Source organism: Lemur catta, chromosome 1 (genome assembly GCF_020740605.2).
Source record: "Lemur catta isolate mLemCat1 chromosome 1, mLemCat1.pri, whole genome shotgun sequence".
NCBI classification, from domain to species: Eukaryota; Metazoa; Chordata; class Mammalia; order Primates; family Lemuridae; genus Lemur; species Lemur catta.
In genome coordinates this window covers 54138402-55291834 of record NC_059128.1, presented here as the reverse complement: position 1 = coordinate 55291834, position 1153433 = coordinate 54138402, and the positions used below count along the sequence as shown (strand labels likewise).

Sequence of the window (1153433 nt, the reverse complement as noted above, 5' to 3'; positions counted from 1 at the left end):
ATGACGTGATCTTACTCATCTTTGTCATCTTAGTGTCTATCATGGTGCCTAGCATATAGTAAGTGCTCATTAAATAGTATGGAATGAATGAATAAATATAAAGTGAGCCCAAAAATTCCATTTACTTGTTTGGTGCTTTAAAACTTATATATTTGTGCATTTCAAAAGGACTAGAAAAACATATGCCAGCATGTAATGTGGAACAGTGGCTATCTCTGGGTGCTGGGATTTGGAGGTGGTATTTTTTTCTTCATGCTTTTAGAGTTTTATGGATTAATAACATAACAGCAATTGACATTGTGAAGAAAACATCTTTGACTTCACTTGTGGTGTAGAAGACATGGGCATTTCGGGACGGAGGTGTGACACGGTGTCTGCTGGAGCCTTGGAAATTCAATGTGACTGGTGTGTAGCATCGTTGTCCTTATTCTGCTCTCTCAGGCACTAAACAGATGAGGGTTAATATGCCTTTATAGTTCAAATTATATTACTTTTTCATGGAGCTCTCAGTACTTTGGAGCCATTACTGTATTCAGGCTTCCAATTAGAAAGCCTGGCATGACCAATCTCACTGGACAGGGGATCAGAGAGATTATACCTTTCACCCAAGTTTAGGGTCTCACACCCTGCTCTCCTATAATCTAACCTTCTATCCCTCATTTCAGAGGGACCTATTTCCCACCTTCCAGCCCTGTGCTAAATGTTTACTGATATGAGCAATTAGTATGAGCCAGGATGCATAATTATGCTTAGCTTACAAGCAATGGCATTCTTAATGGCTTGAGAAAGTTTCTGCAACTGACTCTGGTAACTGGCTGTTTTCAGCAATGATCTATATAACCCCATCTCTTGCCCACAATTAGATGGGAGATGAAGGTGTGTTTTGTGGTCTTTGAACTGTGTTGCTTCCAAACTGGTCTGTGATGTTGCTATAAAGGTTATGAGTCATTAAAGAACAAGTTCAGGCTGATCCTTCCCCATGAGACCCCACAGCTTATGTTTTAAAAATGCATACTAAATCATCATGCTGTCATTGGGTCTACAGAGAAAGAACACCATGCCAACTGGTATAAGTTCAATGGTAGGCTGGTTGGTTATTTGGCTTCTTGAACTTCACAGACACAGATGCACCTCTACCCCCTCCACAAGGCTCTTTCTCTGGCCAGAACTAATTCTTGGCAAGACAGAGCCCTGTATTAGGAAGAAATGAACAGGTCTCATAGTGTGAAAAATTTATAAACTAAGTTTGACTACATTTTATATCTCTTAAAAAAATTATTAGTAATGGCATGAATTAGATTTGTTTCAACATACAGTTTATTATTTGGTAGTAAATTAGGTGATTTAGGAAGATAAATTAATCAAATAAATTAATCTCCACTGATGTGCTAGCCAACCAATGAGTCATCTTTCCCAGGCACATGCTTTTGCTTAGTTAGCTTGTGCCTGTTTCAAAGAGAACTTCGAGGAGTGACATTTGCAACCAAGTCCCTGAAGGTACTTTGGGGGCTGTCAATCCTATCCTGGAAGGGGTTCCCTAATGCAGCCCCTTACCTGATATCAGGAAATCATCTTTTCAGGCAAACTTTTCAGAAAGTCCAGAGTTAAGCTCCCTGCCACTTTAGATAAATTTTTAATATATTCTGGAAAGTCTGGTTTTTTTTTCTTTTAATGTGGGAATATTGAGCTTGCTTACCTCATGAGCTGTTAGAAAGTTTTAGTGAGTCGAATGGTGATCCCTCGAAAGATATGTCCACCCAGAGCCTCAGAATATGCACTAACTTGGACTAAGGGTCTCTGCAGATTTGGTTAAGGTGGGGTTCTCAAGATGAGCTCATCCTGGATTATCCAGGCAGGCCCTAAATCCAGTGACAAGTGTCCTTCTAAGAGACATAAAAGGAGAAGACATAGAGACATTGAAGAGAGCACTACATGACAACGGAGACAGACCTTGGAGTTACGCTGCCACAAGCCAAGGAACACCCGGAGCCACTGGAAGCTGGACAAGGGGGAAGGTTCTCCCCTAGAACCTTCGGAGGGAGCTTCTGTTCTTCAGAGCTGAGATAATAAATACATTTCTGTTGGTTTAAGCTATGCAGTTTTTGGTAATTTGTTATGGAAGCCCTAGGAAACTAATGCAAGTACCTTCTGCATAGCCAAAAGTGTTCTGAAGCACGGCAGAGTGGTTTTTTTTTTTTGGGGGGGGTCTCTAGTATCATTTTCTGAGGGGTCTGTATTTTGTTGCTCTGTTGGGATTATATCATCTTCTTCCGGTCCCTGATGAGGCATCAGGGATGTTTTGACTCACCCTAAAAAGGCTCAAAGTCTTGTATACAGCCAGTGAGTTTTGGTCAAAGGCTGATTATGAATGTAATAAGTTCTTTATGCAATTTTTAAATACGTAAACAAATCACTTCTAACACCCTTTTTCACTGGGAGTTCACCTTCTTGAATAACCTGAGACAAGGAACACCAAAGGCATGAACAATAATTAACTCCTGGTTGCAATGTAGGGCCAAAATGTTCTGTTTTGTTATCAGTTCTCTGAATCTCTGCGAGATTAAACATTTGATTAAACATATTTCAGCAACAGAAACTACTGAAATGACTTTTGAACTATTTTAGTCACATAGTGAAACAATATCCTGTACTCTGCTCATTTGTTTATGTACTTGAAGGAATTTGGGTCTCCATATCTCTTCATTCCACCCTTTCTTGAATATCAAGGAAATGATTCAATTCAAGAAATATTTGGCCAGGCCTACTATGTGCTCTGCACATTGTTCGAGTTGGATGGTAACAGAAGTGAAAGGCAAAGATTCCAAGTGCATCCAGGTTAATCAAGGAAGGAGAGTCTACAAGTAATCCTCGTGTCAAAGACACCTGCACCACCCAAGAGACACACCTGGAAGGACAACCAGGCAAGTGTCACCATGCACTTCGGATGACTCCCTTTTTCTCTGGCAGCTCCTTCTTGTTTTATTTTCTAGGCCTCTACTTCCTCTACCAGACCTTAAATAGAGGAGTTCTGCAAGGGTTGAGGAGAGGCCTTTTTTCCTCTCTCTTTATGTCTCTCCCTGGACAAGAAAGTCCATTTCCACTAACGTTTTGGTTACTAACTAGATCCCCAGGTATTCACACTCTACCCAGAGCATTTCTCTGAGCTCAGGACTGCTATGTACAACTACCTGGCATCTCTTGGGTGTTTCATAGGCGCTTCAAACTCAACAGGCATAAACAAAACTCATGATTTTTTTCCCTTTGCCTCAGATCTGACTGTCTTTCAATGTTCTATTCCTACGAATGACAAAGACAGAAACCAAGGAGTTATCTTTGATATTTCCCTCTCCCACACCTTCAACTCTGAACCGTCACACAATCCTGTCAATTTTACCTTTTGTTTTATTTTATTTTATTTTTTTTAGAGATGGGATCTCACTCTTGCTCCGGCTGGTCTCAAACTCCTGACCTCAAGCAGTCCTCCTGCCTTGGCCTCCCAGAGTGCTAGGATTACAGGCATGAGCCATCACGCCCGGCCAATTTTACCTTTTAAACTTTTCTCAGATTCATCTGCTTCTCTCCATTTCCACTGCCAATTCCTTGGTCGAATGTATGTTAATATTATAATACGATCATGGGAGTGAATTCCCTTCACCTTTGCCATATTCTGTTGCTTAGAAGTAAGTCATGGGTCCTGCTCATGCTGAAGGAGATTATATAGGCACAAAACCAGGGAGCCAAGATCATGGGGCCATCTTAGAGTTCTGCCTACCACAGATCTCAAATCCAACTCACTTCCTCAGGGAAACCTTCTCCAACTCAAGAACTGAGTCTAATCTCACTCTTCAGGCTCACATAACCCTATAGACCTCTTTAAAGCATTTATGGCAATCATAATTTTTAAATTAGTGATATGACTACTTGATTAGTATATATCTCCCTCATTTGTCAGTCCCATGAGGGGGTATTGTGTTCACCATAACACCAGGCCTGAAACGTTGTGAAAGTTCAAAACTATTTGTTGAAGAAATGGACAGAAGAGCCATGGGAGTTATATTTTTCACTTTGTCTATACTTTTTGTTGTCTTGATCCCTCCGCCTTAAATCAGGGAAAAGTCTCACTCCCGCACCACTTAATGTGCTGCCACCCACCCCTACTTCAGGAATGCTGGCCATGATGGACCAATGGAAGCTTTATTGAAAATAAAAAGAGAGAGAGGCTAAGCTTTTATCCATCACCATGCAAACAAGCAGACAAATCATGAACTTCTCAAAGTCCTAACCACAATAAGCCTTCCAAATTCACAATAAATGTTAGAGGAGGTCAAGGATAGAGTAGTAACCTAGAACCACCAATAAAAATTACAGTAACTGATTTATTTTTATCTTGTTTTCTGGCATTGCATTTTAGCCTGTGTTCAAGGGATCTATGTTCAAGCACTAACAGAGATAAATTGATGTGACTGTTTCTCATATGGGAATTATGGCCAGATTTCTGTTTGAGCAATTTTAGAAAAAAATCAAACACTTGCTTGGTTATTTGTGAGGTGCCTGCATAGGTTTTCACTTTTCTGAAAATAGGGTGTTCCATTCGATGGCCTCATGTCATAGAATTTTCCTAACCTGCTTGTCAAGGTGGTCACCACTGCCACCTCTTCCACCATCCAACTCAATTATGGAGCACTTAGTGCCAGGCCTGCACCAAACACTTCATGTGTGTGATACCCTTTACTTATCACAAGCCCTGAAAGCACAGCGTGCTTACCCTGTAACAGTGGTTCTCAAACTTTAACAAGCGTCAGAATCTCTTACAGGGCTGTTCAAACACAGACTGCTGGAGTCACCCAGAGTTTCTGATTCTGTAAATCCAGTGTGGGGCCTGAGAATGTACATTTATAACAAGTTCCCAGATGATACTTATGATGCTGCTTGTCTGGGGACCACGTGTTAAGGACTATTGCTCTATGACATGTGCATTGTTATCATTCTCCATTTTACTGTTAAAGAAACTGAGGGTTGGAGAGGTTAAGTAAGATCACATGGCCAGTAAATAATGCAGCCAGGATTCAAATCCAAACTAGCTGACCCAAAAATCACTAGGTAAAACTGCCAGAACTAAAAACTCTTGCAAGCCCATAAATAAAGGCCCAGAAATGTGCCCATTGGAATAAATTAATCTTCAGGTAACTCCAGACCTATTTGGTCACCTTGATTTAAGTAACCATTCATATAGTCACATTTTAAATGTCATTTCATTAAATTTCAGTATATTAAAGTCTACAATTATTTAAGAAAATAGTTCATTAAGATGACAGTTGGAAAATCTTAATCAAGAAGCATAGAGAAATCCAAAAGGACTTTTAAACAGGTTGACTCTAGGAGACAATCTCCTATTCACTTCTCATAGTAGATAAAAGTAGACTGGTTAAGATCAGATACAAATCTGGGCAAGTCCTTTTCTTGATACGTATTAGAACAGTCTGGCCAGCAGAGAGGAAAACTCAGACTTGTACCTGGAAACGTGAAGTTTTAAATGATAGAATCTGGAGTTCAGAGGCAATTGTCAAGTTTGGCGTACATATGACTTGGCCTGTGCTATTCAATGCCTAGAAGTGGAACTATTTTTCCATGTTATCTCCACTGCTCTCCTCTGAACTTCAACCCTGATGCTAACATTATCCCAAAGGCTTCTGGCTGGTTTTCCTGCCCCAGGCTTGCTTCACGCATGAAAACCACAACGTAGCAATTTTATCTTTCTTCAAACAATGTTTTCACATTATTTTTCCCAATTTGTGAACAAGCAAATTGGATTTTCCTAAGACTTAAATGTTTTACTCCTACTTCTTATTCTTTCTTTCTTTTTTTTTTTCTTTTCTGCTCACCAATCACTGTAATTCTCTACCTTCAAACCCCTTCCCCTAGGCAATCTTTCTTGTTTGACTTCATCTAACACTGGTATTGCTACTTGGCCTTTCTGGGCCAAGTTGGTACTAAATTAGTTATAAGTGTTGAAAAGTTGTTCATGTAAGTATTCTTCAGCTGTTCAGTTAGCGTTTTCTAACTCTCCCAATGGACTAGAAGCCCTTTGAGGGCAGAGATTGTCTTTGTACCTTTTTTTTTTTTAATTTTTTTTATTTCAGCTCATCGTGGGGGTACATAAGTTCAGGTTATATACATTGTCCATGTCCATGTCCTGTCTTTGTACCTTTTGTTAAGTGCCCATCAGTCCTCTTTTATCCATTTACTTCTTCATATTTGCATCAAGCTCTTTCTATGTGCTAGGCAGCGGCGCCCCTGTGGCTGTCAGTAGAAGTTCGGTTGCTTTCATAAACCCTGCACTGCATGGGGCCTTCCAATCCAGAGCTTTCACCTTGGATTTGTGTAGTTGTGAGTGTCTCCATTTGCTTGTTGGGGAAGTCTGAAGTACAAGACAGGTAAAAAGATAGGAAGAGCTTGCCGGGAAGTCAGAGTGTTTTTGTGGTGAGGGTGCTGGGTTGGAGAAGGGTGAGGTTAAGGGGGGTTTGTTGAGGAAGTAGAATTAAAGTCTGTGTAACATTTCCTATCAGGGATCCTTTTGCCAAATATTAAATAAAAGCAAGAGTTCATTTCCACAGTTTTGTCTGAGGTAGGGCAGAGACTACATGAGTAATCAAAATCAGAGAGTGGCTTTCTGAATTCATCCAACTTGGAAGTTTGATGATTTCGAATGGCACCTTGTGTCTGAGTCTCTGTCATCTGTAAAAAGCAGATATTAGAATTGGCACATTAGTGAACTTGCTAACCAATTCATAAATTAAAATAAGTTCCTTGAACAATTATAACATTGTATATACAGACATTGACATTATCTGTGCATGTCAATATATAGGACATCGTCTATACAGAATAGTTGCAAGGGCAAACAATTGAAAGCTCAGTTAGAAATTGGTTATATGCATTAGAAATGGTATTTGTGTTAAAGCTAAGATATAGAAAATAGGAGTATAACAGAATTCTACATTGTTGCTCATTCTAAGTAATTTTTCCTGCATCCACCGGCAAAGGCAAATCATCCCAGTATTATAGTGCTAAGCACTGCTAGACAGTTTTAGCTCCTTTGTTTATCTGTCCTGCTCTCTGGCTAGAATGGTCAGGTCGCCCTATCCCTCTGAGAGCAGCAAAGGGGCCAGAGTTCCTGGGCTTTGGTGATTTTGTCCTGCAGGAGGGGGTGAACACAAAGTTCATTGGGGAAGGTCTAAGGGGTCAGAACCAAGCAGTCATCACACTCAGGGCTGGAAATCAGCTATTGGAGGATAGCATTATAAAGAGAGACCTATGGAATCTCTCTCAACTGTTTTCTCAATATTTATTATCTTCTTTTCTGCCCTTTCCTCCACTGCCTACTTTACTTTCTTCACCTTCGTTTCACTAGTCCAAAACCATGCCCAGACACACGCTTGCATTCATTCATGTCTCTTTCCCTCATTCCATTTCAGCTGGAGGAGCTTTCTCAACAAGAATGCTTCCCTGTTCTAGGGATATGACCCAACTGCAAGGCAGTTCTCCTTGGGTTGTGTCTTCCCCTCAGCTTCCAAGACAGAGGGAAGAAGACAAAAAGCCTGGTGGTAACAGAGACAGGATGAACACACTGATGAGTGTGGACAGCCTCACTCTCCCTCAGTGTCCCCAAGCAGTGGGGAAGGTAGCTATATAATGCCTCCCAAATGACCTCTACCACAAAGTCAAATACACAGAGATACAGAATAAAATAGTGTTTACAAGGGGTGAGGTGGGGAGAGAGGAAAGTCAAAGCATACAAAGTAGCAGATATGTAGGATGAACAAGTCTAGAAATCTAATATATGATATGATGCCTATAACTAATAATATTATATTGTATTCAAGATTTTTGCTAAATGAATACATTGTAGTTGCTCTTGCCACACACACACACACACACACACACACACGCACAAATAGGTAACTGTGTGAGGTGATGGTTACGTTAATTCGCTTCACTATAATAACTATTTTAGTATCTATTTATATCTAGATATGTAGATATGTGTGTCATAACATCATGTTGTATACCTTAAATAATACACATGATAAAATTTTAAAAAAAACCCATTGGGAATCACTTTTACAATTAAAATCTATAGGCAAAGTGCCTATGGGGACAGCATATTTTACTTGGTAATTTTGCAAAGAATACATTATCAACCACTTAGCCAATCTTATTCCTCCTTGACACACACAAGCAACAAATATAAAGCAAAATTTAATCTCTTACTTAATAGATTCTGAGTGTGCCACATCATATTTCTTGCCAAATAGTTTAGGTACCTCCTCCTGCAGGACAAAATCACCAAAGCCCAGTAAGAGGAGATGAATATAATAAGTTACATTGAATTTTTTAAAAAAATTAATTTTGAAAATTAATCTATGGGCTTGGGAACAGAGATGAACTAGGAAGGAACATAATGGAACTTTCTGGGGTAAGGATAATGTTCTACATCTTGATAGGCGTTTGGGTTATACAAGTGTAAGCATTTGTCAAAACTCAGTGTGTGTATACTTATTTGTGCATTTCATTGTGTATAAATTTTATTTCAGAAAAACAAATAAATATTGAATTCCAATTAGTGATATGCACAATGAACTCTTTAGAGGAAAGTATACCAATGCCTATGGTTTTCTTTGAAATACTTCAAAAAGATAAAATGGATAGAAGAATGGGTAATAAACTGATATGTGGTAAGAAAAGTATAGTGATTATGTTAATGGTAAAATCTAAATTGTGAGTAAATAGGTGTCCATTGTAAAATTCTTTAAACATTGATGTTTGATAATTTTAATAATGGTAAAAAAATCATTGTTAACATAATTTTACATCATTTATCAGCTAACTGCTGACATTTTGGAATATCCCAGTCATTCTGGGAACAAAACCAACGTTATTATACAGCTTATGGTAGTTTTTAATGTTGTATTCAAGAGGCATCGCCTGGCCTGTATAACCTCTGTATAAAATGATTCTTTGTGGAAATGATGCCTTTCTTCCATTGTACATACATTGGTAGAGAAGACTAGTTTTCTCATTTAACTTCTTGTACAATAGTGCCATAAATATTCCTATAATCACTGCCACATTAATCCTATGTTAGTTTTACCTGTTTAAGATATTTCTGTAATTTTCTCCTATATAATGTGAAAAATTCCAAAGGAGGTGACATTTGAGCTAGATCTTCAAGGATGAGTAGTAGTTCACCAAGCCTCAAAAAGAGGGAAACAGAATGTCCAGTTTCATTTATATATCTTTCAAAGTACCTAGCAGAGTAAATGGCAGATGAATGGTAAGTCCAGGTTGCAAAATTTCAAAGGGCAAGTTTCTAAAATTGGAAATGAACCAATCTAATTAGAAATAAACTATCAATTTACCTGGTGATCAAATTTCAGTATAAGGAATTCTGAGACAATGAGAAGACAGAGATTTTGCCAAGATTTGTGATCCTCTTGGGAAAAATGAGACCCTGGACCAAGAAGCCAAATGTTGAGGTTTGCTTGATTTTCTTAAAATAAATATTGTAGACATAATCCATCTAAATAAATCAAAGTGGTATCTTGAGAGACCTGAGTGCTACAATTCTTGGCAAACTTTTGGAAGCCCCTTCTTGGCATGGTGTTCAAAGTACTTTCTTTTGACTGTCTTTAGAGAAGATAGATTTGATTTCTGAAACAAGAGACCAACCTTGTTGAGTTGGACTAGTTTTGGATAGGGGTGCAGCTGTAAACTGACCCTAATTTCCTTGATAGTATAAATTTGTTCTTGAAATTGTAAAAGGGGAATTTCAAAAATATCTTTAGCATTGTCGTAATACATGTATAACCTCTTGAGGTGATCACTCTGAAGGAAAAGCTTAGACAAAAATGTACAGACACACCGAGCAGCATAAGCATACCTCTGCACTGGCCAAGGTGGGCTCAGCGAGAAGCAGCAGTAACTATACCTACAAGTCCTCTGTCTTCTGAAAAGCACCGCCCTCTGAGGCAGTTTGCAATAGGTTCCGAGTCTTCCTCAGTACCTGTTTCTACAAAAGCAGTTCCTGAAATGGGGCCATTTCACATTTGACCCTGTGGAGAAGCACAGAGGGGAGGCAAGCTGTGCCCTGTGGGAACATTAGAAATACCCCAGAATCTAGCAAGAAAGAGAAGACAGCCTTTCACCCAGTGGCCCTGGTATTCACCTGGATCCAGCAGCTGCAGAAGAAAAAGCAGGCAATGGTCCTCAGGTGGTGAAAGATAAACATGGAAAATGGAAACAGCCTTAATCATGCGTGTTACACAGGGCTCTGAAGTAGTGGCAAGAATGTATTGTATAGGGACACGTGAAAGCAAAATGAGGTTAAGTCCTGGCCAGCACATTGAAGATACAAGAGGGCATGAGGTGACAGTGTGGGTGGGGAGAGGCAGAACACGGGTTCTGTGGGTAATAAGCTGGGTAAAGAGAGAATAAGAGGAAACCAGGGGCCTTGAGCCTTTGTGAATTCTGTCCTGCTATCTAAGACACTTCAAAATTGTGAAATAACATTTTCAGGGTCTAATTGCCTTGTATTTTGGCACTTATATTTATTTTGACCTTTCGTTTATCCAGGTTTATTCTTTTCCTTTAGTGACTGCTTCCAATCTGACTCCTCAGACATAGGGGATTTACTTAGCACCTTGTATTTAAGTGACATCATCTTCTATTTCCCAGACAAATATCATGGCATTCTAGATGCCTTGAAACACCACCACTACCACCTCCTGTTCGCCACCACCCCTTCTGGTAACTAAATATTTGTGAAAAGGATTCTCATGATCAATGTTTTGTTGTTGTTGCAAGGTCAGCATTAAAATTCATCAGATTTAAACACTAGAATCTTAGGGGATGAACTCCAAAATAACTTGTTCTGTTCCTGTCTCTCTGCCCTAGGAAATTCTTTTCTTCATTCATTCCCTCCTTCTTTGAGGCTATTGTTCTTTGCCCAGAGGCTGGCATTCAGTAAGTGCTCAATAACTATGTCGTGAATGAATAAATGAAGGAATCATCACTTGACAACACAAATTTTTCCACGATAGTTTAACGTCCATGCTTTCTAGAGGTTTGGGGATAGATGACTTTCTGAAGTCACCTGGTTCTGATATTATAGTTGCTGTCCTTGAACATTTAAAGACCTGCATTCGGAGGACTTTCCAGAAAGTGATGCTGTCGTCTACTGTCAGCATCGTGGGAAATGAGGTGAGAAGGATAGTGTGTGTGTGTGCACGCGTGCAAGTGCGTGTATCCCACTGCTTACATACACACACACACACATACACTCTCTCTACCATTTCTCATATTACTAAGATATTTGACATAATTCCTTTGTAATCAAGACTAGACACATGGCTCTAAAGCATTCATGTTTTATGGGGAATTGAATGTTCTGTCATTTGTAAGTGTAATTGCAACTCATGGACAAGTTACAGTCGTAGATTATTTAGTGCTGGAAGTAGGGTGATTTCAAATAGAGCCTCAAGTTACAAATAAGAAAACTCAGACCCAGAAAAGTGGAATGGGTTCCCAAATCCACACAGGAAGCCAATGGCAAGGGAATAACCAGACTCCCGGGTTCTTCCCTCCCAGTTTAGCGATCTTTGAGCAGCTCATTGATTTAGGGGGTTGCCACAGTGCTGAGAGCAGTCAGTCTTGGGAAGATCTCAAAGAAGCAAAACCATTATGGGCTTTTTTCTTTTTATGTAAGAGGGTTTAGTGACTTAAAGGACTGAGGAAAAAAGAAACTAAGAAGAAGATAAAAAGACAATTCCCAGAAATAGTCTTTCTTTTAAATTGTAAGCTAGAGACATTGGTACTGACCAATATCTGTGGAGACTACACATATATTAATAGAGTTTGGTGGCATTGTGTTTTGCTTTTTAGAGTAATTAATTAATTTGGTATGCTTTGGGGTTAATTAAAGATTCCCTTGTAATATTAAATACCCTTGGGAAAGGTCCTACTTTAAATTCATGTAAGTCACTAGCTCACATAGAAGAACATGGATTTAATAAGCATATGGGAATAACTTGGAAAGGAAAGTAAGTTTTTTAAAAAATCCATCAACATGAAGCAAAAAGAAATTGATTTCACAATTAAGGCTTCCAAAAATAACTTGTTTTTAAAAACCTCCTATTTTTATATGTAATTACTTTTTAATAAATTCTTTCATAGATAAATAATATTGTTTTCATTTCTGTTGCTATAATAAAATATTATAGCTGACCAGTTGGTGGAGCAATTACATTTCCATAGCTCTTAATGGCTATTTTGCTTAGGTACTAGTAACCTAATTAGAGTCAAGAAAGAGACTATTAAATATTCTAAGGAATAACCAAACTGATCACAAACTTTCAGAAGAAATGACACTTTAACAACATCCAGCTCACTGAAGACCACCCATAATTAAATTAAAGCAGTAATTCCACTAATGGCAGCAGGAGAGCCCCCTCTTAACTCGCCTTGAAGAGGTAAACTTCATCCCAGCAAAGCCACACTTAGAGGCAGGTATGAGTAAGGAATGGGAAAAGGTCAGCCCTAGGGCTCTTACTCCTGGATGCACGGGGTTAATGTAATTATAATTTTTAATGGCAAACCACATACCCTTTTACAAGACCACACAGTACAGATTTCACTGTAATTATTAACCTCTTTGGCTTAAGCAGCTGTCCTAGAGAGATGGCCTCTGGGAAAACAATTTACTCAATCTAGATTTCCTGAAAAAGAATGGTTGGCTGAGTGTTTGCCAAATCATCTTAAAGTGCCCCCAAATTATTATGACTGCTTATAGGTACTTAGAAAATGTAACTTTCAACCATGATATTTTAAATGAAAAATATAGGAATTGGCATAGTTAGATTATGTGAAAATAAAAATCCTTTGAGTAGACAAAAGACCATAAAGAATTATAAAATACTAACAGTTGTCTCACTTGAATAGTGGGAATGAGTGATTATTATTTTTTCTTTCTTAACATTTTCACTGATTTTCAAAATTTTCTAAAATAAATGTTCATTACTTTAAAGACATGATTTTAAGATGTTATTTAAAAAGTAGGAAATTAGTGCCAATGAACTTAAAGAAAATGAATATGTACACAAAATAGTACTATCTTTTTTAGATGAATTATAAGGCTGGAAAGAATTCAGCAATGCTTTTACATGAATTTGTATTTTGTTAATTGTACCAATGGGTGAATAGGATCATAGAGATGGGCAAGGCAGGTGCTTGTTCCACCCATAGCCAATGCATAAGAGATGTGGGAGAGATTCCTTGCAGTAATGCAGACCCTGCACAGCTCAGCCAAGCTTCCCAAGTTCTAGCTGCAGCTCCTTTCTCACTATCTGTGGGTACTAAATAGCACTATCTTAAAGCTATCTAAGTATACACTTATCACAGAGCCAGATCAAAACAGGGGCTAAGCACCTTCTCTTAGCTGAAATCCAGGACTAACCTGTGCATGTTGATAAAGTTATGTTGCCTGGCAAGCTGAAGAGAAGGGAGGCTGACTGCTGCATGTTAGGGCAGGGTGGGAGGTTTTATTTGCTACCATCTAAGTTTCATGCAGCCAGCTTTAAAACAAATATTAAGTACCCACTATGCGCTAAGACCTTTTCTAGACAATGAAGTTAAGGCAGTAAGCAAAATAGAGATCCTTGCTCTCTGGGGGCTTACATTTTAGATTGGGGACATGGATAAATAAACATCCAAACAAAACTATAGTACTTTGGATGGTGACAAGAATAATAAAGAAAAATAAAGTAGAGAAGAAGGACAAAGAATGACTGGAAAAAGGGGCGGGTCACTTCTAAAAGGGTGGCCAGGGAAAGCCTCCATGATAAGATGATGTTAAACTAAGACCTGAAATAGCCATAAAAATATCTTGGGCAAGAGTTCTGGGCAAAGGAAACATCAAGATCAAAAGTCAAAACTGGAGCATGCCTGGTATGTGCCAGGACCAGCAGCGAGGCAGGTGTGCCTCGAGCAGAGTTGGGGGAGGGGTGGGGGAGAGTTGAGAAATGAGGTTAGCATCATAATGGATACTAGAAGTAGACTTTGCAGACCATTTAAAGAACTTTGGCATTTACTCTGAAAGGGATTCAAAAGTTTGGGACAGAGGGGTGACTTGATATGATTTTTAAAGCATTGCTCTGGCTGTTTTATTGAGAATAGATTTTGAGGGAGAAAACTAGGGCAGAGGCAGAGAGATTAGTTAGGTGGCTATTGCAATAGTCAAGGTGAAAGATAATGGGCTTGGACCAGAAAAGTGGCAATGAAGATGGTGAGAAATGACAGGATTCTGAATAAATCTTGAAATTGTAAAGCCAACATAATTTGCAAACAGATTGAATATGATACAAAAGAAAGAGAGGCGTCAAGGACAACTTCAGATGTTTTTATCTGAGTAACTGGAGAACAGAGTTGACATTCATTGAAATGGGGAAGGCTGTGGGAAGAACAAGTATGGTGAGAGTGAGGGGAGAGATCAAGAGTTAGGTTTTGGACATATATGTTAAGTGTGAGTTGCTTATTAGATATCTTTTGTGGACATGTCAAGAAGGCAATTGGATATACAAGTGTCAAGTTGAGGGGAGAAGTCTAGGCTGGAGATCAAACTCGGAAGTTGAGGCATATAGATGGTATTTAAAGCCAGTGCATATCACTAAGAAAGTGGGTGTGAATAAAGAAGTCCAAGGACTCAGCCCTGGGTATTTAGAGGTCGGAGATTTAAAAAATAATCACCAAAAGACATGGAGGAGTAGATAGTTGAAGTAGAAGAAAAATAAAACACAATAATAAACAAAACAAAAACAGAAGAATGTGAATAAAGTGTTTCTAGAAGGAAAAACTTTGAAATGTAACCAGTAGGTCAAGACAGATGAGAACTGGATTTATCAATGTGGAAGTCAGTGGTAATCTTGGCAAATGCAGTTTTGGCAGAGTGCTGAGAACAAAAGCCTGATTGGAGTGGGTTCAAGAGTAAATGAGAGTGACATCAATGGGAAAAGTAAGGACCTTTGAAAAACTACTCCTCCATAGAGACAATGAAAAAGTTGGCAAAATTGTCAAAATCTACTTTTTCAGAGCTCTGGAAATTAACTAAAGGCTTGCAACAATTTGAAGAGCATTTTTATTTAAGAAAAATGGCTGAATCTAAGAACAGTGAGCTTTGTGGTGTTTTAATTTGCCCTATATCCATCTGTCTCTTCCCAACTCGAGAGGAGCCTTGAAAATCCACAGCCATGCAATCGCAGTGAGACCCAGCAGTCTAGAAGCCACTGAAAGGGAGAGACTGTGTTTGAAGCTTCATTCCCAGAGAACAGAAGACTGTCATTATCTGACCTGTCTGGCAGTTCCCTGGAAATCCACACTCACAGGGCTTGTCTTTATTTGACTTGACTCAAATCTTGCTCATTGCAAAACAGTCATTTCCCCAGGAGCATTTGTGGAAACAACTGGTGGAAAAAACATTGCAACTATTTAAGGTGGTGAAAAAAGTTGGGACAAATGAAAAGTTGACCAAAAAATTCAAACGGGAATATTGGGCAATGAGATGCTCACAGGAGATGGGAGAGCTCTGACAGACAGTCAGCCCTCCATATCCGTGCTTTCTGCATCTATGGATTCGACCAAGCAAAGATCAAAAATATTTGAAAATAAATAAACAAAAAATAACAACAATAAAAAATAATACAAACAAAAAACCCACACAGCATAACAAATATTTACAAGCACTTTCATTGTATCAGGTATGGTAAGTAATCTAGGGGTGATTTAAAGTATGTGGGAGAATGTGCATAAATTATATGCAAATACAATGCCATTTTATATAAGGGACTTGAGCATCCATGGATTTTGGTATCTGCAGGGGTCCGGAACCAATCCCCTGTGAATACCAAGGGCCAACTGTATTCCTGGAAATCTAGAAGCCCATACACATGTTCAGGGTTGTACACGTACCCAGGAAAGACCTGAAAAAGCCCTAAGCTCTTGCCTCTGACTGCCCTTGGGGCTGTATACAGGCAGGAAATGAAGGCTGAGGCAGAGTTGTAAACTGCCTGCCTGAGCATGGGAGGCATGCCCCAGCGTGCACAGAGTCTCTCAGGAAAGGCTGAGAGACTTGCTGGCTCCAGACATTTAGAGAAATCTCTGTTCAGTCATTAGCTGACGTCACACTAAGCTAATTGAACAGAGATTTCAGTGGCCACACAAGATAAAGAATACAGAGTTTAAAAACTTTGTTCATAGAAATCACTAAAAAATGCATTATAAATGAGCCAAAGATAGACTTTGTGTATTGGTCCATGGGTTGTTTATCTCTTTACTGCAGCTCAAAAGCCCATTGGCACCAGGCTCAGATTTTTTGTATCTAATTATTTTAAAAATAGTCAAACAAGCAAATTTTTAACAATTTAGAGCCTGCCTGCCTTGCATACTCTGAAAAACCTCCCCTGATAGCCATTACCCATTGATAAGATAGAGCCTTGTGGTTATAAGACCCAATCTGCTACAGTCCTTTGGAGCTTTCTGACTCAGAGACTGCTGTTGCACTGCTGAGTGACATCACCTAAACATGTACCATCGTTTTTGAAAAGTTTAGATGAAAGTGTATTCCAACTAACAAAATGTGAATCAAAAATAGGAGAAATTGTGGCATAAAAGGACTAACAATAAATATCTGAACCATTTAAACAGAGTTAAGTCTAAATGATCAATGGAAATGTGATCTCTGAAATTAATAAATCTATAACTTTTTTGAAAAAAATATTTCAAAAACAAATTTTAACATAAATGAGTCTAAAGCCACTGAAAATATTCATAGCTGAGGCATATATTATGCTGAATATGTGTCAGATATCAAGTTCTGTTATAATTATATGTTGATTAAAAGACATGTATGTAAAGCAAAATAGGTGACCCATAAGAGGATAGATTCACACATAAATTTTTTTTTTTTTTTTTTTTTTGAGACAAAGTCTCGCTTTGTTGCCCGGGCTAGAGTGAGTGCCGTGGCGTCAGCCTAGCTCACAGCAACCTCAAACTCCTGGGCTTAAGCAATCCTCCTGCCTCAGCCTCCCGAGTAGCTGGGACTACAGGCATGCGCCACCATGCCCGGCTAATTTTTGCTATATATATATATTTTAGTTGGCCAGATAATTTCTTTCTATTTTTTTAGTAGAGACAGGGTCTCGCTCTTGCTCAGGCTGGTCTAGAACTCCTGACCTTGAGCGATCCACCCACCTCGGCCTCCCAGAGTGCTAGGATTACAGGTGTGAGCCACCGCACCCAGCCTCACACGTAAATATTAAAACAAAAGTCCTGACTAAAATATCAGCAAATCAAAGCCAGAAGTATATTTAAGAACTGTTTAACCAGCAACTGTTTATTTTGAGAATACAGTAATGGTTGAATGTTAAAAAATTGATCAATGCTATCTGTCACATGAGCACGTTAAAGGAGGAAAATAATATGATTATGTCAAAAGGAACCTGAAAAAATTAACATCCATTCAAAAAAGAAAATTATTAGAAATCTAGGAATTAAAGATTTTGTACTTAACATGATAAAGAATGTCTCAAACTAAATCATGGCAAAAATTCTAAAGGTATTTTTATTAAAGATATTGGTCAAAAAGGATGGCTACTATTAGCACTATTCACTATTTTTGGTGAATATTCAGTTTTAAATATGCCCACAAATTGTTTGAGACTGAAAACAGATTCTCCAGCCCAGTCAAGACTTCAGATAACTTATAGCCCCAGCCGATCTCTTCAGAGAGACCTGGATTAGAACTACTGACCCTGATGGTCTAAAACTACAGAATTCTGATGGTCGAGAATTCATCTCTCCTGAATTCCAGAGCATTGGAAATTGTGTGAGATGATAAATTTGTGGTTCTATATTACTTCATTTTGGTGTAATTTATTATACAGCAATATTTAACTAATATGCCTTTGTTCAGAAAGTTTTAATCAATTAATATCAAATCAATTACATGATTCATAAAATGAATTATGACTATGGAAATGGAAGAGACAACAATAATATTTTTTGAAGTTTATATGAGTGGACTAATGAATTAAATTTTTTTAAGAAGCCCAAATCTACAAGAAGATGTAAGTGAATAATATTTCATTGATCTTGGAATTGATAAAAACAAATAAAACAATATTAAAATATAAAAGCAATGGAAAAAACCATAAAGATGTCTAACATTTATTAAGCAATACTATATACAAAATATTATGTGGAAAAATATTATACACTCACCAGAATGTCTATAATTAAAAAGACTATAACACCAAATGTGGGCAGGGATGTAGGACAGTTGTAACTCTCATACATTGTAGCTGGAAGTGTAAAATGATACAACCACATTGGACAAAGTTTGATAGTTTCTTAAAAACTATGTTGTCTTTACATTTTCTAAACTTTCTATAATAAGTGTGAAAGACTATTATTATCATAAAAAATATTTTTTTATCCCATAAAACTTTAAGAATAGTTTCAAGGAGGCATTTTAACCTGGAGGACAGAGGAACACTTTCTGATGGTTGGAACAACGTGCAGATGGAATGGACCTCTGAGATGGTAGGAAGGTTTCCCATCCCCCAAGACCACAGGTAGGAATATTTGAGAGCAGGTTTAAATGAGGCATGGGGGATTTCAGAGTATACTCAAATTATGAGACTCAATATATGAAACAGAGAGCGCCGTAGAAATGGAAAAGCCTCTTGAGTTTTTCTAAACTTTTACAAATCAAGTACTGCACCATATATATAAAAACACTAATCTGAGACTTCCCATACCAACATATGCACAACCTGGTTCAGTGTGTAACAGGAAAGTCCTCCTCAACACCAAATCAGAATTGTTCTAACATCTTAGCTGTGCTATAGGTATGGTGGAGTAATAATAATGCCTCATATTTGCAAAGTGTTTTAGAGAAAGCAGAGTGCTTCAACATACATTATCTCATCTAATTCTATGACAACCCTAAGACATGCACAATGGTGGGGGATGGGGTTTCCCAGACACTGCAAAGCTGAAGGCAGCAAGATTGTTCAAGGGCAGCTGGGCACTGACTCTGTTTTCTTCCCCTACTTGTGGAGGGTCCTTGTTGGTGCTGTGCTTAGCTCAAGAACTAAGAGAGCCTGGTATCTGTAAACATTTCCTTAAAGAGATGCACAAAGTCAGTTCAATTACATTTTTCTGGGTTTAGTTTGTTTCTCAACCCCTTTGGTACCCCATCTGGAAGGAAATCCAGTGTCAGTAGAATGCCTCGTGATGAACCCAGGAGTAAAGAAAAGGCCAAGCAAAGGTGGCTGCATTCACCTCTGGGTCCGTGGCTACATTACAGTGGGTGTGTGAGTTTGTGTGCAGAAGCTTTTCCTGTGGGTTAGGAATTTATCTTCAGTGATGCACATGGATACTACCATCTCTATTTATTTTATTTATTTGTTGTAGGTGAGAAAACTGAAGTTTAGAGAGATTAGGTAGAAGGCCCAGGCCTAGAATGTGTGACACCAGCACTTTTGGTGGAGGAGCTATGAGGGCAAAATTTTTCAGAGTATTACTCAAATGAGTTCCCAGTGAAAACTATCAAATTCTATAAATTTGCTAATTGATATAAAAAACAAACCAAAAAACAGTAATTCACACTTTGAATTTATTTAAAGTTTTAAACAATTTTAAATGCTGTAAATGCTGTCCTGAGCATTCTGAAAGCATTTCCCATGGGGCAAGACCACATGCATCCGAGATGATTGGTACATTAGGTGTTCTCTTTCCCCCAAATGACAATGGAGAACTTGAAGAAAGAACCCTGGCTTTGGCACCTGTGACTGATGCTCCATTTAGATGGGGACTTTCTTTGTCTGAGACATTCTGGTTACCTGTTCTGTTCATATGGGGCAGCGGGGAGCAATTACATCTAAGATAGGGCAACCAAAAGAGTTTAGAGTGATTGTACAAATTCATGACCACAAATCAAATAACAATACAATAAATCACATCACATATTTGGAAAGCTCCTAATGAAAAACCAGAATGGGATGGAGGCAACAACATATTTCCATAGTCCAAAATCTTTACTTTGAAAAGAAAATCTACATCAAAACTTAAAGAACCTTGAAGAAAATCTTTTAAGGCTAGGATCAGCATAGATGACTTTTTCCATTTAGTGCCTTCAAGTTACCAAAACACAGTTCCATATAGATACTTCTGTCAAGGGCCCTCATGTTCCAGCTCTAGAAGTAAGAGGCCAAGTCCACTGCCCATTTCTCAGTCAACAGCAATCTGAACGTTAGCTGCTTCTCCAACTTTTCAGGTTGCTGCAGCCTTAACGAAGGCCTGCCAAGAAAGAACTCCAAAGGAGCAATGCCATCTCCATTTTTCCAAATACTGAAGCCCATCCATCACCTAAAAATCTGCATTTCTAGACTGTCTCCAAACTCTACATGCAACCCTTGGCTGACTTCAGATCAAGCCTGGCTTCTGTGTGTAGAGATGACTTGGAAGAAGCCTCCCTACTCCAGAATTTTAGGACCTTCAGAAGCCTTCCTGTTCCTTTGCATTCACTTCCCTTAAATACTTCAACTCCGGGGTTGCCTGAAATCGTTCAATTAGAGGTGTATTTCTTGAGCTTGGCTTCTGTTAAAATGCAATACCACTGGGGGAGTTAATAGCAACTTTCAACTCAGTGTGAAGATGTTTATCAGATTGCTTTATGAAGGAGGTTGTGATTGAGCAGAACACTTGTTGCCCCTCCAGGAAAGCAAGAAAGTGATGAGGAGGAGAAAAGATTTCCCGAAGGGGAGAAGGCTAGGAATATGAACACCTTTGAATTACACCATTGTTTCTAGCTGGCCATGGTCTTAAGGGTTAAAATGCTCTCTATTCCTATCATGAAATCTTACCTACTTATCTGATAAACTATTCTAATCAAAAGCTACATCAAGTTTGTGTGTGCCCAATTTTTCTCTATCTTGACCAAATACAGGAAATGAATCACTTTGCAAAGCACATGGAGACCAGCCAAAGCAATCTGCAAGTTGTGTAATTCTGTCCCTGCTCTTGGCTCTATGTATCCATCAAGGACTTCAAGAGAAACCTCATTCTTATTCTCCCTTTCAAATGCACACGCCCAGATTTTTTTGGTAGACTTGTGAGCTTTGATTTTGCAACCTCTTGTTTTGGGAACAAGCAGAAAATAGTAACACTCCATTTGTTTTGTGCTTTTTCCTAGTGTTTTGTCCTCATATTGAGATACATTTAAATAGACTTTTAACTAGGAAAATACAGAGGATCCTCCATTCCTTGTGTACACACATACACATGCAGCGGCTTATAAAAACCATGTGAACATGAATTGATAGTCCATAAAACTCTATTTTTAGCATTGCATGAAAAAACCTGAAAGACAGGAGAACTAATTTTCCTGCATCACTCAGCCAAGCTATTGATCGGCAAAGCTTAGAACCAGACTCGTGTTTCAGATATTTCTGTTTTATTCTTGTTTACCGGAGTTGTACTAACTGTGGAAACTCACTATATTTTCTATTTCTGAAGCGGTTTTAAAAGCAACCAAAGTAGGCAGGTATATTATCTTTGTTAAGAGATGGTGTGATGTTCTCTCTAACTATACTTATCACTGAATTCAAGTGCAGGATCTTTATAAAGTCTCTGTGCCATTTTAAAAACTTAACTTCAAAAGCATACGAGGTAGACATGATAGTAAACTAAATGGAATTTAAAGGCAAATTCAATTTTCTTCTTAGAGCTGTCGTGAACTTCAATTCTGCTGGCCATATTTCATTTGTCACAGGATCTGAAATGAGTACATATTGTGTGCAATTGTGTAATGTAGTTGTCCTAAACTTTAATACATTTACTTTCGAGTGCCGTTTACAGATTGTTTCTCTAACACGCACAACCTGAGTTATTAAAGTGCACAAGGCCCTTATGAAGACCCTGTTTATAGCTCAAGTACAGAGCACAGGAATTCTAGCTAAATTACCTCCTTCTGCTGTTAGCCTGGTCTCCTTCATTTCAGACAGGCTACAAATCAAGAGAACTATATGTTCCTTTTCAATGAAAAGGAGAAATTCTTAAACTAGTACTTAGTGAATAACTGGTGCCAAAAGGCGTGGCTACATTTTAAAATGGATTTCTGCTTAGAATACATAGATAACGTCAAGATCTAATTGGAGTGACAAAAGGCACTGAAGAAGAGAAAGCAATAAATCAGATAATTAGAATGACTATCTCAGATATATCTGTCATTCAGCAGCCACCAATTTAGAGTCTATTATTTCTTCAAGGTCCGTGCAAGAGCATGTCATGTTTCTTGAACACTCTTAGTTCTCAGGGATACAGCCCTTCTCTGAATGCCCAGAGAATCTTTAAAGTGAGTCTGAACTCAGAGAGACCTCAGAGATCAGCAGGCTGGTTTGTGGCAGAGTTGGATCTAGAACCCAGGACTGTTCCTTGTCTCCATCCTGGGATAGGGCTGGTCAAATATATAGCTGGAGGGGAAAGCCTGAGGTTTTTGAGTGGCTTAGAAAATATGGGGCGCCCACGTTAAAGAAACTGTATGGAATTCTCATTGATAAAGACGATTTTAAGCGAGTATTACGATGTGTGTTGCTGCTTATCTATTTTGAATGCATCGCTACTACGGCAGCACCATCATATACTTTCAATCTGAGAGTCTCTTTCTAATAGCTTCACACATGAAAGACAACTTGGTTCTGTACTGAGTATAATCCACTTGGAGCATAACCTTGTCCCTTCTCCCTCGGTGTATAAACTTTTGGTATTTACTTCGAAGAGCAGAAATCTGAGACCACTCTTATTTTTTATTTTCTGTAAAAAATGCTGTCCCTTTTTTGGGGATGGGAGGTGAATACTTTGGATATAATTATTCATTCCAAGTAGTGGCCCCATTTTGGCTATAATATGCTTAGATGGGATCTTCTACCACCTGGCAGCCTGACTTGCTGATATTTCAAAGCCATGAAGCACACAAACATCTACACTCTGTGGCAAGTTTTGTTTGCCCCGCAAGGCCCCAGCCTAGACTGTCTATTGGTAGGGGGTGCACTTGCCAAGCCTCGTGTATCCCTGCTAATCTTCTCCAACACCTCCACTTTGTTTCTTATTGGTTTCTTGGAAAGGCAATTTCAAAATGTGAATAGTTAAGGAAATACAAGGTCAATGTGGCACAATATTTTGGCTTCCTCCAAATGTATACCAGCTTCAGAGAAATGGATACCCTATTACACTGTCAGGAGGAGGACAAATATTACAATGGTTTTCAGAGACTATTTAGAAATGTACACTAAAAGCCTTAAAAATGTAAATGTTCCTTTTGACCCCAGTAATTCTACTTTTAAGAATGCACTTTAAGGCCTGGTGTTGTGGCTCATGCCTGTAATCCCAGCACTTGGGAAGCCAAGGCCAGAGGATCACTGGATCCCAGGAGTTCAAGACCAGCCTGGGCAACATAGCGAGATCCTCATCCCTACAAAATTTTTTTTTAAGAATTAGCAGGGCATGGTGGTACATTCTTATAATCTCAGCTGCTGAAAAGGCAGAGGTGGGAGGATTGCTTGAGCCCAGGAGTTTGAGATTGCGGTGTGCTATGATGGAGTCCTTGTACTCTGGCCTGGGTGACAGAGTGAGAACCCATCTCAAAAAAACCCAAAAGAATTGCTTTAAGAAAATAATATTGGACATATGCAAATAATTTTGTTTGGGGTTAATGACTTTTTAATAGTGAAAACTTAGAAATATTCTATATGACTAATAGTAGGATATTGATTAAATAAATGCTAATATTCCCACATGATGAAATAACATATAGCCATTAAAATAATGTGGTAGACATATATCTAAAGACATAGGAAATATTAAATGTATGTTGAAAAGTAGAAAAAGATATCCAACCAGAATATACAGCATTATCTCAAATTTGTTTAAAAATTTAAAAAGAATATATGTGTTTATACATAGAAGTGTATATAGTAAAATATTAATGTTTACTATTTATGGCTAGTGAAATTATGGGTGATTTCATCTTTCCTTTGTGTATGTCTAGACTTTCTGCATTTTCTACAATGCACATTACTTTTATTATATATAATCCAAGAAATAAAAATGATTTACTTTAAAATGCAGCATCTGCACAGTAGGGAAAGCTGCCAGCTAGGCATTTGTCCTGGGCCAGAGAGGAGGTAGTCCTGGTGAGACCATGTACCATTCTCTGTGGTATTTCAGTTAGGAAGGCTTTCAGCTGCAAGTAACAGAAAGTCTAACAGTAGAATAGGCCGTGGCAATATTTATTATTTACCTATCATGTCTAGAGGTAGACAACTTCAGGATTGGCCTAGAGCTTCAATTGTTATCAATTTCTATCTTTCTGCTCTGCCGTCCTTACACTGTTGGCTTCTCAGCCTTATGCCTGTCCCCACCCAGTCTCAAGATGGCTGCTTCTTGCTTTCACAATCAAGACAGGGGAAAGGAGGAGGGGGCTGCACTGGCATGTCCAGAAAGCAAGTCTTCCTGGGGCAAGGGAGAAGGGGCTGGGGACTAGCTGTTTGAGCCAATCAGAAATGTTGGCCACTGGTGAGAAGGAGATGTTTTCTTTGTTGAGACATATCATAGGCTGATTATTATTTTTTTTTTTCTCATTACAGCTTCCTTAGGCTTATAGTTAGGAAAAAATTTTTCCACAATTCTGGCAATGAGTTGTTAGTTTTATTCAGTGTGAGTTTTTCTTTCTCTGTTTTTAGGGGAGTTGGGAGTAGATACATGAGGGTGTGCTATGCAGAAGACATTTGAAATGGAGGCACTTGAGTTTTCAAACACTCACATCCATTATCTCATAGGAGCACATGGGGTAAGTAGATATGGTTAAGAGGTAAGTATGAAATTATTCTGCCGATTTTACACATGCTGAAATTGAGAGCTAGAGAGACTAAATGATAAAGAAGACAGATGGTCATAAGTCAGGCTATATTTATAATGTCCAAGGATAACTAACAATAAGCTAGACTCAGCACAACAGGTCTTAGTACTTGTTCCAGGTCAGACACAATTTAGTACTATTGAGTTTGATTCCACTATCTAGTCTAATGGTAAAAAAGCATTTCAGAAATAAAAAAGACACACTATCTACAATATATTCTGGGAATCCAAGAGTTTCTTTTATTTCACTGTGGATATAACCACCTCAAGCACCACCTTTCTCTTGTGTGAATATTACCTTGAGTTAAGTAATTTTGCCTTATTCCCCTATCTGTAAAATGGGAATTATTTTATATAGTACTTGCCTTGCTGAGAGTTATTTGAATCAATTTGTTAATGTGCATAAAAGGCTTTTCAAGATCAAAAGTCCTAGGCATTACTGTTATAGTTCTTCTAATGGTGTATTTAGTGTACAATAGTTAAACCTCTTAAACAAAATACTGATGAAATGTTGAAATTCTCTGTAATACGTGTCACTTAGCTAATAATGTTGCTAGATGGCCAAGTGTCTATTTTAGTATTCTTCCAAATGAAATGAATCCAGAAAATAAAAATTAAATGAGTTTCACTTAGAAGTGAACTGAATTTTGTGATAGAGTTTATTTGACCTGCAGGCTTTGAATGTTCACACAGCAAGATTTTTGTGTCAAGTCACTATCACCTTTACTGTATTATCAATTCAGTCTAGCTTTATACTCCTTCTTACTGCTTTCCTATTATTTCCTACAGATAACTTTCGTTGAATGAATAAATTATTCTTCATCATGTGTTGCTAGATTTTTCGACTAAAATGCTTCCTCAACATTTATGAGCTGCCTTTCTGCACAATATAAACCCCTTTATCATGCCCATCCTTAACATTCTGCCGTGAAAATTTTCCTAGTGGTTTCATGTGTGTATACACTTCCTCCCTAACAGTAAGAACAGAAACTAGCTCCTTCACTTTCTTTGGCAAACCTAATGAAAATGTTATTAGTATAACAAACATAATATAGTCCTTTATGTTTACATAAATAAACATAAACAAAAAATACACATTACATAAACATATTCTTTTCAAAGCATTTTTTATATCTGTAAGTTCATTTGATCGTCAGTGGGGTGTGTGTTGTTATTCCTATAAAAAGTCTGCATCATATATATTTATACAATTTTTTTCTTGCCAAATGGAAAAACAATTCTATGATCAATTTGTGATTTATAAGGTCAGTAGAGAAACATGAAATTAATATTTTCATAATATTGCTTTCATTTTTGTCCATGCTCAAAACTTCCAGATAGGAATATTAGGAGAATGCAGGCCAGAGAGGTTAAAAGATATGCCTGAAGTTACATGCTACTTGGTGAACAGTATGGGACCAGAAATTTGAGAAAGACATTCTACACTGGTAGAAATGATAGGAGGTGGACATACTTCTTCAGTGGCAAAGAGGTCTGGAGGAGCCGAATGATCTTTAAAAAATACTTTTTCAAGCTCATGAAATTATCCTACCAGCAACCATCGAGCATTTCCCAAGCCAAGCACAATCTCTTTATAAAAATAACCAAGGCCTACTGCCTACCCTCAAGTGGTTTTGTGACTTGTAGGTGAGACATACACTTAAGTAAGTCCCTGCAAATCAGTGGAAACTGTCCTTTGGGAAATCAGATAAAATCACATTCACTGTGCCTGTTCAACCTGGGGGAGTGGGAGTAGAAGCAAGGGATGGGAAGGAGTAAGAAAACCTTTACAAAAGGGTAAACCATATCAATAAATGGAAATAACAAGAAGATACCAATAACTTTATGTAAAACTAATTAGCACTCATGTCACTATATTATAATTATTTGTGTGTTTATCATTGCTGCTGATCTCTGAGCTCCTCGTTGCCATAAACAAACCATTTTGTGGCAGAGACTGCTAGTTGGACACCAAAATTCATTCTCCCCTCCTTCCTTAGCACCAGAATTCTGACTTTTTGGCTGGATGAGTGACACTAGAATAAGTTTGTATCTCCCAGCCTTCCCTGAGTATGTGACTAAGTTCTGGACAATAAAATGTGAACAAAATTGTTAATTAAGTGAGAGTTCTGGGAAAGACTCCTTAAGGGGAAGAGGTATATACCTTCTCTGTCTTTACTTCAATCTTTCATCCTACTGCTTGGGATACAGATGTAGCAGCTGATGTTTCAGCAACTATCTTGGACCAAGAGGTGACCCTGAGAGTAAAAACCAAAACAGGGGAGAAAGAAAAACCCTGGGTCCCTGATGATTCTTTGGAACTCCCATCCCCTCAGCTACCTGACTTCAGTCTTATTTTACACAAAATGATAAACCTGAGTGTGTTTATGCCACATAATTATGTTTCTGTTAATAGTGGCTGAAACAAATCTTAAACAATACATGTCATATCTCTGATAGCATGGTTCCTAAATTGGCAGTTGCTCAGAATTCATGCACTTTAAATTTTGTTTAATTACTTAAAACTGCCTTATTCCAAAAAGAGTTAAAGACAGGGTGCTAAACAAATGGCTGAAAAATTTGAAATTATACCATCTTACCAAGGAAGAGCATAAAGACTAAATCAGGAAAACAAATGCAAGATCAGAGAGTCGGTCCTCAAGACACAAAATCATAGAAATTATACAGAAAAATATAAAGACAAATGCTGCTCTGCTAAGGAGGAAAATCTGGCAACATATGGATAATATGGAAAATAAAATAAAAAATTGGGAGTAAATAATTGGCTCTACGTATAAGTTGCTAATACATTAAAGGACAAAAATCAAATTAAAAATGATAGTTGAGGACCGACCCTTATCAAAGCAGGGCAAGATTGAGCTGCACAACTGGTGGGTAGTACTTGAGGCAATACAATGAACAAGTAAAATGATGACAAAAATGAGCTAGGTCAGGGAACCATGTGCTAAATAGGTGCTGGTAATTTTGATTTATTTAACAATGGCTGACGGCAATTTTTCTGTCCTAAACATTTTATAAATATTAACTCATTGAGTTCAAATTACTCCCTTATGATAGAGTTATTGTTATTATGCCCATTTTTCAGATTATACCCATTTTTTAGATGGGAAATTGCAGCCCAGAGAGTTCATATTACTTGCCCAAGATCACATAGGAAGTGGGGGAACAGGATTTTACCCAATGACCAACATTTTAAAGATGAAAAGTATTACACATTATTATTAGTTCTTCTAAGGTATACTGTAGTGTACAGCATACTGATGGGCAGACCAGTTTCTTGGCTCCTTTAAAGCTACTTCACATTTTGAAATTGTGGAAAAGGAAGGGAATCTGGAAAGGGCCTAGGAAAAACAAGTTAAAAGAAGAGTCACAGGATAAAAAATTAGACTCCTGAGAAAAAGATAAAGTTGCTGAATGTATTTAATTTAGAAAAGATACCAAAGAATTTCAACCTCCAGTGAGAGTGTAGTCAGATAAAAGAAAGAATTATTTGATCGTGATAGCTATAAAGGAAGGTGTTGGAATCTCTGACCTTGATAGTTCTTAAAATGAGGATAGATGATGCAAAATATATTTGCAGCCACATGGATGGAACAGGAAGTCACTATATTAAGTGAAATAAACCAAAGCACAGAAAGACAAATATTGCATGTTTTCACTCATAGGTAGGACCTAAATAAGTGGATCTCATGAAGATAGAGAGTAGATTGGTAGTTCCCAGAGGCTGGGAAGGGGAGGAAGGAAGGGGGGAATGAATAGAGGTTGATTAATGGGTACAAATATACAGTTAGATAGCAGAGATAAGACCTAGTGCTCAATAGATCAGTAGGGTGACTATAGTTAACAATAATATAGTTAACAATAATCTATTGTGGCCCGACATGCTGGCTCATGCCTGTAATCCTAGCACGCTGGGAGGCCAAGGTGGGAGGATTGCTTGAGCTCAGGAGTTAGAGACCAGCCTGAGCAAGATCAAGACCCAGTCTCTACTAAAAATAGAAAAATTAGCCAGGTGTTGTGGCACATGCCTGTCGTCCCAGCTATTCAGGAGACTGAGGCAAGTAGATCACTTGAGCCCAGGAGTTTGAGGTTGCAGTGAGCTGTGATGACCCAGGGTGACAGAGTAAGACTCTGTCTCAAAAAAAAAAGAAAAAAGAAAAGAAGAAAGAAACAATAATCTATTGTATATTTCAAAATAGCTTGAAGAGAATAATTCTAATGTTCCTAACATTAAAAAAAATAAATGTTTAAGGTGATGGATATCCCAGTTACTCAGATTTGATCTTTACACATATGTATCAAATATCACATGTACCCCAAAAATATGCATATTATGTATCAAAAAGATTAATTCTGAAGATATAAAACATTTGTATCACTTCCTCCATATACATTCTTCTGAATTAATTCTTACAATTCACATAAGTATATGTAAATTCTGAATGCTTTCTCTGCCTTTCTCTCCCTTTTCTTCCTGGAAACTCTTCCTCATCCTCCAAGATTTGGCTCCAAGATCATCCCCGTTGAAGCTCCCTAATCCTCACTCTTCCCCTTCCCAAGTGCAGTTGACTGGAGGGAGCTTCAAAATTTGTAGCCAGTCTAGACTTCGAGCTATTTTCCCATTGTGTTTGCAATTATTTGTTCACAAGCAACAGCTCTCAGACAAGTTAGGAGCTTCCTAGGGTAGGAAACCCCCCGCACAGTGATAGGCACATGCTTACCACTGAAGAATAACTTGTTGAAAGAAAAAATAAATGACCAATTGATTAACCATATACCATGTTCTTATGAGGACTAGTGTCGTCCAGAGAGAGCAATATAGTTTTACAACTGTATCTTGAAATTTGACAATGATGATGTGAATACACAGATTCCACTGTCCCGGAACAATATTAGAAATAGAAGCCAAAGCAAAGTGCCAAGAAAATAGTCAGATGGGGGTTACCAATTATTTTTCTTTAGAGAAGTCACCTGCTGACCTTGCTATCTATGGCCAGGACACATCATTGTTGATTCTCACACCTTTGTCCTTTAAAGGGTAAAGACAACATGCCCTGCATAGTACTCAGAACAATAGGAAGACAAAAAGAAGTGGGAAATTTGACCTTGCTCTTCACAGTTTCCTTGAGAATTTTTAGTAGTTTTATTGTGAAGCCTTAGTACTTCTGCTATGACCTCTGTATACCCCAAGGTCAGGTCAGCTTCGCACATAGCTTATGGATTAAACCCTTGGTACCATCCTAGCGCCAGCCCGAGCTTTAACTGGTCTCAAAAACATGCACCCGAACCTACATATTCTCTTCTTTTGATTTACAAGGGATGGAGGCTCCTTTTTAAACCTAAGGTTCAACAGACAGTAGCTAGAATTTATGCTGAAGTGGAGTAACAGGCTTTGGAGCCGAGCAGTGTCCTAATGCAGGTGAAAAGCATGTATTGATTACTTAAAGAAAGTTAAAATAAAAGCAATTTTTCTCCCCATTTCGGCACATTGCAGCTTTTGGCCTATCCACTCATAGCTAAAAAAGCATTCTTTCCTGATAATCAAGCTTCAGCTGTCTGAATTTCAGGCCGAGCCTCTCCTCCTGAGCTCTGCTGAAGAGCTGCTTTAATTAACCATTATACCACAGATGTTATTGATTTTTTTTTCAAATCTGGTTGAAACATCATTGTGCTGGATCATGGCCAAAACTAAGGCCTGAATTTGTGTGTGTGTGCGCTGCTTTTACTCCTTCTGCATACCTTATTAGTCTCCATGTCTGTTAAGTGCAATCCTTCGTATTAACTCAGAAAATACAGAATTGATTTTTAGCCCAGCAGCCGTGGTCTAAGGGCTCCTAATTTGAAATCTGAAAACCCCAGTTGCTGAGGAAGTCTTTCTGCTGTTACTCCACACTTCCTTGAAGTAAGCTTTTTATTCTTTAATTTAAAAAAGAAATCTCCTTCTGCCTGTTACTTCTTATTCTTTCTCACACACACACACACACACACACACACACACACACACACACACACACACACACTTGGAGGTTTCATAGGAACATGAGCCATTCTTTGCATTTTGAACATGTTTGTGGTGAAAGGCCCCCCAGAGCCTATCCTCACCTGTCCTAAATGACCAGCAATGTAGATTGTATAAGATTTTGAAATTGAAGTGTCTCAACACTTTCCATATTTTGGAGGAAAATTTGGAAGAACTTGAGTAGCATTCACTTTGAGCAAATTGCAGGATATCAGAAACAACAGGGCATCTGCATTCCTTTTGCAATCCATCTTCCAGGGATGATAAACTCAAGGAGCAAACGATCACAGTAGGCTCCTAAATTCTGATAAGGTTTCTGTGAGTTTAGTGATACGTTCTTTAAACGTAATTTGAAGCTTTTAAAATACTGTAATGGCAGCTCTTGACCTTTAAAAATCACATGGAGCAAGAGGTGGTGAAAAATGTTTATTTACTCTGCATTAGTGGCTAACCTCCTTTCCTTCCGAGAACCACTAGTTCTTTTATACTCGGGAACTCACGCATGTCACCCCCATTCTTCCAATGCGAACCAGACAGGCCACTTGAGCTAGAGAAACAATGGCCTGTAGTCGGTCCTATGCCTCAGTGCGAAACAACAATGCAGGCCTCTTGACGAATTCTGGCGTCGCGAGTGGAATCTTGCAGTTCAACATGTCTGCTGAACAGAAGTTGGAAAAAGAAAAGATCATCTTGTAAACAATTAATTAATGTTTGTCATGAATTATCATTTTTACTTCCTTCTCAAGAGGCTCAAAGGGAATAAAAAGGCATTTTTGCAGGTGGTGGCATTCAAACTAAGGGCAATCAAAGGTTTGAGAGCTGAGGCACAGCACTCTGAGTCTCTAAGGGTGAATGGTGCTAGGATTAGAGCACAGCAGGGGGTTGAGGGCTTCAGGTGTGAAGCTTAATGTTTGTGATCAGCAAAAAAAGTCTTGAATTTATCTAAACTGCTCTTCTGCTAACAGTACTTCTAGCACATAAATGTTCTGAAACTGACAAGTGTTCTCATTGCTCTTCTAATGCAAACATGATCTGCATTTGAAAGATGCATCCCTTTTGCCTAATTTAGAATGTGCATCACAAAGAGCGTTAGATGATGACCCCACAAAGAGATAACACACACACACACACAGACACACACATACACTTCACACACTCCAACGTGCATGCTGCATTCATACACACACATGCAAACCATCTCTTTCTTGCCTGATCTTCTCTGAAGCTCCCAGCAAGGATCCTGCAAGATTGTTTTTCTTTAGATTATTAAACCAGCAGTTGAGAACTAGGACCCTCAAGAGTCATCTGACCAGTGAGTTCCTCTGATACTCTACTGAATAATTCCTTTTCATTTAGGTTTGAATAATTGCCTAGAATTTATCATGCTGCATTTTCATTTGTAGTCTTTCTTCTGCCTCCCTGCAGCACCGCCAACTTTTATCAGTAGCAAGATATTAAAGAGTATACAATATATGTAAAAATGTAAAACACACACAACACCAAAGATATTAAAATTTCCTAAAGAATTATGACACATTTGCAACTCCTAGAACCAAAAACCTAGGCATACTTTTTACTTTTTAATTTGTGTATATTCATGGGGTACAAGTACAATTTTGCTACAATGATACACTGCACTGTGGAGAAGTCAAGGCCTTCAGTGCATCCATCATGGAGCAGTAGACTCGGAAGGCAGGCATTCTTAACAGAAGGTTACTCAAGTCCATTTCAATGCATTCCTTAATGAATCCTCTCCATAATCGACTGCTGAACTCTAATTAAATACCCATTTTCTCTCTGTATCATCAGTAGATGTCACCTACTGGGAGAGCTCTAAAAAGAAACTAGGTTAAAGGTTGATGAGACATCACTTAGTGAAAGAGTCATAGGCAAACTTGAAAGGACCAAGATGAATCTGAGACTCTTGAGTTTTTAATCTAACCTTCCAAAATTCTCCCCTATCCCATGGTATCCACCCATTTTTTTTTCTGCATTCATATTTCCTATTCCCTTTAGTATTCACTTACCATCATGCAATAAACACAAGTTCTTGGGGCATAAAGCCTGGAGGCCCTCAGGGGTCCAAGATGACAAAGTTAAATTTTGGCACAAGTTTGACTCCTCTTTCCTTGACTCCCTTGAAGCTAATAAAGCTGAGTGCTGCTCTGAGGTTTATGTTCACCATCCTAGACCCTGTCGTGGGGTTTTCCCTTGAATCTAAGCACGTAATACAAACGTGTGGGCTTAAACTTAGCAAAGACCCCTGGAAATAATAGAAGAGTTTGGGTAGAAAGGGCCAAAGTGGAATATCATCAGGTTAGGGATAGGAAACAAGATTTAGAAAGTTTAGAAGACAAGGGACATGGGAGGAGAGAAAACCACACAACTCATTCGACAAGAATGGAAAGAAGTTGTAGAGGTCAAGAAGCCTCTTTTCTGAAATTTCTGGAACCTCTGGTTTGTTAATGTCTAACATTAACAAATGGGCAAATGACTTACCAGAAAAAGTAAATTAATGTCTCAAAATTATCAAAGTACTTCAAACCCAGAGGTCTACTTTTTAGTTTGGTTTCCCACTTTTTGTAAAGATATTAAAATCCCATTAAAAGCCATTAGTTAACATTAGCCAACTGCTAATCGAATTACATATAAAAACGGTGAAAAGGTAACAATGGGTGTGATTAACCTGAAAAAGAATAGAATTCATTCCACCTTATACCCAAAGGATCACTTTAGACCTGTGCCAGGTACACTGGGGTTGTTTCTAAGTTCCAGGATCTTGGGTCATGGTCTGTGGCTCTGCTGGTGGCCTACCCCAATCCCACACTGTCTCTCTGAACCTGCCTGATCTTCCCCCACCCCCTTGCTGAACAACATTCTGCATGTGGCACTGTCTCCAGGCCAGATCATGTGTTTGAGGGGAGGAACTCCACCGTTACTCCCTGCCTGCTTGGCGCCAGGCCCCACGCCCACATGCTTACTACTCTGGACGGCTAAGATAGCTAGCAGTCACTAGGGGCTTGAGGGGAGGCCTCGAAAAGGGCTCCAAGAAAGTGAAAAATTCAAAGACTGTGTGGCTTTTGTTGGTATGGGTTCAACTAGGTCTAGATCTAACTAGAAAATGTTTTACTGTGGGATGAATTTTTACAAAATTAAGAACATTTAGCTTTAAAATAAATGGCATTAAGCCAACCATAAAATACACATGCAAAAAAGTATCGCCTGATGCCTTCCCCCCTACCAGGAAAGACAGAAATTGAAAAATCGATAGCAAGGGCTTTCCTATTCTTTTAATGTAAACAATTAGATTCCCCCAACAAGTGTTTAGCTGCAAGGTGCATTAACCCAAAGCAACAAACAATACTTTCGAGGAGTAAAAACAAGGGTTAGTTTTAAGGAGTATTACTAGGAATGTATCTTCCTCCTATGGCAGAAAAACAGGGTTTTGCGGGGAAAAGTCCTCCTATAAATAATGAATGCCCCCCCCCACCACCACCCAAGAACGAGCTGATGATGAAGGAATTAAAAATTGGTACCACTTGAACAGCTCTACTGGTTGGATCTGTCTTTTCCAAAGGGATTGACCTTTCCAGGACTTCTGTCTGCGTGAGAGGACCCACCCACCCTGTTACTATTTTAAGGGGATCTGTGAAAGTCTCCTTATTTTACCCCTCCCCCCACCCCCATTATGCCACCACTGTGTGCTAGTGCTTGAAATTAATCAAGGGCCCCTTCTGGGAAAGGGATTCCTCTTTGAGAGAAGCGGAACCGGACACTTCTCCGCCGTCCCCGTCCCCTCGCCCTGCCGGCGCCCGCGCCCCGAGCTCCCCAGACAAAGCCCGCGACTCCCGCGGACGCTGCGAGGAGCCGCAGACCTGCCCTTGCCAGACAGCTGCTGTTTGAACCCAGTTCTGACCGTAAAATCAAAAGTGGGTCCGAGGGATGCGGTAAACACTGTGCAATGAGCCTTTTGAAGGCAGCTGATGCCTCATTTGGGGTGACATGTTGTGGCTGATGAGTGTGGATGATGTGGGGTTTCCGATAAGTGCCTCATCAGTATCCTCATCATGCTCGTGTTGCTCCGCCGCGGCGTGTGCCCTGACTTGATTGTAATTGCCCGAATCTGCTCCCGCTGCTCAGGCGCGCACAGTAATATGCAATAAAACAGCAAGAAGTGAATGTTAACCATCTGAGTTCTGACACGGCGGCTCTGCAGTTCAAGATCTCCATTAAGGACAGGGGGGAAAAAAAAAGCCTGTAAGAAAAGAAGGAATCGGAAAATTCCCAGGGTCTGCTTCCAAGGGAAAGTCCAGAAATTAAGGAGCTGTTTAGTGTTCTTGGGCCCTCACAGGTAGAGACTAACAGGTAGTTTGCTGGTATTTATTTATAATTAAATTTTTTTTTACATCCCAGGTGTCCCTGCTCTTGCTCGTTAGCCCTAATAGCGCGCGCGCCGCCGCTGCCTGTCCCCAGGTGTGGGTGGTGGTCAGCAGTCTTCGGGGTAGGCGGAGCCCCCAGTCAGGGTCCTGGGGATGCGGCGGGTTGTTTCAGGTACTGCATTCATAAAACCCAATTTTTCACCCAAAGAGGTGGACACCTGAAGCATTGCTTCATCAAATCACCCACTGCCGACTGGCTTGGTTTGCAACTTCACTAACATGCAGAGTGACGTAAGTTGTCTCTTCTGTTCTTTCCACCATTTCCACAGGCCGAGGGAGGCCTCCTGTAATACTTGGAGACGAAACCTGATAGCGTCCGAGCCCCCTGGCCCACTCCTGGGGAGTGAGCTGGTCCTCAGGACTGTGCACTTAGTCTTCAGCTGTAAGAAAAGAAAGCCTGTTTGGGGAAAGAGACCTTAGGTGCGTGTGGAGTGATCACTTTTCCTTCTTCAGATGAAATATTTTAAATGAGGGGGCAGGGGAGTAATTGTAGTTTATTTTTAAAGAAATAAGGTAATTTTCCTAAGTAAAGTTAGACTTTGTACAGTCCGGATTTCAGTATAGATCTGATGGTAAATATGTACACTTGAAAATCTAATTTCCCTATTATAAACCTACTTTTCTTAGCTTCACCCCCTTTCATTTTTTTACCCTGGAATATACCATAATTGCTTGTCCTTTTGTAGGTAAAAGCTACTATCCAACCTATTGTCTACTTAGGAACATTTCTTAAAGCATCTCGAAGAAAATATGATATGCTTTGTGGTTTCCTGTTAGCTGAATCCTTTGGGAAGCCAGTGGCAATGGTAACTTCAGAATGAGATTTTCATTACATATGGATATCTTTACCATTGTTTTTTATCTTAAAGAAAGTAGGATTTGCTCAAAAGCATGTGTTCTTTTTTCTCCCTCATTTCCAGTAGCAACGTCTTTTCAGAACTTTACTAACAATGTTTGGCCTCTGGGTTTTCTCTTTGCTTAAAAAAAAAAAAAAAAAAAAAAAAAGCCTCATGTCTGAAACTAATGAATTCAGCCTGCACTCCCACTTGGAAGCCCCTCTACAGATGGAGTTTCATTAACTGTTTGAATATCTGTATCAGTAACTGCTCAAGAGAAACAATTCCTGCCCACATGGATAATTAATGGAACACTTCACAGGAAAAGACCATCTCTTACAGTAACTACCTGGCCCTTGCTTAGCAAACCTGTGAGGTTTAACTTCCTCCTGCCTGTGCCAGTGTTTCCTAAAAGCAGCCAGAAGCTCCTTTTCACATGGCATGAGTGACTGTAACTGCCTTCTTAGCCCTGTTGTAGCGTACCTGGTCTTGCCTAAGTTCCTGGTAAGTTCAGCTTGGGTCTTAGGTCAACACAAGAAGAGAATGAAATTACCCGGTAGCTGTTACCCTCAATAGTGCCCTAGGAGGCAGCCTTTCTCTCCACCCCACGGACATCCTTCTCTGATAATAACGGCCTTCTCCATTCCTTATTATAAGGCAAATTTTTGGATCAAATTCCCATATGGGGTCATCTCATTCCAGCTTTTAGAATTCTCCCCTGCAAATTCAAGTAGAGAAAATCTATTTACTTCCTGCCTTAACCAGGTGTACAGTGTTAACAGGTCTGTGCTTTTACACAGCTGTTGCTTTTTATCCAAGAAGTGGCTACGTTTCAGAGGTGATTCCAGGATAGAGTTCTGGCTCTTCTAATTAACTTAGTATTCTATTGCAGTTTATAAAAGATATTCCCTTAACAGGTGACATACAAATGAAGGATTTTAAGTCTCTTAAAAACAGACACCTTAAATGAATACAATTTTAAAATGCTAAAAGATAATAATTGTATGAGAGAAGCACAAATGTATAAACAATTTCAGCGAAAGTGTAAATACCCTAAATCGGTGTGCTGTAGGGGTGTACCCTTGGAGGAAATAAGTTAAACCAGAAAATGTTATCAAATGCTACTAGGACAGTAGCAAACTTCTTCTCAGAAACTGATGTGTGTGTCATTTTTTTAATCAAAAAGTGATTATAAAGAATGTGCAAATGAGCAAATAATTTAAAAAATATATTTTGCACTGGTTTTAAATATTCTGTCATTAACTAGCATCAATTTGTTTTATATGCTAGCTCATAGAAGTAGTAAATTGAAAAGGAAGCTACATAGAACTTTTTAGATGTAGAATATATGTGTGCTTTTAAATTAATATTTAAGTATTTGCATGTATATAGTGTGTGTTCACATAAATCTGAGGTAAATGTTTGCAAGAGTTTGCTCCCCAAAATAGTTTTCTACTACAGCAATTAAGAAAAAGTAGTAAAAGGAGGAAAATGCAAAAAGCTTTTGTTAAATGGCAAGTTTAATCAGTAAGAACGCATAAGTCAGCTTTTGCTTTCATTTTTATTTTTTTCGTAAGTCAGCTTTGAGACAGTGTGTCTTAGCAAACCTGATTGGATTCAGGCTCATAAGTTCTGGCTCTGAATTCTGTACAAGTTGAACGATGTATAAAAATTGCAGCATCAACATTTCGTTTGAAAAAGATTCCAGGAAAAAAAATACCCAAAAAATAACCTTGTGGTAACATTTCAGCATTAATAGCTGGGGTTGCCATGGACATCAGAAAGCAGCTTAGTATAAGATCTGCTGCCTGAGGTTACTTGTGGGGGATGGACACAACTAGGATGCCCAGTATGTAGGGCAGCAGCATCTGAGGAATGTAGGGTCTTCACTCCATGGGGCCTCCACAGATGCTGTGTGCTATTGGTAGTGGAAGAGAATGGATCTATATGCTTGTTATATCCCTGGGAAGGGAGAAATAACTGATACCCTAGAATTTATAGAAAGATTCAAGTTACTTGGCCAGGCAATATGAGCAGTGTTGGAGGATCAGTTGGTGACCCCATGCAGTTGCCCAGGTCCTAGTCCTTTTCCTATGTGCTGTATTTTATGGGAATGTTTAACCAGGTATCCTTCTAGATTGTAGGTTAGCTCAGATCAGAATTGACCCCAAGGTGCAAATATGGATCAAAATTTGGTAAGCTTTGGGCCAAAACCAGCAAGAGTCATGGAAGGACTCCTTCCAGAGCCAAGTCTCAAATTTGAGTTTATTCAAGCAAAGCCTTAGGGCAGCCTTGATATCCCCAAATAAATCGCCTCTCCTGATGGAGCTCCCAAACTCCCTGGCCACCTGGACAGACTTTGGGGCTAGAAATAAAATGTGTCCTCAGTTTAGAAACACAACACTGGGGTTACAAAGGACAATTTAACTTATTATAACTTAATATATTCTATTCCATGACCACATAGAAGGAGCTTTAATGATTAATGGTAAATTCATAGTATGGTGTCTGTTAGTATATTAGTGTCACAAGGAGACTGTCTTAAAGATAATGAAAATGGTGGCTGTTATGGGTATAGCAGAGAAAATCAGCAAATACCCAAGTGTTGATGAATAAGACATTCCCATCTTTCCTAAATTTGGGACAAAAGAGACTAAGGAAAGACCTGATTTTTATTCCTTTCTTTTAGCCAATAAGAACTTACAAAGAAAAAGAAATCCATGGAATAAACTAGTAGTGTGCCTCAAAACAGACAAAGGGAATGCAAAATTAAATTCGTGATGTGAAAGGAAAAGCACAATGAAGCCTTCTAGATGAGATATCTTTGGAGAAAATTTCAATTTCACTGTTTCTTTTCTTTCTTGCTTGCTTTATATTTTTTCACAGATACGCTCTGTGGAAAGCATGAAAGCCTTTTTATTATTTCTTATTTTCTTTTTCTTTTTACTATGTGGTATACATTCTTTTTTTTAATTTTACTTCCAATGTTGAAGCAGTTCCCATTTTTCTGGTTTTGTTTTTGACACCTAGCTGTGACCAACAATACCTTCCATTCAATCCTTTCTTTCATCTGCTAGGTTTCTCTTATTTCCTTCATCTCTCCTTTTCCTTCAACTCCTCCCTTACCTCTGATTAACCCTTGCAGTTCCAGGTATAATGTGATTCTTATAAAGATGCATTTCTTTCTTTTTTTTCCCCCAAGCCCAACCTACTTTTTTCGTAAACTCAAGTCTCCATCCATGATTCTGTCTAACTAAATTCATTCTTTTTAGCATTCACTCTTTAGGATTTACAGTGAATTTAGGATTCACTCTTTTTAGCAAACAAGGAACTCATATGAATTTATTGTATAATACATAATTTTGCCTTTGTTTTCAGCATGTTTGTAAGATCCTATCTTCCTAAGGAGAATAAAGTATATTTTAGTCTGAGCATAGAACAGTACCACCAACACCTTTATATTGTATTGACTTGTTAAGTCGCTGACTTCTGAGGGTCACTAACACAAAAATAGGACATGATTTAAACATGACATAATGTCCTTTGTCAAGTTTTTCATATGTTTTTTCCTTATGAAAGACTGCATATTCCATTGAGTGGCATTTATGTCAGGAAAACCTCTTTAGGGAGCTAAATATATGAGAGATAAACTAAAATTTAAAGTTGCCAGATAATTTCAGTATCTTGAGTTTCCAGGCACATGGCAATGACATTTGAGTATATTCATAATTTTTCACCGTGAAAATCCCAAATTTATAAATGAGACTTATTTTAATACCCTCGCTATTCCTAAATATTTGCTTTTTTGCTGTATTCTTCCACATGTTTATATTTTGATGTTATATTTCTCTATATTAGGCTCTGAAACACAAGGAAAAAATAATGTTCTTGAAAACTAGAGATTATGTTTGCTTGTGGATATGAAAGATGTAAGCCTTTCTTAAAGTCAGAGAAATAAAATTCAAGTATGAGTATTTATCAGAAAAAAAAGTCTTTCGTTCTACCCAGAAGGAGATTTTTTTAAACTCATACTTTGACTAAATATTCAGAGTTCATACTATACAAGAGTCTCTAAGTTAAGGAACTTATGGGAAAATTGATGAATGTGCAAAATATTTTGCATAAACCAACAATGAAATTTTTTACAAACTTAACTTGGAAGCTTCTTTTTTGGTAGTATTTTTCCACTTTGCAAATAAGACTTAAGGAAAGTACTTTTAATTTTTTTCTCTTCCAAGAAATAGTTTATTTTTAATACAGCATAGAAATAAATCTTTACTATGTAAAAAATGTATTGAAGTGAAGCCTTGAGTGAATGTAAACTTTGAAAAACTTAGGAAAAGCTTTGGATGTTTGTGACAATAAAGTCATTTATTCCATCCAATTTAGGTCATTAAGTAGAGCAAATTTAAAATACATGAAATAAATTATCTTGAGAAAAAGACTGTATTTTAATTAGGAATAAATTGAAATGTGAAATATTAAAGAAACATTAGAAACTATTTAATGTAATATTTTAAAAAATATTTTGAAAATTGTTTTCCAAATTCAGAAAATACATTAACTCTACAGGCTCGTGTAGTACTAAAAATCACAGAATACAGAACTGATCTTCTACATGCTACTCTAAATTAGCCACATTACTAAAAATAGTTAATCATCCAAAACATTTGTCTGTGCATTGCAAATGATTTTTTGATACAAGTGTCATATTTAATGTCAAAATTCATATTCTTAAAAGTTTATTAGGTAGATAGGTATAGTAAATGATCTTTTTTATCTTAGGAACAGTTTCTCTTTTGAGTATTGTCTTTATTTTCTTAGTTGTCACTTGCAGCATAAACTTTCATTTTCATTGATTAGACTTAAACAATAATGTTTTTATTTATACTATGTTGCAGGGAGAGATTTTTGAGCATAAATGAATTGCAAAGCCTATGAATTTTGAATATGCTTTTTCTTTTTTTCATGCAAGTGGAGGTATTGTACCAGTAAAATATGCTTTCAGGATTGCTAAGATATCACATTCTTTTAATAGACAACAGTAATTTTCTCCAGCTACATTATGTCTCTATGTGTCAGTCTAATAATTATATGCTATCAGTTTTGTGTCATTTCCTCTGGCATTCCCGGTCTACTGTGCACCACTTTTAACTGTTTTACTTTATTCAACATACTCTCTAATTGCCATATCAAATTGAACACATTTTTAAGTATAATGCGTTTGACTATAAACCATGGATTTGCAGTTGAGTATGCATTTACATCAAACTTATAGCTTTAAATTTCACTTAGGAGAAAAGCCTTATATTTTAATGCAGGTTTTGAATGCAGATTTACTATAAAATAAGTGAATAATAATGCCAGGTTATTTTGCAAAGTGTTCTTTTATGCAATCACTGCATTCAATACAATCACAAAATGGCTGCCCAACAGGTGGTCTTTTCAGAGTGTTAAGCCACAACAATCAGAACAAAAAGGACACCAGAATCTAATGTTCTCAGAATTTAAAAAGCTGTTCACTTTCTTTTGTTAATTTTCAGATTTAGCCATGTTCATTATTGTTGAGCCCCAAATGCAAGACATTCTTTTTTGACATTTTGCCCTAAATAGACACTGACTGAGGCTGACTCTCCAGCTAGCTGTTTTGTCACATGTGAGCGGAAACTAGTCATGAACAATGAGTGTGCATTCTTGGTTCTTAAATGGCTAAGGAAAGGCCCAGTTTTGACATGCTGCAAATCTGGCAAAGTCTGGGTTAACAAAAGTGTGTTTGACAAAAGATGACGTTTCTTTTCCTATATTTCCCCCAAAAGTGTTTAATTATGTCCTACACATTTTCTTCTTCTTTTGCCTGGAGGATTATATGTCCTAGTGACAAGCTCATTCACTCTTTGAGGTTATCACATGGCATTATGGACCATACCATTCAAAACTTCCTTTGGAAGAAACTGTTCTTTAACCAATAATTGTTCAGTTAAGGGAAAAGGATTAAGAAAATATATATATTATGTATATATTTTATGTGTGTGTGTAGATATATATATTTGTAGTGCTACCATTACATCGTGCTGGCATTTTATAAGGTAAAGTTGTTTAAGGGGCTTATCAGAAAATTGATAAATGTGGCAATGTAATTTTCTAAGCAAAATATCAGGCTACATTAAATATAAGAGGAAAAACATTTCAAAGAACTTGAATTTATAAATAGACAAATGAATAAAAGAAGAAAATAAAGAAAATAACTTTTATACAGTACTTAAATGTAGGACTTAAAGTGTACCTTCAAGTAAGTTGTTAAATGTCATCCATCATTGTAAAATGTCACCTTTTAAATTGAGCTTTTAAAAATATCAATATGTACAAAGCATGGCATCATTTATATTTCTGCAAAGCTAAATAATCCGTCACTTAGGGAAAGAGTCTAGTAATAGGTGTTTGTGAGAAGGGCATATACAGATTTTATAATATGAATAAATTGAAGTAATGTGTATATAATAAGTTCCCATTCATCTGCAATAAACAGGAAAGTTTAAAATAACTGAAGTGTTTTTGTCTACATGGTATTATAGAAAGACAGAAACAATAAAAAAATTTTTGCATTTAAGAGTCTTACTTAAACTGCAATGTAGAGCTGCTCCAGATACAGCTGAGTCACCCATACCTGCTGCATCAACAGTATTGTTCAAAGAACACTGATGTGCAGAATGGTGAACCTGAGGCATTTGGAATTCTGACATCTTTGTAATCATCAAAAACAAGGTTCCATTATATGTGGTAGAGTTTTTAAAAACCTCTTCATATTATCTTAATCCTTGATACTCAGTAATGTGTTTATTATAAGTGGAACTTTCAGTTTCGAAGACATACAATCTTTAAAAAACAGTTTATTGTGATGTTCATATCCTTTTTTAGACTGGCTTAAACAACTTTCATTGTTCAAGGATTCTAAAGCTTTCTAGTTTAGAGAGTTTCAGCCTAATCACCTAAAATTCTACCTGATTTTTAAGGTAGACCTAATTTTCCCCATGTAAATTTGAATTGGCCTTAAAGAAAATCCAATAAGAAGAGACCAGAGGGGTTATGGCCAGGCCAGGCAATAGTGTATATCATGCCTTCCACCCACATTCTGTCGGCCAGAATTCAGTTTCATGGTTGCCATCTAACTGCAAAGAAGTCTCCTCGGGAAGTGTAATCTTCCTTTCTGCCCAGAGAAAGAAAATAGTATTGATGAGAATAGATCTCAGCCACAATGATCTTTAGCAAAAGATCAGAGGTCATTTGATTTTCCTCTCAATCACTTGGGTATACCCACTTTCAAGCTTGGCCTACCTGTGCACACATCTTAAGTGTCTCTGACATCTCTGGTCTGTGTCATGAACTGAGTTGACCATTAGCACTTGGGGAAAAAATTATAATATCCTTCTAATCTTTCCAAAGCATTTTAACTGATCTGGATTTTACAGAAACAGTTTTAATTAGTTCCTGTTGACATAAAGAAAACAATGTACTGCTATTTACCTGATAAGCAGTGGCTCCTAAACTTGTTCAGATCTATCCAAGTGTCAAACCTAACAAACCTAAACGTACCTAAACATAGAACAAAATATAAATTTGTATAGTAAACTTCCAGAAAAGAAAAGGTCTTGTATAAACACTGTGGTTTTTCAATGGTACTAATTATAAATCAAAGCAAAACTATAAGGCGTGAGGTTCAACATAGTATATTAAGTAAAAAATCCCAATCTATTCATTGGAAAAAAAAATCAGAATCAATGCTATCAGTGAACTATTTGAGTAGACTGTGGCCCTCTGGATTATCAAATGTATATCTATTTAGTTTTAGCAGATGATTGTATTGTTTTATCTGCTGGTTCAAAAATGTGAGGAGAGATATGTCTTCAACATGAATGTTAACATCAAGTAGCATTGGAGATGACTGTCCTTTTATTATGCTCTTGGAGAGTTTGCATTACATTGTGGAACTGGAAAATGGTGCCATAATTAATTTGGGTAGGCGTCTAGCCACATGGACAGAAGCAATTCACCTGCACTTATGAAACTGATTGGTAGAGAGAATCTGTTTTGCTGCTGAGACCAAATAGATTTTTTATAATATTGTTATGCTAAGTTGAACATCACACCTTTTATGTTCTCCCCATTTGGCCTTGAATAAACATCAGTACAATAATAATCTAAATGGTTTGCAAGTGGTCATGAGCAGTTTCCCATCTGCTTTGGACAGAATTATACAAATCAATTACATAGACATAAAAGGCAAACAAATGTGGGCAAATCAACAAGAGAAATGGAATGGATGAACTCAAGTTTTGTTCATCCTATGTAACCCCTTCAGTAACCAAAGATGGGTAAATTACACTCATTAACCTTGAAAAATTAGATGATTTGTATATAATAGGTTTGAAACAATGCCTTTCCATTCCAGGTTATGATGAGTATTTTGTCCATGACATAGCATAGTTTAATTGAAGGTCTACAAAAAAGGGATTGTTTTGATATGGGTTGTTCCTTCCTACAGAGCTTATTCCATGAAATTAGCTTATATTTGTTTTCTACTCTATAACCCCAAATAAAACTACAATTGCTCAGTTGTGCTTAGGTAAAAGTAAACATTGACTATCATAGAAATGAAGTGTGTATGTATTTAGTTTTAAGAAATTAGTATTGAACCTGTGGGTAGGGGCTTTACCTTGAGAGAGACCAAAAAAATGCTGTTTAAATTTTCCATTCTGTGTCAAGAAAGTCTTATCAAATTGTTTATTACTTCCATGAAAAACTCATCAGTGAAGAAAATTTGTGTGTTGGGATAAAGGTAAACAAAATCTGAAATATTTAGTGTTTCGGAGGCTGTTCCTATTCTGTGAAAGTAAGATGTAATAAGATTTCTCGCTGTGAGACTGTTAGGGAAATTATTGCTGGGAAGTTCTGAGGGAATGGTTTCTGGTCCTGATTCTGTGCCTGTTAAGTGGAGACACTTTACTATCACTATTTGTTGGTTGTCCTTTCCCCTGTCAAAGAAGCTTCTGGTTTATGGGATCTGGGCTAAAAATCCCAGTGGCCATCCTCAGAATTGCTTTAGAGGAAGCCATTTGTGACCAGTTCTCCAAACTGAGAAGAGACTATGTGTGAAGAAACAGGCTTGTATTAATATTACAGAGAGTATTATGTTGGCATAGGAAGAAAGATTTCATTGATTGATTACACTGAAACCATATATTGATAGCCATATCTAGGATACCTCATCAGATGTCACCAGCCTGACAAAAGGTTCTTTGAGTTCCCTTGCTGTGCTGTAAATCTGCTGTATAATTATATAATCTATTATATGACCACAGGTATGTTCTTTCCATTTCTATCTTTTGCCACTGTGTTTTCTTTGTTTCATGCTTTTATTGAGTACTTCCTCTGTGTTAGGCCCTCTGCTAAGAGCTTTGGATTTTCATATTCTCCCTCTCACACTTTCTTCTAGAGTGAGATGTGATATAAATCGAGTATATTCCAAGCCTTACATTTTTAGCTTGTTCTGGCGGTATGTCTGGGCAATCTTTCCAGTCTCCATTTGCCATCTTTCTCTGTGTGTGTGTCTTTTACCAGCACCTGCACACATCTTGATTTCTTAATCACCCAGGGCTGTTGCTTACCATTGTTATGTTTTCAAAGCTCTTCATGCATCAGGACTAATCCAGAGGATTTAAGCTTGGCACTGGGGGAGTTAAAACACTTGAGGAGTAGTGTAAGTTCTTAATTAATACAGGAAGAAGAATCACTTATAATTTATTAAAAAATATCCAGTGCTGATCCAAATAATATTTTGGAGTAAATGGGTATGTAGTGAATAGTCATCCATGGTTCCTCATTCACTGATTCTTCCTGCTGGTGTGAGGGCTGTTCAAAATAGCACTTCACTTTTTGGTTTATTTATTAAGATCCTGCACTCAACTATAAGAAATTAGCCTCCTAGAGGTGAATCACTTCCTACACTGCAAAGAAGAAATCTATTCCTATAGCAAAGAAGAAAATCCTGCATACATTCCTGAAGCAGATAATAAAGAAAAGATGGGATAGGTTTATTGCAAAGCCCATTCCAAGTGTGAAATAGGGCAGCTGGATGTTCAAGTAATGTGAACTGAAATAATGAGGTTATTACTACCTATTAGACAATGGAAATGTCTGAGATGGGACATGATGGGTTTTTTGGTAAACTTTTAAACTCAAAGCTCTTTAGTGACTGCAAAATGGAATAGCTTGAAGAAAAGTGTTTTCCCCCACATAGGATATTATGAAAGCTAATAGTGTGACTGCACTGGAAAAGACATTGAGAGAGCGCTAGCTTAAGTCCTGTGTCAGATATGCTAACATCGCCCTGCTGTGAGGCAAGTCTCTGCTTTAATTTTCTGCGAAATGCTCTAGTGGAGGGAATGTTTCCCTTCCTTCCTTCTATTCTCCTCTAGTGTACTGGTGGCTGGTTTATTGAATGGAATTTTCAAAGATTTGCCCCTTCCATCTCCAGGTAGCTAATGCCAGTTAGACTTGAAGTCTCTAAGCAAAAATGCATTCCTCAATAAAAGCCACTCTGGGGACAAAGGTATACTGATTTACAGTTGAACTGCCTGCCTGACTGAGGCTGTGTACAAGCCTCAGAGAGGCGAGGCAGGGCCAAGAGAATTACTAAGTTTTGGTCTTGCCTCTTTCCCACTCCTTCTGTTCCATCTTTTTCTTTACTACTTTGTTAATAATAAGTAGAGGGACACAAAAATATTCATACTTGGAAGAAATAGCTCACACATGGCTCGCACCATGTCCCATGGAAAGGGTATATATAACCTTCACTTCACTACCACTGTGCTCAACTAAACAAGCTTTTGCCTGTCCTGATACAACTAGTGAAAAACTTGTTAAATAAGCATTAGTTTGGGGGCTGACTCTTAATCCCTACTTCTCATAACCCCTCATAAGTCCTTCATAACACCTCAACAATTATATAAGAAACATTGTGCACTGACTGTGTACACAATGCTCTGGTATGTTTGATATCCATCCGGCCCTTCTCCTAAATACTCTCCTGCTTCCTGCCTAGCAGGTCTTCTCACTGAGGCAGGTTAGCCTGGGCCAGCGTTCTCCCTACACTCTCCCCCTCAAAGCTCAGCAGTCCTGTGCTCCGTTCCCTGGGGTGTTTGGTAGCTGATTGGCCAGCTAAGGAGGTGAGTGGGGTAATGACTCAATCACACATATTAATCCAAGATCTCCACCAGGCAGTAGCGAGGCTCAGTTTAGGAAGGACACATTTCCTGTGCTCTTCAGAACTCACTGTGTGGGTAACCAGTGGATGTCCCAACTAACTCTGAATCTGTATCTTAGGGGATGAAGTCAGAGTGACTGGATCTCCCTCCAAAGAGAGTCTCTATTCCAGAGTTTGAAGCACAAACTGATATAGGAAAGTGGACCCTAAAACTGAGGTCCAGCCTGAAGGCTAAGTGGGTTCCTGGCTTCACACAGGAAAGAATTCAAGAGCTAGTGGGCAGAATAAAGGGAAAGCAAGTTTATTGAAGTAACAAAGAAAGAGAAGGAAGGCTTGTTCCATAGGCATAGCATTGGTTATCTCTCAGAGCAACAGAGAGTAGCACCTTGTGAGTTTCTGGGGACTTATTTTATAACTTCTATTTAATTTTTTGTTAAGCAGAGGGAGGATTATTCATAAGATTTCTGGGAAAGGGGTGGGAAGTTCCCAGAAGAACTCCTCTTCTTTTTAAACCATATAGGGTAACTTCCAGGAGTTGCCATGGCATTTGTAAAGTGTCATGGCACCAGTAGGAGTTAGTTTCTTTTAGTGTGCTAATACATTATAAGCCAGGGTATAATGAGCAGTGAGGGTAATCTGAGGTTGTTTTTTTTTTTTTGCCATCTGGGTTCTAGCTTGTTTTGGCTTTTTTTTTTCCTGCAGTCTCTTGTTTTATCAGAGACCTTGGTTTGGGTCTTATGACTCTTTATCAAGTGGGGCCTGAGGTTTCCCTATCTCAAAACCTAAGTGAAAGTTTCTTTGGGGGAGGGGGGATTTACTGTTGCCTGTGGCAAGGAATACACCCCTGCTCTGGCCTTCAGAGGATTTAGATACTGACCAAGCCTCACCAGCCAATGTCAAAGACCAGGGCACGTGAGAGTGGCTGTGTGAAGTAAGTTAGTAAGTGGGCTTCCTTTCTGTAGCATTTCATCTTTAATCTTAGTGCCTCAGCAAGAAGGCCATCTCTTAAATTCTGTAGTGCAATAGAAACTATGTTGTTGTACTTGCAATATACAAAAAAGTTCAAAATTGATAATTTCTATAGCTCTTCATTTGAGAAGGTTTTTGCTCTTACCAAGAGGGTAAGTCCTCATAATTTTATTTTGTCAATCAATTTTCCCCTTTGTCTAGCTGATCATTTTTTCCCCTTTATTCTGTTTTTGTTCAAGGTTATCTCAGCCTTTCCCTACCTGACTTCTGCCTAACTTACTCGTACTGTAAATGTATTTACCATTTGTTGTAGGGGCAAGAATGTGGGCTTCAGAAAGAGTGAAGGCAGGCTAATCAACCCTGTCTCTTACAAAGGGGGACCCCTCACCTTTCTGGGTCTGAAATCCGTTATCTGCAAATAGGAATAATAATACGATAACCTCTTTGCTTATTGTAGGGATTGAATGAGATAACACACAAGAAGTCCTTCATGCTTTGTCTGGTTTGAGTAAGTACAGCACTCAAAATTGTTAGTTCCTGCTGGCATTTTCTTCCTTTTTCTCCATTTTTGTCTCTTATCCATTAGTAAAAATTCACAGAATTGAGTAAAATTGCAGATGTTTGCTATACAGATAATTACTTTAAAAACTACATTTAAACAGAATATAATAAGGTGTTTAAAAACAGATCTGTGATTTGTTCAAAGGGACCAATTTCTGAAATTTTTGCTCTGAGGCCCAGAGACTAAGGTTAAGACCCTGTTTATACTAACTTCTTAAACATAACGCACCTGAACATAGCAATCTATTCTCCACACTGTAGCCAGAAGCCAGAGTGATTTTTCTAACGTGTGAGTCTGATTGGGCCACCCCTGCCCCTTCCCACTGGCTCCTTAAGTCCAGGCCCTTTGGACCTGGACCCTTCTGCCCTCTCGAGGGGGAGGGAAGGTCTCCCCAGCACCTAACATGGTGCTCCCCACATGGCAGCTGAACAATGCCAATAGTTGAATGAATAAACAAAGAACAAGGTGGTTACCTTTTCTATAGCTTTTATTGAACCACAGAATTCAACAGATGGCTTTGCTGCTGCAGGAAAAAAAGTTCATTTATTTTAAATATATACCTGTATTTGGCTGCTATCAAAGAACATAATTGGGAATTTCAATCAAAATGTTTGGGTTTGTTTTAAGTAATTCTTTTTCTGCCGTTGGAATTCTCTATTTGTCAGCTGTGTGTATGGTGTATATTTTTGAAGACAAACTTCTTTTCTGCAGTTCATAGCAAATGATTAGCTTTGAATGAAATCAATATTAACTTATGTGCCTGTGTGTTAGATGTGTAACAACAGTAAGAGTGCAGAGATACAAGCACCTATGTTTCCTCAGGTATTTTCATCAAAAAACATCCAACCCTTTAAAACAGGAAAATGATATGATGAAGAATAAAAATCTTTAACTGCAAATTAAATCTTGCTTTTATGCTCAAACTGGTTACATGGAGATGATTTTCCAGAGGAGGGAGACAGACAATAAACATGATATTTAAATAAATTATGTAGTTTGTTGGTAGAAGCCGAGTGTTACAGAAGTACCTAAATAAATAAAGCAGGTGAGAGGAGTCGCTTGTCGGAATGAAGAGGAGGCAGGATGTTCCTGGGTCAGGGTAGAATCCATCATAGGGGTGCCAGATTTAGGGAAAAAAAGCCAAAATAAAATAACAGGACACCTAGTTAAATGTGAATTTCAGATAAGCAACGAATACTTTTTAGTGTACATCCGTGTCCCATGCTGTATTTGGGACAGAGGTTGGCTAGAATGTTACTGGCTGCTTATCTGAAATTTCCATTTAATTAGTGTCCAGTATTTTATCTGGCAACCCTGTCCCATTGGAAGTGAGATTTGAGCCAAGATAAGGGGGGATATGGGACAGTAATAGAGGAGTGTCCAGGCGGTGAGGAGGCCAGTGTGATGGGGACTGGGGAGAAGGGAGGACCTGTCAGAGGAGGAAGGGGGCCTGTGGGTGCAGGCCAATCATGCAGGGCCCTGCAGGCTTTGGGAACGACTGTGTTTTTTCTCTTGAGTGAACTGAGAATCCACTGTAGGGTTCTCAGCAAAGAAGTGACGTGAACTGACTTCCGATTGTGAAGGATCACTCTGAGCGCTGTGTTGAAAATAGAGAGCACAATGGCAGGGCAGAGTAGGGGGGCCCTAGGGGGCTTCGCAGGGATCCAAAGGGATTAGAATGATGGTGGCTCAAACTGGGGTGGTAGCAGTGAAGCAATGAGAGATGGTTAGATTTTTTAATGTATCTTGAAGGTAGAATCAATAGCATTTTCTGACAAGTGGAATGTGGGCTGTGAAAGATAGGAGTTAAAGATGGCCCAAAGATTTTTTAACCTTGATGGCCTGAAAGAAGGAATTTGCCATTCGCTCAGATGGGAAAGACATGACTGGAGCAGGTCAGAGAAAAAGATCAGGAGTTTAGTTTTGGAAGTGTGGAGTTTGATGTGACTCAAGACATGCAAGGGGAGATTTCAAGTGGGTCACTGGTTATGAGTCTGGTCTGAGCAGGAAATGTAAATTTTGTGTTCTCTGTAATCACCAGTGTTCCCAACGGGAAATGGCAGGTCACAATGCTCTTAAGGAAATCTTTGTCCTCCCTTCTGGTTTTAGTTAGAAAATATCTCTTTTTAAAAACCTATTGCTTTGCTTAGTTTCCTATCACCTGTCCATCACTTTTGAAAGATAGGGGAAAAGTTTGACTTTCCAACATTTCTTTGCTTTTCTGCCCCCTGAAATCCAGGAAAGTGGGAGAAGTCATTTTTCCTACACAAGGCCTCTTCCAAAGGGCAGCTGTGCAAAAATAACAGGAAAATACCTAATCCCTCAATTGCCCCAGTAACAGTTAAAGATCAGCCCTATGAGTTCTCTCACTAACAGGTACTCTGCAGGAGTTCTGTTTTGCACAACTTCTGAAGAGAGCTGAGTGGACTGAGAAGAGATGTAAATCTCTCTTTCAAAATTGTTTTTGAGAATCTGCTTTTACGGAGTTCCCTGAGTAAACAGCTACAGCATCAACCATTTCTCCTGTGCTAATCCCTTCTCCAGGGAAAGGCAGGAGCGCCAACGCTTGGACTTTGACATTCTTGCAGTTTTTGTAATCTACCTGCTGCCTCTTTTGTTACCAACTGACAGCCGTCACTATTTCTTTTTCCTCCTTCTTTTTGTCCCCATAAAAGCAGCAAGTCACTTGGTCTTGCGGCTGGCATCTCCCTTCTCTTTCTTTGGGATGCCACACCGTCTCTCTGCTCTCTTCCACCCGGCCCCCTTCTCTCTCTCTCTCTCATTCGCTCTGTCCTTCTAAAGGATAAAATAAACTTTTTTACTTTTATATATTTTAATCTCTGAGTGAGAAATCTTTCTCCGCACGTGCTATGAGCATCTACTAGGCTTTCCACCTTAACACTCGTTTAGTGAGATTTATCCCAAATTGGTCTTTGGGGGTCCAATTTTAGGTAATCTTACTGACTTTGACTTTTGGCTCTTTCAGAATCTTTTCAGAGCCCCTAACATAGGATTTAAAGTCTCACAAATGTCCAGGCCAAGGCTTGCTGGATTCTGTGTTCATGTGGAATATGTAGCAATTTCTAACGGGGAAGGGGACAGGAACATTTGAAAATGGAACATTCAAACCTAAAAATCTAAGATCCCTAAATTTCAGGGACCTAAAAGCTGGAGCTAGATTGGAGAAGGTAAAATCTAAAAGATATCGTCTTTGAATTTATTCAGAAGTAACATTCTGATTATTTTTAGCTTTTTACATAGGCGTGTACAATGTCAAATAATTTTAAATTATAAGAAACTTTGTTAAATTGCTTCAAAAGCATTGGCTTAGGAATAAAGTAAATCAGTTTTTAAATCCTGATTCGTTAACCGCGTAGCTACAAAGCCTGGACAAATCTTTTCACTTTTGGTATGTCCCAGTTCTCACATCTAAAAAATGAGGAATCGGTGCAGCTGTATATACCTTCCCAGAGTACGAAAGACACGTAAGTCAGAGTACTGTGTGAGAAAGCACTTTGAAAACAAAAAGTATACTACAAATTCAAGAGATACTTCCCTATTGTCAGCTGTATCATTTAATCCAACAAGAATTCCTTCCACTCTAATAATTGATATGAAACACAAAATTTGACTCATTGGCAAAATACAGAGTCAGGAACATAATTTTATTTCATGAGGGAGAAGAATGTTCTCTCAGTAATGGTATTTCCATGATGAAATGAACAAGAGTTTAACTATTAATATCTACTTTCTATTGTGTTTCCCACTTGAAGTTTCAAATTTGTAATTATTTTGTTGAAATTAAGAATGTATCGGGAAGATTTGTGGTTTATGGGGGAATAGGTATGTCCCAATGTTGGTCTTGCCTCCCTATTGCAGATAAGTAGTGTATTCTGATGGAAACATTAAAAACAAATTAGTCACTGTATTTAACATAGTAATTTAAATTTCCCATTAATATCAGTGTCTGTATTCTCCTGAGTTTTACACAATGCTTGTCCTCCATTTGGTTGGTGTGTATAGTATTGTTTTACCAGTTATAAATAGAGAACATTCAGCATGTGGGTACTCATTTTAATTGAGATAAATTCATCTAAACCAATCATGGAAATTTAATTCCCCTTGCTAGTGATGTGTTTACTAAGGAGTAGGTGATAAAATTCTGGCCAAGGAGATGTAAGAGGATGTCTGATAAAGAAAGAGACACCTGAAAAGAAATTCTGCTTCTGCTGTCCTACATTGTTTTGTCTGGACACGATACCTGGAAGTGTGGCAGCTGTCTTGCCACCATGAAGTAGCCTAGAGGTGACAGAGAGAAACACGAGAAAAACCTAGGTCCTCAGTGACAATGTCATAGAACTCATGACTTAACCGAGTCTCTTTACATATAATCCTAAACCTTCTCATAGTTTAAGCCAGTTGGGTAGGAGTTTTCTGTAGCTTGCATACAAAAGCTGCATAATGGACACAGTTTGAACATCACTAATCTGAAAATCCAAAATCTGAAATTTTTTGAGCCCTGACATGACACCACAAGTAGAAAATTCCACACCTGACCTCATGTGGTGGGTCACAGTGAAAATAGTCAAAACTTGTTTCATGCACAAAATTATAAAAAATATTGTATAAAATTAACATTCAGGCTATGTGTATAAGGTGTATACTAAACATAAATGAATTTTGTGTTTAGACTTAGGTCCCATCCCTAAGATATTGTATTATATATATGCAAATATTCCAAAATTCTAAAAAATCCAAAATCCAAAACACGGTCTCAAGCATTTCAGATAAGGGATACTCAACCTATACACAAACCCTAGTAATGTTTATCTTTTCTAATTATTTTCATCCATGCATCCTCTTGATCATGTTAGTTATTGTTTTGAGGCATTTCCAGATCCACCTAACTGTCTTGAAAAGAAGCAACTGGAGCCACTGTCAGTGCTACAGGGGGAGAACATATACTAGGTAAAGTTTATGAGGGCAGAGATTCCATCAGTACCCAGCCCCAGCACAGTGCTTGTTATTCAATATAAGTTGAATGAATAAATGAATTTTCCATAATTCCTTTTTGTCACAGTAGTACATAGGGCTGATAGCTTCAGGCCAGAGACTAACGTGAACAGAATGCTCTTTTGAATCTTTTTCTGGATTTTGCCTTATAAAAGTAAATAAAGGTCAGAGGCCATGACTTTTCAAGCATCACTCATATTTTTTTCCCCCAGATTCTTTAATTGGCATGAGAGTTCATCTACCCCTTGTCTTTCTATTGAAGACAGAAAAATGAGATCAGGACTCTGAGAGCAAGAAAAAAAAAAGGCAGTGAATAGCTGCTATTTAATAGGCTGCCACATGAAGGCTGGAGTTCTTTAGCAACGCAGTGAATTTCAGAGCATAATTCCCAGGCTATTAAAGCCTAAATGTTTAAATCAACTGAGATGATAAAGAAACAGAATTATCACAGTTAAAAAAATGAACGTACATTTTATGCTTGGTTATACTTTTCTGCCTACCACTTGATATATCTGGTTTTATCTGTAATACATAAATAACTTAATTTACATCCCTCTTTTAAAATTACATTCTAGCAAATCTCTGGGGTAGCTTGTTTTTTGAAGGTTGGAAGCTATGTGCTTGGAAAGCTACCCACTTCAGGGGCTACCACACACAGGTCAGGATACCACACCAGAAATACAGAGAGTGGAAACAACTTCAGTGTCTCTTATTTGGGAAATGAACAAATAAACTCTTCTTATTCATACATTTGAAATATTAAATAGCAATTAAAATAGGTAAAGTAGATCTACATAAATCAATATGGTTAAAACCCAAAAACAATGTTCAATGACAAGTAGCAAGTTTTAAATATGATTAACATGTTAAAAACCAAACAATACTAAGAAATGTATGAGAATGATGCACATGAACTTCAGGATTGTGATTCCCTCTGAAGAAAGAAAGAAAAGGTGTAGATTTTTTCTGTACTTGGCCTAGTTCTTTAAAAATAAAAGCTTGAAGCAAATAAGGCAAATATTAACATCTGTTAAATCTGGGTGGTGAGACAGTTAGTTGTCTGTTATTTTCTGTACTTTTCTGTATGTTTGAAATCATAGTCTTTTTTTAATGGGCTCCTAATTTCACAATTTTAGAATGGCAAAAATGTATTATTAATTTAGCCCCCTCTGTTTGATAGTCTAAAATTATATAAATCTTCAAACATCATTTTTAAGATAACTTGGAAAAAAATTCTATTTCTTAGTGATGCATAGTGGCGTAGAATAAAGACCATCCTAGAAAGGCCATTTAAAGACAAAAAAGTAGTCTTATAATAAACTGGATTTCTAAGACAGTGCTGTGCTTACCAAAAGCTATAAGTTATAACAATTAAGTAAGAATATTGGAAGCATTTTGTCCTATAAGAATGGGACTCTTGGGCTCAAACAATCCTCTTGCTTCAGTCTCCAAAATGCTAGGATTACCAGTATGAGCCACTGCACCCATCTTCTTGGAAACATTAGAAAAAAATAAATCTTTGAAAGTGATTTCATGTTGCCTAAATATACGATAGATTTGTAAAACATTGATACTATTTAAAAAAATTAATGTTAGGCATATGAATTTTACAAAGATCTTCAGATTTTAACAAATATCTTAACTCTCAATATACCAGGAAAAATAGTCATCACCATTTACTATCTAGTTCCAATGAGTCTTAAACTTTTAAAAAAATATATTTTAAGTCATTTTTCTGAATAATTTACAGAAATGTAAAGGGATAGTTTAAAAAACAACTTTATTAGAAATTTTTAGTAAGAATTTAAACATAGTAAAAACAATTTTTATTTCATCTTTTCTTGGTTTTGAAGGTATACATACTTGAATTGGGCAATGTCAGTTAAATTAACTAACTGCTCACCACCTGCCATGAATGAACCTGGAACATATCCGTCTTGTAAATAGTGATTTCAGATTTCAAATACATTTCTATTAGGTTCTAATTTATCATTATTTCTGGTTCTTCCCATACTTGCATTGCCAAAATGCAACACTTTTTAAAACTTCGATGACATAATTTTGTGGGAGGATGGCAAGTATTGAAGAACATTTCATTTTTAGATTTATAAGCACCAATTAGAATGATCAGTCCAATAATTTTTTCATTTTTCCATCATTTAATTCCCTTCAATCACCTTTGTGCACATAGCTAGCTGTCTTTTAACATTTTTCAACTTAGAAACCATATCAAGTAAATTTTGGTGGATAAACATCATAAAAGGTGAAAGAATACTGTCATATCCATTCAGCAAAATTAGATGGTCCAGGCCCTTGTCACAAAATATTGATGAAGCTTTTGAAAAGCATGATTAAGCTTTTCCTGTTGAGTACTTGCATGGGAATACTATATTTCCTTGTTGCCCTTAGAAATATTTGGTTTACTCACCCATTCTTGAATATTAGACTCAAGGCCTGAGATTTTGCTTACATAATCAATTTCGCCAGCATCATTAGGGTCTAGGGTACTGCCCTCTCTTTGCATTTACCGTGATTCCTTTAATAATTGTGAAGATTCCTGTTTTCTTCTACTTGCCATTATGGGCAAAAAATGAAAAATTCTGAATTCTCAACTGTATTTATTGAAAGCTTAAAAAAAAAAAAAGACTCTAAAGATGATGTCTCTCCAGACTTTCATATATATATTCTTTATAGATGATGTAATACTTTGGGAAGTGCTATATAAAAACGGAAGGATGCTATCATAGTGTCCATTTATTTTCCCATTACATTATCCTTTTAGGTGATTCATTCATCATTATTCCATTTTCTTATTGTTTTAATCTTTCTTTTTTTAGCATAGTTGAGAATAATTGACTAGTAATGATTAAATAATTCTTGGGATAATGAAATAACTAAGTGTTTCAAAAGATATAGGAAAAATGAAATCACTGAAAGTCCCTAATATATCTCAGATTTATATTATAAGGGTCCAAAGAACCCATACAGGAATTGCAAGATATGAGTTATATTCTATTTTTAAAAAGAAAATTTTCTCTTTGTCATTTGAAGGATTTCTAAGAAAGAATAAAAGTCATGAAATATCAATTCTTATAGTTAGAACTGCTCAAAAAAGAAACACCAAGCTAAAATTTTGTCCAATGGACCTGGAGGCTATCTCTGGGAACATAAAACATTTTCAGTTAAAGACACTGAAAAAAAAAAAAAAAGTACTTCTTAGGGAACTAAACACTTTATAAAGGCCAGCAGTGTGTCCGCCAGTCTAGGGTCAGGATTCCCAGCCCACACTTTGTTGGAAGTGCCCTTCGTTTCCTAAAGGGCTGGGTTACATGTGGCTGTTTTTGTTCTTGGGGATCCTACCGCTCAAGCCACAGGTAATTGTGGACAGTTGACCCAAGTTAAGAATATGAATTCCTCTTTTTCCGGATTTTGAACCGTAAGAAACAAACAGGGATACTGGTGCCAAAGAGGTAGGTCTGAACTAGCAGCACCACAGAGCCTGCCTGAAGCCTTGAGCAAGCCTAAATTATAGGGAAGCAGGAAGGAAGACATCTTCGGAGAAGCCAAGGGGAATGAAACATGTAGAATCCACACAGTGTGCCCCAGTGAGGGATAAAGTATGTTAAAACCTAGCTAAACTTCCTGCAGTTTGGATCCTCTTTATTTTAGAACTGGGTTCCTGTTTCTTCAAAACAACAAATCTCTAAAACAGAAATTAGTGCCAGGAATGGGATTGCCCAAATAACAGATCCTGAGTGAAAATGTAAAACTAGTTGTGGATGGAGCAAAGAGGGATAGAAATAAACATGGGGCAGGGGGCGGGCAGACAGAGAGGAGTCCCTGTTCTATGAAAAACTGTTATTTTGGAGGTAATGACAAAATAGCTAAACAATTTACCAAAAATCTCTTGGGACCCAAACCACATATTCAGGTTTTTTGGCTAAAAACAAATAGGGAAAAGCAGGGAACTTCTATGTTTCACAAACAGAAATCTTTTCTTCTGAGATTACTGGAGACCAGGTCCAGATATTACTCACGAGTTTGAAAAAGCTCAGGAGCCAAGCAATTGAAGTGTGAGAATATCCAACAGTAGACAGACTAGTTTGGGAAGCCCAGCCTTTGCCATAGGATAGACATGCTGATGCCCAACCCCGCCCACACCAACCCCTCGTAAAACACTTTGACGGAGAGGAATGTAACCTGTAGAGGGGAGAGGTTTTGTGGGGGCAGACTAGGGAAAAGGTGCTTTCCAGTCCCTGCCAGCAAGCCTCTTTCTAAACACTTGTCCTCCTTTACTCTCTTGAAGACAAGGCCGTTAGGAAGAAACAATGGAGATAAGAAGAGCTGAATAAAAATCTTGAAGGAATGGTCATTAGGCAGCCTGGTGATCAAGGGAGCAAATTTTTACCCTGCAGAAATTCCTGCAATCACCCTTCAGTCAAAGACACACTCAAGAAAGACAATGATTGAAAGCCCACTCAAGTTCCAGGGTAGTTAGCACCAGAAGAACCTTAGTCTTGAACAGGTACCTATACCAACTCATATCAACATGGGGCAAGTCCTGCCTCTTCTATAGGCTCCAGACTCGGGTAGAAAAGGATGCTGGCACCAGACAGTAATTACTGAAGTGGAGAGAGGACTCCTCGCCTATGTCCCTCAGAAGAGCAGGCCTGAAGGACAAGGAAAAAGGAAATCCTTCTAATGGGCAGATCCTAGGGCTGTCAGACATAACTTAGGATCGTGTTCTATTACCAAGGCAGGCATCAAACTGATTCATGGTATTTATCGGTCTGGACCAGCAACCAGTAGATGATCTTGTTTTCTAAGTTTCTTCCTCACCTCTAAGGCAAACCTCCTTTTCTAATTGATAATTTTTATTGCTGTTCCTACTGTATTGCTAGTGTGCTCATAGTAAAATGTGTTATTAAACCTGGAGGATGTCATTCTGGCAGGGTGGTGATCACATGGACCAGATGGAGACTAGGGAGCAGGCATTTTATCTTGAAGGCTAAGTTTGCTCTGCAGAGATGAAATGTAGTGTAAGACACTAGTAGAAATCAACCTAGTCTACATCTTCTTGGGAATGGTTCCGAAGCCTCCACTTTTTACCAGGTGACCACAATTTTAAGGCTGCCACAAAGGGTTGTACAAGGTTGTGTGTATACTGCATATTCCTGTGAAGAGTTTCTGCCCCATCATCCTCACCACAGCTGACTGAGCTGCCTGATAACATGGAGTCAGATTTAATCTCTGAAGAATCTGAACTAAGAGACTGAGGTAAGCAGCAGTCACTGGAGTTGTGAAGTTCCAGAGTTGGGTTCAGAGTTTGCACCATAGCAGCTCAAAGGCATGAAGAAGCTGAGGCTACAGAGACAGGACTAACCTAACGCCCCATGTGGGGAAGCAGAAATGAGTCCTTCTGAGAAACCAGTCCACAGAAAGAATAAAGTAGATGCCTAGATGATTATGTATAGGAGAAAAACAACAAGGAAGAGAGAGACAGAGGGAGAGCAGAAAACAAGGAATAGGGGACAGAGACAGAACTAGATAGATAGAAATAGAGGGGCAGTCAGAGACATCTAGAGTGTAATTGCTGGTGACTTTCTAGATCCTACAATGTTTTGCTATGCTTCCTGCAAGTAAGTTACTGATTTCTGATTCGTTTTAACAGCTCTTTTCTTACAAGCTATTTTAGGTAGATTTCTGACTCTTGCAACCAAACAATTCTTGACCTAAGCGGCTCTTCCATGAAAGACTTTTGACCCAACCATAGCTGCATCTTTTAAATGTTTAATTTGCAATTATGGCAATATATGTACTGCCTGACGTAACTGGGGTATTGTAAAAGTGAGGCTCTAAAGGGAAAGCACTATGCTTTCTTTGTAACAACATCTTAAGTGCTGTCCAAAGATAGACCTGGTTTTATAATAATAGGTTAACATTTACTGAGCAATTCCCTTGGGACAGGCAGTTTCAAACATGCAGGATCTCACCTATTATTCATAACAATTAATGAAGCAGGTTCTATTATCACTCCCATTTCACAGACTAGAAAATTAAGGTACAAAGAGTTAAGCAACAGAGCCAATAAAGAGATAAAGTAGGATCTATTGTTTATTTACATTAACACTGACATCTGAAAAATAAAAAATTTACGCATGCACTTAAAATTCATTTCAGTCAATAAATTTTTGTTTAATACCTATTATATGCAAAGTACTGCTTTAAACTAATAAACTGGTTAACACCAATATTATATATAAAGTCCTTTTAAATATCACTATCAAAATAAATCTTCCTTTCTGTGGTCCACAAAAGGAAAAAGATGAATCTGTATTTAATTTCCAAATACCTCCTTTAAAACAGAAGGGAATAAATTCCAACAATACTACTTTCACTGCATTCATTATTCCAAAACTCACCAGAACATCTGAAGATTACTTTCTGCAAGGCAGAGTCATGTGAAAATAAACCTTGACTTCACAGAGAAGTCTACATTGATAAATAGATATCCGTTAAATTAATTACAGTGTAAGTTACACACACTTATATAAAAAAGTAAAATGACAAGGATGAGAGTTTTTCATGGAAGGTGGTGAGTTGCCATGGAGTCTGTTTCTCTTGATTTTCTGAGGAGGGCTTGTTTGAGGGCACTAATTTTCTCATCAAGTTCAGCCAGTGAATAGTTCTGCTGTAAACAATACGAACATAAATTGCTGAATAAGATTCTTAAGTATCTTAATGCAGATAAAGTGCTAAATGAACTATAAATATTTAAAATATTCAAAAGCATGATAAATTTTTTCCTCATGAGAATAATTTTAAAAGTAAACTATACCAAATTTAAAGGCATAAAATAACCAGGCTTAAATATTTCTTTCTTTCTCTTTCCTAATGACTAAGCTCTCCTGAACCTTTTTTCTTTGAAAGAATAGTGAAAACTTTTTTAAAAACCTAATTACTCTCAATAGTAAAAAAATTAAATAAACTTTAGGATTAGCATAGATGCTTAAAATACCTAAAAAGTCTCTTTTGAGTGATCAACTGCAATCAACTACTTCTCTTGGAAAAAATGGCTGCTCTCAAAAATTTACTCAAAATTTTATAATAATTAATATGTTACTCTTAAAAAATAAGCCAAAACATTTTTTAAAGTTTCCCCCAAATTTAAATTTACATTACCACCTTTAAGGCAAGCAAAACCTTACTATTTAAGATTCAACTAATTAATAAAATAGTACTTTGGACACGGATGGGCTAAAGTCAACCTCTGCCAAACACCCTTTTTTTTCTTTAGATGCTGCTATTAGTAGTGTCCACAAAAGGGGAGAAGAGGGAGGAGACTGAAGTCACTTGAGTACTTACTATTTTTAAGCATTTTGTAACTAGTACATTTTTCTACTGTTCTATTAAAAAGCAGGATAAAGATCTTTATATTTGTTTATCCCATCTCAGTAATTCCATGCCTTTAAAATTATTTCTCCAATTCAAGTATATTAGTTTACACTGTCCTTTTTTTCCATCTTAAATCTTACCAGGGAATGATCTAAAAGCAACCATAGTAGAAACTTATTTATTAGTAAGAAAGGTATAAAACTAATCAAACTATTTCAGAAGCCAAAGTGAAAATGAAGTAACTTAACTTACTTGAGGTGGTTGAACTTTTCTTCTTTTTCCAGAAAAGTTCTAGATTAAAAGTAAAAAAAAAAAAGTAATCAATGTTTAAAAAAATTAAGCATCAATTTTCTTTTATAGAATACTGTACAAAATACGTAGAGCCTTTGGGAACCCTGACAAAAATAAAGCCCACCAACTGATCAAGCATTATCTGCAACTGACATCTACCTTCTTTATATCTGGAAGTTACCCTCCAAAGATGATGATGTTAAAAAATCAGTAGTACTATTGCGGCAACACGTTCATCCCTGGCAATACAAACTTTCCCACTAATTGCTAGCTTCTAAGGAGCCTAAGTGATTGCGTAAAGGGGTGTTCTGGGGATTTTCTTCTTAGTTTCCTTTTTTACAACCTTTCCATCCCAGGACGTTGAACAAGTCAAACAAAAGCAGAGGAAAGTGGAATTTGGTATACCAGGTCAGGCAAGGGTGAAAGCGCCCCTCCCCGCCCCCCCCCCCCCGACTGATTATAACAGACACTGTGTTGTCTACACAAGCAGCTATCTATCCGCTGCTTTTCTATGTGACTCAAGGGAATGGTGATCCCACCCAATCATCTTGTTAGTGACTGAAATGGGCATGTGTCCAATTCTGGCCAATAAATAAGGAAAAGTCTGCTAGAGAATAAGAGGAGAGCTTCTGGAAGAAGCTTCCTTACTTCTTTTGAGAGAAAGCCCTCAAAAAAGAGTTTCCCTGGATACTTGTATCTGGATAAGACACCTGAAAGCTGCAGCCGTCTTGCCATCTGCCTGGGGAAGAAGTCAACACTGAGCAGAGCTGAGATGGGAAAGAACCCAATTCTCTGACATTCCCGATTTAGCCACTGATTCAATTAACTCTGAAGATTATGTCATCGGTGGACTTCCTATTTTATAAGATAATTTCCGTACTGTGTAAGCCAGTTTCAGTTCAAATTTCTTATAGGTGAATCTGACAACATTCTCACTGACACATTACTGAACCTTTAACCTTGATCTATTAAATTCTTTCTAGACTTTGTTCTTAGTTTACCATCACCACAAGCTTTTAAATGGCAAATTAGTAAATCAGTATATCTGACAAAGAAACTGTAAACGTAGGGGCAAAATTTTTTCACAAACATTTCTGACCACTGAGATTTAGAAGAGAAGGTTAAAACTCACATTTTCCTTTGTGGCAGAAGTTGATTCAGAGAACATCTAGATATACCTCTCAGCAGTAGTTATAATAAATTAGAAATCATTAAGTTTTAGAATTATTAAATATGGAATAATAATGCTCAGCTACATAGCCTCTCCTTTCTTTGACAAACTGAGCTGGATACCTGTGGTGGGGCCTATGAGCAGGTAAGGACTTAATGTTTAATTTGGCCACTGCTCAGTCTTCTAACTTCCCAAGAGGTAGCTTTTTATACACGTATGAAAATACACTTCCCCTTGTTCTCGTAACAGTTTAACCTGTAGGATATTGATAGTTTCTATGTCATTAAGCAATCAGATTATTACTAAATTATGAAACCAAAGTGAAAACTATCAGAATGAGAAGAATAAGGACATCATTGGCTCAATAACTTAAAAATACACTAAAATGTTGTCTTTGGAGCTTATTTTCGGTCTTAGCAAAATATTTTGACAAGGGTAACACTTAGGAACACCACATCTACTACAGATAAACTAGACTAGCTTTAAAATTTGTTTTAGGTATAAGGAAATCTCAGTACAGACAGTTCCTAACTTACGATGATTTGACTTTTTGAATTTAGGATGGTAGCAAAGTGATATATAGTCAATAGAAATTGTACTTTGAATTTTGATCTTTTTCCTGGGCTCGTGATACGCACTATAATACTCTCGTGCAATGCTAGCAAGTGGCAGCAGCTACAGCTCCCAGTCAGCTACACAGTCATGAAGATAAACAACTGATACTCTACAGTACTGTGCTGTCAGATGATTTGGCCCAACTCTAGGCTAATGTAAGTGTTCTGAACACTTTGAAGGTAGCCTAGGCTAAGTTATGATGTTTGGTAGGTTAGCTGTATTAAATGCATTTTTGATTTACAATATTTTCAACTTATAATAGGTTTATCAGATGTAACCCTAATGCAAGTCAAGGGGCAGCTGTATAAAAGGTAGGAATTTTAACAAATTTTGGTGGCTCAGAGAAAATATTTGAGAGCACAGCACACTAAATAAAGTTAGACAGAAATAATTCAAAATTATCTCTTCTCTCCTAGCACTTTACCTTAGCAGGTACAGCCACACATCACTTAATGATGGAAATATACTCTGAGAAATGCATCATTAGGTGATTTCATCATCATGCAAACAATAGAGTGTACTTACACAAACCTAGATGGCACAGCCTACCACACACCTAGGCTCTATGGTATAGCCTATTATAGGCTACAAACCTGTACAGCACGTTATTGTACTAAATATTGTAGACAACTAGAACATAAGGGTTAAGTATTTGTGTATCTAAACATATCTAACCAAGAAAAGATACAGTAAAAATACCATATTATAATCTTATGGGACCACTGTAGCATATGTGGTCCACTGTTGACCAAAACATCACTATATGGAGCAAGACTAATTTATAGCTATGTTTATAATGCCTGTGTCCTAATGCAAAGATATTACACATATACATCTAGGCAACCAGTGCTATAAGGAAACTCAAGGCTAAGCAGGCCTCTTCCATGACCAACTTCCTTCCTTCTTTCTCATCAGTTGTAAAAGGCAATTGATTCTACATGTGCTATGTCTTAAATGTTTGTTCCCTTCTAGACCCAGTGCCCTGATTCAGACCTTCATTTCTCTCTGGCTTGGATAATGATATGTTTTCTAACCTATTAATAGTTTCCTTGACTCCAATTTCTCTTCAACTCAGACTTTATAATGCCAACAGACAGGAACCTAAATTACAGGTTTTTCTCTTTCTCAAAAACTTAATTGTGCTCCATTGACTCTGGCAGTGTAAACTGGGTAGTGTGACCTTCAAGGTTTACCAAAATGTGTTTACAATCTAATTTTCCAGCTGTTCACTCATGCTTCAGGCTCACCATGCACTTTCACACACACACGGCCTCTGCACATGATGATGACTTGGCCTTTAGCATTCTGCTCCCGATACTTCCCTTTACAACCAGGAGTTACCATTATAGACTAAAAATTATGCCTAGTCAGTACTTTGGAACAGACAATATACCTTCAAAGTCCAGCAATTAACTACAAGCCAAATCCTATCCATTCACTTGCACATCTACTTGATGTCTCCTACATTCCATGTACTCAAAGATGAACAAGACACATTTCCTACCCTTACTTAAGAGGTTCAAAATATAGTGTGAAGAAGAGATGTGAAAATATATGTGATAAGTACTATAAAATGAACAAAGTGCCACAGAAATATCCTTGTAAAGCATGTTATATTTACTGTTTTCAAGTGTCATAATTTTAAATCAGCAAGCAATTCTTTAGAAATATTCATAAAGATCATATCTTTTAAATAGTCTGTTAAGCCATACCCTTAAACTTTTGAAAACATTAACTACATTACAATCTTTCCATGTTTAATGTTAAGGGTAAAGATCTTTAGAACTATTACATTAAAAGGTACAACAATATTAACTCTTGTCATAATTCCTGTTTTATATACATTACACCTTATTTTGGAGTTTTATGTCTATTTTATAAAATGAAAAGAACTTTACATAATCTGATTTTGTTTTACTAAGTGATATAATGTACATCTTTTTCCATTAATGTTCCCCTTTTCATATGTTCATATGCTTCAATGTTACCCATGATTATCTCCATGCAACTGTAAGAAGCTGCCCCATGTTTCGAATTCTTCTACATGTGAATCTGGATCAACAAATTTCAATTTAAAATCTTTTAAGAGTTCAGAAGTTACACCAAAAATTCAATCCTTAATAAACTGAATGGGCTCAACTTTCTCTTACTTTCTAACTTTAGAAGCTAGAGGACTGTGCTACATATGTAGTCTCTTCTGTATACTGAGGGATAAATATGTAAAATTATGCAATAACCATGCACATACTCCCAGCATGAGGATTGTGAGAGAGATGAATAATATGCTGTGCCCTCTGCAGGGTATATGCTCAACTCCTCCCATGTGCAAGGACAATCCTAGAGCTAGCTCTATTCCAAGTGAGGAATGTAGCTCCTAGAGATGGCTCATTCATTCTGTTATAGAAGGGTTGAGTATAAAACCGTCTTTCCTAACTTAGGGTTTGTGCCATATATGTTCATAGGCCTGGAAGACAGAATCAGTCTGAATGTTTGAACCTTCCCAGTGTTTTGTGCTCCTGTGTGGCTCACTATTAATTTGGATATGTCACTTCCCACACTTATTCAGAAGTGGTTCTTCTAATCAAAGATATATTGTTTTCAACAGACTTGCAAATATTTTTAAAAAGTGCAGTTTTATCATAGGTTGCCATTATTCACCCTTTTCTGAATGCCTAACACAGCCAGGCCATTCCTGTTTACATTTATAATGCTTCCCACTCCTGAAGTCAGGCAGTCACCAAGCTTCCGACTTCAGCCTCTGAGAGTCTCAGTATTAGCCATTGACGTTTTAACTATCATCTCTAAACAGACTCTCCCAATTGTCTCAAGTGTAGGTACTGTATCTCAAAAAGCTTACCTGATATTTATATCTTCATATCCTCCTATGACTTCAAATTTACATTTCCCATAAAAATATTTCCCCCTTTAGATTTTCTTATTTCTATCAATGATGGTATCATTTTTCCAACCAGAAACTGGACAGATCCTTGCTCTATGCCTCTTTCGACATCCAGTGATCAGTATTTGTCAACTTTTCTTTCCTGTTTGCATTAATCTCTTCTATTCTCATTCATGTCCCTATTTTAGGATCTTACTTCACATCTAGGTAGTATAATACTATCTCCCGATCCTTAGTTTCTCCCTTTTCATTTATCCCACACTGGATTAGATCAATCTTTCTAAGTATTTCCCTCACAAGTCACTTTTCTGCTCAAATCCCTTCTACAGATTTCCCCTGCCTCTGTTTGGAAAAGAGATTTTAAACTCATGGGCACAGCATTTTAGGTCCTCTACAATTTCGCTGCCTCTCTCTTTAACCAAACACTGTATCCTAAGAACAACAGATCAAAACAAAACAAAAAAGATTATGATGTGAAAGGCTTGTTCCTTTGTTAACAAAGTCTGTATGTTAAGTTTTTATACATTGGAATTCGAAGAGATAAATGACAGAGCAAGGTCTCACTGGAGGCACTGATACTACCCACAGTCTCTTGCAAGATCAGTTCTATTGTTAGTAAGAATTGTATTAATGAGGTATGAAACTGAACTGGAAAAATAACCTTTCTATGGATTACTTAATGAAGGCAGCTTGATGGGAAAAACTTATGGCAAATTGCTTTAGAAAAAGTCATAAAGTATTTATGAAGTTTTCTAAGGAGATACATTCAAACAATAATCTTAAAGTGAAAAGATCTTTGTAATTATATAGTATAACCAAATTTCCTAAAATTAGACATCTGAAGACCAGAGGAATAGAGTGACTTATCCATGTTTATATAGCCATTTCATAGATGGTTTCTAAAACTAAATAAATTCTAATATTTACTGAGGTTTTTACCACATGCTAGGCAGTGTGCTAAGTGTCTGATCAGCATTGACTAATTTAATCCTTGCTTCAGCCCTTATTATTTTTATAAATCTCATTTTTACATTTGAGAGCAGTAAATCACCAAAACTTTCTCCAAATTTTTGTCATTTAGGACTTGTTGCCCCCTTTTGTTATGTGACCTGACTTCTGCCTCTAGAAATACTTCTTTTCTGTACCTCACTTTAATATCTAATCTATAACTTCAGAAAGATTGCTCCTACACCTAAAATGAATTTTAAATATATTTTCACCAGGGACTTATATGATCCATACTAAAGTGCGCTATTTTACATAATTTTTCAGAAACAAGAGTTTGAGTATAATCTTTTATATTATTTTAGTTTAATATGGCACTCCTTAAAAAAAAAAAAACCCAGAAAAGGCAGGTTATAGATAATCACCTTAGAAGACTAAGGAAAATAACACAAGAGCTCAGGATTATTTTCTCAAAAATGCTGACGTGCCAAAGAAGATACTTACTGGCACAACACTGTTTCTTAATTTTCTTAGAAAAAGGGGTAGGAATAAATGAATGAATGCTAGAATTAAGGAATTAGATAAATATAGACTAGTCTTTCAAAAAGTATGGTGGTTATGATAAAGAAAAAGACAGGGTGGCAGCTTGAGATGTGTGTGTGTTTAGTACGGAGAAATATAACCGTGTATATTTGAGCGAAGGGTCTGTGGGGAAAGAGGGATTAAAGAGACAGAAGGGATAACTGTCAGAGCAAGATCCCAGAGGAAGCCTTTGTTTTACAAGATAGCAAGTACAGAATGACAGGCTCAACCACTGTCCAGGCTGATTCATTACACCATGAAAATGGCCTATGTTTGAGAATTTGGGTATTGTATAAAAAATATTCAGAATCAGAATTTTTAAAGGAATAGAAATGCCCCTACACAGGACTGTGTTCATTCACCTTTGAATTATTAAAAGTGTTTTTTGCATATAGATCAATGAGTAAACTGTTAAATCACAAAGAATCCTAAAATAAAACATTTTTATTTCTTTTTAAGAGATACTTATACTCACCACAGATTGAAAATATTCAGGAGAGATACCTTCCAATTCAAGGATTTTATCCTCAAGTTTTTTAATTCTTTGATAAATGTCTCTTGGCACAGGACCACCTAAATACATTAAAAAATTTCTGAGATACTACTGAATAATTCTTTTTTCTTACAATTTTTATTTTTAAAATACCATGCAAAGACACTTATGCAAGTGAATGTGAAATATTTAAACTTAAGAAAGTAAAAAGTAAAATAGAATGAATTCCTTAGCTCATACTTTCATATTATACATTATGGGACATATTATACTACATCCCCTCTCTCCAGACCCCATTTATGCTTCCTATATTGCTAGAAACTTTATGTTAAATTCATTTTATAAGATATTGAATAGTTTCCGTACAGAACAATTTGTATTTTTGATAGGCTTTGATAGTTACAAGAGAGGAGTAAAATACACAGTGACAAATGACAATTCAATTCCATTACTGCAATGTCATATCATTATTTTTCTCAATTTATATTTCTCCCCATATATCATATTTTCTCCTTTGACCTAGAAGAATGTTAAAAGGGGGCTTTACTGTAATTCTAAATTAATAAATTTTCTGGAGAGGGGGACAGCAGATTAAGGTCACTCAAATTTCAAGTTTATGGTTATATTCAGAATCCTTCCACTTCTCACACCCTCCACAGTGTGACCATTCTGGTCCAGGCTACCACCATCTCTCCCTGTTTCTGCCTTGCTTCCATAGGGTATATTCTCAACACAGCAGCCAGTGATTCTTTTAAAATGTAAGTCAGAATCACGCCACTTCTCTGCTCAAACCTTTCCAATACCTTACCATTTCCTCAGATTAAAAACCAAAGCCCTTACAATGTCCTACAAGGCCCCATACAATTTGGACATTCTCCCCATATCCATATAGTTCTAGCCACTTGATTACTTTTTAGGCTGGGCACCCCATCAGCTTTAGCAACTACGGTTCCCTCTACCTCTATACTGCTAAGACTTATTTACTCCTGCCAACTCCAGGTCTTGGCTCAAAAGTTACCTTTATCAGTAAGGCTTTCTCTGACCATCCTTTTAAAAATACCGGTAGTCCTGCTACCTCACCCTACCCCGCACTCCCTGTCTTCCTTACCTTAATTTTTTCCATATCCTTACTGGCACCCAACATTTTGTAGATTTTGTTTATTCACTGTCTGCCTCCCCACTCTATAAGTTCCAAGTGAACAGAGAGTTTTGTTTTTTATTTTTATTTCAGGATATTATGGGGGCACAAACATTTTGGTTACATGTTATCACTTTGCCCAGACTGTTTTATTTGTTTTATTCATTGGGTATTGCTGTGTAGCTTGTGCATCGCACAAAGCCAGGAAGCATCAGTTTATAGACTACAATGCCTGGCACAGAGCAGGCGCTCAATATTTACTGATTGAATATATGATTAGACAATCATGCAATTAAAGAATATGTGTAAATTTTTGTATCGAGTATCAACTTGTTAAATATGAAACTCTAGAAATATCTTTTTTTTTTTGAGAATGTGTTTATCTTAGGACCTTGATAGTTCTTCTGTTGAATAAGGTAAAATGAGTAACTTGTTCATTTGACTTGGTTCTTGCTGCTCCCTTTATTACCTACAATGTCCTCTGCTTTACCCCTGTACCTTTCTGAGCTGGTTCAGGTCCAAGTCTGAACGTCTTCACACGGAGGCTCCACGTGCCCACCATTCCCTTCTTCACTGCCCCTTTACAATTCTACTTTACCATTAATCTTTCTCCCACCTAGTTTATAAAGCCATCGGAGCCAGAGAACATAACTATATCTCAATATTCCTTGTGCCTAAAATAGTGCTTGGCACATAGTAAGCATTCAACAGATATTTTTCCAAAAATTAACTAATTGATGCTTTTAGAGACTTAACCAGTCAATCTTTTATATACTTGCATTTTAAATCCATCTACTTCTGGAGAGGATTAATTCTTAATGCTAATGTCCTATTGCCCTCAAAGGCTTACTCATTTTCTTATCTTCTTCTACCTCCATCCAGCAAATACTCTAGGCTGGACTAGATTCTGAAATTCTCTGAATTGTATTTTGTGTCCCTGTCCTTTTTGCAAATGCTGGTCCTTCTTTATGAAATGCTTTGCTCCTGCTGTTCTCTCTTTTGCTTTGCTCCAGGAAAATTCCTACTAATCTTTCAAGGGTTCAAAAGTTACCTCATCAGGGATGCCATTCCCTTGACCTCCCCTGAGAGAATGTTAACACTAACTTTGCATCCCACTGTTCTGTACACATATCTAAAAAGGTGAAATGAGCAATTGTTCAATCAATAAACATTTGAGCACTTTCTTTGAGCCAGGTGCTATACTAGGTACAAAGTAATGAATATGACATAGTTCCACTCTCACAGACCTTACTACCTCACAGGGGAGACAGAAATTAAGCAGAACCATAACTGTTTTAAAGGAGGGCAGGGAGTACCAAGTACTGAGACTATATAAAAGGGGAATCTACACTGGTCTGGGATCAGGAAGGAAAAGCATATATGGAAGGAAGAGCATGAGTACAAAGACCTCAGGGGACCAAAACGAGCGGGAGATGGGAAGCCCAGAGATGTGGCTGAACTATTGGTGTGGATCACACTATTTAAAATTACAACCTCCTCTGATCCCAATCTCCAAATTTTTATCTGGGGACAAACAAGATCAGATTTCAGCTTTAGAAAAAGCAATTTGGCCACAGGTAGACACTGATCTAAAGGAGGAAGTCTAATGGCGAGCAGACCAGTTCCTATCCTTCCATCAGTCCGAGGCAGAGATCATAGTGGCTTCAACTATAGTAGCAGCCATGGAGATAGACAGAAGTGGGCAGATTTGAGAGATACTGAGAAGGTAGAATCAAAAGGACATGGTGACTAAATGGAGAGACAGACTCAGGCTCTGTGGCCAGTTAACATCTGGATTTGATTTCCAGTTGTCACTTACTATCTTGGGCATTTTGCTTGAGTTCTTTGAACTTCAGTTTCTTTATCTGTACAATGATATAATAATAGCACCAGTACCTCAAAAGGGTACTGTTCAGTATTAAGTGATCTGACACATATGTAACACTTTCTAGGTGACTGGCACTTACTATAGTTCAATAAATGTTAGTTCACTTTCCCTATGGCATTTATTTATTTATATGCTTATCCTCACTGAGAGATCCTTGAAGACTAGGACATTTATCAACACTTTGTACCTAGCACAGTGAGTGATAAGAATGAGAAGTGGTCATGGTAAGTTATGAAATTAGTGATAGGCAAAGACTATATTAGTTTTCAGCTGTGACTTCAATAAACTTAGGCTATCAGGATCTATTTCGAACCTGTACACATTCTACTAAGACTCTCTCAATTTTAGAAAGTGGCAAGAAGTGTGAGAGAAGGAAGAGCATAGACAAGAACCGTACATTCCTTGAGAGGAATACTTTATTTATTTTTGTATTAACCCAAACAATGCTTTATACATGATAGGAGATCAATGAAAATTTGGTGACTAAATGAATTGGAATTTTTTAACCACTTGCAAATTGTGGAATACCACCTGGCCCTTTGCTTACCTGTCTGTAATCGCAAGTGAGCCTCAATATTTTGCAGTCGTTCTTCTACAGCCTGATTACCACAATCTCGAAGCATGCTATTAGGTTTATGACCTGACCCTTGAATTCCTTCAGGTCTAGTCTGTGGTCCATATGTATTCACAACTCTAGAAACTAAATTAAGAAGCTTTGAGCCTATGTAAATTTATATTTCAAAAATCAGAAATTCTCTCTCCCTAATAGTAGTTTATAATCTTTTCATAAAGATCATCTAACCACAAACCCAAATATGAAGAATACAAGATTTTTTGTTTTAAAATAAACAAAATTTAGATGGGAAAGCTATTTCTATTCCATTTTGCTAATAATTTAGAATAAGCTGTCAATGATTCAGGTATTACGTGATGGTTACTTACCCTTTACGTGACTTTTAAATCCAGGGTAAGGGGTAAAAACAGCATCAGTTCTTGCACAACTATTTTCTAAGGAGAATTTAGATGAAAATAAGTTTAAATGTATTCTTCACTTCAAATGTATGAGATTTTTGATAAACTTCCAATAATCCATATTACATATTATTCATAAGAAAATTTTAAATAATAATCATTAAATCACCATCACACAGGACAGAATCTAGTGACCTTTACCATCTAAAATGTATCACAATATCTAATATTCTTATCTAATGTTCATATTTACAAACAGAAAAGCCATTAACATTAAGTGGCATAATTTAACATAATTTTTAATGAAAACCAATATCTCTAAAACCATTTGGGCCTTTGGAGAAAATAATTTATATATTATAGAGTATCTTAATTCTACTTCATTGTAGAAATAGAATTCATCATTTTTACTAAAATATATTTTTTAAAAACCCAGCATTTTTGATATTACTGACCAAATTAGTGAACACCCAATAAAAAGGATCAATTGCACATTAAACACCCTTTTTATTTCAGAGCTCCACACAAAGAAGACCTTGAAATCTGAAGTACATGTACCTTTCCACTCTGCCTAGATTTTTTAAAACCCCTAATTTTAAAAACCCCTAATCACAAAAGTCATCTACTTCTTCCCATCCTATCACTTTCAAAAAATGCAATTTTAGGAAAGATATGTTGTAAAAATTTGTTCCTATTTTTTTCCAAGCTGAAAAGTATAATTTCTTTCAAATTAGATATAAAGAAATAAATTACAATGGAAGAAAACTGGAAAGATGTTAACATACACTACTAATTTTATACATATAATTATGTTATATAGAAACATAACATGATACACTATAGTAATAATAATATACTAATGTTTAAAATAACATTAGTAAAACCATGCATTGGCAATAAATTTCCTGCAAAATTCCCTTGATTATTTTATAAAAATTGGAAGGAAAGTGAGATACTGAAAGAAAATTATTTTTTTCCCTATGGAATTTGATTTTTAAAAAATCCACTGTTTTAAATTTAGGTCACATTGATAGGTATTAAAAGAAAAACACTAACACATTAAAATATATTTATATGTTTTTCAGTCTAACTTTCCTGAATAGCTCTGCTGAAAAGTTAATTTGTGTGAATAAAATTCCATATCCACTTATCTTTGACTAACATAGAGTCATCTTTTCCTTTTTCTTGTTTTTCTAGAGATACCTTAAAATATGCTTAAAGAGTCATCACTTCTCCATTCTCTTTCTACCATTTCTTGGGGCTAAGGGTTAAAAAAAGAAGCTATCATCCATTCTGGAGCTATATTCCAAACATACAGATTAACTGACCCATCAGTGAGAAATTCAGCATGGTGTGAAGATAGTGAATGTATGAGTGCTAGTCACTCTCCACAGCAATTCTTGCTAGCACTGTTTTGAGCCAGCAAGGGATTGAATGGGCCAAGGAATCCTGCTGAGCATTTCAATTCTTGTCAATTTCTATCCCCTGGTGGTTTATAATAATAGAGTTAGCAAGGAGAACAGAGGAATAACATTAGTGACACATGTGCTTGCTCCCTCAACAAACCTTTTCTCATGGGTTGCTTACAGTTGGATTATAGTACCTGAGATTTTGCCTCTGTTGCACTTGTTCTGAAAAGCTTAACAGGAAAATATACCAAATTCAAAGATACACATGTATAATGTTAATAGTAGCACCCACCTGAACTTAGGACTCAACCTGAGCCTTTGTTATTTCATTATTAAGAGAATCAGTGTGCCAGTGTGATACAAGTCACTTCTAGGTTCATCTGACAATTCTGTGTTCATGATAATTAGCCATGAGATATTAGAGGCAACAAGAAAAATGTTCACTCCAATTATGAACTCTTCTCCATAATTTTTTTTAAGAACTACTTGTTCTGATTATTACTATGATGCCTGAGTATGATCTATCACAGTGCTTTACAACATTTTGTATTCTGCAGCATACCTGCAGATCTGTAAACGTACTATAGCATCAAGTGGAGAGGGAAAGGAGAATGTGATGAAAAACAGTGAATGTATGCACTATGAGAGAAAGGAAAAAAGCTTAAGACACCATGGTCTTCATGACAAATTGGTTGTATCGTGACATAAAACGTTTCAAATAGCTCAAGAGTAGTGAGAAAACTGCTCCCTCTGGAGGAATATTAACTCTACTAAGTTTACTTTATATATTAACCTTAATTTCACAAGTACATTTACAGGCTTGAAATTTATACAGCTCAGTTCCTTTAACCAGTGAGACTGAACAACCCTGTCACCCACACTTCACCTTCATTTCCTAAAGGAACTTTAAAGTAATCTTTCACTTGTGGTAAACATTAGCCTTTTTGTAAAAGCATTTATTTGATTTCTGTGTAACCAAAATGAAAACTAGCTTTACAATACAGTCTATTATTAAGCAGAAGGAAATTCCACTGCCTTACTCATTAAAACTATGAAATAAATTGTTTTAATGTTACTCATTTTAAAAAATAAATAAAAAATTAGAGCAACTGTAAAAATTGCACTTAAACTGCTATGAAAATTAACCTCTAGGTAGTTACCTTGATTACAATCAATAACATTGCAAAATTCCCTGACGTTGTTTTCATTGATTTCAGCTTGCTTTCTTTCAATAAACGCAGATATTCGTCTGTCAATCTACAAACAATAAGTATGTTTTAACAATGTAGACATAATGAGATTTTTTAAAAAGTAATACCCTCCCACTCCCCAATCCTCTCCAAAACTTCTTACTTCTGCTTTTCCGGCCTTTATTTGAACCACTTCTGGATCAAAATGGATCTGTGTCTTTTTCACATCTCCTAAATCACAATCTTTGTGCTTTTCTTCCTGGTCACCAATGGAAAATTTGGTGTTTATTTCATTTTTGTTCCCCATGTCTGTTTTTCCTATGTCTTCACAAGCAGTTGTATTCTCCTCTTTAATCAGAGGCTGAAGTTTTGCTAAAAAAGGCTGAGAAGAACACAATTCCATCTGCTGGGGTTCACATTAACCAAAATTAATTACACATTTAATATATTTACATAAATTTCTGCTAAGTAAATGAAATATTTAATATCAACTATTAAATATAAAAGTTGTTATATCACAATACATAAATCTGAGCACATATAAGTGTTTACTGTTCTCTGTTATTGTGACCATTATCATTTGCTACAAATTTATTTTTAAAAAAAGAAAGAAAGAAAGAAAATCTGAGGAAATTTAAAATTTTCTTTGAGGGAATCATTCTGTCACTCATCTTTTATTTTGTGCCAAATCAAAGCCTTCAGCCTCTGGCACCAATGCCACTTAATTAACATGTCATTCAAATGTCTCCTCAGAACACTAAGGCTTAGTATTTTTCCTCCTTAACACGAGAGCCAGTGCTCTCACTCAGCAAAGCCCTGCATTATCACTATATCACTGGAGATTCTCCACTTGAAACTGCAGTTGGCCAATGTGAATGAGAAAGCATAGACATGAAATATATAGGTGTTATGCTGAGTGAACACTCAGACTTTTCCTGACATGACAAAGTATCTTCTTGGGTCATGAAATTAAATTTTAAAAAACAGAAAACGGACAAGGAAAAAACCCTACCAAGATCCATAGCTGAAAAGAGATAAATGTCACCTATCACTATACTAGAGGGGGGAAAATACCCTTTTGTATAAGTTATATTACCCATTTATGCCCCCCCCAATAATTAGGCCTCATTTGAGTTCAATGCTCTGCCCTTTAAAAACCGGGTTAACCATTACTTTTAACATGAAACACAGAGTTAAATTTTCCCACAATGTCATTGAATGGAGGGCTGAACATTAATGCCTATTCCATTAGTCAAAACATACTAACACTTATCAATGTTCCAATTATTTTTTCATACCTACAATTTTGCTTCCATTGTTTCCTATACCAAATACTCTTCTGAAACCTTATGTTAATCACAGTAAACTGACCAATCCAAACAGTTCTTCCGTTTATCTTCTTGACACTTCACATTTTACACTTTGATTCTAGATAAACTGCAAACTTACAACAATTATAATTGCAGAGATGTTCAATTAGAAACCAGCAAGGTCATAATACTGTTCAGTTATTGAACTGAAATATTAAAAGATATAATAATACTTTATACATAACAATGCAATATTGACTTATATATATGAAGAATGAATTATTTTCAACTACTAAGAAAAAGAAAAAATAGTGACTGGCTACTAACTAAGATGAGACATTAATGTCACAGAAATTACTTTCTTTTTAAAAACTATGCTGAAACTGTTTAATTGCAATAGACACTCCAGGATGTGTCATGCTGGGATAATGCCACTTCTTGAACCACTGAAAGCACTCCATGAGCCTCCAAACTCACCCAAGGCATGGAATCATTATCATAGCATGACACACACCTGCCGTGTCTTATTGCTTAATTATAACCCACCATAGATGGAACTGTATTGAATTTTCAGTGCAAGTTTAGAATTGAATAGAGTTGCATTTGTTCAATCTCATACCCACATTGGCCTATTGGGCTATATTGCCATAACTGTCCTGATCACTACTGAAACTAACAGATTTAGATCCAATTTGGATGTAAGTAACCTTTTATTAGTATCACTATTAATACACTGTTAAGATAGAAATGACAAATACTCCAGCAAATTTAACCACAATTAATTTCTATTTTCAATATTGAGTTAACATTTCTAACAAGATATTTACCTGTAAATATAAAATGTGTTGCTCAAGTGCACTAAAGAGCAATGCAGGCTGGAATGCTGAGAGGCTCTGGAGCTTGTTCCAATCGATTGTAATTTTCACCACATCGTCTCTGAGGCTAAGCTTCAAAGGGACAAACCAGTAACATCACAAAAATTACAAGATTAAGCTGTACATATGGGATTGTCACAAAAATAAGATTTCTATAGAGTAACACGTCTATTTTGCTCAAAGTTATCAAGTTTTTAATGATACATTAAAATGCTTTACCCATTTTAAAAGGCCAAGGAAGGTACATATTTTCATTAAAAACAAAGCAAAATGACATCTCTGATTCTATTCGTGGGTCTGTGTAATGGGGCCATTTTAGAAGAGATGCCATTCATGAAGATGAAAATATGAAGGCTCTCTTGATACTTCAATATCTAAAAACCTTTGGATGGGTTCCAAAATAGGCTTGCCTTATTCAGATTCCTACTATTTCTAGCTCAGAGCATTAACCAACAGAAGCACAACTGTTTTACAAAAGTTCTAATATGCACACGTCTCTTTGTTAAATATGTGCACAAATACATATCAGAAATATATAATTATTCTGATGTCCTCCGAATCACATTTTTATTGTTTTCAACTTTAATCAATTTTTAAAATAATTTAAAAATCAAGACTATCCATACATATAAAGTCTAGTGATAAATGGCAACATGTTTACCTACTTCAAATAAAAAAAGACTTCTCCACAATAGTGAAAAAAATTGCCAGAAACTGAATGGAATGTCCAGATCTTTTGCTAAATACTATTTCCTAATAAGATGTTAAGGGCTCATTATATCAAAATTTTTTATCAGTTGGTGATATGATAGAATAAAATCATACCCAGAAAACTACCAAGAATCTGAATATAAAATTAATATCAAATCAGTGAAAATTTTAGAGTGAGAGCTTCCATCTGCAGTTTTTCGAGTGAATAAAATTGAACTACCATAAACTTTTCTAGGGACATGTGTTTATAGCATAGCATAAGGATATACTCCATAGAATCAACTTAACTACATTTTTTCAGAAATAATTAAAAATTAGTCATGTTTTCTACAAAATAAAGTGTTACATGAGTTCAAATACAGATTTATGAGTTGTAATTATAATAAAAGAAGAATCACTATACAAGGATTAAAGGATCCAAAGTTACCAATAAAAAAGCAATATATTGAATTAATACTATGTGGCAAAAATTTACCACCCTTTGAACATGAGACCAGAAGTATTTAAAGTCTATATTGGATAAGTGTAAAGAAAAATATGAAATCCTATGCTGGCTGTACTGGCAAAGATAACGTTATATTAATTAAGATTTTATATTAAGATTAATGCATTAACCTTAATTTATATTACTTTAATGTCTATAAAGATTTTGTTAGTCAACATATATTACATATGGAAGTAATCCATTATTATAATTTTATAATTCTCAATGAGATCTATAGTCAATTATAGCAAATTTATGAATATGGATGGTTTGGAGATAAAGCAGACAAATCCTCAACCAAAGCAAAGTATCACATTTTCTAGAGAAAATAATAGAAAATAAGTTTTAATGTTTGAATCACATTCTCATTTCAACAGAACTACTAATTACAAGTGCAATTAAGAATACCTGGTCTTTTAAGAAAACCGTATAATAATGTCACAAATTAATTTTAAAACTTTCCCAATACATTTGACTATTCATTCCACAGATTCCCTATTAGTAATGTTAATTCTATGCATTTTCCTCCTATAGAACTTGGAATGGTAAATAATCCACTCAAAGATCTCTATTAGTCTGTTTTTAATATAGATTATTTAAATATGCATTTCCAGTAAAAACCTTATTTAAATTAATACAAAAACCAAAGCTAAAAATAAATAATTCCTTAGCTTGGTAAAATGGACCATCCAGAGGCAAGTAAAAAAGGTTAAAATTAATAAATCTTGTGAGCTGAAGTAGAAAATGCTTTTAAGCACTCAATTTTATGTGTCCTCCTGAGGAGAGCTAATAATACAATGATACTGAGGTTGAGGCAAGATGAACTTAAGCATATTACAACATACATTTTAAAAATCCTTTAAACTTCGTGCAAAAGGAAATACTCATTCTTCTGGGGACCATATTGTAAGCATGGTACTCTGGCTTTCATTCTTAGTATTTCTCAAAAAAAGTATTATCAAAATGATAAGCATTTAATTGATGAGACAATCTTATTTTTGACATTTGTGTAATATGGAAGGTCCCTTCACTGTGTCTCAGTAAACTCACCCAACATTTACCCTAAACATTTTTTACAGGTGACTTAAGTAAATTTTAATCACTCCTCTACTTGTACCTTTAGAATAACTGAATGTTTAAAATTTTTAAATGAGCTTGAAAAACTCAGTATACAAAATATTTCAAAAGAAATGTTTAAATCATTGCTCAATATTAATTTTTAAAAACATTCCATCACTGAAAAATAAACTGTAATAGCTGAGTATAAACTTTTTTTGTCTTGACATCAGAATATGAATAACATTTAATGCTCCAATGTTGTCATAAAAAGTTCTCTAACTTTTAAACCATTTAAAGGCCTTGAATCTTAAGATTGAAATGTTAATAACAGAAGTCCCCAAGTCTTAAAAAAAATTTTTTTGGGTAAGTCCTTGGCAAAAAATTGAGTTGAAAAGTTGGATCTTTTAGGAGATTCTATTAATAATTGCTTCATTACACAAAACTGAATGTTTAACTTGCAGTACTGTTCTTTGTAAGTCACAAGAAACATGCTAAGAGTTTTTAGAATACCGAAATAACTCTTTACAAGATTGATTCTTAATCCACTCAAGGCTTTTAAAAATGATTTTCACAAACGCTCTATTTTCATAGGAATTTACCATTATCTTTGACATAAATGCCTGCTGTGTCTCCTACATGCACAAGTACTAGCACCAAAACAAACTTTTATAGCTAGAAAATGGTCCATAAGATATAAAAGAAAATAGCTCCTTTTAAAAAGCAGTTTAACAAACATACTTTTAAGTTGTTTCTCATTTAAAATTTGCTTTTAATTTTACATCATGAAACGAAATACTAACTTGATCGAATAGAGTGTAAGGAGACAGTTTTTTTAAACCCAGTTTTACTATGACATTTCTGCAAAAACGATTTATCAGCCAGTTAAATAGTTAACAGTTAAACAATTAAACGACAGTTCTGATGCAAACAGCATCAAACATGGATAACTCATCCAACTTTATGCTATTTTAAATGAATTCCTTTTACTTTCCTTCCCGTTTGTAAAGGTTAATAGATGCACACAACTGCCAGAAGGAGAAAAGAAATAAACAAAACTAAGTGACTCATAAGAGCAAGTCACCCTAAAAAAAAAGGCCGAGAGCGCGCTTTTCCAAAAATCTCAGGCTGCACTGACCGACCAATTTCTATAATAAGCTGGAGGAAAAAGGACGCTGAGCTCCAGGCGCCTCCTAAAGCCTCAGTGAAGCTTTTTCGTATTGTCTCCAAGCCCGCTCCTCGGGAAGCCGGGCTTTCACTTTAGATCCTCCTCACTTACTCCTGGGGAGAACACTTGCAAGGTAATCTAGTCTGCAACCCGTACTGAACTACGCCCTCACGGCTGCCCTCCTCTCTCCGGCCGGAGGCGGCAGGGCCTGGGTTTGTCCCCGGGCAGCATCCCACACTCCGGCAGCCTCGGCTGACCCCCGCCTTTGCTAAAGGCAAAAAAGGGGGGAGGGGCCCGATGGTTACCCTGCTTTCAGTCCCTCAGGCCACCTCTCACCTTTCCAGGCAGGGCGTGCAGGGAGCGAAAGACTTCGCAGAGCACCTCTCGGGAGACGCTGGGGCTGCAGCTTCGCTCCAGGCTCCTGTCACCGCTGCTTGGGAGACTAAGCTCCGTGGCAGCAGCCATGATACCTTCACAGGCCGCTCCACAACCACCACCACCACCACCAAGGTTCGCTCACAACCCCACCCCCTCCCTCTCCTGCTTTCGTCGCTCAGCGATGACGTGAATAGCGTCTCATTTAGACTGGGCATTAAGGCCCCACCCCCTCTATGTGACTGACAAGCACGTACGCCAATCAGGTGCAACTACATATTGCGCCGTGATTCTGGAGCGGGTAATTGCTGAGGAGCGCTGTGCTGGATGCCGTTGGGCGATTTGATTGAAGTCGTGTTGTGTTAAGGGTTAGCGTCATGAAGTTGGCTCATAGATGTTGCTTATGAGTGTTGGTAAGAAGAAACTTATAATTAAATGTTAGAGTTTGAGCCCTAAAAATTGAAATTTTAACCTGGTAGTGTGTAGTGGGTCTGGAGAAAGATTGCTGGTCAGGGATGGAGCGTGTTTCTAAACACTGGAAAACTCACACAGAATTGTCATAATCAGAACGTTTTAATCCCTGCAAGGTTGTTTAAAATGCATATAAATCAATGCTACGAATTTTTCATGCGGGGGAGGGCAGGATGTAAAAGAACAATAAAAGTGCACCATTATACCTCATTTTACTATAAAGGAAATGACGTTAACGATCTTAAATCTGTAAAATAATTATGTCAAGTTTTAAAACGTGCATCAATTGCTATTATCTGCGTGATAACTGTAGAGATGCTCAACACGAAAATTGTTTCAAAGAAGTGAAACACTGTCAATATGATTCCAACAGGAATTTAACCCAAATAAGTAATATCATGCAACCACAATCTTTGAAATTAGGAGGACATAAAATTGAACTGGAATTTGGCAAAGTATTATTTACCCTGTAGCTTTATTATAAAGATGTTTGAAGGACTTTGTAATCTTTTAATCAGACTCTAACATTTAAAAAAAAGTTATCCAATGAAAACATAGTTTAAGAAGAATTTTTAGTGTTAAGCTCTATTCCAAAATACTTTATCTGTATCTATTCCAATATACATTATCTGTTTAGAGTTAAGGATGAGGGATTTAAAACTCTTAATTCTAATGGTCTAATGCATTTACATTAGAGGAAGTAGAGGTGGAAACTCACGCAATGCGTATTCTTTAGTTTTAGAGTAGACTGAATGAAAGGGAAGGAATAAGGCATCAAGGAACTGGGAGAAGGACAGTAGGGATGAAAGGACAGTAGGGATGTCACTTCTGAGGACAAGGACTGAGCCTTCATGGAGCTAGCCTCAGCCTGCTACTGTGTCTGGCACCCATGAAGCACCTGATGCATGCTTTTTTTTTTTTATGGCTAAATGGAGAAAAATAAAGTTAACCTTTAAAAATAGAAAGCAACCCACCCATCTACCATGCTTCCATCTTATTTGACCTGTCCCTAGGGAGTCTCTTAATTAGGTTTTCATTTCCAAAAACGTGTGGGATCAGGAGGCTTGACAAGATCTTGAGAAATCTTGCCTGTTCCCTTGTTAGCAGCAGGACATATAACTGATAGTCCAGCCTATGTCTAGAGACAGAAAAAAGACTTCCCAACATCCAATCCCATTCAAGCCACTCATCCCCCTATCTAACCTAAATTTGTGATTCTTTGCAATGTTAGCATATTTTCTTTGCCCCTTGTTCTCTTGTTATTGGGGAATCATTGTAATGGGGTAACTAGAAGTTTTTGTTCTGTGCCAAATTAGCAATCAATTTCAGATCATTTGTTTTCATCAGGCATATGAAGTATTTTTTTCAAATATGCAGGATACTGGTATGCAACACATTTGGGAATATGCTTTGTACATTAAAAGAATACTGTCTTTAGAAAGGTACTGCTCATTCTTTCTTTGCCATCACTGATTTTGAAATTTCAAGTTTTACTTGTTGCCTTGATCCCCTAATATAGAATTAACTGATGGCCATTTAATTTGTATATCAGTTCTCTATGTTATTCTGTGTTTCAATATCCAGACTTTCAACTTAGTGTTCCTTACTTAGGTGTAGATTGAATATCCCTAATCTGAAAATGTGAAATCTAAAATGCTCCAAATTCCAAAGCATTTTGAGCACCAAATTTTCTAGGGGAAAATTACACACCTGACCTCACATGATGTGTCACAGTCAAAAGACAGTCAAAACTTTGTTCCATGTACAAATTATTGAAAATATTATATAAAATTATCTTTAATCTGTTTGTATAAGATTTATATGAAATATAAGTAAATTTCTTGTTTAGCATTGGGTACCATCCCCAAGATATCTCATTGAGTATAAGCAAATATTCCAAAACCAAAAAAAAAAAAAAAAAAAATCTGAAACACTTCTGCTCCTAAGCATTTTGGATAAGGGATACTAAATTTTTAATACTTAGAATTTGTTAACTCTTTTGTGCATTATTTCTTCTAAAAACCATTCTTACTCCTTCCTGATGCGTATTACCTTCATTTTGGAAATTTTTCTCATTTTCTTCTTTTATAGTAGAAAATTCCATTCTAAATAGAAGAGTTTGTAGGCTGAAAAGATGTGGATTCCTTTGGGCTAACTCCAAATAGAAATTTATAGATATTGTACATACGTATGTATGTATAACAAAAATATAACAAAAGCTATGAAATTTAGAAAAAGAATAAAGAAAATAATTTGCCCTTTATAGAAAACTAATTACAGTTTATGAAGTGGGTTGCTGAAAAATCTGCTGCCTGGCAGAAATGATTCAAAGTGTTTGTGTTGGCATTAGCAACAGAGTTAGAAATACTGTCCTACAAGCTTATGCGAAGAATCAACTGGGAGGATAGAAGCTATAAATAAAATCTAGGCTATCTACCTTATCAACAAAAAATGTTTTTTATGATGAACTTTAATGGCACAACTCTATTAAATAATCCAGTGCTCAGCAAAATGCTTGAGGTATTATATGTGCTCAAATGATGTTTGTTGCATGTATGATAATACAGATTTTTCCTAATGGAGAAAAGGAAAAAATAATGGTATTTGTCATATCTGGCTTCCTATCACCTGATGCATAAATCTAAGTTCCTTGGAATGACATTTAAGGCTCTTCTCATGATCTGGCCTTTACCTAAATTTCCAACCTTATTTTCTGCCACAAACTGTCTGGTGCTTAATGCTTCTGAAACTGCTTTTATTTCTTCAAAACTTTACCATGTCTTGCCTCCATGCTTTTGTTTATGCCTTCTGCCTCTTGTCTGCTTGGGAAACTCCTTATCCATCTTCAAACTCCCGTTAAAAAATCTTTTCTGGGAAGTCTTTCCTCATATCTTTCCTCATAAAAGAAATTTTTTTTTAAAGAGCTTATTTTCTCCTTTGCTAAACTACTCCTACAACTTGTATATGCTTTTCTTGCAATGGATCACAACATTCTACTTCCTGTTAGCAAGGAGCTTAGCAGTGTAATCAAGCCCAAGGACATGACTAAACCAATTTCAAACTCCCATTCTTTGAGGATTTACTTACTGATACTCCTTGTACCAATTTCTGTATCATTCAAGGTTTAGTCAGGAAACAGAAACCTTACCTGTTATTTGAATAGAGAAAAGTTAATATAAACATTGTTAATTAGGATAAGATATTAATTAATTGAAAAGGCAATAAGAAAATAATAAAATATAGAAGAGGGTAACAGGAAACAATAACATATCAGGAAGAAGCTAACCCCTCTAAGGCTGGGGGAACAAAAGGAAGAGTTTAGAATTATTAAAATTTAAGCAATTAGCGGAATCAGCCCTATGAATTCCCTCAGAGAAGGGAGTGCTATTCTGATGGGATTGGTGTCTTAAAGTGAGCATGAGGCTGATTTGGCAAGTATTGAAAACTGCAGATAGAGCATCTAAGCATTATAGGACAAGGTTATACAGTCTGAGATACATATAATTGGAATTCTAAAAGGAGAATTGAGAGAGAACGGGGCAAAGAGATATTTCAAGAGATGATGACAGGAATTTCAAAAAATAATGCAGGACATAAAACTACAGATCCAAGAAGCTTGGAGAACCTCAATAGTTACATACTGCTGTGTAACAACTTACCTCAGTAGCTTGAAACAATGAACATTTGTTATCGCATAGTTTCTGTGGGTCAGAAATTCAGGAATGGTTTTGCTTGGTGTTCTGTCACCCACTCTGGAGAAACCCAGAAAGACATAAGCCACAATACCTTTTAGGACCTAGTCTCTCAAGATACACATTGTAACTTCCATCTGATTTTATTTGTTAGAACCAAGTAATTATGTCTGGCCAACACTCAAGGGATGAGAAATTATACTCCACATCTCCATTTCAAAAGTGAAGGAGAAATAAAGATTTTTAAAAGAGAACAAAACTAATGTAATTCATTATTACCAGCAGAACTGCACTGTAAGAAATGTTAAAGAAAGTTCTTCAGGCAAAAAAACTATGATACCAGAAAGAAACTTTTATCTACAAAATGAAATGAAGATCTTAAGAAATGGTTGAAGTGACATATGAAAGATGTTTTTTCTTATTTTAATTTGCCCTAGAGGTAATTGACTGTCTAAAGTAAATGTAGTGACAAATTATTGTGGTTTTTATAGCATATGTAAAAGGAATGTGTGATAACATAGCACAAAAATTGGGAGATAGGAATTGTAAGTACATAGCTGTCAGGTCTCTACACATGAAGCAATATAATATTTGAAGGTAGACTATGATAAAGTAAGGATATATATTATAAACTATAGGGTAAATAAAAATATTTTAAAGGAGGTATAAATTATAAATTAATAATAGAGATAAGAAAGAATCATAAAAATACTTAGTTAATTCAAAGGAATCACAAAAAGAAGTAGAAACAAAAAAAAGATGGAGCAAATAGAAAAGGTAATATATTTTAATTCAACCATATCAATAAATGATCTAAACACAGAGATTGGCAAATTGCATTAAAATTAAGCTCTAATTATATGCTGACTAAAGGAAACCCACTTTAAATATAAAGATAAGTTAAAAGTAAAAAGATGGAAAAAAATATACTATGCAGGAACCAGACAAGGTTGCCCACTATCTCCACTCCTATTCAACATAGTGCTGGAAGTCCTTGTCAGAGCAATCAGACAAGAGAAAGGAATTAAGAGTGTCCGAATGGGGGCAGAAGAGGTGAAAGTCTCACTCTTTGCCAATGATATGCTATTATATCTAACAAATTCCAAGGATTCAACCAAGAGACTCCTGGAATTGATAAACGAATTCAGTAAAGTTTCAGGATACAAAATTAATGCACCCAAATCAGTGGCATTCATATACGCCAATAACAGTCAAGCTGAAAATCAAATCAAAGACACAACACCTTTCATTATAGCATCAAAGAAAATTAAATATTTAGGAATATATTTAATGAAGGAGGTGAGAGATATTTATAGGGAGAACTACAAAACACTGAGAAAAGAAATTGTAGAAGATGTACACAGATGGAAATCCCTACCATGCTCATGAATTGGTAGATTCAATATTGTTAAAATGTCCATTCTACCTAAAGTGATCTACAGAATTAATGCAATCCTATCAAAATTCCACTATCATTCTTTACAGATTTAGAAAAAATAATTCTATTCTTCATCTGGAACCAGAGAAGACCTCATATAGCCAAAGCAATCTTAAGCAAAAAGAACAAATTGGGAGACATTAGTCTACCATACTTCAAACTTTACTAGAAGTCTATAGTAACTAAAACAGCATGGTACTGGCACAAGAACAGAGATATAGAGCTTTGGAATAGGACGGAGATCCCAGATAAAAACCATCCTCATATTGTCATCTAATCTTCGACAAAGCAGACAAAAGTATACATTGGGATAAAGAATCTATTCAATAACTGGTGCTGGGAAAACTGGATATCCACATGCAGAAGATTGAAACTGGATCCCCACCTCTCACCTCTCACAAAAATCAACTCACGATGGATAACAGACTTAAACCTAAGGCACAAAACCTTAAGAATTCTGGAAGAAAATGTGGGGGAGACTCTTTTAGACATCAGCCTATGTAAAGAATTTATGAAGAAGACCCCCAAAGCAATCACAGCAGCAACAAAAATAAACAAATGGAACCTGGTCAAATTAAAAAGCTTCTGCACAGCCCAGGAAACTATCATTAGAGTGAATAGACAACCTACAGAATGGGAGAAAATACTTCCTTTCTATACAGCCAATAAAGGGCTGATAACAAGAATCTCTATAGAACTTAAGAAAATCAACAAGAAAAAAATCAAACAACCTCATCAATAAATGGGCAAAGAACACGAACAGAAACTTTTCAAAAGAAGACAGACTAATGGCCAGCAAACAACAACAAAAAAAGTGCTCAACATCTCTAATCATTAGGGAAATGCAAATCAAAACTACAATGAGATATCACCTAACTCCAGTAAGAATGGCCTCTATCAAAAAGTCCCAAAATAACAAATGCTGGCATGGATATGGAGAGATTGGAACACTCTTAAATTGCTGGTGGGACTGCAAATTAGTACAACCCCTGTGGAAAGTAATTTGGAGATACCTCATAGAGTTAAAAATAGAAATACCATTTGATCGAGCAATCCCACTACTAGGCATCTATCCAAAGGAAAAAAAGGCATTCTGTAATAAAGAAATCTCTACTTGAATGTTTATAGCAGCACAATTCACAATTGTAAAGATGTGGAAACAACCCAAATGCCCATCAATACATGAGTTGATTAAGAAAATGTGGTGTATGTATACCATGTAGTACTACTGGCCATAAAAAAAATGATGAACTGCCTCTTGTATTATCTTAGATGGAGCTGGAGCCCATTCTTCTAAGTGAAATATCACAAGAATGGAAAAACAAACACCGAATGTACTCACCACCAAATTGATACTAATTGAACAACACTAATGTGCACATATGGGAAGTAACGTTCATAGGGTGTCAGGCAGGTGGGAGGGGAGAGGAAGGGAAGGGTAAATCCACACATAACGGATGAAGTGTGTACTGTCTGGGGGATGGGCACACTTGTTGGGTGGTGCAAAGCCAATTTATGTAACCAAAGTGTTTGTACCCCTGTAATACCCTGAAATAATAATAAAAAACAGAGTGGTTCTGAAACAAAATTTGCTTTGAGAACCGCAATCACAAAAATGTACCCCAAACATCTTGAGGCAAAGATCTATGGGTGTTGAATTTTTGTATTCTTATGTGTCTGAAAATTTATTCCTTTTTTTTTTTTTTTTTTTATTGAGACAGAGTCTTGCTCTGTTACCTGGGCTAGAGTGCCATGGCATCACGCTAGCTCATAGCAATTTCAAACTCCTGGGCTCAGGTGATCTTCTTGCCTCAGCCTCCTGAGTGGTGCACACTACCATGCTTGGCTAATTTTTTCTATTTTTAGTTGCCGACCTAATTTTTTTTTCTACTTTTAGTAGAGACGGGGTCTCACTTTTTCTAAGGCTGGTCTCCAGCTCCTGAGCTCAAGTGATCCTCTTGCCTGGGCCTCCCAGAGTACTAGGAGGTGTGAGCAAATGTGCCTGGCTTGAAGATTTACTCTGTCATCACTCTTGAGTGATAGTTTGATTTGGCAGAGATGTCTATGTTCAAAGGGTTTTTGTTGTTGTTGTTGTTATTCTTTGTTAGTACTTTAAAGATATTTTTCTATTGTTTTCTAGAACTCAGTGTTACTGATGAGAAATCTGATGACAATATTTTCTCATTCCTTAAAGTAGTCTGTGTTTTCCCTATGGACATTTGATAATTTATTTTTCACAAGTTTCATCATGGGTTTAGATATGGAGTTTGGGTTTTTTAAAAAGATAATAACAGCTTCATAAATGCAGTTGCCTATTGCTAGAAAGCAATGAATATATTTCATCTCCTCCAAAAGACTTTGGAGTTGTGTGGTTTTTATTTTTAATTAAAGATTTTATTTTGTTAGAGCAGTTTCAGGTTCATAGTAAAATTGAGACAAAGGTACAGAGATTTTTTCATATACCTCCTGCCTCTACACATGTATAGCTTTCCCATTATCAACAACCCCCACCAAAAAGTGGTACATTTGTTGTAATTGGCCATTCTATATTGACACAGCATAGTCACCCAAAGTCCATAGTTTATATTAGGCTTCATTCTTGGCATTGTACATCCTATGGGTTTGGACAAATGTATAGTGATATGTATCCACCATTATAGTATCATACAGAGAATTGTCACTGCCCTAAAACTCCCCTATGCTCTGCCCATTTATTCCTCTCTCCTCCCCATGTGGAGTTTTTAAAAGTTAATTTTGTTCAGCATTTGATAAACTTTTAAAATATGAAGGCATGGGTCTTTTTTTTTAATTCTGGGAAATTGTTAGTCCTTCTCCCTTAAGATAAGCCCACTCACCATTCCCTCTATTCTTTCCCCCTGAAAAGATGTATCCTAAATATCTTGTAACATTTCTTTTATATTTTATATCTTGGTGCTAGGAGCTTTCCTTTGTTCCATCTTCCAGCTCACTAATTTGCTTCTCATCTGTACTTAGTTTTCTATTTAGCCCATCTTCTGAGTTTTTAAAGTTTCAAATATAGTTTTTATTTCTCAGGTGTCTAATTGATTATTTTCCTTAACTACCTTTCCTATTTCATTACCTTCTATTTTTGCTTGCTTGTTGATTTTCTTCTTTATCTCTTTTTGAAGATATTAAAAGTATTCATTTAAAAGTCCTTTTCACCCTCTTACCTTTATTTAGCCTGGAGTAAATTTTATTTACTGAATGTATTTGTCTTTTGTATTATTGATCTTCTTCTATTTTTGAGTGTGAAATCATCTGATTATGAAGACTTCTTGTTTAAGAGCTTTTTTCCCAAAAGCATTGTGAGAACCCATAGTTGTCACTCAGTGACTTTAGCCCCATCTTGCATGGGGAATAGTGGGGGCATTTTATCAGATCTTAGACATGTGGGCTTCTGTTAGTATTGGTGATTTAGTTTCAGCTTCTGTTACAGTTAGTTGGGGGCATATGACTGAATTTTGACCAAAGAAATGTGGGCAGAAGTGATGTGCACCATTTCTAGGCTTAGCCCCTAAAGCCTCCAGCTTGGTTCTCTGTTCCCTCTCCCCTGTCTGCTGATAAGATGCAGAGAATACAGGACAGGACTTTGAGACATAAGGAATCCCAGAGCCACCAGATTAGGTGTTCCTATTCTGGGATCCATAGAGCCCCTAAAGAATTTACAGATGGAAATCAGGGAGTCCATAAATGAACATGGAACAAAAATCACATATTTATTTCCCCTTTTATCCAAAAGTTAGCATTATCTTCAGTTATGATTGAAGGCAAAATCCCAACAAATGACTTTGATATCAACAATTCACAGATATTTTCTTATTACGAGTAATTGTTATAAATAGTTTGCCTTAAGTTGTTATAGATAGTTTACCTTTTGCCTTAAAGGCAAACTGTCTTAACAGCTATAGGTAGTTGAAATTATCATAATTGCCTGATAACGTTTCTAGATTTTGTTTCAATGCCTTAATTAAAGAAGCATGTATTGCTATTTTATTTTTTAATATTTTGGCAACTAAATTTCATAATTGTTTTCATTTGTAATCTTGTGTATTTTATTTATTGTAATCTTTTGTATCATATTTGTAATCTTGTGTATTGTCTGTATTTTATTTATGCCTTTAAAAAATTATTTAGAGAACAGGTCCAAAGGATTCACCAGACTGCCAAAGGGCCCATTGCATCCATATTGACCTATGATGTGAACAAAAGATAAATCTTTGTCAGTTAAGCATCTAAGATATTAGTGTTGTTTATTACAGCAGTTAAACAATGGTGAATAATACAGTCTGACTGTAATGTATTGAATTACAGCCTCCAAAAGATAGGTTTACTCAGAACCTCAGAATGTGACCTTATTTGGAATAAGGGTCTCTGTAGATGTAATTGAGGTAAAGGTCTTGAGATCATCTTGGATTAGGGTGGGCTTTAAGTTCAATAACAAATATCTTTGTAAGAAAGAGAAGAAGGTTGTGGGAAGATGAAGGTAGAGATTGGAATTATGCAGCTACAAACCAAAGAATGCCAAGGATTGATGACAGCTGGGAGTAACGCAGGAATGGTTTCTCTCTGATAGGCTCCAGAAGGAACCAGCCTTGCTGACACCTTGACTTTGCACTTTTGGCCTCCAGAACTATCAAAGAGTAAATCTGTGTTGTTTTAAGCCACCAGTTTGTGATAATTTGTTACAGGAGACCTCGGAAACCAATACACTAACCATATTTTTAAAGCCATTGTCTCAGCATCATTGTGTTAAGATATATAAGTATTTACTTTGGTCTATCTATTCTTTCTATTGATTTTTCCTGTCTCTTCTTTTGCTAATTCTAACACTTGATAGCAGTGTGATTTTGTGTAAGCTAGTTAACCTCTTTGTGCCTATTTTCTTATCTGTATAGGGGGAATAATAATCTTATTTTATATGGTTACTATAAGGAATAGATGTTTTAATACCTGTAAAATGCTTAGAGAAGATCATGGTACCATAGTAAGCACTCCATAAAGTTGATTATTATTACTGTTTAATTATTGTGTCTTTCAGCATATAGTATTTAGTTGCATAAAAATCACCAGTAAAAGCTATGACTTTTCCTTCTTGGAGAGCTTAATATATGTGTGACTAATTATAATTAAGGTTGGGAAAAGAATTTTCTGTTAAAAGTAAAATACATTGGCAATTAGACTAGCAATAACAAGTCCATGTGGCAAGGAGTATCAATTGAAGTCATGTCTGATGAGGGTTGTCTTATGGGATTATTAATCTTTCTAAATCAGATAAAGAAAAGAGTTGTACAGGTTAAGCATGGATATGTATTTCCAGAACAAAAGGTATTTAGAACTGAGCAAAATAGCAGCAGAAATTGTTAGACCATGAATTAATCACAGGGTTCTTTGGGCAGAATGATGTTCAGCCTTCAAGGCAGTGCCTATCCTGGGAAAATCTTGCAAAGGATATTAAGGGTTATTGAATATATGTAAAGGGAGTGTGCTCATTAAGGGATGTGGTTAGTGTAACAGTTATAAGGCTGGGGCTAGGGCAGGCTTGCTATGTCATCAAAAGAACACAGGGCAAAAGCACCCTCCTAAATCTTGGAGTCTCAACATCTTTCTGTAGGCATGCTAGTCCTAGTGGTGAACAAAAGCCACATGATATGTCCTTCAAATGTCTTGTTCCAAATCACTGTGATAATCTTGGGGAATAGTAGCACTAAAGTAACATTTGTTAAGCACTAACTATATGTTTAGTCTATTCAGCCCTAACCCACTCTCTGCATTTTCTCTTTTAATACATGTAAATGACCATGTGGAGGAGAGGTCCTGCTATCAGGTAGTAAAAGTGATATTTTTCTGTTTGGCTATCCCCATTTCTGAAGTCGTTGGTTGAGCTTTAGATCTCACAGAGAATATACAGAGGACATGAGTGGTATGAACAGGTTTATATGAGAACCTGCATTGCCAACGTGGTACTTTACTCTTGTCCAGATGTGACCATAGGAGTTACTCACTGTACCTACATTCAGGAGACAGGCTCAGTTTCAGGTCTGGTGCTTCTCTTCCTGTTGATTTTTTCCTCAATTCCCTAGCCAGCTCCTTTCTGGTACAGGCAAATGTTATCTTAAGATACTGCCCATTTGCCACATATCTTACCATAACACAACATAGTACATAGTGGGTATCTTTACTCCTACTGGGTACATTTTCTTACCCTTCTTTTCTTAAATATAACCTAGAAATTTAGCATACTTTATCTTTCACCCACTAGACCCCTGACTGGCTCCCTCATTCCTGCAATTGCTAATGGTGCATCAGCAAGGGCAGAGAACTGGTGATGAGGAATTGACCAGCAATTCAATTAAGAGAGTGTAGGTTGATTTTTCTCTAAATGTATAGGTTATCTTTGATTTACCTTTGCATATATGAATCTGCAGATTATTTAAATACATATATTCTATCTTCACATTTTTATGCACATCCTTTTTGTGGCATGAAAATAAATCCATGTTTTAAAAGAGGAATTTGAGAAAATCTAATTCAGCTAAAAATACTTATTTTCAAGTTTACTGTATTAACCTTTCTGATTTTTTTGGTCTCAGGCCATCTTTTGTGAGTAAAATATGTTAGCCTCTTTAGACTGGCAATGCTATTAACAAACCATGGATGCCATACATTTAGTTTTCAGGTTAGTCCAGACAAGTGTAGCCTGTGGCATTTTTGACATCCTACTATTGTCATTCCAGCATGACCTTCCAGCACCCTCCTATACATACATTATCTGAAAACATATTTTCAAGTCCAGCTTGAGTGAATTCCTTGTGGTCCCTTCATTTTTTACTGCCTTTGGGGCTTTCTTTTTGCTGTGCCCAGAAGTCTCAAATGTTCTCCTACTTTTCTCCAATCCCCCAAGACTAGCAGTCCTTTTAAAGGTTATCTCAAGGTCTACATATGACAAGAAAGTTATTCTTAGGCCTTTCCAATGTACCAAATGCCTTGTTATTTGTATTACTTTGTCATGCCATATTGTGTAAGGAACAAGACAGAATATAAATAAATATAAAGCATTTCGTGTCCCACTTTTGTTTGATCTGTTTCATTTCTAAATGTTTCATGATTGAAAGTCTTTTAAAAAGCAGTTAGTAGTGTTTAAGGACTTTAGAATTAAAATCTTGCTCTTGCACTAACTTCCCATATGACTTTGGGAAGTTTACCTAGCTTCTTTAAATGATGGTGTCCCCATTAGTTGGGTTGAAGCAAGGAGATCTCCCTCACAGTGATGTTTTAAAGATTCAATGAGATGTGGGTATAGCACTCAGCACAATGGTAGGCAAATACATACATACATACATACATACATACATATATACATACTATTATTATTTCTCTAAAAGATTGTAGGCTTATGAGATCAAGGATCATGTCTTTTTTTGTTGTTGTTGTTACTGTTTTCTCATGTGACTAGCTCAATGTTAGATAAGAAAATACTTGTACAATAAATAGGTATAAATAGGTATTGAGTAAGTCTAGCAATTTTATGACTTTGTATCTTTTATTTAGTTTTTAAAGAGAGGTTTATTTCTGATTGCTTAATTTGTCTTGTTAGTGCTCCCCTTGTCTTCCCAATTGTTTATTTTTAATCTAAATATTATATATCTTTTGATCTCACTTTTTCCCAGCAATCTTTTCCCCTTCCCAACCCAGATTTCTATATCCTGTGATGCATTTGTTGGTCAACTTCTCCCCTGGATTGTGCAGGGATAATTCTACTTACTTCATAGAGTTTTGTAAATATGAGATTAGATAATGTAAAAAATTTCTCATCACAGTGATTATCATATATAATAAGCCTACCTTTTTATCATTTTTCTCAAGACATTTGACTATTTTCCTTTCTTGGATCCTGATTCATATTCCCATCCTTACCACTTCTATTTTCAGCCATCTATTACTTTAAGAAGAAAGAAAGAACAAGTACACTTGATACTCTTGTTCCTTCTCCCAATTGTTTTCTTCTCCCATTTTCAATGGTCTCTAAGTATGGATTCTACACTACACTCAAGATCAGAACGTGTCTCTTTTTATATCTTTTGGTTGACCAGCAGAAGTTTTTCATAATATTCTACATTTATTTAAGGGAAGGCTAAATCTGTTTTCTGAGTTGATAAGTTGGCTCACCACTTCTAGTTGTTGTGGCGATTAGTCTCCATCTCTTTTCTCTACCATGTGCTTATCTTTATTGAGTTAGTACATATAAAATGCTGGCACACTATTCCAGGCACGTATGAGTTCTCAGTAAATTTGGCTGCTATCATTATCACCTTTATCTATAGTTCTAATGTTCAAATTTTACTGTTTTTAAATTTTTTCAGTGTTTAAATTTACTATTTGTAATTTTTATTTTAAAATAATAAAATTATAGTATTTATCACAGCTTGAGTAGTATGTTTTATTATGTCATAAATGATGCAGAAGAATAAGTGCAAAGGTAAGCCTCAAAAACAGTGGGGGAAAAACATATGGAGAGATGGGGGTGCAGAGCAAGATGGCCAAATGGAAACCTCCAGCAATCATCCCTCCCTGTGAACACCTAATTCAACAACTATCCGTGGAAGCAAGCACCTTCAGGAGAAACAAAAATCAGGTGAGCGATCATACTACCTGGTTTTAACGTCATCTCAAGGAAGGAGGCACTGAAGAGGGCAGAAAAGACAATCTTGCATTCCCCACAGTGCCGCACCAGCATACCCAGTGCAGAGAGAATCTGTGTACTTAAGGGAAGGAGAGTGAAGCGATTGTGCAACTTTGAATTTAAACTCAGGACTGCCCTGGCACAGGGAACACAGCACAGGGCAGAATGCCAGTGCCCATAGAGGGAGCATTTTGACCACCCTGGCCAGAGGAAAATCCTCTACCCTGAAGCCCAAGTTCCCCCCGAGCCCTACCATTGGCAGAAAAAGAGCAGCCTGGGGCCTGGACTAAATTTGTAAGGCAGTTGGGCCACAAGGGCTGCAGTTCTTGGGCAATTTCTGTGGCTGTGCTGGCTCAGAACCAGTGGATTTGGGGTGCACATGACCCAGTGAGACACCAGCAGCAGTGGCCAATCCAGTGCCTGTGTCACCCCTCCCCCAATTACAGGCAGTACAGCACAGGGAGAGTCTACTTCCACTTGGGGAAAGGAAAAGGAAGAGCTCAGAGGACTTTGTTTTGCAACTTGGTACCAGCTTAGCCACAAGAAAATAAAGTACTAAACAGACTCCTGAGAGCCTTGAGTCCAGGGCTTAGATCCTGGATGGCATTTCTGGACCCACCCTGGGCCAGCAGGAAATATACTTCCTTGAAGAGAGGCACCCAGTCTTGGCAGAATTCACCATCTGCTGACTAAAGAGTCCTTGGGCTTTGAATAAACATCAGAGGTAACCAGGCAACAGTCACCACAGGTTTTGGGTGAGACTGGGCTGGCTTCAGGTGTGACCTGGTGCTGGTAGCCACAAGGGAGTGCCCACGTCACTCCTCCCCCACCTCCAGCAGCCTAGCACAGAGAGTGAGGGAAGAGAATAAGAGACTTTGCCTGACAATCTAGGGAATGCTCTTGTATCTTACCCATGCTCAGTAAGACAGTACCACTAGGAGTCTGCAATAGACACAGCATTACTGGGCTTGGAGCACCCTGAATGCTCATATGGCTGCAATGACCACAAAGAGTACAACACTCAATTCCCATTGAATATCTGGAAAGTCTTCCCAAGAAGGACAGGTTCAAACCAGCCCAGACTGTGAATAATACCTAACTCTTCAATGTCTAGATATCAGCGAACATCCACAAGCATCAAGAAGATCCAAGAAGTCATGACCTTACCAAATAAACTAAATAAGGTACCAGTGACCACTCCTGTAGTGATGGAGAAAAGTGACCTTTCAGACAAAGAACTCAAAAAGCTTTCCCCAAGAAGCTCAAAGAACTTCAAGACAACACAGAAGGAATTCAGAAGTCTATCAGAAATTTAACAAAGAGACTGAAATAATAAAAAAATCAAGCAGAAATTCTAGAGCCTAAGAATTCAATTAGCAAACTGAGAAATGCATCAGAGTCTCTGAACAGAAGAATTGACCAAGCAGAAGAAAGAATTAGTGAGCCTGAAGACAGGTGATTTGAAAATACAGTCAGAAGAGAGAAAAGAAAAAAAGACTAATCTGCACAAGAATGAAGCACACCTACAAAATCTAGAAAATAGCCTCAAAAGAGCAAATCAAGAGTTATTGGCCTTAAAGAGGAGGTAGAGTGATTGGGGTAGAAAGTTTATTCAAAGAAATAATAACAGAACTTTGCAAATCTAGAGAAAGATATCAATATTCAGGTACAAGAAGGTCATAGAAATTGAAACAAAAGATCAATTAAACAAAAAGTTGTTTTTTTCTGAAAAGATAAACAAAATAGACACACTTTTAGCCAGACTAAGAAAAAAAAGAGAGAGAAGACCCAAATAAATAAAATCAGATATTAAAAAGGAGACATTACAATTGATCCTACAGAAATTCAAAGGATCATTAGAGACTACTATGAGCAGCTATATCCTAATAAATTGGAAAACCTAGAAGAAATGGATAAATTCCTAGACACATACAACCTACCAATATTGAACCAGGAAGAAATCCAAAACCTGAATAAACCAATAACAAGTAACAAGATAGAAGTAGTAATAAAAAGCCTCCCATTAAAGAAAAGCCCAAGACCTAAATGCTTCACTGCTGAAGTCTACCAAACATTTAAAGAATACCAAATTATTACCAAATTATTAAATTATTACAAAAAATCAAGGAGGAGGGGAGACTCCTAAACTCATTCTACAAGGCCTTTATCACCTTTATACAAAAACCAGGCAAAGAAACAACAAAAAAAGGAATCTAGGCCAATATCTCTGATGAGCACACATTTAAAAATCCTCAACAAAATACTAGCAAACTGAATTCAACAACACATTAAAAACATTATTCGTCATGATCAAGTGGGATTCATCCCAGGGATGCAAGGACGGCTCAACATACACAAATCTATTTGTGTGATACAACATATCAATAGAATGAAGGACAAAAACCATATGATCATTTCAGTTGATATTGAAAAAGCATTCAACAAAATGCAACATCCCTTCATGATGAAAACTCTCAGAAAACTAGGTATAAAAGGAACTTATCTCAACTTGATAAAAGCCATATATGAGAGACCCACAGCTAGTATCATACTGAATGGGGAAAAATTAAACACCTTTCCTCTAAGATCTGGAACAAGACAAGGATGGCCACTTTTTACCACTGTTGTCAACATAGTACTGAAAGTTCTAGCTAGCCCAATCAGAAAAGAGAAAGAAATAAATGCATCCAAATTGGAAAAGAAAAAGTCAAATTATCCTTGTTTGCAGATGATATGATCTTATATCTAGAGAAACTTTAAGACTCCACAAAAAAAAAAAAAAAACTATTAGAACTGATAAATTGAGTAAAGTTGTAGGATATAAAATGAACATACAAAAATCAGTAGCATTCCTATATGGCAACAGCAAATATCTGACAAAGAAACCAAGAAATTAATACCATTTATAATAGCAACAAATAAATAAAATACCTAAGAATAAACTTAACCAAAGAAGTTAAAGATCTCTACAATGAAAACTACAAAACATTATGAAAGAAGTTGAAGAAGACACAAAAAAATGGAAAGATATTCCATGCTAATTGATTGGAAGAATCAATATTGTTAAAATGTCCATACTACCCAGAACAATCTATAGATTCAATGCAATTCCCATCAAAATACCAATAACATTCTTTACCAAAATAGAAAAAATTATCCTAAATTTTATATGGAACCACAAAAGACCCAGAATAGCAAAAGCCATCCTAAGCAAAAAGAATAAAACGAGGAATCACATTACCTGACTTCAAATTATACTATAGAGCTGTAGTAACCAAAACAGCATGGTACTGTCATAAAACCAGACACATAGACCAATGGAACAGAATATAGAACCCAGAAATAAATCCACACATCTATAGCAAACTTATCTTTGACAAAGCTCCCAAGAACATACATTGGGGGAAGGACAGTCTCTTCAATAAATGATGCTGGGAAACCTGGGTATTCACATGCAGAAGAATGAAACTAGACCCTTATCTCTCATCATATAGAAAACTCAAATAAAAATGGATTAAAGTCTTAAATCTAAGGCTTGAAACTATGAAACTACTAAAAGAAAATATGGGGAAATGCTTTAGGAGATTGGTCTGGGCAAAGACTTGAGTTATACCCCAAAGCACAGGCAACCAAAGCAAAATTGGACAAATGGGATCACATCAAGCTAAAAAGCTTCTGCAAAACAAAGGAAACAATCAACAAAGTGAAGAGACAACCCACAGAATGGGAGAAAATATTTTCAAACTACATGTCTGACAAAGGATTAATAAGTAGAATACATAAGGAGCTCCAACAAGTTGATAGGAAGAAATCAAATAATCTGATTAAAAAATGGGCAAAGGATCTGAATAGACATTTCTCAAAAGAAGACATACAAATGGCCAACAGGTATATGAAAAAATGCTCAACATCATTAGTCATCAAAGAAATGCAAATCAAAACTATAATGAGATATCATCTCACCCCAGTTAAAATGGCTTTTATCAAAAAGGCAATAACAAATGCTGGTGAGGTTGTGGAGAAAAGGGACCATTCATACACTCCTGGTGGGAATGTAAATTAGTGCAAACTTTGCAGAAAACAGCATGGAGGTTCCTCAATAAACTGAAAACAGAACTACTATATGACCCAGCAATTCCACTGCTGGGTATATATCCAAAGGATGGAAATTCAGTATATCAAAAAGATATCTGCACTCCTATGTTTATTGCAGCACTATTCACAATAGCTAAGATATGAGATCAACCTAAGTGTCCATCAACAGATGACTGTATAAGGAAAATGTAGATAGACATGATGGAATATTATATAGCCACAAAAAGAATGAAATCCTGCCATTTACAACAACATGGATGGAATTGGAGAGCATTAAGTGAAATAAGCCAAGCACAGAAAGACAAATTTCAAATGTTCTCACTCATATGTTGAAGCTAATTTTTTTTTTTTTTTTGAGACAGAGTGTCACTCTGTTGCCCTGAGTAGAGTGCCATGGCATCAGCCTAGCTCGCAGCAACCTTAAACTCCTGGGCTCAAGCAATCGTCCTGCCTCAGCCTCCTGAGTAGCTGGGACTACAGGTGCATGCAACCAGGCCTGGCTAATGTTTCTATTTTTAGCAGAGATGGGGTCTCACTCTTGCTTAGGCTAGTCTCAAACTCCTGAGCTCAAGCAATCCTCCCGCCTTGGCCTCCCAGAGTGCTAGGATTACAGGTGTGAGCCACCACACCTGGCCTGGAGCTAAATATTAAAAACAATTGATCTCACGGAGACATAGAGTAGAATGATGGTTATCAGAAGCTGGGAAGGGTAGTGGGGGGGTCAGGATAAAGTGAGGATGGTTAATGGGTGCAAAAATATAATTAGAATGAACAATATTCGATAGCACAGCAAAGTGATTATAATCAACAATAAGTTAGGGTATACTTTAAAATAACTAAAAGAGTGGAATTGGTATGTTCCTAACACAAAGAAATGTTAAATGCCTGAGGTGATGGATACCCCAAATACCTTGATTTGATTCATTCACATTGTATGCCTATATCAAAACTTCACATGTACCCTATAAAGGTATATAATTATTATGTACCTATAATAATTGAAAATAAAAATTTTTTTAAAAATGAAGAAAGATTTAAGAAAATAACATTATTTTGAAAAGAGAGTGACAATAAAAATTGATGGTATTCTTTAAATTTTTTTTATACCAAGACAACAACTACATGTTTTCTTTCTTTACTGGAGAATGTAATGAGAAGAGAAAATACAAACTGTGATTTGAGGGTTTCTGTCTTTAACGCTTAAGGAAGATGGAAGAAAATTTTTCTATAGATTTCTAAGGGAGGCCAAAATAGAATTATTCTCAAAGGCAATAAGATTGACTACATAGGAAGTCAACATGGTTGATTCTTGTATTTGGCAAATGTAATCTTATAATTTATTCTAAGAAAGTATTCTGAAACATACAAAAATGTTTTGAGCATAAAGATATACAAAATATCTTTCTAATTATTCGTGTTTAAAAACTAGAAATATCTTACACAGTTACTTAAATGATATTTGAAGATGCAAACAAAATGGGAAAATGCTTGTTATAATGTCAAAAGAAAAAGGTGAATAATAAACTGTACATAGACCATTAACTCAAATATAATAACAGTGCATAGAAAAAAGACTGAAAGGAAATGTTAACTATCGTTAGTTTAGAATGATTTTTTCTGTATATTTCCCTGTATTTAAATTTTCTGTGATGACTGTGAATTGCTTGAATAATCAAGGAAATAGAAAAAAAGTCAATGGGCTGTTATTAGCTGCATGACTCAACTTACAAATTGTTCAAACCAATTGAGATAGAGTATGTGAAAGCACGTTGTAAACTATAAACTGGAATACTAAGGTAAATTATTGTTATAATGAATAACTGAAGAATAATACAATTCATCTTTTGAACTCATATGGAGAGCTCTCTTTTTGGTCAATTTTATCTAATTTACTTTTGTCAATACAAATGGGTTTCCAAAATACTTGGAAAATCTCCCTGAAGATAATAAACTGTATTATCTGCTTTGTTATTATTTTGAACTATTGCAGTGATGATAATAAACAAACCCTTTAAGCTGGTTTTACCTCCTTTCCTTAACAGCCAGGCAGCAGCAGCATCACCACCACCCAACCACCAAAAAAAGAAAAAAACTATTGAGATTTAAAATATGGTTTTACAGCAACTTTCTCAAAAAGGTGAATTAGTTGAATCATGGGCAAAGAAAATACCTAAATTTACACAAACAAATGTATGCCTATTAAGCAACATGTTAACTACAAGTGATTTCATATGTAAATTACCTATAATTTGAATGCAATTTTCTAAATTTTTTTAATGTGAGTAGTTTCAAAAGTTCTTTGGTGTTTAATAACATGTGCTATTATTAAGACAGTTGTTAAAATGCAGATGTTTTGTTTAGTGCCTGACCCTTTCAAAATATATAGCCCAGGAGAATGTTTGTCACTCAGAACTGAAGCTAACTATCTTTGGTCTTTTGGCTTCCTTCCTCCTCAACGTTAATTATGTGTCTGATGCTTTGGTAAACAGTGGAGGTTCCCCCGTGAACAAGTCAGATACAGATTCACCCTTGGGTTGTATGGAGTCTAGTCACCCAAGTATTTGAGTGTTTGGTGTGAGTACAGTCCTGTCCTGGGAATTTTAGGGTTCGCAAAGGAAAAGATACTCCTTATGCTTGAAGAGCTTGAATTCTTACCCTCTTGAATGTTATTGTCCAGATGACAGTTTATATTGACCACCTTCCTGGCTTCCTAAGAGAGAGAAATTGAAAACAGAGTCAATCAGCTTCTTTCCACCTAAAACTAGGAATCCGTCTAATCTGAGGAAAATCCAGGTGTCAGAAAATTGGTTAAAATAAAAGATATTAATTCTACTATAAAGAGTTTTAGAATCATGATGTATTCAATCACATCATTTTTGAATAAGCTAATACCATTTTGCCATATTTTCTTATGGTAATTTCAAATATGCAGACACAATATGCAGATACATGGAATATGTAAATTCTAAATTCTGACGAGATGACAAACAGAATAAGTGAAAATGATAGTAGCTAAATCAGTGGAGGCTACTTTTTAATTTGTATAGATTTAATGTCCTCTAAAAGTGTCTCATTTATTCAAAAAGAATTTATAGTGTTTATAGCATGGAATTTCCAAAATCTCACAACAGAAAAAGTAGATATTATTTAGTACTTTAATATTTATTTTAAAACATCTTGTATTTAATTTTTGTATAGTTCTATGAAAGTTTAGGATAAAGCTTTTATCACAAGAAGACACTTCTGTGGACATCCTCATAAAAATAAAAGAGTTCTAAAACAGGTTTACTAATGGTACAACTATTTCAGAAGTCATGTTGAAAATGCTGTTGTAGAATAGAACAGTTTAGAAGGCAATAATTTATTTCTATGGGTTAACAATATAAAGGAAATATCATGTAACGCCAAATTATTTGGGGGAGAGAGGGCTTGCATTTAGCAAAATATAAAACTCTACTTTGCATTTATTAAATCCCTAGCTTTTCTTCAAGCCAATTCTTACCTTCAATCACCATCCTACCTATGTGTTTCCCTTGATCCTTATCCTATACCACAGAGAATTTTGTTAAAATAGTATTCTTGGAGAAAATCATACCACTATGTGTACCCCTGGCCTACTATAAAATCAATCTATCCTACTCTGACTGGGTTCTCATTGCTGCTTGATAATCTTAATATTGATCTCCTATATATTCTACAGCATACTTCCCTTAGCAGGTGCTTCAGATCTCTCTCTGCTCACACATATAATTCACTACTTACCCTTTCCATTCTCACTAGATAATAACCATCCTACTTTACTGACAAATTTACAGATAACTGGTTCGCGATTTCTAATTTTCCCTTTACCTTAAAGTAGCAAACTTTTATGGATTATCAACCATATGCTAGGCATTATACTAGGCAACAGTATGCCAATCATGATGTAGCTGATTGATCTTTTTACCCACCACACCCACAACCATTCCTGGCATATAGTAGGTGTTCAATAAATGTTAAAATGAAAATACGTATTAATGAAAAAATATATCTAGAGGGCTGCCATGCTTTAGGTGGAGGAGAGGTAAAGTAAGAAAGCACACAATAGGTATTATGACCTGCTCAGATGTTCTTTCTTGGTAAAGTAGGATAGTTTCTCTCTCAAAGGAAGAAATGTTTTTTAATTTCCAAGGCTCAACTCCTCATACCATACCTTTCTGCTTCCTCTGTGAAGTTGATTCTTGTCTCTCAAAGGAGGACATCTTCACTATACCTAAACACACACACACACACACAAACACACACACACACATACACCATCACCACCATCAGTAACTAAACCTCTACCATACCCTGCTAACTATAAACATATTATTTCCATATTTCTTTTTTTTATTTTTTAATCCATCAGACTCTGCTTGATATTTCCATACTTCTGTTTTTCCTAAGTGGTCTTTAATTACTACAGTATACTAATTTCCTTGCTACATATATTTATTTCCCTCCTGCATTTTTACCTCTGTTTCATTACTCTCATTTATACTAACTGAAATCTCACCTATTTCTTTAAGGCTCAGCTTGAAGCTTACCTTTTCCACTAAGCTTTCTCTGGCCCCCATAACTGAAAACTTCCTTGAGAGAGCCATCATTCTTTGTGCCACTCCTATGATATATACCCTCACCTACTATCTTAGTCTGTTTTGTATTGTTGTAACAATATCACTGACCGGTTAATTTATAAAGAAAAGGAATTTATTTGGCTCATGGTTCTGGAGGCTGGGAAGTCCAAGGGCATGGTGCTAGAATCTACTTTGCATCTATCTGGTGAATGTCTTCTTGCTGCTTCATCTCATGGTGGAAAGAAGAAGGGCAATAAGTGTGAGAGCAAGAGCAAGCAGGAAGGGGGCAGAAGTCATCCTTTTTATCAGGAATCCACTCCTGAAATAACTAACCCACTCCTATGATAACTAATCCACTCTTGAAATAATGCCTAATAACTTCTTAAAGGTCCTACCTGTTAATACTGTCACAATGGTAATTAAATTTTAACTTGAATTTTGGAGAGGACATTCAAACCATAGCACCTGCCTTCTATTTCCATGCAATGCCATGGTTTCATTTCCCTAACATAGTCAGGGTTCAATAAATATTGGTTGAATAATCATTGATCAATTTAATACTTTATATGGGGATAGCAAGAGAAAAAATAAAGTTTTACAATATAAATATTTTTTGTCTGATAAACAGTTAATTTTCAATGCCATTTCTTTTCATGCCTTATCATTCAAATGAGTGAAGACACCAGAAATTGGACTAGTCTCAGTCTTTAGCTAGCAAGATATTGTTAGAAATGGTGATGGTGATAGCATCTTAGTTCCCTTCTTCTGTTGTGGGAGGAAAATAATGCTTTAATATAATATATGTTACTAAAAATTCAACAATTTCTGCAATGAAACCTCAAGAGAATTGCAAGGGACCTCTGAAAGACTGGTTTCTGAACCAGTTCTAAGATGAACTACTTAAGACTACAAATGAGGATTTCTGGATTGCTTTCAAATGGTTCTGATATTTCTCATTTTGTTATGTTTTTCAGCTGGTACTGGTATCACTGTACTCTCTCAAATAGCTTCCCCATTTCAACTAAGAATGAAGAAGTTCTTGGATAAAGAAGTTTCAAAAATCAGGTACAATAATAAAGTCATGAATGGTTCTTGGAATTTGCTAAAATGAAATGCTGCATCTAAGTGCAAGATAAGTGCAACATCTTAGCCATGTAAGATCATTATCATAAAGTAATCATCAGGATTAAAAAAATTCTAATTGAATCATTATTCTTTCCAAAAGATTGGAATTCTAAGAATACTTCTCAGAAGCTCTCAAACTTAATATGGAGCAGGAAATATTGCAATGAGTCCTTAAGAATGAGAAATTAAAAAAATAGTTGTGTCATTCTTTCATTATGCTTTTTAATCATATCATTATTCATAACTATATAGTACTTGTATGTGGTGAAGAATGTAGTCATAGGGGAATGTATCTGTTGGCATATTGATATATAAAAAAGAATGAAAGTAAAAAAATAAGCATACTCAGGTTCTCATTTCATATTTGAAACTTTAGATATATATTCCTTTTTTGAAACAAACACAAATATATACAACATATATTTATGTCATAACTAGATAAAAGCCACTCCATTCTACCAAGTGAAGTATCACAAGAATGAAAAAACAAGCACCACATGTACTCACCATCAAATTGGTATTAATTGATCAACACTTATGTGCACATATAGTAATAACATTCATCGAGTGTCAGGCAGGTGGGAGGGGAGAGGAGGGGATGAGTATATTCACATCTAATAGGTGTGGTGTACACTGTCTGGGGGATGGACACACTTGTAGCTCTGACTTGGGTGGGGCAAAGGCAATATATAACCTAAACATTTGTACCCCTGTAATATTTTAAAATAAAAAATAGATTATTAAATAGAAAGCCAGATCTGTGATATCTTTATTCCCTCAACACACCAGCATCAAGATAAAGCCAAAAATAGGTATATGATTTTGCAGCTGCACCTATGAGAACACAAATGATATTTTAATAGTCTATTAGAAATATTATACATAAAAGTTATAGAAATCCACCACTAAGATTTTTGGTGGTTAAGATTTTAGTGGAATCTGTGATCGGTATAAAATTTCAAAATTTCACAATAATGTTCTGAGTATAAAGGGATGATGGATACCAAAAAGGAGAAAGAAATGTAATTGTGAACAACTCGGTGAGATGTTTGAAGGATCTATTGAGCTTGGTTCTTCATCTACCACTTTAAGGAACAAAATTCCTCATCTTAATATACTTCTGTATCATATTTGAAGATGCTTTAATTTAGCCATTCTGTTTTTCAGTCTTCTCACATATTGGCATACTGAATCCAATCTTGACATTAATAATTATATTAGTCAGGCTAGGCTAGGCTATGCTGCAGTAATAAACCTTGGTGATTTAAAATAAGATAAGTTTGTTTCTTACTCCTCTTACATGTCCATCATAAGTTAGCTGGGTACTCTGCTCTGTTATCCTCATTTAAGTACCCTGGCTGAGAAGGGGCTTCTACCTTCGTTCTTCCACAATTACTGCAGCAAGGAAAAAGTAAAATGGCAAATAGTACACAGACTATAAAGCTTCACCCTAGAAGGGATATTTGTCACTCCTGATCACATTAATTGATTAAAGCAAATCACATGGCCATGTTAATCTCGAATGGGGTCAAGAAGGGTAATCCCCTTATGTGCCTAGAAGGAGAAAAGCCAGAAATATTTAGTGCACTAATGATTTCCACAGCCACCTAGGAAAGATTAGAAACAACAACTCTTCCAACTCATTCTTAATTGGCCAGATTTGAGTGTGAATTCCTTCCTTTTCTAGTTGTAGAACTCTGGAAGGATATCAATGGATGATAACTTTCTTCAAGGATTAAATGTGAGAGAATATTACACAAAACATTAGGATCACCTGTTTTATTATTTATTTGTTTATAGATTCATGGTCTTTCTTTTACCCCCAAGGAGGCTATAATTTGGTGGAGAAAATGTTATACTAGGCTCCATGAATAAATTGGAGGATGAGACCAGCCCATATCAATCAAGTGAATGGTAGTAGGCCATATAAAGCTATACCATTAGATGAACATGAAATATTAGGTTTAGATTCACAGAAAGAAGAAAAGAAGGCATTTGTAGTAAGAAATACAGTAACTACAAGTCCAGAAATGGGAATGAACACAGAAGCACAGATGAGATTTGCTCAGCTGGAGCAAAGGGTGAGATTAGAGCTGAAGAGGCACATCAGTTCAGATAAAGTTTTCTATGAACTTGAACACGAAGCTAAAAAGTTTAGATTTGTAGAAAAGATTAGATTTGGTGGGCAACAGTGACAAACTCTGAATTCAACCAAAGCCAGATTAAAAAACTATTTTAAGTTGTAGGAGTTTTATAGTATATATGTAAGGAAGAAACTCCTAAGAGGTTATGTTTTATTACAAAGAAATGTTGAGAAAGCTTAAAATAGGATTCCTTTTAGATTTTAAGAAACTTTAATCTGGTTGTGGAGATAGTGGTTAAAGTAGTCTTTGAGTGAAAATTTTCAAGTGTAACTTTGGGCACTGACAGAAACTCTTTCCTTTGAAATAATTAAGAAAAACAAAACCCTAATTTAACTATCCAAAGATAGTTATACTACCTGGAGACAAGAGGTTGGTTTAATATATGTTATAATGATAAAAATACACATATATATCATTAAGTATAAAATGTACATATACTACCTAATAAAAGAGCATATTGTGTTTTCAAGTCATGAATAAATAAAAATGCATTTATTCTATCAATTAGAACATGAATCATGGTTTCATAGGACAAGCATGGTCTTTAGCAGGAGACAGATCCGAGTTCAAATTCAAGCTCTGCACCTTAGCAGAGAGGTAGAGAAAGTTAAATCATTCTTCATTCCAGAGCCTCAGTTTCCTACCTATAAAATAAAGATAATAATTGTACCTGTCTCTGATGGTCATTATGAGAATGAGACACATATAAGTATCTAGCACATAATAGGCATACTAGCAGAAAAGGCAATGATTGTATATAGGCAATTTCTAAATATTATTAGATTGAATTAAATTTAAGAAAAGGCCATTAATGTCTATATTTGTAAGGATTATAAAATTAATCAATCCTAACTTATTACCTATTTATTAACGAAAGTCAACCTCATAATTTTGTTCTTATTAAAGAGATAAATAAAAAGAAGAAATAAAGAAGAAAATAAAGTTCAAGTCAGAGAAAGCAGCACTATATTTCTAAAGGGTTTATGATCCTTGATTAGTTTTGTTCCACTTAGATGTTCTCTCTTCCTACCCCAAGGGCAGAAATTTTTAACAGGGACTACTTCCAAAAACTGCTTGTGTTGAGCACTGCACTCCTATTTTACAGATGAAGAAGCTATACAGGATAATTATTGCTTAGGTACAAAGTTAGTTGAAAAATCAGTACTTTAACTTTTGGCACTGGTTTAGATTACCATGTTGATTTTGTTGTTCCCCATTAATTCTATAGTACCTTGTCTTTTAGGTTAAAAGTCATTGTTTTGAGTGTGTTGATCTTCAAATTGTATCCCAAGGGCTACATTTTAGCTAATCTGAGGTCCCTGAGGATTTCATCACTTTCCAAAATGGCATTCCTGGTTCTTTCCTCATCTCTGCTCCACACTTTGAATATAGGAGAGCTGACAGTTTGGTAATAAGTTAAATGAAAATGAAGAAATAAAATAGAAATTCTTATTTCACAACTTTAAGGTAGTAATCATTAAAATTTAATTTAAAAATGTCCTAATAACAGATATAAACCAGTATGCATTTTCTTATATCACATATGGTAATGGAGTTATTAACTGAATGGAGTATTGAGGTCTGACTGGGTAGATGTCCACAGTATGGAAATAATGTTCTTAGTCTGAGCACTTATGAAGAAATCAAAAATGGTAATCGTTTTTCTCAAGTATTTATTTTGGTGGTTCCTCAAGAGATGGTCCAGAATGTCTGCTTTACTAGAGCATCATCCATGCCATTGCCACTTTGGCATTACTGATCACAGATCTTGAAATGAGAGAGACTGTGTGTGTATGCAGAAAAAATGGCTGAAGGTGACAAAGTAAACTCCTTGTGACTCAGTTGGAGCAGGTAAGTGTTTATTTCAGCCTTAGTGTACAAAGAGGCCTTTGGGTAAATGCATTTGGTAAGCCACCGAGGAAATCATGCCTTTGTCATTAGACATGAGTGCTGCGATGCCATACAAGCAGATGAAAAATTCATATCCCTCACCCCCAACAAAAATAAAGATAGAGAAAAGGAAAGGGGAAAAACCCACAGCTTAATTTAAAGGTTTTGTAAGTGTTTTGCTGTTTTATGATTTATTAGTTGAAACTACAGTTTTCTTTTTCCTCTTTCTAGTTTTGCACACATAGCCCAGAAGATGGACATTTGGCAAGCCATAATAGACTGCTCCTTTCCCAGGTATCTCCTGCTTGTTTCCTTTATCTGTGAATAGGAAATGGCTTAAAGGCACCTGTGTGATGAAGGTCCCAGGGGCAGCTGCCTGACTAGTGAATGCCTGATTATGTGTTAACATGCTTTGTCAGATATTGGCAGAATCTGTTCTCTTCTTTTGCCTTTTCAGCAAGGGTACCATTGACAGCCTGGCTACCCATTTATAGAAATGTTGTCCATCAAACTGTGAGGAAGGACAATAGTGTTTTTCTGTGGTCAGTGACTGTGGGAAACTTTTCTTTGGCTATTCAGGCAATTTTTGTAGCTTGCTCTGAAGAGGAGAGACTGATGAGTGCAAAAAGTACAATTAAGCAAAGCCAGACTTCAATTGAAGGCTGTAGTGTAGTCTGCTGTTCTCAATTTTTTTTTTTTTAGAAGGGAAAAAAAACCCTATGGGTTTTAATGTTGCTGTGTGGCATTCAGCAGGGGGCTATTACAATCCTAAATTTTTTTTCTAGACCACCTAATTCTAAGTTAAAATTAAATGTAATGAGAGCCACTTGGAGTTCTGAATATTTTAAAGCATAATTCCCACAGAAGGGATTCGACCTAAACTGCAGTGAGCATCAGTTGGCTAATTATAGCTGCATTTTATATTACAGCAGGTGTCAGATGCAGTCATCTCAATAAAGTCCACATAATACTCTGGGAAATAACAAAGACTTTTCTTTGAATGTGGGTACTAATTTCTGCTAGGTGTCATATGAGCCTTGATACTTCTTATTGGCATTAACAAGAGCACTGCAGCACTCAGAAATGCTTTTTGCTTGGGATGAATTGATACTGTAAAGCACTTACCAGTCAGAGTTGGCAGATGTCAGTAGTTAATACTAGTGTTGCAGAGGTTGGAATATAATGCAAAGAGTCTTATGTAAATACTCTTAGATGATGGGCTGGTTTTGAGAAGGCGCCTGAGCACTGCACCAACTCACTTAATGAAAGTTAAATAGATAGCAGTGGGGTATCTGCATTTACTTTGGCTCCTGCTTTATTGAAAGTCCTCCAGAAGTGAAGGGCAGATGGTTAGGCAGTAAACTAGGTGAACAAAATACCCTGGACTTGGATAAGGACTTGTTATGTTCATAATGCTTTCCTTGAACTTGTGTCGGTGATTCAAATTACTGAAGTGATAGCGAGTGCAAAAGCATGCCTGAAGATAAGGACTCCTACCATATTAAAAATACATTTAATTTAGAAAATATGTCTGCTGTTGAAATACAACTGGACAATGGGCTAGGCAAAAAGAATGTCACTTTAAATTCACGATGATTGTTTGGCACTCTCCATTCTTCCAGGAGAGTGACAGCTTATCCAACCTATTGTAGTCACATTGATTCACAGCAGATGAGATCAAAATGGAGGACCTGTTAAAAATCATATTACAAAATACTAAGATACAACAAACGTGTACTCTTTGCACACATTCCACTTTTGGATCAACTCTGGGTTTTTCTTGTTTGTTTTTTGTTTTTCCTTTTAAGTCAAATTCACAGTTTGCTTAGCAAGGGCAGTTTGTCCTTAATTTTGATCCCCAGAAGCAGCTTCGTATTCCCATTTTGGCAGATTACAATTTATATACATCTCATAGCAAACCCTGTAGGGTGTGATCAGCAATTAGCTCTGACATCAAGGAGTTTAACCTTCATTCAACACTGATTCAATGATTGAGCAATGGTAGGCACGAAGCACTGCTAAGCCTAGCAGTGAGATCTAAGATGAGAAAGATGACACAGTGCCTGTCCCCAGAGTGCTATCTAGTCATAAAAGTAATATCCCTGGTTGCTCCTTTGAAGATTTCTGTTAATTTTTGTTTAGATAGGATATGTCCATGGATTTTGATAAAGCCCAGGACAAAATTGTGAAATTGTGTGAAAAGTCACAGAGAAAGCAGTACAAAGCAGCACAGGTGATCTGCAAATGGTAATTGTTTCCTCATAGTACTCGCTTTTAGTGATGTTCAAGTATTTTTAATAACTAATGCCTTAATTATGAATAATAATGTTTATTTCTTTTTCTCGGATAAATGTTGTATTTGTTTTCTATAGAAAATTTAGGAAACATAAAATACAAAAAAGAAAATCCATATTCTTTCTTTCTTTCTTTCTTTTTTATTTTTATTTTTATTTTTTTTGAGGCAGAGTCTCGCTCTGTTGCCCAGGCTAGAGTGAGTGCCGTGGCGTCAGCCTAGCTCACAGCAACCTCAAACTCCTGGGCTTAAGCAATCCTACTGCCTCAGCCTCCTGAGTAGCTGGGACTACAGGCATGAGCCACCATGGCCAGCTAATTTTTTCTATATATATATTTTTTGCTGTCCGTATAATTTCTTTCTATTTTTAGTAGAGATGGGGTCTCGCTCTTGCTCAGGCTGGTCTCGAACCCTGACCTCGAGTGATCCACCCGCCTCGGCCTCCCAGAGTGCTAGGATTACAGGCGTGAGCCACTGCGCCCGGCCTGAAAATCCATATTCTTACTACCAAGGCTCAGATAACATTATTAATATTTTGGTGTGTATCATGTTTATTCTTTCTCCATTTTGTGTACATTTTAAATAATTGGATTTTACTATTTTGTAATATTCTTTTAAAACAAACTTTATGATATATTTAGAATATCTGTTTCTTACATATTCTTCCTCAACATCATTTTGAGTAATTACATAATATTCTATACTTTATGCAATATTTTAGAATTTCCTATTATTGTACATTTAACTTCTAATTTTTGCTATTATAGATCACACTGTAATGAACATGCAGGCAGCTAGATTTTTGTTCTAAGACCATGACTGTTTTCTTATTCCTCGTAGTGGAAATGCTGAATCAAAGGACCCGTGCAATTTTAATTAAAGCCATACATTTTAAGATACTTTTCATAAATAAGGAAAATACCCTTAGTGTGAAACTTTTTTATTCTTTTCATCTCGATGTGAGATTTTAATTGTTGATAGACTTTAAAGTAAAATCAAGAGTTTCATTTAAAATACTAAATTGTGACTAAAACAAGATCTTTAAGTCTAACTAGAAAATCAGTTGTTATCTGATTAGTAAACAAGTGGCTTCTGTAGCCATGAGCTTTTCAGTATAAACAGGATCTAATACACTGCACTGTAAATATGCAGTGCCTGGTAGCACAGTGTGAATATCTGAGGTATGGGGACCATTATTTAGACCTTACGTGGAAACAGGTCTGGTATATATTTAAATATTATATATTTGAAGAGCTCTGGTGTATATTTAAGTATTATGTACATATTTTTTAACTAGTACTATACCTTTAATATGGTGAATTTATGTAGAGTGGAAATGCCATTAGTCTTGGACTATTTCCAATTTAAGCCATCCAATTTCAATTGGCCTTCACTGTGGCTTAGGAATCCTTTGGTACATCAATTCTTACTGTTTCACACAATAATTAATCCAAGTTTTTATTTTCTCCAAGCTAATCCAAGAAGACTCTTTAAACTCAGAGAGGGACTAAAGGCCTTAATTTCTATTTTGGGTTGATAGCAAAACATGAAATATTTTTGCTTTAATAGAAAATTAGGGAGCATAGGTGATGTCAGAAATATTGTTGGGCTTTAACTCCTTTACAAGTAGAGTCCTAGAACCATAATCATTAATCTTGAAGAAGTGGGAGAGGTTAGGTAATCATATTAATCCTGCATCTAACCCTTATAGAGAACTGAGACATTTCTACTTTGGAATATTTTCAGTTAAACATCTATGTCCTATCCTAGTAATGCATTCCATAACTTAATATAGTTTCTGTCCCAAAATCTCTTAAGCTATTTCATGTAATAGAGAAATTGAGATGGTTGCCTGACACTTTGCATTTCAACAGCAGCCTGTCTGGACTGCCTATTGACTTTTTCTGGGGAGAACAACTTTCCTCTAGACGTTAGTAGAGTTTAATAGCTGAGTGTGGTCATGGGTGACTATGGCCATACCCTGAGGTATGTTGCCCGAATAGTAACATCAGAGCTTGAACCTGGGGGGCAGTGGGAGGGAAGGAATTCACTGAAATAATCCAGTCAGCCCAAATGAAGAAGCAAATAACATAACAAACCCCAGAATTGGGAGACCAGTACATATCTATTTTTTTTTAATTTCAGCTTATTATGGGGGTATAAAAGTTCAGGTTATATATATTATGTGATACTCCTTCCTAGACATGATTGATCCAGTGATGGGCAAAATCCCTAAGTAGCACCCAAGAAAGTCTTCCCTGGCATGTTTTATGGGGTATGTTAGGTTAAGATTTCTCCCCTCTTTTTTTGAGAAGATCTGAGGATGGAAGCTTAGGAATGCTAGCAGCCATGCCCCCCACCCTACACAGAAACGGCCTGTAGTGTGAAAGAATAAAGCCAACATGCACAAGAGAAATAGAACAAGAGGCAAAGAGTGATGCACAAGACCAGGAGAGAGAATGCATGCAAAAACATCTGGGCAGGTAGAGGGACCCACCTGACTCTAGTTATCCCAAAGGCCAACTTCAGCACCTCTTTTCTTGTGTCGTGGCTATATAAGCCAATCAGATCCCCCCCTTTTTTTCTTCTACATGAACTAATTAGAATTAGGTTCTGTTCCTTTCACATAATGTCCTGACTAATACATATTCTAAGTCTGTTTCTTATTTGTATACACTCAGAAAAATCCCTAGAGTTTATAGTAAAAAATTAGAAGTGGTTTCCTCTTCCCAGAGCTCTTAGTTGTGAATTAAAGAGAAATATTGACAGAGGCCTACATATGACAGTCTACAAACCATCCTAATTTTTGTTTTACTATGTAATTCTCATTTTTATTTTAGTTGTCAGATCACTTAATCCTATCATTCATCCAATAATCATTTATTGATGGTCTTCTATGTGCAAGAAACTGGAGTCAATAAAATAGCTCCCCTTACCTTTCAGAGGCTTACAACTTAGTAATAATCATAACAGCACATACATATCAAGGCATTGTTCTAAGTGCTTGATGCATCAGTTCCTTTAAACCTCACCACAATCCTATGAATTGCCTCCTTTTTATGGATGATGAGACCAATCCACAGAGACTACAAGTAGCTCGTCCAGTGCCCCACAGCTAGTGAATGACGGAGCTGGAGTTTAGCACCTGAGCTGTGTGGCCCCAGAGCCCAAGCCCCTAACCTCTATTCTGCTGCCTCTTCTAGTACTGAAGACTCAAACTTTATAACAAAAAGTCTTTATATGAGAAAGTATTTGAGGTGATAGATACCCTAAATACCCCGATTTGATCATTACACATTGTATGCATGTACCAAAATATTGCATGTACTCTATATATGTACAATTATTATATCAATAAAAAAATTTTAAAAAGAAAGTATAATTATCATTCATATTAAGTTCTTTATATAGTAAGTTTCAGAAGCACCATATCTTAATTTTACCTGTATAAAATGAATCTACAAGTTGTTAAAGTATTTACATATGCAGAAGCATCCATAACATAGAGATAAATAGATTTATTTGCATGTTTAGCAATTAAAGCTTCTCATGAACACTAAGCTTCCTTAGTGTTTTCTAACACTTAACCATTACTTTTTTCCAATTCTAGAAAGATACATTTATTTTAAATATGGAAAAAATATAGAAAAATTAAAAATCAGGCATAATTCCACCATCTATCTATCTATATAGATAGATAAAATTTATTATTCGGTTCATGGTATAATCTTATAATTTTTACTTATGTTAGGTAGAACGTAATATTTTGATACATGTATACAATGTGTAATGATCAAATTAGGGTATTTAGGGTATCTATCACCTCAAATACTTTCTCATATAAAGTAGTCCCAGCAAGTTCTCTTTCTCTATTTATTTCACCAAGTATGAGAATGTCAGTTTTAATACGTTATAAAGTTTCTGTTTCAATTTAGATCCAAAGGGATGCTTTTCAGTATATTATTGGGTTTTTTGATAACTTATATTGGATTGTTTAATGCAACACTGAACTACATTAACATAATTTCTAGAAACTAAGAGTGTGCACTAATTGTACATTTCACAGCTATTCTACCTCATTTAGTTCAGTGCATATTGCTGGGTACACATGAGCAGGGTAAATAGGCCACTGCTTATTTAAGAAGCATCAGTTGAATTCCTTTTCTTCAAAAAATAATTATTTCTAACCCCTGTCTGAATTATTACTTTAAAAAAAAGACTCACCTTATATTTAAAGGGGTTTGATTTTTAAGGCTGCATTATTCAAATGTGAATACTCTAGAATCTTAATAACCATGACTAGTATCAACCAATGTCTTTTAACATGCAAACTGGAAATAGTTGAGTTAGTGCTCTGGAAAAGAAACTAGTTTCTGGGAGTAAGAAGAATGAATGGAATTTTAATAGCCAAGTGGCATAGGTTCAAATCCTGCCTCTACCATAGTGCGGTTGTACTTTTCTTCTCTGTACCTCAGTATCCATATCTGAAGAGAAGAAAACATTATTAATTATTCTGATAAATTATTACTACTATTAATAATCATAGGTCAGCAATAGATGAGTTAATACATTTAAGATGCCAAGAATATTGTCTTATCAAATATATTTTTAGTGCCTGCTATGTGCAGGACACTGAAAGGTGCTAAGGATTCAGCAGTGAACAAAAGAAATTTTTATTTAAAAAGCCCCTGACTAAATAGAGTTTATATTCTACTGGAGTGAGAAAGAGAAAAACCAAATAAATAAATATGTAGTATCATAGATGGTGTGAATGTTGTGGAGGGGGAAATAAAACAAAAGGGGGATAAAGAGTGCCAGTTTGGAGGTGGAGAGTTCAATGTTAAATAGGGTGGTGAGGGAAAGCCTTGCTAAAAAGATGATTCTTGAACAATCATGTGAAGGAGAAGGAATAAGCCATGTAAATATATGAGAAAAGGGAATTCTAGGCAGAGAGAACAGAGATAGGAAAGGCCCCCTTAAAAGCTGCAATTATGGATGATATAAAAGAACAATTATGGGTAATGTAGAAACTCTGAAATGTACATGGGCTGTGGGCCATTTCTATGCAAAAATAAAGCAGCTAGTTTAGAAGGTAAAATTTTAGTTAGATCAACTTTTGGCATGATAGCATGAGAAGTTTTGCTGACCCACTCTCCAGTGAAACTGGCCAAAATTTTAAAAACAAAACAAAAACAAACCAAAAAACTATTTAAAACTGTGGAAATGGTCGTAAGGGCAAATGGCAAATGAACAAACATCTATTCAACAAAATCTATGAAAAGTAGGTAAGAAAGATGAGAGTGGTATTTGAACCAAGACCACTCCCTCCCTCTCCTCTCCTAAATCAGTGAGGCAGAGATTCCACTCCAGCCAAGAACACAGGGCTCCCTCTCCCTCTAGCCTCTGTCAGTGCATGCCTGGGCCTTAGCTCCAGCAATAGGTACTGAGGAAAGGATGAGAAATGCTGAAGCCCTGCTCCTCTCAGGAAGAAAGCCCTCTAGCTGGCAGTATACTAATGTTATTTTCCTGATTTTGATGGCTGTGTTGCAGTTATATAGGGGAAAATGTGATAGGAAGTAAGCATTAAGATATTCAAGGATGAAAAAAATTTAGTTAGTAAAAGTGTTTTTTCTTCACTTTGCCTAATATGATTATTTTTCTAAATAATTAAAGAAATAATTTGGTGTTCTGTAGACAGAGCTAATTAAGCATTACTTCCTTCTGCCTTTCTCGTAATGGGTAGGGAAAGGGATAAGATAGAGAAAATTAATTTTGGTGATCAGTTACTATGTGCCACAACTGTAATGCATTTTACATGCATTTTCTAATTTAATCCTCACAACACATGCTAAAATAAATATCACTGTACCCACTTTATAGATCGAATAGATTGGATTATCATTCCCAATCCTTCACTGCTTCCTTTTGCTACGTGGTTTTTCAAGAGGGGCAGAGTATATTTCCTCATCTCATTGATGTTGAGATTGGTCATGCAACTTAATTTGACCAAGGCTATGTGAGCAGAAATGATGTAAACCATGGATTAAATGTTTTTGTGTGAATTGGTTTCTTTCATGTGCTTCTGCTCTTCACCATTTAAAGAATTGTATTGCTACGATTTTGAAGAGAATAAGAAGAAACGTTGAGTAGATCTGAACTTAATTCAAAGCCTGAAGTAGATCTGAACTTAATTGAACCCCAGCAAAACCAAAGTGAACCCAGAAGAACTACAATCCACCCCAAAACTTGGTGAATGAGAAATATATCCTTTTCATAAGCCTTTGAAATTTTGGAGTTATTTGTTACACAACATTATTGCAGCAATAGCTAACTGATACACTGGCTCAGAATCATACTCTCAGTTTATGGGTCTGTTTGATTCTGAGACTATCCTCTTTATTACTTACTATACAACTATAACTCAACTCAGTCTATAGTTAGCAAAAAAACTCTTAGTGTAATTGAAATTTTCAGTGCCATATTATTTTTACTTCTTACCTATACAGGAACTAGTTTATATATAGTTCCTGTATAGGTAAGAAGTAAAAATATAGTTTATATATAAATAAATGTAATATATATAAAATATATATATATAAATAAATATAGTTTATATATAAATATATACATTTATATATATGTATAAGTATGTGTGTGTATATATGTTAGCCATCATCTTTTAATGGTATCCTCAGGCATTTATCATAAAATTTAATAAACTTGACATACCCAAACTGGCAACTTTAGGACTGGGCTATCTTGGTGTAGGATATATGGGTTATACTTTTTAAATGGGAAGGAGTCAGTATTAGCATTCCAAGAGAATTATTTAGGATATTGCCAAAGACTTATGATCCAAAGAGTTGTGATTATTTAGGATATATTATGATCAGTATCTATATAATTGAGGATATATTATTATGACAAAGATTATGATTATTTAATACTTTTTTAGAATATTATCAAAGAGTTATAATCCAAAGAATTCAATCCCCAGGCAGCCATAGAGATTTTAAAATTTTTCAGTTAAATTCAGTTAGTCTAAAAGAAGCCTCTGGTGCCTTGTGTTGTGTCCTGTCAGCCTCCCCCTGAGTACAGCTGTGACTGTGGAGGACAGTTGATCAAAGCCCAGACTCAGGCTGACAGGGTCCTACTAAAGCATGCCCTATGTGGTTTTCAGCCTTTCTGTCCCAGAGTCTTCTCCAAAGATACAGGAGCTTGATGGAGTCACTTTCATGGGCAGCCCAGACTTGGCACCAGAAAAGTTGAGACAGAGGTGAGAGGTGTTTTGTTGAACAAGTCAAGAGGATAATGCGTTCTTTACCCTGTGCTCAGAGAAAAGAGCTTACCTATTTGGTTCACCTCAACATGGAGTATAGCCAATATCCAAATAACCAGAGATGCATATGTAGGTACACAGCACATTGATACTTATGGCACACTTTTGTGGGCTTTGCAAAAAGGTAACGTTTCCATCTAGAGGCTTATGCTTTACCACTCTGAAGTCCTTTGAAAGGTGACAACTGGAAACATTAAAAATGAGTTAATAATGGGTATTGGCAAGCATATACATTTCTTGAGAAGTAACTATTACTGCTGGTAAACTATTCATTAAGTTAGATTGACCCTGTAAACATTACTGCAGAGTAGACAGTGAGAATTATTTTTATCCCTGTTTTACAGATGAGAACATATAGGCCCCAAATGAGAATTTTATAAGCTGTCTTTACCAAAACCTGCTTGTCCTGTCAATCTTATCACAGATATCATCTCTTCCCTGGGAAATTTTCAGAGCCTAGAAGCAATCTGAACTTCCTGAATACTTATTTATACTCTCGTGATATTTAGAGCTTGTACTAGAATCAATTGTGTACGTGTTTTATCTCATGTATTAGGTTTTAAGTTTCTTTAAGATAGAGGCTATTGTATTCATTTTCATATTCCCCATAAAACATAGTCCTAGTGCCTGACACATAGTAGGGGGCTCAGTAAGTATTTGTCAACTTGATTGAAGTGTGAACACTAATAAGCTCTAATCTGCCATGGGTATGTTTATTTGGATGTATAATTGGTAGTTTCCCCGTGGATGCCTTTGAAGAGTGTGTTGATGCCTTAGCAGCTCTTTGAAGATCTGGTACGTTTAATTAAATGTGTTATCTTTTTAGAGTTCTTGTACCAAGAAGGTAGATTGCTTATTATAATATATTCATTGTTCATTCAAAAAAAAAAAAAACCTATGCACCTATTCAAGTGTTCAGTTAACAAAGACACCAAAGATGAGAAATAACAGGGGTTCCAAGTATTAACCAATTCTAGTTATCCTAAAGTTAGATATTATAAGATCTTCTCTATTTCATATTACTTTTTTTTTCTTTTGGGTCAGAAGGGATTCCTTCCTAGATAATTACACATGGTTCTATTTTTCTTGTTGTTTTTACTCTGTGTAAGAATTTTAAGGAGAATGCGAAAGTTTGGTTCTCTGAGCTGTGGTTTATCAAGAGGACCCATTTTAAGCCAAAGAGAGCTTCCTCACATGAGATCATGTGAGGAGGGTGAGGGTGGCTGGTAGGCGAACAGATGGCTGTAGCCTCATGAAGTTATGCTGCTATAGGGGCTCTAGGGCTCCCAGCCCTGGTGGAGGGTGGATACTCTGTCCTTCCAGCTGCCAGCATCTGCTAGGCTTTTGGATACATGACCCCGGTTTCCTGGGAGGCCTCATGGTATTAGGGTACTATTTCTCTCTAAAACGGGGCTGATCAGAAGACTTACTTTGGGTGCTTGCAAAAATTTTTATTCTCAGGCCCTACTCTAGAATCTGTTTCCTAGAAGCTGCAGGGGAGGGATTTGGAATATCTGTTTTTATCAAGCCCCTTAGATAGGTCTTATGATCAGGAGAAGTGGGACACTTTCATATGCTGGCTTAAAATAACTGGCTCCAGTAGCTTTCACTTACTGGCTGTGTGACTCTTAAGCAAGTTACATCTCTCTAGTTCAGTTTCTTTAGCTACAAAATGGGGATAATTATAGTAACTACCTATTATTAGGATTTTAGAAAGGATTAGAGTAAATGATCATGCATGTTAAATACTTAGCAAAATGCCCGGGACATAGTAAGCACTCAATAAATATCAGCTGTAGAGTGAACTCTTCTCCCCTGTTATTATGTCAGCAATCTTGCCTTCTAGAGGGTGGTGTACATCCGTAGGTCACATTCCAGGAACTCTTTCCTGTCTAATTAGAAAAGACTTTCTGAGGATTCCCTAAGAGATTATAGTATTTTACAATTGGAATTGACTTTGAGGCCTTATAATCTAGCACACTAATGTTTGCTTATTTTTGGTCTATTCCCTATTCATTTTCCGTTAACTTCCTATTCATGTGTAGTTGCAGATTACCCTTCTAGGCCCATCTCCCTCCTATCTGCCACCTAGACTGAGAGCCTGGATGTCCTCCCAGACAGAGGCCTGGCATGCCTAGAAAATACCTGGCCTGCTGTTCTGTTGATGGTTATAGGGGTTGCCCCTCCACCAAACATATTATAGCAGCTTTGCCTCTCTGGCCCAAAGAGAAGCTCTATGAATGCCTGTCCTGAATTAAAAAACAAAAAACAAAAAACGTATTTTTCCCAACATGAGCAGTCTGAGAGTCAATTTTATTAAATTTTTGTTATATGTTTGTCTAGTTCTCTGTCTACTTAGGTATATCTGAATCAGTGCTATCTTTATTAGACTATGTATTCTCGAAAGTTGAGGATTTCCATTTTTTTCCATTGCCGTATTGAAAAATTCTGTCCAATTACATAATAAAAGCACAAAAATATGATGCTGATGCTGCTGGTGAGTACTCAGACTATTTATTATACTGTCTTTGTCTCAATAAAATTCTTTGGGCCCTATGATATATTTCTCTGATTCCTTCTCATTTTTAAAAACAATTTAATGTACAATAAATCTTTGTCCTCTGCATTTCTCCAATTTTAAGCACCACTTCTTTGTGGGTGCTAATTTGTCAAGCAAAACTTTAACAAACACCTCCTGGAAATTCAGAATAGGGAATTTTGAGGCATTCATTTGATTTTCTTGGCATTTACTTCCTTAAAGAAGTCAAAAAATTATCGAAGCATGACTTTTTTATACCACAGACTACATTGGCTATCTTTAATCAAGCTGTGCTTTTCTCAGTGTTCCCCATTTAATCTCCTAAAATACTTCCTAAGACTTTGCCCCCCACAATGGAATCAAAACTAAATGGTCTGTAATTTCCTCAAGTGTTCCCAGATCCTGTTGTAAATAATGACATTGTGCTGGCCACTTTCCAGTCTGAATGAACTGACCTTGTAAAAATGTCTGCTTACTCTTCTATAATGTCTTTTTCTACTTTCTGTAGGGCTCTTGGATACAGCTTGGCAAACAATACCTATTCCAAGAAACACCATTCTTCACCTCAGTCATGTTATTTCCTTCTTACAGGCAGTACTGTATCCAGGGCTAAAAGACTTATGTTTAAAAGTTAATTAATATTTTAAAATAAGGAATTATAGGTGCACTGCGGCAGGAGGCCAGATGGTGGGATGACCTATGAATATTTGAATTGACAGGAAGAAAATCTACTGTGGTTTTTTAAATTCTTTAAGAAAATGTTGAACTTTCATTCAATCATTAGATAGCTTTTATTGTAATCATGTTCAATACCTTTTTAAAGAAAAGAAACCATTTCCTACTTTATAACACAAAACATTTTAAATGAGTTATTCCAAGCTGGCAGTTAGAAAAGGAATATTTCACCCTCTTGGTAGAAACAGATGTTCTTTCTAAGCAATTATGTTATATTGAAATGAAAAATATGTGATGTTCTGGTTATCCCAATGCTTCCCTCCGACAGCCCCCTCCTGCCCCCCAGAAAAAGGATCAGGACATCTGGAAAGGCCTAGGAAAAAGCAGCTAAATTCACTGAAGGGACAGGGTATTTCTCACATGAAGACAGAATAAAAATACAAAAACCTATTAGTGTGAAATAACAAAAGCTGAAAGGGGAGAAATAACTAGGATCTCTGAATCCCCAGCTATGTGGGACCACCAGCTAGACAAGCTAATTAAAATTAGCAACCCTCATTTTTGTTTATGGCCTACATGTGCATACAAGTTTTATAAATTAGATACAATTACTGCAACTAAGAGAAAAGTTAAATAGATGGAGATATTGGCAGTTTTCAACCAGATGGCAGTGATTTTATTATTTTCTTTAAGAAAAACCAAAGGGTAAAAAATTTGTGAGAGCATTTTGAACTTCAGAAATTAAATCAAGATTTAAAGATACTTTTGGGAGGTATAAAGCTAGCAAAGGCTAAAATATATTTGCTTCATAAAATAGGAGCAAAAAACAATTATTTAAAATTTAGCTATTCTGATTTTGAGTAAAATGATTGCTTTTGCTTGTGCCTTTATAACTATAGACATCACATGCATTTGTGGGGATCCATGTGTATTCATTTACCTTCCCTCAGCACTGTTCATCGTATCAAACACCTACAACACAGTGTGCTCCGTTGTAGGAGACTGGCAGTAAGGTCCTATTTAATTAACTAATTAGATGACTCATCCTACACCTAAATTAGCATTATTAGGTCTTTTATAATGATTGTTGGTGCATTGTAAATTAATTTTCTTACTGGCTATAACCATCATTTGCTGCTATCACAATATTAAGAGATAATGCCATGCACAGTAGGAAATCTCTATGGGCAGAAAATGAACATGGTCATCCTTGGATCACCAATTAGGAAACCTATTGTGTGGCAAAAACATAATTTCTATGCTGTAATATGATCAAATAACCATTAATTACCTTCACTCGTGAGAATTACCTTCTTTGTTGGAGAAGTATTGCATTCCATATTATAGTTCAAAAATGTCAGGAGAAACCAGCAACAAAAACATCAATTTCTAAAAATGATACATGTAATCCAAATCATATTAACCTAACATGCTACATGTCAGGTTAGATTAGCATAAGCTTTGTTATAGAACCTGAATAATATAGCTTACCTCTTAGCCTTTAGATGTATTGATTAAGTAGGTCATCCTCACCTGCCTACAAATACAAATATAATCAAATTGCACTGTTCTCTAGTGAACTGAATGGCAAAAAAACTGGTAAGTATCCAATCTAGGTTTATGGTAACTGAAGGCCTGTTTCCTTGCATAATACAGAGATGATAGAATGAAGATAAGCAAGCCCCTGAAGGCTTGTGTGTGATTGTGTGTGTGGGGGGGGTACATGTGTACGTTTGTGTCTATGTGTGTAAATGTGCATACTTCCCATGGACAGAGTCTAGGAGCTTTCATGAGATTCTAAAGGGAATCTGTGCCTGACTCCCTCCCCCTCCAAAGTGAACTGCCTTAAAAGGCAGCCACCATGCAACAGACTGCTTCTGCTGATTTCACTGTTCAGCAGCCATGAATGAACTTGAGTGCCAACTTAGGTCTCAGTCTTGTTTAGTCTGGCTGTTAAAGGCTCACGGGGCAGAGGCATGGTGTGACAGTCAGGAGAGGGAGCCCTGCATTAGGCTAGTCTTTATTAAACCAGTCTTTCTATTTTGGTACGCATTGAAAGTTTCTGAGTAAAGCATTAAAAATAAAAATTAAAGCACCATAGACAATATCAGAAGAGTAATAACAACTTAAGGAAAAAAATTTGTAATATATATATAATAGCACTTAAGGGGCTAATATATAAAGTCATACAAATCAATAAGACCAACAAAGCAACATTTTACAAACAGAAAATGAACACAGTTTACAGATAGTGCATTATAGGTAAGAGTATAGAGTAATCTAACCTCCTTAGAGAGCAATTTTATAATATCTGTGAAAAGTTTAAAAGCACATTCCTTTTAACTCATTAATTCCACTTCTAGGAATTAGCCTTCCTATATATTCACACATGAATTCAAAGCAAAACATATAAAGCTAGTTAATACTGTTGATTGTAACAGCAAAAGATTTGCCACATCCTAAATTTCTATTAGGAGGGACCTGGTTAAATAGATTATAGCAATTTATATAATGGGATACTGACTCCCTGCTTACTCTTAAGCTAACTGCTTAAGAGGCAGTTAAAAAAATGAATCAGATACATAATATCAATATGAGCCAATTTCTAACACATTGAAAATGAAAAAAGCAAGGATTATAACAGTTTATTAGTACATGGCCATCTTTGTAAAAAGATATATACATATATGCTTGCATATGCACAGAATATATATCTCTAGAAGGATCTACAAAAAACATAGCAATGGTTGCCTCTGGAAACATGAGATAAAGGAAGATATAGACATTAGAGGGAATCTTACTTTTGCCCATGGCAAAAAGAAAAATTTTTATGGAGCAAAAGCTTATATATGCCATGGGCATATATTAGCCATTTGTAAATGTATTTTTTTTTTATGTTTGAGTGCTTAGAATAGCATTGGCATGTATTAAATGCTCAATAAATGTTATCTACTTTTATTATTGTTACTCCACTGTTACTCTAACCTCCATTTTAGGCCTTCACTTCCACTACACTTACTGCACAAACCTTACCAAAGTGAACAATAGCTAGTCCCTAAATATACGGTATGCTTTGCTATTTCCATGCTTATATTCTTGTGCTTACTTCTATTATACTCAGAAGGCTTTTTTATTTTCATCTTTACATGTTGAAATTCTACTTATCCTTCAAGGGCCCATTCAAATACCACTTCCTCCTGAATTATATACTAACACTGGAATCTTGAAAACCTTATGTCACTGTGTAAGTCTTGGCTTTCTTATCTGTTAAATGGGAGGTAACAATAGAAATTGTAAGAATTAAATGTGATAAGGCAAGTATTTCTTGTTCAACTATTTTATACAGGTGTTATAGTATGCACTAGGGCTAGAACCATGGAAAAATTGACAATATCTCTGCCCTTGTGAAGTTTACAGTCTAAAAAGGAAATTTCAATACTGTTGATAAATACTATGGCACAGAGTGTGGAAGTACAGAGGAGGGTCACCTAACCGAAAAAAAAAAAAAAAAATCAAATCCTTAGGTCAGAAATTGTTGGGTTGGAAGGAAATTCAGAAACAAAAGCACATGTTTTTTGCTTCAGAACTTTCAATGATCCCAAAGAAGTTATAAACAGTGAGTGGCAGAGAATTTAGAAAGATTAGTCTTGGCACCTCTCTGGGTCATTGGTCTCTGTGCTTCTGATAATCTAAGGAAATCCACAGAAAAAAGCCAGTCTCAATCTGCCTTTTACCTGAAAGTCCTCAAGAAATTAGTCCTCCTGCCACCCCAAGTCTATCAGCCTCCATGAAACCAAGAGCTCTAGACTGTAGTACAGAAAAATAAAGTTTTTTACTGAATAGTTAGGCAGATCTCTAAGTGATATGGCAGGGAGAAAAGAAAGTTGAACTTAGATGTTCCATTGTACCAAGCAAGGACAGGGGCTTCCAGAATTAGGAATACCAAAGAATATGCCTCCTCAGACTTCTAACCTGCCCATTTTTGCCAGACGTGCCCTCCTCACCTGAGTTCTGTCTCCTCCCTCTGGTCTCCCCACCCCATCCTCCATCTCAGATCTCTCTTCAAGTCTCCCATTTAGGTGACCCCACTGCTCTCTCTGGGAGCAACCCTACCTCACCCTTCAGGAAGAAGATTCTTCCTCTGGCTCCTTTCTATACTTGCAAACTCAAGCAAAGCTTAAGGTTTGAGTTGAAGTTACCCACTCAGTCTTTGTAGCATCCAGAGAACTTTCATTCCCTGAAGAAAATTTAAAGACAGTTACAGGCTCCCCACTGATGAGAGATGTGTCACCAGTGAAGTAAGTGACACTTGTAACAACAATCATTTATCTTATTAGACTAATTCTCCGTAAAGGAAAGAACATTTCTATTAGCTTGGTTTTGGCCTTGAGCTTTAGAGACCACCACTACCATCAACCCCTGCCATCATTAGGCTGGGAAATATTTTCCTCCCAGAACTGTGGCCTGTCGGCTTCACAAAAGCAGCCAGTTGAGCTACTTGGAAGAATGGATGCCAGTTCACATGGAGTAGCTCTGATGAGATCCGCTGGACTCTAGATGTCCTTCTGATGGAGGTGACGAGAAAGGTTTCCCAGTTCATTCAACCATAGTTGAATAATTTCTCTTTCAAGTATTTAGGTTTGGTTTGCCTTTTTTTTTTTGGAGGGGGGGGAGTGCTTTAAAAATAACACAACACGAACAAACCAAATAAAAAACAAACATGAAAATTCAAAACAAATACGTCTGAGCCAAAAACAAACCTCTGTGATTCTCCAGAGAATTCTAGAGTAGTAAGCTCAGGTATCTCCCCATGGCCTCTGTGACCATGCTTAGCTGCAACAATAGTCAAAGGGAAGTTTTCATTAATTTTGATCAAGTAGCCATGAGCTGGAGATATGATCTGGTTCAATAGCATGCACAATCACATGGTGTTTGTGACAGCGGCACCTGCCAGACACGTCCCCAGTTTCCAGTCTGCCTTTAAATAGGGGTGACGCCCCAAGCTTCTCTGAGCATGTGCAAGGCAACAGATTTATGCTGCCCTCTACTGGTGAGCAGCTCTACTGCAAATTTTTTACAAGGGAGTCTGAGCCGGGGTAGGTTGACTTCTCTCCCAACCCCGCTTCCTAGAAGCCTCAAAGAGAAATAACCCCGCTCGACTTAGAAGTTGAGTTCCTGGTGGGGCTGAGGTGAGAGTGGAGTAGGGGATATTATAGAACAGGCAAGGAGAAATACCACAAACTGGGGAATATGTCACTATTACAATCCAATATAGCCCACAGGGTTCCTTTGTGTGTTTTCTGTGTGGGGGGAAATTTTCATTTGAACTCCTGTGACATTTGAGTTACTTAGTACTGAATGCATTCTGTGATGTATTCAGAAAATGCATTTCACTAATGCTTCCCTAATTCATGGGGGCTGCTGTTTTACCAGTCACCATGATCCTTAATCAGTGCAGTTGTATAGCATGTAGATAGTCTGTAAAAGTGCTTAATAAAAATCATTTAATCCTAAATTACATGAGTGCACTTAACCCTAAAGATATTAAAACTGATTGTTTGATGTATTGCTGTGAGTAGGTAGAAATTCAAAAATAAAAGCTTCCTGCACTTAAATCAAAGAGCGCCAAGCTCATAGCCACTCAGTACAAGCGCATGCATCAGTATCATGAAGCTGGGCTATGATAAACTAACCCATTTTGGGCTTTTAAACTATAAATATGAAGTACTTGAACTTGATCACTGATGAGATACGTGAGTTTTTCTGAGTAAAGTACTGTGTCTGACCTGATAGCCTGTTAAAAGCCTGTGGAGATCACCTGTTACCATCTACAGACTTGGTGAGGCTGGCAGTGGGGCCAGCTGCTGATGTGTGGCAGGGCTAATGTTCAGTGCTAGTCTAGATGCTAAGCTTGAGGTAGGTCTAGTGTGAGCAAATGGGAAAGAACAGGCATTTTCGTTACTGCATTATTAACCTTCGGTGCTCATTGTAGCTACAGTCACACTTGCTTAACTTGCTCAGCACAACCCCTAGCACAATACCATGCCCGTGAGTAAAACTTGAATCAGTCTTCATTATTGATCAAAATAAATTTTGGAGGGATATGTCTGTTAAGTTTGAAGGAACCTCAATAATTCCCATGGTTTACTGTGTGGCAAGAAAGATTAGAAAACGCATACAATCTCTTTCTTTTTCTTTCTCTTTTTCTGTTTCAGATAATGCATATGCTTACCTTTTAATCCAAGATTTCTTTCTCAGTTATGAGACTCATTTTCTGTTTTTTTAAAGCCATCTTCTGAGTGGTTAATCTCACAGAAAAGAGGAAAAGCGTCTTCTCCTTCTCTCTCTGTTGGCAGTGCTTTAGTTTGACTTTTAAGGTTTCTGTGAAGCTGAAACTTCTAGAGTCATGTGAAGAAAAATGGAGATTTCCAGAAATGTCAAGGACAATGCATGGATCCCATACATACCACTAAGAACCAAGCACAGAGTTGGCTAATAAAGTAGCCAGATCATTGTGAAGTGGGACAACAAGGCCTGACAATTTTACCTAAATATCTCTGGCAATCATCATTTGAGATTTCATTGCCCTACTTCAGACCCTGCTATGGACTAAATGTTTGTGTCCCCCACCCCCACCCCCAATTCATATGTTGAAGCCCCAACTACTGATGTGATGGTATTTGAAGGTGAGACCTTTGGAGGGTAATTAGGTCATGAGGATAGAGCCCTCAAGAATGGGACTACTGCCTTTATACGTAGAGATATAAGAGAAATTCTCTCTCTCTCTCTCTCTCTCTCTCTCTCTCTCTCTCTCTCTCTCTTTCGCTTACATACACACACACACACACACACACACACACACACACTGCAAGCTACAAAGAGAGCTCTCACCAGACACTGAATCAGCCAGCACATTGGTCTTGGACTTTCCAGTCTTCAGAACTGTGAGGAATAAATTTCTGCTGTTTAAGCCACCCAGTCTATGGTATTGTGTCATAGCAGAGCAAAGTGACTAAGACAGACCATCATTTTTCCCCTTGATAACTGAAATAGCTGATACTCTCTGTAGCCTCAGGAGACCACTCCCCATCCATCCTCCTTATGTTCTCAGAGTATCTTTTGTAAATGTAGGCATGAGCATGTCACTGCTTAACTAAACACCCCTTACCTGCAGTATCATTTTCCAAAGTGGGACTGCATCTGGGAAGCTGATCAAAAAATGCATATTCAAAGGCCTAATGCATCAGGATCAAAGTCTTTGGATGTATGGCATTTTAAAAATCTTCGCAAGTGATTCTTTGGTACATTGCAGTTAGAAAACTCTAACTTCTTTTAATTCTAAGTACAAACTCCCTTTCATGGCACAAGAGGCCCTTCAGAACCTGGAACCTTGGCCTGTCTTCTTGACTTCATCTCCACTACTCAGTCCCCCATTTGTGCTAAAAGCTGCACCCAGCTGAACTACTTGTGCTTTGTTGAAATGCACCAGGCATGTCTCCATATCTGCGCCTCTTCACACATTGCTGCCTTCCTTTCCTCTGGCTGCTAAAGCCCCTGTGTGTCCTAAAACTCGTGTCTTTTTTGAAGCTTTCCCTGATCATATTCGTTACCAGCCTTTCTTTCCTTGGGGCTCCCACAGCACTCACTCTGCTATTTTGTGTGTTGTTATGCTGTGCCCCAACCCCAGGCTATTGCTCTGTAAATGTCTGTCTCTCCCCTAGACGGGGAGCTCTCTGAGAACACAGCCTGGGTCTTACTTATTCCAGCACATTAGGCACTCAATAAACATTGGCTGAGGGAGCGAACAAGCGTTATAATACTTGCTCTAGATCAGCTCTGTCCAATCAAAGTCTAATGTGAGTCATGTATATGATTTTAAAATTTTTGGTAGCTATATTAAAAAGAGTAAAAAGAAACAAGTGAGATTAATCCCAAGTATATATTTTTATTTAACCCAATCTATCCAAAATATCATCATTTCAACATGTAACTCATAGAAAAAAGTATCAACATATTTAACATTCTTTTTTCATACTAAGTCTTCAGAATTCCAGCATGTATTTCATACTGAACAGCACATCTCAAACCAGTCTGGCCACATTTCAAGTGCTCAGGGACCACATGTGGCTAGTGGTTAACATATTGGACATCACAGTTCTAGACTAGAGAGGACACTGTTGAGGTATATGTGAGAATCTTTGCCTATAAAGAAAGCGGTAGTCTCATCGAGGGTTACGAGGCACTTGAATGGTTTTTGTCAAGACTGTGTTAACCTTGATTTCCTTTGTGTGCTGCACAGAGATGTGAGGGTAGGTCTGACCATGAAGAGTCCTGTGTGTGAGCTGTGCACAGCCAACAGAAAGTCAACACAACTGTTAGTAGCTAGCAAAACCTACTTCTCAACCAAGCAGTTGGAGCTGAAATGCACAAATAAACTACCTCTCCAGGGGACATTAAAGGCATTAAGCTACATTCTTTGGCATGCAAAGCCACACTCTCCAATGCCATCATCACTGAAGTTCCACCCACCAAAAGGAAAAGCCACAGAAATGTAAATACAGTTCATTTGTAGATGCCTTGGTAAGGGTGTATCCACACCCTCTAGGGACATCATTCCATCTAAGGGAGGAGATAAAGAAAATTTCTTAAGCAGGAAACTTAGAACCATTCCAAGACATGAACTGTTTGTCTTGCTCGGGCCTGTCTGCTGGCTCCATCTAACTCAGACTGCAGTTGAGTGTTTGCTGGGCCCAACCTCTACTCTCTTGGGGTCAGACTAAAAAAAGAAAATGATTCTCAGTCTCTTGGCCCCACACTCTGTTGACCTCAACTGAGAAGCCTGGTGCCAACTGGCACCAAGCATAGGGTGGAATCGAGAGTAGACTTGGCAGTCCCCGCCTGGCACCCTCTGGGTGGGCAGTAACCCAAAGCAGTCTTTCCTTCTGCTTTTGCTACCCTGGAGTGACAGGCCCCATTTTCAATGAAAACAGTCAGGTACACAAATTAGCATCAGAACCAAAATGGTTTCCTGGGAAACTAATGACAAAAATTCCAGTTTTAAAACAATTTCTTTGCAACCTAGAGAGAGAAGCCATGCCTTTCACAAGGACAAAAGCCCTGTGCCAAAGAACTCCATCTCATATAAAGAAGTGTCATTGACCAAAGACTGGAATAGATGAAAAGTACTATTTGAGGCTTTCAGGACATGCTTTATGTATTTTCCTATACGTTGCTCCCATATAATCCTGGCCCATTCACTCATGCCTGTTTTTACAGAAGTAAAACATTTCCTCGTTAATTTCGTTTCCCAGCAGTCCTTCTTCCTGGAAGAAGTTGGATTCTTTAGAATGCAAGCAGCTGGAGAAGAGATCAAAGATTTTTATCATTATCAGTTATAGAAGACTCAGAATATCATCCCACCATCAAAATCTATTCCTTGGAAATCATCTGAGAAAATAATTTGCATTTCAATGATAATAATATGTTTGTACAGTCCGTAGTTAATACTTACAAAATGCCTTCACATGTATTTCCTCAATTCAACTTCTCAATAGTTGGAATAGAAACACCAGGTACAGCCTTCATGTGATGTCCTTCCCAGGAGCATACATTCAATTGACAAATACGTACTGAGAGCCTTCTGTGTACCTGGCCTTGAGCGATGCACTGGGGAACAGAGCCATCAAGACATATTTCCTTCTGGGAACTGAAGTCTTATGGGTAAAATAGAAAACAAATTAAAATTCATATAAGCCCTCTGACAGAGGTAAACAACATGTTGTAGAACACATAAGATGGGCCCTCAATGTAGCATTTTTATATCAAATAATCTCTTCACCTGAAGAAATTAAACTCCTTAATGATGGAATTTCTGATACTCTAATAAGCCAGGAAGGGAGCTAATGGCAGGGAGGCCTTCCCAAGGACCTTTAAATTACACAACACTGGCAGTGCCTTACCTGGAAGGTATGGCTATGGTATGTGTATAGTATGCATGTACAGGCATACCTCATTCTACTGGACTTCGCAGATATTTTATTTTTTCAAAAATTAAAGGTTGTGGCAAGCCTGTGTGGAGCAAATCTATTGGTGCCATATATCCAACAGCATGTGCTTACTTGTGTAACATTTGGGTAATTCTCACAATATTTCAAAGCTTTCATTATTATTATATCTGTTATGCTGATCTGCGATCAGTGATCTTTGGTGTTACTATTGTAATTATTTTGGAGCACCATGAACCATGCCTATGTAAGACATTTAATTGATAAATGTTGTATGTGTTCTGACCACTTTACCAACTGGCTATTCCCCAGTTTCTCTCCTTCTCTTTAGGTCTCCCTATTCTTTGAGACACAACAGTGTTAAAATTAGGCTGATTAATAACCCTGTAATGACCTCTAAGTGTTCAAGTAAAAGGAAGAATCCCACGTCTCTCACTTTAAATCAAAAGCTAGAAATGATTAAACTTAGTGAGGAAGACCTATCAAAAGCTAAGACAGACCAAAAGCTAGGCCTCTTGAACCAGTTAGCCAAGTTGTGAATGCCAAGGAAAAGTTCTCAAATGAAATCAAACGTGCTACTCCAGTGAACGTATGAATGATAAGATAGCAAAACGGCCATATTGCTGATATGGAGAAAGTTTTAGTGGTCTGGATAGAAGATCAAACCAGCTACAACATTCTCTTAAGCCAAACCCTATTCCAGAACAAGTTTGGAACAACTCTCTTCAATTCTATGAAGCCTGAGAAAGGTAAGAAAGCTGCAGAAGAAAAATTGGAAGCTAGCAGAGGTTGGTTCATGAGGTTTAAGGGAAGAAGCTATCTCTACAACATGAAAGTGCAAGGTGAAGCAGCACGTGCTAATGTTGAAGCTCTAGCAAGGTATCCGGAAGATCTAGCCAAAAAGGTGGCTACACTAGAGAACAGATTTTCTGTGTAGTTGAAATAGCCTTCTGTTGAAAGAAGATGCCATCTAGGACTTTCATAACTAGAGAGGAAAAGTCAATGCCTGGCTTCAAGCTTCAAAGGAAAGGCTGACTCTCTTGTTAGGGGCTAAGGCAGCTGGTGACTTTAAGTTGAATCCAATGCTCATTGACTATTCCAAAAATCCTAGGACCCTTAAGAATTATTTGAAATCTACTCTGCCTGTGCTCTATCAATGAAACAACAAAGCCTGGGTGACAGCACATCTGTTTACAGCATGGTTTACTGAATATTTTAAGCCCACTGCTGAGACCTACTGCTCAGAAAAAAAGTTTCCTCTCAAAATATTACTACTCATTGACAATGAACCTGGTCACCCTAGAGCTCTGATGGAGATGTACAAGGAGGTGAATGTTGTTTTAATGCCTGCTAACACAACATCCATTCTGCAGCCCATAGATCAAAGAGTAATTTCAACTTTTAAGTCTTATTATTTAAGAAGTACATTTTGTATGGCTATCGCTGCCATAGATAGTGATTCCTGTCTGGGTAAAGTAAATTGAAAACCTTCTGGAAAGAATTCCCCATTCTAGATACTATTAAGAACATTCATGATTCATGGGAGGAGCTCAAAATATCAACATTAACAGGAGTCTGGAGGAGGTTGATTCCAATTCTCATGAAAGACTTCAGTGGAGGAAGTAACTGCAGATGTGGCAGAAATAGCAAGAGAACTGGAATTGGAAGTAGAGCCTGAAGATGTGCAATCTCATGATAAAACTTTAGTGGATGAGGAGTTGCTTCTTACGCATGAGCAAAGAAAGTGGTTTCTTTAGATGGGATCTACTGCTAGTGAAGATGCTATGAAAATTGTTGAAATAATAACAAAGGTTTTAGAATATTTCATGAACTTAGTTGATACAGCACCAGCAGGATTTGAGAGGATTGATTTAAATTTTGAAAGAAGTTCTACTGTGAGTGAAATGCTATCAAAAGGTATCACATGTGACAGAGAAATCTTTGTGAAAGGAAGAGCAAATCAATAAGCCAAACTTCAATGTTGTCTTATTTTAAGAAATTGCCACACATACCCCCACCTTTAGCAACCATCAGCCTGATCAGTCAGCAGCCATTAACATCAAGGCAAGACCTTCCATCAGCAAAAAAAATTACAATTTGCTAAAGGCTCAGATGATCATTAACATTTTTAAACAATAAATTATTTTTAAATTAAAGTATGTATACTTTTTTAATAGACATAATGCTATTATACCCTTAATAGACTACAGTATGGTGTGAACATAACTTTTATATGCAATGGGAAACCAAAAAGTTCATGTGACTTGCTCTATTGCCGTATTTTCTTTATTGTAGTGGTTTGGAACCAAACCAGCAATATCTCCAAGATATGCCCGTATTGTATAATAGAGTTAAAATGTGAAACTGGATTATGTGTAGTGGTCATAACTTTAGGTATGACTCTAAACTAACATGCCTTATTTTTTCATAATGTGCTAAGATCCATATACTCTCCAAGTGTTAGACTCCAGTGTAGGGAAACTAGTTCTGAATGTAGCCATTGCTTAAAACATTTTATAATTCCCTTTTATTGACATTTCCTTCAGAGTCCAGAGATAGTCTTCCCCTCCTCATTTTCTCTCGCTTTCTAATTGCAAAAGTAATACAAGTACATACTCATGGTAGACAACTCATTATTTCAATTTTAAAAATGAAAGTCTTTCAGAGTCATCCCCCTAAAACACAGTTAACAGTGTGGAGCAGATCTTTCCAGGGTTTTACATATGTATGTGTTTATGTGTATTTTTTAGACAGGAATGGGATCACTCTGTACATAGTATTCTACAACTCCCTAGAGGAATAGCTCAATAGATATCTTACATGTAGGAATCTTTCTATGTTGATAGCATTCCTTTAAATGACTGCATAGTCATTCACTATATTCATACACTATACGTTATTTATGCAATAGTCTACTGATGAACCTTGGGTTGTTGTTTTTATAATTTTTCAGTCTTATGAACAATGCTGTGATTAACATCCCTATACATATTCATTTGTATTGAGTATTTCTAAGAAATAAATTTCTAGAAGTTAAATTGCTAGCATATTCTTTAAAGATTCTCAATGCAGGCAAAGCTTTAACACTTAAGAATAATAAGTAAGTTGTTTGAAAGTATTTTTGGTCAAAATACAACTTGACCAAAGTTTAAGTAGGGAGACAAAGATTTATTGAGCAGCTACTATGTGTCAATCACAGTGATAGACACTTGAATTATCTCACTACTGGTAATTCTGACAATTTCAACATTATTATTACCATCTTAGAGAGGAAAGAATTGAGACATAGAGAAGCTAAGCTTTTCTAAGGTTACACAATTAGCAAATGGCAGGGCCAAGATTGAAACCTAGGTCTTTCTGATTATTTCAACTATATTACCTGCCTCTCGGTAATATAAAATCAAGTTACTGGCTTCTTTATTTAAACTCCAAGTGTCTCTCAAGAAAATCTCACAAATGTTCTGATAAATTTCAGAAATGCTGAAATAAATGTATATCTTTCCAAACGTATATGTCAAAGACACTAATCATCTGAAATACATAAATTTTCCCGTATTGATTATAAAATATCTCATTAATATGGTCACCTCATCCCCCTTTTCTTACTGAATAACAGTGTCGTATATAAAAACAGTGCACCCAAATATATACTTTTTTTTAATTTTGAAATCCTTTTGGCCTGAGTTTATACAAATTATATTGTTCAGAATGCATTATGCAAAGGCAAGCTCGTTATGAAGTCAGTTTGGCTAAATACTTCATTGTACTTAGCTAGAACTAACCTATCATCTCAGAGTCTATTCCTTGCTTTTTAATTAACCACCTCTTTCCTTTTGACCCCTTTTTGAAAATTTGCTAGTTCTATAGTATTTTTCAGGGTTTCTCTCTGGGTGCAGGTTCCTTTAGAAACAAAATACAGATAACATAAGGGGAAGAGATGGGGAAAAAAAAAAAATAGGGAAGCCAAGAGGTTGAAAGAACAATATTCAAATACTACTTCCCAGAATGGTTGTATCTCAATTGCTTCATCCTGGATTGTCAACTCACTAGGCAACACTAATATTTTTCAATGAAATGTTTCACCCGTATATGATGCGCTCATCAGCACCAGGCTTCCCCTTTGTCCTAATGTCTTTCCTGGCACCTTCTCAAGTGCTCCCATAGCACCCTCTGTGTTCCGCATCATGTTATTTATCATATCATTTCTCATCCTCCTTCCTAATTAGACTGAGAGTTTCTGGGTAACATAGACCACGTCTCCATTATTGTTACCTCCTTAGTTCATAGCACAGCAGCCAGCACATGACAGGTGCTCGTTTCATTGGTTGCTTGAATGAATAGCCTCAGGAGCATCACTTCCCTTAACCCTTCTACCCAACACACCTTCACACAAAAAAGCAAACTCTCAAGGTGGCCTGTTCTGAGGGCTGGACATACAGTCACAATATAAAAAATGTCAGGGAATTTGACGGCAGCTTTCCCCAGATGTAGTTTTCGCCTTTCAGCAATATTAATGCAGAGCTCAGCACTATTTACGTTCCGCTAGAAAGGATTTGTTCGCACCAGAAGCCTTAGTGAGCAATGTGGGTTTCACCACAGATTTTTAGGAATATTAGGGAAGGGCGATTCAATTAAAATCCTGATTAGATGCATTTTTCCCTGCGGTCCTTTCTTCCCTGTTGTGCTTCAACCTCACATGCTTCTTCCCTCTACTAAGAGAGCAACTCAGCCCTTGCCCAGCCTCTTTCTCCAAACTTACTAAACTTGCAACCCCCCACACCTATTGGAGCCCACAGTAGACGCATGCCTTTAGAAGTGGTGGGTAGGTGTGTTAAAATAACATTTTTTCTCTATTACATCAGCATTTCCAGTTATTACTACTTATATTAGATTTTCCAGTTTTATGCAACCTAATGTAAGCAAAATTATGCCTCTTCCAGGCATACCATTTTTAGTCACCCTGTACCTCTCCAGTCCAAGGAGGAACTGGTCATTTCTTGCTAGTGACCTCTGTCTCATGGGTCAAATGAGGTGTTTCCTGCTTGGCCCTCAGGCTGTGCTCACCTTTATCACCTCTTGGTGCTTCACGGCTCCTAGTTTCTAGGGAAGGTCTCCTCCTACAAGGCCCTGAGGTCACCACTTCAGCCCAGACAGAAACTTTTCTCACCTTATGGCTGGTGTCTCCCTCGCTCTGACCTCTTAGGGAATCTTCTTCTCTCATTAATTATAATAGATATAATTAATTAGATTTTTAATTATACATTAATTATACATCAAGTTTGTTTTTTAATATATAATTGTTAGATTATATTACATTGGTATATAATGACTATCTTAAATGTAATGAATTAGATTTAATTAAAATCTAATTAATTACAATGCAACTGCAAATTTACTGATCTGCTACTGTGTGCCAGGCACTGTATATAGCACTTTTTATATGTTACCTCATTTAATCTCTAGAACAGCCCTGTAGATGGCTATTATTATTATTCCTATTTCACAGATAAGAAAGCTCAGTTTAAGGAAAATGAAGTAATTTGCCTTAAGGTGTTTAATTCACATGGATTTGAACACAGCTCTGCCTCCAAAGCCTGTGGGTTCTTTGACCCCTCTCTACCTGAACATAGACCCAGCATTACATCCTTGCTATGGGTGCAATTTGCAGATTCCCTTCCCCTTTTCCATCGTTTGTTGATCTAAGGCCACTCAAAGGAAATAACCTTGCCCTTGCCCTACAGTCCACCTATGCCCTGGTCAACTGTCTTGCTCTTAATAGGCTGTGTCTCCCCACTGCCCCCCAGGGTGTGGCATCCACCCTAGCCCTTGCCATAGCCATCGCCATTGCCAGCTCTGAATTCTTCTTTTTCCTGTTATAAAAATGCTATGACCTTGGCCTATTTGCTCTCATCTTTTTTCTTCCTATTCAATATCTCTAACAGTTATTTAATTCCTCCTGGGAAATATTTCTGGCTCCATCCACATCCAGCCCAGCCCCCAAAAACTTCCCAATTTTCCCTTATTGTACCATCTTGGAAAGTTCCCAGGAGTTCTTAACAGCTACTTATGATTCTTAAAGAAGAATAATTTTTACTGGAAGTTAAATGATTAAGAAAAGATCTCTTTATCATACTACTAAGTGAAAAAGGCAAATGGTAATCCAAACTATCCAGCATTATGGGTAATTTGGGCAATGGTCTGAAAGCAATCAGTTGGTCACGGAAAGTACTGATGCAGCTGTATGTGTTCTATTTCTTGCACTGCACATGCCTTAGGGTCAGGGGCCTTCCCTCTCACACAGCTAGGACTCAATAAATGTTTAGTAGTAATAGGAAAAGATTGCCACAGAGTCCCTTTGATACTAAGAGGAACAAGAAGCCATTTCAGTGTGATTTGTTGGTGCACAAACGAGTTGACATCAACTCAATCTCTACTTAATAGCATAAAATAGGGCAGTTGAGTAGGCAACTGTGCCCTCACTCACATTCCTAAACCTACTCTTGGAGAATAGTTAACTCTGCTCTAGCCTAGTCCTGTGTAGTTCCCACTACAATTGACTTGGGGAAGCTAGGATCAGTTCTAACCTGAGAACTTTGCTAGCTTGTTTCTTACCTCCAAATACTCTCGACCACGTCTGAGAATAGAATAAATCCCCAAAGCCATCTCCAAAAGTGACTGAACTTCTCACTCTTCTTTGGCTTGGAGATGACGTAGGGTTGATGCCACCCTGAGATTAGAACAGACTGGATGTGACTGCAGGCCTTCTCTAGGTTAAGATCCATCTTCCTGGCATCCTGCAAACAGTAAAAATGGCAGCCTCTTTCTGTCATCACTCTTGTAGCAGATAGGATTTCATCCAGGTAGTATTTTTTTTTTCTCTGAGCTTAAGGCAAAAGGATAAAACTCCTACTTCTCTTGTTTGTACATCATCGGTACAATTTGGAAGAGCACATAGACACCTCAGCCTCTTCTTTTTAAAAAAATTTTAACTGACAAACAAAAAGTATATATATTTATCATGTACAGCATATTTTTTTGAAATATATTACATTGTGGAATGGCTAAATTGAGCTAAATTAACATATGCATTACCTCACATACCATCTTTTTGGTGGTAAAAGCACTTAAAATCTACTCTCTTAGCAATTTTCAAGAAAACACTACATTGTTATTAACTATAGTCACCATAATGTACAATAGATCCCTTGACCTTATTAGTAAATTATATTAATTTCCTAACTAAAATTTGTATCCTTTGACCAACATCAAAGGGAGATGTTGGGCAGATATTATTTTAAGCCTTATTTTAGAAATCTTGAAATGACTAAAAACAATGGGAGCAATGTAAGTAGAAAGCTGACTTTCAGGTTTTCCTAATCCTAAGATTTATAGACAAAGTCTAATGAATTCATTGAGTCCCAGCCATTCTAGATGAGGATCACATGGGAAATTGACAATGGCTAGTTGGAACCTTTCATTCCAGAAACCTAAATCCGAGACAGTCATTGAAATGTCTAATCACCAATTATAATTTTTATGTTTTTTTAAGAAAGTATGACTTTAAACATAAAATAATTCTTTTAAATCTATATTAGGTTGTATGCAGACAGTTTATTTGGGGAATGCCATCAGTAAAATACCTGTGAAGGGAGTAAGGGAGGCAGGATTGGGCAGAAGGAGAAGTTGAATTCAGTCACAGGGGAGACTTCAGCTGATCCCCTGGGGACCTCTGAACCTGGGATGACCCTTCAGAGCTTTCAGAATTGAGATAAGGGAGTGGGCCTTGTACTCCTGCATAGATCAATCATTGCATATGGGCTATCACAGAAAGGGGGTATAACCTTTTGTGAGGCAGGTCCCTTAGGCTGAAAGCAATTCCTAGAGATAGACTCAGCTGCTGATCTTTAGCAAGCAATATTCCTGGTAGCTGTGATAATAAGCTGGTAGCTTGGGCCTCAAAGGGGACCTGGGCAGCACACTACAGCATCCACTACATAATCAAACACCAGTATGAATACCAAACAAATGTATCATGGTTCCGAAAGCAGTGTGCACTTACCCCAGAGAATACAGTAGTATGAAATTGGGTTGAGTGGTGTCCTGGCTAAATAAGTTAGAAAAGTTCTTGAAGCCATAATTGTCTGTGTATGATTACCTTCTGAATTTGAAATTGCCAGTTCAGTAAACAAAAGGAGGCTGATTAAAAGTCATACCTATTCTAAAGCCTCAGAGGCAGGGCCTCTCAGGGCCAATTCAAAAGGAGCATTCTTACTGCAGATTCTTCCACATATTTTCCATTTCTTTGTATTCCATTAGCAGGTGGCCACTACCTGTGGCTGATAATTGCAGGCTTTATGTGTGCTGCACTATGAAAGGAGCTCTTCTGTGGTGCCAGGGCTAACAGGGAAGTATGCAGCATATGTTTGACCAGTAAAAAGGGGAAAATTCTTATTTTGTTATGGGCCATAGGGTTTTCAAGGCTGCTATCCATGGCAAATATTCGCCATGTTCAAGGGCTAAGGGCCAAGCACACAACCTTTTAAGAGCTTGTCAGCAGAAAGTCCTTTCACTTGGCTATCCCACATAATCGGCGGGTAATCAGAACCGTATTGTGTGCCCACCCCTCCTTTGTAAAAAGGCAAAAGTTCTATAGCTTCCACCAGGAAAGTATTTAATACTGCACCTTTAATTTTCAATAATAATCACAATAATAGAGAAAATGCTGCCATGAACTTTGTAGATAAAAATGGAGATTTTGTTCTTTGTTGAAACATTTTCTTCTGGAATGGAGCAAGGTAGCCATTTTGTCAATACCAAAGAAAATTACACACAAGTTCATGGCAAGAATGTTGCAAAAATCCCATCAAAGCTACAAGAACAGCTGAAACAAAGAATTGGCCCCAAGCTGGGTAATTATGCCCCCTTCTCTCACCCCACTCTGAATTCACATACATTGATAGCCACCAAACGGACATCTATTTGATTATTATGGGTATTGAAAAATATTGCATTATTATATTACTATTATTAGTTTTTTTCAGTATTAGTAGTCAGAATAATTTAAAATAGTGTGCTAAATTAGGTCACAAATTGATAATAGGAAAAAGTGGAGTGTTTTCCACTGTGACAGCAATAATTTTGTTCTTTCTGATTTCTAAAATTATTACTTGAGAATATGAGAATATGCTGAAAAATCATGTTATTTGTTCAATCATATGAATATTTGGGGATTAAAGACTAAAATGTGAAATTTTAGGATTACAAATTACCTTTGAGGTTATTGACACAAGTTCATCTTTTATAAATGAGGAAAGAGGTTGAATTACTCAGGATCCTACATTCAGGACAATAATGCAGCCTCCTGGTTTCCTGGCTGTCTTCTTTCCACAGGAAGAAATATTTCCACTGGTGATTAATATTACATGTATGTGTTAGTGGAAAATTCTTATTGGTTGATAAAAGGAAGGCCTAGATACCTTTTGACTAGACCAGATTTGGGATTGTTTTTTATGTCTCAGAGAAAACTCAATTTGAGACAGTGTGAACCAAACTTGATTTGACTCTCAGGCACATCTGATTACTTAACCTTAACTGTGATGAAGCTCATTGACATATGACCACACAGGTTAGGAATTTCAGCATTTCTGGCTTTCATTCCCTGTGCCCAGAATACTTGCAAGCTTTAGAGTATGGTTATTGCAGTAGCACCTGGTGAGACTTCTAAAACTCTGATAGATATAAATCTTTTGAAGATTCCTATGACCTGTTATCTTCAGATTCCCACTTAATGACAGGCATTCACAAATTAATGGCTTGAATGCATTCTTCTATCAAGAATCTATCATTCTTTTTTATGAGTGTATTCTGCTAAGGCTAACCCTACAGACCTGGCTCTATATACTCCCATATTCTAGAACAGTGAAAAAGACAACTTGAAAGGTCAGAATACACTTATATGAAAAAGCTCCCATCTCTAAATTGTAGCCTTGCAAGTGGTATAGAGACCTTCAAAATAAAGCACCAACCTTGAGAGCAAATTTAGTTTTATTTCACAGGACTTTTCCATAACCGCTAAGTTCCCGGTTCTCCATGTATCTCAAAAAGCCTAGTTAGCCTCAGCAAGGTGCAGGTGGGCATGAGGATCAGGTATCTCCTCTAGAATGACATGCAGCCTATCCCAAGTAGTCTACCTGCTCTGCAGTACGGGACAGTAATACATGCTGTTTTGTAAGTAATATGTTTATTTCTTTGAGAGTGTTGCAGATTTGTGTTGCTGGAGACAGATGACAAGATCTACCAGCTCACAGCTGGCGCAGTACTAGTTGAGTTTGTGTTAAGCCTGTAAATACTGCCTTAATATGTATCTACCTTCTGACAGGCTGCAGTTCCTCACAGATATCCCTTCCTTTCTCTCCCCTTCTTGCTTGTTCTAGGATTTTTACCATGAAAAAGAGGGGTCACTGAGAGAGCCTTATGACTTGTGAGTGTGAACCACAGACCAAAGCCTTTTAGCCATACCTGAGCTGGGCATAGAGTTGGGATTTTGACATTAGGATTTAGTTTCCTAGGGCTATTGTAACTAAGTGCCACAAATGGAGTAGCGTAAACAACAGGAATCTATTGTTTCACAATTCTGGAGGCTAGAAGTCTAAATTCAAAGTGTTTAGCAGTGTTGGTTCCTTCTGAGAGCTGTGAGGGAGAAACTGTTCCATAACTCTCTCCCAGCTTCTCGTGGTTTGCTGGGAATCTTTGGCATTCCTTGGCTTGTAGATGCAGCACTCCAATCTCTGCCTTCATCTTCACGTGGTGTTTTCCCTGTGTGTGTGTTTGTTTCTGTGCCCTAATTCCCCCTTAATAATGACACAGTTGCATTGGATTAGGCCCCACACTACTCACTTCATTTGGACTTGATCATATGCAAAGACCCTGTTTCCAAATAAGGTCACTTTCACGGTTCTGGGGGCTAGGACTTTAACACCTTTTGGGAGGGACATAAGTCAAACCATAACAGGGCTTCTAATGTGAGTCCAAGGAAAACAATGAGAGCAATTGGATTGGGTAGATAGATCCTTAATCTTCCCCCTCTCATACCCTTGCAGGTGTTTCTTCATTCTCTAGCCCTCTCCAGTCATCCCAAGGATGGGCTCTCCCAAAGGAAGCCCCCTGTTGGCCCAGAATGGAGGGGAGCTTCCCTTTGTATACTGAGGTCTTGGGCCTGTTGCCCAGGTTCTAGGCTTTGATTCTGACTCTTCTAATACCCTGCATCTGCCTGGGCTTCTGACACCTAGTAATGTAGATGAATTACCTGTGCTCCTTGTCTTTTTCATCGAAACCTATACAGGAGGTACTATAGGAACTGAGAACATGGCTTCAGAAAGCCAGACTCTCAGCTCTAAACTTCCTAAATGTGTGACCTTGGACTAGTTACCTAAGCTGTTTGTCCTTTTTTCTCATCTGTGAACCCATTACCTCAAAGAGCTGTTAAGATGATAAACTGAAATCATTCCTGTAAAGCAGTTAGAACAGCACCTGGCACATAGTGAGAACTCTTTGAAGTTAGCTGACATTATTATCAGCTTTTCCCTGACTCAGTGAGTCAGCCCTGGTCCTTGGAGAGACAGGCACGGTAAGGGTGACAGGGGAGGTGGCAGAATGGGGAGAGGACCCCAAGGATGAGCAGCAAAGGAAGTGAGCCCCTGTAGGGCAGGCATCTACAGTGGGGATTAGAGGCAGCAGATGGGAGGGCAGCAGGGCTCAGGCCCACAGGTAGCCAAGAAAAGAGTCTGGGGAAACTTCAGGACTTCTTGTCTGCTTTCTACTGGAAACAGAATGACTTCAGAGTGTCAGCAAGCTCCAGCCTCAGCAAGTTCACAAGGAGGTAGACCAGTAGTATGTATAGGTCTGTGTGTGTGTGTGTGTGTGTGTGTGTGTGTGTGTGTGTGTGTGTGTGTGTGTGTGTGTGTTGGAAGTCACCAGGGAGTTCTTTGCCCCATTGCCCTATTACCTAAAGTACTGTCCTATAGTCTGTACTTACAGTTTAAGAAGACTTTGGGGCCTATCCTCACCCCTTGAGCTTTCGCTCCACTCTCTTCAGTGTCAAGCCCATGCCTTTCACCCAGAACAGCTGCCACACTGGGCTACTGCTGCCAGCAGAGGTGCTCTGCTTGCAAAATTCTCTGTTTGGTTGTCACTGTTTGGCTATTACTCCACTGCAAAGGAACAACTCAACAAATGAGTTTAAACTATTCACTTTTCAAATATTAGGTTAAGGCTATCTGAAGTTTGATCAAGATATGGTGGATAAGAAATCACTGCCCCTCCTAAAAATTTAGGTTATGATTCAAGTGCTCTTTTAAGAAGCATTTCAGAATGTTGACTGTATGCATTATCCCAGTGCCCAGCAACCGCGGCATAGCTGCATTTCATCAGTCTTTTGTGATGAGAGATGTACATGGGTGAAACATTTGGTCATTCAAAAAAGCACCAACCTTTCTCTGACTCTGCTGTTGCCTTAGGGTACCACCCTACCTCTTGCTTTCCCTCTGCTCCCCGAATTGTCAAGAGGCTAGTCCATACTTGCTGTTCCTACTGCCTCACCACCCACAATCACATTGGATTATGTATAATCCTTAACTCTTTCCATCCTCATCACTCAGCTAAAATTGCTCTTTGGAAGTTATCATCACCTGTTGCATCACCAAATCCAAAGGGCACATAACAATCTTTAACTTTGCTGAATTCTCTGTAGCATTGGATATCTTTAAAACTCCTCTCCTCCCAAGGCTTCAATAACCCCAAGCCACCCTAGGCTTCCTGTCTTTCTGAAGTTCCTTCTCTGGATCCTTCTTTGGGTATGCTTCCTTCTTCCCCCTAAATGCAAGTGTGTCCACAGTGTGTGTCCTCATGTACTTCTTCTTCCTTATACCCTCTTCCTGGCTATGTCTAGTTTACTGGATATGGAAGGGCCCCCAGACAATGGACTGTCGGAAACACAGACTATCCAAGGCCAAGTATGTTTAGCTGTGAGACTTTGTAGAATTTCCCATCAGGAAATGACAGCAGGCATTGGCCCAAGTACCAAAGCAGAGAAAACCAACACAGCAATGCAGCACTGGGGTGCCATGCTGGATGCAGCTTAGGATGGGGGGTGGGCACCAAGGTGCTTGACCATAGGATAAAGGAGGGGTCCAAAGTAGACAGGAGGCCAGTGTGTTTGAAGAAGCTTACTTCTAATTGTTGCACATAGCAGTTTTAACATAAGTGTTCCCCAATCTCTGTACAGGGGAGAGATATCCCTCTCGTACTTCTCTGTCAAGTCCTTTATCACACTGGATACAGTGTATTGTATATTTACTAGTCTCTATCCACCTATAGATTGTAAAATCTGGAGGGCAAAAAACATGTGTAACTTTTTCACCATTGTCTTTCCAACATTTAGACCAGTGCTTGTCCCATAGAAGTTGCTAAGTAAATATTATTGAAAATGAACAGGATTTTAAAATTTGGAAAACAGGTAAATGGAAAATATGGGAAATAAATCATATGTAAACCAAGATAAAATTTGTACAAAGTGCATACCATACAGTCATGTAATATTGTTAGAGGTGGGCTGCAAATTTCACTCTGAATTTCCTACCAAAGCAAAGAAAAAAAAATCAGTGTAAAATTTATAATGTTTGTAAGATTTAAAAAGAAAAGTGGCTTGAGGAAGTACCACTATTACTGTGTTAATGTAAGAGAAATATCTCATGGATCCTCACAAAGTTACTGGCTGGACCATAGACAATGGCTATTAGGGCATCTCTATAATAGACATAACATTGGATGCTATAGGGCTATTTTTTTAATGTCCTTTAATATAGGTTAATTACATACTATAAATTTAAAGTAATTCTATGAACAGGAGACCAATGTAAAGTAATCAAGTACCCAGAATGCTGATGACCTGGCTTAATCCAAGCATAAAATTTAGAATACCTAGAACAAGGTGTGCCCTGAGGCACATGAGTATCCCTTGTAATAGAATCTAAAACAAAGAGTTCTGTGGTCAAATACATTTGAGAAATCCTGTGTACTCAGATCCTTCTTTTGGGGGGTATTTACATGTACATTAACATATACTTAATGCTCTAAGAAGTCCTTCAGTAAAGAAACTTTGTCTAATCTAGAGTTTTACCAAAACAATTTGATCCTTTTATCATATAATACCTATTAATATTTACATTTCAAGGAAATTCAAGGATGATACCTTGGGAAACAATCATCTAGGAAAATTATGGATTGCATATCTTCAGGAAACCCAATGTGAATATCATTTCTTACAGTTAAGTTCTTGATAAGAATCTGTGCACAGGGTATTTCAAGTTATTCTCTCTGGTAAGACTTAGAGTGCAAATATGCTGTGCTGTCAATTACAAATGGACCCTTTGCTTTGACGCTCAAAGCAAATGGCAGGTCATCTGTGCAAAGTAAAGGCTCCTAATCAATCTTTGTGCTCATATGCTTCCCAGGGAGAACCCAAATGTAGGCCAAGTGTTAGGAAACAGTCATGACTCCAGTCTATTTAAACTCAGTGACACAATCTGAATCAACTCAGTAGAAAAAAAATCTGAAAATCTAAGCTGGTCTGAACTACAGTATTGGAATTTTTCCTAAGAACTTCTAAGTGCTTCTAGAAGTGCGAGGAACACACTGTTATTGTTATTGAAAATAACTATCTTAACCAGTGACTACTGTCTATAGGTTAATGTGCTAGTAATTCAGACTTCTCAGTTTTCTCCACTGAAACTCCAGATTTAAATCACTAGATCATAAAAAACCATACAATACATTTCCCCTTCTATCTGGGCAGGCATGCTTCAGATTAATTATAATGGGAAAATATAATTCCCATGACAAGAGGGAGGAGAAATAAAGTTTGTGTCCTGGTATATTCCATACTTTTAACCAGCTGAAAACTTCCCTCTGTAGTGTGCCAGAAAACCATCAGGGAAACACATAGCCCAAATCATAAAAGCAAAATGGGAAGAACACTTAAGAAAGAGGAGGAAGACCTAACTTTTATTTCCTTTTCTGTTACTAATCTCTTCGAAATCTCTAAAATATTTTCTGTTCTAACTCACTAGGCTTTGTAGAGTCAAGAAAGATAAATCATGATATAAAAGTATCAGACAAATGAGTTAAAAACATTTTACATTTCATTCTGGAGTTCATTATATTTTTGGCAGCAAATTTATCTTCTAATTATGTTTTACTTATGTTGAAATTAATTTTAATTGGTATTTCCTGTGAACCCATTGAGTAGGAAACAGACAAGCCTGCCTGAGATTAAAAATTGACCTTGGATAATCCACAATTCTCACTCAATCTGGTGATTTCATCCACGTCCATAATTTTACGAATCCCTGATGCTCTGAGGACTTCTGAATCAACATCTCTCCTTCAACTTCTCTCCTGAAAAATGCAGTGTATCCGAGCAGACTCTTGGGCAGCTTCACTTACCTGTTGACTTATGCAATGTGAGTTCTTTCTGGCCATTTTTCTAATTCTGTTCCCCTCTCCCTATGACCCCAACCTCAATGATTGGATCCACCTTCCACCCAACTATCCAGGTCAAAATCTGGAGGCCACTCCAGACTCCTTATTCTCGCTTACCACTTTTCTTGGGACTAAAATCCAAATTCCTTGACATTGAAGGGTCTTTAGAGGTTAGCCTAGTGTTTCCAGGGAAGACCCTGTTGACAACTGAGGAACAAAAATTCTTCTCTGTGCAGGATTATACTTCTTCTTTCTAGTCTTACCCACTAAATGCTAGTAACAATCCCTACTCATCAAACCAAACTGGGAAACAAACCAAAAATATCCTTCACATTTCCTAATGCTCTTTGTGAGGTGATACTGCCTCTAGCTGAAAATCACAAGTCTAGCTGTGCCTACCTTTTAGCCTCATCTGCCACTACATTCCTCCGCCAACTTGACATTCCAGCGATACTGAATTATTTGCTCTTCTTGCGCATGCTGTACTCTCTCAAGCCAGGCCTCTGTGCCTTTGCACATGCTGTTTCCTATGTCTGGAATACCCTTCTCTCAGCCCTCTCCTTACTGAGAGTGATGGCTAATTTTATGTGCCAACTGGACTGTGCTAAGGGATGCCCAGATAGCTGGTAAAACATTATTTCTGGGTATGCCTGTGAGGGTGTCTCTGGAAGAGATTAGCATTTGAATCAGTAGACTGAGTAAAGAAGATCACCCTCACCTGTGTGGGTGAGCCTCATCCAATCTATTGAAAGCCCAAATAGAACAAAAAGCAGAGAAAGGGTATATTCTGTCTCTTCTTGAGCTGGGACATCCATCTTCTCCTGCCCTCAGACATCAGAGCTCCTAGTTCTCAGGTTTTCAGGCTCTGGGATTTACGCCAGCAGCACCACCAACCCCCCATTCTCAGACCTTTGGACTTGAACTGAGAATTACACCATTAGCTGCCCCAGTTCTCAGGCCTTCGGACTTGAACTGAATAACACCACCAGCTTTTCTGGTTCTAATCACATGAGCCGAATCTTATAATAAATTGATTCTCTGGAGAGCCCTAACTAATACACTGGGCCCACCAAAAGTCTATACCTCAAGATCCAATTCAAACTCCTTTGTCTCTGTAAAGTCCCCTGCCCACCCTCCACAAAGCAACCCCTTATGCCTGTAAACTCAGGGGATAATTCCTATAAGTGTCTCCCGTTTGGACAGATCTAGATAGATCAAGCCTCCGAATACCTCAGATCCCGCACCTCCCACTTTGGGGGAAGCTTCTCTCTCCATAGCCCTGCCCAGGGAGATCAGCCCTTCATGGATCCTGTGATAGCCTCACAACCGATGGATCCGGAGTGGCACCTAGAGCAAGGGAGGCCCACCGTAGGCCAGTGATCTGATGTGTGCCAGCTTAAAAAGGTGAACTGGGCCCAATAGTTTCTCTCTTTCTCTCTCTCTCAAGAATTTATATTAAGAAACACAAATCGAATGAGCCATTTGTCAGAAGTTGCCATTGCTGAGGAAAATGTCCTAACTCAGAATCTGAGTGAGTGGGCCATGAGAGAGATGGGGAGACCAGCAGAGTCACGCAGGTAGCATGTGGTCTGGACTCCTCTCTATCGTTGTCCCACAGTCTGTGGAGACACCGGCAGTGGTTCTGGGAGGGCCCAAGGAGAAGCACAGAGAGAAAGCAGAGCAACTCCTGTGGAGGCAATGCTCATCTCTGATGTGCTTCCAAGGAGCCTCCCAAACCCAAACGTGACAGGTCTTCCTTTATTGTACTGTACTGACCCATAGAGGAAAGAATAGGCTGAAGGGGAAAGCCTTTCCTTGTTTTGTCTTCACCAATTACAATCGCTGTGGCCTCAGGCAAATGTTTCTGGAGCACTTTTTCTCATCTGTAAAATGGAGCTTTTAGTGTCTTCCCTGCCTGAAGTCCTGCTCCATGATTAACTAACTGTATGACCTTGGGCTAGTCGTTTGGCCTCAAGGAGGCCAGTTTCCATAATTTTAAAATAAGGTCAATAAAACCCACTTCACAAAGAGGATGCAATAATGAAAATAGATAACATATGTAGAAAGTGCCTCGTAAAAGGATCATTGTCATATATATCTATAAGGTTATTGTTATTATTTCCTTTTTCCAAACATCACAAGGCTCACAGAAGATATTTTTATTGATATCTGTAACTATACATATACATATATATATATAGCATGTTCATTAGAAGTATTCTAAATTCTCACTCAAGTCTACTGATTTGGTGTTACTTATATCTTAAACCAATTACAACTCTTTTAGAATTTGTCTAACCAAAAAAAAAAAATCTTCAACCTACTTTTACACTATTTTGTAACTGAAGAATTATCCTGTAAGTTGTACAATCTCAGTCAAATAAGGAATTGCTATACTGCTAAAAACCATTTATCACTTGCCTTTTATTGCAGCACTTTTAAATCCTTCTGCAGGCTATAAATCAGTGCTTTTTCTGCTTACTGCCTACTGTTTCAGTTTTACTATTAATAATAGCTTTAAAACCCTTATATAACTGTGGAGCAATTTTTCTGAGACCATTTATTATATGATTTCCATTAATAACAATTGATTTTTTTTCAAATCCTTTTGGACACCTAGAACTCTGAGAGTCCCTGAAACCTAGAGATTCTTGACCTTCCTCTCTCTCTCTCCCACCATCCAATTATTAAGATCTGTTTTGTCTATTTCACAAATATCTCTAGAATTAGCCCACTGCTGTTATCACAATCCAGACCACCAGTATCTCTCACTTGAATGATTGTGACAGTTCCCTGACTGGTCTCCTTACACTCAGTCTCTTGTGCAGGTGCTGTGGGTGGGTCAGTGAGTAACGCAGGCAAGGCATGGAGCTTTTTTATACTTGTGGGAGACAGACAAAAATGGTCCTCAAGAAAACCCCAATTTGCAAATTGGGTTGAGTGCTATATGGGAAAAAAGCAAAGAGCTAAAGTAGAGAATATGAGGGGGTTACATTTATGAGGTGGTGGGCCTCTCTGAGGAGGTGAATTTCAGGTTAAGACTGCAAGAGTGAGAATGAGCCAACCAAGAGAAGAGAAAGCACGTTCTGGGCAGATGCAAAGGACTCAGAAGGCAAAGAGTACTTGTGAATCTGTAAAGGACAGTGTAGCAAAGTCATTCTCCAGGGTCAGTGGCCCCCTTACCCCCACACATGCAGCAAATGTGTGGAAATGAGAATAAGTTTTCCCATCTAGGTAGACGAGTGTCCTTTCTACAACATATTTATAAATGTAATTAAGTCCCTTAAAGAGCTTCATGGTTTCTCTTTGTTCTTAAGTGTTCAGACATCTTCATTTAATTTACAAGAACCTTCCTACTCAGGCCCCTCTCCACTTCCCCAGCCTTATCTCTTCCCACACTCCTCACCCTGCAATGACATCCTTTCGGTTCCTTGAGTGCACCATGCTTTTCTGTGTTCAATACTTACCTCTGTCCTGCTGACTGAACATGCTTCCCCCCTCCTTCACTTGATCTGTCCTTCCACACCTTTGAAGTCTCAGCTTAAACATCACTTCCTCTGACAAGGCCTCTCAAAGCTACTGTGTGTCTAATTCCAGTCATGCACTCACTTCAGATCTCTGGGAAGGAAGTCCATGGTGCCTTATTATGACTACTCCTGGTGTGGTCAGCACTATATTCATCAACTATTCTTTGGCCGAGGATCTCAAACTGCTCTATGATGGACTCATTATCTCTAAAACCCTTTTCAAATGCATGGATGAAGTACACTGTACCTTGCCATTACAATATTCAGAACTACGGCTCTATCTAGGTTGTTATCCAAGGTGATTACAGATGTACCAGAAGAACACCCTCCTTAAGTAGACCCTGGATAGAATAATAGTATGGCTAGAGTACCCTAACATTGGCAAAGTCTATTGGGAGGCTGCAAGCAATGGAAGCATGAGAATTGAATCTAGGCTCCTAAGATCACATTCCCAAGCTAAGTACAGAAAAAAAGAATTCTGACATTCACGTGTGACAGCAACCTCCTATGGATAGAATCCAAAGGCTAGGAAGATGGATTTTAGCTGCTTAAAATCCTGCTACAGTGAGGTAAAATAATGCTATATATTAATTTCCTTTTACTAAAGTTTGTATGCAACCAGTTCTTTCCTAAGGCAATTGGTTTTCAGAAATATGACCTCATGTTTGCATGCCTACATCTTTTTTTTTAAATCCACCTGGATTTAGATTGCTTGAGGCAAAACCTTAAAATAATAAAAAAAAAGTTTATTGTTCTAAGCAGAAGTGCCATGAAGTAATGCAAATGCAAATTAACCATTTACTATTCAAAAAGTACCTCATGCCTGGCACTTTGCTATTAACATATGGCATATATAGAAAAGACAAAATCAGAGTATGATGTAATAGCTGCCTTAGGTTACTCACATGATCTGAAACGCCTACTTCCCTTCACTCTAGTAGGAAATCGCTTCAGTGTTAAATTCCAGAGGTGCCTTATTAGAGATTTTCCTACTGAAATGTTAATCTTCTTACACTGGTTCTAGAATCATCAATAGTATGAACCCTGTTTATTTAGTGTATACCTTACTTGTAATAAGAAAGAATTTGAGATGATATATGTGTATGTATGCAATGAGATTAAAAGTAAAATAAATAAATAGAGGCAAAGAGATAACAAAAGGTAGAAAAGTAAGATCAAGCTGCGAATGAGGCATCACATTGTTTCCAGTGTCTTCAGCTTCACTGTTGTTTGGCAGATTACAGTTTTTATATGTGTATTATAGAGATTTGTTATTATTTTCACCCTATGCACACCCTTTAAAAAATCATTTTTCTAAAATTTATCCACATCTTTTCCCTAATTTTGTTTGTAAGCATCTAAAAGTAGACCCTAGCTCATTCTACTATCAGCATTTGGCTCATCCAGAGTAAATATCTTTTAAATTCTTCTGTATCTAATAAATGTGGTCAATGAATTTAATGCTTATAAAATTTTGATGATACTGTCAATCACTTGAATGACATTCCCTATTAAGGGTAAAAGAAATGAGATGATGTTAGTCAAGGAGTTTGATTCTCCAGACAAAACCCCAAAACTCACAATTCCTGACAGGTGGGCATTGACCCTCTGCAGAGCAAATGCCTTTGGTGCTGTCTACATTGTGGCATCATGGGCTATATTTCCCAACAAGTAAAAGCTAGGTTGTGGCCAGGTTTAAAGGCACCATGATGGCAATTTCCTAGGAAGCCACTGGGTGGAAGGGATTTTTTTCTCCTTTCACAAAAACCTTCGTTTCCTCTACTAAAGCCATCCCCTCCAGTGTACAAGATTTTTAAATTAAGTATTTGTTCTGATTTTTTGTCACTGCATTTTCCAGATACTTCTTTTCTTTTTTCTATTAATATTACACAGACTTGTTCTTTGTAAGGGTACCTCAGTACCTTCTCACCAGTTACCCTGAAAGTAGACACATATGTACTTGAAAAGAGAAGCAGTAACTACTGAGATCGGTCCGTTTCTCCCATGCTGGGGGCTGTGTTCAGGACTGCATGTTGGGTTAAAGAAACCTGTAGTCAGGTGGCCCAAGAGGTTAGAGTCCTCATGGCCGTGGAAACAGGTGCTGCTAGAAGCAATGGAAGATTGCTTGAGAGTATTAAAAATGTGTTTAAGAACACTGACTGATGTGAATAGTATTAAATAGCAATATTGAATACAAGCAAAACAAGGGGAAGTGACGAAAGCTGTTAGTCTTAAGTGTAGGAAAGGAGAAAAGAAAGGTGTCCCTCCTCTTTCATATCCCCTTCCCTGCCAATGTCAAGAATGATGAAGCAAGCATCTAGGTCTTAGAGTAATTGTCTTGGATTTCATGATTTGGTTCAATGAGCTAAAGGGGCTTTAAGGGATTCCATGGACTTCGTTTAGGGAAATTTAATCCCCAGCCTTGGGAAGCCTACTCTAACTGACTGAGAATACAGGCATTTCCCCCAAGCCCTGCTCTATGTCCTTACTTTTTACATTAATAGTGTCAGCCTACACATCTGAAAAAGGGAGTTAGGAGGGGAAGTTAGTGGAGAGTTAGTGGAGGAAGTATGCCAAGGTTGAGAAATGTTCAGATCAAAGTTTTTTGCAATCTGTTGAACGCTATTGATACTTTCCTTAAAAATCCACAGCCTCTGAGTTTCCCTAGTTGACTGAGAATTAAGAATTGACTGGTGTGAACAGGGTACTCAAGCCAGCCCAGATGGGTTTTGGACTGGGGCCTACTGGGAAAAAAGCTATTGAGAAGCCTTTGCTGAATCAGAGCAGCTTGAATCTTTCAGCTTCAAATTCGGGAGTATGACAAGTGAAATGAGCTTGGACACAAAGTCTGAGACTCACTTTATTATATGCCCCTAAGTATAACAGAAAACAATCCCCTTTTCTTTCTTTCTCTAAGCATGGTCAGTAAATTTGGCCAAGTAACAGGAAGAGACCATAAGGAAGTAGAGGAGGGGAGTAAGCGGATGGGAGCCTCCCCTAAAGTGAGGCCCTTGTAGGGGGACAGGTAGAGCTGTGCTGTTGGAGGCTCTTCTACCACCACCTCCATTTGGCTGCTATGCCTCGTCTGACTCTGTTTCCTTCAGTTCAGGGAACTGTACTGGGCTCCTACATTCTCACAGCTCCCAGGAGCCTCCAAAAGCTGATGGGGCCTCAAAAGAGCATCTGCTATTTCAGCTTTCTTTCACCAAACTGTAGAGGAGCCAGGCACGGTGGCTCAGGCCTGTAATCCTAGCACTCTGGTAGGCCAAGGCGGGAGGATCGCTTGAGCTCAGGAGTTCGAGACCAACCTGAGCAAGAGTGAGACTCCTTCTCTCTCAAAAAAAAAAAAAAAAAAAAAAAAAAAAAATTGTATAATCAAACTGTAGAGGGATATAGAAGTAGCTTATGCTTGCCCTATAGAAGTTACAGTGTAGCTAGTGATGTGGAATAGAGCACAGATAACAACCAGGGCCATGTAAAGTTATTGAAAACAGTACAGGCAGGCTAACCCATGCCTGCAATGTGAAATGGAGTTAATTGTAGGAAGGTTTCCTTGAGAGCATGTATTTCAAATCATCATGCTTTGGAGGGGGATTCAGATGGGAGCCATGGTACAGGGCAGATGTTTCTGGAATGGAGTCAAAATGGGCTCTGGAAAAACAGCTCCAGCTCTGCTGGCCACAGCCATCCAAATTCAAGACAGAAATGGGAAGGGAGTCAAGGTCTAAGCAGGGTGGTTTGGGTGTGGGAGAGGTCTACATTGAGGAACAATAAAAACAGCAGTCACTGTGGGATCTAGAAGGCCAGGCTGGCTACATGAGCTTAGAATTGGTATGACTGATGCTAGGAAGCCTCTGGAAGTTCTTAAGAGAGAAGTGACATTATGCAAGGGGGTTTAAAGAAGCCTATTCTAATAACTGTGTCCAGTGGGGTTGAAGAGGACAGAGACTATGTGTCTTGGGGGTGGGGGGTGGGGTAGGAAGAGCACCAGCTCAGGGGGTGTCTCAGTAAGCCTAGGAGCACTGTTGTCCATCTGACCCTAAAGCAAGTTTGCTGATTTGGGACTAAACCACAGGATTAAGCTTTCTGGTTTATTTTAGTAGGCATCAATTTTTCAAGTTAAAAAAAAATGATGCAGTCTCTTTATCTCTTGCTTCAAGAAATAGTTCATGGTACAAAAAAACCCAGCAGTGCTGAAATTGTGGCTGCTCAGTGTCACACATTATGTCAAATACAAAAATGTTTTTACAGGACCTGAAGTTTGCTAAAGATGAATGCTAGCACTCTGTAACCCTGCCAAAACAGGACGTTTATCCAGACGGGATAAATGACCTCACCAAAAAACTCAACTGCATTAGTTGAGAGAGTTCTACTTTTGCTGGAGTTGGCAGTATTTTGGTCAAAAATAGCATTATTTTAGAAATAAGCCCCGAGCAGTGAATTTACAGATCCAGGAAAGCAGTGACTATATTCCACATATGCAATCAACCTGTGTGTAGTCTTGTCACTACACTGTGGCATGCAGCTGATTGACACTCAGCAGGGCACAAAACCACAAGTGGAGCCACAAATGTTATGATGAGGGCCTCCAGTCCCTGTTTTTGCTTAGACTAGTGCTTCTCAGCCCGGGTTGGGCATTCTAATCTCCTGCGGAGCTTTTCAGAGAAAGGGGATGAAAGGCCCTTGCCTAAACCTGAATCTCCAAGGATGGAGCTTAAATTTGTCTATGTCTATGTCATCTTTTTAGGTCCCCCAGATGACTCTGGCACACAGCTGGAATTGGGAGCCACTGGCTTAGAGTGTGAAGCTGAAATAGTCTCCCACAAAAATACCTGTGTGTTTGCACACACACACACACACACACACACACGCACGTGCACACACACACACAAATTTCTGAGACAGCCAGCCAAACTTGCCCATTTTTTTCTTACAAACAGAAGTGTTTGTTCACAGATATTCTGGAAATATCAGGCTCTCAGAATCTTTAAATTCTTCAATCCATAGTAAGATCAGCCTCCAGGGTTTCCTTAAACCTGAGTACTATTGCAATATAGTTTGATTCCAAAATACCATGACATTCTTACAAAGCAGTTCTCCTAAGAGTAGATGAGCCTCACTCACTGTCCTGTGGGATAACTAGAAACTCTTTTTCTTGCACTCCTCATTTTAAAGCCAACTCTTCTTTGCATTTCGTCTTCTACCCTGCAGTATTCTCTGAAATCCACATTCCTTGTTGGTCCCTCTTCCAAGAAATAAGAAGTTGGAAGGGGAATCTGGAGCCTGTGAGAGAAGAAGAATCAGCCTCCCCGGAATAAAGTCGCAGAGGAGCCACTGACTTCCCTGAGGTAATCTCCACTGGAGCGAACACGGTGAGGGAGGCTGATTCCATTAGCCAGTGGTGCCTTCTCCTAGAAAGAACTCTTTGGACTACTTAGGGAGCGCGGGACCCCCAAAGACTGGTGCCCACACTGAAAACGAGCAAATATTAAAAACACTTACAGTCTGCCATCCAATAGGTAGTGGCTGTTCACTTCAATATTATTTATTGAAAAATTACCGATGTGTGAACACAGAGCTGTGTTCACAAGATAAAGCACACAGATAACACATGGAGATAGAGAAGGGATAAAAATATTCTTCAGGGAACTGGGGGCCTGCAGTACAAAGTTTAAGAGCTTTAGAGGAAAATTTCACGTTCTGGCTTTTAAGTAAATTGAAAACACAATTCCTGAAAGAAATGTATCTTGAGAGTGCACTCAGCAAAGAGCAGCGAGTTTTTATAGCATAATTTTGGGGGGAGTTGTTTGTTCAACACTCAGCATGGTGTCTTGCGTGTAATAGAACCAAAGAACTGTTTGTTAAATTGAAAATTATTTCATATAGTTTGGGGTCATATCTTCATTCTACAATTTGAAAAAGATACTCAGAATATTAGAGGTGAACAGGATCTTGATATTGTCAAACATCTTATCCAGAGTCCCAGTGCTTACTCTATTTAGATGGGATGCGCATCTCATTGAGGGTCTGGGTTCTGCCTGTGGGGGCTTCCCTCTGCAGTGGACCCTGCACAATCTTGAAGAAACCCAAAGGCTTGGAGAACATGGTTTGGAAGCTTCTAGTCTAGCACCTCAGTTTTTGTAGGTGAGGAAGCAAAATTCAAAGAATGTGGGAGTCGAAGCCAAGTGCTCTTTCCACCGTATCAGGGTGAAGTCCTATTAGAGGGATTCCTGTCCACATTTTTTCCATGCCTGTGGATGTTCTGTCCTGGATGTGTGAGGCGGCATGGTGCAGTGGACAGAGTGTGGGATTCGGGATCAGTCAAACCTGGGTCTGAATGCTGGTTCTGCATGTACTTGCCTTGTATTCTCAGGCAAATTATTCCTTTATATTTCATGGTAATTTTTTTTAAACTTTATTGAGCTATAAATTGATATAAAAATTGCATACATTTGATATACACGTCTTGACAAGTTCAGACAAATGCTTATACCTGTGATATCATCACCACAACCAAGGTACTAAACATATTCATCACCTACAAAAATTTTGTTGTTTCAAGTGCAGGGACACAGACCAGTGGAACAGAACAGAAAATCCAAATATAAAACCATCCTCATATAGCCATCTAATCTTTGACAAAATAGACAAAAACATACTCTGGGGACAAGAATCCGTATTCAATAAATGGTGCTGGGAAAACTGGATAGCCACATGTAGAAGACTGAAACAGGACCCACAGATTTCACCTCTCACAAAAATCAAATCACGGTGGATAACAGATTTAAACCTTAAATGGGAAACGATTAGAATTCTAGAAGAAAATGTAGGAAAGACTCTTACAGACATTGGTCTAGGCAAAGAATTTATGAAGAAGACCCCTAAGGCAATCACAGCAACAACAAAAATAAACGAATGGGACCTGATTAAATTAAGAGGCTTCTGCACAGCCAAAGAAACAGTCACGAAAATAAACAGACAGCCTACAGAATAGGAAAAAATTTTCACATACTACACATCAGATAAAGGACTGATAACAAGAATCTATTTAGAACTCAGGAAAATCAGCAAGAAAAAATCAAACAACCCTATCAAAAAGTGGGCAAAGGACATGAATAGAAATTTTTCAAAAGAAGATATAAGAATGGCTAAGAAACATATGAAAAAATGCTCAACATCCGTAATCATCAGGGAAATGCAAATCAAAACCACAATGAGATATCACTTAACTCCAGTGAAAATGGCCTTTATCAAAAAGTCCCAAAACAACACGTGTTGGCGTGGATGCGGAGAGACAGGAACACTCATACACTGCTGGTGGGAATGCAAACTAGTGCAACCCCTGTGGAAAGCATTATGGAGATACCTTAAACAGATTCAAGTAGACCTACCATTCGATCCAGCAATTCCATTATTGGGCATCTACCCAAAGGAACAAAAGTCATTCTATAACAAAGACACCTGTACCCGAATGTTTATAGCAGCACAATTCACAATCGCAAAGATGTGGAAACAACCCAAATGCCCATCAATCCACGAATGGATTAGTAAACTGTGGTATATGTATACCATGGAGTATTACTCAGCTGTAAGAAATAATGGTGATACGACATCTCTTTGGTTCTCCTGGAGAGAGCTGGAACCCATTATATTAAGTGAAGTATCCAAAGAATGGAAAACCAAGCATCACATGTACTCACCAGAAAATTGGTTTCCCTGATCATCACCTAAATGCACATCGGGGAAGGGTACCAATTGGATATCAGACTGAGACGGGGGGTAGGGGGGAGGGGATGGGTGTATGCCTACATGATGAGTGCTCTGCGCACCGTCTGGGGAATGGTCATGCTTGAAGGTGCTGACTCAGGGAGGTGGGGGGTGGGGGGAGGGGATGGAGCTATGACTACATGGTGAGTGCCAGGCGCACTGTCTGGAGAATGGACGCGCTTGGGGCTCTGACTCAGGGGGATGGGCGGGACATGGACAATGTATATAACCTGAGCTTTTGTACCCCCATGATGAGCTGAAATAAAAAAAAAAAAAATTTGTTATTTCATGTGTGTGTATGTGTGTGTTAGTGTGTAGTTTTGTTTGATAAAAACACAACATGAGATCTTTCCTCTTAGCATATTTTAAAGTGCACAATATTGTATTGTTAACTATAGGTATTATGCTGTACATCAAATCTCTAGAACTTGTCTTGTATAACACAAACCTTACAATTTAGGCAAATTATTTAGTCTCACTGAACCTCTACTTCATTTCCTGAGGGAGGATAAAATTCATGTTTTAGGTATCAGCAATGTGTGAAAAGTGCCTAATCTATGTTAGTGCCCTTTTCCAGGCAGGCAATTGAATATTTGAACATAGAGACAAGAGAGGTAAGGGGCACTGTCATAATAATAGTAACATTAATAATAATGATGATAGGTAATACTATGTGCCAGGTTCTTTTCTTGGCACTTCATATCTTCAGAACAACCCCATGCAGTAGGTGCTATTTTTTAATCCCCATTTTACAGGGGATAACTCTGAGGCACAGATTAGATTGGTGAAATTACTTGCCCAAGGTCACAAAGCAAGCAAGTAGGGAAGTTGGAATGTCAATCCCACCAGTATGGCTCAGAATCATGCTGTTAATCACCGTGCCAATTCTGCAAAGGTGCAGATGCGAGGTAAGGGAGGGCCAAAGTGCGGGGGAGATGGGGATGACGCTTGGCTGGCTTGGGTGAAGTCGAACATGTAGACCTGGCATGAAAGGGCATCTTTACATGGCCAGAGACATCTAGAGAGCAGAGAACTCAGGATTCTAAGCAGGGCAAACTGAGATCTCTCTTTCTTTCTCTCTCTCTCTCTTTCTCTCCCCCTCCCCAATATACATAAAGTCATGCATTGCAAAAGGATGGACCATATATACAACGGTGGTCCCATAAGATTATATTGGAGCCAAAAAATTCCTATTGCCTGGCAACATCTTAGCTGTCATAATGTTGTAGTGCAATGTGTCACCTTTTCTATGTTTAGATACACAAACGTAGGTTTACAGCCTATGAGCAATAGGCTATACCATACAGCTTAGGTGTATAGTAAGCTATACCATCTAGGTTTATGTAAGTACACTCTATGATATTCACACAAGGACAAAATCGCTTAACAGTACATTTCTCAGAATGTACAAGGGCTGTCCGGAAAGTATCCAGCGGTGTATACTGTTTTCATTATATTAACAATGGCTGGATACTTTCCGGACAGCCCTTATATTCCTATTGTTAAGGATCACATGATTGTACAGTATATATAAAACATATATATGTATTTTTTCAATACCTTAAACTATCGTATACTGAGTACTTACTATATGTTGGTAATTTTATGCATTACCTTACTTAATCTTCACAACAGAGTCCTAGGAGATAGGGATGTTATCCAGACCTTACAAGGTAAAATAACTTGCCCACAGCCACATGCATAATAAATAGTGGTGCTTGTATGTGAAGCAGCCAGTGGGCTCTTACTGCATCATGGACCCCCACTTGTTTTCTCCTATACTCTTTCTAAAACTACTTTTCACAACCCTTCTTTACCTACAACTTATTTTTACCCACCACTATTAAAATAATGCATACAAGGGCTGTCCGGAAAATATCCAGCCATGTAATAAGAAAAATTATTGCTAGATTCTTTCCAGACAGCCCTTGTAGATGTCAATGGTTATATAAATCTTCACTTGTGGCCCCTTGGGCCCCCCTTTTAAGTTCACACATCACATTTTAATACTTTCCTTTCCTAGGGAGAGCCTCTTCTAGTGGGCCACAGTCACAAACCTCTTTAAACATATGACCTTTGCCCTATCGTAACTCTTTCGTATAGCACCACAGTGGGTCAAATCATCTCCGCTGTCCATAAACAACTGCAGTTGTGAAGTAGAAATGACTATTAAAAAGAGTGGTAGCGACCCCCTGTTGGGAGTTCTAATAGGCTCGGCCAGGGACCAGGGAACATTACTATCACATCCATATGTGTCCTCTTACTGGGGTCAGCCTCATGGAAACAGGCACAATAATAGCTTCAGACAAAAGCCGGGGATGATATTGAACTGACTTTCCCAGGAGAAACCTTTCTCAGAAAGCCACCACATTCTTGATCAGGGGCAGCGAGCTCAAGGGAAGGAATGGATTTTTTTTTCTTTCATTTTAAAGCTGGTGAAATTAATTCATATATGCTCCCCTAGAGCTCTTTTTATTTTTTTAACCGAGCCTTTAGTTTGGACACTCAAAGTCAGGGGCTCCTCGTCACACACAAAGCCTGTTCCTTTTGCCATGAAGAGTGTAGCAGAAAGTACGCCATTTGTCCTCTATTGTCTAAGTGAGGCAGGCAAGCTAAAAACGCTCTGCAACATTAGCCACCTCACCCACCTTCACTCTCATAATATATTTGCAATCGCATGGTTTTTACTTGACTGATCAGAGGCCAATAGGATTTAAGAAAAGGTTTAAGAAAACTTTTTAAAGATAAAGCAAGTTATTTGCACCTGGGTTAAAAAGACCATTTGTTTTAAGCTTAGGGTGTCAATGATGATGAAAAATAGAAACCCCAGTGACATCTCCATTTCTGTGAATACACGAAGCAATTCTGCAAGGGCATTTTCTATGTGGAACCAGTTTTCTTTTCTGTTGCAATGAATGTAATTTTAGTTGTCATGTGTCAAAGTTTATACTCCTGCTTTAAAGCATCTCTTCAACTTTAACAGCATAAGTAAAATCACCCAAGTGTATGGCCTCACTGGTAATACGGCTTTTAAAATATTTAAGCCCTTCTCCTTTATACCCCTTGTCATTAACTGGTAAATTACTAATTTATTTCCTATTAGAATTTATATAGTTTGCAGCAATTAAGAAGAAAGGCATAATTGCTGACAAACCCAGGGCACTATTTAAATCACTTCCTTGTTGACAACATATTTCTCTTTCCTCAAACTGAATGTCACTGAAATCTGATTTGTGCAGAACCCTTGTGGACGAGCGCGCTGCACCTGTCACCTGGGCGCTAGCATTCTGCTAAGGATCAATTTACATAACCTCATTTAATGGTTCATAAATCATACCCATTAAGCCCAGCTAACAGGAACCAAGGGTTCTAATTTATGCTGCCTTTCATAGCAGAAAATTGGGAGGCTGGAGCCTGTGGATAAAGAACCCAGGTCTTGCCTTTGATTGTTGATTGTGATGGTAAATGTATGGATGATGAGAACACATTTTCACTTTATTGATTTCCTGCCAAAGCACAGCATGCTTTATTGTGAAAGGGTGCCTTTTGGCAGCAATGCTAAAAGTGGCAGTTGTTTAGGAGCCCTTTGCCAAGATTAGGTCTAAGACAATACAGAGTGGTAAATACTAAAATAATATCAAGCTGAAATGTTATTCTTTAAAAGAAAAAAAAGAACCTCTAACCTTTTGGAAATCAGTGACCTTTTCTCCTCAGCAGCACCCCTCCCCCCCAAAGCATGGGAAGCCAAGAATCAAGACAAGATGGTTTTAAGAAATGGAAAAAAAAAAAAAAAACCAATGTTTCCATACACTGCCCTAAGTCACTTGCTGATGGCAGTGCATGCAAAATAATGCAGATGTCTAGAATCCTTCAGATAATGACATTTCAGCCAGCATGCTTGACTGGGCCAAGTCTGCAGACTCCACACTATCTCTTCTGCTGCGAACTGCTTTTTGGTTGAAAATCGGAAGCACCATTTTTCTTTCTATTTCATTTTCCCCTCTAGGTCAAGATATTGTATCCAACTATATATAGTTCTCTGCAAAATGCAATATATAAAAGGTCATCTTCTCACAAGTGCTTGGGCTGGATTTCAAAATAGCAAAAGTGGTCCCAAGATCATTTTCCAGATGAAAAACATCTCTTAAGTATTGCTGAGGCATATTGATTCCCTTCTCGCATCTCAGTTCTGCCCCATAATGGACAATGTATATTCCCATTTTAGCTTGTTCTCAAAATCTTTGTTAAACATGGTGATTTTTTTCCTGATAAAATGTAGTGCATTTCCCCGTATCTCTCTCCTCAAGGCAGGCTTTTCCAAAACACTGCGACTTTTATTCCAGGTTGGATGTTGCTGTGCTACTTATTAACACTGTGGACTCCTCCCTAACCCCATCTTTAAATTCTAAACCTGCCATGTAGGCTACTAGTTGGCACCAAGCAAGAACCAGAAGCAAACTTGGCAATCACTTCTGCCTGGCCTGCTTTTTCACCCAACGTGAAATGTCCCCTGCTTTGTTACTAGTCTTTCTTCATAGCAATGATATCCATATCTTCCCTGTTATCTGAGAGGGTTTATCCACAGTTAAACAAACTGTATGGTATGGATAGTGCTACGAACAGATTGTAAGTAGATATCTAGAGTTTGAGTGTATCCGGAACACCTTACCTTCATTCTCCTGGTAACAAATCCCTCTTTTCCCAGGGGAACCAATTCTATACGATAAAGATGGGGTTGACCCTGCTCTCTAATTCCATCCAAAGGTATAGGCCCCCAAACCAGGCCTGGACAGTAGGATAGCCACGCCCCCTGGCCACACTGAGTAGATCAGGAAGGGGCATTGGGCAGGACCCTAGGAGTTGTCTGGAATTGCCATCAGGGAAGATCAGCTCTGTTCTCTGAAGTTATTAATCTGGTAGTGGATACGGTCTGTCCAAGAAATGGAGGGAGAACGACAGAGCTTCAGTAATGTCATTTGAGCCCCTGGATCCAGCCACAGCTAAAGTTGGGTGCACCTTTGAACTTGCTAGTTTAGTGAATCCATAGATTCTACCCCTCCCCTTTTTTTTATTAAGCTAGATTGAGCTTGGTTTCTGTCATTAGAAATCCTAAAAGTTGGACTTAATACACAAAGGACCTCAATACAGAAAAATGGTATAAATGTGGAAAACTGAACTTTTTTTGTACTGGGGTGAGAAGATCCAGGTTCCATTCCTGATATTGCCACTTAATCTCACTCAGTTTCAGTTTTCTCATTTGAAAAAAGGTGTGTGTGGGGGGCTATAAAAAAGGATGTGTAAGACCCTTTCCAAATCTACATTTACTCTTTCATTTATCTATTCCTTTATTCATTCATTCATGTAACAAATATTTATTGAGAGTGTATTGACTAGCACTATACTAGGCATGTATAGTGCCAGTCAATAGGATAGATACAGACAGAGGTGAACAAAACAGAAAAAAAATCTTGCCCTCACAGACCTTACATTCTAGTTAGTAGAGGCAGACACACAAATAATTAGGGAAGTATCATGGAAGGGTTGACATTTTAAATAGTGCTCCAATTATCTATAACTATATAATAAACCTCCCCAAACATAGTGGCTTAAAAACAACAAGCATTTGCTATTCTTCTAATTCTGTGGGTCAGTGATTAGGACTGAGCTCAGCTAGGGGGCTCTTTTGCTGACCTTGTGACAGTAAGTCATCTGGCAGATTGACTGGGGCTGGAGAGTCTAAGATGGTCTCCCTCGAGTATCTAGGGCTTTGATGCAGGCTGTCTGCCCAGCCTCTCCCTTGATGTGGGCTCTCATCCTTCAGTGTTTAGCCTAGGCTTCTTTGCTTAGCTGCAGGAGCATCCCAAGAGAGTAAAGGCAGATACTGCAAAGTCTCTTGAGGTCTAAGCCCTGAAATGCGCAAGCATCATTTCCATCACCTTCTGTTGGTCCAAATTAGTCATAAGGCCAACTCGGATTCAAGAGGTGGAGAAGCAGATTCCACCTCTTGATGAGAATAGCTGCGAAATATTATGGCTATGTTTTTCAATCCACCATAGGTTGGATGGCCAGAGAAGACCTCACTGGAAAGAAGATATTTGTGTAAAGGCCTGAGCTATGCATTTATTTGGGGGAAGAACATTCCAACCAGAGGGAATAAGTGTAAAGACCCTGAAGTGGAAGCAGGAGGAAATGCAGGAAGCAAAGAAAGGAAGCCAGTGTGGTGGAATGAGCAAGGTGGGGAGTAGGAGCGTATGAGCTCAAGGTGACAATGGGGAGCTGGGCCTTGTAGAGGCCTCTGCCTTTGAGTTCAAGGAGGGGCCACTGGGGAGTTTTGAGCAAAGGAGTGACACAGTGGAAAAAGATCACTGTAACTGTTGTGTTTGAATAGACTAAATGGGTAAAGAGTGAAGGGAGATCGGTTAGGAGACTATTGCAATGATGCAGGAAAAATAAAGAGAAGGTGGTGACTTGGCCTAGGTAGCAGTGGCAGAAGTGATGAGGAGTGATCTGATTCTGGATATATTAATATATTAAAGGTAGAAATAATAGAATTTGCTGATATGGTACGTGAAAGAAAGAAAAAGAAAAAAGAGAAAACAGTTGAAAGAATGGAATTGCCAATCGCAGTGGTGAAGACTGTAGGAGGAACAGGTTTGGGAAGGAGATTGGGAGCTTTGTTTTGGACATGTTGCATTTGAGATGTCTGATAGCGATACAAGCAGTGATGTTGAGTAGGCAGTGGCCATTTCATTAGGTTATTATGAGTGTCCACTACAACAATATGACATGCTGTGCAAATATATTTTTTAGTAGATTCCTATAAACACAGTAGAGTTTGTATTTATGTTGGCATTTTCCTGAGGGGCGTATCCACCTGTTATAGATTTCCAGGTACATTTGCCTGTAACTTTCATAAGCTTTCAAAAACTTGCCAACTATTCTAAAAAATTATCAAATTGCTGTTTTTTCATTGTCATTCTTTAAAATCAAATCTACTGATTTTTTTTAAATCCTCCTTGTTCAACTATTTTAAACCTAACCTTAATTTGGAAAGAAAGAACAAGGTGGGCCAATGAAGCACTGTATTACAGAAACCAAACCCAGTGTTAGAGATTTAGTAATACGAATTATAGTTTCTGAGTGCTTATCCTGTGCCAGACTGTTGACAAGCACTGGGGATATGGAAGTCAATAAAAAAGTACCTAATCTAAAGGGTTCACATTTTAGTGGAAAAAGCAGATGGTTATAGATTATTATAATATATGAAATTATTACATCTATGGTAGAAATATGCATAAGGAGCACAGGAGAGGGACACCTTGCCAAGCTTGTGAAATGATCAGATTGAGGAAGCTTTCCAAGAAATATAATGCCTGAATTGAGAAAGGATAAATGGAAATTAGCCAAGGGAAGGAATGGTGCATTTCAGGCAAGGAGGACAGTTCAATCAAAGGCCAATGACAAGAAATAATTTGGTGCATTTAGGAAACTATAGTTCAATGCAGTTGAACCACAAAATTTGAGACAGGAGCACAAGGAGCAACTTGAGAGGTAGGCAGGAAGCTCACCCTGGAAGGCCTTCTATGCCTTGGGAAGACCTTGGCTTGCATCCTGGAGGTGATGGGGAGACACTGAAGGTTGAAAGAAAATGAATTAGATTGCAAGATTTATGTCTGGGAAAGATCACTGTGGTGGTTGGATCAGGGTAGGGAGTGTGGGTGTCAAACAGGAAAGTGAAAGGGGCTTCTGCAGTGGCCCTAATGAGAGGATGGGGTGGAGGAAGGGGGTGAAGTTGGGAATGGAAAAAAGGGAAGGAGTTGAGAAATCTTTAAGATTATTAGGACCAAATGACTAATGGGGATGGAGGGCTGAAGGAGAGAGTTTCAGCGGGCAGTAGTACCACTAACCGATACAGAGAATTCAGGAACAGGAACTCATTCTGGAAAAGGAGATGAACTCAGGTAGAGGCTGAGGTGAGTTGGGACATCCACATATTACCTTCATTTAGTCTGTACAACAGCTCTGTGTTTGAGGCTAAAAATGGCGACTAGATTTGCTCATGGTTACCCAGGACCAGGATTACAAACTCGGCCTTCTTGACTCCAGTCATCACCATCCCATTTCTTCAGCCTACAAGCCCATGTGGCCCCTTGAGATTATGCGGAGATAGAATGGTTAAAAATACGATGATTCATCAAGTACTTACTCAGCCCCTAAAAATCTTAAGTTGCCCTGGTAACCTAAAGATGAACTGGAGACAGACCCTACCCACCATATTCCAATGGATATACAAACATACAACAATTGTGGTACCTATACTCAATGGTATACGAACTGTGGTGGGTCTTAAAACGTGTGGAATTTGGGTACAGATACAGGATGCAGATGGCAGTGGGAAAGGTATTCCAGATGAATGGAGCCCAGGAATAAAAACATGGGGATGGGAATATTTACCAATGGCTTTGGGCAGGTGTAGATGTAGGAACTCCGAGCAGTCTGATTGAGTTGGCACAGAAGGTGCACTAAGTGGGAAGAGTGAAAAATGAGTTCAGAAGGTAGTTTGGAGCCAGTTTGTGAAAGACCTGGAATACTAAGGAGTGAGTTGGCTTGGTCAGCGAGTTCCTCCAGGCTGAGACCCTGGATTTCTTATCGTACACAAAGGAAGTCAAGGAATATGGGAAGTAGGCACTAGTTTCAGTCTGTGAGCAATATTCACTATTTCAGAAAGTGTAAAACATTAGGCTTTTTTGCTTTTGGTTAGAATTATGCATCCCATTTTCCTTAGAGAAACTCTGGTTAGATCATGTTGACAAGAATCTGGGCTTGAATGTTGCTGTGTTCATAAGCATTTCTGGGATGGGATTGGGACACCTGGCTCTGATCTCAGATCTACAGGCCGGCAGTCACTGCAGAGCATTTCCCAAGCCTTAACTTCATTTCTTTTCACATTGTAGATTAGTGATTTTATGATATTATTGTGCAACCCTGATAACCATTGGTTATTGATGAAAACTTGACTCCATATTGAAGTGAAAATTGCACCAACACTTACTAAATAGTGTTTGTTTGGTACACATGGGTTTTCAAAATATGGCATCCATAGGCAGTGTGTATGTTGTTGAGGGAAGTGAATGAAAGAAATGCTTTGTGGAAAGATTAGGTAATACTGGTATATGTCCTGCCATGAGGACATTTCATAAAGCAATCTTTTAACTTAAATTGATTGCTGTTAGATAAAATTAATAATAGAAGATATAGATCTTTTATTGTATTTCTTTTTGGACCTAGATGGGGCATAAATTATAAGTAACAATGTACAATATATCTGATTTTTTTCAGTTGTTACATAGTTTTATTATGTCGGGGGGGGGGGGAAGAGGGAGAAAACAGTTTTCTTGCTTTTGCTTTTGAACTTTTCTATAAATGGTTTTTAGAGTCATTAACCTGATGAAATTATTTTTCAAGCTACTAAAACTTCCAAAGGTCATAAACATACAACAATAGGGGATTAATTGATATATTATGGAACATCTGTAACTGGAATACTATATAGCCATTAAAGATGATAATGTAAAACATTTATTGAGTGAACAAATTTAAACTGCAAGACATGATATGATTATGTTTTTAAAAATGTGTGTGTGTGTGTGAATATACATATGTGCACTTAGGAAGAAATGGAAGAACATAGACAAAATTTTTAATAATAATTATTTCCAAGTGGTGCAATATAAGGCTTTTATTCTAAATGTATTTCTATTTTATATTTGTATATAATGAGCATGTGTTGCTTGTATGGTTTTTACTACTTGACACAAGAGTTAAAGAAAAAGACATAAATATGGTAAAGTTACTTTTTATACCGGACATGCTAACTTTGGCTCATTGGATAAGATGGGTGCTAGTAAAAGGCAGCTGAGACCCTCCCAAGTGTTTCCTTCAACTACCACGTCTGACAGGGGCCTGATGGCTGTCTTTTGGCCATCCTGGGTCCCACATTGGATCCTTTTTCCTGAAACCCCTATTAACATCACCTAGGGACTGGGGTTCTAAGAAATCCAATTTGTGAAACCTGATCTAGACATTTTCAAAATTACAAATCACAGTCATCAAAACCCTTCTAGAAAGCACCTTCCCGCAACAAGACTGATTAAATACATTGTGGTGGGAAGGGAGGGGCTGACAGAGGTGAAGGAGGTGAAGAATTGTTAATGGCAATTATAATTGAGCAAGCTGGGAAATAGAAACCCTTTTCTTTTTTGTTCTCATCTTGTATCTTACAAACCAGTGCTATAACAGGTTAATAAAAGAGATTTGGTTGCATCTGCCAGATTGAACTGTTAAAAACTTTCGTTTAGGAGGTTTTGTAATAATAATTTTTATTCAGGAGAGTTTGTAATAATAAGAATTAACTTTCCTCTCTCTTTGCAATGGAAGCACATTTTTAGATTTAGATTTACTGATGGCCTTCTTTATTTATGATCCTATTCTCTTGCTCTCTGCCAAATCTAGAGAGTATAGTTATGGGTTTCTCTGAATCAAGAAGCTAAGGAAGCACCTTGAGGTCTCAGGAGTTGAGTGACATTTCAGAAACAATGCAGAAATAAGTTTCAAAGCTTTATCCACTTAGGGCATTAGCATTATGTTTGATATCATCAAATAAATAATATTCTTTATCAGTACGGATATTATTTTATTAATGTTGATTTTCCTTGATCACAGAAAATGCATTCTTTCTCTTTAGGGAATGATTTTTGGTCACCTGATCTTGTGAGAATAGAGAGGTTTGAGAACAGTGATGTCTGTGTTTCTTCTTTTAAATCAAAATAGCCCTGACATCATTTAGCAATTGGATTATATGAAAAATCCCAACACAGCATAGCTCTTCTATTGAAATTGGATTGATTTCTTTAGAGACCATCTGATCTCAACAGCAGTCTGTAAAAAATTCTCTAGACCTTGAAAGAAACTAAAATTAATGGATTTTTAAAAAATCTAAGCTCTCAGTTTTTCAAGCATGAAAATATCCCTCCCAGTAATTTGCATCTAAAAACAAAAGTGAAATTGTATGTGTCTGTACATATGAAAAACTTAATACTTCATTCTTATGCTGAACTTTTTTATTTCTCTATTAACTAAAGAGAATTACCATATTTTCAAACATACTAAAATTTTCATTGAAATACCCCACCAGCCAAAAAAACCAAAATTCCTTGCATTGTATATACTTTTCTTTAAAAAAAATGAAGTGCATACTTTTAAAAACAGGAATTATAATGCGCCTTCCACACTTATAATGTGCAGAAACTCATTAGATATCCCTCTAACCCTGTGTTAGGACTCTAAACTGGGAAGCATATGTCCTTCACTTAAAGCAATTTGAAGTCAAAAGATAAAATTCAGAGACATTTACTATAAATAGTGATTATATTATAGTGATGATTCAAGTTACAAAGAGATTTATTATAAAGTTTTTTAAATTAGTGAACTTCTTTAAAAGTTTTAAATAAATTTAATTTTGAAAACAGTTTTTACTTTTTATAAGTATGTATTATATGGAGCAACATTTCTCAAACATCAGTCTTTTGCATGCCACATTTTTTTTTGCCACATCTGCACATCAGTTGTTCATTATTTATGTTATGGTTTTCTTTAAAAAGAATTTAAACCAATTCACTTTTGCTGTTTTTTAATTTAGACTCATCCTAAGAAATAGCATCCATAAAATTTTATGTTTAATTATGTTGATCATTAATTTTTCTGATATAAAATAAAGTTATAACCATTAAAGTAAATATTTTGATGCATATACTCTCAGGAACCAGTGGTACATATATCCTAGTTTGGAAAATGTTGGCATTAAGAAGGTATTTCTGTATCTCCTTGCCCTTTGTTTTTGTTTTGAGACAGGGTCTTGCTCTGTTGCCTGGGCTAGAGTGCAGTGGTGTGATCATAGCTCATTGCAACCTCTAACTCCTGGACTCAGTGATCTTCCTGCCTCAGCCTTCCAAGTAGCTGGGACTACAGATGTGCGCCACCACACCCAGCTAATTTTCATTTTGATTTTTTTTTTTAGAGATAGGCTCACTGTTGCCCAGACTGATCTCCAACTCCTGCCCTCAAGCAATCCTCCCACCTTGGCCTCCCAAAGTGCTAGGACTACAGGCGTGAGCCAACATGGGCGGCCTCTCTTTGCCTTTTTAAAAGGGTCACATGAGTCTTCTTGTTTGTAGGTGGCATATGTGGAGTAAGCTTTGTCCTACACCTTCCACTGTTAACTGGGGGTTGTGCTTCAGTCTGCAGTCTCCTAGGCTAAAGGCCCATGCTGAGACCTTGGAATGAAGAACCACATGTCCCAGCATTCCCAGAGCAGGCTCTGCACACCAGCAGCAGCTCTCTGCCCCCCAGCTTCTCTCTGCTCAGGATAGGGATTCCCACTTACTGCGTCTTCTGTTCTTATGGTGATTTGGGGTCTATGTAGAAAACAGGAGTTGCCTACTTTTCCAAGTCTCTGTAATTACCTTTTATTTTTTAAAAAATAGATCCAAACCAACTTGGCAATATGTATCAAAAGCCTTAAAACTGCATGTTTTTGACCTACCAATTCCACTTTTAAGACTCTATTCTAGGAAATAATCAGAGATTTGGACAAATATTAATTTACAAGTATGTTGATTGCGGTATTGTTTATAATAATGACCATAAGGAATGTGAGAAACAATCTGAACTATAGGAGACTGATTAAAGTGTTATACATACATGTGATGGCATATTATGAAGATATTTAAAAAATCAAGTTACATGACTTACAAAAATGTTTGTGACATAGCAAGTAATATATAAAGGCCATGGGGAATATGGGAACTCTCTGTACTTTCCATTCATTTTTCTATAAACCTAAAACTGCTCTAAAAATAAACTCCATTAATTTTATAAAACTATGCAAACTATAAATAAATAAATTAATAAAGTTGCAAAGCAGTATGTTTTGTACTGTCTCTATTTATAAAGCCAAAAGCCTATATTCCAAAATATTAGTAGTGATTTTCTCTTCCAGGATTATGAATGATACTAATTTTCTTCTTTATGCATTTCTACATTCTCCTAATTTCTAAATGATAAACATAGTAATCCTAAAATCAGAAGAAAACTAAACAAGCAATAAGTATTATTTTTTTAAAAAAATTTGAGTGGGAGTAGGTTTGGAGAGACTAAAGTCCTGCCTGGCTGAAAGCTAGTCCAGATTTCAGGAACTAGCGGGAGAAAACTCAGGACTAAGTGAGCCCTGTCCCTGAACTTAGTCAAATTTATCGAGGGAAAAAATGTCTTCAGAAGAACAGTTTATAATTCCTAGAAGAATTCTTTAGAATATCAGACTGCTTTAAAGACCTGGACCCCAATGCAGCTTACCTCGTGCTGTCTGTGGTACCTTAACATATACCATCCCCTCCTGCAGTGACCTCTCAGAAGTCCCGTGGCCTCTTAAAGGACGTGGTCTTGGGCAGCAAGGACAGTCTGGAGAGCTGGGAGCTGGGTTTTTAAAGGTTTGCTCTGGGCTTAATGGAGAGACTCTAGTTTTTCTTGAGTATGCTTCCACCAGTTCCTCTGAGAAGGGGAAAAGGCCAGGATTCCTGACAGAAACTCTGTTCAGGAGTGAAATTTTTATCTTTGATCCAGATCTCTACCTACTGATTTGAAAATATCTCCAGTGTATGTTGTTAAGGAAGAAAAACTAGGCTCAGAACAACACATGGTGTGCTAATGTTAGTTAAGAAAAGGAGGGGGTAAAAAACAACAAATATTAATATATATATATATATGTGTATACATGTAGGTGTGTATGTATTTACTTACATTTTTGTAAAGAAACTAAATGTTCTTTAAGAATATACAAGAAACTAATAAAAGGATTTACCAAAAGTGGGGATGGGAAATGAAGTGGACAGAGACATAGCTATGAGCTATGAGCAAATTTTCTCAATGAATGTGTTTTATATCATTTTGAGTTTTGAACTATGTGACTATATGTCTACTAAAAATAAATAAAATTCTGCCAAAGATTAGGGGAAAAATAAGAAAATTGTCTCTGTTATGGGGATTGCCATATGCATCGCCCTCCGAAATCCAGCGTGGGAGGGCGGGAGACAGGAAGACTTCCAGGTGGCACAGCACTTCCATCACAAGTCATTTTCATCACAAGGTGGGGGAATGATCAGAGATCTCTTTTGATGGACAGAATGTGGCCACACTGGAGGTCAGCCTCACAGTACGCTGAGAATCTATTTAGTATCTTATCAGATTCTGACCCTTGTACCCACCCAGGTGTTTGGGCCCAGAGCTACTCCTCCACTAGAGGGTCCAAAAAGGCATTTAGCACCTGGGGTGTAAGCTACTGACCTGCAGCTCCAGGATGCGCAGAACCTGGGGTGTGTCTAAAACAAAGCACCTGTATCTAGGCCCAAGGTACAGGCCAGTTCCAGATTAAGTGGATGTGACCTGTGCTTCTTCCTCTAATTCAACAGCCCTGAGGGATCTGCTACTTCTAATGTGCTTCACTTGTTTATAGGCATGAAGAGATTGAAAGATGTGACTCATATACCTATAGGGATATGTGTTATGTTTACATGGACACAGTCAATTCTTGGTTACTCATAAGTGGAATTGTCCAGCTGGCAAAGATAGGGTCAGTCAGAAGAGGGTTGGGGCTGGATACAGAAAATCTGAATATATGCATATAAAGGATAACATAGCAAGTGTATAGAGGAGGAAGAAGAGTGGCATTAACTGCATGCCAAAAACAATAGAAAGGGTTCCGCTGCTTCCTTTTCATTAACCTGCATATGGAGAGGAGAGATCAGAGAACATAGAAGTTTAGGTATCGGAAGGACATTAGAAATAATCTAGTGGAGCTCCTTCATTTTATAAACAAGGAAACTGAATCTACAACATCTATGTGGTTGGAGGAGGGAAAGTGCATCTATGCACACAGACATAACATGTATGTGTTATCCATTCACATGAATCCTTTCCCATTTCTCAGGCAACTTAATTTACCCTCAGTTTCCTTTAAAATATTGTTATTTGCTCATTCCCATTGCCAAAATGAGTCATGAACACCAGGCTTCTATGTCCATTTATTGTTTTGAAGCAACTGCCAAACACTGTAGAAATGGTTTAATTTACCTCCAGAATTTGCCAAAAAAAAAAAAAAAAAAAACCAATGATGACTGAAACCAGTAATGACTATTTTCTATTTTCTTTTCCCTAGGTAATTGACCATTAATTATAATATCAATAGGCAGTGGGTAAGGAAAGCAGACCCATGCAAGGGCTACATTTCATTTGTAACTGTTTTGTATATATCATAAATCTCTAATATTGGGCTATTGTCACCCATGATGAATTATTGTAAGCATGTCAGCACATGGTGGAAGTCAAGTACATTCAAATACTACTCAGTCAGAATTGAATTTGGCATGATAGTCTCATAAAAGGGGGCTCAATTGAGAGTTTCCACTTGCCTGCTCTAAACTTGTCACTTGTAGGTGCTAAAGAGCTTGTTGTGTTGGTTTAATTAGTCAACAAATCGGTCCTTACTTGATTGCGTGGTCGTATCACATATGTTAACACTTCAGTGTTTGATGGAGATATTAACAAGTGACAAGAGTCTCTTGGTCTGTGGACTTTAAAGAAGAGAAGCTCTTCTATATTATTTCATTTGGCCCTGCCAATATTTATTAGATCATGCAGCCCTCAGGCTGCCAGTTAAAGAAAGACAACACAAACATTTTTCAGGGTTATGCTCATCTGTATCCCAAAGAAGGGTCACAGAACAATCGATGGGAGAAGAGCAGAAGAAAGATAAGTGCTTTCTTCCACTGCTTACAAATTCATTATTTGATACAGTTTGCTGCAGACCTCCTTTGAGTTTTTTTTCACTTAAAGATAATTTATGACAAGAACAGAGAGGTTCTTGAAAATGCTATAGCAACTGAAGCTGAATGATACCACTCTGGTGCAAGACTCGAGTCACTGGAGGTTGGTAAATAGGAGGTTTGCATTTGTATGAAGGACTGTATTAAGCATTCACCCATGGTGGGTAAAATACTCATATTAATAGCCAATAAGAGACGAAAGGAAAAAAATTCAGTAATCAAAATGATTACTCCCAGAAATGGGGGTAGGGGTAAAAAGTTGGCACCCTGAAAGTTTGCAAAAGACCAGTCTATTCACTTTTTCTATAGCAGGACAAACAAAAGGGCAGTGCATACTTTAAAGGACAGGCTTCGTTTGTTCTGTCACGATTCTGTTATGGCTTTTATCTGTGCATTAGTAAGAATCAGGTCTCCACACCATGTGCAGTCATGATGTGAAGTCCTATAGTAGGACATTGCTTTGCAAAAAAAACATTTAAATGACTGCTAACAATTCAAATGTTGCTGGCAGTGACTTAACTAATGAATATAGCAGGACGTAAAATTATGAGTGAAGAGTTTTCTGTTAAGACTCCCCAGTGGGAACTTTTAAAATCCAATGTATTTATCTTTGTTAGGAAACTGCCTGAAAACTAAAAGATCCTTGTCTCCTTGCCTCATGAAATACAGAATTTGCCATTCCTGTCCTTAGAAGAACTCACATCGATTTACCCAGTGTTTAATTACATGGTGGTCACTGTGTTTGGTGGGTGGGACACCGACCCTTATCTCTTCCTTAACTGCCATGTGGCACCCTGGGCCTGGCCTAAGTGTTCACCTACTGACAACTGGGAGTCCACGAGTAGCTGAGACAACAGTGTCTTTACACAAACTTCCTCTACACACACACAGGAAGAACATAAATAGCAATAGGTTAAGGAAGATTTTTTACCTAACTTAAAAGAAATACTCTTCAACTGTTACAGCATCTTCCCAAGGTCATTCCATTTTAGCCAAGCCCTGGGCTTGGAGCAGCTGCAGGGTCCACAATAATGCTGTTTTCTGCTCTCAGGCCAGCACAGAGAGACTTCATCGCTTACCTTCTCCTCAGCTTTTGCTCAACCTAAGCAGCAAAACTAAATCACCTTTAGAAAGTGATTAAACTTCATAACTTCCTCACCCAACCCCCATCATCACAAATACATTTCATTAAAGTTACAAATCCACTCCCCAAACCAGCCAATCAGGTTTTACAGGGAAGCAGGCCTTCTTCAATGAATGCTCGTTGATTAATTGATTGATTGACTAGGGCAAATTATGGGTGTTAGCCTAACCGATAGAAACAAAAAATGATTTGACTGAGTGACAGTGTTAATAGTGAAAGGTTAAAGAGGGCAAGATGGGGTGCCGTGTGGGGTAGAACAAATTGATGTGAAGAATGTGAAAGCTTTGGGAGAATATTTTCTTTGGAGGGGTAAGAGATGGGAAATGGGTTGGTTGGCCTGCAAAAGATACGGGTACCCTCAATGAAAGAATTTTTCTGCACTGAGCTCTAAAGAAAAAAAGAAGAAAGGCAAAGGATACAGAGAATAAAAAGCCATTTGATGTTAGGTGAAGAGGGAGGATTAGGGGGAGGGGAAGGGGAGTAAAGGCTGTTTAAGGGAAGCAAAGGGAGGAAGAAGGGAATCAGGCCCTGTGTGACTTAATTTAAGGCTCAAACTCCTAGCATTTCTCATTTTTTGCTATTACCACCATGCCGTAAATAACATTCTTGTATATTTTATAGCTTGGTGTACTTTAGAAAATTACTGGGGGAATGGAAAGAGAAGAACCTTCCTTACTACTTTTTGTGATTCTGTAATGTTGGAATTTTATATAATCGAAATGCATTACTTTCACAGTCAGAAAAAAAATAATGCAGAAAAATTAAATTAAAAAAAAAAACAACTCTTGGAGCTGTGACTATCTGCAAAGAGAAGAAAGTAGACATATCAAATAAGAGGTTTAGTGAAATAAAACAAGTCATGGCTATTAAAATGTTTTTATTTCATTTAGGAAAATTTACTTTGGCTTACACAAATGGTTTACTCTTTAAGCATCTCTACTTTCAGAAAAGTTTGTAATCTTCGGTTCTTTGTTTGCTGACTAAACATTTTCCCCAAAGTGGTGGAAAAACCTTATTTCAATTATTTCTCCAGTGCCATACCTCCGCAGGATGGGAAACTGTTCTTATAAGTGCAATGTCCTGACAGAAAGCAGATCCGTGGTTTCCTGAAGCCAGGGATGGGGGAGGAGACCAAATGCAAAGGGACCAGGGGAACTTATTGGGGTGACAGAAATGTTCTATATCGCGATTGAGGTGATTACATGATAGTATACCTTTGCAAAAATTTATCAAATATATGCTTAAAATCAGTGAATTTTATTGTATATAAATGATACCTCAACAAAACTACTTTTAAATTGCTTTAATAATAAGTGAACTAATAACTTTTTTGGTGCTCATTTGCAAGAATACTCCAAATTCTACTAAAAAACAGGATTCTCTTCAAAAGTCCAAAAGCTAATATCAAGTGGTGTGTTAGATTTGAAGAGCCGAAAGAACTTTATGTACTTAAATGCCATTTTAATATATTTGAATGTAGCACAGAAAGAACAAAAATACATTTTCTAAAATTACACATTTTTATTCAATAATTCTTTAGTTCTTTTCTCTTTTAATTTCCCTGGGGGTGGGGAGCAGGGAACTCTCATTCTGGTACTGATATTTTGATTAAAAACAAATATCTACCCATTCATTAAAAGTTTCTCTCATATAAAGGAATTCAATTTTTTTTTGATTGGTGCTAGACTCACAGACAGACAGAAATAAGCTGCCATTCTCCTATTTGATAGCCAGACGCTGCCAGTTGTAGCCAGGGCAGTCATGCTGTTAAATTAGGTCTAATGAAGGAGTAATTGCTTTAGATATAGTGAACCGTTTCAAAGAAAACAAGGATTCTAATTGATTTGCAATTTGTTTGGCACATTGCATTGTCTGTGGCTATTGATTAGTCTTCTGAATTTCACACTGCATGTGTTTCCCTTTATTAAGGGAATAACAGGTTACTGATTACTTTCTTTCTGGGTTTAATGTAGCGGTTAATGTCTACTTTGTTCTTGTGTCATGTCACAGGCAAGGAAGGAATAATAGGCAAGTGGGTGGCCCTTTGCTAAGCAACTTCCCTGCTGCTCTGGGCTGTGTGCTCTGAGACAGGCTGAAAAGCAGATCAAGAGAAAGGGTTAGAATAGCAGGACTCACAAGTTAAGGCCTGAGTCAGGCTAGACCCAGCTCGAAACTTGGCTTTCCCCTCCCAGTCAAAGCATAGCATGGGATGAAGCAGCTGGTGGTAGATTTGTTCTTGTATCATTTGATTATCTGTAGACAGGATATGAATCTATGCCCATTGTTTTGCTTAATAGGTATGCATACTAAATGGGCACAGAAAAAGAATATTTGAGGTTGAGGCCTTTTGGTTCATTTAACCCTTTGGAAAGTGACATTTTGTTGGCACCTGGGAAGCACTTGTTGCTGAGGTGTCGATATGATCATCAAAATGGCTCTTATGTTTATACCAACTGCAGGGGAGGGAGAAAAAGTTCTCAGGGTTGCAGTCATTTCATTGCCCTCAAAGCACAGCAGGAAATATTAGCTTACCCTGTCGTGCCCTTTTGTTTTCCTAGAGCTTTGCTCCTCCAGCAGATACTCATTTAAGGCGAATCCACCGCTTTCTGAAATGTGTTTTGCAATGGTGCACAGAACGGGCACTCACTTAGGGGATCTAATCCTTTCATGGCTCAGCTTGTTAATGTAGCAAACTGCTGAAAATGGGAAATGGATTCTTTAATGAGACTTGTCCCTTCATGGCTTTATTCTCCTGGCCCAACCCCCAGGCATTCATTCAAGTCCCCCCCACCCAGGATCAGGCACCCCCACTTCCTACCCAGCAAGGACCCATTTTCCAGTGCACAGTCCCCCATCTCTAGGCCCTGCCCTGCCCCACGACTTTCCCAAAGCCCTTGGAAGCTCACAAGTAACAAAGGAGTGTGGGCAGTAAAAGATTCCTTTTTCTGTAGCAGTTACCTCCTTCCTAGGCCTGAGCCCATCTTTTCCTGAGCTCCCAATCTCACCAACAAGGTTGTAAAGAAGAGCTTTTTCCTGCTAAGTTACAAAGTAGCGAACACCCAGGGATTGCTTCTAAACTTATCCATAAACAAGTTTGATATACCACCCAACATATTTATATATTTAATACCTTTCTTTAATACAGTTTTTGTACTATACCAGTTGAGTATTCTTGGGATCTGTGTTTCAGATTTTTTTGGATTTTGGAATATTTGCATATAGATAATGAGATATATTGGGGGTTGGGACTCAAGTCTAAACACAAACTTCATTTATGTTTCACATACACCTTATACACATAGCCTGAATGTAATTCCATCCAATACTTTTTATAATTTTGTGCACAAAACAAAGTTTGTGTTAAGTACTTATGTGTGGACTTTTCCACTTGTGGCATACTGTAGGTGCTCAAAAAGTTTTGAAAAAAAAATTTTGAATTCTGGAGCATTTCAGATTACCAATTAGGGATGCTCAATCTGTGCTAGATTTTATAATGAGGCTGATTCCCAAGCATTTGAAAATGGAGCCAATCAGTGAAGATAAACTTGGGCTCTTGTCTTAATTCTTTTTCTTTTCCCACTTTTACTCCTGTGGGTCTTCCGAAAGCCTTTGTACTTCTCTAGAAATCCATGCCCCCTCAAAAAAAAATTCTAACCAGGTAAAATTTAGGTTAAAAGAAGTACTAAAGGTAACTTGGAAGTCATGACAGGGCAGCCTGCAGTTTGAAGTATGCATTTAGTAGAGAAAATGAGGACAGTTATGCCCATTTTGCTTTGAAGATAGTTGGTTTGGGAAAATAAATTATTTATACATGAGCTCAGCTCTTCGTTTAGTCCAAGTTCTTAAAATTTTTTTTGTGTGTGCCATGGAACCTTTTGGCAATCTAGTAAAGCCTGTGTACCCCTTCTCAGAATATTTTAAATGCATAAAATAAAATTCTCAGGATTATAAAGAAAACCATTGCATTGAAATAGTTATTAAAATATTAAAAAACAAATTTATATTTAGGAAGTTCTTTATCATTATTTGTTATTAATGAATTTATTCCTTTAAATAACAAGATCAATGGATGGGTCTAGCAACTCTTATAATTTTGAAGTAATAATGAGTAATTAAATTTTGAATACCTGTAATAACTTTAATTTGTTATGAAAAAAAACCCTGTGATTTCTCTTGGTGACACAGTCACAGGTACTGATAATGATGGTTTTTGTTGCCTGCACAGGTAATTGAAAAAGGTTAGGAAAATAATTTTTTTCCCCATCCAAATTCATGGACCTCCTAAGTTCTGTCACACACACAGGATTTTGCCTCCTGATGTACCAGCCTCTGCCAGTGCTCTCTACCAGGTGACCAGCAGCCTGTCATGCTGTAGGGAGGGCAAAATGAGGAGACGTGAGCATTGTGGATGCCTGATTGGGGTTCCCTGAACCTGAACCCATCACACATTGTGAATATCCTGAGTTTCATGGAGTAGAGATTTCCATCAAATCTTCCCAGGCTTTTGCTGCTCCCAGTGCCCTCCCATCTATATAACTTACGTGTATGTAAGTCAAGGCCATGTTCCATGACACAGGGAGAGAGGAAAGTGCAGCAAAAACTAAACAAAACAAGCAACAAATTGTGCTTCTTTGCCTTATAGGAGTCTACAAGACTCATACAAGTTTACAAGAAGACATACAATTCAATAAATAAAATCATTCTGGGGATTAATAAACTGTGAAAGTGACAAAGTAAAGATGTTATCAAGGAGAACTTGGTTCACATTTGGTTAACTTGAGCTGCCAGATTTAGTAAATAAAAATACAAAGATTGCATGGGACATACTTATACTAAAAATCATTTCTTGTTTATTTGAAATTCAAATTTAACTGGTTGTTCTGTATTTTATCTGGAAATCCTAAATTAACATACTATGTAAGGCAAGTAAATCTAAGTGTAGATTATAATTGACATGAGAGAACTTTTGTCTTATTAGTCAAATAATTTGAACTAAACTCAGAAGTAGCAAGTAAAAACTGCAAGTAAAAAGAAAGGTTATTTATTTTGAAATCAGAGAAGATTTTTGGAAATTGAAAGGGAAGTAAAGAGACAAGAGGGAGTTGAGAGATGAAGAGGAGGGATGAGATGAGTCAAAAGGCAGGAGGTGGGATAGCTGGAGACAAGCACCGAAAGGGGTCCTGACCGGTAGCACTCCTGGGCGTGGCAGCTGCTGGTTGACTTCATTCTCTCTCTTGACCACCACTCTGCTCTGACTTTTTTGAAATGTTGCTTGGGTTCTTGCTTAATCCTCATAAGAGATAAAGAAACCTAAGCACAGGGAGATTAAATAACTTGTCTGAAGTTGCCCAGCTGGGGAGGTGCAGAGCTGGGGTTCAAATCTAGGGCTGACACACTCGCCACCATACCTTGTTGTCTCTGTAGCAATGAATGCCCCAGGATTTATTATCCCTACACCTTCCACTGCCACCTCTCCTGTTTACTATGGAGGATGGAAACTGTCAGGGCCAGTAGGTGTGGACTCTATGTCAAAAACTATGAAAGCCCCACCATCTGGGGGCCTTTCCATTGTCCAAAGGAGAGAAATTAAGTTAATCAGCTGGAAAGCTCACTTCCTGGGAACGAAAAGACAAACTCAATCTAGTTCTTTATTAACAACAGCAACAGCAACCCAGCAAAGCCACCACATGCCAGCATGTCCCAGCCTTTCATTTACCCTTGGGTCATGTGCATTTAGACTTGGAGTTTCAAAACTGAAGAGGGTAGGTTCAGATCCCAGTAGCTGATGGTGGATCTGTGTGCTCAAAAATTGCTCGTCTCTCCCAATCTAGTGCTATACCATAGAGATGTCTGGAACAGCAAGTTTTAGAGCCCCCAAGATAAAGATCCCTTCCTAGCAAGGGAAAGTGTTATTTTTATCATTTCTTTTTATGCTCCAGAGCACAGCCATGAAAGTGACCACAGCAAATTTTAGAGACTCTCTCTGGAAGTCTGCACTTTCTATAAAACATCTAAGATGGTGATGCTGGGGCAGCCCAGCCAGAGCCCCGCCATCTCCCTGAGGGGGCATGCCTGTGTTTCAGGCTGCTCCAAGGAAAAGCTTCCCTGAGTGAAGTCTCAACCACCAGACCTCATCTAAACCCCAGATCCCATCATCCCATGTTGATATTCTGCTAGTTCTCCCCTTTGTAGAGGCATTTTCTCTTGCTTTATCACAAGTGGTATCAATAGGTTATTTATATTTTGAACTCTATTGAAAAGAGGATTATACTAGGGCATTTAATTTTAGTTAAGAAAATATAGAAATTACTCCCATGTATGAAAAGCAGTGCTTTAAAATAAAAGAAAATAGTTCACTTCTCACTGTCACAGCAGTCGCACTGGTAAGTACTTCTAAATTGCTCCACTCTGCTATTGTCTGAGGTCCTTGATAAGCATTCTGCATTTTAAAGCTTTATCTATTTCTCATCATTAAAAAGCTCATTAGTTAGTCAGCATACTGGCACTTTCTTTATGGTTCATAAATTCAGATTATAACCTCATGTCCTATAAATGGTGCCACTCATTAAATCATCCAAAACACTAATATGGAGACACTTAATGGTAAGATATAAAATTAGATTTCTACATTTAGAAGTCTCAATAAAATACCCTGACAGCCTAAAGTTTTAAAAGGGAGTTGTAAAATCAATAGGATTTTATTGTGTGACTGGATTCTGAGCTTCACACTGAGCTATTGCAAAGATTAACTTAGATCAACACTACATATATAGTATTTGAATGAGGGCACTTGGAGTTAGTGCATCCAGGACTAAATTTCTAATGCCAAGATCTTTTTTTCCTGATCTAATTATCTGTTTCCACAGTGGTCAAATTTTGCAATGATGTCCCTTCCAATAAGGCTTTATTGTGAAGTGAATGTGTCCTCATTTGAACCCAGGGTTCTTGAACACTATTTGAACGGTCTGTATGCTAGAAGAAGCCCGTCAGTCACAGAGCAACAAACCATGGCACAGGTAGGAAGCCAACGACCTCATTGACCCTCATTCACATTCAGGTAACGTCTAGATGCAGAGAACCTTCCTAAGGAGATGGCATGGCGCTGGATATCTTGTTTTGGCAGCAGTAATTGGGAGGAAGCTGGGAAGGTGGCAAAGTGCCTTGGAAAACTGGGATACATAGATAAAACATTTATCTGTCATTCTGTCTTAAATGAAAGAGCAAATGCAGCCTTACCAATCTGTCTTCTAAATGGAAGCGGAGGAAACTAACCTCCAGTAAAAACTGCAGTTGACACCAAACGAAAAAAATCAAGAGAGTAAGCATTCCTGAGGGTCCTTAAAATACACACATGCAAGCATGCACACACATACACACACTTCCTCCAAATTCTTTCTATTTGATATTTTCCTCAGTGCGGGATACTGTTGGCCCGAATATACCCTTAAATGCATTTACACTGCCATCTTTCCCTCCAGGGGCCTACCCAATTCCACTTGGTGTGTTCTAGGAGTGCAGAGGGCTGAGATCATGAGGCTGAGGGATGATGGTGGAGCAGCTTGGAGACAAAGGTGGGAGTGGTTCAGGTGCATACCTGTGAGGCATGGTGTTCCCCAACAAACTGTTCTAGACTGGGTACAAAGTTTCTTATCATGGGTAACTTTAGGAATTATACTTCTGTCCTGAGCTGCACTTGACAGGTAGACAAGTTATTTGAGCATGAATAAACTTGACTCTTTATTGCACCCACTTAGAAAAACCTTCTAGAGTGAGGAGGGTAGTCCCTTCACTGGCTAGCCCTTTGTCCTTCCATTTCCTTTATAGTGACTTTCCCTCTTCTTGATGAAACCTTTTATTTTTTTAATTGACAAGTAAAAATTATCTATATTTATGGTGTATAACTTTATAGTGACTTGATAATTTCTCTCTCCTCAGCCAGCTGTTACCACAAGGTAGCATTTAGTAGTCTGATCATTTTTATCCATTGAAGCCTGTCTTTGAGAGTCTTCTATGATGCCCAAGACCTGGGGTTGCATGGCCCCTTGCCTCAGAAGCAGCATGTTCTCTGTTTCCCCTCCCCCTTCCCTCTCCCCTGCCACTCCCCCACCTTCCATGCTATACTTCTATATTGTGAACATGCAGCCCAAAGAGAATACCAGAGTATAATTCAGGAATTCTAGGCTCTATTCCCAGCTCCACCAGGCCTCTGGGAACCTAAACTATTTTCTAACCCACTGTGTCTTGGTGTCTCCACCTGTAAATCAGAAAACAGCCTGGTATACTGGTGAGGTATCACCAGTGAAGAAATATTGCTGGATCTCAGAGAATTAGAAAGGCCATCTGCATGCTCTAAGCCAATGTAGTCTCTCTCTGTAAGCCAGAGCTGTTCTTATGTGAAATGAGAAAAGTCCTCTAGCAGGATATCTTTATATTGGAATGCATTCTTCCTTAGACATGTTGCCCAGCTACAGTGCCATCATTCTAGTGACCTTGCCTCACCACTGGAGAGGTTTAGCCTCTCCCAAACTTTATTCTCACATCTTGGCCAGCCTTTTGAGTTGAGGCACATACGCTGAGGTTTTAGGAAAGCATTTTTAAGTTTTGGCTCTGTTCTTCCCCAAAATTGTCTTGGTCCCCTGTTTTTTTAAGAAACTTAGCCTCTATGGATGGCCCACTTTACATAACAGATGTGTTATTGGGGGTAGACAATTTTTGTGGACAAAATTCTATTTTAAGTACATCACAGGAGCTCACTATATCAACAACCTGTTTGATAAATTATTTTCTAGAGCAAACAATCCAACACATTTCTGTTTTGAAGAGTGGATTTTCTTAAAACAAGGCACACCTCAATACTCCTCTCTTTTTGCCATTTGGCAAGGAACATCTGAGACTGTGTGGTCTCACCCTGTTTAAACTTGGGAGTGATTAGCTCTCAGGATGTTTGACTCCTACCTGCCTAACTCTTCTGGGTAGACTCTGCCCATTCCAGTTCCCTCCCACTTAAACAAACAGAATGTGTTGCTATGTTTTCCCACTGCAGCCTCTGCCATAGCCCATTTTCCTGACCTCTCCTACTGAGCCAGACCCTCCTCAGCCTCTGCAGCAGGTCCCAAGGCCCAGATTCTCTAGGCCTTGCTGAGAAGCATCTGCCAAATCCTTGCTGAGCCCTGATATTTAGCTCACACCTAAACAAGCTTGCAGCACTTCTCAGGAATTCTGCTCTGCCTCTCTGTCACTACATTTTAAGAAGTCAGGGCTGCAGTGGGTGGTGTTTCTTTGTGTGGTTTGGGGTTTCTGTGGACAGCAGCCTACGTTGCTCATTCTCACACTAAGCTGGAGGGCTGCAGCCCAACACTATAATAAAGCGCAGAACACATGATAGCTCTTAGCGAGGCCAAGCCTGCACTCTAAAAGGCGGCACTTCCATCAAGAGGGTGGAAAGGCCCTCCAAACTCAGAAGCCTGGGAGCAGCAGGACAAAGCATGGCCTGCACTGGCTCCATGCGTCAGTTAGGGACCTGGCATGGGAGGGCCGTAAAGAGTTATTGTCTACGGAAACCATGGAAATCCACTACTCCAACCCCGCCATATCTAAATAATCCAATTCCCTGTCATTAAATGTGCAATGATGTAGCAGTATAGGGAAGCACAGACTTACCACGTGTATATTCTTCATTGGTTTGTGTGATAGGCGGAATAGTGGCCCTCTAAAGATGTCTATATTCTAATTCCTGGAACCTGTGAATATGTAACCTTACATGACAAAAGAAACATAATTAAATGAAGGACCTTGAGATGGGGAGATGACCCTGGACTATCCAAGTGGGCACAAAGTAAACACATAGGTCCTTAAAATTAGAGAATCTTTCCCAACTGTGGCCAGAGGGAGATGTGACCACAGAACAGTGAGAGAGATACAATGTTGCTGGCCTTGGGGATACAGTGTTGCTGGCTTTGGGGGATACAATGTTGCTGTCTTTGGGGATACAATGTTGCTGGCCTTGGAGATACAATGTTGCTGGCTTTGGGGATACAATGTTGCTGGCCTTGGAGGTACAATGGTGCTGGCTTTGGGGATACAATGGTGCTGGCTTTGGGGATACAATGTTGCTTGGCTCCTTAGAGCCAAGGAATGCAGGCAGCTCCCAGAATCTGGCAAAGGCAAGAAAACAGAATTCTCCCCTAGAGCCCCCAAAAGGGATTGCAGCCCTGGTGATACTTTGATTTTAGCCCAATGAGACTCATTTTGGACTTCTGACCTTCAGAACTGTAACATAATAAATGCGTATTGTTTATGCCACTAAATTTGAGGTAATTTTGTTGGCCACCATAGGAAAATAATACAGTTTGGAACTGCGGTTTGCTAAATTTGTTGCCACGATTTATCTTACTTGAATTCTTTGAGAGCTTTCATTACATTTCTCTCTCCCAGAGGTTTTCTGGAAACAAATTACTCCTTTGCCTTTTAATTTTTTTTCCTTCATGTGTAGGCTGACATCTTATTCCATGCACTAAAAAGCTCTAGCAGTATTATCTCAGCATATAGCCCCTGACAAGAACAATCCAGGCAGGATGCTACATTTTCTCTCTCCGTAAGGCGGGGTGCGGGGTGGAGGTGCATTGTGCAGGGGCAGTGAATGCATTAACCAAAGATACACTCCAGGGAAGAAGAATGAAAGGAAGATGTTTTGACCAGCTTGACTGTGGCACTTCATCCCTGGAGTTGTTCCCTAGAGTCTAAATTGCTGCTGACTGGGCAGTTTTCCTTCTAAAAGCTTCAGGATGCCTGAGTGTGCTGCCCTGGAGGAAGACCCTAGGGGAGAAGACAATAGCTATGAAAAAGAATCATAGATCTTACCCATACCACTCTCCTCCCTAACAATGAAAAGTCAGAAAACAACCAAATGTGTGCCTCACAAAAATGCCTAGTCAAGCAGTTGTTTCCTTTCTGCCTGTTGAACATTTGGGTCGCTCGATGCAAATGTTAAAGCTGTGTTCAAACCAGAAAAAATAAAAATAATAAGCTGTCAGAATAATTACTAAGAACATGCAAGGATTCTACAAAGTAAACTGCAGCCTGCAAAAAAGAGAATTGCATGTTAGCTAATTGTTAATTTTAGCAATCGCCGTGGCTAATTACCGCAGCACACATTGACTATTAGCTTGATGCCCCGGCACCTGCTTTCTCCAATGAACAGATTTCTTCATCGCTAGCACAGGAGCAAAATGTGTAATTATTGGCCATCATTGGGGCGATTTTTCAGTGATTCTTTTGTGCGATGTGAATAAAGCATAATGACATATTTTATTAGAGGGCAAATAGCTGTTTGTTAATGGAAGTGATTTGAAATCCAAAAAACTAGAAGCTAGGAGCATGTTTTCGGTATCAGCATGAATTCAAATGTATTTTCTTTTAACTCTTTATAAAAGGAGCATAGAAATCAAATCTAAACTGAGTATAATATATTTAATGATATGTACAAACACAGCATTGATTAATTACCTCAAATGCTTTCAATGGTACACCATTTATTTTGTTTCAGTCATGTATTAAATTTTAGTATTTCATATTTAAATTCTTATTTCTTGGTCCAAGAGTCTTGGTGAAGCTGGCCTGCGTCACACCTCATTTCCTGAAGAACTCTCTTTTTATTGGTATATGTGGCATTTACAGGGAGTGCTCTAAAAATCCAGCTTTCGCTGCTTCCAGAGCTAGGCACGCCAGCATCACCCTGAAGTGAAAAGCATGAATTATGTTATCAACACCCTACTCACTGTCAGCCAAAGGGTGGATTGTACTTTGTAAATAAGGTGCCCTGGGGACAAGACCAGAACTCTTGCAGGCCTGGAAATGATATTCTATTCCTTTTGATGGCAAAATTAATAGATCACTGCTACAGGACCCTATTTAAGCATAAAGCAACATCTATCTTCATTGGAGACATATAAATGATCATATTTGAATGTATGTGTGTGCATGTGTGTGATAGGGGAGGCGGGGAGAGGGAATTTATCTAACTGGAAAACAGAACTTCCACTGGCAATGAAGCAACATAGGAATTAGGGTTTTTCCTTTCAACTCTGTTCCTGACCTTATGCTCAAACCTCTATATACCTGCATTTCTCCTTCTGCCCAATCTTTATATATTTTCATGAATATGGTACTATGGAGCTTAAGTCTAAAGACTTCTAGAATTCTCAAAGGAAAAAAAACATTTGAGAATGGATTAATCCAGAAACAGTACTAACGTTACCAACATATTCGTATTGTTTTGATCAAGCTCAGGTAAAAAATTGGTTTGAAGAGAGTGTTTAATTCCACCACAGATTTATACCTTATTTGTATTTCTAACTCTGAACGCTCTGTGCTGAATTCCTCCTAAACCTTGACATAAGAAAACGCACCTCTTGTTCTCAGCAAAGAAAGATTAAAGGGCTGCGCTTGAGATGTGTGTTTGCTAAGCTTTCGTCACTTCGTTCCACTCTTGGGTTCGGTTATGAAAGTTGTGTATTTTCAAAGGTCATTGAAAGGCAACCATCTCTGTTTTCTGAGAGTGGAGAACTTGCTCATAATGACCAGGCTTATTGTTTTATTGCCACTGTTTACAAACAGGGAGAAACTCCCTTGAATGGGCACTTCCCCTTTTTACCACTTGCTTCTCCACTATTTTAAGATGTAGATAAGTTCAGTATTCAGGTTCACTGTTTGACCCATTAAACTGGTATTGAGGTATAATTTGTGTGTTTTCCCAGTACCATTGCACATAGAATGGGGTTCATTTCCACACGTTTGAATAAATTTATCCAGTTCAGTGAACCTGTTGTGAGGCTCAGCAGAACTCAGTAGGTGGCTTTAAAGTCCTGTAATTAGCCCATTACAGAAAATCTGTACTTTAGATTTTTGTACATTGGTTAATAAGCATAACATGCTTCATATATAAATAACATTACATTAAATGATGCAATATAAAGGAATTAAAGGCCAATGGAGTTAAACAAAATGCTTGAAAGAGACCTCAAATTAGCATGTTTAATTCCAACTCACTGCACAGGAAAAGCCTCCTGCTCTTACTGTACCAATTCCACACCAGCTCACAATAACATAGGCCATGCCCAAGGTGCCTGGCTCTGCTTTACACATGCTACCTGTCTTCTGTCAGCTCTGTGAGCTTGAGATGGACTTACCTTTACCACATTTCCTTTCACTTCTGATCATGGATAGAGGTGAGTTGAAGGGATAGAGGGAAAAAAAGTAAAGAAAAGAAAAGAAAACTTCAGCCCCACTGTGACTTTCTGGGTTGGTGCATGAGCATTTCCTCCATGATCCATAGAAGCAGAGTGGGCCAGGCTGGCTCTCCCTTCCTCTCTGCTTGCTTCTCTCACTCAAGTCTGTTTGTCCATCACTTGGGGATGAAGTGTTGTGCATGCCACATGGGTTTTAAACATTTTATTAGAAATTTTACTGTCAAGCAATGCTGTGTAATATTGCCCACTATGGCGTATTTGAAAAGGTATTTTCATCTCTCTATGAAATAAAGTTATATTTCCACTTAAATTGTCCCTAAATATGACAAAACAGTAAAGTTAAACTGTTCCTCTGAATCCAGGAGTAAGTACAACATGTAAAAGTTACACTATACTTATATAATCAGTAACAGAAAATAGACTCTATTATAACTCACTCTATGCTAGAATGTAAGCTCCGTGAAGCCAGGAATACTAGTAGTATTGCTTCCATTTGTATTTCTTTTGTATTTCCCTCACTTAGAACAATTCATTCATTCATTTGTCAACTATTTATTGAGTTTCTACTGTACCAGGCATACAGTTGACTTTGGAGATACAATAGTAAAGTTGACCCCCTCCTAAATAAAAGAAATAGACCAGTTAGCAAAAAATCCACTCCACAAAATCAATTCATCAAATGATCAAATTACTGAATCACTTGTATGTCAGATTTATCAGATGCAATGATTTGCCAAAAACATGTTTCTTTTAACTATTTATAAAATTTGCAACAATTTGTATAGGATTGTTTTAGTTGACCAGTTTTCATTTGCTCTTCATAGCGGCATTGTTAAAAGCTAAGGGTAGTTTACTCTTATGAATACATTTTGTTTTGATTTTTTTATTTTTAATTGACAAATAATAATTATATATGTCTATGTGGTATAATGTGATGTTTTAATATATGTTGTTTACGGTGTGAAATGATTAAATCAAGATAGTTAACATATCCATCACCTCATTTACTTATTTCTTTGTGGTGAGAATTTTCAAATCTAATTTTTACAAAATTTTGAAATATACAATTCATTATTATTAATTATAGTCACCGTTCTGTGTAATAGATCACAAAAGCTTATTCCTCCTGGCTAGCTGAAACTTTGTGCCCTTTTATCAAAAATCTCCCCTCTCCCCATGTATCCCCCTTTCCCAGACTCTGGTAACCAATATTTTTCTCTCTACTTCTACGAGGGGAATAAATTTTATATTCATGAAATACTTCATATTTTTACCCCAAATTATAGTTAGTGTCCTTATAAATATTCTGCCTTGTACAGATTTTTTAAAATAATTTAAGTTTTGTCAACTACTTAGCATTTATAGGATGATTTTTGCCAATTTTAATTAAAATTTTAATTTCTAAGAGTAATATTGGATTTAGTAGAATACTATGTTTTTTATTTGTTTGTTTGTTTTTGAGACAGTCTCCTTCTGTTGCCCAGGCTAGAGTGCCGTGGCATCAGCCTTGCTCACAGCAACCTCAAACTCCTGGGCTCAAGCAATCCTACTGCCTCAGCCTCCCAGGTAACTGGGACTACAGGCACACACCATTGTGACCAGCTAGTTTTTCTATTCTTTTAGTAGAGATGGGCTTTCACTTTTGCTCTGGCTGGTCTCAGCCTCCTGAGCTCAAGCAATCCTCCTTCTCAGCCTCCCAGAGTGCTGAGATTACAGCAGCTACTTCTCATTTCTGTCATTTTCTAATTTTTTCAAATTTTAATCATGATTAATATTCTTTTTATAATTGATCAGTAACATAGTGGACTTAATTTTTGCCTCTAGCAATTAAAATTTTAAATTTCAGCACGACACATGGGATGAGATGGTTTCCCCTAAGAGTTTTTCCCCATTTTTCTGAATATCATTCATAATTTCTCTTTAAGCTTTTTTATATTTTCTCCAATATCTCAAATGGCATATCAACTTTGGTTTTATATTACCAATAATTAGTATCCCAAATCTCTGCATCTCATGTTGATTTAGTTGCTCTAAATCTTTCTTTAGCAATTTCATACTTGAGGGCATGGATGTCAGAATTGGGATACTAATCTTAAGTAAAGTTTGATTACTGATTTCTAAATATCATTTCCTAAATTTAAATGTATACTCTAAAAGGCTAAACCATCCTATGACCCTTACCTGTTAATAATTGAACACCCTTAAAATGACATTATGAAGATAAAATTAAAACCAATTAACTAACCCTTCACAGAGATCATTAAAAGTTGTTAAAACATTCTATCCAATACAATTTGTTGTATAATTTATAAACAGAAAAATAACCCACTCTATTAAACTAGCACCTTGCTAATTGTGGCAAAGTGTTATTTAGAAAACTGGATTTCAGTACATTATTTTTAAGTGACTTAGTGCTAAAAAACAGGATCTCTGCCCTCATGGATCTTACAAGCAGGGTACATGGACCTTAAGTCAGGAATCATATTTGACAGGTTCATGATGCCAGGAGGGCATATCCTGGGGGAATTGACCTCACTAGGAAGGCCAGGTCTGGAAGAGTAAAGTTAACTTGGCAAAGTTGAAGGATAGTCATCTTCCAGTAACAGAAAGAAGCTTGAGCAAGGCTCAGGGCCTAAAACATAGTGCATACTAAAGAAGTCCCCTACAGCTGCAGAATGAATGAATGAGTGATGGGTTGTTAGAGGCTTAAGATACTCTGAGCACTCCTTCACAAGACAACCCTCCTTGAAGCTAAGGGGCAACCTCCCTCCATCCACCTGCTTCACTTCTAGAGTGTGCCTAGAAGGCCTGCCCCGCTAAGGCCAGCAGGGAACACATCAGAGCGCCACCTCACCCACCCTCAGTCCTGCCTCAGAGTTCTAGCAGTAGATGTTGAGGAGTACAGGAGACTTTTGGAGTGTAACCATAGATACTGTCAACCATTGTCAGCTCTTCAAAAATGAGCATTCCTGGAGAATAATATTAATAGGCTTTACCCTAAACAACCCCACAGAATGTCAGCTTTCTAAGCACTTGCCTAACTCCAACGTTTTTTTCTCAGAATTAACTTCTCTGATGAGGGACATGAGAATCTCTTTGGAAGAGTATCCAAAACACCGAGTCCAGGAAGGAACTCATTCCAAACCCACAGAATCAGAATTTTAGAGGATCTGAGTATATATATTTTAACAACTTCCCCAGGTTATTTTGCTCCCTAAATTTTGAGAACCACTGGTATAAATGCTAAATAAACAAAACTTGAAGGGAATACTGTGACAGGGTTTATCAGCTGGGGCTTGACTTGATCGTTTGAGTGAATTGTTTAGTTTTACTCTTTCCCTCATATTGGAAAATGGACTCTTGAGCCACCCCGCTCCAGCTGGCCAGCCCCCCTTTGTTCCCTAACTGTGCCCCCCACAACACACACACACACAAAATTCACACTATGTAGAATTAGATAGATGTAAGATTTTCTGGCAATTATCTTTGGTTGAAAATGCTGTGTTTTACTGGTCAACCCATGCATCATTGCCCGTAGCCTCTGGAGTCTGGTTTGCTCTCAATAAACAGTTCTCATATAGGTGCACAAACACCCCCTCAGGTAGATCATTCTATGGGAAGTTCACTGAGGATAGAAGGTGAAGAAAACTGTGAAGCTGGAGAGAAAGTGCAGCAAGGATCAAGATCTCAGAATCTGGATTTAAACAGACCTGGGTCCCGATTCTGCCCTTTCTCAGGACTGAGAAACTTGGCAGCCATCCAGCTTCTGAGCTCAGCTTCCTCACTGTCATGTGCAAGTAATAATCATCTCTCCCTTGTGTGGTTGTTGTGAAGATCAAATGAGACAATGTTTGTGAAGTTCTCAGTGCATCTCCTGCCACACAATCTTCAAAAAATGTTAGTTAGCTTCTACTATTTTTTAAAAATAAACTGTCTTTTTCTGCCAGATGACCAGAATGGTAGATAAATATCCATGAAAGAGGTTAGAGTTTGTTAGGGTTTAGCTACCTTCAACAAGGCACGGGGACACCATGAGTGACCTCATAATGTCATCCCATGTTGTACACCAACTTTTTGCCATAGGAAAAGGGACACTGTTAGAACCTAGCCATTTCTCAGGGAAAGAAGCACAATGAACTTCCTGTGCACCTTGAAGCTTTCAGACTCTAAACATGAAAATTGAGGCTTTATAAAGCAGAAACACCAGTAATGAATTGAAAAAATGTTCAAATTTATATTGTGGTTATTCAAGATAAAAATTGCTTTTTAAAATGTTTAAAATTTGGGGAGAAGAGGAAAAGAAATCAAGTATAGGAAACTGTTCTGAAACAAGTTCAAAGCCTAGCATGCTGGTCCGAATGGGGAGACCATTTGATAAGTCTTCTATGTGTAACTCCAGAGCCCTCATTTGTAAATATGTACCAAAAGCTAGCTCTGATATCTTTCCAGGAATCCCATCTCAGGGAAGTGGCCAGAAAGCCAAAAGTATTAATAAAACAATTTTCATTGTCCCTTTAGGACAAGAAGGTTACAAATCCCAACCATTTAGAACACTATGCAGAATTTCTTTTGCATCTCAGAAACTTAGCCCTTTGTAGCAGCCTGTGGTTGTTTGATAAATGTTTTTAAAAATACTTTAATCATGCTAATGCATACCCCATTCAAGAGAAGATCAATTTCCATCAACAGTCCTATCGTTCAATAATCCAAGACTAAAATAGAGTAAGCTCTATTTCCTGATTGTATGTGAATGAGCTCTCACTTTGGTGTACACATGTGTGGATGTGACTTTTTTCTGATAACTACAACTCAACCTGCCACCTCTTGTGTGTGTTGAGAAGAAACAAGTAGCCAAAATGTGATGGGGACACATATACAACTCTTCATTCATTTAACCAGATTTTATTGGCACTTACTATGTGCCAGGCCACAGACAGGCACAAGGGATATCAAGATGAATAGAATCTTGGCCCCTGTCCTCATGTTGTGCACAGTCTAGTACTGGAGGCAGAAGTGTTGTCAGATAATTATAATGAGATATGTGTTAACAAGAGTAGGCTGATTCCTCAGAACTTACTCAGGTTACAGGAAGAGTGCCAGACAGCTGAAGTGCCAGACTTTCTCAGACAGCTAAAGATAAGAAAGCTCCACCATCCTCACTGCCATTTTTGTCATTAACATACTGGACCATCATGTGCAGTTCTGGAGTGCAAAAGGGTGCCATTCTAAGGTGGCACCACTTACTTTATAAACATCATAGATTTGTACATTTATTAGGACATAATTTTCTGATAGATGGGAAATGAATGCCTTTTTCTAATAAACACAAGAGCATCACTTTGCCTCAATGGTCCATTTTTCTATCCATTAGGCACTTTTGTCTTATTTAATCTCATTTAACCATGGAGGCAGGCATTATTGTCCCCAACTTATAAATAGGGAAACTGAGCATTAGCAAGATTATATAGCTTGTTCAAGGTCAAAAAGTTTCATCCATATGATATTCATGATTGAGGGCTGGTTGAAAAGAGTTACCAATTAATTTATATTTTAAATTGCTTTGCACAGTGGCCCTGGTGATAGCATAAGATCCCAGGTGAGTTGCCAACTAGTTTGTCTTTGATCCAGATAAGTCCAAAGCACCAGAAATTGTCTGCTGTATGGAAACATATGAGAATGTTAGCAAAGCTCAATGTTGTGTTCTAGAGAGCAAATAAAGTAATTCCTGGAATGTTTATGTTTCCTTGGTTGTTTGGAATTCTTCATCATGTATAATAATGAATCATTGGCCAGAAAAAAATTTTACCAATTGAGTCACTCAAGAAGTATTTATTGTATGCTCACCATGAGTAAGGCCCTGAAATTTGGTCAGACATGGATTCTACTCCCAGGAAGCCTATGGTCAAGCAGGGGTGAAGAAATGTGCATAAATATAAGAGGCAGAAAGGTAAATTGCTCTGCTGATTTAGAAGAGGGAGGAATTCCTTCCAACTAGGACAGCAGAGAAAGCTTCACGGAGGAGAGAACATTTACCTAGGCCTTGAAAGAGGAGAATGAATTGGACAACCAGAAGTAGAAATGAGAAGCAGAGTCCCAGAGAGGAGACCCCTCTCGAGTAGTGAAGGCAGGGTGAGGAGAGTAGGAGCAGGTACGGAAATGGGGAGTCATCCAGTTTGAATGGATGATAATGAAGCCATCACCTAGAGTTTCCTTCTGGCAGGAAAAGTAAGGTTCTTTCTTAAAGTAGACACTTAAAACAGGAAGCATCCCCTACATAAGTATTCTACTCAAGTTTTGAAAGAGAAAGGTTATACCCCAGTAAATCTTCCATGTGAGAATGTCATCAGCTTTTATGGCAATGATATAAAACCTTCAATAATACTGAGAATACTGACTCAATGCACAACAGATTTTCACTATTTTTGTCATCTTTTTTTTAATGAACTATCCTTAAAGCCACCTGCTTACATTTCATGATGTGGTGAAGATTTGTTAGATGATCACAATGGCCTGAAATATCTTATGAAAAGAATTATCCCAGAGATCACCAAGACCAGGGCATCATTCCTTAATAACGGCAAGATGAAAACACAGTTAACATTTCTCTCTGTGTTTTAACATGCCAACATCTTTACCCATATAGTTATTTGAATGGCACATATATACACCCCACAAAGATGTGGATGAAATTTTGCCCTTATTCCGCCATTTTGTTCTCCTTTGGAAGGTGTCAAGAGGAACACTTCAGAAAGGAATAATTATAAAGAAAAATGTTGTAATTCACATTCTTGCATTTCATATATAATTTAAAAAATGAAATTTACTCTTGCAGCCAACTACCTGGGTATACTATAAATCGTTTCGAATGTTAAAATTGTGATGTGTTATTTGGCCCATTGGAAAAAATCATTAGGAATTAAAATGGGTCAGAAATGGTATACAATTCTTTTTGGCCAATGGTTATGCAATTTGCTAGAGATCTTGAGCATGACCATCAGGCAAAGACAGTAATGCAATGCTCAGCACCCTCCCTGGGGCTTGATGTGAGGGAGTATAGCTGACAAGCCTTGTCTGTAGAGCAATGAAGGATTGGTACTGCTTGCTATGTGAGAACATCACTTTACCCAGATTAGATTAACAGTAACTAATTGGGGTTCTTTCCAATTTTGTAGAAACTCAGGTTGGATTTAACAGATGAGCTTCTTCATTTGAAGTTGGGATGCATTCCTTATAGCATTTGGCAGAGACATTTTTGGCATCATTCAATGGTAGAAAGAAAATTAATTTGAGTAAAAAGTTGTGTGTGCTTAGCTCTTAGGTAAAATGAAAATTAGGGAGGACTGGAATTAATTTTGTGAAAAAACAATCCAAAAAGATAGGCTTAAGGACCAAAAAAAAAAAAAAATGTTCTTGAACTAGAAACTTTACCAGGGCAAATTTTTTTCTATTCTTGAAACTTCAGATATTATGTAGAATATATGTAATTAGAATATGCAAGTAAAACATATGAAGGGCTGGAATAAGAAGAAAGAACTTCAAAATGTGGAAAGAAAACACACAAAAAACTGGCTAAGGTGGTTACATCTGGCAGGAGAAATGGGAACTGGTAGTCAGTGGGTAAAAGGAACTTTTTTTAAAAAACTATTTGAATAGTTAACTTTTAAATGACTATATGTTATCTTTAAATTTTTTTAATTAAAAAATAACTTTCAAGGCATTCATCAAATGTTCTTAGTATTGGTAGTGTTTGCTTTTAAAATTATTATTCACTATGTGCTTGCCTAAAATCAATTTTTGGAAGTTGTTGGATTACAAATGTTAAGTGAAGAAATAAATGCACAAAACCCTGTGAGAAAGTAGCTGGGGTTGGGTGGGGTGGGCTGAGGGAGGTTAAAACAAACTATTTCTTTGCTCTAAATTTTTTATTCATCCTTTTATTTTTGTATCCTACATTCTAAACCTCATAGAATCTCTCTTCAGATTTCATAATTTCAGTTTTACCCAGCTCATCTACCTTATAATTATGAATATATGGACATAATTAACTGAATCACTTTGAGAGAGAAAAAAATACACTACTTAAGGCTAATTAGATGAATCATGAATGCCTGGAAGAATACATTTCAATAAGGTGAAAAACTTTGGATAAAAATTTAATGAAGTTTCCAATTGACCACAGAGAATATTGATAATCATTCACTCCATGCAGATTATTAAATTGTATTGATTTAGGATCCTAAACTCTAAACATAACCGCTGCCTCCAGAGGAGACCTGATTGCACTTACATGTCACATTCATAAAAAACATGGTGCACTAATTGGGAGTCTCCCGCCATCTGCACACTTGCTTCCAGGCGCACATGAAATGATCAATGGGAAAGCAGGTCAATCCAGGCAGACTGTGAGTGAAATTAAAATAATAAAATGTCTAAACATTTAACTGCAAATAGGAAATCTTTATACCCACCCACACCCTATTCTGTAGCATAAAGCTAAGGCACAATTATTCATATACCTCAAGTAATTTGCAGGCTCCATACAAAATCTCATTTAAAATAAGAAATTGCTATTTCTGCACATTTATTCTACCAAATGCCAGCTAATTGCTGCAATGGCCATTATAAAGAATAATTTCGCTTAGTGGAAAAAAAAGGAATGAAGAGAACATTTTCTGGTTTTGTTCCACTGCGAAGGCTCTATTCAGTGAATACTGAATGCACAGCGTTTCACTGCTACATTTATTATGCTGAGAGGTCAAGTATTACACAGCATCTTGTATTACGCTTTGCATGCTAAGTATTTCACTTCACAAATTGACCCTCCGGTGTACTTACTACATAATGCTTTAAAAACCCAGCTAAAACGCAGGACAATTAGCAATACTTTCACTCCCAGTTAACAATGGGAACACCAATGTAGGTGATTGCATTTACAGTGTAGCTTTCCTCACAAAACATTTTTGACACATTAAGGTACTTTGGAATTGTGCAGTACCAGTCCTCTCTTATGAATGGCTTTCCAGCATTTGCAGAGAGAAACAGTTACTGTATGTTAGAGCTTAATTGAAAAGAATTCAGCCACGGCCTATGAAGCACCAATTAGAGTGATATTATATCATAAAAAGCTGTAATATCCATTTTCAGACTTGTGCATCAGCCAATACAAAGTAGGACACAATTAAAAAGGTATACAGTTTAAACTCTTGAAACTGTTAAATTTAATTAGGAGTTCAGTATGAGGGAAAAAAAAGTGGGGGAGGGTGGCGGTGGCAGAGAGAAGGAAGTTCTCCACAGGGCTGGAAGACCAGCAGACACTAGCCGCTCAGGAGGACCACAGAAGTTGGTCCTTCCTTAAACCACCTTTAGTTAATGGAAGTGTGGGGTGTTTGCTTTGCCCAGAGACTAGTTTCTCAGGTCAGATGAATATTCACACAAGTCAGTAATTTCCAGTGATACTGGTGTGCTGCTAACGTCTTGGAGGGAGAGAGGGCAGAACCTGCTTAGGTGCAGGGAAGAGGGAGCATGGTATTGCAGTTTTCTTGCCCAGACAGTTCAAACACAATTAAAAGGGAGTTGACTGCGTTGCTTTTCTTTTTCTTTCTTTTTTTTTTTTTTTTGAGACAGAGTCTCGCTCTGTTCCCCGGGCTAGAGTGAGTGCCGTGGCGTCAGCCTAGCTCACAACAACCTCAAATTCCTGGGCTCAAGCGATCCTACTGCCTCAGCCTCCTGAGTAGCTGGGACTACAGGCATGCACCACCATGCCCGGCTAATTTTTTTTTTTTCTGTATATATTTTAGTTGGCCAGATAATTTCTATTTTTTAGTAGAGACGGGGGTCTCACTATTGCTCAGGCTGGTCTCGAACTCTTGACCTCGAGCGATCCACCCGCCTCGGCCTCCCAGAGTGCTAGGATTACAGGCGTGAGCCACCGCGCCCGGCCTGCGTTGCTTTTCATGAAGAGAGACACAGATAATTGTGAAATAGAATAGACATGGCCAGATTGGTGTAAGTGTCTTTGCAGGCTTGGCTCCGAATATAATATTTAAATACTGGAACCTGCATGAAATCCCACTTTGAGGTGACAGCCGGCAGGTAATTATCAGTAAAACAACATTATCAAAGTTCTCGTGCATAGCATGTTTGACTGACTGGAGTGCTTCTCCTTACAAATCCCGTTAATATCCATTTCAATCTGCTTTAATATGTTCACAAGTTGCGGCTTATTTTGAATTCCACTGGGTAAATGAGGACAGCACACTTTGAATTTGCATACTATACACATTCCTTTCATTTATAAAGGGTTTCCAGAGTGTTTTTCTTCTTAAAGGAAACTACTAACCTAGAATTTTTTTAAAAACCCCCAAAACTTCACCATAACTAGAATGAAAATAAAAAGAAGCTTACTTATCTATTGTATTTATTCCATTTGAAGTTATAAAACAGATCTATAAAAATAATCTTTATTAATGTTTGAGAAAGAAAAAGTTATTTTAATAATTTATCAGGGATAATACAATTTTCTAAGGAGATTTTAAAAGTCTGTATTTGAAAAATGAATTTGGAAAAGTCTTCATTTCTGATTTGAGAAATGAAGTCATAAGTTTATTCCAGAACTTTTTAAATTTCCTTCTCTTTTCTGTCCATCAAAGAAACAGAACTGAAGTGATACTTTATTGATAAGATAAATTTGAGTTTTGGATGATGTAACACCAGATATTCCAATGTCCTCTTTTTTGGCAACCAATTCTTCAAGACCTTTAAAATATGAGCAAGCAGAAAGGTATCTCATTGAAGATCTTAGGATGCCCAACTCTCAAACCCATTGTCAGTGCCAGATAATTCAGAAGACACAGTGGTTACTTTGGCACAATACGTGGTATTCACTCTTGGTTTCCAATACCTTGAATTGATTTAAGACATTAATGAAATATTGATAAGTATAATACCATGGGAATCTTCAGTAAGGTTACATTAAATTGTAAAGGCTCTTTTTATTTCATTGGTTGAATATGAAACAAGAGGCATATATGTCCTGGGAGAGTCTGTCTTTGAAATCTGGGTCGATTAGCAGACCCTAAGGTGGTAGTGACAGGAAGATGTTTTTTTCTTTTAATGAAAATGAAGCCAACATGATGAATGTGATTAACATAAGAGGGATTTCAAGGGATATGAAAGTGAAGAGTTTTAGATAATGCTCAGGCAATTGCATAGGAATTATACACTGAACAATCTAGATTCTAGACCTTTCTATCCAATTCCTTTCTGTTATGATCCCCTTCCTAAATGAACAAGATGGAGAAGGTTCAGTTTGCAGGTTTTAATAACAATCCAGTAGCTTATTGTATTAAGATCCTTCCTAGGTGATAAGAGATTTTGCAAATGTTTTCCTAAGTTCATTTTCTGACTAATGGTGTTTCTGGACTTCACACCCTATGAAGGGGCTGAGAGACTTAAATAGCCCATGTAGTCTGTAATTGATTTGATGATGAAAATTGCTTCTGAGGTATCAAAGATCCTCAGAATGTCTCTTTCTCCACTAACCAGTTCTATCACAAAGATACAGCATGCTTTAGATATCACTACCCCACTTTTCCCTCCATTGTAGTGTTTTATCTTATTTGTACCTATACCCTATAGGTACTATAGGTACTCACTATACCCTACTGCTGAATAACTACAGTAATCCCCCCTTATCCTCAGGTTAGCTTTTGGCAGTTTCAGTTTCCCATGGTAAACTGTTATCTGAAAATATTAAATGGAAAATTCCAGAAATAAACATTTCATAAGTTTCAAGTTGTGCACCATTCTAGGTAGCATGATGAAATATTATGCTATCCTGCTCCATCCTGCCCAGAGTGTGGATCATCCCTTTGTCCAGCATATTCATGCTGTATAAGCTACCTTACTGTTAGTCACTTACTAGCCAACTCAGTTATTAAATCCAAAAACCATAGTATATACAGGGTTCAGTATGATCCACAATTTGATGCATCCACTGAGGGTCTTAGAACATATCTTCCAAGGGTAAGGGAGGACTACTGTACTCAAATTTTTATTCACTATAAATACCTAGAGGTCACCTATTCCCATAGAACTCTGGACCAGAAGGAAATGTAAATGGGAGAAGTGGACCAGGTATAAGACAACAAAGGGTGGAGGCTGGTGAAACTAAACGATGCAGTTATTTAGCTCCAGAGATTTTGGTCATGCAGAAATGTGATTTTATTTTATTATTATTATTTTTTAAGTGTTTCACAAAAAAGTATTTATTCTTTGTGCGATAAGTGATGATATTTTCAAATCTATTCTATTTCACAAAAAAGAAAAGATTAATTTAACCTACAACATTTATGGCAAAACCCACTAATATATTTTGGGTTTTTTTGTTGTTTGTTTTGTTTTGTTTTATTTCAGCTTATTATGGGGGTACAAAAGTTCAGGTTATCTATATTGCCCATGTCCCGCCCATCCCCCTGAGTCAGAGCTTCAAGCATGTCCATTCCCCAGACAGTGCGCCTGGCACTCACCATGTAGTTATACCTCCATCCCCTCCCCCCACACCCCACCTCCCCGAGTCAGCACCTTCAAGTATGACCATTCCCCAGACGCTGCGCAATGCACTCATCATGTAGGCATACACCCATGCCCTCCCCCCTCCCCCCGCCTCAGTCTGATATCCAATCGGTATCATTCCCAAATGTGTATTTAGGTGATGATCAGGGAAACCAATTTTCTGGTGAGTACATGTGATGCTTCTTTTTCCATTCTTGGGATACTTCACTTAACATAATGGGTTCCAACTCTCTCCAGGAGAACCAAAGAGATGTTGTATCACCGTTATTTCTTATAGCTGAGTAATACTCCATGGTATACATATACCACTGGTTACTATATACTGGTGAAAGGCACAATTCAACAAGAAGACATAGCTATACTTAATATATATGCACTCAACTTAGGCGCACCCAGATTCATAAAGCAAACCCTACTTGATATGAACCAAATGATAGATAACAATACTGTAATAGCTGGAGACTTTAACACCCCACTGACAGTACAGGACAGATCCTCCAAACAGAAAATAACAAAGAAATAATGGACTTAAATAGAATGCTAGAACAAATGGGCCTGACTGACATCTACAGAATATTCTACCCAAAGTCCACTGAATATACATTCTTCTCATCAGCTGATGGGACATTCTCTAAGATTGACCATATCCTAAGACATAAAGTATGTCTTAAAAAATTTAAAAAAATAGAAATTATGCCATGCATCTTCTCAGATCACAATGGAATAAAAGTAATAATGAACCCTAACAGAAACTCTTATTCCTACTCAAAGTCATGGAAGCTAAACAACCTTCTCCTGAACAATTATTTTATAAAGGAAGAAATCAAGACAGAAATCAAAAGATTCCTTGAATTAAATGACAAAGGAGACACAACTTATCAAAATCTATGGGACACAGCTAAAGCAGTCCTGAGAGGAAAATTTATTTCCATAAATGCCTATGTCAAAAAGACAGAAAACCTACAAATAGAAAACCTAATGAATAGACTCAAAGAGCTGGAGAAAGAAAAACAGACTGACCCCAAACCCAGCAGAAGGCGAGAAATTATTAAGATCAAATCAGAATTAAATGAAAAAGACAACAAAAATACCATAAGGGAAATTAATAAAACAAAAAGTTGGTTCTTTGAAAAGATAAACAAAATAGACACACCTCTGGCTAGACTAACCAAGAGCAGAAAAGAAAAATCTCTAATAAGCTCCATCAGGAACATGAAAGGAGAAATCACAACTGATGCCACAGAGATACACGATATCATCTATGAATTCTACAAGAATCTTTATGCACACAAACTGGAAAATGTGGAGGAAATGGACAATTTTTAAGAAACACATAGCCTTCCCAAGCTCAATCAGGAAGAAATAGAATTCCTGAATAGACCAATATCAAGAACTGAAATCGAAACAGCAATAAAAAACCTTCCCAAAAAGAAAAGCCCTGGTCCAGATGGGTTTACACCTGAATTTTACCACACATACAAAGAAGAATTGGTGCTCATCCTACATAAACTATTCTCCAATATCGGGAAGGATGGAATTCTCCCCTACACATTTTACCAAGCCAATATAATATTGATACCAAAACCAGGAAAGGATGCAACAAAAAAAGAAAACTACAGACCAATTTCTCTTATGAATATAGATGCAAAAATTCTCAATAAAATCCTAGCAAATCGTATCCAAGTGCTTATCAAAGAAATAATCCATCATGACCAAGTGGGCTTCATCCCAGAGATGCAGGGGTGGTTCAACATACGTAAAGCTATAAATGTAATTCACCACATAAATAGAAGCAAAAATAAAGACCATATGACCCTCTCAATAGATGCAGAAAAAGCATTTGACAAAATTCAACACCCTTTTATGATAAGAACACTTAACAAAATAGGCATAGACGGGACCTACCTAAAAATGATACAAGCCATATATGACAAACCCACAGCCAACATCAAACTAAGTGGGGAAAAATTGAAAGCATTCCCACTCAGAACTGGAACCAGACAAGGCTGCCCGCTGTCCCTATTACTTTTCAACATAGTATTGGAAGTCCTTGTGAGAGCTATCAGGCAAGAGAGCAGAATCAAGGGAGTCCAAATAGGGAAAGAAGAGATCAAACTCTCACTCTTCACTGATGATATGATGTTATATCTGGAAAACCCCAAGGATTCAACCAAGAGACTCCTGGAATTGATTAATGAATTCAGTAAAGTCTCAGGTTACAAAATCAATACACACAAATCAGAGGCATTCATATATGCCAATAACAGTCAATCGGAAAACCACATTAAGGACTCAATACCCTTCAAAATAGCAACAAAGAAAATAAAATATCTAGGAATATATTTAACTAAAGAGGTAAAGGACCTCTATAGGGAGAACTATGAAACACTGACGAAGGAAATTGCAGAACATGTAAATAGGTGGAAACCATACCATGCTCGTGGATCAGAAGAATCAACATTGTTAAAATGTCTATACTACCCAAAGTGATCTACAGATTCAATTCAATCCCTATTAAATTACCAACATCATTTTTCACAGATTTAGAAAAAATAATTATATACTTTGTATGGAATCAGAGAAGACCCCATATAGCAAAAGCAATTTTAAGCAATAAAAACAAAATGGGAGGTATTAATTTGCCAGACTTCAAACTATACTACAAGGCTGTGGTTCTTAAAACTGCCTGGTATTGGCACAAGTGCAGGGACACAGACCAGTGTAACAGAACAGAAAATCCAAATATAAAACCATCCTCATATAGCCATCTAATCTTTGACAAAGAAGAAATGTGATTTTAGAGTTGCAAAATCTTACAGTTTTTTCAAGAGAAGCCAGAAGTGTGTATGTGTGTGCCCGTGTGTGTGTGTGTGATTTCCTGATTTTTTAAAACACTGTGATCAAAATAAAACATATCTATAGCCCAGGTTTAGCCCAAAGGCTACTAGTTTGCAATTCTTGACATAAATCATGATCTTCAAATATGTTTTAAGTTTCTTTTCTTGTATTAATGGACTGTCATCTTGCCAATGTGAAATGGTTAGCATTTTAACAGACACTAAACTTTTAACTATAGTATGGAGCAATGTTCAGTAGGCAGAACAGATATTTCTTCTAGTACACATATCTTCTTAACCACCTGAAATTAAACCATATGGCCAGAATGTCCTGCCTCAAGACACAAGAGTAGCTTTACTATTGTTGTTATTCTCTAATAATTTTAATGATATTGGCTAACATTTATTAATCTGTAACTTGATTCCTGACTTTGGATACATGTCTTTATATGTATTTAACATAGGCCTCACAGCAACCTCCTCAATCAGCATGAGCTAGGTGATACTGCAGTAACAAAGCATCTCATAGTCTCTTTGACTTAACATGACCAACTTTATTTCTCTCTCATTCCCTCTGTCCAACATGGATCACCATGGTGGCTCTGCTCATCCATGTCACTTGAAAATCCAAGCTGAAAGTTTTATCTCAACAAGTCCTTCTGCCACTGTCAAGATAGGAAAAGGGGGTGAGGCACATCACATTTTGGCTTCTAAAGCTTCTGCCCATTAGAAACACATATAACTTCTATTTACATTCATTGACCTTAACATTTACTTTAAAAAATCAATGCCTGAAAACACCATTTTTAAGTAGAAGGAAAAGAAGAATAGTTAGGAGGGACATGCTTTATGAACTATCAGAAGATATCATAAAGGTTCTAAAAAAAATCAAGTATTCTCAGAGGAATAAATAAATAAGTGGAATGGGACCTAGAATGCAGAAATAGATCCCAATATATATAAGAATTTAATACACGATAAAAACAATAGTCCAATTTCATGGGAAAGGTGGATTATTTTTAAGCCATATAGAAAAATCAAGTTGAACGCATAAAAAAATAATTTCAGATGGATTAAATGCTTAGATGTAAAAATAAAAGAATAGAAATTTTTCAAGAATGTACATGTATAGGGAAATCTCCATAAGACAATAAACCTAGAAGCTGTAAAATAAAAGAAGTATAGGTTTAGGTATATTAAAATATATGTATTCCAAATAATAACAAAAAATAGGCAAATGAGAAATTTAAAAAATATTTTAACATAGATGACAAATACAAGATTAATATATGAGCTCTTTGAATACACAATCTAAAATAAAAAGAAAATAGTCAACTCTCAGAAGAGCAAAACCAGATGGCCTACAAATTTATGAAAAGACATTTAAACTCACTGGTAATTAGGAAAACAGAAAATAAAGTAACAATGAGGTTTAAATCTACCAAGCTGTCAAAAACAAAAGAGTAATAATATCCATTCTGGTATGGATGCAGGGAGTGAATGGTGCTCTCATTATTGCTGGTGGAAATGAGAATTGTTACAATCCTTTTAGGAAAACAATCAGCAACATTTATTAAAATTAAATATCCATATCATTTTGACTCAGGATTCACACTTCTGGAAATCTATCTGAAAAAATAAAAGCCTCAGCACACAAGGACACATATGCAAGGGAGTTAGTCACAGCATTGCTCAATGTAGCAGAAAACTGCAAATAATGTGAATCATGGTATGTCCACACCATAGAAGTAGAAAGTGAAGTAGAACTGCAGGAGCTGACTTGGAGGGATTCTGAGATATATCCTAATGAAAAAGAAAAATATGGGAAAGGGATATATAACATGATCTGGTTTTCTAAAAAATGGCCTAAAAAACCTTATGCATGGAAATTTGTATAGATTTTAATGTACACATATATATGCTTATATAGCATTATATGAACATGGATTAAAAATATGCAAAGACACATGCTAGTTTTATAGCATAGCATGGGTTATGGTGGGGATGTGGGCAGCAAGAAAGCAGATAGGGAGGGAGGAGGCTTGCCAAAAGGAAAAAGAAAAAAATACCTGTGCAACAAACCCCAACATGTGTGTAATAATCCTATTTATTCATTAATGAAAAGATCTATATGTAGTGTATATGTATAAATAATTTCTAGACGGGAGGAGGCGAGCTGGGGATGGGTATATACATACCTAATGGGTGCAGTGCACACCGTCTGGGGGATGGACATGCTTGAAGCTCTGACTCGGGTGGGGCAAGGGCAACATATGTAACCTAAACATTTGTACCCCTGCAATATGCTGAAGTAAAAAATAATAATTTCTAAATACACTGTGTAATAAAAATGCAAACATGGTCATATATAAACAAAAGAAAGTTTTCAAACTAATGTCACTTGACTAAATTATAATTTAGGCTTTAGATTGAGGGAGGTCAATCACTTGTCCTATCAAACAGTAAGAAGGACTTAAATGATCTCCTTTTAACAAAAGAAAACTAACACTTACAACTGAGTCATATTCTTTAGTATTCCAAGTCCTTCCTGCAAAAAGTAAACCCTCTTTTCTTTTTTTCTTGTAAGTAGATTACTCTGTACAGCCTTCCACAAAGTAATCTTACATAAATCAGATTATCAGTATTCATTATTCTCTTCTTATAGTTAAACCACCATAATTTAATTTTATTCGTATAATTTTATTTCAACAACTTTTAAAAATATGAAAATTTCATAAGCCTTGCTTTCCTATTACAAGAAATAGAAAACTTATTTTAAAAATAAAAAATAATATCGACCTTTATAATCACGTCTAAATTTTACTCATGTTTATTATGAAAACACAGAGGTGAATTGAAAGAAGATATCATTGCACATTGTCAAATGAAACAAAGATTTCCTTACCCAAAATAGAAACGGTGTAGATGTGATTACTTAATATAAAGCAAAAGTTATGTCTACCAAAAAGCAGACATGTAGTTATTGATCTGGAATTGGCATGATGACAAACTACTCTGAAATTCTTCCTCTTCCCAATTAAGGTGTCTCTCTTGAACTGATTGAAAGCCGTTTGATAAGTATACTTTTTTCAAGATAGTTTGCTCAGTTGGGGGTCTTTTTATTACACTGAAATTCCATCATTAGCTTTGACTAACACCAGCTGCTGTATAAATTCTGTGTTGATGTAGACCTCCACTGGTATTCCAAATGTTGCAGGTGAATCTCTGACTCTGAAATCCTCAATCGTGCAGCTTGAATAATTAACATCTGATAAATGCAGAACAGAAAGGACTCTTATTAGAAGATGTGGTACTGGGACCACAATCCCACCCTGGCTCCTCAGAACAATGAACCAAATAGGTCTTCAGATCTAGAAAAAAAAAGGAAAGAAAAGAAAAAGTGTTTCTGAATCTCTCCACTTCCTAATTTTTTTCTGTACTAATGAGAAATGAGAAAGGACACAAATGAAATGTTTTAGCCTTACAGCAGTTAAAGACAGAATCCAAGCTCTAGCATATTCTAACTAGTATTTACCTGAATGTTCTAATTCCAGATAATTTCAAAGCATTTGGGGCTCTTACCTGCCAGCATTGTTCTCCCTTCTAATTAGCTCACAGTCCATCACTTAAACACAAAAGAAGAACTTTCCCATACATGTAGCTAATATTATTTCTATGAGATATATGGTAAAAATATAGCACAAAACAGTGATAGGAAATGTCCATAGAATGTTGAATTTATAAAAAATCTGTCTTTTGTAGGAGGTGTGCCAAGTAGAATTTTTCCTAAGTGTATTTGATATATTTCAGGAGCTATATTTTAAACCATGATAAACTTGAGTCTATGAAATAATGAAATAAATACATTAAAATAAAATATACCATGATAGTATAGTGGTTAAGAATAAAATGTTCTAGAGATCAATTTCTGAGTCTGTTTCTTCATCTGTAAAAGAAAATATTAGTATCAGGCTGATGGAGTTACTTCAAGCACTAAGTGAAATAATGCATATATGATATTTAGCACAGCACAGTGTATTTGTTTTCCACTTCTGCATAACAAATTACCATATACTTAGTGGCTTAAAACAATGACCATTTTTATTATCTGAGTTTCTGTAGGCGAGGGCATGGTTTATATGAGCCCTCTGTTTAGAGTTTCACAAATCTGCAATCAAGTTGTCACCTGGGCTGTGTTCTCATCTGGAGGCTTGACTGGAAGAAGAAGCCTCTTTCAAGCTTGCTCCATTCTTCGCAGAATTCATTTCCTTACAGCTCCGAGACAAAGGATCCAGGCTTCTTTCTGGCTGCTGGCTGGAGTCTGCCCAGTGTTCCTCATTTTGTGGGCTTCCCCAGCATGACCACTTACTTCATCAAGCCAACACAAAGAATCCCTAGAATGAGTCTGCTAGCAAGACAGAGTCTTATGTAACACAAGTACAGGAAGGATATCTTATTACTTTTACCATATTCTATTGGTTAGAAGCAAGTTGCAGGTCCTGCCCACACTCAAGGGTGAACATCAGGAAGCAGGGGTTACTGGAGACCACCCTAAAGTTTGTGTAACACACATAGTAAATGAATAAATGAATGAATGAATGAACTTAGGTTTGAATGTAAGCCACAAACCCCCTTGGACAACAAAAAACATGGGAAATAGTTCTAAATACAGGATAAACAGGTGGATGGTAGACTCTCAAAGTAGCTACACAGTTTAAATCATAACACAAATGTTCAACTTTTGTGAAAATAATGCATTGAAGAGTAATTGGTAATCAGACTTTGAGGCCCAGTGAATGTCAGAGTAATATGTCAGGAATGGTGGTGAATAAAACCCGAAGAAAAGACTAGGGCTTTTAATCTCACTTTAAAGTGATAATTTTCTTAAAATTGGAGCAAATAAAGAAATTAAAAATGAAGTAAATTAGTCAAATATAGGAACATAAATTTTTAAGCAATAGAAATAACTAACAATAAAATTTTTTTTACCACAAATGGAAAATAGAGTTATCTTCTCCAAGTATATAAAAATGTATTCAAACATGCATGTGAATTCTAACAATATTCCCAATAGTTACATGGGCAAAGGACGTGATTATATGATTCATGCACAGGAAGTATGAGTAGTGAAATAAATTTGAAAAAAAGCTTAAATCTAATATGGATAGGGCAGAAGCCTTACAAACAAAAAGATTTTAAACTTCTTTTCTGACCATGGGTTCATACTGACATGAATCTAACAGGATAAAAAAGCTATTTAGAATTCTTTTAATTTTACTTCTACTACTCTGGTAGGTGGAAAACAGCAAAACAAAGATCAGACTGTGGAAGAACAAGAACTAGGAAAAGGGGATGGATATTCCACAGGAAGAGCATTTGCCCCAGGATAGTCACTCCTGCTACTTTTAATGCATATTCTCATGACAGTGCCTCAGCTTCTACCGACCTCCTTCTCTGTGACTGCGTTGCCAGATGCAGCAGGATAGGCACTGTTCCTGGACTTGGCACCAAAGCAGTGGCACAGGTAGGCGTTCATTTTCCCCTTTCCGTTGGGCCTATTCTGCGTAGATGGAGGATACTAATTTTGATGCCAGGGATAATATGCCCGATATGGTTGTCCACATGTGCCATTGAGTCTCTTCAGGAGTTAAGTTATAGCGTACCTCTTGTCATGGCCAGGAATGGAAGGGCCAATAATTAAATGAATAATAGCAAGCACTCACTAAGGATCCATTGTGGTTATTAATGCTGTTTTTACCTTCAGTGTGAATGAATCAAACAAGGATGGGTTTGTTCCTGGAATCTAGATGAGCTCCTTTGTTGTGGGACACCTGAAGCGGAGGTAGAGGAGGAGGCCCAGGCTGAGGGGGACAGCACCCGAAGATGATGATGATGACAGCAGCAGATGGTGTTTGGGAGGTCTGACAGCCACGGTCAGGGCCTGAGGTTTCCAAACACAACTCCAGGCTGACTAGCTACTAGGAGATCTAGTACACTCTTCAAACTAGTGCCACCCACCACCTCCACTGACTAAGGGCAGGGTTAGTCTGGGATCTGAGGCAGGGCTGGGGGCCAGGAAGGTGATGCAGCAAAGGGGAATCAAGAAGGAAATGGGGGAGGAAGTTAGAGAACCGAGCAGGTGATGGTTACAGTACCTTTCTGAGAGCAGCCATTGGTTATTACGCTCTGCAAGAGAGGAGGAAATAAGTTACAGCAGAGGCCTTCAGAGGGAAGGAGCAGACTGCACATCTGTCCTTTACATTTGCCCAGGTGAAGGCTGGGTGTCCCCTGGGCTCCAGTGGTCTCCTCCCTTCCTCAGTCTATGTAGTGAATGTACTTTGGTCCTGATCCTTTAAATTTGATTACCTTGGACTCATTTGGAGGGCCATCCATGGGGTAGTTGTAATAGCTCTTGTCTGCATTTGATGAATCTTCACATCAGTATGTCTTCCTTGGATCGTAAACTTTTGGAGGTTGGGCATCAGATCTATGTAGTTCTCTGAACAGTGTATAACACTATAAACAATTAGATGATCAATTTTTTAGGATGAAGAAGATGATGCTACTTGTAAAACATAAAAATTAATTAGATTCATAAAGCCATTCTTTTTAGTCATAATATCAACAGGATGTGAAAAGTTAGTACTCTGCTGGTGAGAAAACAGCAGTATCATTTCCAATTTTTAATGTGAGACTAGCGTTCTATTTCTCTTAAAATGCTTAACATTGCAATGCCACTTCTAGAAGACTAGTGTAGGGAAATAATCAGCAATATGAACAAAGATTTATGTGTAAACACATGAGCACTTAAATACTTAATTATGGGAAAATGTCCAAGGGAAACTTGGTACATCTGTAAAATGGAATTTCCAGTAGTTATCAAAAATCATAGTTAATAATTTTAATAGGAAAATACTTTAAAATAGCAAGTGAAAAAAGAACATGCAGTATGTTTCCATACATTTTTTCTAAAGTGTAGATAAATTGGAAAGAAATACACCTGAATGCTAAAAAAAAGAAATGGAGAGGAGTCATAAATGATGGCAGAGAAATGGCTTAGAGGTGAGCAATAAGGAAATGGGATGTGTCAAATAGCACTAAGAAAAGTGAAACTCATTTTTTGAATACTGTGTGCAAGCAATGGACTAAGCATTTAACCCTATTAATAATTGTTTTTACTGATTCAAAAGAGAACAAAATAAATAAATGGGACTTAAACTAAAAAGCTTCTGCACAGCAAAAAAGTAATCAACAGAGTAAACAGACAACCTACAGAGTGGGAGAAAATTATTTGCAAACTATATATCCAACAGAGGACTAATATCCAGAATCTACAAGGAATTCATACAATACAGCAAGAAACAAATAATCTCATTAAAAGGTGTGCAAAAGACATGAACAGACATTTTTCAAAAGCATATACACAAATGGCCAATAAACATAGAAGAAAATGCTCAACATCACTAATCGTCAGGGAAATGCAAATTAAAACCACAAGGAGATATCACATTACCCCTGTCAGAATGGTCATTATTAAAAAGTCAAAAAACAATATATGTTGACACAAATGAGATGAAAAGGGAAAGCTTATACACTGTGGGAATGTAAGTTAGTACAAACTCTATGGAAAACAGTATAGAGCTTCCTCAAAAAAACAAAAATAGACGTACCATTCGATCCGGCAATCCCACTAGGTGTCTACCCAAAGGAAAAGAAATCATTACATCAAAAAGACACCTGTACCCATATGTTATTGCAGCACAATTTACAAATGCAAAAATATGGAATCAATCTAAGTGTCCATTAAATGATGAGTAGGTAAAGAAAACGTGGTACATATGTATACCAGGGAGTACTACACAGCCATGAGAAAGAATGAAATAATGTCTTTTGCAGCAACTTGGATGGAACTGGAGGCCATTATCCTAAGTGAAGTATCTCAGGAATGGAAAAACAAATACTGTTCTCCCTTACAAGTGGAAGCTAAAAGATGGGTATGCATGGTCATACAGAGTGACATAATGGACACTGCTGACTCAGAAGGGGGGACCAAGGGGAGATGAGGGAAGAAAAATTACCCATCAGGTACAATGTGCAAATGTATACTATTCAGGTGACAGGTACACTAAAAGCCCTGACTTTACCACTATACAATTCATCCATGTATCAAAAAGCCATTGTATCCCCCTAAATCTACCAAAATAAAATTTTTAATTAAACAAATAAAATAATAATTGTTGTTAACAATTAAATATAAACATTGAAACAAGGCTATGAGGAGAAGAGAGCATCTTTCCACAATGAACAGAAGCCTCCCATATTGACTTAGTGAAAGAAACAGGAAACTAAGGTTCTTTGAGCAAAGTCTGTGTGAATACATGATATGACTCAGGTGTAGTTAGGAGCCCAGCACCTCTGCTGAGCAGCTGAATGTGACAGTGAAAATGAGAGTGAGAAGTTGCAAAACAAAATTCCTGGTAGGCATTGTGGACATATATGGGAAGAAGGGACAGGCAAGATAGGCCAGTCTCTACTAGTTTCTAAACCTAGATGCCCATCCAGAATTAGAAGGATAAGTTCCTAAAACCACAGGTGTGCAGCCAGGAAGGCACAGGCCAAAGTAACCATATCAGGTCGTGGATAAGAACAAAATGAGACAAGGTAGGTGCCAGGCAGTGCACAGAGAATGGAAGGAACGAATAAGCCACATGCATGCGTTGTGCTTGGTGCTTATATGGGCTTACTCATTTATCCCCTCATAGCAGTGTTCCATAGCTAGCATGAGTTTCTCCATTTAACCCCCACCTTATTACCTCCCTTGCTTGCACTTGCAGCCTTAACCTTCCTACAGACTGATTTCAGCAACATTCAAATATGTTCCTCTTCATCCCCTACTCCATTTTCAGCTACTTCACTCTCCTACTCTGTCCTGCCTTTCAAAACCCCAATTCTCTGATTAACCACACAGTCACTTCCTCATGCCCATGCATTTCTCAACCCACTACTATGGGGCTCCTGTGTCCACCTCGCTTCTAAAATGGCTTTGACCATGTTACCAGGGAGCTCCTCATTAATAGACTTCATTGCACACTTTCCATTCCTTACCTAATGACTTTCTGGCCACTTTAATCTCTGAGATCCAGTTTTAAAGTTACATGTCTAGCAACTTAATGGATGTCCCACAGCTTCTTTTAACCACAAATTCAGTATGTTCTAAGCTGCACTTATCTTCCCCCAAACCTACTTTTGTTCCATGTTCTCTATTTCAGCAAATGGCACCACTGCCAAAGCTGAGCCTCCCTCTCTCTTTGACCCACAAAGTGCACTTGGTCACTGGCCCCTGTGCAGTCTACCCTTTCCCTTCCTCTCAGAGCTGCTGTGTGCTCATCCGGATCCCTCTAGCACTGCCCCCAGGTCACCCTCACTTACCTGACGAAGGAAGTCTCTGGACTTCCCTAGCCCTCATCCCTCCACTGCCACACCACCTTCTCTCATCTAGCCCCTGGAACGCAGCTGGAAGGATCTTTCTAAAATGAAAATCTGATTCTGGTTATGTCAGTCCCCCAAATTCAAATTTTTCCATGGCTTTCCACTGTCCCTAAAACAAAGTCTAAACTTCTTAATGTGGTTTACAAGATCCTCTCCAAGCTTCATCTTCAATACATCACTTCTGCCGCTGTTCCTCTATTGTAGGTGTTCTCTCTCCAGCTGCTTCCAGTGCCTGAACGATGATTTCCTGGATTTTCTTCTGGTTAGGTCCTTCTACACCTTTAGGTCTCAGTTTTTGTCATGTCCCCTGGAAAGGCTTTCCTGAACCCCAGTCCAGGTTAAGTATCCTTTTTATGGGCATTCATCATATTCTAAATGCTCTCAAAATGACCTGTACTTAACCAACTCACTTGATATGCATTATTTCCTTTGCAAAACACACTGACTGTAGTCCTGGCCTCACCAGTGCTCAAAGCTGATAAGCTCTTCCCTAGTATACCCATCTTTCTTCTACTCCCACTTGGTGAATTGAATTGTATGCCTAACAAAAGCCAGATGTGTTTGTTTTAGGCTTTTTTTTTCTGCCAGTTTTACTTGTTATTATAGCTATGCTACTCAATGAAAATTATGTAAATGCATAAAAATATGAGTACAGAAAGTTGTTTCTATGGGAAGTAATGTACAAAGACATAAATGTGGGCTGCTAAAATAATTGTTCTCATGTATGGATGTAAAGCTATAAATGGAAAAATATAAAAAAACTAAACAGATTCTACTCTTAGACTTATAGGTTTCTAAGTTCTTGCTCCATTATAAAAAACTAAAACTGGAAATCAAAAAATATCTGCTATAGGTGTGTCCCAGAAAGATGACCTGAGACTTCAATCACTAGACACATACCTAAAGAAAAGTCCTCAGCCCTACATCAAAAGATTGGTAAAATAATGTACATTTACATTTTCTTTATTGATGTGAAATTCACACAACATACAATTATCCATTTTTATATATTTTTTTTATTTATGGCAGCTTTATTTATAATAACCCAAAACAGGAAACAATCCAGATGTCTTTCAATGGGTGAATGACTAAACAAACTGTGATATATCCATAACATGGAATACTACTCAGCAACCAAAAAGAACAAACTATTGATACACACAACAACCTGGATAAATCTCCAGAGAATTATACCAAATTGGGGGGAAAATTCCCAAAAAGTGACATATTGTATGATTCCACTTATTCCAATTAACCATCTTAAAACATACAATTCAATGGCATGCAATGCATTCATTATGTTGTGCACCCACCACTTCTCTCTAGTTTCAAAACTTTTTCATCACCTCAGAAGAACACCCTGCACTCTTTAAGTAACCACTTCTCATTCCCTTATCCCCTGTCTCCTAGCAACCCTAATTTGCTTTAAATTGAAATAGAATATTTAAGGCATGCAAATAACATTTTTTATGACTCTCCACTTTACGGACTTTTTAGCTTAATCTATCAACCATTGGTCCAACTCAAGTTGGAGAGATGTACATCTAAATCTCCTTACAGTTCTGTATCTATCATGGTTGCTTCTTTAGTTTCCTCCCTGACCTCCCAGACACTGAGTGCTTTGCAGGACATTAATACTAAGGAGGGCTTACTATGTGTCCAGCACTGTTCTAAGCTCATAGAACATATTACACTGTTTAATCCCCCTAAGAATGCTACAAGATAGATATTATTAGGCAGAGATGCCTGAATCCAATCCAAGTATTACACAACACCAGAGGAAGGCTTTGAGTCCAGAAGGTTAGTCAAATAACTGGAAAGGACCATCATTTTATCATTTCAGTAACAACTTTTAGGGCTAGTTTAGGAAAGAGGAAGTGAGGTGAGACGTCTGAAATGGAGACTTCCCTACAGTTTTTGCCTTCCTGCCTACACACGCACAGACGCACACACCTCTTGGACTGTGTCCCACAGGTGCCTAGGTGTAATTCTTGTGAAAGATACCATTTTTATGCTTCTTTGCTCTGTTGAGTACCACTGTGTCCTACAGGTACAACCACATCTACTGTAAACTGGAATCCTACTATGTCCCACTGCGCTTCAGGGATCTACTATGCATGTGCCTCTCTGGAAACTCTGCCCCCTGCACAGGCACCAGGCCATCTGCCCTCTGCTCGGCACCACCACTGCATGTTCTACTGGGCACTGCCACCGCAACTCTGGGGCAGATGGGCCAATGCGGCTCAGTGGAGGAGAATGCCTCTTTCCACTTACTCTCTGCATCAGATGTTCCCAAAGCAATATTAGCTGGCTCTCCAAAGTCTTAGGAGGCTTGAGTAAACATGAGTCTTCTGGTTTTTATGCACAGTCCTTTCTCTCTCCCAAGATCCAGAACTGCATCCATGGGAATCCAGGCCCTGGGCAAATGAAAGTGACCCTGAGATACTTCGAGTAACTACTCTGCTCCAACAAGTAAAATTTGATAACTGGGCATGGCTTATCCCACTTGATCCTCCTCCACTCAGTCCCTCAGGCAAGGGCAAATGATTCTAAGCTCTAAAGGTGGACACTTTTAGCCTAGAGCTAGAACACTATCTCACTTACTTTTAAGACCAAAGAAGTGAAAGAAGAGTGATTTGAGACCCTGTAAAGAAAGAAGCTCAGGATTTAGTGACAAAGACTTTTAGCACTAACCTAGATGCCTTGGTTAAAATGCATTTGTTTAGACCACCTCCATGAAGACCACCATAATAGGCCCCTTTGGGGGCTTCTGACAGAGTGGGATGAACTCTGCTCTCATAGAGCTCACAGCACATGTGGGGACACAGTGCAACACAAATTGACATCTTGTGAGCATTCCAAATCTCTGGAGGGTAGAGTTAGGAGTGATCATTATGCTCTTTTTTTGTGTTTATCTATATTCTCTAGTTTTCTATAACACATATGTGCTGGTTATATAATAAAACATGAAGTAAAATTAAACAAGGACAAATACTCTTCAGTTGGAGTTGACATCCAATGCCCCAATGGCTCAGCCCTCAGCAGCTGGCCTGGGAGTCACCTCCACCCTCCTTGAGCTAAAGATGCAAGTGCCAAACAGGAACCAGAGGGCATATGGTCCATCTTCTTCTCTTGCTCCATTTTATCACTGAGCAAATGGATACACTCAACACCTTATCAAAGCCTTATCTATACATTGAAAACTCCAATTTGTTATGTTAATAATAATGATAAGAAGTGTGTCTGAAGGGGCCGGGCACAGCTGGCTCATATCTGTAATCCTAACACTTTGGAGACCAAAGCAAGAGGATCACTTGAGTTCAAGACCAACATGGGCAACATAGCAAGACCCCGTCTCTACAAAAAATTTAAAAATTAGCTGAGTATTGTGGCAGATTCCTGTAGTCCTAATTACTCGAGAGTCTGAGCTAGGAGGATCACCTGACCCTGGGAGTTTGAGGCTACAGTGAGCTGTGATCATGCCACTGCACTCCAGCCTAGGTGACAGAGCGAGACCCTGTCTCAAAAAAAAAAAAAAAGTAAAAGGCATAAAACAAAATGTTCTCAGTGTTACTCTCTTTAACCATTTTCCAGTGTGATCCTAAATAAATAAAATATTCTACTCTGTCAATTTTTAGACACAAAATCTTTTAGTAAGCTGTTTTCTAAAAGTATATGGAATTGGGTTCATTTTTGGTGACTTTTTTTTCTTTTCTGCATCCATATAAGAACAATACTCTTATGTATATAGTTTTTATGAACTGAGAAGGTAATAAAATTTTTAGAGTCTAAATTAAAATCTCTCCTTAATAACTGTCTTCTATAATGTTTATGACCATGATCTTTATCATCATTACCACCACTACGAACATCTGGATTGAAGTTGATAAGTCATTTCTACACACGGTATCTCTCGTTATAGTTGTCCTAGTATCCCCATTTTATTGAGGAGGAAACTGATGGTCATGGGGGCTAAATGACCTCCATGGATCATGGATCATAGCCTCGGATCTCACAGCCAGTTCAGGTACAAAGGCAGGACTTGATCTCAAATCTGCCAACTCTACATTTCGTTTTTTATTATTTATTCTGCCATATTGCTATTCCATATCTTTAGTTGCTAGATTTTAATAGTGGTGGCATTTAGTTTGACTTGGAAAATCTTAAATTAAACCCTTGAATAGCTACCTTGACCACAGCTCCAAGAGACCAATCCAGGGGTACAAACCTAGTCTGAAAAGAGCCCCCCTGTCTCATTCACATCCATCTGTCCCTTAAAATCTAGGCACCAAACCTTAAGAAGATACTTTTGAAAAATCAAAATTGGCATTCAAGTTCAGTCAGAGAGAGAGAGAGAGAGAGAAACATAAGTCTTAGAATTTTCTCTGTATTACAATTAGTGACAAGGCAGTTGAAGTTTCTCTCCAATCACTAATGTTAACAAAATTTTTGAAAGTATGCCTTATAAACAAAATGTTCTATTAGGAGGAAGCAAGCCTAAGTAACAGGGAGTGTGGCAGTATTCAATAAGAGATTCAAACCATGGAGCTAGATTGAAATTCTGGATGTGGGGGTTTCAAATTTGCAAGGCATCTTTTCTCAGAGAGCATGTGAGAGATGGGGCACATGGCTGCATGATTGCGAGGCCCAAGTTCAGCCATGGGGGGCAGCAAAAGGAAGTATGTGGGTGTCTTTCAGCACCTGTGGGGTAGAATTACTTGATTTAGAAAAAAATAAAAATACAAGATACCCAATTACATTTGAATTTCTAATAAACAAATAATTTTCAGTATAATATGTTGCATGCAATATTTGTGACATATTTATACTAAAAAATTATTCATTCTTTATCTGAAATTAAATTTAACTGGGTATCCTGTATTTTTTCTGGCCACCTACCCTAGGGGCTAATCCATAAGGCAGACCTGAGCCAGGTTCAGAGAACACTTTCTTGGGGACATGCCTGATAAGCCAAGAACTAGAACTGAGCTCATTTGAGCAAGTCTGAATTAAGTACTTAGTTGTATACACACATAATTTTTTTATGTGATTCATCATCCACTTGGGCCTTTTGTCTTTGATTGAAAGTCTCTATAAACTGTGCCTGGATACCACAGCGTTAATCACAAGCCTCCTGAAGTATTTTCATATTGTGTGTAATAAATGCCCATATACTTAGGATTTAAAGTAAGAACTACTCACCACAATATTTAGTTAAAATTACAAAAGGAGTACAAATTAAGCCATCATTTTGTTAAGGTGTATATTATAAGTCATTTAATTTCCTCATGTTCTTACACGTATGTTTGTATAACTGTTGTGTCAAGACTTTCACTGATAAAGTATTTCAATTCTGCTAAAAGAATACATTTAAGGAGTTATAACTGATGTACATTTGGGCTAAATACCTATAATCAGAGTTGTTTCTCACCTGAGTTTCTCTTACTGATGTTATGTAACAAGTGGTCCTGATTGCTAGCAATAACTCGCTTAACATGTTCACACCTCTGTGGTAATCGCATAAAAATAGAATAATGACTCTATGGTACCTCAAAAAGAAACTGATACTAGGTGTGGGCTAGATAAGTTATATGGCCACTCTATCATGTCTGAAAGTCTCATTCCCAAATCACCAGGATTTTTCAGACTCTTGTCCACAGGACTGATTTGATACGAGCTGAGGGACTAAATGACATTTACGGGGGATGGAGGAAGCAATGAAAGAAACTGGTGGATGAAAGGCAGAGAGTCACCCACCTTCATGCTCACCTACTTCTATGCTTCTAGCCACCTGCCACCAACTTCCAGGGCTTATCACCTGGTCATGGTCTTGTGGACAAAAATGACTAAAACAAGCTGAAAACGCAGGGCAGTAGTAGTGAGGAGACAGTGCAGAGGTGTACAGGGAAGTAAAGTCTCCCTTTGAAAAGTGGCCTTTTGTGTCCTCGTGTGACTTATGTGATAATTATATCACTCCTCAACAATCTTCTAACACTGTCACCTATAATCATGAAATCATCAACATTTTTTCTCACAAGTTATTTATTCTCTATCACCTTCTTTGAAAACCTCCTACTTTCAGGTCATGGAAGTAACCAGATAATTCTCAAAATCTAATTCTATTCCACTACCTGTCCCACTAATCTACTTAACGTCATGTTCTGGAAAATTTATGGAGCACATCCTTGTTAAAGAAAAGGAGCTTTTCTGTAGCAAGGCAGCTAATTTCTCTTATTTGTAAATCAGCATGACATCCTCATTTAAAGCTTTAAGAAGAAAATATTCACATTGTTCAACATCATGACTTAAGCAGGTTGACTTCAGGGTACAGGCAAATTATGCCCTTCCTAACAAGTCATCATGGGAAATGTGAGGTGGCCACTCTGAATAGCCTTGCTTATAGGATATTTAAAGAATGAAATCTCCGGCCACGTGCGGTGGCTCACGCCTGTAATCCTAGCGCTCTGGGAGGCCGAGGCGGGTGGATCGTCTGAGCTCAGGAGTTCGAGACCAGCCTGAGCAAGAGTGAGACCCTGTCTCTACTAAAACATAGAAAGAAATTATGTGGACAGCTAAAAATATATAGAGAAAAATTAGCCAGGCATGGTGGCACATGCCTGTAGTCCCAGCTACTCGGGAGGCTGAGGCAGGAGGATTGCTTGAGCCCAGGAGTTTGAGGTTGCTGTGAACAAGGCTGATGCCACGGCACTCTAGCCTGGGCAACAGAGTGAGACTCTATCTCAAAAAAAAAAAAAAAAAAAAAAAAGAATGAAATCTCCTAAAATTGTTTCTGTGTCTTACGTGTGTCCTGTTTTTAAGAAATCCCATCTGTGAGAACTGTGGAGAGAAAAATATTCTCCTTCCTACCTCTGCTCAAAATCATTTCCATGAGACTGGGTCTATGAAAAACCCGGTGATCTCTAAGGTGGCTTCTTTCTCCTGTTCAGAGCCACCTTGTCCGGACCCATGTAATGTTCTTTATCCCAAGTAAATGTAGCCAAGCACGTCCAACTACCTCAGGAAATGCAGAGTTTGGGGGGGGGGGGAGGGAGGAAGAATTTCGTTTTATAATTTAAATTTATTTAATATAATTTTACATAGATAATACATTCACACAGTTCAAAAATTAAAATGACATAAAGGGGTATATGTTAAGAAGCTGCATTTCACCTTCTTTTCCAACCCACCCCACTAATGCATGATGTCCCCTATCAGTTAGTACTTGCATTGGCTTCTTTAAGGGTCTTCCAATGTTTTTATGTATATAAAATATTAATACATATTCTTATTTCCTAGATTTCTTATATAATACAGAAAGCAACATACACTATACATACTCTGCAGCTTGCTTTTTTCATATAAAAACATATCCTGGGGATTACTCCATCTCAGTACACAGAAAGCATTTATTAAACATAGTGTCCTTGTCAGCAGACAAGCAGGATATTTCTTAACACTTACCATTACATACATGCTGCAGTGAACAACTTCTCCATAAGTCATTTTGTACATACACAGGTATAGCTGTAGGATACATTTAAAGAGTGGGGACTTCATAGAATTTGGATTAAATACCTCTGTTTTTGTGCTTATCAAAGAGCGGCCTGTATTTTAATACTATATGACTGTCTCCTCACTATTTTTTAAGCTTCTGGAAGGCACTAACTGTGTTTCATTCATTTTTCATCTACAGGGCTGATCATAGTACCTAGCATGTTGATGCTGAATACAAACTAAACTTTCTAGTGTAACTATAACCTGCAGAACATTAAAGTAACCCCTTAACTTAAAGGCTGAGATCTAGGTATAGGTTAAGAGGCACTTCCAAGTTGCTATTTCAAGGTGAAAATAGGACTCATAAAGACAAAAGTATTGAATAAGGGGTTGAAGTTTCAAAGATGAAGCTGTCTCTGCAAATCCAGGGACTGGGTCAATGCTGGGTAAATCTTCTGGGTTAATGACACACGGAGAAGCTGCATGGTAAAATGGAGGAGAAGCCTAGAGAACTCCTGCGTGAAGATCAGCCACCGGTGACTGAGAATAGCACTTCCCTAGAAGTCAGGCCAAGATAGGAGGGAAAGGTAAATGCATGCTTGGATTATAATCTGAGCAGAGATGGAGATTAAGAGAGAGAAAGAAAGAAAGAACATGGTTCTAATTCAGTTACTCCACTCTCATGACAGCCTATGTGAATGGTTCCTGGTTTTGCTCTGCAGCCCCCACATTTGCCAGGAAAGCTGATAGCCAAGGGCCTTGGCGAAAACTCAGACACATTCCTAAACTGATGGCAGCCATGCCTTCCCAGCTATTTCCCTCCCCATCTCAGTGCTGTCTCTCCCCTGTGTGCTACCCAGCACTAGGTCATCACTAACCCTCCCAGGTGCCACTAAACCTGAGCCAAGTTTGAAGGGGTGGAATGGCAGGCAGACATGCCACACACAGAACTCAACTCAGCTCTTGTCAAAATCCCTAATTCTCAAAAACTGTCAGTGAAAGGCAAATTGGTACAACTTCTTATATCAATAATGTAGCAATGTAATTCAAAGATTGTAAATCTGTTTTTATCTAGTAATTCCACTTTAAGGAATTAATTCTGCATATACACTTATAAAAGTACAAAAAAGTATATGTATGTTTGCTGAAATATTATTTAGAAAAGCAAAGAGATTAAATAAAATAACCTAAATATCTATTAATATGATAATAATATATATTATGTAATATCCTTTGCAGCTGCTAGAAGAATGAGATAAATCCATGTGTAAGACATGGAGCAATAGCCAAAATACATTGCTAAGTGAATAAAAATAAGTTAAAATAGTAAATATAGGCCAGGTACAGTGGCTCATGCCTATAACCCTAGCATTTTGAGAGGTTGAGGCAGGAGATCGCTTGAGCTCAGGAGTTCAAGACCAGCCTGAGCAAGAGCCAGATCCCATCTCTACAAAAAAATAGAAAAATTAGCCAGGTGTGGTGGCGCACACTTGTAGTCCCACCTACTTAGGAGGCTGAGACAAGAAGATCGCTTGAGCCTAGGAATTTGAGCTTGCAGGGAGCTATGATGACACCACTGCACTCGAGCCTGGATGACAGAGTGAGACTCCATCTCCAAAAACAAACAAACAAAAACCAACCAACCAAACAAAAACCAATAATAAACATATTTTATGATTTTATTTATGATTTAAAAGAAGATACACTTGCATATGAATAAAAATATCCATAAAAATACTTGAAAGACCATCATGGCTACCACTGGGGAATGGGATTGAGGAGACAAGGAAAAAAGAAAGGAACCTTTTTTTCTTTATGTCTTTTTGTATTGCTTTTATAATTAAAATGTTCACTTGCAGCCAATATATTATTTCTTAGGTTCTTGTGGTATATAGCTTGTATAGGCTTTAGTAATCATTTTTTACTTAGAACGACCATCACTTTAAGTACCCTTAAAAAGAGTTTTTTATGGACAAGTAAACAGCTATGATTGACCTTAATTGAGATATGCAAAACCAACTTTAGCTTTGTGGGCATATATTCAAATCCCAACTCACACAGAAAGCTTAGTTAAATTTCCTGTGATTACAAAAATCAATGTATTGGGCCTTCAGACTGTTGATGAGCTTGTCAATAATTTTAGTGGACCACCCACAAACTTCCACATGTCACTTACCTGGGTGCATCTTTTAAGGAATGCTTTTTAGTTCTTATATTGTGTTTCCTGAAAAATCTCTCATGTAATAGGCAATAATCATGACATTTTTTTATCATATTTTACAAGGTCAGAGAGAAGTGAAGAAGAAAAGATGATCATATATTATGCAAGTGTCTTGTTGCTAAAGAAGAGACTGCTCAGGGCAGACTTACAAAAAGTGTTAGATTCTGATACGGTTTTCAAATCCTGACAATGGGAGCTATTCAGTCACTCTTTGTGCCTGATCCTGAAGAAAGAAAACTTGAGACAAGATGAGAAAATGTCAAGGCAAGAAAAAAACACTTGGTACGTACAATTGACAATAGACTCAACATACATTCTCTCGAGGCTAGGCTTTAATCAAGAATCTCAACTGTAACAGAATATTGTTTGAAACATCAACTTCCAGGTCACCTACCTTTTCCAAGACTTGCTGTTGCTAAGATGATGATGTCCTTGGTTACTAATTTAACAAAGTCTTGCAGTGTCAAAGTTTTCACAATTTGCCTTTCTGCAATGCAGGGGAAAAAAAGTTGTAGAGTATATGATGTTTATTTAATTGCCTTGTTGTATTACTGCTATTTTTTCTGGAATAGTAGTTTGTGTTTGGAAATGTAGAGAAATCTATATTTTCTTAGTAGTGAGATGACATGTGTACAGTACTATAGTATTAAGGGTCTTCAAAAAGCTCACAGAAAATGCACATTATGAAAATAACTATGCATGTATTTCAATTTTTTTTGTACCAATATAAACTTTTACTAACTTGTTATAACTTTTCTGAACAGGATCTAGTTTGAGGCTCTAAGAAAGATAAGACGTAAGTTTGAAAAGAGCCCCTATCAGAGGAATATGAATTCTGCTAAAATTGAAGTAAGAAGAAATATGAAATTTATGGTGAAGCTTGGGTGGAAGAATGGTGAAATCATTGATGGTTTATGATAAATTTATAGGCACAATGTGCCCAAAGAAATCAGCGGTTTACAAATGCAGGACTTGTTTTAATAAGGGATGAAATAATGTTGAAGATGAAGGCTGCAACAGTAGACCATCCACATCAATTTGTGAGGAAAAAATTCATCTTGTTTGTGCCCTAATTGAATAGGACCAATGATTAACAGCATGAACAATAGTCAACACTGTAGACTTCTCAACTGGTTCAGCTCACACAATTTTAACTGAAAAATTAATGTTGACCAAACTTTCCACTGGAAAGTGCCAAAACCGTTGCACCCAGATCAGCTGCAGACAAGAGCAGAGATTTTCATAGAAATTTTAAACACCGGTGATCAAGATCCCAAAGTATTTATTTGAAGAATTGTATCAGGAGATGAAACATGGCTCAACCAGTACAATCCTAAAGATAAAACACAATTAAAGCAATGGCTAGCAAGAGGTGGACGTGGTCCAGTCAAAGCAAAAGTGAACCAGTCAAGAACAAAGGTCATGGCAACAGTTTTTGTGGGATGCTCAAGGCATTTTGCTCGTTGACTTTCTGGAGGGCCAAAAAGCTATAACATCTGCTTATTATGAGAGTGTTTTGAGAAAGTTAGCCAAAGCTTTAGCAGAAAAATGCCTGGGAAAGCTTCACCAGAGAGTTCTTCTCCACTACAACAATGCTCCTGCTCAATCTTCTCATCAAACAAAGGCAATTTTGCAAGAATTTTGATAGAAAATTATTAGGCATGTATGCTACAGTACTGATTTTGCTCCTTCTGGTTTCTTTTTGTTTCCTAATCTTAAAAAATATATATCTTTAAAGGGCACCCATTTTTCTTCAGTTAATAATATTAAAAAAAAAAGACTGTTGACATGATTCAATTCCCAGGACTCTCAGTTCTTTAGGGATGGCTGGTATCATGTCTTACAAAAGTGTTTTGAACTTGATGGAGTTTATGTTGAGAAATAAAGTTTATATTTTTTAGTTTTATCTTTTAATTTTATCTTTCCATGAACTTTTTGAAGTCCCCTAGTATAAGCTAACAGACATACATATCAAATAAGTTGATATTTCATCTTGCTGTAATTATAACCATGTCTAGTTTATGGAAATAATCCAAGCCTGAAATTTATTAACAATCTTAAGAAATTTTCAGAACCAAAGTGTACTTTTGAAGTTAGTTCCAAACTTTTGAGAGTTTCCACTTTACAGCTAAATGATAAAGCACAACAACCACTGGACTATGATACAGGGGATTAAAAGATCAGCAAATGAGAAAAAAACAACAGAAATTAAGAGAAAAATAAAGAAAGCAGTGATATAGCAATAATGACAGTCTTGCTTGCCTAGTTCACTTATTACCAAATCATTCATCTTCTATAATTACAAAAACTAAATGTAACCTTCTAAGAAAAGTTGCTTCTTCAAAATAAATAGGTTCTAAGCACGTTTTATAATTTAATTTCAAATACATAATTTCACCAACATATGTTGGTGTAATATTGGCTTTTAAGGCACTAGCCCCCACCATTTAAATCTTGATTTCCAGAAATAAATTATCTTGACAACTAACGTAAAGTCCACATTGGCCCCAGTTATTGGAATGCTATGGATGAAAGTATTTCTTTTTACTTAGTTGTCCAGATAACTTGCACATAAATATACTAAACCAAAGTCCACAAGGTTGGGATACCTCTCCAAATAAATTTTAGTACAAACTATCTACTCCTTTAAACCACTCATCAACTTTACTATGTGCAGTTTCTATAATGCAAGTCTATTTGCCCCAATGTCTTTGCATCATAGTATCCTTTCATCAGAATATTGGTTAGGTTCCCTATTGTGAATCACTTATCCAGTTGTTCGCCTGATTATTCACATGTTTTTGAGGTTTGTGAATGTAGCAGATAAACAGGTTTATGCTGTGTGCAACTTGGAGGGCAGCCAATGTCTGTCTGCCTATACAGTATATTAACTCTCCTTCCTCAAATCTCTCTCCCATACAGAGAAGCTGTATTTTAAGACTAAAATCAGTGTAGAATGCAATCCAGTAATGTCACTGCAGAAAACAGCAGGTGCTCATCCACTCATTTGCAGTGATTCTTGCAGTGAAGAAAGTAAATCAATGATTCATCCAATGGACAAAGAAACATCACAGCGAACATTTAGAAAAGCCAAATGTGGGAAAGGAACATTCTCATAGAAAGGTGTGCTCTGATTTTAGAAAGCAAAGTCTCTCACAAGAAAATCAGGAATTTTGTTGTGCTCTGTTTTTAACTGTATTAAGCAATGGCATGCTCTCTCTCCCTGCTTCCTCTGTTTTATTGCTTTTGTGTTGTACTTCTAAGATAAATATCAATAAATCATTGCAGTTAGATACTCTAATATAGACAGAAATGTACTTGACTCCCTACAGTCATTACAATTGGAGGGGACTCTGATTAGGATGCTTTACTTAATTAAGTGATATCGTCTAAAGAGAGTTCTTCCCTCCATTTTCTGTTTAACAGTCTTATAAAACACCAACAGAGGAAATTCATTCTGTTGTTTGCTTTTCTTATTGTAAATGGTTTCTTCTCATTCATATTTCACAGAAGAAGATGTGGTGTTAATGAAATGGCTAATAAGCCAAAGACTGTGGTTCAGCTACGCAGTCTTGTTCAAACCAGCCCAAACTGTTTAGACTGACAACATTTTCTCCCCAAGTCCCAGAAATGGATTTTTTTATTTTATTTTTACAGTATCTATAACCTAAAATTAAGGTGATTCAAAATAGAATGATTTTCTGAAAAATTGCACTTCATCTAGTTTATGTAAGATTCAGCAGACCTTAAAATCCGTTTCTTTGAGAAAATAAGGGGAAAAAATGGGCAAAGAATAAGCAATCCTTATGCATTAAATGTTATTTGTGAGACACTTTGGTTTTACTGAAAGAAGTCATTAAATTTGGATTGCCAATACAAATATGATTATATATGTTTTCTAAATAAAATGTTATTATGTTGTAACTGAACTCATCCATTTATTGTTTGTTTACCTAATGCTCAAACGCATGTTTTATTCATAGATGTCTGGGAGAAAAAAATTTTGCTTGATAATCACACCAAGCATATTTAACAAAAGCGATTCTCCTTTTATTAGTGAACAAGTTTAAGCAGAATAATTTGATTTTTTTTCCATTTAGTTAATTCAGACTTGCAGGATCCTTAGCTTACAGCTTTTGTTTCTCCTCCTGCTGCCTTTTATTCCTTTAATGTATGCATGCCTATCCACTGATGGGAAAATATCATTTCCTGAAACTCTTCCTTTTTCTTTCTTGACTATTCTCTCAGTTGATTTCTAGTTTTGGTTAGTTTTCACTAGTTAGTTTTGGCAAATCACTTACGTACTAGACAGATGAATTGAAGCCAAGTAAATAGATCATTATCCTGTTGAAGATTTTAAACTCTCTTTCCTTAGAGTGAAGTTGAATTCTAAATGTATTTACTCTTTCGTTTAAAAATAAATAATATTTATATTTTTAAAGCAATTAAAACTTGAATAGGATAGAAAATCATCAAGAAAATAAACATTTATTAATATTTATGAAATTGTTTCCATTATCAAAAAAACATTTTAACAAAATGTTTGCAACTTTAGCAATTGATAATGGCCTTGTATTGAATTTAGCAACTTTATTTCTGTCTATTAGAAAGCAACATTAAATGTAAACACTCTCTTAAATGAACTCAACCAGTTTACAGTAGATTATTTTTACCTTAATACAATATGGAGCTAAAAGCATTTAATGATCTGTAAAATTTAAATTCATGTAAGTCTCAAGCTATAAAAATAAATATCAATGAATCATGTGTGAGGGATTTGTAATTAATTTCTAAAGTATTAAAAGAATATTTTATAATATAGCTAAGAACTTGAATTATTTTAATTCTCAACCTGTATAGCTTGTTCATATGCCAAACAAAATAATAATTGTAATAATATATGATTTCTAAATGAATTAATTAATGTTATTTGGCTCTCAGGTTTTGTTTTGTTTTGTTTTGTTTTAACTGCATAACATTCTGCCAAAGAGCACTACCTGGAAACATTCTGAAGTTACATAATTTTTCTTAACTCCCAAATTAAGAAAACTGTAGAAAAACAAAAAAACTGTGCCCCTAGACGTATTACCCAAAGTGAGCTTCAGAAGTCGCTCATAACTGCTTTTATAATATTATTTTTAAAAGATGCTATTTATTAAAGACTAACCTTATATTAGTTATAAAGTTCATTACATTTTAGGGTTTGTTTCTGATTTTGTAACCTAGGTAACTTTTACAGCCAAGAGCTTACTTAGCCAACTTTCTATTAAGCAAATTTCTTTATAGATTTTCTTTAAGCTCTTCATTTTAAAAGGTGCTTTTGTCCTAAAACATATGACATTCCTGTCCCCTAAGAAAACTTTTGAGAAATTGAATAACAGTGAGTAAATCTGATGGAGGGCTAATTCCATTCACTCATATTTGTTTACTTCTTTAAAAATAAAATGATTTAAAAAATAAAGAACTTGGATTTTTTTCTTAAGACTTTAAGTGAATGAGAATTGAGTCTAATAAAGTACCACTAAAGTTAGAGTAGCCACTGAATTATTATCTGGCAGAAGAATGTGAGTTCTATTTTGCCTGAACCAATTATTTTTATCAAATGACTTTTCTACCTAAATTGTTTGCTTTAACAAATGCTGATTTTAGAGATAAGCAGAGTTATTGTAATGTGCATTGTAGACCATTATTATTTAAATTCCTATAAATCAAAGTAGATGTAACAGAGCCAATTTCTGGTTATTTATTGAAACTGTTTTTCATTGGAGCAGTTAACATTTGTAGCTAATGCTCCAATCCTAACAGGCAAATTTATCAAATGTTTAATATTTAAACACAAATATTACTGTCTTTAATAGGCTCATTAGTAAGAAAAAGATTTACATCCTAACATTGTCTTTTTTTCTGTATTTGTAAGATACAGATTAGCATTCTAAATAAAGTGTTTGTCATTAAAGCTGTCTCTGTAAAGCAGTAGAAACAGTAAATTTTCTAAAGAGAAACCTGGCTAAGAAACACTCCTGCAATGAAGCAGATAAAATCTGTTCAAGGAAGAGGACAAAGAAAAAACTTAGTGCTAGAGAGAAGATAGTTCCTTGAAACTATTATTTTTTCTTTCTACAGAAACATAATGAATATTCAAGAAAAAAATATTTAGCAATAAGTTTTTTTGGTGGGGAGAGAAAAACATCTTACATGATGTGGGAGGAGAAAATATATAGACTGAAACAAAATAAACAAAAAGCAAAACAGTCAAAACTTGACTGTATTTGTTTTCTTCTAAAGTATATTTCCTTTTGTCAAGAGATGACTGCAGAATTTGGAGAGTAAATTACTTCCATCAGTGAGCTGTACTTTATAAACTTAGGAGAACGCATCGCCTACTTATTTGGAAGACAATTTTCTTATTAATAGCACTGGTTTCACAGCCAGTTTTGCCTCTAAAAAGGGTGCCTGCTAGACATTCACAAAATAGCATTTAGAAGGAAGTAAACAACAACAAACTATCGTCAAGATGTACATATTTCTGATTCAAGTTAAACATATTTTTAACAAATTCTTACAAATCTGTTTTGAAGCACTTCAGTGGCCCAGAGGGAGCTCTACTTTTAATATGAGAAGACAAGGTAACAAAGAATCTGTCAAAAAAAAAAAAAAAAAGTAGGAAGCAGGGAAGGAAAAAGATGTTGTTTATAATGAACAGACTATGAACTTAAAAATATGACAAAAGCAATATTTTTCCTAGTAGAACAATTTCTGAGTATAATAAATGGAACTAAAGCAAAACTTTTCTGGGTAGATTAGGCATTGAATGAATTGTAGAAATAGAATAATATTAAGTATTGCATATTCTTTTAAGACATTTATGATGTAAATGTTAATGTAGTTAACCTAGTTCAGTATTATATTAATATGAAAAAACTATAATGTAGTACTTCATTATTTATAATGTACAGATTAATCATTCATAGTATAATTGTTCAACAGCCCAGGAAAAGCCCAGTTATCTCTCACAAGTATGATAGCCATACACAAAGCATATAATAACTCAAGTTCATGATCTAAGTTTTATTTTTAAAAACAGTATTTTTTCTGATGTTCAAGTATGTGTAAAATTAAAAGAGAAAAACAAGATTATCCCCCTAAAATGCAGATAAAATAACATTTGGGGATTTTTTAAGATCTTATTCTCATAAAAGTGACTTAAAAATAATTACTGGAAAGAACAGTTAAAATACATCGTATATTTTAATGAGTCAAATATTTATTTTCAGTCCTTTTTGCAACAAGACTGTGGGAAATTTGTATTATGAAGATCAGATGGTGCACTGATGTGAGAAATGTTGCAAAGCATCCTGTTGATTGGTTCTAATTAACTGCAATGCTCTTGTGTTCTCAGTTTTAGCTGGCACACACTACACAATACCTTTTCTTTTGCTTTGAATGGATTTTTACTCAAAAACAGCTGATCTCAATATCCACAGTATTTGGGTTTTTTTTAATTTTTAAAAATTTCCCTGCAATATTTTCTTTTCAATTGTAAAAGATAAATTTGAAAATATTCCTAAATCATAAAGTATATCAGTTAAATTAATAGCACTTTTGTGGCCTTTCACATGTATTTTGCATGTTCTATAGTGCGTGACTATATTCTCAAACCACATTTCAATACTTAATTAAAAGTTATACATCTGAGCAATGGTTTAAGCAGAAAATTCTGAAAAGCAATTTAGAGCATGCTGCTGATTTTTTATTTAAAAAATTTTTTAATCAGACTGCTAAATAGAACAGAACTAAAACATGGAACCATGAACCAGCATTAGGAAGGATTCCAGAATTTAAAGTATTAAATAAAATTCTTTGCACTCACCTTTCTCTGATGATTTCAGCTCAAGCAGCCCTGACAGAGAGAAGTCATGAATTTTCATCAACTTCACACATATCATACATTTAAAAACATTTTGATTTGCCCTGGGACCCCTGCATGTCTCTGAAGCACAGTAACAGTGCTGTGATGTTTTGTAGGTACAAACCCTATGAATTCCCAGAGCTCTAGAAGATATATTACTAATGTAAACAAGCCCTTAAGTGGGGGGGGGGGGGAAGCATTAAATAACAGGAAGTTTCCAGAGAAATGCAGAATTCAAAATAAGGAGGCTATTATTAGAAATGCTTTCAATAATTTTAAGGGCCACAATTTTATCCACACACTAGTTTTTTGAGAACATGCAATTATTTGACCTGAGAAATAGAATCATTTTAGACAGGAAAATTCATAACCTAAAATTAGAGCTAAACCATTCATTTAGCCTAGTAGACCTTAAAAGTGATTAAATGGTCCTCTTTTTGTTCATATGAAGATAAAATGTGACTCATGTGAGTAGACCACTATTTCAAAACAGCTACAGACATCCTTATTCTTTCCAGGAGGAAGGCTAACTGTATTATGTGTGGTGCAATCAAAATAGAATTTTACCCTAAATTTGGGCCATCTTCCAAATATTTCTGTCCCTCTGAAAATTGTGAAAAATCATCAAGATTAGGTGAGAAATAAACATTAGGAGAGATTAATAGGGCAAACAAAGTTATAAATCATAGAATGATAAAAGTGGCATTACAAATAATTTACATTGTGTCCCTCATTTTACCACTGAGGGAAACTGTGGCCCAAAGAGGTAAAGTGACTTTCCCAAGGCCTTGTAAAGAAGAAGATGTAAAGCTAAACTACAAGCACATCTCTTGACTCCTGGTAGCACTCTTTCTACCACACTACACAGTCTTTCAATATAGTGACAGAAATGTCCACTCAGGTGGATGTCAACCATACAACTGAGTAAAACAATGCATGTGTGTAAAAGGTACGTGCAGGTCACTCCAAATTAATCAGCCATCTTCAACCAGTGTGAACAGCCCTTTTCTTTAAAAAGCTCTTCTTTTAAAAATATTTTTATACCTTCATTCTTGCCAGGCTTTGAGGATTTATATCTATTTAAGGAAAGTACTCATCTTATACCAAGCAGGCAGGTGAAAACAATCACCATATAGCCTCACTGTTACTAGTTTGCCCTCACTTTCAATCCATTCTTCACTCTGCTGACTTCATGGCCTTTCTAAAGTGCACATCTGATCATGTTTGAATTTTTTCAATGGCTTTCCATCTGCTACATAAGATAAAATCTACACTTCTTAGGCTGGCATTCAAAGGTCTTCAAAGTGTTTAGCCTGTACCACCCCTTCAGTTTCACTTCTAACGCTCCCCTCACACTTTACACTCTGGCAATGTAAACTAGCTATGATTCCCAGAACATGTTATGCTTTCTCGTTGCCTCTGAACCTTTGTGCATGCTGTTTCCTCTACCTAGAACGCTTGATAAAACCCTACTCCTCCTTCAAGAGTGAGCTGAAGCATCACCTTTTCTCCTCCTCCCAAGCATAGATACTTCTTCCCCTGGGATCCCACCACATCTTGCACAGAACTTACATTACTCCACTCATTGCAATGAACTATAATTGTCTATTTACATGCCTAGTTACCCACATACATTGTCTTTGAGGTCAGACACATATTTTATTTTTCCATGCCTAGTACTTTGCCTGGTGTAAGCACTCAGTGGATGTTTATTGACTGAATCAATAAATAGACCACCATATTTTTTTCTTAATCACAAAATCTTTAAGTCTTGGGGTGATATCCCCTAGTTCTTCCTTATAATGTCTAAACACATTAACAAGATAATATTTGTACAACCCTCTGTTTGAGGTTTTTATCAACCATTTTCTCTAAGTGTAATTTTTAAATCACTCTCTCTATATACTGAATTGACCTGACTTTGGCTTCCAGTTGGTGGTGAAATACCAACTGCTATCTTCATGTGAAATGGAGGAGAGAGTTCTCAGGTAAACAGTGGGCCACTCTTGTTCCAGATGTTGCTAAAAAACATTGCCTTTTTATGGCTCCATTTCTTATTAGGAACACAGTTGAAGGATTACCTGCAACCCACCAAGACTGTAAATGCATATTTGGATAAAAGCAAGAAGTGGTACCAGTATCTTCATGCCAAATGAGTGCTTTAAACAGAGTTTTTTAAAAAACAGAGACAGGTTCTTGCTATGTTTGCCCAGGTTAGAGTGCAGTGGCCATTCAATATCATGATCATAGCACACTGCAGCTTCTAACTCCTGGCCTCAAGCGATCCTCCCACCTCAGCCTCCCAAGTAGCTGGGACTGCAGGTACACACCACCATACTTGGCTGAAAATTTTTAGTTTTAAACTAACGGAATTTAGATTTAAGTCTTAGCTTATTTAGAGTTCTATTTCTGTTTGACTCTATCCAGTCTTCCCCATCTTGCTGAGCAAACACTGCCTAGATACAAATGTCTTCTTAAGGAGCCTGCTCAGCTGAAGCCAGGAATGCCTTTGATACATACACACAAATTTTCCACCTGAAATAATACTCTCATGTTTACTGCCAAAAGAATTCACATTTAAAATTAAAAAGAACTTGCCAGTATATTCTTCCTTTAATGTGTAAATAATCTTGAGCCAGACCCCCAAATCAATGAAGAGAGTCTCCAGTAGCTATTTGGGCTAATATAAGGCACAGGGCACCCCAACCCTGAAGGCTTCCAATCTTCTGATTCCCCCCTGACTCCACTCCATTGGCTCTGTTGTGACTCAAGCCTATAGCCCCTACTCTAATGTGAGGCATGTCCACTAAGGGACAGGAGGGGCACAGTAAGAGTAGACATTGCTCCAGTGTAGTGAATTCTTGGTCATTGGATCACCTTCCACAAAGCAGCCCTTTATGGCACTGGTTTTTAAATTATTTTCTGGCACATGAGGCCACACTAGCCAGTTCCCAACTCTACTCCCTTAAAAATGGTAGGATTTGTGACTTTATATTTTCCCCGTCACTTCAGAAGATGGTCATCCTTTAGAAACTTAAAGATCTTGGATGTGTGTGCTATAGAAAGTTTAAGTCTGGAAGGTAGAAAGAGAATAACTCTAAAGATTTTCCAAGTTATTAATTCTTAGAATTCATTTTGCATTGCATCTGGGATTTTTCGTTTGTTTTAAACATGACAGTGTCATTTTACAGTTTTAATCTGCATAGGTGGGGAAATGTAGGAGACTCCTTTTTTGCTAACTAGCAAGGGATGAAGACTTTTTTTCTGTCATTTGGATCAAACCCATGTAGAATTTTAACAATTTTTTGTTTACATGGAAAGAAGAAAAATGCTAATAATACTGCCTTATCTTTATATTTTGCATCTCAGAAAAGATTACAACCAGGGAAATAGTGAAAGTGGTTCACAAATTCATTCATTAAGAAAATATTTACTGAGCAAGTATTATGTGCCAGGCACTATACAAGGTACTAACAGCAAATATACAGAGGGAAAAAAAGAAAGAAAGAATATGGTTGGTTATAGCTCTAAATTTAAAAATGTGAAATGTGACCATCTATTAAATTACATAGCCTCGGAATTTCCTTTTGTCCACTTGCTCTCTGTTCTCTTGAAAGAAAAACTTCTCTGACAAGAAGTGTTAGTCAAGATGGAAAATATTCACCAGCGTAAATTTCAACTTTATTACTTAATAAGCAAGAAAAAATATACCTATGTCTCTAACTTGGGTGGGGCCATTTGAAAGTTCTTCATAAACTTATAAACAGACATGAGGTTTGGTTTTCTTAAGGATCTGAAATGAATGCATTACATTAAAATGACTTAGTAATAAGAGCAAGTAATGATTTGCTAATAAAATGGGGGGTTAGGTATACTTTTACAATAAGATCTTTTAAAATTCACTTTTATAGACAATCTCTCTCATTCCTGCTTAAATGAACTTGGAATATTGTTCACCATTCAGTACTGTTTAAATTACAAGGCACAAATCAGTCATCTGGTTTTAAAATATGTTTCCCCTTTGGTAACGTAGATGACTAATGTCTATCTCCATTCTTTAAGAATACACTAATGTGATAATATAATTTTAGAAAAAAAAATAGTTTTTTTATATCTCACATCTAGAGACCTCTTGGCATATTAGAAAATACAGTATTCTTCTAAAAATACAATTTGCGAGCCTTCCTGATCACTCATAATTCAGTGAATTGTACCTTTTCTGTTCAAAAAGTGCCAAAAGGCTTGTCACACAGGAAGTCCTCTGGAGAGGACTTCATTGATAAAGACAGTCTACTTTTCATGGTACCTACTTGTAAAAGTTATGCCTTCACCTTCAGTGATGATAGTTCATTTTAGATCCCAAAACTACTTCCAATGTAAGAGTATGACTAAAGGGCCTGTCTTACCAACAAAGGGAACCCAGGAAGTCTTGTCTCATCCTTATGATTCTTTTATGTTACATTCCTAGATTTTACATCCTCAAAAACAGAATGCTAATATTTGTGAGAGATATGTTTTGCTTTTACAATGTCCCTGTATTTGAAATACCTACTTGTTTCATTTGCAGGTATGGAAAAAAATTATTTTCATATAATTTCAATTTCACATTTCTCTGAAAGTTGAGCGCCTAAATATTACCCATTTAGCAACAATTTCTCTATTAAAGTGAATGTTAAAAGCCAGAAGTTTGCTCTAATGACAAGAAGTGATACTACTCCAAATTTCATTAAAAGCTCTTGGTTTTTCTCCTTACTACTATCTGATAAGCACACTCTTCCTGATTTTTGTTCCCTGTTAGTAATGAAAATCCTACTTCTATTTGAGATGGTTTTCAAAACCGGGACCGTCAAGTAATGCACTTACAACCTGCTTTCCAAGGAAACTGCTTGAGAGGCCCTATGCCTAAGTCACTTCTTATTATTCCGCTCCTTACCCTTCCCAGGATTGAATTCTTCCAGTGATTTATTCCATATGTGAGGGGGAACATTTAAAAATCGGCTGACTGGTGGTCCTGCCCGCTGCTACTAAAGTTTTCCTGGTACCTTCTAGAGGCTCCTACGGGGTTTCATGAGTGATTCACTCCTCTCCATGTCTCCTGGCAGCTAAATGAGAATATTGGAGAGCTGCCAGAAGGGTAGGTAGCCAACCTGCTTGCCCTTGGTTGTGCCTGCCAGCTTTTTAATGACAGAAGTAGGGTCAAGTAAGTGAACTCACGAACTGAGGAAAGCATTCTGAGAATGCAAAGGCAGTTAATGTCCTTCCAAGTCTCAGATGGCTGGCAACCCTTGGCAGAGTAATCTATGATTTGTGGCACCTGACCCTTCCACTGTGACTGTTATCTGTGTATTCACTAGACACATATTTACAGAATCTCTCCATTAGCAAAGATGCCTTGTGTGTGATTACCCAATTGTCATGGTCACACTAGGGTTTTGATACAGTTCCTATTCACAAATGAAAAACTGCACTAAAATGCACACAGGATTGGTTTGAAGCAGGAATCCTCAATCAATAGATCAGGACTTATCTGGGTAGATCTCAAAGAGATTATTACAGCACAGCATTGCTCCCCCTCCTTTCTCACCCCAACCACATTCCCACCTCCCCCATTCATTCTCAAGATAGAAACTCTCATTTATTCCCATGAATTCTTAAAAAATTCTTAATAAAGTTGAAAATAACTAGCTATAAGAATTATCTAAAAAGGTGGGCCTGTTTTATACTCCACCTCAGAAAATATTGGGGAAAAAGCACTGCTAGCTTAAACCAGTTAGTGTTGCTCTACATTTACCCAGAGCTTAGTATCAACAAAGTACGTTTTCCTGGCTTAAAATTATTTAGTTACAAATACAGAGCAAGGTTGTAGGCTGGCTTTCTCTTTATTTTTATGGAATCAAATACAAAGAAAATTTTTTTAAAAAAAAAACCTCTCTGAGGCAAGTGACCACTAGAGCATTTCTTATTTAAAAGTTTACTGGGTAGTTTAAAAAGTGGTGTCCCCTTCCCTCTCCCCAAATATATAGCATTTAACTCCTTTCTGTTGGAAAATTTCTCTTGTTTACATACTATGTTGGATCGTTTATTAGTATTAACTGAGAAAGGTGAAGCAATAATAGGGAACTGAATCAAACTTACTAGGAGCAAAAAGGTGGTCATGAACCAAAATGGAAGAAACAATAACCCAAAGTTATTGTCATGTCTTCTCAATGAAGAGATGTTCTGAGTAAATAAAAGTGGCAAAAGTCGCACCAGATAAATGTTAGGCGATAAACGCCACAGATGAAGAAATACTGCTAAGGTGACCCGACTTCAAGTAACCGCAGGCGACCTCTGGGAACGGCACGGGGTTAAACTGCTGAGATGCTGTCGACCTGGGCGACTGGCCCTCCACAGCCGGGCGGGAGGCGGCGCCCATTAGCCTGGGCTTTGGGCCGCCGGGGCCTGGCGAGGAGAGACCGGAGGCCGTGGGCTTTCCGGGCCTGGAGAATCGCCGGTCCGGCCGCCCGAGGCGCGACGCCCGCCGGGCCCGTGCGGTCGCAGAGGGCGAGCCGGCGAAGAGGAGCCCGCTCTGCTCAGCAGGGCCGCGGTGCCGAAGCTCAGCCCAAGTCGAGGCCGCAGTGGGTCCCGGGGGACAGCTCCGCTAGCGCTAGCTGGAGCATCCCCCACACACGCGGAGGTCACGCTGACCACGCGGCCTCCTCAGTCGCCGTGTCCCCGGGCTGGGGTCAGGCGCCTTAGAAGCGCCAACTCCGCCGTAGCAAGAAAGACGCCCGCCCGGCGCCCACTGCCCCGAGCCCACACGGGGACCAGTGAGTGCCCGAGCCCGGCCGGGGAGGCTCCGTGCGGGAGAGGGACGCGCGCGTCCCTGGGGGACGTGGAGCGGGGCATGGGGGTAGGCGGTCCCGGAGCTCTGGCGCCTGGCGCAGTTGGGCGTCATCTCCACGCAGTTCTACCCAGGCGACCCGAATTCAACCACTGCGGAGATGCTCCGGGCATTAGCAAGCAACAGAGGAAAAAAGAAGAGTCCTTTAAATGGAGGAGGGGGGCGGGCGTGAGGACTAGGAGGAAACCACATAGAAAAGAAATTCCCATCTCTACCAAACCCGTTTCTAAGAAGTCCTAAGGTTTTATGCCTGGAGATTTCACTTTAAAAGCTGGAAAAAAATTATTCCACTGCTTTTAATTGAAGTAAACAAAGTGCAACAAATCCTAACTCAAATATGATTGCAGTGAGATTAGGGTCTAATTGCTTAGGGTTCAGGTGGAATCTGCGGGCTAAATCCTACAGGGCCAATCTGAATTTCACAATCATTCTGTCAAAAGGAGAGCGATGAGAGCCCACACGCTTCCTAACAAGTCATTTTTAACAGTTACAAGCTTCGCACAAAGACCACACAGGGCGTCTAAGAGATGCAAATCTAATCCCTGGTCATTCTACAGGCCTTCAACAAAGATGTGCTAAACCCTAATAGAAAAGAAATCAGTTCTCTGTCACCAGCCCCTGGCAAAATCTATTAGAGAATGGACAGAGCCGCATCTACAGCAGTTGCTGCAAAGGTTAAGGACAAGTACAAATAAGAGGGACCCAGTTTTGTTTTCCGTGTGAAATATCGGGAGAAGCTAACCCCAAATGAGTGACGGGATTCGATCCGTGGCTTCGCATTCATTTGAATGCTAGAAAAAAATAAACACACACATTAAGACTTCTGAAGACTCCGTTTCTGAATTTAGGAGAGATGAAACAAATTCACCCAAAAGATGGAAATCTTTGCCTCCAAAGTTATCGGAGAATATTAACGGGGGAGGGAGGGCGAGCACGCGGGTCGCTGGGGAAGGACGCGGGTTCAGCCTCCAGCTTTCGGGTGGCAGACCCCGTGGCAGGAACCGGCCAGACTGACTTCGCGAGTTGGCGCCTGGTCTTTCCCGGGAAAAGCCCAGACCGCGGAGGAGCCACAGTCTGGCGGGGACTCGCCGCTCGGGCCAAGCGGAGGGCGCCGACGGCGGGAGGTCTGAGCGGCCGCACTCCCTCCCGGACGAGCCCGCGCTGGGCCGCGGCCCCTCTCCGCGACCTCACCCGCCCGGCCGGGAAGCGTCTCAAATGTTCACTCCGGCGGCCACCAACCAAATGAGGTCCTCACTAACGCAGTCAGTGTCATGCTGGGGTATTTATTAAAAGGGTTGTGTTGCAGCTAAACTATATCACAGTGTGCGTGTGACTTTTATAAAAGGAAAGGCTCTGGGGCTCCAGGCCGCTCACAGAAGTCCCCAAGCAGCCTCGGGGTTGGGGATGGGTGCCCCCTCTTCCTCTCGACTTGCGGGGCGCCCGGCGGCCCCGCCAGCGCCGGCCTCCCTCGCCACAGTCGCAGGGCTCCGAAGCGGCAAGCGCCCGGCAGAGCCTGGCTGGCCCGGGATTGGGCTCGCGGAGCCCTGCCAGAACATGCAGCCCAACCTGATCGTGGGGAAGCGATCGCCCTCTCGGGATCCACCTTCCAACCTGAGAAGCAGCTCAGGACTCTAAGGTTAGGGCCATGGGTGGGCTCGGCTCCCAGCAGAATCGCCCCTGCGGTGTTCCCAGGCAGCCGGGGCGCGCTCCACGTGACGCCTCCTTCGAGGCCGCGCGCGCAGGAACTAGAGGGGGCGCTGTCCAACCGCCAGGGTCGGAGAAAAACTAAGGGGCTTTTTTCTAAAGTGCTTTCTCCCAACTCCAGGGAGGCAGGATGGGGCGAGTGCAAAATAGTTTTATCTGTTTCAGTGGAAGGCTCCAGAAGCTGCTATTTTCCTCTCTCCGTGGCTGCGTCCTCTTCCCCGAGGTTCCCCCAAAATTTGTTCCTCCCCAGGGTGCAGAACCTGGAGCTGTCCAGGCTGGAGGAGCAGGCTGGAGTTTGGCAGGCAAACTCCAGCCCCTGGCCCCTCAGCTCCATACCCCTTTAATTTGCTCTGGCAGGATGGTCCTCCTTCTTAAGGCCTGGCAGAAGGGAAGGCAGGGTTTTCTAGATTTGTCCCTTAGCTGCGTGACAGACTACCAAACACACATCTGCTTCCTCCTTATCCTGCTTTATGCCTGTCCAGGAGAGGCATATGCCTTAGGTCAGGGCTGTACTCCCTCCTCCCCATCTACTGACATTAATTGAATTTCTCCTGGCTGCAGCTTCTCTTTGCTTCCATCATTTTCCTCGCTAGTCCTCTGATAGGCTGACCTTGGTCATTTTCTGGTCTTCTTACTCCCCAACTGGCCTCCCAGATGGACCTTGCTGGCTTTCATTCTTTACAACTTAGCCCATCCACTTTATCTGCTTTTCCTTTTAGTACTGACATTAGGAAAATGATACTGAATTGCCTATAAAGTAAAACTGTAGCCATGAAGCTGGAATTGGACATGAAAGCCAGAAAGTGAGTAGAACATAGGGCACTGAAATGAAGAAATGGAAAGGAGGGAAGGATGAGAAAACAAATGAAATGTACATAACAGTCACATCAGCCTACAAATACAAGAATAAGATACTCCTGTAGGTGATCTTTGGCTCCTAATGAAGATCTCCCATGTCTGCATTGGGAGGTAGAGAGGAGGTGGGCTGAGGTTTCTCCCTGCCGGGGATTGTACCAGAAGATTTGAGCTAGCAATCCTGGACCTGTGCATCCCAGGTCGGGCAGGATGTGAGGGGATCAGCACAAATCAACCATCACCTCTAGAAATAGTGATGTGGTTACTATGTCTCTATGGGGCGGTCAGGTGGCTGAAACTTCTTGCCCTGGAAACCTGCTCTGGCTCTCTGCTACTCTTAGGTACCACATTTCTGTGCACCACCCTCTGTCCACCCTAGTCTGGGACTCTGTCCTCTGGCAGCAGAGGTTGTTTCCTCTTACCCTAGCAGATTGGATCCTGCTGTTCCAGCCTCATCCTCACCTCCTGTCAGTGGCAGAACTAGGGAGCCTGGAGGCTCCCTGCCTGGAGGCTCCCCTACCCCTCTTGCCAGGTAGATTAGTGCCCCTGGACCACACTGGGTTAGCCACAGAAGGAGTTCTAGAGACAAAAAAGATCTAGAGAGTTTATCGCTAGGGGTGGGGGCAGAGGGAGGTGTAAGGAGGAAAAAATGTCTTTAAATCTTTGTAGTTATATCATTTGCTATCTGTTAAAGAGAATACTGGGGCTTTTAGTATGAATTTTTCAGAAAATTGAGCAAGCAGAGCCAGGAGCTACACAGAATCCTACCCCAATCCCCCCGGCATACACTACACACATTCCATCTATTGGTTCTCTTTAGATCTTCCCAGAGGCAAAAATATATTGCAAGGACGTCTAAAAACTTAACGGCCTGCTTAAGGGGCACCAACTTGAGGAGGTTAACATATCCCCTTTTGAAATAAAAATGGAATCGGCATTAAGCACGTACTATTTATTGTTAGATTGACTTTCACCCTGTTAGAAAGTTTGTTAGATGATGTCGGGGAAGAGACAGAATCTCTTTTATCCTTAAGAAAACTCATCAGGGAAACAGCAGTAGTTCACTGGCTTTGTTTGGTTTTGCTTATTTGTACAAAGATTGTGCTTTAAGATCTTCTTTTAAAAGTCCCTTCAGGTTAGGGTTTGCATCATCGTCGTGACCCAGTGAACTAATATTTGTATATTCTAGGGTCAGAATTCACGGGAAGCTTCTACTCTTTCGCACACTAGACTTCCAGGAGGGGTTGGGGGCCATGTCGGCCAGCGGCGAACAGCGGAGGTCGTTCTCAGCGCGGGAACCGAAGACAGAGTCACCCGCTGGGGCGGGGCGGGCGGAGCGCGAGGCCGCGGGTGGGCGGGGTGAGGCCTGGGGCAGGACTTGGAGGGGAGAGGGGCGGCCGGGCGGGGCGGGGAGGGTGAGGCCGCGGGCAGGAAGGGGAAGGCCGCAGACAGCTGCTAAGAAAGGTCCTTGGAAAACAAAACTTTCACGATGGGAGACCATAAAATAGCTCGAGATTTCAAGTGCCCACACATCTAGTTGAGACCCCTGACAGCCAATTTGGATCCGCTGGGCTGCGAGGAGCCCCCCGGCCTTTGGCGGTGTCCCTGGGAAGCCGCAGAGTTTTCCTCTGGGCTCTCTTGGAGGTTCCGCATCCCCGCCCCGCAGACTCCCCGCTAGACCCGCCACTCCCAGGCAGGGCTTCGCGTCGCTAGCCCGCGAATTTTAGTTCTGGACAACACCTGCCAGCGGCCATTCCTTTATAAAACAAATCGAATTTCCCATCAAATCCGTTAACCAGCACCCAGGAGAAGCACAATCAACATGGTTTCTCTGTCACCTTTCTTGCCGGTTTTTTCCCCTCAGCCACAGTCTCGATTTTCTAAGCAATTAAATTATATATTCAATAGGAATATTCTATTTAAAATACATCAGGACTAACGACTGATGCACAAGGTCTGAAGCTAGAAGAAAATATTTAGTGCTTGCCTACAGATTCTGTCACCCATCATCTGCTCGGAATGCGCTCTGTATCTTTCAGCGTGTCCGGCTCTTATGATTGCAAATGGCCCTGTTTTCAAATGGAAATAAGACTTGCAAACTGATTATGTGTATTGAATCAGAATCACTCGCTAGATCCTCTTGTTTAAAATGTATTGAAAAAAGGATGATGGCTGCAGACCTCTGTAACCAGCTCCTTCTCTTCTCCAGGAGGTCGATCTATTTTGCAACTTTTTGCCATTTGAGCATGTTTCAGCTAGATAATTACATTGCCATTGTTACCAGCCCAAAGCTCAGATGTGGTACACACACCACCTCCCAGCATCTTTAGGCCCTCCCAACTAATATCACCCCCTAAACACCACACACCACACACTTACCCATCCCACCTCAACACGTTGACCCAGCTGTAACCAGTGAGTAGTACCTCTCAGCTGTCACAACCACCAACAGAATCCCACATGTTTTCACCAGGCACAGTTGTTTCTCTCTTCTCCCCTTCCCTCCTTTCCAGCTCCCTCTCCTCTCTTCTGTCTTTCCTATGAGCAGAACTATATACACAAAATCCCCCAGCTTTTACAGACACACAACGAACACAATCTAAGTATTTAGAGGCATGTCAAAAATTTTCAACAACTAATTTTGTGTCGATGTGGCATTGTAATGGTCAGGAAATGGTTCATACAAGAAGACTATTGTCACAGTGTTTGTATGTTACCAAACACCTCAAAGGTTTTTCTCTCTATCCCATCCAGTGCTAAATTATGGCTCTGGGTGAGTTGGCTTTTTATTAAAAATTTCCAAAAGGTTCTCCCATTTGATTACAGTATGAAGCCAATGGACTATATAAATGTGTAGAGAGATACCTGTTGTGTGAATTGTGGGAATGATACAATGCAGCACTTCCAAGCTTTGCTGCACCCAGGCATCAACCTCAGCATTCCTGCCAGGGAGCAGTAACCCACATTTCAGTTAATACTGCAGGTTGGTGAGTAGTAACGAACTAGCTACAACTTCTGTCTGCCCTGGCTGGAGGTGGGGAAGTGTGCTGTGTGCACTCCTGTAGTTTGAGAGATGTAATTCTTTCTGAAGCAGAGTCAGAAAGGAAGGAAGAAGCCATCAATGCCCAGCCCCCCAGCCTCTTAGTCCCCATCTAGGTCTTGCAGACCTCCAGGCACCATCAAGTGGCCAGGAGGAGAGAGCAGTTTAATCCTCTGTGGCTTCAGAATCTCCTGGGGAAAGCCTGTCGCTGCAAGTCTGTTTAGAGACCTGGTGTTCTGGAAGTGTCTGCAGGGAACCTAACTCTTCAGGGTTAGCTTTACACACAGGCATAGGCAGTACATTAAACATTGATGGAGTTTCCTGGTTTATGGCAGAAAGAGCGAGCAGTCAGCTCGGAGGAACCAGCTCTCGGTCCTTTTCGTGTCATTACGGTAATTCTCAGGTTTACATCTGCGCGCGCGCAGCCTTCTGTGTACCGCAGAGTTCAGGTAAATCAGTAGCACGCGGGCCAAATAAACCCTTGTTTTCCTAGAACTTTGGACACTTTCTAGCAGCAGCACTGGGAAGGAGAATGCCAGGCAAGGTGGAGACCGACTGTTCTAGGGGGTTTTCCATAGAATGGGCGCAACTACAAGGGAAGGGTATCCAAGGCCACTTCTTGCCCTGACATCTCTGATTTTGTAGAAATGAAATTCTCAACAATCACGCAAAAAAAAAAAAAAACCCTAGAAATGCAATGTTTAACGCCACCAACAGCCTGCTTTTACTAACAACATGATTTTAAAGATGGAATTCCCAGAAATGTGTGAAATGAAGGGGAAGGAAGAGAGATACAAAGTTTGTCTTTTTTCTTCCTGTCAGGCGACACTCAGACTCACTCTCTTATTTCCACTATTGTGTGAAGGCCGAGATCTAGAGGGCATTCGCTACAAATGAGGAGCAAAAACTTGTTGTTGTTGTTGTTGCTGTTGTTGTTGTTCCTGTGTGGTAGTATTCATATTAATGATTTCCTTAAATGGATAATGTAAGTTTGGCAAGGGACAACATTTTTGTTACAGATTACCTCAAAAACTCTCATCCACAGCTGTGTCTCAGTCTCTAAGTTCAATTTCTTCAATAACAAATTTTAATATTTTCCAAAACATAATTAGTTCTGCAGAGTTTCATAGGACAATAAATAAATATTTCAATTAAAATGGGCAAAACTAAAGAAAGTTTTTGTTTACTTGATTTTTTAAGGGAAACTGTTTTATGTGACATCTTAATTGAAATAATGAATGTATTCTATGTTTTTGCACCTAACAGGGTTTGTACAATCTCTAAGAAAATTCTACATTAAACATTTTCCTTTTGAATATCTTATTAAATAGATATATAAGAGCAATATACATGTGTATAAGATGCAAATGTGTGCATATTTTTATACATACATACACAGACAGACATCTGTATGCAATCACTTATACCTACATATACAGTGGGCAGAATGATACATGAATTTTATGTCAAAGGCAGAGTTCTCTTTAGCAAGTCCTATTGCCCGCAATATTTATGTCTATGTCTTATTTATATTTCAGGCAGAACACTAACAGTGATTGATTTATATTACAGTGTTTTGCAAATAACAAGATGAAATAAAACAGGAAAATGGATTTAAGTCTCACCTTTTCCAAAACTTTGGTATAACTCACAATAACAAAGGTAATAAATATCTAGGAATCAGAGATCAAATGGGAAACATTATCAAATAAGAGGGACAGAAGCCCAGCATCATGGCCAGATGCCCACCAAGTTGGGCATTAGGTCATTATCAGAGAAAAATGCAGCCAGCCACTTCAGCTATAGCTTCAGATGAGGCCAAAGCTGTGCCGCCAAGTTGCTGAGCCTGCTCTTCCTCCATTTCTTTGAGACCCATTAAAGAAAGTTTAGGAACAGGTTGGTCCAAAGGTAGTGAGTTATCTCACTTGATTGTTCACGGTCAGTTACAGATTGAACTCCTTGTTCTACTACTTTTCCCCCTCCTCACTACTGCACTTGACTAGTCTTAAAAAAAAAAAAAGAGTTTAGAAACACAACTACATGGTGGGGGTGAGGGCACATGCAGACCCCAGCCCTCCCCTTCAATAAAATATATATTTTTCTCTACCCCCATCCATACCCAATTCCTCCAGCTAGTTGGGTGGACAAGCTTGCCCTTACTGGAAAAGGTGACTGGAGATAGGACACTCCTTCCAGAAGCAATTGGTCAAGGAGGCACCAGAAAACTTTGTGCTGCAAGTTGAGCTGGGATCCCAAATTGGGCCCCATAGAAGGTGGCCTGAAGACTCAGGAACACAACTGCACATGAAGGAACACACCACCCAGGAAGGCAGGGAGGGCCAGAGGAACACGATGTCCAGTATCTCCTAACTGGGATTTCAAGGAAAACACTCAGCCTCATCCCTCCCAATACCTATGTCTGTCACTTTCCTTCCATTCTGAAAGAAAGCTGTGTTTGAAACAAACGAGACAGGAAACCATGCCTAAGAATCACATCACCTTAAATTCACATTTCCCAACCGGCTTCCTAGTTCTCCACAAATAAAATCACCTGTTCACTCCGCTTCTTCACTCTCATGCTTGGGGGTGGGGAGTAGCGAAGAGGGAGCAATGTCTATAGAGACTGGAGACATCCGATCAGAATCCAAGGCAGCTTCTCACAACTCTCTTGTTTATAGAAAATGAACGTCTGCCTGGCTTGCTTTTAGTTCAGAAAAGGGGTCAGTCTATCAGCACGGCTCACACAGATCCTGGATTTTTTTTCCCTTATCTTAAATTGACCCACTTTTAAGATAAAGACATAATAGAGAAAGCATTGACCTTACCTGGTCCCTAATGAGTTCGAAGTCAGAAAACCCCGCTCTCATTTCCTCTTATCTCGGATCGCCTGAGAAGAGACTCGAGCTACCTTTTGTGCACACGCGCCTCAAGATAGCCCCTCACCGACGCCCCTACGCGGGTGAGCGCTCTCCAGGGTGTGTGGCCTCTAAAGTCTGAGAATCCTTCCCTGAGGCCTCAAAATCGGAGACTAGGATGCCAGACCCAAGCACTGTCACTGGTGCTCCCTGGCCCTGTCCTAGGAGGATTTAAAATACCTTAGAAGGCTCGCGAGCAAGTCTTTTCCCAGGAAAGGCCAAGACCTAAGCAGTGGGAAGAGCTGCCTCCCCAGCCTCCAGGAGTAAGTGTCCAGAGCTTTCCTCTGGGAGTCGGCCGGGGCCTGGCTCGGATTTCACTCTCGGGCCCCAGGCTACTTCCCGCCAGGCCAGCTCCTACCCCTATCCCGAGGCGGCGCTGCTGAAGCCTTCCCTGCCCCCACCCCCCTCCTGGCCTTGAGGACCCCAGCTTGTGCCCTTGTTGGTGGCAGCCGCAGTCTAGCATCCCTTTCTCTCCTGATGAGAGCACCTCTGTCCCGCTCTTCTCGCCTCCCTGAGCCGGGCCCAGTACCCGGCCCGCCGACTGAGAGAGCTGCTTTCCTTCTTCTCTTGCCCACAGCTCCAGGTTCCCAGGCTGGGGCCAGGGTGGGGAGCCGCTTTGGGATGCTAAACATCAAACAAGCCAAGCCAGGGGTTTCAGGCCCCGAAGCCACTAGAGCGGCTCTCCAGGGCTCTCGAGAAAGTCCTCCTGTTTACATGGCGAAGTGGGGGTGGGGGAGAGGAGGGGGGGTGCTGTGTGTAAAATCTCCCCCACTCCTCGGAGCCGTCGGGGCCTGCAGATGGGTAGGGTACTTTGGAGGAGGCAAAGCTTCGCGGTGATCTCGGGGTGAATTGTTCTGTCCCCACATGTCGGAAGCTTCTGGCTCTTCCAGGCACCTGGGCGCCAGGGACATCCTCAGAATGCTGATTTTTCCCCGGAGGGAAGTCAGAAATTGGGCCTGAGTTGCTGGGCCAGAGTGGCTGGAGAGCTATGGGAGGAGATTCCGGGAGAGGACAACGTCGGCTTCGCAGTGCTGTAGAGGTGGAGGGTGTCTCCCGGCTGCAGAACCCTCTTGCGCTGCGCCCAGCAGGCGCCTGCTTTCCTAATGAAACACTTCAGACTGAGTTCTAGGGCCGCTTCCTGCAGCTGCGGCAAATCCCCCAGCCAAGAGCGGGTGGACCGCGTGTGATTGATGGCGAGAAGCCGCCGAGGCCCTGTTTGTCTCGGTCGCATCCGCAGACCCGGCTGAATTCACCTTTCCCCGGGATGAGTAAATAGACTTCAAACTAAGCCGACTCTAGACGGCGGGGAGAAGAATGTATCTGATAGAAACTCCATGCAGTGCAACGGTGATAAGGCCGACGGTACCACAGTTTACTAAAACTGTGACTCTCAGCAGCCAGCTCATGGCTGGAGTGGGGGTACCGGGCTGTCTAGGGTCACCCACCTCGTCCCCACCCAGGCTTGTGCCGGGCAAGGGGGCAGGTTGAGCGTAGCTCCAACCCATGGAATGTGGACCTTAGAGTCTAACAGCAGCTTCAGTACTTAGCTCCCTTGCCAGCCCCAGCCTGAGCTGGGTACCTTAGCCATCTGCTCTTCCTGTCCCGGAACAACAACGGCTGCCCATTACGATTGCCCATTACGACCACCCATTACGACGCAAGTGTTCAAACTTTCTGGTTTGGGGTTTTTTGAAATGTGAGACTTGCTAAGATTCCCCTCAACCAGCACACTCACTACACTCAACCAGCCATCCTCTCCGAGTCCTCTCCGGATATTGGAAAGCGTACCTCAGTAGCCGGGCGGGGTTTCTGAGGGAGAAAGCCCGTCCTGGCCCCCAGTCCTAAGGCACCATACGAGAGGAGACCCCAGGAAGTCAACAAAGAGAACTATGGAACAAGGACTCAGGCCAGTCTACCTTCCTAACAAGCTCCTGGGGTGAGGTGGGGTGGAGGTCGGGAAGAGAGAGATAGAGACAGAATGGGATGAAAGGAGAGGAATGAAAGTTGGGGAGAGAGGGGTGAGAAAGGAAAAGAAAGTTGAAAATTTAGGCAAGAAGTGAGTACATGCCAAATATGAATCAATCACCCATAATCAAACACTTTCAGACCTGGAGGGAAGTGCCGGGAGGGACATCTGCCCACAGCTCCTTCAGCTGCCTTTCCTGGGTAGGTTTATCAGAGGTGACAGAGAAGGGGCAACAGCCCATCCAGGGACTATAATTTTTCTCTCTGTCCACAACCGTTCTTTCCACACACACCCGACCCCGGCATTGCATCCCTAATAGATCCCCCAAGACAGACGTCTGAGCGCTGAGAAGACCAGGAAATTAGAAGTGGGAAGAAAGGAGTCACGAGTGAATATGGCAATGTGGAGAGTTGGGAACCAGAGAAAGATTCATTGTTACGAAGGTTTAGGAGCCTAAAGTAGGAAACGGAGTGAAACCCCAGCTCCCAAAGTCCTTCCTGGGGCATCCTTAGGCTGGCCACCGCATCTGACGCTGGCAGAGACTAGAGGAGCCCCAAGAAGCAGGGACTGGGGTCCTCCGCTGCTGGTGTCTGAGCAGGGATTGCTGTTTTAGAGCAGAAACAAATCCAGGAATGATTTCCACACTTTCAAAAACAGCTCAGCCACGGGATTAGAAATAAAGATTTGACGTTCAAAGCTACAGGGGCAATCCATTCACTAAAAATGATAGATCATTTAAAACGGGTATCCTGGCCCACTGTTTTAAATGTTGGCTCAGCTGTGTAAGACCACAGCAGATAGTTCTGAGGTTTCTTAAAAAAAAAAAAAATGCCTGGCATAAAAAAAGAGAGAGAGAGAGAGAGAGCCCTTTGGTCTCTTTCACTTCCTCTCTCCCTCTCCCTGCTGGTGTAAGTAGTTTGGCTTTTCTCTTCTCTATTGCTGAATCTCAAGAATGCTCAAGATTTGGTTCCACTCAATTCCCAGCAGAACAAAACTCCCTCTCTCCGTGGGGCAAGGACTCTGGGCTGGCCTCCTTAGCTGGTTCAGAATCCTTGAGCTCAAACCCAAACAATTCGGATCTCATCAGGCCAAAGATGAGACTTCCACCAGCCAAAAAGAAGAAAATCCATTTAAAAAGTCAAATCAAAACCAAACAAAAAGGAGGGTTTTTAATCAGAAAAAGAATCTTTTTAATTTGTATAATTTATTAGAAGCTTCTTAGGAACTATATTTAAGCCAAATATCTACATAAGTTACAACAGAAAAAGACTGACGCCGCAAATACCAAACTGCCAAATAATATACACAGATTTGTCAATGCCCATAAAAAATGTGAGGGGCTGGGGACAGGGAGTGGTTTTCTTTTTACAACAAAATGTACAGATTACTAAAAACTAGGCATTTAGTCCAACTTTTGACAGCATTTTACAGCTACAAGTTCACATCAAACATAAAACAATTTTCGTGGAGGACCTGTCCTGGCTGAGCCTAGGTGGCTAGAGGGCACCGGGGAAGGGGCACTTCCTTTGTGTCAGTGACAAGTGGGTTATGGCGAAGAGTCTGTCCTCTCCCCGGCTCCCGTCCTCCCTTCTAAAAAAAATCCTGGTATTTACAAGCAAGTCCACTTTGCTAGCAGAATGTACCCAGAATGAAGTTTTCCATCTTTAGAGTCTGGAGCTAGGTCAGCGTAGAGTCCTCTCCAAATTGGGCCCCGCCCCAGCGTGGGAAACCCATTTGAATCACCAAAAAGACACCTCCAAAGCTGTTCTACGTCCTTCTCTGTTTAAAAATTCTTTAAGAAGCGTTGGATTCGCTTGGTTGTCTTTATTTTCTTTAAAAAAAAACCCCACAAATTTTAGAAAAGGAAAGAAAGAAAGACGTCCAGCAGTTTGGCCTTTGTGTTTTTTTCCTTGGTCTAAATGCGGACAGGTTTTCAAGAAAAAGTCGAAGCGCGTGGAGCAGCGAGGGGGGGACGGTGGTCTGTGTGGCGGGCAGGAGGGGAAGCGGTGAGGCAGCGCGCAGGGCTAGGGCCGGCTGGGCGTACTCTCACCAGGTCCGACCATAGAGCAAGGTGGAACAGGACATGGTGCCGTAGTCCGAGCCCGAGGAGTTCAGGTGGGACAGGCTGGAGACCTGGCCCTGCAGCGCCGCGGGGCTGGCGGCGTGGTGCGCCAGGTCCGGAGACTGGCCTGCGCTGCCTGGCTGGTGGCCCGGGTGTGCGCCCAGGCCGGCTCCACCGCTGCCCACCGAGATAGCCGCTGCTGCCGCCTGAGCGGCCTGCGCCTGCTGCTGCGCCTGCTGCTGCGCGTGGCCCTGCAGGCCGGCGGCGCCCGGTGCGGGGGCACCCGCCTGGCACGGTTTGCCGTCTTTCACCAGGACGGGCACTGCCACCCGGCGCGGTGACTGCTGCTGAGCCTGTTGCTGCTGCGGACACCCGGCGCCCCCGCCGCCCCCGCCGCCGCCGCTGTCCTGCTGCAGTTGCTGCTGTGCCGCCTTGTCCTTGGCCTGGCGCTTCATCTTATAGCGGTGGTTCTGGAACCAGATCTTGACCTGCGTGGGTGTCAGGTGAATCATGCTGGCCAGGTGCTCGCGCTCCGGCGCCGACAGGTACTTCTGTTGCTTGAAGCGTCGCTCCAGCTCGTACACCTGCGCCTGGGAGAAGAGCACCCGGCGCTTCCGGCGCGGCGCGCTTGGCAGCGGGGCCATGTTCTTGCTCACGTCCCCCAGCGAGCCCAGGCCGCCCATGCCGCTCATGTTCATGCCGCTCGCCGGGCCCATGAAGCGGGAGACTGTAAGCGACAAACGCACAGCGTCGGCCAGGGCCGGGCCGGGCCAGGCCAAGCCACCCCTGCTTTCCGCGCGCTTGGCCGGCCCGGCCTGCCTCTCCCCGACGGCGCCCTCCTCGCCCAGGCCGCCTAGCGCTCGGCCTCAGAGGCCTAGCCTCAGGGAATCGCCAGCACATGCCCCAGGCCGTGCCGTCGAGGGCTGTATTGGAGAACTCCCAACCTCAACCCCGGCTGCCCTCCCTCAGTCTCAGTTCCCTCTTTCGCAGTGGGAAAAGGCCGTTCCTGCTGCTTTCGTGCCCAACCCAGGTTAGAGGCCACAACCGGCGAGCGAACTGGGTACAGGCCAGGATGTGGGGTCTGACGGGAGACCCCAACTTTGGGAGGTCAGGAGAGGGAGTGTTGACTTACAAAAGCTCAAGCCCCTAGACAATTTGCCTCTTGCTTTCTCTCTCCGGTCGGGCCCTAGTGAGGGCACCTGCTCGGCCCATTAGAGCCCCCTCCGGAGCTTCGTGCCCTCCCACATGCCCTGACTTTGCTGGAGAGCCGGCCAGTCGGGCGCCTGAGTGCATCCCAACAGGGTAGCCTCCCTCCTCGCCAGGCCTAGCCTCTCTGCGCTCTGCTCGCCCCTGCTCCTTCAGCTTGGGGGTCGCCTCCCTCGAGTTTCCGAGGTCTTCCGCGCAGAGCAGAGCTGCGGATCGGCCGCGCTCGGGAGATGCCGAGTAACAGCACCTGTCCGCAGGTCCCCAGCGCTACCACGTGCTTCTTCTTTGACCCCCAGCCCAGCAGGGGGAAGAATCCCCAGCTCCCGCACCCAAGTTCCTGGTGCCGCTGCCGGGCCGCCCACCCTGATGCCCAGAGCGCAGCCTGTCGGCGCCGCGCCTTCTGGGCGGCCCTTGCCGCGCCTCCTGTGCTCAGCCCGCGGCCCCGCAGCGGGGCGGCCTCACTTACTGGCGGGGAAGCGCGGGTCTGGGTTGGCGCTGTACCATCCGGGGCCCGAAGCGCTGTTCCGCATGGTGTCCTGGTACGGCGGCAGCTCGCTCATGTTGCCCAGGTTGCCGTTGCAGTAGCCCCCCACGGCGGAGTGCGAGAGCTGGGGCACCCCCGCCGCCGTCATGTGGTAGGCGGCGGTGACTGCGCCGTGGTGTCCCACGGCGTGCTGCTGCATGGCCGCTGCTGGCGGTGCCGCCTGTCCCTGCCTGTACGCCGCCAGCGGAGCCCCGAGGCCGCCGCCCTCCATGCCCACTTTCTTGTAGCTTTCCTCCAGGGGACTCAAGATGTCAGACACTGAGAACGGAGTCGTGTGCTTTGGACTCATCGACATGATTCGGCGGCGGCTGGAGGAGGAAGGAAGAGGAGGAAAAAAAAGGGAGAGGGGGAAGGCGAAGCCTCGCTGCTTTTTTTTTTTTTTCTCCCTTTGCCAAATATTCTGGTGTTACCTTAACGCTGATCTTGTTGGATGTACACGTAACGGAGTGGACCGAGTCCTCCTTAATTGGCTTGAGTGGAGGCTCGGGGGCTGCCTCGCGTTTGTTTTAGCCCGGCGCCAGGTTTTAGGCAGCCACCAGAGGCGGGGCGTAAGCGCTAAAGCAACAAGACAATAGAAGCCTACATCTTGCCCGAGATAATTAGCTTACATGCTGATGACAAGGTAAACACCTTTAAGTTTCACTTGTCAGGATTTTTGGGTCTCAAAGACAGAGAGAGAAAAAGAGAGAGAGAGAGGCGCAGAGAGGAGACCCAAAGCATTTTCCCCCTCCCTTGTACACCCCCACCCCCATTTTTGTGGGGTGCCACGGGCGAGCGGGGAGGAGGCAAGGGAGGGGAAGAAGGAGGGAACCGAGAGCGGGGAGGGCAGGAGGTGGGGTGGGGAGTAGCCGAGGAGAAGGGATGGTTGGGAGAAAGGTGAATGCTGCTTTGCAACCAACTTGCAGAGTTACAAAGTGGAACCACTTTCCTATTCGGTCGGGGTTCCCCGGGCAGGGACAGGTCTTTAGGAGGAGGGGGCCAAGGGACGGGGTGGGGGTTTCACCTGAGCCTGCCGGGGCTGCTCCTCCCTCCCGCCGCGGCCTCCCAGCCCCGCGCCTTCCCACCGCCTCCGGACCACATCGGGCTTCGCTGCGCTGAGCCCCAGTCGCCACCAAATGAGCGAGCGAGTCTGGGGACGAACCCTGGGGCTGCACTGTTGGTCTACGTGTCTGTCAGTCTGTCTGCTTCTTCTGCCGCCGTCAGAGGGACACCTCTGCTCCCCGCCCCCTTTCCCCCTACCCAAGAGAATCCGAGCGGGCGGAGGGGGCGCTAAGTAGGGGATCGACTGCCGCCGCGAGGCTGTCCCAGATCCCCGCGCCACCCTCCACCCAAGCTCAGGGGCTTTTCAGTTGGCCAGCCCCCCCATACATTACGCCCCCCCCGTCACCCGAGGCTCCCCTTCCCCACCCCCAACCCTGGCCCAGGCAAACACACCACTGGCCTCTTGAGCTGGGAGGATGGGAAAGGAGGACTAATGGGAGGGCCCATCACTGAAGTGATGCCCCACCTCAAACAAACCTGGTGTCCCTGACCCTCGCCCATCGCCGGGACACACAGGGGTCTGGGGCTGGAGCTGACTTTCCGAGGACATCACAGCCCCAGCACCCCAGCCCAGAGTCACGCCATTTTTCCCTCTGGTGCTTCAGGGAGGCGCAGGCAGGGAGCAGAGTGAGTGAGTGCCCGCCCGTCTGTTGCCGGGCAGAACTGAGCCTGAACCCTGGCGGAACCCGCTGGCCGGGAGGGGGCAATACCCAGGCGCCGGCAGCCGGCCGGGCGGGAGGCTGGGCTGAGGTTCGCCTCCGCCCGGAGCTCAGCCATGCAAAAGTGCACTTGCTTCCTGGGAATAACCAAATATCTTTGTTTAAAGTGGTGGCGTAAATGGCCAGTCGCTTTGTGGTCACGCTGGATATTAGTAGATGAGGATCATTCTGCTTCAATTGGGCGCCTCTCATCCGATGAGCAAGAAACTGCTTAGGAGGAAGTGGGTTTCCTGTCTGCGCGCTCCCAGGTTTCAAGTGTGGGCCCCGCGCCTTGAGGGTCCTTGGGCGCCTGGCAAGGGGGAGCTGTGGGCTGCGCTACCCAGCAGAGCCGGGGCGTCGGCCCCGTTGCTCTGGCCAGACCAGGGCCTGCAGGCGAGTGGACTACCGAGCGGAGCCCTGCACAACGCAGATTTTGAGACCGACTCCAATTTTTGCCCTTGGATTTTAAACATTTTTATTATTGTTTGTTTTTGTTTTGCTTTCTCTTTGGCTGTTTCAGCCTCCTCTCAGTACTAGGGGCTTGGAGGGCGGAGCGCGCTCCCTGGCCCCGCAGGTGCCTCCAATACACTTCGCCGGCCGGTCAAGGAGCTTCTCGAATTTGGTTTTTGTTTTCATATTTTATTTCCCCTCCTCGTAGAGAAGGAACTCCCAGTGATGAGCACGCAGTTCTGAGCTATTTAATTAAGGAGGATGGGCTCCTTTTTCATTAATAGCAATTATAGTAAAGTTTTGCTTTTCAAGATTTCAATTCTCTTCTTGCTCTGTACTCGCTCAATACAAAGCCAACTTCTAGGCTAGCATTCGCTTTCCACACACCTACCTCCCTTATGAACGGAAAGAAAGTTCAGCACACCCATGGGCCTCCCACATGGGCCGGTATTTCCGCGCAGCCCACACAGCAGCTTTGGGGCAGGCGACCCTGCGTTTGCGCGCAAAGACGCGATGGCGGCTTGTGCTGCGAAAGAAAGGCGCAAAGCCGGGCTTGTCCTTCTTTCCCAGGGGCTTCTCTGGGGGGCGCTCTCAGGAAGGACTCAGACCCCATCAACTGCACTTTGGTCAACGTGGTGCCTAAGCCCAAGGAGCAAGGAGGGGAGGTGACGCTGGGCTCAAGTGAACGACAGAGGAGAGCTGTCAACGCTGAATACAGACCTTGTCTGCAGGCGCGACACAGGCGGGCCTGCGCCTGGAATGGGGTCTTACTGGGAAGGCCGGGTGGGTTTCCCAGATCTTACTTCTTCATTATTTCATACTTGTTAAGTAAGAAACACCAAGTGTGAGAACATCGTATATCTCTCCCAGTCTCAATGCCATTTAGAAATGGAGATAATTCTTCATAAGGTTTTTAAGAGATTCAAATAAGATCAGACACATTAAAGTGCTTTGAAATTTTAAGCGCAGTGCCAGCACTGGAGATTTCTGTGGTTATCATGAATATCCCTACCTCCTCTTTAGGGCCTTAGACCTGAGTAAAGGGAACAGCTGGGTGAATCTTCCATAGTTCCTGGGTCTTGTCGCTCGGCCTTTGTCCCTGGGCAGCTTTCCAGCCCCTCAGCAGGTCCTGGGCGCACGTGGCTAGCAGCTCCCCGGCCTCCGGCTTGGAGAGTCCGCGAGCAACCAGGCGAGGAATAGGGGCTGCAACTCTCTAGGAGACTCGCCACCCCCAACCCGCTCTGGGCCAGGACCCGGAACCACGCTGAACTGGAGCGGGAGCTCGAAAGGGTTGGGGCGGGCAACGGTTTTCGGTTCACTCTCCCCCCGCAAGTAGGACGGTGCTTCAACCTTCCCCTGCAGGCGCGCTTCTGACGCGCACACCGATACAGCTGATCTAGACCTCGTCTGCACCTAGCCCTCCCGCAGCCCAGGCTCCAGGAGCCTGTGCTACTCTTGCCTCTGCACACACACTCGCCGCTCCGCATTCTTTCCCAGGCCCGCTGCACTACCAAGAATAAGCCGGAAGATTAATGCGCCTCGTGGGGAAGAGGCGCATATCTATTTCCGAGCTTGCCCAAGCAAAGGCCTCGAGAGAGTCCTTGCTCCAAACACCTTTCTGACCGAAGAGCGTCCTTTCTTTCCGCCGCCTCCTGGACTCATCCTAAATAGGGCAGACCCCAGTTAAACCAGTGATTTTTTCCGTGGCTGCAGGGTATACTCGGGACCCCGACTCCACCTCTCGGAGCCTGCCATCTTTCTTTATCCTGAAACTAACTCACTCACTGGTGGGGTGGGTGCGCCGGGGAGCCAGCATGGCAGGGCAGGGCCCAACGCAGGCCCCTCCTGGAGCTTTTCCTGGAGCAGCCTCACTGGGCTGTCTCAATTCCGACCACACTCTGCTTTACTGGTTGCGGCTCTGCCAGGCATCGAGGAGCCGCGAAGGCGCAGGCCTAGGCCCAGTCCGAGATGAGGGAAATTGCCATCAGCCTTTGCTCACACGAGCCTAGTGGAAGGGAAACGTCCTTCTGCCCCTGTACGGTCATTTTGTGAAACAAGAACAGAGGGCTCATTCAGAAAGGTTAATTCGGGATCTGTAGCTCAGATCGGGTGGGACGGTGAGGAGGTATCACCTTTCTCCCCGCCCCTTCTCCGGGCCAGTTTTTCTCACCCCTCTCGTGGTCCTTCATTCACACCTACCTAGCGCACTGAGCGACAGTGTTTCCTGGTAGCGTTATTTTGCTCCAAGTTTTATCTCAATTCGTGATTCACTCAACAAATATTTATTGAGCTCCAACTCTATGCCAGGGACTGTACTAGGCCTGAAAATTCAACCTTTATCTAGATGCAGCCCCTGGCTACAAGGAGCTTACACGTTAACAGTACATCACCCAAATAATAGGTAGTTACCTTGTGATAAATGTTGCTGCGGGATCCAAGCAAGATCCACTCTCTAGAGCGTTGTAAAGAAGGTTTGTGCGTGGATTTTTGCACTATTTTCTTATCTTTGAAGATCCTCAAAGATTGTGAGAAGTCAGAAGTCCTGGGCTTTAGCTCTTATGGGTTCCCGCCACACCCTGGAGCCACTCCCATCACAGCGAAAGTAAACTAGGGTGTTTTCTGGCTTCCTCCTCCAGAGTGAGACCCTGTTTTATCTATCCTTGAATCTCCCAGTGCCTCAGGAAATACTGAGTTTAAGGAAACAGACTCTTTAGCACCTGTTTCCTGAGCTGTAAAAATGGTCACAATCTGCCCTGTGTACCTTCCTAGATTGTTGTGTTAGGGATTCAAATAATTCAGGGTGAGATCATTTGCCGGAGTTTGTAAATGATAAAAAGTCACTAGCTAGCAGAAGTTGTTACTTCTGATTCTGCATTTTGGATTCATAGAAACTGAATCCAGGCCTCTGACCCTCTGCAGAAAGCAAATGGGCTCCTCGGCTGCTTCCGTGGGTCTCCCTCGGCCAGGTGCAGGCTCCTAGGCCAGTGTGAGCCGCCTTCCCGGGTGCCGTCGAGGCGACAGGGGCCCAGAGAGCTGAAGGCAACTGGGCGCAGTGGGTCGCTGCTCCCCCACTCCGTGGTCCAAGGAACGCCTCTGGAGGCTGCCTTCCTGGCTTCCTCTCCCTGAAAGGGCCTCACAGGGCCCCTCCGCGCTCCTTTCCCAAGCACCAGAACTGAAAGCTTCGGGATGGTCAGCCTGAGGCCCGGGGCGGCTTTTGCAGACGCGATGCAAGAAGGGATCCCTCTGCTACTCCCTCTCTGGTCTCGACAGTCTAGGGTCTTTGAGAGGACTTTCCTTTGGGGACGCTTTTTCAAGTCTTGATCTCTGGGTAGGCCCGAGATAGGGTGAGGGTGAGGCTGGGCGTGCGGGTGGGGGCGCGGAGACATCGGAGCGCGATCTGCGTCTCCCTCTCCCCACTGGGTGCCCTGGGTGGGAATGGGTGGGAATGGGAGGCGTGGGCGCGCTGAGGCCAGACTCCACTGAAGAGGAGAGCCCCGCCCTCAGGCCTCTGGTGCGGAAGAACCTGCTCCTCTGCTGGGTCAAGTCCTCCCAGAGGTTGACACCTGTGGTTTGGAAACTTGCCTATTTTCATCTCACAGTTCAAGCCAAGATCCAATTTGTTTCAAGTTATTGTACTCAGAGTCCCTTCCCTCTCCACCAACTCCAGGGGCGCCCGCAGACGGAAAGGAGTCTGGGGTTAGGAGCGAATGTGGGGAGCGGGTTACAAAGCAGAGAGAAGAGGCAACTCAGCCATAGCAGCCCCCTTTGAAATGAGGATTTCGAGGCAGAGGTGCTAGGTAGGGGAAGCGGGCTAGAAGCTGCGAGCAGACCCAGGGGGCCAGACCCTGCAGGAGACTGACGCGCGGGCCGAGCCCGAGCTCCACAGTGAATACTCTGGGTAGACGAGAAGCTCCCATCCTAAGGGGTGGGGATAGCCGTGGAGGTGCTCTCTGGCGCCTGCAGCTCTAGGGCAAGTTTCGCGGCTGCTGCTGAGACTTAAATGTCAGATTCCCGAAGGGTCCTCGGGGCGGCGCGGCTGTTTTGCCCCAGGACCTGTGCAGCCTCATTAAGCTTCAGATGGTCCAAACCTGAAGCTCTTTCTGCCTCCCATTCCCCATCAAACTGCAGCCCCAACAGTGTGAGCCCATGGTCCTTGAGCGTTCTCGTTTCCCACAGACTTGCCAGGAGCTCTGGGGGTCCCTCCTCCTCTCCTTTCCTTCCTCTCCAACTTTCCACTCTTGCCCTTCTCCCTCAGCTCCTCACACTTGGCCCAGGCAGTCTCCAATGGCTGCAGTTCCGACCCGGGGCCAGCTCCCGGGGATCTCTGAAGCTCTGGGTTTTCTGGGACATGTCCGACGCTAGATTTCCTCTTGCTGCCCGGGACTTAGTCTGACAGTTGCAGACCAAGGCGATCGGCAGCGCTCTCTTCCGGCAATCTGGAGAACTGCAGCCTCAGAGCGGTCCCGGGGAAGTTTTGCTACTATAGGTACCGGCCGGGCAGCACGGGTAGCTGTCAGAGACTGGTAGTGTGGGTCATCCGCTACGCGTTGGCTCACCCTTACGATCCACCATATTATCAACCCGATCAGGCTGTCCATCGGCCCACCCAAAGTCACTGCAATATAGGTTAAGATTGACTCTTTGGATCACCCAGCCTCTTGCACCTGCTGTGTGAAAGAGCCCATGGGGGACGGGAAGCTGATGTGATACCTAAAGTTCTCTTCTAATTATGCTTTGCCTTGGAATCTCATTGAGAATTTCCTCTCCAAGTATGAGGGCAATCGGACACGTATTGGTGGCCAGTGGAGTACCTTGCACTTTCTGCTTGTCTGAAGCCTGGAGAAAGCAGAGACCCTACTTGCTTGACAGCCTGAATCAAAGGGGATCTACCATGTGTCCTAGCAGTAGGGGCATAGCCCTTAGAAAATACTGGGATTCGCTACACTTGGTGGGTGCTTTCTGGCCCTCCGATCTCTAGCACCAACTCACCCAGGCAGGCTCCCTGTCAACCCCGTTTATTTCCCCTTCCTTGGACTCTTGTCAATACCAAATACTCCACACCCTTCCCATCCCACCCCACCCAATATGCCTAAATTGCTCTGCTTCTGCTCTTTCCCACTTAGCCAGAATATCATTCTTCCCACCCCCATAACTAAGTCGTATCTTTCTTTTTTAAAGCCCAATGGCTTCTTTCAACAATGAAGTGTCTGCAACATAAGCAGGAGCTCAATATATGTTTGCAGAATAAATGGATGAATCTCTATCGTACTTCTCTTTTACATTAATAAGAAAATTCATCCTAATTTAATGATTTCCTAATTGTCATATGTGTTTATGTTCTTTTCAGGTAGACTGCAAGCTCCTTGATTTTAAGGGCTATTTCAAAAACAGACATGTGCCCAGAAATGTGCCCAGTGCTCTGAAGCATTCGATGCTGTTAATCACCCCTTCTCTATATTCTCCCACTGGCATCAGAGTCACTACTCTATTATGATTCTCTTCCTCTGTCTCCAGACATTTCTTTTAGAATCCATTTTTGGGCTCTCATCCTATGCTGTTTACCCATCCCCATGACTTAACTGCTACCTATTGTTGACATTTCCCAAATCCATGCCTCCAGTCAACTTCTCTCCAGAGCTTCCCACTTATATTTCCAGTTTTCTACCTCCTCATGTGAAAGTCCACCAAACTTAACATATCCCAATCTGAAACTCTGTCCCAACTTGCTTCTTGTTTTGTGTTCTTGATCTAGATGAATGACATGAACATCTCCCCATTACCACCACTGCACTCCCCCAATAAGCTCCTGGGTTAGTCAGCTTAGGCTGCCGCAACAGTCTTACACAATGGAAATTTATTTTCTCACAGTTCTAGAGGCTGGAAACTCCAAAATTAAATTCTAACAGGATTCATTTTATGGTGAGGGCTCTCTTCCTGGCCTGCAGAGTGCTACCTTCTCAATATATCTTCACACAGGAGAGGGAGATGGGAGGCTGGGAGGGAGGGAGGGAGTTTTTTTTTTTTTATAAGACCATAGTCCTATCAGATTAGGGCTCCATGCTTATTATTTCATTTAATCTTAATTACCTCCTGCTATCGTTTGAATGCGTATAACACATAATTCAGGTGTTAGGTCAGCCTGAGCAAGAGTGAGACCCTGTCTCTACTAAAAATAGAAAAATCAGCTGGGTATTATGGTGTGCCTGTAGTCCCAGTTTCTTGGGAGGCTGAGACAGGAGAATCACTTAAGTCCAGGAATTTGAGGTTGCCGTGAGCTACAATGATGCCACTGCACTGCTACTCAGGGCGACAGAGTAAGACTCTGTCTCAAGAAACAAACAAACAGATTCAAGTGTTGCCAATGTGATAGTATTAAGGGATGGGGCCTTGAGGAGAATATTAGGCCGTGAGAGCCCCTCCGTCATTAATCAGATTAAAGCTTTTATAAAAGAGACTCCACAAAGCATTTGGCTAGCTTGCTTTTTCACTCTTCTATCATGTGAGGACACAGTGTTCCTGCCCTTCTTAAAATATTTGCCAGAATTTACCAGTGAAGTCATCTGGCCTTGAGTTTCCTTTGTGGAACATATAATCCAGGTTATCTATGAGTGCATTTTGGTAGTCTGTGTTTTTCAAGAAATTTGTCCATTTCATCTAAGTTTTTGAAATTATTGGCATGAAATTATTCATAAGCTATTTCATTATCTTTTTAATATTTTATGAAGTGTGTAGTTATGTTCTCATCTCTTTTACTGCTGATGTTGCTACCTTGTGTCTTCTTTCAGTCTCCCTACTTTTGATAAGTCTAGCTAGAGGTTTATTAGTTTTATTGGTCATCTCAAAGAATCTGCTTTGTGTTTCACTGATTTTCTATATTGGTTTTCTATTTACCATTTAAGTGATTTTTGCTTTCCTCTTAATTATTTCTTTTATTCTGATAACATTGAGTTTAATTTGCTCTTCTTTTTCTAGTTTCTTAACATAGAAGCTGAGGTCATTGACTTGAAACAACACTGGTTTCCTGAGGTTGCTGTAGCAAATTACCACAAACTCAGGAACCTAAAAGAACGGACATTTATTCTCTCACAATTATGGAGGCCAGAAGAATAAAATCAAGATGTCAGCAGGGTTGCACTCTCTCCAGAGGCTCTCGGGAGATTCTATTCCTTTCTTCTCCCAGAAGGTGGCTTTTGGCATTCATTGGCTTGTGGCTATATTACTCTAATCTCTGTCTCTGTTTTCACATGCTTTCCTCCTCTGTGTGTTTTTCTTTGCCTCTCTCTTATAAACATGCTTGTGATGGTATTTAGGACCCACCCTGATAATCCAGAATGATCTCATCTCAAGGTACATCTGCAAAGACTCTTTTTCAAATACGGTAACATTCACAGGTTCTGAGAACTAAGATGTGGACATATCTTTTTTGGAGGCCACAATTCAGTCCACTATGGAGACTTTTCTTCTTTTCTAAATAGGCATTTAATACTCCAAATTTCTCTCTAAATCCTGCTGTAGCTGCATCCCCTACATTTTTGTAGATAGTGTTTTCATTTTCACTTTTAAATCAGTTAAAGTATTTTCTAATTTCCCTTTTGATGTCTTCTTTGACTCTGGGGTTATATAGACTTATGTTCTTTAGTTTCAAAATGTGTGGGGATTTTCTGTTCTTGATTATTAATTTGATGTTATTGTGATCTTGGTATTATACTTACTTGGTATGACTGCAATCCTTTTAAATTTATTGAGACTTATTTAATGGTCCAGAATATGGTCTATTTTGGTGAATGTATATCCATATTTGAAAAAATGTTTGCTCTGATATTGTTGCATGGAGTGTCCTATAAATGTCAATTTGGTCAACTTGTTTCATAGTGTTATTCAAGTCTTCCATGCCCTTCTGGTTAATCTGTACACTTGTTCTATCAATTATTGAAAGAGAGGTATTGAAATCTTCAAACTATAATTGTGGATTCCTCTATTCCCCTTACAGTTATATCACCTTTTTCTTCATGTATTCCGAAGCTCTGTTATTAAGTTTCTAAACATTTAGGATTATTATGTCCTCTTGAATTCAGTACTTTATCATTACGAAATAATCCTTTTTATCTCTGCTATTATTCCACATTCTGAAGTTTTCTTTTTCTGATATTAATATAGCTTTCCTTTGATTAGTATTAGCATGGTTTATCTGTTTTCCTCCTTTTACTTTTAGGCTATTTGTTTCTACATAGTAAGCAGCATATAGTTGGGGTCTAGCTCTTTTTTTTTTTTTAGTCTAATTTGAAAATGGTTGCCTTTGATTGGAATATTTAGACCAGTTTTATTTAATGTGACTATTGATATTGTTAGGTTTAAACATGCTATTTTGCTGTTTGTATTCTATTTGAAACTTTGCCTTTTTCTCTTTTTATGACCTCTTTATGGATTGATTGAACATGTTCTACAATTCCATTTTATCTCTTTTTTGCATATTAGCTATAGTTTTCATGTGTTATTTTAGTAGTTGCTTTGAGATTTAATTTACTTTATTACAGTCTACCTGATTTGAAGTTTTCCCATATCTCTCGATTCTCCATTGACTTATTTTTTGTTTTTATTTAATTTTTAATTTTTTTATTCTCTATATTTCATTTTCGATAGCTTCCATTACTATGCCTTACCTTCATTATTTTTTCTAATATCTAATCTCCTGTTAATTCAATCCAGAGGGTTTTGAATCTCAGTGTAAATTTTACCTCTAGAATTTTAGTTTTGGTTTTTCTACATCTTCCATGCCTTACCTTTTAAACATGTGACATAAAGTTGTAATAACTGCGTCATGTTCTTTTCTGCTAATCCTAACATCTGTGTCAGTTTGGTGGGTTTTTTTGGCCTTTTTGTTTTGTTTTGTTTTGTTTTGAGACAGAGTCTCACTCTGTCACCCTGGGTAGAGTGCAGTGGCGTCATCATAGCTCACTGCAACCTCAAACTCCTGGGCTCCAGCGATCCTCTTGCCTCAGCCTCCCGAGTAAGTGGGACTATAACTGCACACCACCATGCTTGGCTAATTTTTCTATTTTTTGTAGAGACGGGGTCTCGCTCTTGCTTAGGCTGGTCTTGAACTCCCGAGCTCAAGCAATCCTCCTGCCTTGGCTTCCCAAAGTGCTAGAATCATAGGCGTGAGCCACCACACTCAGCCAGCGTGGTTTGATTTTGATTGATTTGCTTTTTTCCTTAGTATATGGTATGTATATATATATATGTGTGTATATATATATATATATATGTATGTATGTATCATGGTGATATTTAATTATATGCCGAGCATTGTGAGTTTTACATTGATGGGTGCTGAATATTTTATATTCCTATAAATAATCTTGAGCTTTTGTTCCAGGATATAGTTATGTTAATTGGAAACAGTTTAATCATTTTAGGTCCTGCTTTTAAGGTTTTTTTATATGGAATTAAATCAACCTCATTTTCCCCTAGGGTCAATTTTTACCCACTACTGACATAAGACCAGTCTGAGTATTCTACCTAATGCATTATGAATTAGGTTTTTCAGTCTAGCTGATAGAAACTAGCACTGTTCCCAGCCCTGTCTGAGCACCTGGTACTGTTTTCAGGAAGTTTTCATTAGGCTCTTTACCCAAGTTGTCCTACTTAAGGACTGTTATTATTTACCTTAGGAACATGTACGTAATGGGTTATATCTGCTAGGTTGTAGAAAAGGGTGACATTTCTTTCTGTCTTTGCAATGTCTTATCAAATTTCCTGTGATGCACATTATATTCTGGCTTAATTGACTAATAAAACAATTTTTTCTCTTTTAAAAAACAATTTATTACAGTATACCTTCAAATGGTATTATAACACTTCATGTTTAGTATAAGTACCTTACAAATACATACTTCCAACTCTTTTCCTTCCGGTTTTTGTGCTATTGTTGTCATGTATTTTACTTTTAAATACATTATAAAGTTCACAGTAAATGTTTATCACCTTTGGTTTATAGTCAGCTTTTAAAGAGGTTTAAATGCTGAGACAAAAGTCTTTATATTTCACACATAGTTACTATTTCTGGTGCTCTGCATTCCTTTATGTAGATAAATACTTCCAACTGATATTATTTTCTTTCTGCGTGAAGAATTTCTTTTAAATATTTCTTGTAGTGCAGATCTGATGATGATTTTTTCAACTTTTGCATGTCTGAAAATGTCTTTATTTCATCCTCATTTTTCAAAGATATTTCATTAGGTACAGAATTACAGGCTGATTTTTTTTTTTCCCTTTCAGCACTTTAAAGATGTTGCTCCATTGTTTTCTGGCTTACATTTTTTTTGGGGGACAGTGCAAAAGCCAGGAGCATTGGGAAGGCTTCACCTCTCCTGCAACAGTCTCCACAAAATCCCTCCAGTCTCTGATACAGAAAATTTATTTTTATTAGCTTCTGCAAGGAAAGTTTTATAGCCCTGCTTCCCATTTGCCCCAGAGGGTTATCCATCATTGTATCTTCACTGATACAATGAATTGCCACTGAATATGGGAATTAACATCTTCCACTGATTGCTTCTAGAGCAGCAGCCTGTATATTTCTGTGTGGAATATCAGAATTAGGCATTCTATACTCCCTATTTTAAGCCCTTTCCAGGATGTAATTGCCATTATCATAGTTATTCTTCTATTACCTAAAACTCTTATAAATTATCTATCAAGACACACTCTTTTAGGAAAATGAGGAGGGAATTATAGCATAAATTTTCAAAAGCTTACCTTGAGCTTAAGTTGAAGTTATTCATCAAAACCTTGTCCTTTTACAAATTATTAGGAGAACATAGATTGAATTCCAAACCAATTGTAAGAAATGCATTAGCCTAGGCCTTTTGAGAACAGAGCTTGGGAAACACTCTTAGATAAAGGGAAAATCCTGGACCCTTTCTTCTGACACGTTCCAGGCACTTTGGCATTCATGTTACAAGAGAAAGGCAACATTTTCCCAATTTTATAGATGAGGAAACCAAGGCTCGGAATGGTTAAATAAATTGCTGAAGATTACATAGCCAGTAAACAGTAGAGCTATTTTGATTTTCAACATGTCATATTCCAAAACACAAAAAGAGTCATAGCCTAAATAAACAGGAATTTTAAAGAATTTTCCACCTATCTTTTGTTCAACATCTTAGAATTTTATAGTTATTTTTGACAGTAAGATAGTTTGAATATCTACTTATCTGCTCAGAGAATTTTTTGTGTCACTTCCTTTTGTCTAGCTCAGTAGTTCTCAAACTTAAATGTGCATAAAATATGAGATTCCTTTAGTTGAATCTCATATTTTTAAAATTCATTAAATACTTCTTTAGTCAGTTTGTCTAGATCTACTTTTTGTCTTAAAGTCCAGTTACTCTATCAAATTATACACACAAATTTTGTTACCATTTTATGGGTTTTCTAGGGTAATTTTTATATTATTAGATTTTTACTTTGGGCATTATCACCTAAGGTAAAGGTAAAACCTAACAACCAAGTATTATGGGGCCACAGTCTATTATTTACACTCTATTACAATGTTTCTCTGATTTTCAACAAATAGTTTCTGGTCTCTTTGAGAAAATGTAATAATAAGGAACACACTGTGGGAAAGAGTATGGTTATCAAGTTTGTAGGACTTTACTTTCAGCTTTAAAGGAGTGTGACTAATGTACCTGAAGAGTTTAAATTCGTCTCTGTAGTGAGGAAGATGACTTCTCAGAAGATGACTTCTCACAAGATAAAGTGAAGCACAGAAGTTTATCTAAGACAGCAGCTCTCAAACTTTAGAGTGCATAAGAATAACCTAAAAAGCTTGTTTTAAGTGTATATTCTTAAATAGGAGTTCTGATTTAGTAATAAAAAGTACCTTAATAAGACTATGCCTTTTTCAGATAACAATGATAAACTCTGGGCAATACGCATACACACACACACACACACATATACACACTCTTATTTGAAGGCACCAGAAAGTATTCAAAAGCAGGCAGAAACTTAAGAGGGTTCTAGTCTCTAATGGAACCACTCACTGGGTGAGAATCAGGTTTACAAGGCTTTTCCACTAAGCACACTACTCATACCACACAGCATAAGGCAGATAGAAGATAAGCAAAAATGTCCAGTGTTTTCAACTTGAGGTATCAGAGGATGGATTTAGGAGCTGAAAGAATATCTGAAAGATCAAGCTAGGGAAATCCCAGAACAAAAGAATCCAGAGACTCTAAAATGTATTATTCATAATGGCTAGATTATAATAAAAAATAATTGAGCATGTGAAGGCCTAGAAGATAAATCCCAAGATCAAAATGGAATGTAGCCGATAGAAACAGACCTCTGGATGACCAAGATTTGTAATTAGCAGAACAGTACATTTAAATAGGTATATATATTCAAAGACAAATTAAAATAGTATAACTGAAAAAATGGGGAAACTTTATCAGAGAAACGGAAGCTATTTTTAAAATCAAATGAAAATTCTGGAACTAATGAGATGTAACATATGAAATGGAAAAGAAAAATCACTGAATCAACTGAACAGAAGATTGGAGACAGCAGAAGAAAAAGACAATTTGAAAGCAGATTAACAGAAATCATCCAATCTAAGAAGCAGAGTGAATAAAGATTAAAAACAAAAATAGCCTCAGTAACCTGTGGGACAATATCCAGTGATCAAAAACATAAAGCAAAGATTCATTGTTATGCTCTATTAGATTATTAAACATGCAAAGGTGAATTTTCCATTTATAAATTATTTCTATTATTTCAGTGAAGATTATCATTGTCGGCATAACCACCAAAGTTTTACCCTTGAATAAAGATATTTCTTAACATTAAATTGGTTATAGCATGCAAGAGCATCACTCTACCAATTGTGCAGCAAGCACCTCACCAGCAATGATCTATCCATTCACTTATGGCTACCTTGATTAAGTCTCAAGAACAAAACTTAACACACTTCTAGACAATGTATCTAAATAGAGCTTCTTCTACTAGCTAGCCAAACATGGGCCTTTACTGCTTGGCTTGGTTTCTCCTTCCAGCAGGAAATTCATCAAAATCTTTGTTAGTCTGTGTGTGTTGGGGAGAGTGTGTGTGGGAGGGAGTTTTGCTAAAGGAAATTGTTTTCAACTTCCTTGGGTTCGATCTCATGCTTTTGAAATTCATGAAATACTTCTTTACTCAGTTTTCCTAGATCTACTTTTTGTCTTTAAAGTCCAGTTGAGAATATTTTTCCAGTACAATGGATACAGCCATTAGTAATTCTACAGTGATCTGTCAGTACTCTGGTTAATTGATATTTCTTAACATGTCTTCAGCAAGAAATTATAAATGTATAGTCATTTTATACATGATCACATCTGACAGGTTGGTTGCTATGGTATTTGATTCCCAGTTACTATGATATCATTGGGTGTTTGCTCCAGAATCTGCCATGCTTGGTCATATAACCCAGAAGTTCTATTAAAAGACTTATTGATGGGATGCCTGTTTATTCAATATCTTCCATTCTGCTGAGGCTGGAGAACATCCAACAGGAGTTAAGCAAACTTCACTAGGCGTTGGGCTGAGTCCTACTTAAACTGGTGGACCTTATCACCCATCGATTCATGTGACAATAGAGAATACTTCTCATACATTTTATAGCTGTGTTCATGGGGGTCTGTCTCTTGTCATCACTAATGTGCTTATATGCAAAGGTTAAAGCTCAAGCCCAAAAACACAGTACAAGTTGTACTGGATCTTGATTTTCTGGTCATCATCATATGTTTTAGTGAGAAAAAGACCTGTGGTTGGACTTTGGAACCCCAGACTCATGACCAAAGTGAGCTAGGAGGCCCTGGAATAGAGAGTGATCAGGCCAACCATTAAGTCTAGTTTGTGATGCTTATTATTAGAACCAACAATTTGAAATTGTCAGCTTACCTGTTGGAGTCATATCCTGTTCATTAAATTTCTTAAGATCTATCTCAATTTATGAACATCTTAAAATCATGAATCCTCCAAAATTTGACAGTTAAACCCTGTAGGATAAATTGGATAATTTTCAAAGAATTGCCAACTCAGAGCACTCTGCAGCTTTGAACTCCTAGGGTCAAAGGATCCTCCCATACTAGAACTATAGGCATGTGCCACCACCCTGGGCTTCATTTTTGATCTTTCTGTCTTTATTTTTTTCTTGTAGATAGAATATATTTGGGTCTTACTTTTTTATCTAGACTGATGATCCCTGCCTTTTAACTGGAATGTGTAGATCATATGTACTTAAAGTAATTTTTAATATGGTTGGTTTAATTCTATTATACTTCTATTTGTCTAATATTTGTTCTCTCTGCTCTTTTTATCCGATTTTCAGCCTTCTTTTGGTAGTTGAGTATTTTTTAGTATTTAATTTCAACATTGACATTGGTTTATCTGCTATAACTCTTTTTAAAAAATGGTTTCTCTACAGTTTACGATGTACATCTTTAACTCATAGTTTACTTTCAAGTAATACTTCACATATAGTGTAAACAGCTTACATTATAATTCATTTTTTCTTCACATTATTTCTGTCATTGTCAGACATTTTACTTCTATATATGTAATAAACATTCCATTATTTTAAAAATAAACTTAAAAACCAGGGAAATTGTTTTTATGTCTATTCATATATTTACCATTTTGGGCACTCTTCATTATTTTATATGGATCCCATTTTCCATCTGGTATCATTTTCTTTCAGTGTGAAGGAGAACTTCTTTTAACATTTTTGTAGTGCAAGTCTGCTGGCAATGAAGTCTGTCACTTTTTATTGGTCTAAAAATGTTTTATTCTGCCTTCCATTTTGAAGAATATTTTTGCTGAATACAGAATTCTAAGTTGACAATTTATTTTCTTTTAGAACTTTAAAGATGTTATTCTGCTGTCTTCTGCCTTTATTGTTTTTGATGAGAATTCCTGTCATTCTTTTTTCTTCATTTTTTAGAGATAGGGGTCTCACTATGTTGCCCAGGCTGGAGTGCAGTAGCTATTTGCAGGCCTGATGATAGCTGAACTGCATCCTTGAACTCCTGGCTGCAAGCAATCCTCCTACCTCACTCTCCGAAGTAGCTGGAACTACAAGCACACACCACCATGCTCAGCTCCTTGTCATTCTTATCTTTCTTTGGTTTTTCTGGCCATTTTTAATATTTTTCTCCATGTCATTGTTTCAGCAATTTGTTTATTATGTGCCTTGGTGTGATTTTCTTTGTGATTATCATGTTCAAAGTTGATTGAATTTATTGAATATATGGGCTTGTAGTTTTCATCAAATTTGGAAGGTTTTGGCTATTATTTATATAAATAATTTATCTGTTCCTTTCCTTTTTGGGCTGTAATTATAAGGACTGCTTGAAATTTGCCTATAGATCATTGAGTATTTGTTCATTCTTTTTCTTCTTTGTGCTCTAGTTTGTATAGAGGCTATTGCTCTGTATTCAAGTTTAGTAATATTTTTTCCAGTCCTGTCTAATCTTCTTTTAAGCTTATCTAGTAAATTTATAATTAAAGATAATGTATATGTTATGTGTCTAGAAGTTCCATTTATTGATTTTCATGTCTTCAATTTCCCTACTCATTATGCTTTCTTTTAAATCCATGAATGCATTCATAACAACTGTCTTAAAGTCCTCTCTACTAATCCCATCATCTCCATAATTTCTGGGTTTCTCTTTATTGTCTAATTTTTCTTCTGGTTCTGGGTTACATTTTCTGGCTTCTTTAAATGCCTAACCATTTTTTAACTGGATTCTATATATTGCGAATGTTGGGTGTCTAGATTTTATTACTTTCTTCAATGAGTGTTGGATTTTGTTTTGTCAGACAGACAAGTTTCTTGCCAATAAGCTTGATCCATTTGAAAGCCTGCTTTTTAAGTTTTTGGAGCAAAGCTAAAGTAGCCTTACTCTACGGTTAACTTAACTCTGTTCCTAAGATGTGATATTTCTAGGGTATCTACTGAATGCAGCCAGTGCAAATCAGGTCTCTTCCCTCTGTCTTGCTAGAACTCAAACACTTCCCAGCCCAGTGTCAGCTATGGGAAATTTTCTGCTTACAGCTTCATTTGTTGCCTGGCCTTCTAGAATTCCATCCAATTTATGTACTGCTTATACTCAGTCAAAGACTCAAGGGGACACTATGCACATTTCTGGAGCTCTTTCTTGGCACAGCTTCCTCCTCTCTAATGCTCTGTCTCACACATTCCAGCCACCTCATGCTCCTCAAACTTTCATCTCTATCTTCTCAAACAGCAAGACTGCCATAATATACTCTTGGGATCTCTTCCCTGTGTCTTTGTCCAGATCATTCTTGCAGGCAGAAATTTCGGTGATCACAGAACTCTGCTCATTTGTTTCTCTTTTCTCGTGAATCACAGTCCTGAACTATTTTGTGATACAATGTATGAAAAGTTGTTTTACATGTTTTATATAGCTTTCCACTTGCATATAGTAGGAGAGAATGTTTGGCACTAGTTAGTAATGGCTGGAAGTGGAACCAGTAATGACCTAATTATTTTTTATTCCGAGCAATTTTATTCAAACCAAGAGCGAGAGTTAATAGAGTCACATTTGTATGAGCATGAAACCGACAAAATTGGACTTGGGTTGGCAATCTTTTCTTCTCCCTGGATGCAGCTGGAGAAAATAGTTATGTAAGCCCCAGCACCTAAATCCTCCATGGATTGATCATTACTTCTAATTTACTGGGCAAAGATAATACCATGTGCCAGAAAAGTAAAGAAATTTCTGCTAAATAAAGTGCACATTCAACGGGTCTAAAAGAAGTCACTGAGTGTTGAAAAATGAAAGCCCCTTGCTGAAAAACAAGAAAATAATCATAGAAGTTAATTGAAGAAACTTTAGGAGAAATCAACTAATATTCTCAAACTTTGAAATGAAATAACATCAAGTAAAGTGGGCCATGGATCAGATGGGGAATTTTTTTAGTCAAGATTTAATTAGAAAGTGATGGATACCTCAAACAGTCTGACTTGATCATTACACATTGTATGCATGTAACAAAATATCACATGTACCCCATAAATATGTAAAATATCATGTATCAATAAAAAAGACCAAATTTGAGAAGTAAGGCAAAGTTTATACACATGATAAAGATGGACACTGCCTCCCTCACATCACAGGGATGCACATTAGAAGTTTAGTTCCTCTTGTTAGTCTGTCCAGAGTGAGAAGTTGCACTCAGCTGGAGAAGTAAAGACCTTTATGTCTCCAGCCACACTGGCATACACTATGCTCCTCCATGAAGAGCAGTAATTCTGCCATATTATCCATGCATAATATAATGTACAGGTTTTGGGCCTTGCAGTTCTTTCAGTGACAACACTGGGAAAAATCCCTCTTTCAATCCCTATCCCTCTGTCCACCAAGTTGATTGGGTGACCTCATTAACCCTGTCCTACCCAGTCTTCCCCAAAACCAACAGAAAGAATCCTAAAGTGACCACAAACCAAAAGTCTTTCTCTGGACTCTCTAGGGACACCTGTACTATTTAATGTATATTAGGATGCTTTTTAACCAAAAAAAAAAAATTCAGTAAGTGTGAAGTGTTGTTGTTATTATACATAGGTATTTTGATTTATCCTGGTTCTCATGCTGATTTAGTACATCTCTTCTTTGTACCTTAGCTTCTAAAGGACTGGGAAAAATCCTACTAGGTTTTGATAAATATTAGTATTATTCTTAAAGGACTTTAAATCATTGAAAAAAATACATTGAAACCAGACTAAGAACATTACTTATTTTGAACTTAAAGTTTTGAGTTTCCTATATGTGAAGGTTTATTGCAATTATTTCCTGTATAATCCAGTCCAGTGGCACAGATTCTAGTGGCCTCGTCATATCCTAGATTCAGCAGAGTTAAGTGTTATTGGGTTTATTTTTGTAGCCGCAAACCCTGCTAGTTTGAGTGAATGACAGTCTTTCTTCAAATCATATCCCTAAGTTCAGAAGCTCATTTCATTCACTGATCTTCTTATTTATTTTTTTGTAACAGTATTTAATTTTAACTAATTGCTGCATGTGATTTATTTTGAATTTAATTACAGAGCCAAAATGCCACATATAATTATGGATGTAAGTAGCAGTCAATTCTTTGCCTTGATGTCTTGAGAAAGGCTGTAAAGTGTAGCATAGCCTTTCCACATAATCTCTTAGGAGCCTTCTCTCCCTGCCATTGAATCAGGGAGAGAAGTATCAGAATAGTAACTAATAAGATGTCATGCTTTTGTGCCAAGCCCACCCCTTGCTCTTCATTCATGTCGGTGCTAACATGATACCAATTAACACAGTTCAGGAAAATTCATAAAATCAGCCTACTTGGAAAGAATCTTTGATCAAAGGTAGACAAGTCATACCACTCCAGGGGTTCATTTAACTTAATTAGTAATATGACATATTTCCTGTTGTTATGAGTTAAAGCTCATTTTTATACACTGGGGTGGGGATGGGGGGAGAGACTCAGGTCTCTGGAACAGAACAAGCAAATATGGAAAATAAAAGCAACTACCCCATCAATGATACCACCAGGCTTAATTTTATTCCATGCAACCAGTGGGCTGCAAAATAGAACTTCATTTCCCACCTATTCTCTGGGATTTAGACTGCACGAGTAATTTTCTGGGGTTCTTCACTGAATGAGAGGTCTTATGTCTTCTTAACATTATATATATATATATATATATATATACACACACACATATATATATATATCTCACCATATATGTAACATTATATATGGTGATATATATGATGTTATATAGCATAATATTAAATAAATATATTTCTTCTTATAACAGTACATAGGAATTATTTTACTTGCTGTGAGGCCTTGGGTGGGTTATTTAACTTCTCTGAAGCTCAGCTTCTTCATCTGTATTTTAGAGATACTAGTACCCCATAGGATTGTCGTGTGGATTAACGGAATGTGTTTAAAGCGCTTAGCCCAGTGCCTCGTGCATAGTGATGGTCAATAATAGCAGTTGATATTATTAATTTATATTTATCTTTCCTCTACTGCTTTTCTCATTTCAGTTCCTGTACCCAGACAACTAATATATGTTTAGGAACTGCTTATGTATCCAAAGTTTTGGCATTGGCAGCCCTTGTCCCGGGGGCTGTGAACCCCGGGGAACTCAGGCTTTGATGCCCACTAGCAGCCCTACTTTGGCCCAGATTCCTTCTCTACCCTTGCCTGGATGATTTTCATAAAACAAGTATACTTTCATAAGAGCTTAAATAAATCTTTCATGCATATAAACATACTTAAAATTTATTAGACAAACTTGCCAATTTAAGGGAACTGAGGAAGATTTCATAAAACAAGTCAGAGCTTTATACTTTACTAATTGTCCCTGACTTTCTTAACTTTATATATTTTTTCATGTATTTAATGCATTTTTAAAAGAAAATTTGGGATGTTCTTGATTCTACAGTGACAAGATGAGTTCTGGAAGTCTACTCTAGAAGGAATGAAAACAAGAAAGTAGCAAAAAGAAAGAGAAAAGGGGAGATTGAGAAGAGAGGGAGCTGGAACTAGATGTATATGTCCAACAAAGGCTAATGTCTGCTGATTTCATTTTTAAACTACTTTATTGAAACATAATTTACATACCCCCAGCCCTGATCAACCATTAATCTACTTTCCCCCTCTATAGATTTGCCTGCTCTACACATTTCATATAAATGGAGTTCTATATCATGTGGTCTTTTGAGTCTCCTCCTTTCACTTAGCATACTTTTGAGGTTCATTCGTATTGGATCATGTTTCAATTCTTTATTCCTTCCATTGATTTTTTGAAGAAAAATTTATAGTTCTGTTTTAATTTTCAGGTAAAGATGTCTGATATTAAGTCTCTTCTGGGTAATATAAGACATGTAATACACTAATTTATAAAGGAGTAACAAAATCTGTGTACACACCAGTGCATTTCAATCAAGCCCTAGTGACTTGAATGAAAAGAGGAAATAGTTTCAAATAGACAGTAGGTTTAAAGGGTAAATAGAGTTGCTTGGTACTGATATTGAGAAAAATACCTTGGATACAGGAATTAGAAAAGGTAAAGGAAAGAGAATCCTTGGGCAATTAGAACAGATCTTAGGGGGCTAGACTGTGAAATCTAGTTCTGAAAGTTTCCACAAACTCTTGGAAAGAAATCTGGAGAATCAATAACTAATATAAGACGTAGTCACAATCCACTAAAGGAAGAGTAGTGAGTGAAGTTTGTTGAAGTCAGCACTCTCATTCTCTGCCCTTCTTTAGTTTGCCCTTCAAAGATCCCATTTGTCCTTTTCTGGGAGAAGGGGAGGGGACCTGATTAGCCAACCATCAGTAAGATGTTTACTGAATGACTGTTTTTTTCCACTCCACCCATGGATATTTATATTTTTAATACCTGGGAAAGACAATGTTTAATTCTAAGAAATGACTGTTAATTTTGGGGTTTCAGGCAACATAAAGTACAGTTAAGGGAGACATTTGGTACAGGGGATGGTTTCTTTTGTATTAATTTTATTTGGACAATACACCTGTCTTTGATACAACTTAAAAATGTTTTATCCTAAAGCATGAACAAACCACATTTTCTAACTTAATTAGTTCCCAAAGCAATCCATTTATTATTTCCGGTACAAACTTTGGACTTAATCAGATTTAAAATGACAAACTAGTTAGATAATTATATGTGACATCATTGTCTAACAACTGTGCACTAAAGGAGAGTTAGAGGAGTACTTTTTTTTGAGATAAGATCTTGTTCTGTTGCCCAAGGCTGGAGTGCAGTGGCATGATCATAGTTCACTATAGCCTCAAACTCCTGGGCTCAACTCAAGTGATCCTCCTGCCTCAGCCTCCCGAGTATCTGGAACTACAGACATGGAATGGCTAATTAAAATTTTTTTTTCCTAGAGTTTTGGTCTCACTATGTTGCCCAGGCTGGTCCCTAACTCCTGGCCTCAAGCAATCCTCCCTCCTCAGCTGGAATTACAGGCACAAGCCACTGCACCTGGCAGGAATAGCCATTTTTTTAAAAAGAATATATTAATCACTCATTATGACAGAAGTTGCCAGAGCTTTCTCAGTGCTCAACTCTTGGGCAGTGGGAATCACAGTTGATAGGAGCAAAATTCTTGTATGTATTTGGAAGCACAGAGTATATTTCATAGGTACCAAGTCAGTGGAGGTGGTAGTGGCCGCCTGTAACAGAGGCGGAGCCAGAGTCCATGTCCTAGCTAAAGTTATAGCTGTCACCCTAATTTGAGTGACCAGGTCACCTCAGCTGAAGCAGTATGTCCAGAGACGTGCCCTTCGGAGATGAGAGGAGTCCAATCGGCAAAATCTGAAGGGTTGGTGATCGATGCTCTCAAACACACTCTATTGCTAAGTCAAGTGTCACAAGGATTCGTCACATGGAATCAATCCATTCATTAGCACAGGGACAAGATATTCAGAATTTTAGTAATGAAGATACATAGCAACGGATACATGATAAGTATCTCTAGTCTATGACAAGCACAATTTACTTCACTTGCTGACATGAGTCATGATTGTAGTAGCATTTGCAGCAGTGGCATTATAAAAATAATTGAGGACCTGAGTATTTCTGAATAAAAACAACCTTGAAGCCAGTGAGTTTGCTCATTTCTTTATGTGTGCTGAAGACAAACTGCAGCTCAAATCCTCAGCTATTCCCAGATTGGTCTGCTGTATTGTAAATCCAATTCCTGTTGAACTTTAATCATTTTTAAAGCCATGTATGAGTCGTCCTTGGTCTTAAAAGAGCAACAAACAGCAGAGTCAAAATTCAGGCTAAAACACTTAGAAGTAATTTACTCCATAGAGCTGGTGAATATGCTGCAAAGCTAGCATAGGGGTCATATTTTGAGCCAGATCACCAGCGCGGTCCCAAAGGACGCTACTCAGAAGGGGATTTAATATTCTGTCATCTTCTTCAAATTTTCAACAATTTTATTTTTGATTTGTGTTAAATGAATTCTCATGGGACAATGGAACACGCTCTGGAGGCTTTGAGGCCACTGCTCACACGTGGTCCTACCTTCCACTGCCTCCCCACCTCTCCTCCCTACCTCCTCCTGACCTGGTCACATCAGAAGGGGGTGGGAGAGGCCTGACATGCTGTCATTAACCCCCTGCAGGGAAGGTCTGGGTCGGGCATTTACCTCTTGGTGTCTTCAGTGGTGAATGTCAGCAGTTGTCTGCTGGGGCTGGCAGTTCCATGGATGCTTTGGTGGGTGACTAGGTGGGGTGAGCCTCTCATCCATGCCCCATTCAGGTACCCAGTGTGTTCCAGGCATGGAAGCTGCAATCTTTTGGGGATCACTCATCCACCTGGTTTGGGGCTGGGGGCCCATGGGAAAGGGAGATTGACCTTCCTGCCCCCACCCAGAGACCAGCACAGCTGGCAGAAGGGGGAATCGGCAGCTGGTAGATAGCAAGCTAAGGCTAAGTCATGGGTACCCTCCACTCCAACCTACACTTGGGAGGGTCTGCACTCACCCAGCGAGGACCTTAATGCCCAAGGGAAGACATTAAATATTTAATATCCATATCTAATTTAGATATATTAGATCATATCTAATTAATATCTAATGTTAATATCTAATAAAAACACCATGACAGGTAAGAGACTGAAGAAGAAAAAAAATATTTTATATTTTAGTAACTTTAATGGTGCTTTTTTCCTGCTTTTTGTACAAAGTGTCTGGCATTGTCCTTTTGCACTGGGTAGGCCCTGACAGGGGCCCATTTAAGGGGCAAGGATCTGAGCTGGTGGCTAGGAGCCATGATGGTTGGGAGGGAATGAAATAGCCAGATAAGGGTCAAAGGTCGTTGGTGCCATAAATGATGGCTGTGATGTGCAAGGCAGAACTTATGGGAGGGAGGCTGATGTGTGGACTCTGGCATGTAGGAGGGTAAACATAGCCAGGAAGCCAAGCATCACGTGAGTTGGGGGATCCTTTCTTTACTTTGAGGGTACATTTTATTTCATTTTACTTTTTGCAATTAAAAAAAAGGAAAAAATTTAACAAAGGCCTTTTGAAATGTTTTGCAAGAAGTCCAGAATGTGTACATGTTCTCCTAACCCCACCTAGATCTTTCCTACATATACTGTTTCCCTTATTCAGTCAAAATCATGAAATAACAGCATAGGAGTTATGAAAATAACTTACTTTTGTGGCCCAATTATTAAAATTAAATTATAAATGCAAGTTTGAGTGATCATTAATTCAGTACACAAATAAGTACAAAAGGAAGAAAATTCCCCGTAAAGATATAACATATATATTAAATAATATTTAATGTATTTATTTTCAAAGGCATGTTAATTCAGAATGTAGCCTTAAAAATCTATCCAAATTCCAAATTGTTACGTTCCAATATTGATATTTAGTATTTCAAGGTGCTAGCAAAATCATCTTGCTTCCGCCTGTAATGGCAAACTGCAAAACTCCAATTTATCTCAGTAAATTACGGATGGAATTCTTCACTTTGAACCCACATTTTCTTAACAGTTCAAGGTGTCTCTTAATGTATTCTTCCCCTGATACAGAGGGATTTATGTTTACAACTCTTAGGACATTGTGATGAAAATATTATCTGATTTTCTTGGTCATGAAGAATCATCTTTTACTGTGTTGAACATTTGAGTTCTAATTTTCATCTTAGTTATCATGGCATAAATAACATGTCAAAAAAACATGTTAGAAAATACATGTTTTTATTTGTCAGATAAAATGTGATGAATATATTATATTAACTTAAGGTCATTAAACTTTCAGGAAAATTGAAAAATATACAGATATGTTGCCACATTTTGATGTTTCTAAATATTCAAGACTGTATTTGATCTAAAAGGGAATAATGCTCTGCCACTGTGATTTTCAACTCCTTCCTGGTCTCTCCTACTTTAACAATGTTGGTTAGTGACCTTCACTCCCTTTGAGGTCTAAGTGGCCAACAGAGGAGTCTCTAAGTTAGGGGTGGAAACCTATGGCCCACAGGCCAACCTCTGCTGTCTGTTTTTGTAAATAAAAACATAGTCACTCCCATTCATCTATTTGTTGTCCATATTTGCTTTTCTGTTATAACAGCAGAGCTGAATAGTAGAGACAGAAACCATATGCCTTGCAAAGTCAAGAATACTTACTATCTGGACCTTTACAGGAAAAATTTGCCAACAGCTGCTTTGTTGATAATATTCCGTCTTATTTTCTCTATTTAAAAGAGAAGCAAGACAAATCCAGTTTCAGATGAAAAATAATGTGAAGTAAGTACCATATGACAGTTTTGACCATTTACTGTTGTCATTCGTCCAATGAAATAAGTATAGTCTTCTCAACCTTCTATTCCCAGGCAAGTGGAAAGAGTAAAACATTGCACAAGATGATTCAACTTACTATCACTTTTTAAGCTGAGAGGTCCTCTTATGGTATAAAGTCATTTTCAACTTTTAACTGTTAAGGCAAATCAGAAAGAAAACTCCTTGTCAATCAGCATTTTCTTATTGTCAACCAAGAATTTGGGACTTCACACTTCAGTGTACTCTGAAAAATATTATCTCATTTAAGCTTCCAAATAATCCTTTGAAGTACAGAGTGATAAATATTCCCAGTTTATAGATGAAGAAACTGAAAATCAGAGTTGTTAAGTATGTATTTTAAGGTCAAAGTTAGTAAGCAACAATTTGGTCCTAATACAAATATTGATACCTGATTCAGTGGTATTTCTAACTGCCTTGTGGCATCATCCATTTTGTTTTACTGTTAGTCATGGGATGTACTGTTTATTATTGTTCCTGAGGATCTTCCAATTGCCAGGTGGTTCACATACACTCTGATTTCATTTTCACACAGTTCTTTGAGGTGGTCGGTATTATACACATTTTATAGAGGAAGAGACTAGAATCCAAAAGGCCAAGTAATTCATCCAAGATCACATAAACAGTGTACCTATCTGGCCTCAAAGTGCAAACTCTTTCTTCTCCACCACAATTACCTGTCTGGGCATCAATCCAAAGCTAGCTTGAAACTTGACGACTCAAAGGAAGATAGTGTCTGATTAAAATCTTTGAGACTGTATATGAATTTTTAAGACTTTTTAGAATCAAACTTCCCCACTATAGTTTTTACTTCAATGCTAACTAGATATAGAGGATCAAAAATTAAGTAGATAAAAACCATAGGGAAAGAAAATGGAATGAGTTTTGAAACCCAAGGTTCATGATTGGGCATAGATAGATTGATCCCTCATCTAGCCAGCTAGCTAGCTTCTAGCAATTTGGCAACTAATGTTCACAGAGACAGGAAAAATAATGAACAAATGCATGAAACATAGTTTTTTATAAATAATTAGCACTTATTTGTTTTATACTTCACTTGTCACATATTGCTGCAAGTTAAGATGGCAATTTCACACATATATTTTACTAGATTTCCTCTACACGGTCTCATACTCAATATTTTTGCTTAGTGCTGCCTATAATTAACAGTATTAGAAATTCTTCAAACTGATCTTGATTCTCCACGTAAGAAGTCCCAACAATATTTCAGGTCAATAATTTCACCCATTTTTTCCTACTACTTTGACAGTTTGTCTTAGGTTATAAGAGAAAAGATCTTTCGTAGGGTGACTGACTGTCCAGTTGCCCAGGACAGAGGGTTTCTGAAGTATGCAAGACCTTCAGTGCTAAAACCAGAATAGCAGCAAAATTTAAAATAAAAGGTCATGCGTAATTGAGTATTGCGCTTTGATTTTTTTAAATCTAGGGCTCTAATCTCATTTTTATTTCAAATTATTCATTTGTTTTGGGAAAAGATAATTTAATATTTCATCTAAAAATTGAGAATATTCGTGTCCATCGTAAATGTACATTTTTGGGGAAGAGAGGAGGTTTCAACCAGCAACCTTATGCAGAGGATTCCCCTAGCCCTGCTCTCTCATATAATTGGTAAAATTTATACATTAAAAAGTGAAACACTGAAATTGAGGGTTTACAGTGATTTATTGAGAATTAGTAAAAATAACTCTGGACAAATTATAATTTTTTTGCAGGATATGAAATGAGATCTAACTTTTTTTTCCCCTCTACACAGGAGATCATTTTGCCAGTACTATGTATTAAATTACTCTTTTCTCACTGAATTGAAATGGCACTTTTATTGTATAAACTTGGAACTTGGATATACTGTTGAATTTTCTAATGAGTTCTTTGACTATTCTAGCTATGTGTCATTATCATATTATTTTGATCATAGTGGCCTTATAGTAGATTTTATATCTGGGGTGCAATTTACCCTTTCCAAAAGTCTTTCGTGGTGATTCTGATATATTTATTATTTCACATGAGAAATAGTATACATATATTTCAGTTCTGGAAAAACTCTCTTGGGATTTTGAGTGGAATTGAATTAAATGCATATTTTAGTTTGGAAAAAAGTGATTTTTTTTTATCATGTCATCTTCCCATCTAGGAACACAGTGTGCCTTTATAATTTATTCATGTCTTGTTTATGTCCTTTAATAAACTGTTATTATTTGTATCTACAGGTTCTTTCATGGTCAATTTATGTCTGAGTATGTTTTATTGTACAGTCTAGCTCACTGACATTATCTGAATATAACTATTCCATGAGATATACTAAATCTGTGCTTACACAATGGCTACTAGCCACATGTGACTAATGTTGGGGCTCAAAAAATGATACCTCAAAGCACAGTGCTTTGGCGTGCTGAACACTTTGAACTAAAGGAGCATGAAAGGCCTCAGAAGCAAAGCCTCTCTGACCTTCTCCTGACCTCCTGTTTCTCACCCCTTTTTCTCCCCCAAAGTGAGTCATAGGAACCAGAATTCCTCTTCCCTAAGGTGGGTAGATCATAGAAACTAGAACCCCTCTCCTTCAAAGAAAGCCATAAAACCTAGAAAGGTCACTCTCTCCCTTCCTTGAAGACCCTCATTTCAGAGGGGTCCTGCCCCACACCCAGAAAGAAGAACTGCTACTTAGAGAGGCCAAGGAGAGTCTGAACAGACAGGCTTTGCTGGATTTCCCCTCTCAGTCTATTACCATTAGAATATATGCTTTTGTGCAATCACATTTCTACATGGCTATTATTTATCAAAACTAAGCACAAAAATCGTTTTCCCTGGTTTTAATTTTTTTTTCTTTTTGAGACAGAGTCTCACTCTGTTGCCTGGACTAGAGTGCTGTGGTGTCAGCTTAGCTCACAGCAACCTCAAACTTCTGGGCTCAAGCAATCCTACTGCCTCAGCCTCTGGAGTAGCTGGGACTACAGGCCTGCGCCACCATGCCTGGCTAACTTTTTCTATATATTTTTAGTTGTCCAGCTAATTCCTTTATATTTTTAGTAGAGATGGGGTCTCTCTCTTGCTCAGGCTGGTCTTGAACTCCCAAGCTCAAACGGTCCACCCTCCTTGGCCTCCCAGAGTGCTAGGATTACAGGCATGAGCCACTGCGCCCGGCCTTTTTCTGGGTTTTTGCGTCTTCATTTCTGAAGGCTCCCATGTCACGTAAAACTTTGGTTAAATACACTTGTTATGCTTTGCTCTTGTTAACCTGTCTTTTGTTATAGGTGTGTCAGCCATGACCCTTATGATGGGTGAGGAAAGGTATCACACTCTTTGACCCCACACTATCTCAAGTTAAATTACTTAAGATTAAATAAAATTAAAAAAATCAGTCCTGGTTTTAACTAATTATTACTATGTTTTCTTTAAAAATTTATGTCTAGCTACTTTCCCAATTTGAGTTATTCTAATCATTTTTAATAGAGTCTCAGTGATTTTTTTTAGGTATGTAATCAAATCTAGGTATTTAGGAAGATATTTTAGGAAGATACCTTTAAGATGGGAAAGAACTTCTTATATAAGTTAGAAACTTAAAAGCCACAAATAATAGACTTGGCTACATAAGATTTTTAAATTCCCACATAATAATAGCTAGCATACACTGAGCATTGATGTTGTTGTTGTTGTTGTTGTTGTTGCTGTTGTTTGTTTGTTTTTTTTGGATGAGGTCTCATTCTGTTGCTGGGGCTGGAGTACAGTGGCGTCATCATGGTTCACAGCAACCTCAAACTCCTGGGCTCAAACAATCCTCCTGCCTCAGCCTCCCAAGTATTAACAGTTGGGACTACAGGTACGCACCACCAAGAGCATTGTTTTAAGAAGTTTAAAATTAGAAAATGCCTAGGATATGCTAGGTAAAAATTGGTTCTATTACTTTTGACAATCTTTGGCAGCTAGCAGTCTCTGTTACAGATACTTTGGGAGTTTTCCAAGCAAAAATGGAATGCACAAAGAGGTAAACACAGCCAGAGAAGGAAAAAGGAACCCTCAAATTCCTGAAAAGTAAACATACAAAGACTGTGGTTTGAATAATTATGGCTTTTGAAACTGAAGAAGAAAACAAGCAATATGGAAGGCAGTGGGGGCCGAAAGGATCCAAATATATCAGTGCACTCCATTTTAGGAAGCACAATTTATGAGGGGTACTAGAGTCAAAATCTCTTCTTTATAATCTAATATAAGAACATCAGTTTACCTTAAGTTTATGGAAGCAACTGTGTGGTTGTGTGTCAAGGAGGAGGTGGAAATAGCATCAGTATTTTTTTTTCTAGCCAAGTGATCAGACAGCTGTTGTCTTGAATTTAGTGCAGACTTTAGCCAAGGTACATCATCTCTTAATTGATATGATATAACTTATTCCCATCCTGAAGAATGCTTCTTGGTCTGCCAGGGGATCTAAAATATGTCATTACCCATACCAGAGAGCCTAAATGCAATCTTTTAAGCCAGTTTGACTGTCCTTCCAGTGCCCTGTTAATAAGCCTAACAACAGAAACTTGATATCACCTCAGTGAACATTAATCAACATACTAATTAACTCCTGCATTCTTTATTATTCCATCCCTTACAACCTAGAGAATTCACATGTCACCTTAAGTGGTGGCGTTAGTATTAAAATATGTGAACAATCCTGAAATGTCTGCATGTTCAAAAAAAAAAAAAAAAACATACACCTTACTTAAAAGTTGTGCTCACTCTGTTGATTGTTTCCTTGGCTGTGCAGAAGCTTTTTAATTTAATCAAGTCCCATTTATTTATTTTTGTTGTTGCTGTGATTGCTCTTCAGGTCTTCATAAATTCTTTGAAGATATCTAGAAGAATTATTCCAACATTTTCTTCTAGAATTCTTATGATTTCATGTCTTAGATTTAAGTCTATTATTCATCTTGAATTAATTTTTGTGAGTGGTAAGAGATATGGATCATGTTTCAATCTTCTACATGTGGCTATCCAATTTTCCCAGCACCATTTGTTGAATAGGGATTCTTTTCCTCTGTATATATTGCTGTCTACTTTGTCAAAGATCAGATGACAATATGTGGATGGCTTTATATCTGGGTTCTCTGTTCTGTTCCATTGGTCTATGTCTCTACTTTTGTGCCAGTACCATGCTGTTTGGGTTACTATAGCCTTGTAGTATAGTTTAAAGTCTGGCAAAGTGATGCCTCCAGATTTATTCCTTTTGCTTAAGGTTGCTTTGGTTATTCAGGCTCTTTTCTGGTTCCAAACACAGCATAGAATTATTTTTTCTAGATCTGCAAAAAATGAAGTTGGTATTTTGATGGGGATTACATTGAATCTATAATTCACTTTGGGTGGTATGGACATTTTAACAATGTTGATTCTGCTGATCCATGAGCATGATATGTTTTTCCACTTGTTTACACCATCTGCAATTTCCTTCTTCAGTGATTCATAGCTCTCTTTGTATAGGTCTTTCACCTCCCTGGTTAAGTGTATTCCTAGGTATTTTATTTTCTTTGCAGCTATTGGGAAAGGTATTGAGTCTTTGATTTGATTCTCAGCTTGGCTGTTGTTGGTGTATAGGAATGCTACTGATTCATGTACACACACACTTATAACTTTGACACATGCAGTACAAAAGCAATCTTTGTAACTAAAACATTTGTACCCCATAATATTCTGAAATAAAAAAAAAGAAAAAAGAAATTTAAAAAGAAATATCATGGTGAGTAAAAAGTAAATTGTAAAAAGATACACGGAGTGAATGCATGATAAATGTTAAGAAGTGACTTCTAAATCAATCTTTAAACATTCATTTAATAATTAAATATTATTAAGGCTATAGTTTTATTTTTGGTTCTGTGAAGGTAAGTAATTAAAAGCTCCAATAAATGTCACAATATTAAAAAAAAAAAAAGTTATGTTTGCATCTTGCAGATAACAGTCCCTTCCACCAGAGGTCTCTAGCTCACTGACATTATCTGAATCTAACTCTTCCAATGGGACATGCTAAATCTGTGCAGTCCAATACAATAGCCACTGGCCACATGTGGCTATTTAAATTAGTTAAGATTAAATAAAATTAAAAATTCAGTATCTCAGTTGCATGAACCACATTTTAAGTGTTCAATAGCCACATGCGGGTAGTGGCTTTTGTATTGGATAATATGGATAGCTAACATCTCCATCATTGCAAAAAGTTCTAGTGGACATGTTATACTAAGTCCTGTAAGTTTAATTCATAAATGTAGAAGTAGCAGTTAAGAATCATAGTGTTAACAGGACAAAGAGGCAACACCTCTCCAGAAACATGTCTAATACTCCCTTTATCCAGGTGGTATCCTGGGCAGAGAACGAAAATGTTCTTTGTGATTACATCCAACTTACTCTCCCTTCACAGCCAGCATGTTATATCACTTTATTCTAATAATTTGTAGATATCATTTTATTTTTTTCTCTTATTGAGAAAATCAGGGCTGGCAAATTGTAGCAAAGAGATGTGGTAAAAAAGAAATCAGCAGACCTTAATTTCATCCTCAGCTCTGCCCCTAACAAGCTGAGTGACCTAGAGAATGTTGTTGAACTCCTCTGGTCCTGCATTTGCTCTTGGATAAAATGAGTGGGGCGACTAGATGTTCTCTAAGACCTAAAACATTGGAACCCATACCCAAATTGTATCGGTATTATAATGTGTGCTCCTTATAAGTAAAACTAAACTCTGACCCCTGCAAGAGGTTCCAATATGCTAGAACATATTTCATGTCAAGATGAGTGTTAAAGTCACAGAATGATTTTGCTTCAGAATAGCTGTGGTAAACAGAATTGGCTATTAGACTATATAGAAGATAATTGCTGTTTTAGTATAAATATCATTTTCCCTTTTGTTTGAGATTGTCACCTTAAGGGGTAATACTAATTCCATTCTTTATTGCTAATAAGTCACAAACAGTACATCATTTCAGTGAGAATATTTCAAAATAATACTGTGGCTTTATTCCAAGGGCCTCAATTATAGACTTAATCTAACTTTGTGGTCATTTAAAAAAACACAGAAAACAAAAACAACCTTAGGCTTATCCCCCAATTATTCCTCTCTGTAAGATAGATACCATTCCTTGAAATGGGTATCACTTTTCTTTTCTTTTCTTTTCTTTTAGTTTCAAAGATTTAAGGGGTACAAGTGTTTTTGTTTTTGTTTTTGATACATGGATGAATTGCACAGTGGTGAAGTCAGGGCTTTTAGCATACCTGTCACTCAGAATAGTTTACATTGTACCCATTCAGTAATTTTTGATCCCTCCTCCCCTTTCTGAGTCTCACTAGTCTATGATACCACTCTGTATGGCCATGTATGCCCATTATTTAGCTCCCACTTTTAAGTGTACATGTGATATTTATTTTTCATTCCTGAGATACTTCACTTAGGATAATGGCTTCTAGTTCCATCCAAGTTACTGCAAAATACATTATTTCATTCTTTTTTTATGGCTGAGTAGTATTCCATGGTGTGTGTGTGTGTGTGTGTGTGTGTGTGTGTGTGTGTATCACATTTATACACTTGTCAGTTGATGGGCACTTAGTTTGATTCCACATCTTTGTGATTGTGAATTTTGCTGTGATAAACATAGCAGTGCAGGTGTCTTTTTAAATATGACTTCTTTTTCTTTGGGTAGACACCAAGTAATGGGATTCCTGGATCAAATGGTAAGTCTATTTTTAGTCCTTTGAGGAATTGCCATACTGTTTTCCATAGCACCTATACTAATTTGCATTCCCACCAACAGTGTATAAATATTCCCTTTTATTGAATCTTCCCTACATCTACTGTTTTTTGATGTTTTTAATAGTGGCCATTCTGACAGGGGTAAGGTGGTAGCTCATTGTGGTTTTAATTTGCATTTCCCTGAGGATTAGTAATGTTGAACATATTTTCATATGTTTTTTGGCCATTTGTTTATCTTCTTTTGAAAAATGTCCATGTCTTTTGCCCTCTTTTTAATGGGGTTATTTGTTTTTTTCTTGATGATTTGTTTGAGTTTCTTGTAGATTCTGGATATTAGTCCTTTGTCAGATGTATACTTTGTGGATATTTTCTCCCATTCTGTAGGTTGTCTATTTACTCTATGGGTTATTTATTTTGCTGTGCAGAAACTTTTTAGCGTACTTAAGTCCCACTTATTTATTTTTGTTTCTGCTACATTATTGCTTTTGGGGCTTAGTTACAAATTCTTTGCCTAGACCGGTGTCTAGAAGAGTTTTTCATAAATTTTCTTCTAGGGTTTTTATGGTGTCAGGTCTTACATTTAAGTCTTTACTCCATCTTGAGTCAATTTTTGTGTATGGTGAGAGATAGCGATTCAAGTTCATTCTTCTGTGTGACGAGGACTATATTCTATGTTCTCTATGTTCTATATACTCACATAGAACAAGAGGGGTTTATAAATTATTAAAGAACAGGATGAGCTTCTTTTCAGTTTTCATATTCTAGCTTTTCTCAAGCTCTAGACAAAAATATTTTCATACCTGGAGTTTCTCTTGCAAGTAGCATTCATCCTTCAGCGAGTGGGCTAAATTCTTGCCCACTTGCATGTAGTTCATTGCTTATCATGTCTATAATTCATACGAGGCTGAATGTGGGGAAAAATAAATGGTATAATGGAGTTCAAGGAGAAAAAACTGTGAGAAGGGGAAAGCAGATGATTAAAATGAAAATGGTGGTCAGGAGCTGCAGTTGTTCTCCCAGGTACTTTGTTGGTAGACATAAAAAAAACTTTTCTATCAAACCCCACCTGAATCTTTCAACTACAATGATGCAAAGAAAATGCACGCTAATTATGAGCAGGAACATTATCTATTAATATGTTAATGAAGCAGGTTTGCTAATGGTGAAAGACCTGAATTTTAATAAAATTTTAAGAGCTTCTTGATTACGTGTTTGTTAGTCGATATGATCATTTAAAATTATCTCTAGGTGGCTTTACATGGAATAAAACCTACATTAGAACTGTATTCTAAACAGGCCTTAATGAAGCAGGTGAGGATACCATCTGTGTCATGAACACTAGCAGCCAGAAATTCACATCAAAAGAAATGTAAACTAGTTAACAGGAAACATGTTATCATATCTGCCAGTAACCGCTTTCAATGCAAGTAATTTATTTATGCATTTACTTGCTAATTTTTTCAAACATATTTGCTTATGAAAATAATGTTCGATTGCATTAATGGATACTGCCTTTCAATATTGCAAGGGTTATTTTTCATTAAAAAAAAAACCCTCTAGTGTCCTGTTTTGACAACATCCCATACACAGATAAAAACTGTTTTATCCACACAAACTCCATATCTTTTGAGGAAAAGACAGTCACTAAAAATCCAAAAACCAAATGAGGATTAGTATAGAAACCTCACTGATATGTCTGTATGACTAGAAGAGATTGTGTTACCTATTCTCCGGAATGATGTTGGCATCAGTGTGATTGGTAATCCCTATCTGATTCTCTAGAACGTCGGTGAAGGTGATTGCATCTTCCTTCCTTTTGCGTAGTGGAACTGAGAGGCTCTGATTAGTAGTTAAGCCTGGGTTGCAACCTACGGCTCCTGAAGAGAGAGCAGGCACTGAGGAGGCAGAATGGAGACTTGGGCGTAAAACACCAGCCCTGAGCCCACGGAGCCTGGGGGAGGAGCTGGGATGGAGGGCCTCTGCAGTGTGTGCAGTGGGCTTTGTTAGCTCACTGGGGGCATTTGTGGTCTGGGTATGGGTGAGGCCTGTGTCTTCTCCATTATGTATGAGGCGGTGATAAAGGTGTTAGTGAGGGAAAGCGAAAGTTAATTCTAGAAACAAAGAAACAGCTGCTAAGAGTCCATGCTCAAGTGCTTTTGGCGCCCCTAGCTTAACCAGCCCAGAATGAAGGGCAGTGAAGGAGACAGGTGCGTGGGATGAGGAAGAGCAGGGACCTCTAGCTCTCGCCTTGACGCTCTGAGGTTTGAAGAGGGTCTGAAAAGAAGAGGTTATGGCAGGAAATCACTTTTGAAGGAGCAACCTTACCTGAGAAACCAGCAGGTGCTTCCTCCTGAGCAGAGTTCCTTCTATAAAGGTGATGGTATCCCTCAGGTTTCTTAATTTCCCAGGTATTTAATACTAATTTACTTGATGGTCTCAATAAAACATGCTTCTGTGGCACTCATTAGAAATTACAGGTAATACTCTCTTAATTCTTAATAGAGTGTCTAATGAGATTTTTGAGGATCTTTTTTAAGGTCGATGAGAAACAATGCAATCGAAAGTAATTGGACATTTAAATGGATTCTAATTGGGCCCTGGGTGAATTTCTTTGAGGGCATGCTGCCCTCTAGGGGTTGAAGTACACTGCATAGAGGAGGATTTCGGAAGTGCCAGAGCCTTGTTGGAGGGAATGAGGTGCTTACCTAGACATGTTTGAGTTTTCATAAGAGTAATTCAATCTTTTTGTCCAATTGCATTGAACTCTAGAAAAAAAAATATTTCATAGAAAGTACCAACTATTCTAAAGGCCTTAAAGCAATATCAGATCAATATATTCCTTTTTATCCTCATTTCTTTTTCTTTTTTCTCTTTTTAAGATTTATTGTCTGTCATGAGTGGAGTGGGATGGAGAGAAAATGTACAGATACTTTTAAAACCATAATCCTCCAATTCCTGATTATTCAGCACAACAGTCTCTTAACCCTTTTTGGGTGGCTATTCTCTGTCGGTCCTTCCACATGCACGCCACTCGAGGCATCGGAGGCATTTAACTCTTGCTTCAATTTTACTGAGATATTAGAGGCCACAAAGCCATCAAACTGCAGAACTTCTGTTTGAACCCAAGTTTTCTTATTCCAGAATCAGTGCACTTTCCATTTTGCCCCCAGAAAACACAAGTGGCTATCACTTAGCTTTTTAAACAACAGGTCATTCGATTCTTTTTATGCTTCTGATTTTCTACAATAACCATGACTTCAGTTCCTTTTTAATAAGTGAGAGGATTTATAAACAGATAAATATATGACAACCATGCATTGTATCCATTGGTAACACCTCAGTTTTGCTAACATAGCCTAGAGAGAAAGCCAAATATGAAAATTAGTATTGTGGTATATGCCAAGGGCCAGAGAGAAATTCAAGTCCTAAAGAATCAAGGGCTGGGACAGAAAAACTTACAACAGTAGAAAATAAAACTGGAGGCACAGGGTAGAGTGTAAAAAAAAAAAAAACCACAATAAAAACAGTAAAATTCTGATCTCCCGCAGCTGGGGTGCTTCACACACTATAGTAGGACAGATCAGAGAATCATGGGTCTTTCTAGGAAAGACACGTGCTTCCTCCCTGGAGGTTGCTCCCAGATGAGACACGTCTCCTTTCACCTGCCTCCCCACTCCAAGCTCACATTAAACAACATCAGCAACAAGAAAGTCAGGACAGGCTATAAACTCCTTCTTTTGGCTACAGATTCTGTGTTAGTGGAAAGAGAGTTTGTGGAGTGGAAAGCCACAGCACAGAGAAGAGAGGCCATACTCAGAGTCATAAACAGCTGCAGCTGGCACTTTACACACAGTGTACCCCACACAGACACACACACACAAACACTCACAATGGATAAATAATAGTACCACAGCGTCTTAGGTTTGAAAGGTTTTGTCATCCAGCTATCTGTGCATTACAAATAACGCCTTATCAGGAGTGTCCCCTCCTTTTGCAAGAGGAACTGCTAGAGTACGAAAAAATTCTGTTGTTTGATGTTTAAAGTTGCCTTGGAAAGTAGCCTGGTATGCCCCTCTCTCTTTTAAATGCATAAATCCTTGTCTGAGCTTCCTCTAACTTTAAGCAAGTTACATTGACTTAAATCTGCCTTTGTCTTGACATCCATTAGTTCTAGTTCTGGCTGGTGCTGGCAGATTTGCTAACAAGTATTTACAGTCAAATATTTCTTTCTTAAATTCTGGTCGGTCTTACATAATAACAAGGAAGAGCCCTACCTTTCTCAGTGGCCATCCCCCCGCAACACCATCTATTCCTAACATATTGTCCAGAGCACACGCATACCAGCAAGACTGCTTTTCTGATGATGGAGTTGATGCCATCAGTGAGTTTCATAATTTCTGAAAACATCTCCTTGAAATGGAAAAAACAATGCTGACAAAATTCTGAACAAGAGAAATCAAAAAGTGTAGCATCCCCTCCTCTTGCAAAAGGAACTGCTAGAGTAAGAAAAAATTCTGTCATTAATATTTGTTAATATTTAATGTTTATTAATATTTATTAATATTTAATGTTTACAGTTGTCTTGGAAAGTAGCCTGGTATATCCCCTGTCTTTTAAATAAACTTGGTATAACTCCATCTGCTATTAGTGTGTATGAGAGGTGTGTCTGAAAGAGAGAGAGAGAGTTGGGCCTTTCAATTGCGTGATCGCCTCCTTTGCTGTCTAACCTAATAGGTCCTGCTGTAATTTCAGGCCAGTTCCTCTAGCCTAGGCCTTGATAGGACTGGAACGGCTAATCAGCACCTCCACACCTCCCTCTCCTTCTCTTGTTCCTTTGTAGATCTGTAAATTCCTTCCCATTGAGAGATTTTCTAGCCTTTGGGGATTTCTTTCTCAAATCTGTTATAAATTTCATTCTTTCTCTGGAAAATATGACTTAAGTTATAGGCTCAGAAAAATGGAGATGTAATATTTGTCACCTATATTTAGTGCTGAAAATAAAGACAAATGTCATGAAGTTTATGAAGTGTTATTTGTAATGCAAATTAGAATTTTTATTGCTTCTTAACCACACTGGATTTCTTATGACTCATCTTCTTTTGTCAAGTGTAACCATCCCTGTCCCCACTTTAAACCAATTTAAGATCAGAGCACTCACTATTACTGTATTAACTTGTTTGGACGTAAAGAACTAAATGACTCAGAGTGAACTTACTGAGAAGAAATTTCCCAAGAAAATGCTATATTTCCTCTCCCTTCTTACCTTGGAAAGGGTCAGGAATGGGTTTATGACTTCCCCAACTCAGGCCCAACCCCAGTCATCCCAGCAGAAAAAGTGTTAGAAGCACAAGGTGTTCAGGCCCCCTCAGCTCAGGCTCCTTCTGGGAATACCTAAATCTCGCTCCCACCCCATTCAGGCCTGGTCCTAGAGCATCTCTGTTTCACTCACTTGCATGCATTTGAGATATATTTCCTGAACAACTACCATGTGCAAAGCATCATGCTAGGTGCTGGTCATACGAGGTGAACACAATTTGTATGGTCCCTGTTCTCCTGTTAAGTGAGAAAAGTAAATAGGCAATTATACAAGTATGGTCAGAGCTGTGAGGGGGAAGCAGAGTGCTGCGTGGAGATTGAGCAGGCCCCCTGAAGCAAGCCTGCATTGAGGGACTGTCAAGAAAATCCTCTTTTAGGGGGATATGCTTGAGTCAAGGTCTGAAGGATCCTTTGAAATTAGAACAAGAGGGAACAAGTGAGAAGAAGTAGAAAAAAGAGCTTGATGTTATTAAGGTTCTGAGAGAAATTCAGTATAACTGATTATATCGTGTGTGAGGTGGGGGGAGGCACTTTCTGAGTGTAGGGCATTGAGGTGAGGGGAGTGACTTATGGCCAGAAATGAGACTAAATATTAGCTATATTCCATGTTTTAGGACTGTGGTCTCCAACCCCCAGGCCACAGACCGATACTAGCCTGTTAGAGACCAGCCTGTTAGGGACCAGGCCACACAGCAGAGGTGTGTGGGTCAAGCCAGTGAAGCTTCATCTGTATTTACAGCCGCTCCCCCTCACTTACATCGCCACCTGTACTCCACCTCCTGTCAGATCAGCGGTGGCATTAGATTCTCATAGGAGTGTGAATGCTACTGTAAACTGTGCATGGGAGGGATCTAGGTTGTGTGCTCCTTCTGAGAATCTAATGCCTGATGATCTGAGGGGGAGCTGAGGCAGTGATGCTAGCACTGGGGAGCAGCTACAAACTCAGATTATCAGTAGCAGAAAGGTTTGACTGTACAGAGACCATAATAAATCAATTGCTTGCAGACTCATATCAAAACCCGATCAGTGAGTGGCAAGTGACAATTAAGCTAGACCCTAGTTTCAGGAAAATAAGCTCAGAGCTCCCACTGATTCTGCATTATGGTGAATTATATAATTATTTCATTATATACTACAATATAATAATAATAGAAATAAAGTGCACAATAAATGTAATGCATTTAAATCATCCCAAAACCATCCTCCCCACCCTGCCACCAGTCTATGGAAAAATTGTCTGCCATGAAACTGGTCCCTGGTGCCAAAAAGTTGGGGACTTCTATTTTAGGAAGTTTGAGCTTGATTCCACAAACAGTGGGTAGCTACGGCAGGGTATAAGCAAATGAGCAACACGATCAAACATACAGTATATAAACATCGCTGTGACTACAGTGTAGAGAAGGAAAGCACAACTAGAAGCAAGGAGGAGACTGCAGCAACCCAGCTGAGAGAAGCTCTGGCTCATTCACAGCACTGGCTCTGGGCCTGGCCTCTAGACCCAGGACCTCACCAAATTCTGCAGGAATCATTCTATCTCCCCTCTCTCATTCTGTGATGAAACCAAATCTCTGTGAGATGGGTAAGCTTCTTGCAGTTTTGTATTATTCATGTTTTTTTTTTTATTTTCTGCATTTTATGATGCTTTGACATCTTGGGGCCTGCTCCTCTCAGGGTTAGCTAATTCCTAGAGATAGCAAACAGCTTGTCTGAAGCACGCCTTCCACATGCAAACCAGTCCAGAATCTATACTTGAAACCAGCTCATCTGGCTTTTACACTCTAGGAGGCAGTATTTCTCTGCCCTAATCACCCCAAGACCATGTATTATTAATGGTAGACAACTAAGGACCACAACAATAGCCCAGAGCCCACTGAAATTATTCAAATTATCCGATCCTAAACCTGCTCAGCGGCTTACCCTGCCTCTCCCATCCCTTCCAATGAAAATCACCATGGAGGCTTTTGGCCACGTTTTCCCCTCGCTTCCTCTGCCTCCCAACTGACCTCACGCTTCCCCACACAGCCCCTGTGGCATGGCGTGCTCCCTCTGGGGAACCGTAACAGCGATCTTTTCAATGGCAATTTGTCTCCTGATCTCTTGGCCTCATCTGAATAAAAACAAAATTCCAGGTACATTTTCAAACAAGTTGCATTTCACCCAAGTAGGCCCCACACTGTCTAAGAAAATTCTGAGAATTCATTACTAATTTTTTATAGATCTAAATGATAAATAGGCTTACTTAGAGACTCCATAATACCTTAGAGCGCTCAGAAGAGTCATGTCCTTTATTTCAGAACTAAAAATTAGTCCTGATATAAAGGCTTCTTTGGACTCACGCTTAAAAAGTTTAAAATCAATCCTCAAAATGATCCATAAGTACCTCAACTAGAAGTCAGGGAAAAATAGTCTCAATAATCTTTAAAGGAATACAATAAAAGCCAGTAGCAAATAAAGCAAAATTCACAATTCTGTATCCACTTAAAAATTACCAGGCCTTCAAAGCAGCAGAAAAATATTACTCATCACCAGAATAAAAAGCAATCGATAGAAACAGACCCAGAAAAGACAGAGATCATGGAATTCATAAACAAGAACCTTAAAACAAATACTATAAATCTTATAAATATGGTTGAGATATAAAGAGAAGCATAAACCTGATGAGAAGAAAACCAAAAGATAAAAAAAGAGCCAAATAAAACTTCCAGAGGCAAAAAGCACAATACCAGAAAAGATAATTTGAAGACACTGCAATAGAAACTAACCAACATGAGACACAGAGAGGAAAAAACACTGAGTAAAAACCCCACGCAACCTTGGGGAGTTGTGGGACTAATCAAAGTGTCTAATATTCATCTAACTGGAGTCCCAGAAGGACAGGAGACTTGGGGAAGAGATAGGGACATAAAATATAATTGAAGAAATAATAACCAAAAAATTACAGATGCATTAAAAATAAAAAACCCATAGATCCAAAAACCCCAAGCAAAATAAACTATAGGCCGGGCACAGTGGCTCATGCCTGTAATCCTAGCACTCTGGGAGGCCGAAGTGGGCGGATCATTTGAGCTCAGGCATTCGAGACCAGCCTGAGCAAGAGCGAGACCCCGTCTCTACTAAAAAAAAAAAAAAAAAAAATAGAAAGAAATTAGCTGGACAACTAAAAAAAAATAAATAAATAAAATAAAATTATATATATATATATATATATATATATATATATATATATATATATATATATATATATAAAATTAGCCAGGCATGGTGGTGCATGCCTGTAGTCCCAGTTACTCGAGAGGATGAGGCAGGAGGATTGCTTGAGCCCAGGAGTTTGAGGTTGCTGTGAGCTAGGCTGATGCCACGGCACTCTAGCCCGGGCAACAGAGAGAGACTCTGTCTCAAAAACAAAACAAAACAACAACAACAACAACAAAAAACTATAAATTAAGCCACTTTAGGCACATCATTATCAAATTGTTGAAATCCATTAATAATAAGTAAAATCTTTAAAGCAACCAGGGGAAAGAGGCACATTACATAAAGAAAAATAAAGATGAAGAATGACAGAAGACTTATCAGAAACCACCCGGGTTAGAAGACAACAGAACATCTTTAAAGGGCTGACAGAAAACAAAAACAAAAGCAAAAAACTTGTCAACCCAGAATCCTATGCATACAAAAATATGTTTCAAAAATAAAGGTGAAATAAAAACACTTTATGACCAACAAAGGGAAGGAGTTGCTATTCAATGAGCGTAAACTTTCAGTTATACAGGATGATTAAGTTCTAAAGATCTGTTATTCAACATTGTGCCTAGAGTTAACGATACTGTATTGCACACTTAAAAATTTGTTAAGAGGGCAGATCTCATGTTAAGTGTTCTTACTGAAATTTTTTTAAAAAGACCAACAAAAGCTGAGGAAGTTTATTGCCAGTAGCCCTATATAACAAGAAATAAAGGATTCCTGGGTCTATATGAAGAAATGAAGAGTGCCAAAAGTGGTAAACATGTGGACAATTATAAAAGTTTTTTTCTCTTTTAGAAAATTTCTTCAATTTTTCTATTTAAAGCAAAATTAACAACATTGTAGTGCAGGGTTTATAGCTTACATAAAAGCAAAATGCCTGAGAACAATAGCACAAAGGAGGGAGGGGGGATTTGGAAATACACTGTTATAACGTTCTTAAACTATACAGGAAATGGTATAATATTTTTTGAAAGTAGACTGTGATATGTTAAAGATTTACACTGTAAGCCCTAGAACAACCATTAATTTTTGGAAAAACAAAAGAAATATAGCTAATAAACCAAGAGTGGAGATAAAATTATCAGGGAAATGTAAATTGAAACCACAATGAGATATCACCTCACATCTGTTAGAATGGCTCTCATCGAAAAAACCAAGGGGTAACAAGCGTTGGAGAGGAAGTAAAGAAAAGGGAAATTTTGTGCACTGTTGTTAGGAATGTCAGTTGGTACAGCTTTATGAAAAACAGTATGGAGATTTCTCAAAAAATTAAAATATAATCCAGCAATCCCTCTCTGAATATTTATCTGAAGGAAATGAAACCAGTGTCTTAAAGAGATATCTGTACTCTCATGTTCATTGCAGCATTGTTCAAAATAGCCAAGATAGGGAAACAACCTATGTGTCTATCCATGGGTGAGTGGATAAAGAATATGTATGTGATATATAGATATATATATCACATACATATTTATATATCACATACATATTCTTTATCCACTCACCCATGGATAGACACATAGGTTGTTTCCATATCTTGGCTATATATCTACATATCACATACATATATATCACATTATATATATGAGTGGATAAAGAATATACATGTGATATATAGATATATATATCACATACATATATATCACATTATAGATAGATCTATCACATAGATATAAAGGAATATTATTCAGCCATAAAAAGGAAGGAAATCCTGCCACGTGTGACAACATAGATGAGACTGGAGGGCACTAAGCTAAGTGAAATAAGCCCGATAGAAAGACAAATAATATATGATCTCACTTATATGTGAAATCTTAAAAGGTCAAACCCATAAAACCAGAGTAGAATGGTAGTTCATGGGGCCTGGCAGCAGGTGAGGGAAATGAGATATTGGTCAAAAGATATAAACTTTAAGTTATAAATGATTAAGTCCTGGGAATCTAATGTACAACATGGTGACTATGGTTAAGAATACTGCATTGATTAGTTGAAATTTGCTAAGAGAGATCTTAAGTGTTCTAACCATATACACAAAAAACTTAACTATATGAAGTGATAGATGTGTTAACTAAGTTGGTTGTGGTAATCATTTCACAATATATGTGTATATCAAATCATCATGTACATCTTAAATATATACAATTTTATTTGTTAATTATACCTCAATAGAGCTGGAAAAATTAAAATAAATAGTGGAGATAAAACAGATCATTTAAAAAATCATTTAATCCTAAGAAAGCAGGATGAAAGGAAAAATACACAGATGAGACACATAGAAAACAAACAGCAAGATGATAGATTTAACCCCAACCATATTAATAATTACATTAATATAAATGTCCTAAACACTCCAATTACAAGGCAGAGATTAACGTACTAAATAAAAAGCAAGACCCAATTATATGCTGTATGGAAGAAAATCCTTTAAAAATAATTTTTTAACATATTAACCTATGTAAAATTACATAGAATAAAGTAAAAGGATGAAAAATATATAACATGCAAAACACTGATGAAAAGAAAGCTAGAGTGGCTATATTATCTTCCAAAAAAGACTTGAGAACAGGGATCCTTACCAGGGATAAAGAAGGGCATTTGATAATGTTTAAAGGATCAATTAATCAACAGGACATAACAATCAAAATGCATATGCACTTAATAATAGAGCTTCAAAATAAATGAGGCAAAAAATGATAGAACTGAAAGGAGAAATACAGAAATCTACAATTATAACTGGAAATTTCAACATTCCTCTCTCCATAATTGACAGAACAAGTAAAAAAAAAAAAATTAGAAAGGTGGCAGAAGACCAGAACAACACTATCAACCAACTTTACTTACTCCACATTTACAGAACCTTCCATTCACTACTAACAGAACACACATTCTTTTCCTGGGCGCATGAATCATTTACCAACATAATCTATATGCCCAGTCATTAAACAAATTTAATAAGTTAGAAAGGATTGAAATCATATGGAGTATATTCTTTGACCACAATGGAATTAAAGTAGAAATCAATAAGAAAAACATATCTGAAAAAAATCCTAAAGTATTGGAAATTAAACATACACTTGTAAATAACCCATAGGTCAAAAAATAAACCACAAGAGAAATTAGAAAATGAAACACAATGAATCAAAATAAGTGGGATATAGTAAAAACTATTTAGAAAAAAATTCATAGCAATAAATGCTTATGTCAAAAATAAGAAAGGCTTAAAATCAATAATCTAAAACTTCTACCTAAAACTAGATAAAAAGAGCAAACTAAACCCAAAGGAAGGAAAAATAAAGATAAGACTATAAATCAATACAGTAGAAAACAGAAAAACAATAAAGAAATGAATAAAACAAAAAGTTGCTTATTTGAAAAGATAAATAAAATCAATAAAATTCTAGCCAGATTTGTCAAGAGAAAAAGAGACAAGGCAAAAATTACCAATATGAAGAATAAAAAAGAAGGGATCACACAGATCCTAAGATATTAAAATGCTAAGGGAATGTTATGAAAAAATGTCTGCCAACTCATTTAATGACTTAGATGAAATGGAAAAATTGCTTCAAAGACACAAACTACCAAATCTCAGTCAAGCAAATATAGGTAGCTTGAATAGCCCTGTATCTACTAAAGAGGTTGAATTCATAGTTAAAAACCCTTCCACAATGAAAACATCAGGCCCATATGGTATTACTGGTCAATTGAACTAAACACTTAAAGAATTGGTACCAATTCTATTCAAATTCTTTCAAAAAATAGAAGAGGAGGAAACACTTCCCAACTCATGAGGCAAGCATTAACCCTAATACTAAAACCAGATAAAGATATTTTAAAAACCCCAAAACCCTACAGGCCAGTATTCTTCATGAATATATGCAAACCTCCTTTATAAACCTTTTGGAAAATCGAATTCAGCAATATATAAAAAAGGATAACTTATCACAATTCAAGTGGGGATTTACACCAGAAGTGCAAAATTGGTTTAACATTCAAAAATCAATTAATGTAGGAAAAATTTTGTGTTCTTATACCACAATTTTTACAAAAACAAACAAAAATCAATGTAAATACATCATGTGAATGGACTAAAATAAGAACCATCTGATCATCTCAGTAGATGCTGAAAAATCATTTAAGGAAATTCCTTCACAGCAATCCCCTATACTGGGAGCATAGGCGAACTTTCTTAACTTGATAAAAAGCATATACAAAAACAGCTTACATCATCCTTAATGATGAAAGATTGACTCACCACATTACTGCTAAAATCAGAAACCAGACAAAGATTCCATTTTCAGTCCTTAAGCTTAACTTTGTAGTAGAGGTTTTATACAATACAATAAGGCAAGAAACATAAGTAAAAAGCATATAGAGGAAAAGAAGAAGTAAAGCTGGCATTATTTGCAGATAACATAATATCCTAAGGTATATATAAAATAACTAAGAGAAATATTAATAATAAGTCGATTCAGCAAAGTTGCAGAATGCAAAATCAATATACAACATTCAATTATATCACTCAATTGTATTTCATGTACCAGTAATGAGCAATTAAAAATTAAATTTTTTAAATACCATTTATGACAGTATAAAAAACATAAAATGTTGAGAAATAAATTTAACAAAATATGTGCAATACCTGTAAATGAAAACTTCAAACAGTGTTGAGAAAAATTAAAGAATCATAAGTAAATTAAAAATATACTACACTGATGGATTGGAAAACTCAATGTTTTTAAGATACTAATTCTTCCCAAATTGTTCTATAAATTCTAAGTAATCCTAATCAAAATCCTAAGCAGCTTTAAAAAAAAAAACACAACTTGACAAGCTTATTCAAAAGTATATTTGAAAATGCAAATTACCTAGAACAGCCAAAACAGTTTTGGGAAAAAAACACAAAGTTTTAGGATTCACATTACCTGATTTCATGACTTATTATAAAGGTATGGTAATCAAAAGAATGTGGTGTTAGTGCAAGTATAGAAATATAGATCAAGAGAAGAGAATAGAGGGTCCAGTAAGAAATCTACATACTAATATATAATTAATTGATATTTAATAAAGGCACTAAAGTAATTCAGAAGGAAAGAATAGTCTGTAATAATGGGCTCAGACTGTTCATCTATGGTAGCAATTGGGAATGCAAAATATAAGGAAACACTTATACTGATAAGCAGCTAGATAGCTAGATAGAAAAAATAAACCTTGAAACTTATCCCCTAACAAAAATTAACTTCAAATGGATCATAGACGTAAACATATAAGCTAAAGTATAAGGCTTCCAGAAAAATATCTTCATGATCTTGGGCTCATAAAAATTTCTTAGAGCATAATAAGCTTCAATCAAGAAAATAAATTATCAATAAATTGTACTTCATCAAAATTAAAAGCTTGTGCTCTTTGAAAAATATCATTAAGAAAATAAAAATGCAAGTCACTGACTGAGAGAAAATATTTACATAACTCACATCCGATAGAACAGAGAATTTCTGTCTAGAATACATGAAGTTCTCAGAATTCAGTAACAAAAAGACAACCTGTTTTTTTAAAAAAAATGAGCAAAGGATTTGAAGAGGCATTTTACTAAAGAACATATATGACAGCAAATAACACATGAGAAGATGCTCAACATCATTAGTCATCAGATAGATGCAAATTAAAACCATCATGAGACACCTCTACATCTCACTAAAATGACTAAAACTTTAACAGACTGATAATTCCAGTGTTGTAAAGGATGTGAAACAACTAGAACTCTCATTCTAGTTTTTGCTGAAAATGAAAAATGGTAGAGCCAATTTGGAAAACAGTTTGGAAGCTTTTTTCACAGTTAAACGTGTATTTATTATATAACCCAGCAGTTGCATTTGTAAGTATATACCCAAGGAAAATGGAAACATGTATACACAAAGGTTGTTTTATGAATGATTATAGCAGCTTTATTCATAATAGCCAAAAATTGGTAAAGACTCAGATGCTCATCAACTGGTGAATTAATTAACAAATTGCGATGTATCGCTATAGTAGACTAATACTCAGCAATTAAAAGGAGCAAAGAACTACAGGATAAATCACAAGGTATTATGCTAAGTGAAAGTAATCTGACAAAGAGGCTGCATTATAATTCCATTTACATAAAATTATAGAAAAGGAAAAATTATAGTTACAGCAAGCAGAACCTTAGTCACCAGAGGCTGGGGGTAAAGGCAGGAAATTAACTACAAACAGCCATGTGGGAACTTTTTTAGGGTGATGGAAATGTTTTATATCTTAATTGTGGTGGTTGTTACATAACTGTCTATATTTGCAAAACACATCAAATTGGTGAATTTGATTATGTGCAAAATCTACCTCAATGATGATTATAACAACAGAGGATGGAAGGAGAGAAATTGAAGACTGTGTGTAGAGATAAGAATTTAAAGAGTTTTGCTAAAAGGGGACAATAGTTGGCAAAGGAAAGAGGGTCAAGAAAAAATACTTTTATTTTTAAGATGGGGAAAAAACAGCATGTTTGTATGCTAGTGGGAATGATGTAGTAGAGAAAAAAATGATAATATAGAAAGGGAGAGAGCAACTGCTAGTGTAGGTCCCTGCTCCTGTGGGAGGACAATGTATAATGAAACACTTGCTATTAAGACAGCAACGTGGTGATAGGAGTCTGTGGATGTTCTCTCCTCTGGTTGCTCATGTCTTCTGTTTTCACAGTGAGGTAGAAACCTGAGTGTAAGGATAGAAAAGGCAGTTAAGAAGAAATAAATAAAGTAGTCAAGGAGGATAGTGAGAGAATGGATGGTCTGGAGACATCTAGCACGATGGCCTGGCAACACTAAGGCCTCATTTGAAGTTGATGGTCATAAATTTAAAGTGAGACCAGACCACTGACTGGTCTCACTTTCATGGTTGTGTGTTTTTCTCTAGCCACATTATGCTACCTGGGTGCAGGTGCAGAGTAGATGTAGACTTGGGTTTAACAAGAGTTACAGCTTTGCCACAAGCATAAGAAGATGAGAGGGGATAAAGGGTTGAGAGTATGTGCAAGGGAATTATTATGATTGGTTGTGAAATTTAAGTTGCGTAAGGAGGGAAGTGAGAAAATCAAAGAATTGGGAGATAGTCAAAGGTGGGAAGACCAATGGTTTGGAATCAAAAGTGTTAAAGATGTGTACACAGGGCCGGGCGCGGTGGCTCACGCCTGTAATCCTAGCACTCTGGGAGGCCGAGGCGGCTGGATTGCTCGAGGTCAGGAGTTCGAGACCAGCCTCAGCAAGAGCGAGACCCCATCTCTACTAAAAATAGAAAGAAATTATCTGGCCAACTAAAACATATATATAGAAAAAATTAGGCGGGCATGGTGGCGCATGCCTGTAGTCCCAGCTACTGGGGAGGCTGAGGCAGAAGGATTGCTTAAGCCCAGGAGTTTGAGGTTGCTGTGAGCTAGGCTGACACCACGGCACTCACTCTAGCCCGGGGAACACAGCGAGACTCTGTCTCAAAAAAAAAAAAGATGTGTACGCATTTTCAGCCAACAATCCATATTTAGGAATTTATCCTTAAGAAATATTGATGCAGATACACAACAGTTACAAGAATGTTCATTTCAGCATTTTATATGGTGGTAAAAATTATATTATATATAATTGTACAACTGTTCCTCAATTGAGAATTGGTTAAATAAATTATGGGCCTAAATTTTACCTCTTAGGTAATATATGAAGTTCTGCAGTAGATTTATCCAGAAGCTGGAGTAACAGACTTACTTTCTGGTATTTCAAATTACTGATGTTTGCCCTTGCATTGTTCTGATATCCATATTATGATATGAGTAGACTCCCTAGAATGATAAGTAATAAAACAAAGAGAATGCAATTGCGTATTTGCAGTGGTTTTTGTCATCCTATAGTTGAGTTATGGTAGAATAGTCTCCAAAAGAACAGCCCTCAAATGAAGCAGGTAAGCACAATGCCTTTCCTCATTCCTGTGATCACTGTTCATAGTGTGTTCTGGTGCCATTCTATCTGCCTATAAAATTGAGTACTGACCACTCTTCACCAAGAGCCTATGGCATAGGTGTTGCTCAAAATAATGGGAAAATACATAGTTTCTGAATTCTTCTGGAGTCTATAGTGTAAAGTATATTGTATATGTAGTGTATGCTTAAGAGTATGAAATAATCAAATTGTGATATTTCATTTTCTGGAAGTTTAAAAGAATAATTAACATTGCAAACATGCATAATATTTGGCTATAAATTAAACATCTAAGAAGACCACAGATGTCACAGATTGTATTATTGTTCAAAATCTCCAATGCTCCTCCCTGCCATGTTGATATCAAGCTTGAGTATGTGGCTTTGCATTAGCCAATCAAATGTGAGAAGTGATACATGCCCATTTCCATCAGAACCTTTAACAGGTATCTCATGTTCTGCCATGTTCTCTTTACCCTCTGCCATAAGACTGAAATGTCCTATGTAGGAGATTGGTCCTTCTGTTTGGGTCCCAAAATAAAGACAAAATGGAGCTGGGCTGCAGGGATATGTCATATAAATAAGAAACAAACCTTTTTAGTCAAGACACTGATGTGTTGGACTTGTGTGTTTCTGCAAAACTTAGTCCAAGCTGACTGCTATAATAATGTAAACAAATTGAATATTATATTGGATATATGTAAAATACTTAAGTGCATTCTGTAAAATGAAGTTGGGATTACATTTATTCATTGCCAACTATCAGACATTATTCATGCATTTAATATTCATATTAACCGTATGTGAAAGATGGCATTATCTCTACATGAAGGTCAAAGGGATTGAAGCTAAAAGTAATTTCACACAATCGGTGTGATAGCCAACATTGAATTTTTCCTTCAAACTCAAGACTTCATTAGTACCTAAGTCCATGCTCTCTCCACTCTATCATATTGCCTTCTGAGTGACAAAGTTCTTAGTTCAGTTGCAGCTTTAGACAGGATGGACCTACAGAAATTCTTTATTTCTCTTCTAATTAGTTAGGGAAAGCTTTATAGACAAGGTAGTAACTTTGAAACTGAAACCGTTTGAAGAAAGGAAAAGAGTTTGGTGACTTGTAGGGATGGATGTTTCTAGGAAAACATAGCCTAAAAAAAAAGTTCTGAACTAGTAGCGTGATGGCTGCATGATAAAAGTACAGTAGACTTCCCTGAGATGATCTGAGGGTTCCAAGCTTCAGGGTATAAAGAAACGTGGGAATAGAGGAGATGTTGCTGAAGACCTCCTAGAAACAGAAGATGAAGGAAAGTCTTGAACAAGAGCCAGGAGGTTATGGGAAAGTATGGCCTGGATAAAGTAACCATAGATAGCTACAGTCATAGTGTTAAGGGTCAACTGAAAGATTAAGAGAGTTAATCTGGATTTTTTTTGTTAGATATTTTGGCCTTTTTCTTCCTTATATGCAACAATGAATTTTTTTTTACATTTGACAAGTATAGATTGTATATTTTTAAGGCATACAACATGATGATTTGATATATTTGTACATTGTGCTATGATTACCACAATCAAATTAATTAACATACTCAGCACCACCCATGCTGTACCTTAGATACTCAGAATCTGTTCATCTTGTAACTGAAAGTTTGTAGCCTTTCACTAACATTTCCCCACTTCCCCCACCTCCACCATTCTACTCTGTTTCTAGGAGTTCAAGACTTTTTTAGATTCCACATATAAGAGAGATCATACAGTATTTGTCTTTCTCAGTCTGCCTTCTTCCACTCAGCATAATACCCTCCAGGTTCATCCATGTTATGCCAGATGGCAGGATTTCCTTCTTTTTATGGCAGAATAATATCAATTTCCATTATATGTATCAATATCTATATCTATATATATCACATTTTCTTTATTCATTCATCCATCAGTGGGCACTACTTAGGTTGATTCCATATCTTGGCTATTGTGAATAATGCCTCAATAAACATGGGGGTGCGGATATCTCTTTGAGATGCTGATTTCATTTCCTTTGGATATATACCCAGAAGTGGGATTGCTCATCATATGATAGTTCTATTTTTAATTTTTTGAGGAACCTCCATACTGTTATTCATAATGGCTGTACCAATTTACATTCCCAGCAATGGTGCACAACAGTTAGCTTTTCTCCACACTCTAGCCAATATTGATTGCTGGACTTTTTGCTAATAACCATCCTAAAAGGCATAAGGTGATATTTCATTGTGGTTTTGATTTTCATTTTTCTGATGTTTAAAGATATTGAGCACATTTTCATATACCTTTTGGCCATTTGTAAGTCTTTTTGGGGGGGGGGAGTCTATTCAGGTCCTTTGCCCATTTTTAAAATTGGATTATTTGGGTTTTTGCTATTGAGCTGTGTGAGTTTCTTATATATTTTGGATATTAATCTCACATTATATATATAGTTTGCAAATATTTTCTCCCATTCTGTAGGCTGCCTTTGCATTTTGTTGATTGTTTTCTTTGCAATGCAAATAATGAGCTATTGTCACATCTTTGCAGAAATTGTTTTCTTGCCCTTTATTATGGCTGAGTAAGATCACAAAAGTTGTTTATCTCTCTGAGACCCACTAGTTGACAGGAAGTTAGAGTTCTAACCCTTCTTGGAGTCCAAATTGTCACACCTAAGTTCCTAACTTAGGCAAATTTCTCAGCCTCTCCTATAGTCTGCAAACCAGTTGACTGAGTCATCAAATGATGACAATAGGGGAGAAAGTTAATGCTACACAAACTGCAGTGCCCTTTTTTGGAGGAACTGAAGGCAACTAAGCATTCTAAAATCAGTTTAGAATTAATCATTCCCCTACATTCTAAAACCTCACAGGCATACAGGTTTTGGGTAGTGGAGCTTTCAGAAGTCCATGATTTACTAGCAGTTGATGAGGTAGAGCTTCCCTAGAAAACTTATAGTCCCCCTCAAGCTCATACGTCCTGTTAAGTAAGAAACAAACAGCCAGCTCCTTCTGTCTATATCCTTTTGTCCTTCTTCAAGGGACAAAAGGATATAGTTTTTACTATATTCTTTTTACCTTATTAATGGAAGAAATGGTTATAGTACCCAATGTATGACTGGTGGTAGAGGGGAATAATTTGAGGCTACAGAGAAAAGGAAACAAAGATAAAGTGTAATTGTTCTTTCCAAGCCAATATTATCCCAGTCATTTCTCTTTGTGGCTATAATATCCAATGATACAAATGAGATTTCCCCCCTACACTTCAATAGTTTATGTGAGTCTCCTATTCGTTATCCCACTATTCTATTAATAAGAAAGCAAATGTCATTATGAAAACAACTAGATTTAAGAGCATAGCTTATTTACACATTTATGTGCTTTCAAGATTATCTTACAAAGATAATGTTATTTTTAGAATGAGAAAAACAAAATATCCACCCTACATAGGTTTGACAAGTGGGATTATAAACCAGATTTTTTTGGAGTTTTTCTTTCTTATTATGAGAAAAGAACCTAATGTTCCCAAAAATCTACTTCCTACCTACTTATATGTATATTATATGTATGTACAGTATATTTACATAATTAAAGTGTACTTGTGGAATAGGTCGCTCCGTTGTTGAGCACACCTGAAGTATTTGAGTATTCACTTGCTTTCCTCTCAATCAGTGGCAAGTTCAGTGAAGAGAGGGAGGATTCTTGTAGTGTCTCCTGGATGTCAAAATCCTGGGAACTCTATTTCGTTAGTCTCCTCTGCTCCCACACAGCCCCAAATTGGTAAAATGACTGTCCTTATTTAAGATAAGGTTCCAACCACAAATATGAGCAATAAGAAAATCCTACCCTGTCTCTACGTTTCAACTTGAGTTAAATATGAAACGTTCCCCAAGTGAATCAGGATCACCGTTGAACATTTGGTCAGACAGATGATTGAATCCATCAGTGTGATTAGGCAGTGAAAAACAGTTCCCCAGAAAAGCAGTTGTTTCTTTACTCACCATATCAGGTTTCTTTTGTCCTTTCCTGATGATTTGTGTCTCTTACTCTGCATTTTAATTTTGTCGTAAAAGCTTTCTTGTCATTGTACAGATGCTTATCTAACTACATCAGACCCTGACATGTTATGATGATTCCAGATTGCCTCTAGTTAAGAGTTTACCTCCCGAGAGATAATTTAAACCAAAGCTGATAACTTCTTTAACGCTGGAGGAATAGCTGCTTAATACACTATCCTTCAGCAAAGCTGGAGGAGGAAAGGATAACAGGAAGAAGATATCTCAGGTGAGAGATGCAAGGACCCTTTAAATGGATTTTTTTTTGGATACTTTTGTCTCTAATTTGCAAATAGCCTCCATTCCCCTTCCTAGTGAATTCTGCCAAATATCCTATCCAGTCCCTAGGAAAGGAGAGACAGTATAGTTGGTACTGGGAGTAGAGAAAAGGGACAGCCTAATTCAGAGCTTTCAGCAGGGGGAAAAGCATTTGAAAACCTGTTGACTCATAAAGGACCACCCAGTCAGAATACAGGAGGAAATTAAGCATGACCAAAGTCCCTTCAGATTTTCCTTCTATAGCACCCTACTTACAGAAGCTATGTGAAACATTAGTGGCTTTTGAAATTACATGACCTCAATAAGGACCTAGAAATTTTTTATTGGTTCATAGGGCAGATTACTGAAGAGAAAATGATCTACCTCTAATATGTGATAATGTTCCTTTGCTGGGCAAATGATAAAACTCTCCACTGGACATGGTTGGGAAAAAATGAGAATCCTCAAAAAAAAATTGAGGTCGATGTAGAAAGAAGTTGGGGTGGAAAGAGAACTTGACTGTCTAAAAGCCTAAGGAAATCTTACATGTTTCCCTCTAAAGTTAAACCACAACTCTATGGCTCAGCATGGAAGGGATACTGTTCAATTCTTTGGTGAATTTGTAGACTGAGTAACATGAATGGTGAGTACAAAGGAGAAAGGGGGGATACTATACACCTTTGGTTACTAGTGGGGGGCATCAGTAGTGCAGAATTGGAATTCTGAAAATAATCAAGGTACCATTTAGTAAATTGCCTCACACACCATGGCTTGGAAAAATGATGAGTGACCTGGAGGGATACAATTTCTCATGTGGATTTGGAATACTAAGTGATGTGGTCACATCCATAGAGATCATTATGCCCTGGAGTAGGGACAGTACTTTTCCAGCATTCTAAAAACTCTTTGACAGTGTATTGTTCATGTTTACGGATAACCTGCTTAGGCTGATTAACTGAAATGCCCAGGACAGATAAACGTGGTTAACAAAATATTCAACCATGCCAAGCCCACAAATATCCTGCCTGGGCACTTTATTCATAAGTTAAAAATGTTTTAAAGGTAGTGAAGTGTGTGCATGTCTGTGTGTGTGTGTGTGTGTGTGTGTGTGAGAGAGAGAGAGAGGAGGAGAGAGAGAGGGGAAGAGGCAAATTGTGTGAACAAAGCAAGAGAATACTAAACATCTAAACACCATTGTTAAAAGGGAAGGTATAGGTTAACCTGGGCTCAAATAACTTCCTTCTAACCCATCAGCAGCACATTATTTAAGATTCTAAAGTGCTAAATTGGTCAGATAAGAGATGTGCTAAGATGTAAGATCCTCTGAACAAAGAGAAAAGAAAATTGAAGTGAAAATTGCAATCTCCACCTGCAGGAGACTTAAGTGAGATGAAGTGAAACTGTTTACAATGGAAGAAGAGAGAAAATGTGAAGAGGATGATGTTTAATAATAAAGATAAAACTGGATGCAGGGCACAGTGGCTCATGTCTGCAATTCTAGCACTTTGGGAGGCCAAGCCAGGAAGGTTGGTTGAGCTCAGGAGTTTGAGGTTGCAGTGAACTATGATGACACCACTGCACTCCAGCCCAGGCAACACAGTGAGACTCTGACTCAAAAACAAAACAAAACAAAACAAAACAAAACAAAACAAAACAAAACAAAACAAAACTGGAGACGTAGGGAGGAAAAAGATGACTGGGGGAAGGGCTAGGACAGCCAAAACCATAAAGCGCCACAGGGATCTGAGCCTGGGGGTCGGGGAGAGCTTAGGGGGGCTTATCAGAATCAGCAACGATTCTACTGAATGGCTGAGTGGACAATGGTTGTCAAGACAGCTGCAGTAGATGTTTTTCTGGAAGAAGAATGGTGGAATGATAGTCACAGGAGAATATTGTGACCTGAGGACAAGAGCTGCTTCATTAACAGCTAAACAAGAATGCTTACAAACAGCCTTAGGGGAAACACAGAGTCTGCGTCCAAAACCGGGGGTCTGGTGGATGTGGAAAGACAGAGAGACAGACAGATAAGATGCTTAAGAATGTGACTTTAGAGAAGCACCTGTGAGGAAGGTAACAAAGACTGTCTATTGGAAGTACTTCCCACCATGTGGTCAACGGTGTAAGATCTAGAGCCAAAGGGCTTGTGTTCAGATCCTCTCTACCACTTACCAGTGGTGTGACCCTGGACAAGTGACTTGAAACCTCTCTGGCCTTCACTTCCCTCATCTGTAAAGTGAGCCTACTAGTACTATCTTGTGGAGTTGTGGTGAGAATTGAATGAGTTAATACGAAGAAAAGATCTGAGAAGATTGCCTGGTACCTAAGAAACGTCAGCAGATGTTAGCAACTACTGTGATAGGTCGTAATCAGCCCCTGTGAGTGACCCTGAGCTCTGTAGAGTGCTTTTGGCATGCTTTCTCATCCTCCCAGACTATCCATACGATAGCTTGTAAGGCTGTATAGTATGCAGTCATCACATCAAGATTACAATTGTCCCCCTTAAGGGCAGCTTGTAGGATGGCTAAATATGTGTTAAGTTGAGGACAATGGTAATGTTCTTCGAGGTTTATAACTGCACTGGGCAAGTCACCCCTACCCACTGAGCCTCAGTTTCTTATCTGTATAAAATGGGAGCATTATATACACAATGTATAAGGTTTCTGTGAGGTCAACTGTGAAAGTACCTAGAAAAATGCCTAGAACACAAGAAAAGTTTGCTGAGTGTGAATCTGCCTGGTGATGTTGATGATGGGGGACAGGTTTGAAGTCCTTTTGTCTAAGGAAGGAGATCCTAACTGTTCTGTTCTCACTGCTGCTGGGAGAGAGGCCTTGGGTTCAGCTTTTCTCAGAACTTGGAGGAACTGATCTTTTAGGACACAAAGGAAATAGACATTCATCTTTTCAGCTTATCACAGGTGTGAACCGAAAAAAAAAAAAATGACAGCCTGGGTCTCTAAAATGGGTTGGTTGTGATGAGAGTGCATTTTTAACTTTCCCCTATGGTTTTTCTTCTCTAAAGGAAGGACCTTAGCAACCTAAAGGAAAGGAGTGAAAGGAAGCAGGTAACAGTTTATACATTATGGCTCCTGCTGCCCTCATCCTGCCCAGGGCACTAGCAGGCCTGCCGGGTGGGCATGCTGCTGTGGCTCTGACCACCTCCCTGGCAAGCAGCTGAGTGTATATTATTGGGTAGACCTCCTGGCTCACCATTTAGGACCAGGATGAGTTTGACTGAGGATATGCTTTCCCAAAGAGCCTCCTGGAAGGAGGGTCTCTCCGTGGTCTAAATTCCTTAGTCCTATGGGCCTCAGATTTAATAGGCCCTCTGCATTGCATACTCCAAGACCATTTCCCTGGAGCGCTAGGAAAAAAAAAAGTCAAGGAACACAACAGGCAGTGATTGGTTTTTCATTTTATCCCCCAGAATATTCAGGAGGTCTTTGTCACCATCAATAGCCACGAATCTTTACCCCCATTCTTGGAGAAAACAGCCCTTCTGGAGGAAGAGCACGGAAGAGGCAAGCACTCAGCCAGCTGACCACAGAGGCAAGTCCTAACCCAGCCTTCTTCAGAAACACTTTCCTCCTTTTCTTTCCCATCTGCTCTGCCAGGGCTAACTGGGAAGCCCCCTGGCAGGTCCCTATATATGTCTTACAATGTTCAGGCTCCCTCCCCAGCAATCATTTATTAGAAAGGGGTTTTATGATACAAATTTGATAATCTCCCATGCACACTGGCACTGTTCTAATTGAAGTTGTAAGCCCATAAAATTCAAGCCCTTTGTCTTCCTGAAGGCCACAAGGTTTAAAAAGATACTATTGTCCTGCCTAACACCCACTACATTGTCACCAGGGACTGATTAAACAGAGTCCTGAATCGAAACACTGCGGATTTTGTCTAGGTCCTTTTCAGGCCTGACAATGCCCTTTTCAGTTCCCAAGACAAAAGGAGGTTTAAGATCGAGATTCTTCTAAGATAGCCGCATCCATATGGAAGGCAAGGTGGCCAGCAGCTGAGACCCAAACACCCCGCTCCCTTCCCCCCTGCTCTCCTCTCGTTTTCTCTTCCCATCCCCCAAAATCCCAGGTGATAACACTGCCTCAGCCACCCTTGTCCTTCCCTTCCTCCTCCTTAGACAAGGCAGCTAGAGCCCCTAACAGGCCCAACGGCTACTCCTTACATCCTTCATCAGGGAAGTTGCTCCCTTCCCGGACCGGATGCCTGAAATCTTCCTGCAGTGGGCGCCAGGGAGCGAGGTCGTTACTTCTCCGAGAAAGTGACTGCCCGCATATGAAACCCCAGGGCTCCAGATGCGGAGAAGGGTATTTACAAACCCAAGGAGTGGGACACTAAATCCCCTAGATCCCCTACACTAGATTCACTAGTGCAGGTGAAATGAAGCCAACCTGCGAATCCTGCCCCAGCGTTGAGTCACCAAACTCACCCTCTCCAAGGCGTCCCTCCCTCATCTTCCCGGGTCCGCCCCGAGGCAGTAGTGCCCTGAGCCGGTCGTTCCCACCACCCTTTGATTTCATCACCTCGCCGCCCCTACCCCTTCCCACCCTGGCCAGGTACTGCAGGAGGAGGCGGGAAACCACAGATAAATGAGGCGCTCCGTGGCCTAACTGGGGGTTGCAATTTCCCCTGTGCTCTTCAGGTCCCCAGTTACTGGGCTCTTGCGCTCTGGAAAGTAACAGCTTGAGGCCAGGCCTGGGCTGCTCCAAGTGCAGTGCGCTCTGGCACTTGGCCTCGCTGGCCCGTCTCCGGAGAAGTTCGTTATAGCCTGTCCTGGCCCACAGAGTTGACTTTTGGTGTTTGGAACGCCAGCAGCTCTGGGAGCCCACCGGCGCCTCTGAGTTACTCTGGGGCCAGAGACACCTCCCGTTGACAGGGACCCAGCATTGCCCTAGCGTCCTCCTCTTCTTTCCTTCCTGCTCCCAGGCCCCAACCCCAGTATCTTCCTAAAGCCAGGTCGAGACTGCAATCTGCCCTTCGACCCACCCCCGGGTGGGCGCTAACTCAGCCAGTCAATGAGCTAGGGGACTCTCCGAACTCCGGTCGGGGAAGCATGGCTCCCACTTACGTTCCTGGCAGGCGCGCATCGGATCCAACCCTACACATTTTATTCTCGCAACACAAAGAGGAAAAATACTCTATTTCTTTTAAAATAAGTTGCTTCCCATACAAATAGCTATTTTAAAATATACAAATAAGGCTCAAGCAATAAAATCTAGCTCTGGGGTTGGCGGTCGAGGGAAGTGGAGGGGGCATCTTTGCAAAAGTTCCTTTCTTGTGTTTCTAGGACGGCTGGTAAGGGCCGACCAGGGGAACCTGGTGCTGAAGGATATGGGGCTGCAGGAAGGCGGCCGGGGAGCGTTCCAGGTTTTTGGTTCCAGCCCTGCTCCAGCCGCAGAGAGCGCTCCCAAGTCCAAGGTAGCCCCAGGTTCACCGCGGCGGCCTCACCAGTTCCAGGAGACCAGAGTGGGGGGCGCCAAGTGCTGGTAGGTGGGGAAGAGGCCGAGCGCCGAGCCGGGCCCGAAGGCGGTGTAACCTGGCAGAGGGTAGGAGGCGGCCGGGGAGACGCCGCACTTGTCCTGGGCAGCTGCGGTGCCTGCCTCGCCGCTGTCGCTGCACGGCTGCCCGTTGCGCACCAGCACGGGCACCACTACGCGCCGCAGCAGGCTGGGCGCGCCGTGCAGCTCAGCGGAGACAGCCGGGTCGGGCGACTCCGCCGCCCCAGGCGCGCGCGCGCGTTTCAGCTTGTAGCGGTGGTTCTGGAACCAGATCTTGACCTGCGTGGGCGTGAGGCGCAGCAGGCGTGCAAGCTGCTCGCGCTCAGGCGCGGACAGGTACCGCTGCTGCCGGAAGCGCCGCTCCAACTCCAGCGTCTGCGCCTTGGAAAACAGCACCCGCCGCTTCTTCCTCTTCTCCACGTCCGACCCAGGAGACGTGGACCGAGCGGACTGCCGCTGCGATGCGTCTGGCGTACTGGTCTCCGGGCTGCTCTCGTCCGAGGCTGGGGACAGCAAAGGAGACATGGACTGGTGAGGCGTCGGACCCTCCGAGCGCCTTCTTCCCTTCTCGCGCGGGTGTTGAGCTGCAGGATGGAGGGCGCCCCCCGCTTCCACGCGGGTTTCAGGGCGAGGACATTCCCTTTCCTGAGTCCACATCTGGACACCCACCTCTCCGAATTCGGTGACCCCATTCATACCACAACAGTAATCACCAGGCCTGAGATTGTGCCCCACAGAAATTCACCCAGGGCCCCTTAAAATGTCAGCACTGGTGGCTGCGCTGGCCGACCAATTTACCACAAGCTGGGTCACCAACACGGGCCACCTCCACGTCCACTGCATTACAGTCTGCCAAGGTTTGCAAAGCCCTGCACAGAGTGGGTGTCGGGGTGCGATAAACTCCCCAACAATGGCCATCCCCTACTGAGGCCTGGAGAACGTGGCCGCATTTTCAGGCACGTAAGGCGGATGTTTTAAATATTAAATAGTCCAACCCCTAGGAATCTCCAGACACAGAAACCCAAATCCCGGGCACTAGTGCCAGGCGCAGGGATCTGCTCTCAGAATGTGCTGACCTGGACGAATGGGATAGGGATTTGAGGGCAGAGTCTCTGGTTCCAAAACTAAAGAAATCCAGACCCTGGGCTGGGATTTCGGCTTCCCATCCCCGCATAGTCCGGGCCCTTGATTCTGCTCCCCCCTGCATCCCCCACCTCAGTCCTCTGCTCACTCACAGGGGTAGTGGCCGCGCTCCGACTCCAACCAGGCGGGGCAAGGGTCGGGCTGGGGGGCGCATGGCTCTGGCTCCCTCCTCGGCAGGTGCTGCGCGTCCTGCTCGGGTAAATCCAGGAGGCTGCGCACGGTGAAGCTGAGGCGTCCAGAGGTGGCCATGGCCGAGGAGGGGAAGGAGGCGGAGGCGGAGGCGGGGGCAGGGCAGGCTGGGAACCGAGGGGCGGCAGGGGACGCCGCTCCTACGGGTGGGCGTGGGAGGCGCTCGCCATGCGCTGGCAGCCGGGATATTAGCGCATTTACAGCGGAATCCCTGTTTATATAAACAGCTCTTCCCACCCGGGCCGCTTTGAAAGCGGAGGTCCGGGTCTCCAGGGTGTTAAGTACCTGAATGAGCGCTGGACCAAAGTCGGGGCAAGCCCGGAAGGTGCCACCTCCGCCCCCGCCCCGCCCAATACCCCGCCCCTCGGAGCCCCGTTACCTCCCAGAGAAGGCAGGAAGCAGCCTTCGGCATTAGAGATTCTGTCTGATTAGCCCAAAGTGGGGACAGATAATGGGGATTGTTGCTAGTGAATAACATCTTGGGTGGCGAGCGGTGGCCACCACCCTGCCCGACCCAGCCCCAGCTTCCTCCTCCTCCTAGGCTGGTATGGGTCCTGGCCCCGCTGGAGCACCGGGAAGGGTGGGGGCGGCATGGGTGGGTTTATGGGCACCCAGGAATTTATTCCCTGTTTGCTTTATTCCTTGAGTTTGTTTGGTGGAGTGTTAGTTCCCGCAATTATCCGGAAAGTGATTTACAAAGTGGCTTTAAACTCTGGCGCGCTCCCTTTCTCTTTTTGGTTAGGGCCCCTCTAAGGATTCAGGGCGAGAAGTTCCTGGAGGGCGCAGAGAATGGCTTGGCCCTGCCAGCATCTGGGTGGAGGGTTAAGAAGGCCACTGGGATTCTCCCCAAGCCCCCAGTATCACCCGACAGCCTCAGGAGTGCTAGGGAAGGGCTGGGAGCATACCGGGGGAGCCCCAGGCCAGCAAAACAGGCAGGCATATGACCAAGCTACTCAGATCTGAAGTGCTGGCCTGGTTGGTCCATCCTTGCCCGCTGTTGCCCATCGTGAGGCCCGGGCTCAGCGGCCAAACTCTGCAAATCTGGGCTTAGGTCCGTTCTAAAGCTCACGGGCCTCGGCGTTTCTCAGGGCGGCCCATGAGGGCTTGGAGGCCACCTTGGGGTCGGCAAACGTTCTGGTGCCACTTGTGCCCCTCGGCCCCATAGCCTCAACGCCATGGATACACTTTTTTGCCCCATGGCCTTGCCCTAGCTGCGTTTCAGTTCAGCGAATGCCCTCTCAGAGGCCTCTGCTTCTTCAGCTAGTGATTTGGGTATTTGGTTGCTACATTTTAGTAAGGGTTGCTGCACTTGGGTGGCCGCACCTGGAGTCTTGGCTCCTCCAGGGCTGAACTCGAACCTGGCTCGGATGCCGCGGCCGCGGCCCCGCCAGCCCTGCGCACCCTCCCCAGCAGCCTCCCTGTCGAGAGTGCCCGAGGTACTCGGAGCTCCGCGGCGCGCTGGGTGGTCGGGCGGAGGCAACCCCAATACAGGCCAACTGCTAGGCCGTGGACAAAGGGGAAATGGAGCTCGACGCCCCGGACCTGTTGGAAGCATTTGTTCCAGTCAAGATTTTGCATTTGTTCAGTCCGGAATAATGCGTGATTGACGCCTGCTCACAATGCGCTTTAGCGCGCCGGGATAAATCGGAGCTTGTCCGGTGTTGTCATGGTTTTCAATGGGGTTCAATGGGATTGGGAGCACGATCGACTCTGCTGGCCGTCTTTCCGCAGCCCCGGCAATAGATTTATTAGTTATGTCTTTTTAAATAAGATTAAATTGAAATGACTTGGCTGTCCTCTCTGCAGACGGGGCCAGTGCAGCAACCGGGGGTGGGCAGGCGACTGCGGAGTCCGGAAACCGGAGCGCACCGCGCTTCAGCTCTTGCAGAGTGGACAGGTCGCAGACTGGCTCAAGGCTTCGTGTTCTTCCCTGTGGCTAGAGCCCAATGCCTGGCAACCTCTGTCAGCCCTCTCCTGAGCGAGAAGCAGAGGGAGGGCACTGACAAAGGTCGTCCTAGGGAAGCGGTGACAGACTCCCAAATTCCGGCCTGAAGCCGAGGCTGTGTCAGGTAGAAGGAGCTCTGGCCTGGAAGTCAGCTCGCATCCTAGCTCTGCCCATAGCTGGCTCTAATCTCCTCACTACTCTAAGCCACCTGCTTTTTTTTCAATCTGAAACGGAAGAGAATAGATGTGGCCATTACTAAGGACCTTACCAGTTTTATGATTTCATATCTCTGGAATTTTTCTACACTCATCTTCATTGTAACGTTTACTCGAGACTTTAGAACGCCCTCATCCCTACGGTTCAGTTCTTGAATTCTCATCCCCAGGACTCTGACTCCTCCTTCTCCAGGATGTTCTAGGAGAGGATGTGTCATCTTTTGAGTTTCCCAAGGATCCTCCACTGGAGTGGGGTGAGGCAGAAAACAATTTTGGGTAAGAGAACCAAGTCAGGAGAAGCAAAAGAACAGTCTTTTTCTTGAGTGACTGACCTCTCTTAGCCTTTTAATCTATTTAGCATCCTAAGCCCACACCGACGTGTAGAAATAAGTAAATGGTGCTCTTCAGTTCTTAAGAGCTCTTCAGTATCAAATATTTGCTTTAACTCTTAGTGTTTGGCTCCCAAAGCAGAGATACATGCCCCATCTAGCACTTGTGCTCTGGGGAGGCCTTTGCTCTGGGATTAGCTCCAAATATTACTTCTAGCTTCACTTTCCCTGGCCTGGGAACAGTGTTCCTGGACCTCAGTCTGTGTTGTAGATATCCCAAGGGAAACCCTATACCATGGCTCTTGAAAGTGCTGCAACTTCCCTGCTTCATCTTGGATTTCCTCCTCCTCTGCCATAAGCCCTCTGCCATAGTCTTACCTTCTCAACTCTGCTCTGGGGATGTATCTAAATTACCTCTAAGAGCTAGATCCTGGGGACTCCAGGAGGTTGTTCCATATAAACAGTGCCTTCTGACAAAATACAGGAAAGTGGGTGGAGAGTCAGAATTATAAGAGAAAGGTGCTTTCTCTATTGCCTCTTCACATCAGATAAACTCAGAGAAAATTATTTTTATGATGGGTCAACAGAAAAAGATATTCAAACTACTCTTAAGTTTTTTACGTATTGGAGATACATATGAATTGTCTCCAATTCACAAGAGATCCATAGAATACAATTTAACGTCTAACAGGATATTCTTTCCAGATTTTCAAATAGTTTGATGTTTTGGACACTTGAACTTATTTTGCAACTCAACATAGCTTATGAATATTATTATTTAATTTGATAACTATTTTTTCCTTGTAATTGGATGTACTATATCTCGATTCCAGTAAGAGTTTTTAATCTTTAGGTGTCTATGTTACAGTGAATATATTTAAGCTCTCTGCACTAATCATCCTTTCAAAAGTATTATCCAGATGATCGTCACTGCTGTGTGCTTAAGATTTTAAGACTAGAAAATTCTGAAATAAAACTAAAGCATCTTGATTTTTAAAAAATGATTGTGTTTGTATCTTGCATTCTGTTTTTAAATCCTTCCATTTTGGTTAAGTGTTTTACAAAATCCTGCAAATCTATACAGTATTGAAGAGAGGCAACATTGCAAATTCCCCTTGATAGATGAAGGGCCCTCAACTGCCAGGACATTTTTCTTTGCCTCATAGCAACTGCTCTCCCCTTTTTATCAGTATTCTGGTTAAAATAGTGAAAGGAAAATAAAAATGGGCTTTTGACACTTCCAAGAAGAAGTGGATAATCTTGATTGGTCATAGGATGTGAAGAAAAGGCAGCATTTAAAATCAGATCTCTTTGCCTTTCCTTCTGAAAACTAGTTGCCGTGAATAAGTAAACATTTCCCTTTTAATGGCTAATAATCAATTGCTTGATGGTGGTCCAGGCCTAGCTGTGATTCTTTCTTAGTTGTATTGATGATATATACACATAGGACGAGGAACAGCAATTACTTTCAGGCTGGGAATTTAATCTGTCTTTGAAATGGGCTTTAGATTTTATTGTTTAATGCCAAATGGCAAGATTTGAACGTTTCTACCTTCAGTCTCTTAAAATAATGACTTTACATTGACTTGGTGGTGGTTGTTCTTGATCTCTAGGGGAAAGTTTTTCTTTCCCAGTATATCTATCTAGTTGTTTAGGTATATATGGGAAAAAACATATAGCAGTAAAATGCTTCATTGAATTTAAAAATAAATGTATTTAATTAAATATACATAATCTCCATTTGCTAAATAGATAGCAAATAACTTTTTAATTTTTAACTAGTTTATTAGTTTCTTAAATATTTCTGGTCTTTCCCATGCCTTACAATGGTATAATAAGTGTACCTGTTTTGGCTTGATATGTAAACTATCAGAGTGAAAATAATAACACAACTTGGGAGGGAGAGGTGTCAAATCTTTGTCCACAGCTGAACTTCATATTTTTGTCTAATTTTTAAGGTTCCAGTTTATACTTCTTTGCTTGACTAATGTAGATACAGTTTCTACACAGAAATTCTAACACGGAATTCTTATTGATATTTACATAGTAAAAGTCCAGGCTCTAAGTCACACTTAATGTCACATACAGACACTAACAGGGTAGACTGACCCTAGGAAAATATTTGATGATACAAGCCCCAGTACCTCACATAGGCCTGCCCACAGTGCATAGTTATAACTGACCACCAACACTTCAGTTCAAGCCAGTTATTTTTTTAATAAATGACCCAAGCATTACAATGAGGTCTTTTTTATATACCTTTACTTTTTTCTGAGATCATCTTTGGAATTTTAAAAGGGTTACATCATGAAAGCAAGATATTATTTCTGTCTTATTTGACAGTAATTTTGGCTAAACACTGAACTAATCATTCTGGGGAAGTATTTGCTAATATTTGGTCAAGACAGGAATCATAGTCTCTCAGAGAGCTAAAGTATCAATAATGATGAGATGATGATAGTAATATAAAAATATAACTTTTATATTTTATACTTTTGAGAATGTTTACAATGTATACTCACACTTGTTATCTCATCCTGAGTCAGGATAGATTACCTAGAAGAGGCAAACTTTAAGGAGAGACTTTAAAGCAGACTGTGATATCCTCAGAATTGAAGAAATTAGTAGAGAGGATGAAGAGGACCTAGAGAAGAGAATCTGTTGTAATAGAAGGTATTAGAAAAGAATGATTTAAAAGTGAGAGAAAATGAGAGCATGTGCTAGCTTACAGCTACAGATTCAATTTGATCTCATCAACTCAAAGAGGATAAAATCATGAAAGGAAATGGTCCAGTCGATAGTGGCTTTTATATTCTTTTCTAAAGTCTTTATAGTTCTAAAATTAATGACAATAGATAAATTTTAATTTTTAAAGCACTTCAAGTTTTTCTAGATCCTATTTAGTTTACTCTTACATTTTCCTTTGGAAAAATCTTTTCCTCTCTTGCAAGAAGAGGCAAACATGCACAACAGGAGCATGAAATGACAATCGGCAGGAATGTCTCCACAAAAAAAAGTGAAAGAACTAGATATGTTCACTGCAGCCTCTAGAAATCCCTTACCCAGCAAAAGTGGCTGTCTTTGTATTCTTGATTAAATGGGTATTTGCACTGAAGTCACATAGCACACAAAAGAAACAAAACAAAATAAAAATGTCCTTCGTGTTCTGTTTTTCAATCATTTGTGTGAAGGAGGTTCTTGGCCTTTATCACTGTCAGTGAAAAGTTCTTCATTGGAAGGGGACATTCCACTCACCCTGCTTCTTGTGCACCCGGAGCTTACCATGGAAACTACCTCTGGAGCCATCAGACAAATACATAAATGACAAAGCTCAACACTGGGCATTTTAGATTTAGCTTTATCTCAACGACAGGGTATGAAGAAGGGTGTTTAGAATTTCTTGAGAAATTTATTGTTCCATTTGTCTTGCTCTGAATCTCAAAACCCATTAATTGGACTTATTCAAGTTAAGAAACAACTAAGAAATGACTTTATCTAAGGATATTCTCTGACACAAAAATATACAGGCTATGTATTTAATAAAACTTCTGTATAGTAAAGCTGTACTTTTTATAGATGATTTTTTAAAATGGTAATTTCAGTATTCCCAAGACAAGAAATTCATCTTTAATATATTTTTATATATTTTAAACTGGGTATGGCCTTTAATTAAGTGAAATTAAAAAATGATAGCCATACAATTTCTTGTGCTGAATATGTTACTTTTGTTAACAAGCTCCATCCTAAAGTGTTGTTGGCTTATCCTTGAAGTAGCATTTTGCTTTGTAACATGAACTTGAAGAAATAAGAGAGCACTTCACAAAACTTTCATTGTATTTTTTGGATTCCACCTGCTTGTCAAGCTCTCATTTAATTTATAACCAACCCCAGGTTATTGCCCCACAGTTTCCAGCAAGTCTGTTTCCAGCTTTCCTCTGTCCATGGTCCCCATGAGCCAACGGTGAAGACCATCTGTCTGACACATCCGCCCACGAGCAGCACTGTGTTTCCATTGCTCATTTTAATTAGCAGCTCCTCAATTCAAGCCAGTTTGCATAAACTAGACTGACATATTCCTGGGTGGCTGTGGCATCAGGATGTGCACATTTTGAATACATAATCAAAACCCAGTTTTTTTCCTTGGGCACTGGAAATATGGGTTTGTTTGGGCTTGTAGTTGCTCCTGTGGCTTTGGCTTCTTTAAAAGCTAAACAAAACCTTCTTTTCTGTTTTTCTTAAGCAAAAGGATTGGGCTGCAAAACATATTTAATGGGGGAAAACCAGAGATACAATATCTGTGCCTAAAGTTAGATATTCTATTTCTTATGTATTATTAAAATAATCTTATTAATATAATGATGAATTTTGTGAAAGCTCAGATGCCAGAATGCAGGGGGTTATACTATATCATTAGCAAGTCATCTCTGGCGAATTTAGCCTTCTGGTTTCTTCTATAGTAAGACTAAAATAAAAGCCACCCAGGTTCCATGAATTATCATTTAAATCATTTATTTTATAGAATCATTAGGAAAAGGAAATAAATATCTCTTTTTGTGACTCACACTCTGTTTTTATGTAATTGAGATTTTCTATTATTCAGACCCTAGAGAAGTCGGAGTGAGATCCTGATTCTTCTATCAGCTGATGGATCACAAGAGCATCCCTAAGAAGCATGGGGTGGGGGTGGGGAGAGAAAACGGCAAGTGCCTCTAACTGCATCTGAGGTAGTTTGCAGTGAATGGAGGTGGAGTGACTGAGTGAAGGGAGGGAGGGAGGGAGGAAGGGAAAAGAAAGTGAGAGATTGAACGCCTGTCTCAGCTTGGTGATCACCCATCTCTAGCCAGCCAGGGCTTTTACCAGAGGGAGGGTGGTAAAGGGAAGGCGAGTGGCAGGGAGTCAGTTTTATCACCTCTGGAGTATCACACTGGGAAGGGTAGAGAATAGTGCTTGGTGGTTTTGTTCAGTTGCCAATTAAGGGACCTGAAGGCCTGCACATTTTAAGTCCATGTAGGGAACAGAAGCTAATATCTAGGAATCCTGTTGTGATTTGGTTTTTTGTCAGCCTCTCAGTGACTAGCAGAATGTGGTTTCATCTGGTTTAAGTTGTATCTGTTTCCAAACAGCTGAGTCTCTTACGATGCTAATTGGGCAGCACAGAAACCCTTTGCAAGCTGCATTTTAAAAAAGTTAACTTACCCTAGCAAGGAACATAGATTGAAAACCAGTTAAAAGCCAGTGAGAACAAATGTGTCTTAAATCGAGGATGAGACAAAGGGAAGGTGGGGGCACATCCCCTAATGTCAATAGGCAGAAAGCCGCACGTGCACAATGGCCATGGGAGCGACCACCCAAGGTGATTCGTGTCAATTCCGGAGAGACAGAGACCTGGAGCCCGGGGGCCAGGCCAGCCTCCCAGAGTCCTACTCAAGAAGGAGCTGAGGTGGTGGGGGAATCATCATACTCCTGTTCCAAGTTATGCTGTATCCACAGCCAGTCTTTTTCCTCCAAATATAACCAAAATGTCGGGCCATCTGGGCTCTGGCTGCTGTGACCAGCAGTCACACTCCTGATGAATCCAGAAGGCCATTAATGACTAGAGTCAATTGAATTACACAAATAAACACCCCGCTTCCACCCCTCACCACAAGGCTGCCCACCCACCTAGCTTTATCATCAGTAGCATACAGGTCCCTCAAGAGGCAGGATTTTAAGAAAACTGCAATCCATAAATATGTGTTAACTAACTCATCAGCACTAGGCACTGAGCTGCTACTGAGGCTGATCTAGTCAAGTAGAAGGAATAGTCCAGAATAAGCAACCTGATTTTTCTTTCCAATAGGCACCAAGCTTTGGGATCAGACAGACAGAATTATATCTGGGTTTGAAGTCTGGCTCTCCCAGTAAAATCTGAATGACCTTGGTCAAGTTTTGCAATTTCTTCGAGCCACAGAGTCCTCATGTGTAAAATGGAAGTAAATCATACATGGGTTGTGAGGATTAATGAGCAATTTTGTGTAAGGTACTTGGCACAGAGCTTGCCCACAGTTAGTAGGTGCTCAATTAAACATGGCAACTGTTGCTATTCTAATGGATCTTGGGGAGGTGAGATACATATTGGAGAAGCTGACTTTTACCCCTGTATATCCAACTGGGAGCTGTCCTATAATAAATTTAGGATCACCTGTCACAGAGCTGAAGAGAACTTAATCTAATTCAATCCTTTCCTTTCACAGAAGAAGAAACTGAAGCACAGAGGGAGGTTGGGTGACTTGCCCAGCATCTCACAGAGCCTGGTGTGGGGCCCAGATTTTCCTCATCTAGGGTTCTTTCTACTTCAGCATACCCTGTATTACCAGTCCCTGAGTAGATTTTCTTCTCTGAACAAGAGTAAGGAAAAAGACTGCCTAAAGAAGAGATTTCTTTGTACTCAGTGGCATTACCCAGACCCTCCAATTTCAGATTTTTGGCCTGAAGACTACCTGCTCCCCCAGCTTAAGTCTCTGCCACCAACACAAAGGCTCTCTTTGCACTTAATGGGAGGATAGAGGCTCCCGAGCCCTAATGTTTTCATTTTCAGGTGCCTCTGTTGCTGCTTCAGGTTTTTCTCCCCCAAGTCTCTCTATGCTTCAGCATTCATTCTTCCTAGTGTGTGAGTCCCTGAAGTAGCATTTGAATCCTCTCAATTCAGCCAGAGCATCTTGTAGTAAAAGTTCTCTCTCTTCAGCCCACATAAAACACAACATAAGAACAGAATCAGATGAATTGGAAAGAAATGCATTTGCCTGGAAAGGACCAGAAACAGGCAAATGTTGACTGCTTTAGACAAGCAAAGGGAAATGCATTGAGATTAAAAAGAAAAAGGGGGTAGAATTTTTTGCCTACTGAGAGAAAAGAACAGAGAATGGCAAGTCAAAGGCTGCATCACTCACATCAGGCCCCTGGATTTCCCTGGAAGACTTGGGTGAACGTGGTGGGAAAGGTTCTTGCGTTCCTTATCTGTGCCTGTCCTGCAGCAGCTGGAGCGGCCCCACCCTGCAGGAAGGAGTGAGCTGGCTCTCAGTCTGTCCTTAAAACCGAGGCCACGATTCCTACCCTCTTCTTTTGTTTTCTAAGCTCTTTTAGCTCTCACAGTCAAAACCATCTAATTTTCCTCTCAGTTGCTCTCTGAACATTCCAGATATGCTAATTCCATGTTCCTAATTAGATTGTAAGCCTCTCCAAGATAGGTGTCAGGCTCTGTACTTCTGTGCTCTTAAAAGAAAAACTTGTTGATTCTTTTTGATTGATATGAGAATATATTGCTAAATATAAGACAAATGGATTTTTTGGGTGTCAAAACATCTCATTAGAAGGAACATGTTTCTTCTTTGCCATAGTATACTCCATCAGATAAGAATACGAGTCAGAACTAATCTCCCCTCCGAATAAAGTGGTATAAAAGCATTTCCTGCTTGAGGTATTTTGGAATGCTGTGGCCAAGAGGTATGTTGTGAGAGGTCGCCCCGTATTTGAAGGAAGTGATAGTCCTGATCTCAGAGTAAGTTAAGAGGGATTTTGCTGTTTATACTCAAAAGTTCTCTTCCCTTGGTCTGGATAAGACACAATAGATGATAACAGCTGATTGAGAATAGTTACAGTCTAGTGTATAAATATGTAAACATGGGTAAGTGTGTATTTAGACAATTTAAAAGTGTGTCTCATTTACCCAATTATAAACAGCTGTCTGAGAGCAATTACGATTTATCATGTAAATGCTTATTTGCATAATTCAAAATATGAATATTATTTGCTTGATAAAGACTGTAAATAAAAGGCAACCCGAACTTTCTCATGCTTAGAGTTTTATGCTAAGTTTTACCATACAGAAAAAAAGAGCTTTTTGTTCAAAATGGTACTTAATTTTGGTAATTCTAGCAGGTTCAAATAATCACTAATTTAATAAAAAAAAGAGCAAACGTTTTAAAGTAAAAGTGGCTGGCTGAGAAATAATAAAAGAAGTCACACTACTCTGCCACTTTTACTCCTGAAAATCTTCTACGTAGGGATGATGAATTGCTTTACAATTGTTTTCACTGGATATGAGTGTTTAATGGTGAATTCTTTCAGGGTATTTAGCATATTGTTTTATGTGGTACAATTTGTTATATACATAATTCTTCAATAATATATCATTATTTTTAAAAGTGTGGGATTACTAAATGATTATGTTTCCCAATATACTAAGGACCACTTCTTCCTTAAAATATAACAATTCTACTTTTATGAAAACAAGTAATAAACATGAAAATATCCACTCAGGTATTACCCGGTGTATTAGTTTCCTAGCTCTGCCGTAACTAATTGCCACAAACTCAGTGGCTTAAAACAATAAAAATTTATTGTCTTACAGTTCTGGAGGCTGGAAATCTGAAATCAAGATGTTGGCAGGGCTATGTGGCCTCTGAATGCTCTAGGGAAGCATCTTTTCTTGCTTCTTCCTAGTGTCTGGTGGTTGCTAGCATTCCCTGGTGTTCCTTAGCATGCAGCTGCATCATTGCAGTCACTTTCTCCCTTGTCACGGGGCCTTCCATGTATGTGTGTCTCTGTGTGGCCTCTCCTTTTCTTAGAACACCAGTTGTTGGCTTTAGGGCCCAACCTAATCCAGTATGACTTCATTCAAACCAATTATATCTGCAAAGATCCTTTTTCCAAATAAGGTCACATTCACAGCTACCAGAGGTTAGGACTTGAATATATCTTTCTGAAGGAAACAGTTCAACCCACTACACCCGGTGAGAACTAATATGCAATGTTCCTGAGTACTAAGGGATTCTGTAATATTATCTGAATTACCCTTCTCCCAAAAATAATGTGCACTTTGTATGGTTTTAACATTATGGACAGAATATAATATTATTTGAAAAATCAAGAATTCATTTGTGATACAGGTATATACAATATTACTGTGTGGTATATTCAAGAAATATTCATTCAGTTTCCATTACATGAAAACAATGTGATGAGTACTCCCTTTTAACCAGACTATCCATTTAACAGAGCACCTCGTTCTTCCATTATTTTTGACAGGCAGAAATTCATGATCTTTCCTTGATATTACTCCTTCTCTTCATGAACCTCATTGTTGTTATAGTGCTACTAATTGTGGACAAGTTTTCCCAGATGGATGAAATCTCTCTCTGAAACTCTCCATTGAGTTGAGGAGTCAATCACTGCTTCCTTTATCAATTCTTTCTAAGCTTCTAGAAGAGAAACCACTGTATGCCAAGCACAATGCTAAACATTTTATAAAGCTAGTTCATTTAGACCTCATAACACCAGGAGTTATGTTTTATGATATTCCCATTTTACAGATGAAAATACTGATACTCTGATATGGTACAAAATCAAACAGCCATTAAGTGGTAGAACAGTATATGAATCCGCGTATGCCAGTTGCTAAAGTCCATACCTTTGAAAAATGCAAGGGCCAGGCGCGGTGGCTCACGCCTGTAATCCTAGCACTCTGGGAGGCCGAGGCGGGTGGATTGCTCGAGGTCAGGAGTTCGAGACCAGCCTGAGCAAGAGCAAGACCCTGTCTCTACTAAAAATAGAAAGAAATTATATGGCCAACTAAAAAAATCTATATAGAAAAAATTAGCTGGGCGTAGTGGCACATGCCTGTAGTCCCAGCTACTCGGGAGGCTGAGGCAGTAGGATCGCTTAAGCCGAGGAGTCTGAGGTTGCTGTGAGCTAGGCCGACGCCACGGCACTCATTCTAGCCTGGGCAACAAAGCGAGACTCTGTCTCAAAAAAAAAAAAAAAAGAAAGAAAGAAAAAGAAAAATGCAATAGCATGGCTGGCTGCATGCCGTCTCTTCCTTGGCTATCTCACACTTTCAGACCTGTCCAGGAATGCTTTCTCTGATGCTCCAGCTCTGCTGGTTTTGCCATATTGCTACATCTCTACTAAGTGACTTCTGGTTCCTAGGAAGATGCGTTGCCCAAGTGACTGGGTTAGGAACTTGGAAACCTGCATTGATCAGAAAGGGGCAGAATGTATCACCTTTCAAAAGACTCTTATCTATGGATTCCCTGAGAAAATGAAAGCAGGGCACAACAGTGATGGGTCAGATGTGAGGAAACAAGCCCTAAAGTCCGAGCACAGGCATGGGAGTTGGTTATAGACTTCTGTAAGCAAGACCAGAAATCTGAATAAGTTAATTAGAACTAAGATGAAGTGGAGGTTTAGGGGTCTGTCCCACACCGGGAGGAATCTAATGATACTGATCAAGCAGGAAAGAAGTACTGAAAATTTCATGCCTAATTTTGCAAATGTTACAGCCTGAAAGTATGGCATCCTCTCTCAGTTAGTTTGGGTAAGGTTTTGCTTCTCTGCCTTGATCATGTCACGTCTCTGCTTCTCGCTAGTTTTCTGAAAGCAGCTGAGTGGTTGTCATTTCCACCTCGTGACAGAACCTGTCTTCTTATGTATGTGTTCTGTCAGCCCAACAAGACAGAAAGCTTACTGAGGAAGGAGTCTTCCTCTTTACTATCCTTGTGTTACCAGCAGGGCCCATGGAGCTCTATGCCCTCATCCAGTCCCCAATCCTTGACATTCAGGGAGGGCTGCCTCTGATAAGGATAAATAAATGGGAAATATGTTGTTGACAAGCTGAGTGAGTTTTAATTTTTCCAAGCTGAAAATTTTGCTTCTGAAAGAAAAGGCATGCTTTGGTCCCTTGCAACATCTTATCACTCAATAAAAGATCCCATAGCCTTTATAATTTCTGTGAGGCTCAGATCCCACAAAATGCCAAATGACTGGGTCAGGGCCAATTCCAGTGTTTGGAGAAATATGCAGAATTGGTAATTAGTGCTGTTTAGTTTTTAGCTGAGATTCCTGCCTCTTTGTCAGGATCTTTCTTTCTTTCTTTTTTTTTTCTCCAGCTATTAAAAATCAACTCTGATGGAAGTCAGACTTCTGTGATTTAAAAATCACACATTTTAAAACCCAGGCTGAAAACAAACTCACTTCAATGCTTTGTTTTCTAATTGTACTTTCCTTTTCCAATCAGAAAAAAAGATGAATTAGCATTTTATGGTGTCTATTAGTGAGGGACAGGTCAGGTCATAAAAGTGCACCAGGCAGAGGAATTTCCACACTGGCATAACAATGAACTTCCCTTGGGTCCTAAAGTGTCCCAAGTAAAACAAGGATCAAGAAATCCAGCTTCAGTCACCATCCTGGCCCAGCACTGCCTAAAGGTTATGACCTTTACCAGAAAACCTAGTAGAACAGGTCCTGCCCCTCCCTGTCACCTTCGAGTCTTGGGGTTATAGAAAGGACTAGCTAACAGGGACCTGTCTCCTTGTGTCACCGTTAGCTGTGCTTCAGCTGTACGTATCACTTACCCTAATATTCTTTAATTATTTATTTCCTTTCTAGTCCTCAGAGCAAGTCTGTGGGAGAGGTTCATTTTTCTATCTCTGATAAATAAAAATTTGGTTGCTAAATATAGCATTCTAATTTTAGGAGAATCAATCACTTCCCCACTGTGACTGCTAATTTATTATTACTAGTTTATGCATCTATTTGTTCAATCAACAAGCACTCATAGAATGCTTACCATGTGGCAATTGCTGTGTTAAGTTCTGGAAAATGACATTTCCATAATGTTCTGCAATTTCCAGGACATAAAATGCATTATTTCCCTTATTTTGTTTGCAGTTCTATAAGGTAAGTTTTATTATCTCTATTTTACAGCTGTTAAAATTGAGGTTCAGATCTCAGAGCCTTTATGTGGGTAGGACTGTCATTCAAATTTAAGTGATGACGATGCCTTTTGGTGGCACTGTGCTGGAGACTCGATAACAACAAATGATCCAACCCTGGCCTTGTGAGGCTAAATGTTTAATATGCATGTGATCATAGGGTTTGCATATAATTTATTATCCAAACAGGATACTTTTGAGAGGGACAGGAGGTGCTATAATAATTATGCCCGGACAACTGGTATAAACTGGGATGAAGGGTTATTCCATGCCATGGCACTTTGCCTCACCTCTCAGCCTGTCTGCCCAAGAAGAAAACAGTGAATCTCTTGGGACATATTTGCCTTCACAGAAGCTGGGCATGGTCAAGGAGTGTGAAGGGGGGCACCGATGGATTGAGGCAGAGTGGCAGGAATGGGGGGGGGGCAGGGAACAGTATCTGGGCTGACCTATGTACCAACCAGGTAGTCACAAATTAATCAAATGGGGAGGTGAGGGCTGCCCACGGGGGCCAGCAGCTGGACTGCCTCTGCTTTATTTGAAGCTGCAAGAGAAAGGAAGGAAAATGAGCGGAGTGTCTATTCTCTGGACAAAATCAGTCCATCTGGTTTCACATTCCCTTCCAGTAAAACCCAGCCCCACAGTGGGTGAAAATTCCCAAGCTCTTTTTCCAATTCTTTTTTTTGGCTTGGGTTCTTTTTAATATACTTCCAACAACCAGGAATTTATTCTCTAAGTGGATATAGTTTAATAGTATTAAAAGAATTATTCCCACTGGGTGAGTGTTAACCATTAAAAATTCCAGAAGACAGGGGAGGTATCTGTCTTTGGCTATTGACACAAGGCTAGATGGAAGGAGTTGTGTTATTTAAGACTGTGTGCCCAAGATTGAGACTGAGTTTGTTTGGTCTCAAGTGGGAATCATGTCTCCAAGCTGGAAGGAATTTGAGGAGATTATGGGTTCAGCTTCCTGCCTCTAGACAGTTAACTTCAAAACTTCAAACATGCTTCTAAGGGACTTATGGATGTCAGGGTAAAGTATATCCTTTTCAGCATGTATGAGAGGGTCTTCATGAGCTCACCCTGTCTCCTGCCAATCATCCGTCTCCCACCACTTCCTTATATGAATTCAGTGTTTTGGCTGTAATGATGATGATGATGATGATATCTAACATCTCTGGTGCTCTTAGCATGTACCGTCACTTTTCTAAGCACTCTACCTGTGTTATCTCAGTTATTCTTCACAATCCTATGAAGTAGTTTCTATTAGTAATATTTTTAAAGATAAGAAATCTGAGGTGACAGAAAGATTCATTAGCTTCTCCAAGGTCACATGTCTCTGAAGTGAGCCAACAGAATGTGCAATTTGCTCCAGAATATTCCCCCTGTGTAGACCATTCTCACCTGTGGTCTTCTGTCTGGCACACTTTTCACCTGTGCAGACACAGCTTAAGTGCTGTGTCTCCTTAAAAGCTGTCTGTGCCCACACGGGCCAAGTTCGATGTGCCTGGTCTGGAGTCCACGGATCCCTGTGCATCCAACACAGGCAGCATTAGCCACTCTGGCTCACTGCTGGCTTTCTTGGCTCATACTAAGAACAACTTGAGGCTGTAAGCTCTATCTTTTATCTCTGGTTTCTAGCACATGGCCCACTTAGTAGACTTTCAAATACGTTTAACTCAGTAAAACATATGTAGTCAGAAAGCAAATCAAAAAAAACTGCCGACTTACCTTTGCAGTGCTATGGTAGGGACATGTCTAACCCACACAGAGTACCAGCAAGCTACAGAGACACAGGACAGAGGGGGCTGGGGTCTGGTTTGCAGTTTTAATTTAGAACTAGTGTTTGCCAGCAACTGTTTTAGACAATAGGCCAGTCAAGAATGAACTGATTGTAAAAATGAAATGCTGGTTTGGGAAAAATATCCTAAGGAGTACTATGAAGCCTATTGCCAGGTGTGTCAGCTGCCATCAACTTCCTGGAGAACAATTGGGCAAAATGTATCAAGGGCCTTAAAAATAGTTTTTGACCCATTCACTTCTAGGCTCTTTTCCTAAGGAAAAATCAGGAATGTATAGAAATGTGTAAGCATGAACATCATTGTGGCATTGCTTAAAAGAATGGAAAGTTGGAAGCCACCTAAATGTTCAGAGTTAGGACATGGTTAAGAAAATGGTGTTGCCATCAAATGAGAAACTCTATGTAGCTATTTATATCATGTGTATAAAGAATTTGTAATGACACAGTAAAGGCTTAAGATATCATTGTAAACAAACACACAAAACCCTAGGATATAAACTTCTATAAACAGCATAATTTCAATATATAAAAAGTACATGAAAACTAAAAAGAAATATACTAAAATGTTAATGATGATTATCTCTCATTGGTGAAATTGGCTAATTACTTAAATATTTACCAAAAAAAATTAGAGCTTTAAAATACTGTAGAGGTGTAACATGTTATTATAATGAATAAAGCTGAAAGATAACATGTAATTTCCTAATTAAGTGAAAAATGTACTGTTACCTAAGATAAAAATGAAAAGAATTAGATGAATATTATGAAAAAAGAGTTATACCAAGTAGAAGCTGGATGGTTTCATAGGGAGAAAAAAACACATTAGATGTCAGAAGATCTGGTTAATAATATTTATGTCAGTAATTGTATAACCTAGGAGAATCATTTAACCTCTTTGTGTCTATGTTTCTTCATTTGTAAAAATGAATTGGTTGAATCAGATGATCTCCAAGTTTCCCCCTGACTCTAAAAAGCATATGACCTTTATCCATTGATTCATCCACTATTTATCTCAGATGCATCAACTCCACATATGTGAATAATTTGATTGCACTGCATGCGGTGCTGAGTGCGAATTCATGAGAACCTCCGCATCAGCAGAAAGTTAGTGACTAATCCCCGAGATTAGAATTGGTGCAAGTGTGAAGCTCAGGGAGTAGAAAAGAGGAAAGTATGATAGAGAAAGAATGGTGGGAAAGGCTTGGCGGTGCTGGGAGAGGCCAGATGGGCTGGGAGGAAGACTCCTGTTTTGACAGAATCACCGCTGGCTGCATGGTCGGCAGACAGTGGTCAGTGGTTGATTGATCAATGTTGAGAGGCTGCCTGACAACTCACCAAAGGAAGAGTAGGGGCTGGAGAGGGGGGTGACCTTTCACCCCTAGGCTCCCAGCACAAATTCCCTGGAGACCCAGTGTCTTATCATCCTGTGGAGTTAGAAGTGAATGACTAAAAACAAAGTTCCACCCAGGACATGGCCAAAGGGTAGATATTCGACCTGTGGTTAAAGACAAGTGAAAGAAATGTTTTTAACCAGCAAGAAAGAGAAAGCTATTGGCCCAAAATGTAAAAGACGGGTGAAGAGAAAAGAGCAGTACTGTGGAATTCAAAAGCCCTGTGTCCTAATCCTGGCTCTGCTGTGGTCTTGCTGGGTGGCCGGCAAGCCATTCACCCTTTTGAGACTCACTTTCCTCTCTGTAAAATGGAGTTAGCCATTCCTGTTCCCCACTTCACGGAGGGCGTTTGGAGAATCACAGATGCCATGAGCAATGGTGCTGCATGATTCCAGAGCATCCAAAATCCTATTTTCCTTCTTCCTTTAGCCAGGTGAATGTGGCAGGAGTGGGGGGTGGAGGGAAAGAGAGAGAAAGCAGAGACAAAGAAGCAGAAAGAGAGATTATTTTCCTCTCAGCTAAGGTGTCTGTCCCTCTAATCACACTCCCAAGATAGCAGATATTAAATAATGAAAATCTTACAACTTAAATCGAACCCCAAATTTTCTAAAATGCTTCTCAGTCAAAGAGCATTGAAATTGTAGGAGAAGCATTGCATACCCGGAATATCCACATTACTTTTGTGTATGGCAAATAGAAACACTATTCATTTCCTTCTCAATATTATTTTAATCTGAAACTACCATTAGTCACTCTTGCATTTTATTTTGCCTGTAAAGACTTCTAGTTTAGTGCTTTAACCATTGCTGTAAGCAGGTGACATTGGATGAAAATGTCTTCAAGGGGAGAGGCTATATCTTCTGCTCCCCTTGTATTTTTAGATGGGCAGAACAGAGACTCAAATTTATGTTTCATTAAAACCCAGCATATCCATTCCCCATGACTATTACTCCTAGCATTTGCATTGCCTGTTCCCCTTCGGGTACCGAAGGCCCGTTTGTAAACTCCTGCATGACAGAGGAGCATGCCAGGTGAAGGTGTGGGGTGTCATTTTAGGGATAATAATGGCAGCTCATTTCTATTTCTGGGTTTAATTGATTCTAATCCAGAAGGCTCTGAAATCATGATTCTGTGCCAAGTACCTCCCAGAAAGGAGGATGGTTCGAAGCCCTCTGTCAATCACCCTGCAGAAGCGACGAGTGCCCAAGTATTTCTAATTTTAAGGAGCCCCTTTAATCCAATCAATTGCAGAGAGTCTTACTTCCCCTGAGCCATGCATGGATTAATTCTATAAGAGCAGCTTTTCCATTAAAGAAACTGATTGCAAACTTCCCTTCTAATTGTGAAAATTCTCACCTGCTTGAAGTAAACAGTTCTGGAAAGATATCTTCATTTTTCTTCAGTTATTTAACTGAGAAGAGTGGAGTTTCAGCAGAATTTTATCAAGTTAAAATTCAGCACCCTCCCACACTCATAAGTACAGCAGTTTGTGTCTGAGGTGAGCATGGAAACTAAAAAATGACCTTGACTCCATCAGTCACTTCGCAAGGACCTCAATTTTTTTGTTATGATGCCTAAGTAAAGGAGTAGTGGGAACAGTGAGTATAAGGAGGTATTAAACTCGTTACATAAAAGGAATGATTATCAAATATTGGAAACAACCTAAATAGCCAAGAGTTGCAAAATTATTAAATCAATAATTAAGCTGATTTTAGTATAAAATCATAGTATGCTGGAATACTATGTAATCATTAAAAATCATGTTTTCTGAAGAATGTATAATGAGATGGGAAAATACTCAACATACTGTGAAACAAAACAAGTAGTGTACAAAAGTGTATGTACAATTTTTTTGAGAATTTATAGTCCTAGAGAAAAGATTGTTCTTCAGCTGTTCAAAAGAATGAAGTGGATCTAAGTGTACTCACATGGAAAGATTCCTAAAACTTGACATTAAATCATGAACACGTTTGCTTCAAAACGAAGTACAGTACAATCCTATTTGGGAGGAATATTAGATGGGGAAGGTTAAGGGAGACTTTAATCTCTATGTAATTTGAATTTCTGTAATAAGAATATATTTGTATATTATGAAATTTAAAATCACATTTTTAAAAATTTAGAGTGGGCGGAAAAGGGGAGAAAAAATACAGGAAATGACTCTAAAGTTCATGTTTTTTCAATTCCATGTCGCCTTTCCAGTCACGTGTCCTTAGGTGCTCCAGGGTCAGGTTACTGAGGGAATGCGGAGCGGAGAGCAGGGGCTGCGAGATGCGGTGGTTGTCTCCCAGCCTAAAAGGTAAGGCTCCAAGGTCAGCAGTGAAAATCAGGCACCAGACCAGTAAATCAGAGGCTGTGAGGGAAATGGCGCCACCAGCTGGCCTTAAAAGATCTCCAGCTTCTTTGCAGCTGTGCTTCACAGCACAGCCTATTTAAGAGCTTAACAGACGATTCCAGGGCCCACCCTAAGAGACCCTGACCCAGGAGGTCCGGAGTGTGCTCACAAGTTCTGCATTCTCACAAGCACTTCATGTCATGATGTTGTGGAGCCGGAAGCCAAATGCACGAAGTGCCACCCTCTCCCTTCCCAATTTACCAGACCGCCCTCTGAATCCTTTTTTGCTTTCAGGGTGGTCCTTTATGCCCATTTAAAGCCGATTTCACTGGATTAATACAGCGGGTGGGGTTGGGGGACGCAGAGTCATACAGTGTGACGGGGCTGGGGAGGGGGAGAAGAGGCAGAGGTGGCCCAGCCAGGAGGAGGGCAGCAGCCACATGAGTGCTGCGAAGTTTAAAAATCAATGAAAATGCTCTTCTCGCTAGATATGACCCTGCCAAACATATAACAGAGAAGATCTGTTAAATAACAGTCATTGTCGGAGGATTATAGTGAAAGTAATTATAGCAGCAGAGAAATGAGCATCCAGGCCCTGGTCATTAGCTTAGCTAAGAGAAAATGCTGAGTCCACCTAGGGTCGACAAGAACACCAACAATCAGGTTTCTTCCGAATAGTTTGTCCAGATTGCCGACAGGCCTGGAAAGCAAAACAAAGGTCCGACGTCGCCACCTAGAGTCCAAAGCCTGAAAATATTGGCTGAGGAAATTCAAATGAAGCTGGCTCTTTGGAGAAATCTCTCAGTCCAAGTTAAATTACAGCACTTAAACCCCACCACCTTCAGGCTTACCAATGCCAATCAGCCCTTTTTCAGAGGATATGAATATGGGTTTGAACTCAAGCCTTCATAATGACCGAATGATTTCAGGATGGAGAAAACATTGGCTGTTTCTAAAACCTCGACTAAATATGTGAGAGGGCATGTTCAAGTGTGTGTGCGGTGGGGTGGCTGTAGGGCAGTCTTAACTGCCACTCTAACTGGGTGACCTTAGGAAAATCACTTAACCTTCTTCTATAAAATGAGAGGACTGAACTAATTTGACAACAGTACAAGCCTTCTAAGCCCTAAAATTCTGGGTTTCTATAATAATCTAGACTCTGTTTTACTCCATCAGTCAAAAAAATTGGCACCGTATGCAAAAAATACTGGTACCGTGCATTTGTGAATGACTTTCATCAAGGAACCTGTATCTTCACTGCCCTCTAGAGCTCTGCCTGAAAACTGCATGTATTTAAAATAAAAATTCCCCAAATGAGAGACTGCCTTCCTTAAGTATTGGAGCCTGGCAGCTCCCTGAAGTCCCAGGCATATTTTTTTCTGCACCATATTGTTCACTCCTTTTTTTTTTTTTTTAAGAGACAGGGTTTTTCTCTGTCGCTCAGCCTCCTGAATAGTGTCACCATGCCCTTCTAATTTTTTAAAAAAATTTTGTAGAGACAGGGTCTTGTTATATTACCCAGGCTGGTCTTGAACTCCTGGCCTTAAGGGATCCTCCCACCTCAGCCTCTCAAAGTGCTGGGGTTGCAGGCATGAGCCACCACTCCCGGACTCTTTCTATTCTTGTTTCGTACATATCTTCTGGTACAATTCAATTGAATTCAACTGTTTATTCCAGCGTTCTCTCCCAGCTCCTCCTGTTTATGGCTTTCAGCTGTTGGAAGTTAAACCCACACCATTTATTTGGAAGAAGGTGCTATTTTTTCTAAAGGATTCTCTGTTCCATAAATGTATCTCCTCTGAGTGACTTGTACAGTGGCTACTAGGGAGGATTCTCTGTTCTAATTTCTGGAGCCAATGCTCATAAAAAATAATCCCAGCGTCTTTTCTTGTGTCACTTCCAAGATATATGTGCACCAAAGCCCCCACCACACTGACAGAATAAGAACTCTGCTATAAAACTGCTGGAGAAACACAGGGCTGCTAAGTGCAAGTTCAGCAGAGGAGCCACATTCTCAGTCTCTCTTTTGGAATTATATTTCAGTTCCGAATTATCTCAGATCTATACCCAATCTTTAATCCAGCCAATCTGCTAGGTGGTGGGCTGTACATAAAGAACAGTTGTGGAAACAATGCCACTGATTTTGTGGCATTCTGTATTACTACTGTAGCACACCTAGGCTCTCTTGACTGGTACATGCCTTCATGCTACTGTAAAATAAATCTTTCAGTCCACGCCCAGTTTGAAGATCCCCAGAAGTTATGCAATGGCCCTTTCAGAGTTACAGCTAAGGAGGAGACCCAAGGCTCCTCCTTACCTGATCTGTAGCCACATTCAAAGTCTAATCCACTCCAAGGTTAGGCCCCTGCAGGGTGTGAAGCCTGACACAGTGGGCACCACACAAAGCTGCTTAGGCACCAGTGCATCAAGAAATGAAGGAAGCATCAGAGACAGATTTACAGAGCTGCAAATATTCTTCACCATTCATAGATATAAAAGGACCTGGCCAGGGATTGTTAATGTTTGTTATAATCTAAAGGAACTGCCCATAAATTTGGCTTTTCTACTTACCCATAATGCAGCTACTGGGTCAACCAAGCCACATAGCAGTTCCCATTTTTTAGCATAGCACCTTTAAATCCCCAAGGAACAAAGAATAGGAAATAACCTAGCCTGTTCTCAAGAACCTGTTCTCTGTTGCTAGCCATGTGTTCTGTTTTTAAGCCTCAGCACCACCCTCATCCCATCCCCACCAGAATCCTGCCCCATTTTCCCTGACATCCTCTAGGAGACATCCTTCATCCTACCCACCTAGACCATGCTGGCTTCAGGAGGACAGACTGGGGGAGTAATCAAAGCACAGATGCTCCAAAGCAGTTTCCGTCCACTCAGAAGTAAACAGTGGAATTAGAACCACCTGTTTACTATAGCTCTTCATTGTACATGACCTAAAAACTTGTTCCAAGTGTTGGGAAATGTAAGTTTGTAGCAGAATTGAAAAAAGAGGTAGAGGTGGAGATACCTTATGATAGACATTACTGCTCCTTGCTGGTATTTCCAGGTCTCCTCTTTTTCAGGATGATTGCCCCTTCCCATTCCCCCAAAGTCAAGTGACCATGTGACCTTCTGTGGCCAATGAAATGTGAGAGGAAATAAAGAATATCACTTCCGTGTGGAAACATTTATGAGTTGTGTGAGATTCTCATGCCCCTTTCTCCTGCATAGCAGCACATGTTACTGTAGCAAAGCCACAACAATAAGGTAACCTGGAATGTTGAGCCACCATACAAAGGACAGGTGACTAGAGAATGGATGGGAACCATAAAGGACTCCACATGAGTGAGGATTAAGCCTTTGTTGTTCATTACTGTAGCATACTAGGCTCTCTTGACTGGAAAATGCCTTTATGCTTCTATAAAATGAATGTTTTCAGTCTGAACATCATTCTCCTTGACAAAGGAGACAGAAACAATCAGAAGTTCACATTTCTCTTTGATCTTGATTAACATTACAACAGCCCAAATATTAGGCTTACCCATGTCTCGACTTTTCTGGCTCTAAAAATCATTTCCTTGATGTAAAAATTAGATTCCTTTTTAGCTGTCTTTAGTACTTTGGCAGACTTGCCTCACTGGGGATATTAGCTTACGTATCTGTGTCATGCTCTTCAGTTTGCCCTCAGTGTTATGTCTCCCCTTCCAACAACTTTCCATCATTACTGCATGTTATTTTTAAGTCTGGGCTCATCAGGGTTTGTGTGTGTGTGTGTGTGTGTGTGTGTGTTTGTGTGTCTGTGTGTGTCTCTGTGAACTCCCCTTTATCCTTCTGTATCAGGATCTATACAATTGCATTTCTGAGAGTTCTCAACATTCTTCCCTTCTAGAACTTCATGTGATAGAACTTCACATGATTGAAAATCAGTTTCCCTCAAGTCCAGTCCTGTAGTTCCCAAACTGTGTGCTGAGATGCCCTGGAGACTACAGCAAACTCACACACTCAACTGTAGGGTATTTTAAACTTCTGAGGAAAACACAAGGGTACCCAACATCTATTAGACATGGTAAGAACTACTAGCCCGATGTTGCTTACAATGTCAATATTAGATCAGTTTTGGATATCATATGTCTTCAAAGTTGGATTTTCAGTGATTGCTGTAACAAGAAGCAAGTACTATGTGAAAATCAATGTAGAGCCAGAAATGAGGGTAGCAGTGTCCTGTCCAAGTTCAGAGTTTAAGAAGTTGTACAGTGCCCAACAGGTACCCACACTTAGTAATTGTTGGTTATTTAAGAATGAAATAAAAATATTGTCTTTTCTTTCCATTAATGTGTAATATTTTTCCAAATAAACACAAAGTTCTGGCTGGGCACAGTGGCTTATGCCTGTAATCCTAGCACTCTAGGCATCTAAGGCAGGAGGATCGCTTGAGCTCAGGAGTTTGAGAACAGCCTGTGCAACAGCAAGAGATCCCATCTCTACTAAAAATAGAAAAATGGATGGGTGCTGTGGCGCATGCCTGTAGTCCCAGCTACTCAGGAGGCTGAGGCAGGAGGATTGCTTCAGCCCAAGAGTTTGAGGTTGCTGAGAGCTATGATGATGTCACTGCACTCTAGTTGGAGTGATGCAGTGAAACTACGCCTCAGAAAACAAGACAAACAAACAAACAAACAAAAAAACTAAGTTCTTGGAGCATAAATATTTCTTAAGTTGTTTGACCCTAAAAACTTACAACACATGAAACTGTTATTTCTTTTGACCTAGGAGCACTGTGAAAAAAATTACTGAGACATTGACAGCATTAAGAACTGAGAAAATGTGGGGAACCTCCAGTCTAGGAACACATCCAACCACACTCAATCTTGTCCTGTTATGTCCTCAAACATATACGGTTCAGTATCTTCAAAAATTTGGTGCTGGCAGAACTGGGTAGCCACATGCAAAATAATAATGTTGGACTCTCATGTCACACTACATATAAAAATTAACTTTAAAAGGATCAAAGCCCTAACTATACAAACTAAAACTATAAAACTATTAGAAGAAAATATAGAGATAAATTTTCATGACTTTAGACATAGCAATGGTTTCTTAGATACAACACCAGAAGCATATGCAGGGGGAAAAAAAAGATACATTACACTTTGTCAAAATTTTGTGCATCAAAGGACACTATCAAGAGAGTTAAAAGAATACTTACAGAATGAAAGAAGATATTTGCAAATTATTTATCTAATAATGGTCTAGTATCCAGAACAATTCTTACAACTCAAAAACAAAAAGACAAATAACACAATATAAAAATGGACAGAGAACTTGCATAGACATTTCTCCAAAGATATACAAATAGCCAACAGCATATGAAAAGACATTCAATATCATTAGTAATTAGGGAAATTCATATAAATATATGTAAAATCTAAAGGATGAGAGATGGGCTGGGTACCTGCTTGGAGGAGAGAGTAAAGGAGAGGGGGCTGGCTTAGATGCCCAGTACTTCCTGGGTTTGTTCAAGCAAACTCGTGTGACTGTTTCCTGTGGGCCAGCTTTTGGCCATGCTCAGGACAGCCAGCTTGGGATTAACCTGGAGAACTGCCTGGAGAGTTGTTCAGACCTCATTTAGGAGAAGCTCCTGGTATCCTGAAAACTTAGAGCTAAGAAAGGAGTCCATTACCAGCCAGCAAAGGAGCATCCGCCTCACCAAGGGAATCACAAGGAAGAGGTCCCCAACATTGGAAGGGACCCTCCAAAAACTACAAAAATAGCCACAAGAAGAGCCAGATTTCTCACTGCTCGAGTGGGAGGTTACAGTGAAAGAAGCAAGGGGGAGACCCTAGACTGATTCACGTGGTAACGGGTTGGAGCTGGAGACTCTATAAACTTATGTTTAGCCCAATACAGATGGTTACATATAGAAATATTTATAGAGATGTATAAAAATATGGGTCAGTTTACTAGCATAGGATGTTACTAGGGGAAACTTGGTGTGAGATATATGAGAACTGTTTGTACTATCTTTGAAATTTTTCTGTATATGTAAAACTATTATAAAATTAAAAGTTTATTAAAAATCAATAGTATGAGTTAATATCCAAAATATATAAAGAAATTCTACAACAAAATAGCAAAACAATAGCAAATCACCCAATTTAAAAATGAACAAAGGTTTTGAATAGACATTTCTCAAAAAGAAGACAAATAAATGGCCAAAAAGTATACGAAAAGATGCTCAATATCATTAATCATCAGGGCAATGCAAATCAAAAGCACAACTAGATATCACTGCACATGTTATGATGGCCATTACAAAAAACAAAACAAAACCAGAAAATGGCAGGGATGTAGGAAAATTGGAACCCTTGTACACTGTTAGTGGTAATATAAAATGGTGTAGCTGCTGTAGAAAACAATTATGGTGATTCCTCAAAAAATAAAAGCAGAACTACCATATGACTTAGCACTCCTGCTTCTGAGTATTTATCCAAAAGCATTTAAATTGGGATCTTGAAGAGACGTTTGCACTCTCATGTTCATCGCAGCATAATTCACAATAGTCAAGAAGCAAAAACAGTCTAAATGTCCTCTGATGGGTGAATGGATTAAAAAAGTATTACAGTATATACGTACGATGGAATATTATTCAGCCATAAAAAGAAGGAAACCCTGTCATGTGCTCATGGCTGAAGCTTGAGGACATCATGCTAAGTGAAATAAGCCAGTGGCAGAAGGAGAAATATCGCATGATTCTATTTGCATGAAGTGTCTAAAGTAGTTAAACTCATAGAAACAGAGCAGAACAGGGTTGCTAGGGGCAGGGATGAGGGAAGAGGGAAGTGGGGAGTTGCTGTTCAATGGGTATGATGTTTCCATTATACAAGATGAAAAAAAAATTCTAGAGCTCTCCTGTACAGTATTGTGTTTCTTGTTAATATTGTACTGTTCGCTTAAAAATTTAAAGGTAGAATTTGCTTATGTGTTTTCTACCACAATAATTTTTATAAAGTCAATGTCATGAAAGATAAAGGAAAGCCAAGAAACGGCTCCAGATTAAAAGAGACAAAAGAGACATGAAAAGAAAACAAAACAAACCAGTGGTGGGAAAATGGCAGGACGGGTGAAGGTGAGCAGGGAACCGGGAGCTGAAGGGCTGGGTTAGGCTAATGGGAAGCCCCACACCTCACTTCTCTCCCTGCAGGTTCTCCACAGGTGTCGCACCTGGCTGGGGAAAGGGGGAGCCCCGACTTCAAATCAGGAGGAGAACATTTTAATTACTGACTTGAGAAGATGTTTTGTGGCTTAAAGTGACTGCATGACCAGAAAAATCACCAGATCTGCCTGTATTTTCATCCCAGGGCAATGGAAGACGTAGCCCCGCAGAGTGGGCATAAAGGAAAGAGGGGCTTTAAATAAAGTCACTCTACGATTACAGCCTGTATGTCACGCTGTAGCATTTGCTTTCCTCCGATTTTCAAAGTAGTCATGGCCTAAGAAAAGGGTTATATGCTGCTGCTCTAAGAAACGGAATTGTCATGAGGTAAGTCAAAAACATTTTCAGGACCAAAAATATTTCCAGCAGATGTCCCTAGAATAAAAAACACTCACCCACCACATGTCAGCACTCCTGTGTGTGCCCCTTGGCCGGTTTCCAGATCTGTGTCAGGAGTACTTCATTCATTTCTTCCCGTTTCAAGGACCTGCAGAATTCTCACACTAGCCCAACTGCTCCTCTCCCCTTCGTCCTCACCCCATGCCTCGGGCTGTCTCGCTAGCTCATTGAATGAGTTGGACCAGGTAGGGTATGATTGGAGAACAACTCTTCTCTTTGCCACTTTGTCTCCTATGTACAGACTTCCTGCATAGGCCCATTTCTTCTTGCCTTTGGTTGGAATTTTGAGTGGTTCAATAGCTTTTCCTATCATTTTTAACTATTAAAAAGTCTGACGCAATAATCACATAACAACAAAAACTCATCTAATTAAAGTATCTCTTCTCACCCAATTCAGTTCTACCTCAGCCTTGAAAGCCTGAAGTGAGGAAGAAAATGATGGTTGATCCTTTATATCTTCTCATTCTACCTCCTCGCCTACTCTGTCGTCACTAGCCATGGCTCCTCCTGTGTTGGAGCAGAAGGAAGGGAGGAGAAGCAGGGGTCAGGAAAAGTCTTACTTGACTGGCTGTAGGTACCCTGGAAATGGACTGCAATGGAGATTGGGGTACAACAGAGTTTTGAGGGGAGCATTCTCAGGAACACGTTTTAAGGGAGTGAGAGAAGCAGGACTAGCAGTGGGAAATGGTGAGATGCAGTTCAGTTGCTACCGAGGCCTCAGCCATCCCCATGGGAGTTCTGAGCTGGGACCAGGTACTGCTTATAAAGGCAGGTGGGTTCAAGCTGCCTCCAGGGAGAAGACATAACCTTCTGCCAAGAGCAATTCCTGGGGGAGAACTCAACTGTGAGCTGGGGAATGAGTTCCTTGGTCCTAAAAGGAGGGTCTGGGCAGCAAACAACAGCATCCACTACAACTGGTATAGTCATAATAGGACATTGGTACTCTCTGAGTGTGGTAGATTCCAAATGTTGGTTTCCTCTCTTATATGGGGTTTATTGATTTTTTTAGAGACCAATCATCACTGGAGAGCTTGACTTACCTAGATGATGTCTCCTCCAGCTAGAGTTGCCTGACAGCTTTCCTTTCAGCTCTGAGGTTCCAAAGTCTGCCTCTCTGCTGTTGTCTCCTCACCCCTCTAGGTAGCCCTCCAGGAGTCCGGCTCCTTCTAGAGATTTTTCTGGCATATACTAGAAGCAGCTGAACAAAAAAATTGACCCTGCTATTTAAATGTTGCCAGAAGGAAAGATCAACCACTCTAAACCAAATTCATCATCCTTGGCAGATGTTCTCTGGGTTTCATGTGGCTTACATCCAACAATTCCCTACCACTGCTCAACTCATTTCACTATCTGAGAATATGATTTGAAACTAATTCATCTTGAAGTGTTTGACCAGAATCCACACTGCTTAAAATTAGAAATGCTGTGTGTATTTTATTGATTTTTTTTTTCAGTGCCTATGATGGGTGATTGCTAACATCTGCTCTGAAAAACTTCCAAGCTAAAACCATTATGGCCTCATGCTATAGCTTAGAATTTTGGGTCTCAATGACCTGTTCCTCAGTGCGTCAGAGGCCCCAGGACTGTTTCTTAGGGGTTCTTTTGACCCTGCCCATAGTTTGTCCCTCACCCCACCTCCATGTGGAAGTGGGTTTTGGTTAGACTCTTTAATTTTCAGAACTTAATCCTATTCTCAGCCCAGTGACTGCCTTTTCCCTTAATTAGTAATTAAAAATATTCACTGCATGATTCTCACCAGAAATTACAATTTTCAATTCTATGTTCTCTAACACTTATCAAAAGCCAGTTTCAAGAAGTATTAATATTTATAGAGGCTGGCTCAAAAGAACAGGCAGACATTCCTCTAGATATTTTTAAATTTTACCTTAGGATTATACCAGACCATGTGAATCTCCTGCTTTTTGTGGAAGTGTGGATCCGTGCTTTGGCCTACACAGAAGGGTTTTATGAGAGACTCACTGTTGAATTTATGAGGGCTGTGGTTGAGAAACCATCCAATTCATGACTGTGCTTCCTCTGTATGAGGCCTCTTGGGTATAAGGAAAAGATGTGCTTCTACTCATGACCCAGGTTGTTTGTAGCTAGTGGAGAGCATGAATCTTGAAGCTCAGTGTACATTTCTCCTTACATTGGACCATCAAAAAATTTCAAAGCCAAATTTGTGACTCATCCCTAGCAACTATCAAGACCTTAGGATATGCATTTCTTGGTATCAATATTACTATTGTTTATACCCATTTCCTTCTTAAAGGCTTCATCTATTTATTTTTATCCTTTGATTTGTACATATTTTTGTGAGTTGCTATAAATCCTTCATAGAACAATGCTTGGTTACAAATACAACAAAATAGCCACCTCAACTCCAGTTTTACGTCTTCCTTGCCCAACCACACATTTCACTTGCCTTTGTAAAGCACTCTTTATCAAGGCTGATTAAATTACTGATAACAACTTTTGGTTGAGAGATTGTATGTGCCCGATTGTGCACATATATTATCTCATTTAACCTTTACAGCCACCCCTCAAGGCAGATATCATTTCCCTACTTTACAGAAAAAGAAAACAAGGCTCAAGAGGTTTAAAGCATTTGCTCCAGGGTAACATTAGTAAATGACAAGAGCCTGGACTAGAACCCTTCAAAGGCTTTATTCTTCTCTCTATGCCAGGCTGCCAGCTGTGTAGGATGATTCTCTTTTACCCATAATAAGAATCGCCACTCTGTGGGTGTGAGCTGATATAATCACATGTGCCCACAAAGACCCAGTGGCTCATTTCTCCAACAGGAATGAAGACATGGGGGTGGGTGGGATCCCTTAGCCATTTAACAGATTACTGTCCAGCCTCACTAAGTGAGTGAGTAGAGCTCCCCACCATCTCCTCCCCCCTTTGAAGGAGGTGGAAACTAGATCTTAGACCAGAAGTAGAGATGGAAATGGAGGAAGGAAGAAAATGATCTGAAAAGAAATATTTTACAAGATTTCCAATACAGGGCTGAAGAAAGACAAAGGAACTAGGGATTATGTTTTTATTAATTTGTAAGACTAGCCAATCTGTCTAGATTTTAGATGAGGAACAGGTAGAAAGCTACATTTTTTATTTTGTTAAATAAGGTTTATAAAGGAATAGTTTATATGCAATAAAGCTTACCCCTTCAGTGTATAGTTGGATGAGTTTTGATGACTGTGTACAATCACATTACCACCATTGTAATCAAGATGCAAAATATTTCTATCACCTCCAAAAGTTTTTCTCTTTTCCCTTTGCAATTAATCCCCTCTTCCAGACCCCTGAGCCCTGACAACTGCATAGTATTTCATTTTCCAGAATGTTATACTATATAAACGGAATGATCCCTTATGTAGTCTTTTGTGTCAGTCTTCTTTTACTCAGCATAGTACTTTTGGAATTCATCTATGCTATTGAATGTATTATCAATGGTTCATTCCTTTTTATTGCTGAGTAGTATTCCACCATGGATGGAATTCACATATGTGAATACTAAAACTTGTTTACTTACTCATCAGTGGATAAAATTTTGTTGTGACTTTTATGAATAAAGCTGCTATGAATATTTTCCTGTAGGTTTTTGTTGGCAAATATCCAGAAATGAGATTGTTGGACTGTATGGTAAGTGGATGTTTAACCTTATAAGAAACTACTAAACTGTTTTCCAAAGTGGCTACACCATTTTGTATTGCTACCAGCAATGAATGAGATTTCTAATTACACCATATGCTTGTCTGTACTTGCTAATATCAATCTTTAGCCAGTCTAGTGGTTGTGTAGTGGTATCTAATTGTAATTGTAATTTTCATTTCCCTAAACACTGATGATGTTAAGCACATTTTCATGTACCTATCTGCTATTTGTAACCCTTCTTTGGTGAAATATCTGTTAAAATTTTTTGTATTGTATTTTTTCTTAGAGAGTTTGTCTTTTTCATATTGACTTAGGATACCAGTCTTTTTTCAGATATATGTTTTGCAAGTATTTGCTCCTAGTCTTTGGCTTTTCTTTTCTTTTCCTTAACAGTGTCTTTTAAATTTTGATAAAGTCCTTTATAGTTTTTGCTCTTAAAATTAAGTTATGATCCATTTCAAGTTAATTTTTGAGGGTTTTTTTTAATGTGGATGTCTAATTGTTCCACTTCTTCCAGCACCATTTGTTAAAAAGTCTATTCTTTCCTTTTTTCAATGACCTTAGCACCTCTGTAAAAAAAACAATTGACTGCATATGTGTGGATCAATTTCTGAACTCTCTATTGATCTATGTTTATTCTTACACCAATACCATACTATTCCTATTATTGTAACTTTAAGTAAGTCTTGAAATTAGGTAGTATGAATCCAACATGTTTGTTCCTCTTTTTTAAATTAGTTAAGTATTCCAGAATTTGCATTTCCACACAAATTTTAGAATCTGCTTGTCAATTTCTAAAAAAGTGACAGCCTTCTAGGATTTTTATTGAAATTTGTTGAAGCTATAGATCAATTTAAAGGAGAATTGATATCTTGATATTAAGTCTTCCAATTCATAAACGCAGTATATAACCCTATTTATTTTGGTCTTCTCTGGTTTTTCTCAGTCATATACAGCATACAGGTCTTGTATATATTTTGTTAAATTTATCTCTGAGTATTTCATTTTGATGCTATTATAAATGGTATTTTTTACTTCAATTTCCAATTATTCATTGATAGCATGATTCATTTTTTATATTGACTTTGTATCCTGTGACCTTACTAAACTCACATAACAGTTCAGTAATTGTTACAACTCCTTGGGATTTTCTACATAGATAATCATGTCATCTGCTAATAAAGATAGTTTTACTTCTTTCTTTTCAAACTGTATGACTCATTTATTTTTCTTGCCTTATTGCCCTGGCTAGGACCACTAGTATAATGTTGAAGGAATGGTCTTATTCCCAGACTTAGGGGGAAAGTATTCAGTATTTCACCATTAAGTATGATTATTAAGTGTAGGCTTTTGTAGGTACCTTTTTCAGGTTTGAAGCTTTCCTTCTATTTCTCGTTTATTGAAAGTTTCTATTATGAATGGATTTTGGACTTGTCAAATGTTTTTTTATCTGTATGTTTTCAGATGATAATATGGTTTTTATTTTTGAACTTGTTGATATGGTGAATTGCATAGATTGATTTTCAAATATTCAACTAATCTTGCATTCCTGTGATAAATCCCACTTTATTTATTAGTCCTGATGATTATCATTTTTATATATTACTGGATTCAATTTGCTAGTATTTTGTTGAGGATTTTACATATATATTTTTGAGGATTATTGCTCAATAGTTATCTTGTAATGTCTTTGTCTGGTTTAGGTATCAGAGTAATACTGGGTTCATAAAATGAGTTGGAGAATATTTTCTTGTCTTCTATGTTTTGGAAGAGTTTATGTAATGTCTGCATTTTAAAACTAATTCATTTCTATTCATTTTGCTCCTGGTCCTCCATCTCACCTCAATTCCTTCATACATGTTCTTTGAAGTACTTTAAAGTTGTCTTTGCTGAACTAAGAATAAAAGGATTTTGTACACACAGGAGAAGTTCAAAGAGCCTAAATAGGCCATGTGTGTGTGTTAGGGAGGTGGGAGGAAGCATTGCTCAGATTTTCCATGGAACAGATGAAGAGAAGTCAGAGTTCATCTTAGGAGGAGGGCCCAGGGGCAGAGTGCCTGAAAAGAGTGGATTTCTTGCCCAGGAAAAGACACAAACAAGTCATTTGACCACAGGAGACTGACATCTAGGAAACTAGTGCTCCACAGGTCCTGTGCTTCTTTCCAGGAATGATGTTATGACATGAGAAAAATAGGGAAGAATGTCTTAAACCTTGGAGGAAACCAACATAAGGAACCATGTGTCACAGCCTCACAATGACAATGGCTCTTTACTGTCAGAAGGGAGGGACATTATATCAAAATTCACTTCTTTAAGCAAAACAAGTGCTTATAATGCCAAAGAAAAACTTTCTCTCTGCTTATTAAGTGTGGTTTCATCCACTCATATTTTTACCCTCAAGAGCCTTCTTTCTTGAGATTAAAAACCTTCCAATGAGCCCAAACTCTTCAGGCCCAGAACAAACCTACATTCAAAAATGGCATAAACACACAGGCCAGTTCTTAGAGAATCCATATTTTTCCTGTTGTTCCTAAACCTACCAGCAGCTAGGCTAGTGACAGAAGCTGCTGAAGAAGATCAAAGAGGGAAGGGCCTGGTGTAAGCCTGTGCCTTCACCCTCTTTTGCCCTCCAGTCTTTATTTCTGTCCATGGTGGAGAGGGAACCCATGGAGGAAGGCCATGTACACGTGACCAGTTTTTTGGAGATTTACTAGGGAGGATATGGGAGCCCAGCTGGGATTCCCGCAGGAGGAAAAGATACTACAGAGGGCCATTTTTACCCTTGCTTGATGAAGGCAGAACAGCAGAGATGAGGGTTAATAAGAACATGAGCCTTCAAGGCTCCTTACTGGTACATGCCTAACTTCTCTAGGTCAGCCACATGAACCAGCATGGAAGTGGCCTTTGGAGATTTGATGTCCAGTCTGAGAGTGGCTCTCAACTAGTCCTGGGAAAGTGTATCCTGCCAGAAGCAAGGTGATCAGGGCCCACTCAACTTCACTAACGGGCAATGGGGTCCATCCTTTCCCTCTGGCTTGGGAAAGTATGGCTCTTCTCTGCACACAGTAGTCTAGGCTCCTATTCTGGCTAATTTTGCTCTTGCTCCAAAGAAGAGGCAGCCTTGTTCTTGAAGATCTGGTTAAGGTGGGATAGCTGTATCAGTCAAGGTTCTTGCAAAAAATGATAGCATGCTCAAATTAGGATAATCTGAGGAGAGTTTAATAGCTAGCTATTTACAAAGGTGTTGTCAGGGTGTATGGACACCACTCTATGGCTAGTGATAGTGGGGCTCCATTACCGCCCAAGCCAAATGGAAGAGGGGAAGATATGGCTTCTAGAACCTATACAGAGTAAGCTATATGAAGAGGGTCTCCTGACAGGAGTTCCAATTGTATGAGAGCCATGGAATGAATACGTCCCTCTTCCCATCTCCCACTGGTGCACCATATTGGTCCAACCCAAAGAGAAACCAGAGAACCAGGGAACTGGTTGATGTAGTCCCCACAGTGAGCCCACTGGGATCCAGAGCAGGTGGATGAGGGTGAGATGGGTCCAGAGGGACACAGGGAAGATATCCAGTGGGTACCTGGACCTCAGGACCTTTACCACACCTCCAGCCCCCTCTTCACAAGGGCAAATTCCTTTCTGCACGTTCACCTTTGCATCTGTTCCCTGGGAGGAAAAACTCTGAGGTTTACCATCTCTGGAGTGGAGCTAAAGGGCCCATCAATAGGATGGATCTGGCTCTTCACAGCAGCTGGGCCACCAGGCAGAGTAGAATGGAAAGAGCTAGAAGCCATTCTCTTTCCTCCAAAAGGCAAAAACAGGTCTCTGGAAAAGGCCAGTTGGCAGTGAGCAAAGTTCAACACTGTTTGCTCCTGTTAACATCCTCTGGTAGCCAGGGGCACAGAAAGTAGGCAGAAGTCAGGAAAATTCCAAGAAGCTTTTACTAAAAATAAAGCAAATAGCCATTTCTTACAAGATGCCCAGCCACTAATTAGCTGCAGTGCTTTCATACAAAGAGAGGCTCTTTTGCTACAGAATATGAACTTAAAAGCTAAGTTCCATCCAAAGTGGCAATTAAGGGCTTTACCCAATCATAATAAACCTCGGTCTTCCTTTCCTAAGCAAGCTCCGCATCTTGTTGCCAGAGCAAACCCATCAGCTCATTCCTGGTTTCCTTCTTCAAACAGAGCAGAGCTCTGACACTCCGCAGATCAAATGCCCTCTGACTGCTCTCTCCAGGCTCCCTGAGGCACCAGAGCAGCCCTTAGGGCCCCTTAACACTGTTGATGTGGGCACAGCAGTTGTCATATGTCCTTCAGCCTCTGGCCTCAACCCAGGCCGCCATGACACAGGCTTTGCAATCACAGTTATAGGTTTTGCAGGAACAGAGCAAGAAGCTATACTTTTCCTTCATGCCATTTATCAAAGTTTGCAATTTTACATAAAATGGTGCCAAATATTTTTATCCTGTGTATATTCTCTACTTCTTTTCCTCCCTCCATTCTATGTGCTTAAAAAAATCTGGCATTGTCCACTTTTTCCTCTTCCTTCTTGGGCTCAGTGTGGGGAGCAAGGTGTGCAGCGAGAACAGGAGTTACTGAGTGAACCGCTTGCAGAGCAGGGCCGGGAGGTGAGGGGTGTAAGGAGCAGTGCTGAAGCAGTAGAGAGTTAGGCCCATGAAGTAAGAGGCGGCACACACTGAGCTTGGCTTGCCAGGCAAGGATTTAGGCCCAGGGTAGCCAGATCTAACCAGTTTTCAAGTCAAGCCCCAAATTTGCATTTTTGTACAAATTTCTTTGTTGTGGAAATCAAACAAAACAACATACGGGCCAGTATGTGACCCTGAGCCAGGTGGTAAACGTTGGAAAGGGAACAGGAAAGACAGGGAAGGAGCAGCAGGGTAAAAAGCTGGTTTTAAGAGTCCTAAATTGGAAGTTGAGAAGGAATTAGGAGGAGCAGCTATCAATAGTGGAGAGGATTTTGAGAGTGGCTGAGATTGGGAGAGGAGATTTTTAAATACATTTTACTATGCATTAAGAATGGACTCTCCATTTTGGATGTTACCTTGAGAGACTGAATAAAGATTTTAATTTTGTCAGTTATTCCTTGTTTGGCAGGCTGTGCTGCTTGGAGTTCAATATGTGTCGTGCAGAGCCCTGTGGCTGCCAGGCTTCTCTAAGGACGACGCACTTGCATGATTACAGACCGTGACCGCCCATCACACCTGAGGGCAGGATGAGGGCCTGTTTTGCTTCTCACTACTTGTTGAGTGAATGTTTCTGCCTCAGTCCTGGTTCTTTTTTCAAAAGGCACAAATTTAGTTTAACTCACTTTCCCTTTCCCTGGGCCAATCGACATGATTCCTCACAATATAATAAGCACAGGGAAAGAAAGCTGAGAAATCCACCAGTTAGCAAGGATGGAGTGGACTTCTCCTGAGGCTGCAACCCAAGCTTGCGCCAGCAAGGCTGCTGTTCTAGTGACAGGAAATAGCCTGAAGAAGATATATTTTGCCCCACTCCATAAACCAGAGTTCTCTGTCAGCTATCCCAGTGGTTATTTATTCATAGAAGGCAGGCTTGAATCTCCTTCCTATGCTATGTAAAAAACTACCCTGAAACTTAGTGGGTTTTAAAAAACACGGTTATTATCTTAGTTTCTGAATGTCAGGCATGCTGAATGTCAGGTTTCTGAATGTCAGGCACAGCTTAGCTGGTCCCCTGACTTAAGGTCTCCCCCAAGGCTGTAGTTAAGATTTTGAGCAGTGCTACCGTCATCTCAGTATTCAACTGGGGAAGCATCCACTTCCAAACGGACTTTCCTGTCTGTGCCAGGCCTCAATGTCTGCCTGTTGATCAGACATTGCTTCCTTGCCATGTGGGTCTCTCCCTCAGGCAGCTCACAACATGGCAGCTGGCTTCCCTCAGAGCAAACCAGCAAGAAAGCAAGTCTTTCTCTAACCTAATCTCAGTAGCAGCATCCCATTGTTTCTGTCCTATTCTATTCACGAGGCCCATCCCACATTCAAAGGGAAGGGATTCCACAGGGTTTGAATGCTAGGAAGCAGGGATCACTGGAAGCTTTATTTTATTTTATTGTTTATTTATTTATATTATTTCAATAGATTTAGAGGGTACAAATGGTTTTTTGTTACATGGCTGAGTTGTATATTGGTGAAGTCTGGACTTTTAGTGTACCTATCACCTGAATAGTATACATTGTACCCAATTAGTAATTTTTCATCCCTCACTCCCCTTCCACCTTCCTTTCTTCTGAGTCTCCCATGTCCATTAAGTCACTCCGTATGGTCACGTGTACCCCTAGTTTAGGTCCCACTTACAAGTGAGTACAGGCAGTATTTAATTTTCCATTCCTGAGATACTTCACTCAGGATAATGGCCTCCAGTTCCAAGTTGCTGCAAAAGATATTATTTCATTATTTTTTATGGCTGAGTAGTATTCCATGGTATATATACTATTATCCACTCATCAGTTGATGGGCAATTATGTTGACCCCGTATCTTTGCAGTTGTGAATTGTGCTGTGATAAACATATGAGTGCAGGTGTCTTTTTTATGTCAGTTCTTTTCGTCTGGGTAGACAGCCAGTAGTGGGATTGCTAGATTGAATGGTAGCTCTACTTTTAGTTCTTTGAGGAATCTCCATACTGTTTTCCGTAGAGGTTGTACTAATTTGCAGTCCCACCAACAATGTGTAAATGTTCTCTCATTGGAAGTTTAAATCCATCCTTGTTATTCAGTGCCCACAAGGGGGACAAGCAGCAATGTAATGATCATATCACTCTGGACATAACTCTGGCTTATCTCTTTGAATAAGCTGAGCCTACACATGATTGTCTAATAGCAACCATCTTCCTTCAAATGTCAAATGCTGATGTAGTCACACACATGTACCATGAGCATATACCTTATATATAAATCCTAGGGAAAGTTGAGTCATATTGTAGTTTATTGAAGAGAGTGAGCCTAGAATACAAATCCAACATATTTCCTCTACATTCTCCTATGACCCCTGGGTTTGAAGTCTGCTTATGCCTTTTACTAGCTGTATGACTTTGGGCAAGAAACTTCCCTAAACCTCTATTTCCTCATCTATAAACTAGGGATAATAATAGAATTCATATCTCTGGGTTTTAGGTGGGATTAAATAAAAGTGATTATATAAAGACCTAACATAGTGCCTGGTACATTGTAGGTTCTAAAGAAATTTTGGTGCCTATCATCATTATTATTTCATTACCATTTTTTAAATTAATGTATGTCTTTTCAAACCTTCTGTTTTTAAAGCCTGGCTTGCCTCCTTTTAGGAGTCATAAAAACTAGTCAACACCAAAAACTCATGGACAGTTTTTTATGTCACCAATATATGTAAATGTCTTTGGATCCTGATGCTGGTAGTTGGCTTCCATCAAAATAGCATTCCTCAAAATTAGAACAGGTTATTGAGAAAGTTTGCAGGGAAAAAGCATTATAGATTGGAAGAAGAAAAGTTGACCTTTCACATTTCATTTCTTTAATCCTTGCCCACATTTTGAATGGTATTCTGTGAATGTGAATAATCAAGGGCTTACCCGAACATGTCTGGCAATTCTGAGGGAATGTCCACAGAGAAGGGGACTACAGTTTCAGATCTTCTTACTGGGCCCCAAGCGTTTTACAGGGAAGATAACCCACAGACACTTTGCTCATCAATGTTATATTCTGGAGTTGAAAAGAGTTGAGTGTCTCTTACTACTTGCCTGAGGCAGTGTTAGTTGCATTCCAAAAGTTTAGAAATAGATGGATGGACATATGATCTATGAAATAATTCTTGACTTCCCATGTGGTTTGAAAAAGGGCTTAGGAGGACAAAGCCACTTCTTTTTCTCTCTCCCAACTTTTTTTCCCCCTGAGAAGCCACAGAATTTTGACCCATTTCACATCCGCCTCCTGCCTCTGGTTTTGAAATCTGCAGCCTGATGGCTTGTTTGCTTGTTAGCATGAAAGGCTTGCTCTGGGTCTGCGCTTGCTTGTTAGCAAAGAACCAACAAGCATTGTAGTCCAAAGGTAATCACAGAATGAAATCACTTCCAGATGCCAAACCCTACTCCTGATGGTGAAAGCAGATTTTACAATTGCAGTGGACCAGGTATTCAATGGCTCTCACCCAATCCTATTAGGGTTTTGAACATGCACATATGTTCTCCTCCTTTTCTTTCTCTCCCCCTCTCCATCTTTTTCCTTCAACTATCATTCCTTGCTTTCCTCAGCTTGGATCAATTTCAATCTGAAGAGCAAAAATCAAAGCTGGATATAACCCAGGCTCAATTCTCCCATAAGTATCTGAGCTCCTGTTATCCTGGGATCTATTATATGATGATAGCTCCCTGTCAGAGCTGCAGCCACCAAACACAGAAGCCCAGCTTCATCCTCACGGGCTCTCAGAAAGTCTGTCCCAGGCAAATTGCAAACACGAAGAATACTGTTCCCTGGGCAGCTGGTACAGTTGTGACGGGTGGGATTATCCAACCTTCAGGGCTGGAAAAGAATCACTGTTCATACTCAAATAAGGATTGGTGCACTGTCTGGGGGATGGACACGCTTAAAGCTCTGACTCGGGGGGTGGTGGGGCAAGGGCAATATACGTAACCTAAATTTATGTACCCCCATAATATGCTGAAATAATAATAATAATAAAAAGGATTGGCTCAGAAATGAGACTAGCTGAACAGAGCAGGAACCCAGCCATACGTGGCCTCATCAGTGACATGAGAGACAGTGTTTTCAATCCCCACACGCTGAGATGTGTCAGAGATTCCCCTAGAGAGTTTGAGAAAAGAGAGTTTGAGGAAGGAGAGAAGATAGAGGAGAGAGGGTGAAAATAAGGCTAAAAGAAGAAAAGGATTCAGTACTTAAAAAAAATTTTTTTTAAAGTTATTTAACTCTAAAGGAGGAAGAATAGAATCAAGAAGACTTTCAAAAGAGGAATTTATCATAGACATGTTGATTTTCTCCCTCCAAAAGTGAGCACCATGAAATCCAATTTAATGTCCCACCTCAGCCTAACCCCTGAAAGAATTTAAGTGGCAGAATATTTTCCTCCATTTGCTAATTAGTCTTCTTCTCCAAGTCTCCAGTGGTAGGACCATTTGTGAAGACAAGAATCTATACGATTTGATCATATGCATGTAGATAAAACACAAATGAAACAATTGTATATGGTCAGTAGAAAGACTTATTTTTTAAAAAATCCCTTTCATTTGGCTTATATGTAGCTAGTATTCTTATTAAATTATTACTTCCCTTGTGGATAATTCATTAAATTTTAAATGCAGCACAAATGTATTTCTTCCCCAGGCAGAATAGCATATAGCTTTGCTCACATTCAACCATTTATTCCCAGATGTTTACATCCACAGGGTCCAAGAACTCCATAAAACCTAGGATAATAGCACATTGAAAATATCTGGCCACAACCCATAAAAGAACATGCATAATAAAACTGCTCCCACCCGCCAATCTTCCTTCCAATGCAAACCTTCCAAATATTTCAAAGTAATTTTCCAAAGGTGCAATGGGGGTAGATGCCCAAAACCCTGTATTCTCACATCACTAAGACCCGAGTTCAAAAACAAATTGAGGAAGTATCTGTATTCAACCCCTTTAAAGAATCTCTTAAAAGTGAATCCAGAAAAAAAGAGTTTTAAATAGCTGGTAAACAGTTTGTTTTATCATAAGGAAAAATAGAGGGGTGTGTATATGTGCGTGAATATATGCCCAAAGTGATGAATGCCTTCTCCAAATGGTCAGATTTTCATTATCCTGTTTAACATCTAAGCAATGGCTGCTTCTCCAGTCATTTGCTTATGCTGGAGGAGGGGTTCTATTTTATTTCAGCCTCTCAAAGAGTTACTTACGTTAGATGCATAATAATTTATGCCAGACAAATAGCAAAATTCCCTAGTTCGTTCATTTCTGGATTCCTGTTAAAAACAAAGGTCATCCAAAATACTGACCAGTTAAATGCCCAGTCAACAGCATCTGCTGGACTTCATCCACTTAGGAGGGTAGAATTAAGCATATGGAGGAGAAAACTCTGCTTCTGCATCAAGGGAGGTAGCAGGCAACGACAGGAAACTGGTTGATGTGATATAAATGGGAGGAAGATGTAATATATGAACATGTCCACAACACGTCATGGCTACCCAGAGACATGAATATACTGAGGGAGGTGGAAAAAATGAAGGACTTGTGTAGGTACACTGGAACAAGGCAGGGGACAGATTGGGGCAGGGGTATAACCGGCTGTGTAGTAGAAACCAAACTACATCTGAAGTCAGAAAATCTAGGGTCAAGTTAGGCTTTTTATCTTAGTAGTCATGTGACTTGCGTTTAGTCTCCTCATCTATTAATAGAAAGTTGAGATCATCATTCCTACCTTGAATTGTTGCTGAACGGACCAAATGAGCTAAAAGGATTTGCGAGTTGTAAAGTAACAGACATGTTTGTCTGCCTTATCAGAGTAGGCGAAGTTGTGTAGAGTTAGACAGCTGATAAAATGGAAACACCCAGAAACCTAGTCTTACTTTTATTTATGCCCAACACATAATTGAGTAATGCTTTTCATCTTGTGTCCTTGCCTGTTAAATGAGAGTTAGAGTATTTGTCTCATCAAATAAGGGACTATATAAAGGAGATTTGTAAAGGATGAGGTGCTGTTGAAATCCAAGGCTTTGTCACACTTTGGTGAAACATAACACATATTCATTCATTCACTGATTCAACAAACATCCTTTAAGCATTAAACTACGCCAGACTCTGCCAAGCCCTGGGAACATTACGGTGAATGAGACAGCCTGAACTTGACCTCACAGAACTTACAGTCAAGTTTGTTAACAAATTATTTGCAAAATTAAATAGGCAAACTCACTTTTTGAAACTACAAGTATTTACAACATTCTACCATACTTACCCTTTAGCACAAAAAACAAAAAGTCAAGAAAGTTTAGTTTAAAAATAACTAGATAAGAAATTATAGATGAAGATTCAGTTTCAGATCTTCTTAAATACAATATTCAAAGTTTTTTGCCCCTGTTTTTCCACCAGTAAGGTTGTGCTAGTACAGGTTCTACCTGCTTCAAAGGATTTCTCTTAAGATATGTGGGTAGGTGCCCCTATTCTAAATCTGGAAGATTAAAAAAATTCTACAAGATAGTCTAGTGGACAATTGATCTGATTTCTCTCACAAGTCAATGCCATAAAGAAGAAAGAGAAATGGAGTATTAAGACATACTTAAGAGATAAAACAACTAAATAATTGCGAACTTTGGATTAAACAACCACTTGCAATACACATTTTTGAGATAATCGTGGAAATTGGAATGATGCTTGTGTTTTGGATGACACCAAGGAAATACTGAGAATTTTGTTAGGTATGATAATAGCAATGTAATTTTATAAGGAATGTCCCATATTTTTTAGCATATGTGGGATAAAATGACTAACTCTGGGGCTGCTATAAAATAAAATACTGAATAAACAAAAGGATAAATTATATAACAAATAAAAAAAATTTGCAGTCTTCAACAAAAGTGTGCCTATATAGAGAGACATATTTTGCAACCTTTTTTTTTTGAGACAGAGTCTTGCTCTGTTGCCCAGGCTAGAGTGCTGTGGCATCTGCCTAGCTCACAGCAACCTCAAACTCCTGGGCTTAAGCAATCCTCCTGCCTCAGCCTCCCGAGTAGCTGGGACTACAGGCATATGCCACCACATCTGGATAATTTTTTTCTAATTTTAATTGCCCAGATAATTTGTTTCCATTTTTAGTAGAGATGGGGGTCTTGCTCTTGCTAAGCCTGGTCTCGAACTCCTAACCTCAAGCGATACTCCAGCCTCGGCCTCTGAGAGTGCTAGGATTATAGTCGTGAGCCATGCCAGCCTACAACAATATCTTAAAGTCAGCATTACTCATTCGGTTTTTGTTTTCTCTACTTTGATACACAGAAGAGATTATACAACTCTTGGAAGAGGAAACATTTTTTGTAATTACTCAAGTTCATTTTAGGGTGGGGAAAGAATATAGAAAACATAGAACATAGGAAGGGAAGTTTCCACACTTACTTCTCTTTAATAAGATTTCATTAAATTCATGGATGCTAGCCTTGAACTGGGGGATTGAGTAAGCTTGGGTGCTTCTGGCACTGCGTCTGGCTGTTGTATGGTTGCAAGGTTGTTGGGGTGGAGAGGGTAAAGGATGAGTGGGTGGAGAACAGTAAAGGAAGTTAAACCCTTCCACAAATGATTTGATGCCTTCAGACTCAGCAGATCTAAATCAGCACTGAAAGGATAGCCCTCTCGGCACCAAACCAGGTTATCAGATTTCACTTATCCTGCTAAACTCCACTGTGTAAGCCCCATGTGTAACTCCACATGATAGTCTTTGCCTGGTGACATTTATTAAATTAGCTGCTTTGCTACCAGCTCTCCACTTAAGGCTGTTTGCAGGACTTTTCCAGTTCTGTTTTTCCATATTTTAAAATAGGTGAAGCATAACATAAGTAGAATTAATGACAAGAGTTCAAAATTAATGACAATAATGCAAACCTGATCATTTGTGTTATAGGAAAAAGCAACCCCCCTTTTAAAATGCCTTGAGTCTTTTGTTTTTGTGGTCCTGGAAATCTGGAGATTCGAATGGTGAGTATAACAGGAACATCCTAGGCGCCATAACAGCCCCATAAATATCTCCTCAGCAGAGCTGTGCGTCTCCCCCTGGACTGGAGGAACTTTCTTTGAAGTCATAGGGCAGAAGTTGTGCACGTGGAAGAGGTATGCAACTTATTATTATCATTATTTGCCATTGCTTTAGAAGCTTTTAAGTAATACTAGATTTATCACATTTTTCTTACAGCAAATTTTAGTTTCATCTAGTGTTTCTTCTGAAGCCTGAACCAATAAACTGGTTTGTCTTTGTAGTTGATCTGCCACAGTAGTTCCCATATTTTTCTGCCAAAAAGCCCTTTTAGAATCTGATTAAATGGGTAACATGACATTTATAGTTTCAGAGATTAGAACACCTGGAAGGAAGCCCAGAATTTATCCAGTCTCTTGGGGACCTTCTAGTACAAAGCAGACTGGACCTTGCTGGATGGCTCTAACTCAGAGCTGGCCTCTTGCTTCTCTCCCTCCTGAGGTCTACCCTCATCTGGAGCAGCCCCGTGGGCTGCATTGCCTAGCACTGGGCATAGTGAGTGTTCAGTAAATATGGTATATTCTTGATTTGATTTTGCTGAAGGGCTCATGTAAAGTTAGTATGCATGTAAGTGGTTTGCACTGAGTTGCGTGGTAGGGGAGGAGAAGGACAGTTGCAGAACCAGATGAGAACATACATTCCTGTTTAGGTTCATACCCCTGCTTTCTACCTGCACACAACAGAGCCTTCATTTATTTCTTTAACATACATACACACACACACACACATGCCCCACACGTTGTTTTCTTTATAATTACACAAGTAAAGTATGTTCATTGTAAAAAAATTTAGTAAACATAAATAAGCATTTTCCTACTACCTGTGCTAATCAGTGTTAAGTTTTAGCCACACTATATGTAACCTAAATTTTTGTACCCCGTAATATGCAGAAATTAAAACAAACAAAAAACAATGTTTCAATAAATCTTATTGTATGTTTAAAAAAAAGTTTTAGTCACACTATCACCCCCATATTTCTGTATGTGTATCTTGTACTGTTCAGTTAACAGTGTCTTGCATTTCTGCACACATCTGCCCACTGTCTCTATATAAAAAAAAAAGATTAGTTTTAAAATTCAAACCATTACAGCAGTGAAAAACAGGACTGAGAGTCATTGATAAGCCAGAAAATATCAAGAATTCTAATCAATAGAAAAGAAAAGGTATCTGGTGAGTGGGAAAGTGGTAGAAAGGCAACAGAAGCCCAAACTTCAGATATAGACTGAACTTTGCAAAGGACCACCCCCACCACATGGACAATTCTAGCTCAGAACTTAGAAACTAGCCTGAGACGTTAAAGAATTGCATTTGGGACAGCTGGGATGAGCAGAACTCTTTTTTCCTTGATAAATAGAGTAGCAAGTAAGGCAGCTTTTGCCCATCATGGGATGTAGGAAATGTGTCTGGGAGAGCCACTGGTGAAGGAGTTGGGGGCCAAGAAAAGCAACTCCAAGTTTGACATAGATCTGGACCCCCACCACAGCTCAGGAAAAAAGGCAGAGCTGCCCAGCAGTGGATAACCTGATGACCTTCACCCCAGAGGAAAATCCTCCTGACTCTGGCAATTGCTGAAGAAACTCAGCCTGACCGCACACGCACCAGCATCATGGACTTCCACGAGGCACTGGAGCAGAGTCTCCAAAGTTCTGAGGGAAGCCATTTGGAACCAAATTTCAATCAAGTGTGAGGGTTAAAGAAGGCACTTGCAGATACATAAGAATTCAGTAAGTTTACTAACCACATATGCCATAAGAAAGAAATTACTTGTAAAATAACCCAGCAAAATCAAAAAATAAGCCAAGAAAGAAGAAACCATGAGATATAAGAAACTCCAGCCACCTGATATAACCCAGAAAGATTTACATAAGTGAAAAAGAAAATTAAAGGCAGTCCTTTAGACAGGGGTGCATGGACCATTCTTGTTTGACTGACAAAATATTCAAAATTGAGGATTATGTTTTCTTCTCTATAGGTTCAATTATATATTTCTAGAGAGATTTATAGTCATGTAATAATAATTTTATAAATGTTTTATATAGGTTTTTAATTGTTATACCCCATGTACAAAGGACAGATGATTAAATTATGGTTTAAGAAGCTCGTAATGACTATAAACACTAATGCAATAAAAAATAGGAGTTCAGCATGAAGAAAGATGAAAAGCTACTCAAGTTCCAGATTCCTCACATTTTGTACCTAGAGGCCAATGGATAATGCCTGAACTTGATAAAAATAAGACATAAAAGCATAACTATATATTTTTAAAAGTAATGATGATAACTATTATACCAGAATCAGAAGTAGAAACTATTGGCAGCACAGGGAGGGGGCAGTGGAGATTAGGAAAAGGGAGAATTTACTTTTCATTTTACATATCCTTATACAATGTGATTTTTTAAACCATGCGCATGCATTACCTTAATAGTTATATATCTTGAACATCTTTCTAGGTGTAACCCAAATGTTACCAGGTGTAACCCAAATGTTACCAATCTTGTGGGTATAATTGAGATCACATTTATATTTATGCCCAAATTGTAATGGTTCTAAGTCTTCATTTGCTCATGCAGGAACTTAGCCCCCAAACAATATCTCTAAATTATTTCTTGAGTCTTCCCAAAGGACCCCTCTCACATGGCCATAGCAACATCTTTCAGCTCCAGCCACCACAAGCCCTTTACTGTGTTCTTTCTCCTCTACTCCTTGGCACTTGATGTATTCTTACATATCATTTTTAATGACAGTCATAATTTCTTAATCTTCACAAAATCTTTAAGTATTTCTTGTGTCCCACTCTGAACCTTCAAATCAAAAGTTAAATGTAAGAGCTAGAGGAAGAAGTTAAACAGTGCCATGAGGAAACAGCCAAACACACCCAGAAGGTGCGACAATTTGCAGGACAACTGGCTTAGTCTTTTCAATCCGTCTGTTTGTGGTCTGTGCTAGATTCAAATTGAGATGTACGGGACACAACCAGACACCAGAGGGGCTCTGGATTATATCCTGCAAAGAACGTTTTGGAGTCACTGGGGAATTTGATTTTGATCTAGTTGTTGTATGGAATAAAAACTGAAAACATTCTAACATGGAAAGGTGGAGATTATTGGCTAAAAAAACAAGTACAGTGTAATCTCATTTAGCAAACAGACACACACAGAAAGAAAGGATCTGGAAGAATGTACAGTAAAAATTAACAGTGGTGGCCTAGTATTGCTAGAAATATGATGTTTCAATTTTTAAAATGTTTCTCTTTATTTTCTAATTTGTTACCATATGGACTGCTTTTGTAATAATAAAAGGCCATAAAATTCCCCCTGAAAATTTACTTTGTGAACTCTGCTCTCTATTTGTTTTGCCTTAATCTTGGCTTCTGGCTGGGCATGGTAGCACGTGACTGTAAGCCCAGCACTTTAGGAGGCCAAGGTGGCAGGATCGCTTGAGTCCAGGAGTTCAAGACTTGCCTGGGCAGCATAGCAAGACCCCATCTCTAAAAAAAAAAAGAAAAAAAGAAAAAATTAGCTGGGTGTGGGCACCTGTTGTCCCAGCTGCTCGGGAGGCTGAGATAGGAGGATCACTGGAGCCCAGGAATTTGAGGTTGCAGTGAGCTATGATCACACCACTGCACTGCAGCTCCTGCAACAGAGAGACACTGTCTCAAGAAAAAAAATAAAGGAAAAGCTTGGGTTCTTTCCTCCTCTCTCAACATCTAATCCAAACAGAATGGGTCCTTGCAATAGGCATCCCTCTTCTCCATCAGTACTTTGCTCTCAGAAATACAGAGGCTGTATAGATAAGTAACCTGGTTAATTAAGGCTAGTGAGTCACACAGCTGGGAGCCTTCCCAAATTCACCCTGTTTTGGGTAGACTCCAGCATCATATGTGCACACCTTCTGTTTTTAATTTCTCAGCCTCACCATGGGAGATGCACGAACATCTGAGGGTCAGGACATAGCACATTCATTCCTCGGATCATAACTACGCACCCAAGTTAAGATGGATTTTAACATCTCTTGTGCTATTGCTGACAAATAGCTGATGGAAACCTTAAGGCTTTCTCTGTCCCAGAAAATAACACTAGTTCTGAATGGCACGTAAGACTTAGCAAGAGGCCCCTCTCGCCTCACAATGTGAGCTGCACATGTGCACCCATACTTGACTCTGACCCCTAAGCATTTCCAACACGAGGAATGTTAACGGTACACTTTTTTGAAATGGCTTTTTCCCAGGAATTCACAAAAGACACAAGGAACAAGCGTGTATTTATAACTCTTTGAAACCAATGAGAGTTCCACATGAGGGGAAAAAGGGAGAAAAAAAATCAATCTGTAACCTTTTGTGTTAACCATACGAATGTTTGTTCTTCTGGGAATTTGTATAAGCAAAGTCATGTACCTGGAAGTGGCAACACATAATAAGCCCTGCAGGATGTGTGCTGAATGGTTGGGAGACCATAAAGAATAGAGAGGGTAAGAATGACTAAAGAAATTTAAGAAAATTTAAGTCTAAGTGAAAATAGATATTCCAGATGAGAAGGAGTGATAGAGAAAAGACAGGTTTTCCAAATCCTCACATTTAGAGATGCTCTTCTATACCATAATCCTCCTCTGCAATTATAACATCCAGTTTCAAAGAATTAAAACCTAGGCAAAATACACTTAACTCAGACTCTTTTATAGCATCACTGATTGTGTGCCATTATTCAGGTGCATCCTGAGCCAGTCTATTGAAGCTAGATCTAGGAAAGACTTGCTAGATCAGTTCACTGACAGCATGGAGAGTCATCTGATCTCCAGCAGTTCCATCTCTACGTCCATTCTCAACGTGAGTAGTCAAGTCTAGGGACCTTACAAGATAGAAATGTCTCTCAGTGCAAATCTTCCTTTTCCCTTGCCTATCTTTCTCCCAAGAGAATCTCAGGACACTAGAGTTCAGAGGATCATTTATTAGAAGCCTTAAATTATACAGATGATCCAGAGAGGGAAAATGGCTTCCCAAAATTATCAGTGATAAAATCCAGACATGAATTCAGCTCTCCTAAATCCCAAATCCAGAGTACTTACAGTGAGCCACACACACTTAACAATTACTTACCAATAAGATAACTTATGTTGTGCTTAATTTAGTTCTCTTCTCTGTAAAGCAAAGCAAAACAAAACAAAAATGAGCAAAAATCCAAGAACACCCACACCCCATTCCCCCCAACCACAAACAAACCAACCCTTCCCTTAAGAACAGCCATAAGACTCTGCCACAATCATCCATACCAACAAATTCTTAAACATGCAAATGTCCTTAGAATAACGTACAGAGGCATTTGATTTTAGCCTGTCAGAGTTAATCATACCATCCTATATCCTTGTTGGGAAATAGGGCTAAGAGACATAAAAAATTTCAAAAGTTTTACAGGACTTTACCTTAAAAAAATGTAAAGACATGTTAATTCACAAACCAAAAACTACTTAACAACAACAACAAAAAAAAAAAAAATAAATAAAACATTTCACCGATCAGGGACAACTACAAAGCAATGCCAATCTCAAGACCTACAAACCAGCACCTAAAACTTATACAAAACAAAGCTCAACATGGGGCCCAAGATTAAAAGACTAATCAAAAAATATCAACCCAACAAACAGCCTACAACTAAAACTATCATAAACCTCAAGGCTATTCCTATTTCACTCCTAACCACGTCTCAATATATAAAAAAATAAATTAAGAAAATATACAGACTCAATATTCCTATTTTATGCATTTTTATCTGTAACTTTTATACTCAACTAAATCTATTCTTAACTTAAAATGTTTATCTTAAAAAAATTTATAACTATTTACTCTTATAAATAAAATTAAATTAAAAATCTCTTAAAACCTAAACAAATAATCTATGCACATAATTCTATGACCAAAAACAACTGCTTACTATACCAATAAATACTAATATAAGACTTCACTCAGGGCCTCCTGACTCACAAAAATACTAAAAAAACGCTGACTTCCCTATCACTTTAAACTACACTTTGTCTATGTCTCTATTATTTCCAGATCTCTTACAACAATCCTGCCTGAGACCTGTTTTATTAAAAAATAACTAACTTCCAACATATCATCTCAGATGGACACTTAGCATATTGTTTGTATCTTCAAGGTAATAATTTCATTCTTTATTATCCTAAAGGTGTGCATTCCTTAATACATGATATGCAATTAGTTGTTTGCATGGCTATCTCTTCCCATGTGTTATAAGCCCCTAGATGTCAGAATTTTCTTTTTGTCCTCTTACACCGTGCATGGATGACAAAGAACATGTGGATTTAGAACAACGAGTAAACTGGCACAGTAGCCTCTTTTGAATGGCTCTTTCTTCCCTTTCAAGGAATCTATTGTACTCACCAAGAAATTATGTTACTCAGAACTCCAGTTTAGAACCTTGCATTTTTGCCACTAAATATTCCTAAAATAGGTAAGATTTAGGAGAGATTTTGCAACTACTGGCATAAAAAGTCAGATTGTATAAATAATCTATTAATTAGATTAATTAATCTGAGTGTCTTTTCTACCTTGTGGGTTGTAAAATGCTTTTTAAAATCATATCAATTTAACTTTTCCTCTGCCTAGTGTCCAGCAGAGAGTAAGAGCTCTGAATGCTGAGTTGTCACATGCTTTTTTATAGTGAATAAGTGATCAAGCCATGATTCAAATCAGGCAGTCTCTCTCCAGATACCACACTTCTTAACCACATATTTAAAATATTTTTTCAGTTCATTGCTCCTGCAATTCTTCAGGTTCCATGCTTACAGTGTTGGGCCTAGAGGTCTATGCAGTAATGTGCTGGTCAATGTTTAACAACTGGCTCTCTGAGGAGCAAAAGCTCTGTTTGGGGCAATTGCCAATTTCTGTGGTGTAAATACTCCACCATAGCAAATTTAAAGCTACCAGCATGATGTCAGTGAACGTGAAGTTGGAAAGCTGCACAGTAACACATCATTATATTTATATAAGTTATTATATAGTATTTCCATCACATACACATAGGAAACATAAATAACCTCAAAGACACAAATAATAGTGAAGTATCATAATTTAATTATGAACTGATGGGTTTTGAATATTTATTACTTTTGTTGTGGAAAGAGTTTATTTCATTGTACTTAATTTAGTTGTTAATAATGGCTAAGTTTAACAGCTGGCTCACTAAATTCTTGAAAATTTAATAACTGACTCTCTCAAGCCTGAAGCATACGACTAGTTTTACTTCAGTCAAAGAGCTCATAGGTCTTCTGTGTGAACATGGACAATCTATCTGACCTCTCTTCCTTCTGTTTTCTCATCTGTAAAATGGAATGAATAACAATACCTATTTCTGAGGGATTTTGTGAGGATTAAATACTTAATGTGCTTAGAACTGTGCCTGGCATGAGGCAAGCATTATATAAGTACTAACTATTATTATTATTATTATTATTATTATTATTATTATTAACAAGGCATAGGTACCATTTTTAGGATTTGGAAGATAATTAGGAAAGCAATTTGGCCGTCTTCCAGTCTTTCAAACTCCATAATAATGGCCCAGACAGAATCTGCTTTAAAGGAAGTAGATATAAAGCTTGATTAACCTGGATATTATTTGATTATGTCTGACAATTTCTGAACTAAGTATTAACGAATGTGGTTTCCCAAGGCAGCTGGATCACCAAGAAATGTAAGTATTAATAATTGAAACCAATTGGAATAAAATATGAACTCTACTATGCAAAAATATCTTTTGACAATAGATTTTTCTTTTTTGGAGAGAGTCTCGCTCTGTTGCCAGGGCTAGAGTGCCGTTGTGTCAGCGTAGCTCACAGCAACCTCAAACACCTGGGCTTAAGCAATCCTACTGCCTCAGCCTCCTGAGTAGCTGGGACTACAGGCATGCGCCACCATGCTTGGCTATTTTTTTCTATATATTTTTAGTTGTCCATCTAATTTCTTTCTATTTTTCATAGAGATGTGGTCTCACTCTTGCTCAGGCTGGTCTTGAACTCCTGACCTTGAGTGATCCTCCTGCCTTGGCCTCCCAGAGTGCTAGGATTACAGGCATGAGCCACCGCACCTGGCTGACAATAGATTTTTTAAATAAAAATAATGATGGCTAAAAAACAAGTTGCACTCCTTTGGTTTCCATTCCTCCATGATCAGATTAGAGTAAAAAATATGATGATATAATATATTATTGCCTGGCAATGAAGATGCTCTGGATTATGTGTTCACCACACAACACCTATGTGACCTCAAGCAAGTTACTTAACTTTCTTCCATTAGAGTTTCTTCATCTATAGAAGGAGACTCATAATAGTCCCTCTCTCATAACATTATTGTGAGGATGAAGTAAGATAAAAGATGTCATGTGCTTAACACAATGCCTGGCACAGAGGACATAATAAACATTAGCTTTATTATTATTACTTGTCTGCCTTCCCATTGAGATAGTTACATGCATCATTTAAGCAAACTGTTCAGCTAACTAATTCCATGCATGGGGGGAAGGGAGGGAGAGGACGACAACAATGTTATTTCCTCCTCAGCAAAGTGGCACGAATGATATCATTCCTTTCTCTTCCTTGTTTCCAATGTTAATCCACAAGTGCTTTCAGATGTTCCACTAAAAGGAGAGTGCTACTGCTGTAGGAAACAGGCAGTGGGGAGCTGATGTGTGGCACCTCTCTTGACATTGGTATGAGGGAGAAATTGAGTACTCTAAAGGCCAACGTTTGGCATCATTTGACAACTGAGGGACAGTCCTCATTAACTTTTATTTTTCTTCATGAGCTCTAAGAACAAGCAAGCCTCCAATATCTGCTGACCAACTGCCACATAGTTTAATGGAGATACTGCTTACTAAAAGTCTGAATACCATCCCTAGACAGAAAGCATCAAAGTATAACTAATAAGTAAAAAAAAATCAATATTTGGGGCTTTGATAAGAGCTAGAAATCATTCCACGCAAACTAATTTTATACTACAGCTTGGTCGGGGCATGTGGTCATTACATCTGGGGTCAAACAGGGACTGAGCTCTCCAGAACCCTAGGACTCTCAGGGGTTCAGTGGTTCTACAGCCAGGGTTTATCGCTATCTTCTTTACACAACATGCAAGTAGTCGCTTTGAAAAAGTTCAAAACCCACTGAACTAGCAAAGCAAAACCTAAACATTTTCCCTAAATAACCTAGATTCTCTGGCAACCACAACTTAACATGTCTGAATTGCGGTAAAATCAAATAATATCTGATCTATCCCCTCCCTGTGTTCCTCCCATTCTCAAGAAGAACCTATGTATGGTGTGTCCTACAGTTCTCATGGAACCGAAATGCCATCCAAGGGCCATTAAGGACTATATACCTCCTTAGTTAACATTCCTTCTGGAAGAAAAAGTTTAAAGATAATAAAAGTTTCTGGCCAAACAGGTAAATGATGGTTAAAATTAAAAATGTAAATTATATATCTTTACTTACATCAATAATCCCAATTAATAGCCAAATTAATTGCCTTCATTTGTCATCCAACTGTACACTTTTGCCTTTGAGTCTTAGTTCTGTCCTTTGGAGCCACATGGAGTAATTTGTTGATTCTTCCCTACATCCAGATTTCATTGACTGTCTTCTATGAGCAAAACACTGAAATTAGAGAGTGAAGAAGACAGATGTCAGTGTCAGCATTCATGGAGCTTTGAATCTACCAGGAAAGGACAATCAAGCTCATAGAGGATGACTTTCCTCCATCAGTCTCTGGATTGCAAACTGAGAAAGCTTTTGCTGTGCTCCTCTGACAGTGTAAGTTCAACACCTTTTCTACGTGAGAACCCTTCAGATATCTGAGGACAGCTATGCCATACTTTCTGAGTCTTCTGGTCTCTATCAACAATTGCAGTTCCATAAGCCATTGTTACAACTTAGTTTAGGGTCCTTCATTTTGGTTGCAATTATTTTGGTTGTTTCCCTTTGTGCATACACACCCATTGTCACCCCTCTATTAATGTATGGGGACCTGAAATGGGACATGTTCCCACCCCAATGTGGAAGAATAATCACCCTTATGCTGAATACTCCACCTCTGTTAGCACAAACTAAGAACATAAATATTCTAGGCTCATGCTGAGCTTGCAGTCAACTATAGGCCTTCAGTTTACCTATGCTGCCATCCCTGACAGTATCTTCCAACATTGGTTTGATAATTTTGTATCTGAGTGTAGAATTTTATATTTACCAATATACTGACTAGTTTTCTTTATAGTCAATTATTCCTGCCTATTAAGGTGTTTTTGTATACTGATTATGTCCTTTTTCAAATTCTTATCCCTTCTAATGTCATGTTTTCTACAAATATGAGACAATGCCAACAAGCTCTCATCAGCCTGAGGACCAGCCTTTGGTGTCCTCTTGCATTCCGTAGCATTTTGTGTCTAACTCTGTGACATTATGCTATTGCTTTAGTGCCATTATATTTTAACATGTCTCTTCCCTCACTCAACTATGGGCTCCCTAGGAACTTAGCTTATCTATAACATCATAGTATCTCTAGTACTGAGCCCAGTTCCTGACACATGGACTATGCCTAAAAGAAAAAACTCTTATTTCAAAGAATGAGTGAATGAGCCATTCAATCCATCATACCACCCAGGCCACATTAGCCCCAAGGTTATCAGAAAAGACTTTGTCAAATGCTTTATTGAAATACAAGTCTGTAGCTGTACCAACTCTGCTACCTTCAATTTTAGATAAAAGTCACTTTATTTCTCTGTGTCTCAGATTCCCTTTATGTAGACTATCAAAGTTTACCAAGATTAATACATGAAATAATATATGTAATGAGCTTTACAAAACTACAACATGTACAAATGTAAGATATAAGCATTCCCTCATTCTAGCAGCCTTATCAAAAAAGGAAATTATGTTTATTGACCTTGTAAGAGCTTGTGGTTTGTGGCTTCCACTTGGGGGCAGGAAGCAAGGCCTCTGACAAGAGTGGCAAGGAAAGGTTAAAGGCATGAAGGCTGGAGCAAAATCCACCGCAAGTCTCCAGCTTCCCATGTGGGAGGGCTCTGAGAGAAAGCTGATGCCTGGCATCCAGGGCCCTCCTTCTTGGCCGGTGTTCGGGAGTTTTCCAAATTCCGTGTTGAAGGGTCAAGAGAGGGTCTCCTGCATATCTTTGTTTAGGTGGGCCTGTTGAACATCTTCAGTAGGCCATCAAAGCTTACACAACCATGTGAATGCGGCAATTGTCCCTAGGAAAGAAGGAAGAAAAGCAGAGATAAGTAGAAACATGGCCTTACCCTCTTGACTGGGGACTAGCACGTGCAAGTTTGCTGTGTTACAACAGGGTATCATGAGATACCAGCTGCTTGCCACTGTTCATGGGCCCCTCTTTTTCTGGCTGGGCATTTCACTGCCTTTTGATATTATTCTTACTGAAGCTATAAGGAAGACCATATCACATTAGGTGAATCATCCAGGCAAGAGATAGGTCCTCGGCCACCTGGGTTCAAGAATTTGGAAGCTAGGTTTCAACTTGGCTAGAGAATCCACTTTCTTTGTGGCCTCCTTCTCCTTGACTTCCAAAGAGGATAATTGTATTTGAGGACCCTTGAGGATGGAAAAGAAAATCTGCCTTTGCCAGGAGGAAACAGCCAGGCCTACAGAGAACCCCAAGCTGAGAGCAGTATCTTATCAACCAGATGGTCCAGCTTGTTTGAAGCCATGTCTTTCTTCTTCGTCACTTTTCCCCAGAATGTAGCACAGTGCCGGACACATAGCAAGTTCTCAATAAATGTGAATTGACTATACAAACATGCCATTCTACATTAATGAAAATAGGTATATACAGCTCCTTGGCAAGAGCTTTGAAAGAGCAGCTGTGCCTCCCAGGCCAGCACTAAGATGGTAAGATAATTACAGCAAGAACACAACCCAGAGTGGTTGTCCAGAGGTAACTGAAGGGGAGGATCCAGCTTCTGGGTCCACATTGAGATTCTCCCTTCACAGCCAACCTTAACTGGTCTTGATAACACGGGCTTACAGAAGCTATCAATGTATAAGCAGACTTCTCTGCTATTTTTCTATTCAGGTGAACAGTGCTCACCCACAGGGAAGCGCAAATTCTCAAAACAAACTAAGAATGAAGCCAGAGAAAGGAACTCAGGAATGGGGTGCCCTTTAGGGTCTTGACTGTAATTAGCACCAGAAACCTAACTCTGAAAACTGTTCTATGTTTCTGAGGAAGTGGAGGTTTTGTTCCCACCCTCTGATTTAATCTTTTTTAAAACGTTACTGTAAAAACCTTCTAGCCTTGCTGGTATATATTAATACAAAGAGGAAAAGCCTTCTCCTTTCCAGGGCTGGTGTAGAGAGCCGCTGGGTTGGGGGCGGGAGCGGAAGTGATGGCAGAAAGGGTGGCTCTGTTCAAGTCCAGCAAGAACAGCAGGGTCCCTTCCAGATGGTTTGTCCCCACTGCGTCCTGGAACCTTCCTTGGGGGGCCACAACACACACACACCCCCACACCCACACCCGTGAGTCACCTCCTCTTACTTCCTTTTGCAGGAGCCTTGGGGACATGAAGAGACTCGAGATCCCTGAAAAGCGAAAACTCCCTTCCGCGCCTTCCCCAGGTGGGAGCACAGGGGCCAGGGTGCTTGTGTGGGCGTGCGTAACTCATCCCGGGGAGCTGGGATCCTCCTTTCAGTATTTAGGGAGGACTAACACTGACTATTGGCTTAGTAGTTGTGCCACAGGAGTTTCTGGAGGCATTTCGGGGCGTTATTACTGGAAGTCGCGCGGACAGGGGCCCTGGCGCTGCAATGAAGGAGTCGCAGCGCTGGCGAACCGGGTGGCCACACTTCCTGCGAGGTGTCCTCGGGAGATGGCGCCACCACAGCCCATCGCAGCGCCGCGGCTGCCCGCCTTCCCCAGCCGAACTCCCGCAGCGCAAACGCCAGGTGGAGCGAGTCGGACCCTGCCCCTCCGCAGCCGGGACCCCCACGGCAGAGCTTCCCGCGCGCTCTGGGCTGTGGCGCGTGGCGCGTGGCGCGTGGCGATCCGAGCGTCTGGCGCCGGCCTCACAACCCCGGCCCGCGGCTCTCGGGGCGTACGGAAGCTGCTGGGGGCCTTGCACCTGCGCGCCCTCCACCGGGGCCCGCTCCCGCTGTGATGACGCAGGCGCTGTTTGTTGGTCTGTGGCTGCTGTTGGTGCTCCATGGGAGCGCCCAGGGTAGGGACTTGGCTAGTGCCCGGGAGAAGATGAGGGGGTGGGCTGGAAGGCAATTCACACACTGCATCTCCTCCGCCGTCGGGACCCGACTCCGCTCCCGGTTGCCACCAAACACTGTAAAGGGACGTCAGGTCCGAACTCTTCAGGGATTCGGAGGAGAAAGTCCTGGAAGGCCCTAGCAGAAAGTTCCTAAGTCCTGGAAGGCCCTAGCAGTTTCCCGCTTGCTCCGGACTCCGGCGGGGGCAGACCGGGACAGGCGGGGGACCAGCGGGTTGGCGGCCGCTCGTGCAAAGCAGAGCGGGGTTGGGGGCGTGTTGCCCATCGAGGAACGACGCTTGTGGCCGCGCGCTCTCCGCAACCACGCTGCAGGGTATAGCAGGGTCTTCAGCCCTCTTTACTCCGCAGATCCAGCTCACGGCCCAGATCCCGGATTCGGGGCTCTAGAGGCCTTGGTCTAGGGGAAGGTGACACTCAGTGGGCGCAGTCTCGGAGTGCGGGACGCCGAGCCTGGGAAGGAGCGGATTCAGCGCGTTGGAGAGAGTCTCCGGAGATCCGGGAGAGGGCGATATTCACCAACCCCGTCCCCGAGAGCACCATGCAAATTGCGAACGGTTAGGGGTGGAGGATCTGCCTGTGTCGGGACGAAAAAGTTTGTCGCCGAGGACCTTCCCACCCAGGGGGCCTGCCCGACTCGGGGCAAGCTCTCTCACTCAGGTATCCAGATGGGACAAGTGGGCGGTCGATTTTCCAGCTTTTGTCTTCCCTCTCCTTCCCTTCCCGCCGCTCTGACAGCATTCCTGCACTCTCTCCCCGGGTCACAGCTCTCGCCTGAAGGGCAAAGTAGCTGTCTGAAGGGCGTATGCAATTGAAGCTTCATTTTACGTAATCTTTAGTTCTCTTCATCTAAATCGCAGAACATCCTCGGCTTCGTTTCCACATAGCATTCCGGAGCGGACGAAGATGCGCTGGTGTATGTGAACTTGAATCTGAACCTGAGAGCTGACACTGGGAGTTCTTGGTTTGGCCCCGGGGGAGCGTTTCTGGGAACGTCTTAGACGGCAATCTAATTTTCCCTCCTCCTTTGGGAAAATTTAGGGTAGGGCCCAAATCGAGACCTCCTAAATCGTTGAGCTCAGGGTCCGCAAGAAGAGTCTCAAGTAGTTTTGTTGTTGTTTTGTCTTTGAGACCATTATCCGTCTCTAAGCGCCTAATTATATAACGGCAGCCCTCTGGGTTATACAGATACACGCTATCTAGCTTTCAAACACGGTTCTGTAGTAAACTATTGTCAGACACACTCCTCCGCCCCGCAACAGACTGTCAGTTATTTTATTAAGAGACACCTTTTAAAATCTAATTTTAGAAATCTTATTACTCGTTTTAGAAAAGTTGGTTGTATACTATCATTCAATCATAGATAAATAATTTCTATGTAGTTCCCACATTGCCGACCTGATAGAGGGGAACAGACCCCAGGACTTTTCAACCTCCAATAAAAAAGAAGAGGACTTTATGGCTGGGGTGAAAAGGGGCTGGTGAGCGAAGCCAATGGGGCAGCGTGCCTTTACTATGTGCAAAAGCATTCAGACACATGGCGACCCTTTCGCAATAAAACTTTATTGATGATCGTTTGAAAGTTATGGCAACTCCAAGGTTATAAAACTTGTCATAAAATACCAAGCAGTCATTAGTTTACCTGACCTCATTTCAATATAAACTTCCACAAAACATTTTATTTTGTTCCTTCCTATAAGTGGAGAAAAGAAGTTGAGGAGGTTAAACACAACGGCCCATTATTAAGAACCCAAGATCTGCAATTTGACACTCTGACCTTTGTCCCTGCAAACAAAGCAGTGAAATTCACTTTCTGTTCTTTTCTGTAAATATTATTGTAGAAAAGATAATAATAATAGCTACCTTTCAGGTCCAAGTGTCCATTTATAGCACATAACCTGGGTTCAAATTTGGATGAAGAATTGTTCCTCTTTGGCAGATCTGTGAGATAACTTTAACAGTTGTTTGCTCCCTGAGCTATCACTAGAAGTCTCAGAAGCTAATGGCCACACGTTATTTGTCATATGACCTGAAGAGTAAATTGTTCAAAATATTCAACTGGTATTTATAGCTATTGAGAGATCAGATGAATAATCAACAACCTCCCAACCCTCTCAATCATGAGCTTAAAGGGGCAGCTGCCTTAATGAGATTGGCACTCAGAACTATATGGCAGAAAAGAACCCAAACTGATATTCCAAGAAAGCTCCAGGAGACAAACTATACTGGAGTCTGTCAAAGTCATCATTGTTTCTGGTACAACTATATGTGTGGACCTAAACCATGGGTCAAAGAACCAGACACAGAGCACTGATAACTTTGAGTAGCTTCTCATCTCCCCATGCTCTACTTTGGATTGGCTGAAGCTCACGTTCCCTTAATGCTGCATAACTAAGGTCAATCTACCTGCTTTTAGGGCAAAGGGATTTGTGAGCAAGTACAGATAACAAAGGTTGACCAAAAACACATAAAGGTCTGGATATGCTTTTTCATGGATGGTTTAAAATATAAGCTCAAAGATAGATCCAGGCATATATTTTATGCATTTATGGTGGTTTAGAAATCTAAATGAAGAAAGCTAACTGCTTTATGACCTCACTGGAACTCATCTTGGTAATGTTATGCTTAGTTTCCTGGTGTGCCTTAAAATATTTTAGGGATTTCATGGAATTTTAACTAGAAAAGAACATTTTAAAAATCAAAATCTTATGTGAAATGCTGTTTTCTTCTCAGGAGTGTATTGGGGTGTGTGTATGTGTGTGTGTGTGTGTGTGTGTGTGTGTGTGTGAGAGAGAGAGAGAGAGAGAGAGAGAGTATCTCAGAGAAAGAAGTAGGGATGGAGCCTCTCCTGGTGTCCATAGCTTTCCTTAATTGGTGGGTACAAGTTGCAGTAATTTGAGTTAATCATTTTATACCCCAGGTTCTTAGGTACAAGTGATGCTAGGCTTCAAAAGAAAGTTTCTCTGTTTTCCCAGGTTAGAACTGGCTTCCAGGAAGGACAAGGGAGAAGGGACCTATGGACCTACAATGCAGCCCACAGGCTGAACACAGTATCTTTAATGCATTCAAGAAGCAAATAAGGGGTCTAAATTCAGTCCTTTGAGCTTGGGACATTTCTGAAAATTTAATACTATGGGTTAACTTTAAAGATAAGTTGGCAAATTTTTCTTATAAATGAGTTGATTAAATTTATTTATTGAGATAGACATATACAAACTTACTCTGGCAATATGTGTTGTAGCAACAACAGCAGTAAATTTAATTTATAGCATTTATATCCCTCTGCTATTAATTTCAGCATTCATTTGCTTTTGCTAATGAATGGGGAATGGTGGGGGAATGGTGTAAAGGAGAAAAATGTCTTTATTTTAATCCATGACAAAAATATTTCCCTCTTTCTCTTTCAACCTCCTTCTCAAAATAAGAAAGGCCATTCAGACTCTCTATATTGATTTTCACTATCATCACATTAATAGTTTATGAGTGATCTCCACTCAGCTCTACCTAACCATTATCTTTAACAGGAAGGCTTGGTCACCCAAGAAGCATTCATTTGGATTCAGCTTATATTTTAGGGAAGGCATGAAAACTACCTAAGAGGATTTCTAAAATGGTTTTCGTGTCAAAAAATTATAAAGGACAGCACATGATGCACACATTTCCTTGTCTTAAATTCTGCTCTGTTCAAAGACATGAAATAGAAAATGTTCATGTGACACCATGTCCTTTAAATTTTATCCACACTTACTTTCCTGGGTTATCTGATTAATTAAGGCTTTGCTATATGAGAAGCATGTCTTCAGGAGACCTTACAAATACATGTGTGAAGATTTTTGGGGCAGCTGGACACAATTTATAGAGTTGTGAAATCTCAAAGTATGCCTTGAGTTCTAGAGGTAACATGTATAGATGACACAGCTTTGCCCTCATCATTTTTATTGACACACAAAAAATCTTTCCTGTAAGACAAAAAAAAAATGCAGCTTTTATGTAGCATCATCCAAGTGTATGTTATTCATTCCTTCTGCAGAACTCAATGTATGTTTTACCCCAAGGGCATATTTTCCTCCAAGAGACTAATTTGCTCTAATAAGAATAATGATGCCTCCTATGCACCTAATACCTTTATCCCAAAAAACCCTCATGTGCTTTAGCAGTTCCATGATGAAACACACGGATCATGTGCATGTTGTGGCCAGAAACCGTGGCTCAGCTTACACACAACTCTACAAACTTAACCCTCTGTTTTCTGTTTTTCTTTTTTTGCCCCCTTTGTCATAAGAGAAACAGAAAGTCTTACTGTAATTTTGTTTAAAGCTAGAATGTTATAGACAAGTATGATTCCAAAGGAAAACTCATGCATACCTTTGGCTATTCTTAAATTGAAAGAAGAGACAGGGGGAGAATTTTTCTGGAAGTGATAATCCATAGATAAATTAGTCATGTCTGAATTTCCAGCACAGAATTTAAATAACACATCTTTCTACTGTATATTCTTTTTCTGGGAAAACTATGGATGGATACACATGTTTAGTTCCAAAACAAAAATTGAGGAAGTGATGATGAAAATATATCTACTCACATCATTACCATTTGAGGATTTTGCTTTATGTCAGAGTTGGAGAAATGTGTAGATCTGATTTGGAATGATAAAACTCTGGATTTAGTATGCAGAAAACCTGGGAGGTATGTAAACATTTACAGCATCTCTCTCTCTCTTGTTCTGAATTGCTTTTGGTTACCTATAAGTTAATCTGCTTTTTTAAAGCTTTCAACCCATTTACCAACATATGTAGTGCAGTACTTTCATCTAGCAAGTAAGTGCTGAAATCTGCTGGCGTGAAACATTCAAACTGCAAATGGAAAATCTGCCCAGTCAAGTGGCGCTACAGCATTTTCCCTTTAAACACAGTGGCGGCAGTGCCTGGTTGCTGGAATTGCCTTGCTGGGGAGGCTTGTAAATGTACCATGCATTATATAGCCCGGGAAGCAGGGTGATTTAACCCGACTAAAAGAATTTTGACTTTTCTATTTCCTGACTTTCAGGGGTTTAAATTTTTAGCCTTAAACTGGCATTATGAAGGTTTTTTACATTGAGTAATGGGATCATTATTTTCCCCCCTAGCAAAAGGGGTGTCTCCAAGAACGGAACCATGTGGCAAGGGCAGAACACAATCCCAAAGGAATTGAATATGAATCGCTGAGGCAATAAAACCTGCTAAGGGAATTTGTGTTGTCAGCTTGCCAGAACGTCAGATTCACACCTCTGGTCCTATACGAAGGTGCTAGGGAGATTTTTAAAGGTCCCAGTGGCTATGACCTTGGCTTTCTATCCTTCTAAGAAGTGGCTCAGCAGTCAGCCACTGTCTTGGGCTAACATCTTGATCCTGTAGGAAATGGAACCAGCCTCCTTACCCCAATCCTCTATATCTACCCTGGGAGTCTGTCGAGAATGGCAGCCCCAGTGGTATAGTCTCATCATACATAGGACACTGGCCCAGCATTTCTGGTGCTAATCTCTGGTTGTTGCAATCCTCTCTCTCCCCCTGCAGCTATTAAATTTACAGGCTGGATATGGTGTAGCAACAGAACCCAAATTGTAATGCTTTAATATGTAAGAACTGTAGTAACACAGAACTGTAGGAATTGGAATAAAACAAGAAGGGTTAGTATTATCTAAAAACTCTTCTTTATTTTTCTAAATTCTTTCCTCAAGAAATTTCTTTGTCCTTAATGTCTACCAGTTTTTTCTTCTTGACTATCTTGAATTTTATTAAATGCCCTGCCAAAAATGATTCTTATTAAACGCACTACCGAAGTAGATCTACATGATTAAGTTATGCACCTAAACATCTTTGTGCACATTTTAAAATTGTGGGTAGCTTTTAAATGTGCAAATTCCTTTACTGCATAAACAACCCCTTAAAAATTATTTTTAAAATCTGCACAAAGGACATACATCTACTGAAGAAAACCAACAACGCTTGCTTGGTTTTTCCAAAGAAAGAATTTGGGCTAATTCACATTAATTTTAAAACATTTCGTTGAATTAAAAAAGTGGATCATATAAAAGCAGCAATTCTCTCTCTCTCTCTCTCTCCTCCCCCCATTAGAAAAAAAAAAATTGCACATGGTGGTGAAATTCGTTTACTCTGCAAGGATGTACTGTGTTTTATCCCTCTTGGCTTATTACATTTATTTCATTTTTACATTTCTCTTTCTTAACCTCTGTGTATCCGCTGAAAACCACATTGTTGGGGCCCTCGGTAATTTTCCCAGCACTGCCTTCCAGTCGTGTGTGTGGGGGGAGGATTATACTCTGTGTTCTCCCACTGACTGAGACACTAGACAGGTAGCTTGTCAAATGCCACAGCCCTGCGGAAGAGGTGGAAGGCCAGCTCTTTAATTTCGGTGGTTGCAGTGAGGGTAGAATTTTTAGACAGGCAGGATACTGCCCTGGTAGAAGGAAAAGGAGCGAGTGCGCCCTGGACTCCAAGTTTGCCTCTTGTGGCAGACAGCCTGCGGGCGGAGGGGCCTACCTGAGCCTACCTAGTACTCTGGAAGGCCTGAGCCCAGGCGGGAAGAAGACTCGAGGCGTAGGACCCGGGGCAGGAGGTTGCATGAATGCCCCTCCCTAGCCGCAGCGCTCCACCTGGCCTGCAGAGCTCCGGTGGAGTCCTCGCCAAGACGCAGACGGTGAGATCTTGGTCTGGTTCGCAGTTTCTGTACGAAACCTGAAAATACTAGCTTGGGATTTCGCAGTTCTAGCTCCCACCAGCCCCCACTCAAGGGACGATGACAGAACGATTCCGGGCAGCTAAAGCGCATTTTCTCAAGCCAGTAAAAGTGACCCCTGCCCCTAACAACTTCAGGGCTTTCTCTTCTTTTGACGACCACTTCCCCTAGGGTGCGCTGAAATCTTTTTGTCCTTATGATTTTTTTAATGAAATAATTTATTTCTCCGCTGCATGCAGGATAATGAAAGGAGCTGTTCTGGACTCCAAGATGCACCCCAAAGGAAAGAAAACGCAACTGTTGTCCCGACTCAGCGGAGGAAGCACAGCTAACTCCACCACGCGCACTTCCGAGCCACTTGGGCACAGCTAGCTGTGTTAATTACGGGTTCTAATTTTATTGCATCTCGGCACCTCCTGGTTTGTTCCCACTATAGTGGTCTTAAAAAGAAACACACACAGGCATACACCAGAATGAATCCCCAGAAAGGCAAAGGTGGATTTTTGCGAGCTTGCGTTGATGGCGCTGAAAGGGCACTGGGTATGTCCCCGCAGTCCAGGAACAAATTGTAGCGAAGAGCAAGATTCTTTCCTGTCCTCGTCTAGCTCCTCTCCCTGCTGCTAGGCGCACTGCCACAGTCGCTGCGGACCTTGCCTCCAGGCCCTGGAGTAGCCCAGGCCAGGCAGGAGGGACAGTGCAAGCAGCCAGGCCCTGGATTAGCCCAGGCCAGGCAGGAGGGACAGTGCAAGCAGCCAGACCGTGGTCTCAGACTCCCGCCCTCTCCCAGTCAGCCGCGACCTCCCTAGCTTGAAATCTTTGCCTGTAGTAAGGAGGCCTAGGTTGCAGGTCCTCTCTGCTGCAGGTTCTGGGTGGGGCCATATGCGGGTCTCTCTTCTGACGTGTGGAAGGGGGTAGGAGAGTGTCCACTTTCCTTACAGACATCTGAACTATGAGGGCTTCTCCTGGGGCTTCAGCGCAAGCTGCTCCTGCAGAGTAGGAAAAAGGAATATGGACAATGTGGGTTCAGATACTCTCAATTAACACTGTGATCTCATTTAATCTAAGTATCTTGTGTCCTCTTATTTAATCTGCCTATTGTAAAAGGGAAGATAATAATAGCTTTTTTTGCAAGGTTAGTGTGTCTGATGTAGCAAGCCCTCAGTAAATGGTAGGATGAGCTGGAGAAGAATGGGTCCATCGCTCCCCCCACCCTTTTTCGTGCAGAGCTTCTTTGCAGCCTCCGGCTTTCCCCGCCCTGGATCAAGGACAGCTCACAACCAGGGGCCTTCAGTAGGCCCCCTGTGGGCCGCGAGAGGATAGAGCCTGGTAGGGCATGGCAGATGGGTTTTTAGTGACTCATGAGAAGACTGATGCTCGGGTTTGCCTTGGAGCATGGTGGAGAATGATGCAGAGATTTGGAGTCCAGTAGATAGTTGAGGGTGCTGGGGGAATTGGGAAGGGAACTAAAAATGCCAAGTATCAAAGTTCTGTGGATTTTCAAAGTCGGTTCCCAACGTTGGGAGAAACTACTGTGGGAGCGTGATCCAATCTGACGCTGTAGGTGGCGCTGTGACGAGGTGCCGCGTCCAGGACAGAGGTGACTGGGGGACTCGAAGACTACGGGAAGTTTTCCGTGACTCTGACCCTCTGCTCGAAGCCTCCGCTTCCGGTTTTGGGGGATTAGCAAGGACAGTGTAGGAGTCAGCGCTGGGCTAGTGGGTGGTGGAGCGAGCCCAGAGAAGGCGACAGGCTGGAAATATCGCGCCTCGACCTTGCAGTGCCCCAGGGGCCTCGCAGCTCTGTTCACTTCCCCGGGTGCAAGGATGCCCCAAGTAGCACGTGACGGGGGACGACTCGCGGGGGGATCATGCCACCCAGAGGGGACGTACAGTTAGTAAGCCTCAGGTAGCTGTATCGCAGAAACTGAGAGAAAGCTTTTTGCAAGGCAAGATGACTCTGGCTTGCAGGTTGATTCAGGCTCCTCAGAAAAGCCATAAATCAGGTCTAGAATGAATTGTCCCCTCTGTCAGGAGTTTGGACCCAGTTCGGGGCCTATAGGGCTGAGGCCCGGCCCTGACCAAGGGACAGCGAGCTGGGCCTCGAAGCCTGCAGGCAACCCAGACCTCGCAACAAAGCTATATTCAACATAACCTGGACCGCAGTGGGCCCCCCCCGAAGGGCTTCATGTGTGCTTGCTCCCGAAACCAGGGCTTAGAGGCTCAGCCTAGTTCTGGTTTATCTCTTCCAGACATCCTTTAGGCCAATTGGGTCTTCAGAAGGACGCCTTAGGGCAGGGTCTCAAATAGCTGTGCTTTAAAGAACCCACAATCTTGTTTTTCCCACACGCGGCTGAGCCTCTCCGGAGCGCCGCAGCTCAAGGCTGTAGAGTGACAGGGGACTGTGTCCTAGTCACCGAGCTGCGCAACTTCTACGAATGCTGCAACCCTGACAAGGCGAAGTAGCCCTCCTTCTGGCTAGGTCAGACCGGCTTCCCGTCAGGAACCCTTCCCTATCTCTACCCCTGCGCCCCCCAGTTGGGATCCGATTTTTGTTGGGTCTTGCCGTCCCGCAGCTACGAGTTTCTCCCCCTTGCACAAAACTGTGTTCTCTTTCATTTGCAGATTTAATAAACAAACAATCATATCACATGGGGCTCCGCGCCGTCCTTCTGAAAGCAATTCCGCTGTTGAAAACTGAAAAATGGGTGTAATTTGCGTTCAGAAAGTGATGTTAGGGTCACAGCAGTTTCCCGGGCCGTTATTTATTTTTACTTTAAAGTCTTTAGGAAAGATTTGCTTATATACTCGGAAACCTTCCAATGCGAGAATACCAGCAATCCCGCTCGCCTTCAACGCGAGGGGGTGGGGGTGGAGAACAATTACTGAGTGACGCTAATATGGGGAAACTGAAAAGAAATGTCGATTGTTTTTATTGTAATAGAAGGAGTGAGCAAACAGAAAAACCAACCCCGGGTGATCGGAAACAGGCAGGCGGAGAATTAAAAGCCGGTTTCAGGCGGCAACAAGCCCCTCCCCTGCCCTTGGAAGGAGAAAGCGGGCGACGAGCGCTCGCAGCCGGCGGGGTGGATCCCACGGCGTGCAGCGCTGCGGCCTGGCCTCTGTCGGACCCGCTGTGCACCCGGAGCGGTTTCCAAGCTCGGTCCTACCCTATCCGCTGCCGTGGTAGCTACGTCGCGGAGCCAGGGAAAGGCTCTTGCTTGAACCGTGAGATTCCTTAGTGAGAAGGTGGAGAGGCCGCGGGGCGACTCTTAGAGCATCTTTCGGCCGCGCTCAGCTCCTCTCCGGGGCCAGTGCGGCTTCTCCTTGAGCTGGTGCGTCCGCAGTCCCGCCAAGTCCAGGCCAGCAGGTCAGTGTGTGGGCGCCTCCTGTCCTCCCCACCCACCCCCGGCTTGGCTGGGGCCAAGGACCCCCGCGGGCTGTCTCCTTCTCAATCCCCGGAGGTTGTTCCCTTTAGCCGCCGCCCCCGCCCTCCCGTAGCTCCACGCGAAGATCCTGCCTGGCCAGCAGTCGAGGGGGACCCTCCCTCGCCTTGGGCGCGGGGCTCGCTTCCCGCTGCTCCTTGCGGCGCATTTGCTGGGGGGCCCAGTGGGCCGCTGACCTTGCGAGACCTAGACATAGCAGTGGGCCGAGGTCTGGAGAAGCTGGGCCTCCTTACCTCTCTGTGCCGAGCGCAATCCCCACTCATCCTGGAAGAGACGGTCCCGTGGGAGAAGCTGACTCGAAGTCTTGTCATTACCGCATTTACCCTCAGATGTCTGGAAGAAGTCAATGCACTCTGAAAACCCCTGCCCCTGAGCTCGAACTCTGGTCGCCAGCGAGATCTCCGCAACTCCCCAGAGTGGGCTAGAGGCGGGCACTGTCTCCTGGGCTCGGAGTCCAGTCTGGTCTCAGCATGGGGGCAAGTTGGGAGAATCAGCTCCTTAATAGTCTCCTCTGCCAGCTCTGCTTGTCATAACTGCGACAGGGAACAAAACGACCCCTCTCTTGAGCATACGCACACCCCTCTCTCGCCTTACCCTCCCATCCGCAGTCATCTCTGACCTGTAGACCCTGAGAAGCAGGCTCCTGGAGGAACAGCTCAGCCGGGGGTCGATCCAGGCCGGGGAACCAGGGAGGGGGCTCCCCGCACAGCCTGCGGCGCCTGGGTCTGACCTCGGCAGCCCTCAGGTGCCATCTGCCTGGCCACTCGAGGGCGGCCTCGGGAGGAGCTAGATTCCTTTTCCTTTTCCGCGTCTCTCCTCAGACCCCGCTAGTGCTGCGAGGGGGGCGCCGCAGGTGACCGCCCGCGGCACTAGGACCGCTGACAGATTTATGGAGACTTTACAGCATCTTGCCAGGGTTCGCGGGGGCAGGGAGGAGTCCGAGAAGGCGAGCTGCGGGCTAAAGTTTCCCCAGCCTCAAGCTTGGGCTGAGCCGCAGGTAAAGTCCTGGGCCCCGGCTCCCCTCCGGCAGGTATACACCGGGATCCGGCCAGTGCGAGGGTGGCGATTCCTCCCATCCCGTGTAGCCCCCTCCTTCACCCTCTGGCCCCGCCAGCTTCCAGTCTCCCACTGAGTAAATATTTACTCAGAGAGCGGGTCGCCCCGCCGAGGAGGCCTTGACAGCGCCTAGGGGAAAGGCTTTTTGGCTTCTCCCCGGCCTGAGCCAGCTGCAGGCCTTACTGGTTGTGTTTTGGTTTTGGTCTTAAATTTCTTCTTTTAGTCGAAATTCTCCTGATCCCTGTGTGATCCCCTAGGTCCAGAGCGGTCAGTAACTAGGGGGCGCTGACCCTAGCTGACCCTTGCTCTTTCTCAAAGTTTTGCATCCTTACGCACCGTTGCGGATTGCTCAAGACTTTAGTGTTCTCTCTCTCTTCCTTCCTCCATGCTTCTTTCCCTCCTTAGATCCGTCTCTGGCTCGGGCTCAGCGGCTCGCTAGCTACCTCACCCCCGCAGTGTCAGCCCCTTCCGTTCCGATCCCTCCGCTCCTGTCTGCCCCTGCAGCTTCCTTCCCCTTGCCCCCAGCACGCGGACCTCCGCTTGCCTCAGATACTTAGTTGCCCAAAGCACCTAAAATTGATTCTTTGCGGGCTCTTTAGAATACCCTGAGCCAAGAGAACCCAGCACTTGCAACTGCCCGCGTGAGTGGGGCCTGCCGGGCGCCGCGGGGGCGCGGAGCAGGGCACTCACCAGCAGCTAAGGCCAAAGGGCCACAACCAAATCCAGCAGGTGGAAACCGAGATATGGCATCGGACCTGTGCGAGAGCGCGGGAGATGTGTGACAGCTGAAGGAGTCGGTGGCGAACAAGAGGATGTTGCGTGTTAAGTTTACTTAGCCAGAGTTCTAAACAATACGGGTCTCTCACTCCGGGCTGGTGCTGTAGAATTGCTAAAGCTCTCACAGAGCCCGCCCCAACCCCCTCCGGGGCATTTGGCCTTACGGCCTTGTACCTGCACGGCAGCCCCAAAGCCTCTGTGAACGCCTATTAGGCTCATGGACATGTGGCAAAGAGTCCGCGCAGAGGTCGCTACTCATAGCGTGTCTGGAGGTGGGAGGGCAGGGTTCCCGATCAAGTTTCTGGGCATGTTCGTGGCTTTGCGCAAGCCTAAGGCAAAGTCTTAAGCTCCTCTCAGATATCGCAAAGTCTCAACTAATTTACTCCCCAGTCCTAAAGAAAGAGCTGCTGCTTCTAAAATGTTAGATTTCCAAAGGCTGTCCTTATGCAAAGCTCCAGACGGTGCCACACAACAGGTATTGGGGGTCAGGCTAAGGTGAAATCTCTATCAAGTCAAGAAGATTTTAAACATTTGAAACCAACCAACAAAAAAGGGACAAGTTCAAGTACGTCTACTTGTGGGACTTTTCACAAGATCTCAATTGTAAAGAATTAAAGGTATTTGAGTTCATCTTTATCTTTCAAACCCTTCATACTCTAAGTGAATTTGAATTGAGTGCCTCCCCAACGTAGAAGCGGGATCTGGAGATCACTGTTCGTTTCAAGAAGCACAGCTGATTACTAGTTTTTCCTGGGTTCTTGTCACTGACTGGTCTGGGATCTGGGCCTAGTCAGTTTCCCAGTGTGTAGACCCGAGCCACACATATCCCTGGGGACTGTAGGAGGATCACCCCGAATTTTGTGTGCACAAGAAGGAGAGTCGTAGAGTACTAAGCAGCAGTATCAGTGTCCGTGACCAGAGCAGTATGAGCTCCCAAATTCATTACAATATTCCTCATCTCATTTATTATTTTGATTCTCATTCTCCACAACTGTTACTGTAAATATTAATAACTTTGGCCGCAAAAGGCATACCGTACACTTTAAATTTAGAATGAACAAAACTGAAAATTCAGAAATAGGCAGAACTGCAGGGCCTCTGGTAGCTAAATGGAAGACGCAGGAATTACATTAGGTGCAGCGCCGTGTCCACTTTCTTTAGACTAAGTCTCTTTCATATTTAAGCAAAACCCTTTCGAAGAGGCTCACTGGTTTGGAGAATCCCTGCAAACGCTGGCACCAAGGCCCGAGTGCTGAGCTCTGGAGTGAGCGGCCCACGCACCCGCCATAAGTTGACCTGGAGCTGTGCGCTCGCTTTCGCTGCGCGTGTTTAAATTCCCGGCACATGGCACGACCCCTGCCTCAGCCTGCAAACCTGCGTGGCTAAGGGTTGGCCCGCGCTCCCAGACTAGCCCACTCGGGGCCGCCGCGGGAAGCCGGCTGCGGGAGGGGCCTCCCTGGCTTTAACATTGGTCCCCACCCGTGGTTCGGCCTCTAGGCAACGTCGATTTCTCCGCGGCCTACCTTCTTACACCTGCGCTCTTGCCACCAGCCATGTCACTGACTTGAGGTAGAATCGGCGGGTGACCGAGCTCTCCTCGAGGCCCGCGGAGGCCTGCATGACAGATTATGCTAAGACCTCCCCGGCCCCTACTCCCCCATAAACGGTGGCGCCCGCCTCCCACCTAGATTCTTAACTTCAATTCTGAGGCGCCCATCGTTCCCCCAAGGAGGTCTCCTCGGCTCCTTCCCCCTTCGAGTCACTCATATTCAGACCAAACGCTTTCATTTGTTTATTCAGCATTTTTACCATCCTGATTTTGCTGTCTGTGCCGCTCCTGGGAAGATGTCAAACACCCATTTTCATTGTATTTAGTCACCCAGGTGGGGAGCCAGCCTGAAAGGAACAGCGGAAGGAGTTTCCTGAACTGTGCTGTCGCTCACTGGCTCGCACCAATCACCACGCAGTTCACTCTTGGGCCCGCCTCTTCGGGGGCGTGTCCCCAGTGAGTGATAGACGGAGCCGCCCGGCCCTGCTCAGCCCAGCCCACGTTGCTGCTTAGATTGAAATGCAGAGCTCAAGCCTCTTTCATCGGGGCACAGACTTCCTTTTACTCCTTCCTTTTGCACTCTTGCCTCCTCCTCCCGGGAAGAAGCGGAGGCATCGGCGGCCCGGGGTAGCAACAGGCTGGGCCACTGAGGCCGCGCGAAAAGTTTCCTCCTGGCAGTGCGGAACTGGGGCCGGGTTGGTGTACTGCTCGGAGCAATGGGTGAGTGTCGGCGGGCGACTCTGTCAAAGCCTTGAAAGGAGGGAGGGAGAGAGCAGGCGAGGGAGGGAGGGAGCGCAAGGGCGCGCGCCACTAAGCGCTCACACTCTCCGTATTGACTTTGCTCGTGTTCCTACAAGTTGTATGAACACGCTAAGGGTCAGTGGCGCATAGCAGTTCAATCTGAATGCAGGCTACTGGGTTGCTGTTGATGCCATTTTCTGATTTTAAGAGAAGGGTGCTGTGCTATCAGCGAGCACCGCAGCCTCGGTAGCAAACCAAGTTTTGTTGCACACACACACACACACACACACACACACACACACACACACACACTCCCCTCTAGCTTCCCCTTGACTTTGCGCGGGTCTTCAGGCGGGCGCTGGGAATGGGGTGGGTGGGAAGAGGGAGCAGCGCAAGGACTTTAGTGCGCAGCAGGCGAGAAGGAGCGTGTTCAGGCGTCAAGACCTATTTCCCCGCCTGCTTCGGACACTTTTGAACACTCAGAACCGCCCTAATTCTCACCACTTCACTTGACTGTAGCGGCGTCTCGCACCGCAGGAATGAAGGAGGGGGTCTAACTGGACTTCGGCGCTTTGGGGCCCTTCGGCTATGTTCGAGGACCGTTTGGTTTGGGGACAGCCCCAGTCGTTATTTTGGGGTGGGTGCGTTCTCTCTGCCTCCGGACACGCACTGAGGCCGAGTGGCAGGCAGCTGTCCCAAGCGGCGGGTGCGCGTCCCCGCGCGCTGTGTGTTTGTTTTGCAGAGCCAGCCTTCGGGGAGGTGAACCAGCTGGGAGGAGTGTTCGTGAACGGGAGGCCCCTGCCCAACGCCATCCGGCTTCGCATCGTGGAACTGGCCCAACTGGGCATCCGACCGTGTGACATCAGCCGGCAGCTACGGGTCTCGCACGGCTGCGTCAGCAAGATCCTGGCGCGGTACAACGAAACGGGCTCGATCTTGCCAGGAGCCATCGGGGGCAGCAAGCCCCGGGTCACCACCCCCACAGTGGTGAAACACATCCGGACCTACAAGCAGAGGGACCCTGGCATCTTCGCCTGGGAGATCCGGGACCGCCTGCTGGCGGACGGCGTGTGCGACAAGTACAACGTGCCCTCAGTGAGCTCCATCAGCCGCATTTTGCGCAACAAGATTGGCAACTTGGCCCAGCAGGGTCATTACGACTCATACAAGCAGCACCAGCCGGCGCCGCAGCCAGCGCTGCCCTACAACCACATCTACTCGTACCCCAGCCCCATCACGGCGGCGGCCGCCAAGGTGCCCACGCCACCCGGTGTGCCTGCCATCCCCGGTTCTGTGGCCATGCCGCGCACCTGGCCCTCCTCGCACTCGGTCACTGACATCCTGGGGATCCGCTCCATCACCGATCAAGGTAGGGGCTCTGAGGCTGGGCGTGTGGATGTGTAGAGTCTGCCCCCGCACCCCCGCGGAGATCTCAGTATCTGCGGCCTCCGGCCCGCGTCTATCCCACCACCTGAGGCTTTTTCCTTTGGAAACGTAAGGAGTCTTCCCAGGGGGTGTCCTGATCTCATTAACTTGAAACTCATGCCCCTCGTTTCCTTGCCACACACAGTCTCCTGCCTCATCTCAAACTACCAGACCCATAACATCCCCCCATTCCCAACACATGGTTCGCATTTTCCACCCTCCCCCGCCTCTCGCGCAGCAGCAGCCTCAGGCCGGCTCGCTCATTCCGAGAGCGCGGCCGGCCGGACTTGGGGCGCAGCCCGGGAGGCCCTAGCCTGCATGGGGCTGCGAGCTGCAGACGCCGCTGCGGGCAGCTTGCTTGGGGATCAGATGCGGCCGCGACGAGTACGGCACGCTGTGGAAATTGTAGTATTCTTCTCGGATTCTGGCAATCAGGCCAAATTTGCTCAGGCAGGAAGTTCAAATGTCACCTAATTGGTTTCATTCTTATGCTTCAGTTCATTTTCCTCGGAAACCGAGGTCCCCAAGTTACTGCTAGTAACTTGCCTGTAACTGATTCCGGGACCAATTCACGGATTCATATTCATTCTCCTTCTCTCTCCGCCTCCCCGCTCCACTCGTTCTCTCGCCCTCACTCGCTCTCTCTTTCTCTCGACCTCCTCCTCAAAATTCGCGCTTTACCTTAATAGATTTCACTATATATATCTTAGGAAGGGAAGTGGCACCTACTGCGGTGATGAAGACAAAATTTATGGCGACTCCATGCTGTCTCTTCTACTGTTCTTTCCTGTTTTTCCTGAGCCTGCCGCTTTCCTTTGGGGTCCTTGGGTCCCCCAGAATAAGCGTGGACGTCTATCTAGTTCCCACACCTTTTCAGCTGTGCCACCTCACTGTTCCTTTCCTTTCTCACCCCTGACCTTGCCTTGTCGTGAGCGTTTTTTCTGCGTGGTCAGAACTATTCCCCGACCCTCGTGCCCAGTCCGGCTTCCGCAGGAGACCTGAGTTTGTTTTCTTTTACGGGGTTGTCAGAAAGAAAAAAAAAAAAGGCGTTAACTTCTTTTCTTGGTAGGGAAAAAAGAAAGTCTAAATGCCTCAGATGTAGAATTTAAATAATGCATAGTCTATTTTCTTAATTTCTCAACCTAAAGTTTAAACAAGTATAGAGGAAAAAATTAAATAGGAAAGAAGGAAATAGTTCTTTTAATTATTTCCTGCTTTTCTTGGTTGCCACCACATTGGCACAATTATCTTTCTAAGTAATTAAAGCAGGGCCCTGATTTCTCATCTTCTGTTTTCTGACTGCAAATTTACAAGAGCCCAGTTTTGCCTTATTCCAGCTAGTTGGAGCTTTAGTTGGAGAGAGTTTGCCCTTGATTTATAGGATAAACTGACCTCACTGACATTTAAAGGAAGCCCCTGTTCATGGGAAAGTGTGAGATCAGCAGAAATGGGGGCTCACAGGGGGATCTCAATTTCTTAAGATAACTTCAGGCTTGTGCCCACCGACTGCCTTTTGTCTGGGAAGGCAAACAGAGACAGGCAGTTCTGGACCAAAACATGGTTTCCTGATGCAGATGGGAATCAATCTAATTCTTTGACGGTGGGGGAAGATATAGTGAAAAAAGGCTGATAGGATTGAAAAGAAAACTTTTCTTGCCTAGGAATACTACAACAGACCAAATGTCACTTAGGAAACTATTGGATTGTGGAGAGGAGCAATTCCTCATTGTAGATGTTGATTCTGGATGCCAGCTTTAAACAACCTGATTTTTAGACAGCCACAGATTTCTGACAAATCTGTGAATATAAAATGATCATTTTGTAGAAATATCAGATGGAAGTGTTTAAAATCGTGTTATAGCGGCTTTGTCAAACTTCAATCCTCCACCCGTAGTACCCAAAGACAAAAATACATTGTCTTCAAATATCTCCTCTTTGAAATTATTCAAGTATCTCCTCTTTGAAATTACGCCTGGTCACTGGAAAATGCCAGTGATTCAATATGCACAGCCCTAGCTATATTGTGGTAATCACTTTATGCCATATAATTTTCTTTGCCTCTTCATCAAGAACAGAAAGGATAACTGATGGCTTTACTCCTTTTCTTGACACTTAATTCTACTTTCATTTTCTTAACCATTTATTTCATTTTCTCTTTGTTGTATATATATTTTTAAAAACACCTATAACCCCGCCACTGTGGCTTATATAGTGTTAATTACAGGATTTACTTTTTGAGTCATATGTACATAACATCACATATTTAACGTGTAGAGCTAGGGTATCAAGGCTAGTCTCATGCATACAAAGCAGAAATCTATGCATGTATATTTTGCATGTGTATTGTTGGCATCATTTAGTTATTTGTTTGCAAAAGACTTCTATCTATCTATCTATTGACAAATGTACTAGAGCCCCACAGCACTGTGAGCGCTTTTCTGCTTGTCTATGAGCACCAGCGCAGGCACCCTTAGGTCAGGAAGCTGCTTTCTTTTCGGCCAGCCCTCGTCCCAGATCTTTGTCAACCCCGAGTTGGCCTTGGGTTAGATTGAGGAGGTGGAGAATGGTGCATCCAGTCTCAGGGACTTTGTCCCTGATTTGGGTTTCTTCCACTTGTTTCTTCGAAGAGCGAGGAGGGGAGGAGGTTTCGAAATCAAAGGCTGGTTGAAAAAGAAAAAAATATATATATCTTCCTTCAGGCGTGGGTGAAAGAATTTGGAGAGGCCTATTCTCTGGCGAGTAAAACTTCTGCAGGCCTTGGGCTGGATGCGGAGGAGGCCGCGGCTGGGCCCCGCGCCCCTGGGAGGCCTAGGGCAGGCAGGCTGCCGACCCGAGGTCGGAGCCCTGGCGCTTTCTAGTCGTAGTCCGGGTCCCGTCCCAGGAGGGGGGCGCGCGGGTTGGGCCTCCAGCCTGACACCTTCTCCTCCTCCCCAGGAGTGAGCGACAGCTCCCCCTACCACAGTCCCAAGGTGGAGGAGTGGAGCAGCCTGGGCCGCAACAACTTCCCCGCTGCTGCCCCACACGCTGTGAACGGGCTGCAGAAGGGAGCCTTGGAGCAGGAAGCCAAGTACGGTCAGGTGAGGAGGCGAGGGGCAGGCCAGGTGGGCTGCGTGGCGGCGGGTTTTGGCGACAGAGTACCCAGATCCCTTTCTGAGCCTGGACCCATTGCTGCCACTACCGGGATCCCCGGTGGATGGGGGCGGAACAGAGGTCCCGGGCTTCTGAGGCCGGAGTTGAGGCTTTGACACCCGCCAGGGTCCTGGAGTGCTTGCCAGGGCGCACCGGGATTGGGGTGCCAGCGAGGCCCTTGGGAAGCACCACCAGGCCTGTTTGGCCTCTGGAGGCTTGGGAAGGCCGTGCCTGAAGCCCTTTCCGCTGCTCGCATTGGAGCTAGAGTTAATCAAAGCAGAGGCTTCCCAAGGGCTAACAGCAGCCTTGGGGTCTCTGAGCAGCGCCTCCACGCCTGCGAAACGCACGCCCGAGGTCGCGGCCCTGCGGTACCACGGCTGCCCGGTCCCCGCGCTCGGGCACTTCCCCTATGGTGGCTCTCAGAAACGAACAAGCGTGGCTTGTCCTGCGAAGAGGGGCAACCAGATAAACGTAATAAAGTTACCATTTCCCGATTAAAGGTCACATCGTAATCTCCCAAGGGAGGTTAGTGAGAAAACCTCAAATTATACGGCCTGGCTGTGGACCGTTTAATTTTTTTCCCTCTGTCCCTCCCCCAACTCTCCAAAAGAAAATGTAAAACACTCGTGTTTTGGTTTTTTTTTTCCCCCTGAGAAAAGCTAACCAACCACCACAACAAAAGCCCGAGTTTTGAGTCTAAATTCATCACCACGCTGAAGTCAGGAGTTCAAAACTCTCAAAAACTGGACCTTAGTCAGCCTAAGGTTTTCCTGAGCAGACCCGGGTAGGTTTGCAAATTTCTTAATCCCAAACTCCAATTCCAAAGCCTCAAACTACTCAGTTTTCGTTGTATTACTTTGAAGTCTCAATACTTTTAATGTTTTCTTATCTGTCAAACCAACTTTTAAAATTAAATGGAATTTGTTCCTCTTATATTCAGTTGGGAAAAAAATATTCGTTATTTTCTCTAACAAATCTCATTTCTACTTCCTCTTCCCTCACTGATTTTGTTGAAGCAGAGTCAGAATAGTATTAGTACCTCCTCCCATGGCAAATATCACAGAAAATAGCAGCAGGAAAAGGGAGACCTTTTCCTTAGTCTCTTTCTACTGTAAAGAATTGCCAATGAGAAATTGTAAGAAAGTTTGTCATTTTCTTTTACAAAAGGGCCTGCCCTTACTTAATTCGTAATTTGCAAAGAAAAGGCAGTACAGCACAATGGTTAGGAGTTCTGATCTCTGGCACCACTGCTTCTTAAGCAAGTTATTTTAAAAAGTTTCCATTTCTTCATCTTTAAAACTGGGAAATGCTAGTCCCAACCTCAAGAGAGAATGTCAATGAGATAATGCAACCATATGGCATATAGTAAAGCATTCATTAAATATTACCTGTGGTTATAAATGGAAGTTAGATAATGACTTTTAAAAGCAAGCAATATTTATCAGAATATGCTTTGCTCAGAGAGCCCATAGTCAAAAAGCTTCGAGGAGGCATTTTGTTACAAACAACAGAAAGAGTGTATATAAAGCACCTAGCATAGTAGCAAGCATTTAATAGGTGCTCACTGCTTCTTATTAGGTCATCATTTCTTGGAATAACATTGTGAAGAGTTGAAAAATAGTCTCTAATTCCCACATGTAGTTGATGAACCTGATTTATATATAAAGAAATCTTATAATCCATAAAAGCTTTACAGTTATTTTTATTTTTACTCCCTTGAATTATAGATCCAGCATTTAAACTTGTTTAGAAATGGTTAATTTATAAAACACTTCAAAACTAAACCAACAAATCGTTTAAACTAAAAATTTTAAACACAGTTTCAAATAATCTATTCTGTATATTCTGATCATTAAAAATGGGTTACATTTTATATATTGAATATTAAATCACTAAATTATCAGATTTTTAAAACCAGGGAACTTAAAAAATGGCCAAATAAATATTACTTGAAATACTTACAAGAACAAGTCATTTTTTTCTAGAATAAAAAGATGTTTATATCAAACTTACATTTGAAAAGTTAACTGCAATATTCTAATCTTCTGCATTGCTAGATAGTTAGATAATGCAAATGATGTAAAATTTCAAAACCTGAAAAGTTTCTAAGCAGAATGTAAGTCAGTGTCTACTCTATTATGATTATCAAAATAGTGCTTAGTGCTGAAGATGTGCTAAGTAGGCACATAAACTTAGGCTGTATCATTTTTCCAAACAATTTTGGACTTTAGACATTGATTTTGTTGAAGGTTAAAATTATATATTGATAGTTGTTCATAAACATGCAAAGGTAAAGTGTTATACATACGTGTGCATTTCTTTCACTGATATTAAAAGGGCAGATTTATTTTTAAAAGTTATTTTTCAAAATGTTATCAGCATATTTCAACCAAAATGTAAACTCAGGTAACCTTTTTTCCCTATGTTTATATTATAGACAAAACTTGAAAGTATTTGGCCAAAGAAAGCTAAAAAATTTTGCCTAAACACATACTTTCAGGGTGTTTACAGTTGTTATTAAATGGTATAATATTATATGATACCAATTTCATTTTAGTATATAAAGGAGGAAACTAAGAATTCAGAATCATAGGGCTTAGAGCATATTTTTCTAGAAGACACCTGTAAGATCATCAAAGGGCTGATTATAGATACTATTGATTACCATAATCTAGAGTTTCTATTTCCAGCTTAAACTGCAAAGAAATATGCCTGATACCTACGATTCCTAGTAATTGGAACTGTGTACACATTTCTGCTATACACACACCTATCTTTTGTTTTCGAAAAATTCGTTTAGAATATTCAAACCTGTCTTACACATTAATGTCACACTAATTAATATATTATAGTGCCATTCAGAAGTTCTTATTGTCTATCTCTGCAGATAGAATATTTATTTATTTTGGCTTTTTTCACCCACATTTAATATTGGCCTAGAGATCTTTAATCTAATTTAATTCTCAATGGCAACAATGTTTTCTGGTTTCTAATGGCTGATTCTCTTCTGTTGAAAGCATAAAACCTCTATTGAATACAACTGAATGGCGAAAGAACATTGTATATAGAGAATCATGGAGGTTGGACTACATCTGGCCTTTTACATGGTACTTAGTGAATTAATGCCTCATTTTATTCAAACAGCTTAGAAATAATTATATAGTTCTTTAAAATTTTTCTACAAATGGACATACTTTCTCAGAAAAAAATATTGCATATCTGGTACTCTGATTAAAGTAATCTGGTAGATTTATAAGCTTTGAGTATCTTCATTTTGGGGTTGCATATGTTAACGCAGACAGCAAGTTCAATGTGACATTGGGTACAAATTGAGATGTCAGAAATAGAGAATAGTCTATAAATACTTTTTTAAAGTTTGTAATTAAGTTCTGAAAATAGTTGAATTTAAATTCTTATGAAGCATTCGTTCATACATTGTATTTGAAATGAAGATGATATTTCAGAATCCTGAATATAATTTTCTAGTGCATTATTTCAAAAACTGGCTGTCCTTGCAGACATACTGTTTTCATGAAGATGTAAATGAAATTGTACTAAATTTTTCTTCATATCAGATAAAATCAATTTTTGTTACATAATTTATAATTTTATAGAGAATGAAATCTTAGGCAAATGCCAATAGTATTTGAAATTCATGTTATCTGTTATGAAACACATCCTTTGACCTGGTTATCTTTTAAGCAGTAGTATTTTAAAACAAAATTAATGATTATGCATCAGTAAAATGTATCGTATAAAATAACAGAAAAATGTAATTTAAAATTTTTTAAGGCTACATCAATTTTGATAACATTTTGGAAAATTATAAAATTTAGAAAACTTTTTAAATTGCAGCTTTTCATTACCTAAGGACATTTAGATCTATAATATAACTAATCATAGTTAATATTCTTTCAGATGAATTTTGAAGCCATATTTATAACAATCATTTCATTCTATCACATTTGTCTTACCGGGTCATTGAATTAAGCAGGGAAGAATGGCAGTCAAAGAAATGATTTTGTCAAAAAAGAGAAAGTCTTGTTTATTTTGAGATCTAAAACTTTTTCTTACTTATGATATCAAGGTTGAAATTCTAGGTGAAGCACATCTCTATTTGTGGCTAAATCTACTTTATCATAAAGCCAGGGTAAACTCATTTAATCATAAGGGGAGGACCACGTAGAATTGATAAGTACATGACAGATTGTGGGCAGAGGACCTGACACTGTTATTTGCATTTTCTTCAGGACAGAAAATGTTGAGTAGACAATTCCCAGAATTTGAAGAATAGTCCATAAACTCTGATTGCCAGATAGTTGTCATACTAGGCTTATTTTGTGTGTGCATGTGTGTGTGTGTGTGTGTGTGTGTGTGTGTGTGTGTGGTCCTGGGGGTTTGGATACTAATGCATTTTTATTTTCTTGTTTGGTGGGGTGGGGGGAGAGCACAAATGGAACAACCATAAATCAAATAATGAAATGGATAGGCTAGGCTAGAACTTTTATTTACTTTTTTCAACATCTTTATTCATTTTGCTTACTTAAAGTGTAATGTTTCTTCTGTGCTAAAGGGTGCCTACCTTTTTTTTTTTTTATTTCTAATGGAAGAGTATCACATTTTTTTTGCTTACACAAACCTATACTAACTTAAGTACACAAATGGTTATAAAGTGCTTGTGATGTACCCTGTTTTGTGGAGATACAAGATGAGTAAGGAAAGTCCCTGTCCTGAGATAGTTTACAGTCTTGTCCTTTGCCAATGCAGCTTCTCAATATATTCACTGAAGTTATTTTTTAAAAAACTGATAAATCTACATTTCTAACATTTTATAATAAATAAAATGAAAATTTATACTTTCATTCTTCATGTGATAACTTGAATGAGAACTCAGTACATCTTATATATTTTTCTAGACTACTTTTAATGTCTGAACTCTTTCTAGAAATATTCAACAAAGCAGGTAACCTATTTTTCCAGTATATAAAACTTAGTTTATTTTGTTTTGTATTTGTAAATCTCATTCTCAAAATTAGTTAGAGGATAGTTTGCTATAGGGAGGACTTTTGTACAGTTTGTTCAAAGGAAAGAATTCACATGGCTTTCATGGAAGATTCACATGAAAAAGGAGTTGATGGGTTGAAGTCTTATTTATGGAATCTTTAGGTAAAGTCATTTTCAAAAATGAGATTTCCATTACATGCCCATTGCTGGGGTTTCATTTGGAAAATTTGTTTACTCTTCCCTGGGGATTCCATATGTTGGTTGATTTATAAATCATATTTACAATCCAATTAAATAGAGTAATTTAGCATGTTTGCTCCCTCTATATTTATAGTGTACATTTGGTAGTCTCTACTCAGCCTAACTAGCTTTTCAGATTAATTACATGCCCTTCACTGAAAACATTAAACAGATTTGGGACGTTTAAGTCATGTACTCTTTTACTGGAAAGAATAAACAAACATCAATGCTACCTGTAGTTGTTTTCCTTTGCGGCGGAAAATTTTACTCTTTCAGTGTTTGCTTCATAAATAACAATTACTTTACCCAGTAGAGATTTATATCTTTTACTAATGTCATGTTTCAAAATTAATAGTGAGAAAATTAATGTGTTTATTGAGTCACTAAAATGAATGAATAACGAATGTGGCAGGAGGCAGGTACATTTTAAAGCACATTTGTTCTCTCATCTAGCTTGCTCCTTTTTTTTCTAAATTTCTAAATCTGAACTTCAAAAGTAAAAACTAAAATTAAATCAAAACTGCCTCCCCCTGCAATCTAGGTCATAATTTAACCCAAGGGAAAGCTAAGAGCTATTTTTACATGGTTAAAGATTAAAGATTTCTATTTTTTTAATCAAGCAAACATTTTAGCCTCTCCTTGTCTTTTCCTATAAGATGAAGTCAACCCTCTTTGAGCTTCTCTTCCTACCCTTTCTTTCTGCAGTACAAAGGGGGTTACATCACTAAAATGATATTAAATAAATATTATGGATTTCAGAGAACTTCGAAATATTTAATACTAATATGAATATGACATACACCAAGTTTGTACCTTAAGCATGTGAATTGGACAAATATGGAAAAAATTAGTCATTTTTTAATACTTGATAAATGAATGTAATCATGGAATAAATAAGGGACTAGTGGTAATACAGACTGAACCCAATATTCTGCCTCCCCCAAAATTTCAGGAGCATTATCTAAGATGAGAATTCAATGTAATATGGTTTTTGAAAGCCATATTCCAGGAGAAAAACATCTCTGGGCAAAAAGAAGTAGGTCCATGTAAAGGGGTTGTAGACATTGCAACAGAATAGCTGAAGAGCCTTAGATAAGGGGGCACATCGGGGAACAATAGTTCCAAGGGCAAGGCTGTAAGAAGAAGAAAGGGAAGATGACAAAGCAAGAGTTTCAGAGAGAAGTGTAATTTTTCATTGATAAAATACACAAAAAGAATGGGCAGGAAAAATTTAACTGTGATGGATAATAGAACTCACCAACAAATATTTTCTTCTAACTAGGACATTGTTTCTGTCATGTAAAATATTGAATCTTTTAACTTTATGTCCTTGTAAAATGTTGGGAAAGAGTTTTTATTATTTTAAAAATAATTTTAAGCTTAGCCTTCTTATTTCATCATTCTTGGTGCTCATTGGCATCAATAGTATAAAATATTAATTAATGGGGATGGAAGAGTCTGAAAACAGATACAAACATCTTTCATAATTGAATTGGAATGATTCCTTTCCAAACTAATTTCTCAAAGGTTACTGGGAAAATTCCACATAAAAATGATTAGAACTATAATCTCTATGCAAGACTAGATTTTTTCCCCTCTACACTTTGATAGTTCTTCATCTTGACACTCATCTTCTGAGAGCCTTAAAGTGTGTTTCCTTTAAAAGGTAATTAGCCATTTTCAGAAAGGGGAAAAAAGGATTTTTGTAAGAAGCTAAGAAACAGATGAGGATCTAACCATGAGAATTGGGTTCTAGAAGAAGAAAGAATCTTTTACCATATGTTATCTCAAAAGATGCTCTAGTTTGAGATTAAATTGTAACTACCTTTTAACTGTCCAAGAAAACAGTATGATGTGCTACAGAGGACCGTGCATCAGACAGGGGTGATAAATTCTTTTAACACATGGCCATGGACTTGCCAATTGGCCTAGGGTAAATGACTAAATCCTTTCATCTGTATCCTTGTATAAAAAGAGGATAAGATTTCATTTATATTCAACAGTGATATGCAATAATTTTTTTTGTTAAAAAATACAGCATCGTTTTTTGGGACTCTTAAAATAGATTTTAATTTCAATTGAATATCATGTTGTACCTATGATACATTATCTTATAATTATGATAACCCCAACACTTTATAATGAGCTACAATTCATTAATCCTCATTATTCAGTGAAATATGTTGGATATTTCTTGGTGCCCAGGACATAGGATACACTCAAGAAACTTTAGTTTCCTTTTTCCTTCCCCATTTTTCAAAGAACAGACATTGCCAGACAGTCAGACAGTACATGAGGTGTGTTTTCTTATAGACCAAAGACACAAGGTTAACCCCTCTAATTAATTTATTTTGTCAGAAATCCACCTGAGCAATGTTAAATCACACCCACGTATATTTCTACTTCATATAAATATATATATATATACACACACACACACACTCTGCAATGAGAAAATAGTTTTTGAGACCCCACCATCACATTGTCATAGATGTGGAAGTAAAAATAATAACCAAATAAATTAAATTAGAAAATAATTTCTATGTTGCAAATGAGTTGGAAAAGTATCTAATTGACATATGTCTGATCAATTTAATTCTAAAGATTAGTTTTTCCTAATAAAATTCTAGTATTTACATGATATTTTCACTAGAAAATATGTTGATATGTTATTTCATTCATGTCACTACCATGAAATAGGATCTAGTCTCTATTTCTAATAGTGTAGAAACTGAAGAGAAAAAATTAAGCTACTTAAATAAGGATGCCCAGTGTTCATGCCAGAATCAGGATTAGAAATCAGGGTGTTTTTGATGTTGTTAATAGTAACAATACCAACAATAATTTATTGGATGCCAAGAGAGCACTGGTTCCTAGGCAGGTTTGCCTGCTAGGGCTGCTGCTTTTTGTTTGCAAATAAAGATCTTACATCTAAATTCATTTGAAGAGATTTATCCATGTGGCTCTTAAAAACTCACATCACAGGGCCCCACAACTTTGCAAGTAAATTTTCCTTTTTCAAAACCATGCATATGCAGTGCTTTTATATTTGGATAGACAGTTTGCTTTCTGATAAGATAGCTCTAGAAAAAATACCCCCAATCTTCGTTAAAAAACTCTTACAAGACAAAGTGCCTGATTTTGCATGTCCTTTGTCCAACAGGCATTTTCAATATGATGTCTTAAAATATGGCCCATGTTCTATTTAACAAAGGTCGTGCTTATTTTGAGTTTCTAACATGACAGCCCTCACTCTGTGCCCTTCTTTACTGAAAATGAAAGCTGCACCAACCAGGCCCGTCACAAATGCCTCCACAAAAGAGCCAAACAAAACCCAAGTACCGGGAAGGTTGACAAAGGGGCAGCTGAACAGATTCTAAGAGTACTTAGTCACCATTAATTCTTTCCTCACCCTGTACCTCCTTCCTATACTTTCAAATAGCAAAAGCAAATACTGTGCATTTTCTAGTTGTAGCTTCCTCAAAACTTCTGTGGAAAAAATATCTTGCCTTTTGTCCTTATGTTTGTTTAAGTAGCAAGACTGGGAATGCCTTTAGAATATAATAAAGTTCAAAAAATGTAAAAAAGATCAGAAAGTAGAGTCAGAATATTGTTAGTTTACTCAGACTTACTTTCTGCTTCTTTCTAAGAACCTGTGAAATGTCCACTACTGTAACGCGATTACTGTTCACCTCTTCTCTCTTCCTGCTCCTCCCAGGCACCAAATGGCCTCCCAGCTGTGAGCAGCTTTGTGTCGGCGTCCAGCATGGCTCCTTACCCTACTCCGGCCCAAGTGTCGCCTTACATGACCTACAGCGCTGCTCCTTCTGGTTACGTGGCGGGACACGGGTGGCAACATGCCGGTGGCACCCCTCTGTCTCCCCACAACTGTGACATTCCCGCGTCGCTGGCGTTCAAGGGAATGCAGGCAGCCAGAGAAGGTAGTCATTCTGTCACGGCTTCCGCACTCTGATGGGAAGTTCGTCTGCAGCAGCTTCGCCCGGGTCTCCCCGCTCCCACGACGCCCTCCCCAGCCGGGTCTCACACCCCACCTCTCCTGCCCGCCAACCCTCCTGCCTCAAGAGCTGGCTTTACGGACTCACATTCTTTGTTTTGATGACACTTAAATATTTCTTGCCATAACTTTTCTCTTGCAGAAAAACTGACACGACTTTAGGATTTAAAAACAAAAGCAACGTTAAGGATTGAATGAGACATTTGTGTTGCCACACACTGTCTTAACGTAGTGAAGAAACCTACACCCCTCAAAGGGCTTAAGGAACTTTTAAAACTAGTCTTTGGTAAAACCACATGTGCATATTTATTCTAAATCAACCTGAACTTTTGAAACGTGCAATTGTTGAGATTTTGCAAAATCAGTAAAGGAAGATACATATAGAAAAACGCTATGCTACACCCTCTAATCAAATATGGTAACCAAGTAAGCCTTAATTCATTAGAAAACCAATCAATAATTGACTTGTTTGAGTGATCCTTTATTATTTTTAAGAGATGACCTATTTTGTTGAAAAATATGTGTAGAACCCAAGCGATATCTGAATTGAGCTCCTCCTGGTGTTTTGACTTGGTTCCAAACACAATAATGTTTATATTTTCTATTAGTTTGTAAATATGGACTCCGGATGGTGCATTTTTGTCTTCATTCCATAAGATATCCCTCTCCCCGCAAGCCCACCCCTTCTATATTTTTTTCTTTCTTTTTGCAAAGGTGACTTTCTGGCAACGTCTTTGTCTCTGTTTGGTGGTGGGCTGCTTGGGCTTCTGGACCTGGACTTGCCCCCAGATTTGGTGTGTGCAGTGAAGGCTTCAACATCTCATGAAGGACACTTTCTTTCTACAGCAGAGGACACAAAAAACAGATAAAACAAGCCAGTCTCCCATTTTGTATCCTAATCAAACAACACACATGCCAAGCATATAAAGACAAGAGGGTGAAAAATATCTGAATAAGAAGGCTCTAAAGGAAGTCACTTAGAAACTTAAGTTCAATGTGAAATGTTTTGCCAAGACACTTAAAATGAACTTTTTTTTGAGAAAACCACTGTGAAACTAAATTGTACTGTTATTGTTGGCTTACCTGTGTGTTCAGCAATCTCAGCCCAAAATTGTGTTGTAGTTTAAAAAAAAATGGAAAATTCTGCTCTAATGAATGTAACAACGGCTTGCTGTGAAGTTTACATTGTTGTACAGAAGCATGTTTCACATGTAGGTAAACTGGTGGTGGTATTAGAAATACAAATGCTATTTAATTTCAACAAATTCCCTTTATTCATTTCTGAAATTACAGGACACAGTTTAACTGATAAACCTTTCTAGACTGATTTATTTTTCACATTAATGTTAATAACAGAGCTATGGGGTATATGTGTGTGTGAGTGTGTGATTATGTGTTGTATTTTAAAACAATTGATTTTCTTAGGCAAAATTTTATGGTTTTTATCCCTTCTGTTTAGGAAGTGTTTCCTGCTTGGCAACATAGGCTAAAAAATAAGTTTTTAGAACATTGGCACAATTCATCTATTGGAAGATTAATATATTGAGGGTTTTTTGGTATTAATTCTGTGCAATAACTAAAAGGGCACATCACAAGATATGGATGTTGAAGATGCATTCAGTAGGCCATTGTGATTTCTTCCTGTCTGTGCTATGCATAGCCTACACGGCAATGCAGTTCCACCACATTGGTTTCATGGCTTCGTTTAAAACTAGATGGCTAGATTAGCTAGGTTTTCAAATCGCTAGGATGTAAACAGTAAGCAGATTTCTGACACACAAATTATGTTCAAGTGACTGCTTTTTTCAAGCAGCAGATATCTTATGGAGAGCTTTGAACTGCATTTATTTCTAAAGCAACCGAAATTCAGTGCTACAAACAGAGGATTATAACTTCAGGAGAAGAATAAGCAGAAGGAGCAGATGAACTCTCAGGGCCATAGTCTTCCTTTGATCTTGTAAAACTCCCATTGACATCTGGAGTTCCCAGTCTGGTGAGAAAATAGACTATAAACTAAATGGAACAAAGATCCAATCCAATATTTTGGTGGAGACTTTAAAAGCATACATATAGGGACTCTCCTGCCATCCAGAAAAACTGACATAAGGTACAGAATTATTCTTTATCAAAATGTTTTTTTAGGTGGCTATTAGGGATCTTTAAGAATATTAATTGTTTATATGGAAATGCAACTAAGTGTTATTTTCTTTGTCTAAATTAAGAAATCTCTTGTGCTATTTATAATTTTTTCTGGTTCTTATGTTTTTAAAAATCTAAAATTAATGGTATCAATGTTTTCTTCCTTTTTCTTCCCCCCCCCCCAGGTCTTTTCTTAACAACAATGAATTCACATGGAATAATTTTAAAAAGACAACAGATACAATCTGCTTTTCAAACCAAATTATGATTTAAAGCCAATTTTAAAAATGCAAGAAGGAAAATGGGATGGGATATGGAGTTGGGACTGTTTAATTTTTAAAGATTATTGTTATTGGTTAATGTTAACGTATTTCCTCTGTTTTTTAGAGGATAAAAGTGTTGTTTTTAAATTGGCAAATGCACTCTTCAGAAATCCTTTTCCATCTCATCGACATGGAGAGGTTAAAGGTTCAATTTCATGGCCTCTATGCAGGCAGTACTCTCACAGGATGCAAGAGCATTACCTGCAAGGATAGAATGCAGTTGTACAACAGAGACACATTCTTACTTCTCTTGGTTTTCTGTTTTTAATGACCCTCTTATTGAATATTAGGCTGAAATATAATTTTAAAAAACACGTTGGAAAGGATGTACAACACAAGGCTATGTATGTATATACCGTATGTCAAAAAGCCTTTTATTTTTATACTTCAAATGCTCTAAATTAATAAAACATAATAATTACCATGTTATCTTTTACTTTTTATTTTCAAGAATGATTTAGTGAAATAGTCCCACAATAATTAAGAACAGGTGTCACCTAGAACGTGCAGATATTTTCGTTGACTTTAGCTGCTGAATTAGCATCATTTCAGGATGCAGACATAAAATCGTCTGATTATATCAAGACCAAGGAGATATTTTGGGGGGTACATGTCAGTACAGTAATCCTTGGAAATGCTAAGAATGTACTTGTATTTTGAAACATTTTTCCCTTCATCATACGTATTCTAATATTGCAGACAGCAGACTTTACACCTGAAGCTGTCATTTAAATCTAATAACCTGAAAATGCGGTTCTACTCTACACATTCTTCCTAAGAATGGCACAGGTAAGCATTCTGAACAAACGTATTTGGATGCAAATATAGATGGCACAAACGGGCCCAAGGAATGCTTCCAATTTGTGATTTAACATGAAAATATTTCAGCAACAAAACTTGTCTTCAACAAAAACTATGTGAAGGGAAGTAGTTTAATATAATTTTATGTTTTCTATTTGTAATAAAAGACTTTGGATATCATAATTTTAAAATACCTGCTTAAAACAATCATATTTTAACATTCCGTTTTTAAACAGTGTTTAAAAGTATCCGTTTAAACAACAGTATGAGATATAAAGTAGATCTAGAAAAATATAGCTGAGATGTGCATAATTACTAAAGAAAACCAACAGATTTACATTTTAACATAGTACTCATAAAAGTAAACATTCTTAAAAAGCCATTTTAGTGCACTTCAAAAACATGTTCTTTGTGCTCTTTACATATTATTTATGGAAGAATGTAATTCCTTATAAAAACTTTAAATTTTGGCTTAACTTTTTTTTTAACCCAGTCTTTCTTTGAATAATTCTTAAAGAACTGGCCACAGAATGATTTATTTTCAAATATTTACTTTAATCACTTCTAGACCTCTTAGGAAAAATAATTATCAATACAATGAATTTTCATTGTGAAGCAGGGTAACAGGAACACAGGTGACAAAGTTTATATTGCTTTTATGAAATATATCTGATTTCTATGCTATTTTTGTATATTCAGTTCATATATCTCCTTGCTTCATATTATTTTTAATCTCACAGTTTTATGTATATGGCCCAAACTATCATCTCAAGATGCCTAAAGACAATTTTTAAAGTATTAAAATAGGTTTTGTTCTTGAACAAACTGTTTTCCCCTTCATAACTGTATGCCTAGCTTAGCTGATCCATAGTCTTTCCTCTTCATGGTGCTGCATAGCAAATATCCATTATCTCAAGGAGGAAAATACTTCCTAGGCAATCACCAGTTCTCCTGAAGCCATGAATAGGTGTATTCATAAACCAGCAGCATCACCGCACCACCTAGAAAAGAAAAGAGCTGGTTTTTATCGCAAATCCTGTGGAATAGCATTGGCTTTCTTGCCGGGTTTTTGAATCCACAGTGTCCCACGCAGCATTGGGCAAGGCCTGCTCAAAATCATCAGATCTTGAGCTCCAATACAAAGATGTAAAACTATTATGGAAAATTCTCAGGGTAAAATCAAGACCATCTTGAGTCTCCAAATACATTTTTTCCCCATGAGTTTCTGCAACTTGCATCATCATTTCTCATCAGATTCTTTTTTAGGCACTTTTAATTTTTAAAAGTAAATAAATATAGACATATTTAGTCATGTAAGGGCATGTGGCTTTCCTGCAAACAGAAACCTTCAGATTCTTCATATGTAGGCAAAGGCTTTATCTTTTTCAGTCTACAGTTAGCATTGTCTTAGTTGCATTCATGAAAGAAATCTCTAAGATGGTGCTTGACTGGTGAGTCTGGTTTTCTCTTATAGCTTTCAAACTAGATTGCAACATGAAAAACAGATTCTGAATATTTTTAAAATCTGTACTGCAAAATTTAAAAAGAAATTGGAAGCTAAACTTCATTCCTTTTAACTGCTTCAGATGTATATGGATTTGAACTTGAAAATTTGCTAGTGGGGGTTGGGTGGCATGAGACCACCATTTGTCCTGGAAGAAGAGAGTTATGTAACTGGCTGCAGAGACTTGCTATGTAATATGTCAACAGGAATATGATACAGAAAACAAGCAATGAGGCTGCTGAATACCTAAACAGTGGAAAAAGCATTTGTATGTGGATCATTTTGTGTTCTATTTGATGCAGTAAATAGCATGTGTCCTGTGCCCTGCAGGATAATCTCTTTTTATCCTTTCATGTCTAACTGTGTGAAACATATTACAAAATCAAAATTTGGAAAGATATCCTGAACCCAGCTTAGAGAAGGCTTGGCTGTATGAATAGAAGATTGACTTCTGATGGACAGAAACAGAACTTGATTTGGATCTTAGCTATTTTGAATACACTGCCATATGCTTTTTTATTTTTAATCTACAGGCTGCACATGTTTGTGTAACCATATACCAAAGATAATTATCTGCCTGTAATTTTCATTTTTAACCCATGAAGATACTCTATTAGGCCACTCTCAGCTGCTGTAGCCCTCTCGGAATTCTGGCAAACAAAAAGAGGCACACTACAGATGATTGTTAATATGTATATAATTGCTGTGTTTATTCTTATCAACTGTTCACAATGCAAGACAAGAATATGCAGAATTGGGTTAGTTTTTAGCCTAGTGATATTTGGAGTTTAAACCACAGACTTCAAGATTCATTCCTGGAAGATACCTGATTGTTAGCCACATTGAACTGCTAAGACTATTATAAAAATAAGAAAGGATGCTTTTTTAGAATGAAGAACAAAAATTCCAGACTTACTTTTCTTTTCCTTTTTACTGTCTCTCTCTCTTTCTCTCTCTTTTCTTTTCAATCTTACCCTTAACTCAAAACCTTAACCTTCAACTCAAAAGGTACCTTTCTCTCTACCTTTCTTTCCTTTGAAGTTGCCAGGACTTGCACATTAAGAATGAAGAAGAGACCAGGTCCTCGAACGAGGTTTCCAGTTATTCACAGTTTTGTTTAGCCTGGACAGTAAGTTCACAACAACCCTTTTCACTAAGTTGGACACCACAGCAACTCAGAACACCACCCCCCCCCCAAAGAAAAAATTTAAAATGCCAACCAAACATCTGCAAGCCTCTAACAAAACTTGGGGTCAGATTATTTAAGAGTTTTGGATTAAGGTTCCAGTCAATTACCATTTTAGCTAAACTCTCCCTTGTCACCACTCTTTGTAGGCCCATTCCCTTCTGAGAAAGCTGGTGCTGTGATTTTCTCTAATATTAGGTCTACGAGCAAGTTTTTACAGTGTGGTGAAGGAAAAACACTGCATACTGGCAGAGATGCAGAAAATTTCCCACGTTCTTTGTTATTGGGTTAGTTTTTACACATGGGCCAATGCCTAACAGAAGACAGGTCTGAATCTCAAATATGAAGCAAAATCCATGCTTAAAGGCCTAGGAAGGTCAGGATAGATGGACTGTAATTGTGGAAGTATTTTCTAAACACGTGAAAGTGTGAACTGTTCACTAGCTTCAATGTATAGACTGTTCTCTGTCTTAGGTTGGTAGAAATGCTGGTTCATCGGGCTGAGATCTAAAGGTAAACATGCATGTGTGTTTGTGAAGTGGGGAGGTCGGGGTGGGGGTGGGGGGAGGATGTTGGTGATAAAAGGGAGGAAAAGCAAAGAGAGAGAGGAGAGGACTGGGAGAAGGTTTTAGGGAAGATTTCTAGGGAAGATTACCAGGATGTCTAAGTAGGTGAGTGCGGCCTGGTAAGAAAACATGTGTGGTCTTGAGCATACTTTTGTACTTATTCACAAGGTTGCTTATAATCCAAGACTATTTGCCCTGGCGGTTGAGTCTGCAGCAGTTATTTTCTTATCTATTTACACAGAGGCAGCTGACTCTCCCTGTGGGAATGGCAGCCCGGTTTTTGTGGGCTGGCATTCGAAGTGAGGCCCTGAGCCAGAAGCCTCCGCAGTCACACTGACAGAGGCCAGGAGAGGTGAGCACCCGGCTGGCCACAGTGTCACCACTCCAGGGGGGCCTGTGAAGACCAGTGGCTCTTGCTGCTCATTGAGTAAGTTGTCCTCCTTTTCTTTTTTTGAAATGAAGTTGAGGTAGGAGCAAGAATGAATTAGGAAGCACAAGGAAAAGTTTGATCGGGCTGGTCCCTCAGAGAAAATCCTCCGCTTTGGCTGAAGCACCTGGGTGCTCACTCAGACTCTTGCTGGCTGTGGATCCGTTCCTATTGACTTAAGCTGGGCTTTGGCTTCCATCAGCCTCCAGCAAGGACATAAATCGTACTATAAACAAAGGTAGAATATTTCTAATGGATGCCTTCAGTATCTCAAATACTCAAAGACAACTTTATATCCTCAAGGTTTCTGTTTTTCACAAAGTGGTAAATTTTTATTGCTTTGCTGATAGACACAAATAACAAAAGAAGAAACATTAGAACAATAAAGAAGGAAGGATTATAAATAATAACAACATCATTACCTGGTCCAAGTCTCATAATCTTGGGAAGCAGGCCTTTGTACAAAGCTAAAATCCTACAACCAGAAGGGAAAGAACAACACTGTTATTCTGAAAATAAATGGAGTTGTACCTCAGGATTATTAAGATGCTGTCCCAGCATTTACAGAAAAAAAAAAAAATATTTGACATTGCACACCTCCCAAACCAGACAGTATCTGAGTTAGTATTCTCGGCAGCAAATTGAATGCAGGGAAAGAGTTAATCAATTCTTTATCGCACAAGCTACGCTGGTCCTGTCCAATCAGAGACATGACTTTCATCAACGAGATGGTTTTTGCTTTCAAGACAGGTCTTACTTTCAAGACAGCTGTGTATATGGACAAAATGATTTTTGTAATTGAATTTAAAAGACCACAAACTCAGTCTTTTACATTAGGAAATATGTTGCAGTTTAGATCAAAATTATAAAATATTACTTATTTACTTGAAATTAAAACATGGGTGAGGACGGGGAAAGAGACAGAAAGTAAGACTTAAAAAAAGAGATCATCGGAAAAAGGCATATACTTTAAATTTTTATAGGCAAACTATTTTTACAGAGCTCTCAGATTTAATTCTCCCAGGAGACTATAATTAGGTGGCATTTTGATTAGATTTACAGTCAGAAGACAATTATTCTCCTGTCCATATATTAACAGGACATATAATATATAATAGCATATTATGCAGACTGACAAGTAAAAAGTTCATCTTAGCATTCAAACGCAAACGTACAGCATATTTTATGATCATGCCTCACAACACGATCTTGTTGGTGTAAGAACATTTTGACAACATCTTGTTACTGTGTTTATCGTGCAAAGTTTGTCATATGTATTCCACAGAGCTGCTTAGACACAACCCAACTTAGGAGGGCTTACTGGTTCCCATCAAAACAGCAGTACAATATGGTTTGAACAATACTTGAGACTTTCACATTTATTAAAATAAAAGTGTGTTACCCTTCTTCCTGATAGACTGTTGCCATTGTTTTAAAACAGGTTCTGTACTTGATCTCTCCAGGAACTGGTTGAGGCCCTTGAATCCGACTTTTGGCAACATCAAAAGGGATGTTAATGACTGAGGCTATTGTCCCTGAGAGAAGGCCAATCCCAAATTTTCTCAAAAACTCCAAGGTTGGATCCTAAAAGAAAAGAAGAATAAAATAACAGAAAGGGCAGCGGAAACCCCTAAATTGGTTAAACGCTATAAAGCAATATGTATTTAAGCAGAGCATTGCACTCTCGGCACCCTCCTGTTATTCCAGCGGAACACATTAGGATTTCCTAGGCTGGAACTTGTTTTCTTGACAATCCCATTGGCTATGTTTTTACACATGGTCTAAATTGCTGAAGTACACATTTCCTCACACAGGATTTATAAACACAGTTCATAAAGAAAGACTGGTATGGCATATGGGGATGATTTGTATAATTGGGCTTCACAATGTACTTAGTATTACTGTATCAAAACAGGAGAAATCCAAGCACACTATTAGCTAATTGGCCAGAATATTTTACAAATGACAGCAACTTCCACCATGAAGCCTACTAAAATGCTCATTTGTGTGTGGACCCCCAAATGTTAAATTAAATCAAGGCTACTCTTGGTCTGCTGCTATTCCCCTCCAGGTTTTTTGCATTTATTTTCACGTGTAGCTGATCCACTGTACTGAGAAGTGCTAGCTTCCTGTTATTAACAAACCAACTTGGGGCGGCTGCAAAACAGCCTGTGACATTCTGTGCATTATAAACAGTAGTAAGTCACTGGACTAATTGGCTAAAGAATTTACAACCCATTGTTTCTGAATCTTATTCTTCCTCCGTAGTAAAGGAAGAAAAGGGGAGAGAGAAAGAGAGTGAGAGCGAGTAAGCGAGACAGAAATATTTCTCCTTTCCATATGAATTTAGGCCCTTCACGTTGGTCTGATTTGATTTTCCACCCCTCCCTGCTCTGCTTTCTGACATCAAAGTATTTAATTAGGTCTTATATGGGAGTTGCTTTCCTTCAGCCTCTTTCTGTGCCCAGTGAGCTCACATTATGCTCTGTTATAATGAATTTGCTGGGACGCTCTCATGTTTTCTGTCTCAGTTCTCTGTTTTCAGCCCTTGGTTCTCTGAAGAGAGGTCATATCCCATATCATAAGCTGCTGACTCTGACTCCCCACCCCATCCTTTTCCTGCCCTCTCTTTTGGTCAACATTTCAGAGGCTCATCACAGAGGAACAACACAGGGTTGTGCCACACGTGATACTATTTTATCCAGCAGGAGAACTCAGAGAGGGGAAGCATACCCTGCTTAAACTAAAAGAAATTAAAGTCTGAGCATTGCATGCTTCCAGCTTCCATGAACATAGAAAAAATTATGAAAGCTCTGAAATTTTCAACTAAACCAAGAGCCAGGAGTTACCATCACAGAAACTCCTATGTGGCTAAATATAAAAAGCGGAGGGGTTCGGTAATAATTCTTGGATCTGGGCCATACAGGTGCCGGGGAGGTTTAAAGGGATTTAAAAACCAACAGGGTGTTTCAACAGGAAAAACAATGCAGTGATTGCAGTATGAGTGAGGTGTGTTTAAATAATTCCCTCTCTCCCCATTTTTTCTTTTTTACAAGGAGAGAAAAATGCCTTTACGTTACTCTTCTCCATTATGGCACAGAAGCAGCACTGGAGCTTGGAGGATGGCGAATTCAGGACCAGCTCTGGTTGTCTGACCTCGGATGAGTCACACAGAGCCCAGTGTACAGAAAGGAAGTTTCTCACAACTACCTTACCTCTGTACTGTATCATTTTTCTGGGAAATAAAAGCAATAATAGAAGTAAAAGTATTATTTAAGTATTGTACAAGCCTGACAGAGAATGACTAATATGATAATGTAGGCTGTTTTCTAAAGCTGCAAAGCATCCTGTAAAAAGATGCTCTCCTGGTGTTCATGTGACACAGCCAAGCTCTCTTTCTCAATTAAGGACAAGAGTGAAAATGATGACTTGTATGCACATTGTCCTCTTGGGAAGTTCAGGGGACCTCACTGATGTGTTTGCCGAGTGTCAGAGTTGGGAACGGAGGGTAAACCAAGACATTCAATGATGGTCACCATGCTTGAGAATGCATTAGAGACCGAAAGCTAAGGTCTCCAAGTCACCACAGTGTTCACTAGCAGGAGTGAGTCTTGAACTGTGTTTTTATACATTTCTCAGCACAATAGTAAGATCCCATAGTAGTTCTCAAATCTAGCTGTGCTTCAGAGTCAACTGGTAACTTTACAAAATACAGATGCCTGAGGCCCATCTGAGACCCTCCTTAGGGTCCCAGACCAGAATCTCTTGGAAAGTGCCTGAAAGTTGTTTTAAAAGCTCTTCAAGGGCTTCTGCAACTACCCACCTGAGGACCTGCATCTAGGAATAAGTGATTTTTATGTTCTACGCAGGCAAAGCAAATGGGCAGTTGCTACCCTCATGGACACTCTAGGGAGGAAAAAAGTTCGCTTGGGATGGCCAAGAGGGTATCCCTCACCACCCGGCTTCTGGACCCACAGTCAGTTCCTCCCGTGACCCCACAGTCTGCTTTAATCCAGCATCCCAGGCTGGGCCTGGGTGTGCTAGGGAGAGAGCCCTCTCTCAGCTTTCTCTGCTTGCTTTGCTGCATGTTGCCAACCATCCTCACATGAACGCAGCCTCTCCTCTCAAATGCCTCTCTGGCTTGTCCACGCCGGGACACTTCCACCACACTGGCTTTCGTTCAAGTTCCCATCAGCATTACCAGGTATGGCTTCCTTCATGACTTCTGTGGTCTAGTCTTCACAGTGGCACAGATGGCACCATGGTGGCAACTCTTTTTATGAAAACAGAGTTTTCTTAAAACTTCTGTTTTTAAGAAACCAGAAGTTTCTGGTATCTCTCTACTCAAAGACCCTCAATACCTCTCAGATGCACAGAGAGTAAAGACAGAGCAACTCACTTGGCCTCTGGTTTCTTTCCCACAATATGCTTCCAACTTATCTTTCTAGCTGTTGCTACACCCCTACCCCCAGTCCATACTATAGTACACTGGTTTAATTCATAAGTATTTAAATATACCAAGCACTTTCCCAACTCCATGCCTGTCTTCATACTACTCCTGCTACCTAGAATGTCTTTCTCCATCACATTCACCTGGAGCAATCTCACTCCCCTTTAAGGTTCAGCTTAAATCCCACTCATCCAAGAAACTTTTATGGATCCTTCTGTCAAAATTGATTTTTCCTCTCCTCTACTCCTAAGACACTGTGTGAACCACAGTCATCACCCTTAGTGTGACTCACTTAATGTTTGGTTTATTTTTGCATGTATTAATATCTACTTTCCCTGTGGGACTATGAGCCCATGCAACATAAGAGCATGTGTTACTCCTCTTTGTTTTGTCTGTTTTGTAGTGTACACAGTAGGTGCTACATCAATGTTTGCTGATTGGCCTATCAAGGTATGTACTTATTTATTTTTGTAGAAAGAATGAGAATCAAGTTTAATCCTTAAGCACTCTTTCTCAGGACTCAGTCTTCTAGCCTGGAAATGAATCCTTATTATAATTTCACATTTCTTTCTATCAGGAGGCATTACTGTGGGGCCATGACAAGGCACTGGGCATTTGGAAAGTAGAATATTTCAGGGTGGATGAATTGAGACTCTCTGGTCACAGAACCAGACCTAGGCTTGCCAGACCCCATTGCTCAGTGGCTTGCAGAGAACAGCACGATGGGGCAGCCTGTGACAAGATTTTAGCAAAAAAAAAAAAAAAATGCAATCGACATAGAGTAAGGTCTTGCAATATTACTCTTTGGGCTCTTTGTTCCTACACTTACCGACCTTTTCCTTAGTAGGCAGAGCCATCCACTTGCCTCAAAAAGAATGAGGATTGTTATAGCATGATTACAAAGAGAGAAAAAGGTAATATGCAGTGTTTTTGGTTTCAAATTAGGATCTTATAATCAAAATGGAAGTCCTGGAGGAGAGGCATAATCTTGGAAAAGATTGGGGGCAGGAGTCAAAGCGTGTGCGTCCACATGGAGAGAAGGTACTGGGAGCCCCACTAGTGGCTGTGGCCAGAGAGCCACTGCACAGAAGCCATTCAACACATTGGACCCTTTCTTGGCCTTCTGGTGGGTGCCGTGTGCCCGGGGAGAACACCTCCCCTGGAAGGTGTTCTCATGGCAGCAGGAGGAGAGGATCTTTATTTGGAACTGCTTCCAAACCACACTGCTGTACAACCTCTCAGCAGCCCAGGCCCCTAGAAAGGCTGGGGACAGCGATGATGGTGTGGAAGAAAAACTCCAACCCTAGTCCTTGGGTGGGGTCAGGTCAATATTTGTTACTTATTTAGAGACTTTCCTTTGAGGCTCTCAAAATGGTAGATGTCTCTGTGAGAAGGTCAATGATTCCACCTCCATTCTGAGGGTTAAAGCCCCAAGGCAGAGCGGGTTTGCACAGCATTTTGGAGTTACCTAGCAGGCAAATGGCAACATTAGGGGGAAAGTCTTTAGGCAATGATTCTTTACTGTTCTAACCATGAAATAAGGGGTCCTTAAACTTGGGAACCTGGGGCAGAAGGGAAAATAAGCAATATAGGAACTCGTTTCTCTGAACCCAAGTGAGCTTTTGAGGGGAACATGGGGGCAGGGAGATGGAGAGGACCAGCGGCCATGCTGAGGCCAACGTGCTCATAGCTCAAAACTTGGTTTCAAGTTGGGCAGGGCTGGCCTGGCTTAGGAGCAGAGGCGAGGTGGGGCTGTAGCCTCCACCCAGAGCCCTGTTAATTCTGCGGTTGCCTGTGGAAGCCCCTGAACAGCATCCAGGCAGCGTTCAGGACAGCGACTCTGCTGCCTTCAGTTCCATCGGCCCCTCCCCTACAGCCCAGGCCCAACCTCCCTGGGCCTCCTCTCTCCCCACAAGCACCTCACTCCAGGTTAGCAACATCCCCTTCCCAGCTCACAGAAGAGGTAACGATTTTAATGACATCAAACATTTAACTACACATTTTGTGCCAGATACTGCTGAGTGCAAATTTCTATGCATTAAATCAGTTAATCTTCATAACCTTTGAGGTAAAAACTATTATTATTATTCCTATTTTACAAGTGAGTTAACTGAAAGGAAGTAAAAGAAGGGAATTTTTGTTGCATCCAAGTGAACTCAAGACTTTGCCTCAAGGCATAGTTTTTCTTCTGATCCTCCTCAGAGTCAGTGGGTGGGCCGGTGGGGGAGGTATCCAAGAACCTCCTGGAATTATAAGCAATGGTCCGGTGTATGTGTAGATGAGCTTTTCTGGGGAGAGTGTCTGTAGATTTTTATCAGGCTTGTAAAAGTTTAAAAACAATTTCATGAGACCATTTTCCCTACCAATAAGTTTATAAAGTCAGTAAAGGGCAGTGCAGGTTTGGAAACACTGGGGCTGAAAACTGGAAGCCCTAATTTTCACAAGGTTGTCAGGCAATTCACCTCAGTGAAAAGATTTCCACACTCCGGCTCTGGAGTCCAGCTACTCACATCATATCTATGAGCTCAGTGGTTCTCGGAGTGTGGTCTCTGGATCACCATCACCAGCACCATGTGGAAACTTACTAGAAAGCAAAACTGAGGTTCTACCCCAGACCTGCTGAATCTGGGGATGGAGCCCAGCAACAGCAATCTATTTAAACAAGTGCTCCAGGTTAATCCTACAAGTGCTAAAATCGGAATTACTGCTCAGCTGAAGTTTATGGCTCACCCTCTTTGGCTCCTTGGACTGGATAATTGATGTTCTTAGATTCATCTCAGTCTGGATGTGCTGGGAAGCATTTTAAAGCTTTCTTTGGGAGCAAGGGGGTTGTTTCTTTAAGGCTGAAGAACTGAAGGCAGTGCTATTAACTTCGTGCTACCTCTCTTCCCCTCAGTTCAGCCCAAAGTGAGAAGGCACACAGGTGAGGTAGCCTGGTCTGAGTGGTGTCTATCACATGGTTTGAACAGGTCAATCTGTGCTATCAGCGAATCACCCCAGCATTTATGCCAATAACCATAACAATAAATAAGAATAAAATTTATGGCAAAATAAATAGCAACAATAAAATACTACACATGCTATAATCTTTGTATGTTTCACAACTATCATGAGAAATAATGCTATTATTAATAAAAGTTACTTATTGCCAGGCACAATGTTATAAGCAAAAAATATCTACAAAACATATACATTATATGACAAACCCTATCAGTTAGGTATATAACACCATTTTACAGATAAGGACGTGAAACTTCATTATCAGTTGTCCAACTGATCACACTGCTTGTAAGAGATGGAGCCTGGATTTGACCCCAGGTGCTTCTGACTCCCAACCCCATGCCCTTAACCATTATGTCATATGGCTTCTCATCCATCATTCATTTGTTGTGTATCCAACCAACCAACATTCACTAGGTGTCTTTATGTGTCTGGTCCTACCTGGGTGCTAGAGTTGGGTATGACAGTGAAGGGTTCAGTGAAGGGGTTGGCAGTGGGCATCTAATCAACCATTCCAGCACAATGTGATCAGTACTGAAGTGGGAGTGTGGACAAAGTGCAGGGCAAATACACAATAGGGAGAGGGAAGTTACTCTTGGGATTTCACTCTCTAAGTCCTGTGAGACAGGATCCAGCATCTTCCTCTTGAAAACTTATTCACTCATTGGCTGTTTAGGAAGTCAACAGACATATCATTATTACAAGTGTTGATAATGAGAAGCACTCACTATGTGTCAGGCACTGGGTTAAGTGCTTTGTGTATTTAAGCCTCACTACACCCCTGAGCAGATGAGGTACCTGAGGCTTGCAGAAATCTCCTACCTTACAAAAGAGAGCTAAGGTTCTAGTATTTAGAAGTGAATATAAGCCAAGGTATTGAGAAGCCCTGAGACTGTCACATATCAATCAGTTTTCAAGACACATACACTTGCCCCTCAGGACTATATTCTTATTCAACATCCAAGGGATGTTGATCCAGTGCAAGGGAAGACTTATGCAGTAGAAAATAAAATCTCAGAATCACAAGACTAGGAGTGAACTCAGAATGTCACCTAGCCTAAGTCAAATATTTAGGATGGATCATACCTCAGTGATGTAAATGGATATTAATATTGACGAAAAATCTATTCTGTTGTTAAAACTTTCCAACTTACTTTCATAATTTGCTCCAACTGTCACCAGTAAGGAAATTTCCCTTGTACCTAATTGATGTTCCTCACCCATCAGCCTAAACTATTTTACTCCAATTCATTGCTAAATTGCAAAGGCAAACAACTGTCACCATTCTCAATGTAATTCATTGGGGCGTAATTCAAGTGTTAGTAAAATAGCCTTTTATTTGGCACGTTTATAAAACACAGTTTCTTTTAAATATTTATTTCCAAGTAGTACTTTTATTTCTCCATCTATGGATCTTTTTCTCTCAAATATTTTCTGATTTTTCTCATAAAACATGCAACATCACTGGAGCTGAGTAGCCTGAAATATTAATGAATATTACATGTATTGACCTTTTTCTGTGTTAGCAATATGAAATACAATATTCATAGGTTTTTAAAAAGTTGTTTAATTCTCTTGCAAACATTTTAAGGCTGAAGTTAATATTTCATTTCACAAATGAGAAAGCTGAAACAGACAGCAGGTATAACTTGCCAAAGACACATGGCTAACTAGTAAGTACTAGAATTGGGAATTAACACTAGGTTTTCCTACTAGAATTCTCTGGCTGTTTCCATCACATTTTGATCTTTGCATGAGTGCAGAGCTGAAGAGATGTGTTTACCAGTCCTTCTTCAGGGAGATCAGAACATAGTATTTATAGACTCTTCATGACTTAACAAGAGACACTAATAAGTGATCCCAAGATGTTGGCGGCTGTGACATCCCACAACCTCTAACAATTCAACAAAAGGCACTAAGTTGTCAGAAATGTGATCATATGACTCAAAACAATTAATCAACACAATACATATTTGTGACTAATTTAACCATCTAATCCAAATTATATAGCCAACAGCTGAAGACAGCATCAGTATTTAAGCCAATGGCACTTGAAGAGTTAATAAGCACAAAGACAAAATATCTTGACCAAAAGAGGCCTATGCCTCCCCTTTTACCTTCCCTGGCCAGCTGGCTGCTAGCTTGGTAAACAGAGAACCACTGCCCATCTCGCAGGCCTTTGTGATTAGGCTCTGGCATCATTAAGAAGACATTCCATACAGAGATGTGCCAGAAGGAGGGAGTTAAGGAAGATGGGGGAGCAGAATTTGTTAGCTAGTGAGGAGTAGGGGTGGTGAAGACACAGGGCAGGACAAAAGGCAAGGTTGAGCAGGGGGCAGCAACGGGGCTTTTCATGTAGGGGAACTCAGCATTAAGGTCCAGACTTAGAATCTTCCCACCTCACTTCAACCCAAATCACACTTCCTTTGCTCCCTGCAATTAAGACACCCTTTAATTTCTCCTGGCACCACACTGAATAAGGTGGTCCTATGAGGAGTCACATGATTTGGGGGGTTATCACAAAAGTATTCCTTTGTGGAACTCAACTGTATAATTTATTCCATGCCCTTTGTGGCATATCACTATTAACAGTTGAAGGGGTGGTTTCGATGGCAGCCTGCCTCAAGGCTGCAAACAAGAGGCAGTACACACACAAACTTGGTGATATGTCTCGAAATGAAGAAACTGCGGAAAATCCACTCTAGTAATAAATTTGTGAAAATTTCACTTTAAAAAAAACCATCCTATATAGCTTGATTTCAGAAAACTGCTTGAAAAAGTCTCCCATGTGATTCTCTATCCTAATTAACAAGACACTGAATGGAGGATGGGGGAGACTGTAACTGGAGGGAGTCTCATCTGACTAAACAAAATGGTTCTTCTGTGCAAGATGCGTCCATATGGCAGCCTGAAGGGGGGCCTGAGGAACCTGGGTGAGGATATGGAAGGCTCGCTCATTGCATCTGCTGATGACACGGGCTTGGAGGGGAAACTAGGATGACACATGAGAGACTCCACATTAAAAATGATCATCACAGGCTTTAGCACTGAACTGAATCCGTAAGATTAAATGTAAGCATAGTGAGTGTGAAATTCTGAATTTAGGCAACTGCACAAGTTTAAGATGATGGAGACTTGACTGCAGTTCATGTAATCTGGGGATTTTAATCATCCATAAAGATTTATACATGCCAACATCTTGCTGTAAAAGCAGCATGCATTTTCCCTCCCTTCCTCTCCATCCCCCTCCCCCTACAAAGCCCCCAACAACCCATCTCTGTACAGTCTTTGGCTGCATTAAGAAAGGTGTGTGTTTATATCACAGGAAGGGTTGATCTTAGCAGAACATGGATTTGATCAACCCAAAACTGTAGCATTGTGTTTAGCTCCGACACTGACAAATGTGATGCACCTATAGTGGGAGAGACAGACCACTCAGAAGACCAGAAACCATATCCTTGGGAAAGTAGATGATAACTGTGAGTATATTCTAAAGAAGGAAAGACTCAAAGGTTCATGTGTCCACATATCTGAGGAAGTACATACAGTACAATGATTAACAGTTTGGGTTCTGGTGTCAGATTGCCTAGGTTCCAATTTTCTCTAGGAGTTAGTGGAGCTGGGCACCAGGCTGACAGTCTTCGTGAAGCCGTCTTCAAAACTTCTCTGAAATAAAAGGGCTGTGCCATGTCACTTTCATCTTCTGTATGTACTGAGCCTGACACATCATAGGTGCTTAATAAATGTTTAGCTCTCTTTTATAAAGGCATAATAAAGAACTGAGGTTTCAGAAGCAAATTGCAAAGGCGGTGCATACACACTGGTTAAGCACCTGGTTGCAACCACAAGGCAAATAACAGCAGCGCGTCATTGCCTTCCCCACAGCTGCCATGGTGGTCATGAAAATGATGTGGTGTGTTGAAACCGTAGTTGCCTCCTGGTAACTGAACGAGGAGGCAGCTTGAGTGAGAGGGAACTGACTTTTTTTTTTTTTAAGGTGGAAATTTGCATTTTAGATATTGTTAGTTTTAATGGATCCAAGTCAGCTAGGAGTAGAGTCAGCTCTCAGTATATACCTTTCATTCTTTCTAATCTCGACTCTCTTTTTGTTGTTTTGTTCATAAACTTGGACAAAAGCATGTTTTCTCCTGATGTCATGGTATCCTACTGTTTTGTCCCCAGTGAAAATATCTGCTATTGAAGCTTAATTAAAAAATACAGTTGTTTCCACTTCACGGCTATCAGAAGAATCTATTGCAGTGTTTGTTTTCTCTTCATGTGAGATAATTTAGGGAAATGCTAGCTCCTCACTCCACAGAAGGTCACTAACTAAAATGAGATGGTTTAATTGATAAACATTCTTTAAGGAATGTGGAGTGTTCCCAAGATCCTATCCTTGCAGGGCTCTGGGCTTTGGAATGAAATTAAAGTCCTGTTAAAAGCTCCGCATCTAAATGTAGCCATTCAGAAAATAGCCATGAAAATTCCTTTTTTTCCTCTAAGCTATCTGTCCTTTAAAGTATTGTGAAATGTAAAATAATTTTACAGATCTTACTCATCTCAAGTTATAAAATATATAGAATGTCAAAATCAGTTATGGTTGAAGCATAAAAGTTATCACTCAATTATTTCAGATACTGTATATATTTCATATTACATATAATTATATATACCTATATATTCATATGGCTAGGTAATACCTTCTGGGAGTTGATTATGTGGCTGAATATTATCATACAAAATTAAGGAGAGAACTTATATTAAGTATATTTCCTTGAGAACCCAGTAGGATTTTTCTGTTTTGGCGTGCTCTCTCTGTTGCTTGCCTCAATAAAGGCACTGACCCCCAAGGAAAACTAACAAACCAGGTTCCCAAAACAAAATTCTAAAGGTTGAGAAATCAGGGCAAGGGCACACATGCTTCAGTATGGAGGTAGGAAGATTATCCAGAAGAAGTCTTTGAACCAAGTTTATTTCATGAGATTCTACTTCTGAACTTTTACGCATGAAAATATTTTCCATTTAGTTTCACTTATGTAATACGTTTGTTCAACATAGCCCCTCAGTTAAATGATTTAAGGAGAGCAAACTGCCTTAATATTTAATATTATGAGCCTAAAACATTCCGGCCCAGCCAACCTCTGCAGCCTTTACTTTCTCCTTCCCTACTGGTTCCATGTACCAACAACACTCACTCTTCAACTTCTCCCAGGTCCCCAAGTCTCTATCTGCTTCAGGACAGTCACATATCCTGTTCTCTCTGTCTGGTGTTATTCATCCTCTTCACCTTGGCCTGGCTTATCCTCATCCTTGAGCCCCAGGCTGAACATCGGTTCAGAAAGAAGGCCTTTCCTACATCTACACCATGGGTCTACGTTAGGGTTCTTGGTTATAAATCCTCACAGATTGCCAGTTATCTTTCATGGCACTTAACACAATTGCAATGATTCAGCTCCCTGGGTAATGACTTCCGTGTTGTCTATCTCCTCTGTTAGACTGTAAACCCCACTAAGACAGGACCAGTGCTGATGCTTCTCAAGATGGTGTATGGCACAAGGCAACTGTACCATGAATACTTTGGGAATGAATGACTAGAATGGGCCCATTGAAAGTCCAAAGCTACTTGTACCTCATTTCCACCCACTTGGGTAGTGCCTGCCTGGAAAATTGTGGCCTTAAGTTTATTTAAGAAAAAGTGTCTGAACCCTTGACCCCTTCACTCTATCCTCCCCCTTTCCCCCTCACCCAACACCAACCCCCCCAGGGAGTCTGTGCAAACTGTCAATGAAAGGCACCTCTTTTACCACAGCATCTTGTCACATATCCTGGAATTTCATAGATAATATATACTTGTAGTTTCCCCCCTGTGGTTACTAGAAAAGAGAGTTATTCTTAATGAAACTTTAATGCTCTTGCCCTTCCCATTACCGGATGATTGGGAAGACTAATGATCAAGTAAGAGAGAATCAGAAAAACAAATGGTCATAAATTAAATCCTACTATGATCTAATTCTATTGAGATTCTTCGTTTCAAAATACAAACAGCTCTGCCTGAGTTCTCCCCCTTGAACCCGAAGGTGCATTTTTCATTCAGCTCAGTGCACACCTTAGGGGAGGATCTAGCTCTCAATCATGAAACTAACACATTTCCACATTTCTCTGACACACTGAAGTGTGTCTGGCACCACCTTCAGACTTTATACAGAATTTACCTTAGAAAAAAAAAATGTTTGACTTAATGCTGTCTGTAGTGAAATGACCACAGGGACAGGTCTAAATGGTTTACTAAGTAAGAAAGATTGAACATATGAAAAATTGTTCTCTCTTAAAATATTTCTAACCCACACATGTAATTTATATCATGGCAAAATTCAACACAAAGGTCTATTGTTTTTGGCAAAATAACCTTCAAACATCCTTAATTAGGATGCAAACTGAAGCACCGTTTACTACGTTGACAGCCATTAGCTTGAGACAGCTGTTTCTACTGTTATTTTGTTTATGGAAACATATGAAAAGTAAATATGGAACTAGAATACAAATTTATTAAAGACATGTAATATTTTAATCTTATATTATTTGTGTGTCCACATCACAAATAGTATGCCCTGAATACCCCCAACTTAGAACAGGAATGAAATAAATTGTTTTTGCAAGGAAAGCTTACTCCCATGGATATTTGAAAAAGATGTCAGCATTGAAGTTAATCAATATCTGTTTCTAGTGGGCTTTACTTTGAGAAGTGATGGCCTCTTTCTGGGGAGAAGGGATAATTCATTATACTGCCATTCCATTCCATTTACTGCAAGATGTAAATGAGTGCTTCCATTAAATGAAAGCCATGGTCAGTTAATATCTAAGGCAATCTTTCCTCTATTGTAGCCATTTATTCACCATTCAATAGGAACAGCTAGCTCCTAAAAATAAATCTGAAAGAATATAACATAGGGGATCACTTTCAAACTGGCAATGCCTCATTATTCCAGAGCCTGTCTTACAATTCTGTGTTTCTATGGATTATAAACAAAGGACATGAAAGAGAAGACCAGCTTACACGTCCAAACGAGGCAGAAGAAGAATCTGGTTACGTTATGTGGACATTCCAGCTATTTCACTTATTTAAATTTTAGTAACCATTTCTAAGAGATGTATGACAAAATATAAGGCAAAATGTAGAATTAAAACATTACATGCTACAGTGGAGGGAGTTCTGTCGTCTGGTTTTCCTGAACCCCACGCCCCAGTGTATGATACCAGATAAATTCCTTCAGTAACTGTCACCTCTGGGCCTTAACTTCCCATTTGGTTTCCTATAATAACTGAAAACAACAGTTATTATATGAAGATCAGGCTTAATCATGGAATCTACAAAAATAGTTTTAACAGTAGAAAGTGTCACAGAAGGTTACAGTATTTCTGTGATAACTTGAAAAATGTATCTACCAGAGATCACCAATCTGAAGAGTTAAAGTCAAGAACTTAAAGGGGTATATATCTGACTTGAGTTACCTTTTTACTGTTTCAATTTCCAATTTTACCTCTGTCGATAGGCTTAGAATTAAGCAAAGGGGGAAAAAGTAAACCAGGTAATCTATTTTATGAGGTCTTGTTAAATTTTTCATTGATTTATTTCCTATTATAAAATCAATACATACTAAATGTAAAATCTTCCAACAGCTTAGAATGATATAAATAAAAAGTGATTTCCCTCCACCACTGCTTGCTTTCTGCTGCTCAGTCTCTCTCTCTGTCTCTGTCTCCCTCACACACACACACATACACACACACACACACACACACACACACACACACACACACACACAGGATTCCCCATTTCCACTCCCCAGATATAAACATTATGAACAGTTCCTTGTAAAATCAAATCCTTTGAAGATGCAAAACACTGTAAGACATTTATGGATATTCTAAAACAGATTAAATTAAAGAAAAACCTAGAATTATTTCATGACAGTCAGAGTTGGTGAAATCTCAAATTTCCTTGGAACAGCAGAATAACCAATTGCTGGGTGAGGAAATTGAAACAATAACCCTGTAAACAAACTGCCCAAAGTGAACGGGCCAGAGACAGCCTATAGCAAAAATGGAATAAAGCCTTCAAGGAACATCACCTCCTCATCATGGTTTATAACAACTTGATGACGTTCTTCAACATGTTTTAATGATTATCATATCTTCTCCTTCACAAAGGATTGATTTATTATGGTTTAAATTTAAAGAATACTGGTTTCTCAGTTTTGAATCAGGCTTAGATTACAGAACACATAAAATCAATGACTTTGTTCTAGGCAAGAAAAAAACAGTGTTCATTTAAGTGCACAAGGAACAGTCCTGCGGAAAAATTCTTCATGCAATTCTATATACTAACGATTCCCACCACCCGCCTCACCCCCTCCGCTCCTTCCCCATCACTCTCATCAGCACCACCACACTTAGCACTTTTATGGCACCTTAACATTCACAAACTGCTTCATGTATTATTTATTTTAATCCCCAAAACAATTTTGTCAGATAGAAAGAATAATCACAGCTTTTTAATTTACAGATTAAAAAAATCCTGAAGCTCAGAGCAGGGAAGTGATTGGTCCAAGGTCATTCCACCAGTAAGGGACAGTCTACCTCTCATCGAGGTGGACTGATTGACTTCTAAGTGTCTGTCTCCGGCTCAGATCTCTCCTCTCAAGCTACAGGACCCACATCCAACCAACTGACTCAACGTCTGCACTCTGCAGTCCCAAATGCAGGTAAACTCAGTTTCCAGGCAAAGGCCATAGTATTCTTCCATAAGCCTGTTTCTCTTCCAATGCTTTTCTTTCCCAGTGAATGGTGCCACGATCCCTTCAGTTGTTCAAGCCAAAAACCTAGGCATCATCCCTACCCCCTCTCTTCTTTCAACACACATTTGCTTCATTACCACATCCTATAGATTCTGTCTTTGGAATATTTTTCAAATGTGCCCGCTTCTCCTCGTCTCCATCATGAACACTATCAAGACGCCACCATCTCGTACTGAAATCATTTCCATGCATTCATTCTGCCTTGCCCTTCCCATCAGCACTCCATCCATGCTCCACGCTGCAGCCAGAATGATCAGGTAATTCCTCTGGTTAAGATCTTTTGTTGGCTTGCAGCGCTTTTTAGATAAAGATAAGGATCCTCAGTGTGGCCTATAAGGGCCAGTATGATGTGACCCACGTGTGTCTCTCTGGCCACATTCCTGCCCTCACCCTTCTGCTTCGTCACGCAGCTGTCTTTCATTTTGCCCAAGGCTCCCAGCTCCCCTCTCTTTGTAGTAGATGTTTCATATGTCTGGAATGCCTGTGCTCATTTGCTGTCACCTGCTAAATTCTAACTCATTCTTCAGCTCAAATGTCACTTCCTCAGGGAAGCCTTCCCTGTTTATCAGGTTTATACTGGGGGCATTTCTCCTTTATCACTTATGATTGTGCATTTGGTTGTTTACTTGTTTTTGTCTGTTACCTCCATTGCCTTGTAAGCTCTGTGACAGCTTCTCACCATTCCATCTCCTGGCGCTTGGCCCAGGGCCTAGTACATGTTAGACACTCAATAAATACGTGTTCAATGAATGAATGAAAGCCTGGAGTCACACTCAGACTTGATGACACAAACTTTTATGTACAGCATTCCTCCCACCCCCCAACTCATGGGGCTCAAGTGCCCAGATTATTAAACGCAAAGAAATCAGTTCTTTTAGCTGGGAAGCTAAAGCTTAGAAATGAAACTCTGAGCCACGTGGCACATTTTAGTACTGTGCAAAGAGGTTTACGATTTAAAATTGTTAATAGTCAAATATGTAGAAAGCAATGTTTTGGCATTTTCCACTAGTGTAACACTAATGTACAGAGAGGATTACAGTGGAATTTATGTTCAGGTGGTTTTTCCTGGGTCTTCTTGGAAGGCTCCTTGGGAGAACAGGACAATGTCTTAGTTATCTTAGGATATCCAGGGCTTGGTAGAGTGCCTGGTACATCGAAGCAGGTGCTTAATAAAACTTTTCATTGAAATTAAATGTTCAGATTGCTAACAAGGTCAGTTTGCAAACTGGCAAGATAAATATTAATAGGTTACTTCCATAGTTTCAGAATACCATGATGTCTTTAAAAAAATAAATGAATATTTAAGCTTCTGTTTTTTTTAAATAATGCAGAACACTTAGTAACTTAAGTGTATTTATTAATAATAGAATAAATAAAGCTTGTACTTGTGAGTTTTTTAAAGCATTTAGTAACATGTGACTATATATACATCCTATTGCTCGTCCTGAATATTTTTCTTAAACATAAGCAAATTCATCTTATTGTAATAACATGTGCATTAAAATAAATGCACAAATTTATATAATAAATTGTATAAATATGTATATAATTTATGTAATAATTTGTATAATTCATTTCATTGTACGTAAGTTCTATCTGCTCAAGCCTTTGGATAGCTGAAGAAATGGAGGCATAGACACTTTTGTGTTATATGGAGTAGTTGTCTCAGAGTCTGAAAAACAGAGTTGGCTTCATCAGTGTGTGACTTGTGCTGCCGCACAGGGCCTACACTTAGAAGAGACAAGCCCCATGTTGATTTAAAGCTTTTTTGCTCTTTTCTTCCCGTAGGGCGGCTTTCCGGCCGGGGAGCCGCTGTGGGCCCTGGCGCCTGCCGAGCTCTGAACGCTCTCCCCGGGCGCCTGCAACCGGCGCATGCGTGGTCGCCATCTCGGTTCCCACAGCTAAGCAGAAAGGACCTTGGACTCTGGCGGGTCTCCGCGGTGCCCGATCTCTTAAAGGGACAGACGTGGACCTGCACCGAGGCGAGGGGCCGCGAGCGTGAAATATTAAAGTGGGATTTTTTTTTTTAATCTCTCTCTTTCTTTCTTTCTCTTTTCTTTCTTGTTTTCTCTTTCTTCTTCTTGTTATTCATATTGTTTCTCTCTCTTTTTTTTTTTTTCTTTTTTCCTTTCTTTTTCTTTTCTCCTTTCCGGTGTCCCTCCAGCCCAGGAGCTACTGTATACTCCTGAGTGCTCCAGACCCCCAGCTCTGACTCCTATCGGACCCTGAAAATTGCCCCCCAGTACCAGTGATCTGCGGGTGGGCAGCAGCAATTGTGCGGGCCAAGGTCTAACTGCTGCAGAGCCACAGGGTGCCAGGCGGCTCCCCAGGAGGCTCCATCCCCTGATCCATAGACCCTCTCCAGGTCCCCTTCCCAGGTGTGAACACTGAGTGCTTCCCCAGACGCAAGAGTGTGGAGCCTGGACCTTGGGAACACTGGGACAGTGTAGACCTTTGCCCGTGGGAGCTGCAGCAGCTGGGGCACTGAGTGAGTGAGGGCACCGCCTCCTCTGCCTAGCCAGTGTCTTTCCTGCAGAAAGATACAGAAACCACACATCCAGAGGAAGAACCAAAAGTCAGGGGGAAAAAAAAAAAAAAAGAAAAAGAGAGTGAGAAGAGGCTTTCTGCTTGCAAATAGTGTGAATCCTGCCTACTAACTGAAAGTCCACAACACAGTGATTTAACTTGCCAAACTGGTCTTAGGTCAAGCCAACCCTCTGGGGGTGGACCCATCAGAAGCAGTCCCCCAACTGAGATAGAAAAAAAACTCTAAACAACACACAACAGTCTCCCCCTCTAGAGAAAGGAAGCAACATACCTAGACTGTTTCACAGCCTAAGAACAGAGTACAAGACGTGCTGTTAACTAGACTAAAGCTGTGAGAAAAGATCTAACGATAGAGCCAGATGGGAAGGGCTCAGCAGAAAAATATGGGGAGCACAAAAAACCAAACGGAAACCTCGCCCACAAAGAGAAATACCAACTCTCCTCCAATTGGCACAAGCCAGTTTCAGAATACCAACATGTTACCAGAAGAATTTCAGTCTTGGGTTATAAATAAGCTGAATGATATTCAAGAAAAAATTGATATCCAACGCAAAGAAACCGCAAAAAAATTCCAGGATTTGGAAGAAAAATTCACTAAAGAAATAGAAATATTGAAGAAAAACCAAACTGAACTCCTAGAAATGAGGGATTTATTCAGGGAGCTACAAAACACAGTGGAAAGTCTCAAGAACAGGGTAGATCAAATAGAAGACAGAATCTCAGAGATCGAAGATAACTCTTTCCAATTAAATAAGACAGTCACAGAGATAGAGCAAAGAAATAAGAAAAAAGATCAGAGTCTTCAAGAAATGTGGGATTATGTGAAGAAACCTAATGTGAGAGTTATAGGCATCCCTGAAGGTGAAGAAGATAATAAGCAAGGGCTGGATAAACTATTTGAAGACATAATAGAAGAAAATTTCCCAGGCCTTGCTAAAACTTTAGATATACAAGTTCAAGAAGCTCAAAGAACCCCTGGTAGATTCATAGCAAATAGGAAAACACCACGCCACGTAGTCGTCAGATTGACCAAAATATCCACTAAAGAGACCCTTCTTCGAGCTATAAGGAGAAAGAAACAAGTAACATACAAAGGGAGACCCATTAGAATTACGCCAGATTTCTCAACTGAAACTTTACAAGCAAGAAGAAGTTGGGGCCCCATTCTCACTCTTCTGAAACAGAATAATGCCCAGCCTAGAATCCTGTACCCAGCTAAGCTAAGCTTTCTATATGAAGGAGAAATTAAGACATTCTCAGATAAACAAGGACTGAGGGAATTCACCAAGACAAGACCATCCCTCCAAGAAGTACTCAAAAGAGAGTTACACACAGATCATCACAACAAAGACCCACGAATGTAAAACCACCCAAGAGCTAAAGATCAAATTCTAGCCACCACAATGGCTCAAGAGAGAAAACATAGCAAAGAAGTTCTACCCAATAAGATAAACAGAAATCTGTCCCAATTATCAGTTCTCTCACTAAATGTCAATGGCCTGAATTCCCCACTCAAGAGACATAGACTGGGCCAATGGATAAAAAAACACAAACGAAGTATCTGCTGCCTTCAGGAAACTCACTTAACCGGCAAAGATGCATTTAGACTGAAAATAAAAGGATGGAACTTGATATTTCAAGCAAATGGTAGCCAAAAGAAAGCTGGTGTGGCAGTTTTAATTTCCAATAACTTAGTCTTTAAACCAACAAAAGTAATAAAAGACAAAGACGGTTACTACATGCTGGTGAAAGGCACAATTCAACAAGAAGACATAACCATACTTAATATATATGCACCCAATCTAGGCGCACCCAGATTCATAAAGCAAATCCTACTCGATCTAAACCAAATGATAGACAACAACACTTTAATAGTTGGAGACTTTAACACCCCACTGACAGCACAGGACAGATCCTCCAAGCACAAAATAAGCAAAGACATAGTAGACTTAAACAGAATGCTAGAACAAATGGGCCTGACTGACATCTACAGGACATTCTACCCAAAATCCACTGAATATACATTCTTCTCATCAGCTCACGGGACATTCTCTAAGACTGACCATATTCTAGGTCATAAAGCAAGTCTTAAAAAAATTAAAAAAATAGAAATCATACCCTGCATCTTCTCAGATCACAATGGAATAAAAGTAATAATGAACCCTAACAGGAACTCTCATTCCTACTCAAAGTCATGGAAGCTAAACAACCTTCTTCTGAATAACAATTTTGTAAAGGAAGAAATTAAGTCAGAAATCAAAACATTCTTTGAATTAAATGAAAAAGGTGACACAACTTATCAAAATCTATGGGATGCAGCTAAAGCAGTCCTGAGAGGAAAATTCATTTCCATAAATGCCTATTTCAAAAAGACAGACAACTTACAAATAGACAACTTAATGAATAGACTCAAAGAGCTGGAGAAAGAAGAACAGACTGACCCCAAACCCAGCAGAAGGCGAGAAGTTACTAAGATCAAATCAGAATTAAATGAAAAAGACAACAAAAATACTATAAGGGAAATTAATAAAACAAAAAGTTGGTTCTTTGAAAAGATAAATAAAATAGACACACCACTGGCTAGACTAACCAAGAGCAGAAAAGAAAAATCTTTAATAACTTCCATCAGGAACATGAAAGGAGAAATCACAACCGAAGCCACAGAGATACATGACATTATCTATGAATACTACAAAAATCTTTATGCACACAAATTGGAAAATGAGAAGGAAATGGACAAATTTTTAGAAACACACAGCCTTCCCAAGCTCAATCAGGAAGAAATAGAATTCCTGAATAGACCAATATCAAGAACTGAAATTGAAACAGCAATAAAAAACCTTCCCAAAAAGAAAAGCCCTGGTCCAGATGGGTTCACACCTGAATTTTACCATACATACAAAGATGAACTGGTGCCCATCCTACATAAACTATTCTTCAACATTGAGAAGGATGGAATTCTCCCCAACACATTCTACCAAGCCAATATAACATTGATACCAAAACCAGGAAAGGATGCAACAAAAAAAGAAAACTACAGACCAATTTCTCTCATGAACGTAGATGCAAAAATTCTCAATAAAATCCTAGCAAATCGTATCCAAGTGCTGATTAAAAAAATAATTCATCACGACCAAGTAGGCTTCATCCCAGAGATGCAGGGGTGGTTCAACATACGAAAACCTATAAATGTAATTAACCACGTAAATAGAAGCAAAAATAAAGACCATATGATCCTCTCAATAGATGCAGAAAAAGCATTTGACAAAATTCAACAGCCTTTTATGATAAAAACACTTAACAACATAGGCATAAATGGGACCTACCGAAAAATAATACAAGCCATATATGACAAACCCACAGCCAACATCATACTGAATGGGGAAAAATTGAAAGCATTCTCACTCAGAACTGGAACCAGACAAGGCTGCCCACTGTCCCCATTACTTTTCAACATAGTATTGGAAGTCCTTGCAAGAGCTATCAGACAAGAGAGCAGAATCAAAGGTGTCCAAATAGGGACAGAAGAGATCAAACTCTCACTCTTTGCTGATGACATGATGTTGTATCTGGAAAACCCCAAGGACTCAACCAAGAGACTCCTGGAATTAATTAACGAATTCAGTAATGTCTCAGGTTACAAAGTCGATACACACAAATCAGAGGCATTCATATATGCCAATACCATTCAATCGGAGAACCAAATTAAGGACTCAATACCTTTCAAAATAGCAACAAAGAAAATAAAATATCTAGGAATATATTTAACTAAAGAGGTAAAGGACCTCTATAAAGAGAACTATGAAACGCTAAGGAAGGAAATTGCAGAACACGTAAATAAGTGGAAATCCATACCATGCTCATGGATTGGAAGAATTAACATCGTTAAAATGTCTATACTACCCAAAGTAATCTATAGATTCAATGCAATTCCTATTAAATTACCAACATCATTTTTCACAGATTTAGAAAAAATAATTATACACTTTGTATGGAAACAGAGAAGACCCCGTATAGCAAAAGCAATCTTAAGCAATAAAAACAAAATGGGAGGTATTGATTTGCCAGACTTCAAACTATACTACAAAGCTGTGGTTCTTAAAACCGCTTGGTATTGGCACAAGGGCAGGGACACAGACCAGTGGAACAGAACAGAAAACCCAAATATAAAACCATCCTCATATAACCATCTAATCTTTGACAAAATAGACAAAAACATACTCTGGGGACAAGAGTCCCTATTCAATAAATGGTGCTGGGAAAACTGGATAGCCACATGTAGAAGACTGAAACAGGACCCACAGATTTCACCTCTCACAAAAATCAAATCACGGTGGATAACAGATTTAAACCTTAAATGGGAAATGATTAGAATTCTAGAAGAAAATGTAGGAAAGACTCTTACAGACATTGGTCTAGGCAAAGAATTTATGAAGAAAACCCCTAAGGCAATCGCAGCAACAACAAAAATAAACGAATGGGACCTGATTAAATTAAAAAGCTTCTGCACAGCCAAAGAAACAGTCACGAAAATAAACAGACAGCCTACAGAATGGGAAAAAATTTTCGCATACTATACATCAGATAAAAGACTGATAACAAGAATCTATTTAGAACTCAGGAAAATCAGCAAGAAAAAAATCAAACAATCCTATCAAAAAATGGGCAAAGGACATGAATAGAAATTTTTCAAAAGAAGACATAAGAATGGCCAAAAAACGTATCAAAAAATGCTCAACATCCCTAATCATCAGGGAAATGCAAATCAAAACCACAATGAGATACCACTTAACTCTGGTGAGAATGGCCTTTATCAAAAAAATCCCAAAACAACATATGTTGGCGTGGATGCGGAGAGACAGGAACACTCATACACTGCTGGTGGGAATGCAAACTAGTGCAACCCCTACGGAAAGCAATATGGAGATACCTTAAACAGATTCAAGTAGACCTACCATTTGATCCAGCAATCCCATTATTGGGCATCTACCCAGAAGAACAAAAGTCATTCTTTAACAAAGACACCTGTACCCGAATGTTTATAGCAGCACGATTCACAATTGCAAAGATGTGGAAACAACCCAAGTGCCCATCAATCCACGAATGGATTAGTAAACTGTGGTATATGTATACCATGGAGTACTACTCAGCTATAAGAAATAACGATGATACGACATCTCTTTGGTTCTCCTGGGGAGAGCTGGAACCCATTATACTAAGTGAAGTATCCAAAGAATGGAAAAACAAGCATCATATGTACTCACCAGAAAACTGGTTTCCCTGATCATCACCTAAATGTACATCAGGGAAGGATACCAATTGGATATCAGACTGGGATGGGGGGGGAGGGGATGGGTGTATGCCTACATGACGAGTGCGTTGCACACCCTCTGGGGAATGGTCATGCTTGAAGGTGCAGACCCAGGGAGGTGGGGGGGGGAGGGGATGGAGGTATGACTACATGGTGAGTGCCAGGCGCACTGTCTGGAGAATGAGAACGGACGCTCTTGGGTCTCTGACTCGGGGGGATGGGCGGGACATGGACAATGTATATGACCTAAACTTATGTACCCCCATGATGAGCTGAAATAAAAAAAAATAAAAAAAAATAAAAATAAAAAAAAGCTCTCTCTGTCTTGACATTGTTAATAATTTTTGAACAAAAAGCCCTGCGTTTTAATTCTGCACTGGGCCCCACAAATTATGTAGCCAGTTCTGGCTAAAAAGAATCTCAATGTATTGGGAATAGAAGCTCTCTCATGTCATCCAGGACCAAAGTGTTTATTGCACTCAATTTCTATATTTCATGAGCTCAACAAGAGAAGAGCTCCAAGGGCCACTGGAGTCGGAATTGTCAGTCACTGGGGGAATCTATATACACTGTGACCAGAGATTTCAGACCAAAAACACATAAGCTTCTACTCAATAAATGAGATTTCCAAATACAGTGAGACCTGGTTAACAACTTTGGTTAGTGAAGTGAAAGTGATGCCAACAGATGGTTAATGTGGAACACATGCCTTGGATTCAGCTGTTACTTGAGAAAGTCCTGGTCTTTACTAGAATATGGGGACAAAGGTAGGCACAACTAACTTTACTGAAGAGTCTGGTTAGCCATATTAGAAATATTTTTGGGATTTATAAAAAGTCCTTCAATAGTTTTCTACTAAGCAAAATGAAGAACTCAATCCCTGTGGGAAACTGCGTTCATGTAAAAAATGTTTCCCCAACTGGTGCATCCAGGATTGCAGTTTTCACCATAAGTAAGCAATTTGATGGTGGGGGAAAAATCTGTGATGCTATAGCTTAAAAGCACATCCTATGCCAGCAGAAGTTGAAAGTCTGCTGGCATCTGTAAGTTACCATTTAAAAGAAATGAGGATGATGACGATAATAACAATTATCATCATTATTTTGCATCAAAAGCAAATGATCTTAGAAGAGTTGGTTTATTACCCATCCTAATTAATGAACCTATGTGAATTTAAAAATTAATATCTAGGTGACATTTAAATTTTAGGCTGACAATTTTTCCCCATGAGTGCAAATTTGTTTAAAACATGAAAATTGTCCACTTTCTTGAGAAAGTTATGCTTCTGAGATAAAAATTAAGTAGTAACATAGTTTCAGAAATTCTTATGAGTGATAAATGGAAAGCATTCAGGTGTAATGGTATATTCTATAAGAAGATAAATTTTGGTGTCAGAGTTCGGTTCCAATCTCTGCTTTTCTACTTATTGTGTGATCCTGGGCAATTTACTTGATCTTTCTAAGCCTCTGGTTTCTGGATTCGAAACAGGTATAGGCTGATGTGAGGATCACATTAGATAATGGATGTAAATGTTCAGCACAGTGATGAGGACATGAGAAACATTCTGGAAATGGAGCTATTAGCATTGATAGGATTTTTTTCTCCAGGACGTTAATCTCTTAAATAGTTACCTTATTGACAGGAATGATGTTTTTGACGTTGAAGTAGAAGCCAAAATAAACCATGTTGAAAACTCCATGACGTCCCAAAGTTGCCGTAAATCCTTTGTTGAGGCCCTGGAGCCCCAGGCCTTCCTTCTTAATGATGTGTCTTGCATAACCCATAGTGGATGGTTGCTGAAGAAGAGAGAAGCAAAGCCAGAAAAATCATCTTTGGGACCATGGAACAGAGTAAATTCCATAGTAGCTTCCCTCCGAGCCAGAATTATTAGGGACTTTTTCCCCAAACATGAATAATCATGCTTAGATCTGTGCTTTTTAAAATTAGAAAACCCAAAAAGTAAACAAACTTACATGCATAACAACAGGCTTTACAGGAAAGATAGCTGGCAAAGAAAAAACATATTTGGTGCTTTGGTGGAAGTAGTGAAACTGACATTATGTACTATCACCGCTTTCAACATGTAAATAATTATGTCCAGTTCTGGCCTTATCCACACTGATGGAGAGTATTAACCACATAGATAAATTGGTAATCCATAACTGCACATAATCCAGAAGGAATTTATATTTGGCTCCTATATCCAGCATATTTACCTTTCTAATTATGTTTTCCTAAAGCTAATGTTACAGATAGTCTTGATTCCATTACCTCAATGGCTTAAATTGGTGCTAGGTTAGAAATTGCCCATAGATAAATAGCTGTTGATTGTCCACATCCTCAAGGAGGTGGGCAGTCAGTGTGTGTAGCACTGCTGTGATAAATTATAAATAAACGGTGTTGGGAGTACTGGGTTACCTTGAATTTCCAGTCCTCTGATTACCCAAGGCTGAAATACCCTAACTGCTGGAATCTAGTCTGTTGCTACCTTTGGAACTTGCTTAAGAGTTCACTGCAATTTGCTCTGAGGTTTAAATTCATTACAATACAATTAAAGTTCATATGGGTTCTTTAAAAAGTATGAGTGATTGTGTCCTTTTTTGGAGGTCCCATAATAAAGATATCTTTCCCTCTCATATTTTGACTGAATACTCTCATATTTTGACTGAATAGTAAATAGGGGAAAGTATTCAGTGGTTTTTTTCCCCCCCACCCATGAGACAAGCACTGACATACATTTGTTTGATATTTCACTGAAGCAGGTTGCTGGAGTGGTCATGGCAGTCTGATGCACTTCCAGACTCAAAGTATTTTCTTCTCATGTGCAATTAAGGCTACGTGCACAGAGCAGTACTCCATGGTATACATAGCAGAATAGAATAGAACAAATCCAATAAAGGCTTTTCATCCAACTTGTCTTTATAATAGCTACATAATTAACATGACACATTCAAATGAGCTTGTTTATATAGTAAATCCTATAGTTTTTGCTGATAAATGTTTTAAAAACTCTAGCCATAATGCTACCCCCAACTTCATCTATTCATTTAAGAGGATTAACTATGATAAATTACTTTAAGCTTAAGGAAACATTTCTTTGTAACATGAAAAAACCATGTGAGAATGTATCTTGAAATAATAAGACATATCATATAGGAACACCAAAAAATTTTCCAAAGGTACAAGTTCACTCCCTGTTCTACAATATGAGACATTTTTGTTTGTGTTTTGGGACATTGACTATCAATCCAAATTATTTATTTTCGTTTTTAAAAGCGACAGGACAAATTGAGGAGAAGCTCATTTCTGTTGGAAAGACCCTAAAAGTGCTGCGTAAACTGTCTAAATACCGCTCTCCTGCTCTGAGGGAGGCAGCCTAGGGGCAGGGGAACGAGAGGAAGCAGCTTTCCTGGGGATGGGAGGAACAGGGCAGGGGTGAGGCCACCTGGGCCCGGACTGACCCACACAGGCGCTCCTGCCTCCAGCCTAAGCCTTTTCTCCATCCTCACTCAGCTGAGGCCCTGAGACTGGAAGGGATGAGGAGGTCAGGGGCTATCTAGGTTCTAGAGCAACAGAGAAATCAGTGGCTTTAAACAAAAGTGCAAATTACAATGGCTTTCCCTTAATAAAATGGGTCTAAAGATGTTTCTATTATTTAAAAATCTTAGTTTGCTAAATCATCAGAATTAGGACAGCTAAGCTTAGTATTAATTTGGAAACAACATCTTTCTTATCATCTTGAGAAGAGAAGACTTCTACTAGATCTTTGTAAGAGTTTACAAATATTCAAATGGCATTTACTGATCATCTAATTTCTGATTTTCACTGGCTTGGGTGCTGGGTGGGTACGAGAAATTGTAACACATGGATTTTAAATTCAAGTGTTTTGTTGAGTTTGAACTCTAGTTATCAATTTACATCAGAGGGGAGCATAGTAATCGGAAATAGGAGCTTGGAGCCAGACAGCTCCAGGTTTGAGTCTCAGCAGTAAGGCTGCCTAATTTTGGCAAGTACTTATCCTCTCTGATTTATTCTCATTTTACTGATTTGTAAACAAGGATAGTAATAGATTTTTCCTCATAGGACTGTTGTGATGTTAAGACAGTCAGCGAAATCAGTCCATTGTAAGCATTCGCTACATATTTAGCTGTTAGTAATGGCAATTATGCTGACAGTCATAAAAATAGTTATAATAAAAAAAAATAGGTATTTTCTTTGTTAGTTGAAGGCGGTGGCAATCAAAACGTGTAGGCTGCCTTGAGGGAGAGGAGGACATATTTAATCAGCTTCCTCCTTCTCATTCGTTATGGCTGTCCTTTCCTTTTCCCAGAGTCCTGGACTCTTGAGATGAAGTCCACCAGAAATTCATCCAGAATGCAAGATAACAGATCTGCTTCCTCTGAGGCCCAACCAAATCCAAGCCCTGGTCTGGAGATCTCATTCTAGGGATAGTGCCTCACTCCAGGAGCTTTCCTCTCTGGAGCAGTAGACCCTGTAAATTGGCCTCCTCCTAACCCCTACAAGTTAGCATCCTGGCTAAGAGCTGTCCATTTGGCAAGTCTCTGGGCTGTAGAAGCAAGGCAACACAGCAGCAAAGGTTGGGAATGGCCTAGAGCACACTTTCATACACATTAGCAGGTATCTGGAACACAGTAAGTGTTCATCACTGTTAGCCATTATCATAGATGCTCAGTACTTGACATATAGCTTGTTATTTAATCCTCTGAACAAGTATGTGAGAGACGTATTATCATTACCCCCATTTAACAGATGAGGAAACTAAGGCTTAGAAGTTCAGTTACTTGCCCAAGTTCACAGAGTAAATGGTAGCACCACAGCCCAAACTGTGACCCTTGGACTCCAAGTCTGCTTTTGTGTGCTGTGTGGTTCTGCCATCCTAATGCATCTGATTGCTTATCTCAACAACCCTGTGAGCTGGGCAGCAGGTTTAGTCTCACTTTTCAGGTGAGGATACCAAAGATTGTTATGTACGGTTCCTAAAGTAAAATGTTGCTGATAAAAGGCTAAACAAGAATTGTGCATCTAATCCAGTATTGTTTTTTCCACACTCACTTTTGTTATGCGCAGGTGAGAAGATTTTCAGAGTTTGATAATCCAACTGATATAGGTAACAGATAACAAGTTGGGGCCTTGGGATAAAGAAAAACCAGAACTCAAATGCCTATAAAAATTAGAAGTATGATGGTGAGTTTTTTGCTTCATTCAAAGGCATTGTACCACACACATGTAAGCAAATATTTAATTAGAAAGGCAAAATGTGACTTCCACTAGGATGCTTAAGTAGGAAAATATAGAATCATTTTGACTAGATCTCTGTAAACACAAGGAATTTTACTAAACTTATTTGATTACTGGGCTTCCATTTCAAAACACCGTGGTGTCATCAGAGAAATGATTCCAACACTATCCAACCCGGCTGGTCACCCACTAGTTCAGTTTCCTTCTAATATTTAGTTTCACTCCAATTTTCATATTAAGTTACCAATTGTGGGCCAAATTGCATTCTAACTTTCCTAGATGTGCCTTTCATTGACTGCACCTGAGCTGCGAGCGTGGAGGAATAAGTGCTTTGGGATGAAACTTATAAAATATTTTTTGTTTTTATTTTTATAGAAACAGATATGCTGATAATTTTTATATCTACCCATAAAAATATTCCACAGTGGTTATGGGATATGAAATAAAATTTCTGTTTAAAAATTTACTATGAAGTTTAACTAAAAGAGAAGATCCTAAGTGAAATAGGCTAAACACAGAAAGAAAAATATTGCATTATCTCACTTATATGTGAAATCTAAAAAACAAAAAGTCAAATAAATAGAGATAAAGAATAAAACACTGGTTAGCAGGGGCAGAGAGAGGAGGGTAGGGGGAGAAAATGGGGAGATTTAGGTCAAAGGATACAAAGTAGCAGATATGCAGGATGAACAAGTCTAGAGAGCTAATGTCCAACATAAGGACAATAATTAATGAAATCGTATTGAATTATATTAAGGATTTTTGTTAAGTAGATTTTAGCTGCTCTTGTCACAGACACAAAAAGTATGATGTGAGATGATAAATATGTTAATCTGTTTCACCGTAGTAACTATTTATTACCTATATGTATCCCACAACGTCATGCTGTAAATCTCAAATATGCACAATATAACTTACTGAAAATAAAAATGAAAAAGTGAAATGAGAGAAAGAGAAAAAAGAGAGAGAGAGAAAGAAGGATTCTTTGCCTAAACAGTGTTCCCAGGCACCACTCCAGGGCACTGAATCCTCACTGAGAGTCCAGTACTACCAGCAAATCACTGAGATGATGTACGGCAGCCTGAGTTATTTTTTCTGGAGTTCTTCCATCCAACTACTGACCATAGCTGTCTCTAAGATCACAGACAGAGGTTTTAGGCAGCAGGCAATTGTTCCCTGGGTAAATAGCAGTAGGTACAGGCAGGGGTGTGTCCGTGGATTTCCTCCATCTCTAAGGCCAAAGAAGAGCTGTAGGCACATCACGTCAAAGACAGCACGCTCCACACACATTCCTTTACTTGCTTCTTATGGCAAGGTGGATTTGTTGTTTGAGAGCCAAAGGAATAAAGGTGTTGCATTGCATTTCGTCACATGGCTGGAAGCAAACTGGATGAGACCTTTACACAATGGAGGGAGTGTCTGATTCTGGGCCTTCAGAAAAATACTGCTTTGTTAAAAAAGAGGAGACCCAGTTGCTACATTCAGGTAGGAAAATACTCCTGCTCTTTATGAGATAAAAGATCACCCATACTTTTCACTACTCAAATCAGGTCTTGAAGTATTTTCATACATTTGGAAAACTAAAAATAAAAGAAAAACCTTCCTTTCATGTGAGAACAAAATGTAAGTGGAAGGAGAGGAATCAGGCGTAAAAGTCCACATTTACACAGTTCTTTTGGCTTAGATATCTCATCAATTTGTCATTTCAGTTTGTTTTAATAGGGCATGATTATGGACAAAAAAAGACCCAAAATATAATTATAGTCTAGAGTTTACATTAGATAAACAGATCTATTTTTAAACAATCTGTGAGTGGAGAATAATTTGCTGTCAAAAAACTCGCCCAGATGCTGAGCCACAGCTATGCCAATACCAAGTTGCTGACCAGTGATCACCTCTAGAGGAGCGCAGGGCCCTCCAGGTGAGGAGACGCTGACACTGCATCTTGCCCCTGCACTGTTGGCGGAGCAGGAAGGAAGGAAGGTGACGGTGCTGTGGCCACAGGGGTTACTGATCGGAGAAGACCCGCAACAAGGAAGAGGCTTTGCTTTTTCATGGTTTAACAAACACTTCTTTTGCTTTTCCCTTGAGCATCTTAATTATCCAGGTTTCTTTTCTTTTTTTTTTTATTCGAATAGATTTAGGGGTACAAGTGGTTTTAGTTACATGGATGAATTGTATAGTGATGTCTGGGTTCTTAGTGTACTTGTCACTTGAATAGCGAATAGCGTACACTGCAGCCAATAGGTAGTTTTTCTTCCCTCATCCCCTCCAATCCGTCTCCCTTCGGAGTCTCCTCCAACGTCCATCGTGTATCCAGAGCTCTTTATCCCAATGAAAGCAGTGTGGTTGACTAGAAAGAGACCTCTTTGCTAATGCTTGGGTTTTTAGAGCTAACGTCATTGGGCTTTATTTTCTCTACTTACAACAGGGAGATAAAGCTGCCAACCTTATGGAGAGAATGGGAGGATCTGAAATATCAAGTGAGTGTGAGCAACAGGAAAATGGAAGAGTTAACAGTGGGATGGGGTTAAGGGAGATGTTGGCAAAAATCATCAATTAATTTTTCTTTCTCTAGCTCTGTATTACTTGATTTGTGAAAAAAACATGCATGACTTTAGCAATTTATAAAATCATGTAAAAATTTTCAAAAAATAAAATAAAGGGAAAAAACATGTAAGGCAACTTACAGAGTGTCTGGTATACAGTAGATGCTCTATAAATGGTAGCTATTATTACTACTTCAAAATCCCAATTCTGAAAGCAAAAATGTAGGGTTCCTGGCACAGCTGAATGGAAGACAAAATTTATTTTCTGTAAATAACAATAGAGAGGTAACTTGGCTGCTGCCTTAGGTACTGCCTGCAGGGATGGATTAATATACATAATTTTCTTCTCTGCCCACAAGACTCATAGGCTGGAAAGGAATAATTTGTGTACTGAACAGTTGCCAGGCAGTGTTTCACACAGTAATGCAGGCAAAACTTGAACTTAACTCATTATAGCATCATGTGTGTTGACATGCCCTTGAAGCTGGCTTCTTACACTATCTGCAAATAGAGCCACATGCTCACTCTCTATATAACTCAACTTCTTCTCTCTCACTTTCTTGAGAGAGATGATCATGAAATTAAGCCCTTTAATTCACTTTATGTTGACCCTACATAAAATAATTAAACTTAGTTAAACATTTGTTGATTATCTATCAAGAGAATAATCACTAAGCTTTGTGATATCATATATTATCTAATTGGTCTCTATTAAATTATTAAGATTTCAAGATAAAGTATGTAAAACTATATTTAGTGGTGTTATCCAAAACCAGAACCAAACTCTGAACTAATTTTTAAAAAATACCTATATTTAAAGATGTTACCATCTATTGCATATTTGCTATCTGTTCATTGATCCTTAAATTAAATAGGTAGAAGACTAATTATTCCTTTCTTGAGCTGAACATCTTTAAAGACTACATAGAAGTAAAACAGGCTTTTGCAATTTCCTAAAGGTTTAGTTTCATATTTGGGGGTGACAATGATTATGTTCATATGTAACATAGACAAAAAAATGACAGAGTAGAAGGAAAACCTGTGCCCCAGCCACACATCAGAAGCAAATCCTATAGACCTCAAGGGAAGGAAAACATAACCCTTTAGCCAAATAAGAACTTTGAAGTAGATTTCAAAGTGGAGAGAAAAACTGGGAAACAATTCATACAAGATTTTGCTCCTGGGGAGAAATTCACATTTTCCAGGCTAGCAAAGAGCATGCCAGCCAAACACCACTTGGCTTAGCACAACTGATAGGGGTGTTCTAGTTTTTATAAATATACAGACAAAAAAATGAATGCACCCAGTTAGAGGGGAGAAAGGTCCTATAAGGACAACAAGCTATAAAGTCAAACTTTTGGCAAGACTGAATACACAAACCATCTCCAGTAGAGAAATCCTTGGGCAAGCTTAGTCCTAAGACAAAGAGACTGACAAACCAGAACAACTCTTTACCTAGGTTCAGTTTGAAGGATGGGGGGAAATTTGGTTCTATCCCAATTTTATCTGTACATGTTTTTACACCCACTGAACCAAACCAGAGCATGACAAAGCTGTGATTACTTTGCTCCCCACAGAAGGTCAACCATATTTAAATTAGAGACCGGTTTTCTTTATTCACTGTGAATTTTAAGATGCTGGCCAAGATTCTGGTATTGAAATTGGAGGAAATGTGGCAGGGATTATAGCCTTTGAATGATATGGTGGTAATTTAAAAAGTGTAGGTGAGACAAGCACACCTATTAAAATATTTTATATTTTAAAATAAGTTGGAAGGATGTGAGGGCCCTATCAGGAACCAAATTAACCACAATTTCCTTTAAATTTTTAGAATAGTTTATGGCTAAACTGAATGGGAAGGCATATTTTGTGGGAACATACCTCTGACTGGCTAGAGAACCAGCGTAGACCACAGAGGGGACCCTGGGCAGCTGGAGCCAGCACAGTACCTGCTGTTTCTGGGAAATTCCAAGGGGAATTGCACTTGGAGCCCCAGGACTGCAGTTCCCATCAGTAAGCTGCCACGAGCATAACAGAAGAAGCTTCTGCTCTTTGCCAGCACTGCACTAGGATCCCAGCTCGAGGGGTCCTTCCCTGGACACCATGCTTCAGAGATCCCATTCTAGCCCTCTGCCAGCCATGCTCTCCCCACATGGCCAAGGGGACACCCACCTATACGCCACCCCTCCTAGAGCTCTAGACCATATTCTCGCATCTAGGACTGCAGCAGTTCTTTTGTTCCACCTTTATTACTTTCCCATTGCCTGGAAGACTTTAAGTATAATATTAAGTGTCATATTGGCTACTGTTATCCTCGGCTGTCTCCCACTGCCGACCCCCTCTCAGTTGCAGGAGCTTCTTAGGAAATTTCATGTTTAAAAGACCACATTGACTCACCACCTCAGGCTGGAGAAATAGGAAAATCCAAAATACCCTGCATAGGATTCTATGGTGGTTCATGTCCTGAACAATAGACATGCTGCCTAAGAAACCTATCCAAGTGGCAGGAAAAGAGTTCTCTACCTGAAAAATAAGCCTCTATGTGGACACTGCTTTGCTTTTCTTAAAAGTATTGTAAAGCCAGAGGTCATTCTACATGTAGCCCATCTGTTCAGCATTCTGCCACAACTGGTAGCTGTAATTGACTGAAAAGGCTGAAAATGAGCTTAGTTTACAACCTCCCATGTAAAGTGACTACGAAGGCTTGATCAAGAACCCATGTTAACTTTATACAATTATTGCAGAGGAAGAATATCTCGATTGAGGCAAAATTCTTCCCAAAGTAACCTCAAATGTTTTTCATTTCATCTCTACCTTTTGCTGCTAGGTACTAGTTATTTACAGCAAACAGATATCCAGCTACTATGGACCTGCATCTGAGTTTAAAGACCTTGTCAACAGGCACTATGAGCATGCTACCAGTCCTTGGGACTTGACAAAGAATGCTGGCTGAATGGATGTCACTGGGAATTGAGGATGATGACTGCAGGCACGTTGAGGGAGAAGACTGACCATTGCTCAGTAAGTTGTGTTTGTTCCCATAACTGGAGTCAGCTGTGACTGCTCAATATTAATTGGGGCAATATCTCAAAATAAATCTGTCTCCATTTAAACTTAAAGATTTATACGATCAACTTGCATCTAGAAATAGTTATCACTGGTTGAGTGCCTACCATTTGCCAGGCTCTGTGTCGAGACCTTTGCATATATTATCACATTCAAGTTCTCATAAAAAGCATGTTGTAATAATAACTACTAACATTTATTAAACTATCACTGCATGCCAGATTGTACTGACAGCTTTATATGTACGTCGCATTTAATCCCCACTATCCCATCTGATGTGGCTAATACTATTACTTTTTCCTAACAAAAGAGGAAACTGGATTATGGTCAGGGTAGGAAACACGAGGCTGTCACATGGTCAAAAACTGAATCTCTCTCTAGGGCTTGTACTTCTAACCACTACACAGAAATGCCTCGCTGAAAGGAAGAGGGACTCATCATCACCGTTTTACCAACCAGGGAACTTTCAGTACCTTGCTCAAGGCCATACTCTTAGAAAATGGCAAAACGCGTGATGGGAATTTCAGTGTGTCTCCCCAAACCTTGGGTCTGCTTTTCCAGTTCTCCAATTGCCTTCCTATTCTAGACAGCTCTGATTATATGTGTTCTTCAGTGATTGGTGCACAGGGTTTAGACTTTGTTAGAAATTACAGAGCACGGAAAAAAAAAAAAACAACAACGGGTATTCCTGCTAATATAAATGAAGCCATGGCACCTGAATTATGAAAGGTTGAGCCCCAAGGTGGGCCAGCAAGTCATTCCCACCAGATCAGCAGAGAAGGTTTTCCCTGAAGGCAGGGCTTGACCCTAGCAGAACCATTAAAGCATTTTCTTTTGGATTACATACTTTTCTATTTTCTAAATAAAGAAATTTTCTAAATTTCCTACAATGAGCATGTATTACTTTTAAAAGTAAATGTTCACAGACAATACATGAATACACGCTCATGTTAAAACATACAACTATACAAAAAAACCCTTCTCTTAAACTCTTACCTTCTCCTCCCCTATTCCAATCTCCTCTTCAGAAGTATGAATTTTAGTATGAATTCTTTAGACCTGAACTGTCCTATATGGAAGTGACTAGCCACATGTGGCTATTGAGCACTTGAAATGCCCTAGTTGAAAAGTGCTATAGCATAAAATACACACTATAATTTAAAAATTAGTATAAAAAAAGAATGTAAATATCTGATATAATTTTTATATCAGTTACGTGTTGAAATGACACACTATAAACACAGTAAAAAGGTCAGAGGTTACCAGGGATTATTAAGGTGGGGGAGGGATGACAGGCAGAGCACAGAGGCCTTTCTGGGCAGTGAAACTACTCGGCATGATACTACAGTGGTGGGCACTTGGCAGTATACATTTGTCCAAACCCATGAAATGTACGACACCAGGAGTGAACCCTAATGTGAGCTATGGACTTTGGGTGATAATGACATGTCAATGTAGTTTCACCAACTGTAACAAATGTACTATTCTGGTGGGAAAGGTTGACACTAGAGAAGGCTATGTGCATGTAGGGACAGGGACCGTACCTTTTACTCAATTTTGCTGTGAACCTAAAATTGTTCTAAAAAAGAAAGTCTTAAAGGAAGAAAATAGATATATTAGGTTAAATAAAATATATTATTTAATATTAAATTAATTTCACCAGTTTATTTTAATTTTTTTTACTATAGCTACTAGAAAATATTGCTCACATTACATTTCTATTGGATAGCACTGCTCTAGAGTCTAGATCATTTTTAGTGCATTTACATACACATATATAAGAAATATATATATTTTTGGTGTTTTATAACATAAATGTGCATTGCTTTTATACTTGGATTAAATTTTTTTAGAAAAGTATAATCTTTACATGCAGCAGACATTAAATTAATTTCTTTCTTCCTCCCTTTCTCTTCCACCTCCTCCCTGCCTCACTTTTACATTTGACAACCCATAAAGCCTTAGAGTGAAGGAAGTGATAATTATTCTTGGCCGTACAAATGCTGAAGTGCACACACCTAATATCTGAGTTAAATCAACACAGGTATAGATTAACAAAATGATATGCCCTTGCTGGACAAAAGAAAGTGCTAGTCAACGGAGGAAGGTTGAGGCATTATCCAGTCCTAGACAAAAGACCCATGAGACAGCTGCAAAAATGACCAGTGGTTATTTTTTAAATAACTGGATCCAAATTTTCTATTCTTATCATGTCATCTGTTTCTCTCAGACATTTTTTGCAATAGGCAGAGTTACATGACTTTATGCTGAGTGACCACTGACTGCTAACTACTTACTAACCACTGTTTCAGTGTGATCAAGATTGCCTACGATGTGCTACATCAGAACACCACCTCAGTGCAGCTACTATATTCTGCTAGTTGCTTTAAATAAACGCTGACACATGTGGCCTATGTGATCACTACTTTGCTAAGTTGTGACTGGTTGAAGTAATATTAAAAATATTTTATAATATATCTAATAGATTTTATTCTAAGTAAATACCTGACATTGTCTAGTTCAGTGGATTCTGCAAAAGACCCCAACCACCCTCCATCTGCCACACCCCTGCTTAAAAACATGGCTGAATATACATAATTTACACAGACTGCACTTGTGTAAATGAACTGGGAGCACATACACATGCAGCACATTGTTGTGTTAGCCTGGAAGGGTGTTTATTGTGTTCTAGCAAGGCTTCAGCACATGCAAAACATTAGCAGCTCTTACTTGACCTCAGTGTAGAACCTCCTTGAAGGCAGAGGAGAGAAAAAGAACATTAGGCATGAGCAGAGGTGCTGTGATAACTCTTACGATTTTCATTCCTGTGTGTGCTCCTTGGTGCTCTGCCCAATTTGGGTCCCTGTGGTTACATGTTGCCTAGATAAAGGACTGAAATTGAAGGTCTGTTTATTCCTTTGTCCACTCATTGTTGCTCCAAGACAAGCTTCCTTCCCAATGGGTAAACTGAGGCACTGGATAGGGGTCTCCAAAATTTTCTTTCAGTGGGTAATTCTCCCAGTTTAGCAAACCAAGCTTTCCTTGAGCAGATTGCCTGGGAACTGTTTTAAATGTTCCATATTGATAGGATATTTTCAAAAAGTTTATTTTTCTGGCCCCTATTCCTCATTATCTTTTTCCTTTATTCGAGAAAGAATAGAAACAAAAACTAGGGGAATACAGAGATTTTCAACCTTTTCTGAAGTGCTAGATATTGTTATATTTAAGACAACCTTTTGAAACTTAAAAAAAAATTTCCCCTGAATTAGCACTGACTTCATCTGAGTAGATACCATCTGCTGTAACAGCCCAACCCTGTCCCCCCAGATCTTGGCAGCTACAGGTGAGTAGGGCCCCCCTTTTTCCACACACCCCTGCCCAAGAAGCTGCCAGGAAGCTCTCAGGCAGTATCAGCAGGCAGGAAGTGGGGTGGAGGTGAGGGGGTCTCCACCCATTGGCAGCTGCTTAAGCAGTAGGCAGGGGAACTTTTCTGCAGAAAAATCCAGATCAGCAGATACTTCAAACCAATTTATACCACATGCTACCCAGTTGTGGAATTAAGTTTAAATGCTAAGAAAGGACCTAGAATGCCAATTCCCTTGTTTTCCTCCTCACCTTGTGCTTGGCACCCAGAAGAATAAAATAAGAACAATTGGACATGGCGGTTTAAAGGGCATTATTAGGCAACTGGAAAGTAGTGAAGGCAGCACACACCCAGGGAAGCCGTCTCCATGGAACCCCATGTGCCAATGATGAAACGTCAAGATCCGTCATTGCCCATGTGGTGACGCCTATACAGGTTTAGTAGTTTTGCTCATTCACATTTAACCAAAAGACAAGTTTGACAGATTATCAGAATCTTTTGGGGTTGGTGGTGGGTGGAGTGGGGAAAGGAGTGAAGTCATTTTAAAGAATGACTTAGTTCTTTTTTAAAAGCACAAGAAAATTATCTCCTCAGTGGTTTTGCTGCAGTCTATTGCAGTTCCACGTGAAAGAGAAGTTTTGCCAGAAGTCGGGAAAACATTTCCAAATAAGTCGCTATAGATTACACTAGAACTCTAAAATACAAATGTATAAACAAATGTTTGTCCATTAGATCTTGGTGCATTTTTGTTAGTGCTTTCCTTGTGGAAGATATTTGACTTTTTCTTATGATACTTCCCTAACAGTGATTTACTATGGCTTTAATAAGGGAATAAGAGCTGGGTCCATAATTTTATGTGTATACTTAAGAACAATTTTGTAAATGTCCTCAATAATAGGAAAACATTAAATGGTTACCTCTGCAAATGTGTTCCGATTGGCTTGCAGGCCAACTTTTACTACCTCAAAAGGGTTAACTATGATGGCTTCTGTTAGTCCAGATCCCAATCCGGCAATGGCAAATGTCTAGAAAAATTAAATCAATCAATACTTTAAAACAAGTCATCATGTGTACTGGGTTAAGCATTCCATTCATTACCCTATGCAGCTGAATGTTATAATGAGAATGGAGAAACCTACACAAATGCACCATATACCATTACTAAACAGCTTTAGTTCTTGATTAGATGCTGACAATTCATGAAGAAGAAATTACAGAAGCCACAAACCACATCCTAACAATTTCAAAATAAAATGTCAAAGCCCCATCAACAATGACTTTTTCCTTTAACCAAAAGCAAGGTTGTTTTACTGTTTTAAGGTGGATACTAAAACATCTGCACATATAACAATTAAAAGAGAGTTTGAATTGTAAGAAGAGAGCTTCATTTTTAAACATCTACTTAAATTCATTTATTGAGCATATAAAGAAATTCAAGGAGCAGAACCACAAATAAAATGTTTATATAAAAAGCTAAATTTCAGGTAACAAACAACGTATCTGGAAATATTTAAATGTATAGTCATGTTCCTAGAGTCGCTATTCTAGACTATTAACAAATAAAAGTTATTTTTTATTCATTCTTTCCCTATTTAAAAAACAACTGGCAATTACCCTATTCTTCTCGGCCTAAAAGCTAAGAAATTAAAGCTGAGATCAGATTTGGCTAGGCTGTTTTGAAGGTCTCAACTAAAATCTAGAACATTTATCAAAGGATGACTCTATGTCAGGTACTTATTTGCTATCTGTTAAAAATTTCTGCAATAGGAAAGAACAGCTAAGTAGAATATTTAAGGGTTTTCCAGAAAATCTATATGAAAATAATCTATACGAAAATCTATATGAAAATTAAAACACACACACACACACACACACACACACACACACACTTACACAAAGCAGAAAAACAAAATGAAACAAAGCCCCCAACTTCCAAAACAAGTACTGGAAAAAAGCAATTCTTTAGTGCTGAACTTCTACTTCCAGGAGCAGAGGGAGTACTATATACAACTAAGAGAAGAATAAAACCAATAAAGAGTAAAGAACAGATAACTCTTATCAAGGGATAAAGGGTCTCTAATACCTTCAAAATAGGAGACCAAAAGAGAGAAGAGAGAAAGGAATGTTCTGTAACCTTAGAAGGGCAGGAGGAGTGGAATGAGGGCAGGATCCAGGGTTTAGGTCTTGGTTCTGCTGCTTATTGGCTGTGTGACCAGAGCTGTCTGTACAGTAGTCTGTACACAGACAAAGGTGCCAGCCAAGGCTGCATGGAGGCTGAAATCCAGTCGAGCACATCCAAGCTGGACCCGTAGAGAGTCATCAGTCAGGAGAGAAGGGCACTTTTCTTAATTCCCACAAAGGCACCGTGGGTGCTAGCTATGGCTCTGTGTCTAAATCACTGGAACCTCTCATGAGCCATAATTTTCCCATATGTAAAATGGAGATAATAATATCTAATTTCTCTGCTCATAAAGTTATCATGAGGTTCAAAATAACGTGTGAAAGCCTTTTGTAACATGCTATACAAACACCATTGTTCTTCCTGCACATAGAGAGGAAGAATAGGATTGCAAACAGATTCTAGGAGAGAGGGAATAACTAATGATGTTTTCCTTTCATCTCCCTTCATTACGATTTTAAACATATTTGTATAGGGTAACTAACCAAATACTTTATTCATTTAGCTCATACTTCCATCATGGAAGCCAAAAGCAGAAAAAAAAAAATACTAGTCCCAAACTCTTCTGACTGGGAAAGCTAAAATCCAGATGTTCAACTTTGTATTGCTATATGCAATCTTCCAAGTAATTCACTTTTTTGTTCTTCTATAAAACTCAGCTACATTTGCTGTCAGAATTAGTGTTCAGCAGTCCCTTGTCAAAAGAATTGATCAGATATCAGCAGATCGTGTTACTTAGATTGTTCCAGAGACCTGCATTTACCGTCAGGTTTCCAGCCTCCTAGGCTTTTCATGTGAGAGCACAAGGGGACATTTAATGGCTGTTTAAGTGTCTAGCTATATCCAAAAAAGAAACTGGAATAAATGAGTTCAAAAAAGAGACGAACTGTATACAGTTTGCATGCATTTGGCTATAGTAGTCAGAGTGGCCAAATGCTTTTCTGTTTCAATACTCAATGGCTGAAAGACCTGCTGTGTCTCACATGGTGCCAATGCTCAACACAAGAACAGCCAGCTGGCCCTTTGGAGACCATATTTTATTGTCTCTTGCTAGGAAGTTTTTAATCTTCTTTTTGCCAAGATGTTTTCAACTTTAAGAATGACTTTAGGGGAAGACACCGAGAAATAAAAACAAAAAATCGTAGCACATTTTGAGATTTGTGGTACCACTACTCCTCCCTAGGAGGCTGTGTGTGTCTCTCATTCGCCTTGTTAGGCAGAGTCTGAACAAGAGGTTTCTTTATCATAACAGAAAGTGATACTGTTAGGTTTCTTATTAGGATCCTGCCTAGAAAGGGCATGTATGATTTTTAAAATAACAGATACTTATTCTTGGGCAGTCTATTTGACAGTGTAAATATTCTGAAATGAGCCTTTACAAGTAAGTGAAGAGTTGAAGCTAAGAATACTGTCTCTCTGGTTGAGTTTGAGGTACACTGCAGCAGGCAAACTAGGGCATTTTTCTAGAGGCTAGAGGGTGCACTGCCAATTGGAAAGGCCAATGCAGATTTTGCTTTGTTCTGTTTTGCAGACTTGGAGGGAGAAATTAGTGCATTTGCTCTCTCTAGGGCTCTTGTTGCACACACATTTGTAGAACTCATTGGTCAGTACAATTTAACTTGTTTTGTGAAAAGCAGAAAAGTCACTAAGAAGGAGAGGAGTGGCATAGGGAAGTGATCAAATCACAAAGTGAATTTTATGTCATATTTGAGATATGTCATCGTAAGATCACTATTCTCTCCAGTTGAGTTGTTTACAGTCATTCCTACAAAAAGGCCCTTCAGTCTGCTTCTGACCACAGAGTGATTTTAACCCAAGGGACCTGAAGTCCTATATTTACTACAGCTGGAGCAAAAGCTGAAAAAGTGACCTGTTAGGAAATAATCTTAGGCATATTGACTTTTGCATAAATAGATATGTGTAATATGTATGGAAACATATACATGTTCTGGTTTTAAAAGAGTCTTTGATAAATGTACTCTTTATTTCATATTATTGACCATATCTCATATAGGCCTTTCCAGACATATTATTATAATCATAAATTCATCACTGGGAGCTATAAAATAGCCAAATTGTGAATTATTAGGAAGATGGCTTTCAACAAGTAGCTGAACATTGAATAACTTGAATTCATATTTTAGTAGCTGGGCTAGAGGAATCAAAAGGGTTTTTGTTTCTAGATTTTGCTTTATGAAATAACACATACACTTAAGTATAATAAATATTCTCACTTACCAATGCTGGTGACAGTGACACATATCCCAGCAATTTCTTGTACTGCTCAAAGGTGAAAAACTGTGAAACAAAACCAAACCCAAAGATTTATAACAATTTCCTGCAACAAACTCTTTAATTGGCTCAAATTTCTTTAGTAAATCATTATATTAACCAGCATTTCAAAAATGATAAACCATCTAATGCAGTTTTTAATCCTGTCCTGGGTAGTTGCTATTGGATCTTACTTTAACATTCACATTTTCAAATACAGTTAAAATAAGCTACAGAAGAGCTGATGGAATCCTTTAGAGCAGTAAATGAACCATACAACTTCCATTTACCATGACCATTTTCAGTTTCCCCAGACATCAATAGACTTCTTTTTTATGGCAGTGATTCAAAATTATAGGCATATAGACCTGAAATCTTTGGTCTCCTATGTTTTCTCTATGAACTGCTTTCCTAGTGAATGCCCAATTTTCTGACACACTTGTAAAAGACATTCACTTTTCAGCCTTAACTTGTATTTATATTGCAGTGTCTCCCTATAGTTCCATGGAATTTTAAAACATTAAATGATCATGAAGATGCCATGATAAACTAAGGAAGGACCCAATGAGGTTATCTAGTCCATCCCTGCCTTAAAGCAAGACTGTCTTCAACCTGAATGAAGCAAGAGAGCTGCTTATGCCTTCCTTTAAAATATGATGATGATGAAGATGACAAAGATGATGATATTGATGGTGAAGATAGTGTTGGTTCATTCAGTAGATGATGTTTAACATAAGTTTTTCTGCAAACAAATTTTGATGGAGGCAAATCTACTTATTCACTTTATATATACATGTTTTCTCCTCTCTTTTCATATTCCGCATTTTGGGCAACAAGTCTGCCTGAACATGATATTGCACTCCTGGGACTCAGTCAAGTAGCCACTGATAGGACACACTCTTCAGTCCTGCTAGGGTCTGATTTTCAAGACCCAAGAAATGGCATGGGCATACGTAGTCCTGAATGTTTTCTACTCTAGTACTTAAGAGTCCAGTAAAATAAGGCAAGAAAGAAATACAGATTTGAGGGCAAAATAATACTCTGCTTTTAGAAAAAAGTGGTTCCTTGTAGACATAGCCTTAATGAGTGCTTGGGCAGCCCAAGAGTCATTACACCACCAGATAAATTTAGATTGTTTTAAGAACCCAGGAACTACGTTTGTGCCATGGTCCTTTACATCAAATATGAATGTAGACTTTTCTAGGACAAGGATTCATTCATTTACTCATTTAATAATATTTATTAGAGGACTCCTATTCTAGGCACTGGGGATGCAGCAGTAAACAAACAAAGAGAAACTCTTGCTTTCTTTATCTAACATTCTAACCGATGGTGATAGCCCAGAAACTATCCTGGTGTTAAAAGAGTACTCACCAGGGACCACCATCGTTTTGATGAGATATGCACTAGATATTATTGTACTCGTGCATATCCTGATATGCTCTAGAAACTATTAACCATGGAAGAAAAAGTGTTATAGACTTAGGTTTTATTTTATTTTATTTTTTAGGTTTTAAAGCTAATTTATTTTTCTTATGTTTTACAGTCATCATCATCACTTTGATCATCACTTTGCCAGTATTTTAAAGTGAACAGTCCTGTATCTGAATCCTGGCTTTGCTACTTACCTGTGACAGTGTGGGAAAGTTGCTTAATCTTTCTAACCCTCAAGAACACAAAAGTTACCATTTAGATTTAGAGTTGTTGTTAAATAAGAAAATTTAAGTAAGATTCCCTGACACACCTGGCACATAGGACACTTTCAGAAAATCTTGGTTTCCATTCCCTGTCTCCACTTTGGTTACCAAAGAAACTATTATATAGATCACTCATGGGAGCCTACTATGGTCCAGGAAACAGCTACTGCATTGAAGCCACACAAAAACATCATCAGATAAGAGGTTATAGTACAATCATGAATCCCATTTTATAGATATATGTCCTACAGCTAGTTGAGTGGGAGAACTGAGATTCTGCCTAAGTCTAACTCCAAAGCTTGTGTATGCTCTAAACTCTATACTGTACTTACTCACTGTTATGCTATGATTGATAGTAGTTTGGGAAAAGGGTCTCTGCCCTAGGATTTTGTTGCTTCTGGGGATGAAGTCTTCTTGCCTTCCATTATACCTGAGATAGCTACACAGACCCTGGAAGCCATAGAGTCCCTCAAGGCAGAAGATTTCAAACCTTTTTGACCACAATCTATATAAAAAAAATTTATCCAACACACACACACACACACACAGGTGGGCTTGTATTTATAACTGAAATAAAACGTTGCTATACAACAATATTTACTCCCCTACAATGTGTAATGCATTGTTTCTATTCTATTTCATTTTTTAGAATTCTAGTAATGACCTACTACATTTAGTGACCCATTAAATTGATTTCACAATTCATGGGTCATGGCCCACATTTTGGAACCATTGCTCCAATGGGAGCCCACACTAGGATTGGGTTTGGGGAAGGTCTGGAAGATGAGGGATCCCACAATATCCATGGGCTTCTATATCTTATTAGATTCCGATCTGAAGATACATTTGTTTGTTGGTTGTTTTTTTTCTTTCTGGCTTTCTGTCATTATAGATAGAAGGGATTAAGGACCAAATTGGGATCTCAAGGGAGAAGTCTGGGAATAAAGAATGCCTACAGGTCAAAGTGATGATTTCTTAATGTACTAAATTCAAAAGTAATGAACAATACATTATCACATATTCTTATAAGCAAGTGGTGCTTCAAACTAAAAAAAAAATCTTATTTTAATTTCTATCTTTGCAACCAAAATCTAATTTATTGAATATAAAATAAAACAATATCTCAAGAAAGAAAAAGCTAAAATCTTTTAAAATGGATTTTCAATAACAATGTAAAATACTGTAGATTTCTTCATTCTCATTTAAAACCAACATTTACTGAAAACATTTATTCATTCATTCATTCATCCATTCATTCAACATATATTTATCAGATATGTCCCATGTCCAAAGCTTAGGAAATATTATACAAGAATATATTCTTAAGAGCTAATTAGATTAGCTGTTACTTTAATTCCTGTCTATGCAACACTACTCCTTTATGTCTCTCATGGTATTGCTCACACAACATTAGTTATTGCATAGATGTGATAAAAAGTACCCTATCACATAAGGTATGAGGTTACACTCTAAGGATGAAATTAGGAAGGTCAACATGAAGTTACTTACCCAAAATCATGCAAATGTATGACTAAGGAGTTTTGAAAACATTCATACTCAATCAGAGGCTTGGAAACCTTGAATATCAAATCTGTGATTCAAATTAATTATGCTCTATATAGCCTATATACTGGATCTAGAAATTGGTAATCTGGCTGGGTTTACAGGCCATGTGGTCCCTGAAGAGGTGTCAGGTTGTGGTGGGGCAGTGGGGGTCAGTACACTGCCTGGCTGAACCAGCACTCCACTCCTCCCTGTACTTTCAGTCTATGCTCACTAATCAATCTGATGATTAACGTGACCTTCTGGATACTCTGTTCTGGGATGCAGTTAAATTACATGGAAGCAGTTTGATCCATTTGAGTCTTGCATTTAGCCAGTGGGACTGGAGTCGTGCTCAGTCTAGGGCTAATCCTTCCCTACTACTGAGGCAACATCCTTCTGAGCACTCCTCTCAATGCCCTGTGAATTTTGAGGCTTTCCATTTTGGCTGGTGGGAACAGGCATCATTCCCAGCCCTGTGTGATTGCTGAGCACTGTTTCCTTTAATCCTTTTGGGCAGTTCTTTCCCAGGCCTTGGTAGTTTCCTCACAGGCACGCATTGGTCAGTACTCAGCTGAATACTTGAAGGGTCCCTCTGCAGATCTCTGGAGTTCTCTCTCTGTGCAGCTTGTTCTTCCCTGGCACTCTTTCCTGTGAACTCTAGCTGCCTTGCTCTTTGCCTCTCAGCTCCTTCTCAACCCAGGGAGCCCATGGGCTCTGCCTGGAATTCCCCTCCCTGCCCCGGGGCCTGGAAACTCTCTCAAGGCTGTAAGCTGGGGCAATCACAGGGCTCATCTCATTTGTTTCCCGCTTCTCAGGTGTTATTATCCTTCATTATCTCATGCCCAGTGTCTTGAAAACTGTTGTTTCATATATTTTGTTCATTTTTTGTTGTTGTTGTTTCAGGTGGGAGAGAAAATCTGGTCCCTATTACTCCATCTTGATCAGAACCTCCAGGGGCAAAAGAACTAAATCTGATGCCTTTTTTATATCTTCGCTCAGACAAAGGTCCCAATCACAGTGACTCTGACAGGCATTGCTCCCCTTCCACACACCACCGACATCACCATATATGGCTTTGTCTTTCCATAATAATGATAACATAAACTTCGACTAAAAGACTTCCTTTCCAACTAACATAAAGCTTTTTTCACATACATTACTCCATTTGTATTCCCAGTGCTCCTAAAAGGCAAGAAGGAACAGCCCATATGCTTTTTACTCAGTAAGACAAGAGGGTGACTGGGTTAAAAATTCTGATAAAATAACCAACATATATATACACAAACATCAAACTTTTGCATAATGTCAAAATAGTAACTTAATAGGATTTAATTCAAGTCTAGAATTTAGAAAACAAAGCTTTAGAACATACTTTCTCTGTAAATTCATCCTCTTTGTTGCTATAGGTTTTGTGATTTTAGAATATTACTTCAATACAAATTTCATTATGAGGATCTGAATCACAGTATAGAATCTAGAAAAAGTTCACCAAAGTACACAAAAGAGCCGAATTGAATTATGAAATGGCTTTACTTGATAAAAGATTGCCCAAGTAAACAAACAGAGCAGAGTTCCTGTTCAAAAAGAAAGTCACTTTGTCTCCATGGAATAATATATTCATTTGTTCAATGTATAAATAAAGTAAATTATAATTGGAGTTTTTCCTGGAATATTTTTCCTTAATACCATATATTGGAGTCCATTTAAACTTTAAGAGCATTACGGTTTATCAATGCTGAGCAATCTTTTACAGGGAAAAAAAAAGTTGGGCCTTACAAAACTGAGTTAGTCTCTCCTTTAAAAAAGCAATGCTCCCTGCCAGAACAATGGTTAACAGATGAACTTTTGGGCAACTGGATATGGTGTATGTGTCCCAGACATCTTGTTTCAAGTAGACTTTACCTTAAAATTATTGAGACATATGGTAAGTACGTTGGCTTTTTAAGTATAACTTGGAGTTAAGTGTATCTTTGCCAGATGGATAGCACTACTTTTTCAACACAATTTATGAAACCATTCATTTTATAGATATTTATCTTAGGATTTGTGAGGAAAGCAATCACCTGATTGTAGCGATTTCATACATCATAAACTGTTTCGTTGTGTGTCATCAAAGTTTACTTCAGAAAAAAATATTCAGAGACTGTGTGTGTGTGTGTGTGTGTGTGTGTGTGTGTGTGTGTGTATTCCTTGGTACTGACACTTCAGTTACAATTGTTACCATAATCAGAAACAGATAATTTTAAGTTTTTCTGTACTTTATTCTTTGAAATGCGATTCATCATTAAAATAATAAGACTCACTGGTGCTAAATAAATGAAATTTCTCCTTTCACAAATTAGAATTAGCATTGTAGTTAGCAAAAGGAAATAAAGACCTCAGAAAGAGATCAACTGATCTCTCAGAGGTGGGAGTTACCATGTTCAAGTTTACAGGGTCTAGTCTTGAGCGTCACAGATCCAGAAATATCATTTTTCCATGTTCAGATTCTCAAGGACTGCCTTATGCTAACCAAACTCACAAGAGATTAGAACTTGTGAAGACTGTTCACTACTTTATACCTATACCAATCACAGTGTCTACACATGGTAGCTATTCAGTAGATACAAGATGAATAAATGAAACAAACATAAAGAAAACCGGAAAAAAATTATAGACAGAAACAGAAAGAAATTTATATATAGAGAGAAAATTCCCACATCTACTATTCTGAGTATCTGAAGAGCCAAGACTTCCACTTTTGATCAAGATGGAGTAATAGGGACCAGATTTTCTCTCCCACCTGAAACAACAACAACAAAAAATGAACAAAATATATGAAACAACAGTTTTCAAGACACTGGGCATGAGACAATGAAGGATAATAACACCTGAGAAGCGGGAAACAAATGAGATGAGCCCTGTGATTGCCCCAGCTTACAGCCTTGAGAGAGTTTCCAGGCCCCGGGGCAGGGAGGGGAATTCCAGGCAGAGCCCATGGGCTCCCTGGGTTGAGAAGGAGCTGAGAGGCAAAGAGCAAGGCAGCTAGAGTTCACAGGAAAGAGTGCCAGGGAAGAACAAGCTGCACAGAGAGAGAACTCCAGAGATCTGCAGAGGGACCCTTCAAGTATTCAGCTGAGTACTGACCAATGCGTGCCTGTGAGGAAACTACCAAGGCCTGGGAAAGAACTGCCCAAAAGGATTAAAGGAAACAGTGCTCAGCAATCACACAGGGCTGGGAATGATGCCTGTTCCCACCAGCCAAAATGGAAAGCCTCAAAATTCACAGGGCATTGAGAGGAGTGCTCAGAAGGATGTTGCCTCAGTAGTAGGGAAGGATTAGCCCTAGACTGAGCACGACTCCAGTCCCACTGGCTAAATGCAAGACTCAAATGGATCAAACTGCTTCCATGTAATTTAACTGCATCCCAGAACAGAGTATCCAGAAGGTCACGTTAATCATCAGATTGATTAGTGAGCATAGACTGAAAGTACAGGGAGGAGTGGAGTGCTGGTTCAGCCAGGCAGTGTACTGACCCCCACTGCCCCACCACAACCTGACACCTCTTCAGGGACCACATGGCCTGTAAACCCAGCCAGATTACCAATTTCTAGATCCAGTATATAGGCTATATAGAGCATAATTAATTTGAATCACAGATTTGATATTCAAGGTTTCCAAGCCTCTGATTGAGTATGAATGTTTTCAAAACTCCTTAGTCATACATTTGCATGATTTTGGGTAAGTAACTTCATGTTGACCTTCCTAATTTCATCCTTAGAGTGTAACCTCATACCTTATGTGATAGGGTACTTTTTATCACATCTATGCAATAACTAATGTTGTGTGAGCAATACCATGAGAGACATAAAGGAGTAGTGTTGCATAGACAGGAATTAAAGTAACAGTTCCTATTCGTATACTGAACTAGCAAATAGTATGTAAACCTTCACAGTTATGTGGTTAAAAAAATGGAAATCAGGATAGTGGAAGTAATAATCATATAAGAACCAGAATAGAGAATTTTAACAGAGGACACTAACGGAAAAAATGAAGTTGGCATGCCAAATAAATGTGTTATATGAGAATCATATGCAAAGAAATACAGTGTATTAGTTCACCCAGTTCATAAAATGGGAATGATTTAGGAAGAAAGGTTTTTCTACCTCTCCACTCTCCTCTCCTCTTTTTCTCCCTTTCTTTAATAATTATTGCTCCAAAGGAAAATCTCTGAATTACATTGAGAAAAGGTCCAAGGTATTTTGTGATTTGATTACAGGAATTTCAGTTACCATGTTGTTTTTTGAATAGTTTTCCCATTAGAAGGGAGTGCTTTTACCTGAAAAAAATCTATAAATTGATATATATATTTGAGAGATTGATCAAATTTAATTATAATAAAAATTATGCTATAATTTTGGCATTAAAGTTTTTAGTGTTTTATGTTTAATTCATATTAATGTCCCATGGTTTTTTGTGCAATGTTTTAATGCTAAAGCTTCTACCTTGTGATGTTTAAAGATGTACCCTGTTTTCGCTTGGCGGGAAGGCATACATGCTTACCTTCACTGCTCTTTTTGGTGTTTCAGCCAAGATGGGTGGTAGAATTCCCTTGTAAAAACCAAACAACCTGTTGGAGAAATAATAGATTTTGTATAAGTGAGGGGATTAAGAAACAGTTAATTCTGCCTTTGTTTATGGATCAAGCAACTAATTCTAAAGTATTTCTAATATTCATTGTGGCACACCAATCACGAGGTTTTCTTTTGTTTTAATTCTAAAGTATAGATATGACCCGCAGTCCCTGCATTGCCAGGGCCATCCCCTGCCCACATGGCTCCATCTCTGTGGTTCTGCACTGTGGTCTGACCCCATGGCCCTGCCCATACAGCTCCGGCCCTGCCTCCAGGCTCCAGCTCCAGTTCTGAGCCTTCTGCTGTGCCGGGGTCCGAGGGCCCACCTATGAGGCCTCATGGTAGCTGCTGGGACCACAGCTCTGCCCCCTGAGTCTCCAGTGCTGCCCCTAGGGCCCGAAGCTCTGCCTCTGTGACTTCAGTGCTCCCACTAGGTCCACGACTTCACCCAGGAGAATCCAGCACTGCGCCTGGACTCCAAGACCCCACCCCTAAGCCCTCATCATGGCTGCCGGGCCTGCAGAACCACCCCAAGGTCCAACACTTCTTTAGGGACCTCTCTGCCTTGGGTTGCCATTATACTTGGACCTAGTTCAAGCAATGCCCTCAGCCTGGACACTCTATGGACAGACACTGGGCAGAGTAATCCCCTATAATGCCAGTCTCTATGGAGAGAGTCTCACTGAGCCCCCAAACTCAAGCTTCCAACAATGAGCTGGGGAACAACTCACTACCCCACATGAAGATCATCCAGCACCGACTTGAAATGTGACAACCACAGGGGAAAGGGACAAGACAGAACAGCTACACTACAGGCTCTCAGTGCACCCTCGCCTTCCCAGCTGGGTCAACATTCCAGACGAGGACACAAAAGCACCATCTAGGGACCTCTCCCTCTTCTCACTAAGTAGGAAAGTTCCCAGCAAAGAAGAACAGGTGCCCTGCAAACCTAACTGCCCTGTGCTGAGAGAAGAAGATTCAGATGAGAAGAAACCAGCAAGAGAACTCTGGCAACATGAAAAAAAAAAAACATAACAGTTGGATACCTCCAAGGGCACAATGGATCTACAGTAGTAGACCTCAAGCAAAAGGAAATTGTTAAAATGTCAGAAATGGAATTCAGATTATGATGGCAAATAAGATGAATGGAATTGAAGAGAAAGTTGAAAACCAACAAAAAGAAGCCAAAAAAAGGGAAAAAAAATTTCAGGAAACCAATGAAAAAAATGAAAAAGTTCCTAAAGAGCTAGCAACAATAAGGATATAACAGAACTTAAAGAAATGAAGGAGTCATTTAGGTAACTTCAAAATACAACAGAAAGCTTCAACAACTGGCTAAACCAAGCAACAGAAAGAATCTCAGAGCTTAAAGACAAGGGTCTCAAACTAACTCAGCCATTCCAAGATGCAGAAAAGAGAATAAAAAAGACTGAAAATCACTCAGAGTAATGTGGGACTATTACTATTACTAAAGCAAACTAATATATTAATACAAATTATAGGTATCCCTGAGAGAGAAGAAGAAAGAGCAAAAAACATGGAAAATCTATTTGAGGGAATTATTGAGGAAAACTTCCCTGGTATTGCCAGAGATTCAGACATCCAGATATAAGACAGTCATCGAACACCAGGAAGAGTCATAGGAAATAGGACATGTCCAAGACACATGGTAATCAACCTAAACAAAGTCAAAATGAAGGAGAAAATTCTACAAGCAGAAAGACAAAAGCAACAACTAACCTACAAAGGAAAACCCATCAGGCTAACAACAGATCTTCCAGCAGAGACCTTACGAGCAAGAAGGGATGGGGGCCCCATCTTTAGTCTTATTAAACAGAACAACTGCCAGCCAAGAATCTTGTATCCTGCAAAACTCAGTTTCATAAATGATGGAGAAATAAAGATTTTTCCAGACAAGAAAACACTGAGGGAATTTGTCATGACTAGACCTGCCCTACAAGAAATACTCAGAATTGCATTATACATGGATCAGTACAATAGTTACCCACCAGTGTAAAATCATCCAAAAGCTAAAACTCACAGCTTGTATAAAACAATAGCACAGGAGGAAAAACAAAGCAATAAAGTACTACCTAACACGATGAACAGAAGAGCATCCCACATATCAATGTTATCACCCACATAAATGGTCTGAGTGTTCCACTCAAAAGACACAGACTGGCTGAATGGATGAAAAAACAAAACTCAAGTATCTGCTGTCTCCAGGAAACACATCTAATGCTCAAGAACTCACACAGACTCAAGGTGAAGGGATAGAAAAAATATTCCATGTAAATGGAAACCAAAAGAGAGCAGGTATAGCCATTCTCTTATCAGATAACAATCATCCCATTTTAGAGATGAAGACACTAAAGTTTAGAGAGATTCATGTTCAAGGCTACATAGCTACTAAGTGTTAGAACTAAGATTTGAACTATTAATAGGATCCAATTCCAGATTTAAATACTTGTGAACACATTATACTAGAATTGATGATAGTTTATATTTTCCCACTCATATTAAAAACAGCCCCATTAAAAAGTGGGCAAAGACATGAATAGAAGCTTTTCAAAAGAAGATAGACTAATGGCCAGCAAACATACTAAAAAAATGCTCAACATCACTAATCATCAGGGAAATGCAAATTAAAACCACAATGAGATATCATCTTACCCCTATCAGAATGGTATTATTAAAGAGTGAAAAAACAGGCTGGATATGGTGGCACCTGCCTGTAATCCTAGCACTTTGGGAGGCTGAGGTTGGAGGATCACTTGAGGCCAGGAGTTCAAGACCAGCCTGAGCAAGAGTGAGTTCCCATTTCTACAAAAAATAGAAAAAATTAGCCAGGTGCAGTGGCATATGCCTGTATTCCCAGCTACTTGCAAGGCTGAGGCAAGATGATCACTTGAGCCCAGGAGTGTGAGGCTGCAGGGAGCTATGATGACACCTTTGCACTGTAGCCTAGGTGATAGAGCAGGACTCTGTCTCAAAAAAAAAAAAAATATGTCAAAAAACAACAGATGCTGGCATGGATGCAGAAAGGAATAGCTTGGCTTATACACTGTTGGTGGGACTGCAAATTAGTATAACCTCTAAACAGTATGGAAATTCCTCAAAGAAATAAATATAGACTTACCCTTTGACCCAGAAATTCCACAACTGGGTATCTACCCAAAGGAAAAGAAATCATTTTATCAAAAAGACACCTGCACTCAAATGTTTATTGCAGTACAATTCACAATCACAAAGATGTGGAATCAACCCAAGGGCCCATCAATTCTTGAATGGATTAAGAAAATGTAGTATATACATACCATGGAGTATCATTCAGCCATAAAAAGGAATGAATTAATGTCTTTTGCAGCAATTTGTATGGAACCGCAGACCATTACCTTAAGTGAAGTATCTGATAAATGGAAAAACAAATACCACATGTTCTCACTAATAATCTGGAACTAACTGATGGGCACACATGGGCACAGAGAGAAGTAAAAGTCACTGGAAGTCAAGAAGGGAGGAAGGGAGAGGAGCAGAAGGGTAAAAACCTACCTGTCAGGTACAATGAACACTATTTGTGCAATGGGCACATTAATAGCCCTGACTTAAGCAACATAAAGGCTATCCATGTAACAAAAACATTTGTACCTCCTTAATATTTTGAAGTAAAAACAAAAGATAGGTATGAATTTTATGTTTTAATTAGCATTATGATTTTCAGAAGATGCATAAATGATATGGAGATTGGAATCCTATTGGTAAGTTGCTAAACATGACCATGAGTTATACCTTAAAGATGATGTTGACCCTCCTTACTCTGAGGAATCTTGAGTTTATTTTCTCAGTTGTGTGGTGGGAAGCTTCAAGCTATCTACAATCTTACATATCCTCCCTTGTGACACCCAAGCCTGCTAGATTGAACCTTTCTGAGACTCACAAGATGATGAAATCTTCAATTTTGGCTTTACTAACACAAGGGAAGTAACAAGCTCTGTGGCTATGGTATAGAGCTCCCAGACCTATCCTGAATTACTCATAATTGTTTAACTTCCTTAACAGAAGTGGAAGGAGGTTAAGGAGGGCCGGTTATAGGAATATGTGCTGCTGACAGATGAAATATCAAACTGCCTTGCTGATAGGCAATCTCTTATATAGGGCATGGGCCAGCTATAGTTGTCAGTGTTGAGTGGTCATGGTCACATATTCAGACATTTTTGGAAAACATCCAAGAATGAGTGACATATGCTTATAATTAGATTTACAAAATCACTACTTATTTCTTATTAGATTTTAGAATTCAAAATTTTAAATTCCTCTGCCCTGGAAGCTTCACATATATACCATATCCTCATTTCAAACCTGAAAATATACAAATAGAAGATAATATTATGCATTATTTTCTGGGGTAATCAGTTTTCCTGGATTATCCATAAGTGATACAAATAAGGGCAGGGCCCAATGTGTCCCTGTTTTAGGACATAATCTAACATGGGCCTGGAGCCTCTCTGATTGATCCTCAAACTTCACTCCAACTCCCTTAAATTGTGTCTTCTCCTAGCTGTGTTCCTGGAACATAGTTAGGAGTTTATTTAGACTAACCTACTGTGCCTCCCAACCCAGCATGGGGACCTCCTGCTCTTCCTGGATTCACTGGCTTACACAGCACTTTTCAGTGAGGGGGGCAAAGCTCGTCTTTACAGCTTCTGAATGGTGAGCTACTTGAGGGCAAGTTACCCTAAGGATTCTTACCAAGAACACAAATATTTGTTAAGCATATGAATTTCATAAGGAGGGAAAAAGGAACCAAAGGATTCCCTGATATGGGCTTCCTCTGCCCAGTATTTTTGACTTAATGGATAGCACTAGCATTATGAATAGGAAGTAAAGCAGACATGATTTGGAGAGCTATGGGAATTCATGAATTGTCCCCACTCCCTTTCCATTGCAATTTTAACTAATGATGCCTGAAATTCTCACATCAACACAAATTTCCTCTAGACACTTGTAAAATTTAAACACTTTTCATTTGTTATTTAAGTTACATTATAAATTAATGATTGTATAATTTTCAGCATGAGAGCAACTAAACATAGCTTTGGTCTTCCCAAAAGATAACTGTGATTTTCTTGAACGAAAGTTCTATTCTATATCTATAATGAAAGAGATTATTAGTTCGGTTCTTTCAGTGCTGATCTTTCCACATCTGGAAGATTATGTATGGTTATGGAAAAAAAACTAAGAGGAGCACTTAAGTAAGTAAAGCTTTTAAAACAGAGTTCTCAGGTTAACAGAGGAACTTGTAATCCTATACAACAGAACAGCTATAAGAGGAACAGTTGCTTCACCTGGAGAATAAGGATCTCAGGGAGAAACATGGTGGATATGATGGATCTCTTGAAAGGTGAGCAAGCAGGAAAGATATTAGACTTCTCTGTTTGTTTCCAGGTGGTAGAACTAGGACTAACAGATGGAAGCAACAAGACAAGACACATTTTTGGCCCAGGTGGAGCTTAACACAAGGAAGTACCTCTAATAGTCAGAACTGTCTAAAGACAGAATGGGTTCTTCTGAAAGGTGGTGAGTTCCCCTTTGCTATGTGGTCAAGTAGTCTGATGACCACTGGTCATGGATGCCAGAGATGGGATGTACACAGCGGTGGATGGACTTGATGGCCTTCAGAGCTGGTCTGTTATTCTAAGAATAAGAACAAGACAGGGACAGGCACTTTTCTGATGAGACAAACTCCACTTTACATCAGACTTATATGTCAAGTCTAGCACTGCTTCTCTGGAAGAGGACTGGAGTCTTACAAGTAACCCAGAAGGTCTTCATTTTAAAAGTGATGGGAGAAAATATTAAAAAGAGGTGTAAGGCAGGAGGAAAGAGAGGCAGCTGGGAGAAGCATAAGGATTTAATCTGAAAAGAGCTGGGAGGTCCAGAGCCCTCTGTTTCACGCTGGTGATGCTTCATTGATGTGCCCTTCTTCCCTTCTCTCCGCTCGGCTCCTTTCACATGCAATCGTTCTCCCCCTCACCACCACCGCATCCTCCCGTTCTGAGCTTCCTAACAGTGAATGAACAGTTTTTATAAGAAATTCTCAGGGCCTGTAGACAGCCTTTGCTGGCAAATGGAAGCTAGAACCATCTACCTCCTTGCATTATTTTTACAGTATAGCCATGCACTAATGAACATCTATGGAATAGTCAGGACAGCACCGCTTCTGCTGGTAACTGCTCCACCCAGTTGTCTTAAACCAGTGGGACCAACATATTGGTACAATATAATAACTGCTTATAGGCACCGGTTGACTGGGCACCTCATCCAGATGGATCCAAATGGTATTCTACTTCTTCGCTCTAGTCAATCTGATCCAAGCTGGACCTCTCTGAGTGTTTCTCCAGGACTTTGGAACTGGAACTGAAAAGGTCAGTCTTGCTCTGTCTGGTTAAAGATCTAAGATACAAAACTAGGATGTCAATGGCAGTCATGCTTTCTGTCATTTGGAGAAAGTCAAACAGCAGTGATAAAAAAGAAGGAAGCCACCATTTAGGGAGACATGGAAGCAAGAGGAGAAGCTCCGGTGCTATGAATGTCACCCTGCTTCCAGGATTTCTTTAAGCTTAGTTACATCTTGACCCTTCTTGAATATTAGTATTTACCTCTGCCTTTGATTCTATGAGATACTCAGTAACAATTCCAATTAATTCCCTTTTTCACTTAAATAAGTTTCAGTTGCATTCATTATTTACAACACAGAGTCCTGAATCCAGAAAGTAAATCTCATGGCCCTCCATCCAAAGTGGTTGCTGCAGAGCCTCCATGCCATGTCTTCTCACAGGAAGAGCTTTTCTGTCAATTAAGATTGGCCCTTGGGCCAACCAGAAGAGTCACATGCAAAATGCAGGCAAGAACATCTGGGCAAGGGCTCAAGTTGATGAGTTATTTTTCTGACTTGATTAGGTAATTATTGAAAGTTTTCCTAATGCAAAATATAATATACAGATTCCCAAAGAAACAAAAAGGGATTGGAATGTTTTAAGAAGGGTGAAGCATGGACATATGACCCAAACCTAGCCCATGGGACCAGCAGGAACATATGTGGGAAGTCATGGATTTCCATTCTAAGGAAAAGACGCAAATGGGAAGAAAAGTCCCTCTTCTTTGCTAAATGTTGTCCTAGCTGCATGAGATGCCTATGGCCTGCAGCTAACTGAGACATCACTGCCCTCAAGCTAAGGACAGCCAAGTAGAAAGATGCAAAGGACCTGGACCTCATGACATTGTTGGCTGCATTGTTAACCAATCCCGGCTTCCTACCTCCAATTTCCAGTTATGTAAAATTAAAAATAAATCTTTACTAGTTGAGCTACTTTTAATTATGTCTTCTGTTAAACTGCAGCTAAAATCATCCTAATACACATGCCTTTAGCATCTCCATTTCTGAAAAATTCTTAGACTGACATTATTACAATCATAACGATATTGAAGATAATTGTTAAATATTAAGCATTTAGAAGGTGACTGTGAGAACCATTTTAAAAATGGTTTAAACATTTTTTTTTCCCTCAGGGAGCCCATCATGCATTAAAACCCTATCCCATTAGTGTGATTAACTGTGAGAAACCCCCATACCACAGATGGATCATGGAGAAGCTGGCAGACCAAAGCCATAAGGCACACACAAGGAAGGGCTACAAGGTCTCCAAAGCCACTAGATTATGATGGTTCATATACCAATGGGAGCTATTGTTCACGAACCTAAGTAGACACAGAATACTATGACACTGGATCACATTTGTTTTTAATTGTACAATCAAAACAGGCCTTCTATTACTTACGTACATCCATAAAATGAAGATCAAAAACTACACTGCACGTGTTCTTCTCAAAGAGAGCTCACAACAGCTTATTTGAACTACAAATAATTTTACCCCTAATTTCTCCCACAAGCCCCCCATTTTTAAAGTGTGAAACTATTTAACATATCGGTGGCTACAAGGTCAAAGAACAACCAATGAAAAGATGCTGATTGTATGGAAGCAAGGAAATGTGGAATTTCCTGTGAGTTCGAGCTTGTGTCTAGTTTCAGTGGCTCATGTATAGCAAGTCAAACCCTCAAAGACACTTTTCTGCTATCTCTTAATAGTAGGATCCAGGTTTAGGCTACCCTGTTTTAAGGTCTAAATTTTAGACACCTACAGAGACCAGACAGCCAGACAGATCCTTAACTAAAAATTTTGTACTTGACAACATGTTTAGTCCAATTGGATGAATGAAAAAAAGTTACTTGCTTTAAGTTAGCTACTGAAGTCTGATGACTTTGTGGTAAATAGTGCACAGACAGAGGACGGCTTAACATTCCCCAAATTTGACTCAGGTAAAGAAACTAAAAAGGAATGGAAAAATCACATGTCCCATCTGCCCATCCTTTTTTCCCTCTGAGTCATACCCTTGTTGGTTTTGCTGTTATTTTTCCAATTTGGTGTGTAGAAAATGTTTGTTTGGAAATCATTTGTACCATAGAGTTGGACTGCCCCTACAAGTAGGCTGAGAAGTTTCCTAGGTTGCTAGGTTATTAGGCAGGTTTTTGGTGTTAGGAGCAACAATATGGAATATTTTCTTCTTTGTAGCTCTCAATGGGAAAGAAAAACCATGTAGCTACTTCACAACTGACCTTTGGAGAGGGTAAAACCCTGTTGTCTATCAGAAAGATTATCATGAAACTCAACTGAAATTAATGAGAAAATGAGTATAAGGAAACTGGGAATAAAATATCTTCCCTCTTAAGAAAAGAAGAGATCAGTGTATAAATCTGCTGCCCATGAAATCTGAGGCTTTCCCTGGTTGTCAGAGGTGAAGTGTTTTGGGATCTAAACTGCTGAGATTCATAACCAAGTCAGGTGACCATCACACTGGAAAGCAGGATAGAGAAGCACATTATCTGAGCCTAAAAATGTCAATTAAAGAATGATTTTCAAGTTGAAAAGCCATTTTCCAAGCCACCTGCAACACACACACAGCATGAGAAGGATGCTTTCACCTGGATCCCACTCCTTTGCCAAAAACCTGGCATTCCCTAAGCGTCCAGAATAGCAATAGTACTCACCGGTGAAGCATGAAATAGAAGCTACAGGGAAAGTGACACCAGATCCCCAGTCAGGGAAATTGGAAAGCATTAACACGTCTGTGTACCAAACTGAGCACAATTACTACATTTTATTTTGTTTCAACAGTCAGGGCCCAAATGAACATCAGCATTCAGTTCTGTTCTGGGCAATGATCCAAGCTCATCTTTGGTAAAGTTGATTTTGAAGCCTTACAGTCAATCATATCTTCACCATTTGTTCTTCTTACAGGCTTCAGGCATCCTCCTGATTTCCATTTCTTGTTTGGAAGCCTTGAGTCATCTGTTCTGGCAAAATGACCAACCCAAATCAGTCATTTTCTCCAAATTATATTGAAATAGGGATCTTGCTAGTTTTTTGTTTTTTTCCTCCTTCTTTCTTTCACATAATTTTCCCTTTAAGGATCTCCTAATACAAAGCTGATTGAAGGCATACAATATCCTCTTTCTTCTGCTGCTGTCAAATCCAAGTTTCTTACCCACATGCTGTGGCTCCGTAATTAAAACAATGAGGGCCGTGCTCAGCCCTGGGTTGGGAGTGCAGGGCTTCCATTGCTCTATGGATCGTGTATCCCAGGGCAGAATTGTGGTCCTGACACTACATTTTTAGGGCTTTATTCCGACATCATTTGCAGTCCGTAAGTCTCAGTAGTTCACAGAATCCAAATGAAAGAGTGGGGTTCATGGCTCTGTGATTTGAATTACATAGAATCTGCAATATGAAATTCACAAAATTGCCTGTATCTTGGGGCCAGTTTCATTTAGGCAAAAGAGAAAGGGGAAATATGTATTTCAAAGGAGAGAAAAAACAACTCAAAAATAGAGTGACACAGATTTTTATTTTAAAAGCAGCAGATGAACTTTAAGGAAGTGCAACACAATGTAACTTTTAGGTAACGTTCTAACATGAAACTAACAAAATTTATATCAGGTATTCCGGCACACACAATATAGTTTTTATTATTCATTACTAAGGATTAATTCAATTAAATTTCTGCATATGGTCCTTGGATATATTTGTTACCCCAAAACATACTACTTTCATTATATGCTGTATGGGGGCATTCTTTCAAGTTTTTCTGAACACACATTTTAAATTGAATTTTCAGCATGATTTTATCACAATAATTAAACTTTGTTGGTGCATCTGAAATAAACTGCAACTTTGGTTTTCTAAGATACAAAAAATTAGTGTAGCTGTCAGTATCATTTAGGAGGTAGGTCTATGGCTCCATTCCCTGGAAAGTTGGCAGGCTGCTCAACTCTTTAAACATGTTGTTCAGTTCAGCCCAAGGAAGGCATTAGTGTGATATAAGAACCAGAACCCTGACGGAAAATGCTAAGGAAAGAAAAAGTGAAAAAGACATTTGAGAAGCAACCAAAGTGGTAAATAATATTGGTGAAATGCATGTGTTAATTGCCCCACTAATCTATAAGTGAAGAGACTTATTTCTAAATGACCACATGGTAAGTGTATTAGTTTTCAGTGACAGCAGATTACCTTGCTCATGAAGATGAACACATTTCCATTAGGAAATAAGAATCATTTAAGGGCAGTCTTTCACTTATGTGGATAGCACCTATGAGGAAAAGGACTCGAAATATCACACACACAAACCCCCCCACTCCCCCAAATCAAATCTCTATTTCTTGGATACGGGACAGAAAACCAGGAAAGATGAGCTGATCAGGGAATCAAAAAGTCCTTCACCAGCCACCTCCCAGCCTTTGCTAAACAAGTCCCTCTGAGCAAATTCCTTGCTCTATTCTGATCACTCTTACCTTCTCATCAGCCCCACTTTTCTTATCTCCTCTGATTTTAATTTCTATCCTTTCCATTCATGAAGTAACTATCATCTACTCACTCATTCACTCAGTGTACTTTGTGTACTAGGTTAAACATCTTTCTCTAGGGTCCGATGTTGATATAGTGCAATAGTCCCATTGTCCAAAATCAATTAACACCTTAATTTTCTCCAAGAAGCCTCCCCTGATATGGTAGACAAAATTTTGATATTGCACCTGCCTGCATTACTTGACCAAGATGTTGCCTTTCCTATTACCTTATGGCCTGGCACATAGTAATACTCAGATAACACTGTATTACATGCATGTATACATATACACACATATTTACACGTCCCTCTATATGTATACATCCACATATATGTGTCCCTATTTATATAGACATGACCCAGTATTGTAATTAATAGTCTGAATGACTTGTATATTTTTAACTGAGTAGAGTTTGTATTATTCACATGATTACAATACTTAATCCAGGTTATAAACTGCTTGAGGGACAGTGGCCATTCCTGTTTTTTATCACCACCCTCTGGCATTTAGCATTAATTCGATGTTATTTGTCAGTTAAGGTAATATGAGTGTGGGCTCTGGAGCCACACTCTTTGGCCTTGAATTTTGGCTCAACCATGTGTTGGCTGTTTACCCAGCATGGAAAACTCTTGGTATAAAAGGTGAGCAAATTAATTCCAAAGCATTACTGCTGGACTAGGGATGTTGTCTATGTCTGCTCTCTGCACAAGTGTTTATGGAAATGAATTAGTACATTGTTGCAAGTTGCCTGAATTAATAGCTTGACCTGGCTGCACGGCTGTCTGTGACTGCAGGTGGGACAGAAAGCCTCAGAATTCAGAGATGTTCTCCAAAATGGAACCTTACCTAAGTGTGTGACCCAGTGCCTCAGGAATTCACACCCTGTTGTGGAATTCTATTACAACCAATTCATACATGTTTGAGGCCAAACATGTTGTGTACTAAGTGCACCAAGCAGGCTGTTCCCAAAGTATAAATCACATTTGAAAGTGCATTAACTCTTTATGGCCACCACTTATTTTAGCACAATCCAAAATTAATTTCTTGAGGTGCCCCCTAGTGGTACAAGAGTTAAATGCAACTCAGTTGTTCCAAACATGCCAAGTAACCAAGCTTTGGGCCAGGGCATTTTGTAGGTTATAAATTACAGTCTGATTTAGTAGACTTTCAATTCATGAAATTAGGCTCCAAAAGAAAAATATTGTAACAGCTGAACTTCTATTGGAATTGAGACTATAGAGGGAAACTTTAGAAATAAAATTTAAATAAATCTAAATCTAAATAATCTAAATAAAATCTAAATAAAATCAAAATGCTTTACAATTATTATCCCACTCAGTTTTTACATGAAATAGATACTACTCTCTCCATTTTATAGAAAAAGACAAGGAGACTCAGAGAAGTTAAACAACTTTCCTACTAGTCAAACAACTAGTAAGTGGTGGAGTTGGCAGAAGAACACAGGACTACTTGATGCTAAAATCTCGGGTCGTGGACACTGAGCTTTGACTTCCATGTTTTCAGGGAGAGTCAGAGTCAAGTCCACTGAAATTTCATTGTCTCGTGCTCCTTCCTGGACTGTGCCTCTAGTGTTGGCTGAAGTCCTCTACCCCAGACTCTGGTTTCTGGACGGAACGAAAATGCTGGTTTTTGAATGAAGGAACAGCTGAGCCAGGGTTTGTAGCCCCTTTTGTCATTCACAGTTCTCTGTACCAGTTTTTAAGTGCCTGAGTTCTTACTTAATGGGCTAAAACACAGGTTAAATGGATAGTCACTGAGCTTTCTGGATTTAAGGAGTCAAAGTCTATGTGTACTTTATGGACATTTGGATGTCTATAATCTTCTGGATTACTTTGCAAAATTGTTTACTTCATATCACTTTGTTATCAATGAATAACGAAGGGTTAACTATTTCTCTTCCAGCTCCTTCAGTCAATGTCCCATAGGCTGGATAAACTAAATAGAATTCAAAATACTTGAAAAACAATGCAAAAGACAACCCTGGGGCTTAGTTTCCAGACCTCAGCTACCTCTTCCTGGTGATTTCATCCAGTCCTATGACTTATTTATCATCCATATGCTGATAGCTGTCAGACATCGCCAGCTCATCCACTCACCTGCTCAATGTCTCCAGGTGGATGTGTGATAAGCATCTCATAATTAGCATGTTCAAAATGAGCTCCAGATTATCCCTTCACAAACTTGTTCCACCCATAATATTCTCCAGATCAATGAATGGCAACTCTATCTTTCCAGTAACCAGGCCAGAAACTTTGAAATCATATTTGTGTTCTTTCTCTTGTTCATTTCAATAACCCTGGTCCGAGCCCTGATCATATCTCACTTGAATCACTGTAACAGTCTCCTAATCTCTTCCGCTATAGTCTAGTCTCCAAATGGTGCCAGAATAGATTATTACAATCAAAAGTGGATCATGTCACTCCTCTGCCCTCAATCTCCCAATGTCTTTTCCATCCCCCTCAGAGCAAAACTGAAGTCCCTACAAAGGGCCCAGGCACTGTGCTCCCACCCTACTGCATTCTATCTTTCTGCCTATCGCTCATCTCCTATTGCTCTTTCCTTGGTTCAATCCCCTCCAACCCTACTGGCCTTCCTCCTCCTTGGCCTGGAACACCCCACTCTAGTACTTTTACACGTGCTGCAGCTTGCCTGGGATTCTCTCCACCACAGAGCCCATGGCTCAATGTTCACCTCCTTGCACAGATAATACCTTCTCAGTGAGGCTTGAACTTACCTGCCTTCCATTTAAGTTGCAGCACCCCCACCTGAGTACTATCTATCCTTTCTGCCTGCTTTATTATTTTTTTAATTGAACTTACCCTTCAAATATGCTTTATCATTTATCTGCTTATGTTATTTATTCTCTGTTGTTCCCACTAAGATGTCAGCTCCATGAGGACAGGGTAGGGGTTTTTGTCTGTTTTATTTACTGATATCACCCCAGGATGAAGTATAGGACCTGAGTGACATAATAGGTGCTCAGTAAATATTTGTTGGATGAAAGGATAAATGCATTATATTCCTACTGGTGCAGTTTGATGGTATGATGAATAAAAAATTGTATTTGGCATTTTGAAGTATTCTAAGATCAATTTCTTTTACTTTTCTACCAAATGTCAATTTTCCTGGTTTCTTTGGTACCATCTAAACAGCACCAAAATGGCTAACAATGAGGAAAGTTTTGGGCATCTGATCTAGCAAACATAAGTAGACTTCAAGAAATGGCAACTGAGGAAGCCAAGACTTCATGTGAATTATTATCCGCCATCAGCCACCAAGCAGGGGTAACAAAGGCCATTTTTACAGACCCAATCCACCTCATCCCTTCTGCATGCTGGCAGAACCTAATTCTAGAGCTCACACCTTTGAGGCCATGTGCTCAGGAAATCTCCAGCCCAAGTGTGATTGGTTTAATCACCTGGGCTTATTGTCCTGGTGCTAATTACATGAGACATGAGCATGTGACTTAATCCCAGTCTACATAACTTAAGGGAGCTTTGAGAGGTTTATTTCCTTCCTCAAAAAATAGAATTCTTGAGCCTTATCTCCAGAGATTCTGACTTGGTAAGTATGGATGGAGGTTCAGGATTGTGCATTTTTAACACCACCTTTAACTACACAGTGAAAAATAGAAAAAAAAAAATGACTTCTCTATGAGGCTAATGAGGTAGGGCTGCTCTTACCAGAATGTCTGTCTCCTAGGAAGCAGAACAAAGGACTCAATACCTTTGTTTGGTAGTTCCCCTAGGAACTTCACAAGATCATCCTCACTTTCTTTCACTTTCTAATTGAGTGCCCTCACTGTTTTTGAGCCAAAGACTGCTGATTGCAGGTGTGCTCCACACCTCTAATATGGCCATCTCTGGCCCCTGAGACCAAGAAGCTAGATATTCCTACCAGCCACCATCGCTGAAGGGGTCACATCCCCCACCCCAAAGACTGGCTGACTGGAAGAACTTTGTTCCTCTGAGGGCTACTTCTTGGTTTCCTCTTATGCTTATTTAGTAACAACACAGAGACATGCCAAAAACAGATTATCATCTTGCCTACATCTTCTCAAGGGAGATTAAATATTTCATTCCACCTCTGTCTATCAAGACTAGCAGAAATCTTGGTTGGCATAAAGCATGTTTTCCTTGTTCAAATACTAGAACAAAATTTAAATAAGGATACTTTTCTCTCATTCTGCTAACTGTCGCGCGCTTTGCAGAACAGGTACAACGGGAAATAGCCCCTGCTGTAAAGCAAGCAGGACCACACCTACTGTTTGAGCTAAAGAGTGTAGGGAAATACTTTCCTTATGCTTTGAGGAATGAACCAACAAAGAAGCCAGGCTTCTCTGGAGTTCTGCAGGTGATTGATTTTTAGAGAAGCAACATTGCATGGGGAGTCTGGCTACAGATTTAGCTTCTAAATTGATTACTTACTTAAACAAAAAAGACCTGTGAATTATCCACTAATCTTGGTGTTTGCATTTCCCACCAAAGCCACTAACTGTGCCTCTTGTGTCCCAGGGACTTCCACATCCCTCACATACAACCTGTATTTTTCATTACTGTTTTCAGGAACATTCACTTATTTATCAGCAAGTATTTCATGAGCACCTACTATCTGTCTGGTACTAATTATTAATAGTACACCTAATTAGGTCATTGAAATAGCAAACATCCTTCAGTTTTGTCAATTATCAAGTCCAGAAGCTAGAGAGATCCAGCCACAATATTTTATCAATCTGGGTAGTTTGTCCATGAGGCAGAAAAGGCACAGGCATTTGTTTCTCCTATTTTTTAAGAAATGCTGAGTGATGCAAAGGTGACATTTACTTATTATCCCAGTTAAATAATTGAGTACCTGAAGATTAATTTGGAGTCCGTATTTGGAATTGAATTTTTCTCTTCAGTAAATTCATTCATGCATTTATTTAACAAATAATTGAGTGTCTGCTATGTGCTAGTCATGAATCTCTGGGTTAGGGATAGAGTGGTAAACAAAGTCAGACACATTTCTTATGTTTACAAAACCCACATCCTGTTGGGGAGCCAGACAAAGAACAGGCAACAAACACATGAATAACATGATGCCAGATATTCTCACTAAACACGAGGGAAATGCAAATCAAAACCACAGAGAGATACCACTTCACTCCCATTAGGATGGCTATTATAAAAAAACAAAGAAACCAACCATCAAACAAAAAGCCCAGAAGATAACAAATGTTGCAGAGGACGTGGAAAAATCGGAACCCTTGTGCATTGCTGTTGGGAATATAAAATGGTGCAGCTACCATGGAAAACAATATGGTGGTTCCTCAAAAATTTAAACATAGATTTGACATATGATCCAAAAATTCCACTTCTGGGTATATACCCAAAATATTTCAGGGACTTGAACAAATATTTGTACACCCATGTTTATAACAGCGTTATTCACAATAGCCAAAAGGTGAAAACAATCCAAATATCCATTGATGTATAAATGGATAAACAAAATGTGGTATATACATGCTATAGGATATTATTCAGCCTTAAAAAGAAAGGATATTCTGACACATGCTAAAACATGGGGGAACCTTGAAGAGATTATGTTAAGTGAAATAAGCCATGCACAGGAGGACAAATATTGTATGACTCCATTTCTATGAGGTACCTAGAGCAGTCAAACTCATACAGACAGAAAGTAGAATGTAGGATGCCAGTGGGTTGGGGAGAGAGTAGGGTAGAGGGGTTATTATTTAATGAGTTCAGTGTTTCAGTTTGGGAAGATGAAAAAGTTCTGGAGATGGATGGTGGTGATGGTTGCACAACAATGTGAATGTACTTAATGACACTGAAATGTACACTTAAAAATTGTTAAAATGGTAAATTTCATGTTTAAGTATATTTTAACACAATTAGAAAATGATACCATAAAGCAAAAAGTTATAAGGAAAATAAAACAGGAGGATAACTGGTTGCTATGGAAGGAGACTACTAATTCTTAATTTTTTTTTTTTTTTTTTTTTGAGACAGAGTCTCGCTCTGTTGCCCCGGCTAGAGTGAGTGCCGTGGTGTCAGCCTAGCTCACAGCAACCTCAAACTCCTGGGCTTAAGCGATCCTACTGCCTCAGCCTCCCAAGTAGCTAGGACTACAGGCATGCGCCACCATGCCCAGATAATTTTTTTTTTCTATATATATTTTTAGTTGGCCAGATAATTTGTTTCTATTTTTAGTAGAGACGGGGGTCTCACTCTTGCTCAGGCTGGTCTTGAACTCCTGACCTGCAGCGATCCGCCTGCCTCGGCCTCCCAGAGTGCTAGGATTACAGGCGTGAGCCACCGTGCCCGGCCTACTAATTCTGATCAGGTCCCCAAGGAAAGCCTCACTGAGAAGATACCTGCTGAGCTAGGAGGGCTTGTATTTAGAAGAGGTACAATCTGTTGGAAGGGGAGAGGAAACAGTGAAGCGGAGAGTTTGGAGAACACATCACTACATCTTGAGAGAATCTCAGGCAATGGTTTATGAGCTTTTGATTTGCTTTTCACACAAGGAAGATGGAGAAACCATGATTTTTCCAAGGTAATCTCTTGGGATGTTCTAAAACATTAATTTTAAAAATATTTCATGGTCTTTCGATTCATTCTTCTCCCAGAAAGGAATTTAATGCATAGTAGTTACATACTGCAAAGACATTGAAGATTTAAAACCAAATCATGTGATAAGGCCCACCAGAAGCAAAGCCAATTTTAAACATAGAATTTCAGAACCACAGCATATCTGGACTAGAAAAAGCCCTTCAGCATCCTTTAGTCCTCTCCTCTGAAGCTTGATTTCCCTCTACAATGTCCCCACCAAGTTGTTACTCAGCTTCTGATCAGGCACCTCTATATACTAAGATCCCAGACCTTTCAGGGTATCCATCCAATCCTGGGATGGCTCTCCCACTGTAGAGAGACACTCCTGCTTTAATCCTGGATCCATTTTCAGGAATATACTTGCCAGGATAATTTTATGTGTCAACTTGACTGAGCCACAGGGTGCCCAGATATTTGGTCAAACATTATTCTAAGTGTTTCTGTGAGGGTGTTTTTGGATGAGATTAATATTTAAATCAGAAGACTGAGTAAAGTAGATGGCCCTCCACAATGGGGTGGACCTCATCCAATCAGTTGAAAGCCTGAATAGAACAAAAGGCTGACTTTTCCCAGAGTAAGAGAGAATTCTTCACCCTGATGGCCTTTGAACTGAGATATTAGCTCTTCCTGGTTCTATAGCAGCTTCTGGCTCTGACTTTGTAAAACTACAAACTCTTCCACTTTCTTAAGGCTATGATAGAGGAAAAGGGGGTGGGTGGGTAAGGATGAATATGTTCCAAGTATATTAAAGGAGAGAAGGGGAGGGAAATAAGATCTGATGAGAGTTGCTTAACATACATAATTTCATTTCATCTTTATTTACAGATATGGAAACAAAGACTCTTAGATCCTAAGTAACTTATCCACATCCATATAGTTAAGAAGTAATTGAGATGGGACTGAAGCCCATGTCTCTGATCCTGAAGCCTGTGGTCTGTTCGCTGTGCCACACCACACAGCATATGCACCATGGGTACTCAGAAGAACTCCCAGAGTTATATAAGGTGATGGCATGAAAGTATAAAAGACAGTGCCCACAAAAGGAGAAAAGTTTAATACAAGGAAAAGTTAAATATAATAGGAAAGGTATTTTTAATTCATCTACTTGTTCTTTGTATGTTTTCCTATAGAATTCAAGAATTTTCCTAGTAATATATTTTTACCACCAATAGCAAAATGTGTGGCAAAGGAGGAATAATTACATTCTTTATCAGGAGATCTAAGAGGTGAGAAAATGGAATTTTAAAAAATGCACATTTAATAATCATGACTGTTAACTTTAAAATTGGTACTTATGACAAAAACTTTAAGTGCTAGCGAAATAGTACAGAAAAATAAAAATTTTAAATTAAAATAATATAAAATCCTATCTACAATTCTAAATAAAGAGAAAATGGAAATAAAACAGAATTCCATTTAGTCTGGACCCTTAAAAAGCCATGGTCCAAACCACACCCCCATATATATTAAATAATAATGAATGAGGAAAAATCTGCTATCTGATCACACTTTAGAAAAATCTGACATCAAGCAGTTTTTATACAGCCATAGGCACAGAGGTTCCTTATTCACTGAAGAAGGCAATAGCGTGATAATGGAGAAGGATACAGTTATTACTAACCAGGGAAAACCAACACTGTATTCAGAAAGCGGGCATTTTGCACATAGAACAATTCCATGAACCATGTATGTGAGCACACAAGCACTTGTGTGTGCACGTACACACACATTCGCATACATGGTTTCACCCCCTCCATCCTTGTAAGTACCCTGTGGTGGTGGTCACTGATCCCTGTGTGAACCAGACTCCCATGGGGCTTGGCAAGGCATCCATGCTATGGAGACACAGAGCTCTCCCTCCCCCCCTGGGGGCCAGGCAGATTCTTTGTAGCAGGCCTGGCATCTCTATCAGGACGGTAAAGGAGAACGTGGGACTCAGCACCAAAAGTGGATTTCCTGCAGGCCTGAGCCAAGCACTTCCAACTGTCCAGCCAGATGTTTCTCTATATGGTCCCGGCAGCCATGGCTTGAGACAGAGCCAGAATTTCGCCTGATTTCTACACTGAAAAGCTTGATGGAATGCTGGGGTAGTGCCATCCCGTAATAAAAGAGATGGTCCCTCAGATTGGCACACCACACTGTTCTGATTTGCCTTGGGAGTTCCTCCAAAGGGAAGGGAGGCTTGAGTAAATGTGGGTGTGTCCACCCAATCCACGCCAGGGCTTGGGAGGAGGAGGGACGGGGGCGCTGAGGAAAGGTGGATGGAGAAGAAAGGTTCTGAGTGATTGGAAGCGGGTGCCAGATGGAACTGGAAGACGGTGTTCGACAGCCTCCCTCTGCACATGTGTGGCCACCAGGGGATTGCCTGGCTATGCACGCTGCTTCACATCTGTCAGCTAAATCAAAGATGCATAATTGAAGATGCAAAGCGAGAAACATTACGTGGTTTGCAAGGGTCCCCAGAGGATTTTGGATCTGTAATCCAGTGAGGAGATTTTAATGAGACATGAGTCTAGTGTTCTCATCTGTGAGAGAGGATCTCATGCCAGCTGCATTCAAGGATGTGGAAAACTTCTTTTGCAAAATGTGGGCAGTCTTTCTTGATTGGTCACTGCCTGCCCATTTCCCTTGGCACCCTTTGGCCATCCTCCCAAGGAATGCTTCTTTTTGAAGCTTGAGTAATTTCTGAGCATGATGAAATACTATGAGCAAGAGATGCTTGCTTGAGCAATTTCTGAGAAAGAGAAGCTATGATTGAGGTGTTAGGAAAAATGAGTCAAGGAAAAATGCTAGATAAAAACCATTAACCTGGTACAATTTCTTAGAATCAAATTTAAACATTTCCAAATGTTTAATCATAAAAGCAATTCAAGATAAAAATGCAAACAATACAGAAGGATGGAAAGTGCGAAATCAAAGTGCAAATGGGATTCTTTGCTCACATTCCTAGAATAGTGCTTCTTAAACATCCTGTGCCAAAAGAATAATGTTTTTCTTGTTTCTAGTCCTCACGGACCAGTACTTTTGTAAAATACAATAAAAATTAATTACTACTATAGAATGATTACAAAAAAAAATCAAAGACATTTAAAGTACAAACTCTTCTTTAAAAAAATTCTAAGTTCAATAGATCATACACTTGGATGCATGGCAATGTCAAATTGCTGTAACACTTCTAAACACTCAATTTCTGTACTCATTGTGGGCCATACTTTGACCACTCATTTTCTTCTGGAGATTTAAAAAAAATTTCTATACATATCAAACATATGAACATATAGATAATTTTTTTAAAAATAAGAGGAATCATACTATACATATAGGTCCATATCTTGCCTTTTGTACTTAATATATTTGGTATCTTTTACATTAGCCCAGAAAGATCTAATTCATTCTTTTCTGTGACTATGGTATGAGGGTACTACAATGTTTTTTAAAAACTATTTTCAACATTTATGGACATGTAGGTGGTTTGTAGATTTTGCGCATAGTCAGAATTTATTGGGATGATCCCCTGAAATGCATCCGTGTTCATTCTATATCTCTTTTGATGCCAAAGTCATCATTAGCACTTGCTGGAATTTCTGCTTTGTGAACAAAAGCAAGATGTTTTGCAGCTCAAAGATTCTTTTCCTTCACATTGGCTTATTGACCTCTCTGAGAGTCACACCAGTGGTGAAATGACTGGAGCAATTATTTGTCATCATGCATAGCACAAAGCACACCCTCATCCAGAGGGGAGGGCTGGGTGTCGATACTTTACTATACAGGCTTCGTGTTTTCCAATAAGTATCAGAAAGGGAATATGCAGCAGTGAACGTAGGCTGCCTTGGGCATCCAGAGAGCTGACAGTATGCCACAGCCACTCAGTGAACGGTGAGGTCTTCCCTCAGTGGCTCAGGCCTCACTCGGAGAGCCTCAATGGAGGGGAGGCCAACCTGGTGACTAACCTCAGCTTAGTGCCCAATTTCTTTCTTTCAGTGTTTTTCCAGCAGTGAATTGGGGCCTCTACATAGTTTCCTGCGTGAGTTTTCACATTACTGCTAGGGCTTCAAGTGGCCTGTTGTGGGAGCAGTTAGCTTTGTGTGTGTAAACCACACTCCCGGGCAGGCAGGTCTAGTCAAGATGAATTGGAGCATTTGGCCCCAGCAGGCTCCCTCTGGGCACAGGGCATGACCCAGGAGAGGGGCGTAGTGTTTCTGATGTTTATATTTCAGATGTCTCCAACGCAGCCAATTATGTCAGCTCTCCGGGCATGTATGGAGATACTGGGAAGGATTTTGTGTGAGAAGCAAAACTGCTCCAGCAGAAAGATGAGTTTTCCTTTCTACTGGGTCAGCCAGGTCAAAAAATAAAAATAAAAAAGGAGGTTCTAGGTTTGTTCTATGAAGTTTATCAATTTGGGTTTGGTGAGCCCAGATGGGGGAAAACAGCAATAATCCCCCTCTGCATTTTTAGTTGAGATGAGAAAGAATCTCAGATACCCTAAAGGCTGAAAAGGACCTGAAAACATCTTGTGTGGGGGGAACTAGATGCATCCTGAGAGCAGTGAGGGAACCCACTTCTTTGGTTTTGCTAAAACTTCAAGTGGTCCTGAAGAGCTTCCCTGAGTAAAAGCATCCAGGTTAACAATCAAGTGTGAGTTCCATCCAGAAAGGATGAATTTCATCAAGAGCTTACTTAGCTTTGCTTCTGGAACATGCATTATCCACGTCAAAGGAGACACAAGAGGGGGTTGGCCAAACACAACCCAGAGACATGTGGGCATTTCTGTTGTTAATCCCGTGCTCAGCCCGGGCTCTGAGACGGCACCCTGAGTGCCAGCATTGCCTGCGCGGGGAGACGACTCAGTCTCGGCTTGTGAACTGCCAGCACCTCACGCACAACTCCCGTAGGATTTTTTTTTTAAATCCTGCAAAGAGCCCTTTCAGTGCAAACCTGCCCCAGCAGGCCTGCCGTACACATCCTTTCAGAAATGTTTTTTTTTCCTTCTGCATTGCTCGTCTGAGTGGGCACCCTTCCTACTCTCAGCCTCTTTTGTGTCAAAGTAAAGTTGCCATCTAAATCCAGGGAAAGCAATCTTAAAGTGTGCATCCAAGTTTCCTGCTGAAAAAATGAGATCTTTTCCCCGTAAATATTATATTATCTCCCCATTTCAAAGTCCTTATGAGGGACATTTTGTTGTGCTGACATAGAAATGCTCATTCTTGTTGTCAAATTCCTGATTTTACAAACTATCCACCAGATAGGCTCTAAATGTTTTGAGTTGCTGAGACAACGCTTGGTTACAAGTGAGCGCTTGTTGGCCTCAAGTTCTCTCAAGGCTGTTTGGCTCAAGATGATCTCATTCATGTCGTACAGAGGAGAAAACAAAGTCCCCAAAGGGGAAAGGCCAGGATCACAGGATAATTCAGTCTACATGGGCAAAAAAAGACCACCCATTTCCCCCTAACAGCATATAGTGCTCATCTCCAGTTGATAACAACTAAAGCAGTTACAAAAGTAAACTGGTTAAGTCCCTAGGCAATTTTCTTTCTTATATCATCTTAATAAATGAAGCCGTGTACACCTTCCCGTGCATGTTTCCTCTCTGGGTCAGTGAGGAAAGAGCCTCGCTGTCCACTGGCAGCTCTCTGAGGACTGTGCTCCCGGGCTGTGCCCCGGAGATGTGCGTGGACACTACAATTCCAGGAGCAGCAAGGGCTGCCTCTCCCTCGTGCCACAGACTTGAAGCTACTGCTTTGTTCTGCATCATCCAGACCAAGGCAAAGCCAACCCAAATTGCATTTCACAAGGCATAACTCAATAATTACCTGTGACATTATCACCATGTTGATTTATGCAGCTATGAAAAAAAAAGCAAGAAAGAAAAAGAAAAGACCTTATAGTTTCAAATCTCTGGAGAAGAGATCCTACAGTTTTTTTTCCTTGCATCGTCTTAGGTAGGCAATGAGAAGCTTGGTCCCTACCCACAAAGGCCTCTCAAATTGAGCGGGAGTGAAAAATTAAACACCAGACTAAGTGCTATCCCCTGCCTGTCACAGGGAAGCTTCTGCCAGCTCCATACTGGCACACCCAAAGTTCGTGTAAGCACACAAGATTTTTCTGTTCTGAAGCAAATGGCTTAGTCAGAGATGTCAGAGAACAAAAAGCTACCTCACACATATCGTAATTTTTGAAAAATTTGTTAGCCTCCTGTCCAACTCCCTCAGTCATTTCTGTATCTACTGACAACATGGAGTGCCAGTGTGTGTGTTTAAGAGGAAACCCCCGCACCAAAGGGCTCTGGCTTCTTCCCAAATACTGTATCAAGGGCAGGAGAAAGGAAAGAGGAAGAGAGAGAAGACGATCACAAGAAAAGACAAGGAAAGAGGAAGAAAGGGAGGAAGGGAGAGAGGAAAAAAGAAGAGAAAGGAAAAGAAAAAAAGTGGTTTCTGTCTCATTATTATTATTTTTCATTCTTGCCAAAGTTGCCTGGCAGATTCTTAGAGGTTGCAGAGCCTGTTCCTTGAAAACCAACTGGATGTCTCGACCGGGATTAAAAGCATCTCTTGAATTACAGCCACAGAGATGTTCCTCTTCCCTTTCATCTCAGGCCTTTGAGGAGCTCAGCTCCTGCCTCGCCATTATGTCCTGAAAGGTTAGACGTATCACATCACCATTCAGTTTGTGCATCCAAACAGAAGCCTGGAAGCATTTTTTCCTTGCTTAGGTTGGCAGGGCCAGCCTGTGGGGTGTGCCTTTGCTACTCTCCCTGTGCTTTTTTTGTTCTCATCTTGAGCACTCCTCACATCAGGGGCCTGCTCTATGCCAGATGCGTCCTTCAGGAGCATTCACTTCAGACAACTTCCTTGAAGGGGCTGCAACTGCACTGCTCTCCCTCAAAAGATGCAAACCAGAAAAATATTTGCTACTCTCTTTATAGAGTTGGCTCATTTTAAAGCTGACTCAATTGAGTTGTAGGGACTGCTAAAGAGCATTTTAAAATGATTTGCAACAATTACTGAAAGTCAGTTAATCTGCACAAATTTTCACGGAGGATCATAAACTGCATTTTGTAGATAAAGTAACAAACCAATAATCTTAACTGACTTCTTGGAGGCCACACAGCAAGTTGGAAAAGAGCCAGCTTAAGAGCTCAGTTTGTGAATCACTGTTCGGTCTCCTGACATTAGGATACATTCGTGTAGAAGCAATTAAAGAATTAATATGGGATAGGTCTGTAGTTATAAAAGATGATATATAAAAATATGGAATATTATAGCATCTAGAAAAGTTTGATCAAATTACCAAATCAGGCTGAGTGTGGTAGCTCACTCCTGTAACCCTAACACTTTGGAAGGCCGAGGTGAGAGGACTGCTTGAGGCTAGGAGTTCGAGACTAGCCTGGGCAACAGCGAGATCCTGTCTCTACAAAAAATTAAAAAATTGGCCAGGTGTGGTGGTGCACACCTGTAGTCCCAGTTACTTGGGAGGCTGAGGCAGGAGGATGACTTGAACCCAGGAGTATGAGGTTGCAGTGAGCTATGATGACACCACTGCACTCCAGCCCAGGCAACAGAGTCAGATCCTGTCTCAAAAACAAAACAAAACAAAAAAAAAAAAAACGTATCAAATTAGATATGCAAATTGATGCACAATAGATTGGATTACTTCAAGGACATAGTTAACTCCGGAGACTAGGTGCTAATTATTCATCTTCTATAGATAATATCTGGGTTTAATTTTAGTTTTTGTTCTTTTTTTTCCTTCCTGCTACCAGACTTCTGTTTATATTAATGCTTTAAAGTGAGGTTTACACAAGAAAGGAGAAAATGTATAGCTCAAATCTGCTCATTTTTATCTTATCAAAATTTTTCAAAATATAAATAGCCATGGGGGATTATAGGTAGATTTTGATTACAGCAGTTATATTTGCATATGTAAGCAGGTACCAGGCAGTGACAAACATAGTGAAGGCAACACTACCAATGCCAGTTAGACCTCTTATAGACATGAGGCGCTTTCTCCTCCAGTGATAATACGGAATCTGTCATGAACTCAGAAAACTTTTATCTCAACAGTAATAATGATCATCTCAATAACAATTCATTTTGCGGTGCTTATTATCTATCAGGCATGGGGATAGTTGTTTACTACATATTACTCCACCTAGTTCTCATGCTGGTCCTGAGGTAGGGTTTCCTAATTCTATTTTTTCACAGGAGGGGACTGGGCACAGCAGGAGTGGCAGCAGACGAGAGGGGCAGCTCTGCGTCACAGTGCTGCCTTTCATTAAGATTCCTTTCCTGGTCTAGGCCCCAGTGGAAACTGTCTGGGTCCTGGGAAAGGCAGCTGTGAGACTAACCCAAAGTCACATAGCAAGAATTTGAAATTATGTGTGTGACACTAGAATCATGGGGTATTTAGAAGGTTCATACTTCCCTGAATATTGCAAGTATTTTTCTTTTTTTATTTCAAACTATTAAGGAGGTACAAATGTTTTTGGTTACACGTATCAATTTTGTTATGCTTGAGTCAGGGTTATAAGTGAGCCATCACCCAGATAGTTGTCACTGTACCCATGAGGTAGGTTTTTCACCCCCTTTCCCCTCCCCTCAGCTTGATTTTCACCGAGTTTTACTTCCCTCTGTGCACATGTGTACTCACTGGTTAGTTCCAATTTAATAGCAAGTACTTGTAGTGTTTGTTTTTCCATTCTTTAGATACTTCACTTAGGATAATGGTCTCCACTTCCATCCAAATTGTTGAGAAAGGCCTAATTTATCCTTCTTCGTGGCTAAGTAGTATTCTATGGCATACATGGACCATATTTTGTTAAATCCACTCATGAATTGATGGGTGCTTGGGTTGATTCCACCTCTTTGCAATTGTGAACTGTGCAGCAATATACATTCATATGCAGGTGTCTTTTTGATAAAATGACTTCTTTTCTTTTGGGTAAATACCCAGTAGTGGGATTGCTGGATCAAATGATAGGTCTACTTTTAGTTCTTTGAGGAATCTTCATACTGTTTTCCATAGAGGTTGCACTGATTTGCAGTTCCACCAAGAGTGTATTAGTGTTCCTTTCTCTCTGCACCCATGCCAGCATCTATTGTTTTTGGACTTTTTAATAAAAGCCATTCTAAATGGGGTAAGGTGATATCTCATTGCAGTTTCAATTTGCATTTCCCTGATGATTAGTGATGTTGAGCATTTTTACATATCTTTATTGACCATTTGTCTATCATCTTTTGAAAAGCTTCTGTTCATGTCTTTTGCCCACTTTTTAATGGGGTTGTTTTTAATCTGAGTAGGAAAATATAAACTATCATCAATTCTAGTATAATGTATTCACCCAGTATTTAAATCTGGAATTGGATTCTGTTAATAGTTCAAATCTTAGTTCTACCACTTAGTGGCTATGTAGCCTTGAACATGAATCTCTCTAAGCTTTAGTGTCTTCCTCTGTAAAGTGGGATGATAGGTAATGTCTGTTGCTTTGAGTTGTTATGAAGATTGAGATAATGTTTGTAAAGAACTTACACCTGTGCCTGGTGCCTAGCAAGCCCTAAGTAAATGTTAGTATAATTATATCTCTGTAGCACAAAGTAGAACTTAAGACTATGTTGTGGGGCTGGGCGCGGTGGCTCACGCGTGTAATCCTAGCACTCTGGGAGGCCGAGGCAGGCGGATCGCTCAAGGTCACGATTTTGAGACCAGCCTGAGCAAGAGCGAGACTTCTTGTCTCTACTAAAAATAGAAAGAAATGATCTGGACAGCTAAAAATATACAGAAAAAATTAGCCGGGCATGGTGGTGCATGCCTGTAGTCCCAGCTACTCGGGAGGCTGAGGCAGGAGGATTGCTTGAGCCCAGGAGTTTGAGGTTGCTGTGAGCTAGGCTGACGCCACGGCACTCTAGCAGAGTGAGATTCTGTCTCCAAAAAAATAAAAAAAGACTATGTCGTTATCTTGAATTAATCAAACATACTTACTCAGACAATTTAGCAAAAATAAACCCATTACTTGAATTATACAGACTGTGGTAGTTATGTGGATGTAGGAGCTTGCAACTACTATAAGAAGGTGAACATCACATCATAATTATTTTCCTCTAAAAAGCCTGCCTTAAACCATGCAAAGCAAAGAGACTAGGCCTTAGAATTTCAAGAAGTAACATTGTAATTTTATAAAACAAATGAGACATGGTAATTAAATTATATTCAATGTAGACTCCCAAAAAACAAATGAAAAATCAAAACACTGATTTTTGAGGTGGAATTTAAATAGTACCACAAAGGCCCAGACTTGCGTTTTTCTCTGGAAGATTTAGGGCGGAGAGAACATTCATTTGTTTATTTGCTCATTCATTCAATCATTCTCTTTTATTTGTGCAACAAATATTTACTGAGTGCTGCTAAGCTGTGCTCAGTCAGTGCTGCAGATATTGGGGTGAATCACACAAGCTTTTCCCCTGTCCTTGTGGAGTTTGGAGTTTGTACAGCCCACTGGGTGGGAGAGGATTTTATATTATTAAGAAATTCTATAAAAAAGACATCTGCACTAGAATGTTTATAGCAGCACAATTCATAATTGCAAAGATGTGGAAACAACCCAACTGCCCATCAATACATGAGTGGATTAATAAAATGTGGTATATGTATACTATGGAGTTCTATTCAGCTGCAAAAACAATGGTGATCTAGCACCTCTTGCACCATCCTGGATAGAGCTGGAGCCCATTCTACTAAGTCAGGTATCATAAGAATGGAAAATCAAGCGCTATATGTACTCACCATCAAATTGGTATTAACTGATCAACACTTATGTGCACATACAGTAGTAACATTCATCGGGTGGGTGTCCAGCAGGTGGGAGGGAGGAGGAGGGGACGGATATATTCACACCTAATGGGTGCAGTGTACACCGTCTGGGGGATGGACACACTTGAAGCTCTGACTCGGGTGGGGCAAAGACAATATATGTAACCTAAACATTTGTACCCCCATAATATGCTGAAATAAAAAAAAAAGGTGATGAATCCTTTCAAAGAGAACTCTACATCTTCCAGTCACTCCACCATACGAGGAAGGAGAACAAGAACTTTGAGCTGCATGTGCTGGATATGAAATGCTTACTGGGCCACCTCAGGTGTTTGGTATGGGGGTCTTGAAACAGATTTTTACTGTTGTAGAGAGGTCTCTGCTTGATTTGAAATGGTGTTTACATAGGAATCAGACACATTGGAGCACACTGAGAAGACCAGAAAAGGCAGCCCACCAAGCCCATTATCAGACACTGTGTAGCTCCTAGGACAAAATTCACCCCCAAGGGAGGAGCCAGCTAGGAACATGCACTTGGTCCAACAACAATGCCTCAGCTCTGAGTCAGAGCCCTGCCTTTCGTCGGGGTTGCTCTCCTGGCCCAGCCCCCAATAGAAACTGTGTCTGTGTCCCAGGGAAGGCAGCCATGAGTTACAAACAGAAACCATGGAGAAAAAAGTCAGTCCAAGAAGAGTGGTTTTCATATATAATCTCCATGAGACACCAAAGCACAAGCTGCACTGCTTGGAGACCAAGGTAATAGTAACAAAAAGGATTCCAGATTCACGCCCCAACACACACACACACATACACACACACCCCTCCTCTGGCTCAGGACCCAGCATGGTTTTGATGGATTCAGAGCTCCAGCAGTTCAGCCAGTGGCCTAAAGTCAAGCTGTCTACCAGCAGGGGAGGCATCAACCATGGTTTTCACAGTAATAGGAGACAGTGCCCCTAAAGTGCCCCTAAAGTGCTGTTCTGATGGCAGGCCCCTGGCAGGGTCTGTGAAAAGACACCCTACATGGTTTCGTGTATTGCCGGAGCCCTTCTACACAGAGGACCTGAACTGAGAGGAAGGACACAATAAGCCACAAGATTATTGGCCGTCTTGCTTATATGACACACTTTGTACAGACTTCCAAAACTAGTTGGGAGGACAGGAGGGCTTATGTTCCTTCTCTTTGAATCTGGGTGGGCTCTGTGATTACCTTGACCAATAGACTATGGTAGAAGTGATGGTGGGCCAGTTTCTGGGCCCAGGCCTTATATAACTAGAAGCTTCTACTTCCTATATTTTGAAACGCTTGCTCTTGGTGTCCTGAACTGCCATGTGAGAAGTCTGCCTACTCTGAGGCTGCCGTGCTATAAGAAGCCTGGGCCACGTGAATAGGCCCTGGAGGGTAAGACTGTGTGAGGAGAGGGCGAAATGCCAAGGAGCACTGAGTACCAGACACGCCAGTGAAGAAACCTCCTTGCAGGTGTCATCTAGTTCCAGCTACCCCAGCTGACTATGTGGGACAGAGAGGAAGCACCCAGCCAAGCCCTTTCCAAATTCCTGATCCACAAAAAGGTGAACAAAATAACGTGGTTAATTTAAGCAGAGGATGACTAGAACCAGACCTCCAAAGAAAAAGTACAAATACCAATGATTTAGCAAATGAGTCTAGAGACTAGAAGCTAACACTGTTGTGACATGGGAAAACTCAGATTATATTAGAAATGATGAAAAATTAAAAACACAAAGAAGGTTACACACTATACTGTCCTGGTTTTCCTTCTGTCTTTTTGCTTTTCTGGCTCTTCTTGTGTGTCCATTTCCTCTGCTACATATATGTGCCACCATCAAACTACATATATGTTCCACCCAACATGTGTGTTCCAAAGCATCCCTCCTTGGACTTTTCCCTTTTCTCCCTTGGATATTATTTACTTTCTTCAACATTAGCCACCCTTCCATACAGATGGCAATCCTTGCAGGCCTGTGCCTCCAGTTTCAAAGTCTATCTGGGCTATAGGTTCCTACTCTGGACTGTCTGCCGATACCTCTTGGAACCTGAAACCCAGTATGTCCAAATCAAACTGTCTTCCCACACAGCCAGGTTTCCCATCCATCTTTCCAACTTCCTTTAATGGTGGTCAGCCCTGGACCTTGAATTGTCAAGTCTGAAAAGTTTCCCTTCTGAAACATTTTTTTATACACCCCCTCCCCTTTCTCTAGCTCTTGCCTAGACTCCTGCCATAGCCTATAATTAGCTCTCCCACCTTGTTCTATCTCTCCCAACTATGACCTAAACCAGTGCCTTTCTTACTGTGGTTGTAACCCATCAGTGGGTTATGAAAACCAATTAAAAAATAAAGCAAATATAATAGAATAAAATAGAATAGAAAGTATCAACATTTTATATACAGGAAAGGTATTATTATTTTACACAATTTTTGTTTCAAATAAAATGTGTTTTAAATATACTTGTACCTGGTTGCCATGGTAAATGCGTTTCTTATTGTGGGTTGTAGTTAAAGAAAAACACTGATCCGAATTGCACATTCCTGTCAGACTCATGTTCGTATGGTATAATTTTAGTTGTGTCACTCTCCTGCTCAGATGCCTTTGATAGCTACCTGCTGCCAACCAAGGGAAGTGACACTCTCATACTGGGTGCCACCACCTTCCTCCTGACTTGATCCGAATCCTTTTCCAGTTTATCTCCTACCACTTTTCCTCACAGGCTCCTACCCAGAGCGGGCTGTTGTCTGTTCTTTGCACACATCCCAGGCTTGCTGGCCTCTGGGTTTTCACTGAAGTTTTTCCCTTTGCGCTGGTTTGTGCGTGTATCAACTTCCCTTTCAGTGTCCAAGAGGCAGTGTGGCGTGATGGACAGGGTTAGGCCTTGGGGTCACACCAACCAGAAATTGACTCCAGGTTCTGTCACCTACTTTCTGGACAAGTTATATAATCGAAAAACTGAATTTCCTTATCTCTAAGAAGGGGACTTTAGGATTGACGTGAGGATATATGAGGTAACACACATAATGGATTCAGCACAATATGAGGTGCCCAATATACCTTATTCAGCCTCTGCTGTGACCATTCAGCCTCAGTGTCTCCAACATACCTGATACTGTGTGATAATATCTATGTTTGTAACCACATAGTTACCACTTATATTGCTATAAACAATTATAACATAATGTCGGGCATATTGAGACACTCAAGTGTTCTTTCTTTTTTGTCTTACTCCAAGCTTTCTTTCTAATTTTATTCTATTTTATATTCAGCGATTCTCATGTTTTTAAATCTTTCAGTGGACTTAAAACTCCTGGATCAGAGAATTTTGTAAGTTATCTAGTGTTTCTCACGATACTTAGTAAAATGGCTTTCCTATAAGAAATGCTCAAAACATTAAATGGAATTGAAAGAAATGCTACCACACTGTATTGTAGCCAGAGGAAAAAAATCCTACATCTGTGAGCCCTGCATAAACCCATGAGTATGAATCTTGACTCCTGATTCATGATTTTGTTCTGAACTCACAGGATGGTTACATATATATCCCTTGAGCTTTGTACTCATGAGTATCTCCTCTTAGAGTGGAAAATAAACTCTGGTGTTAACCATTTGCCTTAGAGAGAAACTAGACGATCAAGTCTATAAATTCCGTGGGGTATTTTGGAAAAGTCAGCATAAAAGTAGAAAGCAAGAATCTGAAACTAGTTATTTTATGGAGAAAGGAGACATCAAATCTTGAAAAGTTGGAGTGAGTCAAATACACCAAAGATCAAATGTATAAATCCCAGGACTGCACTTACTCACTTCTTGTAGTGAATGCTCTTTTCCTCCTAATCCATTATGCTAATACATATGCCACATTTTATGAGGCCAAGGTGAAAACGAATCAGGCTCTATTGTAACTAAGGCTATTTAGCTGACACATGACACCCAACTGTATTTCTAGCCCAGCAAATCAAGCTTGCTGGTATCTGCTAGGAGGTGATGAATAATGAGGTAATCACAAAGGATTGTCTGACCAGCAAGGAGGTGGCAAAACAGGATTTGGATCTGAAGTTTTAACCCTTTTTGACTGGACATCTGGCACTGCAAATACTGCTGTGATTAGGCTGTTGTAATCCTGACCCACATCTGGGCCAACTCCCGTGGCACTGTTTCGCTGAATTTTGCAGCGTGGAAAAACATGTAGCTGCCTGCAGCACTCCACTCTAAGTATCTTCAGCATTCCAATTGGCTTTTCACATTTCTGTGGCCCTGGAATCACCCACTGCCTTTGTTTAATGGCTTCAATACACTTGGCCTTCGTATTGCAAATAGCAGAGAAGGAGGTGTCCAGGCATAGACCTGACTTGTTGACCAAGAGAGGGAACTGGGGGAAGGGAATCAGCTGCAGTTTGAGAACTGCAAGTGAGAGAGGTGCACCTAATATCAGTATTAGTGTCAAAACGAATGAGCTGAGAAGCAATTGTGCCACTTTCTACTGGCATTGAAACAACAAGGAAAAAGCCCAATTCAGCAAGCTGACAATGACCTGGGTATGACTACCAATTATTTTAATTTTAAGTATTACTTTTTAGTTTAACATTTTTTATTCAAATGATTTTAGTGACACATTTCTCATAGTAGCACTCATGTTTCTCTTATTCTGACTCCGCTGCCACCTCTTCTGACTTAGCCAGGCTTCCTCATTGTGGCTGCAGCATCCCCACTGCATTTGTAATCCCTCAAGCGGGGGCAGAAAGCACCAATTGCTTTCAGTTAACGGAACGTTGCTTTCAGACGGAACTGGGTCCAAATCTCTCCAGGTTCTGTGATTTAATGGGAAGGTTACTTAATTGCTTTAAATCTTAGCTTCCATGTCGATAAAGTGAGATAGTAGTAGAAGCTGAGTTATAGGGTTGTTTAGAAGAAACAAATGAGATACTGCATGGCCAAAGCTAGCACAATGCCTACGTACCCAGTAAAGGATAGCTACCATAATAATTACTCCACGGTCATAAAACCCCATGTGTTAGATTGTCTACCTTCTACACTTCCTTCACAGAGCAATGTGATGTTGCCTGATGCAATGCCACCTGGTATTGTTGCAGCTGGAGAGGAACACAGATGACATAGCATTCCTAAAGTGTCTGTGGGGAACACAGACTATTTGGAAGTGTAATAGGGGGGCCCTTCTCTAAATAATGCAATTCAAGTTTCTTTGTCTTAAGTTTCCTAACTTGGTTCTTTTGAACATTTCTATCCCATTTCCAACAATGACAAGTTTTTCCTCCCTCTTGGAATTATCAGGGTGGGCATGTCCTCCCTCTCCCTTCAATATTCTCACCAGCAGAAGAGCTTGTTTTTGAAAGAGTTTTCAATAGCTCTTCAAGTATTGTTGTTTTAAAAACTGTATCAGTTTTGAAGGTCATTCAGAATTTAGAAAATTTGCGTCTATTACCATCGGAAAAACATTTTAAAATACTAATGATTACAAAAGAGAGCTAAATTCCCCCAAATCCCAGGGAGAATCTACTCTCTTCACATTTTTTTCCATATTATACAAATGCTTAACAAGGATGGCAATTTATCTTTTCATGGTCCATGTCGACATTTTTCTTCTCCCAAGGGTATATTAGGATTTTCAACTTTCCTTAGTTGCTGGAAATTATTTTTAAAATATGTAGACCCATATTTTTCCTACAAAAATAGAATTCACAACAAGAAAACTGAAGACATCTCTCAGAAACCTCAGATGGCACTGAAATACTTATATTGTAATGTTCTTTCTGTTTTTACATTTCTTTAATTAAGACTTCTTTGGCAGCGACCATTATTTTCTACCTTACTTAGTGTTGGATCCTCACAGGGCCTAGCATGGAGCCTTGTGTGAAGAAGGAAAAAATCTATATTCCCATTGGGTCAGAGCCTTTGGAGTCTTTGAAGGCAGTGGCCACACAGCTTTAGAGAACTATCTAGAATCCATCGTCAGCCAAGTCAATGGGCTCCAGTCTAGACAGAGCATGGGGCCTAAAGCATTGCCCTGCTTGGTTTATATCTATTTCGGAAAGCATTACACTATATATACACAGCATTTGTTGTTGATTATTTATGATTTCTGGTGATTTCTATAAAACGTTAGGCATCAGGCTCTTGGTGAGGCATATAATCCCCTATTATAACTGTTTCTATGAGGAAATAAGACTTGACTTAATGTCTTTCTTACTTAAGTTACCTTTACTAGGAGTGTAGGTGGATTTGGAAGCTGCCTGGATTTCATTTTGCCATATATAATTATATTATGTGTATAATCAGTTTTAAAAATTTGTTGGCCATATTCTATTACTCTTGTAGCCTTCTTGACTTTCTGTATATCTGTTCTATTTAGATGTTGTTTAACTTACACTCTGATGTCCACCTTATGCTTACATGTAATACTAGTCCACTGCTCCTTATCAAGGAAGTCTAAATTTAAAGGCCTTTCCTGGGGATCAGATCTAAGATGCTGCATTCTGACTCCATAGTGCAGTAACTGATATGTCAACATTCCACTGTGATAAACAAGAGGTGAAGATGTAGGTTTTCAAGAATAATCTCTTGTTAACTCAAGTTTTGTTATCTGACAGCCCATCTGGTCTTTGGCCTGACTGCTATATTTAAATCTTAAATATGCTTTTTAAAAATTATTGCCTCATATTTCCATTAATTTGTAAGCTTTAGCATTCCTCAAGTACTATATGAATCTTACAAAAACAGAAATACAATTAAAGAAAAAAGAAGAGATACAAAATAAACCCCTGATTCAATTTTATTTTTGTAATTGTCATTTTTGGATGATAGCCAAGAATGGATTTTTTTTGGTGCCGCTTATGAATGCAAAGCACAACTCCCTCTATTGTTATCAGAACAAAGATCACTCACTTTGAATGGCTCAAGCTATGTAAACACAGCTGGTCCAATAGCTTGAGTAGCAATGAAACACAGTGCCACAGAAGAGATGGGTTCAAGGGTGACCCAGGGACTCAGATTCTCTTGTGCAAAAAGCCCAGAGGCCATACTGTGTCTATTCCTGACTGTGAGGACAAACTTGTGCTCTCTAGAGAAGTTTCTCCCTTGCTAAACTATACAGTCTTAGAACTATATATAGTCTATTGGATTTCCCAGATAAGCAAAATTTTAAAAAATTTGGGGGGCCATATATAAAGCTGCCAACTTTTAATCTTTCCAAGTAAGAAACATAAAAAGTAAAACTACCATCATCTCCATCATTTTATTGAAAAGAATATTTTAAAATAAAAAATATTAATAAAGAATAGCCCTTTAAGTTGAATACATCTAAGTTTTATAAAAGATTCTGCCTTCTCACTTTGCCATGTGTCCACGAATACTTTGTTACACACACTGCGGTGTTGGGGCCACTGGCCTCTGGCTTTGCCCCGTCTTATAAGTGCTCATTAATGACGAGCAGAGGTCTGAGCTTAGGAGCAGCATAAGGTGTGGGTACACCATTTTCCTCAGGGCCAACTAGAGGGAAGCTTGCCAAACCCTAAGATTTCACATTCCTAGAATATGCCACCTCATGGCCACAGCTTGGCCACAAAGCACTGCTTACAGGCCATACAGACTCCTCCGGGAGCAAGTCTTGCCATGAGAGCCTTCGTAAGAAGGGAAAAGCAAGAACTCCTGTAGCCTGGCACTCAGCAGCTATATTTCAACTGTATCATATGCAAGGCAAGGGAAATTTTTTAGTTTAAAACCTTATCCAGACCTTCCAAAGTATATGTTTGGAAACCCTTGATATTTGTAAGGGATAACTCCTGAGACATAAAAAAATCTTCAAATACATGAATATGCAGATATTTGTTAGGCTTCTGGCTTTTTCAAGAATTATTTTTTTTTTGAGATTATGTATTTTCAAAGGATATCATCTTCCCAATTCAGGCAAATATTTTTTGAAAGATTCACTCATGTTTTATCCTTCATAAGATAACTATTTTTGTTTTTCATAGGAACCAAGTTTTTAGTTGCCCCGAGAGAGCCTATGTTAGGAGTAGAGAGCGACAACAACAACAAAATCTGGCTGGAGAGGGATGCAGAGTGGCTGACGAGGCTAACTCACTAGCTCCTCAATCACTCCTGAACACTAGCTTCAAAGTACATATGATTCGAATTTGAACCTCAGCAAAACTGCCAATTAACACATAACAAACCTTCATGGTCGATTGCAAATATTCAAAACCTAGAGTGTTAAATCTGTGAATACCAAGGGTCTCCTGCATAGTTCTCTGGCAGTTCAGTGTTACATAATTTGGGGTGAGAAGCCCAGGTTGCTGTTGGGAATGGTAACAACCACTAACTACATCTTCCTTTGTTGCAATTCTAAGCACAGTAAAATAAAACCAAAATATATTTTTAAAAAACAACATACCAATTACCTACATAAATTTCCCTTGTTCTCATTATGAACTGTAATGGTGATAAACGGATATCATGAATTAACAAATTGGGAGATCGTGGAACATTTTTCAGGAGAAAAAGCTGGTTAAAGGTCTCTTTATTGCTGAGGTACTACGCTAAAGAAAAAAAAACTCACATTTACCAGCATTCTTGAGGATTTCATGTTCTTTCAAAATAAACCAAAAGTACTTTGCCTGGTTGCATGTGTGATGACAGATTTTGAGAAGGAAAAAAAAGCAGCTACCAGCCACTGGGTGGCTAAACAACAATGTGAAATGTTGTGTCTTCTCAGCTGTGAGTGATGAGTTAGTCCCACCAGACACTGCTGTGATACAGGCTCGTCATCTATGCACCCCACATCACCACGACATACCAATTAACATTCATCGGAGAAGACCCTTAAAGGGCATATAACTGATAAGTCAGAAATATGATATGTAATGGAAGAAGACTCTCTGCTCAACCCATCTTGGATTTCATTAGTCTCAGAGGGAATATGTTCAAAAGTTTAACAGTCAAAACAACATACATCTATTGAGTATTTATTTGAAATCTAGAACCGTATTTTGAATAAGTCATAAAAGAAGAAAAACAAATGGTCCTTGTCCTAAAGGTGCTCAAAATCATGTTGTGTTGACAAAAAGAGGCATACTAATAGCAAATATAATAGTAACATTTACTGGGTGCTTACCAGAGACCCTCCACTGTGCAGCCTTTATTTAATCTTCATGATAACCCTATGTAGAGAGTTCTAATGCTAACAGGTTAGAGACCAGAAAACTAGGCTTAGGGAAGTTAAATAACTTACTAAGCTAGGTCTCTCTGACTCCAAAGCACACACATCATATACACACATCATATACACATACATATACATACACATAACAGTGGGGAAAAATAGAATTGCAACAAGATGATGGTTCACAGATATTCACTGATGTTTTATGTAATGAATAAACAAGAGTAATGTTAAATGTCCATCTGATGGACGTTTGTAGATGTCTTGGATTAATGTCTACCTCCACTGAGAGGAATTCCCAGATACCATCTCCAATGCCACACTCTTTCCTTTCTCCACGGAGGGGACTTCTAGGTGTGTTTTCTTTATACTCTCTAATAGCACATCACCTTTTGCCATTTATTGTAGTGATTTATGCAGCTGTTATAATTCTCTATGAGACTGCAAACTCTTGTACAAAAAATATTTGCTTGCTTTCTTAATATTTAACAAGTGTTTTATATATAATAGGGCCTCAGTTATTGAGCAGGTATGGGGAGTAGTCACCTAACATGTGCTCTTTATTTCTTTGATTATATTGGAAGTTTCTACAAATTGCTTCAGCTTGTGTGTTAGATATTATCCCATGTGACACTGGAGAAACTATTCAAAAGGCAGAGAAAGTGTATTTCTCAGTATTTTTCATCAAATTACTTCAGGTAAAACCAGTAAGAGGAAAAGAACAGGTAGTTTGCTAGATAGACTTTGAAAATATATTCTGGCCTCCAAATTCTAAGATGAATAGAAAGCTCAGTCTACATCCACTTTATTAACACAGGTTGAGTTTATTTTAGACTATTTTTAAATGAAAAACAAAAAGATAAAAAATAAGAACTCAGATTTCTTTCCTCAGTAATATATGTTTTGTTGTGTCAACTTCCCTGTCATTTTATTTACACAAACTGTTACAAATTAAAGTAAAAAGCTGATGTCTGCATTTTAGAAATAACCACCATTTAAAATACTTTAAAGAAAATCTAAAAATAATTTTGAATTGATTCCAATGGTACTGATGTGCAAAATTATTTTAATCATCTTTGTAGTATACTATTACTAATATATAACAACAGCAATCACATACTTCATTCTTACCATTCGTGAGATTTTAACCCCTTCACTCAAAAGTTGCACATGCAGCATCTGTAATTGCTTATTTCCAAAGAACTGTTTGAGTAGAGGTTAATCCCATAGGACTTATAAAAAGAAGTATGTTCGCTTCAGTGAAAGGGTGAGTGCTTGCCATTCAGGAAGTTGATGGTGGAAAAGGGGAAGAGTAGAAATGCCTATGTTTAAGTTTGGTTCCCAGAATATTTAGATAGATTTACCCCTAGGAGTTACACATAATAAGAACCATCGAAAGTAACCATGGATATGAAGTCTGTGCATCTCTCTAGAAAAGATATTTTCCCACCTAATTTATATAATTTTATACATTGACAAATATTTAAGAGCTTTGTAAATCAAAAACAGCCTGGTTGTAACAAAAGAGATACTGGTTTCAGCACCGGCTGCCTGGAGGAGGGGACCTGCTGAGCAAGTGGTCCTCCACTGCTGGGGTCACAGGCCCAGACAACAAGAGCAGGATTTGGAGGACTGGATGGGCATAAAGTCCAATCTCCCATTGAAAGGAAGAGAACTTTTTATATTTCATAACCAAGCAATCAATAAATAACTATATTTGTCTGTCCCCAGAGGGTCTCACTCTGCTTTCTCCCATTGTCAAGGGTTGTGAGTAACCTTTGTGGCAGTTGCCTACATTTGGCGAAGATTTAATTTCTTCCAATCAGCATTCAGTACCACCCATTATATTTACCAGTCTTCACAACCCCACCCAAACGCCCTAGCCTAGTATTTCCTAGACCTCTTAATTTCAAAATTCTTTACCATTACCTCAATTTAGCAACCTGCTCCCAAGCCCTGGACATTGCATTACCTGGAATTGAGACATTAAGTGCCACTTGGAGACATTAAGTGCCACCATCATATTTTTCTATCCTTGCCCTGTCCCTTTCACTGTCTTGTTCAGTACTTGCCTTTCAAACTCATCCAGACCTGCTGCTTTAATCTCTCCCACTCATTCCAGTCTATGAGAACGTCTCCTGGATTCTCCTTTTCCTTACTCTTGGTATATTTTATTTTCAATCATACTCAATCTATCAATCCTTGTAACTTCCTGTTGACTGCTTTCTTTGCTCCTGTCATCACTGGGGAATATCACATGACCTGAAGATTGGTGCCACCCACATGTATGGTGACCAGTGTCACCTAGTAGCTCAGTGACTCTTGGCAATTCTGCTATGACTTCCTGGTCTTGTCTCTTCCATTTTTGCAGGTGCTATTTCCAAACTTCACACCACTTTTCTTAAGTTCCCTCTTCACTCTCAGCACATAATCTTGCCTTCTATTTCACAGAGCAAATAGCAGTTATCAGGGAGGATATCTGTCAACATCCAGCTCCCCACCTTCAAATCTATTTACTTTCACAAATCCTGTTTCAGAGAATTGGAGATACCTCCCCCCATTAGAGTGTCTCCACCAACCTTGTCAGCTCATTGCCTCCTTAGAGGTCTTGATTTGTCAATTGTCCCATTATCTCCTTTCTCACAGAAAACCTAGCTTAAGTCCATCTCACCTTAAAACAACAACAACAACAACAACAACAACAAACCTAACCTCTGTAATGGGTTGAATAGTGGCCCTAAAAAGCTATGTCCAAGTCCTAACCCCCCATACCTGTGAATGTGACCTTATTTGGAAACAGGGCCTTTGCAGATGTAATTAAATTAAGAATCTCCAGACAAGACCATCCTGGATTAGAGTGGGCTCTAAATCCAACAATGGGCGTTTTTATAAAGGACAGAAAGTGAAAAGATACACAAAGACACACAGGGGAGAAGGCCATGCGAAGATGGAGTAAGAGACTGGGGTTACGCTGGCACAAGCTAAGGAATGCCTGGGACTGCCAGACGCCACCAGAAACTAGGAGAGAGGCATGGAATGGGTTCTCTTTCAGAGCCTCCAAAAGGAACTGACTCTGAAGACATCTTGATTTTGGACTTCTGGCTCCCAGAACTGTGAGAGAATAAGTTTCCGTTGTTTTAAGCGATGCAATCTGTGGGAATTTATTACAACAGCCCTAGGAAACAAATATATACCTCATTCCACAAGCCTCTCTACTTACCAGTTATTTCCTTCTTTTTAATTCCCTTCCCTGAGAAGAATTTATACTCACTAGTACTCTCTCTCCTGCCCCAACTGTAACACTGAAAGTATGATCCTCAAAGTCGTTATCTTCCAACTGCCCTGTCTGATGGGCACTCCCATTCCTCACCTTGCTGAGCTCCCTGCTGTCTTGCACACTGCCCAGCCCTCCCTCCTTCCTCACAAATCTCTTCTCCCTTGGGTTCCAGGATATCCCCCTCCCTGGGTTACCTCTTCCCTCTTTGGTTACTCCTTCAGAGTCCTTCAGTGGACTCCCTTCCCTCTTTCTTACCTTAATTTCAGCACACCCAGGCTTCTTCCTTGGCCCTCTTCTCATTCTCCAAGACGGTTTTTACTTCATCTCCTACACATATCTCACATCTAATCTTTCCTCCCCATCCCTACAATACCACAGTCAGAAGAGGATGGTATGCAGGAAGGACCTACACTTACAAATCTCTCTGAACTTCAGTTTCCTTCTCTGTACAGTAACAAGACCACCAACCTATAGGGTTGTACCATGAAATGAATGAAAGTACGTAGAACAGCAACTGCTCCACAGATACTCAACATAAATTAGTTCCTTCCCCTTTCCATCTCCTTAGTTCAAGTGTATATCCATTCATTCACTCAGATATATTTATTGAGCATAAATAGGCCTGTTCTAGGTACACTAGACACATCGGTAGCTTACATTCTAGGAAAGAAAAAGAAAATGAACACATAAACCCAAAAGAATATTTTAGACAGTGATGATTTCTATAAAGAAAACAAAATAGACTAGTATCTTAGAGAATGACCAGGAAGGGGAGGGTACCTTAACTAGAGTGATCAGGGAATCTCTTTCTAAAAGGCAACATTTGAAGTGAAAACCGAATGATGAAAAGCCAGCCCTGCAAGGAGTTTGGAGAAGGAACATTCTGGGCAGAGAGAACTTCCAGAGCAAGGGAACGAGGCAGGGTGAGCTTGGTTGAGAGCAGAGAGGAGGCCCCACGTTTGGGCCATAGTGAGCAGGGAAAGGCTGAAATCTTTCATCTGGGTGATTGTAATTGCCTCCTAAAGGAGCTGTGCTTGCAGGTCTCTTTTCACTTCAAATCCTTCCTATTGTTGCCAGAGTGATCTTATAAAAAGAATAATAATAGATAACACTTACGGAACACATCAAATGTACCAGATGCAGAGTGCTTTACACATATCAACCGATTTGACCACATCACAGCAACCCTCTGAGGTAGGTATTATTATCTATAATCTTGATTTAACAGATGAGAAAATGAGACCCAGAGAGTAACTTGCATGGGTCCCAAAGACAGTAAGTGATGGAGTTGAGATGAAGCCCCAAAGTGGGGTTTGAATGTAAATCTGAATGTGTCAATCTCCTGCCTTATATTCCTCAGTGGCTCCCCAGGACCTTCAGGATTAGGGTCTGAGCTATATCATCACCTGCTCTTGTCTCCCTTCCCACCTTTGGTCCCCACACCGCCCTGCATACACCTCACCTTCTGAAAACATCAGATCACTTGCTGTCCAGGAGGATGCTGTGTTTTCACATACACCATGCCTTTGCGTGTGGTGTTCTCTCTGCCTAGAACACTCTTTCTCCTCTTCTTGACTGGCTGCTTCTATTAGTTAGTCAAGACTTAGCTCAGGTGTCATCTATTCCTTAACATTTTGCCCACCTTTCCATCCTATCATAGCACTTGTCATCAATTCATTTATCTTTCCCCTATTAGACTGGAAATGGCTTAATGGTGAACACTGTCAGTTTTACACTTTTGTCTGCAATGGGCTAAATGATCGTGTTCCCCAAAGTTCATATGTTCCAATCCTCATCCCCAAGGTGATGGTATTAGCAGGTGGGGCACTTGGGAAGTGATTAGGTCCTGAGGGTGGAGCCCTCATGAATGGGATTAGTGCCCTTTTAAAAGGAACCCCAGAGAGCTCCCTTGCCTCTTTCACCATGTGAAGACCATAGCAAGAAGTTAAAAGTCTAAAACCTGGAAGAGGGCCCTCACCAGAACTTGACCATGCTGGCACTCTGATCTGAGACTTCCAGCCTCCAGAATTGTTAAAAATTACATTCCTGTTGTTTGAGCTGCCCAGTCAGTGTCTGTCTTCCAAGACCTTAAAAATTAGTTTTAGGGGTATGACTAAAACAACCCCTGAAATAAGACTGTGTGAGCAATCCCAAGACCCTCCCTAAATTTCCAGTTTTGTTCTTCTGATGACCCAGGGGATGTGTTTACTTTGATGTCTCCTTTCCCTTTTCAACTCAATCCAATGTCCCCTGTCTCCCAGAAGCTTTCTTTGCTCTCAGATACTACCATTTCTTTATCACCCTAGTAGAAGCACTTGGGATCACACAGCAGATTCATTTATATCTTTTACTGCTTTGTTCCTGTATCCCTGTCACCTGTACTCCTCCCTGCCCAGACCCCATATTTTTTTCCTTCATCTCCAGCACTTGCATCTACTGCAGCCCACATGACCTTATTCCTAGGTCACTATAAAAGTCTCCAAACCTGTTGTTCTGCCTTTTGCTCCACCCAAATCAAAACTCTATTCAATTGAGGAGTTAAGTTTAGTTCTAATTAAGACTCCAATAGTATTGAGGGCATGGGCCCTAACATTTCTTTTACATCTTTTGACAGCCGTGATTCTAAACTTTCTCCCTGCTCCTGCCAAGAACTCTTTGGAGAATCTAATGAAGACTATGGACCCTTCCCAGAAAAACACATGCACACACCACACAAAAACTGGCTGATAGCTTCATACCTCTAGAGGAGTCTATGAACCCTAAGATAAGATTTATGCTGTCTGAACATTGATCATGAGGCTGGATCATCAGTATATGTGCACCCTGCTCTCTACTCTCCAACCCTGGTGACTGTAACTGAACAGCTACTCTGTGTATTAAAGTTAGTGAGGACAGAAATTGTTTGGCATGATTCAACTAAGGTGGGGCTTGATCTAGACTTTCAGGTATGAATAGGATCGTAGAAGTAGAGGAAGGAAGAGGGTGTTCAAGGCAGGAGTAAAAGCATAAATAAAGTCATGGTGGCAGAGATGTGGAGGACATCGAGGAGATGTAAGAGCACACTTGACAGGAGTGGAAACGATGTAGGAAGGCACAGAGGGCAATTGGTAGCCCACACGTTTCTGAGTAGAGGAAAGACATGATGATAGTGAAGTTCACACAAGTGGACACAGAAAGTAGAAGAGAGAAACAGGGAATGGGAAGGCTGGCTCAAGGGCTACCAGGTTGCAGTAGGAATGGAGAGGCTGAGAAGAACTAAAGGAATGTTCTAAAAGAAGAACCAGGATTTGGTGAGGGATGGAATAAGACATCCAGGGTTGTAAAGAGCCTGGGAGATGGGAGGACCAGGGAAGCAGGGGGCAAAACCAAGGTAACCTCCTCACCAGGATGGGGTGCTGTGCACCAGACCAAAACCAGCACAGTCGTTCCCTTTACCAACTTACAGTCTAAATCAGACAGCGATGTACGTATCCAACATGCTTCCCACAGAACTTCCAGACAGTTCTATCAAATTCTATTAAGTGAAATAAATGCATGAGTAATGTCTCCAGGATGTACATCAAAATGCCCACATTGAAAACATTTCAGCAAATTGTCTCATTTAGCACATGGTGCTCTGCATGGAACCTGCTTTTAATGCAATAACATCTAATCATTAGTCATGTTTTCATTCTGCTGCCTAAAGCATTTTCAACAATAGCATCATTAACAATGCCCACTAGCATTTCTATTGGCTTCACATAGCTCTATTTCATTTTCTAATAAAGACATGCCTGGGGTTTCTGATCTTGGCACCATCTAAAGGTGCACTCTTGCACTTAAGGATGCTCTCACAGAAGAGAGCCAGTCATCTCAAGCCTTTGCATAGGCTAGAAGTGTGTTTAAGTAACCGCGGTGGCAGCAGCAGCAGCACTGCCCACCCCTGTTCCCCACACACATGAATACTGCACTCCAGGGCCACACTGTGTGTGTGTGTGTGTGTGTGTGTGTGTGTGTGTGTGTGTGTGTGTGTGTGTGCCTGGTAACAGCTGCAGTGGCACCTAAGATTAGGCAACTTTCTTGACTTTGGGATGATGTAAACTATTTCAGTGTCTGAAACATTCTCCATTGTGCTCAATCATTTTAAGTTAAATTGGGCATGGACTTAAATCTGGGGTGGGGTGGAGGTGGAGATCAACTTACCATCACTTTGTTACTTAAAATAATGAGTTCTAATTGATCAGAGGAAGACCAGATTTAAAAAAGATACGTCTAAACCATGGGGTGAAGGTGAGGAGGTGGCCTTACTATTACCCCCATTTTATTGATTAGAATGGAGGCCCCAAAGCATACAGAACTAGCCCTAGGCTGAAGAAGCAGTCAGTGTAAATTTTTCCCCAGCTTTATTGAGGTATGATTGACAAATAAAAATTGTATATATTCAAGGTAAACTATATGATGATTTGATACAGGTATACATTGGGAAATGACTACCACAATCAAGCTAATTAACATATCTATCACTTCACATAGTTACCTTTTGTTGTTGTTATTGTAGTCAGAACACTTAAGATCTACTCTTTTAGTAAATTTCAAGTATGCAATACATTATTATTAACTATAGTTACCATGCTGTACCTTAGATGTCCTGAGTTTATTCACCTTATAACTGAAAGTTTGTACCCTTTGACCAACATTTCCCCACTCCATCCCCCCACCCACTCCCTACTAATCACCATTGTACTCTTTCTTTTTATGAGTTCAACTTTTTTAGGTTCACATATAAGTGAGATAATGCAATATTTGTCTTTCTGTGCCTGGCTTATTTCATTTAGCCGAGGTTCATCCATGTTATTGCAAATGACAGGATTTCCTTCCTTTCTGAAGGGTGGATAATATTCCACTGCATATACATATATACCACATTTTCTTTATCCATTCATTCATCCAAAGGCACTTAGGTTTGTTACCATATATTGGCTAATGTGAATAATGTTGCACTAAATATGAGAGTGCAGATATCTCTTCAAGATACTGATTTCCTTTCCTTTGGATATATACCCAGAAGTGGGATTGCTGGATCATATGGTAGTTTTATTTTTGACTTTTTGAGGAACCTCTTTACTATTTTCCATAGTGGTTGTACCAATTCATGTTTCCATGAATATTGTACAAGAATTTCCTTTTCTCCACATCCTTGCCAAGACTTGTTATCTAACAGGTGTGAGGTGGTATCTCATTGTGGTTTTGATTTGCATTTCCCTAAAGATTAATGATGTTGAACACTTCGATATATACCTGTTGGCCACTTGTATGTCTTTGAAAAAATGTCTATTCAGGTCCTTTGCCCAGTTTTAAATCAGGTTATTTGATTTTTTCATATTGAGTTGTATGTGTTTCTTACATATTTTGGATATTAATGACTTATTGGGTATATGGTTTGCAAGTATCTTCTTCTATTCCTTAAGTTGCCTTTTCATTTTTTTGATTGTTTCCTTTACTTTTTAATTTGATGTAGTCCCATTTGTTTATTTTTGCTTTTTTTCCTGTGTTTTTGGTGTCATATCCAAAAAAATCATTGCTAAGATCATGTTAAGGAGCTTTTCCCCTATGTTTTCTTTTAGGAGTTTTAGTTTCAGGTCTTGCATTTAAGTTTTTAATTCACTTTCAGTTTATTTTTATCTATGGTGTAAGATAAGGGTCCAATTTCATTCTTTTCCAAGTGGATATCCAGTTTTCCCAACACTATTTATCTATTATTTTTATTGATACATAATATTTTTACATATTTATAGGGTACACATGATATTTTCTTACATACATAGAATGTATAACAGTAAAGTCAGGGCATTTAGGATATCCATCACTTCAAGCATTATCATTTTTATGTGCTGAGAAAATTTTAAGTACTCATTTCTAGCTTTTTTGATATATATATAATGCATTCTTGTTAACAATAGTCACCCAACGCTATTGAAAATACTACCCTTTCTCCATTGTGTATTCTTGGCACCTTTGTCAAAAGTTAGTTGACCATATATGTGTGGGTTTATTTCTGGGCTTTCTATTCTGTTCCATTAATCTATGTCTGTTTTCATGCCAGTACCAAATTGTCTTGATTACTATAGCTTTGTAATATAATTTGAAGTCAGAAAGTGTGATGCCTCCAGCTTTGTTCTTCTTTCTTAAGATTGCTTTAGCTATTTGAGGTCTTTTGTGGTTACACCTGAATTTTAGTATCATTTTGGTATTTATGTGAAAAATGTCATGGAAATTTTCATGCAGATTGTATTGTATCTACAGATCACTTTGGGTAGAATGGACATTTTAACAATATTAATTCTTCCAATGCATGAACATTGGATATCTTTCCACTTACTTGTATCGTCTTCAATTTATTTCATCAACATTTTATCACTTTCAGTGTACAGATCTTTTACCTCCTTGGTTAAATTTATTTATTTATTTATTTATTTTAATTTTTTTAAAAACCCAAGAGAAGGGCCCAGGCGAGCTTCACGGGTCCTGAGAGAAGGGCCCGAGAAGTCACCAAAATTTATTCTTAAGTATTTTAATTTTTTGATGCTATTGAAAATGGGAACATTTTCATAATTTCTTTTTCAGACAGTTTGTCATTAGTATATAAAAACACTACTGACTTTCATATGTTAATTTTGTATTCTTCAACTTTACTAAATTCATTTATTAGTTCTAACAGTTTTTTGGTGGGGCCTTTAGGGCTTTCTGTATATAAGACCACGTCATCAGCAAACAGAAAATTTAGCTTCTTTCTTTCTGATTTGGATGTCTTTTACTTCTCTTTTTTGTTATTGTTCTTTAATTGCTCTGGCTAGGACTTCTAGTAGTATGTTGAATATATGTGGTGAGAGTGGGCATCCTTGTCTTCTTGTTCCTGATCTTAGAGAAAAAGCCTTCATCTTTTCATTGTTGAATATGATGATGGCTGTGAGCTTGTCATATATGGCCTTTATTATGTTAAGGTACACTCCTCCTATATCTAATTTGTTGAGAGTTTTTATCATGAAAAAATGTTGAATTTTATCAAATACTTTTTTGACATCTATTGAGATAATCACATGATTTTTATCCTTCATTCTGTTAATGTGGTCTAGCACATTTATTGATTTCTGTATGTTACACCATCCTTGTATCTCAGAGATAAAGCCCCTTTTTAATGTGCTGTTGAATTTGGTTTGCCAGTAGTTTATTGAGGATTTTTGCATCTATGTTCATCAGACATATGGGCCTGTGATTGTCTTTTCTTGTAGTGTCTTTGTCTGACTTTGGTATCAGAGTAGTGCTGGTCTTGTACAAGAGTTTGGAGGTGTTCCCTTCTCTTCATTTTTTTGGAATAGTTTGAGAATTATTAGTATTAATTCTTCTTTAAATGTTTGGTAGAATTCACCTATGAAGCCACCTGGTCCTAGGCTTTTCTTTGTTGGGAGATTTTTGATTATTGATTGCTATGGTTCAAATGTATTCCCTCTAAAATTCAGGTGTTGCCAATGTGATAGTATTAAGAGGTGAGGCCTATAAGAGGTGTTTAGGCCTATAATGGTTTCTGCCTTATGAATGGAATTAAGGACCTTATATTAATAAAAGAGTCTTCATGCAGCATTTGGTCTTTTGCCCTTCTGTCTTCTACCATGTGAGGACACAGCATTCCTCCCCTCTGGGGGATGCAGCCTTCACCAGACAACTGAACCTGCTGGCATCTTGATCTTGGCCTCCAAAATGGTGAGAAATAAATTTCTGTTCTTTATAATTACCCAATCTCAGATATTTTGTTATAGCAGCAGCACACAACATACTACAACACTAATTTAATTTCCTTAATTCAATCTCCTTACTCCTTATTGATCTGTTCAGATTTTCTATTGCTTCATTATTCAGTCTGGATAGTTTTATGTTTCTAGGAATTTGTCCATTTTTTTCTAGGTTATTCAATTTATTGGCATTATCATTCATTGTAAATTCTTATTATACCTTGTATTTCTGTGATACCAGTTGTAATATTTTATCTTTAATTTCTGATTTTATTTATTTGAGTCATATCTCTTTTTTTCTTAGTCTAAAGGCCTATCAATTTTATCTTTTCGGACAACCAGCTTTTACCTTCATCAATCTTTTCTATTGTTTTTCTCATCTCAATTTTATTTATTTCTACTCTAATCTTTGTTATTTACTTCCTTCTACTACCTTGGCTTAGTTTGTTTTTCTTTTCTAGTTCTGTGAGATGTAAAGTTAGGTTGTTCATTTGAGATATTTCTTTTTTCTTAATATAGGTATTTATTGCTATAAAATTCTTTCTTAGAACTGCTTTTCTACATTCCATGGGTTTTGGTATGATGTGTTTCATTTTTGTTTGTCTCAAGGTATTTTTTTTGATTTCCCTTTTTGATTTATTCTTTGACTATTAGTTATTCAGGAATGTGTTAATTCCCAGTTTTCCTCATGATATTGATGTCTAGTTTTATACCATTGTTGTCAGAAAAGATACTTGATATAACTTCAACCTTCTTAAATTTGTTAAGAGCTGTTTTGTGTTCTAACATATGATCTATCCTGGAGATTGTTTTGTGTGTGCTTATGAAGGATGTATATTCTGCTGCTGTTGGATAGAATGTTCTGTATCTGTCTCTTAGGTCCATCTGGTCTAAAATGCAGAGCAAGCAAAATAAGCAAAAAGTTTCCTTTTTGATTATTTATCTAGATGATACATTCATCATTGAATGTGGGGTATTTAATTACCCTACTATTGTACTGAGGTCTATTTCTCCTTTCACATCTGTTAATATTTACTTTATATATTTAGGTGCTTCAGTGTTGGGCACATATGTATTTACAAATGTTATATCCTCTTGAGGAATTGTTCCCTTTATCATTATATAATGACCTTTGTCTCTTGTTATAGTTTTTGACTTAAAGTCATAGGCCAAGGAAGTCTCTCTTGGCACTGAGCTGTGCCACCTTGGGAAAGGGGAACATAAGTAAAATAAAACTGTTCTTCTTATCCTCTTCAATGTGTCTATTCTTGGATTTTTTACCCCAAGAGTGGTTGGAACTTCTCCACTGGACTCCTGAACTACCATAAAGTACTCTTGTCTGTGAGTGGTTGTCAAAGCAATGCACTATTGGAAGATGATGGTAGAAAACAAATATTCCACCATCTTGTTGATATCACTCCTTTGGACATTCACTGTGAATTAATGCAAATCAGGAACTACTTTCTGTGTTCTGTATTCCACTTCCCACTCCCAAAGCCTTTGGTCAGTGAAGACACTGTCCAAATTTGTGTCAGGGATGATTAATATTTTAAAAACTAATTAAAATATGAAAGAAAAGTTAAGGACTTGGATGGTTTTTATATTTTTTGTTGAAAGTCTCCATGTACCAAAAAAAGGATTACCCAGGTTGTCAGAAATTTATTAACATAAGTTATTAGTCTTAAGCAACGGATTCAGGAACTATAGATGAGTTCTTAATGGCAGATTGAGGAATGTTTATATCAAGCTGTGGCTTGGGGCATTTTCCAGCACATAATTCAATAGACACATTTGATTTCCATTGACTATTAGCACAAGAAAAGTGTTTTAAATCAGGCTTGTTATGCAAGAAGTCCAACAGTTCCTGATAAAAATGTATACATTCATGCAATCTGGATGATCCACATGCTACCAGCACATTGCCCCTGGTTATTTTTATTCCGTAGCTGGAGAAGGGTGAGAGATAGCTCTTCTGTAGCAATGGTTCTATGCAAGAGAGGCCTAAGACATCTCCTAAGCAGCACACTGTCTTTTCTAGAGTTGACCTTACCCTCTTCAGTGAGATATACGGCCAACCATAATCTCTCTCAGTGTTTATGAGAGCTGGACTGCAAATGACCTCAGTTAGGGATGGTAACCTCAGGTGTCCCCAGATTGTAGCACATCCCTTCCTTTTAGAAAGAGACATGTATCTAAGATCAATGAGACAACTTCTAGGAGACAAGAGTGGCAGTAGCAGAAATAAGGGGCCAAACTGGACTGGTTAAGCTTTGTGTCTCTCTTCCCTCAACCAATGTGGAGAGGTGGGAACGGAAACATTGAGTAAGTGCTTACCATGTGCCAAACACTTCTGTCTTACTCCATGAGTCATCTACCATGATTCCCATTTTATAGATAAGGAAAACAGAGACTCTAGGATTCTGTACACTTACCATACTTTGTATATTTGGCAGTTTGTTCTTAAAAACTGTTTTATGTAGGGAAAAAAGAGGTGCAACATTGGAACTGATAGCTAAAATGAATTTTTAGATGTTCTGTGAATGTCATCTATCCTTACTGTTCCTGATTCCCACATGAAAATGTAGATTAATCAGTTCTTCTACTAGCGGAGTGGTAGCCAGGGGAAGATGGTCCAACACAGTGTCTTAATATGTTTCTGTACTCTCACGGGGAACAGAATCAGCTTAAGGACACATAGTCGGTCCTCCCATTAGAATGGATCAGGGAAACCACTTGAAGTCTGAACATTCCTTTCTGGTGGATGCTTGTGAATGGAGCAAAGTGAACCACATGCTCTTGAACTGCTTTGTTTTTTCCCATGGAATTCTGATTCTATTTGGTTCTTGGGTTTGATGACAAAACTAGACTAAACTAAACCAACTAGCAAACAAACAAAAACCATGTTGGATTCATGAATGTGCATTTAATAGTCCAATACATCCCTCTCCTAGTCACCCCGGAAGTAACCTCACTGTGCCTGATTTTCTGCATGTGAAAAGTGGAGATGTATTTATTTTCCCTCATCTGCCCTGGAGGGATGGTGAGAGGATTATTGAAATAATAGCCATAAAGCTATTTGAGCTTCTTACCAAAAGGTGCTACTGAAATACAAATTATTAGCATTACCATTGTTATGTGGTTTAAAACTTCAATATGAAAAGCAGGTTATATAGATCAGTGTGTCAGCATCCTGCATAATTTAAGTTCAATTTGAAGTTGGTTGTCTTTGCATGCTCAGGCCCTATATTAAAGCATTCTTTTGATGAAAGCACATTCAGGGGGCCAGATGTAGTCACCCTGCAGGAAGAATAATGAGGGTACAAGAACAGACATGCACGGTAACACCTGTGGAGAATAGATGTTTGAGCTCTTATTTTTTAATGCATGTTTATATTACAAAGTCCCATCACAGTGAAGATGGGGGACTCTTACAATTATTAAATGCTTAATAAACAGACTATGTGACCGGAGACCAGCTGGAAACAGACACTGAAATTCTGCTCTGATAAGTGAAGATTTTGATAGAAACAAAAAATATGGTATCACTGAACATCATATTTTGGGGACAAATGTGATATTTCCAGTCATTTAAGACCTTGTCCATGGGTTTGATCCTTAGGAGGCACCCTGGTGTATAGGCAAGAGCATGGGCTCTGGAATCAGACACGCCTGGATTTATTTATTAGCTGTGGGACCTCGGGCACCTCGGTTTCCACCTATAAAATGGGGACAATAAAACCCACCTCAAAGGTTGTTGTGAAGATCACATAATGTAATGTGTGTAAAGGAACCAGCACCAGAGTAAGCACTCGTTAAAGGTTATTCCTGTTCCCTGCTGTTTGGCACGTTTCAAGCCTCTATATTGTTCTTCAAATACAATTGATGTGCTGGCATTTTATAAAAACCTATGTATGAATACCTGAATCTAAACACTGGGCAACCCAGAGGTGACTTTCTTTTCTATAGATAGCTTACTAAAAAGATATACTGTAATATTTCTGCAATTAGAACAGGCCCATTCAGAACAGGCCAATTAGAACAATCCCCACTTTAAAACTAATCAGGTGATTTGCCACTAAATGAATTCTAGAATATTACCAATTTGTATCGAAATTCCCAGGGACACCATTTTGCAGGCTTAAATTCATAGTCAGTTTAATTCCCCCAACAATCTTTTTACAAGACTATTCCTCTGAGTCCTGAAATCACTCTAATATTTTTCTCTTAGAACACAGAGGTCTTGTGCAATTAACTGCTGCCTTCATTCGATTAGATGTCCTTGCATTTTAAAATGCCTTTTAAGGTCCATCTAGAAAAGAAGACCAAAAAATGGCATGAAAATGGGGGTGGGGTGGGGCAAGTTTGAAAGTTTGGCTTATCGCCCTGCACTCCAGGCCCCCGCCTCTGTACAGGAAATGTTCCCGGCCATGCTGCAGCCTTAGTTGAGGCCACAGACTTTCGCAGCAATTAGAGCCGATGGAGGTGAGGCCCCTCACCTCTCTCGCAATTATGAGCCCATGGTAATAAAATAAACACACACAGCCACTGTCCTCTATAAGATTTTTCTTGCTTGAGGGTTGCAGGAGCAATACTGAGAGTCTTGATAGTAGCAGTTACCAGTGTCGGGGTAGGAACTAGGTTGGTGCTTTTTATCATTCACTCAGTGGCCCTGGATGGGCTAGATTCATGCATAATGCCAGGCACCTGCTCTCAGGTACTTGAAGGAGTTTTGCATTAGTTGGCAAGAGGAGCAGAGAGAGGGAAAAGAGGAAAGAGGCCACTGAGATGGAGTCAGTGAAATGGCCCTTGAAATACACTCTACTCAGAATATCCTGAGAAGCCATGAAAACTATGGTGGGGATGGGGGGACACAGTCATTTATACTAATCCTGGCTGGAGTCCTCATTTATTACATTACCTCAGGACTGTCAACATTAATTTTTCTTTTCTTTGCAAAGAGGCCAGTACACTTTTTAAAGAATTAAAACAACAACAGATGAAATTCAAGTGATTTTAAAATATACTTAACATGCTAGTTCTAGAATTTAACTTCTGGGCACTTTAAAAAAGGACAGACTTTCTTGAAGAATTTTGAAATGTTGAAAATGACATTAATTTAGAAAAGAGAAAAAGAGTGATTATACACAACCCATTTTAAGAGTCTCATGCTCTACCGACTGAGCTAGCCGGGCAGGTCACAACCCATTTTACACTAAACAGAATTAATATTATTCTAAAAGCTGTATAAATATGTTAACAACATGGATGCAAATGTGTACAACATAATACCAAGTAAATATAATTCTCTAGAAATTTCTCACTGAAATATAACAAGAAATCTTTAGAAACTTTTACTTCTGTGATGCAGAAACATGTCCGGTCAACACAAATAACTAAGATGGAGAATTGCTTTGCTCTCATGCTATTTTTAACACCTAAATTCCTTGTTTGGGTTTTTTCATGCAAGTACAAATGGTTTCTGTGAATAGTTCTTTGCAAGCCTGCCTGTTTTAATCAGAATGCTTGTGCAAAGCATAAACTTAGCTGTATCAAACCAAGGCAAAACACCATATAGACACTCTGAGAGTAATTTGTTTGATGTGGACGCTAAGCAACTACAAACACTAACAGAAAGCACATTGCTCTCCATACTTCGCAAGGAAAGGACTAGCATTTCAGGAGTACTCTATGTTTATTTCTCAAGAAATGGAAGGAATAAAATGGCCACTTTTATAAGTCTGGACATATTTACAGCATTGCTTTATTTTCTTAAAGCATAACAGCATCCATTCATCACTTGCTAGTAACAAAGCAGTAACCTGATAGATGACAAATATTACAAGCCTAATGGCCAATGTCCATTACCGATGGATCTTGCTTGCTCTTTGGAGGAGACTGGCACTGAAGGATTGCTGAGCAAACAGAACACCTGAAAAAACCTGCAGTCTACAGTCTGTCATCGGGGCTCTGATCAAGGGCATTACCCAAAAACGGCAGCTCTTATCTGAAGCTGCAAACTGCTGCCACTGCCAACAATTCTCAACAAAGAATGGTGGTCATGGAAGGTTGAGCCACCGAGGCAGGCAGTTGAGGACGCCACCTCTCCACAGCCCACCCCCTTTACGGATCACCTGAGCCCAAGCCCCACACCACCCTTTAATTGTGGATAATCACAGCAGCTAAGGACAGGCATTCAGGATCTGTGTGTGCTGAAAAACAAAAAGGCTTCAGATATTCTCTCGTAATACTATAAAATATTTAGCATTTACATTGCATCTTTGATTTCACAACCAAGTAAGGAATGTGTCTGTGCCTATGTTTACAGTTCTGATGGAAATCTTTGGATTCTGTCGATATTGAAAGTATGTGCTTGGCTGTCATCTCTCTGTCTTCTCCTTTGCTGAGAGGACCTCATATTCCAGGGAACTAAACTTGTCTTACTGGTTTGGCTCTCATGAAAAGTAAGTCATCGCTTTCTCTCTAGTGATTTTACTCACCTAGAAAAGATCAGTTTTCCAACCATCAGCGTTTATGGCTTAATGGACTTGTCAAATTTATAAATTCCAGGTGAAGGGATTTTTGTAGATTTGGTTTTACTCATTTTTACTGTGTCTGCAATCAAATAAAATATCTCAGATCTCCCAGGGAAAAAACTTATTTACCTAATGTCTCTGTTGTTTTTGTACATGTATTTTATTTCAATTATGTATTAACATTTGACTATTTAATATTGTCCACTTAATTTCATTTATGGGCTAATAAGTAAAATATATACAAATATTAACTTTATGATAGAAATAAAAAACTTTACAGGGAGTTTAATTACTCGACGTTAATAGTGACATTGCATTACTAGGATAATTTCTCATAAACAAATGCAGTGAAATGAATAATATAAGTCAGTTCATGTTTGAATTTCTTTCTTTCTTTTTTTTTAATGTTTGAATTTCTGCTATGGAGAATCTGGTTTTCCTTAAAGTATTTCATAGATTTTTTTTTTGGTGGCGGGGAGAAAAGCAGTTATCTTCAGGGAAAAAAAAGCACAAGGATTGAAGAAAGAACTTGCCATTTCTTTTTAAGAAAATCACTGGTAGTTTGAGATACTTATATATTTAAGGTGGTGATTATGCTTTCATTTTGCTAGCACTTTTCTCTTCTGAAAATTCAGTTATGTCAATCTTCCTCAAACAAAACAGGCAGCATTCACTATATGCTATACCTGTCAGTCAGCATACACACACACACGTAGGCAAGGTAGGATAAAAATAAAATGTTAAGAGAAATATAGAAATCTAAAAAATAGGCAGAAAAATATTTATCTTGCCCATATAAAAATTCATCTTACTGTAGTTAGATTTATATATATTTTTTCTAGTGAAGAAGAGTACTACAGCTAAATCAGTAATTGATAAAAAGAGAAAGTTATGCACAGAGTACTGGTTAGGAAGCTTTCGACATGAGATTTGCAGGTTTCATGGACTAGCATGTAATATCTATTGGCCCCAGCATCTAAGTTTCCTTTCTGAAGTGTGCTGCATCTTAGATCTAAGTATATTTACAGTGATTATACAAAAGCAGTAAGTAGAATAATAATTATTTACTAGCTGAAAATAAATCATCATCATCAAAGCTTCAGATCTGTGCAGAAATTTCCATCAGTTCTAATCTTAATTTTTGAGAGTTGGTGCATTATCCCATTTAAATCTGTAAATCACCCTTATCTTTCCTTCTGCTTTCAAAATTCTACAAGGTAAAATGCTGAATGATCGAATTACTCTGTTTTAGCTCATAAAAAAATTATAGATTCAGCATTATGAATTCACAAAGTTCTTTTGCACATGAACCTACAGTGGATAAATACTCAAAATGTCTATGTTCTTGTCATACTATTTAAACAGTTCTCATAGTTGACTCAATTATGGATTATTGAGAAATTTTGTTCTTCAAAATGCCTGCAACACTTTTGAGGGTGTAAAAATAAGTCCTCTGTTAGAGGAGCCAAAAAATAATGGGATTTTCAAAATCTGGTTTAAGATGAAAGGTTAGCTAGCACACACAATTGAGCAGTGATGATTGCTCTATGTTTTGAAAAATAAACTTTTCAAATCAGGCATCTGGGAAAGTCAGACTATTATAAAACTACATATATCATAGCATCACCATACTAGAAACAAGGGGGTGTGTGAAGTCAAAATCTCTCGTATACCTTCCAAATTATTTCAGTAATAAAAGGAACATGGTATATATCAATTTTCATTTAAAAATAGAGTACAAAATTAAATGCAGCAAAAAGATCCATTCTTTATTATTCCAAAATATAGTAGAAATTAGTGAATATAAGCAACAGTTACAGGCTTTCAAACTGCAGTTTATACCTATATTAGAACGGCTACTCTAACGATCTCTGATATATTTCAAGAAGAATCCTCTCAGAATTATTTAAATATAAAATTTTTAGAGAAAATTGTGCAAAGTTGCTAATTAATTAAAAAGTATTAATAAACATCTTTTTCAAACTAAAGTATTCCTGCTAGACAACACTTTGTAAATGCATGTATTACTTTACATTTAACTTAAAACCACACCACTAAATCACCTTTCACAGGAAAGCATTCTGCCCTTTACAATAATATTCTTATTCATTATTTATTTACTTCCTCTACCTAAACAAAAACACCTTACCTGCTTTTTAAAGTAAAGAAATTTCTCTTGCAAACCTTAGAGAAAACTTCTAGGTTTTTGTAACTAATGTCTATGAAGAAAAACCTGGCTTAATTATAGTTCTTAGCTCCACCAGCAGCCATTTTAAACAGAAAACTGGTTTAGTTGTGTTGACAATCACATTTTAAACTGATTCTTTCCAGATGAAAAGATACTTTTTCAAACAATGTAATAAAAATGTAAACTCAGCTGTTTCACAGACATAAAAGTGATTTATATCACATGTACTGTGCTCATGCAGTTTTTCTCCTTATACAATGGAAGTTTTATTTTAAGGAAAAGTTAATAATTAACAGCTAGGAAAATCCCACAATGCAAAGAAGCCAACTATAGGGGATTAACCACCCCCCTTTGCTCTCCCACAAAAATCAGCCAATAAACCTGGTGAGAAAACGATGTGATATTTGAAAATTAAAAAGAGTCAACATTGGGATGGTTCTTACCTTTGGTGGGGATGGGGCACGACAGATTGGAACGAGGCACCAGGAGGCTTCTGGGGGCTGAAAATATTCTGTGTCTTGGTCTGAGTGCTGGATACACGGGCACTTTTCTAGCTTGTGAAAATTCACTGAACTGTACACTTATGTATACTTTCCTGTATTACACAATACTTCAATTAAAAGTTGGGTTTTTAAAAATGATGGTATGAAAAAATTTTTTAGTGTTACTAGATAAGTGCTTTCTTTTTTACAAATACGCTACAGTATAGTTGGACCAACAGCTATCTCCCCACAGAACTGTATGACTAGAGGACTTAAAATTATGCCAGTGGCTCATGTGATGGGTCCCACGCTGGTCCTAAAGAAGGAGAGAATAGGGGGATATTTTACATTTAGGAGAGAGAGATGTGAGGGAGAGAGAGGAAAGAGTATGTATATCTGAGCTCTTGTACCTTAAATCTTTACAAAAATCATGATCCTTTTGAAGAGACTTTAACAGAAGCCTGTAAAATTCATGTTTCTAGCAGCATTTGTCGAAGGCTGTGAATCTGTATTCTACACATCCAGTTCCCAATTATTCCTGTTAATGGGAGACAGACCACATGCGTAATTGAAAACCCACAGTCAAGAGCTGTAACATACCCCTCCCCCATCAAGATGTTGGCCCAAGTATTAAATAAATAGAAAAATTGGTTTGCGATCAAGTTGCTAATAAACTGTGAAATGTCTAAAGTGTAGGCGATGGCAGGGCACACAGAGGACACCATCCAAGTAATGATCCCTGAAACATCTAGAACATCCATTACGTGGATACCTTTATGTAGGAAAACCTTAATTTATACATTGACTCTGTAAATTTTATTTAAAACTCTAAAGTTTAATCCGTCAGCACAAAAACATTTAATACTCCCATTTTCTCAATATCGTATTTCCTCTCTCACTAAAAAAATTACAAATAATTTATAGGATTAATTTTTGGTATCACGCATTCTGAAAGAGTACTCAGGTGCCTGACACCACCAGGAGTTCCATCAAGGAAAAATATTTTTACGATTATCACAGATCCTACCACGTGTTGTACCCCACATCTTAAAAGCAGTCTTTTCCAGTTCTCTCTTCCTAAATCTCCTCTCTCTGGTTCTTATTTGCTAATCTACACCTTCCTCTAGTGTCCTCACATCTCTCTCTCCTAAATGTAAAATATCCCCCTATTCTCTCCTTCTTTAGGACCAGCGTGGGACCCATCACATGAGCCACTGGCATAATTTTAAGTCCTCTAGTCATACAGTTCTGTGGGGAAATAGTTGCTGGTCCAACTATACTGCAGCGTATTTATAAAAAAGAGAGCACTTATCTAGTAACACTAAAAAAATTTTCATACCATCATTTTTCATACCCTCTGAAATGGTATCTTCTACTGGCATTACATTTTTTGTTTTTTTTCCTAATCTGAGTAAAATAAAAATATCATTTTTTAGCATACACATATGTACACATATTTTGTGCAATCAAAACTATAAGGTCTGACCACAAACAGTCAAAATATAGGCAAAGATAGTGTGATCTGATTATCTCTCTACACTGTGAGGGGAATGCAACAGAATTTCCTTATAATTTAAAATCTGCCAATCAGCTATTTACTGAGAGAAGATAGAGGTAGGATACGGGGGTGAGGTGGGGGGGACAGGGATAGAAGAGACAGATAAGCCAACTGTTTTTGTTCCTGGCCAAGTAATTAATGGGGAAATTTGAATTCATAGAACAAATGGAAGAACTTCTGGTTCACACTCTAAGCAGTGAGGAAATGTGGAGGAGGGAGCTAACGTGCTATTCTGTCCTGCACAATCCTGCACAAGCAGAATCAGCCTCTACCATAACCCTTCACCCTCCTGTCCCTCCCAAAAAAGACACACACAAAACCCCCCAGCACGAATACCATAATGGTCTTATACATGTCATGTTATTTGCAGTTAGAAGTTAAAGAGAAGGACAAGCGTAGTTATGTGATGAACCCAGAGTTAATGGACCAACTGTTTTCAAAGTTACTTGTGTACATCCCCAGGGTCAAATTCAACCCTCAGAAATCCACGTGCAGTTTCCATAGAAATAACTATAAACACCGAGCAGGGAAAAATAGCTGCAGTCAGTCTTTTTCTCTATATTGACATATGCCTTTATTCTCTTCTGGCTTTATCTTTTGAGTGGCAAGTTTTGGCTTGGTTCTATTTATACAATGGAACTTCATCAACTCACATACACCTTCAAGAGAACCAGAGTAAAATACTCATTGTGTAGATCAGTGAAGAAGTAGGAAAAAACTTGGCAAGAAGAAGCAAATCAAAGAAGTTCACAAAACACATTTATTTTATTGGGCTATGAAAAGATTACAGACTTGGAAAGTGAATATGATGTTACCTCAAAGGAAAATAAATAGTTAATAGAGATGAAGTTGTCAATCAGCAAGCATTAAGACAAATGCATTAAAAAAAGATCTGTGGCAAAGGTTGGTGTAGGTAAAAATACCATGCAGGCAATGAACACGTACGATCAGAGGCAGGTGCACGGAGTGTTACCAAGGGAGTAGAAATGACTAAAAAGGTGTTTCCTAGTTAGTGATATTCACTTTTTTAGCTCTCTCCAAGAGTGTTTTCATTTCCTCAAAAGAAGGGGAAAAATTAACCCTCACCCTCACTTTTAATAAAATTTTAATAAAACGAATGGCCATGAGTCTTTTAATAGGCACACAACATCAATATGTAACGTTGGTTTCAGACTAAAACAGGATTAGAAAATATGATTATGTAATAAATCAAACATTTAATTGTAAAGCTGCATATTGATGATGTATGTAAACATCCCAGTAAAATAAGATTCTTGTCCAACAAATAAAAATTGAAGGTTTGTTTATGTTAATGGCTCAGTGCATATATGAAATTGACTCAAAAATCAACAATATAAAAATCTCATAAATTTCAAATAATTCAAATTTTACTTGCAGCCTAAATTTATGGATTTACTCCATTTGTTTTTATTATGCTTTTATTATTGGGGTGCCACTAGAATATTCCAGTGAAAACTTTACTTATTATGACTTTGTGAATCAAGAGAAAATAAGGAAATTTCCAGACCACCTTAATATGACTACAGATACTATAATAACCTTAAAAATACAGTAAGAAAATAATCTAATTAAATTGCTCTTTTTGTTGTGGGGGCGTTGGAGAAATCTGCTCTTTAAAAAACAAAATTAGAGTATGATTTTCAAATGTTTCTGAGTGGTATATAGCTTAAAATGATTTTAATTTTGTTATTAAGGCTGTAAGGGTCATAAATAAAATGTTCCAATTGGTCAATTTTAAGTTCCAAGTAAACCAATCCATTCTGAGCAGAATGTTGTTAGGACAGTGTTGTTTAACTACATGATTCTTTAGGTTGACTTCTGAAGTCCAGTTTCTCCAGGTGGGAGTGTAGTGTGTGTACCTGGCACTACAATCCTGCTTGCCTGACAGATACTAACAGGTCTAGATGTCTTAAAAGAAAGTGTAAAATAAAATGTCAATCACTTAGACTTAGTGTGTTGCTAGAGGTTTTTGTGTTTGGCTTTAAAAGAAGAATGGATTTATAAGACGTTACTCATAACCTCTAGATTTTTAATCACAGAAGCCCCAGGCTGAGGAAGAGTTTATTTCTGATACTGTGGCAGGTATGTGTCCTAGACGGACAGCGTGGATCTGTGAAGCACCTGCATGGTGTGACTTACAGGCCCTAACGAAGGCCTGAGTCCTTCTTGGGATGACAGGCAGGAGCTAACTATTTGCCAGGCTGAGACTCCTGTCTATCCCAGAAGAGGAACCAGGAACCAAATCCATAGAATGAGTCTGAGAACCATGTTGATACTATAACCTGTGACTGAAAAGCAATAGGCAGTTCATGCAGACTAGCTTGGGGAGGCAAAGAAAGTGCAGAATTCAGATGCAGCACAGTACGTGTATAACCTCCCCAGAACAAGTATAACCTAAATGCCAACACAGCATAGTCATAGGAAATGTGATAAAGGACAACCATGGTGTCTGATTGAGGGTGGAGACACCTTCCTTTATATATTAAGAAAGCGAAATGTTGCACAGTAGAAATTAGAAGAAGGGCCCACAAGTCTCTAAGTTACTGCTTTCAAGGAGAGCCAACAAGCTGATACTCTAGGAATAAAATGAAAATTCCACAGACACTATAATTGCCAATTTACTAGCCTCTGCAGGTCAAGGCATTATAATGCTTTAAAATGTAGGCAGTCATCACACCATGAACATGACATAGAAAGGAATTAAGAATACATTAAATCTATTGAAGAATAAATCACATGTCCCACTTAGTGGGACATAAAAAAAGACAGTATGGCAATTTTCTTTCTTCTTTTTTTTTTTTTTTTTTTTATAAAAGGACCAAATCTATCTTTAAACAGAGTTAAACATTTTAATATAGTTTGGTTCACAAACATTTGTTGAATTCCGTCTAAGATTCAGTCATTCTCTTGGGTCTCAGGTACACCAAGATATGTACGATAGGATCCTGACCCTTGGGGAGCTCACTATTGCCTTGCAGTGACTGCAAATTAGCTTTAGATGCACACTGGTATAAAATTCCTTGATAAAACTACCTCTCAGTGGCTGCAAGATTCTGACATTTCCAGACTGTTTGGTCTATTCACGTGTACAATACGCAGCACAGTTTCACAAAAACCTACCCACATTCATGGGACATTTAGTTCCAGTGATGAAACAGAGAACTGAGCTATCTAAATGCTCACGCATCAGCCTTGTCAGGAGACAGTTTTTTCAAAGGGAAAGAGCCCATGCGTTTTACTTAACTGCCTCGAGGCACTGGACTCAGCCAGTAAACCTGGTTTCCCGCAACCACTCCTTAGCGACCTTTAACAAATTGCCTATTTTTTTTCCCTCCCACTTACTTTACTCAGTGGAAAATAGGACCAGGAGAGGGGCTGGGTAGAGGAATGTGGTAAAAAGAGAAGTAGTAATAGCTGACCTGAACATTGCTAGGATGTATTCGATGTGTATAAAACTCTCCAATTTTTGGAGGAAAGAAGTTAGGAAAAGAGATATTAGTGGTTATTATAACTAGCATCAAATTAAAAATATTAAAGTCAAGCACTGTTAACCTAACAGTAGTTTGATTAACCATCTTTAATCTAATAGTTGGATGAACTCTTTTCAAACAACTAATATTTCCACTTTAGAAAGATATTTTTTAAGACTTTTCATATGTCTCATTCAAAATCAAGACAACAATCTCATGCCATGGATACTTGGCTAAAGGCAAAACAGAAAAAAAAAAAGACCCCTTAACAGTTTAAAACTAGTTTTAGAACAGTTTAAAATAAATTCTGGCTCAATGTCATTAATCATCAGGCAAATGCAAATTAAAACCACAATGAGATATCACCTTACCCCTGTTATAATGGCTTTTATTAAAAAGTCCAGAAACAATAGTTGCTGGTGTGGATGCAGAGAGAAAGAAATGCTTATACACTGTTGGTGGGGACTGCAAATTAGTAAACCTCTATGGAAAACAGTATGGAGATTCCTCAAAGAACTAAAAATACACCTACTACTCAATCCAGCAATCCAACTACTGGGTATTTACCCAAAAGAAAAGAAGTCATTTTTATTAAAAAGACACCTGTACTCAAATGTTTACTGCAGCACAGTTCACAATTGCAAAGATATGGAATCAACCCAAGTGCCCATCAATTCATGAATGGATTAACAAAATGTGCTATATGTATACCATGGAATACTAATCAGCCACGAAGAAGGATGAATTAATGCCTTTTGCAACAATTTGGATGGAACTGGAGACTATTATCCTAAGCGAAGTATCTAAAGAATGGAAAAACAAACACCACATGTACTCACTAGTAAATTGGAACTAACCGATGAACACATATGTGCACAGAGGGAAGTAAAACAGTGGAAATCAAGTTGGGGGGAGGTGGGAGGGGGAGATGAGTGAAAATCTACCTAACGGGAACAATAAACACTATCTGCCTGAGGGGCACACCTACAACCCTGACTCAAGCATTACAAAAGCAATCCATGCAACCAAAAACATTTGTACCCATGTAATATTTTGAAAATAAAATAAAATAAAAGTTCTCCTTCCTACCTCCTGCAACTTTAAAAAAAAAGCAACAAAACAAGAAAGCAAAAAAGCATTAAAAAATTTCCCCGGCTCTTATTATGTATAAACTATATGAAACAGCAGAAGAAGACAGTTTATATTATGAGCAGTGTGGTTTATATTTTGCTTTACTGTTATCTAGAAAGTTTGTATGGCCCATGTAAAGTCTATAGCAGTGAACCTCTAAACAGTAGCATCTTCCTTTTGAAGGTTTTACTTACTTAAAAACCCCTGTTGTAAAACATAATTTGGGGTAGTGAAGTAGAAGGGAGTGGGCAGTGGGTCAAACTAAGGGAAGAGCATTAAAGAAATCAGCACAAAAAGTTTTTATGTAGTTGATCCCAAACCTTATTTGAAAAGTCTGAATAGGATGAAAAGGTTTTCTCTATTCAGTAGTTTCACTTAATCCTCAGTCCAAACATTTGCCCCTATAAACATTAGATTATTTTTATGTTAGCTATAAAGCTGTCAGTCCTCAATAAACAGATACACTCCTGGTGGTTTTACCTTTGCTGTCAAAGAATTGTCAATATGTATACTGGCTCTTAAATTAAAACAAACACACAGGAAAAGAAATGTAAAATAGAATCACACAGCAGAGTTTAACAGGAGGCTGTTGAAATCCTAAATAAATGATGGTGCAAATAGTTGATGGTGATCAGAAGTTCAATGTAATGTGATGGAAAGTAGTCAATGCCTTGTCAGCGCCTCGGTGTCTCCTAAATGGAATGCTGTAACCTCTCCTCTTCAGGTAAGCCAGACCCTTACTTTAGTGTGTCTCAATTAAATTTTATGTCTGATGTGTCCATTTGTCATAGGAAGAGAGACAAGTTCAATGAAAAGGACACTTTGAAGATTTTTATTTCCTATGGGGACAGTTTACTTCTGTCTGGAAAGTCCCTTCATAGTTTTCGTGGGTTTTTTTCCTGTAATTGAGAATGGTTATACAAGAGGTGTGAAGAGATAAGGAGATATTGAAAATGCAAATGTATTTTCTAACAGGTCGAATCTCTACCATTTTTGCAATTGCTTTCAGAAGAATTTTTCCACAAAGGCTAATAGAATCACGTGACTGAAACAATCATTTGTGTTCAGTCATTTTATTGCAGAATTAAGCATTTAGAAGGCTAGAGCTGAGTCTTTTTTTTTTTTTTTTTATGTACCTGGTGTGCTGGCTAACAGAGCAGAAGGGCACCCACTAAATACTATCACCTTGCTGGGTTATAAGTATTCTTCTAAGGCTAGTAAAGAAAATGACATAAATACAAAAAAGACATAGATATCTGTTTTTAGCTGGATTAATGTTGTTTGCCCTTTACCTCCTATATCAAAAAAGTGTTGTCAACTTTAGGGAGTTGAGTCTCCCACCAGAGAAATTAAGGAATACTTAATAATGTGATTGTCCAATATCACAAAGGGAGCCAGCTGTTCATTTTAAGAAATAAAATCAAAAGAGGATATGGGGTACTTGGAAATGTGACCTGAGTGAACAAATAGTTTGAGGAAAAGAGAGCTGAAGGCAAATATATTGGGAATCTTAAGGTCTTGATGAATACTCTCTTTGTTCTCCGTAATAAATATATGATCTTCCCTGCCAAGGCTGAAAGAAAATGGATTTCCCCAAGGAATGCCCCATCGCTGGAGAAGAGATCTGCCATCAAAAGCCATCACGCTTAGAGGAGGTGTAGCAAAAAGATTAAACATCTAAGACAGATGATGAGGTAGAGGAAGGAGTGAAGACAGGGATGTAGAAAAGGTAAAATGCCAGCATCCTGAGAATGAGATCCACAAACATGAAAGGAGGAAATTGAGGGTGTCAAATTTAAACCCATGGTTTGCATCTTATGGCCCTGAGCAATTTGGAATTTAAAGAGAAAGACGGGACATTCTGTTCCCCACGGTGGCGTTTCTTGTATGCCAGACATGCATGACAGAGCCCATGCCAAAATATATTAAGTAGTGGCCCATCATCCTGAAGGAACATTTGAAAAAATCTAAAGGTCACATTACAAGAAAAGTTTAGTGCCCTGGCAGATGTCACCAAACAATTTGATTTCTCAATTTTTCTTTCATTTTCTAAAGAAACTAGACACTTAGCCAAAGGGCAACTTATTTGTTTTAAAGTGTATCTTTTAAAATAATATAGAGGCAAAGATCTGGATCCAGATTACCTGGGTTCAAATTTCTACAACTATGAGAAATTGGGCAAGTTATACAAACATTTTGGCCTTCGTTGACTCATCAATGAAATGGTAAGAATTGTGTTTCTTCCTCTATAGAGTTGTTGTGAAGACTAAATGAGTTAAGTTAATTAGGTAGTTAAAGCACTTAGGAAAGTGCCTGGTGCCTGATAAGTTGTTATTATTGTCTCAGTTGCTTAAAATGAAGTTTTTCTTAAATGTTATGATGTCTCTTAATAAAAATATAGGTATTATTATTTCTATAATCATTCAATCAACTCCTACCACTGCCCACTAGAAAGATAAAACATGGTCTCTGATATTTCAAGAACTTACAAGATGATTAATAAGCTGAATGCTGACAATAAATCATGTGGGTTGAAAATACACCAGTTGAATTCTTATTTTCAGTTATAGTATTTTCAAGATTTCTGTTTGAGTCTTTTTGTTTTTACAGATTTCAAATCTCCGCTGTAATTCCCATCTTTCCTTCAACTTTCTTGAATGTATTTATTATAGCTTTAAAAAAAAGTTCCTATCTGTTAAACATAGAAAGAATTATCATATAACCCAGCAATTCCACTTCTTTGTACACATCTAAAAGAATGAAAGGACTCAAATAGATATTTGTACACCAATGTTCGTAGCAGCATTATTCACAATAACCAAAAGGTGGAAGCAACCCAAGTGTCCATTGAAATTGGATGAATGGGTAAACAACATGTAATTTATCAATACAGTGGGATATTATTCAGCCTTTAAAAAGAAATTATGACACATTCTATAATATGGATGAATATTGAAGATATTATGTTAAGTGAAATAAGCCAGTCAGTCATAAAAGGACAAATATTGTATAATTTCACTTATATGAGGTACCTAGAGTGGAGTGGAGGTTGCCAGAGGCTGGGGGAGGAAGGTAAGGGGAATTACTGTTTAATGGGAAGAAGTTTGGGAAGAAGAAAAAGTCATGCAGATGGATGGTGGTGATGACTGTACAACATTATGAGTGTACTTAGTGCCACTGAAGTGTACAGTTAAAAATGGTTAAAGTGCTAAATTTTATTTTATATATATTTTACCAGAGAAAAAATAAAATTTAAAAAAGTCCTTGTCTAATAATTCCAAAATTTGAATAACTTTTTGTCTCTTCTTCTTTTGATGTTTGATTAGTTGGTCTTTTTTCTTTTATATATATTTTACCAGAGAAAAAATAAAATTTAAAAAAGTGCTTGTCTAATAATTCCAAAATTTGAATAACTTTTTGTCTCTTCTTTTGATGTTTGATTAGTTGGTCTTTTTTCTTTTATATATATTTTACCAGAGAAAAAATAAAATTTAAAAAAGTGCTTGTCTAATAATTCCAAAATTTGAATAACTTTTTGTCTCTTCTTCTTTTGATGTTTAATTGGTCTTTTTTCTTTTAAGACCCTGTAATTTTGTACTGAATGTAGGGCGTTGTACATAAAAATTGAAAAGCCTCTGGATGATGGTATCTTCCACCAAAGAGAAATACACTTTCTCCTAGTAAGCAGATAGATTACAGCAAATCGTTTTCATCTTGCTGAGGGTTGGTTTTAGGCTTTGTTAGAGACAATGTGTTTATATTTGGCCTTTATACCTAGGGCAGAACTCTTACCCTTGGAAGTGGACATTCTGGGCCTCAAACAAAAACCTGGAGTGTTTACCACAACTCTTCCATCTGGCTGGGCTTGAACTTGAACCCTGTCTCCACAGCATAGTGGGGCTGCTGAAGTCTCAGCTCACCTCTATAGCTTCTCAACTGCTGGAGTTTTCCCCCCTCTTTGTTGATGTTTCTTCCTGCTCATATGCAGCTTAGGAGTTGGCAAATGCCTCAAGGAGAAATTACATATAGATATTTGGGTTTACTTCTTGACAGTTTCCCTCTTCTCCAGGATTTTTGCTCCTCAGGTCCCAGCCATTTGGCAGCCCTGAATGCAAAAGTACAACCCCCATCCTCAGCTCAGATTTGGTCTTTACTCCTTCCCCCAACCCTTCCCGTGGACTTGGCAAAGCCTTTAGGCAAAAAGCCTGGGTAAATGCAGAGCTCACTTCAGTAACCTTCCTTCCCTTGGGTCTTATAGCTCCACGTAAATTCTGCCTGCTTTGGTAGCACTCTAGTGCTTTCAAACAGTAGTTTTGTGTATTTTGTCTAATGTTTATTGTTGTTTTCAGCAGGAGGGTTGTTCCAATACAAGCTACTCTGTGGTGGCTGGAGCCCAAAGTCCTTTAATATTGTCTTATAAAATTCTAACTCTTGATCTGCCTCTTATTTCATTTTAAATGTTCTGGTGCTTTTACTTTGCTTCATCCTTTTATTGACTAGAATATTTGGTTTTTATGTATATGGTTTTGGTTCCTCTGCTTATTAAACTGCAGGCAGAAAGCATGGGAAGGAGAATAGTAATGGGGACAGAACACATTCAAAGCAACGGAAGCCGACAGTTTGCACTTCACTTGGGTATTCATCAGCCCTTGCAGTTTCCCTAAGCAGACACCCCAGTATCACTCAGCATCACTTGCCCATGGTGAATTCCCTGAATCTAGAAACTATGTGCCAAAATCCAACCCCCTACCTTCAGACCTGCATGGCCATTAAAATTATTCCACTGTCTTCCCGACATGGTTATCATGCTGTCACTCTTCTGGAGTTAGAGATAAATGATCATATTTAGAATCTTAGTCTTAATGATACCATGGGAGTCATAAATTTTCTTGGTATGTGGTTTGATTTGACTAAATTTATTTTTATATTAATGTGGCCAGAATAGCTAAGTATATAAAACCAGTAATCATTCAATTAAATTCAGCAAACACAAATTGGGTGATGATTATATACAAAGAACTTGTGATATACTATAGGAGCCCCAAATATGATTTCAACAGTGTTCTACATATTTAAATAATTGTGAATAGTTACAAATAATTAGCTATAGTATAAAGTACTAAAAATGAAACTAGCTAACAATCATTGTGTATATATTTATACACCATGTATGTAGTGAGTGCTAGCACCTCACTGTGTGCACATTTATGTGGCAGGTATTAACACCAAGTGCTAGCAACACAGTAAAGTAGGTGCCATTATAGTCTCCATATTACAAATGAGGAAACTGAAGTATAAAGAAGTGAAGTATTTGTCTAAGGTCCCAAAACATATAAATGGAATTCTAATCCAGGGCTCTTTGACTCCAAAGATAAATGTTGTCATAGGGGAACAAACTGCTGTAAAAGAACAGATCAAGGGAATTATTTCTACTTTGGATGATGAGAGAAGGTATCAAACAGAAGGTAGCATGTGGACTGGGCATTTACGTATGACCAGAATTCCCTGAGGTGGATAAAAGAGGAAAGGGCATCCTTGGCTAATAAACATGCATGGGAAAAAGCACTGAAAAATTGTTTTGGGAGTTATAATTGGTCCAGAAGGGCTGAAATATTATATAAAATGTATGTGATGATCCTGGGTAAGATAAAGCTCGAAAGATTCAAACCAGATATGGAGGGACCCACATAAACATCATGTCAAGGGTTTCAGATTTGTTTTTATACAATATATTGTGTTAATTAGCCACTTCTATGTAACAAATTTTCCCAATACTTAGTGGCAAAATTTTAGCATCATACAATTTCTATGGGTCAGGGACCTGGGCACGGTTTAGCCAGGTGCTTCTGGAATGCCAAAAACTAGAAAGTCGTTCAAAGTTTCTCGTTCACACTCAATGCTCATATCCATTGTTAAATCATTGCAAGGAGTTTAATTATTAGCATTTTTGTTCCAAGTGAAATAATATTAATAGCACACTGTACACTCATCAGTATCTCAAATTCTACGGAAAAAGGCCCGTGGTGCGGTGGTCTCTGGGAGAGCAGTTTGAAAACGCAGTTGTAGACAGAGCCAGATCATGGAGACTAAGGAGTGAACAGGTGGTTAGGAAAGGCTTTATGTAAAGAAATCGAAGAACTCATTCGTCTAACAACAAACTTACAACATTATTTTAAGAGCTTCCAAAATTCATCTCACACTTTCTCTCATTTTTTGTCATCACTGAGACTGTGACTACATTAGATTTTCTGGTCTCTTGTTTTTCTCTGAGTTCTCCGTGGCCAGACAAGGAAAATGACAAACAGTGTTTAGCAGCAAGAGAACAAAGCCACAGCATATGGCTGGCATCTGCTCTAGGTTTTGGTAACCATACATTTCAACATATATTGCAATCATACGATTATTTGAATGATTTTACAAATTCCTCCAAGGAATTTTGGTTAAATGCTTTATTTCATGTTTTATGAGGTTTTCCTGGTTATTACTCAGTATTCAAGTTGAATTAGCCCAAGACACCAACAGGTCAAGTACCTGAGTTCAGTCAGTGAGTCGTAGCCTCAAACTACATTTGGTAACTTCCCTTTGGAGATAGTTCTGTCCTAAGCTCATGGGATGATGGTGCTACACTTTAAAATACATTTGTAGTCTAATTTTATTTGCCCAAGAGATTTTCTTTTTAATCGAAACTTTGTATTCTTTGAGTGCTAATCTCAGGATCCTATCTATTATTTTGGTAATCTTATTAAACTCCTTTCTGCTGAAGTTTTCTTTCTTGTATGCAGACCAGAAACCTTCTCATATCAGTCATACCATCTCTTCCCTACCTCCCCTAGATATTATTTAGCTAACTGAGATGGAGATGTGTGACATGCTTTGAATGCATAAAAGGAACAGTGTAAGTATGAGGTGTTGCTTCTGTTATTACAAAAACCACTGTTAAGTATCGATGGAGTAGGCAGCATGACATAAGATGCAGAAGACCTAGGATGAATCCCAGCCTCAATGAGTACCAGCTGTGGAATGCTGGGCATGGCCCTTAATATTCTTATCAGTCTCCTGACCAGAAAACTAGAATTGTGTTCCCGACCCTCCCACCTGCTAAGGTTCTCATGAGTATCAAGTGAGGTAATACACATGAACACGTTTCACAGACAAGACAGTAAAGGGCGAAAATGGTGACAGTGGTTTTGAATATAATCACTGTTAATAGAGTCTTCCTCCAATTTCAAACCACTTGGAAGACCTGGAGGAAAGATAAAGCTAAAGTCACAAAACTAACAAAAAATTCATAAAATCAACAAGGATGAAGATAAAAAATATAATATTAACTCCTATAACTATGTCTATGTCAAATCATGCCTAAGTTATTTTCTATAAGAGAATCAGGCACAAATAGAAGAGTGCTTTTAGGAGGTTTTCTGAAAATGTTCATTTTTAACAACAATCCACTAGAAAAGGAATTCGGTTTTGGTAAGGACATTTTCTCCCCAAGGCGACCAGCTTCTAGCCCATCAGAAACCTAGAATAAGTTAAATTTAAGGCCTGAAAATATTTCCAGTGGGATATTTCCCATTGGCTGTGGAATCCCCCCAACTGTCATTAACACTCTATACTCGTGGGAAATATCTGCTCAGGCTCTGAATTGAGACACCAACACTCCTGAAAGACAACTACTTCCACCCAAGCAACTGGTCCTCCTTTCCTTCCTGTCAGCACCACGTGCTGAGAGAGGCTGTGTTTGGTCTCTTAATCAGGCCTTGCTGACGGGCTGACATCATTGCAAACGTTTTCACTTACTCTTTGGCAAGAGTTAAATCGTTGCCAAAGGCCAGTCAGTAAGTCAGAAAGTGTTGTTAGTGAGAGGCTGGGGGAGCTGGAGTGTGACTGTCAGCTAGCAGTCTGTGGTGATGACAGCAGGGAAATCTAGGAGCTGAAACCATTTTAAAGGTCACTCTGTGGGCAGAACAAAAGACCTCTGATTTAGAAATGGAAACAGAACTCTGGGGCATTGAAGCCCTGGGATGCTGCTCTCTGAGCACTCTGAAAACTGGTCATCTGCTCCCTGATTGTGAAGACCAGCGAGAGCCTGTTCTACTTTACACCAGTACAGCTTCAGTCAACAACTACATAGCTTAGCAGTGGTATAGAATAATCTGGTATGATATAAATGTCAAAAAATGTACCAATGGTTCAATTGCCTGTTCTTCTTTTTTTTTAATGTTGAAATAAGCCACTGCCTACTTTTCTTTGGTATTCTTTCTCCTTACCCTTTATCCTTTCATTTTCAACCTTGAATTGTTAAATAACCTAAGTTTAAAGTTCTTAGCCACATTACATAGGCTTTCCATAAAAAGAGATTACATATATTTTATGATGAAAAACGTATGAGTATTCATAGGCAGAAGGTACAAAAGTTGATCTCTTAGGAGTGGAGAGTAGGATAGTGGTGACTAGAGGCTGGGGCAGGTAAGAAGGAGGGGGGATAGGTAGAGATTGGTTAAAGGATACAAAATTACAGCTAGATAGGAGGAATAAATTCTAATGTTCTGTAGTGCTATAGGATGACAAATTATTATATAGTTAATAATTTATTATAAATTTTGAAATAGCTAGAAGAGAGGATGGTGAGTGTTCCCAATATAAGAGAAACGATAAATATTTAAGGTGATGGATATGCTAATTACCTGGATTTCATCACTATGCATTTTATGTATCAAAATATCTTGATGTACCCCATAAATATATACAATTATTGTGTCAATTGAAAAATTAAATAAAACTTATGAATATAATACACTAAAGTTGACAAACCATTTTTAAAAGGAACACAGATAATTCTTGAATACCAACAATATTTCCATGCCTGAATTAAGATTTCACACTTTCTTTCCAAAACAAGAGAAGACTTGGAAGAAGAAAATGGCTTCAGTCTACTGGATGCCGTAATCTGGACCTGGGCCCATCACTTACAAGACCTGCCAGATAAATCTGCTATAGTTTATTCTCTAAATTCTAACCTGCTTTGTTATTCTTTCTTGCTCTCCCTCTTTTTGTTTCTAGCTAAAGAGGAAACTTGCTGTAGCATCCTTGAAAAGCCCAGCCAGGCCAAGGGGAAGCTCCACAGTGTAAGAGCAAGAGCAGCTGGGACTCTCTGTTTTCCTTATCATCACCTCATGAACACAGGGGAGTCCAGTGGGTACCAGGAAGGGATTCTCTACTAAAACAAAAAGGAGGGGAGAGAGGGCAGTCAAGGCACCAGGAAACTCATCATAGAAGTCACAGAGCATATCTGGCACCCACCAAAAAAAAGAATTCATTTGGGCAAACCAGACTTGCCAACCCAATCAATACCCAATGATTGACATGTTTGATTTGGACAGCAGATTATCTGCTGAGGGGTCTGGGTGTGGACCCCATCTGAGTGGAGATTCAGCTGGATGTGAATGCCACTGGATCTATAGTCCCATAAGAGGAATCAGTCCCAGGATCAGGAAACAGTGATGCCAAGAACTACCCACTCCACTCCAGCTTGGCACTGTTGGGAGATGAGTTAGTTTCTCTCAGATGATAAAGGGGAGTAGAGAAGAGTGAAAAAAAGCAACTGCAACTACTGGGCCTTGTGAAGCTGGAACTTGCTTTAGGTGGTGAGGATGCTGATTGCTCAAATAATTGCAATTCCTGGCTGTGGGAAGAGTTAGCTCTTCTGTTGTGTCTTTGAACTCAACACCTCCCCGCACTTCCAAACGAGGGTGAGGGGCAATTTTCAGAGACTACTTTATGCAGGGGATATTCTATAGTCTTTCATTTTCAAAAAGCCTGCTTTCATGGCTTTAAAATCAGCCAGCCATGTTAGATTAGGTAAGCCACTTTCTAAAAAGTAGACCCACTACGACACCAAAGTAAGCTAAAGATCTTGGAGTGAGTTCACTGAAAAAAAGAAAACGTCCAAATCTTTCCAAGTTGTTGATTTAGAGTTGCAGACGTCCCACTCCCTTTGTCTGTGTCACAAGCCACTCACTCCCTTCTTAATGAAAACAAGAGGGAGTGATTATACCTCCTGGGGCTGTGCCATTTGTGCCGTCTGAGAGGCACTTAAATGAGTGGCACATTATCTCACACATCTGGAGTTTACCAAATTAGCCAATTATGCTGGAGCTCATAAAACGAGGCCTTAAATGTCATTTAACTAGAAAATATTATAATCACCAAGTGGTCTGATTGTAAGATGATACTTGGGGCAGCATCAGTGGTTACAGAAAACAAATCTTGAAACAAAACACAGTTCACATGCCCCCCAAATGCAACCACATATTTTCTACAGCAATACTTTCTGAAGAATACCATATTTCTAAAGGCACCAGCAATCAGCATGTTTCTCATTTGAAACTAAGTTTAATCTGACCTAGTTGTTTCCTAGCTATTTGCCTTGGGCAAACCAATGCCCAAGAATTTTTCTCATAAGAGAGCTAAGGAACAAACAGGATGGGAGTAGACTCACTGAAAACCATGAACTTATCAGAGATACGGAGCTAACTACAAGGGATGGGGCAATGATTGGATTAAGAGTCTGGAATTGCCAGAAGTTTGTGGTGCTGCCTCAGAATCGCCAGGATGTGCTTGACTGAGCATACACTGGCCTCTCAGAGCTTTCATAGTTTACTTGCAGGAAGAGACAAAAGCTGCTCTAAGCTGCTGCACGATGTGAGGGTAGAAACACTAAAGACTTCATTCAGAACAGCTATTTAAAAATGAGGGGTTTACAGCCAATTTGTCCACATTATCTTCTTTGCAGCTAATGAGTAACAACAATTGGTCTTCAGCGAAAGGTGATACAGTATGAGGGAAAAAACCATAGTTATGACACTAATACCTTTGTTACTTTGGGCAAGTATTTAACTGATCTCCAGTTACCTCATACAAAATATGGACATAAGGATGGTGTGTTGCATTGAGAATTGTACTGTGCTGAGAATAACGTATGAAAAAAATCCTAGCACAGAGCATGGGACATTAAAAAAATAAATATTAGTTTTATGTCTTTCTTTACCTATGTCATCAGAATATTTCAATTTCTATTTAACTCTTGCTTTCTCCTTATTTCAGGAAGAGTGGCCCCTGGAGGGGGAAGAGGAGTGGGAATAGAGTGGGGAGATTGTCCTGGTTTTACATTAACGTAATTTATAATCCCCTCACCTATCCGTGAACATCTCAATCACTCTTTCTAAAGCAATGACAAGTACAAAAGAGACTAGAAAAACTTTCACAAGATACACTGAGGCAAAGAGAAGTGAGTCACGATGTGTGAACACGTGGTGAATAGAGATTTACCAATGCTCTTTGCCAGGTGAGAGTCTACAAAATGAACCTCCTTGGTTTTAAAGGTACCTAATTAACCAGGCTGTATCTTTATGTCTTCTGGGCTCACTCTATCACAGTAGATGGACCTGGTAATTAGCTTATTTCTGTCAAAACAGAGAAAGATGAAGAAACATGGTGAAGATGGAGGACTCTCAACAGTGACATTCCATTTCTACCTTCATTTCCTGAGTGCTCCCTTCTATGTTAGATAAAACAACCTCTGGTAAAAGCTAACTACATATGGGATTCCATATAGTAGAAACTTGTATGTGGAATTTGGAAGGTATCTTTTTTTTTAACTTAAATTAATCTCACTTCCATAAAGCTAGATTGAAAAACCATAATTAACAAAAATACAATGTATCTATGCTTTTAAGAAGAAAAAGAACTTTAGAAGCAGTAGAAGGATTTGGACCCATGTGGTTGAGCTATTTTCTCTTGGAAGTGCATGGATTCTGGGCAGAGAAGTGGGGAGTTGCATCTCTAAAAATGGTGACAACTACTAGGGAGGTTGAGGCGGGAGGATCTCTTGAGGCCAGGAGTTTGAGACCAGCCTGAGCAACATATCGAGACCCTATTTCTAAAAAATAAAATAAAATAAATGAGCCAGGCTATAGTCCCCGCTACTTGGGAGGCTGAAATGGGAGGATCGCTTCAGCCCAGGAGTCAGGAGTTTGAAGCTGCAGTGAGCTATGACTGTACCACTGCATTCCAGACTGGGTGACAAAGTAAGAAAGACCCTGTCTCCAAAAAAATAAAAAAAATAATTCAAAAAGAATGGTGACAAGAACTACAGAACTACTTCACTTTTTAATATTTTTATAGTGAAGAAATAGGAGATCTATAAAGAATTTAAGTTTTTAAGTGTATTAACAGATTTTAATGTTAATTAACAGAAAAGGACTAGCTTTCAAAACCTTTACCTTGGAGAAGATAGGAAAAACCAGGAAAGATGCATTCTCCTAATTATGCTAACAGTCAAAATGACAAGCACTACCCTTCTTGCAGACCGCAGACCAAATTGGCCTCTATGCACCTGAGTAAAAAAACACTACCTTTAAAAATGGAGTGTACTCTAAAAATTAAATAAGAATGTCAAAGTAACTGCTTTTACTAGGTAAAAGAAAATTCTACACAGCATGTGTTAAAAGGCTTCCTTTTCTTTTTTCTCCTTTTACTCTTTTTGTTTTGTTTTTTTTTCATTTAACCCAAGGTTATGAAATGCTCTTGTTCTGTACCAAAAATAACAGGGAGATTTTTCTTTTGTATTTTTGCAAATATTTCCATCTCTAAGACTAGAGCTTTCTGGCTTTTGGCTAACAACATGTCCAGATCTAAAGGCATTGCAGGAAGAATGTCAATTTGCTCTAGAAGCAATTACAAACACAGCAAATAAAAAGGCCAATTTTACTATGTAAGGACCACACATACTGTATGTTTGTTATATTATTTGATATCAAAGCAGAAACATCAAATTATTCCTAAAACACACATGAAATGAAGAGCCTGGCTGAGAAACTCCCACATTCAATTCAGAGATATCTGTTACAACTTACAGAACTTGGCTATGCTAACATTACTGTTTTACGGGAAAGGGGTGCTTTTATTGACTACATAATACACTATGATTTCTTTAACTTTCTTGTCAAAAATCAGGTATATTATCAATGCATGGCGCTTAGGCACCACGTTGCTAGAGTAATAGCTATAAAAACTTGATCTTTTATTACTAGGTGACCTCAAAATATTTAATCAAAATCATTATCATAACTTCAGAGAGGGTGGTCTCTAGTAAAAATTATCCTTTCTGTTTCATTTTGCACCATTATGATGTTGGTGTGATGACTTTCATTCAGTTGTTTATCATATACTTACTGAATGTCTCTACTCAGTGCCAAACACACACATGAGGAATACAGAGAAAGCTAAATGGGACATGGCCCTTAGGGAAATCTATTCTTGGGAAGGGAGAGAGGAGACAGACAGAAAATGAACGTAATAAATTAGGGCAGTGCATGCTACATTTTATATAGCATATACAGAAATAAAGAAAGAAGTGGGGAAATAATTCAGCATGTGGCAGAGAAAAGGTGGTCAGGGAGCATGAAACTTAAGTCACCTTTGAATAAAGAGGGCTAGGTTCTTGGGGAGGATTAGGGGTTAGGTCCTCCAGGAATAGGGAAGAGCATGCAAAAGGCATGAGAGTGTGAGAGACTAGAATACTGTAAAACATTTGTTCTTCCTAGAGAACATCTGTGTACGAAAAATGAGCCTGGAGAAGAGGGAAGGGTCATACCAGGGAGGAGTCTACACACCATGACAAGAAGTTTGATGGTGACACGAACTTTATATGGTGGGGCATATTTTCACATATGTCCCAAACACTCTAAAGATAAAATAATTAAAACAATATGATACCAGTATAGAGATACATAAATTATTTAAACAGGATAGGAAATGGAGAAACAATAGAAAATCTACTTGATGTATATGTAGAAGTTTAATATATGAAAAAGTTAGCATTTCCAATTAGTGAATAAAGTGGTGTTTGGACAATTGACTAACCATTTCAAAATGAAATTTTATTCCTATATACCACACCACACATTGAAATATTCTCAGATGGATTAAAAATTTAAATATAAAAAAATGCCAGAAGAAAATGTTTATAATCTTGGGGTTAGAGGATGTCTTTTATTTTTAACTGTGATATTATCAGATATCACAATGGAAAAGTTCTGGAAAGTGTAAGACACTATAGTTGTAAGACAAATGACAAATTGGGAAAAATGTTTACAATCTATGTAATAGTCAAAGGATTAGTATCTGGAATATATATTAAGCTTCTACAAATCAATAAAAATATCTAGTTTAAGAGAAATAGGTAAAGGACAAAAATAGGCAATTCATGAAAGAAATGATGTCTAATGATATAAAAGTATGCTCAATCCCAGAAACAATCAAAAGAATACAATTAAGACAGTTTTATTTTTCACCTATCAGATGGTAAACAGGAGATGCATGTCAGTGGCAGATATACCAAATAATGACTTATAATGTCCAGCATTTAAGAGTATTGAAGAAATGGGAACTCTCAAATACTAAAGGTATAAAATTAGTATATATTTTTTTGGAAGGTAATTTGTCAACATCTTTAATGTAAAATGTTCATATCATTTGACCCTGTAAGTCCATAGCTAGCAAACTTATTTTATAGAAGTATATTAAAATATATAAATATTATCAAAATTATGTACATATATAATATATAAATATACAATATATTAAAATACATAAATTTATATAAAGATATATGCTCAAAAATGTGCAAAGATAGCATAAAAACATTTATTGCACTGTTGTTCATAATACTGAAAATTTGGAAACAACCAAAAGGTCCATCAAAGGAATTAATTTAAATAAAATTGCAGCATATAGATAAATAAATTACTATGCTGTTGTTAAAAACGAACATACTGGCATGGAAAGATATCCACAATATACATTTAATTGAAATAAACAATTAGCAGAATAGTGTTTATAGTATAATCTAGCAAGAGAAGTAGTGAACTACAGCAGTTGAGAGTATGGGCCTTAGAGGCCAAGCAGTATTTGAGTCCCAGCTCTCTTACTTACCAGATGGGTGAAAACTACCACCTTCTCTGAGTCTTGGTTTCTTTACCTGTCCAACTGGAATAGATTTTAATAGAACCTACCTCATAGAGTTGTAAGGAGAATTTCTAGTAGATAATAGAGGCTAAAAACATACTAATTATTATTACTGCTATATTTTTGAATGATTATTATTTTCAATCAATTTTCTCATAAAACAACTTCCAAAAGCAAATATGATGTTCTTTGGAAAACTATGCTGTATATTTAACTGAATCCACACATCAAAGATAGTATTAGCTTATGTAAGCAAAATAATATATTTATCTGATCATCTAATAGATCATAAAATTGATGCATCAATTTTTGATACAGATCTGTTTTGCTTACATATTAACAAACTGGAGTGCAAATAAGGAATGCATTTGGACATTATATTTAAGTACCAAAATAAAGAACTGTTAAGTTTAGATAGCCCCAGTTATGAGAACTTTAAAAAGCCTTAATGGCATAAATTAGAATTTGTCCTCTAGTCATTAAACTGATTATTAGTACCCCTTTTGCAGTAGTTTCCATTATATGAATATCTCATTTTCAATCATATTATTAGGAAAAACATAAGAAAGTAGGAAAGTTCCTTTTTAAGTGTTTATCCCTAACAAGACTAGGAAAATAAAATATTAAATTTAAATAGAAATAGAAATATATAAAATGCCCGTATCAACATAGAATCTGTATACGAAGAACCACACATACCCTTCTGTTCGGAAAATCATTCGAAAGCTATCTCCTAAGCTTTTATAACTGTTTGGATCAGTTGCATATCTCTGAATCTGGAACCTAGGAACAAAAATCAAACAAAAAAAGTACAAGTTAAGAATTTTGCCAAATGGCTTTTCTCATTTTTCAAAGTCTTAGAAACTCATATATTTCAGATTAATCTAAAATATTCTATTCTTTGCTATAGATCGTATTGATTTATTTGCCTTATATAATTTTTACCTTATTTTTATAGCCTTTAAAATTATGATATTTCCCTGTATTTATTTACTTATACATTTTTTTAAGCTAGTCAAGCATGGTTGTTGGGGGAGACAATGTTAAACCAGCTTAATAACCCACAACCCTCGGACCTGATTTCTCTGTGTTTTAATGAAAATTACAGAAGAGGTTTTCTGGGTATGCTTTTTAGCCAGGCAGATGTGCCCCGAGGCATTTGTACTTCTTTCTTTTGCGAAAAGCATACACAGATGACATAGATTGTTTTAATGTACAATTCAGAAATCTGAAGATGTGTATGAAACAAATCAATAGTTCTACTTCTTATCTTAATTAGTGTTCCTTGATGGTAATTTAATACAAAGGTAAAAATACAGAGCAGCTAAAACAGCCTAACTCTGAACCTGATTGTGAATTTTGAATTCATTCTGGCAGGCAGGAGCTTGTGCTTGGAACAAGAGTTAGGGCTGTATGTTGGGGTTGTATTACTCTACAGTTTACTACTACCGTTTCACGGTGGAACAGGGAGTTTAGGCTACCTGGATCTTCACAGAAGCATGGTGCCCTGCACATAGTTGGTGCTCAATAAAAATGGGTCCCATTTTTGAAAGCTAAATTCTTTTTTTCTTCTTTGTGAGTAGGATCATGCCTCTCAGAACCCTAACCTTCCAAATGTGGAAGTTTTTAGTACCAGGGTCTTAACTTTTTACTTTGTATTTGCCCTGAGGTTTGTTTCTAAAGAGATTTATGACAAGTGCTCTTTTTTTCTCCCATATCCTAGTTGTTCTCCATCCTCTGGTTTCTTCAGTCAGCCTATTCCTTGTATTTTACATTCTTGTCCCAATTCCTGTCCTCTTTTCTGTACTTCCCTCCACAGTTTTACCTGATTTTTAAAAGAATTTTTCAAAAACACCTCTGATGTTATCTAGTTCAAAATGCTTTTCTCATAGTGTTGGCTTTATGATATAAACACAACTTCTACTGCTAAGAATAATGCACTTTATAGTTCTAGACCCCAGGGAATTATGCTGAAAACTGACACATCTCACAGAGAAGAGTGAAAATATTGCTTTGATTGAAGCAGTGGGCATAAGACCAGAGTAAGTGTACAATAAGACTGAAAAGTAAGGTTGGAGTTACATTTGATTTTGTAAACTGCTAGATATGTTTGTGCAGGAAAGTATTTGTTCAGAAATGTGAGAATTCAGTCTTTCAGCAGAGTTCTTGGCACATAAAAATCCCTAACTAAATATTTATTGACTGATTGGATGGATTAGAAAGGGAGCATGGCAGGGAGAACAATTAGGACGCAATGCAATAGGCTGGGTGATAGATAGATGCCAGAATATAAATGAAGGCAACAGATATGTATTGGAAGGGGTGAGCTTGTTGAGTGGTCCTTTTCCTTCTTAAATTTTTTTTTGATGGTATATCCAACGTGTTCTCCTCTTGATCTTCTTCAACCCAGCAAGTAATATTCCACAACCCTGTACCTATTATTGTCTATGTTTAAAATGTCATAAGTATACATCTTCATAGTGGTTTTTTTTTTTTTTTTGGTCAAATTTATACCTATATTGGCACGATCAGTTTTCGAAGGTTAGTTTCTGGACAAGAACTGTAAGTCTTAAATTGTATGGAGCCTATCAGAAGACCATGGACCAGTGCAGCTGGATCATTTAAATTGTTTTGGATCCAGAGGTGCATTTGGTGTGTGTATAACCACTGGCCTGGAAGACTCAGTAAGAGGTTCTGTCTAGAATCAAGAACTAGATTTGACGGTCAGGTAGATGCACCATTGTTTGGGTATTTCTGGACTACACTATGTAGATAATTTAGTAATTTGGATGCAAATGAATTAATACTAAATACAAAATAATACAATGAGACAACTATATATAGGTTTATAATACAAATAACTTTGAAATAAACACAGCGATTTCCAAAATATGACTTCGGTTCTAGTTCAAATAAGAATCTCCATCTCTGCTTTTGCATATTTGTAACCTATATTCATTGCTGATTATGAAAACATTTTCTTAAGTCTAGTTGGGAAATCCAAAACTCTTTGCTAACTTTTAAGAAAACTTTTAAGAAAATTATTTACAATAGTTTCATATATTATAAAAGCATTACATGAGCATAGATGTTTCTCATAATATCTGTAATAATCTTTCATTAAATTCATTTATCTCAGTAAATTCCTTCTAGATGCTTTTCTCCCAAATTACCAAGCATTTTCTTAATGTGTGCCATATGATATAAGATGCTACAGGTTTTACAAAAACCCAGGGCATTACCTCCATTCTTAAGAAGCACAAGAAAGAAATACGAGGAAAAAAATTAACAATATAAGGGAAAATATCCAAAATGTCAAGGAGCATCAGCACTGGGCTGTCCAGGTGTTCATGGGGGGAGCAATTACTGCTCTCTGCGGAGGGTCAGAAAGGGTTTCAGGAAGGAGAAGGGATTTTAGCTGGTCCTCGTGGGATTCAGAGAGGCAAAAAGAGCAAAACAAGAGGAAGCATTCCAGGTGGGGAAATGACAGGAACAAAGGCCAGTGAGGGAAAGCTGTCCTTTCTAACAGGGAAGCGAGGACCGTAGTGGCCTATTCCGTGTTTCCTTCAGAAAGATGTTCCAGTACTCTGCTGCACACACTTGGCTGCTCAAGGTGGGTGGAGACCTGAGCTGGTTAGAGGAGGGTATACAGGAGATAAAGCCAACATCCAATTGAGAGCATTTCACCTTTTTCTGCTCCTCAGCTGAGTACTTCAGTTCCCTCTGTATGGCCACCTCACAGTTGCGTGACCCTGCTTCCAGATGGGTCTGTCAAAGAGTCAGCAGATGGGCCAAAGCAAGCACATCCCAATGCCTAGAAAATCAACCTTAACCCCTCTCTTACTACTGGGGTTAGAGACCTCAGCTTTATCTGACGTCTGCATGCTTGGGTAATACCCAGGGGGCAAGCATGAATATGGAGTACAGTTATTTCATAAGCAACTAGCTATCTAACCTGCCTGTTGTTAAGTCTAGGCACTTCACTCACTAGCTGCAATTTCCTTCCCTTTTCAGAATCCAACAGGTACTATTTCCAATGGATTATTCATTAAGTTAACAGAATTCTTCAACACTGCTACGTATTAGGCACAGCACTATTTGGAGGGCTACAAAGAAATAAGACATAGCACTGCCTTTTAGAGGCTTATAGTTAGGTGAAGGAAATGTGCAAATAGATAATTACCATATGCAAGGAAAAAGTTTAGGAATAGTGTTTTGGAGTATCAGATGCTATCCAGTGAATTTTACTGGCACTAAATAAATACACCAGTATCACTCTTACTGAGTATGATCTCCTATCTATGGTGGATTGTGGCTGATAGAAAATAATACTTTCCAGAGACAGAGGAGAGAAGAAGGGAAGCAAGAATATCTTTGGACTAAATATCTGTAATTAAACTTTACCCACCCATTTTAGAACAGGCAACAAGGACAGTCCACGGAATCTTTGAGGAATGCTTCATTTAGAAGCTGTCTGATGAGCCATGCTGTGTTAATTGCAAACAGGAGCGGCAACATCAAAATAACATTACATGAGCAGAGTCCACAAGCCCTGTTGGATGAGCAATGCAAAAGGATGGGCAAGCATGGTAAATACGAACGCCTCGGTAAAGCTTCCCTACCATTCCCAAGTATGCCAGAGCAGCTGGGGGTCCCATTAAACAGGCTAAGGCAAGCACGGTTATCTCTTCTGCTGTGCAAATCACACACAGCATGTCTACACTGAACTTCTCTACACAGAGAAAGTCCATGCGGTATTTAGTTCCACTACACATGACTTATTTGGATCACAGAGTTATCAGTTCTTCTAAGGAATCTGTTTCAAGTTGATATAATTATAGTACATTTTGTTCAATCATGTCGAACAGCAATTTCCGTCTTCCTCTCCACTACGTTTCAGCAACTTAAAAGGTTTCTCTCCTGTACTGAAGTTTTACATCAGCATTTTCCAAGCTGCATTCGTGCTAAAAAAAATTCTTTCTGTGCTCAGAGAGACAATTTTCCAGTTACGTCATACAACCCTTTGTAAAATTACAAAGGCAAAGCCACTCTACTCTTGATTATATTTAGAAGAAAAGACTGGACCTCTCCTTGTCCTAATGAAAGCAGCTTAGACACATCTGGAATCTCCATCTGCGTAACTTCTTTTATTAGAATGAAAACTTGCTGCCAAACTGACAAACCGGACAATGGAATAACACTTGAGAAATATTCAGTGCTTAACATGCGGTCAGAATCAAACACAAGAAGAGAAAGAAGTGCGTCTCAGACCTTAGTCTACACCGCAAGGGGAGTCTCCCGCAGTGCCCGCGAGCACAGAACTGCACACACTTAACAAATGGGAGGGAACAGGCCCTATCATTCACCACTCCATAAATATTAAGCAAGTTACTGTGGTAACCACAAGGGCAAGGAAGGGCCTCTCCAGGTTCACAAACAAACGCACAAGCGTATTTTTTACAGTCAAAAAATGTTCTTACTCACTAAAACATTTTTCTCTTAATTTGTCAAAAATCATGACTGCAACATTTCCCACACACTTAAATGTGAGCTCAGTGACATCAAATTTTAAACTAGTCTGTTGCTGATTCTCGCCATAGATATCCCACTTCAGCTTGTCTGAGTACTTCTGAAGATAAGGCCATAAGAATGATATGTCTGTAAGAAATAAAATAGCTTTGCTGCCTTAAAAGTCTTCAGACAAGGGTGTTTAAAATCTCAAATTTAGGGAATGCCTTTATTTCCAAAGTAATTTTGCATCTATCACCTTCTTTTTAAAAAATACTGATGGGATCCATCCTGGGGAGTGGAAGCTTCAGGAATATATATAAATAAATATATAAAAAATATATGTACATACATACATATGTATGTATAATTTATATATTCATATTTTTATATGAATATGTAGCAACTGAATTGCAAAAGGTTGTATTGGGGTTGGTGAAAGGATTTGTCCTGAAGCTACATTTGCACGGCACACACTCTGCTTTTTGGTTAGATCATATAATTATTTGGGGTGCTTTGGGGGAGGGGACTGATAGAGATTTGGAGAGAAAAAACTTTCCTATGCCCCCCCCTTTGGCACTGCCACCAATCTTAAGTAAATTAGGAGATAGGTGAAGTTTACTTCTGGCTTCATCTTCAGATCATTTCCTAATTCAATAGTGTTCTTGTGCTCTCTCTTACCTTCCCCCATTCAACCTGCTCTCAGAAATGCATTCACATCAATCATTTATCCTTGTTGTGACTTTTACTTTGATGTGCTGTCTGTCAAAATGTGTCCTCTGTTAAAGGACTCTCAGCTATCGTAAAGGAGGTAGGAAGGTTTGATTTTGTTTAAGGTGGGGAGGCAGGGGACCCTTCACCAAAGACAGCCGTAAGTATCGCTTTTTTTCCCCCTTCAGTGGCATTTTATGCCACAATGCACTAGGCTACATCATAATTCCACCTTTGTGTCAAAGGAGGTGAGGCACTTTAAGGAACTGAGACACAGACTGAGAGCCACCAGTTATAATTCCAGTGTTGCCACTGATTCATAGTGTAAACTGGAGAGATTTATAATTTAATCCCTCTCTGCCTTTGTCCTCAGCAGTAAAATGGGACAGCAGACAATGGAAGACGATTTAATTTTGGAGGGAGAGCAACACACAGACTTAATATTTGAGTTTGTTATCCACAAGGGAGAATAGACTTATCCTTTTGTATTATAAAGTCCCCAAATTCCATATTTTATAGGAGTGGGAGACTGCTAATAAAAGTTGTATAGTGATAATAAGTGGTGATGAACCTAATGAAACTCCCTGCAGAGATCTTTGTGAATGTGCTAAGAACAAAGATTATTAGTAATTGCCAGAATATTACACGTGCTCCTTCATAAACACTTAAGAAGCCCACTAATGAATCAGACATTAACAGACTAAAGGTTTGCAATTACAGAACACATTAAAAGGATAACTGTAGGAAGATTAAATAAAGATTTTAATTCACTGCAATTAGCCTTTCTTACCGAAATTAGATGTTGCTTCTATAGAAACTGTTTGCTTTCTTACTAGTTAGTTGAGCATGGCCAAAGTCAGACCAAACACGCAAAGACATGTCTGAGGTTTTGAAATTTAGGTGTGCACACCTACCTCACCAACTTTGGGAAAAGGCCCTAGAAAGTACACCTTTAGAATGTTTGTTTCCATTCCAAACCTAGTATGCTTATTTCCCATGTTCTGAAAAATCACTTTCCAAGAGAAGAAATACTATCTTCCTCCAGAAGATGACCACTGGGGCCTATGCATTTGTCATCCCTGCAGAAAGACCACATCAGATGGTTTGGGTGATTAGGCTGCTGGTTTTGAAGATCAGTTTCCTTTAGCAAGTGCTGGGGGGAAAGGTTTCCTTCTAGCATTTCTCTATATCCATAGCTTTACTGTTCTAATTTGAACTACCTGGTGAATGTAAATGGTAACTTTTAAAAAAAAGTTAGTTATGGGTATTTTGTTTTACTTCAGATTAAATATAATAATAATCCACATAACATTGCCTGAGCACTGATTGAACTCAAGAGGCCTCTAATCATGTTGGAAGGGTGTGGTTTATAGTTCTAGACACAGATTTCTGTCTCAGCATTTACTAAGCTCCCCATCCACACAAGGGACAAGGTTGGGAGTTTTTGGGACCCAAAGATGAATAACCCTCAGGTCCTGCTCTCTAGAAGGGAACAAACAATTGGGGAGGGGGGCAGGGAGGTGTTAGTAATTAACTGTAAAACAAGGTAAAATACTAGTGTTAAATAGAGATTCTAGAAACTTGGCTCACCTGTGATTTAAGAATTGCCTTTGCTTGCTGGGTTCATGGTCTAGGCCTGGCATCCATTAGCACTCTAAATGCTAACAAGTCCACCAGAGAAGTGGAGTTTGGCTTTGCCCAAGCAGTGATCACTGACTGAAGTTCAAAACCTGTACTCATACATATTTGGGTGCTTATCAAATTATTCTAAAAATTCAGGGAAAGAAAGATATTTTTCCTGATTGTTGCTTAGTCCTTTCTCTAGGAGAGTCTCTTTGTAAAAGAAATAGGAACCTATACCTGGAAAAAGTTAAGATGTCCTTTGCCTGTTTAAAGTCTGTATGTCTTACTAGGTGTAGGTCGGCTGGGATATGCTTTGACTTAGCATTTATGATATTGTAAAGGAGACCAATAAATTTCTCTATGTTATTATAGAACAGTTTATAATTTGAAGAAATACGTAACCTGGAGTGCTCAGTCAGCCCAGATAATTGCTACAGATAAGGTAACAACATCTTGGCAAGGCTACAAAGCCAAGGGAAATCTTCTGTGCCATGTAATTTTGAACACGTTTTTTAATAGAGCCTCAAAAATATCTCTCTGAAATATCAGATCAACCCAGATAGCCTGAATATACTTTAAGTAATTTCCTGTGATCCTAGACACATCTAATTGCAGTTTCTTTTACAAGCCAAGGAGATTTAAAGACTGATATTATATAAATGTACATTTTACAATTCACGCTTTTACAGTACGCTTAAATACCCTATAAATGGTTCATCATTTTGCCAATCACACATTTTTTTGCAATAAACATTTAATTACATGTCCCTCATTGGAGTGGTGAAATAGATCTAGTTTTGTAACCTTTCACAATTATAAGACATACAGTGTTTCTATTATTTGGAATCTATGTAAAATTTGGCATTGCAAAATGAATTGTGATAAGAGAGTTTATTCTACCATTTGGCACAAGTTCTTCCAGTTGTTTATATTACTTATGGGATAATAACTAACTATACCGACAATATAATTCTAAAATTTATTTTAACGACAATATGCTAGTTAACAAGTCCGAGGCAAATGATCATTAGAGATTACAACCTAAATCTAATAATGTTCAACCACAAGTAATAAAATAGGCTAATTAACACAGCTGTATAATTAAAATGCTCCAAGCATAAACTGGTCTCAATTAAACAAAAGCTCGACTAGTATGACTTTCAATTATTTTGCTTTGTAAAATACATGTCACATCATAAAACTATGCTGAATATGAGATTATAGTGCTGCCACTCTCTGAATATACATATGTATGTAAACATGTTTAATTAAACTTCATATTTAATGCCAACAAATGACCTAATGCCCACACCTACCTACATTGTCCCACGTGTGCTGACCTAAAGTGGCCATTACAGTGGTTAGTTAGCATGAAACCAACTTGTATTTGGGAAATGAGGGAAGGATGGATCAAAGATTGGAAATAAAACCCATTATCAAGATAATGAGAACAGAGAGTGCTGCATCAACTTCAGCAATCATATTAAAGTTACTATAGCCATGACAAGTATAGTTTTCTCACATTACCCAGATAATTACAGTTTTCAAAAATTTGACACCCCTTCCCCAACAAAACGTTAACCATATTCTTTCTCTCTCTCATCCTCCCCACCTACCTCCTTGGGTCCACAAGTTTTCCGGCATTCACCAATAGCATCTACTGCCTGGTGACAGAGAAGCACACAACAGCATCCTCCCTGCTGAATCTCAGCTCATTGCTCAGGATGAGACTGATGTTCTTGGTTTCTAGTTTCCATAAAAGATTTCCAGAACAGGGAATTCAAATGTAGTTAAATCTTCCAGAACCCTCTTACTGGCTCTGGGAGCTGAGCCACTTCTCAGAAACTAATTATGTACTACAGAACATGAGCCAGGGTCCAGTGAGGGAGCATGTCAGAAAATATAGAGTCTCTGGAGACCTAATATACATTCCATTTTAGTTTAACTGATCAAATGTGCCTATTGTGGTTGGTTTATTGAGCACTGATAAGGATGTTTTTCAATCATACCAAAGAAAGAGAGATTAAAAGAGTGGGTGGTTTCTTTGCGTTCATAAGCATAAATGCTTATGCTAGAAAGAAATTTGGGGAATGGAGATAATAAGCCTAGCAAATAAGGAAGAAAAATATGCTTATGCATATCATAGTTGAGGAAAATTTCAAGGAAAGTTCTTATTTTTATATCAAGATTGACCTCATATGTTACCAAGATTTGACTCGGTTGCTATCAGTTCAACATGAGGACACAGTTTTCAAAAGCATTTCAAAGATGATTAGGACTCCAGATGACAAAGAGATGGTAATCATACTGTTTACTTGGATATCATTTTCAACCTTGAGAGCATTCTTACATATAAAATCTCTTCTTAGTGTGTCCCCTAGTCTCACAGTTTCCCTCCATTTGTAGGGTTAAAATCACTTGGAAAATTAAAAAAAAAAGAAGTGCCACCTTGGAGGTAGAATGGCATCAGGCTAGAGGAAGCAGGTTTCCCCAGAGCATGTCAGACGTACTATACTATAAATTCTTCTCTAGCTCAGTGAGTGACCAGTAAAATTGCTTCTGTGAACCCAAGCCTTTTTCATTAGTAAAAAGAAAATTACTTGTATGTCACCCAATTGACATTGAAGTTTACCTCGGGAACTCTAAAAAATCAGCTGTCAATTAACTGTGCTGGAGGGAGCCAGCTGTCTAAGATGCTGTGTTCATTTAATTCGACCCCTCACTGTCGGGCTGTAGACTCTGAATGGAGAGAGATCTCCTCATGGGGGAGAAGTGATGGACATCTTTGTGGGGGGGGGTTAGATGCAGTTCTATTTGAAGAGCAAAAGACATCATATAATATTTCTATATTTATCTAGCATCTATTCCATAGGGCTTATTTATTTCCAAGCGTTTTAAGTGCCTACAGTATGCCTGGGGAACATTGTCAAGACCAATACCAACTAAAGAGTTCTGTGATTTCTCTCTCCCTCTCTCATTATCTCTCTCTCCCTCTCTTTCTCTCAACTAAATGCTTTTAATAATGAATATTCCATTATGTCATGAACTCACACTCAAAAGAGCCCCAGTGGAAGGGTGTGGTTTCAACATTATCATCAAATAACATGTTAAAAATAATTAAAAATCCCTTAAAACACTGGCAAGAGAAGAGATGCATGAATTAATCCCACCCAGGAGTAGGCCCAACTTGTCCACAGAACTTGTACAAGAAACTATGCTTCAGTAATTAACAAATGTTTAATAAAAGACAACTAATATTTTTGGCAGCATTATAGGCGGGTGTTTCGGTGTGTTGCAAAACACTACAAGACAGTTCAAGTCATTTAACGTTATAAAATGCTGACCTTACTCTGCCCCTTTTACATAAATGTAACTTTGCATTTTAAAACCTAATTACCTTTAAAAAGTAACTCTCTGTTCTACAAATTAAGATCTAGATAATTGGGCATCATGGGAAACCTAGGTTTCCTAAAATACTAAAAACTAAACAAAGACATGCATTTAAAATGTGACCCAAATGAGAAACCTACTGTGAATATGTAAGGATTAAATCTCCTCCTTCAAACTTTTGCTGGGGTGAGTTCCTGTTGTGTCCAATGAAACTCCCTTCACTCTCATTCAACTAATCATCCTGAAATCAAAGTAGGAAGATTAGAGTTAAACGTTTAAGTCTCTCCCTTCACAAGTAACACCTTATTATTGAGTACGAAAGAGCAAAATATGTTCTCAAACAGTGAAATTTACAGATAACTAATCTCCACTGAGTGCCTACTCTGTACCAGGTGCCTAGGTGTTAAACTCTGCTTAACTAAGACCCCACCATTCTTATAAAAGTTTACATCACAGTAGGCGACAAAAACATTAATAAGAGGCAAGTCTTCTCAAATTTGTGCTATTCTTGCTTTCCTCCTTGAATAGCACACAGAGGACCCAATGCAGCATTTTCAGGGTCAGTGGGGACCTTTTGAATGGGAATTACCCTCCTGTGCTTTTACACAGTGATCTCTCCTGGCTTAGAAAGGCTTGGGCAGGCCAGTCCCTACACTAATGGCCTCATGGTGCTTTTCTGGTTTTTTGTTTTCTCTGTCTAGTTTTGTGCTATTTTTCCCCTTCTTCCTATGCAATAGTTCTCACTTCTTGTACATCAGTGAGTGTGCCTCTAAGCCACTCTTCCTTCTCCCCACTCGTCCTCCCACTCTTTCTCTTCTGCATTCCTCCTATGTGCTTTAATTCACCATTCAAAATCAGCAGTGGGCTTGGAACCAGAGAACCCAACTTGATCACGGCTCTTAGTGAGGGCCTTAGGGGTCATGCTATGAGTCAAGTCCATGAGCACAGTGTCTGGCCTTTACAACATCTATTTTGGCTCTTCAGAGACCAGTTTTGCATGTGTTCTCTTTCTCAGTTCTGTGCCAGTGAGTTGAGGTTCTGAGATAACTGGTGTCTGGCTGAGTTGGAACATTCCCTGAGAAGGAGCCGTCCTGAGAGGAGGGAAGAGCCAGCCGGCCTCTGTTTTCCTGCAGTATTCTCTCCCCACAGGCTCAGGTGGTCACATTCAGGTGCAACACCTCAAGGTGGCACAGGCTCTCCTTCTTGGGGGATGATGGCTGTGCTGCATTCCTGTCCCTTCTAGATTCCTCGAATCCAAGGGCTTAATAAAGCGTTCCTTGGCCCCTGGAAGCTGAATAAGACCTAATTCATAACTTTAATGAGGATGAGGATGGTGACACAAAGAACAGCTGATGCCAGCCTTAATGAGTCCTTCTTCATTCTGTTCCCCTACTTGTTTTGTGGATTCTGTTTCTGTTTGTTTCTTCAAATAAAATGCCCTTCCATGGTTTGAGGGGTTTGTTTTCTACTTCTGCATTATGGACTGTGTGGTAAGTGTCTGTTATTTAGATTCTCATCTTAGATGTATGCTGAATTTGACAATTTGACAACAGTATGGAAATGTCTGTTGAAAAACCTATATATTTTCAGAATTCAGACCAAATCTTGTGGTTTTTCTGTTGGCTCTGGTGGTATTTCACCATCCCTTTTGGTGGGAGAAAACAGAAAGAAAAAAAAAAAACCACCACAAAGGATTCTGCTTCCCAGTACAAATGCTTTTGGAACTGCTAAGCCCACTCTTACTCATGTGTGTTAGGTCAAATTCTGGCAGAAATCATGGAACAGCTGCAATTCCATACTTTGAAATCTCAAAAAAAAAATCTTGATATACTTTATAGGATAGTTGGCAGGTATTTCCTCTTTTAAAAAATTCTCTTGAAGGTGGACAGCTTTTGAAATAAAATGAGGGAAGAAATGAGCATTTTCAATGGTGAAGTCAGTACATTCACAACTTTAAATATGGAGTGCCAAGAGAACTTCATACAATGAAGATTGGCTCAATAAATATTTTTACTAGTATTACTTGTGTTAGGTGGAGTTTCAGCTAACTATCAAGAGAATTAAAAAGCTATGAAAACAATATATTGTACACAATAAATATACACAATTTTAATTTGTCAACTTAAATAAATAATGAATGTTTTAAAAAGCTATGCAGTTTCTGAAAGTGTTTTTATGACTTAAGAAAAAGTTTACCACAGATAAACAAATATTCAATTGAAAATACCACTCTTTTAGACGCTAATAAGATACAGGAAAAAAAATTTAAATCCCCAATTTAAACATTCTGGAAATTTGAAGGCACAGCAGATGACTTTTCTGTTATATTGCATCGCCTTATCTTAAAGGAGCATGGCATCGTGCTTTCGTCAAGGGCTTTGATGGCTAGGGCTGACATGTGTCAAGCTGACTCACGTGAGCAGGCAGGGAGGAGGTTATTACAGAGACCACGTGTGACAAGGAGGTATAGTGAGGTCTTCTGGAAACTGGGCCTTGGACATGGGAATCCTCAGGGACGACAGCAGAAGTGAGCAGCTGTCCACTAAACCTCCTGCCCCCTTCTTTGCCTTGTGAAGTTGATACGAGGAAACATCTACCCAGTCAGATATTACAGCCCAGCTCCCTGTGCATCCGGGTGTAGTTCATGTGATTAGCTCTTTCCAATAGAATAAAAGCAGAAGTGATGTGCGTCACTTCCCGACTGAGGCTTTTAAGGAGTGGCACTTCGTTCTCTTTCCTGTTTCGCCTGTAAGATATGTCTCACATCAAGACTGTATCACCTGCATGATGGAAGCAGAGGACTCCCAAACCCTAGCAGGTGCAGAGTCACAGGATGGAGGGAGCCTGGGTCCCTAAATCACACATTGAGGGAAACTTCCTGCCATCCAGGAACACCTGCATCAGACAAGTGTCTGCGTGGCTATACTTCTGAGGGGGGAATCGCTGACATTTAGTTTATTTGTTGCCGCAGTAGGTTTGCCTTGACTGACAGGAAGATTGACATTGTGTTGTGTCTCTCCCTGTCTACATGTCCTCTTCAACACTGGTTCCTCCTGGTGCCCCAGCTTCCTGCTCCCTCACAGCACTGGCGTTGATAGGCCAGTGCTAGCCCTGGTGTAGCCTGACACAAACCTAGTGCCCACCATTGACTTCTCTCTGCCACCAGGTGTGCCAAACATCTCTCTGCTCCTCTGGATCCACTCTCCACCCTTTTCTACTCTGTTTCTTGCCCTGAGAGGTGATTGCATCAAACACCTCCTGTGTTATCTGACTTCCAGTTAGACTTGATCAGTGAGGAACCCTGCAAGTGACAGGAGGGAGGGAGGACAAGGAGGGTTCGATCTTCATTCATCTGATTCCTTCCTGCATAGCTTCCTCAGGCTTTGCTGTCTCTCTTGTCACGGAGCCCTCTCTGCTGGCTTTCATCTCTGAAGTTTTGGTCACCTTTTCCTTTATGCATGCCCTTGAACCTAGAGGTAATGACAGCTCTACCTCCTGCTGCGGGTAGCCCCAGGATCCTGAGTTATTCCTTGCGGTTTCCTTACACCCTGCCCATAGCCTTGTACTTAATCCATATATAAATCTTCTTCAAATTATCCTGCTTTGAGAGTGCCATCTGCTTCCTGTTGGTTCTCTCACTACAAAACCATATCACAGTTAAAATTCTCTAGGGGGTTGTCCTTGAGTCAGCTGTCTAATACTGGTTGGCGTAGCCACGTCCAGAGGATGGAGACATAGTACAAACATGGCCCTCAGTCCCACTTCTTCAGCAGAGGCTGAGTGGTGGCTGCTTGCCAAGAAGGAAGACATTTGCAGGCACTTCAAAACATAGCTACGAAAAGTATACCTTCATATTTTCTGCTAAAATTTTCCCTTCTTCTCACTCCTCTTCAGCTATCTGATTGATGTTGTCTGCTGCCGCACTTTCTTCTTGCGGACTGCTTCACCACTGAGACAGCTGATTATCGCTTTTTGCAGGAACATGCATTGTGACTAGCGCATATTTCCAGTGCAACACCATTTGGAATCCAAGTCTTTACATTTAAAAATGTAAAACAAAATAGGAGAAAAAGTAGAAATAACCACAGAATCTTGTTTTTGCACATTATTTCTTAGTGGAAAAATATCTTTGTACCAAAATGATACATCGGACATATCATGCAGTGTTTTTATACAAAGAACTAACCACAATTTTCTCTTTCATGTTTCTTAAGATCATTCACATTCTTCTTACTGTCATTAGTTCCCAGCAAAAGATATTACATTAAGCACCTAACTGAATGAGAAATTGTTATTACTCACACATGCCACCACTTTCATTCAGTGTGAAAAGTGCCTCACACTTGGGGCTGGGAGGGTCCAGAAAATTGTCTGCCTTAAGGTGTAATAAAGACTGTGTGAATATCCAGGTACAGAATCCAAAATTCCATTTTAAGGGCTTATTTTTTCTCCAAATATCATATCCTAGTATACCAGTAAGTCTTTGGTGATAACGGATGTATTTTTTTTCTTATTTCAGGAAAAGGGGAACTAGAGAGCACTCATATTCCTCCCCTGGGAAAACAAAATAGGAGAAACTATATTTTTACTCTACTTAGTTTTAAAATGGCATGGTTTTATGTAAACTGCCATAAGGTTGATATTGCAAGATACTTATTTTTCCAAATTAATCTATTCTTAAAGATTACTACCACTGCCCTTCCCCACACATGGGAAACCCACATCACCCCCTCCTCAACACCCCATATCATCAGTTTCATGACTTGGGATATAAGCAAAAGCTTAGATTTACTAGGACTTCATGATGGGATTCAAAGTGGCAGATGGTTATCTGTTTTTCAAAGTCATAGGTTGATCAAATGGCCCCAGTTTCCCCTCCCTTCCACACCCCCATACCTCACCAAACCACCCAGCACACACATGTGCATAGCTAAAATCAGGGAAATAGGTGTGCTTAGAAATCAGTCCAGCATAAAAGCATTTTATTGACTCAGGTTTCTAGTAGATCTATAGAAAGAAATTAATCTTTGTTTTATCATGTTTTTCCTAAACAATGACTACATACAAAAAGAACATTAAAACAACACTAGGGCTTTGAGTAAAATCCACAAAGGCTTAAAACTGCACTGTCCAATATGGTAGCCACTAACCACATGTGGCTATTGAGCCATTCAAGGGTGGCAAGTGCAGCTGAGGCAATAGATTTACTTTATTTTATTTTAACTAATTTAGATTTAAATTTAAGAACTAAAGAAGGATAAAATTTTTTCCATTAAATATTACTTCATTGTTTTGCTAGGACTACATTTTACTTTAATCATCACATCCTGTAAGATGTATTGTAGTGGGCAGTACTTTTTACTTTTCAAAATATGGCTATTAACAAAATTATATGTATGACTCACATTATATTTCTACTGGAAAGCTCTGGCTTAAAAGCTAATATTTAAGGCCAAAATGCTAGGTTTTATGCATATAACTGTACCTAAATATATGCAACATTATCAGGCTATATGGGTAGACATCTCTATTACATAGAGTAGGTATAAGTAAGGAAAATATTCTGAATTTCAAAATTCAGTTCTCCTTATATAAACCTGATGTTACTAATTATATAGTCCCTCATTACTTCAATTATTTATGTAGGTTTAAAGTAAAACAAGGTTCTATAACAAGGTAATTTTATTACGCCAACTTTGAATTGAAAAGATCAAACTGTCACTTTTGGTGTTCCTCTCCTCAGACAATCTTTTGTGAGATGCATCAATCCTTAGAATAAAAATACAGTGCCTATTAGGCTAGCAAAATATTTCCTGAGAAATCCTAAATGGAATCTACCAAATTAAATTTCAAACCAAATTAGGAAGATTGAAAAGACTCTTAAATACACAACATTCTTTTCCTTCAAGCTATTTGAGTCACAGCTGAAAAGATCAGTGCAATCCGTTCCAAGTATAAAATGTGAGACAGATCAATAGGTAGATATCTTCAAATCATTTCCATGTCTGTCTTTGTTAGTTTGATAAAAATGAAATAGAATCTTGCAAACATAAGGGATTGTCAATATGGTCTTCAGGAAAACCAGGTCCCTCACTGGAAAACAGAAATAGCCAGTTTCTCAGGACAGTGCTGGGGAAAGGCTGGGGCTGTTTACGGGGAAAGACAGTGATTTAAAAATCACCAGAGTGTAGTGACAACCAAAAAGTGCTTTTTTCTTCCAAATCAACTTAAAGATTCTACAAACTAATACACATATCTTTGTTATAATGAGTCATAACAGTGATCTGAGATCTTCCAAGATAAATTTTATGCCTCTTTGTTTTTCCTTAGGACAAGCGACCAAAACTGTAAAGCTTGGGTCATATGGATCATGGCAGCACTGCTATGTCTGGAATTTCTTATAAATACCCTAATGCTTTGAGGCTCACAGGCCTGACTAAAACAGCAGGGACAATCTCATTTGCACTTTTATAGTTGTAGAGGGATTTTCAAGAGTTAAAACAATTTTCCATAATATTCTGTATTAACTTAACGGATCTGAAGTGTGATTATTACACCTTTTTACGCTTTTCTGCAGGCTGACAATTTGGAAGTAATTTTAGAAAAACAAACAAGGTTATAAACAAATGCCAACAGGAAGACATTCTTAGGTACTCAAAAGAATCTACTTTGCAACAAAATTTTATTGCCTGTTTGCAGCTTTATGCCTTTTTAAGATTATTTTTTTAAACGCTATAAATGACTGTTTCTACCCTTGTGAAAATTATCACTTCAAAGGAACATCTTGTGGCACTCTCTACAGTGACCAAACAAATCCCAGACAACAAAGTGGAGTCCACTTTTTTTGTGTGATTAAACACTAAAGAATATTTTATCAGAATCTATTTTCACTTCACTAAAATAAATGCTAATCATTTATCAGTGTTTAAATTCACTTTGCTTAAAATTAGAAAAAAATATGAATTTCATTAAGATGCAAAACTTCCATATAAGTTCATTGAAGTTAATTTTTCAGCCATCTATAATATAAAGTGCATAGCAAACTATACTAGGCATTCAGGATACCAAAAAAGGATACACAAGGAAGTTTAAAAATCAGAAGTAATGGGAAGGGAATTCAAAGAAAACACACAGTACTATTAAAAATAAATTTCTTATATATACACACACAGAGAAAATAAATAAACGCTTAAAGGAGATAGGATATACGAACCGAGCGGATGGACCTGAGAGTAGATGGGGTTAAATGGAGAAAACTAATTCGAAGCAGTTCACTTGTGATGCTCACTGGGGCAGTCAGCAAGGTGTTTCATGGATGGGTGGGAAGTTAAGCCAGCACAGGAAAGGGCTTTGTTAGACAGTTTTAAAAGGAGATACGTGTACCTCCGTAAGGGCTGATAACCTTTCTCTAAGAAATAAATAGGATTTTTGAAAACTTAAGAGGAATGTTCTAGAAGTTTAGAAAAAAGGTACATGTAGAGTCAAAAAGAAGTAAACACCTAAATAGTAGGCAGAAATGAAAGTAAATTTTCAGATAGTTGATTTGTATCTACTTAGGAAAGGGTATTGGCTTCCATTGAACTTGGCTCTCTAAGGAGAAAATTGTGCCAGACCAATTTAATTTCCTCTCCTTGTAGAGTGACAGGCTGTGTCAACCAACAGGAAGCAATAGTAAAAAGGATGTCAGAATAGACCAGGCATGATAAAACCAAATCTAGAATGCAAACTATCCTGGATAAGAGGCTTGACAAGGTAAGGATACACAGGTACGTTTGTGCTTCTTTAGAAGTCCAACTTGCCTTACTGAAAAATCATTTAAAACTGTGTGAGGTAGGTAGCAAAGCAGTGGTAGCCTTCTAGGAAATGGCATCTACTGAATTAAAATAGAAAATTGAATATATTTCCCAAATTCAAGAGATCCTTGATTTCTTTGAAATATCTAGAAATAAAGAATTCTATACATTCTAGTATACATCTATCCTCTACCTCTGAGCCTTTGGCTTATTTCTCGCAACCATTTATTAAAGTGCTGTGAGTGAAGGTATGGATTAATTTTGTAATAATGCTGCACAGGGAACTAATAGCAACTAGGATTATATTAAAAATAAGTCATCATGATACACAAAAACAAAACACAATTACCAGAGAAGAACATCAATATTCTAAACTGCAACTAGGTTAACTAAGGATTTCTTGTGTATTAAGGGGAAAAAAGATTGAATTTCAATCAGGCAAAGTTTTATTAATTTCCCAAATCTTTTTATCTTTTCTTAGGATCAGGTTCTGGGATATGGTGGAAATAGGAAAGGTTTTGGAGTCCAACAGATCTGGGTTCAAATCCTGGCTATGCCACTTACCCACTGCATAAACTTGGACAGGAAATTTAAACCTTTCTGTTTCTTTATATGGAAAAGTGATACCTACTTTGCCATTTTCAGCCAGGATTAAATGAGACAATGTGTGTAAAATGCTTGGTATGCTTATTTCTCAGTAAATACTGGCTCCCTTCCACCCTCTTCTCAATCCTAACCTCTCCTTCCTTCTCCCTCCCTAACTGCCCATACACCTTGGAAAGAAAGATACAAGAAAAGACAGAATAAAGCCCTGTCTTGTGAAACAGGAAAACGGACACAGCCTCACTTCCTTTTACTCTTGTTAAAGGTTTCCTGACTCTACAAGGAACTATTCACACTCCTTTGGCATTCTCTTGGTTCTTCCCACTTTTTCCATGTCAAATGTCAATAAGCTGAATGACAGAGCTTTCTTGTCAAGTGACATTTAAAAAACAATTCTTTTCTTATATAAATTAGGTAAAGCATAGAACAACCATTGAGTATGATCACCAACAAATGGTAACCCTACTAATGCTTAAAATATAGTCATCCCACCATGTCAGCTTTACAATTGCAAACTTGAACTTGGAAATTAGACTCTTTGTTCTTATAGATTTGTCCAGTTTTCTTAAGTAAACAAAAATCAATTTCCTAGCATGCTCTATAACATCTCAATAACAATTTAGCACCTATGCATAAAGAAAGTCAGGGATTATAAAATCACTTAGAATGTATTATTTCTAGACTGAGCAGACATAAGTCTTTGAAGATTAATTTCATGCTGAGGGTTAAATTTCACTTTCACGATAGGCTAACCATTGCCCGGGGCTGCACAGATAATGAACCTGCCAAGGGATTAGCAAGGAAACACTTGTGTTATTATAAAGCGGGTACACTTCCCTTTCTAACCAAGTTCATCCTACATGACATTAACAAATTACTCCCTCTCTCTGCCCACATTTCAATATAATGTGAGCCAGCAAGTGACCCCGAACCAAATAGGACACGAGATAAGATCTTCTCAGTGCATGACTGCCTATTAAACTCGTCTGGGAGAGCCAGACCTCCTGCAGGGAAACACAAGGCGTTTTATCTCCATAGGGCCCCTGCCTTGGCTGCAGAAACCTTTCTTTGGTCATAAAGCCTCTAAGAGACACAATGCCAAGAGGTAGAGAAGTCTTAACACAAACATTTAGCCCACAGAAAAGGCACTCTCCAAAAAACACAAATGACACAATTCATTTCTTTAACAAACACACAAGAACTATAATATCTTCTAAATAAGAGTTCAAAACTCAATGACTTAGCATTTGTTAAAATATAACATGTTCAGAGAGATTTCTGATATATCAGATAAAAATATACTTTTTTCAATAGAGCTTTTCTAAAATAACAAGTGTGTTCATAGATGGCTTTTTCTCAGCCTTCTTTCTCAGAGGATCTGCTTCTCCTGCGTGGGCTTAGAATGGAGTCCCACCTGTGGGATGGTCCCTCTCTCCATGAAGTGGCACTCAACATCCTCTTCCTTCAACTATGGTCACCGAGCACTTGTCTTATTTCTACTGCTTGACTCTGAGCTCCTTGAGGGCAGGGAATTCATCTTACCTTACCTTTGGCTCCTCTCCAGAGTCAGCCCTAACATCTTTCACAGAGTAAACAGTCAGCTGCTATTGTCAAAACTGAATCTAACTGATCTCCGTAGTTGACCATATCCTGATTCCATTGTACAATGTTTGGAGCAAAGAAAAGCTAATGGGTATGCAGAATGTGTGGCTCCAGTTATCTAGAAAGTTATAACTTTCTAGATGTTTAGTATACTAGTATACTAGTATACTAGTGTTTAGTATAAATCTGGAGTGCTCTTGTTAAGAAACTGTTGTGTTATTGAATGGATCAACTGCCGTCAAAGTGAAGCTGCTACTTCTATTAGTTGCTAATAAGAATCAGGTGGAGAAAATGTGGACCAGTCAGGACATTGTTGGCATCTGCTGCAACTCAAGTTGGTTCAAGCCATGAATCATATAGGAAAGCACAATATAGTCTTCTTATGATGTATTAGTGCACCTCTGTTCAAAATATTGTCTGGTAAACAGTAGATAATGCTTCCTTAAATTCACATTCTTATTTGCCAGCTTGACGGCTTTAGAATTGGGCCCATAAGGATGTTGCTGCATTTCACGTATATTCTCAGCCTAATAGTCTGTAGCTTTCCAACACAGATGTATTGATAGCGAACAGGGAAGTATTATATAATGAAGGTGGAGAGATCTGAGCGTTGACCTCCAGGCTCTGCAGCACTGAAGCACTCCACGAGCCCATGGTTGACAGGCAGGCTCAGTAATGTTGTAGGTGGGTGTCAGGGTACCTGGCTAAGGAAATGGGCAGGTGGCAGAGAAAATGGACACAGGCAGTAAATATAGAGTTCTCTATCAAAAAATTTGGTAGTTAAGAAAAAGGGGAGATAGGGCAATAGCAATAAAAATGAATCTTGCTATTTATTTCAAAGGAAATGGGGATGGTCAGAGGTGGGCAAGGTGCTCACAGCTGCCAGAGTCCTCACTCGGTTTTCTCCTCTGTGTGAGGACGTGGACTTGCTGATGTGGAGCTCTGCTGGAGAAGAGAAGAGCCCAGATATCTATAAATATTTTCTACCTTTTCCTGAAAGAATGAAATAAGTACATATTATAAAAGAGCTGTAGTATAGCACAACAGGATCTTCTCAAACACTGGTACTGGCAGCTGCATGACCTTGTTGGGGTCTTTGTGAAGCCACATTGGGACACACTGCTCCTCCTTTGGGTGGCCACCTAGCTTCTACTAAAATTGCATATCTTTTGCTAAATAAATCAGGGTTATAATATGGACTTACAGAACATGATCACCTAGTCTGTTTCGCAGAGCTGTAGCCTACGTGAAGTAATATGGCTGGGGCGTGCAGAACAGGATGTAAGGACAGTCTGGCACCCCAGAAAGATGGACTGGTCTATAAAAAAATCAATTTTAGAGAGGGGGAAAAAGTAAATTTCAGGGAGGTGGGAAAATGGGAAAAGATAATTATTGGAAGAAATTTACGTAGCTTTGCCTAAAAGTCTAGGCTACAGTGTCAGGGAGATATCTGGCACATTAGCTAACATTCCTGTTCATGGTAATGTGAAAAAATAATGCTTATCTTTAGAATTATTGAGTGGGAAGTCTTATGTATTTTTTAGCAGTCAGCAGTAGAAATACACCTTTCCCTTTTTATTAAGAATTTTACTTAGTTAAGTACATTATATTGGTACATCTACTAGCCTCTTAATGGAAATTTCAAGTTGTTACAAGTTAGTATCATTACCTTGTTCAACACCCTACTTGATGTGGAGCATGCATTCTACAGTCTGCCAAAAAGCATTTGGCTTAATGAAGTTCTTTAATCTACATAATTACTACATATACTATATTTACTATATTTTTATTTGATGTTTTTTTCAAGGAGTCAATGGAAGTTTATCCAAGAACACTTACTTAACAATTATTTACCATTTTCCATATGAAGGCTATTAAACCGTAATTAAAGTACATTTACAGTCAACCATGAGAGGCTCTCATTCAAATTACATTGACAAATTGTATTACAAATCCTCGTAGTATTAACACACTTAACTCTCAAACCAAATTTCAGAAACAAATTACATTTGCATTTGTATATTCTAAGGGGAATTTAATAAACATTCAGTATCTACTATGAGGCAGGTATTGTTTCTGGGGAACACAGAACCAGGAACATTAAAGAATCAGTTTCATTTAAGTAGTAGCCTATATTTTGGCTGGTAAATCATCTCCATAACTTAAATATTAGACAAAGGGGACTAAATTAACTTTCCTATAGTTCAATTTAGTAAAAGACCACACTATAACACTAAATGACAACCTTTTGCTCTGTAAAGTTATTTTAACATATCTGAAATTAATTCCCCAATCTATTCTTGAATCTAGTCAAACGGTGAAAAATACAACTGGGAGAAAAAAGTCCAATGTGAAAGGAGAAGTGTACTCTAGAGATTTAGAGGGATCTACAGTCATGCATCCCTAAATGAGGGGTTTATGTTCTGAGAAATGCGTTAGGTGATTTTGTTGTACAAACATCATAGAATGTGCCTACACAAACCTAGATGGTAGCACCTACCACACACCTTAGCTATATGGTATAGCCTATTGCTCTCCTAGGCTATAGACCTGTACAGCTTGTTACTGTACTGAACACCGTAGGCAACTGTAACGCAATGGTAAGTATTTATGTATCTAAACATACCTAAACATAGAAAAGGTACAGCAAAAATACGATATTATAACCTTATGGCAGTGGTCCCCAACATTTTTGGCATCAGGGACTGGCTTCATGGAAGACAATTTTGCACAGACCAGGGGTGGGGGCATGGTTTTGGTATGTTTCAAGCGCATTACATTTATTGTGCACTTTATTTCTATTATTATTACATTGTCACTTGCCACTCACTGATAGGGTTTTGATTTGAGTCTACAAGCAATTGATTTATTATGGTCTCTGTGTGGTCAAACCTCTCTGCTAATGATAATCTGTATTTGCAGCTGCTCCCCAGAGCTAGCATCACTACCTCAGCTCCACCTCGGATCATCAGGCATTAGATTCTCATAAGGAGCTCACAACCTAGATCCCTCGAATGTACAATTTACAGTTGGGTTAGCGCTTCTGTGAGAATCTAATTCTGCTGCTGATCTGACAGGAGGCAGAGCTCAGGTGGTGATGCTAGAGACAGGGAGCAGCTATAAATACAGATGAAGCTTCGCTCCCTCCCCCACCACTCACCTTCTGCTGTGCAGCCCAGTTACTAACAGGGCATGGACCACCACTGGTCCATGGTCCAGTCCGGAGGGTTGGGGACCGCAGCCTTATGGGACCATGATCTTCCATCATTGGCAACATTGTTGCACGACTCTAGTTCACTTCTGGGAGGCAGTCAAAAGTTGGTGAGAAATGGACTGTGACTTGAGAAGAAAGAGACAGCTCAAGCCCTACATTTTCCCATGGCAGCAGTGGAGCAGTAGCCTTCCAGAGGGAAACTGGGGCTCACAGAACTAACTCCACAAGATCATTCATTGATAGGCTTCATTGTCATATCTCAGAGTAGCCCTGAACTCATGGTCAAGAATAAAAGCAAGAATTTTTTTTTTTTAAAGAACACAGTATTATTCTTATCAAATTATTATCACAGATGTCATTGGGGAAAACCCATGAGAGTCAAGCCTTCATTGTGATTAACGAGTAGAGATTGTTCCAACAGAAAACAAACAGAAGAGTTTATTTCAACCACGAATATATTTATTTGTCTTTATCTTTTGGGATGAGATTGTTGCTGAAGCAAAATAACTGTTATGTTATTCCTACTTGGAATTATCTTTTATTTACCAAAGATTTCAGTGTTCTCAGCATCATTTACAAAAACAAATAAACAAACAAACAAAAACAGAAAAAGAAAAAAAAAGAAAGAAAAAGAAATGAAAACCAGTTCTCCAAATAGGTAACCTGAGCAAATTCCACTAATAAGAGCAGAAGAATCAGTTTGTTTTGGACAGACTTTACTCATATAACCTTTCTTAAAATATATTGTCCTTCAAATGGCTTGATAACATTAATTTCCTTAGATTAGGCTTTGAACAACTAACCGTTGCTATCAAGAAGTTTTCCCATGTAAGATTTTAAATGAGAATTATGTAACACACAAGTTTCTCAGTCTTTCTGAATCTCCATAAGCTGTGACTTCCAAAAATCATAGAAGAATAATTTTTCAATAGATCTGATATGTGGTGAACCAGAAAGAAGGGAGGAAGAACTAAAAACAAGTGGGATATCACAGAAAAAAAAAAGTGGCTGTGATGTTAGCATTTTGGGGTTTGAATGCTGCTTCCACCACTTAGCTGTGTAACTGAGGACAGCATTTACCCACTCTGAGTCTAAAAGTAAGCAAATTGAAGGAAAAAATGAAAATATGTACGCCAATATGTTTGATGTAAAGCAGGCACTAAAATGTTAACTATTTCCCTTTTAGAAACTTTGAGTAATTGAAATTTCCTTTACTCCTTTTAATGAAGAATCAACACAGGAGGCCTTGAGTTTTTAAAAATATAATCAAAGTAACAACATGCCTTTAGTTTGTCTATTACATGTAATATATAAGGATTTCAAAAATATCAGTTGTCTTTCCCACGGAGACATTACCTTTCTTTAAAAAAATTTACTGGGTAAATTTTCTAACTGGAAAATACACATAGCTAAACACAAAAGCATAATTCAGGTCTCAACACGGTGGAAATAACTTGGGGGCTTTCAATTCTACAAGAATTACTTAGAACTTTTGTTATATGTGTGTCTTCTGTCCATTCTTTAGAGTTTTTCCTCAAATATACAAAGTCCTTCAGAATTCACAACTATTACCTGGAGGCAAAGGCTCCACTGACAGCCAGACTAGAACTCTCAGAATCATTCTGTATTTTTTCCTTTCCTTCCATTCCCTGATTATTCCCCACAGATTTTTCTTTCAAACATCTTTCAGATTTGCCATTTCCTATTTCCACTGGTTTCCTAACACAAAGTCTACATTAATCCACAACCGTACTCATTTATTAACTCCAGCCTCTTGACTTATTCCTATTTGATACCAAAAGTCTCCCTAAAATACCACTTTCACCTATTATTAATAATATCCTGCCCAAGAACGTACAGTCATTCCCCATTTGGTTCCCCAGGGCCAGACACATGCCATGGGTTCAATATGCTCCACAAACCACCCCTTTTCACCCATCATTTTAGCTTCTGCTCGTCTCCAAACCATACTCTCTGTGCAGTTAAGTAAGGCCAAGACACTCACCCTCAGACACCCAGATCATTTCTTCCTCTGTGCTTTACTTGTGTTATTTATTCCTCTTGGAAAATTCTTTTACCAAACCCTGATATAAACCTTACATAAAGCCAAAAATCTTGCCTGAAGATTTTAGTTCTTTTTCTTCTCTGAGTCCCATTTAGATTAGCACTAAATTCCCTTCTAATGTTTCCACATATTTTGCCCGTTAAATAAATTGTAAGCTCCTAGTGGATGAGGCAGTTTGGAAGATGTGTCATGTTTTTTATGTGTCCCCCCTCAGCCCAGAGTCAGTACTCAATAAACAACTGACTCAATGATATACTGACAGATGCTGATGCGCAGATTACTAACTGCCTTTCCAGTATTCTTTCTCCTCTTCTATGCAACCAATTCCCTGATTTTTTGGGGGGTAACAATATGCTGAAGGGAAAGACTACATTTCTCAATCTTCTTTGCAACTTGGTGATGTCCTAGAAGAAATCATTAGGTGAGGCTCCCAAGAGATTACTTTAAAGGCGGCTGACTCAGCTGAGAGGTATGTTCTTTTTCCTGACTTCCTTCTACTTCCTGCCGGGAAGCTGGACATATAGATGGAGTTCTGACAGCCATTTTGCACCATGAAGTGACTTTGCAAAAGGATGAAAGTCACAAAGGATAGAGAAACCCTAAGACTGAAGGAGTGCGGGTCTCAGATGATATTGTAGAACTAAATTCCTGATTTATTTACAGTTCCTATTACTTGCAGCTAAACACAATTTCTAACTTACACTGGTGTCAATAAAGAAGGCTTGGGTGTAAGGTATCATGAAGGGAGGAGAAAGTCACAAGCTTTATTACAGGCAAGAAAAGGAGAAAGTAGGAAATGTCTGAAAACTGGGTAGAAAGACATGGCACATTGAGGGGAGCACACACATGGCATTTCCATCCTGGTGCCACAGAAGTGTTGATAAAAAACTGGGCTGCAGAGGCAGGAAGATGTGGCCAGGGGGCAGATGCACCAGGATTCATTCTTTGCAGTCCTGCCAGAGGGGGCTGAGCCCTGGATATTAAGAGGGAAGGAATCGCCAGGGGACATGTTTGGCACCATATGGGTTGGAGCCTGGCTAATACTATACAGAAATCCTTAGTTAAAAAAGTCCAAAAGTCAAGTAATGACATTCACAATAGCTGTCAATTCAGTGTGAGGATCCTAATCAGGTGAGCTATTGTATGATCAAAACTTCATGGCTGAATAAGCCTCACTCAGGAAGGTGCATTATTTTTATTTATTTATTAAAACAGTCCTACAAGGTAAATATTATAAATCTCATTTATAAACTCATCTACGATCATCAGTTTTTAACATTTTGCCGCATTTTTCTCTTCTTCTCTTTCAGTCCATATATATATGTATGTGTGTGTGCATCAATAGATATATAACATAAGAATATTTTGCTAAATTGGTTGATATTAAGTTGAAGACATGACACTTCAATCTTAAACATATCAGCATATATTTCCTAAGAACATGGGCATTCTCCAGTATCACCAAATGCCATCATTTCATCCATGAAATTTAGCACTGATACAATAATTACCTAATACTCAGTGCACATTCAAATTTCCCCAACTGTCCCAATGACATCCTTTGTAGTTTGCTTTTTGCATCTAGTGCCACATATTGCACTCAATTGTCATGTCTCTTTAGTATCTCTTCATCTAAGAAAGATTCCTAACCTCTTTTGGTTCTCAAATCATTGACTTTTTTGAAGAATACAGATCAATTGTTTGTAGAATGTTCCACAATTTGAATTTGACTAATTGGTTCCTTACTGTTTTTCAGGTTAAAGATAAACATGTTTGTTAAAAATACCACAAAGGCAACGCTGACACACTGAAAGGCACACGCTGTCAGCCTGGCCAGTTTAGGTGGGCAAAGATACAGATTTTAATGCTCTACAGTACTAAAGTCAGCTATTTCAAAGGCATCTAGTTTATGGGCAGGCTAATCCAGCATTAATCAGGTTGCTAACAATTTACTCTGCATTCATTTTCTTGTCACACCTTAAGAACACATCCTACCTAATTTACAGCTCCCCTTCAATTAGAGGAACAAGAGTGAAATTGTCTGACAATTTGCTCTTGCTCCTGAGAACATACTGGCACAGCCTCACTCCTGCTCCCTTCCGTGCACTCTTGCTGGAAGCTGGGTACCAGCGGGTACCAGCACTGCCAGCCACACACAAGGGGAGAACCCAGCAAACCAGGTCACAAAAACTGGGTTACCAGAGAAGGTGTAGGGAAGAGACAAAGACAAAACTGAAACATGATCCCTGGGCACTCAATCATTTCCATTTTATTTTACCTAATGAGGCAGGAGTTTAAATGTTGACCTGATCAGAGTCAGATGGAAGCCTTAGAGGAGCGGGACCCCCACTACCCTCCTGTCCCGACACCCTTTGTTACCTCCAAGTGAGCTGAGACCAGGCTGTGAACCATGTAAATAGAAGGCTTCCAGGTTAATGAAAAGCTTCAGCACCATTGGAAAAACTGGACAGAGGGTTATGCTGTCTCCTAATCCAAAGAAACTTCATGCAGTTCAGTAATAAAGTTTAATGAATCCTGGTCATTTTGAATCATGAGCCTGAGCAACTGGCCAGGGGCTAATAGTTTCCTTACAGAATCTCTCCTATAGCTGGGACGCAGCAAGAACTCTCAGGCTGCATGGGAAGCCAGAGTTGTACATGAAATGTAATATTCCATATGCCCGAATCCAAGGGGAAGTTTTTGAAAAGGGCAGTAAACATCTCTCACAATCTGATGTTTTTATTAGGTGATGGCATGCTTTGTGCTGCATTTCATTAATTATCTGCAAAAGGAACTTTCTGTCAACGCCATGTCAGATTTGACCTATTGCAATCATGTAACAAAGTATAAAGCCAGGCTGCAAACTAGCTTCTCCATTTTTCTAGGGGCATAGGCAACATGAGGTAGGCTAACAATTTAAAACTGACCTTGGAAAAAATTCCCATCTCCCAGAGTATTAGGCATGGATTTGTTTTATATTAATTTTAAAATATGACTATTCTAATTGCTTAGAATAGAAATATAGAAATGGATGGATTTCTGAAAAAAGTATATATTATTAAGAGTGAGTAAAATAACTGAATAGAAAAAGGTAAAAGTTCAAATGCTATTTTCATGCAGATGGATACATCCATTACATCCCTGAAGTTAATTTTAAAATATAGCAGAAATTATATTCCAGTAACTTAGTAAATGGACTTAGATATGCCATAAGTCAAATCATACTCTAAGAAAGTTCTGGCTTACACACAGCAGAAGTCTAAAATGTGCCAAGCCATGTATGAAGCATTGGGATTTTCGGGAATGCAGAGTACTTTTCCACATTAAAAAAAAAAAAAAGCCTCAAATTGAACTATTTCAAATAAATTTCTGTAAAAGAATATGATCCAATTGATGGCCAAATTATCATCTATGCCTCAAATTCCTCATTCAACAAATAGGATTTGCTATTGGCTTTTACCTATACTTGTAAAACAATTAGCAAAGATTTCAGATATTCTCTTGACAGGCGAGCTTGGGAATTCAATGAAAATATGGATTTGAAGATTTATGGGGCGGGATATTGTGATCGCACACCAGCGCTTCTCCAGTTTTCCAGAGATCATAATTCCTGCCTCTGTTTATTATTCAGTTTATGGTTGGAGTATAACAGATGATTCATTTTTAATGTGATAAATGTTTGGGGGTTTGTTTGAGGGAAATAAAAGTTTATAGTTTGGCACTGGACATGGATAGTAAACTGGAGTATAAGGCAATATATTTCTAAAACATGGTGATTAGGATATTTATTTGCTCCTTTATACCCAGGGCTCCAGTGAAGAGGGACTGATAGTGTTTACATTTAAACCTAAAACCACATTACTGTGCCTTGCAACTTATTGAGCTTTCTAGAAGGAATTTTAATTTTCTTAAAAAATTAAAACTACTATTTTCTAGTTGTGAAAGAAATTTATAATTCCTTATGTAAGACAGCATTTATTAACTCTATACAAAGCATCAGAGAGCAAGATGTGATCAAAACAAAAGTATCTCTGACTGGTAAGAATTTACATGCCATGAAACAAAGAATACTTGGAAACACACAATAGTTTATACTATTCAGATTATGTCTACAGTAACCCAGACTTGTGTTTAGTTCATGTATCCATCCAACCATCCAACAAAAATTTATTGAGCACATACTAAACGTCAGACATAGGTCTAGTCCTTGTGATACAGGAGTGAACAAGACAAAGTCTTGTGGCCTCACTGAGTTTGCATTCTAGGGAAGGAAATGAACAATAAACAAATAGGCACATACATATATAGCTCCGAATCCCTTTCCAAGATTCCCAAATCCAAATGTTCAAAAAATCCCTAATGATGACTTCTCCCTAAGTTTGTGGCAAACCCATTTGGTGGCAAAACCCTACCTGAAAACAGGTGAGGCTATTTATAGTCTTCATTCCATTCAATGTGAATGTTATATGTCCAGCTGCAGAATTATTGTGTTTGATTATAGGATGCTGCCCCAGACCCTGTTGGGGTGTTTTATGATATACATGATAAGTGTACTGTATTACTTTTATAAAATACAAAAATTTCTGAATTATGAAACATATCTGTCCCCAAGAATTTTGGTTCAGGAATTTAGATCTGTATACAACATCAGGTAGCGAATGAATATATATATGGATGAATAGATGAATAAATAGATGTTTAGAATTTTTTAGGCTAATCTGCCAGTTCCATTAAAATACTCAGTCATCAGTAGATGTATACATTTTTCAATGTCTGTAACCTAAAATCAGGTTATTTGGTAGTTACTGGCTCTCACAGTCATTGGTTCATTTATTAGTCCCGACTTTGTCTACTGAGGAGGCTAAACTGAGTAAGTCATAGTCCCCGCCTTTGCAAACTACAGTGTAGTAGGGGAAAAAGACAAGAAAACAGAAGAATGTCACACCCTGATAAATGCCACAATCACCTTATTCCGCCTGGGAGGACTGGGCAGAGGAGGTGATATCTGAGGAGTGGTGAAAGATGAGGAGGTGTTTGCCAGGGAGAGAAGTTGAGAGAGGACCTCTGGGAGGTAGATTCCTATGTCCAAAGGCTCTCAGAATTTGAGAAGGGTGAGCTATGTTTGGGGAAAAGGTGAGAAGGTCACCGTGGCCATGGCAGAGGGTGCATGGGGCTAGAAAGCTATGAGGTGGTAAATACTGGAGCTCTAAGAAAGCCTGTCTTGCAAGGGAACTTAGACATCTGTATAGGATGTTTTCAGGCATGAGAATAAGTGAACACTCAGCTTTGTGCTTTGTGTCATTTATTATTTCAGGAAGATAACTCTGGAAGGAGTATGAAGATTGGATTTGAACATGGGCCAATAGTGAAAGGCTGGCCCTAAGGAAGAGGTGGTAAAACTGAAGCAAGGGCAGTGGGGGTGGAAAGGCAGTTTGGGGAGACCCAAAACGGCATGGTGATCAACCGATGTGCGCAGTGGGGAAGAGGGAAGAGTCAGGGTGTCTAACCTGGAAGACTAGGTGGAGAAAGCCAGGTGGAGAAAAACACCATAAACTGAGACAATTATAAGGTGTTCTTAAATATTAGCCATCAACCTGCAGATGTTCTCCTTTTTAAGCTATCACCCTAATGCAAAAGGTCAATGATATTCTGTTTTACACACTGTGGACCCCATTCATAAGGCACAATAAGATTTAAAAAATTGTTTTTTGTGCTTAGGGACTTTCCAATGGGACAAGCAAAAGAATTATACATTAAGTATATTCTCCATACTGTCAAGGCCCAGATTTGTTTCCAGTGTCATAAATCATCATAATTAACAACCTTTCAACTGAATGGATCCCAAAGCACTTTCCAAATTATGCAACTTTGGAGGTGAATTGCCTCAGCTGTCCAACAGCTGTCAGCAGCACTCTGCAACGGGGACAGAACAAGAAGGAGGATGTGGAATCTCCATGGAACTCCTTGCAGCATTTAGGTTTGTGGAACGCAATTCCCCAAAACAGAACTTGGCCCAGAAAGGGTCTCATCTACTCTTGGTAGAAATTCAGTAAAGCCAGTCTTATCCCTAAATGGCCAGCACATTTTTCTTTCTTACAAAAGATATCTGTGAATGGAATCAATACCGGTCCCAGGCCTACGAAAATCAGTTACGTATTTCAAATTACATTTCTTACTTTGGTAATGGCTTCCTTAATAGTTGTTCAGCAGGTGGTGGTTTCAAGTAGAACCTCATTTCTTTTTCACATAGTAAGAGAAGAATAAACCGTGGAATTAAATTAAATCAGGTTGTCTGGAATCTAATGAATCTCATGTGCTAAAATCAACTCTGGTTTTGGGTCTAAGTTTGGGTTTTTTGAGGGGTCATTTTTGTAATCTGATAAATCTCTGACTTTTCATCTCTCTCCCTATGTGTGCAGACCCAAATGATTCACAGGAAACTCTCCAGAACATTCTATTCATTCTGGGTTTTACAACCAAGGAATGCATGGCATTTGCAAAATCATATAATTAACATGGTGAAGATCCTTGGAGCTTCTAATGTATTCAAAGATTTGGGATAAATACAAAAACTGATATCTTATGAAGTTGAATATAACAGTAAAACAAATTTTAAAAATAAGATATGGGAATTTGAGTTTGCCATGGACAATTCAGAGTACATACATCCCTGAATAGCTCTCTCCCAATTTCTCCCTGTCCCATCTGCTCATCTGTATTTGTTCCCCTTTCATTTGATATGGAGAGGACTTTGGGAAATAATTTTATGAAAAACTGCCATAAGAAGTACTTTTATTTCCAAAGCATGGCTCTTTTGGACAGCAGAGGAATGAATTACACATTTGTGAGATGATACCCTGATTCAACAACTCTGATGTTAAGGAAATAACAGTGATGAAAAGAGCTAATATATTTATGTTTCATAAAAAGCAAAAACCATCACTACCAGTCTGAGAAAAACTCAAAACAATCTAACTCCTGTTGGTGTAAATTATTTTACCAATACCATTCTAAAGGGAGAAATAAGAACTTAATTCCTTTCATATCAATTCAATGAAGTAATTTCTGGATTGTTTATCATGTGCAAAACCCTCAGCCAAAACCTCTTAAGTGATACAAATGGAAATAAATTAAAAATGGCATTTCTAAAGCTTTGGGCTGTACTAATATTTGTGACAGTCTATCTAGATCTCTGGTAAACCTTGAAAATCAGTTATCCAGAGCTTATTTCCTACTAAAACTCATACCAGAACTGTATTAAAATCATTAGAAACTGTTATCTTGCTTAGTTAATTTTTCAGAACCAAGGACTTAGACTTTTTAAAAACTTGAATTCTTTTTACTTACTTTTAGTTACTCTAAATTAATTCACTGCTTAATTAATTGATCTACCTATTCAAATTTTTATTCTTCTCCAGCTGTGTACCAGGCTGTGGGGACCAAGTGAACTGAGGTTTGGCACCTGTAGTCACAGAACTTTCAGTCTAATGTAGAGGCAGGTAAGTGAACAGGTAATTGGCAATGCTTTTTGTGTAAAGTGCTTTGTAAGGGAGTTGGGGGAGGGCATATAGTAGCAGATGGGAGGAGGCCTTCTAGAGGAAGTGATGTGTAAAGGAAGATCTAAAGGATGAGGAGTTAGCCAGGGGAAGGGGAAGGAGTGAGGCACGGCAAACAAGATTTTCATGCATGTTTCCAATCACATCAATTCACATCTGCAGAGAAGTAATGATTGCTACCAACGACTGACTCTGCCAGAAATTGCCTGGCACTTCACATATGTCATACATAGTATGTGATACAACTATTCCATGAGGTGGTTATCACGACCTCCATTTCATAGGTTGGAAAACTGGAGATCAGTCAAATCACACTCTTAGTAAAACCAAAACGTCAAGATTCAAATGCAGGTCCGTATTGCTCCAAAACTAAAATTCTTTCTACATATCAGCTTGCCAGCTACAGAAAGCATGGTGAGAAGGTGAAAGAAAGTTTCCTGGTCTCTGTCAGGCAAAAGGATTATGATCCCAGAAAGCTACTTAATCAGATCTCAGATTCGACTGTCTTCTCTTTGAATCCCTCAGAAATGATGTTCACCACAGTACCTGGATAACTGACTGGTAATCTATTACATGTTGCAATATATTACTTTCTCCATATTACCAGTGCTCTTCAGGCATCTAATAGAGCCATACACAGGGCACAAAAGTCCTACTAAAGTCTCTGAATGGACTTTAGCACAATTCAGCCAAAAAGGAGAGCAGGGATTCAGCACCTGTTTAGGAAGCAATATTTTGGTCTTGATTATGCTCCATGGGACTCCTTCATTCGCTACTAGAAATCCAGACTTAATGCATAATACAGGGAATGCACACAGGGACCACAGCAGGTGACAGAGAGTCCTGTTTTCTACCTATTCTTTTAGTAGTGGAAATGATGATTAAAGATTATGACATTCTACAGTCCTCTTTAAATAAAGGATACAATTTAAGATTTTCAAGTATAGGATATGCTCTGTGCGGGAAATTTCTTGGTATCTCTATTGAAAGGAAAATATTCTTATTGTGAACAAGCTTCAGATGCTGGAGTCATTAATAGTTTATGAAACTTAGTATTTACTATGCACGAAATAAAGTATGTAAGATAAACTGGGAACCATATGTGTCACATGATTTGTTAGGGCCCAATCACACCTAATTTCAGTGGCTGAAGAAAAAGAGGCAAGCAATTAAGGGAGAGTTTGGTTAGCTTCTGTTCAATAGAGGACGGAAACCTGCACAGCTGGAGACAATTCTGAGCAAATTGATCAGAATTCCTTTACCTTAACAAGAGCCTGGCTAACAAGTTGATACCCATGAGTTTCTATAATCAGGAAGCAAGAATTTAAGAACCAGAAAGGCAAGTCACCTTGGAGTATTAATAGCTCTAACCCATGTAATTCTAAGGAGCATGGACACCTGTTAGCTTGGGATAAGGCAGACTATTTTTTTACAAATAATATAATTTGCTGAGTAACAAAATATTATATTTGGGTGCCAAGAGTTGAATGTGGCTGCTTATAAAATAAATTAATAAAGTACACAAAAAATGGGGACTAGAAAATCTTTGGCATAATATCTGGGCATTCAAAATGTTGGGTCTCCTATTTTTTTTTAAAGACATTTTAATGCGCATTCTCCAAATGAGTGGCTAAGAGTCTTCTCTGAGTTGCTAATCCCTGAACCCCTCGAAGGGTTGCTGTATATATATTGACGGTTGCTTGCTTGCTTGCTTGCCAACATGATGACCACATCCAAAGGAGTCTTTTCCAGGGACAGATCTGCTACTTTAAAAAGGTTTGTCTAATTCCTAAATAATGAACATGGTACTCTGGAAGGATACCAAGCATACTAAACATTTGGAAGAGTTAATGAAAACACTGTTACATTTCTTAAAAATAATAAAGTAGATCTACCCCCGCAACTTTATGATTATTTTTGCAGTTGCAGTCTTTAACTCAAAGCCAAGAAGTACTGGGAACACACTCGATGCTGATCCAAGTGAGCATTCTATGTGTCCTTTCCTGTATTGCGTGGGGCAGGAAAGACCTAACAGAAAAAGGCATAGCCCAAATGCAAAACTACCTACATACACAGAACAACAATTGCAAAGTCCAATCTGTTTCCAGCAGCCAGCAAAAGTGAACCTGGTTAGTTTGCTTTAGCCTCTAAACACTCTTCCTGAACTCAACATCTTTTCTTAACTAAACCATTGCTATTTTTGGGGGGAAAAAAAAACCACACACAACAAAACAACTAACAATTAGACACACCTGGTTAAAGTGTCCTGCGCTCTGTTCACACTTCATGATGTATCTTAAAGTGACAGCATATTAAAATATCAATGTAATTCCTGAGCATAATGTGGCTATAACAGCTGAAAGCATAATTACAGTTCCCAGAATTCTGTAGCTAAACTTGGCTCATTTATATGACCCAAAATTCATATATTATATGCAATATGTAATTTTCACAAAATTATAAGAAGTTAGAAAAATTGAAGTATATCCTCATATAAACTTAAAAATTCATATTGGTTTTTTGTTTTGCATGTGTTTAGAGCATGGTCATAGTATTCTTTGGAGTCTACCGTCATGTATTAGGCACAATACATGAAATTTTGGATAAGAATGTTGTTACTCTAATATTTCCAAGATAAACACATAGCTGACCATATTCAGGTTTAAATATATATATTTTAAAACCATACAGGAAGCACTCCTAAAATTTTACATGGAAACCAAATATACTAAATTTGAATATAATAAATATCATAAATATGAAATTGAATCAAATTGCTTCCATGCATTGAAATAGGAAAATTTTAAATCTGTTAGAACGTATATCCCTGCTAATAAATCGTGATGATATTCTTACTGTGGAAACCAGGAGTGCTTGCCAAGTACTGGTACTGTAAGATTGTCTCAGTAGCTAAAATAAGATAGAATATTACTAAAGAATTTGGCACTAAGACCAAATCAACAGTTGTTCAAGGGGGAAACAGGATAATTAAATTTTTCATTTGAAGACTGTAATGATAAGATATGAAGCACATATTCCAGATAAATGTTTTGGCAGGGCCATGCTTCCATTGACATCTCCCAAGGACAACACTAAAGTTGCAAAATCTGAGAAGCTGCCCAAGTGAATCTTATACTTAAGTATTTTACAGCAGATTGTCTGCACACTTCTCATTATAACACTGCACTACTTCAATTAATCAACCTCTTATAAACAAACACTTAGCCCTCTCTGATGTGTGGTGTTGCTAAGATACACTGTTTTTTCAATCTGAGCATTCATTTCTAACTTCTAGAAATTGTTTCCTAAGAGACTAGACAGCCCAGGACAGGCTTGATTCCCTCCCCGCCCAGGGCTCTTGCTGCCAGCCTGGGTCATCAGCACCTGGCTCCTGGGAGTGGCCTGGCTGCTCTCTCATGCCAAGAAGCCCTCTCCTCTGCCCACTGGGGCATGCGAACATGGGCTTACTCTAGTGTAATAAATGATTATACAGAAAAACGTGTTTGATGGCCACAGTTGCTCCAACTTGGCTACTCTTGGTTCTGCTGGACCAGCGACAAATGCCACAGCTTTTTAATGGTCTGACCCCTGGGACTTTCATAAGCCAACACCCTGTTTATTCAGAGGTCTTAGGTGTCCTCTGAGGCCCTCCAACAAACACTGCTGCATTGTGTCTCCAGTGCTTTTGTTCCACTTGGATTAGAGAGCACAGTCCATATAGTCTCTTATTTCTCCCCTGTTTTATACAAAAGTAGGTAGGGTGAAAATCTTTTCAACTATAGAAACCAGAAGTATATGTTTAAGTGTTAATTTCAACTCAGGTTTGACAACTGGTAGGCTGACATGACCTGTGTACATTTACAGCAATATTTTAAGTTGGGATAGATCATTCGTTCACTCCCTCCCTCACTTATTCATTCAGTTAGCACTTATATAATATCTATTTGATACCAGGCACAATGCCAGATGCTACGGGTACAAATATAAATGTGCCATGATCTCATATTTTAACAGAGGGGGCCATAAAAAACTAACATTATAATGTGAAACATAGATATTATATACATTATAGACACACACACATACAGTTTTATCCAATGTCAGAGAAGGGAACCATTAATTTCCCCTAAAGATATATTAGTAGAAGAGGATTTAGAGAAGTGGTTATAGTTGAGTTGAATCTTGAAGGATGAGAGAATTTCCCCCCAAGGAGAAGCTGGGTGAGTGTAATCACAGCAAACAAATAATGTGCATCCTCACATAAACTTAAAAATTCATATTGGTTTTTTTTGTTTTGCATGTGTTTAGAGCATGGTCATAGTATTCTTTGTGTAATAGTGGTTAATTGTCTGAGTTTGAATTTTGGCCCTCTCCTTTCTCATTTCTTTAGTTCAAGTATTAGTTTTCTCATCTGTAAAATGGAGATAATAGCACTTCCTTCATGGGCTTGTTAGCAGGATTAAAGTAGACAAAGACATAAGTAGACAAAGATATAAAGAACAGTGAACAGCATGCAGTAAATTCTTGATAAGGTGGTTACCAATAATGTTTATTACCATTATTACTATAATATGTATTTACAGGTTGTGTTTTGGAAATAATAAATGGTAGCTGGTGTGGATACAATGAAAGTACATCAGACTTAGCAATATATAGTGGATTCTGGAACAGGTACATTGGGATCCTATATGAAAGGGCTTGTATGTTATTCTAAAAAGTCTGGACTTGATGTCATCAACAAAGGGAAACCATGAATGGTCATATATTCAGACACACACCTCCAAAGAGACCGACAGTGTACAGAAACCTGCAATAAAGGAGGGTGATTGGTGACTTGTGTACTTTTCTGGGATAGGAAGCAGGGGAGGCATTTTGCCACCCTGGGACTTACCAAGGGGGAGTGGCAGTAGTAATCTGCCTGAGGTGCAGGCAATAAGGGGATGCTTTGTGTGTATAAAAATTTTACAAAGTAATAAGCATCAGTTTGTTTTTGTTATTGCCATGCTCTGTTAATTCAGAACAATGTCAGTGATATAATATGTTCTTCCCTGCTGGGCAAGCCACACCCTCAGTATGCTATGGCTTGGTAGTTTTGTGAAACCTAAGGAGGATAACAAGCATCCAGAAGCTGGGTCATCAGTTAATACTTCCTGACCTTTAGGTATGGGTTAATTCAGGAGTGGAAAATAGGCCCAAGGAGCAAACTGCCAAATACAAAGTTTGAGGGGGGCTAAGTAGTGGGAAAAGTTTGGGGTACCTCCCAAGGAAAACAGGTCAAAGGAGGAGGCCCCCTCAGGGGACCCTGAAAAAAGGAGGCCAATGACTCTGGATGGTGGGTAGTGAAGAGATACACACACCAAAAATTAAAGATGGAAGAGGGAAGGCTTCAAGCAATATACCTTTCTCATCTGTAGCTCCCTCACCATTGGTGGGTCATGTACCAATCCAGAAAGGTCTGGACCAGTGCTTTTCAGGACCACCAGCATCAGCATCACCTTATCTCAATTGCAGACCATCGCCATTGGCCTCCACCCCTCACAGACTGAAGAACTCTGGGGTAGGGCCCAGCAATCTGGATTTTCCCCAGTCCTGCTGGTGACTCTGAGGCATGCTAAAGTTTGAGAATCACAGGTCTCCCCCTCTGTGAAGCAACTCTCTAAATATAGCCCTACATCCTCTGAGTTATGATATATTCTGATGCCTTACCAGCATTGGTGACATTTGTCACATATCAATATTTCTGCCTCTAATACATGAGACCAATGGATTAGCTCCTTTGCTTAACCCAGTGGTTCTCAACAGGGGTGAAGAGTGGTTTTGTTCCCCAGGAGGTATTTGGCAATATCTGGAGACATTTTTGGTTGTCACACTGCGAAAAAGGTGTTACTGCTATCTCCTGAGTAGAGGCCACAGATCCTGCCAAAACATTCTACAATGCCCAAGACAGACCCTTGCAACAAAGAATTACCCGGCTCAAGACTCAACGTGTCAATAGAGCCAGGTTGAGAAACCCTGGTTAATCCTACAAAGAAAGAAGTTCTTTTAGAATCTTCATCAAGTTGGGGGAAGGGAATAGCAGCATGGGGAAGTCAGCATCCAATCTGGTGTCTCTGAACACACATCCCCACTCGTGTGGTGAGGAATGTTTACTGACTGGTGACTGATTCTGTTTATTGTTGGTCCGTAAAGGAAGTAGGAGCTTTATGACCCTAACCAGGAACTGCCGGTTTTGTTTGCTCTCCCTCTCTTGAGCTTGTCTTTCTGTATATTGTTTCTATCTGGACTTCATTCTTTGATTCCAAAGTGGTCAGGCCAGTCCTGATCTGGATCTCAAGCATTAAGTCCTGGCTGCTCAGACTTGGCTTGTAATGGGGAGGGGGATTTGGGGGACTGCTAATTCTGATAGTGGGGGCTGGAGGACAACCTCACTGAAATGCTAAGCCAAGACTCCAGAGAATGCTTGAGGTATCTCCCACCTGCTGCCCCCTCCTTCTATTGGGAGTGGCCAGTGGAAGGGGGGCCACTGGTACCACCTCAGAGAGGAGCTGGCCAGGGCTGTGCCAGGCATGTGGGCGAGTGACCTGTGGAGGCCCAGGGATCCCCACGTCCCGGCACATTGCTGCAACAGGAGAAGCAGCACACAAGGGCTATCCATTGAGTGAATTCTGCTGTAATAGAATCTGAATGAGGCAGGAATTGGGCCTGATTGTAGGGTAGAAGAACATGAAGGAGATAGATCTATGCAGACTGGAAGCACATTCCACCCAGAAAATGTGGAATCACATGGAAAAAACAAGGGAAAGCCACGATTGCCATGGATATTTGGCTTACTTTGTTTTCATGTAATTTGGGGAAGCTTGTCTGCTGTGTTGTCCAATGAAGCTCACGGCTGGTGCAAAAGGATATTTAATTCCTGTGAACAACTCTTGGCATCTTTTTACACAATGATTTTTACAGCCTCACATTTCCATGGGATCATTTCACATTTACCACTGTTTGATGACTCTATAACACATTCCAGTAGCCAAATGGAATACAGTTCTGTTTCTATTTTAAAGGAAATTTTTCATATTTAAAGCCTAGAATGTGCTTTATCTTAGGCCTGGGGTCTGGGTCTGCCTGGGTTGGAGTCTGCAGCATTTCTTATCCTCCGCTGCAGTATGAAGACCCCTCTGGAGGGCAGGGCCAACACTGGAAGCTCACTTCCTAAAAGACACCAAGGGAGGGACCGAGCAACCCTGGGATGGAAACACCTTTCAGGCAGCACTACGGGGAGTCTCTATTTAAACAGGTGACCTTGCAGAGAGAGGCTCCAGATCCCATTACCGACTGGCCGGCTGAGAGGCAGATTTGTTTTTATGAGCTCTCAAGGCACACATTGGGGGCCAGGCGTAAATATGGAGAGAACTTGCTAAAACCTTGCCCCTTTTCCAGGAAATGTAAAGAAAATAAAATTGTGTGGAGGCTTTTGAGAATGACTACTACCATCAGTAAATGACCCGAGAGCAAAGTGGTCATCATTCAGCTAAAGTTTTTTAAATTTACTTTATCTAGGGAGATGAAAAGCAGTATCAGATATTTCAGCCCTCCTGCTTCCTTCAAGGAGTGGTAGAAAGAGGAAAACAGCTGCTTGTATATGAAGCAGTTTAAGGGTCAAATATTGCTCTGCCCAGAGGTGCTGACATCACTTAACTCTCCCCAGGAGAGGAGCCCTGGCGTCATTTTCAGGGCTGGCCACCGCAGGCCTGAAGATGGGTTGGCCACAGCCCCCATTTTGTTTCTCCTCAAGCACCTACAGAGTCAACTGCAAGTGAACATTGCCATTAAGGCTCTAAAACTTTGTTTTTATTGGCTTTTGGGGGGAAAATTTTTTGTTCACAATTTATGAAAACACGATGTAGCCAGTAAGTTAAAATGTGAATGTGAATTTCAAACTTTGCATAGTCATTAGGCTAATCATTAGTCATTTGTGGCTGACAAGGAGGGTTATAATTTGACACCTGGCAAAAATCAAGCAGATTTCAGAGAACTCAGAGCTGGGAAATGAGATGGAAAAAACACCCTCTTTTTCCCTAGGAGGTCCCATGAAGTAACGTTTGCAAAATCTCTTTCTCTCCATAGAAGTGAGTTGCCCCTGATCCAGGGCTGTGGTGTCTCTCCACCTCTGAGTGCTGGGCTACCCCCTCCCCACCCTCAGAGCCTGTAAAAACTGGCCAAAAAGTCTGCCTCGGAAGGTTCTCAGAAGTGAACCTCTGGGAGTTAAGAGAAAGAGATAAATAACTTCTGAGCCTGATGCTTAAGCAATAGAGACCACCAGAAAGTTTCAGTGTCAATTCTGAAAATATTTTTTGAAACATCATAAAGTCATGGGAGAATGACAGAATGGTACTAGAATGACAGAATCCTTATTTTCTAATTTCTTTATAAAACTCCAGATTTTCTTCTGTCCACTATATATGACCATTTTGTTTTGTGAGACGAGTTCAAAATATTGAACCCTGAGTTTGTATTTTCTGACCCTCGACCTCTCCCAGGTGTTCTGGCTCATTTCCTGAGAGTTATGTTTGATTTGGGAACGCTTCCCTCTTTTCTCCCATTCCCCTGTTACAGTTTGAAACCTGGAACACCCGCATACAAGACCCTGACTATCTCCCTCTGCTACTCAAAAAACACTCTTAAATGTTCTCTCAGAACTTGGCAAGCATCTGGACAGGGACAGTTTTCTCACACTCTGAAAAATCAAAATATAAAACAATAGCTCTTTTCCAGTTCTTCAACCTGAGGATAAATTTTAGGGTTATTTCTTTTTCCTTTCTATTTAACGTAAGAGTTTCTCTGTTTTAGTACTAAAAGGAAATCAAATAACAAATCTACTGAAGTTTTCAGTGTGCAAGAAGGAAATAAAAATTCTAATTTGAGATTCTTTAGGACCAAACCTCAGAAAAAAATCCAAAAATTATTTCAAGACTATCTCTTCAGAAGTAGTGGTTAATATTTTCTTAATAAATCTCCCTCTCCCACTCCTTTTTTCAGATTGCAGAAGACTAGAAAATACAACTGTTGAAAATCATGCATTTATTTTGTTTTAAAAATGAAGCTAGAACCCTGCTTGACAATACTACTTTACTAATCTTGGTTGTCTTTTGAAAAGAAAAAGCTTATGATATCTAGAAAATCCTAATAAAAAGATTTCTACACCTTTTAATTCAATAAGAGGCCAATCTACTGAGCTATCAAAAAGAGCTACCTTGAGGAATGCAACAAACTCTGACTACTCCACCTGGCATTATTCCTTAAAAATCAATAAATAAATGCTTCATGAGTAGTGCAAGTAAATACAAGATACTGTGTGCACTAAAAACATTTCCTTAAGGAGCACCCAGTCTGGCCTCACAAAGCCCACTTGTCACCCGCATCATGCCCACCAACACCAGCATCACCCGGGAGATTGAGTCTTTTCTTCCTAGTCCAGGGGTGACGGGGCAGGGGTCACTCAGGCACTGAATGGAGGCTTGAGATTGGACAGGACTGAGAGAGGCTCAACTATCCTGGGTCTAGATGACAATTTCTAGGTATCAGGATTAGTAAAGGAGCAGCTGGTACACAGATCTTGGAAAATTCACTGATACATGGTGAATATATAAATATCATGTCTAATCCTCTGGGATGTAAAACTATAAACCACAAGTTAGGCACTGAAGAAAACACAATTTATGCTGTAAAATGCCCAGATTATATAGCTAAAGAAATATCCATAAAATCTATGAATTGATCCTGTGTGAAGCCTCGCTCACGATCAAAGCCAAAGATAGGCTTGGTGTTTTTGTTTGTGTTTTATTTTTCCAAACATATAATTTGAAAATATACACATGGTAGCCATTTTTAAACTACATCCAATCATTCATTCGCCAAGTATTTATTGAGTACCTACTTTGTGCCCAACACTCTTGTAGAGACTGTATACATACATCCATCAGTGAAAGAAGGCCCCTTGCCTTTAGAAAGCCTACACTCCAATGGAGGGGGACAAACAGTTAATGTGACACAAATAAATAAACTTGATGAGATCAGAAGACTAGAGCAAAGATAAAAACGATCATGAGGAGAGACACATGGAGGCCACTGGAGATGAGGCAGCCAGAGAAGGGCCTCTGAGGAGGCGGCAGCTGAGCTGAGGTAGGCAGGTTGAGAAGGAGCCAGTCACTCCAGGAAGAAGGAATACCAAGTGCACGGGTCCTGAGACAGGATGGACCTTGGTATCTTCAAGGACTAGGAAATCCCTCTGCTGGATATATACTAAAATCACCGTCTTTTTAAATAATGAAAACATAGCTTCGGAAATATGGAATATCAGATTGGAAGAAGCCTCTGAGATCATTCAGGGGAATGTCCTCCATTTCCAGGTGAGAAGTCAAATCCCAGAGCAGCTCAGCTCTACCGACTTGCACAGCTGGGCCCACAGCGCTGAACTAGAACTCTGATCTCCTGTCTTCAGCGCGTGTATCTCCCCCCCCCACCCCACCGATCCATTGCCTCTGAGTCAGTGTGTGTTAATCACGTTCCCCCTGGACACTGACAGGCTGTCCACAAAGGGATCATGTCCGCTAACCCGTCCTTCCTTAGTGAACATGGCTCAGAACTCTAACCAGTTCTCACTTTAGGAGAATATCTTAAAAAAAAAAAAACAAAAAACAATCCTTTTTCTTATACATATTTGATACTTTTCAGAATTTAAAAGGACACAAATACAGAGATAAGTTAAATACAGAAGCCTATTTTTCTTTGACTATTTAGCAGTACTGAGTTAGATCTGATAGTGAAAAGTTTACACAACTACGTTGTGTTTTTCATAAAAAAAGAGAAATCCATATCCCAGACAGATTTTGATTACAAAAAATTGGTGATATTCAGTTTAATTTTGGATGGTTTTTGCCACAGTAGGGAAGTATGTAACCTATTAAGTTCTCACAAAAGTTTCACTGAAGAAAATATTATTCAATAACCCCCAAAAGGGAAGAATTTATCCTGTAGAAACTTGGCCCAGAGTATGCACAGTTACATCCAGGTCTATTTATCATCTTGCAAACTTCTTCATTATGTCAAAACTAAATCTCAGCTGTGCCCTGACTGCAAAGCAAAAGTGTACAGGCTATTTTAGCCACCCCAACAAGAATATTCTGAGAATTAATCGATTTTCCAAGAATGTTAAGCACTTTTATCAATTTTTGTCAAGGTTCAGTTATGATATTACATTATCAGCCTTGAATTTATGTTTGTCTAAAGAAATTTATGATTTTTATTCTTGCTTCACAAAAAGGAAAAATAACCTTCTAGAATATCCATGATAACCGGAGTCTTCAGCTGTGTGAGAATCCCAACAATTTAGATAGATTTCATGAGGCTTGATTCTCACTGTATGTTCAACTCAAAAGCAGCTCTCCCGTGGGCATGGCCTGGGCTTCTAAGGTTCAGCTCACAGTCAGAGCTTTCTTTTCTCAAGCAGCCTCTTTCTCCACACATTCAGGTTTTCTCACACTATAGGAAGAGCCCCAGTAAATATCCTAAAGTGTTTTTTCTCCATGCCACATGACTTTTAAGGACTACTCCAGCTCTTTTGAGACAGGCACCTGCTCTTTATAGAGGCAACCAAGAGTAAACACCCTTGATAAGATAGTTTTATTTTCACTGATGGCAAATTGCTTACAGCTTAACTTGAAATCATTAAAAAAAAATGACTACGATAGCAAAATAAACAAGAAGCATTTTGAACTTTCGCTTTACTGCTTGAATTTAGAGCTAGGGCTAATCTCAAATAGCCTCTGAATAGACACGGTATTAGTCCCAAATTCTCCCTCCCTAAGAACCTGCCCTTAAAATAGACGATTATCTGAGAAAAGTTTATGATTGCATAACAAACACTTAGAAAAATATCTAATTTGTTTTTAATTCAAAATAATCCTACAGTTTATCTTATAGTCATAGTAAATTATAATAACCTTAAACTGGAATCTAAGCTACAGCTTAGGCAAAATATCTTACTATAAAGGAACTTGTGATGGGCATTGGTTAAATAAGTTGATTAATGAAATTGCTGAAAATTTAAAAGCAGTTGGGGCAAAATCCTGAATGGGTTTGGGCAGGGGGAACAACGGAGGAAATAGCCTTCATGCTGATGCTCATTTTAGAAGTAATTCACTTTCCCATGACAAAGATAAGAAAGCCATTTAAGAATTATTTACCTTTCAGCTTAAAAAAAGAACAAAGGAAAAAAGATGCCCGGAGAGCCCCACTGACAGACATGAAGAATGCATTGGCGCTTTCCCTTCTCATCCTCAGGCTGGGATAGTCACGAAGGAAAAGCCCTTGCAGTTAAGCAGGAAAAAGCAGCAAGAAGTATCAAAACATAACACCCCTTTTGTTACTAGCTAAGGGAGAATCTAAGACCATTTAATTAGTTGAGGAATAATAGCTACTGTACTTTAAACAAACACTAAACCTTTATTTTTAAAACTTAGACAAAACACAAATTAAGAAGTGATTAAACACTTTACAAAGGTTCCACAATGTGAGTCATAAAAATAGCTTGCTCCTCTAGGGAGTGATTTAAAAAAGAATTCCATTTACAAAAAAATAAATAAATATATTTAGAAACAACATTTCAAGATTATAAAGTGAGTTACAGTTGATTTAACATAATAGAACTTTGTTATTTTGTGTGTGGAGAACTGACTGCATTTTTTTTAAAAGGAACAATATTCTCCTTATTAATAAAACTAAAAGATAACTTTAGTCTGGTCACAAGATTCTTCAGCATAAGATCTTTGGGACTAATTTTTTCTGCAATGCGTCAGGCAGCAGAGCCTTCAGTGTCCTCCTTCTCTCCTCCTCATCATTGTGGGGCCACCGGAGACATGATGAGACTGTTCAGTAGCAGGAAAGCGGACGAGCACGAGCATCCCTACGGATAAGGCAGCTACTGCAACCAACCCAGCCCAGGGCCTGGGTTTCTGTGAGAATACAGACATGCAGCATTCTGTATCAGTGCTCAAAACAGGATTGTTTTTCTCTTAGTTTTAGGGCCTAGTTATATTAGTCACTATAAAAATGTGGGGCCTTTTAAAGTTTGTCATGAACTCACAGGCAATGATGAATTTAATTTGTAATAAAGCACTTAGACGGGAGCAAGTGGCATTTTAAAGCACACATTTATTCATTTAAAACCACATATTCACTGCAGCCCTACAAGGTGCCAAACAGAGCACAGCTAACTGGCATCTCTGTCCCTCCCAAATGTGTTACCCATCTTGTGCCTTGTTTTTGATTGATTATGTTAATAAATAAAATCTTTACTGATGACTGCATGGAAAAGAATGACCTAATCAATTTAGAGTTGCAGAGCGTCCACCACCCAGTACTTTCTTGCTTTGGCTCAGAAACTACAAAAAGACATTCCAGTTAAATAATATAAATCCCAGAGAAACCCACTATGGTCATGCAACTTCAAAAGCAAAGTTGAAGTTACACTCACAGTGTATTCGGGGATGCAGTAATCATTTCAGACCATTATATGTTGCCATGGATTGATTTAGCTACATGACTAAGTCCCAATAAAAATATAGTTTATAAAAATGTGGTTCAACTTCTTGTTTGCTTTACTTCAGACACATTCTATCCATGGTTAGAACAGGCCATGACAGTGGTCTAGCCCTGAATTTCTATCCATGGTGAGAAATCAGGCATAACCATGTTCTAACCCTGAATGTGATCTTAATGTTTTATACCACGGGCAAATCATTAACATATGGAAATAACACTCCCAGCTGCTCCATTATATTTTAAAAATCCTATAGGTTCTACTACCTCTTCTCTACACCCCATCCTAACCTCGCTGTTCTTTCCCCATTTGAAAAGGATCTTTTTCTTTTTCCTTTTTAAAAAGGATCTATTGGGGAAAACATTCTTCGTTCCTTATTTCCATCCCACTGTTTCTTTCGCCGGCCCCAACAGCTGCTTGGCATCCCGACTCTGACCTCTAAATTAAGCGTTCATTTTAAAGTCACTGCTGCTCTCCCCTCCTGCCTGGTAAGTGGAGGCTGTGATGCCTCTCAGCCCCTGGCTCCCGTCTCTCTGCTGGGCTCCCCACAAAGCAGCCTCTCACCAGAGCCTCTCCTCAGATTTCTCTTTTTAATAAAGTGTGTGGTGGGCTTTTGCCTCTAAATCATTTTTACCCATCAGAGCCATTTACCTTCCCTCCATAACAAGCAATGCTTGCTCTTCTTCCATCTCCTGGCAGTGACCTGTGTCCTGGTAACCCCACTCTGTAGGACAAGACGTGTTGTTTCTGGCTGCAGATAATATATCCCCATATCACTCTCACAAACCACAGAATGAGCTCTGCAAGGCAGCCTTTTTGCCCTTCCACTTATACTCTCTGCTAACAAAGCAGTTTATGTAAATGAAACAAATGAGAACCACAGGTTAACGAGATGTTTAACACAAAAAAACCCAAGGACTTCTTTCCATGACTTTTTGCGGAACTGCCTAGAGGGCATTTAGCAATGGTTCCCAAAGGTTGGCCCTGGGATCTCTGCAAAAGAATCATCTGGGAGGTTGTTAAACATAAATATTGGTAGGCCCCACCCCTAGAGTTTCTGATTCAGTAGGTCTGGGGTTTGGGAGCCACCAACAAAGAGTGTAAATCAATCTCAACTACTTGAGTAAAAGCCCCATAAGCACATATATAACAACACATGGCTGCCAAATTTTCAACCCAGGTGAGTCTTTAGAATTCACACAGTGATTAATATGTTTTGAGAGAAGTATGCGAAGCCTTTTCAGTGCAAGTTAAGTCCTGATGGGAGGAGGGATGACAGCCAAGGTATGTATTGAACTGTCCACTCGACAACAGTCTTTAACTATATGTCTACAAGGAGATGTGAAAACGTCCCTCCCTTTCTCACTTTCCCCAGCACCCACCAGAACACGTGCCCTGCAGTTCTTTGACAGGTGGAACTTTTTAAAAGATCAGTCCTTCCAGCATTGGTAGTTCAGTATGCACCAGATTTATATCCCATTTGAAAATGTAATGAAACAAACGATAAAAACCAGAACAAACACGTCAGTAATTCTCTCTTCCAGAAGCACAATGAGCCATTTCCCTCCCTGGGATTAAAAACATGCGAGGGAGGTAAGCTACAACCCCCTCAGGCTGTGACTTCCTAAACCTTGGGGCTTCTGAATGCCACTTTCTCCACACACTTACAAACTCTGAAATGCGTATGTAGTAAAATTCCCCCCACCTAGGGCCCTGCTTATGTCAACCATCAACCCATCCCAAGGAAGAGTATTCTCCTTAGAAGGAACCACTGCACCCCCTGTCCTTCCCCTTAAAGACCTTCCCTTCTAGGCCTGTGTGTCTAATCCAGGAGCCACTGGCCCCAAGTGGCTATTGAGTATTTGAAATGTGGGTGACTAGTCCACATTGAGATGGACTCTAAGTGTAAAATAGGCACCAGTTTTCAAAGACTTAGTATGAAAAAAAAAAGAATGGAAAATATTGCATTAAAAATTTTTATATTAACATGTTACTATGACAATGTTTTAGATATGAGGTTAAATAAGATATATTAAAATGAATTTTACCTGTTTATTTTCACTTCTTTAAGTGTGACTCTTAGAAAACCTAAAAGTACATTTGTGTAGTGCATTTGATTACTATTTCTATCAGCCAGCACTGTTCCAGATGAAGCCCAGCGTCTTGCTTCCCATCTCAAAGCTTGTCCCACGGTCCCCTCACTCCCTCCACCTCTCTCTCCACTCAGTCCATGCACCTCCCAGCTTGCGCACCTAATGGAAATCTCACCTCACTCCTGCCCAGCCCAGGCTCTGAAACTCCACCACAGGCCTGAAACGGTTTTGCCCACCATTCTGTCTAGTAATGTCTCCCTTTTTATTTCAACAGATTCTTAATTCCCACTTCTTTCATGAAATCTTCCATTTTTCAATGAAGACAACACAGCTGCTTATTATTCACTTTCTAGATTTTCCAGTTTGGCCATAGAACTAATAGCGTTATTATTTTGATTATTACCAAGTACTCATTTATTCAACAGCACTCACTGGGCACCTCCTGGAGTCCAGGCACTGGGCTAGCCGTACTGGATACCCAATAACGTCAGCACACAGCCCTAAAATGATGTGTGGAATGATGTCAACAGGAACACAAGCACTAAACCAACGCTCTCCTGCCCTCAGTCCCAGAAGGACACTCTACTTGCAAACACCTTTCTGAGGAAGGATTTAAATGTAGTGTTCACATAACACAAGTCTTCCAGCTTAGAAACTTGAAACTGCTTGACTTCATATTAAACATTTCCCCTCTCTCATACTTTGTATACACCCTCATGTTTCCCTGACTACCCTATAAACTCCATTTGTCTTTGTAGTCCCCTTTCCTTTGTGACCCAGGATTAAGCACCATACTTTTGTGTGTGTGTGTGTATGTGTGGATGTGTTTGCATTTATTTCTCATAATAATGTGGATATCATTATTTTTTCCACTTAAAGATGAAGAAACGGAGGCAACAGAAGTTAAGTAACTTAATGAGGTCACACAGGTAATGAGTGAAGGACTCAGGATTTGAACCCAGGCAGCCTAACTCTAGATTCTGAGCTATTAACCACCACCCAAACAAACCCCAAGGACCGTGTGAGCTTGAAGTGGCCCCCAAATGGAGCCTATATAGGAAAATGAAAACTGAAGAAAGGGAGGGAGGGAGAGAGAGAGAATATGAGAGAAATATACTGATTATTTTATTTGAACCCCTGGAGAATATGAAGCCAGAAACTACCCTTTGGTCTTCCTAGTTATACAAATGAACATGGTCTTTTGTCATTTGTAGCCATGGGTTCTTAATGAGGAGTCTACTCACAATTGTACACACAGTTCTGTTTGTGTATAAACAGAACTATAAAACAGTGTATACATTTGTCTCTGGGGAAAATCTCAAAGAAGAACTTGATTCTACATAACTGCCATATGTACAGCTTTTTAGCCAAATACCCTCTGCTAAAATTAGGTGTGGACACTTAGAACATGTCAGTGGTCATGTGGCTGCCCTCTGCTCACATTAGGTCTGCTCACATTAGCTCTATTGCATGGAGCAGAATAAGCTGTTTTCTATATTAAGTCAAGTGCCACAATGCCTGAAATCTCTCCATAAAAGAGTTATCAATTATAATTTCTAATCATCTTTTAAAATACAAGGCAAGTTTCTATTCAGCATGCTAAATTGCAAATGCATGCTTCTCTCAGCTCCTTCTCCAAACTCCATTAAAATGACAGCATGTCAGTCCTGGTTCTGTTGGTCTTTCTCACTCTTCCCCTGTTCTGCTCTGCCCTGTAATGCAGAGGGACTGACAAGCTTCTGCAAGGCTGGGCTTCCCAGGCTTCCAGGAGTTCAGCAAATAGGAGCACTTGGGGTGGAAGTCTAAAGGTTGGGATTAGGGAAAAACCGGAGGATTTCTCCCCATCCCTCTCTGCCTCAGGCAGAGTATCTGGGAGCAGCTGGGTCTCCTCTGAGGCTCCAGCTCCCACTAGTTTTACCTTCCACCAGGGTTACCAGGGCCCTGGGCTCAGGCAATACCACCTCTCGCCTGGGATGGTGGTGCTATTGCTAATCTCTGGGTTGCCTCCCAGACTCCTCAGCAACTCTATAGTCTGTATAAACAATTCCTTGCATTGAATTCTCATTTTTCAAATGCTCAGAGTGGGTGTAGTTTCCTGGTTGGGCCCTGATTAATACAGCTACTAAAAGAATAATAAATAAGCATAAACCCACACAGACAAAGAGGATGGTGCAGGAAGTAACAGTGAATGTGCACTGTCAACACATTTTTGGAAGATGAAAATGGACAGAGGAATGGTCACCACCTTAGCAGGGCACAGGATGCTGCACCCTAAGTACCTAAAGAGCAGAACCCCAGTAAAGACCCTGGGAAGCCTAAGGCCTTGGAGGCACCAGATACCTTGGAAGGTAGGAATACGTGACTGAAAAGAATAAGATTGCTTGAAAGTCAATATATGTTCTCCTCTCCCACCTTCCTACTGAAGACCTGAGCCTTATTCTCTGGAAATTGAACCAGAGCAGCTCCAGACTGGGGGCCACTAGGTACGGTGGAGTGCAGGAGAGTGGCCCACGCTAGAAATCTGATAATAAGGTGAATGTCTTCATTCTTAATAGTGGGACCCTCCACCACCCACAACCGTGGTTGAAAGAGTCTTCACTGGAGAAACAGTATCCTTAGCAAAGACCTCCACATATTGACACTGGGAGCGGGGAGAGGGAGTGGCTTATAAAAAAGCCAAATCATTGCCAAAAAGCCCATCTTTAATGAGCCCTACCACGTTACTTGCTAAGACTTTGAGAATGTGGAACATAGTCATGAAAAGGAACCTGTAGAAACATCTGGGAAAAATAGCAATTAACAATAGCCTAATGGAGAACTAAAGAATGAAAATATGAGGCAACAGTTAACTCCAGGAAAATAAATCACTGGACACCACTTGGTTTAGTAGTAAATAATATTCATATAGTCCAAATAATGTAAATAATTATTGATCAATAATGGGACAGATGTAGAGAGAAGAACTGGGGTTAGGGTATAATTCTATTAATAGATGTCATAAATAACATTTAAAATTGACAAACTAGGAAAGAGTGCTGTATTTGTTTCCTAGAGCTGTGGTAACAAATTACCACAAACTGCATGACTTAAAACAACACACATTTATTCTTTCATGGTTCAGAAGGCCAGAAGTCCAAAGTCAAGGTGTCGGCATCTGTTGCCTCCCTCTCTCCTAGCTTCTGGAGGCTGCCAGCAATCTTTGGTATTCATTGGCTTGCAGCTCCATAATTCTAATCTCTGCTTTCAACGTCACATAGCTGTCTTCCCTCTGTATCTGCCTTTCTCTGAGGGTCTTCTCTTCTTCTTATAAGGATAAGTCACATCAGACTTAAAGCCCATCTTATTCCAGTAAGAATGCATCTCAGCTTAACTGATTACATCTGCAGAGATCCTATTTCCAAATAAGTTCCCCTTCTGAGGTTCTGGGAAGGACATGAATTGGGGCAGAAGAGACTATTCAACCCAATCAACTGGAATAAGCATAACATTTGAAATATGTAAGTGAATTCTAGAAGAAACAGCTCAAAATCAAAGGTCCTTAACTCTGGAATGGGAACTGGTGAATGGAGAGGGCTGGGTAGGGGGATGATGAGCTTGGAACAGACGGGCTTATGGCATACTGACGCCCAGGTTCTTTCCTTTGGGCCAGCAGGACTGCCATATTTCTCTTCCTTCTGGTTGTCCAGGTGTGATAAGGTCATGAGTATGGAGCCTCCATAATGGGATTCGTGGCATTATAAGAAGAGGAAGAGACAACAGAGCTTCCTCTCTCCCATGTGAGGATACAGCGAGAACAAGGTTGTCTGTAAGCCAGGAAGGGGACCCTCATCAAGAATTGAATTGGCCAGGACCTTGGACTTCCCAGCCCCCCAAATTGTGAAAAATAAATGCCAGTTGCTTAAGCCACCCCATCCATGGAATTTTGTTACAGCAGCTCGAGCTAAGACAGAGGCCAAATCCCCATCTTCTCCACCTCTATTAGAAATGTAGTATTATCTGCACGTCACGGTCACCTTGTCTTGCTTTCAGCAACCAGCCCAAGAGTCTGCTGCTTCTTTAGGTAAATTAACTAACATGTCCATCCAATGACCAGTCTGAATCATCAGGCATTGCCTAACTGAGACAGTAATGATTTGTTTAACCACCATTGTTGCCTGGTACAGTTTGCTATTAGGCTCCAACCTAGGCATGGTGTTCTTGGGTTTTATATAATACAAATAAAGGGAAACCTTCACTACAACCCTAACAGCTTTCAGTTTTTGAAAAATAGGGAGTTCAGTAATTCAGCCATAGGTTTAACTTTTTAAAAATGCTCCAGATCATATTAAACCCTACAAGGTTTTGTTATTTTTCTTTTTCTTTCTTGTTTTTGTTTTTACTCTTGGTAAATAGATTTAATACATCGCCCTGACTTGTTTCTCCCCTTAAGAGCAAATGCATTTTCCTGAAAATATGGCATTTTTCAATTGGCAAACAGTTACAGGAATAAATTCTTTAAGCACCATTTAAGAAGCTTACTTGAAATTTGGGAGTCTCACACCAAAATGCTGACTATTAAGTAGGAACTTTTTATGCAATGTCAAGTGAAAATGTGCTGTCATAATTCACTGGATAACATTTAGTTTTTACATCATTTTGATAAATGTACCTCTTTTACCAAGATAGCCACAAATCATAACTTATGGCTGTCATGTGAAGGCAGTAAAATATTACATACCTGCAGATGACCTCTATCCAGAAATACTTTTCACTGTTCACATTTTATCTGTCAAATAGTACTTTCTTTAAGAAACAAATACAAATGCCATTATAGAGAGAAGCTACCGGCCTAGGACAAGTTCTAGCATTTAGTGTTCTGACAGATCTTAATTTGGATATCAGCCAAAGTCAATAAAACTTGTTCATGCAGAACCTTACCTGGTTTTCACCACATCCAGGGGGTGCATCAGGCAAATTTCTACAAGACCTGAAAGATGATAAAGAAAAGTCCAATAAACACTTATGTAAACACTGGTTCTTATTTCCTTGACCCTATTGATTTTTCAAGGATGAAGATTCAAATAAAGAACTGGGGACTTTAGACATGACATCTAATAGTAGTAGGTTAGTGGTAAAAGACAAATGCGTAATATGATTTTATTTCAATGGGAACAAGATATGTGAGCGAGTACTTTCTTACAAGTGCTCTGGCAGGGAGGCAGGGCTGCAGGGGGAAGAAAATAAAAAAGGAGTTATATGTCCTAATCCCAACCAACTAGGCAGGAATTATTGTATCCCAATCCAGCCTGATAGATAAGTAGTATATGTGGAAGGAAGGAAAGACAGAAAAGAAGGAAAGAAAGAAGGGAGGGAGGGTCTTCGAGTCCTCCCCACCCCCTACCACCTAACACAGCAAATCATAAGCTTCAGTTTCAGTATCCATGAAATAAAGATAATGGTGCCTCTCAACTCACAAGATACTTATGGGAATTGATACACATCAATACATTAATTGCTTAATAGGGAATATTTGTTGAATGCTCACTGTGTGCTAAGCACTATTCTATCTAAGCAGCACTTAGATTATGTCATTTAATTCTCACAAGAATTTTATGTGATGGGCTGTATTATCCCCAGTTTATGGATGAAATAATTGAGGCACACAGGTTAAAAAAGTTGTCCAAGATGTCACATTGGGGAATAGTCTTAATTCCCACAAAGCCCATGACATTAACCATTGCACAGTGTGAAAAAACTTCTACAGCTTCTTGCAAATCAATTGTAAAGCTGTCCCTCCCGTTGTCTAACTGAGCAGGGAAGACTACTCAATTACAAACTACTGGCATGTAAGAATAGCAGTAGTACAAGTAGTTTTAGGTACTAGTAGTTGTAAAAATAATTACACTAGTAGTTGTTATAGTATCATAGTATCATAGTAGTAATGATCAGACAGGCACCTTACCCGGAGCCCCTGCATAGTTGTGGTCATTTCACATACATTGTCTCTAATACGCACAACTACTGGACAAGGTAAATATCATTATCATCTTAAAGATAAGCAAACTGAGGTTGATAATGTTCAACTGATTTGTCCAAAGGCCACACAACTGTATTTGTGGGTAGTTTCTTATAGGCAGAGCATTTATCTCCATTTGTAAGATAATTCGATTTGAAGTTAGCTGTGATTTAGTTCATCTTCTCCATCACATATTTATATACACGAATGTCCTTTCCTCCCCACACTGGCCGGGTCCAGAAAGCTCAAAGGGCCTGTACCTTTCCAAAGCCTACTTTGCTTCTGCAGAAGCTTTAGAAGTTCTTTCCACATACACCTGCTATATGTTGCAAAGTCAAATGTGTCAATCAAAAACAACTGTCCTAATTTGGCTACAATTAATAGGATCCAATATTGATGTTTGTGCTAAAGGCTCTCCAAGTCACTGAGCCAATCATAATCTCATTGCCTAGAGATGGCAGGAGGCAGGCACAAGGGAGCAGAGGCAACAGGATTGCTAGACACAATGGCAAAGCCTCTAGGCACCAATTTAGCTTTATTAATAAATCCTGTTACTCAAGATAGCATGAGTAGGTCTCTTCCTTGCAATCTGTAAGGTCTCCATATACTTCTTGCTTGAAAATTCACATTCACCTGGTAAGAATCAAGTAACCAGAGTTCTTGTCCTGGTGCCTTCAGGGAATGTTCATTTACCCATGGAGACATCAGTTCCTTATCTATAAAGGGAAGGATTAAATGGTCTAGAATAACTTTGAGAACTAATGTTCTATGCTTTTGTTGATGTTTTTGAATCTGATTCTTATTTATGTATTTTTCCTTATAATTCTGATTTAAGCTTTACTATATTAACTAGAAAAGGATAAAGCCTTACTACTTTAAGCAAAATTTACCTTGAAAACTCACATTTTAAAAGTAGCATTCTTACCAAGCACTGAAGCACACATGCATTAAGTGCACTTCTGTGCACCTGACGTGCACAATGGAATAAGACACTTAGAATCAGTTTACCAAAGCAAGTACACAAAGCTTCTCCCACTGACGTGGCATTAGAGGAGAAGCAAAATATTACATACTAAATAGCAGTAGTTGGTATATCTCTCAAAAAGTTTACCAAAAGAACTAATACCAGCAGCTTATTAAAACCAATAGCAGAACTTGGAGAATCATTTCACATTTATTTGGCCTATTTGCCAAATTGTTTTAGTTTCCTATGTGCTAATGGGCATTTCTGTTAGTAAACAGATAATAGATCAGATCATTATAGCTTTGTGGTTACTTAAAATTATTTTCTAACCTCTAGTATGCATTGAAACATTCGTTTATTCATTCAACAAGCTTTCATTGGCTGCCTTCTATGTGTTTGGCATTGAGGATAGAGTCTAGTGAGGGGAACAGACACACAAGAACAAACAATAATGCACAGGAGAAGATCCAATGCTCAGAGTTTATGGGAGCACATCAGAGAGAGGCCCCTGACCGAGCCTGGGAACAGGTGAGGAGTGGGAAAGGGATTTGAGGCACAGAGAGGACAGCATGAGCATGAGGCATGGAGGAAGACACAGAAAAAAGAATGATGATGCTGGAAGTGTATAGGTCAGAGTCAAGTTCATGTTCAGGCACTTGCACTTTATCCCATAGCCATGAGGAGCCAGTGACAGATTTAAAAAAAATATATAGCTCACTGGTTTTTTTTTTCTTGTTACTACCGTACCCCATGCTCATTGAAGACATTTTGAGGGGTTGTAAGCAGAGAGGTGATAATAACCTCAGCTAATGAGTTCTCCCAATGATCTAATTATCTGCCCCTTCAATCCCCCACTGCTCGCAATCACATTTATTCACATTCAAGCACAAGAGCACCGATGCCAGATCCCTCTCCCCTTTGGTTACCAGTTTACCAGTAAAAGCACCATCTCTCACCACAGCATAGATGTCTTGGGGTGCATGCACCTCTAAATCTGAAGGAGTCAATGTCCTTCTATGAAACTGCCTACTAAATTCTGACTTGGCAACAGAAAAATGTGACTTAAGTTGTCACATGTAACATGTTTGGTCCAGAATCTCTGTGTGTGATTATTTATTCACTGTGATTTTCAATAAAAACAAGCAATTTATAGAATTTAAGTTAGCAAAAAAATACATCATCAGCAGAAAGAATAGATATGTTGGAAATGATATGGAGGTTTTGACTTGGATCAAAGTTTTAAATGTGGATTCACTCAGCAGGGGAATGGATGCTTGCTGTCCTCCACTGGACAGCTAAGGACCGTGAGACTCTCAATGTTATTTATGGAGATAACCATAAAAATAGGATCAGATGAATCTTTACCATAGGCCTAGAAGTGATCTCAAGAAACTGAATTGTACCATGTACTTTTTGGCAAATCTATTACCTAGTATGAAGTCACAAACTAAATAATGGGTTGGTGAACACAGATTTTAATGATTTCTTTTTTCTCATAATATTAAAAATCAAACATAGGAAAGAAGATGACTCTGAAATATCAGGTTTCATTTAACAATTCATCCTAATTGCCAATTTAAGATACGTTGATCTCAAGACAAGTAACACCTAGAAGTTTTGCTTTCACCAACCTGGGATTTATTAAACTCACCAGCCATAGATGAATAGAATGGTTCAATCCTCCCTACTCATGTATAATGTAAAAATTGTATTGTCAACATCAACCATAGAACCACTTTCCCTGGAAAAAAATTTATAACTTCATGGTATTTAAGAAGGAATATGCAAAAAAAAAAAAAAAAAGCATAAGAACCTAAATAATTATAGATTTAGACCAGTGCTTTTCTTATAGACTCTCTTTCTGGCTGATTTTAAATTTAAATTTGGTGCTTAAATTAAAACCAGAACAATAGTCACTCTAGAGATAAAATGTCTCTAAGGTATGCTTATTTGTAAATGAGTTGAACTATTTGCATCTTCCATTCATTTTGTGGATAAAAAGCAGAGTCAAAACTTAACCAAATTACAGAATAAAAGTAATTAGAAAAACATAAAAACATACATTTTCTCAAATAACATACTATATATCAGGAAGTTTAAAATATTCCATTTGTTATTATCTTTCTTTTTTTTTTTTAAGAGACAGGGTCCCTTTCTGTCACCCAGGCTGGAATGCAGTGGAGTGATCATAGCTCACTGCAGCTTCAAATTCCTGGGCTCAAGTAATCCTCCTGCCCCAGCCTCTTGAGTAGCTGGGACTACAGGTGCAAACCACCAGGCTCAGCTAATTTTTTTGCTTTTTGTTTTTGTAGAGATGGGGGTCTCACTACATTGCCCACATTAGTCTCAAACTGCTGGCCTTAAGTCATCCTCCTGCCTTGGCCTCCCAAAGTATTACAGGCGTGAGCCATTGCACCCAACCCATTTGTTATTTTCATCTGAGGCAACTGCTGATTTATCACAATAATAAGCAAACAAGAATTGCTATTAGATATGTTTAAACTAGACAAAAGGCTAATTTTATAAGGCTAGACATTATAAAATCAAGGAAGCCCCAAAGCAGATTGATACTGTGATTTTAACATATTGTAAATGTTTTCATAGTTCCTACAGATTAATGCCACTTTTGTGAGCATAACTATTTCTCTGATTCAAATGAAATCAGTAATGTGACGGTACCATGGGCACAGAAAGGAATGGGCTAGCCCTTGACCTGTACCTTGAGATATTCCCCGAACTCTTCCTTCTTTGAACTGGCTCAAGTACATTCCTTCACCTAAGCCATTATTGCTGCATCAGGATTAACACTACCCTGTCATAAACCATTTTCCCAGCCTTCATCTTTCTGAGAAGGTCTCCTGGCTGGCCTCTTCAACCACAAAACTGAAATTAACATTAACCCCCCCGCTTCCTCTGATATAACTTGAGCTATACCTCTTTTCCTAAGAAAAGTACAAGTACCGTCATGCGGAGATTAATCATGATTGGTAAAACAACAGTTTCTTCTCAGTGTTTAATTCCTAGGGCTTTTCCTTTTCTCTGGAATTTTTCTCTCCTCTAAGGACACATGCACATACACTTCTTCTGAGAATCCTGCTAACCTACAGATATCAATTTAGGCAATCATTTTCCCAGAAATCCTGAGGCAGAGACTGTGAGTTGTCCCCTAGTATTGATACCCTCTTCTTCCTGGCCACCCAGAATAAACATCACATTTCCCAGCTTCCCTTGCTGCCAGGCATTACCACGTGACCAAGTTCCAGCCAAGATGTAAGTGAGAGTGGTTTGAGCAACATCTGGAAAGTCTTTCAAAAGTAGGGAGCCTGCTCTGGAATGTGGACATAGGGGTGAAGCTGCCGTCTTGGACAAGGTGACTTTGGGCAGAAAGGCCACACATAGCATAGCAACAAGATGGATGTAGTGGAGTTCTGGTCTGTCTACCTTCAGACATTCATGTTGGAGAAAATTCTATTTTCTTTAAACTGCTGCTATTTGGGTTTTCTGCCACGTATAGCTGGCCTAATGCTAACTGATAGAGGAGCTCCCACAGTACCCTAAACTTGTATTATTACACAACCCAGAACTGTCTGTTTTCTTGTCTGAACACTCTGAGGGCATGTGCATCCCCATCACTGAACACAATCGTTGGCATTCAGTAAGCTCAATAAATATTTGTTGAATAAATAAATTAATGCTGATTAAGGTTTCTGCACATGCCGTTATGTCAGTTAATTCCTAAGATAAACTAAATTGGCTGCTATGTGTTCTGCATTTAGTTAGTTTGAGCATTAGATAAATAAGCCAATAAGGACAGAGAAATAGTCATAAAAATGATAATAAATAAAGAACAGGGAGTATCTGAATACAAAATTGCAATACTGTTGATCACATATCCAGATGTTCAGCTGCTATGAGGAGGCAACTTATCAATCAGCACCTAATAGACTGACAAACGATTGTTAAGAGCTGTGTGCGTGCAGGGTATTGTGCTAGGTGCTGGGGAACACAGACTGATGCAGCATCAAGGAGGCCTGAAGGGCTGAAGGATTTCAAAGGTCAGCATAGAAGTGACACATTGGGAAAGGCCTTACATGTAAAGGGAAGACATTAAGCAGAAAACAGCAACATGCATAAAACTATGTTTGAGGCCCCAGTGATATAGTATTGCATTTTATAGTGTGAAATATTATTTATGTTCTGCATCAATTCTAGTCTTACAAAACTGTTTACTTTTATCTCAAATTGTCAACCTTCTTCATGGAACTATGTTAAAGTTCTCAAAAAATTAATGACAAAATAAAAACAAATATTTATAATTTTTAAATTAAATTTTTAATTCATCTGTGGCCTGGGTAGTCTTTAAATTTGGAATTACTTGTCCTAAGTCACAAGGTTGATTGCTGTGAGGTAAAGACCACTTTTTAAAAATTATATATACACACATATATATATAATTTTATACACACACACACACACACACACACACACACACGCACACACACAAAATCTCACCAGGAAGCAGTTCTTAAAATTTTCACCAACTTTGCCAACCACTGCTGGTAGATATCTCATAACTCAAAGCTATCCTTTTTTCCTAGGTCTAGGAATAGAAAACCACATCAAAGTCATCACTCCCCAGAAAGGATGGAGTTGTTCTTTTTCATTCTGGAGGTTTAAAATGCTTACAACATAAAGCAAAAGAGCCATGTTTTTTACCATCCCTTTACAACCAGGGCCACAGAAAAGAGACCATGGTGGGTACACAACTATATTAAAAGATTGATTGACTATAGAACATACTCAACCCCTGATAACTCCTAAAGGAATACTAAAATATAGAGACCGAGAATGCTGATGTCATCCCTGTGCCTTCCTTCCCACTCCACCTCCACCTTCACTCAGAACAGTGTTGTAATGAGCTTTAGTAACCTTTGTAGCAACAGGAAGAAGGGATGTAGAAGACAAGTTGAGTGTCCCAAAAAAGCCTCGAACATAGCTTATTGAAGGACAATGGTGAGTGATCCTTCAGTTAACATCTTAATTTTTATTTTAACAATAACCCAATGTTATTATATATTGATCTGTTCTAAGATACATTATTTGAGTACAGAGTATTCTAAATTTACTCTGCCTTATTACCGCTAAGTGAATTCACTGCTCCTTTCCCCACAACTGCATCATATACACCAACTATATTATATTATAATACAATACCATTATTACATCACATATAGCAAGAATAGCATTTGTCATACAATGACTGGTAATATATAGAAATATGTAAATGTTTGTCTCTCCACACTGCTCCGCCAACCCTGGCCAGCCATTGCAGTATTCATCTCCAGGCATTGTTAAGCGATACTATGTGAATGGTATCTCTAGGTTGCAAATAAGGTGTTTAGCCAAATATAAACCATGAGCTCTTTGAGAAGAGGGGATATTTATCTTTACATATTCACCGAGTAAATAACACCAAATATATGAATTTCACTGAAGAAGTTCTCTACCTACTACACTCACTCCCTTGGTGATCCCATCCCAACTAATGGTTCTAACTATGTTAACAAACAACTCACCAATCCTGACTTCTCTTCCAAAGTCTAGACTTAAATATCAGATTGTATTTGACATCTCTGCTTGGATATCTAACAGCCATCTCAAATTTCACATGTCTAAATCTGAGTTCCCCACCCCCACTCTTCAACATACTTATTTCATTTCCTTTGGATATACACCAAGAAGTGGGATTGCTGGATCATATAATAATTCTATTTTTAGTTTTTTGAGGAACCTCAATAGTGTTTTCCATAATGGCTACATTACTTTACACTCCAACCAACAATGTACAAAGGTTCCCTTTTCTCCACATCCTTGCCCACACTTATTATCTTTCATCTTTTTGATAACAGATATTCTCATAGGTATGAGGTGATATCTCATTGTGGATTTCATTTGCATTTCCCTGGTGATTAGTGATGATAAGCATTTTTTATATGTCTGTTGGCCATTTGTATTAAGATGTCTTTTTTTGAGAAATATCTCTTCAGATCTTCTGCTCATTTTTTTAATGAGGTATTTGTTTCCTTGCTATTAAGTTGCTTGAGTTCTTATATATTTTAGATATTAGCACCTTATTAGATGTATGGCTTGCAAATATTTTCTCCTAATCCATGGGTTCTCTTCACTCTATTAACAGTTTCCTTTGCTGTGCAGAAGCTTTTTAGTTTGATACAATTCTATTTGTTTAGTTTTGCTTTTGTTGCCTGTGCTTTTTGGGTCATATCCAAGAAATCTTTGCTGAGACCAATGCTGTGGAGCTTTTCCCCAAAGTTTTCTTCTAGTAATGTCATAGCTTCTGGTCTTATATTTAAGTCTTTAATCCATTTTGAATTAATTTTTGTATATGGTGTGAGATAGGCATCCAATTTCATTTTCTGTATGTGGATATCCAGTTTTCCCAGCACCATTTTATTTTATTTTATTTTATTTTTTTTTTTATTTCAGCTCATCATGGGGATACATAAGTTTAGGTCATATACATTGTCCATGTCCTGCCCATCCCCCCGAGTCAGAGTCCCAAGCGCGTCCGTTCTCATTCTCCAGACAGTGTGCCTGGCACTCATCATGTAGTCATACCTCCATCCCCTCCCCCCCCCCACCTCCCCGGGTCTGCACCTTCAAGCATGACCATTCCCCAGAGGGTGTGCAACGCACTCGTCATGTAGGCATACACCCATCCCCTCCCCCCACCCCCCATCCCAGTCTGATATCCAATTGGTATCCTTCCCCGATGTACATTTAGGTGATGATCAGGGAAACCAGTTTTCTGGTGAGTACATGTGATGCTTGTTTTTCCATTCTTTGGATACTTCACTTAGTATAATGGGTTCCAGCTCTCTCCAGGAGAACCAAAGAGATGTCGTATCACCGTTATTTCTTATAGCTGAGTAGTACTCCATGGTATACATATACCACAGTTTACTAATTCATTCATGGATTGATGGGCACTTGGGTTGTTTCCACATCTTTGTGATTGTGAATTGTGCTGCTATAAACATTCGGGTACAGGTGTCTTTGTTAAAGAATGACTTTTGTTCTTCTGGGTATATGCCCAATAATGGGATTGCTGGATCAAATGGTAGGTCTACTTGAATCTGTTTAAGGTATCTCCATATTGCTTTCCATAGGGGTTGCACTAGTTTGCATTCCCACCAGCAGTGTATAAGTGTTCCTGTCTCTCCGCATCCACGCCAACATGTGTTGTTTTGGGATTTTTTGATAAAGGCCATTCTCACTGGAGTTAAGTGGTATCTCATTGTGGTTTTGATTTGCATTTCCCTGATGATTAGGGATGTTGAGCATTTTTTGATACGTTTTTTGGCCATTCTTATGTCTTCTTTTGAAAAATTTCTATTCATGTCCTTTGCCTATTTTTTGATAGGATTGTTTGATTTTTTCTTGCTGATTTTCCTGAGTTCTAAATAGATTCTTGTTATCAGTCTTTTATCTGATGTGTAGTATGCAAAAATTTTTTCCCATTCTGTAGGCTGTCTGTTTATTTTCGTGACTGTTTCTTTGGCTGCCAGCACCATTTTATTAAAGAGACTGTGCTCTCTCCAGTGTATGTTCTTGGCATCTTTGTTGAAAATTAATTGACCATAAACCTGTGGGTTTACTTCTGGGATCTCTATTCTGTTCCATTGACCAATATGTCTTTTTTATGCCAGTACCATGCTGTTTTGATTACTATAGTTTTGTAATAGATTTTGAAGTCATGTTGTACTGCCTCTAGCTTTGTTTTTGGCTCAAAATTACTTTGGTAATTCAGGGTCTTTTGTGGTTCCAGAAGAATTTTAGGATTATTTTTTCTATTTCTGTGAAAATGACATCAGAATGTTGATAGGGATTGCATTCACTCTGTAGATCACTTTGGGTAGTATGAACATTTTAACAATATCATTCCATTTGTGTTGTCTTCATGGTAACGTTTAAAAGAGGAAGTAAATCAACTGATAGGTTTTGATTCTGTATCAATCCTTTAAGTGGAATAGATTATTTCAAAGATAATTTTGGTAAGTAACATTTTATGAGGCAGAAAACATCTCAATGTCTCTGTGAACTGCAAAGCAGTGCAGACAGAAAATTAAGATATTCGAGTATCCTGAAGTTATCAGTTATAAGTAAAACCTATGTTTTCTTTTTATCAGGCCAAAAATCTTTGCATTGTACTATAGCCCCTTCCTTGGCATCTTCAAATTAAATCTAAGACCTCTCTTTTGTTCTCTGAAGTTTATACTGTTTTAACCATTTCTTTGACTGGTTTTTGTATTGTATGTTTAAGTCTTTAAAATACAAAAGAATATTTTTATGTTTTAAAGAGAACCACAGAGGAATAAATAGTTTCAAATTGCACAAATTACAAATTCAAAAATAGAACAGCTACATACAGAACTGATATTTTTTCATCTACCCTACTAGTCAAGCAAATCATTACAGCATCCTATTTGATAGCCTGCCCAGAAAACGTGGTAGCCCTACTGAAGTATAAGCAATGTGAGACTCATAAAGGGAAATCAAATCTATTATACTTTCCCTAATAACATTTAAGGTGTACTACCTTTGTGGCACAGTAAGTTAATATTATGCACACTGACTTAGCCAAATAGGCAATGTGATTTGGCAGGTTTGAAAGATGTTAAAATTTATGTGTTTGGGCAAGCCATAGCCTCCCTTGAAAAATTTGAAGCAAATACTTTCATGTAAGTTTACTGTTAGCATATATTTGTAAAAATAAAGTAACCCTGAGCAATGGCTGTTGGCATGTTTCTATAGGGAATGCAGTAGTTTCCTTGTTGAATATTCCCAACTCTCATAGAGTTTACCATCTCATTGACTTAAGAATTTAGGAAATATATTTCAGAAGAATAAGCATATGCACACATTATGATCTAGAAATCATGGCAAATGGAGCATATCCAAGGAAGGAAGAAAAGTTGAGGCAGAGTTTAAAAATAAGTGAGCTTTTTTTTTTTTAAATCACACTTTGAATGCAAAGACAGACTGAAAATTATTAAACTAATGAAAATCTCACTTGTAAACAAAGTTTTTATATTAGTTAATTTTCACTCAATTTTAGCTCAATGTAATGTCTTGAAAAATTATTGTTTGGTATTTTAACTCAATAGAAGTTATTCTTTTCTTTTTCTTTTTTGATATTTAACTCCATTTTAGACCCTAAGCAAGCTCCATGTGCACTTGAGTGGGAACCAATTTTCAGAAGTGTTAGTCCTTTATGGAAAGCTAACTGCTATATGTGGCCTTTACCACAATCAGTAATGCAAGGAGAAGAACCAGGAGAAAAGTAACCTGTGGATTAGTTGACAGATGGGAAAATACTTTTAAGTGTATAAAATGTCTTTCAAGAGAAGGAAATGATCTGTAATGATTATATATTCATACAGTTATATATGAATACGTATGAATATGAAAATGTATGCTCTCTATATATTCATTCAGAAAAAGTTTGTAATATATTTTGCTTTCATCTAAAGTGAAAAAAAAAAAAAACGTCCAAGCTAACCAGCATTTCAACACTGGAAGGTCATCAAAATCCATAAAGGCAGTTGAAGGAGGGGTTTGAACTCTGTGGCACAGGGGAAGAAGGTGGCTTACAGAGAATGAGGACCTCTGTTTCAACTAGACAGAGAACTTGTCCAATTCTGGGGACTCTGTTTGCTTCCTACCTCTCTATCAACCAGAAAGATAAATATATTTTTCTTTGTCTCAGGATTTCTTCTCTCTCACTCACAATTTCTATAGCATTAGTTTCCCTTTCTTCTTTTATTGCATTGCCTAGGAAAAAGCCCTTGATTTGTCACAGGAGTCAGGAATAGAACTTGCGCCTCCCTGCCCATCCTCCAGTGATGTGCTGAAGCTTGCTCTTACAGGCCAGACTGTAGGCTTCTCTTCCCAGCTTTGTGTCATCATGCTGATAGCTTGAAATTGGCCATGGTGGGAGTATTTACACCAAGGAAATTGGCAAATGCTACAAATCAGGGTTTTTGAGGAAATATTGCTGCAAAGCCAGCTCAACCTTTCGTCATTCATTAGAAGTCCAGAAACAGGCAGAAGCCTTCAGGCAAATACAGAGCATCCTGTTATGTGAAGAATTCAGATTTGTAGGTCACAAGTAGTCAGTTCATTCTTTTCTATAAGTCACTGACACCAATTACCATAAAGAAAAAGCAAGATGAAAGTATAATGGTTTTTCCCCATTCTAACTAGCATTACTCCTTGCAATCATATTCATCTTGATAGAGTAAATGACCATTGCCTTTCATTAATATATAGTCAAGATATTCTGCATTTAATTAATCACAATCCTATAAGACTGTCTTTAGGTGTTGGCTCTTAATTTTGTATTTGGTGAATGACCTGGAACCACAGGTACACAAATTCATATTTCTGAACTGTTATTCCACACCAGCCTCTGTGCCATGCTCCCATGAACTCCAACTTACTAAGCCAAGTATTCCAGGTAAATTTCATATACCATATTCTTTATTGTGGTCTGGCTTGTCAGGAAAAAAGAGAGAAGTTTGATTCAGTTTCAGGGACTCCTCCTACACTTATATAGGCTGCCATACAGTTTGTTCATACAGGATTTCTGCTAAGTATGGATTAATTAAACTATTATTCCACATGAAAAATTTACAAAAATGAAATTGACTGCACTTCATGTAAAATAAATGCCAGCTGAAGAGAGCAATATTTGGATACCAAAGTATGAGCCATTATATAAACACAAAAGGAGATAGATTTCATAACACAAATATTTAGTTGTAATAACATTGAATGTATTACTACTGATAGGAAACATTATCTAAATAAAAATCAGTGTTTTATTTCAGTTAATAGTCTCAAATTACTAATTCACTAGACAATATTTACCTCTATGGCTTTCATCCCAACAAGCACCTTGTGATGTTTCTTTGCTACATTAAATTCTTTTACAACATTAAATGTGCTTCATGTGAGTTTTCTAGGTGCTGGACAAGTCCATGTCCGGGAGAGTTTTCATTCAACAAACATTTTTTGAGTGCCTACTGTGTGCATAATTCTTCCAGCATAGTTCTAGGTGCTGGTTTTCTTCTGTTGCTTGTATTTTCTCAGGGGAATAGGAAGCGAAATCATTAAGACAGTGAGGAAGGGGATTTTGGAGAGAGCAGAAAGAAGGTATGAAATAATCTTCTGTGGGAGAGAGGGAGGGGATGGGCCAGGAAATGTAATATGATTACTGGGTAGCATTGATGGTCCATTTGAGGCCAATGGTTGTGCATGTAGTGTCATTTTCGCCAGCAGCATTCAGCTGTGTGGGTGCAGGTATAGAGTAGGCAGAGTAGGGTTTAACCAAGATGAGCTTTTGCCAAATGAATATGAGGAAGTGAGAGAGGGCAAAGGAGTGAGTATGTGTCAGGGAGTGATTATAATGATTGACCCAGGAACTTAAACATGGATGGAGGGGAGGGAGGACATGATGGGAACGAGGACACGGTGCTAAGAACAGAGGCTTCTTGGTCCTTTTAGAGTCAGAATACCAGAAGGAGAGAGGTGGAAAGATAAGAAATGAAGTTAACATTATGATAACTATTCAACCCCATTAAAAAAAAAAATACAGTAACTACTAAAGTTTGGATTTTCTTTCTCTGTACCCCCCGTGTCTAGCATAAGATACAGTACACCATCTATGAATTAAACAAAAATGCTGAATGAATAAAACTTTGATATATAATTGAGAAATACCAAGTACATGAAGAACAACCACATGGACAGATAACACATTCACCAGGCCCTGAACTAGATTCAGGGGATATTTTCTTCATCTTGATTGTATTTTTAAGATTAGTTTGAGTTTATTGTTTAACATCTATTTAACAAAGATCTTATAATGACCAAAATGTATACATCTTAAGAAGTTAATATATTTAATAGTTGATGTATGCCATATAGAAATGCAGAAAATTTGAAATATTGAATAAAAAAGAGTTTTCTCTAGGTTTTCTTCTAGTATTTTCATAGTTTCGAGTCTTATGTTTAAGTCTTGAGTTGATTTTTGTATATGGTGAGAGAAGTCTAGTTTCACTCTTCTCCATATGGATATCCAATTTTCCCAGCACCATTTCCTGAAAAGGGTTTCCTTCCTCTAATGTATACTCTTATTCACTCTGTCAAAGATCAGTTGGCTATAAAAATATGGATTTATTTCTGGTTCTCTATCCTATTCTATAGATCTATATGTTTATTTTTATACCAGTACCATGCAATTTTTGTTACTATAGCCTTGTAATATAATTTGAAGCCAGGTAATCTGACACCTCCAGCTTTGCTCTTTTTGTTCAGGATTGCTTGGGCACTTCTTTAGTTCTACATGAGTTTAAGGGTTGTTTTTTCTAAATGACATTGGTATTTTGATAGGGATTGCATTGAATCTGTAGATTTCTTTGGACAGTATGATCATTTTAAGGACATTAATTCTTCAGATCCATGAGCATGGGATGGTTTTCTCATTTGTTTTACTAGGTATTTTAATTTATTTGGTAGCTATCATAAGTGGGATTGCCTTCTTGATTTCTTTCTCAGCTATATCATTATTAATGTATAGAAACACTTCTGATTTTTGTATACTGATTTTGTATCCTTCAAATCTAATGAATTCATTTATCAAATCTAAGAGTTTTTTGGCGAAGTCTTTAGGTTTTTCTAGATATAAGATTATATCATCAGCAAACAGGGATAATTTGACTTCTTCTTTTCCAATTAGGATGCATTTATTTCTTTCTCTTGCCTGATTGCTCTTGCTAGGACTTCCAGTACTATGTTGAATAAGAGTGATGAAAGTGGGCTTCCTTATCTTCTTCCAGTTCTTAGAGGAAATTCTTTCAATTTTTCCCCATTCAGTATGATGTTAGCTGAGGGTTGTCATATATAGCCTTTATTATTTTGAGGTATGTTCTTTCTATGCCTAATTAATTAGGGTTTCTTTTTTTTTATCATGAAGGGATGTTGAATTTTATCAAATGCTTTTACTGCATCTATTGAAATCATCATATGAGTTTTGCCCTTGATCTCTTTATGTTTTGTAACACATTTATTTATTTGCATATGTTGAACCATTCTTGCATTCCTAGCATAAAACCCACTTGATCTTGGTGTTTATGTGCTGTTGGATTCAGTTTGCTAGTATTTTGTTGAGGTATTGTTTGGTTTGGGTATCAGGGTGATACTGGTCTCACAGAATGAGTTAGGGAGAATTTCTGCCTCCACAATTTTTTAGAATAGTTTCAGGAGGATTGGTAGTAGTTCTTTGTACATTTGATAGAATTTGGCTCTGAATCCATCTGGTCCTGGACTTTTCTTTGTTGGGAGATTTTTTTTTTTTATTACTGATTCAATCTTGCTACTCTTTATAGGTCCATCTTGGTTTTCTCTTTCTTCCTGGTTCAATCTTGGGAGGTTATATGTTTCCAGGAATTTATTCACTTTCTCAAAGTTTTCTAGTTTGTGAGTATACGGTTGTTCATAATAGTCTCTGATGATCTTTCTGTGGTATCAGTTGTAATGTCTCCTTTTTCATTTCTGATTTTGTTTAGTTTGAACTTCTGTCTTCTTTTCTTGGTTTAACTAGTGGTTTATCAATTTTGTTTATTTTTTTAAAGAACCAACATTTCAATTCATTGATGCTTTGTATTGTCTCTATTTCATTTGGTTCTGCTCTGATCTTTATTATTTATTTTTGTCTGCTAATTTTAGGTTTGGTTTGTTCTTGTTTTTCTAGTTGATGAGGTGCATTATTAGATTGTTAATTTGTGATCTATTTTTTTTATATAGGCATTTAATGCTATAAAATTCCCTCTTAGCACTGCTTTTTCTGTGGCCCACAGGTTTTGGTATGTTGGAAGCTCATATTTTAAAGGACTTAATCATCTTTTCTAAGAAAGGCAGCCCTAACTTTCTGTCAAACAATTTAAAATCTGTCCACACTAAAAGAATCTCTTGATGGATGAAGATTATAACTCTGACAATCTACCCTGGAATTCTACAGGGTGCCACAAAGTCTGAAAACAGACAAATAAACAGAATGTCATCAAGGGCATTGTCAATCTGTAAAAAAATAAATTAACATTTATCTATTTTCCAGACTTCATAAATAATCTGTTGATAACTTCATAGGAGAGGTGTGATTTCTGTATTCATGCAGTGACTAGATTTAACTATCAGATATTTTTAAATAAAGAGAGTAAAATGTGAAGAGCAATATTTCTTCTGTCACTCTTATTTCTTCATGTGTTACTTTGTTGCTACAAGGATTAATTTCTTCATTTTTGTCTTATGCAATAAAGTATATATAGGCAACATGTTAAACAATGGCAGAAACTAAAAGAAGTATCTACAGTCCTGGAAACATTACTGAGCACCACCAAAATCCATTCCCTCTTTCTTTCATGGTTCATGATATAACAGCAAGATGGCACTTCCCAGCATCTTTTGTATGTAAAAATGCAGCTAAAATTCTCACCTATGAAACATTAGAGGCAGAGACCCTAAGACTATGAGTATGCCTCTTCTATGCCCAATTTCCCCGTCCCACTAACTGGGACTTCAATGTGACAATGATTCAAGTTATACCCTACAGATGAAAAAATAGTGCCCTGGGGATGGTGGAGCAAACTTGGAAGTAACTTGTGCCCCAGAGTGACCAGGAGGAACAGAGATTCTGTGCTGACCTGGATCATTACCATCGGGAATTCTACATGAAAGAGAAATAAACTTTTCATTCTATTATTGGGTCTCTTTGATATAGAGTTAAGATTTACCCTGATCAAATAGTGCCATCACATAGTTGTTCACTACATTATGTATCTAAACATATTTGTCAGACAAAAGATAAAAAGGTGTTGGTGAGGATGTGGAGTAAAGGGAACCCTCACACACTGTTGGTGGGAATGTAAGTTAGTATGGCTATTATGGAAAATAGTACGGAAGTTCCTCAAAACATTAAAAATAGAACTACCATATGATCCAACAATGCTATTAATGGGTATATATCCAAAGGAAATTAAATTAGCATATTGAAGAGATAGCTATACTCCAATGTTAAATGCAGTTAACTCTGAGATATACACACACACACACACACACACACACACATATATATATAATGTTGCAATAATGCCAAGATATGGAATCAACCTAAGTGTCCACCAATGGATAAAGAAAATGTGGTAAGTATACACAATGGAATACTATTCAGCCATAAGAAAGAAGGAAATTCTGTCATTGGTGGCATGGATGAACCTGGAGGACATTATGTTAAGTGAAATAAACCAGGCACGGAAACACCAATACTGCATGATGTCACTTAAATGTGAAATCTAAAAAAAGTTGATTTCACAGAAGTGGAGAGTAGAATGGTGCAGTGGGTAGGAGGATGGTGGGGGGTGGTGGGGAAAGTTTGGTCAAAGAGTACAAGGTTTTAGTCATATAGGAAGAGTAAGTTCAGGAAATCTGTTATACAACATGTTGACTATAATTAATACTTTGTATTCTTGGAAAATGCTAACAGATAAATGTAAACTGCTCTTAACACAAAAATCATAACTATATGAGGTAATATCTATGTCAATTAGCTATATTTAGTCACTCTACAGTATATGTATATACTTCGAAACATTGTATTGTGCATAGTAAATGTGTACAATTTAATCTGTCACATAAAACATAAATTTAAAACATAAATTTAACCAAACAAGAATTTGTCACGAAAACACAAAATTCTGGAAACAGGGTCCCAAAACATCACAATGTTTAATAAATGAAGACAAATTGTAAATAAATAACCAAATTTGCACATAAAATAGGATTTCAAACTTTTCTTGAATGTGAATTAACAAAATATTCACCTTTTCTGAACTAAATTCAACTTATACCAACGTAGAAAAGGTATGATCCCCTCCCACCCACAAGGAGAAGAATGGCATTGTGGAGTGTGCCAGGATGTTCCACTAGGTTCATTCAAACATGCCTCAGGCTTTTGTTGCCTTGGAATGGGGTTGAGAGCACTAGCAGTTGATAGCAGAGTCTAAGAATATGAGATTTAAACTTGATGTGGAAGATACGGCTCAGGTTGGGCAGTAACATAATTATTACAATGCACAAAGAGTCTGAAATGCCATTGTCTAAAAAATGTAAACAATACTGTTTCTTCTATTGCAAAGTTTAATTTATTTAGTATGTGTTTCACACAGCTTAAAGATATTCTTAAAAGGGGAGATTTGTGTTTTAAAATGGTGTTTTGGGGGGTGAACACCATGTTTTATGTTTTTACCTTATTAGTGAAAAGCTGAAGGAATTTGTGTGAGAAAAACAATGCTTTCTTATTCATTCAGGTAGTCAATTCCAACAAAAATAATTTGTCAGAACACTTTTGGTTGCTTGAGACAAAATTCAATACCAACCAGCCTAAACACAAAAGGGGAATTTGTTGGCTCATAATTGAAATGACGGAAATGGCAGGGGTGCTTGGCTCCAAGACTTTCTCTCCCCTTCCCTTGTCTGCTTGTCTCTGCTTGTCTTTATTCACTCCTGCAACAGAGCTTTCCTAATACACAGAAGCATACTGCCTCTAAGAGCCTCGAGCTCCCATCTTGTCATCTTTAAGACGCAAGAGGTCAAGCAGAATTCTTTGCTTGTGCGTGCAGGAAAATCTCTAGGAGGGCTTTGAATGGCCTTGCTTTAGTCACGTGTGAATCCCAATGGGAACATCTGATTGGTGGAGTTTGGGTCACATGTGTACCCCTGGATGGTGGACAACAGAGAAGTTCAGAGTTTTAAACCTCTTTGCAACATCTCTTTCTTTTTAATTTGGAAAATAAGACTGGGTTTGGAATACTTAATACTCTTGCTGCTTTCTACTCTAAGTAATTTTTAATCCTAATTTAACTGACTCCTTTCCACACTACTAACAACTCAATGACAATTGGTACTGAGATTAATTAGTTGTACTTCATCTCAAAAACATTCCTATTAGGAGCTCTAGTTTATAGTTTAGTTATTCTATATTCCTGTGAGATTAGCAAACTTGGAAAAGAAAGGAAATGGCTCAAGTTTTAAATACACATATACTTCATAAGATGTTATGTTAACTTGTAGATAAGGCCCTAGATCACCTAAACCTGTTGTTTATGAAGTATTTGTCATATCAGGAAAGGTGTGCAGAAATAGGGAAGACATAATCTCTGCTTGAAAGGTTTACATAATAACTCTGGAAGCCATTGCAATAGGGCATTGTGAGTATTAAAAGCATGAACTGCTTCCTGGAGGGGCAAACAGAGGTAACTTTGGCTGCATGTTACAATCCACAATTCAATTTGGCATAGCATCTTGCATAAAAGTATATCCCAAACCACTTTACAGAAGTGAAATTTCCATTCTCAAGCCAATATATGCTATACATTACAGAACAGCTGTGTGCAAACATTGCCTCATGGAAAAAAAGAAATCTAAGGCATTAGGTCATGAGATGAAAATCCAAAGGAGAACTTTGGAGGCATGGACCACTAGGGCAGGACGGAGGGGGAAGAGGAGAGGCTGATAAGAAAGGCAACACATTACTTTGCAAGATTTAGAAATGGCTCTTTGATGAGTTAAAGACATATTAGACACTTTTTCCCTGGAAAAATGTTGAGTGAGACAATCTTTTTGTATAATCCAAAGGAGTAATAGGAGATAAATAAACAGAAAAAGTATGAGGTGAAAGAAGACTGACAAACATTCCAAGTAGTGGTACAATTAGATGGGATTAGAAACCTCATAGTCATATGGGATAAAGGCAATAAAATGTTGTGTTTTGAGTTAATCTGAATTATGGTAAACTATTACCTATAAGGATTAGAGGATGAGATGTACTCTTAAGGGTAATTTTATAAGCATAAACACTATACATGAACTGTACATTTGAAAATAAGTAGAATTTTATAAAATATATTTAATATTAAAACAATTAGACCACACACTTTTAGAATCTTGCCTAGTTTTAAGAAATCATAAAATATCAATTTTCATTTTAGTTTTAGTCTTAGAAGTTCCAGAATGGGGAACTGTATCTGACAGATGACAAATAACAGAGTTTGCTGTACTTAAATTGAATGCATAACATAAAATCCTGCTTTACAACCTAAATCAATTTAAGTGGAAATTACCTCCAAGTATATGGGTTGGGGAGCAAAAAACTATCTGACTCTTTATTTAGATTTTCCATAACTTAAATAATAGTAAAATATTTTTAAAACTTCAATTTCTCTATTTTGAATATTCACTTGAAGCTGGAGTTTCTATTTCAAGTGTCACCTATGTAGCAAATTAATCTTCTGTGGACTGTGTGTATGACAAACATTATTCAGGTTCCATGAACTCCAAGGTTATCCATTTAACAAGGGGTTTACAAAACTCATTAAATGTTATTCACTCTTTTAAGGGATATACTTTTGAGTATTGGAGTTTTCCACATAAAAATATGATTAACTCTGTATCCAGTGTAAGTTATTTATATTTGGCATCTACCCATTTAAATTTGGCAGGTATCTCATTTTACATGATACATATAACACTATGTATGTATAATGAAGAAAGTAAATCCATACTGTATTATTTCCCCAAATGTTGAAAAGCCTTCCAGAGACTGTTCTGATAAAGGTTCCAGCTACACTGCTGAAGTTGTTCTCCCTCATCCCAGCCTCATCCCAGAGTCCAGCTGTGCCAGTGGTGGTGGTACAGGTAGGGTCAAAGATGCCTATTCAGCCTTGGCAGGCTCTACTCTGGTGGCTGCTGTCTCAACTATGCCCTTCTCTAAGGAGGGAAGCATCATATAGTAGAAAAAGACACACACACACATCCACATACATATATACATACGCACACAAAAGAGCTCTGAAAACCTGGGTTTGAGTTTTGGATCAAGTTTCACAAATTACTTACTCCAAGGGTTCTTAACCTGTGGTTGGACTTTTCAAAGAGGAAGGGGTCCATAAACTACTGGAAATTATATGGTAAATTTATTTTGGTGGTTTGTTTTGTTTTGGTGTTCATTTTATGGCAAGAGGAATCCAGGACTTTTGACAATTTCTCCAAAAATTCTGTGTCCTTAAAATGTTCGAAAACTACTCATTGAGCTTCAATTTCCTCCTCTGTAAATGGGAATAAAAATAATAGCTGTCCTATTGGCCTCACCGAGTTGCCTTGAGGACCAATTTAAATACAGTGTGGAAGCACACTGCAAATCATCACTGTACAAATGTTTGCTGTTACTAGCCTTGCTGCTGTCACTTATCAGTTTGTGTGAACATTTCTGATTACACAGTGTCATCCACAAGGACCTCAAAATCTTTTATTTTCTTTTTGAGAGCCATGTCATAGCTCACCCAAGCGGTAAGCCATGAAAAGAAGATTGAGGCACTATATCCAGAAAATCATCTACAGATGTGTTTTGTTCAGTTCACATAGTGTTCTTTTAAAATGAATTGGTTGTCAACATTTAAAAATAAAAAATGAGAATATCTGGCTTCCTTGAGCCACCCTCTACAAAGCAACAATTGGCTGGAGCTGAATGAGTATAGTGACATGTGCTTCTCAGAGCTGAATCTGGCTCCCCTGCCAACTGATTGGCCATGTAGGCGTTCCTAGCCTATAAGTAATCCTAAATCTGAGCTGAGCATATTCACTTTGCTTTGAAAATATATATACAAGGTATCACCCCTCCCTTTTCTTGTTCTTAGAAAATTTTCTCAAACTTCAAGTATAGAAGAGTTAGAATAATCATTCAGGCAATTGAGGACAAACTCTCTATATTTTCCATACATACTGCTTTTCCCACAAGTGAATTTTTGTCCTTTGAAAGAGCATCCTCTAACAGGAACAGTGCCTGGCAAGAGCCATGACATAATTATAAGATCCAAGAAAGGAGCAGGCAATGTGATCAGGAAAAGCTATAGGCTTAGCCAATGGGAAGTCTGACCCCGATTCATAATTTGACCATGCACAAGTCAATAGGTACAGAGAAATAAACAGATCACTCATAGATCATTTGGAAGAACCTGAAATAAATCAGCAACTCAAAGGGCCTCCTAGTTTTGTCTTGAGCAAAAGTGTCACTTTTAAGGGTAAGAAAATTGTAGAATACAGAATGGTATTTGTTTCCCTTAAATTTGATACGTTATAAGAGTTTTGTAAGGCTGACTGTTCTCTAGAACTTAAGAGAAGGGAGAGCCACTATGAGAATTGAAAATGCATGGTGAATAAGGGTTGCGACGTTCTTGATCTCCCTTTTAAATGAAATGTTTTCTCATGTTATTAGGGGCTCTAAAATCATAAGTAGGCTGCTGTGGATTATAACAAAGAAGAAAAAAATGGCACAAGGAAACCCATTTAGATATGATTAGAAGGAACTCCCTTCCAAAACAATTCTTAAACTCTAGGCCAAGATTATTTGTTCACTCCATTATTTGATTATTTGGTACACTCTATTTTTCTAAAATTGGTGATATTGACATTAGAATTTTGATCCCAAAGAAGACTATAACAATTCCTCAGGCCTATGAAAGATCTCAAGATTTATATAGTCATTACGGAACGAAAATTTATGCTGGATCATGCACGATAGCAAATGCTTCAGCAGAAGCTTTGTGGTGTAACAAAGACCATCCATTTCAACAGGATAGCCTCTAGGAAGTTTTTCTAAACCTAATTGCAGGGGCCATTTGGGTTAGAGAGAGAGGTTGCACTGTAAATCTGCCATTCTTAGAGGGCCAACTTTCTCAATGCATATTGAACCAATATTCCTGCTATGAAACTGTGTAAGCTAGATTCTGTGCCACTGTAGTAAAATGTTCCTCAATAAACTTGTTTTCACAAGAAGCTTGCCCACTCATGCGTCCCAAAGCTGTTGTAATCTTCATCGTTCAGGCTGATCTAACAGCAGGGACATTATTCTATTTCTTGACATGTTTAAAGTTCTCTAATGAATAAAGCTAACAGCTTATGGCTGCTTCGACTGTCACTTGATTACCCCGAAGGGATTTTTTTTTTTGTCTTTAAAATTGGCCTCCTAGTTTGTTTTTAACTACCTTGTGCACAGAGGTCTGAAGAGGAAAGCAGATCAAAGATCAGCTCGCAACATAAAAAGCAGCTGTAGTTAATTAAAGGCAAATGAAGGACATCTGACCAGATTCTTTATGAGCCGCCTTGTCACACATTCAACAGTCTATAATCTCTGTGACCTTGTCCCTTGGTCCTGAACTGTCGCCAAACCTGAGAAATGGATACGGCTCAAGTTATATACGAATGGAAAAAAGTGAGGAATGTTCAGGGTGTGGCTTAAGAAAGAGGAGGTAATGGGGAAGAAGAACACAATGAAAGCACAGTTACCTGGGATGTGCAGAAGTCACCTAGTGTTTCCTTTATAAAGCAGCAAGTCCTTTTTCATATTGAAAATACAGTGGCTTGTTATAAAGAAGTAAAGGTAGACAATCATATTATAAAAGGTAACATTTGGGAGGTGAAATGCAATACTTATTCTGCTGTGATCCAAAAGAAAATGAACTAGGAATACTCTTACAGTATGCACCATTTGAATGTTTAAACATTTACAATTATTACCATTTTTAAAAAGTTATTTAAATCTAAATCACTCAGGTAAAACAATTCCTAATTTTAAAAACTATACATCTTCATTCTAAAAATGAAAAATTCCAGAAACATGTAAGAAAGAAAATAAAATGCCCTCAAAACCTAGCCTCTGTGAGAATCCTGTTAAGATTTATATTTAAATCAAGAGAAAAATTTTGAGTACAAACTGTGCAAAGAGCAGCAAAGTGGCGCAGTGCCTATGTTTGTAGATGGCCAAGATAACTATAACGCATGGATAATGACGCAAAAGTCTGGGTTCCGGCAAGTCTTTTAACTTCTATCAGCACCAGGAAAATGTCTGTCAGGGTCTTTGCTGGCCCTTACAAATGCATCTCCAGCATGGACAGAAGAAAAGCCATTGCATCCTCTATGAAGCCCAAAGCGACTGGACAGTTCCTATCTCTGCCTGCTAATTTACTAGAAGCCCAGAAAGGCACATACAGTGCCCCAACTTCCACTGTCTCTTGATTGGAGATTGGGGATCACAGGGAAACACCTGCTTCATAGGATTGTGTAAGGAAATAGGGGGTCAAATCTTTAGGAATGATTTGGAAATTGCAAAGTGTTAATTATTTATTAACTATTATTAGCAATGATTGAGGTTCTATGGAGGACACTAAAAATCAATAAGGACCTATCTTTGAGGAGTTTTTTATCATGTACTTGGAGGTACACCATATAAACAAATAAAATGTCAATGAAAATTTGAAAATAGTTTCAACTTTACAATGCAAGATGTGTACAAAGGTAATCATCAAATCAACTGTAAAAATCTGAGAAAGGACTATGAAGTAAAGAGCATAGGTTTTTGGTTTGCTTATTGTTTTGTTTGTTTTGTTTTGTTTTTAATTAGCAGATAAAATTGTATGTATTTGCTATATGCAACATATTTTTGAAGTGTATATGTACATTGTAGATGCTTATTTGATTTTTAATGAACCTATCAGAACCAACCAACCCAAATGAGTGTTACCCTTTTCAAAGTTGTCACCTTGCCCATGTAAAAACATATTAAAAAGACATTGCCACTGCTTAAAACATTTTGGTACTTTATAATATTCCCTTGAGCCTGTGGTATCTAATTTCCAATAACCTAAACTGGTATTTTTGAAGATGGATTCAGTTTCTGGAAAGAATCAAGCATCAGATGGAACTAACAGTGGTGAATACAGAGGCTAATCAGACTGGATGATACCACCTTAGATAACAAAAGAGATTTGGCCACATTATTATGAAACCAATAGCCATATATGGGATAAATTATTTCTGAAGAGTGTTCCAAGAGTGTGTGTCCAAAAAATTTTTTGATTAAGTCAGTGCCTTGAAACAAGGTACTAGTTTAAGGAACAATATTCAATTGAGTGAATAAGGTGTGATTTCTTCTTCATTTAAAAAAGTACTGGTTACTTTATATTCACACTTTGTAACTGCACAGGACTTTAGAGGAGGGAGATATGGAAAAGCTTTACAATCTAATTTGGATTTGATTTGTTATTGAAGGATAGATAAGGTATGGTTGAGAGAGCAGGCAAAGGGTGAATTTCAGGGAGGAGGGATGACGTGTAAAATATAATGGTGAGGCACAGAGGATTCCTAGGGCAGTGAAAATACTTCACAATGCTAGATGCATGTCAATGCACATTTGTCCCAACCCATAGAATGTACCACACCAAGAGTGAACCCTGATAAAAACTATGGCCTTGGGTGATAATGATGTGTCAGTGTAGGTTCATTGATTGTCACAAATGTACCACCCTGGTGCAGGATGTTGTACAAAGGGTATAGGGTGTCCTCTGTGCTTTTTGCTCAATTTTGCTATGAACATAAAACTTCTCTAAAAAATAAAGTCTATTAAAAAATGGTGGTGGGAAAGCATAATGTATTGATGGGGAATGGGAGGAGAGAAGAATTAGAAAGCATTCCAGACAAAGGACAAAAGACTATAAATGAGAGAGAAGATTAAGTTTAAGAGATGAAAGTGTTTCACTATGCACAGTGCTGTTCAACAGAAGTTTCTGCAGTGATGGAAATCTTTTATAATCTATGCTATTTAAAATGGTAACCAGTGGCCTCATGTGGTTATTTAATACATGAAATGTGACTAGTATGACTGAAGAAATAATATTTTTCTTTTATTTGCTTTTAATTAATTTAAATCTAAATGGCCACATGTAGCTTGTGGATGCCATACTGGACAGTTCAGGACAGACCATGGAGTGATACGGTGAGTGTCGTATGGAATTGGGATGGAGAGTTATATAGGAGGTAGCTAGATACTGGAGGATCTTCTTCCAGCTATGTTAAAGAGCATTACATTTATCTAAAGGGAGATAAGAAACTAACGAAAAGATTTAAGAAGGGGAGTAAATAGTATTATCAATTTACTATCCTTTGAGTTTCAGGTTGCAGTGAAAAGTATGGATTCAGGTTGGAGTGATGGTTTACTTGCAGAAAAGGATGCTGAGGAAGAGGCTATTGGATGATCCAGGCAAGAGTTATCATGACCAGGACAGGAGGTGGCAGGGGAAAAAGAGGAAATTGAGGGACATTGTAGAAGTGAAGGGAAGGACGGATTGAATTTGAAGAATGAGGGAGGTAGAAAGGATGGATCCATGAGGCTTGAAAATGGCAGGTGGTGGTGTCAGGCACTGAAGAACAAGTTTGAGGTGACAACAATGAATCCAGTCAGGGATATGCTGAGTGTGAGGGTCCTGTTAGGCACCCCAATGGGATAATACACGTTTGGGAACCACACAGGTAAGGATGGCCACTGAAGCCATGGGAGGGAATGAGACTATCCAGGTTGAGTCTGAAAGTGAGAAGAAAAGATGGCCCAGGACAAAACCCCAAGGAACACCAGTACCCTGACATGATTCTTCTGCTTTTAAGTCAGTTTCACATTCAGTCCTGCACACTGTACCAAGATATATTCATCTGCACTGGATATGAGTCTTTTAAATAAAAACCCCAAGCCCACAGTCTCAGCACCCCACAGCTCTCTCTCAGTAGGCAAGTTCTTGGGATTCTCTCCCCAACCCCACCCCATTTTTAGGACACATTGACATATAGAAAGTATTATTCCACATTCCATTTTTTCATTCAGGACAGTGTGAGATAAAGCAAAGTAGACATGAATGCAAAAGAAAAAAAATTACTGGTGACAGAAACTATTAACTGAGCATGCTTTAAAAGAAGTTAATAAGAACACAATTGTCAAAAAAAATCCATAAGTGTTTCTCTTGCCTGTAAATTTACTACCAAAGAAATATCCAGTGTTCCTCCTACATCTGGAAAGCTATTAGCAAACCACCACCAACTAATCACACCATGAAATAAGGGAATATACTGATTTTTTAAGTGGGAACATAATACAAACTCTAAATATGAATACTGATGACACCATTCCAGGGAACTGTAGACTATCAGGCCATTTTCACCACTCAAATCAGAGCATTAATGGAGGGTACCAGTGATCATGCAATGTAAAGGCATGTAAGTGCTCCTCCAAATTATTTAGGTGTATTAGACTATCAAATATTCCTATTTGGGGAAGCAGTCCTAATAAATTCACTGAGTGTTACTTCCTGCACCTTAAATATTCATTAAAACTAGAAGGCAATTCAAGTATAAGTGTCAGGATCATCATGGATCCCTCTAATTCAGGAATCCAATAGACACTTCTTCATAAATAGATTATGACAGCCCCAAACTGGGTCATTCTTTCATTTAACAATCTCTGTTACTTAGTGTCTAAGAAGTACCAAAGTCTAGAGGGTTATGAGTGTCACGGTGAGCAGTTTTGGACTTTACAGGTATGTATTAATAAAAGCAAGGCGTCAAAGTGCAAAGTGATGGGAGATGAGATACAGTGTGGCAGCAACAGGACCTCATCTGCATTTTCAAAGATAGAACTCTGGCAGCAGAATTAGAGTGCAGAAAGTTGTGAGCCCAGTTAGGAGGCTTTCACAAAATTAACTTGGATGAGAAAAAATTAGTGCCTGAAATTAGAAGTGGTGGTGGGGATGGAGAAAAAGGGATTAATCAGAAAGATATTTAGAAGTTGATGTGGGAATTGAGAAATAATTCTCAGGTTATTACCTAGGGGAATTGAACAGATGTTTTTGATCCCAGGAAGTATCTCTAAAGATAGTAATCATTTCTTAGCCTCTATTTGTGGTACTCTCCTAGAAGTATCACGAAAGTGCAAAGCATTCATTAGTGTCTTATTTTGGAATTACAGTCATTTCCTCATTGGACAGTCCTGTCAAGTAGTTAATGATCTGTTAAATTCTTAACTGAACCAGGAAGAGTTTTTTAAATTAACTCTTTAAATCAAAGATCTTTTTATTGTATTTTTTAAATTCTGATTTGCTTCTGTAAATGAATTTTACCTATCTTTCAGTATGTTTTTTATTCCCTTGAATTGTGATGAAAATTTTATTAGTTTTTAATATGATCAAAAGGAAAGAAAAGGAAACTAAGCCCAGCCAGTTAGTTTTCTAAGAATCATCATATCATAGATTTTAAAAGCTCAGCAGTTGCCATGAAGCATGGATATACGACTCCTAAGATGACATTTCTTCTATTACTCCTACTATCACTGACACTACTACTAATTTTATTATTACTGCTATAAGTACTACTGTCACCTCAGCCATTACTAAAACTAGCTTACTTTTTTACATGCTTTTATATACCTGAAACTGTTACACATATTTTACATGTATTAATTCATTAATTCATTATTGATTTAATATTCATAAAAGCACTCTGAAGAGAGTACCAATGTTTACCCTATTTTATCAGAGCACAAGGAGAAGTAACTTGTCCAAGGTCCCACAGCTATTAAAGGGCAGAGTTGGGATCCCATCCTGTGGTAGACTGCTACCTTGGAGGTTCCCAATCAACCACACCTCTCCATATTCCTGCTCTGGTGGAGTGGAGTGCCTCCTGCATTGACTCTAGGTTTGGACACATGACTTGTTCTGGACAATAGGACATTAGCGGGTGTTATATAAGCAAAAGTTTGATAAGCCACTTGCACATTTGGCATTTGCCCTCCTGGTGTGTTTCTTTTTGGAACCCAGTGCCAAGTGCTAAAAAGCCCAACTCACACGCAGAGGCCTTGGGGGAGAACTGAGGCACAGTCCCAGCCAACAGTTGGCACCAATTGCTAGCCATGTGAGGAAGTCATCTTAGCCACTGCAGCCTCAGCCACTATCTGATTGTCACACTATGAAGCACTCCAATCAAGACAAGCAGAAGAACTGCCCATGTGAGTGCAAGCCACCTACAGAATCATGAGAGATGATAAAATGCTTGTCATTTTAAGCTACTAAGTTTTGAGGTGATTTGTTACACAGCAGTAGAAAAACAAAACCGAATCCAACCAGTTTGGCTCCCAAGTCCATGTTCTTAACCATTTTTTAGGCTAAACTTGTTAGCTTCCTAAATAATTATAAAAATATACATAATTTATAGAGCATTTGTTTGCTTATTATGAATACTTATTTTAAATCTATATTAATAAAATGTCTTCTAAATATCCTTATTATTATAAATTTCTACCTTAAGTCCAAAATGTATCCTGGGGATTAAAAACTAACAAACTACCTACCCATTGCCAAGAAAATTCAGTTTTACCACAAGAACCCGTTTGTAGAAAGGATTAGATCTGTTTCCCTGCAAAAAATTTATGACAATAATGGTCACTTACCTATTCAATCATTCACCAAGCAGTTAACATTTATTGTATAAATACTATGTTACAGTAACCATGCTAAGCAGTCAGTCTACACATATTTGTTCCTCACAACCAAACAGTTGCAAAAGAAATGGGGATGTATGAGAAACCATGCCTGGTGAGGTCACAGCTGATAAGTGGCAGAGCCTGAATCCAAGCCCAAGTTGGTCTAGAGTCCACGCTCTGCCTCCACATTCTGCTGCTCTTGGTGCTGCAATAACAAGCAGCAGGTGCTAAACAAATCCTAGAGGATTATGACAATGTGGTCCTAGAATCTGACTGAAGGCATTACTGAATAGCCAGTCTCATTTAAAAAAGTGCCTATTTCCATGAAATCAGAAGAATTCTAGAAGAAAATGTAGGAAAAAGTCTTCGAGATTATCAGCGTACACAAAGAATTTATGACTAAGACCCCAATGGCAATTATGGCAACAATAAAAATTAATAAATGGGATTTGATTAAACTAAAAAACTTCTGCACAGCCAAAGAAATAATCAACAGAGCAAATAGACAACCTACAGAATGGGAGAAAATATTCACAAGCTACATATCCAATAAAGGGTTAATATCCAGAATTTACAAAGAATTCAAGCAAATCATTAAGAAAAAAACAAACAAACCTATTAAAAAGTGGGCAAAAGACATGAACAGAAGCTTCTCAAAAGAATACAAATGGCCAATAAACATGAAAAAATAGTCAAAGTAATTAATCATCAGGGAAATGCAAATTAAAACCACAATGAGATATCACTTTAGCCCCACTTAGAATGGCTTTTATTAAAAAGGCCAAAAACAATAGATGCTGGCACGGATGCAGAGAGAAAGGAATGCTAATACCCGGTTGGTGGGACTGCAAATTAGTATAACCCTTATGGAAAACAGTATGGAGATTCCTCAAAGAACTAAAAGTAGACTTACCATTTGATCCAGCAATCCCACTATTGGGCATCTACCCAAAGGAAAAGAAGACTTTTCCTGAAAAGGACACCTGCACACAAATGTTTATTGCAGCACAATTCACAATCTCAAAGATGAGGAATCAACCCAAGTGCCCATCAATTCATGAGTGCATTAATGAAATGTGGTATACGTATACCATGGAGTACTACTCAGCCATAAAAAGAGATGAATTAATACCTTTGCCACAATCTGGCTGGAACTCGAGACCATTCTTCTAAGTGAATTATCTAAAGAATGGAAAAACAAACACCACATATACTCACTATTAAATTGGAACTAACCAATGAGCACACATGTGCACAGAGGTACGTAAAACTCAATGGAGATCAAGCAGGGGGGAGGGGAAGGTGGGGATGGGTAAAAACCTACCTAATGGATACAATAAACACTATTTGGGTGATGGGCATGCCTATAGCCAGGACCCAAGCATTACAAAAGCGATCCATGTAACCTAAAACATTTATACTCCCTTAATACTTTGAAATTTTAAAAAGTACCTATTTCTATCTTCAATTTGAACTGATATAGTCTATAATTTAAGATAAATCTATAAATCACGTAAAAATTAACACAAAAACATAAATTAATGTTTAATGCATAAAATTCTTTTTAGTGGATAAAAGTTTGCCCACATGTTAGACTTGCAAAGAATTTAAGCCTCTTCCCGGCTAAAGTCTGTCTTTAAATTCTTAGCTCAATCCTCTTTTCCTTTGGCACTTGACCAAACCTGGACTATCCCAATCAAGTTAGGTGCCCATCTTCTCTGTTGAATAATGGATCACACTGAATTCTAATTTTCTACTCCTCCATCTACCTCCTCATTCTCTCCCACCCATGCTGGACTGTGAGTACTTTGAGAACAAGAAATATTTTCTCTGTGCTGTTGTAGTATCTTTGGTGAAAGAATGAATTCCTGAGTGCAAGGAAACCTCCCTCTAATCTTTCTCTTTCATCTTCCCAGCAACCAGTCACTTGGGCTGCTCTTCCACCTGCCACTGGCTGAGAAAATTTGTTCTTTCTATTGAGAGGTAACAGTAGCAAACTTTGTTTTCATTATTTTGAAATCACTTTTTTTGCCTTCCATTTCAAAAGATTATTAACTTATTCAGTATGGGTTTGAGGACCAGAAAATGATATAAAAAGAAAATTCCTAATGCAAAAGCTAAAGTATAAGCCTGCATATTACTTAGATAGTTAAAATCAAAAATATACCTTGGGAAGAAAAAAATTCCTTAAAGTAGAAGTAGTGATGTCTGAACTGAGTTTTGAAGGATGAGAAGGAGTTGTCTGAGTACATGTTTATAATCCTTTCCACCATTAATTGTAGAAAAACGTGTTAAGTCCGAGTGAAGAGATTTCAAAGACTATGATAACTCATATATTGTCAAAAGAACCTTTTATAAATTATTTGTCATCAGAGTAAATTACACATAGCAAGTATAAAGTATTAATTTTCGTAAATACCAAGTTAAATATTTAAACATAAATGGAAAGCACCACGTGGGTATGTCTTTGATAGATATAGAAATTCAGAATCAGATAAGTCAGGAATTCGGAAATATTGCAATAAAGTAAGGCTTGAGGAATATTCTATTAAGTATCAAAAGACTCCAAGAAATATCAGGCTTTTATGATATGTAATCAATATGTAATTATGCAGCATGTTGCTAAGTTGTATAATAAAAGTCATAATAAGATGGTACAATTGTAGTTATATAAAGATTTCCCTTAACAAGTAACTTTTCCAACTCAAATCTACCTAACAGCTAAATGCTACATACATTGAAGTCAGGAGTTGAAACAAGAGCAAAAGAATATAAACTTTCTAATCAGGAAGACTTTAAGGAAATCTTCCAGCTTAGAATAAATATGTGTTTAATTTGCTTCCAGATTCCCTTATACCTGACTGGTTTTAATCACTGTAATGAAAATTAATAAATGATTTGTCAGTGCTTTAGGAGACAGTGTAGTCTCCGTCTGGTATATTCAGGGTGGAACATTTTCCAGTACTACCCAGTGACAGAAAACATTGGTAAGGTAAACTCTTACAGCTGAAATGCAGCAGTGATTGCCAATGGAAGCTACAGGAAAGGATGATTAATATAAACAGGCTTTTGCCTCTGCTTCACAGCAACATTACATAAAGCAGTACTGTTTCAGGAGACTTTTGTATTTCAATTTCCAAGAGTCCATAGGGCAATGGATTTTCTTTTCTTCATCTTGTTTGATCTTTGATATTTAAGACCAACTTCTGTGTTTTGTTTATTTTTTCTTTGCATTGGAAAAAGAGCATAAAGTGAGTGACAACACATAATCAGGGCTAATTGGTATTTTTCAGAGAAAAAGAAAGAAAACACCTTTTATGATGAGCCAAGTGCAAACATTTTACAAATAGGGTATCTTGCACCAAACATTCATGTCAGTAAAAAAAGTAGTTAGTTATTTTGAATGCATGGAAGTATTTGTTAGTTTCAGATTTAATCACAGCAAGTGGTTTTAATTTATATTTCCCTAAAATTTGGCTATTACACAAAGCAAGTACTTTAAAGAACTAAATGATTGTATTTTCCCTGAAGGACAGAAACTGAAAGTTAATTTCAAACTGCAAGGAATAAAAGAGACAAGGCATTTTAAATAAAAATAAATAAAGGGGGTAGGTAAAGCATCCAGTGGCCAGCTTGTTTAATATAAGAAGATTTAGTTTCTTTAAAAAAAAAAAACTTACTATTTTTTCACCCTAAAAATAATCAGAATGATGAAAGCTAACTATTCCTCTTTAAAATACTATTAAATATGTAGAGGTCTTCTTGTTGTGCTTTTGGTAAGATCTGTGTTGTCAAAACAGGTGATGACAGCAGTACTATTTTGTGTTATTTTAGCCGTCACTAGCCTTCCTAGTATTTTTCACCACTCCCACTTGCTGGCAGTATATCATGGCAGAGTTTCAACAGAATTCTACTATGAGCTGTGAGCTAACTGGGAAATGTCAACATGTAAAGCCATGTCTAGAATTAACCTGTCTTTAACAAGGGCAAACTCCCACACTCTTTCTTCTCTTTCAAAACTTAATTATAGCAGAAGCACAGCAAAAAAGGTGGAGAGGGTTGGATGCGGAGACGCTAGAAACAATTCTGTAACCAAAAGATAAGATAATCACACAAAATCCATCTTGAACATTTTACTATGGAACCAGAAAATGATATCATTCATCTTGTCAGAGAATAAACTCCTCTATTTAAGAACCATATGGCCACCTGAGTAAGACTCTCTGTCCCCCCAAAGTGAAAGGATCATGCCCTTTAGCTTGCTGTGATATGTGCCATGCTCCTTCTTCTGGTGGAACATCTGATTTTAATTGAACAGCTATTGAGGTTCCCGCTGTGACATCCTAGAGGTATCATCACACTTTCAAGCATTAGGGGCTATGCTCCACCCTGTGTCCCCTATAATGACAAGAGGTCAACATTCTGTCTGAAGCCAAGTTACATACAATATAATGGCTTCTCTTAGCACTGTCCCCTGCCTGTTGACCTTGAAAAATGACCAGTAACCACATGACAAATCAGCAAAGGCCCTGAAGATCATGGTTCTCATGTAACTTTATCAGCATCTCTAATTTGTCAAAGTCAAGTTGGCCAGGAGTCACACTCTGAGGGGACATTGCTCCCTGCATACCTGAAACCTTTCTCAGGTCAAAGTGGATCCATAAGGATTTCTGTGGAATGACTATGAAAATACAAAAGAAATGTTCAAAACTTCTGGTAAGATTTGAGAAAACAAAGGAGTAAAAGGTGGTTTTCAGATTAAAAACACTAACGACAGCAATAATCGATTAAAGCATTTCCTAGATTCTTAGCAACAAGAAAACATCTTACAGAGAAAAAAACACAGACCTAAAGATCTGGACTGTCGGTTCCATATGAGTGACTTCTAACAATGCCATTAGCATCCTGGAGATAACAAAACGATAGGGAAAAGAGCTCAGATGCTGTCTCTTCAAAAGATCACTTCTCATTTGGACTATTGATCCTTTGTCCTTTCAAAAATTAATTGATTTTAAGCCTGACCATCAGGGAGAATAAATAAAAATATTCTATTCCTCATTCTTTCTTGTGCATATATAGTTCAAAGCTATTCATATTGTTCTAGCACAAAACAAACAAAACACAATGTATTACCAACATAGTTTTGATTGAGACTTCATTTAAATTCACTATTTAACAACTGTAGGTAATGCTGGCAGGGTCTACTGAAACACATAAAAAGATGCTATCTAATTGTATGCCATAGTGGCACAAATTGTTGGTTTTGTTTAAATAACATAAATTTAAAGTTCAATTGATTTTGAAAGAATGGGCACAGACTCCGACAGAAATATAACACTCATTAAGGTAGTTAGTATATAACTACTACCTTTGCAATGTTGATTTCCAAATTTATATATCTAGATCTGCTCTATTTAAGCCCTAAACCCAGCCATTAAATGGCCTCCCAGACAGCTCCACCTGGATGTTCCATGAACACCTGAATCTCAATCTGACCAGAGAGCATCTCTCATCTCTTTTCCTACCCCCGCCAAAAACCTGATCCTCCTTTTGCTCTGCCTATGCATTCTAAGTACAATAATTCAAATCAGAATTGGACTCCATCCTGAGTGCTCCTACCCCTCACATCCAAGCAGTCGCTAAATCCTTGGGTTTCTAACTCCTTGATTTCTCTCAAAACTCTTTCCTTCTCTCCATTTCTACTGTGCTTATCAAATGTCTGGCTTTCATTATTTCTTGCTTGGATTTGAACAGTATCATCTAGTATAGCTCTTTCTGCTTTGAGTTTCTCTTCACTTTGCATGCATACCTGATATTGCTGCTTCATTACTTATAGTCCTTCAGTGGTTGCCAACCACCCATAGGCTCAAGACCCATTCAAACCCCATTCTCATCGTCCAGGCTTTCACCCCCACCTTCTCCTTATTCTCCTCAGCCTCATGCTTTCCATCCTAGAAAAGCAACTGCAGCTCCTGTCTGACCCTGGCCTTTTGGACACCAGGGATTGTGTTTCTTATCTGCCTTCTGAATGCCACCTGGGTACCTTCAAACAGAGTTAAGCCCCCTTTTCACATCCTTCTTTACGTTTTTTTTTTCTTAAGATAGGGTCTTGTTCTGTCTACCAGGCTAGAGTGCAATGGCATCATGGTAGCTCACTGCAATCTCAAACTCCTGGGCTCAAGTGATCATTCTGCCTCAGCCTCCCAAGTAGCTGGGACTACAGCATGTGCCACCATATCTGGTAAGTTTTTCTATTTTTTGTATAGACCAGTTTTTGCTCTTGCTCAGGCTGGTCTCAAACTCCTGGCCTCAAGTGATCCTCCCACCTCAGCCTTCCAAAGTGCTAGGATTATAGGTGTGACCCACCGTGCCCAGGTTTATCCCTTGTTTCTTATAATAGTTTTCTCTCTATCTGTGCCCGTTCCCACAAAACTGTGAGCTCCTCAAAAACAGAATCCATGTGCTGTTCATATTTCTTCCTCAGCATCTATCATAATGCATGGTGCATAGGAGGCAGTTTAATAATGCTGAAAGGCAAATATATGGATAAAACGATCAAAGATGCTTCAATTCTTAGATTCAAAGCTACATTAATAGGACAAAAAAATATAGAGCCAAATTGCTGACATATATGGTTTAAATAATTCCTAATCAAACATTAGGGAAATATTATAAAGAAGAAAATTAAGTCCCCAAGAAACATAATACTAATCATGCAAAAAGCCAGAAGATATCTTACATTTACATTTTACCATTAATAGAAAAGATTAAAAATATTTACAGATAAAGATGAAGATTCAGGAAATGCAGATTTTATTTCCAATGAATTACAACCTAAGGGGGAATTAAAGATTCTCAACTGAAAAACTGAAATTGGCATCAGAATCCTACTACTTTTTGTCATTTCACGGTTATAAGAATTTTCAGGGTGTAGGTATGTGATTCAACATCACTCTTTGTGTATGAATATCTACGGTGTTCAAGGCACTAGGTCTCAGGAAAGAGATAAAGACTCTTTATGTGACTCTGTGATGCAGACAAATGCTCTCTTAAAAGGGATATAAAATGGAAAGCCCTGTAAGTTCTTTACCTCAAGCCAGCTTTCTTGTACTATAAGATTTACTATAGAGACTGAGCTTAAAAAGTCGCAAAACCCCTGAAACATCAGTATAGCAGATGTTAGATATACTTTGAGCTCCAGATGTCCATGAACGGCCCTGCTAGAGAGTCAGACCCATGGGTCACCCACCCCAGAGTCACATGTCTTTATAGTGATCAAGGGACAGTTTATGGGATGCTATGGCTTTTCCTCATAATGCCAAACTCAAAATGATAAGCAAGTATTTCGCAAACATCCCTATTTCCTTAATAACTTATTGAAAAGCTATCATCCTAAGTTGATTTAAATCCTTCCTGAAAAACAAAATGTACTACAGACTCCCGACCTGAATCCAGGGAATTGGCTGGACTTGAATCAGAATTGTTTTCAGAATCTCAGGATGAGAAAGCCCAACACGGAGGGATTTAAAGGGATTTCACCAAAGACAAGGAAATACTATCCACAATAATTGTGTGACTCTAGAGCCATTTTTAGAAATCATCTTTGATTTAATACAAATAAATTTCATACTTTCTCACTATAAATGATCAGAAACCAACACAACTATAAAGACAGAGAAAAATGCAGAAGCTATAACTTTGTCACACATCTTTATTACCTTTAAAAATAACTAATGAAAAACATTCACAAAAAAAAACCAAACAGGGAGAAAAAGAGAGAAGCTGTAAAAGGAAAAGCCGAAAAGATCCTTTTAAGTGTAAGACACATAAATTTCTCTCTCTTTTTTTTTTAACAATCTTTCTCTGTTAAAAAAAAAAAAAAAGCTTTATGTGATCAGTCAGAACTTCTAGATAGTAACAGAGGGAAACAGACAGTAAATAGAGGTAGAATCTAACCATAGAGACCAAAACTGAGATTTCATGTCTTCCTAATGCTTCTAAAACACTAATCTCAGATAGATATATAAGAAATTTATCATTCTTATAACCTCAAATGGTAAAGTCCTCTCTAAGTATATTTAAACCAAAATTTCTTTACCAAATCCATTAGAACACTAGATACACTACTTTATGGTAAATTGCTTCACAGTGAAATTTAAACAGCTATTTCCATATTAGAAATTAGGGAATCGTTTATTAGGTTGTGTCTTCATTAGGTTTTTTTGCCCTTGTTTGAACACTATTTATTTATGGAGTTATCTTTTGGGGTAAAAACTAAAGGCAACTCCAAGAGCACTGAATTAATTCTAAGTGCATTTTAACCTTTGTGTGAACACCTGCTAAGGTGTATAGCAAACTAAATTTAGGATAATATATTACTACAGGGTCAGAATTCCATAATGGTACTTCCTATGTCCAAAGCAATTTCTCTATCTCCTGAAATCTTTATATATGTATGAATTCTTGATATATGTATAATACATATATACCTATATATCTAGAGATTTATAGAGATAAATATAGATATATATCAGTCCAAAATCATCTCTATCTATCTATCCATCCATCCATCCATCCCTCCAAAGACTTGAAATATCCAAGGACTGAATTTTTGGTAATTACTCAGGAGGCCAAAGAACAGACAGCAGGAATTTTGATTGAATCAGAGTTATACACTCACTTGATTTGCAATCAAAATGTTTCCTTACTAAAGACCACAGACCACATTATTATATCACTTACTTTGAGACAAAAAGACAAATAATGGTGATGAATGAATGTAAAGATCTTGCCAATGAATTTCATTCGCTGTAAGTGAAATTACACTACCATGAAAGCTCTTACTTTGTATAGATGTCCTGAAGATATTTTGTTTTGTCAGTTCTCCAAACTTTTCTTTTTCTGATTACTAATTTGAACTCTGGAAATCAGTCAAATAAACATAAACATATAAAATGTAGCTGAAGAAGCAATTTTTAAAGTTTTGCTATATTGGGGAAGTAGTCCATAATATTTCTTCTAGATATTGTGTTAATTTTAAGAGGTTTTTTTTTTTTTTTCTAATTTCACTTATGGCAGAACAAAATGTTCTCTTAACCAATATCTCTATCTTATTATAGAGACACATAAATGAAAAAACTAAGGATTCAGGTAAAATAATTCTTGGTTTTATTTACATTTTCTATTACAATTATAGTTTTATTTGCACAGAAAATTTAGAATTTTAAAACAGGCTCCTTTTGAAATTTTATGCTCACACATTGATGGCATGAATGTGGTCATATTTTTAAATATATGGATTCAAAGCAGTTTATGTTTCTATTTACATCATTTTAAAATCATGGCAAGTTGAATATTCTTTATAATCATGACAGCCACCCTAACAACAAACTCATGCAAATACTATTTGAGGGGATTCCACATATTGAGATGGTAGCTTAAAAATACTGGGCCATTCCCAAGCAGAGACTTCCTACCACATCTCCTTTAAGTGTCCCTGAGAGGAGTGCTACAGAGAGGTAAGACAAAAGTGTTTTATATAGTGATACTACACTGAATGAAAGTTTCTGTTGTTTTTACCTCCACTCTTGCAGAAAAGCTGCAAATATAGAAAAGTAGGAGCCCTATAGCAACTCCACAGATCTTATGGGAAAAGTTATAGCACTTACCGCACCAAACCCAAAAGAAATACTAAAGTTAAGTACAGTTAATTCACTTATTATTTGTTTAACAAATATTGGTTATGTATTAACTTATACTAGGAAAACAAATTGAGTTGGTAATTATTGACTCATGGTTTATAGTCAATCATATGGGAAGGTAGATTTGTTGGCTTTTAACTATTCGGCACAGTAACTTGAGATTTTTAGCTCTGATGCATTCTTAAAAATTGGATCTTCCTTTCATGTTGTTTAGCAGCTTCTACTCCTAACATACAAGCTAGAAATTGTGGCCCAATGAACCTTGCCCTACATTGATGGTGAATTGACCCTGTTTCCTTACAAACTTCAGCTAGTCATACTCTGTACCATACTCAAAGGAGATATTATTGGTGCCCAAGGTTTTTTCATTGAAGAGTACAATACTTCATTTGTTTATTCAGGGTACATATGTTGAGCATTTTGTACATATAAGGCACACACTGGGGCCTAGACATGCAAAACAAATAGAATCCTTTATCCTCACTGAAATTTCAATATGCTAGAAAAAGTATAATATGTTTATGAAAATTGACAAGTTAATACTAAAATTTACATGACAATGCAAGAGCCAAGAAAAGTTAAGGCAATTGTGCTAAGGAACAGAGTAGGAGAACTTACACTACCACATAGCAAGATGTAAAACCTATAGAAATTAAGAAAATATATTGGCATAAGGATAAATAAATAGATCTATGAAATAGCATTTAAAAATCCATGAATAAATCTATTCAGATAGGATCCCGTTACTTATAACTGTCATGGAAGAACAGTTGAAAAAGGAAGGGTTTTTTCAATAAATGGTGTTGGGACAATTGGATATCCATATTAAAAAAAAACTTGACTCCTATATCACACCATATACAAAAATCAACTCCAGATGGATTGTATATTTAAACATCAAAAGTAAAACAATAAAGCTTTTTAGAAAAACTATAGAAGACTATTGCCATAAACTTGGGATAGACAAAGATTTATTAAACAAGTCACAGAAAGTGCCATATAAAGGAAAAAATGATAATTTAGGTTACATTACAATTTTTAAAAAATTTTCACCAAAAAGGCAATTAAGAGAATGAAAGGAAAGCCACAGGGTAGGAGAATATATTTGCAACATATATATCAGCAAAGAATTCCTATCCAAAACATGTAAATACTTCTCAAATCGATAAGGAAAAGTCAGGGAGAAAGGGGCAGAAGAAGTTACAGCCACTTCGCGTAAGCAAACACGTGAAAAGGTTCTCAAATTTATTAGCCATCATTAAACCCACAATGCAATATCACTATACATCCACCACAATGGCTAAAATGAAACGCATGCACACACACATACACACACACACACACACACACACACACACACACACACACACACACACACTATACCAAGTGTCATTGAGGATGTGGAGTGACTGAAACTCTCATATATTGCTAGACTATAATTTGTTAAAACTACTTTGGAAAACTGAAACTGTTTGGCAGGATGTACTATTGCTGAACATACCCATACCTCATGACACAGCAATTTCTTCCTAGCAATATATTCAACAGAAAGGGGTATATATATACACACACACCAAAAGACATGTGTAAGAATGTTCATACTATCCTATTTATAATATCTTCAAACTAGACCATTAGAAATAGAATGAACAAGTTAGTTTATACCATAATACTATACTGCATGGAAATAAGTGAACTAGAGCTACATAAAACAAAATGGATGACTCTCATAAATCCGATGTTGAGTTTAAAAGTACAGACCCAGAAGAGTTCATACTGTATGATTCCATTTCAATAAAGTTCAAAAGAAGGCAAAACTAATCTAGGGTGATATATATTGGGATAGTGGTTGCATTTGCTGGGGAGGAAGTTATGACTTGAAGGGGACAAAAGGGGACTTCTAGGGTGCTGATTATGTTCTGGGATTCTAGTTTATACACGTGTTCTCACTTTGTGAAAATTTTGTTAGGTTGAACATTTATGACTTGTGCACTTTTCTGTATGTATGCTATACTTTGATTAAAAGTTCCTTTAAAAAATTATAGTATGGAAACATCCAATTCTGGCCATGACTTGGCATCCCACTATAAACAAACAACTGAACTTTCCCTCCCACCATAAACAAGTAGAAAACTGGACAAAATATGAAGCAGCTGTTTTCAGAAAATGGATAGCCAGCAGTACAGAGCTGTTTTCTCTAAGTTATCTCTATGATCGCCCCTGCATTCCTCCTGGAAACAATTTCTAGACTGCAGCACAGGAAGGAGCAACCCAACCAAAGTACTGTGGTCTTATTGAATTGAGGAGACAGAAATTAGAGCTCAGGAAGGCCAAGACCACTCTAATTTGGAGGATGGAATACCAGAGATGAATCAACTATGCAGAGAAGGAGCTTCAGAAATCCTCATGGGGGTTCTCTTGTTTTTTTGCTAAATTGTAGGTGGCACATGTATAGAATAAAATTCCACAAAACCAAGCAAAGAACTATGAAGGAGCTGGAGCTAAAATATTCTAAGAGCTCTCTCAAGGCTGGGAGATGTTCATGTGCTTTAAATTGCCAAGGTAGAGAGACCTCATCAAAAACATGGAGCACTCAGTACAGCATTCAGTACAGATGTCAGAAGGATGACACCTCTGTAGCAGGGCCAAACTCTAGAGCAAAGGCTACTCTAGATCCATCCTAAAAAAACTTTAAAAAGCAGCTTTGAAAGAATCTAAGATGAGGACCTACAAGTACCTCAACTGCCTACAAAACAAACTAAAAACTCTTTAAAGGAGGACAGTGAAATCCATACACTCAACAATGTAACATTTATGATGTCTAGCATCCAGCTGAAAATTACAAGGATGCTGGAAAACACAACCCACATCCAGGAGAAATATCAGTCCACAGAAACAGACCCAGAAGTGACAGAGATGATGAAATTAGCAGACAAGGGCTTTAAAGTAGCTGTAATAAATATAATCAAAGATTTAATGGAAAACTATAAATCACCTATTTAAAAAGTTCAAAAAATCCTAGGCAGAATAAAGAAAACCACTACAAGGAAAATTATACACAAATTGCTATAAAGCAATGATAAAGAGAAAATTGTAAATGTAGTCCTCAACAAAAACCATATTATGCACAGAGATAAAAGTGACAGAAGAATTCTTATCAGGAATTCTAAGCCAAAAGCAATAGGTAAAGATCTTTCAAATACTGATGGAAAAAATATGCTAACCTAGATTTCTACACTGAGAGAAAAATATCTTTAAAGAAACCAAAAGTAATAAACACTTTTTCAGACAATATTTGAGAGCATTCATTGCTGGCACCCCTACACTATAAGAAATATTAAAGGGGGTCCTACAAGCAAAAAGAAAATGATACCAGATGCAAATTTGGATCTACAAGGATATAAAGAACATCAGAAATGATAAATATGTGAGTAAATGTAAAAGAATTCTTATTTTTAAATTTATTTAAACAACAATAGACTGTTTAAAGCAAAAATAATAACAATGTGTGGTGGGGTTTATAATATATGTATAAGTAAGCTTCATGACAGCAATAGCACAAAGAATGGGATTGGAAAAATGGAAATATAGTTGGCCTTCAGTACCTGCAGGGTCCATATCCTCAGATTTAACCAACTGCAGATCAAAAATATTTACCAAAAAAAAAAAAAAGAAAAAAAAAAGAAAATAACAATATAAAAAAAAATACAAATAAAAACCAATATAGTATAACAACTATTTACATAGCATTTACATTATATTACATATCATAAGTAATCTAGGGATTATTTAGAGTATACGAGAAGATATGTGTAGGTTTTATGTAAATATAATGCCATTTAATGTGAGAGACTTGAGAATCCATGGATTTTGGTATCTGTGGGGGGAGGTCCTGGAACCAGTCCACCTTGGATCCTGAGGGATGACTATATTCTGCGGTAAGGTTCTTAAATAATATAAAATGTGGTACAATGTTTGAAGGTAGACTAACAAAGTAAAAATGTATTGGAAACTATACAGCAATTGCTTAAAAAACAAAGCAAAAGCATATAGCTAACGGGGTGATAAGGATGTTAAAATGCAATAATAAAAAATACTCAATCCAAAAGAATGCAAGAATAGAAGGAAAGGGGAACAAATAAAGGTGAAACGAAAAGAAAACAGTCTATAACATAGTAATCTTCAATTCAAACATATCAATAATTACATTAAATGTAAAAGATTTAAAAATTGCGATTACATGGCAGAAGATCAATTAAATTAAAAATAAGACGTAATTACATACTGTCCAGAGGAAACCTGCTTTAAATATAAAAACATAGATAGGCTAAAAAGACAAGAAAGATGTATTATACAAACACTACTTATTTTAAAAACCAGAAATGGTTATATTAATATTAGACAATGTCAGCTTCAGAATAAAGAATATTATAAAAAATAAAGAGGTATTTTATAATGATAAATGAGTTGATTCATCAAAAAACACAACAATTCTAAATGTGTGCTCACCTAATAACAGAGCTTCAAAATACATGAAGGAACAACTGACAGAAATGAAAGTAGAAATAGACAAACTCATGAATGTAATTATTAGTTGAAGACAGAAAATTAGTAAGTTTATAAAAGACCTGAATATCATCAACCAACTTGATCATATGGCATTTATAAAATTTTCAACTTAACAGTTGCAAAATACACATTCTTTTCAAGTGTATGTGAAGCATTTACCAAAATAGACCATATGCTGAGCCATAAAACTAGACTTAAGAAATTTGACGGGATTGAGATTGGAATATATTCTCTGACCAAAACAGAATTAAATTAAATATCAATAGTTGACAAATATCTGGAAAAATTCCTTAAATAGTTCGAAACTAAAGATTAAACACAGTTCAAATTTACTCATGTCCCAAAGAAGAAATCACAACAGAAATGGGAAAATATTTTTAGCTGGATGATAATGAAAACTCAACATACCAAAATTTGACCTTGGAGTAGGCAACAATTTCTTAGGACACAAGAAAAATTAAGAATAAAAGAAAAAAATATGATAAATTTAAACAAAGACATTTGAGGGAGAGAAGCAGAACCAAATCTTAGGAAGAGGAAGAAGAAAGATAAACCAGAGAGGTGGTGGTACACTAAGAGGGAAGTTCTCAGAACTATCTAAAGATACAGGTGGCCCAGGTGCGGTGGCTCACACCTGTAATCCTAGCACATTAGGAGGCCAAGGCAGGAGGATTGCTTGAGCTCAGGAGTTTGAGACCAGCCTGAGCAAGAGTGAGACCCCGTCTCTACTGTAAATAGAAAGAAATTAGCCAAACAACTAAAAATAGAAAAAATTAGCCAGGCATGGTGGCACGTGCCTGTAGTCCCAACTACCTGGGAGGCTGAGGCAGAAGGATTACTTGAGCCCAGGAGTTTGAGGTTGCTGTGAGCTAGGCTGACACCACGGCACTCTAGCCCAGGCAAGAGAGTGAGACTCTGTCTCAAACAAATAAAAATAAAAATAAAAATAAAATAAGAACACAGGTGAAGTGACATCTTAAAATGCAAAACAGCAAAACCAAGAGTGCAGATAAAAGAAAGCAGAGAGGGTAACACTGGTGATAAAACTTACTAAAATTAGAATTTAAAAGAGCATTTGGATTTAGAGGAGATTATTACTAATAACTCTGGTTCCTACAGTAGTTTGGGTATTTAATTACATTGACACATAGATTAAATATTTTAGAATATATTCTTAATCTCTGTATGCCCCACCCTCCAAAAGAATTCATTGTAAAATCTATCCACTGTGTTTCCAAATAAATCCAAAGAATGCATTTGTATAGTAATTGTATCTCACTTAACAGTTATAATGACCAAGTCCTTGTAGAATATGTCTCATATCTTCATTTTGGCAAATTAGGGGTATTTCCTAAGTTGTATTGATTCTATTGACAATCAAAAACAAGTCAAATTATTACATTCATAAAACCATGTTTTAGACATTCGAACACTTTCAGTATGTTCAAAGTTACATCTTTAACTGTTTCACCTAAGAGATAACCTGAACCTATTCTTTATCACTTATTCTCTTCCAAGGGTTACCTCTATGATTGGTATTATAAAGATTAGAAGGTGAAGGGACAAAAGGGTTTCTCTCCTACCTTGTTTTCCCCAGAAACACTACGTATATAGTTCTACAGCAGGGCTAGGCATTTCCCACAGGAGTCTGTAGCAATAGCATGCAGTTGAAAATGTTGACTGTGTCCCTATTTTATTCAATATAACTTCTGATGCTATCTCTATCCAGATGACCAGGAAATAGGCAACTCTACTAATGTGGAAAGCCAGTCCAGTATATGGTTTGTGTGGAAAAAAATCTTTTAATGTAAGCTCCTTATATCCACAGTGCCCTCACCAATCCAAGCATGGAAACAGCAACCAACACTGACTTAAATCCAGCTGTGTACGTGTGAATAATGAAATATCTGCTCTGTGGAGTCTGAAATCATAGTTCCAACAGCTTAAAGACTCAGCAATAGAGTATGAGAAACTACTTGGGAGAAAAAACATCTCCCTATTCCTTTTACTACGTATCAACCAGCCTTCAATAGGAATTCCTGGTGCCTACCATACAATTGAGGCAGTGGTAGTTTAGGGCCCCCAAATAGTGATTTCTTAATGACACCTTAGAGGCCTAGAAGAATTCATGCTGCTTCTTAAAGCATCTAATCTTTCCCAGGGAGAGGTTCCCCATCCCCCACCCCTGATACAGTCTGGCTCATTATGACAGCATCGAGTTGATATCCTTATCTTTAAAACAACTTAAAATAATCCATTTATCCTGCAAGAGTCACAGCATAAGAATTTACAATTATCGCACATGAAAAATAAACAGGTACTCCAAAGAGGACTAATTTACTTAAGGCACAATGCCAGAAGCATTAAACATGATAGTTTTGCTTTTAATGAAATGTGGTTAATTTGATTACATTTATTTATTTCCTTTTTTTGCCAAATTTCAATCAATTTTTATGGCAGGATTAAGCTTCTAAGTAGAGTGTTTTTTGTTTTTTGTTTTACATAATGGAAGCACTTTTCCAAACTTAACCATGGTTAACTAACTGGAGGCTAATGTACATTTGGATCTATGTTTATCCTCAGATGTATTTATGCACAATGCATGCACATTTAGGTCTGGGTTAGAATGAGTAGGTATGTGTATTGTAGACTCTCATTAATTCATAACAGCTTAAATTGTAATTTTTATTTGGCATCCTACTGTGGAACCCAGTAGAGAATGCCGAATTGCTCAACTAAACATTTTCAAATCCGTGACTCTCCATCTGGTTATTCAGTCAGAACAAAATCCCTGCAAAGAAAATCCTCTTCCTAAAATGTGCCCCATTTTCCTGGCTAAAAATCATTCTGGAGAAAAGGGAACAGTTTGCCTAGTTGTTTAAGAAATTTATTTGCAGGAAAAACTAACACTATAAATATCAACAGCACTTAAAGGGAACTGAAGAAAGAATTCCCTCATTCTGCATAATGGCAGGCTTGTTGTAAATAACCACACATAGAAAATGGAAATATTGCATTTATTGTTTTGGAGCACTTTTTCAAAACTTCAAGACACCATAAAACAATCTCTTATGGCTCCATTGACATACAAGGACTAGCTACATTCTTATTATCATGTTTCATAGAAAGTTCAAAGTACTATTTAGTACCTAACACCATATAAGAGCTCCATAAAAAATAAATTGAAAAAAAAAATCCACTCTAAACAAGAAAGCATATAGTGAGCTCCCTGGAAAAGAGTAAAACTACTCTGCCTAGCATGATGCCTGGAACAGAGTGATCTGTAATAAATATTGGTTGAATGAATACTGGAATATCCCACTCACAGTCCATGGGACTTTCGTTTCTAACAAAAAAAGGCAGAAAACTAGATTTTCACCTTAACTACTAAGTTTTTAATAGAGCCTTTTATAGAGATCCTCTATTAGGGTTAATAATGTTTTTAATGTGTTTTTCATTGCTTTAGTTCATATGCTATCCTTGACTTGGAGAAGAATGGGAAAAGTAAACATTGCAATTACTTTTTTCTTCTTAAAAGGTAAGCCTGTTTCCAGTTAGAGAGTATTAGATAAAAGAATATTTCTTGTGTGTGATTATGGAAAAGTGATAGGAATTGCATGGGTTAGAAGTAGCAGGCTTGGCTATAATGTTAAATGGAAAAAATACCATGTAAATATTCCCAAGAGTTGGAAAACATCTTTTGTTTTTAAATAAAAAGCAGTCCTATAATTCTTTTATCATTAGGCTATAGAAAAATATTTAAGGGGAAAGGTGAAAGTCATATTGATTTACTTAAAAAGAATTGTAGGAGCTTGTTCTGTAAAGATGTTCTCTATATAAGCAACAATTCCTCCTTTGAGAGTTGGACTCTATTCATTCACCCTTTTGAATCTAGGCTATTTGATGACTGTTTTGATCAATAGAATATGATACAATATGACTTCTAAGATTATGTTATAAGAAGACTTGTAGCTTCCACCTGGTTTCTTGGAACACTCACTTCTGGAGGGAGCCAACCACCACGTAAGAAGTCCGACTACTCTGAGAATGCTGACTCTGAGAATGGGTGATCTGAGCAACCCAAGACAGCCACGTGAAGAGGCCAACCTGAGAAAGAAATGTCCAGGCAGTCCAGTCATTGCAGCCTAGCACCAGACATGGGAGTTAGGGGGCCTTCGAGTGGCTCTAGCTTCAACTCCATCTAGGTGCACTGGCTAAAGAACCCCAAGCGAGAACTGCCTTGCTGAGTCTCAACCCCAGAACCAGGAGACATATTAATAAATTGTTGTTTTAAGCCATTAAGTTTTGGTGAGCTAAAGAACACCACACAAAATCAACATTAGTTGGGTTTTCAGAATAATGTTTAACATTGTTCTACTGCTAAACGTTTTTAAAGCCAGCAAGGTTTTAAAATAATATAGGATACAGTAGGAACCTAATTAATGTTCAGTACTCCACAAGTTGCTAACAGCAATAAACTGGGAATCATGTTGAACTCTCCCCTTTGACTCAGTCGCCTCATCCCATCAGTGACCAAGCTCTCTAGTCTACCTCCTTAATATCTGTTGATTCTACCCACATTGCCACCACCTCATATCAAAATTTAACTTCTTGTTTTAATTACACTAGCATTTCTTCCTTTAAGATATCTAAACTGCCCCAAACCCTTGCCCTGTCATCTATAACCCAACCCCACGTTTATCCTCTACACTGCTACCATAATAACCTTTCACAGCACATTCAAGCTTCTCACCTTTCTACATAAAATCCTCCAATGGTTCTCAATAACTGTTACAATGAAGTTCAAATTTCTCAGTCTAGCACATGGGGGCCTTCATGGTCTGGCATCCACCTACCTCTCAAGTCTCATCTCCCACCACACTCCTCCCCACGTATCCATCTAACCACTCCAACCTTCTTGTTCCTGAGGGAGGCACCTCAGTATTTGCTTGCTCAAATGCTTTTTATTCTGTCTGCAACACCCATCCCTCTACTTCTTCATATATCTAACTCCTATTCATGCTTCAAAATTCAGCTCAAGAATTACCTCTTCTAAGAGGGCTTCCCTGAGCTGGTCCATCTATTTGACACCTCTCTTCTGGGCTCCCATGGACTCATGTTCTTTTCCACTTGTGAGTTCAGTGCACCTGAGTTAATTTTCTTCCTCCTCCTATTTAAAGTAAGGAAGGCTGGGATCATGCCTGATATGTCTTAGGCCCTCAATAGATACTCATTGAAGGAATAAATGAATTATTAGAAGCCATGATATTTGCATTGATGTGATGGAACATCATAAATATCACTCTCAACAGTTGAGTAGGAAATTGTTTCTCTGAGGAGGGTCATACAATTCAAGTTAGAGCTGAATGAGAGGCTCCTCAGAGGTGCCCACTGCAACCGGAGCCTTAGCAAGGATGAACACAGCTTGCCAGGTGGCTTGAAGAACAGGAGCATTTTAGCAGAAGGAGAAGCCTTTGCCACAGTGTGGAAGTGACAGAGAAACGGAGAGTGTTCAGGAGGCGTAGATAGGTAAGTGTGGCTATTGCTGTAGCATGTAACGAGAAGAGCAGAATGTGAGAGTGGTATGAAGAGCAGAAGCCAGAAGAGGGAGGGCTCTGCAGGCTCTGAAAAGGACATATCACTTTATTGTGTGGACAACAGGGAGCCATTAAAGGATTTTAAGTAGAGGAGAAACATTATTGCAGTTACATGTTAGAAAGCTTAAGTGTGGAGAACTGATTAAAGGAGGGACAGAAAGCAGAGAACAGTGGGATTGACTAATGTAGCAAACCAGGCAAATTCAAAAGACAGAATTAGAATAGACAGGATTTGGTAACTGACTGGATTATAGGGAGGAAGAGAGGGCTAACCAGGATGAAGAATTTTGCTCTGGTTACTTATGTGGATGGTGATGCCAAATTAAAGTTAAATTAATTTTTAAGGATTTTTGAGAATTGCATAATACATTTTGAGCCAGAGACATTTTGTAATACAAGGGGCATGATGTTTGAAAAAGATGATTCTGACACTGGTGTCTGTTTGCTATGAAATAGTCACAAAATATGACCCTTTTGGATTATGCCATGGATTCTCTGTGTAATCCCAAAGAGTCATTTAAACTTTCTGTGCCTCAGTCTCACAAATTGTTCCATATAAATTTTAAAAATATATGCCTCCCAGATAATTCAATAAAGCAATTTAAAAGTAAATTTGCCTGTGTGCTAATTTCTATTTCCCAAAACCAAGATGAATTACAATCTCAATTGCCTCATCTATTAAAAAAAGAAAAAACTAAAGAAGGAAAAGGCTTAAATAATTTCAAATGGCCCTTTGAGCTCCCAAAATCAATCGTTCCATAAGTCAGAGCACTTGGTTGGATCTCCGTTCTACCCAGGTCAGTGGCTGATACTCAACAAGAACCAAGGGATTTATGGTGGAGGTAGGTTGTCCTATTTAAGCACTTCCTGCTGAGTGAAGTAGTACTTCCTCTTATTTGCCTTATTGGTCTTCTGTTCTTTATCATGTTACCTTTTAATGAGGTACTTTCATTTGTTTAACAAATATTTATTGAGTGCCTACTATGTGCCAGGCACCACGTTAGGTGTTGGTGAAACAAAATTAAATGAGACATATTCCTTTTGTTGCATTTTTTAAGTGAAAACCATATTCAAGCCAAAATACATCATCTTATAAAGTAATATTTATCATATACATGATCTTGCTCTAGGAACCATGCCAGGCTACCCCATTAAACTTGATGGACCTGAGAATAGTAAAACTATACACTGTATAATATATTTATAGCATATAGCAAGGCAACAAGGTCCCCTGAGAAGGCAAGGCAGGAAAACTGAAAAATCATCATGTGTGCACTTGGAACTCACAGACCATTCACAAACTCCCTATTTTGTGACTCCATTTCTTTATAGAATGGAGATAATAAGGCCTACTTCTAGTATTCCTCATAGGATATTAAGAGGATTAAATAAGTAAAAGCACATCAATTACTTTGAGCTTTAAAAAAAAGCACTAAATAAATACTAGGTATTGTTGTTTGGTAGCATTACATGAAATCACATTAAAAGTAAAAAGCCTATAGTAGTTATTCTAATGGAAGTTTAAATCCCAAGATGAAAGCAAGGTGAGCTGAATAACTAAAATCTGGACACACCTCTAGTCAGATCTAGTTAGAAGCTAAAATTAAAACTGGAATTATTTGCATGACTGAGAGATGGTTCCTCACATAGGACAGAACTTCAAGATGTGCACTTTGTGTCTGTAAAGTTGCAGTAAGTACAAAGGCAAGGCCAGCATGAGCCCCACCTGGGTTGATCCCTCTTGGATTTTAAAAATGAATTTTCATCTTGTCGCTTTTCAGAGGGCTACTCTTAGCTAGTGGGGATCATTTTTCCCCTGAAGGTTATGCCACCAGCTCTCCAGTACCACACAGGGACATTTCCGCCACCGGGGTTTTTGCTGCATGCCAGCTTCAACAGCAGAACCAGTTTTTTAACCCGGAGAGGTCAACTGAGAGGAAATTTGTTTATCTGTGATCAAAAACTTTACTTAGATTGTGTTCAAAATATTCTGTTATAAAACACCCAGGCCCTCAAAGAAGATAATTTCTCAAGAAATTTTTTTTTTGCTGAGATGTTCACAGTCAAAGCAGACACTACACCAAACAGAGGTGCTAAACTAATAAAACCTTCAGCAGCCTCCACATCGGAACTATCTCCAAGCTGAGCAAGAGGAATCAAGAAACTGCTCAGCCTCCTCCTCCAGCCCCCAGGATGGAAGGCTTCATGATAGGGAAACAACAAACTCTCAGCAAGATCTCAGTATTTCTTTGTTTTTCTGCTTCTGTGCTACAGATAAGAGGATAAAAGGGAGCAGGGTGGAGCTTCCTTTTTCTTTTTACCTTACACACAATTCTTCTTTTAGTTACTGTAAGACGGAATAAATAGTAGAGACAGCTGAAGAGATTTTTGACTCCCAAGAATTCTGCACCATAAGGTTCTCTGATGCCGTGCATGGCTGAAAGTTGAATGCAAATCTTCAGGAATGGCTTTTGACTACAGACTATCTTTCAGGCACAGTGGATAAAAGAGAAAGATCAGTTAGAAAAATATCAAACTTTAGATTTTTTAAAGTTCCAAAATAGTGCCTTTATAATCCATATTTGGTTAAACCCTAATTGTTTAAAAAAGAGGTTTATTTGGATAACGAGTGGAAATTACATTATTATTAAACTTGTAGGACTTGCGTAGAGAACAGCTGTCTGAATCTCAGGCAAAGCATATGCCTTTTACTATTGATCATAATCCAGGGGACTTCACATACTTTTTTTGAAAGGTAGAAAAAAAAAATCTCTTTAGAAAGGTGAATCTCTATAATTGAAGTACTAAAGCAAAAGGAAACCCACAAATTCTAGTAAATTATAGAACTTTCTCAGCAGCATATTCCACGGCCTTAAAATTCTTAGAATCAAATTCTTCCTTACACCTAATCTGTCTCTATTTTATCTTGGGGGATACAAAAAAAGTTAAAAGTATGTCATCCCTTGGGAATTAACTCTTCATTTATATTAAAGCTATAAATCACCAGCCAACAACCACTGACTGAAATTAATATCCTAGTTCCTATGCCATTTCCACTTACCTTCCAATTCTCAAGTACTTACAGGGTGAAAAGAAGGTGGAGAACTCTGCTTTTAGTTTATAAAATATGGTTGTTAAAATTCTTACTTTTGCTCTCTAATTACATTTTACACACAACACATACAAACACACACACCTGTACATAGGGTAGAAGACTGAGATTTTTAAAAACTTTTTATATGCTTGGTGTCTTTTATTCCCAAAACTTTCTTCAAGAAACATTAACATTTATTAAACACCATGTTTTCCAAGTACTATTCCCATCTTAGTTCCTTGCTTTTTAATTTTTATGTGTTTTATTCCACAATATACTTCAAATAACTTTCCCACTACTGCCCCTGCCACCAAAAGAGAGAGAGAGAGAGAGAGAGAGAGAGAGAGGAAAGAAAGAAAGGAAGGAAGGAAGGAAGGAAGGAAGGAAGGAAGGAAGGAAGGAAGGAAGGATAAAGCGGGGAGGGAGGGAAGGAGGGAGGAAGAAAGGAAGAAAGAAAAGAAAGAAAAAAAAGAAGAGAGAAGAAAGAGAAAGAAAGAAGGAAGGAAGGAATAAGAGGGCAGAGGGGAGGAGGGAAGGAGGGAAAGAGAAAGAAAGAAAGAAAAGAAAGAAAGGAAAGTTCCAACAGCTAAAACCTTATGGTTCCTCATCTCTCTTTTGAGGGTTGTCACTAGGCAACTGAAACTCTCAGTAATCCTATTAGCATATTTCAAATAAAAAAAAATAATTTGAGAGAGTCCAGAAGTCTTTCAATCCAGTCTAAATTTCCTATTTTGCCACTGCCACCTCCAGACAACTATTTAGGATCCTAAAGCCCTGGGCTGGTGTAGATTTTCTAACTACCCACACAATATCCAGAATGCTGCTCTGTCTAAGCCCCTTAATGTTCCACAGGAATCTCCTAACAGGATAATTTTGAATCACAATTGAATTTCCTCATCACTCATATCTTTCCATTTCAACTTATCCTGGCATGGAGCAAGCTGTGACTAGGCCTGACAGTGACCCAGGCCTTGAGAGGTCCCTCTGTCCCCCAACCCTGAGTCTAATGTGGCAACTGTTTTGAAGGTTTCTCTCACCTAAACCATGGAAAGTTGACCCTGCACACTGTGATTCTCTTTCTAGTTTAGCACTAGGGATTAAATTATTATTTTTTTTTAGGAGCAAACAGGTTTACACAGAAGCCACCTATAGCTACATCCCTCATGACTGTTTAGTGGAACAGACCAACATTATCTCACTATTGTCAGTGTTCAACATCTAACCAATTAGATGGTTTATCTCCAAGGAGTCCTCACTGTCATTTCCTTGAATACATCAGACTATAGCGTATTTGAAACAGAATAAAATGCTTTCTGAAAATCTCGCAAAGAAACCTGTGGGGTAGGGTGGGTACCTTTCAAGTACTATCATGATGACCACTGTTTATATCTAATTCTGAGATTCTGCCGCCCTAAAAATGTACGTACAGTCACAGAATTCTCTCACTCATCCTCTCTATTTTTAATTACAGAGTGTCTATAAAATAATATATTTTTAAAGCTTTCCTTTTAAAGGTCAAATACACACACACACACACACACACACACACACACACACATATGGATCCTCTATTAAAAAGAGCCACCTTATGGAATCCTAAAGGTTTAAAAAGTAAAATTCTACATGGTTTGAATGTCAAGGAAGAAACAATTTGTTTCTACATGGTGCAATAGGTACTCCAGGCTAAGTTATTCCACATTTCCGGCAGCTACTGGTACTGGGTTTTATCTATCACTACTATCAGTTCTGCAAACCTCAGGCCAACAAGCACAGAAGTTGGAAGAGCCCTGTCAGGGGAAATCAATCCTAGTCAAGCTAAAGAAACTCACATCTGCATTTCTTCCAAGCTGAATCACAAACAGTCCACACCCATCATGATCCCTCTTCAAATAATTTCTTCATTTACCTGTTTGGCACTTCCTGAAAGTAAGGAATGGGCTTGACTGGATGAGCTATTATCTCATTAGGATTTGTGAAGGAACCAAACAGACTGGAATGCTTTTCAGGGGCCCCCCTCCCTCATCCCCTCTCCATTTCCCGTCCTCTGGCCACCGTTTGTACTGTTTGCCTTTTCTCAGTTTCTGTGTTGCCCAAGACAGATAGATAAGCCCCTTAAATGATTACTACCACCCTGCATTAGCTTTCAAAGCCATTAACAACTTTTCCATGTTTGGTAACTGATGTGTGATAGAAATGTTGACAATGTAAAGCGAGAACTAAACCATAGGCCAGAACCTCTCAGAATAAATGGAAATCGCCCAAAAGCTCTCTGGGAATCCCTTCCGTAGGATTTCATCCACAGTTCTCTTTGAAGCACCTGTGACTTGCAGGGCAAGATTGATTTTCATTGTTCTTTAATCAGCAGGAAAACCAAGAATCCATATATGTATACTTAACATAGGTAATACATACTGGGTTTTTGTCTCCATACAATTTTTAAGTGCAATTTATTTTTTCTACTTTCTCCTTTTAGATTATACAGAAGAAAATCTCTTAATCTGATATCCTAGAAGAATTACAAAATGTGATTTTCACTGAGAAACATGGTAAATGCCTACACAGGGGGAGATCAAAGCACAATGCTGTCCCCTCACCCTGCTGTATGTATATTCATGCTGCTGGAGGCTCATTTATAATAGTGAACCTGGAAGTACAAGGACACAGCCAGAACACTTTCTGTGGTATAACAAGGATAGATATTTAGTATTACATTTCAGCTCTAGAAGCCAAAAGCACAAATAAGGGAGGAAGGTTTGCTAAATATTTGCTTCATTTCAGAGTACTGCTAAGTTTTCTTTGGCTCATTGATTGAAAGCCTGTAGCCGAACAAAACGCTACATTTGCATTACAGCAACTCCTGTGTCTAACTAAGCTGAGTGATGCCGAGGGCACACGGTTCCACATTGTCCCATACTGACTTGGGCTCCTAGAAAGAATACAGCCAACCAAGAGCCTTTAGAACTCTTGCTCTCACTTGGGCTGAGTAGGAGTGGACAGTTGTTCCCTAGTGGAGAAAGGACATCAGACTGGGTTAGGAAAGCCACCACAGATAAAGCAAAGACAAAAATAAAAATGCTATGCTTACCCATATTCGAAAATCAATGATTGGAACAGATTTGTTGGGGCAACATAGTAGACAGTGACATTGGTTTCCATTGTTGCTTACTGACAAGTATGTGATGCATACATTTAAAAAGGCAGCACTCACCTGGCTCTCTTTCAAAACCTACTGTGTGCCTGGCACTGCTCAAGATGAAAGAAATACAGTGGTGGAGAGGTAGAAAACAAAGTAAACAGTGTCAACATAATTTTGGATTGTGAAAGCAACAAACAAACAAAAAGGTAGGATAGAGTCACAAGGCAGAGAGGACAGACTATTATAGATAGGATAGTCCATATGCCATTAGAGAAAGAGCTAGCCATCCAGAGAGCCAGAAGAACAATCTAGGCAGAGACCCAGCAAATGCAAAGGCCATGATGCAAGAAAGAATAGAAAATGCTCAAAAACTTATGGCACAAAAGAAAAGGGTTTTGTTTCCATTTTTTTTTTGGTTGTTTTGATGATTGAATAGCTGAGAAAGAAAGGAACAAAAGTATATGATAAACAAGTATAGGTTAGCTAAATGTGTCTGCTTTTCAAATCAATCATTTCAAACAATTTTTGAAGAGAGGAGCACTTTATTATTATTATTATTTTTTTACAGGGACTCCAAATCATGTTTGGCTTTTTTCCTTTGGGTGCTCATGAAAGTGCTGCAAAGTGACCTGAGAGGTCTGCAGTTTTACTCTTTTTTTTTTTTTTTTCACTTAACTGAAGGCTGTGAATTCATGTTCCATGCATTTTTACTCTTGATTTAGATGATTTTTTCAAACATACTCCCTGAAAGCATGCTGTTAAGCCACATACTGATCGCTAGTGTTTCATCCTTTCTTACTTCATCTTTCTCAGAGAAGCCAATTTTTCCGGCAGCACCTAGATTTCAATTTAAACAGATCCACGTATGGGAACAAATCGACTCCCCTAGGCACAGAATGGATCGTGCCGAATCCTTTAACCAAGATTCCACAGGAGTCTATTGATCCAGGACTCTAATTAGATGTAGTTTATTTGTTGCAGGATGACAGCTCTTCAAAAGGGAAAGATCACCTTGTCTGTGTGTTGGGGCAAAGTACTGGTTGAGCCTATCAGTCTCTGGCCAGCGTTAGCCAAACAGCAGGCTTGGTGTCCTTGGCATCTCTGTGTCACTGCCTTCGAAGTCTGCATCCCATGGAGCCTTAGTCTATATGCAGAATCAACAGGCTTTCTTCTACTTGACTGATTTTGAGATTTCAATACTTAATAACAAACAATTGTGAATCAATTGGATCATTGCACAGACAGTCCAATTTGATCAGCATGATCACATCTGGTTATTTTATTCATTTAATGACCAAACAGGATCAAACACAAAGAATTTTGGTTCCTCAGCAATCAGTTAGACTCATAAACTTCCAAACAGAAATCTGATTAACACCAGTCAATTTAAGATATGCATATATAGGTATGGCATATATGCTGAGTAAAACACAAATTTATTTAAAAAAACTTCAGAAATCTATTTTTCTCATTGCATCATTGAAATGGATCAACCTGTAAGATATTCAGATTTAACTCTCTCGTGTTTACCCTTGTTCACTACTCTTAGCTTGTATTTCTGAAAAATTTTATGTAAACCAAAGTTCTGTAAAATGAATTGTGTTTTAAATACATTAAAATTATTTATTGGTTAAATTAAGAATCCATTTGTAATCAATAAAGTCCCCTCTGGTGTACAGTTGGAATTTCATATAACAGCTTTACTTAAAAGTGAGGTTTTGTTGCAAAATTCTGTGTTTCCCAGCTAATTTGTAACAATTTTTAGTAAACCTAAATTTGTGGTCAGACTCATTCATGGAAAAACACAAGAAAGTCATGTTTCTCTATTTTCAAAAAGGGCGGGGGAAGAGGGCAGTTTGTTTTTTCCTAATCACATAAGTTGGAACCAGAGGGGGAAAATGTAATTATGAGTTCTCTATCATGCGTATTTTCTTTTGTGAAGGGTTTGGCTATATGATTGAAAATATTATATTCACGTGCACTGCTTGTTAAGAGAGCATTTTTGTTAAATGGTTCTGTCAAATAAGCATGATTTATGTCCCTCTCTCTCTCACCCATAATCTCCTTGTTGTCCACCTAAATCTTTCTGACATACTATCTCCACGTTACCTGGAGCTCTGTCAAAACTCTCAGAACCCAGTCCTTCTCCTTCCTTGAAACTTCACAACATTCTGGCTCTTGTTGTCCTATGTGAAAAAGCCTTTTAAATTTTAATGATTTTTATATAAAAAAGAGGTATTTGATATTTATGTATTTGATAAATACATATGTAAATATATATTACATACATATAGTTTTATTTATATTTTACTATACTCATAAAAAGCGGGGAAATGGATTCAGAAAGACACAAGAAAGTTTTAAGAATCAGCACCATTAGAACCACTTAGGGAGTGAAATCTAAAATGAAAGAATAGAAAACATGCACAATTTTAGTCACTGAGAATGTATACTCTAAGAAATAAGAAGACTTAGTTTCTAATTGTTTTGCATATTTGTTTTACATTTATAGGGTTCCCCTCCACCTCAGACTTGCTAAAGAGATCTTCATCGCTATTAGCTGTCTGCATGATCTGCCGAAGTAGACTTTAACAATCACCTGAGCTATATATAAAACTACTTTACCCTGTAAGTTTTATAGAACAGGAACCTAACAAGAAATTTTAAAATGTATACCCTAAATGCTTATTGCAAAGTTTCATCGCTATACTTGAATTTAGTCAGCTTTAAAAACTACTACCAGTAGTCGCTTTGAATTAATATGTTCAAACATTATTTTTTCCACACAACTAAGCTAGTTCAGAGGTGAAAAAGAACAAAAATGTTTTTGAAAACACTGACATTTTTTTTTCATTTGTTTTCTTCCAAATTAAAAGAAATGAAACTAGGTTTATTTCAAGTTCTTAGTGAAATTTTGTCTCAGATTAAAAAAAGAAATGTTTTGCTCTGAACATAGGTTGGGATTTTTTTAAAAGTTGAATTATAAACCAAAACTTTTAAAAATAGTTTATGGTGGAATTGACAGAATTTTAACTCTAAAGACATGAATGGTGTCCTTTTACAGATGCCTAAATCAAACAGAAAAAAGTGATGTGTTGCCAGGATGTTCAGCAAACTTTCCTTTAATTGCCATATATAGTTAATAGCCTGGTCTTTTTTTTTTTTTTTTAAAGAAAATAAATTGTAAAGTTGCAAGAAATTTGGTTATACAATATCTTACCATGCAACATATCAAAAACAATGAATTTAATCATTTTGTGGTCTGGGTTGAATTCAACACTGAAATCTTTTGTATTGAACTTCACAGCAACAAAGAATTTGAAACTTAAAGATGACCATCTTTGAAGTTGGATAGAACCCTGACCATGCTACGATTGTCTGATACTGAAAAAGGACAAAGTACAGAATACAGTATTCCAACCAGGATTTGGGCTGATCTGAGAAATTTGAGAAAAGTACTCTGAAAGAATTACAGATATAGAATGACTGGATAGGTCATTTGATCTTGCTTCTGAGACCGAACTTAAAAACCTCTGTTTCAGATTAAACAGCACTTCACTGCTTTCCTTTTTCTTTCTTTTTTAAACATAAAAAATACTTTTATAGATTAAAAGAAACAATCAGAATGGAAGTAACAGAATTATACAGTAAGTATTATATCTGTATAGGTCCAGAAAGTTTCTGAAATTTGAATAATCCAAGCTTTACTAAAAATTTTGACACCAAGTACTATCAAACCAAATGCCGGCAGCACACAGAGGTCTTTCCCTGCATGTGATCAGGGAGGGCATATATCCCATAATATATCATAAAACAGGGGAAAGAAATTGTCTCACATTTTTAGAAATCAAGCCATCTCATTAGCCTAAATGTACAGTGCAGGCAGTCAACATTTTATGGCTTTCATCATTTTCAAACATTATGCTGTACAAAATCGTACAGAGAATATTTTGATTATATATTTGACATTTTAAAAGATAGAAATGACTGTAACAACAGCACTGACTATAGCTTTAATTTATATTATCAAGATAATTATATCAAATAAATTAAAATTATGTAATTTTGATATAAATCTTGAATCAGATAGGTCCTACCATTTAAAAAATGCTTTTACCACATTAATTTGCATTTTGTCAGTGTTTTCTAGGTAGACAGTCTCTGGTATATATTTAACTGTAGCATGGGATATTTTAGTGTTGTTTGTATGAAGTTTAGGATGCACAAAATTAAATATAACTACACTTTTGTTCACAATATAATTTTACATGCTATTCTTCATTAATAGTGAAAATATTAACTGCTAATTATTGAAAAATTCAATTTTTTACTAAAGAAGTAAATTAAAAAGAAACCTTTGAGAGAAGTATATAAGAAAGTACTTAAACATATCATTTTAAAGGCTGTGTGAAAATATGGTAGTATTACCTTCATATCAAAATATATAAGGATTTTTTCAAATAAATTTAGAACATTTAATTAGATGAAACAAGATCAATGATACATCAAATTACATATGTAACACTGGCAAAGGGATAACTCTATCAATTTTAAGAAGTAAACCTAGGATAACAAAACTGGTAAAATTTTGTTCTTATTACTTCAGAAATATACCACTACCACTTTATATTTACTTATATTATACAGGTGTTTAATTGCAAATTATTTTGACTATTACTCATTCTTTTATAATTAATGGTGACCTTAAGAGTCTGAACTATAAAACATCTTGTTGTTTTGTAATGACGTAAATGCATTGTATTGTTTTTGAAACTGAAATTCTTAGAGATTAGAAAGTCAGTCTCATGAGATTTTTTTTGGTTAAATTTAATCAAAATTACCAAAACAAAATAAACAAACAAAAATACACCACACATGCAGGTACATTCTTTTTTTCTATTCAGAATATTACGGGGGTACAAATGTTTTGGTTACGTGGATTGCTTTTGTACTTCTTGAGTCACAGTTATAAGTGCACCCATCACCCAGATAGTGTACATTGTACCTGTTAGGTATGATTTTACCAGTTCCCTCATCCTCCCTCCCACCTGCATAATTTCCATTGAGTTTTACTTCCATCTGTGCACATGAGTGCTGTTCAGTTAGTTCCAATTTAATAGTGAGCACATGTGGTGTTTGTTTTTTCATTCTTGCAATACTTCACTTAGAAGGATGGTCTTCAGTTCCATCCAGATTGTTGCAAAAGGTATTAATTCATTTTTTTATAGCTTAGTACTCCATGGTACACATATACCACGTTTTATTAATCCACTCATGTATTGATGGGCACTTGGGTTGATTCCACATCTTTGCACTTGTGAATTTGAATTGTGCTGCAATAAACATTCTAGTGCAAGTGTCTTTTTGATAAAATGAGGTGTTTTTTTTTCCCTTTGGGTAAATACCTAGTATTGGAATTGCTGGATCAAATGGTAGGTCCACTTTTAGTTCTTTGAGGAATCGCCATACTATTTCCCATAGAGGTTGTACTAATTTGCAGTCCCACCAACAGTGTGTAAGAGTTCCTTTCACTCTGCATCCACACCAGCATCTATTGTTTTGAGACATTTTGATAAAAGCCATTCTCACTGGGGTTAGGTGATATCTCACTGTGGTTTTGATTTGCATTTCTCTGATTATTAGTGACATTGAGCAATTTTCCATATGTTTATTTGTCATTAGTCTTCTTTTGAAAAGCTTCTGTTCATGTCTCTTGCCCACTTTTTAACGGGGTTGTTTGATGTTTTCTTGCTGATTCACTTGAGTTCTTTGTAGATTCTGGTTATTAGCCCTTTATCGAATGTACAGCATGCAAATATTTTCTCCCATTCTGTGGGTTGTCTATTTGCTCTCTTGATTGTTTCCTTGGCTGTGCAGATTTTTAATTTAATCAAGTCCCATTTATTTATTTATTTATTTATTTTTGTTGTTGCTGTCATTGCCCTTGGGGTCTTCTTCATAAATTCTTTGCCTAGGCCGATATCTAGAAGAGTTTTTCCAACATTTTCTTCTAGAATTCTTATGGTTTCATGTCTTAGATTCAGGGTACACATTCTTAAGGAGGCTGAAGTATCTTCAGCAAAGAAGGAAACAGGGAGCAGAGCCGTGCTGGCACCTAGTGGAGGAAGGTGGTAGGACCGTTGTCTAACTTGGCTCTCAGAGGTATGTTGGGAAAAGAACACATTTTAATTATTTTAATCTATGCTTTGTGTCTCACATATTTGAAAGGAAGATAAATGAAAAGTATCTGGAGTAATTAATCCTAACTATGCAACAAAATGTTATGACTTTAATTTTCTGCAAGGACAGAAAAAAAATTTGGAGGGGTGGAAGTGGTGGAAAGGAACGAGACCAGCTGTGATGAAAAATATAACATAGTAAAAGGAAGAACTGTGCAATTTTCTTTTCCCTTGATATGTTCTGCCAAACCTGGTCACACTAGTCTATTCTCCATCAAGCAATGAATTTTTATGAAATCAAGTGACAGGCTGTTTGTGAAGTTCTGTCTGTATTTGGGCCATAAGTCACCAAACACTACTCGAAGTACTTATACAGTAAATTTGGGGTTTTCAAATGACAATATTACACATAGAGGTATAGTTATTTTCCCTTAATGACATTATTTTCCCTTAATGACATTTTTTTGGTAGGGGGGTAAATTTAGATTTGAGCCCCGCCCCCCACTCCCTCTTTTGGCACTGGGGAAAGGGTTGGTTTCTGGTGGGCAGCTTCTGCCTTAGAAGGCAATGAGTCCGCAACTCACTGTGTGCAAGCAAAGGCGGAATTACTGGAGTTTGCAGGAGGAGTCTTACATCAGTCAAGGCTTCCAAGTGAACTCCACGTTCTTCTCCAACTGTGATAATCTATGATTTCCTGAAGAAAGGGTTTTGTCATATTTTCCTACATTGGGAAATAGAATTTAGTTCACTGTGCCCATAAGTGTTTCAAGGACTACATCTATGCCTTTATTTCTCGGTATTCCTGGAATGGTTAGAAAATATTTTATGATGGAGAAACAGAAGGGTCAATTCGTATTAAGATCAAGCTAAGACTTATCTTGTGGTAAGCTGGGGGTCCAGTTTTCCATAATTCAATCCTGACAGGTTACAAAACTGCACATACTCCATTATTTACTGTAGGTTTGCTTTACTTTATCCAGCAGTTACATTGTTTTAGATAGCTGGCTTGAGTTTTACTAATACATGAGGAGAGAGTTTTATATGTACATTCTTTCCTATTAATAACGTTTTCTCATCTTCTTTAATCATGGAGCAACCTGTTTTCACCCTGTTGTATTAACCTGAGATCTCATGCCCAATCATGTGTGTAATGCTTGTCCTATATGCTTTACTGATGCTAAACTGTAAAACTAATATTTTAACTAATATAACTGTGTTTGTTTTATATCATGATTTAGACATCTCGAAGTTTATTTCAGAGCACACAAATGAACTACTGTAAGTATCACACTATTGGAGGACTGTTTTTGCCCCTCTAGGTCGCTGCCCTGCTGCAATATGTGAGAACAAGATGAACTGCCCAGTGCAACTTTGGTTCTCATTAAAGTCTGGGGAAATGCCAGATAACCCAGTGATACAGTCCCCTTTGCCTCTGTGCAGCTAACACAGTACCAACCTGACAGCTGGCTAAGAAACCTCCTAGCAACATATTTCCCTGTAACAAATTCGAGTAGTTGATTAAAAAATATATAGTAAAAGATTTTTATATTAAATATAAAATTATCACCACTAAATTTACTAGAGAAGGAATAAAAGGGGAAAAAAGGAAACAGATTGGTCCTAATTCACTGGCAAGAAAAGGTTTCCATCAAAGGATACCTAATTCACTCTGAAATCCCAAATTCACACAAATAAAAATTCTGCCCTCATCCTCCATTTGCGTCATAGAGCCACAGTCCTGTGTTGACCTCTATACTTTTCCAGGTGACCTTGCTGAAAAGTAACAAGGGGTAAAGGTAGGCAGCAATTCTTCCCCTGGCAGGCCAGTTGTCAGGGTCATGTCCTGAAGCCTGTGGTACCCTAGCCAGAGCCTGCAGCTAGTGGGAGCGGCAAACACATGTGGACAAGTAGCAGTTAAAAGTGATCATCACAGCGGGCTTAGAGAGATTGGTAGGGGAGGCTGGAGGAAGGACATTGCCTTCAGCTTGGGGTGGGAGTGAAGGGGTGTGAAGTGTAGACAAAGACTTCCTGAAGGAGGTGGCTTGGCCTTGAGACATGGCTAGCACTTAGGTAAACCATGTTGGGGGACAAGAGCAAACTGTGTATAAGGAAACACCGCAGATGGTGACAGGAACCTTTCCCCTCAGCCAGACAGCCTGAGGAGAGAGACATCTGCTCCACTGACGCCTGTTGCAGGGCAGGGCTCCATGGGCTGGCTCTGGCACAGATGTCAACAAGCGACTGCGACTGCCTTATTTTACATACAAGAAAACATTTTTAAAGTGTTTCTAAGCCCATAGTATTTAAAGGTGGCCTCATTAGCAAAGATAAATTCCACATTTTTCTCTTTCTCCCATCTCATTCCATCCCCTCTCATTTTATCAAGCCCAATGAGCACGACTTTAGAAGCCAAACCAACAAAACACAGAGAACCGAGACTGGGAACCTACAATGAGGTCCACCACCTGCGGCTGGTTCACTCCATTGCCACCACAGTTCATTCTTGTTGTGTGAATCAATTCTAATTTTCTAACTGAAATATCATATTTTATCATCATTTTGTCCTTTTCATAATCCCCCTGGTATAGTTGCTAAGAACATACAAAATAATGTTTGTTTCTCCATTTCTCTAGGAGTGCCCTTACCAGTCAATCTTCTCAGGACAGCCAGAAACCAAAACCAAAACCAAACAAACACTTTCTTTCCTCTGACGAAGATTATTATGTTTAGTTCTTTGGGACTACCTGAGAGCGTAAAAAGATGTTGTCACCCAGTGTCCCTTCAAAATCTTCCCATAATCCTTTCAAAACTACAGAATAATGAGGAAAGTTTTCATTTAATGAAGAAACCGAGACCCTGAAGTGAAGGATATTGATAAATGGAGGTAGAAATGCAAGTTGATACAACATGCCCAAGTGATGTATCTCATTTTTAGCCTGTTTTTTAAAAAATTTAACCATATGAACCAGACAATCCACTTCTGGTTACATACCCAGAAGACCCGAAACCAGAGACTTCAAGAGGTAACTGCACACCCAGGTGCATAGCAGCACCATTCACAACAGCTAAGAGGTGGAAGCAACCCAAGCGTCCATTGACAAATGAATGGCTAAATAAAATGTGGTGTATATATACACATATAGCTGTATATAAATACACATAAGGGAATATTACTCAGCCTTAAAAAGGAAGGACATTCTGACACATGTTACGCAACATGGGTAAACCTTGAGGATATTATGCTAAATGAAACAAGCCAGTCCCAAGAGGGTAATACTGCACAATTCCACTTTTATGAAGTACATAGCTAGAATAGTCAAATTCATAGAGACAGAAAATAGTATGGCGGTTGTCAGGGGTTATGTGGAGGGGTCAATGGGAAGTTAATGCTTAATGGGTACAGAATTTCAGTTTTGCAAGAGGAAAGGAGTTCTGGAGATGGAAAGTAGTGATGGTTGTGCAACAATGTGATGTACTTAAGGCCACTGAACTGTACACTTAAAAATGGTTAAGTTGGTAAATTTTACATTATGTGTATTTTACCAGAATAAAAAACATTATTCAATGAAGAAAAAAAGCTGAAAAAAATTTCACCAATCAAAATCTAAAACAGGAAATTGAATATGTGAATAAAAGCAAGCTAGCAATATAATTTCTGGCCCTATGATGTACCTACGATATGAATGATGCATATGCTTCTGTTAGCACAAGAAAAAAAATCCGAGAAATTAGTGAGTACCTAAGTGGATGTTATTAATAGAAAAATATTAGATTTGGAACAAGAAACAGAGTGATGTTATCAATTACTTATAAATATTAAACAACATATGAAACAAGTTTGCAAATGCAAATTCACTTCTTTGTTTTCACATTGTACTAACATAGTAAAAAGTTAATTATTAAAATAAAGTGGTAAAAGCTTCAAAGTATCAAGGATCTCAAAAATCCATAGGTACATTCAAGGATTAGGTCCCCTTGCTTCTAAATAACTTCTGTATTTACTAGCCAATAGCCATCAACAGTGCAGGAGGAAGAAAGTGTGCATGGTTACTTTAAATTTAATTAAGTTTAAGTGTACCATAAATAAACTTACATTTGATCAACTATTAATGCCAATAAATATATAACTCCATAGGTAAATAACAGCAATAGTAATTCCAACAAAAGTTTAGTGTTTGTGTTTATAAATCTTTCAATGACATTAACATGTGCCCCGTTAAACTTCTGTTTTATACATACATCTGCCTGCCTGGTATAATTAGAATTAAGAAAAAGGTCTGCTAAATTCTGGGTAGGTGAAATGTTGCTTCCATAAATCATTACTTCAAATGTGTCATCACAATTCTCAGCTGTCCAATTAATTAAAATCCAACTAACAGTGGGTTTTGCTCAACAACTGTCCAGCCTAGCAGTCCAGTGAAAGATGGCCACCCTTGTAATCTTAATAATTCCTCTAGGCTGTCAGCATGTCATGGCCTGACCATGAAATCTAACTTGACACATAATGGAAGTGAGTTACTAATACAAACCAATCTTTGCTCACACCATGTTTTAATATTTTATATAGGCTCATTTGGCATAATATAACATTTTTTCAGTCTGTCTTGTAGCAGTCCCATTCTGAAAACTATTTATCTTTAGTAATATTTTTTTTTTAAATACTAAGAACTTACTTTATTCTGTATCTTCTAACCCTCCTCACCCCACCCCACGTGCTCAACAAAAGTCTCTTAAAGTCATTTAGTACTTTACTCTTTGGCAGTTTCAACTCTAGCCTTTTGAAACAGCCCATAAGTGATAATGAAATGCATAAAGGAATGAGAACGAGAATCCAATTACATCTACCTGCATAGTTCAGCTGCACACCAAGTAACAATAAACAGGCATTCTTAAGTCACAGCATTTCATTGGAAATGGGGCAGAACTTGTGTATTTTAACAACTTTTTACAACTAGTAACCACTACCGCATTTATTTTACTTTCTGAAAGAAAACCAGAGAAGGTTCATAATTTAAACTAAAGGGTCTTTCAGCCTCAAAAACAAAAAGCACTTCTGCTTAGCACCTGAGTAATAATGTGGGATGTGTACAGGTGAATTAAGAAGACTAGACTTAAAGATAGCTTGTCTTTGGCCGGTCTGAAATGTCTGAATCCTTTCCAGCCCTGCAATCATTTATTATCCAGCAAAGAAAGGCTGGGTTTTTGCTCCACAAACACAGTGGTGGTCCTCAGCTTATGATGATTTACCATGTCTGCTCTGAAATGCATGACACAGACTGCTCCAAAACGGTCTCTCTCATACACAGACACACACATCTGATGATATTTGAGGTGTAATTTACTTTTGTGCCAAATCAGAGTTTTGGTCACCTGCACATATTTTCCCTCTCCAATGTGACACTCAAAACACATTTTAGGGGGTACTTTATATTAAACCATATGTATCTGAACATACATAGCAAAGGCATCTCAGGTTTTATTGGGTTAGTAACCCGATATTCATTTTTCCTTAGAAGAGACTGTTTTTAAGACCTAGAAGTATTGCACCCAAAACACATTTTAGGCGTTACTCTATTCTAAATGATATGTATGTGGAAATAAATAATGAAACCTTCTCAAGGAATGTTGGGTTAGTAACTAGATATTTCTTCTTCCTGTAAGAGGTGACCATCATTACTCCAAAGTATGAATATTTTACAAGAGCATAGAAAAATATATAGTATTAATAAGAAGGGGCTTTAGCTCTGATGGAATTTTGAACACATCAGTTTAGAGGTCCTAATTTCTAAGTGTGCAATATGACTTCAAATCTATATCATGCACACATTAAACTACAAACACAACTAAAAGTACTGCCTATGTACAACATAACTAGGTGTGCAGAATATGCATATAAAGTCAAAGACTACAATTTTTTAAATTTGCCACCATAATTGGCTGGAATAATACAAGTCATAACACAATAAAATTTTAGTTAGTTTGTATATAGATGTATCTACTTTCCCTAGATACCTATGGTAGTATGAGTTCAGATGCTAGATTGGGATACAAGTGGATTCAGTTATGTTTGTCATTCTCAGCAGGGATAAGTTACAAACCTATCACAGACAGGTTGGCATAGCTGACAAGTTTGCATTTGAAGAAAACTGTTCTGTTGTGATAAGCACAGAAGAGGTAGGAAAAAATTAATAAAGAATCATTTAATGAGAACCTTTTTGAAGATAATGGAAGTAACTTGACATCTAGTAGAAAATCATAAAATAACCAACATTGAAAAATAGAGTAAAGTTCCTTCAGGGTATTAAATATTGATGAAAATTTGTCTTCCTAAGTCCCTATATCTGAAGTTGTGCTGCCAAATATATTAGCCACTAGCCACAAGTGGCAATTGAACACCTGAACTCTGGCTAGTCTGAATTGAAATGTGTTGTAGATGTAAAATACACATCAATTTCAAGGACTTAGTACTAAAAACAGAATGTAAAATACCTCATTAATATTTTAATTGATTACATGTTACGTTAATATTCTGAATTAATTATGTTAAATAAAATATATTAGTAGAATAAATTCTACCTGTTTCTACTTTTTTCTAATGTAGCCATTCAGAAAAAATTTGAACTTATAAATGTGGTTTGCATATTATTTCTACTGGACAACACTTGATCTAAAGAATAAAGTTGCAGATGTGAAAACTGGTTGAGAATTACAAATCATCTTGTCCAACTTCCCATATTTGACAAACAAGGAAAGTAAGGCTTAGACAGATCGAGAGGTGGGCTCTGCTCAAGCCCAGAGTTTGCAGTGGATTCTTCTAGAATCCACCAGTCCAGCTTTCCTTGAAGAAGGGGAGAAGACAGAATGACTTGTCTCAATACCACAATCAAAAGTACTTTCCTTTCAGGCAGTGTCAAAAACCCTTTTCTCATCCTGTGAGATATCATGTTGAAGAACCTTTCACCCTGACTAACAATCATCTATGCAATCATCTTTATTCTCCTCCTGACCTTGGTGATGAACACTTACCCCAAGACATGCCTTTTATGTACTGTTAAAATTACTTGTATGTATCTCAAGGAAGACTTTTAATTCATGTCATAAGATATTTAGAAAGTGAACAAGTTTGTAAATCAAACCAACTTAAAATAAACTTTAAACTTGTCTTTAGGTATGCACCCATCCCCTCCCCTCATCCCTCCCAGTCAGAACTTCAAGCGTGTCCATTCCCCAGACAGTGCGCATCACACTCATCAAGTAGGTATGTACCCATCCCTTCCCCCCAGCCCCCACCTCTGTCCGATACCCAATTGGTGTTATTCCCAAATGTGCACTTAGGTGATGATCAGGGAAACCAGTTTGCTGGTGAGTACATGTGGTGCTTATTTTTCCATTTTTGGGATACTTCAATTAATAGAATGGGTTCCAACTCTCTCCAGGAGAACCAAAGAGATGCCATATCACCAATGAACACTGTCTAGGGAATGGACACGCTTGAAGCTCAGACTCGGGGGGATGGGGGGGTATGGGCAATATATATAACCTGAACTTTTGTACCCCTATAATGAGCTGAAATAAAAAACAAACAAACAAAAAACCTTGTCTTTAAAGAACAATAAAGGTTAAGTCATTTTCACATGAGCTCTAGTTTTCTGTCATAGGCATTCTCTACCCTCTCCCCTTCCTCCCCACTGCCTGGCACCATGCCTCTTTCTACAGTCATTTCCAAATCAATAGGATAAGTTTTTTTTCCTTAGAACAACTTTCACTTTTTATTTTTATTGTTATTGCCATATCAACCTTCAGTTTATATATTAATGCCCATTTCTAGATTCCTATTTTCCAAGAGTCTAGAGCTGAGACACTAAATAGAAAGCAGAATAAACTATAGATGCTCCCCCCTCAACTCTGAGATTATTAGCTTTCAATATAGGTTGAAGCATTTTCAAAAGTGGACAAATAGACAACAGGTTTCTTTAAAAAGGTGGGGGGAGGCAGGGCTCTAGACCCATTCTGTATCCAACATGTGGAAAACAACTCTGAGTTAAATACAGTTAAACAGTTTTCTGAAGTACATCTCAGAAACTTTAATATGAGAATATACAATCTGACTCTCCAAGCCACACACCAAGAACTAATCCCCCTCCTTTAAAATTACACAAAAAGACCAGTAGTTTGACTTCTCTACTGCCATTACAAAAGAAAAAGCTAACTATACCTAAGACAAATAGCCTATTTTTAAGCAATTAATTCTATTCAGAAATAGAATTTAAGCAATATAAATCTTAAAATAGAGTAAGAATATTGAAAAATAATATAATTTGTGGAATTTAGGGATTGATGATCAGTTATATTATTTCTACTATTTTTCCACTGTCTCTGAATCATCACAACTCTCAGCATCTCAAAGTCAAATCACCTTTGAACCAATGCACAGAACGTGTCCATTGCTCTAGCCATGTTGCTGGAGTGAATAAAAGAAATAAGGCTTTCCTTATCCACAGGCCTATTAAACAAAGCCGTTTTGTCTAAATACATGTACAAGGAACATTTTTTTGCAAATAATTGTTTTGTAAAAGTATCAACAAATAACTAAAATAATAATACTGCAACAATTCAACTGCTATTAATATGCTGTCATCTAGGCTTGGCTGTGCAGTCTTGAAAAAGCCACATACCGGCTCTTAGCCTCAGTTTCCTCAGCCTCAAAATGAAGGGAAAAGATTACTTGAACTCTAAAATATCCACAAAAATGCCATAATTAGATAAAAAATTGTTCCTTGAAACTTAAATTGTTAAGCTATCTTTAAAACTCTGTCCCCTCCTATATTTTGCAATTCTAAATTTTAGGTAAATCATATGAAACACTATGAAAATAGGCTAGTTCTACTTAAATTTTAACCATTGGGAAATTATCCAGTTAAGCTGTGGTTTTTACTTAAATAGCAAGAGAAAGAAAAACAATGCCAATTGTGTGCTACTATTTTCTGTCTAGAAATAGAGATAAAGCCAGTGGTGAGGAAGGAATGAGTCTGAGATTTGTACTAACTGTGTGCTTGTATAAAACAGTTAAATGTGTTTTGCACATCACTGTGCATGCTCACATTGTTTTAAAATAGTTTGCCTCTTGATTGGGTAACAGTTGGCATTTTGGTACCAATGCAGAGTAAAATTATTTCATTCAGGATATGTTTGCTGATCTTAATCCCTGTTCTGCACTGGACATGCCCAGCAACCACAAGCCATGAGCCCATGGGTCCTGGCCCTCTTGTTCCGGGCACTCACTGCATGCATCCAACAGAGTCCTCAATGGGGGCTCGAAACAGTAGGTCACAGCTCCAGAGTTCTGCCATCGGTACAGGTCAGTGAGGAAAACACTTAGCTTTTCAGATGAGTGGTAGGTGTCAGGAAACCCCATCTAGTTCATCAGTTCCTTATCAGTGAGGTAAATGAATTTGGAGTTCTTTAATATGATGATGGAAGCATGAACAAATCCACTTATTGCAGAAATACATCTCGCTGAGGTAGATATTGGTACATGCTGCACAATTTTCTTTCTCTGATGTGTTGAACTAGGGTCAATTTTGCCATAAAGCATGGTTGACCATTGTCAGTTCACGAAGAGCATGAGAAAAGGAATGCTTGCCAAATAATGACTTTGACTCATAAGAATGTATTGTCCATGAGGGCACTTGACATACTTTAAACCTAATTATTAATATATTTTCAGATTATCTTACTTTCTGAAAAAATAAGATACCTGACTTTACTAGTTTCTAACTCTTGCCAGGATTTGGAAAAGAGGTAAACCTAAGCAAAGGCCTACCTCAAATATCATATACATGGTTTCCAAACTTCTAGATTTCACAGATCAGTAATTTTTTAAAATCTTGAATTATAACATAGGGTTACCAACTTTTTACTTTGCCAGGAAAGAATTTTTTAAAATTTACCATCATTTACTTTCACCATTGTTTCATGAAAGAAGGGGATTTTTTAATAGCACAGAAGTAGAAAAGTCGGAATCTGAAAATTGGCAGTTCTTTAGATTAAAATTAGTTTTATGAAAATACATTCATTTTTCTTATTTCACATGAACCAGTGAAGACTCCATTATAGTTGGGATGGGTTTAGGGAACAACATTTGGGAATCACTGATTTATACTGTAAAACTTTTCCTTAATCCTACCTACCCTATTCAAGGTCATTTTCCCTTCTGTTTCCCTCAACGTTTTGTTCATATTAGGTCTATTAAAGGAGTAATCACATTGTATCATATAGTTGTTCATTTATGTATGTCCTCACTAGACAAGGATAGGAATTATATTATTTATACTCTGACTTCAGTGACCAACACAATAAATTCTGGATATCTTTCTATGAATGAATGAGTGAATAAGTGAGAGAATAAATTAGCGAAAAAATAAATGACAATGAAACCCAAGCACACCAAACACACTTTGCCTCAATTCCGTGGGTTAATCTATTTTTTTCCTTTTGTGGAAATAGACAGCTGAGGGAGCCTCATATTTCCTACAAAGGAAGTATATGGCTGAGAGATCTATCTTGACCTACCCTAGTGGATATAACACACAATTCTACACATAAAGAACATAGAATCAATTCAGAGCTACTGACACAGGCTTTTGGGTTATCCAGAGATCTCAACAGCTAAGACTGTGTTCTGAAACCCCACAAAGTGATTCACTGGTCACATACGCCCTAGGTAGGGGACTCCTGTAATGGCTTAATTTTTGCCCATGCTTCAGGTAGTCTCATTTCAAGAGCAGTGAATGCTGAGTACTCTTAGACCAATTAAGGAGGATCACAGTAGAATAAATGATTGTCTTCTTCCTTTTAGTTCTTGGCAATGTAGATACTGAAGCAGGAAATAGAATCTCAATTTTTTTGGGGGAGGGGTCATTAATTATTTGTTGTTTTTAAAGATTCCTACATTTACATGTCTCTACGACTATTGTTTCTGTGGACAAATTTCTTAAAAGGTGGAATTCTGTTCTTAATTTTATTACTATATTATCACAGGTAAATGTTCACTAAACAATGGTAGGACTTTCAACCTGAGCAGGAGAAGTGATATCAGTATTAGAGGTAAATTGTAGACCAAAGAAGTCTAGACCCAAAAGAGTCCCACCATTTTCCAGATCCTTGGGGTTTAAACTGACAATTCTTGGGAATTCTGTGCTATAATAATTAAAGGTAAAAACAAAGCAAAACAAAAAGCCACCCAAAATAGTGATTCCTTAACATCATGACTATAAATCCCCAAAATACAATGGTCTCATTTTTATTCAGTCTACAAGGGTGTGGCGTTGGGCAAAAAGACCGCACCTTCCGCAGTTTGGGCTCGGTCCCCAAGTTGTCATGTTTCAGGAATGAAGAACGGGATATTCAAGAAGACTTTTCTCAAATGACTGGGTATTTACAGAACATTCAGATCTGGTTATACATCTATCATCAAGCTGTGGCTACCCAGTGTTCTCTGGATCCTTCAGTGGTGTTGAGGAATTTGATTTTTATCATTGCTATTCTACCTCTGCCTCTACCTATTTAGTTTTGAAGTATCAATTGCTTGTATTATGGTCCATGCCTAAACACTGCTTTGGTTATCAAGTGTTGAATGTCAGAAAATATTTAGTTAATGATAACAAGATGTGCTATAAGCTATTACTAATCAGCAATGTGCTTGAACTTTAAGACGTTTGTTAATCATCAACTTCTGACTTTCATATAAATATAGCAGGATATTTTTGGAATACTTTGTGTAAATACCAGGCAAGGATAAATAACAAAAATTGTATTAATATTTTCTTTGGTAACCCAAAGATTCACGTTGTCCACAGCATGAAGATGGCACAACAGCTGATAAAACTGAGTCATAGATCTCAACATATAGACATATATAGAGCATAAATAGTCAGAAATATGGAATACAAAAGAAAAGTCATAGCTATGTGTAGATGTAGCTTAGAAAAAGAAAGAAAAAGAAGTCAAAACAGAGCAAAACATGATTATAAAAGTTTGTAAGTGGTTAGCTCCAAACTGAAAAATGTGAATCCTTGCATAATGGAAATTAATATTCAATAGATGACAAAACTAATAGAGGTAAAAACTTTTAGATAATTTTCTTTATTTCATATTGCAAACAAATGGCTAAAAGTTAGTGTTCTTTACTAGCAGAAACTAATTTTGGCAGAAAGTTTTACAGCATAAATATTTTCTCAGAATAAGAGCATACACAGTATTTCAAATATTGCACTCACTATTAATTGGAAAGAGGGGATATAAATCTACCACTTTGGAAATTATTATGACAATACAAGAATATTTAAAAATATTTATTTACCATTGTGCATTTTAAGAACTCTTATGGTTAAGAAATAAAACTTACTGGCTGGGTGTGGTGGCTCACACCTATAATCCTAACAAATTGGGAAGCTGAGGTGGGAGGATCGCTTGAGGCCAGAAGTTTGAGACCAGCCTGAGCAACAAAGAGAGACCCCTTCTCTACAAAATATTTAAAAAAGTAACTGGGTGTGGTAGTGCATGCCTGTAATCCCAGCTTCTTGGGAGGCTGAGGCAGGAGGATCACTTGATCCCAGGAGTTTGAGGTTGCAGTGAGCTATGATGATGCCACTGCACTCTAGCCAGAGCAGCAGAGTGAGAAAAAAAGAAAACTTATCATATATCTAATATATGCTTAAGAATATATGATATGCCAGACACAGTGAAATGAAAAAGTAAATTGTGAATTGGTTTTCCAATTGCCTACTAGACATTTTCACATGGGATACTAGTTTCCTCAATAGCATTCTGACCTTACTCAGTGTCTACATTGTATGAGAAACCCGGGATTCAAAGATGAGTACCACCTGATTCTGTAGAACCAGACTATCATGCTGGTGTCCAGAACCAAACTCATCATCCCAGCCCTTCTAAACCTGCCCCCATTTTTATTAACTCTCCAAGTCACTCAGCTTAAACCTGAAGGTCGATCTTGATTCATCAACCCCCATAAAAATTGTCTCTGATCCTCCTTTGTGACTTCTGCATCATGTTCCTCTCCATGCTCTTTTCCAGGAATTCTCTCCCTCTCATCAGGGCCTCCCAACTGGCCTCTCCACCTTTGTTCTCTCTACCCTCCCCACCCCAGCCAGCTCTTCCTTAGCATTCTGACCAAGTCTGTTTCTGCTAAAGACTTTCAATTTCTCCTTACTAACTACAAAAGAAGACCTGAGATATTTAGCTTGGCCTCTCAAGGTCCTTACTGATCTGATCCCAACTTATTTTTCCATTATTTTCTTTTTTTAAATATATATTTTTAACAAGAATTTTTTAATTGACAAAAATTGTATATATTTATCATGTACGACATGATGTTTTGAAATAGTTCAAGAGATCTATTTTACAACATGGTAACTACAGTAAATAAAAATGTATTTTGAAAATGGCTAAGAAAGTAGATTTGAAGTGTTTTCAATACAAAATATGATAAGTATCTAGCTACTATATACTGTATACAATAGCTCAACTGAGCCATTCCATTTTTTTAAGATTTTTTATTTTTAATTATATGGGTATATAATAATTATATATCTTATTCCATTATTTTCTGATTCCTTCATTTGTTCCTTCCATCCCTTCCTTTCCTTCCTCTGTGCCTTTCTTTATTTCTCTTGTGCCTGCAATGACTTCCCTCTACCTCCTCCAGTTCTTTTTTTTTTTTTTTTTTTTTTTTGAGACAGAGTCTTGCTCTGTTGCCCAGGCTAGAGTGAGTGCTGTGGTGTCAGCCTAGCTCACAGCAACCTCAAACTCCTGGGCTCAAGCGATCCTACTGCCTCAGCCTCCCGAGTAGCTGGGACTACAGGCATGCGCCACCATGCCCGGCTAATTTTTTCTATATATATATTTTTAGTTGTCCAGATAATTTCTTTCTATTTTTAGTAGAGACGGGGTCTCGCTCAGGCTGGTACTGAACTCCTGACCTGGAGCGATCTGCCCTCTAGGCCTCCCAGAGGGCTAGGATTACAGGCGTGAGCCACTGCGCCTGGCCCTCCTTGGGTTCTTTAGAGATACAAATTCTAAGCATCCTTTAAGGTCCAGCTCAAATACTGCCACTTACAGTATGTTCTGCCAGAGACCTCTGGTTAGAACTAATGATCATTTCTGCATCTGTATCTCCCAACTATGTAAGTAATGTTCTAAGGACATGGACCACTTTCTACTTTGTATTTTGGGCATTTTTGCACATGTTTTTTCAACCCTACTACTTTTTAAACCATTTGAAAGTTATCTGTCTGATGCAGCTTTGTATCCTCTCAAATCCTGCCACAGCATAGGCATTCAATAAATGTTTACTAAATGAATGAATAAATGAAAGAATGAATGAACAAACTAAAAGTGACCAAAGATGGACACGGTAAAATTAACTTCAATGGTATAACCATGAAGAAAGAAGAATGTACAGCATTGCACAAGAGGTTATAATAACTAGGTATAATGGCTGACATTATGAAAGAAATAATTTATGCTAAGTGCTTGGAAAAATTTCCCAAAGGGATTACTTTTGTATAGCGATAATTTCCCACTTAGTGATGAAAGGAAATTATCACTCAGATTGATACTGAAAGCTTTTCCTATTTTTCATTATAACTCTGCTTTCATTCATACTGGAAATGACACTATGGGGACAAGTCTCTGCTGTCATTCAGCTGGCCTGGTTGACTTGTTGGTCTCTTATATTTCTGGATTTTGTATTTTTTTTTTTTAATCTACAGGCACTCTCAGTAGCAACTCACCATTAATCATGGGTTAACTGTAGACACTTCAGAGATGACAAACCAAGATTAAAGATGTGTGATAAATGTGGTTAAAAAAAAAAAAAACTTTCTCTGCTTAATTTTTCACATCTAGGCACCAAAACTTCCACCTCTGGTAATGAACACTTAGGCCTAAGACTTTTTTTTTCTTTTAAAAGAGTAATCCATCTTGTGGAATGATATCTGTGAAACAACTTAAGAACTGTTGCCCGTGAGGGGGTGGGACATAGAAAACAGTTTCCACACACATGAAAAAGTAGAGACTGTTCAAACCCCAGCTCGGTCCTACCTTTTGGTGCTGGTCAATAAACTCGGTACCAAATATAAACAAAACATTCCATTCAACATTATGTCAACCTTCAGCGAAAAGGTCATCCATCACCGTACATTAATGTTCTGAGCACCTGTAAAATCTGATGTGCATTCTTTCAGGCCATTTTTTTCAACTTTGTGTCTGTCAGAGATACCCCCCACTATATAGGTATTATTTATGTTGGGAGTAGCTTTCTAAATGTCACCCAAATGAATTAGCATCATGCTGAGCCTCGGAGTTAAGAGAGTCGCCATGTGCATTTATGTGTTTTCTCTCCCCGAATACTGACACATTTATATCCTTTCCCCGTCTGCTCTGGCTTTGGCAGAGATGCATAGTACAAGCAGTTTATTTTACTATGACATGGTGACAAAATAGAACTTTATTTATGTGAAGCTGGTTAAAAATGCCCTGACCAAAAAATATGACACCAGTTAAGGAACTCTAATAAAACCTCTTGTAGAAATGGTGTAAAGTATAGAGTTTTATTTGCAACTTAATGAGGTCAGTAATGCATACTGTACCTTACGGTGTCTACCAAACAACACTGGGCTAATGTGGCTGAATGTTTTTCCTAAAAAGCAGCCCAATCTCTGTTAATTTAATTAGTCATTCTTAGCTCCTTACCATTGGCTCATTCATTCACTCATTCAACAAATAGAATATTTGTCATCTATTTACTTTATGTAGCTGGAGAGGAATTATGTTAGTTTTTAGATACATGGAACTTCAAACTATTTTTATCAATATTTATCAGTTCCTCTAAGGGTCTCAGCAGAATTAACTCACTAATCACAGGGTGATCCATTGACACTGAAGGAAAAACAAAACAAAACTGAAATTTGGTTTTATGAAATGTTTGTGCTAAATGTTTTTATCATCCAGCAGCTATTTTTTAGAGTGACAAAAAAGAGACACCTTCATTTACACATTATGTCATGTGTGCTAGCCATGGTGATATAAGCAGTATGTACAAATAATGCAAAAACAGGTCAAAATTCTTAGGCACCCCCAAATTCATCCACCTATATGCATATGAATAGAAAAGAAGCCAGAGTTTTTCATCCAAATTCATATTGTTTCTAATGGTACTGTACAGAAAAGCTGAATGCAGATTCAAATGATGCTGTCTCTTGCCCAGAGCATATTTGTCCCTTGTCTCTAAACGGCCATCAGAGAAACTTTATGGGTCACAACAGAAAGTCCATTTCATTACTTTAGAAACACAGGATACTCTTCCATGGTCATTATCCTCCGCCCCTCCTTTCTCCTCTCACTTCATGCTTCCCCCTCATTCTTGGGCCCGGTGCTGCAGTTAGCAAAGATCCAGAGACTCAAGGAAGGGGCACTGCAAACCTGGGCCGCCCTAAGGAGGAAGAGGTGCCTTCCTCAGCATTCATCAGGGTGTGCAGTGTTCACTATGTGTGCTGTACAGCACAAACGGGTAACCAGGCCTAACTCCCTAGCCCCTGCTAAGATGCTCGTTATGTGCTGTGAGACTGTGGCTAAGGGAATCCACCTCTCTGGATTTTAATTTCCTCATCTATAACACATGTGGGTTGGGAGTGGGGTGGGGCACCGCAGGGAATGTCTATGTATCCTTCCTACTCCAAAGTTCCATGACCTTATAGTCCCCTTCCCAGACGGACACCAAGTTAGAAAGCATCCTTCATCAACCACCACCAAAATGGCATAAAATCTCCAAATTTGAGAAATCAATCACATTGCCTAAACAGAATTTAAATCTGATTATGATTTCAGATGTAGCTGCTGTTATAAATAGTGCATTGAAATAGCAATACTTCTGATGAGGAAAAAAATGTCTGCTGAATGATTTCCCATTCAAAATAGTTTATTATGTCCACTTAACAATTAGCATGAGTATAGGATTCAGATAGTTTTATTATATAGAACTTGTTCTTATTTTATTCATTTATATAGAATTGTGCTTATGTTTCATTGTTCTACCTATCTTTCTCACTTAGATAACTCTAGGCAAAAGTCTAATCTTTCCACTGGAAGTGATAAAATATAGTGTTGATTGACTTGAACACATATAACAGAAGACACGGCTGGGTTACATGTTAGCACATAATAAAGGAAAGGTATCTTCAAAAATTACTTTTTAAGGCTCGTTTTATTTTTTACTTAGCCATTAGGCCTTTATTATATAAATGAACAGGTACTGAAGGTATTTCAACCAGGCCATTTTTAGGTGTATTTGCCCAGATAATCAAACTGCCAAAAAGCCTACCACTGCCTTCATCATCCATCCTGCCACACATAGGTAACCAGGCCCAACTCCCCGGGCCCTCCTAGGACAGACAACACTCAGAAACACAGAAAACTACCATTCCAGCAACATTCAGTTCCATGTCCTGTCTCATGTAATTAATGTTTATTTCACATAACAAAAAGTAAAGCGAGGCTGAAAAAGCCATTTGGGAAATTTTACTGTTAGGAATCTCAAAGATTAAAATCCTTTGAAGTCTTCCTACAGGTCTGCATTTCATCACAGTTCTTTATGCAATGAACATCAAGCACTAGTTCAGAGGCAAGCAACCCGACATCACCGAGACATTAAAAGTTATTAACTGTTCCTTGTGCAAACTGGCCTTGTCACCAAATGCTGAGGCCTTACCCAGATATGGGAGACTGGCAATCTCCTCCCACATAACAGTGGCTCACGCATGTGCACACATGTGCACGCACACACACACATGCAAAGGAGCCTTAAGGGAGGAGGACAATGAGTGAGGCCACTTGGTTGTCAAAAACTTAGACAAGGCAGCGAAATAGATAAATGAGAACACAGTAGACTGAGCCAATCCCCGGAAGGGAGCCTCCAGAAAAAAGACCATGCTCCCAAACTGTCTTCTGCAACTAGCTTCTTGGTGGATAAACACATTTTTTCAGGCCTGTTTATTTAAACTGTCTTGCAAGACTATGTATATTGATCCCACAGGCTCCTAGATTTTTAGTTGCCCAGTAAATAAATGGTTCTACCATGCACAAACTGGAATGGGGAAAACACTGTCATATGCCTCTTGTGGCTGCTTTGACTATCAGTTGAAAATGTCTTATAAGGGAGTATGGAGTATGTGGCATGAATTCAAGGCCCATTTTTGCTTGTAGTGGGTGTCGCTGCCATAACAAATGTGTCCCCCTCTCCCACGGCACACTGATGGAGGGTGGCTGACTCACATTTCCTCCTCTATCTGTTCCTGATTCTCCTCCCTCCTTCCCTGCACAAGGAATCCTGTGAGGGAGTGAAGGCAAGTGGAGTTGGCTGGGGTGACTGCCAGGTCCCCAGCCCTTTGTATCTGATCCTACTCACTCAAATCAGTATGGTCTTCTCTCTACTGCTTTTAAGAACAAACCCCAGGAGATGTCTTTAAATATTCTAACCCCCTGTAATCCCCACTGACTTCAGGTGGAGGAGATAATGCTCCATCTGCTTTTACGATCTGAGAAATAGAGTCTGTGAACCTGAGCATGCCCAGTCTCTGCCCAGCTTTCCCAGGGCCTAAGGGCTCTTCGAGAGGGTAGGCTCTTCACAAGCCAAAGAAATGGGGAAGAAAGGGCATTGGTGTCAGGTCATCAAGTGATCTGACACACTCAAAGGAAAAAATAAAAGGAAGGAAGGGCAACCCAATTTTTTGCTCATTTTACCTTCATATCTTTGTTTGAATTACCCCAACCTAGATTCCACAATTTAGACCACAATTCCTCTTTCAGTTGCCAGGAAAATAGACCAATACACAATGGATGTTCCAGTGCTTATTTAATAATAATATAATCAGTGACCAAGAAGCAGTTTGAGCATCTAGTTTCTCCTGGAATATTAAGGTAAGAGATGAAATAGCACATTGGAGTAAAGAGCATGGAACTTGGACCCAGAAGAAATGAGCTGGAGTCCTTCTGCCACTTGCTGATCATACACTGTCCAGCACCTCACTTAAGTTTTCTGGCTGTTTGATTCCCCATATGTCCAATTAGGACAAGAATACACTCCCTGCTTCTCCATAGGACTGTTCCAAGCATCAAATGAGATGAAGTGCAGATGAAATCCACAAAAGTCTACAGTGCAAAGGTCCATGGATGTACCTTTTGGTTTTTAGTTTGGAAGGGAAAATTGGAACCTAATCATGTAATCCAAAATATGGTTGTGTATTAATTTATTTTCACTGGCACATTTATGTCATCCTTGTTTTTAGTCACAAGAATCTTATTCCTATCCAATTATACCTTTTTCATTTTCATCCGTTTGACCACTGAACCACACACAGACATGTGTTTCTGACTGAGAAAGTATCTGGAATTTCTAGAATAACAGTGGAGAACAAGCCAGGATTGAGAAAATTTGCTTTCATAAAACTGAACTAGATTTCCATATTTGGGGCTAGCGATAGGTTTCGAGAACTGAGGGAGATAGAGAGAATACTAGACACTTGTGTTTTTCAAATCATAAGATTTGCACTTAATAATCTTTGTATTTCTCAAGAATGGCTTTTTCATATAAATTTCCTATCTTATAATATGGACGTTCTGCTGATGCCATTCTCTTGCCCTCCATTTTCGTTTGTAGTTTACCCTCCTTGCCCCAACCTGCCACCTCAGTCCTTTCCTTCCCTCCCGTTTCACTCACTCTCCCTACAGGCCTCACCATTATTCTCTGATTTCTTCTCTGGCCTGTACCTTTACAGCAAATCCCTCTAGAGAAAGAAATATAAAGCTATGAGCTATACTTATGTGCACAGCCCTGCTCAGCAGTACCAAACACAGTTATAGCCAAAACAAGCAAGAAAGTCCGTGGGAACACCTATCTAAACAGCAGTGGTGAGTCTACTCTCCAAGCCACCCTAAGCATGGAGCCACTCTCATTATATGTAACTCTTGCTTTTTGCCAATAATCAGAAAAAGGAAAGTTCACATGGTATAGAACACAATGACCTAATTGCTCATATGGAATTCTGACAGCAGTAATGCTGTCGCCACTGTAAAAGAACTAGTTTTCAAACTAATCACAATCTGGTAAGGTGAAGAGGTTTAAGATGTTGGTTCTCAAACTTTCATGTGAAGAATGACCCCAGTGAGCTTGCAAAACCCCACCCCCAGATACCACAATAAAGGAAAAAAGACCACCCAGAGAGTCTGATTCTGAAGGTCTGGGGTAAGACCTGGGCATCCATATCCTTTGCAAGCCTGCCCTAGTGTTTTTGACCAAGGACGTCCAAGGCCCACACTTTGAAAAACACTGCTCTAAGGCTTTGCTGAGAAAGTGACCACTACTATACAGGACCTGGAAGATCTTCTAAAAGGACATGGTTCCAAGAATGACTTGTCACTTTGGCTCCAGGCCTGATGCTGGCTCCCTTATTGTCCTTAGCTTTGGTCTTGTCCCACAAGCTCTGGGGACATTCCCCTTCCTGACATCCATGCCCCATTGCTGGTGAGGAGCAGACAGCAGCTGGGATCTCTTCAGGTTGACACCGAAGCTACTGTCTATGTGGGGGAAGAGCAACAGAAATCTAAGCCCTTCCAAAGTTATGAAACATTATCTTACAAATGCCTTTTGCGGATGAATCCTACACTGAAAGTAGAGAGGCACATTCCCTGCCTAACCCTGGAGGGGCAAGACGTATTCCCTGAACTCCGACGACTCTGTACCCCTTGAATCCACCAGGAGCTAGAGCAGTTGTGAGATCTATCTCCAGGACAGACAGGTCCCTCCTGCCTGCATATCTTAAAACATAATTTCCCACAGAAACACTAATAGAAGACGAATTAGAGCCCCGGGTCAAGCTATTAGCGATGTCACCTCTTGGAAGTATTTCAACTCCGTTGCCACATCCCCAGTCTGAGTTCTCTTCTTTTGTCTGCATAATTGCAGCAGTTTGCAAGGTGGCTCATTGCCTCTGCTCTCTCCTACCACTCATCCTTTCTCTAGCCTGCTACCAAATCATTTTCCTTCCATATAAATTACTTATTATTGCTAATATCCTTGTTTCTGTCTACTAGGCTCCATGCCATTATTAACATAATTTTTTTTGTTTGTTGAAATAAATTTTATTGTGTATACAGCATTTGAGATTTACAATATAATGTTATGGGAATACACATAGATAGTAAAATGATTACTGTAGTGAAGCACATTAACACAGCTATCATTTCACATAGTTACTTTATTTTTGTGACAAGAGGAGCTAAAATCTACTTATTTAACAAAAATCCCTAATACAATACAATTTTATTACCGAACTGCTCATACTGTACATCAGATCTCTAAACTTTATCCTACATATCTGCTATTTTGTATCCTTTGGCTTACATTTCCCCAATTTGCTCATTTCCTCTCTCTGCCTCCTCACCCATGGTAACCATTGTTCCATTCTCAATCTCTAATATTTTTTATAAATATTCCACATAGAAGTGAGATTATGCAATATTTTTTTTCTGTGTCTGGTTTATTTCACTTAGCATAATGTCCTCTAGGTCCATCCATAGCATAACGTTTTAAAACATAGTCAAACAGCATCATATTTAAATCTGTTGCTGAAGTATCTGGAAAAATAATCACAAAAGGTAATAATAGTGTATATTTTATCCAGAAAGTAATCTAGAAATTACCCTCAAGTTTAATTAGAGATAATAAAATGCCAGGTAACCAACCATCCTTTTTTGCTTCTAAGAATAACAGTCTCTTTTAGGGGTTAGATATACCAAACACAATGAAATTCACTTTTAATAATTTATAATTTTACTACTTTCCTTGACTCTAGAATTTGAGGTGAAGGAAGTAGGTATGTTGTTTTGACTGAGTCAGAAATTTTCTTTGTGGTAGTGAGATAGAGCTATTAATATGAATAACAGTAATTTTAGTTTTCGGCAGAAAAATTATTGTGAGACCCTAAGCTGGCAGCCTTGAGCTTTTATTATTCCATTTTTTTTAGTCATTAAAGAGGTTGAAAGAAAGTCAAAATGTTCCAGAAATATTTTCCACTTTCTGTTGGTTACAAAATAAGCCTCCCTTTACACAAAAGCTTATCCCCCCATAGTATGTTAAAGAGGTTAAACAAATGATAAGTGAAAAAGCCATTAAGCTTATTCTATTTTTAAAATTTCCCCCCTTTTCCTGTCTTATTCCCCAAAGTCATGCAAAAATGCTGCTTAGATCATGTGAACAGAGGATATAAAATGCCCTCCCCAGATTATGGTGATTCTGAACAGCATGTTAGCAAAGAAGGTATTTATGGCTGACAGAGTAATGGGAAAATTTACATTTTAAAATAATAGATTATTCGTGTAGGGACCATAATAACTCTATCTGCGTTCAGCACAAAGAGACACAAGACCATGGACGGGATTGTGATCAAAATAGCAGTTTTATCAACGTACATGGCCATAGAGGTCATTCTACCTGGTATTCTGAATCCTCTGGGTAGAAGGCATATTTCGATGCTTCTATTAGTGGAAAACGGGGCCACCACAACCTTTAACACTGTCTGCAAAATAAGCTGCTAAAGATTTATGCAGAGAAATGCATCTACCCTCATTTAGAGCCAGGCCAGGCTTGACCTGACTTTACGAGCCTTCTCAAAGAGTGCCAGGGGCATCCAGGTGACCCCTCATTATCCTGCACCACTCACAGGGATCACAGCCATAGCATTGTTGATTTTTGTTTGTGAAGAAAGTTACTAACTGAAGTGCAAGGGCATTCAAAATGCTTGGTGAAGAATGTCTTTTCCTGTCTACTAGGTTTGCTGCATTCACAATTCCATTTCTCTCTTGAAATCTCCTTTTGAAATTGTACTTTTACTATATTTGCAAAGGCTATTTAGTGTTTTCACTTTCCAAGATTTCTTACGCATATATTTAATTTCCTAGTCTGAATCCATGAAAAACTGAAATGGGTAAATATATATTTTAAATGAATATTTATTTCTCATAAATACTAATTATGGACTCCAACCAAATACCAGTAAATGTTTCTAAGTATATGCATCCTGATTTGTGAATCCAATGGCTTGTTTGTAATTATCGTATTGAGTGTAAGCCAATGCAGATGAAATGCTTGGCAACCTTTCTATGTTGTTAACTATATTTGTGTTACTTCATTTGCTCAGCAAACCCTTTCTCTGTGGACTCTACAAAGCAGATCCCTCACGTACACTCACAAATTCTTAATTTAACGTGGTCCTCATGACCATTCTCTGGGCGAGAGCCATCGCAGAAAGTCTCCTTCAAGTGTTAATCTCGAGGGTGGAACAGTCAAGCCCTGGAATCAGGAGCGGCTTTGTAGCAACATTAGGGACTTGGTTTACAGCCTTTGAACAAGTTACTTATATCCATGAGAAGCAGTTTCCTCAGTTATAAAACAGGAAGAATAATCCTGGGAATAACACACTAATGTGAGTAAAGCTCTTAAAGATCCTCTTGTGAGACGTGCAGTAAAAGGACAAAGTAATATTATTGGTACCCTGTCAACACTCAAACAATACGTTTAGGTATTAAGCAAAAGTGACTATAAATATAAGCAGAATCAGGGCCTGCAGTATAATCACATAATCCCAGTCAGCGTGCTCACCCAGAACTATAATTTACTTACACATTCCAAGAAGATAAACTATTCACATGAACATATCTATTCAGCTTTATCATATCAGAATTACAAACTCGCTTGTGATGAGGAGGGTAACAATTTTCACATCTGTCTCACCTATTTAGTTCTGATTTGTTTTATTAATTGAGTTTGTTTTTTTTTTTTCTATCTATGTGGATTTTTCTATAGGGAATAGACTTTTCTAAGTTACTTTACTAAGTTACGGTTGGGCTCTGACTTGGTCTTTCATTTACCTGCTCCACATTGAGTTTTTAAAAGCTTGTGGTTACTTTTAAAGGACATGGACCCATTGCCGTGCAGATGTGCTAATTTGATTCTTTTTGAAAATATCTGTTAGTTTTGCTTCCCTTTTAGAATCCCCGGAATTGATCAAACTGAAGGCAAACTAAAAATGCACCCTTTTGATCCTGACCTACGGAATAGAGCTATGCTTTACTCAAAGAACATCATAATCACCATGGTTTTCCACATAAACATAATAAATTTGCAATTCCACAGTTATTGTCTTTCCCATTCCACTACATTTAAAGTATCAGGTTATGTTTTTTTAATGTCTCCTCTCAACCACATCAATGATTTTTGATACTTTAAGAGTCATATTTTTATTATTTTTAAGGATTTAATAGAAATATAAGTTTCTTAATTTTTAACAAAAACAAAGATCTCATGAGATAGTGGTATTTGCAGAGAATTTTATAATTTCTAACATTTCAATGCTTGGATCGTCTCATTTTGTTTTTGCAATATAAATGCACACAAACTATATATAGACATACTTTCCAGATAAGAACTATAGCATTTCTGTTTATTCCTATTAGGAATAAAAGTAGAATATTCTGGAGCAAGTCCAGTATTTCTTGGAGTACACTAGGCCAGAAATATTTTCTTTCTGGGTTTATTCCCTACTTTCTCATCCTAATAGATTCTCATTAAATTATGACGAAGAGATTTAAAAATAAATCACAGTCTATAAGAAAGCCCTAACCATCTGATGACAATCTGTGAATGTAAATATGCTTTGGGTCTGAGATAAGAGCTACATAGAACATAAGAAAGTGGGTGGCTCGCAGATAGTAGAGATACACTTGCATGATCTACCTTAGGCATCACAGTCACAGTCAGACCAACAGCTAAATCTCCATTTTCAAGGTGGCGTCTCTCCTCCCTCTGCTCTTCTGACTCATTTGCTACCCCCAAAGAAACAGTTCAAGAAAGTGTCAAAAAAAAAAAAAAAAAAAAAGGAGTGTGTTGTGGGGAGTTGCCCATCAACACAATGATCTGTTACTTTATAGACATGCCAACTCCCCACCACGTGGCCCAGAGGGAAAAGACTTCCAATCAACATAAAGGCAAATTAGAGGAAATTCCTGAGTTGAATAAAGGAATTGGCTAAGAGTTCTTTTTTTCTACTCAACTTAGATACCTCAAAGAAGAGCCTTGTGTGTCCTGGAGTGAATCCAGCACATCCTGACCTAATGTCCCCACTGATCAGGGGAACAGCATCAAGATCTTATCACTTCCCAAGAGTGCCCCTACTTTTCTAACAGGAAATGTCACTGCTTCTCTTCTGATCTAAACACTGTCCTCACACCATCCAGCTTACTAAGTTCTGCTTCTCTGACATTCAAATTGACTTACAACTGTCATCTTCTCTGCGCAAGAGTTTCTTAAACTGCAATTTAACAAAAAGTTAGCAAACCATGGCAGCAGAATTATTTCTTCTAATGAAATTCAAAAATTCTAAAATGAGTGTTTCTGCATGGATCCCTTCTTGTTGGGAAATTGGAAGGACCAGAGCTTTGTCCCTTGAGTTCCTCCTTTCTTGACACCTCTTTCGGCAGCCCCTGAAGGGATTCTGCAGGGAATGAAAAACCTCTGAATCAGACAGTAAGAAGAAACTTCCATGTGAATTTTTATTTCCCTAAATAATTAACTCCTTAGCTGCATCTAAATATAACAGTCAACAAAATGCACCCCATCATCCCCAAATCTTGCAGGAAAACTTGATATTTCCTCCTTTTGAATGGTGGATTAATTTGAAAATGAAATCACAAGATTTACAGGTTGTAGATCTATATAAATCACTAATAAAGATATCAATTACATTTTTTTCCTTTATGATGTCGCAGAACTTACTGTCTAGAAGGAGTAGAAGGAGAAAGAGACTTACTTCTCCTTCATATTTGTGGTTCTCCCACATTCTCCAACACTTTCTTCTCTGATCTTTATCTGATGTCCCTATTTAGATGACAAACATCAGGAAGGCAGGGATCTTGTCTGTTAGTCATCTCTACACAATACCAAAGAATTGTCCTAAACGCACATTGGCACTTGGTAACCATTGCTTGATAGGATCAATAAGGAAGAATTTTATTTGAAATATGTATAGTCACTTGATCTGAAAATGCTGAGTGTTTTGCACTTGTTATGAACAATGTCTCCCTCCACACAAAAGGAGGGGTTACAAAGCAGATGATGCTTGTTATCAAGCAAACAACTCAGCCTTGTTCTGAACAGGTACCTCACACTATTAACATAGTGTATCCCTATGCCTGGGAATAGGCTACAATCACAAGTTTCTACTTTCCTAATGGTATACAAAGTAAATGTCAGCTGAATCCTGCAGTAACAAAAAAGCATTGGGTAGTAAGTATTGAAGGTTCAATGATGAGGATGGACAGCCATGTCCCTGTCCTGGTGGAGACTGCAGCTGGGACAGGGAGAACAGGCATGGCCCACTGGCAAGTGTGTATGTGTGTGTGAATATGTGTGTGTAATACAGCCCTCAATAATGTACAGTGTGAAAAAGACACCCATTAAATATTCACCCAAAGTGCCACAAAGGAAGTGACACTGTCCTATGGAGTGTCACTTGAGAGCTTTATCCTAAGCCAAGGAGGCCAGGTTAGAAACTGAGACTAGAAAGACATATAGCAGTTAAGAAGGCAAAATGCAAGGAGGGAAGAGCACGTATGGCCCAGGGAACAGCGCGCACAAAAGCGCCGGCAGGAAGGGAGCTTGGCGAATACCAGCACCTGAGAGAAGGCCGGTGAGGAACAGCTTGTTAAAATGAGGTACAGTGAAAATATTTCTGACGGCAAACAAGGTCAAGCAAATTCTAACGCCGCTCCCGTGATCAGCCCGTCCGCAGCCTGATTCTTCTCCCTCGCAGCCTTTTCCCCTGCACAGACCGACCGCGCGGCTCAGCCCTGGGCTGCGAGCGGGAGGTCCTGCTGATTGACAGGCAGTCACCGGTGAGCCACAGTCAGGCACTCCCGACAAGCGCAGGTTATTATTAAATGTAGTGGAGCAGTGAATTCAGTGGTTAGAAACAGAACGGAGGGAGCCTGAGAAACGCAGGCAGGCAGCCTAGAGGAGAGCCGCCTCCGTGGAACAGGAAGTCTTTTCTCTTTTCAGAGCATCATCCATCATGCTGGGGGAAACGGCAGGAACGTAACCTACTACTTCTTAATAGGCTTCTGCACAGAGAGTGGCTTTGAAGCAGCAGCTGCCCACAGTAAATTTCACTGACCCTTAGAGCCTTTCTCCAAGTTTTCCAACTGTTTTGTCTCCTGAGCTGCAGCTCAGTGTTGGGTCCAAATCACAGCACCTGACTAAACTAAGGCGACTCCCCCGTATGAGAATGAAAAGCGTTCAGTGATGTTGTCTTTTCTGTGCTACCCCAACAGTGAGACATGATGCCATTCCATCTGGCCATAAAGTGTATTCTTTCCCAGGGAGAAGAAGCCCAGCAAGGGATTTTCATTTTAGGGTCTGGTATTTTACTGTACACATATCAAAGAAAACATAATGAAATACAGCACGACCTCAAGATAATGCAGCCAAGGGGTCAGGTCTTCTCAATAAAGCAGAATTAATAAGTCTAGTAAGACCAAAGTTCTTTTAGGCTTTATTTTTTTTTAATTATGAAGTTGCAGAGACATAAAAATCAAAAGATGGTGTCAGAAATAAGTAATGTGGAAATTAAGAAAGTATACCTGAAAATTTAGCTTTTGTTTCTTCTGAAAAATTTTCATAACAATTCCAATTTAATTTCAGGAAATATGATTCTTATGTACCAAACAGACAAAAATTAATGAAATAAATAAATATGTTGCCTTTGATGCCAAGGGTTGATATTCCAGATCCTCTGCTAATAGAACTTGTGTGCTGAGCTGCTTTTCCAGGAGCGGGAATAGATTTGCTTAGCTCTTAGAGCCTATCTTAGAGTCTGCTCCCCCGTAGGCTGTGGGAGAACTTCCTGAAACAAGTGACTACAATCACAGACCATAGTGAACCTACTTGACGCTGACTTGTGGAGGCCTAAAAATCACACTGTAGCTTTTATTACTGCCAACCCTAAACACTCACTTTTAACCTTCAATTCTTCCACCCGACCCCAAGCAGTGGATAGAGGCAGAAACAAGCAGGATGCTTTTGGTGGCCCAGGTTTTGAGTCATGCTCTTGCAGGTGAAATGTCTCTCAGGTGCCTTAGAGAGGCAGGGGAAGAGCAGAAAGGAGGAAAGGCTCCGGTTCCACTGAATGGTCCAAATAAATTCCTATAAAGTTGTCACAATTGGGCACTTACTTAATGAAGCCATCTTCTTTGGATTCTACTCATGTTCCTTAGTCATGAAAATCTCAGAAAAAAATGATGTATCAATGAGTTTTTTAATTTTGAAGAGAAAAATTTTAAAATATAGCTAGCTATGTTCACCGTAATAATGATTATCACAGTGACCATTAGTTGAGCAAAGATCATAGTCTAGGCACTTTTCATCCCGTCCTTCCTTGAGGCCGGGAACCTGTGGTTGCCCAGGAGTATGCCCAGAATAGATGCTCAAGAAACATTTGCTGATGGAATCGTGAATGAATAGATGTGCCTAAGAACATAATCCACTAACACACATGAAAGTGACTGAGTCAGGGTCATGTCATGCATGTATATACCTTTAGGCCCACTTCAAAGTAAAGGAAAAACCCAATTAATTTTATATTTTAATTACTAGTATAATAAACCCAACTAATTATGAACTATTTAATAATATGAACAAATAACTAGAGGGAATTAAGTCAATAATTGCCAGTAATGACTAAAGAATAGCATTACTAATTAGCACTCTGTTCCCATAGGCTGAGTCAAAAGTAAAATAACAAGCCAGTTTAGGGTGAAGAAAGAGCCAGATGCATACTCCTAAGCACTAACATTAAGTTCTAAGATTCAAGACTATTCTCATTCTATGCCTACGTAGGTTGAGCCATATGAAACTGCTGTTTTTGTTAAAATACTCAAATATCTTCAGTTTCAAATGGCTCCACCTAAAGTTTTCATGTAGATATCCTTATGCTGAACTAGAAATAAAGGTAAGAAATTACTACAGGTTAGGAATATTACTAACATTTCACTCTTTGAAGAGAAATTAAAAGAAATTCTGTTAACATTTCTGGCCCCTTTACATTTATACAGGCTATATTTATATAATTCATTTGTTCATTTAACATTCATACCTTGAATATATTCAATTGATCCTTGCCCATAGGAACTCAAACACTTCTTAACAGAGGAGATAAATAAGTAAGCAAATATAGTTCTTTATGATTTTTAGAGTTCAGGTAAATATGTAAGTTCACTAGGTGAGGCAAACTGAAATGAACTTTTGGAGTTCCTCCAGCATTTCTCCATTAATGCATAAGTGGCAATAACAAGCTTTGGAGGGATTATTCCCTATTTTCTTCTTCAAAGTACAAGTCCTAGTTAGGAAAGGGAGGTCCTGAGTCTTGGACTGTTAAAAAAGTAAAGAAATAACTGGTTGTGAATATTGTATTAAAAAGAGGACACAGATAATGAGGATATGGGAGCTCACTTTTTAATTGTGTGTGTACACATACACATATGCACACACACACACACACACACACGCATAGTCATGCACCACATAAGGACATTTTGGTCAACAACAAACTGTGTATATGACAGTGGTCCCATAAGATTATAATAGCTTATTTTTACTCTACCTATTCTATGTTTAGATATATTTATTTATTTTTTATTTTTTTTATTATTTCAGCATATTATGGGGGTACATAAGTTTAGGTTACGTATATTGCCCTTACCCCCCCGCGCCCCCTGAGTCAGAGCTTCAGGCGTGTCCATCCCCCAGACAGTGCACATCACACTCATGATGTATGTATACACCACAAACACCACTGTGTTATCCTTGTCTACAGTATTCAGTACAGTAGCATGTTGTGCAGGTCTGTAGCCTAGGAGCAATAAGCTATGTCATATAGCCTAGGTGTATAGTAGGCTATACCATCTAGGTTTGTGTAAGCACACTCTATGATGTTTGCACAAGAATAAAATTGCCTAACAATGTACTTCTCAGAACGCATCCCTGTCTTTAAGCAATGCATATTTCAATATATACATATTTATGGAGTACCAAGCATGTATAAATATTATGCTGGGTACCATGGAGAGTTCAAGAATAATTAAGGCAATGGTCCTCACCTTCATAGATCTTAAATTCAAGCCAGAAAGAAAGAAGTAAACACAACAAACTATACGGGGAGGCAAAGGTTAACAGACCAGGAAAGAGAATCAAGTAAAGTGAATATTAGCCAGAAGGCTTGCGGGGATAGGTAGCAGAATCAAGGACAGCTTTATAGAGAAGTGGTATTTGAACAGGCCATGAAAAATGACCACTATCCTGGCAGGTATTGACTTGAGATGGAAGTTTAGAGAATTCCAAGCAAAGGCACATGAGAAAAAGCAATAGAGAGGACCAGAACGGCACAGCAAGATCAGAGAAATCCAAAATGCCTGGAGTATGTGGAGTATAGAGATTGGCATGGAAGAGAAGGATGGAAGGATAAATTGGAGCTAGAATGTGGACAGTCTTAATCAAGAAGGAAAGAGTCAAATTTATTTTGTAGGTAGTAGAAAGGCACTAAAGGATTTGGGGCAGAAATAACGATTAGAGCCATGTTTTAGGGAGAAAAATCTGGCAGCTGTGTGTAAGACAGATTGGGAGTGGCAGGAAGCAGGGCAGCTGGGGTGGCACCTGTGGTGAGAGGGGTGGAAATGGCAGGGAGGTGAGTTCTAAGTCAGGAAGAACAGGGGAGGAGAAGGGTGGTGAGGGGCTGAGCCAGTGTAGTGACGTGAAGGTGGAACGGAGTGAATGCATGTGAGAAGCACAGAAGAGGCTGCCTCAGTGGGATGTGGTGGCCAATTACACATGGGGTAGGAGGAGCCATAAGGTGAAGAAAATACCAGCGTTGCAGCTAGAATGACTAGGTGGGTCCACTACCAGAAATGGGGACATGATGAGTTTACTGTGTTAGAGGAGCACCGATAGAAAGGTTTTCAACACAGGATGAGAAAGGCAGATCTGGGCTCAGGAGAGAGGCCAGGGCCTATTTTAGAGTCAATCTTCTAGAGTCGGAAAGTGAATAATTCACCAGTTTAGGAAATATTATATAGCTAACAAAAGGAAAGGTTTTCTCCAAGAGAATTAAATCTGAAGTATAATACATCATAATATGTGGTTAAATAAATCCAATTAGGTTGTAAAATAAGCTTTAAAAGTCTAAGAAAAGATAGTAAATGGAGAAATGAACTGAGAGCTCACAGGAAAAGGGAGAAAGAAAATATTAATAGCACAAAAGAATTCAATTAAAAGATGAAGACTGGGAGCCTAACTGGGCAGAAGGAGATATGGGAGAAAATTTAATTTTTAAATCAAAATTTGCAAGGACAATGTAAAACATGGTGCTAAATTTAGACAGAAGTTATCTAAGAATGTGTACAACTGTTAGGGAGAGCCTTATTCATTTTAGTATTTAGCTAAGGCTACATATGAGAGGGTAAAAAAGAGAAACGTTTTAATAAGAGGATTTGACAAACTCCAAAAGAATTGAGTGGAAGTGAAATAAAAGGACACTGGGATGGGCTCACCAGAAATATTTGTTTGAAAGATGGAAGGAGATTTGTTTTTCCAGTGTTACATAAACTAATCACCAGTATTTAAAGTTTACTGACTCTTGGTAATCCCAACTTCTAGAATGACTTAGACGTTAACAGACGTGCTCTGACACTGTTTCCACACAAAGTCAGTGACTGCCTTTTCTTGTTAGAAATGAGTCACACTTTCTCTGAAATATCCCTACTACTCCTCCCTTTTTATTTGCTAATATAATTCTGAAAGGGTGACATGTACAAAGACCTTCATTTTGACAACTCTTCTACATTTGAGAACTTGCCTTATAAAACAGCAGGCACATGTATTATTTCTTTTTTCCTAATCACTTCAGGAGGCTACCAAATATTCTGAAAGCTTATATTTTCTGAGCCTCCAAATACTTTGCTATGAAAACTTACATACCCTAGAAAATCAGGCCATTCTGAAGTCTAATTTGGCAAGAATATAAATAAACATCCATAGCTGCATAAAACTTATATTGAATGGAGCTACCTACCGTAGCTTGGCCATCTAATACACAAGAAGCAATTCGGCATGCACTCATGCCTGACATTTTGCATCACTATAGGATGTGGAGATCAGAGGGGGTGGAACTCTGACAACAGAGTGAGCAAACTGGGGATATATGGAAAGGCAGGGGACACTCTGCAGCATGCTTTGATGTATTTCAGTCTCTCTGTGCAGGTTTAACAATAAGGCTATTTTTTTTTACTTTGTCAATCAAAAGCAAAAATTAGAATAAATCTTTACTACACCAAATAATTATTATACCATGTTAAAGTTACAAGTATGAACCTGGGGATTTTTGAGCCAAAAAGGTATAAAATATATGTCAACTAACAAAACAAAACAAAAAAGTTTAAGAACAGTATCTGAGTATAGTTTTCTGGCAATATAAAAAAAAATTAATGTAGAGGTTGAATACCTAAAACAAGAAACCAAGCAACATAATAAAAAGCAATAAAACTTGGACCTAGGATGAGAAAGAAGAGATAACATAGTGCCTGACATTTCAGCTAAGAAATGACAAATCTGGGTTCTCCGACTCCTTGACCTATGAATGATGTGATGGTGATGATGATGATGATGAACAAGATGACAATGACTTCTATTTTTAAAGAACTTACTAGGCATTATCTCATTTAATCCTCATGACAATCCTACAAGGAAACTACTTTAATTGTCCCCATTTCACAGATAAGGAAATTAAAACTTCCTGGTACTCTTGACAGGATATACAAGACTAGGCAGAAGTAAAGACATATATAAAGAATCTGACTGATGACATCAAACAAGAAACACCCACAAAAGAAAGATGCTAGAGAATGCGGAAACATGGCAAATGACCAAAAGTTACATTATAATGAACCAGTTGCTGAAAATTCAATATAAACCAAGGAAAAATGTCAGAAAGATATATTTTTTTCTTCTAGCAAGTTGTTATTCCATCTAGAAAATAAAGTTGAAGAGAGAATTTGTTTTGCATATTTATATGTTTTATAAAGATAACAGTTGTTCAATGAGTACAAATTGAAAAGAGTATATACATTAAAGTGTTATAAATCCAACTGTTAAAATGCAATTTTAAGATGGCCATGTTTGGCTGAGTAATCACCTAGAAAAAGCTTGATAGTTTAGCTATTTTCCATATAATCTTGTGTAGTCCATCACACACACATCCAATGTCCCAATCCTGAGGTGACACAGACAGATAGTTCTGTCTCCTCTTTGGCAACACTGGTGGTACTCCCAACAGGTGAAAAATGGGTGGAAAGCTGGAACCATGTTTGGTATCAGTAAGGTGATCAAGCGATAGTCACAGGAGGAAGAATCAAAGTTTAAGATACCCTGCAGAAGTAGAGTCACAAGGATACACAAACTAGAAATGAGAGTTGCAGAGAAAACATTTGTAAGCCGTGCTACTGTTGGGGGAAGGCAAACCCTCTAGCAGTCCCTTGCCAGGCAGTGTCAGTGTAAACCAACACCTCAGCCACGGGAGTTTCTGCTCCAGATCAAAAGGACAGCAGCAATGCCATCTGCTGTTTGCTTAGAAAAATGGTAAGAGCAGATGTTTCCATATGCTGACCTGCCATCCCCTGACTAAGAGGCCACTTGAAAAATAATCAAGAAATAGCACAGGAGAAACATCTGCACAGTGTAGAGCAGACCACCAATCACGCAGCACAGGAGAGAGGGAACATACAATGCACCCATGAAATGATTGTAGGCAGGTCCCCAACAAGTGGTGGGGGCCCCTCAGATGTACATGTCATATGAGAACAAAAAAGGTGAGATTAGTATTGGGCAAGGGGTGGTTAAAATGTTCCCCGTGGACCTGAGTAATTTTGGTGGGCAAATGCTAACCTATTTCAAATATCTTCAAAAGGCTCGGAGCTACACATTCACTTCTCAGACTTCTCTCTTTTGTTGCCTATGATATAATTTGATTTTGTTTAGCCTACATTTTAGGCATCACTGAAATTAAATGATTAGCGGTTCCTTAAGAACAAGTCATGGCCTGTAGATTTAAAAAATCCAAACGCAAAGTGCCTGTGCAATGTGAGGTCAGGATATGGTGAGAGAATTTGCATCTCACCTCTCCTGCTACCAGGAGCTCCAAGAGGACCTCACCCCCAGGGTGAGGCTGATGTAAGCAGAGCTCTTGGAAATTGCTGAGTCACTGGCCAGCCACCAGGCGGGACAGCAGAAGCTCAGCCTCAGAAGGAAGCAAGTGTCACTTAGGATTTACACCTCAAGCTTGCTCTCCTTGTTTTGTGGCCACATCTGCCACCTATGCAAGTTCATCCCCTTGGTTTGAGAGCCTTGCAAGAAAAGCACTAGTCATCTCTTCCTGCCACCCAGCTGGATGCAAGTCTTTGGGCCCCATTTCCCACCAGCTAATCATCACCTCAGCCGCTCAAGTAATTTTCTCAGCCAGAACACATGTACTCGGGAGTAAATGTTATTCAGGAAATTCAGAATTTTTCATAATCATAAGTTTTTCCCTTTGTGCACATGGAGAACAAAATGTTTACATGACCTGTATTTCCTCTTAAACATGTTAAACTTTTCTATTTAGGAGTTTGCTTTCAAGGCACTTATTTTTTTCTAACTTCATTTCATTATTTGTTCCATCCTCTTCTAATTTATTTTTCTGATCTAGTGACCTATTGCCTCATCTTCCTCAACAGCTTTGGTTTGGGTTTGGTAATTTGGGGGGCAGGGGAAAGAAATCTGGCTGATTTTTAAATGAATACTTCCTTCCCCTTCCTGCTATGAAGGAGGCATTTTCTGTCGACCAGAGAGGAGGACTCTCTTGTTTTCCTTGCTTCAGATCCATTGGCACATAGTAAATGCTTAAGTGTTTGAATAAATAAAAAAGGATTATTAGGAAAGATCTTAAGAAAATGCCTGCTATATCATAAAACCACCAGAAATAATACAGAATCTCCCTAAAAATAAAATGCCAGTGCTAGTGGGGACCTTAAGGTCTGTAATTGGTCCCATAGCATCCCCCAAATTCTTGAGGGAGCAGAATGTTTGGTGATACTTCTTCTCTCTTACAGCAAGACAGATTTTGGAGGGAAATGTCACAACATCATAGTTTTCTATATGTTCTAATGAAAGTGGGGTCTGATAATAAAGTTTGCTTTCTTAGATCCTATCAATTATATAACATAGTATATGCATCTATTATTTATACTACACATCATTGTCAAAAAGAGATAGAAAGAACTAATTTATTACCCAATTTTCAAAACTTAAAAAGATTTTGTCTCCTTCAAAGTTGTGGTGTTATTAGAACACATATCATTGGCATTCTCTTTGAACACGGCACTTTAGGAAATCTTCTTCAAATATACCCTCAGAACCTCAGAATTTTTTCTCCCCTCCGCCTTTTTTTGAACACTCCATAGTGGTCATAAAACTTTCCTTTAAGAATTAACTTGAACTTTGTAAATATCTATCTGTCATTTAGAAGTAACCATTGTCAATAACATGATCAAGCTGGATACCATTTGGTTAAAATCAAGATGTGATTAGAAAGTGCTGTATGATTAGTGATCTTCTTCTGTGACTCAAACTGGCTTTAATATTTTTATACAACAAAAATATTTTGAGCAGTGGAAGAACTGCTACAATAATTCTAACATGGCAATTTTGATGGATAGTACTTGTCTGTATACAGGTATACCATGGGTTCAGTTCCAGACCACTGCAAAAAAGCAAATATCATAATAAAGCCAGTCACACAAATTTGTTGGTTTCCCAGTACATATAAAAGTTATGTTTACACTATACTGTAGTCTATTAAGTGTGCAATAGCATTATGTCTAAAACACAGTACATAACTCAATTAAAAATACTTTATTGCTAAAAAATGCTAACAAAGAGAACACATGTTGTTGGAAAAACGGTGCTGGTAGACTTGCTCAACACAGGGTTGCCATAAACTTTTTTTTTTTTTTTTTTTGAGACAGAGTCTCACTTTGTTGCCTGGGCTAGAGTGAGTGCTGTGGCATCAGTCTAGCTCACAGCAACCTCAAACTCCTGGGCTTAAATGATCCTACTGCCTCAGCCTCCCGAGTAGCTGGGACTACAGGCATGCACCACCATGCCCGGCTAATTTTTTCTATATATATTTTTAGTTGCCCAGATAATTTTTATTTCTATTTTTAGTAGAGATGGGGTCTCGCTCAGGCTGGTCTCGAACTCCTGATCTCCAGCGATCCACCTGCCTCGCCCTCCCAGAGGGCTAGGATTACAGGCATGAGCCACCGCGCCCAAACTCAATATCTATGAGCAAAGAACTAAAGCAAAGAACAATAATATGAGGTATTACTGTATTAAATTTCTATTTTATGATGATACTCCTGCCTCAAAGTAGAGCATAAAATATAATATAATATAAAACTATACCAGTTCTATGCTGTTTTAGTTACTATAGCCTTGTAGTATAGCTTGAAGTCTGGTAGATTGATGCCTCTCAATTTGTTCTCTTTGCTTAAGATTTCTTTTGCTATATGTGGTCTTCTCTGGTTCCATATGAAGCATAGAATTTTTTTTCTAGATCTGTGAAAAATGATGTTGGTATTTTAATAGGGATTGCATTGAATCTGTAGATCACTTTGTATAGTATAGACATTTTAACAATGTTGATTCTGCTGACCCATGAACATGGTATAATTTTCTACCTGTTTAGGCCCTCTGCTATTTCCTTCCTCAGTGTTTCGTAGTTATCCCTGTGGAGGTCTTTCACCTCCTTAGTTAAATATATTCCTGGGTATTTTATTTTCTTTGTTGCTATTGTGAAGGGTATTGAGTCTTTGATTTGGTTCTCAGTTTGACTGTTGTTGGCGTGTAGGAATGCTACTGATTTCTGTACATTGATTTTGTAACCTAAGACTTTGCTGAATTTGTTTATCAATGTCAGTAGTCTCATGGCAGAATCTTTGGGATTTTCTAGATATAAGATCAAATCATCAGCAAAGAGTGATAGTTTGACCTCTTCTGCTCCCATTTGGATGCCCTTGATTTCCTTCTCTTATGTGATTGCTCTGGCTAGAAGTGGTGATAGAGGGCAATCTTGTCTCATTCCAGTTCTAAGCAGGAATGTTTTCAATTTTTCCCTGCTCAATATGTTGTGTGCTGTGGGTTTGTCATATATGGCTTTTATCATTTTTAGTTAAGTCCCATCTATGCCTATTTTGGTAAGCATTTTTATCATAAAAGGGTGAATTAATTTTGTCAAATGCTTTTTCTGCATCTATTGAAAGGATCATATGGTCTTTGTTTTTACTTCTATTTATGTGTTGAATTACATTTATAGATTTGTGTATGTTGAACCATCCCTGCATCTCTGTAATGAAGCCCACTTAGTCATGATGGATTATTTTTTTGATAAGCACTTGAATTCAGCTTGCTAGGATTTTGTTGAGAATTTTTGCATCTATATTCATAAGAGATATTAGTCTGTAGTTTTCTTTTTTTGTTGCTTCCTCTCCTGGTTTTGGTATCAGGGTGATGTTGGCTTCATAAAACGTGTTGGGGAGGATTCCTTCCTTGATGTTGTGGAATAATTTCTGCAGGATAGGCACCAGTTCTTTGTAGGTCAGGTAAAATTTGGATGTGAAACCATCTGGTCTGACACTTTTCCTTTTAGGAGGGTTTTTTTTATTCCTGCTACAATTTTGGTACTTGATATCAGTCTGTTCAGGAATTCTATTTCTTCCTGACTGAGCCTAGGAAGGCTGTGTGTTTCTAAGAATTTGTCCATTTCCTCCACGTTTTCCAAAGTTTATGTGTATAGAGGTTTTTGTTGTATTCACAGAAGATATTTTGTAATTCCATGGTATCAGTTGTAATTTCCCCTTTGTCATTTCTGATTGAGCTTATTAGAGTCCTTTCTTTTCTGATTCTCATTAATCTAGCAAGAGGCGTGCCAGTTTTGTTTTTTCAAAGAACTAACTTTCTGTTTTATTAATCTTCCGTATAGTTTTTTTATTACTGATTTCATTTAGATCTGCTCTGATCTTTGTTATTTCTTTTATTCTGCTGGGTTTGGAGTTGGTTTGCTCATCCTTTTCCAGTTCTTTGAGATGATTCATTAGATTGTTGATTTGTGCTCTTTCTGTCTTTTGGATTAGGCATTTATGTATATAAATTTTCCTCTCAGGACTGCTTTAGCTGTGTCCCACAGATTTTGACAACTTGTGTCTCCTTTATTGTTTAGTTCAAAGAATCTTTTGATTTCCATATTAATTTCTTCCTTAGTCCAATAATCATTCAGCAGAAGGTTGTTTAGTTTCCATGACTTTATGTAGAGATAAGAGTTTCTGTTGGTGTTGATTTCTAATTTGATTCCACTGTGGTCTGAGAAGATGCATGGTATAATTTCTACTTGTTTTTAATTTGCTGAGACATGCTTTGTGGCCTAAGATATGGTCAATCTTAGAGAATGTCCCATGAGCTGATGAGAAAAACAAATATTCAGTGGTTTTTGGATAGAATGTTCTGTAAATGTCAGTCAGGCCCATTTGTTCTAGAGTTCTGTTTAAGTCCATTGTTTCTTTGTCTATTTTCTGTTTGGGGGTCTGTCTTGTTCTGTCAGAGGGGGGTGTTGAAGTCCCTGGTGCTGCTGTTTGTCATTTTGTTTAGATCAAGTAGGATTTACTTTATGAATCTGAGTGTATCTGAGTTAGGTGCATAAATATTTAGAATTGTTATGTCTTCTTGTTGAATTGTACCCTTCACCATTATACAGTGACCATGTAAAACTATAAAATAATGTAATACCCACATATTTTTAGTATGCTTTAGAATAGTATAATTATTTCATTTTGGAGACTGAGTTTTGCATTTTGTACATCATTTAGACTTGGTTGTTCTCAGCTAGATTGTCCTATCCCAAAAGAGTCAGATGATCCCAGTGCCTAAGCCATTTGTTGAATGTAAATCAGGCACATTGCTAGGGTCATTGCATTGTTAGGTAACTTACTGTCATCACTACTAACAAGCAGCTATTCTCAGTCTTTAAAAAACAGTTTGCCATAAGACAACAATATGCTCTAACAGGTTAGGCAGCAAGATACTAGTACTTGCCAAACCCAAGTATTTATTTGCCAATTACCTGGTCTCTTGAGGTTCTCAAACAAAACAGAAAATGCAGTCTTTGCCCTCGGAGCTGATATCACTATATGCAAAACAAGTCAGCTAAAAAATCAACAAAAATTAATATAGAAGACTGTAAGGTAATCTAAACAACAGGCTAAGGTAGTATTTTTAAAAATTTTCTTACGCTGCCTAAATGTAAACAACTTTGTCATTGGTTAAATAAATAACAGGTCATGGAGAAAAACCCAGGACCTCAAAACTCAATTAAAAAATTTCTGTATGTAAATTAAATGTGGTTTTCTCATCTTCATTTTTGACATTCTATAGAGAGAGGTATCCTGTACAGGGCAAGGGATCTGCAGAACTATAATTCTGCAACCTTTAAGGCCACAAAGACTCAAATTAAAGGAAACATATTACCTAACCTACTGCCCAGAAACTAATTTTTTCTCAATTAAACAATAAGATTTCTTATAGAAAATTAGCTGATATAAAATCCTGAAGGGCAGAAACAGTGTCTCCTTTGAACATATCCCTGGATCCAGTCCAGCACTTAGACATAGCAATAGTTACCTAAGAGAATGTCCCAAGGTCACTGACTTGTTTTATGGCTTGTAGAGTGAGACCATCACAGAGGAACAGGTTGTTTTTACCTTCAATTTATTTACTAAAGCACAGGCTGGGTATATACAATGACAATTATCAAAAAACGATTGAACTGAGTATTTGCTCCACTCAATATCCAACAGACTATCTGATACATCAACTGAATTTACACCTTGCAATTTTATTGAAATGAATGATTGTTTCAGTGTCATGTAAAAAAATCCCCCAAGTTTTCTGTTGTCCAGCTCTATGATTTTGTGCCCTTTGAGATGTGACTATAGTGATCCTATACAGTCATGTATTCTGGCAAGTTCTTGGAGACCTTGGAGAACATGTTGACATGTTACTGTCAACATTATATGATCTTATTACTTACAGGTACCAGTAAAAGTTCAGCATCAATCTGAACAGATTTCAGAATCTTTTTAACTCATTCCTAAAGAAGTTATGTCATGGGGAAGTTGTTTCAAAATATATCATCACAGAAAGTGTGACTCATTTGAGAATTAAAATTATTCATTGTATGTTATTCAGAGTATCATTCTTAGTATGAACATTCCTTAATGAATAAACCTGAAGTGTACAAAATAGTAAAATATTAATCAAATATTACAACACAATATCCTTATTTTCATCCTTCTGGGCTTGTACATATAAAACAAAAACCAAAAATTTTTAAATAAGCACAAGAATGTTTGAATAGAATTTTTAAACCATGAAAGTTTCTATCATATTATTAAGTAGGCTGATTTTTAAAAATTGGCTACTGCAGAAATATCTTACTGAATACCATATCCTTTGTTTAGAGGAGCACACTTGTTTGTCCTTTTCTACTTTTTCAAGCCTACATTAAAGAACAATTTCCTTTGAATTTTTCTCTAAATATGCCAAAGGAATGGCTGCTAATAATTATAAAATATGACTGAATAATGCTCCAAAATAAACATTTAGCCTTTTACCTAATATTAAATATCTCTAGACTTATATCCTCTAAAATTTTTAATAGGAAAGGTTATTTTTCTCTTACTTGACATTCAAGAGTCTTGAATTCAAGACTCTGAAATATGATATAAAGATCTTCTAGATAGCACATGAGCACTGTCTGGAAAGTATATAGCTATTGTTAATATAACAAGAATGGTTACATGGCTGGATACTTTCCAGACAATCCTCATATACTTATGAAGTGCATTTAGTGAATAGTCCATATTCCTGGGTTAGCTTTCATAGCATTGCTTCTTTCTTTGCCATACTTTTAAAATAAAATTAGAGATAGGAGGAAGGAACCACAGTCTGGCTGCTGTGCTTCTGACTCATTTATTTCACAAATATTTTTGGGTGGCTACTATATGTCAGATATTGATATAGGTAAATAAAACAGACAAAAACCTTTCCATCAGAAATCTATATTACCTCTGCTTTTCTTACCCCCAAATTTACAGTAGTATACTCCAAGTAACCCTAGAATAGTGGAAAAATCAATTGGATTCTCTATAATCTATTACTTCTTCTTTTATTTGCCCCAATTAGGCTATGTAAGTGACAATGTTATAAATATAATGAGTTTCAGTGACATTGACATTATGTGAAGCTGTTTATGATATTGTTTGAAAAACAAAGACTAAAAGAATGCATGAAAGGGGAGGACTAGCACATTTTAGAATTTCCTTTCCTTTCTGGGTTCTCATTGGAGCTGCCAAAGCATTTTAACACCTACAGAGACAAGTGATGAATATGATGAATATGTATTTAAAGATGAAGGTCCTTAAATGCTCAAAGGAACCACACGTGCCTGCACCTACTTGGGACTTGTCTAGTGGAAATGACTTCATTTACCCACAGGTCAAGCTTAAGGAAGGAGAAAGGGTAAAGCCTGACATTGCTTGATATTCCCTTAATTAGCCAAATGAAAAGAGGACAGTTTTTCTATCATTTATTTTTTTCTGTTTATCAGCTCTTATCTTATAACTTTAGATAAAGCTTACCAAGTTTAAAGTTGACATACTATTAAAGAATATAATGGAAAAACTGGACTCTCTCAAGAAAATCAAACCCAGGTCCTCCCAGATTGTTAAGAGAATCTTCCCTTGGGGAGCAGCATCTGAACTTCAGACCCCTGATTCTTCTCTCCTGAATGGTCCTGGCTCTTGAGTGACTCTCTAGAAAACAATACCAATTCACAATGGCCTTAGAGATTGCAGATCCTTAGCACTTAGAGGAAGGTTGGACTCCAAAATATCCTTAACACTCCTTGCACAGCAGCAAAGATAGGCCAGAGGAGGATATAAAACAGAAACAACTAGACAATCTAGTTTTCAAGTCATGACATGCCAGGCCAAGTGTCCCTTGCATGCACATGCACTCCTGGTGTCTTTGTGTGTCTAATCTCCTCTTCTTATAAGGATATCAGTCGTATTGAAATAGAGCTCACCCCAATGTCCTCATTTTAGCTTAATTAGTTCTGTAAATACAGAATGTCCAAATACAATGACATTCTGAGGTACTGGGAGTTAGGCCTTCAGCATATGAATTTGAGGGGTAGAACAATTCAATCCATAGACATATTATAATAAAACTTCAGAATACCAAAGATATAGAGAGACTTAAAAAATGGCCAAAGAGAAAAGACAAGTCATTTAAAAAGGAACAGCAGACTTCTCAACAGCAACAATGGAAGCCAATAAATAGTGGAACACCACTTTTACAGTGTTATAAACCTAAAATGTTGCTGTTACTCCATTCTTCTTATTATATAATTGGGACGCTCTATTAGATTTATAGTGGACCTTTGCATTGCATTCTCTATGTCTCTTAACTTCTCAATTCTTCTGTCAATTCGTCTTGTCTCTTTGAGCCATATTCTATTAATTTCTTTGCTCTTTCTTCCAGTAGACTAATATTCTTTTCAAGTCTTTGATATTCTGTTTGGCTTATACATTGAGTTTTAAACTTCGTTTTTTTTCTTTTTCCTTTTTTTTATTTTTGCTTTTGAGACAGGGTCTCACTCTAGTCACCCTGGCTAGCGTGCAGTGGCATCACCATAGCTCACAGTAACCTCAAACTCATGGGCTCAAGGGATCCTTCTGCCTCAGCTTCCTGAGTCCCTGGGACTAAAGGTGCATGACACCACACCAGATAATTTTTCTATTTTTCTGTAGAGTCAGGGTCTTGCTCTTGTTGAGGCCGGTCTCAAATTCCTGGCCTCAAGCAATTTTCCCATCACAGCCTCCCAAAGTGCTGTGATTACAGGCACGCACCACCACTCCTGGACTTGTTTTTTTCCATTTTTACAAGTTACATTGAGTTACTTTCTAATATTCCTAGTGGTTTTGAAATTCTCTTGTTCTTTGTGCCCTTTTAAAATTTTATCTTTTACTTTTTAAAATATTTTATAACATTTTAAATTTTTTTAATCTTATACTTCAAATATCTAAAACCTCTGTAGGTTTAAGTCTTTCTTTTTGTTTCTATTGACTCTCATTCTTTATCTGGTGATTTTTTAAAAAAATTGTGTGATTAGTTTTTAAATGTTTTATTTTGAAATAAATTCAAACTTAGAGAAGAATTCTAAGAATAATACTAAGAATTCCCTTATATGTTTCACCCAGAGATAGCAAGAGTTTCTCCAAGTGTCCCAGGAATATACTTTGTAGCAAAGAATCCAATCTAGGATCACACAATGCACTTAGTTCTTTTATCTCTTCAGTCTCCTTTAACCTCAAATAGGTCCTTAATCCTTCCTTGATTTTATTATTTTTTAAGATTACAGGCCAGTGATTTTGTAGAATGCTTCTCAATTTGGGCTTCTATGATATTTCTTCATGATCAAATTCAAAAACTATTATGTTGTGACCTCAGGGCAACATATCAGGAAGCACATGATGTCAAATTTTAACATGCATTGATGTTTGTTGACTGAATTAATTATTACTATAATGGTTGCCATCATCTTCTAATTATATCACTCCTACATTTAAAAGTCAGCATTCTACTATAAAAAAACTTTTCTTATTTCCATGTATTTATTCATTTATTTATATCAGTGAGGACTCATAGATTCCTATTTTATTCAGGATGATACAATCCATTAGCATCATGATTTATTTTAATGCTCAAGTTGTTCCAGACTTGGCCAGTGAGAGTCCCTTCAAACCATTGCATATGTCCTTTTCACATGTCTCCACCATTTTTTGAGTATGGCCTTACTATCTGATATAAGATATTCCAAGCCTATACTGTCTCTGTCCTAACTCTAAAATCAGCCATTTCTCCAAGGAGCCCTAGGTCCTTTTAGTGGGGAATGGTATTTAGAAACCAAGATCTAGGTATTAGATATTGGTATGCTCTTTGCTACTGACATCTCTCATTCACTCTCAATGGACAGAGCAACAAAATACATGCATCATATATATACACACATATACATATATTTCTACATTTATATTTAGTTCTATATCTATAGATATACAACACCACAAATTCACACCAATATTTGCAATTCCAATCCAATACCACATTCTGTCTTCTCCCTTTTCATATTAGTAACTTGCATCTCTCAAAGTAAGAAATTTGATTCCCATTATCCTAAATCCATTCCCTTATTTGCTCAGTTCCCCTGTATGTAACCAATGTCTTGACCTCCACCTCACTTGACTACTTAACTGATCCTTATGAACTGATATTTAATTGGACTTAATCTGCAGGAATCCTGAGGCCTACAGCCAGGTTGCCTTCCTATAGAAAGGATTTATATTCCCTTCTCCCAAAACCCTAGGGCATTGCCAATGGGAGAACATGTTACCTCCCCTACAGAGGATCCTGGTTAATCCAGGAGTAATAAGTGAGAAAGATCATGTTATAGCAAGCCTCAGTCTAAATCTCCTGATCCCATCATTTACCACTGACCTTTCTGATTTCAGTCCTCTGGGGTTTAGGGAAGGGCTTTTTTTGATTCTTTGTTTTTCATTTGTTTCCTTTTGTATGTTTAGGTACTCTTTGCTTCTTTATTTCTTTGTTTTTGTTTTTAATGACTTCCCTTGGCTTCCTGCAATCCCAGGAATGCTTTGAAAATTTGGCTTATAATTTATCCGGTTTCAGTTATAGTAACTAATCAGTAGAGCCCTTAAGAGTATCTATTCAACCATACTTTGTCTTTAAGTGTGTATATGCTTATCTGTATTGCTCTATCCCTATGTTATTAATGCCCTTGAAACACCACGAGACTCTGCTGCAGCCTGGTTATTGTTTCAAGGCAGAAAAAAAGTAAGAGTAGAGAAATTATTGGGTAACACTTCTGATTTTGTTCTTATCAGAAAGTAGGAATTATTTATAGCAAGGTTGTTATAAGAATAAATCTTTTTTAAATCTTAAAGATAAAAGGAACATTAACATTCCTCTGATCCAGTCCCTTAATTTGACACATGGGAAAAAGACAGCCCAAACAGAGAAGAAGGGTTCCTACCAAAGTAAATGGCATTTTGGTGGGCTTGCTTAGATCTATGTAGAATTCAGGTCTCTGGTCTGCAATCACTAATTTATTTCTGTCCAATCTTCTTTTTCTAACCAAACCTTATGATTCTTTTTTCTTAAGTGTATTTTAATGTGTTTTCTGCTTCTTAAAATAATACATGATCATTTTAGAAAAAAGTTTTAAATGAACAAAATGTATGGAGAAAATAAACTTTATTTATAATCCTACTACCTAGAGATAATTACTGTTAACATTTTGGTGTTTTTAATACACACATCCTTTATTTTCATAGCTGAGATTATACCATACAGTATTGTATCTTTTTTCACATAATATATCATTAATATTTCCTCACCTCATTAAAAGCTCTTCATAAGCATTATTTTTGATGCTACATAATATTTCATCATATGGATGTACTTAAATATAGTGAACTATTTACCTTGATTAAATAGTTACGTTGTTTCCATCTTTTCCTATTATATATAATTTTCTAAAGAATATTTTCATTCATTAATGTTAGTCCACACTGATGATTATATCCTTAGGATAGAGTCCTAGAAGTAGATTTACTAAGTCAAAGGATGTGAAAATAATTAAGATTCCTCATATATATTGCCAAATTGCTTTCCAGAAAAACAGGATTAATTCATGCTACCTCCAGTTGACCTTAGGAGAGCTTATCTCATCATATCCTCATTATGGCTCTATCCTATGGATATGACCATTCTCAAGTATTCCTTTTCATTATTTTCTAAAGTTTCAAATTAAAGGCCTATTGAATTATAGAGTGGGGGCTGGGGGTATTATGGACAACCTTCCCAGTAGATAGACCTATGTAAGGATGAGCGGAGGAGCACCTGAAAAGCCCTGCTCATGCAGAATGGCTTTTCTTCCCCTCCCTGGGGCAACATGGCCTGGTGGAGAGTACAGTCTCTGCAGGTAGACATACCTGTCTCATTTCCACCACCTATTATTACCTGTGCAATATTGGGTAAGAGAGGTAAGCCGCATTGAGACTTATTTTCCTTACCTTTGCAATGAGATATTGATGCCTATCTTGCTTCAAGGATTGAATGTAAAAGTGCCCAACACTTTCTTACCCCCTAATTAGTCCTTCCTATCTAGCTTAAGGACTATTTCAAGAGCTAGATAAAACAGGGTATGCTTCTTCAACAGGTCACAGTTAGCATATATACTCTCCCATCAGTTATCTGACTGGTGAGCTGTTAAAGTGGATGCCTATGTGTTTATAACATGGCAGCACAAAAGCATGGGGTCTTCAAAGGACCAGACTAGAGGAGGGGACATCCAGGATATAGAAGCCAAAATAGGAAGGTTCCATAAATCTATTTCACTATGTTTCAACAAATTAGATTAGGCTGCTCTATCTAGGAACAGGAAGGTGCTTGGCAAGGAATTAATTGTTCATTACAATGGATCTCACCCCTGATTGTACATCTGCTTCTTAAAAGCTTTTGAAAGTTCCACTCAGACCTACTGAATTAAACTCTCTGTGGGATGGGGCCCAGGTATCTTTAATTTTTAAAGCTCCCTAGCTGATTCTGATTCATTGCCAAAGTTCAGGTTTATTGGATAGTGTGGTTCATAGATTCTGTAATGTGAGAGCTGGAAATAGTCATCTAAAGTTTTAATTTAACATCCTGTATTTATAGATTAGCAACAAAAGCCTAAAGAGGTTCAGTTACTTGCCAAATAACAGGACAGAAACCTAGAATTGTAGCACATTGCCAGAATGTCTTCAAGAAGTTTAGTAGATGGATAACAAATATCTCAGAGAAAGCAAAAATTAGTTTTTTGAAAGCAATTGTTGCCATTTGGCAAGGAATCTTTAATACCTTCTTTTAAAAATTATCATATTTCATATTGTATGAATATGCAGAATGAAGAAATTGGATCTCAGTTCTCACCTGGATAAAGGGCCAAAAAAATGCATGCCTTGCCCCTGCTCTCCCCCAGGGAGTGAGCGACTGCTGCTGCAATGCAGCCTCTGTTTCTTCTCCTACAGTGCATTAAGTCCTCTGAAGTTTTTTGGTTTTCAAAGCTACTCAAGTATGCAATGGTCAATTTGTAGACGATGTGACAAAGGTCCTCCATGGGTGGCCACTTCCAAAATTCCTTTTAATTTCTAAAGTGTAATTGTTATCATTACCATGAACTTTGTGAAAAAGACCCTCCCTTTATATAAACTGCTTCTTCTTTAAATATTGGGAGGGGTTGACATGTTGAAAATTGCTTAGGTATATAATAGGGAGGTATGATGATGTCAAAGTCCTTGGGTGAGAAAAGGACTTAACTAAACCATTTTTTTTTACTATTTAATTTTAACTATGAACAGCCTGTTAATGAACTTTTAATCGTGTTATTTATGAAGTCTTAACTACGACACTGTTTAACTTTTAAAAGTTTCCAGAAAAAAAAATGCCTAACTATACAAAAATGTCTGGCTAATTTTTATTCATTTGAGGCTATGCTGGGAAGCACTGGGACCTAAAACATCACTTAAAGGCCCAGGGTTCACAGCTGACACGTTCTTAACATTTCTAGTGATTCTAGAGACTCTCGGTATCCAGTGCTACAGTTCCTTCTCTCAGTATTTTTCTTGGATTGGATTTATGGCCAACTGGTTGTAATTGACCCTCTACTGGGACAACTTAGGATATGAACACATGGCTTTCCTTTAAAAAAAAAAAAAAAGAAAGAAAGAAAGAAAGAGCAAGAGAGAAAGACGAAGAAAAAAATCACCATTGATATTTATCTTAAACCTCCTTCATTTCCAGCTTCTTTGGCAGCAAGTCAAGCTGCTGTCATAAAGTAGAACTCTCAGTAAAAGGGGTTTCTAGAGAAAGGATGCTGTACTGAATGCAGAACCACATAAGAAAGAGTACAATAGAAAAAGACAAGCATTTTCAGTCATCTAGGACATACACAACACCTAAGTCTTGCCACAAAAATGGAATCTGCCACCTGAAATTCCAGGCTGGAAAGGAAAATTGGTCATAACCAGTCTTAGTACAAATGGAGACAGTGGGTGTGAAAATCTCTATCAGCAATTCATGGAAAGCCCTTCTAGCCACCAACAGCAGTGTTCCCCAGATCTCCCCATGGAACTGATCTGTGGGTCATCTTCCAAATATTCATTGATTAGGCTACTTCCCCAAGGAAAGAAAAACCAATTAAGGTTTTACACATGTTTAATGAAATTCTTTTTAGTTTAACCTACCATGGCTGGTTTTGAGAGAAAAAAGAAATAATTCTGTATGTTGAAATGAAACACTTACAAATGTATCCCCAAAAGAAATCTTCCTTACCATGGCTACTATACGAACTACAAAGTATTGATCTAATCTTAAGAATCTAAAATCAGCCATGTCTCAAGCTTTTTTAATTTTATGGTCAGTAGACTTGGAGTTCTTACTCTCATGGGCTGGAAAACAAATTAATGCAAATCATTCTATTAAACAGCTTACAGTTTTCCCTTCAACTGGACTCTTGTAAAAAGTTACATACATCTGAAGCCTGTTTTATATTAAAGTCCTAATAATGTAAATAGTCAAATGGAGCCTTCTTAGTCATTAGCAGCAATGAAAGAACATCACATACCCGACTGCTTCACCTGGATATAGCAAGGAGTGCTGCTTTCTGTACCAGGCTGTGGACCGCAGTGGGAAATCGCCCATCTGTCAGAGTGCTGAGTAACACGCGGCAGGGCGGGAGGGCTTTCAACCGGGAGCACTTGATACAAGGTCTCAGCTCACCTTGGTTTGGGCTTCTCAAGCTTCACACTGGCTTTACATTCTGCTAAATGGAAGCAGACAGGAAGTGGCCCTGGCATACAGCATTCAAAACTGATGGACTTGCTGCTGGCTGGAGAAGGGCATGTGGGTGCAAACTCATGGACTTTAAAAAGCATTTCTGATGCCCTGAGCTCTATTATAAGAACCATCACCCTCTAGAAATCATAGGAGCCAAGGATTTTAGAATATGTAATTATGCTAAGGCCTTACAAGTATTCACAGCAAGCTGAAGAGGGAGGTAATTTTATTATTCCTATTTTATAGACAAAGAAACTGAGTTAACTTAAAAAGTTAAGTAACTTGTCTAAAACCACACAGCTAGTAGCAGAGCCCAAATTTAAAAGTGGGCCTACCTGATTCCAAAGTGCCTGCTCTTAACCACCACTCAATATAGGGAATAGTCTCTTCGATACTGCTATTTCCTAACCTGGGGTATTCCCACTGCTTGCCTTGTAGGGCAGATACACTGGGGGAACAGGATGTTCACTTAGGATAGACAGAAAGAATCAGCTGCTTCCTGGACTGTTTCAGTAACATCAGTGCCTTGTACTAAGGATATCTTAATGGGACCTACATCTGTCTCAACAAGATCCTTACGAAATTGGGTGACATATCACATTTCTACAGAGGTGCTATAGTACTTTGGGGTTCTATCAGTGGCTTCTCCATTTCTCATGTAGCTCACAATTTCAAAACAGCATTAATGATTTATTAAGTGTCTGTATGTGTGAGACCTTGGGCTGGGCATTTTGCAGCTTGCTAGGAGCCATGAAATGGCATCAGTAATTAGCTCACCCCCAGGAATTTAACTATCTATGGGTGGAGCCATGTACACTTCAAATGGTTAAAACCCCTATGTTGATAGGTCAGAGAGGTCATACTACTACCTCAACCCCCAAGATATTAAGAATAGCTCTATTCCTTGGACACTTATTCTCAGAAAGAAGCCTTTTTTAAATCTGGCTCAAGCCCCGAGTCAGCAACTGGATACATACACTCTAGGTATGCTAAGGAGAAACTATTAACCATGCAAACTAGCCCCAAATGGCTTTTCTGATTATTTGTTAGCGTGCAGGTGGCTTGGAGAAGAGGACTGCAATTCTAGAAGGTTAGTTTTTGTATTATGAGGAAATCATAACTTTTTTTTTTCCAGGAACTTGTTTTGCCATAGATTTAAGGCAGTAATTTGTTACAGGCAAGACATTTATAGGAGCTGTGTTATCGATGCTAGAATCATCAAGAAATTCTATCAGAAGACACAATGTTTAAGTATAGGTCTAATTACTGCAATCATTTCTTTTTTGTTTCCTTTGCACAGATCCACTTAATCCCATCTCTTAGTGTGGGCACAAGCTGACAGTTGCATGACAAGGAATGTTTCCCTTTGTAAAAAACCCACTTCCTTTCTGTGTAGTTTTAGCCTAATTGAAATGTTTCCTATTAAGCTCAATCAAGGCAGCAATTATCTAATTACTCACTTATGCTTTTCCAGCCAAAAATTTGCCTAAGCTGGTATACTGGAATGAGAGAGAACATATTTATTATTGCTTTTACATTTTTCTGTTTGGCTTTGGAAAATAATCATAAATATTTACTTCCAGTTCACCAGAATATACCTAATTAATACTGCTATTTTCTATAAAATTGTATCACTGCAAGCTACTACAGCCCAGTGCCAAATGTGGCTCTGTCTATGAAATGTGCTTTAAGATTTGTGGTTATGCTACATGAATACTGTCATTGGAGAAGGGTAATAAGGAAAGAGTCTAGTGAAAACAAATCACAAACATATATTCAATCATCTCAAAGCCATGAGTTTTATGGCTTTAAAAATAAAAAGTGAATCACTTAGATTTAATTGAGAAAATAATTTTTATAGCATCACTCTAAAGAAACATGCATCCTGCGTGTCTGGGTTTTCTCTTGATACAAATCCCTTAGGTCTCAAGATGATCACAACCAGTCAACAACACAGGTGGTCCACACTTTTTAGGTATAAATTAGAGACATATATCATTAAAACCAGAATTAATTTTAGAGTTAGTGACCCTATGAGGTCACTCCTGATTAACTCCATTTTGATTGAGGTTGTACCAAAACACAGGGGACAAATTGAGTATGAGGGATTGATATATTCATTTCCAGACAATACATTTTATTATTGTTTTCATTATAAATGTTAACTAATGTGGGACTAATACAGCCCTCTTTGTGGAAAAACATCCCCAGAAAACTTGCATACTTCAGAGTAAATTTATAATGAGGGAAAGGAACACTTCATCCATCCCCCAAATGTAGCCACTTGACAATCCTTCACCTAAGTTTACCATGAACCCAGAAAATTACTTCTCATTGAGAAGCGAAACAACAACAAAATAAGTCTACAAGGAAAACATTCCATTTACTAGAAGAAGATGAATTTTTATGTTGCATTGGTAAGGAGCACTTTTTTCACATACACATACATAATGATGAATAAGCCATGCGCAATATTAGTAACCACAGAGACAATGAGTTCTCTACAAAGACACTTCCCTTTCTAATAAGTGATTTACCTCAAGTATACCCTGAGTGCTGATTAATAAATCTGGCCTAAGTGGCCAGCCATTATGGGCATTGTGGGTGGGGGAGAAGGCTTTCCCCAAACCAGTTGTTACCTGTGTCACAGTTTGGAAATAGTCTAGAATAAGAAAACGAATTTATCTTGAAGGTGGTCCGCAAAATTCAGAATTCTCTTGTTTGTTTATTCCCTTCCGGAAAGGAGGGCAAGGACAAATAAAGGTAAAGAAAAAGAGAGGAATCCATTTCTTTGTGAGAATAGAGGGAATGAGGTAATTAGACATTTCCCTTTCACTGGCCCTTACTTAGGAATTTGGAAGTTTGTGACATGTATGCAATAAAATGGCTGGAAAATAGATTTTGTTTCCTCACGTTCACTTAAAAGAATAAAATAACAACCCTTAACATTCTGTCTGCAGTTGGACCCCTCCCTGTGGTTCTGTAAGCCTTATGCACTCTAGAGAAGGACTAAATCTGTTTTACAGCAGGCAGAGCAGCAGCCTGGGCTTACTCAGTAAACTTACCATCGACCGAGAACAACACAGAGGCCAGTGATGTCGCCCGTCTGTCTAGTTCTGCCCTCAGCTGACCCTGAACAGCACCAAGATCTAGAGAAAGTCAGGTACGTGGAACCTACTAACACCTCGCTCACACACAGGCCCACGAGTCTCCTGCTTAGTGCCCAGCAATAAACAAAGGGAAATAAGCCATTAAACCAATGTGGTCCTTGTTTTCAACATTATTTAGCTCTTGAAAATTGCAAGTTGAGTTACCATTGCCTTTATTTCCCCCTCTTACTTTGCACTAGTTCTCATATTTCTATCCTTCCTCCACTGCAATAATTCAATAGACTAATTATGTCTTTAAAAATAGTTAAATAAGCAAATGCCTGAGGTTCTCTTTCCGTTTTTCCCTGATGCTGGGTCAACTGGCTCCTCTAGTTTGTCTGAATTGACCCTTTTCAGGTCCGGCCTGAGTCTTCTTTTGAGATTATTTTTATGATGTCCCATTATACCTCTCAAAATGTGTTGAAGCAGTACAGTTTTATCCCATTTAAAGTAATAACTGGCTGTCAAATCTTAGGATGACAGAAATGCAACACAAGAAAAAGTAAATACCCTAAGTTTCTTAATTACAACTGTGGATTCTACATACATGTTTATCCTAAATTTTCCATTTGTAAATTATTTTTCTGTTTTGTGCAATTCTAGTATCTGGTTGGTCTGTTAGTTATTTTGTTTCTAAGAACTATAATGTTAGTACTTTCCAGGTTTTTGTAACAGAAAAGGCTTTGGCAGAGAGATCATGACAAAAATCATAACTTATTTTATTCTAAAAATGCAAATTACTTATTGGTGTAGTTTAAAGCTTATAAAACATTATAACCCTGGCTACATATTGGAATTACCTGGAAGCTTTTTAAAAAACACCAATGGGCTCCAGCCCCAGAGATTCTGATTTACTTGGTATGTGGAGTGCCTGGGCACCAAGACTTTAAAAAACCCCCCAGGCAATTTTAATGTAAGTACAAGGTCAAGAGACACTGCTTTAGAATGAAAATAGACAAACACACACATACACACAATTAATGGATTTGTAAGTTTTTCTTTCAGCGTCCTTCCATTAGTTAGAGCTAAAACAGAGTATTCCATTCATTCATTCATTAGATATCAATATAATTTATGTCCATTATACAGACTACAAAATGCCACCTCTTTCTCATTACCTAACTGGTAGCAAAAACAAACAAAACACCCCCTTGCATCGGGGGCACGGGGGGCGGGGAGATGAGAGAGAAATTTGGGAAGGAAATATAGTTTGAAGAGAAAAATAATGTGGTAGAATAAATGGCCCCCAAAGATGTCCCATCCTAATCTCTGGAACATACTAATATGTTTCTTTACATGACAAAGGCAAATCTGCAGCTGTGATTAAATTAAGGACCTTGGGATGGGGATGTTAACCTGGATTATCCACCTGGACCTAATCTAATCACGTGGTTTCTTAAACCTGGAGACCATTTCCCATCTGTAGTCAGAGGAAGTCCTACTACAGAATAAAGGCACACATCCTCCCCCCGCCCCCTTATATACCAAAAGGGTAGCAAATAACAGGATCTCCTGTCCTTGGAAGCCCCGTGGCAATCATCTGTCACTACTGTTGTTGACCTCTTGTGGTCCCATCATAAGCAACTCGTCCATGCAGGTGACCTTTTGAGCAATGTGTTCGTGCTGTAGGGAAACTAAGTGTGCCTGCTCTTAATTCAGCTTTGATATTATACAAACAACTAGTTTTCTGCTAAGTTAATTTCCTTTTTATAATTTGAAGCAACAAGTAGTGGGGAAATGATGGCTCCTACATCGTAAGTCCAACCTGAAATTTGAAAACCTCTGTTTCAGGTTTTCTCTTTATTCAAATGATCGTCATCACAGAGGTTTAGATAGAGAGAGAACTCATATATCTTTTTAAGTATAGAACTCTTACGCCAAAAGCTAACTAGAACCATATATATTGTATTAATAAAAGAGTCATTTTGAGTTGAAGTCTACAGAAAGAATAGGTCTTTATATATCAGATTTTGAGACTATTTGGCATTTCTTGTGACAGAAATGCTAACAAAGACACAGGACACTTAATTTTATGTAGGGTCCATGGCAGCCACTAAAACTTGTGCCAAACTTCTTTCTTCTTCATCAGGAAAAACAATGCTTTTACAAATTGAGTGAGCATATAGAGACTCCAAACACTTGAAAAATCTTCAAGAAAGTAGCACATGATATAGAATAACATGTTATTCAGATCTTGGAGCAGTCAACTATTGCATTTTGAGCACCATTGTATGTAAGGCACCATGCAAAGAACAGTACCTTTTGTCCCTAACCAGGATATAGCTTCGAAGATATGGCTGGATTTGAGTCTGAGGTAGAATTTTAGCTGAAGTGACTTTAGGAAAGTCAATTTAACCACGCCAAGCCTCTACTTTCTTATCTGTAAAATGAGGATGATTTCTACTTTTCAGGGCTATTGTGAAGATTAGACATAATATATGTAAGGTACCTTGCATTTTATCAAATAGGAAGCAATCGATGATATATAGTTTGTTTGTTTTTAATATAAAGGGTAGAATTTGAATCCCATACTACCAAAACAATTTTCCTTTCATTCTACCAGTATTTGCTCATTTGTAGAAAAAAATATAACATTCACATTGAATGATCAACTGCTAGTAAAAAGTTAATTTACAAAGCCTAAAGTGTATTTAAATAAATTTACTGGATGAAGATAAGAACCAAGTTTTTCAAGTTTACAAAGTTTTTGGAAATGTACAATTGTTGATTTATCTTTTATAGAAGCATAATAAAGTATATAATATCCTAGAAATTTAAAAAAGCAACTATTTAAAAATTGACAAAGCTAATGTTTTATCCCTTGATTATATAATAATTATTAACCTACTATTATTAGAACTAGTACATTTAAGTATAACTTAATATTTCTGAAATGACATTAGGATTCACAAGTATTTAACATTTCACACAATCTAAAATCATTATTTTTAAAAATTACATACCTTGAGGGACCTGCAAGCAAAAGAAAGTTTGATACCAAAACAGAGAATGGTTTAGAATTCCTACATGTCACTATTTGGTGCTATGCCATTCTTATGGGGGATTTGTAACTTTTAAAATAATTTACATTAACAAATAAATCAATAAACATTAAGCAATTATTTTGTGCCCAACATCAGACTGGATGCTGTAGGTCTAGGTCTCTGCCCTCATGGCTCATGCTCTCTATTAGAGAAACAAAAATGTGATATAACATGTAACAGTTATTAATAGTTATTATCCTTTCCTGATCATCACTACTGTCACCTACTTATATCCAGGACTGACATCTTTCTCTCAGATCTTTTAACAAGTGGACTGTGTTTTATCTCAACACCCATAATACATTATATATCCATGTTGAACACTCATCTAGCATCTTGACCTTATAGTTTCATGATCTGCTTAACTAACAAAACTTCCATCTTCCTCATCTTTTAGGCATCACTTGTAAGATTACATATGGACTTTGTGTTGTTAGGAAATTAACAGGTACAAGATTTTGAAATATGAGTTTTATGTGCACATACAGTAGTTAACATTCATCGGGTGTTGGGCAGGCGGGAGGGGAGAGGTGGAGATGGGTATATTCACACCTAATGGATGTGGGGCGCATGGGCTGGGGAATGGACACACTTGTAGCTCTGAGTCAGGCAGGGCAAAGGCAATATATGTAACCTAAACATTTGTACCCCTGTAATATTCCAAAATTAAAAAAATATATTAAAAAAATGAAATATGAATTTTTTCTCTGAATAGAACTTTCCTGACTTACATATTCTCTACTCCTTCACTAAGAACAACAAAATACTGTAGCTAACAGTTATTTTACTTACCATACTGCAGGCACTCATTTAATCTTTACAATAACTCTATGATGTAAATACTATTACCATATTCATTTTAAGCTGAGGAAACTGAGGTTTCAGAGAAGCTAAAATTGGCAAAGCTTGTTTTCCAGTCCATGTCTCCAAAGTTCTTAACCATCCTAATATACTACTTCTCCACGTACTTTTGTTTAATTACCATAGCTGGCTTCCACTCTCTCTGTCCTCACAGTATATCATACGCCTTGTGTCTTCTCTTGGTTAATGTCCTCCTTAATACCAGAAATCCTTATGTCTAATATTCTCCTTCAGCTAACATTCATTTCCTGTCTGCAAACCTTCATTATCTTAGTTCTCTGTGCTTCATGTCAGCCAGCGTCAACCAGGTCCTCACCTGGTTGGCGTCAGATATTAATGACTTCCTATTGTGTATGGTAACAGAATAATACAGTGGTTAAAAGAAGGGTCTCTCTGGAGGCAGATGACCAGATTTCAAAGCCTGGATTCTCTACTTTCTAGCCTAGACAAGTTACTGAACCTTTTTGTGCCTCATTTCCTTATCTGTAAAATAAGGATAAAAATATGTGGTTGTGAGCAGAAATATAAGTTGTTGACTAATCACACTGGCTGTGATACATTCGATTTGTTCTCCTTTATACCACTTGAATATTTACTCTCCTCTCCTGAAGTTTGCGGTTTGTGTGGGGAAAAAAAAAATAGCCTTATAGAGAATTTATAAGCAATGAAACCAAAACAATTAGGTGAGCAAATAAATGGAGGAAAAAGTAGATGAAGAGGGAGAGCAGTCTCGGAGATTAGTCAGCCAAGCAGTCAGCATCTTCTTAAGACTTGCAGAAGTGAGCCATGGGCCCTGTCTCCTCAAAGTGTCCGCAAATGGGAATGTGTTCATTGCTGTTCTCTGAATAAATTCATTCAGAGTAAAAGAAATGAAGAAAATAATAAAGGGATTCAAAGTCAGGAGTAAATAATCCAAAAGGAAAAAAAAAAAAAAAAAGAAGGGAGCCTTAAAGTTTTACCTACTTCTACTGATTAGTAGTTTGACTTCGCTAAGAGAAAGGGAAGGATGAGAGGGAAGGAATGAGAGGCAAGAGACAGCCCCAATCTCAGTAGGAAAGCAGGCAGTTCCCTGAACCACAGGACAATTTGTTCTCAGAACTAGAACCAAAGCAAAGGCAGTGAAGGATTGGGTTGTGGGAACCTTGATGATAAACACACTCAGGATGAAAGAGAGAGGGTCCCCCCCCCAATATTGTGGGTACAAAAATTGAAAACAGGATGATGTAATTCTTAGAAATGGAAGAATTTGGGATTCAGCTCAATATTAATTGAACCCCTGCTTTGTGCCAGGCACTGAAGGCACAGGCTGTGCCCTTGCAGAGCTGCACCATAGAGGAGAGGCGCTTTCTCAATGGGTGACCAAGAGCATAAAGAGGGGACAGGAGGGAGGAGGCAGGATTGAGGATGCCTTCCTGCACGAGAAGATCCTTTATGCTTAGCTGTGGGTAACAAGTACCAATTAGACAGTTGGTGAGGGAAACTGAATGTGGCACTAAAATTACTATGTTGGTTAAGAATAAATATTACTTCAGAATATGCATGAGATGGGAAGTACATGCTTGACTGAAGAGACACAAAAAGTAAAATTTATAAACTACATTATTTAGCAATTAAGTATGCCTAGGGTAAAAAAAATAAAAATATAAAAATATAAACTACATTATTTAAACTTTTATAAAGTGCTTTAATCCATGTTTCATATATTTAGAGATACTAAGTGAAGCCTAAAAGAACCTTAGGAGAGCCTGATATTATCATCACCATTTTATACATGAGAAATGTAGGGAACACACAGGTTAACTCCTTTGCCCAAGGTTACACAAACAAAGCCAGCTTCAATACTGGAACTCATTTCTCTCGATTTCTTGCCAAGATGATGTCAGCCTAACCAATATTTTCCCAAAGTGTGATCCCTGGAACACCAGTTCTGCAGAATGTTAATAAGTTTCTATTTTTATGGTAAAGTAAGTCTTGGACATGCTGGGTAAATAGAGTTAAACAAGTTTGCTACTGTGAGACTTCTCAGAGCCTTAAAAATGATCATCTCCAAGTAGGGCAGATAGAATATAGTTTTTCTTAAACTTATTTGATCACAGAATGCTTATTTTGTAGACTGTCTCTTGAACTTAGAGTAACATAAAATACACTGGAAAATGCTGCACCAATCTGTACTTAGCTGAGTAAGAAGTTTGACAGATTTGGAGTATGGGCAGAAGGATAAAGTGTCAGGTAGAAAAATCATGACAAAATGAATCTTGAATAAGTATTCCATTTGGAACTACTTGTCATTTAGCAGAAAGGGATTGGTGCCATTAAACTGGACAACTATACTCTTTAAATATCTAGGCAACATTAAACCTTGATAAATATACTTCATTATGGAGAATTCAGATATAAATAATGTCTAGAGATAACATTTGGTGTGAAACATGTGACAAAGAAAAGCCTATTCACATCTCTGATAAAGGACTGTTATCCAAAATATACAAAGAACACTTAAAACTCAACAATAAGAAAACTAACAACCCAATTGAAAAATGGTCAAAAGACTTTAACAAACACCTCACCAAAGAAGATAAATGGATGGCAAATAAGTATACCAAAAAATGCTCCACATGATATGTCATCAGGGAAATGCAAATTAAAACAACAATGAGATGCCATTACACACCTATTACAATGGCCAAAATCCAGAACACCGACAATGCCAAATGCTGGCAAGGATGTGGAGCAACAGGAAGTCTCATTCACTGCTGGTGGCAATGCAAAACGGTACAGCCACTTTGAAAGACAGCTTGGTGGTTTCTTACAACACAAAACATACTCTTCCCATATGATCCAGCAATCTCTCTTCTTGGTATTTACCCAAAAAAGTTGAAAACACCAATGAGTTGAAACACAGAAACCTGCACACGATGTTTATAGCAGCTTTATTCATAATTGCCAAAACTGGGAACCAACTGAGAAGTGCTTCAGCAGGCAAATGGATAAATAAACTGTGGTATAGACAGACAATGGAATATTATTCAATGTTCAAAATAAATGAGCTAGTAAGTTATGAAAAGACATAAAGAACCTTAAATCCATACTGCTAAGTAAAAGAAACCAATGTAAAAAGGCTACATAACTATTCACATATGCTTCCAATCATATGACATTTTTTAAAAGGCAAAACTATGTAGACAGTAAAAAGATAAGTCATTGCCAGGGGTTGGGGATTGGGGCAGGGATGAATAGGTAGAGCACAGAGGCTTTTTAGGGTAGTGAAAATCTCTATATGATACTATAATGGTGGCTACGTGTAATCACACATTTTTCCAAACCCATGGAAAGTACAACACCAAGAGTGAACTAGAGATTTTGGGTGATTATGTTGTATCAATGTAGGCCCATCAATTGCATAAATGTACCATTTTGGCCAGGGTTGTTGATAATGGGAGAAGCTATGTATGTGTTGGGGTTGGGGTGTATGAGAAACTCTGTACCTTCCTCTCAATTTTTCTGTGAATCTAAAACTTCTCTTAAAAAGTAAGGTCATTTTAAGAGCCTAGTTATTCCATCAGAACTAAGGACGAAACATGTAAGCTGGAAAGAAAGAAATATATCAGAGACAACTGAAAGGTGGCCCAAAGCTTTTAGAATCAGATGGCTTGGAGCTCATAAGGGGAGTGAGCCAGTGACAATAATTTCATTATTTATAATGCTTATGTATTATTTATTATCATCCATTGTCTTCTTCGCTTGAATGAAAACTTCTCAAGGGAAGAAATTTTTGTCATCCCTCGCCAACACCACCACCACTGAGCTACTCCTGAAGTCTAGAACAGTGCCTGGCACACACAGGAGTGAATGAATAAGTGAATAAAAGAAACATAACATACTCAAATCAGAATCTTTGATCTCTCCTCCCACCGATAATAAATCCTCCATATCTTTTCCATTTTCATCAATGACAACGCCAATTGATCTAATCCCTCAGGGCAAAAACCTTGAAGTTTACCTTCACTCCTTTTTGTCACACCCTTGTCAATCAGCAAACTGAGTCAAGTCTACATCCATATCTATTCCAATTCTGATCTCTTCTTCTCATCCCTACTGTTTACCACCATGATCCAAGCCTCCATCATCTCTTATCTGGCCTAATTCAATAGCTTTCTAAATTTCTCCCTGTTTCCTCTCCCATCCTGCTACTGTCTCTTCTCTACAGCCAGAATTACCCTTACAATTACATACCAAGATCCATTGGTCCCATGCTCAAAACCCTGCACTGGTTTTCCATCAAACTCAGAATTGAGCCTTAGCTACTCTCCCACTCAGTGTCTTCCAGGCTCGGTGGCCTCCTTGCTGTCCTCTGATACATCCATTGCCCTCCACAATTCAGGGCCTTGCACTCACCACTTCTCCACACAGACACTCCATTCCTTCCTTCCTTCTGCTCTCTGCTCAGATGCCATCCCATCCAACAAACTTTCTCTGACCAACCTCCGTAGAATAGCAGCCTCACCACCTCCATGAATCACTGCATCCTTTTATCTTGCTTTTTTCATAGTCCTTGCCACTTTCTGATTTTTATATAGCTATTTATTATCTGTCTCTGTCCCCCACTAGGGACCATAAAACTAGGGACCTTACTTTGCTAAATTCTGTAGTTTCAGCACATAGAATAGTACCTAATATACTCTGATAAAAGTGTGCTGAATGGGCGAATTACTACCACTTGACAAATGCTTACTAAATGCCAAGACCTTTAAATGCATTATTTCATGTGATCTTTAAGAGACAGTTAGTATTGTCAGCCCACTTTATAAATGAAGAAATTCATGCTCAGACAAGTTAAGTAACTTGCTCAAGGGCACACATGTAGCAAGTAAAGGAGTCAGGACTTAGACCCAAATGGGCCAACTCTGGTTCTGAACCACTTTATTCTATATTTTTCTGTCTTGCTTTGGGGAACATGCATCAATCATTCTAATATTCTTATTTTTCATGATAGTTCCCAGAAATGTATTTTCTTTCTTTGTTCCTTTCTCTTTTTCTTCCTTCTTTCCTTTCTTCCTTTTGTTCTTTCATTTGTTCATTCATTCCTTTGTTCATGTGCATATGTGCTAAGCACTATGATTGGCACTGAGGATACAAATTTAAATAAGAAATGTTGCCTACTCACAAAGAGATGCCTTGGCCAGGGAGATAGAAAAAATATAAACAAATAACTTAAAATATGTATTTGTTTTCTCTTTTAGAAAATGGAAAATCATTTTACTTAACATATTTTCTACTTTGCATTAACCTGTATGAAATTTTAGTCAAAGTCACTGCCTAAATGTTGTAATCTTCTTATCTTGATTGCCCCCAAACAGGTAAATACCATACTTAGCACTTGTTTTTTCTCTGCAAGTTGTTTCTGTTTCTTTGGAAAGCAGATGTGGTATAACTAGTAAATGATATAAAATGTTAAATACTTCATTATTTATTAAGCAAATATTTATGGATATTTGTCATGCTCAAGGCACAGCACAAGGCACCAGGAGAGATTAAAAATGACTGTGACATGGTACCTTCTCCACAATGAACTCATAGACAGGCAGAGGGACACAGAAATAACTGTAATGCAAGAAACCAAGCAAAAAGCACCCTACAGAGAGTACAGGGCATGCTGTGTTTTATGCAGAGAACTCAACTCTGGCTGGGGTGATCAGGATTTAAATGCAGAGAGCCCAGCTCCAGGGCCTTGATTCTTAACCATGTCTCTCTACTATGCTCACTGAAGTTCACATGAATTTAGTGTTGGTTAATATAAGGTAGACAGTTTTCATCTCAGACATTTTAATGTAAACTAGCCAAATAGTTTTCCTTCTGTGAAATTGTTGAGGGCTCTACCAATCCTATCAGGTTTCTCTGCACGTAGGTATGGCTTTCAGGATTATATCCTGGGTGGACTTTTGAAGATCTTGTATGACTTATATGAAAAGAAAGAACATACATTCTTCCCTACTTCCTACCTATATAACTTTGAGCAAGTTACTCAACCTCTCTGTACCTCATCTTTTAAAGTGGGGCTAGGAGCACCCGCAGCATAGTGATAGGTACTAAGGGTACAAAGATGATTAAAAAGCAAGAAGAAAACTGAGAACAGTTAATTAAATAAAGTACAAGAACATTCAGGTAAAACTATTACAAACTACACATAACAGTGGTAGTGAATCATCTTCCTGTGATATATGCCATGGTGTAATTATCAGAGAGGAGGGCTAGTTCATGACATTCTGGTGCTTTCTTTCCTAAGTCTATAGCTCAGAAATGATGGTGTAGCAACAGAACCTGAGTGATTATTTACATTTTGAAAGGTAATAGGTACAATGAAAACTGGCAGTATCTACTAAAGCTGAGCATTTCTATGGTTGTCAGTAATTCCTCTGCTTAGGTTATACACAGAAGTGGTCATATGTTCACCAAAAGACATTTAGAAGAATACAGTAGTCCCCCCTTATCCGCAGGGAATACATTCTCAGATTCCCAGTGGATGCCTGAAACCACGGATAATACCAAACCCTATATACACTATGTTTTTTTCCTATACATACATATCTATGACAAAGTTTAATTTATATGTTAGGCACAGTAAGAGATTAATAATAATAATGAAATAGAACAATTATAACAATATACTGTAGTAAAAGTTATGTGAATGTGATCTCTCTCATTTTGTACTGTACTCACCTTCTTGTGATGATATGACATGATGAAATGCCTACATGATGAAATGAAGTGAGGTGAATGATGTAGGCATTGTGATTCAGTGTTTATATAACTTATGAATTATTTCTAAAATTTTCCATTTAATATTTTTGAGCATGGGTAACTGCTCAAAGTTGACCATGGGTAACTGAAACCATGGAAAATTAAACTGCAGGTAAGGGGGAATACTGTATTTGTAACAGCACTATTTGTAATAGGTAAAAACTGGACTACCCAATGCTCACCAACTTAAATCATAGTATACTCAACACTGTACAGAAATTATAATGAATGAATCATAACTGCCTGCAACAACGTGGATGAATTGCACAGACACAATGTTGAGCAAAGCAGCCAGGCACAAAAAGTACATAATCTATGTACTATTATTATTAGATGTATATATAGTACATACATCTAAAAAAAGTTCAAAAAGAGCAAAATTAATCTCTGATGCTAGAAGTTAGAACAGTGGTTTTTTACGGGGTATAGTACTTAAATGGAGTTACAAGTGGGAGATTCTGGGGTACCAGTAATGTCTGTTTCTTGCTCTGAGTAACAGTCACATTGGCATGTACAACTGGTAAAAATTCACCAAACTGTGCACTTAAGATATACACACACATACACACACACACACACATATATATTTGAGACAGAATCTCACGCTGTTGCCTGCACTAGAGTGTAGTGGTGTCATCATAGCTCACAGCAGCCTCAAACTCCTGGGCTCAAGCAATTCTCTTGCCTCAGCCTCCCTAGTAGCTGGGACTACAGGTGTGTGCCAACACGCCTGGCTAATTTTTCTAATTTTTGTAGAGACAGGGCCTCACTCTTGCTCAGGCTGAAGGTATATACTTTTTTAACATATGTTATTTTTTCAGTAAAATACTCTCCTCCATAATATTAATATTACAGATCCCCTTTACTGCCTAACACCAAAGTCATGTGTTTCTTTAAGTATCACTCCCTCCAAAGCCAATTTAAGAGAACACACCCAATTTTAGCTTTAATAATCTTTCCCCCTGCAAGCATAATGCCACTAGAGAGTACTGCTGCAAACCACTCTTAGAATCAATGTTTTCTTTGACTGTGATTAGCTCATTGGTGCCACATGTTCTGTGTGGCATTAAGACAACATTTTCAAAATGGCAAAATAATGAAGGAGGCATTTGATGGTAAAACAAGTAAAAAGCTAGTTTTTATTTTCTAAAAACAACCTGCAGCCACACACCAAATTTTATTTGGAAATGTCATCAGTGCTTGGGGAAAAACTATCGGCTGACAACTATTATTTATAAAAGACCCTATAAAGGGTTTTAAAGACGTCAAGAATGTTTTATCTACTAACCTAAAACCTGTCTCAGACAGAAATAAAAATGGTTGCAGAGTCAACACATGCATTTCTTGTTAGTGCTGCATTTGAGGGCACCTGGGCAAGGTTATGTGTTAAGTCAGTGAAAATATGTAATTCATGGGATAACTGCAAAAGCCACGAGACAGGAAGATAGATGGATTGAACATTTTCTGTGCCACCAAATGGCTAATGGTCGGCAAAACGAAATCTGAGCAAAACAAAATCCAGAATTGTTCTAGCCGTTCTCTGCCCACCTCCCCCATCAGGAATGAGCAGCAATCAGCCTGCTGAGGGCTCCTCTGGAATAGGGACCAGCAGCAGCTCTGAGGGGTCACATACTCCCTCCCACCCTTTAGAAGTCCAGCTTAGTCAGAGGCACCTGTTGTAGAGAAACTGGCAGAGAGCAGAGCAAGTCCTAAAACCAGGTTGCTGATTCCACAGCCCAATTTCATATCTATTAACGTATATTGCTTCCTAATTTTAAAATGCCTTTTTTGTCCTCTTTCTAGAAAGAAGAAGAAGAAGTATGGCAGGGCCAGGGAATTCATTATGATCCATACCCATCCCTTCAGATCCCTGTTCTGGTCCTGACCAGCCATTCAGGGCCAGCAGGGCTCCTGGTGATCTAAACTTACCATGAATTACCAGCTCCCCTATGGAAACTGCTTTCCAGAATGTTACCTTCCAAACCATTCCATCTAAGTGAGCAGCCTTCCTTCACACATCTCTACCACAAGTATGCCAGTGCACACACATTCACAAGTACACACACACACATGCCACCATGATAAAAAGAATTCTGGAGACAGCAAAAATCAGAGAAACAAGTCTTCAGGATCCAATCTCATTTTGATGTTCATCCACAGGAAGCTCGAGCAGCTCTTCAAACCTAATCTCCTGTTGTTGGTTCTTAGTTCCCATCTGTAGCCAATGTAGTATCTTGTTTGGTTTCCCTTATTTATTCTCTAAGAACTATGTCAATATTCATCCATTACACTTCATTAAATAGCCATAATTGGATAGTTTAATAACACACAAAAGTTTTTTAAAAAGGTTTGTTACAAACTATGAAACATAGCATCTGTTAAGAATTGAGCTCACTTACCTAGTTATCATACATTTAGTTTTAAAATACTGCACTTATGGATTAGATTTGTTTTATGTATATTTTGCAATTTACATTCCCTTATGAATCAACGTATTGTATGTCTTTCATGTGTATACACACATATGATGTGATTCAAAGTTATGTTCTTTCAAAGCTATACATACAAAATGAGTGCATGTGGAATTAAAACACATTACACACCAAATGAAAAGAACTACAGCATAAAGCACAGATAGCATGCACCTTGCCTATTAATGTAAAACAAAGTACATGGCCATTGTAGCCCTAGAAATTTTTTCTTTTCTCTTCTTAAAAAAATAGAACCCATTATCCACTTGTTGAGTGAATAACAATACAGTTCTCTAAAAAAATGTCCTAGGTAATGGTAAATTTATTGTGTTCTTGGCTCCAGCCTACCAACTATTCCAAAGATTCTAATAAAAAATAAATATCATTACATAAAATAAAATGCAAACTGTTCAAACATGTTTATGTTTAAATATGAATACATAAACATATTACCAAATTTGTGAAGCATGGGCTTTTTCCATTGTTGTCTCATTAATGATAATGAGTGGTCATATTTCCCCTTTTCTAAAATTTTTATAGCATTTTCAAACGTTCAATAAAAATTTTATATACTAGTGTCAGTATTTATTTTGAAGTATAATAGCTCTATTTCCTTCTCCTTACCTCAAATTATACCCCAATCTTAAAATATTACAAATGTCTATATAAAACATACACATTCATATATTTATTAAACAACTTGCCAAACAGAGTCTCTGTGAAAAGATTTGCCAAAATTGTGCAAAACCAGGATTTATAAGAAGGGAATCTCTAGCATAGCCATTCAACTCTTTGCTGTACTGGATTGGGGGTAGGGGAGGGCCTGAAATGTTCATATTGCCCAATTTATCAACAGTTAATTTTCTAAAATGCTACCCCAGAACCTCAGAAACACATCTTAATTTCCTTATTTCTTTAATTTCCTTAATTCCTATTTTCCCCAACACTTTAATGTTTCTAAAAATTGGGATTATCTTACAAAGAATGCATACATTTTTGGTAGCTCCCCCTTTTTTAAAAAAAAAAAAGCCATATTAAATTGATGTCAGACCTGACAAGGGATACAGATCTAGAATCCTAGAAATGTATTAAATATGGTATTATTCATCATGGGAAACTCTAAGTTAAGTACTTGTACTTTTTAATTTGCCATTTCTTCTAGTAATACTTGCCAAGGTTACTATTCACCCTACTCAAAGTGGAATTTTTACAATCTCCTAAAACAAAGAAACAGCATAATCCTGAAACCAATCAATTTTTTTAACAGTTTTTCTTACAATGGCAATTAATGTCAAGTCATTTTATCACTTACCAATGTGAAGACACCAGAGAGTGATTTAGAGATTAGAAGGACAGATAATAGAGACACAGAAAGAATTACTGGAAAATAATGAGGTTAGCTGCCAAATTGACAGTATAAATTATCTGTTGTAGAAGGACTCTTTTATGAGATGACACATTGTTATTCCAAGCATTGGCCTTACATTAGCTTGGCCAGACTACGTGCTGCACTTTTGGAAACTATTCATGCCTTGGCTAAAAGTTATGTCTGATGACCTGGAACTTATTTTGGCATTAAAAATCCAGAACTTTCAGGCCACTCAGTATAATTTGCCCAAGAAATCTACTTCTCTTGGTAAGGAAAAAAAGCTTGTTCATCTATCTTGATTTATTTGGCATACTTTAAGGGAAGAAATTATCTATAGTTTATTCATTTATATATTCATTCATCCTTTCAACAAAAGCATGATAGGCATATTTAAAAATAGACTAAATTCCACTTAAAACCATCTCAAAGATTCTGCATTTACTTCTGATTATCGTAGAGAATTTGTCTATACAATTGCCACTCAAACCCTCAACATCATTTTTCACTCACCACACCCAAGTAAACTATCAGGCCAAAAGGACTGTACAGATTTTCAGACTGCCTAAAATTGATTGTTGGAAGAAACTATACAACCAATTTTCCAGGCTTCTCATTACTCCAAATATCAGTGCATGTATTCTTTGCTCCATAACAAGAGTTCACTCTGCTGAATTAGTGAACCAAATTGTGGACATTTGCCTCAACTATCTTTATCCAGATTTGAGTGAAAAGTTTTAAGGGTTAAATATAAATATAGTCTTGACACTATCCCTATAGAACCTAACAAAGGGGTAGTTCCAGCCATTGAAATAGAGGATGTGGAGCCCCAAAGCTCATACAGTCTCCTGCAGCAACTAGAACCAGGTCAATATAAAGGTACCTCCTCTATAATAAATAATCAATTATCAATAAAGGTGTTGGTTTTTAAACTACATTTTATGAAGGCTCACAACAACTGCCCAATCCACCTGCTAGTGCAGCATGCCATAATTTTAACCACCTTGTATAATGCAGAGATGGCCTTACCAATAGGTGTACCCATTGTCACCAATTAGGAGAGAATGTTAGTGAAAAAGGAAGATATGCTTTGATTAAATGCTAATTTTTGTTCCTTTTCTAAAAGTGTTTTTTCTCCAAAGTTTTAAGGCTCAATGATCCTAAAGTGAAGGATTGTTTGTAACAAAAAAATTTTATATTGAAAGGCTACAAATGGATTTTACTGCTTCTAATACAACCTCTGTTCTGCATTACCAAAAAATTCCAGCAGACAATTTGAAATGGAAAGATAATCTTGGTCCAGGAGAGTAATACACCTAACCTAAGAAGAGCATGGAAAGAAAACATTTGGGAGCAATTCAGGGTCCCAAGTAAAGACAATAGCAGAGCACAGCAAGCCTAAAACCCTCTCTTATCTTTCCCTCACCCTGCCCTTCTCTCTTTACTCTTTCTTAATCTCACTCCATCAGCTGCCCAGAGCCTATTCATTTACCTCAGAGACAGGCTTAATTTCCCACTTGGAAATAAGAAATACTAGGAAATAACTTACTCTGGTTGGGTAAGAAAAAATCTGAATTCAGAAAGATCAGGAGAAGAAAAGAAAGAAAAGAAGGTAGTTTCCATATGTGCCTAAATGTTGTCTTACTAACCCACCAGTTAGCTCTTAGCTTTTTTTTTCTGGGCTACTTTTCACAAATACGTGAAATTTTTACTCTTCACATGAGTTACAATATAATGACGACCAGATTGGAAAAACCAAGTTGCCCTGAGAAGTTCTTGCAGGGTAGTCAGCTAGGCTACTTTCTAATATAGCGATTTGCTCCTATCTAGTACAAGAAATTCAAATCCATGCTTCAGCAAAATGACAAATCAATACCTATCAGGAGTTTGGGACCATATATGAAGAGTGAAATCAAAGATATTAAATCCAAAGGTCTATGATTGTACCTGATCACTGAAATTAGAAGGCAGTAGAATATATAATTTATATAATGAAAATATTTGGAATATTTAGGATTAAACCCAGCACTTTGAGAAGCCAAGACAGGAAGGTCACTTGAGGCCAGGAGTTCAAACCCAGCCTGAGCAACATAGCAAGAATCCATCTCTAAAAAAAAAAAAACAAATAGAAAAATTAGCCGGGCATGGTGGTATGTGCCTTCATTCAATCAGAAGGCTGAGACAGAAGTATTGCTTGAGCTCAGGAGCCTGAGGTTGCAGTGAGCTATGATGATGCCACTGCACTGTAGTCCAGGTAACGGAGCAAGACCCTGTCTCAAAAAAAAAAAAAAAAAAAAAGAAGAAGAAGAAGAAGAAGAATTCAGTTTAAAAGCCACTGCTATCAAATTTCTTTTTTATGTTATCTTGGTACATCAAATATGTCCTTTTTACATGTAATTCACACATTTCATCAAACTTGAAATGAACCTATTATAAGAAAAATTTAACACTGCAACTTCTGTCTCTAACACCCTTAAAATGAGATGATTAGGAAATCAGGAGCTAAATTATATGTCAGAATAAAAACATGCCCACAAATAGTATAAACTGTAAGTGCAGAAAGTATTAAATAACTCTTAATTATCACAGAAAAGTTAACCTCAGTTTTAAGGCATCAACAGAAAGAAGTTTAATATTTTCTGGAGTTTTGATAAATTTTGGTCAAATTCTGGTTCTTATTATTTCATGATTCCATCATTTCAAATATATATTATAATATTTTGAGAACAGTGTCTGCATGTGTGTGGTAGCCAAATTTCCTCAACTTGAATAAGAGTTATTTGGCTCAAACCACTCAATTTTCATAATAGACCAAGCACTTAGGACATTCCATGAAAAGCAACTGCTCTTCAAGTTAGAAGGGTCACCACAAAGAATTCACAGTGCTGGCTGTGTTTAACCTGTCATTGCCACTGTCAGAATGACAATACTGATTTGATCATAAGTAGTCTCCAGGCCGGGCGCGGTGGCTCACGCCTGTAATCCTAGCTCTGGGAGGCCGAGGCGGGTGGATCGCTCGAGGTCAGGAGTTCGAGACCAGCCTGAGCAAGAGTGAGACCCCGTCTCTACTAAAAAAAATAGAAAGAAATTATCTGGCCAACTAAAAATATATATACAAAAAAAAAAAAAAATTAGCCGGGCATGGTGGCTCATGCCTGTAGTCCCAGCTACTCGGGAGGCTGAGGCAGTAGGATCGCTTAAGCCCAGGAGTCTGAGGTTGCTGTGAGCTAGGCTGATGCCACGGCACTCACTCTAACCCGGGCAAGAAAGTGAGACCCTGTCTCAAAAAAAAAAAAAAAAAAAAAAAAAAAAAAAATAAGTAGTCTCCAAAGAAGGCCAGTGTGCTTTGGGGACACACCAACGTGGTCCAACCACTGTGAACTTAGAACTCTGAGAGCACAGTATCAAACTTCTTGGGGACAGAATGGTAGAATGTGGAGCTCAGAGTCTAGCTAAACAAAACCAATTGTTTTTAATTAAAAAATAGATATTCTAAAACCCCTAATAATTGGAGTTGTATTTGAAAATAATAGCTTCAACAAATATGATTTTTAAAGACTTTTCACCATTGAGAACTGCTGTTCTGTGGGTGTGAAATAAAACACCAGGCTTTATCCCACTGAAATTTGAGAGGCACAGAGCTCAACTATTTGTATGTCTGTGTTGGCTTTGCAGATAAAGATCAACTCAATGGCATTTTAGAAAATTAGTTGTGTCTAATCCCCAGTGTCCTAGTCGACATTTCCTTTATTAATAGAACAGGATACACATGGCTGTGGGTGACCTCTTACTGGGTTTGCTATGACTGTTGTAGCAGCCTGCAAAGTACAGCTGCTCTGTGAAGTACGCTGGGATGCTCCAAGGAGAAAAAGAGTTCATCAGGCTCCTCATTAGCGTTCTCTATTTTAATCATCAAAGTTTCTTGAGCATTTCAGACTTGTTTTCAAAAGTGTCTTAAAATATAGGTAACAAAAATAGACATTAAAATACTGATTTCTAAAATGCCTTCCAAAAACTACCTCTAATTTTTTGTTAATGTGCAACTTTTATGCAAAAACATAGCTGATGATTTTTGTAAAATACTTACCTTCCCTCCCACCAACCACTCTGAAATTCTCATAAGTAATCCAATAACAAAGAAGTAGTAATTAGGCCTCCCTTTATTTCCTTCATTTTTTCCTATTGTCTTCCTTCCTTTCTTTATTTCTTACGCATTTTCTTTCTCTTAAGTGTAAACATACCTTGGAGATATTGCAGGTTTGCTTCCAGACCACTGCAATAAAGTGAGTTATAAAAATTTTTTGGTTTCCAAGTAAGTGCATATAAAAGTTATATTTCTACTATTTAGTATAATAATGGTCTACATAGTCTATTAAGTGTGTAATAGCAATATGTCTATAAAATAATATACAGACTTTAATTTAAAAATACTTTATTGCTAAAAAAATGCTAACAATCACCTAAGCTTTCAGCAAGTTGTAATCTTTTTGCTAGTGGAGGTTCTTGCCTTGATGGTGATGGCTGCTGACTGATCAGGTGGTGGTTGCTGAAGGTTGGGGTGGTTGTGGCAATTTCTTAAAATAAGATAACATTAAAGTTTGCCTTATCAACTGACTCTTCCTTTTGTGAACTATTTCCCTGTACCATGTGATATTGTTTGATAACATTTTACCTACAGTAGAAATTCTTTCAAAATTGGAGTCAATTTCCTCAAACCCTGCCACTGCTGTATCAATTAAGTTTTTGCAATATTCTAAATCCTTTGTTGTAATTTCAGCAATGTTCTCAGCATTTTCACCAGGAGTAGTTTCCATCTCAAGAATTTACTTTCTTTGTTCGTCCAAAAAAAGCAACTCCTCATCCATTTAAGTTTGATCATGAGATTGCAGCAATTCACCCTCCACTTCTAATTCAAGTTCTCTTCCACCACATCTGCAGTGACTTCCTCTACTGAAGTCTTGAACCCACCATGTGAGTTAGAATCAACTTCTTCCAACCTCCTGTTAATGTTGATATTTTGACCTTCTCTCATGAATCATGAACATTCTTAATGGCATTTAGAATGGTGAATCTTTTCCAGAAGGTTTTCAATTTACTTTGCCCAGATCATCAGAAGAATCACTATCTATGGCAGCTATAGCCTTACAAAACATACTTCTTAAATAATAAAACTTTTATTAAAAGTAAAAATTACTCCTTGATCCATGGACTGTAGAATGGGTATTATGTTAGCAGGCATGAAAACACTAATCCCCTTGTACATCTCCATCAGAGTTCTCAGGTAACCAGGTGCATTATCAATGAGCAGTAATATTTTGAAAGGAATCCTTTTTTCTGAGCAGTAGGTCTCAACTGTGAGCTTCAAATATTCAGTAAACGATGTTGTAAACAGATGTGCTGTCATCCAGGCTTTTTTGTTCCATTGATAGAGCACAGACAGAGTAGATTTAACATAATTCTTAAGGGCTCTAGGATTTTCAGAATGATAAATGAGCACTGGCTTCAACTTAAAGTCACCAGCTACATTAGCCCCTAACAAGAGAGTCAAACTGTCCTTTGAAGCTTTGAAGCCGGGCACTGACTTCTTTCCAGCTATGAAAATCCTAGATGGCATCTTCTTCCATTTGAAGGCTATTTCATCTACACTGACAATCTGTTGTCTAGCATAGCCACCCTCATCAATGATCTTGCCTAGATCTTCTGGATAACTTGCTGCAGCTGTTACATCAGCACTTGCAGCTTCACCTTGCACTTGTGTATTATGGAGTTGGCTTCTTTGCTTAAACTTCGGGAACCAACCTCTGCTAGCTTCAAACTTTTCTTCTGCAGCTTTGTCACCTTTCTCAAGACTTCACAGAATTGAAGAGAGTCAGTGCCTTTCTCTGGGTTATTCTTTAGCTTAAAGAAATATGACTGGTTTGGTCTTCTATCCAGACCACTAAAACTTTCTCCATATTAGCAATAAGGCTGTTTCACTTTCTTATCATTCATATGTTCACTGAAGTAGCACTTTTAATTTCCTTCAATAACTTTTCCTTTGCATTCATAACTTGCCTAACTGGTGCAAGAGGCCTAGCTTTTGGTCTGTCTCAGCTTTCAACATGTTTTCCTCATAAGCTTAATCATTTCTAGCTTTTGATTTAAGGTGAGAGACACGAAACTCTTTATTTCACTTGAACACTTAGAGGCCACTATAGTGTTATTAAGTGGCCTAATTTCATTATCATTGTGTCTCAGGGGATAGGGAGGCCCAAGGAGAAGAGAGGGGAACAGCTGGTTGGTGGAGCAGTCAGAACACAGACATTTATATATTAAGTTCACTGTCTTAACACGAGTGCACTTCATGGCCTCAAAACAATTATAATGATGACATAAATGATTGCTGATAATAGATCACCATATCAGATATAGTAATGGAAAAGTTTGAAATGTTGGGAGAATTACCAAAATGTAACACAGAAACAGGAAGTGAGCACATGCTGTTGGAAAAATGGCACCAACACAGGGTTTCCACAAACCTTCAATTTGCAAAAAACAATTTCAGTGAAGCACAATAAAATGAAATATGCCTGTATCCGAATTTTTTTTTGCCTCTTCATTTCTAGAATTATATCTTATTCTCACATAAAACCAAAAAAATAGAATGGCTAATAAGCAATAAAAAGGTGCTCAACATCATGCATCAAGGAAAGGAAAAGTAAAATAACACTCCGCTTTCAGATTGGAAAATATGAAATAAATTGATGAAATCCAGTATTAGGGAAATTGGCACTCTAATACATGCTTAATGGTGAAATCCCTTTAGGGTGGCAGTTTCTACTTGAAGTGTGCATACCTTTTGACCCAGTAATTCCACTTTTTGGAATCTGTCTTACAGATTTATTTGTAAAACTGTGCAATGAGATACATAATAATAACCACATACAGAAATTCTTGATTAAATTATGGTGGAGCTATATGATTGTGCAACTTTAAAAAATAATGAAGTTGAGTGGAATTGGAATGTTCCTAACACAAAGAAATGATAAATGCCTGAGGTGATGGATACTCCAATTACCCTGATTTGATTAATTCACATTATATGCCTGTGTCAAAACATCACATGTATCCTATAAATATATACAACTATTATATATCCATAATAAATAAAAATAAAAATTTTAAATAAAAAAATTAAATAAATATACTACAAATATAGAAGAATGTCCATATTTTAATAGAAAAGAACAAATATTTATACTAAAATGCTTACAGTATAATCTCTCATTTGTCTGCAAATATATGCATGCATATGTGTTTTCAGATCCATTTATTTAGCTGCCTACATAAAAATCTCTAGGCACAAATGTCTCAAATTTAACATCTCCCAAACTGAGCTACTGATCTTTCCCCCAACACTCCCCTCTATCTTACTACTTGGCACCTATCCACTCACTTGCTCATTGAAGAACCAGGGACATGAGGTGATGGATCTGTCAATTAGCTTGATTATGTCAATCATTTCACAATGTATACATAAATCAAAACATCACATTGTACACCATAAATATATAGAATTTTATCTGTCAATTATACCTCAATAAAGCTGGCAGAAAAGAAGACATCAGAGACATGTCCCTCTTTCCTATTCCCCACCTCCAATCCAATCCTAAACATGTTTCAAATCTGTCTACTCCTTGCTATCTCCATTATCATTACCCTTGTCTAAGTCTCCACCATTTCTTACCTATTAAAAAAGCTTCCTATCTGATTTGTCTTCTCTTAAAATTTTCGAATCCATTCTCATATCCCTTTTCAAACCACAATTTGGATCATGTCCCTCCATGTACTCTATCTAAGTGCATGGCTTCCCTTTGCACATAGAGAAAATCTACACTCCTTTTCTTGGCTTACACCACAGGCATATTCTCAACACTGATTACTTCTCCAGCCAATGGCATTATTTTTGTAACAGCCAATAATAATATTGTCAAATATTTTCTCACTCAAGTTTCAAAAAGACTATTTAAGAGATAGAACTATTAGAAACTATGTGAAGATAGCAGTGGGTTTCTCCTAGGTTTCTCCTACTGTTGGAAAGTTATTTCTTGCCCAGTCCTATGCAAATAGCATCCTTGTGGTTTCCCTGAGATTCCTGCCTCTCCAATCTATTCTCCACGTAGCATCGAGAGGTCATCTTACAGTAGTAACATATTCAGGACATTCCTTTGCTTAAGGCCCTTTGGTGGTCAATGAGAACCTGATCTGGACCCCACCTAGCTCTCAAATCTTATCTCATGCCATCATCCTTTGATTACTACACTTCAGCCAAGTAGCCTCTTCTGAGTTGCTCAATGCACCAATCTCTTCCTCATCTTGGAGTTTCGTATGTGCCTGTCTGTCTGAAACAGTTTGTTCTTCATGCTTTATATGGCTGGCTCTTTCTTATACTTTCCATCTCAGCTTAAAAGTCACTTTTTCTGAGAGTTCTTCATTGACCAGTAAGTAGCCTACTCCTACTTTCTTTCTCATTGCACCATATTCATTTCCTTCATATCACTTGTCACAGGTTGAAATTGTTTGTTTACTTGTTGGTCATCTGTCTTCCCAATACTCTGGAAGTTCTATGCAATAAAGCCATAATAAAGGCATTGGTAGTGGGAGCTATGGCTCATGCCTGAGGAGTCTGAAAGACTGCTTAGAATATAACATTAAGTCCTGGACTTATGGGAATGTGCTAGATGAAGAAATGAGGAAGGTCGAGGAGACAATTGGTGAAGTTGGACAAAAACATATAAGAGGATGTCAAATGCTAGAAGACTGTAACAGGTATTTGGGGCCTAAGGGAGGGAAGTGAGGAAGGGCCCACTGACACTAGAGGGAGACACTGAGGCTGGAAAGATAGGTAAGACAAGGTGGTAAGGACTACTAAGCAGGCTTCACTTGACCTTAACACCAGGGAACCATAGCAAGTTTAAGAGAACAAGAGTCTTCTTCAGATTTATGACAGAGATGTAGTAAGAGGAGAAAAGACTAGAGATTATCTTCTAAAAGGCAAATCCATAGTTCCAACTCTTCTCATTAATAAAGATAGATAATGCCTGTCTAAAACATGAAAGATGAAATAAGTATAATTTTTAACTAAAGTTGAGTTTTCTTATAAGAAAAAAGACATGGAAACATTTAGTATAAATTCAAATACATTTTAAAGTTAAACTTTTTAAAATAATGTAGTTTTGGGAATGCCAGCTAATTTCCCAAGGGAACCATATGCTAAAGTCAACGTAGCTAGTTTATCAGACTTGGCACAGAGTTATTTTCCCTAGATAATAAAAGAAAAAAAAAACTTTTGAGGATTATAATCCATCTATCACTTTGGTAAACTTTACATAGCAAAGTTCCTGGATTTACAGAAAAACAAATAAAAACATTTCAAAGCACTAGTATGTAAATAAAAGTCATTAAATTGAAAAAAATTTTAAAAAGACTTAGAAAATACATGAAACATAGTATTTCCCATTTAGAAATTCTCCAATCACTTGAAAAAAAATCCTAGAAAATATGAAAAAGTCACTTTTTTTTCAAATCACAGAGTTTAGCTATGACCTGATTTGACCCCAAATTCCACTGGACATTCTGTTACAAAGTAATCAGAAATACACAATGTACTTGTTCAATTTGTTTGTACTATGTAAAATTGATTTTTTTCTTTAATACTAAAATTTAGTCCATCTGTTGGGAAAACAGAAAATGTTCTAAATATATACAAAGACTGGAAATGTTTCATTCCACTGGCTGTATCCTGTGGTATATGCATTTTCATCAGTATGTTTGTCTTGCAGACAAAATGAATATCAGATGGTGGTTTTGAAAAAGGGCAGACCTAACATGAGGTGATTAGTTTCAAAAACAGATTTTTATTCTTGATAAATTATTACCAAATACAATCATCTGTTGATTGAGGATATAAAACAGATTGGTCATACTACAACCCACAGGTTAAATGAAAAACGGAAATAATAAGTTTATTTAACATGGTCTTGCATTAGGTTCCCAGCAGTGCAAATCTAAGGCAAATAATTAGATTTCCAATTTAAAGATACACATTTGTCAAGCTAGACGTTTCCTGAGGTCATCTATTTTTCTGTTGGCTAGTCCCACTGCACTGGCAATGTATTTAGGGCAGTTTCACTTAGAACTTTATGTTATTACACCTTACACACTACCCTGATCAAGCCAGTACTATAGTTTGATTCAGGGATAATGCACAGACAGGGCAAAGGGCTGGCTGTGATGACTCCTGGCTGCAAATCAGATTCCACTACATTGTCATATAGATGTAAAGAAAACTAATGCCTTAAAAAAAATCCTGGGGATAGGAAAATAATTTACTAAGAGACAACTGGTAAACTAAACAAATCAAAACATCTTATACCAAATAAATGGGACAACAAATATAGCACACTTAACTTCTTAAATATCTACTCTTCTTTTTCTCAGGGTGATCTCTTAATTTTATAGGGAAAAATAAAAAGTTAAAAGACAACTACTCTGATCAATAGTATATCCTGTTTTTATAGAGTATACTCCCCTTCTCTCCTCTTCCCCCTCCTCTATTTCTTCAGTAATTTACAACTCCACTATGTAATGTCTCCCCAGGGAGCAAAGAATCCCATTACAGATGATTCCTCTGTGCAGACTTCAGCTCTGTAAATCAACAGGCTGAGCTCTCTAACAGATTTTAAATCCCTGCTTGAATTAGGCTGGGACAACTTGCAAATTGGTCTGAAAGTGGGGGGAGGAAGGAGATTTTGGTGCCAGAATAAGTTCCAGAAAAGAGTTTACAACACAATTTGTGTTTTTGTTGACTTACCCAGTAACTAATGTGCATTGACATTGAACAGGAAAGGTCAGAAATAGCAAGGATTGAAAAAGTATATACAAAGGAGATTCTCTCCCTAGGAAAATCTCTCCCTAGGAGAACATTCCCAAGAGATTCTAAAAAGCCCAGCAGAGTGTAGCAGAAATATAAAGTAAGTTGTATTAATGTCTCCTTGAAGATAAGATTTCTAAATTGACTAGAGCACCTTGAAAAGATAGAGTGACATTGTATAACAAAGGTGTGAGGAGGGGAGGACATTATTTATAAAATAAACCTCTGAGAATTAGATGCCTCATGGGGATTTTTTTTTGCCTTTTACAGGTTTCATATGCCTTTATTTAATTAAAGAAAATGAAAAGCCCTCTAGAAATCCATTGATGAGTACAAAAAATTTGAGAGACTGCCATTATTTTTTGTATAATACAGGTCTCATTTAAAATAATGGTTAATAATTTAACAACTAGGATGTAAAGCATAGCTAATTACATAAAAACTTACCTCATAATAATAATTTTATATATATTACACCAACACTGGTTGCTTTAGGAAATAGACTCCCATATTTCCATTATTCAAAATCCAGCATAATGTGGTTTTAACATGGTTTCCACATTTACAAAACCTCACTATATTCAAGTTGAACCAAGTATTTTGAAATAGAACAACAGTGAGAAGAATAGGGGGACACGGAAGGCAACTCACCATCCCAAACCAAATTGTTTCTAAAGGTCAATTCCATATAAGATCCAGTCACTTGGGTTTAATGGACTACTCTTTTATTGTTATTACTAATAAATGAGATCTCTCTCGCTCATCAACCTCTTAGCAAAGTTCATCTCAATCATCATTCTAGTATGAAGTCTCATCACCTTAACCTCACATTACCACTATTTCATTTTGCCCAACCTTTTTGCTTTTGAGTTTTTCCCAGATCTTCAGCCTATGCACACATTTCTGACCAGTCCTCCCAAAATATTACTCAAATAATGAATTAATGACATCTGAAGTCTGAGATACTTGACTTTACTCAATTCTGTGGTCTCAGGGAACAACCTTTAACTATGCCTAAATATTCTGAAAACTAATCTTATTGTTTGTAAAGGAGTGAGAGAATGGATGGATTGGGACAAATCACTTCTACTACACAATGTACTTCAAGCAAACACTTTGACTTGTTAGTCAACATTTCCTTCTTAGTATGAAAACAATAGCATATAATAACTAAACTGAAGGACTTTTTAGAAGATAACCTAATGGCACCCTTGATGCAGCCATGATTATGAACTTGAGGTGATTTCCTAAAGGGTCCATGGCCTTCTCCAGACCACATCCCAACTCTCCAGATTTGCCTGTGATTTGCCTCACATGACTGTGTTTTGCTCCTCTGGTGATAACCTGAGTGATGTTCTGTAACAATCTTTGCTGTAACTGGTTTTCTGGAAGGGATCTCACTGTCAATCTTTATCCCAAGGTGTTCCAAAAGTCAACTTTTCCCTGGCATATATTATTATGAGGGACTCCTCTGTGCTGCCAGGAAACTTCAGATTGAACTTTTAAATGACAGAAAAAGCCTTAGGGCACAACTGAGCACCCATTTGCTACTTTAAGAATGGTATGTTTGTTTAAATTGGTGCTCCACTCCTAATGTTCAAGAAGGACTTCTAAAAAAAAATCAGTGTTTGCAAAGATCCAATTTCCCTGCACCTTTGGTCAAGAGTTCATAGTTACTTCCCCTGTTAGAAAGAGCACTCACTTACCTTAGCAATAGCAAAGAAATTTAAAACCAATGGATTCCCTTTTCTCCAACTATTGATTCTTCAGTAACCTAACTTTCTCCTAAAACTATCTATGCCTTTGTATCCAAGAGCTTCAATTCTCTACTTATTCAACATTTACAATCTCAAATACAAATAATAAATGCTGAACTTGCAAATACTCTTACTCCTGCTACCACTTACTTCAAAGAATACTTCTTTGACTTCTGATTAACAATTCTTTTGTGTGCTCTCACAGAAAGAACATTGTTTCACCACCACCACAAATACAGCACTTACCACTTTGTATTACAGTGGTTGCATAAGTTGGCTTCCTCCCTGCCCCCTTAGTCTGTGACCTCATGAGAGACAAAGGACCATGTTTTATTCACCTTTGAATTTCAAACAGCAGCACAGTATTTAACATATACTAGGTATTCCATAAATAAATTGATTTGCTGAATTGAATTGGACTGACAAATTGTGCTTCTGAACATGTTAATTACTGGCTAAGGCCAGGCCTCCACAGAGGACAGTAGTGAAATGAAGTGATTATTCAGGTCACTGAGGATGAAAAATGTGCTAATTTAGGGAAAGTGAGTAAGCAAAAATTTTGCCTAACTGAGCTAACCCATCATTTCATCTCAACGCATGTATTTGCTAATGGAAATTTGACCTAACTGGGACAGTCCTAGTTTCTCCTGTGTTCTGTGTTATAACTGAGTCATCTGTTTCATATCGATGCTGAACATACCCTGTAACACCTCATGCACAGGACAGAATCGCATCCTAATGCCTGTGAACTGTCTCACGTGAGTGCCATTGGTTCCAAGTAGGATTAGCTGAGGGCAGTGCGTTGTTCATGGTTCTGTGAAACTCATGACTGGACCCACATTTTAAAGACCACATCCCACTAATATGGTGAGTCACTGGCATCTTCTCTATATACCAAAGTCAGCAGGTTACACAAATAAATTGAACTTTTAGCACACGGTTTCCTCAAATAAGTCTGCGTAATCCTCTGGACAAAAAGCAAGGTGGGTCTCTTAATACATTTACCATTTGTGATGAAGATAAATCCTTACTGGATTGTAAGGATTATAATAGGAAGAAAATGTTGCTTTTTAAAAAAACAGGCCAACATTTTTATTATTTACATTGAACATATTTGTTGGCATCTTTCCTTTTCTGGCTCATTTGTATTTAGTCTAAGCAGAAAAAGCAAACTTACTCAAACAACTAAGCAAAAGATTAGAAATTTAAATACTTGACTTCTATTCTTTTGTCACTCTGTGACTCTGCAATTAATTTCCTTACATACATGTAGCTAGCTTTAAAAATGAAGGGAAAAAGTTGTTATTTTTCATGAGAAAGCATAATATTTAGAAAATACTTTACATTTGTAAATTTAAATCTTTCAATTTATAAGCAACTATTTAGTTGCAAATAACTAAAAAAGTTACATTGGATATATAACTATATTCAAAATTAACACTGTTAGATATACTATCTGAGGTTTTTTATGCTGTATAGGCTGAAAAGCAGAAATAAATATCTTTTAAAAAAATTAGTAGTAGATAAGCAAAACATTTAATGAAAACTTACAATCAGACATAGAGCTACACTACATTACATGGGAAAGACAGGTAGGAAACAACATGGAAATCAAAAAAATCCTAGTCTGAGTCTCAGCTTTGCCAGTCATAGACTTTGAGATGTTGAGCAAGTCACTGCAACTTTCTGAATATCACTTTGCTTATTTCTAAAATGGAAATAATAGTTCCACCTTTATCTAATTCCTGGAGTTGCTTTGAGAAGGACATAAGATAACATAAATGAATGTGTGTACTATAGAGTACTATACAATGTAAAGACATTATTATTGTTATCCTGGCATGTGGCTATTGATGGTGATGATGGCAATAATGATCTGATGTTTGCCACCAGATACATCACTAATGCTCTGCTGTTAGTAAATGTGATTATCATAATTGCAAATTAATTTTTTGTTCAGATTCAGCCACCTGCAAAGCTGAAAGGTTTGTTTAGACACTAAGCATACAACTTATATTAATTTAAGTAGAAAATATAAACAAACATGTATACTATACAGCTGTGCCAGAAAAAGACCATAGTTCACATTCCTTCAAATTAAAGAGTGCTTTTCTCATCTGATTTCCTCCTCATTCTTGTAGGACAAACTTGTTATCAAACGTCAATCATATTTTAGTAAATCGACTGTGAAAAGGGTGAACTTCAGATACAGAGATTTTTTAGCCGTAGGCTTCCTTGATTTCCTTGCTGCAGATACGATTTAGCAACCCCTGTTTAAGCATCTTTAAAAAAATAAGAAAGAAAATAAAAAAGAGGAAAAAAAAAAGAAGATAAAAAGACTAATGCATAAATTCAAACTGGTGTGGCTAGATTCAAGTGGTAAATTCCAGAATCTCTAGCAATTGGAAAAGCCCTAGACCAGGCATGCATTTATTTACACTTTACCATGGAGGTCAGGAGCTACCCCAGACATAATCCACTACGTTTTAGGTAACAGAAAAGCACCCAGAGGATACTAGTCATCTTCCTAAAGACTAGACTTCCGAAATAAAGAAGCAGTCTTTAACCAGCTTTCTCTTTTGTGGATTGCTAACATACAAGATGCTGTTTTAGCTCCAAGCCATAGCACTTTGTAAAGATTCTGTCACACCACCAGAAATAATTTTTGTTTTTCTATTATACATACCATTAGTTCTCATTTATTTTCAATAAGACTCTTCTCCAACACTATTATGAGTTGGCAAAAAAAGGTAGAGGCATCACTGTAGTTCTCTGGGTTTTGTAAAAATGATTATTCTTCAATAAAGGTATTTACGGAGAGCCTTGGCCAAGCTGGTGATCTCCCAAATGTCTTTCTTAGTTAGCAGCAGCAAAACTTCCAAGTTATCTTGTTATTAAAAAATAGGTGCCAAAAGGAGCTCCTTGCCCCTACTAACTTTAAATACCACATATTTTTGCATTTGAAGGAAAAATGAGATTAGATAATCTATAGAGCATATACCCCAACCAAAACCAGTGTCCAAAGTAAAACTATTTTGTGAGATATTGTGGTGTCACGTGAAAAAAATAAAAGTGTCCCATATTCACATTTGGGAAACATTGAATTAAGCTAGGCTAAACATGTTTCCCTTCTGCTGGATTTCTCAGAGCTGCAATATGCTATCACATATTGTGACATTCTAAGAGAATGTTTACAAAATCTATTTGCCCATGAAACCCTTCTTCAGGGAACTCTATAAAAATCTGAAAGAGATGTGGTTAAGAAACACTGGTCTATGATGTGGCAAAAATATATCAAAGAATTTGTTATGACCTTCTAATACTTCTCTTTGTGTGGTTGATTCCACTTATGCTAGTCCCTGTGGCCACAGAGAACCTATTGTCTTGCCAGGTCTATTTATTTAAGGACTATATAGATTGCTTTGAAAGAAGAGAAAATCAGATTTAATCAGTGCTAACAATTCCAAGGATTTTTTTTTTTTCCCCAAATGACAACAATATTAGGCAATGGTTTAAGCTACTTTTCCATGAAGTTACCAGGTGTCAATATTGTTTCACCTGAAGTTCACTGGGGGGAACAGGGAAAACACATTTATAGAATAACAAGAGTCATGTCACAAACCACAAAATACTGGTTCATCCTCATTTCTACCAAATCTAGGGGAACTGGATCAGGAACTTAAATGAGGATATACTACAGCATGAAAGACATAACTTTTGGGGCTAATGAGTTGATACCTAACCCATCTGTCTCTATCTACCAGTAACTCATATTTGAATTCAAGTTTCTGATATTCATTTCCCCAGTTTCCAAGATGGTTGAGTGATGACACAACTGATGACAACTGCTAGATGACTGTTTCTGCTACTATAGGAACTCAGATCGAGCATTGACCCCAGAAGACTGTTATAATTGGAATGCTGATGATGAGTTTTGAGGGGTTTTGTTTTTGTTTTTTAAGGGTGGTGGGAAGGACCTAGATTTTATCTATTTGCAGGAGTCTCCTTTGAAGAGGCTCCCACAATACTACAGTAGCTCTGGAGTGTGCTCAACGGCTGTGGCAGCTCAACCATGCAATTTTATAGCAGGCAGCAAACAAGGCAGAGAATTCAGGGTTAAAAACTCCAGTGAAGTTTTGTCTTCTACAGTAATGAAAGCTGACTAAAAGAGTAAATCAAATGGATCTCCTAACAAAATGAAAACAGCTGTTTGGCCTGGCTTGGTCTCTGATTTAGGTTAAGTAATTATTGCTCTAGTGTGGTTCAAGGTTGTTCTGTATTAGTGAAATAAGATAGCACATGAAAATCATCCAACTTTTTAATTTACTGTAGCATCAGAAATTCCACTGTATAAAAAATTCCAGAAACGTAATCTTCTAAAAACTTTACCTATAAACCTTTGCAAATACCAATTGATTAAATCTTCCAACACATAAGTACACAATATATAATTACATTATAGTAATAATCTTTAGTATCTATGCTGAGAAAATATTTTAATATTTTAACTTTAAAATGCTAAGTTTTTTCTAATTTTAGTAAAGTGATATATTATATCCCAATTCCCAAATAACTGTAAAGATCATTTTTTGTATAGAAACTTTTTTTAAGAGCAACCAATGAAACGCTAATTCTCAAGCCCCCAAAGAAGCTTATTTTTATAGCATAAATCTTTTTTTTTATAATTCAACCTTGGCATACCAATAGTGGTTAAGAAGAAAAAACAATTATAATGAAGAAACACAGCAAAGGAATATTCTGGAGGAAGATGTTTCTCTGTTTAACACTGTTCAGAATAAAACAACTCATGTCACTTTAAATTCCATTTCTTATTTGCTTTTCATTTTTCTACCACCATCATTAGTGGCACTTCTCTCTTATTTAAGTACTTTATTTCTGCTTCAGCTTGCCTATGATAATATCAATGGTAGGTTGGTGATGGTTTTTTAATTGTAGTTATTTTTTTAAATAATAAAAAAGTCTACAAATATTATCTGATGCAAGACATTGAATTCGTGAAAAAAACAAAGACTGAAAGTCTTGGCCACTTTCTCTGGCTGTTAATTTTTAAGTCAACCTCCATTATTTCATTGGATGGTTGCATAAAAGTACGAATAAACAATAACATTAAAATATATTCTAATATTTTCTAAAACTAACAAACATTCAAATTATAGGATAACTTTTCTTCAATAGTGACATCTTTAGAGCATTTTAATTCACTTGGGTACACTCAACTCAGTTCCCAATAAAAAAGAGAGAAAGAAAAGATTACATCAGAAAATTAATATTTTGAAGAAAATTACTTAGGTGGTTTAAAGCCCAGGGAAAAGTCTCAGATGTTCTTGTTGCGATTGTACTATTATTGCTGGACACAAAACATGACATATTACCTTTCCAGTGGGATACAGTTTTGTAGCTTTCGTAAGTCTAAATAGCATTTCTCACTAGTCCTTGCCAATTATTCTAACTAGCACTTGCCAGCACATCAGACTAACAGAAACAATAAGGTTACATGTGTTGTTCTCCAAAATGTTTCCACATTATGATCTTTCTTTAGGGTCAATATTCCTTAAATAGGAGAATATATCATATTTGGGCTTTCCATTCAGAAATTGTCTTGTGGAACTGCATCAACAGTGTACAATTTACCTAAGAATTTGAGAGGAACTCAATGAAAGGCAATATTTAAAAGGAAGGTTTAATTCTTTTCCTTTCAGACAGTTAATGTAAATTCTCCTCACTATGATCTTCAAAAATGATAGAGCAATGTAGTCAGTCTACATTCTTAGCAGTCTGCAGTCTGAGAAGGGTGACAGAGGAATGGTCCTACCACTGTCCATAGCCCCTGTTTTCCTTTCAAGAAACACAAAACCTGCTGTTATTACCACCTAAGTTTTTGTGAATGGCCAAATGTCATCAACTCAAAAACATAAAGAAAGCTGGGCATACTTGGAGCCACTTGAACAGTGCATCTGTAAATGCTAAGTTAAAGTGTAAGATCAAACTCTACTCAGTTCTCTGCAAACATAGCTCCACCAGTAGTGTAAGAGCAGGACCTACAGATAGAATCCCTGTGCTGAAAGGAGAGCCTCCCTCCCTGAAAACCTTACTCTGAAATACAGTTGACCCTTCAACAACACAGAGGGTGGGGTGCCAATCCTTCCCCTGCACAGATGCAAATCCACTTACAGCTTTTGATTCCCCCGAAACTTAACTACTGATAGCCTACTGTTGTTGACTGGAAGGCTTACTGATAATATAAATTTATTAACATATATTTTGTATATTATATCTATTATATACTGCATTCTTAGAATAAAGTAAGCTATAGAAAAGAAAATGTTATTAAGAAAATCATAAGGAAGAGAAAATATATTTACTATTAAGAGGAAGTGGATAATCATAATGGTCTTCATCCTCGTCATCTTCATGTTGAGTAGGCTGAGGAGGAGGAGGAGGAAGAGGAAGAGCTGGTCTTGCTGTCTCAGGGGTGGCAGAAGCAGAAGAAAATCCACATATAAGTGAACCCCCACAGTTCAAACCTGTGTTGTTCAAGAATCAAGTATACTTCTTTTGAGTCTCTGATCTCTCGCTCTTAGTTACTCCTGATATACCTCCACCTGGGAATAATCTTTTACTTGCCACATCTTCATGAGTTCTAGCTTGGGAACAAATGTTTTCTGAATCCACACTGAAAATATCTTGCCCCATGTATGCACTTTCTATTTTTTTCTGGATTAGTCTCCTAAGATACTATATGCCCTATTATTTTTCTTCCCTCTTCTTAACAGAATTCCATGGATAAATCTAGTAGAATCTAAGAAATAAACATCAATGACTAATTTTTTGGTTGAGAAGATTGTGTTTCTGATCTAGTATTCAGCATCAGATAGAACACACTTACTATAGAAAGGGAGAAAATGGATAACCATGGTGACTGATGTGATAGACAGAGGGCCTCATATCATCGAAGAGCATTTATTGGTAAGTGTTCCTAATTCATAGAAACTCCTAGTTAATCAGGTTGAATATAGGTCAGGGTCCTGGATTTTCTGATTTTGGTCAAGAGTCTCCAAATTCTAGTTATTCAATTAGCACTAGGTAGCCCAAGGAATCAATCCTCCAATAGTTCAACATGAGTACCTAGAGATTCGGAATCTGATCCAACTTGGTTTTAAAGAACTTATTCAACCAGAGAGCCCTCTGTCAGGAGGCACAATCCACCCCCAAGGGTACTTTTCTGCTTCCTGTGTTTCTTTTATCATTTTGTTTTACCCTGAAATTGAACAGGAAATGGAAATTTCCGAAGATTGGCATTTCAAGGGCTACGGAATTTCCAAAGCTTGGCATTCTGTAAGCCCCTCCTTTGCCTTCTTTCGCTTTTTCCTCAATACCCTAACATAAGGCCAGAGCCTTTCATGGCAGCAAGCCTTCTGCACACGCGTATTGAAGAATGGCATGACACTTTGTATAGGGACAAGATGAGATCAGATAGATGAAATAGACTATCCTGAAGAATATTTGCACTTGAAAGTTGAACGGTGTTTATTATAATCACACAGTTTATACCCTTGCAGTCAACCATTTCAAAGCATATTTTCGATACATTTCTCCTTTTCTTCTTAAATCCTTTCATGAAGAAATTTCTCTTTTAAAAATGTCTTTGGCTCAAAGCAACAAAGTAACTCTTTAGTTCAAATTATTTTGTTAAATATTATTTTCATGTTAAGTTTTTAAAATTTAGACTCTAAGATGGGTATAGAATATAAAATACTGCTTAGTATAGCACCTTTTATAAAACTTTAATAGAAGACCTTACAAAGCTCTTTAGACAACTATTCTACACTAACTTACAGGTTACTTTGCCTCATAGCTACTTGATGTTGGCAGAGATGTGAGACAATGGCTCAACTTTCATATTCTGTGAATAGTGGCAACCATATCAAAAGTTAGGGCATAGAGTAAGTAAATGCAGCCATGAATTCAGCCTATTGGAATCTTTTCTAGTAAAATATTCATTCCTACCCTCAACTCATAGGATTCTTAAACCAGAAAAGACCTTAGCCATCATCCTTTCCAAAGCCATGATTTTATATATGAGGATATTGCAGTCCTCAAAGATAAAGGGACCCATCCAAGGTCAACTCAGCTGGTTAGTGGGTGGGCCCAGACTGGCTCTTACCTCTTCTCGAGGCAGTACTGGTAAAACAACCACGTTTGAAAAGAGATTTTACCTCACATTGTATCTAGAAGAGATAAAGATGCGCTCCTTAAAGAATTCCCAATTCCTAAAATTAAATTTCAGTGCTCTCCTCTTTAGCACTTCCTGAGAAGTACCAAATTCAGTCATAAGGGTTTGCCCATCGCCATTCAACATTCCTATTTGTTTTATCACAGGCCTTCCCTGTCATTGTCCCCATGTAGCGATCTGTATTTTATGTTTGAAGAAATTAAAGTACTGTAGAAAATATTACATCTAAATCACAAGTATTGTTTTTACGTGACAAGATATTTAAACAAAGCATTCTGAGTTCCTGAAATAAGTGCTTACTTAGGCCACAATTAAAAATAAATCCATTCATTGTTTTAAAATGCTCCAGAAAAAAAGAAAAAGATGGAGGAATAGATGAAACAAGATTGGCGAATTTAGAAATGTAATTCTAACTGTTATAAAATTATAATATAATTGGCAACGGATATGTAGGGTTTATTATATGATTCTATTCAGGAAGGTTTGGTATTTTCCATAATAAAGTATTTATTTTAAAAATCAATCCATGTACTGCCCTTTGGGAGAAGGCAAACAGTTTCCAAGTTTCAGTGTACACCAGTGGGCCATTGTAACCAATAGTACCCAGGTAATGGAGAATTCAACCAAAAAGTCTTCCATCTTTTTTTTAATTGTTGGTAAAAAAAAAAAAATCACATGAAGTTTACCAACTTTAACATCTTTAAACGTACTGTTCAGTCATGTTAAGCATATTCACATTGTTGCACAATGCATCTCCAGAACTTTTTCATCTTGCAAAACTGAAACTCCATACCCATTAAACAACACTTCTACATTTCCCCCTCCCTCAGCCCCTGGAAACCTCTGTTCTACTTTTTGTTTCTATGAATTTTACTACTTTAGAAACTTCATATAAGTGAAATCATACAGTATTTGTCTTTTTGTGACTTTTCACTTAGCATGTCCTCAAGATTAGTGCACGTTGTAGCATGTGACAGAAGTTTCTTCTTTTTTAAAGCTGAATAAAATTCCATCCTATTTATATACCACATATTCATCCATCAGTAGATATTTGGGTTACTTCCACCCCTAAGTCTTCATCATAATATAATTTTTTTGAGGAAAACAAGTATAAGATTCTGTAAGAAAAACTCAACTAAGCAGCAAGGAGAAAGAATGGATGGATGTGCAACAACTGGAATAAAGTCTACCTACCAGCTGTTCTCAACCTGATATCCATCACCCCAGGGCCTAGAAGAAACCGGGCATACTTAATGAAAATGAGTCAGTGGGTCTATAACTAATTTTATTATTTCTATACTTTTATTTTCTAACCACCTCCTATTTTGGTACTCTTTCTTGATGGAACTATTCAGAGTATATTGATAGATATAAAAATCTTTTTATTTCCTTTGTCTAGAGAGATGTGATAGCCTATACTGTAAGAGATGTAGCTTAACTGGGAAGAAGGCACCATGAATGGTTGGGGATTGAGAAAGTGACAAATTTTTCAGATTAAAAAAAAATTTGATCAATAAAAATTACACTTAAATCCCAAATTTGTAAAAGGAATTTGGTGTTACAGATATTCCATGGTTTATTTCAGTGGTAGATTTGATAAACCATTTGATTTCTAAGAAGCTGAACATTTGTGTACCATTTAGCAACTCAGAGAAGTTTCCTAAATGGCATTGTGGTATCCTGGGGGGATAATCATTTTACTGTTTATTAGAGAGAATGAACCTATGGCAGAGGATGAAGCTCTTCAGATGATTGTACTTCATCTGATTTACCATGGGATAAAGTTCATCCAAAATCACTTGAGTTTTGTGGGCACTGACAAGCCGTGACCACCTTATCTAGATCCACTTTTGTATTTTGTATTTTGCCTCTGGTTTACTTTCTTAGTTCCCACTCGCACTCCAAGGCATCACTAATCCCTTGGGCTCATTAAATTTCTGGCTTGAATTATGCAGAGTGATTAATGGTGGGGGTGCTGGTACACGTTGAGGTCAGCATGCTGAGCATCCTGTATGTCAGCAACAAGTACACCCGTGTGCATCCACCGACTCACTTTTCTCCTCTGCAGCCATAATTTATTCATCCCAGAGTACACTCAACCATCTGCTATTTATTTTGTTTTCTTTAAGGGTTATTTTCTTCGATTTGCTAAGCCAGAGCGCAGGTGAAAAGTGGTAAGAAGCCAAGGGAAGTTGCTGTTGTTGGACACAGGAGGGGTGAGCTGAGCTCCCCATGAGGAAGAGCATTCAGCTTCACAGAAAGGGCCTAACTGTATTGTTGAATACTTAAATCCCTGCTTAATAGGAGCCTTTGGGCCAGGCCCAATCATAACTAGCTAAGGCTAGACCCCTGGGGTGAGGAGTGTAAAGCTGGGGAATTTTAAGCATCCTTAATAGTAGCCCTATAATAAACTGATGCTCTGAATCTTTGCTAGAGTCTGCACAAGACTGGGCTATAAATTTTACATTTGGCTAAGTGACTCATAAAGAAACACCCACCTGATTTCAGACATGCATTTTTGGCAGTGAGGGCACTCGCTAAATTAGCTATGGTTCTATTTTTAGCTGCTTTCTTTCTCTGCCTAAAATACAATGATTCTATCGGTACAGTACAGTTTTACAACTAAGTTCTCCACTACTGATTATTAGACCATCTTTTGAACTGGGAAACACTGGAGTTTACTTCCTTTTTAAATGTCCCAAACGCTGGAATAAATTTTACTATTTATTTATTTATTTTTTAACTATAAGGTTCTGGCCCTGTGAGCTGTTTTTCACGAAAGTAACCTTAAATAGTTTATCAAAATGCATTTGAGAGTATTTGTACTCTAACAATCCCTGTTATTACAGTGAAAAAAATATAAAACCACATTTTCTTCAGGAAGAGTTGAAGTGTCTCTTGTCTGGGGAGGTCCAGTGTTGATTTGAGGAACTTGGGTCAAGCTGGTATTTGACCTTTGGCAGGAGGCTGCCCTGGGTCTTATATTCTCAACAAACTGGGCCCAAGACAATAGTGTGCTTTATAGCCCAGAGCCTGATCAGTGTGTTTCTCCAAGGAAGACCTCAAGCTGAAAAGCCAACATGCCTGACAACCACCGTCAAGGTACCAAGGGCATAAGCACTAGACATTGGAAAACAAATGGAAAAGCACACACAGCTACATCTGGAATCCTAATGGACCGCCAATGGTTCCCAGCTAAAGGAAGAATTACCCGTGTTATTTTATCATCCCTTGCGCTAACCTTGCTGTTTATGTACAGCAATAAATGATTTTTTAAAAACATATTTGGGTCATTATGTCATATACCACCAGCAAGTAAGGTTGTTTTATTGTGCTTGGAGTCAAAATACACTGCCGTACCCAGATGTACGGGAAGTTTAAAATCTCTTGTCCTTCTGTATTCATTCCTCTTGGACAAATGAGTTAAGTTTTTAAAAGGGAAATTGAGAATTTTTATGGTTTTTACTCCCACCTCGCCAGTAAAATTTACACCAGTATTTTTCTACCCAGCAAAGGTGCTTGGCCAATGATAACACTAAATACTAATGCAGAAAGCCAAACAGCTTCTAACCAACAGGAAATGCCAGAGATTTTTTTTTTTTTTTTTTTTGGAACACTATTAGCAAGTTGGATGCTTCTGCCAAGGCTGTGCTATAATCAAAAAGTAACTGCAGATCAAGAATATGAAGTGAAATCCAGAGGTCCAAGCCAATTCTGCACATATAATGATATGTGAATTTCTACCTTCCTTTTTGCTTGTTGCAGGCAGTTTTAAAATTCACCTGCTTTGTTAACTCCTTTAACACACATACCCAAAATTTACCAACAAAAAGGAATATTTTCTGAGTTAAAAAGAAAAATCCAAAATGCTTAATCCTTCATAATGTATTCTTTTACATGCTCTTTAATCAATGGGCCTGGTTGGTTTCTTTTTCTACTCATTCCTCACACTTTCCAAAATTTTGAAGCTCAGTTCACCCAAATCTGCTAAATCTTCTTCCATTCCATTACTAATAAGGGTAAGTTTTGGTGTTTTATTTTATTTTATTTTTTTTACATGAATAAAGTCAAGGGCTTTATACATCAAGGGAGAAGAAAGGCTGAGAAAAGCAGATGTTCAGACGTGGATCAAGGCTGACCCACCTACCCAGAGAATTGGTCCTTGTCTGAGTGTTTGGTTTTTGAAGCTGAGGATGCTGGCTTTCCTGTTTTCTTAGCTAACCCTGTCACTGGGTTACAGGTGGCCTGGAAAGAAGATTTAGGAAATGTTTTTTCTCTTTCCATAAATGAACATCAAATTATTTTACAATGTGCCGTAGTACATGCATCATGACAGGTTGGAAGCCAAACACAATCTCAAATGTGGCAGAGGCAAAGTGTGGGGGGTGAAGCTGGTTGCAGGTGGAGAGGAAAGGAATTGTTTCAAAGTTGATGAAACAAAGTTATTTTTAAATTTTCACATGTTTACTAAGAGATGAGTCATTTTGCTCATTAGTATGGCACACGTTCCCTTCCAAGTCTCTTTGTTTGGCAGAATTTCTTCTAAGTTTTGGTTATTCCTGCATTACAGCAGACTTTAATTTTTTCAGAGGACCCCCTTTAGTATCCAGTACTGAGTTCCCTGGAACCATCACCACAATTGTACTTTTGCTATTAATGATCAGTCTTTTCAAAAAGCAGTTAACCTGAGTCTGAGTTCCACTCAAATCCTCTATATAAGAAAGGCCTAAAAAGCATCAAAGTTGCTTCTGTTTGGAAGAACCCATTACTTGACAATTTATCAGTTAAGGCTTGAATTCATCTTTTTTTTTCCTCTCTCTCACTCTCTTTTTCATGCTATTACATTCATTATTTTCTTTCATCCTATTACTTAAATTTTTCACCAAATTTCAGTGGTGCATTTGGTGATCTCTCCCTTCTTTTCTTGCTTATGTTCCTACCCTGTCCTCCCTGACACATTTCAGCGGTATCTGATTCTCGACATACTTCACATTTCCAGAGCATTTTGGAGTCTCTTGCTCTTACTTCTACATTCCCCAGCCAAGAAGTCTTCACAGATCATTGATATGAAATCATGTCCCTGCTCCTTCAGAATGCTGCCAGGAATCATCTCCCAAACTAACCCCACATGGCTCTGCTCAACCAGAATCACTTCAGCAGTCCTGTTTGCACATTGACAGGAGAAATCGCTTAGGAAAATGTTTCCATATTCTGCAGATGTTTGTATTTTCCTGATGATTCCTCTGCCTCTGTTCTTTTGTTCTTTCATTTGCATAATCTTTTTTGTCCTCATTTAAACTTAAAGCTCTATGGAATGATCTTATACTTACATATTTTTTGTGTGTTTCTAAAATTCTCACTTCAGTGCTCACTATATATATTATATGGAGAGAGATCAAGAAAAATGGCCCCTGACTGAGCTGATGTCTGGAATTGCTTTTCTGCCTGTCATGCTCTGATCTGGGAGAGCTAAGCATATCAGAGATGACCTTTGTTCTTATCTAGGCTTACTGGCTACATTCATGGGACTCAGGGTTTCTGAGGTGACATAGGGTACAACCACCTTCCACTTGTCAGCACAAAAATGAAGAATAATAGGGCTGGCAAAATTATGAAAATATCTGAAAATTTTGTCTTTTTGCCTCTCGCCTTCCCGTCAGTGTTTCTGGGAAACTTTCCCCTTTCCCAAACTCAGGGTACTACGTGCCTTCTTAATCTCTAATTTCCTCAAATAAAACAGCAAAATGTGATATTATTTATACTTTAACTGAAATTAATTTTCACAAATACATTCTTTTAAGAGTTTTCAGTTTTCAGCCTCATTTCCTATTACAGAATAAAAGTCTCTACCTCCTGAGAGAGGAAATTTAGGGAACATTTGGGAAGTAAGAATAACGTTGTTGGAGGTGGGAGAACAGCCTTCTCCTTGAACCCAAAACCATGCTGCATTTAATTCTGATTTTACAGACCATACAGTGAGCTCGCTTTAGTTGTTTGGGGTGAGTTTCTTAGTAAGGGACTAGCAGAGTATCTTGCTTCCCATTTTACTTAATACAAAGATTCTCATGCCCCAAGATTCACTGAAGCCAGGAGTCCTGTGGCCCCAACCCTGGCTTGGGTCCCCTTGCATCATTGCCCTTCCCCAGCTCCCTCTTTGCTTCTTTTACACTGCAATTCACAATCATGTGATCCAAAGTTTCAGTTACTTTCAATACCCCAAACAAATGAATCTGACACTGCCTTAGGAGCAGAGAACAGTTGCTAAGCAGCCACTGAGTGAGGAACAAGTACGGTAAGGTGAGGGATGAGGACCACCGGCCCAAGCACACTGGGTGCTACTGCCAAAAATCCATTATTATTAGCAGATAGGATTCTGTCTTTTTGTCTGAGTCATTGACAGTATGTCCTAGAAAGTTTGGAAGCATTCATTGGCACAGTCACTCCTATGTCTTATAAGCATTATTTTTAACTGAGGTGTAATTGACATGTAATAAGCCACACACATTTAAAATGTACAATTTGAAAATTTTTGACATTTGTATAAACCTGTGAAACCATGACCACAATTCAAGATACTAAGGAACATAGTCATCATCCCAAAAGTGTCCTCATCCCCATTTGTTATGCCCACTCCCATCCCAGCCTCTCCCCAGGCAACCGCTGATCTGCTTTTTCTCAATATAACTTAACGTTTATTTTCTCGAATTTTACATATGTGGAAGCATACAGTATATACTTTTTCGTCTGATTTCTTTCTCTCAGTGTAATTATTTTGAGAGTTATCTATGTTGTTACTTGTATCACTAGTATGTTTTTGTTATTGAGCAGACTTCCATGGCATGGATGTGCCTACCTGAGAGGCATTGATTGAGCCTCCTCTATGTGACAGGTACTATGCTAGACACTGTGATATGCAGTCACTAAAGGCTAGGTCCCAGCCCTTAAGGATCTTACTTGGTGTCTAAGACAGATAAGTAACTTGACAATTATAGTAAAGTTTAATCTATGCTGTAAGGGAGGTAATCACAGGGCTTTTGGAGCCTCATCAGAGACCATATAAGTCACACTTGAGGCTCAGAAAGGCTTCTAGGGAAAACTAATGCTTAAGGTATGTTTTTGTAGAGTAGCAGAAATTAGTTACAGGGTGATGTCAAAGAACTACAAGTTCTGCATTGACTGGCAGATGAAACTAGTGAGAAGGACCTTTTATGCTGAGTAAGAAGCTTGAATTATATCTTGAGACTTACTGAAGGCATCTAAGTATCAATCGAATGACATCATTAAATTTACTTTTTACTATGTAGAATAAATAGGAGAAAACAAGACCAGAGATAGGGAAACCAACTAAGAGGCTATCAAAGTAGCCCAGATGAGAAGGGATAGAGGCTTAGGTTCAGATGGCAGCAGTGGATGCTGGGGGAAGTGGACAGACCAGAAAGTGACAGAGACAGGAAACAGAATTCTGAGAACTTCGCTATTAATTAAATGTGTGGATGAGACACAGGAAAGAGTCAAGAAGATTCCCATATTTAAAGCTTGAGCAACCAGGTAAATATAAAATGGATTAAGATGTGCAAGTAGGGTTGAGGAAGAGGACAAATTCATTCTAACATTGTGAGTTTGACGTTGTGTGTGACATTCAGAGAGAAAAGTCCAGAAATTAGATAGATGTAAATATGAGTTTAGAGGAGTTTGGAGATAGAGATATAGTGTTTCTCATATTTACAGGCCTGTAAGAGGAAGAGGATAGTAAATGAAAAAGAGCAAAAGGCTTAAAATGCAGTTCTTTGAAACACTGCCTTTGTGGGGAAAAATTAGCTCATATATCTTATCACATATTTATTTTTACTTCTTAATTAGTTTGCAAATTCCTAAAAGAAAGCAGTGGAGGGGCATTACCTTAAATTTGCAGTAACCCAGTGTCTCCAACAGAGAAGGGGCTCAAAACTAATTTATTATTTGCATATTTGCAAATCGAGAATATGTTCAATCTGGATCTATAACTAGCTGTCTCTCTGAAATCAATCCATGTGGATTATTAAAATGCTACAATAATTAGTTTGGAAGCGCCTAGGTATGATTTATCAGCAGCACATAGATGTGATCTATTTCTGTTGAGTAGGAACAACAATTGCTAGTTATAGAATTTTCAGATATTTATACATGTAAAAGACAAAAGTACTTCCAGCTTCAAATCTAGTAACATGCCTTGAGCAGAATCCATGACAGTCAAGTCCAGCAATAGGCTTAAATATATAGCTAAATAAAAATTCAGACAGAACACTGAACAGCAATCTTGTCATTTTTTGCACATCATGCAGAATTTAGCACATGACACATTGGATACATTTTTTGCTTAAATGATTGAGAACTCTAATTCTCTCAATAGGACTTCCACAAAAACTTAGGAAGCCTTCCTAATCCATATTAAATCTAAAGATTGTAAATATTATTCCATCCTTAAACTAGATTAACTTGAAGTAAACGAGTGTAAGGAGGTCAGGAAAACTTCAGTGAATCAATCCTCATTTTTCTCACCACATCAAGTGGAGAAGCTGTGATTTAAGCCATTTCTGCTAGGGAAAGTGCTTCCCGTGTTAACTTTTTTCTTCCATGATCTCTCCCCCATAATACATTAAGAGGTAACCTTTACTTGCCATAGAAAAACAGACATGTGAATTTGATACTCTCAGCTTGTTGATATGTTTTTAAAGCTGGCGAGCAAACAGAGTGCAGAATGTGAAATTTTTTTTCTTCTACTGCCACATGGCTAGCTGGAAGCTGAGTTCAGGACACTGCTGTCTATTCTGATTTCCAAGAACAGCAAAAATATTAAGTTATGTTGAGGGGGAAAAATTCTTGTATTTGATATCATCAAACTGTTGTTTCCAAAACACCTTCCAATTTCTTCCAAGTAGAGAACCTTACAAATGAAATAAAAACAAACTTAATTTAACTATCTCCAAAAGATGTCTAACAATTTTCAAAGGAATCTCTTAGACTCTCTCCCTTTTTTTTGAAGTTTTGTTTTTGAAACAGAAAACAACAATGTCATTTAGGGTCTGGTCACATTTGCTGACTCTTTAAAGAAATATTGTTTAGATATAATTTGATTTAAGAAAATTTAATATGCAAAGTCTTTCTAAAGAAGATAAATTAGGAGGATATTCATTATATTAGAAAAGCATTTTTCATATTATAAGATTTATTAATATACTAATCTCTTCAGTGAACTTAAAAAAATCAATTTATAAAAGTCTGGTTCACACAGCCTTTAGGGAGACACATCTATAGCATAAACCAAGACATGTGTGAATTTTTTTTATAACAATGGGTTCGTACTACTCAAGCTATCATTCTCTTCTCTTTTCTTTTACATATTCAATTTCCTCCTAACTTGCCAGAGCTTACCAACTCTGTAACACCAGGTTAAATCTTTCTCCTGAGCTCCAGATCCATATACTAAACTCCTTATGAGATATCTCCACTTGCTTAACCCAAGGAAATCCAAATTTTATGCATTCAGGCCTGACAGCATCACTCCATTTTCCAAATGCTCCCTTTCCAATTCATTATTTCAGGAAACTACTAAACCAGTCTCCAGTGGCCCAAGTCAAGACCTTGGGATCATCCTGAAATCCTCCCCAACTTTAGCCATGATACAACTTAAATTCTGTTGTTTCCATCTTCTTAATGTTACTTAAATACATCTGCTTTTCTCCCTCTCCAGTTTTCATTTGGTCCAGATAGACTCCAGTCCCTCTACACAAATGCACAGCTAACTGTCCAGTTGTACCCTTCTCTAATCCATGCCCCATAACACAGCCAGCGATCTTTCAAAACTGCAAATCCAAATAAAATATTCCTGCTTAAGTTCTTGCAGAACTCCTCAGGATACGACCTAACTCCTTAGCATGGCATAAAGAACCCTTCAGGATATACCTCTTCCCATTCCTCCCCACATTCCAGTCCATACACAGCTACCTGCAATCCCGTGTAAGTTCTTCTCACTGTCACCTCTGGGCCTTTGTACACACCATTTGTTCTGCCTAATATGAATTTATGACCCTCTTAAACTCTTTCCCAATTGCCTTTGCTTACTTGCCTTTGATGTCTCATTTTGGGATATTACACCTTTCAGGAAGCCTCCCCTGACTAGTCTCCATCCCTACAGATAGAAGACAGTTCCTCTTCTGGAAGTTCCCTGTACTTATCCAGATTACAGCACTCCTCACGCTTTACTGTAATTGCTTGGTCACTTGCATCTCCCCCCTTCTAGACTATAAGTTTCTTGAGGGCCAGGATTGTGCCTTGCTTTCCATTACATCCCCAGCACCAAAGACAAAGTCTAGCACACAGCTGACACTCGAGCAGATAAAGGAATGAATAAAAGTATATAAAGAAACACAAGCCAAGGAATAAAGGAAATTTCCCCATTTTATTAATAATATTTTAACTCTCAATGTGTTTGGCTTTCTATTTTTCTACAGTCTTATAATCTTAGTTTCCCAATTTATAAAAATGAAAACAAAAATAAAAATATTTACTTGTCTTAACACATTGACTGCCACACTAGAAAAAAAATTTTTCCTTGGGACCACAGTGTTTTATTAGAGAAATAGAATAAAAACTTCGAAAACAAAATGATCCTTTCTAATTTAATGAAAAATCTGTTATTTTTTATTGTTTTCTGTGCATGAGTTATATGCAACTTGAAAAATAGTTCATGCAGCCCCCAACATAGAGACGTGTGAGTTACATACACTTCATGATGCTCCCAGCTCAAAACTAGTGAGTTAAATACAGCTCACATGGCAATTACTGTGTTGAATGCAAACATCAGCATATTTCTTCGTAAAACTAATAGTAGACTATTATTTTAAACTAAAGTTACACTTATCTATTCGTAGAAATTTCAATGTAAGTATATTTTGATATACAACATAAAGGAAATCCTGAAAGATTATAGGTAAGCAGAGTTTAGGAATAATATCAATTTTGAATGTACCATTGGAACTTTGGCTTCATTATTTATAGGAACACTGGCTTTGTATAAAGTGACTAACCATTCTCTTTAGTTTTAGAAACTTGAATTTTGATGCACAGTTTTGGGCTTTCTTAAGGTAAGATACAGTTATGGAGCACTGAAAACCAAGAAAGACTTCAGGTTTGTGAAGAAAGGAAAAGTAAAATTTGAAACTACACAATGAAGAATAATCTAACCCTGTCTTGACTTAAATTAGGAAGTAATCTTTAACTTTTTTGAGTTTTAAATTTGCGGCAAAATTCTAAAACCAGAAAATTAAGATATTTGTTTGCCATTCATTTTCTCCTGGGTAAAATGAGAAAAGTTGCTCTAGATCAATGTTTCCCAAACATTATTCCAACTGAAATGCCTTTTCTTTCTTCAAAATAAATATTATGGAGATATTTTAATAACACTGGCAAATCAGTATGTATCAAATGCAAAAAGTTTTCTGTTGGGAGGAGATGAAAAAGGGAGACAGTCTTGTCCTCCACCCCCTGCCCCAGAGCAACCTGGCCCTTCTGAAGGGCCAGGAATTCCACAGAGCCTGGCTTTAACACCACTTATCTGGCAGATCCCCGAGGACCCCTTTCAAATCTGAAGTTACAACATCCTAAAATTTACCAATATATCTGAATATGCTGTTATCTACAGGAGAGAGGCTAAACAGTCAAATTTCTATATTGAGAATTTCTAGAGAATATGAACAGTGTGGTTTAATATAGATGTGTTTTAAATGACTACAGTTATGAAAGAGAGATTTCTGGTCATTGTTATCATAGATAACAACGGATCCTATAATGTTTCCCTAATTGCTTTTTTAAAGTACATTACCTTCCATCATTTAAGGGAGCTTGTGAGAGCACGTATAGTTGAATGAAAAGACTAATTGCTGGGGGTGGGGGCAGAAACTTCACTAATATTTCCAAATTGGAAAGTGAAAAGAGTGTGTTTCATCGAGAACCACAAAGTAATGACAGGAACTCAGTTTCAAGAAAGCCCAAGACATTCAGAGACTCAAAGTAATGAGCTTAATTCCCCAAAGTCTCAAGCAGTTTCCACCCCAGGGTAACAAAAACAAGAACTCATGTTTGTTTGTTTTGGAGTCTCCATTTAGACCTGGAAGGTCAGGCTCTGAACAGCCCAGCCATTGTACAGCATCACTCATACGGATCGTGGTCCAGCACCTGACTAGGAGTTAGGAAGCCTGGGTTCTCTATCTGCTTCTGTGATTGACTCACTACAGGGTTTTTGAAGACTCTCAATTTCTCTCCTCTAGAGTTATCTGTGAAATGATCTTTCCCTTCTGGATGGTGGAGTAATTATGGGGATTATGTTGTCTCCTGGTACTTGGAAATATGCTAAAGATGATCATGATGATACTTTATCACCAATGTTTTTAGTTTCAATACTTAAAAACAACAGTTATCACCTTACAGAGGATTATGCTGTGCCAAGACCTGTTCTAAGTGTTTTACATAAATTGACTTGCTTAACCTTCACAATGATCCTATTAGTGAGGTATATTACCATCCTTATTACGCAAATGAGGCAGCAAAATCACAAAGTTGAGTAACTTGCCCAAAGTCACATAGCTAGTAAGGGATATGGCCAGAGCTCCATTGCAGGAAGTCTGGCTCCTGAATTCTTGCTCCTCACCATGCTGCAGTGCTACCTCTCCATGGAAGCTCTCAAGTTTTCCCAGATCTAGTGCTATGAGGGGAAGAAATGAGAAGGCTAGAGCATACATATCTCCTAATTGCCTGTCTAATCAGATTAAGTAGGTCTGTTCTCACACAGTCATGGAGTGTGACATATATTGGTCTTATACTTACCCCACTCCCAGAGAAGGGTGTGATTGCTTTGCAGGATTCAGGGAGCTGGGCAGGGAGAGGATTAAATAGCTTCAAAATGGCATTTTTAAATGAATGGGACTATCTCTCAATACATACGTATTTAGAAACAAAAAGGATTTGAGCATTTTGTTAAATATCACTCCCTACAGTCATTTTAATAATACTGTCAAATCTTGAACTTTCGGTTACTGACACTTTGCCATTAGTATCAAAGTGCCAACAAGACAACAGCTTGTAAAGTGAAACCTGTCGCAGAGCATTCTCTGATCAAGTTTCCACGAAGCAGATGTTGGACTGATTTCTTAAAGCTTGCATACATTCATGATTGTGCTCTGCTCTTACTTTTTTTTCTCCCCCACTAATTAGAAGTTCTATCATCAGATTGTACAGGTTAGGGGATTTTCAGGTCCCAGCAGAAACAAGAAAACAATTGAAAGTGTAGTGGGTTGTTGAACACAGCTGCAAATGTTGAACTGTTTCTGCCCCACATAACGCCCCTGGTTCCTACTCCCCAAAGATCCTCTTGGTCTGTCTTAGAAAAGAGCCAAACAGCACAATGGTATCCGGAACATTTGGCCTTTCTGTAGTTTGTTTTAAGACATTACAGTTCAAAAGCCTCTAAGCAACTACTGAGTTTCACTAATCACAAAGAAATCTCTCACACAGAGAGAACTATGAAATAATTTAACTGAAGTCTTCCTTCCAAGACTTCAATAACTTTCAAAAGTCACAATAAGTCGAAGGGATTGGAGAGACATTGAGGTTGAGGAAATGCACACTGGGGAGAGGGGTGTTGTATTAACCCAAAAGCAGTCTGGAAATCAATCCACATGAGATTTAGAAGAGCACACTGCAGGGTGTAGGAAATGCAGCCTGGGCATCAAGTCCAGACCCTTGGAACACGCAAATAAAACACTTTGTCCAGGACAACTAAGACATGTTTTAAAGTATACATTTTGTGCACTAAACACAAGGATAACCGATACTAATCAACTGCTGTGAAACCAGAACAAAGTCGGAAGTATGGGAGCAATAAGAAAAACATGACCTCAAGTGGCAGTGTAGCAAAGAGCTGCACATGGTCCATTGCTGGAACTTTGCTAAGAGGCAAAAGCAAGAGGTTCTGGGTCTCACCAAACCCAGATGGTAATGCAAAACTAAATGAGTGAATGTTGAGTAATTATTTATCAAACAGCACGATCATTCCAGAAACACAGAAAATATGCAACATAACAAGAACTTTTAAATCAGTCCCAGCAGAGTTTTGAAATGGGGCAGTAAAGAAGTGCACATTGATTAAAAATCAAAATGCAGTCTTGGTGCTTTTGATTTGCCTTGCTCTTAGAAAACAAAAATGTCTTATTGATATCCATATGTGGCGACAGAAAGCAAAACCTTTCTTGAATTTCATGCAAAGTAGATGTGGTTTTCAAGGCATTGCCCACTCCAAGCCAGGCTCCTAAGTATCTTTATCGGGCTTATCAGGGAAAACAATAAGAAACATATTAACAGCACAGAACGGTAGGTGTTGGGTTCATGCTATTCCTAAAAGGAATCTAGATATATAAAATTTTGGGGGGGTTGGTCATATTTTTAGGGCAAAAAAGCAAATTTTAGAATTAATGTGGAACCCACCACAATTAATGAAGAATCTTTTCATATTTTAGATGGAAAATTATTCTTTAATAATTCCTTTCCAGGTCCATTCACAAAATTTCTTCCATTATTTACAATGTTTGTGTACTTATTTGTGCTCTTTTGAAAAATGACACTACTTCCATTTCTCCCTCAACATAATATCGAAAAGAAGCCAAGGAAAACATTCAAGAAAAATGCTGGCTCCTGAGCATTCAAGAGAACAATAACACATTTAGATTTTGCAAGATTAAGGTAGACCATACAAATACATATTCTTCCCAGTGGCCATGTCATTTTTCATATGCTAACCACCACATTCTAATAGCACATAGGTAGGAAACTACTGTCATCATGTACTAGGTCATGTATCTTAACCAACCACTACCTAAGGAAAGCTAGGGGATTGGAGGAGGGGAAGAGGCAGTACTAAGTTCCTACGTCTTTCTGCTTTCGGAACAAAAAGTGTACCTCTGTACTTTAAGAAGGCAGCACCACCTCAGTAGATCTACATTATTCGACCGAGTTAAAAATGTAGCTTTCCTGTAACCATAGAGTTGTCAATGGGCCTATGGCATCTGACAGCTAGGAGGCACCTATATTATAAATCTCTGCATAAAGGTCCAAAACTATACTCTGGTGTTAGTTAAATGAAAAGTACTTGCCTAAACTCTCTGAGTCTTGGCTTCCTCAATGCATGGTAAGCACTCAGGCCTTCGCAGACTTGAAGCTCAGTGGGAACTTTGGATTTAGCCACCCAGGCCAATTACTACAGTAGCCACACCTTCTAGTTTTACCAAGGCAAGCTTAACTTCAAATAGTGTGTCCTGTTGTACCCTGAGAAACTAATTATCCACAACTCTGACTCACCTGTGTGTGGGGGGGGGGTTGTTTTTATTTTTGTTTCTTAATACACACACTGAACTACTCCTCTTCCTCTGACCCAAAACCTTCTGAATCAGAAACCACTGGGGTAGGGTTCAGATAATCTTCACTGATTTATTTTTAACCTCCACAAAATATTATGAAGCAACCAAGGTTAAGAACTGCTAACACAATCTGTCAAATGTTCTTGAAATTTCACGTTTCAATATATGGCAACTAATAAATCAAGTCCGTATAAGTCTTACCATAAAAAAAAAAGAACAAAAAGATTGAGAGCCAAAGATCAAGAATGGCATAACAAAGAATTATTAAAATAATAATTAAAAGGTACACATTTTAGATTGATGCTATACAGTAGAGCCACATAAGAACCATATATCACAAGAGCCACATATGTGAGCCATATATTAATATGTTATTTCAAATTTTCTAGTAGCCACATTTAAAACAAAAAGAAATAGGTGAAATTAATTGGAATAATAGATCTTATCTAAAATATCATTTCAACAAGTAATCTACTAAAATTATTAGTGCGATATTTTACATTCTTTTTTTGTACAAAGTCTTCAAAATCTGCTGTGTATTTTACACATAGAGCCCAGCCCAATTTGGAGGAGCAACAAGTCCCATGCTTAATAGCCATGTGCGGCTAGTGGCTACTGTATTGGACAGCACAGCTACAAACTGTAATACATACATGTGCAGCTGTGAACATAGTACATGATATCATTCCTTTCATAAAGCCTGAAAACACTATACAATAGGTATTTTCCATACCTCTATTATAGCAACACAAACTGGCTGTTACATGAAGAAATAAAGGCAATGACTATTTTCAAGAGCTACTGGGCAGGAGTACGGTACTTTGCCTATAGTGTGAAGTGTGTTCAAAATTATTTATACTCTTAGTGCAAAAATGCTGTACCTTAAATGAAGTTTTTCAAAAATAATGTCCATATCACATCCTATATATATATAATTTGTGTGTGTGTTTATGTATTCCACACATAGCATTTTGCATCTAATGCAGCATGTAGTAGTAAAATAAACATTGATTCTTATAGGAAATTAGACATCTTTCATATATACTCACATGTATACTAAGTGACTCAATTCAACATGACAACTCATGTAATCATCTGGGGATGCAGCACAGAGAGTTGAGCACTTTTGCACGCACAGAGATTTCCAACCAAGAGGGCGAGTGGGAACTGAAAGCCAGTGTTCTCTCTGCTTACCAAGTAGATAGGGTGCCTTGGATTCCTCTTCTAATTCATCAGCCTAGAGGGACACTTTCCTTCTAATAGAGCAAAACAGTACCACATATTCTAGTGGTTGTCCTGAGTCTTGGAAGCACAGGGAGCTTTATTAGAACTCATTCATTTGAGTCAAAGTAGATATCAGATCTGGCCTATCCTCCACATCTTCCAAGCCAAGGTCATCTCTTCCTTGCTAATACTCAGCAATGCAAAACTTTGAGGTGGCAACTGAGTACTTCTCAGATCCAAAGTGACTTCCCACAACAATATTAACCTGCAATCTCTATTAGTGAAAAATTCAAATGGCCCACTCTCTGGGAATAAGGCAAATCAGAATTTTAGTTTTCCTAAGAAAAAACCAGGTTTTCCACCTATGTGCCTGGATTTCAAAGTATATTGATCTTATTTCAGACAATAGCACAGAATATCTTTCAGCCTTCTCCATCAAAAATAACTACCTCTTACATCCTAGTTACTCTCAATCAACTGACCCCACTCTATCTTTTTTCATCAGCCTTAGTACTATCTTAAATTACCTTATTCATGTATTTGTATACCTCATTAATATCAGGGACCTCCAGTCGTTGCTTTGCATGAGGAAAGCAACTTTGTCTACTGTTCACTGCTTTATTCCCATTACATAAATCTAGGTACTCTGTAAATATTTTTTAAAATAACTTTATGAAGAAATATTCCAGGGTTCTTAATCTCAAAGTATCTGATATCAAATGTTACTAAAGATAACGTGAGGGAGATGGGGCAGAGAGAATGCTGTTTGTCATGACAAGGGGGCTTGTAACAGCATAGCTGGTTCAGAGAATGACAAATGGGAAATATGACTGATGAATGCACTGGCTTCAGTGAGAGGAGAGGGAAGGATTCCTTTCACAGCCATAATACTAGAAATAGCCCACGTTTACAAAAGGCTTTTCTTTGTAGAGTAGATTAACTCACTTAGACTGAACTCCTAGGCTATGGTGATCTGTGATTTTAGTCAGAATAGGTAAGAAACGGATGGCACAGGCAAACTGGGCATTTGGAAGAGAGTTTAATAAAGGGCCTAGTTAAAAATATGGGGCAGGGTTTAAGGAAATCAACAATAGATGCTTTAATACCCTGGGATGGGCAAAGCAGTTGCTACCCCTGAACATGAAAGAGCAAGAGAGGGCCAGAACCCTGCAAGGACGATGTATGGAAAACGCTGCCTGGTAGCAGCTGTGTCCAAGGGACACAGCCAAACCAGTGTGACCAGGTTGTGGGGAGACAGCGGATAAATGCTCTGACCTCATTCTCTTTCCACCTACCTATCTCCCACCAGGAGCTATGATTGGTTAAGCTCAACTGGAAGCTGAGGGTAAGGGAGCCTAATGAGAAGTGCAGAGGCCAGCCCGCTGGGGCATACAGCAGGCTGGAGAGGAGTGAAAAGTGAATCTGAAGGGCCCTGGCACACTCTGTGAAATGGGGCATGAAAGAGAGGTTTGCTTTATACTGTTTCATGTTTAAATCTTAGGTTAAAACCATTATTTGAATTATTTCAACACAAAATTTTAAAAATTGCTGCTACATTTAAAAATTAAAGTTATATGCTTAATAAATTTCCCTTAATATGATAAAAGCTGAATTCACAGCATTAAAGTACAGTTCTGTTAAAGCAAATAAGTGAAGAACTAAAGAAATGTGACCCAAGAATGAAAGTTTTTTTAATCATATAACTTGATAAGAGGCAGACTTCAGAACATTGAAAAATTGATAGTATGAACTTTAGGCAGTGGTTCCAAAACTAGCTATGCATCACAATTACCTGAAGGTCATTTTAAAACTGTATGCTACTGTATCCATCCAGCTCTACCCCACTGACTGTGACTCTTCAGGAAATTATGGCACACAGATTTTGGAAGTAATGTTTTAGAGTTTCCCTCTCAAATGTTAAATACCTTGATTCTTTTAAAAGTGTTTTTATTTTTGCATGCTTGTTTTTGTGCTGTTTTAAATTAAGAACCCATCTGAGAGCATTTGCTAATCAAACTTCTAAACCAAACAGTGAAATCATTAATAAACATATACCTTAATAAAAGACTTCTCAACATTAGCATACTTTTAAGATCATTTAATTATCTTTTATATAATCTAAGTAGACTTCAATGTATGATTGATTTATTTTTTATTTCAGAATATTACAGGGGTACAAATGGTTTGGTTACATAAATTGCCTTTGTACTGCCTGAGTCAAAGGTACAAGCATCCCCATCCCCCAAACAACACACACTGCATCCATTAGGTGAGAATTTACCCATCCCCTCCTCCCTCTCCACTTGTCTGACACCCTATGAATGTTACTTATCATATGTACACATTAGTGTTGATTGACTAGTACCAATTTAACAGTGAGTACATGTGGTGTTTGTTTTTCCATTCTTGTGATACTTCACTTAGAAGAATGGGCTCCAGCTCCAGCCAGGATAACAAGAAGTAGTTCGCCATATTTTTTATGGCTGAGTAGTACTCCATGGTGTACATATACCACATTTTATTAATCTACTCATGTATTGATGGGCACTTGGGTTGTTTCCACATCTTTGCAATTGTGAATTGTGCTGGTATAAACATTCAAGTGCAGATGTCTTTTGAATAGAATGCCTTTTTTTCCTTTGGGTAAATACCCAGTAGTAGAAAACCCCAAAGATCTGCCAAGAGACCACTGGAATTGATAAATAAATTCAGCAAAGCCTCAGGTTACAAAATCAATGTACACAAATCATAAGCATTCCTATACACCAACAACAGTCAAGCTGAGAACCAAATCAAAGACTGACTATCTTTCACAATAGCCACAAAGAAAACAAAATACCTAGGAATGTATTTAACTACGGAGGTGAAAGACCTCTACAGGGAGAATTATGAAAAACTGAGAAAGGAAATAGCAGAGAATGTAAGCAGATGAAAAACCATACCATGCTCATGGGTCGGCAGAATCAACATTTTTAAAATGTCTGTACTACCCAAAGTGATCTACAGATTCAATGCAAGCCCTATCAAAATACCAACATCATTTTTCACAGATCTAGAAAAACTAATTCTACACTTCATATGGAACTAGAGAAGACCCTGTATAGTCAAAGCAAACTTAAGCAAAAATAACAAATTGGGAGGCATCAATTTACCAGACTTCAAGCTATACTACAAGGCTATAGTAACCAAAACAGGATGGTACTGGCACAAGAACAGGGATATAGACCAATGGAACAGGACTGAGAACCCAGATATAAAACCATCCTCATATGGCCATCTGATCTTTGACAAAGCAGACAAAAACATACACTGGGGAAAAGAATCCCTGTTCAATAAATGGTGCCGGGAAAATTGGATAGCCACGTGTAGAAGACTAAAACAGGATCTGTACCTCTCATCTCTCACCTCTCACAAAAATCAACTCATGATGGATAATAGACTTAAACCTAAGCCATGAAACCATAAGAATTCTAGAAGAAAATGTTGGACAAACTCTTATAGACATTGGCCTAGGCAAAGAATTTATGAAGACCCCAAAAGCAATCACAGCATCAACAAAAATAAATAAATGGGACCTGATCAAATTAAAAAGCTTCTGCACAGCCAAGGAAACTAACATTAGAGTGAATAGACAACCTACAGAAGGGGAGAAAATATTTGCATACTGTATATCTGATAAAGGGCTGATAACTATAATCTATATAGAACTCAGGAAAATCAGTAAGAAAAAAGTCAAAGAACCCCATTAAAAAGTGGGCAAAAGACACTAACAGAAACGTTTCAAAAGAAGACAGACTAATGGCCAAGAAACATATGACAAAATGCTCAACATCTCTAATCATCAGGGAAATGCCAATCAAAACCACAATGAGATATCACTTAACTCAAGTGAGAATGGCTTTTATCAAAAAGTCCCTAAACAACAAATGTTGGCGTGCATGTGGAGAGATAGGAATACTCACACACTGCTGGTGGGACTGCAAACTAGTACAACCTCTATGGAAAACAGTATGGAAATACCTCAAAGAACTAAAAGTAGAACTACCATTTGATCCAGCAATCCCAATATATGATTTTTGACAGCTTTCTTAAGACATAATTACATACAATAAAGTACATTTCAATATATATTTTATTTTGAGGTTGAAAAAAATCCTTTTAGTATCCAGGCAAAAAGACTAAGTGACTTATAATGAAAATAAACTTAAATTGTTATGAGACTTTTCAATAGCAATGCTTTATTTCCTAAGAAAATAGAGTAACCTATTTAAGATACTCAAGGAAAAGAAATGAGAACCAAGAATTTTGTATAAAACCTAAATGACTCAAGTATTGAAAGCCATTAATATGTTGTTATTGATATGTAAGAATTCAGGAACTATTGTTTCCATGAGCTCTTCCAGAGGAATCTGTTAGAGAACAAGTTTCATGCAATCAAAATGATTAGAGAGACATCATTTGGTAATAAGTGTTAAATATAAAGTTATTTTTATAACTAAGACCAAGAAAGGGTTAAAAGAGGTTAAAATAATTAAATGGTATGTAGTGGCTACATCCTCTGTCAATGTATTAATAACTATAGTACAACTTTTTTAAAATGGAGGAAATGGGGAAAACATGCAAAAATAATTTTCTTAACAGTTTTTATAATCATTTTGGTGTAAGCATCCAAGTTATGGCCTTAAAATGCTATTTCCTACCAAAAGATACCAGGGCTTCTTGTATAAATGGCTGTCTCTAGATTTAAGGAAGAAATATGCAAAATAAAGCCTGAAACAGTTTGTCATACCATATAACAAGGAAGCTATCAAATGCTATTAGGGTTATGTCAAAGGAGTCAGAAGTCAACTTGAATAGGTCCCTGTTAGCCAAAGATAAGACAATTTGAGCATCAGTAAGGAATAATAGCTGCAATGGATTAAAGCACATCAATATATTTAAATCCAGGAATCGATAATACTTCTTTTTAAAAAAGCCGCCTTAGAATAAGTGTGATACATTAAAGATGGCCACAAATTCTTTGCTATTTCTCATATTGAGAGGTGAAATCTATTTCCCTTCTCCTTGATATGGGCGGGCTTTAGGGACTTGCCTGAGCAATAGAATGCAGTGGAAGCAACGTTCTTTAAAATAACTTCAAAGCCTAGGTTATAACAAGCCTTGCAAATAATATCTAGTTCTCTTGAAACATTCTCTCTGGGAAACTCAAGCTACCCTTGTAAGATAGGTCCACTTGATAGTCTCAGCTAACCCTAGACTTCCAGCCATTCTCACCAAGTCAAGATACATGTCAGTAAAGACATCTTGGATCTCTCAAGCCAGCCTATCTACAACTGAATACTACCAAATGACCACAGTTGATGCCACATGAAGCAACAAAAATCACCCAGCTGAGCCCTGCCCCAATTCCTAACTTACAAAATCAAGTGATATAATAATTTTTGTTGTTATAAGCCACTGTGTTTTAGAATAGATTATTATACATCAATTAAAAATTGGAACAAATTTTTAGATCTAGAAGTAGAGTTCTATAGTAACAAAAACCTAAAACATGTGATCTTGACTTTGGGACTAGGTAGTAGGTAGAAGCTGGAAAACCCTCACAGAAGACCCCATATAGCAAAAGCAACTTTAAGCAATAAAAACAAAATGGGAGGTATTAATTTGCCAGACTTCAAACTATACTACAAGGCTGTGGTTCTTAAAACTGCCTGGTATTGGCACAAGGGCAGGGACACAGACCAGTGGAACAGAACAGAAAACCCAAATATAAAACCATCCTCATATAGCCATCTAATCTTTGACAAAATAGACAAAAACATACTCTGGGGACAAGAATCCCTATTCAATAAATGGTTCTGGGAAAACTGGATAGCCACACGTAGAAGACTGAAACAGGACCCACAGATTTCACCTCTCACAAAAATCAAATCACGGTGGGTAACAGATTTAAACCTTAAATGGGAAACGATTAGAATTCTAGAAGAAAATGTAGGAAAGACTCTTACAGACATTGGTCTAGGCAAAGAATTTATGAAGAAAACCCCTAAGGCAATCACAGCAACAACAAAAATAAACGAATGGGACCTGATTAAATTAAAAAGCTTCTGCACAGCCAAAGAAACAGTCACGAAAATAAACAGACAGCCTACAGAATGGGAAAAAATTTTCGCATACTATACATCAGATAAAAGACTGATAACAAGAATCTATTTAGAACTCAGGAAAATCAGCAAGAAAAAAATCAAACAATCCTATCAAAAAGTGGGCAAATGACATGAATAGAAATTTTTCAAAAGAAGATATAAGAATGGCTAACAAACATATGAAAAAATGCTCAACATCCCTAATCATCAGGGAAATGCAAATCAAAACCACAATGAGCTACCACTTAACTCTGGTGAGAATGGCCTTTATCAATAAATCCCAATACAACACATGTTGGCGTGGATGCGGAGAGACAGGAACACTCATACACTGCTGGTGGGAATGCAAACTAGTGCAACTCCTGTGGAAAGCATTATGGAGATACCTTAAACAGATTCAAGTAGACCTACCATTTGATCCAGCAATCCCATTATTGGGCATATACCCAGAAGAACAAAAGTCATTCTATAACAAAGACACCTGTACCCCAATGTTTATAGCAGCACAATTCACAATCGCAAAGATGTGGAAACAACCCAAGTGCCCATCAATCCATGAATGGATTAGTAAACTGTGGCATATGTATACCATGGAGTATTACTCAGCTATAAGAAATAACGATGATATGACATCTCTTTGGTTCTCCTGGAGAGAGTTGGAACCCATTATATTAAGTGAAGTATCCAAAGAATGGAAAAACAAGCATCACGTACTCACCAGAAAATTGGTTTCCCTGATCATCACCTAAATGCACATCGGGGAAGGATACCAACTGGATACCAGACTGAGACGGGGGGGGGGGGGGGGGGGGTGGGAAGGATGGATGCCTACATGATGAGTACGTTGTGCACCATCTGGGGAATGGTCATGCTTGAGGGTGCTGACTCAGGGGGATGGGCGGGACATGGACAATGTATATAACCTGAGCTTTTGTACCCCCATGAAGAGTTGAAATAAAAAAAAAAAAAAACCCTCACAGAGAGTGATAGTGATAGCTGAAGGGCTCTGGGGAGACTTGTCAAGGAGTTGAAGGGTATTGAGGAAAATGCTAATGGAGGTTGGAATAAAAGGAGCACCCTTACATGGGGGTAGAAAGTTTGACAAGACTGTGGCCTTCAGTGATTTGGTAAATAAAAGAGAAGTGAACTAAAAAAAGTATCACTCCATTTTTTTAAAAGAATTTAGAGGAAACGAAAAAGATCTAGGATTTTCTGGGCCTGAGCTGCCATTCATGGAATTTCAATTTCCCCAAGCCATCTTTCTTGGACAAGTATAGACTCTCTAGGTGACAGTCATAGCTGAGCCCAGTCTTTCAACCATCCCCACCAAGGCATCAGACATGTGAATAACCATCCAGAGTTGTAAACTGGAGACAAAAATTCCTATCTCACTCTGTTCTGTAAAAGATTAGGTAACAGCCCCAGTTAGAACACTCTGAAATTTCACAAGTATTATAAATTCTATAAAAATAACGTACCCAATATGTATATTCATAAAATGACACAGACACACGCATCTCCGTAATTTACATGACTTCCAAGTCATGAAATGCCTCACACCCTTTGCCACCAAGTCCATATACAGTGGGCCTGCCACAGTTCTCTTCCTTCCATTCTAGACACCCTGCTGTGCACTGACCTCCAACTACACACAGACTTGGAGCCTGCAGCCAAGTCAATACTGAAAGACAATTTATTTTTACATACAAGGGGCAAACGTTCATCCATATCCATCGTACCTTTCCAAACCATCAGGCTTTTCTTTCTGCCATACAAACTTTAGAAAATCTATCTGGACATGGTATTGATTTTAACCTTGGATTCACAAAGACTAGAAACACTTAAAAATCCTCTCATTGTCCTCCCTAGAAGCATTTAAATGAATTTCCACACACTGAGAATTGGAGTTTTTCTTTTTTCCTAAGCCTCACCTCAAGAGAAAGTCAAAGACCATTTTTAGATAAGATTCCACAAGTTTTTAATTATTTTTTATTTGAGATTTAATGTAAATCCTCCTCCTTTACATTTTTACCATTATATCTGAAGGAATACAGTAACATTTTCTTTCCTTTGAATTTTGAACGTTCAAACATGTGTACATGGCTACAATAATAACCTCTTTTTAGTCAAGGGCTCCCTAACTATTTTTAGCTTTCACAGTCTTGACATTCCTCACCCAGCTCATTTTTTGGAAACAATTTTGTTTTGCTTTCATCTGTGATACAATGACAGTTGGAATCTAAAGCGGTATTCTAGGTGGGTCCTGAGTTTCTTGTCATTAATACAGTATTTTTTTCCTCTGGCCAATAAATTTTATGATAAATTTAAATTGGGAAATTATAGTAAGTTGAGCTACAAAAAGGACAAGTTGTTATAAATGGAGGGTTTTCACAATTTCTTTTGATTTTTTCTAGCTTCATTTTCATGTCCTCAGCCAACAAGTTACTGGATCTGAAAATCATGTGAAATTCTCCCAGTTAAAATCAACACACATTCAGCAACAGTAAGATAAAATATAACAATCCTTTAAAAATAAACATCTTAAAGCATTAACTGATTTTAGTGAATATGTATAATTGGAAGTAAACCAATCTTATTCTTCTCCTTTCTATTAATGAATTACAATGTTGTCACTTTCTGTTTTGCTATATTAACTTGACTTTTCACACAAGTAAAAGTTTTCCTGTGGTAAAATATTTTATTTCTGGAATTTCAGCTCTATCTTGTCAATGTACCCTCCTTTTGGCATTTGGAGTATATTTTTGCTTTTAATAATATGTGCATATTAATATCTAGAACACTAACATCTTAACAAATTAAGGTCTAGAACCCTAACACTGACACAGATTGCACAGATGAACCTTCAGCCCAGATCTCACAGTGCCCAGAATGGTTTGCATTTCTGCATTTGGCATATTGAACAGCTTTCAACCCACATGGCAATAATCACATCTGTGCAATTTTGAATTTGGAATGTGTTCATGAGATCCTAGAGCCAGCACTTTCCCAAGCTCAAATCACAGTGAAACTATAGTCTATTCATCCAAAACTTTCAAAATGTTATTAAACAATTTGAAAAATGAATGAAGCATATCAATGGCAAATTATTCTCTACACTTACTAAAATATTCATACAATTCAATTTAATCTATTGAAATCAATTCAGCAAATATTTATTAAATGCCAGGAATTTAGTGGATGAAAACACATTCTATATGACCTAACAAAGCCCTTATAGTATCTCCTCTACCATTAGGGTGATCCTCACTCTTTTGGTAGACTTTAAGTTGGTAAACATACAACTCATTTGAAACATCTGTGTGGGCAACTATTAAAGCAGGACCTCCAGTGGCAATCTTTGTTTTATATCACTTCCAACAATATGAAATAATAAAGGCATCTCAACATTTCTTTTGGGTCAGGGTCTGTCAGATACGGAAATCAATCATTTTGTAAAAGCTACTTTTCCTCCATGAGTTTTGATGTTCTCGGCTATAAGATGATGGAATTGGACCAGATGAAGTTTAAGGCCTCCTCCAGTTTTAGGGCACATGGATTCTATTCCATCACTGGTAAGAAGAAGCATCATATGGTCTAAACAGACGCTGTTCTGACATGCATTTTTATAATATCTGAAATACCAAATGAATTTTGGGACTTTAGGGTTTGAAGGCCATAGAAATATTTTTGGAAGGGCTTGTAACATTCATGGTCAAGTTTTGCTGAAGCTGATAGTTGCTCTGGGTGACCAATTCTTTTCCATTCAAAGGAAATGGAACAAACTGGCACTAGGGTTGGTCTGCTCCTTACAGCTTTGCTTGGCTTTGCCCTCTGGGATCAGATGAACATGAACGGTATCTGAACAGGAGGTGACCCCTTCCCTCTCCCTCAAATTCTCAAGGTTAAACATCTCCATGAATGCTTCCATGACCTCTCCAGGTAGGAGTCCCTTGCTGCTAGACTACTACTCTAACTTGAATGCATCTATGGTTACACTCATAATTATTTAAGTATCTTTTCATATATTAAACCATGAGCTTCTTCAGAGTAAGGATCATGTCTTATTTATGTTTGTATCTAACAGAAGAGCCTACCACATGGAGAGATTCAAATAATAGTAATAGCCAACATTTATAGATTGTTTATTAAGTGGAACACACTTTATAAACTTTTAACACTTACACCAATTCTATGAAGCACTTACTATTATTATCATCACCATTTTACAGATGAAGAAACTGAGTCATAAGGTTAAGTAATTTGTGCGAGGTTATACTCAGCTAGACAGTGGCAGACCAAGAATATGAACTCAAAGCGTGTGGCTCCTAAGTCTGCACTGTTAACTATTATGTGGTGGGTACTTATTACGTGATACCACCTTTCACTATGTTACTGTAATATACTGTCACTCAAATTATTCTTCCCCTCCTTCTGAGGCAACGCATTGTTTCTAGCCTGGGCCTTTATATAGTGAATTATATAAAGTAGAATTGGGTTTTTAAAATCCAGCTTTAATTTCATTTGGGAAAGGCTAACTGAAATAAACAACAGGAAAACCATGAAAAACAGATTTTTGAGTGTTCACCGCCAAGAGAAAATGCCCACAAAGGCACACCTGCAACCATCATCTTCTGTAATGAAAGTCTTCATAGAGTTGAAAAGCATAAACAGGGTCCTATGTGGCTGTCATCTGGCATCTGAGATATCATCTGTCAAATACTGCCACCCCAAGGTATGGCTATTATCTGTCTGGGATGGCCAGGTGAGGGCACTGGTGGAGTGGCTACAGTCAAAACCAGAGGAGCATCAAGCAACAGTTCTAGAACCAAACCTGGAAACAACAGCTAACAAGCCCCACTCCAGCAGAGGGCTAAGCAGTGGTCACAAATGCAAGTGCTTTTATTAAGGGGATCAGGCAGCAATCCAATAAGATTAAAGGTCATTTTGTTAGAAAAAAATTTATAAAGACTGAGACAAAAGAAATATTTCTCTCTTAACTCTATATCATGGACTGAATGTTTTTGTCCCCCCTCCTCATTCATATGTTGAAATCCTAGTTCCCAGTGTCATGGTATTAGGAGGCGGGGCCTATAGAAGGTAATTTAGGCCATGAAGGCAGAGCCTTCACAAGTGGGATTAGTGTTCTTATAAGAGACCCCAGAGAATGCACCAGTCTTCTCTCCAAAGTAGGGCCCTTACCAGAACCCAACCATGCTGGCACACTGATCTCAGACTTCCAGCCTCCAGAACTGTGAGAAATAAATGTCTGTTGTTTATAAGCCATCTAGTCTATGGTACGTTGTTATAATAGCCTGCACTGACTAACACACTCTACTCTTAAAAACAATAATAATAGTGTAACCATGTGAGAAGTAGGGCATGGTGGAAAGAATAGAGTATCAAAGGGAGAAGTTGAAACACCCATCCCAGCATTGGTTGTTAAGTCTTTCAATTTTTCATGGGAAGTCAGAAATCTAGATTTTAATGTGAAATCTTCAGATTTTTAGAATATTAGCAATTGATTCCATTACACACACACACACACACACACACACACACACACACACACACGCGTGCACGCGCAAATAAATCCTAGAGGTATCAAACAAAACATAATTGCATGCTAGGTTTGGCCCATGGCCCATGCCTGCAACCTTGGAATAGAGGTGCCAAGTTCCCCAACACTTAGCAAACAGGAAACAACTACATAGACAAACAAGGTTACTTGTGGTCAGAAAGAAAACCAGAGTAGAATTCAAGAAGCTGAACAAGGTGAGGAGAAGCAAAGGGATTCTGGAGGTAAAAGCAGGAGAGAACCCAGAAGTCAGTGGGGGTTAAGAGGATGGTATCAGAAACCCAAATCACAGAGAGCAGCCTGAGCCAGGGCATGTTCGGCCCAACAGAGCTGCCCTTGCTACTTCTTGCTGTAAACTGAAACTGGTAGTGGGTGGCTGTCCCTGTAACCACAGTTCTCAGAGGAAGCAAATGCAGGTGGTTGGGAGAGAAAGCCCTCTCCTTGCAGGTGTGCTCTGATCCTTGTTGGGACAGGGACAGTCCAGCTGGGATTCCAGGGAGATTCTTAAGTTAAGGGTCCCTGAACTTTCCATTCTAAATAGGAGGAACACTTCAGAGACTAGGAGGTCAAGCCCTCCTATATTTCAGAGACTCTCTCATTTGCCAGGCCTCCTCAAGTGCTCCACAAATAAAGCACATTTTGCTATGACACCAATGAACAGCAAATGGTGCCAAGCAACATTTAGGCTGATTCCTCAAATGTCAGTTTGCACAATCTGCCCTCTTTCTTGTAGACCACCCACCCAGTCTTCTTATAATGACTCTACATTGTCTCATTTATTTTCTTCATGGCAGCAGAGGCCCCAATTTCCTTAGTTAAATTTCATTCTCTCCCATATGCAACTGCTGATTTATTTGTAATTCCCTGGCTCCCTATTAGTTAGTCCAAGATGATTTTCTCTCTCTCTAATCAGCTGAGAAATATGGCAGGATTGATAAACTCTTACTTTTCTACTTTATTTATAGAAAAATGGGGAAAAATAATAAAAAAAGAAAAAAATTAATTGAGTACAAACAGATTAGAAGGGAAAGGAAACAAAGAAGGCAGATGGCACACATAGGTCCTGGTTCATAGTTCATAGTGTCCTTTCCACTGTGTGTTGTGAAAGAAATGGACAAGAAAACAGTTTTAATGAATTTACCCCATCATTTGGTGCAGCCCATGTTATTGCATTATTATAATGAAAAACACATCAGAATATGTCTAGACACATGACATACTCCTGGTAGAGAGTTCCCTGAACTTCAAAAAATTGTGGTTCAATTTCCTTCTGGGAAATGCTCCAATGGCAACATTTCAGGTTCTTGAAAGGCTCTTCAGAATGACGCCTAAGGGGTAGCCACCTTCAAAAGTAGACTTAAAGCACCAGGGCACTGTAAGGGCTGGCAGAGCTTTCCATGGGAAAATGGTCAGAAGAGCATGGCCCCCCTGCAGAAACCCCATGTACAATAATCCACTGATAGGTTCTGCTATGTGCAGAGTAGCTGTGACAGTCTAAATAAAACACTGAAAAGAACCTGTAAACACAACAGAAGTAATAAAATACTTTGTTTTGGTGATTCTTTCATTTTAACTACATGTGGATTAAACAAATCCAATTGGTATAACTTTCACCAATGTGTTGATTTAAACCAAATTCTATAGGCATTGGAAGTCAGGGAAGGAAAATGATACCACATCCCCATGGTACTTTACCTATTATAGGGTAAATGATGCTATGCCTGTGTTCTCACAGAAGAATCATGAGAAGAACAAGTCCTAAACTGCAGCCATCATGCTGACATTGTAATTCTGGCCGTGCCACTCACAGACCCAGATCTCTAAATGCAAACCACGTGATTTCCCCTCATACATTTGCATAAAAAAGATTGTAAAACAAAACAAAAAGAATCCTCTATTCAATCCATCTCCTAGAATGCTCTGAGATTTTATCACAGAGAGGACGGATGAGCTGAAGAGTTGAGAGCTCTGATGTTTGTACTTAACAAGTCAACAAGTATTTCTTTTTTTTTTTATTTCAGCATATTACAGGGGTACAAACGTTTAGGTTACATATATTGCCTTTGCCCCACCCATGTCAGAGCTTCAACTGTGTCCATCCCCCAGAGGGTGCACACCACACCCATTAGGTGTAAATATACCCATCCCCTCTTCCCCCTCCCAGCTGCCCGACACCTGATGAATGTTACTACTATATGTGCACATAAGTGTTGATCAGTTAATACCAATTTGATGGTGAGTACATGTGGTGCTTGTTTTTCCATTCTTGTGATACTTCACTTAGTAGAATGGGCTCCAGCTCTATCCATGATAATACAAGAGGTGCTAGATCACCATTGTTTTTTGTGACTGAGTAGAATTCCATGGTATACACACATCATATTTTATTAATCCACTTACGTATTGATGGGCACTTGGGTTGTTTCCACATCTTTGCAATTGTGAATTGTGCTGCTATAAACATTCTAGTGCAGATGTCTTTTTCAAAAGAAGATAGACTAAAGGCCAACAAACATATGAAAAAATGGTCAACATCTCTAATCGTCAGGGAAATGCAAATCAAAACCACCATGAGATATCACTTAACTCCAGTGAGAATGGCCTTTATCAAAAAATCCCAAAACAATAAATGTTGGTGTGGATGCAGAGAGATAGGGACACTCTCATACACTGCTGGTGGGACTGCAAACTAGTACAACCTCTGTGGAAAGTAACATGGAGATACCTTAAAGAGCTATAAGTAGAACTACCATTAGATCCAGCAATCCCATTACTGGCATCTACCTGAAGGAAAAAAAAAAGACATTCTATAAAAAAAACAATAACAACACGTATTTCTTGAGTGTATAATCAGTACTACAACTAGATCAACAGTCTGCCAGGGTGAACACTAAAGTCATGGAGCCAATAGTCAACATTGGGAAAGGGGAGTAACCCTTGGGAAATAATTAAGAAACACGCCAATAAGTGGAAAATGTTAAGGGTTCAGATAACCATAGGAGTTTGGTCAATGGGCTGGAGCAGTAGAAAGGCTATCTTGGCAGAGGTGGAATATTAGCTGGGCCTTGAACCCTGAGCAGACACAGAGAGAAAGGTGTCCTGGAATGGGAACATATTACCACAAAGGCACAAACTGGGGAACATGTTGTGGAGGGAAGGCAAGGAGCAGAAACCACCACAGATTTGTGGACAGTGTAGCTTGACTGGCACTTGTTTTAGAAAGGGGCAGTTAGGTGAATCAAGTTAGAAAGCACCAAACTCTGAAGTCTTGAAAGCAGGCCTAGTAAAAATAAAATCTCTGTCCAGAGAATTTGGCCTTTAATACAAGAGCTAACACAAAAGAAGTTGGCTTTGCCATAAGCGGCAGCCGTGTGTTGCTAGGCTCAAAACACACAGCAGTCAGATGTTAAGGCCAAAATACAAGTCAAGGAAGACTTTTCCTGAAACTGTTACCAAAAGCTTGGCAGTTATCCCCAAGGCCACATTGGAAGAATGAAGACAAGTGGTCTGAGGAGAAGGAAAGAGGATCAGAACAACGAGAAAAAATGGTTTGAAGAGAAGGAAAGAGGGGTTTATTAATTTGACAGCAAATGAGGAGGATAGAGACTCCTGTTTTAAAATTCCATCATCCTCATAATAAGCAGAAATACAGAGTTTTTAAAGGGAGTTCATTTTCTCTCCCCCTCTCTCTCTCTCTTACCTGGAGTTGGGACACCCTTCTTCTCCCTGGACATCAGAACTCCAGCTCCCCATCCCTTGAACTCTAAGACTTACACAAGCATCTCCCTAGAGTTTCAGGCCTTTGGTCTCAGACTGAGAGTTACACCATTGATTTCCCTGAGGCTTTTGGACTTGGGCTGAGCCAACTATCCGCATTCCAGTTTGCAGACTGCTCATTATGGGACTTCTTAGCCTCCATAATTGCAGGATGTAATTCCCCTGATAAATCCCCTCTCATCTATCTATATGTATTCCATTGGTTCTGTCTCTCTGTAGAACCTTCACTAATACAGACACCATCTACCTATTCTAGTTATAGACTTGGTTTAACTCTACCTTCTGTTATGATTCACCTTCTTAGGCAGGATTTCTGAACAACTGTGAATTGTGAATTCCCAAACATTCCAAATTTGCTTCTGTTTGGCTAGCCAGACTGTATCCCTTTAGGACTCACAGTAATTCCACTACTATTTCCACCACCATCACCAATGCCCCATTCTATGAATTAACCCACTTGTGTCTTCCAGTCTGTATACTGTACTAGTCATTCGGTCCCTTAGTCTATCTCACTTCCAGGTTGACAAAAAAGTCCTGTCCAAAAATATTTATTAGACACTTATGTGACAGACACTGTAGTAAGCCTTGGGGACATAAAGACAAGACATACAGATCTCAAAGAGTATATGCCAGCCACTATATTAGGCTCTAGGGATATAAAAATGAATAAGATACAGTACCTGCTCTTAAGGAATTTATGGTCTATTTGGAAGAGACAGACAGGAAAGCAAAACAAATAAACCATACAATAAAGCAATAAATATGCTGGGGCCAAATGGAGTAAAAGAATAATCTATTGTACCTTGGGAAATAGATTTGTTCAGAGGAGTCTTTTGGAAGAAGTAAAATTTGAACTGAGATTTGAAAGCTAAGGTGTTTGAAAGTCAAAGCAGGTAGAGAAAAACACCGAATAAAGTATGGCAAAATATGGTAGCTTAGGTTATTCAGAGCAGTCTTCCCACTGAAAACAACAATGCTGGATAATTTATAGAAACATCTTCAAATAATTAAAAAGCTGACAAGAAAGTATAGAATAGCCAGGCTAAAATCTAAGAGAAGCAGGAGCTCAGAGAGTTGAAGGGAGCTCTCGAGATGCTTTTGTTCTGGGCATTTGTCAATTAGGTAACTGAGATTTTATTTGTAGACTTCTCAGAGTGAGGGGAAACAGAAATCAAAGCTCAGGTTGGGAAATAAATTGAACAACTTCCCTATATTAAACTGTTTCTGCAAAAGGATATACCCTCAAGGAAAGGGTAAATTAGAAGTAAACTCACTCCATTCAATTCCTAACCCCAGAGGACTATAAGGAAATTTGTCTATTGCTGAGCAGATTAGAGGGAAAAGTTCTCAAGAAGTTGTAACTAAAAGGTGGCCCTTGAGCAAATCTGCAGACCAAATTACATCACTCAAAAAAAGATGCCGTGTGCAAGAACCAGCAGAAACAGTAAGATACAGAAAGAAGTCTTCAAAGACCAGATATTGAATCATTAGACATACATTATAAAACAATTATGCTTACTATATTTAAAGGTATAAATTAAAAGTGGGATAAAATTCAAAACGAAAAGGAAAATACTAAAATGTACCCTAGATTTGTAAAGAATTGAACAGATCTGTTAGAATTGAAAAGTAAAACTAATTTAAAACATGGCTTTTGCAACAATTATAGTAGATATTAGATCAGGCAAGAATCATCAGTGAATGCCAAATCTAAGGGGAGATTTTTATAAGGAGCAGGATATTTGTATGATCTTAAAGTGTTATCCCACAAGCTGCTTACTAGTTCTAAGAATAGGAAAAGAGGTAATTACACAGTGGAGAAACCAGATAACCAATTGCTCAAAATTAAAAGTACCACCTCTAGATATGATACCCTGAGAAAGAGGTGGAATATTAGTTGGGCCTTGAAGCCTGAGCAGACACAGAGAGAAAGGTGTCCTAGAATGGGAACATATTACCACAAAGGCACAAACTGGGGAACATGTTGTGGGGGCAGGACAAGGAGCAGAAACTACCACAGATTTGTGGACAGTGTAGCTTGACTGGCACTTGTTGGAAAGGGGCAGTTAGGTGAATCAAGTTAGAAAGCACCAAACTCTGAAGTCTTGAAAGCAGGCCTAGTAAAAATAAAATCTCTCTCCAGAGAATTTGGCCCTTGATGCACCAATGCTATCTTCTTGTCAAGAATGCATAACCTGAACGTTATCATGAAGGAACATCAGACAAACCCCAATTAGGAATATTCTATTTTTACAAGGTAAGAATTAGGCCTGTGGTCTTCCAAAATATAAATGTCATAAAACACAAACAAAAGGCTGAGGAAATGTTCCAGATTAAAAGAGGCTTAAAAGCATGACAATTGAATGCAGTATTTGACTCTACACTGGATAATGTACTGGAGGGGAATAAAATGCTATAGGACATTATTGAGTAAAATCGGAAAAGCATTGTACTGATACTTTTAAAATTTAAATTTACCATGTAAAAATTTATTGATATTGAAAACTGTACTGCAGTTATATGAAAATATACTTATTCTTCAGAAGTAAACATTCAGGTACTCAGATCATAATGTATGTAACTTACTGACAAATGGTTCATAAAAACTTCACATATATAAAAATATTATTTCATAAAACATGTATACTTATATTAAATTATGTGTAATTTTATATCATACATATGTATATATAAGATAATTTTACATATGTGCATACATATTACATATAATTATATATATATTTTATATATAAAATTACACAGAAAAAAAGAGAGCAAATGATAAAGTAAATGGAATAAAATATTGATAATAGGTATAGCTGGACAAAGGGTTTAGTAGTGTTCTTTGTACTGTTTTTATTTTTTGCAGCTTACCTCTAAGTTTTAAATGTTTAAAGTTATTTTTCAAATAAAAATTTAAAAGACATCAATGGGTGGATTCAACAGCAATCTAGACATAGACAACGGGAAAACTAGTACACTAAAAAAGAAGGCAGAAGAAATTATCCAGAAGGTAATAAACTGGGGGAAAATGTAAATCTAAAAGAGAAAGTAGGATACATGGGCAAAGGCATGAGAGTTAACATATATTTAAATAGAATGAAGAAAAAGAGAAAAATAACAGGGCAAGAGCAGGGACAAAATTTGAAGAAATAATTAACAATTTTTTAGAACTGAAAAGAGACACCAGTCACAAACTTACGAATAACAATGAATCTTGAGGAAGCAAGTCAGACAAAATGAACCTATAGTAACATTGTAATAAAACTGCATTACAGCAAAAAAACAAAGTGAAAGCTGCCAGAGAATAAAAGGACAGATTGCCTCCTAAACAGCAGCAGTTTGACAGCTGACTTCACAAAACAAGAGTGCAAGCCAAAAAATAGTGGAACTATATATTCAATGTGCTGAGAGAGAATAACCACCAACCTAGAATTCTATACCCAGAAAATGTATCCTTATTGGAAACAGGCAAATAAAGAGATTTTATTTTAAAGAGATTTTTAGGCAAATAAAGAGATTTTTCTACCAGCAGACTCTGACTAAATGAATTTCAAAAGGATATACTTTAGGCAGAGGAATACGATCCCAGATGGAAGACCTGAGATGTAAGAAGAAATAACAAGCAAAAGCAGCATGAAATACACGAGCAGGGAGCATGAACAAAAGCACAGAAACAGAAAATAGTCTGGTGTGTTCAAGGAATTGCCAGGAGCTTGGGTGTGGGTTGGTCAAGCAGAAAATTAATCTCTCAGGTCGGGCACAGTGGCTCATGCCTGTAATCCTAGCACTCTGGGAGGCCGAGGCAGGAGGATCGCTCGAGGTCAGGAGTTTGAGTTCAAGAAAATTAATCTCTCAAATCTATGAAATACAAATCCTATCAGTAAAAAATAAAATTAAGTCTATGCTCTGAACATATGTAGATTTGTTTATCTATGAATATAGTATGTAGTTATAAAATATACACAAAAATAAAAATTCAAAAGGATGAGAGTAAAAACAAAATATAAATAGAACATCTGATATTTTCTTCCCACATTCTAAGGGATTGTATGGCAAAACCAGGGGTCGGCAAACTGTGGCCTGCAGGCCATCCACCACCTGTTTCATGCTACAACAACAGAGTTCGGTAGCTTTGGAAGCCATGTATAGCCTATGAAGTTGATCTTCTCCCTTACAGAAAAGTTGGCCAAGTCCTGGACTTGAACACAAGAGAGTAAAGGGATCATAGTCACTACATGTGGACATGAACACAGAGGCAAGGAGGAGCCTTCAAAGAATCTGAAGTGGGAAAAAGGTCATTCTGGCAGTTGTGTGGTAACTGGAATAGAGGAGAGAAGCCTGAAGAAATGGAGGTTATTTAGGAGATTTTTTGTGACACTGATTAAAATGCTTTCCCTCTGACACCAGTTTCCCTTTCTATAAAGTGGAAATGGTAATTCACACAGAATTTTTTGTGGGTCAAATGAAATAATGTGTAATCAAATGTCTCTTAATTGGAAAAACACTATAACAATTCAAGGTATGATGATTTTACCTGAAGATTTTCATTAAACAAATGCTTTAGAAAGAGTTGCTATCTCAATTTTGGCTGTATTCACATATATTTTGTACAATTTTATCACATAGCTATATTAAAATCATTTAATATCAAAATTTAGATGTGATTTGATTGTGTGACTGATTTAAACCCATTTTAGTCACTTGTCTTGAAAAATACTGCCAATGCTGATAATTCAGTGTAACTTCTTTGCCTGTTCAGTTACAAAAAGTAGTGCTCAATTGAAGAATGTATAGTACAGGTATTGGCTTCTCATTAACACCTGATATGTACATCCCATGCAACAGAGATAAAGAAAATCACAAAGAAATAATATGAGGCCAGGTGCGGTGGCTCATGCCTGTAGTCCCAACACTTTGGGAGGCCAAGGTGGGAGGATCGCTTGAGGTTAGGAGTTTGAGACCAGCCTGGGCAACATAGTGAGACTCCATCTCCACAAAGAAAAATTTAAAAATTAGCCAAGTGTTGTGGAACATGCCTGTAGTCCTAGCTACTTGGGAGGCTGAGGTAGGAGGATCGCTTGAACCCAGGATTTGCAGCCAGCCTGAATGACAGAGCAAGACCCTCTGTCTCTAAAAAAGAAGAAATAATGACTGAAAAAGATCTACAAGCACAATCTTATATTTTCTTCTAATTTCTGAGACGTCCAAAACATTGTATTCTTAATAAAGCAATTTGTTTCCTTAAAATAAAATTTAAGGTACTTCTCTTATTCCTGTTTGTAATACTAAAATGTATAACCGTATTAGTTGATCCTCTTTCTGATTCAGGGTTATAGTTTTCAAGAGCACCCATCTGAAGCTGGGCACAGGGGCTTGTGCCTATAATCCTATCACTCTGGGAGGCCAAGGTGGTAGGATTGCTTGAACTCAGCAGCTTGAGACCAGACTGAGCAAGAGCAAGAGCAAGACCCTGTCTCTATTAAAAATAGAAAAATTAGCTGGGTGTTATGGAGCATGTCTATAGTCCCAGCTACTTGGGAGGCTGAGGCAGGAGGATTGCTTGAGCCCAGGAATTTCAGGTTGCAGTAAGCTGTGATTATACCACTGCACTCTACCCAGGACAACAGAGGAGACTCTGTCTCAAAAAAACTGTGGTGGTGGTAGGAAGGTGACAATTAATCATAATAAAACTAAAAATTTAAAAATTTTAAAAAAGAGCATCCATCTGCACCCACCATCTCTTAAGATAAAATACTGAGAGCATATCTGTGGCAATAGTAGATTATGCCTTCATAATTTTTATGTCTCTATCCCTCAGTGTATACAAATATGTGTTTATGAACACATGTAGAGATATCCTTTAAAAAATATGCCAGCAAATTGGTGAAAGAAAAAAATATATATATTTACCATCAGTGAAGATAGAAGGTGAGAAACAGTACCATATGCATCCTAATAGAATTGCAGGCGGTTTTAATTTAAATCAGTTTCAGCCTTCTTCGTTGAAAACTAACGTAAATCATGCAAGGAACTAATTCATACTGGGAGAGACAGCAAAGAATGCCAATAAAATTTATTCGTAAAAAAAATTACTACAAAAATATTTCTACCACATTTCCAGTTTTGTTTCAAATAAAAGAATAGAGGGCCCTTTTCCAGGAACATTTTAAAAGGAAATAGCTTAAAGGAAACTTTTATTTCTGAGTTTTATATATATATGGCTGGGTCTCATTTATTATGCATCAATTTGCAGACAAAACCGTGGTCCTCTGCAAAAAAGAAAAAAAAAGAAAAAAAAAAGGCTTGACACAAGCAACATGGTCTATGAAAGGGAAGGCTACACGATCCCTCATTCTGCCGTGTTCAACACATGCACATTACTGTTTGCTCCTCTGATAACACAGATCAGATGCTCCTAGTGAACAAGGTACACTCTTTCCCAGAGGCACTTCACACCAGTGTCTTTGAGTTCATAGGCAGTTATTTTATTTATGTCTTTGAAACCTGGATAATTTAATGGATCCCGTTTTTTTTTTTTTTTTTTCACTTTTTGGCAACTGTATTACCAGCCTAATCAGATTCTTAATACATATCCTTCCCATGCCCATTTACTTTGTTTGATGGGCACAGCAAGGGACATATGACAGAAAAGTAGGTTTGATTTCCTTCTAGTATTGAGGACATACCCCAAAATGTCATTGCTTCCCCAGTCTGTTATCAATGAGCTGAATTAAGCTTTTAATATTTATATTTTCAATCTGCATCACATCCTAGGATAATGCATTCCACAAGTTTCTACTCATGGTAGACCCTTGTAAACTTGTAAGACTTCCCTGAGTTCTAGTATATTCCAGGATTCAATAAATTAAAAAAAACAGTTTTCATAATTTTATACATTTTATTCATATTCCCTTTCTTGGCCTTCTTCCTTTGTATATAGACCCCCACCACCCCACCATCCCGTTTTCATGCCACACTCAGAAAAAATATTTAATGATTAATTCACCAACTTAAGCTAATTAGTCATATAGAAGCCTATTCTTTCGCTCATGTTACTTAACTTTCTCTGGACCCTCTCACTTTAATCATGTCTTCGTTGAGGGTTGCTGACCAGAACTGCACACCGTGTTCCTGGTTCAGGGCATAACGAGGTACAAAGAGAGATTGTTTATTCTAAAACAATTTCTAAGCAAGCCTGGAAATGATTAAGATACTTGTGGAATCACCACATACACTGGAATCAAGAAAGGCTCTGGGTGAAATGGTGTTTGTCAGTGAAGAGAGGGTGCAGAGGTGAGAGGCAAGCTTCCCCTGCCAGGCCCCCCCTCGATCCTGGGCTGCCTTCCTCACTGGACAAGTGGTCTCACCAGTTCTCCAGGGCAAGGCCTCCCCACACAAGTCCCTGAAATATCAAGAGTTTCTTTGAAAGCAGAATTTTCAAAGAACATTATAAGACAAGCTAAGGTACAGTACAAAAAGGAAAGGAGAATGATACTGGGATATTTGTCCATTTGTGCTCACATTAAGCCACATTCCAAAATGATTATCCACTTATAAAACATCCAATAGATCTTCAAGGACACAAATCCCCTGGAAAGCTAATTCTGAAGGTTTCTTGGCAAGTATCAAATCAAAGCAAAGATGTATACATGGTACTGATGAAAATGAAAAAACATGCTAAATTAATCCTACTTTGGAATACAATACATCAGTGTTATTACCAGACAACTTGTGTCCATCAGATACTATTTTTCAGAGACCTAGGCAATGCTGGATAAAGTTATTAGTTATCAATTTCTAATTCCCTTTTTTATATAAACTCAATGGAGACAATTCCTTTTCAATTACTTTATATTATAGAAAAGAAGACAAATGCCTGGCTTACGTGCAGTCATTTTTCAATTCCCCTACCCATTAAAGCCCTTATAAATGGAACCAGCTCTAAGCCAGAAGGCAGCTTCAGAGGATTCCTTTTTTTTTTTTGTTTTTTTGAGACAGAGTCTCACTTTGTTGCCTGGGCTAGAGTGAGTGCCGTGGCGTCAGCCTAGCTCACAGCAACCTCAAACTCCTGGGCTTAAGCAATCCTACTGCCTCAGCCTCCCGAGTAGCTGGGACTACAGGCATGCGCCACCATGCCCGGCTAATTTTTTTTCTATATATATTTTTAGTTGTCCAGATAATTTTTATTTCTATTTTTAGTAGAGACGGAGTCTCGCTCAGGCTGGTCTCGAACTCCTGACCTCGAGCGATCCACCCGCCTCAGCTTCCCCCAGGGCCAGGATTACAGGCGTGAGCCACCGCGCCCGGCCCAGAGGATTTCTTAACACAGTATTTTTGGTAATCATTACAAATCAAGTCTGGTTGAAAAATAAGACAAAAATCTATTTGGTATATATTCAGGTGAGAATGCAATTAACGAGGTTTCAACTTTGTTGATTTATGTTCTAGTTCCAGAGAGACATTCTGGTTACTCAAGATAGACTAGAAAAATACCTGAATTATATTTATTAACACCTTTACAAGGTCAATTCTTTAACTACTCTGTATTTTCTCAACTCTAAGATGCTGTCAATCCTCAATGACACCATCATTTTTATGTGCCACTAAAGAAGAAAAATGCTAATAATTAGTTGTAGGGCTATAGCAATTGTTAAATATACCCTGATTTCAGAGAAATTAAAATGTGAAGGAAATTATACCTTGAAATCTACGAAGCACAGTATTATCATTCTAATTATATTGTTCTCCAATCAATCTCAAATACTGAGAGCACTTTTTATCCAGAAGCCATGCTCTGATTTCCACATAGTCTCAGGCCATCCTAAAGGCAGCTTCAAACCAGTAAATGTTGGGAAATTGCACCACTACCAGATAAGCTCCCACACTCAGTCAGAAGCAGGGGATGAGCAGGGTCTTATTTGAGGTAAGGCTTCTGGCTGATCACAAACCAAAGAGAAAGAGTCCTAAGAAGCACAGTTTCTAGAAATATCACTTAAAACAAGAAATCAGGAAATAGTCTAGCAGGTTTAAAAGAACCACTTATTATGAAGTAGTCCTTTCAGTCACATATGCATGTGTAGATAACAGTTGTCATCAAGTATATCATCTTTAAATTCCAAAATAATAACAGTAATAATAAAAAACATACACACTTATGTGACACACAGGTCCTAGGACAAGGTGTCACTCTTGAGCTTGGTTCCTAGATTTACCCAGTTGAAGGGATGAAAATATGCTATTCTGGATTACTGATTATATAATTTTTTTTTTTGAGACAGAGTCTCACTTTGTTGCCCGGGCTAGAGTGAGTGCTGTGGCATCAGCCTAGCTCACAGCAACCTCAAACTCCTGGACTTAAGCGATCCTACTACCTCAGCCTCCCGAGTAGCTGGGACTACAGGCATGTACCACCATGCCCGGCTAATTTTTTCTATATATATACATATGTTTTTAGCTGTCTGTATAATTTCTTTTCTATTTTTAGTAGAGACGGGGTCTCGCTCTTGCTCAGGCTGGTCTCGAACTCCTGAGCTCAAACAATCCGCCTGCCTCGGCCTCCCAGAGTGCTAGGATTACAGGCGTGAGCCACCGTGCCTGGCCTGATTATATAATTTAACACATTAACTTCCACATGAGTTGTATTTAACTCACTCTAGTTTTGAGCCCGGGGCCTCGTGAAGCATATGTAACTCACACGTCTCTTTACCTGGGGAGCCCCATGAACTATTTTTCAAGTTGCATATAACTCACGCACAGAAAGCAATAAAAAATAACAAATTTTTCATTAAATTAGAAAGGATCATTTTGTTTTTGAAGTTTTTATTCTATTTGTGTAATAAAACAGTGTGGCCCCAAGGCAAAAAATTTTTTTCTAGTGCGGCAGTCAATGTGTTAAAGACACTTAAAAACAGCAGGTGCAAAAAGATGACTTTCACCTTCATGCTGTAACTTAAAAGCAGTAAATGAAATTCCTGTGTGAAAGACACTCTTCCTATCCTAGAAAGGCAACATCCTCATCTTCAATGATGAGAAGTTGAGACCAAGAGAATATTGTATAGCGCTTGTTAGAGTAACTTGTCTTTTAAGCCTCCCCATATAATTTTAGTCACATTTTCAGTTTATTATTCTTTGTTTAATCCAGTGTATAAGTAACTGGTTCTAACTGTTTCTTTAGGTCTTCCTTCCTTCATGAGGGATCCTGTGCCATGTTACTCTATCTTATGTAATTTAACTCTAAGCCCTGGCCAGGAGCCTGAGAGGATGGAAGGGGAGTTTTTCTGCCTCTACACAGTCTAGCGTGTCTCTGCTATACAGAGTCTCCTAGCATCATTCCTGAAGCCTACAGGCTGTCTCATCTTGTTACCAGGTTAAATGCTCTGCCATGGTACTCTGGCATCAGTTTGAGACAAAGTGGCGATGGGTCTACTTGGGCATAACCCAGGGTAGCCTCCTGTGATCCACTGTTCCTTGACTGACCATGGAACGTAATCATTTCTCCATATTTCTGAACTTTCTGAACATATCTATAGAGTACAAAATGCCTTCTGCCTTTCCTCTACATCCAAAAAATCCTTTTGTGCATCTGAGATGCAACATTTCTACAAAGCTCCAGAAAGAGTCCCAAAAATTCATGTCATCAGTCCTCTCTAGAACCAGTCTCCCTACCTCCCCTGCAATGACGTTCATATCTGTTCAAATCTGTCAGATATTATGTTACTTGAGAACATAACGAAAGAAGAAAGAGCTTTCACTCCATACATACAACTTAATACATACTTTAACTCTTTCTTCAGCATTGCCAACAATAAAACAATTCAAATACAGTAAAAAGAAAAACTGTTTTTCTACAACAGAGGTTGTTTCTTGTTTCCAATGACTTGGAATTACTCTTCTAGGCTCGAACTCAATATTGTCTGTATTTCATAACACACAACTTACAGCACTGTTGAATGAAAGTGGGTCAGCTCTCCCTTGATGGAATTGGAAATCATGATCTTCAATTATGCTAGGCATTCTTCACTTCCTTCTCCAGATCCATGCTTCTCTACCCTTTCAAACTGGCTCTGTGGCCAGGAGGCTGGTTTCTAAGGACTTCATCAACTGTACTCCCTCTTGCCTTCTGGCTTCCATTGGGTTCAGCCAATGGGAAACCCCAGAGGAATTCAAAAGGCAGTAGGAGAGAAAGGGTTGAGTATTTATTTTCCCAGCTCCCACCTCTCCAAGCGTTATTTCTAGCTGTTTCGCTTCAGTTAAGGCCACAGCTCCTATAAGGCAGCCTTCTCCTCCTACTTCAGCTATGGCCAGGAGTGGAAATAGTTTCCCATTGTTGCCAGTTTCTGGGTGTTGCATCTTCCTTTGTTTGTTCCTTAACTCTGCCCAAACTCATCAATAGTTCTTCTGTTAATTGCTCTTCAATTATGCCTTTTCAGCGTACGATCTGTTTCCTGCTGGGAGCTGATTGATACATCAGATTTTACAATAATAGATATACCTAATGTTAAGTAAGGATCTTTTCTTCAATCTAAAGTAAAGGATACCTCTTCCTCAGCTATTTGTTAGTAAGCTCAATTTTAAATTGTCTGCCATTCTGCTACTGTCAAATCCTGCCTATAATCTCCTATAATTAAAAAGATCATATATGTCAACCACTCTCTCTTCAAGAGCCTAAATGTGATCCCCATTTTAGGCCAGATCACAAGGAGGCTATGTATCTAAACCATGTCACTCTGTGCCCACCTTGTGGAACTGTCTTGCCTGCAAAAGACTGGATTCTCCCATTCTCCTAGTCTGCGTTGGCTTCTCTTCCCTAAACTTGTCCATTTGTCTGTCCATACTGTAGCTGTTTTTTTCACTTATCTATCTACCCCACTAGATTATAAGCAATCTAGATTATGAAGGCACCAAGTGTCTTATACACTTTAGTAACACAGCACCTAAAACTGTGAAACTAAATGCTTACTAATAGTTGTTAAAGAAATAAATGAATTGAACATTATGCTCTTGAATTTAATGGGTAACAAGGCAATAAGAAGAAAAAAAGGAGGAACACGTACATTGTAAATAAACTGCTAATGAGAACACTAGTCACTCATTGCTTCATTCACCATTTCACTCATTTATCATCCTACCGGATGTGTTTAGGCCTGCTACTGGAGAGCATGGTGCTAGGTCCTGGAAACAGGAAGTTGGTAAGGCATTGCCCCTGCCTGAAATCATCATTGTTAATTATGTGGACCCTGTGAGGGTCATGTTTTGGCCACAGATGAAAGTTTCCTAGGCAAGTTCTTCTCAAACGAACTGGCTTCCTTTTGCACCCTAGTAGCAACTAAGAAGACAACTTTGAGACTGCATGCCATGTTTTATATCAAATGGTATATACCTTCCCACCACTAGCAACTCTTGACTTAACATTTCCCCACTTCTTTGAATAGTTCCCCACTCTTTCTGTGGTTTACATTTTACAAATGGTTTTTTGGTGGTATTTTTCCTTTCCCTAGTTTTTGCTGGAAGGTATTTCAAATGCTTCTTGAAAGATGTTGAGGCATAAATAACAAAAAACAGATCGCTTTATTTTTTCCCCACTATGATTTTACCTACTTTTGAAATTTTATATTGATAGATCCAGCCAATTTTTCACTTAAATTAATTTTAAAGGGTGACAATTATATTAGTACATTATTAACAATAAAAAATTCCATTTATGATTAAGGAATTGATACATACCAAAGTGTTAACAGTATATGTCAAGTGATGGGGGAAAAGGGGATGGACATCTATTGTGGACTTTAACTTTCCATATTATACAATTTTTGAAATTTTATAAGCATTTTGACTTATGCATGTAGGAAAAGAGGCGCAATTAAACAAAATAAAGAGAAAACATCCTAGATGATCTCTGTTTTCCCATGTCCATATGGTGGTCAAATGAACATGTGGATTTAAGATATATAGGGTGGTAATTTGATTATTGAGTCATATGTGACCCAGATGAATAGAGGTAATAACAGACAGATGATGGGTTATGTCATTGATATGAACCGATTTCCCTCATTCCATATTTTAGCAGCCAGTCATTTCCAGAATTGGTTTAGGCCCTGAAAATATCCTCAGCAGGGATGGAGTTTTAAGCCTGGGACATTCCTGAACAGCTGGAAGACATTCGGTAACTCCAAGTGACAAGGGCCAGTGGGAGCACGTGAGGATGGGCACCTGTCCTGGAGCTGAGCCTACGCTGTACTGAGCTAGCAAACACCTTGCTGTGGCTATGGAGTCTTCCCTGGGCTCTTTTAGATATTAAGTTTTTGAAGCAAAACTAAAGAATGACAGTTCATTTGAAATAGCCTTCATATCTAGAGACCACATTGTAAGACTTTTTAAAGTTTCATATGATTATTAGAGGATGGAAGATGGGAAAGGGCACAGCACGAATAGCCTTATTTTAAATTCATAGACCTCTCTCTTCAGAATAATTGCAAAGACTAATAAAGCAAGTTCTCTCTATTGCAGAGTACAATAAAGTCTCCACAAAATATAAAATTAAATGTAAACTGCGTGAATAATGAAATAGTGAGGTTTCATGTTTATATTCTTATAGCATAAAATATTTGAGCTGTTTAACATTAAATCCTAAAGATCTAATCAAATAGATACCTAAGTGACTCAGACATTGTAAGTAATTTCAGCATTGCAGCATCGTATTTGCCAGCAGATATAGTCAGTTCTTTCACCATACTGAGATAGCATTTAGTCTATCACTTAAACAAGCATTGATAAAGTTTTTTACAAAAGATGCTATCAGCAAAACAAACAGAGGACTTTGTATTACTTCAAAGCTTATTTATAATATAGTTAGAAAAAATTCAATGGAAACAGGAAAATAATGTCTTGATTTTCTAAACTTTACAACATCTGCTTTTACTTACTTTTCAACATTGTAAAGTTCTCTGGGTTTCAAGTGAATTACTTGCTTTCTCTTTGTCTATTCCTTTACTTGACTATCTTCACATTAAGTTATATACTTGGACACAATCTATGGTCCATGAAAATCTTTATGGTTTGTAAAACAAAGGAATTTTAGAACATGTGACATAGAACATGGAAAGACATCTCAAAAGAAAGGCAAGGTATATAAGGAGCAGACCCCTCCATAAAAATACTCGAAATATTGTATCATTCCTTCTCATACCATCGAACACTGGATTATTTACATGTCATTCGCAATCTTAGATGGATAGTATTAAAAATAGTTCCTAAAGGAAAAGGGACTTTTACATGTCAGTGTATATGTGAGTATGCTTGTGTGTTCTGTCCAAATACAAAGGAGAGAGCATTAATATAATGGTCAGTAAATCCCCAGGTTTTAATGCCCCCCAAAAAAGTCAGGGGGAGGGGCACTAAAATCTACTGATCATAACACCCTCAATATTAATCCAATCTGTGGGGCTTTTGCATTCATTTCTTCCAAATCAAAAGGACTTAAACCCAAAGACATTTTAAAAATGTTTTTTAAATTTTTAAAAGAAAGATATTTCGCTATACTCAGAGTTGCCCATATAACACACTAATATCCAATTACTTTACAAAACATGTAAGTCTCTCATTCCTTGACCTTTCTCTGTCTTACCAAGAATTCCATTTTCTTTCCATTTAAAATAAGTTACCTTAGAAAAATACAAACCATTCCTACTGCTACATTTCCTAATTTATTAAAATTTGAGATTTCAGTTAATTTCACATCAACTGGAGACAGTGGGCAAAAAAACGAAAGATGATATGTTGGTCATCATTCAAACACAATTTTATTCAGGACTTTCTTGGAAACCTTGTTGAGATGCTTTAAACATTTGTTGGTAGCTTCTTGTGAAGCTGGTTTAAAGCCTGTGGGTTATTTGTGGTTAATGTACAAGAGGGAAAAAAGAAAAATGGGGAGAAAATGGCCTTTAAGGCCCACACTCCTGAGGTTTCTCTGCTGGGTTAGCTGACATTCTTTCCTTCACTTCCCTAGTTAAGCTGACCTCAAAATTCTTGGTGTCCCAGACTTCTGCAAGAATGTAAACCACATTATCTTCCGCGGAGGGGAAAATAGAAACAAAGTTGGATGATATGTCAGGATAAGAAATAGGCCCACACCATGTGTTTAAGGACGAGTGAGAGTTCCACTGCAATCACACCAAAAATTAAGGTTTTGTGGACATGGGTTTGTCCACATAAAAAGGAAGAGTGGCTTTGCCATTTAGTCAAAGGTCCTTTAGAAGCAGTTAAAAAAGAACAAGTTATGATTCATTATTTTTGGTTTCTATCACACACCTGTGAGATCAAGATGGGACAGAGAATACAAAGATTGTTATCTCTAAAGGACTTTAAAAAATGGAAAGACATTGGAAGTCAGTAGTGTAAAGAGGGAAAGGAAGGAAGGTCCTTCTTTGGCCATCACCGAATGTTGGCAACACTGCTTTTTACGGTTGCTTTGATTATGCGCTATATTCAAACAGTTTCAGCCATGGATAATTTGTTGCTTTGGTTTTCCTTTATTCTCCATTTTTTTCATTGCATGTTTAAAAATGGTTTGTGTTCAAGAATCACTTTAACCACAACAGAAGAGACTGTGATTTGGAATTTGTATGACTTCACTTGAGGTAAAAGTAAACTGGAAATCAGTTCTGGAAAAGAGAGGAAATTCTCAGCCTCACAAGCCTTCCTTGGTTCCTTACAGACATTTTTAAGATGTTTTCATCTAATATTACCTTTAAACCATCACTTCAAAAATGATCCTTTAAATGTCAATGCTCCTCTGAGCGCTCAGCCTCAGGCCCTCTGATTTTTTCATTCTATGTACTTGCAGGGCTTTAATTGGCATCCAGGTGCTACTGGTCACCCTCATAGTTTTATCTCCAGCCCAGATCTGCTGATCTTTGGACCCACTTATCTAACTGCCTAGTGAACAACAGCCTCCTTGGTATCCTATGAGCCCTCCAGTGCACCATGTTCAGAACTGAACTCATTTTCTTATTCCCTACATCTCTTCCCACCCCAAGCTTTTCCCCTATGATGCTCCTTGTCCCAGGTAGTTCAAGTCACTAATCCAAGGAACTCTTTGACTTCTCTGTCTCATCTTATTAATGACCAAGTTCTGCCCCCTCAGTATCACTTTAATGTTCACTTATCTCCATCTCCACTGTTACCCTAATTCATTGTTATCTCTGACAAATTTTACTGAAACAGCATCCTACCCAGTTTCCTTGCCACTAATCTTTCTCCTATCCAATCCATTTTCCCTCCACAAGACACTCAGAGTTTTCCTTGCTTGGAGTAAACCTCATAAAACACAAATCTGATCATGACACTCCAGCTTAAAACCCACAGTAATTCCCCATTGTCTTTATAATCAAGTCTAAATGCCTTCACCTGACTTAAAAGACTCTTACTATCCAGACTATGCCTACTTCTCCACTGCTGAGGTTTCACTTCCTCCTCAATCCAAATGTCACTTTCTTAGTGGGATGGTCTGAATGTTGTGTCCCCCCAAAATTCATATGTTGAAACCTAATCACCAAAGTGATGATATTAGTATGTAGGGCCTTTGAGGTGTGGTTAGGTCATGAGAGTGGAGCCCTCATGAATGGGATCAGTGCCCTTATAAAAGAGGCTCCAAAGAGTTGCTTCGTCCCTTCCACCAAGTGAAGACACCGGGTAGAAGGTACCATCTGAACCAGAAAGCAAGCCTCAAATCTGCCAGACATGGAATCTGCCAGCGCCTTGATCTTGGACTTCCCAGGCGATAGAATTTTAAGATATAAATTTCTGTTGTTTATAAGTTACCCAGTTTATAGTATTTTGTTACAGCAGCCTGAGAAGACTAAGACCAGGGATTTCTTTCTTACCCTAAATAAGATCAAGGCCCCAGCAATGCTTGTAAAACACACTAACTTCTAGTGTCTCACTCATCACATACTGTTGTAATTATGTTCAGCGTCTCTTTCACTGTACTTACTGTAAGGCCCCTGAGGGCCTGAACCACGTTGGTCTGATTAACTACTACTCAAAACCTAGTACTTGGTAAGTATTTAACAAATACTAATTGAACAAATGAATGTGTATTTATCTATTTCTTCCTTCACTAGCACAGCAGGCCATATGACCTGCTGTATCTTTATCAGTGACTGGCTCACTCACCATGGAGGAAGTATGAGCCACCCCTTACAGAAATTAAGACTCAGTGTGCTCCATAATCAAGACTTTTCATGGAATTTGTGACATCATTTGTTCCAAATTCTTCCACATTAATAGGAACTTTTAGGCTCAAAGACATACTTGCCTTTGGCTAATCCAAAAGTTGTGGATAGAATAAATATGTTGTTAAATGGTCATCTACTACCTCTATTTATTTTCCTTGATCCTGTCATCTAGTTTGAAGAGAAATAGGGGGTTACTCAAGACGCAATTAAACTGGAGGAAAATCCTACCCACCCCCTGAATCTAATTCTAAAGGTAGTTACTACCAATGACACTATAAGACCCTGATCATGTGGCTCATAAAGTTCCCATGTGGGAATCCGATGGCCACTGGACAATCATTCAGATCTAAGATTAGCAGATCCCGCTCTGCAAGCCTCTCTTCACAGTAGTTTGGTCTATTATTTTTCCTGTGGAAATTAGGGTCTGGGTTTTTTTTAAACATTTCTTCAGTAATAATAAATAAGAAGCATTTTGTAACTTTATGTTCAGTATAGCAACATAAATAAAAATAATTTTTGAAGTAGATACTTCTACAACTACTACACCTCTATTTGAAGATAGCATTAGTATTATTGTCTATAGTTCATTGTATACTCTAGAACACCAGGAAATTCCCAATGTAACTGTCTCATCAATTTCAAGTTTAAATCTATTCTAACTGGATTAATAAATCAAATTGTTCCTAAATTTTCTTAGAGCATAAGAAAATCCTACCTCTCAGGATTTTTTTATGTTCTAGTTTATGCTGAACATATGCTCTGAGAATAAAAGATATATAATAAGAATCAATTATTTCCATCCACACAGTACTATTAAGTGAATTCACCAATTGTTTATTCAGTCAACAAGTATTACAAGTCTACTATTTTCCATGCATTAATATACCATTCTAGAGTATGTAGTTGCAGTTATATACTACTAGAGTTGAATTACAATGCAGTATCTGAAGCACAGTCATAGTTTCATCTAATGAGTTACCCACGATGATTTCTTCTTTTTAACAACAACAGTAAAAACACATTTTCAGTGCTTATAATAATGCCAGACACAATGCCAACTATTTTATTCCATTTACTCTTCACAACACTTATATAAGGCAAGGATTATAATCTCCATTTACCAAACGAAAAAAAAAAGATGTGGAAAGAATATTTACCTTGCCCAAGGCCACCCAGTTAGTAACCAAGAAGGCTGAAATTCAACTCAAGCCCATCTGACTTGGGAGCCCATTCTCTTAAGTCTAAACCAGTGCTACTCCAAGTCTGGTCCTCCATGAACTGGCAGAATCAGCAGCACATGGGAGCTTGTTAGACATGCAGAACCTACTGAATCATTATTTCAGGGAGTGGGGCCAAGTCATTTGCATTGAACCACATCCTCCATAGGATTCTTATGTATGCTTAAGTTTGATAAGCTTTGCTCTAAACCACCAGGCCATACACACTACTCAGTCTCCCTAATTGGTAAGTCATTAATAGTGTTGGGTCAGATTATTGCTCACTTGCCATTAAGAATTTTTAGCCACCATCACAGTTGCCCTTTTGGTTGTATTCTATGGGTAGGTAAAATTCAACTCTGTGCCATATCCTTTAAGCAGGGTAACCATCTTAACTCTCCTGGGACAGTCCCATTAAGCCTGTTTTCATGATGTAATTAATTATTAACAGTGGTCTCTTTCACTCTCAGAAGTGCCACAGTCTGCAACACAAATCCTATGGTGGCCCTCACTATAAGGCACTACTTGCCTTGCTGTCAGCCTCCCAACCTATGTCCTACCACGAACCCTCTATCTCTGTGCTCTAGCTATAATAATGGCCTTCTTTCAGTTCCTTAAAAATATCTCAAACTCACTTGTGATGCAAGGATTTCGCATTTCTTTTCCCTCTTCTTAGGAGGCTCCTCCTCAGTGGCATCCCAAGGGTGAGCTGGCAGGAGCATTCGACCTTGCATATAGGCAATTATGAAGTGTACTATTGGTAGAGAATTTTAAACCAATAGCAAAACCAACTGACTACAAGTCTGTCTATTTTTTATTTATTACTATGCACCAGCAAATTTAAATAATATTATTGATAAAATACTGCTCCTCCCAAAAATATTTTGTTATTTGTTCTTAAGTAAACATTGTATTCTTCATGGAAGTTAATTTGGAGAACTCCCAGTTATATAGTTGGTACCCAACAGACACAGGCATAGATATTTGCATGCACTTCAACAGTAAGTTTCTAAAAGATTCAAAATAGTTATAGGTCATTTGGGGTATAATTTGTGTCTCCAACTCCTGTGTTACCGCATATTCTTGAGTTTAAACAATAGATTCTAAATAAACTGTGGTAGCACAGAGATTGTAAAGATGAAGAAATAGAAGTTATTTCAATTCTGTCATCCTATGTGATTTCTTGGAATTTTGATTTGTATTTAAGATTTAAAACATGGGAAATCTAGGGGATCCAGAATAGATAAAACAGTCTTCAAAAAGAATGATGTGAGAACATTCATACTTCTCAATTTCAAAACCTATAGTAATCAAGACAGTGTGGTACCGGCATAAGGGCAGCAGGTGGGCCAATGGTTAGAACTGAGAGTCCAGAAATAAACCCCCACATTTACAATCAATTGATTTATGATAAAGGTGCTAAAACAACTTAATATGGAAAAACAAGTCTTTTCAAAACATGATGCTGGAAAAGCTGGATATCCACCTGCAAAAGAATAAAGTTGGACCCTTATCTCACACCAACTTAAATGGACCTAAGATCTAAATGTAAGAGCTAAAACTACACACTTGAAGCTCTGATTTTGGAGGGAGGGGGCAAGGGCAATATACATAACTTAAACTTTTGTACCCCCATAATATGCTGAAATAAACAAAATTAAAAAAAATAAAATATAAGAATAAAGATATTTTCAGACAAAAAAAGAGCCAAAACTATAAAACTTTTAGAAAAAACATAGGTGTAAATATTTGTGACTTTGAATTAGATCACGATTTCTTAGAAATGATACCAACAGCAAAAATAAGAACAAAAACTTAAATAGGACTTCACCAAAATTAAAAACTTTTGTGTTTCAAAGGACACCATCAATAAAATGAAGACAACTCATAGAATGTGAGAAGATATTTGCAAATCATGTATCTAGTGTCCAGAATATATAAAGAACTCCCTACAAATCAATAATAAAAAGACAAATGATGCAATTAAAAATGAAAAAAGAAGATACACAAATGGCTGATATGAAAACAAAAAGATGATCAACGTGATTAGTCATCAGGGAAATGCAAATCAAAATCACAATGAACTACCAATTGATATACACTAGGATGAATAGAATTAAAAAGTCAGATATGAACTATTGGCAAGAACATGGAGAAGTTGGAAGCCTCATATGCTGCTGTTGGAAATACAAAATGCTGCAACTGCTTTGGAAAACAGTATGGCAGTTCCTAAAAAGATTAAACGTAGAGTTACTATATGTCCATACAAAAACATATACATGAAAGTTCATAGCAGCATTATTCATAATTAGCCAAAAAGTGGATACAATCCAAATATCCATCAACTGATGAATGGATAAATAAAATATGGTAAATCCATACAGTAGAATATCATTCAGCAACAGAAATAAATGAAGTACTGATACATGCTATAACATAGAGGAACATTGAAAACATTATGCTAAGTGAAAAAAGCCAGTCACAAATAACCACATATTGTATACTATGATTCCATTTATGTGAAATGTCCCAAATAAGCAAATCTATTGGCACAGAAAGTAGATTAGTTACTTCCTAGGGCTGGGGGAGGGAAGAGTGGTATTGGGGAAGCAGGATGATTGCTAAAGGGGTTTACTTTGGGGGTGGCGAAAATGTTCTAAAATTGATTGTAATGCTAATTGCACAACTTTATGAATATACTAAAAACCATTGAATTGTACACTTTAATAGTGAATTAAAATAGCTATAAAAAAAGAAAAATTCAAGTTGACTGATGAGGAGCTATAAAAAATAAATAGTGAATTAAATGGTATGTAAATAAATGTTGTATGTATCTCAATGCTATTCCAAAAAAAAAAAAAAAAAGATTTAAAACTGAAACATTGCAAACTGCAAGCTATAGAGGTATTTTTCCCTTTTTATAAAACAAATATAATGTGATTAAAAAATACTATTCTATTATTTTTTCCTTTTTTGTACAGTAATGTTTATTTTTATTTTTTAAATTCATGTTGTAACTAGCATGATAATATATATGAGGTTCAACAAATTGTTTTTTCATTGTCTGTGGTTTTTTCTGGACATCATCCTTCTTCTCCTTGCATTATTATTACTATTAACAATAATAATTGTGTCTAAAGAGGTTGGGGTGTTAAAAGCTATTATTCTAGGTGTCAAATATACTAGAAATGCCACTGTTGCCCTTTATTATTATTTAGATTTTTGCTCAGATATCAGCATCTCAGAAATGCCTTCCCTAACCACTCTATTTAAAATAGACACTACTCCGTGTCCTCGAATGACACCATTTTCTACCCCCTTATCGAGCTTTATTTTCTTTACAACTGTTAAGATTCTATGATATTGTATTTGTTTGTTGTTGTCTCCTTCACTACAACGTTAGTTCATTAAAAAGTTGTCTGTCTTGCTCACCCCTGTGTCCTCAACGCACAATAAACATTCAACCAATTTTTAGTGAGTAAACATTAAAAATTATGTCTACCAGTAAAATTTCTTCACATAAAAATTTATATAATTTTATCTTTGTGCACAATTTCTGTTTTTCTCATCAATGAGATGAACACATTGGTTCCCAATCTTCTCCTCATCAGAATACTTCCTGTGTGGACATTGTATTCTGCTAGAAACTTCAAAGATGTCAGAACAATCAAAATCTCTTTGTCTATGAGTTTGAAATCCAAATATTATGCATGGCATTCTATATCTTTGCATTATCTTCAATAAGCTTATGAGCTGTAATTCACTCAACTTTGCAATGTCCTTTTCTTAAGTTACTAAAAAAAAAAAAAAAAACCCACATAATTTTCTCAAGGTTAATCAAGTTTAGACTATCCTAGAATTAATTATTCTAGTCTAGTGATATAAACCAGCCTCCTTTATTGAAATTAAATATTGCTGGACTGTGTTAAGTAGACTTCAAAACACTTCTGAAAACTTGACAAATTTTTATAGAAACTACTTCTTGCAGCCTAGATTTTTTTATGGTTGTTGCTTTATCTCCTTTTCAAAATAATAGTTGGATTTTTAAAACAAAGCAGAACTCTGTTATGATTCAATATTACAACTGTTTAGGCAGGTCATATGACAAATCTTGTCCTTTCCAAAATGTGACAATGACACATATAAACTTGACCATACGGTTAGCCTACAACTCTTTCATTAGTCATGTACTGGAATATGAAAGTTAATATAAAAGTATAGTACTCTGTGTATAGGTATGTTTATATAATATTCATTCTAGAAAAGGCTTCTCAACATATGAATTATAAATATTTTTAATTTGAGTTCAAATTATAAATATTTTAAATCTGAATAATTAATTCAGTGAATTTAGATGTTTGTATATGGATTCTCAATGACTTAACCAAACTAAAGGCTGCATTACAGAGCCTTGAATCTGGAGTCAGAATGCCTAGATTCACATCTCCATTCTGCCACTTACTGGCTGTGTGATCTTAGCCAGGTTATTTATCCTCTCTATATCTCAGTTTTATCCCCTTTAATATGCAGATAACAATAGTACTGACATCAAAAGATTGTGATAATTCAATGAGTTAATCCATGTGGAATACTTAGAACAGTGCTTGTTACATAGAACACTATCAAAAAGTGCTAGCCATTGTTTTTAGATTAAATGAAAAAGCCATTTAAAATTAAAGTCTTAGTTATTACTAATACACCAATTAAAAATAAAAAGATACAATCACATTTTAATATAAAATTAATAGGAATACTTTATTTTAGCTTCAGTCTTTCCATATAATTATATTTTATTTGCACAGCTGAAGTAATGACTTTATGAAGGGAAAATTTAAGCAGGAGCCTAATAGATGCAAGATTATTTTCTTATACTGTTGCAACCTAGGAGAAAAAAAGGTCCGTGGCCCTCCTGCTAAGTTTAGACTGGATGCTTTTCTAAAACAGTTACATATTTCTTCATTAAACTGTTTTTATACAGCCCTTTTGATGACTGCCAGTTTCCTCCATAATGAAAGAAGTTCTGATCTGTGAATTAATTTTTTCAATCCAGTAATAACTTTGAACACATTAAGCATCATAGACCAAGTAAGGAGCCAATTAGCTGTACTTTCCATCATCTAAATGAAATATGAATGAATTGGCTTCATCACTAAACTTAAAATGTTGTCTTCATTGGCAAAGAAGTCTAAATATTGTTTGCCAACTCAAGTTCCTTTTAGAAAGTAAGGAAAGATGAATTATCTATGACGTGAAACCAACCGAGTTTCATTTTCCTTTTCCCTTTGTGAAAGTTAGTCAAGGGACCTCGTACCATTCTGCAGTAGCATAACCCATAAAATTACTTTAAGAACTCATTACTTAGGGCACTAACTACAAATTATGACTATATTAATTTTCATAAATAGATGCTGTTTTTTTTTTCCTCTTTCATTCATTCTTTATTTTCCTTTCTGACTCATCTAGAAACTGGGACAATGTCATCTACTCCTCCAGCCACCATCGTTTGCAAATAGACCTCACAGATAATCAACTTATCAGCCAGTTGCAACAAGCCAGAAAAGAGACAACTATACATAAGTCTCTAATCTTAGTGCAAACACTCTCCAACCATGTTTGCTTTTTGTAAAAAAAGTGCATCTGTCCCCCCCAAGCATTTAGTTTTTGGTAGAGATCAACTTAAAAATATTTCAAGAAACACACACATCAAACACATCACCATTTTGTGCCTCTCTATGCAGTGGGTGAGAAGTACATCAGACCTAACAGGAAATATGGTTCATCCCATCAATGATTACTGGAAAAGGAGATCTCATTTTTGGCATTTTCATGTGCATTTTTTGGGGGGGCGGTTCAAAAGAGAAAATGAAATACCACTTTTAACTTTAAATGTGTCACCACAGCTTTGGAGATTTTTGTATTATAAAATTAAAAATACAATTGGGATTTATTAGCTATTTACAATTAAATGTTTAAATGCATATATGTTTTTTCTCATAAAAAATATATCTTTAGATTCAGATGGCCTTTCATTGTCCTAATTATTTGTTTACCTTGTTGCTAATATATCATAATACATATAAGCTCTAATCTTAAATACCCTGATTTGAAAATATTTCTACAACTGTTGCTTTTGTAGGATTCACTTTTAAAGAAAGTTGAGTAACAAAGCAGCTAATTGTATAAAATAAAGTTAATTAATAAACCATTTTATGTTTAAAAGCAGCTGATTAACTGGGCAGCTAATGAAAGAGACTACAAAAATCTTAGTTTTAATACTCACAAGTTCTTATTATGAATATTTGTTTTGTTGCATATTTTTGTGTCAGGCTAAGTCTTTAAGTGGGAAATGGGCCCCTGCCAAGTTTCTGAAAATCGATTGTTCAAAATCTTAATTATAAGAAAGTAAACAAAGAGTGGTTGAAGCAGTACAGAGTTCTAATGAGTTAATGTAACACAATTCGAGCAAAGTCAACTCTCTTCAAAGCCAGCAGGCTTAGCTCTGACAGTCATCCATCAAACTGAAGGTCTCCTTAATAAATACCAGTTATTGGGAATATCTGCACAAACGTGGCTAGCATAAGCCATGGGATCATTTCCTTCCAAGAAAATCAGTGACCAAGAAAACACCCAGGCCAGGCAAATACCCAGCCCACCCGACAGTAAGGCTTGCTCCTGATCAGAATACTAAGTAGCATTCTTTCTTTCTTTCTCTCTCTCTCTCTTTCAACTTAGGAAAAGTTCAGAACCACACAGAATTTTGTTTGGGGTTATACAAATTCCTTCACAATTTGTATAGAAGTCTAACATAACTTTTTAAAAGCCATGACATGCCCATAATGTATACAGAGTCTCCGACTTCCGCCGAAAGCAAGGCTTTTTCCTAACTTAATCATACTCAAATTTCACCCCTTTTAAAGATCCTGATTCAAAAATGTTCACTCATTCTCCACAGTCCACAAATTTATACCATCTCTTCCTGTGGTATTTTATGTGCATAAATTAAAAAAGAATGGCCTCCAATGAGGATTAAAAGGTTGAAAAAAATCATACGCTTTCTAAATTTAGGTTCATTTTTCTTATAACTCTCAAAATATGTGTGTTAAGAAAACATATATATTTTTCTACGCTCTTATGAAATAATCCATTCACATTAACTTTACTACCTAGAGGAAGTGCTGTATCAACTCAGATAGGAAGTTACATTCTAGGTTTAGGGTTATATCACCATGTAACTCAGCATATGTGAGAAATAAATATAGGAGAACTCAAGAAATACCTAAAATATGTTCCCTCGGTACATTAGCTCTTACTGTAGAATTTACACTATTACATGAATCCCAATTTTTGAAAATGTTTCTCTGCTGCCTGTTTCATCATCCATCTGGCCAGGTGCTGAGCCCATCTTTAAACAGATTTCTTAGTGACATTTGATGACATCAGGGGAAGGGAGAAGACTTTCTTATAGAGCATGGCCGCAGATCTTTTGTCCAGAAGCCAAGGGCTCAAATTTTAAACCACAGCACTACTTTTTTAGTGGAAATAGGTGGGTTTTCAAAAAGAAGGGCCGTATCCTCCTATGATGACAGAGATAATTAATGGAGTAAATGAAAACATTCATGTTTGATATTTTTATGCAAATGGATTAGAATAGTCTGCATTAGCCCCAAGTCGATGTCTTGTCTAATTGCCCTTTAAAGTGACATCTTCCATCACACATGCAGACTCGTGCTAAATTCATTTATTTCCATCTTGCCTAAAATTATGATGAATGGTCTAAGCTCCATTCAATTATTTAAAATGTGCAAAGAAACAGAAACAATGAAACTGGCAAAGCCCTCTACATTCTTAGGAACAATTTAGGCTAATTAGCATCAACTTCTCCCCCATTCATCATACCCCTTTAGAAATACAAACAAACTGTCAGCTCTAACCTAACAAACAGATCACTGAGCTACTTAACACAAATTATTCTTACATGAAAAGCTCCTTCTCAGGCAATATTCTCCTTTAGGGCATCTGGGAAGCTGAGCTATTAAAATTGAAGACATATGTTCCAGTCAAACTCAACTCCCGGATTGTAATGATGGCTGTTGTGACAGTTTTCAGTCAGCATGCTTGCTGCTGGCAACACACCCCATGCTTGATCGAAATAAAAGTCAAATGGAAGGGGGGCGCAGAGCCCTGGGTGCGGAGGATGCCTGCTCACGCTATCCCTTACGATTTACTTACTGGGTCTCAACTCTCGTGATCTCCTGCTGCAGCTCAAAGTTTTGCTTTGTTTGGTTTGGGAGCAATAAGGGAGAGGAAGGTAACAAACATGGTCTGTGACAAGGCTGTGGATTCCAGCATGTGTTAGTTTTCACTAGATCCTAGGAGGCCGGTATTACTTAGCTTTCAATACTCCATCGAAGCCTGTAAATCTTAGCTTATCATTTCAGAGAAGCTAGAGAAGAGACAGTTAAGAAGGGTCTGGGTTGAGAAAAACACAGCTTTCCAATAGATTAGGTATGTCTCAAACAAACTACTTAGAAACTCTGAACTCTTTCCATTAAACTAAGTAGAATAAAAAGAATTATTTACCCCTTTACATGCTAGAACTCTGTGGCTAAATTCCTGCCTTGATATTAAAACAAGACACTATTTACTTCATTGTTTAAATGCAGTCTGATATACAATTGATTCTCACTATTTGCAGTAGTTATGTTTCATAAAGTTGCCATGAACACTGAATTAGTCCATACTGAACTCATTGCTCCTAGGAGAAATATAAGGTTAAGTTCCTTAGAGCCTCTGGTCACATCTTTATCAACCAATCAATATATAATCTTATTTTATGTGTGCTTCTGTTTAAAGACACCTTATTTAATACATATTGTTGATTTATTATTAATAAGATTGGACTCACAACCAACAGCATTACAATCTCTGCCTGCACAAAGCTTATGTAAACCTCTTGTTACAACAGGGGGCCCATTCATAGTCTGTGGCAAATGTATCTTGCTCTATAAACCTATCTTGCTCTTCCTCAATAAACTTCATTTCATGCTTGCCTTGCTTTTGTTGTGTCCGGTCATTCCTCTGCCAAGAGCACACCAAGAACCAAGAACAGACAACTGCTGACCCAACATCTTCGTGCCGTGACTCGAATCACTCTATCTAGGTAAGCCAGCTCACCTGTTTCCATGAAAATGCTCTTGCTTCAGATCTTCCCGCCTTGCAGCCAGTGTTTGAGGGGGTGCTGGAGCTTGCTTTGGCTTTTCCACCCTCACCATTTTGCAGACTGTACACTTGAGTTCTCAGCTAAACTCAGGCATGATAAGGAGTTTGGGGACACATCCCTCGAGGTAGGGGAGAAGTCTTTCATTTTATTTCACTTTAAAAATGAGGGCCCTGCGCTGTAACTCTTGTACTGTTGGGCTTCACGTTGGTTTTGACAATATACTCCAATCCGATGGGGTGCTTACAACCCCTTCCTGTGTTAAGGCTAAATGATGTTTCTTCCCTCTGGTTTTGTCAGCACTAAGCCATTTAGTGCCCAGTTCACTTGCTCAGAGTGAACTTCTACGCCTGTTAATAAGGAAAACGGGACTTGGTATAAACCCTAGGACCCGAAGGTTTATACAGCCCGTGGACATGCCTGTACATGAACAGATCTGGGTTACCTTAAAGCATCACTTCTACGTCTATCCCCGCCATGTCTCTCCTATCCAGTGCACAGCTAAATACTTAAACCCCTGGTGTTATCAGGCGTCTCTCCTTTACCTTCAAGCTGTTTCTTTTGCTCCATCCCAGGAAGTGCCTTCCTTATCGTGGCTGGCCACCCAATGGCTAGTGCTAGTACTTTTATAAACAACCAAGTAATTATACCAAGTCATTACCAACAGATATCATTGTCCTGGCACTTAAAAACAAACAAACAAAAAAAACCCTGAGAGGCTGTTAGATTTGAGGGGTGGTGCCAAGCCCCTCTTCCTGCCCCTCTTCCTGTGAATTGGAAAGCAGACGTCCAGACCAGTTCCTCAGCCAAATGGCCTGGGGATACCCCAGCTCTAACAGACCCCAGCAGGTATAGCCTCTCCCCTTTCCCTCCTTTGTTCCTCAGTTGGATGGCCCTGGCTCATACAAACAAAAGGAAAAAAAAAAAGCTTATCTAATACATATTTTCTCATAAGGCACATTACAACCTTCTTGCATTTAGAAACACTAGACAGCACTTTAGTACAATAGTTTGGGAGGCAATTTAAACAGTAAAATCATGAACAAAAAAGCACAAAAATGAAAAAAAAAGTGGCACTAAATAGACCCCCAAAATACTCTTGTTTACAGTATGAAAGCTGAAACAAGAACAGAGGATCACCTTGTTTGACTTCAGCTGGGAACATGTATATCAGCTCACTCAAATTTATTATCACTTTGTACAGGTTTGTAAATGACCAACAGAGAACCAAGAGGATTGATTTTGGAGTTGCAAATAAGTTTTAGGAAGTAGGCAAATTCATAAATATGAAATCTGTGAATAATGAGGATCAACTGTATATACATTCACATATTTTTCCTCCCCTCAGATTTCCCACTGAAGGCCTCTGGGTTATTTCCCTCAGTAAAGCAAGGGTCATAGTCTGAAATCCAGGCAAAGCCTTCACAAGCTAACTGATAAAATAGGTGGCCACAGACTTTCTAGTAACATAAGTTAACCAGCCCTTCAAATATGTTCCTTTTCTTTAGCATCCTACAAACATGACCCTCAATGGCACCTATAACTACTGCAATAATAGCATGAATTTATATCCAGCCCATCCTGCACAGTACTATGTCTCTACCTTATTGCAACACTTGGATAACTGTTACTTGTTGTAGTGGATAGTTGTCGCCAGCATCCCTCTCCTTCCTCCCACCACCTACCTAGGTCTCCTGTTTCCTACTCATGATGTTTCAAGAGATGGGCAATTAGCTCTTAAGCCAATTAGTGTCTGCCATCATTAGCCATGGGGAATCCTTTAGGATGAGCATGTGACTCAGTTTGGACTAATGACATGTGAGGAGATACCTGCTGAGCACTTCTGGTAAAAAAGAAAATGGTTCCTCTTGTGAGAACCACGGTGGGAGCCAGTCTTGGGATGAAGCAGGCACTATGGAAATCAGAGCACAGAAATGAAAGGAAACTGGGTCCTAGGTGATATTGATGAGCTACTGGAAAAAAATCTCACATTTATCCCACCTGTTTTTTCATTTTTCAAATAAATAGCTAATAAGTAGCCTTCACTGTTTAAGGCAACTTGGGTGAAGTTCTGTCTTTCTTGTACTGGAGAGAATTCTGATATATTTACATGCTAGTTTTACCCCCTGCTCCTAACACACACACACACACACACACACACACACACACGCACACACACGCACACACCCACAGAAAGAGAGAGAAAGAAAGAGAGAGAGAGAATTCCTTGAATTATCTTTTGCTCATCTTTTCATAAGCTCTTTACTTCCTGGTATTGTGACTGGTAATACATAGCAGCCATTGATAAATACACTGAATTCAATTAGTAGAATGGGGAACGCCTTCCACAGATGTAAAAATAAATGATATACCACATTAACCACAGAATTATTAACCAAAATGGCTGCTATCACATTGCTGCTTACTTATGAGAACAAAGTTCTCTTTATAATTACCTTAAATATAAAGTGATTCATTTTACATTATACACATCTGATACAGATTTTAGTCACAGAAGACTAAAATTTTAACATAACCAATCAAGAATCACTTTTTAATTTATCAAGTAAAATTAAAAAGATAACATGATCTCGTCTCCTGCTCACCCCACAAAGTAGAATAACAGGAATATTTTTTCTTTAGTATCCCTAACTCTGGTTTCTCTGAATTAGGATAATGAATAGAACTGAATGTTACCCAAGGTTCATTCATAAATGTAAAGCTATATACCAACTTTTTAAAGTTTCTGCCTAGTCTTTTCTTTCTCTCTAGGTGGTTTTAACAGCCATGATTATTTGTGGATGCAAAACTGTGTGTATAATAAATTGCAACTGCAACTGACTAACCTCAGAACGACTGACAAGTGACTGATTACTCCCACAGGTGGCCAACTGCTTTGGCAATTAGCCCACTGTGGGCAAAATTCATTGCGTGTAAGAAAGAGCCTTCCTTTTCAAAATATCCACACCTACCTTTTGGAGGACGAATGGAGGGGACAGAATTTACAGGAAAAAAGGCAGGGGGAGGATAAAGGGATAAAGGGGCAAATGGAAAAATTAATGGTTTCTTTAACAAACAAACCATTTAACCTGAATTTCTCTCCCCAGCTGGTAGAATTCTACCCACCCCACCCCAACCACCATCCCCCCAAAAAAAATCTCAATAATAACCTTAAAGAAAGATCAGGCCATCCAGCTTAACATTTTAAATAATTGTAAGGTTACCTGGCACGAAACCATATTTTCTCTTTAGATTATAAAAATTTCAGAAATGTTTGAGTGATACTCTAGCAATTTTGGAGACTTTATTTTAGCCCATTCCTTAGAACATATAGTAATAGCATAAAAGAGTCATGTCTGAATGTACTTTTTTAGCTTTTTATCTATGGTTATACTATGTCATTAGCTTCCAACTAAATGTCCCTAAGCCCTAGATAACATTCCTATATCAAAGCTACATGGTGAAGTGTGGAATTTAGATTTTAAAGATTTCTTTCTATGACAGATTTCAAGGGGGTGGGGAGGCATGGGCAATATACATAACCCAAACTTTTGTACCTCCATAATAAACTGAAATAAAAATTGTATTAATATGGAAAAAAAAGAATTAGGCAATTTTTCTAAAAATCTAGCTTGTCATCCTGTGATCAGTCTCTCTGCTCACCAAAGGCAGGTCTCCTGAAAGACAAGACCAGTAGCACAGCAACAATCAAACACAAGAAGGCAACTTGCACATCAGACTTGAAAAAATTGGAATCTTCATTACCATCTAGCTAAGGATTTTTTCCATGCCTATTAGTATGGAAAAAATTAAAAACATTTCATAATGCCCCATTTGATGAGAATGAAGAGATGAAACCATTTGTATACTCTGTACTGGGAACAAAAATCACAGAGAAATTTGGAAGTATCTATCAAAATGTAAAACCAAATGTGCTGACTCATAAATTTCTCTTCTAGGGAATTATCCTACAGATAAACAAGTTTGTACACACATACATACATTCATATATACAAACACACACATACACACAAACATATACATACACACACATATATACACATTTGCACACATGTGCATCTAGATCAATATACCACATTGTAGGGTGCTTATTGCAGCATGGTTGGTAATAGCAAAAAAAAAAAATGTGGAAACTAGCTAAATGTCATCAATAGTGACTGGTTGAATAAACTATGGTACATAGATACAGTAAAGTTGAATACTAGTATTCAGGTTTTTAAAAATGAAGTAGCTCTACATATGGAACACAAAGATAGAACATAAAGATAGAATATAGAATAGATAGAATATAGAATTCTATTTATATAATTCTATTCTACCAAGATAGAACATAAAGGGCACTGGGGAGATGTTGCAGAATTTCAGCTGGATAGGAGGGATACAATTTCAGTTGACAAACTGAAAAATGCATCAAAGTGTCTCAACAGCAGAATTGATCAAGCAGAAGAAAGGATACAAAGTCTCAGTTGGATAGAAGGAATAAGTTCAGGAGATCCATTGTTCAACATGGTGACTACAGTTAACAGCAGCATGCTGTATTCTTAAATATTGCCAAGAGTGGATTTTGGGTGTTCTTGTGACAAAAAATGATGAGTATGTGAAGTGATGCACATATTAATTGGCTTGATTTTACCATTCCACAAAGTATACATATTTCAAAACAACATATTGTACATGATAAATATAATTTTATTTGTCAATTAAATAAAAATTTTTAAAGAATATAAGCTCTATGAGAACAGGAATTTTGTCTATTTTGATCACTGCTATATCACTAAGGTTTAGAATAGTATTTGGTGCATATGTACTCAATAAATATTGTTCAATTAAAATAACTATATTATTCAGAAAATAATGTAGCTTTTATTTTATAGCAGAAAGGACAAGAATAAAAAATATATAAATGAACAGCACCTTGACCAGGTGAGCAAAATCAGCATAACAAATGAGGCACATGTGAACATCATGTGCTTCTGGTTGTGATATTCTAGAAGAACACATCACTCATGTATGTAGTATTCTACCCAAGAATGCATAGTCGGTAGCTAATCATGAAGAGACATCAGACAAACCCAAAATGAGGAACATTCTATTAAATTCTTTAAAAATGTCAATGTTATAAATAATAAAGGCTGAAAAACTGTTCCAGATTAACAAGGACTGATGAAATATAACAACTAAATGCAATACATGACCCTAAACTATAACTCATATTAGAGGGGAAAAAATACTATAAAGCATATTATCAGGTGAATCCTATAAAAGTATTGTATCTAAGACAAATTTATTAAAGTTTTATAAAAGTTGATAACTGAATTGTGGTTATAAATATCCTTTTAGGATCCTCTCTTTGTTCTGGACCTTTGAGAGTTTTATTATTATATGCCTTGGGGTAGTCTCACTTGGGTTGAATTTCTTTGGTGTTCTTTGACCTTTTTGTTTGTAGATATTCATATCTTTCTCTGTTTGAAAAGTTCTGTTATTATTTCTTCAAATAAACTTTCTATCCCAATCAATCTCTCTACATCCTCCTTAAGGCCAATAACTCTTACATTTGCCCCTTTGAGGCTATTTTCTAGATCTTATAAGCACACTTTATTCTATTTCATTCTTTTTTCTCCTCCAACTATGTATTTTCAAATAGCCTGCCTTTGAGCTCAATAATTCTTTCTTCTCCTTGATAAATTCTGTGGTTGAGATACTTTGATGCATTTTTCATTTTGTCAATTGAATTTTTCAACTTCAGGATTTCTGTTTTCTTTTTTTATTATTATTTTAATCTCTTTGTTAAATTTCTCTGATGGAATTCTGAATCTCTTCTCTGCATAATCTTGTAGTTTGCTGAGCTTCCTCAAGACAGCTATTTTGAATTACCTAAGAAGTCGCATCTCTCCATCACTTCAGGATTGGTCATGGATGCCTTATTTACTCTGTTTAGTGAAGTCACATTTTCCTGAATGTTCTTGATGCTTGTGGATAGTTGTCGATGTCTGGGCATTGAAGAGTTAGGATTTATTCTTGTCTTTGCAGACTGGCCTTGTTTGTACCTGTCCTTCTTTACAAGGATGATTTTTTTGGTTCTTATGAAAGTGCTTTCTTGCATGGATAGTTATTTGATGTTCCTGTGGGGAATGATTGCTGAAGGGCTCTATTCAGTCATCTTGCTCTTCCTCATAAATATCCTTAATCTTAGGAAATACACAGTGAAATTTTTAGAGGTTAAGGGCTACAGTGCTTGCAACTTACTCTCAATTGGTTCTGACAAAAATAGTATTATTAATACCAATAGATAGGTGGATGGATGGATAGATGATAGATAGCTATAGAGAACAAAGGATAAAGCAAATGGGGTAAAATATCAACAGCAGTGAATCCAGGTTAAAGGTTCTTTCTACAATTCTTACAACTTTTTTGTAAGTTTGAGTATTTTTCCAAACAAAAACTTTTTGAAAAGATACATACCCACATATGCAATTTCTGGAAGTATATACCAAAAACTGTTCACAGTATTTATTAATACCCCCAGGGAATGGGGAAAGGAGGCTTTTGGGGGGTGAGGATGGAACATGATTGTTGAGAGGGAGAGGGACTCAGCGTTCATTTAATATCTTTCTCTGCTGTCATCACTTGGCATGAACAGTTTACCGTTATAATTAGAATGCCTAATTAATTCTAAAACAGCAGTGTGGAGTCACACAAACTGTGGCCTTTGGAGTCAGACAGACCTTGGCTGAAATCCCGTCAGTTTCCACTTTACCCAGGATATGTCCTCAAGAAAGTCAAGTAATTTCCTTGAGTATGGAATTCCTTAGATGATTTGGTTTCTAGTCCCAGCTCTGCCACTAACTCACTGGGGAATGTTAAGCAGGTCATTTCACCTCCTTGGGCCTCAAATCTTGTTAGAGTCTACAAAATAAGAGAAGTCAACCATGATTTCTTTCTAAGTCCAGTTTTCCTATAAAAGTAGTTTGGTCTTCCAGGATATTATATCGTTTGACAGGAAGAATTCCTCTGAATTGTTATCATTCACATGAAGAAAAGATGATTTACCATTTCCCAGGCTGAAAACTATTAACTATTTGATCCCCTAATAGGCCTTACAATATTTTTTAAGCCTTTGGAGTTGAGGCTATATTGATTTGTAATAATTTGCACTTCCTCAAAGTCAGGGGCTGATTGTATGAGGACCTTTCCCTGTTTCTTCTCCTCCCCACCTTCTTCAGGCAGTATTTCCCAGCCTTTTCTCTGTGTGTCTACCTAAAACCCTCCTGGGGTGGCCATCAGAGAGGTCCCCACCACGGACAGCCCTGTTCTCACGTCTCTTTCCCCTTAACATTTAAACCCATGTATTGCCAAAAGGAAATTTAATCCATATGCTTTTGAGTAATTTACATGTAAAATATCAAAATATTCAGTTGTAACAGTCATTTGTTGTCTCAATATCCTCTTGAGTCTTTTTAAGTGCTTGTATTCTTAGCAGTCTCAATTTAGTAGTCAAAAATGGAATGTGAACTCAGAAGGATGGTTCTTTATCCTTATTATTCTTCACTCATTTGGCAGACCCTCCAAGGACTTTTTCCCCCTTAGGTTAGAAAGCCTTTGTTCTAATATACTTTTTACTTTCTTTTGGTTATATATTAAGAATGTTACTCACTGTTTACTGTGCAAGAATAATGACAGGCTCTATACTAGGAACTTTATAGGTATCTTCTTTAACCTTCACATTGAGTAAGGTAAGCATATATTTTTTTCCTATTTTTCCAGATTCAGAACCCAAAGCTCTAAGAGATTAAGTGATTTTCCTGAAATCACCTAGCTGGTAAGAACCTAGCTGTTACTAACTCCAAATACTACACTGTACTCATTATACATTAAATTTAAAAACAAAGGAACAATAGGTGTTGCTCTAACTTCCACAGCTGGAGGCCTTGCTAGTGGGTCCTCCCTTTCTTACTTCTTCTAAACCAGCTTGTCTGACTCTGTGAGCACACAAATGTTTATGAGGCCAAGGTGATAAACTCACTCTCTTTGCAAGTCAGCCTCTTCCCTGTTTGAGAGCTGCACGATATACCTCTAATCTTGGCCAATGTCACTAATGAAAAACGTTTATCATAACAGGTGCCAGTAGGTGAAGATGCTGCCCTATGCTTTAAAACTCAGATATCTATTATAATGTAATAGCCAGATAAATGAAAAATATTCATATGCAAAGACATTCATTATAATGCTGTTTTTAATTATTAAAAATTTGAAGAAACTAAATGTTCAGTAATAGGATAATGGTCCAATAGACTTTACAGTCATGCAATGAATTTTAAATGATGGTTTACAAAGATTTTTAAGTTATATTATAATATAAACGTAACTTTAAAAACCAGAATATAGAACCATATATATGGTACACATTTAAATATGCTTAATGTTTAATTTATTAAATTTAATATTAATTTAATATGTAATGTTTAATATTTAAACCTATATATGTATAGAAAACACAACAGAAAGAAAAACAGTAAAATGTTAACATATTAATAATGCTTATGTCTGTGTAACGAAGTGGATTATGTGCAATTTGTATTTCCTTCTTTATCATTAATCATATCAGTTTTGACTTTTATTGACTGTGTTAACATTATGTGAATCCTCTCATGTTTCAGTGTCCTCATCTGTAAAGTGAGGAAAAAGAGAATATCTGCTTGGCAAGTAATATAATGCATTGCATGAGGTAATAGACATAAAAATAATTAACAAATATTAAATTATAGGAAAATAATATAACTTCATTATCAGTGCGAATTAACAACAGTTAGGACTGGAAAATTTGTTTCTTTAAAAAGTGTAGAGAGTTTCTGTTAGAGTTGATTTCTAATATTATTCCACTGTGGTCTGAGAAGATGCATGATACAATTTCTATTTTTTTTACATTTGTTGAGACATGCTTTATGGCCTAGGATAGGGTCAATCTTACAGAATGTCCCATGAGCTGATGAAAAAAATGTATATTCAGTGGTTTTGGGGTAGAATGCTCTGTAAGTGTCATTCAGGCCCATTTGTTCTAGAGTTCTGTTTCAGTCCATTGTTTATTTGTTTATGTTCTGTTTGGAGGATCTGTCCTTTTCTAAACAACCTTCTCCTGATGATTATTGGGTTAAGGAGGAAATTAAGATGGAAATCAAAAGATTCTTTGAACTAAACAATAAAGAAGATATAAGTTACCAAAATCTGTGGGACATAGATCAAGTAGTCCTGAGAGGAAAATTTAAATCCATAAATGCCTACATTCAAAAGACAGAAAAATCACAAATCAATAATCTAATGAACCCTCAAAGAACTGGAAAAGCATGAGCAAACCAACCCCAAACCAGCAGAAGAAAAGAAATAACAAAGATCAGAGCAGAACTAAATGAAATCAATAATAAAAAAAACTATATGGAAGATTAATAAAACAAAAAGTTGATTCTTTGAAAAAACAAACAAACCTGGCACACCTCTTGCTAGATTAATGAGAAGCAGAAAAGACAGGACTCTAATAAGCTCAATCAGGAATGAAAAGGGATAAATTACAACTGATACCACAGAAATACAAAATATCATCTATACTATAAAAACCCCTATGCACATAAACTTGAAAAAGTAGAGGAAATGGACAAATTCTTAGAAACACACAGCCTCCCTAGGCTCAATCAGGAAGAAATAGAATTCCTGAACATACTGATATCAAGTACTGAAATTGAAGCAATAAAAAACCTTCCTAAAAAGAAAAGTCCCAGACCAGATGGTTTCACACCCAAATTTTACCAGACCTACAAAGACTAACTGGTTCCTGTCCTCCAGAGATTATTCCACAACATCAAGAAGGAAGGAATCCTCCCCAACACATTTCATGAAGCCAACATCACCCTAATACCCAAACCAGGAGAGGATGCCAAAAAAAAAAAAGAAAAAGAAAAAGAAAACTACAGACCAATATCCCTTATGAATATAGATGCAAAAATTCTCAAGAAAATCCTAGCAAACTGAATTCAAGTGCTCATCAAAAAAATAATCCATCACGACCAAGTGGGCTTCATCCCAGAGATGCAGGGATGGTTCAACATACACAAATCTATATATGAAATTTACCACATAAATAGAGGTAAAAATAAAGACCATAGAATCCTCTCAATAGATGCAGAAAAAGCATTTGACAAAATTAATCATCCTTTTATGATAAGAACGCTTAACAATATAGGCATAGATGGGACTCACCTAGAAATGATAAAAGCCATATATGACAACCCACAGCCACCATCATACTGAACAGAGAAAAACTGAAAGCATTCCCTCTTAGAGCTGGAACCACATCAGGTTACCCTCTATCACCAATTCTATTCAACATAGTGCTGGAAGTCCTACCCAGAGCAATCAGATAAGAGAAGGAAATCAAGGGCATTCAAATGGGGGCAGAAGAGGTCAAACTATTGGTCTTTGCTGACGATATGATCTTATATCTAGAAAACCCCAAAGATTCTGCCATGAGACTATTGGAATTGATAAAGAAATTCATCAAAGTCTCAGGTTACATAATCAATGTACAAAAATCTGTAGCATTCCTATATGCCAAAAACAGTCAAACTAAGAACCAAATCAAAGACTCAATACCCTTTACAATAGTAAAAAAGCAAATAAAATACCTAGGAATATATTTAACTAGGAGGTGAAAGGCCTCTACAGGGAGAACTATGAAACACTGAGGAAGGAAATAGCAGAGGACATAAACAGGTGGAAAACCACACCATGCTCATGGGTTGGGAGAATCAACATTGTTAAATGTCTGTACTACCCAAAGTTATCTGCAGATTCAATGTAAGCCCTATTAAAATACCAACATCATTTTTTGCAGATCTAGAAAAATAATTCTATGCTTCATATGGAACCAGAAAAGACTCCATATAGCCAAAGCAACCCGAAGCAAAAAGAACAAATTCAGAGGCATCAATTTACCAGACTTTAAGCTATACTACAAGGCTATAGTAATTGAAACAGCATGGTACTGGCATAAGAACAGAGAGATAGACCAACGGAATAGAAATGAGAACCCAAAAATAAAACTATCCTCCTATAGACATCTGATCTTTGACAAAGCAGACAAAAGCATATACTGGGGAAAGGATCCTTATTCAATAAATGGTGTTGGGAAATTGGATAGCCACATGTAGAATACTGAAACAGGGTCCGCAACTCTCACCTCTCACAAAAATCAACTCACAGTGGATAACACACTTAAACTTAAACCTAAGGCATGAAACTACAAGAATTCTAGAAGAAAATGTTGGAAAAACTCTTATAGACATTGGCCTAGGCAAAGAATTTATGAAGAAGACCCCCAAAAAATCACAGCAACAATGAAAAGAAATAAATGGGACCTGATCAAATTAAAAAGCTTCTGCACAGCCAAGGAAACTGTCATGAGAGCAAACAGACAACCTACAGAATGGGAGAAAATATTCTCATGCAGCACATCCGACAAAGGGCTTATAACTAGAATCTATATAGAACTCAGGAAAATCAGCAAGAAAAAATCAAACAATCCCATCAAAAAGTGGGCCAAGGACATGAACAGAAACTTTCCAAAAGAAGGAAGACTCATGGCCAACAAACATGAAACAAAGTTCAACATCTCTAATCATCAGGGAAATGCAAATCAAAACCACAATGAGATATCACTTAACTCCAATGAGAATGGCTTCTATCAAAAAGTTCCAAAACAATAAATGTCAGCGTAGATGCGGAGAGATAGGAACACTCATACACTGCTGGTGGGACTGCAAACTAGTACAGCCTCTGTGGAAAGTAATATGGAGATACCTCAAAGAGCTACAAGTAGAACTACCATTTGATCCAGCAATCCCATTACTGTTCATCTACTGAAAGGGAAAAAAGACATCCTATAAAAAAGACATCTGCACTAGAATGTGTATAGCAGCACAATTCATAATTGCAAAGATGTTGAAACAACCCAAGTGCCCATCAATATATGAGTGGATTAATAAAATGTGATATATGTATACCACGGAGTTCTACTCAGCCACAAAAAACAATGGTGATCTAGCACTTCTTGTATTATCATGGATAGAGCTGGAGCCCATTCCACTAAGTGAAGTATCACAAGAATGGAAAAACAAGCACCACACTACTCACCATCAAATTAGTATTAACTGATCAACATTTATGTGCACATATAGTAGTAACATTCATCCAGTGTCAGGCAGGTGGGAAGGTGGAAGGAGGGGATGGGTATATTCACACCTTATGGGTGTGGTGCACACTGTCTGGGGGAAGGACACTCTTGAAGCCCTGACTTGGGTGGAGCAAAGGCAATACATGTAACTTAAACATTTGTACCCCTGAAATATGCTGAAATAAAAAAAACTGTAAAAAAATACAATAAGTACATAGCTCTTTCTTTGGGGAGTTTTCCTAGTTCCCTAGGTTTTTCTGTTGCTTTACTTCCCCTAGCTGTTGAATTGTTATTACTACTAGGAAGGCTGGGGAATTATTAAACAGGGTGGTAGTTTATCTACCCAAAAGACAGAAAAGGGATCAAATAAAAAATTTGTGCCACCATTTTAACCATCTTTGTCATCTTCCAAAAGAGCCATAGTGTGCTCTCAGAAAGTGGTCAAAGTCAAACAATACAGTTTAATAATACTACACTTGACCCTAGACAAAAAGCCAAGAAGCAATAAAATAGTTTAATAATAAATATCATATTGATTCCTGCAACACTTATAACTAGTGGTAAAAGAAAACTGAAGGCTCTTCTAGGTAAAAGAGAGTATCCCCATTGGTTGGTTAGTAATGCAAGTTTAAGGTGCTATGGGAGAGAGTATACTGTAAGTTATATATTTTATCCCACTCTGTCACTATCAGTAAAAAGGAAAGGAAGAGGCAGAGAAGAGATATGTGTACCTCTTCCTCTTCCCAAAAGGTAAGGGACTTAGCGGGATTACACTAAATTGCATGCAGATGAGGTTTCTGATGCATGGCTTCCAAACTGGTCCTGATCTCTTAACGTATTCAGGAATTCTAAATACCACAGAAGCATCTATCAGGGGTTTAAGCAATATTCCAAAGCATGGTCTGGTCTAGGTTTCAGAATAAAAATAGTCACCATAGAGCAACTACTATGCTTCAAGCTTTGTATAATTGTTACTTCATTTAACTCTTTCAACAAGCAGGTATCAATGTTCTATATTTTGAAAATGAAGAAACTAAGGCTCTGAGAAATTAAGTAATCTGTCAAACATTCCAGAGCTCACAGAAGGCAGAGCTGGTGTTCAAATCCTTTCAAGAACTGCTTCTATAATTAAGAAAATAATAAAGAAATAATTAAGAAGAAAAATCCATGTTCTTTCCACTACGTTCTCTCACTCAAACCTCCTTTCCTTGTTGTCTAGACAACCAACCAGGTTCCTCATGCTAATATGACTACCCAAAAGTCCTAAACTTCACTGTGCTTCAATTGTCATAGTACAACATACATACAACATCCTTTCACTTCTACCTGCCCCTCAGAATGAGCCTGGTACTGAATTACATCACTCATTCAAGCACCTGCTGTTTGCCACAATTCTCTCAAGGAGTTTGTCATTCACTCATATCCTTTACAAGACAAGCCAGAAGTGATCCTAACCCAAATATTTTAGTTCTATCAACTTAAAAGCTTAGGAGAGAGCTAGGGCATCTGCAGACAGAAGGACCTTTTCACCTCTCATGGACCATTCTCACTGCAGGCAGGGTAGGCCATAACTTAAGGTAACAGATCAACACCATATGACAAACTTCTCTCCACTTCAGAAATTGACACCCATGAGCATTCTGAAAGAGTTTAATTCTGCTACTGATGGGATTCAGACCACTGGGACTTAGGGATGCCATGTCTGAGGCTGTGAGGGGAGAGGAGGTGAAGGAATTGCCTGAGAAGAAGCCTGAAATAAGGGCAGATGTTAACTGCCTAGTTGGGGGACATATATCAGCAAAGTGGGAGTACAGCAAAGCATGCCCCAACCTCAGAGCCTAAGGGGTCTCATGCCTGAAAAGCCACGGAGCAGCCTGACATGAAAACTTCTCATGGCTGTAGAGGTAGATTGCCATACATCAGCCGGGGAGAAGGGTCTTCGGGCTTCCATTGTTACAACACTGGGCCAAGTTCCTTCTCTTCCTTTCTCTCCACAATGCCTCAGGTAATGTAAAACCAGTCTCCCAGTGGAAAGCCTGTAGTTTCTTTGTTCCTTGATCAAATGGGTCACAGCTACTGAAGTTAGAAGATTGATATCTATGTACATAGCTTGAGCTTGGGATAAAATTAGTTAGTTTACCTTGATCAAAAGTGTTGTACCGGTCGGGCGCGGTGGCTCACACCTGTAATCCTAGCACTCTGGGAGGCCGAGGCGGGTGGATCGCTCAAGGTCAGGAGTTGGAGACCAGCCTGAGCAAGAGCGAGACCCCGTCTCTACTAAAAATAGAAAAAAATTATCTGGCCAACTAAAATATACATAGAAAAAAAAAATTAGCCGGGCATGGTGGCGCATGCCTGTAGTCCCAGCTACTCGGGAGACTGAGGCAGTAGGATCGCTTAAGCCCAGGAGTGTGAGGTTGCTGTGAGCTAGGCTGACGCCATGGCACTCACTCTAGCCAGGACAACAAAGCAACACTCTGTCTCAAAAAAAAAAAAAAAAAAAAAAGTGTTGTACCTACTGAAGAATTATGTGGTTTTCCCTTCTAGAAAGGAGAAGGAAATTAGCTAGAACACCTTGCAATTTTGGGGGGATCCCTAAGACCTTTGGTCATTGTATCCCATGATTTTTTTGAATGAGATCATTGTATTTTGCGGCATGGCAAAGAGAATAAAAAGCAAGTTCTGGGTTTCAGTCACTGCCACCCGGCACCAAGAGTGCTGATGGTCCCTTGATTTCCCTGCTGTTTTAAATATTATTTCTGTGTCTATGTTTCTGTTTCTTTCATCTCTTGCAGCACATTCTGCCAGGGGACCCTATCTTTATCGGGGACATCGTGAATCCCTGATATGCTACCGAATCAGAACACCAGCATACAAGTTACTTTTTAGAAATGTATATTGACATTTAAAGTTTTAAATAAAGTCACTTTGTAGTTAGGAAATATCCTCTCAAACTAGTATTTAATTGGAGAAAGCTATGGTCTGAATGTCTGTGTCCCCCAAAATTCATATTTTAAACCCTGAACCTGATCCCCAATGTAATAGTGTGAAGAGGTGGGGCCTTTGGGGAGGTGATTAAGTTATGAGGGTGGAGCCCTCATAAGTGGTATTAGTGCCCTTATAAAAGGATCCAAGGAAGCCTTTTTTTCTCAGGGCCAAATCACCACAAAGCAAACTGCAGAGGAAATATCTTTCTATGTACTTCTCATCTTAGACTGAGCTTTTGGATTTTATATTTAAGAAAGAAAGAGGGTCAGTGTGGGGATAAATCAAGGCTATCCATTCCCAAAGCAGAAATCAGATATCATGAGTTATTAAAATGAAGAAACTGAGTCATCTCAAGAAAGACAAAAAGATCTATTAACAGAGTAGAACAGAAACAGTACAATTCCAGTAGAATTCAGAAAGTAGTAGCTCATTAGGGAGGCTATCGTTTTTCATCATACAGCCAAAATGCTCCAAGATGAGAATTAGCTTGCTCATGCTGTTTTATCACATATATGCTAATAATGTCACATATTGTTCACAAATAAATAAATCATTAAGTCACTATTAGATTTGTGTCACTCAGTAGTACTGGCATAAGAATTAGTAATTTTGGGTATAGATATTCAAAGTATACCAAAATGTAGACAATATTCCAAGAATATTCCAGAAAAGTGCTCTTGGAATAAAAAGAATGTTCTTGGCTGGGCATGGTGGCTCACACCTGTCATCCCAGCATGTTGGGAGGCCAAGGTAGGAGGATTGCTCCTGAGCAACACAGCAAGACCCTATCTCTACATTAAAAAAGTAAAAAGAAAAATTAGCTGGGCATAGTGGCACACACGTGCAGTCCCTGCTACTTGGGAGACTGAGGCAGGCAGATCACTTGAACCCAGTGAGCTATGATAACGCCACTGGATCACCACATAGCCCAGGCAACAGAGCAAGACTCTGTTTTAAAAAAAAAAAAAAAAGTTCTGAACGCTCTTAGTTAAGTGGCTTTTAATTTTTCTTATAAAAAAGCAGTTATCGGGATCAATATTAATATTTTATTTACCAAGTACATACAGTGCCTACTAAGTGCTAGGCACTATTCCAAGCATTTTACTCATTCAATCCATATGACAGCTGTATAGTTTAAATATTATTATTATTATTATTATTATTATTATTATCATCCCATTTCAGTGAGAAAGAAACTGAAGCATAGAGAAGTAACTTGCCCAAGAGCTCACAGCTAACAAATGCAGGTTCCAAGTTTCAAGCCCAGCTACTCTCTCTCCTATAACCATTATATGTATTTGCATATAGTTGGCAAGAGTACAGGAGAAGTCTGAGAATAGTAGAGAAGTGGAAATAGAATCAGTTGTGGATTCTAGTAAAAGTGAAAATAGGTCACACTTTCCCTGGGACAGTTCCAGTTTATGCCTATTGTCCCAGTGGAATTATTAATAGTATCCATTGTCATTCTCAATAGTGTCCAAGTTTAGACAATAAATTACAGGTCAACCTGTTAGAAAGCCTCTATTCTACTACCACAGGCAAGGCTCTTAAGTTTTGTTATCCATAATCTCCCCATTTGTAAAATGGGAATGCTAATGTTTGCTCTCTTTGTGCCTCCCAAGATGATATTATTATGACCTTATATAGAAGAATGTAAATGTAAGGTATAGTATTTTGAAACATTATAAATGTCAGGTAGTTGAATAGGGAACTTCTACAACTACTGAGCTGCCATAATGTGTAGTACATGAAGGTGAGTGCTTTACATTTGCTAACAAACTCATTGCCCATGAGTACATAATGCCTTTTTTTATTCTTGCAAAACAAACATTTATGATAAAAACCTTGGTGTCAAGATAGAGTACAAACAAACCATTAAGTCACTATTAACCATTATTACTGAACCAGAAACTACAAAAAAAACTTGAAAAGGAAGCTTTGCTAATTTCATTATATAACATCCACTTTTTGGTTGACTTATTATTTCCACTTAAGCAAGAAAAATGAGCAGAATAAAAATAATAAACTATTTTGTTATTACAAATACAGTTTACAAGACTAGTACTGATAAAAAAAAGCTGTAGGTTAATTTTACAAAGGAAAAAGTACACTGAGACCTTGCAACTATAGTAATGAGTAGAAATTTAGGAAAATCTCCTACATATTGGGAATTAAAAGATGTGAGCACTGTCGTGGAGCTTATCTGGTGGTGTGTAAGAATGTGTGTGTGTGTGTGTGTGTGTGTGTGTGTGTGTGTGTGTCTGTGTGAAAAATCTCTTTGTGTTTTGGCTTTGCAGTCCAGAAATTCACAAAAACAGGACAAGTAATAACATCTAAAATGGATAAAGGTATTATATCCTTTTTATCTTTTTGTATGTTTCCTTGGTTTTCAACTTTCTGTTCCCTGATTTCTACCCACCCACTCTCCCATACTCTAATTTCTGCCATACTGGCAATTCCATTACAACCTATCACTTCCTTACTCCCTTTTAATTTATCACCTCACTAAAATATACTCATCTCTTTGACTGAAAATAAAGGAAGAAAACTAAATATATTCATTGTTTCATTTTTTGCTTAAATTTTGTCCCACTTTGCAAAAACAGAGTTTGAGTCACAGTTCTCTTATCTATAATCTGAGAAGCTTCAATTAGTTGATTCACTTCATAGTTCTAAAATTCACAGCTAAAATTCACAGCTTTGTAGATCATGCAGCAATATACTGTGTGAATGGGAGAGCTTAATAAATGCTTCAGACTGAAACAAGGATGGAAATTATGATGGTATGAATGCTTCTATCTTACTTTGGAGGAGGGAATCACCACCATAACAACTAACACTGCTTCAATTAAGCACTAGTTCTCTGGTCAAATAGAGAAAAAGAAAGGATCAAGGAAAAAAAGGAAGGAAAGAAAGGAGAAAGTAAAGAAGAAAAGGAGCAAAACTTTGGCATATAAAAACATAAACTGTCGAGTTGGGTGCTGTGGCACATGCCTGTAGACCCAGCTACTAGAGAGGCTGAGGTAGGGGGATAGCTTGAGCCAGGAGTTTTAGGCCAGTGTGAGCAACAGAGTGAGAACCATCTCTAAAAGAGAGAAAAAAACTATAAAACATTTGTAGCATTCCTGTAATTTCTTGTTCCAGTGAAATTTGCTCTTTGGGTCATGAAAATGTGAAAAAAAAAGTCAAGACAAGATACATAAATACAATTTTGGGTTTTTGAAAAATCTTTTTATCCTCACCTGTCATAGAGAGTGGTTGTGAAAGTAAATGATGTTGTACAGTCAGGAGACTTACATGCTAGCTTTAGCTCTACTTTGAATGAACTGCCCATGAGCAATAGAGTCACTTGGTTTTCATAGGCCTGGATTTTACCATGGTTCCTGAGACATCTCAGAATGGGAAATAATGGAAAAGATTACATCTTTGGTCCCTTACAACTTTTTTACATTGCAAAATTGCCATAAAGTTGACTAATTCTTTACTATAGATAACTCAAGGTCTTTATAAAGGAAAATAAAAAAAGAAAATATTTAATGAGTTACATTTGCCAGTTATATTCCTCCCAAAGATGTGAAAATTATTAACACTGCATGTCAAAAAACAAATCACAGCTTAATTGTACATAATGAATGTAATGTAAACTATTACAATATCATTAAATATTAAATATTTTATGGTTATTCTTTATAACATCATAGTATTCCAAGAACCAGAGCTTCTGACTTTAAGTTGACCTCTGCTTTCCATAAAGAACATTTTCATACTTGTGAAAAAATATATAATTGCTGTAAAACAATAGTTTGTGAACACTACTTCAGACTTTCTAATCATGCTCGAGGGAATACAACAGCTCATTTCCTCTGAACTTCTATTACTTATGTTTTATGTTAAGAGGTTGCATTGGTTTGCAAAGGTATTAGTTAGCCAGAAAACTAGTCTCTAGAGCATTTCCTTCATTATTAAATGTTAAATATGCTACTAAATAGCAGGATGAAGGCAACTTTCACATTTACCAAAATTACCTAATAGGCTTATGGAGAACAGGTGAGTATCATTCCATTCTGGAGTATTAAGCACATCCACTTGAAATATGGAATACACAGGGTCTTCCAAGCATGAAGGGATTTCATCTTCTTTGATTTCTCAGAATCAAAAACATAGTAAGTACAGACACAAATTATTAAGATGAAGGCACCACCTGCTTATATTGAAGAGTGCAGGAGAGAAAGTGACAGGGTTATTTCTAACCCACTTCTCTCCAGACTATCCCTTCCTTGTGTTGAGCCAGGGTCAGGTCCACCCAAATAACCTCCCCAGTATCATGATTCAGTTAGATAAGGGACCCCACCATACTGCACTCAGTCATTGTCAGTTAAATCCATGGCAATGAAAATCTTTCACTCCCAGACGACTGTTTATCACTGATTGATAAATAATATTCACAATGGAGGAATTGCCTGTCTGAACCAGCACTTATCTTACGTATTATTTGATTTTGGAGAGACTATATACTATTGGAAAAACTTGTCTGGTTACCTATTTTATACCAAACCACCCTATATAGTTCCAAAAAAGAAAAAAAAAAACTACTCATTTTTCGAACAGCAACAGCAACAAAAAATCACTGATATCAGAATGCTATGGGGCAGGTTAATGCAAAATGCAGTGGGAGGATATTTAGCTCAGAATAAGATGACGCAAATTCTACCTTTGAAAGCTTTGAAACATTACATCTTCTTTCAATGCCTCAGTGTTCTCATATATATAATAAGGAAGTTGGGTTCAATTGAAGGTTTCTAAACTTTTGTTAGAATGGGAATCCTTTTTCCAACAAAAGTTATTAATGAACACAACCTGTTAAACTGTTAAAGTGACCCAGCTCTGGATAAAAAGAGGGCAGGAAATCCAAGTGTCACCAATCACCTTCCTGTCTCCTCCCCCACAATCCAGACTGCAATCCACTAAGCTTTAGAATCTCTAAGGCCACGTCTGTGACTTCAGATGGATGACAAAGAGAATAAATAAATCACATGTTAGCTCTTAAACACTGATACCGATCTGTCTGAGGCTCAGGAAAAGAGTTTAAGGAGAAAGGTAACAGGGGAAGGAATTGATGGCCCTCTCTCCATGGTTCTGCATTTTGACCACTGGGGGCTTGTTTTGGAGACTCTATTTTGTTATCACTCACTTCTGGTTTGAAAAACCAAAGAGCCAAATAATGGAATCAATTAGAAAGGATAAATTTATTGTAATAAATGTCATGTTTCTTATCTACACCAGTTCACTTTCCTCTGAGGAGAGCCAACATATGCTTAAGGTAGAGATTGATCTCATACATTTCCTCTTGTTCATAATAATTCTATGGCAAACATCCCTTAGAGAAACAACATATTATAATCTCATTCAAAGACGGAATACAAACTAACAGTTAAGTCTGTTATGAGGAGGTAGTTAGAGACAACATACCAAGCTGAATTTGTGTAATAATACATAGACTACTATTTTGCATTCAGGAAAGACTTTTCTAATGGAAAACCAGCATGATGGAAAGAAACTTCAGGAAAAATAGTTAGATGGAAAAATAAATTTATTCATTTGACAAATTTCTTTTACCATTAACAATGGTCCAGGCAATGCTCTAGGCATTGGAGATATGGCTATAAACAAAACAAAATAAATCCTGCCTCCCTTCATAAAGCTTATATTTTCATTTCCTTTCTCTTTTTCTTTCTTTCTTCCCTCCCTCCTTTCCTTCCTTCTTTCTTTCCTATATTTCACCTTGTTTAGGAAACAATTAAAGGAGATGGGGCAATACAGTCCATAGAATAAAAAATTTAACCTATAGTTAACAGGCTTCCCAAATACTACAGGGCCCTTTGTAGGGTATGGCCCACTGGGGAACACTGGCTATTTAGGTTGAACATTCTCATTGTCATTAATCTCATCTAAAAGAAGGGAGGGGAAGCAATAAGCAAAGAGGAGAAAGAATAAAGAGGAAGAAAGAAGAGAAAAGGTGAGAGGAAGTAAGGAAATTCAGAAATTTTAATTAGAGGACTAACTGTCTTCCAGTATTCATTCCTCTTCTTTCCTTTTAGTTTAGAACACTGTCCCCCATTACCTCATACTTCCAGCTGGACATAGGATTGCCTATCCCCAAACTCCACTTTCCAGAGTCTTCTGTAGCTAAGTATGGCCCTATGACTAAGCTCCAGCCAATGGGATATGAAAGGAAGTGATATAAGCCATTTCAGTCATATCTGTATCAAGGAAGCTGCTTTTTCTCCCTTCTCATGACCATCTCACTACCAGTGCAGGTTGGGATGAGAACATAATGGTGGTAATCCACCTTTTACTATAAGATGGGGATCACATTCTAGAGAAAGAAGAAAAAAATAGAAGTAATATGGATTCCTTAACCTTATGGAACAGAAACTCCTATATGCTTTCTTTCTTTTCTGAGTCACTGTATTTTAGGGTCTCTTTGGTACAACATCTTAGATTATACCCTAATTAACATAAGTTTTTCTGTTTTTATTGACTGAAAAATGGAAACAAACATAAAAATAAGAATAGATGCAAAGAGACAATACTCATTAAGAGCCTCTGCTTCTATGCTACAAGGGTTAAAATCCCCAGGGAGTCTTTAGTCTAGCTCAGTTCTTAGAGTGTCAAGTCACACTAAGAAAGCTTCATAAAGTGATTCTGAGGTTTTCCATGGACACTTGGGTAGGTCAGATTTCAATAGTCGAAAAGAAATTTCAGCAGGACACTAAAATCATTCACCATAGTCACATTCTACCTATGGCTGTCTGCTAGTTTCCTATTACATGGTGCTTATAAATACACCCTTTTTTTTCCTACCACACAAACATCTCCACCTTGCTATTTTGTTAAGCAAGATGGATTTGTTGTGGAATTAAATATGAAATATTTCTAGTCTCTTTACTCTTTAATTCCATTCCTCATGACAATAAAATAGAAGTGATACAGTGGATCATAAAGACTATGTACACAAACTGGACAAGTACAGATCTTGGGTACACATCATATAATAGGTACAAAACAACTATCTTTTATTTTATCATTAAGAATGCTTTCTTTCCTAAGAGACTTTTCTCTAGTTATTTGGAGAATGCCAGATACAATTACTAGAATTCATGCTTTGAAATAATTCTAAACTTCTCCCTCATTTGGTATATTTCATTCCTCTTGTATATTTGCTGCTAAGATATTGAAAGCTATTTTTGAGTCTAACATTTAAAATATTTACAAATATTTTAATAATCCAAGTAATTAAGCATTAGAAATGGTAGAGGAAAATAGGTTAAATACAAAAATGTATAGCATGTCCTGACATTCCATTTTTCTTCAGATTTTTAATTGTTTGCTTTTCCTCCTATGTACCATAATAAAACACAGAGTTAAAATCAACGTGTGATGACAAATGGTTTCAGGGTTGGGCTTGCATTCTTCTAAATATATTGGCATTTGTAAGCTGGAAAAGATAGATGTAATCAACCACCCTCAGACAAAAGTAGGATGACTATTTCTGGCAAAATGTTCAAACCACATTAAGCCTTAATTTGAAATGATGTTTGAAAGAAAGCAATGCAACTAGGACCAATTTATTTGTACAGCAACTAAAAACTGAACTCACTAGACATACTTAAGAGATGGAAACAATTAAATATGTTTGTTTTCTAAATAGACCAAGTATATTAGAAACTTTGAAGGTAAAAAAAATCCAATTTTACTAGACTCTATTATTTGTTGCTGTACAATACTTAAATCATTTTCTTTAATGACCCTCTGAGGTTGTTCTAATAAAACATGCTATTTTTAAGAGTGAATAAACAATCTGTTTAATTTCACATTATCAATACGTCAGAGTTTCATTCTAATTAACAGCACATAGAAGGAAGTAGCCGTGAGGAAGTGTGGGACAACTTAAACACAAAGTCATTTTATGGGGGCGTATTGTTGGTTTTCATTCTTGTTTTTCAAAAAATGAGAAAACATAGGTAAAAATTATGTCACGTGAGTCCTTTTAGGTACATACCTAAATACAATAGGCACTTTAGCGGAAGATAACAATTGTTCTGGCTTCAAGGAGACTGAGATAGTGACATTTCTATCCAGAATAATATCCTCCTCCTAATGTGGGATGGCCAGATACCAGCATATCATCAGGTCTTTGGCAAACATATGAACCCTGACCACTCAATCAAGGAGAGTTTCTTTAAGACCAAGTGTCCTAGACTGTCTGGCATCTTATGCCTGGGGCTCTATCTGGACAAGCCTGGCTAAGAGAGGGGGCTCTTTACAAACTATAATGAAGCCCAGGTCCAGGAGGGCAGGGCTGCCAAGGTCCTACCAAAGTTTGCCAAGAATTGATGCTACGGAGTATTGAAAACAGGACAAGGCCCCGGCCAGTTGTGCTCCACACCACTAGCTTGCAGAAGAGTCTGACAAACATTTGAATGAATAAACATCAAGAGGAATTTGTTTTCTGTAAGGATCACATATACCAGCAAAAGTATATGAGGCATTCCCCCGCATGGAAGACACAGCAAAGACTGATAGGAAAAGGAGAAAACTCGCTTATTTTTCAATCTTATTATAGCATAACTCCATAATGAGAGTTATTTATTATACTTTATGCAGAAACACTAACAATTCAAGTACCCAGATATTCCTAACAGTAGTCTCCTCCTAGCAGTCTATCTAAGGTTAGGACGGTGTATTTGAATTTGATATGTACCTATTCAAGCCGCTGAGAAGAGTTAAGGGGATGCTGCTGTTAACAGCCTTCGACCTCAAAGATATTTACGAGCTAAAATACTGGTGAGACAACTAAAGCATGACTGAAACATCAAGTTTATTGAATCGCTTCAATTCTGAACTAGTATAAGATTTCATATATAGCAAGTCTAAAGCATTTCAACTACAGTAAAAACCAATGAATGCTTCAGATACTATAATTGTATTATTCAGCATTTTGGCTAAAGTATTTAAAGATTTCAACTGTTTTTTTCATCTTCAAAACTACATTAAGAACTAAAATACAAATAATACACTTAATAAAAATATATTTTAAAGAAATACACATTATAGATTTATTTATGTACAATAAAACTTGCTCAGGGGAACATCCTGCTCTAACAGAAAGGATATGAAAATTTAAAAAGAGTTTTAAAGGATGACCTTTAAAAAAAAAGCTAAAAAATATTGAGCAAGAATAGTCAGAAAATTTAAATCAGCAAACATTAAGTGAGCACATGTCATGTGTAAGACACTGCTGCTTCAATTTTCATGGCACACAACATACATGCAACATCCTCTCAGGACGAGCTTGGCACTGAATGTACAGATCTGTATCCCACCCAGGGTAGCTAATCTTTCATTGGCCCACTGTCAATTGGAGTTTTGAGAGTAGTAAGAACTGCCTTATGATGCCTATACATTCACCACGTGTGCATCTTACAACACCTAAGATACACTGGTACTAAAAGGCATATGTTACTTTCTTACTTCAGCGTTACATTTTAAGTCCTTAGACATGTTATTGGAAGTCCTTCCTAGGCAAACCTTTCCAAACTAACCAGAACATATCCTTTTAATAAAAAATAATAGCTATGTTCTCATTTTCAAAGTTTGCGATTAAAACCTACAGTGAAAGAATCCAGCTGAGAAGAAATTTCCTTTTGGTTCAAAAAAAAATAATGCCATTAAATTTATCAGAACAATATGAAATGAAGATGTTGTTGTTGGGTCCTTCACTTATAACAGAAACCAAATAGGTTTTCTGGCTTAGTTAAATCCATAAATTATTCGCCACATAATATTTCAACAATAATTTTAAACATGTAAAAGTTAAGGTACCAAAGAAAATCCCACTATCAATGATAACCAAACTAAGCAATTACACATCTTTTTGCATACGATTTAATTGCCCAGATTTCAAAGAAAACCACACAATCTCACGTGTTAAAATATTTCTTTTACATATTTTAAGCATGGCAGGACAGCTTTTCAAAACATAACTTGTAGTATTGGGTGCCATTCCAACTGTCGATTCAGATTCTTTGACATGGCAGCTTAGTTTGCTAATCTTGGCTTATACTTTTAAAAACAACTTACTACAACTTTACGTGGTAGCATTCTGTTTTTCTTATAGTTTATAGCCTAAAAAATGTACTGTTTAATTAATTACTTTTGATATTGACAAAGGACACTTACTCATTTCATTTTTCAACATAGAGCTAAAAGGTACATGAATCATCCTTTTGAAATTTGGAATGCAGGCAAGACAGTGGAAGTAAATGCAGACTAAGTAAATAATTCTTCTCATCATCTAAACTTTTTTTCAGGGCATCAGCAACTGAAAAAGTAATTTTCTTAGCAGTAGCCTACCGCCCTAAAAAAAGAAATAGTGAAAAATTTATTCCCTTTATTTACCATAAGATATGGCTCAGTAAAATGTTTTGTATGTTGGAAATGTAAAGTTAATTTTTCCTGTTGAAGCCTTAGGAAAACAGGCACGTCGTAAACATACTTTTGCATTTCAGAGCTGGCTCTCATTTTATTTTAGAAGAGAGTTTTTTCTATACATCCCTTAAGTCAGCATTCTTAGATGTGTAGAAATCAGAATAAGTAATTTAATAGTCTCCTTGTATAACAGATCTAATATAACATAATATTAGAGAACTCCTTCACTCTCCACATGGGAAAGGAATGGGGGAGGGTAGAAAATGAAATCCCAAGAGATGAAACTGAGCTTAGCCAAAATGATACTTCTCTATGAAGAATTTTAAGCTCCTTCAAAAGTGGTGTTAGAGCCGAGGCTCAATACTGCCATCTCCTTCCTAAATGCAGAAATACAAGAAGCGATCTCAGGATAAAAATAAAGGATAACAAAGGAAAAAGTGGCTACTGGAGACACAAAATTCACCAAACACTCCCACTCCCCAAAACTGCAAAACATACAGCTAACTTTGTTTATCCTATGATTGATAATAGTCCAAATTATTTTTCTTATTTTGAAGGTATTTAAGGATTGAGACAACTCCTAAGGTGGAAGATAAAGCAAAGCTTAAATTTAGGCCAAGTAATTCACCAAACTCTCTTTATTTTAGGTCTTTTATACTCAGTCCCTGACTCCAATAGTTTCCTTACCCCGTAATTGATCCTTGAAAACCCACCATTATTAGAATGCTTTCTTTTTTTAGTATAAAGCTTTTAGATCTATAAAAATGAAAATAGCTCACAGAGAGGTAGATTTGTAATATATCATCAACTACATAGACCCTACTGTGCACTTCTCAGGTAGGGTGACAGCAAGTTTCTGGACAGTGTGGCTTTATGCCTATTGTCCCAGAGTAATTATTTAAAATTCCTTATTCAATCTTGATAAATTATATGATTACCCTAGTCTCAGTTTCTTTCTTGAGGGTAGGATTTACCAGGAGAGAGGAGACCACTGTGGCAAAGAGGGGCCACTACCAAAGTGAGTGGGTGAGGAGAGTAATAAGTAGATTGGGAGTGCTGATGGGAAAAGTGCTTCTCAAGGAATTATTTAGGTGTTACCTTTATAGAACTGAAAAGGCAAAAACCCGTCTAGTATAAAATGCAACACAATCTTGTCAATAGTATAATATATATTTAGCTAACATAAATCTATTAAATCACCAGATTTGTCTTATCACTAAATTTTTTGAGCAATTTATACTTTTGCAAAAGAACAAAAATGCTCATTTGTAATCTCTCTTCCCAACCTAAATAGATTAGTACTACTGCAGCCATTTCTCGGATCCAAAGCAAAGAGGAATACATACACAGTCACCATGAGAGAATCAGAGGTTCAGAAAAGGCACTATTCTACTAGAAACACTCTCACCCCATTTAGCAAACACCTTTTCTCCCACTAGTATATGTTGAGATCTATGCGTGAATCCTAGAAGGAACAAGAGGAGTTACTGCTATGTTGGCTGTTAGAGAAGTTACTCATTGACAGAACAGCGCTATTGCCCCGGCTGATACACAAAAAGCCCACATTCTCAAAGGTGGTGTTCAAACTCAAGAACGGACCTTTGACTCAAAGGGGAAAAGGAGAATGTGGCCACTGTCACTGAAGACATAGTTAAAAAAGGAGCCAATGCTCTAACAACATGAGTGGTAGAAGGAGATTCAGTATTAAGACTTTAGAAATAGAAAATAAGATAGAAAAATTTCTGTGAATCTATCAAAAGAACATACTCCATATAAATCATAGATTTTAAAATGTAACTACAAAAATATAATATAATGTTTTTATGCCTTCTAAATTTAATAATTCAAAGCTTCAAGACAGTTTTTCTTTAACTAAACTATGAAATGAAATCAGGCTTTAGCGAAGTTTTCCCCTTCCTCTAATAACTGGCAATTTTTATATTAATGTAAAAGTTACTGGAGCAAATTATCTCCTCACCCACCACCTCCAAGTTTACTCAATGTGTGTTTTAAATATTTTGGCTTTAGGCCTTTCAGTAAGAAGAATATATTTTACATGTATTTAATGTCATTCAAAAGATTATGCCTTGAAAAGTGATTATAAACTGTGTTACAAAAAGTAAAAATGATATAGGTTTTTGAATGACCAAAGGGGACTTACTTCATGTCCCTCAATACTGCCTTTAGTTCTCTGAGAAAGCAATGCCAACTTTAAGTCCTTTCTGCCTTTTATCCAGAGGTAGAAAGAAAGGACGCCAAGCCCAGCTGCCTAACTCTGCAGTGCAGAGGGTGGGTGAGGCTACCAGTGAAGCACCAGGAGCACTGGATGGGGATGCTTCACCTTGGTTCTTTGAATAAAAAGACAATGCGCACTACAGGATGTCCGCTATTCCTAAAGCTTCACTACCACGCATAGTGGCTCAATTGTGGGGAAAAGTTGGTGAAACGAAAACACTCAGAGGCTGGGGTGTTTTATCTTGCGCCCTCTTCTCAGTGTAAGTGGCAGCACTCCCATTGGTGGGCCCAGCAATGAGAGAATCCTACACAGAAATTTCTCCATGTACAAACCAGGAGAAAAATATATTCTGCTCCTGGAAGACTGAAAACACTCTACCTGGTATAAGCACTGCCAGCCACATCCTTCTATTATTTCCTCTTACAAGGGAAAAATCGAGAGAGCTGGCGTGGTTGCTGTAGAACTGAGGTAGCTTTCTAAATGAGGACAGTCGAAAGCTAAGAAATGGGCCCAATAAACGTTTCTTTGCAAAAAGTATTATGGTCAAGGTCTTTTAACCTTAAGTGACCTAAGAAATGCCCAAAGGGCATACTGAGGATGACGTGCACCCTTGTAAAAGTGACTTGCAAACTTTTTCAGAACTCCAGACCACTTGTGTGTGCTAGGCAAAAAGCTTAACACTCCACTTGCTCCTAGATACAACTCATGAAAGTTATTGAAGAGAGTAGCCCTGATTTTCATAATACCCTATTGGAGTGAAAATGTCCAGTTATTTGGTCCTTTCTTTTGGACAATTACATAATAGAGCATGATTTTTCTGTTGAGGTAAACTGTATGAACACGAGCTCAATTAATTTAATGTTCCTAATCTCACTGGCCTATTGGATGGGGATAAAATGACATGTCAACGCAAAAGAAGGGAAGGAATGTAAAGAGAAGCAATAAGTTCTCAATATATGGATATCAGCATATAATTTGTTTTATAAAATGTGTTGATTCTATTAATTATCATGAGTAGGGAATTCATGTTACAGCAACTGACCCCCTGTAATCTCATGCCCCAATCCTTCTTTCTTTCAAGAACTATCCACAAGTCATATTCTTCATCAAGCATCCCCTAATGCCCAGAGACAGAGGTAAACTTTTCTGTTCTCTCCTGACAATAGTCTCCTTTTATCCCCTTATCATGTCCTGTCTTACATTTTTCTTTCTTTCTTTCTTTCTCTCTCTCTCTCTCTCTCTCTCTCTCTCTCTCTCTCTTTCTTTCTTTCTTTCTTTCTTTCTTTTTTTGAGACAGAGTCTCCCTCTGTTCCCCTGGGTAGAGCACAGTGGTGTCATCATAGCTCACTGCAACCTCAAACTCCTGGGTTCAAGCAATCCTGTTGCCTCAGCCTCCTAAGTAGCTGGGACTACAGGTCCGTGCCACGATGCCCTGCTAATTTTTCCATTTTTAGTAGGCCTCCCACAGTGCTAGGATTACAGGCGTAAGCCACTGCACCTGACCCTTACATTTTTATTTCTTGAGGAACTCACCCACCTTGATTATCTCCAGAACAACTGGGATTATGCCTTGTTCTAACAGGTCTTCAAACTCCTTCCTGACATCTCTGAGAGTGTATCTTATGATGAGAAATAATTTTTTTCTTGTTGAATTCCTCTAATTGTTTATAAGCCCTTCCTTATGTTAAACCACTTTGTAACTCTTCCCCACAGATCCTAATTATGCATTCTAGAGTTATGCAGAAGTCTAATCTATCTTTCATGTTATAATCCTTTATAGTATGTTCTATTTTCCAGACTGACTATGCTCCATAAGAATGGCTTCTAGACCCTTTATCATCTTTGACATCTTTTTAAATATATCTTCCATTTTATCAATATCTTTTTAAAAATCTTCCCATCAGAAATAGGGAAGAAATATATATGAGAGAATTAATATGAAGACAACACAAATATATGGGTTATGAAAGCTTCTACAGAAGCACAGTGGAAGGAACAATTATCTAGCTTGTGAAGTCATAATTTAATCATTTGCAATATAATTGCATTTGACCAAGGTCAGAGAATCCTATAGCACCCTTTCATATACTATTTCACTGTTTTCCAAGGTGTATAGCAAAGAATGAACTTTTTTTTTTTTTTTTTTTAGAGACAGGATCTTTCTCTGTTGCCCAGGCTGAAGTGCAGTGGCACCATCGTAGCTCACTGCAGCCTTGAACTCCTGGGCTCAAGAGATCCTCTTGCCTCAGCCTCCTAAGTAGCTAGGACTACAGGTGGGAGCCACTATACCCAGGTAATTTTTTTTTAAAAGATGGGGTCTCAGTGTGTTGCCCAGGCTGGTCTTATGCTCCTGTCCTAAAGCAATTCTTCTGCCTCAGCCTCCAGAGTTACTAGGATTACAATCGTGAGCCACAGCACCTGGCTAATAACAGTGAAATCTGATCGAGTATACAGCATGGACCAGGCATTGTGCATGTACATTCTATGTATTAGCTCATCTAATATTCACAATAATTGTTTGATAATGTAAATATTATCATTACATCATTTTACAGGTGAGAAAACTGAAGCTTGAAGAAATTATTTGCTTAAGGTTAAACAACAAGAAAATGGCAAAGTTGGAACTCCACCCAGGTCTATCTGGTTGCTAAGCCAAAGCTTTTAAATTTCACACTTAACATTGCTTATTCTTAAAAATAGATAAATGACAGATAGAGAAAGAAAGAGAGATAAAATTAAAAAGTAGATGCGATCACATATATTTAGGAAATTCTTAAGTTATATAAAAAACAGGTAACAGCTCAATTTCCCAGAACCTTCGATGTGCTAATATATGTCACTAATCTTCAACAAAGGGATATAGTGTGCCTTCTTCCCCAAACTTACTTAACTAGAAACAACTTTTTTCTAAGTGCATCTTGCAGGACTAGTGTCGCACAAAACACACTTTGAAAAATGTTGCTTTAGGTTAAGAACAACTCTTTAAAAGTTTTTTAGTACATATGTTTAATCAGTTATGAATCTACTGAATAGTGCTTGCGCAAGCAGATTTTCATACTTAAATTCTTTACTTGGGGGAAACCAACTACCTAAACATAGTCTGAGGAACAGAGAGGAATGTTGCTTGACAGTAGCACCTTCCTTCCTCTATTCATTCAAAAGACAGTAATGAGCAGATACCATGAATCAGGCTCGGTGCTAAGTGCTGGGCATACATAAATGGCCATAACCGAATTACTTACTTCTGTCAAGGTACTCATTGTTTTGTGGGGGATGTAGAGAGTCAACACACTGTGAAGAAATAATGACATAGTATAATGCATACAACATTTGAATAGTACACAAAGCTTACATTCCACACAAAAGAAAATTTAACTCTATTTGGGTGTATCAGGGAAGATACCTCAAAAGAGGGGCTGCATTCTCCTTTCCTTTGCCCTGATTGCTAATAATAGTCCAAACAATTTATCGACTTTTTTGTCCCTCAATAACTGAGAATTTATTTCCCAAAATTCCCAAAAATGAAAGTATCACTTATCTCAAAATTGACCAAAAATTACTCTTTTTGCCAACAATGTGTATGTTTATGTATACAGGCCCATATACCTGATAACAATTTGCTACTATGTCTTCAGTATTTAAAACTCAATATCAAATAGACACTTGCTTCTCTAGAGAATAATTTTGTGGAGAAACACATGCTCTGTGAATGCTTAGGACCTCTATTCACAGATAATTGGAAATTATGTCTATAATATTATGAATTGGAAAAATGTTAGACACATAAGTTGGTTGTTTTCTATTTCTTGGACTAATTTAATCTAGAGGGGAAAGGAGGTAGAAAGGAGCGACACTGATATGAAGCCAGGCTTGGTAAGCCTGCTTTGGACAATTTCCTTTCAATCCCTCAATTTCAGTCTCCAAAAACTAAATGAAAACAAGCATGTAAAACTGACAAGAAAAGAATGTTCAGGTCTGCAGAAGGTAAAGAATGTGATTTTCCTTCTTATGAAGCACTTTTTAAAACTGAAAAGAAACAAACAACATGTGATGTATGCTGTTTGCCCTACCAGATACTCTCTCTGACTGAGCTTTCAAATTTTCCCATTAATGTAAGGATGTGTTGTTATAACTAGTAAAAAACTAGAAAGAATAACAATATAGCCAACAATGGGTATTTAATTAAATACATTGTAGAATACCTTCATTAAAAAGTTGTATTTATACTCAAAGTATAAAATGACAGAAACATCCTTATAGTGTGAAAATATGAAATTTTATAAAATGTGTTATGACAAACCTATAAATATCATTTTAAACATAGATACTAACACTATAAGGAAATGTATCAACATAACCATGATTATCACTGAGTGGTGGAGTTATTAGTGATTTAATTTCCTTCTTTAAAATTTTCTATATTTTCTAAATTAAGTTGGATTGGTTTTAAAATAAAGGAAAAATAATATCTTCCTTAAGGTATTTCCTTCTTATTTTATTTTTCTGTCAGAGGGCACTGATTTAGGACCTTGAATAGTAAATAGAATATTCTACTTCATATCATCTTTGCTCAAGCACATCTGTAAATAGAAGATCCAGTTTAAAGACTACAGACCTTAGATTCATACTTAGGGTTATACCACAGAACATATATAACACCAAGCAGATTTTCCCAATATACTATCATTACCTATAGCAAAGACAAAAATCTAGTCCTGAGCATGCACCTGAGCTATGATTCCTTTCTTAAGCTTGAGGGTTTGATTTCCAAGGCTGAAAATATCAGTAAGACCGGGTTTGGCTACAGAAGTCACCTATATGAAAATGTAGGGTAAATTGTGAATGGGAACTGAACGTATGGCCACCCAAGAGAAAGAGCTCTGCACTAGGTAGAAGTCAGGCCACCGAGGCTCTAGTGTTGGTTATACTAAAATAGCTGTATGACCTTGGCAAGTTACAACTCCGAGTGTCAGCTTCCACATGAGCAAAATTGGGGAATTAGAGAATTTACTTGTCTAGGGACTTTTCTGATAAGGGACAAATGGTATCTGCAAATGCATAAATATTAGAGTCATATACAGAACAAGATGATGCTTAGGTCAATGGAGACAGCTATTAAAATATTCTCCAAGGGTCCAGAATCTATAATCTACAAGCCTCTGGTCTGCCACTACAAAGATATATGGGTTTCTGAAAATCATTTTGTCTCCTTGGACAACTATAAAACAAGGCAAGTGAACTAGATGGACTTTAAGTTCCTGCTAGGCCTACATTCTAAGAGTGCAAGAGGAAACAAGGTAAAAAAGGATTAAAGTAAATGTGAAATTCTCTGACTTCCTTGTTTTTACACAGGGTTGGATTTTCTTTAGCTGTGATATTTGGTAGTGGGATAAATGAGAGTAACTACTGCATTCCAGTTGATAGTAGAATACCAATTATTTTTTTAAAAAGGCAATTATGATTAGGCTAAAATAAAGCATAAAATAAAGTTATCCAAATGTTAACTATTATTTTACATATAATAATTGGCTCCAGAAGGCAGAAACCATCTAGCACTTTCTGGCAATTAGAAAACACTCAAATATTTACTTTAGGAGTTATGATTACTATTGTTCTATTTGAATGAGGATAGACCAGGAGCAGGCCGTGTTCAATGGAGGCAGTGTTCAGAAATCCCTGTCCTTTCTCTTTAAAAAGATTCCAAGTCTATAGATCTATTAAACACCTATTATGTGTTTATGGTCTAGCACAGTGAGAAGGAGTCAACTGGGATCCACAGTATTTCAGTTACTTTTAAAGCTGTCCAAATACTGTGGCAAGATTTCATTGTACTAAGTAAGTGTCAGAAGGAACTCAAGGTACCTAACAATTCAAAAGAAATATTCCTTGCTTATATAAATTAGGAATAATTATGTTTTCCACCTATAGTCTAACCACTGAATAATACAGTAATTTTCAAAGATATAAATAAAATATAAGGATATGGTCCCAAAGTCTTTCATGACAACTCTTTTTATTCTATGCACAACTTAGGTTAAAAAATACTGTCTACCTTTTTATTTTAATCATAAGTTAGGACACAGCTCCACTGTGGCCTGGCAATGGCTTTCCTCCCAGCACATGTGCTATGTGTATACCACCATCAGGAGCTTTGTCATTAACAAGGACTAGAATGACCATTAGTTGTTCCAACTGTCACAGAACTGGCAGTTCACTGACATTGATCAACAACACACCATCACAAAATCATCAGTCAAGGCTTGACTATATTGGTGCTTTATCAGAGCCACTGAAATGGAATTTGACCAATATCAATGCCCTTATCATTACATGTCTAAATTAAAGGAGGAAATGCTTTTGTGGAATTTATTTAATTTTGTATATAATATTTATCCTTCACTTTGTGTTTGTGATGCCAGGTTACCATCACAACTGCACGTTTCACATTACAAGTTTTTGAGACATTAAAAATCATTTCTAACAAGGAGGAATGTACAGATATATAATTTTACATTTTGGGCAAAATTATACAACACTTGCAACATACCACAAAAGTAAGGGGCTACTGTCACTATGCTGATTTCCACAAACTTACTATGTTCAATCGGTAGCAAAAAGTTTACATGAACATGTTGGTCTGATTCAGTTTAATAAGCGTTTACAAAGTGGTTGCTGGATACAGGGCATGGAGAAATATCAGAGCATTTGTTAATCACCTCACTGACCTCATGGAGCTTACAAGGACATTTTAGTCTCCCTTGCACATAAAATCCTAGAAAGTCAATGGTTCTTCTTTTTATAGAGTTCTCAGCAAGAGGTTTTGCTGAAAGTTAATGAACTATATTTTTGCTACAGGCCTGTGTTTGGAAGAGGACCATGGAACTGATCTTGTTTGAAAGAAAATAGTCAGGATCTACTTGAAGCTACTGAAACACATGTTTTTACAATACTAATACTATGGGGATGTTGTTTGCCCATCCCCACTCTGGTTCTGAGAATACTGGGTTCCACTAAGGTAAAAAGAAAGAAAAGAAAATAAAGGAAAGAAACAAAGAAACAAACAATAAAGTGATGCCAGAGGTAGAATTTATACTACTATAGCCCTAGGTTAGGCCAAATAATAACTACCATTTATTGAATAGGCCAAATAATAACTACCATTTATTGAATGACAACCATTTCCCTAGGCATGTCACAAACACTATCTATCCTATTAATGCTTCAAAGTGGATATTTTTATCCTCATTTTACAAATGAGAAAACTGAAGCTCAAAGGACTCAGGAAATCCACCTGAGGTTACACAGCCATGTTATAGCAGAATCAGGATTCTAAACCAGGAATAATGTCTTACTCTAAACACCACAAGTTTCCATTCATCAGCTGCCTCAGTGGAGAGAGGACAGATATCTATGTGGGTACCTACCATTTGAGCAAAACAAATTTCTTTGACTTTAATTTAATGCTGCACAATGTATTTCCAGCACCCTCTCAGTTTTTTGAATAACTTCGTCTATAGCCACATCTGTGTCTTTGACTTCTAGTGCTTTTGTTGCCTTTTTTTCTATCAATGGTAAAAGCTTGAAAGAGTGCATGACAATTGCTAACTGTTGGCACAGAGTCAGAATGGGTCTCAAATTGTTCTTTTTTTACTTGTATAAACATAAAATCCAATACCTTTATTGATCAAATGCAAAGTAAAGTTTCAAGAGCACCAAGACCAGTTCTCTAGCTGACTTCTACATTCAATTGTCTTGTCTTAAATAAAACAAACAGATCTATGGAAACCTCAAAACTAAAATCTGGTCAGAAAGCCAGAAGTGCACTTCAACCAACATAATTTCTTATTCCAATTTTGGATGGTGATGAAATTAGTTTGGTAAGGATCGGGTACATAGACACTCAGTAAAGGCTGTATCGAGTTGCAATAAGGAGAAGAGACTACTAAAAATATAAGCACTAGGAGAAGCCAACTATTTTGCTAACAGTCAAGAAGCAATGGGAATATGATTCTAAGATAAAGAACCTAAAGATTCAACAAGCAAACTTATAAAAGTTATGTTACAATCTATATTTAGACAATTGGAAGTTAGTTTTCTTGTTTATTGTGTGCTAAATACAGCCATCCCTACAAAAACAGGAATGCCTGTTATTCATCTTCTTACTTTCAAGTCAATAGGCATTTGTCTTTAAGAAATGCCCACACCAATGGCCTAAAAAATACCATGTTGTTTAAGCCAAGGAATGCCTAGGATTGCTGGCAACCACCATAAGCTAGGAAAGAGGCATGGAACAAATTCTCCCTTAGTGCCTCCAGAAGGAACCAGCCCTGCTAACACATTGATTTTGGACTTTGAGCCTACAGAACTGTAAGACAATAAATTTCTGTTGTTTTAAGCCAAAAATAAATGTTATTTAGCAAGAATTTTATTTCTGAGAGTGAAGCATGTGTTATGTTGAATTATGCTAATATGATGTGTTAATACAAAGGAATTTTATGACTCCAAAGTAAATATACAAGTCAATATGGTCCATTATTCTACATTTTAAGCATTATTTCTTGGCTGCCACAAATACATAATCTTAATGACACTGTCCGATACAGTAGCCATTAGCCACATCTGGCTACTTAGATTAGTGAAAATAAAATAATATTAAAAATTCATTTCCTCAATCCCCCTGCCCATACTTCAAGAGCTCAACGGCCGTATGTGGCCAGTAGCTACTATACTGGACAGTACAGATAAAGGATATTTCCATCAATGCAGCAAAATCTACTGGAAAGTACTGGTTTAGAAGAATGAGACACAGAGAACCACTGCTTCTATTTAAAGAAAATCGCAGCTTCTCATCCAACAATGACTTCACAGCACTCATATAATGATAGCCGTACTCCACAGTCTCATAAATATCACTTCCTTGGATTTACAACCTACAGAAACTAAACTGGCACTTTACTATGCACAGTAGCAGGTCAGTATCTAGTTTGGAGGCTCTATTGTCCTGAACTTTCTGTTGACAAAAGCTATCTTGCATAGTTCCATTTATCTGGATTAGAACACAGTTGGGGTGAGAAAATGGAAAACATGATGTTCCTCCTTCAGAAATGATCCCGATTTATCCACCGTTCCTTTCAGGATAATTCCTATGTGACTATGAAGCACATTCGACACCAGAAGTAACCCTGCACTTTGCAAACCACTAAAATAAGCCCTCAAGATAATAGAAGGATTGATCCTGAATAGACAAAAATTGTCAATGGATCCAGTTCCCATATCCTCTCATTGAGATATAAACACTATGTGGAATAAATTTTAAGTAACAGTAATCAAAGACAGTCCAGCCAGAAAGCAATCAACATTCCATAGGGTGCCTACAGACCTCACAATAGGTTTAGACTTTTTAAATTATAAGTTTTCAAAGTTTTCATGATCTGTTCATCAATTATATTTATTCTATTTAATTTGTGTTTATTGATATTTATCCTATTCTATTCTTTTTCCCTGAGTCTGTGCTTTCTAGGATATCTTATTCTATTATTCCATTCTATTTATTTCTTGCCTGAATTAAAGTCTCTAAATCCATTTAAGAATTATTTTAACAATTTTTCTCAAGACCCTTGGCATTATTTTAAAACTTTCAGGACCAGGTACAACAGCTCACACCTGTAATCCCAGTGCTTTAAGAGGCTTAGGCAGGAGGATCACTTGAGGCCAGGAGTCAGGAGTTCAAGACTAGCCTGGGCAACATGGTGAGACCCCCGTCTCTACAAAAAAATAAAAAATTAGCTGGGTATGGTAACATGTGCCTATAGTTCCAGCTCCTCAGGAGGCCAAGGGCAGGAGGATCACTTGAACCCAGGAGTTTCAGGCTGCAGTGAACTATGATAGTGTCACTGCACCCCAGCCTGGGTGATAGAGCAAGACTTCGTCTCTTAAAAAAAACAAAAACTTTTTTTTTTTAAACAAGGACTCAGTTATCCATGGTATCTTATGAGAATGACAAAGAATAAAAATAAAGCTGAGTCTTGCTATTAAGGCAGCCTAGATTCCATGACACATATCCTTGAAGATAGTTGCAAGACATGTTTGCTGTGTTAACATGAAAACTAGATCCATCCTGTAATTGTTTTTAACTTCTCTACTTATAATAAGCAAGTGCAACATGTTATAATGCTTAAAGCATAAATATAAAGAAAAAAAGCAAAGCACATTACTATGGCTACAAATATGATAGCAACTCTCACCTAAGCAAAAGTAAACATAATTTTTTTTTTTTAATTTGCAGCAGCCTGTGTTCACTGCATGCCTCTTTGAGAAACACAGACCCTGAGACGAACTTATACCCAAAGAAGATTTGGTGGTTTCTCATTAAGCCCCTGGCAGTGAGTATTTCAGAAAATTAAGTAGTTTATGAAGCACATACTCTTGAGACATTCCCTTGCTTGATTAGATGAGGCAACAATACAATGTGGATGTGAATTCTAAACAGATGGGGAAAATAACCATAGAAAAAGAGCTGCTGGCTTCGGCCAAATTGTAAAAGGGTTCTCCTAATGGGCAAGCAAAATATACCTCATTGAAAAAGAACTTAGAGGGGCCACTAAAAACAAAAAGCCAAAGTTAAATGCCCCACCGCTGGGGAGGAGGGAGAAGGTAATAATTGGAGAGAAGAACAAGAGGGGTTTCTGGGCTGCCGGTAATACTCTGTTTCTTGACTGGGGTGACGACTACACAACTTTATACACTGAATCATTCAGCAAAATTTACATTTATAATTTGGGCACTTTATGTACGTATGTTACATTTACTTTTTTTTTAATGTAAAGTATTTAAATGCCCCCCTCCTCAACTGAGACTCAGAGACTAACCTCGGAATCTTTGTGGGTTTCTATGAAAGAAGCAACAAAAAAGAATTTGTTTAATGTAACACTAAGGCATGTCATTGAGTCAGACACATGTTGTGACATTTCATTTTATGAGGTCCCTTTGTGAATATTTGTGAGCATTAGTCCAAGCTCATTGTTGCATACTAAACAAGATGTTTTATGTCTGATGGGTATTGACCAATGCAGTTGCCGGTCAGCAGCCATATGTAGAGGACATCCTAGATGCATAGCACTGTCTACACTGGCCATCGTGGCAAGAGAAGTATACTGCCCACAGTGAGATAAAAATGATTTACGAATTTTTTTCATGAGTAATGTATCATCAAGTATAAAAATAATACAATTCACATTAAGATTATAAATGCTAAAGGAAGAATGATAACCAGATTAATCAAAGAGGATCTCCAAGAATTGGTAGCTAGTTTAGAGCAATGGTCTTAACCTTGGCTGTGCCATGGAATCACTTAGGGAGTTTCTAAAAGCACTGATGCTTCAGTCGCAGCCCCAGAGATTCAGATTTAATAAATCTAAAACATGACCTGGTCATTGGGTTTTTTTTTGTTTTAATGCTCCAGATAATTCTAACATACAGCCAAGGAGGAGAACCACTGCTTAGACTGGGTCTTAAGGTTGGTAGCATATTACAAAGATATTTTGGGTGAGAATAATGTCAAGGAAAAAAAAATATATGAGAATGAGTAGAAAGGTACTGTGCTTAGGAAGAGTTAGCATGCTTGATCTGAGATAAACAGTCATATTGAGATACCAGGTTACATTAGCAATTCCCAAAGTCTCAGGTAGTTTCCACCCCAGGGTAACAAAAATTAAGAACACATTTTTATTTGTTTTGTAACCTCCATTTAGGCCTAGGAAAACCAGCATTATTCATCCTGCTTGTAGTTATCTATTTCTATGATTACCTCACAGTGTCACAGTTTCTTTATTCCAGAATAATCCTTATATTCCCTTCTTCACTTTATATAATGGAGACATTAAGGATATCATGTTGCTGGTAAAGTACTTTGAAACATTCTAACGGTACTTAATACTACCAACGTTTTTAGTTTCAATACATAAAAATAATTGAGTGCTTACTACATGGCAGACACACTATTCATTATTAACTTATGTAACCCTCACAGCAACTCTATAAGATTGGTAGTTTTATTAATCCTATAATGCAGGAAAGTGAACCATAGTGTCTTAGTCCATTTTGTGTTACTATAGCAGAATACCACAAATTGGGTAATTTATTAAAAAAAAATATTTCTTACAGATCTGAGGCTGGGAAGTCCACTATCAAGGTGCCGACATCTGGTGAGGGCCTTCTTGCCATGTCATCCCATAGAAGCATGAGGGTGAGAGAACACATGTGCAAGAGAGCAAAAGAAAAAGGATGTCAAACAAATCCTTTTATCGGGAACCCACTCCCGTAATAACTAACTCACTCTCACAATAACACCATTTTTTCCTGAGGGCAGAGCTCTCAAAGCTCGCACCTCCCCACACTGTTGCATCGGGGATTAAGTTTCCCCCACATGAACTTTGGAGGCCACAGTCAAACCATAGCACAGAAGAACCTGACAAGATCACCCGTTAGTAAGTGGGAGAGCTGGGATTCAAAGCCACGTGCCAGGTTCTGTCTTAACCACTATGCTCATAGGAAAGTTGGGAGAGGGCACCATGGGTGGAAGGTACAAATTTAAAGGTGGAAGTCTTAAAAAGCAGGCCAGGGAATTTCACCTTGCTGGTGATAGACGTATATGGGGTGAGGCATAAAAGAAAGATTTTTTCAGGCAACTGTTTCTGGATGGGATTGGAAGGGCATCAGACACCACCGACTTCCCTGACATGCTCTTCAACTTCAGTTTTCAAGGTGCTCTTGTCTTCTGAGTCTCTTTCCACTTCTCTGATGATTCACTTTTCAGATTCCTTTAACGTCTCCTCCCCTTCCTCCTCCACTTTCCCTGGAAGTTTTCAGGGCTCTGAATGTGTTACTCTTTTGCCTTTCCGGTTTCTCTAGAGACTGTAGGGGAGAACGTTTAAGTATCTCCGGCAGGGCCATAGTTTTTAAATCCCCTCAGGTGATAAAGATACACAAACTGCAACGTCAGCATGCGCACGCACACGCACACATTATGAGAATCACTGGCTGCTAAATACGCAGATGATTCTCAAACCTTCACAGACAGCCCATCAACTTCCCAACCACATATTGAATAACTCAAACCCCAGATACATAAAACATAGATAGCTATTCCCCAGTCCCTCTCCTAACATTCCCTAGCATGCCTAACGGTATCAGAAATCTTCAGCCAGTCTCTGTGAAGCTCTTTCTCAATCGACTTTCTAAATCCAATTCACCACCAAATCCACGTCATTATTCCTCAAATCCAGCCCTCTTACTCTTTCCCACTGCCCCTGCCCTAACCTAAGTTTTCATCCACCCTCTTCTAAATAACTGCAACAATCTTCCAACTCGTCACCTTACGCTAATTCAGCTTCTGCATCACCATTTCTCTAAATAGAATCTACACCTGTCTGGCTTTGTAAACACCTTTCATGGCCCCCTATTGCCTATAGGATAAATGCAAAAACCTTGTGTAACATAAAAGAACCACCAACACCTGCCCCAACCCACCTCTATAACTTCATCTCCCTGCCTCCTTCTCCTCCTCCAAACCTTAAACTTCAATCACACTAAACTCTTCACCTTCTATGAGCTGACAGTAAGTTTTCATGTTTCCATGCCACTGCAAGGGCTACTTCCTCTGCCTAGAATGTCCTTGTTCACTCAGAAAACTCTTACTTACCCTTCAATGCCCAACACAATTCTTTGCTTCCTTAGTAAAATTCTTCCTGGCCCCCTCTTCTGGGTTTCACAGTATTGGGGGGGCTCATCTAGGTCCAGAGATAAATGGCCTTCTCTTACCTTACTCCATGATGTCTTCTCATGCTCAACCTCAATTTCTGGCAACTGGTACTCACTCAATACACATAATATTTGTTAAATGAAGGCCTGAGAAACATGACCCAGGAAGCTAAATAGCTATTGAGGCCATCTACTCAAAATTCTATAAGAAACCAAAACAATGGTGATCAAAATGGAAAGAGAGAGGTTAGTGACATTTTTGATGAGGGGTACACAAACAGAATAAGGGTGAGAATAACCAATGCTTTTGTACTTGGAAAATTTAAAGGTTGATGGTTCATAAGCAGTACTAGAGAAATTAGGAAGATTTATTCCCTATGATGGGTCCTTTCATGCCAAACTTAACTTTCATTTATGTGGAAAGAGGTGAAAATTATTTCAAATAATTCTAGGATTAAGAGAGCATTTAGGTAAAATAAGAGCTATTACTAGCCACCAAGTGTCCTGCCACTCAGAATTTTTTCCACTGTAGTATACTGATTCTTTAGATTTCACATTCCAGACTTGAAAGCTAACTATTCCAGAAAAAGTGTCTAAAGACAGGGAGTTCTCAGATGAATGCAGGTGAAAGGGAGCTTCATACTCAAGCTTAATATTCTATTTCTTTTTAACAATTTCTGTCCTTTTGTCCCCCAGCAAATTTACTCAACGTCATTTTTATGAGATGACCTCCATATCATGTGCGCGTCTTCTCTAAGTTTGAATCCTATAGCATCCTTGTCATTGATCTGACAAGTATATTTAACTTTTTCCTTGCACATAATTTATTAATTTTGTTGAATGGGCAAAATAGTAGAGTGTTATGATTTTGCAGAAGGGCCCTGAGGCTAGACTATCTGGGTTTAAATCCCAGTGCTGCCACAGACATTGTGAGCAGGGGTTACTTAACATCCACAGTTTCCTTCTTTGTAAATGAAATTGTTGGCAGGTCCCACAATATCTGGTTCTGCTATAATCTTAGAATGGTACCTAGCACATAATCAGTGCTCAATGAATGGTACTTATTATGATAATTATTATTATCACTTTTTATAGTAATAGTTCAATGACTAGCCATCTTAATATCTGTATTAATGTTATCTGTCTTAGCTTATAATTCCTTGGTTCTTTATGGGAATGCACAGATATACATCTAATCAAAAGTTTTGAATCATACCTACCTCACTTCTTTTATAACCAACTTAGAAGCTGACCTTCAATAACCTAGAGAGACACTCTCATCTCCTGACTGTACTCTAGTAGTTGTCTTATTATGTGCTATGTTCTCTACTGACCCAGTCTCAACTATTTTTTATAATGATCTTATCAAATTATGAGTTTATCTTACCTTGAAATCTCATCAAAAAGAACACACAGTGGAAAAACATGAGTTTAAATTGGCCTTTCATTCCTAAGTATGACTATGTACAGAAGAAGAAACTGAAAATAAATATTCATATAGCTAGAATTTAGCTGTATAATTCCAGGAAACAGTTTTTTTCCCTCTCCTACTATTAACTAAAAATATGCCAGGCACAGTACAGTGGCTCATGCCTGTAATTCCAGCACTTTGGGAAGCCAAGGTAGGAGGATCGCTTGAGGTCAGGAGTTAGAGACCAGCCTGGGCAACATAGTGAGACCCCATCTCTACAGAATATTAAAAAATTAAAAAGTTAGCCAGGCACAGTAGTGCACGCCTGTAGTACCAGCTATTCAGAGGCTGAAGTGGGAAGATCACTTGAGCCCAGGAGCTCCAGGCCGCAGTGAGCTATGATTGGACCACTGCATTCCAGCCTGGGTGACAGCAAGACCCTGTCTCAAAAACAAATATACAAAAGGTATGGATATTCCTACATACCAAAGACGTTGTTACAATTAAGTTCCTTTAAAGATATTTTAACAATCTTGAAAGCACACTCCTCAGTTTTTACCCAAATGAGTTGAAAACTTATGCCCACCCAAAAACTGGCACATAGATGTTTATAGCAGGCTTATTCATAATTATCAAAATTTGGAAGCAACCAAGAAGTTCTTCAATGGTTGAATAGATAAACAAATTGTGGTATATCCCATACAATGGAATATTATTCAGTGATGAAAAGGAATGAGCTATCAAGCCATGAAAAGACATAGGGAACCTTAAATGCATCTTACTTACTGAAAGAAGCAAGTGTGAGAAGGCTACACATTGTATGATTCCAACTATCTGACATTCTGGAAAAGGAAAACCTATATGGACAGTAAAAAGTTAAGTGGTTAACAGGGGTTGTGGGGCAGGGGGGAGAAGGAAGGGATGAAGAGGTAGAACACAAGAAATCTGGGGATCAGTGAAACTATTTCTGTATGTCTGTAATAGTGGATACATGACATTATGCATTTGGAAAAATCAGTATGGCACTGATTTTTAAATACTGATATTAAAATGTTACATTTATGTTTAAATATTATTTGTTCATTAGTGTCAATTACATGTCTTTTCAAAATTTAGTTTTGTCCAAAATGCAAAAAAAACTCAAATTTAATTTCTTAAAGAAATTTTTCTTTTTTTCTAAGATGTATGTGAATGTTAGGATAAAATATAAAGTAAATAAGAAAACCTCCGTTAGTGGCTCTCAAATCATTACCATTTGTGCTAGCTGCCTGATTTTTATACATCACTACATCATAAGATAATGAGTAAAGAAAGAATATAGATGATGTGGTATAAGCCACCACTACTACATAGTCTGCCTAATCTAGAAAGTGATAATTAATCTCTACTATTCTCAAAAGTAAAAGATACATCATTAAAGGGGCCATAAGGCATCAACTCTTCCTTAAAATATATGTCTACTACCATTTAACATGTCTGTATGTCACTGAATTAGTTTTATAAGTATTCATTAACTATTGACACTCAATAAAATATGTAGAAAAAATTAAAGTATGCTACAGGTGGATCATCCATTAAAGACACAGCATTCATCAATGTCAATAAAACATTTGTATTCTGTTTTAAGGTGCTTTTACGTATGTTGCTTGCATTCCTAGATTCCTTTTGTCTTCATTTTGCCCCAAAACTTGTTTCTTAAAATATTTGCACATATTCTACTTCCTTCTCTCTTGAGTGATTATCAATCCCTTAGGATGTTAGATGGTGACAGGAGAACTACAAGTACTATCCCACCCCCAAAAAGGCATTTATTCCCCAGGTGATTTTTAAAAAGCAACTGAAGAAAAATGATTCCATTTTCAGAAAAGTGAGAGAAGGAGAAAGACAATAAAAAAGACAAAGAAAAACGTGGTGGCTCACTCCAGTAATCCCAGCACTTTGGGAGGCTGAGGCATCGGAAGGATTACTTAAGGCCAGCAGTTCAAGACCAGCCTGAACTACATAGTGAGACCCTGTCTCTACAAAAAAAAAAAAAATTAACTTGGCATGTTGGTGTGAGCTGGTACTCCCAGCTACTTGGGAGGCCAAGGCGGGAGGATCACTTGAGCCCAGGAGTTCAAAGCTGCAGTTAGCTATGATGGCACCACTGCACTCCACCCCGGGCAACAGAAAAAGACCCTGTCTCTAAAAATAGAAGAAAAAAGTGAAAAAGAAAAACAAATAAACAATAGTTCTAGAAGTTTTAACTACCTTAGTTATGTATTCGGGCATTCAAAAGATTCATATTCAAAATTCATTAAGATAAAGCCTTTAAATCGTTTATTTTTATATAAACTAATTTCCAAAATAAATAATTCTTAATAACTGTTTGAAAGTTGAGAGAAAATATTTTCAGTATAGAGCATTCTAGATGCTGATGAAAATGACAGTCTGCTAATACTTATATAGCTCTGCTTTAAACTCATTTGCCCATATACATTAATTTAATGTCTTCAGATAATATCTCTTATCTTTTATGTATTTTACTCCACTCAATTGCCTAGACACTTCTAATTTCTGCTAATTTCTCTTCACTGAAATGTTAAATATTATTATGAGCTCCTTAAAAATCTTCCAAATATACTAAACACATGTTGTAGTTACATTGATTTTCATAAAGAAAAATTAGTTTTGAAAAAGGAAAAACTATTTTAAATGTTTATATTGTATCCTACAAGAGTCTTCAACTGAATTTTTTGGTAAACTATGTTGTAGTCTTTTACCAATGTTCTTTGGTTCAGTATAAATGATATGGTAAATTTGCATTCAAATTTATGAAACTTTTCAAATCTGTTTCCCATTTAGCTGGCCAGCCAAAAACAATATTTTCATTTGTAAACAGCTGTTTCATAATCAGCTCTTTTGTACTATGAGGAATTCCATAAAAGACAGAAAATTTTATTTAAAATACAGAAATTGCATTAATCTACTACAAATCATTGATTAGTTTTGTATACTCCGACAGAGTTTAACTTATAAGGAAAGATTTTAAGGAAAATTTAGTCTTGTGTCCAAATATAACATTACTTTAAACATGAGGTCATCTAAACATCTGTCTCCAATATATCACTGGGGATTTAAATCAAAAGTCTGCTAAACATGTACAATCATTTTGAAAATAAATAACAGAACAAATTTCGTCTTGATTATGATTATCATGCATTTTAAAAGGAAACATTTATTCTAATAAGAAAAGTCTGAACTAATTTAAACTTTATTGACATTAAGTTAAAATAGTTTTATACAAGAGTAAGAGATATATTTCATTTATTTGCTGTTTAAGCAAATAAATGCAAAAAGTTATATTTTAACTTCTCAACATTACACTCTTAATTTTTTACTCACAAAAAAAATCAATTCCTTTCTCTTTCCCTATATTTTCAATTGTAAAAAATTCAAGGAAAACTTTCAAGACATAAAATTTTTCCACTTAGTAACTGAAAAATGAATAATACAATATTCTTTTTGAATTTTCTTTCCTTTAGGACAACCATAAATCTTCACTAAAATACTTCTATCCATTTAATTGACTCTTGCTTTATGCTTTATGCTTTAAAATAAAAAGAATATAGCTAATTACAAAAGACAGTTAAGGCAGTAAATTCTCTCTAAGACTTTCCAATCAGCAAAAAGTGGACATGTTTTAAAGAATGATTAATTAAGCTTAAACTCTACACCTTACTGTAGAATTTAATATCTGTCTAGTAAACACAAATATTTAAAATCATTAACAGGATTACTTCAGAAACAAGCTAAATATTTGAGATGAATTAGCATTAAAAATAAACCAAAATGCTTAATCATTAAAGCAGTGTCTGCCAAATCTAAAATGAACTTTAGCAATTGAAAAGCTGGAGAAAAAAAAATTAAAGCATCACTGAATAATACATTCTTAGAAAAATGCAGCATTCCCTAATGCTGCGGAAATCATCAAAAAATTCGGCTGCAAGGGATGTTAGTGTCCAGGTTCGTTTTGCCTCTAGTTGGCTGTCATAAAATATAACTGTAGAAGGTGGTGGTTATGGTTTTCTGGGCCACCTCAATGCATTTTTTCTTCCTGCTTATATTGTGGAGTTGCTAGCTTTGGCCATGGCAATTTCAGACTATGTATTTTGCCTTGGTAGATACAGGCTAAGAACTTTAAAATGTATTCGCAGCACTCTTATGTGTAACTCCTTAAATAACACAAGTCATAAACTCATTGCTAAGCAGCTTGCTATCTACTTGACTTAAATTGCTAGGTGAGTCCTTAAGTTGGTTAGGATTCCATTTTTATAACATATAACTGTTGTTATAATAATGCAGAGTGTACAATTACAAAACATTATACTTGAAAAAGATCTCACCTCATAAATTCAGCTGGTTAAAAAAAAAAAAAAAAGAACTATGTCTTGCTCATCTTGGATGTTCATTGCCTAGAACTGCATCTGACATATCTGCCCTTTGATAATGCTTGGTAAACGCATCAATGAGTTAATGAAAGAAACATCTGACTAAAAACCAAGAATTTTTGACCTGGTTCTGTTGAACTACCCACTAATAAACTGTCTTAATTTTCCCAACTATAAAGTGAGGCTGATTCTTAATCTGCACCCTCACTGAGTTATTGAAAGAACTGAATGAGAGCATATATACAAAAGTAACGGTAAAACTAGCAGTAGCAAACAAGTATAATCACTATGATGATTATCAACAATATATCTAGGTTGAAATTGTACATGCAGAGAAACACATACTGAATATTAGATGAAATATTTATTTAAAAAACATTCTTTTGAAGGTTAAAATTGAAATAATATGCTTACCAAATAATATGATGTGTTGAAATATTGGGAAATTCTATTTTGAAAATACAGTTAGTTAAAGAACTGGAGGCTAAGAAATTCCTTTGGGAAAGTTAATTCTGGCAGTACCTTTTTTTTTAACTTTATAAAATCTTAGGAACTTAATAATAATTTATTTTGGATTACCAGGAAGAAATTCAAGCTTTCTTAAATAATTAATACAATTGAGTTTATCCCCGATTTTAGCCTTCCTATTCCAAAAGTTCCTAAAGTTGAATACTGTAATAGCTAGCTAAAGATGCTTATTCAGCATAAGCATGTAAAGGCACGTTTTTGTGTTTTGCCAGTGTTTTTCCCCAAAATTTAAACAAATATAGATATGATCTAAGTGGGAAGTGTTTGAATTTATAATGGTTTTTGTGTTAAAATATTACTGAATTGTCTTTATGATTATTTCTTTTAATCAAATCATTTCTAAAAATCCATTAAAATGTAAAAACAATTTTGCTTTAGTATAGTTTTCATTTGTATAACTTGCATCTCACACATCCAAAATGTAGGTTCCCATTTCTGTCATAATTTTCCATTTTTTTTTCCTAGCAGATTTACTGTGCTATGATAGGGAGTAAGTTGCCCTTTGAAAAATCATGTAATTTTACTTTTCCCTATTCAGTTATTCAAAATACTTGAAACAAAATATGCAAGGTACTATGTGTGACTTTTTATATTTTTCTAGATTATATTATCTTTATTTTTCAAAATATCTACTTTAGTACGTTATTCATGCATTTTTGTCTAAGTACTTTGATATGATATGGGTCCCATCCTCAAAAACAGTATTTTTCAACCTTGGCTGCACACTGGCATCAGCTGTAGCAATTTAAAAAATGCTGAGTCCTGGGTCCAACCCCCAGAGATTCTGATTTAATCATTCTGGGGTGTGGCCATGGCATCAGGATCTTAAAGTTACCCAAGTGATTCTAAAATGTAGTCAAGGCTGAGAACCACTGCTCTGGGAGCTCACAAGTCTTGTAGGGGAGATTAATATAGTAACAACAGCAACAAACCAATTTATGGTAAACTTACTCATGCCAAGCAGCAGGCTAAGTACTTTATGTGCTTTACCTCATTTAACTCACAACAACCTTATAGAGAAAGATTCTGTTACTATTCCTATTTTATGACTAAGGACATGAGAATTAGAAAGATTAAGAAACTTGTCCAAGGTCCCATGGGTGCTAATTGGCTGAGACATAACTCTAACATCTCTGTCCAACTCCAGAGTGGTAACTCTTCATCACTGACTATCATCAAGGTAGAAACTATGTCATAAACAGATTTTTTAAGGTGTAAGTCATAATGCTTGGTAATAGAAGAAGTGAAAGAAGAATTACCTTCAGGAATATACAACCCTAAAAAGCCAGATATTGGAAATGTACACTTTTCTCCTCAGCCTGATTGTCAGAATGAATTGTAAATTTTCTCAAAATAGTAATATCTGAAGCAAAGAATACTCCCAGGCAGTGTCCCGGTCTAGCTGCATACCTCTCAGTTGTCATGGACACAGGAAGGAACAATGAAATCATTATCTGACTATTATTTTTTTAGTTGCTAGTCAGCATATAAGTCTGTCTGTAAACCGCATCTCTGTGTTCCCTATGGATCAGGGGAGCTGTCCCTCCTGGTAGTGACAGAACAACCACAAACAAAACAATCTTTCTCAGGGGAAAGCCATCTTTATCTGTCAGTATTAGTCAGTTGAGAAACAGAGCTGCAGGCAGCTGAAAAAACAGTTTGACTGTTTTAAGTTTACAGGTGGCCTTATAATGGAAAGTTTTACACACTGAGATTCCTTTTCAAGTTAAAAAAGTTTGGACAAAAAGGGACAAAATTTGGCAGGATTTTCATGCAATGCTTCTAACCGGCTTACAAAAGCAAAAGTATCAAATTTTAGTGAAGCTTGGTGAACTAAGCACCCGCCTTCTGGCAAACAGGCTCGACTAACTGTTACCACCCTTTCTAAACTGCACATTCCTCATGGTTAAAATCAGAATAGCCACATGTACCTGCTATCACAGGGCCTAGCATACACACAGCACTCAAGAAATGTTTTCTGAATGAATTCATGGACATTGGGGAGAGCTAATTTAAAAAATACTTTTGAAAGTAGACATAGTAACATAAAAATGTCAGTGTGTAAATAATAGGACAGCTGCTTAAAGCCCAGGTAGAAAGCATTTTAATATGTCTGTTTATTTGCTTGGGTGGTTGTGGTGGTGGTGGTGGTAGTGTTTGTTGGGAAGGAACCAAGATGAAATGGAGTGAAGGCATTTGACTGATAATGCCATAATCATTAGCACAATGGATCAGATATCTGGGGCTCTGTGAAAAATACTTATTGTGCTTTCTCCAACATTTGGGGCAATGGAGCAGACAGGGCCCATTTATTTTGTAAGTGGGTCAAAATATCCTTTTCCTGATTTTCCTACCATACCTTAAACTTTGTCTGCAGGAAAGGCACAATATGGAACTCATCAAAAAGGATTAAATTGTTGGAAATTTAACATTTAACACATTATCGCCATGGAAAAAAATACAATTAATTAAATTTATCAATTTAGCTACTGTTTTCCTAGAATAAAATCAGGGTTTTAAAAAGGCAGATTAGGCAGCTATTGACAAGAGTCAGAAAAGCATGGAGTGCCTTGGTAGGAAGCTTAGAACAGGCCCTGACTGAGAACACTGAACCTTGTGGTTGAGGGATTAGAAAAAATATATAGAAGCTAATGAGAAAAGGAGAGCTACCTAATTGCAAACTTGAGTAATAATGTTACCTTCAAATCCTGCGAAAAAGACTGACAGACCCTAGTTAATCCATAAATCAGTAGTTGTCAATCAGGTGGTTTCTTTATCATTGGGGTGGGATATGGAATAATTTAAAGACAAGGACTTTATTTATCTTGATTATTATAATAATGATTTATAAAATTTTCTCCAAATAATATTATGTAATTTAATACCTCAAAATTTGTTATGAATGATAAATATAATAGAATATCTACAAACATATAAATTCCCTTCTTTTTTAAAAAAGTAGGTCTTAGGGGAGGAAAGTGACCCAAATTATTTGATAGAGTGACTACTATGATATGAGTTCAGAATCACTCCTGTGGACCCACTTTAGAATACTGGAAAGGAAGCCTCCAGAAGCAACCTAATGACTCTACTTTAGAACTAAAAAGACAACTTCATCGTCTGGTAAAAAAGATTATGTTAATGATATCTAGGTTTTGGAACAAAATAGTGAAATAAGATTAAGTTTATAGAAAGTAAACAGAAATACAGTTTACACTATACATTTAGAAGAGAATTACAGTTAGTGTATATGCATGTATTCATACTTGTCAGTCATCTGTGAAGCTCTTAAAAAATGTTTGGAAGATACTTAAATACTTGTACATTTTCCCTCTCCATTAATAATAACTAACACAGAACACTCACTAAGTGGTAGGCACAATTCTAAGCACGTTACATTTAGCAATCCATCTGATCCTTCCAACAACCTTATGAAGTAGATGGCATCCTAGTTTTATTTTATGGGTGAAGCACAAAGACTTTAAGCTGCCTGCCCAAGGTAACACAGCTAGTAAGTATCAGAGTTGGGATCTGATGTCAGGCAGCAGAACATCAGAATCCCCACAGAACACCACCTCCCCTTCTTACCTCTATTCTCTTTGTAAGGTAACGTTCACTATTAAAACACAGATGTCTCTTAATGCGGAACCTTATTTTCTTCTTCTTGGTTGATCTCAGTAGTACTTATTTCCTTGCTTATCAATAACCTTATAGCAGACTCAAAAGTTTGTCAACTACGTAACTGTTTTTGGAAAACTATGTAATTCCAAAACAAAGATCAGAGAATAAAGATGAGGTAGATCAATGTTTTCAATGTATATATTACACATACACTCATATTTTCCCCACACAAATGAGCTATATAACTCTTTGGAATGCCACAGTAGGAATTTAATAGACCAGAACAGAAAATTAAGATTAGGTTACTATGACCACACTGAATAAGTCCTCTGTCATTTGACTGCCACACATGTGGGACTGACTTGGGTATCCCTGAAGCAGGAGGTGATAAGTAGAAAGATTGACTAGAAAAAAATACGACTAACACAGTACCCTTTGAGCTTGAGAAAACAAATCTACCTCCAAACAGTAAGGAATTCAATAATCAGTACTCTATTCTTCTTATAACCATTCCTGGGAAGCCAGGTATTGGGAAGAAACATGCACAGACAAGATCCAGGAAGCCCAGGAAGACAACTATCTAGGTTTGCAGAATTGATGGGACTTAGAGTACCTAGAACTAAAGTCCCTCCAAGATTGACTCCTACTTAGAGTAATTAGGGCAGGAAAACTAGGGCCCTTTTGTATTTCCTTTTTCTTCCTTTGCAGCTACTAGGAATACAATGGAATAGTGAATCCTGGACAGTGCCTGGTTCCTGAGGTAATGTCTGAATTTGGTGGCAGGTGAGCAGCAATGGTTAACCTTACCACTAATGACACTGGGCATGAAGGGAACTGCATTAACTTCCTTCAGATTGTTTAGGAAATAATATGTTCTCTACTATATTGATGAAAGGTTTAGAAGTTTTAAATTAATTAACATTAAAAATTGAGAACCAAAATAATTTGACATTTATTCATTCATCTATTCATTCAACACATGTTTACTGAGTACCTGTCCTATACCAGGTCCTGTTTTACGCACTGGGGACAAAGCAGAGTACCAAATAGACCAAGATTTTTAATTCTCAAATTAGCCAGGCATGGTGGCATATGCTGTAGTCCTAGCTATTAATACTTGGCAGGCTGAGGTGGGACAATGGCTTGAGGCTAGAAGTTCGAGGTTGCAGGAAGCTATGATTGTGCCACTGCATTTCAGCCTGGGTGACAGAGCAAAACCTCATCTCTAAAAAAAAAGTGTGTGTGACTCCTCTCATGTTATTCAAATGTAAGAATATATAGATTTATATAAACTGCAAAAAAAATGACAAAAAATGCAGGCATCTTCAAATCTAGAAATAGTTAATTTGCTAACAACCCATACATATTAATGATCACTGTGACCCCCATTTTCTCCAAACTTGGTGCCTTCTTTTATTCCTAGCTCTTTGGTTTGCACTTCCCCTTTGCTCCTTCACTACTGTCTGACCACTCACCATACATCCCTCCATCCATTTATTCATTGCACAAATATGTACCAGGAACCACTGGAGTAAGAAGCTCTAGAACCCATTCACTTTTGTCCCTTAGGACAAGAGCCTCTTACAGGTTGTAAGAGACTCAAGAGACTATCCTATTTTTTTGAGACTCTCAATATGTTAAAAAGTAAAAAATGCTAACTAACATACATGGTTGTTAAAATGTAGTTTATTTTAAATGCCTACATGTCACACAGTAATTATTTTAACCTACACAATTGCAATGGCAAAGACAATGACTTTATATCTAGTCATACTTGAAAGAAATCTCAAAAATTTAAATTTATGAAGCCCTCTGTGAATGTGAGGCCGTATTCAAATGGCCTTCCTGGCCCTGCCTGGAACCCTTTTCCTCTTGGCTGCTGGTGCCTCCATATCTCCTTGCCAAGGAGAAGCCACTCCACATCTGAGTATCTCCCCCACTTCTCACCCCTTAGAGCTCTTAAAAGCTCCAGGGAAGCCAGCCTCAGGATAGAGGACCCTATATTTTGGCTTAGGATCCTAAATGCCCTGGGGATCATTGCTCCTATTAGTGGTATTTCATACTTGTTACAGGATTGTTTTTTTAAAAAAAGGAATAATAATAGTAAGATTTTTGTGGCTTGCCCATGAATTACATAACATTATTCTAGGGAGAAATGCACCCTAATGTCAAACAACTCACCTAAAACTACATATTTTTGAAACATGACCTACACATTTAGGGTATTACCTGAGACTATACTTTTTCTCACACATGGTAACTATATTTCTTATTTTTTCTTATATAGTTTTCTTATATGTCTTCCCTACGCATGATAACTATCTTTTTTTTCATTCAACTTGCCCATAAAAGTGGTTTTACAAAATTGTATCATCCATTTCTAACTTATATAAATAATGGGAAGTAGAAGACTTTCTTTTTGAGTTTACAAAATAAAATATTTCTGTGTATAGCTGCACAGAAACAGCAACTGTGAATTTTATATTGATTATGTCATATATTATATTATAGAGAGCAAATCATACTGTTTAGCATAGGATCATCTTCATTTAGATACACTTTAGGTCAAAACACAAAATTTATATTTTCAATGTTGCTCTGAGAAACTATGACTCCTACAAGGAACATTCCTTCCACTATCAGCAAAATAAAATGCTATGAAAGAGTTCAAAGTATTTGGCTTCTAAATCAGATGATATTTTTTTTAACCTCTGCAATATTTATGTCTGATTAGGGAGGAGTACATAAGCAAAACAGGTTTCAATGGAATTTCACTGCTTTGTGGCAAATGCTATTTGAATAAAAATATATGTATTGAGTAGCTACTATATTCTAAGCACTCTACTAGGCCTGGAGATACAAAATAAACAAGACCTGGCCTCTACTTAACAGGGGCTCACTCTTTGCAAGACTTAGAAAACAAGAAATAGATCGATTGTAATCTTTTAAATTAATGACAAAAAATCAAGGAAAACTAAAATAATTGTGATAAGCATCTTTGCAGAGTGAAACATAACACTACATATTATGTAAGCATACCAATGAAAACTTTATAAGCACATATAATACTAGATTATGGCCATTTAACTATTGAATGAACAGATGATCCATTTTTTGATTATGGAAGATATAAATCCCACAAGAATAACGTAGACATCATTCTCACCGCTGCTTTTTGTTTAACTTAGATACCAGTGTTTCTATTTTTCTCTCTTTTTCTTCCCTTCCTTGCTTCTCTGTTGAATTTCTAATATCCAGCATACATGTGCTCAAAAGAATAGAAGGTATATACCCATGCATATCTCTACCAACTAATGAAGGAAACAGAAAAAGTCTTATCACTTCTTGAGGCTCGATCAGGCAAACACGATGAAACTGTATTGTCCTGTAAAACAAAGTTTCTGATATGCCTTAGCATTTTGATATCATTACAGTCCTATTTCAATGTTAAAGAATATAAAACAAATGTTTTCTTAGGGCAACTAAAACCGCTAAATCAAAAAAATCACTAGTCTTTAATACTTTGTATATTTATTACGGTACTTTCAATATTCATCCTCTTTATATAATTGTCCTAAAATTCCTTGGCTGTATGCATTTCTCATTAAGAAAGAAAAAGTACTCTGTTTAATTTAGTAATCATTTAACCAAAAAAAAAAAAAAAAAAGTTTTTAAAGACATGGGAAAGTTATACTGCCATCTTGTGGTTAAAAGTTTATTTACAGCAGCAAGCATTTGTATTTCTCATTTACAAACTAAATCCACAACACAGTATATATTATCCTGAAAAAATTCCTGTTTAGAACTTATGTTTAAGAAAAATAATATTATTCATAACTCTCCCCAATATCTTATGTTAAAAGCCAGTAGATTAAAACAAGAAATGGCATTTTCAGTAGCTGCTTCAGATATGTAAATAAAAACAACTATGCATTTAGCACTATAGCTCCTGCTCACAGAAGTTTATAATTTACTATTACTGGAATATACACTCTAGCCCTAAGAACTTGGAGAAAAAGTTTTGTTTGATCCAGGACTCTACTTCAAATTCCAAAGTAAGAACCACCATAGAGAAAATAAATATTATAGCAAATAGAAATAGTTTCTTCCATTTCTCTTTCTTACTTATATATAAACCTATTTTCCATACACAGCTGAGAATCATAATTAAATGGAAAAATTAATTCCAAAAGTACAATCTTTTGTATTTCTCAGGTGTAGAATCCTCTGTGATCTATGTAAGGCACCTGTTCTAACTGCTTTGCAATGGTGGAAATCTAATTAGAAGTTAACCCATTTCTAGATCTAACTCTATCTGCAGAAAGCTTTCCTTTTTCACCAAAATTATAGGAAGACAGCACCACCTATAGGTCTGCACAAGTGCAGAACGTTATCTTCGATTCAGACATGAACGTCCACTGTGATACACTAGCCAATCAAATGTACTCCCCTAGAAAGATGCTCCAAAACAACCCTGCTCATTCTCAAATCTCTGGAGAAGATTTTGCAATTTATTCCAAAGTATTTTAACCTATTTCTACAATCATTCCCCCAAATAATAATACTAATTATAGCAGCCTAAGCAACAAAAACTAAAACCAATGTTTCCCACATTGTATTACTCTGATTTGGTACACTTTCTAGTCCATAAATATTGGTCACTTTTCAAGAAATATTAGCACATTGGTATGTCCTGTCTTTCTTTATTTTTCTTGCTCTCTCTCTCTCTCTCTCTCTCTCCCCATCTCTCTCCCCCTCTCCCTCTACCTCTCCCTCTCCCTCTCTCGCTCTCCCACTTTTCCTCCTCCCCCACCACATTCTGAAATTTTCATTTTGGTCACAGTTCCATTTTGGGTTCATCCGATTCTATTGAAACATACATTTCATTCTTCTTTCTCCAAAGATAAGGAAGTTATGCCTTCTCCCTATAGCAGTCCATTGTAGTTTTTACGGACATTAAACTAAATTCACCCTTGCACTTAACCTAAAGCAACCAGACTCATACAAAAGAAAAGGCTCAAGACAAACCTATTTCATGCACCTTAAGATCCCTCCTTTTTCACAAACGTGCTCTTCCCGTCCATCCATTCTGGTATTGCTCTCACTTCAGTGAGACACTCCAGAAACTTACCTGGTTGTATAAGGGTTCCGTTAATATTAGTAATACATGAGGATTGAGGTTTGGCCCATTCCTAATCAATTGCCTGGAGGGGCTGGCAGAAAGAGATGCCCCTATTGATGCTGACAGAGCCCCCTGCTGGGTAATGTGGAGAATTTTATATATGAACTACAGCTGGCATTTGAAAGTCCTACAAACACAAGAAATGGCCTGTTGCACCAAGTACAGACTCTGTTCATCAATACTCAAGTTCCCAAGGCAGCTATGATACTTAACCCAACCAGAGAGAAAAGAAGCCCTATGGGGGCAATACATATATGGGGCTGCTTGCCTGATTTCTCATTCTGCACTCTAAGAGGCAGGGTGGAATAGTGGATGAGAGCTCAAGCTTTGAAAACAAAGAGAACAAAGTTTGAGTCTGTGCTCTGTCACTGGCCTTGAGCAAGTTACTTAATTTCCCTGAGCTTCACTTTTCTCATCTTCAAGAAGTTACAAATTAATATAGATGATTTAAGCAAAGTAAGGTGCTTTATGCATAGTAAGCATTCAATAAATGTTAGTACTCAAAAAGATAAGACATTTATCTTATCCTATTTATTGACTGTTATAATTAGTTAGGACCCCCTCAACCCAAACAAACACCTAACAAATTTCACTTGTGACTTAAGATGACAAAAAAAAATGAATAAAAAAACCGAACTCAGAAATAATCAACAGAGCAAATAGACAAACTACAGAATGGAAGAAAATATTTGTAAACTGTACGTTTGATAAATAACTAATATCCAGAATCTACTTAAGCAAATCAGCAAAAAAAAACAAAATAAAACAAAAAAAACCCCCACAAACAGCCCATTAAAAAGTGGGCAAAAGACAGGGACAAAAGCCTTTCAAAAGAAGATGGACAAATAGCCAATAGACATATGAAAATGTTCAATATCACTAATCATCTGGGAAATGCAAATTAAAACCACAATGAGATATCACCTTACCCCATTTAAAATGGCTTTTATTAGAAAGTCCAAAACTGATAGATGCTAGCATGGATGCAGAAAGAAAGGAACACTTATACACTGTTGGTGGGACTGCAAATTAATACAACCTCTATGAAAAACAGTATGGAGATTCTCAAAGAACTAAAAGTAGACTTACCATTCAATTCAGCAATCCCACTATTGGGTATCTTCCCAAAGGAAAAGAAGTCATTTCATCAAAAAGACGCTTGCACTCGAATGTTTATTGCAGCACAATTCACAATTGCAAAGATGTGGAATCAACTGAAGTGCCCATTAGTTTATGAGTGGATTAACAAAATGTGGTATATGTTTTGTACCAGGTATATGTTGTGTATATGAGCAGTACCAGGGAGTACTGCTCAGCCATAAAAAGGATGAATGAATGCCTTTTGCGACAATTTGGATGGAACTAGAGACCAATATCCTAAGTGAAGTATCTCAAGAATGGAAAAACAAATATCACATGTACTAGCTATTAAATTGGAACTAACTGATGGGCACACATGTGGACAGAGGGAAGTATAAGTCATTGGAAATCAAGCAGGGGGGAGGGGGGAGGAGGGGAGGGACAAAAACCTACCTAAAGGGTACAATGAACACTATTTGGGTGTTAGGCACACTTACAGCCGTGACTCAAGCATTACAAAAGCAATCCATGTAACAAAAACATTTGCACTCCCTTAATATTTTGAAATAAGAAAAATTTAAAAAACTGAATTCAAAATAGGGATGAGCAAAAGTATACAACCAAGAGAAAATGGTATTTGAAGATCTGATACTAGTTTCAAAATATATCTCTAAAACATGTTCGAAAATAAATAGAGTCCACTTGACCCTCAATTCCATGTTATTTCTACTGTATACCTTAGAAATGTGAGTCTGCAGGGCACAAAAAAGCTGGAGATACAGATCTGGGAGCAACTTGCAAATAGGTAATACTGAAGCCACAGAGTAGGTGGGCTTGTTCAGGGAGATAACAGAATGTGAGGAGCAGAGAACTTAGAACTATGTAGAATATCAATTTTTGAGGAAAGGGGAAGAGGAGCCAGAAAAGGAGACAGTAAAAGAGCGATCAGATGAAAAGAAGGGGGCGAAAATCAACCTCAGAGACCCTTTAAAGAGAAAAAATGGTCAGAAATGTGAAATTCCACAAAGACTTGATAGAATTCGAAATGAAAAGCAGCAGTTAACAGGTTCAGCAGAAAGGTAAAGATGGATATCCCAATTGCAGTAAGCTGAAGACTGAGTGAGGAACTTTTCAGAAAGGTTGACTGTGAAAGGGAGGAACACAGGGCCATATCTTGAGACATGGGATGTGAATTTCAGAAACACAACATGAGGTGAAAAATACAATAGAATGTCTCTTGTGGGTTGAACTGTGTGTGTCCCTGAAAAAAATGTGTTCAAGTTCTAACCCTAGTACCTGTGAATGTGACTTTATTTGGAAATAAGGTCTTTGCAGATGTCATCAAGATGAGGTCATATTGAATTAAAGTGGACCCTAATCCAATGACTGATGTCATTATAAGAAGAGGGACACAAATAGATAGACAGGGAAAGAATGCCATGTGACAATGGAAGCAGAGATTGGAGTGCGGTGTCCACAAGCCAAGGAATACCAAGGACTGCTGGCAACTGCCAGAAGCTAGTAGAGAGGCAAGGAACAGATTCTCCCTCACTGCCTCCAGGAGCCAGCCCTGATGACACTTTGACTTTGGACTTCCAGCCTCCAGAACTATGAAAGAATAAACTCCTGTTGTTTAAGCCATCCAGTTTGTGGTACATTGTTCTGGCAACCCTACCAACTAATATAAGGTCTATATAAATAAATTAAAAAATACAGATCTAATAGAATATTTACAATGTGTATAAACCGTGATCATATGAAAGTGTGAAATAATTGACAAAAACATTTAAATATCTTAATTACTTGGAAAATAATTGTCTGCCAATTTATATATAATAATAACGTGAGAATGAAAGAAAAAGGAAAAGGAAATAGGTAACAAAAACCAGTTAAAATCTAGTACAATTGTGAAAATCCTATAGAAGTCCATTAACATGGTTTCTTTCATGCATTGTCATTTTAAAGATATCACCTACTTAAATCATAAAAATGTCTGAAAAGGATTTGTGCAATTGTTTTCAGTTTGTGGTACTGGAATGAGAAATGAAACATAAATAAAAAGATTATCATAAGCCTCTCACTCATAAGGTGACAGAGATTTTAGACCTAAAGGTATTTTTTTCACATTTACTGAATGATTTCAACAAAAGAAAGTATTGTTGAAAGAAAGTATAATATTATTGCAAATGTTGTCTAATGACTAGAACCCCTGAATACTTTTCTTTCTTCAGAGTAGGAGCCTAAGAATAATACTCTATGGCTTGGGCTTCTGATAATTATTTATTAATATAGTCAACAAACATTTCTGAGCACCTACTGTGCTATACTCTGAAACACCTGGTTCTCAATGCTCTGAGATGTTATAAATCGAGTCTCGGAGCAAGGGGGAGGTGAGGAAGGGCTGGTTTAACAATATGTTCCTAGAACATTGTGTAAAAGTTGTTTTACGTTTTATGTCAGTTGAATCAGGTACCCACATATTAAGAGTACTTACACTTTTAAAACATCTTGTAGGGAAGGAGAGTAAAATAAGATATCCTTTGAAATGTGGTTATGCAATTCATATTTTATTTGTTCTTAAATTCCTATTTTAGAGAACTAGATTTTCTTAAAGATAGACAAGCTACATTTTAATTAAAACACATCCCTTAAGGGTATTTTATAATTAATTTGAGCAACAGAGTTGCTTCCTCCTGTGTGGTTGAAATAAGGGGGATTTTTTTCCTCCCTAATTACCCAGATAATGGGTTCCAGCCTCCCTTTGATGTGTCATAAAGGCTCACCTGTTTCACTATAACCTGCTATTTATTATCAAACAATTACATTTTCCCAAATCCTGAATTTCCAAAGGTGCCATTTATCCAAATCACATGTGTGTCCCCTTTGCACCCATTCTAAAAAAGAATTTTCCTTGATCAAAAATTTAACCCTCATTACCCCCTGGTGTATCAGCCCTTTTATTACCTAGTCCAAATTAAAATCCAGAAGACTTCTAGTATACACACTGACTATTAAGGAATTTCTTTTAACTGTATTTTAACTATTATGTTAAAGTAAGAAAAGGTAGAAATCTTGTGAAAATGAAGCATAAGATATAGAAGATTGGTTAAAAAAATGAAGATTTGAAATTATCCTTTATGTTTTTATTATGTTTTATTTATTTATGCTTTATTAACCTTTTTAGGTTAAAAGCCTTGGACTCTCTCCCTATCAGAATAGGGCACAATTTGCATATACTTTCAGACAATTACTCTCCCAGAAGCCTATGCATGAATCCCAGGTTTCTCTCCCCCAAAAAGTTCTTTCATTTCACTCTCATTTGACTCTTTGAAGGTAATTAGTGAGATTACACTGCACAAAGTACTTGAATTATGCCTAGTGTAAAATTGGAAAACTTGTTTCCAGAATACTTTGGCTAAAACAATTAATTTCAATGAAAACAATGGACTCCAGAGAGATGCACAAAGTAAAAACACAATAATTGATGAAGATGTGGTGGAGTGAAAGTCCCTACAAGACACAAGGGACTAAGTTGAGGTTGGAGAGGAGGGACCAGCAGCCTAGAAATTTTGGAAAATAAATCAGTGTCTTGCCATCACAGTGCTCATGTACATGGTATATAGAAGGGAATAATGCTATAGGAATCATTCTGAGTTGGCCTTGCTGACTTTGAGGGATATAAGATTCCGGGAGGCAGGAGGAGGGTCCTAGAGTTGCCACTGTAGAAGGGAATTCAGTGTGGACAGGGCCTAGGCATGAATCAGGAGGAAGCCTGACAGGCCCTGGCAAGAGCAGGGCCTCTCAGGGCCCCAAGGGGACTTTGTCACAGACCCTGGGAGGTTCTGAGGTTGGATGTGAAAACCCTGTGAGAGGCTGTAGAGAATGACCATCTGTGTGGGCCTAACAGGCTCCTCTATGACATGGAAAATAAGAACAACCCCAACGGCTTTAAAAATACACGAAAGGGCCCAAACTGGTCATTAGGGAGAATGGGAAGGTCTGAGGTGGAACCATGCTCTTGAAAGCTAATTTTTTTCCTATACAGAAGCAATTATTTGGAGTGAGCAAGATACTATTCAGTGGAAAAACTGTAAGGATTGTATTTGTAGATAAAAGAGTTCTTTTAAGGAATGTAAACTAATCAGAGCTCCAGAGATAAGGATAGCTAGTAGATGCAACTTGAGCTTTCCGGCTTCAAAAACTGCCTGGCAGTGGGAACAGCATTCTCCCAGTCCCTCTCCTACCCCTCATTTCCTGTAAAAACGGCTGCATGCTTGTTCAACCATGGCATGTTAATTATCTCCTCTGCGCATCAGTGTCTTTCCCTGTAACTGGGGATTATAATCCTGCCTACCTTGTGGAGTTGTGGTGAGGATTAAAAATGTTAATACATGCAAAGCTTAGAACTGGGTCTGGCATTTAGTATTTACCCAATAAATGTTGGCTAGCTTTATTATTTGCATCATTCACGTGTTAATCAGAATGTCAAAGCTGGATGGAGCTGTAGAGGCCATCTGGGGAACATTTATGCAGAAAATCATTTTCAAGCTGGGCCTTGGAAAATGAATAGCATTTTGATTAGTAGAGAAAATAAGGGGGAAGACATTCCAGGCACTGAGAATAAAGATGGAAAGGTATAGGCAACATCCAAGTATGGTGAGCAAACCTATTTAGCAGAAACTGGATGGAATGTGTAGGAGAGGGATGGAAAATAAGCCTGAAAGCTAAATTGAGGGCACGTACTAAGGAATACAGAATTCATTCTTCTCTTTCTGGTCAGCCATGAAAACCAAGACAGATTTCACTTGGCAACCCTCTGCAGTTTGGCTTTGGTCTTCCCAATCCATGAATATTTTTTCTCAAAGATCTTCTAACACAATGCTTCTAAAACTTTATATAATACAAACCAACGACTTGGGGCCTTCTTAAAATGAAGATTCTGATATAGTCAGTGTGGAGTGAGGCCTGAGATCCTACATTTTCAACAAGCTTTCAGGTGCTACCATACTCATTCCGGCTGCTCATCCATGGACCACAATTTGAGTACCAAAGGTCCAATCCAGTGACCTCTTCTCATTCTCATCTTTACCCCCTTTGCAGTGCTGGGCCTAGTCGATCTTCCTAAAGCTCTCATCATTGGCTTCTATGACTCTCTCACTTGAATCTTATGCTAATACTTGAAGCTGAGAACACAGACTAGAAGCCTGCTCTGTAAAAATCCAGTACATATGGACTTGTCTTGAGCGCAGCCTTCATCACATAAGACAAAGTTGCCACTGGTAACAAGTTCTATATATAATAGCTGTAGCTACAATCTCAAGGCCAGGCTTTAGATCTATATTGTCCAAGCAATTGTCAATGCACCAATCTCTTTAGTCTTTTAAATGAAAATATTACAAACCATCTTCTAATAAGAGGCAGGCATATACTGTTATAGAGAACACCTATTGCCTATCTCATGATCCATCTAGTTTTTTCCTCTGGAAAATAATCTCCCCTAAGGTTCCCCAACCTACCTTCCCCACCAGTCTACATAGGGATTGCCTACAGTTGATTGCTGCAGAGGTGGGCCCCTGCCAATGCTGGGTTATTTTGAGTCTTTATCCCAGGATTTTGGACTAGAACTGAAAAAAACCAAGTCAGTCTCTTGCTCTCTGTAAGGAACAGAAGCCAAGAGCATGTATACTTAGAATCTGCTAGGGACTACATTCTGCTACATGGACTAGAAGAGCAGAAAACAGCAGTCAACCGTAAGAAAGAAGACTGATGTGGACACCAGGAGAACACAGGGAAATAGCTACACAGCGTGACATAGATCTCCACATAGGCTGGGTAGGCAAGGCTTGACCACAGTCTGGCCTGACTCTACAGAATGTCCTGTAATTTCTCCAAGTGAAAGGGAAGGTAAGCAGCCCATGAGGAGCTATTAAGAGGCCGTTTCTCCTCCTTGTCCTGCAGAAGATTGCCACAAGGCCATTTGCCCATCCATCTCTCTAGTTTCAGTACAGCACAAGACCTTCCACCTTACCCCCACGTAGATTACAACTGCAGACTTCAGCATAAGTCTATAAAACTGCTTGGCTGTGGTTTAGAGGTAGGTCCTCAAAAGCAGAGTGACCCACCACTCACAACACCTACCCTCTGGGCTTCAGTTCAGTGTTGTCTGTGGTACTAGGGCACAGGGAACTGGTACCATGATGACTTACTTTTGCTGTCTGTGTAAGTAAGAAACTCTCTGAATCTATTTTGGCATGTTTACTCCTTACCAGGCAAAATCGTGAAACTATGGCAAGCTATCCTAACAGCTGTAGTAGTAATACTTGTGGCCCTATTATTCCCACCTCCCTGCTGCCTTGGGAATGCTTGACCACTTGAGAAAGAGAAGAGATGTTTTAAAAAAAAAAAAAAAAAAAGTCAATCAACATATTTACTCTACTTCCAAACAATAAATATTTGAACCATTTTAGTTCAAAAAAAAAAAAAAAAGAGAGAGAGAGAGAGATGGCAATTAGTTCACTTCCTGAGTTCCCCTCAATGCTTCATCCCCTGATTCCAGTTTGTCCCAGGAATGCATTCCAGACCTTGAATTCCAAGAGATACCCTGGTATCTCTCCAATAAACCTCCCCAGTTTCTTTTTTATTTTCCCTAAAAAAGCCAGAATGTGTTTTTGCCCTTTATAACCCAAAGGTCATATAACACCCCCCCCAACATACACACATTATATTCAATGGCAGTATCAGTAATTAGAATCGAGTTGCTAGACAACCAAATGCATTTTCTGTTTTTATTAAAATTCTGCCTCTCCTATATATTGATTGCTTTCTGGTCCTTGACCTAGTTTATGTAATAGTGTTAGTCTACATTTATCACAGTGCAATAAATATAAAGTTTTATGAAAATGCTTTCAGTCAAGTAAAAGTAGACATGACTCTATTTTACTATTATGAAAGCACAAAATATACAAATCAACTATGCACCTACTTTTTTCTTATAAATGTCCTAATTTTCATTCATATTAGTTACAATTGTAAGAATTATGATGAATCACCCATTATGTTTGTAATAAACACTTATCCAACTAAACAGTGTAAATGGGATTAGAGTCTGATCCACTTTTAATATTCTTTGAGTTTAGCAGTGCCTGATATATAGTAGGATCGTCTAAATCAATATACAGATGCCTTATGAGTCATTTGTCATAGCTTAGGATATTGATCAATTAGCCTCACTTTCCCTTTGGGCCAGCTGAGTTTTCTTTGATCACAAGGCAGGTGATCAGCTGGCAGAGCCTTGGACATTGTGGAATTTACCCTAAAATAGTGAATAAATTGGTGCAAATTCATCATCACTCCTGGGAAACAACTAAAAATGTAAGCAGTGGGGCCACTGTCATCATAATAATGAATGGACATTACACAATTACCTATAAGAAAACAATGCCTCAATTGTTATATTAATAAGATGACATCTTTAGGAAAGTGTGCAGATTGTAAAAGACACATCTGGTGGCTTTGGTACACCTGAGATGCAAGCAGTTCATGACATAATGATAACTAATCATAAGTAGTCCCTTATAAAAAGTCCAAATTTGTTTGAAAATAAAGTAAATTTTACCTAGTCAAAGTTAAACATTAGACATCTTCTAGTCTGTGTCTTAATATGATTTATTAGAGTTACCATAATATAATTTATTAAAAGAATAGCTGCATTTATAAAATCTTTTATGGTGACGAGCCAGTTATGATACATACTTTACATATTTATAATAAAAATGCATCACAGTATGTAAGATTAAATTTTCAACCAACTCATAATTTATATTTTAAATATCTTTAAATTACATGCACATGACGTCTCTTATGGTTAATAACTTTCTCCAGCCACATTTAACTGTAATTATTTCCAAGATTAGTTATAATAGATTTTTTTCTAAAGGTTTTTTTCCCACAGCATAACTCTCCATAAATTGTGAGTCCATTATATCAAAGGTGTTTTTATGTGTTAACATATGCATTTGATTTTAATGTGCCTATTTAAGGCACAAATGTCCCCAAGCAAGCAGAGTATGCATTAAGAAGCCCTGCCGAGTCCTGAGGTAAGTACTTTGATGAGGGAGGCAGGATTTATATAAGATGTGAGCTAGCTTCTAAGAGTCTACAATTGACAGCAAAACTAATACGAAACTAGAACATTTTCAAGTAAAACAACCAGCAAGGCAAAAAGGACTCCTTAAAGCTGCGGGCCTTGGGGCTGCCACCCTTGCTGGCTAGGCTAGGAACAGAGAAGGCCGGACGGAACCCGAGAGCGGCCCGCGCGGGCGCCGCGGCTGCTTTACCCGAGGCACCGGCCTCCGCCGCCCGCTCCCGCCTCCTTTGCTCTCGCGCTTCAGCGGCTCAAGCGTTGCGCCGGGAGCGCAGAATTTTGAGGAAGAGGGTAGAACTGCGGTTGGGACACCTGTACAGGAAATGCTGTCGGGACACGCGGTACGGAAGAGACTAGCCTCCGGCGGGGCCGGACGACCTTACCAGCAGAACCACCGGCCACGATCTGCCGAGAAGCCTCGCGCGCTAAGCCGACATCGGGCTTGGCCGACATATTCGCGGGCGGAGATAAGTGGGCGAGCTCGCAGCCTGAACGCCGGTCTGCACAGCCTCTCCTGACCCAGATTGCTGGGGCTGGGGTTGATCCTCGGGCCGAGTGGCCCCTTGTGGGGCGGCAATGCAACAACTGCTGGAAGGCGAAGGTTCAGGGCGCAAATTTGCTGCGTGATCTACGGCCGGTCGGAAACCTGTCCGTCGCGCTCCTTCTGGGGCGCCCTTTGCTCAGAGAAAGTCATTGGAAAGAACTCGCTGATGGAGTTGGGTTTGCCCACTGCAGCCAGTCAGGCTTGGGCTCCTAGACTGACGACCCAAACCTTCCCTATCAGGAGCCTCCCGCAGAGTTTGTCAAGCTGGACGCGCTGTCTTTGATAACGCAAGTGAGGTGACTCGGGCTTGGAGTTCCAAGTGCAAGGCTGGGGCGACCCTTGTTTCTTTTGGCAAGCCAGAGGACAGTGCAGTTCGGAAGAAGGGACTGGTAAATTAATTCCTCGGAGTCAGTTGTCGTGAAATTGTGGACTGTAGCAACTAAGCCAAGTCAAAGCAAATCCAATTTACAATTATCTTACAATTGAGCTAATGTGCTACTTTACCAAAAATGGTTTTAAGGGAATATATCTCATACCTCATCAACTTGAGTTTATCCACTGAAAGACCAAAAAAAAAAAAAGAAAAGAAAAGAAAAAGGCTGGTTACAAATAAGTCTCTCCAACACCCAGGTTAGTGGTTCTCAAAGTTTGGTTCTAGTACCCAGCATCATTAGCATAATTTGTGAATTTGTTAATCTCTGGGGATAGGGCCCAGAAACTTGTGTTTTAACAATTTTAACAAGTTCTCTGGTGATTGTTATGAATGTTAAAATTGTGAACCACTGACTTAAATCATTAAGGAACTTACAGTATATTCGCTCTATAAAACGTTCAATTACTCATACTTGCTCCTTACCATAGTTAGCAAAACAAAAATACAAATTTATACTATTTTTAAACCACAAGTTGCAAATGCTATGTAAAAAAGATAAAAGATTGTGAAATTTTAGAAAAATACTTGCCACACCCCTAACAGGCAGGAGATGATAAGAGTAAAAGGGCGAATTGAGAGGCTTTGGAACCCCTCTTGTCATATTTCTTAAACTTGTTAATACTAAACATATTTAGTTGAGCCATATACAATTGCCATTTTTAAAGGTCAAAACTATTGAATAGCATCAGTTTAGTATAGTTCAACTTAATACATATGATTTCCAATCAAATGTACAGAATACAACAAAGTAGTCATTTTTATTTCTTAGGCGAAGCCATTAATAGTAATACTGATATCTGACTGGCAAAATTATTTAAAGTGTTTGAGGAATTGGGAAAACGTACTGTTTATGTGATCTGATATGCAAAAATAAAGTTTCTCATTTGGTTAAATATTTTATTAAAATTGCTAAGTTTGAAAATGTTTACCAAGAGTAGTTTTCAGAAATTTTGCTAACTAGATAGAATAAAAGCTTTTGAGCAATAGCTTTCAGTCCTTTACTAATGTGGGGTCTTGAGTGCATTAGAGAATCACTTATTCAATAACTATTGGGAACCTATTGTATACTAGACATAGAAACAGAATTTCAGAGCTCATAGGAAAGGTTTCCCTCATTTTCCAAAGTGGAAACTGAGTTTTCCAAAATCACACCAAGAGTAATTTAGGCTTCCTTCTTCTGATAGTGGATTGTAGATTCAAATATTAACCCCAGGCTGAACAAACTACATTCTGTCACACACAAACATATAATAGTTAAATGCCCCCCCAATTAATTCCATTTATTTGTATATAAGTAGAGCATATTTTAAGTTTAAAAAATATTGGTCACAACTATTAAACCCCAAGGCACACACTGAACCAAATTGTACATTCATTGAGAGCTTACTATCAGCACTTTCCTAGATGCTGACAATATAACTAAAAATCCACACACACCACGCCTGTCACATGTATAATCTAATGGAGGAGATCCTACTATCTTGCAGTGTAAGTAAATTTTTGCCTTCCTTAGATTATTCAGGAAATGTAATAATACATTTAGGTCAAGATTTTTTTAGACAGGGTCTCACTACGTTGTCCGGTTTCCCAGGCTGGCCTCAAGCAATCCTCCCACCTCAGCCTTCCAAGTAGCTGTGGTTGCAAGTACAAGCCACCACACCTGACTAGGTCAAAATTTAAAGACAGCTTTTTGATATCCCATGAGTATCTTCACCTCTGAAGATCTTATCTGGAGTAGGAGGGTGCAGGTTTGTGGTCTCAATAAGACTCCAGCCTCTCAAGAGTCCTATGGATTCAGTCAGAAAACTCCCAGATAGCCTTTCAAATACACTGTTAAAAAATTGCTTCCTTTTTTTTACCTGTCTGGACTAGAACCGATATCTTTAAGTGAAAAAAAGCAAGGCCTGATATCACATGTAATCCAGCCTGACACCTCTAGAATAGTTGCAGAGATGCTGCCTAGGCATAAGAACATTCTGGAGTTTGGGAGTCAGCAAGAGCCAATTCAGAGTCAACAAGTACCCACTGTGCTAAGAGCTCTGATTATGGAATATATCTCTTATCTGCAGTTAAATTTGCTCATGGCCAATATTGGAATGCTGGAAGGTTTAGCACTGGTGAACAATGGTAATATTTACTTGACCTACTAGATTCCCTAGACCCAATTCATCACATTGTTCTTTCATTATTGTCAATAATGACATAATGACTTGCAGTAAGAGCAAAACTGCTAAAGTATCAAGCTTATACTTTTAAAATTATTGATTTATTTAGCTGATCTTTGTTGAGAATTACATAATTAAATTTTTGATTTATCTATCATTGCACAGTGGCTAAATACCCACTGAACTTAAATACCTCACAATTTCTTCAGTGTGTTTTTGGAATAAAGTTTATGTATTGGGCCACTGGATCAGTTACAGTACAACACCAAAATAATAGTGGCTTAAATAAGATAAATGTATTTATCCCTCATGTAATAACCCACTGGTAAGCTACAATAAAGCTCCAGCTAGCAGAGGGAGAAAAGTGAGAAAAATAAAGAAAGTCTTGGAAATTACAATAACCTCATTGGCCAGAACTTGAATACAAGAACTATACCTGGGTATTAGGGAGGTTGGGAAATGTATTTTTCTGGGTGCCAATGTGTCCAGCAAAAAGACGCTACCATTATGGAAAAAGAGAAGAACATTTGGGAACAACCAGCAGTATCTGCCAGAGTTTGGGAAAAAAGTTTAGAAATGAAAATCTATACTTTAAGATAACAATATTTGCTCATTTTTACAGATTTTGTTTTCCTCGAGGCTAAAGTTTGTGTTAGTGTCTAACCAGAAAATGTAATATAATCCCATGGTACTCACTGTACATGACTAGAACCATATTTTAAAGTGCCATCCCTTTAAAGATATATAGCAATTGCAGGTCCAAAGTGTCTATTTTAGGTGTCAAAACACACTCTGTACATACACACAGATACACACACACACACAAACAGAATTTGGCATACATGAAGCCTATCCATGGAATAGGGTAGGAAGTTGAGGAGAGTGGTCTGGACATCAGATTAAGAAATGTTGACCAGCAGAAGAGATTACCTGTAACTCTTGAACTATTCAAAAGATCTATTATTCTATAATATTCTTATGTAGAATTATTAGAAGTATTATGTACTTTAAAATCTTTGGGTCTGAGTATCACTACACGAAACTTACAGTTGACAAATACCAAGGCATCATGTTATTATTAAGGACAGATTTTAGGTTCTGTGTATTAGATTATCCCCCATCACCTAAAGGCATTTCTAAATTCCAAGGAACTCTACTGGACAGTGTGAATGAAATAGTTAATAAGGAAACTTTTTTCTAAAATACTTTATTGTGATAGAATAGGAACAACACGTAGAGGTCATTCATATGCCAGAATTCTGTTTTTTGGAACATAACTGGGAATCTAGGAGCTAAAAAAGCCTCTAAGTGGTTAACTTGTAGGAATCCACTTTCATCCTAAAAGCTCCTTAGTTGTCACTTAGAACTAATTTTAGATCCAATTCTTAAAAAGGTGGATATCTAATGTCTTGGCTCATATCAGATTAGAATGTATTAACCTAATATTTAGAATGTGGCGTTGGGGAGAATAGGGGAGGTTCTATTTAGAAAAGTGAAGATCAGTTTGCAATTTTCAGGCCATATTGAGCCTATGTAGCCAATTGCAATAATTATAGCATTCATTGAATGCTTACCTTGTGCCAGACACTGGGCTAACTAAGCATTTTGTAACCCATTATCTCATTCACAATATCCCTGTGACAGAAGTAGTCTCAACTCCATTTTACAAAGGAGGAAACTCTGGCACTGAGGTTAAGTAACTTACCTGAAGTCACATGAGTATTTGAGATCTTATTTGAACCTAAGTATGTATAACTTAGGAGCCCTCTATTATTATGCTATGTTTATTATTAGGCCCTCTATTATTAGGCTGTATTATTACACTAGACAGAGTGATCATTTTAAAGCATATTTCTGATATCACTCACCTGTTCCAAGCCATCTAGTAGCTTCCTGTCATCTTTAGAATAGAATCCAATCCTAACCATAGCCCAAAAGGTCCTATGTAATTTGATTTCTAGTTACTTCTCCATACTCATTTCCTAACACTCGTTCACTCTGTTCTTGTCACACTGATTTTCTTGGCATTTGTCTGAACACCCCAAGCATGCTCCCATCTTTGCATTTGCTTTTCCCTGTGCCAGGAATATTCCTTTCCTAAACATTCCCATGGTTTTTGCTTTACTTCAGGGTCTGCACAAATATTACTTTAACAGGTAGGTTTTCTCTATCTTAAATAGCACCTTCCAATAGCTACTATCAAAAAGACAAGTGATAACAAATATTGACAAGGTTGTGGAGAAAAGAGAACCCTGGTACACTGTTGGTGAGGATGTGGATTGGTACAGACATGGAAAATAGTATGGAGGTTCCTAAAGAAGTTAAAAATAGAACTACCATATAACCCAGCAATCTCTCTTCTGGCTGTATTCCCAAAGGAGATGAAATCACCACATTGTAAAGATATCTGCACTTCCATGTTCATTGTAGCATTATTCACAATAGCCAAGATATGAAAATAATCTGTCTATTTACATTTAGGATGACTGGATAAAGAAAATGTGGTCAATCCACACACAATGGAATATTATTCAGCCTTAACAAAGGTGATCCTGCCATTTGCCACAACATGGATGGACCTGGAAAACGTTATACAAAGTGAAGTAAGCGGACAGAAAGAAAAATATTGCATGATCTAATTTTACGTTTAGAGATCATGAGGACTAAAACTAATAAACTTATATCTTGCTTCTTAAGGCAGGTAGGAAAGAAGAAAAATTACATTATATTAGGGATTTTTTGTTAAAAAAAAGTGCTTAATAGATTTTAGCAACTCTTGTAACAAACACAGAAAGTAACCATATGAGATGATAGATACATTAATCTGATTCACTATAGTAACCATTTTACTATTTCTATGTATCCTATAATTTCATGTTGTAAACCTCAAGTATACACAGTAAAAATAAAAATATACTTTTTAAAAAATAGCACTTTTCCCCAAATTTCTTCATTCTTTATCCTGATTTTTCTTCATTGTAATGTTCAGCACCTAGATATATTCTGTGTTTATTTGTATATGCTTTGTCTTTTCTACCTCTTTAATGCAAAGTCCATGCAAAAATAAGTGAGATACTCCCTGGCACATAGAAGGAATATTATTTGGTGATATATATATAATATTATATGAATATTATATACTATATATTAATAAATATTAATGTAGTGAATGTAGTTATCCCAGATGAACGCCCTATATTCTTTAAGTAATCACTCCAATGTCCCTCTCCTTTATCCCATGGCAACAACTAATATGTACTGTCTCTATGGATTTGCTTATTCTGAATATTTCATATAAAAAGAATCATACAATATGTGACCTTTTTGTATTTGGCTTTTTACAGTTAGCATGTTTTCAATATTCATCCAAATTGTAGGATGTATCAGTATTTTGTTTCTCTTTATGACTGGATAATATTCCATTTATCACAATTTGTTTATGCATTCATCCATTCATGGCCACTTGACTAATTTCTACCTTTAGGCTACTATGAATAATGCTGCTATAAACATTTACGTACAGGTTTCCATGTGGACATATGTTTTCTTTTCTCTTGGACATAAGAGTGAAATTGCTGGGTCATATAGTAATTCTATGTCTAACTTTTTGAGGAACTACCAAACTTTTTCTCAGCAGCCATATCATTTTACACCTCCGCTATCAATGTATGAACATTCCTACTCCACAACCCTCCCAACATTTGTTATTTTCCATTTTTGATTATAGCCATCCCAGTGAAGTGGTATCACATTGTGGTTTTGATTTGCATTTCCATAATGACCAATGAAGTTGGCATCTTTTCATATACTTGTCGGCAATTTATACATATTCTTTGTAGAAATGTCTGTTCAAGCCCATGGCTCATTTTTTAATTGAGTTGCTTGTATTTTGTTGTTGCATTGTAAGAGTTGTTTTATATTCTTGATATTAAGCCCTTATTAAATATGATTTGCAAGTTTTTCTCCCATTCTGTCAGTTGACTTTTCACTTCTTGATACTGTCCTTTACTTTCTTTCTTTTCTTTTCTCTTCTTCTTCCTCTTCCTTTCTTCCTCCTCTTCCCCCTCCTCTTCTTCCCCTTCTTATCCCTCCTTCTCCCTCCTTCTTCCCCCTACTCTTCTTCCTTCTCTTCCTCTTCTTCTTCCTCCTTCTACCTTTTTCTCCTTTGTCTCCCTTCTTCATCCTCTTCTTTCTTCTTCCTTCTTCTCCTTCTTCTCTTTTCTTCCCCTTATTCTCCTTCTTTCTCCCTCCTCCTTCCTCCTTCCTTCTCCCTCCTTCTTCCTCCTCCTCCTCCCTTCTTCACCTCTTTCTTCCTCCTTCCTTCTCCCTCCTTCCTCCTCCTCCTCCCCCTTCCTCCTTCCTCCTCCTCCTCCTCCAACAGGATCTCACTCTGCCATCCAGGCTGGAGTATAGTCATGTGATCACAACTCACTGCAACCTCAAACTCCTGGGCTCAAGTGATCCTCCCATCTCAGCCTCCCAAGTAGCTAGGACTACAGGTGCATGCCACCATGCCTGCTAATGTTTTTCTTATTTTTCATTTGCAGAGATGGGGCTCGCTATATTGTTCAGGCTGGTCTCGAACTCGTGGGCTCAAGTGATCCTCCTGCCTTGGCCTCCCTAAGTGCTGAGATTACAAACATGAGCCACTGCACCTGGCCAATAACATCCTTTGATACACAAAAGCTTTTAATTTTTATGAAGTCCAGTTTATCTAGTTTTTCTTTTCTGTTGCTGTTCATGCTTTTGGTGTCATCCTAAGAATGCATTTCTAAATCTGAAGTCATGAAGACCTACCCCTATACTTTTATCTAATAGTTTTCTAGTTATAGCTCTTATATTCAGGTTGTTAATCAAGTTTGAGTTGGTTTTGAATATGGAGTGAAGTAGTGATGCAAATTTACTAAATTCTGCAGACTCTGTTTCATATTTCTTCAAGCCATCCTTTTCCATCTATCCTGCCCTGTCATACCTTTTATTATTTTTTACCTGGATTAACTAGTCTTGCAAATTTGACAATTTTGATTCTGAAACATATTTTTCAAATTGATGAATTATTTACCTAAAGTGAAAATCTGATTTACCTAAATCACTCCTGCTTAACTTTCAATTTCTACAGATTATAGAATCAAGTGTAAGGTACTTAAACAAAATGGAAGACCCTTCATAATCTTTCCAACCTCATTTCCCACCACTTTTTGTCTTAAATTCTATATTGTGATAATATTAAAGTGCTTAAAGTTCCTTGTAGTATCTCACCTCCATACTGGTTCCTCTACAAGGAATTCCATTTTCTCTACACCTCCACTCTCACTTCTACCTCTTCATTTTTCTAACTCCTTCCTAATTCTGTCTTCCTCATCCCTTCAACTCCCTTCCCCCAAAGCCATTTCTCAGTTTACATGATATGATGGTTAATGGTTAATTTTGTGTGCCAGCTTGGCTGGGCCATTGTGCCCAGGTATTTGGTCAAACATGATTCTGGATGTTTCTATGAAGGTTTTTTTGTTTGTTTGTTTAATGAGATTAACATTTAAATCAGCAGACTTTGAGTAAAGCAGTTTACATTCCATAATATGGGTTGGCCTCATCCAATCATTGAAGGCCTCAACAGAACAAAGAGTGATACCCTCCAACTCTCAACCTCTCCAGCAAGGATTTCTGCCAGTAGAAGGCTTTCAGACTGGAACTGCACTATTGGCTTGTCTTAGGGGTCCAGCATGATAGCCTTTGGTCAAACTGCAATCCTTTTCTAAAGCTTGCTGACCTCCACCAGAATTTGGACTAAGTAAACCTCCACAGTGGCATGAATCAATTCCTTACAATAAATGAATCTCTCTCTCCACCCCCCCAAATCCTGTTGGTTCTGTTTCTCTGGAAAACCCTAATTAATATACATGATATTTTCAGCTATTTGTGCATAATTTTTATTATTTTATTTACAGAACTGATCAGAGTGCATGATAATTGTGGAATATGATATTTATGGACTTGAGTATATTAATGATCTGACATTCTTTTGTTTCCTATAATGAAAAAGGGGTTTATTTTCTTCTCATCTTCATCTACATTTCTGCAAAAATCCAGCTTACAGGAGGGATGAGGACAACATTTTTAATGACTGCTCATGGAGAAGAAAGCAAGCTGACTGCTCTCTTTCAATTCATGTAGACAGGCAACTGTTAGCAGGGTGGAGAATGAGTGAATGTATGTGGGTTATGGTGGTGGTGGAGGGGAATAGGGGAAAACTTAGCTATTGTAGCATGGAAAGATCAGGGAAAGATCATTAATAAGTCACTTCAGGTAGGTTGGAGAGAGGACTAGGGAGAATTAGACCTAATGTTTAAACTCACTGCATCAAAAAAAGAGAAGGAAAAAAACAGGTTACTGAAAGGAAAGAAACATGGGGTTTCTTTTTACCCTGGAGACTTTAAGCATTCAGATAATGGGCTTTAAAAAATGAGGGAAAATGTACTCAGTGAAAACTGTTATATTCACTTTCTCTATATTTATACTACTGAGTATTTGACTTCAATTTTCTCAATGTCATAGTCACTATCCTTCCTTATTTTTTATTTCTTAGCCACGAAAAGCAACTTTCCCTCCTTTCTTTTACACATAATTGGATTTAGTCGTAAGCCTTTGCACAAGCCATTCTTCCTGTTCAGAGTGTCTAGTTTGACAAACTACACAATCCCTCTTTTTGTCTCATATATTTTTATGGTAATTTGTGTTCATAAATACCTGATTCAAACAATAACAAAGCAAAACATGCATTTCAAAGTGGAATCTCTAACAAACACCTCAGAGCACGGTCTGTTCGTTATAGCATAACCAAAATTTTGTGTATATTATAACCTATTTTATTTCTCTTTTCTTCTATTTTGTTTCTTTTTTCAAACCAGATCAGGATGTACACACACTATTTTGTTCCAATTAATTTACATCCAATCCTTCCATGTCTTTTTTTTATTACGTATTTTACACTTACTGAAGTATAATTTCCTTTCATTAACTTTAACCACTAACTTGGGAACCCGTCAACACTCACCATATTATGCCTATTCTCTGGGGACATGAAAAAAAATCATTATTGCCCATTATGCAGCACCCAGAAGAGTACCTGGCACATACTATGTGCTCAATAAATCTTTAGTGTCTGTGAGAATCATGAGTAACAGGAGTCAAGGTGACAGTTATAAAAGCAATTCTGACCTGTGGAACAAGGAAACCACACTTGGATTACTAGCAGTTATTATACCAGTCCTTTCTTGTTTCAAAACGGAGGCAGACGAATGAGGACTTTAATTCTGGAAGGTTCATCATTTTGTCTTAGAGAATTCACTTATCCAATCTAAGAATCCCGATTTCTTTCCAGCACTAAGTCAAAAAAGTCACCAGCTGCAAGGTTTTTGTCTGAAACGTTCTTTGGCCAGGACCCACGTATCACTGTTGCTCACTCCACTGGAGCGCGATCTCTTGCACTTGCCATTCGACTACCACCTCGGTACACGCCCCTCTCTTCTCTCCCCAGCACCCTAGTCCCACTTTCTCTCACCCCAAACCACACACAAAAAACGGAAACCACAATTTCGCCAGGTTCTGTGAAGACTCGACAAAAGTCTGAGGCCACAAGACGCGCTTTCCCTCTTCTAACCAGATTCGGTTTCCTCCAGGCACTGTCTTGCTCTCCCGGGACGCGCCCGCCGCCTCGGACCGGACAACCTTGACGCTCCGCTGCGGCAGCCGCTCAGGCGAACGCCGCCTACTTTCTTCTCGCAACTCCTCGAAGGACTTTCTTAATTCTCTCCCCAGCCCAGAGGCCCCGCCTCGCGGGCCTGGCGGCGCGGCACGCGCATGCCCGGTGCGCGCCGTCTCTCCGCAGGGCCCCGCGCGCGGCGTGCTGCCGGCTCCTTCCCTCTCCCCCGCGCCCCGCCCCACCCCGCCGGTCGTTTGGGGGCGCGCGCACCTCGGCGCGCGGGTGAGCCCCGGGCCGGGAGGCTCCCAGCGAGCGGCGATTGGCTGACGCGGTGGCTGCGCGTCTGGCCTGAGAAACTCTGGGTGAGCGAGTGGAGTCGGCTCCGCGGGCGGTGCCGGGCGCATCTCAGGTAAACGGCGTGGCCGGGAGGTTTGGGCGACCGGAGAATGATCGGAATGAGCGTAGCACAGCCCTGGAATTTCCGGCCCAGACTCCTCGGAGGAGTTGGGGCCGAGCGGAAGCTGCGCCCAGTAAATGCTGGCCCCGCGCGGCTGGGAGTGATGAGGCTCCCTCGAAGGGCAGCGTCGTGGGGTCCTCTGGTGACAGAGCGCTCTTTTGGGGCATGATTTCGGCATCGTCCGCAGTTTCCTATTACAAGAGTTTAGCAGTTAAGCATTCATTCAAGGGTGTAGGTTTTTGTTATTTTTTCCCCTTAAGTCGCCCCCGATTTAGAGGGTTCGAGTCCTGGTTCACCCTCTGATCGACTCGGTGCCCTTGAGAGGATCAATCGTTTTATACTTCAGTTCTCACACTTGTAAGTGTAGGCAAAGAATGCGGGGCTTCCTAAGGCGCACTGAGAGACTCTGCGAAAAGACACTGTTACAATTTTTTTTTTTTTTTTTTTGGTTCACTATGTCCGTGGGCCCACATTTCTCTAAATGGAAGGTGACACCACACAACGGTATTGCAAAGTACTTTAACCTTCATGGATGGAGGGATCTGGATAAACACAAGATAGCCACATTATTAGAAAAACAACTTTCCACAAGGACAGGCTTTTGAAAAAGCTCCTTTGAGCATTTTATGCAGGTTAAATCACAGTGGTAGTAGGCAGACATAAGCCAAAACAAAGGGCCAAGCAAAACTAAATTTCAAGGAGGTTTTTTTTCTTCCCCAGATAACTAATATACTATCACAAGTTATTGTCTTTTCGAAGTTTTTTCTTGGGATCTGATATGAAACTAACCTAAAATGACGATTATGTAATCATTTGTATATTATGCAATAGTATACCAATAAAATTAATTAAAGCAAAGCTGACTTTTCTATATAAGGTGGTAGGAATTAAGACGTCAATGAGAGGTAATGATGGCAAATCAGAAAAGTGAATGGGAGATGTACACAATTTTCCTTCAAAGGCATAGAGTTTATGGAAATCTTTTTAGTGTGTTAATATTTAAGGTATAATAAACACATTGAAAAACATATGAATCATAAGTGCACAGCTTGTTGAATTTTCAAAAAGTGTACATACCTGTGTATCTAGTAACTAGTTCTAGAAAGAACATTATTTGTATTTCAGAACCTCTACTTTGTGGTTCCAAAGGTAACCATTATCTGGACTTCTAACATTATCGATGAGTTTCACCTATTATTGACTTTATGTAAAAAAATGGACTCATACATTATTTAGTCCTTTGTGACTGACTTTTGCTCAATATTGTATTTGTAAGATTTACCTGAGTTATGTAGCAGTAGTTTGTTCATTCTTGTGCTGTATAAGTAACTCCACATAGTTTTTGGCTATTACCAGTAGAGCTGCTATAAACATTTTTCTAAGTATTTTGGTGAATGTATGTATACATTTCTGTTGTGTCTATATCTTCTAGTGAAATGACTTATAGGATATGTAGATGTGTTTTTGTGGTATACACTACTGAAAAGTCCTCCACATTGATTGTGTCAATTTACACTCCTACTGGCAATGTATGAGAATTCTGGTTCCTCTAAATGCTTTCAACACTTCACATTGTCTTTTTCACTTTAGCTTTTCTAGTGGGTATATAATGATATCACATTGAAGTTTTTCTCTGTTTCCCTTATGACTAATGATTGCTCTATAGAATTTCATTTAACCCAGTACTGTGTGAAGCTAGGACTACCTGTGTTTTAGGTTTTATAGGCTACAGGCTGTATATGGTCTCTGTACCATTTCCTTCTTCTCTCCCTCCCTTCCTTTGTTCTTTCCTTCCTTCCTTCCTTTCCTTCCTTCCTTCTCTTCCTTTCCTCTCTTTTTTCCTTTTTCTTTTTTTTTTTTCTTTTTTTTTTGTTAGAGACAGGATCTTAGTCTGTCACCCAGACTGGAGTATAGTGGCACAATCATACCTTACTGCAACCTCAAACACCTGGGCTTAAGTGATCCTCCTGCCTCAGCCTCCCAAGTGGCTAGGACTATAGGCACGCACCACCATGCTGGCCTAACTTTTTTTTTTTTTTTTTGAGACAGAGTCTTGCTGTGTTGCCCAGGCTAGAGTGAGTGCCGTGGCGTCAGCCTAGCTCAAGCAACCTCAAACTCCTGGGCTTAAGCGATCCTACTGCCTCAGCCTCCCCAGTAGCTGGGACTACAGGCATGCGCCACCATGCCCGGCTAATTTTTTCTATATATATTTTTTTAGTTGGTCAGATAATTTCTTTCTATTTTTAGTCTCACTCTTGCTGAGGCTGATCTCGAACTCCTGACCTCGAGCAATCCAACCGCCTCGGCCTCCCAGAGTGCTAGGATTACAGGCGTGAGCCACCGCACCCGGCCTGGCCTAACTTTTTAAAAAGAATTTTTGTAGGGACAGGGTCTCACTGTGTTGACTGGGTTGGTCTTGAACTCTTGGCCTTAAGTGATCCTCCTGCCTTGTAAAGTGCTGAGATTACAGGTGTGAGTCACTGCACCTGGCCTTCTCTCCCCTCGCCTCCCCTCTCTTCATCCCTCCCTTCCCCTCATATAAAAACCATTCTTAGCTCATGAGCTGTTCAAAAACAGTTTTTTTATTTTTATTTTTCTTACTTTTTTTTATATTTGTTTTTTGAGACAGAATCTCACTCTGTTGCCCAGGCTAGAGTGCCGTGGCATCAGCCTAGCTCACAACAAACTCAAACTCCTGGGCTCAATCAATCCTCCTGCCTCAGCCTCCCGAGTAGCTGAGATTATAGGCATGTGCCAGCATGCCTGGCTAATTTTTTCTATATATACAAAAACAGTTGTTAAAAAATAATTTAGGCACATTAAAATGTTAAAGAATTTATTTGAGCATTCAGCAGTTTCATGCATTGGGCAGCACCAAACTGCTAGCGGTTTAGTGCTCCACCAAGGGGGCATGAACTTTTATGAGGTATTTTTGAAAGCAGGACAAGAAGAATATTTGATTAGTTTACAGTGGAAAGCCTTTAGTTAGAAGTAAGTTGGTGGTTTCTGGTTGGTTAAGCTTAAGTTTCATTTTACTGTTTACACTGAGTTGAGTTTTGGTTTACTTATGTAGAATCCCAAGGTACTGGAGCCATCTCAGCTTAATGGCCTCCCAGTTATTTTTAACACAGTCCACTGGCTGAATTTGGGCTGTGGGTCATAGTTTGCTAACCCTTGCACTGTTCGTTGTTGGTGAAATGAATAACTGAGATGGGCTATATTGGAGAAGTATAGCTACATAATAGTATTAAGCAGCATGTGCTGTAGTGTTTTGGGGTTGAATTTCAAACTTCTGAACATACTTTCTTTGCTTTTTACCAGTTTTACCTCAAGTCTAATTAGATACCTGTTTGAGACTTTTCTGAACTGTTTTTTTTTTTTTTTTTTTTGAGGCAGAGTCCCACTCTGTCACCCTGGCTAGAATGCCGCGGCGTCAGCCTGGCTCACAGCAACCTCAAACTCCTGGGCTCAAGCAATCCTTTTGCCTCAGCCTCCCAGGTAGCTGGGACTACAGGCATGAGCCACCATGGCCAGCTAATTTTTTCTATATGTTTTTAGTTGTCCAGCTAATTTCTTTCTATTTTTCAGTAGAGATGGGGTCTTGCTCTTGCTCAGGCTGGTTTCAAACTCCTGAGCTCAAAGGATCCACCTGCCTCGGCCTCCAGAGTGCTAGGATTACAGGCGTGAGCCACCATGCCCGGCCTGAACTGTTGTTATTGCTCCTACTTTCTTCTATCCCTTTAAATCTGAAGAACAAAAGAGAAGTAAGAAGTGAGAGAAGAAAGGAGAGACAACTCTTTATGATATTGTATAAAAGGCTAGGAAAGGAAAGAATGAATATCTAAACAGTTCTGGACACTTTGAGTAGAAAAGCTTAAAAAATATATAATATACTCTTTGCAATACTTTGAGATGAATATTGTCTTTTGAGCTTTTCTATCTTGGGATGACTTGATTGAAATTTTAATCTACTGATTGAGTAGACTCATGACATGGGAATAATAGCCATTGATTTGGACCATGAAGCTTAACTGTGACACCCCTGCCCAAAATGAAGGTCCTCTCTTCCTTAAATGCCCCATTGACTATCAAATTCATCTTCTCTTACTCTTGGCCTCCTGCCTTTTACTCAGTACCACCCAAAATTTTCCCTGAATACTATCTCAGCCCACTACCTATGTTAACATTTTTAACTAGTATTTTCTTGTTTTTAAGTAATTTACAGAAGTGAATTTAGTACATACTTAGATATGTGCTAATACTAATGAGGGGCTTGAGGGTAATCTTCCTCAGTGTGATCCTTTCTTTGATGTGGATAATTAAGTTTTTTTCAGTCTTACTTGATTTGCAAACAGATTTAAGATAGGCCCCACCTTTTACCACCAATCCATTGCTGTCCTTAAGCTTTTCTTATATAGAAATTCTCGATCTAGTACATTGCATTTATACAGACACACATGCACACACACACACACACACACACACATACATACATACATTATGACTAATGTAAATACTTTCCTGCTTTATAATTCACAAACAAAACAATTATATACAGATGCTCGGCTGGCCTGGGGCTGTTTCTCACGTCTGGGACACAGGTGCAAGGATGCTTGACCAGCTTAGGAGTGTGCCTGCTAGAAGACAGCCTGCAGGGCTGTTTTTCAGGCCTGGTGTGCAGGTGCGTGGCTACTTGGCTGGCCTGGGGTGTGTCTGCCAGGGGTGGCCCATGGGGCTATTTCTCAGGTCTGAAACTCTTGGTTGTTTGGCTGGCCTGGGGGCATTCCTACAAGGGTTGGCCTATGGATTGTTGTTAGACCCTTACTGGGGGTGCAGGGCCATTGCGGTGTGTCTTGGGGAACAGGGGAGTATGGGGCTGTTTCTCAGGTCCTGAGTGTTGGTGTGTAGCTACTCTGCTGGCTCAGGGCGTTGTCATCTGCTGGAAGGCTCAGGGGCCTTTCCTGCTTGGGGGAGGGTATACAGCACTTTGGCTGGCTCAAGGGCAGGGTCCCTCTGTGTGTGTCTGGCAGACTGTTCCTCTGGCTGGAAGTATGGTGGGGGTTGGTTTACTTGCTTGCAGAACCAGAGTCACAGCCAATCCTGGGCCCAGGCTCTGCCCAGCTGGAGTTGTCATTCAGCCACCCCATGTGGGCTTGGTGTAATGAAGATGGAACCTCAGTGCTGGAGAAGCGCAGTGGCTACTGGCTCCCAGAGCAGGGTACACTCCAGATGTGACTCTGGTCTAAAGATGGCACTGTGTTGCAGCAGCTTGGCTCACAAGAGATGGGCTGGAGGGTGGGGTTGGGAGGGGTGGAGAATACATATCTTGTGCTCCGAATCAGGACAATGCAGCTGCATGGATTCCCAGCTGCTCTCTAGACTGGGCTCCTGGCTTGGGAGGATTGTGGGATTCTCCTATTGTAAGGACTGTAGTTGTTTGCAGTGGCAATGAGGGCTGGTGGGGATCTTCTGCTTACCTATTCCCTGAAACGGGAATTCCCACCTGACTCCACGCGGATCTGATCTGGGCAGGTGAGATGGATGGGGCTGTGGAGTCCAGGTGTCTTCCTGGGTGCCTCCTAGACGTCCAGTCACCACAGGTGTCTCCACTCTAGTGTTCTCCCTTTGACACTCCAGTTAAATTGTACCTATTTATTTGTTGCCTTGGTCCTTTCTTGTGAGAGGGATGAACAGAACATACTCTGAGAACCAAAGACTTTTTATTTTGAAATTTTAGACACTGAAAAGTTGCAAAAATAATACAGAGTTCCTGTATACCCTTCATCCTCCTTCTAATGCTCACAGGACGCGTAATCATAAAACAATGAAGCAAACCAAAAACTTAATATTGTAATTTAGCTAAATACTATAATTCACTGAATAATTCACTAAATATTGTATAAATTTGAATAAATTGAACAAATTCACTAAATATTACCATTTAGTGAGTAATATTTACTAAGCTGTAAATTTTATCTGGATATCACTAGTTTTTCCATTTATGTTCTTTTTCTGCACTAGGAACCCATCCAGATTCCACCTTGTATTTATTTGTCATATTTTCTGAGTCTTTTCCAATTTGTGACCTTTCTATTTTAGTATAGCTATGTTAGCCTTCTTTTGGTTAATGTGTGTATAGAATTGGATTTTAAAAGTCCAGTGGGCCATCTGTCTTACAACTGGAGCATTTGGCAATTAGATCATTTATATTTTTTATTATTCTATTTTTTTTACCCTCTGTTATTTTGAAAGTTATATATGCCCATGGTTTTGGTTTGTTTGCTTTTTTTATTTTATTAATATAAAAATGAGGCTGTTATGTTGGTTCATGCCTGTAATCGCAGCACTCTGGGGGCTGAGATGGGAGGATTGCTTGAAGCTAGGAGTCCAAGACCAGCCTAGGCAACATAGTATAGTGAGATCACCCCCATCCCTACAAAAAATAGAAAAATTAGCCAGTTGTGGTGGTACATGCCTGTAGTCCCAACTACTTGGGAGGTTGAGGTAAGAGATCATTTGTGTGTAGGTATTTGAGGCTGCAGTGAGCTATGATCATGCCACTTCACTCCAGCCTGGCAACAAAGGAAGACCCTGTTTCCAAAAAAAAAAAAAGAAAAAGGTTATGCTCTATTATTTTACAGGTTTTCTTTGTTATTTAATAATATCTTACACATCTTTCCATGTCAATACATGTTTGCATAATGTTTATAGTATGTATGTACTATAGTTTGTTTAACCAAACCTTAACTGGTAGACATTTGTACTGTTTCTAATTTTTTAATATTATAAATAGCATTGCAGTTTATATTCTTGTATATATATGTTTGCACCCTTTGCTAGAACATAGATTTCTAGAAATAGAATTGTGGAATCAAAGACTTTGTATATTTAAAGGTTTAATTGGCATTGTGGGGCATTCTTATTTTTTAATGGTGTAATTTTTTATACAAAATGATAAATGATCATTATAAACTCTTTCAGGCAACATAGATAAGTAAGGAGATGACCGCAAAACATTATCCCAAATTCTAACACCTCAGTGAAAATAACCTTTTCTGAAAACCAGGTTTATGGCATTCTGTTTCTCTAAGAATGCTCAGTATTTTTTTTAAAGCCTACCCACTGACATGTTATGAAATTTGGTAACACTAAGAATGAAGAAAATCCTGAAGATTTTTAGAGTGAAAACAGGCTGCCTAAACAAACAAACAAACAAACAAAAAACAAAGAAAAACCTGTCATCATCAGTCTTTTTGACAGCAGTATTGGCTGCTAGAACACAGTATTGCAATGATTACAGAGTTTTGAGGGCCAAGACTTTTCAATCCCAAAGCCCATGACTAGTCAATAATCACTTAAGTGTAGAGGTAAAATATAGACATTTTGAGACAGCAAAAGCATCAAAAATTTGTTGAAGTTATGTTCTACCATAATAAAGAAGTGAAAGAAAGATTTGTAATTTAGTAAATCTAGCCCAGGAAAACAGTTCAATGATGTCCTAGGAGGGACAGCTCTATAGCAGGTCTGGAGAGCAATCAGTCTAGATTAGAAAGAAGCTGCTAAGAAAGGAAGTTTCTAGGAAATAAAGGGGATATCTATCTCTTACTGAGTTAGCATTGGTAGATTGTGTCTTTCAAGGAATTTGTCCTTTTATCTACATTACCGCATTTATAGATGTGAAGTTGTAATGTTTCCTTTTTATGTTTTTAATGTCTGTGGGATCATTTCGATGTCTTTCTCTTTTTGCTGATATTGGTAATTTATGTCTTTATTTTTATCTTGATCAGTCTTGTAAGAAGTTTATCAATTTTCATTGATCTTTTCAAAGAACCAGCTTTTGGTTTCATTGATTTTCTATGTTGATTTTCCATTTTCCATTTCTTTGACTTTTGCTCTTTACAATTTTTTGCTTGCTTTGGGTTGAATTTTCTCTTCTTTTTAAGGTGGAAGCTTACATATTGATGAGAGGCCTTCTTCCTTTTTTAATATATGCATTTAGCATTATAGATTTCCCTCTAAGCATTGATCTAGCTACATTCCACAAATTTTGATATGTTGTGTTTCCATTTTTATCTAGTTTAAATATTTTGAAAATTCCCTCTCAACTTCCCTTTTGAATTATAGGTTATTTAGAATTGTTTGGGGATTTTTCAGATATCTGTCATTGATTTCTAGTCTATTTCTAGTTATTATAGTAAGATACCATAATTTTTATGATTTCAGTTCTTATTAATGAGTTCCAGTCTGTTTGATGGACAGAATTTGGTTTATTTTGGTATATGTGCCATGTGTACTTGAATATATTTCATTGTTGGGTGGAGTTTTCTGTAATTGTCAATTAAATCAAATTAATGTTTAAGAAAACCAGAGCTGGATAGTAGTTAAAGTGGTAAAAACAGATTTTATTCAGGAGCTCCTGCAGTAGGGGAAAAGAGACCTTAGTGTAGAACTGGGCTTGAGTCTCAAGAGCATGGACAAGTGGGAATTTATAGCTGAGAAGCAGGGTGGGTGTTGTGGGATGGAAAATTACTAAGAGGAATCATGAGGGTTAGGGAGGATTCCGGTTAAACCAACTTGATAGGATTCTTGCTGAAGGTAGGCCAGGGTGATCAGATATGGAGGATGCGGGTTCTCAATAAACTAATTTAGAAGGATTCTTGCTAAAACTGGGTGATACAAAGACAAACACAGAAGCTCAAAGGTTGAGGCCTAGTTTAGTAAAGGGTTCAAAGTAGCCTGATTAAAGTTTGGTCAAGGTGAGAGTCTTTGTCCTTGATGGTATGAAGTCATCTATATCCTTACTGATTTTCTGAGTACTCATTCTAATTACTGAGAGAGGTGTGGTGAGATTGCCAACTGTAAATATGGATTTGTCTTTCTCCTTTCATCAGTTTTTACCTCAGATATTTTGATCTGTTGTTAAGTGCTTACAGATATAGGATTGCTTATGTCTGTTTAGTGAATTGAGCTCTTTAATGCACTTCTTTGGTTTTGGTAATATTCTTGTTTTACTTAGATGTTAATATAGCCACTCCTGCTTTCTTTTGATTAGTATTTGCATTTCTTTTCACTGTGCTCTATTATCTTACATAATATATAATTAAGAAAGGGTAATTTGTGGGATATTTTCATTTTGCTTGCATTCTGTTATTTATTTTAAATAACATTTTCATTTTAGAATATACTGTCTTATTAAGTATGATCTAAGATCTCATAATTTTATGTTAAGTTCTGAGGATATGAGTATTCATCATATAATTAGAAAAAAATTTACTTTCTTGGATGGAATTTGAATGGTGATTTCTTGGAGATACTATTTGCACTTCAGTGCTGAAATGCTGTTTTGCATTGTCTCCACCATATACATATAACCTAAATAAAATTTAAACATCTAAATTCCTTCTTTTTAATGAATTATTTTCTGAAGTATAGAAGACCACTTCTTTAAGCAGCATGTCTTCAAACTAATTAGTACTGTAATACTTGTGTTATCTTTTAAATTTAATATAAATTGAAGCTACTTCCTTAATTTATGTCAAACAGCTTATTGCCAGCGTGGGAGCTGCAGATATTGTGTGTTATAGCTTATGATATCCCAAAGTAGAACATTTTATTCGGTGGCATGAGCTGGCACAGTGGGCAAGATTATTCTAATTCATTTGGGTAGGTGAACTGGAGCTTAGGAAGTTCATGTACAAAAACGCACTGTCAGAGTTTCTTTGTGATTTTTTTACTGATAAGAAACTCTGGGTTTATAATTTCTCTATCTTAATTTCTATTGCCTTTATTATATACAGCTGATTAATTTTCATCTTATTTAAGTTAAAATCTATATACATATCTTTAAATGCCTATGTTTTGTCTGTCACTCATTTAGAATTAAAATCTCATTAAAATATTTTGTCACGTGATTACTATCTGGTTAGTTCTAAAAGCTCATATTCTACATGTAAATGTATCTGTCTTAGTCTTTTATATGTTGCTACAACAGAATATCAGAGGATGGGTAATTTGTAACGAACAGAAGTTTATTTGGCTCATGGTTCTGGAGACTGGGAAGTCTCAGAGCATGAAACTGGCATCTGGCAAGGGCCTTCATGCTACATCATCCCATGCATGGCAAAAGGTGAAAGGACAAGAGAATAAGAGAGGGCTGAACAAAGCCACTCTCTGGTTAATGACATTAATCCATTCTTGAGGGTGGACCCCTCATGGCCTAATCACCTGTTAACAGTCCCGCCTATTAATATCATTGCAATGGTAATCAACATAAGTTTATTTCTCACTCATACAAAGTTTAGCTTAGAAATCAAAGTTTCTTTTGTCTTGTGATGCCGTGATGACAAGGTTCTGGAAATTGTGGTGGGGTGGGGGGAAAAGAGAGCTAAAGTATCTCATAAAATGCCTTTAAGGGCAAGTCCTGAAATTGGCTTATGTTATTTCTCCCACACTGCTTTGGCTGCAACTCAAATGACCCATATGTAAAGATGGCTAGGAAATGCAATTTTCTTGTGCATTGGGGAACATGAACTGATACGGTTATAATGCACACAGCCTTGGGTTTGGAAAGGGAGAGAGTAGAAGAGGAAATGATGGTTAGATCTCATCTCTTTTTGTTACCCCAGTAGGATTATTGCCCTGCCTTGGCATTACCCTATGGCACTTGCAGCTTGGGCTATTGCTGCTGATTTCATAAATATTGGTGGAGCAGACAAAAATTGTCCTAAGGCAACATGGGGGATGTAAGAGCCACACATATTTTATTCTTTCAGCATCACCCAGTGTCTGCCCTTTACCTAAGGAGGCCCTCTACCTATTTTAAGACAGCTGACACATGGATTTCTTAAAGTTTTTGGTTGTTTCCTCAAGTCAATGATTCCTTCTTTTGGAGCTATTCTAGGTTGGTTGTGGGGAAGAAAATCAGCAACCTATTGTAGTTCATTGTCTTCAGAGGAACTAGAAGCCTTCCTAATTTCTGAATAAAGCTTCTTTAGGAAAAAAATTCAAACCTTGTCTTAACTAAGAAGGAAACAGTTTAATTTCTTGTCCTTATATATAGAGAGAATAAGTAGTTTATTTCTAGGATCTAGGTATGATCGTAATTTCCATAAACCAATAACTTTGGGTATCTGTCAATGACCCAGAGGACAGCAGAAAACTTTGTGTTAGGTTACCTGTGAAATGTGATTCTTGCCTAGAAAGAGAATTTCCTTTCTTCCAATTATTGATACTGTCCTCACCCTCTCTCCTCAGGTCAGGTTGAAGTAATTTAAAAATCACCTTATCAAAGCAAGTACATCACTTCAAATTTTTTAGTGTGTAATTAGTCTCTCAAGGCACCCAAAAGAAGAAATATTAAAAACAATTTTGATTTGATAAAATAAGTACCTTGACCAATAAAGAAAAGTTAAAAGATTGAAAATGTTTAAGTTTCAAAAATAAGCCAACAATTTCCTAAGAAATCTTTACATTGAGTAGGTCATTTAAACATATATATACTCTTCTGCAGGGTACTGTGCAACTCGGGCACTAAAGCAATGAATGAGTGCATTGTTAAATTTATAAGTGTTATTAAAATATTAATGTATTAAAAACCTATTCATCTGAATTAACTTCACAGAGTAGTAATGAACATCATTAGTTAAATCAGCAACATGAAGAGAAATGCACTTAAATTCTATATTGAGTTTATGCAGAGATGTGGAAATAAAACTATTAGAAGGAAAAATCTGTTACCATCACTACTGATTGTATACCTCTTTATACTTGTGATTGATTTTAATGGGATTTTATTGAGTTAAACTTACATGCTTTGTATCATGATTCAAAAATAACTGAGTTTGACTGGAAGTTTAGTTACATCAATGATTAAAATGTTTTTACATTGTTTAAAAAAACATGTAGCAGACAGACAAATACTATGTGATCTCACTGATACATGGAATCTAAGATAGTTGAATGCAGAAGTAGAGAGGAGAATGGTGTTTACCAGGGCTGGGGGTGAGGGTGATTCGGGAGGTATTGGTCAAAGGATACAAAATTTCAGTTGGATAGGAAGAATAAGTTCAAGAGAACTGCTGTACAAAATGATGACAATAGTTAGTGTATTTTATTCTTGAAAATTGCTAAGAGAGTTGAAAAGTGTTCTCATCACAAAAAAATAAAACTATGTGAGGTAATGCATATGTTAGTTAGATTGCTTTAGTTTATTTCAAAACATATTATACACAAATATATACGTTTTTATTTGTCAATTAAAATAAACATATATTTAAAATAGTTAATAAAAGGAATTTATAATAATTTAAAATATATAACAGAATTAAAACTTTTCATTATTTTTAAAATTACAAATTTTTTTTGCTATGTTATTATTTGGGAAATGTCATCAAAGAGTTTAGAGACCCTGCTTGTGCTTTTGTGTATGTTTCCCTATTTGTTATTATGACCATAGGAAATTTGAGGGAAGTTTTACACTGGAATCTGTTTACATGATATTGCTCTATATCTGTATCTTTGTGTAGTAAATTTTGTGTATTTTATCCTCTTCCTTAAAGGAATAGTGTGAATACTAAATTTTTATTTAAAAAAATCAGCTGCCACTATTCTTTTTCCTATAGGAAAATTTGTTATAAGATGTTGAAGAAATCTCAAGTATTCGTAAATATCATGTTACCAAATGAAAAAATTTGTTCAAAAGGACTGAGTGCGGTGGCTCATGCCTGTAATCCCAGCACTTTGGGAGGCTGAGGCAGGAGGATTGCTTGATGCCAGGAGTTTGAGGCCAGCCTGGTCAAAATGGTGAGACCCCATCTCTACAAAAAATTTAAAAATCTCCAGTTGTGGTGGTATACGCCTATAGTCCCAGCTACTCTGGAGGCTGAGGTGGAAGATTGCCTGAGCCCAGGATTTTGAGGCTCGAGTGAACTATGATTGTGCCATTGCACTCCACTTGGGTGGAGCTAAACCCTGTCTCTTTAAAAAAAAAAAAAAGAAAAGAAAAGGAATTTCAGTCAGAATGTTGAACAGAAAAAATGTGAGTGATTACATGTTATGAGTGAAAAGCTAGCGTTTCTAAAAGTCAGTTTTGTCAATTTTGCAAAATTAGTATACAGGGCTGAAACATAAGCTGTGGAGATGTTAGTCTATTTCTCCACTAGATGGAGCTGTATACTAATAGTAATGCTCTACTGTATGGCAAACAAGGGCATGTTATCTGATGAGATAGTAAGATTAAGCTTAAGTAAATCAATATATTAATACAATTAAATAATTTGCCTATTTGTTGTATAACTGTAGGTAATATATAATCTTATCCCTTATGTATAAAAATGTTATTCACCAGTCATCTGTGGGGAATGGGTATGGTTGATTTTTTTTTTTTTGGTAGAGCTGATAAGTTTCTATTGGTCTTTCCTTATACTTTTAGTCAGTACTATAATGACCAAAAAATATAAAATATTTTCAATATACAGTTTAAATTATCTTAAATGGCTTCCACTCAATAATTTGCTAGAAGAACTGAAATTCTGCATTCCCTTTGGTATAAATATACTGACTGATGCCTATGCTATGCTTAATACTGAGGCTAGTGGATTAATCTCTTGTAGATACTTCTCCTACCAGTTTAGTTGATTTATATATTTACCAAATGTCAGCTGTGTTTGTTTCCAAACTTATTTATACTAGTCATATCTGTGATCATTAAATTAAATTGAAAAAAGCTAATGAAAATATCATTATAAAAAGCATTCTTCCTCTGAAAACTAACATAAATGCTTTGGAACACTCATAAATGTGAATTACTAAAAAATAATCACTGTGAACTAGATGTGACTGAGAAAGCGGTGTAAAAAACTTAGGTCTTGTACTTGCTTATGGGACAGAATGTACTTGGAATTCTGCAAGTTCTATACCAAAGGTGTTTTATTTAATAGTGTGATTGTAAATGTACAGGTTTCATATTTAGATGCTTATCACTGAGAAATAACTCACCAGGAAATTTTATTTGAAATGCCAAATGTCCTGGATGAAGGTTATTTTAAAGTTAAAGAATTTACTTTGGTGCTTAGTAGTTTTAAAATTTGTTTCTCTTTTAATATCACTACCTTGCTTTATATGCTCGAGACATCTAAAGGGTATTGAATACAAATGAAAGAATCAATAATCTAAGTAAGATATATAAATTTTTCTTGGGGTCCCTGGGCAGAAAGGGCATCATGCATGCCAGGTGGGAGCAGTGTCCCGGCAGGGCCAGGGTGACATCACTATCTTCACCATGGGTTTGGGGGCCTCTCTTCCCCCCAGTTCTAGGAATTTCCTGGTAGCCTCTTCTTTGGCTCTGTCTGACAGAGTAGTTTTCAGTGGCTTAGAACAAGCCCCTAATGATAAGAGGGTGCTGACTCAGCACTGGCTCTGGGCCCCTGTGTGACTTTCACTCAGCAAGTGTTGAGTGCCGACCACACGCTAGGCATGATGGGGGCACTGGGCTACAAAGAACCAGGCAGAGGCTGGTGGTGGAGCAGACTCTGGACAGACAAACCAGGGTTGGTCAGGAAAGTGATGTGAGGGCTTATTTAAACATAAGTAGATGAAGAGGTTGTAATGGATCCATGAACAAATGTCACTGACCCACTATATGTTTTTTATAATCCTTTCCCTTAACTAACTGCCTGAGGGCAGATTTCCTGAAGCCATGACTCACCGTCCCATGGGACCTGCCTCAAGGCACATGGCCCATCCTTAAAAAGCCCATGATCTCTGTTAGATGGATTTGAGGCAGCTTCTCCCTTTCTGATGAGATGTCTTTTGTATTTAAAAAAATCCCTTTCTTCCTGGCAGTCCTTATTGTCTCAATTAATTGGATTTTTGTGCGATGAGCAACTGGACCTAGGCCGAAATCCCCTTTCGGTTTTGTTAACAAGAGAATGGCATTCCTTCATTAAAGTATTTTATGAGTTGGGCATGGTAGCCCATGCCTGTAGTCCCAGTGACTCAGGAGGCTGAGGCTGGAGGATTGCTTGAGCCCAGGAATTTAAGGCTGCAGTAAGCTATGATCAAAAATACATACATACATATGTAAATTTTAAAAATTAAAAAAAAATTTCTTGGTATTTAAGTAGAAGAAAATAAAACTATACCTTATCAAAGGCTCCAGATAGGTAACCTACCAAATCATATAGCTTTTTTAGTCTTGATTTTGAGTAAATGTAGTGGTTTGTATCTTTCTGTCATTCTTCATTTTATGATTTGTTGTTGAATGGTTTTGTAGCTAAAACTTTTGAAATTTGGCCCCTAGGTTCTCTGGCCTCTTCAGGTATCACTAGTATGGGATTGTCTTCCTCCAGATAAGCAAGACAGGAAGTTTTGGTTCAGTAGTGAGTTCTTCTCTAATAGGAGTTTCTCCTTCCCCACTATGATCCTATGAGAGCAATTCCATGTTTTCAAAAGGTAGAAGATTTTTTTTTTCTACTTTTATGGAAACAATGCCACACTAGGAGTCAAAAGGTCTAGGTTTTAGTCCTGCAATCTGGGACCTAGAACAATTAATATTTGCTGAATAAATATTTGAATGAATGGCTTTGCTACTTATTAGTGTTGATATTATTAATATAACCTACTCAGTTAACCTCCTTTAGAGCCTTATCTATAAAATGAGAATTTATTAATTCAACACACATTTATGAGTCAGGTACACCAATGAGAGATATAAGCCTCATTCAAGGTAATCAGACTGCTTAATTGGGAGGGACAGATAAGTAAATAATTAATATGCACTATGACAAGTGCTTTGGTAGAAGTATGTATAGGTAGAGCTGGACAGAGACAAGTGGATTGTCTCTTTAAACCTGTAAATATTAGTCAAACATTTATTTACTGGTGGTAGGGAGAGATTGATTTTATATTCCTAAAATTATTATAAAGAAATAGATTAAAATGCAAATTTTCTCTCACTGGTTGAAGAAAACATTTCTGGAAAAGATATTTGAAAACGTGTTTCCTTTTTCTGTAGTTCCTATTTTAGCTACTGAACCAATAGTTTTTGGGAATCATCATGAATTTCACAATTAAATAATAGTATGATTTATCAAAAAAGGACCATGCTGTGGAGGCTAAAGAAACTCTATCCTGGATACTAATCTGCCATGTTGACTTCTGATTAACCCTTGTTCCAAGAATGCCTCTGGATTTTTACTTTATCTACTATTTCTGTAAATCCTGCTCTTAGGTCAACATAACCTTGACCTTACGTCCTGCCCTTAGGCAGATTCACATAGCATTCTTGACTTTCTCTGAGGGTGGACTTCAGTTGTTCTACATATTCCTTCCCTGTGGTATATAAGCCCTAGATCTGGGGAGTAATTGCACAGTGATCCACCATATTGTCTTGCAGCCCCCTGGGACATGGCTTCTGTTCTTAAGTCCCTATTAAATGTTTCCTTCCAAGACACTGGATATGCCAGCTTCTTTCTTTGGCCTCTCAGCTTCCTTGGACTTTGACGGTAGCTTCTCCTGTCTGTCCACCACAGAACAAATGCATTATTTTCTGAATTTTAACTGAGCACAACTATATGTGTAGTAGATATTGTCAAGGAATGTTTTTAAATGTCCTTTTAAAAGGACATATGATGACATATGGAAACCTTAGTAAACTGGCATCATATTTGTAATTTATTCCAATGATGTTTCAGTGGCCCTCATAAATTGTTTTACCGACCTCCTCTGATCCTGAATCCTAACTGGTTTGTCTGCATTTAATTTGAACAGAATTGATGCTTCATAGTTTTGAGATTTCCAGTCTCTGACCATGGCAAATTTCTCCATTTATTTAGGTTTTCTGTGATATCTCTTCATAAAATTGTATTACTTTCTCTCTAGGGGGGTTGCTTTGTTGTAACAGCAAGACTTTAAATATAAATGTTGAAAAGAAATGTAAACAGCCAAGATTCTTGACTTGTTCCAGTATCAACGGAACAGTATTTAATGTTTCACCATTTCTAGAGGATTTTTTTTTGGTTTTTGTTTGTTTTAAGATATTTGTTAACAGATTACTATATTTTAGAATGCATAAAGTTTATTTTAAATAAATGCATATTGAATTTTTTCAGATACCCTGTTTCTATCTCTGTATTTCTCGCATCCTTTGATTTTCTTCTTTAATGATAGGGTAATGAATGCATTAATATCTTTTCAAATATTAACTCTATAATGGGATAAACATAAATTGGTCATAGTGCATTATTGCTTTTCCTATATTGCTGGTTTTTGTTTGCTAATATTTTGTTTATGATTTATGTGTCTGTTCATTAATGAGATTCTCCTCTAATTTTTATTTCATATGCTATTCTTATATGGGTTTGGTATCAAGATTTTGCTATCCTCATAAAGATTTTGATGTTATTTCCTACTCTGGAAATTTTTAAGAAAGATTGAAATAATTCCAAATAAGGTTGGCATAATAATTTCTGGAATATGCTTTTTCCCATAAGTTTTTCCAGTTAGTTTCTTTGAAAGTTTTAGGATTTTTCGAGTTTTCTTTTTCTACTAAGTCAGTTATGGTAAGTTGTATTTTTTTCCTGGAGATTTGTCTGTAATATATTATCATAGTATGTTAATATTCTCTTTTTAAAATTATAGGTACTGTTTTATTTGTATATACTTTCTTTTCTTCTTGATAACCTTTCTCAAATTTCCTCAGTTTACCAGTCTCTTTGAAGAACCAACTTTTGGCTTTGTTAATCCTCTCAGTGGTATGTTTATTTCCTATTTAAGTAATTTCTGCCCCTAATTTTTTTCCTTCTAATTGCTTTGGGTTTATTTTGCTTTTGTTCTGATTTCTTCTGATGGGTACTTAAATCGTTAATTTTCTATCTTCTTTCCTAATACATGTATTTAAGGATATAAATTTACCCCCAAGTAGTACTTTAGCTTCATCTCACAGCTTTTCCCAGCCTGGAGCATGATCATAGCTCACTGCAGCCTCAAACTCCTGGGTTCAAGCAATCCTCCTGCCTCAGCCTCCTGAATAACTAGGACTACAGGCATACACCATTGTGCCTGACTAATTTTTCTTATTTTTTTGTAGAGACGGGGTCTTGCTATGTTGCTCAAGCTGGTCTTAAACTCCGGGCCTCAAGTGATCCTCCTGCCTTGGCCTCCCAAAGTGATGAGATTATAGGTGTGAGCTACTATGCCCCACCTATAACCCTTTAAAAAAAATAGACGTTTTTTAGAGCAATTTTAGGTTTATAGAAAAATTGACTGGAAAGTACAGACAGTTCTGATACACCTTCTCATCTCCTTCCTCAGTTTCCCCTATTATTAACATCTTGCATTAGTTTGGTACATTAATTGCAATTCATGAGCCAATCCTGATACATTATTCTTAATAAAATCCATGCTTTACATTAGGGTTCACTCTTGGTAATATACATTCTTTGGGTTTTAGCAAATTTATATTGACATGTATCCACTATTACAGGTCATACAGGATAGTTTAACTGCCCCCCAAAATCCTCTGTACTCCACCCATTCATCGTCTTCTCCTGCAATCTCTGGAAGCCACTGATCCTTTTACTCTCTCCCTATTTTTGCCTTTTCCAAACTGTCATATGATTTTAGTATGTTGCCTTGTCAGATTGGCTTCTTTCACTTAGCAATAATATATTTCAGGTTCCTCCATGTTTTTTCATGGTTTGGTGTCTTATTTCTTTTTAGCACTGAATAATATTCCATTATGTGGATGTATCATAATTTGTTTATCTATTCACCTATTGAAGGACATGTTGGTTGCCTCTAAGTTTTGGCAATTATGAATAAAACTATAAACACATGTGTGCAGTTGTTTGGACATAAGTTTTCAACTCATTTGGAAAAGTGCAGAGGAGTATGTGTATGGTTTCGCCAACTTTCTTTTCAGTATTGTTTTAGCAAGCCTGGTTCCTTTGAGCTTTCATTTACATTTTAGAATCATTTTGTCTATACCTACAAAATGTCCTGCTTTGATTTTGATTAGTATTGCATTATTGATTACTTTGGGGAGAACTGACATCTTTATTATGATGAGTCTGTTTTCTTGAACATGGTATGCCTTTCCACTTATTTAGATCTTGATTATTTTATTGGTGTTTTGTTGTTTTCAGCATATAGATCTTGTACTAAGTTTTGTGTGGTTTTTTTTTTTAGGTATTATAAATGGTGTGATTTCTTTAACTTCCACATCAAATTGTTCATCGCTTGTATATGGGAAGATGATTGATTTTTGTATGTTACCCTTATATCCTGTGAACTTGTGAAACCCAAGTTATATGAGTTTTTATGTTTGTATATATAGATTGCCTGGGATTTTCTGCATCGATAATCATGTTTTCTAAAAACATGGACAATATTATTCCTTCCTTTTCAATATGGATACTTTTCTTGCCTTATTGCCTTACTGTGGTTTCCAGTACTCTGATAAATAGGACAAGTGAGAATGGATGTCCTTGCTTTGTTCCCAACCTTGGGAAAATTCTAGTATCTGACCATTAAATGTGATGTTAGCTTTCAAATTTCTATTGATGTCATTTACCAGGTTGAGAAAGTTTTTCTTTCTTTTTTTTTTTTTTTTTTTGTCTTTTGAGACAGAGTCTCACTCTGTTGCCCGGGCTAGAGTGAGTGCCGTGGCGTCAGCCTAGCTCACAGGAACCTCAAATTCCTGGGCTGGAGCAATCCTCCTGCCTCAGCCTCCCGAGTAGCTGGGACTACAGGCATGTACCACCATGCCCGGCTAATTTTTTTCTATATATATATGTTTTTAGCTGTCCCTATAATTTCTTTCTATTTCTAGTAGAGACAGGGTCTCGCTCTTGCTCAAACTGGTCTCGAACTCCTGAGCTCAAACAATCCGCCCACCTCGGCCTCCCAGAGTGCTAGGATTACAGGCGTGAGCCACCGCGCCTGGCCAGAAAGTTTTTCTTTAGTCTCAATTTGCTCAGAGTTTTCATCATTATGGATATTGTATTTTAGCATGTGCTTTTTCTACTTCTTTTCTTTTGATCTTATTTTTTCTTGATTAGACCGTTACTTTGGTGGATTACATGGGTTGATTTTTCACCATTGAACCAGCCTGAAAAGTTTTTATTTCACTATTGTTTTTGAAACATATTTTTTAAGCTATAAAATTTTAGATAGGCAATTTTTTCTTTCACTGTTTTAAAGATGTTGCTCCCTTGCATTGTTTTTGGCAAGAAATCTGTCATCCTTATCTTTGTTCGTCTGTATACAATACCCTTTTTTTCTCTGGCTGGTTTTAAGATTTTATCTAACACTAGTTTTGAATGATTTGGTTATGATGAACCATCATGTTTACTTCACATTTTTTGTGCTTGGAGGTCTTTTGAGCTTCCTGGATTGTGAGTTTATAGTTTACATATGTCTTGGGTACTGTTTCTTTGAATGTATATGTTTTTTTCTGTTCTGTTTCCTTAAAGGTTGTAATTCTTGTTGATTGTCCCTGTGAGGCAGTTAACTTTTTTGGACACAAATTAAAAAACTCTGACTTTCCAGTATTGCTATACTTAGCTGCTATATTTGAACTTCATTGTTAATCTTTCACATACTTTTTTTCTTTTTTTTTTTTTGGCCTCATTCCCTGGTGTGCCCATATAGTTTGGTGGTTAGCCAAGGATTTGGGTAACATTTATAATCAGATTTGGGGGCTTACAGTGTTTGTGTTTGTCTTAGTTCATTTTGTGCTCTTGTAACAGAATACCTGAGCCTGGGTATAATGAACGCCAATTTATGGGCTTATGATTCTCTAGGCTGGGAAGTCCAAGATCAAGAGGCCAGCATCTGGCAAAGGCTGTCACACTGTGTCATCCATGGTGGAAAGTAGAAGGGCAAGAAAAGGTGGGAGAGGCTGGGCACGGTGGCTCACGCCTGTAATCCTAGCACTCTGGGAGGCCGAGGCGGGTGGATCACTCGAGGTCAGGAGTTCGCAACCAGCAAGAGCGAGACCCCGTCTCTACTAAAAATAGAAAGAAATTATCTGGCCAACTAAAATATGTATAGAAAAAATATTAGCCGGGCATGGTGGCACATGCCTGTAGTCCCAGCTACTCGGGAGGCTGAGGCAGTAGGATCGCTTAAGCCCAGGAGTTTGAGGTTGCTGTGAGCAAGGCTGACGCCACGGCACTCACTCTAGCCCGGGCAACAGAGTGAGACTCTGTCTCAAAAAAAAAAAAAAGAAAAGAAAAGGTGGGAGAGGCACCCAAAATGGGCTGAACTTGTTCTTTTATATGGAATCCCCAATAATGGCATTCATCCATTTATGAAAGCAAAGCCTTCATGACATAAACACCTCCTAAAGGTCCCACCCCCACCACCTCCACATTGAGGATTAACTTTTCAACATGTGAGGATTAAGTTTTCAACTTTAGGGAGTGAGAATGCATTCAAAACATAGCAGTGTTTTCCTTGTTTCTGGGTATCTTTCTCGTAATTTCCCACTGCTCTCCCATATCTTGAGTTCTGTCCTGTGTCACCTCAGGCCACAGCTTTCTGTTTTATGGTTTCTCCAACTTTCTTTCTTTTCAGTATTATTTTAATAAGTCTGGTTCCTTTGACTTTTCATTTAAATTTTAGAATCATTTTGTCTATACCTATAAAATGCCCTGCTTTGATTTTGATTGGTCTACATCGTTGATTACTTTGGGAAGAATTGACATCTTTATTATGATGTCAATAAAGATCATAATCTTTATTAATTGGGGAATACACTCAGTTAACAAAGTAGCAAAGTTATAAAACTCACCTGGTTCAGTTCTGTCTTTCAAAGGTAGACTGCTTTCTGGTTCTATCGTGTTTTATTGGTTTTGTGTGTGTTTGGTGAACACCTTGGGTTTTCCCTTGAGCTTGCCCAGTTTTGCAGTCTACTAGGCATTTGGGCATAGTTGATGCTCAGATTTTGGTTCTTACTGGTTCTCTGATTATCTCGTGTACAGGGTCTTGCTTTGTATTTGTAGCTGCTCTTCTAGTCCTGAACTCTTTTCTCTGCATCTCAAGCCACCTGTGATCAGTATTCTGTTGATGTAGTTGTGGGGATTGTGGAATTTTATTGGACAAAGGTGCTATAAACTTAGTTCTCACTTCTTAAAGTTCCAGTTTTTCAAGAGAAAATCTTGTCTTTTTTCTGTTTGAGGATGCTTTCCATTATCTTTATTTTGTCTAGATTTTATAATTATTATTGTCTGTAGAAGAGTTTGTTCAGCCATTTCACATTGTTCCCATTACTAGAAGTTATCATGCATTCCAACTGTTATATTTTTATAGACATTTTCTTTTCTTTTCATACCTGTTAGTTCACTTTTTGTTGCTTCATCTTCTCTGCAGATATTTTCAAGCCCATCCTTATTTCTTTAAACATAATACAAATGGTTTTATTATTGGTGTCAGATAACTGGAAAGGCTGAAATATTTATGGCTTTTTTTGTGCAGTGCCTTTTGTTTTATCTCTCATGGTTCTCTATTTTAGTGTATTCTTTGTGTGCCTAGGTATTTTTGAGTGTGTGCTACTCATTGAACCTAAAACTGTTTTTTTTTTTTTTTTTTTGTGGAACTGCTTTTATGCACAGAATAAATATTCCTTTCTCCAGAGAAGATTTGCTTTTACTTGTTTCAGGTGGCAAAGGGCCCTACCATTCCTGGTCCATTTGAAAGTAAATTTTGTGTTTTACATTTTCTTTTTAGATCACCCAGGTGATGTGAATTTGAGTTACAGAACTTTGAGAAACCCAGCTTGTGAAAATTTATTGAGGACCTCTTTTTCTTGCTCTGCTCCCTACCATAGATGTCCTTGCAACCCTGTAAATGTGAGTATGATGTGTTGAGTTTTTCTTTGGTGTCCATATACTCTTTCCTTCTTTGGTACCTTTGGGTCATAGCTGTGAGGTCATACTTTGGGGTTATAGCTCTATACTCTAGTAAACTCCACCTTGGGACATGTTCTGGAATTTGTCTTCTTTTACAGACCCTCAGAAGGCCAGGAAAAGCAGCAGTTCAATTAGTTCTGTTTGGCTAACATCTTTAGGGCCACACCAGATACTGTGCTTAGGTTTGCTTAGGTCAGATTCCCTGTGAAACAGACTTTGAGGTATGTGTGTAGGAGGTTTGTTGGAGGAATTCTGTCAGGAACATCAGTGAGGGATGAGAGGAACAGTCTTGGGCAGAGGGAGAAGTTGAAGTGCACTGCAATTGGAAGAAAGACTTCAGATGATTCTGGAGAGCTCTGGAGCTGGATGATCCTTTGTATATGTCTCACCTTGAGGCAAGGGGTTGGCATTTATACCCCCACATTAACCACACATTGGATGCAGGCTGCTCTTAGGGAGGAGGCATGATCCTGGGTAAGGTGGCTCTTTTTGTCTGAGGGCTGGTCCTGGTAAAGGAGTTAGCTGAAAGCCACAAGCACTCATACTCCTAGCAGCTGTGGGGCATTATATCCTGGTCCTGAAAGAGATCTGGGGTGTAAACATCCACTATAGTTTCTCCTCTATATATAGCATCCACTATAGTTTCTCCTCTAAGCTCTTGCTTTATCTATTTATTGGACTTATAATTTCTTTTTTTTCAGATCATATATTCTTTGATTTGTTTATATTTAATCCGATATTTTTGTTGTTGTTATTGTTTTCAGGAGGGTTGGTCCCAAATAACATAGTGTGCCATATTGTTGGGAATAACTCAAATTAACTTTTTATTTTAAGGTAGAACTCTTTTAATAGATTCCACTTTACCACTAATCATTAATTCTTCTACTTAAACTTTTTGTTCTTTAATGGTCAATCAGATTCATGTGAAATGATCCTGAAAAATGTTATGGTAATATAGGAAAAAATAATGTAAGTTTTGTAAAGGATAAGTTATTAAGAAATTCTCAATGACATCTAGTTATTAAATAAAGAAATAGTAATACTTTAGAATACTTCTCATAATATGAAAATGGTATAAGTTGCATCATTGTTATAATGAATTGGAAAGAACTTAGCATATTCAAAGTAATGGAAAACTCACTGTCAGAACATTTTAGATAAGTTCTTGTTTGCAATCCCTGATAGCCTTCAGATCTAGGAACTATTAATCAACAAATTCTCTAAGCTGTTTATTTTCATTCAGGATTGTACCTTTTCTTGTTAAGCAACTAAGAGCCCATTAGCTTGTCTCACAAACATATGGTTATGTCACAAGTCTGGTGTGTAATTTTTTAAAACATTTGCTTTCTTCTGCAATATTGCCCTTATTTCCACTTTCCCCAGCTAGGCCTTTGAGACTTCATGCAGGGGTAGGGGATGCAGGTGAAGGTATCAGCAGATATTTTTCTTTTCTATTGAACATCAAGCACCTGAGAAAACATCACTTCATCTTTTATAATGTAATAATTATCATTTCTTGATGATGAATTTATATTTATGCGTCATCAATGCTCATAGCATATTAACTTTGTTAATAGCATATTGCTTTGTGTTATGAAATGTGTAAGTATTCAGAGAATATACCTATATTGAGTTACTCTCAATTTGTCAGATCTAAAAATGTTTTCTGTTTTACCCCACTTTCAATCCCATTTCTCTTTTCTGTGCTAACTACTGTTGAAAGTAAGTTTTGTATTTTACCAGACCCATTTCTGTGTATTCATTTATATAAGCACATATTCAAATATCAATATACAGGTAAGGTTTTAGTTTTTAAAAATGTAAATGCAGTCATTCTGTACATATTTTTCTGATACTTCTTTCATTTTTTATTGTAGATATCTTTGTGTCAGAACTTATTGGTCTACTTAATTTTAGTTAATGGCTTTTAAAATATGTTTTAAGTCTTACTATAACATATTTCCTAGTATATAATAAGTACTCAGAAGATATTTGCTGTGGTTGCACTATTAATGTTATGTCAACTATATAATCTGGATTTGCCAGATATTTAGCTGCTTACCTAAAGAGTGACCTTGAAATAGTTTCTCACTTTCTAGTGTAATCTTCATCTTTTCCTTTATGGTATTTCCTTTAGGGTAACTTTTCTCAATCACAGGTATCTTGATTTTTTAGGTAAGTCATTAGAAATAAAGGGCCCTTTGAAATAATAATTCAATAAATATTATCTACTAAATATCATTATCTTAAGAATCAACAGATTTATTTTTTCATGGACCTTAAAAAATTTCTGGGAGGATTATGGTATGGACAGTCTTCCTTATTTCCTTATTTATAATGCCATTTTACCAGGATCCACATCTTTTTAGTACCTGAGTCAAGTCTTTAAATCAGGAGTTGGCAAACTACAGCTCTTGACCCAAATCTGGCCTGCTGCCTGCTTTTGTAAATAAAATTTTACTGGATCACAACCATACCCGTATATTTATGTATTGTTTATCCCTAATTTCTTGCCATAGTGGTAGAGTTGAATAGTTGGAACAGAGACTATATGACCTACAAAGCCCAAAATATTTACTATCTTGTCCTTCCTTTACATAAAAAGTTTGCTGACTGCTCCTTTAGATGAATATTATATGTTGGCCAATAGTTGATATGCTACTAAGAGTATGGAACTTACAGTCAAGAGTTGTAAGTTTGATGGTTTGTTCTTTGATTTTGGGGAATATTGCTTTATCTCCCTAAACCTTAGTTTCTTCATCTGTAAAATGGAATATTATGAAATGATTTTTGAGATTATTTCTAGCTCTGAAGTTTTGAGAAACTTTCTAATATTATTTTTAAAGGAATTTAGAATAGATATAGATAGTTATAGAATCTATCTATATAATATGTAGTGTGGATATTATATTACATTATAACAGATATTTATTATAAATAGATATAAGTGTGCAAATGGATGAAAATGGAGGAGACAGATTTTTCTTCAAGTTTAATAAATGTAGGACTCTTCATTATGCCAATCTAATCTGATCCTAAAGATGTGTTATGTAGTAAATTTTCTTATAATGAGAAAACCTGTGTTCTATTGTGTTAAGTGGTAAAAGTAAAAGTAATAATGTGTTACTGGCCCATCCCTAAAGCATAGCCAGAAATTCCCTAGATATCATGAAACACTCATCCACATATATATGTAGTCATATATAGTTGACATCATAGCATGACATTTAAAATACTAATTACCTAATAAAATAATTCTTTGTGAACTCATTTTTGTTAGTGGATATGTAATAGTTTGGCATGTAAGTTATTCTTTCCTTGCACACTCTACCTAATGTATACTGTTTCATGATATACAGTGATGTAAAGATACATCACGAATGTAAGTAATATTTAGAAAATAAATAAAACAGTTAAAAGAAGTTACTTACCAGTTCAAGAATTATCACTCAGGTAAATTCCATAAATCAGGGTTTATAAGGAGTTTTGATTAAGGTCAGAACTGTCTCAGGCATACCTTAGGAGGGAGGAACCAAATTATATTCAACTTAACTCTTTCCTTCAGTCTACTACCTCTCCCTTGTCAGTATCTTCTTGCCACATATTTTTCATTTTATAATTTATTATACGATGATTTTTATTATATTTTATATAAAAGGAGAAACATACTAATATTCCAATGATGTGGTGGTTTTGAGCCATCCAGTGGGAAATGAGAATTTCCTCTGTAAGGTATGTTAAAGGACTCTTCAGAAGTCTTTTAATATACTGTTACCATTCTGACAATTTTTTCCTCCTCTATCAACAACAGATACTTGTACTTTTTTGTGTGTGTTGATCGAGGTATTTACTTGCATGTGTAATTTTTCTAAGACCAAATTCATTTCTTTTTTGTCCATTTTCCGTAAGTATCAGTTGGGGCCTTTAAATTAGCCTGCCAAAATATCTTCTGATTCTGAAGATAAAATAAATTTGATTTACATCTAATTTTGTTAATGAACCTGCAATTTCTCTGTTAGATCATACTGCCATGGCAGAAAGATTAAAATCTCCTGGCCAGTCTACAATTGCCAGATTCTACAGTGCTTAAAATATTCAGTAGTCTTTCCTGAGTGAGGGTATAAGCCTTGAGGTACATACTGTTTCATCAGCTTAGTAAGCCATCCACTCCACTCATGTATGCCTTCATCTTTCTGAACTGTCAGTCTTGACCAGTCTTCTGGAAGAGAGCACCCTCTAGTGTCCCTTTTGGGGTAGCAAGTATATTTCATCATGATAAAATACCACTCAACATCATTTTGGCTCTGTTCAGTAATTGGAATCTATCCCTAAGCTCCCACGTTGATCTTTGTTGGGGGCAGTGTTGATATAGCCAACATAAATGTTGATATCAGGTTCTTATGCCATGAATGCGATTTAAATATAAATATACCCAAATATATTTTTTGCCCCCAAGAAATAGTCAGGGAGATATATTTTTGCTTTCAAAGAAGGTTTGGTCTGTATATGTCACAAGGATTACTACAGTAGCCCATTTCTGAATGCCAGGGGTGAATTCATGAATGATATATAGCCACTACATTGTATCATATTCACTCTTTTGGAGACCACCCTAATCCCATGAATGTGATCCATAATAGTGTTCCATTTGCATTCATGCTTTTTATAACCGAAAAAACAAAGCAGGCTTTTTACATAGTGAGTAAGCCACAGCAATATTTTTACCCTCATACCCCAGTCATTTTCTCAGGAGGGAGTGATCTTGATTGGCAGCAACACAGTATACAAATTATCTGCTACCTGTTATGCTCTATCCCACCTAATTCAAAGGTAGAATCTTTGTTAAATGCTACAAAGAACCAATGTAATAAATGTAACCCACAAAAATTGTGACTCAGATGATGGTTCTAATCTATTAGGCCATTAAATATGAAATATCCAATTTCGAATCAAAAGTGTAGTTTATTATATCTCAAACAAGAAGTAATACAGTTAATCAAAGTATGTACCTAAACTATCAACACAGTTTTGCCATCTTAACAAGCAGCTTGTTTATGCCAGCAGCAAAGAAGCCTGGAGAGCCAGTGGCTGTGAAATCGCGAAAGGCCTTTTCCACAGCTTGTTGAGAATTGAGTGTTTTTCCTTGCAAGAAGTGGTCCAAAACCTGGAACAAGTGGTAGTCAGTTGGTGCAAGGTCTGATGAATACTTTTATGGTGGATGGCAGAGAGTTTCCAAGTCCAGTCTCCGTAGTTTGAGCAGTGTTGTTTGTGCGACATGTGGTTAAGTGCTGTCTTACAAAAGGATTGGGCTGTCTCTGTTGACCAGTCTCGGCTGCGTAATCACAAGCATCCTCATCATTTTGTCCAATTGGTTGCAGTAGACATCTGCTTTAATCAATTGACTAGGTTTCATGAAGCTATAGTGGATAATACCGGAGCTGGACCACCAGACAGACACCATTAGCTTTCTTTGATGAAAATTCGGTTTTGGACTGTGTTTCGTCACTTCATATTTATCCAACCATTGTTCCGAACAATTGCTATTATCAAAAAGAATCCATTTTTCATCACACATAACAGTATGATGTACAAATGATTCACCTTTATGTCATGACAGCAAAAGCAAGCTTCAAGACAATTTCTATGGTGAAGTTCGTTTAATTCATGTGGTACCCATGTATACAGCTTCTTTACCTTGCCCATTTGTTTCAAATGGTCCAATATTGGGATAGTAATGTCAAACCTTGCTGCTAATTCATAGGTATGTTAAGATGGATTTGCTTTCATTATAGCTTTCAGCTCATCATTCTCCACCTTGGTCTTAGGTCACCCACGTGGCTCATTTTTAAGATTAAAATCCCCAGAATGGAATTTCTCAAACTATTGATGTGCTGTACATTCATTAGCCACATCATTTCCTAAACACTTCCTTGATATTTCGAGCTGTGTGTGCTGCATTGGTTCTACAACAGAACTTATATTCGAATATAACATGAATTTTTTACTGTATCCATGGTTTCACAAAAGTAGTTTTAAAAAAATTTGACAGATATAGCCGGGCATGGTGGCGCATGCCTATAGTCCCAGCTACTCGGGAGGCTGAGGCAGTAGGATCGCTTAAGCCCAGGAGTTTGAGGTTGCTGTGAGCTAGGCTGACGCCAGGGCACTCACTCTAGCCTGGGCAACAAAGACACTCACTCTGTCTCAAAAAAAAAAAAAAAAAAAAAAAAATTTGACATATAATCACAAGCCAAAATGTGCATTTGAAAGACTGAGGATATACCTTCACAATAAACATAAAACAAGCATCAAAGTGAAATGTCAGAGATATCAACTAAACTTAGTACTTAAAAAAATCAGACATCATACTTAATAACATAATGCTAACATTTAGTGAGTTATATGGGATGTTCTTTGCTATCTTTTCTCCAAATCACCCAGGTCAAATCTTCAGGTAGTTGTCATAAGTCATCATTAGTTAAGTTTTCATACTCTAAAGAAAATGGGTCAGCTGCCTTCTCCTAGCCTTAATCATTGTTATTTTCATGCTGTGAGAAGTTCTTGTGGGAAAAGGTTATGGCATTCTTCCTTGTGCCCTAGTCCATTTCTCTGTTCCCTTACTATTGGCCACTATTTTTTTTATTCCCATATGTTATCTATTTTGACCTGTACTTTTCATCCCCCTGTGGGATGCTCTCATTTGGCCACAGCAACTGTCCATATGGTGGGGAGTTACAGCAGCTTTGCCAGGGTCTCTGCTTTTGTTTGTTCCCAGGAAAACTTTGTATGATTTGACAGGTAAAGAATTATAGGACTAGATCTTGGTAATGAAGCAGCACTTACAGTTAATATCAATTTAGATACATGAGGCGAAGTTGTGAGCTACTCCGAAGTTTTCTTAGGAAAATGTACAGTCAAATTGAGCGTTGGGGATAATGTGTCTTGTGCAGTATTATCTCCCTCTGCTGGCATATTGTTATCTTCATCCTGGCACACTTGGGTCTGGCAAGAAGAAAGAAAAATTTGTCCTTTCGCTAGTGCGGCCGGAGCCATGAGTATGCTCAGGCTTCAGAAGAGGCTTGCCTCTAGTGTCCTCCGCTGTGGCAAAAAGAAGGTCTGGTTGGACCCCAATGAGACTAATGAAATCGCCAACGCCAACTCTCATCAGCAGATCCGGAAGCTGATCAAAGATGGGCTGATCATCCGCAAGCCTGTGACTGTCCATTCTCGAGCTAGATGCCGGAAAAACACCTTGGCCCGCCGGAAGGGCAGGCATATGGGCATAGGTAAGCGAAAGGGTACAGCCAATGCTCGAATGCCTGAGAAGGTAACCTGGATGAGGAGGATGAGGATTCTGCGTCGGCTACTGAGAAGATACCGTGAGTCTAAGAAGATTGACCGCCACATGTATCACAGCCTATACTTGAAGGTGAAGGGGAATGTGTTCAAAAACAAGCAGATTCTCATGGAACACATCACAAGCTAAAGGCAGACAAGGCCCGCAAGAAGCTCCTGGCTGACCAGGCTGAGGCCCGCAGATCTAAGACCAAGGAAGCATGCAAGCGCCGTGAAGAGCGCCTCCAGGCCAAGAAGGAGGAGATCATCAAGACTCTGTCCAAAGAGGAAGAGACCAAGAAGTAAAACTGCCCCCCCTCTTGTTTGTACATAGTGGCCTGGGTCATAACATGTGAATCATTTGAATAAAACGAACTTTGTCTGCTAAAAAAAGAAAAAAAAAGAAAAATTTGTGACGTGGGAAAGACATAAAGTTGTTAATCATATCACCTCCATCACTTCATTACCACCTCAAGTTCCTAGACACCTTTCTGCAGAGCCCCCTTTTTGTTTCCTTTCAATATTTAAAGTTAGAACACTGTGGCCTAGTTGAATTAACCCTTGAAGTCCTTATGTGTCTTTATTTTGAGTAATAAATTTTCTAATTGCCCACTCCAATTTTCAATGAGACCATGACTTTGAGCATAATAAGGGATGTGCTATGTCCCTATAATATTTTATTTCTTTGCCCATTTTTGTACATAGATAACTATCAGAGGAAATATATCCAGGTAGACCATATTAATAACTGATTTCATGTTGCAAACTTTTAATTTAATTATTAGCAGTTGCTTTTGTTAAAGTATAAGCACACTGTAGAATACAGTAGGAGTCCTTTCCAGTCACTACTCATTTGTAGGTCTCTGCAGTCCTGGTAGAGGTCTAATATGGTCCACTTGCTGAATTCTCCCTCCCTCCTTTCCTTTCCTTCCTTTTCTTCCTCTCTTTTCTTTTCTTTTCTTTTCTTTTCTTTCTTTCTTCCTTTTCTTTTCCCATCATCCTGAACACTTGCTGAATTCTTAAAGCAGAAGTTCCCAAACTTTTTTCATGATGCCTAGTGTCTTAATATTATTTTCATGCTGTTACTAGCTTTTCTCTTGTTCCAAACTGATTTTTGCATGATACTTTCTTTTTATCCCAGTAATTGCAAAAACCCATATTTGTAAAGATATGATACCATTGAAAAGGATGAGACCAAATGTTCTAATAATGAACCTCTTTGAACTAGTAGTTCATGGAGTGTTCAACAGATGTCATTGTTTGTCTCGAAAATTTAAAATATTTAATCCCTTTGTGCTTGCTACAGTGTTTGGGGATACCTTGACACACAATTTGGGAACCATTACTTTTGACCTTTTTGTGTGTGTGTGGTACATGGTATAGTTAGAGGACTGATTATTAATCACTGGTAGGATCTATCCTTGTTTTTGTGTATGTATAGTAAAATATACATAACATAACATTTACCATTTTAACCATCTTTAAGTGGATAGTTCAGTGGCATTAAGTATACTCACAGTGTTGTACAACCATTACCACTATTCATTTCCAGAATTTTTCATCATCCAAACAGAAACTCTGTACCCCTTAAGCAATAGCTCTCCATTCCCTCTCCTCTGGCTCCTGGTAACCTTTATTCTACTTTCTATCTCTATGAATTTGTCTATTCTAGGTATCTGATATAAGTGGAATCATAATGTATTTGTCCTTTTGTGTCATTTTACATTCCTACCAGCAATACACAAGGGTTCTAATTTTTCCATATCCTTGCCAACACTTGATATTTTCAATTTTTTTATAATAGCCATCCTATTGGATATGAGTAATATCGTGGTTTTGATTTGGATTTGGCTAATGATGATGTTGAACATCTTTTCATGTGCCTATTAGCCATTAACTGTTGAAGACTGTAGTAGTACTTTTGAGACTCTTCCAAATTATTTTTGCAGGCAATTCCTTGTGTGTGATCAGTGATGTCTGTTCATTTAGCTCATCTTCAGCTAATGTTTGTTTTACAGAGATTTTCTTGAGTGCCAGGGGCTCTTCCTTTTGTGCTGGGGCACTCCTTCAGCCCTTAGCTAGGTTTACTTTGAGCCCAGGGATCAGCCTGAGGTGAAAGCCTATGATCGCAGGTCTTGTTCTGAACATGTGTTTTACATGGTCATTCCATGGCTTTCTACATTTCCCAGTGTACTTGGCTGCTTGTTATGTGTTAATTTCCCAGAGAGACTCACTCCAGCTTCTCTTCCAGGCTGTAGATGTGGTCTATTGTATGTCTCCACCAGTAATTTCTTGCCCCGGGCATCTGTGGGTCTCTTGTCATCTTGCAGCTTTTTCCAAGCTGTGCCTGCTGTTTTCCCCTCCTGAGTTCTGAGGTAGATGAAACAGAGGAACACCTTGTGTCAGTCCTTCTGATATCCCCCAGACAGGTTAGCACAGACATGCACAGTAATTTGCATATCAAGTCTGTTGTGCTTCCTCTGGTTAGAGGGAAAGAACCACTTCAAGAACAAGACCCCCACTGCATAGGGGAGAATGTGGCGAAAAGTGATGAAAAATGCCATAAAACTTTCCTGTCATTTTTCATGATTCAGTGTTTTTTTGGCTGCTGTAAACCAGCTGTTTTCCAAAGCTCCAGCTAGTTGGTTCAGACAGTTTCTGTTGTTTTTGTTGTTGTTGTTGTTGTTTCTCAGGGCTAACAAGAGCTTGGAGTTTTCTAGTCTACCATTTTGCTTATGTCCCCCTTTGACTTTTAATACAGTCTTACTCAGCTCAAGGGATTATATTGCCATTTGTCCTATCTTTGTATTGCTTGAGCAACCCAATGCTCTTCATTTCATTAACTCAAGAGGCTAGTTCTAGAGGTCTAACTAGGCATTTGCCTCAGCATTGCAGCCCTCCACTGAAGTAACACTTTAATCTTTTTACTATATTTTCACAGAGATTTCTGTAAGAACCCCAGATAGATCCATGCATATGTAGTTAACTGATTTTCAGTTATCTCCAAGATAACTCAATGGAGAAAGTATAGTTTTTTCAACAATTGGTACTAGAATAAATATATATCTGTGTGGAGAAAAAGTGAGTTTGGATCCTTGCCTCATGATCATATACAAAATCTGAAATAAATCATTGATCTAAATGTAAAGCCTAGGCTGTGTGCAGTGGCTCACACCTGTAATCCTAGCACTCTGGGAGGCCAAGGCGGGTGGATTGTTTGAGCTCAGGAGTTTGAGACCAGCCTGAGCAGGACCGAGACCCCCTCTCTACTAAAAAAAATAGAAAGAAATTATCTGGACAACTAAAAATATATAGAAAAAATTAACCGGGCATGGTGGCGTATGTATGCCTGTAGTCCCAGCTACTCAGGAGGCTGAGGCAGAAGGATTGCTTGAGCCCAGGAGTTTGAGGTTGCTGTGAGCTAGGCTGACGCTGTGGCACTTTAGCCCGGGCAACAAGAGTGAGACTCTGTCTTAAATGAATGAATGGATGAATGAATGAATGAAAAGCCTAAAACTATAAATCTTGTAGGAAATATAAAAGAAATTTGCTGTGACCTTAAGGTTGGTAAATATTTCTTAGGACACAAATAATATTAAGCTTAAAAGAAAAAATTATAAATTGGACATTATTAAAATAAAAAATTTTCTCAATGACACTGCCAACCAAATGAATAGGCAAGCCACAGACTGGGAGAAAATATTTGCAGTATGTATTAATACATATGGCAGAGGACTTGCATTCAGAATATATAAAGAATTCTTACCACCTGGTAATATAATAAGCAACCCAATAAAAAATAGACACTTCAGAACAGAGGATCTGTGAATGGCCAGTAAGCGCTTGAAAGGATGTATATTATCCTTAATCAGGTTATACAAATTAAAATCACAGTGAGTTATGTTTACATACACAAGAGAGTGACTAACATTAAAAAGACTGTCCAAAGTATTAGTGAAGATACAGATCATCTATAACTCTCACACATGTATATAAAGTAAAAATAATTTGGCAGTTTCTTATGTAGTTAATATGATCCAGCAATTCCTCTCTAGATATTTATTTAAGAGAATTGAAAACATATATCTGCAAAAAGGCTTGTACCAGAACATTCATAATAGCTGACAACTGGAAACAAATCAAATGTCTATTAGTAGGCGAATGGATAAACAAATTGCTGTATATTTATACAATACAATGGAATACTTCTGAGCAATAGGAAGAAACTAACTACTGTTTTATAAAACAGCATGAATGAATCTCAAAAAACTTTATGCTAAGTGAAAAAATTCAGATACAAAAGAGTATTGTCAGGGGTTCAGCTGAGCTGAGGAGCTGCTCTACCAGGTGTCAAAGTAACTGATTAAAATAATATGCCAAAATGAATTAACAGTGAAGACTTTACTTACTATGGTCCTGTAAGCAAGGGGCAGTATTGACTCCCCGCTGTTCCATTTTTCGTGTGGAATGGTGTATCTGGTTGAAAGTAAGGTGGATCAGCACAGACGTTGGGCTCTCTCATTGCTGAGGGAGCCCCAAAGCAAATGGGGGTCAGGGGAGGGAAAGGGGGAAGGGCTAGGAATGGAAAAGTACTGTTTACTAAGCCTGGAGAAAAGTGTCTTTAAGGTTAAACCCCCTTGCCTTCTTCCTCTCTCTCTCAGTTAAATAGGTTAAGTTCCTGGCCAAAGTCTCCAGATAAAGAGGCCTCTGATTAAAAGTGCCTGGGCTAGGAATGCGGCTATGCATAAGAGGATGGCTGGCCAGGAGGGAACTGAATTTCTTAACTGAAACTCTTTTTAGAGACTACCGGGCATTGGGTGGGCAAAGTCTAGTGTGGAAAGGGCAGTTTCCCCCTTTGAGGGTTGCCAGGTAAAGCCTTTGTAGGTGCCTGTTATTGAGCCTGAAAAAAAAATCACATTTTGGCCAGGAGCTGCTCAAATATGTACTATGAGTCCATTTTTACAGAACTCTAAAAGTGGCATCTAATACCTAGTAAAAGAACACAGCTTAGTGGTTGCCTAGGGTTAGGGAGTGGGGTAGATTTATTGTAAAGGGGCATGAAGGGAACTTTTTCATGACAGTGTTTCTTTCTTTCTTTTTTTTTTAAGATGCTGACTTTTTTTTTAAACAGATGAATAGCAGTATTTCTTACATCATTGGAGACAATTTTCAAAACTCATCAAATGCACATTTAAAATGGATGCATTTTTACATAATGTGAATTATGTCTCAAAGTTAAAAAGTAAATTAAAAATGGTTTTGTTGAAGCCTGTGTGTAGTAGTAAAAATGTGTTTACTGGAACTCCATTTTTAACTACAAATTGTCCACAGGACTGTAATGTGAAAATAGAATGTGAACCTTTATGGGATGAGTAAGTTATGTAGTATGAATGATTTCATCCCAGCAGCTGAGAAAAAAGTGATAGTGGAAAGAATTATGATGACTATCTGAAAGTTTGGTATTTATTGAACTGATATTCTATTCATATTTAGTTCATAGTGCATTTTGTTATGAAATGCTGTCATATAGTGGTGTGAAGCAGTAAAACTCTTGTATCTTAAAGTCTTTTTCAGATTTTTTTGTAGTAAAATATACATAACAAAATTTACCATTTAAACCATTTTAAGTGTATGGTTCAGTAGCATTCACATTGTTATGTAACCACCATTATCCATCTTCAGAATGTTTTATTTGCCCATTTTTAAAGAGTCACAATTTTAAGAGGCTTATTATAAAATCTTTTGGCCAACCCTTTTGAAATGTACCTCCATATTTCTATATAGCATGCTTACATTGCTGCTTCTTGGTTCTTCCCCTCTAGTTTTATCATAATTCATTGACTTCTTGCCATAGAAAATGAGGAAGATGTATCAGTCGCGTTATAGGACAGAAAACAATAAACACTCAGGCAGAAAGTGCCTTTATATGGAGAATTATAAAATTATTCCAAGTACTGAAACAGAAATTAGGGTCCATTTCCAGATCATGGTTCAAGGTCGTGATATTATTGTTACAATCTGGAGATCAGAAAGCTGTCCGTGATAACTGCTGTCATGACCACTATAATTCATATCATATCTAGGAGGCTCACAATAGAATTGGACTGGAGAGTCTCAGGCACCAGAAACCTCATCTCAATCTGACCTTACATGCTGAAGACAGGCGGATGACCTTTCTCTTTACCTTCTCATTCCATGTCTTGCTGAAGTATATCTATTAATACTTGGTAGAAGCTATTTTGTATCAGAACATGAGCTCCAAAGAGACTGGGAAGTATAACTTTTAGTGTTTACTTCTTTCAAGTAGGAAGAATGAAAGTTGAGAGAGCCAGTCCAAGTGACCACCACAAAGATATAGCTCTCTTTGATACCTCTACTCCTAGTATACACATGTTCACTTTGTTTTCTCCTTATTTAAATATGGTTATATTATAAAATATGTAGTAGTACATTATTATCGTGAAGATGCTATTCACAACCTGATATATGTAGTATGTTTCTGTTATTTTCCCTTTCCCCTTCCACTGCATAGCTTTTTGTTGTCTCATTTATTTTGTTGCTTAGCTTTTTGTGTATTTATTATTTTCAACCTCCTTTTTCCTGAACAAATTGCTCCTGGAGTTTCTTTAATGTCTTCAGCTTTGAATGGTTTTCTTCTATGCCTGGTATATAACTACTATCTTTACTTTCCTCACCATTACCTTGGGTATTCCTTTCACTTCTTTCCTGTGATGTGCCCTGCTTCCTGCAACCAGTGTCTTTCTCTTTCCTGCTTTACTGCCTTGTTTTGCTGAAACTCATTCTCAACCAGCATTCTGAGAAGGAATGTGCAGGTAAGGTGAGGTGATTTTTTTTTGAGCCTAATTTATTTCTAGATATATAAATAGATACTTTATGGAACATTGCTAATACATATTTTTCCTATGCTCTGAGTACTATCAGGTGCTCTTACCCAGTGATAACTAAGACTACAGAGTACTGTACTATATATGCTCTCAGCCTGGGAGTGTGGCTTTGTATTCTGCCATTTTTTTTGATTTTTGGAAAATAGTTTTGACCAACTTGGTTGACAGGAGGTATGCAAGTGATAGTGCTGGACTGTAAAAAATGAAGAAATGGTATCATACTAGATATTAACGTGCAGTTATATTGGTGGCTTCCTGTGTTTCATATAAACGTTGACAAAACAGGATAGTGATCAACAGGCTTATAATTGTTAAACATTCCTTGGTATTATGAAAGTTATTATGTATATCACTCTATGATTTGCAGCTAACAAAACAACATAGAAGTGCCATAGTTTCAGGAAGTTTGAAGACAATGAAAGAACTTTGCCAGATTATGATGCTGAGAATGTATCTTCATAGGAATTATGTGATCTTACTCTCCTTATTCAGGTATTCTCTCCATGGAACACATTTTCTACACTAATTGGTGTATAATTATTTTGCTTCTCCCCCTTTTTCCTGTTCTACTTTTTTCTAATCCTTATTAAACATATGTTAGAGCTTTTTATCGTATCTTTCATGTCTCTTCTATTTTATATTTTCCAACTGTATTATTTTGTGCTACATTTTGGGAAATCTCTTCGCTTCTGCTTCCGAATCATTAATTCTCTGTTCTACTGTTCTATGATCTAGTTTTACTTCATCTATTGAGTTTCAACTTCAGTGAGTATATTTGTCATTTCTACTTGGTTCTTTTTTAAATATGAGTATGGTTATTTAATAACTGCCTGCTGTTAATAGATTTTGTTGCTTTATCTATTTGGCAATTTAAAAATTATGCCTATGTTGATTTCAGATTGCTTTGCTATCTCTAGTTGTTCAAGTGTGAATCCCCACCTCTCTTTTCTGTATGTCTGTACTATTTTTCTTTATATCAGATTCTTTTATATATCTTACAGGTTTTTTTTTGTTCTTTTGTTTTTTGTTTTTTGTTTTTTTGCTATGGGCTTACTTTCAAGAGAAATTATCTTGGAGTCTGGTTTTTTGGTTTTGTTTTGTTTTTAAATCTCTGGCTGCACTCTAAGGTTCTAAGACAGCCAAGCAGGTTTATATCAGTTGACTGGCTTAAGTACATACAGACTTGGTTCCTCTGTCTCACTATGGCAAAGGCTTTTGGTTTTAATCTTCTTCTTTTTTTTTTGAGACAGGGTCTTGCTCTGTTGCCCAGGCTAGAGTGTAGTGGCCCAATCATAGCTCCTTGCAACCTCAAACTCCTGATTCAAGTGATCCTCCTGCCTCAGCCTCTCAAAGTGTTCATGAGCCACCACTCCCGACCTTGAGTTTAATCTTAAGTGGTTAACTTTTGCACCAAACTTGGCCTGTGGCTTGTGTCTGGCTAAGACATTGTGCTGCTAGTTAGAGATATCTGATTGCTATTTAAAGAAAGGGAGAGTCTGTGTGGTTGTAGTTGAACTATAACTCTTAAGCCTGTTTGGTCTCAATATTCTCATAGACTACTTAGTTTAAGTCCTAGTCACTGTTATGTTTGATTTTGACATGTGAACATTTCTCTTTCTTCCTTTTGAGCTTGTCTATCTTTTTAAAATATTTTTTAAAATCTTTTAGTCTGTATTTCACAGTTTGGAATGGTAGGTATCAGGGGACATTCCAGCAAATACTTAATTCTTTCAACCAGAGTAGGATTTGAGTTTGTGGTCCCTTGAATAAAGAGTCAAAAAAGAATCTTACTGGATGCAGGACCTGACCTATAACAAGCTATCATTTCACTTTGGTAAAAGATTATAGACATACTTATTTCTTTTACTGACATGAAAAGTTATTTATTAAAATTATTTTAAAAATTGTGATAAGTTACAAAATTTACCTAAATTTATCGGTTTGAGTGTGGACTTAACACCTATTAAATGGTGGAAGGTGTTGAAATTATGAGACACAATTGTACAATCATTCCCACTATGTCTGCTTATGATTCTTCTGTGAAAGTCACCGTCTTTGTCAATTTAAAAAATTATTTTGCGTATACAAAGAAATATGACTGCTCTGTAAATTGGAAGCATCTGCGATGGAAATAAATTTCTTTTAAAATAAAATTAGGAAATATTTCAGATTCATGTAGTTACGACTCCAAAAATGATAAGCTGGATTGCTTACATTGCAAGTAACTAGCAGTAACTGGTATGTTGCTTCTGGGTGTAGCAGATGGCCTCTAAGTAGCTTGGTGAGGAAAATGTTTGCTAAAGGTGACAGAGTATACCTACCCTGTTTCCCATGTGCACAAGGTCACTGGTAATATAAGGTCTTAGCTTCAGAAAATTGTTACATCTAAGGTCACATAGTAATTCCAAAGCATTTTAATAAAGTACATATCCCGTAGCTGATAATATATTTTTTTCAGTTCCTACATGCTAAAATTAAATTTGTAGGATTTTCTCTAAATGACATGCAGTATAGAATTTTGTGGGGTATATATGTATATGTTCATGAAAGATATTATACAGTGTTTATTGCATATATATATCAGGCATGAGATACTGTGGGATTTTGCTAACATTCTAATGTAAAAGGAAATATTCTTTTCCCTTCTGTGAAATAATTATTCAGCAAATTTTGCTGAATAACAAATAACAATAACAAATGCTATATATTCTTTTTTATTTTGCAATAAATATTTTAACTATTTGTTATAGAAGATTGCAAACATATATAAAAGTAGAAAAACGGAATCGCAAGGGCTTATGTACATATTACCCAGCTTCAATAATTATCCTTTGTGGTTTGTGCTGGGTTAATCTTGTTTCATCTATATCCTCATATTCTGCCTGTCCTGTGAATCCTGTTCCTCTCCTCCATCTCTTGTTCCCACCCCAGGGTAATACTTATTAGTGATACATACTTCCATAAGGAGGCACATAATGTTTGATTGTCTTTTCGTAATAATTTTAATATTTATGACAGGATTAAGTTCAATTTTTGGTTTCCCTTCATTTTATTTGCAGTTTATGAAAGGTTTTCTTACAGAATTCGTAGTATAAAATGTCAAGTTACTCATACAGCCATTTTGCAATAATCATTATATTACATAAGTCAACACATCATAGAGATGAAACTTTCTTGAAAGAAGTAGCATTCTTATCTTTTTTAAAATGAAAAACTGTCAGTGTCTTTTGGAAAATTTTTTTAATAGCATTGTTTAATGTATTTAATACTTTGGAATGCTGCATAATTCTATTAATTTTATAGATAATATTTTTAATTCAGCAGATTTGCTATTTTGAGATAATTTTTTTAAATGTAACATTTTTAAAACAGATTTTTAGTTGAACATATACTTTTAGATCCTAAGAAATTCTGAAACAGACTTTTAGTTGAATATATATTTCTAGATCCTAAGAAACTCTTTATATTGTGGTAAAAAAGGGATAGTATAACATATAATTTATAGTTGAAATTATAATGAATTTGTATTTGTGGTTTGGCTTATTATATTTTTTCTTTTTGTAATATGTTATTATTCTACATTGTAGAATAACTTTTAGGATCACATTCTTACTATGTACTTTTCATTAATGAAAACATTTATTAAGAATGACTTTTTTTCTTGGCACCATAAGGGTGAGAAAAAATGACTCCTAAGAAATCAAATGAGATTTTATAGTTTCTCAGAAAAATAAATGATAGTGGCTGTGCCTTTCTTGATATTGAACAAAAAATTAGAGCTATAAGCCTAACATTTATTTTACTAGCTTTAAAAACTTGATTTCCAGTAATTATATTCTACAACCTATACACTGACTTTAATATTATAGTTTTTAATTAAGTACATAGTTTGTATGCACAACTGTCCATTAGGAATAGTAATCTTAACAAATTACATAAACATTGCATTAATTATAAAATTGTTATTAGATGTTGAAAACTCTCAAAGTATGACTTATTAGAGTATATTTATTCTCTCATATATACCTCTATTTGTTAATGTCTCTTTAACTACTGTAGTTAATGTCTCTTAAACTACAGAAACTATAGAAAATTATTATGGCTTTTGTTCAGTTTGAGAGAATCTTTTAGTAAGCATTATAATATATGATGAATTAAAAACCAAAATGATTATTTTTACCTAATTTTTTAAAGATATTTTCTGATAGCTGTTGTTTTATTTGATTTCAAGTGGCTGCTCATAACAGTTGCAGTTAAAGATTGACTTAACTTGCTCTAATACATTTTTACCTCTCATTTGCCAAGAACTTTAATTGGTTGTATGGAAAATTGTAAGCCTTTGTGTGAAGAATAGTATGTGACTGCGTAAGAACTTGGCACTCACATGAATTTTAAGAAAACAGACTGTTCCCTGAAGAAACCATTCTGTAAGATGACTTTGTTTTTATATTCTGTTCTGTGCTAGATTAAGTGATTTAGTTTAGTTTGCTTAGGGCAAAACATTTCAGGATATTTTAGAAAATCCTGGAGTATGATGAGTCCTCTGAAAGTAATACTAATTTTTAAATTTTGCTTTTGTTTTTTTAATCAGTAGGCTGAGAAGTTCTATATCCATTTTCAAAGCATCATTTGCAACTGGCACTGAAGACTACTGTATTATTCAGAATGATATATTGTTTTACCCTCCAAATTTTGAAAATGTGGAAGCCATAGATTTGAAATACCAAATATTTATTTTCTCTTAATTGGATGTCCTTTTGTGACTATATTGGTTAGGATTCTCCAGAGAAACAACCAATAAGAGATACACACACATACACACACACACAGAGATTTATTGTAAGGAATTGGCTTACATGATTATGGAGGCTAAGTCCCATAATCAGTCAGCAAGCTGGCAGCCCCGGAAAGCTGATGATATAATTCTAGTCTGAAGACGAGCAAGCTTGAGCCTAAAAAAAGTCCATATTTTGGCGTCTGAAAGCAGGAAAGAACTGATGTCCTAGCGCAAGGCAGTAAGGCAGAAGTAGTTCCTGCTTGCTTTCTGGAGGTCAGCCCTTTTCATGCCCTCAACTGATTGAATGGCCCACCCACATTAGCGAGGGCAATCCACTTTACCCAGTTTACTGATGTAAATGTTAATCTCATCCCAAAACACTCCCACAGACACACCCAGAATAATGCTTGAACAACTATCTGGCCATCCCTTGCCCCAGTCCAGTTGACACATAAAATTAACCATTACATTGACCTTCAATTAATGGGAAGTAAGTAGTCTTTTGAGAGCAGTTTTTGAACACTAAAGCATATAACAAAGGGAATCTATCTGACAGACATACAATAGTCATAATGTAAAACAGTTTATCTTCATTATAAATTGTTTAAAGTTTACACTCCAGAACTCTCAGACTATTATAATAGTCCCTAACTGAACTAAGAAATGTGGTTTTAGGAAATATTATTTAATTCTCAAAAGCTCATACATTTTGAACTTCTCTATTCCAAAAAATTCTTGCCATACATGTTTATTTTGAACTTTTTACTCTACTTAAACCAAGCAAGCAAACAAACAAGCATGCAGGCAAACAACCATAATGAAGTATAATTATGGAAGGTTAATTAGGCAATACTTTTTTCAAGGTTTCAAGGTTGTCATAAAGGTCACTTCCTTTTGGATCTCTCAGTTGTAATGTAACATCCTTCAAGGTTTCCTATGAAATTCCAAGGTTATTTACAAATATTTAATTATTAAATTAAAAGTAATACATGTACATTGTAAAAAAGTCAAATTACACATATAGATATAAGGTGGAAATATCAATTTTCTTTCCTTCCTTTTCTCAGTCTCCACACCCCAACTCTTGGGCCCTTTCTTCAGACTAACCACTGATAATATTTTCCTATCTATCTTTGTAGAAAAAAAAAATACCATGCCTATTCAAGTATGTACATAAGTTACTTTTACACTTTTTCTGTTTTTTAATTTATCCACATTTTATGCCTTTTAACCAAGGATATATTTACATAGAAAATCTATTTCTCTTATTCACTATTTTATATCTAACTCCTAGAACAGTGTCTGGTTCATAGTATATAAGCGCTTAACAAATACTTGTTGAAAGAATCTTCTATAGATAGTACACATAGATCTCTTGCATTTGTGATATAAACCATATGAATTTGCTATATGGTTGATTCTCATTTTATTTTTACCAATTCTCTACTGATGGACATTTATGTTAGTTCTTGTTTGCTGCTAGTCATCTGTCCCTCCATCTGTCCATCCACCTGTCTGTTTGTCAAATATATACTAAGTGCTTATTTTATGCCACATACTCTTCTAAGGATACAGGGATGGAGGAGAAAATCAAGGGCCCTGTTTACGTGTAACTTTCATATGCATAGTTTGCTGAAACATGTCAAAAATAATGAAATAAAACCTAAACAAATCAGTTTCATGAAGGCAATAGCTTAGGAAATGTGATGAGAGAAGAGTTTGTATTTTAGATAGGATGGCCACGGAAAACCTTTTTGAAGGGATAACATTTGAGCAAGGCCTGAATAATGAGAAAAATGGCTTAGAAATCTGGAGAATAGACTTCTAGGCAGAGGGAATAGCGAGTATAAAAGCTCTGAGTCAAGAATAAGGTTGGTGTGTTTGAGAAACAAAAAGAAGTCCAGTATGATTAGAGCATAAGTATTTGTTCTTAGACATTAACAGTGCTTCGTTGAGTATCTTTGTACATAAAGATAGGTTTTGCGAATTTTTGTAAATATTTTTAGTAGTGGAACTGTGGGATCAAATAGTATATGCTTTTTAAATTTTTATAGCTGTGATACAGGGCCACTTTTATCCCTTACCGTTTATCCCTGAACTTCTCTTACTTTCCCCAGCTCTGAGAAACTTGAGTTGTCTGGAGCTTGGTAGGGAGTAGGCACACTGGATGAAAAGAATTCTTTTGTAGAGAGAATATGGCAGGGGCTGTGAAAGTTTGAAAGATTTTTGTATAATAAGATGAAAATCCAATAGTAGGACATGTGCTTATATATACTGTATTATGTGATAAAACATTTGCCTCTCTGAAATATAGTGTTCTCCTTTGGCCATTTAATGAAACTATTTCAATGCAGAGATTATCAACATTTCTCAATCCAGAAAATAAAAAATTCAGAGTTTTTCTAGATTTATAGTTGGATAAAATGCACTATGATAAATGATTCATAGTTTGATACTTGGATTCAATTTATACAAATTTGTTATTAAACTAACGAGATATGAAAAATATGCCATCAACCAAAGTCAGTCAAAAACCTTTGTTAGAATGTGGCTTTGTGGAGGAAGGTAGGAAGAACATCTCCTATTTAAAATGAGTTTTAAAAAATCCTGAGTGCTATTACATTGGGCAATGAAATCCCATTTTTAAATGCTTCTCTATTAAAAAGGCATTATTTAATTTTAAAGAGTAAATGTCAGAATCACTTATAATTTTTTAGGCAGATTAGAAATTTTAGACTGGTCAAAGAACAAATTTTGTTTCATGAAGTATTTTAGTGCTGAGTAAATAGGAAAGTCAGGTCACATTTGAGAGCATAGAGATGTTTGTTTAAATTTTTTCAGTCTACATTTTTTTGGATGGGTGAATGTAGGAAACTTTGTCAGATATATTGAGATTCCCATGTACCTAGGGAGAAAGGGGTATGCAGTTAGCTGAATTATGATTCATTTTTATAATATGACTCACTTCCTTTTTTATTATATTGAAAATTTCTCAGAATTAAAAATAATTTGGAGATACCCTAGATGTCTGGATTGTAGTTAAAAAAATAGAAAAGAAAAAAAAATAACCTAGAGGAATAAACGAATCTGTGCTGGAGAAGATTTAATTTAACAGATGCTAATATGGTATGTTCTATTGGTTATATTAGACTTTTTTTAATGTAGGTAATTTTTTCCAGCATAATTTATAAACAAACTTTAGTTGTAAATTGATTTTACTTTGCTTCTTGAACCTGGTACAGATTAGTAATGGTAAAGTAATTAATTTATGCTTTATCTGTAATATAGCAAGTTAGCATTTTGATTAAGAAACCCAACTTATCTGATTGTCTACTATAAAACATTCTCACTAATTTTAATGTTAATATATAATTTTTGACTGAAAACAAGTTCTTAATATCAAATCTTTAAGGTAAGGACAGGAATTAGCATTTTATTAGTCTTAATCCTTTGTCCTAAAAAGGATAGAAGTGTAAAATATGTTGCATGTTTACAGAAATTTTCTACTCCTGATATATGTAGATATATGTTTTAATTGTTTGAATCATTAAAACATCTAATTTTTGCTTAATAATATGCAAATGTACCACTAAATCTGTTTTTTAAGATTTTTCCAGTTTAATGTCTGAATCCAAATTCATAAAGAGTTGGAAAAATGAGATGTCTGAGCTATAGGATTCACAGGGATTTCATATGAAGCCTATTTAATCAGGATAACACTGTTATTAATATTCATAATGTCAGCTGGAACACAAATGACAGACTATGGGGCCTAAAAATTTTACTTGGTGAATTTATTAAAAGTAGCTTAAAAAATTAATGGAATTTAAGTAAAGTTGGTGAATATGAAAATCTTGTGTTAGCTGAAAAAAATGTCTATTAGAACTTTCCTTTAAGACCATTTTGCATTGATGTCTTTGACAGATTTCATTGGTACTTAAAAAAGAAGATGCATGAATGGTCATTTAAGAGGATTTAAACACATTGGCACATTAATTTTTACATGAATAATAAGTACTTTCCGAAAGCAATTAACTTACAGTGTACAAGATATGAATTGAAAAATAAGACTGTGACATCAAGGGCAAAGCAAATGTGCTGTACATTTTAAACTTAGGGACAGGACTTTTTAATATTTTGATTTATTTTTATCATTTGTATATGGTTATTTTAATGCATTTGAATGCAAATTAGAAGGTCATTAATTTAATGCTCTCTCCTTCCCCCAAGATGTTGGTGTAGTGTTAAGAATTATTTTTTGCTAGTACCATCTGTGTTTATTGAAGAAGTAAACATTTATTGTGCTAACTGCAGTGTTTTATTAGAGAACACGTTCAATTCTGCAGGAAGGCAAAGGGATGATACTGATTGGCTTTAGTGCTACAAGCATATGTTTTTAACACAGACTTATTAATTATAGCGTAACTTAAAAGTATAATAAATGAGCTTCCAAAAGTTTAGTGTGAAAAGTTAAGGGCTGTCCAAGTAACGAGTATACAAATACATTTGTCCTGAATTAGCCTAAGAAAGTAAGACGTTGGGAACGGCTTAAGTAAGACTAGGATGCATTTTATTTTGTGTAGTAATAGTTACTCTCTACATTTTAATATGTGCTTATAATGACAGTTGTGCCAATGCTCATGGTTTTGTTTTGAGTATTGAAGCTTATTAAAAACAATTAATTTTAGACCATTATGTAAAATCACAATAATATTGATTATTCTGTTTTACATTTTTCATGCAAATATTAGTACATATAAAAACATAGTTTAGTTATTAACTGTAATCGTCCAGTTAGGTTTACCATTGAGAGAACATAGGCACTGAATGGCAGTCCAGATAGGTACAGGAAGTTTGACTTGCAGTCTGTCAATGTTGTGTAAGCATTATTTGGTTTCATTAAAAGTATAAGAATTACCTGGTATGTTTGGGAACTCAAAGTTTTATTGGAAAAAGCATTAATTATCTGGGTGTCTATAAATTATCATAATATAAGGCATACATTTAGGTTTTTGGAATAAGGGATGAAACTAAATTGATATTGGTTATTATTTTGTCTGGTGGCTTTCTAAAAGTTAAATTTTATTGTGGGTTTTTTTGTTTTTGGCTCTGAGATAACCACTTATATGCCCAGTAGAGGGCAGCATATTACTACTTCAGGCACATAAAAGAATTTGCCCTGCTTAGACTGTCAATGTTTCTTGTAATTACTCCCAGTATATTTGTTGCTTGCTTATGAATTAACTTGCATTTATGGAACTAAATCATTCCAATCATTTAATTACACCTGAGGAGCTGAACTATAATTGCTTGCTTCCAACTAGGATCTGATATGGCTTGAGCAGTATTAATTTGGTGTTTACTTTTCTGAGTGCTAAAAGCATTAAAATGATTGTGCAATGGGATTACATTTTACTAATTGCTGGCATTCATTAGCTGGGTAAATGATGAGGAAGAGTGACTGTATATTGCAGAGGGATAAAATTATGGTTTTAAATAGTATATTACTAAGCACATTAAGGCCTGTAAGACATGTTTTAAAATACTCCAGAGGTTATTAAAGACTGTATTTTCTACATGTCTTGCTATATGAATCTCTTATTAAAATACTACAATTATTATTAACCTTTTTGGGCAATATGTAGGGAAATGGCTTCATTGACTGGAACATATTTCTTTGATATTAATAACTTCCTATATTTTCAGCTAATCCAAAAGTAAATGAAAAATTTAGAAAAAGATTGCCAACTCCAGATCAACATATTTAGAGAAAATTGGAAAAGGAGAAGCTTACTACAGCTTTATTTGAGGACTTTTTAAAGAACGCAGGTTCTAGCTGTGAGGTAAATCTAATTTTATTCTCCTTAAAAGCATGCAAAAAAATACTTGCATAGTTTTTATCTTGTTTGCCATGAAAACAAAGACAACAGGGAAATAACAATAATTATTATTTTTTTAATTTTTAAAATTTTTTCTTTTTAGACCTAGCCCAGCCTGAGAGAAATACCAGTAATTCTGTATGTTAATGATAGTGTTTTTTTGTTTATAAAAAAACTAGAATGGCATTCTTAAATGGCTTTTACAGGTGTAGAATGTTTTATGTGAATATATACATAGTAAATTCAAATCAATAAATTTGCAATTTTTTTGGCATAAAATGTATGGCAAATACAGTAAAAATTTTATTTTTTGAAAATGTTTCAAATTACAGTTGGAGAAGGTTTAACTTAAATAAATTAAGTGGCTCTCTAACCAAAAGAGCAAGAATGTCTAAAAGTTTAACCTGAACTGTATTTACTAAAATATAAGTGTGAAAAAAGAACCTTTTTCTGAGAAAAAGATTTAATTTCACTTGTTGAAATATACAGTTAATTGTCCTATTGTAAATGTTTTAGAAAACCATTTATCCTGTAAATTCTCTGTTAAACAAAGGTAAAGTTTAGGTGTGTTCTGATATATTGTTTTAAGTTTATTTATCTAGAGTTGGCTTTATTTTAGCCTCAAATCTTGGAGCAAAAACCAGAGACATTGCCAGAGCAAACAAGAACAGCAGCACAAATGGAGGACTGGTCAAAAGGTAAGGACTTTTAAGATATTAATACCAAGCCCCAGGTGTTGTGCTAGTTCAAGGCACTGAATGAAGTGTGTTTGTTCTAATCAATGTTAAAGGCAGACAAGCGTGCATGTGCACACACACACGGGACACACACAAACAGACCCACAGATTACAAAAGAGACACAAAGAAGGACACGCAGGGAAAGAGACATACACAGAGAGAAAGGGACACACACATGTGCACAGAGAAAGAGACACACAGAAAAGAGACATTGAGAGAGGAAGAGGAAAAAAGACACAGGAAAGAAAGAGAAACACACCTGCATACAAAGAGACAGAGGGAGGAGACTGAGAGAATGACTAGGAGAGAGACACATACAGAGGAAGTCAGAGAAAGGAACACGCACAGAAAGAGACATAGGAAGGAAGATATTGAGAGAGAGAGATGCACAGAGACACAGACACACACATGGAAGCACATAGAAAGAGACACAGAGACTCAGAGAGAAAGAGAGATACCAGGATGAGAGAGACAGTGAGAAAGAGGCAGAGACGTACACTGAGAGAGAGACAGGAAAAAAAGAAACCCACCCAGAGAGATAGAGGCACAGGCATATGCACAGATACAGAGACAAGAGATACACAGAGAAAGAGAGATGAGAGAGAGAGAGAGAGAAATACCAGAGTGAGAAAGAAAAAGACAGAGAAACAGACACACAGAGGAAGGAGGGAGAGATAGAGAGAATGGGAGAAAGACAGACACATACATGGAGACCAAGGAGAAAAGCATAGATCAGAAGAAACACACACAGAGAAACAGACTGAGACATATATAAATATGGAGACATATGCACACCGTAAGACACACCCAGACAGAGACAATCAGAGCTACAGAGATATGCAGAGATGTGCAGGTGGAGACAGAGAAAGACGCTCTGGGACAGAGACAGAGAGAGACAGAAGAGAATATTCACAGATATGCACAGGCAGGGGAACACAGCCTAAGAGGCCGGGAACAAGCAGAGACAGAAACACAGTTTGAAAGAGAATCTGAAGACAAACTGACTGAGAGACAATCTGAAAAAGAATTAGACAGACAGGTACATGGATGGGTAGATAGGTAGAGCAGCACACATACAGGAGGAAGAGAGGGAGATATAAGATCCATTGCAGCAAAGTGTTGAGAATTTGGAATCCTTGGGAAATTAATCATTCTGAATATAATATTACATATCATTGGATACTTAAACCTTTTTGTACCTCTTTTTTTATTTCCTCTCAGTTTTATAACTTAAAAAATAGGATTCTTATTAAACCACTCTATACATCTCTTCCTTTTTCGGTTCCCCTTTCCCCAACAGGACTCCTTTTTACCATATACCTCTTTTAGAAGGTTAAAGGCCATTTGGGGGAACTGTTCTGTAATCATTGTACTAAATAAGTTAATAATTAGACATTTTTTTGAGGTATAGAAAGATGGTATATTTTCTGAGTACCTTTTTCTGAGTTCTACATTTGTTTTTGATTTCCATACTGTTAGATAAATTTTCTTACTGTTTGTGCCTACCATTAGTGATTTCTCTTCTTATTTGTGACTTTAGGCTGCTTGTTATGAGTTTAGGATCCACTTAACTTATTGAGTTGTGTATAAAGGTGCAATACATAATATCTGAGTAAGGTGGTTAAAGGTTTTTAATGCAAAGTTAATAGTTTTAGTGCATGAACTATGGTGACACTTAATTTTGGTATATTCTTTATATTTGAGTTTGTGATAAGAATGTATTGGTGTAAAGTTGGGAACTCATTTGTTGCTATATTTTAAGCTATATTTTTATTTAAGTAAGCAAGTAAACATTCTTCTTTTAGAGAACTCAAAAAGAATTGTATTCAATTTATGTACAAAATAAGAAACAGGAAACAAATAATGATGTGCCTGTTGTTTATGTCCCTATTCACAGATCATATTGCTGTGAAAGTTATATATTGTTCAAATTAGAGACTAAATGACCTTTAAGGAGCCAAAGAATTATTTTTAATATAGCTAAAGGGATAGACATTGTGGAGGAAGTACTTCTCGTAAATGTAAAAAATCTGGGAAAGATGGCAAGCAAGAAGCTGCTGAAGCTCTGGTATACTTAAGAAAAGGAAGGTTTTAGAATTAAAGACAGATGCATAGTTTGCAGGAGGCACAGACTATAACATCATTAAGACCAAAACATCATTAAGAAAATCTGCAGTTTTACAGACAATTTTTTGACATTGGAAATAGGAATAAGACACTCATTTTTATAAGGGCCTGTTAATAAACATTATTAAGAAATAAAATTAAACAGGTAAATGTAGTAACTTATGAGTTTTATGATAATTGGTATATTTAAACAGCAAAATCTCACATGGTCATCTTCCTGATAGCAAAGTTCATGGGATTTATCTTAAAACACAGATTGCTTCAAAGTTCTATCTTACACAAATGTTCATAGTCTGGTCTTGTGAATAGTTATTTAATATCATTTTGCTATTTTTTAAAGAAATTGAGTTAATTAAAATTTGTATTACACAGATAGGCCTTTGTGTTGTCTTACAAATTTTATTATAAGGAGTGCTGAAGTGGCCATTTTTTCCCTAGCTTTGTTGTAGAAACATTGCTGAAATATTCTAAGTCAAAGAGTTCATGAGGTAGATAATGTAACAGATGTAAATATCCATTTACATTTTTCTTTGTTTTTGTCATTATAGACATTTTGGAAAATGGAAATCTGAGGTTGATAGATGGGATGGGTAAAGACATCTACAAAATGTGTCCAAGTTTCCTTAAGTAGTTAAAAAGCAACCCTGAATGAATGTATTTTTAATTATTTAAAAAATACATTGTTGCTGTTCATACACACTTAGAAACAATTCTGCATGAATTGTGTTGCCAAGTGAGCATTGGTACCATCTTCTGACCTCTTAAAAAGTTTTGCCTTTTTGTGACAACTTTCTTTTGTCTAGCTTTTTTTTTTGTAAAGAAAAAAATGGTATGTCATAATCAAAGGAGTTTATACTTATGTAAAGTCAACCCTCTGAGAGAATAAGTTATTATATGATTTGTTGTTTAGCCCTTTTTAACATTTACTTAATGTTTACTTACATGTGTAAGAAAAAAGACATGGAGGTCAGAAAACTCTTAAGAATAATTATTGGAATACTGTTATAAATTCCTGATTATGACATATTAATTTTGGTGGTTTTTATTAGGAGAAACATGGTCTATGCAAAAATTGTATACAGTAATCCTTTGGAAATAGTTTGCTTATTATTTATGAGTAGATATGTCTGCCATAAGTATACATAACTACAATAATGTAGGTAAAAATGAGATCTGGATACCAGTAAAATTTAGAAAATTGTGAAACTTACTTAAATTTAGAACCTTTAGGGGTCAGTGTTCCCTAAGAAAGGTTAAAAAAGGTTACTGTGCCTAACAAAATTAAATATTAAGTCAGCTATATTTTAAATATTTCTTACCAAGTGAAGATAAGAAATGGTGAGACTCATACAGCTTGAGGAAGCTTTAAACAAAAACCTTTCAATTTAATGAGTTTCTTCAGTATTAATTTTAGATTTATTATTTTAAGGAATCATATTTAATATGGATTTTATACACAGAGTAGTTATTTTCACTTATGTATTATCTAAATTTAGATATGGATTACATATTTTTAAACCAATTTTATTTTTAAGCTTAAAAAGTGAGCGTGATTCTAAATCAGGAATCACTGGACCCATGTGAAACAAGGTGAGAAACCACTTCTAGAACTGCTTATGTTAATAGAATCCTTATATGTTGCAGTTTATCAAAGGCTAGTAAATATTTTTTAAAATCTAATCTTGCTGAGATTATGTAAAAAGCAACTGTCCTCTTTATTTTAGTATTGGACTAACAGGTATCTTTTATAGCCATGATTCTTATGGTTTTTCTATAAAACAGAGTAAATGGCAAAAAAAAATTCTATTAAATAAATAGGTAAGTAAGTAAATAAAACTTAGCAAAAGGTAACTTGTAAGTGGTTTGTTAGTTTCTTAACTGAGTCAGAGTACTGTTTATTTGTGCTTCGCATTTTGAACCTGAGTACCACCATCAACTTCTTTTCTTATTGGTTCATTTATCTTTCTGTTTACCAGGTACATATTCTTTTTAACTTTTGTCCATCTGTTATTCTGTAATTGAATTATAACAAAAACTTCTGCATGATCTGAAAACATTTTATATGAGTAGACAATTAAAGAAGCACTATAGAGAAACATCATTGATGCTTTTAAATGTTATTGATCATTATGACTAAATAAAATATGATTGTAGAATCTCATATTATTTTCATAAACTATTTTATGTTCAAGGCAAAGAGGGAAATGGCAAATTGCTTAGAGTGGACATCCATTTCTACTAGCAAGATAGCTGGTAGAAAAAAAATTATTCCCTAGGCATTATGATTAGATACTCCTTGAAATTCAAGGAGTTGAAAATACCTAATTAATCATTCTCTGTTAAATTACAGGATTTAAATTGTATTTAATAATTGGCTTTCTAGTAAGTAATAATATATTTTCCCTAAATCAGTAATATAACTAGTGTTCTTAGCATATTGCCTATATTTTAAAGCAGCAGGTAAATTGCACTGGAAAACCAATATGCTTAATAATGTCAATAAAAACGTTATGATGGAAAAGAACACAGGTTTTGGAGCTGGTAGACATAAGTTACAACTTTTTAATCTTCCACTTACTATCTAATTGGACTTGGGTGAATGTTTCATAACAATTTGTATGCCAGAGTTTTCTTGTGTGTAAAATGGAGAGATAATTCCTTTAGGACTACTGTGAAAATGAGGAATGCTGTATATAAAGGCCCTACTACAATGCCTGAAACAGGAATTAATTTATTTAATATGTATTTCACATTCCAGAGTAATTATTTTTGCTGATGTGATGATGCTAGTGGTTACAAGTGCTAGAAAAAAAGATTGTTGACATATTTTACAGGACCTTTAAATAAATTGTGGTTGTTGCCATTGTTATTCCTTCCAGCTATGGAAGATAGATCTATTAAAAAGTTTCCAGAGTATTAAGAAACATTATTAACAGTATTTGAAATAGTTATTATTAGCTTTACAAGGAGTCTGTCTTCTTCAAATAAAATGTTCAGAATATCATTAGATACTTGATTTTTCAAAGTAGTGTAGCTAATATTTAATATATTTGATAGACTGTAATATAGAATCAATGGTATTCATTTAGGGTAAAATCTAATTTTGCCTGTATTGAAATTTCAATTGCAATAAAAATCTTTAGATTCATGGGATCACAGAATACTTTATATGCTATTTCCTTTTGACAAGTATGAATTTAAGATTGCATTTTTAAATTTTCCATATGCCATAGAGGGTAAAAAAAGAACATGTCTGAAGTCTGATTAAATTTACTATTTATCTCCATAGGACCTAGCTTAATAGAGTCCTGGTAGCTTCTCACACATGACCATCTACAATATTTGAGAGAGTGGTTTTAGGAATACTGGCAGCTGGCCAGCAAGGATTGATTCATTTCCTGAGGAAATGCTGAGGCTACTCTTAGAAGAATGAGATTGAGGTTATACTATTATAAAAAATTATTTCTTTTATTTTAAATAAGTTTGTTAAAATAAATAGGATTCTGGGTTTCTTTGTTTTTTAAGCTTGATGTGAATGATTCTATTAATGTTTTTGGCATCAGTAGAAAAATAGAATGAAAAAATTTACAAGGGCAACTTAGTTTTCTAGCTGGTTATAATGTTTGTTGTGAACTATGTTTTGAAATTCATCATTTCTTATGTGAATACTTTTCATTGGTGTGTTTATGCCAAAAATTATCTTTTAAATTATGTTTTGGCAGTTTTAAGAATAGATTTTATCTTTTAGAGCAGTTTTAGGTTTTACGGCAACATCGAGCAAAAAGTACAGAGAGTTCCCATATATCCCTCACCCCCACATACACACAACCTCTCTTACTATGAACATTCTGTACCACAGTGGTATATTTGTTACAACTGATGAACTTACCCCTAAATTCTTAATAAGTGAAAAGTTTGTGAGACAACATGATTCTTTCTCTCTCTCTCTCCCCCTCGTTCCTTTCTTTTTTTCTCTCTTTCTTTCTTAACTAAATTTAAATAGTGTTTTAAATCGGGTCAGGCTCCACTCTTTTTGTGGAATTCTTACTACATCTTTGGTCCTCCATTTTATAGAAATGATCATTACCAAGAAGAATAAGTATCAAAAATGGTAAATTTCTCTTAATAGGACCTCCTCTCCTGAATTTCTATTATTGGTATGCTCCTTTCTTTATAGAATTTGTGACTCTATTTCTTTGGTTTAAAGAAATACCAACTCTACTTTTAAATGCAAGCTCTTTCAAATTTATTTATGGCCATGAAAATACACCCTTTTTTTTTGAAATAGAGGAAAACTACTTAGATTTGTCAGAAGTTTTTTGCCTTGTTTTAAATTCTACATCCTTGAGATCTGAGCTCTTCAATAAAAATTCTCCTTCATACAACACAAATCTTAACATAATATTATTGAATCTTTAATTTTTGTAGACATTAAAATTTCAATTTATCATATTTAAGATGACTGTTGTGGTCTCCTTAGTATGATTACTATAAAGTTCTGAGTGTGTATTGGCATTTTGTTGATTTAGAAGACCTGGATCAATATACATTGTTATATAGACTAAATTTAAGACCATTTACAGAGTTGGTGCAGGTTGACTGTAGAGTAGGACTGATGTGACTTCCTGGATTTAAAGGTATTCTAAATACTTTTTAAAAAATGTTTCTTAAATTGCAAAATTATATATTTTAGTGTACATTCACCACTACTTTTTGTTTATAAATATATCTATGCTAGTAGAATTAAAAACAATTTGGGAGGGTTAACCAAATACTGTAACTTTTAGTGGTTTGGTTTTATTTGAATCAAAACAACCTATCATACTGTAGGTTATTACCATGTTATTATCTTTTGGGGAGAGTTTCAGATATAATTTTTTCTTTGTGTTTTGCTTATTTTAGGGAATATGAAAAAGCAAACAGAACAAATCAGGCTTCAAAATTTTGAAATTGGTTAACTAGATTATTTTATAGTCTAAATGATTGAATTAAAAACATTCTATTTCTAGCTTTTGGGTAAAATTGATAATAACCATTTGCCAAATGGTAAAATTGTGAAAGATATAAGGTAAAAAGTAATTATTTTTAGAAAATCATATTTTGACTTTCATGTTTATTTTTTGACTGATCCTAGTTTTCACAATTATAACCATTTAGTACCATAAAATTAGGTTGGTAATGTGTGAAAAGTGCAAACTGGTCAGTTCATATTGATAAAATTATACTTGTATAGAAAGTGAATGTGTAAAGTTAAGCACAAGATACTTTTATTTTCTTCTTTAATTAATGTTCTCTCTCACCCTAGAAAATTCAAAATTTTCAGATTATTATCAATCACTAGCAGATTAGCATAGATAGGGTTTAGTTAGCATTAGTTTCCTTGAACGAACAGCAAGTATTGGAGGAAAGAAATATAGGGAAGACAGAACAATTGTGTAGTCCTTAAGGTTTCAGGCTTGTATACAAACTCTTAAGATTTGGAATATGGAGTATGGAGTTTTCTGTATCCTTTCCACAGATTACTGTAAGTGTAAAGAAGTTAGAATTTGAAAGAATTTTTAAGTAAATTAGTTTTAAAATTTTTATCAAAAAATCAAATGTTGCAAAATTTGAAGTCACTGAAGCCTTTTACTCAATTGCTTTTTAAGAGTTTAAAGTTAAAAAAAAGTAATGATTATATTTCAGCAAATCTGATTGTTTCCTTTCAGAAACCTTCATTGCCTATATTTTATAATCAACTAGTACAGAGTTTAAGATTAGGACAAGGCTGCATTAGTCCAGGTAAGAAGAGCAAAGATAAAAAAAAAATTTTCATTAAAAAAGCAGTCCTTAATCTCCTGAGAATGCAGTAGAAACTAGCACTAGAGACTTCCTCTGCATTTTTAATAGGTCTTTTGCTTTCTAAGATGTTCTATATGGGCCCTTTATTACCTTTTTCTTCTTAAAAGTCTCTGGCCTTCCCCCAAGTCATTTGAAATGAACATGTTATCAAAAAACAAATTTACTTTTCTGAGGCTTTTTTGTCTGAAGTATTTAGTGCTTTTAAAAAAAATTTAAAATGCTAACTCTTAACAAAAGTCTGATGATGCTATGGTGTAATTGACTAACAAGGCACTAGTTTAGGAGTCACAGCTGATTAATGAAATAGCAGTACTACCTTTTCCTTTTATGCTTTTCTTTTTGTTTTTTGAGAAACAAATGGTAAATCTGAATAAAACATATCATTTGCATAGAAAGTTATGTAATGATGCCATATAGAGTATAATGATTTCCTAAAACCTTGTATTTAAAGTAACCTGAATTACAATGAGAGATAAACAGAATATTTACCCATCCCTTATGAGCTGCTGCTGATATGTAAATTTATTCTTCTACTTTGCACAAATATACTTTTGAGCTACTGCTTAAACACTTTGAGGTCCTTAGTCAAACAGTTTTAATGATGCCTCCAATATTATGAAAGTGTGACATTTGATGAATGTCTCATATAGTTTTGATATCTGGGTACATGTCAACAAAAAAAATTGAGCATTGGTTTGTCATGCAACACCTAGATAATTTATAATTTTACTGTTTATATCCATCTTGACATTTTTTATCTGCCAAAGGCAGGTTTCATTTGGAATCTTAATCTGAGATTTATTTGGTGGATCTGGAAATCATAGCTAGGGTTCCCACAGGAAATGGTCCATCTACCAACAGATTAAATGGCAGTCCTGCAGTTGTTAGGGGAGCTCTGCATTTAACACACATGCATACTCATTCAGTCAGCACTGTGGAGAAAAATTAAAGTAGTAACCCAGGTTTAGGAACAATGTAGCTAAAAAGTCCCATATTTGCTGAATGACAAAGGGTTATATAGCAGCATTTCATTTTATTATTCGTGCTTGAATTTCTTGTTTGCTTTGTTGAGTCTGCTGACGAATACTAATAAATGCCTGCAACAATCCAGACGAGAGATGCCTGGCAACAAAGCTATGCAGTGGACCTCCCTGATCTTCTCCAGTTCACAACCTGACCTTTTGAAAAATTGGCTGGGCTAAGCTGCAGAATTTGGGTGTAATGGTTATTGTTAACTCCAGCTTTAGGATTTATTAATTTGTGTGATCAAGACTTACCTATACTTCAAAGTTTCAAAAGACCAAACACAATCATCCATCCATTAGAACTAACATTGTGTTTCAGTGATTCCTGCTTAGTATCTGTCTGGAGATTCTATTTTGTTTTCCAAATCTAAATATATTCTTAAACAAATTGAATGGCACATATAAAGAAAATTTCTTTCACTTTTTATACTTATTATTGGAAAATTCATCCTCTATAAATGATTAATGAAATTGTTGAATTTACAATTAGTATGTGTTCATTCTTAACAAACAAAAAATATATAATTATTAAACCTATTTTACTTTTATAGTTATAGAAATGTAAGAATTACCCAGCTTAGTCATGTTTTTAATTATTCAAATTATTCTTGTAATAAGAAAATTCTAGAAAGGCTGAAAAGGTTAGAAATATATTGTAAATAGCCAAATAGCTCTTATCACTGGGTGGGGGAGAGCGAAGAATAAAGATTACTATTCTGTTTGTTAATTAAATTTTAGGATAGTTTTCATAATAATTTCAGCATAAATAATATTTGTAATGTTTTTAATAGGGTGATATAAGTTTTACAAAGCCTTAATTTATGTGATATGTTTGTAAGTGACTTAGGTAGCGTAAGCTTTAAGAGACTACTCTATGATACTATCTTCATTGCCTTCATATGGTGAAGGATGTTAAAATTGAAAAGCTTAAAAATGTGATAGAATTTCATAAATACTTATATACCTTAAATAGTTCTTACACAGAAATCTGAATTTTTTTCCCCGATAGAATGAATATTGATGTGTTCATGACTATTTCAGACTTGGTAAAACTAACAAAAACTTTTTTAAAAAATTTGGTATAGTATCACCACTTTAAATAGCTTTTTTAATAAAAACGTAATAAACAAGATGCCAGTATAGTACTTTCCATGAATAGCCAATGGATAATTTGAAACATGGTATAGCAGGTCATTGAATTGTCATAATTAAAGATAAAATAACCTCACCACTTCTTTTTGGCAGGTATGTTTTCTAGATATACAACCATGTATAAAAGTATAAAGGATAAAGTTTATTTTGAATGTCTAACCCCAAAGTCCAAATGAATAAGTTCTGTGATCCTGATAAGTTTCATGATTTTCTGGCTTTACAACCTTAATAAAAGCTTATTTTAATATCTTATAGCTACATCTAGCCTCCCCTCCCTGGTATGTTTCTGACTTCTGCTCAATATATGTACAATATCTTATTAGACTACATAAGAACCTATATCTGTGCTTTCCAAGATGGTAGTCACTAGCCACATGTGGCTATTAAGCACTTAAAATGTGGCTAATCCAAATAGAGATTTGTTGTAAGTATAGTAGAGAAAAGAATGTAAAATTTCTGAAAACAATTTTTATGTTACATGTTGAAATGATGTTTGTGATATTAATATTGTTTCTTATTTCATTTTAGTTTGTTTACTAGAAAATTTAAAATTATCTAAGTATCTTGTAAAATATATCTTTAGGATAATGCTCATCTGTATAATTGAGCATTTTACTGGGACTGCCCCCATTCTGCCACCAACCTTTTGTTTACTTCTTTGCAAGGGTTACTCATATTATCTGTCTCCTTAATTCTTTGTCATTTCCCCTGAGAGAGTATACACTTTATAATTTACCTTTACATCCTACAAAGCACCTGGTACTATATTGGTGCTTAGTAAGTGTTAAATAAAGTACTCATTTTAATGCTTTTTTGCTATCCATATAGCCTCTAGATGATTGTCTAAGTCAGTATTTCCTTTCATTGATTCATTTTATTTCAGTGAATAAAAGATCTAATATACCCACTGCTTTTTTGCTATATGTTTTAGGAAGATGAGTGAAATAGAGAGCTTATGGTCTAAAAAGGGAGAAGATCATACACTCTAGAGACCAGGTTTATGTAATTCTTTTGTGTGTCCAACAACACTACATTGGTAATTGGTGAAGAGATTGAAAAAATAGGTAAAACAAAAAGATTGTCTTACAATTTCATTTTAGCTGTATGTGGAGATAACCTAAAAAATATGTTGGCAAGTTTGTTTAAAGCCCAGGTAGAGGGCATTAAGTATGTAGACCAATGAAAGCGAAAAATATAGTTTTATCTTATGACTGTTAAAACCAAAAAACATACTAAAAACCCCTGAGTCAGTGTACAGTATGCAAGTAACAAGCTTGAATTTTTTAAGCCAAAAGCATCCAAAAGTTACCTGATTTCCTGTGACTCCCAATTAGATTCTTAGAAGGCTGAGAGCCTGCAGTCTGCTTGCTATGATCCTGTTTGTAATTAATATCATGTACCAATATAGTGAATGATCCAATTATGTTATATAAGTATGTTATTTAAAATTCTTATTTTCCTGTCATGGCATCGAATTTTCAAAAATATACCATTAATTTTTTTTCTATGAGATTGAATTTCTTTTAGGATCTTTTCTTAATGTCAGGATTTCTAAATTTCAAAGTGCTGTTACTTCTGTAACTTATTCGTTTTATAATTTAATACAAACTTTATTAAGCCATTATGTATTAATTACAAGTTTTAACCTTAAGTATTTTCTCTTTGTGTTTTTGTTGTTCATTGAATTAGGTAGCATTCTATTTATTTTCCGTTTTCACGTCTTCTGATATTTTAGTAAGAAGTATTATGTACATTAATGTTTCTGAAAGATTTTCCCACATAGTTGCTAACATTTCCTGACAGCAAACAATAAATGTATAAATAACAACGTGATTGATTAGGATAGCCATACTGATTTGAGCTGCACAACTGTATGCTGGCCATTGATCACCAAATAAATTTGTTCAAGAAATCGAGAAATTTATTCATGTGAAAGCTAGAGGAATAATCAGGACAATAGATATCTATCTTGCTTTTATTTTTAATATTTGAAAGAAATTAATTAAGGATATAAATTAGAATTATAAGTTTGAATATGATCCCAAGATGGTGATACTTGTTATCTCATGGAAAGGTAGGAGAAATCAAAATAGGGAAACTACCTTTAGCAAACGTATTTTAAAGATAATAATAACTAATATTTCTTGTGTATTCTGTGCTGACACTTTTCTAAGACATTTACACTTTTTACTGATAGGGAAATTGCTGAAAGGTTAAATAATTTGCTAAAGGTCATACAGCTGTGTTGTGGAGCCAGAATTCAAACCCTGCAGTCTGTCTTCAGAACCCATACACTGACTGTGGTTCTGCTTGGAAGGTCTAAATACATCATTGTTGTGGTGGTTAGACCACTTAGATGTCTAAACTTTTCTCCTGGACACACTCGTATTAGGTAGGACAGCTATGATATGACACAGGTTTCTGTTTATATTATATTTGAGGGGGAAAGCACATATAATATGCACTTATGTGGAAAGCTAACCCTCTGCTCCATAAAAAAAAAGTTGGAAATATTTACTAAAGGAAACAAATAGTATTTGTATACACATAAAGAGAGGGGGGGGGAGGGAGAAAGAGAGAGATAGAGGAAGAAAGAGTATTACATTTAAATTAATCAAGAAATTGGTAGAAGTCATTAGGAGCCACTAGTCGATATTTTTCTGATTATTTTGATGCTAATGTTGATTTTTTTGAAAGTCCTTAACCATTAAAAAAAAGGCATCTTTTGTTTAAAGTGTTTAAAATGTAGAACTACTATAATAATAATTCCATCATCACATCAAATTTACACTAATAGCAAAAAATGTCATATTTTTGATGTTTTTATATAATCTGATGATAGATTATATAGGAAAGAGAAGCAATACACATGAGTTTTGGATCTTTTTATATTTATAAAATCAGATGCTAAGGTGTAAGTAATAACCTTCCTTTCTCACCCCCCAAAAGATAGAATTTAAAGAAGTGGTAACCAATTATGTTAGCAAGTATCAGAGAGCACATTAACAAATTACCTCTATTATGATTCATTTTATTTATAAATACACCTAAGTAGCACCTTCATCATAAGAAGCAAGAGATCCATTTATCTGAATCTATTTGCCCATAGTTCTTCTATCATCTTTTCTCTTTTCTGTCCCTGAGCTCTCAGGTAGCTGGGATGTTGCTATTCTGAGTAACCCCAGTAGGATCCCTAGAGACAATTCTAGCTCAACCACTCTGAAGAAACAGCTCTGTAAACAGTATTGACCCCCCAGGGGACCATCAAATCCGTTTACACAGATACCAGTTGTCACAAACTATTTACAAAGCCAGGCAGAACAGAATTTCCCAGCCTCTAGGAATCCCTATTTGATTCTAGCCACCTTCTTACTTCTGTGTAGTAGTCATGAAATAATAGTTATTTTTGGCCATGAGTCATGATTTCTTGGGTAGCATCAATTAAACTGAGTATATTATACATTAGCTAATGTATAATTGTCTGGAGAATTGAACTCAAAGGGAGTCCCAAAACTTTCTTTCTTAGAAAATGAAATAGTATCATAATACTGTTAATTTTCTAGACTAAGGAATTGAGGGTTTAACAACATTAGCATTGAGAGAGTTGGCAGTGGTGACACTTCCAGGAGTAAAGCAAGAATTCATTCGATCATGAAAATGTTCCATTGGAAACAGCATGAAAGTTACTAGAGAGATACAGGGTCTTCAAAGCATATAATGAAGCTGGCCTATACACATGTGTTAAGATTCTAAAAAAATCTTCACTAAATTCATCCAGTTTTCCCAGATAAATAAACAATCTCTAGCAATCACAATAGGTGGCATTTTAGAGGAATGCCTGGTAATAGTCATCCATAACATAATTTTCACATGGTTGCAGGATAAGTTTACGTGGCAGTGATAGCATTAGCTAGTAATAGCAAAATCTGGAGAGTATATTTGGTTTGAAGTGGTTGAATTCTTATATCTATATAAAATAGTGTGCCTCCAGAACTGCAAATAAAGAAATTGATAGTAGTTATAACATTTTTCGTTAACTGTGAGAAAAGAAAGTCAGACTTCATATACTTATGAATTATGAAAAAGAAATTGATAATTTTATTCTCTAAGTCCATATGGAGTATTCAAATAGTATCAATTCAGTTATTCATAATGATAGTACAGTTAACTGCAAAATATGATTAAACATTACACCAGATTACTAAAGAGAGTTTCCATTTCAAACTGTATGAGAGAGGTAGAGGAATCAATAGAACGGTTCTAGGTTTAAGTTTTCATCTGCCTAAACATAAGAGTTTGAATTAAAAGTGAATATCTGTCTTTCTTTTTAACATTTATTTTATCTTTTGAATTAAGTAATATGCAAAACAGACCTAAAACTTAACTTTTGTGGCATTTCATTGGCTGGGGTTGGATTTTTATATGCAGTTCTTTTTAGTGATGGGGCAGTACAAGTAAGCTCAGCTAAAGCTTTTAGTAGCTTCATCCCATCATCACTTCATGAAGATCTTTCTCCTGGGCTGGAAAGTTTAGGGAAAATAATTGAAGACTGAACTTAGAGTTACTAAGTGCTACTATCTTTTGGCTGGAAAAGGTACTAATTCAGAAATTATATTTAAGTTAGGCTTTGAATAAGGTAAAGAAAATTTGACAAAATGTAAGATGATAGAGCAGTATCTTAAAATTTGTTTTGGAAAGTCACAGTGCATCATGCCTGCAACTTACTCCCAAGTGTTTCAGAAAAAAATTATCTACAGGTAGATAGATGGATAGGTAAATATAAAAAGAATGATTAATAAAGTAAGTGTGTTAAAATGCTAATATTTGGGGAATCTGGGCAAAGGGTATATAGGAGTTCTTTATACTGTTTTAGCAACCTTTTTATGAGACAAATTATTTCAAAATCAGAAGATAAAAAGAATTGGTTATCTACTATCAGTTTTTGTCAGCTTTTTCATCTGTCTCTGTCTTCTTTAGCATGCTTCTGCATTCATTGATGTCTTTGGCATTTGGCTTTCACTCTTCTCTCCATTTCCTTACATTTTCCTGGAATACTTTAGTGCCATCCAGGGTGACACTTCAGCACCCTGATTTCTTGAATTCCTCCTCTCCAAGTATCTTCACTATCAATTTGTTTCATCAACTCATTTCCAGATGAACTACACCTAAGACTTTGTCCTTAATTGTTACTCATTTTAGAAATTTTCACATCCTGACTGTAACATATTGTCATTTATGTACAAGAAATATCTCTTTGTTTTTCCTAAATTTATTTCTTCTCCTCTGTACCCATTCCTTCTGTTCTCTTTTTATTCTTGCAGTCTGTCAACTTTTTCTTTACTTCATGTAACTCTTTGGCTATCCTTTAGTAGTGTGTTACTTTGCATATTCCTACTTGTCCTTTTTTTGGAGCAAATGCCTTTGTAAAGTCTTTCTAGAGTCATCCAGTTGAGCATTAATATAGCTATCATATTATATGTATTAATATTTGGTCTCTAAAGCCCTAGCACAGTCCTTAATACTCAAATCATTAGATAAGTTTGCCATCCTCACTGTACTATAGAGTCCTTGAATGGAGTGTTTGTTTCTCACTCATCTTTGTTTTTCCAATACCTATCAGAAGGCATATCACACAGTAGGCTTTCCATGAATGATCAGTACATTAATGAATAAAGTAATTAGAGGAGTCAAACTTTCTATTTAAATGATTGAACACTGACACAGGATAATGTAGAGTTGCAGGGAGGAAGAGCATTGAGAACCTTCAGATGATTTAACAATAATTTGCTGAAATCATATATGCCAATTAGTTGGCCAAAATCAACAAAAAAAGGCAGCATGAAAATTTTATAAATCAGTTTTGTTTACTCTAAAGTAAAATTTAAATCCTCAATAGAACACTATGGATAGTCTTATTTGCAGGGCAGGCTCCAAATGTCTGATGAACTGTTCGAATTAGGAGAGGGAGACATTACAAATTACAATTGATACCACAGAAATACAAAATATCACCCGATGCTATTGTAAAAACCTCTATGCACACAAACTAGAAAATCTAGAGGAAATGGATAAATTTTTTGAAACACACAACCTCCCATGCTTGAATTAAAAAGAAATAGATATCCTAAACAGACCAATAACACGTAGTGATCTTGAAATGGTAATTAAAAATCTCCTTCAAAAAAGAGCCCAGGCCCAAACAGATTCACAGCTGAATTCTACCAGACCTGCAGAGAACTGACACCTGTCCTACTGAAACTGTTCCATAATTTTGAAAAGGAGGAAATCCTCCCTAATTCATTCTGTGAAGCTAGTATCACCTGGATTCCAAAGCCAGGAAAGTTTATAACTGGCTATACCTAATTTTAGCATTTATATAATACAAGCAAAGAGTTTTTCCTTAAAGAATATTTTGTGTGGCCGGGCACGGTGGCTCACGCCTGTAATCCTAGCACTCTGGGAGGCCGAGGCAGGTGGATTGCTTGAGCTCAGGAGTTCGAGACCAGCCTGAGCAAGAGCGAGACCCCGTCTCTACTAAAAATAGAAAGAAATTATCTGGCCAACTAAAATATATATATAGAAAAAATTAGCCGGGCATGGTGGCACATGCCTATAGTCCCAGCTACTCGGGAGGCTGAGGCAGTAGGATCGCTTAAGCCCAGGAGTTTGAGGTTGCTGTGAGCTAGTCTGACGCCATGGCACTCACTCTAGCCCGGGCAACAAAGTAAGACCCTGCCTCAAAAAAAAAAAAAAAAGAATATTTTGTGAAGGTGCCCCTATTTTCTTTTTATTCTAAAACTATTTCTGCCTCAAAAGGATTTTAAATTTGGCAGGTTGGAGAGGGCATTGCCAAAAAGCAGGTGAGATTCATATGCTTTTTAAAGTTCAAGAATTATTACTTCTGGGAATAATAAAGTACTAGTTACAATTAGTATTTGTGCCTGTTGATCTGATTTATTAGTGAATGAGTTTATTTTGTGTATGTATGTGTCATTTTCTCCCCAAAACTTTACTATATCATTAAAAATATACTCTTCCTTTGAAATTGCCATTATTAGATATAGCTTAAGATAATTTTTGTGAGATAGACATTATGAAGTAGATTCTATAATATATAATATACATTTGATAAAATGGAGGTTAAAAATAATTCTTTTTATATTGTATCCATTTTAATATTAAAGTGATGGTTTCAAAAATAATAACTAACATTTAAAATTCCTCACAAGAACTATTAGTTCTCACAAGAATTATTATATTTCCATTTTACAAAGAAGAAACTGAGGCATGGATGGGTTAAGTAACTTGTCCAAAGTTATGCACTTAGCAAAGCCAGAATTCTAACCCAGGCAGTCTGACACCAGAGTTCCATGTACATTATCATTAGCTGTAATCATTAACTAACTTACTGTGTCCTATTTCGAGAAATCTAGGAAAAATAATCCTGAAAATAATACCTCCAAATCAGTGATTCTCAGCCTTGAGTGTAGGCTAGAATCATTTGGGGAGCTTCAGAAGTACAGACTAGGCCCCAATCCCAGAGATTTTGATTTAATTAGTATAGAGTGTGGCCTGGGTTTTAGGAATTTAAAAAAACTCCTTAGATTATACCAAGGTGCAGCCAATGTTGTGAACCACTATCCTAGATATCTATTGCCAATGGAAATATTGATGGCAAAACCCACACTGTACATGCTTGTCTGATTACAGTAGGAGTAAGACTAGTAAGTATATGTTTAAAGCTATGAGAATATTTATTTCCACAAAAATATTCATTTGATTGAATGATTGAATATGTGGATATGGTGTTTCACATATCATGTGTTGTTTTGTTTGTTTAAATACAAATGTAGCCCACAGCTGTCTTGAACAAGAGACTATAGGGAGAAATAAAAGTACACAGCCAGATGAGCAACTGACTATGAATTCTGAGGGAAGTATGCATCAGAAATCCAATGAATTACTTAACGAAGTCACATATGAGGACACAGAACTGCTGGGGCAGAGATCAAGGAATTCTCAGGTCATCAGTTCTTACCGAGATGATGAGACAGCTCACTGCACTACTGAAAAATCTGAGTGAGTACTTGCAGCATTAAATTTAGAAAGTCTGAATTGGGAGAACTTTTTCTTCCTTCCTCTTTTCTTTCTTTGCTCCCTTCCTTCCTTCTTTCCTTCTCCGTAGTATGGCAAAATTTAACATGTCGTTAACTTATTAGAATTTGAGGAATCTGCCTGGGCTTTTTACTGTTTCCATGATATTGATACGTATCTAGATAGCTAAGTGAGAAAGCGCCAGGTGAGTGTGAAGGAAGGCAATGAAATTTCTTGTTCGGTATTATTTTCTGTGACCTTTCATTATGGATGTGGAAATAATTGTTAAATGGATATTAATTTGGGAGACCATTCATCAGAGCCAAAAACTGGCAGCTCTAGGACAAGTTAAGCCCAAAGATGTGTTTTGGTTTTGGTCAACACTATTTTTTGTTTAAATGAATTTGAATGCTTTTAGAAGGCATTGTACTCTACCATTTGCTTTCCTTATTATTTTACATCTGTTGCTTTTACCCATTCACTTTTGCCTACCTAACTCTTGAAGGGATTTGAATTTTTGATACCTGTGACTCTTATCTATGAGATTAAGGTACTTTGATAATTAGTCATGTGCTTTGAAAATATTGTTAGATTTTAAAAGTTACAATGACAAATATAATCTCAGTCTAGACAAAATCATATTTTATAGAATATTATTTTAACAGAGTTTTACATATGAACTTCTGTTTCTACTTACTTGCAAACTATTCAGTAGACATATTAATGTGTTCCTGTCCCTCAGCAGTCAGATTCTTGCTAAGGTGCAGATTGGAGTACATTTGGAGGGGCATACATTTTTATAACCACATGGAGAAAGTAGTAGAGATGGGGCTAAAGCCAGATTATGAGATATCTAGTATAATTACAGCAAGAGAGATACACAGTAAATAGAGCTGCACTAACTGTCCCAGACCTCACTGCTTAATTTCTTCGTAGTGACTGCAAGACTTACCTATGCTTACAAATTTAATGTCTTCAAAAAACAGCCCATCTCTTTTCCTTTCCCTTCCTTTATACTATAATACTTGTTACAAGTTGATACAGTTCTCGAATAGCATAAAAAAATGTCAAAAATTTTTGTTTAACTTAACCTTAAATATTACAAGAATAGGCTTTGATTTTTAATGTTTTTAATTTAATTATGAAAATATATTCTTTCAACTAAAAAATTATCTAATATTGTTCCCATTTTCAGAAAAGTGAGAATCTAGACCAAACATACAAATCTAGAATCTTGACCAAACATACAAATTGAATTAATATTCACAGATCCTAAAATCAAATTTCTTTGATTGAGTATACTGAATCATAATTCTCTTAGATGTTACTAAATGCTTCCTACAAATTTAACTCTCTCACTTGGTAGATTGGCATCTCTCTGAAAATTGACATATTTATTTTTTCCAACCATAGTATTTTCTTAACAGTACCTAAAAAGAGAAATTTAAAATTTGATGCCCTTACCTATTTATTGTTTAAATTTGTCTCCCCCATTTGGAGTATAAAATTTATGGATATTTTATAGTAGAAATCATATGTATATATTGTTTAATGTTTTTTATTACAGCATTATAGAACATAGAAGTGATGATTTGCATTATGAATATATGATTTCTTGTCAAGTTACTTCAGACTTAAACAAAGAGAAGACAATAGCCTTTCTGCTGAAAGAACTGGATATTCTCAGAACAAGCAACAAAAAGGTATGACATAGAAAGTCTGATAATGGTACAGAATGCTTTTAGCTGTTGACCTTCTAAATTTACTTTATTATCCATCATAATTTAGTTCTATTGTATGCTTTAAACTTTTAACAGTAGTTTTATGTTGTTCCCATACCTTACCATCAGGGTATGGTTGAGCTAAGGGATTGGCTACGAAAATAATTTTTTTGGTTTTTTTGCCCTGCTGGTCTATGATATCACTTCCTTTTTCATAACCCCCTGATACCTTGTGTAGGTACCTAAAAAAAAAAAAAAAAAAAAAGATTCATTTCAGTTTTACTATAGTAAAACTTTATTTTACACTATGGAAAATGAGAAATATTATGCACTAGTTACATGTTACTTTCCTAACTTTTTTCCTTTTTATTAGTATCTGTGCCTTGTGTTTCACCTCAATAATATATGTAATTAAACGCTAAAACAGCAAGGCTTGGCAATATTATCATTTACCTTGTGTTATACTGTTGTATTTTGTCCAATCCAATTTCTCACGTCATGTTTTATCTTCTTTTCTGACTCTTATTCTAGCTATATGCCTGCGAGCAGTAAATAATGTTATTAAATAATGTTCATTTTCTGTACCTTCTTTTTTTAAACCTCTGTGTACTTCTGATTTAATATGCTTGTTGTTTGACCTAATCAAACTGAAGCATGATATTAGGAATGTTGATCATGTCTGAAGGAAAACAACACAATTGACAAAAGCCTAGGGAGGAATTATAAAAACATTTGGAAAGATTCTGTATGAGAGCATGAGATGTTTTCTGTACTTTCATTTAGTGGTTATTTATTACATGCCAATTATGAGTCAGGTGCCAGTGCCGATTTAAATGAAATATGATGGGATAGCATCCTCAAAGGGAGATTTATATCAGATATTAAGATTATTATCTTGATTAATTTTGTGTCAAAAAATATTGGACTTACTAGGATAAGCTGTAAAGCTGTGCTGTCTGTTATTTTATTAGGAGAATCCCTTTCAAATCTTTTGCTTTAAGACAAAAGAATGGATGAGATTGTTCTTACAATGGTGATTTTTAATAATAATGTTGTTCCTCTTAATTTCATTTGCCTGTACACATAAATTAAGTATATATTAGAATGTTTGTATAATTTCTATATCATTACAGGTAATTATTTATAAAATATCTTACCACCTGAAATATTTTTTTCTGGAGTTATGTATTTAGGCAGTTAAGTGTAATATATGAGAATTTAGGAAAAAACCCAAAATTTTACTTTGGAATTAATTATATTTGTGTAAGACATATGTCAGATAAGAATCTATGTTTTTCTTCATTGTGTTTTAGCTTCAAGAAAAACTGACTAAAGAAGACAAAGAACAGAGAAAACTAAAGTTTAAGCTGGACCTCCAAGAGAAAACAACAGAAGCTAAAATTGCTGAAAAGACAGCAGGTATAGTAGATGAGTATTAACATATGGCCTTAACAATCACACACAAGATTATTACATGATGTATCTTGGTGAATACTAGCATACTGTCTTATTTGCCAAGGGAGGGTAAGTAAGCTCAGTCCCTTTTTTTTTTTTTTTTTTTTTGGCTGCTTAGAAAATAGGTGGCTTTAACATCCTGGTACTGGTATTAGTGAGAGCTTTACCTGTATTCATACTGATTTGGGCATTAAATGCATTGTTAACACCATGTCAATCCAATCACAAAAAGGTTGTTTGTTTTGTTGGAAGGGCCTGAACAAACAAGGGGAAATAATGATTACCAGTGCCTCTACCTTTCAACCAGCAGTTCAAATACCACTTATTGTTTTAGCTCGTTGAGAGGAAATACTTCTCTGTTGTATGAAGATAGTCGTATATTCATTGCCAATGGAAACCTACATTTGATTCAAAAATCTGTTTTGTGCTATTAATAAGTTTTCAACTGTGATGTAGGTGCTGATAGAGATAATGTTTTCCCTAAGATTAAAGTGAAAGGTTGCCAGAGTTTTAGATTATGAATGACTACCTTTAATATATTTTGGAGTCTCTTTACTCACAGGTCTTTGCAAGGAGAAATTTTTTAACATAACTGTGATATGCTACAGACATGACTGGATGATTCTCAATAGTCTATGATCTCCCCCTGTGCATGTGACTGTGACTATCTCACACTGTTTTAGTGTGTTAAGGAAAGAGAAATTTCATAGAATAGTAGACATTAGCATTTGGAGGCATTTTAGAGATCACTTATTTTAACATTTTTATATCAATCGGAGTGCTTTTTAAGAAGCACTTGTATTTTGTGATTAGTCTGAGGTTATATTCGTGCTTTACAAGCCACTTAACCTGGTTGCATATTTGAAATAATTCTTTTATTTTAGGTCAGAAATGTGACTAGGATAGCCTGTCTTCAAAACATTAATGTAGAAAATAGAACTAAACATCAGTATAAAAATATAACTAAGATGATCATAAATAAATACTCCAGCTGAATACTAGATAGTTACTTTTCTGGTAATATTAAACTACCATAATGTTTTTGTTTCTTTTTTAGTTAGAAAATATGAAGTAATATATTTTAAGGAAAATTAATATGTTAAAATGAATAATTCAAATGTAAATTTAGAACAATCTGAAAGTTTCTTGGCTTTTTATTATCAAATATATATACTAATTGCTAGGACAGTATTATTAATACAAGAAGTATGTTTTGAAGTGTTTGCATAATAATTTAACTTTGCATATGTCTTACAAAAGTAATAATATTTGGGCTGTCATAACTTATTGAAAAATCATGAATTAATATATATGCATAGCCCATTTATCTCTTGGAGTGGAAAACTCATTAAGCAATAATATTTACTCTTTAACTTTGGTATACTATAGCTAAGAATATACTTCAAATATTTAGTTATTGGTATATATTTAAGAGTTCCCTTGGATTGAACAATTTGAATCATGCATGCTAAAATGGAAGGATTTTGATTATTCTGTTATTCTTATTAATCATGTTTCTCATTAATAACTATTATTTTAATAAATGTGAAGTGTTGGAAAGGTGTTTAATATATTTTTATAGCCTCCTAAATTGATGAAAATAACAGTGCTATTTAGTTTCTATGGAGCAGAGTAATCTAGCTAAAAGAGATATGCCTACCTACTAAGTTGCCAAAATGACACAAAATGAAAATCCTGCAAAGTTTTTTTAAAGTATAAATTTTCAAAATATATTTTTACTTAATGTTTCACTTCTATCTTCTTTTTAGAAGATTTAAGATATTTTACTTATAACATTAGAATTATTGTTGTAATGTCAAATTAAAAAAATAATGAACTACTTAAGAAATCCATTGGTTTAAAACAAAAAATTCAATAATTGACCCTTGGAGGACTCTTAAAATTTTTCATATTTTCTCATTTTATATATATAGTCTTAAATAAGCTATCTTCTGACTGATCAGTAGGAGGTACAGTCAAAAAGCAAAGCATAACAACAAAACTCCATGTCAGTATCATAATAGAAAAAGGAACAGTATAGGACTATGATTACATGTAAAAATTCTTTTTTTCTTATATGAAAGAACAAATAATTCACATGAGCATGGATGTTTCTTTCTATCACTGCTCATTTTTATATTCAAAATAAAAAGTATATTTGAAAAGTATGTTATAAATATGCACACATACATAAATATAATATATTTAAGCAGAATATAAATGTTTAAGAAACCAAACTATTTCTCAATAAAAGAAATACTTATAAAAACATCTTAAGCATTGGTAATAGCAAATACGATACAAAAATCTATCTCTATAGATTTTAAAAATTTTAAGCAAAATATGAAGTACTCTAAGGGATTTCCTTAGACTATATAAAATACAAAGATTTTCATAGAGTGCTCATATAGTATTAGGATATAAGATATTCTTATAGTATCAGTTATGATAGTAAGAGAATTAACAAACTAACAATAAGGGAATTGTTAAATATATTGTGGTACATTTATGCTATGAGACATTGGGCAATAATTAAAAACTATTTCTGAATAATATTTGATGATAGAAAATCTTTATAACTCAATGTTAAGTGAAAAAAATTGAGGGAAAAGTGTATTTATCATGTAATTTTGTTTAAAGAAGCTGTATATACATATATACACATGTATGTTATATAAAATAAGAGACAAATTTTGATGGTCTTTAAGTGGAGCTCTTACTGTTTCATTGAACAGTTTCTGCCTTTTTCAGATTTTCTACAATGAACATATATCAGATTTAATATTTGGAAAAGTAAACATTTATTTTAAAAAATGTGATTTTTTAAAAAATTGCTTGCACTCTAACCTTAAAATAATTCCTGTGATAGGTTTGAGACATAAAGACTGTATAAACCAAAATTTTATGAAAACCGTATGATGGCTGTGATTCATTCTTGCCATTTTACCCATGCCATTTTGCTAGTCTTTCAGATTTCCGCTGTATTTATTTTTATATCTTTATGTTTATTATGTAACTTATGTATATATTAGTCCATCTTGTCTTCCAAGCTGATTGGGTAATTTATAGGATTAAGAACCTGCTACAGTCAAAATCACATAAAACAAAAGGCACCCAGTTCTCTGTAGGCAGTTTGAAGCAATTGGAAAGACCAAAAGCCTTGGAGTGAGACTGACCTAGGTTCAGATCATAGCTTTGACACTTAATATTGACTTTATACCTTTGGGCAAGTTACTTAGCTTCTCCAGCCTTACTTTCTCCCATTACTGTAAAATATGGATATTAACTAATTTCTCAGATTATTTTTAGAGTTAGATATAATGTATAAAAGCACCTAGTATATAACTAGTACTCAATAAATTGTAGCTAATATTAATATTATTTTATTTTATGTTAGTGAAATTCTTAAACCTTTGATAATGTCATCATTGCAAGAAGTTTGGAAAGACATTTTATTCTGTTTTGCTTTTAATTAAAAAATTAGTGGTTTTTAATCATCTTATCATAATTAATGGTTTTTAGGTTAATACACTTTGAAAGGGAACAAAACTGAAACATGGATGAAAAAAATATGGAAACAATGGATTGGATTATAAGGAAAATGACTGTTGAGATATATATTAATATATTTGATAGCACTAACACATTTTACTAAAATGTGAATCCAAAATAAAAGAAATGGGATACAAAGGATTTGGGCTTTAATGCAGTGTGTACCTATGATAAACCTTCATGTAGACTGTTATTTAGCTTTAGTCTGTTTCCTTTGTGACCTAGTTAGTTTTTACATAATGTGAAGACTGTCATTCTAATGTGATTTTATGAAAGTCTAAAACTCAGCTGTGTTGAAATCCCTGATGGTTGACCCTTTTACCTTCCCCTCCTTTTCTTACTTCACCATCATCATTGTCATCATCATCACCATCATTGATAACTGTTCATTAGGCACTTAAATGTTTCATAGGAACTATGCTAATTTCATTACAAATAAAACAAATATTTATTGAGGGCTCATTATGTACTAGGCACTGTGTTAGTCACTAACTGTGCATCAGCAAATAAGACAGATTTGAGATTTCAGGCTTTTTTTTTTTTTTGCCTTAATCACTTCTCAATCATAATACACCATACGTGTGTAAGCAGTGGTTAAATGCTTAGACTTTGGATTCAGACCTTTGTTCTTATCTTTTTACCACTTATCACGTGTAATGAAAGCCTCACTAAGCATTGGTTAAAATCGGCTATAGGTTGCTGTGATGTTTAAGTGAGATAATGTTTATGAAGGTTTAGCCCATAGAAGCAGCTCAATAAGTGGTAATTATGATGAAATGATTACATTATTGCCATCTTTTTTTTTCTCCTCAAGATTTCTTCATCTAAGGAGACATATTCAAAGTTTTCCTGATAGTCGTGTAGTTACATAAATAATGGTTACTTACTTGTTATGTAAATCCTGTAGTTATTTCTGTATGGTTTTATTTCACAAAGAATTGATTTGTACTTCTTTTTAAAAAATAGTTTATAAAGCATTTTGTTTGTTATTTCATTTGATCCCCACAATTTTTAGTTTTCCTTGATTTTTAGAGTTAGCCTTATTTTTAAATTTTGAAAATATGAAAAAATGTTAAAATCTTTACAAAAAAATAAAGTAAAAAAATGTATAAATAGGTCTTATTTAGTCTTAAGAAAAGCTGAAATGACCAGATCACTCCTTATGTGTTAACATTGGGAACAATTTACCTCATTGTAGCTGTTTAGGAATTTTACTAAGTTCTGACTCAGTATACATGTGAATATTATTTATAAATTATTAGCATATATGGCCTTAACATACTAGGAGATATTCTAGAGAAGCACAGCAGAAACATTAAATCTTTGTTCTTTAGGTAAGCATATATCTCTTGTCACCTAAAAAAAGTGATTAAATTATAAACATTTCAGAATTTGTTTTAGTTAAATTGAGTTTAACAATGACAGTTGGTATTATATGGCCTGATTTGCATTGTTAATTTGCTCTTATGTCAGTGATGTGTTCATACCTTTTAAAAATAGCTTGTTCAATTAAACCTTTCATATTTTCTAAAACAGTCTCAGTAGGCATTGTCTAGTGTTTATTGTCTTTTTAATTTTTATTATTCTATTGCATTTACAGTACATAGAAGATATTTAAATTTTACATAAAAGAGTATTTATTTAAATATTTAAGAGTTTTTCTTTAAGTTATTTCTGTGGCATTTAAAATATTTATATTTCTTTAAAAGCCTTATTTTTCTGTTTCTTAAATGCTCACTTTAGAGCCTCTGCTTTATATGTTAGTTATTTTTCTTTCTTGCATGTCATCCATTAAAGATTAGCTGTGGAAGGTTGGAGCATGGAGAGATTATGAATGACAGAACAACTCCTGTAGAATAATAATCAGTTTTTGGTATTTAATGCTGTTTGACTTTTGCAGACACATTTCTTATTAACCTTTGGTACAAAGAGAAATCCAGGTTCCTGATATCTCATGGAGAAGATGAATTTGAGATCCTCTTCCAATTAAACTGAAATAAAGCCAATATTAGGTTTTAGCCAAAAGAACTCCTTAGTTCCTAAGTCTTGTGTTTATTAGTCTATCTATCTATCTTACTATATTTTAACATATAATTCAGTGATTACATAATTTGCTTAGCTTACTTGTACCGATGATGCAAGCATTTAATCTGCTTTTTCTCTTTAAGCGTATATTACTTTCTATGCACTCAAATTTAGACTGATTTTTTTAACCAGAAAATATAATTTCAATCCCCTCTTATTACAGAAAATGTCCATTTTGTTTTTGGTAGGGAGGAGAAGAATTTAATTGTGATTGTCCAAAGGATCAGAACATAGAATCCCTGAAACTTACAACTTAAGTTTTTCTATTCAGGTTAAAATGTAAATGTTAAAAATATAAATATGTAATTAACCATTATAGCAAACACATTGAGAAACCCTAGCTAATTAAAATGGAACAAATTTTTGTATAATAGAAAATATTTACATTATTCTCTTGTAAAAAGATTATTTGTTACTGTATACCATATCTCAGATGGTGTTGACCATGTAATGATGAAGGAGATCAAGAGTGAGTTAGTTCTATATACCAGAAGAATAGAAAATGTCATATTATTTACCTTTAAGAAATAATGCTGGCCGGGCGCGGTGGCTTACGCCTGTAATCCTAGCTCTGGGAGGCCGAGGCGGGTGGATCGCTCGAGGTCAGGAGTTCGAGACCAGCCTGAGCAAGAGTGAGACCCCGTCTCTACTAAAAATAGAAAGAAATTATCTGGCCAACTAAAAATATATATACAAAAAAATTAGCCGGGCATGGTGGCTCATGCCTGTAGTCCCAGCTACTCGGGAGGCTGAGGCAGTAGGATCGCTTAAGCCCAGGAGTCTGAGGTTGCTGTGAGCTAGGCTGATGCCACGGCACTCACTCTAGCCCGGGCAACAAAGTGAGACTCTGTCTCAAAAAAAAAAAAAAAAAAAAAAAAGAAATAATGCACACTGGAATCCCATTTTTCTGTGTATATAATGGGCACCAATTAAATGTGATAGCCTTTAAGGTACGTGGATGCCTTAATAGTATTAAATTATAATGGAGTATTAAATATATAATCTGTATTTATTTTTTACTTTGAAAGGAAAGAGTTTCAAGAATATGACCGGTAATTTCAGATAAAAACCAAAAGGTCTATCTTTGTGAAATACAGCAGGTAGAAATATTGATTAAAAGAATGTTGATTAAATTGCTATCTTTGGATACAGAATTTTGTGTATATAAATCAGGGTAATTTTAGACAAATACCTGTTCAAATGATACTTGAGGGTAGGATATAGCCAATTCTGTATCCTTGCTCCCTAGAAACGTTTATTTGTTTGTTTCCTAGAAAAACAAAATAAAAGTTGAATTGGCAGAGAATCTATTATGCATAACAATAATCAACAATTGGGTATGGCATACTGTGGAATTAAGCATGATATCAAGCATTTGAATGCATATGTAATTATGGTATTTAAAATATAAGAATAAAGAAAACTCTTCAGAAAGTGATCTTAAGACTTTTTCACATTTGAGTAATGATTTTAAAGAGGAAATCATATTGGAAAAAATTTAGATAGCAGTTATTTCATAGAATTTTTATTTGATATCTATTGAAATTTAATAGAGATCATCTGTGTAGTAAATAGATGAAATACCTATTAAAATTATATTTCACAAGTACATAAACTTACTGATAACTGATTTTTATACTCCAGGGATAAACTTGTCTCTTTCACATTAAAAAAGATAGCTCCAATATCAAATATATTATACCTTTTGATGTAAATATAGAGCATATTTTTAGAAAGTGTTCTTATATAGTCTTTGAGTTTTCTGTAGTAAGTACACGTATATAATAATTGAGCGTTTCATAAAAAACATTTTTTATAATTTTATAAAGTAATTGGCTTTGTATATACATATATGTACACAAATATACAAGGATGTTCGTTACAGTATTGTTTATATTATAGTTGGGAATAGTTGGGAATGGTGTAAAATCTAACAGTAGGAGCAACTTAGTTGAATCAAATATAGCATGTCCAAATGATAAAATTCTATGTAGTATTTTATATTTTTTGAAAAGTGCTGAAGAATATAGGATATTTTGTTTAATTATACACAGAAAGTTAACAACACTATGTAAAATATTTCTGTCTTTTCCAAATATTTACAATGAGTCTGTATTACTTTTTAATCAGAAAAAGTTATTTATGAAATAATTGTATAAAATGTTACAAAATCCAGTTTTAGAAAAACACGGTAGTCTGGTCTGTAAAAGGAGTTCTGGAGTAATAAGTTGAATTCAGTATTGTGATGCCAAAAATAGAAACCTCAAACTACTTGGAGCAGATTTTGATTAATTTTCTATTGGCGTGGTACATTTACCATCTATTAAAAAATTTCCAATAACCAATTTATGAAAATAAAGAGAAATTACAATTTTTAAGACAATTAAAAGACATAGTGTAATATTTGTATTTCTGGAATAGCTATGTGATGGTTTCATGAACACTAATTATTATCATATTTGCAAGAAATCCATTTAACATCATTATAAATCTCCCCCAAATGATTACACATCATGTAAAGCTTTAATTGTAGATGTTCATAGAAGCTGAGATTGTTTCATATATAGTAAAGGCTAGTTTTTTTACGAAACTATTTTCTATATTATATTTGTTGCTTAGAGTTTTGGAACATGAATTGTGTACAGTGATTATTTGATATGTTTAAAATCCTAATGATTTCTTCTTTCTTCTCTTTAACTCAGCCTTTTATATTTACCTAACTACCATGAGGATGTTAACAAATGAATTCTTTTTCCTGGGAAATGTGTATCCTCCAAATTATGTTATTTAGAGGATCATGATCCAGTGTTTAAACTAGAATGTTATCCAGTGTACTATCTCGTGCCTACTGTATTTTAAAAGTAGTTTGAAAAGTATAGAATATGGATTTGTCAATAGACTTGGGTCTACTAAGAAAATATGTACTCTGCCTTGACTCAATAAACTCATGCTTAGTGTGGTTCAGCTTCTTCATATTTACTCTTGCCCATATTAGAAAACAATTAGCTTACTAAACAAATTTGAGAATTTGGTGGGGGTAGAGTAGGGGTGATCCTCTCTGAATCTTTCTCATTTGACTAAGAATTATGGATATTTGATAACCATGTTTAAAAATGGAGATATCCAAATATTATTGTAAACACCCAATGATTTGTTTTACCTACAATATAAGTATTTTACTTGGTTGGCTTACATAGTAGCTAATAATATTTGTTAATGTAATTTAACTGCTGTGAACCTTTACTGAACAAATATTGAAATTTATTCAAGTCAAAGAAAGAGAATCTCTAATGACTTTTGTTAAAGCTTCTATTTAATAGTTAAGGAGAAAAGTTTGTATGACATACGAGATGCAATTAACAGTAGATTTTACATTTAATAAAAAGAAAGAAGCATGCGTATTTGCTTTATTCATTCCATCATAATTTGCATTAGAGCTGTGGGTGTTTAATGAGCAAATTCCAGCTAAAATGCTATATTGATTTTCTAGTGAACTTTGTAATAGACATCTACCTTGGAAAAGCTCAGTGTTTACAATTAAGTTTTCTTTACTAAAAATGTTTGAGAGTTGCATATTGATCCTTTAAAAATACTGAATTCTACAAAGAACGAGATTTTTTTATAACCAACAAATTTTAAATTAACCTAATATATGTTGAAAGTTATTTAGTAATACCTTAATTTTATTTTTTGATTTTTCATTTTAAGTTTTATTTTTGACAAATAATGATTGTATATATTTATGGAATGCAATGTGATGTTTTAATACTTGTATATTTACTATGGAATGATCAAATCAGACTATTAACATATCCATCATCTCTAATACTTATTGTTTCTTTGTGATAAGAACATTTAAAATCCATTCTTTTAGTTATTTTGAAATATACAAAGCATTATTATTTACTATAAGTCACCATGCTGTGTAATAAATTACCAGAACCTACTCCTATCTAACTGAAACTTTATACTCTTTGACCACATGCCCCCTTTCCCCATCCACCCACCTCCCGACAGACTCTAATAAACACCAATCTATTCTTTACTTCTACTCTTCTACTTCTATGAATTCTACTTTTTTTTAGATTCCATGTGTAAGTGCAGTATTCTTCTATGTGTGCCTGGCTTATTGTACTTAGCATAATATCCTCTAGGACTATCCATATTGTTGCGAATGACAGAATTTCCCTTTTTTTCCACCAGTATTTTCAGATGAAAAATTTGAACTCCAGCTTTGTAAAGACTGAATAGTATTCCATTGTCTATGTATACCACATTTTAAAAATCTATTTGTCCATTAATGGGCACTTAAGTTGTTCCCATATCTTGGCTATTGTGAAGAATGCTACAGTGAACATGGGAGTGCAGGCATGTCTTTGGAGTACTGATTTCAACTCCTTTGGATATATACCCGTAAGTGGAATTGCTGGATCATGTGGTAATTCAATTTTTAGTATTTTGAGGAACCTCATACTGTTTTCCAAAATAGCGGTACTAGTTTACAATACCACCAATAGTGTACATGGGTTTCCTTTTCTCCACATCATCACCAGCACTTGCTATCTTTCATCGTTTTTGATAATAGCCAATCTAACAGGATTTTAAATAGGATTATGTTTTTTATTATTGAGTAGTTTGAGTTCCTGGTATATTTTGGATATTAGCCAGCCCCTTATCTAATATATGATTTGCAAATATTTTCTCCCAATCTGTGGGTTGTCTCTTCTCTTTGTTAATTGTTTCTTTTGCTGTGTATAACTTTTTAGTTTGATACAATCCCATTTGTCTCTTTTTGCTTTCATTACCTGTGCTTTTAGGGTCATATTCAAGAAATCTCTGCCCATACCAATGCCATGGAGCTTTTCCCATGTGTTTCCTTCTTGTAGTTTTATAGTTTCAGGTCTTATGTTTAAGTCTTTAATCCATTTTTGAGCTGATTCTTATACAAGGGGTGAGATGAAGGTCCATTTTCATTCTTTGGCATGTAGATGCCAACACCGTTCATTAAAGAGACTGTACTTTCCACATTGTGTGTTCTTGGCACCTTTGTTGAAAATCAGTTGACCATAGGTATGTGGGTTTATTTCAGGGCTCTCTATCCTATTCCATTGGTCAATGTATCTGTTTTTATGCTAGTACCATGCTATTTTAATTACTATGGCTTTGTAATATATATTTTAAATCATAGTGTGATGCCTCCAGTTTTGTTCTTTTTGCCCAAGATTGCGTTGGCTATTTGGGGTCTTTTATGGTTCCATATGAATTTTAGGGTTGTTTTTTATATTTCTGTGAAGAATTACAGCGGAATTTTGATAGAGATTGCATTGAATATGTGGAATAATACCTTAATTTTGAAAAACTGTTCTTATCATTTGTAAATTGTAAAACCATATTTGTGTGTGTGTGTGTGTGTGTGTGTGTGTGTGTGTGTTTTCTGGCATTTTAAAATTTAACATTTGAATACTTAAATGCTAATCTCCTTTAAATGTGCATATACATCACTATTTAGTATCATTTTGTCCATCCTGTCTCACCTACAAATTAGAAATATTTTGTAATGTAAAAATTTGCAAACAGAATATCATATTTTGTATAAATTATTATGTCATTATAGTATGCAGTATACAATATAGAATGGGTTCTGAACAACTTTTATTTCAGTCCCTAATATAATATAACCAATTAAAACTTAAAAAATGAAGGATTTTGAATTGGATTTTTTACATAAAAACAGTCCACGTTAATCAAAATGACATTATTAATATATCTATGAATTAAGTCAAATTGTGAGTATATGAATTTAGGATAGTGACTATGGTGGTGGAATGGAACTAATGGTTGCTAAGGATACACTTTATTTAATTGGTCAAGAGCTTTCATGTATTGTCTAATTTAATTTTCCCTAACAAACATGAATGACAGTATTATATCCATTTTATATACTTGAACTGCAACTAAAATAATTTAAGAAGTTTATAAAAACAAGCCTGCTGAATCTGAATCTGTTTAAATCTGAATCAAAGCCCATGTTCTTCCATACACCATGCTGTTCTCATTCTATACCATACAAGATATATTATATTGCTTTCTTTAAGCTGTTATTATTGTCCTTCCTGGAAGGAGAGTATGCAGAATTAGAAGGGAAAAATAAAATTCATTTTTGTATACTACATTCTGGATAGAAGTTTCTTTCAGAAGAGATTGAGAAAATGATACAATAGTCCATTTTATCTCTAGTTTTGCCTTCCTCGGTTTCAGTTACCCATGGTCAGAAAATATTAAGTGGAAAATTCCAGAAATAAGCAATTCATACATTTTAAATTGCATGCCAGTTTGAGTAGAGTGATGAAGTCTCATGCTGTGCTGCCCAGGACATGAATCATCTCTTTGATATGCTTTCCAACACTTATAATTTAAGTAATACAACAATAACTATCTTGATAAAGCTGTGTATTAGCCTATAACAAACCTTGGGCAGGAACCCAACACTTTATTAACTGAAAGAGCATTTCAAACACTTTTCGTAAGTTTATTTTGTGGTGTGACACTATAAATAAAACTTGATTCGGTGATTCAAGTATTTGAATCCCTCTTTCTCTAACATTGCAATACTGTTTTTTAAATTATGTAAGATTTCAAGTATACAAACAATAGAAATTGTACTTAAGAAATGACAATTTCAGGTAACATCAAAGCTCCCAATAGAGCACTGCACAAATCTAGATGATGTCATTTGTATTATAATCTAATCAGCAGTGCCCCTTGCTCTATGCGGATGTGTAGTGCTAAACTAGCACAGCTGTCTCGTTTTGTTCTTCATGACCCATTTCCTTTCCTCCCCTTCCACCATCTCAGTGAGAATGAGGTAACTATTAATCTGAATTTGGTGTTTATAATTTCAGTGCTTGTTGTATTATTTTTTACTAATTGTATCTATCTGTAAATAGTAAGTAGAGTTGTTTTACTTTGCAACTTGCTATTTTTGCCAACATTTTGTTTTTGAGATTTGTCCACCTGTCCTAAGTTAATTCATTTTAAATACTGGGTAGTATTCCGTTCTGAATGTAATTTATTTATTCCTATTCATGTTGATGGACATTTGGGTTATGTTTAAGTTTTTGCTATTAAAAGCACCACTGCAGTTTTTTTTTTTTTTTTTTTTTTGAGACAGAGTCTCGCTTTGTTGCCGTGGCTAGAGTGAGTGCCATGGCGTCAGCCTAGCTCACAGCATCCTCAAACTCCTGGGCTTAAGCGATCCTACTGCCTCAGCCTCCCAAGTAGCTGGGACTACAGGCATGCACCACCATGCCCGGCTAATTTTTTTTTCTATATATATTTTAGTTGGCCATATAATTTCTTTCTATTTTTTAGTAGAGATAGGGTCTCACTCTTGCTCAGGCTGGTCTCGAACTCCTGAGCTCAGAAAATCCACCCGCCTCGGCCTCCCAGAGTGCTAGGATTACAGGCATGAGCCACCGCGCCTGGCCCCACTGCAGCATTTTTATTTGTTTCCAGTTGCACATGTGCAAGAATTTCTCCAGGCTGTATACCAAAGAGGGGTTTTGCAAGGTTGTAGATTAGGCCCATCTTCAACTTTAGTAAACATTGCCAAATTGCTCTTCAGATGGTTGTAGAAATATATATGCCTGTCTGCAGTAATACAGGTTTCCTTTATTTCACAAACTTGCAACATTTGTTATTATTAGACCTTTAAAGTTTTGCTCTTTTTGTGGGTATGAAAGGGTATCTCAGTTTTGCAATACCTATTAAAATGTTTTCTCAAGCAATTATTGATACTGATTCAATTTAATAAATCAACAGTCTTTAAAATAACAGAATTAATAAAATGTGGTATATGTATACCATGGAGTACTACTCAGCCATAAAAAAAATGGGGAGCTAATACCTTTTGTAACAACCTGAATGGAACTGGAGACCATTTTCTAAGTGAAGTATTTCAAGGATGAAAAACAAACACCACATGTACTCAATATTAAACTGGAACTAATTGATAAACACTTACATGCACATATTGGAAGTAAAACTCAATAGAAATCAAGCAGGCAGGGTAGGGGAGGGGTTGGGTAAATTCACACCTAACGAGTATAATACACACCATCTGTATGATGGGCACACTTATAACATTGATGTAAACTGTACAAAAGCTATCCATGTAACCAAAATGTTTGTACCCCTGTGATATTCTGAAATTTTTAAAAACACAAGAAAGAAATACATCAGAATTCATTTTAACATAAAAAATAACAATTATTTTGCTTTTTATTTTTGCTACATGTATGCATTTCTCCTTTATTTTCTTTGATTGATTATTGATTATTTATTTTGGTAGCTCTCGTTGAAGAAGTGTATTTTGCACAGAGGGAACGTGATGAAGCTATTATGGCTAGACTGCAATTAGCCATTGAGGAGAGAGATGAAGCAATTGCACGAGCCAAGCATATGGAAATGTCTCTAAAAGTGTATGTACACATTTAAAATTCTATATAGTAGGAACATGGATAAAATGCATGCATTATGTGGTGGTTACCTATTTAAAAATGTTACTGATTCTTATATGTTACACTAGGAAATTGAATATCTCCACAGTCTTTTTTCCAAAACTTCTGGCATGCTACTTTGTCAGGGATAACAGTCAATCTGAAAGAAAGAAAAAGTAATGCACATCACTCTCAGTACAATTACTTCTTTACTTCTCTGTAGTTCTGTTGTTGGTTTCCTTACTCCTCTTTCCTTCTTTTTATCACCTTTTATTATCACTTTCTTGATTTATTTCAGCTGTCTGGTTATATTTCTGCTGCTCTCTGCTTAACAGTCCTGTTCCTGTTCTTTACTCCTTTTTACTTGTAGTTCTTTTAACTGTGGCTTTTAAACTCTAGTGACACTTGGAATAAGGTGGAGCCTAAGAATCTGCATTTTTGACAGGCAACCCAGATAATTCTTATATATAAATAATGGACTACACTTAGAGAAACTATGCACTAGAAATGAGTACTTCTGAAATTTTAATGTGAAATCCAATCACTTGGGGACTCTTGCTAGAATGCAAATTTTAGTTCAAGAGGGCTAGGGTGGGACCTGAGATTCTGTCTTTCTAACAAACTCCCAGATAATACAATTGATGCTAGTCTATGGAATATGTTTTGGATAGAAAAGCCTTAGAACATCTAGATACATGTTTGTAAAGATAGATAGAATATAGTAATCTAATATTTAATAATAATCAATCAACATACTGATGACTTGTTTGCTTTGCCCAGTGTTGTGCTATGCTCTGTAATGGAATAGCATAAAGTACTAATTATAATAAAAACATGGTTCGTTAGAGAGACCAAAAGCTATGAATAATTTACAATGACAGCATGCAAGTTGTGATGAGGTAACATGATTTGGTTTTAGTTTAGATTAATGGCTTCATTTTTTTGAAGATGGACAGAAACTCATTATGAAGCATTAAACTCATTTGAAAAATACAAGTAAAAAAAAATTCCCCTGAATTCCACAATGTCCACTCCAAAATAACTCTTTTCCCTTTAAGTGTATACTTAAATATTATTACCCAGAAGGATAGATGGTGTGTGATTAAATGGAGGTATCCATAAAATTAATTTGATAAAAATCAAGTTATTTTCTACATGGTATTTTGAGAGGCAGTGTAGTTTCGAGGTTAAGAGTATGGTTTCTGGACCCAGTCTATCTTCAAATATTGGCTGTGCTGCTTCCTTGCTGTACAGCCATGGACAAATTACCCAGAGGGTCTGGCACTTAGTTTTTTTTTGTCTATAAAATGTGTATTATAGTACCTACCTTATATAGGTTGTTATGAGGACTAAATGACTTACTAAATATTGAAAAGTACCTAGCTCATAGCAAGTACTATATAAGTGTTACTTGAATTTAAGAGTAATTGTCAATTGAAGTGAGACTAAAGAAAATTTTGACCTTTGTGCAATATTTTCTTTTAACAAGGTATATTAATTTCCCAAAGATGCTTCTAATATTAAAAAGGGAGGTTGTGAAAAACATTAAGATGTTGGAGTCGTCAAATTTCTTTCATGCAGTATTTCAATTAAACAGTATCATTTGACTCTCAGGTATGAAATAAATAAGCATTTTTAAACTCTTTTTTTCTTTTTCTTTATTAATTTTACTTAAAAATATTTGTAAAAGTATTAGCTTCTATAGCCATATTAGTTTCTACAGCCAAAGTTCCCCCTGTTGTTTAATCTTAATTTTGTTTAAAAGGATGAAATAATTATTATTGGAATTTTATCATAAATGGCATTTTATGCCTGAGTTCTTTATTGTAGGGAATCCCTGGGTGAGTGATTTTCATTCTCAAAACAGTTTTTTGAAGAAGAGCTCATAAATACTTTATTCTCTGATTTAACATGCTCCAGACTGTGTGTTATGCTTACACTCAAATTGGTTATGAATAAAATTGTTAAGTGGAGTATTCTTTCATTCTAAACATTGTAAAAGTGTTACTCTCCTGTCTTTTGACGTTGAGTTTGGCTGAAAAGAAATCTTGTAGTCAATCGGATTCCCCCTCCTCTGTCCGCCATTGTGTGTGCATTGGCTTTTTTTGTGCCAGATACCTGAAGGATTCTTTCTTTATTCTTGAAGTAGAAGAACTTAAGATGGTTGTGTTCATCATCTTAAATAACATTTTTGGGACCACAGCATGTCTTTCAAAGGGCTATTTGATTCTTCCTTTATTTCATGGAAATTTTATATCTGCAAATTTTCTATTTTGTTTTTTAGGTTTTATATTTTAGAGACTCAGTTATCCTTATATAGGACACTTTTTTCCTTATCTGTTATCTGTTCAATAATTGCTTTAATCCTCCTTGCTCTACATTTACTGTGATGATCTCAAATCTTTCCTTTATGTTAGTATAATAAGAATCCAGTCATTGTTCCCTTCCATGCTCTTTCTAGTTAATTAATTTTTTATTTATTTGTTTATTTTTGGTTCTCATCTTATTTCTTTAAGCTTTCTGTTTCCTTTTGCGCTTCTATTTTAGCATCTTCTCTTTGGATTTTGTTTTATTGAATGATTGTTTTTTATGATTTTCTAAAATGCCAAACACTGGTAGGAGAATTTTCTTCTTCCCTGTGTCTTAGTCTATTTATGCTGCTATAATGGAATACCTGAGACTGGGACATTCATAATGAACAGAAATTTATTGGCTCATAGCTCTGTAGGCTGCCAAGTCCAAGATCAAAGTGCATGCATTTTTCAAGATTCTTCTTGCTATCATCACATGGTGAAAGGCAGAAGGGCAAAAAGAGGCAAAAGGGGACTGAACTGACCTTCTATAATGACATTCATTCTACCCATATGAGTAGAGACCCTTGTGGCCTGGTCACCTCTCAGAGGTCCCACCTCTTAATACTGTTACAATGACAATTAAATTTTAACATGAGTTTTGGAGAAAGCAAGCATTCAACCCATAGCATCTTGGTTTATGTTTTTTTTTAAATTATGATCTTGTCTCTTTTGCATAATGCATTTTGTGTTGTATTTGTCATATATTGTAGTTGCTGTATCATTTCTTTTCATCTTGGTCATGCTTGAAATGGGCAATTCTGTGAAGAACTTTTCTTTGTCAAAACAGAATGGTACAGGTGAATTTTCCTTGATAAATATTTCATCTTATTTTAGACCTATTTGCCTTTTCTGAGCTGCTGTATCTTGGCAAGGTATTGCTCCCTTGATACCTTTCTATATAACCCTAGAGCAATAGGCTGGGCATGGATGTAGGTAAAACCTCCCTAAGGGCTGTATGGCCCTTTTGTTGAAAGTTCTGTCCTCTAATTATAGGATTTTGTTTGGTGTCACGTATTAAGTACTCATATCATCTTTATACATATGCTGATTCTGTGGGATATTGCATTGGGGCTTTTATTTGTTCTACCACTGTAGTAAAAAAAAATGGTCAGCTTTGATGATTGTTGCTTCCTCTGTACCAATTCTTAAGTAATAAAGCCTTTTACTCTGGAGGGGTTTTGTTATTTTATTCCGGACTATCTACTCAACTCCTTTTCAGATTATTTCCAAGCTGTGTGGTACTAGTGAAAAATTCTAAGGATTTTGTTAGCTCACTGTCTTTTCCGAGTACCTATCTTCATAGGTAAAAGTAAGAGTTAGGTGAATCTAGCCAAAATCATCATCTTTTCACCCTGCACCTGCTCTCTACTTTTAAAAATTGCTGCATGACATCCTACTTTCTTTTTGTTTGGTTAATTTTTATTTTCTGTTTATGTGGCTGTATATGGGATAAATCAATTTCTGTGTGCATATTTTACTATGCCATCTTTACATGGAATTCCAACTTTTTAAATGAATTTTTTATTTTTAAATAGTTTTAGATTCCAGAACAGTTGCGAAGATAGTACAGAGAAGTTTCTGTATAATCCTCACCCATTTCCCTTTTTGTTAACATCTTAACATTACTGTGGTACATTTGTCACAGGGGAGAATTCAATATAGTTACATAACTGTGAACTAAACTCCACACTTTATTTGGATTTCACTAATTCTCCGCTAATGTCCTGTTTATGTTCCAGGATCCTATCCAGGATTTCATATTACATTTAGTTGTTATGTCTCCTTAGCCTGCTTTGGTGTGACATTTTCTTAGACTTTCCTTGTTTTTTATGACTTTGATAGTTTTGAGGATTATTGGTCAGGTATTTTACAGAATTTCTCTCAATTTGGTGTTTTCTGAAGTTTTTCTCATGGGTAGAATGGAGTTATTAGTTTTGAGGATGAAGAAGCCATTTTCATCACGAATTTTTTTAGGTTCACTCCCCTGTAAAGTTCTGTGGATTTTAACAAAGGCATAGTGTCATATATCCAAATTAGTTCTGCCTCTTAAAAAATCCCCAGTGCTTCCTCTACCCAGATACTACTTCTTCTCAACTCTGTGGCACCTACTGACCTGTTTTCTGCCCCTAATAGTTTTTCCTATTCTAGAATGTTATATGAATGGAATCACACAATATGGAGCCTTTTCAAACTGCCATCTTTCACTTGCCAAAATACATCCATGTAGATGTATGAATTATATACCTTGTTCTTTTTTCTTGTTGAAAAGTATTCCGGCTGGGCACGTTGGCTCACGCCTGTAATCCTAGCACTCTGGGAGGCCGAGGCGGGTGGATCGCTAGAGGTCAGGAGTTCGAGACCAGCATGAGCAAGAGTGAGACCCCCGTCTCCACTAAAAATAGAAATAAATTATCTGGCCAACTAAAAATATATATGCAAAAAATTAGCCGGGCATGGTGGCGCATGTCTGTAGTCCCAGCTACTCGGGAGGCTGAGGCAGTAGGATTGCTTAAGCCCAGGAGTTTGAGGTTGCTGTGAGCTAGGCTGACGTCACGGCACTCACTCTAGCCCAGGCAACAGAGTGAGACTCTGTCTCAAAAAAAAAAGAAAAAAAAAAAAAAAGAAGAAAAGTATTCCATTGTGTGGAGGAATCACAGTTTGTTTATCCATTCACTTATATAAAAGATATTGTGATTGCTTCCAATTTTGGCAGTTTTGAATAAAGTTACTATAAGCATTTGCACAGAAGTTTTTGTTTGGACATCGATTTCAAATCAGTCAAATAAACCTAGCAGCATGAATGCCAGGTTATATGTGAAATCTATACTAACTTTATAAAAATAAACTGCCAAACTCTCTTCCAGAAGAGATTCTGTACCATTTGGAATCCCACTAGCAATGAATCACAGTTCCTCTTGTTCTGTATCCTTCCCAAGATTTGGAACTGTTGTTTTGTTTTTTGTTTCTTGTTTTGTATGTTAGCCATTCTAATAGTTGCATAGTGATAGCTCAATATTTTTATTTGTATTTATCTGATGGCAAATGATGTTCAGCAGCTTTAGTCATGCTTATTTGCTATCTGCCTATCACCTTTTTTCATAAATTTGATACAGTGTTTCAAACTGGATTTTTTTCTTATTGTTTAAAACAGTTATTTCTATTCTGAATATAAGTCCTTTTTCAGCTGTGTGGTTTGCAAATATTTTCTTCTAGTCCATGTCTTATTTTTTTTTTTGAGTGTCTTCATGTGTTTGGCAAAACACAAGGTTTCAATTTTGATAAAACCCTATCAGTGTTTTTCTTTCATAGATTGTTCTTTTGGCATTGAATCTAAAACTCATTGTGAAATGAGAAGTCACACAGATTTTCTTCTGTGTTTTCTTCTAGAAGTTGTAAGATTTGTGTTTTACATTTAGGTCTGTGATCCATTTTGAGTTAATTTTTGTGGAAAATGTGGAGTTCCTTTTTTTTTCTTTTGTATATGGACATTTTTTAATTCCACCATCATTTGTGCAAAAGTCTTTAATTTTTCCACTAAATTTTCTTTACACTTTTGTCAAAATAAGTTGACTACATATGCCTGGTTTAATTTCTGGACTTTCTATTCTGTTCCATTGATGTATGTGTCAGTCCCTTCACCAATATCTCACAGTCTCGATGACTGATGCTTTATAATAAATCTTGAAATCAAATGTCAGTCCTCCAACTTTGCTCTTTTATTAAAGAATTGTTTTGGGTATTCTAGTACCTTTGCCTTTCCATATATATTTTAGAATCAATTTATTTATGTCTGTAGAAACACTAGAACCAAATGTTTTTACACATATTTTTCAAAGTAGATGCCCTTTTTAAAATTTTGGTAATGCAGCCATTAAATTTTAGAACTCATCTTTGGAGATTTGCAAATACTATTTTTTTTTCAATTTATCATTTACTGAACAGTACTATATTATATTTACATGTAATTTATGTTCATAAATTTTGTTACATAGATTGATCACCAATTTTATTCATGAAATTTGCTTCTGAATAGATTTTACTGCTTTTAAAAAAATCAAATTCACCCCCAAAAGAGCAAATCAGCTTTCATACACTGTCACAACTCTTTTGAGGTAGGTGTTATTCATGCTTTATAGATGAAAACGCTTAGAGTGCTTGACAACTTGGCCAATGATTCAAAATCAATCAAATGCACATTGTCAGAATTATCTACCTCAGGTTTACACAGGCAACTCAAATTTAGCATATCCAAATGAAGTTTATTAATTCATTCCTAAAACCTGATCCTCCTCCTTAATCCCCATCCTGATCAGTACCACAACCATCTGCCCGCATATCCAAGCCAAAACTTCTTCCTCAGAACTTCTATTAAACTGATCACTTAGTTTTGTTTATTCCATCTTTCACTGATGTATATAAATTGAACCTATCCTTCTTCCCTATTTTTTTAGTCTTCATTGTATATCTACTTTAATTTACATATATATTTGTTATAATTTTTACTACAGTATACTAAATTAGTGTTCCTTGAGGCAGAATCTATTTTGTCCTTTGGAGCATTAGTATTAAGGGAGGAATAGGAATGGATGAAAAGTAAAACACTCAATCCCAAGCCTTTTAATTAATTAATCCATTCAGTGAATACTTACTGAATATACACTGTGTGTTAGGTGCAGTTCTAGTTGCTGGGGACATAGCATTGTAGTTTTAATTTAGTTAATTAAATAAGTAAATAATTACATAAATACTTAAAACAATGTTAATTGATATGAAGAATTTTTGGTTCATAGAAATAGCTTATAAGAGGGGCTTCTACTGTATTATAGTCTAGGAGTGCAGGTGGGAGAGGGAGGATGGGTCAGGGAAGGCCTTACATAGCAAGCAGAAACAAAAAGGAATAGTATGTCAGCATAGTTTCACGTGATACTGTAGAGGTTCCTTTCTCCTCAGCTGAAACTATAGGTTCTGAACCTTCAAGAGAGTGTTTTAGACTAAACCCTTAATAAGAGAACCAATTTATAACTAAATTCTATTTGAATGAAGGACATATTTGAAGTTGCATACAAGATGAAATTATATAAATTATTTCACATCTCTTTTCTTTTTAAATTCCCTAATTTCATGCTTGCTATAATCTTCAGATTCTTTCTGTTGCCTTTTTTCTCTCATCTCCTTTCTACTTCTGATCTACTTTGTATCTCTGTTACAGTATCTGTATTGACTTATTTTGCCTCTGCTCTGCTTTCCTTTACCCCTTGAATCTTTAATGCTTTTTATCTTTCTTTTTTTTTTCAAAACTAGCAAAAAAGTAAAAAGGTTTCAAGTTAAAATGACTTACATATACATTCTAATATATACATTGTTTGCATTTGTATATTCCAACTTTTGAGATCATATCTTTTCTTCAGTCTCTTTGCTATCATTGGTATTTTTTAACATGTTAAGTGTAGTGCTATGTAATAAATGAGGGAATAAAAGCAAAGGAGTTGGAATTTTCTGATTAACTGGTCACTGGTTTTGGTTTTGTTTTGTTATCATTTGAGGTCAACGTTTTGTTTCTTGCCATTGAACAAGGTGATGACTATAGTTTCAGAAAGGAATAAGGCATTATTGACCCATTTAGGGATAAATCAAGAAATACGACATTTCATGCATAGGCCTTTCATTTAGAGTGCAAGGTTGTCAGTCAGAATTTGCATGCTATAGGAAATCAATTGAAACTTGAGCCCATAGACATTTACTTCAGCAAAATTCTTACTGATTATCATACTATGTCAAGTTAGACTGTTGTAGGCATAATTTAAAGTTTATAAAAGGTTGAAATTCTTTTGTCTAATTGTAAATCTCATATTAATGAGGTATAATTTATACTTTGTCAGTTATATTTCATATAGCTCCAACTGTTATTTTAAGTCTTTATTTGAACCAGTAAAGTATTATACATGCTACTAGTAAACTTTAGTACCTTTCCTAAAGTCATTTTAAATAAAAAATTGAAAGCCTTGTATAGCTGTTTCAAATAATCTCTTTTTGAAAAGGTAAATGGTCTAAATTTTGTGTTGTCTTAAGTGATACAATAAGTGATGTACTTACTGTAGGCCTGAATTTAATTTTCTCAAAATTGCTCTTGTTGATTCTTTAACTAGATATTGAATGATCGATCCAACTCATAAAATTATGTCAGGTATACTGAATTGGCATTTACAGTATATTAATGTCAAAGATCTGGTCTCATTTTTCAATACTCTGTATCTGGGATTGGCAAAGTAAGAACCTGTGGTGAATTCCAGCCTTCCACCTGTTTTGTAAATAAAGTTTTATGGGAATACAACCACACTCATTACTTTACATATTGACTATGGATGCTTTTGCACTACAAAAGCAGAGTTCAGTGGCTGTGACAGAGAACCTTTGGCAAAGCCTAGAACATTTACTATCTGACCCTTTACAGAAAAAGTTTGCTGATCAGATCTTGCTCTATGTAATCTAGTTGAGACTAAATTATAATGTAATTGATCTTTGATATCTGTGATAAATACCTCCTGAGACTTTTAAAGAAATACAAATAGAGAAATACAAGAATCAGCTTTTTTCTGTTTCAAGATTCATGTTTATATTGAAAGTTACATGCATCTATGCACATTTTCAAATCTCAAATTACTATTTTCTTTTATTTTGATTAAAGTTATACTTTTCTTTTTATGGCCATCTATCAGTATACTTATATCAATTATAAAGAATAATAATAAGGCAACACTGAGATCCAAATGCTAAGCAGTTGACTTGGCTTGCTCATGCTCTGCGTGTGAGACCTAGCACACGAGCTCCACCAAAAACAGTTTAAATTCAGTTATCAGCAAAATGACAAATCACTATATGTTTGTTATGTACTTTTAGGAGCAATTACACAAATTATTTAAAGACTGAATGCTAAATTCAGGTGCCAGGGATCTGGTATATTCTTTAATACATTTGATTTTGATTTTTTTAAAATATTTAAATGATTAGCAGAGAATTTTAATATCAGACTAAATACAGTTATCTTAAACCTTTCCTGTTAAAAGGTCCTCCTTAAAGTAATTCTTTGCATTGCAATGCCTGAAGACAAGTTGTAAGTATTACATAGAAATTTCATATATTTATGTTGTGTTGCTTATTTGGAATATACAAATTAGGTAATCTAACTATACTGTTATTTTCTCCCTGGTCATTTATAATTCTTTGAAACTAAAAATGGGGATTTATAACCTTGGCAACTCAATATTTTTGTTGTTGTAAAGGTTCTCATACCAATCTAAATGTTTAGTTATCATCTGTCTGTTCACATTTTAAATTATAAAGTTTAATAATAACATATTGTGAAATTTATCAGCATTTAACTTTGATTTTATTGGGAAGTTGCCATAATTAGCTCTGAGACTGATTTCATCTAAAAATGATAATAGAAGACAATAAAAGATAGACAATATAAGATAAATATTTCTCACCATATATCACTTCCTTAAAAATCATATTTAGCCTACAAATAACTGATGGTTAAATGCTATACTAGTGTTCTTCAAATACTTTCACTATGACAACAAATACTTGTAAGAATTTTATTGTCTTATACTTTTTTGTTATATTTTTCAATTGAGTAAAAAAGAAGTGGTTATCCTCACACTTCTTGTAGAACAAGCATTTATTAAGCAATATCTTTGAAAATTATTGATTTATTTTGGAGAAAAATGGTAAAAGATGAGAGTAGTTACCTTTTTTGAAATGTGAATTCAAAGTGGATGTTAGTAGTTTGAGGTACACTAAATTATATATAATTCAAAATCACTGTGCTTTCCTGTTAACTTATACTATTTAAGTGTGTTTAGAAGTAGCTTTTTGATATATGTGTATATATTTTTTCTGTTAAAATACTATGTTTTAAAATTACTACTTTTCCATGAATGTAGCAATTTCATCCACTTGTAAAGTTGAAACAATTTGTGTCATACTTGTTGTCTTCTAGTATCTTTTCCTACTATCCTTTTTTGGGGTAAGTGTAAAATCGTAAGAGTACAGAATTGGGTGGGGGGGGCTTGAGAAAACAGAAACTTGGATATCTAAACTTTTTTGTGCAATTTAAAAATAATTAAGACCATTTCTAGAATCTGTCTTTTCACTAATACCTATTGCAGATTTTCTTTTAATTTATCCAATTTAAATGGTAGCCTAAATTATATTACAGATATTTTCTAGGTTATGTCTTTTAGAACTTCTTTCTTTACCTCTACTGCATTTCTTCAATTCCTCAACATCTACAAACATTTCAGTGGTTACTGTAGCTTTTATAAGACACAGTGCATGCATGAGGGGAACCAGTTTACTTTTTTTTGTCTTTAAACTGAATAATTTTATATATATTATAAAAAGAGAAAACAGCATTAGTCACCTAATAAATGTGGTCCATATTTGATCAGCATTTCTATGTATTTGTTTTCACAAATAGGTAGCAGCAAGAGATTTTTAGTTCAAATTTAGTGTAATTATTTGTCATTGCTTTTGAGGGAACATAGTTAAACTTTGTAATAAAAATACTTGCCTTGTTTTACTTATAATGGTTTCCAAAAAAGAAAGGAAATACAGTTTCTGATAAGAATTGAAAGTCCAGGAGTAAATATAATGATGAGAATGAGTGCTTCTATCACTGGGGAACTTTCTTCATCTAAGCACATATGAACAATTGATCCTTGTAGTCATATATAGCAGTAAACATTAATAACTTAACAGTCTGAAGTCAGTGCAGAAGATATGGAGCATTATTGAAAGATGGAGTCGAGCAGGTGGCACTTTAATATGTTCAGTGTCATGGTTGACTCTAAAGACTAGTCGAATGAAATTACTTGAGGTTCTAAAGATTTAAAAAGCGAACTCATTTTGCTGCACTAAGGAAATGCTACTGATCAGGCTTTCTGTGTCCCTTTTTTCTAGGCTAGAAAATATTAACCCTGAAGAAAATGACATGGTAAGCCATTCTCTGAGGAGATTTCTTGATGTCAGTCTTATATCTTAGAGGCTTAAGTTCAATTGAGTGGGTTTCAAGAACTAAGATGTGGGAAAAAGAAGAATTGACACACTAATAATGTACATCTTTGCTGCAATATGAAAATTCAATAACTTCACTCAGTCAATTTACAATTCACATGTGCCTATTAATTAAAACCCTATATTAAATAAAATATATTAAAACTTCATGTCTGACTAACATATAATGGTGTTGGTAGACATTACAGGAATTACTGAACAGAATAAACAATGCAGACACAGGGATAGCTATTCAGAAGAATGGAGCTATAATTGTGGATAGAATCTACAAGACCAAGGAATGTAAAAAGAGAATAACCGCAGAAGAAATGAGTGCAGTGATAGAAGAACGGGATGCTGCTTTGTCTCAGGTAACTGTGCATGTATCTGTAAAAGCATATACTTACCATTTCCCCCTCTTTTTTACCATTAAAAGTGACTTTTGCCCAGATATTCTTAATTCACACTAATTTTTAGCATATAATTAATACTTAAATAATTAGCTATTTAGAATAATTATGTATTTTGTTATACTACTGTTCAAAATATACAACCTCATTTTTAATACAATTTAATGCATTCTAATTTTTTAATAAAATATAACTTGGTTTATAAAATGTTAACTTATTATAGAAATTTAGTTATATTCTTTAATCACTTTTATATGAGACTTCTTACTCAAGTTGCAGTTTTGAGAGGGGTGAGGCTATGTCTTTATTACTGTTTTCTTCCCAATGCCTAATTCAGTGCCTTTTAGTAAACTTTGATTAATGAATGGATCAACTCATTAGTCTATTCTCTTCTGAACATTACTTACACTTTCCTGTTCTAACTGAAACCTGATTACCTCCCTGAGGCTGTGCTTCCACTGCAGTTCTCGCAAGTACTGGCTGTATTCTCTCCCGCGCCAGTTATACTGCCAGGCTCTGAGGCTTTTTTCTCGTTAATGTTCCTTCTTTTCCCCTAAACACCTCTAACTTTAAAACTCATATATCAGATTATACCTCCCAGTACATACTCTCATAGTCAGGTACACACTCCTATGTTACTTCCTTTATTTCATTAAGATTTTAGGATCTATTCCATTGTCTCTTCTTGAGCCTACTCCTGTCATAATTCTTGGTGATTTAAATATCTATGTAGATGATCCTTTCAAAATCTTGGCCTCTCATTTTCTAGAGTCCTCTACTCCAATCAATCATCATGTGTTGAACACTACTTCTGCCATCTATGCTATGGTCAGATCCTATTCTTGGTCATTATCAGTCTCACGTTCAAGCATCCCACTTTCTAACCACCACCTACTATCTTTCTAGGTCACTTACACTAGGACTCTGACTCCAGCAATTTTTCAGCTCCACCCACACTTATTTCTATTGATCTTACCAACTGTTTTCTATCCCTCAAACCCCTCATGTCCTCACTTCCCCCCTCATGTAGCTTAGATTCCATGGCCCACCACAATTATCACCATCTTGAAAATAATGTAACCTCAGTTTTGTGGCCCTTTCTTTCTTTGCCATACTCACCTAGCAAAATCAAAGCCTAGTTAAACTAATCTTTCCATCTGTTCTAGATCTTCATAGCTTTACAGGGCAGGAGAAAATCACAAATTTTCTGATTGAACTTAGCTTAAATTCATGACCACTGTCTTCAAGTAGCTCCTTAGTGTTGCCTGCCAGTCTTCTTGCCTTTTGTAAGTCCATCCACTCTCCCTCTAGAGGGCTTTTTAAATCTCTTTTCCTTTCTCCTTAGATATACAACCATCTCCCCTCAATCAAAAAGAGAAATTTTCATGTCCCCAACCATTTCATCTGCCAGCCTGCCGGCATTTTTGCCCATATACTCTGCCTTTTCTACTCTACTTTGTTCTAACTAAAGAAAATCTATTTCTGTACCAATTCACATCTTTTCTGGCCTTCTCAAGGTTATCACTCAACCGCTTATTCCTTTACTTCTTAAAGTGTTTCCCATTAGTTCATTTCTATTGCTATCCAAAATGGTTTGCTGTCTCCCATGAAGGTTTTATGGAGGTTTTGGTAAGTCTTGGCTAGTGATGGTTCATACCAGTATTTTGGGTGAGACCTCCCAAGCTGAGAGGTGAATATTCACAAGGGCTCTGCTCCTGGCAGATGCTATAATCCAGTGTTTGTCTCCTCAGCATTGTCAAACTGTGGAAAACTACAGTTTTTCAGAGGCCAGGGGGCTTAGCTTTTTAACTTTAAGCCCTAAATAGGTTCAAAATTTGGCAAATGATTTGGGATGGAAACAAGTGCCAAATCTCTAATTTTGTCACTTCAACCTTGCATAACTGCCAAAAGCTTGGGTGGTTTCTCTGTCCTCTAGCAGGAGTTCTCTTTCTAGTTAAAGCCTGGTTTCTCAGCCCCTTCCTCATACGTAGAATTTGTGAAACTCTTGGGAAAACTGCAGATCCTCAAATTACCCCTCTCTAGTTAACTCCTTTTCAGAATCGTAGCTACTCAAGTCATTATTCTAGCAACAGTCCTCTGATACCTTTAAACAGATGATTTTTGTATTAAATCTTACTTTTCCTGTTAGCTAGAGCATTGGTCTACCACAAATGGTTCCATCCTATCTAGATGTAGAAGTCTGATGTTTTTCTTCAGATTCGAATTGGAAAAGGTCCTTAAACTTATAAAATATTTACCAATTTGTTCCCTTCCAAGTGCATTCAATCTTAGATAATTCATTATATTGTTGAAGAGATAGCTGAAACTATTTTTATATACTTGGAAATAATCATAGTATAAATTCAAATATTTGATTTTTTATTCTCTTAAATTAGCTAAAAATAAGCACAAAGAGCACAATTAAAAATTGATTGCCACTCATTCCCTCTTCCTCTTTCCTCTCCCTACTGCCTTGCATGGTATAAAACAATAAGTAAATAAATAAATAAATATTTGGTCATATTTTCCAACAAGTCTTTATGCCTAAATGGATATTATGGTTATGTTTTGTACCAGAAAATTGGTTTCCCTGATCATCACCTAAATGCACATCGGGGAAGGATGCCAATTGGATATAAGACTGAGACGGGAGGTGGGGGGAGGGGATGGGTGTATGCCTACATGATGAGTGCGTTGCGCACTGTCTGGGGAATGGTCATGCTTGAAGGTGCTGACTCGGGGAGGTGGGGGGGGGGATGGAGGTATGACTACATGGTGAGTGCCAGGCGCACTGTCTGGAGAATGGACACGCTTGAGGCTCTGACTCAGGGGGATGGGCGGGACACGGACAATGTATATAACCTGAGCTTTTGTACCCCTATAAAGAGCTGAAATAAAAAAAAAAAAAAAAAACATGCTACATAAAAAAAAAAGAAAAAAAGAAAAGCAGTTGTTGTTTATTTAATTATTTTAATGTGCTTATTTGCAAGCCTTCTGGCCCAGTCAGTATTCATTTGAATTTTTATGTTATAATCATTATATAGTTAAATTTTTGAATTATTGTTTTATACTTGTGAATGGGAACTTTTTTCACTTTAATGTTTTGTTAATAAACTTTTTTAAGTTTGGAATAGTTTTAGATTACAGAGAAGTTTCAACGATACCACAGTATAATGAGTTCTCATATATCGCTCACTGAGTTTCAGTTTTCTCTGATTTTGCCATCTGACAGTACTGTGGTAGATTTGTTAAAATTTATTGGTACATTGGTATTAACTTAACTCCACATGTTACTCAGATTTCACCAGTTTCTATTAATGTCCTTCTCCTGTTCCATGATCCATTCCAAGTACTTCATTGCATTTTGTTGTCATATCTTCCTAGTCTTCCTAGTCTTTGCTGGTCTGTGACAGCTTATTAGTCTTTCCTTCCTCACCACCCCCATGACCTTGACAATTTTGAGGAGTACTGCTCAGATATTTTGTCAAATATCCAGTGGACTTTTTTTATGTTTTTTTCATGATTAAAGTGATATTTTTGAGTTTTTGGAAACAATACCATAGGGATTTTACCTTAATTTTAAAGCTATTATTTATCATCCTATGTTTTCTAATTATAGTGCCAAGAAAACTTTAGTCCCATTCTACATATTGCAAATCTTCAGATTCAGTGAGAATTTGTTGATTTTGGTACATTTGATAATTTATTTTTTAAATCAACTTAGAATTATGTATTTACTTGAACTAGCCTACTTAAAATCTTATCTTTTTCAGATAAATCCTTGTACTCTTATTTATTCCAGATTCTTCTTCCGTATATCTTCTATCCTAAACTAAAAATCGAAAGCCTTAAAGTCTTTCATAGGATGAATTAAAAATTTTACAGTTAGCATTTATTTTATCAAAGAATCATCTTACCAACCAATCCTTTATTCATTCTTCTTTGTCATTTTTTGGCCAATTTTATTCACCTTTTTTATTCAAATTGTAGAAATACCTGGAATTAGAAGATAAAGCTGAAAACTTTCATTTCTTCACTGTTCTCCTTTTTGGAGATCTTTCAGTTTATCATTCTATACACAAAAAAATTAGAATTTTAAATGGAAGGATTTCCATAGAATTACAGAATTTTAAGTTTCATAAGACCCTAAAGGCTATCTAGCTAAACTATCCACTAAATTGAGGAATGCTATCCTTTCCATTTAGCCAAATATCCATCATCTCTTAATGTCTATCCTTTGGTGCCAGTATTGGTCTTGGAACATTTGACAGATAAACCATATTGCATCAAATACATTCAAATATCTATGTTATCAGTAATGTTCAAAGTCATGTGGGCTAGGCTTAGAGGCACAATTGGATCCAGGTCACCAATAAGCAACAGAAGAATCATAGAACTAGCCAGGATTGGTGGAGTTTATTAGCTTTGAGGGCTGACCTAATTGGGAGCTGCAGTAATTCTTCCAGTATTCTTCAAATAATTCTTCCAAAGGGCTCTGGCAAAATTAGTATAGCTCTAGGCTGTTTTTGACTTATAAGGACATGCATAGATGGGCAAGGTCTGGCAGCAAGAGGCTTTGGGTCTCAGTGGTACTTGTATTTAATAGGATAATATTGTAGTGATTTTCACTGATTGGACCTCAGCTGGTACCTGAGGTACTAAGTGAGGTGCCCAGGCCCTGAGACCTGAGTAAGTTAGGTATAGGATTGGATGTTGGTACATGGGCTTTAGCCATGGGCCAGGGGGCTTGGTAAAATAAAATATATTCAAACAGCAAGGCAAAAGCTTTGTCATAAAGACTTAGTATACAGCAGGGATAAAGGAAGGAGGTGATAAATTCTGTATGTACATGGGTGGTTTGGAATATACTCTAGGCATAATGGTTAAAATGCTATGATTCTTGAGTTCCCACCTACTGATAAGAATGGAGCTTTGATTATATTGCCAGGCTTGATCATGACTAGTTCAAAAACTATGTGAAAAGGTTCATGGAGGCTAAAAACTTAGGATCAGAGTATAGGAAGGCAAAGCAGAAAGTAATACTATAGTGTCTTTTCCAGATTAACCATATTACTATCCTTTAAATTTTTGGGGGGTTTCCTTTTACTTTTTTGTGTTTTAGATGTTAGTTTCTTCTTCTTGGTCTATCAAGGCTTAATCAGTGATCATAAATTTCTATTATCTGGACACTGTACAGGGAGAATCTTAACTTACCACTATTTTCTAGAAATGTCATTCCAAATATCTAAATTTATTATCAACCTCTTTTAATTTCTACACCCTTGTTTATTGTTTTTATTGTTAAAAATATTTCTAAAACATTTATCTTCCTCCTTTACACAAAATATAATGAACACACCTTTTTTAAAAATAATTCAGTGGCTCATTTTTATTAGATGTTGTAACAAGAACTATAGATCCAGAAGTACTCAGGTTCAGAGTTGACAAACACAAAAGGCATGGGAGAACCAGGGTAATTAAAGAAATACAGCTGAATATTTCACTGGTCAGGTTCCTACACTTCTATAGGGTGCAAGTCTATATCAAGCACCAAGCTGTAGCTCCAGCAAAATGAAGAAGTAAACCAAATAAGAGGAAGACATGAATCCAATCCAGTAATGGAATGAAGAAAATTCTAGGAAGACAGCTGAGCAATATATGGAAAGTACATTGGTCTATTGCTTTTTGACTTTGCCTGTAAGCATGTTCTTCTTTCATACTGGAACATTCTTTCTCTCTACTTGTTGCTGACTTATCCGCTTTCTACTTCAAGGTGAATTTAAATATTATCTCTTTCATAAAGATCCCTCACATGAAGCACTATTGATAACTATACCCTTTGTGCCCTCATCTTACCTTGTATCTTGTTACCAGCCTTGTCACACTGGATTACAGTTAATTGATTTTATGCCTGTCTTTCCAACTAGCATGAACTTGCATGAAGATAGGAACTGTTTTTTTTTTTTATTTGTGTCTATTACGGTCCCCAGGACAGTGTAGGTTCTCGATATATGTTTATGCAATTAATGAACTGATGAGCTTAACTATTTTAGATCTATTTCAAGATACATTAAACCAAAAGAAGTTAGGGAAGTATTATTCATCTGTGCACATTTATTGAGTACCTATTATGTGCTCTCTATTGGGAACTCAGCAATAATCCAAATAGAAAAGGTTGCTACTCTTATGGAACTTACATTTTCATGTGGAGATACAGAGAATGAATGAACAAATAAGTACTTTCAACTAGTGGTGTGGTGAAAATAAAAAGATAATAGAGAGTGACTACAGTTGGTGGATGGGATTGTCACTTTAAATATGGTGATCAAAGCAGACTTCTTTGTCAAGGTGAATAGCTGAACCTAAGACTTGAAAGACGAGGAGAATCTAGCCAAGCAGAGAGCTATGGAAAGAGCATTCCACCAGAAAACGAGATCAACAGTGCCCTAAGAGCATGAACAAGCTTAGTATGTTTAAGGCATTGATGCGAATGTACCAAGCTTAAATGTGATTGAAGTACAGCGAACAAAGAAGATAGTGGTATGTTATAAGGTAGAAAACAGGCAGCAGACAAATCTGTACGGTACTGTACGTCATGGTCAGGAGTAGATATTGTGTCTAAATGCAGAAGGTATTGAAAGAAAAGCTGTTGAAATAGTCTAAGCAGAAGATGAAAGTGATGGCTCGGAGGAGCAAGTGTAGATCTAGAGAAGTGGACAGGTTTGGGAAATATTTTTAAAGTATAGTATATAGGCCTTGAGGACAGATTGAATTTGGACATAAATAAGCAGAAAGAATTAAATCTGACTCCTGTATTTGGGCTTGAACACTGTGTAGATATTTTCTCTGTCTATTGTGATGGGGAAATTTTTTGGGGGGTAGGATCAACATATTTGGGGAATGAAATTCTCTCTTGGATGTGGTATATTTGAGATGGAAATTCTCATTCTTATGGAAATATCAAGCAGGCACTTGGCTACTGCAGCCATTGACATATGGATAAGTAAAGGTGTGAGACTAGATGAAACTAGGGAAAGATCATTGAGAAAGAAGAAAAGAGTGCCCAGGACCAAGCTCTTTAGCAGTTGGGCAAAGGAGGAGGAGCCCAGAAAGGAAATTGGAAAGGAATGTCCAGTGAGGCAGAAGGACACTGAAAAGAGTATGGTGTCAGAGGAGGCAAGAGAAGAAATTGTTGCCAAAAGGTGAAAGTGGTCAGTTCCCTCGAGTGGTTTTAGGAGATCAAGCAAAGAGAAGATATTAGTAGATTTTATCACATGGATGATATTGAGGAGTTTGGCAAGAGTTTCAACCAGGACAGAGCCCACATTGGAGTGACTTAAGAAAAGTGAGGAAGTACAGACATTGAATATAACTTTTCTTCTTTCCTGTAATAGAGGTAGAAAATTTGGCTTTAGGCGGAGAGGGGGCTTAGAGTGTCTTGAGAGTGTTTTAATTTTGTTTTTAATGGAAGATTCTAGGGCATACTAGTTGTTGTATTGATGGAAATGAACCAGGAAAGAAGGAAATATGTTTTAAGGGAGAAAAAAGATAATTGCTGTACAAAGTCCTGGAGTAGATGAGAAGGGATAGGTCCTAGAACATATGTGGAAGAGTTTGCTTTTGGTAGGAACAGGAAAAAACTACTTTCATTCTTACAGAGGTATACAAAGAACTTGGGTAGATACAGATGTTGGCAAAGTGATAAATTTAGTAATAGGAAGATGGGAGAGGGGTGTCCATCATTCTCCCAATAAAAATGTTAGATTAATTTAGATTCTAAGTATAATGGGTTAGTGGATGGTGCTGAAAATTTATAAAGTAGAGACAATTTGAAATAGTTGTCTTGGTTTGTATATAAATGAACATGACTAGAGAAATGTAGGATTACTAGGCAGAGCCAAATGCACATTAGAGAATCAGGGTAGTGAAATTTTAAAAACCTGTCAGAAAAGTGGCATGATTTCTTCTACCCACATCCCAATCATGAATGTAGTATGGTGTGGTAGATATTTGATTTTAACTAAGGTTGGGATTTTAATGAGTGAGGAGCCAGGGAGTCATTACAGTGATGAACCACAGATTCTCCCCTTGATCACAGACTCTTTGTTGCATAAAGAGGAAGAGGAGTGATGAGGGATGTAGAAGGGAACTGAGGACAGTGGTGTCACAGAAGACAAGATCCTGGATAGTAAAAAAAAATAGGAAGTCTATGTATTGGAGTTCTTGGTTTGTCAGGTAATTACTTAGGTGCTATAGTGAGTTGTAATCTAGAGAAAAAGACACTTGAAATAAAGATTTTTATTTATATTGCAATTATTAGGGTCAGTGTATTCCAAATATTTTTCTGCATAATTTTCATGTGGATTTATGGGAAAAAACCTAAAGGGTAAGTATTTTATCACACAGCAAGCGAGATCCAGAAGTAAAAGACACATATTTCAAGATTCAGAAGTCCATGCTAGAATATTTGTGGCCTGGTTATGAATTTCTCACTTGGTATCTGCATGACCAAATGTCACTGTAAAAAAGCAGATTGAGATTAGGGAGGGCAGCATAAACAGACAAACCCACTTGAAAAGCATACCTAAAATCTTGGCCAGTAATATAACCTTCAAAGTTAACCTTCCACTTTAGCAGAGGAAATAATCAAATATCCTAGTGTCTTAACCTCCCATTTGTTAGTGTTGCCTTCACTGTGTATTTTTTATAATTAACATAGTGCATTGCATATAATAGATGCAAAATAATGATTTGTTAAATTATTAGAAGTTTGACAAAAAAGATATACTTGAGAAGAAAATATAACATTTAAAGTTTCATTTTTTAGGGAAAGTAGGAAACATGTTTAACATTCTTTATTATAGTGACTGTAGAATTTTGATTAATTTTTTCCCTTGTCAATTTGTTAATTTGCTTTTCTGTCTATCATACAATTATTTGCCTGTGCATGTTTGTTTGCAGTCTATCTTGCTAAAATATATTGTTGATATTTCATCTATTCTAATTACTTTTCTTTTTTCTTATAAAATTTTTACAACTTTTTAAAAGTATATATTACTTTAAAAGTACAGATAAGCAAAAAGAAAAATACTGCCTGTAAACTCACTTCCTAGAAATAGTCATATATAGTCTTTTCTACAATGCATATTATATCATATATACTACTTTATAACCTGATTTTTTACTTTGATTTTACATTTTGTTAGATATTCTCATAGTTTTATAACGTGGATATGTTAAGATTTGTTGAACTCATCTACCGTTTCAGAGACTATTTATTTTTTATTCTATGTTTTGATAATGGGAACATTTTTGCAGCTAAATTTTTATGTACAACCATGTTTCTTTCTTCAAGGAAAATTCCTAGTAGTGAAAATGATGGATCAAAGAATATAAACATTTTAAAATAAGTATGTATTTCCAAATAGCCTTTTTAGAAAAGTTGTACCTAGAAATGTTATTTGAAATTTCATTCAGGGGATTTAAGTGGATACAATGTTAAGAAATTTATACTTTATTCTCTAGGTAGTATCCAACTCTTGAGGTTTTTGAGTGTTCTGGTAATACAGAAAGTGATATTCATGGGGAAGATTTCTGGGCAGCACTGCATAAACTGGATAGAACAGTTTAAATATAAGTCTGAGGATAACAATTGGGAACCTATTATAATTCAGGTAAGAGATAATGAGATTCTAAACAAGAAAAGTAAAATAGAGGAGTAGGTATGACAACTATAGAAGTGAAAGCTTATATTTTTAAAATATTTTTTAAAGAGAATTATAACAGTAAAAAGTCTCAAGTGAAGGATTTGATGATTTTCCTTATGTATAAATATATATATATACACACACACACATACACACATACATACCCATGTAAGCAGAACCCAGATCAAGATATAGAACATTTCTGGTACTCTATAAGGCTCTTTTGTGTCTCTTCCCAGTCAGCAGTCCTCACCAAAGATAATCACTATTCTTACTTTCGTCAACACAGATAATTTTGCATGTTATTTTTTAATTTCAAAATATTACGGGGGTATAAATATTTTTATTTACAAGGATCACTTTTGTAATGCCTTAATCATGGTTATAAGTGTGCCCATCACCCAGATAGTGTTCACTGTACTTGTTTGGTAGGATTTTGCCCATCTTCTCCTTCCCCCTCCCTGCTGATTGATTTCCATTGAATTATACTTCCCTCTACACACATGTGTGCTCATTGGTTAGTTCCAATTTAATAGTGAATACATGTGGTGTTTGTTTTTCATTCTTTAGGTACTTTACTTAGCATAATGGTCTCCAGTTCCATCCGTATTGTTGCAAAAGGCATTAAGTCATCCTTCCTCATTGCTGAGCAGTATTCCATGGTATACATATACCCCATTTTGTTAATCCATTCATGAATTGATGGGTGTTTGGGTTGATTCCTCATCTTTGCAATTGTGAATTGTGCTGCAATAAACATTAGAGTGCATGTGTCCTTTTGAGAAAAAGTATTCTTTTCCTTTGGGTAGATACCCAACAGTGGGATTGCTGGATCAAATGGTAGGTCTACTTTTAGTTCTTTAAGGAATCTCCATACTGTTTCCATAAAAGTTATACTAATTTGCAGTTCCACCATCAGGGTATAAATGTTCCTTTCTCTCCACATCCATGCCTGCATATATTGTTTTTGGACTTTTTAATAAAAGCCATTCTAACTGGGGTAAGGTGATATCTCATTTGTGGTTTTAATTTGCATTTTCCTCATAATTAGTGACCTTGAGCGTTTTTTCATTTGTTTATTGGCCATTTGTCTATCTTCTTTTGAAAAGCCTCTGTTTCTGTCTTTTTCCCACTTTTTAAAGGAGTTGTTTGGTTTTTTCTTACTGATTTGCTTGAGTTCTTTGTAGCTTCTGGTTATTAGCCCTTTATCAGATGTATAGCTTGTGAGTATTTTCTCCCATTCTGTAGATTGTCTATTTGCTCTGTTGATTATTTCTTTGGCTTTCTAATTTAATTAAGTCCTGTTTGTTTATTTACTTCTGTTATTGTTGTGATTGTCATTGGGATCTTCTTCATAAATTCTTTGCCTAGGCTGACATTTTGAAGAGTTTTTAGAACATTTTCATAGAGAGTTCTTATGGTTTTATGCCTTATATTTAAGTCTTTTATCCATCTTGAATGGTGATAGATATGGATCCTGTTTTATTCTTCAGCAGGTGGTTATCTAGTTTTCCCAGCACCATTTATTGAATAAGGATTCTTTTCCCCAGTGTATTTTGTTGTCTGTTTTGTCAAAGATCAGTTGGCTGTATGTGAATGGTTTTATGTCAGGGTTTTCTGTTCCGTTCCATTTGTATGTGTCTCTATTTTTGTGCCAGTATCATGCTTTTTTGGTTACTGTAGCCTTGTAATATATTTTGTAGTCTGGTAATATGATGCCTCCAGATTTGTTCCTTTTGTTCAAGATTGCTTTGGCTATTTGGACTCTTTTCTGGTTGCAAACAAAGCATAGAATTATTTTTTCTAGATCTGTGAAATACAACATTGGTATTTTTAGGGGACTGCATTGAATCTGTAAATCACTTTGGGAAGCATGTACATTTTTTAACAATGTTGATTCCACCAATCCATGGGCATGCTATGTTTTTCCATTTCTTTGTATCATCAGCAGTTTCCCTCCTTAGTGTTTCATAGTTCTCACTGCAGAAATCTTTCACCTTCTTGGTCAAGTATTCTCCTGAGTATTCTATTTTCTTTGTAGTTATTGTGAATGATATTGAGGCTTTGATTTGACTTTCAGCTTAACTGTTATTGGTGTACAGGAATGCAACTGATTTGTGTATATTAATTTTGTATCCTGAGACCTTGCTGAATTTATTTATCAATTCCAGGAGTCTCTTGGTGGAGTCTTTGGGGTTTTCTAGATATAAAATCATATCATCAACAAAAAGTGTTAGTTTGACCTCTTTCCTGATTTGGATACCCTTAATTTCTTTCTCTTGCCTGATAGTTCTGGCAAGGACGTCCAGGACTATGTTGAATAGAAGTGACAGTGGGCATCCTTGTCTCGTTTCAGTTCTTAGTAGGAATGCTTCCAACTGTTCCCCATTCCGTATGATGCTGGCTGTGGGTTTGCCATATATGGCTTTTGTAATTTTGACATATGTTCTTTCTATGCCAAGTTTGTTGTGGGTTTTTGTAATGAAAGGGTGCTGAATTTTATTAAATACTTTTTCTGCATCTATTGAGATGATCATATGATTTTTGTTTTTGCTTATGTTTATGTGGTGGATCACAATTAGTGATTTACGTATGTTGAACCATCCTTGCATCCTTAGGATGAAGTACACCTGGTCATGGTAGATTATTTTTTTTATGTGCTGTTAAATTCAGTTTGATAGTATTTTGTTGAAGATTTTTGCATCTGTAGTCATAAGGGATATTGGTCTGTAGTTTTCTTTTTTTGTTGTGTCCTTTCCTGGTTTGTTATAAAGGTGATACTGGCTTCATAGAATGAGCTGGGGAGGATTCCCTTCTTCTCAATGTTATGGAATAATTTCTGTAGTACGGATACCAACTGCTCTTTGTAGGTCTGATAAAATTCAGCTGTGAATCCATCTGGTCCGGGGTGCTTTTTTTTGGAAGGTTTTTTGTTGCTGCTTCAATCTCGTACTTTTTTGATCTGTTGAGGATTTCTATTTCTTTCTGATTGAGTCTTTGGAGGTTGTATGTTTCTAAGAATTTATCCATTTTATCAATTTTTTCAAGTTTATGTGCATAGAGATTATCATGGTATTCACAGACAATATTTTGTATTTCTGTGATGTAAGTTGTAATATCTCCTTTTTCATTTCTAATTGAGCTTACTTGGGTCCTTTCTCTTTTGTTCCTGGTTAATCTAGCAAGAGGTCTATCAATTTTGTTTATCTTTTCAAAGAAGCAACTTTTTGTTTCATTGATCTTTTATATTTTTTCTTTATTTTCGATTTCATTTAGTTTTGCTCTGACCTTAGATATTTCTTTTCTTCTGCTGGATTTGGGATTGGTTTGCTCTTCATTTTCTATTTCCTTAATATATGTTATTAGATTGTTAATTTGTGCTCTTTCTGTCTTTTTGATATGGGCATTTAAGTCTATGAATTTTCCCCTTAGGACTTCTTTCTCTGTATCCCATAGATTTTGATAGCTTGTGTCCCGTTTGTCATTCAGTTTGAGGAATTTTTTGATTTCCATCTTAATTTCATTGTTTATCCAATTGTTCAACAGCATCTTGTTTAATTTCCATAACTTTGTGTATAATTGAGTGTTTCTCTTGGAATTGATTTCCTGTTTTATTCCACTGTGGTCTGACAAAATACATGGCATGATTTCTATTTTTTTGAATTTTTGGGGCCATATTTTGTGGCCTACAGTGTGATCAATTTTAGAGAATATCCTATATACTGATTAGAAAAAGGCATATTCAGTAGTTTGGGGATAAACTGTTATGTAAATGTCTGTTGGGCCCATTTGTTCTAGAGTCCCATTTAAGTCCAGTGTTTCTTTATTAAATTTCTGCTTGGATCATCTGTCCTGTTCTGTCAGTGGGGTTTTGAATTCCCTGGCAGTTATGATGCTGCTGTTTATCATTTTGCTTAGATCTAGTAGGGTTTCCTTTATGAATCTGGGTGCTCCTGTGTTAGATGCATAAATATTTAGGATTATTGTGTCTTCTCTTTGAATTGCTCCCTTTACCATTATGTAAAGACCATCTTTATCTGTCTTTACTCTTACTGATTTAAAGTCAATTTTGTCTGATATGAGAATGGCTACACCTGCTTTCTTTTGGTTTCCACTTGCATGGAATGTTTTTTTCCATCCCTTCATCTTGAGTCTGTATGAATCCCTGTGGGTTAAGATGTGTTTCGTGGAGACAGCAGATACTTGGCTTTTTTTTTTTTTTTTCTTTATCTGTTCAGTCAGCCTATGTCTCTTGAGTTGGGAATTCAAACCATTCACGTTGATTGATAAAATTGATATGTGGGATGCTGTTATGTTCATCCTTTGGGTAGTACCTTATTATTTTGTTTTTCCTCTTATACTATTGTTTTGTATGAGCTCTGAGCTTTAGCTTTTGGGTGGTTTTACACTGATGGGTGATTCTTGTACTGATCCGTGTATAATGCAGATCTGAGTATTTCCCGCAGGGCAGGGCTGGTCTCATCTTTGTCCACAAGGAGCTCCCAGTTATCTGGAGGCAGGAGCTTTTGGGCTCTTGCGGGTAGAAAGTCCGTCCAGCAACTTGGAAGCCTGCTGGCTGTCCGAGATGTGAGAATGGGAAAAACAGACTGCTCCACTTACCCTTTTCAGTGGATTGATATTTACTATATTTACTACTCCAAGCCTCTTGCTTCTTCTTGTTCTGCTCTGCAGCTTCTTCCTGCGGAGTCCCCTGCAGATTCTGGCACCTTTCCCTCAGAATTACACCTGATCTATGTTTATCTGTTTGTTTGTTTCTCTTTCATCTAAAATTTTTCCTTCCTACTGAAATGCTCTGGCAGCTGGTGTCTCTGGTAAGCCATCTTCACTTTGCATATTTTTAAAGTTCATATAAAAGGAACCATATGTTATGTACTGCTTTGTGTCTGACTTCTGTCACCCAATGTTATGACTATATGTTGATCTGTATTATTACAATTATTAATAATTTATCTTTTTCATTGTGGTGTTCTATTTTATGAAAATACCATGATTTATTTACATATTAAATGGATGACAGAAATTTAGGTTGGTTCCATTTTGAACCTATTATGAATAAAGAACTGTGGATATTGTTGTACATGCCTTTTTGGTAGACATAGTATTCATTTCTTTTAACACATATATCAGGCATATATGAAGGAAGGGAATAGCTGAAGCACAGCTTTAGGTTTAGTAGGTAATAGCAAACATTTTCCCAAAATTCTTGTACCATTTTATACCAGCAGTGTGAGAGAGTTGCTCCAGTTGTGATGGATAACACTTGATATCATTACTCATTTTAATTTCCATCATTCTGATGGTTGTATAGTTGTATTTCATTATGGATTTATTTTGTATTTCCCTAATGAATAATGATATTGGCACTTTTTCATAGGTTTATTGGCCATTTTGATAATATCCTCTTTTGTGAAGTGTTTCATCAAGGCTTTTGTTCATTATTAAATTTTTTTTTCTTATTGATTTATATAATTTATAAACAAGTACTTGTACAGTCTGTGGTTTGCATTTTTGTTCTCTTAATGCTGTGTTTTGATAGCAAAATCTCAATTTTAATGAAGTCCAGTTTATCATTTTTTTCTTCTTATGGTTAATGCATTGTTGTGTCCTGTTTAATAAACTCTTGTCATTCCCATAGTAATGAACAAGTTCTGCTGTGCTTTCTGCTATAAGTTTGATTATTTTAACTTTCACATTTAGGTCTTGATCTGTTTTGAATTAATTTTTACATGGTTAAAGTACGTCATTTTCTTCATATGGATATCCAATTGACTTGACTCAGCATCACATATTTAAAAAATTGTGTCTTCTCTTCCTTCCCACAATGAATTGCAGGGACCCTTTACAGTAACTGAAATGGCTGTATACCTGTAGATCTATTTCTGGACTCTGTTCTGTTGCATTATTGTAGCTTTTTTTGCTGTAATAATATCACACTGTGTCTTAATTGCTGTAGCATTATAGTAAATATTAGTTTGTGACAGTGTAAGGAGCTAGCTTTGTTATTGTTCTTCAGTATTTTCCTAGCTATTCTATTACTTATTCAGTTTGTCATTATTCAACTTGGTAGTATTTAATGGGGATTGCATTAACTCTAAAGATCAGTTAAAGGAAGATTGGTATCTTAGCAATATTAAGTGTTCCAAATGATTGATCTTTTCATGAAAACTATTATTTTTTTCTTGACACACCACTTTAACTGCATCCCACAAGTTTTTGATACATCATATCTCATTACATACTTCAAAATATTTTGGAGTTTCTAATTGTGATTGCTTCTTTGGCCCATGAATCATTTAGAATTATGTTTTTTAATATTTATATATTAAGAAAATTTGACATTATCTTTCTGTCATTCAGTTGGAATTTCATTCTGTGGTAGTGCAAAAACATAAGCTATATGATTTCTTTCCTTAGAAATTTATTGATACTTTCCTTATAACCGAAAATAGGCCCTATTTATTAAATGATCCATGTACTCTAAAAGATTGTATATCCTGTAGTTGCTGAATGTATAATAGTGTCTTCTGCATATATTGTTTATGCCATGTTTTTCAGTTATGTATTCATAGATTTATTGTCTGCTTGTTGTATCAGTTACCAATAGTGGTATTTAAAGTATCCAATGATTATGATGAATTTTTCTCCTTTTAATTCTGTCAACTTTTTGATTTATTTATTTTTATGCCATATTATTAAGATGCTGGAGTCTTTAGGGTTACTGTATCTCACTATTCAATAAACTGTTTTGTCATCATGAAATGCCCATTTTTATCTCTTCTAATACTTCTTGCCTTAAAGTCTACTTAAGTGTCTGAATGTTGTATCCTTTTCCATCCTTACTTTCAACCTTGGCCCTCAACATTTTATTAAATTACTATTTATTGCTAATAAAATGATACATATAAAATGATACGTTGTCCCCTTAATCCTTCAGCATAGCATATCATTAGGTAGAGTTCTATAGTTTTATAATTGTTTTCTTTTAATTTAAAAGTTACCTACTTGAAATGTAGAAACACTACATGTCTTCTCTAAGTTTGATAAATGCATACAACTGTGTAATCACCACCACAATCAAGATGTAGAACATTACTACAGTATTACCCAGAAAGTTTCCTCATACCCTACCCAGTTGATCCATGTTCCTACCCCCCAATACCAATCATTGATCTGATATTTTTACATCATTAATTAGTTTTGCTTTTTAAAAAAAAGTCTTATATTTGACATCACAATATAGCTAAGATGATTACGTGTATTGATATGTTTTGTTCTATTCTTGTGTAGGTAAGAAATGTGTCTTTTTTGAAACTTGTATTTTTGATTGATTATTTTTTTAAGATTTTCTTTATGTTTTGAAGTAGTGCTAGGTTTCTTTTATTCTTTCTATGTACTAATCCCTACAGGTCATTCAGTTAGAATGATGATTATGCATTTCAGCATATCATTCCTGAAGTTCCAGCTATAGTCTTACCATCTTTAGATGCTTAAGATATCAAAAACTAAAGTTATTTTCTTAAAAATTAGTCTTCACCAGCAGTACAGATATCACCTAAAAATGTAATGGACCATATTCAGCATAATCACTGTTTTCAGTATGTTGTCATTTAGTGTCAAGGTAAACCTATCCTGCCTTTCCAGAAGAGGCAGTATTCTTCCAGTTGCAGGTTTGACAAGACTGCAAGAAATGTGATTTTTGAGCCGTGTACTCATTATGAACATGCTTTATAATCATTAGAAGTCTCTAAGTATTGGGGAACATATATTATAAACTTTGGGGGATGAAAGTATCTTTATTCTAAAGATAGGATTTTATGAAGGGAACTGAAATTTTGTAGTAGTATGCTTAGGAAACTACTTGATAGTTTCATAAACTGTCATTTGTGCACAAAAATTCAAATTGCCATGGTTTTATTTCTTTAGTATATCTCTGATTTCATAAAGATAATTTTCATTTAACATTTTTAATGGATTATTTGTATCCTAAAGTTTCAAAAACACAGGTACATGCAATCAAATAGCTAATAATCTGCTGTTCTTCTACAAATATTGCAGGAGGAATGTAAAGATATCTGAATATATCATTCAAAGCAAGGTACTTGTCTTTAGTTCAAATCTTCAGGACACGTTAAAATAAAACTTGCTTTCATAACATAGTATATTAAGGCTTTTACTCTTTTTTTTTTTTTTAAATGACTGGCAAATGCATGTACATTTGCATACAGGTTTGTTTGATTAATTGGTACTTGACTCATCTGTCATAATACTAAGCTCTGGGATCACAAAAGATCAGACTTCCAAACCACTTCCTGGAATTAATTTAAATATTTAATGTCAAAACCTTGAAAAGATTCAGGGGAAAATGGTTTTTATTGTTACTAGTAGCCTGTTGCAATATTATAGTCCCTTGAAAAAAATTCCAAAGTTATATATTAACTCATTATTAACATTAATTTAACCTATGGTGGAAAAAATTTTAATAACCCTATAAGTAGTTTAAAATATGAAATAAAATATACTTTTAATTGTCACTTATCTAGAAGCCTTTTCAATAAATATATTTATAAAATCATATGGATATTCAAGATTTTTATGAGTGCTTTTGTTATTTTGGTTTTAGTGATCATTGAAAATTCAAAGAGTTTTTCGCTGCTGATAGGTTTACTTTTTATTTTTTCACAATTTTGATTTCAGATAAAATTTACACACAAAAATGAAATACATAGATATTAAATTGACAATTTGATAAGTTTTGACAATTGCCAGCACCCATGTAACCACATCCTTATAAAAATATGAAACATTTCCATAGCCTAAGAAAACTCCTTCGTGTATGTCCCTTCCCTATCAATTATCCCTGCCCCACCCAAACTTTTCTGATTGTTTTAAAACTATACATTTGTTTGTTTTGCTTATTCTCAAACTTCATATAAGTGGAATCATACAGTGTCACCAAAATACCTGTGATATTTATTCATGCTGCTCTGTGTATCAGCAGTTTTGTTTCCTTTATTGATAAATAGTATTTCATTATGGAATGTTATAATTGTTATTCATTTTCCTGTTGAGGGACATTCGAATCTGTCTAGTTTTTATCTACAGGTGTCCCAAAAGTCTCCAAAGGAAAAATTTTGTAAAAATGAATATTTTGTAAATAAAGGTACATTTAGCTATAATTTCCCATTTTCTCTATGTATGGCGACTTTTGGGGCACCCTGTATTATGATCAAGACTGCTTGAGAATTTTTGTACAGGGCCTTTTATGGACATACATTTTCATTCTCTTGGTTAAATACCTAAGAGGGGAATTGCTAGGTCATAAGATAGGGATGTATTCCTTTTTAAAAGACATTAGCAAATTTTTTGCAGAAGTAGCTGTATTATTTTACATTCTCAGCAGCAGTTTGTTGAAGTTCTGGTTGCTTGTCATACTAACCACACTTGGTATTGTGAGTGTTTTTAATTGTAGCTATTTTAGTGTTATATCATGGTAGTTTTAATTTGCATCTCCCTATATCGAATGCTGTTGAGCAGTTTTTTATGTGTTTATTGACTATTCATATATTTTCCTTTTTGAAACACCTGTTCAAGTCTTTTGCCAATTTTCATATTGGGTGATTTTACTTTTTCTTATTGATTTCTATTTATTTGTATATTCTAGATGAAATCTATCGTCAGTTATAGGTATTAAAAATATTTTCTCCCAGTTTGTAATTGCTTATTCATTTTCTTAATAGTGTATTTTGCAGAAGTTTTAAATATTGATGAATTCTAATTTATCAATATTTTAAATGCATGTTGTCTAAGAAATCTTTCCTCATTTCAATATTGCCAAGATATTATCATATATTTTCCTCTATAAGTTTTAGTATTTTAGTTTTTTTACTTTTAGTCTGTGATTTAGTTTGTGTTATTTATTATGTATGATATAAGATAAAGATTGTAGTTCTTTTTTTAAACAGATCATCATTCAGTTGTTCCAGCACTATTTGTTGAAAATGTAGTTTTTTCCCCATTAAATGGCTTTTGTGTCATGTTTTGATAATCAACTGATCATAAGTCAATTGGCCATAGTAAGTGAGTGTCTTTTTTTTTGACAGGTGGTTCTATTCTAATGACTTATTTGTCTATCCTTATGCCAGTATCACACTGCATTGATTACTGTAAATTTGGAAGACAAGCATTGAAAGTCCTCTGACATTGCTCTTTTTAAAGGTTGTTTTGGTTATTCTAGGTTCTTTGCATTTTCCTATAAATATTAAAATCAGATTTTTAATTTCTATAAAACGACTGATAGGATTATGATTGGGATTGTGTTGAATCTGTAGATCATTGGAATAGGGGGAGACTGACATCATAACAATGTTTAGTTTTTCAATCCATGGTATATCTATTTATTTCACTTATCACAATCTTCTTTGCATTAATAATGTACTACATGGTTTAAATTGTAAGAATCTTTAAACACTAAAATTCTGTTTGCGCTGATCCTTTTGATATGTTGACATACATTTTATATATTCTGATTCAAGTAATAACTTGTCTTTCAAAGAAATTATGAGAAGCAAAACTACATTCTTTGTGTTTGTCCACACATTTATCATTTTAAGTACAGTTTATTTCTTCAAGTAGGAATAAATTTTCATTTTGGGTTATTTTCCTTAACTTAAATAACCATCTCTTATCATTTTCTTTCTTTCCTTCCTTCTTTCATTCTTTCTTTGTCATTATTTTCTTCTTCCTTCTTTCCTTTCTCCCTCCTTACCTTCCTCCCTCCCCACTCTCCTTCTCCCTCCCTTCCTTCCTTCCTTCATCTTTTCTTTCTCTTCCTCCTTCTCTACCTCCTCTTCCTCTTCTTTTTCTTCTTCCTTCTCTTTCTTTTCCTTTTCTTATTCTTTCTCTTTTTTCTAATACTGTACAATTCTGTTGTTGAATTCAGTTCTCATTTATCTGAACATCTTTATTTCGTGCTCATTTTGAAAGCTCATAGTTACTAGATGTAAATAGATATATAACATGAGTATAAGGAAAGCCCTAGGGGATCTTTCATATTCCAGATAATTCTGTTCCTCTTACCCCCATTGTATAGTGGCTACCCAGCTCCCCATTGGTAGGATCAATCATCCCAGTAACCTTACCTGTTGATTCAGAGTAATGAGGAGCCCCAAGTAGCCAGGTGGCAGTTTCAGTTTCTATATAAATGATATCTGTGTTATATCATCCAGTGAAAGCTTTTTTTCTTTTGGAAATAAGACCCTTGGATTAGCAGAATCTTAATTTTCAGAGATGGGAAGCAAATATTTTGTTAGTGGATCACTAAGGGTAAAAGTGAATAGAGCCACTCCTATTTCTACTCTTTAATTCTTGGACCCATGAATCCTGGCTCTGGGTGAAAAAGCACCATATACTGGACTCTGGCATAGAGCATATACATTACCTTGGAGAACCTGCCCCTGCCCCACAAGGTGTTGCCACCTATATGGCACTATAACCAAGTCTTTAAAGACCATTCTACTATTCTGTCAAGCCAGCTACTTCAGGGTGATGGGAAACATGGTAAGACCAGTGAATTGCTTGAGCATGAGCTCATTGCTACACATAATTCACTGTGAAGTGAGTTCCTTGATCAGAAGCAGTGCTGTGTAGAATACCATGGTGATAGATTAGGCATTCTGTTGTTTTGGCATTGTGTGCAGGGAAGGCAAATCCACGTCCAGAGGAAGCGTCTATTTCAGTAAGAGCAGAGTGCAACCCCTTCCATAAGGGAAATGGTCGAGTGTAATCAGCATGCCATTATTCTCCTGATCAATAACCCAGGGAATGGTGCTGTCTCAGAGGCTCAGTGTTGGTCTCTGCTGCTGGCAGATTGGGCACTCGGCAGTGGCTGTGGCCAGGTCAACCATGGTGAGTGGAAATCCATGTTGCTGAGCTTCTGCATAACTTCCATGCCTGCCATCATGTTTATTGTGTTCATGAGCTCACTGAGAAGTGATAGGAATGGCTAGGGAAAAAGATTGACTGGTGTCCACAAAATGGGTCATTCTATCCAAAGGATGGGTAGGAAGACCTAAAGTTCTGAGGAGGAGGAGAAAATGAAAAAGGGTATGTAGGTGGAGCTAGGGAGAATCCTTGGTTCAGCAAAGACATAGAGAAGGCAGGGAGAAATGAATGCAGAGAAGTACAGAAGTAATGATCAATAAATATGTAGATCTATTTAGAAGTGGATGGAGATGAGACGGAAGTCAGAGAAGTTTATGCTTACTTCCTTTTGTTTCTCATTTGATGTACTTTATTTGTTGAGATGAGGAAATAGAAGGTTGGCTTTAGAGTCCTGAGAACAGTAGAACTTCTGTGGAGTGTCAGGAAAAAATCGAGGTAATTGTTAAAGAGTGGTTTTAATGAGAAGGTAAGAGAATAGAAGGTTGTCATCCAAGAGCAGGAGTTTCAGAGTTAAAGATTAAAGCGACCTTAGAGCAAGATAGATTACTGGTTGTGGACATTGTTTGAAGGTAAATTTTTAAAAAAATAAATAGGTCAAGAAATTATGAGGCTAGAGTGTTGTATGGGTGGCCATTGCTTTTCTCTAGAATTTTGGCAGGAAATTTGCTTTAAAAATATAGGGAAGTAACCTTGGTTGTGAGTAGATCACAGTGATACAGATGATAAGCAAGTCATCCATATCAGTGCTTCTCTGACTGTGACAAAGGACTAGCTTTAAAAAAAAAAATTCCAAAGTGTTATAGACTGCTATTTTTGTAACATATAAAAAAATGAATTACCAAAAAAAGAAATTAAAAAAATATAGGCATACAAAATCCAAGTGTACATTTTTTTAAAATTATTAGGCTCAACAGCCAAAACATTTCTCTGTCAAATTCCTATCAAATGTTTAGTTGCTTAACTCTGAAGTTTAGTACCTAGCTTCATGGCAGTAACAAACAGTTTTGGAGTAGTATTAGTCCCTGGATCATGCTTTGAGGAGCATTGATCTAAATGGACAGCAGAAACTTCAAAAGTGAAAAAGTTATTTAATGAAGGATTAGTGGACTGGAGATGGCAGTTAGGAACCAGGAAAATGCAAGTCTTTTTTTCCTGCCTCTGAAGTAACAGTCTGTGAAAGAAGGAGCACAGTCTACTAGAGAAGGTTCAGAGAGAAGTGTCACTGAAAGTGAGGTGGTTTCTTATTGAACTGAGGGGTTAGGCTTAAGAACATATGGAATTGTCTTGGCAATGAAAAAAGTACTTCCAGAGGCCACAGATGGCAAAAGTACAAGGATAGTAGGTAAAGGAAAAAGCTGAGGAATAGGAAAATTACAATTTTAAGAAGTTATTTGATTTTAGGGGATTGAATAGTAGACTATTTTTCACTGAGATTGCTCTTATGTAAACTGCTGCTAAATGGTTTGAATGAGTTTCCTGGGCTTGCATGTATGCATTGGTAAAACAATTAAAAGATATAGGTAAGTGATTGACTTTATTGAAAACTAGGATGTGTCCCAAGAACTGTCCAAAGTTTCCAAAGCTTTTATTATAGTAGTTAGTTAATCAGTACACAAATATTTACTAGTTTCCTATAGAGAACACTAATTATCATACGTATTCAAAAATAATTTGAATTTTATGTCTCAAGGAGAATGACATTTTATATTATATAATACTCAACTTGTTGATACTTTGATTTGTCATGCAAAGTTTTCATTTTTCTCCTGTTGTAATCTTAGAAGTTAGAGTGGCTTCTGTTTTGATTTTGCAATGTTTGGGCAACACGTTATACAACAAGAAAATTAAGAATGAGCACTTAGGTAATTGACAGCTCTATTGAGATTACAGCATTTATGATGGCAAACAAATAAAGTTTGCAAACTAAGAGGAAGTGTCTGTGATTCCAGGAATATAATAACTGAAAAAGAGCTTAATAAACTATTAAACTATGGCTATCATCCATGAGTACTAATACTATTTCCTGAACTCTGCTTTGTGTTTTAAAGTAGTATAAGAAGCATCTTTGCCCTTTTGTGCAATAACTGCCAACTTAACATTTAGGTTATATAGTTGTTTGTTTATGGATTTCGAGAAAATCCATTGAAGTTTACTTAAGAACCAACTCATTACAATGGTATTATTTACTGAATTTTGTTTTCCTGACCATCAGCTAACTGCAGAGTTCAGTATTAGAAGGTTCTAACTGTACAAAAAGGATCAAAATACCATGTCCTAGTAGTTGCGTTAGCTAGAGAAGTAAAGTCATCATTGTAGAAATAAATACCTTTGCAGCAATGAAGAGATTGTAGAAAATGAATAAGCTAGATCATACCTCTTGTATGTGGTAATTTTATAATTATCTTTATTTTAATTATTTCACTTATAAAATATTGTCTTACATTTTATTTACTTTCTAATTATTCATATTAAACTGTAGAAATGCAGTATGTTTCTAATATAACTCATGTCAAAACAGAAACTTCCAGTTTTAGAATTTTTACTTTTATTATTGAATTTGAAGAGGAAGTGTTATTAATGAATTGTAACTTTTAATTCAGCTACTGTAATTGTAATCTCAAATCCATTTTAGTACCCAAAGAGGTTTTAGGCAGGTATCCTATACATCTGGAAAATAGGAAAATACCAACCTACTATTCTTAAATTTTATATAAGCGTAATTCCTTTTTTTTACATCTTGTATTTTTAAGGGGGGTATAAAAACACAATTCTAATTTAACTTTAATGTATTAAGCGTAGTTATGAATTCATATAATTAATAATTATTAACATAATTAATGTCATACTTTAAATGTGAGATATAGTTTTGATGTTTGGATTGACATTTGCTTCTTGTTAGAGCTGATGGCTATCCCAGCAGACTGAGATTCTGAGAAGCTGTGGGCACGATAAAAGGGCTATTTCCAGAACAGCAGATACTACCAAAATTAAGGGAATGCAGTTTTTGTCTTTGTCTCTCCTTCATTTTTGCTGCAACTCATTTAGTTTACTTCCTCAGACTTATCATTCTATCCTTTTTTTCTTTTACTACCAGAATATAAGTACCAGTAAGAATACACAGCCAAAGAATTAGGATTCCAGGGAGGAGAGATCAGAGGGGGAATGAGTTGAATAGACAAGCGATAAGTTAATTTAAGCACCTTTGTCTTTAGGGAAGTATTAGTTGCATTTAAAGTACTGAAATGGAGCCTACATCTGGGACATATTGAATTATTTATTTATTTATTTATTTATTTATTTATTTTGAGACAGAGTCTCACTCTGTTGCCTGGGCAAGAATACAGTGGCGGCATCATAGCTCAAACTCAAACTCCTGGACTCAAGTGGTCCTCCTGCCTCAGCCTCCCAAGTAGTTGGGACTATAGGAACGCACCACCATACCCAGCTAATTTTTCTATTTTTTGTAGAGACGGGGTTTCGCTCTTGCTCAGGCTTGTCTCAAACTCCTGGCCTCAAGCAATCCTTCTGCTTCAGCCTCCCAGAGTGCTGGATTACAGGCGTGAACCACCACACCTGGCCAATATATTGATCTTTTATCTCTTTTAGTTCCTTATGATGTTACCAATTCAAATGTTAGTAATCACTCCTAAATGTGTTTTAATTAAAATCTAGAAAAGGTGATTTCGTAACACTTCACTTTGTTATACTCAGTAACCACATTAGGTAGTTATTAATGCTAGTTAAATAAAGACCATTTCTAATTCTCTTTTAATTTACTAAAAATTTAGTAATTATTATTAGTTCGCATATTGTAACAAGCCCTGAAAAAAATTTTCACTGCCAAGGAAATGTTTAGGTATTGGTATAAATAATTTGATTTCCTATTAACTATTATTCAAAAAAATCACCAACTTTACAGACATTAGGAACAGTTACACATGATTGCAAGGGGAATATTTTTCATTGGGTGTTAAGTCAGTCTGAAGCAAATGAAAACTTATCATGACCAGTTTCTGAACTACAGTAACCTTTTTCTTAATAGGGAAAAATTGTTTTTGGTCTCTTGAAAAACAATAGAGGCTTCTTGATGTGGCAGAATAACTAGTACCAGTCTTGACATTCCTCTGACAACTAGAAAGTTATAAAAAATACGTTAACAAAAGGCTGCATAGTAATACACAGAGGTGAGTTCAATGGTTCCCATGCCATTACGTGTGGAGGCACCCTTGCTGACTCAGGGAAATAGAGTCCAGGCAGAAAAGCAGTGTTGCTTCACTGACGAAGAAGAAATTTAAGTCTGGGTACTTGGGGCAGCTGGAATTTGAAAAGTACTTAGTGAGAGGAAACTCTATATGTATATTAGGGGTGGGAGGAGCAGAGGGAGCATCAGATATCTATGTGATAATCCATCTTCAGTACTTGGCCAAAGGTTGTGCTATTCATGCGCAGAGTGTCATGCACATGATTTAGAAGCAGTGCTGCAGAGCTGAGAGTTAAATGGAGAATTTGGATTTATGGTCTAAGCAAAGTGAAGAAACCTTGTTAAGCACCTTGAATAGTCAGTTGATTCTTTCCTATGGTAAGGACCAAGTCCTAATGCAGTGCTATACAGTAGTACTTTCTATAGTAAAGGAAGTGTTTTCTGCGTTGTTCAGTTTGGTAGTCGTGAATCACATGTGGTTGAGCACTTGAAATTTAGCTAATGCAAAAGAATAACTGATTTTTATGTTTTATTTAATTTTAGTAAATATATAGTTAATTTTAGTAGCCACATATGAATTTTGGCTGCATATCAGACAGAGCAGCTTCAGATTAAGGGCCAGGCCCTAGGACTAAGTTCAAAACTGAAACAGAGCTGCCCAAATAAATTATAAAATGAAGTCTGACAGCTCCAGAGGAATCCAGCAATAACTTGACTGTCTGCTGGAGGAAAAATCTACCCTTCTTAAAGAAGAAAACATAATTAGACACTTTACAATGTACCATTCACAATGTGTAGCATATAATCGTAAAAATACTAGACATGTGAAGTAGGAAAATGTGACCCATAATTCAGAGAAAATATGGTCAATAGAGACAAATCTTGAGATACCTCATTATGTCAAAATTTTCAGAAAAGTACTTTAAGGTAGACATTCTGTGTTTCTTCAAGGACCTAAAGGAAAGATGATCATCATAAGTGGATTGATGGGGAATATCAGTAAGGAGACTAAAATTCCAGAAAGGGACCTAATATTAATAGAAAGGAGCAGGGTAGATAATGGAAAATAGAAAGGAATAGATTGGAAGAAATTTTCTATCAACCCAGAATTATATGTGTATTGTGCAAATATCCTTCAAAACTAGAAATAAAATAAAGAAATTTGTAGATAAATGAAAGCTGAGAGAACTGAACTTCAGTAGATGTGTTCTATATAATACAGTACTCAAATGAGTTCTTCAAACTAAAAAGAAATGACACCAAACAGAAAGTTTAATCTCTAATGAATGAAGAGCCCTGAAAGTGAGAAATCATTTGTTAAATATAAAAGCTACCTTTTTTTCTTTCCCAAAGTTCTTAGAAATACAGGATGGTTTATAATAGGTATAAAATATATTGTAACAAAAGGCAAAGTAAATGGAATCTTACTGGTGGAGGGTTCTTACATTTTGTTCCTCCATTTTAAATGAAGCAGTAAAACATTAACTCTAAGAAGACTATTTAGGATGTATAATTTAATTATAAGTTAAATGTACAATGCATTCAGGATGACTAATTCCTGGAGCGGCCACAAAAAATTAAATATAAAATAGCATAACTTAAAAAGCAGTATAAGAATTAAAATGGAATACTAAAAATGTATCTAGTTAATCCAAAAGCAAGTAGGAAAGAAGAGAGCAACAACAAAAGATGTGACAGGTAGGTACCAAATAAGATTGTAGACCTAAACCCAACCATATAAATACTTACACTAAATGAATATGAACTAAATACAATTGATTCTGGAACAATGAGGGTGGGTAGGGATACCAACCCCTGCAATTGAAAATCCATGTATAACTTTGAGTCACCCAAAATTTAGCTACTGATAGCCTACTGTTGACCAAAAGACCTATCAATAACATAAACAGTCAAATAACACATATTTTTTATGTTATATATAGAATATACTGCTTTTTTATGATAAAGTAAGGAAGAGGAAATACATTTACAGTACCAAACTATATTTATTGGTACAGTAAGTTTACATTGCTTTTTTACAAGATGAATTGTCTGTCTGACATGGCAGGCAACTGCAGCTGCAGACCTCATGTCAAGCAGTTCAGCTTTTACTTATAATGTCATGACTCCCAGCGTCATTATTGGAACTTTGTATGGGTCCTATGGTGTTATTCAAGGTTTACAGTATTGACACTAAACAAGATGAAAAATATGCAAGAATCACAAGAGATCCCTTTTTACCGCGATATGCAGTTTACTGGAGGGATGAACTGCTGTGCAAAGACAATTAGCATCACAGCATTAGAAGTGGATACTTGGAGCACTTGAGTTCTCTGCAATAGCAACAGAGGTGGCTATAAAATTATGGCAGTAGTACAGTATGTACTACAGTTAATTTTATGCAGTTATGATTTAATACTACATCTTTATGTTTGTTTACGTTTCTCTCGATGGCTAATGCCACCATGTACAGTATGTAAGTGTCTGTGTAAATTTTGATAAATTTTAACTTTTTATAATAGATTGATGCACAAATGATAAAATAGACTAATATTTACATATATTTTATGCATTCATGACATAGCTTTTTCTTAATATTTCTAGGCTACATGGTTTTTTATCTGAAAGCTTTTTAAAATTGTCACAAATCTCAACATAATTTCCTAATATATTTGTTGGGAAAAAATCACATGTAACTGGACCTGAGCAGTTTAAACCTGTGTCATTTAAGGGACAACTGTACTCCAGTTAAAGGCAGATAACTGTGAGATATTATAGGCAGTAAAGAGTCAGGAGCCATTATATACTATCTGTAAGCAGCATACTTGAAACAATAAGATACAGATAAGTTGAGAGTAAAAACATGAAAGATATAATATGTAAGCTATAAGGATAAGAAAGGTGCTTTGGCTATGTTAATATCAGACAAAGTAGGCTTAAAGGCAAGGAGTATTACCAGAGATAAAGAGGGAATTTCATCAGAACCCTAAATGTTTATGTACATAATAGCAGATCTTCAAAGTACAAGAAGCAAAAACTGATAGAACTAAAGAAAGAAATACACTGTTCAGCAATCATAGTTGGAGATATCCCCACTGTGCTTTCCAAATCCTTTGTTCTCATTTCAACAATATTCAATCATCTTCACCAGGAGTAGATCCATCTCAAGAGACAACTTTCTTTGCTTGTCCACGAGAAGCAACTTCTCATCTGTTGAAGTTTTATCATGAAATTATAGCAATTCAGTCACATCTTTAGGCTTCACATCTAATTCTAGTTCTCACACTATTTCTACCATATCTACGGTTACTTCCTTCACTGAAATCCACCACCCCTCCAAGTCATACATGAGGGTTGAAATCAACTTCTTTCAAACTCCTCTTAATGTTAATATCTTGACCATCTCCCAGGAATCATGAATTTTCTTAATGATATATATAGAGAGAGTGACAAATTCTTTCTAGAATGTTTTCAATTTACTTTTCCCAGATCTATCAGAGGAATCACTATCTATGGCAGATATAGCCTTCTTGATCTATGGCCTGCAGAGTAAATGTTGTATTCACAGACATGAAAAACAACATCAATTCCCTTGTATGTCTCCATCAGAGCTCTTGGGTGACTAGGTACATTGTCAATAAGCAGTATTACTTTGAAAGAAATATTTTTTTTTTCTGAGTGTAGGTCTCAACAGTGGGCTTAAAATTTTCAGTAGACCATGCTATAAACAGATGTGCTATCATCCAGGCTTTGTTGTTCTCTGTACAAGCAGAGTAGATTTAGCATAATTCCTAAGGGCCCTAGGATTTTCAGATGGTAAATGAGCATTAGCTTCAAGTAACTTAAAGTCAGTAGCTACATTATTCCCTAACAAGGGAGTCAGTTTGTCCTTTGAAGCTTTGAAGCCAGTCATTGACTTCTCTCTAGCTATGAAAGTTACATGGCATCTTCTTCCATTTGAAGGCTGTTTCATCTACATTGAAAATCTGTTACTTAGTGTAGTCACCTTCATCAATGATCTATCTTAGCTGGATCTTCTGGATAATTTGCTGCAGCTGTTACATTAGCACTTGCTGCTTCACCTTGCACTTGTGTATTATAGTTGGCTTCTTTGCTTAAACTTCGGGAACCAACCTCTGCTAGTTTCAAACTTTTCTTCTGCAGCTTTGTCACCTTTCTCAGACTTCATAGGATTGAAGGGAGTTAGTGCCTTGCTCTGGGTTACTCTTTAGCTTAAAGAAATATGACTGGTTTGGTCTTCTATCCAGACCACTAAAACTTTCTCCATATTAGCAATAGGGCTGTTTCACTTTCTTATCATACATACGTTCACTGAAGTAGCACTTTTAATTTAGGGAAGTAGCACTTTTAATTTACTTCGATAACTTTTCCTTTAAATTCACAACTTGGCTAACTGTTTGTTGCAAGAGGCCTAGCTTTTTCCCTGTGTGCTTTTGACATGCATTCCTCACTAAGCGTAATCATTTCTAGCTTTTGATTTAAATTGAGAGATATGCAACTCTTCCTTTCACTTAGACACTTAGAGGCCATTGTAGGATTATTAATTGACCTAATTCAGTGTTGTTGAGTCTCAGGTAATAGGGAGGTCCAAAGAGAGGGAAAGAGACAGGTCAGTTAGCAGAGTAGTCAGAACACACACTACATTTAGAGATTAAGTTTACCATCTTATATGGATGCAATTCATGGTGCCTGAAAAACAATTACAATAGTAACATCAAAGATCACTGATCATAGATCACCATAACAGATATAATAATAATGAAAAAGTTTGAAATATAGTCATGTGCCACAAAATGATGTTCAGTCAATGACCACATATGTGACGGTGGTTTTATAAGTTTATTAATGGAGCTGAAAATTTTCTGTCACCTAGTGATGTCACAGCTGTACTAATGTAGGAGCACAATGCATTAGTCACATGATTGTAGTGATGCTGGTGCAAATACAAGTGCTGTGCTGCCAGTCCTATAAAAGTATAACACATATTATTAATACAATTATGACCCTTTGTAGGCCTAGGCAAATGTGTATGTTTTTGTCTTAGTTTTTAACAAAGAAGCTTAAAAAGTAAAAAATAAATAATAAAGTTTATAGAATATAGACATAAAAAAGAAAATATTTTTGTAGAGCTATATAATGGGTTTTAAGCTGTTTATTACAAAACAGTAAAGAAGTTTAAAAAGAAAGTTTATAAATTAAAATTATAATAAACTAAGATTAACTTACTGAAGAAAAAAATTTTAATAAATTTAGTGTATCCTAAGTATACAGTGTTTATAAAGTCTACAATAGTGTACAGTAATATCCTAGGCTTTCACGTTTACTCACCACTCACTCACTGACTCACCAAGAGCAACTTTCATTCCCTCAAGCTCTATTCGTGGCAAGTGCCCTATGTAGGTGTACCATTTATTATCTTTTACACCGTATTTTTACTGTCCGTTTTCTATGTTTAGATATCCATTGTGTTACAGTTGCCTACAGTATTCAGTTTGTAGCCTCATAGCAATAGGCTATACCATACAGCCTAGGTGTGTAGTAGGCTACACCATCTAGGTTTGTATAACTGTTAGGTCATTAAGTATGAAATGTCCAATTTCCTTAAGTGCTAAGTTTGACAGTTGATATCTATGACATTTTACTTTGGCACTTTTTATTTTTTTTTTTCCCTATTGAGAAAGTACATCCTCAGTCTTTCAAGTGCATGTTTTGGCTTGTGATTATTTTTCACATTTTTTAGAGCAATTTTTGTGAAACTATGGCAGGGATAGGTAAAAAATGCATGTTATTTTTTAATGTAAGTTCTGTCGTGGAACCAATGCTATACACACAGCTCAAAATATCAAAGTGTTTGGGAAGAATGTGACTGATGAGCACACAGTATGTTGATGCTTTGAGAAGTTCCATTCTGGTGATTTTAATTTTGAAAGTGAGCCATGTGGGTGACCTGAGACCAAGGTGGATAATGATGAGCTGAAAGCTGCGGTGAAAGCAAATCCATCTCTACCTACACGTGCATTAGCAGCAAGGTTTGATGTTACTATTCCAACAATATTGGACCATTTGAAACAAATTGGGGTAAAGAAGCTGGATAGATGAGTTCCACTGAATTAAATGGGTGTCAGAAGAAAAATCATCTCAAAGCGTGCCTTTCTTTGCTGTCATAACATAAAAGGGAACCATTTCTGTACCTTATTGTTACGTGTGATGAAAAATAGATTCTTTTTGACAATTGCAAGCATTCAGCACAAAGGTTGGATAAAGATGAAGAAAGATAAAGTGCCAAAACATAGTCCAAAACCAGATATTCATCAAAAAAAGCTAATGGTGGCCATTTGGTGGTCCAGGGCTGGTATTATCCACTACAGCTTCATGAAACCTGGTCAGTCGATTACAGCAGGTGTTTGCTGCAACCACTTGGACGAAATGATGAGTATGCTTGTGATTAAGCAGCTGACATTGGTCAATAGAGACAGGCTAATGCTCTTATAAGACCACATGTTAGGCCGGGCGCGGTGGCTCACGCCTGTAATCCTAGCTCTGGGAGGCCGAGGTGGGTGGATCGCTTGAGGTCAGGAGTTCGAGACCAGCCTGAGCAAGAGTGAGACCCCGTCTCTACCAAAAATAGAAAGAAATTATCTGGCCAACTAAAAATATATATACAAAAAAATTAGCCGGACATGGTGGCTCATGCCTGTAGTCCCAGCTACTCGGGAGGCTGAGGCAGTAGGATCGCTTAAGCCCAGGAGTCTGAGGTTGCTGTGAGCTAGGCTGATGCCACGGCACTCACTCTAGCCCGGGCAACAAAGTGAGACTCTGTCTCAAAAAAAAAAAAAAAAAAAAAGACCACATGTTGCAAAAAATGCTGCTCAAACTACAGTGGCTGGACTTGCAAACTCTCTGTCATTCACCATATTTACCAGACCTTGCACCAACTAACTACGACTTCTTCCAGGCTTTGGACCACTTCTTGCAAGAAAAAATATTCAATTCTCAACAAGCTGTCAAAAACAACTTTTGTGATTTCATCACCACTTGCTCTCCAGGCTTCTTTGCTGCTGGCATAAATAAGCTACTATTAAGATGGCAAAACTGTGTCGATAGTTTAGCACATACTTTGATTAATTATACTTCTTGTTTGAGATATAATAAACTACACTTTGGATTTGAAATCAGACATTTCATATATAATGACCTAATATTATATGCTATGATGTTCGTACAATGAAACTGCCTAACAACACATTTCTCAAAGTGTATCCCCATTGTTAAGTGACACATGACTGTATTGCAAGAATTACCTAAGTGTGACACAGAGACACTAAGTGAGCACATGCTGTTGGAAAAATGGTGCCAGTAGACTTGCTCTACTCAGAGTTGCCACACAGCTTCAATTTGTAAAAAAACACAGTGTCTGCAAAATGTAATAAAGTGAAGCACAATAAAATGAGAGATGCCTGTAGGCATTTTTTTTTGTTTTATATTTCTAAAAAAAAGCATTATGATTTTAGCTTGTATGCTAGCCTTAGAATGTGAAATTAATAGGTGAGAAATATTTGCCTAGGTGGTTTTCATTAATCTACTATAGATTTTGTTGGGTAACTGAGTTAAAAGATAATTGTATATACTAGCTAGTCCATTTCATTCTGATCTCTGCTAAGTATTTATTTCCTTGTATCAGAGCTGTGGATTGCTTCAAAATATCTGTATCTCTAATTGTTCCAATTTTAAAATATCATTAACTTTTTCTGTAATTCTAGATGTTTCTGTTCCTTTTAGTATTATACTTATCTGTGTACAATAAAAATTTTGTTTGTAAAGTGAATTATCCTGCTTCAATTTGAATCCTGACTTTTTATTAATTGCTTGACTTCAGAAAAGGTATTTATTATTCTCTGCTTCCACTTTCATCTCTTCAAAATGGGATAATAATATCTAACTCATAAGGTCCATGTGAAGATTAGCTTATTTAATACATGTAAAATGCTTGGAACAGGGCCTGGCACATACTCATTTCTCACTAAGAGTTGATTAACTATCATTAAAAATATGTGTGTTAAGATTTATTCCAAAATAGATGCAAATCATAATTTTTCAAAAGAATAGCTTTTCATGAATACAGCTAACAATAATCTTAAATAATATACAAAGAATGATATTTCCATAGCATAGCTTACTAAAACACCTACATACATCTTGGTATCTTCTTTAATAATTTTCATGTTCACTAATTTTTTTACTTTGCAATTTAAAATGCTTCTTTAATCTTTTCTGAATAATTTAATAGTGTAAAATATAAATTTCCGTATTTGTTATTGAATTCCTAGTTATTTCCTTTCATATGGTATTTTAGGAATGTTTATATGTAGGTTAAAATATATATATATGTATATATGTATAAATCTGTAGAAATATGTCGTTGTCTGGCATATTGCCTAGTGGTTTACTGGTACATTGCCTAGTTGATGCTTAATGAATATTTTTTGAATAATTTAGTTATGTTATATATAATGTGTATATATATATATATATATATATATATATATACACACACACATACATTTACATATAAGCCATAGCATATGTGGTTTCAGAGATTCACTTGCATAATTATTATTTTTATTTTTTAATATTTGGCATTTGTAAAAGTTTTACTCTTAAATAAGTAATCATCTAAACCAAATTGTTGATATTTTTCTAGAATCTGAAGGAGCAAGTTATCTTTTCAAATTTAAAAAACCTTTATTCCAAGTTATTGTAATGTGGGAAAACCATTGTTATTAATCTAAAATGAAGTGATTTTTAAAAATTCTTCTAAATGAAAAGGAGTAAAAACTTATTTATATAATCCCAAATGCTTCCAAGCATCTGCAGTTCAATGTATATATTTCTCATTGACAACAAAGTTTGGTTTCTGTTTTGACTGGAAGAGTCTTATATTATTTTTGTCTGCAAAGGAAAGAGTTGTATAGCATCCAAGTGGGAAGATGTTTGATTATAATGTAATCAAGATGATTTGTGACTAAAGGCACGGGAAGAAAAACAGCAGCTGTTAAAAACTTAAGACAGTATTATGGAATTTTTGTTAGGAAATTAAGGCATGTTATTTTTTCATAAAGTAAGCATAAAATGGAAAAATTAAAATGTATTATCTGCTTTTTAAGTCTTAAGAATTCACAATGATCACTAAAAGGAAATACATATCTTATAGCAAATACCAGACAAATTTGTTTTGTAAAAATTTGTCATTGATTTTTATATGTTTAGTTTAATTGCATTGTAGAATTAGTTTTTGTTTCTCTGTAGTGGCAAATTCAATTGTTTTCTTCTTATCAGTGAGTTTAGAAAGCTGGTGTCATGAATCCCTATATTTACATCCTGCTACAACAATTAGCCATCTTTTTTTTTCATCTATATCCCCCATTCATTTACTTCTATTATTTTGAAGGAAATCTCAAACATAATATTCTTTTTCATCTATTACACTTAGAGTATATCTCCGAAATATACGGATTCTTATTTAAAACATAACCACAGTACCATTATCACACCAAAAATATTAACAATAATTCTCTACTATTGTGAAACATCCAGTTTAATTTTCAAATTCCAATATCTCATAAATATCGTAATTTTAGCTGTTTGTCTAGAATCTGTATCTAAATAAGATTCACACACTGACAATGATAGAATTGACTCTGAACAGTCTTTTCTAGACTCCCCTCTCTATCTTTTCTTTTGCCTTGAAATTTAGTTTTTAAACAAACCAAGTCAATTTTCTTGTAGAATTTTGCAGGTTTTTCATTGCATCTTTGTAGTATCATTTAATGTGCTCCTTTGTTCACTTTTCTCCTGTAAATATGGCAATTTGAGCTAGAGACTTGACCAAATTTATTTTAGTTTTTATTAGCAAGACTACTTCACAAATGATTTTTGTTCTTTCATATGGAAGTACATGTGAACTGTGCTTCTTTCTATGTTTTTAGAAGATCTCAATGCCTAGATCCTTTAATATATTAATAATTTCAAAATTGTGATATTCTAATCACTTTATTAGCTAGAATATTTCTATAAAGAGAGCTCTATCATTTGTGCAGTAGGAAAGTTTATATAAGAAAGGGTGGATAAATGCTTGCTTTACTAGTATTCTCTAACACTGACAATTAGTTCAAAAATGTTTTATTTCATTTAAGCTCAATAATTTAAACATATTTTATATGTTTCAGTACATTGCAGTTATTATCCCTATTGGTACTAAAATGGCCTTTTCTTCAGCTAGTTGGCTTATATGTACATTATACATTATATATAGCACTATTACACATTATGTATAACTATATATAACACATTATATATAACATAACTAAGTTATTTAAAAAAATTCATTGAATGTCCACTAGCCACTGTACCAGTAACCACTAGGCAATATGCTATGGTTGACTCCTGAGTCCTTTCAGTGTCTCTTCAGTAGTTCCTTGGTATTTACTATGACCAGATGTTCCTGGATCATCATGTACATTTGTTGCCCCAGATCTGGAATCAGCTATGTATCTATGAATTCCCTTATTTTTAGTAGGAAATGGTACTTGGAGTCCTCAGTCCAGGTGCTTAGGGTCCTTTTTGCTATTAGATTTCCTATCATTTCTAGTTTTTGTCCAATGGGCAGAACTAGGAAATCCACACAAACATACACATATTTTTTAAAGATAATAGTCATTATATCTTCATACTCATACATCAAATTCTGAACCAAAGAGTTTTTCCTTATCTTACATCTGTATCTTTTGTTTTCTATGGTGAGAATCCTAGTTCTCAAGAACACTGTGACAGTATAGAGTTGGCATTTACTTAAGTTCAATTTGAGTATTAAAAATTTTTGTTAACTATGAAAGATATAAGAACTCCTATGTCCTTATTTATATTTTAGGAGTTTTAAGAATAATATTTGGCAGAATATGAACAGGGAAGATATGGTATTGTTTTTAATTATTAGTTCAAAAGGAAACTGATGAAAACCAAAGAAAAAATTATGTAATTGTATTACTTGATTTAGGGACACATATCTTCTCTTGCATTTGTCTTGTCTCTTTTCATTCATCAAAGTGAGGAGGATCATTAAAACACCTGAAAGTATCTGTAGCTCTTTGGGACACTTGCCGCTTTGTGTGGTCCTTGGGCCCTGTTTTCTATCCCCCTTATACAGATGGCCCCAGGAACTGAGCCCAAACATGCAATATGGATAAATATCCTCAGTGCAAAAATAGCTTTATCATTTTTATATTATACTTGTCTCTTTGGTTATAGTATTTCATGCAAAAATTGGTCTTAGAGTACCTACTCTATTACACACACACACACACACACACACACACACATACACCTTTCTTTTCAGAAAGAATGAAAGAAAGATTATGAAGTTTTAAAAATTAAGAGGAACCCTAAAGTTCTAACAGACATACTAGGGATGTAAGACCACATGTAGATCCAAAGGGCAAGGAACTTGAATTTTATTGCCCTTGAATGGATTGATGATATGGCCACTTGAGGTGGGAACTGAGTGTAGACCCTTGCATGTAGTCAGACTGTGGAAAGACTGCTTCTTCAGTGAAAGGAAGTCTGGAAAAAATAGAAATTGCTGGTTCAGGGAAGTGATAAGGAAGCTTGTCTCTGGCTAAAACTGAGCAAAAAAGGAAAAATTATCTTGAGAAATTAAAGGGCTAGAATTGCTTCATCTGTGACTAAAGACACCAAATTACATAACTGTCTTGGTGTGAATCCATAGACAAAGACAATCTGCCCTAGATGAATAAAAACTTTGGATCACTCAGCAGAAGCAAATGTAAAACCAATCTGGCAATGCCTCCACACACAGGTTAGTACCAAAAAAAAAAAAAAAAGGAATGTCTACTAAAGATGGTCAAAGTGAAAATCTACATACCATGCAAGAGAACGATCCACCATGAAGAGTAATTAAAAGGATTACACCACCAACAAATTGAGATACAGGAAAACGTGAAATAGGACACGTCAAATATGTGTTTGTAAACAGAGAAACCACTGAATAGACATATTAAAAAAAGAATGGTATAAAAAAAGACGGACAGAATTGAAAAAGAATATAAGAGGACATCTAGAAATGAAAACTGTAGTCACAAATTGAAACATAAGTGAATAGAGCAAGAGTAGACACAGCTGAAGATAGAATCAAGTCTCGTTTCACTAATGATAGATGCTTGGAATTCACACAGATAAAGAGATTTAAAATATGAAAGAGAGATTCAAAGTTATCAAAGAGATAACTCTTTGATGAGATTTGGATCTAATATGACCAATATGAGTTTCAAAATGGAATTCAGAGAATATTCCAAGAGATGATAGCTGTGAATTTTCTAGGTTTGAGAAGCATGAAGAGTATCAAGAAGATAAAAATCCACTCCTAGACAGATTGTTGTAGAACTGTAACACTTGCTAATAAATAAAGTTATATCGCTTTGCTTCAAACTAAATTTCAAAATTAAAGAGTTTAGTAAAGGAAGAAAGAAACAAATCAGAAGAAATTATACATAAATATGCAACTGTGGGGAGTGTATTAGGATTTCCAAGTATAACATCAAATGAATAAATAATATAGGATTAAATGAATCTAAATAAACCTTAAATATATTTAAATATAAATCACAAATATGTATTTGACAGGACCGTTTATATATATTTTTACTAACTTCAAAGCTATTGTTTGGCTGAGAAAGTTTGAATCCTACCCATTAATAGGTCAATGTTAAATTTAAATGTGAGTGAATTCTCTTTTTATTTTTGTATAATGTATGTGGGAAAAGTTTCTATTCATGGGTCATTTCTAGTTTACTTGGAATAAAAAGAATAGGTGGTCAGACAACTCTTGACCATGCTTCCTCACTTGCTCCAGACATATCCCTCTTTTCACCATCATTCCTCTTCTGTATTCTTTCTTCATTTTTGGCTTACAAAATTGAACTCCATGAAACATTGTTTTTCTCCCACAACCAAAATAATCTACCTCACATTTGAGATCATATTTAGTCATTATATTTTTAATACTTATCTAAATAATTATGTGTTAAATTAATTGAAAGTGTGAAGGATAATTCTAGTAGAAAATCTCTCTACTATATTGTGACACTTGCTGCTATGTCTTACTCATTTTTGTGGTTCATGATTTGTGTCTTCACTAAACATATTTGTGTTTTGATTGCATTATGACCAAATATTTTGATTGTTAAGGCTAAAAAGGGACAGAAACAAAGTTTAATGTATAGATCATGTGTCCCCTCCAGATAAAGCCAAATGATATATGTCACAAAGGTTTCATGTGTTTTTTTTTTTTTAAATGTGATAGATGAATTAAGTTGTCACACAGCCCATAGAATGGCCATGACAATATAAAAGGATCTGCCACTGATAGAGTCAGTACTCTATCAATTTGGCTTCAACAAAACTATCTGATAAATTAAATTAATATTAATTTGAATGTCTTGATTTTGTGGTTATTATTTTATATATAAATGTGTTTTGGTTTTGTAATTGTATTATATATGCATGAGAGGTCTATACTCTATATTTGTATGTAAACATCATAATGCAATCTAAGTCAGTATCAGGAATCTGATATAACATTTTCTATTAAAAGGATTTGTATATTACTCAAAGTTGAGAAATATTGATACAGGTTGCATAATATTATAGAGATCAGAAGCAGAAGAAATCAACCTTAGAGTAGTAAGAAATGCCAATTTGGATTACAGCTACATCTTGATTGTATTATAGCTAATGATTTTTGATTCATTATGACAACTAGCCATTTTGTTAAATAATCTAGAAAGAACTTTGTCCACATCTTAAATCAATATGTGTACTCATTGGTTGTTACTTAAATATCCTAATTTAAAATAGATAAATTAACGAGCGATTTTTAACTTTTTCTTGAAAGATGGGTTGAGTGCTTTATTCCTTTAACCAATCTCATATTGTCCTGATTTGCAGCATATCATTTTATAGCATGTGTAACTCTTGTGTAAAATGTTTTATGTATTCATATTGAGATCTTATATTCAAATTGCAAGGTATTTCAATAATTTTTGAACATACATACTTCTATTAGCCCATTTATACTTTTACTTATAATTTATTTTTTACTTCCTTTTTGCTTTTGGTCTCTCATACTCTATTTGTATGCCAAGTAGGTGGAAGTGTCATTTCACATATTTGTTGTCATGTGTTTAATTAAAAGTGAGATTTATTCAAAACAGGATAAATTATAAAAACACTCAATTCTTTATCTGTTTCCAAGTCTTGTGGCATTCTGGTTGTTGCTTTTTTTCCCTATAAAATTGTTTGTTCAGATATTTCTAAAAATTGGAAATATCTCTGCATGTGTATTTTATGATAATTTTTATTTTAAAATATTGATAAAAATTGATCCTAGAATATCATATTGTAGTTTATTTAGAATCTAATGTGATTTTTAGAAGCATGCTTTTAACAGACAGATAATCTGAACCCTTTGGTTAGAGAATAAAATAGTTTTAAATATAGTTTAACCTTAATTTTATAGAAGTATTTTTATGATTTAGATTAACAAAAAACTAACTGTAATTGAATTACCAGAGTACTATAAACAGTTGTATTTTGTTTATATTTAACATTACTTTTACTTACAATTCTTATTGCAAAAACACCATTGTCTTATAGAGAATACAATGATATTATCTACATTAATTCATGTGGCTCAGTGAAAAAAATGCTCTAACTCCTTTACTTAATGGGATTCTTCCCCTGTGGCAGTGCAAACGGCTAGAGCAGGAGCTTCATCATCTGAAAGAGCAGAACCAGACTTCAGCAAACAACATGAGACATCTGACTGCTGAAAACAATCAAGAACGTGCTCTGAAGGTAAATCTCCATTCCTTCTTGCAGGCAAATTAAGGTTGTAAGCCCTTGGTGCCAGCTTTCTGTGCTGCATATATCAGTTGTGTACATTTCAGCAGAAGTGAGCTGTGGTGTTTGCCAACAACCCCTTCTTTAAACACAGATACAGCACCCTTCTGTTATGGTATTAGTTTATTTCATGTATGTGTACATGAAAACAACATATTTTCTGAATTTTGAGTGGTGATATATTAATAAGTTTTGGTACATGTTTATTCTGTTTTTGTACTATTACCTTTTGTAGTTAATAAAAAGTAACCATACTAAAAGAAAAAATTAAATCAGGGGCCTTTGCCTTGCATCAATATTTATTATAATAATTTTTTTTAATGACTTGTAGTTTTAGTCACCCACAGAACTGACACTTCTTGAAGAATATGTGGATATGTTTGGTAATTGAAGGAGTACTTAGAATGTTACAACAAAAGAGGAAGAAAGATAATAAATTTAACTATAACTTGAAATGAGTAAAGTGTACATTTCATGACAAGGAGTTTAATCTCCTTGTAATAGAGATCCAGTAATCATGAAAAAGGACATTATTTCAATTCTACTGATTATATCTTTTCTTAAGATCTTTGTGATTTCCCACTCTACTCTGTCTTTGTCCCAGTTCCTAGTACAGTGTGACATGGTAGTGGTTTCTACCTTCAAGGTGCTTGCATTCTCATTAACTGATTGAAAAAAGAATATCCATGGGAAACAAAAAAGATTCATCATTGTTTTTATTGTGTAGTAAGGAAAGACACCAAGAAGATTGTATTGTACTTTGTTGTCTTAAATTCATTTTTTTGCTGCAGATTACAGAGTAATATTAAAGCAGTATAACTTACTAAGCCAGAATCATCTACCAAAATTGAGGAAATTGTGACATTTTAATGTGGAAAATACTTTTAATCTGTCCAAGAAGTATAAAATTTGGTAGAAGTCAGATTTTTCCACAAAATTTATATAGCTTCGTTTTGAAATTCTTAGTTGTGGGCTTATAATAGCTTTGTTATTATTCTTTAATGTGCTTTCTTTTTTTATTGAATTTGTAGATGGATACAGCAGAACAATAACTGAGAAAGGGACAAATTATAGATTGCTGTGATTATTGTTAATTACCTCCAAGGAATTTAGTATTTTATAAAGATAAAGTATAATCATTTTTAAAATATATACTTGCAAAATAGAAAGCAACATTGTTTGAAAGGCATCATCCATAATGTGTGCTAACTTATTATCGGTGTTAGGGGACAGATTTCATATGCTCGATGTGATATGGCTATTTCCATTTAAAATGGGATCTGAGGCTGGGTGCTGTGGCTCATGCCTGTAATCTCAGCACTTTGGGAGGCCAAGGTGGGAGGATTGCTTTGATGCCAGGGGTTCGAGGCCAGCCTGGGCAACATAGCAAGACCTGGTCTCTACACACAAATAAACAAACCCTGTCTCCATAAACAAACAAATAAATAAGTAAAATGGGATCTGAAATAAAAATTCATAGTCTTTATTCTGGCATTTCTGGTTATGTGTTTCTGTTAAATTTAATTAAATGGCAGCTATTATTTATGGAGAGAAATAGGTGAACATTTCTATTAAAAGTAGAAGGAAATAAGTAGACCAGAAGAGATGTGGAAGTTCAAAACGAAAACCAAACCCCCATAAAATAGAAATCTCTGTAGACTATCTAATTTAAAATAATATATAAACATAACTACATTTTTAATCCTGATGAATATATTAAAATCTTCTCTAGTTGCTTATGTTTTTTTACAAAAGTCTCAGATTTTTCTATTGTCTTTTAATCCTTCGTAACTGTATCCATTATCTAAGCCAGCTTAAATTCTTGGTAGAGTGAACATAGGAGGAAGAAGTAATTTTTTAAAACTCTCTCATCAACTCAATCAATTTGTAAATTGCCATGTAAGTGATGGATAACAAGTTTATTACCAAGCTATATGGTTAGTAAACAGTTTGTCTTCTTTCTAAGCAGTATGCTTATTTTTTACAACTCATTTCCAAGTATCATTTTTTGTTTGTTAACTGATTTAATATTTAGTATCTAAATGAGTATTAGAAACAATTTTTTTAAAAGGATCATTGTCTCCAGAAGCTTTCCGTATGCCAATATTTCTACCATTTTATTATAAATAGTACAATTATTAATATCACTAATAAAGGTAAACTTGAATAGGATGAGAACTGAAAAGTTCATATTTTATTTCTTTGAATTACACTGAAATTCCTAAATGAAAGTTCTGGAGATATGTTTGAGGAAAAGTTAACGGTCATACATTACATACAACTTTCCAAAGTGATGATTATGGCAAAATCAGTTACCATACACAGTAATACTTTCGAATAATCTAGTGTCATTCAAATAATAATGTCTTTGTTTATTCTAATAACCAGAAAATTCTTTCTAAATTATTTTTATGGTACAGCATAAGAATAGATTTTTGATGATCATTTATAAGTATTCTTTTTGGAGTCACATGGAATTACACTAACTAAATTTGCTAGACATGGCACTATTTCTCCTGCTTTTTTTATGTTTTCAATTTCCCCTAATAACAAGTAAAATACAGTGGTACCAATAGGTTAAGGGACTGAATTACGCTGATACTAGTATATACCCTGAGAGTTACTTTAAAAAAACACTTTATTTTCTCATTTAAAATAAATTTGATCCACTTACGTTAAGAAATTTGTTTCTTCAAGAACACGTTTTTGGACATTTAATTTATTTTAAGTAAGTTTGGATTAGCCATAAATATGCAGACATCAAACTTGATGAAAAATTTCATATACACTGCTTTTCTTTCCTTTTTCATTTCTTAATTTACTCTCTTTCTCACATAGTGTTAGCCTCCTACAATTGGAGTTTTCCAGTGTAATTCCAGTGAAAGCAAATCTTTCTTAGATAAGTGGCCTCTGTTGGTTAATAAACCTGTGATACTTACTATTCATTATTGTACTCAATATCCCTATCAACCTAATAATAACGCATTTCAATCTTACTGGTTCCCTCTGTCTTGAAACACTTACAGTTTTCTCTTGCTTTATCCTTACCACTTTTCTCTTTGATTTTCTTCCTTAGTCTTGATTGCTGGTGCCTCTTTTTCTACCTAATACTAAAGTATAAATATTTCCATGGATTATGTAACTAATTGTTTATTCTTTTTTTAAAAAAAGTAGACTTTGCTTTTTAGAGCAGTTTTAGGTTTACATAAAAATTGAGCAGAAGGTACAGAGAATTCCCATATACCTGCTGCCACGACACACACACACACAGCCTCCCCTACTATCAATCAATATCTTGCACCAGAACAGCACATGTGTTACAATCAATGAACCTATGACACATCATTATAACCAAAAGTCCATAGTTTACTTTGGGGTTCACTTGTGTTGTACTTTCAGTGGGTTTAGATAAGTGTATAATGTCATGTAGTCATTATAGTATGTAGAACAATTTTACTACCCAAAGAAATCCTCTATGTTCTGCCTATTCATCCTTCCCAACTCCTTATCCCCTGGCAACCCAGACTCTCCTGCTCTGACTCCCCAATTTGTTCATTCTGCAGACTATCTGAAAAGAACCTTTTATCTTACCATTGGTTTTGGCTAAAATCCTTGAAGTTGACCTTGACTCCTCTCTTTCCCTCACATTCCACATCCTGTCTGTAAACAAATTTTCTTGGCTTCTACTTTTAGTACATATCAAGAATTTAGCCACTTCTCACCACACTTTTGCTGCTACTATTGTCTTCCAAGCCTCTATCACCTCTTGCTTAAATTATTACAGAAGCCTCCTAATGGTCTCCTGTTTCTGTCCTTGCTGTTCTCTATTCTCAGTACAGCTTTCAGAATGATCCCATTAAAATGTAAGTTAGAGTACATTACTCCTCTGCTAAGAATCTAACTGTGGCCCACCATTTCACTCAGAGGATAAACCTACAAGATGTCTTGATCTGACCCTCCCCTTATATAATACTTTGCTTTAGATGTACTACCCTCTTGCCATTCCTCCAACACCAGGCAAGCTTGTGTCTCAGGGCCTTGTGCTTCCTGTTCCTACTTCCAAGGAACATTCTTCCCCCAAATATTCACACAACTCAATTTTTTATCTTCTTCAAGTCTATTCAAATGCTGCCTGCCCAGTGAGGGTTCCCTAACTAACCTGTTATATATTTCAACCCTTACCCCTATCAGCATTTTCTCTGTCCCCTTTCCTGATTTATCTCTGAAGTACTTGTCATCATATTACAAAGTATATATTTTATTTATTATATTTTAATCTATTTTCTTGATAGGAGTGAAAGCTCCATGAAGTCAGAAATTTTTGTTTCTTGTACACTTTCTGTATCTACTGATGGTATTAAAAATACTTGACATTCAAAAAGTCCAAGATTGGTCTACTAACCAGTCAGAACAGATGCCAGCTGTCAAAAATTTGAATCGCTGTACTTGTACATACCAGCTAAAAACTAGCCCTGGCTATATCTCCTACAAAAGTGCCTGGCTCATAGTATCCATTAAATAAATATCTGTTGAGTGAATTCATACCACACATGCAGTTTAGTATCCTGCTTTCCCTGGTTAATACTTCATAAGCATTATTCAGTAGACTTAAATACTCTTTATAAATATCCCCTTGAAATTCTACATAATTTGCAATGTATAAATGAACCATAATTTTAACTTTCTTTAAAGTTAAATATTTAGGTTGCTGACAGTTTTGCACTCTTATGAATACTGCTCTGAAAAATATTTTGTGTGTAAATATTTAACCATATTTAGCAAGCAAAAATGTTTTTTAAATTTTTGTTTTTAATAAAGCACATATTTTTAAAATTCAAATGGTTCTATAAGGGTTGTAATAAAAAATTATTAGTCTACTTCCTCATGTACCTTTCCTAACTTCTGCTTCATAGAAAAAAAAAATCACTTTCAGCTTGCTTAGTTCTTTATTCTGTATCCTCATTATATGTCTAAATGAAAAGCTTATAGTATCTCTTGATTTTTCATTTTTAGTTATTTATTGCCTTCCTACTGTGAAGATGAAGATTTAGTTTTATCACCTTTTCATTAGTTCATTGTTCAGTATTTACACTGTTCTAAGTAAATATTCATAGATGACCATATAGTAAAATATTTTTCAGATATCTCAGCAGGAATTACATGTTATATCATGATCTAGTTAATGTACAAATATATAAATATAAAACTAAAGCAAAAATGTGAGGGAAAGGTACATATTCTCATGGCATATATATACTTAGACACTTTTCATTATACTGTAATATTTTAAAAACTAATGCTGGTTGTGACCGTCTAAATTACCTATGTTGGGATACTGTTTTCCCATTTTGTGTGTGTGTGTGTGTGTGTGTGTGTGTGTGTGTGTGTGTGTGTATTTCTACATGTCTTGTAGAGGCACTAGTGGCCTTTGTTCCAAACTATGTTTTATAAGATATTTGTTTAGCAAATAGCCTTGGAAGGTAGAGATAGTGTCTCCCTTTAAAACAGACGGTGTTTACTGTCCAGTATAATAAAAATAATGTCTTCCTCTGAGGCAAAGGTTGGGCAGGTTTGCATGCATCGTTTTATAAAAGATTTGGGTTCCCTGAACTTAGAGTTGATGCAAACCCACTATGTGTGCAGTATGCACCTGCGCCCCGCTGCATTGCCCCCATGGGAGGTGGGGAGCCAAGGGAACCAGTGCGTAACACATATGCTGTTTGCTGTACCTGAGTAAATAAAGTCCTTTATCTGTGACCCAAGATTCTTGTGTCTTATGCCAGCATGAATGAAGCTCTAGCTGGCTAAATTTTGAGTTTGCAACTAGAATGAAAATAAAAATCTCAGACTTTTCACAATTCTTGAAAAACCAGGTTTCCTTTCTTTTTCAATATTTTAGTTTGTTTGGACTTTTAGTTTGTTTGTGTACTGTGTATCTATTACTAATACATCCATGTATTCTCTCCTGTTAATGCATACAGGTACATCAGGTGACCTGAAATTATTACTTTTTTTTTTTTTCCCCTAGACAGAGTCTCACTCTATCTAGTGAGTGAGACTCTTGCCGAGGCTAGAGTGCCGTGGCGTCAGCCTAGCTCATAGCAACCTCAAACTCCTGGGCTCAAGCGATCCTTCTGCCTCAGCCTCCCAAGTAGCTGGGACTACAGGCATGCGCCACCATGCCCAGCTGATTTTTTCTATATATATTTTTAGTTGTCTAGATAATTTCTTTCTATTTTTAGTAGAGACGAGGTCTCGCTCTTGCTCAGGCTGATCTCGAACTCCTGAGCTCAAACAATCCACCTGGCTTGGCCTCCCAGAATACTAGGATTACAGGCGTGAGCCACTACGCCCAGCCAAATTATTACCTTTTTTGAAGAAAATCTGGACTGATTGCTGTATAAGACTGCTATACATACTGGTCCTGGAATCTATCTTCAATGTCATTTTGTGGATTCCTTTGGTTTCTACTATATTGGATCCCATATGTCCTTGATTCCATTTTTTTCTTTTTTTGATTTACCCTTTCTTTCTGATGGAACACATTCTCTAATACCTTCCTGAGAAAGGATACATGAGAGAGAAATTTTTTAAGGCAGTACATTTCTTTTTTTTTTTTTTTTTTTTATATATATATTTTTTTTATTTCAGCTCATCATGGGGGTACATAAGTTTAGGTTATATACATTTTCCATGTCCCACCCATCCCCCCGAGTCAGAGTCCCAAGCGCGTCCGTTCTCATTCTCCCGACAGTGCACCTGGCACTCATCATGTAGTCATACCTCCATCCCCTCCCCCCCCCACCTCCCCGGGTCTGCACCTTCAAGCATGACCATTCCCCAGAGGGTGTGCAACGCACTCATCATGTAGGCATACACCCATCCCCTCCCCCCACCCCCCATCCCAGTCTGATATCCAATTGGTATCCTTCCCTGATGTACATTTAGGTGATGATCAGGGAAACCAGTTTTCTGGTGAGTACATGTGATGCTTGTTTTTCCATTCTTTGGATACTTCACTTAGTATAATGGGTTCCAGCTCTCTCCAGGAGAACCAAAGAGATGTCGTATCATTGTTATTTCTTATAGCTGAGTAGTACTCCATGGTATACATATACCACAGTTTACTAATCCATTCGTGGATTGATGGGCACTTGGGTTGTTTCCACATCCTTGCGATTGTAAATTGTGCTGCTATAAACATTCGGGTACAGGTGTTTTTGTTAAAGAATGACTTTTGTTCTTCTGGGTATATGCCCAATAATGGGATTGCTGGATCAAATGGTAGGTCTACTTGAATCTGTTTAAGGTATCTCCATATTGCTTTCCATAGGGGTTGCACTAGTTTGCATTCCCACCAGCAGTGTATGAGTGTTCCTGTCTCTCCGCATCCACGCCAACATGTGTTGTTTTGGGATTTTTTGATAAAGGCCATTCTCACCGGAGTTAAGTGGTATCTCATTGTGGTTTTGATTTGCATTTCCCTGATGATTAGGGATGTTGAGCATTTTTTGATATGTTTTTTGGCCATTCTTATGTCTTCTTTTGAAAAATTTCTATTCATGTCCTTTGCCCATTTTTTGATAGGATTGTTTGATTTTTTCCTGCTGATTTTCCTGAGTTCTAAATAGATTCTTGTTATCAGTCTTTTATCTGATGTGTAGTATGCGAAAATTTTTTCCCATTCTGTAGGCTGTCTGTTTATTTTCATGACTATTTCTTTGGCTGTGCAGAAGCTTTAAGGCATTCATATATGCCAATACCATTCAATCGGAGAACCAAATTAAGGACTCAATACCTTTCAAAATAGCAACAAAGAAAATAAAATATCTAGGAATATATTTAACTAAAGAGGTAAAGGACCTCTATAAAGAGAACTATGAAACGCTAAGGAAGGAAATTGCAGAACACGTAAATAAGTGGAAATCCATACCATGCTCATGGATTGGAAGAATTAACATCGTTAAAATGTCTATACTACCCAAAGTAATCTATAGATTCAATGCAATTCCTATTAAAATACCAACATCATTTTTCACAGATTTAGAAAAAATAATTATACACTTTGTATGGAATCAGAGAAGACCCCGTATAGCAAAAGCAATCTTAAGCAATAAAAACAAAATGGGAGGTATTGATTTGCCAGACTTCAAACTATACTACAAAGCTGTGGTTCTTAAAACTGCTTGGTATTGGCACAAGGGCAGGGACACAGACCAGTGGAACAGAACAGAAAACCCAAATATAAAATCATCCTCATATAACTATCTAATCTTTGACAAAATAGACAAAAACATACTCTGGGGACAAGAGTCCCTATTCAATAAATGGTGCTGGGAAAACTGGATAGCCACATGTAGAAGACTGAAACAGGACCCACAGATTTCACCTCTCACAAAAATTAAATCACGGTGGATAACAGATTTAAACCTTAAATGGGAAACAATTAGAATTCTAGAAGAAAATGTAGGAAAGACTCTTACAGACATTGGTCTAGGCAAAGAATTTATGAAGAAAACCCCTAAGGCAATCGCAGCAACAACAAAAATAAACGACTGGGACCTGATTAAATTAAAAAGTACATTTCTTGAGGATAGATTATCCAGAAGCAGAATACCTGAATAACAGTATGAATATAGAAATTCAGATTCCTGGACTCAATTCCAGGATTACTGAAGCAGAGTATTTGAGAAAAGTACCCAGAAATTTTAAACTTTAATTTTATTATTTTAAAAACTTTTTAAAATTAAATTTATTTTTAAGAATTTACATGTTTATTAAAGCCATAATTAGATACCATATCAGACCTATTAACTTACTACATAGAAAATACTGATAATACCAAATGTTGATAGGATGTAGAGAAACTTAATCTCTGATACATTGCTGGTAGAAATGTAAAACAGTACACCCACTCTAGAAAACTGCTTGATAATTTTCTTTTTACTTTTAATTTAAAAAAAATTATTTTCTTTTTATATTTTAATATTTTTCATTTTCCTGTCCCATTCCTTTGCTGGGATGATAATTTCTTACAAAGTTAAACTTATACTTACCATACAACCCAGCTATTGAACTCCTGGATCTTTATCTCAGAGAAATTAAACTTTATGTCCACACAAATCATGTGCACAAATGTTCATAGCAGCTTTATTTGTAATTCACCAAAACTAGAGAGAAGCCAGATATCCTTCAGTGGATCAGTGGATAAACCTCCAGACAACAGAATATTACTCAGCAATAAGAGGGACAAACAATATATGCATGACTCAGATGGGTCTCAAGGGCATTCTGTTGAATGAAAAAGCCATTCTCAAAGGGTTAAATTGATATGATTCCATTTTTATATAACAATCCCAATGTGACAAAATTATAGTGATGGAGAACAAATGAGTGGTTGCTAGGGGTTAGGTTGGGGAGCAGGATATAACTAGTAAAAAGGTAACAGGAGCCAGGCGCATGGTGTGCTTCTGTAGTCTGGATACTCCGCAGGCTGAGGTTGGAGGAGGGCTTAAGCCCAAGAGTTCCAGGCCAGCTTGGGCAACATAGTGAGAGCCCATCTCAAAAAAAGAACAAATTGCGATGTAACAGTTCCGTATTCCCATTATGGTTATACACAGCACCAGAAATAGCCAAATCATTGTAGCTCACATAGTAATAGTTCATTAAGTCCATCAAGACACAATAAAAACTGATGAGGTGTAAATGAGACAATTGTGAACTATAATCTCTGCCATGAAAGGAATGCTGAATTTTTGTGGGAAATTTCTGTAGCGATTATCGATGGCAAACCACAAATGTAGTATTTACAATACTTGTATTTAATTGCTTTTAACATTGATTACTAATAATGTTTTTCTAACTTAGAGATTCATAGTATTATTTTAGGAATGTGATTTTTTTTTTTTTTTTTTGAGACAGAGTCTTGCTCTGTTGCTTGGGCTAGAGTACAGTGGCATCATCATAGCTCACTATAAACTCCCGGGCTCTAGTGATCTATCTGCCTCAGCCTCCCCAGCAGTTAGGACTATAGGCATGCACCACCATGCCCAGCAAATTTTTAAATTTTTTGTAGAAATGGGGTCTAACTGTTGCTGGTCTCAAACTCCTGACTTCTAAGCAGTCTTCCTCCTCACCCTCCCAAAGTGCTAAGATTACAGGTTTGAGCCACTATACCCAGCAGGAATTTGATATTTTATTTTGAAAAATAATGATAAAAATATAAAATCACATTGCAAGATTTCCTACAGGAGCTATTTTGTACATTTTTTACTTCGCCAAAAACTTTTTTAAATGAATATTTGACAGAAGACATAAATTTTCAATAGGAGACTGAATTTTAGGCACACCAGGCATATTTATCATTGTGTGAATTGGCTTTGGATGGATCCTGGAACCCTTTTCCAGTCTTTGTATCACCTGGTCTTTGGACCTGGTATTTCCTCTGACTGAAATGCCCTGTATTGCTTATTGCCCTACTCCCTTTTCCCAGCTAATATTTATTCATCCTGTTTACAGTTTTGTCATAGTACTCTTGTCTGTGGTCAAACTGGAGAGGAATTTGGGGGGTAGAATGAAATTGTTTTAATAAGAAGAGCATTAAAGTGGAAAAAAAAAGTGAAATATATGAGACTGTCAGTGCAAGGCCTTCTTTCCAAGCCTTTTCTGGCTCTGCCCGTATCACTCACCTTCTCCTAACCCTCTGCTCTCACCCCATCATCTTCTCCTATCGACTTTTGGTATTAATGGCCAAGAAGATGCAGAAGAGCAAATGTCCATGATATGTTTTGGGGAATGATCCCTGGATACCTTTAAAAACAATACCTAGCAGAAGTCCAGTTGATTGGTTGTTAGGTAATGAATATAGGTTAATGGTTCTTTATAGAGGCATGTATTCAAATCCTCAAAAGAATATTTTCAGAATAATAAATCTGGGCCTGACCCAAAGCCTGCTGAATTGGAATCTCTTATTCTAAATTTGAAAGCTTGCCCAACATAGACTTTGTGTTTGGAAAATAAAAGAGGGACAAAATATTTCCTCCACCTTCTTTTTAGAGCTATGGGGTTTTTTGTTCTTTAAATGATACTAGTGGTGTTTTTTTAATTTTAGTTCTGTTTAATATTCAACGTGACTTTTATATTAGGCTAATGTCAGTATTTTGGTGGCATTATTAGTTTTATGTCTTCTTAGTGTTTTCTTGTTATTTTAGCAGTAAGTTGGATGAGGTTACATGGAGAATACTAGTTATGTGAAATTTTTCTCTCTCAGTTTTAGCAGGTTCCAGTAACCAAATTCTGCATAAAGTTATACCCTAAAGTAATTTGGATTAAGTGATGTATTCAGTTCTTAGAACTGAAGTATAGTAATGCTACAAGAAGTGTAGATGGTTGTTTAAAATACTGTGAAATTTAATTTGATGGATCTTTAAAAATTACTTGTTCTTTCTAAACTAAAAATATATTTTTAAGAAAAGAAAGTTATGATTGTCAAATATGATTAACTTACTTCAGCTACTAAATAAAAGTGTTTCTGACTTGAGACATGATAATGGAAAGTAGTTGAGTCCTTCATTAGAGATTACATAAAATTCTTAGTAAAGTAACTGAAAATACCAATGTAGTTTGCAGTACCAAATGAATCCTTATTCTAGTAGTATTTTTGACATGAGTGTTGATTTTCAGACATACTGTTTTTAGCAGTGCATTTACAGAACTTTAGCAAGTACACTTATTTAAAAAAAATAACATTCACAAATTGACGTAGATATATTATGCCCTCTATAAAAGAATGACTCTATTGTGTTGTTCACTGTTGGTTAGTTTTTCTGTTATGTTGATGCATTAAAACAGATATTAAATTTTATCATTAATTCAGTGCCTGGTCTCTCATCAAATCCCCTTAATTACAAATTGACTCCAAGGATTAGACAGCATGGATTTTAATTTTAACTGAAACAAAAAAAGGCATCTTGGAAAAATCACTCTTGCCTAGTGACTCATAGACACATTTTATAGATCCTGTAATTTATTGCTTAGTATTTAAAATTCAGTACAAAAAAACATATTTCCAATATTTTTATTCTTTTGTATTCATATGAATATATTTTACAGCCTTGAAAAAATTCTATGAGTTTTCAGATAATATTGGCCTCTGGGAGTTTTGATAACTTACAGCCTTTTCTTTGGAAAATGTTAACTTTGAATCTTGTACAACCATAATTGTATGTGAATGGTTTTTATATTATCTTTTATTTCTATTTCCTTAATAATTGGACAGAATCATACAGTATAATCATATATATTGTGAGGAAGTGTTTAGAGTATAATCCAGTATATTGTTTCCTGTATTGTTTGTGGTTTCTATTTAGTTAAATCTTTACTTCCTTTTGATTCTTGCTGTTTTAAGTACAGAATTATTTTTGTGCATTTTACTCCCAAGATATGTCAGCATTTCTTTCCTTCTTACTAAAAGTGACAATTTTTAATTGAATTTTATTACATGAATTACTCATTTTACATACTAGAATGACTATTTTTACTAGAACAAGAGAATAATGAAATTGAGTCATGATCACAGTGATCCAAAAAGGTACATTTGGCCATTGTATTTTTGCTCCATAATATTATGGTCAGCTTTTAACTATGAGGTGCCTCTTTAAAAAATTCACTTATTATTCTAATAGTTTCTGGAATCCAACTTGTTTTAGTCACTTATGTTGATTTTTATCTAGATCCATAAGTTTTCAAGTAAGTACTTTATTTTTAGAAAGACCAAGAAAGAATTACTAATAAATCCTCCATATGCCAAGGTAAAACATTTGTTTTAATAAATTCTTTTGCATTAGTTATCTTCACCTTTTAGAGGTTTTAAAATATTAATGTAAGTAATAGCATTCTTTCTAATTAAGCAAATCTTGTATATCTTGTATTTTTATAAATTTGATTTTTAAATGGTATTCCTTTATGGGCTTTTGCTGCTGTTGCTGTTAAACTGGATTTTTATATGCTGAAAGATATTTAACGTACAAATGAACTCAGCTCATCATGACAGAGGAAAAAATAAATTGTCTAGAAATGGATTGTTTACATAATATTAGGTGGTAATATAAACCAACAAAAGCAAGGAAATTAACTTCTAAGCCTGACATACTGCCCTTCCTTGCTCCTTTGTGCCCATAGGTATCATGTGTATGTCATAACACCAAAGTACGGTGGACTCAGTTAAGAACTGTCAAATTTAATTTTAAATTTCTTCAATTTGTTGGTTTGTGTCATAACTTAACATTATTATTTTGTCTCTTAATGCTATATAATGCCGTTCACGTGTGAGATGAAGCAATGCATGGGTGGATCTGAACAAGATATTGAAAGTTTGCTTTTCTCTTATTCACAGTTGATTGCCCCTGATTAGCCAAATATCATGTACCTCTGATATTAGTTCTTCACATTTTTAAAAAAGGTAATATAAAAGAAAATTATAAAATATCTGAGGAAATTTTTGAAGTAGATACTGATATAAAACTGTTCTTCAGTCTTATTTTTATTCCTATTAATTTTTATTTTTATTTAAAAAGGCTGATGTCTCTCTTTATTAAAAGCTTAGACACTGAGAAACTACTATTATTTTATTATGAATAATCAAATATACAAGTGTGATTTCATACAGCAGTTCTTATGTGAATTGCACAAAGGAATTACTTGTGGAATTTTGAAGGTGGAACTAAACCTCTCAAAATAACCTCCAAGATTAATTTGGGAGCTGATACTTGGCCATTTTCTCTTAATAGCTCTTGTTTCTTGATGTCTCCGGTAAAATGTAAAGGCTTTGTTGTACTTTAGTTTTAATATTCATTAATTAGGTAGTAACTCATCAATTCCTAATGAATTTTATCCCTACTTTTTGAGGGCTGTTTTATACAATTTAAGGAGCTAGGTTGATATTCAGTTTTCTAAAAGAGAATTACATATTTTAATTAAAGCTCTGAATTTTTCTAAAATTCTTATCATTTCTGATTTGTGTGTTAAACCTCCTAGGAAAAAAATCAGGTATTTTCTATAAAAGTTATATGACAGGTTAAACAATCTAAATGTGGTCAAATGAAAGATTTTGCTTTTAGAAACTAAAGAAGCTGCTATAAAGTGTGCTGCAAGGGGGAGGTGTAGGGTTGGCGTGGTGGAAATTCTTTAAGAAATTCTTTTTATTTTATGCAATTAATATTTAATTGGCTACATTGAAAAGCAGTGAAAAAATGATCTATTTGCTAGAGATTTGTGAAACAATACTTTAAGCTCTTACTTATTCTGAGGTGTTGAAAGGTGAAACATTTGACATTTTCTTTTCGGGCACTGCTTTAAAAAACAGAGGGCGGGAAAGAGGCGTTGCCACATCAGAGTTAAGGGTGTTTGTGGTTGTCCGTGACAGCAGCTCTAGTTTTAAAACACCTGTGTTTACTTTCCAGCTTTTCAGAATCTGCCTGAAAGTGGCCTAAGAATGGCACAGACCTTTATGATGGCTGAGTTTTTTATAGTACAGGAAAAGAACTAAACTTTATACTTTTATTTTCTGTTGCAAGCATTTAGTTCCCTTCTCTTATTTTATACATTTTATCCCTACATATGCTTATAAATGTACATAAGGTAATGCATGACTTACACAATCTATATATTATACTATAACATAAGCATTTATTTTTTTAGATATCTTCTCATTAATTTTTGCCTTTTGGCTAGAAAAAGCCAGTGAAAAAACATTTTTTTTTTCACTGTACAAATCTATTTTTTTCTTTCATGATGAAAGAAATTTGTGAAAAAATGAAAATGAAAATTCATATACCTTTTTGGAGAGAAATGGAAGAAAATTGCATGAACCAAATGTGGCCTAACATGTATATTATTTTGTTAATTTTTTTCCTCTATTAGGAATTTCTCAAACCTTTTTATGTTTTTTGCTTTATAGGGATGATTTTTTAAAAACATTTTTATAAATCTACAAATGTAATTTTCCCTTTAGGTTTATTTATGTCTTCTTTAGTGGTATGGAAATAGGTTGATATTTCAACTTACCTATTGTTTCTTAGCTGGTCAGTGTTTCCAATTTATAGATGTGCAATTATTTTATGACATTCAAATGATACTGACATATAAACTTTATTATTCTCAGTTTAAGATGTTTCCAGATACAACATTTTAATAAAATGGAGGCTTTTTTCTGATTTATTTTTTTCAGTATTTATTTTCAAACCTCTTAATTCTTTAGTGCAGTAGACATAGCCATATGTCATATATTCTGTGAGACATTCTTTCTACATTCAAATTCTTGATTACAGCAGCAGAATATTTCCATGAGATTATACTTAATGTCAAGCCTGGTTGATATGTAAAAGGAATAATTCTATCTTTTGACAAAAGATTGATCTTTATTTCTCCACATAACTTTTTTTAAAAAAAAAAAATTCTGTATTTGAAACCCTTTGAGGAAGCCAATGCAAATTTTGAGTCTTCTCCCAAGAAAAACACACATACACAGAAATTTGCATATAGTTTATTCCTCTCCCAAGTTCATGGATGAACCCCAGGTTAAGAACCTCTTTTCTAGGTCTTATTTTCTTTGGATAGTTGTTAATTCTCTAGATAGTTGTTTAGACAGTTGTTAATATAGTAAATCACAGAGAAATCACTGAGTCAAATGCAGAATTAAGTGCTTAGTTAGTACAAGTCACCATATTAGGTATTAAACAACATTAATAAATGACTTTACTAGCTTTTTGTTTTTCTTTTTAAGAGACAGGGTCTCGCTATATTGCCCAGGCTGGAGTACAGTGGCACAGTTATAGCTCACTGCAATCTCAGCCTCCTGTGCTCAAGCCATTCTTCTACCTCAGTCTCCCAAGTAGCTAGGACTATAGGTGCACACCACCCACCCGCCTAAGTTTGTAGAGATGGGGTCTATGTTGCCCAGGCTGGTCTCAAACTCCTGGCCTCAGGCAATCCTCCCATCCTGGCCTCCCAAAGTGCTAGAATTATAGGCATAAACCACCATGCCCAGCCAACTTGACTAGTTTTTAATATAAATAGTATTTTAATAATATGGTTTATACTCCATGATGGCTATACATAAATCTGTGTCCTAAATCCCAGTTTCTCAATGGATTTGAAATACAAGTTACAGTTTTTCCAGACCAAGGCAAGTGACAATATGCCTATTATATATTTAAAAATAAATTCAACTAGTATTACTGCATAAAAGCTATGAAAAATACTATTCCATTCAAAACAGAATAATTTTGGTATAGGTATTCATCTAGGTGAAGAATGCTCAGCTACAGACAGTATCTAAAGAAATTACATATAATAATAACGTGCATTGCTTAGAAGATAATAAAATCTTGATGAAAATAACTTACACTTGAGTTTTAAAAATTATAACATTTAAGAAAAGTCAATAAAAATGTTTTTAAACATAGGAAAAGCAGTAACTTTATGTGGCAAGAATTATATAACAAATAACCAAAATATATTAAAACAAGGATTTATAATAATACAATATTATATATAGTTTAACATGGATCAGAAGAACTGTTCTGGCCAGATGAAACTACTACTGAGAAAAAGAATAATTTTTTTAAAGTCTTCCATTTTCATTCTTTTCTGTGACTACTGGATAATGAAGTAAAGGTGAGAAAAGATTCTCTTAGGGCTAACTAGCACAACATTTGCTCCCCAAACCTCAAATTACTTAACTCAGTCATGAAACCTGAGGTAGTATTTCCATTGGGTATGTCAGCTTTGTCCTGATGACAATTCCTATTTGGCAGTATTATATATCTGTGACCTAAGTTTCATACTAATTCATATATATTCACTTTATTGTATTTTATAAGATATATAATTCTCTAACAAAAATTTAATATGTCTTCTCTGTCTTACACACATTTTCAGCTTCCCTATTTATGAGACCCTAGTTCTCTATGGCAGGTTTTCTCAGTCTCAAAGATATCAGTCTTGTGCTTGGAATGTATTTATTATAAAGTAATGAATGTTTTACATTTCGTATTTCTCTAAAGTATGGATTTTCCCATGTAACTCTAAATAGGAAATGGGAAAATGTTACAGTCCAAAAGATACTGTAAATAAATAAAGAAATACATAGATAAGACTTGAGATAAAAATTAAGATAGTTGAACCAAGAGGAGAGAAAGCCAAAGATATAACTTAAAACTATGCAAATGTTTGAAAATGTTACTTGGAGAATTATATATTATTTCTTATCCCATTAGAAATAAGTATGAACAGAAAAAATATTAATCATTGGTTAGGAAAAACATTACGTAACAACTGCTAAACAGTATAATAGCATAAAAAACATTGTTGGACTTTCCTCTTAGAAAAGATTAAAAATAAAACTTAAGTTAATCAGCTTTGTTGGAGAATCATATTTTTTTAAAAGAAAACTGAGTCATTAAGTACCCATACACTTTAGTTTCAACCATTATTGACTGTCCTTCTAAAATGTCTTAATACATTTGCTTGCCATAGTAAATTTTGTAAACTGAATGTAATTGTATCAGATAGTTATTTGCTGGCTTCAACGGTCAAAAAACCACACCCCAATTGCTCAAGCAGAAATGAAATGTATGATTCACATCACTGAAAAGACCAAGGGTAGAGCTAACTTGTGGAGATTATTTTTTGTTTTACTTTTTTAAAGTCAATTTTATTGACAATAAATTACATCCATTTAAGGTATACAATCTAATGCACTTTGACAGATACGTGTCTACCATAATAAAGATACAGAGCATTTCTGTTACTCCATGGAAAGATTGTACAGCTTTCCAATGTCTGTGCTTCCACTCCAGTTCCAGGCAACCACTGATCTGCTTTTTATCGCTATACATTGATTTGTATTTTCTAGAATGCTATATAAATGGAATCATATAATATAAGAAAAGAGTACTTTTTGTATCTGGCTTCTTTGAGCATGATGATTTTGAGATTCATCCGTTTTGTGTGTAACAACTCTTTTCTCTTTTAACTTCAGGGAAGTCTTGCTGAGGACTCAAAATTTTGTTCTGTTCTGGGGTTTGTTTGCTCTTCTCTATGTATTGGCTTAATTTTCAGGTTATGTGGAGGTAGAAGCTTCTGCTGTCTTACTTTCCAGGTAAAATCTAGGAGGAAAGAACAAGTTATTCATCAAAAATAAAAAAAAGAAATCTTAGAGTTGGGTCTTGTTAGCTTGGATTGGACTGCTAGGGGTTATGTCCTTATTCATTTATCTCTAAATAATTGCTGTGCCCAATGGAGTAAAATATACTGACTGCCTTAGTACAATCTAGGTCTGTCCCTAAAGTGAGGTTGTGAGTGGAAGTTTAATAAAAGAAATTTGAAATATTCTTTTACCAGAAACACTAAAAAGAAAACGGTAGCAAAAGCAAACAAAAAACAGATTTCTACTATAATAATGTTTTCCTTACATGACTAAAATCTATATGTTGGCATGTAGTAAAATAAAATTTAGTTTCTATTCCTTACCTTTTCAACTCCTCAAGAAAGATAATCACAAATTAACACGTGTACATAGGTAGGTACATATATTTATATACATACATATTGTGCCTAATTGCATGATTTACATGAAGTAAATCTGTGACTTTCCAACTAGATTCCTTGACATTCTAGTAATCTGAGTCTTTTTAAATTCTTTTTCCTGTTGGTTTTTATAATATATATTCAATTTTTTATCTTCTGAGTCTTGATTTTTGACTCTTGAAAATCTTTTATTCCCAACGCAAATCTATCTTTTTAAAATAAAAGGCTTTAGCTCTGCCTCTGGATGGTATGGAGTGGTTTACAACACTCTAGCATTCCATTTGAGAACAACTAGGAAGATCATTTTTTTTTTTTTTTTTTTTTTTGAGACAGAGTGTCACTTTGTTGCCCGGGCTAGAGTGAGTGCCGTGGCATCAGCCTAGCTCACAGCAACCTCAAACTCCTGGGCTTAAGCGATCCTACTGCCTCAGCCTCCCTAGTAGCTGGGACTACAGGCATGAGCCACCATGCCCGGCTAATTTTTTTGTATATATTTTTTTTTTTTTTAGTTGGCCAGATAATTTCTTTCTATTTTTAGTAGAGACGGGGTCTCACTCTTGCTCAGGCTGGTCTCGAACTCCTGACCTCGAGCGATCCACCCGCCTCGGCCTCCCAGAGCTAGGATTACAGGCGTGAGCCACCGCGCCCGGCCGAAGATCATTTTTTGAAGGTATTGGAGAGTTATGGAGTAACAAGACTAAAGAGGGGCTAAAACAGTAGAAGCGAAGAATCTGAAAGGAAATCTGATTTCTAGAGGCACTTTTATCCCATAGGCATTTGTTGATTATCTGCAGGCAGAAGTCTGAAAATACTGGCTCTATACTCATGGAGCCACTACCAGGCTACAGAAAAACCAACAGACTTTTGGTTAATGTTGAGGGGAGGGAGCATCAAGCACGTATTTAGTAGTGCCTTCAGGATATCTGTGGCTGCACAGGTTAGGAGATTAAAAACATAAACAGAAAGTCTCTTAAAGCAAGATGGACTTTATAGCTATTTTATGAGAAGTAGAGGCTACAAAGTGGCATCCACACTGGTAAGTTATTAATTGAATTAAAATGATTAGCCCCCACTGCATCTGCCTGGCAAAGGCTTAGCTGAAACCTCTAGAGGAAATAATATCTAGAATCCCTACCTTTATTTTACATACAGTGGGAGACATCCAGTTGAAAATTACTACACACACAAAAAGGCAAGAACACAGGATCAAAACAAAGAGTAATGCACATTATATAAACTGACTCAAAGTTGGTCCAAATATTGGAGTTAGATAACATGGACTTTAAAATAGCTATGATTAAGATATTCAAAAGAGTAGAGGAACTGAAGGCAAAATAGATGAAAATATTAAACATTTCACCAGAAAATTGGAATCTCTATAAAAGAATCAAATGAGAAGTCTAGTACTGATGAACACAATATTTGAAGTTACAAATTTATATGATGGGTTTAGCAGCAGAAGACAGGATTAATAAACTGGATAATAGGTCAACAGTGAATTTTTAAATTGCAGCAGAGATAAAAAGGAATTGGAAGAGAGAGGACATAGGTGAAGAGATAGTGGGACTCAGAACAATCCAATATAGGTATAAGTGGAGTCTCTGAAGGAGATAAGGAGGACAATGGGACAAAAGCAATAGTTGAAAACATAATAGCTAAGATTTTTATAAAACTGAAGGAAGTTTCAAACCACAAATCCATAAATTTCTAAGAATTCCAAGTGGGACAAATAAAAGAAAATGACACATGGACACTACACAATTAAATAATAAGCCTCAGAGATAAGGGGAAACATCTTAAAAGCAAATCAAGGAAAAATCGACAGTAATACTGACTGTTCAATTCTCAGCAGAAATAATAGAAGCCAGAAGAGAGTAGAATGACATCATTAAAGCTCTGAAAAATATTGTGAGTGTAGAATTCTATACCCAATTTAAATATCCTTCAAAGTGGAAAGTGAAATATAAACATATTTCAGACAAACAAAAACCAAGAGAATTAGTCACTTGCGCATGTGCATTGAAAGAAATAGTAAGCTGAGTTCTTCAAGCAAATGGAAAATGATACCAAACCTAAACACAGACATGTAGGAAGAAATGCAGAGCAACCAGAAGGATAATTGTTGGGAAATATTAAGATATTGACAGAATTTAGCCTATGCAAAACTAATAATAATAATGTCTTTTGAGGTTTAAAATGTATGTATAATTAAATTACATGAGCAAATAACCCTAAAGTCTGGAAATGGATAATGGACTCAAATGTTCTAAGGTTATAGCATTACTGGAGAAGTGTTTTAAGTAACTATTCATATTAGACTGTTATAAGTCAAGAAAACAAGTTAGAATCTCTAATATAACCATGAAAAGGATAAGAATTTAAATCTATGGACTAAGTGAGGGGGAAAGTGTTATAGCGGAATATACTTGAATAATCCAAAGATTAAAATAGTAAATGTAATTCTAAAAATAAAAGTAATTTATTAAATCAAATGGACTAAATGTTCAATGAAAAAGCAAAGGTTGTCAGACTATATAATAAAACAAAACCCAACTATGTATTGCTTACACGAAATACACCTTAAATTATAATGGCATAAACGGTTGAAAGTCACAAGATGGAAGAAGATAACAGTACATAAATGTTAAAGCTGAGATATTTATACTCATATGAAACAAAGTGGATTTTAAGTAAAGAAACATTATTAGAAATAAAGAACTTCTACTATTGATAAACATCAGGTAGATATACCAATACTAAATCTGTATGCACCCAGTAGTAGCATCAGAATATATGAAGCAAAAGTCATTGGAACTGAAAGGAGAAATAGACAAATTTACAATCATGTGGTAGATTTTAACACTTCTTTCTCAGTAACTGATAGCACAAACACATCAAAACGAAAATCAAATTTGATCTAATGAAGTGTAAAGAATCTTGCACTCAGCATTCTTTACAAGTAAAAATGGTATTTTACTCAAATAGACTACATGTGGGGCCATAAACTTCTTAAAACTGAAATAATTTAGAATATGTTCTCTGACAACAGGAGAATTAAGGTACAAATTCCCAACTGCTTGGAAAATAAACAGCACACTTCTAAATAAACCATGGTCAATGAAAAAATCACAGGAGAAATTAGAAAATATTTTGAACTAAATGAGAATGCAGATTAGACATAACACACTTCTATAATGCAACTAAAGCAGTTTATAGAGGGAATGGGATACCTTAAAATGTATGTATTAGAAAAGCAAAAAGATTGGAAGTCAATATTCTAAGAATCTACCTCAAGAAGCTAGAATAAGAACAGATGAATGATAGTAATGAGCCTAGCAGACAAGGACCTGTAGGAAGAGCATTCTGGGGAGGAGAGTTAGATAAAGTATACACTCTGAGGCATGAGTGTAAGTGATATGTTGAGCAAATAGAAATCTAGTATGACTGGAACATAAGGAATCAGGGGGAGAGTAGATATATAAAATTAGGTCTAAAAGTTAAGCTGGGACCTTATGTTTTTATAGTGTCCCTTGCAATGATAAAGAGTTTGGATTTTATGATAAGTCGGTAGTAACAAATGAGTGACATTATTTAAGACAAGAAGATTGCTTTAGCTACTATGTGGAATAGTTTGTAGAGGTGTAGGAATGGAAGCAGGAAACACATTAGGAGGCTGTTATAATGGCTTAGGCAAGAGATGATAGCAGTTTAGATTAGGATGCTAGAAGCAAAGAAGGTGAGAAGTAGATGGGTTTAAGATTCCTTAACAGCAGAAAGTACTTGATGTATTATGTTTGCCTTGTGTGTGTGAATATGGTAGTTTTGGTGATAGTGTTCAGAGAAGTTTTAGGGGGTAAATTGAGGGGAAGAGAAGAAATAAAATGAATGTTTGGGCTTTAGTTGGGCAAATGCTGGTACTATAACTTAGAGAAGATGAGAAGAAATAAAATAGAACTCAAACTTCTTTGGATTATGATAGTTTTAACATTAGATATCTAAGTGAACATATTTGGTGGCAGTTAGATACACAAGTTTGGAGTTCTCAGAGAAGAGGCCAAGGCAGGGGACATAAATTTTTTGAGTTATCTATATATATGGCACATAGGACTAGATTAGAGTATTTAAGAGAAGACTATAGATGGTGAAGAAGAACAAGATGGAGCCTTTTGTCATTCAGACATACTGAGATCAAGGAAAGGAGAGTAATCATCAAAGGAGAAATAGCAAGAAGCACAGGAGAAAGAATTATCTCAGAATTGATTGATTCAAATTCATCAAAATTAAAAATATTTGCTCTGCCAAAGGTACTGTTTAAAAAATAACTACCTAGATAAAAATCCCATAGATCAGTGGTTCCCATAAGTGCCTATATATGAGAATCACCTGAAGAACTCTTAAAAAAACCTCGTTAAGTAATTTTGCATTGAGAAGTGACCAAAAACTTTCATTATGAAAACCTCAGTATCACAGGTAAGCAAATCAAACCCCTTTCTAGAAGTCCTATGTACAATGTGTGCAGGATGTTGAGCAGGTAAGATCTTTACATTTTCATTGATATGAAGTTTATAGACAATGATAACTGCTAAAATTTACAATTTTGTAAATTTGTCTAGTTTGTATTTAAGAAAAGTATAAAGAAAAGTGTAATTTGTATTTGAACAAGATATCAACAGTCTTTTATATGTTTTCTTTGGCTTAATTAAAACCTTAATAGAAATAAGAAAAACACCATTCTTTAAATAGGAGTACCTAATAAGTAGGGGGAGCATTTTTTGTTGCCATTTGACACATTGCTTGATATATTAGTACTATAAAAAGCCTCATTGCTATTAAGTGCTGACAGAATCAGCACTTAAGAGGCCAACAGATCTCTTATCAAAATTTCCTTTTTTGTTTATCCATAAGACATTTTAGTTGAACCTCTGAGTGAAGATATGTAATTTCACTCAGTTTCACAAAATAATTAAGGAAACCATATGATAATATGTTTCTTAGGGTATGCCCAAGCTAATTCACCAGCTGCCATTATTGATGTTATTTTGGGAGACAGAAAAAATAACTTTGATTTAAAAATACTTGCCCATCTCATCTCAAACTTGTGAGATTCATTCTCCCTATGTGCTTTTACATCTCTGTCTTCAGCATGCCCAACCCTAGATTCTTTTCTGCAGAGTATGAAGTATATTCTGTGTTGATTTTTTTTATCACCCTAAACCAGTTTTGTGTTCTATTTAGCCTTCATTTTTGTTGATGTCTGGGTCATGCTGGCATTGGTGTTGTCATCATTTTCATTTTCATTATCTCAACTCTTAGAAAGGATGGTCATAACATTCACTATGTTAAAAATTAAACTAACACTATCTTGATACAAAGCATAATAGTTAATCCACAGAGAAAGTAAAAGATGGATTGTTAACTTTCTCATTTACAATGCACTTCTGTTACACACTTACATCACATGACTAAGTGATGCAATAATGGATGATCCATTACTGTGAATCACAAATTATGGTTGCTAACACTAATGATCAGAGAAAAAACAGCAACTGCAGAAAACGGATACTCTATGCCATATCCGTCAGACACTATAATCAGTATTGTTTTTAACTATATTTTTTGTACTACCATATGGATTTGTACTTTCCCCCCAATGTTTGTCATTACCAAAGACTGGGACTTTTTTTTTTAAAAAAACAGAATCTCGCTCTGTTGCCCAGGCTACAGTGTAGTAGTACATCATCATATCTCACTGCAACCTTAAACTCCTGGGCTTAAGAATCCTCCTGCTTCAGCCTCCTGAGTAACTAGAACTATAGGCATATGCCACCATACCTGGCTAATTTTTTTTATTTTTTGTAGAGACAGGGTCTTATATGTTGCCCAGGCTGGTCTCAAACTCCTGTCCCAAACAATTTTTCTGCCTCAGCCTCCCAAGTGCTAGGATTACAGGCATGAGTCCATGCCCAGCCAAGACTGAGACTTTTTATATTTCATGAAGGGGTTTCCCACAATGGTTCACCCTCTGGAAAACTCTGATATAAAGTAGAGTAGGCTCTTGAAAACAAAGCAAAGATTTTCTGGGTGGAGTAGAAATTGGGAAAGCTCTGAAGATTTTTGCCTGAAGGAGTATATGACTTGGTACATACCAGTATGCATGACTTGATAACATGAGAGCTGGAGAAAGTAATCTCACAGGTTTAGTGGAATTAATTGGGGTACGCATAGGAAAGTAGGAAAGACTGACTTGGAGGCTATTAAGTTATTGTGTGTATGAAGTAAAGAAGATTGAGACTCCCCTGAATAACAATAAGAATAGTAGGAAAGAATGGTGATAAATTTTGAAATAAATGGCAAAACTTGTCTTGCTCACCTGATAGGGGAAATGAAGGAGATGTTTAAGACAACTTCAAGTTTTCAAGACTGAGCAATTAGGGAAATAATGACATCACTGACAGAGACAGTGAAATTAAGAAGTTGATTCAATTTGTGTAGGCAAATGAGGTTAGTTTAGAAGATGCCAACTTTAAAGCATAAGTAAGATACATGGTTGCTATTCAAATATACTGGGACAGGAGCTCATTAATGAGGATAGTACAAAGCTGAGTGAACACTCTGTGGCACCAATACTAATTCCGTATGGAGTCATTGTATTATGACCCAAAAGGAGAACTATTTGCCACTTGAACAGAAGCAAAACAAACCCAACTTCTAAAAGTTTGAAGGAATAATAGAGAAAAAAGCAATGGAGTGATGATTATTTTTGCCCTGTTTACCTCTTAGATCTTGGAAAGAAGCTACCCTTCTCCAGTTAATGACTGTGCTCTAGAGAAACTTACCAGTCTGCCTAATGAAGAAACTACTTACTATTCACTCTTTTTCATCACTATTTTTCCAGATATGCTAGTTTTTAAATATGCTTAGAGAACCCATACCATCTGATATAAATAGGCTTGAGAGCCCATGTGTAATTCAGGAAATTTTATTGCTTTATGAAGAAAGACCACATTCTACCACAGATTTGGCTCCAATTAAATCTTTATTAAAGAAAAAGAAGAACATTTTAAAAATTGAAATAAGACTTCTTATGAAGAATCAAAGATATTTTGAAGGAGTAATCAAAAAAAAGACCATCATTTAAAAAAATATAATAGATGGCCAGGCACAGTGGCTCATGCCTGTAATCTTAGCACTCTGGGAGGCCAAGGCAGGAGGATAGCTTGAGGTCAGGAGTTAAAGACCAGCCTGAGCAAGAGCGAGACCCCGTCTTTACTAAAAATAGAAAAAATTAGGGGCGTGGTGGTGCACGCCTATAATCCCAGCTGCTCTGGAGGCTGAGACAGGAGGATAGTGTGAGCCCAGGAGTTTGAGGTTGCTGTGAGCTAGGCTGATGCCATGGCACTCTAGCCCACACAACAGAGCAAGACTCTGTCTCAAATACATACACACACACACACACACACACACACACACATATATGCATACACATATATGTATATATAAAATCAATGATTTGAATAAGAATGATCAGGGACAAAAATCTAAATAATGATTTGGAACAGCAAAGGGAAGAATACTAAGCAAAAACAAGGAAATGGAGTGAAATCACAAGAGTCAAAGAAAACCTAATGTGCAGAAAATAGGAGTAGGTATAGGAGCAAAAGAAATAGATGTGGGAGAAATCATATTTAAAGAAATAATAGAAGAAAACTCACTTGAAGAAAACCGCAAGTTATCAAAATGAAAGTCTGTAGCAATAACTGAGTAGAATAAATTATTTAAATTACATATTTGCTTATATAAATGTATATTTATATGCTAAATGTATAGGTAAAACATGTATGCTAATGGTAAAGAGAAAATGTTATACTTTTATAAAATTTATTATAAATTTATATAAAACTGATTATTTACAGAGGAAGGAGCATCATACTGGCATGAAATTTCTCACCTACAATACTGGGAAGCAGGACAGTGCAACTATGTTTATAAATCTTAGAGGAAAAGACTACAATCTAAGGACTGTATATCTAGCCAAAATGTCATTTATAGGGGAGGGCAAAACAAAGACTTCTGTTTTTTAACAAATGAGGCTAGGAAAGTACCTATTTAACCTTTCTGGGGGAAATTACTTGAAGAAGTATTATAGGCAAAAGAAAATTAAAAGAGATATCCAAAAAGGGAAAGATGTTGTATATGAATCAGTGGAAGGTAGCATATCTTAAAATGTATAGATAAGTCTGGCCAAGTGCAATGGCTCATGCTTATAATCCTAGCACTTAGGGAGGCCAAGGCAGGAGAACTGCTTGAGGCTGGGAGTTCAGGATGAGCCTGGGCAACATAGCAAGACCTAATTTAAAAAATACCTGGATGTGGTGGCATGAGCCTATAGTCCTAGGTACTTAGAAGGCTGAGGCAGAAGTATCACTTGAGCCCAGGAGTTCAAGATTTCAGTGAGCTATGATTGTGCCACAGCACTACAGCCTGGGTGACAGAGTGAGACCCTGTCTCCAAAAAAATAAATAAAAATAAATTATTCCACATGAACTATAGGAGTATGAGGTGTGGGTAGGGAGGTTAAAAAAATCTTATTTTTACTTTTCAAGTTTTTTCTTTATTAGACGTACCAATTATGAGATGATATGGAACTGGAATTATTGTCTTGAATATGAGATTCAGTAAAGCCAAGTTGATTATTTCAGTTAAAAAAATAGATTTTGCTATTCATAGGGATATGCATACTGGGTAAACCTAGATTAAATAAATCATATCTATGTGATATAATTACATATCACATGATTTATAAAAATTTACTTTTGAACAATTATTAGAAATTTTTTTTAATTTTTACTTAATTTTTAACTATATTCTTCAAAAATAATGAGAGCTCATATATGATATGCTGAGGATACAAAAAAAGAAAAGAGATTTGCCATATTTGGACAAGATAAATGTACCAAAAAATGCAGATAAAATTAGATGAATGCTGTAATAGATATATACACAAGGTGACTTGAAGCATAGGGAAAAGATACGACAGACTTAACTATGAGGATGTTTATAAGTCTGCCAGTGAGCAAGGTGGGAAAGGCATACTGAATAGTGAGCGCGTATGTTGTAGTTGAGAAAATGCAAGTGTTTATCCCAGTAATTAAGCTATCCAGTGAAATTCTTAAATTGAAATTGGTGTGCAAATGAGATATCTCAAGTACCGCCTGTTCAAAGTGTCTCTGAATACTTGAGTCGTACTTCAGGTTAGGACTAGGAATTTTTAAATTTCAAAAACAGGCAGCATTTAGAAGAATTGTGTCCTGCAATCATATGTTCACTACATACTGGCATTAGTTTTTTGCAGAAGAGAGAGGATATAAATTTCCTGGCTTATTTTTAAACAGCAATGAGCTTAGGAACTGTGGCTTCAGAATAGGTTTCACTCTGCCTTCCCTGTTTAGTTGACTTTGGATATAATGAGAAAAGGGCAGATCTTTAGCTTCGATAGTAGCCATGGCTAATAAGATGTGGTGGGTTTGTTAGGTGTAACTACAACCTGTTTCTTTTCATAGTGAAGAGAAATGCGTGATCAGCTGCTATAGTGCTTGTGTACTTTTGAAATATTCCTGCCTAGAGAGAAGGGAGAGGAGGGCTGCCCAATGTCAGGGTGGAAGATATTTGTTCTCACTACTACTGTACTGAGAAATTAGGTCTTTTCTTAGAATTGAGAAATCACAGAATAATTCTATGGCCTAATAGAGATTTTCAAACATAAAAGCTAACATTTTGTTCCTCTATTTACACATTTTGTTAGCTTCCATATATCAGGGGATTCCCTGTAAATTACAGAATCTTAAATATTACAAATTCTCATGGGAGGTTGGTTTCACAGAGATGGATAATCTTTTCTTTTTTGATAATGTGTTTTTTCTCGTTTCATCATTATATAAATGTTGAAATTCCTTTTTTAGGAGGCATAATTAAACAGAATGTGGTGAGAGAATTTTCTAGCTAATATTTTTTATATTAGGCATCCATAATACCCAAGTGGCAACCGAAATAATACTGCTTTAGAAAGTTTGTTCATTTTTTTATTACAACCTTTTTTTTTGGTGAAATGATTTATTTACATGTTATTAACATTTCTGTCCCTGTTAGTTGTCCTTATGCCTAACTGAGGCATTCAGAACTGATAATCATTAGGCTTTTCTATTTAATGCTAGAAGAACAAGCTGCTTGTGATGACCCAACAGAGACAGGAGGAAGGTTTGTGAAAGGGGTGTATTCATCCAGCTCTAATCCTTGTTTTCAGAAAGGCAGTGTCTTTAAGTGTTCTCTAATTAGTGAATAGATATGGTTGTAAATTCTTGTAGACACCTCTTTTGTAGGATAGAGATAGTTTGCCTGGCTTGCTTAAATCTTTGTTTTACATTTCTCTCAAGTGAAATTTTAATATGAACATTTAAAATAGAAAATAGTAAAAGTAATTTTAAAACATGTAATCATTACTATTTTATATTGTGATCCATTGTGATCTTTTAACACCATCATGATTAGAAACTTGATTATGTATTATAAAATCATGTCTGCAAAATAGAATGTTTTTGTTTTTTGTTTTCTCGAATGCTTGTTTGCTTTGCTGATCTCTTTATGTACATGAAATGTTTACTGCTATGAAATAAATTCTTTTTGGGTTTGGTAAAATTGCTTCTACCAGTCACTTAGGAAATATAAGCTAAGGAACAAGACACTGATATTTAGTCATACCAAGAGGAAATATATTGCTTCACTGAACTGAATATAAAACATGATCAGTGAAAACACCTGGAAATCAGAAAGAACAGATTTTAGTTATGCTTCTCTTTTTCAAAGAACTTAAGTGCTTAGCTATTATTGTTAGTACTAGAGAAGTAAGTTGGCAGTGACATTTGAAATATGATAAATAAAAGCCTACAGAATGTCTGCTTCTACTTTTAGCACTTGTCTGATTCCTTCTCCAGAAATTGCATCATGGAAACTGCCATAGAGTTAATGCGATTCTAGCATATCAACCTTTCTTGACTTACATGTATTCTCCATTACTTTGTAATGATAAAGAAATAGTTATTGAAACTGCCAAAGTTATTGAAAGAGAGGGATAGAAGCTTTTTGCCTTTATCACCTGTTATTAATTGGAGATAATTACTGCATAGCAGCTGGCTGTTGGTTTTAGGGAGCATCAATTGTTCTTCTTACCCAGCTGTTAACTAATAAGGATAGTCAACACATCTGTTTCAACAGCTGGTAATTAACAAAAGCCTAATTGCTGCAACTCTTTTAACATCCAATCTGTGAAAAAGAAGGGATGTAGAAGAATATTATTTACTTTGTGCTTTGCACTTTCTGAGACCAGTTTCTCTTTTTTCTCTCTCTCCACTTTTTTTTCTTACTTTGAACACCACTGCCTTTGTATGAAGCATTGAATGGCAGGAGAACACAATATGGTAATCCAGAGCTTAACTTTTTTAGATCTTTGTTGGTGTTTCTTATTGCAACATTTCTTTGCTAACTTGCAAGATAAAATGGATCAAAAGCATTTTGAGTAGTTCCATACAGCAGTTAAAATCCACAGCAGTGTGCCCTAGGCTGTGTTACTGTTGTCTGAAGCATCCAGAAGGAAACAGGGAATTCTTTTTTCTTATGCTTTTCACATGCTTACGCACAACTCCCAAATAATTTCCACATTCATATACAGAATTTTTTTTTAAATTACTGCACATGTTGATTAACATAAATGAAGTCAAGTTTAACAAGCCCTCTTCCTTTGGTTAAACAGTATTTTAATTGTCATCTTTTAAAAACTTTAGTTTGCTTATTTTAATGCTTATATGTCAACTTAAAGTATTTAAGAAAACTTTCAGTGTATTTGTGAAATCTTGCTTGGTCTGGTTTTTTAAAAATTGTAATTTGGTTTTTCTAAAAAGTTGCCTTTAATTCAGATAACTTTCATTATTTCTTGTTGATTTTTGTAATAAATAAATAGGAAATGTACAGGCTTGGACTTAGACACCCAAATAAAACTATTTCACAAATGAGAAACTTATAAATTAATATTTCTTTTGTTTGAATACGTTCAGTACTCTTATTTAATCGTGAACTGTTTCAGTAAAAAATATCTTTCATATAGTCTTGGTTATAAAGTTTTATATTTATGCTTTTTACAATTATATTTTTTGCCAGTTATATATCAAAGTGTATATGTCAAAAAATCTGCTTGTCTCCTAGCTAAAATATTTTCACATAAAATATATTCGATTAAAATGTTTCCCTTTCTTTAAGAATTTCTTTTTCACTGATCATGGCTGATTTTTTGAATAGCTATTTCCATGGTTTTTCACATCTTGTTTAAGCCTATATATATTTATATAAACTTTTTGATGAATGAAAAATGTATTTGTATTAATTGGATATCACATAATCATATTGATTTTCCTTTCAATACATTCATAAAATTTTAGAGTAATGTTATGGTTAATTTGCTAGATGATGATCATGCTTATTTAGTATTAATATCTGAAAAGTCCTTAGCTAAAATGATAGTCAAGTTCACTTGATTATATTCGCTTCACTAACTTTTCAGTTGGCAATATTTCTACTCAGGCAGTTCTTTAACTGATGCCGAAAGGTATAGAAGAAATTCTACCCAAGTGCTTGCCATGGACTGAATTGCAGATTGCATAATTTCAAAATTTTTTGCTGGCAAGGCAAGTTTAGTTCAGCAGGTGTTCAGGTGATGAAGTGTACTATAGATGTAGTGAAAAAACATACACAATCCTGAACAAATAAACAAAATACTGCTGGCTAAAATTCTAACTAAATAGAAGGGCACTGGCATGTAGAGAAATGTTTACAACTCAAGTGTAAAGGAGGGGAATATTGTCATTTTGGGAAATGTTTGCTTCTTGAGTTTAAATAAGAATTTAATTTTCTCTGTGTGCTCATGTTCTTAGGTAGTACCAGAGAGCTTAATGAAAGGAATGTATCGTGCCATGAGAAAGCAGAGTGGACTTTTTTAAGTAACCCACATTCCAGCTGATGCTTTAAGTGTTTCCTTGTGTATAATTTTTTTTCATGAGCAAATGTCCTCAAGAACAGTTGGCATGGTAGATTGAAATTCAATAATTTAATAGATACTCTCTGCATACTATAAATTCTACATGATTAATCTGTTTTCTAGACTATAAAAGAGGCAAATCTCATTAAATTGTGAATAAATCATTAGTAAAGCAAGTAAGATAGTCAGTGATTTTGTATACATTAGTAAGAATGACTTTCAGAGGTGGAGTCAAGAAATCTCAGTATTTAAGTAAAGTGTCTACCTGGCATCTAACTATCAACAAATTGAAGGCCATAGTAGTATCTTTTGAGATATGTTCATTCAACTTAAAAGATACAAGAATACAAGGAAAAGGTAAACCCTCCACAGTCTGAATTAATGCACAAAGAAATGGTTCAAATAAAAGATTTTAAATTACTAATGGCTTAAAAAGTAAATTGTATCAGACACTAAAAATAAAAATACGAAGATTTTAGAATAAAAGACAGTGAATGAGTCAGGTGCAGTGGCTCATGTCTGTAATCCCAGTACTTTGGGAGACCAAGGCAGGAGCAGGATCACTTGAAGCCAGGCATTCAAAGACCAGCCTGGGAAACATAGCAAGACCCTGTCTCTACAAAAAAATGAGAAAAATTAGCCAGGCATGGTGGCTCGTGCCTGTAGTTCCAGCTACTCAGGAGGCTGAGGGAGGAGGATCACTTGATCCCAGGAGTTTGAGGGTATGGCGAGCTATGATTGTACCACTGCACTCCAGCCTGAGTGGCAGAGCAAGACCCTGTCTCAGATATTAATAAATAACAGTGAGTGGAAATGAGCTAAAAATTGAAGTAAATAGTGTCACCTCTGGAGTTAGCACAATAGGATATAGTGGCATGTTTGAAGTTGGAAAAGAGATTGGCAAAGTAGTTAATATGCAGACTTCATGATTGTTTACTGTACTGGTAATCAGTTTTGTGTTCTATTTCTGGTTCTGCTATTAACCTCTATTTATAACCTTAAAAAATGAGAGGGTTTAAGTAAATCATTTCCTAATAAGTGGTTTTCCTACCCCATGGATTTTTTTCCTAAAGTATTTGCATTGTTAAAGGCAGTTGTGAGTAATGTTTCAATATCTACTTTTGAACATTTTATCAATTATATAATTACTTACATAAACCTTTTAAAAAGTGAGACTATGAGGCCAGGCGCGGTGGCTCATGCCTGTAATCCTAGCACTCTGGGAGGCCGAGGCGGGTAGATCACTCGAGGTCAGGAGTTCGAGACCAGCCTGAGCAAGGGCGAAACCCCGTCTCCACTAAAAATAGAAAGAAATTATCTGGCCAATTAAAAATATATATAGAAAAAATTAGCCAGGCATGGTGGCGCATGCCTGTAGTCCCAGCTACTCGGGAGGCTGAGGCAGTAGGATCGCTTGAGCCCAGGAGTTTGAGGTTGCTGTGAGCTAGGCTGACGCCACGGCACTCACTCTAGCCCGGGCAACAGAGAGAGACTCTGTCTCAAAAAAAATAAATAAATAAAATAAAATAAAATAATACAAAAAAAAAGTGAGCCTATGAAAACCTCTAACTATATGTTAAAGTTAGAATATGTGACAGTTATTGGAGATCAGAAGCTTATGACACATCTCACTCAACTGAACCACACGAGCTGCTGTAGTGATTCTATAATCAAACTGATTTAAACAGGCATTATTTAAATAATTCTTATGTCATGTTTAATGTAAAACTTAAGGGACCACTGTTTAAGGACAAGAAGAATGTCACACAATTTAATACAGAGCTAATAAATGATAATATTGGAAAATTACCTCATACTGCTATTGATCATATGATCAAAATTCTTTTTTTTTATTTCAGAATATTATGGAAGTACGAACATTTTGGTTACATATAATGCCTTTGCCTCACCCAAGCCAGGGCTACAAGCTTGCCCTTCCCCCGTACAGTATGCACCACATCCATCAGTTGTGAGTTTACTCACCCTCACCACCCCCCTCCCATCTGACTGGCACTCAGTGAATATTACTTCCATGTGAGCACCTTAGTGTTGCTCAGTTAGTACCAATTTGATGGCAAGGACTTGTGGTGCTTGTTTTTCTATTCTTGTGATATCTCACTTCAAAGGATGGGCTCAAGCTCTATCCAGGATAATATTAGAGGTACTAGTTCACCATTGTTTTTTGTAGTTGAGTAGTATTCTATGGTATACATATGCCACATTTTATTAATCCACTCATGTATTGATGGACACTTGGATTGTTTCCACATCTTTGCAATTGTGGATTGTGCTGCCATAAACATTCGAGTGCAGATGTCTTTATTATAGAATGTCTTTTTCCTTTGGGTAGATGCCTAGTAGTGGGATTGCTGGATCAAATGGTATTTCTATTTTTAACTCTTTGAGATATCTCCAAATTACTTTCCACAGGGGTTATACTAATTTGCAGTCCCACCAGCAGTGTAAGAGTGTTCCTGTCTCTCCACATCCACACCAGCATTTGTTGTTTTGGAACTTTTTGATAAACGCCATTGTCACTGGAGTTAGGTGATACCTCATTGTGGTTTTGATTTGCATTTCCCTAATGATTAGAGATGTTGAGCATTTTTTTATGTTTGCTGGCCATTATTCTGTCTTCTTTTGAAAGGTTTCGGTTCATGTCCTTTGCCCACTTTTTGATGGGGTTGTTTGATTTTTTCTTGTTAATTTTCTTAAGTTCTATATAGATTCTTGTTATCAGCCCTTTATAGGACATGTAGCTTGCAAATATTTTCTCCCATTCTGTAGGTTGTCTATTCCCTCTAATGATAGTTTCCTTGGCTGTGCAGATTTTAATTTGATCAGGACCCATTTATTTATTTTTGTTGCTGCTGTGGTTGCTTTTGGGGTCTTCTTCACAAATTCTTTGCCTAAGCTGATGTCTGTAAGAATTTTCCCAGCATTTTCTTCTAGAATTCTTAAGGTTTCACACCTTAGGTTTAAGTCTGTTATACATCATGAGTTGATTTTTGTGAGAGGTGGGAATTCAGTTTTAATCTATTGCATGTGGTTATCCAGTTCTCTCAGCACCATGATCAAAATTCTTATATAACTAATCTTTATATCACCCAAGACCTCCAAAAAACAATGTTAAAAGAGAAAAAATATTGTTAGGATAATTGTACCCCAAATTTTACTTTAATTTTCATATATTGTGATTTTAGACCCCACATCAGGTTATTTTCAGAGAAGGTTTTGCAAATCTCAATCTGAAATCTTTGCTTGTATCTTTTTTATTTTAAAAACGTCAGGAAAATTCTTTAAATAAATTAATCTATAAAAATTCTAAACATCAAATTATAAGCAGTTTGGTCTGTTTTTGATGTTGCGATATGTGTTAAATTTCAATACAGACTTTTGCTTCCTGCAGTGTGGCAGGCAGATATTGTAGGGACCCTTCTGGTATTAAACTGCTAGATCTTGAATGAAACAATTTCATCCAGGCTAGCACTGCTAGCCTCACAAAAAATAGACGAAATCTCCAAAGATTTGACTTTACCAAAAAATGAGAGTTGAACCAGAGGCAACCCCTTACCCAGTAATAAGCAAACAGAAGAGCCACAGACTCACTAAGGGCAAACATATATAGAAATACTTTGGATCTTCAGTTGGGATCCCAATCCTTAGGCAGCAGCTAGTCTAGTTAGGTGAACCAGAAACTCCTGCATTAATCCAGGCTTCTTGAACTTTGTCTAGGAATTGTCTCCCCTGGCTCTCTAGCCTTGAAACAGACAAAAGCCCCTCCTGTTGGAGGAAGGCATCCCCAATGTAGTCTAACAGGACTGCCACAGATTATTATCAGGAAAAGACAAATACACAATTAAAGATCAATCAAGCCATGAGGAAGAAAACCATCATGAACGACAGTCAACAGACATGACAAAAGCAAGTAATAAGTTCAGGTAAAGAATATAAATATCTATGTATGAAACATTTAAATAAATAGAGTGTGAATCACAACCATGAATCCGCAAGAGTTTTCTGGGAAACACCAGGAAAATCTGAAAAAGAACCACTTGCAAGTTTTTTAAGGAAGACAAAAACATTATATAGTAAAATACTCAAGGAGAGGTTGAATATTTTTAGCTATCCTTTTGAAAGATATTTTATTATATTTCTTTTCTACCAGGTTCTTAACCTTCTTAAGAAGTTAAAAAGTAAAATCCTAGGAGAGCTATATTATTTGAACAATTGTCTAATTAGATACATCTTCAAATAATATATCTGATTAGACAATTATAGATTTTTTTTAATTTCAAAACATCACAAGGATACAAATGTTTTTGGTTACATGGATTGTTTTTGTAATGCTTGAGTCACAGCTATAAATGTGTCCATCACCCAAATATTGTTCATTGTCCCCATTAGGTAGGTTTTTGCCCATATCCTCCTCCCTGCCCCCCACCACTTGATTTCCACTGAGTTTTACTTCCCTCTATGCACATGTGCTCATGGGTTAGTTCCAATTTAATAGTGAGTACATGTGGTGTTTGTTTTTCCATTCTTTAGATACTTCACTTAGGAAAATGGTCTCCAGTTCTATCCAAATTGTTACAAAAGGCATTAATTCATCATTTTTTATGGCCATTGTATACACATACCACATTTTGTTAATCTATTCATGAATTGATGGGCACTTGGGTTGATTCCACATCTTTGCAATTGTGAATTGTTCTGGAATAAAGATTCAAATGCAGGTGTCAACTTCTTTTCCTTTGAGTAGATACTCAGTAGTGGGGTTGTTGGATTGAATGGTAGACCTACTTTTAGTTCTTTGAGGAATCTCCTGTTTTATGAGAGGTTGTACTAATTTGTAGTCCCACCAACAATGTATAAGTGTTCCTTTCTCTCAACACCCATGCTAGCATCTGTTGTTTTGGGACTTTTTAATAAAAGCCATTCTAACTAGGGGTAAGGTGATATGTCATTGTGATTTTAATTTTCATTTCCCTGATGATTAGTGACATTGAGCATTTTTTCATGTTTATTGACCATTTGTCTATCTTCTTTTAAAAAGCTTCTTTTCATGTCTTTTGCCCACTTTTTAATGTTTTTTTTGTTTTTCTTGCTGATTTGTTTGAGTTTTTTGTAGATTCTGGATATCAGCCCTTTATTGGATATATAGGTTACAGATATTTTGTCCCATTCTGTAGATTGTCTTTTTGCTCTGTTGATTATTTCCTAAGCTGAGCAGAAGCTTTTAATTCAATCAAGTCCCATTTATTTATTTTTGTTGTTTCTGTAATTGCCATTGGGGTCTTAGTCATAAATTCTTTGCATTGGCTGATGTCTAGATGAGTTTTACCTACATTTCCTTCCAGAATTCTTAGGGTTTCATGCCTTACATTTAAGTCTTTTATCCATCTTAAATTAATTTTTGTGAGTGGTGAGAGATATGGATCTGGTTTAATTCTTCTACGTGAGGCTATCCAATTTTCCCACCGCTATTTATTGACTAGGGCTTCTTTTCTCCAGTGTGTATTGTTGTCTGCTTTGTCAAAGATCAGTTGGCTGTATGTGGATGGTTTTATAGATATTTTTTTTTATTTCAGCTTATTATGGGGGTACAAAAGTTCAGGTTAGGTATATTGCCCTTGTCCCCCTATAGATATTTTTAATAGTGTGGCACAGTCTTATGTATTTATGGTTACTCTGTAAAATAATTCTGTTAAAATAGACTTATTAACTATTAAAGTATTAAAATAATTAATATACATATTAAATTACACCGTATTGAAATATGATCTTATATGGTAAAATAAGCAGTATTTTCTGGACACTTGTATCCTATAATAGTTCCAACTTCCCTTCCAACAGCTGTGAAACCTTGGAAAATTTCCAGCTATTGTCCTGACCATGTTGTATTAGCAACAATTTCCTCATCTATAACAATAGGAGACTATATTACCTCTAAGATCCTTTCCAAGTCTAAAATACTTGGTTGTGTGATTTAATTTGTACAATATGCTTCTTTATTTAGTAAATATCATACATAAGATCAAATACCTCTGTTCTATGATAAAAACCAATTTCCGTTAATGATCTTGGAGTTACCAAAGGAAAGCTTAACTGTATCAAACCGTAACTATTAAAAACACATTTAAACCGAACATAACAAGACTTTAAAGAGAGATAATAGTGGTTTCTCCACAATACCCATAACAATTAGTGTTCAATGATGTGAATAGTGTAGTCTTTTCTTTGTTATTCTAAGTTACTGGATAAAACTGTAAGGAAACAATATAGTCATTTCTAATACAGTACAGTACAAATGATTGTCTCATTTAGATGACATTGCTCAATATTGATATTAAGTATATAGTGGGATATTTAACTATAAGACTAACCTAACATTAGTTAACTAACCTTTTTTTTCAATCAGTTAAGGTATAGTAGGATACTAAAGATGTAAAACACACTGATTGTCATGCAACCTTCCGTTATTGTCAGTAATTTTGTTATCAAATGATGATTTGATTTCATTGTTTGTCCTGCATTTATATGTATTAATATGTATAATTTTATTTATATGATGATATTTCATATATATATCCTCCACAATGTTACACAGTGGCATAAAGGGAGATTATGTATTTTGGATCAAGCAGGCCTAAGTTTGTATTTAAGTTCTATCAGTCACTATCTCTGTTATATTTATAAGTTACTTAAGCTCCATCAACCTCAGTTTTATCATCTGTAAAATAGGGATGAAAGGAACTACCTCATGGCTTGGGTGTGAGACTACAGTAATGTATTTCAAGCACATGGTACAATGCCCAACCCATAGTAGGCATTCAACAACTAGCATTGGTATTGTAGTAAAGCATAAATGCTTTAAAGTTATATCATTATAGGCAGCAAGTCTAGCAGGTTTTTTAAATGAAGTGTATAACTGTATATATATAAAGCTGCAGTCCTCAACCCCTGGGCTGCAGACCAGTACCAGGCTGTGGCCTGTTAGGCGCTGGACGGCACAGCAGGAGGTGAGCAGTGGGCAAGTGAGCTAAAATTCATCTTTATTTACAGCCACTCCCCATCTCTCGCGTCAGCACATAAGCTCCACCTCCTGTCAGATCAGCAGCAGCATTAGATTCTCATAGGAGCGCTAACCCTCCTGTAAACTGCGCGTGCAGTGGGTCTAGGTTGCGCATTGCTTATGAGAATCTAATGCCTGATGATCTGAAGTGGAGCTGAGGTGGTGATGCTAGTGCTGTGGAGGAGCTGCAAATACAGATAATCATTAGCAGAGAGGTTTGACTGCACAATAAATGTAATACACTTGGATCATCCTGAAACCATCCCCTTCAACCCCACCCCCATCCGTGGAAAAATTGTCTTCCATGAAACTGGTCCCTGGTGCTGAAAAGGTTGGGGACCACTGATATATAGTATATAAATATACACTGACTAGAGGACCCAGAAGTTTCACTCCTAGGTATTTATCTAAGAGAAATGAAGGTATAGTTCCACAAAATGATATATACATGGGTATTTATAGCAGTTTTATTATAATAATAAATGGCATAAACTGAAAATAAGCCAAATGTCCATCAACTGGTGAGTGAACATACAGACTATAGTACTGGATGTACCTATGCAATGGAATACTAGTCAGTGATATAAAAGAATGAAGTACTGACACGTGGAGTAATATGGATGAATCTCAAAAGTATATGTTTAAATGAAAGAAGCCAGACTCAAAAGACTGCATACTGTTTGATTCCATTTCATTTATATGACATTGTAGGAAAGGCACAACTATAGGGACAAAGATCACATTAGTGATTGCCAGGGGATGGGTGTAAAAGGAAGGCATTGAATATAGTGTTGCACATTTTGGGTTAATGGGAATATTCTATATCTTGATTGTGATGGTTGTTACATGACTATATAAATTTGTCAAAATTTACAAGACTGTGTACTAAAAAATGGGTGAGTTTTTACTTTGTGTATATTATAACTTACTAAGCCTGACTTTAAAAATCCACATGTAGGCTGGGCACAGTGGCTCATAGCTATAATCCCAGTACTTTGGAAGGCCAAGGTGGGAGGATTGCTTGAGGCCTGGAGTTTGAGACCAGCCTGGGCAACATAGCGAGATCGTGTTTCTACAAAAGAGTAAAAAATTATGAATAGCAAGTTGTGGTGGAATACACTTGTAGTCCTAGCTGTTCAGGAGGCTGAGGTGGGAGGATCACTGGAGCCTAGAAGTTTGAGGCTGCAGTGGTCTATGATCATGCCACTGCACTTCAGCCTAAGTGACCTTGTCTTTAGAGTAAGACCTTGTCTCTAAAAAGAAAAAAAAAAAAAGCTGTGTGTATACTTATATGATATTGCATGTATGTTTTATTTTGATAAAATTTACTAAAAATATGACTGTAAGCAGAAAAAGTGTCATATCTGTGTAAAATATTTACCTAAAATCCTCATTCATTATAGGGTTTGTTCAAAAAAATTTAATCCAACATGAGACAGAAAAAAAGAGGAGCAAAGGAAAGGATGCTTAACATAAAACATGAAGTAATATGGAAAAATAAGCCCAAATATATCTATAATCATAGCATATGTGTAAGAAGATAAATATTGTGAGTTGATACATCTGTCAATATGAATAAATGTGAAAAGTATAACACTGACCGAAAAGGCAATTATCTGTGAAATATGTAGAGTATCACTTATATAAAGTTAAAAAACCTGTAAACAGTAACATATATTATCTATGAATACATAACTATATGATAAAAGTATAAAATACTATTGAAAATTGTGAACCCAAATTCATGGAAGTGTTTTGCTTTGGGGCTGGGAAGAAAGGAAATGTGGTGAGTGTGATATGAGGGATGGGATGGGAGATTTTTTTAAAATAGCAATTTTTTAAAAAATTAAAGCAAGATTTGTAAGTATGTATAAAATGCTGTCAATTTTGTAGATAAATGTATTTATTTTCAAATATATATATGCTTGTATATATGTGGAATATCTCTGGAAGGATATGTAACAAGCAGGCAACTGGTAATCTCAGGAGAAGGGATTTGTAGTAATGAGGGCTAGAGGTGGGAGGTTTACTTTACATTGTATATTCTCTTATACTGAGTTTTGTTTTATTTTATTTAAAAATATTTTTTTAGAGACAGAGTCTCACAGGAATGGGCCTACACTGGTCAGGAATTGTCAGTTTGTTTTAATGCATGCATTTATGTCTGTATATGCATAAATGAATGTATGTCGTTTTTACTAAAGTAATTGCCAGAAATATGAGAATATGTGATTCCAGGAAAAAATATCTTGCTTGCTAATTTCCATAATGTTTTTGATATAAAATTTATTTTTGATCTGTAATATGATAGTATTTTATGATGTTAATAATGAATCTAGGAAATACAATAGAAGTAAACAGCACATTTAAATTAGTTAAGTGTTTTTATACTGCATGTAACAGATAGCCAACTCAAACTACCCTAAGTCCCACTCATCCTCCAAAAAGGATTTATCTACCCTGGATGTCCAAGAAATGGATATGGATCTGTCTTCCAGCATATGTGGATCAAGTAGTACAAATGATGTTATCAGGATTTAGTTTTCTTCTGGGGTTGGTGGGATAGAGTACTCTGATTGGACAACCTGGATCTTATACCTGAGGTGATAAGGGATAAAGTTTATCCTAGCCACAAGGATTAACAGTATTACTGTGGCATAAGGTAAAGGTTTTTCCCCAAAAAAACTAAAAGTTGGCCAGATAAGCATATATCTGATAAAGTAAGGAGGTTGTAAAACGGGAAAGTTTATAATAGCTTTAAACATTGTCACTACGGCCTGTACAGAAAATTAGACATTGGGGATTGAGAAATTGAATGAATTGTTAGGAGGCAACACCAAATCTTTATAGCCAACTAATTGTAGGAGGAGAAAGTGAAATGTTCAATATTACCTGAAGCATGGGAATTTAAGTAAAGTTCTTATAATTCCATTTTCATTACAAAAGTTTCTAGGCAAAAACTTCATTTTGGTATTTTCCTACAAGAATATTATATTTTTTATTTGGTTGATTTTGGTTTTGGTTTTGGTTTTCTTCAGAGGTTCCAGGTAAAAAAACCTTCAAAATTATCATCTTATTTTAGCATTTGCATGTATTTAGCATTGGCACATATTTATTTAGCAAATTCTCTATTACTTGTCTAACATTTGATATTCCTTAAGTAATGCAATGGGATTTCTGAAGTTTGTTAAGCTGAATGTGATATGTCCTTTTTTATGTGATTCGTTTTGACTGGCTATTAGTCACAGTGGATATCTGTGTCTTCAGAGTTACCATTTCAGTCATATTTTACGGTATATTGGAAATTGGAAAAGCTGTTATTAATAATTATTGACATTAAGAATTAACCATCTATTTTTATTTTAAATTCTTTTTCCTAGTTTTTGAGAATGTTTCAGCTATAACTATAGAATATGGCATATTAAAGCAAGCATTCAAACATCTTAAATTTAATTGCAAAGTAACTCTTTAGTAGAATTTCCTAGCCCAAGTAGAGAACAAATTAATATCTTAGTACAAATTTGTATGCAAAGATCCAAACCACTGCATGTTTTTATAATTCTCTATTATTAAAATAGAAAAGTAGCATTGTATAATGTTCACTTTTATTACACTAATTAATTTTCCTATAATCAGGATTTCATGATTTTTCTTATGACTTCATTCTTATACAAGAAAATAATTCCAGTGAAATCATATGAGTTCAGCAAAATTCTGAACCTCTGCCTACGAGATTTCAATTTTTAATTATTGGCATTGGTTTAGTTTGTGAGGTTTATGACAACAGTTTCCTCTGCATTATCTATCAAACACCATTTAAAGTGAAAGAACCTTTTCATGCAAATTAAACTTTGAATAAACGATATTAAAACCTGACTTACCAGTACCATATGTTAAAAGTTATGTTGAGAACTCTTTTTGGTGATGCTTAAAATCCAGTGGGAATAATGGTGGAAAGGTGGCAAATTCTTTTTAAATTACTACTTTAAACCCTATTGAAAAAATTAATTGCCCATGCTTTAAAACTCAAATATTATAGCCTAGGAGGAACATCATTCCTATAATAAAATACCTCTAGGATTCAGGGTTGCTGCCATTCTCCCTTTGGGGATTTTTTTTTTTCCCCTTTCAGAAAAGGAACTGAAAAGGTTAAATCATATCTGTAAGAATCAGGTTATAGTCCAGTGTACTTTTTTTTCACATTAAATATCAAAGATGGCTTGACAACATATTTAGAATTTTCTGAGTTTTACTATTTATAAAGTTAAAAGAAAATCTAGTGTGAGCAGGTAGTGGAGACACATTAAATTTGCATGTGAAACACCCATTGTGCTTATCTCTACTCTAGATATTGCACTGAACCCATGTTCCACATTCTGAATTCTGTGTATAAAGTTAAACATTGCAGAAGGGCATATATCTGATGATACAGATAAATAGGGATGAAGTTTAGTATTGAAAAAAGTTTCTAAATTTAATATGTTTGTGTGTTTAATATTTATGTTTAATATATTTAGGCTATTTGTGAGAAATTATGAGACACTACTAAAAATATTCATAAGTTTTTTAACTACCTCAAATTTAAAACGCCTATTCATAGTGTAGTATTTACATACAATAGTATTTTAACATATGAAAACTAATATTAAATTTCTTTAAATATTAATTACTTACAGGCAAAGTTGTTATCTATGCAACAAGCCAGAGAAACTGCAATTCAACAGTACAAAAAACTGGAAGAAGAAATCCAAACACTTCGAGTTTATTACAGGTAAAATTCTTTTTAGCCTGGGGTTAAGTAAATATTTTCAGTTTGGGAAAAATTTCTGTGTGATTTTACAATAGTGAATGAGGAAATACCTCAATGAAATTAAACATTATGCATTTAAAGCATTTTTGTAGTTTTAAAATGATTTAGGCATAAAATGTTTCTTATTCTACCTCTTTTCCTTTCTACATTTGGTAAAGCTGAAATTTACACTCCCATCATAATTATAAAATTTACCGAGCTCATTACCAGTTATCTAAATGGAGCTTGGTTAGCTGTTGAACTATTTGCCCATCTAAACGCCACCTCTAAAATGTATTTTTAAAATAGTTCATGACTAGCAGTAATAACAACCTTTCACCTGTTATAATATGATATGAGTAGTTCCTAAAGGAATGTCACTAAAGGATTTTTAACACACTATGTTCCGGGAGTAGTTTTGAAATGAATTCAATAGGTGGGTATTTTTTAATGAAAAGAAATAGAATAGAAGATGTCAGAGTGCATCTCCTGTAGTAAGGGTAAATATTTTTTTGTCACACTTTTATTTTAGTTTTGTCTTGTTTATGTGAGAAAGAGAGAAGATTATGTATTGGGTTATATGTAAAACATTTTCACAGTGGATCATGGTACAAAAAAGTTTGAAAAACATTCACTGCTGAACAATGCCATGTATATTCTTTGATTACTAAGTTTATAAAAACCTCAAGTCTCTGAAATATAAGAATTCACTAACTGGGGCTATAGGTTATTGAAAGATTTTTTTTTTAATTTGGACTTTGCAGAATAATGTTAAAATGCATAAAATACAATTAAATCAAAATCAGCTGTAATGAAATACAATTATGAAAATATTATGTAATGATATATTACTATATGTGTGTATCATTATTAATTCATTAAATAACTAGATCTAGCAGTAGGTCTATTAACAACTATAATTTTAAACTAGTGATGACTATAAATGGCATTTTTGTGATACCTGCGGATGCTGAAATGTGAGATGAAAATAGCAGTGGTTTTTCTATGGGTGAAAACTCTCAAGAACCACTAGTATGACTGTATTTGTTTCTTATGTTGATAATTGTAAGAAACACTGTACTTCCATGAAAATTAGTAAAAATAAAGATATTATATAATTTTTTCCCATCCCCAGGTTAAGAACTCCTGCTTTGGAGCAGTGTCACTGACATCTGCATTAATTGGTTATTGTTATGGGTTGAATTGTATCCCCCAAAAAGTTATGGTGAAGTCGTAACCTCCAGTATCTCAGAATGTGCCCTTATTTATTGGGATCTTTACAGAAGCAATCAAGTTAAAAATGAGGTCATTAGGGTGGGTTCTAATCCTGTATGACTAGTGTCTGTATAAAAAGGGGAAATCTGGACACAGAGACAGACATACATAGAGGGAAGATGGTGTGAAGACACACAGGGAGAAGATGCCCATGTGACTGGAGTGATGCATCCATAAGCCAAGGGACGTCAAGGGTTGCCAGCAAACACCAGATGCTAGAAGAGGCAAGGCAGGACTTTCCTTTATAGCTGTTGGAAAGAGTATAGCCCAGCTAACACCTGATTTTGGACTTCTAGCCTCCAGAATTGTGCAGCATTAAATATCTGTTGTTTTGGGCCAGGCACAGTGGCTCACACTTGTATTCCTAGCACTCTGGGAGGCCAAGGCAGGAAGATCGCTTGAGGTCAGGAGTTTGAGACCAGCCTGAGGAAGAGCGAGGCCCTGTCTCTACTAAAAATAGAAAAAATTAGCCAGTCAACTAAAAATAGAAACAAAAAATTAGCCGAGCATGGTGGCTCGCACCTGTAGTCCCAGCTACTCAGGAGGCTGAGGCAGGAGGATCACTTGAGCCTAGGAGTTTGAGATTGCTGTGAGCTAGGCTGATGCCACAGCACTCGTGGCTCACGCATGTAATCCCAGCACTTTAGGAGGCCAAGGCAGGAGGATCACTTGAGTCCAGGAGTTTGGGACCTGAGCAACATAGTAAGACCCTGTCTCTATAAAAATTTTAAAAATTAGCTGAGTGTGGTGGCACATACCTATAGTCCTAGCTCCTTGGGAGGCTGAGGTGGGAGGATCCCTTGAGCCCAGGAGTTTGAGGTTACAGTAAGCTATTGATTTACACCACTGCACTGCAGCCTGGGTGACAGAGCAAGACCCTGTCTCTTAAAAAAAAAAAAGTGACTTTGGAGGAGCATCAAAAAGTATGATATCACTGAAGCCAAGAAAGATTTCCAGAAAGACAAAAAAATTATCAAATGTTGCTAAGTGGTTAAGTAAGATAAGGATTGAAAGTGTCCTTCATGTTTGAAATTTGGTGGTCATTAGTGACTCCCACAAAAGTAGTTTCAATAGAGTATTACATGTAGAATCTACTTTTCTGTAAATTGAAGAGTAATTAAAAAGTAAAGAAGCGTAGCAATTCAGTATCTGCTGAAGAGTCCGCCTTGAACATGAAGATGTCCAAATTGTGATCACAGACAGCACAGGCAGGAGTGAAGGAGTTAAGAATAGCTGTAAGTGTAAATAAATTTGAGGCCATGATGTGTTCCTTTTTTTTTTTCTATAAAGTAGGGGTCAATGTGGATTTCTGAATGTGAGAGGGCAGGAGGCTTTGGAAGGAATTACAGAGTAGCTACTGAAGAAAATGGGAAAGAGAAAGGAATAATGGCGAGAAAAAGAAGAAAGTCAAGCCATCCTAAGAACTTAGCTGGGCATAGGTGTTATAAATTTGTGTGAGTTCTTGTTTGCACAGTAGTATAATTTAACACATTCAGCGGGCCTTGTATAGCAGTACAGAAGACAAAGGATTGCAATGATTCAACATTACAAATTTGTAAGACAAAAATGATGGAGGGGAAAGAGATGGAGGGTACTAGTAAATGAGCCGTTGAAATGACGAATGGTAGTCTAAGCTAAATAGGTCAGGAAATAAAGTTGAAGGGACATGTAAACTGAAAGAAAAAGGACAAATCAAGAAACCATAGCTCTTGAGGAGACCATAGAGTAAATGTAGTGGAAATAAGCAAATCAAGAGCTGAAAGCATAGGAGGATATAGTCAGAAAGTAGAATGTTGCTATTTAGTATTCAGAAAATGAAGCACTCAGTTCTAAGCAGTGACAATATTTGCCATTGCCTTAGAATTGGATGGTTAAAATTAGAAGAGGTGAGGGTTACTAGATATGAAGGAATCAAAGTCTTACAAAACCAAAATATTGAATATCCATTTAGATATTGTTCTTAAAACTACTGACATGTTGGGATGCTCACGGTGAGTGCTATAATAGAAAATGACCTAAAAGTAGATAAGTAAAACCTACATATTGAAATAAATAGTACCATATAGCTAGATGTATCAAAAGAAGAAACCTGTACATGTGTGGTGCATGGAAGAATGTGTGGTATTCACTCAAGAAAAATCTAAGGGAAGTTGCATCCTCCAGGGAGGTCCACATTTCTGTCAAAAAACAAAAAGGTACAGAGAACTTCCCTGCATTGCTGATGGGAATGTAAAATGATGTAGCCACTATAGAAGATAATTTGGTAGTTCCTCAAAAGTCAAACATGGAATTGTCATATGATCCAGCAATTCCACTCCTAGGTATATGCCCAAAAGAATTGAAAGCAAGGACTCAAACAGACACTTGTGCAGCAGTGTTCATAACAGCATTGTTCACATTAGCCAAAAGGTGGAAACAACCCAAGTGTCTGTCAACAAAGGAATGAATAGACAAAATATATATACATAAAATGGAATATTATTCAGCCTTCACATGGAATGAAATTCTGATACATGCTACAGCATGATTGAACCATAAAAACAGTATGCTAAGTGAAATAAGCCAGACAAAGAAGAAAAATATCATATGATTCCCTTCATATGAGGTACCTAGAATAGGGAAATTCATAGAGGAAGAAAGTAGAATAGAGGTTACCAGCAGTTGGGGCAAGGAGAATAGGGAGTTAGCAAGGGTGAGGGGAAGGGGAGAATGGGGAGTTGTGTAATGGATACAGAGTTTCTGTTTGAGATGATGAAAAAGTTCTGGAAATGAGTATTGGTGACAGTTGCACAATATTATGAATGTACTTACTGGCTCTGAATTGTACTTTTAAAAAATGGTTAAAATGGTAAATTTTATGTTGTTATTTTACCATAATTTTTTTAAGGTTTAGAAAACATTCTGTGAGGATATACAGAAATTTATTTTAAATTGAATAAAGATGACTGGGATGCACAATTCTAGGAAGGGAGAGGAAATTACTAAAAACAGCCAAGCTTAAATTTTCTGGAGGGTCAGATTCTGATTTAATGAAAGTAAACGATATTTCTTATACACCTGAATAAATGTTGCTTACAAACCCATATGTGAAACACAAGTAATTCATAGAGATAGTAGATTTTTCCTCTGTTTCCTGTGTCACAGAAGAAACAAAAAAGTTCCATTTTCATGTGAAAGAAACTAAGACTAGTTCTTTAATTTTCAGATAGATTAGATAGAATTCATAGACAATGGATTATGTTTAGCAAGCTTAAGAAAAAAATATACTTTCAGCTATTCAAGTCAGTTTTACATTTACTTATACATATATATACACACATGTATATTGTCATATTAAAGAAAGTTATTTACCAATAATTAAGGTAATAAAAATATAGGATTAGAACAGTTAGTTGGAGCCAGGAACAAGTCAATATGCAGCTTGCACGTATTCTATGAAGCAGCAAAAGAGAAAACCTCAAGTCTGACTCTGAGCTTTCCAATAGCCAAAGCAGAGAAGGATGAGCAACTATTAGTTGTAGTGGCATATTGAAATATGCTGATGACTTTCATTCTACCTTGCCTTTAATTTTACCAGTTAGTGATATTCACCTTATTTTTTTAAAATTATTTTCCAGTAATCATTTTCTGTTGCTGGTTTAGTATAAGAGCTACTATTGCTATAAACATTCCTTTTCCTTGTATGGAGTTAAGGAATATGGAAATATGAATATATATTTTTCCAAGTTCTTTGTTTTTTTCCGTTGAGTTTTAGAAGACTTTGAGTGCTAAGAAAAGGAAATGTTCTTTGTGTCTTTTGACAAAAGTTAGAAGCAGAGGCCAGTGAGGTGGGTGGGTAGGGATACTAAGTTTACCACTGTAATAGATAGCTCTTTCTCATTAAAGCAGAAGAGATAGCAGAAGAGAAATAGCAATATGAGGCTTTAAAATAAATTTCATTTGTTACAACCGTGCTATTAATAAACTATTTAGTACCTGCTTATTGCTGAGCCAAATGCTAAATCTATTTGCAACAGCTTCATTAGTCTAAATTTAACAGTTTCATCAAGAAAGAATCTTAAACTTGTAGGGATTAGATCTGTATTTAATAATGATTTTTTTTTCCTGTTGTTGTAAACCTGTAGTGCTGCATTCCTAAGTTTGGGAGGCATAATAATAACAAACTCTTTTCTAATGGAGGGAATGCCTAAATTTCAACATTGGCTAATTTTATAATGCTTCCTTGTATTTCCTTTTGCTTAAAGAAAGTATAAATTAAAGTGTTTAGACAAGAATTAGATCCTATTGTTTGGTGCCAGTAGAATAGGATTTATTATACTTATAATCAACAGCAGTTAATATGTTTTAAATTTTTATTATATTTTGTGTCATTCCATGTGTGAATTTGTAATGCCATTCAGAACATGGTAAATTTCACATTTTAGAACAAAAATACTGAATAGTATGCTACACATTTTAAGGTAGTATGTTTCCTATTATGGTACCAGTATTTTTTTTTTGAATAATTAAATAGCATATTTACAGTTATTATGATAGACAAGTTCCAACCTTTCCTAGGTTTCAGTTTCTTTAATTTTGATACAAGAATCTTTTAGTAGTTCTAACATTTTATGAAATTTGTTAACCCTTCATACGAGGTAAATTAAGCTTTTATTTAGTAATGTTTAGTTTTTATTTAGTAATGTTTAATAAAAAGTATTTTTATGCCATTAAGTGGTACCTATTTTCAAGGCCTTTTTAATTAATTTACAATAATAAAGGCTTCACCTATATTGTTCAAGTCTATATATATTTTTTGGTGGCTCTGGAATGCAAAAGAAAAAGAAAATTAAAACAAAGTTTAAAAACAAAACAAAAAATTTAAAGTGTACATTTTCCATATGTCCAGTGATTTGAAATATATTTATTAAGCTTTCTTCCCTTTATTTAGCTTCTGACTGTTGGTTTTTTTACCTGTAAACAGAGATAATATCTGACCTGCTTATTATGAAAATCAATGGGATAATATATTTGAATGTTTTCTGAAAACTGTAAAGCACTATGTAGAGGAAATATATTAATAGGGTTACTTATAAAATTACTTTAAATTTTTTGCTTTATTGAGACATAAGACAATTAAATTAGTACAGTCTATTGCTACAGAAATAATTTAAATCTTCTATGACTTTGTATCCAGAAGGACATTTTTTGCATTATCAGTTTTCATTATTTTCTATGCCTTACTCTGCACAGCAACTTATATGAATAAGACTAAATTTCAACATTTATAGCTCTCAACTGCTGTTTATTTTATAAAATGACTTAACCTTTTAAGAGCATTTACAAAATATTTTGTCATTTAATAGTCGTGCCTATAAAGGAGCCCAAGTTAGTATTACAATGGGTTTACCAATTATAGGTCCTGGGATTTGGCATTTATAAACATTATTTCTATTAGCTTGAGAAAAATATAATTTTATATTTTGTTAGATAAAAACGTGTAATATTTCCCCTGGTCTTGGCACTTAATAATTGCCATTCTTATAGTTCCACACATGCCGGTTGAGTGCTAAGAAAAGGAAATGTTCTTTGTGTCTTTTGACAAAAGTTAGAAGCAGAGGCCAGTGAGGTGGCCTCCTACATAGGTAATCTTCGATTTGTTCCTTTCTTAAATTTAATTTATAACCAAACTTTGCTTGATTTTTCCTTGCAATTACTGTCACTTTTGCCTTTTCCTACCTTAGACCACACCTGAATTATTTCATGCCCAAGATTTTCTTCTTCAACATGTCTCTCCCATCCTTACTCCTCTTAAGATGCCTGAAACATTATAATATTTTCACCCTCTCATTCAGCTGTCAACAGGATTTAACAATACTACATTACCTATATAATAAATTCCAAACTCTTTAACATTCATGACCTTCCTTGATATTGCTGCCACCTCTATTTAATATTTCACCAATAATCTTTTTGCCTTCCAGTTTCATTCTTGTTTGTGTCACTGGTATACTGCCTCATGCATAACAGGCGCTCAACAAATAATTCGTTGCACTGAATTGACTATTATATTCACCCCCAAAATACCATTCACTATTTCATGGATACACCCTACAATTTATCCCTTCAGTGCATTCCCTTATGTCACCTATTCCTCCTGGAATACTCGATCTCAGCCTGTCTGATGTTTATTGAGGCTTCACGGCATAGTTGAAATACCAACTATTCCATTAATCGTTTTCTAATCTTCTCTATCAGAAGTAATCTTATTCTACCTAAAATTTCTACCATGGTTATTCACAGTGGCTCTCTCACAATACATACCACATGCTTCCCATGCAATAGTTGTATGAATATGTGTCTTAATTCCCTTACTGGTGCTTCCATTCTTGATATATAGCAGGCCTTCAGTAAGTACATGACAAACAAATGAATAAACAATCAAATTTAACACTAGATTGAAAGTTTCTTCAGATTCAAAGTTTCTTCTGTGCAGTAGATATAAGAACTCAGTGATAAATATGTGAATGAATAAATGATGGAAATAACATGAACCTAGTCCAGCATCTACACATTTGCAAGGATTTGAGGCCAAATGAGGTCTCCATATAGTAAAGCAAGTGTATTTACCTACCAACACAGTTTCTTTTTTTCTAGGCCTACAGTGTTCCAGTTTCAAAACCATCTTCAGAATCATTTTTTTGAATTTTACCTTTCTTGAAATTTAGAATTAAAAAAAAAAACTTAGAAACAAGATTATTAACTAGTGTATTCATTGCAGGATTATTTCTTAAAGTGAAAAAATAAATCAGAATCTTTCCTATGGATGTTTTGTTTTTTCTACACAATGTTAAAAAATCAATTAGTTGCCAAAATAAAAACTAGGAGATCTGACAATATGTGACCTTTAGGATTATGACATGGCATGTTTATGAGTTAGGGTTCTCCAAAGAAACAGAACCAATAGACTGCATATATAGGGAAAGAAATTTATTTCAAGGAATTGGCTCTGGCAATTGTAGGGGCTGTCAAGTCTGAAATCTTCAGGGCAAGCCAGCCTGCTGAAAGCCCAGTAAAGAATTTATGTTGCAGTCTTGAGTCCCAGGATGCAGAATTCCTTCTTCCTCAGGGGACTTCAGTCTTTTTCTTATAATGCCTTCAACTGATTGGACGAGACCTACCCATGTTATGGAGGGTAATCTGCTTTACTCAAAATCTACTGACTTAAATGCTAATCATATCTATTAATAAAAAATACCTTCACAGCAATGTCTAGATTAGTGTTTGACCAAATATCTGGGTACCATAGCCTAGCAAAGTTGACATATAAAAGTAACCATCACACATGTGCATGTCAGCAATTGACTGGGGCTAAGTAAAAGTTACCTTTTCTAGAAGGAGCACACTCCATTTCACCACATTTCTTATTCCACCTACTTCACGCATTTAAAATCATCCTCCTTAAACCTATAGGCATTTAAGTTTGTGACCCCAGATGTATGTTGTGATCTTATTTATAAAAGGGATATTTGTACATATGTACATAAACTCTCACCCCTGGCTATATCTCTAACCTCGTTTCTTAACATGTTTCTATTCTTAGTTCACTCCAGCCACACTATAGTGCTCCCTTATTATCTCAGACATTCTAAGCATGCTCCCATCTCAGAGCCTTGACTCTGTGTTTTCTTTGCCTGGAGTTTTTTACCAGAATGTCACATGAGTCTGCTTTTTTGCTTTGTTCAACTTTCTGCTTAAATGTCACTGACCACACTATCTAAAATAGCCTATCCTCTATTTTTTTTCATAATAGACACGCCTACATGACACGATAGTATATTTGTGGATTGTCCTCTAGAGTATAGGTTCTTCAAGAACAAAAATTTTGTTTTTTTTTCACTGCATCTTACACCCAAGTCAGTGCTTGTCACATCTTTAATGCTCAGTAAAAGTTTCTTAAGTAAATGAATAATTATATGAATGTGCTTAAACATTGTGATACTTCGGAAACTTAATAGGTTATCTGGGAAGTGGGACTGAGTCTAGCAGTCAGATTTTTTATAAATGTGGTGAGTGAGAGGAGGGAAAATTTTAACTATTATATGATATCCTAATAAAGTATTTGAATTATAAAATTTTTATGTGTGTATTTTATAGAATATATAAATGAGTTTGTAAGTTTTGAAAAGCCCTTTATTCATAGTAACCTGCACAAATTATTAAATTTGATGCTTAGAAATAGGAATCCATGAAAAATAGATCTGTGTTTTGGGTCTGTGTGTGAGTGTGACAATGAAGTTCATTTTTTAAAATAGACGTTAGGCTGAGCATGATGTCTCACACCTGTAATCCTGGTGCTTTGGGATGCTAAGGCAGGAAGATTACTTGAGCCCAGGAGTTCAAGGCTTCTGTAAGCTATGATCGCTCCACTGTCCTCCAGCCTGAGCAACAGAGTGACATCCTGTCTCAATAAATAGATAGATGTTATTAGTGCTGTGCTTTACAAAAGACAAAATATACAAGGGATTTAAAATGCAAAGATTAATTCACCTACATTATGAAAAACTAGGTCTGTCCGGAAAGTATCCAGCCATTGTTAATATAATGAGAACGGTTTACACGACATCAATGTAACCTGGCAGCCAAGAAGAGTGAACTGTAATGCGCATGTGTGAACAATGTACTAGTCAGTGAGGCTCTGGACACCGTTGAATGAGCATGTGTACTGTGTGCCTGTCGCATTCAAAATGACAGCGAGCACAGCAACGAATCTGCATCAAATTTTGTGTTAAGCTTGAACATTCCTCCACAGAAACTATTTGGATGATTCAGAAGACTTTTGGGGATGATGCAGTGAGTGCAGTGCAAATAAAAATGTGGCACAAATGCTTCAAAGATGTTCGAGAATCTTTTGAAAGTGATCCACGTTCTGGAAGGCCCGCAACAAGCAGAACACCTGAGAATGTTGAACATGTACGGAATAGGTTAAGAGACTCCAGGAGAATTGTGTGAGGTCCCAAGGTGCCTACTTTGAATGGAACTGAGGCATCATTGTCCTATGTATAATGTTTCTTGTATTTTGTATCGTCTTCAATAAATGTCTCAATTTTTCACGTTACATGGCTGGCTACTTTCGAGACAGACCTCATATACATATAAATGATAACTCCACTTACATTTTAGATTTGCCAAATACTTTTAACTGTTTTTGAAAGTACTTTACATTGCAGGAAATTGAGCACTTTTTAAAAATAAAATGTTAAGAAAAATATCACCAACTTTAAGAGAGATATTAGTTTTAGTATTCTTCTTTTACTTGATAGAAGCAGGAGCCCAGGATAGGTTAGTGAGGAAGAAGGCACCTTTTTAAAAAATTCAATTCTGTGAACATTAGCTATGGTCAGAAATGACAATGAAAGGAGAAAATTCCTTTGTATTTAAGGAAACTTCACTCAGTATAATTAGATTTATTTAGCATATTTTAATTATAAATGTTTTTTCTTTCTTTATATAACATATATATTATTAAATGCATTAGAATTTTTATTGCAACTAAACTAGTTAAACAGAACTAGTTGGCAAACAAATGATATCTAATAATTGAAGATCCTTGTTCAGGAACATTCTGATTCATTAATTGGAAAACATTAAATAGCAATATTAATATATAGTAGAAGATATAATACACTGAGATCTTTAAGCTACTCTTGAGTTCTATAAACTTTCTAATGCCACTGCTGTCATAAAGAGCTTAGTAAATATTGACTGAGGATGATGATGATGATCCAGCAATATTTTTAAGACTGGGTGGCACTGGCAGTACAGTCAGATATCCGGGACTTAACAGTGTTATTTTGCCATGGGGCCCATCCACCTGGCCCTCTCCCAAAGGGTAAATGTTTACCTCCAGTTAGGCATTTAAATGTGTAAATATTCCAGATTCAATTATATGTGAAGTAGCTAGAGTTCTCATTCGTTAAATCATGAACTAGTTGTTCTCTAAAGTTTAAATTGATGTTATAAAAATTTGGAAAGGTCAAAATAGACTTGACTGAATGTTTCCCCATAATTCCAGACAAAAAGGTTATTTTATAAACTTGGGTCAGCATAAAAATATTGTGCTACACTGACTATTCCAAGATATTTATGAAACTTCTGAGTTTATTAAGGTTTAATTTACTATTCTGTTTAGTTGTTAAGTTTCAATGTTGTTGTATAGTATATCTTGTTTCCTGTAGGGCTATAAGAGTATTCCATTAATATAGTTCCAATTATTTCCCCAAATGTCTTCTAAAACTTCCTAGTTATGATTGAACCAGAAATAAGCAATATTCATCTACTACGTGAAACAATCAGGTAGTTCAAAAGCCTAGGGATAGAATGTTTTTTAGTTTTGCTTTATTAGACATTATTGATCTGATAAAGACTTATTGTCCTGTCAAGCTTGGTTAGTTGTCCTGAACTATAAAAAATGAAAATTTTATAAAATATCAATTATATAAAAAAAGGGAAGAATTGATACTTTGTCCCAAAAAGTTGCACAAACTGTTGATTTAATTTACATTATAATTCATAGTGAAGAAAACTTCATGTATTTCCAAAGCTGCTTTAATTGGGTCTTTGTTCATCTTTTTATTTATAAAATTTTTGTTTTGCAATCATTCTTTTCATATGATAAAATGTTTTAATTCAGAGCTAACACTACAGTAGACAGATGGTGCAGATTCTGACTTTCTAGCTGAGTGACCTTTAACAGGTAATTAACCTCTCAAAGCCTCAATTTCCTGACCGGTAAAATAGGAATTGTAATTATACCTGCCTCATATCATTGTTGAGAATAATCACGTTAAATAATGCATATACAATGCTTTATACAGTGCCTGGGTAGAGACTTAAGTATTTAATAAAGGTGAACCATTGTTATTATAATCCCATGTTGAGTTTATATTGTCATTAGCTTTTCTTTGAGATTTTATTAATACATTTCAAATTTTCGTAGCATTTTAGGCTCTAAATGCAATATTGTGGCTGCAGTATGGAATTGATTGATTTTTCTTTGGCAAACAGTTTTCACTAGAGTTAAGAGGAGTTTTGTTGTTGTTGTGAGGCATTTTAAATAATATTTTGCCAAAATGATGTACTTGAACTTAGATCTGGCCCTTTTTGATTAACAGTTTGTTTTCAGGAGTTTATTCACATAGGAACATTTTAATGATGAGAAATCTAATGAGTTAATAATTTAATAATTTTCATCACTTTTCCTCTAATGTATCAAAAACATAATTTTCCATAGGGTATACATTCACAATATACCCTTTCCCCCAATTATTTCTGTTAAAAATTTTACCTCAGAAAATATGGATATAAGTTTAAAGCTGTATCTAATTCCTGCTGTCTTGTAGCTTGGAGTTTGGTACCTGTTACCTTCTTTAATCCCTTCAAGCACCTTGTGAGGCATTATCCCTTTTTACAAATAGGGAAACTAAAGCACAGAGAGAAGAACTAACATGCTCTAGGTCACACCAGGGCCACTGACAGAAGCATAAATATTACCTAACCCACTTGGTACCTGGGCCTTTTACTCTATATACTAGACAGCTCCCTCAGAAATACTGCTGAAGCATAACTGGTACTTCAGCATTATTTTCCTGATTTGGATATGCTTGATATGTTTATTGCACAAAGCACACCACTGAGACCATGTTAAAGACATGTTAAAACAGTAAAAGAATCTGACCTCCTTTGGAGTTTAATAGTCTTTGTGTTCAAACAAACTATACAAATTACAACCGCAGTCAATGTCTGGATTTATGAATAGACTACCTCGAAACTTTTTTATTTGAGAACTCTTAAGCTCTAGCATTATATCATATGTCAGGCTACAAAAGGAAAATACTGTGCCGGACAGTAATTTTATCTATAAAGTCATATTATTTTATTTTTATTATTATGTTCTATTAATATTTTCATTTTATCAGTGCTCTAGCATGATCACTAACATAACAGTCATATTTAGCAGTAATCCTTAACCAAACAGCCATTTTCAGTTCTGTTTGAATTTATTAAGAACCTACTGTATACCAAGGACTGTGCAGACTTTTATGGGAAATAGAGTAACAGAGGATAAAATGCAATGGCTACTGTCAAATGAGTTATAATTAAGTAAAGTAAAAAAATTTATTCAAAATGAGCCTATAATACTATCTACTGTTAAATGAAATTATTAGTTATTTGCATGGAAAATCACAGATGGGAGAGATCCTTATAGGCTGGAATAGACAAGATTTTATGAAATGCTTGGGAATTGAGAGATGAACCAATAGGATTCTGATAGAGAGGAGGGGAAAGAAGGGCATACTAGCCTGGAAGAACAGTATAAGCAAAAGCGGAGGTTGTAATGAACATATTGTGTAACATTATGGAATTGAGAGAAATTTTCAGAAATTTTAATGCTAACATGCATTTAATTTTGATTCCATATTTCCAAGGAAAGCTTGGGAATTTGGAACTTATTCTTGAAAACATTAACAATAACACTTATACTCAAAAGAAATAATTCTATAATTTATGTAAAATTTAAGCATTTTAGAAGTCTAAACGCATTTTTTAAAAGTTTGCTATGGTGAAGCAAAAACAAAGGTGATATGATCTTCTCAATAGATGCAGAAAAAATATTTGACAAAACTCAACACCCTTTTATGATAAAAATTCTTAACAAAATAGGCAAACATGGAACTTATCTCAAAATTATAAAAGCCATATATGACAAACCAACAGCCAGCATCTTACTGAATGGGGAAAAGTTGAAAGCATTCCCACTTAGAACTGGAATAAAACAAGGATGTCCAATATCACCACTTCTATTCAACATAGTATTGGAAGTCCTAGCCAGAACAATCAGACAAGAGAAAGAAAGAAAGGGTATCCAAATCATGAAAGAGGAGGTCAAACTATTGCTCTTTGCTGATGATATGATCTTATACCTAGGAAACCCTAAAGACACCATCAGAATCTCCTGGAATTGATAAATAAGTTCAGAAAGTTTCAGGATTCAAAATTAATGTATACAAATCAGTAGTATTCCTATACACCAACAGTCAAGCTGAAAATCAAATCAAAGATGCAATACCTTTTTTAATAGCTACAAAGAAAATAAAATACATAGGGATATATTTAACCAAGGAGATGAAAGGTGTTTATAAAAAGAACTATGAATTACTGAGGAAGGAAATTGCTGATGATGTAAACAAAAGGAAGAACATGTCATGCTCATGTATCAGCAGAATCAACATTGTTAAAATGTCCATACTGCCCGAAGTGATTTACAGATTCAGTGCAATCCCCATCAAAATACCAACATGATTTTTTGCAAATCTAGAAAAAATAAGTCTGTGCTTCATTTTGAACCTGAAAAGAGCCCAAGTAGTCAAAGCAACCTTAAGCAAAAGGAACAAATCTGGAGGCATTAGATTTTTAAGTTTATTAGATTTTAAGCTATACTACGAAGCTATAGTAACCAAAACAGCATGGCAGTGGCACAATAATAGAAACAGAGACCAATGGAACAAAACAGAGCACCTGTATATAAAACCATCCACATATTGCCATCTGATCTTTGACAAAGCAGACAACAGTATACACTGGGAAAAGAATCCCTATTCAATAAATGGTGCTGGGAAAACTTGATAGCCACATGTAGAAGATTGAAACAGGATCCATACCTCTTACCACTCACTAAAATTAATTGAAGATGGATAGCAGACTTAAACCTAAGACATGAAACCATTAGAATTCTAGAAGAAAATGTTGGAAAAACTCTTCTAGATATAGGCCTAGGCAAAGAATTTATGAAGAAGACCTCAATGGCAATCACAGCCATAACAAAAGTAAATAAATGGAACTCGATTAGATTAAAAAGCTTCTGCATAGCCAGGGAAACAATTAATAGAGCAAATAGACAAACTACAGAATGGGAGAAAATATTCACATGTTATACATTTGATAAAGGACTAATAACCAGAATCTGCAAAGAACTCAAGCAAATCAGTAAGGAAAAAAAAAAAAAAAAACCATTAAAAGGTAGGCAAAAGACCTGAACAGAAGCTTTTCAAAAGAATATAGACTAACGGCCAATAAGCATATGAAAAAATGCTAAGTGTCACTAATCATCAGGGAAATGCAAATCAAAACCACAATGAGATATCACCTAACCCCACTGAGAATGGCTTTTATCAAAAATCCCAAAAGTATAGATGCTGGTGTTGGATGTAGAAAGAAAGGAACACTTATACATTCTGTTGGTGGGACTGCAAACTAGTATGACCTCTATGGAAAGCAGTACAGAGATTCCTCAAAGAACTAAAAGTAGACCTACCGTTTGATCCCACAATCCCACTACTGGGTAGATACCCAAAGGAAAAAAGGACATTCTATAATAAAGACATCTGCACTCGAATGTTTACAGCAGCACAGTTCACAATTGCAAAGATGTGGAATCAACCCAAGTGCCCATAAGTTCATGAGTGGATTAATAAAATGTCGTATAGGTATACCATGGAGTTCTACTCAGCCATAAAAAAGATGAATTAATTCCTTTTGTAACAATGTGGATAGCACTGGAGACCATTCTCCTTAGTGAAGTATCACAAGAATGGAAAAAATAAACACCACATGTGCTCACTGTTAAATTGGAACTAACTGATCAGCACTCGTGCACAGATGAAAATAAAACTCAATGGAAATCAAGCAGTTGGGTGGGGGAATAAAGGAATGGGTGAAATCATACTTAATGAGTACAGTGTATACTCTCTGGGTGATGGGCACACTTACAACTTTGTCTCAAGCATAGGCAGGCACTTGTGCCCCAGTTAGCAGCTGCAGGTATGGTAGGTAGCCTGTTGTTACGGCTCTTGTAATGTGCAGCGACCTTGCTTCTGGGGCAGTGGGGTCACTGCTAGTGGTTAATGCTTTGGCTACAGTGGCAGCAGCTAGTAGTGGTGGCAACTGTGCACAGCAATGTCAGTGGGGCTATAGGGATGTGTGGAGATGCAGGGGCTATTGGGCCCCAGGGCAGGATGCAGTCTGATGAGAGCTGGGCTCTCAAAATGATGCTATGCTGTAACTGTTTAAGACTTAGAGGTACGTGGGACCAAGCATGAGCACCCTCTCTGGAACAATGCTGTGTATGATTTTCAGGCAGCTCCCTATGTTAGTCTTAGTTTGTGAGAGTTGAGAGGATCTCCCATGGCTAGGATTGCAGCAGTCCACTGTGGGAATGTGGACCACTGTGGATCTCTCACTTACCCTTTCCTAGTGCTGAGGAGCCTCTGCAGGCTCCCAGCTAATACAGTCCAAGCAGGCTGCCTTGTTGCCTTAGGTGTTTGCTGTCATTTCTCAGTTGAATTCCAGTGTTCTCTGTTTGATGATCTATTTGAAGTATATTATCTACTCGTTATTTTGGTTCTTCTTTGTGTAGGAGGTGAGTACTAGATGCCTCTACTCAGCCATCTAGAAGTCCTTCCCCTTTAAGTTCTAACAATAACTTCTTAATATCTTCAAATATCCAGTCACTGTTGATTGAAACTTCCAATTGACTGATGTCATAATATCTTACTAATTTATTTATCTTAATCAGGATTTAAATGGAATCAGGATTTAAATAAAATCCAAACATTGTAATTGATTGATATATATTTTTTAATCTCAAAATTCCCATTCCTTTTTTAATTACAATTTATTTATTGTAAATAATTGAAAAACTAGGTACTTGTTTTAAAGTTTTCATAGTCAGAATTTTGCTTATTGCATCCTCACAATGTAGTTAACAATGAATGAACTTTTCAAGTCACTATATCTTTATTTTATACTTCTAATATTTAGGGAGGGGGAATGGGAAACTTATACACACGGTCTCCAACTTATAATGATTCCATTTATGATTTTTCAACTTTACAATGGTACAAGTGATACACATTCAATAACAATCATACTTTAAGTACCCTTACAACCATTTTCTTTTTAATTCCAGTACAGTATTAAATAAATTACATGAAATATTCGATACTTTATTATAAAATAGGCTTTGTGTTAGATGATTTTGCCCCACTGAAGGCCAATGTAAGTGTTCTGAGTACATTTACGGTACTATGATGTTCAATAGGTTAGGTGTGTTAAATGCATTTTCAACTTACATGATATTTTCAGCTTACAATAAATGGGTTTATCGGGTCATAACCCCATTGTAAGTTGAGGAACATCGACTTACATGTATAGAATCTCTATTATTTTTTAAAACATGTATCATTCATTTTAGTCTTCATGTGCTCCTTTTTATGTTATTATTTATATATTTATCATTAATATTCTGAATTTAGAAATAGATTAGGAACCAACACATGAAAGAAAAATCAATATAAATATAATGTAACATTATAATATAGAATAACATATTATAATATAAATAAAATAAAAGCACTAAATATGACAAATATCTATTTTGTATAAAGGAGATATTTTATAACATTTTGGTCATCTAAGCAATACTTATTTTTAACAGAAAATGCAAAATAAAAAAATGAAAGTGAATTTTAGGTCCTTCATTGTTTTCATGATATTTTGGAATATGTAATTCTAATTTTTTTTTGTGTCTAGCTATACTGTACTTTTTCTTTCAAAAGTATTTTGAAAGTATTCTCATTTCTTAAACTATATAGTGTACTATGATTTCTGAATTATCTGTTACTTCCCTCATAGTTCTTGATCTGTGTATTAACACTAATTCTTAGCTTCCTTCATATATCTCACAGCTAATAGGTAAAAAAAGTTGAAATAGACTATGCCTATAAACTTTGATTCACTATAAACTGATACTAGAGTTTAGAATTCCTTAAAAGTGGTATTTTGAACTCCATTCACAAAAGCATAATACAAATTTTGTTGTAATATGATCTTATGGCACTGCTGCATAACATAGTCCCTGAGGTGAACCTTGAAGAGAAATATGGGAATTCACTCAAACTGAAGTATACTGATAGAAAGAAGATCCCTCAAGTTTACTTAGTCACAAAGCTATGTCTCCTATTTGACTAACTTAAAATAGAGCAGAGCTCCAGTTATCATTAAAGTTAACATTTACAGCCACTAGAATGGATATTTTTTCCTCTTTTTTTTTTTTTTAGAACCAAAGGAAAGAACAAGAAGGTAACTTTTTTTTTTTTTAAAGGATTGATGAGAATGTAGAAAAACTGGAACATTGCTACATTGCTGGTGGAAATGTGAAATGGTACAGCCACTGTGAAAAACAGTTTGGTAGTTGCTTACTAAATTAAACATAGAATTAGCATATGACCCAGCAATTGTATTCCTGAGTATATACCCAAAAGAGTTGAAAACATGTGTTCAAACAAAAACTTTTACTCTAATGTTTATAACAGCACTGTCCATAATAGCTAAAAGGTAGAAACAATGAAATATCCACCAGATATTGAATGGATAAACAGAATGTGATATATTCATATAATGGAATATTCTTCAACCATAAAGGGGAATGACATGCTGGTACTTACTACAACATGAATGAGCATGCTAAGGCAAAGAAATCAGATACGAAGGCACATATTGCATGACTTATTTTTAATATGAACTATCCAGAATCAGCAAATCCATGGAGACAGAAAGATTAGTGGTTGCCAGGGGATAAGGGTTGTAAGGAATGGGGAGTGATTGCTTAATGCACACAGAGTTTCTTTGTGGGATGATGAAAATGTTCTGGAACTAAATAATGGTGATGGTGGCACAACATTGTGAACGTACTAAATGTCACTAATGGTAAATTTCGTGTTATGTGCATTCTACCCAGTTTTTAAAAAAAACTAGGTAACCGAACCTAGCAACATATGAAAGAAATTATATATACAGTGATCAAGGAACGGGATTTGTCCCAGGAATGCAAAATTGGCTTAACATCTGCCATTCAATAAATGTTATGTACTGTATTAGTTTGCTAGGGCTGCCATAACAAATACTACAGATGGGTCAAGTAAACAATAGAAATATATTTTCTCACAGTTCTGGAGACAGGAAGTCTAAGATCAAGATATTACTAGGTCTGGTTTCTCCTGAGGCCTCTCCTCTTGGCTTACAGAAAGCTGCTTTTTCACTGCGTCCTCATATGGCCTTCTCTCTGTGCACACATATTGCTGATGTCTCTCTCTGTATGTCCTAATCACCTCTTCTTGTAAGGACACCAGTGAGATTGGTTTTGGGCCCACTCTGATGTCCTCATTTTAACTTAATACATTAACTGCCATGTGAGTTGTATTTAACTCACACTGGTTTCGAGCCTGGGGCCTCATGAAGCATGTATAAGTCACACGTCTCTCTACCTTGAGCCACGTGAACTATTTTTTATGTTGCATATAACTCTCGCACAGAAAACAATAAAAAATAATAAATTTTTCATTAAATTAGAAAGGATCGTTTTGTTTTCAAAGTTTTTATTCTGTTTTTGAAATAAGACACTATGGCCCCCAAGGAAAAATTTTTTTTCTAGTGTGGCAGTCAATGTGTTAATACCTCTTTAAAGGCTCTATCTCCAAATACAATCATATTCTTAGGGTTAGGGCTTCAACATATGAGTTGGAGAGGGGACAAAGTTTAGTCTGTAACTAACTCTGCTCCCAGAACCTCCAAAATTCATGTCCTTCTCACATCCAAAATATATTCATCCACCATCCCAACAACCCAATAGTCTCAATCCATTCTATCAATTCTGAGTCTCAAATACCATCTTAATGTGATCCAAACCAAGTGTAGGTGAGACTCAAGGTATGATTCTTCATGAGGCAAAATTGCCTTCCAGCCATCAGACTGAAAGCAGACAAGTTATCTTCTATAATACAGTGGTGGGACAGGTATAAAATAGATGTTTCCATTTGAAAGGGAAGAAATTAGAACGAAGAAATAAGTTATGGGCCCTAATTATGTCCAAAACCTAGCAGAGCAGATTCCATTCAACTTTAAGGCTCAAGAGTAACCCTCTTTGGCTCAATGCTCTGTCTTCCAGGCTCACTGGGATGGCACTCCAACTTCCAGGCCCACTGGAGTGTCAGTGTTGCCATGTTGAACCTGAGCAACAGTGTTGCCCTTGCAGCCCTGGGTAGTAGCCCTGCCCCTAAAACTGAGGAGGAAACAGTTTTGGCCCCTGGGCCTATTGTGGAAGTGGTAGCCCTGCTGATCTCTGAATCATCTTTAGGGTCGTCCTTCCCTTTTCTTGAAGATAACATATGTTTGCAGACTGATATCTCTTTTCTCCTGTCCTGTGGAATCCAAGAAGTACAGCAGCCTTCATTCATTATGCCCCATCTCTGTCCTCTTTAGTCTAAGCTAGCAATGTTCTTGCTAGCATAACCCATATCGATTCCTGGCTTCTGCTGTGATGGCAATGGTATGTGTCTATATAGAGAGACAGGGATTTAATTTAAGGAATCGGCTCACATGGTTATGGAGGCTAGGAAGTCCAAAATCTGCAGAGTGGGCTGGTAGCATGGAGACCCAAGGAAGAGCTGATACTGTATTAATAGTTCATGTCCAAAAGCCATCAGGCTGGAGTCCTAGGAAGAGCTAGTGTTGTAGTTTGGTTCCAAAGGTCATCTACTGGCAGAATTCCTTCATCTTCAGGGAAGATCAGTCTTTATTCTACTAAGGCATTCAACTGATTGGCTGAGGCCCACCCACATTATAGAGAGTAATCTGCTTTACTCACAGTCCCCTAATTTAAATATTAATTTCATCCAAAGAGCATCCTATCAGAAACATCCAGAAAAATGTTTGACTGAATATCTGGGCACCAAGGCCCAGCCAAGTTCACACATAAAATTAACCATTATATATACCATATAAATAGAATTAAAAATGAAACCATATGATCATCTCCATAGATCTAGAAAATGCATTTGACAAAGTCCCACACCTTTTTATGATAAAAAAATACTCAACAAACTAGGAATAAAAGGAAAATTTCTCAACTTGAAAAAGGGCACCTATAACAAAGCCATAGGTAACATCACACTTAATGATGAAAGGCTGGATGTTTTCCTCTTAAGGTGACAAACAAGACAAGAATGTCCACTCTCAACACTTGTATTTAACATTATACTGGAAGTTATAGCTAGGGCAGTTAGACAAGAAAATGAAATAAAAGGCTTCCAAACTGGAAAAGAAAAATTATTATAACTATCATACTATTCATAGGAGACACAATCACATATATAGAATATTCTAAGAATTCACTAAAAAAAATTATTAAAACTAATAAACAACTTCAGTAAGGTTGCAGGTTTAAAAATCAATATGCAAAATTCAGTTGTATTCTATACACCTACAATGAGCAATCCAAAAATGAAATCAAGATAATACCATTTATATTAGCATAAAAAAGAATAAAATACTTTGGAATAATTGTAAGAAAAGAATTGTAAAACTTATACTTTGAAAACTACAAAATATTATTAAAAGAAATTAAAGAAGATCTAAATAAATGGAAAAACATCTGTATTCATGGATCAAAAGACTTTATATTGTTAAGATTGTAAGACTGTCTAAGTTGATCTAAAGATTCAACATAATCCCTGTCAGAATCCCAGCTGACTTCTTTGTAGAAATTGAAAGCTAATCCTACAATTTGTATGGAATTGGAAAGGACCCAGAATAGCCAAAACCATTTTGAAAAAAAGAACAAAGTAGGAAGACTCACGCTTCCTGATTTCAAAACTACATTAATCAAAACAGTATGGTAGCATAAGGATAGACATCTAGATCAATGAAATAGGATTAGGAATCTAGAAATAAACCTATAGCTGGCATAGAAAGAAATAGAAACTCTGAATACCCATGTATCTGTTAAAGAAATTGAATTCATGATTTAAAACATTCCACAAAGAAACTCCAGGCCCAGTGTCTTTATGGTTAGTTTTGTCAACCATTCAAGGAAGACATAATAACAATTCTATCACAAACATTTTCAGAAAATAGAGGAGGAGGGAATATTTCCCAACTCAGTTGATGACTACTGTGTAAAAATCAGGCAAGAGCATTAAAAGAAACAAAAACTACAGGCCAATGTCCCTCATAAACATAGACTCAAAACACTCTTATCAAAAACTAGCAAATCAAGTCCAACAATACATAAAAAGTTTAATGTATTATGACCAAGTGGATATGCAAGGTTGGTTTAACATTTGAAGATCAATGTAATTTTCCGTGTTAACAGATTAAGGGAGAAAAAACAATCATTTCAATTGATTCAGAAAAAGCATGTGATAAAATTCAAAAGCCAGTCAGTTGCTCAGTCTGACTGATAAAGAACATCTAGGGAAAAACAGCTATCATATTTAATGATAAAGGCTCAATGATTTCTATGTAAGATCAGGAACAAGAAAAGGTTTTTCTCACCACTTCAACTTTCTACAGGAAGTCATAATCATTGAAAACTGGAAAAAATAAAGCTCCTTTTATTTGCAGATGATATGATTATATACATAGATAATCCTAAAGAATCTTTTAAAAAGCTACTAGAATAAGTGAATTTAGGTTTATATACAAAAGTCAATTGAATTTCTATCTATTAGTAATGGACAATTAGAAAATGAAATTTAAAATTTAATTTATTTTAAAGTTGCATCCAAAATTATGAAAAATTTTAAAATGAATTTAATACTGCACCTTAAAAACTACAGAAGATTGCTGAAAGCAATTATAGAAGACCTAAGTAAATGGAGAAATACACAGTGTTCATAAATGGGAAGACTCAATATTGCTAAGATATCAATTCTCTCCAAATTGATCGGTAGACTCCACATTATCCTAATAAAAATACATCAGTGTTTTTTGTAGTTACTGATAAGCTAATTCTAAAATTTATATGAAAATGCAAATGATTTGGAATTAACAAAGAAATTTTATGAAAGAAACTGTTGGAAGAATACCTGATTTCAAGATATATTCTGTAAAGTCACAGATATCAAGACACTGGTATTATTTAAAGGGTAAATATATATATAGATCATGGGAATAGAAGAGTCCCACACATACATGGTCAATTTATTTTCAATAATAAATACAAGGCAATTCATAGGAAAAAAGCCACTATTCAAGAAATTGTGATAGAACAACTGGACATGTAAACAACTATATATAAAAAATTAACATTAACCATTACATTATTCACAAAAATTACCTTGACAGGGACTTTTTCTTATTTGACGTTTTATGCACACATCTAATAAACTTTCTGGCTGATAGTGGGTGCTAGGTAATTATTTGTATAATGAATAAATGACTACACTCTAGTTCTCCTGGTTTCTGACTCTAATCTCAGTGATGGATGCCTATCACACTTTTGGGAGGATACACTAACATTATGTTTTAGCTTCAAAAAGATATAACTAAATTAGGCAGTTTCTAGTTCCCTCATGTCATTGTGTCAGCCTGGGTAGCTTTCTAATCACAGCTTGCAGATGTACTCACCTGGTACTGAAATGCTTAATAGTCTCACAGATATTTCTTTGTGTCATTGCATTTGTATGTATTAGAAGCTACAAGAGTAAGAACACATTAAACTAAGAGTAACAAGAAGCAGAACAATGATATGTGACTGGATAATTCCTGCTGATTGGTGTTTTACTCCCACTGGCAGCTAGAGTCAACACAACTTATTCATTTATCCTAATACTTTAATTCCATTGTGATCCCTGTTTTTTAATAATATAGATATAATGTGACTTTATTTTGCTCCACAAACTTAAAGAATATTGGTACCTGTCTTTTCAATGTATGGAAAGGTAGACAGTGATTAATGCTGGTAGATAAACTGAGGAAGTAACATGACTTAAACATTGACACAGAAGAGCAAGATTGGAGCCAAAGTTTAGGACTCTTGGTGGCTGATTTTATGAAATAATACTTAAAGAAATTTCATACTTTTGAGTATCTCCCTTATTACAGGATTACAAACAGATATGCTCTTAAAGACAAAAAAAAAAAAAAGTGTGACAAACCAAAACCAAAATGTTTCTTTCTAAAACTGTGTTTTGTATAATAATATTACCTCAATCACTGCACGAGAGAGAAAACCCCAACTAGGTGCTGATAGTCCTTTACAGTCCTTCAGTACCTGCTAATCTTCCTTTTAAAGAGGACAGTCTCTGCATTATAGCAGCAGCAGCCATAGCTAGTGTAGGCTGATGTAGGACTGGAGAAGTATCATTGTAGAAGGCATGATGTATTCTGAAACAAGAACTGTGAATCACAGTGTCCTGTAGGTACTACTTAGTTTGAAACTTGTCTTTGTAGTAGTTTACTTGCAAAGTGCCCACAGTGTCACTGGCAGGAAATCATATTTGTTTTAATTGATGTTATTATAAATAGGTTCTAATATATAGCAAAATTCTTTTTACTTGCTAAACTACATTTATTGACTTTTTTATTCTTAAAGGATTGTTTGATTTGCCAATAAATAAGTGTTAATAACAGCTAGCAAAAACATAGCTTTCAAAGTCTCAACAGTTCACTTTTTTCCTTAACATATTAAATAGTCTTAAAATTGTTACAGAGAAGTTAATGTCATTGTTGGCTGTGCTGTTGTCTCTTAAAATCAGTGAAATGAAGTTAAACGAGAAGGTATAGGGAGGAAAACTTTTTAAAGGGATCTTAGAGAACTAAAAGTCTTCTTTTATACTGTTAACTATACTAAAAGAACAACAGGATCTCAAATTTCAAAATCAGTATTCTGTTGACTCTTTTATGTGTATGGAGATCACTTAGTTTTTGCATTAATCAGTATTTGTTAATGAATATATACTGTGTTTAAATTCTATGACAGATACTTCATGTCTTCAAGTTTAGTTTCTTCAGGTATTTATTTTTACATACTTCTTCAAACTTTTTCAACTCCTTTTTTACTTCATAGACGTTCTCAAGAACCACCTTAAAATAATTTCTGGTTTGTGCCAACAAAGAATAGAATGGCAGCAAGATCACATTCTTCCTTCTGTCACTTGAGGAGTATTTTTACATTCCATACATCTGTACTTGATCAGACAGGTTGCTGAAATTTTTGCCACATCAAAGTCATTTCTAAGAATCAATAGCTTTTTCCATTTTCTTTTAATCTCCCTGTGAATAGGTTCTACAATTGATTTTACCAATAAACTGAAGAAATCCTTGGCAGAGATAATCCACACAAAAATTGCCAAAATACTTAAATAAGGCTTACATACACACAGATTATATTTTAAATAATTATGTTTGTTGGTAAAACATTGCCAAAATGTAGACTTGTAGAAAACGTTAAAATAGTAAACATACAACTCTGTAAAGAATTCTTACTATCCCAAATAGTCCTAAAAAGTATTTAACAAGTTAAATTAAGTTGAAGAATTAGAATTTTTTTTTCTTTTCTTCACCTATCCTTCAGTGGAATTAGTAAAGGAATTATTTATTGCTTTATATACAAGCTGATGTTAAGAAAAATAAGAAACGACATTACTGACTATACTAGCCATGTGGCATTCTAGAATTATAGCTCTTTTCCTTTGGATTAAAATTTGTCAACCATGTGCCAAAGAGAATGTTCTTTGGATCAAAACAAAAGGATTTTTTAAATACTCCAGTAAGTACTTAAAATCGTACTATATTTTGTGTTTCTTTCTTATGTGAGCCATGACTTTCTTGTACAGTTTTTTCATCCTGCCTGAAATTTCTAATTACCCTTATTTTTCTTGAATCTCATGCTTCATTATTTCTGCTCTTTCCATCCAGTCACTGCTACTTTCTGTTTTATGTAGTCTCCCTTTTTTGCCAGAGCCCTCCATCCTCCTGCTACCGCCTGGACCTATTTGTGGCTCTCTAGGCTGCTATGCAATTGTCATCCTAGGATTCTCTTCACTTCTCTTCTGTGTTGGTTTCGCTGTTTCTAGGATTCCATATCTTCTTTCTTGCTTTATACCCTGATGTGTAAAAAAAACTCTGTATTCACTTAAATATTTAATAAAGTTGTTTTATAACTACAAAGTTAATTCAATCATAATATCATAGTTTTAAATAGGAATACCATTTGTTTTCTCTACTCAAATTACTCTAAAATAAGTTAAAGTCTACATCACATTTATTCATCAAGATTGATATTTTCTATGGAGTTCTTTTTGACACTTCTTCCCCAGGATAACATTAGCTACCACGTACACATTGCTATGTACTCTGTACTCTTGTCACAACACCTGTAAACAGTTCATCTTCTTTCTTATTCATCTGTGTATCACCTCTACATCTATACTTTAAATTTGTACTTTATCTCCACTGTTTTGCACACTGGTGTGCGTGTTCAACTAACATTTATGGAAGAGAAAGAAGGCAACTATTGAGATGGCCTTATAGCTGTCTTAGAAGCCAGTGTTTCTTCTACTTGTGTGTGTGTGTGTGTGTTTGTTTTTCTTAGAATTTTCAGAAATAACTTTTTATTCCTAAATGTAAGACAGTTTCAAATATGTTGGGGCTTCTTTGATTTAGAAAAGATTATACATCAAAAGGTTTCCATATCCCCATGATGGACTACACATTCACCTGCCTTTTGGGGTAGGTCTGTCATTCATAAACAATGAGATTTCCTATGTGGACTCTGATTCTTATAGACGGAAATGGAGTTGATTATCTCTCATGATAGTCATTGGATTATTTAATGAAAGAAAATACATTTATGATAGACAAAGAATTGACATCTAATAGATTTTAAAAATCACAGTGTGACTTAGATAAATGATTATTTTTAAGGGGGAAACTGTAGAAAATAAATGTTCTGCTGAGTTGTATTTGTCAAAGGATATCAAACAAATCATTATGAACCTTAAGGTTCTTTTGTCTGTACTCTTTGCCTAGCACTTGACCATTAAGGACTTGAAATGAAAAGAAAGAGATATGGCCACTAAACAGTCTCTGTTTTCAATGTAGTTGTAATAACAAAGTATGAAATCTGGAACTCAGCCAAATGTTAGTTATTAATATCTTCAAATGATTTTTAAATGTAGATTTGCATTTATTAAAATTTAATATAGTAGAAAAGCATGAATTACAGAAATAGTCTTATGAGTATGAACAGCAAATGAAAACTTGATTAAAAGTGGCCATATCAAGCATTCTTCACTTGACACATCTTGCCAGCTTCTGAGTAATGCTTTGATTTGGTTTGAACCTTTTGTATGTAACAATTTTTAGTGCAAGTTACTACAGTTCTTTCTGAATAATATAGGTCATGTGAAGTTCATTTGTAGGTGGGGCAGCTGTACTACTTTGGGGGACTGTCTTAATGGATCCATTTCATTAATTGTCATGAATTTTTTATTATCAAAACCAGTACATCAGGTTTAACTAGCTAAAAACTGTTCTCATAGTTGTTATCTTTATTGTCAGAAAGATTATTGTGAAAATAGGGAATTACTGCACATGCTTTAACTCTTGATTAAACAGAGGAATGGCACTATCCATGAACAATAACTTAGGGGCATATTATCAAGTTGACATACGGTGTTTTCACTTGTGCAACTCCCATTAACTATAAAGCCCTGTGCTTTAATTTCAGTGTCTTCCAGTTAGGAATAATGCCAGAGCCGTCTGTTAGGTACTTTGAGTTAATGTGATTAATGTCAAGTAGCAGGATGTTCATTCTCTCTTCCTTAAGCTTTAGTCCTTAGGTATTTTTAGTTAAATGGCCTTCTAAGGAATTGCCTTTCAGAAACCAGGCAGTGGTATTAAGAAGCAGCAGTAATGGATTGGAAAATGAATGGTGTTAGCATGTGCATTTTATTTACCAATGGAAGAAACTTTCTTCAATCCCCATCTGATAGTTTGTATTATTAACTCATGCATAGAGCATTAAAATTATGAGAAGTTTCATAAGCTTTCTTAGACATGTGATAGGCAATTATACTGTTATGCATATTCTTTGTGTCTTCTATATCCAGGTCATAAACACTTTTTATTTCCTATCTCATGTGAGATAATTAGTAGCATGAATTACCTTTATTTAAATAATTTAAAAAGTGAAACAGGGAGAGGCTTAGTGGTTTTCTCAGGATCTCATAACTAATTTTTGATACAGTACATTATAGCATTTAGAATTTATACTTGGTTAAACATTGGTCTTATAAAATTTTTAATCTGAGTCTTAGAAAATCATGTTTTGAAAAACAAAAATGACACAATCTTTGGAAGAAAGCATATCATGGTTGGAATCCTGGCTCAACCATTTACTTGATTGTCTCTGGGTAAATTATTCGGCCTGTTTAGCTCCATTTTCTCATTTTAAATGGAAATGGTAACTACTTTTTGAAAGTATTGTACAGATTAGATATAATGTATGTAAGTGCCCAAAGAATGCACTCAATAAAACAATAGGTATCATTTTTGTTATTATCTATAGATTTAGAATTAGACCTAGAGAAAGAAGTTAAACAGGATTAGCCAAAGTGACATGGTTTGTTAGTGGCAAGAATGGAATTACTACCAATGTATACTAACCAAAACCAGTATTCTTTGCAGATGCAATGTTATTTTTTATTTACTGAAATGTCTAGGATAGTCAGTTACTCATTAGTGAAAACTTATACACTAGTCAATAATATCATCACTTTCTTTTTCTATCCCCCAAAGTTAAGATTTGAATGTCTGTCATTTACGCCAGAATCCAAGATTTTTTTTTCACCTGTGTGTGATTTAAAGAATTTGGTCATTTTTAGAGAGATTCTATCAAGCTCTAACTATTATAAACAAGAGAGATTTTTCCATTTATCTGAATCTGCAAAGTGGGTCTACTTAGCCGTGACCTAAAGTAAATAACATAAGGCATTTCCACAATATGTCATACAGTTGCCCCAGTATTAACATCTGCTGATGGATAAACCTTGTGTTCTGTTTCCTGGCTCCACTTATGACCTGGGTACCCTCTGACCAGAACTATGTTCATGGCTCCAGATCCCTTACTCCAACTGGATTATAGGCTTCAGGGTGCTCCGCAAGTTGACCTTCTCTGGGACCAATCATCATTGCCAGCCTTGATGTGGATCTTGCAACCCTCATTTCCCACACTGCCTAGCTGACTAACACTATAACTGTACCTTCTGTGGTGGACTACCTAGGCAGTGTGGTAGTGAGGGTTGAAAGATCCACACCAAGGTTGGCAATGATGATTGGCCCCAGAGAAAGTCAACTTGGGGAGCACCCTGAAGCCTGTAATCCAGTTTATAGAGATTGAGTTTTGGCAGAATTCTTTCATATTTATAATCTAAGTTGATTCTCATAACAACTGTGTGAATCAAGCAGTATTTTTAGTCTTGCAATTGAGGAATCTAAAATTTGGTTAAGTAATTTGAATGAAAGAGCTCGTGTTTTGACTAAAAACCTCATGTTCTGTTCACCTCTCAATCACAGCTCATGATCCTGTTACTGGCAGTTGATAACAGAAGTATCCTATGATAAAAACAGAATGAAAACATATAAAGTTCTGTGTTGTACTATGAGAGCTATCATCATATGAAGCATCTGTATATAAGGAAGCATCTGTGTGATGTGGGAAATAAAGTATTATGTGAAAGTGTTAACTGGGAATAAGTCTGACTTCTTAGTTCTCTCAGTACTGAGCACATGGGAGGTGGCTGATAAATATTCTGATTGATTATTTCATTTAGAATACCAGAAAAGGACAATATCTCTTATTTTTTAAAGTCTTACTATGATTTACTGAAATTATCTGTTAGCAATTTGTTTTATTGTTTGTGATAATTCTATGTCTTTTCCATGGACTTCCTCCACTTACTCCTCTGGTTTTAATTCCCATCTATATGCTGACTACTCCCAAATGCAGATAAGCAGGCCAGATCTCTCTTTACTTTCAGTTTATATATCAAAACTGTCTCTGCTGGGCATTTCCAATTGATGTTTCACAGGTGCCCCAACTCAGAATGTCTAAAACTGAAGGCAGCAACTTCCTTTATAAAAATGCTCTTTTTTCTGAATGCCTATGAGTCAACAAATTCCATCAATTTTACTTCTTAAATATTTCTTTTCTTTTTTTTTTTTTGAGACAGAGTCTCACTCTGTTGCCTGGGCTAGAGTGCCGTGGCGTCAACCTAACTCACAGCAACCTCAAACTCCTGGGCTCAAGAAATCCTCCTGCCTCAGCCTCCCGAGTAGCTGGGACTACAGGCATGTGCCACCATGCCCAGCTAATTTTTTCTATATATTTTTAGTTGTCCAGCTAGTTTCTTTCTATTTTTTTTTTATTTCAGGTCTTCATGGGGGTACAAAAGCTCAGGTTATATACATTGTCTGTGTCCCGCCCATCCCCCTGAGTCAGAGCCTCAAGCCTGTCCATTCTCCAGACAGTGCGCCTGGCGGGGTCTCGCTCTTGCTCAGGCTGGTCTCGAACTCCTGAGCTCAAACGATCCGCCCACCTTGGCCTCCCAGAGTGCTAGGATTACAGGTGTGAGCCACCGGGCCTGGCCTTAAATATTTCTTGAATCTGTTTTTTCTTTTTTATTATTATGGCCAATACTCTATTCAGACCTTCATTATATCTCACTTGAACTACTGAAATAGCCTCCTAAATAATTTCTCTACTGCTGATTTTCTCTTTGGATGCATTCCCCACTCTTCTGACTGCCATTTCCCTGAAAACCATTCAGTAATAGTCCTTCATTTCCACAAGACAATGTTATTATTTTTTAGCCTCTTCATGATATAACCCATGACTGCTTTTTCACCTTCATCATTTGCTATTTCTCTGTCCTGTACTTGAGGCCAAACTCCTTGTGATTATCCATATACTATTCTGCTCATGCTGTCTCATGTGTCTTTTCAGGAATTGTTCTCTTCTAAATAACCCACTGCCACTCTCCCTTCTCATTCACCAGCCACATTTGGTGTGTTTAGTCTTTGCTCCCAAATTGTATTATAATTGTCTGTTTTCTCAACTTCTCAACTCTGAATTTCTTAAGGCAAGGGATGCTCTTATTCAGTTTATAACTACTCAGCTACTAATGTGTTTATATTATAGACACAGATCTTTTGAAATTCATGCACTTTAAGAAATTTGGTGTTACTTCATTAAAATTACAAGGTTTTTATTTTTAAAACTCATTATGATGTCAGTAATCTCCTTAGTAGCTCAAATCTCGTATATTTACATTTACCAAATTAGATTTATTCTATTTATGTCATTTTCTCATTAAATAAATTAATCACTTGTTATTATAGTCTGTTGTTCAATGTGTTTCAATGAATTACAAAAAAATAGGATGTGCTGACAACATTACTGTAGAATACCTGTCTCATTAATATCATGTAGAAGAAAATACAGGTTTCTTCTACATAATATTAATATTGGTAGCTTTTATTTATGAACTCATCATACCCATTTCAAGAACAAACAATAAATAAGATAAAGGCCAGTTTGCAGTCTTTTTTTTTTTTTTACCAACTTTTATTGTACTTGTTGCTTTACTGATGGACAGCAGCATGACATGCCTGTTGTGTGATATATATAATACGTATACATATATGTATGTATGGGCACATACCACAGCCCATACTCACAGCATGTGACAACGTGAACTGTACTTGTAAGGACAGTAAAAATGTAGCTTTTGCCAATTCCACAGGAGCATGACTCACAACCAAAATAACAAACAGATCAGTCCTGTGCTACATGGGTGCACAGCTCAGAACACTAGGAAGGGGATGAGATCAGTCCACTTTTTATACCCCTCAAAAGCCACCCCTATGTCAGGGTCACCCAAGAGCCAGAAGTGGATGGACAGGATCTACCTCATACTCTGCCTGCAGCACCTGGATCCTCCTGTGGCCACCTGCATGCCAGTGCCCACCCTGTCAGGTGCTGGGGAGGGCGGGTACCTCCCAGACCACCAGCCGCATGGCTAGATGCTCTCCAGCACAAAGGTTACCTGGAACAGACTGCCATGGGCTCCACAGGACAGAGGGCACTACTGTTGGTAACACTCGGGTTAGAACATCTGAGGGCAGTCTTGACTATTCTATGTTACAGGGCCTTTTCTGGACTAAACCCTTGTGGTCAAGTTCAGCAGCAGACAACACAGATGAATCTTACTGCTAACCACACCACACTTGGGTTTCTTCTTCTAAAAGGTCCTCATTGGGTGTTGGCCGCATTAACTGAACATCAAAGTTCACAGTAATATCTAAAGCAGTTTAAAAGTAAAGCCAAAAGGAAGACAAGAAAAGCCCATGTCACTGAGTGGAAACAGAAATCTACACATCAGCAGCTACCGTGGAGGAGCCCACAGGGCTCTTGCACATGCTTCCTAAAGGTTAGAAGTGGTCAGTGCTGCTGGACCCCTTAGGGGCACCCATGCTCTGGGAGCCCTTTGTGAAACTGGATGATCTTCGAAGCGTACTGACCCTAGCACTCCCCTGACAATATTCCAGCTGCGCCATTCAGTCTTTTGCTTATCCAAATTGAAGCTACCTTTCAAATAATAGATTTTTTTGAGTAGTGAACAAGATAGATACCTATTTCCCAACATAAATAATGGTTGCTAAATGATATCTGTCCATAGTGTATTCCCCAGATGAAGAACAAATTATTGTCTGAAACCATATTCATATTTGTTTTGTGGATAAGTTCTATATAGAACCATAATAGAAACTTATTAAATGAAAAGCATATTATAGCTATGAATTTTTCAGATAAAGGAAATACAGTTTTGCTTATTCAAAGGGCCCTAACATCAGTTGTTACCGTAAGCTCAGTAGCAGTGCCATTTTGCCCTGCGCCGCTCTTTCAGTCCAAAACTAGGTAAATATGAGACTACAAGGACAATAAAAATTTCCCTGCTAAATTTAAATTAAATTTAAATTTGCTTGTTAGATTGGTTGGTTTTTATGATTTACTTGCTTCAGAGAGATCTAGTATTGTTTTTCTCATGAGAATATAGAATCTTCTGGAACATAGGGATAGACATATGTCACTTTACAGACAACCTTCAAGGAATGGTTTTTACAATTGGCTAATTCTCAAAAATTGTAACTAATATTCTTTTTATATTTGCATAATATTTGTATGTCTCTTTACTGCCAAAAGGACATATTACAGCAATACATATTTTGTTGACAGAAAATTTTTCCAAAGATATACATAAGAAGAAAAGTCATCATAAAAATATAGAATTAAAATAAAGCAGTAATTATAAAATCAAAAGAAATATCATATGGGAGCCTTGATTTAGAGTGTAGAGTAGAAAACTGGTGAGAGGTGACAGCCTCTTGGACTAAGGCTGGAGGTAAGCTCTCCAGAAAGGAACCTTACCTGCCAAATGAGTCTTCGCTAAAGCTGGATAAACTTCACTCTGAAAGTTCCATGAGAGTAGGGTTCCTAATCTTTTTCATTCATTGCTTTATCCCTAGTGCCTAGAACAGTGTCTGGCCCAAAGTAAGTGCTCCGTAAATATTTGCTGAATGAATGAGAATGAACATATCCTCAACCAGATCCAAGAGTTTCCACACATTAGCCTTCCAGCAGTCAGAGCATGGATTATTCTCTCTTGGTTTCAGAAATTACTTGGAAGTACTGAGATGAGGACACTATCTTTCTCTCTTAAGGTAATATTCTCTCCCGCACTCATTTACTCTGCAAGTGAGTGCTTGTGTTCTACTCTGAAGGTTTTTATTCAGGACTAGCCATATTTGCAAGCCCACGAGTTATAAATATTTTCAGCAAAGGTTCTCTCATACCACCATGATGATATACACAACCTTCTCTACCTAAAACACCCTTTATTTTTCCTTGTTTGATTAACTTCAACTCCTTTTTCAAAACTTAGCTTGACATCATGCCTTTCAAGAAGCTCTCTCTGATCCCTTACTCAATCTAGGCTGGGTACCCCTAGGTTGTACTCCCATATCTTCTTGTGCTTGTCTTTTTCAATTTTCCAAACCAATTTCTAAAGAGGCATATGAAAGGGTTTAGAAATAAATCACCTATAGAATCATACCACATATTATTTGGTTTCAGAAGTTAGCTGACTAAAAGTAAACTGTAGTTGATGGAGTTTGTCTTTGCACATATATGTAATTATGTATGAGAACCAGAAAAGAAATTTTTAATTTCCTGTTGGGATCCTACCTATTTCAGCAGGAGTATACTCAATTTACATTTTTCTATTTACAAGAGTAATTGGTTACCTGTGCAATTTGATTTAACTAGCTCCATATTTTCAAATCATTCCAGTGAGGTTTTTGTGATCATTTTAGATTGAGGCCCCAGACATGTACCTGCAGGTCTGCCCCTAGTTCTGGTCTGACCTTGGTGTCTAATCAAAATTTGAGACTTTATTTTTTATTAAAAAATAAAACTGCCAGTTTTTCTGCCTGGCCAGGAGTTAGAGTAGGTAAAACAAAAAGGCTTAAAATTCAATAAATAATTAAAAAGGTAAATATGCAAAACACAGCCTTTACTATGTTGCATAGAAAACAAAAATCTGAATGTCTTCTGATTTTTACAGAGTATGTTGCAATCCTATAGCAACAGAAATTTTATAACATTTCCTTGTGAGAGCAGTGGTACAACAGGTTTTGAACAAGTCTGGTATAGTATTTAGTAAAGTGAAAGGGGTTGGATTGTTTTATACTTTAAGTTGGCATTTTACCAGGAGAGAAGTTTGGTGGTGGTTGTTTTTCCCTCTTATGTGTTATATGACATAATACGTGGTTAAAATGAACATTATTTTTTATTCTTGTTTGTTCTTTTTCTGAGCAAGAGGCTCAATAAAATGAAATAATCCAAATGCTTTTACACCTACACACTATATTGCTGAGCAAATTATTTATGGAAGGGAAGGCAAGATAAAGTTGCTTTTAAGAGTCCTTTAACATATCAGTTTGATAACTAGCAAAACACCTTTACAGCCATTAAATATTTACCAAGTCTTGGCTTTGGGAAGGGGGGCAGTTTAGTGTACGAAATTTGACTCTGTGTAGTGCCATTGATTAGCTATCAGAAGGACATAGTTAATAAGTAACTTTAGGTATTACAGAGCACTCTACATTCTTGTCAAATCTTTTCTCTGAAGATGACCTAAAAAAGTCAGTTACGACCAGCATTCACCCCACCAATGGTTGCACAAGCACAACTTTGAAAGAAATAAAGCCCAGGCAAATCAGTTGAGCAGTACTTAGGCAATCTTTCCTAGTGACTGTTGTCATTGCTGCTGGACTTTAGAACTGAACATGTTTACATTTAATTAGAAAGGACACCGAGTTTACAGCACAGTAGCTATCAATATCGGATCAAAATTGATTTCCGCTTTCTCCCCAGTGATTACTTCCTTCAAGCTAATTAAAAAAGGCATATAACCAAATGACTCACATAAATTTTAAAGCAAAGTAAACAATATTCCCTGGAGATCAAAATAAAAGTAAATGACATTCATTCTGATTATTAGGTACATTTTTGAATGAATTCTGATGCTTATAAATGTGATATAAGGCATGTTTTAGTGTTGTCAGACTGCTGATACACCAAGTATTCCCTTTTGAAGAAACCTCAATGAATACATTACTTAGTAGCTCTCAAAGAAACAATAACCTTACTTTTATCTTTTTAATCCCTAAAACATGAAAATAAAGTAATCTGGTAGAAGCTTGAGTTAACTTTGTTCAAGTTTTCGATTTTCACATAAAGTACAGAGAAACCACTGAAAAATAAAATAAAATAAATAACAAATTGATTTCCTTTTAAATAAGGCATATGTATAATTTGCTAAAATTAGTGATCATCCTAGTATGAATGAGTAACATTTCTCTGTCAATACAGAGATTTACCATAGGTAAAATCATCAACAAAATGGAAAGATTATTTTTTATAACTCCCTACCTATTCACTATAACGAGACCTTTAAATTTCACAAGCTAACATTTTGGTGATTATACTAAATTATGGTGAAATGATTTTAAAATTAGAGAAATAAAGGAAACAGAGAAGTAGGAGTTAATCATAGCCCCTCTTCCTTATCTATGAGACATGCCATGCAATACCACATCTAGAATGGAAGACCATCCAGACATAAGAAAATACAGAATGATCCAGATTGGAAGCAGGCCTTATGAAACAATAATTAATTAGTTCACAAATATTTATTAAGCATTCTTTGAGACGCTCAAGATAAAATGGTGAGTAAAACTTTTATAAGATTAGAGATTTTTATCTGCTTTGGTTACTGTTGTATCCCCAAGCACTTATTGTATACTTGTCACACAGTATATATATTTGTGTATATTTTTATGTGTATCTGTAGTTGCACAATAAATATTTATTGAATGAATGAACTCTTTCAAGAATTATTTCACTATAAGCAAATGTTCAGTTAGCCACCAGGGGGGCCTCCAATAGCACTTCTTTTCAGTATTCCAGGAAAACTGCTGAAATCCACAATGTTGCCATAGTAGTGAAAGTCAATTTGAAGTCTTCCTCCAGGATAGAATAACTCATGAAGTTATTTTTGCTTACTTTTCTTTCTTTCATTTCGTTTTTAAATCTTAAATTTATTACTCTTAGTCTTCACAAAGCAATTAACCTTTAATCCACATTGGTTACTTAGAGACTAGTCCCAAATATTCATAGTTTATATTCTGCGGGGCATATACAAATTGCAACAATTCTTTTCATCCATCAAAACATAAAAAATTAAGAACCACATGAAGTAGGTCTGAGGAATTAGTAATTATTTCATTCATTCCACAATTATTTATTAAACCTTTTTTAGATAGTAGAGATCAAATGGTGAAAGAATAGTTTCTCATGGTGCTTACTGTCTGTGCTTACTATGGGAAACCCATGAGAAGTTAACCTAGTCTGTACACAAGATCAGATTTCTTGGAGACTCTTCTATCCAAGTTGAGATCTAAAGGCTGAGTAGGAGCTAGGTAAGTGAAGGGGGAATAGAATCAGTGTTCTATGGCAGCGGTCCTCAAACTTTTTGCCATCAGGGACTGGTTTCATGGAAGACAATTTTTCCACGGGCAGGGGTGGAGAGGGATGGTTTCAGGATGATTCAAGCACATTACCTTTATTGTGCAGTCAAACCTCTCTGCTAATGAGAATCTGTATTTGCAGCTGCTCCCCAGCACTAGCATCACCACCTCAGCTCCACCTCAGATCATCAGGCATTAAATTCTCATAAGGAGCACGCAAACTAGAGCCCTCACATGCACAGTTTACAGTAGGGTCAGTGCTCCTATGAGCATGTAATGCCTCTGCTGATCTAACAGGAGGTGGAGCTTATGTGGTGATGCAAGCAATGGGGAGCAGCTGTAAATACAGATGAAGTTTTGCTCAGCTCACCCAACACTCACCTCCTGCTGTGTGGCAAGAGGTAAGTAGGTGAATGGTGAGAAATGAGCTGGAAAGAGAGGCATAAAAGCTTTGTAAATGATGCTTAAGGAATTTGGACTTTATGCTAGGAATACTGAGGAGTCATTAAAAGGTTTTAATCCAGGGAGTGATACATTCATATTTGTGTTTTAAAAAACTCACTCAAGGAACAAGTGAAAATACTGTTGTTGTAATCCACTAAAGAAAATAATGATAGACACTCTAAATTAAGATAATGGTAATGGGGCTTACTGTGATTGTGTCTCCCAAAAGTTCATGTGTTGGAAACTTAATTGCCATTGTAATAGTATTAAGAGGTGGGGCCTTTAATATGTGGCCATGAGGGCCCCTCCCTCATGAATGGATTAATGCCATTACTGCAGGAGTGGGGTAGTTATTTTGGCAGTGGGCTCCTTATAAAACGGTAAGTTCAGGCCCCATTTTCTCTCTCATGTGCACCCTTCCACCTTCCCCCATGGGATAACCCTCGCCAGATGCCAGTGCATGCTCTTGGACTTCCCAGCCTCTGAAACCCTAAGCCAAATAAATTCCTGTTGTTTATAAATTACCTAGTCTGTAGTATTCTGTTATAGCTGCAGAAAATAGACTATGACAAGGCTGGAAAGAAACTGAAGAATGCAAGAGAGATTTAAGTTTAAAACAACAGAACTGATTAGATTGTAAGGTGACGATAGATCTTAAACAAGTGAGTAGATGGTGGTACCCAGGGAAAGGGAGAGGAAGAGAAAGCCAAATTGGAGAGGGATATAAAATGAGATCATAACTTCAGATTTAGACATAGAGTTGTAGATATTTGAAGAATGGTCATGTGGAGATGTCTATAAGGTGGTTATGTATATCATCTGGTGCTCCAGACAGAAATCTGAGCTGAAGAGAAATACTTCAGAGTTTAAGGGTCATTAGCCATATAGATGATTAAGTCAAGCCATGAAAGTGGGTTTAAATCAAGGGAGAATGGGTAGAGTGAAAAGATACCAGTTAAGGGTTGAATAGAGGAAAAGAAGTCCCCGAAGGAGACTGAGAAGCATCAAGGAAAGTAAGCAGAAATTATAAGTGTATTGTCTTGGAAAGTGGGGAAAGAAGGCATTTCCAAAAAGAGTTGTCTTCAGATAGGTCAAATAAAACAAAGATTGAAAAATGTCTTTTATATTTAGCAACATGATTCAGTTGAGGACAGAGCAGATTGTGTAGTTCCTTGAATTGAAGTTGAGAAGGTGAAGACAGCAATCATAGACCCAAACTAGGTCCAAAAGAAATCCTGTCTTTTGGACCAGACTTGAATATTTTCAGAATTTGATGAGTCAGAATCCTTAGTAGAAAACAACAACAAAAATACCTATCTTCATAAGTAGTATATCTGGTCCAAACAACTAACAGATGAGTTCCTGAACTTTATAGTATTTTCTGGATTTAAGCCTCAGTGTAGTTCCATGTTCTCTTGAAATTCCAGAGCTATCCCACTCAGAGAAGGAACAAAGTCACGATTACCAGTTAGAGGCCTATTGTCCTGTCAGGTAATGGGTACACTTTTAGCTATACAAAACACATCCTAGCCAGAGCAGGTTTTTTAAAAGGCAGATCTTATTACCCTTTCTTCGGTAAGAAGCTACCTTCAGTAGCTTCTTATTTGCCTTAGGATAAAGACCAAAATCTTTCTCACATTCTAAAAAGACCCTATGTAATCTGATTCCAACCACTTTTTTGATGGTCTCTGAACACTAGCCTACCTAGCTAGGTTTCATTTAGCTCTTCAGTCCTCCTTTCTCTTTACCATAAGGCCTTTGTACATGCTCTTCCCTATGCCTGAAGTCTTTCCTTTACCCTCCTTCTAATTAATACCTACTTTTATCTTTAAATCTCAGTTAAAATGTCACCTCCCTTTCTTTATAGCATTTATAATAATTTGAAATGTGTGTTCAGTCAATACTCTTATCTCTAGCCCTAGCAAAGTGCCCAGCACACAGTAGTTATTCACATATAGGAGGAAGAGAATGAGGGCCTAAGGTGTCTCAATGCAGTGACCCAATTCCAAGTAAAGCAAAGCATATGCTTACAATATGCATGTACTGACTGAACCCTCTATTCAGCAATTCAATTAACCCAATAGCTATTCAGAAACAGCTGTGTGTCAGGCACTATGCATTTATAATGGTCATATAAAATGAATTTATTTAGACCTCATATCTGAGATCAGTGCTTATCCTTAAGCTGCATATAATGTAAAGTAGAACTATATATTTAATAGAACTTGAATTACTTTTCCTAAGGGAGTTAGTTGGAATCATTAACAAAATTAAAAAATATTGAACCTATGTAAGAACAGTTGAGGATTTGCTGTTACTACGCTTTTAGTATAATTATTTATGCTGATGATATAGGGCATAATTTACAATAGTTGAGCAAACAGCTTAGCCATTTGCTAAGAAACTGGCTAGAGAAAGTGTGTGCTAAGCTCCTCAAAAATCCCTTTGTCTAGAGCTGACCCTTGTGCAGATGACTTTCTTCCTTCATGACTTTTCTTAGATGGAGTACTCCCATCTAAGTAGAATTAGGATGAGAAATTATGGTATCTTATATTTAACTAGCCCTCTACATTGAGAGATCATTTAAAGGCAATTTAAGCCAGCCTTTAACACTATCAGAGATGTCTTCTACATCATATCTAAGAGCTTGTTATCTACCAGTTGCATTAATTTACTGAAAGAATCTTATTTGACAGTGCCTTTTGAAGCACAGAAGTTTTTAATTTCACTAAGGTCCAAATTACCTATTTTTTTATTTCATGGGTCATATTTTTAGTGTTGTATCTAAAAACTCAACACCAAACCCAAAGTCACCTAGATTTTTTCTTATTATCTTTTAGAAACTCTATAATTTTTTGTTTTACTGTCTTGTCTTATGATCCATTTTGAGTTACCTTTGTGAAGGTCTTTGTCTCGATTTGTTTTTTTCATATGGACATCCAATTATTCCAACACTATTTGGAAAAAGACTATCCATTGAATTGCTTTTGCTCCCTTATCAAAGATTAGGCAATCATATTTGTGTAGATCTGTTTCTGGGCTCTCTATTTTCTTCCATTGATCTGTTTGTCTATTCCTTTGCAATACAGAGCTGTCTTGATCACTGTCACAATATAGTAAGTCTTAAAGTTCGGTAGTGTCAGTCTTCCAACTTTGTTCTCCTTCAATATTGAGGTGACTATTCTGGGTCTTTTGCCTCTCTACATAAGCTTTAAAAATCAGTTTGTTGGTATCCACAAAATAATTTGCTGGAATTTTTATTGAGATTGTGCTGAATCTATGGATCAATTTGGGAAGAACTGACATCTTAACAATATTGAGTCTTCTTTTCCAAGCACATGTAATGTATCTTCATTTATTTAGGTCTTTGATTTCTTTCATCAGAGTTATATAGTTTTCCTCATTTAGATCCTATACATATTTGGTTGGTTTCATACTTGAGTATTTCTCTTTTTTGGCACTAGTATAATAGTATTTTGTTTTAATGTCAAATTACGAATGTTTATTGTAGCTACATAGGAGAGCAATTGGCTTTATAATAATCTTGTATCCTACAACCTTGCCATAATCACTTCTTAGCTCCAGGAGGTTGTTTTGTTATTGTTGTTGTTGTGTTTTTTTAGTTTGTTTGTTTTGAGTTTTTTTGGTGGGTTGGTTAGTTTTTGTCAATTCCATGGGATTTCCTATGTAGACAGTCATGTCATCTGCAGACAAAGTCTTATATCTTTCTTTTCAATCTGTATACCTTTTATTTCCTTTTCTGTCTTATTTCATTAGCTGGGACTTCCAGTACAATGTTGCATGGGAGTAATAAGAAGGTACATTCTTACCTTGTTCCTTATCTTAGCGGGAAAGCATCTTATTTCTCACCATTAGATGTGATAACTTTACGGATTTCATGGATGTTCTATATCAAGTTGTGAGAGGGCCAGGGGCAGTGGCTCATGCCTGTAATCCCTGCACTTTTGGAGTCCAAGGCAGATGGATTTTTTAAGGCTAGGAGTTTGAGACCAGACTATGTCTCCCTGTCTCTACAAAAAATTTAAAAATTAGCCAGGCTTGATTGTGTGTGCCTGTAATCTCTGGAGGCTGAAATGGGAAGATTGCTTGAGCCTAGAAGTTCGAGGTTACAATGAGCTATGATCATACCACTGTACTACAGCCTGGCCAACAAAGTGACCCTCTTTCTCTACAAAAAGAAGGGGGGAAAAATGTTTAAAGAATTCTTCTTTATTCTTCATTTGCTGAGAGTTTTTATCATGAATGCATGTTGGATATTGTCAAATTCTTCTTCTGCATTTTTTATAATTGAATGATTTTTTTCTTTGGACTGTTTTGTGATAAATTACATTAATTGATTTTTGAATATTGAACCAGCCTTGCATACCCAGAATAAGTCCCAATTGGCCATACTGTATAATTCCTTATATATTTTGTTGGGTTTCATTTGCTAATATTTTGTTGAGAGTTTTGCATCATGTTCATGAGAGATATTGTCCTGCACATTTTCCTTTTTTATAATGTCTTAATCTAGTTTGCTACTGATTGAGTTAGGAAATGTTTCCTCTGCTTGTATTTTTTGGAAGAAATCATAGAAAATTTGTATCATTTGTTCCTTAAATATTTAGTAGAATTCACCAGTGAAGACTACTATGAATGATTATATGTCAACAAATAAATAACCTAGAAGAGTGGATACATTCTTAGACACATACAACCTACCATGACTGAATCATGAAGAAATAGAAAATCTGAACAGACCAATCATGAGTAAGGAGATTGAAGCAATAATAAGAGTCTCCTATCAAAGAAAAGCCAAGGACCTGATGGCTTCACTGCCAAATTTTACCAAACATTTAAGGAAGATCTAATACCAATCCTTCTCCAACTTTTCCCTAAAATGAAGAGAAGAGAATACTTCCAAACTCTTTTTACGAGGCCAGCATTACCCTGATACCAAAGCCAGACAAGGACATTACAAGAAAAGGAAATTACAGACCAATATTCTTGATGAATATAGATGCAAAAATCCTCAAGAAAATGCTAGCAAACTGAATTCAACAACATATTAAAAGGATCACCCATACCTAACATTACATTCAAAAGTGAAAAGCTGAAAGCCTTCCTTCTAAGATCTGGAACAAGACAAGGATGCCCATTCTCACCAATTCTATTCAACATAGTATTAGAAATCCTTGCCAGAGCAATTAGGCAAGAGAAAGAAATAAAAGTCATCCAGGTAGGAAAGGAAGAAGTTAAATTGTCAGTGTTTCCTAACAACGTGATTTTAAACCCTAAAGACTCCACCAAAAATCTGCTAGAACTAATAAACAAATGCAGTAAAGTTTGAGGATACAAAATCAACACCCCAAATTAGTAGCATTTCTATTCACTAACAACAAACTATCTAAAGAAGAAATCAAGAGCGCAATCCCATTTATGATAGCTATAGAAAAAAAGTACTTAGAAATAAATTTGCCAAGAAGGTGTAAGACCTGTAGACAATGAAAACTATAGAATGTTGATGAAAGAAATTGAAGAATATACAAATAAATGGAAAGACATCTCATGTTCATGGATTGGAAGAGTTAATATTGTGAAAATGTTCATACCAGAGTGATCTACCCAAAGCAGTATATTCATACCAGAGTGATCTACCCAAAGCAATATACAGATTCAGTGCAATCCCTATCAAAATTCCAATGTCACTTATATAAATTGAAAAAATAATCCTAAAATTCATAAGGACTTACCAAAAAAACCCCAAATAGCCAAGGCAATCATGAGCAAAATGAAGAAAGCTGAAGACATCACACTACCTACTTTCAAATTATACTATAAGGCTATGGCAATTAAAACAATATGGTACTGGCAAAAAAAAATAGACACATCAACCAATGGAACAGAATAGCCCAGAAATGAACCCAGGTATGTACATTTAATTGATTTTTGACATAAGTGCCAAGAGTTCATGATGGGGAAAGGATAGTCTGTTCAATAAATGGTGTTGGGAAAACTGGATATCCACATGCAGAATAATGAAATTGGACCCTTATCTCACACCACATATAAAAATCAACTCAAAATGGATTAAAGATTTAACATAAGACCAGAAACTGTAAAACTACTAGAAGGAAACATTGGGGAAAACTACACAACATTGGGCTGGTTAATGGTTTTTTTACTGTGACCCCAAAAGCACAGGAAACAAAAGCAAAAATAGATGGGATTATATCAAACTAAAAAGCTTCTGCACAGTAAAGGAAACAATTAAAAATATGAAGAGACATCCTACAGATTGAGAGAAAATGTTTGCAAGTCATACATCTGATAAGGGGTTAATATCTAAAATATATGAGAAACTCAAACAATTCAGTAGCAAGAAAAAAAACAATTAAAAATGAACAAGGGACTTTAATAGACATTTTTCAAAAGAAGACTTACAGATGGCCAAGAGATATGTGAAAGAATACACCATGTTGCTAATCATTAGGAAAATGCAAACTAAAACCACAATGAGATATCATCTTACACCTGTCAGAATGACTTTTATTAAAACACACAAACAATAACAAGTGCAAGGATGTGGAGAAAAGGGAACCCTAGTATATGCTTGTTAGAAATGTAAACTAGTACAGTCTTCCTTCATTATCTGTGAGAATTGGTTCCAGGACCTCCTGTGGATAGCATAATGTACAATGCTTAAGTCCCTTATGAAATGACATAGTATTTGCATATATCCTATGCACATCCTCTTGTATACCTTAAATCATCTCTAGCTATTTTTACTACCTAATACAATGTAAATAATATATAAGTGGGGTTATACTGTATTGTTTAGGGCATAATAACAAGAAGAAAGTTTGTATATGTTCAGAACAGACACAAACATCCTTATTTAAAAAAAAAAATGTTTTCAATCTGTGCTTGGTTGAATCTCTAGATGTAGAACCCACAGATACAGAGGGCTGACTGTATTGCCATTATGGAAAACTGCATGGAAGTTCCTCAAAAAACTGAAAATAGAATTACTAAATGATCCAGCAGTCCCACTTCTGGGTATTAACCAAATGATTTGAAATCTTTTTTTCAAAGAGATGTCTACACTCTCACGTTCATTGCAGCACTGTTCATAGTAGGCAAGTTACAGAATCAACCAAAGTGTCCATCCACAGATGAATGGGTAAAGAAAATGTAGTATACACAATGGAATGCTATTCAGCCTTTAAAAAGACACTATGAGTCTGTCATTTGCCTTTGTTTTAGTTTTAAGAAGTTTAATTATGCACATATATGAGTTTTTCCCATTTTGAGTTTTCTCAGCTTCTTGTAGGTTTATGTGTCTTGCCACATTTGGAAAGTTTTCAGCCATGATTTCTTTAAGTACTTTTTTGGCTCTGTCCTCTTTCATTTCTCTTTCCATGACTCTGATGACATGAATGTTAGATCTTTTGTTTTCTTCATTACATTTTAGTGATGCCCATAAAATCATATATATGTGTTATACTAATATGATAAAATTTAAGGCCTGGCCAGGTGTGTTGCCTCATGCCTGTAATCCCAGCACTTTGGGAAGCTGAGGAGGGAGGATCACTTGAGGCCAGGAGTTTGAGACCATCCTGAGCAACATAGTGAGACCCTGTTTCTAAAAAATATTTTTAAAAAATAGCCAGGTGTGGTGGTGTGTGCCTGTAGTCCTAGATAACTCATGAGGCTGAGACAGGGCAATTACTTGAGCTCAGGCATTCAGGTTGCAGTGAGCTATTATTGCACCACTGTACTCTAGCCTAGGTAGCAGAGCAAGACCCTGTCTCTTAAAAAAATTATAAAATAAAAAAGATAGACTTTGTTGCCTATGATCTATACAGTGGTATATAAATAGAAGTGGCTTTGTGAGCATAAGCCCCTACTACTCTGCTTCCCACATCACCAAAATCGTGAAGCATATAATCCGCTCTTGGATAATCAGGAGCTGACCCTGCATCATTCCAAGTACTGTCGTACATTTCATAGTTAGATACTTTTAAATTAACCCTTCAAATTAGTTGTATAGATTATTATATTTCTAGTTAATTAACTCAACAAATGTTTAGTGATCCTCCAGTTTATATCACAATATGTAGTATCCAGAAGGCTTTCAATAAATAAGTATGGTAACTACTATGTCTACTTTTATATTCTTGAAGTTTTAAGTTCAGTATTAATTGGCTTATTTTATAGTAAAGGGATTATTTCCTCTCTGAAATTACTTTAACAAGTTATTTTATTAAATTAAACCAGCTGCAGCAACAGAGGAGATAAATCCGTGGAATTACTAGACTTAGAGATTAAACCTCCTCATCCACACTTTTAACCATTCTGAATATATTTCCCTTTATCTGTATATCATTCAGAGTTAAGACCTATTATATTGGAGCATAAGCTGATTTCCTTAAAAATAAGTGAGGAAGTCAACTTTTATTTTCTTGAAAGGACCTTAGCAAATTAATTGATGCAATAAACCAGGAAGTAAAAGTAGACACTGTCCTTTCAGAAATGTATTCTTAGGAAAAGTTAGCACATACTTCTACCTTTCATACTTGCTTTGGTTTTATTTATATTAATTCAGTAAAACAAGCCAAACCTGTCTTTTTTTTTTTAAAGAATGATTAAAGAATGTTATCAGTAAGTGAATAAAGGTTGAGAAAACAAGTTTACTTCTCTCAACTCATGAAAAACTTGTAGAAACAGGTAATTGTTTTTCAGCAAAGTATTTATAAAATATCTGAGTATTATGTAATATTTTATACAAAATTAATTATATATAAATCATTTCTTTTAAAAATTATACAGATATGAATGCCTATTCTTTGCCAGGTATTATGCCAGATATTTTTATACATGTAGATCACCACTTCATTCTCATGTGAACTCTGTGAGATTTTCTTATTATCTTAGAGTTGAGGAAATTAATATTCAGGGGGGTAGATATTTTTTTCTTAAGGTCACACATACTGAATGATAAGACTGAAATTTGGATCTACGTCTTCTAAATTCAACCCAACATCTTTTCATCTACACAAAGTTCAACATTCTTGACATACTGGTCTGGATAATTCCTTGTAGGGATCTGTCCTCTGCATTATAGGATGTTTAGCAGCATCTCTGACCTCTATCCACTAAATCCTAGTAGCATTCTCCCCCACCCCTACTCCAGTTGTGACAACCAAAAATGTCTTCAGACATTGCACAGTGTCCTCTGAAGAACAAAATAACTCTTGGTTAAGAACTACTGACCTATATTTTTATACCTCACCTCTAAATTTTATTCCAAAATATTTATCCAATTAAAATAAATGGCGCATATATAGCACACAATTGAACAATTACTGTAAAAGAAATGAAGCATAAAGAGAAGAGTATGTACAAATTGTAGGATGATAAGTAAAATGATCTCATATAAGGACTTGAGTAATACTTGATTGTGGAGACAAGAAGTTGGGAAAAGTAGCATCAAAACTTGGTATAATTGGAAAAGTACTAGTTGCAAGAATAAGCTGAATCCATGTGTGACATTATCATTGAGAGAGAAAGTTCAACAAGCAGGTAAGCAGACAAATTGAAGAGAACATAAATATTATATAAGCAGGTCATAAACTTGCTACGTCCAAGATATTTAAAGCTGAGACAAGATAAAGAGTCAGGGACCAGGAAAATAGGGCCACAGACATGAGGCAATAGACCAGGAACCATTGAAACTAAGACAGAAACCACTACAGAAAACAGATCTATTACATGGTACTCACTAGAGTAATGACCATTGAAGGACATTTTCTACCTTTGCCTGCCATTGGATTCAACATGGTAAGCAGCATAGGAGATAATGTACAGGATTATTTGATGTGATTATATGAAATGTTACTAAGTCAAAATGGTTTTTAAAGTCTTACTTTCTATACTAAATTAGAAAATTAAATTCATTAAGAATTATATAATTTAAAACTAGAAGAGTGAATTGACACTTTATCCTATTACTTTATTACTTTCATGGTAAGCAGAAATATTTACCATCTATGCAGATGTTTTATGAGCCACACTATTGGTTACATGCTTTGGAACTTCTGATTTCGTTACTCTTCTGATGTTATTTTATCATTTATTTTTACTATAACCTAAAATATGTTCCCATACAATATAAGTGCCTTGAGTTATAATGCTACTGCTATGCTAAAAAAAAAATGCATCTGAAAATTAGTAACTTTGGAAAGAGGTTAAATGTGATGTGACTTTCTGAAGAAAGCTAAACAATAGGGCCCTGTCGTCAATTTAATGACGAGCACTCTGAGGAAAAAGAAGCACTAAAGCAAATATGTGCTTCAGTGGTTATAGGTTTGTGTATGCTGGGAATATAGCCCTCCTACTTCACCTTTATTCCTATAGGAAAATTTCCTTGGAATTATAAACATTCAAGTTCTTTATGGAACATGTTTGCGTAAAATAAAATTACTCTATATAAAAGTAGTATTAATATGGTGGAATTAGAGGTAAATCACAAGATGACATTGAAAAAACTGCAAATTGTTATTATAACTTCTAAGAAAAAAAAGAGTAGGGTCTGTGAGACAGACTAACAAAGAGGCAACATCAAAATTTAGATTGAAGTCACAAAGATTTATCTGAGAAAGCGATATCTATATTGAGATTTAATGGATGAGATGGGGGTTGTCAGGTAGAAGCATGGAGGGAAAGCCATTCCCAATAAATTACTTAAGTAGGAAAAAGCTGGATGTACATGAGAATCTGAATGCCTGGCTAAAAGGTAAGAAAGAAGGTAGAGAGGTCAGCAATACAAGGCTTTGCAGACTACATCAAATATAGGAGAGTGTTCAAGTGCAGGGAGAAAGACTGTGGGTTCCAAGTCTGGCTCTGCTACATTCATGGGATTGATTGAATTCTCCTTGTTTCAGTTCCTTATCAGTAACAAAGGAATATTAATAGGACTTCTCACATAGGTGGTCATGAGATTAAATGAGTTCAAATATATAATTTGTTATTTTTTAGAGGTTGTTTTCTGAGTGCAATGAAATACCATTGCAGGATTTTAAGTGACATTATCTACTTTATCTTTTTATAAAAGATCACCCAGCTACTGCTTTTGTTAGAGAAAGTCTTGATGGTAATTAAAAGGTTTCCAAGGCATTTTGAATGATGAGGAGCTTTTTGAGCTTGAGAGTAAAGGGTCCAACACATGTCCATCTAAGAGAAAACTCAAAATCAGGTATAAATTTGCTCAAAAAAGATTAAATGATAAGAGACTAGGAAGTGAAGAATGATTAGGGAATTAAATCAAGATGCCATAATTTTAATAATGGGAGATTTAAAAAACTGAATGATTGATTCTTAACATTTAATTGGTTATGGTATACTGGTTAGTGTTTTAGACATGATAGACAAATGCAGGATTCCTAAACTAAGCTGGCCCACAGTGAGTTTTAAATGAGGCCATATATTTAAGGTTAAAATATAAATAATTGAGTAGACTAAGATTTTTTTAAATAGGACACAAAAAGCAATGCCATTAAAGAAATAATGATAAATTGGACTTCATTTAGATTAAGAACTTAACCTTCCTCAAAAGACAGCATTAAGAGAATGAAATATCACTGCACCCAAATTAGAATGACTAAAGTTAAAAGCACCGACAATACCAACCGGTGGGAAGATGTAGAGCAACTGAAACTCTCATACATTGCTGATGGGAATGTAAATTGGTACAATCAATATGCAAGACTGTTTGCAACATCTTGTTAATCTGAATATACATACACCCTATTGAGAAATTCTACAACAGAAATGAATACTTAGGTCCATCAAAAGACATGTACAAGAATATTCATAGTAATAACAGTGAAATGGTTAAATAAGTTGTGATATATGTATATAACAGAATAATTCATAGCAATAAAAAACAATGATCTACATAGAACAACAGAATGAATTTCATAAACCTAACACTGAGCAAAGTAAGCCAGACAAAAAGTTCAAAAACAAGCAATACTATTCTTGATGGAGGTTGGATTAGTAATTACTTTTTGGGAAGGCAATCAGCTGGGAGGGAACAGTAGGGAATTTTTTAGGTTTCTGCATTTATTCTATATTTTGTTCTTTACCTTTTCTCAAGCTGCATACTTTGTGTGCACTGTATGTAATTTATAATATAATAAACAATTAAAATGTAAGTAATGTTTTTAATCTAAAGAACATAAGCAGACATCTTGTTAAGGTTTTATTTTTTGTTTGTTTCTTTGTTTTTAGTTTCTTTCTTCTATCTTTCAAGTGGATAAAGAGGGTTGACAGAAGAAAATTGGAACTTGGAACAGGCAAGATGCAGAAAGTGTAAAAGGACATAGAAAGAATAGGAAAATGGGCAAGACACAGAGTCTTTAAGCATATGGGTTGGTAGAACTGAGAAATGAAATAGGCTTAAATGAATAACAATGTGGAAAACACAAAGGAAGATACTTTTTTGCACTCTACAAATGTGACACTGTGCACCATTGTAATTTTGTATATAGTAACCAATTGACCAGAGTTCAGTAATAGTTTCTGTTCTTAGGGACAAATTTGAATCCTGAAATGATTTGCTGACTTTTCTTGTTTTATGTCCATCTTATTCCTATGGGATACCTTCTCCAAAGTGAGCACACTGTAAAGGCATATTATCGGTAACTTAAACTAAAAGAAAAAATGTATAATTAGTTTGAACAGTTTTAAATAAAGTATCAGACTAGGTAGATATTAGGCCAGTGCTAAAGTTCACGGACTAGCTTTTTACAGGTTTAGGAATTATATTGCTTTCTTTCACATTATCAATCTGTATTATCTAGTTAGGTTGTTTTACTTCACGTCTCTGATCAACATTTCCTTTGTATGCATATAATGAAATGATTTTATTTAATAAAAAAAGAACATCTCCTATGTGGATTTTAAATTTCCCTTATTAAATATTTATATTTTCAAAATGTCTTTATTTAATTGAGTGAGGTGCTTGGTGCCATTTCAAAATAACCTCAGGTGGTAGGTGTAATGACATATCAAAGATTTGACCTTTAGCATTTTAGGATTCTATTTGTCTGCATTTTCTTCTGCATTCATTTAGTCTTAATTTAAATGCTATTTCTCTATATAACTTAATGAGTGGATGTATTTGTCATAAGATTCATTAACCAAAAATATATCTGAAATGTATTATTTCTGTGCAGTCTGCCTAGTGATTTTAACTTCATTTATACCTCAACTGTGACAAGTAGAAAATGCTGTTTATAAGGCTGGTCAGTATTTGCATAAACCTCATTCATTGTCATTAAGTGCTTAGCAGAATAGACCCTGAATCTCCTAAACCAACACCCATTCTCTTATTTCTCACTTCTTTGCACTCAGCTTATTATATTTTTTATTTGCCTAGAGATACTTTATTTTCCATTTCTCTGCTATTCCTTTTAAAGAAAATTGAATGTAATATTTACACGGATATAATTAAATTAACATCTTGCAGCATCTTTTTGTATGTTTTGGTTGCATAATCATTTGTCTGGGTAGCTTGTAGCCTAGTAGCAGAGAAATTATCAATTATATTGTGACAGAAAAATTATTTTTATTTACTCATTTAAATATTTCCTTATTGATTTTTATAAATGGGGACTCGAATGGAGATTTTTGTCAAATAGATCATTGATCAGTCAGCATACATTTTTTTACCTTTATTTTTGTATTTTCTCAGTTTACACAAATCTTTATCTCAAGAAGAAAATCTGAAGGATCAGTTTAACCATACCCTTAGTACCTATGAAGAAGCTTTAAAAAACAGAGAAAGCATTGTTTCCATCACTCAACAACAAAATGAAGAACTGGCTACCCAACTGCAACAAGCTCTGACAGAGAGAGCAAACATGGAATTACAACTTCAGCATGCCGTAGAGGCCTCCCAAGTGGCCAGTGAAAAAGTTCAGAAGTAAGTAAAATGATCTTGCATTATTTCAAAAACCTGAAACAAAATGAAAAACACTTTCTTTTGGGAACTAGACAATATGTATTTATTGTTCATGTTGTTAATAATATAAGACAAAAGTAGATTGAACAAAATGAATTTTTTGTTTTTAGATTGCATATCATATCCATATTTGGAGTCAAAAAGTCATTTTCTTGGGAATCATTGTTACTATTTAGGGCAAACCATTTTATTTAATAACTAATCATCAGTTCGTGGAGGCCGTACTATTTAAATCATTTCATACTCCTAAGTTAATAGGCAAAGTTATTAGCAAGGGGAAGAGGCTGTCAAGTTACCACTGTACTCATTTAGCTTCACGATAATCCTGCTTGAGTTGGGATCATCTGTGACCTCTCAGTCTGAGACCTCTAGGTGCCTAGAGTCCAGTACAGTGAAATTAATTTTCTTGTGTTGTTCTTCTGAAGTATTCATTACAGCTTTTCACAGTGTATAATTATATTTGTTTATTTTGAATGATCTTTGCATTTTTATTAAAATTTAAATAAAGCTGCATAATCAGTCAGTCCTTCTGACAGCTAGCAAAATGTTAACAAATAAATTAACAGACAAAGAAACTTGTTAATTTATGGGACCTGAACATTGTAGCAGAATTTTCTGAAACACTTTTCATGTAATAGACCCTTTTTCGTATATTGTTAACAGCATTACAGCATTCACATACCTAATCACCTTCAATTTTTAAGACATACCTTTTTCCCTAACAATTTTTTTCCAGTTTTACGATATGAAGTAGTGCTCACTTCAAGATTTCTTATTTCCTACTACTTCTTATTTGAAAATAAGTCATATCAATAATTTCCCAATATCCCTGAAACTATATTTTGATTAATATCGCATGGTCAGGTACATCTGTAGTAAAGACCATTTTAAAACAGTTTAGAAATTGTGCTTATTAATCTTTACTGCCAGTGTGCCTTGAAATTTTTGATTGATGTAAGTATTATATATATTTGTAAAGATTAGGTTTATATTCAGTTAGAAACTATATATGGTTATTCACAATATACATTAACATTCTAAGAATATATAAGAAGATCTCATTTCATTGTAAATCACAAACAGTAACTTTTAATAGTCAGAATCTGATTTAGCTCTGTTTGCTCAAAATCTACACATAATTACAAATTTCAAAGTTTTCTTTACAAGTAATCCTTTAATTTCTATATAGGACTAAAATTCCCTAAAACACTGGTTCCTAGAGACCGATTAGATTTTCAAAAAATCTTTGAAAATGTTGTCAACCATTTATTTTTTATTTGTTAGATCTCATCAACTATCATTATCATTTTGGAAAAGAAAGAACTTTTGTATACCAAGAAGTGGAAGTAACATCATCTCAGAAAATGCCCTAAATTAAGTAATTTTAACTGTTTGACAAATTCACTATATCCTTATTTTATACATTTAACCACAGAAAGATCACAACTTTTTAAATGGAATGGCATCAATCCTTAGATTAGAGTTTAAGCATGGTAACTATGTCATTTACAAGAGTTAAATGTCAAATTTAAATGTTAAAACTTTTATTCTTCTGATTTCCAACAATAAGACCTAAATGAAATATTACCGGCTTTCCTTTTCATATTCAGTTCATTGTATTTCATTTTTAATTGCAATCAGTTGGGCAAAGTATATCTTCTTTGCAGTTAATGTGGACATCAGCCTATTTTATTGAGTTTAAAAGGAAGGTCATCCTCTTAAAGGAAACCAAATTATAACTCTTTGTAACATGGTATTAGTATTTTCCATATAATCTCAAATTTATTATTATTATTATCATTATTAGAAACAGGGACTTGCTCTGTTGCTTGGGCTAGAGTGCAGTGGCATCATCATAGCTCACTGCAACTTCAAACTCCTGGGCTCAAGCAATCCTCCTGCCTCAGCCTAACAAGTAGCTGGGACTACAAGCATGTGCTACCACGTCCAGCTAGTTTTTCTATATTTTGTAGAGATGGGGGTCTTGCTTTGTTGTTTAGGCTGGTCTTGAACTTCTGGCCTAAAGCAATCCCCACCTCAGCCTCCCAAGTGCTAGAATTATAGGAGTGAGCCAGTATGCCTGGCCTGAAATTAATATCACTAGCAGATATTTTAGAGTCCTTTGAAAATATGTCAATATTCCAGGCAATTTAAAATTTAAATTGAAAAGGTTCACATGACTTTTTCTTTCTCAACCAAATTTCTTGAATAACTGATTTATATTCACTATCTCTAATTTTTCAATTCCCATTTACTCCTCTGCTACTCAGTGCACTATGACTAGTTCTTATATGAAAATTGGTCTTCTTAAGATAGCCAGTAATTTCCTAGCTACAAAATTCAATGGCCCATTTTTAACTATGTTTTTATAATGCAACTAATAATATAATCATGGTGAAAACAAATAAAAATGCTGATATATCTTCAATAATATAGCACAGTGGTTTAAAAGTTCAGGCTTTGGATTCAGAATGTGTATATGAACTTGGACATTTTATTTTAAAGCTTTGAGCTGACATGGACAATAAAACATGGACAATAAAACATGAACAATAATACTTCTACCTCATAACATTGTGAGAATTAGATAAGATATAACATGTAATGCTTTTAGAACAATGCATGTTAAATAATCCCCCTTTCTCTTGGCATGTCACTCCATAGTGCACTATCTAATTCATCAGTAGGGCTCTGCATTTTTAAGACTAAATGCCTTTGTATATTTTGGACACTCTGCTTGGAACCTTTTGTGCTTTTCTTCCAGGAGAACTTTATTCAGCCTATGAGAGTCAGTGTAGCGTAGAGGATAGAAGACAGGCTTTAGAGTCAAATCAGACAGTCCTGGGTTTAAATCCTTATCTCCTACTTATTACCCATGAGATTTGGAGCAAATTATTTAACCTCTTTAAGCAAAAGTTCCTCAGGTGAAGAACTTGGACTGTAAAACTGGCTTCACAGGAAGGGTTCTTATTAGGAATAATTGGATAGCCTAGTACAGTGCCAGTTACTATTATAAGCATTGTATAAATTATATTATTAGTATCATCATGTTCATCAATATAGCAAGACCAATTCAATATGTCTTGTCTACAAAGTCTTCTCTAACTTCCTAGAAAGTAAAATCACTCTCTTCTGTGTATGTGATAGTATTTTGTGCTTTAAGAAAAAGGATTATTGGAAGTTTTCAAGTCAGCAATATTCTCACTTACTTGAACCTGTTGCCATATACAGTTATTTTGTTATTTATCTGTTTATGTGTCTTTCCTACTAGACTGTGAGTTCCTTGAGAGTAGGAACCCTGTCTTAGTCACTTTTGTATTCCTAACAATTTATATGATACATCTTACCATTCATTAAGTGCTTAGTGTTTTGTTTTATTTTTTAATGATAATACAGATAGAAAGCTTGTGTACTGAAGTCTGGGAATTATATAGATAAGGCACAACCATATGATCAGAAAATATTATTTTAGTACTTATTAAGATTAACAAGCACCCCAATGACAAATGCTGTCCACTTTTAGAATATTTTTCCTGCTTGAACTATCTTTCTCATTTAATACTGTTCACCATTGCTTCTTGAAGCCTTTTCTTTTCTTCAGTTCTACAGCACCATTTTCTTCTACTACTTCTCTGACTATTCCTACTCCATTTCTTTCAGGGAATACATCTTCCAGCTATCCCTAAATAATGATTTCTCTACATATTTTATTCTTCTTTTATCTCTACACAGTTCCCAGGAATGTCATCCATTTCCATAAGTTTCAACTACTACCTATTAGTCAGCTAACTTCCAAATATTTATCTTAGTACTCACCTATCTCCTGAGATCATGTTTCCAAAACTCTTTACTGTCCACTCCCCTGAAAATAAAGTTCTCTCCATTTTCCTGTATTTCCTGTCTCAATTAATGGGCTTCAGCAACTCAGCCCTGTCCTTGTTTCCTCATTCTTTTTACCTTTCACAGTCACTTTGTCACCCATCCTTGTTCTTTCTCTCATTGTTCTAGTATCATTTCCTACCACGACCTCTACCACACCATATTTGCACATGCTATTTCTTCTTAGAACATATTCCTTCATTTTATTGCCTGGACAAATTTTTGTTACTAAAGTCCAGTCAAAATGTTACCCCTACTGTGAGGCTTTAACTGGCTTCCTCCAGTTAATTGTTTCTTTATTTTATCTTTATTATTTTCATAGTATATAATCCATACCTTTACTAATAATCTAGGTGTTAAAACTGTTTTGTATATCTATTCCCTATCTACTATCTCCCAAATTTTGTAAGACATGGATATTGTTGTATTCACCTTTGTATCTCCATCTCCTCCAAAAAGCTCATGAAGATGCCTGCTATAAAGTAGGTACTCTGTAAATGCTTATGAACAAATGAACTAGAGCAATTTAATGCTCTGAGAGAGTAACAGAATAAGGTAAAGGCAAATAAGTCGGGAATACACAGGAGAATTTCTGATGTACTCTGATCTACTTGAGGTCTGTGATAAAATCTTTTTCTCCCAAGCCAGCACCCAGAGCTTACCAGTTTCACAGAAAAGTGTGACTTCTGTGGCTGGTCCTGCCTGCCTCCCCTCGCTGCCACCACCATACCATTCACTCTCCCAGGAACTGGGAGCTCTTACTTCCTATTTACCAGATTTTAACCTTTGTTCTAACCTTCTACTTCCATCAAGTTTCATGACACTTAAAGGACCTGAAATCTTCAGTAATAGTGGCAAGAGACCATATGCTGTTGCTAATTGTAGAATTTTAAATTTATTTTCTTTGAGAGTCATAAAAATGTTTAATGATTTCTTAAATATTTTAGCCTACAGGAATATTAATGGCAAGAAAAGTTGTATAGAATTGCCATCCATAAGTTAGCCAGTATTTATAAGCAGAAATGCCTTATAGTGTAATAGTCAACGAATGCCACATCTCAGTGCCCAAAAATAGCTTCTTGGCCCAGCTGTCATAAAGCCTAAACTTTTACCAGTGGAAAGCCATTCCCTTGAGTTAAACATTACTCTCTTTATGTATTTCTTTGAAAAATGTGCATGTTTGTGGAAGAATAGTTCATCGTGATTTAGGTTTCGCATTGCTCTTTTCCTGATACTGAATGCACTTGGTTTTGGAGGGAGGAGTTATGTGGAAATAGAGGGACCTCAAGGGCAGGTAAGAGCACAGGAACTTTGTAGGAAAAACTTCTCTTAATAGTTTTACTAAGGACCATCCCTAATCCCCATTTACTTAAGAGAAAACTGACACACCAACCATTGAATGATGTTTTCATCATGAGAGATTTAAAACTTTGTGATTCTTTATGTTGTATTTTATTTTCCATCTGTCTTTATATCTACAGGCATGCTTCTTGCGGCCTGGAACAAAAGTTCCGAAGGATTTTTAAAGATAACATTTTGCTATACTTAGCGTGCCTAAGCTACACAGAGTTACTTAAAGTAAAAGTAATTACAGCCAGACTTACAAGGTTAGAACTTTCAAAGATCTAGGCTGTACCTTGAAATAACTTTGTTACATATCTTTACTGTGGACTAGATTTACGGTGTTATGATTCAAATTACCTCATAAACTGTAACTAATAAATAGGTAAGACAGCTGTAGACAAAATTATAAACTTTTAAGCTTATTTTCAAGAAAAGATGTATCAATTCTTCAGAACTTTGTATACTTTTCTTTTTAAAAGAAGTCATTTACTTAAAATTTGCACTTCTGCTCATTTAAAATTTTTATAACATAATTAAAATATGAAAACTCAGGTTAAAATATTTCAATTGATAGATTTTTAAAATAGTAAATTGCCTTTTGAAATATAGGGCACCCTGTATCTTTTGAGTGTTATTGACAGAAAAAAAAAAAAAAAGAAGAACACATAAAGCTATCAAAGTCTTTCCTGCCTCTTGACCAAATACTGATTTCTATGAAGAAGTTGAAGGTACAAAGAAATCGTGAATTCTCAGCCTGGTTTCCCTGCTGATGAGTAAGAACTGTCTGTAGTTCTCTTGGAAGTGTCAGGGGAGTCACCACAGTGTCACACAAGGGTTCTTAGTATAGAGCAAACATGCTTTCCACAAACTCAGCTGCTTAATCTGTTTGCAGGTTGAATTATAAAACAGGATAGAAGACTCTGGGTGCTGGGAAGGGGAACAGAGCATTTCCACAGTTTCTTGATTAAAAAACAAAAAGCCTACTATTTTCATCAAAAGACTTTACTAGACTTTTTAGTTTTATTGCTGGCTCCAGAATCTGATTTTAACCATAATAAAAATTAATTATGCTAAAATATTCTCAAGAAGTTTAATGTGAAAAGTCTAAGTGAATTTTTTCATAGTTTTATTGTGTTTTTATTAAAATTATTCTAGTTATTGTCAACTTTACTTGTGATATTTTTCCTACCAATTCTTGGTTGGACTGTAAGTTCCAAGACAATATTAGACATGCTTTAACACTGTAAATACTTATTGATTGAATCTAAGAATAAGTTTCATAAATTCTTAACTCAGCATAAGGTGTAAATTACTATTTAATATAATGTTTAAAGGAGACTTTGATTTATCAGTACTCTTAATAAGTGGGAAGACTTAAAACTTTTCTGGGAATTGTTCTTTAAAATCTTTCTTGTGTTTGAAATTTAAAAGTTCTGTGAAATATATGTACCTCAGCAAATAATTGATCAGATAGTTAATTTATTTGTGATAGTTTATCAACAAATTCCCTCCCCAATTAGCTTTAGAAGGTGCCTTCTAAATGTAGATTTAACTAGATATAGCTTTATTGTCATTTATGTATGGAAGATGGACTTAGAGGAATCCTAAGCAATCATCATAAGATATACAGCATCTAAACATGCTTAACTTTTATTCCTGGACATGTGATATACTTTTAAAACTTTAATATTCTGGGTTTGTGAATCATTGTTTTTAAATTGTCTGATTACCTATTTAACTTATGAAATACAAGTTCTTATGCTCTGTCAAACAAGCATTAAAATTATCAATTCCATTATATATTTGTATAATAGATCACTTTTCTCATCCTACTTTTATTATATACAAATACACCTATCATGTTTGACAGATTTATAATTATATTAAATTTTTATTAAAATTAAAGAATTTGGTCTTACATTAAATCGTTAGGGAATGTCTCACTTTGACATGAAGAAGACACATAGTTTTTAACTGTCTGGCTCACTCCTTTGTGCCAGGGAAGGATTAATGTAGCATTGTTAGGATTGGAGCCCAACCCAGAATTTGAGAAATTCCAATGGAGTGCAAAGTGTAGGATCTAGGCTAAAGAAGAAAAGGGGCTCTCTAAACCTAAGACGCTATACTTTCCTTGATAAGATAGGTCCCTTTTATAGTTAAACTTATAGAATAAATAAAAAAGAGCATGATGGTAGGAACTAAAAAGTTACATTATTAATATAACATGGCTTCTTGTATTTGATCTAATTCTTCATTTCAAAAGTTCTCTCCCAACAGATGAACTAGTGTTGGGCTAATATATATCTTGACATGGTAAGGTAGATAAAAAGTGTTTCAGGTGAACAAAATAGAGAGGAATGAAAGAAAAAGGGACAAAAGACTAAAATATGGGAGATCCACACTGTTTTGATTTAAGACTAAATTAAATACAGGAGTTTTATTTTTGTTTTTCATTAATCCTAGCGCAACAATGATTTAAAAAGTAGGAGGTAGGATTTCTATCATTTTAGGGAAATTATAGAATCTACTTCTGATGATATTTTGATCATATACATTTTAACTAAAACTTGATAGGCTAAAAAAATACAACAGTTCTTATACCTGAGACATTCACATGTGATTTTCATGTGTATATTTATATACAAAATGTAAGCTTCTCAGAGGGATATATTAATATGATCTAATAAGTATCCTTTTCCTTGATTCTGTTCTTAGCTGCAGTCAAAAGCCTTCTTACTTTTTAATACTTGACAGGCTATTTAGCTCCTGGGTACTTCTGTGCAGTTAAGAGTACTCATCCATCTTACCTGAGATCAGTTGAAGAACTGATAAAGCTAAGATGTATAAAGTGATTTGAACTCCCTAGGAAAAGGTTACTTAATGATCCTAATCACTAGTGCACTTTAAAATAAAAGGGAAAAGGAAGCTATTGTAGAAATCAGTTTTAGAAGTTTTTGTCATTCCTGCTTGGATGTTGCTCAATCTTATTATACTTGATAAGATATATTGTTATACTTGGTATAACTTATTCAGAACTTCCCCCTTTGTCTTCTCTGTTCTTAAACACATATATTGGATATAATGCATCTACCTGTTAATATAGAAAACATATACATTTTATATAAATCATGATCTGGTTTGCTTTTAATAAGTCCTTGGTATATTCATCTAAAATCTGATTACACAGTTATACAGCCTAACTAAACAAATAGTTAAAACTTTCTTACTAGGTACAGATTTTATTCCCAAAATATAATTGGAAAAACTCAACTGAACCCAAGAGCAAGTAGAAATACAAATTTCACTTGGCTTCTAAGATTCCATGAATGATTATTTCTCCCTGCTAGGTCAGATGCATATTTGGCACTCAGTAAATTCAAAGAATAAAAGAATCCTTTTCTTATTACACTGTAACTTGTCTGATGTTGAAATCATAAACATTGTCCATACATAACTTCATTCTTGATCATTTACATTTAAAGAGAAAAAAACATTATATAACAATATTGAATATAGTGGCAGCTAAAAATATGTATCCTTTCTTCCTTAATTGTTATATATATATTCTTGAACAATTCAGCGGAGGCAGTTTTTTCCCTCACTTCTTAATCTAAGTACAATGAAAAAAAATAGTTATACTATTATAGATTACTTTTTCAGATGTTTTTATAGAAAGACTGACTAAACATTAAAAAAAATTCCAAAAACTACATAATAAATGGTACTTTTGCAACTTTCTAAACTAATTTTAGTTTTTTGGTTGCTTTGGCATTTATGCCATAAAAATTAATAGTTCTTAGAATATCATCATCATTTTACTTTTTCCTTGCCACATATAATAGTATCCTAAAGCATGTGTAAGCATGTTATTTCTCTTTGTGTTATCATTTGCCATATAACAAGCTATATAATGGTAAAAATAACATAAAGCATATTTAATATCTGGAAACATCTTCTTTCTTAAAATAATCTGCCTTCTGAGCTGAGTTATGTGTATTTCACATCAGTCTTCCAAGAAGTTCTCTACTACTGCCTCTCAGAGGGCCTGAATCTTTCCCAGAATGATGGGAGTAGCACAGTTCAACAACAAGAATGAATCTCTGTATAATCACACCACAATGTGAGGTGACCCTAAGACAGAGAACTGACCAGATACACATATGGGTTTTAGGAAGACTTTCTGATGCTCTTTTTTAACACAGCTGTGAGAAGAATGTGACTAAGACCCAGTAGTCATTCTTGAGTATAGCTGGCAAAGGAAACCATGAGGAGAAGAGAATTTAACACATGGGTGTAAGAGAGTCCGGCTTCATTGATGCGATCTGAGGGGAATGCCTAATGACTGGAAGAATCAAACTTGGCAATGAAAACACAAAGCTCTTTTCATCAATTCAAACGCAGACTCTAAAGCTGCAGATGGTCACCTCCAGCCTTGTCTATTCAGTGTGGGGTTTTATAAAATGGCACTTTGGTGAATACTAATAGATCAAAACAAAGATTTAATAACGTAAAGATGTGGTGTTCATTTTTAAATGAGTATACAGGTCAGTGTCTCAGAAAAGGATAAAAGGAGTACCTTTTATTTGTGGGTCTAAAGTCTTTTAGTTATTTTTCAACTTCAAAAACAAATGACATCTTTAATGTACAGATTGTGTTTTATGAAGAACATTTCACATTATGAGAAAGAGACTAAAAATTGGGGTTTATATTTGTGCTTATTGATTTCATTGCTTCTGTTTGAGGGCTTTCAATTTATATTTGTTAATGCCATTCTTTAATATTTTCTTGAAGTCCACTTGATAGAATAAATTTATGTTTCCATTCTCAAGGATGAATCAACTAATTAAAAATTTAGGTCAAACATTTTATACTTGGAATAGAACTTTTCTCTTACCTTTTCAGAGAATCCAAAGAGACATTGTTTAATACAAGGGAAGCCTCTGAACTTTAATCTAGACTTGAAATTACATTTTTGCTACTTTTCATTTGATTTTCTAGGGTTTTAGAAATTAATAACAATTGTTTATATATTAAAAGATAATTCATTGTATTCAACTTGTCACTTATATTTACATAGCTGAATCTTACCTTAAAATAAAACATGGTATATTTTTCCAGAATAAGCTTTATCATTAGTTAGCACTTTATAATTTGTAAAACTCTCAATCTAAACCCCAAGAAATTAAGCTTTATTATCCAAAATAAACTTAAAATATGAACTTAACCCAAAGATAGCTTTCTTGTTTCTGCTATTTGTGAACTAAATATAATTATTAGGTCTGTATTCCTAACAGTTTTATCTAGCAAGTTACACTAACATATAATAATACACTAGGATTGAAAGTTGTAGGAGAGGCAACTTAATATCTAGTAAAAATATCAATGAACTAATAGGACCCTTACTGTCATTAATTAGGTATGTACATATTATTAAACTTTGTTTATTCTCCATTTCTTTGTCTAGAAAATAGAGTCGACATAACTTGCTTTACTTCAAAACACGGCAGTAAGGATCAAATAAACACATACATAAAAGTGCTTTGAAACGTATAATGTGCTCTATAAGTGTAAGCCATTGAATGTTTTTTGCTAATAATACATGTTTTAAGTTTAAAAATATAATCACCTATTTGGAATCAGAAATATTAAGGGAGAGAAAATAATATTTTAGCCTCAGAGACAATGTAAGTACCAAGTAACTTTTGAAAAAGAAAGTCTTTACACGGACCTTGAAAACTGCAAGTAAAAAGGGTTCTGTACATTCTCATGCATTACTGGTGAGAATGCAAAATGGTAAAACTCCTATGGAGGAGACTTTGGGAATATCTAGCAATATTACGTACGCATTTGCAGGAAAGTCACTTCTAGGAGTCTATCCTGAATATATACCTCCATGAATATGAAACAACATAAGAATTACAGTATTATTTTTAATAGCAAATAAAAACAACCCAAATAGAGTAGTTAAATAAACTGTGGCACATTCACATAGTGGAATACAATGGAACCATAAAAAAGAATAAGGAAAATATCTACAAACTGACACTGAGTGATTTCCAGGACATATTGCTGACTGAAAAAAATCAAGTACTTATAATAGACTGCCTTTTGTGTGAGAAATAAGAATAAAAGAGATGGGAAGGATAAACAAGAAGCTAATGAAAATGGTTACCTCTGGGCAACATAGTGAGAACCTGTCTCTACAAAAAATAAGAAAAATTGCTTGGGCGTGGTGGTGTATACCTATTGTCCCAGCTACTCGGGAGGCTAAGGCAGGAGGATCACTTGAGCCCAGGAGTTCAGTGTTACAGTGAGCTATGATGGTGCCACTACACTCTGACCTCAGTGACAGAGCAAGACCCTGTCTCTAAAAAAAGAAAGAAAGAAAAAAAAAAAAATGAAAGAAAGAAAAAAAGAAAACTGTTGCCTTTGGAGGTAGGTAGATGGGAAGGAGATGCAGGCAGAAGATGGGAATGTAACTGTACTGATTATGCCTTTTTGTCTAGTTTTGACTTTTGAACCATGTAAATCTTTTACATATTCAGAAATTAAAATCAAATTTAAAAGATAAAAAGAAAGCTCTAAAAGTGCCTGCAAATTGAAATAAATGTACCTAATTGTAGATCAAAATTTAAGACATTTATAGAGACAGGGAGATTTATGATGTCAAGTGCCTTCAAATAATATTTGGGGGGTTATTATTACTTTAGAAATTTTTCTGATTCAAATATTCTGTGCTTATGTAAATGATACCTTAACCACGTAACCTTTAATCAAAATTCATCTTTTAAAGAAACCTACTATAATGTAAAGAAGTTTTGCCTCAGAGACTTTGTCAATATCAGACTAGGTACTGTGATCCTTTCCTTTTGATATTATGTTTGTCATGCAGTTTTTGTATTAATTTTGATTTTGAAAACTATTTAATTAAAATGTTATTTATTACTGAGCGATTTTGTTTTTACAACCTCTGAATTTTTTTTTTTTTTTTTGAGACAGAGTCTCACTGCCTTGCCATAAGTAGAGTGCTGTGGCATCAGCCTAGCTCACAGCAACCTCACACTCCTGGGCTCAAGCAATCCTCCTGCCTCAGCCTCCTGAGTAGCTAGAACTATAGACACACACCGCGTAACCTGGCTAATTTTTGGTAGAGTCAGGGTCTCACTCTTGCTCAGGCTGGTCTCGAATTCTTGAGCTCAAGCAATCCACCCTCCCTGGCCTCCCAGAGTGCTAGGATTACAGGCATTAGCACCCACCTAACCCTCTTAAATTTTAACCTGAGATGAGTGCCTCATTCACCTAACTCTAGTTCTCACCCTGAATACTGTATAAAAGATGAAATAGACACTTCTAGAGGGGAAAAAAGATGTACCTGCTTTATCTTCATTAAAGATAACACTGATAGTAACTTCCTAAGTTATCCTAACTTGTATGATTTCTATTGAATGATGTTTCATGTTCAGAAATGATAGTGATATTATGGATCTGAACTCTGGTTCTTCCCACCTTGTGGAATTTGGCCACATTTTTAATATATATAGCTATAATGTAGCTATCAAGAAACCCTAACTCTGTCTAAATGTCTATATCTTACTCGTGTTCAGTATGTGCACCACTTTTGTCAACTGTTGCTTTATCTTTATTTCCATCATCTTTCATACTCTTTGTAGATCAGTCACCAAATCTATCAACAGTAGGGTCCTGATTATATTATAAGCCCTAAATGTTGATTTCAATTTGAGAATATATGGTTTTTATGAATCCAAGTTAAATCAGGTAGAGAAAATGAGTGTGATGATGCCAGCTTAATAAGTTGAATATTACTTTTACTTTGTAGGCCCATGGCTTAGTCTGAAATTTGAAGTTGCATTGATATATTATCTCTGCTAGTCTCCCAAAGGATGTTGCCCGTCTTTTGAATTAAACTTGAATAAAGTTGATTTGTATTCCCTGTTAATCAAAATTTGAAATGTTGACTTTAGAAAATTTCATTCAGTGCTAATTATATATGACTTTTATGAAAGTTAGGAAGGAACGAATCCTACATTTTAAAGTTTAGTATCAGCCTAAAGCCCTATGAAAACAATAGTGAGTAGGTTAATAAGCCATCTTAATAAGATACCTTAATAAAACTAACCAGTTATTCTGGCTTGCTGCATTTCACTTGGCAGTATAAAAATCAGTGACTTACTTCCTTCATCATTAATTGAAACTTTTCTGGGTTTAGAATGATCAAAACCTTAGCAATGTTAAAGCAACATTTCCTAGCCTTTCTTAACTCTTGAATCTCTTTAATAGCAATATATATTCTCTAGATAGTGTTTTAAACATCCTTTTTTGCATTGGTATAAGATAAAAGAAGTTAATTTACATTGATTGCTTTATAAATTTTATTTAAACACAATCTTTAATATTCATAATATGGAACATTACATAGTGTTTGACTTCAGCTATGTAAGAAAAAGCACAATTTGTTAAATTTTATAATGGTATATTAAGTTTGGTTTAAGGACCGAATATAAATAAGAAAGTAGATTAAAATTTAGTAACATATTATGACATTAAATAACTGCTTATGAGATGATATTTGGAATTCTTAACATTTTACTTTTAAAATGAAATAATAGAAGTTTTTCAGCCTTCCTTTGCTAGAATATTTCTGCAAATAGCACATTGTAGGAGTTTTGGTCTTTACTCCAATATATGAAAAACTAAATTGAATATTACTATTCCAATATTTTTTCTCTTTAACCATTTTTTAAGTAACAGCTACTTAATAAGCAATGTAAGTAGTGTGATCAAGTGAACACAATTTATAGATCTGGTGAAGAGAATATTGAGGTGAATTAATGGATTTTTCCATTAATTTTATGCCTCTTGTTTATTTGTATTTCAACATCAGTGTACTTTCTGCTTTCTCTAGATAGTCAATGGTCCATTAGGGATGGAAATTAAACAATTTACAACTGAGAAGTTAAAAGAAATTATGCTCAAAAATAACACGTTGGCCAACTATGTACAGCTGAATGATAATCAACCCAGTCAGCAGATTGAGTCATGAGCGTGCTCTGCTGATCTTTGCTTAAACTCCACTTTGCTCGTTCATATGCTCTCAGAAATCCTTAAACTATTCTATTTTAAATGGCAAAAAACCAAAAAATTAATGATAAGTTTATAATTTGTCTTTAAAAATAGAACTAGAATAGAGGGCTGGAGCAGTGCCTCGTGCCTGTAATCCTAGCACTCTGGGAGGATGAGTCAGGAGGATTGCTTGAGGCCAGAAGTTTAAGACCAGGCTGAGCAAGAGCAAGACCCTATCTCTACAGAAAATGGAAAAATTAGCTGGGCATAGTGGCACACCCTTGTAGTCCCAGCTACTCAGGAGGCTGAAGCAGGATGCGCAGGAGTTTGAGGTTGCAGTGAGCTATGATGATGCCACTGCACTGTAGCCCCAGGGACAGAGCAGGACCCTGTCTCAAAAAAAAAAAAAAACAAACACTCAAAGAACATTACCACCTTTGGCTACTCCTCTAAATATTTAAATTACAAAATTAAAAAATAATGCTTTAGTGAATTTCATTATATAGTTTTGCTCAACCTTTTTGCTCTTTTATCAATTGTAACACATTTTATGTTTAAAAATACTCAAAAATGTATTTTAAAATATTTTATTACTTATTAACCAAAAAAACCCCACAAATACATATGAAAGTCAAATAAATTACCTGAATTAGTCAAATTAGAGTATAAGTTATTGAAAGAAAGAAAAGCATTGTGTGCTGGAAAAAGTATGCATTGCATCATTTTTTTTTTTTTTTTTTTTTTTTGAGACAGAGTGTCACTTTGTTGCCCGGGCTAGAGTGAGTGCCATGGCATCAGCCTAGCTCAAACTCCTGGGCTTAAGCGATCCTACTGCCTCAGCCTCCCTAGTAGCTGGGACTACAGGCATGCGCCACCATGCCCAGCTAATTTTTCCTATATATATTTTTAGTTGTCCAGATAATTTATTTCTATTTTTTTAGTAGAGACGGGGTCTCACTCAGGCTGGTCTCGAACTCCTGACCTCAAGCGATCCACCCGCCTCGGCCTCCCAGAGGGCTAGGATTACAGGCGTGAGTGCATTGCATCATATTAAACAAATGTTAAAGTTTTCTTTACATATCTTCAAATAAGAAAACATTTTTTAAAAATTTAATAGTTTATTATAAAACAATTGACTGTATGACTTAAAATACTAAGTAAATATTTTTCTCATTGTAGATATAGTGTACAACTCAAAAACCTAATTTGTTTGTGTTAGTGAACTTACTAAATATTAGTCTTTGCTAGTCCAGTTTACACCACTTATCTTTCCTATGCCAACCTTCTGATTTTGCTCTCAAGTATTCCACAATTTGCTGTTATATGATCCTGGCCTCAGAGCTAGCTTTTCCAGTTTACTGAGTATGGTTATTATATTCTGTAACTGATAAATCAATAAAACCCTATTGTAATGTACAAACTCCCATCTCTATGAAGCAGTTATAAGCAAACTGTAAGAGAACACGTGAGTCCAAAAAAAGTATGTTGTGATTATATTGACTCTCAAAACATTTGACTTTCATAGAATACATGATTTTATTGTGTAGTATAAATTGATTGTAGTATTGCTTACAATATTTTGAATAATAATTTATTTCCAGTGAATGGTAAAAGAATAAAAATGTTTATATCCTAGTAATACATTTTAAGTAGCTATTCTGGAAAGCTACATGTTAGTGGCAGATTAATAGATATGAATCGTATTTCTTACTTCGGGAGTGAAACCAGGACCTGTAAAACTTTTGTGCTTTAGTAATTGAATTTTATGTTCATTTCATGTATGTTCTTTATTATATTATGATAGCAAAATACATTTAAAAATTTTAAATATCATTTATGTAACAATTTAAACATGATAAACTCTACACTGATTAAGGAAATATCTTTAGAAGGGAATGAGATGAATGTATCAAAGATTTACTTTAGCAGTCATGTTGTCTTGGTCATTTTAAAATAATTTCTGCTTAATGAAGATGTTTCATTACTCATTAGAATTTGACCAAGTCCTAAATAGTTAACCCATCTGGCTGCCTAATTCTTTAATGAGTCTTCACTTTGCTGTTTTTGTAATAGGTTTTGTCACTTTCAGAAATATCCACTTTGCCTACTAGAAAATGGTTGTTAGTATTTATAATTGGTTGATCTCGGTGTCCAAATTAGTTATTGTAAATTGAAAATCTAAACACAAATCATTATTGGTGGGTTAGTTGAGAAAGTAAATAGATGAGTTATAATAGCTATGTCAGATATAAATATGAGGGTTTTTTTTTCCAGATCTCAAAAATAAATGTATTTCATTCTAAGTAAAAAATATAAAAGAGAAAAATTCCTAATGGATGAAAGATGAAAGATTGTTGCACATTCAGCACAGGCCATGATTTAAATATTTTCCTAATCATAATGGTAGAATATTGATCAACTTTATTCATGTTTTTATTCAATACATTTTTTAAACATCAGGCACTGTGTTAGGCACTGGTAAACAAACTCAAACTTGACCTCATGAAGTAAACAGTTTTTCAGGAAAGACAAGTAGTAGATACTCATACAAATATGTATATAATTACAAATTATGTTTAATGTGATACAGAAAAATTCCTAGGAGCTAAAGGAGGGTATAAATAGGGAGATCCAGTTTAGATTTGTGGTAGGGGAAGAGGTTTTTTTCTAAGCTAGGACCAGAAGTGTAAATAGGAATCAGCCAGGGGGAAAAGCTTTCTATGTGGAAGCCAAAGCAGTGAACATGGCATGTTGGAGATAATGAAGGAAGATCTTTGCAACAGAGTGAGGGCTGTTTGGAGCAAAAAGGAGGATAGGATACTATGCAGAGTCAGACCTTATAGAACCATTTAACCCTTGGTTCATTTTTTGTCTGTTAATTTACATTTTTTATCTTTATCTTACAGGCAGTAGAGGTTGTTGATGGGTTTTAGTCAGGGGACATGTTCTGATTTACATTTTTAAAAGATTAACATTGCTATGTGGAGTATAATTGGAAAAGGGCAAGAGTAGAAGTAGAGACTTATTAGGAAGTAATAGAACTGATGAATTGTGATGAGTTGGATGAGGATGTCATTGGAGATGGAGAAAAGTAGTGAGACTTGTGATCTATTTGGGCAGTGGACTTCCTGGAAGGATGCAAGTTGTCCAAGGAGAGCTCCAAGATATTTGTCTTGAGCAATCTGATATATGGGCATACGACTTACTGACACTTAGAAAACTAGATGAAGAACAGAGTTGAAATGGAGCAATATTTATAACAGGTTGAATTGGAGTAGTATGTGAAACATCCAGCTATCCTTCTTGATATATTAAGTTTCCCGAGAAAGGACTTAGATTTATAACAGATAATGCTTCAGAATTATTAATAGGTCTGTTTAAGAAAATACTTGGGATTTATATTACTTATATTTATTGTAAAAATTTCTAGTGAAAAGAGGATAACCTGGATTTCTCCTCTGATAACCTTACCATTAGGCTATATGAAGAGGCTGGATAACATCCTGTGATGTATTTCTGCAATACCAGGCATGACCTCAGAACACTAGTTAGTGTATTTTTCCTTCCAATAAAACAGATCATTTTTATCTAAAAGTTTCCATTGAACTATCTTGCCAAAGACCAATTTAGGTTTTAAGACTATCTTTTTTTGTTTGTTTGTTTGTTTGTTTTTTGACATACCATAAAACTCACCGACTGTATGTGTACAGTTCAATGACTTCATTTATATTGGGTCATTAAATATGAAATGTCTGATTTTTTTTTATTTCAGCTTATTATGGGGGTACAAAAGTTCAGGTTATATATATTGCCCATGCCCCCCATGTCCCCAAGTCTGAGCTTCAAGCGTGTCCATTCCCCAGACAGTGCACATCACACTCATCACGTAGGTATATACCCATCCCCTCCCCCACCCTTTCCCCCCCAGTCAGAACTTCAAGTGTGTCCATTCCCCAGACAGTGCTCATCGCACTCATCATGTAGGTATATACCCTTCCCCCCCCAGCCCCCACCTCTGTCCGATACCCAATTGGTGTTATTCCTAAATGTGCACTTAGGTAAAACTATCTTATTCACACGTTTGTCAATTATTTTGTGTCAGAACTCTTCTTTGCTATGTATATTTTCTGCTAATAATGAACTGGTTTCATATGAAAAGATATAATGGATACATTTTAACCAGACAAATATATAATTTGAAACCATAATTTCATGTTATATTAATACTTTGTTTCAGGACAAAAAAATTTTGCCTTTGTGATTTATATTAGTTTGATTATGCTATATAACAAATTACCCCAAAATTTAGTGGCTTAAAACAACTTTATTATTTCAGTTTCTGAGGGTCAGGAGTTATAGGGCAGCTTAGCTGGGTCTCTGGGTCTGAGTCTCTCACAAGACTGCAGTCATCTCGAGGCCTAATTGGGACCTTCAGATGACTCACATTGTTGTTGTCAGGATTCAGTTCCTCATAGGCTGTTAGACTAAGGCCTCAGTTCCTCACACACTTAAGGCCTACCGTACCGGGTTCTTTGCTGTGTGGCCCTCTTCGTACAGCATCTCACAACATGGCAGCTGGCTTCATCAGCATGAACAAGCAAAAGGATAAGAGAGAGAGAGAGAGAAAGCTAGCAGAAAGGAAGTTGCAGTCTTTTGTAACCTAATCACAGAAATGACATCTCATCACTTTTGCCACATTCTGTTCAGTAGAAGCAAATCCTTAGGTCTAGTCCGTGCTAAAGAAGGGATTACACAATGGTGTAAATACAGGGAGGCGGGAATCAGTGGGAGCCATGTCAGAAGCTGCCTCCCACAAAGTTTTTAAAAAATTAAGTTACATTTATTAGGCCTTCGGTAGCTGAAAATTGGTAGTCCATGAGACATTCAGTTAATCATACTGTTTTATGAGCGGTGACAGTAGTGGGCAAATGCATGATCACAACCTGACTTTAGGATGCCATCACAATTCTCTGAAAATCTACAAGATCCTGTCTAACAAAACTAAAGGTCATGGTAGGGTCAAAGCTTCTAAAGAAACCAAAGCTTGAGCCAGAATTAAGTACCAAGAATCATGCATATTCAGAAACTAATAGATTATGAACAGGGCAGTTAGCAGGATTTGTCTGTAGTGCTGTCAGTTCTGGCCAAGTTCCTACTTATAAATTTGAATTTTAAAATTCAAAGTTCTTCTAGCTTTGAAGAATTTAATTTTCAAAGTGCTGTTAGGAAGAATTTAATTTTTGCCTTTTTCAAATCAAGATGAATACAGAGAAAATCTGAGTCAAAAACTAAGCCAGCCTTACTAGTAAAAATGAAAAAAATAAAATAATGGGAAAAAAGTACTCAACTGTGGTGAATGTAAGAGAGCTAGCTGGCTTATAGTATTTGATTGTATGCTGATGTGTAGCAATTTTATTGGTACTTCAGATGTTGATATTGACGCTGTTGAATATAAGCATAGTTTTTTTTTAATTCAGTAGCAATGGAAATTCAGTAAAAATGTAAGTAATCAAATATAAGTATTTAAACACTGAAGCTTATTTTAAAAGGACAAAAGTGTAATCATTAACATGAAAGATTACCAAAAAATTTGAAATAAAATGAGCATGATTATTGCCACAAATGTCAGTAAATGGACAGTTGTTAAAATATTTTGGTAAGGCAGAGCACAGTGGCTCATGCCTATAATCCTAGCATATTGGGAGGCCCAAGCAAGAGGATCACTTGAGGCCAGGAGTTTGAGACCAGCCTGGGCAACATAGTGAGACTACGCCTGAAGTTCTGACTCGAGGGAATAGGGGGTGGGGGGCGGGGATGGGTGTATACCTACATGATGAGTGTGATGTACACTGTGTAGGGCATGGACACGCTTGAAGCTCAGACTCGGAGGAATGGGTGGGCATGGGCAATATATATAACCTGAACTTTTGTGCCCCCATAATAAGCTGAAATAAAAATATATATATATATATATATATATATTAGTGAAATAAGAAAAGAGTTTTAAGTAATGATACAAGTTTAATAGAGAGTAGTGCCCGCTCTGTTTTCCCCCAGTGTATTAAGGGGTTACAAATGTTTTTGTTACATGGATAGTTTTTATACTTCTTAAGTCAGGACTGCTAGTGTGCCCATCATCCAAATAGTGTTCATTGTATCTGTTAGGTAGGTTTTTACCCCTCTCTTTGCCCTCCCCCTTTCTTGATTTCCAATGACATTTACTTCTTTCTGTGCACATGTGTGGCCATAGTTTAGTTCCAAATTATTGTAGAGTACATGTGTTGTTTGTTTTTCCATTCATGAGAAATTTCACTTAGGACAATGGTCTCTGTTTCCATCCAAATTGCTGCAAAAGACATTAGTTCATTCCTTTTTATGTCTGAGTAGCACTCCATGGAGTATATATACACTACATTTTGGCCTTCCTTTTTTAAAGTACCTTGAATTATCTGAAGTTACTTAGAAAATTCTTTGAAACTTATTTCTCCTGCACTCCAGTTCAATTATTATTGTAATCAAGTATGTGCTATGCACCAAGCAATGAGTTAGACACCAGGAATTAGTGGTAAATAAAATACAAGGCAGCAGCACGTGATACTACTGAGCTTACAGTCTAGCAAGGGATACTGACAAGTAAACAGTAATCATAATAAGGGAAGTATATAGTACTGTGGAGACACTTAGAAAGGATACCTGTCTCAGACGTAGGTGAGTTAGGGAAGGTGTTATAATTGTGAAAAACCTGTGTTCCATTGACTCTTTGGGTTGTGTTGCTAGGAGTCTTGCTTACTTATTAGAGTATGTTGTAAAAAAGGGTCTAAAATTGAAGATTCAACCCCCTTAGAAAACATGATTTTAAAATATTGTATTTGCTGTAGCATATATACAATATTGATCACCTACTAAAGAAATAACAACACAGAACCTAATCAGATCCATACTCCTCATTTAAAGCCCTCAGGGCTATATGTATTTCAGAATTCAGAATTTTTCAAATCTTATAGAAGATGTATGGTATACATTCTCTTTATTATGTAACACCTTCAGTTTTTCCAGGGAAGCACCCCACAGTCAAATATATGAATATTTCTGCAGTGAGATATATAAATTGTCACCCTAAATCAGATCAAATTTTGTTGCTATGTGAGCTTGCAGCAAAATTACAAAAATATTTTTAGTTTTTCAGAGCTTTCTGAATTTGAAATTATATATTAAAGGATTATGAATATAGCCTACTTGATAGTTAGACCTGATAAATTAACAATAAAGATACCCAATGAAGATTTTATGTTATTTTTGTGCTATATCAATCATTGAGATTAAGGGGAAAGATCTCACTCAGTTAAATCTATTCCTCTGTGATTACTATCCCTTAGTGATGGAGAAAATCAATTGGAGAAAGTAGGGGATATTCCTAATGGCTTCTTTACCATAGTATTTCTAAGAGATTATGGCATATCAAAAGTTATTGAAGTTATATGAACAGAAGAATCACAGAAAATGTGATAAATATTTTAAGTATTTTTTTTTTCCAAGCCAAACTGTATCCAGCTTTATTAAAGATACTTTTCATAAACAATCATGGTATTTCAGGCAGGACATGGGCAGACAATCGTTAACAGTATACAACAACTTTCAAACTCCTTTCTTCAATGGTCTACCAAAATCAGAAAGCCACTATAAAATCCAATGAAGTCTTCATTTGATGTTCTGAACGGGGAAAGTTTAGAGTGAGGGTTGACATTTCACATTTAGCATGTTGTTTAACAACTTTTCACAAGCCGACCCTGACTTTCAGGAAATGAAATGAAAATGACAGAATTTATCTGAAGATCCACAACCTACAAATGGAACTGCTGCTCTTTTGAGGGGCACCATCTCAGTGGTGCCACTGGAAAGTCCAGATCACCCAACATACTGGTAAGCAATTATTGGAGGTCAGGCCCCAAGAGGTGTCTGGGTTTAAGGGAGTTAAGACTATGCTGAAGGCAGAGAGGGAGAATAGGACATAAAAACAAATTAGTTTTTCCATACCACAAGGCATTTGTGCCAAGGTGGCTATGTGTCAACGTCAGGGAATCCCTCCTCCTGAGAGCCAAGAGGAAGTCTCTCAAAACTAGAAGGGAAAGGTGTTTTCCCCATATGGATCTAGCTTTGGAGACATTCTATTAGTGACATATGCCCCCTTCCCCCCAAAGACAACAATGAAGTGTTCTGCGTGCTAACAACATAGCTTAAAAAAAAAAAAGTAAAACAAAATTCTGCATTTTTATAAAACTTGATAAAAAATAGTATTTCAAACTGTACAGTCACCAGAAGTACACAGTTATCAAAAATGTACACACTTCACTTGGCATCTCCAGCACCTTCAGCTTTCTGTGCCTGGTCTGTTTTGGCGTCTCCGTTTTCTGCAGGGTTATTCCCCTCCTTGCCAGCGTCAGCTTTTCCCTTTTTCCCTTTGGGTACCTTCTCTCCCTTCTTTGCAGGGGCCTTTTTAGGCTTGGGCTCTGGCTTTGGAGGAGCAGGTTTAGCAGACAACCTCGCGGATCTTCTCTGTGGTTCGTCCTTTGCCTTGGCTTCATCTCCTTTAGCATCCCCTTCAGCCTTTCTCTTGGGCATGGTGGCGACGGCGGCGGGACATAGGCGCTGGCCACAGGGATGCAGCGGCGCGTGGGCTTTGGTCGGTCCGGGGGTCGTTGTCGCTTCCTCTTCTTCACACTGCTCCAAGTATTATTTTTAATAACTTGATTAAATATTAGCCTGTCCAGCCTATGTCAAGCCTCTCATCAGGGTGATTCTGTATATGCTGTTACAGAATACCAATTGATGTAGTAACTTGACAAAGTAGGCTGAATTTATCATGAGGGATTTGTTACAACTTTTTATATTTCAACATTTTCCCAAAACTTCATCCCATTGTTGTTAAAGTTTTTTTTTCTAGAATCTTACAAATCAGTTAGGTTTTATTTTTAGTGAAATGCATAACCAACTAGTAGTTGGGTTAAATGAAAAGAAATGTCAACTGCCACTCATTAAAGGTTTTTTTGAGAGATTTCCAGAGATTTTCTCTGAAAGAGATGTAGTTTTGTTACAGACTCTAGCTAGTTTTTGAGAGATGGGCCACTAAAGAAAAGGACAAAATATAGACACACTTAAAATTATTGTAGAGCCTCAAGTTCTCATTGAAACTCAAATGAAAGCTGTTTTGACCTGTCCCCACAACTTCTTTCTTTACAATTTGGTGAATATAATCACTGTTTTAAGGAAAGCATTTTGCCTATTCATGAATATAAATTTACACTGATATGTCCAAGAAAGATAAAGGCAAATGTGTGTATCTTGATAGTGCTTTAAAAAAAATTAACTTTGAAATTTTGGTCTCTTCAAAACTATCATCTTTCTTAAGGACTTTCTACACTATAAACACTGATTATTAATTTCTACCCAATATAAAATATTATAAAATATAATTTGAATCTTAAAAATTACACTATACATATATCTTTTGTAAAATAGAGTGCAAATTCTCTGTGAAAAGAATTTAGTTTTTTAATTTGCTGTTATAAACAATGCTATAAATGAGCAGCCTTCCTTAAACATATTTTTTTGTACAATGCTTTTGATAGATCTGTAGGATAAGTTCCCAGAAATGAACAATTTAAGGTTCAAAAAAATGTGTGCTTTTCTAATTTTGATAAAAATTGCCAAATTATTCTTTTAAAAAGTTATATCACTACCTAATAATCTGTTAGAATGTACATATCACCAAGAATGCATCACTATTTAATAAACTGTTAACCTTCCAGTCTGATAGGTAAAAAATTGTATCTCTCAGCCAGGCATGGTGGCTCACATCTGTAATCCTAGCACTCAGGGAGGCCGAGGAGGGAAGATTGCTTGAGGTCAGGAGTTCAAGACCAGCCTAAGCAAGAGTCAGGCCTCATCTCTACAAAAAATAGAAAAATTAACCCGGTGTGGTGGTGCATACCTGTAGTCCCAGTTACTTGGGAGACTGAGGCAGAAGGATTGCTTGAGGCCAGGAGTTTGAGGTTGCTGTGAGCTAGACTGATACCACAGCACTCTAGCCCATGTGATAGAGACTCTTTATCAAAAAAAAAAAATTGTATCTCATTTTTAGTATGCATTTCCTTAGGAATTACACTAAGCATTTTTTAGTATTTTTATTGGCAATATATTTTTTGTTTTTATGTGAACTGCCTACTTACTACCTTTTCCCATTTTTGTATTAGACTGCTAATCAATTTTTATTGATTTGTAAGAACTCTTTGAATAGTAAATAAATTAGCTTTTTTATTATATGTACTGTAAATAGTTTTTCCTATTTACAGTTTTGCTTATTTTTTTAACAGAGAAGTTTTTTTTTCTCTTTTACAGTGTCAGGTTTATTTGTTAAATTGTGGTATTTTATGATAACTGATGCAGTTGCCTTCTTTGAGTTCCTTATTTGAGGTTATTAATATTTATTTATGATTACCTAGAAAAATCATTAGAACTATTTTTAAACTTAGTCTTTGTGTACTTTTTTTCTTTTAAACAAAGTTGTTTTTACTAATTAAAAGTCCAGTGGGTAATAGTTTTCATAGTTTTATACTAGTTCAGATTTGTTTATCTTATCAAATAAGCTGTTTAGTCATAGTTCTTCAGCCATAAATCTTCTCTTCCAAAGCAAATATCCTTCAAGGATAGAATAAACAGGATGAAAACACTATGAGAGGTTTAAACCTTTAGATGCTAGATCGGCTTCATTGAGATATGGGAGATTAAAGGAAATCACTTGACATAGCCTTGACTGTATAAGGAACTCTGTCTCTTTCAATTCAAATAATTTTTTAAAATATTGTTAACTACTTAATTAGCAAAAGTGTAGGACCTGGATTTATGATGTTTAAAAACAATAAAATAAGTAGTTCTTCCATCTTTATGTAATATATGTCCCCTCAATTTATCTTTTGGGAGAAATTTCTATCTATTTTTTTTTAATTTCAGAATATTATAGGGGTACAAATGTTTTGGTTACATATATTGCCCTTGCCCTGCCCGAGTCAGAGCTACAAGCGTACCCATCCCCCAGACAGTGTGCACCACACCCATAGGAAATTTCTAGCTATTAAGAAGTAAAATTGTGAAATCTGCATAATATATATACATGATATAAACTTTATAGCCATGCTACCACATGTAACTTGTAAGCTTCATTCTCTCTGTCAGGCTCATAAGATCCCCAAACCCATGGAGAGTTCAGCAAAAAATAAGTGACAGTGGGAAGAGAAAAAAATGTTGTACTTTTCTCTTTTCACTTTAGTAGTTACACACATGTGTTCATCTTGATCTAGAAAAATATTAAATATCTTTTTGATAGACTAAACATTTAGAAAATGCTTATTTTATCCATTATATATATTTTTTATAAATTACTAGGGCAACACACATTAATTTTAGAAAAATTTTTAAATATAGCTAAGCAACGTGTCTTTACAAAATGTTTTCGTACAATACATACAATTTTATAATCTGATTGTTTCACTTAACATATTATGAACAACTTTATATGTCATTATCTTTTATATATAAAGAATAAATAATTTAAATGGCTTTAAATCTATTGCATAGCTATATTATAATTTAACTAATTGTGTTTTCAAATACCACTGCAGTGAACATACTTGTAGCACATAGTCACACATATCTGCAATTATTACAAAGGACACAAATTCCTGGAAGTGGAATTGTTAAGTTAAAGAATATTTAGAATTATTAGAAAAAGTTTCTATCAATTAGAAAAACAATTAAGCTAGTTTTGAGATACCCTTGAGAAAGTACAGACTTTTAACTCCCTTCAAGTGTCTGGAAAAGAGAGAAATATGTTGCTGGTTTTTTATAGTATATAGATAATATTTTATCTTGCCTTCTAATTATAAAATACATTATCATAAATATTTTCCATGCTAAGAATAACCTAAATTGTGAAAGCTACATGTCTAAAGATGTCTAGCAATAGCTAGAATTTAATTTGGATTTACTTCTTATGGTACAACTACTGAGAAACTTTGCATTCAAAATTTCTATACTTTTTAAATATGTCTTTTTTATAACTTTCAAAGACCTTGGTACATAATAGAAAATAATGATGTGAAGCTGGAAAAGGAGGAATGTATTTCCCATCAAAGCGCTGCACTATAAGTAGATTGAGAAAGTTTAGACAGGTGTTAATAGCTTCTTTGAGAATGGTAAGTCATCCTCTGTTCTCAGTAAGCACGTCAAAATAGAGGACCAGTGCTTTTGACTGGTTCATGTAACTGATTTAAATCATTGGGTGTATGAATATAGCATTAGAAGCACTAGTCCTATGGAAACTTTTTGACAAAAAAGTGACAATTATGAAGAAGATTAATTCTTTTAACTTGTTCTTTACAGTTGACAACACCTTTACTCGCCATTTTGCGATAAGCATTAATGCAAAAATTTCTTGTTAGTCTGACTGCTTCCTTTAAATTTTAAAAATTTAAAATATTTTATCGCTTTTTGAAAAGATATTGGGTTTTACTGGAAAATGTGGACTAGTGTAGGGAAAAGAAATGCAACAAATTTGATTTGATTTCCATCTTTGTTACTGTTGTTACAAGATACAGAGAAAGACAATTCATCCCAAAAAATTGTTTCATATACTTAGCACTGTATTAAATTTGATGGAATATATGAAAAGTTTTCCATACCTCCTTTGACCACAAGAAGTTTATAACATTGGTATTTAGTTGTTTTCCAAATACTGCTGCAGTAAACATACTTGTAGCTAAATATTTGAAGAGGGCACAAGTTCCTGCAAGTGGAATTGTTAAATTAAAGAGTATCTACTATCTTGTAATGTATATAATGCTATTAATATATTAATATATTTTTCCTCATTTACTATTTCATAGAATAAAATGGTACTGAATAATCTGTTAGTTGTTCAGTGCAGGTAATACAGAGAGAAGAAAGGCTTCAAGGAAATAGAACTTGGCCCCCTGTAGAATGGGTAGAATATGAATAAGCAGAAAAGAAAGAAAAGAGGGTAATGTAAAGGAGAGAAGCAGCATATGAAGCAAAGGTACAGAGTGAATATAATCTATGAGAAGAGACATACAGATGTCAGTCTGGCAGGAGCAAGGTTAGGCTGAATTACTGAGAGCCTTCAAAAGTATGCAAAGGCACTTAGATTTCATGCAGTAGGAAATAGGAAGCCACTGTAGAGTTCTTAAGGCAGCAATGATTACTTCATAAAAATAGCATGTTAGGAACATAAATCTCTCACTTAGAATTAGAAGATTAACTGAAGCAGGTTGGTGTGAGAGGTAAGAGTACCAGCTAAGAAGCAATCATAATAATATGATAAGATAGACAAATGATGTGCTGGTGTAGGCTGGTAGCAGTGCAGATAGGAGGTAGGAATTCACATTAGAAACACTATACGGAAAATATGATTTGGTGACCAAAGAGATATGATGGGTAAAGAAGTCAGTATTTTAAGGTTTTCTGCCTAAGAAATAGTAACAACACAGTGCCATTAATAGAATGTCTTTAGTTCAGTTCTAAGAACTAATTTCATTTTCTTTCTGTGTAACCCTAACTTACAAATTTATGAGAAAAAATATTAAGTTGAGTTTGAGAAAAGTACTGCCAGGTGGCAGATATAAAATTCATCAAAATTGGCTTCCAGAACCTGAACAGCAAAAGAAGGGAAGGGCTTCTAAGGATTCTTCTCTGGAAATAATAGAAATACCCATGAGAATTTCTTTGCACTGAGAGCAATTTAGATTATATAACCCCATTTCCCAAATAATTAAACTCTTTCTATGGAGTCTAGTGCTAAAAATGAGAATGTCCAAAAGTTATTCTGAATGATAAAGATTATTCTTAAGAGCTGTATCTCAAGCCATTCAAAGATAGGCCAAATGTCAAGACTGCAGTTTGAGGTGTCATTCTTCAAAAAGCAATATGTAACTCCTCTACTGGGCAAACAGCAGATCAGTTTCTGAGGTGATGTCATTCAGATTGGGAAGAATTATCTGAACCAGACTGGTGTGTGAATATTTAAAAGTTCAGATATAAGCAGCTAAAAGCAGCATGAAGAAAGAATTTTACTAATTATTTTGTTTAAAAAGACACAGGATGAGGATGGGCTATTAACAAAGATTTACAGTAACTATTCATTGATGTTATCTAGGTGATTTCTTCAAAAGAAGTATTTCTACCAAATTTAGGCAACAAAACACATACCAGAAGAAGTAGACACTGCATATGTCCCAAACCTAAACTAATCTAAGGAAAAATAACAATAAATCCCAATTTTTACATATCATGGTTTGTATAGTTTTTGAAAATCCTTGAGAATTTTATCAGGAGGCAGGTTAGAGGCTATTCTCTTCACACACATGTGGGAATTGCTCTATCAATTAAGATTAAAAAATAGTTTTCATTGGCCTTACAGAACATCCTCTAGGACTTTGTAATCATAATCTTTACAAATACATGAGGTCTTATTTATTATCTTTGCTACCAATTTTAAGGTCATTTCTAAAATATAAAGATCTATATATATTGTTGACAGCACAAATACAGTAAGTCTAAAAAAATATGAAAAAATCCATCTCTGTGAATAAATCACTCACTGCAAATAAATTTGAATATAAGTATAATTCACATATAAGATCACTGTAACTCAGTCCCTGATGCAGTTTGCTAAATAGTGTCCTGTTTGAAAGAGTTAGTGTGTCCCTGTGTTACTAATTTACTACCAAAGAATAATGTAGGTACTGAGAATAAAGCCCATTAATCCTTAATACTAGCACTTTAACACATAAAAGAAAGATGTGTGTGATTTAATTTCAAGTCATCTATGGTGCTTGAAAAGTATTAACTGTGAAGTGAATGGATATTAAAGAATGAAAATTACATTTACAAGTGGCATATAAAAATCAGGAATCAGAAAAATGCAACTCAGTCACAAATGCTAGTCTTTCTATGTGTTTTGAATTTCTTGTCTATAAAGTACAAAAAATAGTGTATATGTTTGGAATACATACTATTTTTGAGATAAATGAAAATATAAACATGTACCACTTTTCTACATACGTGGTATAGGCCTTTATAACATTTTTCCTTTTATATGTTGCTGTGATGGCAATTCTAACTAAATAAAGTATTTTCTATGGTGAATATGTATCACAAAAACTTCAAAACAGTCTGGCTTTTCATGGTTGTTACTTACTAAATTTTCATATTTTAGAAAGATGATCTCTCATATTTATATAAAAAAATTAGGACTCTATAAAATATCTAAGTCTGATAACATGCCATTTTAAACTGCCAGGAAGAAGCAATGACTACCTAAAAGTCTAATAATACCATGAATAAAATTATACTTAAAATTTCTATTTATTGTATATTAAAATATATAATAAATTTCCATTTATTGAAACCAAAGAGCGATTTTGTACAGGAGAAAGACTTTGAGGCCAATATAATTGAGCAGTTGAGCAGTTTTTAAAACCATATTTAAGAAGAAAATAACTTATCACTCTTAATTTTTAACAAGAGACACTCTAAAATAGTGAAACTGTGATGTTTATAAGACAATGATATAATTAATAAACAGTCCATTTCAGGCTAAAAGAAATAAAGGTCCTCTCTGTGCCTTCAGATGTAACTTAAGCAATAATTCATATGGGTTGTCCTAGAAGCTGGGGAGTAGGGGAAAGACACAAATAGACATTTAAAAAGTTTTGAATGGAATAGTTAAAATGCCAAGGTTGACCTGGTTATCTATTTTTTTTCCTACATTCTGTTACATGCCTGCTTATTTTTGACTCTCATGCTTCTCTCATAGATGATGCATAAGCAGTCCACATCCATGGCAACTTCATTCCTTTGTATATTTTTTTTCTCCTGGTAAATTATGAAGTCAAAAAGAAGAGCTGAAGATACTGGCTTTTGAAATCAGTAATTCATTGTTGTACATTAGCTAAATCCTTCTGTTACAAAAAGGCTAACCTTAACTTAGTTCTCACTTCAGGTGAAATTTTATCTAACTTCTTTCTCATCAAGCCCCCCAAACTCTCTCCATTTAAAGTGGGAGAAATCTGTTCTTTTCAGATAACTGCTCTATCATTTAATGTTCTTCTACAAAGGCCAGTGACTAAATAAAATATTTATTACAAATCTTCACATCAAGTAATTGACTTTTTTCTTGAAATGTACTTTTACAGGGGTCATCATCAAAGTTTCCATCCATTATTTTAGAATTAGGAATGTAAATGAAATTGCTCCTGTTCCCAGTATATGTAGGTGTTACATTTGTTGATAAACGATATCTTATTCATTTCTGAGAACCTATTGGACTAGTTATCAGGTATACAGTTTGAACAAAATATACATTGTCCCTACCCTCATGGAGCCTCAAGGGCTTGTTATTGGTGTTGAGTTTTCTTGAGACTCTTACATATGATTTAAATATCCTCTGATATTGAAGGAGCCCAATAAAATTGCCGCTTGATCTTAATTTATTCTATTATCTCAATCACCTTCTAATGTTAAGTTAGGGGCTTAAACAAAATAACTCCATTATCTCCTGTTAAGTACTCTCCTAATAGTATCATCCACTGCACTATTGCTGCTGTAGACTAATTGGAATCCAGGGACAATCTAGACATTGAACTTAAAAAGTCTTAATTAAGCCCTGAGTAAAATTATGCCAAAGTTATTATTTTAAAATCCAAAACTTGAAATGAAATTATCTTAGAGATACTATTAATATAAAGAAGGAAGTATAGCTTTAATCCTTCTCCATGTCCTAATCTTTAAATAGGGTGAAACAAAGTAAGGAATGCAAAGTTTTGTATATTTTGATTGTTATATATCTAACTTTTATGTTTTTATTCATCTAAATAGATATTAGCCGATATTATGATTGATCGGTGAGCTTCATTTTTCAAGGTTACATAAAAGATAGTAAATGTTAGTCTATGTTTTTTTAATATAGGTAACTTTTCAGTGCCTTGCCTACTTTGGATATTAGTGACATTGAAAAAAGAATGTCTTTAATGTAGGCACAGTTGAATATACATATACTAAATTTTTTCTATATTCTATTTGATGATAAATCCAAGTTTCTTGCTTAATTTCAAGGTAGAAACAACTTCCTAGTGTTAATATAAATCTAAAAGTGAAGCTTAATGAAGCCTGGTAAATAAAATGACACAGGGATTGTAAGATCTGAGTACAGTTTATTCCTACTTTCTCACTATTTACCTGTGTAACACGCATACTTGTCCACAATACTTAAAACCTTAGAAGCACTTGAAAAAGGTATAATCTGAAGGTCACTATATTATAACTTGCTATGGCTGAATATTCCTTTTATGGTCCATCTTTACAGGAAACTTTGTATTTGTAAAAAGACTTCATATGACATTTATCTACAGTAGAAATTCCAAAAAATCTGTGCAGAACACTACTTAGAAAGTATCATTATTCACAAAATAAGTACTTAAGAAATATTTCTAAATGAATGAATGATAGTGTTTATATAATTACATATCTGAGGAGCTAGATTAATGTATCCATATTATTTCTTTGTGTCCTTTATTCCAGTAACTCTTAATATCTTTTAACACATAAAAATGATTTGGGGGATTGATTTAGATTTGATTAATGGTAGAAATCAACAAACTAATAAATGGTTAGTAATAATACTTTAAAACTTAATATTGTTGGCTGCATTTCCCAACTTTTTCTTGTTTTTCTCCTTTTTTCATACATGTAGATCCAGCCAATAATAACAGTTGACAGTAAATAGTGATAATCTTATATGTAGACAAAGACAATAGTCACATCCCTGGAATCATTTGAGAGAAAATGTAAATCCCAAAATATATCTATTTTGATACTTATCAATTGATACTTGAAGTTTCTCCATCAGAGCTTTATAGATTTAAGTTAAAGCTTTATACCATAATAAAATAAAGATACACTTTTTTTGCCTCACATAACGTTATCATAAAGTTTAAGACCATTGTTAAGCATCATTGAGAGGAGAATTTGATGGAAACTGAGAGAAGTATCTTTGGAGTATATTTCTACTCAGCATTGGGTTTTTGTCTTTTGAGGATTTTTTCCCCTCTCTCTAGAATTCTCTGTTACTATTGAAATTCCACTTTAATAATAATCATTACCAAATTATTTTAAGCCTCACTCTTTGAAAAATGAAGGTAAACTTTCCAGTTTCACAGTTCTGTCCCAGGACTAGCCCAAACAAATGTTACTTTGACCATTTGACATGAGGTATAGGGAAGACGTGGCCCAAAGTCATGTTAAGAACCATAAGAATTTGTAAACTTTATTTTCTAAGTATCATCTTTTGTTTGGGATAGTGGGGGTTGTGAAGACTTCGTATACTTAATTTACCAACATAGATTTGGGAGTCAAAAGCTAGATTCAGAAGGCAATGCTTTTGCTAAAGTTAGGCTTTTTTCCTGAAATGTATTTAAACAAAACTCAGGTATCTACTCTGCTTTAATTTACGTAGGCACTAAATTTACCAATATTTCAGTACTGATGAAAATTCTCAAGTCTCATGACAGTTACAAGATAATGGAGAGATCTGGACACAGTAGATCAAGTAGGTTAGTAAGAGGGCCTTTTTTACTGCATTCTTTGGTTTCTACTTAATCTTAAAGATCTTGATATGAGGATTAACAGAGAGAAGAGCACTTGATTCTAATTGTTATGATATATCTATGAGAACTTTCAATGTCGCATTAACTAGGCTAAGATTTTTAATCCAATCTTTTGTCAAGAAAGACATTAAAAATTTTTCCCTGACCATTTATTTACATTGGTAATATTTTCCAAGAAATATGACTGACTCCAGTATTGCTGTCTTGCTGACTTGCTCATCATGTAAATACATCTGGGCTAGTTTACTTGAGAATGAGATACCACATAAAGAGGGAGTCCTAGCCATTCTGGACCAGTCGGGACAGTCAGGACCTATTGGCAGGCCTATGACCACCCAGCCCTGGTTGACTATGGCTGCTTGAATGATTCCAGGCAAGGCTCGCAGAGGAACTGGCCAGGAAAGCCAACCCCAAATTGACATGATTAAATAAAATGGCTGTTGTTTTAAGTCACTAACTTTTGGATTCTTTATTCTGATACAGCAATATCAATTGTATGTATCAAAAAAAGGAGAAGCTTATCTTGGCTGTGCCGGTAAAGCAGGCTAGAGTATTGGTGAGTGTGAAACACTTGCTCTAAAGCTAGTAGGAAAAATAGAAGCTTTAAGAAAGAAGGGAGATATAAGTCCCATTTTCCTTTGAAGTGATCAGATTTATTTTATATAGGGCTCAGTGTTTTTAAAGACACTAGAGCATGCACAGAAAGCAAGAAAAAAATAAAACACAGTAAAGACATAACTCTCTTAACATTTTGACAATACCTCACATACGAAATCAAGTAGGTTTAAAGGGTAAGTCTAGGCAGATAGGTAGAGGATCCAAGGAAGCAGATTTTCTATTAAGATAAGGAAAAATTTTCTATAGTATTATTTAACTCATTCTTTCTACTTCTATCTTCACTTTTTCACTTAAAAACTCTTTCTTCAGTCTTTTTCCAACATGAATAGTCATTCTTCCTTTCTCTTCTCAACTCTGTTTTTTCTCATTTGATAGTCCCTTATTTCTTTGTGTACTTTTGTGAGCGTATATGTGTATGTTCATATTTCTATGGCCATGTCTTTACATATTCATGAGTACATTTGTATATGTACATTTTTATGTTAATTGTGTGTATCTTAGTGTGTATATGTATCTTTCAGTTGTGGCTAAAACTGAGCAAATTTTTTATTTCATTAGTTACAATTTCTGCATGGGGGAGTAGGTAAGCCCCATCAGTTACCTATCCTATTCCATACATCTCTGTACTTCTCTCCCTGTCTTTCCCTCCTTCTTTTCTCCTCTGATCTCGGCTCTTTTCGATCTGCCTTCTGGAACCTTCTTTCCATTGTTACTGTCTTGTGTCTGTCCACAACTTCTTCACTGAATGCGTCACACTTACATTTTACCTGAAACTTGAATTTACCAAGGATGCTTTTTTCCCAGCAGCCCACTAGACACTAGTGTTTCTCCCATACTCCATATAATAGGAGGGAGAGTTTTTCTGATTCCCCTTCAGTACTTTCACACCTTCTGCATTCATGTAAAAACCTTTCCTCCTTTGAGGTTTATATCATCCATTTTTATCACTCTCTATCCTCTTCTTCAGTGATTTCTATGATCTCCTGATCAATACCAATCATTTAATGTCAGTTTTAGGCATCTGGTTCAGTGTCTTCCTCTCTGCCCCAACCTCCGCATTCATGCTAAGAAACTTCAATATCTATGTCAGTAATCTGTCTTATTCATTTACCTCTTGAATGCTAGTGACCTTTACCTCTTCTCCACTTCAGCTGATCACTCTGGATCTTGTTATCACTCAGAAATTCTGTATCTGATATCCTGAGCTCAAAGTTGCCTCTGTGACAACAACCACAGTCTTATCCTAACTACTCTTACTTTTTAGCCTGAACTCAAATCAAGACATCCAGTCCCTTGCTTCTTCCATTTTCTGCCTAGACTAACAGCCCTTTATAGACTTGCTTGCTTCTCTAACCTGGATTCTCTAACCTCTAGTCTGGATTCTAGGTTTAATCACTTTCTGCCCAGGACACTCAGTCTCCTTATATGCTGTATTTCCTAACTCACTGCCCTGTAAGTCAAAAACTGAATTACTTTTGTAATCCACTTTCCCTATACCTACCCCTAAAGTGTAGGGCTAATGGGGGAAAAATTATATTACTATCATGGTCAGTATCTTCTACAAAATTGTAGTGTCTAGCTATAGCTGAGTCATCAATCCCACCTAGTAATTCTTTTACATATCCCTGGTCACCTCCATTTCTTGTCCTGTTAAACCTTCACTATTCTCTTACAGCCTTTTCCTCACCCTATTCTTTCAGCAGAGAACCTTGCTTCCTACTCCATGGGGAAAATTGAATCTAACAGACATAAGTTCTGTCAATTCTTTCCTCCACACATACAAAATTATTCACAGATGTATTCTTCCTGCCTCTTTCCCTTTAGGTCCCAAGGAAAAGTCATATTTTCAAGGATAATCCTACAAGTTGTGCTTATGATCCCATCCTCAGAGGCCCTGTTTAAAAAGCCATCATCTTCCTTATACTTTAGTATCTTTCTATAGTCTCCTTTTCCACAATCCATAAATATAGTCACATCTTCCACTTTTTAAAAAACTCCCTTGGCCATCCATCCCCCATAATTACAACCTTCTTTACTTTCTAGCCAAGCTCTTGTAAAACAGCATATACTTCACTTTTTCACATTGCATTCATACTTTATCCCACTTTTATCATTACCATTAAAATTGCACTGAGAAAAGGTTATCATTTCTTAACTGCCAAATCACGTGGCCACTTTTCACTTTGATCTTATTTAACCACTTAACCCTGTTGATCATTCCCTTCTTGAAGTTCTCTTCCCTGGATTCTGTGACAGTACCTACTCTTGGTCCATCTTTTACTTCTCTGACCATTCTTTCTCAAATTCTTTTGCCAATTTCCTTCCTTTGTACATTTGGTTTCATTTTGATTCTATCCTCTTCCCACCTCCCTTTTTCTTTTTTATTTCTCTCTCTAAACATGTCCATCCACTCCCATGGCTTCAGTTGCAGCATAGAGTAAGACCTAGTCATGGTCTACCTGTCTAGCCCCATTTCCTGCCATCCTCCACCTTACTTTGTTGTGCTCTGAAATACTACTGGTAGTACATGACACACATCAAGCTTTTCATACCTCTCTGTCTTCACACGTTATTTTCTCTGCCTGGAATGCTCATCCTTGCCCTGTCTCCATTCCTACCTTTCTTGGGGTGACTGTCCTCCTCATCCTCCAATACTTAACTCAGGCATCATCAGGAATCCTTTACAGGCCTTTCCTCTCCTTCTATGCCCACTTTAGATTCTGTTTAATACCTGTATTTATCCTTTTTTATAGCATTTACCAATAACTTATTGGAGTTATCCAGATAAAGACCTACTCACCTACCTTATTGCTTCTTATGAGCAAGGACCATGTCCTGTTCTTTGAATAATCAATGCCTAGAACAATACCTGGCATATAGGAATTACTCAACAAATTTTTGTTGATTGAACTGAAGTCTACCTAAAAATCTCTCTTTAACACAAAGTCTTATATCCAGGTACCCACTTATCCTCAGCCTCACTTATATGTCCTACTGACACCTCAAATATATATGCATCAGACTGAACTCATCCTCACACACACATACTCCCCAGCGAATATCTGCCGTTCTTCCCCTCCACTGTCTCAGTTAGGGCATCACTATCTATCTACCTAATCACCAAAACCAGACATCCAGGAATCAACCTTCTTCCCAATACCCCTCACCCAATTCTACCCTCAAAAGTCCCTAAGTCCTTTTGATACTATATCCTAAATGTTTTTTAAATCCATCCTCTTCTTTTCATCTGCATTGCTGCAGCTCTAATTTGGGCCTTCAACTCTTATTACAATTTTTTTATTGTGATAAAATATTCATAACAAAATTTATCATTTTAAACATTTTTAATTTAATTTTTATTGTTTTACTTTTATTTATTTATTTATTTTTCTTGAGACAGGGTCTCACTCTGTCACCCCAGCTAGAGTGCAGTGGCACAATCATATGTCACTGCAACCTCAAACTCCTAGGATCAAGCAATCCTCCTGCCTCAGCCTCCCAAGTACCTGGGACTATAGGTGCACACCACTGTGCCTGGCTAAGTTTTTTATTTTTTGTAGAGGCAGGGTCTTAACTATGTTGCCCACGTCTTGAACTCCTGACCCCAAGTGGTCGTTCTGCCTCAGCCACCCAAGGCATGAGCCACCATGCCTGGCCCATTTTAACTATTTTTAAGTGTATAGTTTAGTCGCAGTAAGTACATCACACTGTTGTGCTCAGTAGGATTTTTTTAGTAAGGACCTATCTGGTCTTTTTACCTATAGGCTAGCTACATTCTTACCAGTGTGATCTTTCTAAAATGTAAATGATGTTACTAGATAAGTTAAGACCCTTTTATTTCTCTACATTAGTGGTTTCATCACAAAATTTTCAGAGGTCTAAGCTGAAGTGAGGGGAAAAAAATACAGTGTACCAAGTTTTTCTAAATATTTTCAGTTTACATGATTGAGTGAGTGAATGAATGAATGAATGCCAACATTAATCAAGATAAGAAATACTGAAACATACATGGGATGTAAAATAGTAAGTTTTATTTTAGATATGCTGAGTATCATGTGCCCATGAGGTATAAGGAAGAGGAGGTGTCTTAAAGGCAGTTGGATATGTGAGTCTGAAATTCAGAAGAAAATTTGGAGGAGTGAGTCTGAATTTGGAAATCACGAGCGTTTAAATGACATCAAGTGAACAAATAACATCTCTTGAGGAAAGTAGGAAAAGCATAAAGAAAAGATGGTAAAAATAAGTTAACATTTAAAAGACCAGCAAAAGAAGGACAGCCATAGTGGTAAAAGAAAAACAATTATATTTGAAATCTTCTCACCTTTCTGCCATGATTGAAAGAAGACAAGATCTTTGATATTAATGGCCACACATAGGTGCAGCATTTTTAGTTGCTTTGTCTCCTCCATGATTATTGTCCATGTCTTTTGAGTTTCCCTGGTTCTTTCTATTCTTTCTCCTTGAAAACAAACCAAAAAAAGCTAAACAGGTTTGATGGAACAATTTTATTGCCTAAATAATAGGAATGCTTTTTCTGACGAAAAAAATTGTGTAGCCAATAAGAATTCTCTTACTCTGACATTGACAAATGCAAAAATCATTTTCAAAAATGGAATCTGAAAAAATGAAAATAACAAAAAAAGGAAATAAAAATGGAATCTACAGTGAATTATTTACTTTGGTACAATTCAATTAATAATGAGAAATTTGCTCACTTTTCACTCCTTTCTGTCCCTTTGCAATAAAATTATCTAGTCAATAAGAGTAATTCAAGCACATGATAATTCAGAAATAAGCCTTAGAAGTCATGGTATTTCTGGAAGCAGTATGGCACATTGGAGAGATCAGGGATGTGGTACTTAGACCTAGCATCACACCCCAGTTCCAAAACCCACTAGTTGTGTGGCTCTGATCAAATTACCCTCTATATGCTTTGGTTTTGTCATCTAATGATAATACCTACTCCATAGAGAGTTATAATGGAAATTAAATACGTGCATAAATGACTTCTCATAGTTACTGGCATATAGTCAATACTCATCAAATATTACTTGCCTTTCAAAATATCCCACAATATTCATTAAGAATGAGAAATGGCTGGGTGCAGTGGTGTGCATCTGTAGTCCCACCTATTTAGAAGGCTGAGGCAGAAAGATTCCTTGAGCCTAGTTGTTCAAGGTCAAGGCCAGCCTGGGTGACATAGCAAGACCTCATTTCCAAAAAAAAAAGGTGAAAAATGGAAGTAAATTAAGAAAATTGATAAATAACTTATAGTTCATTTACCTGATGGAAAACTATCATTCCATTATAGTATGTACATATTATATAATTACATACAAAATATGAAAATAATGTTAATTTTAAAAATAGGATTTCTGTCTAAAAATAACTATAAATACATTTTCAAGTTTATATAGAAATTGTATTATAGCAAATAATAGATTATAACTACTATGTGCTAATTATGTACAATGACATGAATTTACTTTTTTATAATATGTTGTTACTAAAATAGCAGGTGAAATATACCAGGAAATACTTTCCCAATTTGAAGAAGTTGAGGAAAAATTTTTAATGACACTACTGAGACAAATAATTCATTAACCTATAATGTAAAATCTGTAGGTCTCTGGTAACCCAAACCCTAATGGGAATAGCTCTGAACTAAAAACAAGGAAACCAGGCCCCAGTTTGTCACTGTTGTGTCTCAGAACCTTGTATAAGAGTTTACTTGTCTGTGCTTCAGTTTCTTCATATTTAAAATGGAGAAATCCTAATCCTACCTCTAGCCCTTATCCTATTTCATGAAGCCCTTGGGAAGATATCATTGAGTAATATGTAAAGCAGTTGGAGCCTCTTTTAGTGAGCTACATAATTTTTTAAAGGATATTATTGATTTGGACGGTAAAGAATAGCCTGCAGGCAAATCCTGCAAGGTGCTTCAACAGACCCACACATCTACTTTCCTGTTGGCACAGTCCATGTTTGGCAGGTGTATTCCATTCCTTACAGGAAGGAATAGGTGCTTCATTGTGTTGCAGAAGTTAGTAAGCTTTTACAAAACTAAGTAATTGACATTTTTCTCATTTCTGAGATCAAATTTTCATAAATCATTCAACCTGGATAAACTGAGAATGTGGTTGATCTAGTAATTGTTGAAATGTAGTGGCGACATTGCAAAACATGATATCTAAGTATTTCCTCCTAATCTCTTACCATAGCAAAATTTAAGAGTTCTAAATGGAAAGATGTCCTAATGTATAAAAAGGAAACAAAAGTAAGGTGAACCAGTCTATAAAGGAGAAGCCAAAAGAAGCACAACACATTCATCCCAGTAATTTAGGATTCCATTGAGTTTGAATTTGTAGCAATAATAATAATAACTATACAAAGTAGAGCTTTACTTTTATGAGGAAAAACCATTTTTACTAGTTAGTAGTGTAAATGATATTATGGGGGAGGGATATATGTAACCAACTTGAAAGCATGTATTCTGATTTTAACAGTGTACGAAGGAAGAGAAATGCTATTAGTGGCTTGTCTAGATTTCTGCTGGGAACCATTTATTAACAATTATTTTAAATTACTATCGGATTTTAACAATAAACTTAAAATCTCATAGTATAGTTCTGTAATTCATACTAACGTTTTTCTTCCCCCCTCATCCATAATTCAAGTTAATGAAACTTTGTCTTAAAGGATTCATGTAGTTCCATGAATCATAATATTCAGAGTGTATAAGATAGCACTAGTTTTTGTCACTATGGAAAGTCCAACTAATGTAGACTAATCTGTGAATGCAGTGAATTTTCCAGGAATCCTCTAGTTTAGGTATTTATACCACTAGACTGTTATAGTAGATGTATAATATTTATATATAATTTACAGTTGATAAATTTGTAGTAATAAACCTAGACAAAATTTGTCTTTATGCTAAGATTGTTACTGTCTTTCTTAAAGCAAAGATTTTTAATGTACTGAATTATTTTGTTTCATTTTCCTGGTTTTTGTTAACAGCATTTTTAATACGTGCAGAATCATGCAATAAACTTGAACTAGTTTTCAGTGTTGTATGCAGTTGATTTTTTCATTCCTTCCTGAAATTCCCAAATAGTCTCAACCAGTGTGTATAGCACTAAGAATACCCTCATTCCTTTAGTGTCTAGCTCTGTGCTGTGTTTATTTGCGAAGGACCCTCATGCATGGATCCATATAAATGAGGCAAACTGTGGAGCAGACTAGACTATGTCACTTACCAGCCTTTGAGGAGAGAAGATTGTGTATATGAAAACTACTGGGCATGATTTTCACTTATAAGGAAGATTTCTTTGTGTGTAACCATCAAGCAAGATTTTTGAGGTTTTATGCTTTCAGTAAAGAAAATACAAGAAAACCAATTAGTGGTCTGATTCCATCATCTTTTGTCAAACAGAACTCTCACTGATCCACATGAATGTGATCTCCCACCCATGGAATAACTTAAAAACACTGCAGAATGGACTTCTGAACTTTTGACTCGATTTTCAGTTTAATTGGTAGGTTTTTAATCAGCTAAAAAAAATCAATTTTCTTTGAATAAAAAAGCTATATTAGTAATTCCTAGCATATTTATACTACTCAAAAATAGAAACTTGTTGTAGAACAGGAAGTCTGATTTTATTAGTGTCAAATCATTTTTTTATATTTAAATTATTTCCGGGCTACAGGGACATGAAATTTTTCTCACCTAGCCATTTAATGCCTGGCTTTATTTTCTTCAGCTGACTCTATGAGAAAGAAAGGAATATAATGCATAAGAGTTGTACAGTATACCAACCAATGTGTCACTTATTTAGCTAAGTAACAGGTATAAAATTGCTGTTACTTCTGTGTTGAAATATGTACTTCTCCTAGGTAAAAATGAATTTGAAACTCTTCTACACTTAGTAAGTCATCCTGTCATTACAGTAAGTGATTCATTCACAACCTTAATACCAAAAGGTAAGTGTATTGAATTGAGTATTATATATACTTCATGTGGCATCTAATGCTGACATAATCCAAGGATCTAGGGTAAAGTTTGCGGTGTTGCTATTTCTTTAACCTTAAACATTTGGCATTCTGCACCAGTATGCCTTGTCTCTTGACGTGACTGTGAGGACTGTTGGTGACAGGCAAATACTGTCCATTTTCAGCCAAAACATTATTGACAATAATTGCACTTTTTATTTTCTTTTTCTCCCTTTCCCACCCTCCCCCACCCCAACTTAGGTTAGAAAGGCTGGTGGACGTCCTGAGGAAAAAGGTTGGAACAGGGACCATGAGGACAGTGATCTGACTGAAAAAACGACAGTCTGGAGAAGAGCTCACATCTGGTGACCAGGCTGCTTCATTCAACACTGTGTAAACACTGAAGCCTTAACTTAGCAAACAGTTGTTAGAAGTGGGACACTCCAACCACATTCCAAGCCGAGATAAAATCAAATCACAAATGTTTAACCACTTTGCTGCTGACTTGAGTTATTTATCCAAATATATTAACTAAAGATTTTTAGCAATGGATAGCTATAAGGTTGCAGCTTATTTTGTAACTATTTTATATCTCAATGTCTTTAATATAAATTTTTTTACTGAGAGACCATTGTAGAAACATGGAAAAGTTGGTTAGGATCATATCCTCACATGTGGCCCTTTCTGAATCAAAGTGCAGCAAAGTAAATATTGTCTAAGCCTTAATCCACTATGTTAGGTCAAAACTTCAAATACATGCATTTTTCAATATAGAGTATATTTCTGAACTGATAAGAGCAGCTCAGACATAAGAGTGTATAGTCTTCCTTCAATGTGTGTATGTAATCTTTGTTAGCGTTAAAGAATATTTAGTAGAGATGCCATGAATTAAATGTATAATTTGCTTTAATAAGAGTTTGGTACCTTAAATTTACATTCATCAAGGCATGATTTTTGTTTCACTACAAATAACTCAAACTGTTTTCAATAAAAAGAGGAGATTGTTAATGTTTACTTATAAATTCATATTTTTTAAGGTTGGGTCTAGATAATTATCTAAACTGTACTCAAGCTATAGAAATTGCCGACTCTTTGTCTAATAGGCTAAGACACTTTTGGCTTGCAAATTAGCATGTACCAGTATGTCTCTGTCCTAAAAGGCAGGAGACCATCAAACCTGTTAAGTATTCTTATTGACTATCTTTTTTAGATTACCATTTGAATTTTTGT

At 37.2% G+C, this 1153433-nt stretch overlaps 7 protein-coding genes, 1 long non-coding RNA gene and 1 pseudogene across 35 annotated transcripts; 4 read left to right on the top strand and 5 right to left on the bottom strand.

The window, feature by feature from the left end:
• Nucleotides 1-60241: 60241 nt before the first annotated feature.
• Nucleotides 60242-81297, bottom strand: LOC123650069 (MAP3K12 binding inhibitory protein 1). 4 transcript variants are annotated; one of them, XM_045568491.1, is made up of 9 exons: nucleotides 81074-81297; nucleotides 77271-77390; nucleotides 75297-75515; nucleotides 75104-75200; nucleotides 72505-72570; nucleotides 72110-72262; nucleotides 68519-68616; nucleotides 61793-61831; nucleotides 60242-60836 (listed from the first exon to the last, which is right to left on the bottom strand). In XM_045568491.1, exons 1-9 carry the CDS (start codon nucleotides 81200-81202, stop codon nucleotides 60729-60731), a joined length of 1029 nt encoding a protein of 342 aa, XP_045424447.1. In that variant the 5' UTR covers nucleotides 81203-81297; the 3' UTR covers nucleotides 60242-60728. The 4 variants fall into 4 exon arrangements, with proteins under 4 accessions (XP_045424447.1, XP_045424455.1, XP_045424470.1 ...); XM_045568499.1 differs by having other exon boundaries at nucleotides 60242-60833; nucleotides 81074-81267; XM_045568514.1 differs by lacking the exon at nucleotides 72110-72262 and having other exon boundaries at nucleotides 81074-81267.
• Nucleotides 81298-204805: 123508 nt separating this feature from the next.
• On the bottom strand, nucleotides 204806-257662 carry NKX2-1 (NK2 homeobox 1). 20 transcript variants are annotated; one of them, XR_006739237.1, is made up of 8 exons: nucleotides 247681-247775; nucleotides 231758-231787; nucleotides 230451-230525; nucleotides 224282-224374; nucleotides 211050-211199; nucleotides 208870-210869; nucleotides 207589-207951; nucleotides 204806-205348 (listed from the first exon to the last, which is right to left on the bottom strand). XR_006739237.1 is itself a non-coding variant. In XM_045568389.1 (4 exons), the coding sequence occupies exons 1-4, from the start codon at nucleotides 254560-254562 to the stop codon at nucleotides 251206-251208; spliced, it is 1347 nt and encodes a 448-aa protein (XP_045424345.1). In that variant the 5' UTR covers nucleotides 254563-254650; the 3' UTR covers nucleotides 250326-251205. The 20 variants fall into 20 exon arrangements, 6 of the variants coding, with proteins under 6 accessions (XP_045424345.1, XP_045424363.1, XP_045424375.1 ...); XR_006739248.1 differs by lacking the exons at nucleotides 230451-230525; nucleotides 247681-247775 and having other exon boundaries at nucleotides 208870-209088; nucleotides 210442-210514; nucleotides 210839-210869; nucleotides 231758-231926; XR_006739238.1 differs by lacking the exons at nucleotides 230451-230525; nucleotides 247681-247775 and adding an exon at nucleotides 257570-257662.
• A 55601-nt stretch (nucleotides 257663-313263) lies between these two features.
• On the bottom strand, nucleotides 313264-315253 carry NKX2-8 (NK2 homeobox 8). The gene is made up of 2 exons (XM_045555050.1): nucleotides 314872-315253; nucleotides 313264-314139 (listed from the first exon to the last, which is right to left on the bottom strand). Exons 1-2 carry the CDS (start codon nucleotides 315026-315028, stop codon nucleotides 313583-313585), a joined length of 714 nt encoding a protein of 237 aa, XP_045411006.1. The 5' UTR covers nucleotides 315029-315253; the 3' UTR covers nucleotides 313264-313582.
• A 66566-nt stretch (nucleotides 315254-381819) lies between these two features.
• On the top strand, nucleotides 381820-403053 carry PAX9 (paired box 9). The gene is made up of 5 exons (XM_045568355.1): nucleotides 381820-382158; nucleotides 385943-386336; nucleotides 387100-387726; nucleotides 390720-390859; nucleotides 399874-403053. Exons 2-5 carry the CDS (start codon nucleotides 386333-386335, stop codon nucleotides 400126-400128), a joined length of 1026 nt encoding a protein of 341 aa, XP_045424311.1. The 5' UTR covers nucleotides 381820-382158; nucleotides 385943-386332; the 3' UTR covers nucleotides 400129-403053.
• A 497-nt stretch (nucleotides 403054-403550) lies between these two features.
• Nucleotides 403551-867850, bottom strand: SLC25A21 (solute carrier family 25 member 21). 2 transcript variants are annotated; one of them, XM_045568367.1, is made up of 10 exons: nucleotides 867555-867850; nucleotides 591528-591576; nucleotides 537558-537641; nucleotides 457753-457819; nucleotides 449935-449994; nucleotides 446435-446542; nucleotides 432911-433075; nucleotides 408519-408700; nucleotides 407539-407591; nucleotides 403551-404434 (listed from the first exon to the last, which is right to left on the bottom strand). In XM_045568367.1, exons 1-10 carry the CDS (start codon nucleotides 867622-867624, stop codon nucleotides 404373-404375), a joined length of 900 nt encoding a protein of 299 aa, XP_045424323.1. In that variant the 5' UTR covers nucleotides 867625-867850; the 3' UTR covers nucleotides 403551-404372. The 2 variants fall into 2 exon arrangements, with proteins under 2 accessions (XP_045424323.1, XP_045424329.1); XM_045568373.1 differs by lacking the exon at nucleotides 537558-537641 and having other exon boundaries at nucleotides 404166-404434; nucleotides 867555-867849.
• On the top strand, nucleotides 406617-410209 carry LOC123650013. The gene is made up of 3 exons (XR_006739221.1): nucleotides 406617-406636; nucleotides 406931-407116; nucleotides 410173-410209. It is a non-coding gene; the product is annotated as an uncharacterized LOC123650013 (long non-coding RNA).
• A 10402-nt stretch (nucleotides 867851-878252) lies between the features above and the next one.
• Nucleotides 878253-1153214, top strand: MIPOL1 (mirror-image polydactyly 1). Of its 4 annotated transcripts, XM_045568299.1 has the most exons (14): nucleotides 878253-878421; nucleotides 901198-901319; nucleotides 926103-926239; nucleotides 926895-926973; nucleotides 945012-945237; nucleotides 946820-946955; nucleotides 948287-948392; nucleotides 962416-962545; nucleotides 973882-973915; nucleotides 974175-974345; nucleotides 1015095-1015202; nucleotides 1058668-1058762; nucleotides 1110289-1110519; nucleotides 1152465-1153214. In XM_045568299.1, exons 4-14 carry the CDS (start codon nucleotides 926955-926957, stop codon nucleotides 1152529-1152531), a joined length of 1323 nt encoding a protein of 440 aa, XP_045424255.1. In that variant the 5' UTR covers nucleotides 878253-878421; nucleotides 901198-901319; nucleotides 926103-926239; nucleotides 926895-926954; the 3' UTR covers nucleotides 1152532-1153214. The 4 variants fall into 4 exon arrangements, with proteins under 4 accessions (XP_045424255.1, XP_045424264.1, XP_045424281.1 ...); XM_045568308.1 differs by lacking the exon at nucleotides 926103-926239; XM_045568325.1 differs by lacking the exons at nucleotides 1110289-1110519; nucleotides 1152465-1153214 and adding an exon at nucleotides 1088511-1088771.
• LOC123649981 lies at nucleotides 908391-909035 on the top strand (annotated as a pseudogene). The gene has a single exon (XR_006739201.1). The product of XR_006739201.1 is annotated as a 60S ribosomal protein L19-like (transcript).
• On the bottom strand, nucleotides 1132400-1133582 carry LOC123649987 (non-histone chromosomal protein HMG-17-like). Its single transcript, XM_045568345.1, has one exon. The coding sequence runs from the start codon at nucleotides 1133479-1133481 to the stop codon at nucleotides 1133209-1133211; it is 273 nt and encodes a 90-aa protein (XP_045424301.1). The 5' UTR covers nucleotides 1133482-1133582; the 3' UTR covers nucleotides 1132400-1133208.
• Nucleotides 1153215-1153433: the final 219 nt, after the last annotated feature.

What these genes read in the sequence shown, in the direction of transcription:
- LOC123650069 (XM_045568491.1), bottom strand. Translation starts at nt 81,202, where the DNA reads ATGGCTGCTGCCACGGAGCTTAGTCTCCCAAGCAGCGGTGACAGGAGC. An exon ending in TGCACGCCCTGCCTGGAAAG is followed by an intron (nt 77,391 to 81,073) that starts GTGAGAGGTGGC and finishes GTCCCTTTGAAG; the next exon opens with CTTAGCCTCAGAGACGATGT. An exon ending in AACACATTTTATATTTACAG is followed by an intron (nt 75,516 to 77,270) that starts GTAAATATCTTG and finishes TGTTCTTCTCAG; the next exon opens with CCTTTTTTAGCAAAACTTCA.
- NKX2-1 (XM_045568425.1), bottom strand. Translation starts at nt 254,923, where the DNA reads ATGAGAGGCGCCCAATTGAAGCAGAATGATCCTCATCTACTAATATCC. An exon ending in GCGAGGGTCAGGGACACCAG is followed by an intron (nt 253,280 to 254,489) that starts GTTTGTTTGAGG and finishes TTCCTCCTCCAG; the next exon opens with CCGCCGCCGAATCATGTCGA. An exon ending in AGACCCGCGCTTCCCCGCCA is followed by an intron (nt 251,949 to 252,893) that starts GTAAGTGAGGCC and finishes TGTCGCTTACAG; the next exon opens with TCTCCCGCTTCATGGGCCCG.
- NKX2-8 (XM_045555050.1), bottom strand. Translation starts at nt 315,028, where the DNA reads ATGGCCACCTCTGGACGCCTCAGCTTCACCGTGCGCAGCCTCCTGGAT. An exon ending in GGAGCGCGGCCACTACCCCT is followed by an intron (nt 314,140 to 314,871) that starts GTGAGTGAGCAG and finishes TGCTGTCCCCAG; the next exon opens with CCTCGGACGAGAGCAGCCCG.
- PAX9 (XM_045568355.1), top strand. An exon ending in CCGCTCCATCACCGATCAAG is followed by an intron (nt 387,727 to 390,719) that starts GTAGGGGCTCTG and finishes CCTCCCCAGGAG; the next exon opens with TGAGCGACAGCTCCCCCTAC. An exon ending in AGGAAGCCAAGTACGGTCAG is followed by an intron (nt 390,860 to 399,873) that starts GTGAGGAGGCGA and finishes TGCTCCTCCCAG; the next exon opens with GCACCAAATGGCCTCCCAGC.
- SLC25A21 (XM_045568367.1), bottom strand. Translation starts at nt 867,624, where the DNA reads ATGTCGGCCAAGCCCGATGTCGGCTTAGCGCGCGAGGCTTCTCGGCAG. An exon ending in CGTGGCCGGTGGTTCTGCTG is followed by an intron (nt 591,577 to 867,554) that starts GTAAGGTCGTCC and finishes ATCATCTTTCAG; the next exon opens with GTCTTGTAGAAATTTGCCTG. An exon ending in ATGATTTTCCGAACAGAAGG is followed by an intron (nt 457,820 to 537,557) that starts GTATGTGTGGTT and finishes TTTCTCCAACAG; the next exon opens with GTTGTTTGGTTTTTACAAGG.
- MIPOL1 (XM_045568308.1), top strand. An exon ending in ACCCTGAAGAAAATGACATG is followed by an intron (nt 973,916 to 974,174) that starts GTAAGCCATTCT and finishes TGGTGTTGGTAG; the next exon opens with ACATTACAGGAATTACTGAA. An exon ending in ATCAAGAACGTGCTCTGAAG is followed by an intron (nt 1,015,203 to 1,058,667) that starts GTAAATCTCCAT and finishes AATTACTTACAG; the next exon opens with GCAAAGTTGTTATCTATGCA.
- LOC123649987 (XM_045568345.1), bottom strand. Translation starts at nt 1,133,481, where the DNA reads ATGCCCAAGAGAAAGGCTGAAGGGGATGCTAAAGGAGATGAAGCCAAG.